The sequence below is a fragment of the Sceloporus occidentalis genome, unplaced genomic scaffold, assembly GCF_023333645.1.
Source record: "Sceloporus occidentalis isolate IW3139 unplaced genomic scaffold, rSceOcc1.0.p SCAF_6, whole genome shotgun sequence".
Taxonomy (NCBI): domain Eukaryota; kingdom Metazoa; phylum Chordata; class Lepidosauria; order Squamata; family Phrynosomatidae; genus Sceloporus; species Sceloporus occidentalis.
The window spans coordinates 85,103,232-86,256,664 of NW_028316986.1; the positions used below are offsets into that span (position 1 = coordinate 85,103,232).

A 1,153,433-nucleotide genomic window follows, 5' to 3' on the forward strand; every position below is an offset into this window, starting at 1 on the left:
AGAGAGCGAGAGAGAGAGATTAATTTCATAGGGTTTTGTTTGGCAAAGCATTCTGAACAGTACTATTTTTGAAACAAAACAATATTTCAGATTTCAGCTGTAACTTTAGAATTTGGAGGCTAGAAACACACTTTGTTTTGTTTGAAATTAAACTTCAATTTCTGGGTAATTTGCACCGTATAAACATTGTCATTACTGGGTGCCTTCAAATCGTTTCTGACTCATGGCGATCCTGAATCAAAGTTATCATGGGGCTTTCTTGGCAAGATTTGTTCAGAAAGAGTTTGGCTTTGCCTTCCTCTGAGAAAGTCTGACTTGGCCAAGGTCACCCAGTGGGTTTCCATGGTTGAGAGGGTATTCGAGCCCTGGTCTCCAGAGTGGTATTCCAGTGCTCAAACCACTACACAATGATGGCTCTTATTGTATAAATAAGAGTGCATGAATTTCTATATGAAACTGTGCATTTATTTCCTAACCCAGCTGGGTGATGAGTGTATGTTTGTGAAGCCCCTTTCCTTATTGTTAGTTTTTATCAGGAGATACACATGTAAAAAGGTGCTACATGGATGGTTCCTAGTTACATCTGCAGCTATGCCTGGTTCCCATCAGGAAACTAGATATAGCTCTGATCAAATATTTGGAAGAGGAAATGAGGCTGATGTAGTCCTTCCTTCCTCTCCTCACACTACCTCCTACTTACAGACCTACTGCTGTCAAATGAACAATTTTAATCGGTATGGTTACAACAAGCTTGTATTAATGGAAACACTAACATACTTCAGAGCAGCTGTGTATCTTCTGCAGGGCAAATTAATTTTCTTCTAATCTTTTTGCCTTTATTAATTTGGGTTTTACTTTGAAAAAAAATCTGTAGGTGGATTTTTAATCTGCAATTGACACTGTCATTGACTGACTAATGCTTTTATCCTTAATACCATAACACTAATGCGATTAAAATATATATATTAAACATGTGGCTTGCATCTGGGATGTTTTTTTAATTAACATTAACTATTTAGTAATGTTTTCAAAACCATTTAGCTAAACCCGATTGGAATTCTGTTCAGTTATTCTGAATCCAGGTTGTGGGCTTTGCAGTTTTAAATGCAAAAATGACTCTATTTCTTAGAAATAGCTTGTGCAGTAAAATGCTTCCTTCAGAGTTAGTGAGAGGAAGCAGCAGAGCTATGACAAATATAGACATCATCTCAGGAGGGTAACCCATAGAAGAGCATTCTGCCAGATTTCTGACTAAAAACATCTCATTCTGTAAAGGGAAGTGTTAGGTGTACAGATATTTTTAGCTTCTCAACTGATAAATATGATGATAACTCTAGATGTCATGAAACATTTTTCAAATAAGAAGATGTAAAATGTAAAGCTCCTTTTAAACCTGCATGTAAAAGTACATAAACACCCTGGCATGCATGGCAGTGCATTTCACTGGGGGCTGTGAACTCATGGGCTTTTCTGCAACCAAGCAAGAGCTGCACTAACATTATGAAACAAACAATAGCTTTGATTAGCGCAGAACAGAGTGGCCAGAATTCTAACTAGAATAGTCAGACAGAATATTTCACCAGTTCTGGGGAAGTTTCCTTGGTTATTTGATTTTGAGACCTATTCAAGTTACTGGTTCGTACCTTTAAAGCAATGAGGGCGGGTAGGTCCCATGTCAGCGGGGCAGTGAATCTGCTCTGGGTTTTAGTTCAAGCTTTAAGAATGCTTGAGAGAGAAGAATGCTGGACCTGATCCCCTCCCCCTCCCACCATTCCCTTCTCCTTTTGTGTCTTGTCTTTTTAGATTGTAAGCCTGAGGGCAGGGAATCGTCTATTATTCCCTCTGTTGTAAGCCACCTGGATTCCCAGTGATTGGGCGGCATATAAATAAATCCTAATAATAATAATAATAATAATAATAATAATAATAATAATAATGGAGCCATCCAAAGGACTGGACTTATTTGGGGTTTGGCAGTATACAGAATTAACCTAAAGTTCTGATCCAAAATTTGGAATGGATTCACCACCTCCTGACACAGAAGCCACCAGCCCTCACTACTTTAAAAGCCATAAATAGCTTCAGAACCAAATCTCAGATAGAAAGCCTCTGCCTGTGTCTTTGAAGGTAGCTCTTCTCCATGTGTATCTGTTAGGCAGGGGTGTAGCCAAGCCGGGGGGGGGGTTCTTCTTGGAGTCCAGACCCCCCCTTCCATTAGAAAAATGAATGGTGTGTGCTGCTACGCCGCCGCACCCAAGCCCCATTATAATGGTGGCACTTAGTTTGCCCCCCATCCTAAAATCCTAGCTACGTCCCTGTGTTAGGCCAGCCCTGGGGAAAGTGTGCTCTACAGACGAGGAACTGCATCTTATCTTAGCTCTAGGTAGCATAGCCAGTAAGGAGGAAGTGAGTTTGTACTGATTCTACTGCAACCCTTTTCATTTTGGTGGCATTGTGTTTGCATGGAAAACCAACACTTAGGACATTATCACATGAGTCTCTGTCTTGTCACAATCATATTAGTAAAAGGAAATGAAAACATACCAGTGTGGAAACATTCAATTATTGCACATGAAAGCAATAGCATGAAGGTGCTGTTTTGCCGTTGATGGTCCCTTGCATTCTTGTCCAAAATTCCTCCTGAACTCTGCCTACCTGCCCTATGCCCTATCCAGTGTGCCTATCTATCTATCTATCTATCTATCTATCTATCTATCTATCCATTTTTAATGCAGTTCTGGAGTTATGCTAATGCAATTTAATCTTTAAAAATAAAGAAAAAAATAGGAAGAGGAAGAAGAAAACAGTCTGCTTAGCAATAGTGAGGGAGGGGGAACAGGGGAAGAGGAGGAGATAGTAACATAACGTGACTACTAATATCAGAACTGCTGTGGAAGGGACATTTCACACCTGTGGAATAATGGAAAAGCAGTGTGACTGGGAGCTTATTGGTGGGTTTTGCTCGTCAATGGAAAAGGCCCACTCTTAAGAATACTTCACAGGCACAGCAAGGATGAGACAGAGATGAAAATGCACAACATGTATTTTCTAAGATGCTATTATGCAAATTTAATTTAAAAGTCTTGTGTGATAATATTTTCATATTCAATGTTATTTCAAAATATGACCTAAATGTTGAAATGCTTTGCTGAAACCAACAGCCATCATCTACAGAGGCAAGTCAGCACAAGGCTGTTCAATAGCCCAGAATTAGATAGAGAAATGGTTGGCAGAGTGGGACTACAGAGATACACCACTGCACATCCATATTTTCAGCAGCTACAGGCCCTATAAGTGTTGTCACAGGTTTGTTTGTATAACTGTTAGTATTATCATAGTGGCAACAGTTGAAAAACATACCAGTTGTGAAAGATGTACATGCACCTGTATCAATAGTGTGTCACTTGCATGCCTAGAATCCAGGTGCTAGGTATGCAAAGCCTATTAAATTTGCTGCAAAATCTATTACATCTGCTTAGACCCTGAATCACTCTAGTACTAGAAGTTGTTTGAATACATCTTCCTCATACTAGGAGTAGGTAGCAGTTTAGAGATGCTCAGAGGCAATTCATGAGGCAACTGCTATTCCTATCCTCTTTCTTCTTCACTGCCATTCCCCCGACATTCTTTGAACTGGCTACTGATCATATCTCTGACAGATGGCATGCATATTCCCTTTTCTTCATAACATCTGGCATGGTTGAGCTTAACTACCTTGCAACATATTCACCAAACAGAACTCTGAAGCCTACCAATGAAATTATACTTTCAGTGATTTGCACCAAAAGAGACTGTCCTACTTATTGCCGACAACTTTCTATTAATCTGACATCATTATCTTGAAAGATTCATGTTTCAGTAATGTTATCATCTACTTGGATTCCAAACACTGCTTTGCAGATTTAACCATGCACATATATGCACACCCAGAGAGTGCACAATCAGATCTATATAGACACTTAGAAAAAATGACTTGTAAAAAGAAAACCTTCTTAGGGCCATGTTAATAGGGTATTAGTCACACAAACTCACTCTTCTCCTGGTCAATAGGATAGGATGTAAATATCATCAGGAAAGCCATGTTTGGCAAAGCCAATTCCATGCTAAGATTAAGGAAACTGCTAGAGAAACAACCATGCACTTTGGCTTCCTATCTGGTTTTCATATCCACTAAACAGCATGGAATTAATCCATGGCTGTCACAGAGCCAACACAGCTGTGGAAACCCACTAGGAGACTGGGCAAGTCACTCTCTCTGAGACAAATCTCTTTTGCATAAACCTAGTCAAGAAACCTTACAATAGTTGTAGTTGACTTGAAAGCACACATCATCAACTATCACGAAGGGTACTAAATTTAATTTTTCTTAACATGGTTAGATTCATCATCTTAAATTATTTCTCAGAAACACTTGATGTTTTATGCAATCATTGTTTCTAGCCTTAAAGGGGAAATTCTGAGTGAAAACAGGACAGATTTTTTTTTTGAGGGAGGGGGGAGGAGAAACATACTGTCTTGCTTCTTATAGTCCCAGACTGAGTTAGAAATTGTGTTTTGCGCTGATGCTCTCTAGTTTTATAGTAGACAATTATTACTTGCTATATTTTCTTAACAGAAGATGAATGTTCTAAAAACTGGGTAGAATTTCATACCCGCCCATAACAGTTTGGGGGTATATTTCCAAAGGAATGACATATTTCCTGTTGTTTATTTTAGGTGTATGACAGTAATTACATGGCATACTTCCCAAAGCAATGCATGTACTTCCTTTGGGGAAAAATGAGCAAAAATGGCATCCCATCTTATTGGATTATTGAGAACACTCAAGCAGCATGATTGATCCCCTCAATACTGCTGGAAACACATCAGCCTGGCAAAATTTGTCAAAAAGAGTTAGGACTAGAAGCTGAACAGGTGCTTTTTCTTTCCTCTTGCCAGAATTCCTGGCATGTTGTTATTACTACCTTGCAAGTATGACAAGAAAGATAGACCAGTCCAGAGAGACAACATATTATTGTGCAGAGTTGGACCACTGCGTATTTCTCTGGTTTTAAATCTTGCTGGATTAATAGCTACTGGGTCGTAAAATTTCTTACAGGTGTGACCATTCTCCCTTTGTTGAAGAAGTGTCCATCCATGTGAAGGCAAGGACTGTACTAATCATTCTGAACAGCTTTCTCCATGGACTGCTTCTCAGTTCCAAAGAACGATTGTGTAAATCTTTTGCTTGAGGCCTCTTTTCCCCCTAGAGTTGTGTCCCGACAGAAGAAAACATGCCAGTGACTGCGGCAACATCCACAATCTGTCAGCATAATAAATCCCCAAAGAACCTGATTAAACTCCAAGATATAGTTTGGCAGGAAAAGACCCAAAAAGGAAGGTTTATCTGTAAGAACAGGAAGAGAAAACACTTGAAAGGATGGCAACTACTAAGTCTGTACAGAAAACCAATGGTATGTTATGTATTGGGGGAGGAAAGATATCTATGAGGTTTGGCACAGAGCTGACAGCAACTTGGTTTTTTTAAAAAAACAGTCACCAAAAAACCCGAAACAAAATAAAACACACAAACCTTTTCTTTGTAGTGCCAACATTCCCAAGGATGGCGTGTAAAAGCGTACACTTACTGTTTAAATTGCTAACAAGCCAGCTCTTTAAAACTTATTACACCTGTAATAAGACATAACTGCCACAGCAACAAAATACAAAACACTACAAAAACCATCACTTTGACAGACAAATCTTTTTGGCTCTTTTATGTTGTGCTAGTTCTATACCTGCAGTGACTCTCATCAATAGGAAACTGAACAAACATTCCAAGTTCAGAAAAAGGCCAAAACACTTTCATTTCACAATGTCTCTCTCTCTCTCTGGCTTTTCTTCGCGAACGAAGATTCAGGAAGGACTCATCCCACATTTTCTACAAGCGCGTTGATGACTAAAAAAGCCGATCCGAGATAAACAAGTCCAGTTGCAGAAAGCACAGCAGAATGTCTCCTTGGGTGATGTTTCCAAGTTGTGGTTCTTCCTGCATTGTCATTTCTCTTCAAGACTCATTTGGCATGAGTTTTCGAAAGGAGGCCCTACCGGTGGCTATTATACCACTGCCAGCATAGCTCACAACTGCATTAGGGTACGCAAGCCTCTCCCCCACGACAAAGGGGTGTCAATGGAGAGGTTTCACAATGTACAGCTAGCTTTTACATTTGGGTTGTAAAATTTTCCATTGCTTGCTGAAAGTTTAAGCTTGGCTAAATACCATTTATTCTATTCAAAATGTTACTGAGCTTGCCAACAGCCATAACAAGCACATGTTACCTTATCATTAGGTAACATTTTAAGAGGTGCAAAATATCAGTGGCTTTTTGACATTCTCATGTTTGTACAGCAAGACTGTGCACTATTGTCTTATGTTGCCTTGATCTCCCTCTTTGTCATTATCCCCATGGTCAACATTTAGGCTGTAAACAGAACTATTGATACACAATAAACATTTATTGTTCTGAACATATGTATGAATGACTCCATTTTTTTCAGGACCCACAGATGGACAGAGTCTTGTCAAGGCAAAAAAGGTCACATTCTCAGCCAAAGTATTAGGTATTCCTTCATCAGAGGCAGTCGTGATGTTACCTTTCAAATTAATTTACTTGGTATTTAAATGTGTGAGGGGGAATTTACAGGTTCAGAGTTTGTATGGTTCATAATAAATCTTATAAGTAGATCATTTAGAGGAACAGTTAATTATTCAGTGAGTGACTCTAAAGCCTTATTGTTGTTGCCTTCAAGTCACTTCTAGCCCCCTATCATCGAGTTCGGGGCGGGGGGGTTCATTGTCATCCTCTGGGACTGAAAGACTGTGACTTGCCCAGGGTTACCCAGTGGGTTTCATGGTCAAGTGAAGATTCAAACCCTGTCTTCAGACTCATTGGTCCAAAACACACTGCAGAAATAATCCAGTTAGAGACTTATTTAAGCAGAGAGCTCTGGTGCCACAATAAACTACAATTCTCAGGATTCTCTAGCACTGAACCAGGGCAGCTAAAGTGGTCTGAGAATGGATTATTTCTGCAGTGTGTTTTGGATCATAGTTGAACACTCACACCAACTCTTAAATCCATACCATGTCCTAAATAGGGATCTAGCTTCTTTCTTTCTTTCTTTCTTTTGTCACTATGAATGCACTGGGCAATATTTTTTTTATTTATTGCATTTATATCTCACCTTTCTCCCAAAATGGGATCCAAGGCATAGTGATAAAACTCTAGCCCCATATTTCCATAGGGATAAACCACCATTCTAGCCTTATATTCTGACACTAGATGCATGCTTCCTCTACAGATGAATGATTTTTAAATCAGCGTCTCAGCCGCTAAGAACTGATTAAGCCTAACGTCTAGTACGTTTAACGTTGTTGTAAAGTCTCACTGGTTATAAATTATGTTTCCTGTCAGAATACAGAATAGTGTATTAGAAATGAAAGACCTGCTGAGAGCAAGCCAATGGAATTTAAAAGCCATTTTCCAGTCTTGCTGCTGAATAGGGCAACACACATTGATATTTTCAATATTAATAGTATACTTTAAACCCAATTCTCAGATTGGTGGTTAAAATTTAAAACCTGTCATCAGTGAGGACAGATTGCTGGCAGCATGCATTCCTGGAGATGGAAAATGGCAGGAAAATATGCGCTGATTTACTGAGCTATATTTTTCAGCTACATATTTTATTTTCATAAAGGCACCTTGAAGTCTGAAATGTTCTCACAAAGAGAACGCGCTTTTAAATCTTGTTTACTTCTAAGATGAAGAATATCAAACAGACTTCGCTTAAAAATTAATTTTATTCAGAGTGAAAGTCGTACCATGTAACCAGATTTAGAAAAGGGAAGTGTGATAGTTTAATACCAGAAAATTCAAAAGAACTACATACTTTTTTGTTTTGAGATGTTACTGCAACATATTCATTTTATTTATCAGTGTCTCAGAAGAAGACTATTACAATGTAATATTTTATGTAGCTTTTACTTGACAGCAGAGTAGAGGACAGAATTTGCATACAAACACAAGCAGAAAAAACAATTCATATATATAACCTTTCAGTCATAACATAAAAGCCATTATTTCCATTACTGGGATCTTTTCTGCTAAAGCATTTTTATAAAGAGGGGGGCTAGTTTTCTTTTCCCTTACTTTGATGTGATCTGGTAAAAGAAAATACTGTGCCAAACCAGAACATTGAGCTGTTTCCAAAACTAAATCCTAAAAAAAGAAAAAGAAAAAAGGTTGAGGTAGAAAGGTGATCATGGCTTTCCTTTTCTGCAAAACATTTTTCTTCCTTCTCAAAATATCTATACCAAAATATATTTCTGTCTAGATGAAAAATCCACCTGCTTTTCTGTTACCTGCTTTTGGCAGCCCCCCGCCCCCCCCCCCACTCAAAAAATAATACTTTTTATTTAGATAGCACTTAAAGTCATCAGAGTATTTAACATATATTACCTAATTTGAAACTCATAGTTACCTCCAGGCATAACTATTATTATTGCTAGCTCTGCTTTAGAGGCAAGACATGGGCAAAGTGAGTGGTCATCATGACAACGCCATTAGGAGAACTAAGTTTCACTGCCAAATCACAGCTCATACTACAACTTCATTAGGAATATGAGAGTTGTCTTAGGCCTTATGTGGAAAACCAGCAAAACATTAGGTCTGGCCACTTTGTTATTGGGCATAACTTCCTGAACAATCAGAGTGGATTTTCCCCCAATACCATTTGGATCCTTGAAAGATTTTATTTCACACATGTAACCTATTGAGCAAATTAGTGTTTTATAGTGACTGTAAATGCCCATGCAAATTCACAGTGAAGGAACAATGTCCAGTTATTAATCATCAGCTGTGTTTGAATTCTCCACAGGTTTCCTTAACTTTAAACATATACATTATAAGAACCATTTCAAAAGTTGTATGAGATGGTACTGGTGAAAGCTATTCTGCCAAACCTTCTGACATTAAGGCAGAACAGCTTACCACTAAAGTGGCCACAGCTCCTTTGTGTGTTACTATTCCAAAAGGAGAATACTGTACAACAATTTCAAGTTTGGATCTTCTTCTTTCCACTGGGTGATTTACACAAAAGACTTGACAAAATTTGGCAAGATTAGACCATGTAGACAATTTTCCCTTGTAGAAATCTGAAATGGAATATAATCAGAATGACTGTATAGAGTTAAAATGCACCTTAGCTCACAACTGAAAGTCAAATAATGTCTGAAGGAAAGGATCAGTCAACATTCAGTTGGGAGACAGAAACCATTAAAATGCTATTTTAGTGCCAACAATTACTACAGCTGAGGTTAGCCGGAACAATCAGACTCTCGTGTGTTATACTGATAGCCAGAAATGTTATTTGTCAAATACAGTACTAACTGGGAGCGTTATGATAAATTTTCCACATTTTTAAACTGTTAGGCTTAGTATAAATAACCTGTGCAGAGCTGTATGTGTGTCAAAAGAGGAGTTACTTGAAACAGGAAATGCAAAAGCTGAAAGGAATGTATAAATTTAACACTTTGCTCTAAACTGTATGCAATTCACTTTAGCAATATCAAAAAAGAATGGATATAAACCCGTGCTCCCTTTTCTGATACTGCATATTATATAAATCAATGACATATGTATACCTATTTCCAAATACTCCACAGTTTGTTAATTTACAGTTGCATAGAGAGGGAAGGAGGAGGGAAAAATACACACATTATAAAACCACAACATCCTTATCTTTGGATAGTTCAAGTGTTTTCTTAATTGAAATAAGAACACACAGAGCTGAACAGTATGTTACAAGGTCCCATGCAGCTGTACGATTACTGGAACTTGAAACTTGTAGGAAAGGGCTGTACTTGATGCCAGGAAGAATAGGTGGTCTTCAGAATGAAAACGTCACATTGCCTGAAGTCAAGAAGAAAGGGGAAAATGATTAAAGTATAATCCCCTACATATTATCTTCAGCAAAAATTACTTTAAAAAATAATTACATAACTCACTGTGAAGCCTCTCCCCAGTAATTTAATGTTTCTACATTTTAAAAACATGAAAAATAACCTCAAAGGAAATAACCTTAAAATGAGAAAATCCTCATAAACCCTCTTTCAAAAGTAACAAGAAAAGTAATTAGCAACTACTGCTCATTACATGATTTTACATTACATTATTCGATTATATGATTTTACATTACATTATTTACATTATTTTACAAAAGAAATGTCATTGTGCACCTATTACCCCCCCCCCCCAAAAGTATTATGTTAAAGACAATGTTGCTACTTGTAACTATTTTTATATCCAAACTCTGGTCTGTAGAAATAAGCCTCAGTACAGCTATTTTGAGTCAAAGCGTAGAATTATTTGAAAATAATAGGAAGAATGCCAAACAGTCTGTGGGAATGTCTTGCAGAAGATTACATGCAACCAGGAAGCAATGTTGATCAATGCTTTGGTTTCATTACCTCTATGCACAGTACACTTTTAGCAATATCGAAAAAGAATTAAGCTATTTTGGTTTTGTAAGTGTATTATTGCCCAAGCCTTCCAGAGGAAAGACCAAGCTTGGCAAAGTAAGCCACGTTTTACTGTATGCACAAATGGTTTTGCATTTTGCACTACACCAATGCCTGTAAGCTTCTTTAAAATGTCCTGTGGGCTCACCATACTGCACAACCATAAGAATTTTTATCTGTCTGTTCACAGATTATGGGCTGCTAACACTGCCAAGGGGACCTTACAAAAACAGTTCCATGTGGCTAATGATTGTTGCCCAGGCTCTAATAGCTGGAAACACAGACTGTCATATTCTCACTAGACTCTGCTGGCAGGGATATAGAAACTCAACATGAACCATAGGTGATGAAAGAGTTGTAAACCATGCAACTGGGACTGCCTGTCACAAGGGAGCTGCTTTGGGTGACATTCCTTCAGTAAACATGCACAGGTTCTAAAAAAAATCTGCTTTCTGAGGCATGCAAATGAATGAGAAGAAGAAAAAAAGGAATTATATGGAAGTTCAAAGCTTGTAGAAAAAATTGCCATGAGAATACTTGCGCCTATATTCAAGTCAATAGAACAGATCCCCCACGAAAAAGAAGGGGGCGACTGTACATTGTTTTTGAGATGTTTAAATTTTCTTCAATATCCTACCTACCCAGGTTTTGAGACAAAATCAGAAAAATATAACTATTTTTATCTTTATCGTTATTCCATTGTTTGTGCCTATGCATATGAATGTAACATTTTAACTTTTACATAAAAGAATTCTTTATTTATATTGTATTTTAAAGATGTTGTGTGCCACCTTGGGTACCGCATTGGGAAAAAGGCAGAATATAAATAAAATAATTAAACAAAAAAACCCAAACAATTATTTACTGGAATGGGTGGAAGAGTGATACTTCTTTGTTTACATTATTGCTAACATGGAATTGGCTCTCCTTTGCAAATGAAATAAATTGTGAAAGCTGCTTTTATGCAGCTAAGAGATTCAGGTGAATGACACAACCACAGAGGCAGGGTTGGTCATGTGGGTCATTCACTCAGTACCATCCTGGCACTATACTAACAACTATTTTGCTGATCTCTGTATAGGGCCATCATTGTAATTCCATAGACAGTTGCACTTGGACATCTCTGCTGAACTTGATTTATAGGGAAAATTCATCTTTAGTGTCTGCATCTGCTCTTGTTTAAAAAGAAACCAGAAAAACTTGAAAATGCACAGGTCATTGCAAAGCCCCAAGCATTTTTCTACTTGTGTGATACTGACACTGGGTCTAGCACTCTAAAAAATCTGGGTAAATATGATCCCTCATCTCAGGCTGGGAAGTGGGAGGAAAAAGTGGACAATGATTCCTTTTTCCTAGGAAGTTTTCCCACCATACTGGAGTGAAGGCACCATGATGGAAAACTGGAGAACCCTGGTAGCCCCATTCTTCCACCGTGACAAATGCTACAGCTGGAGAACTACTGTTAGGGCTTCCTGAAGCAATTATCCATCATCTCACTCTGAGGAGCACTCAGCCTGGTACCAGACTGTTGGCTCCTTTCAAGTCTCTGTTTCCCTAGTGTCTAGATCTGAGGGAGAACTCAGCACAAAGCATCAGGCGAGATCTCTGCAGCAGCCTCCTGCACAGCATCTCATTCTTAGGTTCCCACATTATGCAGGGTGGGACAATAGTAGGGTGGCGGTAGCAGTGGTGGGGGAACAGTGATGATGCATGTCCTCCCACTTCAGGCAGCAGGACGTCTTTAACTTCAACTGGGACACACAACTGAAAAAGTACTAAAGCATTTCATACCTGTGATCTGCCAGCAAGATTTGCTGTAAATAAGGGAGAAGAGAATTAATCACAATAAAAGGCAAAGAAACAAGGATTAAGATACAATTGTGCTGCATACAAAAAGCAATGCATATTTCAAATGAATAACACTTGAAAATAGCTGACTAGCAGTTTTACCCAGCAGAATTTGTATATTCCTCCCCAATAAATCCTAAGCATGGTAACAACCATTTTATCCTAACAACTTTTTATGTTAAATCTCCTGGCACATAACTTTCTAGTTTTGTAGCCATGTTAAATTAATTGTGTTCTGACAATTAAATTCAAATTATTCTAGAATATACTTGTGTTCCATATCCTTACATTAGTGCTGCAGTTATAAACTTTAAAATCTTTAATGGGATAGGAAACATATAGACTCTTGAATTAAAAAGTAATGTGAACTGTGCATAGATCAATCTAAACAAAGAGCTCCATAGAGCAAGGCAAAGGACTGGGGCAAGTAAAAATGAAAGCAACAAACACTTGAACTTTTAATTTTCCATTATTCCCACTATCTAGTTACAGTACATCCTGCCTTGCACAGCTCAGAAGATACATTTTTGGACTATAACCCCCAGAATTCCTCATCCAGAATGACTGCTTACTGAAGTCCAAAAAAAGTAATTCATGCAAGCTCTAATGTGTCATTTTTCAGCCAGTTTGAATAAAAATAACAAGAACTATAACAAAAAAGATTTTAAAAACCTCAGACTTGAACAGAACTATAATACAAGAGCCATGAAACACTAGTAATGCTGTCCCCATTGTTTATGGGTGGAGAAGATCAGGGTCAACTGGGAGTGGTCCTCCACTGGCCTCTACTTGCAGAGAAGATTCACTAAGGGTGAGCTGCCATGGTGGAGTCCCATGTGGGCATGTAGACTAAAAAGCTAACCACAATTATTGTTTCTTCTACCAGTTAGACCAGTGGTCCCCAAACTGTGCCCTTTGATTGATTTTGGGCTTCATCTCCTAGAAGCTTTAGCCATGATGGCCAACGGTCTGAGATTCTGAAAGCTGAAATCCACAATCCCTTAAAGAGCACAGTTTGGGGACCACTGAGTTAGACACTCTTCAAAGAGTAACTTTCATAGGTGAATCAAAGCAGGTATAAATACACTAGATCTAAAGCTACTGCATTTTCTACAGAGCTTGTGGTGGGAAATTTGCACTCTTTGTATGTATGTTCTTCGTGATTTGAATTGGAATAAAAAAAAGCCTGCTCTAGTGGCCCTCTTCCCACTTGGTCACTGCAGTCTGGCAGTGAATCCACCACATTGTACAACCCTCCCTCCTCTAAGCAAAAAAACCCATTTGGTTAATGACATACAGATTTCAGAATATCCCACTTTACAGCCTTCTCTCCCCAACCACAGGCTTGCCATCCATGGATTTAAGCATCCGCAGATGGCAGGCCCCATTGCCACTAATGGCTGCATGTGCATTCACACATGCACGCTCCCATTAAAAACGACTTGAGGTCCTGCCATTTCTTTCATCCATGGGTGGGGGGGGGGGGTCTTATATCAAGGCAGACCTTTAGTCCATGTAACCCAATTCTGCCTACTATGCATGGTGTAGCTCTCAAATTTCTCACATATGGATTCATTTTAAAAAACACAACCTGGAGATGCTGTGATTGAATGTTGGATTCTCTGTAAGTACAAGGCAAAGCATGGCCTATACCACTCAGCTAAAAGTCCCTTCTTAGGAGTGGAAGGATTCAAGAGACTCATCAGAGAAGGAAAGATTTCTTTCTTAGGAAATGAAAGAAAGAAATCCCATAAATAAACATTAAAGATTATCCAAAGAGAAAGCTGTTCAATTATCCCATTTTGTTGTATTTCCAGAGAAGCAGATACTCTCCTTTTATCCTTTCATGTAAGGCATCAAGAGCAGGTTATGCACTTTGTTTCTTTGCCCACAAATGGGAATTTGATGCTCAGGGAAGTTGCATCAAGGCAGAGCTTACCCCACCTGAGGGACATCCTGGAAAAGGGAGTACATTCCATTTTACTTCTATGTTAAAGCAACTGGCTTGATTCTGCAAGGTGGTTAGGAATCAATTTGATTATGAATGGAGTAGAGAAAAGAAGAGTTTCCTTGAATATACGCAGGATTCATCTCAGTGATTATTCAGGGTGCCTTGTGATTTTACATCATGCACCTATGGTACATAATGGCCAGAATCCTATTGGATGCTGTTATTGGATTTTTGTGGTCTTTTAAGGACATTGTAGAAGAAGGCATTAATAATAATAATAATAATAATAATAATAATAATAATAATAATAATTTATTTATAGCCCGTCCAATCACGAAGAATCCGGGCGGGTTACAACAATAAAATACATCAATTACAATAGAGTTAAAAATCAAACCCTAGACCTACCGCCCCCCCATACCCAGTACTAAAACAGAATTAAACAATAATAGTATAAAAACATTAAAAGCATTAAAAGCATTTTTAAAAAGGCAGAAACATAGGTGGGGAAGAATAGACAAATGAGGGGACAATATCTCTATATCTGGGGAGGGTAACTAAGTTGGAAAGGCCTGCCGGAAGAGATCCATCTTGAGTGCTTTCTTAAAAGCTGTCAGAGTGGAAATATGATGGATCTCCTTTGGCAGGTCGTTCCATAGTTTAGGAGCAGTAGTAGAGAAGGCCCTCTGGGAAACTGATGTTAACCTAGATTTTTTTGGCTGTAGTAGATTTCTTCCAGAGGACCTTAGTGTGCGGGGCAGACAATAGGGAAGAAGGCGTTCCCTCGAGTACTCTGGGCCCAAGCCATGTAGAGCTTTAAAGGTGATCACCAACACCTTGTACTTTGCCCAGAAACTAATAGGCAGCCAGTGCAGGGACTTCAAGACCGGTGTTATGTGGTCATTCCTAGAAGTTCCCGTGATTAATCTGGCTGCCATATTTTGTACCAACTGAAGTTTCCGAACTTGGCACAAGGGTAGCCCCAAGTAGAGTGCATTACAGAAGTCCAATCGAGAGGTTACCAGTGCATGTACTACTGTATCCAGGTCCCTCGGCTCCAGGAAGGGGCGCAGTTGGCATATCAGACGAAGCTGATAGCAGGCGCTCTTGATTGTCACATCCACCTGAGCTGTCAGTTGGAGTGACGAGTCAAGGAGTACCCCCAAGCTGCGAACAGAATCCTTCAGGGGAAGTGTGACCCCATCTAGAACTGGCTGACACAACTCCATTCCTGGATTCGGGGTTCCTATAGCGAGTACCTCCGTCTTACCTGGATTCAGCTTGAGTTGGTTTTCCCTCATCCAGTCCATTACTGCCCCAAGACAGGCATTCAGAGGAGAGATGCCATCCTTAGTCACTGCTTCAGTCCGAGACATAGAGAAATATATTTGGGTGTCATCAGCGTACTGATAACATCCCGCCCCATGTCTCCGGATGATCTCACCCAGCGGCTTCATGTAAATATTAAACAGCATTGGGGACAGAATCGCACCTTGAGGGACGCCTGATTTGAGCTCCCTCTTGGCCGAACAACTGTCCCCAAGCAACACCATCTGGAACCTCCCTGAGAGGTAGGACCGGAACCACTTCAATGCAGTGCCTCCAATACCCAACTCTCTCAGGCGTTCCAGAAGGATACCATTACTTCCTACTGTAACCTGGCGCCTTTGGACCACCAAGAAGCAGATGCCGTTACAAGTCCACTTCCTGGAGTTCGGAGGGGAAGGTAGGGGGTGGAACGGCTGCTTTCTTCTCCTGGTTGCAGGACCACAGGAGGATGTTACTCAGATACATCCCACACTCTGTGAACTGGGGGGGGGGGAATTGGCTCTGGCATTTCTGGTAGGGAAGACATGGAACTGCATGGACAGAGCATTATGTTCCACCTAGGTGATGCAGAATGTGAGTAAGTGTACCATATTAACATATTCAAATTTTCTTTAGCGGCAACTAAAATATTTTCCTTAGAATGTCTCATTTTCCCTATCATCATGGAGGTGAGGCTTTTTATTATTTCTGTGGCTGAGGAAGGTAGCAATAATCCTTCCTTTCATGTATTCTACAGTCAAAATAACATCCATCATATATAATTAACTGAAGAAAAATAAAAGACATAGCAGCATGCTACACTTTTTCCATAAAGTGATCATTCACCCTGATGCTACTGAGTACAGTGAATATAAAACAGGAGTGAGGAAGTGACACTTCCTGGATATCATGGTGCTGCAATTCCCACCATCCTTCACTATAGGCTACAGTGGCTAGGGCTGATGGGAAGTGTAGTCTGAACATTCTCAAGAGTTGAGAGGAAAGTGCTAGGGATTGGCTGAAACAGTGAGTGGCACCTTTACATTTGTCCCTCCTATTTCCTGTCTTTGTTGCTGAAATTGTCCATCCAGCAGAGTCTTGGAATCGCAAGCTTTCCAGGTTACAGAAGGCACCAATGTGTAGTTCTTGAGGGGCTATGATACTCAAAATCACAGCATGGTGTTTGCGGTAGTCAAGACCGCGCAGCTGCTTCATCTCTTTACTTTCTCTTTTTGTGTTCATGGTTTAGAAAATTTAGGGGGATATAGAGACAAATCCTGAGTATATGTGCAATTGTGTGTGTGTGTGTGTGTGTGTGTGTTTCTCTATTGGGAAAATTTGAGTTCCACATGTATGAATCATGTTTTGTGTTCTGGTCCTGATGTCATGTGTGGCTCTTATATATTCTATCACTAACAGATAACCCTTCTTTGTATGCTGTCCGTATTCAACATTTTAGACACAAACACATAGCTCTGATGTTCTCTGTTTGAAGCAAAGATTAGCTATAATGTTATGCATTTGCTGTCTTTAAATATATGCAGGGATGTTTTCTCATGCTCCAGAGGCTAGAACACAAACCAATGGATTCTAATAACAAGAAAAGAGATTTCAGATAAACATTAGGAATAACTTATTTACTGAAAGAGCTTTTTAACAGTGGAACAGACTGCCTCTCCACCTTTGAAGGTCCTTAAGCAGAGGAAGCTTTCAGAAGTGCTTTTGTTGTGTATTTCTGCATCTCAAGCATTGGATTAGATTGCCACTGTAGGCCCTTTCAGCTCTAAGATACTATGATTCTATTCTATGATTCCACAAAAGAGAGAAATTGTTCCAACATACCTCCTACCATAAGCAGTTTATCTAAAACCTGACCTGCAGCTTGGCTAAGTTCATTGGATTACTTTCTATGCATATCAGCTGTTTGTTTTAATATGTGGCAGAGTAATAGTTTGTAATTGTGTTATGATCTACTGGGGGGCCTAAGAGAATGCAAACAGATATTAAATAGTCCATTATATGCTCAGAATGGGTGGAAAATGTTACCTTGCCTAGGGTAAAAAACTCTGGAAAGAATTTAGTTTTCACAAGTAATAATTTCTACACAACAGTTTACATTCATGCATGAGAGGAAAATAAAAGACTTTCTGACTATAGAAAGAAGTCAAAGGCATGCCATCTGCTGAACATAATGGGCCTTTATTGTCGTCCCATGGACCAGTTAATGTCATTGCAACACAAAGCATTTCCAATTCATTATATTTTGGAGTGTAAGATTTGACTACATAGAGTCTTCCCTTAGGGACTCTGCTTCCATTAAGTTTTATGTTTCAGAAGCCACAGTTATCACAAGCTCACTCCCAGGAACTGCATGTCATTAATTCGAAAAAGAGAAATTATATATTAAAAATAGCTGTCTGTTTTCCCTGTAATGCTTATCACAAGAGAAGCCGTGTCCTTAACTCACCCTGCAAGAGCTACTTTTTGCATGGGGCACACAGTATGCTACTAAACCAATTAAGAGTAGAGTCACAGATTGTCATCTTCATAATGGATGCCAAAGTGGAGAGCTTGACAGTCTCTCCTCCTCGACACCACCTGCCCATATCAGTCCTTGGTGGGGCCTTCATCAACATCTCATATTGAGTCTGTTAGTCAAATCCCAGCCAGGCACCTCTCAGTGATATCCGCAGAAGTTAGAAAAGTTACTTTTTTGGCTGTAATGTCCTAACTAATGTTCCAGCCAACATTAATGCTATTTCCCCAAGCTTTAAGCTAGCTTTCACTTTTCTCAATGAACCACAGACACAAGTTGTACAGTTGGCCCCCTGTATCCACGGATTCAAGCATCCATGGTTTGAAAATATTCCAAAAATCTATAAATTCCAAAAAGCAAATCTTGATTTTGCCATTTTACATAAGGGCTACCATTGCACCATGTCACTGTATATAATGGGCCTTGAGCATCCATGGATTTTGGTATCCACAGGGGGGCCTAGAACCAAACCCCAGTGGACACCAAGGGCCCACTGTAATAGGTATCTAGTTCCAGCCTAGATCAGCAATTTCAGAAACACCTGCTTTATAAACATATTTCTGTTTTGCACCTGTTTATTTTTCTTAATATTTTACTGCTATGAAATTTTCAAAAGGAAAAGAAGAAGGGCAAATATATACAATATGAAGTAGGATGGATAGATGGGTGGACAGATTTGTTGATGCTGTTCTGTGTCTTCAAGTCATTTCTGACTTATGGCAATCCTAAGGTGAACTTATCACAGGGCTTTCTTGGCAACTTTCCAAGGGAGTTAGCCATTGCCATCCTCAGAGGCTGAGAGAGTGTGATTTGCCCAAGGTAGGTTCCCATGGCTGAGCTGGGATTTGAACCCTGGTCTCCAGAATCCAATGCTCAAACCACTATGCCATACTGGCTCCAGATAGATACTGCTTATATAACTGTTTAATGTTAATGGCTTCCACAAAGAATCCTGGGAATTATGATACAGTATAGGTGCTAAGAAATCTATGTTCATAATGGTGAGGCCCAAGGCTCAAAGTCCACAGAGTTCCCTGATGAAAGAGAATATCAACCATTTTAATGTAGATATGCTCCTTTACAACGCTGCTAAAATGTTATTTAGATTGCTGTATACTTTTACAAAGTAATGGATTCTTTATGTATGTAAAATATTCCAGAATCCACAACTGTACAGTTTAGGCAATACAAAGAAACTAATTTATCTAAACTGATTATGTTCACTAAAAAAATGGAAAAAGTCCAACATATAATGATAACCATGTTCTCAAAGATCCCTGAAGAACACTACATTAGTGACAACCAGAAGAAAGTCATAAAGGTCATGAGACTTGGTCCTCAGCACCTGAAGGAAGCCAGGAGATGGCCTGAGAGAGCTGCTTTCCCTGTGCAGGCCTAAATTGTCTGTGCCTCCAGGGAAGGCAGAAAGCCAGGCTGGAGAAATCGTGCCATCAACTCCCTTCAATCAACCTGATAAAAACTCGGTTTTTGATATGTGTTGGTAGCATTTGTGTTGTTGTTGTTGTTTTTCATTATTTCATCATTTAAAACTACAAATTGCCCTCAAAGACTCTGATGAAAAGTAATACAGAAACACAGCAATGCTGGCAAACAATATATTAAAAGGATTTTTGTTTTACAGAACAAAACAATGCCATAAACCATACTCTTGTACGGGTTTACACAGGAGGAAATTGTGGCAGTGGCTGCTCATTATATTGAATAACACTAACACAACAATAAAACGTGAACTAGACTTCGCAGTCGATCATGTGCATTGGAGCGTAAGAGGCCATACAGGGTCAGACAAAGAGCAAAATGCTTTGGCTGGTTTCAAGACAGGAACTGTTCTGAATAAAAGAATTCAGTGTGGGCATTCTTTCAATTGCAAAAGTTCAGTTTTGTTTTCAAGTATAGAAATAATGGCCAAGATTGACAAATCTCTCCCACATTTACAGTTTAGTTCAATATTGTTTATATGTGTGTTTGTGTATGGTAATAGGGTTTTGTGTGTGTTGAATTTAAAACAGCAATGATTGAAAGAATGCAATTACTAGGGAAGTCCACTGTGTATCTGGAGACAGTCCTAGCACTGTGTTTTTCAGGGTAGAGACAACAGAGGGGCGCCATCTTCTCCCAGCATGTGCTGGTGTCTTTTGGCTTTGGGGAAGGCAGCCAATTAGGTAGTTGGCTTGTTTGCAGGAGAGGTAGGTCATTTTCCTGGGCAAGAGTGAAGATGCAGGCCACCCTTAAGACTCCTTGAGGAGCATATGAGGTAATCCCTACAGCTCTTTCAGCAGTCTGGCTTTTGCTGATTTCCCAATTACTACCTTTAGTTAATGGTTATGTTATGTTGAAACTGATGTTGGAACTGATGTCAAAACATATTATGTGCCTTCTCACACAACCTTTTAGGTGATAGTTATACTGCATATATGTATTGTATTGTGCTACTAAACATGCTACATATCGCTAACATCACTATTATAACTTGAGCAGTGTGGCATAGGGCTGGATCCAGATTTAGGGTGCAGGGGAGATTTGGTTCTTTATTCGCCCATTTTATGTTGGTCTTTTTATGGGATCTTGGAGTGATGGCTGTTAAATTCAGGTCCAGTTTAGAGGCTGTGGGATAGGCTTCAATCACACTGTGGCTTTGTGCTGTGCCTGTATGGATTCCATGACTGTCATTCTAGGAGTTCTCCAGCAGTTGAGCCAGACGTGGATGGCAGGTGTATTATCAGATCATTGGATCCAAGCTTCATACATGGCAAATTCTATACAGCTAATGTTAATAAAACAGTGCCCTTTCCATTTCCAAAACAAATTTGTTGTGCCTTCATTCCTTTGATCATAACTGTCCCATGATGCACAACCTGCAAGAGCAGCCATGCTTTAATCCTATGTGTTTTTAACTTTTGTGTGTTTTAAATTTTAACCTTTTAGTGTTTTAATTAGGTTATTTTAATAATGTTTTTTAAAAATTAATGTTTTATATTGCGAGCTGCCTTAGGTCCCTTTTTGGGAAAAAGGCAGGATAGAAATGAAATGAAACGAATGCATAAATAATGTGAATCCTTCCCAAATAGTCACAAAAGAACAATCAAAGTGCTTTGTATGTATCTGTCCCACGTCATAGCAGGTAAAAACTATTAAACTTCTTTAATTATGAGTGATCAACATCTTTGCCTAATGATGTCAAATGACAGAGTTGTTTAGAAAGAGATCTTTAAATCTGAATCAGAAATGGGGTTTGGACAGTTATGTGAATCTAACACCCAGCCACAGAGATCAGTTCAATCTAATTGGATTTTAATTTCCTTTCCAATTATTCACGAGTACTTCTGATGTAGTTCTTCAAAGAAGGGGAAACTGGGCATGAGAAATAAAAGGAAAATCCCATAGAGTCCAGTGGAATTTGGACAACATAATATAATTTGATTTTATCTCAGCATTTTGCATGGGATTGTGAAATTTAACAACCTCAGCTTTTATAAGTAGCCAATGCACTTACTTTTATGATTGGTTCAGAAGAAGCAGAACAAAGTTATTACTAAACCACAAACAAGTGAAAATTTAACTTCCAGTCTTAATTGGCTATGTACATAGCCAAGATGGAAAATGATCATAAAAGCTATCCACAATGATATCTCTCCAGTAAAAGGAGAGCTGCACCTTATTCTGTTAATACCTAGAATAAAGACTTCTGTAGTGTGCTTTCAAAATGAAATATGAACAAACAACACAGTGCGCCTACGTCATATGCAGCTTTCAGCTTATGCTAGAAAAGGCAATGGCGTGTGCACTGCGCCACAAGCCCCATTGTTTTCAATAGGGCTTGAGCATTCGTGGAATTTCCCTTACGCGGGGGGGTGTACGCAACGGATACCCCGCAAAAGGGAAGGGTGCGCTGTATGTCAATCCAATGCTGTTTCTTGACAGAAAATACATTTTTATGCAAAAGAACCACATGTGAATTTTGACAAGAGTAAATTTCAAGCCACAATGATTCCCATCAGTCAAAGATTTTCCTTATCAGTTACCTAATAATGAGAAACACATTTATATGCATTTTTCAAATAATTTTGATTATACTTCCCATCCCTACTGACAATGTTGTTTGGTTCTTATGCCTTAACTGGTGTGGCCACTTCACACATTTAAAAAGCATCTTCTTAGGACAGATCCAAGTAGACACCATACATTTACCAAGCAACACATAGAATGTTAAGATGGTCTGGGCATACAATGCCCCTTAAGATATCAGACAGCAGTCCCAGAACCCTCATCTATTAGGGAAGTATCTTCCTTATCTAAAGCATAAGTACAGAGCCTCTGTTACATCTGGAGAGTCCATCTTCTGATGCAGACATTTGTTTATCACCTTTAGGTCACTTATGTTTACATCCACTTGTTTTGATGGAAACAGTATTATGTCACCCACAGAATATCTGAGAAAGTGCCCAAAGAATTGTTTTTCTTTCATAGATTAACCCAGCCACTAAATATCAGTCACTTTACCATACATTTTTGCTGGGTTAGCCTAAATGGCCATGGAAGTAAAGATCTTTCCAGAAGCAAATGGGTTTGAAGCTTAATACACTGTACCATGTAACTATTTCTGTATGAAATAGCTATTCGTTCAGTTCTAGGCTCACTTCAGCTCCTGTTATGTAGTCAGCAGCTCCACAGAGCATTACAATGACTTTGCATCTCAGTAAGTGATTGCATTAGAGTTCAGTCTCACTTTTCTTGACTCAATGTACTTAATACTTACTGCGGCAAGCTGGAAATGTGCTGTTAATTTGTTCCATGACATCTGTTAGATCTGTGCTAGTATCATGAGGTGGGACTAACAAGTCATCTACACCTGATGAAAACAAAATGTGCAATCAGTTTAGCTATAAAAGCAACATTAAAGAACCTGAAAGCTATTTTCCTCCTGACTCCTAATAATCTTAATATTTTTAGAGTTAAAAAAGAAAAGAAGACCTACTGTTTGAAATCATTTGATATGCATGAATTCCTTATTGAAAATGGTCAGGGAAGAGCAGAATACAAGTTAAATTATCAACACATAGCTGATCTCATTTCTGCATTATCACTCTTAACCAGCACAACTGATAATACTCAGAGAATTTCTTAGAACCCCCTAGATTGTACAAATTTACTGGCAAGTTATTCTTTTATCAAACAATAAAACGGTGTTGGGAGACAGATTATTAGACTTGTTAGAAAGCCCCCAGTGCTTTCTAACAAATGTGTATTACAGTTGAGCATCCTTTACCTGAAATATTTAGGACCAGAAGTATTTTAGATTTAGGATTTGTTTGCATTTTGAATATTTGCATGTACATAATGAGATATCTTAGAGATGAGATCCATGTCTAAACACAAAATTCAGTAATAATAATAATAAATACATTCTTCATTTATATTTCCCACCTCTCCCTGTGGATCAAGGTGGAATCAAAGCATAAGATAAAAACATACATAGTACAATATATCTAATAAAATCACAGTATTATCACAATTACTAAAAAGACTAGCTTGTCGTCTAGTTCCATCTTATCACAGTCTGGGTGGAGTTCTTTCAGGGTCAGTTATAGTAGATCGGGTGGGTAGGCCTGCCAGATGAGATGTTTCATATACATCTTATACATATAGACTGAAGGTAATGTTGTACACAACGTTTTAATAATATTGTCCATGAAATAAAGTTTGTGTTGAGCATCTGAACTATCAGAAAGCAAAAGTTTTGCTATCTCAGCCACCCATGTGAACAATTTTGGATTTTTGAGGTTTTTTTTTATTTTTGGATAAAGGACACTCAACCTGTACTAAGTTGAAGATGTCTCATCCATGGGGTTGCCATGGGTCAAGGTTGACTCAAGGGCAGTTATGAACAAACAACAAAGTAATTGGAAGGTACCAAAAATTGCTATCAGTGGTAGACCTCATACATTTTTTGCCTTCCCTCAAAACAGAGGTCAGATTCACCCCACAATTGAACTCTAACACTAGGTACCAAACAGGTGTGGAGAGAGTACAGATCATGTGGCCAAGGATTTAATTTACTGGACCTAGGACCTTGGGTGGATGAAAGAAAGAGTTTGCTTCTTGTTCTTTTCATCTGAGCACCCCCATCCACTTATGCCTTTGGGGCTAAAAGAGAGCAAGAGCAAACTCACTGGAAGCTCATTGCATTTTTCTTTGAGACAGAATCCACTATATAGGAGGAAGCATTTTAGGCTGTATTTGCACTGCAGTAATAAGGAAGTTTAACACTGCTTTAACAGTCATGGCTCAGTGCTATGGAATCCTGAGATTTGTAGTTTGCTGTTACACCAGAGCACTTTGACAGAAAAGACTTACCCTATATACTCGACTATAAGTCAACCTAATGTATAAGTTGAAGGCAGGTTTTGGGGCCAAAATTATGGATTTTTTTGGAGATTTTTATGGAGATTTTTTGCTTCAGCGTTTCAACTTTGGTTTCACCCTTGACTCCCAGACAGTGCTGACGGGAGAGAGACTCTATTTATTTGTTTATCAATAATCTATCACCTAGAACTCTTTCTGCTCAGCTCAAGAGAAAAAAAAAAACTCTCTTCCAACCACATGAAGAAACCTGAAAAAGCTGCTATCACATTACCATACTGACTCATAAATATGTCAACCTGAGATTTTGAGGTCAATTTTTCGGCATAAATTTTTAGACTTATCGACAAGTATATATGGTAATATAAAACTATAAAGACAACTTTTAAGGCATGGATTGCCTTAAAATTACTGCCAAATTTAGAAACGTGCAGCTGGGTTGGCAGAAGTGAATTTCCCTGCCCCTCCATTTCACTCCCACCCCCCAGCAGACCCATAAACTCTCTCTGGCAATGCCACAGAAGGAATCAGAGGCTGAGTGGGGATAGAACTATGGTGTTAACATGGAGAAACAGGAAATTTCTAAAATCAGACAGGCACCTTTCATGAACAGAGCAATTCAAGTGGTGGAAGACACATTCTGGATCCAATCCACTGGGCAGAGAATGGCAAGAATCGCCCCGCCCCATTCCTACATATAATTTGTAATGATTCCAGATATACCAGAATCAGAATAAATGAAAAACGAACAACCAAAAACCCAACTTCTATTTCAACATATTATACCAGTTCATCTAAAATATTAAGAACTTTTCTTCCCAAATTTAAAGTTTGTCAAATGTCAAAGTTATTAGCCTTGATCAAGACTACTTATGCTTAATTAATAATTCCCTTAAATACCAATTCAATCCCTGTCCTAGATAAGTAGTAAAGCTGCATAATGAGCTTTTGTAATCTTCTATTTAGTCAGATGCAGACACAAATATACATACTTATACACCAACTTTCCAGTTTTAGAATAAAGTGCTAAAGGGGGCTAAGGAGGTATCCTCTAATTGTTAATGCTTTGTTCTGGATGAATACATGCTCAAGTATGATATGGGATAGAGCAGTAAAAGAGAGAGCATGGAGTATATACACAATGCCTATTTCAATCCTCATATTGAAGTTAGATCACTCACATCTAGCTACACATTTTTCAATAGGTTATCATACCTTACAAAATGCATGCCTTTGTAAACAAAATCAAGATGAATACAAAACTTTATACTGACCAGATACCATACCTGTTTGATTAAACTGTGAACTGGAATCTTGCTCAAGTGAATAGCTGAGGGAAGAATGCTGAGGTGAAGCACAGGAAGAACCCCCATTAACTCTGGAATCTGTTTCAGGCTAAAATAATTAAATATATATAAAGATATATTTTAATAACACCAGAAGCCCACTGGAGGACATCAAAGAATGCTTTAAGGAAACAGAGAAAGCCCAGCAAAAACTGGTGGGCCTGGTATGCTTTAAGCAGTTGATATAGCCTATTAATAAATACACTAAAAATACCAGATCCTGTGTGACCTTGGAAGCTAAGGCCAGGTCTGGTTAGCACTTGGGAGACCACCAATCAGGTGCTGTAGGCTGTATTTCAGAGGAAGGAACTGGCAAAATCACCTTTGGTTATTCCTTTCCTATGAATTTCATAGGTATATTCACACACATTAATAATAATAATAAACTAGGAAGGTCTTCTACATCAAGGTTGGAAATGCACCTGACAGAAAGGGAAACAAATCCAATTAAAAAAGAGCAAGAGTCTGACAATGAAAAGTCATATCGGCTTCCACTCTGCCCATATGAAACTACTGTGTTGTGCAAAAGGTTTGTTCATCTGGTAACAAACCCATGTGTAGCATCTCAACAGCCATCAGCATAGCCTTGACTGTAGTCCAAACCTGTATTATTTTGCATGCTAGAGGTATTTCAGTGACAGGTGGAAAAAAACTGTAAAGTCCAAGGCACCACTTTAAGTCACAGAGGCACATTTCTATGTCCTGCAACAGTCATGTTGCCCTGTTGGTATCTGACTGATGGTATGAAAAGATGTTTTGAAAAGTTTTATCCTTGGTGCTTTATTAAAAACTTGATGCTTAAGAATCTCATGAGAAACTAAATGGTATCAACACCAGGACATTACATACACTATATTGCTGGTGCTATGTCTCTCTCCATACCTGTCATACCTCCCTACCAGACATTGTCTTTTTTCTTTTGCCCAATTTAGATAAAATTTATTTTTGAGTGATAATTCAAATAACATTTCTCTCATCAGTCTTCTAAGTATATACAGCACCAACATTTATATGGTTTAGCATTATCACTATAAGTTGTAGTAAAGCCCTGGGCTCATAATCCCCCCCCCCCCCCCCGCTCTCCCTTTGCATAACCATAAGGAGGATTTCAGATTCTCTTGCTTCTGTTTTTGACAAGCTACAAATTGCTGAAGTATAGGAAAGTGGATAAACTACCATGAGTCTTAGCTATAGCAACTCTTGTTCCTTGTTTGTGTACAAAGAAATTAATTTGATCTACACAACTTCTGCAGTTTCATGTGCATTTGTGCATGTGCCTTCAAGTACCTTGTTGACTTCTGGTGACTCCGTGAATTTCATAGGGTTTTCTTACGCAAGGAATACTCAGAGGTGGCCTTGTCAGTTCTTTCCTATGAAATATATTTCATATATGCTCACAGCACCTAGTATTCACTGGTGGTCTCCCATGGAAGTACTAACCAGAGCTGACACTGTTTGGCTTCCAAGATCAAACAGGATATGGTGCCTTTAGAGTATTTATGGAGCTATAGAGATTGCTTAAACAGATCTTTGAAATCTCTGGAAGGAAAGGAAGACAGCTGAAGAAGTGAGTGAAATTGTTTCATTATTTCTTCTTCCTTATAATTAACATGTCTTTGTCAAGCTGCCACACGCCAGCTTAGCTTCACCTCTAAGTTTGACATTGTAATCCATCTTTAGGACAAAAATGACAGCATCCGATGACAACCACCAATCCTTTGAGCTTGCTGAAATAAAAATAGCAAGTACACCTCCAATCTGAGACCTGAAATATTCAAGTCCCAGGGTACAAGAGTGCAAAATAGTCTTCCAACCAACACTCTGTGGTGTTCCATTGTGCTAAGCAGCATTTACCAGGCTCAATTTTGTTTTTCTTCTCACAGACTTCCAGACAACACACCCACCTTGACAGTTTATTAACCTAATCAACACTCTTCAGTCAATACATCACAATACTAAAGCAGACTTTTAAAAAAGAGTGAGAGACTGGTTTGCAAATGATACATCAGAAGAACAAACAAATAACAATACATGCCACAAGGTAACATAATAGCTGTCAACACAAAGCTCATTTTCAAATCAGCACAACAGTGTGTAATCATATTCTGTTATTTTAGAGAAACATTCTGAAGCTGTCAATGTTTTTTCAATTTAAAAAAATTATATGCATGAACAAAGCTCACACATTTTGCAAACTGTATGTGCTGTTGTAGATTAAGGGTTAGATTCAGAATTCACTTGTGCTACAAGAAGGGGAAGGTGGCATATATTGCTAACTCCCCACTTATTCCTCTTGCATTCTGTGAAAATCCAATCTGAACATTTGGGGAGCCTATGGAGGAGTGTTGGGCAATGAATGAGTCCTACTCTTGAGGAAGAGGCAGAATATAAATAAGATGATTTGTTGGTTGAATGACTAATTGATTGAACAAATGACTGGATAATTGAATCATGACTGAAGTGATTGTTTCTGGAGAGTGCATGGAAAATTGCTCCCTAATCCCACTTTCCATTCTCAATAGGCAAATTTTGGATCCATCCCTTAGAATGTTTAACAGGCATATACCAAATAAACTAAATTAATCATAACCTCTGTTGTGAGATAATAGAATGTATGCATTTTGACAAAATATCACTACGATTACTACACTATACTTTTATAGTGCTACTATTCCACTTGTATTGCTCTGGCTGCCTCCTATTGCATTCTGGGATTCATAGTTGAGATATAATTGCTCTCCGGCTAAGAATTCTGAATGCCCCTCCCTACACTGCAAATCCTAGAATGCAACAGGAGACAGCCAGAACAGTAAAAGTGGAATCGTAGCACTATAAGAGTGTAGTACGGTAATCTCCAATGTGACTTTGCTTCTAGCATATTTAAAATAAAGACTTCAAAAGAGAGACAATATGAAGCTAAGAAGAGACATCAAGCAGTGCACAGTGTAGCACATCTGCAATTTAAATGAAATTATAAAGGAACTAATTGATTCCAGAAGGAAGGACGACATAATGTGCCCACAAATAAAGTTCATCAGCAGGAGAAAGTGACTGTAAGTGCCGTACCTGTTCAAGCAGCTGTCGTAGCCGGTGAAGCTGAGATTCCAACTGCTTGTTATGGTCTTCCAAAATCTGCATTCTAGCCTCAAGACGACCTTTATGCTGCCGTAGAAGTTTGGCCTCTGCAATGAGTTCAGCATCTTCAGATGTGTGCTGTGGTGATATAGCTGAGTCTGAGGGTGAGCTCAGGACATTCATACCCTTTCGAAGATGCTGTTCCTTTAGTTGCTCATATTCCACCTGTAGCATCCTAAAAAGCCAGTTTGAAATTTGTGGCATAATTAATGTGTCTCTCACTCAAGGTGATGGAACCTAATCACAACTACCAAGTTCTGATATGCATACTTATTTTTTACTTAAATACAGCAGAATAGAAGGAGAAGTGCAGGGAAAGCTAGATATACACTGAATAATTTCTTGGGCGGACACTTAACAGCTGTTTTAAGCCAGATCAGAAGTATTTTCTCAACCCAAAGACCACCTTACCTCATGGTCAGGGCTAAATACAGATATGAGTGGTATCAAGGCCATGTATACATCCAATGCACACAATTCTTTACATCCAGACATTCCCCATTAATATATATCTGTCACTCCACTCTCTCCATTACTCTCTTAGATCATTTCACCTACCACCACCACTCTTTCTCTTCTCAGTCATCCTGTTATCTAATTCTTTCTATCTCTGTCTCCTTGCCCATTCCTATGCTCTTTCCACCTCTACATCCACCTGCTCTCTCTCCATTCCCATATGAAACAACTGTGAACTGGCAGAATTTGAGCTGCTGGTGCAAGAAGAGATCAAGCCTTTCCAATATCATTGGCTTTCCTTGCTGAAATTAAGAAATCTAATCCCCACGCCACTTCTCAGTGGTTTCTGTAAATTAGGTGAGCAAGGCATGGGGAGAGATGGGTGAGAGGATTGTACTCTTACCTTTTTACTACCTTCCTACTTTTCTGTTCAGCTAAAATGCAAAAACAGAACTGTGGGGTAGGGTCAAGAAAGGCTGAAGAATTCAACTGGGAGGTCTGTTGTGCCATATTTGGCCAACAGACTAGAGGTTCTCCACACATGGTATGTTTATTAAACCACATTCATTACACCTAGAAAAGGTTTGTCATATACATATCTATTTTACATTGGATAACTCTTCTCTCAAAGGGATGATTTTGGCATGTTCAAACATTCAAATCACCAACTGATGCTACAACCTAAACATGAAGATTTTATTTTTAAAAATTAATTCTGAATCATAAAATCTTAAAAGAGTTGGAGGGACCCCAAGTGGCATCCAATCCAACCACCACCATGTAGGAATACACAATTACAGTACTCCTGAAAGATTCCCATCCTGCCCTTGTTTAAAGACCTCCAAGGAAAGAGAGGCCATCCCCACCTCAAGGCAGTCCATTCCACTGTAGAACATCTTCTTAATTCTGTCAGAACCTAGTGCCTCTTCAGGAACAAATGAATGTGCCTTATAACAAGCAAGGTCTAACTGAGTCTAGCAATTTGGCATGAAAAACAGGCTCTGCCACTGAGCTACAGGCTCTTTTCAGAGGAGAAACGGTACAACACAGCCTTCTGTTTCTGTGGATGACATTTCTATTCAACTTGTTCAGGAAGTCCATAGTCTTGGTTTTATTTTTTATTCTTCTCTGTCACGTATCCCCCAGATCCAGACCACAGTTAAGGCATGTAGATTCTTTTTATACAATATTGCCAAAATCCAACCATTTCTACTGCCAAGATTCTGGTCCATGCCCTAGCGGTCTCACAACTTGATTTCTGTAACCTCCTTATGGCAGGGCTTCCTCTTTTTCACCTCCATCCTTTAATTTCTGTCCAGCATTCAGCTGCACGCATTATTACATCCGCCCACCGCTCTGACCATATCTCTCCTTTGTCATCCCTTCGCTAGCTCCCCCTCCCTTTCCGTATTCAGTATATAAGCTCCTGATGTTGACTTTTAAAGCCCTGCATGGGCTGGCCCCTCCTTATTTATCAGAACTTCTTTCTCCTCACCTTCCCACCCGTGTCCTCTGTTCTGGCAGTCAAAGTCTGCTTTCTCTACCTAGGATTTTCACTGTCCCATCTCGGCTTCATTCCTTCTCACTTGCTGCCTCACTCCTGGAATCTCCTTCCCCCACAAGCAAGGGTTATCACTTCTTTAACCAGTTTCAAAACTGAGTTGAAGACCATCTTGTTCAGGGAAGCATTCCCAGACATGCTGTGACTATTATTTGTTATTTGACATTTTTAATTTACTGCCTGTCTTATTTTATTGAACCCCTTCCTGTATTGTTATGTATTATTTATATGTATTATACTATTATTTCTTAGAATGTACACCATGGGCAGGTTTACTTTTATGTATTTCATTGTTTGTATGTACAGTGCTGTGTAAATCTAGTAATCTAGTAAATAATAATAATAATAATAATAATAATAATAATTAATTTCTTGCCTAAGTAGGAAGAGAAATATTGAAGTAATCATTTTCTTTATGGTAAGCTAGGGACTGGGTTTGATGTAACATGTCTAAATATCAGGATTGGATTGAGCAGATTTAAGTGATTTGTTGGAGAGCTCCATTATAGAAAGAACAATGAGTGAGAGAAGAGAGGAAGACAGGTAGGGCAATGTTGTGGTTAATCAAGGAAAGAGACAACTCCTTCCACCTGAATTTTGGAGGAGTAGTTGGTTTTTCTGTTCCTCCTGCTTCACTGTGTTCTGATTTTCCCCTGTTCTCAAATAAGTCTGTGACTTTAGTGGCTTTTTCCCAACCAAATTTCATACATAAGTGCATATATTAGAAAACATTAAAGAAGTTCCAGAGCCTTTAGAAGCACTCCAGTCCTGTACATATTTATTCAAAAATGAATAGAAATGTTTATTGATTAGCCCTTAGGTCTTTAGAAGGAAAAACGACAATACCTTTGTTCTTCCTCAAGATCTGCAATGATGCGTTCCAGTTCTCCTCGTTCCTCTTTCTCTACTGACTTCAAGATCTGTGCTGGGCTCTGCGGTTGACTCACAGGTGACTCCCCTCCCAGAGTCTGACAGTACTGCTGGATAAGGGCATGCTCATCCTCCCTAGAGACAAAGAGAGCTAGCATAAATAACCTTTAGAGGAGTGAACTATAATTACATGGTTATAAATTGTTTCCAGAATGTATTTAAAGTGAAGCCACGGTGAGTTTACACATCTTGTGGGATCGCTGTAAGATTGCTTGAAGAAACAAAATTGCACTGAGGGATACATGTAAAGAAAGACAAACTGAAATTTTATAGACAATCACATAAATTGCTTCTTGGCATGGTGGTAAGATTGGTCCTTTTACTTTCATAGACCATATTCTTTGGCCCAGTTTATAGAGATTGCCTTGAAGAATTAAGTGCACATTCATGCTGAACTGCATACAAATCAGAGCGCTCACAAAGTTTGGGGTGCTTGATGTTTACTTAGGAAGGATCAGAAACTGATCATAACCTGAACAAATTAACCCCTTTATTTGCAACTAAACAACAGCAACAGATGAATTTTTCAAAGACATTTGGAACCGTTCTCTCCACATTTTATTATTTGGCCATCTGTTTACCCAATTTAAAGTGTTGCTTTCTGCATAGCAGCTTTCTCATTATAACCAACTCAAGAACCATTGAAAAATTAAATAATAAATATGCAAACTGTGTAAAACTTGAGGGAGAACAGCTTTTTAGATTACACTCTAAAATTAAACAGGCAGATAAAGAAAGGATGCAAGGAAAGCTCTCCAAGTGCCAGGCAACTATAGATATGAAAGAATCTTACACTGGGTATGCCAATAATAGTTAGAAAGGACTTAGTTATCAAGAGTACTCTGCCCTCCAGCCACACAGCAAGACAATCTACACACCAGCCACACAGATCAAACCATTCAGTCCAGATCACAGCTTGCAATACACAAAACTTCCTACAGAAAAGACAGCTTACAGTTCTAGTATGAGAGAGATCAGGACAAGAGGAAAACACTATTTACTCAATAGCTGAGGAAGGAACATTTACTTTAAAATAATGATTTTGCATAAATAAATTCTAGCACACATGGGAGAAAGGTCTGCTCAAAAAGGCATGGGGTTGAGAACTCATTTAACTCAAAAGAAGCCCTTCCTTGTTTTGACAAGCCACCAGTGTCTATCGCAGTGCTAGCAAAGCATGCCCCAGTCTATTTCTGCAGTCATTGACTTCCCCAGCTTCCTGGACACAGGCAAGGAGAGGCAATTTACTTTCCAAATAGGTTCCTGGAGCCCACTGCAATGTTTAACATCTTAAAAAATGAGGACATACAACCACTTCTGCTGGGGAGTTGGTCACTTTTGGCAAACCATGGGGCTTGTGCAGGATCCCAGGACTAAAAACAAAACAAACAAACAAACAAACAAACAAACAAACAAACAAACCTAAACCCCCTGCCTGCCCAGACAACAGTTTTGTGATCTGTGGTTAAAAAACCCACCCACCCCCATATGCCCTGATGGGATACAAATTATAACAATCATGCAAGACAAAAAAAAGTAGACAATGTATATTTGGTGTGGCACCTTTGGTATTATAAGTACATTTGGAGTGTTTGCTATCCCATATACGCTGACTATGTGTAGAAGCAAGTGATAGTATTATTGCATATAATATTTCTCTACAGCAAATTAAATACTTATTTGAAGTGCTTTTGTCTGATTGATTTGATTTTTTTTTTTTTCATGATCAGAACATGAGAACTTTCCTGCAACTCAAAATATTTTGGGCAGAAAAGCCCCTTTTCAGTTTAAAATTATTTTTCTAGTGTAGCTACAATAAAAATAATTAAACATAACTACTGTATATTTAAAAAGTCCCTATTAAAATTTATTAATATACAATGCTAGGCCAATGTATGGAGATTATCACACTGCGTTCTGAGACCGTTCTCATCACGTGATGAGAACGGAACGCATTTGAGTATACCGCACGTATGTGTTCCAATCGGGTTCTCAGAACGCTTAAATGTGTTCCAAATGTGTTCCAGGAGGGTACAGATATGAATGTGTTCCCAGAGAGCTGAAACGTGATGAGAACGTTTCAACAGAGGTGTGTGCGATATTCTTATCTGTTCTCAAATCCGTTCTCTCATTCCTCCGTCTCCTGATTGGCTGAAAGAATGACAGGCAGGGAGGGAGGCAGGCAGGCGAGCGACTGCAGTGAGGGAAGGGGTGTGTGTGTGAGGGGGGAAAGAAGGAGGGAGGGAAGGGAGGAAAGTTGGGACAAGTGAGAGAAGAGGAAAGAAGGGAAAGAGAGAGAAAGAGAGAGGGAAACAGGAGGCCAGGGCAGAGAGCAAGAGGGAGAGGGTCTGGCTGCTTCTGCGGGGGCCTCTAGTGTCATGTCCAGCGGGGCTCCTGTGCTGGCAGCCTGCAGGAGGCAAGGATGGCAGAGATGCCCAGGACCTTCTCCTCCTTCCCTCCAGGAAGGAACCCACAAAAGCTCCTCTGTTTGGAGCAACACACAAAAGCAAGCAAACAACTCCCAGAATTCCATAGCAAAGAGCCAGACAAGAATTAAAGCGGGGAGGGAAGCTCACAGGCCCCACCTAGAATATTGTGTCCAGTTCTGGGCACCACAATTCAAAAAGGAGCGTGTCCAAAGGAGGGCGACTAAAATGGTGAAAGGTCTGGAAACCATGCCCTACAAGGAACGACTTAAGGAGCTGGGGATGTTTAGCCTGGAGAAGAGAAGATTAAGAGGTGATATGATAGCCCTGTTTAAATATTTGAAGGGATGTCACATTGATGAGGGAGCAAGCTTGGTTTCTGCTGCTCCAGAGACTAGGACCCGGAGCAATGGATGCAAGCTCCAGGAAAAGAGATCCCACTTCAATATTAGGAGGAACTTCCTGAGAGTAAGGGCTGTTCGACAGTGGAACACACTCTTTCCTCAGAGTGTAGTGGAGTCTCCTTCCTTGGAGGTCTTTAAGCAGAGGCTGGATGGCCATCTGTTGGGGATGCTTTGATTGTGATTTCCTGCATGGCAGAATGGGGTTGGACTGGATGGCCCTTGTGGTCTCTTCCAACTCTATGATTCTATGATTCTATGAAGGCACACATTACATGCGCACACACACAGGAGGCAAAAGGCTGACAAGCAGCCAAAATGGGGAATTGGGATGACAGCAGAGGACTCTTCTTTTCTAACCGGTTTAAAGAGCTGCTATGGCTGCCGGGGCTCTGCCCTTGGCCCAGTCCCCTCCCTGGCAACTTGCTTTTCTTCGGCTTGAAGAGACCTGCATGGAGCTCCTCCTTCTTCCCAGCCTTGCAAAGGAGGTTTGGGATGTAACTTGCAAGGCTCATCTCTCCTCATTTCTCTTTCTCCCTGCCTTCCTCCCGATCCCTCCTTCTTCCCTCCCCTCCCTCCCTCCTTCTTTCCCCCCTCTCTCTCTCACACACACCCCTTCCCTCACTGCAGTCGCTCGCCTGCTTGCTTTCCTGCCTCCCTGCCTGTCATTCTTTCAGCCAATCAGGAGACGGAGGCGGCCTTGGTGGAATATGTTCTCGGAACGGTTTCAGGAATCGCTGTGCGGTAAAATGCAGTTCTGATCACGGTCTGATCACGTTCTAGTTTACTAATGCAGTAATATCTGTTCCAGGAACGTTCTCATCACGTGATGATAGGAACGTTCTCAGAACACAGTGCGATAATCTCCTATGTATGTATGTTTCTGTCTGTATGTATATATACACATACAAAATAAATGGTACCCATGTTAGTCAAGAGCATGCATCTTTTTTTCTCGTCTGTCTTCAGTTAGCTATAGCCACAAGTAGCTTTGACATCAGATTGTCATTGATGACAACTCAATACAATTTTCAGCTTTTATGGCACTATAAAGTTATGTACAGTAAGTATTATTTCTTAGGAATATATTAAATATTTGGAGCCACTGGCAACTCAAAACACAGCTGCTAGGTGAATAAGACATGTAGGAAAATAATTTTAAACTAAATTGAAGAATTTGATTACAGTCATCATATTTGCTAAAAATAAAAAAACAGTCTAAATCTCTTTAAATTATAGGGAGCAGTGCCTGCTTTTGAGCATCACAATCAAAGGCAACATTGGTTTTAAGTACAGGAAGCACCTTGATGTTAACACAAATATGCTGAGAGGAAAGTTCAAGAGCATGCATAATTTAAGACTATGGTTAATTTTTTTCCTATTTCTTTTTTTACTAATTCAATACCAGAAAAGGCAGTTTTGTCCAAATTTCAGCATCAAATATAAATTTAAAACAGTGATCAAAGCAAACATTTCTCTCCCTCCCCCCTTGCTTTGAATAGAGCTTGTTTCTCAAGTTGGGACTTGCTTGTTCAGCACTTACAGAAAAATCTTCTATGTCTTCAGACTCATTGTGAGTGTCTAAAGAATATTGTGTTCCAATACAAACTTAGGTCAAGCCCTTCATTCTTCTCACAACATTGCTAGCGACAAGCAGAAGATTGTGATAAGTAAGCACCAGCACCACACACAATGGCAACTTGTGCAGTGCAAAGTATTTTTATCCCTTGCATTCCACTGTTTCAAAATCAGAAGTTTTGAAGAGGACAAAGAGGAGGTTTATTGATTTGTCTATTATAAGCAGTATGCTTTGCAGCTGATAATGCTGTTCTTCACTGAAGTATCACCTGACAAAGAAAAGCTATTTATAGAAAAAAATGTAGCTTTGTTGTGGATTTTTTTCTCCTACCACTTCTCATCTGCTTTGCCAACTGATTTGTCTGAAAAGCAGAACATTGTGTCAGCTCACATGACACCAATTTAAGATAGATCTATTAGCTGCACAGCAATCCCAGATGAATGCTTCCTTGCTGACCATATGATTCATACTAGAATAAAGGACAAGAAGCCAGAAGAAAACTCTCTAGTACTAAATTACAAGAATGTTGAAAGCTCCAGAACAAAAAGGAAGATAACACGTACAAGCAGTTCTTACTCGGTTTAGCACCATTCTTTTTGAATTGCCCTGTACACACAGGCTGAGACTCCCTTATCCAAAATGCCTCTGTTTATGATTTTGGAGTTTTTTGGATTTTGGGATATTTTTACATACACAATGAGGTATCTTGGAGATGGGAGCCAAGTCTAAACATGAGAGTCATTTATATTTTGTATACACCTTATACACATAGACTGAAGGTAATTTTATATGCAATATTTTGAATAGTTTTGTGCATTAAACAAAGTTTGTGTATACTGAACCATCAGAAAAGCAAAAGTATTACTATCTCATCCACCCATATTCACAATTTTGGAATATTTCAAATTTCAGAATTCTGGATAAGAGAGACTTAATCTGTATTGGTATTAGTGTGGCCCACGCAAACAGCTATTAGCTGTTATCTACCTATGGCAATCCTTAGATGAGACATTTCCAAGACTTCCTGTCCTCCACTGCTTTGCTCAGTTCCTGCAAATTCATACCCGTGACCTCCGTAATAGCGTCCCTCCATCAAGCATGCAGTTTTCCTCTCTTTCTGCTTCCCTCCACCTTCCCTAGCATTACTGTTTTCTCCAATGAGTTATGCCTTCTCATGATGGGGCCAAAGCACGACAACCTTACTTTAGTCATCTTGGCTTCCAGAGAGATTTCTGGTTTGATCTGTACTAGGACCCATTTGTTTGACTTCTTAGCTGAGTGCCTCAGGACTCTTCTCCAGCATCACATTTCAAATGATTTGATTTTCTTCCTATTTGCTTTCTTAACTGTCCAGCTCTTTCATCCATCCATGATAATAGGAATAGAATGGCTTGTACAATTCTTTCATGCTCAGCTGTATATCTTTGTATATCTTAAGATCTTTTCTAGTTTTTTCATAGCTTTGCTCCTCATTCTTACTCATGATTTCTTGACTGCAGTCCCCACTCTGATCAATGTTTGATCCTCATTATAATACTATTTCTATTTCCTCATTGCCTAGGTTCAATTTGTGTAAATTCTTCATGGTCTTTATTTTTATTTTCTTTATGTTTAACAATAAGTCTGCCTTTGCACTTTCTTCCTTGATCTTAGGAGTCACTCGCTCTAGGTCTATGATGTTTTCGCTAGTAGTATTTATCATCTTCATACCTTAGATTGTTGATATTCCTTCCTCCTATTTTTCTCTCCTCCTTCTTCTGTGTTCAAGCCTACACTTGATCTTAGCCAAAAGGCCAAGAAGTGTTCAAGCCTGCTTTTTGTATAGTATGTTCTGCATTCAAGTTGAACAGGTAGGATGTAAGGATGCAGCCTTGCCTGACCTCTTTGTCAATTGTTTCTCCGTGTTCTGTTCTGACAGTAGCCTCTTGTCCCAAGTACAAATTTCTCAAATATTGTCATTCAAAGCTAGACCGTTAGAAAATGATGCATATCAAGAAACAAAAGGTCAAAGGAACAAAACAGAAGTAGGAATTGATTTGTTTACCACTTAACATCCAACCTTATATGGCAGATTTTGCAGATGAAAAGAAAATGCAGGACTTAAGGTCCAACTTGGTAATTATCTGCTGAGGCATGTCAGAATTGCATCTGATGGGGTTTTCCTTGGTAGGCTTGAAAACAAATAAGTCAAGCAAAGAAATGCCCTCCAAAGGGCTGTGATGGTCAAATGTCCACATTTGTTTTCCTGGCCAATTAATAGGATCCAATATTTCTACAGTTTTATAGTGTTATCAACACCTCTGAATATCTGGGACAATCCAAATATTTTTGCACAAGCTCATTGTTTATTTTAAAAAATAAATTAAAACCAGCCTATTGTGTAGTTTATCTCTAGAATTATATTCCTTTAAACAAGTCAGCATCAGAAAATTATGATCTAGTCAACCTCATCCCTCGTGTTTATTAGATTCACAAATCACAACTTTATACCATTATTGGCGTGCAGTCTGTGACTGCATGTATATCAGAAGAAAAGATAAAAGAAAATGGGATTTGCTTGTTTAAAAATGCCTATACAGCTAAGTCTGTGAATTGGCAGGAACCTGTGCAATGGCTTTTTTTTTATAAACTACATTTCTGAGGAAAGAAATGCTGCCTCAAAAATAATCTTTATTAAATTATTCTTTTCAGCTACCCGAACACTAGTAATTTATAGTGCAAATCAGTACTACCACAAATGGTAATACTGACAGTTATTATATTCCATGCTATCTTATATACTATACCCAATGAGCTTACATTATTATGAGAAGGCAACATGAATATAGGTCACTGGGAAAGTCTAATTATTACTCATTTGCTAGGAGCTAAAATTCACAGCAATTGATGAATTTATCAGAGTTACAATCAAATGTGTTGACATTTTCAGGCAATTATACTTCCTTAATCTACTTACACACTTCCTGTGGTGGAGCTACCATCTGTGAACAAAGAACCATTGGTCCGTTCCATCTGGGCCAGTCTAAAAGACAGAGAGAAAGTCATGTAAGGGGGAAAAAAGTCCACGTTCTACCCCAGTTGTTGTTTCAGGCAACTGCAGCAACTTAAGTTAAAAGGAGCCTATCAAAAACAAATTCTTTGTTAGCTTACTCCAAAGAACAGTTTTCAGGCTTACCTCCTTTTTAAAAATTTGGATAGTTTTTATTCTGCATCATGTCATAGTTATAATATTATATAATATAATAGCAAGGAAAAAGAGCAGTTGGGTACATCTCCATCATGCCTGGGCTATAGCTGATGCTTACACCCCTATTCTCCAACTGCTTTGCAAGAGCCAGGTGCATGCCAAGACCTAGCAACTACAGAACTTAATTCCCCCCTCCACCTTCCCCATCCTTTCTCCTTTTTGTGTCATGTCTTATTCAGATTTTAAATGTAAGGGCAAGGACTATCAGATTAACTGTTTGTAAGCCTTTACTGGCTAAAGGATGAGGCATAAATTCTATAAACTAACTAACAAAATATAATTGTCCCAGTTTCTGCTACTTCCTCATCGAGACCTATCTTTATTTATCACTGTTGCCTTGTCTGTCAAAATGTCCACACAAGCAGGCCTCTCCAGTTTGTTTGTTTGTTTTCTTCTAGTGGATGATATAGCTGGTCATACAAATAAAAAAGCCACTAAAACAAATGGGGAAATGCCAGAACTGTGATTATTTCCACCTCACATGGCTATGCATTTTAGCAACATGAAAAGGGTGGAATAACACCTTTGCATCAGGAAGGAAGAAACATTAACAATCTAAGCTGATGCAGATGACACCATACTACTAGTGGAAAAGAGATCTGACCCAAGTCTAAGCATGAAATTCATTTATATTTGTGGCACAACAAACTACAGCTCCCAGAATTCCATAGCATTGAGCCACAGCAGTTAAAGTGGTGTCAAATCGGATTATTTCTGCAGTACAAATGTAGCCAGAATCAGGGAGCTCACGGGCCTGAGAGCAGTTAACAACAACAACATATGTCTATTTATGGAAATCACACATGTAATTAGATTAAGAATGTTCCATGTTCTCCTGTTTGAACCCAGCCACATACTTAGGGCATTTACAGAGATCCCACTCTGTCCCCCTGGCTCACCAAAGACACAAGGAACAGTCTCTTCTCAGTGGTTATACCAAAGTTATGGAATTCATTCTCAAGGCAGGATTACATTGCTTCCTTAAAAATGTATCTTGGTTTTGTCTCTATTGGTTTTAAGAGAACAAATGAAAACAATTTTTTCCAGATGAGTATCTAGAATCAGAAGACTAACGAATCCGTGGTTATGACTACTACTATGTTTGCTGCATTGCTTGGTTTTTCCTTTTTAAATTCTCTTTTATTGTGATAGTTGTAATGGTATAAGCTGCTATATTTGAGTCCAAAAGAGAAATAAAAATATCAGCAGCACCTGCCTTCCCCCCCCCCCAAACTAGCAATAGCTCAATATTATCAATTCATATTATTCAGTTATCCCTTTAATCAAAAATTACCTCATCGTTACATCCAAGAAGATGCTTTTGAACATATTTTATATATTTATATCATTTGCAGTTTTCACTACATGAAGTATAAAATATATTTTTCTTATACATCATACCTGCTAGCATATTGCTCTATCCTGGAATGTGTGTCATCATGAAATAGTTGGGGAGACTGGGAGGGACTAAGAAAGAAAGCAAGAAAAGCAAATATTGATACAAACTGTCATGTTATTGGAGGGCGGAGCTATTATAATATTTAATATACAATATTATTTTTAAAATGGTGATATGACTGTTACCCAGTAAGATTCCATGGATATATTACTTATTATACTCCATTAAGAAAACTATTAAATTATTTAAGCACAATCCTTTGGGAATTTCCCCACTGCCTCTCCCATGAGGATGATTGGGAGATGCACAGGACCATGATTATGCACAGAAAAGAAAAACCGTTAATAAAATATACAAAGTAAGTACTTTAGAGACTGAACCCAGCATCTGTTCAACAAGCATTACAGATACTCACTCATATTGTTCTGGCCACATACTGATAAGTGTGATTGGACTATAAAGGGGAAAAAAGAGAAAGAGAGAAAGAGAGAGAAGAAAAATACAGCAGAGGAGCTTTAGTGCAATTTAAGCAGTTAAAAAACATGAAGTTCAGCTACTGAGAATCTTAAAAGCAATTCCCTTTGATAATAATTTTATGAATGGTCAAAATATCCTTTTGCTATAATGGAAACAAAAAATCTTAATGTATTGGAGGTGGAAGATATCTTTAGAAAGCAAACAACAAGAGCAACAGTCTCAAAACCAAGAAAAATGTCAAACCTATTGACTATGAAGAATATTATTTGCTTCCAGTATTAATATATTATTCAACTTTGTAATTTTTGGCATGGATATTATTGAAAAGGAAGCTGAGGGAAGGGGATACAAGAAATGTGAGTACAGTGGGCCCTTATCCTCTGGGGTTTGGTTCCAGGATCCTATGGATAACAAAATCTGTGGATGCTCAAGTCCCATTAATTACAATGGCATAGTAAAATGGTGTCCCTTATATAAAATGGTAAAATGAATCTGTGGATAAAAAAATCTGTCAATAAGGAGGGCCAGCTGTACTTGCTGCATGCCTTCAAGAATCAAAGGCAGATGTGTCATAGGGTTTTCTTGGCAAGGGCGGTTTACAGACTGCTCTTTTGGGGCGGCCTGTTCCCGCCCCTTTCCCCACTGGATCGGGGCCTCAGCTGCCACAGCAGCAGCCTCTGAGGCCCCGATCTGCCGCTTTTCAGGCCGTGGGGAAGCGGCAAAAGGCCACTTCCCCGCAGCCTGGAAAGGGGTGTCCTTGGGACTTCATGCCCCAAGGACACCCGACGGTGGCAGGGACAAACAGAAAGGGGCTGCTTGGTCCCTTTTTGCTTTGCAACGCTGCACCAGTGACGCAAAGCTGGAAGGAGCTCCAAAACTGAGCTCTTTCCGGCGCCGCGGAAAGGGCACCACAAGCGCCCTCATGCGGCGCCAAGACGTCACTTCATTTGGAGGCAGCACAGCCGTGACGTCACAATGGCGGCACCCATGTAGAATGGGCGCCGCCATTTTGTACGTGCTCGGCACATACTAGGGTTAGGGTGTCTGGAAGGGACGCCCTTTCCTAACCCTAGTACGTGCCGAGCACGTACTTTTGGCGCATGTGGAACGCGCCAAGATTTGTTCAGAAGAGGCTTGCCATTGCCTTCCTCTGAGGCTGAGAGAGTGTGATTTCCAGTGGGTTCCATGGCTGAACACAGATGTGAACTCCACTCCTGAAGTCCTAGTCAGCATCTGCTCTAGCCAGCACAGTCAGCAATTAAGTATTCATGCGTTCATCTTGGCTTTTTCATCTTTCATTTTTACTGCATTCCAGTTCAACACACAAATTTTGCATTATTTCTGCTATTCAGACTAACCTATGATATCAATATACATTAAAGGTACTTTTCACTTTTGCTATTTAAAATATCTAAATGATAGAAAATTCTAAGCAGAAAAGCACTGGTCTATATTAAAAACTTACGTCTCCAAATTGTCACCTTCTAAGACTGTTTGCACGGGTAGATATCCAAGCCGTGGGTGTTTAGCAAAATACTTCTTTGACCGGAACTTATTCTTTAGCACTTTAGTGAAATCTCGTACATCTTCTCCTGATGTTGTCTAGGTAAACAAAAATATAAAAAAAATATTAAATATTCACAGTGCTATTGGCTTTCAGTAAATCATCACCTTAGGATGCCATGTATAAATCAAATAACAATGACTTCAAACATCTAAAATGAGTATTAAAACCTGAAAGCAAAATAGTAAGAGTGTTTTAAAAGTGAGTGTAAAAAGTACATTCTTATTTTGTCACTTGCCTTAAAAGCCCAGCAGTTTTTAAATTAGGTAGCTAATTCTACATGTTTTTCAATTTAATAAAGTGACTTATAACAAAAGCTTGACCTGGCAAAAATTTGAAAGCCATCAAATTATGTCCAAAAAAAGATAATTTAATCACAAACATTAGAGAGTATTTTAATTCATCTTTTTGGTAAAACTGGAGATTTTAGGCCTAAGGGTCCGTTTCTCATTGCCAGGTGAATCGAACATAAAAAAAGACAGCAAGAATGCATGTTCCTATGGACCATCCAAGAATGAAACTTCCATTTCCTCATTTGGATGGTCTGTATGGTCCATAGGAGCAATCCATGTGCATATGGGATATATCCAAGCCTGCAACTGGAGTAGCTGCTATTTAACTACAAAACTGAGTGTAACACAGTCCTTCCAAAGGTAGCAATATCTGAGGTTCATCTATTTTCTTTTCAATTTAGGCTATGACCTGCTTGGAAGCAGTCAACAAAACTGTATTTTTCACCAGCTTTCAGGCAGCTGCTTTCTTTCTTTTCTCAAACAAAGCTTGTATTTCATCATTTTTAACTTACTCTTCTGTCAGCTTTTTTCATTTCTGACTATTTTCCATCTTCTATTAAAACTTCTAATGTTCTAATACTGAGACTTCACAAACACATCTAGGTGGCCTGGCAGGAATTTTAAAAAACTAATGGGAGGTGTAGGAGTAGGCAATTATAACTGAAAAAGAACTTAGGAATTGGAAATCCTGTGATATATGCTGGCATGTGGGGAATAATCCACATGTATGTGGATTGCTCCTATGGACCATCCAGAGAGCGCAAAATTCTTGTTATACGGTCAAAACCTTGTGATCTGAGTACCTTCTACTACTTTAGAGTTCAACTGAGAGGTAATCTAACTCCCCTTTGCTTTCTGTTAAGATCTGTTCAACAGTGGAATAGATAACTTTGAAGGGTGGTAGATTCTTCATTTTTGAAGGTCTTTAAATAGAGATTGGACAGGCATCTTTCATGAGTGCTTTAACTATGTATTTCTGCACAGCAGGGGGTAGGACTACATGACCCTTGTGGGCACTTCTACAACATTCTACAGCTTGTTGAGTCTGTGAATTACTTTCTACTGAGTAAATCAAAACACAAAACTATTTGCTCCTACCTGTGACTAGTAAGAAAGTCAGGGGAATTAGATTAGCTCAGGGATAAAAGAATGACTAGGGCCTTATTTTAAAAAAGTAACTGGGTCTTCATTGAATCACTTCTTTTTATTTACATAATAAAGTTATCAATAATACTAAGGTTGAAAGAAACAGTAACTGGCTCATGTTGGTGGCACTTTGGTCAACCGAACTTATAGCACATGTATGTATGGAAATGTGTGACCTCTGAATGCAGTTGGACAACAATTCCCATCATTAAGTGGCATAGTCTGTGGAAAAGGATGAAGGAAGTTACAGTCCAAGAGGTGGAGGGCTACACATTCGCCATCCCTGTTGTACAGATACATTCTTATCCTAGCAAGACAGACTGCAGAAGAATTTCCACTGAATAAAACAAAACCATGGTGTTGTAAACAGTGCACAAGCAGAAGCAGGAACTGATTGGTGTTGTTGCTGAGAGCATATGACCTTTAGAGAGTTTGACTGTAGGCTGTGTCATTTAGCCCTGGCTTAGACTTCCCAATGAAGTTCCATTAAGTATGCAATCTCACTTCTATTTATGATACACCAGCATGGAAGCTATTTGTCAGTAGTTTGTGTTTGTTGTCCTTGCATGGTTTCCAAATAATTCAGTAAGGTTTTGTGACTGGCTTATTGGTTTTTAAGGTGCTGCATGGACAAAATCCATTTCACTTTGCTTGACTTATTGCTCCATTTGTTCCTAGCCACAGACTGGAAAGTGCTGAAGCTGACCTTTTTCCCCATTCCATAATTTCACTTTGAGGCTTGAAACGAGAAGGGGCTTTTTAATGCATCCCCACCAGAGAACTCCATCACTTTTGCTGAACTGAGACATGTTCAAGATTTTAATATATGTAAGACCTGATTTAACCTGGCTTTCAGCAGCATTTTGAAACTTGAGTACTAAATGGAACTTTAAAGAAAACCTTGCTAATTTATTTAAGGCTTCTAATTTGTTGGGGTACAACTGCCATCAGGCCTAGGCAACACTAGAGCAGGTTTCATATATTTATGAAGACAAATTGTGTTTATCACTGCTATATTTTCTTACATTCTGCTTTTGTAATTGTTTACAAAGCGACTTCTAAAGTTTTCATGGAAAAAAACCACAAACTGTTTCTTGGTTGTAAAACTCTACGGTACACCTTGCTGTTGTGCTATACAATGGAGCCTTGCTTTATGCGGGGGATCCGTTCCAGACCCCCCACGTAAGATAAATTCCGCGTAAGTTCGAGCCCCATTCAGTAGAATGGGGCTTGCACTCATGGTGGCGTGGCGCACATGGCGGCCACACACACAATTCATTTAATGGTAACACAACTGCTGCGTAAACAGGAAGCTGCATATGGTGCACCCACATATGGAGCGGGCGCACTGTATTATCAATCACTGAACAAGCAGCTTTCACAGTAGGGCTGTAATTAGTGCAGCACTGAATTTTCCTAAGGTTTTATTTTTGCGCTAGAAGTCAGCATTTAAGGAGAAAGAGGATAGAAAACTCTCATCAAAAGGCAAAACATCTTGTGCAAAGAATTAACATTTTAGGATTGAATTAGTACACTTACATATATTATTTAGTGCAATAATTTCCATCATTTTGCATTGTGGCATTACTGCTTACACAGTGCATCATATTTTTTTTATTATCATGTGTTGTGACAGTGGAGCATGAGAATAATGTGTCCAAGCAAATGAATCATCTTTCATTGTTTAGGAAATGCACTATGGGCATACAGACCTGTAAGGGTTAGTTTTGTTCAAAGAGTCACACACTGAAAACCTTACTCAGGACACAGCACCACCATATATTGGATCCAAATAGGAGATATTAATACAATTACCCAAACTTAGGAACTCGTAATAAACATGTGTAGAAGGAGAGCACGCTAACTCAGAACCTCTCTGTCATTGTTATGTTGAACGTAATGGGGGGAAAGAGAAATGCATAATTCAGATTTACTTAAAAAATCGAATTTCAGTTATCTTTATGATACTGAGTCTGAATCAAAATAAACAGTAGTAAAACAGATTACATGTCAAAAGAACAAAGAAAAGGGTATGAAATAACTGAAGAACAATCCATAAGGAAAAATTAGAAAGTAAGTACTCACTGGTATGCAATACTCCACCATTGGATAATGTAACTTGTGGCCCTTTGCTGTACGTCCAGAAAAGAAACAGCTCTGGCAGACATCATAGTTGAAATGTTTCAGGCTCCGATACCTGTGAATACAATTCAAAAATAATTAAGACACCTCTTTTTGCATAAATCTCAAATAAATAAATAAATAAAGAGCCAAGCTCAGCAAACTCTGCAGCTTGATTATAAAAAACCTTCATATAATCTTGCTATTTCATTCCCCTTTGTAACTTGAATTCCAATCAGATGAATCCATAAAGTATACACATAATGAAGCTTGCAGGAGATGACTTGTGCTTCCCCCTCCTTTCTCTGCCAGTTCACAAGACCCCCTCCACTCTATCTCTTATGTGCATTGGTATACACTGCTAAATCGCAGTAACATAGAAGAGGGGAAAGGGAAATCTCTCAATACTGTGTGCAAACAATGGACAGGCCCTTTACACATGCATTTATCTGGACCAACCCCTCTGTATTTTTGCATTTGCCTAGAATACTATTGTAGTGATTTTACAACAATACCATTACATCACATTTTGTGGTATTACTAGTAGTGTTACCCTGATGTGTTAAGGAAACTAGAAGAATAAGAGAAGGCTACTTCTATTGGTTTATCTATTTCTCATCCCCCCCTCCCCTTTTCCTTTCTATCATTTAGTTCTGTGGCAAGTTTCCAAGAAAGGAAGGAAAAGTTATAGCCAATGGCATTAATATGGTACAGGTCCTTGGCACATTAGGAAAATAAACTGTCAGTTCCCCACATCAGATAGCCTGAGAAGAACTGATCTAGCACTGATCAAATTTACAAAACAGTTTATAACATTAAAAACAAAATAAAACCCATTAAGAAAAATAAAAGTTTCAAAATAATTTAAAAATCAACAACAGCATATTCAGTCCTTGACAGCTACCAATAAAGACTTATCCCCCCTCCATGTCCCCAAATGTCTATACTTCCCGTGTAATATTAAGCCATGGTTTATATAGCCAAACTGTGATTTTCAAACCATATCGAGTAACCAGTTATGGATTATTTTTGATAAGCAACAAACTACAATAAGAAATCATAAGTACATTGCCTACAACACTCAGCTTACAATAGCTGTGAATTGCTGTTAAGTATGAACATAGGATCTGTGTTAATTACTGTATATACTCATGTATAAGTCTAGAAATTTAGGTCAAAAAATTGACCCCAAAACATAAGTCAACTTATCCACAGGTCAATGTAATTATTGTATCTTAACTCTTATTTAAAAGAAGGAACCATCCCCTGGTGAAAAGCAAGACTATAATCTATCCTGGAAGCACCAACACCCTCTACTTTCTCATCCATCCAGTCTTAAGAGTAAGCACAAAGAGTTATGTCTGCTGGAATTTTGTACGTTCTTTGACATTGTTATGCTTTGCTTCATTGTTTGCTGTATGCCCCTAAGTTTTACCCTAGACGTATCCACAGGTCATAGCAAAATCCATAATTTTGGCCCCCAAACCTGCCCTTGACTTATACATGAGGTCGACTTAGAGTCAAGTATATACAGTACTCGCTATACACACATACTACTAGTCAAGTTACATGTGCGTAAAGCAGGAGCAGTTAGAAGATAAAGCCTTTCCCCAGACTAAATAGCCTGCTTAATTTTACAGCAACTTTGCGAGGACTGAAAAAATTAATGAGACCTCAAGCTACTTTATCATGATTACATGTTAAAAGCACAGCTAAATTCTTAGGGAGATATCCTGTTTCCAAGCCTATGGAGAGTAAAACAAATAGCCTTCCAAAGGAATGAAAGATTCTTAATGCTTCATTAGGAGGAACTTCCTGACAGTAAGGGCTGTTCGACAGTGGAATGCACTCCCTCGGAGGGTGATAGAGTCTCCTTCCTTGGAGGTCTTTAAACAGAGGCTGGATGGCCATCTGTCAGGGATGCTTTGAATTGGATTTCCTGCATGGCAGGGGGTTGGACTGGATGGCCCTAGTGGTCTCTTCCAACTCTATGATTCTATGATTCTATGATTCATCTGTCTGATTACCAGATATGAAGCAAAGGGCACAAACTCATTTGCTGGACACAAATATCTACAAGAATAGAATGCACTTCTTGTTTACTGCCAAGGAGTTGGATATTTATTAACTAAACAACAATTTGGGGGGTGGGAGGGAGTTAGTATTTTCATTGCATGTGGACTGTAAGTAGATAAAAGCTTCCTGGCACTGATTTTCTGAAGATTTGGATGTAGTGTTCTGGAACAGTGGGGCAAGTATGTTGAATTTTTCTCAGAGCTGACAAAGGAAACCTGCATATGCACACTCATCCTTCTTTGGCTCTACACATTAACCATTTCATTCTGCAAACAACTTTATGGAAAATTCAGTAGAGGTACTAGCAGAAGCTCTGTAAAGTTAAAAAAAAACGTTTTACTTCCATTGAGATAGCACAAAAAAGGAAGCTGGAGGGAAATAGTAGTGGCATCTGTCATGCGAGGGGAAAGGCCAAAAGCTTATTTGTGCCAGGTTGTGGTTTAGAACTGCCAAAAACGTTGCAGATACTAATTGATAAACAACAGAGAAGAGGCAGGGGAAATGAATTAGCACTCTTTTCTCTCAATATAACACTGGTCCATGCTTGGCCAACAAAGTTCCTGATGTAGTGCTAAGGATGAAAGCAGTCAGAATGTCATCTTAAATAGCTTCATGTTATTTGCAGAAATAGCAATGATAGGAGACTAAGTAATGCTTTGCTACTGTATATACCAGTACCTGTTTTGATACTATATATACGTGCACTCTCAGGGCCACTGTACACCTTCTCTTTGGCTATTTCTCCTTCCATTCCTAAAAAGTAACTTTTCCATAGTTCTGGTTGGGGAAGTGGCAGCTCCCCTTCCAGTCATTCATTCTGAGACCCCTGAGTATTCCTGTTGGAATGCAACCTGTTCTGCACACCCTAAACTGAAGCCAGCTGCCTTCAGATGTTATGTAAAATGTCTTCATGTCTTAAAGTTAGAAACAGTTCCCAAGCTACTTAACGCCCATATGTGGAAAAAGATAGGTACAATTTTGTCTTGTGCCTAAATCAAGAAACAGTTCTATGTCATGCCTGTTTTCAGATACTCAAACAGAATGCCTGAAAGGGCATGGAACCCAATACTTGTCTCTATCATTGTCCTGTCTCAAGTAGATCAATGGGATTTGCATAAATACTGATTTACCATTCAGTAATTCAATCAGTGGGTCTATAGTAGTTGGGATTAGCAACTGAATGTAGACCATACCTTTCTAGCATGACATAGCAAGTGGATTAGTCTTTCCTAGCATGTACATACTTCCAGACACATTGATATATGCCCATTCAGACAAACTTGGACAAAGTTAATATCTCACATATACAGACATCAACAGTAAAACCAGACTGTCTGAATATTTGAGCACGGTAATGATTCAATATAAGTGCACTGTTACATGAACTGTTCAGAGGAATATGTCAGTAAGATCAAAACTTAGCAAATGAAGATGTGGATGCAAATGCCGAAAGCGTTGCCACACCTATGATGTGTTTATTCTTTCCTGTCTATAAATAACAATTTAACTAGACTATGGTATATTAATAACTTGTAAGAAAATAGGAGATGTTGCATGTTGGAAAACACAGTACAAAAGAAAAATTTATATACTTATTTATGTTTACAGACTGGGGATTCTGTTAGTTCACTCTGCTGCTTATCAAATTCCCTGGTAGAGCTCACACAACTGGCATTGGAGTCACCCAGATTTTTGGTCTTGGATGACTTCAACATTCCATTTGAGATCAGTCTGTCAGGTGCAGCTAGGGAGTTCATGGCATCCACATCAAACATGGGCTATCCCAATTGTTCTCAAAACCCACACATTCAACAGGTCACACCCTTAATGCGATTTTCACTATTGAGAATAAAGAAATGAGGATGGAGATGGTTAATACCTCAGCATGTCATTGACAGATCATTTCCTGGTCAGTTAGTATCATAGCTACTATCTGTCCTTGTAGGGGTGGTGGACTTTCTAAGATAGTCCATCCTCAAAGACTAACAGATCCATCAGGACTCCAGAAAGAAGGTTTTATGGCTGGTATCTAATGATCATGTTGAAGCCCTGGCCGATAGATGGAATCAAGAGATAATAATAATAATAATAATAATAATAATAATAATAATAGTATTTATTTATATACTGCCCAATCACTGGGAATCCGAGCGGTTATTGACCTGATCACTTCCAAATGTCCTTTCCAACCTGTTACTAACTGGGATCCTCGGTATACAGATCTCAGGGAGCTGAAATGGAAAGGATGATGACAGCAGTACAGATGGTGGAAACCTCAGCTTATATCCAACATGACATGGTATAGAGAACATCTTTCTTCCCATAAGGTGGCAATACCTGCAGCAAAGAAAGCCGCCTTAACAATTTCACAGATAACGTCTCTCACATATGAACCAACTTAGATGCCATTATTATAGCAGAAATTGGCAATGGCATGTCCAGCAACTCTGTCAGTAGGATTACACTGGATCAGTTTTAGCTGGTGAGTACCACAGATGTGGACAAGCTACTAGGACAAGTAAGGAAGACACCTTGTCCTCTTGATCTTGTCATTCTTGGCTGGTCATCCAGAGAGGAGATGCAGTTAGATCTCAGCTGCAATATATTATGAATCCATCTCTCAGGGAGGGAAGTTTTTCATTTTGTTTAAAAGAAGCAGTAGTATGACCACTTCTTTAAAAGCCATCCCTGGATTCCTTGGTTTTAAACAACTGTAATAGACTAGTATCAAATGTCCTTTTTCTAGACAAGGTGACCACCCAACTCCAGGGAATATTACAAGTTACCCAGAACCGTTTCAAACTGGCCTCATAACAATACAGAGTTGAGACCACTACGGTCACCTTAGTGGATGGTCTTCACCTGAATATCAACAGGGCTGAGTGTCCCTGCTGGTGCTTTGGGACCTTTCAGCGGTATTCAATATTATCAATCACTGTATCCTTCTGGAATGCCTGAGGGATTGGGGAATTGGAGGTACTGTGATTCAGTTGTTCTGGTCCTATCTCTCAGATTCAAAATGGTAGGGCTTAGTAACAGAGGCTCCTGTTATATGGCATAACACAAGGTGTTATTCTATCCCCAATGTTGTTCAACATTTACATAAAACCACTGGGAGAGATCATCCAGAGACACGGAGCAGGTACTAGCAGTATGCTTGACACCAAAATATACCGTTGGCCCTCTGTTTTTGCAGGCTTGAATGGGGTGTGCACCCATGCGTGCGTGCACCCCATTGAAAATAGGGTTGCGGATCTCACATCTGCGAGTTAGGAGGGGAGACTGTATTTCTCCTTGCCTTCAAAAACAGACTTTCCTAAGGATAGTGTGTCTCCTCTGAATGAATACCTGGATGAGGTAATGGGCTGATTGGACCCCACCCCCACCAACCTAAATAAAGCTCTTTAATTGTTTCTGCTTAAACATTAGCATATAGTGAAATTTCAGCAGAACTGCCTAGGAAGGGAATTTCAGGTTCATGGCAGTGCAGAGGATTTTATGCTTTGTTCATCTTGCTAATCTGACTATATTTACAAATGAAAACCAGAACAAAGCCTTCTATGCTTTGGATGCTGCAAACATATCAAAGAATGTATTTGGAATGATTACCTGGGCTCAAACAATGAATCATACCCAACAGATAAGACAGGAATTTTGTCTGATACTAGTGTTACAAGACTAGTGTTTTTGCAAACAAGTGAGCAAACAAGATGGCTTTCAAAGAAATTCCACACAAGACTTCACACTATTAATCAATCCAAGAGGTTACCAACACATACTTAACTACGATCAGATTTTTATCCTCCAGCAACAGTTCCTATTCCAGTAAGAGGAACAGCTGACAGAACATGCCTCTGAGTTATCACTGCCACCTGGACATCATATTCTCATCTAGAATTGGCACCATGTCAGTGATCACAACCTCTGCCTTATTCACCTTCAGTTAGCTAACAGTCCATGAAAGTCACCTAGCTCTAGATCAGATAAATGACCACAGCTCCTGCTTCAGATAAAGACAGGCAAAACACAGCGATGAATTCTTAGCTTAAACTCCCAGATTACTTTCCTCAGCAATTCCATGTCAATGTCAAATTGTATTAGGTGAAAGAAACAGAACCTCTGTGGCACTGTGTGGGGAATCTCTGCACAGCTTGGAAATGATAGCATTAACACTAATGAATTAACTACCTTGTTAACATGAATATGTTTAGTGAAAAAGCACTCAGTTACTTTGCTGCGTTGCTAATGACATGTTAGTAACATATTAGTTTTTCAGTTACTCCAATTATTGAATCAGAAGGCCTACTTCCTTGCTCTTATGAGCAGGGTTTGTGAATATATCACCCAATTTCTATGGCACACCTACTAACACAAATTGCTCCCAAAAGAGGCTACTGCCACTCACTGCACACAGACTTCACTGCACTAAGTAGAAAAGGGAAACATCTGGGGAACCTTAGAAGCACAAATAAAAGTTTATCTAAAATTTCAATTAAATGTCACTGAACAGTAGGTTTGATTGGGGCGTACATGTCTTGTCTAGTGCAATAGCCAACACTGAGGCAAGATATACCATGCTCAAACTTCCTTAACCATTAATTCACACAATCCACATTACAGTGGATAAGAGGAGTTTAAAATCAGCATCTTCACTCCCTCAGGTCCCTTCACTACTTTGATGCCTCTGAAACTCATATTTACATTTTTGAAAGTTTTTGTGTTAATTGTTGTGAAGAATAGGCAGAATTATGCCAGGATAGCAACAGCTAATCAGGAGTCTGCTGGCGACAGACAATAGAATGTTGGCCAGTAAGAGGAGATGAATTCCGCTGCTGACAGTAGGAGTCAGATAGGGTTTTGGTTTCAGACAGTTAGGGTCTGGTTGTGTGAAAGTCCAGAGGTTATGGACTGTGAGAGTTAAAGTTTGGAAGAAAAAGTCTTAGCTCTATGACAGGGTCTGATAGGGAACAATTTCAGAAGTGAGGGACTCGGTTCTAATATAGCACTCCAAGTGAGGGCATTACTGGTCTGATATCCTGAGGGATAGGGCTAGCCTGAGGGCTAGTACAGAAATAAGGTCAGAAAGATAACAGTAAATGAGGATGGCATGAGGGTCCTAAGTGAGAGTAACTGGAGTGCTCTAGAAAGAGAGAAAGAAAATTAACAAAGTATAACTAAGTGCAACAAAGTGAAACAATAACAGGTGAATGTCCAACTGAACAAGTAAAATGTTGTTAAACTGTTTTTTAAATAAAGTTTTATTGTTAATTACTAACAAGCTTGTCTGGGTCTGAAATAAGTAACCACCCTACTAGATAACATCTGAAAGTGTATTCTAAAAAAGGAAAATAAGCAGTTTTGGTGGCTCCTTGTCACATAATTTGGTGGCAGCAGTGGGGTGACAAAACCCATGGGGCTGCCAAAATAGAAAAATAGTTGGGTGAGTGAGACTCATTGTGACAATTGTATGCATTCAGTTTATGTTACATCTTGTTTGCACTTTATCCCCTTCCTACTAAAGGGATTAAATTAGGCATTGCCGTTTTCTGTCAGACCTGAGCACACAGTATTCTAGATAATTCACCACACTAAGTCATAAGCTCAGTAGCTCCCATCTTTCTAAGTTTATTTTAATTCAGAATTGCTTGCAAATTAGAATTATCAAAACAAAACTCACATACTTAGAATGCAATCATGAAGGAAAAACTGTTAGTTCTTCACCATAGACTATGCTGAACCCAACGCTTCTGCCTGATGCTACAGTGAAATGACAACCCACTGAAGTCTACTACACACAAAAGAGGTGAGAAATGTATTTGTCATCTCAGATGACAACTGCTCAGTTATTAACAAGGTATCTGTAGTGGGGTTATAGAGAATATATGGTATATGTTTACCTAAAGCCAACAATTGGGCATTCCTTGCAGATGTTGCACTTGGCCTGATGTTTTGCTGTTTCTGCAGCTGCTACTCTGTGTAGAACAGGCAGCCATACCATTGACTGAGGCTCCAGGTGCATCCAGTCTATGAATTGTTTCACACCGATTTCTGGCTTATTATTATTCTGAGAAATAAAAAACAGAACAAAAATTATTTGCATGTACATACGTAAACATGTTTACAGCATGCTCAGACAGCTGCTCCAACCTTGATCTTTTCCACAAGGCAACAATGCTTACCATTAGCATACAAGCCATGAGAATGCTGCTGCCATTCAATGAAGTAAAATATGACCAACAGTATAATCTTTTAAGCAACTAGTAGACTGATAAGAAGCTTTCTAAAGGACCATAATGCTACAAACCTGTGGCACTGTAAGTCTGCTCAGCAGGGTTAACACTATTCTGCAGAAGGCATGCTGAGGCAACTACCACATGTGGCAGATGCTGGGGCAAAGTGTTGAAAATGTTAATGTTTTAGACTGTATCTTCTGAAATCTCCCAAAGAACCTAATCAATGCTGCCATAATCTTAAAAACTGGCTTTTCCATAGCTCTGCTTGAATGGCAGCAATGTCAGAGCCAATAATTATTCCTCAGTTCTTCCTGACGTATTCCTGTGTCTTAGAGTATAAGCCTGTCCCAAACACTCTAAACTAGTCAACTGCCTTCAGATGTTAGAGGAAATATTTTCATGTTGCCAATATTTATTAGATTCAACTTACAACTATATGTGGAAAGAAGGGCATCATTTCATATTTTGCTGAAGGCAGCTAGCTCTTTTGCTTTCAGCTCTGCTGTTTAGGTATTCAGATATAATGGGTGGAGGAAGAAGTGGCACCCACTGCAAAAGCCCCACCACAAACGTCCCTGTAGGTTAAAGCCTCAGACCTTGATCAAGAAACTTGCATTGTTAGGGTCTCTCACTGTAATGAGTATTCTATATGCATTTAGGTAAATATGCAGAATTGCCCACTTCAGAACTTTACAAACAATTCATGTAGGTCTGAAGCTCACTCCATGATATGGGTGGTAGTAATGTTCATAGCCCTGGTCTCATATTAATATAATATTGGCAAGAGATTCTGTGGTTATGAGAAATAGATCTGAAACAGAGATGTGGATGTACAAAAAGCACATGCACTTTTGTTCTGCTTGTCTGGAAGCTCTCTGTGAACACTGCAGTTCCTAAAAGCATAAGGAGCAACTTTTAAAAGTTTAACTCATCATGCTGAATTTTTTAAAGAGCAAGAATAGCTCATATTTCAGATGGCTCAGAGTAGTAATACAGACTTCTTAAAAATCACACCATTATAGATGAATGCCTCAAATAACTATCTGCATGGTTAAATGTTGCTTTAGAATTATATGCTTATTGTGACCTTTTCCATTTTAAAATATGTTTCTATGAATACTGGGGCTGGCCTAAAACAGAGATTTTTTAATTAAGTCCTACTTAAAGCAACTGAAAGAGCCCAAAACAAACAAACAAACAAACAAACAAACAAACAAACAAAAACAAGCACAAGGTACCTGTTGGAAACAGCTGCGGACACTGGGTTCAATATTGCTGCCTCCAAAAGCAGCTACTTCCCCAAGCTGCCGTGGGATTTGAATAGCATCATGAAGCAAGAGGCCAAGCTGTCTCTGGTCACACATTTCTGTAGGCCCAGCTATTTCCTTAAAAAGATCTGGAAATAATAACAAACAAAAATAGTTGGTGAGCCTACATGGCATAGCATGATGCATGTTGGTCTCAGACTCTGGGAGACCAACCATGGAAACTCTCTCCTTTAAAAGCAAGGCCATGCCAAGCCCCCCCCCCCCCCCCGAATAAATCTTACCAAGAAACTCCTCTTATAGGAATGACTTGAAGACACATATCAATAACAAATTTACAGATCTTATTTTAGAGGCAGCAAATTTTGCTCATGTACTTCAAGATTTTACCTGTTTCAGAATAATTCTAATGGACATGAACTCACACATACATTAGGTACATTGGAAATGTTGAGTTGTTGTTATTAATAGTAGTGCTTTCACATCTATCTTACACTACATATATAAATATTACAGCAACCTTTTTGCACATCCCACACTTTCTATTATTTACAAAAGGGTACCTACATAATTCAAAAAGTTAAATGTTTTACTTTAAAAAAAACTGTTTAGACTGATCTGTGGTTTCCCTACTAAAAACTGAAAGTGAAGAAAGAAGTCAGCTAGGGGCAATTCTATTCGTTTTGGCCCTTTATCCACATAGTTTCCCCATATATAATAAATTGGCTATATTGGCTATTAAAACAGACTAAAAACTCTACAATGATGAATGATAAAAATAACAATTTATACTCTTTACTTTGCAAACCAATACACTAGAAAAATACAATACTTGAATCAACTCATTACGTTTTACTTGCTGAAGCTCAGTAACTCAGAAGATAGGGACATATAAAAGAACTCATTAGAATGGAGTTTGGCTAAGCAGTGTGAGGTAAGGCAGAGTGAAGTTCAAAGAAACAAAAGATTTGAGATTAATTTAAGCTTTTAAAATCAAATAATTCTGCAATCACATTTTGTCCTGTGGGTTTCATGGATCCATATCAATTGTGTTAATAATAAGCATTTCTATTGAACAGACAATAAAGCATTAATAATCTAATATCTTTATTAATGTCTTAAAATTGTCTGTGCAGTCTTACAGAATTCCTTTTAAAGCTCCTAAAACAGTTGTCTCTGAATATAAAAGACTGATCCCAGACTATCTGTCTGTCTATCTACTGACTGATTGATTTATACAACTGGATTCACAATTACATATATTTAGCCACAAAGTGGCTAAACACCAACTATAGAAAACTTGCTTTTAAAAGGAGCACAGTATTACAGTCTGCCCTAGGCATACACATCCTCGCCATACGCAGCTTCAAGTTTATGAGGGACAAAATGGTGCACACACTGTAGGCGTATGGGAGCACCCCACCACTGAAATGAGATGCCAGCATATGCAAAATTTGCCTTATGTGGGGGGAGCAGACTGTAGTAGTTTATAGTCTTAGAATGCAATTTACTCTGGCCATTATTCTTATTTCAGTTTGTACAGCTAATTGCTTCTTTCTTTCTTTCTTTTGTAGAACACCCTGATACCCTTTGAATGAATGAATTTAGAATTTAAAAAATAATAATAACACACTCACACATTCTCTAGAATCATCTATTTATTGATTTCTGCTTATTTTTCCCTCTGCATATATGTTTTCTTGGAAGTCATCCTCAAGAATGTTATAACAGCCAAATTATACACACAATTAACATGTATGTCATAACAATGTTGACTCTTTGGTCTCTACAGAGGGAAGATGGCTTTAAGTTTTGTTTCCATCACATGCTGCAGCAGAAGAGAAGACATTGATACTCTTCTCCTAGTGTGGCTCCAGAAGCCAAGTGAATGACAAATAGTTAAAGGTGTGTATGACTAAAAGGGTGGCTATTATGTGTGTGCATGGGGTGAGAAAAAGGGAAATTTTATACAGCAACATTCTAAAGTGGGACACTTGCTTCCTTGGAGGGCTTTACCTCTCACTGCACTCAACTCAAAAAAATTATTTTGCGCCCAAATGCTCTTTATGGAGAATAAGGTACATTTTTGCCAGAGCTTGGGGCCCCAGACCATTTCAAAATCAGAAAGCACTTTTTTATGTCACTTCTCCTCCGCTGCCACAGCTGCTGCTTCCTCCTCCTCTTTTAAGGATACCATTAGAGCTCTAAGACTATCTGGAAAGGCTGTTCTCTCTGCATCATCACATTCTCAAGTTTATTTAGTTGGAACAAGGGAAAGATACCCCCAGTCTCTAGTGGATGTTCCCAGTCTTTGGAATTCCATCCTTAAAGAGTCCAGGATGCCCTCATCCTTTCTCTCCTTCAGTCAGCAAGTCAAAACATTTTTATGCCACCAGGCTTTTAGAAACTGGTGTGGGATTTCAGTGCTGTGTACTCTTGGTAGTAGTAGTAATAATAATAATAATAATAATAATAATAATAATAATAATAATGCCTCTCTTGGGCCTAAAATAGCCTTGGGGAACCATAGGTTCAAAAGTGAACCTATGCCCCTTAGAGGGCATTTGGGGGTTGCAAAAACAGCTCTTTCAAGCCACACGGGTCCAACAAGCTACACCTTACCCATCTCAGTTCTAAAGAAACTGTCCAATTAATAGTTCCAGTCCACTTTGAGACTGGCACTGATGGTTGTGGATATGACATGCTGACAGGTTATTTCATCCAGGTTCAAATATTCTGGAATAAAAGGAGTGTGTAAAGTCACCAATTTTAACACTTCTGCGGTGGTGCTATCACACAAATGCACTTCCTCCAGTCAATTTGGGATCGCAAACTAGAAATAGCTGGCAGCTTTTAGGCTTTCTGTTGAAATGTGCTTGTACTTCACCTTTCATCCATGTTCCTATAAATGTTATTGGCAGCATAATTATTGTTTCTAGAGTATATTTAAATGCTTGCCAAAAATATTTTTTCCTATATACAAAACATATACTCACATCTGTATTTTTCCTCTAGAAGACCCTTAGAAAGAGACATCAAGCCAATCTTCAAAGACTGCACTCTGATTTTTCCAGTCCTGCCACTGTTAGGAAAATAACATAATATTTGCTAAGTGGTAGTAAAGTTTAAGTCACTGTCATTCTTAAACATTAACCTGCTTTGGTTCTCAAATATTAACTACTAATCATATTTGAAAATGATCCTCTGTGTTAGCAGTAAATATTTATTTTCTGTATTAACATGTCATATTATTTATAATAAATTAAAGTATAGTAGTGCAGTATCACAGCACGATCTAATAATGTGATAAACACAGTTGCACACAGCTGGGAGGCCCATTACACAGTGTGAGATTCTGACTGTAGTAAACACAAGTTATACTATTTAGAAATACATAAACAGTTTTCAGAACATTGTTTTTCTAGTCTATGCTTAAAATACTTTGATGTATAGGCACAAGAGAGGATAAAATCCAGACATACACAGCAATTAGACAGTGTAGAGTGCTAATTTTATCTAGGGAGTGTGATTCCAGCCTCACACTGTCTGATATGGAGAAGCATAATGGGTGACAAAGGTGAGTGATATGTAAACAATAAGGAAAATGCTCCTCAAAATTTAATTTAATAGGCTAAAATGTAGGAAATGGAGCAAGCAGTAATCTTAGAAAGTTCAAAACATATTTGCAAATGACATTTTGAAAAGGACTTGTAACTTCCTCTGAGATTAAATCTACACAAAATTATCTGCCTCTGAATAATTGTGACACATCTCTAAGTCTTAACATTTCCTTAGTAGCTGAACTATATTCAACAACTTCCAAAATGATCTTAATGGTTTTGTTTCATGACCTCCACTTCAATTTATATACCTCACAATTTTTCTTGGAGTTTTCAACTCTGAAAGGAGTACACATCTTTCTGACCCCCCCCCCCCAATACACTGCTTTGTAGACCTCCTTGAACCAAAATATCAGTTTAATGGAGAACTTCCTAATAGCAAATAGCTGCAAACGCTAGTTCTCTCAGAACTTCACACTTCCAGCAACATCTGTCTTAGATCCTCAGAAAGCTGTTAGTATGGTCAGTCTTTGGAGGAGATATTACTTGGGGGGGGGGGATAACTACTAAATTGGATAATATCAGGAAAACTCCCAGGTGCCTATATAATTCTATCAATAAAGGCTTAGCCAGGGTTCTTTATAAACACTTATAATCTTTTAAAGTAAAAAGCAACTGAAGATGCCATCATTCAATATTTGTGAGTCACAGTATTCCAAGAATTTCAAATACCTAGACTCAGCAAAGATAAGAAGGTAAGAAACCTTTTGGTTCAGGTAAAAACAATAGTCACAAAAAGAGAGCATCTCACAATACTGTTGCCCCTACTAACTTGCGGATCTAAGATCCACAACCTTGAATATCTGTGGAAGGGAGACCTCCACTATATTCAATGGTGCGCATGCCCAGGCTGCGCACATGGGGGCGCGCCCCATTCAACCCTATGGGGCTTGAATATGTGTGAACCTCTGTTTTTGTGAGGGGTGTGTGACTGGAACGGATCCCCCGCAAAGTGGAGGGCCAACTGTAGTTTGTTGTATGTTACCAGAAAGAGAAACTAAAAAAAGCATTCCAATTATTGTAAGCAAGACTATCAACCCATACACTCACTGGAAACACTAGTAATAATGATGGGTTGAAGCCAGAATTTCACTTACAGAATTTAACCCACAGAGTGTTTAGGGGTCTACTGCAGCCACAGGGAGGAAAACATCAGGAAAGCAGGGGAAGCGTATAGAACAGTGTTGAAGATTTCATGGGGGATTGCAGAGCAAATCCAGAAAATAATTGTATCCTCTTCCTCTATTTGTTCAAGGAAGGTTCTTAGGAACCCAAGCCCCCTCCATGGCCAGCAGGATTCCTGCTGTTCATGGGAGGTCACCTTTGGATCCAATCCAATAATTCTAGTTTAAAGATGTGGTGTGTGTGTGTGTCTGTGTGTGTGTTGGCTCATACAGAATAATGATCTAGTGAGGTTACCATATTGTTTTCATTTATCCAATATGTTAAAGCTGTGTGTACATAGGACTTGTTTGTAAATCACTGTCAAGAGCACAAATCCCACTATTAGACTAGACCCCCTGAATAAATTCAAAAATGGTGAATCAATACAATGTAAGTTCAGTTGACTGAATGAGTCTCTTTTAGCTGGGAACAACAATTTAATCTAGTCCATAATATTTTACAGTCATAGTGCATATGGTTTACGGATAGGATCTCTTTTGCTGCTTTGGAAATAATTTTAATTACATCCATCTAGGAAGTATTTGTTTATTACACATCTAAATATTGCTGAAATTTAAATCCTATATACTTTAAAGGGATGAAGCAGACAGGTGGCATTCACCTGCAATCAGCCGAAGACCGCAGTAACCTGACGGCCCGGTCTGAAAGCGGGCTGCTGCTGCAGACCCAAACAGGCCACTGACAAGGAGTTGTCTTTCACCACTACTTTGGCCAGTGGCTTCAGGCCTCCTTAGGCAGCCTCGGAGCAGCTTCCAGCCATGTTGGGGGCATGCATCATCTGCACGCCATGTCCCCGAAGTGGCCAGAAGCCAAACTTTTTGGCCCATCTGTTTTGGGCCAAAAAAAAAAAAAAAAAAAATAGGAGCATGGTTTAGCATTTATCCTTGTCATATACATTTGTATCACTGTATCTTTTAAGCTCTAAGACTCTAGAGTTTCATGTGATTCTAGGGCCACAGGAAAAGACTGATTTAAATCTAATCCACTGATCTGAAGAACATTTTAATTATCATATGGGAGAATGAACCTGTCTAAGATACTTCTCATACTTCATGTGCAGGAGGAGTTTTGGTAATACAGTCAGCAAATAACACTGATTTTAATAATCCTTCCACACTATTTTCCTCATCTACCGTAATTCCCATATGTCCTGAGTGGTTCCATTACCTTTTTCTCCCACCACAGATCTTTATAATACCAAACTCTGTTTTATTCTTTGTCCCCCAGTATGCATGATCAATGGGTTTTATAACCGCTGTTCTGTTGGTTTTCCCCTCTTTTCTCTCTTTCTCAGTATCCCTAACTGGATCTTTTTCATGCCACCACCCATGGACTTGATCTAAAGGCACTCATAGAAATTTCATTGTGACATCTTGTGTCATACAAAAAAAGTGACCCTAAATCCAGGATTTTCTCTTTTTCTACATACTTTGGTGACAGTAGACTATAGACAAGTGCAAACTCAATACCCCTTTATAAACCATTAATTATTATTATTATTAATAATAATAATAATAATAATAATAATAATATCCCGCCTCTCCATTAAGATTGAGGCAGCTAACAACATTAAAACATTAAAACACAATAAAATACAATGTCCCAGAAACCGCCTACCCACCATAGCCAATTAATCATAATTATAAATAGTAACAATAAATTCGAAATACACACTATATGTTATATGTTCCTTATTTATGATTATCTTAAATTATAACACAACATTGTAACACAAACACTGTGGTGTAAGAAACACACAAGTTTTTTTTAATAGCACTAATGCATTTTGACCTTCTGCTCATGGGTTTTTGGGGGTCTAAGAATGACACACTTGTTTTCCTGTTTCAGATCTACATGGCTCTCTGTATCTCTTCTCAGTTTCAGCTTTCTTCCTTCAGTTTCTTTATGCTCTGCTTATTTATTGACTGACTGGATGGTGGAGTGCCATAGGCCTTGTCTATACAGGCCAAAAAGCTCATTTCCTCCCTTTTCTCGAGCTGTCCTGTTCAGATGATGCACAGCCCAGACCTTGGTTCTGGTATGGGCAGTCAGAATGATGTCTGGTACATCCTGCAGCAGAACTGGGGCATAACAGGGTTAATACGAACTAAAAAACTTACTTGTTGCTCTAGATCTTCTGGGAAGATCCAGAGCCCTCTGTATCTGTGCCACAGCAGCTGTCTCCATGGGTGTCCCAATGGGCTGCCCAGTGTGTCTCCTGCTGTTGCTGCTGCTACTACTGCTGGTAACTCACTTCTGAGGGCAAAACGAAGAAGCCAGCATGTGACCGTTGCTGGGTGCCTTGTTCTGGCCTCAGAAGCAAACAACTTGCCTCCGAGGATGTGCCAAGTAGCCTAGTGGGATGTCCGTCCAGGCACATAATAGAAATGGAACCAAAGTAATGGGGGCAGAACAGGGCACCTGCAAGACCAGAATACTCTGGGATGCCCCAGTAGTATCCTGGCCAGTGCAGACAAGGACATAGATGTACTTGGCATTGTACACAAATAAAACTATAAAACAAGTAGCTTTGCCAAAGGTGTACAACCTAATTTGAATCAGCAGGAGAATATAGGGCAAAGAAGAAACTAATATAAATACAATACAATACAATACAATACCAGTGTAGTGCAATGCAATGCAATGCAATGATTCTAAGTAACTTCCCTCTCTGCCTCTCTACACTGTCTTGCAGAGATCACTGGCAATTGTACACTAAATGTTCAATACTCTAGCAATTTTTAAAATACTGAAAAAAGTGGTTTAAGCAACATGATTAGCTAGTTGCAACAGGTTGATAGATTTAAGAATAAGATTTTAGTAAAGCAACCTGCTTCTGAAATAATCTAAACAGCTTCTTTTTAAATTTCCAAATGGCAGGATAAGTACCTGTGTCAAATAGATTTGCAAGTTCCTCTTCAATATTACAAAGGTTGTATTTGTTTAACTAGAGGAAATGGGAGAAACCAACTTCCCTGCCCCATCTTCCAACCTGTTTTGTTGTGTGCATTCAAGTTATTACTGATTTATGGCAACCCTAAGGAAAACCTATCACTGTTTTCTTGGCAGGATTTGTTCAGAGAGGGTTTGCCTTTGCTTCCTTCTCAGCCTGAGAGAGCATGACTTGCCCAAGGTCACCGAGTGGGTTTCCATCGCTAAGCCAGGATTCAATTTCTGGTCTGTAGAGTCATAGTCCAGCTCTCAAATTAGTACATCACACTGGCATCCTCCAACCAATTGTCTCTGAGCCCTGGTGGTGCAGTGATTAAATGCTGTACTGCAGTCACTCACTCACAAACCACAAGGTTGTGAGTTCAATCCCTGTCAGAGGCTCAGGTTCGACTCAACCTGGCATCCTTCCAAGGTTGCTTAAGTGAATACTCAGGTTGTTGAGTGCAATTAGCTTACAGTTGTAAACCGCTTAGAGACTGCTTGGTGTAGTATGAAGTGGTATATAAATAAAGCTGTTATTGCTATAGCTATTAACCCCTTGGAATGAGCCTTCTGAGACTCAGATAATCTTGCTAAGTGAGATGAACTGTGATGCTGGAGGCTGAAGAGATGAAAAAAGAACTTTAAAAATCAGACAGCAGAAACCTCCACACAAAAACTTCCACTTAGTAGGACCCTACCCAATTTTTGGCATTCCAACCCTCCTCTCTCACCCTTCTAGCAGTAGTTCAGCACCATAGTCTCCTGGTCCCTTGGAGGGGTGTAAGAAGGCTAGAAGAGGGCTGCTGAAGGAAGGAGCTTCTTCCAGATCCCTTCTGTACACTCCTGTTTAGATTCAACTCAATATTTTCAATATTTTAAAAATATGTGCAATAAATTATTGATAGGTTCATGTATAAAGATGAAACATATTTACAGACCAGATGTTAATCCATTATATAACTTTTGAATCCTTGAAAAACTAAAGTTCAGAGATATCAGATTTCATTTCTGTTCTGCTTACTGACCTAATGCAAGGGATAAATAATTCTTAATGTGACAGAAATACCAAAGACAATAGGTGTTGCTGTCAATTGTTTTCATTTAATGTCTTACAAAGGCCATAAACATCAGCAGGCATGTCATACAGAAAATGTTTCTTCAGTTTCTGATGCTCATTAAATTCCAGATTAATAGCATGAGAGAAGCAGATGGCTTTTATAGATGGGTCAATTATTTCATAAATTGTTTATGGCAATGATACAAGCCATGGAAATGTTAAATGATGAATTTACAGACAATCTATGGCCATTTGCACAATAGTCTGGTTAAAATCTCATGAGAATATACTATTATTTAATAATTTAATATGTAAGAAGAAATGTGGACATAATTATCTAAAATGAGCCACACCTTTATAGCAATGTCAACGTTCAAATCTCACATCTATTTTAGTGTTAACAAACATCTGAAGTACTCATATAAAGGTTAAAAGTAAGCAGGAGCATGGGTATACTAGGATATCTGGAGGGGGTGGGTTACTTTAGCCCTCATGTGAGCAGACTGATGCCTACATCTAATGTCAAGATGGAATTTAGCATTGACGGGACTCAAAAATGAGTTTGACACATGTAATTATGTTTTTCACTATGTCATCCAGGCATTCCTGGCTTCCAATTCTCATTATTTTCTTTTAATTTTTTTAATTAGAAGATTTCTGCAGCAATACAATTTAAAAGGAGTTTTAAAAGTGCCAAAAACTTTTATAATAGAACAAAGAAAATAACTAATGAGTAATATCACTGAAATAGTCCATTAGTCCATATAGCTGTCTATATACCAAATTGCCAAAATGGCAGTTGTTCTCCAAGGTCTGACGTTGGAGTTCTTAGCCTTACCCAACAATAATGATATATATGATATCCCTATACCAGCCAAGGAATGGGAAAATTATTTTCAAGAGCAATTTGCATTAAAAAAAATTCAACTGAAACCTAACATTTAAGTTCTGATACCTTAGGTATTAAAACCTCCCCCCCCCCCCCCCCGGCCACCAGTTTCTGAAGAAATCGTGTCCATCATTAATGGTCTGAAAAATAACAAAGCTCCAGGGGAGGACTTCCTACCAGCAGAATTATACAAACATTTTAGTGATTGGTGGGTACCAATTTTGTCAGATACCAGTTAGTTGGAAGATAGCTATAGTGGTTCCCATTTATAAAAAGGGGACCAATAAGGATCCCAGAAATTATAGGCCTATTAGCCTAATAGATATAGTTGCCAAAATCTACACGAGGTTCCTTGTGAACAAACTGGAAAGCTGTGTTAATGATAATAGAATTTTAACAGAAGAACAAGCAGGATTTAGACAGAACCGATCTACCACTGATGATTGCCAAATATACCAGCAAAGGAAAACCTCTATATGCTGCTTTCATAGATCTTCCTGGAGCATTAGATACAGTGAATAGAGAGATTTTAAGGAACAAACTGATTGACCTTAAAATTGAATTGTGATTGTTGTTATTAATCAAAGCCCTTTATACAAGTACCTGTTTGAGAGTGAGATTTGGATTAAATGGAGCCATGACAAATAAAATTGATACATATAAAGGGGTAAGACAAGGGTGCTTATTAGCTCCCTTGTTATTTAATTTGTATATTAATGACCTGCCATCTGAAATGAAAGATTCTACAGTCTATATGCCAACATTCCTACATACTCCTTGTAACACTTTGCTTAATGCTGATGACATGATTTTGTTATCCTATTCGCAAGTAGGTATGCGGAGAGTGTTAAAAAGACTTAGTTGTTATTGTCAGAATAATATTCTGACTATTAACAAATCTAAGTCAAACATAATGGCATTTGGTAAACGAACGCAGAGACACAGATGGCAATTAGAGGGCGAGCCAATAGATCAAGTAAAGAGCATCTCCTATCTAGGTGTAACATTCTCAGAAAATGAATCCTGATCATGCCATCATCAAAGGAGTTCACTTAGAGCAAAGGCCTGTTTGAATCTTAGTTAAACTAAAAGATCACAAAACCCCTGGCTCACTAACCCCAATAATTAACGTTTATAAAGCTAAGGTTACAGCTATGCTTTTATACGCAGAAGAAATTTGTGGTCTAAATCCCATTTCAGTAGTAGAACTAGCACAGTCTCAACGTCTGAGATGTATATTGGGTGTAGACAAGAGGACATCCACGGCTGATGTTAGAGCTGAACTAGAAATATATTCAATTTATTTGCAAGCCAAAATCAAAGTGTTTAATTATTGGTGTAAAATCAATGAAATGGAGCCAGATAAACTACCAAAATTATATCTCTTAGAACAGTCTCAATCCCATCTTCAGTCCTCTTGGTTTATGCAAATAACAAACTTTATTATGAGCTGTGGTCTCCCTGTAATCTGCATAGTCAATGATCAAGCAAAAAATGGGTGCAAGACAGAGAATCCTGGATGTCGAGGCTCAAAAAGATATACCCACCCTTAGTAAGCTAGGCAGTTTAAAATGGCTGAATCGATTTAAACGCACTTTTCAAAGACCAAACTATCTAAAAATACAAATGCCAAAATACCTGAGGGAGGCATTTGCTTGAGCTAGATTTGATCAGCTTGACATCGTGGTAAAATATGGTAAGCTTTAATGGTATTCCTTACGATGAGCGAACTTGTATTTGTGGAAACCGAGAAATTGAAGATTTAGTTCATTTTCTATTCAAGTGTAATTTGTACCAACAAGAAAGAGGCCAGTATCTTGGTCCCTATATCAAACTATCAATGTTCTGGGTTACCCATGTTAGAGCTTCATACTTTGTGAGTGGTCAAGATTCAAAAATATCTATTACCACAGCTTGGTTTCTATGTAAAGCAATACAGTTGAGAGCTAGATATGTGGGGACAATTGGGGTAAACTTAGAGGTGATGAGGAATTTTGATGCGTAATTGATGTTCAATCTTTTGTTTTATGTACTATTATTTTAAAGCTGTATTTGTTTCCCCCTCTCTCTTTTACCCATTTTTGTACTTTGAATCTTTTATATAGATTTTTATAATTAAGTTTTAAAATGCTGCTTCATTTATGGGTATTGTACTTACATTGTATGACATTCACATGGTTCAGTGCACCTGTGTTATACGTGGGTGGCTATACGCGGCTTTGAGCTTACGCGCAAAGCTGTGTAGAGCTGCGCGGGAGCGCGCAGGGTGGTGTGTCCCATTCAAATGAATGGGGCAAGCGCCCATGGCGCACACACGCCACCACATTTTCTTTCAAATGCAACACTAGAACCCATCACTTGAATGGGGCTCGAGCACACACGATATTTGGCTTACAAGGGGGTCCGGAACAGATCCCCCATGTAAGCCAAGGGCGCACTGTATCTATATGGTAATTTTATTCATATTTTAGATTTGTTATATTTTAGCTTTTTCTAATTTCTATAGAACTTCTATAGAATTTTATAGTGTTTTCTCCACTTTTATGTTATTTTGAGATGGCTTAAGGGCTAATCAATAAACATTGATATTGATTGATAGCAATTATAATCCTTAACTTTCATTATAAAACATTAAACTATAAAATATTTGCTTCTTACTTGGCAGATGTTTAAAATACATAAGATTGTGTGTGTGTGTGTGTGTGTGTGTGTGTGCGTGCATGCGTATGTGCGCAGATGCATACGTGCCTTCAAGTCAACATATGGAGATCCCATTAATTGTACAGGGTTGTGTTAGGCAAGGAATATCCAGAGGTGGTTAATGTTTGGACATAATTTAAGTCAGTTGATGGTATGTCAAAGAAAAACTGTTGTGAACATTGTTTATATTATCACAGAAGATTATTCATGGTATAGAACAGGATCTATACATAGACTAGGCTCCTACAGGGTTGAGCCACTCACTTTTGTTTGTCATCTGATATTCTTCTTTTCATACAGGAAGGTATCCAAGATTTCACTGTAATAGTGGCAGGTATAAATGGCTATCAGTCCCTGCCATCCATTGCACTTGCAGGTTGCCTCCCTAGGCACCTGACACCCGGTAGACTAGTTCTCTCAAGGCAGACTGGTTTCTTTAATAACAAACCAGAAGTGGTTTCTCAAGATACCTTTTCTATAGTGCCCCAGCATCAAGGACAGAATAAAAGCCAGGCATTAAAAAAATCATGTGGCTCTCAACAGAATTGGGGATCTGCCAGGAAGCATGTGCCAAAGGATCCATCATAATGCTGCTGGTGTGGATATTCACTCCATTAAAACTGATTAGGATCTTGGCTGTAAAACACACTCTTGCTCTAAACAGTTAAGTCTTTTCTTTCAAATGCAACACTAGAACCCATCTCTTGTGATATTTCTGTAAGTATATTACTTATCTCCAGCATATTAGCTCTGAATGTATAGTTTCAGAGGTCACTATCTCACAGGCTTTTACCCAGTATCTATACGCTGTTACAGATCAGAAGAATGCAATGCAGTTATAAAGATACAATGAGTACCTATTAGTGACTGTTTATTTAAAAAAGTTTGTTACAGCTTGCCTTCTTCCTATCCGTATTTTTCTTTAGTGAACTATGCTTACTTTAAAAAACTGCATTAATTCTTTACACTTTTTCTGGACATAAAAGAGCCCTTCTAGTGTTCCTTAGCAAGTATAACATGAACCCAATCATTTCAAGCAATAATGCTTTCATTAGCATTTGACAAGATCAACAATTATGCCTTATACTTCACAGAGAGAAAGTATATAGAAAAATAGATAATAAATGTATCAGTTGCTTTCTGCATTTGAAACAAAATAAAACAAAAAGCTGCTTTCTGCACTTGCATGCATAGCAGTGCTGCATCCTGAACAACATTTACTTAGCACCTGAGATATACTTACGTGTCATAAACATTCAGCAGCCAATTGAGACACATATCTACACAAAGAGGAACATTCACCAGGTCTTTGTGCTTCTCTTGCATTCCACTGTAAATTGTAGTGAGACAGCTGACCACATCCTGAACACTTAGCAGTTGGTCGTTTTGGGTCAATTTGTGCTGTTTGAAAGCTTCATTTGTAGTATTTAGGTCCAGTAGGTCCACTGGCAAAATAATTAATCAGAGAAGATATAGTAAATAAATAACATTTCATTTTGAAAATACTCTTGTCCCTCCATATTCGCTAGGGTTAGGGGCACAAGAACTCTTTGAGTATGGAAAAACCGCAAGTAGCAAAACACCATGTTTTTACCTAAGAAAACGCCTCTCTAGGTATCTCTAGGTCTTCCAGTGCAACTCTGTGGTCAACGTCTAACAAACACTGACCGTAGAACTGCACTGGAGGAGCTACAAATGCCTAGTAGAGTATGAAAATACAGTGTTTTCAAAGTCTCTTTTCAATTTAGGATTTATTCTACACAGAATTTGTAAATGGTTGTTTTGACCAAAAAACAGTATTTTTTTCTGCACAGAAAATGCTGTTTGTTTTTTTTTTTTGTATAAAAATAACCATGTGTGGATTTTGCACAGAATGAGACCCGAACGGCAAAGATTCTCAAGAGTCCAACATTCTTCTTCTTCGGGTTTCTTGACTTTAGAAAAACATGGTTTTCAACACTTGTTGAATATTTTTTAAAAACATTATTTCCATTCCTTGTCTGTGCTCCCCTTTAAGGATCAATTTGACAGTCTGTGGATATTCACTGATCCATCTGTATATGTAGCAGCCTAGGTAGCATCTGTGACAAATGGATTTCCATCATTTTAGGCTGCTATGCCAGATGGATCCTCTTCTAAGCAAAGGCAGTTGGCCTCAGGTAACCATGTTCTGATATGGGATGGGCTACAGGCAGGGATTGACAGGTGTAATGCATTTTGTATGCCAACACCTTTGAAAAATCTAGATGTCATTTACTTCAACAGACAGCTGCTAAGCTTTACTGACACTGATCAGTGGGAACACAAATTGCAAGAACAAAAAGCTCACTTTCATACCTCTACACATCTCGGGACATTGGTACCGGTAGAAATGCCTCCACCTAAGCTAACTTGTCTTTAAACTGAGGTCATTTCTGGAGGCTTTCTTCTAGGTCTCCCTGCCACAGGAAGTAAGACAAATGATGGCATCCATTTGTGGAGTTCCCTCCCCAAAGAGCCAATGATACCTTTTGGCCTTAGGCAAATGGGGTTTTATTTTTAAATGTATTTTAACATATGCATGCATTATAACAGTTTGTTTACATTTCACTTGTGTGCTATCTTGGTTCTGTAAGCTGCTTTGGAAGCTTTGCTGAAGGACTATATAAAGGTAAAGATAAAGGTAGTCCCTTGACATGAATGCCTAGTTGTAACCAACTACAGGGGCCAGTGCCCATTTCCGTTACAAAGCCCAAGAGCCAGTATTGTCCAAGGACTGCTGCAGTGATCACATGGCCAGCATGATTGCACTGAATGCTGTTACCTTTCCACTGAAGTGGTACCTATTTATCTGCTTGCATTTGCATGCTTTCAAACTGCTAGGTTGACAGAAGCTGGGACTAGTGACAGGAACTCATCCCATCATGCAGCACTCGGGCCTCAAACTGCCAACCTTCCGATCTTCTGATCATTAGAATTGGCATCTTAACCACTAAGCCACTGCATTATAGTGTATACTTGTATAAGTGTAGAAATTTTATTCAAAATATTGACCCAAAAAAACAGAATCAATGTATCCACGAGTCAAAGTAAGTACTGTGCTTTACCTCTTTTAAAAAATGAACTATCCCCTGGTGAAAGGCAAGAGTGAAATCTGTTCTGGAAGCACTGTCCCTCCTCTACTCTCTCATCCATCCAGGCTTTAGTGTGAGCACAAACAGTTATGCCTGTTGGAATCTTGTAAAATTTTTGGCATTTCCTTCCTTATTCCATCATTTCGATCCTTTGTTACTCGCCCCTAAATTTTACCCTCAACTTATCCATGGGTCATATCAAAATCCATATTTTTGGCCCCAAAACCTGGCCTCAACTTATATATGAGGTCAACTTATAGTCGAATATTTATGGTACATATTTTTAAATGAAAATAAATAACCTACATTTTTCATTGGTGCCAAATGGAAAATACCAGCTTTCAGTTTTCACAGAATTATAATTTGAACAAAGACTTCTATCATGGCAAGAGATGAGGATTTCTCAGTGTAACAAGTAAGCATAAATGATGAATGATGACAAGAATGTGTGCTAGTTCCAAAAAGCACACTCAATTATAATGGTGATTATAGAAAACTAATTATCATTTAGACAATGAGATAGAAGGAAAATAGCTGATTGTGAATTTTTTCACAAGTAGTCTTAAGTTATGGAGACAGACATTTCATGAAATAAAAAGAGTTGCTAGAAGCTAAATGACAACATAATCTTAGAGACATCTTTCACTAGAAATGGTTGAAAATTTATCAAAGCTGGCAGTTCTTGGCAATCTTTTCACAGAATTTCTAACAGTGGGAATGTTAAAATTTAACTGTCCCCATGTCATTATTGATAGGCAGAAATCAGAAGTATGTTAATAATGGCAAGCTGCATTTCTATGAAAACAAGACTTGATAAGTCTAAGGTGAATTATGACTATATTTCAGTTACACAGTTTGGTCCCTGCTTTTACCAGTACGATATTATTATGTAGATTTAGTTTTGTCTCACAGCACCCTGTCAGCCATATGATACATTACACAAATGACTGGGCTATTATAGTATCTTCTTCCAAGGAAAAAATAATCATTCCTTGAATATACACCCCACAAAAATGGATTCAATCTGGAATATTTATACCTAGTTCTGAATGAAACAAATAGGCTTAAGGCATTACCAAGTTATCCCAGTGATTTCACTGAGACCTGGCAACAAATCATTAATCTGGATCCCATGTACTATTTTGGACATGTCAGCTTACATAGCTTTTGCCACCCAAGGGAAAAATAAGTATCTACAATTAAATTTCCTACTCTGAGACTTCTTCTTTAAAATTTAGATGGATGAGCACAACTTTATGGTTTTCACATGTACAAGCATTCTACTAAAGAACAGTATGTCAGCTAAGGTTCTGAGACATAACTTCAGTCATGTCCTTGCAGTTTTTCCCAAAAGGCCTTTACAGTTTGCCACTGTGAAACTGTGACAGCAATTTGTCACATCTAACAGTCAGATGATGACCCTCTCTTTCAAGTGATTCAATCTGACATTCTCTTTGCCTTAGTGCATTAGTCCTTCTCAAATGTTATATAGTCTGACACCTTTGGAGGCTATCTGCATTTAAATTATGGGAAACTATTTGCCCCTTTTAAATGAAAGTTGCATGACAGCTTGTCTTAGATAGTAACTAAGAAATAGGTGCATAGCAGATTCATCTATCCACATTTGCTTGTCAACACCAAACCTTCAGAGGTTTTCGACTTGATTGTGTTGCCCTTGGATTAATCTTACTATCATTATAAGAAAAAAAATCTTATAAACTAAAAATAAGATCAAAAAATGAAAATGCTGAGTCTGTTTTGCTGATGGGTTTGCCTATTTTCTATAGATTTACATATCTGACTAAAGGGCATGTGCTATCATATACATACAAAATTGTTTATTTCTACTTACAGAGTGTAGAACATTTTGCTTCTAAAGCTATTTGACTTTTTTTTAAAAAAACACAACAGACATGTTTCACAGGCATTAGCTTTAATTCCAAGGTGAGTCAGACTTGCTATTGTGTCTTCAAGTCATTTCTGGTTGATGGCAACCCTGCCATGGGTTTTTCTTGGCAAGATTTGTTCAGATGGTTTTGCCTTTGCCTTCCTCTGAGACTAAGAAAGTGTGACTTGGCCAAGTGGGTTTCCACGGCCAAGCAGGGATTTGAACCCTGGTTTCCAAAGTTGTAGTACAGTGCTCAGTGCTCAAACCACTACACCATTCTAGATCTCCTGAGGCAGACTGTCAAGTACCAAATAGTATTTTTCAGCTGAGTCACTTGTATTCTCTTCTACACATCACCACCAACAGAGTAACTTGTGAGCTGGTTTGTGAAAATGCAGAGAATGAGTTTCTTGGAAAGCAGGACTTTAGTTGGAACTAAGGGCCAAAACACACTGCAGAAATAATCCAGTCTGCTTTAAATGACAAGGCTCAGTGCTAGGAAATTCTGGGAACTGTAGTTTGTTGTGGCACCAGAGTTCTCTGGCAGAGAAGGCTAAATGATTCTCTCACAAAACTACAGTTCCCAGAATTCCCTAGCATCGAGCAAGGGCAATTAAAATGGGGTCAAACTGAATTATTTCCACAGTGTGTTTTGGTCCTAAACTAGCCATTACACTTTCACTTGTGCCAATTTATTTTTCCTCTGAATCTTTCCCCAAATGGCAAAGGTCCTTATTATATAGCTCTTTGTTGTTCCACATATCAGTACATGCAACATGTACAGTTTTGATTCCCAGCCTGAAGTTTGGTTCAGAAAAGTGCCATTTTTCTAATCTGTCTTGCTTTCCCTAATTTATGTTAATGGAAAGCAAGAATGCTGTAAGCAATCTCATTTGTCATTTGGAATATGAATGACAAACCAGTACACAGGACTCTGTTCCCAGTGCTAGTTCTTCTGAGGCAGATTGGCTTCATCTCTTCACCAACATCTCTTTGCATAGAAAATAATGAGTTTTGAAAGATAAACTTACGACACAATGCCTTTTGTAGTCTCCGGATTTTTATGGCTGTACGGTAAGCAGAAAAACGTACGTTGTTTAAATCAGCTGGGGAAAAATTGGCAGAAGGCAGGAATATTAGAATATTTTAAGAATGTTTAACTTCAATGCCATGTCATCAAATGTTGTCAATCAAAATTTTATTTCAAACAAAGAGAGCAAATGCAAAAAGAATAAGAAGGTACAAAATAGTTCAGATCAAGCCAAATTACATGTTTGAAATAAGATTCCAGTGGAGCAATGGCACCTGAGAAACACTCTAGAAAATTGAATTTCTAATAGCACAGGCAAAATTACTTGAATGGAATCACACGGGGTGAAATCTGCCCAATGCCTGGTAGCCACAGTTATATAACAAAATATACAAGCTATCCCAGCCCCTTTGGCTCAATTCTAATGGAGACTTCAGCAGTATAAAGCTTAAAAAGCAACCTAAGTATGAATAGAAAATTAATAGTTTTTGACATGCAGTTATCTGTGTGGCTGCAGCTTACGTATAATCAATCTTTGCATGGATAGGGGAACATTTAAATGAACTAAGAACTGATTTGGGCTTCTTTCCCATGGAAGGGTACAATCTTCTTCAGAAGGATGCCAAATCTATGGGAAAGACCCCTGTGTTTCATGTCATAGCACACTAGATACCATCACTGGAAAATCCAACACATGAAGCTGAAAAAGTATCTATGGAAACACTTGAGACACCTATTTAGAAAGAGCATTAAGATATTTAGAAGTCATTTACACTCCTTTTCACAAAGTTCCTTAAATAAGATTTTATTATTGAAGCACTATCTAAAATATATTTCAGTTTCAAAATGCCACATTTACATTTACCATAATTAGAAGTTTTATGTTTAATCACCTAGGGAGAAATCTCTTAGTGTATTTGTTTACAGAGTACCGCACCTCTGCAAAAGCAAACAAAAACTATTTAAAGGGCAAACTACAATATAATTTATTTTTTTTAATGCAATTAGGATTTATTTTGCATAATTAACAGACTAAACTTGACGCATTTTGAGGTCAAAATTGTATACTTAAATGTAATTTCATAAACACATAAGAAGCAGGTATATAGACATTACACTAAGTTAACATTCTGAAAACTTCTGAGCTGAGTGTAACAAGGCACAAAGACATATTATTTTTCTGACATTCTATGTCATTCATTAAATTAGCAGAAACTAGATTTTTGGCACATACAAAAAAACTTTTGCACCCAGTAACATATACTCCCTAATTCATGTTACAATCATACATGAAAACATTCCTAACTACATATATGAACAATATGCCAAAAGTATGCATAATCTACAATGGACAACCATCCTGTATATGACAAGTCACTATTTCAAGTAGCATATGAGATACACTCTTTGCCAATTAGTTTTAATAAAGAAAAAGTCCACTTACCTAATGACTGGAAGAGTTCAGTCATTTTAGGGTGATCCCAGCAGGTTGTCTGCGTCTGATGACTGTGAAAGAAAGAATTGCACATATGATTTTTACTTTTAGCAAAAGCTAAATACATAGAGAAGAGCTATAATGTGGTGGGGGCTTAGGGTGGAAGGCCCTACATAGTTAGCACTATACACTGAAAAGAACCTTGAACTTATTTTTCCTGATTAGCTGGACCCCATCCATATCTATATAACATGTAGACATCCAGCAAAAATTTGTGATTCCTATTGGTCGAGAAGTATAGAAAACAAGCAGCCCCACTTTCATTCTAACTATTCAAACTTAGGCTGTTAAACATCAAGAAAGCTTATGTAAGAAACTAGTTTGGGCTGCAAAAGGATTTGTGAGGAAGCTTCAGTTCTGGTAACGAACTCAGGTTTGTGAGCTTGGTATATGCTAAGATGTACCTTGTTCCTGAATTCTACATGTATCTTCCCGAGCCACTGCTTTCCACTTGGCTCTTGATGTACACCAGAGTTTTTTGCCACCTAACCCATGTTCTGTACTATTTAATATTTTACCAGTATTTCTTATTATAGTATATCCCTAAATTAAGAGCTTTTGTGAGCAGATACAGAATTGCAGTTGAAGTGTACATTTTGTATGTGCAGATTTGTATTCCTCTTAAGGGATTATTTTAAGCACCTTGGGAGAAATGAAGCATTGTTCTTGAAGTGGCAACTCCTCCATATCTAAGCTCAAATCAAGCATATCACACGTAGAAACACTAGAATACCATCAGCACAACGTTCCATCTCATATGCATCTGGTTTGTTCTGGGCCATATTGCTGGCTTGTATTATGTAGGATGTTTAATTTATGCCCCTTAGTTTGACTTACGTATAAATACATCAGATTTCATACTTAACTATTTGCCTGGTCTTTTGGACTGCACATGTACCCAATTTAAGTTTTCTGAATGACCTGGAAGAAATGCAACTTATTTGGAATATATTTTTAGCATTCTTTTCAAGAATGGCTTTCCTTTTTGAGTGGATAAGATCTCTCTCTCTCTCTCTCTCTCTCTCTCTCTCTCTCTCTCACACACACACACACACACACACACACACACACACACAGAGAGAGAGAGAGAGAGAGAGAGAGAGAGAAAGTGGACGCAAGACCATATGGGATTTAACCTGAACACCTATTTGCTGAAATCAGTTCAAATGGCAACAAGCCAAATGACGTGCAGCTCTGTTAGAACTGGAGACCTGGTGTCTCACAATGGGTGGGGATGGCAGCTGGTTCAAAGCTCACCGCTATGTAACTTCTGCAGTAGGTTTGTTGCAGTTCACTTGTAAATGCAAGCAGAGTAAAGTCATGATCTCCCCCTCCCAACCCCCACTAGTCAGCATTCAGAAGTAGAGAACCTGCCAGATCCTTTTAGATTTACTGTCACCACTACCCCACCTCTCAAGGTTAATGGTTTTACATTGCTGGTGGGCTACAGTAGGAACCCTTCCACATAGATTATGCCTAAGAGTGCATACCTGTGTTCCTTAAATCAAATTATATCAGTCTTCTGTTTTGAGAGAGTGCTAGCTAGCATGTGAGAGCTGTATGACTGCTCTCGACTGGTTTAAATCTTACTTGTCAGACAGATCTTTTGCAGTGGTCACGAGTGGTCAGACTTCGTCCACTGTACCCCTATCTGTTGGAATTCCCCAGGGCTCTGTCTTGGGTCCCCTTCTGTTCTCTCTATATACACTGTCCCTAGGTAAACTCATCAGTTCTTTTGGTTTCTCCTATCATCTGTATGCTGACAACACTCAGCTGTATCTCTCCACCCCTGACCTTTCGACGGGGCTTGAACAGCAAGTTTCTTCTTGTCTGACTGCCATCGCTCAGTGGATGCTGCTTCGGCGCTTGAAGCTCAACATGTCTAAGACTGAGCTTCTTGTCTTTCCCCCTAAACCCGCCCTTCACTATTCCTTTTCTGTTTCTATCGATGACACTTCTATTCAACCGGTTCATCAAGCCCGCAGTCTTGGCTTCATTTTTGACTCTTCTCTGTCATTTATTCCCCAGATCCAGGCCACCGCCAAGACCTGTAGATTCTTTCTCCACAACATTGCCAAGATCCGTCCATTCCTCTCAGCCTCTACTGCCAAGACTCTGGTCCATGCCCTAGTGGTTTCGCGACTAGATTATTGTAACCTCCTTCTGACAGGGCTTCCTCTTTCACACCTCCATCCTTTAATCTCTGTCCAGTATTCAGCTGCCCATATTGTCACATCCGTTCGCCGCTTTGACCATGTTTCACCTCTTTTATCCTCCCTTCATTGGCTCCCCTTCCCCTTCCGCATCTGGTACAAGCTTTTATTATTGACTTTCAAAGCCCTCCATGGATTGGCCCCTCCTTACTTATCTGACCTTCTTTCTCCTTACATTCCTTCTTGCACCCTCCGCTCTTGTAGTCAAGGTCTCCTGTCACAGTGTAGGACTACCACTGCCCCCTCCCGAATTCGTCCCTTCTTGCTTGCTGCCCCTTACTCCTGGAACCTTCTTCCCCCACAAGCACACCTCATCACTTCTCTACCCAGTTTCAAAACTGAGTTAAAGACTATATTGTTTAGAGAAGCATTCCCAGAGGCTAGCCCCTCTCTGACCCAGGAAGCCTCCTTTTAGCCATACATTAAGAAGCCAAGCCCTTCCTCCAGTCCATCTGCCTTGGTCCAGGCCTCGGAGGTGGAGAAGAACTGCTGGACCTGATCCCATTGCCCACCACCACTCCCTTCTCCTTTTGTGTCATGTCTTCTTAGATTGTAAGCCTGGGGGCAGGGAACCATCTAACTAAAAGATTGTATGTACAGCACTGTGTAAATTTACAGTGCTTTATAAATAAAGGTTAATAATAATAATAATAATAATAATAATAATAATAATAATAATATGACAAACATTGTTCTTTCAGACTTAAAAAAATACCCTCATGTCTTGATCTGCATATGTGATAAATATCACATTTTGGGATGACTGGGATTTCTTCAGCCACTGTGAGCATGCTGAGTACTTCATTAAACTTTGGGGCTCAACTTCATTGGGAAGCATCACAAAAATGATGGCGATTTAGTGAAGCCCAAGTGCCTGTCTTTCTTTTCTAATCCTTGCTATTGTTGTTTTTTGTTATTGTTGTGCCTTCAATTCCTTTCAAACTTATGGTGACCCTAAGGCAAACCTATTATATAACCTATCAAAATAATAATAATAATAATAATAATAATAATAATAATAATAATAATAATATCATCATGTCATTTTTGGCGTGCTTTTTCAAAGGGGGTTGCCACTGGTATCCTCTGAGGCTGAGAGAGTCTGATTTTCACATGGTCACCCAGTGGGGTTCCATGCCTGAATGGGGATTTGAACCCTGGTTTCCAGAGTCACAGTCCAGCAATCAAACCACTACACCATGCTAGCTGACTACAGTCTTGCAACTATGTAAATAAAAGAAATTAAATATTACATTGAGCTCTATTAAAAGTTAAATTAGAGCTTTTCTGCAATATACTTAACTTAAAAAAAACAAAAATCTTAAATTGCAATTCAAAGATATCAGTACAGTATATTAATCTTAACAGTTAGTAATACACTCAAAGTACAGAATGACCTTTAACTCACTCATGCTAAAGATCATCGAATAATTATTTTAATGTATTGCTACATTTACCCCCTAAGAGCATTCCAATGGAATTAATATTACAATTTTACCCACCATTTAACCCATCAAGATCTTGTGTATCCAACCGTACAATAAGATGGAATTTAGCCTGCTCACAAAACTTTCAGATCTATTGCTGTCCATTTGTCATGATCTATTTCCACACATTTCCGGTCTATAAGATTACTCATTCCAACCACACTCCTGTATATAAATTTCTATCAGACTAACTAGAAAATTAATTTCATTAGAACTGTTATATAAAACCATCCTCAAATGCCAACTATGAATTAATATTATTTAAAGGGCCTATAGATTAGCAAATTGAGTGGTATTTAATGAAGGAATAAACTGTACTCTCTTATTACTAAAACCCTAACCTCTTTTAACAAGAATGTAAGCTTTGAAAAGGTAACTCGTAAAGCCAGGAAGCACACCCAACAATGATTTGCCCTTGAACTGAGCAAGAACATATCCAACATATTTTAAAAAGTATTTTCAGACAAGTAATTGTTTTATATCGTTTAAAAACAATTCAACAACAAAAACAAAGTCCATTGTTCAACACACCAAAAACTAAGCTACAATCATACCAGGCCCCTAATGCATTGGCCAACACATGTATTCATTTAAGTCTCCAATGGGAGGGCATTCCATAATTTGGAAAAGACAGCTGAAAAAGCCCTTTCATGTCACCAACATGAGACTAGGAATGGTTCTTGTTTGTGGGCCATCCAACACTGATCCAAAGCATTCTGAGTCACACAAGGGGACATGAGGTGTCAGAGACACAAGAGTAGTTCCAAGTTATGCAGCTCATCATTCAGCCAGAATGCAACTCTATCTAGGACAGGTTGTGTACTGAATTCCCAGATGTGAAAACCACACTAACTCTATATTGTGATTCTAATTCAGTTTATTTGACTCAGTTTACTACAATCCAGGCTACTACAATGCAAAAACATGAATTTAGAGCTTCTGGGCATAATACATCAGTGCCAACCTTAGTGACACAGATCTTTCATGTGTCCTTTGAAGTTCATTTATGGTATGACCAATAAATATTACACTAGCCAGGGTGAAAACCCATATATATATCAAAGGAAGAGCCAAAACATACAAGGGCTTCTGACATCTCTGACAGCAAGGAGACTTTATGATTATCAGCTTGTACATAGCTTGCAGACAAATAGCCAACACAGGAGAAACAAATTTCGTGGCCTTTTCCTAATTTCTGGGAATATGGGGGTCTATTCTGGTAAATAAAGTTCAGGGAACAATCTGGAGACTTACCTGATACTTCTTGTTCTCTGGATTTATGTAATTATATTGTTATGTAGCCATGTGATCAAAGAGAACTGTTAGTTGGAAATAAAACGGTTTCATGAAATCCAGAATTTCATAGCCATCAAGTGTGTACACACACACACATTTCCAAAGCTTTAAAAATGAAGGGAGGTCCTTCAGTTGTTTCATACAGGTTTTTTACTAATATAAATAATTCACAATGTGTTGAACAACAAATTCATTAAGCCAGTAAGGGAAAAAATGGGTGTTCTTTGATACACAACATGGCCTAATAAATAAATACCATACAGATTGGACTCTATGACTATATTTCTCCATAAACTCAGGGAACAGTATAACTACTCATTCATAGTACAAATAAAACATTATTTGTTCTTTAATGTTTCAGAACACAAAACCTGCCTATGTGATATTCGATTCCAGATATAAATATCTTACCAAAGTATGGTTGAATACTTTTAATGAGATAATAATTCTTGAAAATATAGAATAGGCTATTCAGGGTCTTCTTTCAGTAGTATAATTCCACTGGAATAAACTAATGCATGTATCTATCTATCTATCTATCTATCTATCTATCTATCTATCTATCCATCCATCCATCCATCTATCTATATATATATGATACACAAAACTTTTCGTACTTGTTTATCTGCATTAAATCTTAAATCTTTCATTCCTTATAAAAAGATTTTCATACATCCAATGCCTAGATCTAGTAGGCCACCCTTGCATCAAAGCAGCATGTTTTTTTTTAAATCAGGATATCTCCTCTGGATATATTCCAGTGGATTGTAAAGTGTCAGGCATGTTTGAAAATTACTCCAATTTAATGTAAAACATGAAATTGCATTAAAGATTACTATAGTTCCTACTGCCAATTCCTTCAAGGTCTCATATCTTATTCATGTATTTTCCCCGTTCAATGCAAAATTTTCTGGATATAAAAATAACAAACAATACTATTTATCTTCCCTGCTATGTCAATATAAATAAGTGAGGCATCAAATTAGACTTTTTATCCACTCAGGCACATTCACATTTTGGTATACTCTAATGTATACCAAATTATCCCAGCCCTTCTACAAAAAGTTGTGATTACACACACACACACACACACACACACACACCCTGTGACAGGTTCATGGGTCCCTTCTTCCTTTTTCTGCCTGAGTAGGAGTAGAACACCTTGAGGGCGCCTATCTTTACTGCCAACCCCCTCCCCGCCATTGATTGGAATTCTCCTTGTACAGTAATGCACTTGGAAGTTGCCGGGATTCTTCTGCACTGTGCTTTCCACCTCTGACTCTGCAGAGATTTTCCTCCTTCCAACCCTGGTAAAGAGATAGAACTAAGCAAAGGCATGTGAAAGGTGTGTGAGAAAGTAGAGGTAATTAAAAGTTAAGGCTTTATTCTATCAAGACGTCTACATTACTAAAATGATGTCTCTCTCTTCATGAAGGGGCACCTTCCCTCCAGCCACACTTAGAGAAAGTTACAAATAATAATAATAATAATAATAATAATAAGTTTTATTTATAAACTGCTATTCCGCGTTGATCATAGCGGTGTACAGATAAGAATTGCAATGACAAATACAAAATACAGGGTAAAAATTGCAATACATAGATAAAACTTCAGTAAAAACATTTCGAAATTACAAATTAAAACCATACATCAGATCCAGGCCAGCTAAATGCGCTTGATAATACTGTACATATAGGGGGGAGTCGCATAATATCAAGGGACATCGGGGAAGGCTTGCTGAAACAGGAAGGTCTTAAGTCTCTTTTTAAAGAGATCCAGGGAGGTGGTGGAGCGGTGTTCCTCAGGAAGGGTGTTCCAGGTCCCAGGGACCGAGATGGAAAAGGCCCTTTGTGAAGTTGACACATATGTCATTGTCGGGATCCTCAACAAATTCTTCCCAGATGTCCTGAATGTGCGGGGTGGATTATATGGGGAGAGGTGGTCCTCAAAGTACCCTGGGCCCAAGCCATTTAGGGCTTTATAGGTTATAACCAACACCTTGTATTGTGCCTGGAAGCGAACAGGCAGCCAATGGAGATCATGCAGAATCAGTCTTATATGGTTGGCCCTGGGACATCCAGTGACCAACCTAGCTGCCATATTCTGTACTAGCTGAAGCTTCTGGGTTTGGTACAAGGGTTGCCCCATGTAGAGCGCATTACAGAAATCCAACCGAGAGGTTACCAGAGCATGTACCACTGTTTCAAGGTCCCCCCCCCCCCGGCCTAGGTAGGGTTGCAGCTGGGGTATCAGCCGAAGCTGGAAGTAGGCGCCTGAGAAGTCAGCTGGAGCGACGGGTCCAAAAGCACCCCCAGACTGCGAACTGAGTCCTTCAGGGGGAGCGTGACCACATTCAGGACAGGTGGACAAATTTCACCACCTGGACCGGGAGAGCCTATCACTAGACTACTTCCGTTTTCTCTGGATTCAAGCTGAGTTTGTTTTTCCTCATCCAGCCCATTACCGACTCCAAGCAGGCATTTAGAGGAGAGATGCCATCCCTAGTCACTGCATCAGTCGGAGACACAGAGAAGCATATTTGGGTGTCATCAGCGTACTGAGAACACCGCGCCCCATGTCTCCGGATGATCTCTCCCAGCGGTTTCATGTAAATGTTAAATAGCATGGGGGACAGAATAACTTCTTGAGGGACACCAGATGTAAGCACCCTCTTATCGGAGCAAACGTCCCCCAGCTGCACCATCTGGAATCTACCCAAGAGGTAGGAACGGAACCACTGGAGCGCAGTGCCCCCGATACCCAACTCCCTCAGGCGTTCCAGAAGGATACCATGGTCAATGATTAGTCTAAATCATTTCAGCCAAGGTGATCAAAATAATCATGAGCCCTGACACAAACTGGCTAAACTGTTTCCGTAGCTATCACAATCAGATAAGATCCAGGGTCCAGGATGTTCAGAATCTGGAGCTCCCCACAAGGAGTCTCCAAAGCATCCCTTCTGTTCTTTTTTTGTTAGAGTCTTTTGCTTCATGGTCACCTGGGGCTTTTATAATTTCTGCTGAGAAGGATCTCAAAAGTTCATGTTTCTGCTTAACTGGCCATATCATTGGGCAATTGCTCTCTCTTAACCTCTGTGATGCTGAGCACCACTAAAATGTAACTTAACCTCATCACATCTTTAACCCTTTGTTACCCAGAAAAAACTATTCCCTCAGCTGTGCTACCCAGGGAATAGCATGCCCATTATCACACACACATGATGGGAAGTTCTGCAACACCACAAAGTTGTACCACTTCAGGGTATAATTTCCAATGCACAATCTCAATGCAGACAACTAGAAGTATACTGAATAGTCATGCTGGTTCCAGTGTCTTTGCATAGTGATTTATTTTAAAGAGAGTCTAAACTTGTAGCTATTTTTAAAATTCATTTATTTTATTGTAGAGTTCCCACTCACTGGACCAATCCAAATCCCTGATGTTTCAAATATCTAATCTAATCTAATTGCCACAATTTAAAATTTCTCTTATTTCACACAACCATATAATATTGTATAAATGCTACTTAACTTTTTGTTGAAAAACATCTTCAAAGAAAAATAAACAAAGAACTGCATTTTCCAGTACTACAAGTGGATTAGAGTTTGGATAAATTGTTTTTGGATTACAGCTCACAGAATCCCCCAGCCAGGATTCTATAGTTCAGAAATAACACTGAACATTTTTAAAGGTAATCATCTTCCTATAGTAAATATGCATGAGAAAACTGCCACAGGGGAAGATACGTCTGCTGTTATTAATGCTACTCCAGTGACGTCAGTTCTGAACCTGATGAGATACCGAGGAAAAGGCTGATGCTACCAAGTGTCTCCAACCAGAATGGATTAACAATGTGTGTGTCTCTGATTTGAAACACTCTGGCATACAGCCATGCATCAAGCCACACAAATAAGATGAAATTTAGCACACTTACATACTAACCACTGTAGTAAAAATAATAACGTTACAATATTACCTTGCAATTTGGCTAAAACAATAAAAAGGAAATTTAGAAAGAAAATTAAGGGAAGTACAGCATATAAAGTTTGAATTTCAAATGACTTTGTTAAAAGCAGAGTCCCTGGGTAGACTCTAAAGGAACCTTTTCCAATCAGTGTCTGTCATCAAGATATATTCCCAACTGTTTTTCTGTAACATGGAAATTCATAAACTAAAACTACAACAAATATTTCTGTTTAAGAATTATTAAATGATGTATTTTGTGTTCCTGAAATATTACATTAATGCACTTTGAGCATGTATTTTTTTAAAGTTATCATCTGCTTTGTCTCATACTAATTTGATTTTTTCCCCTGAAGCACCACCTCAAGTATCAGAGCTACAGAAGTGGGTCTTACATTTGATTGCTGCACAAATCCTCACAGGAAATAAAAACTGAAGCAATGTAGCCTAAATCCAATCCCTAGTATTAATTCAAGAGTGTTTTTGTAAACTCCAGTCAAGCCTACTTTAGACAGACATATGGCAACTTTATGAATGAGCGACCTTCAAGACTTGCAAACTCAGGACTGTGGCCTTGATTGAGTCTATCTACCTGTAATGTGGTCTTTCTTCTTCGTTACTGCCTCCTTCCTTGCTAAGCACTATTGTCTTTACTAATGAGTCTTTACCATCTTTACTAAGGTTTTCTCATCATATGTCTAAGTACAACTGTCTCAGCTTAATCATCCTGGCTTATAAGCAGCCTTGTTTTCTTTAACAGCCATTAATTTGTCTTTTTGATAGCCTGTGATATCTTCAGCACCACATATCAAATGAGTTGCTTTCTTCACTGTCCAGATTTCATAACAATGCACTGCCAACTAAAGCAGACCCAGTGAAGGAATTTCCAATTATTAAGTCAAGACTTAAACAAATCCAATTGATTAAGCAGATCAACCTTAGTTGGTGTCAGAAACTGGATTAAGGTCTGTGGCACTTTCATGACACCTCAGTCCTTCTCATCTAATATTTATTTATCTCTATTTTTATAACTTTTATCTCTGCCTTTTACCACCTAGGTTCACTCTGAAAAGAAAACTGAAAATGCGCAAATCTGTGTCTGAATGGCCCTATGCAGCAGGTAGCTACTTTTGTAGATGAGCAACACAAAGAAGTTCAGGGGGATTGCCTGCTTTGGTTGAAATTGTTTAAAAAGGATCTAGAGAATTGTGTTTGGAATTATGCAATCTGTTAAACTGCAACAAGTTTATACTGAATACTGGTATTCAGCACTCTTTATCAGGACAAAAGCAAATACATCACCTGGAGATCTGCATTAAATAGCAGAATTAAAAGGTCAAATTTCAGACAGTCAGGTCAAAGTGTATTAGCAATTTATTAGACAGACAAATTCAAAAGAAAAAGCAAGGGAAGCAACTGAGAAACAGGAAGAAACTAGGTTGTTTAGGCATACAGGATTGACACACTAGATTTTTAACACTTCAGGACTTGACAGTTAGGTTTCTCGCATTCCAAAAATACATTTGAAAGGTAAAGTATCTGACTTCAAATAGGCACACAGTCCTGCAGAAACTTATAAATATGAATCTGTTACCTCAAAAAATAACATGTGCAACTAAAATGTAACTTTAGAACTGAAGAATGCCAACATACCATTAACACAGGCCTTAATTCAGGCACTTAAAGCATAGGTGAGGATTTTTTTTGAGATTTGTTTTAAAATTGTTTTGCAGTTTGATTGTTTTCACTTTGTAAAATCTCTATCAGGGCTTTCTTTTTTAATTGCCATAAAAAGTCAACTTTTCTTTTTCAATTTCCATGAAAAGTCATACTACTAGGCATGCAGTCATTATAAGTAATATACTTTGAATAAGGCTTATTACAATCCACATATGCTTGCAATAAAACCTCTGAAAAATGCATTCATTATAGCATTTGTTTCAAGAAATCATTTTTTTTTACTTTGGTAACCATTTGTCCAAATTTATTATAACTATTACAAATAGGAGGAGATCAGTGAATTCTTTGGGTCTGTACACACAGTGTTTCTATCTCTGCTTATAGGATTGAACCCCATGGGTCCATTTTTCATCAAAAGCTTTCAAACTTTCCTTAAAAGCACATAAATTTGACAGATGAAAAACTAGTCTCTTCTTGCTCAGCTCCTACACCTTTCACTGCCCAAAGTGATGTCTGCTGCAATAAACACAGCAGTCAAATGACAGAAACTAAAACTATTACTGTGGAACATAAGGGAGTGTTTAAGAAATGAAGGAAAACTAGACAAAGAGCAGACACACCACAGCAGCAGGCTTTCAAGGAGATTGCTCTGTTTGCCTTATCAATGTCAGTGGTGTTCCAATGTAAGACAGAACTCCATTTCTGTCCTCTTTCTACATACATTATCTAAAAGGTGTGCCAACTAAATTCTAATTATGAATTGAGAGTGACAGTATTCCAGGTGAGGTCTGAGCAAAGCAGAATATAGTGACACTATTACTTCCCTTGATCTAGACACTATGGCGCGTTACAGACTGCCCAAAACGGGTGGTCTCGCGCCACTGCCGGTTGCTCCGCGAGGGAGCCACAGCAGCCAAACCGCACGGCTCCCTTGCAGAGCAAAAAGAAGCCCCAAAATGGCGCTTCTTCTTGTGCCCTGGATGGGACGCCGCAAGGCGCTACTTGCACACTCGCGGCGTCATATCCAGGGCACGACGTGCGGACGCTATGCATCTGGCACGTAAAAATGGCGGTGCCCGTGTGTATAGGGCGCCACCATTATTACGCCCCCGTCATGTGCTAGGGGTGAGGCCGGTGTGGACGCTAGGTCCTCGGCCAACCCCTAGCACATGACGGGGGCGCCACAAAGGCCCGTTTGTAACGGGCCTATATCTCTATTGATGCAGCCTAAAATTGCATTGGCTTTTTTAGGTGCTGCATCATACTGTTGACTCATGTTCAACTTGTGGTCTACTAGGACTCCTACATCCTTTTAACATGTAGTCTCAGTAAGCCAGGTGTCTCCCATCCTATATTTATGCATTTCATTTTTTTTTTAATCTAAATGCAGTATCTTACATTTCTCTGTATTGAAATTCATTTTGTTAGCTTTGGCCCAGCTTTCTCATCTATTAAGCTCATTTAATCATCTCCTCTGGGGTATTAGCTATTCCTCCTAATTTGGTGTCATGTGCAAATTTGATAAGCATACTCCCTATTCTTTCATCTACGTCATTGATAAAGATGTTGAATAGCATCGGGCCCAGGACAGAACCCTGGGGCACCCCACTGGTCACTTCTCTCCAAAATGAAGAGGAGCCATTGCTGAATACCCTTTGGGCTTGGCCAGTCAACTAATCCCAAAATAATTTACAAAATTGTGTAAAAGCCATTGCCAGAATCCATTGCTCCACTACATTAGCACACAGATCTGTTATGCTACTGCAGTGCTGTTTTTGCACAGTTTACAGTGAGTGCACAGCTCTTTCCATCATCAATGGAAAAGAAAGTGCAGGCTCTGAACCACCTATTTATCCAGTGCTTAGTTTCCAGGTCAGTCCTTGGAGTCAGAGCATTCTGGGGAGTCTTGCTGGGAAAATTCTGGGGAGGCTTGCTGGGAAAAGGTATTGGATAAATAGGCTGTTTGAAGTTGTCAGTCTTCTTCAACTAGTGAAAATGGCTTTGCTTGCCTTCCTTTTTGACTGCTGCAGCTGCAGCCTTTTTCTCCTGCTGTGATACACGGCTAGTGGAGAGTACCAACAAGATTCTGGCTCATAACGGCTTCTCTTTCCTAGATATAATAAGATCATGAGCAATCATCTTAACATTTTTAAACCATTAATAATCTAAATATAACCAGTACTTCCATCTGCATTCTAGGATATTGAGATAACATTATCATTCCCAAGTTCCTATTTTCCATTCTCAATTTTCTTTAATGCATGGCCTGAAGAAAGAGTAGGGCGTAAGCTTTCTAGATATGAATGTGGCATTTTTATTCGTCTTAACTAGAGTTGAACACAAGCAAAACTCCAACCACTGGTTGAAAGGTTTAAGCACAAGCATTCCATATGTACATGCACAGCATATGGGACATTTGTATTTCCTTCATAAAGTGAAAGGGTTACTACAAGCTGGGACAAAATGTTTGGACTGTTTGCAATGTAGACAATGAAATAACTTGTAAATTAACCCATAGGATTTGATATTGGATAACATTAGACGTTTTGATACAATATCATTAAATTCAGTTTATATATAAAAACTGGTCCAAGAAAATAATTTTTCCTGAACATAGTACAGAGTTCATGGTGAAAGATGTGTACCGGCTGCCAATACGCGTTCAGGCTAAGTATATATCAATTTTTAAAAGTATACTGACACATTATAAAAAAAAGATATTCTTTCACCACAATAAAGCTGTTAAAAGTATGTGAACAGAAAGACATATCATGCAAGGAATACAGTCTTTCACCACACAAATGTTCTGCTTTATTCGGCTGTCTCCACACATAAAGCCTGTTAACTACTGGCAATGGACAAGAGACAGAGTAAGCACTGTTTGTATTTTTTTTTCTTTAAAAAAAAGTGGCTTTAAATCATTCTGACACTTTGCTCCCTTTAAAATCCATTGCAGACATTAACTCTCCTCCCTGAACCCACACAAAGCTAGATAAGGCTGCTGAATGTCCTTCTCCTAATTTCAGCAAAGCATCATAGTCAGCAAGAGAGGAATATGACTCATATGTGCTAATTATATGCTAATTGTCATTAAGCAAACTATTCAGCAGTTGAACCAATGGCATTGTCTGGACATTCATCAAATATAATAATCACAGGACACATGGGAGCCAGATTAAAGAAAAGAACTATACTAAAAAGCAGTTTGGAATTGGAGACCTCAAGCAGCTCTCAAAGGGTGATAATTAAGGAAATAATTGCACTGTCCACTTTTAAATTTAGTATGAGCTTATAATTCTTTGCTCTACTACAAGCCCAAATGTAATTCTATTCTGTATGTATAGGAGAAACCATCAGATATGTTAGTTGGGTGTGATGGCTTTGTGCGTATTCGGTTGCTACTGTAGTTTGGGGCAGTGGCACATTGTGGTTTGCTTGGATTGTCAGTGGGGCGCTGAATCTGCTCTGGGGTTTAATCTGAAATTTAAAGGAGATAATAATAATAATAATAATAATAATAAAATTTATTTATATACCGCTATTCCATGGATCATAGCGGTTTACAGCATAGTAAAAACAATTTAAAAACACAATATACAATAAAATAACAAGATAAAAACAACAGTACAATTACAAGGCTGACAGAATGGAAAAACGTCACATTCAGGGGGAGAAAAATAACACCAACGTTCATGGGGGGAATGCCTGACGAAAAAGGTAAGTCTTCAAGTTATCTAAGATATCTAAGGTGCTGGGCCTTTTTTGGTTCAACATTCTGAATAGCTCCTTTAAAGTTTGGGCTACCACCCAAAGAGGATTCACCACCACACTGACACAGAAGCCACCAGTTTGCAGTCTAGTTTCAGTAGAGTAAAGGGTACCAGCTTGATTGAAATTAAAGCCTGCAGTCGTGGATGGCTGAGAACATGGAAAATAAGAGTGTATCCAGATTGATTTAAAAGATCAGAAAGTCCTAGATTTTGTTCCTGTTTTTTCCAGTTTTATTTTGTAGATCCATACACATTTTGTCCATGTCAGAATATGTTCTGTCAGCTCCTGGTATGGTCTGAGACTTTTAAATCAGCTCCCCAAATCAATATTTTAATCCAGTATAAAATCAGAAAGAAAAGGAAGAAAATCTGAATTTTTCATTCTAAGTGAGGGGAAAATGTACCCAAAGTGAGGTTAAAGGGTAGCACACATGCTGTAATCCAAGAAGCCTGGCTTGGCATGAAGGTCCTTTAAAGACCTGTGATTATACAGCCCTCCCTGAGTGTTCTCACCAAAGTGTGGAAAAGTTACTCTCTCCTGGACAACAACTCCCAGAATATCCCAACTAGCATTGCTGGTAATAGTGTTAGTAAATGTATTCTGGAATTGTAGCCCCCATAGTACCTTTTCTGAGCTCTGGTTAACGTTATCGGTAGAGATGTGATTTTGTGTTTTTTCCAAGCTGTGATGTGAGACAAATGATGAAAGGAAGAAGAAAGCTTCCCCTCCCACTTTTGTGGCTCTTTTTTCATGAATTCCTTTCCCAGAAAGATTCACCAGGTGTATTCCCTGTTTTCTTTTTTGGTATCAGTTGTTGTTGTGTGCCTTCAAGTCATTTCTGACTTATGGCGACTCTACAGCAAGATTTGTTCAGAGTAGGTTTTGCCATTACTTTCGTCTGAGGCTGAAAGAGTGTGATTCACCCAAAGTCACTCACTAGATTTTCATGACCTTAGGGATTTGAACAAAACACATTTTCATTGTATTCAAACAGTTATTATTGTGTCTAGTTTGGCAATCAGCAGTGCTTGTGAATTAAAAAAATCCAGGATCCTAGTTCAACACCCAAACCTCTACAGCATGCTGGCTGTGGTATCAGATGAAAACTATGTTATTTGTCAGGACTTTCAGTAACTTTATTTGGTTGATGTTGTTGGTCATTTTACATAGACTTCTTTTCCTGTTCTGTATTTGAAATTACCGGTATTAGTGATTTAAATCCTTTATTTTTTTAATTCACAAACACTGCTGATTGCCAAACTAGACACAATACTAACCATTTGAATACAATGAAAATGTGTTTTGTTTTGTTTACTGAAGGTGGCGAAGGATGGGTAAAGAAAGTTTATTCTTTTTTGCCTTGCTAGAGACAATAATCCAATTGAAGCTGCAATGGAAATGCAAATACAAGCTTTGGAGAGGTAGTTTTTGCCAGGGTTGTGGCAAAGTTAACCTTCCTGTGACACAACTAGCAGCAGCGGGGGAGAGAGGCAGCGTCTTTGGGGCTCGGCAGGCCCCTGGAGTATCCCCCCTCCCATCTGGCAGCCCAGCAGCAGCGGCGACGGCGAGGGCACCGCCCAGGGCCCTTTAAAAGAGACCCAGGAACAGCGGCCTCGGCGAGGCGGCGCAGCAGCAGCAGCGGGGGAGAGAGGCAGCGTCTTTGGGGCTCGGCAGGCCCCTGGAGTATCCCCCCTCCCATCTGGCAGCCCAGCAGCAGCGGCGACGGCGAGGGCACCGCCCAGGGCCCTTTAAAAGAGGCCCAGGAATAGCAGCCTCGGCGAGGCGGCGCAGCAGCAGCAGCAGGGGAGAGAGTGTGTGGTGAAATTATTGATATGGGCAATAAAAAACGCTCCAGAACAAGCCCTGATACAAACAAGCAGAACAAAGCTTCCAAACAGCTTAAAATTGATGATTTACTTGTTAATGAGGAAACCGCGAGTATTCCATCTAAATTGGCAAACACAAATTTAGAATTTTCAATTCCAACTGCTAACAACTTTCTTGTGTTGGGACAAGAAAGTGAGCTTTTATCTGAACTTTTAGTATCTTCAGGGAGTGAACCAGCTAATATCTGTGGAGGGGTGTCCCTGGAATTAAATGAGCCCGCATGGGAGAAACTGCCAGATATCGAGAAGGAACAACTCACAAAGCAAAACAAGTCAGATCCCCCTGATTTTGTGACAAAACAATGCCTTTTAACAGCTCATACTGTCATTTCAATTTATGACCACTTAGGGAAAATTGTTAATCAGGTAGAGCTTCTCAAACATTCCTTTGAGACTTTTATGCAGAAGCAATTAGTGGCAAAAGAGAATTTAGATTATGTCAACAGAGAAATACCCAGTAAAGCGAGGATCTCCACTATCAATAACCCCAGAGGCAATCTACCAGCAACTTGTAAGGAGATGGGGGAAAGAAACCACAGTAGGGTTTTACAAGTAAACCAAGTTATGTTGCAAATTGCCTATAACAGTATAAACAACGGTAGATGGAGATCCAATAGAATCATTAGATCCTCGCTGAGCCAACTCCTGCAGGTGCCCTTCTACGACATTGATATCCTTGATGTGGAATGGCTTCCTAATATATCAACTTATAAACGAATCTTGTTAACTTTTGAACAATCTACAATTCCTCTCATGTTGTTGAAAATGAAACCTTTTTTATTTAAATTCCAAATAATTCCAGCACAGGTTTTTCGTGATCAAATTATATCTCCTCTGTTCCCTAATAAGCATGGTAGTGGGGGGCCTGCAGTTCAAAGTAATGCCCACTTGATAATCCCTAAAGGAATCCCTAAAGGGACCCTGAGTAAGACCACACCGAAGCCCAATTCCGTTAAAACCTCCAACAGCACGGCAGAGTCAATCCACAGAGAAACTGGACACAGATTTAAGCGATTTAATAATTAATATAGAACAACATGACATTACATCCAGAGTGGACGACCATAAAAATATGCTGCTTACTACAAAAGATTTGGCCATACCACTGTGGAACTCAATAACTACTGTTGAGGCCCATGATGTGGAGAGGGCTTTAGATATGAGTTCTATTGATGCTCTCTTATCAATGAATAAAAAGGACCTTACAACTATAACTCCAGTACAACCTTTGGAACCTAAGAGAGTTAATACTGTACCCTCTCTGCATGAAGCATCTAACAAACAAAAGGGTCCGGTTCAAACAGAGCTCTTGAACATTGATGACGACATGGACTCTACATCAGCCTGACAACTAAGCTTATTAAGTTGGGCTGGGGAAATAAGTTCCATGATGCAGACTTTGCAAATTACCTTCAAACTTTTAAAATTCTATGTTTACAAGAGACATGGGCCCTTGAAAATAATTTGCCATCTCTTTATGGTTTCCAAGCATTTTCTGTCCCCGCAGTTAAAAGTTGTACAAGAGGCCGTGGTAGTGGTGGTCTCACAATATTCATATCGGTTGATTTGCAGGCAGAGATTCAGCCAATAACTAGTGCTTTTCCACATTGTACACAAGTGCTAGGTATTAAGAGCGCGGGTTTTGGTTCCTTAATATGTATAAATGTTTACTTTCCCCCTAACTTAGCAAAGAACGTAGGTCCTAATAATATCTGGGATAGTTTATCTGAAACCATATTTTCCTTAGAGAGCCAATATCCCTCTACAAGGCTTTTACTTTGTGGAGATTTTAATGCTAGAATCGGAAATGACTCAAGGCAAGTGGAGAGTACTAACCAAGGTTCAATTACTTATACTGTACCAGTTCCAAGGGTCTCAAAGGATATAATTACCAACAAAGGGGGCTTTAAACTTATAGAAATTCTTTCTTTGCATGGCTTGCTGTGCCTTAATGGAACCCATTATGATCTGACATCGGGTCCATATACTTATGTTACCAACAGGGGAACAAGTACAATAGATTATATAATAGTATCTGCAAATTTGGTTCCTGATATTTGTAGATTTGAAGTTATTAGTCGTGTTGAAAGTGATCATTTCCCATTGTCATTATTATTTAATACTGGGTCACTTCATCCCCCTTGTGCTCCCCAAAATTTAAATTTAAACTTAAATCTAAATGGAATTCATATCGGGGAACAGAGAATACGGTGGTCAATTAATTTGGGCAGCTCAATCCATCAGATGCTGGAGAGTATTACTTTTAAGTCCCTGCAATCAGCTATTTTAAATTCCACCTCAGATATTCTACATACTTTCCAAACTATCATTCAAATGCTTAGGCCCAAGTTGGTGAGCAACAAACAATTTAATCCCAACACGGTAGCAACTAACAGATGGTTTGATTCGGAATGCCGAAGTGCTCGGAAAGCATTGGTGAAGTGCTCTCGGCAGGCACTTAGAAACAACGATAATATCTCTCCTGAAACCTTAGCCTCTATGCGGTCAGCCTATAAGGCACTCTTAAAACACAAAAAAGATGAATATATTAGAACGCAATGGAAACAACTAGCGCAAGCGGTTACAGAAAAAAATGAGAAACAGTTTTGGGATATTACTGCTTCTAGCATGAATAGGATTAGACTGGTCATTGTGGGGCATATTACATCACAACAATGGTATAGCCACTTTAGTAAGCTCTATGGAGCCACAAATGCAGAGCATCACTCTCCTTCTGTTTTAAAAAATATCTATCTGCCTCAATGGCCCCCAGTTTCAGAATCCGAGATAAAAAAGCTGATTGCAGCTCTGGCATTGAATAAAGCCCCAGGAGAAAATATGATGCCCCCAGAAATATATAAAAAATTTTCTGATTGGTGGGCTCCAATATTAGCTAAGGTGTTTACCCAGATTAATAACACTGGGATAACTCCAGTAGGCTGGAAACAGAGTGTAGTCGTCCCCATATATAAGAAGGGAGATAGGCAAGAACCTAATAACTATCGGCCCATAAGCCTTCTGGACATGGATTCTAAGTTATACAGTAGATATTTATTAAACAGACTGGAGGATTGGGAATTTAATAACCAGATTATTTATCCTGAACAAGCTGGATTCAGGGAAGGCCAGAGTACTATTGACCACTGTTTGACTCTTTATTACTTAGCCCAGAAAGGAATCGAAGGCCCTACAAAACATCTATTTGTTGCCTTTATTGATCTAGCAGCAGCCTTTGACTCAATTGACAGAAACTTGTTATGGCTTAAATTGGCCAATACCAATATAGATAATCGCTTACTGTTTCTGATTAAGGAACTTTATACCAATACAACAGCAAGGATAAGAGTTGGTACTTCTGGCTCACTAACTGATCCCATTCCCACAAATAAAGGAGTTAAACAAGGATGCCTCTTGGCACCAACACTTTTTAATTTATACTTGAATAACATTATCCCAGTACTTTCTGGTCCAGAATTCTTCCCGCCTACACTTGGATCTAAAAAGATCTCTATTTTGTTATATGCCGATGACATGGTTTTAATCTCACTTACATGTATAGGTCTGAGAAGGTTACTCTCCAAGTTAGAGACATTTTGTTCCAAGGAAAAGCTTGTTATTAACTATAATAAAACAAAGGTAATGGTTTTTGGGAAAAGACACGCTGATTTTCGTTGTTCTATTAATGGTCATCAGATTGAACAATGCAGAGAATTTAAGTATCTCGGCATTTATTTCACAGAAAACCTTTCCTGGAAGCCCCATATAGAAGCTAGTAGAGCAGTAGCTGTGAGATTAATTGGAGCAATCCTTAGATTCTATAATCAGGCAGGGGGTCACTTAGTTGCGCCTGCTGTTAAAATATTCCAGAGTAAAGTTATAACCCACATTCTTTATGGCGCTGCCGTGTGGGGTTGGGATGATTCCCAATTGGTCAAACTGGAGGCTATCCAGAATATGTTTCTTAGGAAATTGTTCCTACTTCCACCTGGCACGCCTGCAGCCTTGGTTCGGGCTGAGGTTGGCCTTCCTTCTATTAGAGCTCGTATTCATTTTGCTTTATTTAATTATTGGAGATCTGTAAAAGATTCTACGGTTAAGGTCTTTCCTAAGTTGTGCTTTCATTATTTACCAAGCTGCAAAGTTTGGAGCTCAAGATACCAGAGGCTGCTTGAAACATATCCTGCTTTAATTGAAAATCCCTCCAGTTGGAATTCAAGAGAGAAACTCCGTGAATATATATTTAACCAAAATGTGTATCTGGATAGACTGACTATTAATAACTCGAAATTTTCTAAATGGTTTAGATTATATAAATTGGACCATCAGATGGCTGTTTATTTAGGGAACCTTACATTTTTAAAGCTTAGACAGGCTTTTACAGCTCTCCGCTTCCAAACAATGCCCTCAGTTATGATTGATGGTAGATTTTCACATACACCTAAGGAATCCCGTTTATGTATTTGTGGAGCCTCAGAAATTGAGGATTTGCCTCACTATTTGTTTTCTTGCTCACTATATACTGGTCCAAGAACTAAATTTATGGGATCTATTCTGTCCAATTTACAGTCTAATACCATTTCTGAAAAAATTTATTATCTCTTGTCTGATATCGATTCTAAGGTAACTTATAAGGTTTCACTGTTTGCTTCAGCAGCAATTAAAATTCGGGCAAGGGTAATAGCAGACATCGCAGTTGATTGCCAGGGGGATGACCTTATCTAAACTTTGAAGCTTTTTTTTTTCCTTCTTTTCTCTTAATGTTTTTAACGATTGTTAAGTGGACGATTTTACTCAAACTTTGAAGTGGTTTGTTTTTTTTTGTTTTGTTCCCCCCCCCCCCTTCTTCTAATGTTGTCCTATTCAATTGATTGGAAGTATATTATGTATTAAGTTTGGATGTTATTTGAGGGGATATTTTATAAATTTTAAATCGTTGTTACTGGTTTTATATTTTATATTTTATCATGCGAATGGCCTTTGGCTTAAGCATTAATAATAAAGACAACTGTATATTCAGACTGATTAAAAATACCCAAAAGTCCCAGATTCTAATATTTTTTCTTTCTGATTTTATTCTGGAAATCCATACATGTTTTGTTTATTCCAGAATATTTTCTGTCAACTATGATCAGAGACTTTTTATACCCAGAATGAAATCAGAAAGAACCAAAAAAATATGTACTTTTAAATCAATCTAGATGTTATTTTAGTTGGTAGTAACACAAGATCATCTGTTTCTAAAAATACCTCTTTGATAAGTCTAAAACAAATATTTTAATGTTTTAGGAAGACACAAAATCATGACACTACAGACTGTCCTCAAGGGCAGCCATGTTTGTTATCTTGCTCAAGTTTTACTTAGATCACCTCTAAGCTATACTCTGAATATCAGCCTACTTGGGGGGGGGGGGGGGGAGGAGACCATCCAGGCAACTGAGATCTTTACATCTTCCTCTGTGTGTAGAAGGTGTGTTGAAAAGTAGGGGCGCAGTTTTAGGATGTAAGGAATATTCAAAAATATTTTTAAATGGTCAATTTTAAATGGTTTCTCAAATGTCAGGAAATCCTGTTGATGCGTATCTTATACAGGAAAGAATCATTGCAGTTCAGGACTTACTCTGTGTGAAAAATGTGTGTGAAAAAATAAGTTTCCTGCACAGAAAATGCCACTTTCTATGGGGGAACAGCCTTGTGGATTCTCAAACTGCAAATAGTCTTTGAAAGCTAGGCAGTTTTTGATAGCTTTCAAAGAGAAAAAGAGGAAATTATTTATTACAAAGCTTTGATCCATAGCTGTTTTGGTTTTGACCATGCTGCAAGGAGAAGAGATACTATGTTGACTTAAGAAAAAAGGGATAATCACGCAGCTCCTCACTGTGCAGCAGTGTGTCAGTAGAGGGATAGGCAGAAATATTCTGAGCAAACCTGACAGCAGGGATAGGGAACCACTGACTCTCCATTTGTTTTGGATTACATCTTCCACTATCCCTCTCCACTGGCCATGCTGACTCCTGGAAGACAAAAGGTTCCCACGTCTGCCTGTGAAGGATCATCATTAAAATGAGTCCAAAATACAAGAAGGGCTAAGCTTGGTTGTATTTTTCCCCACCCTTATCACCTGCCTTCTGAGGGTGCTAATACAAATGGCCTATGGTTTATCTTTAGAGTGGAAATGCATGTCAGATTGGCAGTTTGGCAAAAGCTTGAATGTAGCTGATACAGGTACCTGTAAGCCTCAAGATGGTCCCCCCTCTTGTATGTGATGGTCATGGTCATCACTCTACAAGCCTGGAAATCCTGCAGGCTGCAAGATGTTATAGCAGCCCCAAAGGGATGGTTAAAGTTAGCAGGGAGAGGCTAGGAACATTGTTTGGAAACTGCAGCTTCCAGAATCCTACAGCCAGTAGAATTTGTAATACTTAATTCTGAAATTCACTTTAAAAAAAAAAGTAATTTCTCTAAAGTATAGGTAAGAATGCTCACATTATTCCTATCCAAATTTCTCCCATACTCTTGTATTCTGAAAAGGCAACAATGCACTTTCATTCTGCTATTTTTTTATTTCTGAATTTCTTCAAACTGCTGTGTGTGACAGATTTCAAAAAATATCCAACATAACCCTGTAAAGCTGGTGGGGAAAAAAACTAGTGGATAATGAAGGATGCAGCATCATAAGCACAGACCTAGCTGCCTAGAGACACATCACCTTCCCTTTTACAGTCCTAATGTTTAAGTTGTACCAGTTAGTCCTTACCCTAAAAGGGAGACTTTGATGGATGTTGATAAATGTTTAATAAAGTTGTGGCCAATTTTCAACCCGGCTTTCCCCTGCAAGCACGAAAGATAATCATTGCACCCATGTGATTACTTTGTTGAATTGGGTTGTGAAAACAGACTAATCCATTTGATTAAATACATTGTTGACAGCATCGTTATTTCTCCTCTGTCCTTCAGACTAACTCTGAAAAATAGGATACAGACACATTACACAAACCAAACTGACTACCTTTCAAAGACTAAGACACGAAAAGGCAAATAAAAAATTTTCTATCATTTGGTGACATTTTCTGTTCTACACAAAACACTTTTCCATCTGACAAACTTTAGCAGCTAACCAAACAAGAAATAATGGTGCTTTTACCCCAAAAGTAATCCTATAAGGAGACAAAGAGTGAAGAATGAGAAAACTGGCAACCAGCTGCTGTCAAGGGCAAATGCACTGACTACTAATTTCTCAAAACTAACTTTATCTACTGACTTGCTCTGCATTTAGCTAACAATGCACTCTTGCAATACAAGCACGTGGAACCAAACTTTTGCACTGAAACTGATTTGCCAACGTACAGTACACTTCAGAAGAAATCCTATAAGCAGACACAGTCAAGGGCTGCATCCCTACTGCAGAAATAATTCAATTTGACACTTTAATTGCTATGGTCCAATGTGATGGAATTTTGGGAATTGTAGTTTGTTGTGGCACCAGAGCTCCCTGGCAGAGAAGGTTACATATCTTACAAAACCACAAATCCCAGGATTCCATAACATTGAGTCATGGCAGTTAAAGCAGTGTCAAACTGCATTAATTCTGCAATGCAGATGCAATCAAAGTGGACTTTTTTTAATTGGTCCAATTCCACTTAGATCAATTGGGCAAGGCCGTTTCTTTGTGCCATGAGTGTCCAACAGTAACCCTGTTTCTGGACTGCAACTTGCATAATTACTCCCCCATGATGAGTTGGCTAGGACTATGGGAACTGAAGTCTAACAACATAGCATTGGAGTTTATCACACGGGGAAAATTGGAAGTTTAAAAGGGTCAGAACCCACAGTTATCCAGCGTATAAGGCATAATTTGTGCAATTGTGAGTTAATAACGGGTTCTGACCATTTTAAACTTCCAATTTTCCCGATGTGATAAACTCCATAGGGAAAGTCAAAGCTGCCCGCCCACCTCATACAAACAGACTATACAATTTTTTGCCTTCAGGTCAACTCCAACTTACAACAACCTTATTCTAAGTAGTTGTGTACTTCTAAATATGTGCACACCAGATCAGGCATCATTTGCTGCATCTGAATACATCTATAGGCCTGCTTGGGGGTATTTCATATAGAAGCAAATTAGACAGATTAAAAGAGGACTGAAACAAAAGGAGTGATAGAAGAGAAATAAAGTTTATGCTATACCATGCTATATACTCCTCCTAATCACTTCAGAAACGCATTTGAGTTAGAATGCAGTCATTGAGAACATGGCTTGCTTAGCACGGCTCCTTTTGGAATAGTTTCAGTACATCAATATCAAGTTTTGCAATATCATACAGAAGAATTCATTTGTAAAGAGAACAATGACTGTTGCTTGGGCAAACTACTTGAACTTTACTAGTGCTGGTCAGTAAAAACATGCAGAAATGAAATTTAAAGCATTAGGATCATTATTAGTACATCCTACTCACTAAGAAACTGTGGCTTTCTCTCCTCTTAACTTTAATTGTTCCGCAAAGATTTTGTGAAAACAATCTTTAAATCTCAAAGCAAAAAAGGGTATATAAAACAGAATATATCAGACAGCTTTTCATATTTGTGCTGTTCATTTATGGCACTCAATGACTTTTACCTTTCAAAATCAAAAGATAGCCTAACCAGTTCAATTAATTTTAAAATTCCCATTAACGTCAGTTGGCTCAGCTTATGGATACACATCATTTCCCCCTTCAAATTAATGGGATTTGAAATGCTCAATCTGAGTAGTTGATAGCCACAATTTTATTACAATATTTCTAGAGATGTTTTGCTTTTGCAGATATAATAACTGAAGACACCTCATGGTCAAATTAAATCTAATGGAATGCAAATGACTCGATATTCTTTTTTTAAAAAACAGTAATTTTAAGTAAAACGTGTGTGTGATGGCAACCCTCAGGCAAACCTATAATGGGTTTTTCTTGGCAAGATTTGTTCAGAGGAGGTTAGCCTTTATGTTCCTCTGAAGGTGAGAATGTAACTCACCCAAGATCACCCAATGGTTTCCATGGCTGAGCAGGGATTTGAACCCTGATCTCCAATGATCAAACCATTATACCACATGGGCACTCTGAATGCAACTAGGTCAACATATAACTGAAGCCAGGTCCACTTTCCTTGGGTAGGATTGCAGCTGATGTGACAAATGAAGCTGACTAAAGGATTTATCAACTTCTCCTACCATCCGTGTTTACACAGATTGCAATTACTTCATAAGGCCCCTGCAACTACAAACTTTGCTCTCCAGAGGAAGTGAACCTCTATCTCAATGCCATTTGAGCTAGATCATTCAAACTATTTTAATCTTGTCTACATTAAGATTGTCTTGGATAAATTATTTTCCCAGCAGAAGAAATGTCAGTTTAAGATTAATGGATCTTTCAAAAATCTTGAATTTTTCCTAACATAATTATAAAAAGAACAAGGGTTAACTTACTTGATGTAGTATGGAACTTTGTTATGTGACACTGACCTCTGCCACGGTAGCTGAACAGAGTCTGCAGGGGACAAAAACACAAGTCATAATTATGAAACAAGAGAGCAGTATTTGATTTTACAGATAGATTCATTTATTAAAAGGTACTGAATAGCAGGAGCTCTTCGGAACCTGGGACTGAGGATCCATCTATTTAATTGTTAATATTCTAAAAAATAAAGGTTAGAATTCTATCAGTGCACCACACCAGTACTTGCACTTTCCCCAAGCAGTGCAGTGGTGGTGTTTTTGGGAGGGCAGACAAAATCTGCTAGTTCTGAACAACCTATTTCACAAGTGCATTACTTCATGGCTGCCACACCCATATTGTTTTGTCTTCCTGCCATCAATATAGACCTGCATAATGCAACCACAGGATTGTGGCTGTAATCACCACTTTTTACCCAGATCTTTTACATCTGCAGCAACTTTTATTGGGGGCAGTCATGTCAAGAAGTGCTGCTGCTGTAAAAGAGGATAATTCCAAGGAGTGAAGCTCTATCTAACACCAAGCTTGGAACAGATCTCTGCTTAATCTTAACCCACTGTTTTACAAAAAGGTATTATTTAGCAAGTGGTTGCATGCCCTCTGAATTGTTTTCTGGGCTCTCCAGTTTTGCTACAGTATGTTGGTTGATGTTTGAGCTTCTACTTTTTTAAAAGTGTGATGTGTTTATCATTCAATCTTTTTTATTTCCCCAAATAATTTAATTTCCTCAGTTTCTAAATTCCTTGAAAATAAAACAATGATCAATTAGAAGAATTGCTGGAAATTCTTCTGAGCCTACAAGACAATGACATATCAAATAAATAAATAAATAAAATGAGATAAGTAGGCTGCTGAACATCTGAACTCCCTCACCACCCAAGCCTAATGTTGTCAATCAGTGTAAATTGTAAGACATTTAAGAAAGTGTAGCACTTAGAACAATACAAACACATAGATATGGTATACTGTAAGACATTATTCTGTTGATCTTTTGTGCATAGGTGATAATTCTTCCTCCTCTGCTTGTGTGTCCTAATGAAGACTGAGTATTACATCTGCACCAGAACAAGCCACTATAATTAAGGCTAATTAATTCTAAAGTCCATTCTAGATTTGCAAACCTGTATAAAATCTATGTTGGAAATAGGAACTTCAGTTAATTAGTATTTTCTTTCCTCCTTATTTCTCTTATATATCATTATATTAACCATCCTTTCTTGATAGCACTTTGCTGACATTAATGTATACTAGGATATAAAGCTACCTCAACAGGGTCTTGTATTAGAAAGCTAGACATGTCTCCTCAGGAGTTTCACTGAGATCAATGGTGCTAACTCCCAGATAGGAGGGAATTTAGTAATCTGCCATTACCAATTCCTTCATCTCTATGCACAGCCTGAAGAATGAGAAAACTGGGTAATCAAGCCAGGTAAGAGAAGATTTCAATGCTACCTTTACAAAGCAAACATCAGACTGAGTGGAAACAAATAACCCTCAACTCCTTCAAACTTCCTACTTCCAAACCATATTAGGATGACAGGTTTGCCTGCAGGGATACTTTCATTACCATGACTATAGATAGTGCACAGGCGCAAATCTTCAAACTAGCAAGGCAGATACTTCTGTTGTCTGGAAGAATGAGGTCACCTGCCTTTGCTTTCCACTGGCCTATCCTCCAGTGACTACTTTGGCAATCTTGGTTGATTGAACTTCTAAAAGCATGGGTCAAAGCTCTGGGAAAGCAGATTCTGATCTATTACAATCCTAAATTATACAAATCCTAAATTATATAAATTCATTCAAAATCTCTTTTTGACTGTCTTTTACCAGGAAAACTCAGTGAGACAATCCAAAATGAAACAAGAGATAGTGCTACAAAAGGACATTCCCAGGTCAGAAGGCACTCAACAAACTACTGAGGTATAGCACAGGACAACTACAAGTGGTCCTGTGGCTAATGGTGCAACTTGACTGAAACCAAAATCTCCTTCTGATGTTTAGCTGTTGATGTGTTCTTAAGTGAAAGCAAAACTCAAAGCTGCACAACACATATTGTAGGAATATGGAATGTGGGAAGCATGAATCAAGGGAAGCTAGACAGTAAAACAAGAAATGGAAGGTATATGCATTGCAATACTTGGGGTGAGTGAACTAAAATGGGCAGGAATAGAGCATTCTGAGTCAGATAGGCCCCATACAGACAGGCCAAAAAAAGCTGCTTCGGGTCACTTTGGAGGTATGCAGTTTCAATGATGCATGCGTCCTAAGAGTCTGGAAGCCATGCCAAAGCCATGATCAAGTCCTAAGGACTAGAGCGCAGCTTTGGTGCAGCTTCCAGACTCTTAGGACACATGCATCATTTAAACAGCATACCTCCAAAGTGGCCCAAAGCAGCTTTATTTTGGCCTGTCTGTATGGGGCCATAGTTACACTGTGTTTTACTCAGGAAATGAAAGTCAAAGAATAAATGGGGTGGCATTAATAACATGGAGAGACTGCAAAAGAAGTCAAATGACTACATAATCAGAAGGAGAAGATGAAGAAGCTCCAATCTCTCTGCAAAAAACAGACCACAAACAGATTCTGGCACAGACCATGAAGTGCTCATATCAAAAAGTACAGTAAAACTAAAAGAGAACACTATGACCTGAAGAATATCCCCATAGAACTTAAAGTTAAAGTTAATTAAGACATAGGTTTGCACTATTAAGCCCAATTGAATAGAAACAAAAGGAACTCTGTACTCAAGCCAGGCATTGTCACATAGGGATCCAAAATGACACTATCTGCAGCCAAATAGAAATAGAAGCCTCAATGGATGACAAATGAAACTCTTCAAGCAGCTAAGGAAAGACAAGAAACAAAAGTAAAGGGGGGGGGGGGGCAGTTTGAGAGAGAAATAGACTCAGAACTGTGAATGCAACTGTTCAGTAACTTGTGCATAGGGGTGAGGAGAACTACTATAATAATCAATACAAAAAAGTAGAAGGTAATAACAACAACAAAAGGACAAGATACATGTTCAATAAGATTTGAAAAATTAAAGGGAAATTTAAACTCAAAGTGGGGATGCTATATAACCAACAGGCAAACACATTATACGACCAAGTAGAAATAAAAAGATGATGGAAACAATACACTGAAGAACTATGCAAAAGGGATGAAAGGGTGGCAGATTAATCCAAGGAGGAACTATTTCAAAATGAACCTACTATTTTAGAAAGTGAAATGGAAGCTACACTCAGGGCACCTGGGATAAATAAACCACTAGGAACATGTGGCATACCAGAAAAGCTGCTTCAAGTGAGAGAGACAGAATGTACTGTAGTTCTAACAAAAATCTGTCAACCAATATGGAGAACAAAACAATGGTCCAGAGACTGGAAATGTCAATATACATACCAGTCCCCAAGAAAGGGGACACCTGTCCCACGCTGCAGTCAGCTAGCGTTCCAGGAATCAGGTAGTAAGAATACAAGAGCTGTTGAACAGTTAATTCAGTCCATGTCTGTCACGGAGTATCCAGCAGGATGAAGAAAGAAGCAAAAGGCTTGTTGTCAGTTGGTCCAGAGGTTGTTTAGCTAGTCAGCAGTCCAGCTAAACAAAGTCTATGTATGTTTGTAAAAGCTGGACACTTTAAAAAGCTGATAAGAAAATCGACTCATTTGAAATTTGCTGCTGGGGGAGAACTCTATGGATACTGTTGACTGCTAAACAAATAAATGGGTCCTAGAGCAAATCATGCCTGAATTCTCTCTAGAAGCTAAACTGAAGCTACTTTGGACATATCATAAGAAGACATGACTCACTAGAAAAGATCATAATACTTTAAGTTTGAAGGCAGTAGAAAAAGAGGAAGACAGCATTACAGATGGATAGATTCAATCCAAGAATGTCTCTGAATCTACAAATGTCTCTGAATCTACAAGACCAGAACAGGGCTGTTGATGGCAGGTTGACATAATTTCTTTCATTTATAAGGTTGTCTAGAATTGAAGTTGACTTTACAATGTATTTTCTTAAAAGCAGATTGTGACTATCCTAAAATGGCTAGGTAAACTGAATAGGAAGGAGACATTTATGTAGTCTTAAGCAGATTCATTCCTCGGTGACAAATAAGACAGGAGTGAGAAATGTGAACATAAACTTTGTTCTTGCTTCTTCACAGATTAGTTGAGAATCGAGGCCATTTTTGAGAGAAAAGTCAATTACACAATATCAGGTTTAAATGGGAAACTGATGTGCATTATTGTAATGTATTTATGAATAAGTATTCATAAAATACAGTAATAATACAAAACAAACACCAATGTATATTATATATTGTAAATCATTGCCTAAACATTATAAAAAACCGCAACAATTGAAGGATTCAGTCCTTTTTAAAGAGATCCAGATGTTAATACTATGAAGAATGTATAGATGTTGTTAGAGTAGTCTTTCTTGGAAAGAAGAAATTTGTATTGCTGACTGTTTTGTAAAAATGGAATAGTTTTTAAGCAAAAATAAATAAAAGACCAGGTCATATGTACCTAGACAAATTGACTGAGATGGCAAACTACAATCGTTATTCAATTATAACTTTGAATTGCCATTCCCTAATGGCTCTGCCTCATAGGATGTTACAATGAATGACAATCTGTATTTTAGTCAGTACATGTTATTAGAAAAGCAGGTGCTGGCTGAAATCCTAGAAATACTTGGCACCTGATCACCACAGAAGTATATCAAATGACTGCAGCCACTGCAGAGCTATTTTATTTATTATTCAATGAAGAAAACTTGTTTAGTTATTAAAGTATTTGTATCCTGCCCTTTATCATGAGATCTCATGACAGCATTACAATTAAAATAATATAAACCATTACTGGGAGAAAAACAATAAAATAATTTAAAGAGAATAAAAGCATGTTAAGCAGGTCATCAAGTTAAAACAGCAGAAAAGGCTACAACAGTGAAAACCACATACATGCACTAGTACATTTTAAAAAGGACGGATTAGAAAACAAAGCATTTAACAAAAAGCATTTTTTACTTGGTTTCTAAAAGAAATAAATATTGGTGTCAATTAGATCTCCATGAGAGTGTGGTCCAAAAATAGGATACCAAAACCAAACATGCCCTCTCTCACATCCACAGGTCACTCCTACTAATGGGACATGTAGGAGGGTCTCTCCCACAGATTTCAGTTCTTGGGCAGGTATGTAGCAATAGCAATAGAATTTACATTTCTGTACCACTTATCAGTGAACTCAGTACTCTCTAAGCAGTTTACAATCTGTAAGCCAATTGCTCCCAACAAGTTGGGTACTGATTTTACCAACCTACAAAAGGATGGAAGGCTGACTCAACCTTGGAGCCCTGGGATCCAACTCACAACCTTGTGGCTGCAGTATTGGCATTTAAGCACTGTGCCACCAGGGTTCCTAACATAGGGAGAGTTGCTCTTTGAATTATCAAGGTCCCAAGCCATTTAGGGATTTGAATGTCACCACCAGCACCTTGAATTCAGATAGGAAGTGAACTGTCAGTCAGTTCAACTCCTTTAATACCAGTAGAATATTCTTTGTATATGATATTCCTGTCAATAATCTTATTGCTGCGTTTTGCACTAGCTTTAGTTGCTGAGTCATCTTCAGGGACAGCTCAACATGGTGTGCATTAAAGCAGTCTCACTGGGAAGTTACCAGAGCATGGACTATTGTGGCTAAACTATCTCTGTCCAAGAAAGCTCATATCTGGTGCAACAGATGGAGTTGGCACCAAGAACTTCAAGCCACAGAGTCCACTTGGGCCTCCAGAGACAGAAATAGGTCTGGGAGTACCCCTTGCAATGCACCTTTACTTTCAAAAGACAGCCATTCAGGACAGACTGGCATGTGTGTGTGCACAGACACACTGACACATCTATCTGCTCCAGACAAATCTACACTGTCCTATCTGAAAGTCTGATCCTGATCATACATACCTTTTGAACTTATTATGAGAAATAATAGATTAGCAGAACTATATTAACCTGACAAGTTCTCAGTTTATCTGCCAGTCTACAGACTACATTTAGAAACAATATGTTCTATTAGCACTTACTGGAAAGAAAATTCTGAGAAGGAGGTCCACAATCCCAGTGCGCTTCCTGTAGCAGTTTAAGGCGATCCTCTACAGATATCTGTGTGTACAAATATATACAAGCAAAAAACATTAAAACCATTTAAGTTGTTCACAGAGAGCAACTGGTCTAACAGCCAGTATTACAAACAATGCTTTACAATCAGTTAGCAAATAGACTTTAGACATATTGCAGATTACGCTGTCCATTTACATCTGCCCTCTTGTTTTTAATGTTTATGTACAAGTGCCTAATGATCTTTCTGTAAGCAATGCAAATCAATAACAAATAAGATTTTCACAGTGACTAATTCAGCCCATTGAAATGTGAGTTTCTCCCTCTTCTGTTTCCTTGTCTAAATGTCTGCAGTCAGCATGCCTCATTTTGATTCTATTGATCTTGCAGCTGCCTTTACAAGGAACCACTTTGGAACATGCTGTTTTGCTGGTTGACAGGATGGGCAGACATCCTCCTGGTTTACTAATTAAACTGCTTTTGCCCATCCAGCAGGAGCCAGGTTGCTTAGTCAAATCTCCATAAGGCATAAAAAGCTCTGTAAGGCATTCCAGATACAAAATTACAATGCAAGAAACACAGAGATGCTTCAGAAATGTTAGTAATTTCACCTCAAAGGACACGCTGTTTCTCAGCAGAGTACAACTAAACTCTGCAGGTTGCAGCTGTCGAAAATAAAGGAGCATTTCCCCCTGCTTTCACACATTTTGCATTTTCATTTTTTTCCTTTTGAGGTTGAAATGTGGCCTTGAAATAGAAAAATGAATGAATAGAAATAAGCTGAGATGTACACAAAGCTTTTGGCAAGAATCTAAAGGCAGAATAATTATAAAAAATTGTATTTTGGTTCAATAAATTTATACTAAAAATTCTTCAAGTCCATCTGCAAACCCACCTGACCTTATGTAAGAAACATGTTCTGACTATCGTATAACTCTACTGTATTGCCACTATCTGAAGAGTTAGTCTTTAACATTATTTTTAAATTAATTTTACTGATGTGCTTTTATATGCATTTTAAGTATTGATGTATGTATTTTAGTGGACTGTAATCCCACCTCAATCCATCTGGGAGAGGTGGGAAAATATAAATAAACTATATTATTATTATTATTATTATTATTATTATTATTATTATTATTATTATTATTGAAGGTTTAGGCCTTCTGAACCATTTTGGAAGTGGCAGAAAGGAATCCATTTGACTCCACTACCATTCCAGACTACACTAGGCCCTGTCATGCCTTCTAACATTGCAAATATGAAATACTACTACTTTTTCATAACTGTAACTAGTATCCCCACAATAATAATAATAATAATAATAATAAAAAATTATATTTATATACCACTTTTCCAAAAGATCAAAGCGGTTTACACAGAATTAAAACCAGTTACAAACACATCATAAAAATAGATAAAAACCAGTAACACAATATACACTATACAAATCTAAAACAGTCATTCAATAGGGTGAGGCAGAGAGACAATGGTATCAAAATACACAACTTCATTTTCCAGAGGGGAAAGCTTGATAGAAGAGGAAGGTTTTAAGCCTCTTTTTAAATGTTTCCAGGGGGGTGATAAGGCGGAGCTCCTTGGGAAGACTGTTCCAGATTTGTGAGGCCACTACTGAGAAGGCCATCTGGGATGTAGTTACATATTTAGAAGGTGGGATTTCCAGCAAATTCTTCCTGGTTGTTCTGAGTGTGCGGGGCGGACACCCTAGCCCAATTTAAAAAAGGGCTGAAAACATATCTTTTTAAACAGGCGTACCCCCAATAGCCCTGTTGCGATTCCTCTCCCCCCCACTGTTGTTACAACCGTTATTACATCGCCGCTAGCTTGGAATTGTTATTGGAATTGTTATTGTTATTGTTGTTTTATATAGTGTAATTGTAATTTTTGATAATGTTTTTATTGTAATTTGTGTGTTGTTGGATTGCTAAATCCACCATTGTAACCCGCCTTGATCTTCGGAAAGGCGGGCTAGAAATAAAGCTTTTATTATTTATTTATTATTTATTATATGGGGAGATGCGGTCCCTCAAGTAACTCGGACCCAAGCCATGTAGGGCTTTATAGGTAATAACCAACACCTTGTATTGTGCTCGGAAGCGAATAGACAGCCAGTGCAGATCTATCAGAATAGGTGTTATATGGTCAAACCTGGAAACACCAGTGACCAATCTGGCTGCCATGTTTTGTACTAGCTGAAGCTTCTGGGCTTGGTACAAGGGTTGCCCCATGTAGAGCGCATTACAGAAATCTAAGCGAGAGGTTACCAGAGCATGTACCACAGTTTCAAGGCCCAGGTAGGGTCGCAGTTGGCGTCCCCTGGAATGTGGCAACTAGGATGGTAGTAATGTCAAACTATCATCGTCAACATCCATAAATGCCCTAAGTATGGTCTGGATATGCCCCTAGATGCCTTTATTTATTTATTTAAGTTACATTATACCACATTACCCAGATACTATAATTCCACAGTTAAAAATCAGGACTCCCTAAATCAAAATGTCTTCACATGCTAATGGAGTGACAGTAAAGAGGGGCCTATCATACCTCCTGTGGAAGGGAGATCCACAGTCTGGGAGCAGCCGTGGGGAAGGCTTTCTCATGAGTGTGCCTGTGAGTATGGTGGGACTATGAGAAAGCCCTCCCCTGGAGATCTTAATGCTCATCCTAGCTTATATAAGGAGATACAGTCTTTCAGACAGTCTGGACCCAAGACACGTACACAACACTTTAAAGGTCAAAACCAGCACTCTGAATTATGCTTGGAAACAGACTAGTAGCTAATGAGGTGGGGGGACACTGTCCCTGTACCCAGCCTCTGGGTAACAGCTTGGTCACAGCATTTTAGATCCAATGATGTTTCCAAACAGTTTCCGAAGGGCTTGGTTCTGTCTCCCATTCTGTTTAATATTTACGTGAAACTACTGGGCATGGTCATCCAAAGTTCTGGGATTAATGTCATCAGTATGCTATGACATACAATTCTATCTCTCCTTTCCATCCAAACCCAAGGAAGCTGTTTCTGTTCTAAATTAGTATTTGAAATCAGAAATGGACTGGATGAGGGAGAACAAATTGGTGCTCCATGTCAGTCGGTAGGCAGATCAGAGAATAGAGATATAACCTGTGGTGGATGAGGTTATACACTCCCTGAAATCTTATGTTCGCATCTTGGGCTGTACTCCTGGACTTGGATCTGAGCCTGGATGCCCAGGTCTCAGCAATGGCCAGAAGTGCATTTGCACAGTTAAACACAGTGTGCTAGGTAGAGTGCACGCTACAGTAGTCCAAAGGGGATCTAATCAAGGCAAGTGTCACTGTAGACTGATGAAGGAACAGGCACAGCTGGCATTTTCCTTTTCCCTTCATATCCTTTTTACAGCTAGTAATTTTTAATATAACGTAAGGAATTGGCACCTGAATTTTATTAAGATTACAATTTGCTATTCATTTGTTTTCCACCTTTCACACAATAATGGGACTCAAGGCAGCTTACAACATATTAAAAAAATGATTTGGATTAAAAACTATACAAAAACTTCAATAAAAGTATAAATACATTATTTAAACACAATACAACATATTAAAATGATTTAGATAAAAAAACTATACAAAAGCTTCAATAAAATTTCATTAAAAGACTGTACAAATACTATAAAGTATCAACACCATTAAGAGCACATCCCAGTCAGTTTCTACAAGCCTGATAGTATAATAATGTTTTAACCTGCTGACAAGGATGGAGCAATCCTAGTCTCCTTGGGGAGGGAGTTTCACAGTCTGGGAGCAACCTGAGAAGGTGGTAAGATAGAGAGATGGGCCTCCCCAGAATATCCTAAGAGTTCCAATGGGCTCATCAAAGAACCTGGACCCAAGTCATACAGTGCTTCATAAGTCATCACTAGCACTTTGTTTCATTACTTTCTTTTCCCTTGCCATTCTCTCTCTCTGTCTCTCTTTTTGAATCACGCATTTTTAGTTTTTAACTATGAGGGTACAGAATACTTCACTTTGATACAGCTGTACATAAATTTATCTGGAAAGTTTTCCAGCTGCAAAGCAGGGTATGAAATATCTAAGATAAATAAATCAATAAAGGATCGATTCATATTGCAAGAGAAAAGCATCAAATGGGAATATTTCCCAATCCACTGAAGAGAACAGGATACCTCTAAAAGTTTCCAGCGCATATTGAGATCATCAAGTTGCTGTGATATCTTTAAGGATGGGTGGAGATCAAGTGGAGAGAGTTGACTGGATAAATCGTTGACAGCTTTAACTTTCAAGCTGATTGGTGCAATTTCTTCTCTAAATGCCTAGAACAGTAAATATACACCTGCTTCAATAAATCATCTTAATAAGCAGAATCACAAGCTTTATGAAGCACATGCAGGCACACCCATACATTCTCTCCCCATGAAAATTCCTATCAAGTGACCACCCAATAGCAGTTTACTAGTTTCAGGAAACACCCCTCTCAAAATAATAAGAATAATGTGTAAATTTGCTACTAAGATTGATTGGAACTATGTAAAATTTATGAAGTTTTCCAGAAAATGTATAAGGATTTAATTCTTTGTTAATTTCATTCTTGAAGCAAGTAACAAGTATTTTTTTTTATTTATTTTTTTGTAATTTTCTATCCGATTTCAAGAAGAGCTTTAAAAACTTTACAGTTTTTGAAGACTATTTACAGTTCAGGGCTTATCCTATACAAAAGGTGCATGCTTTTTTGCAACAAAGAAAACCATGTGAGAATTTTGCAACTGTTGCATTTTCTGCACAGGAAACAGCATTCTCTGTGCAGAAAATAATGCAGAAAAATAATACATAAGATGTATTTGGCACAGTATAAATCTTGAATTGTCTAGACGCTTGTCAGTCCAGGATTCTCCTCATGAGACTTCTCTGGCACTCAACTAACATGTTTTTGACAATTTAAAAATATTTTCAAATATTATTTCCATACCTAGAAACAGTCAACAAACAAATAATGCAATGTGGGAGGTGGAGGGTGGGATGAGGTAATAAGGCAATTGTACTTGAAAAGTTAATATTCACTACATGTCAAAACTCATTGCATTTCAACTCATCTAGCACCCTTTCTCAGTTGCTACACTACATTTTGTTTTAATCAGTTACAAAATTAAGGAAGATTTTTGTTCATTAGCTAATGGTCCACCACCAGAATATCCCTACTTCTAATCACTGAATCACTGGTTACTCAGTCTCAACATTCACTTTAGCTTCATGATTGACCAATATAAGCCTCAACAAATGCTCCACTTTCTACATGCTAAATAACATAATAAGCTTCTCTTTATTTTATACAAATGTTATTAAGATACACCAAACTACCTCTGAAATGCAGAAAGAAAGAGCATTCCCAGTGCTTTTCATAGCATTCTTGTATATTTATGTTAAAATGAGAGAGAGAGAGAAGAGAGAGTAGCTGTATCATATTTAAATCAGCAGCAGTGCAGATATAAATCAGGTCACGTAAGGATATAAATCAATCCATTGAATTTAGCTTCAACTTTATTTGAAAGCAAGAATGACACATGGGCAGAGTGTTATGTGTTTGCTTGTAAGGCTACATTACCCTGAAACATTGTTTTCAAATTATCTATAAAAGGACAGATAATAAGTTTCTAGTTCCAGTGCTAAAATATCCAGTTATATTTTATATTATTATAACACTGTTACATTATAACACTGAGACTCACTGCCTTAGGTTCTGTTGTCCAGGATTCTGAGCCTTGCAGCAGTATGATATATAAAAGCCTATGCTTGCATGGTGAAACATACTGGAAGTTCAAAGACATTAATAGGAGCAGATTTATTTTGCTTCATGGTGAGGTAACCACAAGGATTTTCTGGTATAGGGAGTCTGTAACTGTACTTATATTCTAAAACAAGATACAAGAAAGCACAAAGGATTTGTGTTTGGTGGGGGCTTGTTTTGTTTTGAGTTTTTTTAAAAAAAAATAGATATGGCAATCCAGTTGAAATTATAAACTGGTGCGGCATAAATCAAGTTCTCCTCCACATTAAACACCTGCCAAAATATAAGCGATTTTGTTCTCCTTCATAAAAATCTGGAAGGTCAAACTTATGTGGGGCTCCTTTGAGACAGCTAGCTTTCCTAGTTGCAGTTATGTCTATGTGTCCAGGGAGTGGATCCTTCAGGTTCCTTTAGGTACCTGTCCCTTCCTTGACTCACATTAATTTTCCCCAAACTCTTTCTACTCCACTATGCCTCCTGCTCCAATAAGTAAAATGTTAACAAATTATATTTTGAATGTTAATGTCTTCCTAGCAAAGGACGTGAACTATAACTGTTTAATATATTTTATTGACTTGGGTCTTTCATTCTGGGCAAAGGAATAGCAGGGCACTAGAACAGATTGTGAACAACTATGATTTTGCAAATTAGTTTGCACTGTTAACATTTAAACTCTATAGAAGCTTTAGTTCAACACATATAATATTCAAAAGGAGATTTGTGCTTACTGTTGTTTTATCAATGTGCTCCTGGAATGAATCAGTCAATGCCTCTCCAATAGGTTTCCAAGCATTCCGCACATTCTCTGCATCTCTCAAGTCAGCATCTAGGTCATCCATAGAACACTGCAAATCTTTCAACTTTTCTAGTGCCTTTTCAACTTGCTTCTGCCAACTGTTGGCACAAGAACTGAGGTTTTCCCACTTCTCTTTCACTTCCGCAGACCGCTTACGCATTGCTTTGGCAATCTTCTGTGCTTTTTCTTCAGGGGTCAACTCTGTAATGAAAAACATTTCAGTGTTGTTATTATTGCATTTTTGAAAGAATAAGGATTCATGAGGAATTGAAAAGATGCATTACTCTTCCCATGTTCCTTTTAACAATACACATGCTGCCAGTGGTTATTAAACTATGGAAACTCCTTTCCTCTGCTACCCAGTGTACATTGAGTTGATGCTCAATAGAATATTAAATTAATGAGGGATGAAGCTGAAGGCCTTTTCAGGGAGAGTATTCAAACAGGGACAAGTATCAAATTAAATACAATAATAATAATAATAATAATAATACTTATTTATTTATAAAACTCAACTGCTACACTATCCTGATGGGATCTGGACTAAATATATGGCAAGATATATGGAAATATATGGAAAAGGGAGTATTTGAGGACCTGACAAAGAGTATCCCATGCTACCATAACAGTATGTACAGTGCTGTGCAAATTTACAGTGCTATATTAATAATAATAATAATAATAATAATAATAACAAAAAAGATTTAACTGAACAAAAAAGATGTGTTAACTAAAGCTCATCTGCCACCAATCAGAAAACAAAAACATTAATGGAAAATAAAATAAGTAATAGTTATCATATTACCTCCGAACAATAGCAGAAAATTAAAACTACAGTCCGTCCTCGCCTTACGTGGGGGATCCGTTCCGGATCCCTCCGCGTAAGGTGAATTCCGCCTATGCTCGAGCCCCATTGGAAACAATGGGGCTCGGGCGCGGCGGCGCAGGCGCGCACACGGCACAACGGGCGCACGCGCCCATTCAATTGAATGGGACACGCCGCCCCTTCTGCCCCGTGCGCACGCCGCGGCTTAAGCGCATATGCTCAAGGCCGCGTATGGCACGCCCGCGTATGGCGCAGGCGCACTGTATTAATCTGTGCATATTTAAGATTGCTCACCAGAAATATATAACACAAATACTAGAAATATGATTGGAATATTGTGTCCAGTTCTGGGCACCACAATTCAAAAAGGATGTGGAGAAACTGGAGCGTGTCCAAAGGAGAGCGACTAAAATGGTGAAGGGTCTGGAAGCCATGCCCTATGAGGAACGACTTAGGGAGCTGGGGGTATTTAGCCTGGAGAAGAGAAGGTTAAGAGGTGATATGATAGCCCTGTTTAAATATTTGAAGGGATGTCATATTGAGGAGGGAGCAAGCTTATTTTCTGCTGCTCCAGAGACTAGGATCCAGAACAATGGATGCAAGCTCCAGGAAAAGAGATTCCACCTCAACATTAGGAGGAACTTCCTGACAGTAAGGGCTGTCCAACAGTGGAACAAACTCCTTCCTCAGAGTGTAGTGGAATCTCCCTCCTTGGAGGTGTTTAAACAGAAGCTGGATGACCATCTGTCGGGGGTGCTTTGATTTGGATTTCCTGCATGGCAGGGGGGTTGGATTGGATGGCCCTTGTGGTCTCTTCCAACTCTACGATTCTATGGCGCGTTTCAGACTACCCGTTTGGGGCAGCCTGTAACCAGCCCTTTCCCTGCCGGATTGGGGCCTCAGCTGCCACAATGACAGCCTCCGAGGCCCCAATCCACTGCTTTCCAGGCCACGGGGAAGTGGCGAAAAGCCGCTTCCCCGCGGCCTGGAAAGGGGTGTCCTTGGGGCTTCAAGCCCCAAGGACACCCGATGGCGGTGGGGAGGAGGAGAAAGGGGCTGCGCCCAGTGACGCAAAGCTGGAAGGAGCTCTGAAATGCAGCTCCTTACGGGGCTGCAGAAAGGGCGTTCTAGGCACCCTCGTGCAGCCCCACTACGTCACAACCACGCCGCCCCGTTTAGAGGCGGCGTGGTCGTGATGTCAAGAAGTGACGACCCTTTCTAACCCTAATACAGACCCAGTCCGTACTTTTATGCCCATTTGTAACGGGCCTATGATTCTATGTTTTCTAGACTCAAAATTTTGCAGGCTCAATAATGCCTTGAAAGAGAGAGTTAAGCCCAACAATTCTTTTCTGTTTTGGCTTAGAAGGAAATGAGGGGAGGGAATTCTACATTTAAAGAATGTTGTACAAAAAATTGAGGAGATTGAGGCTAAAACCCAAATATGTAGGGAATGCCACAAACATGTGCACACACACACACACACAAACCCGAGATAGGCTACTCACTTGTCCCAAGAGGTGCTTGGAAATGTCACTTTTTGGACCCTAGCTCTCAAGATACCCTCAATCAGACTGCTCAATGCTCATTCTATCTAGAAAAATTTTGCAATCCCAAAAAGTAACATTTCCAAGCTCTGGTCCTGAATCTAAGGAGCACATCTTTATAAGCAAGATGAAGAAGAAGATCTTTACTATGGGACTGCTTTGAAGAGCTGCCCCTGTGTGACTGTGAAATAGGCCACAAGCGAAAATCTTACCTCAGTGGGACAGCAGGTTTGAGAGAAATACAACAAAATTCAAAATCAACAAAACAGGGATAACTTTGTTGAGCCAACTAAGAAAGCACAAAATACATCATGAAAGCTTTCAAAGCTCCACTGGCTTCTTCATTAGGCAAAGGTGTCAAAAATCATACAGGAGAAGAAGAAAAATGATGTTAGTCACAGGCCTACATTTTGTCTTTAAAACGTTATGTCTGTTGTCAGTTAAAATGGTACCAATACTACTACTACTAATAATAATATCGCAGGTGTACTTCCATTTTTTGACAGGGAAAATATGGGGGCCTTCTGTGCTGTTTAACATTAAAAGATCACTCCTGGAGGCATCTGGGAGCAAATACATACTTTGGGAAGTAAATTGTGAGCTGCATAAAAACAATGGATACATTTTGCCCACCCATGTTTCAAAGACTGACCTAGATAAAGTTAAGGGACCACCATGGTGTAGTAGTTTGACTGGTAGCTAGGACTCTAGGGCCCTCTCCAGACGGGCCTCAAGTGTGCCCTATCACGTGCCAGGGGTTGACCAAGGGCGCACCGTCCATACTGGCCTCACCCCTAGCACATGACGGGAGCCTCAAAATGGCGGCACCCTGTACACACAGGTGCCGCCATTTTGATGCGACAGATGCTTAGCGTCCGCACGTCCCAGCATCATTGTGACACCGCAAGTGCGCCATTGGCGCACTGCGGCATCACAAACGCGCTGCAAGAGGAAACCGATTTTTAAGGGTTCTTTTTGCTGCGTGAGGGAGCCGCGTGGTTTGTCCGCTGCGGCTCCCTTGTGCAGCAAAACAAGGCACGGATAGACCACCCTTTTTGGGTGGTCTGTATCCCGCCTAGGAGACCAGGATTCAAAGGCTTACTCAGCCATGGAAATCCACTGGGTGATCTTGGGCATGACATACTCTCTCAGCTTTAGAGGAAGACAGTGGCAAACCTTCTCTGAAGAAATCTTGCCAAGAAAATCTCTTGATAAAGTTGCTAACAACTGTATAAAGTTATATGTGTTGGTGATCACTTGCTTAGTTGGCTTTAAAAATGAATTAAACAAATCAGACATATTCAAGGAGGACCTGTCTAGAAATCAGGATGATGATGCATAGCTTATAGATCAGGAAGGCAGCACGTTGAGGGAGAGAACAGGCTGGCCAGCGTCATCAGAGGCTAGCCTGAAGATACAGTGTATCTTAATGTGTATTTTATCCATAATTGTAATGTTTTATTAGTTTTATATATCTATTGCAGATTTTTTCTTGTACTGTTTTATAATTTTCTTGTACACCGCTATGATCTATTTGGAATAGCAGTTTATAAATAAAACTTATTATTATTATTATTATTATTATTATTATTAAAAGTGGGGAAATGTTATTGTTTTTTGTGTTCTGTTTGTAGACATTCATGAGGCATCTGGCTTGCCACTGTCGCCAACAGGATGCTAAACTAAATGGATCTTTACTCTGATGTTATAGCACACTTTGTTTCCTCTTAATGTAAAAGCAAATTACTTTACAATATGAACTACAGGGTGAGTCTCTCTTATTTGAAATGCTTGGGACCAAAAGTGTTTTAGATTTTTTGGAATATTTTCATATACATAATGTGATACCTTGGAGATGGGACCCAGGTATAAACATGAATCTATTTCATATACACCTTACAAACATAGTCTGAAACTAATTTTATACATGGCATTTTAAATAATTTTTGCATGAAACAAAGTTTGTGTATAGTGGACCATCAGAAAGCAAATGTGTGGAGATTTTTGGAGTATTCCAGATTTTGGAATTCTGGATAAGGGATGCTAATCCATTTTAACATAACTTGAACATCATTGTATCTTTGGAACTGGGTTGAAGATTTTGGGCTGCTCTTGATCTAAAGATAGAATCAAGAAAGAAATCACATGTACATTACTGTTTTGACTATACCTCATAAAATCCTCAAGCCAACATGGCTAGTGGTGGCTAAGGTATCCTGGGATTTCTAGTCATGGGATATGCAGCGCAAAAGGCAACATTTCCCATCTTGGCAGTAGAACCAAAATGGAAAGATTGCATGGATTTAACCCTAGGCATTATGGGTTTTTTATCCACTGTAGGTTTCCACAGTTAAGTACATTCCTTGCTTACCAAACAAGTGCCAAGACATCCTACCAGTGACACCTGTTGATGTGAAATGCACCCTTTAATTACAGTTAAGTAATTAAAGCCAAGGTTCCTCAGATTGTTAAAAGTCATCTGAAGGGCATATTTAATTTAGTGTTTCTATGTAATGGTGAATGCATTTTTATATTGGCTGCATTCTTCTTTTCAATGTCTTCCTTTTCATTTGAGAAAAGAGAAAAGGGAAGCTTATAAACTTGATTTTTAAAAGTATTTACTTCAGAACTGAAACCAAACACATATACTTTTATGAGCTATAAAAATGCTTGCAATCTATTTCTTTATGACATGACTACACCTTGCACATCAACATGTCTGCCATTCTGATGTTCCAAAAATGTTTGATAGTAACCTATTAATTAAAAAAAAAAGCTGAGATTGTAATTATAATAAATAAAAATGTGTTAGTCATGTTTTTATTTTTGTTTTTTGGAGGAATTTTTGGAGCAACATTTTCCAGCAAGCCATTGACCTGTGGCAAAAAAACAGCATATACAAATTGGTTTTGACTTTATATGGTATGAAATTCTTCTGTTTTTAAATATCTATTATGTTTTCTCCACCTCAAAAAGGTGGAAAAGCTTTATGTACATCAGTCCATTTATTTACTAAAAAAAGAAAGCATGTTAAGTCATGTTCCTGTCAGAAAGCAGATAGGGAGAGGACCCCATCTGTTTCATTCTCAGTATTATTTAAATAAATTTAAGATAGTTTTAAAAAGTTAAGCATCTGCTCAAAATGAATTACTATGGTGTTTCAAACACTAGAAGTATAGGTTGGCAATCTGTTCAGCAGTTACAGTATCAAAAGCTGGGCTTACAATATTGTAACTACTGGAGATTCACATTTAGTCATGGATAACTCTACTTTTGGAGTTTGACAGTGCTTCAACTAAAGTGTTAACAAAGTGCTGGAGATTGATCCATTGGGAAATGATATCCTTAAGCATGCTCCTGGTCACTGGGGCCTTAGGATCAACAGTTTTGGCAGGACCTCAAAAGATCCTTCCAGGTGCCTGATCTTGGGGGCCCCCTGGGCTGAAAAGGGGTAGGGTAGGGAACAGGGGGATTTTCAGCTGTAACTGTGATGACAGAGCTCCATCATCATAATCATGATGACCGTATCAGATGTTGGCCATAGTTTCAGAAAGGTGCGGAGGAAGGTTAGACAACAGAAAGAAAGCAGTCTGAATTCTGGCCTTTAAACTGGGTAATTGCGCCTGGTGCTTTCCAGTTGTTTGGGATTCAGTCCCCACCAGCTCCAATCAGCATGACCAATGTTAGAAAATTATGGGTGGCATAAACCAAAGTATCTTGAGGACATCAGGTTAGAGAAGCCTGCCTTATTCTTCCCCTCCTCTTCTGATGTACTCACTATTTCTTCCCCTTCCACAAAGTTGTACCATTTTAATTCCAGCAACTTTGTTATGGCTGTCTCTATACATTTCACAGATACACGGAGTTGGACGCTTCTAATCTGAGATAGTCCTACATGAGACAGACTATCCTTTCCTCTAAGCAAATCAGCTGGAAACACTGCAAAGGTAGGTAGTTTATCAAAAAGACAGATTAGCTTGGGATAGCAATAGCCAGTCACAAGCTATCTGATGTCACACAATAGGATGCTGGCTGGGGAAGGTTGAAAATTCCATTGTGGTAGTTGGAATTTCAGTTTGGGTTTAGACTCCAGAGAGTGAGGGTTCTGCCAAGTCCAGAGAAGGACATAGGTTTTAGGAGTTCCAGAGGAGAACTGGTTAAAGACTAGAGTGAGGGACTTTTAACCAATTAGTTACTCCAAGTGAGGGAGTCATTATAGTTAGCCTGAGTGGCAAAACTATTAGCTTGTTGGTTAGGAATATAAGTAGGAAAGGATAGTGTGAGTGTCCTTGAGTATTAGTAACATTGATACTCTGCGGAGTGTTGAAGATTTGTAACAAAGCTAATATTCAAAAAGTCATTTTACCAATGTGAAGTCCCAAAAAACCCACAAAAACTATCATTTTACCAACTTTATCATATAGCACAAGTGCCTGAGCCAATAACTATTTATTTTGAAACTATTTGGGTAACAACTGATTGAAACACAATAAAGTTCAATAAAGTTCAAAACCTTAAAGTAAACAAGGTTTGGCTACCAGTCCTGAAAGATAGCAAGATAAAGACTCAACAAGTGCAAATGAGAACTCTCCCAGCAGACAATGAGCACTATCAAGCAGACATTAATCCTCTTTCGCAGACCCTCCCACCCTGAGGCCTGCCATTAGCAACAAACAATATACATGCAAATCACTCCTGCCTTTCCAGGTCACACTATCTATCTATCTATCTATCTATATATATACACACACAAATCCTTTCCAGGCAAACATTCTCTGAAGATGCCAGCCACAAATGCTGATGAAACGTCAGGAAGAAATTCTGCTAGAACATGGCCACATAGCCCGAAAAACCCACAAAAGACCATGAATGACGGCCATGAAAACCTTCAGCTTCACAATAAAGTTCAGTTTTTATTTCAACAAAAGCTTGTCTGCAGTTTAAATGACACATCCACGTTACCATCATTATACCATATTTTAAAACAAAGTGTTTAAAAATGGTCTGCTTCAGTTTGGGGACCCAACATCACATTATTATTTTGGTGGCAGTCGTATTAAGGAGAGGGTGCATTTCACATCAACAGGTGTCAAAGGTAGGATGTCTTGGCACTTGTTTGGTAATCAAGGAATAAATTGTACCAATAAGCTTAGAAGGCTCAATTAGCAGCTACTCTAGTTATGAATGCTTTGGCTTTGTTTCCTTTGAATATAATTACACCAGGTAGGATCTTTGATTGAACTCCTCCCCTCAGTGGAGCTGCAAGAGGGGGGTAGGATTGGCCTTCTCCTTCTGCCTCAAAACCTGTTCTGGAGAAGTGGAAATCCACATGTTATGTATGGGGGGGGGGGGGGGTCTGTCAGGGGGAGGAGAGATGAAGAAAGTCCTGTCACACTAGAGAATGCCCACAAATGTGTACCACTGGATTTAGACATTATTTTTATGTTGATTTTCCTGTAGAAAATAAACACATTTAGTGTCTCAGATCAATACAACATTCTCTTTTTAATACAAAAGATCAAGCCTCTAGGCATTCACCTAATGGATGTAAAGGACATGACTATAAGCACTTCCAGAGTATCAAATACAGTTTAAATACAACCCTTAAAGAGGGCTATTAGGTTCATTATAGCTTGATGTCCTGTGTTTGTGTGCCTTTGCCATCATCATTCCTAGTAAATTTGGTTTTAAAGCTTCTAATGCAGCCTTTAGAGATATAATGTATAATAACAAATGCTGCCTCGTGGTGACTATGACCTCTGTTTTTTAAACCTGAAATATGCAGCAATGCCAGATGTTGCCCAGCATAAATAAACTACATGCATGTAAATCATTTCTAACATATATTTCTCTTATGATTCAGCTATGATTTATTGTGCTTTTTGCATCTGTAATTAAAGAGCAGAGCAGATGGTGAATGCTTAATTTAGAAGGATGTATCTATCAAAATAACCTTTGCTACTGCATAATTACTTGTTATTATCATGGGGATTTCCCCAGCATTCACCATCATGTTTCTAAAATGATTGTTTCTCTCTTCCCCACTCTATCCCTATTTAACACTCAAACATTTGTAGACAATGCAGAATTCTGGAAAATCAAGTCTTGGACATTGTTACTATTCTGCAAATCTTCTTCAAATGCAAGACAACAGGGGATGGAATTATGAGAAGATCAAGCAAAGTTCATAGTAGGGTTGAAGGGAATATTCACCAAATTTTTCACCTTCAACTAGAAAGACCAACAAACACAGTTACTTTTATGCATCCTGTGTGAGAGCAAAAACACAAGTGTTTCCCCCTCAACAATTAACAAGATGCCTCTGCATAACTAACCTCTTGTTCATGACTATTAAACTTGACTACATCCATACTATTGATCTAAGAGACCATTAACTACAGTTTTTTTTACCATGTTTACCTTTATACAGAATACGATACCAAAGATACAATAAAACTGAAAGGGAAACAGTTTCCAAAAAAAAAATATTGTATTTATCTAAAAAAAAACAAAAAACCCAACCTCAGAATGAAGAGATAAAGGAAAACACAACCAAGATCAGCTACATTAAAAGGGGCACCAGTTGCTTTAAGTGTCTATTTTCAAATAAAGTCAGATAAGGAAAGATTAATGGTACTATTTCAAAACTAAGCTACACATATAACTAAATAACATTCTAGTCTTCTTACTGGACTGTATCACTTCAAAATATGGGGGCAACTAATTCTGAAAGCTTCCTTACAAACTGTACAGATGACTGTATGCTTCTGGTGTTGAAACTGTAGCACATTTCTGGAGTGAAAAGGTAAACTCTGACAAAAGTGTACACCAAGTGTGGGCAACAATGGAGAGGTGGGGATTACCTTTGAGTTTCCAGCCACCCAGGAGTCACACTGGCACAGCCAACACAACCAGAAGTTATGCCATTTATCTTCAGGTTTCCTTTCTGGTTCATTTTTAAGGGGTTGGAGGACAACATGTCAATGTGGTGGGGCTTCGGAAGGCTTGTGGGCCACCCCACCACACCCTATGGCAAATTTAAGCTTTATTTAGCCAATTTGGCCCAAGAAATCAACAGATTTTTTTTTAAAAAATGGGGAGGTATGGGGGCTTTAGGGAGAGGGCCATAAAATAGGGCCCCAAGGTCACATACAACAAGTGGGCTACACTTTCCCCATTGCTAGGTTACACTGTGGATACCAGATCTTTCTGTTTCCTTGAGGTGTAATGGATGAAAGGATTAGCAGCTGGAGGGTGGGCTGCTCTACGTGGGGAGTAACATATGATGTAACACTGACACACACAGAAAGATCCAAACTGCAGCAGTTCTTAAACCACCAGTGTCACAGCAATGGAATCCACAACCCACTGTAGCACATCTGTTATGTTCCCCTTTTTCCAGGAATCAAAGATGTAGGTTAGTCTGGCACCAACTGGCTAGCCACCCACCCACCCCACCCACCCCCCGCTCACAATCTAAGGAGCAGAATGAATGGCTGGGGCTTTCAGGGTTGTTTGGTTTTTGTTTTTATTTATTTTTTTATAAAAATAGATTGTACAACAGCAATTGTATCCTTAAATAAAAGGAAAAATGAATCACCTATATTCTTAAAATTAGTATTCTAAATATTAACCATCATAAATGGAGAAGCCATAATATGACCTGCTCTTTTCAATGGGGATAGAGAATACACAATTCCATAAATCTGCATGGGACTTTGGAGAGTAAGTCAAAGTATGGAAATCAAGTATTATAGAAATTATCTAATCAGTTTACATTTTAAGGATTTTTAATTGTGCTATTAATTTTTCCATGAGAGCAATAACCCAGATACATGCACTGATCTAGTGGCAGCCCTTTAAGATCTTTCCATACTGAGATGATATCTAATCTTGCTGGCAGACACAGGAATATAATAAGATTTTTGTGTAACAATTGTGTATTATATTTGGGAAAGAGGATTATAAAAAGTTTCACTGTATTTGCTTTTGATTTCTAAGAAAGGAAACCATACAGATCCAATCAATATGAAATTTACTGATTTCCAATAAAAACCATATTTCAGCAATGCCTTTAATCCCTATTCTCACCTTCAGAGTAAGTGGTAATCTAAAAGGTAGAACTTTAAATTTGGAATTCCCAGTCCTCTTTTTGTAGTACTGTAATCTATACATTGTTGATTTGGATATGCTAGAATGTTTGTGTCTGTTAATAAACTCATTTAGTATTTTCTGCTACAGAGAAAACATTCTGTTAGGTACTGATATAGACAGTTTGAAAAAGGAAGCTTTACTTAAGTAAAATGGACACGTTTATTGAGGCTGTACAATCCAACCAAGACATCTTGAGTTTTCCCCATTTATTTCACTTCTGTCTGATGGATTTGATTAGGGAAGTATAATTTAGTTTAATCAACTTAGATAGTTTAATTAGTTATACTCCCATTCCGTAAATCAAGACTGGTGAAACCTAGGAACTGGAGCCAAATCCAAACATCTAGACATCCTAGTCCAACCCTCTAGATTCCTTAGGCAGCCATGCCTTCTTTCTCAAGATAGAATCATTTGGTGCTTTTCCAGTTTTATTTTTGTACTTTCTAAAAGAATTAAAATGTCACCCCAAAAGCTTACATATTTGCAAGAATGGCATTTAAGTTAAAATGTACTGGTATCTTTAGGCTCATTCTTTTGCCTTTGACCAATCCACCAATGGGTGGGAAATACAGTTCCAATGAACTTTTCTGAAATCAACTTTGGCCCAGACTGAAAAAAAGTTCCTTAGTCTTGCCCCAATTAATGGATAGGAATATCAAGATTTGGACTGCAGCACATGGAGTGGAGGTTAGTAGCAGCTGGTTCACTTCCATGTCAGTGGCATGGTGAATCTTGCCCAAGAATTAGGCTATATCCATCCTACAGAAATAAAGCAGTCTGACACCACATCCTACAGAATATGCAATTTCTGATAGTTTGGTGAGGCATCAGACCTCTCTAACAGATCAGACTGAATACTTCACCAAACTACAAATCCCAGGATAACACAAGATGGAATCATGCCAGTTAGTGGTATCAAACTGCTTTATTTCTTCAGTGTGGAAGAGCTGTTAGAGCTTTAAAGGAATTACCCAAGGTGCTGAACATCATTCCCCAAACAGGTTAAGCAACTTGGTCAGTTCCTTTAAAGTTCACACTAAAAACCTGGAGCAGATTCACATCTCTACTTGCAAGGAAGCCACTAGCTCCCATAGCGGGGAGGTAAATCTCCCCCAAGGAAAAAAGCACACCTAGAGCTACCATTTTATAGTACTGTATAAACTATTATACTTGGACAATGAAAAACAAAGGCCAAATGTACAGGAGTGAGCTGGAAAGAATATGTTTCCATTTACAGAGATTCTTAGTAATGGGTATGTTTTGAAGTTTAAGGCCTTCTGATTTAAATCTCATATGATTTTAATAAATATGATTAAGTTGGGAGAAGCCAGGTGTTAATTAGCTACTCAAAACTTGTATATGTCTTTAAATGAAGCAATTTACCACAACATCACTCATGAAACTAATACTCTCAACTGCTAAATAAATATAGCTGATTGCCCTCTCTCCATACTGCAACCATCTCAACAAATTGGAACGTGGAAAAAATATTTTTCACAATAATTCTCCCAATTTAGATGAAAGTTGGATTATACATGCAACATCTCATCAAAGCTACTTAATGTTGCATAGCAAACAGCTGGAGACATGATCCAATAAAACAGCCTAGTAAAATGTAGCCTGGGAAAATTTTTCATTTGTTTTAATTGATAAGTATTTCATAATGTAAAGCCATAGCAAAAGAAAGCTAAAGCTGCACCGATGACAACTGCCAAAGGCAGAGTAAAAGATAGATATGGGTACATCCTGGGGATGAGTAGGTGTTTACACACCTGTTCCCATGTTGACTCTGGGACCAGCCATTGGTATGCACTCCTTAACTTTCCTCTGTGTCTTTGCTAGTGAGCGGACCCCTGTCACTGTGCCTGATGGAAAAATGGAGTGACTGCCTAAGTGGGTGCAGCCAGGTGCCCTATTTCCATATTAGGAGTTGTGATGGGGGTGGGGGGTCTGCTCACTAATGGAGATGCAGGGGGGAAGTAAGGAGTGTGTGGGCTGTCTAAACAGCCAGGCTTTGCTGCAGAGTTTCTGGCTCCAGGGCTTTGGCCTGCATTATCCAAACAGGATGACACAAGGTTGTGGGGAACAGTGGCCTTTTGGCCTATTTGGGCACCCTCCCAGGGAGAGGAGAATCTACAGCAGTTATGTTGTCCTATCCATTGGAGGCAGTGACTTAACTTTTTATTATTTTCTAACCTTCTCACATTGATTCCAGTGAGATAATTCTCCTTTTGTTTCGTGTCTTTTAGATTGTAAGCCTGAGGGCAGGGAACTGTCTGATTAAAAATAATATTGTAAGCCTCCCTGAGAGCCATTAGGGCTGAAGGGTGGGATATAAATACCTAAATAAATAAATAAATTATTATATCAGCTCCTGATACCTTTGAGGCAGGGTATGTCTCTCAAGGGAAGGAGGAAATTTAGGATCCTGTGGATTCACAGCATCCCCAACAAATCCCAAGAACAATCAGTTTCCAGCATAGCAATGCCATTTTTACATTGGGAAGTCTTTTTGTGATAGACCTCCCTCTCCAAAAGCAAAGAGGGAGATCTGCAGCATCCTAACACCAAGCAAAGAATCAAACTGGTGCTACTCAACGTAGTGGTCCATGGACCAGTGCTGGTTCATGAATCAGCAGCTGCCATTCTTGGAAGAGTTTCCAGGAAATAAAATAACCATTGTAGCAAATGGGCACAAATACCGTACCAATTCCTGGCACATGGGGGGGACCCAGTCTCCCACCTCAGATGGGTTAAAGGGCACTATATTAAATTACATCAGGCCCAATATTATGTACTTTATGCATATTAATATACTTTGCAACAGGTTTTTTCTTTGCATGTGTTTCTTTGTAAAATAATGCATGTAGTTGTAATATGTAATTCCATTGGCTGTGCTAAGAGAATTTTTAAAATGTTAGTAATACTGAGAGCAAGCAACAAAACAATTATCTGAAAAATAGAATGATGTCTAAGAAAGACATTTTGGTACAGCTCCTTAAATTGATTTCATATTTTTGCATGTCTTCAATGACAGTTTCCCAAACCATATAGTGAATACTTAAATGATAAGATATTTCACCTCCAGTTATACCACCTTCACTAATTTGCAGAGAAGTCTGACCTGACAAAGAGTTTGAGTGACTGCATATAAAATTTGCCAAGCTGTAGTATCAAGAAGAATCAAACACACATAAATGATACTTATAAAACACAAACACTCCTACACTTGCTTCATCTTTTGTACACTTTACTAAATGAAAATAACCATTAAATCATGCTGCTGTACATTCTTTATTTTAATTTAAATAGTTCTTTTGTGGAGTTCCCCATACTAACGTACTACACAGCAGCACACAAAATTCATTAAAAATGTTTTACAACAAGTTATATTCATCAAAGCAATCATTCTTACATATTCAACAAAATCATGATTATAATTAAAGAAGCTGGGCTTTTATTTAAATTGTTCTAAAAAAAAAAAAACCCTGTATCAAATATGAAGTTAATGAAAACTGACCTGACTTTGAAAGTAAGTTTTTCCTTGGTTCTTCAGGGCCTTCAATTGGCTGATCAGCAAGGAAAACTCGTGCTTGATCCACAGCATTTAGAATGGCTTGTTCTTTATCTTTCAGTTCACGCCTGAGTGCCTTTCCAAAAGAAAAGAAAAAAACCAGGAGTGTCACTTGTAGACTAAGGCAGAGGACAATATATGGCACCAAAACTCTATTTCTATTCCCTTGATCACACCATGCCTGTTTATAAAATTATTATTATTATTATTAACCTTTATTTATAAAGCGCTGTAAATTTACACAGCGCTGTACATAAATTTTTTAGTCAGACGGTTCCCTGCCCCCAGGCTTACAATCTAAAAGACACGACACAAAAGGAGAAGGGAATGGTGGTGGGGAATAGGATCAGGTCCAGCAGATCTTTTCCACCTCCGAGGCCTGAACCAAGGCAGATGGACTGGAGGAAGGGCTTGGCTTCTTGATGGATGGTTAAAAGGAAAAAAATACTAAAGGGTCAAGTTAATATGCAAAATATCTCCATCACGCATGATGAAAGGCCCATCTATCCCAGCTGTCACTGCTGTGACCTCAGAGGCACAGAAGATGAGCCAGACACAGATCCATCATGCCTTAACCCCACCAACTGATGAGTGGCCCTTCCTCCATGCCAACTGCCACTACTGTGGCCTTGGAGGAAGAGAAGTGTAGGCTGTACTTGCCGGACTCAACTGCCTCCTCCACCACTATTCCCTTTTCCTTGTATGTCCTGTCTGATTAGATTGTAAACCTGAGGGCAGGGAACTGTCAAATTTAAAAAAATATATATGTAAGTTGCTCTGGGAGCCATTTTGGAAGAAGGGAAGGATAAAAATCCTCAAAATGATTAACTATAGAAAACTAGTTCACTATTGTGAACATGAGAAAATATAATATAAGGGAGATAAAACAATACATTATGTAAAACCATAAATATTTTTGTTTGTTTGACTGTTTAACTAAAAAACTGAGAAGAGAAGAATTAGACCCAAAATAAGAGGAGAATTATGAGATTTCATTAACAAAATCATTAACAGGTGAGGATTACATGAAAGGAAGTAGTGTTAGTCTTGCTAGACTGGGGCTGAGTCCGTAGAGGACATGCCCTCTGCAGGCAAGAAGTGATGAACAAGATTTTTTTCAGCACACCACAGCATCAGCATGGTGTACTATGAGTTTAATACTGTATGCTGAGATGGATAATATCAGCCATTGCTGCTTAGCACCATATAGTCTGAAACTACTGTGAGTGACCCATGAGTTTCTGGACTCTTACTTTCAGCAATCTCAGCAAGCATGTCCTATATTATAGACTATGGGAACTGTAATCCAGAAGTATCAAGAAGGCCACTAGACCCCACTTCACCCCAGGGCTCTAAAGAGAATTGTTCTCAAGCTGCCAAGAAATGGATGGCAACTTCAGAAAAAGGAATCAAAGCTTGTTTTATTTTAACAGACTTTCCTTTTCTTTTTGACAGGACATTATTAGTTTTCAGAGTATCAAAAAGAATATACAATTCTGTTATACCTAAAAGCAAAGTAGTGTTTTACGCAAGAAAACATATCTTTAATATGCATGGAAATATAGTCCAACTAGAATTCTCCAGTACTTCATTTTTTAATATTTTAATATGATAGTACTTGATTGAAAATCAGAACTATGAAAGTTAGATAAAAATAAGGCACAAAACCCCAAAAGCATGAAGAGAGCTATAATCATAATTGTTATTATTTCTTTAGAAAATGATAACACACATCAAAAACACATTTCACAGTACTATTTTGATTTGGACAGTATGCAATAGCTATTTTCCAAAAGAGAAAATTGTAAGATTATGCTTCATAGAATTTTATGAGCAGGGATCTATTGCATATTTGTTTGAATTTTATATTTGAACAAATTTACACACACAGCCTCAATCTATGCTTAGTAGCTTTTCTTATCATAACATTTCTGATTTCATTTTTGTCTGGGCCATACTATTCTCAGATTTAAAATGATGAGATGTTCAGCAGGTCACCTGCTTAAAATGATGTATCATATGAAGTAAGTGCATAATCTTATAATACTGAGAATAATATGTCTTACTAAGCACCAGGAAAGCAGTTCATTAATAGAAGCATAGAATCATAGAATTGTAGAGTTGGAAGAGACCACAAGGGCCATCCAGTCCAACCCCCTACCATGCAGGAACTATTCAATCAAAGCATCCCTGACAGATGACCATCAAGCCTCTGTTTAAAGACCTCCAGGGAAGGAGACTCCACTACACTCTGAGGAAGGAGTGTGTTCCACTGTCAAACAGCCCTTACTGTCAGGAATGTTGAGGTGGAATCTCTTTTCCTGGAGCTTGCATCCATTGCTCCAGGTCCTGTTCTCTGGAGCAGCAGAAAACAAGCTTATTCCCTCCTCAGTGAGACAATCCAAAATGAATCATAAAATCATAGAATAATAGAGTTGGAAGAGACCGCAAGTGCCATCCAGTCCAACCCCCTGCCATGCAGGAAATCCAAATCAAAGCATTCCCGACAGATGGCCTCTGTTTAAAGACCTCTAAGGAAGGAGACTCCATCACTCTCCATTGAAGGAGTGTGTTCCACCATCAAACCGCCTTTACTGTCAGGACGTTCTTCCTAATGTTGAGGTGGAATCTCTTTTCCTGGAGCTTGCATCCATTGTTCCAGGTCCTAGTCTCTGGAGCAGCAGAAAACAAGCTTGCTTCCTCCTCAATATGACATCCCTTCAAATATTTAAACAGGGCTATCATATCACCTCTTAACTTTCTCTTCTCCAGGCTAAACATCCCCAGCTCCGTAAGTCATTCCTCATAGGACATGGTTTCTAGACCCTTCACCATTTTAGTCGCCCTCCTTTGGACACACTCCAGTTTCTCAACATCCTATTTGAATTGTGGTGCCCAGAACTGGACACAATATTCCAGGTGGGGCCTGACCAAAGCAGAATACAGTGGCACTATTACTTCCCTTGATCTAGACACTATACTTTTAATATAGTGGGTCCTTGGTATCCACTGAGGTTAGGTACTAGAGAACACACACCCATGGATACCAAAATCTGTAGGTGGTCAAATCCAATTAAATACAATGGCATAGTAAAATGGTGTCTCATATAAAATGGAAAAATCATGGTGTGTGCTTTTTTATTTATTTATGTTTTTTAGAATATGTTTAAGCCATGGATGGTAATCCATGGATACAGAGGGCTGACTGTAGTTATTAATAATACTGATTGTGACCTGGAATCAAATGTATACCAACATGCACTTAATGCCTCTTATTAGGTTGATATATCCACTGAACACCTCCACTTAATAAGCACTCATAGATTCTGAGATTTTCTTGCTAGAGCACCAGATTTCTATGACAAATGGCTTGGTGCTTTTAAAACTAACCAACATGGCACTGTTGTCTGTTTACATAAAGATCCAAAATCCCACTGGGCTTGCCTAAAGTCATTCCTACATCCCTGCTGTTCTGTTTAATAATTATTTCTGATTAAGCAGTCAGATGAATAGTTCCATGTGTTTTGTAAGGCAAAGGGCATTTTTCTTACTGAATTAAAAATAAAAATGTATGAACATGCATACATTTTAATACATTTTTTACTCTCTTTCTTTGCCTTGTACATGTGTGGTACAACAAAATCATCAAAGGACTAAACCATAAACATTACTTCATAATCATCTGTTATCAGTTTTGATTTGTTTCACTCTTTCACTAAAACTCTGAGAAATATAGCTGGTTTATTTCAACTGGAGAATTTTATATGTATTCCAGCATATTAATAAAATCCAGGAATGACTATGTATACTCTCTGGAATATGTTTATGGTGATATGCATTTTGTAATATTGTGTGAATGCTAACATCTCCACAAAATGAGCTCTAAAAAACCCATTTCAGGATTGGAGTTATGTTCTCTTTATTATGAATACTGTCAGAATAGAACTTTTACCCCCTTTTTAAGTCAAACATCACACTGCAGGAGGTTTACTGCTTCTCTAATTTTTAAAGATCTATTACATAACACCATAATTTCTGAAGGAGGGGAGAAGGGGGGAAATCATGCCAAAATGACCATCTTACTTCAAAAGTACTAAGCCATTTGTAGGCATATCAAACTTTTCCCTAGGCTTATGCCAAATAGACCAGTCTGGTAAAAATTTCTGATAGATGAGGGGGAATCCATTTTCAATTAGAAAACATGAGCTTTCCTTAAAAAACAGAACATATAATCTAAATCAGTTTTATTAGGCTTCAGTTCAGTGGGCATTTTATTTGAGCCTGGATGTTTGTTCTTTCACAGGTTTATGTTCTAATATAGTCCAGTGGTGTTGAATTACCTTGTCATTATTACAGAGCCAGGGGTTGGAGAAACCTGGTTCTTTTATAGATTTGGATGGAAATGGAAAGCCTTAGGGGGCACAGTGTCTGGGGAAATGTAGTTTTTATAGGTCTTACAAGAAATCAAGAAGCTTGGCTATAACAGAAATCCTATATTGCAATGAAAGAGACATTCTCTAGAAATACCAATTTGTTATAGCAATCTGGGTGCATGAATTCTTTTTTTTACAAGGCAGATCATATATGCATCACGCACGTGCCTGGGAACAGGGACTAATTTTACCAACTCCTCCACTCCTAATATTAGTTTATATTCTTAAAAGATTCAATAAGAACTAGATGAATTTTTAATATTTTAAAATGCCCTTTTCAAAAAATTGGAAGTTAGATTTGAAAATTAATACAATAATGTTTAATGTTAACATCTGGAAAATGAATTATCAGATTAATCAAGCTATCATTAATTAACCTGTTGACCAAGATATTCATGCAACCCAGACCATGGGATTTACAGAGAATAGTATGGAGGTTGTCACTGTTGTTGTGTTGTTTTATGTTTCTTCAAGTTGTTTCCAGTTTATGGTGGCTCTATGATGAGCCTATCACAGGGTTTTCTTAGCAATATTTGTTTAGAGGTTTACCTTTGCCTCTGAGGGAGTGTGATGTGCCCAAAGTCACCCAATGGATTTCCAAAGATTTCAAACCCTGGTCTGTAGTCCAATGCTCTATAAACCTAGGGTTGCCATAAGTGAGGACCTCCAAACCGGGACAAATGTAGGACAAATGTAGGGCAACATTTTCAAATGTAGGACACATTTTTATAAAAATGGAGGACGCACAAAAATGAGGTTTTTTTTTAAAAAAATGTTAATATAAATGCATGTTTTTAGGCATGATCAAAATGGAGGACATTTTGGCATTATTCTTAGGCAGAAATGTATTTGCCCTCGGGTTCAACTGTACTTCTCAGAAGTGTGTACTTGGACAAGGGACTGTGGTTTTTCTTCACTGCGCATGAGTTTGTAAAAATCACAGCAAGTTACATTGGCCGTGCCTCAGAGGCTTGTTGATATCATCATCATAATCATCCTCCTCCTCATCATCATCATCATCATCATCATCACCACTATAATTGGCCAAGAAAGGCAGACTTGTTAGCATTCAAAGCACCATAAATACACAAAAAATGCACTTGCATATATTTAATAATAAAAAATAATGAAAATATAAATAAAAAACAAGGCAGGGGTGTACAGTATATATTTGATAATAAAAATTAATGTAATAAAATAATAAAACAAGCAATAATAAAAATTAATGAAATAAAATAAAACAAGCAATAATAAAAATTAATAAAATAAAATAAAAACAAGCAATAATAAAAATTAATAAAATAAAATAAAAACAAGCAATAATAAAAATTAATAAAATAAAATAAAAACAAGCAATAATAAAAATTAATAAAATACTGTAAAATAAAAACAAGCAATAATAAAAATTAATGAAATAAAATAAAAAGCAATAATAAAAATTAATAAAATAAAAAAGCAATAATAAAAATTAATAAAATAAAAAGCAATAATAAAAATTAATAAAATAAAAAAGCAATAATAAAAATTAATAAAATAAAAAAGCAATAATAAAAATTAATAAAATAAAAACAAGCAATAATAAAAATTAATAAAATAAAACAAGCAATAATAAAAATTAATAAAATAAAAACAAGCAATAATAAAAATTAATAAAATAAAATAAAAACAAGCAATAATAAAAATTAATAAAATAAAATAAAAACAAGCAATAATAAAAATTAATAAAATAAAATAAAAACAAGCAATAATAAAAATTAATAAAATAAAATAAAAACAAGCAATAATAAAAATTAATAAAATAAAAAAGCAATAATAAAAATTAATAAAATAAAAAAGCAATAATAAAAATTAAAAAAATTAAATAAAATAAGTATTTTATATTTTAAAAAATAATTTTAAACCCCCAAAATACCAAGGCAGACCTAATGGCCACTGAGTCAGCTCTCCTCCTCCTCCTCCTCCTCCTCCTTCTTCTCTGGCCCAATTCTGCCCTGGCCTTCAGGCACCCTTCCTCCGGCTCCTTCCTCCTCCTCCTCCTCCTCCTCTCTCCCTCCTCCTCCTTAGGATGCCTGGCGCGGGAGGAAGGGAAGCGGGGCAAGCACGCGCGCGCATGCGCGCGCGCAGAGGGAATGGAGCAGGCGCGCGCGCGGAGGGAATGGGGAAGGCGCGCGCGCTGCCAATGGCCCCTACTGAGGCCTGGGCAGCGCGCAAGCTCTCCCAGTGGGGGCGCGGTGGCAGCGGCGCTTGCCGGCCCGCCGAGGAAGAGGAGGAAGGTGGAGCCGGAGGAGGAGGAGATGGGTCGGCGCCGCAGCAGCGGCAATGGCCGAAGCGGACCCCCCAAGCCGGGAACAAGGCACGGGTGGGGGCCCAAACCGGACCGTGACCGGGAGGGGCCCCCCGAAACCGTGAATGTCACGGGGGCCGCCGGGATATGGCAACCCTATATAAACCATATACCATCCTGCCACTGCTTATTTTAGGGAAACACATTTCATTATTGCTACCTTCAAAAGGATTCTTTTTAAAGTTGCCTGGCTCCAACCTGGATTTTTCCACATGGGAACATTATAGAACTGTTGCGTGGAATAGTGTGAGTACAACACATATGGGAACTGTCAGGTAAGGAAAGGGTGTTCTAAAACGTGGGATTTAATCTTAAAACCTCAATTCAGTTAGTCACTCATCTGTATCTTTTTTTTCTTCCTACCCCCACCAAAATGTACACTTCACTCACTCTTCAAACGCCTTGTTAGCTAAAGGTTAATAAGGTGTGATTTATTCTAGTTACTGGACACTAATCCACCACAAGTACATCACTAAGTGGATAGCTACAGCAATCATTCACTGCCTCAAGGGTGGAGCGTTCTTAATCAGAAATGATTTGATAGCCTCTGAATATATGCATATATATTTTTTCTGTTCAACTTGATTCTTTCTGCTTCCCCATTCCGAACCGAGAAGCAGGCTGCATCCCCACTGAGCCATGACAGTTAAAGTAGTGTCAAACTGGATTATTTCTGAGGCGTCTATAGACAATTGCCCCTGCGCGCGAGAGGCCAAAGGCCCCAGCCCGGTCCTGCCGCCGTTTGCCGCTGGGGCCTTTGGCCTCTCGCGCGCAGGGGCAATTGTCTATAGACGCCTCAGAAATAATCCAGTTTGACACTACTTTAACTGTCATGGCTCAGTTCTATGGAATTCCGGGAACTGTAGTTTTGTCAGACTTTTAGACTTCTCTGTCAGAGGGTTCTGGTGCCACAATAAACTATAATTCCCAGAACTCTGTAACATTGAGCCATGGCAATTAAAGTGATGTCAAACTGGATTATTTCTGTAGTGTGGATGCACATGTAGTCTACAAAGATCAGTGGTAAATAACATGCAGGGGCCAGGAAGACATCTAAAATGTTGGAATTACAATCATACATATATTCATACATATTTAATCAAATATCTTTTTTCTTCATAATAAAAAATGGTATTTTTCAGTAGTCTGAAAACAGTGGAATTACTGTCTTCACAATCAGGTCTTTTTTCACATTTAATCATGTCATAATGTTGGTAATAAAAAGTCCAAAAATAGTTTAGTAGTTATTTCATATTCTAGAACCTGCCAATTAATACCACATAAAGAATGAATTACAGTGCACCTGCGCTATACGCAGGCATGCTATACATGGCTTCCTGCTCACACGGAAGCTGCATGACAATATAAATAATGGCGTCCGTGCGCACACACCATACCGCCGCTGTGTGTACACGCCCCATTGTTTCCTATGGGGCTCGAGCGTACTTGGATTTTCCCTTACGCGCAGAGTAGTGGTGGTCCGGAACAGATCCCCACGTAAGGAGAGGGCCCACTGCATTTTCAAGCATTAGGGTTTGTAATATTTAGCTATACTGATTAGGTGATAAGTTAAAAACGCAAAATATAGTGAACACATCTGTCAAGAGTCCATTCTTCTCAAGGCAGTATTGACAATGATAATTTCTAAACATTTTGTACTGCCATGTAAACAGACTGCAGTCTCTATAGAAGCTGTGAAATCCAAGAAGCCTGGCAAAATATGATCCTTCAAAAAGAAAATGGGTGTTAGAAGAGAGAATCTAAACAAAGAAAAGAGGGAACAAATATTAGGCATCTAGTCATAAAGCAGGAACCCCTACTGTTCTCTAGCCAGTGCCTATAAAGTTAAAAATGCACTGGATAGATTTTACACACTTCTAGAAGGATCCACCATCTGTACTTCAATTTCCTTGTCTTTTTGTTGCCGAGACCATAAGACTCTTTGTTCTAGTAATTTCTTTTATTTATGTAATTTAAATTTTGGAAACTTGTTACTAAAAATGATAACGCAATTTTCATCTATTCACTCTACTTAATATGTGACACATTCACCATTTTCAAGAATTCTAGGTATTTTTGGCAAGAAAATACAGGAAAATGAAAGAAACTAGACCGAAGTTGTTGGGTGCAGGCAAGGAATGGTGAAAACTAAGAATGGACTTAAGTATGCAAACAAATTAAAAAACATATTAGTCACACAGAGTTGATACATCATACATATAACAACATTTTATGAATTTCATGATGAAGGAAAGAGCTATCACTTTGGTAAATATAATCTATCAATTCATTTTCAGCCATAAATTTAGAAAAAAGTGCTTCTAATGGTCTAAGAGTACTATAAGAAGAATCTGAAAGGCCTTCCATGCATGTAATCAAAACATCAACAGCTGCAGAAATATTGAAATTAGGTATCTGTTCCCTGTCGCTACTAGAAGCACAGAAAAGTTATAACTGGTTTTCTAAAAACACGATAATCTTTTAAAGAACTCAAGTGTAACATGATGGAAACTGTCCTAAACATCCAAGAAACTATACGTTATATACAAACTTAATTTTGGCTATACACAAATAGCCCCCCCCCCCCCCCCCATGAGGAAAAATAGTAACCTGTGATGTATATACTTACATATATATCACAGGATATCTTAAATTCCTTTGAATGATGCCATCTTAAATACCCTAAAGGCACCAGTTCCTGTCTGATTGTGGAAGCTAAGCAGGGTCACTCACGCTTAGTACATGGATGGGAGATCACCAACAAATACCAGGTACTATAGACTGTATTTCAGAGAGAGGAACTGGCAAAACCACCCATCTGGGTTTTCCTTGCCTAATAAAACCCTATGAAATTCATGGTGTCACCATACGTTGATGGACAGCTAGAAGGCACATACACACACATAACTCAGGTGACTTACCACTGTTCATGAAATAAGTGTAACAATTAAATCACACCAAATATTTAAGAGTTTGCAGGAATGTCCACTGAAGAACAGCGGACTCATATACAGAAATGTCCGCTGCAGAACAGCAAACTCAGAACAACTTGCTCATATGCAACCTCTGTCTAGAAGATCTAGTTGATATAAAGTCTGGTGTGGAACTGCTTTTCTGTCCCCACACATTTGATTGGATTTAGATTTAGCTACATGTAAATGGGCTGGCATAGGGGGGCCCACAGCCGGCGGGTCGAATAAGGTGGTTTCCAGCCACTTTGGGGCATGGCATTCAGATGATGCATGCCCCCCCCCCCCCCGGCAGATGGAAGCTGTGCAGAAAGCACGCCAAGCCAGGAAAGGCCAGCACAAAAGGGAGTGGCAAGGAGCCGCTCCTGCCAGTGTCCCATTCAGGACCCCAGCAGTGGCCTACTTTAAGATCAGGCTGTGTGGTCACCACGGTCTCCACCCAACTATGGCCAGAATGGCCTCTGGTCACCCTTTTGGCCAGTCTGTTTGACACCTGAGTTCCTGGTATCACATCTAAAAGTAAAAGCGAATGTGGAATCATATTCAACTGACAATGTATTTCAATACTACTAGACTGGCCTAAATTCAATTGTTAGTTTCAACTGAACTTGAATTCTTGGAGCATGCATAAATGAACTGAATCAATGGGTCTACTTTAATTGAGACTCACAAGTGGACTTAGGCCAATAGTTCTGCTATACGATTAATCTCTTCTATCCTTTCTCATAATTATTTAGCACCTAAAGATTTTTTCAAATTACCTATATTTGTTGTTTGCCAAATGTTATCCACAGTATGCTTTCTATTAATTTTGCCCACAGTTACTCTCCTTCTCTTTTCCTCCAAATACCCCCAGCCTTCTCCTGACTTCTGCTTGTATGTTTCTGCTTTTAAGTTAACTTCAGAGGTGTTTTCTGACCTCATGGGAACTGCAGCGTGTTTCACTGGATAAGAATGTCTCAGGAATATCTCTGAGTATAGAATTAATGTCCCATAATGCTCAAATACTGAGAGGGAAAAAACACATGCTCATGTTTAGTAGAATACTTGTTTTGAAAAGCTGACAGGTTTCCTTTTCTACATAAAACGTAAGCAACATTATTTTTATTTCCTAAAAATACAGTGCGCCTACATCATACATGGGTGCACGCCATATGCAGCTTTCAGCTTACACTGAAGCTTCACACCGGAAGTATCAATGGTGCGCAAGCCACACCACGCTGCATGCACAAACCCCATTGTTTTCAATGGGGCTCAAGCATATGTGCTATTTGTCTTACGAGGGGGGGTCCCAGAATGTATCCCCCGCGTAAGGGAACAGCTCACTGTACTACCAAAGAGAACACTTGTTATGAAATTATAAAAGAGAAAATTGACCTGAATCCCAGGGAAAATAATTCTTTTTTTTTCTTTTTCTTTTTTAAAGTTATGTACAGGAAGAACCAGATTAGAGTTGGGTGGAGTCTGTCACAAGTGCAAAGTATGGCTGCTGATCAAAATGTTTCCAGACTGTGAAAAAGTTTTTATTTGGGGGCAGATTCCAGAATTGTGGGCAGGTTCCAGAACATTGTGGGGGGGGGGGGTCAGTGGGGATGCTCCATTAGGTACACTGGACTCCTCAACCCAGGTAGCAGGCAGCAGGAAGGCCACACAATTCCTACTCTGGGTCTAAAAACAAGGACAGAAAAATTTGTCGTTGTTTTACATATAAGCTCTTGAAAACAGTCCTTTTAGAAGTCTTCCTCTAGAGTGATTCCACTAGATCTCCAGTTAGTAATATGTGTTTTTTTCCCTTCCCATGCTTTAGATAAAGTGAGACTAAAGTGTGTGGCATTACTTTATTCATTATTGTATCACTTCTTCATTTGCAGTACTGGCATAAACCTTTCTGATGCTACTGAACCAGGTTGAAAGTTCAGTCTCAGAACCTATGCAGTCTCTGGACACATGCAGAAATGAATCACATCAAGAATTGTGCTGGGCATCCATAAGACATGCCAACAACTGTTTTGCTATGATTTTCACTTCACCACAAATATTTGTCTGTTAGGGGTGTGTGGGTGTGGGTGTATGAATAAAAATGGAATCCCCATCTGACCGCTTTGTAAGTAAACAGAAAGTAAGCAAATAATAATTAAGGAGAGGGAGGACTTACATGGAACAAACTAGGTGTGGATGTTCTGAACAGAATTGGAAAAGATATTTTTAGAAATATGATTATTAGCATCATGGGAATGCCTCTCCCTTTCCATGCAGCCTTTTGTATCCTCTCAAAACCTGTTCCATGAGATTAACCAGCTCTCTGGACAAGATTTAGAGGGTACTTGGCAGGCTATAGTACTTCATGCATTTGTTACCAAAAATATTACAAAAACGAAACAGAAGAATGGCTTATTAGCAATGCTGTGTACATCTTATTATGGAATAAATGTATTAAAAACTAACAAACAGAAATGTGATAAAACACCAGAAAATCAAAAGCATTTGAAAGCACATGTATATATTAATGGCTATTTATTTCAATATAAATATCATTTTATAGTCCTTATCTATATAGCTCTCTATATAAATTTCTTTATATAAAACACAAGGAGAAGAAATGGAATATGGGGGCAAAGTATGAAAATGAAAATGTGTACCTGTGTGTTTCTAGTGCACAAGTACCTTTTGAGAACACAAAAATGAACCAAGCAAATAAATTTACAATTGCATCACACCAATTAATTTGCATACTGCCTTTGAAGTGATACACTGGGGAAAGTGAACAGAAGGGAAGAGCCATTAAATGAACAACAGTAAACAAAAAAAAGTACATAACTTACGTTGGAGTGATAAAAACAAATTAAAATGCTAAGAAGTTAAAGGAGAGATAATGTGAAATAAACATGAGGAAGAGACTGGCCAAAGGGAATATGTGTAAGAATTCTGAAATACCAGAAATGGATGAATAAGGAAGTTTAGATATAGTCATCTAGGGGCTAATGCAAAATCTGGTATCATCAATGCTAGATTGCATCAGGATCCACCAATGTAGTTCCATTCAGGAGGCTCACAGACATGGAGTAATAGCATTTTAGTGACTGAGAGGTGTTATAGGACTGTAAATGTCCTGGTCGTCATGTCTTTTCTGATTTCCTCCTTCATCCTCACTTCCTAAACTCCCTAATGTGAACCTTAAGGAGCAGAGAGCATTTATTTTTCAAAAAACTCATTAGTTCCACCTGTATAAATAACCCTCATTTGGGTAGTGAACATTTTCATAGGTATAACATCTAAATATATAAATACAACTTCTTACTTTAGAGATAATGGCAGGAAGAATTGCTCTTTGGATATTAAAGTTTACTGCACAAACCGTTATTCTTAATGTGTTATTTCAGTGTGACTTGAAACATACTTTCCATAATGTATTATTGTGGCATCCAGGATACTGGAAATTTCTCACTTCCTCCCTCTCTTTTCTCTCTCACTTCCTCTCTCTCTCCATGCCTCCCAAAACCTGACTCTGGAGGGCTTTCCACCTTCCAGAGGGTTTCCCAAGGGTGCCTGAGGGGTTGCAGTGAGGGTAATCACCACCTCCTAATTCCAATGGTGGAAGTAGTTCCATCAGCAAAAGGATCCTGACCGATAATTTTCTAGAAATTAATATCCTGCACTTCAAAACAAAGGTATGTTTCCAGGGTGGTTAAAATAGCACTAGGAATAGTAACAAAAAGAGTAAAATAAAAAAGAGAATAATAAAAAATAAAGCACAAAAAGAAACACAAACTAAAATACAAAGGCCCTCTACAGAACAGCATAAAGACCCAGCATGGGGGCAGAGTGGGGGCATGGTGATAGCATGCCGCCCACCCTGACTCCGCCCCCCTGCGGCGCCCACATGACGAGACAGCAGGTAGCATCACGCCATGTCTTTGGCACAACATTTACACACTCTGTGCCAAAGAAGCAGAGAATAGCCGCTGTCACCACAGCTAGGGCACCCTTGCTGCAGCTCAAAAAGAAACCGCTTTTGCGCTGTGGAAAGCCCAGATTGGGGCTGCGTCATATAGTTGCTGGTGAGGAAAGTGTGGCTGCAGACCGCTCCAAAGGGATAGTCTGTTGAGCCTCAGAATTAATGAGCAACAGTCAAGTTGTACAAACTGCTATTCACGTCAAAGCTCCTGTAAGTTAAAAACAATAACTGAAACAGTTCTAAAAATCTGGGGGCAGGGCATGGAGAGGGAGACGGAGGGATTTTTCCTGGTACTTAAAGAGAATAACAAGTGCCCTTCGCAACCTGTCTGCAGAGTTAACGTGTCACCAACCAAAAAACATTCTTTGTCTTAATTAATTAAAAACAAATGAAGAACAGATGTGTAAGTCAAATATCAGCAGGGATCATAAAGAGCAATAAAATTTCAGCTTCTCTTTTTGCTAAATAACTTGATTTAGAATTAAATTTGAACTGAACACAAGTATATGAACAAATAAAAAGACTCCACTTCTAGGTAAAATCACATAAATAAAAAATGAAATGAGGTTGATATTAATTTCTAAAGAAATAAAGAACATTAGAAGATGCCATTTATCAGTTTTTAAAAAATTATGGTCACTTTAAAATATCAACTAAATAGTCATGGCAATTTACTTTTCAGCTCATGGAACAACATTTTTTGGTTCACTACTTCCTAATCTTGACTTGGAAGGTACTTGGCACTTACCAAATTATCATGGGCACTTTACTGGATCGTGGCACTTGTTCAATAATGGACTCATATGGGCATATATAAGAAACATGAGTCAGTGCATTCTGTAAGCACAAACACTACGTTGCTAGAAGCTATACAATTTCTTTACTTTAGCAATGAAGTCAAAGGAAACAGTTTTTTTGGATTTTGTAGTGCACAGCACAAAGTAGCTCACAAACAGTACACAAAGAGCCAAATAGATGGCAGAACTGTTCTGCCATCCTCCCGTGCTGCATTCTGCTTTACAACATATAGAACTAAATGTTTCTGCAGATGTGTCAAATGAAAAGCTATATTAATGGTATGCAACTCACTTTGCAGTGGTCATACTGCTGTTGTACAGTTGGAACATCCCCACCAATAGGCATCTGTTTCTTTAAATCTTCATCTTTCAGATTCAGCCACTTGATATGCTCTTCCAGTGATATGAGCAACTTGTTCCATTTCTCTGCACTTGCTTCTAAGTGAGCTCTACAAGGAAAAATAGCAAACATTGTAGGAGTCTTAGTCTGCACTAGAATATGCTAAATGTTGCAGCAGTTTGACTTGAAAAATATCTTCCTTAATTTAATTCAAATAATTGTTCAAATGATGCATTGACTTTGCTCACTTGTAAATTAATCAGTATAAGAAAAGCAATACCCTGAAGGCACCAGATCCTGTCTGATCTTGGAAGCTAAGCAGAAGAAAGCCTGGTTAAAATTTGGAAGAGAGATGACCAGGGAATACTAGGCGCTGAAGGCTGTGTTTCAGATGAAAGCAATAGCAACCTCCTCTGAGTGCTCATTCTCGAAGAAAACCCTGTGAAATAAGTTGTTAGGCAACTTTTTACTAAGGATGTTATGGGATATACAAATAATACTTGAATATGAAGTCAAAGGCTTTCATGGCCAACATCCATCGTTTTTTGTGAGTTTTTTGGGCTGTGTGGCCATGTTCTAGACGAGTTTCTTCCTGACGTTTCGCCAGCATCTGTGGCTGGCATCTTCACTTTCCTCACCAGGTCAGGACCGCGGCAACTATACAACGCAGCCCCAATCTGGGCTTTCCACATCGCAAAAAGAATTCTCTGAAGATGCCAGCCACAGATGCTGGCGAAATGTCAGGAAGAAATTCTTCTAGAACATGGCCACATAGCCCGAAAAACCCACAAAAAATACCTGAATTTATTTTTAAAATCCTGTTAGATTGATCTTCACATAGGAATACAATTCCCCATTCTATTTTTCTTTAAGTTTATAAAACTAATCATTATATAATTTAATAGAAATACTTGTAAGGTTATGCTCTTTGTGCACTGCATAATACCATTCTTGACTATCAAATACATGCATTTGAAATATCTAACTATAAAAAACTCACCATTCCTTAAAGTCAAAACTCCAGATTTCCATGAGAGATGTTAGTTGCAACAGATTCATGCAAAGAATAGCAAGAGTACTAAAGGGTTAAATGTTGCCGGCTGAGTTTTGCTGTTGCAGATTATTTGTTGCATTTTGCTGAATCAATGAATTCCTGCAGCATTGTGCTGTAATTCAGTTAATATGACATGCCATTAATATAACTACTCTTGATAATGTCAGAACCTTTTATTTTTCTGTCCCTTGTCCACTTCCAAGTACAGAAAGCAGAAAGTGTCCTCATAGTCAAAGGGAAACTGTTCTAATCTTCTTCTGTCACTTATTGGTGTGCACTGATGCACTTTAGATTCTTAATAGTGTCTCTGTGTTTTCTAATGTAACAGGGAAAATATTCTAGACCGCCACTATAATTTAATTTTTTCCATGATCTTGATAAATCCTGAGACTATAATTACCTTTAAATGAAAAATAATTTTATTGCCTATATGTCACCTTATCTACACAGCAGACTTGTTTAATTTTCTGCTAGTTCAGCATGTAATTCTAGTAACAAAATACTAGCATTTTTTAAAAAGGTTAAATCTCTCCAAAACAGTGTTTACTTTTTTATCATTCCAGTAAGTCCTTAATTCATTCTTTTTTTTTTAACAGCACTCTCTGCATTATGTAGCACATATACTTGACTATAATTCACCCTCAGGTACAAGTCAAAAGCAGGTTTTGGGGCCAAAATTATGGATTTGGAAATGACCCATGGATAAGTCGAAGGTAAAACTTAGAGGCATGTAACAAAGGATGTAAAGGACAAAGCAAAGGAAAACAATGACAAAGAACTTATAAAACTGTAGCAGGTATAACTCTTTCAACTCACTCTAAAGGCTGGATGGATGAAAGAGTAGAGAAGGGCCACTGCTCCCTTTAGGGGATTGAGGGCCCAAACAGACAGGCCAAAATAAAGCTGCTTCGGGTCACTTTGGAGGTACAGTATGCTGTTTAAATGATGTATGAGTCCTAAGAGGCCGGAAGCCGTGCCAAAGCTACAGCTCTCACCTTTCACCATTCTACTCAGAGAAGGCATAGTTCCTTTTTTGATAAGAGGTACAGTACAATACATTGATCCATAGATAGGTTAGCCCAGGTTTTTTGGATCAAATTTTTGACTAAAATTTCTAGACTTATACATGACATTATATATTATATGTAGACAATATGTACATATTACATTATGTATTTATCTATGTATTATGCCAAAAGACATACTTGGCTTCCTATAAGCATCAGGGCACAGTTGTTATATGCCCCTCATACTTACTTACAGTATATACTTGTGTCAAGTCGACTTCATGTATAAGCCAATGGAAGGTTTCAGGGTCAAAATCCTGGGTTTTGATATGACCCACGGATAAGTCAAGGGTAAAACTTAGGGGGCTATAAGGAAGGATAGAATGGGGGAAATACCACTTCCATCCTTCCTTCTCCTTCTCTGGACCTCTCCCAACCAATTCCCAGGTGCTGAGGGAGAGGTTTTAACATCGGATTAAGAAAGGAAGCAAGTGGATTTAAATGGAGAGTTGTTTCCATAGGAAGTAAGGTCTTTCAAAAAGGACGAGAGAGAGAAGCAAGTGGTTTTAAATGGAGAGTTGTTTCCATAGGAAGCTAGGTCTTGCAAAATGGAGCAGAGAGAGAAGCAATTGGATTTAAATGGGGGAGGTTTTTTCCATAGGAAGCCAGGGCTTGCAAAAGGAAGCAGAGAGAGAAGAATTTGAAGAGTTTCAAAAACCCACAAAACCCACAATTCCATTTGATGGCACTGTGACAATTAAAGTTGTATTACACTTACTATGTAATGAAGATGCACTCTTAATTGGGAAAAGTAACTGTATTTCAATCCGTAATCACCCCTAGACCTCACTAAACAACTGTGTGATACTTATGTCATTCAGCACAACCTATCTGAAAATGTTATTGTGATGATAATATTGGAATGGGGAAAATCATGTTTGTCATGTAGAGTTCCGCAGATAATATAACAGAAATAAATGAAATAGAAGTGAAGAAGACCCTTTTCTCTGATTTCATTTTGGCCAGAAAAGATCAGGAGGATAGGGAGTACTTGGATCACTAAGAACATCAGCCCAAATATGGGATTTGTCTTGGGCAATTTAACCACGAGGGATAAGCTTGTAATATTCTCTTCTGTTTAATATTTATTTATTTTACTGTTTGTCAACTGAAATAAAATTTGCTCTCTCACAAAAATAACCTGGTGTAGTGGTTTGAGCATCAGAATCCTGGAGACCAGGATTCGAATCTCCACTCAGCCATGAAAACCCATTGGGTGAACTTGGCTGAATCACACCCTCTCAGCCTCAGAGGGAGGCACGGGTCAAAAAAAACCCTTCCTCTGAACAGATCTCACCAAGAAAACCCTGTGACCGACTTGCCTTAGAGTCACTGTGACAGACTTGCCTTAGAGTTACGGGACCACCTCCTTCCGTACAATCTACCCGGTGCACTTAGGTCCTCTGGGAGGAATCTGCTGCAACCTATAAAAATTAGACTGTCTGCTACCTCCCAGAGGACCTTTTCGGCAACCGCTCCCAGATTATGGAACAGCCTGCCGGATGAGATCCGTCATATAACCACCTTAAATAGCTTTTTAAAAGCTGTTAAGACGGATCTCTTCCGGCAGGCCTTTCCCTAATAGATACCCGGCCACCAAAAAAAAACCCTAATTGTTGGACCCAGTTCCATCTTAGCAGGCCGCTCAAACATTTGCTAGAGATGAAAGTATAAACATATCTCAGTGTTTCCTAAATTCCCAAGTGTCCCCACCCCTTCTATTTTCTCCTTTTATTGGAAATTCACTAAAATTTAAGCCAGATGCTATTATGAACACATACTCATGGCAGGAGGCTTCTTTGTTTACAAATACTGGACTCAGAGACACTGTTACAATGAAATACAGTTTGTAAAGAACTGTATTGCCTGTCAAGGAAACAGGTGGATAATTGTACTTTGTGTTGATGGCTCAAAATATTTAACAAAAACATTTGACAGCTTTGTATAATAAAGCCAACATCAATAAAGATTAGTAAAAACAAAAAACAGTGATAACAAACGGAACAGCAAACTATCAAAAACTCATTTGGCTGGAGAAACTACATTAACACTAATGTAACATCTTTCCATGTTTTGTATCAGAGCATCTTGTCATAAAAAGAATTATGGTATGTTCCCATACTGTTCTTCCAAATACCATTGAGGCCTGTTGTCAATACTTCTTAATTCTTCTTCTCTGGAAATTTTACAGTGCTTTTCAGCTACAAAAGACTTTAGAATTATATTAACTCAGTTAGCCTTGAACCAACACTCTTAAGATACATACATATATGGAGAGAGAGAGAGAGATTACCACTCAGACATGGAAATCCACTGGCTGACCTTGGGCAAGTCACACTCTGTCAGACTTGGGCAAGACATACTATCTCAGCAAACTCCCTCTGAACAAATCTGGACAAGAAAACAATGGGATAGTTTCTCCAACCAGACACCTTATGGTTGCTGTAAGTCAAACATGACTTGAGCCCACCCAGCAAGAAGTGTACTCAGGTCAAAATACATCACTGGGCAAAAAGTCTTTTTAATATGCAAAAGCTCTTGTAATCTCATCTGCAGAGAGAAAATTATTCTGATTTTTTTTCCTTTCGTGCAGGAATATAATAAGCAAATATTTACATGACTATTCTCTACAAATAATATATTTTATTATTTAGTTCTTAATTTATTTACTCAAATTATACCCCACCTTTCTTCCAGGATAAGATCCAAGGCCCGTAATAAAAAATCAATCAGCAATTACATTTAGTGTAATTTAGTTTCATGGCTACTTTCCCCTACTGTTCGAATATTTCAAACATCTATAATTGAGATATATTTGGCACTAAATGTGTTTCTTAAGAATACAAGCATGGGGTGATTTTTTTTTAAAAAAAATAGTCTGAAATTCTGATACTAAACCAAGCGGAAAGGAGTTTTTGTATTTAAAAAAAAACCCTCCCATTTATTTGCAATAAATAAAAATGCATAGGCTTGGTTCCTATATCAACTGAAAGCAGTTCACAGAAGAAAATTTACCCCTAGTCCCCTCATGTGCAACCACCTGTGCCTTCAGAGAGAGGGGATACAGAGGGAGAAGGGTAAAAGGCACTTAATTTCATTCCAGACTCAAATGTAGCACATTTCAGTTTCTCTGCAAGATTTATTGAACACCCAGCTTTAGTCACACTTACCTAGCTACTTGTAAAAGTTTTCCATATCCACCCATTTTTAAACACTCCTTTATTAAGAGGGATTCAAAATTAGTTATTCTCAAACCAAGAATCTCCTGCTTTTGAAACCAAATGACTCCTAAACTACAGCTCTGCTTGAATAGGCAGAGGGTATGCATGAAGATAAACAGCTTGTTCTCAGGAGTCTAAAAGATCAATTTCAGCTGCTACTGGTATTTGCAGGGTAAGAACTGCTCCTTGAACACCTCTTGCTGGGGAAGCATTCTTGATCCCAGGAAATGCATTTTTCAGCACTCTTCTGGGACCTATCCAGCAGCACTTATCTACAGCTCGTTCTGCCTCTTAAATCTACCGCACTTTCACATAGATCAGAAAAGGGGAGGAAATGCCTAGAATGATTAACTTCATCCCTCTGCAAAATGGCAACACTCCTCTCCTGTTTGATTCCACTTCAGCTTTGTGTTGAGGGCTTAAGTGGCACATGAAGCTTTCTGCTAGCTTGGCACATAGGGTGAAATTATTGCTCGGTGTTTTTCAATGAGGACTGAAAACCAAATAAAAAACTACACTTGAGCAGAAATTTTTATTATCAAATGGGTTGAGGAACAATAAACTGAATTCCCACCAAACAGAGCTCATACTTGTAGCTTTTTCAGATGTATACTATATTTGTAGGGACAGCTCAAACTCAAAAAGCAATCACCCACTTTATCTATCAAGTTTTAAAAACTTCCTGTAGGAATCACAGTCAAGCCTGTCAGAATTATGGCAGCCATGATTCCTGTGAGAAATATGACTGCCATTTAGGAGAAAGAAAAGAAAGAACAAATGGAGGTGAGGAAAAAAGGAGCAAATACCTGGTGCAGGGGGTGTCAGGAGTGGCAGGGAGTGGCAGTGGCCAAAAGGGCACACTCAACCCTTTCTTTTGCTGTGGCAGTGGAAGTCTCCTGATGAGGAGGCCTCTGCCACTGTGGCAAAGATGGGAGGGACACAGCAGGAGTAGGGCATGACCAGGTGTCACTCCTCTTCTGGTGTGTCACCCAGTGCAGGCTACATCCCCACAAAACCTTAGTAATGGCACTGGTTTCAGACACAGTTACAATCAATTCCAATAAAAAAGGAAGAGATTGGTGTCTGAAAAACCAAGATGAAAGTGCAAAGAACTTGCAGATGAGCTCAGATATAAAATAGACATGTGTAAGAAATGCAAGAAGGAAAAAAAATAACCAAAGAAGAATACAAATGAAGAGCCAGTACTTGCAATGGGAAAGTCCAAAAAAAGGTAAAACTCACGAGCTCAGGCTTGCTAAAGAGGTTAAAATATTTTTTATTATTTTTTTGGTGGGATTGGTTGCCTACAGTATGTTCTGAGCAAAAGGAAGCACAAAGAGACAGTACAGCCTCTATATGGAAAAGATGGTAAAATGCTAACAGGGGGAAGAAATCCCCTCAGTACTCTGCCAAAAGGAAAACAAGTGCTGAACTTGAACAAATGATACAGTAAGGGAGAACAGATAAAGAAGCTAATACATGAACAAGCTACTCTGAGTGAATTCATGTCTCTGCAATCAAATGAACTAAAGAAATTTCCAGAGTAAACTCAGAACCATTTCCAATCATCTTTGAGAATTCTTGGAGAAACGGAGAGATTTAAGCAAACTGGAGGAGGGCGAATGTCCCCATTTTGAAAAGGGGAATAAAAGAAAACCCAAGCAACTACTGACCAGTGAGCTTACTACCAACACCAGGAAAAAGTTCTAGTCAGATTGTGAGCTTTTAGAAAGGAATGCCATGACTTCTAAAACCCACTAGGCTTTCTCAAAAACAAGCCACACCAAATTAATCTGAATCTCGTTTTGACAGAATTACAAACTTAGTAGATATGGGGGGATACTGTGGATATAACGTGTCTTTATTTCAATAATCTCTAATGATGTAATAGAGGGTGCATCTATCAAATTTGAAGATGACATCAAATTGAGAGGGGTAGTGAGTACCCCAGAGACCAGAATCAAGGTTCAAGATGACCTCAACAGATTGGAGAGCTAGGTCAGAACTAACAAAATGAATTTCAGCAAGGATAAATGTAAATTACTACATTTAGACAGGGCAAATGCACAGATATTTCATGGGTGGTGGATATATAAGATACTGCCTTGACAATAGTACCTGCAAAAACACAGCTCTTTTTTTAACCAGGATATATGCTTTTTCTAAAGGAAGTAACATGTTAGTTGACTGCCAGTTCACATTCTGCTGTTAAAAAAAGGTCTCTCCTGGGCCTAAAACAGATCAAAGAGGGCCAAACATTGGCCAAATATTCACCTCATACCCTCTAGAAGACATTTGTGAGCAAAATGAATACTTTGGTCAGTGTGTTTGGTGGGTATGGCCCTCCAAGGCCTCCCAAGGATGCACCCTCCTAACCTCTGACATTTACCTATCACCGATCTAATCCAATTCACTGTTGTAAAAAGGAAATGTTACCCCCATGGATTAATTCAGACATTTCAGACCACATACAGAAAAAACAGTAACGTTACATGAAGTAGCCATAAAAGACCCTAGTTCAGACAAAGTCTAAAATACAAAGGACAAAACTAGCTGATGCTCTTTATTACTATAATTTGGAGAATTACCTACTTGATGAACCACCATTTCAAGTACAACTCATCAGCTGTATTTCTCTCATACACTGCTAATATATACAATCTGAACACTATGTTCTACATGTATGAACAAATTAACCTAACTATAAAACAGTGTTATGCATGATTGTTGCACACCATTGTAAACAAAAACCACTATTTCATCCTCAGATTTTCCTGTTGAAATTAATGAAAGGCTGAAATAAATGACTTGAGGACAGCCTGGACCATTAATTTTCCCAAATGATCATTAATCCTCAAGAAATAGCAAGCTGCTCTATTGTTATTGCCAGAATTTTGCAGCTGTTGATTAAAGCATTAACATAAATGTCTTCTCATCTCTTTCTTCCTGATTTGTGAGGGGATTTATATATGTAAAACACTAACCGCACTTGTTTGAAGAACCCAGAGTGCAAGCTGATATATATTGCCTTTCCCAAGCCCCCCTGAAAAACTAGAACTTATCAAATTATAATGTGCACTAATCTATTAATTTTGATTTTCAGACTTTTAATAAATAAAGTATTAAAATAAATAAAGTCCTATAGTCTGATAATGTTAGATATGTAATAAGATCGATTTGGACATTCTTGGATTTTGTGAAAAAGGAAAATCTAGCTCTGTAATAGCCACCCAGGTCATTGGCCTAAGAAAGTACAAACACTACCACCAACAGTGTTTTCATCAAGGTGTTACTTTGACCAGAACTGGTGGAGATTGCCTAAGACTCCTTCCCTTTAGGTCTTCTTTTTCCAGTTTTCTTTTTTCCACCTTCAGCTATATGATCTTGCCTATTTGTTAAGGATTTCACATATGCTCTGCTCATTTGGAATTAGGTTGATTCTCATAATAGATGGAGTCTTCTTGGCAGTGGCCCCAACTGATCTATTATCATGTCCACTATAATGCAGATCTTTAATTGTTTCTGTAAAACTTAACCATTCCCCTAACACTCTCTTAATACTCCCCTAACAATACTTGTTTTATACGTATCTTTGAGATACTCTTCACACCTATCTTATAAGCCACTCTCATAAACTGTGTACAATCATCTGATCATCTTAATATACAATTGCCCCTCCATATTTGCTAGAGTTAGGGGCACAAGACCCCTGTGACTATGGAAAAAACACAAATAACAAAAACACCATGTTTTTACCTGAGAGGGCACATCTCTAGGAATCTCTAGATCCTCTTATGCAACTCTGTGGTCAACTTCCGACAAACACTGACCATAGAACTGCACTGGAGGAGCTACAAATGAGCATTTTCTCTGGGAATCTCTAGGTCTTTCAGTGCAACTTTTAGTTAAAGTTGTCCAGAGAGTTGCACTGGAGGACCTAGATATTCCTAAAAAGAATATATTAATCAAATCCGTGAATAATCAAATACGGAAATATCAAAGCCACAAATATGGAGGGGTGAGTGTACTTTAATGCATTTTAGATTCTGTATACACTGCCTTACTAGAGCTGTATCTTAAAAGACAAACCACAAACAAATATTCCATTAAACATACACATCCTACATTTGTGCTATTATTTTTCAGTGAACAGGTCAAAAATTGTGAGAGCATATATCTCTTCTATGTATTTTATGTTCAGATCATATTTTACCTGATACTGGCAGACTTTGCTTTCAGGTCATTCCAGCGTTGATTCATGTCATCAATACGATGTTGTAACAGTGCAGCCTCATCAGAGTTTCCTAAGGCTTTCACCATCTTCTGTCTATTTCCATCAATGCTCTTGAAGATATCATTGTGGGCATCAATTTCAGCCTGAATATCCTAGGGGAAAAAAATAAAACAAAATCTTGTGCTTAGGACAAGAGAATGAAGTATTCACAATTTGTCTCTCTTCTCTTGATAAAAACTGTCAACCAGACTGGAATTTAAAAAAAAATTGTTTCACAGTTCTGCTCTAATAATTTATACTCTTAAAAAACTAGAGATACGCTACACTACATAGAATACTGTATTACATGGATGAATGTTGATAAGACCTCCGCCCCTTCAATAAAGTCCCCTAGCCTTCCTCAGGTGGCCATTCCCATGTGGTGGCTCACTTTTTATCTTATATGTGATTTTACCATTTCTTCCTGATGAAGAAGTTAGTGAAGCTTTGAATGCTAGTACTGTATGTTGTATTTTGTACATTTTGGTTGGCCCACAAAGTAAGTCTTTGATTTTGTTGATCATTTTGTTTTAAGGGCAACATAGTTATCCTAATCTGAAGTTACAAAATGGATGTCAATGTTTATCAATAAACAACTTAATATTTCTAAAAGTGTCTGGACTTATTTCTATGAAATTCTCTAGATATTTAGATAAGGATGTCTAACTGGTACTCTACAGGTTAGGTGAAGCACACAAAGCAATTTCATCTGGCCTAAGTAGTAGTCTTCCTCCAAATATTTTCAAATTCAATAAAAAATGTTTTAACGAAAACAGAATTTCATATTATCTCCCTCTTTGGCGACATGTCTACATACATTTGTATGTACACCTAAGCATTCATCTTCCATATGCTTTAAAGATAGATAGCCTATGAATTTATTTCAGAGCTGACTACTCTTATTTATTTATATAGAGCATTTATAACCTCCCCTTCCTCAAAAATGGCTCTTCACTTCCGGGCTGTGTTCTAGACAACTGAGCTGCCCCTCCATATGAAGTTTTTCAGAAGCTGGCCCATCCGGCTCTGTGAAAAGAAGGAAACCCTTCCTTTTTCAGATGTAAAGAAAACATCAGCATGATTAGTAGAGAAACTTCCCAGCATTTGGGCAAGAATATTTAAAGAACAAGCTATCAATCTGGAGAAAAGCTGTGAAGCATAAAATATATCTCCATGGGATTAATCAGTGAAGATTATTAAAGGAAGCTTGTGGTGCTACAAACATGATCTTCCTTTTTGAAAGGAACAAATTCAACAAGCTTGGAATTTCATAAAAATTTGACTCTTTCATATTATGTTTACCCTTTTCTCCCAAGTGAGCTTTTAACATAGATGCCCAAGAGGGTGGAGCTAGATCTAAAAATGATTTTTATACACATAGCAGTCATTTAAGAATTCACTGACTGTTCCTGTTCATTTAGGGTATTGTATAATTATCCTCTCTGGGGAAAAGAAAACAGCTGTTAAGATGAAACATAAGATCTCTGGGAAATATTAGATGTTTCATACAAGTTATTTATTAAAATAAAACTTGGAATTATTTATCCATTCAGACTGGTGTGTGTGTCTGTGTGTGTTTGACAGAGAGAGAAATATTTTAATCCATTATAGAAATAGACCATTTCCTATTCCATACACACACACCTTGAGTTATACGGCTGACCTCAGACTGCAACAGCTGAAATGTAGGCTGTAGGTAGTTATCTTTTTCATAGACATGATCAAGAACTGATTTTGGAGAAAGGCTACAACCATTTTGCTATTTACAGAAAGTCAAACAAGACATGTCAGGGTATTTTATCCAGATGTCTACTACATTCACATGTAAAGAAGGAGGAGCCTATCCTTTATTTTAAAAGGAGTTCATTTCTGGTATCAGAGAACTTGTGTAAGAGAAAACAGCTTAAAGGGATGTATCATAAGAAGATGACAGAGTGTCAGGTTTACATTTTCCTTTCCATGGAAAGAAAAGGGACACACCACAACTTCATATGTGTTTAAGGAAGACCTGTCGTTGGATTGCCCATTCTGTCTATGTTTATCTTCAGAAATAAGATTGACTGGCCTGAATCCTATCCACAGGAAGTGTGCAAAAATGAAGACATATGCCAGGATCCTACTGTCACAAACCACGCATGCAAAGGATCATAGGATATGCAGTCTGGTCTTTTCACTGTTTATACTGTGAGATATCTGGAACAACCTATTCACAATCACTATGTGTTCAAAGCCAAGCAGAAATGGATAGCGCTCAGATGTGGGTTTCATTCTGCCAGCTAAATTGAAAGTTAGCCTTGAATTTATATTAGATATTTTTAGCATTCTTTCAATGTTTTGGTGCATTTTAATGCTTTAAATTGGCACACTGAAACATACGGTGATCTCACATCACTGACAAAACAACATGGCTCCCAACAACTTTTAAAGATTTACATACATTGAGCTACTCTGCTTTTGTTTCCACTCGCCATACAATCTGGCTTTATGAGACAGCACTTGCAGTGATTTCCTCATGGGCAATATGCCGGGGTAGCTGTGTTGGCCATTTAGCAAATTCAAACAAAAAACCACCGAACATTGATACCTTTACTGGCCAACCAAAATGCACAATATACTTGTTGCAAGCTTTAGACGCTCCACTGGCTTCTTCATCAGGCAAGATGTTATAAACCAAACTGGAGAAAAATTGGAGATGTTAGTAAGATGCCTACATTTTGTTGTTTCTGTCCTTAGTTAAGGTGGTATAAGGAGGGTAAATTTTGCAGGCTTGCTTGTCCTCCTTCTGGCCATGTGGGAACTGGGCATTTTTCAAAGTCCAGGAAATTTAAAGTCCATTTGCATATCAACAAGACAACAGTGAATTGGTAGACACCCAATAGCACATATTTGCCAAGTATGGTAGAAAACCATTCTATATGCTTGGCATACAAATACAAACCAAACAACCTGGGAAAGACTTTTGACAGGGAGGGGATTGCAAAACAATCAGCTCTCCAAAGAAAGGGGAGACAGGGTGGAAACTATACACTTGAGACCACTCTCCAAATAAACAATCAGTTGCATTTCCCCTTTAAGTCTTCATATTCCACCTTTTCACTTTATTTTTGAAGCATCCAAATTAGTGTCCATCACCATGTTGAAAGGTATTTTTTTTAAATAACGGAGTTATTAACACAAATGCCACCAAATCAAGAGTATGTCAGTTAAAAATACATCTAGGAGATAAAGCCAAGGCCAAAAGCATGCCAAGACTGTCCAGCCTTCAACAGCATCTAAACACTGTACGTAAACAGGGAGACCAGCATCTCTTCAGAGAGGTGTTTCACAATCTAGGTACTACTCTGAGGACTGTCCTATCACAATTCCTAATCACACTCAGTTCCTGTGGCACTATGAACCCCAGAAAAGAGAGATGCCCAGAAAATGGCTTATTCTGATTTTATAAAGAAAATGGCCTTTCAGGTGCCCTGGACCCAAACAAGCTGCAAATTTAAAGGTGCTTACTAGAACTTTGAACTGGAAATACAAAATTTATCCCTATATATTCCTGGTCATCTGAAGGAAACATTATGTAGTACTGTATGTATCAATAAAGGAATCATTATGAATGTCTGCATCTGCAGCATCTAACATGCAGATTTTCACACTGAGTTAAGTGGGAGTTATACTGAAGATAAAAGGATTAACATTAAAAGAATTTGTGTATGTATTTATAAAGCAGCCTGGTTAGCCTGAATTCTGGTAGTGCCTAAACAGAAGTTTGTTTAACATTCTGAAACAGAGAAGAACTTCCAAGGAAGGTAACACTCTGTTCGTAATACATCTGAGGACTTCAAGATGAGAATAGTTATATCCAAATGAGGTAATTATTGTCATGCTCAGGAGTCTTGATGTGACATGGACTTTTTCTCTTTTTATTTGTAATGTGTATATATGTATGTGTGTGTGTGTGTGTGTGTATGTGTATGTATGTGTGTGTGTGTATGTATGTATGTGTGTGTATGTGTATATATATATATATATATATATATATATATGGTTTAAGATTAAAACCAAATAACAAGATCAACCCAAGAATAGTCTGTAAACAGATTACAAGGTTCAAACAAACTTATCTTTCCTAACACATTCCCCCAGAGGTGTACATGGTTTCCTGGTAACAGATTTAAATATGAAATAGAGTTTACAATGTTCAAAAAGGGAGACCATTTTTCTTTAAAAGGATATACCACATCCATTGGGGGATTCCATTCTGTCAGAAAGTTTTTCCATTAAAAGGGAGTCCCATATTCTTTCCCATCAACCCTCCAGATTTAATTGGCTGTATTTCCACTTCTGAGTAATCTCTATTCTTGCAACAGCAATAAAAATAATGGCCTGTTACAGACAGCCAAAATAAAGCTGCTTCGAGTCACAGTGGAGGTATGGTGTTTCAATGATGCATGCGTCCTAAGAGTCCAGAAGCCACACCAAAGCCACACTCCAGTCCTGAAGGGCTGGAGCATGGCTTTGGCGCAACTTCTGGACTCTTAGGACGCATGCATCATTGAAACACCATACCTCCACTGTGACTCGAAGCAGCTTTATTTTGGCTGTCTGTAACAGGCCAATATTAAGTATTTATATTTAAGGTTTTCATTATGATCAATAAAAATTGAAAACCTTCTAAAACAGAGCACAAATAAAAATTTTGATTAGTAATCTGAGAGATCAGAGAGAGAACCTATTCCCAAAAGTTAAAAATTTGAGTACAATAAAACCACATATGGAGGTACGTTCCTCTATCAGAACAATTTCTCCAACAAAAAGGAGGGGAGTTTTTAATAATATAAATCAAGCAAACAGGGGTCATGTACAATTGATGGATCAGTTTTAAGGAACATTCTTTAATGAGAGCTGATCTAGAACTAAATATGGGGGGGGGGGGCAAAAGTGTTGCCATGGAGAATCTGGTATTGAGCTGTTAAGTGCCAATTCCTAGTTCCCTTTAACTGCTAACCCATTATTGTATGACTCTTCCTTGGGACATAGACTTTCCTTTTCTCTCCCCCCCCCCCCCATTTAATTAATTTAATCATAAGATCCTGTATTAGAGATTTTTCTCTGGTAAGAAGGAATCTCACTACAACAAAAGCAAGAAAATAAAAAGACAAGTGGAAGCTGATAACCACATTAGTCATAAATTTCTGTAAAACCTGACCAAATGTTCAAATACATCCATTTGTAAATTTCATCTATGCTTCATTCTTTCAAACGTTGAAAGTGTTGTTAGATCTTCTATCTACTGGATCACAGGTGGAAAATAATTATACTTTCAGTAACAAAGTATCAATCCTTTAGCAGTCAAAAGGGCACAAAACCTCCCATTTCTGCTGTTGATTAATTTAAAAGAAACAGGTAAATAATTCAAAAGAATATCCCTGAATATCAACAAACTTTCCAAAACCAAATTTACTCATGTGATTACTTTCTCCCAAAATGTAGCTACTCTGAGATAACTCCAAAACACAAGCATTAAGGAAGCATTGGCAGCATTGCATCGCCAACAACATGATGGTTTAAGAAAGCCTCTTCTTGAACAGACGTGGTTGCAATATCTATTCTGAAAGAGTATATCTGAAAGAGCAGTTTCTGCTGTATAAGATGTAGTCAGAGATCTATAGCCATACTAGTTATAGATGTTAAAATCGATGGCGATTGACTAGTCAGAACTGAATATTCCAATTTTCTGTTTCATTCTTACTGTAAACCTCACATTTTATATTTATTTATAGATAACAGATATATCATTGGTTTAGATACTTGATCAGTCTCAACTAATGTCAGTAAAGGAAACCTCAGACACACTTAGCTGCAAGGCCAAATCTGAACTGCAACAAGTGTTTCAGTTTTAGATATTTCCATTTAGCAGACGGAGATAGTTTAAACTACTCTTACAAAATTGAAAAAGGGAAAACGTCATAATCTGATTTAAAGTAACAATCACATTGTCAGCCCATACCTGCCAGAAAAAAATGGTTCCTTGCCAATTTTCAAGTCTAGATTTCCTACTAAAGTCAATGGGTCAAATTGCAATATCAGTATTTGCCATACAGTTCAACGTGCTGAATTTATTGGCAAAACTCTTCTTCTTCTTTAATAAAAAGAGAACCAAATACTGTCTATTAGAACAGAGATGCCACAAATAAAGATGCCAAGACTGGTCATGGTGGATTACTCACTTTAGGTGGATGTCCAAAAATCAATACATGGTAACAGATATGACCGATAATATGTAAGATCTGGAAGACCTAAATATCCCTTTTGATCAGATATTGCATCCTTATCATTTAAATTCAAAGAGGAAAAAACCCATCAAAATCTCATAATACATTTAGTTTCTGAAAATACTGACAAGGTATAAGAAGAGGAATTCCACAAATAACATAAGGAATTCTAGTTATAATGTTCATTTTATGTTTGCCTTACCATACAGACTCATCCTTAAGCCCACACACCTCTAAATCTTGTTCAATATCTTTTCAATACTTAAATTAAGACTCTAAAACTAATTATTCCCAAATAAGTAATAGAATTTAGGCAATATCAACTCTGTCATGCTTTAAATATGCTTATCACCTTATCTCCTAATGGCAGTATTTCTGACTTGGACTAGTTAACTGAATACCCAGACATTTTACCAAAACTATTAATCAGTTTCATTAAAATAGGGATCAGGTGTGGGGCTTTGAAATGACAACAAAAGATCATCTGCAAAAAGAAAGTTTTTAAATTCTAAACTGACATGCACAAATCCATTGATCCTGGAATTTTTTCAAATAACACATACTAAGAGTTCAAATCACAAACTGAATATAAATGGAGACACTGAGCATCCCTGCCTTGTACCCCATTTCATCTTTTTTAAAAAGATGCAGTGACAAGGATGTGAATGCCAAAAGGCCACAGGAGGCAAGGAGGTATGTAGTGCAAACACTACAACTGAACCAGAGACCTTTCAGACATACGTTCCTGAGGACTTCCCTCCTCCCAATCAGCATGGACCAAAGTCTCCCTTGAAACAAGATCTATGAGACATCTGAATTGGAAAAACACTGAAGCAAAACCATAGAAACACTAACTTGAGAAACCAGGTCCAGGGGAGTGCTGGGACACACCAGGGACGTAGAAAAATGAATGGTGTGTGCTGCTGCGCCGCCGCACTCAAGCCCCATTATAATGGTGGCACTTAGTCTGGACCCCCCCCCCTTCCCAAAATCCTAGCTATGTCCCTGGACACACACTTCCAATGGTTGTACAATTCATCAAGGTAGTACATAAATACAGAACTGTTCCTCACATGCAGAATGCTAGGATCAAGCTGAAGAACTGTCCCTTTAAGATATTTTAGTAATCAACAAGGGCTGATTTAATGTACTATAGTACAGTATCCAACAAAAGGTGGAACTCCAGAGTAGTTAGATTCTGGGACTGTAAAATGGATCAAGAAGGAGTTCTTTAAGTAAGCAGTCTGCTCCCTGAACTCTGTCCATGGTACTAAAATACTTGCTGTTAACCATTGTATCTTCTGCATTTCAATGAAAACCTGCCTGTTTGTTTTTCTTTTGTTCTCTTCTTCTGGTTGAGAATGCTTGTTAAACTTGCACACTTTAGACTTGTTTACAGGTTCTCTGTTAGGACAGGATACCTACAAACTATCATGGATTTTTCTAGACAACATTTGTTAAGAGGGATTTGCCACTGTCTTCCTCTGAGACTTAGAGAATATGACTTGCCCATGGTCACACAGTGGGTTTACACAGCTGAGCGGGGATTTGAACCCAAGTCTCCAGAGATACTGAGCAATGTTCAAACCACTACAACATGCTAGCTCATATACGTACCTATTATATGCACACTGAATTCATGCTTCTGTTACAACACCTAATGCTCCCTTTACTTCTGATACAAAGTTCAAAGTATACACTGGTGATATTTTTATTAGACCAACCATAAGGTAGAAAATAAATACACTACACTATGCCTACAGGCTTTTGTGACTCCAAAAACATCACCTTCCCCATCAGTCTGCACAACAGTTTTAACCTTTTTGTCTGGTGAAGAAGTCATGGAGCTTTGAAAGCTAGAGTAATGTGCTAACTTTCTGGATGGCCTAATAATGGTATCTCCACTGTGTATTTGGTTTAAGGGTCAAGTCAGCTATTCCCACACTTTACTCTTGATGAAACTCTTGTTGATTGCTGTGAACTATGTGACAAGACACCCAAATGATCAGCCTTTTGTTTGACAAGTCATTGCCCTTCGTACATTGCCCTTTCTGGGTCAATTCTTTTGATTATTTTTTAACGTCCTGGTTGCTGCCCACAAGCAGATCTAAGTCTCTCTCTTGTTCTTGAGTGTTGATGTTTTGGCAGGGGATAAAGTAGTTGAATTTCCAAGGATTCCTCAGTCATAGGTGAAACTTCACATTCCAGGGAGAAACATGAAAAGGTACAGACATGCAGCACCATCATATCAGAACTAAGAGAATACCTTTAAAAGATTAGTGCTATTTTTCTCAACAAGACACCAAGAGTGCATGAAAATAACAAGCTGATTCAACATCTACCTGAAGATAATTCATTCATGTCTAAAATAAATTCAGCCATATTTTTGCAAATGTAAGCTACCCAAATCACAGATTTTAATACACACACACACACACACACACACACACACACACACATTTTATTTACCTTTTTTGGTCACAATTCCCTTCATTGTGTTACCTGCCTTTTAGATCAAAGGCATCTGGACAGGTATGTTTTTTAAAAAATCTGTACAGTGCTTAATATATTTTATTGTAAAGAAATTCATAAATTAATCACTATCAACTTCACAGAGGTGAATGGAACACAATGGCAAGGGTGTTTATATGTTTTAGTCTATATGTACACTTCACAATTTTCCCTGCTCACTTACAAGAAGCATGCACATATACAAAATACTTTGTGCTACTATATATTAATTGAAGTGTACAAAGAGACAAGAAGACAATTAGAGAAGAAGCAACTATAGCACAGAGTGCATAAAAATGGTTTAATTTTTATCACCAAAAAAGAAAAGACTTGAAGTAAAAACTACAATAAATATCCATCAATTCTAAAATTTATTCAAACTTTCTCCAAATTAAACTACACGACATAGATGGGAACATAGAGACACCTAACAAATAGAACAGAGGCAGCATGCTACAGTGATTTCAGTGTTGGATTAGGATTCTGGGAGATCAAGGTTCAAATTCCTACTTGGCCACTGAAACCCATTGGGTGACCTTGGGCAAGTCATATTCTCCTAGGGGGGAAACAGATCGCCCCTTTGTGTCGCCATCTGGGCGGCTTCAGAGTACAGCTTTTTGATGCCACACATTCTCAAGCCATGGAAGGATGTGAAAAGCTGGCTTTTTGCCAGTGCATAAATTAGCGTCTCTCTGCTTTTTCATCCAGCAAAAAGGCACATTTGGGCCACGGTGTGATGTTGCTGCGGCCCCAATCCTTCTTTGCTGGGGGCAGCTTGAAACCACCCCGTCAGGGCGGTCTGTTTCATCCATTAGCCTCAGGAAAGCACAAATCTTGCCTAGGATCACCTGATGTTAGAAATGATCCCAGCCAAAATCCATAATTGAATGAATGAATGAGTCTTTATTTATATACCGCCGTTCCTTCGATCACGGAGGTTTACAGAATAATAAAAATACAAGTTACATCAGCAAAAGTCCCCCATATTAAAACAGTACAATACATCAATAAAATCCATCATTCAATCATAATAATTAAAACCAGTTAAAAAACAATAAAACAATTCCAATCAATACAATGCTCACAATACACAGGAGAAGAATAGCAATTAGGACATGTGGGGGAAAGCTTGGCGGAAGAGGCAAGTCTTGAGATTTTTCTTAAAAGACTCGAGGGAGGGGGCCGAGCGGAGCTCGTCAGGCAGAGAGTTCCAAGTCCGCGGGGCCGAAGCAGAAAAAGCCCTATGCGCAGACACTGTATATCTCACCTTAGGAACTCTCAAAAGTTGTCTCTCACCTGACCTGAGAGTGCAGGGCGGATTATATGGGGAGAGGTGGTCCTCCAAGTACTCTGGGCCCAAGCCATTTAGGGCTTTACAGGTAACAACCAACACCTTGTATTGCGCCCGGAAGCAAATTGGCACCCCAATGCAGATCTTTCAATATAGGTGTTATGTGGCTGGCCCTGGAGCTACCAGTGACCAGCCTTGCTGCCATATTCTGAACCAACTGTAGCTTCCGAGTTTGGTACAAGGGTTGCCCCATGTAGAGCACATTACAGAAATCAAGTCGAGAAGTTACCAGTGCATGTACCACTGTTTCAAGGTCCCCCCAACCCAGGTAGGGTCGCAGCTGGCGTATCAGCCGAAGCTGATAACAGGCACTTCTAACTGTCACATCCACCTGAGGAGTCAGGTGAAGCGACGAGTCCAGAAGCACCCCCAGACTGCGAACTGTGTCCTTCATGGGGAGCGTGACCCTGTTCAGGACGAGTGGACAAATTTCCTTCCTGGGACCGGGGGAGCCTATCACAAGTACTTCCATTTTCTCTGGATTCAGGCTGAGTCTATTTTCCCTCATCCAGCCCATTACCGACTCTAGACAGGCATTGAGTGGAGAGATGCCATCCCTAAACACTGCATCAGTCGGAGACACAGAGAAGACTATTTTGGTGTCACCAGTGTACTGATAACACCGCGTCCCGTGTCTCCGGATGATTTCTCCCAGCGGCTTCATGTAAATGTTGAATAGCATAGGGGACAAAATCGCTCCCTGAGGGACCCCAAATGTAAGGGCCCTCTTATCGGAGCAACAGTCCCCCAGCTCCACCATCTGGAATCTACCTGAGAGGCAGGAACGGAACCACTGCAGAGCAGTGCCCCCGATACCCAACTCCCCCAGGTGATCCAGAAGGATACCATGGTCGATGGTATCGAAGGCCGCAGAGATGTCCAAGAGCACTAACAGGGACATGCTACCCCCGTCCATGCCCAGACGGAGATCATCGACTAAGGTGACCATGGCAGTCTCAACCCCATAACCCGCCCAGAAGCCGGTTTGAAATGGGTCCAGATAATCCATATCCTTCAAGACCCCCTGTAGCTGGGAGACAACCGCTCTCTCGATCACCTTCCCTACAAATGGCAGCAGTGAAACAGGCCGATAATTATTTCGAATTAGGGGGTCAAGGGAGGGCTTTTTTAATAAAGGTTTTGCAATGGCCATTTTTAAACTAGTTGGCAATCGGCCCTCCCTGAGAGATGAGTTGACGATTCGGCGCAACATCTCAGTTATCACCATTCCCCCTTGAACTGCCAGCCATGAAGGACAGGGATCAAGAGAGCACGTCGTCTTCCTAACGCTACTGAGGATCTTGTCCACATCCTCGGTACTTACAGACTCAAAATGATCCAGTACAACTGAGTCCACGGAAGCTCTGGACGCCTAATTAACAGTGATACTTTCAATTGGCCAACCAAAATGTACAAAATCAACCAGCGAAGCTTCAAAAGCTTGCATCAGGTAATTTGTGCATTTTTGTTCACTGATTAAAGGTATCCCTGTTTTGTGGATTTTGGATGTTATTGTACTTTACTATATAGCCAACACAGCTACCCCTGAATATGTCAGAAATGATGTGAAGGCATGCAGAAACAACAAACAAAATATGGGAAATAATGGAAAATGACAGAGGGAATCCTAGCAGAAAAATAATCAAGATATTTACAGTCTAGTAATACAAATCCCGTAACAACAAAAAAGAGAGGAAACCACCAAAACATGTGTAGTAGCTAAGCAGATCTAGCTAGTACCATGAAGAGATATATAATGTCACTAAAATGTTATAAAAGTGGTATATAAGGAGGCTGAGCCTTCAAATTATCCAAACTCTTCATCAAACAGGATGGTATAAAAATTAGGAGACAGGTGCAAAATAAAAAGTTTAAAAATATGGCCCAATGTACTAGTGTTTCTGTAGCTACAAGATGAAGACCACAGGATCAGTGAAGATAAGAAGGGTTAGCTGAAAGTATCCATTTTCAGCTTGCTGTAATGCACAGTTATTAGTTTCTTTCCATTACCACTGTCTAGAGGGTTGACTGAGACTCAGACAACTGCTCCCTGCCTTTTTATTTTAAAAAAAAAGGGAAAGGGGGAAAAAGTTCTCAGTCTCACCTGAGGAAACATGCTTAATTTTGGTTAGGGAGCAAATTGACCTGAATTTGAAGTGAAACCAATGAGTAATCCTCCTCCAGGTAGCTTTCCAAAGACATGTCAAAAGTATTTTAACTCTTGACCTTTTTGTTTGCAAGTGTAAACATAAAACCTGGCACACGCTCTTCCAGTGGAGGCTGAAAGAGCACTCCATGCACAAAAACTGGGAGCTGCTTTTTCCAGACAGATGTAATCAGGAGACTCTTCATTTGGTCACTGCTAACAGGGACATGCTGTCATTGATAAAGCACCCTGGGCTCTGTAGGGCAGGCTAGACAGCTTGCAGCATTCTGAATCCAATACTTTAGTTATACTTCTTGCTATAAATCAACTTCAATTTCACCTCTGTGTCAAATTCCCCTGCTTCCAGCATCCAATGTAAGAAGGAAGAGCATATTAAATGGCTGCTTTTGTACTCCAAGTTGGGCAGCTTAAAAAAAACAGTAAATGAAAGTGTAAGGGCTTTTATAAATAACACAAGGACTCTTCAAGATGAAAGGACAGTCCACTTTCCTAGTCTCAGAAGACAGCCGTGACTTTCCCCCCAGCTCCTATATTACAGACACCTTTAACTGTAGACAAATGAAGGACACCAGTCTTGAAAGACAGAATGAGGAAGAAACCTGTACAAAAGAGGAACACACAAGTGGCTGCACAGATACCAGATATGCATGTGCAAAGCTATTAAATCTAAGAATATCACACATACAAAAAGGAATGCCTAGGATCTTATCCACTGTGAATATACTGCAAGTGTTACAGAGCAATTAAAAAGAAAGAAAAAATAGTGTATGCTTTTATTTCTTAAAAAAACATAATAGTTAAATAGTATAATAGCTCCATATACTTCAGTGTCACATGTGATTATTTTTAAAGTGTTTATTCTGTTAAAGCAAGGCTATGAAATAATACTCAAAGACCATGTCAGAATCCCACCAGCATAGCCCACAGTATCACTGCTATATTTGATGCAACTCCAAAGATAGAAAGCAGATGCCTTTGTTGGGTACAAGGGCCAACTCTTCAAGAGCTACTAAAAGATAACAAAGCAAAATAATAATAATAATAATAATAATAATAATAATAATAATAATTTATATTCTGCCTCTCTACAAAATGCAATCAGGGCAGCTTAGAAAATTAAAATATACAGTCCAAACCCTCAACCACCACCACCCCTTAAAATACATTTAAACAATGTAGAATTTAAAACATAAAGCATACTTAAAAACAATACAATAACTGTGGTGAAATCAGAGGTCAACAATTAGATTTTCCTTCTGATGGCCAGAGAACTATTCAGGAAAGGCCTGCCGGAAGAGATCCATCTTCATAGCTGAGTGCAACAGCTGAGAAGGTCCTCTGCGAGGTCGTGGACAGCCTTGTTTTGCAAGGCTGTAACAAATTTTTCCCTGAGGATCTAAGTGTGCGGGGAGGATTATATGGAAGGAGGTGGTCCTGAAGATAGGTTGGGCCCAAGCCATTTAGGGCTTTAAAGGTAATAACCAACACCTTGTACTGGACCTGAAAACTAATGGGGAGCCAGTGGAGTGATCTTAAGATCGGTGTTATCTGGTCTCTTCTGGATGTACCAGAGACCAATCTGGCTGCCATATTCTGAACTAATTGAAGTTTCCAGACCAAGCACGAGGGTAGCTCCATATAGAGTGCATTGCAAAAATCAAGGCGTGAGGTTACCAGTGCATGTACTACAGTCTCAAGGTCCCTGGCTTCCAGGAAAGGGCACAGCTGGCATACCAGCCGGAGCTGATAGCAGGCGCTCCTGACTGTCGCATTCACCTGAATTCTTTATCCACAGATTCAACTATTTGTAGCTTGAAAATATTAATAAAGCAAACCTTGATATTGCCATTTTATATAAGGGTCACCATTTTTCTTTGCTACTGTATTTAATGGAGCCCTGGTGGCGCAGTGGTTAAATGCCTGTACTGCAGCCATTCACTCAAAACCACAAGGTTGTGAGTTCAAGACCAGCAAAAGGGCCCAAGCTCGACTCAGGCTTGCATCCTTCCGAGGTCGCTAAAATGAGTACCCAGACTGTTGGGGGCAAATTAGCTTACTTGCTAATTAGCTTACTTGCTGTTCACCGCTATGATCTTTGGAATAGCGGTATATAAATAAAACAAATTATTATTATTATTATTATTAATGGGACAAACATCCATGGATATTGTTACCCAGGGTCTTGGAACCAAACCCCAGTAGATACCAATGAAAGTATAGCAGTAACATGGATTCAAAGGACAAGAGGCTGGATCTCTGTCTGCCAAGAAACATGTCTGTATCACACTAAAAGATACTAGAACTGTATTAGTTCCATCATTCTCTGACTCTGTTTCTTCACCCTCAGCAAGCAGGTTCCTCACTATTAAAAATAGTTCATCTGCCCAACAGTTTGCAGATGAAATGGGGCACAGTAAATCTTTCTCAGAATCTAATGAAAAGCTCGCACTCTAATTTTGAAATACCAGAACTGTCAAGATTCTAATGCATTTAACACCAAATACAAAGTGATAACAAAGAAGTAGAAAACATGTTATTTTTAATGAATAAAAAGCTACCTTACTGAAAATAAAGTAGAATGGATCTATAACTTTAAGAATGACTGAGTGAACTTATTCTTTGTTTAAAAAAATGTGACATCTGTTTTGTTGCTTTGATACTGGACCTGCTTCCATTAGAGTGAAAATACAATGCAAGACAGAGAGAGCTGGGAAGTGAAATCTGCAAACAGCATAGACAGAAGTAGTGCCAACACAGGAGATCCTTTCTAAACATATCATTAAAGGCACTATACTTGAAAGCTGGCACACTAAGACTACAGTTTGCTAAACTCCAGCACTTCTAGACTTTTAAAACTAAGCCATGCAACTATAAGAAAGCCCAACTTTTGGTAATAACTGCTGGCTCTAACCATGTTACTAATTAAGGATTACACATATAGTCTGCCCTTCTTATACACAGAATTTTTTATACACAGATTCAAGCATCCATGGTTTGAAAATGTTCAAAAACATATAAATTTCAAATATCAAACCTTGATTTTCCATTTTTTATAAGGGACACCATTTTGCTATGTCATTATATTTAATGGGACTTGAGTATCCACGGATTTTGTTATCCACAGGGGATCTTGAAACCAAACCCCAGCGTATAACAAGGGTCCACTGTATTATGCTGGAAAAGTTAAGAACAAGCAAACAAAACAACAGAAACCTTATTATCACATATTTGTAACTATTAATCCGTAAAAAGATTTGGCATGCAGTTTGTATTTTGAGAGATTTCCATTTATTAACAACAGTGATAATGCACTGTGTGCACTTTTAAATATATTTCATGCAAGATTCCATGAAACTGGGCTTTCGCGTCTCATCCCCACATCCATTACATCAAATTTTCTTCCTTATTAAGCAGAACTTACTGTTGGTAATGGCATAATGTACAGGCACAAAGGCTTTAAATGAGGTACATCACACATAAATGACATGCATATTAAGTGATAAACATGGATTAAATTGAAGTTTCCATTTTTTGACTTTCACATCACATGTAGATCCCACAACTGCTGTCAGGAAATGCAGCATACGTGAATTGTTATAGACACCCTCAAAGACCTGGTGACAAATAAGGAGACTGTGGTGGTCCTTTGCCTGTGCTCTGGCCCTCGCTTTCGCCCTAGTGCCGAGTCCTCTTTTCAACCCCTGAAGTTTTAAAAGATCCAACAAGGAAATTTTATCCTGTTCCTCCTGCTATTTGTCAACTTTTGCAACCTTTCAGGTAGTCTCAAAGGTGGTACAAGAACATAGTTCTTATGGAAAGAATTTTCAGAATATTCTGCATTAACATACTATTAAGCCAGCAGGCAACTCTTTGGCAACAAAAAGAAGAGGAATGCATTTTAACAAATATATAAATGAAAAACCAAAGTATCCAGAGGTTCTCTTCTTTGTTTTTACTGGGTTGTTTGATAAGATAAAGTGAAAAGGGTAAAGGGTGAGATGGAGATGGAGAAAATAACGTAGATAAAACTACTGTTCAGCCTCCAAATTTATTTCTCTCTCCTTTCTTCTGATCCTCCTACAAATATTTTCAGCAAAAGGTTATGAAGCGTTTTCAGTTGATGGTAAGCAGGAATGACATCACTTCCTGAAAAGGGCCCTTATTTCCATCTCTGGAAACTGGCTCAACACTTCTGCTACTTGTTAAGAAAGCCGGGGGGGGGGGGGGGTGATCAACTAAACAGCTACACCAACACCACCAAGAGGAGAGCCACTGCCATACATTTCAGGATGTCAGAATTCTTGCAAAGGAAAGGTAATGCAACATTCTTTCTCTATAAAGAAAAACAAGGACTTTGAACTTGCCTTCTTCATACCTTTTCAAATGTTGTCAGCACTTCTCGCAAGCTGAAGTTCAGGCCAATCATTCTTCACTTTCCATTTGGCACCTACATCTTCCTAATGAAGGTTTCCAAGTCAACAAGTCTGTTGCCTTAAAAGCTAGGTATACCTCTTTCCTCCCCCAACTATATCTCTCAAAAGTCCTTTGGAAAATCCTGATCATGATGACTCCCTTGCTCTGCCTTCCTTCAGTGGCACCTTAGGCAACAACATTTTGTTGTCCCACTGTACCTCTTGTTTTCACGCTGAACAATTCAAAGTATACTTAATGCTACTGGCCCTAGTACCTGGGTTCCATGATGCTGGCATGTTTTCCACATCTCACTGGACCACCCAGAATACCCTTCTGCTCACCTCACTAATGACCTACAGGCCCAAAATGGTTTCTCTCCTGGGCTCCAAAGCTCAACATTTGGTCTCAATTGTATTCAACAAATGAGGCTGTGTCTTCGTGGCACATAAAAGAGAGGGAATAAAACAGATAGAGAGACAGTGTCTCCTCAACTACAAATGACTTTCACTCAAAAAAATTCAAATTTATAATATAATTAACTTGTGCCAAAGTTAAAAGCAGGATGAAGCTCACTTAAGCTGAAGGAAAAGGTTGGGATGGTAACACCAAATGTTGGGCAAAAGACTACCTCTTCTTATTCTCGCATTCTGTCTTTCTTTCTCTCTTTTTCTGTCACAGCAGACTTGTTGCTATGGTAATAACCAAGCCAGTTTCACTCCATTTCCCTTTGCCTGACTATCCTAGGGGATGCTGTGCTGCTTTCCACTGGAGCAGGGGGAAAAAGAAAAAAGAAAAGTTGTTCATGTTGTTCCAGTAAAAGTCCAAGACAAAAGCCTACCCTATAGCCTCTCTAACTTTCACGGGGAATCCTGTCCTTTACTTTCCCCTTCAAGCTCTGACAACAGCGTGGCGATCCATCGCTAGGATTTGTTTATTATTTGAATCAGCATCCTCTCTTCCACCACCCTTTGCTACCCTCTGAAACTAAGCACACTCCCACTTCCTGGAGGCCTCCCTCCCTTGCAGAGGGGAAAAAAACGTTTAGTACCTATAGAGGAATGGAAAATCCTGGCTCATTCAGAGCTCCTGCTATTTTACAACTTCTCTCGTTCTCTTCTTCCAACCCCCTCCCCTTTCTACTCAATATTCAGTCTCTCTCTTTCTAAAGACAGCTTTGAACAGAAATACCCAATGTTTCAAAACAAGGCAAAAAACCCTACTATTGGGGGGGGGGGGGGGAGTATGGCTAAAGTAATAGTAAATGCTGAGACAAAGCCTGCTGCTATTCTGTCCCCATTACTTCAGTCTCAACATTCCTAGATAGTTTTCATACGAGGCCTTTTGCTTCCATTTCAGCAGGAAATCTGACACCTGGACTTTGGCTACCAGGCAATCACTTTCAATTTAGAAAGAAAGAAAAAAGTCTACTTGAAATAGAAAAAGAGTACCTATTTTTACTATTGCCAATGTTTGTTTTGTATCATATGGGAATGTACAGGCAAAAAGTTTTAATATATTTTCCAGCAAGCAGTTAATTTCTGGAAACTGAGCAGCCACAACGCCTTCCAGCATTTTGGCTCTTAGTCAGAACCATTCTAAGCCCACCAATGATTTCATTCCATCTCCTGGGCTTAGGAAAAAATTACATTTTTGGACTAGGACTCCCAAAATCTCCAGCTAGCATGACCAGTATGGGTGACCACAGTACTTGTAATCCAAGAATCACCATTTCCAAGCTCTGGTTCCCCGCCTCCCTCACCATCATTACTCTGCTATGTTTAGGATGTTGGTGCCAAAGTCTCTCCAACAAGCTACAGCCTTTCTCAGAAAAGTACTGCTTTGAAAGTTGTGCTACAGATGGACAGATTTTGTAAAAGATTTGAACATATTAGAAGTTTCAATTAACATTTGTGGTTTTGGGGGGTGAGGTGGGAGATTTATTCCTGCATTTAATCAAAGTGCTACCAAAAAGCCCAAGCATTCCAGCTTTGTGCCTCAGCAAATACAACAATCAAATCTGGAAAGATATCAGCAGCCATGGAGGCATCTTGGTCCTGTCATGCATCTCTATGAAAGAGCTTGAAGACCTCCAGAAAGGCCTAAACAATGCTGGCACCCATTTGAAACATCCAAGCAAAATAAGACTGCTCAAACTAATCTCACTCTGCATCTAGTTTCAATATTCCAAACGAAAAATGGTCTTGTAATACCTGAATACTGTACTCATGCACACGAAGAAGTACATTCTAATCCATGGAAGGCAATGTTAAAATACATCTGTTAGACTTAAAGCAGGGGTGGGCAACTATTGAAGGCTAGGTGGCCACATTAGCCTCTTAGGAGACATTGGGGTCTACACTTGAACAACCCACCCTCAAATTTGTTTTGACCCCAGACCACATTAGGGGATGTGATGGCATTTTCCCCATGTTTGGGGTTTCATAAAGGCTCCTCCTAGGCCTAAATTAGACCAAGGGGACTGCAAAATGTGATGAAGTGCACTCCATGCCTGTTAGTAGACATTTTGGGATATTTCAGTACAACAAATATTTATTTGAAAAGGTTTGCAAACATTGTTTTTGACTTCTGGTGGGCCTCCAACTACAATGGAAATTTTTCCTCCCACATCCGAGTGCATCTAGGGCAAGGGTAGGCAACCTACGGCCCGTGGGCCAGATGCGGCCCGGCAAGGCCTTGGGACCGGCCCCAGCCCGGTCCTGCTGCCGATTGCCGCTGGAGCCTTTGGCCTCTCGTGTGAGGGCATGGGGCCTTTGGCCTATCAGGAGGAGGCGGGCAAGGGGGGCAAGTGGCGGGCAAGGGGAGCAATCGTCTATAGAAGCCTCAGAAACATGCATTTATATTAACATTTTTTTTAAAAATCAGCAAATGTTTTTGTGTGTCCTCCATTTTTTTAAGAAGTGTCTTCCATGTGAAAATTTTGTCCTACATTTGTCCCGGTTTATTTATTTATTTAATTTTTAAAAAATTATTTAATTATTTATTTTTTGGCTTCGGCCCCCCAGTTGTCTGAGGGACAGCAGCCCGGCCCCCGGCTCAAAAAGGTTGCCTACCCCTGATCTAGGGGCATTCTGGAACACACACACATGCAAAAATATTTTTTGAATCTTGAGAGACCTTAGGAGCCAAAAAAGAGTCACACTTTGCCCACCCTTGACTTAAAGGTAATTCCTTGAGTACAGATTAACATGACTACCACTTTGAAAATTGTATCCAGTTTTGCAGTATTTGACTGCCAGCTGTATTTCACGACACAAAAACCTGAGGCACTATCATTAGAACAGGGGAACAAAAGATTCAGGTGAAAAGGAGAAGAAACATGGTTTTACTAAGTATTAAATTAACTAACAGAACTCATTTAAACCTGAAGGTAGGAGGATTTGTATGCTTCTAACTGAAGAGCAGTGCATAAACACTATAAACAATTAACCAAATAAATAAATTTCCAATAAGAAGATGCAAAGCCTACTAACATATGTGCTAATCAGGATTAGCTAATTCTAGAGGATATAGGAGTAATAGTAGTTACAAGCCAGATCACTCACAAATTCCTAAAGGAATGGAGGAAGGGAAATAAAAATATCAAGAGGAGATAGTTGCTTTTCTAAGTTCACCATAAGCTCTAAGAGATTTCTATCTGGCATTGCTGAAAACAGAATGTTGGGGTAAATGGGTTTGGTAACAATCCTTTTATGTAGCTAGGTAAAATATATTTTCACACAATATATCATTATATACCAGTACACAAGGACACAATATGCCATTGACCTAAGGACCTGACAATTTTGCCATCACATCATTCTTATGAATATATCTAAATGGCCACTTATACCCGTACAGACTACTGTCCACTGTTTCTCTTCTTTTCATGTTTGTATTGAGTGGAGTGGCTAAGTAATCTAAAATATTTAAATTAATGGTTCTCCCCCACCAAGGCATATATGTTTTATCCAAATAGACAAAACCGATAGATTGTGAAGTTGAGAGTAACAGATTTCATGTAACACACGTGTTTACAACTGCTAATACTTTCCCCTTTTTCATTCTACAGTACCCTAAGATTCCATTCAAATGTGAAATAGACTTTGGAAGACAAATTATTTAGCAAAAGGTTGAAAAACACAGCAGTGCTATGCTTCAGACAGGGATGGGGAAATGTTTTGCTATGATTCATGGGAAAGGCAAGGGGGCACAGCTGTAGGCAGAAACAAGAGTGAGGGTCCGAATACACAGGAATACCCAGCCCTTTCTCTCTGCCTACCAACCTGCCTTCTGTTCTCTACTCCTCTCTCTTGCACGGAAACTGAAAATGGGGAGGTAATTCCCATACCACCTACACCATACAGCATCTAATTTAGAGCAGAAAGCAAGAAAGAAAAGCGGTGTGTAAGACAAAGCAGCCTTACAAAGTCTGAAAACATCAAAAGAGGAAGTATCTAGAAAGCTGGCATTCTGTCAGTTTAAGCACTTATGCAAACACATTTCAGCTGATTTCCTAGGGATGAAACTGGCTTAACTGCCACAAGCAGTATCATAACAAAGCTTACCTTCAAAAACATTTTTGCTCAGTGAATTTTGCTATATAAAGTTTATATAAAGGCTATAACAAGAATGTTCTCATACAACAAATGCATTCTTCACAAATATAACTACCAAACATAATTTTTGAAAAGAAGGCTTGACTGGTGTTTTCATTTCTGGGACATATATGTTTCAGAAGAAGAGGCCACAGCAACACAAAATAAGACTACTTTTAAAGCATAAATCAGTAAATCAAATGTGGTTTCAATCACTCCCCACAAATGGACCCTGAGTCTGTTTGAAAATGCTAGCAGGGGAATGCATCTATAGTGTACAAATGAATGAAGAATGCTACACTCCTTCTATCTGTGGTGGATATCCTCTTACACCAAGCTCACAACATCAAGAGGGATGCACATGGAACAGTAAGAGAGAAAGGAAGCACCACATAGCCAAGCAGATCATCTGAATCAACCCTGGGGATCAGTGAAGTGACACATGATGTGGTCAGATATGGTCTGTGACTTTCATAAGGATATGTATGTGAAAATGTTTAATGATTTAGACTCAAATTATGATACTATTCACAAATTCAGGAACTAAAGCAGTATTTCAAGTGGTATTTCCATCCTAAACAATGATTAACAATGTGAAGAGGGGGAAATCCAATGAAAACATTAGGAGCATGTCAATGTACATACAGTGTCTCAAAATATATGCTATTACAAGGCTGTATGATGTAGGCTCAAGGAATAGTCATTTTAAACCATAGAATTATATCACACAATGTTCACATATGAAGAATATATGTAACCTTTTGCTACAGAAAACATAGGTAGCATAGAAGCCCATACAGTAACTGATGTCATACTTTAAAGACTTGCTATGCCATAAGTGTTCACTATCATGTTAACACATTAGACCAGTGTAACAACAGCATTCATGTTAGTCTACAGCTACACACTGGTGCTAATGATTGAAGCACAAGGATTACCTTGACCCTTTCCTTTTGAATGCAACAATATACGCATGCAATGAATATTATTTCAAACAGAATCTCACAGATTTCATACAGGATAAGAATTTGAAATCAAACAGAACGTTGCAAAGAAACTGCCTACACAGAAGTGAATATGCAATCCATAAAATTGCTACTTACCAGGAACAGCTCTCACAATGTATTGGTACAATAATGGAACACACATAATTTGGTTTGAAATAAGGCAAGATGAGATACAGGCACACATATCTAATACAAATGACAAGAGAGCTCGAAATGACATGAGTCTTTACTGAAAAGTGTTTTTATCAAGCACAAAGGTACAGGGCAGTCACAAAAGAGAGAAAGCTTGAGAGAGTTGAGGAGTGCAAGCCAATCCAGCAGAAACAATAAAACTGAAATTACTCAGAAAAAACAAACACATTCCATGGCCTCTAAAAAGAAAAGAAAAAAAAAACTCTAATTGACTCTGTCATGACCTTACAACTCTGCAGCTGAGTTAATGTACAGAGACCAGCTTGTTGAGTTTTTAAAATATATTTCACCTGAGTCTTGCCACTCAGCTTTGTTTTTAGACATAAAACAAGTTGTTCAGCCACAGAGACTGCCTCTGAAACATTTTCTTTACGTTTTGATTGTGATAAAACAACAGACTGAATGGTGATGTGACATCTTAAAGCCTTTGCTGGAAAAGAAGCATTATCTTACTTCCTCCCATTCCATCCCATCAAACCCAAAGAGAGCATCTGGACTGATTAAAAGGATCAGAAAGTTCCAGATTTTGTTCCTCTTCTTTCTGGTTTTATTCTGGGGATCCGTACACATTTTGTTTATCCCAGAATATTTTCTATCAGCTACTGGTACAATCAGAGCTTTTTATACCACTGCCCAGGTCAGTTTATTTTCATAGAATTATAGCACTAGAAGAGACCTCAAGAGCCACCCAGTCCAACCCCCTGCCATGCAGGAACTCACAATCAAAGCACCCCCCAACAGATGGCCATCCAGCCTCTGCTTAAAGACCTCCAAAGAAGGAGACTCCACCACCCTCTGAGGGAGCGTGTTCCACTATCAAACAGGTCTTACTGGCGGGTTATAGACTGCCAAAAAATACGTATTGAATATGTATTAGGGTTAGGAAGGGGCGGTGCTTCCACACACCCCTAACCCTAATACGTATTCAATACGTACAATATGGCGGCAGCCGTTCCACACGGCCGCCACCATATTGACGTAATGGACGCTCTGCACCGGAAGTGACACCGCGAGTGTGCCCTTTGGCACTTGTGGCGCCTCTTCCGAGGCCCAAGAAGGAGCGCAATTTCCGCGCTCCTTCCTCTAAGCGTCCAGGAGCCCCGCGGTGTGGCAGCTGCGGCTCCTGGACGTCGCAAGTGGCGGCGGCAGGACAGCGCTGCTTCTCGGCGGTATGTAACCCACCACTGTTAGGAAGTTCCTCCTAATGTTTAGACGGAATTTCTTTTCCTGTAGTTTCCATCCATTACTCTGGGTCCTATTCTCCGGGGCAGGAGAAAACAAGCTTGCTCCATTTTCAATATGACACCCCTGAAAATATATAAACAGGGCTGTCATATCACCTCTTAACCTTCTCTTCTCCTGGCTAAACATATCTAGCTCCCTATGTCTCTTCTCATAGAGCATGGTTTTCAGACCCTTTCAACCCAGTATAAATTCAACTATCAGAAGACAAGGATATAAGCTCACAATGGACTTCGCTTCCCTATTTTAGGTCAAAATTCATCTCAAAAATAAGACTTGGGGCGACCTCAAGGCATTTCTGGCTCCCCGTTCCTGTTTACCCCAGCAATTTTAATGCAAAATCTGGCAAAATAAAGGGGGGGGGCATAAAGTAAACTCCTAATCCCTGTCAGCACTTCAAATCACTACTAGCCTTAAACATATTCCTTCTCTAGTCTTTAATACTAGAAATGCATGTGGTAGTAGTGAAAAGCATTTCCCCTCTCCCTGCCTTCCCCTCCTTCTCCTTTCCATGATAATGTTGCACTTGCTCACAGCATGGTGGAGTCTAGGGGGCCATGGGAGATAAAGTTCTCCCAAGGGTTCCCCACAGTATTGAAGAAGAATTCTAGGTTTTGTGGTGGCCATCTATCGGGAGTAGTGAGTTCTTGCATGGCAGGGGGTTGGTCTGGATGACCCTTGTGTTCTCTTTCAACTCTGTGATTCTAAGCGTCTGTAAAGATTGGGAGGGGATACAAGAAAGTTGCACTACAGATGTATCTACCAGCAAAACTACAGTCGCCCCTCTGTTTTCATGGGCTTGAAGTCAGCAGTCTTGAGTATTCACTGAGGGATGAGACCCATTGGCTGAAATGGCACGTGCGGGCATTCACACCAGTGGAGCTTGAATATATGCGAGTTTCCATTTTTGCAGGGGGGTCCAGAGTGGATCCCCGCAAAAATGCAGGGGCAACTGTACTTGTCTTTCACAAAAAGGTTTTAAAACGGAAAAAAGTTAAGTACGCCTAATGTTGAATAATTTATTTATTTAATAAATAAATTTTTATTTTATTGTTTTTATTGTTTTTATTGTTTTTATTGTATAAGGTTTTAATGTTATGTTTTTTGTGATTTTATATTGTTATGTGGAATGTTGGAAACCACCTTGGTCTGAGAAAGGTGGTATATAAATAAAATTTTACTTACTTACTCATGTTTATTCACACTACCTTTATCTCCTTCCTGCCTCTTTATAAGCATTTCATAACATTTTCAGGAATGAAATGGGAGAGAGGAGGGGGCAGAAGAACCTAAGGTTGATCCATATGTTCCATCATCATCATCATCATCATCATCATCATCATCATCATCATCCACACTGTTTTGTTTTTCATATATTTTCAGGTTCTTCTGAGAGTGGCCAGCATACCTCCTTCATTCATTTGACATTATTATGTTAGAGGTCTGTTGCCTGCAGGCAGAGGTGCCTAATTACAGTATTTTGTTTCCATGACAATTTTGTCACCTTGCCATTGACACCATCTGGAGATGTCTGAGAGGAGCTGAAAACTCACTCATTATGTGAAAGAAGAAAACATTTGCACAAAACACTGGGTAACACTAACACTAAACATTAAACAATAAAAAAGTAACACTAAAAAAGTTAATATTTATGATGAACAATATGTGCCAAGGAGCATGCACTTTAACTTTAGGATCATGTGCTTTCATACACTGGATGTGATGGACTGCCCCTCCCTGCACAATCTCCAACTGTTCATCATTCATTTCCCAATCCAAAGAGCTATCTCAACAGGCAACCACATCCAGAATGCAGCATGAATCCCAGGGAGGTGCATGTTTGTGTAGTGCACATGGCCTGTACAATCAAGAGAATGTTTTAAAATCATGCACAAAAATACATTTCCTCAGCACACATCACACTCAGGCATCTGAGATAAAAGTTCAAAGCTCTGAAGTTCCAGGATCATGTCTGATTTCCACCATCTTCAGGTCTGTGTTCTTTGTTGTTTTAAAAACAAACACACACCATTTTCTGTAGAATTTGTCCAGAAAAAGACATAACTAAGTTTTGATTGGACAAACACACAAACACACACAGATTTCTGTGGGATCATGGGACCCATGTGGTAAGAGCACAGAGGAGAATATTGGTGACTTTCAAGGAAACTGGGTGAACTCCTTTGGCTCCTGTGAAAGGTAGGATGTAAACCAAATAAATAAATTATACAAAGAGCTTTCAGGTGGAGATACCATGGTCAGAGTGGTGGTGCTAATTGGTGATGAGGAAGGAGTAATTATCATTTCATTATGATCTGCTCATCAGTAATATGAGTATTGTACAGGACTCAAGAAGTTTTACCACTGCCTCAGAAAGAAGTATCAGTTTTGACCATATAGTCATCTGCATTACAAGTATATGCACACATTATTTAATTTTCTACAATTCAGTTTCATTAGGCCTTGAATGAAAAGTTTATTCAGCAATAATCCACAAATAAAAACAACTGTATGGTAGGGAGGAGGAACAAACAACCTGATAAAACATATAAAGTATGAAATAGTGATGCCCCCAAAGTACATCTTAACAGCCAAGTTCAGAATATAAATGTGATGTGTTTATAAGGTTGACACCTATTACAAACCAGATAATTGTCCAAAACTTTGTTTTTTAATATTCTATAAGTTTTTTCTCTCCTACCCCATGTAGTAAGGAGAGAGGTGCCCTCTAGATGTTTTCAACTACAATTCCCATTATCCTTATGAGCCAATCTTGCTGGGACTTTCAGAGGGTATAGCCCAACATATTACCTTTTCCTAGTCTACTTCTCTACTCCCTATTTCTTGCTTGCTCCCTAGCATTAGTTTATTTTGTTATTTATTAAAATATTTATATTTTCCCCAATATCTCAAGATGGCAAACAAGGAAAACCCATTAGGCCTCAAAGGCTTTAATAAAGTCCTTATGTGGACTTCTAAAAGCCAAAATATTCCAAAAATGAAAATCAGTAGCTGAGATAGTAACATGTTTGCTTTCTGATCGTTCACTGTACACAAGCATGGATTCATACTCTAAATTATTTTAAAATATTGTATAAAATTACCTTCAGGCTATGTGTATAAGGTGTATATGAAACATAAATGAATTGTGAGTTCAGACTTGGGTCTCATCTCCAAATTATCTCTTTATGTATATATATATGCTAATGCAGGCATATCACAATAAAAAAAAAATCCAAAATCACAAACACCTCTGGTGATTCAAATCAGGGAGACTCAGTCTGTAACATAATTGAAATTGACATCAGAATGAAGCCAGCACTGGCGACAATCAGGTCTCTAAGCAGAATGTATTTCACAACTGAGATGGCCCTCTCTCATATTCTACGATAATGTAGTGTCACCACTGTCAAAGTGGGAGACAGAAATGTATTTCTTTCTCTAAATAAAGCTGGATCTTTGATTCACTAAGCCCCTCTTCTAATTTCCCCTAGACTAGGGGAAGGAAAGTGCCATTCACTCTATTTCTTGCTTACTGCATAAAACATAGAACCGGTACCATGTTAAAATTGGTCAGCAAAAACAGTAACTTAACACATTAGCCTTCATAGCTAATCTCCCGACTTGATTACTGTAACGTCCTCCTGGCTGGGCTTCCTCTTTCTCACCTCCGTCCTTTAATCTCTGTCCAGCATTCAGCTGCACGCATTATCACTTCCACCCACCGCTCTGACCACATCTCTCCTGTGTTGGCATCCCTTCACTGGCTCCCCCTCCCTTTCCACATTCAGTAAAGCTCCTGCTGTCGACATTTAAAGCCCTCCATGGACTGGCCCCTCTTTACTTATCAGACCTTCTTTCTCCTCACCTTCCCACCAGGGCCCTCCGTTCTGGTAGTCAAGGTCTACTGTCTCAGCCCAGGATTTCCTCTGCCCCATCCCAGATTCGCCCCTTTTCACTTGCTGCCCCTCACTCCTGGAACCTTCTTCCCCCACAAGCAAGAGCCATCACTTCTTTAACCAGCTTCAAAACAGAGTTGAAAATCATCCTGTTCAGAGAAGCCTTCCCAGGAAAATGTTCTTTTAGTGCCTGTTTATCAAACCATTTCCTGTATTGCTATGTATTGTATTTGTATTATCCTACTTGAGAGTATATATTTTCCCTGGATGAAGATTAACCTTCCATTTTGAAGCCAAGCCCTCCCTCCAGTCCATCTGCCTTGGTCCAGGCCTCGGAGGGAGAGAGGAACTGCTGGACCTCTTACCCTCTCCCTCCACCACTCCCTTCTCCTTCTGTGTCATGTCTTTTTAGATTGTAAGCCCGAGGGCAGGGAACCGTCTAACTAAAAAGATTGCATGTACAGCGCTGTGTAAATTTACAGCGCTTCATAAATAAAGGTTAATAATAATAATAATTAATAATAATAGCTGTAATTTACACTTTTGTTATTCAGCTAACTGGCAAACAGAGACAATCATTACAGTGCATTTGATGTTGTGCTCTGTACCGTGCCAGGCAGAACCTTGTCAATTACCTTGAATGCCACATCAAGAAAGAAAGAAAAAGATATACAAAATTATTCTTAGGTTTGTGTCTAATTTTAACAGGCCTTGTCTGCTTCATATCACTTTTGTTTCCCTCTCCCTTCAGTACATGAATGCTGACTGCTTCATTAACACCTTAAATCCTATTATGGTAGTTTCACATCATCAGCTTTCTACATCATCAGATTTTAGGACAGCTGTTACCAGTTGTTCCAAGAAGTCCAGGCACGTCCCTCTTAAGGATGCTATTCTTTTACTTTTCACAGCACTGGATGACATCTACATTTCTCCTGAAAATGATACACATGCTCCTATTGCAACTGCTGAATAGAATGTAGCTGGGGCAACTTTCACAGGAATCTGTGATGTGACTTCTGACAAACACCATATCTCACCTCCTTCCTCAACCAACACTTTATTTTTCTTTATTCTTTGAAAATTGTCCACTTCCCTTCCAACAATCAAGTGGAGTTCTGCCCTCTGTCACTCACAAGTTTGCACATACAATCTATAAAAAAATTCACTGGTAAGCAATATTTTCCATGGCGGAGGGATCTCACATTCTACACATGCTATGATTTCTTCCCTACCTTTCACTTCCAACTCCCCAGCAAAAGCAACTTTTGAAAGATGACGGGTCTTCCAGACCTATGGGTCTTTCACGCTGCATAATTATAGCACTACGATTCCACTTTAATTGCCATGGCTGCATCTTATGAGATTTGGAGCAAAAGTGCCTCATCAAACCATAAATACCCTGTGCGCCACTGGATGCAACCATGGCAGATAAAATGAAATCATAGTAATTTATTTATTGTACCTATATCCCACCTTTCTCCCAAAATGGGATCCAAGGTAGGTTCCAATAATTTTTTAAAAGGTCAAATGAAAAAACATTAATTTACAAAAGTTAAAAAGGAATTAAAACCAGCATTATTAAAAAGATGGTTAAAAACAGCTAAAAGATTGAAAACACTTAAAAACATATTTAAAACACAGTTTCAATAAAGGATTTACACATACAAACACATACACTCCATAATTAAAATCGAAATGCCTGACTAAATAAAAATGTCTTTACCTGCCAGCAGAAAGACAGGAGGCCAGGGCCCAATTGGATCTCCCATGGAAGAGAGTTCCACAGCCTGGGAGAAGCCACAGAAAAGGTTCTCTCCAAGTATTCACCAACCACACCTGTGGAGTACTACAGTACTACAGAATTACATACTATAATTGTGTAGTGTGAAGGAGCCCCAGGATTTGGGCCACAAAAGGATAGAAGCTGGAATGAAATACTGAAAACCTTTACTTACAGCAGCAGTAAAAGAGTGAGAGACAAGATGAACACAGAAATGGCAAAGCGAACATAGAGAGCAGGAAGTTTTATCCCATATATTAGAACTTTGAAAGAGAAATAACTGTGCATTTTACTCCAACATATTTGGTATATGTTCTCTCTGCAATGCTAATGATTTTGATGGTGTTAACTTTCAAAGAGGTCTACTTAAGAGTTACAGTCTTATTTTAATTTACAAATTTTTCTTTAAATGACTACAGGATCCAGCAGTTGTGGAGGTGTCTATCTAAAGGGGATCTAAGCTCTTCTTCCTCCTCCCCATTACAATATATGTCTGTTAAATGGGTACATTTTTCACTCATGCATGGTTTTTGCATTCCATCCTTAGATACAAATTTAGTAACCAAGGTCTAAAAATGCAGTTAAGGCATTTGTTTCAAGATATGCTGGATAAGCCCAGAGAATCAGTTTATTCACAGAATCACTTCACAGATTCTTCTTCTTCTTTCATTCTGTAATAATGACAGAATAAATAAAGCACAGAGACTATGCCAGAATTAATCTATTGCAACTTCTGAAAGAACCTTTCAGTCTCTACAAGTCTAAAGACAACATCCAATGTTTCCAAATGAAGGAGAAGTAAGATGTTTGTTGACACTGCCTTGTACATTAGAAAGGTTTTAATATTTTTTCAATACAGAAAATACAGTATTTTCCCAATAAAGGTGCAAGCAGCAGAATGCCAAACTTACAAAGTGTTTTGTGTTTAATAGCTTGCACACATGAGAAGAGCCTGACTGACTGAATGATACTGAGTGGACATTTAAAACTGAACACACTCTTTTCTTGAAAAACACATTAACTCATATAACTCAGACTTGACTACTCTTAAATATCATGGATTCCAATGAAAAAAAATTATCTTACTAAAAAGCTGATAAAATTATTCTCTTTCACATAGCTTGTTTGTTTATTTATTTCATTTGTATGCTGCCTTCCCCCCTCCCCCCCCGGCAGCTCAAAGCGAAAACATTTAAAATTTCAGTAAAATTCAAAACAATTAATAGCATATACATGCAATATAAAGTCACATAAAAATATACAAAAGTTAAAAACATAACTAAAAACCCACCTGCTCCATAAAAACCACCTGGTATGCATTATACTGCAGACATACATGTTTATGCAGCATGATCTCTCTTCAGCTATTCTCTTACAATTAACAAATTTGTAATTCACCATAGGACATCAAGAGGTTAAAACCAATACTAGATAGAAAGTAAACAGACAAGAAGAGATGCCATGAGATAAGAACAGGGGTAGGCAACCTGTGGCCCGCGGGCCGGATGCGGCCCGGCGAGGCCTTGGGACCGGCCGCAGCCTGGTCCTGCTGCCGGGGCCTTTGGCCTCTCGCGCGCAGGGGCAATTGTCTATAGAAGCCTCAGAAACATGCATTTATGTTAACATTTTTTTAAAAATCAGCAATTTTTTTCGCGTGTCCTCCACTTTTTTTTAAAAAAAAGTGTCCACCATTTGAAAATTTTGTCCTACCTTTGTCCCGGTTTATTTATTTATTTAATTTTTTTAAAAAAATATTTAATTATTTATTTTTTTGCTTCGGCCCCACAGTTTTCTGAGGGACAGCAACCCGGCCCCCGGCTCAAAAAGGTTGCCTACCGCTGGATAAGAAAGTGGTATTATTGAGAAACACACTATACAGTCCATTTTAAACTCTATGGTGGTTATGCTCCTGGACAAATTTTATCCCAGATTACAGTAGTCTGGATACTTTGACCCAATTAAGGCCTGTTACAGACAGTCAAAATAAAGCTGCTTCGAGTCACAGTGGAGGTATGGTGTTTCACTGATGCATGCGTCCTAAGAGTCCAGAAGCCACACCAAAGCCACTCTCCAGTCCTTAGGGCTGGAGCGTGGCTTTGGTGTGACTTCTGGACTCTTAGGACGCATGCATCATTGAATCACCATACCTCCACTGTGACTCGAAGCAGCTTTATTTTGGCTGTCTGTAACAGGCCTAAATCTAGCTGTTTTTAAGATGCCAAAGTAAGGTTGTTAACATGTCCCTTTTCTACAGGAGATGGAATGCACCTTTTAATAAGCAACATTTATATTAGGTGGAATGTTGTGGGCATCTTGCTGGCATTTGCCAACTTTCTAGAAAATGAGCAAAAGGACAAGAATAAACACAGCTGCACTGCAGTGCTTTTCCAAACAACTGTTCTTAAAATAGTGTAGCACTTCTCTTCATCTAGTTTTCTATGCCTCAGTGGCACTGAAGTAACTTGGACAATTCAAAGAAGTAAGAAGATGGATTTATTATGGCATCACCCTGCAGGGTGAGGAACATTCTTCTGTTTATTCTTTTCCTTTTTAAACCTCAAGGTCTCTTCTGTAGCCTTATTTGAGCTATGCCACATAGTACAGCAACTCTCTCTCTGCTTTTCAGGAACTGAGGAAATATTTCATGTCAGAGGCTGCAAGCAATGTTTGATAAGTGCCTGAAAGAGGTTCCTGTGAGTCTACAACCAAACTGAAATTTATACGTTGTAATACATGACTATGTTTAAGTTTATGGATATAAATCTTTATACAAATTCATTAGTCTGAAGTATTAAAACTGTTATTGCTCTGCAATTTTATCTTTTCAAGTTTGTACTGGGATTAATTCAATTATATTTTTAATATTGTTTTTTTTTATATTTGAAACATGCTGTTAGTGATGCCATTTTCTCCTTGTTCCTTTCCTACCAGATGTTGGATATTATCATGCCAAAGCTTGCTCTGTGTATGGCTAAGATAAAAAAAGATGATAATACTGCATCTAAAACATCCTCTAAGGGTTATTCTCCAAGATTTCTTCCTTTACTTGTTTTCACATTATTTTATCTTGAGGAACCAGCTATTAGCAATCTATAGTTTTCATTTCTTATTAAATGATCAAAATATTCTAGCTTTCTGCATTTCATGTATTTCAGTAATTTTTGTCTCTTTAATACTTCTTCACTGGTCAACCTCTTGGTCCAGGAAATTCTTAACATCTTATAATAAAACCAGGCTTCAAATGCTGCTTTTTAAATGCTATATAGTACAACTGAGAATGCATTAACAACATGCAATATTGGGTATTCTCAGGGCTAATTTTAAGCTTTTGTTGCACATTACATTTTTCATTTTCAAAAGGCTGCTTCAGACCACCTCTATTCTAGCTTTTATTGCACTGATCATGGATTCAGATTCCAAGGTATTTATATTTGTCAGTACAGTGCACATTTTAATTTTGGTTTTTAATTCTATTTTTTGGGCTACTTGTTTCTTAGAATGCCCATGGATTTGGTTTTCTAAAAATTCATGTTTAAACACTGGTCATTTTTTCACTCTGATTTTATCAAATAATCTTTGCAGGCCATCTAAGCTGTCAGTTAATGTGGTAGTGTCTACATAACAGATGGTACTGATAATATCTTCATTAACAATGGCCCAGTCCAGACGGGCCGAAAAGGACACCCTCGTCACGTGCAAGGGGTGGCACTTCTAGACGCCCCTTGCATGTAACGAGGGTGTCAAAATGGCGGCATCCTGTACAGACGGGAGCCACCATTGTTACGCAACTGCCGCACGGCACTGCGTGGCACTTGTGTAACAAGTACGCCAGTGGCGCACTCTGGTGCACTCGTTACGCTGACACCGTGGTGTAGAAAGAACCCACTTTTTGCGGGTTCTTTTTCCGCCAGCGGGAAGCCTCATTGTTTGGCGCCAGCAGGCTGTCCTTTTTAGGTAGTCTGTATCCTGCCAATGATACCAAGATGAATCAGTAATGCTTCTTTAAAGATGTTCTCACAATACAAATTAAAAGGCAATGCCGAAATATTATATTTATGTCATACAGTGAGCCCGTGTCATACGCAGGTGCGTCTTATGCAGCATTCAGCATATGCTGAAAGCTGCACTAGGAAAAGAGGCGGCGTGCCACTGCACCACATGCACAAACCCTATTCATTTAAATGGGGTTCAAGCATACGTGGAATTCCCCTTACGCAGGGGTTCGGAACGGATCTCCCGCATAAGGGAAGGGCCCATTGTATTTCTCTTTTTATCCCTCTGTCAATCTAATCTTCAACTGTCACTGAAACTTTTTTGTTGCCAATACAGGTTGCCAATTATATCAATACCTCTTGCATCAAGAATTCTGTTTACCAGCAACTCCATTAATTTTCTATGTTGTACCTCATCAAAAGCTTTTTCATAGTCGATAAAGCAAGCACACAAATTTGTCTTCCTTCCATGACATATCTGCTCAAGTACACGTATGTAAAAGAGTGTTCCCCTCATTCCAAATCCTGAATCCTTCTTTGCACTTAATGTACATTCTGCAATGTATTATCATTTAAGAAAACCTTAATCAAAAGCCTCATTTCCTTAGCACAGGAACTTTGTTTCTGTTTTTATTTTTAATCAACATATGGACATGTCAGTTATGTATTAACACAATCATGGTTCACAGAATTACTATATACCACCAAAACTGCAGCAGTATGGTGTCATCACACACTGCTGCACTGAAAAATTATCTAATTCAAGAGCTCTGACTGCTAATTTTTTTTTAAAAAAAATATTATTATTAATGGCCCCAGATAAAAGTTGGACCATATGGCCATTGTTTTCATGAGTTAGTTCTCTCACTGAACAGCAAATTTCTGAGATTCATTTAAAAGCTGGCAAAATAAGTAAGCTATTCTCTCTTCTACATTGCAGTTCTTGAAAACCGAGATAAAAGATCTTTTAGAAAATTTTGCAAGAAAAGCAGATTTCTTTAATAATAATGGTCACTTCATACATTAAAATTCGAGTCAATGTCTCACTAAGTATAACAAAAACAAGAGAAGAAAGAAAACGGCATTTTTCATTCTTGGACTCAAGAGGAGCAAAGTTACTGATGTGAGAATATTCAGGTTCCTCTTCCATTATAGATGGTGTTTTTAAGGAATCCCACACAAGCAAAGAAAAGTTGAACGTGGCACTATTTGTATTCAACTATCCTACTTTCCTACTACTACTTTTTCTCTTTCTACTTTTTTCTCTGCACACAGTTCTGCAAGTTCACAATTTAAATACTCTCATCCTTAACAGATGCCAACAGGTAACAACCTATCCCTTCTCCCCAATGAGGAAATATAACCAGATGAAAGAGGCCTCATCTAGGATGGCCAAGACCTGGGTCTAGAAAGTCTCCATGCATACTTCTGCAAAAATAACCTATGGCCTATATGACCTCAAGCAGGACCTTAGGAGGAAAAAACCACTCATGCTAATAAAATGAAATTGTACTATAAACATAAAAGAGCTGCAATGACTTTTGGAAAATCTACATTTGGACAATACCATTATTAGCATCAAGCAAGATGCCACCCAGCTTGCTTTTGAGGTCCCCACAATCTTTGTCAGACTGTGGTATTAAAAAAATAGAATACGGAGAAAAAAGCAGAAAAGCCTAAAAAGTAAGGCAAATGTTGAAGCCATGAGGCATTCATTTAAATTTAGTGACAAGATAAAGAAAATAGACTGGAAAAATCAGTGGTCAGTGTGCAAGTATAAATCACACCTAGCTAATGACCAATCCTCATTTCTGAAAACAGAAAGGCTCTCTGCAACTCACAAACCTGCCTGTTACTTTGGATGAAATACAGTTTCCTTCAGTCAGCATAAAGGATATTCACAGGTGGTGGAACTTTCAATTTTGCTGTTTCCTCACAGAACAGGATGTCAACCTTTACCACCGTCCCATTTAATTATTTAAGGCAAAAACTACCCTCAGAGGGAGAGATTTTTACTTTCTGAAGAGGAATTGTACAGAAGGTTCCATCCCCTCTGATCACCAGGTAATGTTCACAATTTGGCCTTAACTGACTTTTCTTTTTAATCCAGAGCACAATCTAAAATTTAAACCACGGCTTTGCTTATATAAACACCATCATGTTTTTCTGTGCTTTACCTACTAAATATGACCTTAATGTGCCTACAACATTCTAGACAGCATTTTCACAATTAAGTCTGGCAGCTTGTTAAATGGTTTCAAGGTTCATTCAAAGACAAAGTGGTGTTTAATTAAATTCATGTGCAAGATGGTTGAACAATAGTCAATATTTTTTTCTTCCTGAAGATAGATACTTGCACTGTACATATTTCCTTTCTTGAGCAGCAGGTTCCTGGGTGAACAAGCAGTATCAGCCAACAGCAACAAAGAAAAATATTAACACAATTTTAAAGCACCTCCCACACACTCACAACCCACTGGAGTTTTGTTTATAATACCTTCGTTCTGCTTAGTTTGAGTTCAGTAAGGTTCACAAAATTGCTTCAGATCGCATGCCATTTTTCTACTGAACAAAAATGAGAATTTCTAGAAGATAATAATAATAATAAATAATAATAATAAAATTTATTTCTATTCCGCCTCTCTGCAAAATGCAATCGGGGCGGCTTACAAGATTAAAATATACAGCCGGAACCCTCAACCCCCCCCCCTTAAAATACAATTAAACAATGTAGAATTTAAAACATAAAACATACTTAAAAACAATACAATAACTGTGGTGAAGTCAGAGGTCAGCAATTAGATTTTCCTTCTGATAGCCGGAGAACTATTCAGAAAAGGCCAGCCAGAAGAAATCCATCTTTATAGCTCTTTTAAAGCTGTTTAGAGTGGTAATATGACAGATCTCATCCGGCAGGCTATTCCACAATCTGGGAGCAACAGCTGAGAAGGTCCTCTGGGAGGTCATAGACAGCCTTGTTTTACAAGGCTATAACAAATTTTTCCCTGAGGATCTAAGTGTGTGGGGAGGATTGGGCCCAAGCCATTTAGGGCTTTAAAAGTGATAACCAACACCTTGTACTGGGCCCAGAAATTGATAGGCAGCCAGTGAAGTGATCTTAAGAACGGGGTTATATGGTCTCTTCTGGATGTACCAGAGACCAGTCTGGCTGCCATGTTTTGAACTAACTGAAGTTTCCAAACCAAGCACAAGGGTAGCCCCATGTAGAGTGCATTACAGAAATCAAGGCGTGAGGTTACCAGTGCATGTACTACTGTCTCAAGGTCCCTAACTTCGAGGAAAGGGCGCAGCTGGCGTATCAGCCGAAGCTGATAATAGGCACTCCTGACTGTCGCAGTCGCCTGATTTGTCATGTGAAGCAACAAATCTAGGAGCACCCCCAGACTGCAAACAAAGTCCTTTGAGGAGAGTGTGACCCCTTCTAGGACTGGAGGTTGTATCCGGATGCCCAGGTTCAGAGCCGATACCGTAAGAACCTCCGTTTTGTCTGGATTCAACTTCAATTTGTTTTCCCTCATCCAATCCATTACTGCCTTAAGACAGTCATTGAGAGGCGAGACGCCATTTGAAGTCAAAGCTGAAGACCGAGACATGGAGAAATATATCTGGGTGTCATCAGCGATAACACCCCGGCCCACTTTTGATAAGAAAAACTAATTTTCATTTTCCTTGGTAGAGTTTGGAAATTAGTCATTAAGTAATACTATCATCATTCAAACACAGAGTTAAAGATTCTGAATTTCTTTGAATCATGGCAGAAGTAAAAGTGAAAAATAAATGACTTCTCAATCAAAAAGGCTTACATTATTAGCCTTCATTGTGTGCATTTAAAACATGTTCCAGGAGTTCTTCTTCATAACTATTCGTAAATGCTTCTTCTAAAAAAACTAAAACATGAAGTAAGAGGGCAGAATTGGCACTGGATGCAGCTAGATACAAACATGCACATTTGTTTCTGCTTATTTTGCTACCGCCTTTATTAATTTTTATTTCTTACTCTAACCATAAACTTTACAAAAAGAATGATCTCTCTCTCTCTCTCTGCCTATCCCTCAGACTTACAGATAATAACAATGATGTGGCTTTTGTACCACACAGTATGTTTAATCAAGAGGAATTCCCACATGTGTTATCTCTTACTAGAAGATTCAGTCCAAATGATAGCAATGATGATATATGGGAGACAAAGGTGCATTTTCTGATACACAACAGGGACTAGCTATAATAGCCCTCTTACAGTCTTATCTTGCGTTCATTCAACAAATTAAGGGATTGACATTCCATCCAGCTAGAAACGCCATACACATTTTAATGCATACATTGGGAACAGTATGTATACTTAGATAAGTAACCACAGCTGCATCTGCACTGCAGAATTAATGCATTGTAACACTACTTTAACAGACAAGGTTCAATGCTATGGAATTCTGGGAATTAAAGCTTCTTGTGGCACCAGAACTCTGACAGAGAAGTCTAAATGTCTCACAAAACTACAATTTCCAGAATTCCATAGCATTAAGCCATGATTATTTTTGCCATGCAGATGCAGCCCATGTGTACAGTGTGATACTGTCGGAATAACAACATTTGCTTCGTATTAACTTCGGTTGATACGCCAACTGCACCCTTACCTGGACCAAAATGACCTTGAAGCAGTAGCACTTGCACGGGTAATCTCTCATTTAGATTTCTATAACGTGTTCTACATGGGGCTACCTTTTTACCAAGTTCAGAAGCTTCAATTAGTTCAAAATGCAGCAGCTAGATTGGCCACCGGGGCATCAAGGTTTGACCATGTAACACCAATATTAAAATCTCTGCACTGGCTGCCGATTAGCTTCCGGGAGCAATAGAAAGTGTTGGTTATTACTTATATAGCCCTAAATGGCTTGGGCCCGAGTTACCTGAGGGAACGCCTCTCCCTACACAAACCGCCCTGCACTCTCCGAATATCTGGGAAGAAATCACTAGACTACGTAAATACCAGGTTAGTGACCACTTCCCACAGAGCATTTTCTGCCATGGCCCCGAAGTTGTGGAATGATTTGCTGGAAGAGATCTGTCTTATTACTATCCTGGATGCTTTCCAGAAAGCACTGAAGACGAGCGAGCCTACCCACCAAACCTGCTGTAAAATATCTCACCTCTGTTAGTATTGTATGCTTTTTACAGAGAGTCAACAAACTGCATTGTACCGATAGCAATGTATGTTTTTATGCTGTGTATTTGATATGTTTTTATTGTTGAAATTTGCTGATTGTTGTAATCCTGCCTCAATCCGCAGAGAGAGGTGGGAAATAGAAATAAAAAGTTTATTATTGTTGTTGGTGGTGTTGTTATTTTCCACTCCATTAGCCTGGGCTATAAACATGAAGTCTTTTTAAAGAAGCTAAAATATTAACTATGGTGCGTTACAGACCGCTGAGAAGTGGCGGTCTGCCACCACTGCCTGTTGCAGCATCCGGGAACCGCAGTAGCCAAACGGCGCGCTTCCCAGACACTGCCAAGAAGGAGTGCGAAAATCACGCTCCTTGTGGCCCGGAAGAGACTCCGCAAGGCGCTAGTCGCGCACTCACGGTGTCACTTCTGCCATGCGACGTGCGGACATGCGGAGGTGTGGAACGGCCGCCGCCATTTGTTACGAACTCTGTCCGTAATAGGAGTAGGGGCAACCTTTTTCAAACTGGGATGTCCTGAAGACGTCTGAAATGGCGGTCTGTAACCCACCTATCTACTCCTGCAAAAGGCATGAAGGGGCTGTATATAGTTATCAAATCAGTTTATCTGCAGGATTTTTGCTTTGTCAGTGTGCAGTCCATTCACTTAAGAGAATCACCCACCTATTTTCTAGGGTGCCTGCTACTTCTCAAGTAATATTCTGAGGTAGCCATAGTTGCCAAATGATACTTAGGAGCAATATCTAACAACAGCCAGCTGTAAAACTTTTACTCTATCTATCTATCTATTTATCTATCTTGAAACGGCCAGGATGTTCTCTCCTGAGAGTTTGGGTATAACTACAGCTACTTTTCCTTGAATTGTAAGATGACAATACTGTTAACTAGGCCACAATAAGAACTTTCATGATCGATTCATCTAGCACGGAGAAACCCTGTACTAAATGCAGGCTACCAATTTTATCAGAATAAAAACTAACAGACGAATGCCTTGAAAAATACAGAAATGCTTTTGTTTGTCCTTGGGACTGTGTAATTCAGCTAAGAAGAAGCAAATTACATCAGATGTCAGACAAGAATAATTTGATAGTAAAGTAATAAAATTTATCAGGGAAACCTCCCACTTTTAAAAGCACAATCAAGATAGTCCTGACAATGTTCAATTGTCTATTGTGTTTCTCTTCCAAGCTTTTCTTCTTTATCACCTGGTTGACTTGCTTTGAGTACTTCAAAGTGAAAACTGTTCTTACTGAAATTATTATTAGCTTCTGTGTCATGTGTGTGTGTGGGGGGGGGGGAGATTTATGGTAGAACCTGTCATAATATTACTAATCATACCATTTTGAACAGTTTTGCTACGATATAATTTGCTTTTATTCTGAACACACCACAAAATCCTTCAGCACATGGCTTGATGTTTTTACCAAGACATTTAAAGGAATTCGAAGCCATACTCTTCAGTATGTCTATATGAGGAAAAAAGCAACACTTCCTTTGCAGTACCCATAGTCAACATTCTGTATTGAAAATTCTGTACCTGAAATTCCCACTGTATAATCCAAACTGACACAAGCATTTATAGTCTTCCTGCAGCCATTTCATGCATAACATAGGGTAGCATCTGTTTGTGGAAGTCTGCCATGCCTACTAAGGTAAAGGTCTGACCTCTTCCGTTTCACACTGCTTACAGGTCACGTAATTCATGTCAAAAACCAGTAGAGATCTTTTTCTAACAAGATGATGCCACAGGTCCCTTGGGAGTTGGGACACATGTTGGAGGCCCCAACTCTCTCAGATGGGAAGGGAGTTCAAAAGTTAACATGGACCACTATGCACTCAGCTGTTTCACTAGCCATTTCATTTTCTTCTGAAAATAAAGTGGAAACTTCATGGGGAATAAAAGGCTCAGCACCAAAGAGACTAGTCATTAAATTTTTATCACAGTTTTCTTGTTATTCTTCCAAATTCTCATTGCTACCACAAGAAAACATCTGATTGCACTGCCAATCAAAGATGAAAAAAAGTTTTTACTACCAGGTCCCTTGCTGGGAAAAAGATAGGATGCAAATAGAATAAAATAAACTCTCCTTCATACATCAGTTTTATCTGTGAAACTCATGTAGCAAGTAGTTTATGTATGTAGTAAATTTATACAGTTTGGTAAAATTTTAAAGTGAGCTTTAGCTTAAGAGTCAAAAGGCCATGAGAATACTTGTGTTAGTACTGTACTATAGTTTCATCCTACAATAGGATAGGATTACGTAGTATGGGGAAGGAGAAAGACAGGGCCGGGTGACTATATAACACATCAGTGCACTGCTACATGAAATATTATAATATTATAATTATATTATTATAGCTGTTGTTATTGTTATTGTGACTACTACTACTACAAGAAATATCAAAACAATGATAATAGTGATATGCAGGCTGTGTCCTATCTAAGAGGACTTTATTTTTGAATAAAACTTTGGAAATAGGAAGCAAGAGATAATTTACGTCACAAGAAAAGCAAATGAAGAAGAAATTATTCTGACCGTTTATTGTAAGAAAACTTAGCAAAACCAAACTTCACTATTTATGTTGGCTTTGGAAGTAGTTCTGAAGAAAAGAATCTTCTCAGAAAATTATTTAAAACAGATAGGCTCAATTCAAATGCTACATACAAAGATTTTTGTCCATCAGAAGCATGCTGCAGGGTAGTGTGCTATCTCATCAACTTATGCCCATCTCTTCTAATTCTTAACTTATGGTAACTACAGTTGCCATGACATCCAAGTTGACCATATCTTCCCTCCCACCCAGAATAAAAAAAGAACAACCTCCAAACTATGGGTTGGGAGTCTGCCACAGCTATGGTTATTGCTAGCCTATATATGCAAAGGAAAGAAAAAATACCGGAGCAACAAGTACATTTCTACAGAATAAACCATGATTGGCAGTAACATGGGGCAATTTATTAATGACAGGAATTGATTAAGAATTCAGAGCAACAAGTACATTTCTACAGAATAAACCATGATTGGTTGGGGCAATTTATTAATGACAGGAATTTATTAACAATTCAAGAAAGTATGCCAAATACAAAATAGTAAATTGTAAAATGTATTGTCTGTGCTCACCCTATCTTCAGAAATAGAGACACTGATATACACAAACCCTAATTCATTTTAAGGAAATGAAACTTGCGTTTCAAGCAGATAAAATTGTGTCTAGAACTATATTTGACAAATTAGATACAGAAGCACAGGGGAGAAAAAGGTCTAAGCTATATCTGCAGTTTGGTGAGAAGGGCATTTCTATATCCACATCAACAGCTTTTTCCCAGATAGACCCAGAATCCTGACCCATTAATTCAAAGCTTGTTTTTGAAAATATAAATGTGAAAAGCTCAAGGAGGTTTTGGAGTGGTGCTTTGCAATTACAGAGGACACAAAAGTTCATTAAATGATAACGTGTTAATCTGTTCACTTAACTACTAATGAAATAAGGAAATCAAACTCTTTCACTAGTTCCTTAATTACAGTGATTCTGTTTCCAACTGTAATTACTCTATAAGTTTCTGTCCATTGATCAGACTGCCTAGTTGTCCACCAAGCCCTTTTACTACCCAATCACTGTGTTATCAGCACAGATGTGATTGTACTCAATTGTCTCAGTTCTCCTCATGCAGTCTGATCAGATTTGGGAAGTGCTATCACAGTCCATTTTTAGCAGCATTTGCAACCACATATGAAATGAGGTATAATCTTATTGAAAAGGTATGTCATTTTACTGGATAGCAAATTTAGAACTGAAATCAACTTTAAAAGTTATCATTTTCAAGATACTAAAGCCAAGGAACACTTGGGAGAACCTACTTAGGCATCTACATTCCTTCCTCTCATACACTGATTTCTTTTTCCCTTTCCTACTCTTGAGCTAAATAAAATACTTATACTAGAGCTAAATATGATACAATACAATACCATATTTACAAACTAAGGAACTTGGGCAAATAAACTGCCTTACCTCTTCCGACTTCAATTCTGGATTTGGGATGCCCCTAGTTGTTATCATAACTAAATCTTCACCGATCTACAAGGGAGGCCGCTGCCTGGATGCATCCCAGGTCGAAGCCTTGCTCAGCCGGCCAGGTTTTTAAGTCAGAAGCTCCCCGACTTCGAAAAAGTGTGGGCTGAATGAGACTTCAACCCAGGATGCATCCGGGCAGTGGCATCCCATGTACATCAGTGGCGATTTAGTTATGATAACATCCGGGGGCATCCCAGATCCAGAACTTAAGCCAGAAGAGGTAAACTGGCTTCTTGGCCAAAGTGATAAGCTCCTAAATCTCCTGCTATAGGGTTTATACACTGCAGCTTCTGCCAACCTAGCAGTTCAAAAGCATGCAAATGCAAGTAGAAAAATAGGTACCACTCTAGTGGGAAAGTAAACAGCGTTCTGTTCAATCATGCTGGCTACATGATCACAAAGTAGTCTCTGACAACACTGGCTCTTTGGCTTAGTAACAGAAATGAGCACTGTCCCCCATGGTCGGACACAACTAGACAACCTTGTCAACGGGGAATATCTTTACCTTTACGTTTATAGGGGTGAAGCAGACGGCTATTAAAAAGTGGCCTCTGCCCACTCTGGCCACAACTGGGCCAAGACTGCAGCTACTGCAGAGCCTGCTCCCAAAGCAGGCTGCCATCTCAGTCCCACGCTGCATTAGCCAAGAGTCAATCAAAGTTGACTCCTTTTTCTTCCAGCTTTTAGCCCTACAGCAGGGCCTCAGCATGGATTCTGGCCACTTTGCAGGTATGTATAATGTAAACACCATGCCCCAAAGTGGCCGGAAGCTGCTTTATTTGGCCCATGCATTTTGGGCCATAGATATCTTAAATCCAGTTTGCAAACCTTCTCTTAATCATGGTTGTCAGTTCTGTTGTTTGTTCCTGTTAACTGCATTCAAGTTGATCTCCATTCATGGTGACCCTGTGGATGAGACATTTCCAAAACTCCCTTTCCTCCACTGCTCTGCTTAAGTCCTGTAAATTCATATCTGTGACTACCTTAATAGGGTCCAGTCATCTAGCATGGAGTCTTCCTCTCTTTCTACATCCCTCCATCTTTCCTAGTATTATTGTCTTTTCTGTTGAGTCGTGCCTTCTCATGATGTGATCAAAGTATGACAACCTCAACTATATCATCCAGGAAGATTTCAGACTTCGTTTGTTCTGGGATCCATTTGTTTATCTTTCTGGCCATTCATGGTATCCTTAGCACTCCTCTCCAGCACACATATCAAGTGAATTTATTTTCCTCCTAGCCCCTTTCCTTATTGTCCAGTTCTCACATCCGTATATGTTAACAGGGAATACAGTGGCTTTTATGAGCCTTACTTTCATGCTCAGTTGTATATCTTTATAGTTTAGAATATTTTCTAGTTCTTTCATAGTTGTTTCCACACTCCCAGTCTACTTATTTTCTCTTGACTGCAGTCCCCATTCTGATCAATGTCTGATCCAAGGTATGGGAACTCCTACAATTTCGATTTACTCCTTGGCTAGGTTGAATTTGTGCAGATCTTCCATGGCCATTATTTTTGCATTTTCTTCTTTTATCTTCCTTAGTAGTTGTTCTAGGTCTGTGATGCTTTCTGCTACAAGTATGGTGTCAACTACATATCTTAGATTGTTGCTATTCCTTCCTCCTATCTTGTTTCCTCCTTCTTCTGTGCCCAATTCTAATTCACAATTCTAATGTGAAACTAAATTTAGGTCCCAATTAAAATAGACACACTGAATCAATGGGATCTACTTAAGTGTTGATCCACCATTCAACAATTATTTCAATGAGTCTACCTTAGCTGGGACCACCAAAATGATTCAGCCCTAAGTGTCAAGATTACTGCACTTATGTTATCCCAGTTAGCTTTAAAAACAGAAGGCAAGAGGAATGAGAGAAGAGCGTATTTATGGGCCCTCTTCTAATCTATCACTGCCTTAGACAGTGATTAACAATTTTACTGCCTCAACTATTCTTATGTAGAGAGGAGAGAAAGTACATTGAATGTCATTTGTATAACAATGACACTGTTCACATACATGTTGAAAAGAACAGACAAGATTGAACTTTGCAGTATGGTTTATCCCAATTACTATGGGATCTAGAAAAAGTCTCCCAGCACCACTATCTAGAATTAGAATACTGACCAGATGGAATTACTGATATTCATTGCTAATCTTTCAGTTCATTCTCCTCTTTTATTTGTCCTTCTCCAACTTGCTTTCCTTTTTTCCCTTCAATGACGCTCCCCATTGAAGTAGACTTGGGCCACTGCTGCTCTTCCCCACCCCAAGAAACTTTTAATAATTCATACTCTCTGACTAAAGCAATGCTGCTTTTAATAAATTCTTTCTTTGGATTAATGTCAAACTCTGTTTTGCTTTTCTCCAGATAAAAATTCTGCACCAGAGTCCCATTATTTTGGATAAGAGGCTAGTTTTCTACACTGACAATAGCCTACCTTCCAGAACAGAAGTCAATGGGCCATATTCCAAAAACAGGATGACTGGTACCACTTGGCAGGATTACATGAAGTAACCTTTTCTTTGGGTAGCCCACAACCATAGCAGAACAGCTATTTACTTACCCAATGAGCTCCTGATCCTGAGGAGCTCAATAATCAGACAGACATTCAGAGATAAGTTTAACAAGCATATGCAGTATCTCCCCTAGGCAATTTTTACTACAGTTAGCAAATCCCCAAAGTCAACATGTCTAGGCCCTTTAGTCTAAACTGGATGACAAGAATGTGGTTGTATAATTCAGAGAGATAGCCATGTTAGTCTGGAATATCAATATGCAAAGGAATCTTTTAGGACCTTTGAGAATGATCAAAAGAGGTTGTAAGCTTTCATAGACTTGGTCTACTGTGAAGGCTTATGCTACAACCTATTTTGCTCAGTAAGGGCCTGAACAGACAGGTCAAAATAAAACTGCTTTGGGTCACTTTGGAAGTATGCTGTTTAAATGATGTATGCGTCCTAAGAGGCCTAAGGACTGGAGCGCGGCTTTGGTGTGGCTTCTGGCCTCTTAAGACACATGTGTCATTTAAACAGCATACCTCCAAGTGACCCGAAGCAGCTTTATTTTGGCCTGTCTGTTCGGTCCCTGAGTCTCAAAGATGCTACAGAATCACAAACATGGTGACTTCTGCACTTCAGTTCTAAAAAGAGTCTTGTTGTAATTTATTTTTAACATTGTATGTATAATTCACCACTGGAATATAAACTTTCCACACAAGCAGAAAAGGATTTCTGGCTATGTCTAGACAGTGTGGAATACATTCATTCATTGAGAGAGATACAGAATAGCACATAAACTAACAGGATTTGCACTATTATTCTGGCAATAGTGACAAGCCTTAATAATGCAGAGCAAGTGAAGAAACGATAGCAAAAAATAATGTAACACTGAAGGAGAATAAATACTAGACTGAAGTTTAAGAACTGATTCAAAATTAATATGCTGCTTAATGAGGGAGATTAACCAAATATTTCTAATTATTTACCTTTAAAAAAGAAATGTCTAAAGAATCAAATACTGAAATATAAAACAGCATACATGCAATAGCTTGCACCATTTGGTGCCATCTGCTTTATAAGAATCTTGATAAAGGGTGCTCACTCCCATCTTTTTCTATCATTTGGAGCAATCAGTGATGGACTGTATATCAAATGGATTTAGATTCAAACACCCATGGCACTATGAAACTGGAGCAGCTTAGAAACCAATAAATATATTATTTCATGTGGAGATGAGAGTTTTCACAATATAAAAACAAAGAAAAATGTCCAGGAATTAGTAATCAGACCCCAAATGTAGCTATTGATAAGAAAATACTGTAGTATACTGTCTTGCAAACATACGGCCAGTACAGAAAAAAGCTGACCTTTCTGCCACTGCGGCACCTTTTGGCACCACTGCAGCATGCAGCATATAAACACTACACCTCAGGAGCACCACAATGCTGCCCACTATCTGGGCAGGAGGGCGGGCAGCATGATAGTGGCTTGTGGGCAGTGTCGGGGTGTGCATCATCTAAATGCCATGCCCCCATGCTGCCCCCAAGCCAGCGTATTATGCCCATATGTTTTTCCCCTTCATCCAGAATCCAGTTGGGGAGATGCAAATGAATAACCTAGAGCTATGCATTTGTGTATGTTTGGTGTTCATGATCTCTACACATTCCATAGTTTAGTAGACCTGGAGAAACTGTGAAAATCCCCAAATTTCAATTAACTGGAAAGCAGCCACTGCAATCGACAGGGTCCATTACCTTGTCAATCAGGAAGTAGCTGACTGATGTCAATCTTCAGTCCAGGGAGGAATTGCAACAAGGACCCTATTTCTGCCTTTCGCAAATGAGATCACTCACAGGAGGGAATCAGTCATCTGCTTCCTGAACAACAGGATAACTGATTCCCCAACAATTGCAGTGGCTGCTTCCCAGTAAGTGGGGACGGGGGATGGACCAGGTGTCACTGCAGAGCCACATAACTATGGTGGTTACATTTTTGTAATTTCCCAAAAGGATTCTGGCCTACATACAAAACTAACCAATTCAGAAAGACAAGGCCTATTCACAGCTTGCACCTCACCTGATTTGTCACCAATTGTTTATTCAATGGCTTCCAGATGACTCAATTGCAACTTTCCCCCATGTTTTCTATGTTGGCACAGCCACCCATGCTAATCACACTTGAGACTGCAGTCTTCCAACCACAGGCTGCCTGTCACTTTTAATCTCTTCAACGTGTAACCCCCAGTTGTAAATTCAGCATATACTGATACAGTATGTACTATTCCCAGTCTTTCAAAGTTAGCTGTGCTTTGTACAATATTTTCCATTTTTTAGTAAATCTATATGAATGTATTTGTAAGCTTAATAAATTACTAAACCACCTGTCATAACTATTATGCATTCTACCAATGCCAGCTGAATCTTCCAATAATTGAGAAATTAATAAATCTATACTATACATGTTAAGCAAACAGTGGTAAATAAATTAGTAATGGGAATATTAGAGTTGCCACAGCCATAAGTGGACCATATGTATAATTTTCAAAATATGATGGGGATTCTGGAAACAATGGATCCCAAAGCAAAACCTAGAGAAGTACTAAAGCAATCATGGGAATAAGAAACAAAGACAAAAGAATGATAGAATTTTCTTTGTAACAAAACTATACAAGAAACAAATCAAATCAAATTTTTTCTTAATGAACTAGAAGTTCTGTCAGCCATAATAAAAAATGGCTACAAAATCAAATTATTGTGTCAAGTACACTATAAAATGAATCATCAAAGTTGCAAGAAATATGTAGACAAAAATTTCCCTAGCTGTTCGCCAGTATTATTACATCGATCATTACAGGGTTGCTGTTTTTTTCATTTAGTTGGTTTCAAAACAATGGATCTTGACACATTTTAATCCAACTGCCAAAAGAACAATAGAAGGTAGTAACAGATATTTATAGTAAAATTATGTCAGTTTAAAGCAAACTACAAAGATGGCTCATTACAGACTAAAATTAGATTGTATAATTGCAAGAAACAACAATGACTGTTCTTTAAAGATCCAGACACTCCTTTAAAAATATACAGTCACTCCTCTGTTTTCGTGGGGGATCTGTTCCGCCCCCCCTGCAAAAATGGAAATTTGCCTATATTCAAGCCCCACTGGCTTGAACTGCAGCATGCACCCCATCTTGTCTCCCTCCATGTGCCACCCACAAACGGGCAAGGGACACGGACTTTAAGTCCACAAAAATGGAGGAGTGACTATATAGAAAGGAATTCCATATACAGTCACACCTACAAGTTTGTTAACTTGTAGGACTCACAAAATCTCTTGTCAACAGGAAAGAAGTCACATACTTTACTGCCTGCCTTACAGTAAGTTGAAGCACTAAGGTTTATGTACACTAGTACACCACTAAATCAAAAGGGTGAAAACATACTTTTCACTAACAAGGAAAATTTCCTGAAATATCCCTCTGTCACCATTATTTCTGTAGTTGCATTCCTCATTGCACTAAGCAAGCAGTTGGGATGGATCACAATCAATGTCCTTTTGAATTCTTTCATTCTAGCAATGGAAATTTAGATAAATTACCATAACTCCAGGTCTTCTCCCACATGGGCAGAGGAAGATGCAAAGATGGGAGAGGGAAAAAAAGAAAAACCATAACTCAATATTGACTATAAAACAGGGATAGATAACATGTGACCCACAGGCAACATGCAGAGCCTCTAGCCAATTTCCAACAAGCCATACCCTAAAATCCCACAACAATTTGGTGCTAAATCACACCATTGTATTTTAGTGGTAAACTAGAAAAACCATATCTAAAGCAAGCAAAATGTTTGCTTTAAATGGAATTTTCCCAATTTGCTGCCAACATTCAATAGCACAGTAGGAGGAGGAACTAGGGTGGGTCCTGGTGGGTGGGTCCTAAGCCCTGTTGTAGAAGATGTCTCTAGGGTCCTCTTTGCCTGGTAGTTTCCAGACCAATGGAAGCAGGATGTCTGTTGAAAGCAAATATGGACTGCTCCGTCCCACCAAATGAATTTCACAGACAGGCATTTAAATCAACATTTTCATCAGGAGAGTGGGGGCTCTGTCCAACCTCAACCAGCAAAAAGAGTTCAATATACACATTTCACATTTTTCTGATAATCATCCTCACAACCAAAGCCTTCTCCTTTTGATCCCTTTGGGAAAATAGTCTTCTACCATCAAAAGGATTCTGAAGCAACTGCACTTTAAAAACAAGCATCTGCTTCACAGGTGTGCATTCACAGAACTCAGTCTCTCTCTCTCTATTTACACAGCATTTTCAGCAGCAAAGGAACAGCTGGGTTTTGGCAAAATTTTGTTAAGGCCCCTGGTTTTCATGGGTTTCATCTTCTCAGGAAATATTCGATAGCCACTTCTCAACTATTTAATAGAAAAATATCACTGCAGAGACTATGCACGATGAGACAGAAAATAGTTAGCAACTTTGGACTAGCTTTCTTATAATCTGCACAAGTCCATTAAATATCTGTCAGTGTCTGCCAACAGTAATGCCAAATTTCTGAGAAGTAACAAAACAGGATCATTATAAAATCAATTAAGAACTAAACTGCTCAGTAGCTATGGCATAACACACACAGAAAAAAATCAAAATAAATTGTACAAAAATACAGGATCAAAGAGCAGAAACTATCAAAAGTGTTATTTAGGTTGATGTAAGCAAAATATAGCTATTGAATCTATCCTTTACCACTGACAAATGCATTTAATGATTTTAGACTAAACTGTTGAGATGCTATGCTGTATGCATTTATTTAGGCTTAATGCTGTGCATTCAGTGTCTATTCCGCTGCCTTCACTCTCAGCAAACACTTCGCTTTGATAGTTTGTTATAATATAATACATGTAAATCGATTATTACTTGCTTTATTGTTTAGAAAGAACATTTGGATTCCATCCTGCACACATGGTAGGTAAATATCAACACATATTAGCAGAAGGAAATGTTTCATGTGACAATTTCAGTGCCATCTTTCATCATTAAGCAAAGATATATAGAAACTGCTCACTAGTATGCTCTGTTTTAACTTTCATGCATTGTAGTATCATATTGGTACTCACAGCACTGAGGTTCAATGCATACACTAGATTAATTTCCAGATGCTGTTCTTCTTTCACTATACAATACACAAGATTACTAATTTAATTTTTGATACTCCATATTTCTTTGCAAATAGGATTCGAGCATCATCAGTATGGAAAATCAAAGACAGAGGGACACTATACAGATCATATTATTCTTTATGTACAATGAATAATAACTACCAGGAAAAGCCACCCTTCATTTGTGCTATGAAACAAATGCTTGCAAGTGAATGTTTCAAACTTATCTGCACCTTATATGCTACTAAGACATTGGCCTATGTATCAATGTCTTACACAATAGAACAAAAATATGGATTATATACATTTCTCACTGACATGTAAATAAAATCAAAATGCTGGTGATCTCTCAATTGAGGTCTACATCCAACAATGAGTGAATAAGTTTCTATACATGGAACAACTGATCTAACACCTATGTCCATCCCACTGGCAGAAAGACATTACTGGAAACAATCCCAAGAAAGAGCTTACCAATAGAATAGGAGATGAAATAGTAAGTCCAACAGAAACTGTAACAGTTATCCTTTCAATTCCTGTGCTGGCAACCCTGCCCCAAACCCATTTAATTTGATTTAATTTAATTTAGTCCTAAAATGTTTCAGAAGAGAATCTGGAAAGCTTTTACCTAGCCATATAGAAGCAGACATTGACACACAACACACTCCTATGCATGTTTTCTTAGATGTAAATCCCACCAATTTCAATGAGACCTACTCCCAAATGCACACAGGATTACAGGATTACATTTTCAGTTTCAACACATTCATAGTGATCCAACTTCCAAATAAGAACTAAGCAAACAAACACAGCTATCCCCTAAAGCTGCCCTCAGAGAAGTGACAATAAATGCTCTGTCTTTGAAGACATCTGTTCTATTCTACATTACAGATGGGTGAATTACAGAAACAAAAATGATTATCTGTAGACAGGAACATTTATATGGTAAAACGCACATTGCATCATTTGGCCCTCAAGTTCATAGATTTGCTAACCATAACACTAATTTCTGACTAAAGAATGAAGACTGTACACAGTTTTTCATTAAAAACTATTTTAATATGAAATTATGAACCATCAGGCCTACTAGCTTCTTATATTTTTTTTGGGGGGGGGGGGGTGGGAGGTTACCTATTTCAATAACAACATTAGCAGTTCACCCTGCTCTTGTTATAGCTGACATTGGAACATTATTTCTGACCATCTTCTGGCTGCTTGGTCTAACTTTTTTTTATCCAATTAAATCAAAGATGTAGATTTACAATCCAGCTGTTTAGGGGAGGGTGAACAGACCGTGAAGGTGAACCCAGACTGCTGGTTTTTTGCCACCTTCCCAAGTGACGCTGGATGAAGTCAACAACCAAAAGCCCAAAACATGTTGTACTATGTGGTCCAACATACAGGGTCTTGCAGAAGTATTCTCACACATCTTTTGACTTTTACACATTTTGTTGTGTTATAATCTGGAACTGAGATGGATTTAGTTGACATAGTTACTGCTTGACATTTAGTTGACATAGTTACTGCTTGACATATGCAAGATACTCAGCCCTGTGAAACTGCAAAAGGTTTTCAATGTAGCATACAAATTCAGTAAGCAAAAACAAACACACACACACCAGTTGGCAGAAACGTATTTGCCAATAGTCTGAAAAAATTGATCAGGAGGGCTTTAAACAAAGAAGATTATCGCTCTGCGTCCTTCCGTTCCGTTCTGAGCATGGAACGGAAGGAGCAGGGACGAGTGCGGAACGAGTGGGGGACAGATTTTACCACACGCACCCATCCCTCATTCGTTCCGTTCCCCCTCTCTTCCGTTCTTAATCCGTTCCAGAGGGGGGAAATTTTGAGAACTGTTCTGAACAGTTCTCAAAAAGCGTTCCCTCTGGAACGGAATGAGAAGGGAAGAGAGGGGGAAAGGAATGAGTGAGGGACAGGTGTGTGCGGTAAAATCCTTCCCCCACTCGTTCCATTTCCTGCTGGGCCGGGCCGAGAACCCGGTGCGATAAAGCTCTAAGTTATGCAGGGAAGGAAAATAGTACTTTGGAAGGCAGGAGTTCATCAAGGGCAGAAGACAATAGTCAAACTGTTTTTGAGGGGACAAGCCAAATAGTGCATCGACCCAACAATGGGAGGGAAAAGCTTTACACAAGCAGCTAGGGGGAGGACCCATGGTCTTAGATGTCTCTACACTAATGCACAGAGCATGGGAAATAAGCAAGATGAACTTGAACTCCTAACACAACAAAGCAAATATGATATAATAGGCATCACTGAAACCTGGTGAGATGAGTCTAATGACTGGAATGTAGCAATAGAGGGGTATAACCTTTTAAGGAGAAATAGGCCAAACATGAAAGGAGGAGGAGTAGCAGCATTATATGTCAGAGATGTCTACACCTGTGAGGAGATCTAGGACTTAAATCTTGAAAGCCAGGTGGAGAGCATCTGGATAAAAATTAAAGGGAAGGGAAACAGCAAGGATGTTATAATGGGAGTCTACTACAGACCGCCGAGTCAGAGAGAGGAACTGGATGATGCCTTTCTAGAACAGATGACCACTCTCTCAGATAGGAGAGATGTAGTAGTGATGGGAGATTTCAACTATCCTGATATTTGTTGGAACTTAAACTCAGCCAAAACATTAAGGTGTAGTGAATTCCACACTTGCCTGGAAGACAATTTCATTGTCCAAAACGTGGAGGAGGCAACAAAGGGATCATCTGTTTTAGATCTGATCCTAACCAACAGGGATAACCTGGTTAATAGGGTGCAAGTTCTGGGATCCTTAGGTGGGAGTGACCAAGTTCTCCTGGAGATTGTTATACAATGGAAAGGAAAAGCTGAGCACAGTCAGACAAAAATTTTAGACTTTAGGAAGGCTGATTGCAATAAACTCAGGGAAATACTGGGGGTAATCCCGTCATCAGGAATAGTAAAAGAGAAGGGAGTTCAGGATGGATGAGAGTTTCTCAAAAGGGAGATACTGAAAGCACAATTTCAAACAGTTCCAATGTGGAAGAAAAATGGGAGATGTCTCAAGAAACCTGGATGGATGACCAAGAAACTTTCAACTGAGCTAAGTTTTAAATGGAACATGTATAAGAAATGGGAAAAGGAGGAAATCACCAAAGAGGAATTCAAGCAAATAGCTAGCACATGTAGGGGTAAAGTCAGAAAAGCAAAAGCACAGAATGAGCTCAGGCTTGCTAGAGATGTTAAGAACAACAAAAAAGGCTTTTGGGGGTATGTCTGTAGCAAAAGGAAGAAGGAGCATATGGTAGGATCACTGCATGGAGAAGATGGCAAAATGCTATTAGGAGACAGAGTAAAGGCAGAATTACTCAACATCTTCTTTGCCTCAGTCGTCTCAGAAAAGGAAAAGGGTGCTCAGCCTAAGGAAAATAGAGCAGAGGACACAACAGGAGAAATTCAGCACAGAATAAGTAAAGAGGAAGTACAAGAATGCCTGGTTAATCTAAATGAATTTAAGTCTCCAGGACTAGATAACCTACATCCAAGGGTATTAAAAGAATTGGTAAATGCAATCTCAGAGCCATTGGCAATAATTTTTGAGAACTCCCGGAGAACAGGAGAAGTACCAGCAGACTGGAGGAGGGCAAACATTGTCCCCATTTTCAAAAGGGGAGGGGGGAGAGGATCCCAACAATTATCATCCAGTAAGTCTGACATCAATACCAGGAAAGATTCTAGAGCAGCTCATTAAACAGAGAGTCTGTGACGTTTAGAAAGGAATGCCACAATCACAAAAAGTCAACATGGGTTTCTGAGAAAGAAGTCATGCCAGACTAATCTGATCTCTATCTATCATCTATCTATCTATCTATCTATCTATCTATCTATCTATCTATCTAATTACCAGCTTGGCTGACAAAGGGAATGCTGTAGGTACAGCATACCTTGAATTCAGTAAGGCCTTTAACAAGGTCCCCCATGATATTCTTGCAAACAAGCTAGTAAAATGTGGGCTAGACAATACAATTGTTAGATCAATTTGTAATTGGTTTACCAGACAAAGCCAAAGGGTGCTCAACAATGGCTCCTCTTCATCATATAGAGAAGTTACTAGTGGGGTGCCACAGGGTTCTGTCCTGGGCACCGTGCTATTCAACATCTTTATGAATGACTTGGATGAAGAAATAGAGGGCATGTGAAGTCGAAGGCTTTCATGGTTTTCATAGTTTTTTGTGGGTTTTTTGGGCTATGTGGGCATGTTCTATAAGAGTTTATTCCTGACGCTTCACCAGCATCTGTGGCTGGCATCTTCAGAGAATGCTAACCTGGAAGAGACTGAGTATATATGTACTCTGACCCTGGATGAGGAGGAGTGATTCCCATGTTAATCTGTGTATTCTTCTGTTGTTGATGGCCTCCTCAGAGTAAGAGGATATGCAAAACATGATTAGTGTCTGCTAACTGGTGGTCGTTGTTTGCTGGAAAATCCTCTGACCCTGAGTGGTTTCTCATTTGCATTTGCTGAGTCCTGGTTTTGGTGTCTTTGCCCTGTTACAGACTGCCAAAATAAAGCTGCTTTGGGTCTCTTTGGAGGTATGCTGTTTAAATGATGCATGGGTCCTAAGAGTCCGGAGGTCGCGCCAAAGCCACACTCCATTCCTAAGCACTGGAGTGCAGCTTTGGTGCAGCTTCCGGATTCTTAGGACGCATGCATCATTTAAACAGCATACCTCCAAAGAGACCCGAAGCAGCTTTATTTTGGCAGTCTGTAACAGGCCTTTATTTGTTTTGAGGGTTTCTTCTTTCTGGTTGAAATTGTCCAGGTGTTTGTGGATTTCAATGGCTTGCCTGTGCATCCTGACATGGTAGTGGTTGGCATGGTCCAGAACTTCAGTGTTTTCAAACAGTATTTTATGCCCAGGATGGTTTGTAGCATGTTCTGCTACTGCTGGTTTTTCTGGTTGGCCCAGTCTGCAGTGTCTCTCGTGTTCCTTGATTCGTGTTTGCACACTGCGGTTTGGTGGTCCCTATGTAGACTTGTCCGCAGCTGCATGGTATGCAGGAAACTTCTGCGGCTGTGAGAGGCTCCTTCTTGTCCTTTACTGAGAGTAGCATTTTTTGGATTTTCTTGGTCAGTTTATAAATAACCTCCAAATGAGCATTGGACCGTGACTTTGGACAATGAAAACCCACTGGGTGACCTTGGACAATTCACGCTTTCTCAGCCTCAGAGGATGGCACTGGCAAACCTCCTCTGAGAAAGTGGCCAAGAAAACCCTGTGACAGGTTTACCTTAGAGATGCCATAAGTCGGAAATGACTTGAAGGCACATAACAGCATAAGAAGAATTGTTGGGACTAACAGCATAAAACAGGTGTATCTCAAAATTATTTTTTTTTCCAGTTATAATCCAGTGCACAAAATTACTAACATAAAAGACATACTGTAACTAAAAAACATAACTGAAACTACAAATACAACAGTACTAACAATACAAAGAAATAATAAATTGTAAGATTCAAAGAAAGAAGCACCCAGAAACCACTGAAGATGAACCTGTTCTTAACCCAGTTCCCAATCTAGGCTGGAAGCCCAGATTTGTTTTATGAGAAAAAACTACCACACCTCAGTTGTACTGCAATGCTTTTCAGACCATCTGATGTGGAGGCCCTCTGATTATATTTTTCCACTGTGCCATCGACTAATATCATATTTGTCCCCATTAGCTACAACTGTTTCTTTCTCTCTTGGAAACTCTCCAGGGACCAGCAGCCAATGGCTCAGAAACTAGCACCAGTCTGGGAACCACTACTTTCATTTTTACTGATATACAGCTCCTTTGGAGATGAAAAGCAGCAGAGAGGGAAGTAATTTTCTAGATGGCAACCAACGTCATGCCCCAATCCAGATCAAGAGCACAATCCAGATTGCAATGATTTTCAGCTGTTTTCTTAATTAAAAGGGGGCAACTTAAGCATAGTTGATTTTAAAAGCATGAGTAGTGTGACATACATTTTTATCAGACAAATGATAGTCAGTGAATCACACATAATTACCATACATATAAAAATGCTGTATTATCAGCTTAAAAAGCAACTAAATCACAGCATTATTATTACTACAGTTAAAAAAAAATATCTTCAGACTGACAAAAGTAATAGGTTATGCTTTTCTTTGGGGTTGATTCTTCTTTTAAAATGTTACTACAAGTTTTAACAGTAGTAAAACAAGTCAGAACAATCTTTTAAAAATTAATCTCAGGACATTTCAATGGGTCACACGTCAAAGTTCACTTTTTTCCCTTAAGAGACACCAGACGTTCACTAGATGTTCTTAGAAGAATCAAAATGAGCTAGGGTTTACATGTCCATATCCCTAAGGACATATGTTTCTGTATTTATAATGACTGCCAGTCTGACAAAGATGATTAATATCTACAAAAATCACTTAGTAATTTGGGAATCTTTAATGCAACACATGCAATTTCTCACTGCAGTAATTAAAAAGCAAGTTGTTTTGTTGGTGACAGTGTAACCCTTGAAGAGACTGAAGGACAAACTTCACTGAATTCAATGAAAACACTACACTTTTATCAATGAAAGATTTAATATGAGCCATATAAATTAATTCTCAAATCTTTCCATTTTTTAAACAAAATATTTTGAATTACAGTAAAGCAAAGATACAGTACAGTGGATCCTTGGTATCCTCTAGGGTTTTGTTCCAGGACACTCCATGGATATCAAAATCTATGGATACTCAAGCCCCATTATATACAGTGACATAGTAAAATAGTGTCCCTTATACAAAATGGCAAAATTAAGGCATTGGGGTATTTAAAAATATATTTTTTCAAGTTGTGGATGTTAGAATGCATAGATTTAAAATCAGTGGATATGGAAGTCCGACTGTACTATCTTCAGGTCTATGTTTAGGCCTCTAATATTTTTCTCAGAGCTTTTTAAAAAAGTTATCAAAATTATACCAATAAACACAGCACCGGCAATCTTTTATTTGCCAGTACAAATTAAGGCTGCAAGAATAAGCCAAACTGAACATAGTAAGGCTTACTGCTGAGTACACATGTATGGGATTGTATTGTAAAACTATCTAGTGGATGATGCTGTTTAAAGCTAACTAGCTGTGATATACAGAACTCCAGTTTATTTATTTAGTTAGTTTTTCGGGCTTTTGTAAACCGGTATAAACCAGAAAATTGTGCTCCACACCAATCTGTTGAATGACTTCAGAGTTAAATGAGCCACTCTTGTGTGCATGTTGTGTCCCTTCAATTCTCCTGTTCTTATAGTGACTATAAGAATTTCATGGGGTTTTACAAGGCAAGGAGTCTTCATAGATGGTTTTGCCAGTTCCTACTCTGAAATATAGCCTAAAGGTAAAGGTAAAAGTTTACCCTTTGTCTAGTAGTGTCTGACTGTAGGAACCAATGTTCATCTCCCTTACTGAGCTGAGGGAACAAGTGTAGTCAAAGACGACTCTATGGTCATGTGGCAGCACGACTAAGGGGCAAAACAGACAGGCCCCTAGGAAAGCTGGGTGGGGGCCGTGGCAACCGCATACTGCAGCCCCAACTCAGCTTTTTGCCAGAGTAAAAAGAAGTGGCAAATTGCAGCTCTTTTTTGCGCTGGCAAAATGTCAGCTTTTCTGGCACTGCCACAAACCACTCTGACACCGCCCTGAAGCCAGTGCAAAGGGGCAATCTGTTTCACCCCTAAATGAAACAATATTACCTTCTCACCTAAGTGGTACCTATTCATCTACTTGCACTTTTACATGCTTTTGAACTGCCAGTTGGCAGAAGGACTAGTGACAGGAGCTCACTCTGTCACATGGTGCTTGCATCTTGAACTGCCAACCTGATAATCTTGCGATGTCAAAATCAGCAACTTAACCACTAAGCCACTATGTTCCTGAAATATAACATATAGCCCCTGATATTCATTGTTAGTCTCCCATCCAAGTACTAACCAGAGCTTGTCCTGCCTAGCTGCCAACATCAGACAAGATCTGGTCCAACTCTAGCCAATTTATGATGTGTAATTCCTCTGCAAGTGTCCACATTCTTTAGACTGATTGACCCAACCAGCAGGCTCCACATCCTTGTAAACTTGTTTTGGTTGTTTTTGTGACTCTTCCTAGTTCTAGAAATGGAGAATTTTTGTTAAGATTGCCCAGACAAAACCACCATCTTAGGGACAGGTTTCTTGTGGCAGGATTAGTTGTTAATGTTTGCCCTGAGTTACTGCAGTCAGATGTTGCATCAGAAACAACGGTGAGTATGGAAATGCACTGAGAAGACAATTTGAATGGCCTACAAACCAAGAGAGGACGAAAGGAACCTACTTTCTCTTAGCATATTTGCCAGCTTGTAGGAGGACTGGGGACTCAAAAGTGAGATTTGAACCCCATCCCACTTCCAATAACTTCATGCAGAACACAAAAAGGTTTAAAATGTGTGGCAATTGAACCTGGAAATAATTGAGTCATTTTCTGACTTTTGCCCTAGCTAAAAATTGAGGTCATAAAAGTTTGCTAGTAGCTAGCTACTTCACACATTACACAATGCCTATAAACAAGGTATTTGGTCTACAAATCCCTTCCTTGCACGGTCTGTATAATATGTATTCTTGCCCTCATAGGAACCACCCTGAGTGGCTAAGACCATTCTACTTAACAAAAGCCGCAGAAAAACAATGCACTGTAAGAAATGAGGCACCACATCGTAACACAGATTGATTGAAAACAAAATAAACACACATTGATTAACTTCTTGTTGTACCATAAAACTACAGACAACCGAAAGATGGGAAGGGAACAGATACAGTATCTCCTCACTACCCACAAAGGCAATTGCACACCATTAGCTTGTTTCCATATTGGTTTTGAAAACTAATAAAATATTCCATTAGTGCTCAATGTTTATAATGAAATGGGAGAAAGTGAGTCTTGAATTAATGAAAATATTAACAAGTAACATGGGTGTCCTCTACTCTATAAATTTTGTGGATGCCACTTTTCTTGATGAGTGGTAAATTAGGGGCCTGGTTTTTTAACAGACAAGAGCTTTTACATGTACAAGAATGTAGGCAACCATGAAATATGCATCTTCTTACAATTCAGAACTTCATAAATGCATTTCCAACAATTTGAACATACAGCTGATCCTGACAAAATCTTAACAATTTTATCACTGAGAATTAGTCCAAGTGTTAAAATACTGCTCAAATTTGACAAACCTCTTTCCAAGCAAAAGTTACAGTTTCAATAGCTTTTTTGCAGCATACCTTTGTGGAGATTCCCCCAAAGAACTTAAAAACTGGGGGGAAACCACAAAGCAATTACTCACTGACAATATGGTTTACTCTGTGCTTCAATAAAATCAAACAGTTCAATTTAAATTGACAATATGTTAATCGAAGATATAAATTGCATTGACCTTGTAATTTCTACCTCATTAGATTTTATTTTTAAAGTTTGCTTGCATATTTGAAACATACATTTGATTAATAGATCATTCACCTTTGCTATTTAGTTGAGAGAATAAGTAATGAAAGAAGTTCGTAATCATTCATATTAGTAATGACATTATGATATACAATTTCAGTCAAATTATCAGGAACCCAGTTACAGGCACATTCTTCCATTTATTTTAAACAGAACTCTGTTCATCTACTCCCATACCATATAGTTGTTTCTACTAAATCGATATTGCTTGGCCATTTGTGTTTCAGTTTTCATTTGTGAAATGCTGGAAAATATGCAGTCCAGTCTGAGGACAGACCTTGAACTAAAGTCACTCAGACTACTCAATATTGTCGCTGCCAGTGTAGGAAAGGAAGCTCACCCAGGAAAGGCAATGGGCAAATTTGGTCTCTCTCTCTCTCTTTTTTCTTCTTGTTTTGCACTAGTTGTGCAGCAACAGTATTCCTGAAAAAACCCATTATCAGATGGTTACTATATGGACAATATTACTTAGTACATGTTTAAAGTTCCTCTTCTCCTCTTGGTACAAAGCTCAGTAGGGTTATAAATGCAAATCACTGACAGCTGAGCTCTTGCACGTCTTAACCATCTCACAGAAAAGCTACGCTTCATCCATGTTTCATCGCCAATTATGTTGTTTGACTGTTTACCATATATATACTTCCCACATAGCAGAATCTATTTTTTTCCAAACGTGCAATGGCATAACCCTGTTTATTTATAATTGAAACCACAAGATTTACTATTGTAATTATACAGTATACAAACTATTAATTGTAATTACATGTTTATCTCAGTTTATATTCACAATGAAAATTTAACAACTACTGGGAAGTTTTTTTAAAAAGAAAGAAATCTCTTTAGTCTTCAGAGAACCTTACAATAATTACATCCAAATAACATTTTACTCACCAATTTGACAAATGATTTCACAAATATGGGTAAGCTTTGCTGGGCGGATTTATTTTAATTAATAGTACAATGTCCTCTATCACTATATTAACAGATTAACTTTTGTTTTGTTTTCTATTTAATAATCTAAACAAAAAAGACCACCTAGAGTTACTTTCTAGGCATTAGAGTTACTTTCCCATTCCCATTTCCTACTTTCCTACACAACATAAACCAAACATATTGCAAAGCTGTTACTGGGAGGGGGGGGGTCTTTCAAAAGATTGAAAGCATCAAAATACCTATGAGAAATGAGAAAGCATAAGTAAGCAGATATTATATTAGTCTGACATCAATACCAGGAAAGATTCTGGAGCAGATAATTAAACAAAGGGTCTGTGAACATCTAGAAAGCAATTCCATAATCACAAAAACTCAACATGGGTTTCAGAGAAACAAGTCATGCCAGACATATCTAATCTCTTTCGTTGATAAAATTACCAGCTTGGTAGATGAAGGGAATGCTGTGGATATAGTATATCTTGATTTCAGTAAGGCCTTTGACAAGGTTTCCCATGACATTCTTGCAAAGAAGCTTGTAAAATGTGGGCTAACAAGGTAACTGTTACATGGATTTGTAACTGGTTGACCGGCCGAACCAAAAGGGTGCTCAACAATGGCTCCTTTTCATCCTGGAGAGAAGTGACCAGTGGGGTCCCACAGGGCTCTGTCCTGGGCCCAGTGCTATTCAACATCTTTATCAATGACCTGGATGACAGAATTGGGAGCATACTTATCAAATTTGCAGATGACACCAAATTAGGAGGAATAGCTAATACCCCAGAGGCCAGGATCAAGATCCAAAATGACCTGAATAGACTAGAAAGCTGGACCAAAGCTAACAAAATGAAATTCAACACAGAGAAATGTAAGGTACTGCACTTAGGGCGGAAAAATAAAATGCACAGATATAGGATGGGGGACACCTGGCTGAATGAAACTACGTGTGAAAGGGATCTAGGAGTCCATGTAGACCACAAGTTGAACATGAGTGAACAGTGTGATGCGGCAGCTAAAAAGGCCAATACAATTTTAGGCTGCATCAATAAAACCATAGTGTCTAGATCAAGAGAAGTAATAGTGCCACTGTATTCTGCTTTGGTCAGGCCCCACCTGGAATATTGTGTCCAGTTCTGGGCGCCACAATTCAGAAAGGACATTGAGAAACTGGAGCGTGTCCAAAGGAGAGTGACAAAAATTGTGAAGGGTCTGGAAACCATGCCCTATGAGGAACGACTTAGGGAGCTGGGGATGTTTAGCCTGGAGAAAAGAAGGTTAAGAGGTGATGTGATAGCCCTGTTTAAATATTTGAAAGGATGTCATATTGAGGAGGGAGCAAGCTTGTTTTCTGCTGCTCCAGAGAACAGGACCCGGAACAATGGATGCAAGCCACAGGAAAAGAGATTCCACCTGAACATTAGGAGGAACTTCCTGACAGTAAGGGCTGTTCGACAGTGGAATGCACTCCCTCGGAGGGTGATAGAGTCTCCTTCCTTGGAGGTATTTAAACAGAGGCTGGATGGCCATCTGTCAGGGATGCTTTGATTTGGATTTCCTGCATGGCAGGGGGTTGGACTGGATGGCCTTACTGGTCTCTTCCAACTCTACGATTCTATGATTCTATGATTCTATATTAAAACCCATAAGGAGAAAGTTTCTGGTAGCCAAGTATTTTTACACTGAGAAATCAGACAAATAATAGCAACAATCTTTATAACAGCAACAATTTACTCTAGTAATAAATTACTCAAAAGCATCAAGATATATTCATAGAAACAGCCGTATGATAGTAACACATATGTCTAGTTTCACTAAAGATGGTACAGGTGAAACAAATCTACAGTTGTCTTTCTTCACCAAAGGAAAATCTGAAATTGGTACAGAGTTGAGTGATTATTGATGTAGAAACAAAGCACAACTGCCAGTAAAAGGCTCAGTTGTCAGAAGAGATGGGGAAGGGTTGTAAGTTCAGTGGTAGAAAACATATTTCGCATCCAGAAGCTCTGAAGTTCAGTTTCCAGCATCTCTAAAGATGACTGATAAAGCCTCTTCTCTGAAAACCTAGAGCACTTCTGTGATATAGTAGAGACAATACTGATGTTAAATAGCTTCTGGGTAACTTCATTTCAGCAGCACACTAGCAGATTCCTGCCAGGGACCAGGTTTTTGCAAGCCTGTTTCAGCATAGAAAGGACATAAACAATCAGAAGGGAATGTGGATAGCTGGGGTGGCAGGTTTACCCAACTGGACCTGAAGAGAGAACCACCACCACCCAGCACACCATCTGAATTCTCGTTTGGATTTCCACCCACCCACCCTTTCTTCACAATAGAGTTACATACGGTTCATTCTGTAGATTCTGGGTTCATATTGCTCTTCTTCTGTCACAATTTTTGCAGTGGCTTTGGTATCCAGTTGGGAGAAAGATGGGCAACTGGGGATCTGTGTAGGGTTCCTGTTGTGGAGATGGCCAGGATCATGTCCAGTGGATGACAGAGGAACAATGAAATGGCTTTCATCCATGTCAAATCCTATTTGTGTCCTTACATTCCTCTTAGCAAGTGAGCTAGAGGACTGGGTTTCCATCAGTCAGCAAGCAGTCACCTGATGACTTGACTCATACCCATGCTAGGCAAGCCTATTCAGCTGCAGCAAATAAAGGTGTGGCTTTTTTGCTCCAACAATGGCCCGTTACAGACTGCTGAGAAGCGGCGGTCTGCCGCCGCCACCGGTTGCAGCGTCCGGGAACCGCAGCAGCTAAATGGCACAGTTCCTGGACGCTGCAGAGAAGGAGCGTGAAAATCACGCTCCTTCCTGGGCCCTGGAAGAGACACCGCGAGGCGCTAGTCACGCACTTGTGGCGTCGCTTCTGGGGTGCGACGTGCGGACGCATAGCATCCGCTACGTCAAGATGGCGGCAGCGATGTGGAACGGCTGCCACCCTTTGTTATGGACTCAGTCCGTGGTAGGGTTAGGGGCGTCTGGAAGAGACGCCCCTTTTTAACCCTAGCAGATAAAATCTCTCAGATAAGGGCTGATCTTGACGCTGGAACTTTATCAGAGATAATAGGAGAGGTGTCCAGAGCTTCCATGGACTCCATTAAACTGGATCATTTTGAGTTTGTTGATACCAATGAAGTGGACAAGCTTCTTGGAAGTGTTAGGAAGATGGCGTGCTCTCTCGATCCCTGTCCTTCTTGGCTGACCGCCCAGGGTGGTGATGCAGTAACATCATTATTGTGCCGCATAATTAATGCATCCTTCAGGGAGGGAAAATTTCCATCTAGTTTAAAATTAGCGACAGTCAAACCATTGCTAAAAAATAAACCCTTCCTGGACCCCCTGATAAGAAACAACTATAGGCCGGTTTCACTATTGCCATTTTTAGGTAAGGTGATCGAGAGAGCGGTTGCCTTCCAACTCTAAGCTGTCTTGGATGAAACCGATTATCTAGACCCATTTCAAAGTGGCTTCAGAGCGGGTTATGGAGTTGAGACTGCCATGGTCGCTTTAGTCGATGATCTCCGTCTGGGTATCGACAGGGGAAGTGTGACCTTGTTGGTGCTTTTGGACATCTCAGCGGCTTTCGATACCATTGACCACGGTATCCTTCTGGAACGCCTGAGGGAGTTGGGCATCGGGGGCACTGTGCTCCAGTGGTTCCGTTCCTACCTCTTGGGCAGATTCCAGATGGTGCAGTTGGGGAACACTTGCTCCTCTAAAAGGGAACTTAATCTGGTGTCCCTCAGGGAGCTATTTTGTCCCCCACTTTGTTTAACATTTACATGAAACCGCTGGGAGAGATCATTCGGAGACACGGGGCGCGGTGTTATCAGTACACTGATGACACCCAACTATGTTCCTCTGTGTCTCCGACTGATGCAGTGACTAAGGATGGCGTCTCTCCTCTGAATGCCTGCCTGGAGTCGGTAATGGGCTGGATGAGGGAAAACAAACTCAGCCTGAATCCAGAGAAAATGGAAGTACTGGTAATAGGTTCCCCAGGCCCGGGGAAGGAAGTTTATCCACCTGTCCTAAATGGAATCACACTTCCCATGAAGGACAAAGTTAGCAGTCTAGGAGTACTTCTGGACTCGTCTCTGCAGTTGACATCTCAAGTAGATGGGACGATCAGAAGTGCTTGCTATCAACTTCAGTTGATACGCCAGCTGCGACCCTACCTGGGCCAAAGGGACCTTGAAACTGTGGTACATGCTCTGGTAACCTCCCGCTTAGATTTCTGTAATGCGCTCTACATGGGGCAACCCTTGTACCAAGCCCGGAAGCTTCAGCTAGTACAAAACATGGCAGCCAGATTGGTCACTGGTGTTTCCAGGTTTGACCATATAACACCTATTCTGAAAGATCTGCACTGGCTGCCTATTCGCTTCCGAGCACAATACAAGGTGTTGGTTATTACCTTTAAAGCCCTACATGGCTTGGGCCCAAGTTACTTGAGGGACCGCATCTCCCCATATAATCCGCCCTGCACACTCAGAACAACCGGGAAGAACTTGCTAGAAATTCCATCATCTAAATATGCTACTACATCCCAGATGACCTTCTCAGTAGCGGCCCCTCAAATCTGGAACAATCTTCCTGAGGAACTCTGTCTGATCACCCCCCTAGAAACATTCAAAAAGAGGCTAAAAACTTTCTTCTTCTGTCAAGCCTTCCCCTCTGGAAAATGAAACTAGTGTACTTTGATCCCATCAACTTTCTGCCTCACCCTTTCAAATGATTGTTTTTAGATTTATATATTGTGTTATTGGTTTTATCTATTTTATGATGTGTTTGTAACTGGTTTTAAATTTTGTGTACACCACTTTGATCTTCTGGAAAAGTGGTATAAAAATAAAATTTATTATTATTATTATTATATGTCTTGATATATCAAGACACTCTGTCAGCAGGAAAATGTCGATCACTGTAAGGTTGGCCATTTCAAATTCTGGGATATTTGGCTAAAATATTATTTAGTGGGTTTTATGTTTTTTGTGGGTTTTAATAGAAAAAAAATGTTTTTGTTGGTTTTAATAGGAAAAAAGGCATTTGTTTTCTATACAAAAATGCTTGCTTTTTTGGTTTGATTTAATTTTGCACAACAGGTTTTTTTGGAGTGGTTGCCCCAAATTAATACTTTTTGCACAAACAAGGTTTTTGCAGAAAAATGCACAAAACATTAATGACCTTGCCTAGTAAGTAGAAAACTTGTTTAGTTCTTTGTTCTTTTGAATACGAACAAAATAAATTAAAATTTTATTCTCTCTACCCTCTTTGTGGCATATTGTCATTTCAGCCTTATTGACATCCTGTCTCTTACTTTTAGTTATTCTCTCTCTATACTGTAAACATGTTTTCCTTATTTATGCAAATATGATGTATATACAGTAAACAAAAATATTAAAAACCACTTAGGAAGCCAATGCATATTTACTTGCAAATAACCCACAATTTAGTCAATGGAATTTAATTTCGGATACAAATTCTGAGGCTCTAGTCTTTTAACACTTACTAGCAACAAGGTCTACTGTTATTTTCAATTCTGTTCAGTTTTTACTTCTCAGTAGATACGTTTAGACCTGCATGGTAAATATGTTTAGCTTATATACAGGACCAAGTAGCTCAGTCGGATCGTGAAACTACCATACCTGTTTAACAATTAAATCAAGATGCATTCTAAAGATTTTAGAATGTTTAAAAGTGTAAACATGAATCATATTTAAACAAAATTGCATTAAAGAATAGGACATACAATTTTTATACAGAAATGGTTCAGGCTTTTTAGTCTTCATTTGATAGGTATCCTTTCTTCCATTGTCCACAGAGATAAATTTATTATTTACAAAAAGCAAAACTCTATGTAGTCTTACCTTATTTTTTCAAAGTTTTTAACTTTGCTATAGTTTTCTGTTCCTTTCACTGTAATACAATGAGTATTTTTAAATATTTAAAAACAAAATCCTTGATGAGAATCTCAAAATTTACAGATGTCAAAGTCCAGATTATTTTCTGGTACCAACTAAGAACAGAAGTGGGAATATTCTTCTGGTCAGGTGCTGGAAATGCATGACTTGCCACCGCCCTCTGTTACAGGTTACTAGTGTCCCATGTCTCTGTTGGGTATTACTGTATTTCCCTTGTTCATACAGATTCATTGCAAAAGGTTGCCCTGTCCCCTAAAATGCCATTTTGTTGTGCACTACATCTTTTGTACAATTGCCATATTGCTCAATCCATCTGCACAACAGTCCTAATGGTGCTGCTACAATAAAGCTTCTCTCCTGGAAAGAAATACAACTATCAAACAACAGTGCATTTCTAAACAGTAGAATATTAAGTTGGTTTACAATATCATAAATTCCCAACAGGATCCCAGCCTATATTTATTCATTTGCATTCTGTAAATGTGCAGAGTAGTAACAGAGCACAAAGAAGACAATGACAATATAGCTAGAGAAAGTCAAAAGAAAGGAAACAGCACAGTTATTAATTACACCAACATAAGGAGCTACAATCTTGAAAGAATTACCATAGTACAGTCGCCCCTCCTAACTCGCGGATCTCAAATCCACGTCCTTGAATATGCGCAGAGGGGTGACCTCCGCTATTTACAATAGTGTGCGGGTCTGGGTCGCACATCCGGAGGAACACCCCAGACAAGCCTATGGGGCTTGAATAAGCGCGAGCCTCCATTTCCATGGGTGGGCGGAATGGATTCCCCGCGAAAACGGAGGGCCAACTATATATCATCTTTCACACATGTTGACTTCAGAATTTCAAAAATGTGGTAGTCAAAACATCTTAAAGAAACTTAAAGCTGTCAACCTTAAGTCAAAACCACTTTTACCCAATTCTGTACTATGCAACTATTTTATAAGGCAACACAGTTGTGTCATTTTCCAACTTGACATCTCGCTATGGTGTCTATTGGCAGTATGCTATTAGCAATCTAGATCATCTGGCCCCATAGTTGCTGCAGTCCACTGAAACCGGTGACTAAAGGAACAGCTCATACAATCAGGCCTCGCATAGATGTTAGCACAAAAGTATTTTGATACTGATCACCTTGCACCAATGGGAAGTAAAAACTGAAGCTAATTGCTGTCCTGAAAAATCAACTGATGTCAAAATGGCTGTTTTGACTTTTGCTACAGTTACTCCAAAATAAATGGCTTCAGGAAAAGTGCCAGGGTTTAAGCATCTTGGTCTTGATACTGATGTATCTTTGCAGCAGCAGGAAACAGTACCAAGTTGCCAAATAAGCCATTTGCAGAACAGAGTTCCAAATAACATACAATTTCACTTTAAATTGATGACTACTCTATAGCTCATTGTGGTCACAAAAAAGAAAAGAATGCTATTGGAGAATGAAGAAATTATCAGATAGCAATTAGACCTAATATATTGGATAGTATACAAGGGGGAAAGGGGGCAGTTTGGAAGTACTTGATTAATTTTACAAGGGCAAACATTATTCTTTGATACTGCTGCCAAGTTTATTTATTTTGGATGATCAATATAACTGAAACTAATCCAATAAAAGGTAAAATTACTTTTAATTCAGAGTTCTTCCTATGTTTATATACTGGTAGAATGCTAAACACAGAAGTCAGTTCTCATCTCTCTGAAAGAAATCTAAAAAGAAAATCTTTATTTAGTATTCATACTGGAGTATAAAGAATAAAGGCTGCATGAGGTGTTCAAAACATTATTACAAAGAAGGACAAGGCACTGCAAAATGTAGGACGCTCCAAAATAAAAGGTGAAACATAGTAATATAAATCTAAGTTAATGCTTCTTACTCATCCTCAAAATGGATGACATTTTGAAATTCTTCCTGGACAGAAGGCTGAAATGAGAACATGTCACCAATTTGAACTCACCAACCAAATTCACTGTAGTCCTCTCACTTGTATTGTATATTTTAATGTATGTTTTAAAAATATTAACTGTTTAATTCTTGTTTTAGAGGTGGGTAGGATATTGGGATTTGGGTTTTTGTATGTTATTTTTAAACTGTAAGCCGCCTCCATTGTCACTGACAGAGAGGTGGGATATAAATAATATCTGATCACCCTGTGTAGAGCAGTATCCCTGGAACAGCTCTCCATTAGGAAACATTACAAAGCTTGGTACAAGTTGGCTTAAGAAAAAAAAATGAGTTGTGTGAAGTGGCATCATAGAGGTTTCTAAAATTATGGATCCTGTGGAATGATAGGAAGGTAGTGAAATTAAATTTCCCTTTTACATAAGACCAGAACCCAGGGTCATTTCATTAAGATTCATGCCATGAGAGTAAAGACACATAAAAGGAAAGTTCCGCTTCACATAGTGCATAGCATGCTCTAAGTTCCACAAGATGCCATAATGGTTATTAATAATTGGGTTGGTTTAAAATGGGGAAATAAATATATTCATGGATAAGACTATCAATGGTTCTAAAATGTTATGGCTGTATATTAACTCCAGTATTAGATGCAATATGCTTCTGAATACATGTTGCTGAGAAACATATATGTGAAAAAAAGATTTATTATGTTAGGAATAAAATACTAGGCTTGCTGCATCCACACTGCAGAAATAATCCAGGTTGACACCGCTTTAACTGTCATGGCTCAATATAGTGTGGATGAAGCCTATATGAACCCTTGACCTCATGCAGCTCCGCTCATCTTTGCTGCTAATATGAGTTGGGCTGAATCGGCTATGTCACATTTAGAAAAACACTCTAAAACGTAAGGGTGTATCTGGGTTCTTTATTTTAGCCAGTGCTGATCTAACAAGGGAATTTCTGTATGGTGGCTGCCTGTGTATATAACAATCTCCCTCCCATAAAAAATACCACTGATTTATTTTTTAAAAAAATCTATAATCTCTACACAATTAGTTTATGATCCAGGACTTTTTTGACCTGTCTTCTGATGCAGGTTCATTGTCACTAACATTATTTTATTTTTGTCCATTCACCATATCGCACATACATCCCTTATAAGCTTTAGAATCATAGAATCGTAGAGACCACAAGGGTCATCCAGTCCAACCTCCTGCCATGCGGGAACCTTTTCCTGCATATTCACAGAAATTTAAATTGGAATGCAACAATGAAATTTAGTATGCTACTAACTTGTACTAAGCATTTTCTTATCCTGACAATTGATAAGATAGTGGATTTGTTTTACTATAATTCAATTACAACTAATTATACTACTAAACAGTACAGTATTGATTTACATGGCTGAAGACATCCTGTCAGACATTTGGCTTGCACTGCTTATTGAGAAAATCCCCTGTGAACTTATTTTTTTCTGTGTGTGACCTTTATTCCTTGAAAAGACACTGTTGCAGGGTTACTTTTAGTACCTGTTATAAAATTCACTATCCATGTTTGGCTGCATTACTTACCACTGATCAGATTTCTAAAATATTCTCAGCACACTGTGTCTAGGAATATTGCACAATGAACAGAATTAACAATTCTTAGAGCCAGAGATCATATCAGTCAGACATTATTTTATGGGAAGCAATCACAATTGTTTATCTATACAAACTACATTTTAGCACTGTTGGAATGCACCTACCACCTCTGATTTCACCATCACAAACCATCTTAATTCTTTCACCTAGTCATCCGTCTTAACTCAGCCATCAAGGCCAAAAGTGAAGTTGTCAACTCTAGAAGCAGAAGCAGTGTAGTATCAAAAGGGAAGCTTTCTTTTGTCCTTCAAAACCATCCTAACAAAGCCTTCTGATTATCATAAGTACAAGAAACAACCTAAAGAGACACTTATTTACACACACCCTCTTTGCCTTTTCCACATTATATTGTCTTACACCTGAAACTGAAATGGATTTAGCCAACACTGTTACCACTTGATGTCACAATATTCATAACAGTGTGAAGGGGGGAAATATATCCATTGTAGCACAAAAGCTAGGTAAACAAAAGCAAACTAGTATTTGTGGGCTGCCTAAATATTCATTGCCCTGATTCAATACAGTACTTTGTAGAGACAAAAAAAAAATTCCCTCTGAGAAAAGCCCTTTGGTCAGCCCCTCTGTTCTTGCTGGCATAACACGTCCTAAAAGCACAAGAGAAACCCACATTCTCTGTTCAGGGATGGGTATTAAAAGTTCCCCTATGCTTCTATTAGGACTCAGTTGGGGGTTTCCCTGTGGTATGAGATCAGTTCAGAATAACATCTTGGAGTAGAAGGAACAGAACACTCTGCCTTTCATTTCTGAGTTTGCTGACAATATTGGAATCAAAAGAGATGAGGAAAAATACCTCTGTCTATGCATCAATTTAGTGTCCTTTAAAAATTTCCAAGTGTTTAAAGCTTTAACATGGCATAAACTCATCTTTTTCTCAAAACAAATAATCATTAAAGATTTGTTATTTTGACAAGTCAAATCTATTCAGCTGGCAGATAATACTGTATGTTTCTCACACCCAAAACAATCTGTTATGACATCTTTCAACCACCCTGTCTGCGTAGCACTATTGACAACCTTTTGTCAATACTGGCCATGATGTGGAAACTGACAGGGCAAAATTTGAAATGTAGGACAGGTAAATTGATGGAATTAAATCCCAGAAGGACTCATGCTGACCCTCCTTGCCATCCTGAGATTAGGTGTGTATCTACAATATACAGTTACAGCACTTTCACTGTCATAGCCCCATACTAAGGGATTCTGGGATTTGCATTTTAGTGAGGTACTTAGAATTTTCTGCTAGAAAGCTCTAGTACTGTTGCTCAGGGAAGTGGATTAAAGCTCTGCAGCAGAGAGTCCCAAATACTGCACCAAAATATAGATCCCAGGATTCCACAGAACAAGCCCATGGAAATTAAAGTGGAATCAGACAGCGATAATTACAGCTTGGATACAACTTAGGATGATACAGCTGTTACTTACTAGTTTGTTCAGATGGGAAAGCAATCTCTTATTTGTGCAAAGTGTTTCACATCTGTGGTATACCACAAAAAAGTGCATTTAGAGAAAGCAAATTCACCCAGGGCAGTGGACATAAAGGCAACTTAGACTTAAGGGTATCTTTGTCAAGATGACAGTGGCATTTTTCCTTTGCAATGCTTACTATAAATGGGAACTAAACATGGAAAAGGTAATGCCACAGTGGTAGAATGTATGCTTTGCATGCAGATGATTCAAAGACCAATATCCCTCTTTACTATATAGAGGAAGAAATAAATCCTTCATGAACCTTGGATAGCTGCTACCAGTCACTGTAAATATTACTGGGCCAGACCAACCCAACATCTTGACTGAATCCAAGATAGCGTCCCATGTTCTTACAAAAATATGGTTCTGTTCTAAGTTCTGAACCTGTCTCACATTTAAAGTGGAGACTTTTTTTAAATATCTTCTCTCTTCAGTGTTATTTTCAGCAAGGAAAAAAGAGAGATCCCTCACCCATCACATGGATTTCCCTCTATCATTATCATTAATTAACCCTAGTCCAGACAAACAAGACATTTTAGCCTCCCCCCACCCCACGTTACATTTTGTGGCATAATTTATACAGAACTAGTCCTACAAGATAGCATTTTAAGACATTGTCTTCTGAAGAGTTGTAAACAATATTTAAAACAAGGACAGGCAAAACAAATTTTCCATCTCATGTGAACTTGCCAAATATCCCTGATTCTACATTCCTATAAACTTCTGTGGATATTTTTCTACCCCTGAAATTTTTTATCAGAATCAAAAATACTTCCTAGGCACAACAGCATGCTGATGTTGTTTTATTCAGACCACACGAGGGTTAAACAAAAATAACTCAAACCAGAAGCCTACATGCAAGGTCTCTAAACAATGGGGAAGTTTTGCTCCAGTTTTTATGCAGTAGTTCTTTGTGAAAAGGATAGGATTAGAGAACTTGTATGTATATTAGGCAGGCTAAAGGCTTTCAAGCATGATTTATCTCAACTATAAAAGAATGTGGCAGAATAAATGAGAATGAAGCCAAAGATTAGACTTCTTTGTATTCTTTCAAATATACTGCCTCATTCAACGGGCACTATAACCAAGTTAGCATTTTAAGGCTTCTTTCTCTGGCAAAGAGCCCTTGTTTAAATAATGTAGTTCGATATTCAAAAATTGAGAAAAGGAATAATCTCAAAAATGATTTTGAAAGCAGGGTGTTCAGGGAAGAAACATTCCTGTATTATAAGATCAGAAGCACAACATTCTGCATATTGGCTTAACTCAGGATACAGGAAGATTAAGCACAGTCTGTTGTTACAGCTTGAGACTCATTCATATACACACACTGCTCTCTACTCCCTGACCTCTCTGAAAAGAAATAAGAAATTTGGGTTGCTTTCAAAATAAGATTCCAATTTGCAGGAAACCATTGTTTCCCCACATATCATTTTCTGGGATTGTTGTTCAAAGTTTGCCACTAATTATCTAATCTCCTCTAGGATAAAGGAAGAAAGGAGTATTTGAACCCAAAACTCTAGATTGCCCATTCTAAATTCTCCAAATTGTGTTTGGATGTCAAGCAGCCTTTGGCAGAATCTCATCAGCTTAAGACCAAACCATATTATGGAACCATTGGAATGGGCCCTGGATCTATGTGCTCATTTCTCTGTCTTTTCTCTTTCCTACATACAATGCTCTTGGCAAATGAACCATTATTTGATGTAACAAGGCACAGTATGATATACAGTGGGGCCTTGGTATCCACTGGAGTTTGGTGCCAGGACCCCCTGTGGATACTGAAATCCATGGCTGCTCAAGGCCCATTAAATACAATGGCACAGTGAAATGGTGTCCCTTATATAAAATTGTAAAAACAAGGTTTGCTTTTTGAATTTATATCATTTTTGAATATTTTCAAGCCGTGTCCACAGCACTAAGCCGTAACAGTTAAAGTGATGTCAAATTGGTTCACTGGATTGTTTCTGCAGTGTGGATGCAGTCATAGAATTCTAGAAAACTTGGTGTACTAAAATTGCAGCAGTTTGCTTCTTTAAAAAAACATTATGGAAAGCCATTTTTTCGGATCCTGACCTAATTCCTCAAAATATTGAAAATTCAAGGGAGTCAGTGTTCCCATTACAACTTGTACTAATCTACTGCTATGATAAATTCAAATACTATTCTTTTTATTTCCGGTTCAAACCTTCCCATGTTCATGGTAATGCAACCAAAACCAAAAGATTAATACTAGCAATACACAAGGCAGTAGACTGGCAGTACATCTGAAATGTCTGGACAAAAATGTGAAAGAAATAAAAAGAGAAGAGGAAACACACATCAAAAATTCAAATAAAAACAAGCCAAAACCAAGTTTTAAGTTACAGAGAGATAGATTTCAATTGATCATTTTAAATTTTTTATTGTGTTTCATTAAAACAATCATAAAGATAAAACACCAAATAACATGTTTCTAATCTCAATTTTCAAGATATAAGAAGTAGAGAATAATCTTGGAATCCTCATCATATAATGAATGAAATATTTTTTTTTTCATATATGCATATACAGTATTTCATTCATTCATATATAATAAGCTACCTTGAGTCTTTCATAGTAATAATACCATTTCACATGTTTCCATGCAATTTAGGAGGCGCAACAAATTCAGATGAATGATTAATAAAATCAATAAAAGGAAATCAAACTGCAAAAAATGTGTCTATCTGATCAGCATTCATATCTAGAAGACAAAGTAATATCTCAAAGACCTTTCATCCAAGATTCTATTGATAAACAGCTCGGAGTTTTCCACTTTGAAGCAATTTCAAGCCTTGCAGCTAAACACAAAAAGCTAATTAGTTCTTTATGTTTTAGTGATCTGTACTGGTTATCAAATAAATAGAGCAGTCCAATTTTAGGGTCAACATTAACTGTTTGATTTGTGGGGGATCACTGATCATTTGGAACATTTTGATCTGTTGCCTGTGGGCATTTCCACCCAGGTACTCCAGTTTGATTGTATAAACAGTTGATTTATATGATTATATGTTCTTTAATATTAGTAGATCTAGTCTTAAACAGTAGATTTTTCCATTAAAAAGAAGACCAGGCATCACTGAATCAAAGAATCGTAGAGTTGGAAGATACCACAAGGGCCATCCAGTCCAATCCCCTGCCATGCAGGAACTCTCAATCAAAGCATCCCCGACAGATGGCCATCCAGCCTCTGTTTAAAGACCTCCAAGGAGGGAGACTCCATCACTCTCTGAGGGAGTGTGTTTCACTGCCAAACAGCCCTTGCTTATATTGCTTTTGAAGTTTTTTATTCAAACCTGTCTGATTCCTGTAAACTCAGGAAATCTGATTTCTAATAGGACACAATAAATCTTGGTCTAGGGCTTTAGAATTATCCCTTTCATCTCTTATAAGTGTTTCATACTGACTTAATGGTCTATTGATTTGCATTTTTACAGTGTGATTGGAAAGAAAGTGAATGATTTGGTCTATTTGAATGCAGGTATGTCTTATATGTTCCAGTTGCTCTTTTAATGGGAAAGTTTTTTGCTTTTTATTTTGGGAAACAGTGAGTCTAAAGAGGGGATCAATGGATTGGGACTTGACCATCTGAGGTTGCTACCTCCAACAAAGGCACTTTGCTACATGGCCAACATGGCCACCCCTGAATATATTGATCTCCATAAGATGCTTTTGTGAAAAATCCCAGAGTGCTAGCACTCTTAGATTTTGATTGATAATTAAAAAGAACATCTTGACAACAATGAAACCAATTACCTAGACAGTTGATGGGGTCTCTGTCTCTGGACATCTCCCCCCCCCAAAAAAAAAAGAAAGAAAGAAAGAAAGAAAGAAAGAAAAGAAGCCAAACAGCTACCTTTTCAGGATGCTCCAGCTGGAGTTCCTGCAATAAGTAAGGAACAGGGGATCAAGCTTAATGGCCTATAGGGCCACTTCCAACTCTTTGACTCTATAAACCCAACAATAACTTACAGGCAGAGAAAGGGAGAAATTGGCAACTGGGTGGGAGAGGCATTGAAACAGAATGCCTGGAATGGACAAGAACAGACAAAAGGAAGGGGAAGTAGATGGAATGGAATGAGTACCTGGAGAAGGGAAAGACTATATAGGTAGCAAAACTTTGAATCACTGTCCTAGCCATCTCTGAATTAAATGCCCATTATCTGGTAGATTCCATAAAGCCATCTCTCCTTCTTACATATTCTCATATACATGTCTTTGCACCATAATTATTTTTTACATTTTTACCAGTTGATGCTTTCTTATTCATATGCCTTTTTTCTAATATATGAATCCCATAAGAAAAAAATATGTAAAGTATTTACATTATGCATTTATCTAAAGCCAGAGAGAGCTTGGTGTGGAAGCTGACAACTCATGTAAGTTATCAAGTGTCATTTAAGGATGAAATATTAACACCAAACCAGAATTAAGCTTTCCAAAGTTCCCACATACGCATTATCTAAACATTTTGTCATTAATTTTGTTCTACATGCATAATTTTCAGCAGGATATTGAAACCATTTCAAACACCAGCTCTCTCTCCTACTACTGTATTGTCATTTTAAGTTAAAGAGACTTGGCATTTTGACACAAAAAGTAATTACAACTAACTGAAATATTTGGAACTGAATTATTTGGTATACAGTAGGTGTTTGAAAAATTCTGGTATTCTATATTATTTGGCTATATCTGGAAACCAATCACATTTTATTCCCATTAAGCAGCAGTTTTTGTCCAAAGTGAGGAGGGAATGCAACTCTGCTCAATCTTATAGTAATTTAGGCTTAGTGGTGAACGTCTAATAGAACGTTGGTATATGATTACAAGAAATCAAACAGTCAAGAAATCAGAAGAAGACTCAGATTGGGAATGGCAGCTATGAAAGAAATGAGTATCATAAAATTTATAGACAATTTTAAACAATATATTCCAAGCCACTGTATTACTTATTGCAATGTAAGGATGTGAGAGCTGGATAGTGAAAAATGCCAATAGAAAGAAAATCAACCCATTTGAAATGTGGTGCTGGAGAAGAGTGCTTAGGATACTGTGGACAGCCAAGAAGACTAACAAATGGGTTCCAGGACAGATTTAGCCCAAAATCTTCCTGGAAGCCATGATGACTAAATTGAGACTGTCATACTTTGACCCCATCATGAGGAAAAATGAATCATTAGAAAAGGTGATAATGTAAGACGAATGCGTGAGTTCTGACTTAGACTCAGAGCTGAAGAACCGAAGAACCAAGGAATTGTGCTTTAAACATAGCTAAAGGAACAAACAAGATGGTTCCGCGCAAAGCACTGATGTGACGAAGGTATTTGGCAACCGAGGCGAGGAAAGTCTGAAAACTTGGAAGCTGAAGCGGGGTGCCGTCCAGGTGTGACGAACCATGACCGGGAAGAACCTTATCTCCTGAGTCGCCATGATGAGGAACTGACAGGACAATGGAGAACTTTGAACAGAACGAGTTGCTTTGAACACGGACTGATCTGAACAACCTGTCTGTCCTCCCAAAAAGAGGAAGTTGAGTAATGGGCTGCAATATTGCAAGACTTCAGCAGCCAAGAGCCAGAGAGAAGAAAAAGTATAAAGACCCTGGACTTTCATCTCCATTTTGTTGGCACCATCCGCGGCAACGGTGTCATCCCCAGCCTTCGAGAACAACTGATCAATGTTCAGCGGAAGGAAAGTGTGTGTGAGTATTGTATGAATGTGTGAGTGAAAGAGCTCTTGATAATCAATGTTTGTGTTACTTGTGTGATTCAATAAATGTTACATGCATGGTGTTTAAAACCAAATTTGGTGTCTCAATGTCTTTCTCAGCCTTGCTGTGAATAGGTCCACAGGGGGAGAGGTTTTCATTACACGCTCTCAGGATAAACAGGTTGCCCTTACAATCTTGGGCATAACAATAATGCTAGGAAATGTGGAAGGCAGTAGAAAGAGATCATGGCAGATTATAATAATAATAATAATAATTTGTTCTATTTGTTTATTTATATACCGCTATTCCAAAGATCATAGCGGTGAACAGCAAGTAAGCTAATTTGCCCCCAACAGTCTGGGTACTCATTTTAGCGACCTCGGAAGGATGCAAGCCTGAGTCGAGCTTGGGCCCTTTTGCTGGTCTTGAACTCGCAACCTTGTGGTTTTGAGTGAATGGCTGCAGTACAAGCATTTAACCACTGCACCACCAGGGCTCCTGGTTTGATCAGGTTTGATCAGTGAGGGCATGGAACCTTGGAGAGGTCTCATTCAAATAGCAGCCATGAGTCGGAGTCAACTTGAGGGCAGTTAACAACAACAAAGATGATCTCAAACCTAGCAAGTGTGTTTTCAAGGCTCTTCATGCTTCATAGAATGGGGGGGGGGGGTTAAGGTCCAAAACACATTACAGAAATAATCCAGTTTGAGACCACTTTAACTGTCCTGGCTCGTGCTAGGGAATCCTGGAAACTGTAGTTTATTAAGGCACCAGAGCTCTCTGACAGAGGGAATGCTAAATGTCTCACAAAACTACAGTTCCCAGAATTCCCTGGCATTGAGCCAGGGCAGATAAAGCAGTCTCAAATGGTTATGTCTGCAGTATGTTTTAGACTTAAGACATCTTTCTCTCTAGCTGCTTCACTTCTTGCCTCTATATACCAAACGCTTCTGGAATCCTGAAATACACTTTCTTCATCATTTATGCAGATGTCAGAAAGGGAATGAAGGCCAGTGTTTCCTCCCTGTCATACAGATTCCTAGGACTCAAGCAAGAAGAGTTCTGCTTGCCTCTTCTCAAATAATAGCTATCTACCAGGTATTAGGTAGGTGCTATTGTGAGAATTTACACGACCAAACAAATAAGCTAGCATTTGGAGAGCATTTCTACAGTCTCACTCAAGAAATCTGACACCACACATGAGAAAACAGTCCCCAAGACATAAACATTACCTTTAGACACTGAAGAGGAAACTCATGAGAAAGACAGAGACAAGGATAGTAGATGAGGGCCCCAGAGGTGTGAAGTTCTAGTGCACCAGTGTTTTGTCAGTGTGTTAAATAAATGATGCCATGAGCTGAACTGAAGGATTTTCCACAATAATATGGATGATTATATGGTGCATGTTTCCAGGAGAGAGAAGAAAAATATACATTCTGTATGATTCTATGATTCTAAGTAATACATATGAATACACACACTCTCTCTTTAAATGAAGGATCCTCTGTTCATAAAAGATCCCCTTATGCAAATAGAAATTAACTGTAATCCAAAGTTTACCAGATACAGTTTGCTATACACTGAACTACGCAGTAGACGGTTTTGTCTGAATTTTACTAATAACATCTCCTAGTTCTTTTTCTCACTCAATCAATCCTGTACAGTCAGCCCTCCATATCCATGGAGTCTTTATCCGTGGATTTAACCATCCACAGCTATAAAATAGTCAAAAAAGATATAAATTTCAGAAAAGCAAACCTTGATTTTGCTATTTTATATAAGGGACAAGATTTCACTATGCCACTGTATATAATGGGACTTGAGCGACATGGATTTTGGTATCCACCGGGGGTGGCCTGCACCCAGACCCTAGCAGATACAAAGGACACACTGAATATGTTTGTGTGTGTGTGTGTGTGTGAGAGAGAGAGAGAGAGAGAGAGAGAGATTGATTCATGGGGGATTCGTTCCGGACCCATCCACCCCCCACAAAAATGAAAAAATGTACATATTCAACCGCTATTGGCTTGAATGAAGACGTGCTAGCCCATTTTAACTCCTTCCATTCAGCCCGCACGGATATTCGAGGGGCGCGGATCCGAAGTCCACAAGAATGGAGGGAGCACTGTCTATGCACTAATATTTTGTTTTAGCAATTCTGTCAAGTGATTTTCTCCTCTTTATTTCAAACAAAATAGAATTCTGAAATATTGTTTACTGAAAAACAATGTGAAAAATGGGATTAATGTTGAAAATATAACACTGCTAAACAGTCTACCTTTTGGTGTAACAACACCACTAAAACAAGTATTCCAAGCTCAACTGATAGTGGTAGTAAAATACAGAATGCACTAAAAACTACACCATTGAGTTATGTTATGATTATGTTAAAAAGACTGAGAAGTTTTGGTGCATAACCATATCATAAATATTTTAGTTGTCCTTGCTTTTTTTCAGACTAGTAATAACAAAATGACAATGCCAATTATGAAATTGGTACAACTCATTGTTTCCTTGAACGATGTTTTTAAATTTGCAGTTCACACTGGTTCTCTTTCCTAGACAATTGTGCTGTATCACTAATCACGCATATATCACTGGCTTACATTGACACCTGGTGGAAGAGGCTGAGAATGAAACATATTTACCAGCAAAGGAATGAGAATTGTGAAGCAACAACTTAAAACACTTGAAATGTATACTAAAAACAGAATTGTAGGTAATTTAACATGTTGTTTTGCTTCATCCCATCCCTCAGAAAATGATAATTCTGATCAACAACCCTGCAGCCAGTTAATAGTTGATAGGATAGGTGCACCAAATTACTGTACAAATGGTTTCTTACTTATTAAAAAACATGGTTTACTAGGAAAGCATTAAGCTCAGCAAGACATATATATCACTACATACATCTGTTCCACTTAAAGAATAACAACTTCTAGTTTATTAGTAAAATTACATGGTGAGCTTTCTTGCTTCTGCTGAACAGCCAATGTTCTGATATAAGACACACATAATCTTACAAACTCGCTTACAAGCATACTTAATCACACTTGTTTACAACATCTGATACACTTCTATGCAAGCAAAAAGGAACCTGTTCCACAAAATGAAGCATTTGCATGCAAAAGGTATAATGTATATCAGCTTTATCATCACTGACCAAAACAAAAGTCCCAAATATAGTCATGCTTTAAAAGTTCTGTTTGTATAAACAGAGGAATCAGTACACATATGATTTCAGAACAATGAAGGCACTAAGATATAAAGATGATAGAAATTTGTAATATTTCCTATGTACATTTTAGAAGCAATGAAGACTAAATGAAAACATATCCAAGATCCCAAGAAATATTTTTCTTTGTGCAGATGTCCAAAGATAAGCAATACATTTGGGTTTTTAACATTCATAATAAATCAGTATTATATAATATTATTGTTCACCAGTATCAAACAACTGTGCAAATTAGCATCACAGGTAAATTACACATATTAACTCTTAAACTAGTAACATCAGAAGTTCTACTTCATACAAATAGTTTTTCACTCTGATAATCATCCTCCCTCCTGCCTTTTAGGGGGGGGGGGAGGGAGAGTGATTTTTTCTCCTGGGCAGTGTTTTAATGATCCAAAGTTATGAAAGGTAATCCACCCAATTTTCAATAATCTAGGAGAACAGGAACTCCCCTCTCCCACTGGATTTATTGACTATGTAAAGAAATGGCTCAAGAATGGACTTAACAGTACACCTACTGTAGGTTTGTTTTGAAAGTTAACCAACTTCAACAATGAAGTTCAAAATCTTACCAGCTTACTTTAAGCTAACACCTGGGACTATTTCCACAGCAATGGAAGTTCTGCAACTGTGCAGAATGTTGGAAGCAATAGTTTAAGTCTGAAAAAAAGATCTAAAAGAGCACCATTAAGACTATAACATGATCAAGTGACTGACAAGACCACTGGGGCACCTTGGACTTCTTTGGGATGCAAGAGCAAGGTTATACATTTCATAAAATACAGCAGTTTTACCATCTTCCAAACTAATTTTGTAACAGATCACAACAGATGCAGCAAAGCAAGTCCCTCAAATTTTCAGAAAATAGATACTGTACTATTTTATTCTGTAAACTGTAACAAGGAATGCAGTATGAATTTCTGTAAAACAAATGTTAGACTTGTGTTTTTTAAGTCCAGTTTGTAAGAAGTAGGATTCCTAAGAGCATATCTATGTCATAAAAAGAAGCTAAGAAACAACCTTTCAGTTTCAGTAAAATATTTCTAAGAAAATTTCTAACATCTGGCCATACTAGGCACTAGACTGCTGACCATGTGTTTCCATCAAAGCTACTATCCAATTTGTTAAAGAAAAGCAATTGCTTTCTGGTTTGTACTCACCTTGCAAAGCTTCTGATAACGTGGAGATGAAACTGCCATTCTCTGCAGGCGATGCAACAAGACCACAACTTTCTGCAGAGATGTTCTCACCACCGCCATCATTTTAAGTTTGCCACACTTCTGAAGACACCTCAAAATTTGCATTATAAATGAAGAGCAACTGTCATTTCCTCTTGGTCACTGGACAATGATTTGCCAACTCTCTGAGCATGCTCACTTCTAGAGCAGTGTTTCCGAGTGACAGACTCAAAGGCAGTTAGCATAGTGTTAAAAGTATATCTTCTTTTAAACAGCCAAATACACACAAAAATAAAACCTTGCCTGCATCCTCGAAGCCTCATTTGCTCAGTAGGTCCAGAGAAAGGAAGTTGTTGATCAGATGAAAATGCCTGCTACTGAATGGTGAACTACATACCACCAAAGGTTTATTAATTGATTGTTTATAGCTGCAGAATCAAAGCAGAATTCCTCTGGGAAGCATGCCCTAACATAATCACAATAGTTCTCCTCCTGGATATCCTTCATATGAAAACAGCGAATGCCTTTCCTTTCCTCGCTCTGGAGGAAGATGCTCTCTCGCTCTCACTAAAAGCAGCTCTGGCAGAGCTGTGGAGCAAGTGAATAACAGAGTGTGCTATAAATCTTATGAGAAGAGCAGAGGGATACCTGCCCTAATTATATCAGCCATACGTTAAAGGCTAATAAATCACATAGCAGCAGCTCTCAAAAGCGAGATTATCTTGCACAAAAGGAAGACCTGCAGGGGGCAAAACCTATCCTGTGAAAACTCTCTTAAAGCTAATGCGCTTCAACAGCTCCCAAAGGAGTATTTCTACATGTGAAAGCATGAGTGCTGTTATGGTGAGATTTCCAATAAGAACCTTTCCACAGGACAGGTCATTTCAACAAATATGATTTTAACAAGACACTTAGTTATTGATTATTCACCCTCCCTCTCCCTCCCGATAAGCATATTCTTCACACTTTGAACCTTGATAACAAATTCTGACAAGTTGTATCATTTCACTCACTTCATAACATGGCAAAACCCATCAGTGAGAGTTTAACAGTGAGGATACACTTCAAACATAACAAAATATGACTGTATGCAATAGTACAGCACAGTCTAAAAGTATATGATGCTACATTCTTGCTAGACCAAAGCAGTTCAGAGACCAAAGGCAGACTTTCCAGGAACTCTACATATGCATCCTTTTATACAAGGTGGAATATAAAACAAACAAATATTATTTTCCAAATACTGTATATATTACTCATATATAGGTCTAGAAATTTTAATCAAAAAATTGACAAAAAATCTCAATCAGCTTATCCACGGGTCAATGTAAGTACTGTACTTTAACTCATAAAAACAGAAACCATCCCATAGTGAGAAGCAAGAGTGTAATCTGTCCTGGAAGCATTGACCTCACTCTACTCTTTCATTCATCCATCCTTCAGTGTGAACACAGTTATGCCTCCTGCAGTTTTGTAAGTTCTTTGGCATCGTTTTTCTTTTCTTCATCCTTTGGATCCTTTGTTACATGACCCCAAGTCTTACTCTCGACTTATCCACTAGTCATATCAAAATTCATATTTTTGGCCCCCAAACCTGCCTTCAATTTATACATGAGATCAACTTATAGTTGAATATATATGGTAGATATCTAAAAACACAGTAGTAGTGTATTGAAATGGAGCTCACTTCTGCATTTTAGGACTTAACAATACAGGATGACAGAAAAGGACCAGTGATCAAGCCCTGACACCTGTGACATCAAACTTTTCCACTAGCAAAGAGCAAGCACACTGAAATAAGTATGTTGCCAACAAAAATGGCTTAAGCAAGCAACCACTATTCAAATACTATAGGAAGAGAAGCAATATGAAGTTCAACCACAAAGAAGTCACACAATATGCAAGGAACAGCACTCTGGGGGCCTCCCTAAACTATTTATATAATGGAAACAACTCCTGCCACCAACATATCTTCATGTTGAGAAGCTGGAGCATGTCCGGAAGAGGGTGACCAAACTGGTGAAAAGTCTGAAAACCATGCCCTATGAAAAGAGACTTAAGGAGCTGAGTATGTTTAGCCTAGAGAAGATAAGGTTAAGAGGTGGCATAATAGCCCTGTTTAAATATTTGAAGGGTTGTCATATTGAGGATGGAGCAAGCTTGTTTTCTGCAGCTCCAGAGAACAAGACCCAGAGCAATGGGTGCAAACTACAGGACAAGAGATTCAAACTAAACATTAGGAAGAGTCTCCTGAAATTAAGAGCTGTTTGACAGTGAAACACATTCCATCTTAGTGTGGTGGAGACTCCTTCTTTAGAGGTCTTTAAACAGAAGCTGGATGGCCATTTGTTGGGGGTGCTTTGATTGTCTATTGTTGCATGGCGGGGGTTGGACTGGATGATCCTTGGTGTCTCTTCTAACTTTATGATTCTATGTTTCTATATCATCTCAATGGCCTTGTTCTAAGGAAGTGGCATGCTTTGCATTGTTCTCCCCTCTTGCTACGGCCATTCCCGTTGTTGTTTTTAAAGTTATCCCTACATTACTGGAACAGCATGAAAGGAAGCCATTGAGCAGAGTGAGACTCATATCTAACTGTGCTAGCTGCCTAGTATTTCAAATTAATGAGTAACAGGAATACATCTAGAATGCTTCCTTTCCAATCCCAATGAGTCATCTTTCCATGTAAAATCATATTACTGCTTAACTACATTAAGAGTGCTGTCTAAAATTTATAACTCTGCTAGCACTGAAGAGTGGCCATTTTAAGCCTCTTTATCCTGAGCAGACTGTGATAATACTCTGAAATTACTCAATAATCCATGGAATAAAACAATTCAGCTCCATCCTCAAACTGCCATCCTGAGGCCTTATGTTCTCCGAGCTGTTTGTGTAACCTTCAGCCCTCATAGGACATGGTTTCCAGACCCTTCACCATTTTGGTCGCCCTCCTTTGGACACGCTCTAGTTTTTTTCACACCTTTTTTAAATTGTGGTGCCCAGAACTAGACACAGTATTTTGGCCTGACCAAAGCAGAATAGAGTAGCACTATTACTTCCCTTGATCTAGGACACGATACTTCTGTTGACGCAGCCTGAAATAGCATTGGCCTTGTTAGCTGCCACATCGCACTGTTGACTCATGCTCAACTTGTGGTCTACTTGGACTCCCAGATCCCTTTCACACGTAGTCTCGTTCAGCCAGGTGTCCCCCATCCTAGCTGAAAGGTCCTCCAGTGTGACTCTGTGTTCAACCTCTGACAGACTCGTGCTGGAGGACTTAGAGATGACTAGAGAGAACATATTAATCAAATCTGCAAATAATAAAATCTGCAAAAGTCAAAGTCACAAAGGTGGAGGGCCGACTGTACTTTGCCTGTTGTTAGCAAACATAACTACAGGATGATTAACTAGAGTAGAATCCAAGTTTTTCCCAACTCAGGCTTTGTTTATTGTATCATTTAATGCAGCTATACTTGGAAGAGACCACAAGGTCCATCCAGTCCAACGCCCTGCCATGCAAGAATACACAAGCAAAGCACTTCTATCAGATGACCATCCAGCCTCTGTTTAAAAACCTCGAAAGAAGGAGATGCCACTATATTCTGAGGCAGCATATTCCACTGCTGAATAGCTCTTACTGTCAGGAAATTCTAACTTTTAGGTGAACTCTCTTTTCTTGTAATTTGCATCTATTGCTCTGTGTCCTAGTCTCTGGGGCAACAGAAAACAAGCTTGTTCATTAGCAATATGACATTCCTTAAAATATTTAAACATGGCTATTACTTTCAGCTAGACAGAGGAAAGGGGGGGGGGGGGGAAAGAGGGCTAGATGGGAATAAAAACACTGTAAAAAGGAGCTTTTTTGCCAGACATCATTATGGTATCCTTCTATAACTGAATACCTATGTCAGGATTGATACATTGGACATATCATGAGAAGACATGACTAATGGCAATGTTGCTTGTTAAAGATGAAGGCAGTAGGAAAATTAGAAGACCACATTACAGGTGGATTAACTCAATCAAGGAAGCCAGAGTCTGAAAGACTTGAGCAGGACTGGTGATAACAGGGTGGATTTGGAGATCTCTCACCGATAGGTTTGCCATCAAGTAAACTTGTTGCCAATTAACAATAATAACATCAAATCTGGGGAGATGAAATGATACTAACATCACCTTTCACAGTGGAGAACTTAATAGGGCCTAAGATAAAATCTTCATGGTTAATAATGTTATGTTAAGCCATTGCTGTTTTTTAAGAGTCTCTCTTAGGAGAAAGTGCAGTATAAATTCAATAAATAAATAAAGTTAATAAAATAAGAACACATGATAAAATTACATTGCAAAATGGAAGCAGAAACAAACAGCAGGCAAATTTAATATAAATGGACGATTACACCTATACTGGTCTACCTCTCAATTACGCAATGGCCTATATCCAACTGTTAGCTAAACAGAATAGTCCCATGAATCAATGGAACTTACAAAAGTGTTAACTTACTGAGTTCCCCTTCTTTAGGTCTACACTAGCTGGGGGAATCTAAAATGGAAAGCGAAAACATGAATGTCCTAAACCAACATTAGTTTTTGTATACAAATTCTTTTATCCTTTTAAAACTCAAAATAATTTTTACATTAACATTAACTATCTCAATTCTCTCAGACATTTAAACATTTAGTTTACACAGATTTCGCATCATCCTTCCTACTGGTGTACAAACTGACCAACAGCTCAAAGCCATCAGCTGATTTACTTGTGGTGTCCACACATACAGAAACCTAGTATTTTGTGAAAGTACTTTGTGAAATTATAGAGTCATAGAGTTAGAAGAAACCACAAAGTCCATTCAGTCCAACTCCCTGCCATGCAAGAATACTCAACCAAAGCACTTCTAACAGATGACCATCTATCTATCTGTACCATCTTTTCGACAACAAGATACAGCTACCACTGCTAAGACCAAAAGTGACACAAGATTAGCTGCAAGATCCAGTCTGCAAGACCCAGGTCAGGATCACAGAACAGGCAGAAGGCTAGCTATAAACACAGGTACCATCATCATCATAATTATCACCATCTCCTTATTTCTATCTCATTTCTCCCCAGAAAAAAAATGAATATGTGATAGCTTACATAGCTTAAAACTATTTTAAAAAATCAGATGGGATTACATAGACATAAACACAAAAAGTTATTGTTGAAATGTAATTAAACAATCCATAAAACTGAAACTATTTAAAACAAATTGATTACAATGAGAAAAGCATCATCCAGTTATTGGGACAATCCTAAGTAAGGGAAAGAAACGGTAACTACAGTTAAATGGCAGATGTCAAGAAGATGTCATGTTTGAACCATGGGTTCAAACATGGGTTCAGAAAAGGTTCATTAGTGAGTCAAATTGATAGGAAATAGGGTTAAGATTCTTAGATTATAAAGTGGATACTGAACGAATGTGGGTGGTACTCTCAGATAGGAGTTGGAAGATAAGTATAGATAAGTATAGAAGTATAGACCTATAGAAGTATATATTTTTGTATGTATCAAACACGGAAACCAGAATAGGTATAACAGTTGGGTAGATAAGAAATAGGAGTAAGTTTCTTAGGCTATATAGATAAAAGTTATTAAGAATGTGTAAAGATTTTATATGGTGTTTATTACGAAACAGTTGTACAGCTGAGGAAGTTTAGGTTTGTGATAGGACTTAATAGGATTTAAGTATATATATATTTGTATTTTATATCATGTATTTTGTATTTATGTATGTTATATTTTATATGTATTATTTAATAAAATTATAAAAAGAAAAAAAAAGAAAAAAGAAAAGAAAAAAGAAGATGTCATCAAAGAAAACATGAACCAAGGAGGAAATATAAAAATGGAAAGGCCCAAGATAAGATGTAAAGATTTTTTTTAAAAAAAAGCTGAAGTTATAGGAAGAAATACAATAAAATAGGTAAAGTTTCCCCTTGACATGAATATCTAGCCATAGCTGACTGTAGGGGAGATGCTCATCTGTGTCACTAAGCCGAAGAGCCAGCTTTTCCGAAGACAACTCTGTGATCATGTGGCCAGCATGACTGCACCAAATGCTGTTACCTTCCCACTGAAGTAATACCTATTTATCTACTTGCATTTGCATTCTTTCAAATTGCTAGGCTGTCAAAAGCTGAGACTAATGACAGAAGCTCCCTCTTTCAAGCAGCACTTGGACCTCAAACTGCCAGCCTTCCAACCTTACAATTGTCAGGATTGGCGTTTTAACCACTAAGCTACCCATTGACTAAAAGGCATTTGCCATCACAAAAGGTCTCTTATCCCACCTACATGACCCTTCTACTTTAGGAGGAGGGAGAGAAGATTAAAGAGGAAAACCATTTTTGGGCAGAACTGGAAATACATGCAACATTAAATTCCTTGTTGCGTAAATGAACAAATCTTATTGCCTAGAAGATTAAATGGAAGCTTTTGCTTCTATTTTTAACTGATTGTATTTCATGTAAACCTGCAACTGTGGTTTAGGGGAAAGAGTGATGATCAGAAGCAATGGCATGAAATTCCCTCATTCCCCTAGCATTTACTGACCAGTTTTTCCAAGTGTGCAAGTAAGCATAAGCAGCAAATTAGCTGAAAATAAAAATCAAAGCTACCACTTTTCTTGTGTAAGAGAAAGGAGGAAGCAGAAAGTTCATGATCCCAAGGCACACATGTACTACAATTCAGGGTACATCCAATAATCAGAAGTCTCTTCTTCCTTCCTCCATTAATTAAATTAATCTTCCTGTTAATTTCTAATATCATGCTAATTAGTTTCTAATATCAAATATGAAAATCATGCCCTATGGACAGCAGCTTAGGGAGTTGGGTATGTTTACACTGGAGAAGAGAAGGTTAAGAGGTTACATAACAGCCATATTAAAATACAGTGCACCGGTGTTTTATGCAGGTGCGGCAAACATAGTTTTCAGCATACACTGAAACCGCACCAGAAAAGTCCCTCGCATGCCCCAGAAGAAGTAATGGGGCGCATGCCCGTGGAGGTCGCAAGCCCCATTACTTCTAATGGGGCTCCAGCACACATGGATTTCCCCTTATGTGGAGGGATCTGGACCAGATCCCCGCATAAAGCGAGGGCCCACTGTATTTGAAAGGATGTCATGTTAAAGATGGAGCACATTTTTTTCTGCTAGGACACAGAACAATGGATGCAACATACAGGAAAAGAGATTCCACTTAAATATCAGGAACAACTTTCTGACAGTAATTACAGTGGAACATGCTGCCCCAGAGAGTGGTGGGGGCGTTCCCACTTGGCAGATAAAATGGATTATATTGGTGCAATTCTGATTCGGATTATGTTCCGGGAATAATTCGAATTTTTTCCATCGTTTCCATTACAAAAAGGGGCAAATTACCTCAATTCATTTAGACCATGTTTTCGTTCCCATTTATTTTACATCGCTGTATTTTAAAGTGGATTAATTTGATCCCCGTTCCCATTTGTGTCTGCAAGCTGTCAATCATGCACGTAGGCTTCAGACGTCACAAGTCTTGGGGTTGTTTTTGGGGGGGGCAGCCAATGAAAATTGGCTGCATTCGAGGCTCTTCTGTTGTGTCTCCCCAGACTAGAAGGAGCCTCTATTCGTCCTAAACCCCTTGCTTTTCTGTGTCTCCCCATATTAACTGCCATAACTCAGTGCTAGGGAATCCTGGAAATGGTAGTTTATTGTGGCACCAGCACTCTCTGGCAGAGGATAAATGTCTCACAAGCACAACAGTTCCCATAATTCCTTAGTACTGAGCCAGGGAAGGTTAAGGGGTCTCAAACTGTATTATTTCTACAGTGAGTTTTGAACTACAGATGAGTTTTTTTTTCATAAATTAAAAAAGTTGTTACTTTATAATTTACTTTAGAAATATATATATATATATATATATATATATATATACACACACACACATACACACACACAAATATACATTCATATGTGTATATATACGTGTGTTCACACACACACACAAATATGTATGTGTGTATATACCTGTGTGTGTGTGTGTGTGTATATATATATATGCATGTGTGTGTGTGAGTATTCATATATAAAAATATGTGTGTGTATTAAGATATATATATATATAAATATATATATATAGTGCGTGTGTGTGTGTGTGTGCGTTTGCCAAATCAGATCAAGGAGGAGAAGGCAGTGGGGTTCACTGGGTAGAGACTCTGCAGCCAAAGCCCAGGGCTGGAAAACTGGATCAAGGAGGAGAAGGCAGTGGGGTTCAGTGGGTAGAGACTCTGCAGCCAAAGCCCAGGGCTGGAAAACTGGATCAAGGAGGAGAAGGCAGTGGGATTCAGTGGATAGAGACTCTGCATCTAAAGCACAGGGTTGGCAAATCGGATCAAGGAGGTGAAGGCAGTGGGGTTCAGTGGGTAGAGACTCTGCATCCAAAGCTCAGGCTTGGCAAATCGGATCAAGGAGGAGAAGGCAGAGGGCTTCAGTGGGGAGAGACTCTTTGAGGAAGAGAAGGCTTGATCCCCCCCACAGATCCCTGAGCGTCCAATCTCTCCTGTGTCTTCCCATAGTTCCTCTGGGAAAGAGAGAAGAGAAGGCTCGACCCCCCCCCCTCAGATCCGTGGGCATCTAGGCTCTCCCGTGTCTTCCCATAGTTTCTCTGTCGAGCTATCTAGATTATGCTTTAGACATGCATATCTGATTATTTTCAGATATTTTACATGGGTTGCAACTTTAGCATTACTTAGAATCACAGAATCATACAGCTGGAAGAAACCACAAGGGCCATCCAGTCCAACTCCCTGCCATGCAGCAATACACAACCAAATCACTCCCAACATATGGCCATCCAGCCTCTGTTTAAAAACCTCCTAAGAACTTCTCTCAGAAACTGGGAGACATCTTCTGCTTCTTTCCCTTTTAAGCTGGCCTGTTTAAAACCCTGTCCGTGGGAATGTGTTTATTACCTCTGGACCATGCTAATATGATTCTTGGTTTCATATTCCCTCCCATGACTCCTTCTCTATATTTCCTTCACATTTTGCAAGTCCTTGGAACTAATGCTGCTTACTGCTTCTCAAGCCTTCTTAAAATAGAATGTTTTTTTCTATCACATGGCCAAGAGCTTTTTTTGGACAGCTCACAATCACCTTTGCTAATGATGAATACTACTTCTATATCATTAGCACATGAATATTTAACATCATTCTATATCCACAGCTTTCCTATAAGCTTTTTCCTACCATCATTTTTTCCAAATTATCATTACTCTTGATGTAATTCAAACTTGATGCCCACCATCTGGGTTTACATAAAAATCCCATCTTAAAGTGAATTTCATCAAACTGCCAGAAGTGCTATCTGAATACCATCTTTTCAGGCAGTACCTCATTTTTGGTCGGCAATACTCAAAATACTCAGTTTCTTTAAAATGTTGCCTCTAGTGTATTCCATATTCTTATTCAACTGGACACCTTTTCCCTCATTTTCATTCCTCCTGAACACTATGGCACACACAAGAAATCAGGTCAGCACTAACCCCAAGGATAATTGCGAACAGAGCAGTAGAGACTTTAAATGTTTTGCTCTCAAGTACAAGTTTAACTGGAAGCCAGTACACTGACACCTATTCACTGTACACTCTTAAGATCCTCAAAATAGCACAATTTCCCCCTATCCCCTCAAAAACATTGCAGTCTATTTTCATGTAATTTTTAGAATTTACATGTATGTATGTCTTCCAGTACCCATGATACAAAGGATTGTAAGAAATTCTGAAACTGTGATACAACCTGAAATAACAGGCAGAAAAGAGAGACATAAGGAAAGTAATAATCTTAATAATATTTTCTACTTAATGAGTATAGCCTTTGGTTCATCTTCAAAACCTGAAAATTAAATGTGCCTTTATATAGGGAAGGCATTAAAGAAAATCACAAACTGTTAAGTCCAGGGTATGTTCTGAGGGACATACCAGCCATATTAGCCTTACCCTGGGCAATGGAAAAGATAAAACTAAAACTGATGTAGTTTTTTGTTTTGTTTTTGTTGTTGTTTGTTTTTGTTTTGGGGGGAATAAGAAAACAATTAAGTTTTTAAAATATAGTCAGTCATGTCCTCCTGGTGTTTGTCATAAGGATAGGATATAATAAACTATCAATTGTTTGTTTCCTTTTTGTGTGCATAACTGATCAAGCATACAGTAAAGCATTATATGAACAAAACAAAACAAAAGTGGTATATGAATTATATATTATTCTTAAAATGTTTAAAGTATATATCCAAGAAACAACTACAACTAATTCAGAAGAAATTAGTCACAAGTGAGAATCTTTAGAACGCAGCTGCTGCAACATGCCTGTTCAAACATTTCATTCTGCTCATTTCCAACTACAGTCACCCATCCAGCACTGCCTAGTTAATACTAATCTATTGCTCCCAGAATATGAAGGTCTGAAAAAACAATACAAAATACAAAAATTGCTATTTGTGGTGGAAAGGTTGTGTCAGTTTATTAAGCTCTGTTTTCCTAACAAACTGGACTATATTAGTTTATTACCAAGTTTGCTACTTTCAGTAAACTGTCAGATACTTAGGCCATGCTTTCTTCATATATAAATACTGTTGGACTGCTCAAAAGAACAAGATTTTGTGCTGATTCAAACTGTTGTAGTGTATTATTTAAGAGAGATGCTAGGAAACTGTTTCAGTGGTCCAAAACGCACTGCAGAAATCATCCAATTTGAGACCACTTTAACAGCCCTGGTTCAGTGCTAGGGAATCCTAGGAATTGTAGTTTATTGTGACAGCACAGCTCTCTGAAAGTGAAGGCTAAATGTTGCACAAAACTACAGTTCCCAGAATTCCCTAGCATTGAGGCCAAAGCAGTTAAAACAGTCTAACACTGAATTATTTCTGCATTGTGTTTTGGACTGTAGTGGACAAACTAGTTATCTATGGAAAGCCCACAAGCAGAATATGACAAATACAGGTTCAGCCTAGAAACACACAAAATGTCAGAGAATTAGCAGCTGGGCATTCATTGTCTATTGTTGCTGCTACTGAATTACATTTCTTAGATGCCTTTTTTCTACTTTTAAAAAAAAGCTCCTGGCATCTCATTTCACATTAGAGAGCTTGGATAGTTCCTTTTTACATGCAAACTCAAGATGAAGGAATGCTTGCATTGTCAGTTCTGCATATTTCTTACTAACAATCTATTGCTTGCTAAAAGCAAATATGATTTTGCTGACCATCAAACATTTTTTTCCTGTCACTGGCACTGCATGCACATGGCTAATCTAGACATTATGCATTTTTTCTCATGTATTTGTACAGTGGAAAGACTACATTATAGTAAATAATGAAGGGGAATTATTCAAGGAGAAGATGTATTAAAATATTTGGTTAAGATAGAAATAACTACAAAGAGTTTGCATGATGTAAATGGGGCAAACAAAGGATTCCATAATTATATAATACTTAATTATATTAAGTATTTCTCTTCAAACAGGACACTTTAAAATAAATATTGCATGATTTAACTATAGTATTCAACTACTAGAAACTGAAAGCCATAAATATACAACTTCCTCAAAGAAAACCAAACAATATCAGTATCAGTATAAATGTATTTTCACCTTGACTCTGAAAATATATCAGTAACCTGTCATAAAAATCATCAGCAAGAAAGGCACAATCACTTCTTGCAGAACTGAAAAAAGGAAAATGAGGCAGAAAAAGTTCAACCTATTGCTTGCAATATCTTTGTTAAGAGATCATAAACAAATCAGATTAAAAGTTACAGGAAGCTGAGAGGCATTCATTTGTTTTCCAAATAGTCTTAAATATACATTTGCCCTTGAATAATTTTGAGGCAATTTAGGTACAAAACAACCTTGCAATTTACTTTCAACTTCCAGGACCTCAGAGCCAATACTTTAAATTATTCATTGTTCCAGCATTAATGAGTGTGATGGCCAAATTTTTCAGATCCTTAGAATGAAATGCAGGAACTATAAGTAAGCCTCATCTGGGTGCGAACCAAAGGATTATGAAGCAATAAAAAGAAGCTCTATGGTTGTTAATAGATATAGGGTAGCTGCACTACAATTATGTATTTTAATAACAAATGGACCAAAAAGGGCAAATTTTATTAAATAAATGAATACAAAACCAAAGAAAAAGTTTCACTAAAATGTATAACTGTGAACACACTAAGTACTGTACTTGTTTTGTGCCTTCAAATCATTGCCAACATATGGTGACCCTAAGACAAACCTATCACTGGGTTTCTTGGCAAAACTTGTTCAGATGGGGTTGCATGTCCCTTCCTTTGAGACTAAGAGAATGTGACTTGTCCAAGGTCACCCAGTATGTTTCCATGGCTGGGTGGGGATTTGAACCCTGTTCTCCAGAGGCATCGTCCAATACTCAAACCACTACACCATGCTGAATTTCAAAGTTTATTGTGGTGTTGTTGTGTGCTTTCAAGTCATTTCAGACTTATCGAGACCCTACGGTGTTTTCTTGACAAGATTTGTTTACAAAGGGCTTGCCTTTGCCTCCCTCTGAAGTTGAGAGAGTGTAACTCGCCAAAGTTCACCCAGTGGGTTTCCATGGCTAAGTGGGGATTTAATCTCTGGTCTCCAGAATCTTAGTCCACTCTCAAACCACTACACCACACTAAGAGAGCAAGGCTCTCTTAGGGACCTTGCTTATTAGTAAATCACAAGAAATGTATAATACACGCAACAGCAACAGCTATCAGCCAACAATGCTTATTACTTCCAAAGAAATGGCTAAAGAATGGGGCCTTCATTGCTCCAGAACAGAACCTTCCCTTCTGAAAGATTGTTCTTGATGCCAAATTTAGGTTCATGTGATTTACGGAAGATCCCATAAATAGCCTGTCAGTTCAAGATTTGTAGTACAGAAGTATTACAAAAGAGCACAGAAAGGCTTGGAAGGTTACCCCATAAGCTCCAACAGGCTACAAGGGAATATTTTCTTCTAACTAAACGACTTAAAATCTGATTTTTCCAAAAACAAACAAAAAAAGGCATGGAAAACGTTTGCTCTGTGCAGATTTCATTGAGACATACACTCAATTTTAACAGTTTGCCTTACTCGCAATACCACCACCCACCTTTGGTGCTCTTCCATTGCTATGTGAAGACCATCCTTTTCCAGGATCCATTCAACCTGCCAACCTGTTACAAAATGCATACGTTTTCCTGGCATGTTAGTCTGAACATATTTTGTCTCCGCCTTCCACCTACTGGCTTCATCTTACTATTTTTATCCTTACTTGAACATTTTGAGTATATAAAAGCTAGGTCAAATATTTTAATTAATGAACTCGCCATGCTTTTACCTCCATCTGCTTTTTCAGTTCCCTTCCTGAAGAGCTGTCCCGAAGAGCAGGTTCCCGTTGTGATGCATCTGCAAGGACATTAACAGTAGCTTCTGCTTCTTGTAACCACTTGAGAAAACTTTCAAGGTCTTTGAGCAAGGCATGTACTGTTTTCAGGTCAGCTTCCAAAGCATTCTGCCTATTAACAGTTCTGCAAGGAGAGAAAATAACAACAGAAAATAAAAATTAAAAGTGATCAATTATGTAAGGTGGTACAGTTAGTTCTCATTCGACGTGTGGTACTAGAGGAGAGTTCTATAGATACCATAAACCCACTAAAAGGACAAATGAATGGTTTCAACAGCGATCAAACCCAAATTCTTGCTAGAAGTCAACATGATTGAACTCATGCTATTGTACTCAGAGGGAGAGATCAGGCAGACCCAGCAACATCAGGGACTGCCTGAAGGAAGAGGCCCCTCCCTCCTCAACTGTCATCTTGGCCTCAGAGGGAGTCATCAGGCAGACCCAGCAACATCAGGGACTGCCTGAAGGAAGAGGCCCCTCCCTCCTCAACTGTCATCTTGGCCTCAGAGGGAGAGATCAGGCAGACCCAGCAACATCAGGGACTGCCTGAAGGAAGAGGCCCCTCCCTCCTCAACTGTCATCTTGGCCTCAGAGGGAGCGATCAGGCAGACCCAGCAACATCAGGGACTGCCTGAAGGAAGAGGCCCCTCCCTCCTCAACTGTCATCTTGGCCTCAGAGGGAGCGATCAGGCAGACCCAGCAACATCAGGGACTGCCTGAAGGAAGAGGCCCCTCCCTCCTCAACTGTCATCTTGGCCTCAGAGGGAGCAATCAGGCAGACCCAGCAACATCAGGGACTGCCTGAAGGAAGAGGCCCCTCCCTCCTCAACTGTCATCTTGGCCTCAGAGGGAGCGATCAGGCAGACCCAGCAACATCAGGGACTGCCTGAAGGACGAGACTTCTCCCTCCTTTGTCACCTTGTATTTTGTACTGCATTATGATTTTTACTGTACACCGCTATGATCATTGCGGAATAGCGGTCTATAAATAAAACATATTATTATTATTATTATTATTATTATTATTATTATTATTATTATTACCCTAGAAACATAATAGACACCATGATTCATGGGAAAGACAGTAATGTTTTATCAAGTGCAAAACAGTAGGAAAAGGGGAAGACCACACCACTGGTGGATAAATTTGATCAAGGAAGAAGGCACAGTCTGCCTTCTGCAAGACCTGAACAGAATAGGTGATGACCAGGACTCTTGAAGGTGTCTGGCCTCTATGGGCTCCATAAGCCAAAGTCAGTTTGATGGCCAAAAAAAAAAAAACCCAACATGGTTCATTCCTCAAGTGTTTGAATACAGTTCCACAGGTACTATAAATCATTCCAAAGAGAGTATTAATAAGTATTAAATTTATTTAATAAAACTCAGCATTCCTTTTCTAACCACAGCAAAAGTGTGGAAACCAACAACCCAGTTTGGGGAGATGGTTAAAGAAGCAAATAGATTTCCCAAATGAATGAAAACAACTCCCTAATGTACGATATACTGAACAAACCACAATGCTGTAAAAAAATAGCAAATGTGTTCTTTGATTCCAACCACCCTTAAAGGATGTGTGTTTACACTTCTATCCCTCTTGCCACTTAAGAGGACAGCTTGTTGAAATATCAAGTAAATATCTGCTTCTCTCTTCACCTTGACTGGGTTTCATGTTTCCAAATTGAGCAATTTTATGTAACATGGCCAACTGAGATAATCCAATTCTTACATACAATATTTTGGCATGTAAAGAAAGGAACACCAAGCCTGTGGGCTGTATCCAAAGCAGGACGTCTGCTGATGTAACCAACAGAAATGGGATGGTCAACCTCCCTAACCTACTGCAGCACATCATAGAATCCTAGAATCATTTAGTTGGAAGAGACCACAAGGGCCATCCAGTCCAACTCCCTGCCATGCAGGAAAACACAATCAAAGCACGCCCAGCAGATGGCCATCCAGCCTCTATTTAAAAACCTTCAAAAAAAGGAGACTCCACCACAATCCAAGGGATTGTGTTCCACTGTTGAACAGCTTTTACTGTCTGGAAGTTCCTCCTAATGTTGAGGGGGAAGCTCTTTTCCTGTAGTTTGAATCCATTGTTCCGGGTCCTATTCTCTGGAGCAGCAGAAAACAAGCTTGCTCCATCCTTAATATAACACCCCTTCAAATATATAAATAGGGCTATCATATCATCTCTTAACCTTCACTTTTCCAGGCTAAACATCCTCAGCTCCTTAAAGTCTCTAATCATAAGGCATGGTTTCCAGACCCTTAACCATTTTGGTCACTATCCTCTGGATACACTCCAGCTTGTTAACATCCTTTTTGAATTGTGATGTCCAGAATTGAACACAGTATTCCAGGTGAGGCCTGACCAAAGCAGAATAGAGTGGCACTATTGCTTTCCTTGATCTAGGTACTTTACTTTTATTGATGCAGCCTAGAATCGCATTGGCTTTTTTAGCAGCCACATCACACTGTTGGCTCATGTTCAACGTGGTCTACTATGACTCCTAGATCCCTTTCACATGTACAGTTGTCAAGCCAGATATCCCCCTTATTTGTTTGTTTGTTTGTTTGTTTGTTTGTTTCTCCCTGTTAAAATTCATTTTGTTAATCTTGGCCCAGCTTTCTAATCTATTAAGGTAATTTTGAATTTTGATCTTCTCCTCTGGGGTATTAGCTACTCCTAATTTAGTGTCATCTGCAAATTTCATGACCATGCCCTCTATTCTTTCATCCAAGTCATTGGTAAAGATATTGAATAGTACAGGGCCCAGGACAGAAACCTGTGGCACCCCACTTCCCTCCAGGATGAAGAGGAGCCATTGCTGAGCATCCTTTAAGTTCGACCAGTTAGCCAGTTATAAATCCACCTAACAGTTGCATTGTCTAGCTCACATTTTACTGGTTGCAGGAGATATTTTAATATTACTGCAGGACCAAACAGTTGCAGTTGGGGGTGGATTTTTGAGATACACAAAAACACTGAATATATTACATTCTTTAACCTGTTAAAAATGGTGCAAGAGCAGACTCCTTTCCTAAGAGTTCTTGCCTTTAATGAAAATAACTGTTCTATCTTATTCTGAATATAATTAAACAATTGTATTATTAATTAAATAGTGTTTTACTTTTAATTTTGGCACAGTAAACTTAGAAACTTTATAAACTTGCTTATAATTATTATCCAAATTTCTATTTCCTTCCATGTAATTATCTGTATTCCTAAGTTCTTTTACATATATGAATCTTAATTCTTCTGTTCTTTTGGTGACCCTAAGGTGAATGTATCACAGGGTTTTCTTGGCAAGATTGGTTCAGAGAGGGTTTGCCTTTGTCATCCTCTGAGACTGAGAGTGTGTGACTAGCCCAAGGTCACCCAGTGAGTTTCCATAACTGCATGGGGATTCAAATCCTGGTCTCCAAAGTGTTGGTACAATGCTCAAACCACTACACCACGTTTGCTCGCTCTCTCCCAATTAGTGAACCCAAACAACAACTATGATGGATAGGGAAACTCTCTGAAGGCAGATGCCAGGCTGCAACAGGGGTGGGGGGGGGGCAGCACACGATTGGTTAGATTCCTGTCAGATCTATAGTGTCTATGATAGTTTGTACACACTGTAGAAGGACAGGAAGTTCACAAGTTTACAAGACAGCATCCATTTGCACCTAAGAAAGACTGTCACATTTATAAACTCTTTATTCCACTATGTTGCCTTTTAACACAATGCCCACCTCGTGATACTGCAGGTAAACACTTTGCAAATTTCATGTCACATGAGATCTCAGCCATTTGAGAACTACATGCTAGATAGAGTTTAAACAGGACTGATAATCAATTAGATATTTAAGTAATCAATTGAGTTGAAGGCAGTATATTACCAATATTTTAATACAGACTAGTTCCTGAGATGGAGAAGCAAATGCAAGCTGGATTCCAATTTAACAAAAAAATTGATTAAATGCTCGAAGGAAAGGTCATGAACATTTTCCTTTTTTCAACTCCAATAAACACACAAAAACCAAAAGAGTCTAAGAAAGCACATTGTGCTGTTAACAGTTACAATTATTTCTGTAGCAATTACACAGAGAGACCAATTAAAATTGACCAAGGCTTCACTTAACTAATCTACCTACTAAATCAATTAAAAGTGGCAGCTTGGACTTCACAGATTCTGTGGCCCATTAACCACTGTATCTCAGCACTTTTTTTTAACTATAGTGTTTCCCACATCAAGCTTAGAAACAAGTGTCTATCAAGTATACTACCAAAAAATTTTTTTACAAAAAGACCTTTAACTATTCACAACCAGAAGTAGTTATGAATATATTTTTAATTTGAATAGAACAGAGGTGGACAGCCATGACCAGGGTTTCAACTTCACATCCTCCCAGCAAGGGATGTCTCTTGTCCAAACCAGATATTATGTGATGTTATTTCTAGATCTGGTTTTCATGTGCATGCATGGCGGGGAGGTGACCCTAAAAAAAAACCTGCGCAGTGTGGCTTGACTCTGCATGGTGCAGGCAGACTGTGGGTGTTCAGACCGCCTTGGGAACAGGTCGTGCAGACAGCAGGCTTTTGACCCACTTCATGAAAACACAGGATCAAGACACTTTTTCCTGCCCGTCTGCTCTGGCCCTTGGTTGGAATTAGCAATCCTTTGACAATGTTACTATCCTGTCCAGAGGTATGCAGACTGGGAATGTGGGAATTCCCTTTTCACTACTGCAACACAGTTTAATAAACGTTTTCTTTGACTTCAAAGTGACTTAGAACATAAGCTAAAACAAATACCACTAGAAGACTATGTAGTCCAATAGCTTTTTTAAATCAATCAATCAATCAGTAATCCCATTAGAAACACTAATTTAAAATATTTTGTAATAAAAAAAACCTTCTACAACAGCAAATTAACAGCTGAATACCTAGCTAAATAAAAAGATATTTGCTTAACAGTGGAAAGAGAGTAGAAAAGGGGCCAGTCTAGTATTGTTTGGGAGTATCTATCAGAATGACCTCCTGTGCACCTCATCAAATATACCTTTCATGGTCATGGGACAGAGAGAAAATTTGTCTGAAGATTTTATTAATAGTTAGACAAGCTCATATAAAGAGGTATGGTCTTTCAGGGATTTATTATGTCATAACCTTCACTTTGATTTGTGTCTAGAAACTGACCAGTAGTAAATTAAAGTTTTGCAACATGGGATTTCTATCTGTCCTGTAAACCAGTACCAGACAGCAGTATATAAGCTTATCAGAAGTCATTTCCAGCCCAATCCAGAGAACGGGCTGAGATCGGAATGGGATGGGATGGAACAGGGGAGAACAGGTGTTATCGCATAGATTTTGCCGTCAATGAGGCCGGGAGTCCCCAAGCTTATCCCCAGCCGCTCTATGGCCGCCGATTTTGAAGAATGGAGGCTTTCCGTTCTTCAAAATCGGCAGCCTAAGCAGGACTTGGGAACAGCTTGGGGACACCCAGTGGCAAAATCCATGCAATAACATCCATCCCCCACCCCTCGCCCAGTGCCATCCCATTCTGATCCCTGATAAGCTTAATAGTCTCAGCACTTTGGACTGGTTGCAGTTTCCAAAGGATAATATTACAGTAATTCAAATAGAATATAATCAAGGCATGTGTTCCACGTCCAGATATAACACTTTCAGGAATGGGCATAACTGCAATTGTGTAAATGCACTCTTGGCTATCACCAAAACCTGGACATCCAAGCTTAGGATTGAGTCGAGTACACCCAAGCTACAAGCATGCATCTTTAGGGGCAATAACCTTCCTTGAAATTTGATTGAAAGGATAGATAACACTGGGTGTTATTAGCATACTGGTGATAGTGAACCCCTAAACTTTGGAAAACCTCTCCCAAAAGGTCTATATATGTGTTAAACAGAATGGAAACATGTTGTACAGGCATCCCTCAACAATACCTTCTCAGTGTATCCCTCCAAGGACTAGAGCCTGCATAAAACACTGCCACTAAGTTCCATCTTAACAAGAAGATGCTATTTTAAAAATCCTTCCAGCTTTCACTCCCCCCCCCCTACTCTGATTAAGCAGAGTTTAGCTATTTTTTAAAATGTCTAGACAGGAAACAAGAAACATAAAATGCATTAATTGTGGTTACAGAGATATGGATAAATTACCATGGTCTTAATTCTGAAGTACAAGCAAATATTATTCACTGTGTAGCATACCTAATTTCCAAAGCCCCTCAGATTTGAGAGGGCAATCACTTTTAATGCCAGTAGTTTTAAAATCACTTGGATCAATATAACAAGCTGACACAGTTTGAATTGTTTGGGTTTAAAGAAGCTTCAGATACAAAGTGTTGCAGATTTTCAGGACCTCTTTATACACAGGCCACAAACATTTTATCTATCCCTTGAGAACTAAAATTTTATATTGTGCGGCATTCCTAATGGAAAGGACCCTTGCCCAAGTATTAGCAGCACTGTAACAATGCAGAAAATGAATATATGAAGATTTGGGGAAAGATACACGGTCCAGATTTTTATTTTTCCACTCATGATTTACAGCTATGGCTTTCTGGTAGTAAACACCATTTCTACTTACTGTGGCACACAAAGGGTTTTTTCCCCTCCAAGTCTGTGCTATGACAGTCTACCTTGTGATCAGCACCTTTTACCAGCTGATCCTGAGAGCTAGGGGACTCTCTAAGGAAAAATAGTATATGACAGAGGACTACAGTAGTTAGGGGAGTTATTGAATAAAGTTGTATACTCTGTTTTAAATTATTCTATAGTACAAACCTACTATTAGATTGTTGATACTGTGAGCCTTTAAGTCATTTCTGACTTATGGTGACCCTAAATCAAACCTATCATAGGGTTTTCTTGGCATGCTTCTTCAGAAGAGGTTTGTCACTGTCATTCTCTGAGGCTGAGAGAGTGTGACTTGCAAACGGCATCTAGTGGGTTTCAATGGTCGAGCAGGGATTCAAACCCTGGTCTCCAGAATGGTAGTCAGTCAAACACGTATACCATACTGGATCTCTACATGTCAGTATACAATGTCAGTATTATTATTTTCTAATTCCTGTCAGTTATTATATGATAAGAAGACATAGCTGAGGCTGAAGGAGCATCTCCTGTGAGTGCATTTATGCAAATTGTCCACAAGGTAAAGGTGCTAAACTTCTCCACAGTACCACTGAGAATTTTAGATGTTGCATCTAAAACTCTTCAGCAATTGGAAGAAACATTCCTAATGGCCACATCATATTATCTACTTAGCCACCAAAGCAGAATATGGGTGCTATACTTCCAGCATGACTGAAACATTTTTGATAAACAGACCTTTCTTAAGAAGCATTTCACCATAATAAAGCTACAGTACCCTAAAAGCACTGGATCGCATCTGATCTTGAATTCTAAACAAGATCCACCCTAGTAAATACTAGGGAGACTGTCAACGAATACCAGGTGCTATAGGCTATATTTCAGAGGAAGGAGCTGGGAAAACCACCCTCCACCTAAGAAAAGCATGTGAAATTCATGGGTTGCCATAAGTCAGCAGGTAAATGGAAGGCACATCCACATACAATATGCAAAGTGGTCTTAAAATAGCTGATTTCACTGTCACTAACAATGGTGTAAGATTTATTCTTTGGAAGTGATAAATTCATATTAGAAATAATAAAATAACTTAAACATAAATGATAAATATATGGTAGATTGTTGAGATCTTTCCATCACGATTTAGAAAAATGAATATCCATGCTTCCTCATTTTTATTACACAAAGGAAGTCCATCTGTCTTCTTTCAAGGCAGTGTGATCATCATTCAAACTAACACAACATATGGGAGTCTACCAGGACCAATTACAGACTGTCTGTGAGCTATTTAATAATGAGCAAGGGACAATTTTCCAATTCCATTTTCTTTCCCAAACAATAGCAACATCTTTATTGATGCTAAATCATCTGGTCAAGTGTGATCTAAATCAAGAGTAATATATAGCAACATGTCCCAGAAGATACAGGTGCATACCCCAACATGCTTCAGATAAGATAGTTCAACAGGACATAGATGAACATTTAGTATTTATATGTCATATGTCTGGTGGGAACAAGGGAAATGTACTTCTCAGTGGTTGCTCCCAGACATTGGAACTCCTTCCCTGAGGAGGCCAGAATGACCCCATCCTTGCTCTCCTTCTGTTGGCAGGGTCAAAACATTTTTGTTGTATCAGGATTTTACAGACTGACTAGGTTTTGATTTTTAATGCTATGCAGTGCTGCTTATAAGGTTTGTATATAGTCTTTTAATGAATTTAAATATTTTTAATGTTTAATTAGAATCCTACAGTTGGAAGAGACCACAAGGGCCATCCAGTCCATGCAGGAACTCTCAATCAAAGCATACCTGACAGATGGCCATCCAGCCTATGTTTAAAGATTTCCGATTGTTTTTTTAATGTTATATTTATACTTTTGTTAATGCTTTTGCGCATTTTAATCTGTATTGTTTTTAAAGATATTGTTAGCCACTTTGTGTGTTACTACTGAGATGAAGTTGAGATATAAATGAAAATAATTAACAATATGTATCCATGTGGAGCTATTCTTTTCTACATTGAACTTGCCTTGCGATTTCACATACAATGGACACTTCCCATCCCGGGGGTTCAGTTTCAGGGGCAACCACAGATGGCAAAAAAAACACAGATGGTCACACCCCAATTATTCAATGGTGATGCATCCATGGGTGGTCGGTTCCACAGACTGCCAGCTTCTGCCAGAAAGGGTTTGCTGTATTTATGTATAAAGGTACAGTTCTCAAGTAACAGGTTCTTCCACTTTCCAGTCAACAGCCCTCTACTTCATTCTCAGAGATACAGTATCGTTTATTCAATACTATTTGCATTTTTGGTGTTTGTTTTTTTTTTAAATTGCTTGCTCACTTTTGTCTGCTTGGCTTCCTTTAAAATAAATTTGAAGACACTGAATCCATCACTGAATCTCAGTACAAATTACTTCATGCTGAATCACTCCAAGTATGTTGGCCAGATTTTTAACCTTCATGCCAAAAGAAATTAGTCATTTCCTACTATAATATTACTTTATGCTACAACTATCGCTACTTTGTAAGAAACATTGAGGAGACTAAGAATGAGTACAACTATTTATTTTTTTTGAAGTGCATCAGGTTTGATTGATAATTTGAAATGCACATATTTCAAGCCTGGAACAGTTTCTCTCATGTTTTAACATAGTGAAAGTGACAGCATGGATGGAACATGCAGACTCATGAAAAAGCAGACATGAAAACAAACCATTCACTCATCTCCAGAGGAAATCCTTTTCAGGCTAAAGGAAAACTATTCAAGGTAGCAAAGCAAGGAATAGCTGGAGGCAGAAGCATAACATTTCACAAAGGAGCAATTGTGGTTGAACAGCAGAAAGTTTATTTTCAACCTGGAAAAATCACTAACATTTTTCCATCCAGGATCAGCTGGGGGGAGGGCTCTGTAATGTAAAATATTAAAAATAAAGACATCAGAACCATTTTTCAAAACAGAATTCAAAGACATAGGCATGTTAGTCTGGAATATCAGTGTGCAAAGGAATCTTAGTACCTCTGACACTAATTGAGGGAAAGAAACATCTTTAAATGCATGTGAGGAAGTAGATGGGCCAAAAGGATTGCTCTGGGATCGTGCAGACACTATTCGCACCAGGACCGCGACAACTGCACAGTCCCCATCCTAATGCAGACCACCACTGCAGTCCTAATCAGGCTGATGGAAGGAGTGAATTATATCCACTCCTTTTTGGTCCAGTTCTTTGGCCTCAGCACAGCCCCAACGTGGCCTGAAGCCACGTTATTTTGCCCATCTGTTTCAGGTCAAAGTCTATGGACACTTATGTTACAAACTTTTCTCTTAGCTAGCCTCAAAGGTGCTAGAAGACACCTTTGTAAAGTGTAAGGCTTTCCTATAGAGGAGAAAAGATTTCCTTTGAAGGGATTATTAATAGAGGAAAAGGAGATACATCTGCAAGGCAGTTGTCTATTCTCACTGTGTTATTGCTCTGGAAGGATATACATTAGGACTTATTCTAAAGTAGGACTTAAACATATTGCACACCCATTATCTTCTTCTTTAATTGTCATCTGACAGGATCAGATATATCAAAATCATTTATTCATTTCACTTACACTGAACTAGACATGAACAGACATGATGATTCTTGCCCTAACAGATCAAATGAGCTTCTGACACTACAATAGCTAGGGTGGAACCTAAAAGTATAGTCTTCTTTCAAACATTTCTCACATATGACTTCAAGAGCAATTGAAAATCTTCTGCTTTTCAGAAAATACTACCATTATTTTCACAACAGACATTGTTGGCCTCATTGATAAGGCTGTCATAAAGGGCTGTTGTTTCATGACCATAGATCAAAATCAAGAGAGTCCTCCTTTCACTCTGTTGTAAGCAGGCCCCTGCTCACCTTGAATCAAGTTTCTTGGTTTTCCTTTCCTTCAATGTTTGAATAATCTTCCCTAGAGCAAGGTGGGAGAGGTTCTCTACTGGCCACTACAGAACATGCATTTGTGTTGGGGATGGAATTTGAAACATATTTTCCAAGGAAACTCAGTCTGTTTTTTCTGTTAAGATCTCTAAAAGGAGCGTATACTTAGTATGGGTCTCACAACCACCATCACCTCTTAAGATATGGAAAACTGGAGAGATACATATGGTGTGAATGTTCTGAAGATCTCCATCCCTTTCAAGGCAACCAATGGAATACTTGGTTATCCTACTCAGTGCTGTCAACATACAGGCAAATTTGATTAGCTACAAATCACTGTGATATCAGCTAGTTTAGTACAGTTATCTGGTTTGGCTAGGATTGGCTATATGACTATTTATGATAAGAATGCAGGAATGAAAAAATACTGTTTACAGCTCTCCTTATTAAACACAAAAACTGTCACTAAAGCAAAAGCAGAAGTAGTGAAATGATGACAATGAACAAGATGACTACATTCCTACACTATGGTCCCAAAGTACTATTTTACATCCCAAACCTTAAAAAGGCATGTTATTAGTGTACCCTAACAACATTGGTGCCTACTTTTCCTTTGCCTTCTTCTCAATCAGTATAACCTTTTTCACTAGAAGTGTTTGATAAGAGGTTCTTGATGATACAGCCCTGTATATGTAAAATACATATAGCTTCCGAAGTGCCTTTATCTCAGGAACTTGAGAAGACCAGTATACCTGGATTCAATATGAATAAGAATGCTAACCAGCTTTGTTTTGCCGATTATATCCAGGGAAAGTTTCAAACCCACCATTAATTTAATTTAATTTAATTTAAATGTAGCTGACATGGTGGTAAGGGAGCTCTGAGTTTAGATCACATAATATTTTTATGTGACATATATAGCAATAGACATGCACATATAAAGCAACAAAACTTTTGGAAATCTGTTGACACATACCTTTGTTTCAAATTAATCCATGATGTATTCAAATGATCCATAATTTCCTTTACTTTTCTTGTGTCATCACTACTGTGTTCTTGGAGAAGTTTATTTGAAAGATCATTGAATGGATTCATCTTGGCATCACCTTTGTCTAGATCTTGTATCAATATCTAAGCAGCAAAAACATCAGTGTCAATATTTACAAGCAAACAAATGTAATACTAAAGTAAAACTACTAGTCAAAATACTAGGGGTTGTTTTTTTTTTATTAGTTGGTTTTTAATCTTATACTTTTAATCTTGTTTTAAAGGGGTGTACTGTATATATATAGTTGTATTTTAACTTGCTGTACGCCGCTTTGATTGCTTGGCAAAAAGCGGGATAAAATTATTATTATTATTATTATTATTATTATTATTATTATTATTATTAGCCAAAAATGTTCTACCATACCCTGGTTACCTTTTTTGTTTAAATAATATAACTTAATAAAACACAGAAAACTACCAGAAATGAAAACCCAGGAAGAAAGATTTGCTCAACAGTGATATTAGTTCTTTATATCGTGCAAATGTGAACCATAAGGAATTCTCCAGCTTAGGGCAAAGCCATCTACTGTATACCCCAATCTCACAGGGCAGAAGAAAGTAATTTGATCCATTCATGTTACACACACACACACACACAGAGAGAGAGAGAGAGAGAGAGAGAGCAGGGGTGATAAAATAGCAGTTCTAGCAATGCATTTGTTGGGGGGCGGGAAGGAAGTCTCAACAGAATATTACCACAGTGGAGGCAAATGTATCTTGTAATGAACATTTCTCTGCAGTGCTTTACCAACAACTGTTAGGAATCAAGCCAGTATGTGGCAAAATATGCAGATTAAGGGGAGAACTAAAGAGAAACCAAGGAGAGTCAGGAAGAATAGGCAAAATTCAGAGAGAAACATGGTATAGCAAGACATAAGCAACAAGAACGGTAAGAAAACGCAAGATGCAGCTAGGGAGCTATGACTAACCCTCAAGTCACTGCTCATTTCTTTTCATAAGGATTGCAGTGAGGTTTTTAAAAAGCAGGGATATTCAAAAGACTTAAGATAAACCTGCATTTCAAGATAGAGCCACCATAATCAACCATTGCTGATGTGATTCGAGGGGTGGGGTTCAGAAGCAGCGTGTCCAGTTTACGATTGCTCTTCCTCATGCTTGTCATTGCCCTACTCTGCAATAGAGAGTCACCAGAGCTGACCCTTTCCCATTTGTAATGTCTCTAGTTCTATTTAGGATAAAATGCTTGAGGATGAAATGGTGCCCTATGGTAATGGCTCCTGCTGCTTGCTAGACTGAATCTACTTTACAACTGAAGGAACAGAAATGAGTATTCATCCCTTTCTTGTTAACCTCTTCTAACTCTGCCTGCCAATGAATGAAAGAAGCTACAACACAAGCAATTTGCTCTTCCCACCAAAAGGAGAATGGAATTTAACATCTGAATCTTAATAAACAGCATCTACCAGCGTCACTATAACTATATATTTTGGTTCTAGTATCAGATGTGTGCCCGATGGAAAACCTCTTGCCCAAAGGGCTTACTAATGTAGACACAAAGGACAAAGACAAAGAGACTGGTTTTTAAAAATAGACTATATGGAGTAATCAATCACTTAAAGAACTCTCCTAAGGCATTTTTGTAGATCAGAATTATTAACAATTTTTCAGATATCTGCTGCCTAGCCTTAAAACGTATATCTAAGCCATCATAAATAATACGTAGATGTGTCCTACAAGAAGAATGTTTAAATTAGCTTACTTGCTAATTAGCTTACTTGCTGTTCACCGCTATGATCTTTGGAATAGCGGTATATAAATAAAACAAATTATTATTATTATTATTATTATTATTATTATTATTATTAAATAATTTGTCATCCAAACAAAAGAGTTACATAATGCTGGTGAATCATTCTGCCTGGTCATTTATAGAGAATTTTATATAGCCCTATAATCAAAAAAATGTTTACTTTTTCTCCTCTGCGTAGTATTCTTGATGTTTATGAGTGGTAAACAGTTGTCCCTCCATATTTGCTAGGGTTAGGGGAACAAGACCCCTGTGAATATGGAAAAACCGCAGATAACAAAAACACCATGTTTTTACCTGAAGGACACCTCGCTAGGAATCTCTAGGTCCTTCAGTGCAACTCTGTGGTCAATGTCCAACATACACTGACCATAGAATGGCACTGGAGTAGCTACAAATGGTCTTTCAGTGCAACTTTTAGTTAAAGTTGACCACAGGCACTGGAGGACCTAGACAGTCCTAGAGAGAACATATTAATGAAATCCGTGAATAATCAAAGCCGCAAATATGGAAGGATGACTGTATTTCTTACAGGAGTTTAAAATCATATTATTCACTATGAAAATCTACTACTGCAAAAATATGCATGAAACAAAAATAACTCTGCAATGAGAGATAAAGAAATGCAAATTACTAGGAGCAAAATAATATGATTTCCCAACATCTATCTTCTAAGTCCTAGAATCATCCAAAGCAAGGGTGAGAAGAATAACAAGCAGATTTATTAACAAACAGATTTTTTTCATATCACCAAGCTTTTGTCTTCTCTTTTTCTTTGCCCGAAACCGTTGTAGTTAGAACAAACTGATAAAACAAAGCAGTTTAACTGCACAAACTAACCACTGCCTCAAAGACAATTTCATTGTCCAAAAGGTGGAGGAGGCAACACGGGGATCAGCTAGATCTGATCCTAACCAACAGGGATGACCTGGTAAATGGGGCACAAGTAGTGGGATCCTTAGCTGGGAGTGATCGTGTTCTCCTGGAGTTTATTATACAGTGGAAAGGGGAAACCAAGCATAGTCAGACACGCATTCTAGACTTTAGGAGAGCTGATTTCAGTAAACTTAGGGAAATACTGGGGGTGATCTCATGGTCAGGAATACTAAAAGAGAAGGGAGTTCAGGATGGATGGGAGTTTCTCAAAAGGGAGATACTGAAGGCACAATTTCAAACTGTTCCAACGAGGAGGAAAAATGGGAGATGTCTCAAGAAACCAGGATGGATGACTAAGGAACTTTCAACTGAGCTAACTTTTAAACGGAACATGTATAAGAAATGGAAAAATAGGGAAATCACCAAAGAGGAATTCAAACAAATAGCATGCGTAGGAGTAAAGTCAGAAATGTTAAAGAGCAGAACAAACTCAGGCTTGCTAGAGAAGTTAAGAACAATAAAAAGAGCTTTTTTGGGTATGTCTAGGTTTGCCATATCCCGCCTGGGGACGGAACTTTCCCGGTTTGGGGCGGGTCCGCACGGTCCCGCCTCAGTTTGGCCCCGCCCCCGGGATGCCCCCCCAGCGAGGCCCTGGAGGCGGCTCCGCAATCGCGGAGTCCTCCAAGGCCTCTCCGGGGCTTGGGAGACGCTGTCTCCCAGGCCCCAGGGAGGCCCTGGAAGCAGCTCCGCAATCGGAGAGCCAACCAAGGCCTCTCTGGGGCTTGGGAGACGCTGTCTCCCAGGCCCCAGTGAGGCCCTGGAAGCGGCTCCATGGTCGGAGCTCCGGCTGCGGGGTCCTCCAACGCCTCCGCGAGGCAGGGGAGGAGAAGAAGGCCGCCTGCCATCGCGGCAATCGCCACGATGAAGAGCGGCCCCCGCCTCCTTCCCGGCCTGGGAACAGGCCAAGGCTTCCTCCCAAGCCAGGAAGGAGGAGGAGGCCGCTTTCCACTGCGGCAATCACCGTGATGAGGAGCGGCCCCCGCCTCCTTCCCGGCCTGGGAGCAGGCCGAAGCTTCCTCCGAAGCCAGGGAGGAGGAGGAGGCCTCTTGCCACTGCGGTGATCGCTGCGATGACAGGCGGCCCACATGCTCCTTCCCGGCCTGGAAGCAGGCCGAGGCTTCCTCCCAAGCCAGGAAGGAGGAGGACAAGGTTTAAAAATGTAGGACCTTTTTTTTTTTAATTTCCTTGCCAGGAAATAAAAAAGGTCCTACATTTTTAAACCTTGTCCTACATTTGTCCTGGTTTGGAGGTCCTCAGCTATGGCAACCCTAGGTATGTCCATAGCAAAAGGAAGAAGGAAGAAATGGTAGGGCCACTGTGTGGAGAAGATGGAGAAATGCTAACAGGGGGAAGGGAAAAGTCAGAACTACTCAACACCTTCTTTGCCTCAGTCTTCTCAGAAAAGAAAAAGGATGATTAACCTGAGGAAAAAGGAGCAGAGGACACAATAGGGGAAATGCAGCACAGAATAAATAAAGAGGTAGTAGAGGAATATCTGATAATCTAAATAAATTTAAGTCTCCAGGATGAACTACATCCAAGGACTTTAAAAGAACTGGCAAATGTAATCTTAGAACCACTGGCAATAATCTTTGAGAACTCCTGGAGAAGAAGAGAAGCCCCAAAAGACTGGAGGAGTGCAAACGTTGTCTCTATCTTCAAAATGGGAGAAAAATAAGACTCCAATAATTATTGGTTAATTAGTCTAATATCAATAACAGTAAAGATTCTAGAGCATATCATTAAACAGAGAGTTTGTAAAGATTTAGAAAGCAATAAGTAATCACAAAAAGTCAACATGGGTTTCTGAGAAAGAAGTCATGCCAGACTAATCAGGTCTCTTTTTTTGATAAAATTACCAACTTGGTAGATGAAGGAAATGCTGTAGATATAGTGTATCTTGATTTCAGTAAGGCCTTTAACAAGGTCCCCCATGATATTCTTGGAGACAAGCTGGTAAAATGTGGGCCAGAAAATCTGACTGTTAAGTGGATTGTAATTGGTTGACCAGCTGAACTCAAAGGGTGCTCAGCAATGGCTTTTCTTCATTTTGGAGAGAAGTGGCCAGTGGGATGCCAAAGGGTTCTGTCTTGGGCCCCATGCTATTCAACATCTTTATCAATAACTTGGCTGAAATAATAGGGAGCATGCTTATTAAATTTGGAGATGACACCAAATTAGGAGGAATAGCTAATAACCCAGAGGACAGGATAAAATTCAAAATGAACTAAATAGAAAGCTGGGCCAAAGCTAACAAAATGAATTTCAACACACAGAAATGTAAAGTACTACACTTAGGGCAAAAAATAAATAAATAAAATGCATGGATACAGGATGGGGGACACCCAATTAACGAGACTGTGTGACAGGGATCTAGGAGTCCTAGTAGAGCATAAGTTGAACATGAGTCAACAGTGTGATATGGCAGCTAAAAGGCTAATATGATTCTAGGTTGCATCGACAGAAGTACAGTGTCTAGATCAAGGGAAGTAATAGTGCCACTCTATTCTGCTTTGATCAGGCCCTGGAATACTGTGTCCAGTTCTGGGCACCACAATTCAAAAAGGATGTCAACAAGCTGGAGTATGTCCAGAGGAGGGCAACCAAAATGGTGAGTCTGGAAACCATGTCCCACAAGGAGAGACTTAGGGAGCTGAGTATGTTTAGCCTGGAGAAGAGACAGTTAAGAGGTGATATGATAGCTCTGTTTAAGTATTTAAAGGGGAGTCATATTGAGGATGAAGTAAGCTTGTTTTCTGCTGCTCCAGAGACTAGGTCCTGGAACAATGGATGTAAGCTCCAGGAACAGAGATTCCACCTCAACATTAGCAGGAACTTCCAGACAGTAAAAGCTGTTCAACAGTGGAACTAATTCCCTCAGAGTGTGGTGAGTCTCCTTCTTTGGAGGTTTTCGAACAGAGCCTGGATGGCCATTATTATTACGTATTATTATTATTATTATTATTATTATTATTATTATTATTTATATAGTGCTGTAGATTTACAAAGCGTTGTACATTCAAACAATAAAATCGATAAAAATGAAACCTGCCATACACTGTACAAAATACAATGCGCCTACATCATATGTGGGTGTGCTTTACGTGGCTTTCAGCATATGCTGAAAGCCATGCAGGGAGTAAGGGGTGGCACGTCCCATAGGGATTAATAAGGCGTGTGCCCATGGCACGCACCCACACCGCCGCGCCACCACATGCACAAGCCCTATTCATTTAAATGGGGCTCGAACATACACGTAATTTGCTTTACATGGGGGAGTCCAGAACGGATCCCTCACATAAAGCAAGGGTGCACTGTACATTTAAACAACAGATAATAATACAAGATAGAATTAGATATAAAAGCAGACAACAAATTAAAAAGATCAAATATCAAATATCAAATCAAATCTGTCAGGGGTGCTTTGATGGTGAGTTCCTGTATGGCAGGGGGTTGGATGGGATGACCCTTGTGGTCTATTCCAACTCTATGATTCTATGATTCACTCATTGGTTCCACATTGGATAAATTGATTATTTTTCCTTGCAGAGGAAAGAAAGGGCAACAATAATAGAAAGTAATGGTAAGAACTATTCAGGGTAAAAGGGAAATACAGTTTAGGATGCACCCACATGGATGTGTGCATATCCATGCACACACACACACATAGAGAGCCCATTGGCAAACATTTGCTATAGATGATGCTTTCAATAGCTCTACTTTTACAATTCAAATCAGTTGTAAACTAGGAAATAAATATCTGCTGAATAAAGGGAAATTAATTATCAGGATAAGAATAAATGAAAGTAACAGTGAGATCCATGAAGGCACACCTGTCCTGCACAAAATTCAAGAGGGATATTGACCAGCTGCAGCATGTCAAGAGTAGGATGACCAAAATGGTGAAAATCTAGAAACCATCCCCTAGACGTGTGGCTTAGGCAACTGGGTATGTTTAGCCTGGGGAAGAGGAGATTAAGAGATGACATGATAGTCACATTTAAATTTCTGAAGGGATGTCATATTGAGTGTGGAGTTAAACTGCCTTGCATCCATTGCTCCACAGATTAGGACACAAAGCAATGGATGCAAACCCAAGAAAAACAGGGATTCCACCTCAACAATAGGAACACTTTCCTGACAGTAAGAGCACTTTGATAGCAGAATAGGCTGCTTCAGAGTGTAGTGGAGTCTCCTTCTATGACAAGCTACAGGTAAACTACTTTTAAGTATCATGTTTGCAAAATGTTTATTCCTCTTCCTGTCTTCAAAAAGAAACACCCAAAAGAATTACCAATAATTTCTCTAGAGTTTTTCTCCAACCTTAATTCATTTTACAAAATCCAGTGATATTATGCACATTGGTCTCTTTTGCAACATACAACAATATTAAAAGTTATGAGTTGTTTGGCTTTATTTGATTGCCTGATATTGATGTAGAATCCTATATCTATTGCAATAATTGAATGAAATGTTCTCCAGAACACACTATGCTCCTGACAGACATTCACTTCTGGATGTTAAATTTCAGTACATGGTAATAAAACACATTTATTGGCAAAACCTTCATATAGCTTTATTAGCTCACTACCTCAGAAACCTTTCATCCAATATCAAGGAATTATAGTAAGTATTTGAAAAGCTTATTGCAAATATATTCCATAATTTATAACTTAAAATGTCTTTGCTTAAATAAACACAGAACGTTTATTGAAAGATACTTGTTACGGAAGTTACCCTTCTGAGAGAAGTACTATTTTGAAATAGAGAATTAAGGCTGATGTATCTGTTGAGAAAAAATGATATCCTTTGTCATGAAGTAATTTTTTTAAAATGCACATACAAAACTGTATAACACATTGTCTTAGCCTGAAAAACACCAATTCACAGAAAGACAGCAAAACAGGAAGAAGGGTTATATGTTGTTAACTGCCATCAAGTTGATTTTAACTTATGTCAATCTTATGAATAAGAGACCTCTAAGTCACTGTATTATTACCAGCCCTGCTCAGGTCTTGCAGACTCAGGATCATCTGTTCCTTGATTGAGTCCATCTATCTGTAGTGTGGTCTTCCTCTTTTTCTATTACCTTTCACTTTGCCAAGCATCATTTTCTTTTCTAATGAGTCATACCTTCTCATAATATGTCCAAAGAACAATTGTCTCAGCTTGGTCGTCTAGGCTTCTTAGTTCAGGCTACATCTGCTCTTGGACCCATTTATTTGTCTTTTTGGCAGTCCAGGGTATTTGCAGAACTCACCTCCAGCCCCACATTTCAAATGAGTTTATTTTCTTCCTATCACTTTCTTCACTGTCCAGCTTTCACAACCATTGCTGTTGTTTGCCTTCGAGTAGTTTCCAATTTAAGGTGACTCTAAGCTATCCTTTCAAATACTGGTCTTCTTCTGATTCTTGACCTCAGTCTCCATTCTGATTAATGACTAAACCAAGGTACAGGAAGGGTTTTATTATTATTGTTCTCTCAATGTCTTCATTGTTTCCTTACTGTAATCCTGCCTTTGCACTTTGTTGCTTGACTTTCTTCAGTAGTTCCAAGTCTTTGTTATTTTCTGCTAGTAGAATGGTGTCATCTGCATATCAAACTTCCTCTGATTTTCACACCTCTAATCCAGCTTTATGAAATCTTCTGCATACAGATTAAACAGACAGAATGATAAAATGAAACCTCTAGCCAACTGGAAGTCATTCTGTTTCTCCTTATTCTGTCCTGGCAGTGGTCTCCTGACCTGAGTATAACTTATGATCAGTTAAGTTGCATAATCAAATGCTGTGACACACACAGACACACTGTGAATTTTTTGGTGTGCACCATTATCCAATGTATGCTTGCAATATGATCTCCAGTGCCTCTTCTTTTTCTAAGCCTAGCTTGGACACCTTGACATTTCATGCTCCTTATATGCTGAAACTTTTAGTTGTAAATTTTTGATCATCAATTTGATTGTATGTGAGATTAATGCAATGGTTACTACTATCCCTGGAGTCTCCTTTTTTTGGGGAGCTGGAATGTATATTGAGTGTTTGTGGGCCACTCTTTTATTTTCCATATTTGTTGGCAGACTTTAGTTCTAATCTGAATGGATTCTGTTTCTGTTATTTAAAACAACTCTACTAGTATGCCATCATTTTCTAGTAACTGATTTCTTCCAACTGTTGTAAGTGCAGCTTCAGCTCTACTTTCTAAAATTGTGGATTCATCTTCAAATGGTTATGCCTTCAATGAATCTGCCATTCTTTCAACTCTTTCATATAGTTCATATAGTTTCATACACTATTATTTTCATTGTCTTTTTAGTTCTTCTTGATCATGTAATGTGTATGTGTGCTTGTTGTATAGCAACCCTCTTCTTGAATTTCCTTTTGATTTCTCAGATCTTGTGGAAGAGGTCTCTTGCTCTTCCTTTTTTGTTTCTGCACTCATTATTATATAGTCCTCCTTGCCCCAGAACACATGTCATTGTTGCATTCAGGATTCGGAGTCTTTCTGTCCCCTTTTGTTTCTCATCCGTCTTTAACTTCCTCAAGAGTTTCATCTGTCATCTAATAAAACTGTGCTTCCTTTTTGGCTGTGAATAGTGTCTTTTTGCATTTTTTCCTCACAACATCCCTCACTTTGGTTCAGAGTTTTTCTGGTTCTGAGTAAATTAGACTTAATAGTGCAAATCTGTTTTTACTTTTTCACTAAATTCTGTAACAGTGATGGCGAACGTTCTAGACACTGAGTGCCCAAGCTGCAACCCAAAACTCATATATTTATTGCAAAGTGCCATGTCTCTCTGGCTTTCTAGTAACAAACTCTGGCAAACTATGTGCTGGGGTGATGGTGTGTGTGCCCACAGAGAGGGCTCTGAGTGCCACCTCTGGCACTAGTGCCATAGGTTCGCCACCACTTTTCTATAAGGATGTTCTTCAGGTTGTCTTTAGACATGATGATATATTCTTTGGCTGTACTCTAAATTTTGATATTATCAGTTCATGGTCCGTACCACCATCTGCTCCTGCTGTTTCCCTTTTTCACCAGAGAGAACAGAGCTTCTCCATCTTCTGCTTCCAGTGATGTAGTCAGGGTGGGGCATTATCAGTATGCTGATGACACCCAAATCTGTTTCTCTATGGCTGAGACTGCTTCAGTGACCAAAGAGGGCATCTCCCCTCTGAATGACTGCCTGATATCAGTAATGGATGGGATGAGGGAAAACAGTATCAAGCTGAATCCAAACAAAATGGAGGTACTTGTGATAGGTAACCCCAACCCAGGTATGGAGATAAGTTTCCCAATACCATAGAAAGTTAGTGCCATGGAACTTTCCCCAAATGAACCGATTTTCTATGAGTAGACAAATGTTAGGTGAAACAATATTCAATCATACCTTGCAATCTGCAAAAACACAATACAATATCCTATTTCAAAAAGTGATCAAACTGTGACACACAAAAATGTTGGATTTATAAATCCTGAGAGGCAAACAATAGCATGCATTTGAACTCACTTTGTTTTCAGAGATTTGCTTAGTAAGTTTTTCTTTGGGTGTTTGTAAAAGAGCATGAAGATGTATCTCATATTGTCCAATTAGGTTCTCCATTTCTTGTTTCAGGTCATCCCACTTCATACTGTCAGAAAGCATGCGTCTTAACTGGTGTTGGCGTACTTCCACCCCATGCTGAGTATTATCCCATTGATTCTTCAATTTCTCCACTGAAATAGACAACACAGAAACATCTGACCACATCAAAACATGCTCTAGATATTTTGTTATCATCCATCTGTTACCCAAAGTATAGAAATCACTAAGCCAATCTTGAGTCTTGAATATGTCATAATGCACATGGACAGATCATAGACCTTCCCCATTTATCACATGGGGCATTCCATCTATACACTTGGGTTCCCTTTGATGTTCTCTCTCTCTGAAACACTTGCACATGCTATAAGCATAAACAAGTGTTCATATTTGACTTTGGCAGTCGCTCCTCTCAAATTGGTACTAGCCTGTAAACAGATAACATAACTCCCACAGATCAGCACAGACCTCTGTGTTACATGCTTCCCTTCATCCTGGATTCTGTAACATTTCATGAGTCAACTGTAAGCTTTCATTATTTTTAGCAATCAGTAATGTATACATTACTTTAGCTGTCATGCTTCTGAGAAACTACCACTTCTTTCTTTCTTTTCCAGGTCCAATCCACACTGCAGAAATAATCCAGTTTGGCACTGCTTTAACTGCACTGATTCAATGCTAGGGAATTCTGGAAACTAGTTTTGTCAGAAAGCTCTGGTGTCACACTAAACTAGCACTGAACCAGGGCAGTTAAAGCGGCGTCCAACTACCGTAGATTGTTTCTGCAATGTGGATAGGACCTTTGAGAAGGAAAAGAAAAATCCTCTTCTTCCTACCAGCTGGATTTTTGCAAAAAGGCACACCCACATCAAAGGTGCACCTCACTTCTGCCTGTGCAAAAGCCAATGGGAACAAGGAGAACTCATGACCCTCCCCTGTTATTTGCCAAGGGGCTCACTTCCATCTCTGCAGATACAAAGAGATATTGCTGTTTTCACTTTCAGCAAAAGCAGAGTTTTGAGTTCCTTTCTTTCACCTAGAACAACCAAGAAATGAAAAGTTGTTTTGCCCCAACTTGGCACTGTTGCAGAAGGTGGCAGCAGTGTTGTGAACAACTGTATCATAACATGAAAAAAATATCTCCTTTGCCCTTGTCTTTCCTGGAGGAAAAATGGTAGTAGAGTCCTCCCTCCATTCTCATGGACTTCGGATTCGCGCCCCTTGATTATCTGTGGGAGGGGTGAACAGAGGGAGTTAAAATGGGGAATGCCTCCATTCAAGCCAATAGGGCTTGAATATGCATATTTCTTCATTTTCGCGGGGGGAGGGGAACAGAACGGATCCCCCACAAGAAAGGAGGGGTGATTGTATTCCCTTCACCTCCCATTAGTTTTTCTAGAAAAATGGGATAAGATATCTTTTTTCTAACAAGATGCATAATATATATTTATTGGAAGAGGTACATAACTTGTAAAACTATTATCAGTACATTTGTCAGACTATTACTGTCATGCTTTAAATAATCTAGTATTCCTTTATTTCTCCTTGATTTTTACTTTTACTTCTCACGTGCCTGCAGCTTTAGCAAATTATTTTCTCCATACTACAACTTACTCAGTTTTTCCTTTTTCTCATATTTTTCATGGATTTTTCAAGTTTACTACAATATATTTTCATGTAAATGACTTCCATTATTTTTGAAAAAATAAACAATTATACCAATTCAAATACAGTCAATAGAATATAAAGATTCAATCTCCCTACTCTAATTACCTTTATAGACTGTTAAATGTTGTTAAATTCACAGGCATGAAAATTAGGGTGTTTTTTTTAAAGGTTCCTAAACAATTATGGGGTTTTGAATTCAATACGAAAGTCCAGTTTGTTTGTCTTTAGCAAGATGAACTCTAATAAGTAAATCCATATTATTTCATACAGTTATTGAGACCTTTAAAAAGTCAGTAAATATGACATCACGGCGTAACAAAAGGCATTTTGCTATTGGACCTCACCAAAGCTCCTTCCTTGACCTATCTATCAAGAATCGGATAGACCCTTCCTCCACAGATAACTTATTCTGCCTGGACCTCCTGCAGCTATCATTTTTTAAATCACAAATTGGTCACTTTACTGTAATCGTATCTACCATAGAGATCTTTGGTGCTCATCTTCCAAGACGTCTCTGCAACAGAAACATACATACATTTTTCTGTGATTGCTGTCCTCACATCAGAACTTGATGTTTTGTTTTTCAGATTCTGTGCCAAAGTAAACACAGAATCCAACTGGGGATGCCGATGCTCTAAATCTTCCTTTGTTATCTATAAAGAGGAAAATTAAAATCTGTTGCCACTGGATCTTTTAAAAAATACAAAATTTCATTTTATAAAGCTTTCTAGGGCTTCTGTCCAATAGTGTCACTGTACTAGTGCAAGGTCTTTTATATCAGTGGAAGTGAACAGCTATAGTTAGCACAAAGGATGGAGCCAGTCCAGGTTTATATTACAAAAAAAAAGGATATATTGTCTATTTCACTCATTCTTGAACAATTTCTATATTAGGACAATCAGTTGACTTTACCTAGAATACCATATTACCTATGTTCTTCTGTTTTAAGAATTTTTCCTGTATTGTATTACACATGTGTGCACACACATACAGATACACACACACTACACTCATTCCTCTAAACCTTAGTCAAAGTACGTTCAAATACTGTTTAGCCAGCAAAATACTTCCATTTTTATTTGAGAGGAAATTAGCAGCAAGATCGGCTGAACATTAGTACAGTACAATATATCCTCTCTTTCCATACAAAGTAGTTCAGGGAAATTTCCATAATGAGCCATTACATACATAACAAGTTGTGTGTCCATCCAAAAAGCCCTCTGAGAGCAGTTCCAAGAAACTTCATTAAATGTATTGTTACAACAAAATGCTAGGCAATTAATTCAGCTACTTTAGTGTTAAATACATATACACACAAACATGTACATACACACATCCTAAAGCTATTAGTTACTAGTTGGTCCACTTTTTAAGTTTTGTCATTATCTGAAGAAAAGAAAATGACAACATAAGTATGTTCTCTCTCAACTTCTGTTAGTACAATTTCCATTACCAATGTAGGCATTCATATCCCTCTTTAAACTCAATCACCGCTTGTCTAGGACTGTTGGATATCCAGATTTTACAGTTATTGAGTAAACCAATTAACCTACTTTAAATCAATTTAATTATTTTAAACAGAATGTGAATATGACTATTTGTAGATGATGATGATGATGATAATAACAACAACAACAACAACAACAACAACAACAACAACAACGTTTCAGGAAAGGTGAACTTGTTCTAGTAACCTGTATTATATGTCTTTTCAGCAGAGCATCATCCAAATACAAATGCATACCTAGGAGTCATTTTTAAAAATCAGTGTTAGCTTTAAAATAGTAATACTCTTGGATAATGTTACAGCATTGTATTTATAGGAGTCAGCCACAAACACATCATAATTTCAAATGTATATTATTCAAGGAGAGATTTTTTCAGAGGTTTGTGCATTTGATGACTGATAAAAAAAATATAATAATCAAAGAACAGGATTCAACACATCACTACTTGTTCCATTTGCTGAAGAAGGCTGTGCACACCATAATCCTGTAAGTCATGCCCCCCAATGTCCCAAGACCCTTCCGCAACATATTTAGGAGTGAGAAAGGCAATGGTTCAAAACTCGCAGCATATAACTCTTCACTTATTTAATTGCCACATGCATAACAAGTAACTTCAGTACTTTTCTCCATGCCCTGTGAGAATATAGGGATGCTAGTGCAATTCTGAGTACTGTTAACACTTTCACTGAGGAAAACTCATTTGTCCCCAAATACATGTAGTTTTTCTGATCAGAAAATATGTTTTTCCCCAAAAGAGTAAAGTTTCTACATAGGAATCAATGTATCTTGTACAAAATACACTGCCTCCTGTATAAAATTACTGCCTTACACACATTGCCTGTACAGAAAAACTACACACGGTTTTTCTGTGCAGGAATAAATATATTTCCAAAAATTGCACAAACTGTCCACATTGTGTAAACTACTGCAATGTAGCCAAACAGATTCTTTTGCTGAAAAATCACATGCAGCTTTCCCGCATGCTCTAGGGATACAAGAAACAATGCATTTCCCACAAAATACACTGATTTCTGCACAAAAATATTGCTTTTGGCACACAAAAAATGCATAAGAAAAGCATAAGCTTTGTGCAAATGGATTTTTTCCCAATGAAGTCCCAAAGTGCCAAAAATTCATAGCTGTCTTCACATCCCTTGTTCCTTTGTCACAGTAGAATGTGGAGGACAATGGCCAAGCAGAAAATACACAGAGAACATCCTTTTCCTGCTGGACAACATATTCAGACAACCATCTTTAGAATCTTCTGCTAGGGAAAAGGAACTCTCTGCACCAAGCTCCCTTCCTCCTGTTCAAAAGTAGTAGGGACTGAAAAGGATGCTGTGTGAATATTATGTATAACTTAATGAAACATGCATAAAGCCAGAGCTTGGGGGGGGGGGGGGGGTTTGACTACTGCTCTCAGAATCCCCAAGCCAATATAGCCAGTGGGTATTGAGAGGACTGCAACAACAAAAATATCTTGTCGAAGCTCTGTGCAAAGAGTCCATGCCTTTTTGAACTTGTAACTTTCACAAAGACTTAACCCTGTACCAGATGCTTCTTTGGAAACTTCTTTTATCAGTCAATCTGTTATTATTACACTGGTTCCCACAGACCAAATAGCAGGGACAAAACAAAATATCTTTATGATATCAAAGTAACAACATTTAACGGCTCCACATACTTTCATACGTGCAATTGTCCGATTGATTTCCTCAGCATTTCCCACAGTAACTATGTTGGACTTCAGCATCTGGTCAATCAGTGCCAACCAGTCAGCCAGTTCTGTTGTAGTTTTATTGAGATCAGCAGGTGCAGAGATTTCCAAAGTCTGTGGCATTTGAGCGATGCTTTCAGAGCCAGAGGACACTAGCACCATCTTTTGGAGAACAGGGTACCCTAAACAATTATAACATGTTTTACTCAACATTTCCTCTTCCATTTAAAAGGTATACAGAATATGTATTCCAACAGATGTTTAGATGTGTGGTTCAGCATAGTCTATGAAACTGGAAGATGGGAGCAGTAGTCTGGACAATGTACATTCCCTAAGGGTTGGGCTTCAGGTTCAAAATAATTTACCACTTCCAAATATTCAGATATTCACAATTCCCCATTTGAACTATTGCCCTTCAAGTATAAAATGGTAGGGAAAGACTGACATAATGTACATCACAATGTACATCACAGAAATATCAACAGCAACCTCATTACTGTCAGGGTTAGTGAAATGTGCAAAAATTCATCATCTGATCAGCTTACCCAAGCAGTTTGGGAACATTTAAAGGTAAATTGGCAAAATCCACAAACCAAAGCTGTCATCAAACAATTCACCTTGGCTTGAGATCTGAGTGTGTTCCAGGAAGTAATAAATTTTAAAAAATCACTGGCAGCCAATGAAATGCCTGTGACTCATAAGCAAGCATAGGGATCCTCTGAATCATACTAATGGAAGAATACATCAATGGAGGTCTTTAAAAGACTGATAACATTATAGGAACTTTTTTATATTGCTCATTCAAAGTCTCCTTCTTTTGTTAAGAAAATGTATCACATGTCCATTTGAAAACATACATTTAAACATATGGTCTTAAGTACTCAGTATCACACCCTTTAACAGAAACAGCTATCTTAAGCATTCTTTCCCCTCAAGATCAAACAAGTATTTATAATGCATCTGCCTTCTTAGCCAAACCCTATGATTTAACAAGGTAACAAAAACATCATATGTCATTCTTTACCCACTGACCCAGAGAAACACATTTTCTGCTCAGAACTCACCAGGAGGCTTTGCCTGTGGCACAAGATGGAGCTGATGAACATGTGTCTCCAGTTCTCTCACTCTGTTGGGTGCTTCTCTGAACAACTAATATGGGAAGAATGTTTTATATCAGAAGAAGCAAGCAGTCCATAATTAGTGTTACACTAAAGCACTGCCACTATAGAGGCACCCAAGCAAAAAAGCTGTTCCATCTTCATTATTCATTTACTTCATCACCAAAGAGTCTAGAGAAGGAGGGGTTTGCTTTCTGCTACTAATACAAAGTTCAGTTTCTTTATATGTGAATGGAAGTTGCATGTTTGGCGATGTTGTGTAAGAATTGTCTGCTCAACAGAACTTATTCAAAATACATTACAAATGATGGACAAGTGTAGAGGTAAAAAAAAGTGCCCTAATGAACAACTGCACAATCCTAACTCTAGCTTTAAAGTGGAGGTATTTCATCTTTACGGAACAAAAAACTGGAGCACACCTTCCTTGATCTAATAATATCGTTTTGCTTTAAATGGGATGGGATTCTTTTCTTTCTTTAGGGAATTTCCCTGATTTTTTAAACTTAGGAAGACATAAAAGAAAACCTGTAACTACAATGTGACTAGATCCATAACAATACATAGAGCAAACAGTCAACAGCAATGTAACTATTTGTACAAAGAAGAGCAACTTCTCCCAAACAAATATAGTTGGATTGCTACAAAATCCAAAGCCACTCACAAAGTTCCAGTTGCAATTTAACCCTCTCTCTTTAAGAGAGATCCTGCTCACTATGAGACACTGCTCACAAATGAATACCTCCCTTTCAGATGTTTGCTTAAGGTTTGCAACTAAGCAATGGCATTCTAGAGACAGCAGTGTTCTACTAAAAGTTAGGCTATCTGACAAGAGGAAGTAGAAAACTACTCTACGCTTTAAAGCTTGGAGAAAGACACAGACAGAGACCTCAAACTTTCAGAAAATGGCAGGACTGAGAGGTAATAAAAATTATAATAAAAAGTTTACAAAAAAAGAAAAGAAAAAAGCACTGAATCTTCTTCTGTGTAGGATATCCTGTGTGAGATAATATGGAAACCTGACACCAACTATAATTATATGAATTTTTCCCGTTAGTCATTTTCTCTTGAGATAAGGTCATCTTCAGTGTCTCTGACACTATGCATGCTACCACAAAGTAAAGAACATTACTGACTTAGACCATAAGAATACAATATAATTAATATAAGACAATATAATTTTAATCAGCCCTTTAATAATAGGTACTGTTTTACACTAATTTGTCCAATTCTCTCCCCCTATATTGCACAAAAATTCAAATGCATCTTGCAAGAGATTAATTACACAGAATACATGTAATGCTTGGTCATTTGTAAGGAATCCATACCTTTTTCCACCTAATATTCAGGAACCTCAGTCTTTCAGAAATATTTTCTCTTTCTGGAGGCCCAATGCTTTTATTTGAGAGCACATCTGGTTCACTTCTGTTTAGCCATTTAAGTTTCTCTCCTTGCACATCCATCTCCTCAATCAGGCCCTAAAGAGATTAAGAGAATGTTTCAATCTGATGGAAACTAATTATTTCTGCATATCTATGCTGTAATTCTAGGAAAGACTACTAAAATCACAGAATGTGGTTCTGACAATAAAAGGTGGAATTAAAAATAAAAACTAAGCAGGCAATTTGTTTAAAAATGCAAATTCCTGTCTGAGCATGCTAAGAAACATGTGTGCAATGCCTAGTGCCAGAAAAAAGGGGGCAATTCAAGGAGGTTTCTAAAAGTGGTAATTCACTTTTTTAATCGATTGTCCTCTACACTATTTACCATCAAAATATATTCATTTTTCAAAATCAGAAGTTGAATCTGGTCACTTCTGGCTTTAAGGCACAAAAATGTTTATTTGTTTATAGCATCTGAAATTCATATATTTCTCATGGTCCAAGTGCTAGTTCCATAGACAAAAAACTGGCCCCATAGGCCCACTGCGATTGCCTAACCCTGGTTTAGATTTAACTTTCTTAAAAAAGAACGGCTTCTTCCATTGACAAAAGCCTCCTTGGTCCAGAGGAGGCTCTTATTGGTAAAGAGGGAAAGAAACAATTTCCCCCTTTCCCAATGTAGCCTATACTACTTCCTATGCTGCTCCATATAGTCCCCCAACATCTAAATCAGATTTTCAGAAGGCTGTAAGAATAACTGGAAAAAATTAGTTCCCCTCTCCATCCCACCCCAATCACCATAGTTGTACTAACTAGAATACCTCAGAATTTCTTCATGGGGTCTCAGAATCTTGTCCCAGACAATGATCAGACCTAACACTGTATTATTTCAATAAGGAAAAAAAATCACTTATTTTATGTATTGCATCATCTGTGACCACTTAGGATTCCCATTTTAAAAATGAACTAGTCATCAAATTTTATTGCACAATAATACTTCAAAACTGAAAGGATGTTTCTGGTTTTTCAAATAATGCTTAATCATGCTTAACTTGGCATACAGGTAGGCTTGCCATATCCCGCCTGGGGGCGGGACTTTCCCGGTTTGGGGCGGGGCCACACGGTCCTGCCCCGGTTTGGCCCCTCCCCCGGGACCTCCCCCCCCAGCAAGGCCCTGGAGGCAGCTCCAGCCCTCCCCATGGCTCCCTGCCTGGCTTAGCCTAGAGAGCAGGTTTTCAAGACATCTGCCACTCAGAGCTATTGCCAGCCCACTTGGTATATATACCCTGCAAAAGGCATTACTTTCAGGTTACAGTGAGCAAAGAAAAAAAAGGCCATCAATCGTTCCTGTTTCCCTGGGAGTCTAATTGCCTCATCTTTTAAATGTCTACCACTCAGTATTGTTGTAATTCTTTATCACAGGGTCGTTTTTGAGGCCCTAAACACCTTTACTTGTAATATGCAAATTTATCCCGAAGCTGACCAATGGGAAAGAAGCAATCAGCCCTCCCCTTGGGTTGGTTTTCAATGGCTTGGAAGGAAGAGATTTTGCCTTGCTTGTAAATAGGAAGGGCTTTGGGGTAGCAAAAGGCTGCAGAAATAGTTTGACCCCCCCCCTTAAACATCCATGGCTCAGTGCTATGGGATTCTGGGAATTGTAGTTTCTTGTGGCACCAGAGCTCTTTTGACAAAAGGAGACTGAATGGAGGCGTTGCCTGGCTGGGGGCAGAGCCTCTTGCCAGCAGTGAGAAGGCTGTGATGATGAGGAAAAGCAGGGGCTCCTCTGGTGGTCCTGGCCACTTCCCTTGGCTCCCTCCCTCCTCCTCCTCCTCCTCCTCCTCCTCCTCCTCCTCCTCCTCCTCTCAGAGCTCATTCACACTCCCTGGCTTTTCTCTCTCCCCCCCCCCCCTGCACTTTGAGACCCCTTTAACTGCCAAAGCTCAATGCTCTGGAATTCTGGGGTCTGTGAGGCATTTGGCCTTCTCTGTCAGAGAGCTCTGGTGCCACAATAAACTACAATTCCCAGGATTCCATAGCACTGAGCCCTGGCAGTCCAAGCAGTGTGTTTTGGACACAGAGATCCTCCAAATGAATCCAGTCCCTAGCTTTTATATCTCTCACACACACTGTAGGAATAATAACCCACTTTGAGACTGCTTTAACTCAGTGCTAGGGAATCCTGGGAATGCGAGTGTTTGGGAGACATTGAGACTTCTCTGTCAGAGATGGCTCTGAGGCCACAATAGACTACAATTCCCAGGATTCCCCAGCACTGAGCAGTCTCAAACTGGACCATTTCCTCAGTGTGGATGCACCTGGGGAGGAATTCTGGGCACTGCAGTTCAACTACGTTTGGAGGGTTATGGGACTCCCTGTCAGAGATAGCTCTGGGGCCACAATGTACTACAGTTCCCAGCATTCCCCAGCACTAACCCAGGACAGTTAAGTCACTCTCAAACTGGATTATTTCCTCAGTGTGGATGCAGCTTTGGTGAGGATGCAGCTTTGGTGAGGGCATTTCAGTCCAGCATTGTTTTATTTCTGCAGTGTATTTTGGACCAGAGACAAGGTGACCAGGCATCCTCCTCCTTTTCCAGGACATGTCCTCTTCTGTCAAATTTCAAAAGGTCCTCCATTTGGATCATGGCTAAGAAGCATGGATTTATAATTACATGGGTGTTTTTAGCTTTTATTTACATTTTTTTGCTTGGGTGCCCTACATTTTGGGGTGAGGGCATTGGTCACCTTGGTCAGAGAGCTTTCCAGGGGTTTAACTGCCATTCTGCTGTGGTGCTGGAACAGACCACCATTCCCAGAATTCCATAGCATTCAGCCGAGGCAGTTAAAGTGGTCTCAAACCAGATTATTTTTCCAGTGTAGATGCAGCCCAAGCCTTTTGCCTCTCTTATGCCTGAGATTTCAAAGCCCAGCCTTGGCACCACAACAAACTACAAATCCCAGGATTCCATAGGATGGAGTGATGAGAGTGAAAGCAGTGTGGCAGCAGCCTAAGTGTGCTTAATGCAGTTCTTAACATGGTGCACCTCTTGCCTACAGAGTCTCACAAGACTTTTTTGTTTAACAACTTGTACCCATTAACTCCATTTCATGTCTCCTTTATTTAGTGGGGTGGAATACAGACAAAACAAGTCAAAATGAAGAAAAACCAAAGTCCCTTGACCAAAGGGTTTGGTTGTGGAATAAGCCTCTGAAATATGCAAGAGACAATGTTAAAGCCATGTTCAATGCTCAAATGTGCTGTTTGGAATGGGGAGAGGGGGGTGGCCAGAAAGGGAAGGACATTTCCGTGATCTGTCTACGAATAATGTCAAAATGTCCTCCATTTTGATCATGCCTAAGAAACATGCATTTATATTAACATTTCTAAAAAAGCCTCAATTTTTTGCGTGTCCTCCATTTTTAAAAAAATGTGTCCTACATTTGAAAATATTGTCCTGCATTTGTCCTACATTTGTCCCGGTTTGGAGGTCCTCACTTATGGCAACCCTACATACAGGGTTGCATCATGTGTCTGTGATCCAGTACCACAATGTAGACACAGAAGAATCCACACTTGCCCAGAAGGAGGAAGATTAATTACAACTCAAAAGCAATCAACAACTATATGTAACTTGCCATTAATTCTCGCAGATTTTCTTCATGGCTGACTGTAGGTTTCTCACCCAGGGCATTTTCTACATTTTCTACCCAGCAACTAAATTCTTCTAGCTTTCTTGTGAAGTCTATTAATTGTTGATTTTCCATTTTCAATCTGTGACACAAATACATGGAATATGAAACAAGAAAATCATTATCAATACTGAAATACATATAAAAGGCAATCTAGATGGAATCTGGCACTGTGCAGCTTGCCTCCCTGGTACCTGCTATTTTAGTTTGATAGGGAAATTGGTTTTCAAGATTAGTAAACATTTTACATTTTAAAAGTTTAAAATTCAGCACTAATTACATTGAGCTTTAGATAAATTGGTTATCTGGATCAATGTGTCAATTTGGCAGTCAGGTTTTCATTTGTTTTCTGTCTGTTAAGAAGTATTCAAGGCAGCGGCAGCATGCACAGATCACTAATAAAATGTAATTTCAAAACATCATTTCAGCACCAAAACATACCATTATTTGACAAGCTATTCCATAAAACATAGCATGAAAAAATCTTAAGTTTCTCTGCTTGCACATGCATTTCCTGAAAGAAGAAGTGGTTCCTAATTGCTACAAAGCAGCCTTGGGAAACCTTTGAGAATCAGGCCACAAAAGTTATTGAGTTGATGGCAAACAGCCTCATCTGAAGCTTCTAAAGGAATTTGTCCCCAGTGCTTCTCCTAAGATACCCCAAATGCTAACTGACCCAGTTACCTCTGTTGTCTTTCCATGACTTGAGCAGTGGTGGCTTTCCAGCGTTTATTTAACCCTGCTAGTTTCTCTTTCAAGAAGCTTCCATCTGTAGTGGAGAGTTTCTGTATGATTCCTTCCCCTGTTCTGTTCAGTGCTGAAAAGCTGGCCTGATGGCTGCTGACTCCTTCTTCAAGTTCCTGTCACAAATATAAAAACCAAGCTGAATTTTGTTGCTTACCCAATTTGACATTGATCTGTAGCCTGAAACAATGACTGAGCACACAGTGCTTTAAAAAATAACCAAAAAAAAAACCAAAACAGAAGTTATATCAACGTTGCTTCAGAGAATGATTAGGCACTTGTTATTAGGAACATGTATTCATGAATATCAAGCTATCAGTGACAAAGAATATACTGCTGAAACTAGGCCAGTATGAAGGTTCAACATATTAACACCCTTTAAAATTTTATTTATTTATTTATTTATTTATTCATTCATTCATTCATTCATACATTTGTTGTTGTTAACCGCGCTCCAGTCGATCCCTACCCATGGCGAAGATTCCCTATCCTCCACTCCTCTGTTTAGGTCCTGCAAAGTCATACCCGTGACCTCCTTAATACTGGCTACATTTGATCTTAGCAAAAAGGCTGAGCAAACGCACGCACGCACGCACACACAGTTTTAGCCTTTTTGCTAAGATCAGTGTAACCAGTTTCTACACATGCCTTTAAGTTTCTGTACAATTTTTTTTAACACTGTACCAGTTTTATTTTGGGGAATCACAGAATGAAAATGCTACCTCTTCTTTATAACAGTACAAGGTTTCTGCTAGACTAATTAAGGACAATGTTCCCATGATCTGCAGATATGATCAAAAACCCAAGGAAATTGAGAGAAGACAGAGAAAGTCAGACTCAAATATTCACATCCTTAACAACCAGAAAAGCCATTCCCTGTCACCAGAGATCTCTTCACTATATAGTAAAAAGTATGTAACAAATACACCTGTTCTAGGCACAGTAGTAAAATAGAACTCAGTGCTTTTTGTAGCTAAATGCTTTTTGTTGCCAAATTAAATGATTAAGTTATAACAAATTAAAATGTGGGTTTGAGCATTGGATTACAACTGAACTCCCCACTTGGACATGGAAAAACCCCAGCAACGACAGGGAGTCTTGGAAAACCTTAGAAATGTCACACTCCCTCAGCTTCAGAGGAAGGCAAAGGTAAACCCCCTCTGAATATATCTTACAGAAATTACTTGAAGATGAACACTTCTATCTAAATATAATCATAATACATCATGCCTTTAAATTAACATTTTAATTTCAGTTGTTAGTCCCAACAACAGCAGAAATGTTAAAAGCAATAAAAGTTACAAAAGTGATTATTTTAACAAGTCTCACCCATTCAATGGATCTAACTCTTTTTGGGAATAACATAATTTATCTACATGAGTTTAAAGATGAGGTTTTAACCTGAAGTCCACATATCAGCAAAATATCATATTCATGAAGTATTTCTCATTTGTAATATCTCAGTATGCAGTTTTCATTTGTTTTTCATCCATACTTGATTTCCAGAATGCTTTATCTCAGCTTTCACTGCAGGAATGGCTTTAACTGTTGCTGGAAGATAACCTAATATCTTTGGAGATTTCTAGATGGAAGTCCTGTTGCACATTATAAAGTGGCTGCCTTTAAGGATGGTGCAGAAACTTCATTTAAACAGAATATTGGAGGCTATGAGTTTAGACTTATTTATTGCAAAGCATTTCTCTTAGCTTTACCGGACACAGTTTGAAGTGCCAGTTCTTATCTCCGAAATCAAAAACTTGATTTGGGTCTCAAAGATCATAAGGCACATCCGCTCCTATATAGGTTTCCTTCCCCCCACCTCCACCCCAAAAAAGCATGTACACACATAACATCTGATAAGGTCTTGGTCCAGCTTGTACTATTTATGAAACAGAGGTTTGCCTTTAATAGGCGCAGGGGCTTCTCAACAGCAATCCCATCCCTTTATTCATTCTCCCCTAAGACAGAGATCTGTAAAGCCACCTCCTTGTTTGTTTGTTTTTAAGTTCTGAGATGCTGTGGAAACCTTGAGGAACTGCAAATGACATAAATGACATAAAATAAAACAGTCTGCAACATCTAACTAACATAGGATATCCACCTTCTACCTTCCAAGAAGGGAGCGTCCCCTGCATTGATTCTACCATCAGTGCTACAATAGTGGTATCAGCAAGAAAAGTAAGCCTTTGGGAGAGATCCATGGATCCACTGGATCCAAGCCTGACTATTCCTCCACCATACCCCTAATTAGAGAAGGAAAGAAGCCAGCCTTGGAGATGTCATGCTGATTTCCACTCTTTCCACCCCACTCCCACCATGCCACTCAGCTCTTGTCAAAGCTTTGGATGTGGAGGATTCTCCACCTTGGCTTTTCCTTGCTTGATGTCCACAGGATTGCCCTGTCATGAGACAGAAGTAGAGAACAGGCCACCCATAAGTTAAGTACTTTTAATAGCGCTTCCATCCTGGCACAAATGATTAGTATTGTGGAGAAAGGTTTCCAAAATAAATGATGACCTTTGCGTTTTGATTAACATTGAAAAACACAGTACAGGCACTTTCATATAAATGAAAAGCCAGTAGATCAAAAGCTGTACAGTTGGCAGCTGGACTATCAAAATAATTTGGAAGCCACATCCATAATCTGGCATCACAATTTCTCTGTATTTAAAATAATTGATTTTAAGGGATATTAAAGGAAATTCTTTCATTTTATCAGTTCAACAATTGCAAATGACAATTGGGAATACAGTATTATTTTTCTATATTCTTCTCAATGACAGAGCTAAAAGTAAAGGAAAAGAGATTGCTATCTTAACAGAAATTCAGAGTAGATACCTGCTGGTGTATCCTTCCTGTATCTATATCCAGGTTTCCATCTGCAGCATGGGCTTCAGCCAGCAAACCTTCCGCTTCTGCTAACCACTGTGATAGATCATTGAGATCGCAATGGAACTGCCTCCACTCTTCCACAGACTTATCAAAGCAACTGTATGAAATAAGTGGGGGTGGGAAACAGTAGTTTTCTAAGTGTATTTCAAAAACATTAGTGTTTTGTTTCCTTTGCAAAACATAAACTAAACTTTTTTTAAAAAAATCTTCACGCTATAGGACTAACAGGACATTGCACAGTCATTTAGCTAACAGAATCAAACATGAGAGGTCAGATTTAGTGGCATGGAAAATAAAGATTGATTAGGCACTAGCTCCAACCTTAAGGAAAACTACACACACATCAGCAATTGTAAAAATGATTAATTACCCTTGATTTTATTCTTATTTATACCTTAGATATAGATCTATATATGAATGAAAGAAATATTCTCCATTAAGCACTGACTTTCAGTAATTCCATCCAACTACTATTTTTACCATTTAGAAGAGAGTTGGGAACAGTCAAAGATTAAGTGCAAAGAGGAGGCAGCAAAACTGGCTCAGATCAAGTTTAAATCACATTCTAAAATCAGATTTACCCATAGACCTACCATGTATACTCAACTATAGGTCAACCTCATGTATAAATCAAAGGCAGGTTTTGGGGGCAAAATTATGGCCCATAGATAAGTCGAGGGTAAAACTTTGGAGCGTATAACAATGCAAAGTTTCCAGCAGAAAAGCAAAGGAAAACCATGCCAAAGACCTTGCAAAATTTCAGCAAGCATAAGTGTTTGTGCTTATACTAAAGGCAGGATGGACAAGAGCATTGGGGGGGGGGTGTTAGTGATTCCAGGACAGATTATGCTCTTACTTTTCACCAGGGAATGGTTCCTTTTATTGGTAAGAGTTTAAGTACAGTATTTACATTGACCTGTGGATAAGTCAACTCAGGTTTTTTGGGTCAATTTTTTGACTAAAATTTCTATAGCTGAGTATACACAGTAACTATAACCCACTACTTTAACAAATACATCAAGAATCAGTTGGAGGGAAGTCAAATACTATAATTGAGGATCAGAATAGGCAACTCTTCTCCAAAAATGGATGGATCAGAATGAGACATGTCTTCTCCAAGAATGAAGAAAATGAAGAAACTCCATGCTATAAATTTAGCATCAAAACTGGCACTGATTTGTAGGCAAACCTTTTTTACATACCACCCTTGAGCAGTTTTCAATTTCTTATAAATAGAATGTAGTTTTCAAAACAATGGTCAAATTTTTGAATATATAGGAAACTGCAGGACCTTTTATTTAAAAGAAGTTGATAGGAATTATGCAGGCCATCAGATGTTGTTGGATTGAAAGCCTCAACTGCCTTAGCCAACAGAACCAATGGACAGAAGAGCTGGGAGGTGAAGCCCAACAACATGGGGAGGGGTGATTGTGTAATTCTTAAACCTGCTTCAAAGGTGTGTATGTTAAGTTGTAAGATAGTCAGTCAGTCCAGAGCACTGACTATTAGCCCTAGACTTCTGACCATATGTAAGCTACTTCTGCTTCCTGTTCCACTCTAATTAAGTGTGGGAGAGCAAGTCTCAATCAGAACCCTAGTGAAGAGGTAAAGGTATTTTCCAACTTCCTTTGCACTATTGTGTTAATCTGAATCAGGCCCAATACATTTGCAAAACAGTAATCCATTTCAAAATAGTAGTCTATTACTGATAGAGATCACTATCTTGCAAAATGAAGTACAGGCATGGTGGGCTTCGTTCAGATCTAGTTGCAGAATATAAAGTAAAAGGGAGAAAACATAAGGTCTCAGGAGGAAAGTAGTATTTCTTTATGGTCATGTATGTAAAGATCTTTGTGGACCATATGCCTTGGTATGCCTACCACACTAAGCTTGAGCCCTAAGAGGCCTGCATTAGGAGCGTCTAATCCTGGACAAAAAGAAAGAGTGTTAACTAGTCAGTGTTGGTAGAGGCTATGAAAAGACACTCAACACTGAAAATTATAACATACTAAAATAATACAGTGAAATACTCTGCCATTCAAGTATAAATGAACACAAAAGATTTGTATATGCCAACTATGTGTCTAACTGATGCAAAAAGTCAGGTTAAATAGTGATAGTCATATTGACTACCATTAGCTTTACAAGGGGACCTCTAAAAATAATAAATATCAATAGTATTCCAGGTCTTAATTGCATAATTTCAAACAATGGCTTATCCTTCAATAGATAGGCAAGAAGAATCAATCCACTATATTTTCCCAATTAACTACAACCAGAGAAACTGTTTTGAATGCTTAATAGTTAATATAAGATTGGTGAAGTTTGCAAATGGATAATAAGGCACTAAATTTAGTCAGTGATGTACTGAAATTAGTAAAGTAAGAGCTAAGATTTTTTTCTTAATATTGGCTATGCAGAAAGAACATTCAGGATATTACACAACAAGAAATCAGATATGCTGCAGCACACAAAGAGAGAGAGAGAGAGCTACTGCTGAAAATAGGCTGAAAAGGGAAGGACAGGGATTGACCAAATTCCAGAGTTGGCCTTCTCAACTGAAGTGTACAAGAATAAAAGGGAAATTAACTAAGAGCTCAGACTGTTTATGAGGACTCCTCATGGGTCCTCAACTTTAGACTGAGGAACTTGGGGTTCTTTGGCATTTGACAGCTAATCTGTGTCTGTTTGGAGGTCCCTTTTATCAAATTCTTGTCTCATGGGCTTCCAAATCATGAATTACGGTAGAGACCAAACAAGCAGAGTAAGCGTCAATACTCCACTTCAGTGCTCAGGTATCTTAGGATATTCACATGGGAGACTGAGTGGACTGTGTCCCTGTTGTTTCTCCTGGATCTCTCAGCAGCTTTCGACCATGGTATCCTTCTGGGCCGCTTCTCAAGGATGGGACTTAGGGGTACTGTTATGTAGTAGTTCCAGCCTTTCCTGGAGGGGCGCACTCAGAAGGTGGTGTTGGGGGACTCCTATTTGACTCCCTGGCCACTGCTCTGTGGGGTCCCTCAGGGTTCTGTTCTGTCCCCTGTGTTATTTAACATCTACATGAAACCACTGGAAGAGATCATCTGGATCTCTGGGGTGTGGTGTCACCAGTATGCGGATGACACCCAACTATAGCTCTCCTTCTCATCTGATTCCAAGGAAGCTGTCTCTTGTACTGAACCAGTGTCACCTGCCAGTAATGGACTGGATAAGGTGAACAAATTGAAGCTTAATCCACACAAGACAGAGGTGATCCTGGTCAGTCATAAGGCAGATCAGGGAATACAGACTCTGCCTGTGCTGTTACACTGCCCCTGAAATCTCAGGTTTGCAGCTTGAGTGTGCTCCTGGACTCCACTCTGAGCCTCAGCAGTGGCTAGCAGTGCATTCACACAGCTAAAAATAGTGCACCAGCTGCACCCATTCTTTGAGACATCAGATCTGACTAGAGTGACACATGCTTGATTACATCCCATTTGGACTACCATAATGCACTCTATGTGGGGCTGCCTTTGGAAACTGCTTGGGAACTTTAGCGGGTGCAAAACACCTCAGCGAGAATCCTGACTGGGGCCAGTTATAGGAAGCATATAGCTCCCTTGCTGAAACAGCTTCATTGGCTACCGATTTGTTCCAGGGCACAATTCAAAGTGCTGGTCATGACCTATAAAGCCCAGCTCCAAACTATTTGAGAGACCATATCTCCCCATAGGAACCTGCTAGAGCCCTAACATCCTCAGGAGAAGGCTTTCTCTCGGTTCTGCCACCATCACAAGCTCACCTGGTGAGGGCACGATAGAGAGGCTTCTCGGTGGCTGCTCCACCCTCTGGAATGCCCTTCCACAAGAAGCAAGGCTGGCTCCCTCCCTGCTTGTCTTTCGTCGGCAAGCAAAAATGTTTTTATTCAGGCAGGCTTTAATGTGTTATCATGGGATGGCTTTTATATGGGGTGATTATTGTGGTTTTATTGTGGGTTTGATGTTTGTAATTTTATATTGTTTTCGCTGTTGTTTTTAATTGTGTTATTGTAATATGTTTTTTAGAATTGTTATTTGTAAGCCCCCTTGGGTCCCTTTCTGGGAGAAAGACAGCATAGAAATCAAATTAAATAAATAAATAAATAATACACTCCCCTTAGGAGAAAACATTCCCTTTTCAATGTTTAGGCACAGTATTTTCATTACATTTCACTATAGATATGGCATCATACATTCATAAGGTATTTAACCTTTATACCATCTTCATTTCCTTAGCAGGCATCTCTGTATTTAAAACATAGAGAGACATTAAATCTTACACAGTTTTGGAGGTATCCTAACCTATACACCATTTGTGGAAGAACATGCAGGTATCCAAGGGAGATAATATTCCCTGGTGTTGTAGTTGTGTCCTTTCAAGTCATTTCTGACTTCCGACATAAGGTTAACCTATCATGGAGCTTTCTTGGCAAGTGTCTTCAGAGGGGGGTTGCCACTGCCAACCTCTGAAACTGTGACTCACCCAATGGGTGACCATGGCTAAGCCAGAATTCAAACCATTGCCTCCAGAGTCCTAGTCCAACACTCAAACCACTACACCACACAGGCTCTTCTCCTATAATATCCCTATGCATTGCTATATCTAACAATATCCATTAAACATTGACGAGTCCCCATTTACACAAACATTACTCTCCTCCAGACAAGAGAAGAGTTCTTCAGGGTGTCTTGTTCTTGGCTGCCTTCCATCAGGTTGTATCAGCCATCTAATTGTATCAGCTGGTACTTTTTAACAGGGAACCTTTTGGGAGGTTCACTGTAGCATATTTTCTCACTAGATTATTATATGTTTTTATTAGACTGGCTTTTTACCTGAAACTGCCTACGTTCTTAGTAACACACACACACACACATTCTACAATCCTCAAAGCTTTCTGCTTTATATTTTATGTTTTATAAACACAATATTTAAACTTCTGGAATCTTTAATTTCACTAACCATAATCCAAATCAGTGTTCAGTCCGTATTACCATTAACTACCTTGAAAGAATTACCCAAGATCAGCACATAGTTTTCTAGTATGACAGTGGAAGATGTGAAAAGAAGCATATTAGAAAAGTCAAGCAAAGAAAACAAAATCTGTGAAGTCGAAGGCTTTCATGGCTGGCATCCATAGTTTTTTGTGGGGTTTTCAGGCTATGTGGCCATGTTCTAGAAGAGTTTATTACTGCCGGCGAAACATCAGGAATAAACTCTTCTAGAAGATGGCCACATAGCCCAAAAAACCCACAAAAACAAAACAAAATCTCTTCCTAAGATTAGATCTGAAAAACTGGTAAGAATTACATCTAGTCTTGCCAGTTTGCTCTACCCATACTCTATTCCTTTAGCCCTGCCCACTGATGAAGTAAAGCCAATGGAATTTGCCTCCTAAACGAAAAAGAAAGTTCCTCATCCTCTCCAAGAAATGTGGTTTTGGTGGTGGTGGTGGTAATTAAAACAAAAAAAGTTCAGCCTGGTTTCACCCACGTTTAGCAGACTTAACCTAAAAGAAATGTCTTGTCTCTACAGGAAAATGCAAAACACCACCTTGCCACTGACTATGCACTATCCCATATAACATATAACATAAATCAATTGTTTTTGCTCTGTTTTGTTTTAAACATAACATATACAGAGTCCTTTTATTTACCTTTTGCGATCATTATACATCCTGTTAATTCTAAACATAAAATATACAGAGTCCTTTTATTTACCTTTTGCGATCATTATACATCCTATTAATTCTGTCCCATTCTGCATTCAGCTGTGTTAGCGAGTCTCCTATTTGTATAGCTTCAGGTCCAGATGCTTCCAGTATAACATCCGGTTGTTTTTCATGAATAATTGCAATCTGATCACCAAGTTTGTCCAACATGTCTTTTATGTTCTGTAGGCAGAGTATATCAATAATAATATGGAAATGTTCAACAAGGCAGCATCAGCACCCAATTAAGATTGAGAACCAGCTGGGAAAATGGAGATTTGATTAAATGACAAAAAGCATTAACAATATATAAATTTTAATACCTTTTCTGGGGTATAAAACTTAATTCTAGCCCATAGGTTTTATCACTACATTTTAATAAAAAATTTTAGAAACCTTCCATTCTGTGAGATTAGAATCCATACATCATATGTTGGAATGTTTGATCATGTATATGTTTTCCTGTATTAGACAAATATTTTCCGTGTATTAGACAATCATTTCATATTTTTTCTTTCTCTTTCTGGCTTCATCAGAGTGTCTTGTTCAGGTCCTTCCCCATCACACTAATACAAGCATAGTCCCCAGCACATGCATACATACACATATGTATATTGCCACACAGAGAAACATACACACACAAGCTTTTTACACCATGATGCTATCAAGAGAGAAATACTGTACTCCTTGGGAGAGGGAGTCTATGTATTCTCTCCTACTGGCCACCCCAAGGATTGGTAGCTTTTACTGGCCCATACTCCAGCTATGAAGTGAGTGAAGAGGTGGGTACTGTGTTGAGGTACCTACCTCTCTTACCTTGATCCCACCAGCTAAGACACAGGCAGAGGGGACAAACAGAGTCCTCTCTTCCCTTGAGCTTGAAAGTCTACACCCTAGGAGGACTCTTCTTGTCTTGGCATCGCTTCCAAAAATACTTGAAAGTCAGTATCACCTCATAAGTACATTAAAATACAGTATTTATATATAACAAATTCAATGGCAATATAATAAAATTAGGCACACAGGTATGTATGAATCACAAGGCTACAAATTTCCTACATGATGACCACCTAGGTTGAGTCAGTTTTGTAACATTAGGGATTGGCTTGTGCTGCACACGAATTAGGCCTTTAATAACAAATAACTACCGTTTTAAGCACAAATTTCTGTTTTCTGTCCTCATACTACATTTCATTTTTCAATACCTTTAATGAATCTTCTTGAGTAGAGAAATCCTCAAAAGCACCAGAATGAAGTTCAGGAGCATTTAGCAAGAGCTCAGCATCAGCTATAGCCAGCAAAATCTTGTTAATTTCTACCAAGTATTCTGCAGGGAATGGAGATACCCTGATTGTTGATAAATGAGGACCTTGGATTCTTTCTGGGGCTTCCTAAAGCAAAAGAGAAAAAAACTCAAATTTAACTAACTCTTTTAAACTGACCTCATTAGAAAACAAAACAATAGTATATTTATTTGTACTTTCACTGTACTCCACCCTTAAGGTTCAGTACCAGTTGCCAAAAAAACCCAAAAAACTGAAGAGTAAATGGAAATATAATTGGGGGGGGGGGAGCACATAAGATGATTAAAACACTGACATACCATCCCAAGAGAATTTCAGTTATAATTACCAGGTAGCAAGTCCCCTGTACCTAGAGCAGGTACTCCTATAAATAATTTACCTTTCTTCTTAGATTCTTTTTTTAAAAAATGAGACATTCTATTAATCAACAGAACATCACAAAATAATGTAGCAATATTTCAATTGAGACATTATCATCCCATCCCAATGAATCAGCTGCTGTTACAGGAAAGAATAAAAGATTTCCCGAATCAACAACTACCTGAATTTCAGGAAATGTGTGTGCGTGTGTTTTCATTACTATCATCTTCAGCTGATGCAGAGGTTCAGACATCAGAAAACACTAGGAAGTACTGTATATACCCAACTAAAAGTCAACCTCATGTATAAGTTGAGGGCAGATTTTGAGTTCAAAATTATTAATTTTGATACATCCCATGGATAAGTCAAGGGTAAAATGTAGAGGCACGTCTCAAAGGATGGAAAAGATGAAGCAAAGGAAAACGATGATAAAGAATTTACAAAATTCTGGCAGGCATAACTGTTTGTGGTCAAGGCTGAGGAAACTATAGGAAATGGTGTCTGTGTAATATGTGAACACATGTCAAAAACGGTGAAAAGGTGAAGCAATGAAAATGGCAATTGTACTAGCAGCAATTATAGCCTTTAACTTTAATGTGATAACTTCAGTCTAAAACACACTGCAAAAATAATCCAGTTCGAGATCGCTTTAACTGCCCTGACTCAGGGCTAAGGAATGCTGGAAACTGTAGTTTAGTGTGACACCAGAGCTATCTCTGACAGAGAAGGCTAAATGTCTCACAAAACTACAGTTCCCAGGATTACCTAGCACTGAGCCAGAGCAGTTAACGCAGTTCCAAACTGGATTATTTCTACAATGTGTTTTAGACCTTTGATTTTAAACCAGAAAACCTGACAACATACACAAATGTCCAAATCCTTCAAAGCTGGATCCCTTTTGGTGCTCCATTGAGTGGAGTCACCAAGAGCTGCCACTACTGCCATTTTCCCACTGAGGCATAAAAAAAAAAAAAAAAAAAAATCAGAAGCAGAACACAGAGAGTAGAGGGGTCAATGTTTCTTTTAGGTTCTCCTGGGACGGACTAAGTTCCCACCTTTCACCACTCTAGTCATAGTCATAGAATGAGATGGTTCCTTTTTTGATAAGATTAAAAGTGTAGTACATACATTGAAACATGGATAAATCAACTCAGGTTTTTAGAGAGAGCCAATTTTTTACTAAAATTTATTGATGAGTATGTACAGAATTTTCTAAAGCTATAGCCATGTTCTGATGCAGTAAAAACCAATAGGGAGTACTCTGGCAGCTGAAGAACTTAGTAGTAGTAGTAGTAGTAGTAGCAGCAGCAGCAGCAGAATATTTATTTATATCCCCCTCTCTTTCCAGAATTGGGACCCAGAGCAGCTCACAACATTAAAATAACAAAGCTGCACTTTTGTAAAAAAAAAAAAAAAAACACCAAAAACAGGAAAATCACCTTAACATTAAATTGACTAAATAAATTTCTGGTAGAAATTTCACTGAAAACATTCACTCAATCTGCCTAAAAGGGGGAGGGTTGAGTCAAAATTTTATGATGGGAGCCCATTCACACTACAGAATTATAATGCTTGTGTTTCACTTTGGTTCCAGCCTATGGGGTATGTAATTTGATAAGGCACTGGTGTACTCTGGCTGAGAATTTCAAATGCCTCTCTCTCAACTGTCAACCCAAGTATTCCACAGCACAGAACCATGGCAATTAAAATGGAATAATAGCACTATAATTCTGAAGTGTGAATAGGCCTATGAATATTAGAATTAGGACTGAAAATAGAACAGCAAATTCTGCTATATAAATCCCTCATGTAGTTACATTTTGAATAGTAAGTGCATTTCTGTGTACAAGATTTCTATTCCTCCCAGTAACAAGACAATAACAAGCTAAATTTTTCCAAAATAAAACTTATAATGCAAGTTTTGAAGATGCTCAGAATAACTTTTTAGCAGAAAGAAAAAAGCATAAAAACAGACCTTCTGTGCCATTTTCCTGGGGTGGTATGGGAAAAGATTAATGGGGGGTGACACCATAAGTTGCCACACAGGGTGACATCAGCCGTAGTGATGCTACAGTGCTTGGCATAATTGACCCTACAATGGGAAATAGGCATCACTGATTTGGGAGGAGCACTGAATGATTTAGGAAATACTAGGTTGGAACCTTTCTGGAAGGAGAAGAAAAACAGAAGGCTATGAAACAAACCAATAGGTAGAGAAAGTAAGTAGAAAAACATCTTCTTTTTTTGCAGGTCGTCCTAGAGCTGAGTCACCTGATAAAGCTGATTGGCAATAGATTCAAGGCAGACAAAGAGGGGCACTTTACGATATGGTGGCTGCTAGTTACATGCCTTAAAGTAAATTATTATATGGACCTAGGCAGGAAACCTGTTCCTCCAGAAGTTGTTGGGAGTTCAAATCCCATCAGTCCTGCCAGCAGGAACAACTGTTTGAGATAAAGGGGATTGTAATACCTCATGACTGGAAGGGCTCCCACCCCAGGTTAGAATTCATTCACTGAGGTCAGTAGCTATTAGTTATGACAGTCAAATGGATACATATTCTTCAGAAGTGTTCTTTTGAGTACCAGATGCTGCTGACAAAAAACTGTAGATGGTCACCTTCACGCCTGGCTTGTGAGCTTTCAGAGGCATCTGGCTAAATGCTATTAGTAACATAATACTGGATGAGATGGACTTTAGTCTTGTCCCAAAGGCAACTCATTCAAAAGAGCACAAAAATTAACTGCTTCTATTCATCAAAGTTGTATCTCACCCTTCCTCCAAGGAGCTTAGGTTGGTATATGAATGGTTATTAGGCGAACCTCACACCAGATGCAGAGAAATAGATAATATCCCCAACTGGCATGTTTCTGAAGCATAAAGTCAGTCAAAAATAGCAATGAAAAGGTGATTGTTCGTTTTTCTAAATTACTGTATACACAACTGAATCATCATCAGGGTCTAAAACAGAATGAAGGTCATCAAGGTTCTCAAAAGGGAAATGTTAGTCACAGTACTATTGATCAATTGTTTACCATTTGTCATCTACAGTATGCCAAAGATAAATGAAACATTAACCCACCCCCACCCCCCCACATGTCTTATGGTCAATGTTCTGTTCAGAACAAAAAAGCAAGCATTATGATTTTCCATACTAAAAATATACATTTGAGATGGAAAATAAAGTTTGGCCAATTGGTACTTTCTTAACAGTTTGGGCACTTTGACACATTAGCACTTCATCTTCTGAGCTCTCTACATTTAATTATTCAGGTATTGGATTCACATTCCACATGGAGGAAGACAAAGAAATTAGGGCCAGAGAAGGACTATAATAAATGAAATACAGACAGTGATGCTGCACATGAAAATAAAAGATATGTAGGGCTTGAGACAATGCATCAGTATCTAAAAATGGCTATCTTTTGGCTGACATTGACTACATATAGAAAAGCACAGAAAGGAAACAGGGAGGAATAGGAAGGGATATAGTTTAGTGACGGACAACTCCATTTTCTAACCACACTGAATGTTTTTATCAAGCCAGTTCAGTGTTCTGAGGAAGAGATGTTGAAATAATACATTGCAGGACTGTTACAGTGTTCATTATTCTTCCTCAGTTCTCTCTTCCACAAGCAGGAACCTAAAAAGGTTTTGGGGAAAATTTCGGGACCTGGGTGCATTGGGTGCCTCCCTGGAAAATGGCAGATGTTAAAATAAGTTCTTTTCCAGTCACACATTGTACATCAATCATCTGTCCTTTCATGTCATACCTGGATGTGGAGTCCAAGGCAAGAGTTTAGTGACAGCCTGTGCCAATGAATTCCAACTACTGCCTCAAGACTTGACCTGGAATGACTCTATCCTGATGGATCAGTTCTGAGAAGGCCTGGGTCAGGAGGTTCTAAATGAGCTAGCCCATATAGATCCTCCAGCAAATCTGAAGTCTCTTATACAGAGGTGCATCTGAATTAAAGGATTCCTGGACAGTCACCAGGCTCAATGCTCCTCTGGACCAAGGATCAAACCTCTCAGCACCCTTACACCCAAGTCTCCTTCAGAACTGTCACCCTCCCCCAAGGAACTCATGCAGTTGGGAGGAATCAGTTCCCAGCCATCGTCACAACAGAAGGACAGCAGAAAGCAGGCTTCCTTTGTTTACAGTATATGCTCAACTAGAAGTCAATCTCATGTATAAATCAAGGGCAGGTTTGGGGCCAAAATTATGGATTTTGCCATGACCCGTGGATAAGTCGAGGGTAAAACCTGGAGGCTCCTTGCATGGTGGCGCAGTGGTTAAATACCTGTACTGCAGCCACTCACTCAAAACCACAAGGTTGCAAGTTCAAGACCAGCAAAAGGGCTCAAGCTTGACTCAGGCTTGCATCCTTCCGAGGTCGCTAAAATGAGTACTCAGATTGTTGGGGGCAAATTAGCTTACAGTAGTTGTAAACCACTTAGACACTACTTAGGCAGTATGAAGCGGTATATAAATGAAGCTTGTTTTGTTTGTTTGTATGTGTGCACCCTGCAAAAGAGACTCTAACTGAGCCATTTGCTTCATCATTTCAGCTTTCCTTTCCTCCTTCACTCTGTTTCTTTGTTTAAAAGCAATTAATCACTTAGGACTCTTTCTGCTTGGCTCAAGAGAAAAAGAAACTATCTTTCCACCATACGGGGAAATCTGAAAGAGCTGCTATCACATTACCATACTGACCCGTAAATAAGTCAAACTGGGATTTTGGAGTCAATTTTGGGGCATAAATTTTTAGACTTCTAGACAAATATATACGGTATATTGTGGGACTGCTGACCACTTCACAAGAATCTACCCAGCAAAAAAGTTCTTTGATATTTCACAAACTTCCACAAGGATAATGGGGTCAAGTTATTGACCCCATGTCAGTTCACATACTGTATAACAATTCCATGCATGGATTCACCCTGAAGACTCCACTCCCACCAACTACGGGCACCAAGCACACCTGTTCTCCATCATTGTCTCACAATCATCCAGCCACAGAGCTGATGCACTTCTTCAGGAATGCAAGCTGCTCAAGCCATTCTAGGGAGCAACTGGACACAACCAAACAGACTTATAAGCAGTTCACAGACACCAAGTGTCCTATGCTCCAGTTAACAAGTGCCCCATGAATCCGGTGGTTAGAATACAAGAGCTGTTTGACAGTTAATTCAGTCCAGGTCTGTCACAGGGTTTCCAGCAGGATGAAGGAAGAAGCAAGAGGGTGGTTGTTAGTCAGACCTAATTCAGAAAGTCAGTAGTCCAGATAAACAAAGCCATCAAGAAATGAAACAGAATCATTAATCATAGCCAGTCCAAGGTCAAAAACATGAACATATGAAAGTACAGCTAGTCACCAGGAAAAGGGGGGGGGGGGGGGGTTGAAAGCAACAAACAGCCAGAGAGTGCTTGGGAGATTTATAGGCAGCTAGTTCAAGATCCCAGGTGCCTAATTTGGTCAGTGTCCCCTACTTAATAACTTCTGCAAGTGGGCGCAATCTTTCTTTGTTCCCTTGTTGTTCAAAGAATTATGGCAATTGATCTTCAACATCTGCAACCTCCTGCTGGTGAGGCTGTCTGCCTCAATTTGCCCACTCCTCACAGAGCCTTGTTAACAGAAGCTCTGCTGATGGTAACAGGTTCCAACACCATTAGCATGATTCTTTGTTTGACACTTCCCTGATTCTTGACCTCTGGCTGTTGAACTCGGTTTGATCTCTTCATCTACTCACTTTTGGCCTTAGTGATCAGCTGGACTGCCTGCTTGATCTCAGACTAAGAATTGGACTGGAATTGGCTCTAATGCATTTCTTTTATAGAAAAATTTCTACAATGTATAACAATTTCATTCTGTCAAAAAAATCCATTGGGAAAAGAGTGAATCACTTCCCCTTTGAAAATACTAAACACTTTATTTTCTAAAAAAAAAAAAGTGCACTTATCTTTTTTGAAATTTTGCAAGTTTCTTGACAAAAGAGCATCTCAGTTTTGTTATGTGTTTTTAGATAACAATTGCCCACAGACAACTCAGGGAGATAAATATATCCTTTAAGAGGTTTGAAAGCAACAGATATGGCCACAGTGGTACATGCCTTGGCTATATGCCATTTGGACTACTGCAATGCACTCTGCTTCGGACTGCTTTTGAAGAGTGTTCAGAAACCTAAGCTGTTCCAATGAGCTACAGCCAGGCTGTTAACGGGGGCAGGTTACAGAGACCACACAATGCCCCTGTTGAAACAGCTTCACTGACTACTAGCTTTTTTCCGGGCACAATTTAAATGCTGGTTATAATCTACAAAGCCCTATATAACTCAGGTCCAGGCTATTTGGCAAATCGTATTTCCTTGTATGAGTTAGCCTGGGCTCTGAGATCATCAGGAGAGGCCCTTCTCTCAGTCCCATCAACATCACAAGCACGGTTGACGGGGACACAAGGGATGGCCTTTTCTGTTCAGACAAGCATTTAAAACATAAAGTTTTTAAAGAATGGGCAAGGATGTTGAATTGTTTTAAAGTGTTTTGAACATTTTTACCTTTCTAACTTTATTTTTTAACATATAATTTGTTTTAATAATTTCTGTTTTAATGTACTGTACCATTTTTGCATGTTTTTTAACTGTATTGCTTTTTAAATATTATAAGCCACCCTGACTCCCAGTTTTGAGGAAACGACGGGATAGGAGGAGGAGGAGGAGGAGGAGGAGGAGGAGGGACCTTCAAACTGTAAACTGTAAAGACTGTCATCATCCCAAGTGCCATACAACTGCAGTGGTCCCTTCTTTTATGGGGGATCTGTTCCGGACCTCCCCCTGCCCGCGTAAAAGAAATTGTGGGTATGCTTGAGCCCCATTAGAAGTAACGGGGCTCATGCTCATGGCAGAGCAGCGGAGCAGTGGCACAGCGGCACAGCAGCATGGCTACGCTTTTTCTGGTGCTGCTTTCAGTGTATGCTGAAAGCAGCATATAATGTGCCTGCGTATGGCGTGGGTGCACTGTATGCTAAAACCAGGCAGACTGCAACTATTCAAGAAGGTTAATTATACCTCTAGGTTTTTTCTAATTCTGAAAAATAACTCATAAATATTTGGGGAGGGGGGAACTGAAAATAAAATTTGGCAGGAAGAGAATCAACTCATCTGGAATGTGACCAAAATGACCAGTAAATGGACCCTAGAGCAAATCAAACCTGGATGCTCCCTAATAGTCGAAATGTCCAAACTGAGGCTACTGTACTTTGGACATATCATGAGACAATATGACTCATTAGAGAAGATTATAATGCTTGCTAAAGGGTAAAGTAGTAAAAAAAGAGAAGAACTGATTTAAAGGTGGAGAGACTCAGCCAAGGAAGCTACAGCCCTCAATATGCAGGACCTGAGCCAGGCTGTTGATGATAGGGTGTCTGGGAGGTCTCTCATTCATAGAGTCACCATGCCAAAGCCAACTCAATGACAAAAAAATTCAGACAGACCTACACATGCCTTGAGTATGCAAAATCCGGCCTAGTTTCAACACATGACATTATGCCCTCACCCTCCTAGTATTTGTAGATAAAGCATGAAAATCTGGAAGAGGAGGGCTTATGTGCAAATATCTATGAATGTTTACATCTCCACTGGAATACTACTAGTGCAGGGATTTCTTCCTCCAGAGATTCATGTTCATACCACACCAAACACCACTTCAATGTAAGAATTGTCTCCAACAGACCTATATGTTCCCCACAATGTTCAATGCAAGTGTGAACAGACCACATTTTGCAACCAGGCGTGCTTATATATACAGTGGGCATTGGACTACAACTCTGGAGACCAGGGTTCAAAGCACCACTTGGCCATAGAAACTCACATAATCAGCCTGAGAGGAAGGCAAAGGCAAGCACCCTCTGAACAAATACTGCCAAGAAACTGTAAGAAGATTGCAATAAGTCAAAAACAACTTTAAGGCACACAACAACAATTTTCTGTAATCACTTTCTTTTTTGTTTGTTTTTTTAAGTAATTGGTTAATGAGTGGGAGAATATTATAATTCTATGCTACGTAGGTGCACTGCAACATTTTTAACATTCCTTATTTCAGTGTCAGTGTGTCCACTGGTTCTAGGTTTAAAGTTACAGTCATAAAGAGTGATTCACTTCATTATAAAGTTCCACAACCAGAAATTCAAAAGTGTTTGACAGATTGCCTAAAATAAAATGTATTGATTTCAATAAAAGATAGGGACATTCTGGTAGCTCAATCTTCTCCAGTCTTGTACTTTTCAGATGTTTTTGGATTATCAGTACCATCAGCCTCCCCTGCCAAGATGACCAATGGTCAAAGATTGTGGGAGCTGTAATACAAAAACCCATGAGGCACCAAATGAATGACAACTGTTGTACCTCAATGATGAGAATGATCATTTTCCTTAGCAGAGTTGAAAAACAGGCTGCAACAAGAAGTTGTTTGTTGTTGTGTGCCTTCAAGTAATTTCTGACACATGGTAACCTAAAGACAGACCTATCATGATGTTTGCTTAGAAGAATTTGTTCACAGGGAGGTTGGCTTTGCCTATCTCTGAGGCTGAGAAAGTGTAATTTGCCCAGGATCACCCACTATGGCCAAATGGGGGATTTGAACCCTGGTCTCCACTTTACCACATTGGCTCAACAAGAAGCGCAAGTATTCTATCAATGGCTTTTTACTTTTGCATCTGTATTTTATACAATTTTGTTTTTCAGCATCATAAAAATAAATACAATAAAGATTATCATCTAGTACCAGGTAGTAATAGATAAAAGACAGATAACTGGTCTGTTACTATAACTTTAAAATGTATTTTCTCAAACAAATGTTGAATGATTTGTTTACCTGAAACTTTCCCTCATCTTCTGATTTCTGTAGTCTGGAAAGGCTTCCATCAGTCTCATTCAGCCAATGTGAATGGCTTTCTTTGCTTGTATTATATGGGGAGAATGAAGGTGAGGCTTCTACCTCTTGCCTTCTTTGTAGCAATCTGAGCTCCTGTAATCAAAGAAATGAATGATCATAAACCTATGACTGAGAGGAGCAGCAAAAAGAAGGACCATTCTTAATCAAAGATGTCTGGAATTTGCAGAAGAAGGTCAAGCTGATGTTATGTCAAATATGACTCAAAACTGTTATAAAGCAGAAAAGAAACAATGTATAAATATTGTTCCTCTTCTGCCTTATTCTCCATTTCCCTGACCACAACTTATCACAATCAGAACTGTTTCTAGGGGTAAACACCTAGTACAGTCCGCCCTTGCCTTACACGGAGGATCCGTTCCGGACCTCGCCACATAAGGCGAATTCTGCCTACGCTCGAGCACCACTGGAAACAATGGGGCTCGTGCGTGGCGGCACATCGGGACATGCCACCCCTTGCGCCCCGCTCGCGCCCTGCAGCTTAAGTGCGTACGCTCAAGACCTCATAAAGCGCACCCGTGTATAATGCGGGCGCACTGTAGATGCTAAACTGGGGTTTTTGTAAGTGAAGAAACTACTGCCACTCTCCTTTCAGTAGGAAATTAGAATCTGAGCAATTCAGAGTCCTTCATTCAATCAATTATGAGTAAGAAGGAAAGTTATATGTTTCTAATAACATGCAGGGAGGTTCCTTGTACAACTGGCTCCAATTCCCCATCCATCCTCGGAGAAGATGTAGCTGCAAGAACATTTCCTTACTCTGCTGGGGATAGGAGAGAAGATACTTAAAGGCCTCACCCATAAAGAAAGAGAATCAGATAGTGGATTTCTAATAACAATGACATAGTTAATGGTGAACTAATTTATTAGCATTTATTTAATATAACCACAACTCTAGTTTCAAGATTATGACAGAAAAATGCTAGTTATGTATTAGAATGGGAAGTTCTCATAATAAGAATATTTTGTATGCCTGGGATGAATGGACTGAATGAAATTAAATGCAGTGTTTTCTGGACTGAATGAAACTAAATCCATTGTTTTCTCAGTGCCACTGATAATCTGAAGTTGGGCAGCTATGTGTGCATAAGAGGAAGATTTTCTGATTTATGCAGGAAAGTATGGTTTGAGGCATGGGTACCACTGACTGGAGGGACATACAAGGTGTCAGGGGGGCGGGGTTATGTTCATCTCTAGATTATTCTTGGCATCTCCTCAAACTCTACAATTATTTCATAAAATTTTAATTATTCAATACTTGCAATACTTCATTAGAAAGTAACTGACCTTAATACTGCTTTGTCTGGTCTGCAGGAGCAAAAGCTTCAAACGAATATTCTCTCGCCTGCTGTCTTCTGTAAGCTGTTGTAACAACTGCTCACCTTTTTGCAAAATTTCTTCAATTTGAGCTCTCTCTTCATCCAGCTAAAATTATTGAAGCACAACATCAAACATATAAAAGTATTTTGTAAAAAGACAGAGTTGTTTGTACAAGACACTATAAACAACTGTCTTCAAATCCTAAAACCAGCACCTTCCAGATGTATTCCATTACCTCCAGACCTCATAGCTGCACTTGCTCTCATGAGAGGTGTAGTACAACATATCTGGAGACCATGGGGGAATGCTGATATATGGCATTGAAGGCATAAACAGATGCTGTGAACTGGGGATGTAAATATTTTTTTAAAAAACTTGATAAAGTGTATATTGACACACTGAGTCACCTGACTGAAAAAAATTGTCAACCACTTGAATTTTCACTCTTGAACAAAAATGAAAAGACATGCTTTTTGTCAGTAGTGGTGGCAAAAGCAACAAAGGTTCTTTGCACAAAACAGTATTACAGAAAAACTATTTTGTGCAAAGAACTACATTTTTGTTTCAAAAATGTTCAAAATCATTTTAAAATTGGCAACTTTGCAGTTTGTAAGTGTAATCTTGTAATATAAACTTGTCATTTGAATGTTTGAATTTTTTCATTCTCTCTTGTGAAAATAAATAAGTGAAAATTTACATCCATACTGGGAACACAGATCAGGAATTCAGTGGGCTAAATCCAACTGCTAGTCCCATCTAGAGGGACCACTGAATGAACAGTACTGATTAAATTAACATTTATGTAGGTTCCATTGATTCAATGAATCTATCTTACCTGAGACAAACAGCTGGTTTCCCGAGTGATAATCAGCGTTTCCAATTTATGTATGCACAGAAAGCCAAACACTGCTTTCTTCACACAGTAATGATTACATTTTTGTATGCATATTCCCATATGAGAGATTATTTCTAACGTTTAGCAACTCTAGCTAAATAGCTTGGAATTTAAGCAAGGTGACTCAAAAGACAAGATTCCTAAATCAAAATACATACCTCACCATTAATATGAAGTCATTCCTTATGAAATGCAAATATTTTCTGAACACAAGCACATTCTAACTGGTTGCTGTAAAAATTCATATGATTCTGAATCTAAACAGCCTATATACAGTCAGGCCTCCTTATTGGCAGACTTGCCACCCACGGATTTAACCCAGTTTTGCCTAATGGTGGCGTGTGCACACAGCCATGGTAGCAGATGTGCATGCACCACGCTGCCATTAATTTTAACGGTATGAGCATGCACAGATTTTGGTATCTGCGGGGGGGGCAGAATGGATCCCCCGTGGAGACGGAGGTCCAACTGTATCATCTAGGAGCTAAGCAATACAAACTCCATTCTTTTTCCCATGCAGGCTTACATATGCACACTCTAGAAAGATCTATGTTCACCTCAACATATATCTAAAAACACAAAGCAAAATAGTTTACGTGAGGGATGGAGAGCATGTAGTCCTCCAGATGTTGTTGGACTGAAGCATCCATTATTTCTCCTCATTGGCTACGCTTCCTAGGGCTGATGGTAGTTGCACCCCAACAAATTCTGGAGATCTACACAATTCCCACCCTTGCTTTACAAGAAATATTCATTCAGTTCTATGCAAACTAATTAGAAAGAACTCCTACTGAATAAAGTAGGATGAGTACCTAACAAATCATGTCATACTTTGGTCATACTTTATCATGAGAAAACATCTCTCACTAGAAATGTCAATAATGCTTGTTTTTCTGAACACAGCATTAGAAAGCAGCAGGAAAAATACCACATTCCAGATGGATAAACTCAATCAAGAAATCCACAGCCCTGCATCTGCAAGATCTGAGCAAGGCTGTTGATGATAGGGTGCCTTGGGAGGTTTCTCATTAAGCAGCAAAAAGCTGCTCCTTTTTGAGCTGGAAAAAAGCTGACTTTTCCCCACCCCCATGACTTTGAAGTGAGCGGCATCTAAATGCCACACCGCCAGAGCGCTGTAAAGTGGCTGCTGTGTAAACAGCTGAGCTTCCTGCAGGTTTGGGGGCATGTGTCATGTGTACGCTACGCTTCCAAGCCACCAGGAAACCGGCTTTTTTGCCAATCTGTTCCGGCCTTAAATAGCAGTTAATAACAGCAATTGTGAAATGGCTGTAACAAGTGTTCAACAGTATCTAGAAGCAAAAGATAACAGTAACTGGGCAAAATATTTGTCCAAGATGTAAAAGTTAAAACACCATGCTGTTTGGCTGGTACAGTAAAAAATGTTCCTAATCTGAGAACTGAAACATTTGTTAGATACAGAAAATTGGTGAGCTTGAAAGAGAAATACAAAATTATCTATACTAGGTCGGTGGCTGATTCTAGTAAGATCCACCTCCTGGATTCTAGCATTTCTGATTACTTGTCAGCTCCTGGATGGAGTAGGAGGCTTCAAGATTACATATATAACACATTGAATCATTCTGTTCCATGCTGAGATCACAAACCTTTTCATCATCTTCTTTTGATTCCATGTGCTTCTCCACCATATTCAGCATGTCGTGTAACTCACATTCAAATTTATCAAGGTCTGTAGAAGCCACAGAAGGTTCATAGAACTCTTGCTTGACAAATATTTTATGGCCTTCTTGACTGTAAAACATCTGATGTTACAGTGACAAATACACAAGAAGAAGGTGCAACAATTAGTGGGTATCTTCTTATTCATAAGAATGCAAATGCTTTAAAAAAAACTGCACATGTAGTTGCAAATGCACAACATGTATTAGTTCAAGAATGAAATAATTAAAGTCACATCTGAAAGTCAGAATCAGGATCAACAGCTGAAGTCATTAACTGATTTCCATACCAAGAGATTCTTGCTAGGAAAATACCTTTTGTGCAATGCCTACAGGTCTGTATTTACAGAGCATTACCTGTAAAGAGATCATGATTAACTCCAAAGGGAGTTAAACTCCAAAGCACAAGTCCCTATCTTAAATGTTTTTGGTGAAGGAGAAATCAGAAAAATGACCAAGTGCTGTTTAACCAACTTGACAATGGTCTCAATCCAACATCCTCTCATTGTAGTATAACTACAATGTCATATGAGTCATATACCGTCCCTACAAGCTCTAATTCACAGATCTTCCTCACCTTAGCACTTCTGATATGCTGTGATACTTTCTCAAAGTTCCTGTTCAGTTCAGCCAATTTGGGCTCTACAAGCTCACGGCATGACACACCACGGCTATTCATCAGGATAACAGCTTGGTCACGCACACTGTCAATTCTGAGACTAACATCATCCAACTCTGATGTCAGGCGCTGAGAAGAAAAGAAAAAGCAGCACAGGGCTTAGTGTTTAGTACAGAGCAGGATCAAATGCGAAGGGAGTGTCAAGAGGGAAATCAACTGAGGAATCTGGCAACATTTTATTTAGACTATTCTGTATAAGCCACATCAGTAAGCAATTAGGTTTGCCACCTTCACTGTCTCTTCTTTCTCGCTGGCTGACTTTTTCTCAATCTCATCCAGCAGGGCTTCAGCTTGGTAAAGCCAAGTGCTTATGTGCGCAACAGTCTCATCAAAAATCTCCAATTGACTTTGGTGATTCTGAAAAGCAAAGACAAAGAGAAATCAATGAAAAAATACCTAGAGGAAGATCAATAAAATGCAAATGCTGTAGCTATTTTGACAAGAAACATTTAGCAGTAGTCAGTCATCACCATATTTATTTAGATTTCTAGCTCACTGCATGCCAAGAGCTCTAAATAGATCCACCAACACAAGCCAAAATAAAACTGAAACAGAGGAAGTCTCGTCCCACTATTTTCTATCTTCTACTTCAATGAGACAGGAGCAGAGTCAGTCCAAGATATTTTGCTGCCTGAAACAAAAAATCTAGCATGCTATCCTTCCAGAGAGAGACACACAGAGAGAGAAATGACACCCCAGTTACACAAACACAAGTATCAAGGTTAACTAGGCAGACATTTGAATTTTACTTCAACAACAGCAACATGTCAGCATCCTCCACTGCTCTTGTAGTCATCAGGCAAGTTCAGAGGGTGCGGCACATACAGTGCTCTCCTCCAAGAAAGGGAAATGGGCAAAAGGCTGAAACTCTCCATCACCTCAGTGCTTCATCCTATCTAATGGTACAAGTCAGTCCTAAGGAGGAGAGTAGTTTCCATGGATCTGACTCATTACTCAAGAACAAGACTCCCCATACAACTAAGTAAATATATAATATTCATATTCCTACTTCAAAATAAAGGTCAATAGCAAATGAAATTGCTGTTGTAACCATGTGTCTTCAAGTCATTTCTGACCTAAAGTAACCCTACGGCAAATCTACCACAGGATTTTCGTGGCATGATCTGTTCTGAAGGAGTTTGCCCTTGCCTTCCTCTGAGGCTGAGAGAGTGTGACTTGTCTAACATTACCCAAGGGGTTTCTATGGCTAAGCAGGAATTCAATCCCTGGTTCCACAGAGTTCTAGTCCAATATGTAAACCACTATACCACATCAACTCCTGGGTTAGAAAATATAGTTTATCAAAACACACAAACAATTCATAACATAGAAATGGGCAGCTGCTAGATAGTCTGCATTAGGAAGGATATATTGTCCCATGTCATTTCCATACATCCCATATCCTAAAATAGCTGACATTTATCCCGCAGGGTAGCCCTACCAGCCATTTCACCATATTTTCAGACAGTCTCTAACTTCTGGAGTGGGGCTTGTACTGAGTTGTTGTTGTTTTCAAAACGCTTCCTTATTTTTTCAGTCAATCATGCTTTGAAAAAAGGCATGTATAGTCCACCCAAAAGTGCATAGGGCCCCAAACACCCAAAACTTGGCAAAATGGCCAACAGCACTACCCAAGCCTTTGGGGCACAACCAGCCATTGCAGGAAGGAAATTCCCCCACCCCATCTCAAAAAAATCAGGGGAGGAGGACCACATGCCATATTTTACCTTCCTTGCCTAAACAGGAAGAAAATATGTTATCAAAGTCAAGATTCCTAATGTTAAAATCCAGCACTACATAAAGCCAAAGGACTACCCTCATTAGAGTATTATAAAATTAGGGGAAAGCATTCATAAAGAATGCTGTCTACAATAACCAAAAGAGAGTATTTCTAATGTTTCATTACATTTCTCTATATATTTGTTCTTGGGTTACCATTTCATATCAATGTTTTTGTTATTTCAAGTGGAAGGAAAATGAGGAAAGAGGAGCAACATTTTAGACACTGTGGGGAACATTGATTTTTAATATTTCCAGAAAAGCTGTTGACATCTTTTATCAACCTAATTCAATTGACACATTTTTTACACCCACAAGCTGACTGACAGAAGTGAATATACATGCAGAATTGTTGCTTTCAAGAGCTCTAAAAGTGCTTTGTTGGGGGAAGCTGTAATTTAGCAGCCTTACTACATCAGCTAGAGGTTCTTTTTTCCCTACAAACTATTTGTAGAACCTACTTCTTGATTTTATCCATTCACTCTCAAGAATCAGGCGCTGTCTAGAGGTAATGAGCTAGATATAAGCCAACAAACTGAAGCTGAATCCAGATAAAACAGAAGTACTGTGTGTATTTAAAACTCTTCCCTGGAAGCAGCAAGTAGATAGGTTTGTAGGTTCTTCCTAATCTCAGTATATTCATCACCTGAGTCCCAGGTGGCCTCAGTGACTAAGAATGGCTATTTTTTAGGTTTGGTTGGCATACCTGATACAATCCTTGGGTCCTGACCTGAGAGAAAGGTAGCATATAAATGAATTAAGTAAATAAATAAATTGTCCACAGTGTTCCATTCTTTGATGAACTCAAGAATGGACTATATTCTGTTGAGGTTGTGCCCTTGAAGACTTTCAAGAAGCTGCAACTGTTGTAGAACGCAGCAGCCTGAATGCTGACAGGTAGCACAGGGAGGATTGGTGTCACCTCAGTCCTAAATAAACTGCACTAGCTGTTGATTTGCTACAGAGCCAAGTCAAGGCATTTTCTCCACAGTCAAGCAGGAAGAATGAAGTAGCAACAGGAAGAGGCAGCTGCAGACATGTACTCATCTATTTCTGAGTGTCTTGTTGGGAGGGGTGTGTCCTTGCCGCCAAAACACTCTGGAGGAGGTGATTTAGACAATTTCACAGGAGATTGTATAAGCCACCCTTTCCAGAATAACTTAGTTCCAAGGACCACTAAGAAGAAAAGCACTGTAGCCACCTTCTGCCAACATAGCTCTCATCTTTTCCTCAGCTTGCTTTTTTTTTCATGCTGATGCTGTATTGCTGCTACTTTCAGATCCACTGTTACCAGAAGAGCCAACAGGGTTGCAGTCATACAGATTTCAATGACATGGATCCTGATAAGTAAAAGAGCAGCTCCTCTACAGACAAGTCTACCTGTTCCAGGCCCTTGGATATGGATGAACAATGAAGTAATATTTTATATTGAACCTGTATACTACATTAGTGTTTTGAGCTTCTGAAAGAGAGTGTTTAATTATTATTTTAGGTACCCCACCATAATACCCCAGGATTTTTTTTCATTCAATCTATTTGTGGAACCTGCTTCTTGATTTATTCAATCACTCTCAAGAATCAGGTGCTAGATGGGTATTGCGGTATTATGTAATCCAATTCATATATTTATATATCCCAGACTAGGACTCAAGGAAAAGAGCAGGCTCTAAATCTATATTAATTTCAATAATTTAGTAATAATGAATTAATAATTTCAAGAAGGTGAGGTGCCTGTAGAACAACACTGATTAAATAATTGCTTATACAGTATAACCTGAAAGAGATTTCCATGGTATTTAGCACCTCTACATTGAATTCAATATCACTAACATTTTTTGCTTCCTATTTATCAAATGAAGACATTCATAAAAACTGTATGAATGACAACCTATTATTTTCCCTTCTGTAGCAAAATAATTAAACAGTCACAGTCACATGGAACTTTAAAATACCCAGCTCCTCTTTATTAACACAGAATTGTAATGGACCTGACACTTCAATCTGTCTAGACTCAAAAGGTTTGTTGGCTGAATTAAATAGGAGTCAATCTGGCCTGCTAGTTGAGAATGTTTGACTGAAACTTGGGGGAATCAAGATTCTAATCCCCAGTGAGCTGTGAAATAATTATCAAAATAGTGTTTTCAGCACAAGCAGTGACAAAAAAAGTTGATGAAAAATGAAACATACTTATCTATCTATTAAGGTCAGGTTTCAATTAGTTCTATACTCTCAACGGGAAACCATGCTTACATTTTTAGAAAAACCTGTTTTCAGAACTGACAAGGCTTCCAAAAATAGTTTGAACAACTATTTCTCCATTCCTAAATAACAAATCTTATCAAAGATGATCCAAACAGAGAGTCCCTAAAATGTCTCTTTGGATCCTGGTCATTAGTCTTTCCTGAGATACATTTCTGGTATTTTATTTCAATGTCAAAATAATGGCAATTATGTCAATTAAGGCCTGTGGAATGGCCTGCTGGATGAGATCTGTCAAGTCACCAGCTTGGATGCTTTTAAGAAAGCAGTTAAGATGGACCTCTTCCGGCAGGCCTTTCCAGAATCAAGTCCTCAGCCATATAATAACCACACAATGACCACTCCCATACATCATGGACACTTACGTATTATGTTGTGACTCTGTCCACGACTATTTGATTTTATATTTAATGTTTTATGTAGTTTTAATTGCAAATTGTTTAATTCTTTTTTAAGGGGGGATATTGTATATATGATATTATTGTATGATTTTATATGCCGTTAGCCACTTTGATTGTTTTTACAAAAAGGGGGATATAAATAAAAATTTTATCATTATTATTATTATTATTATTATTATTATTATCATCATCAAGAGAGGACCTATCACTGTCCTCCACTATCTTAAACCATGGTTATTGCTAGTGATAGGATTATCTTAAAAAAGTGAAGTTGGAAATTTCCAAATGTAAAGGGAAACTTTATTAAATGTATTTTAACTTACTTGATTGACTTAAGCTGGGCCTGAAGCATCAGCTTAATTCCAGAATTTAATTATTAATTAGTTAATGTATATACTCATGTATAAGTCAACCGCATGTATAAGTCGAGGGACGGTTTTAGGGTCAAAATCATGGATTTTGATATGACCTGTGAATAAGTCAAGGGTAAAACTTAGGAGGCTATAAGGAAGGGGAAGGGGGAAATACCACTTCCGTCCCTCCTTCTCCTTCTCTGGACTTCTCCCGAGCCCCTAATTCCCAGGTGCTGGAGGAAAGGTTTGAACATCAGATTGAGAAGGGAAGCAAGTGGAGTTAAATGGGGAGTTTTTTACTAGGAAGAGAAGCCTTGCAGATCAGACCGGAAACCTCTTTCAAAACAAACAAAACAAACAGCTTCATTTATATACTGCTTCATACTGAACTAGCAGCGTCTAAGCGGTTTACAACTGCAAGCTAACTGCCCCAACAATCTGGAAGGATTGCAAGCCTGAGTCGAGCTTGAGCCCTTTTGCTGGTATTGAACTCGCAACCTTATGGTTTTGAGTGAGTGGCTGCAGTACAGGCATTTAACCACTGTGCCACCAGGGCTCCTTTCACAGAGAGAGAGAGAGAGAGAGAGAGAGAGAGAGAGAGAGACATGAGCATCAGGCTTGCTTGTTTTAGGACCTTTCTAAGTCGTACTAGTGTATTGATCCGTATACAAGTCAACCCAGGATTTTAGGGGCATACATTTGGGGGCATAAATTTCTCGACTTATAATCAACTATATATTGTAAATGAGACCCCTAGACAATTTAGATTTCCCAATTCATTCTTTAATTAATACAAATGACTCTATTGTTTATTTATTTCCCATCTTCCCCCAGACTCAAATCAAATCAAGTTTTAAAAAAACACAAAGTATTAATATAAAAACTATTAATATAAAAGTTTCAAAAATAGACAGGGAAAGCAAGGGAAGGGTCTCTGTGGAAAGGATGGGCAAATGTTATGTCAGTTAAACAACAATTCTGTTTTAAAAACATGTGTTAAAAGTGTATGATTGTTTAGTTAATTGTAGGGTTAAAAAGTTTTAAAGTACCAACAACTGGTACAGGCAGTTTGAAAAAAAGCAATCTTCTTTTCATCTAGATAATCCTCCTGGGTTTTGGATTCAACATCTCATATAGGTTCCTTATCTATTCCAGAAACCATAATTCTGAATCTCCTGACTTTAGGACTATTGCTGGGATCTAACTGGGATTAAGAAAACTTTAAGAGTGTGGAATACAAGAAGGTGAGATCGTAAGAGACGCTGGAGTCAGGGAGAGACAGGATGGTTGGGGAAATGATATGTCAAAAATTCATGTGTGTGCTTCACTTTTTTCGCAAACCTAAAAAAGAGAAAGTGGTGAAATAAACTATGGATGGCATTTTCCAGCTTTATTCTGCTAAGGCTTTTATTGTAGTCATCTAACTTAAACTTAAACAGAAATTTAGAATCAAGTTAATTTTTGGCTTCTAACTTAAATCTGTTTGCATTAGATGTGTCAAATGTTTAATTATTAACTACCTCAACCCTGAGTTGTTAACCCTTTCCTACCAACTCTTCTCTCTCTGGTCTTAGTGACATATTTAATAACAATCAAATTATATTTTAACAGAGATTATTCTATTGTCTTTACGTGGTAGATGCAAATCACCCCCACCTGTCCAAAAAAAGAAAGAAAGAAAGAAAGAAAGAAAGAAAGAAAGAAAGAAAAGAAAAGTAATCCAGCAATGGGGAAGATTGCACTGGATTTCTTTGCAATGGAGCAGTGTTGAGCTACATAACCCTTGAATTCTCTATAGTTAGGCTTTTCAGTTTCATAATGGGTTTTACATACTGCATCATCATCTGATACTTTTTATTGCCTTGTCAATTCAACTTGAATTCCACCTCTGCCAAACTTGTTGAGACAGGATGGAGGTGAAGTCTCTCACTTCAGAGGCATTTCCTCATTTTCTAACACTCCGCATAGTGATATGATCATCGTAAATAATTATATCCTATTTAAGTTATGCCTTGGAAATAATGTCATACAGATACCTAGACCTAAAAGACAAAAACAAAACAAAACAAAACTACATATACAGCTTACCAAAAGAGTGTTGTACCAATCTTCTGTCCATGTTCGGACTCTACTCCAACCAGCATTAAGAATGCAGACTTTTTCCTCCAAAGACGTCTCACTGCCTTCCACTAAGGTCTGGAGAACAGCACTACTCTCTGTTACAGTGTTAAGATCAACTTTCTTCCTTTCCAGTTCTCTCAGCACATTCTAAAAGGGAACAGGAACTATTAACAGAATGGCACCATATTTCTCAGGACTGCAAAATCAAACATGGCATCAAAACATTCCCCACATTTGTCTTTGATTCTAAATCAGCCACCTTGTCTTTTCATGTGACATAAGACAGTTACCAGCAATCTAAACTTATTTCAAAATAAATCTCAAACAGTGAATGTTCTAATATTTAAGAGTGCCTTGGCAGCCACACACTCCACTGATTGTAGACTTTTCAAAGAAGATCTGGAACTGGGCTAATTCTCTTTTAGTAAAAGAAAATATTGTACCCTGTAAAGCTGATGGGACTGCTAAGTCAAACCCTGAATTTCCAGGAACATACAGATTTCTTTAATGTTTTGGTATCTACTGCTGAGAAGTGGCATTTTAACAGCTGAGACTGTTTGAATTATCCTTCTGGTTTATAAGGGGTATTTTATTTAGACAGTGCAATTTACTGTATAGATTGAGTCTCCCTTATCCAAAATGCTTGGGACCAGGTGTGCTTTGGATTTTATTTTTTCAGATTTTGGAATATTTGCATATACATAATGAGATATCATGAAGATGAGACCTAAGCCTAAACATGAAATTCATGGATGTTTCATATATAGCTAATATACATAGCCTGAACATAATTTTATACACAATATAAAAAAAATTTTAAAAAATTTTGTACATGAAACAAAGTTTGGGTAAACTTAACCATCAGAAATCAAAGGGACCACTATCTCAGCCACTCATGTAGACAATTTTGGATTTCTGAATTCTGGAATAAAGGATACTCAACTTGAATGATATTAACTGTCCAGAAGAAGAGAGAAGGCTCTTTGTAGCAGAAGACAGCATGCAAGCCCAAGGTTTATAAAATAAATAATAAATAAAAATTTTATTTTTATACCACACCTTCCAAAGATCAGGGCGGTTTACAGTAAGATAAAAACAAAGGAGGTAACAACATACATTAATATAAAATTACATACAGTGAATTAAAAATAAACTAAATGCCCCGTTAGCCGATCCTCTTGCTCTTAAAGAGGAAGGGAGGTCTATTAGGACTTTACTCGGGGAATGCAGACTGAAATAGAAAGGTTTTTAGGTCCTTTCTAAATTGGGCCAGGGAGGTGGCCGAGCGGAGCTCTGTGGGCAGCGTGTTCCAAAGGGCCAGGGCGGCGATGGAAAATGTCCTCCTCATGGTGGAGGTAAGCCTAGCCCCTGGTACCCTAAGTAATTGCTGCCCAGATGTTCTGAGGGTGCGGGACGGAATATACGGGGAGAGGCGGTCCTTCAGGTACCCCGGGCCCAAGCCATTTAGGGCTTTATAGGTAATCACCAACACCTTATATTGTGCCCGGAAGCGAATGGGCAGCCAATGGAGGTCTTTTAACACCGGTGTTATATGGCTGGCCCTGGAAGTACCAGTGACCAGCCTGGCTGCCATATTCTGCACCATTTGTAGCTTCCGGGCTTGGTATAAGGGTTGCCCCATGTAGAGTACATTGCAGAAATCCAGTCTCGAGGTTACCAGAGCATGTACCACAGTTTCAAGGTCCCTCTGGGCCAGGTATGGGCGCAGCTGGCGAATAAGCCGAAGCTGATAACAGGTGTTCTTGACCGTCGCATTCACCTGAGCGGTCAGGTGAAGCGACGAGTCAAGAAACACCCCCAGACTGCGCACGGAGTCCTTCACTGGGAGCGTGACCCCGTTCAGGACAGGTGGAACCACCGCCATTCCTGGACCAGGTGAACCTATCACAAGTACCTCCGTTTTCTCTGGATTCAGCTTGAGACGGTTTTCCCTCATCCAGCCCATTACTGACTCCAGACAGGCCACGAGAGGAGAGACGCCATCCTCAGTCACTGCATCAGTCGGAGGCATAGAGAAGATTATTTGGGTGTCATCAGCGTACTGATAACCCTGCGCCCCATGTCTCCGGATGATCTCTCCCAGCGGTTTCATGTAAATGTTAAATAGCATGGGAGACTCTTCATATTCTTAACATTAAACCATAGTTTAGTACCATGTCTCAAAGACCTCAAACAGATATGAAAAATCTAAGATCTTCTTCACACATTCATGCCCTCATCGAGAACCCAAATGTGTAGTTCCTGTAGACCTTGTTGCTTTTGCCAAAAGTGGTAATCCTTCCTCTATCCTGCTACTCTCCTATACTCCCCCAAAATCTATTCCAGATAACTAAAAAAAAACTGTTGGAGCAGTTTTTTTGCATTACTCCCTCTCTACCCTTTTATACACCTAGCAATTGACAAATGTCCTTTGTACTATTTTTCTTAGTACAATGAAATTATCCTGTTCTATTTTTAACATCAATCCCCAGTACACAACATGCATCCTTGTAGGCTAATGACTTTTTGCACTCAATTAGGCAAATAATTGACTAAATATGACTTTCTCTAAAATAGCAATCAATAATTAAAACAAGCAGTATTACATTAATGTGGAAAGAAACACACTTCTGAGCACTGTGTTACACAGTGAAATAAATTTTCCAGCACTGTCTCTTTATTTTTGACTGGTGTAATTAAACTGTTTGAGGGAAAGGAGGTTTTCAAATGTCTACAAAAAGACATTGGAAATTTCAGAGAAATTTTAAACCTAAAATATCATTTTTGCCAGGTTGTAAAACAGCAGTAAAGGAAGGATGGAGATAAGATAAGCTTAGAGACTTCATAGTTAAATACATTGAGATTTACCAGATGGTCTAAATTTGATACAGTGAACTATCTGGTTGACCAAGTTTTTTTAAAAAAGCTTTATACTGCTACACTTTTTTAAAAGACATAGGCAGGATACAGACCACCCCAAAAGGGTGGTCTGCCCACGCCTTGTTTTGCTGTGCGAGGGAGCCGTAGCGGACAAACCGCATGGCTCCCTCGTGCAGCAAAAAGAACCCTTAAAAAGCGGGTTCTTCTTGTGGTGCCATAAAGACATCGCAGTGCACCAACGGTGCACTCGTTACGTCCTTATGGGGACGTGATGTGCAGACACTAAGCATCCATCGCGTCAAAATTGCGACACCCATGTGTATAGGGTGCCGCCATTTTGACGCCCTCGTCACATGCTAGGGGTGAGGCCAGTATGGGCAGTGCGCCCTCAGCCAACCCCTAGCACGTGGCGGGGGCGCCACAAAGGCCCGTCTGGAGAGGGCCATAGAACACTATTTCCCTTCATTACTGATTATATTAAGCATGTAACACAATGCAAATATTAAGTGCTCAAATTCCACTGAGTGCTCTTGTTGCAGCACTATAGGAAAATTTTGATTAACTCCTCTGCTGCAGATTGTGTAAAGCAGATGGAGTTCTAACAGCTATCTGTCAACACCTCAAATAATTAACTTTCATCTACAGCCAATGAAATGTCTCCAAACCTTGCCAGGATGCTATTGCCTCTATTGTATTCTATAGGAACAAGGGATAAACAATAGCAGCCACAATAACTATGTGCCATATGTAATGACTTTGGAACCTGACACTAGGAAAGAAATGCCAAATATTCCAAATGCTAAGCTCCTAGTTGCAATCACCAAAGCTTGAATGTTTTCACAGAATTGGCTGCCATCTGCACAGCAGCAAAATTGTTAGGGCTGTTCCAAAATTCTGCTTTCAAACTTACATCAAATTCTTCACTTGGTTTGCTATAAATCAGGAGCAAACTATGGTTGAATATGGGCTATGTATGTTAATGACTGATTCTTTTGATCTACAGCTGGATATCTTTAACTGTAATATCAGAAACAGAAAGAAAGAGACCTATTTCTTGCAAGGCTAAAAAAACTGGAAGGATTCCAAAGGGCCATCCAGTTCAACCTCCTGTTGATGCAAGAAATCCACAGTTAAAGCATCTATGGTAGAAGGCAATCTAACCTCTGTTTAAAAAGCTCAAATGAAGAAGAATCCACTCTCCTCCAAGTAAGTTTACCTCACTGTTTTTATCATCATAAAGTTGTTTCATTAATCTGAATTCATGGTTTAGGTCTTGCCCTCTGGAGTAACTGAAAAGAAGGTTGTTCTATCTTCTTCATAATAGCACTTCAGATATTTGCTCCTCTAAATTTCTACCTGATCAAATTCCTCCTCACTTGTTGATACCATTGCAACTGGATTGCTACCATATATGTAAACAAAAATGGGGGTAACTGTTGAACCATACACCATCTCAAGAGCCGAACTCTACTTGGTTTGGCAAAATGTTGTGACTTCTTGTCCTGTCCATTCAAATATTATTCATTTGAGAGAGAGGGAACTCATGGTAGGCTGCAATTTAGCCTGTGTGTTTATTTGTCTGCAATTGCTTCCAGGTAGAAATAGAGAGGATGCTCATTAAGAAATAAATTATGCTGTAACAAAAAGGTACAAGCTATAATTTTCCTTACCTTCGCCCATGCAATTTCAGTGTCCAAATCAGCAAGTAAACTTCCTGAAGTCGACTTCTGTACTAACTCAGCCTCAGTAGCCTCCAGCCATTTCGCCAAGGAGAAAGATACATCCTTTAATTTGCATGACAATTGCAGTGCCTGTTCTAGATCTTGCTTCCCTTCAGTGACCTGCATGAGGAACCCAACATGTAAAAACTGTCATTTCAAAAATAAAGGACAAGTAGCAGTGACAATGTTTGGTCCAATCCATGTGGTACCACAGACAAAATAACTGATGCCCTTTCACAACTACCACTGTTGCTTTAGATTACCTGCCCAGCAGTGAAATGCAACTCAACCAACCACACATGGAGCCAATTTGTGTCCCATTCCAGGGGAAAGGCAGAGTATAGATTCAATAAACAATAGATAAATAAATAAAGTTTCATGTGAGAGAAGACAGTCCTTCAAATAATTGCATTTGAAAGGAAGGCAATAGCAAATCACTTCTGAGTATTCCTAGGCTAAGAAAAACCTACAATATTCATGGAGACACCACAAGTCAAGACAGGGGTCTTGAAAGAACACACACACACATACACACACACACACACACACCATTTAAGACTTGCACAAAAAATAAGCACAAAAAACTTGACTTATGCCAGGAAATGAATCAGAAGCTATCTGTTCAAATTTGTTTTACAGAGTAAAACAAAACTGCATTTTCTAAAGGGTGACAACCCCTACCTGTGCTCCCAAATCATTATAAAGAAATTTCAGTGCAGTCAGTTGTTCATCCATGCTCTTAGGATTGTCAGTCTGTTGTTTTTGTACAATTTGTCTTCCTGTTTTGATAACAGTTTCCACTTCAAGCTTTACTTCACTAAGGGTCTTGTAGAGTTTCTAGAGCCAAGACAACATACACCTTAGTTAACATGAAATACAACAAAAATTATTATTATTTTTCAATAAATATTTGGGTTGACTGTATTATATTACTTCTGAATGTCTGCTTTAACAGGTCAAGAAAAGAGAAGCCAATATAAATATTATGGCTAAATTACAGTTTAAATACCAGGAATATGCCACTTGTTTGCAAGCTCCTCTTCTACTCACATCATGCACACCAAATTCTCATTCAACTTCATTCATAGTAACCATAGTTTTAAATGACTTTGTAAAGTTATGAGAAGATCCAAAGCAATCAGAAACTCTCTTCAAATTTTAATTTCTAATTCTGAGACAAATCATGGTCAGCAATGTTTACAGTTTTCCCAAATACAACTAAAAACAAAAAAGCCATGGAAATCATGGCAAATTATGATTACTGTTAACCAGGAAATGTTGAATGGATATGGCATGTTCAAGTGCATAAGTCAGGAAAGAGGACAGCATGCACAAATCCACAGAATCTTTTAAATTACCAGGTAAGACATCTGAATTGAGCCAAAATTAAATTAAAGTAAGTTGTTCATCAGTAAAATCTGGTGCTGTGGAAGAGTTCTGTGGATACTGTGAACTGCTTAAAAATAATAATCACTAAATGGCTGTCGGAGCAATCAAGCCTGAACTCTCCCCAGAAGCCAAGATGAGACTGTTCTACTTTGGCCATATCATGAAAAGACCTGACTTACTAGAAAAGACAACAATGCTGGGCAAGGTAGAGGGCAGTAGGGAAAGAGGAAGATCACATTCCAGATGGATAGAATCAATCAAGAAAGCCACATCCTAACCCTGCAACACCTGAGTAGGTCTATTGATGAGACTTGGAGGTCTTTCATTCACAGTGCTGCCATAAGTTGGTCAATTTGACAGTAGTTAGCAACAACAACAAATATTTGCTTCATATAGAGTTTTAACAAGTAGGCTGACTCTTTCAGTTTTAAAACTAAATAAGACAATGAAAGTGTAATTTACAATGTTATTCTCATTCAAGCTCTCTACCAGGCTTGCAGATATGCTTCTGCAGACCACAGAAGTTTTCATTTCATATGAACCACAGAAACAAATTATCTTAAAACTTCATAAGGAAAGGAAAAAATGTACAGGGCAAGAGAAATGTGAGAAAATCCAGTCGTAATTTAATATTACCATGCACTTATCGAAATGAGATTGAATTATATCTGGGTCAATGTCCTTCACATCCAAAACGTGGAGTTCAGCCTTTACATTATCCAGAACCCGTTTGCAATCCAACATACGTTGCTCAAAATTTGCTGGCTTCTGGAATAGTTGATATTTTGTAGATACTTCCCGGAGTTTTCTCTGTTTATATAAGAAAGCAAAACATCGGACTCTAACCAAAGAATTTTCTCTCTCATTCATGCACATGCAAATACACACACACACGTATTCATAATGTTATTTCCTACACATCCCTTAAATTGTTCCTCAATCTTCATATTGCTCTTGTTTACTACCCTCTTTACCTCATCTAACATAACTATATTTCCCTCCCAACTTGTTTCTGTTTCTCATGACATTATCCTTCCTCTATATTATATAATTACCTTCGCCCTCTCTCTCTCTCTCTCTCACACACACACACAAAGAGAGAGAGAGCGTGCGCGCATCTTTTCCTGCTATACCCATGTCACAAAGCAATGCCTCAGTCCATCCACCATTTCCAACAAGTGCCTCATCTTATTTCTATGCAGTACTTTACCAACAAACTCCTAGAGCTACCTCTTCCCTTTGCCTTGAGTTATTCTCCTTCAATTCTGATTTCAACCCCCTTCAGTTTGGTTTCCATCTCCTGCACTCCACTGAAAGTCCCACAGAAAAATGTTGATTTCAGAGTAAAATATAAAGATACTGTTTGGTCCTTGTTCATGTCAATCTCTCTGCATGCTAGCCTCTCATACATAGTATCGTTTACTTGAACTTGAGCCCCTGTGTATCTGAGGCCTGAGTAACTTTTTCCTGAAACTTGCTGAATCTTTTGTTTTGACATTATCAAAGGCAGAAAAGTGTTCCTCTGCACTTTCTCTATATTTCTATCTATTTCAGGGTCCTTTCAGGGGCTTGTTTTTCATCCACCCTCTACAATCTTCTCTCTGATATGGTATCCCATGGTTTTCTGCATGGTTGGTGTCACCTGGCGTGGTGTCACCCCAGTTAGAATGAAAAAATTCCATTTCATTATGTCATTATGTCTGAGAAGAGACATGTATATTTGGGCTCTGAAAAGCCAGGTTTTAGGGGGGAGAATACCTCCAAGTCTAAAATATAAAGGAGAGGGCAGGAACCACAACAAAATTCCCTTCAGCTGAGGGAGGGGTTAGGTATATTTATTCAAGAAAAAATCCAATAATAATTGGGAGCATGGGGTGGTAGTGGCCCACACTGGGGCCCCTGAGAGGCCAGATCTTGCCAGTCTTGGTTTAGAGACCATGGGTAAAATAGCCGCTATTATGGCAAAACTGTATCGTTCTTTCCCCAAAAAGTACCCATTTACTCTACTATAGCAAAACCAGCAGTATTGTAGCACGCTAAATATATTATGGCATAAGCTTTCAACCTGTTAACTGAACTTTGTTCTGATCCAGCAAGTACCGCATATATTCCACTATAAGTAAGCTGAGGGCAGGTTTTGGGACTAAAATTATGGCTTTTAATATGGATAAATCAAGAGTAAAACCGAGGGTATAAAGGATGAAGCAAAAGAAAAAAATGCCAGAAAACTTACAAAATTTCGGCAGGTTTGAGCTCATAATAAAGGTTTCATGGATGAGAGAATATAAAGGGGGTGTGAGTGCTTTCAGAACAGAGGACACTCTTGCCTTTCACCAGGAATTAAAGTACAGTACAGTACTTATACTGACCCATGGGATTAGTCTACTTTTTTGGAGTCAATATTTGACTAAAATTTCTAGACTTATACATGAATATATATAGTATATTCAACATGGAAAAGAAGTACAGACAGTGAACTTAGAGGAAATTAAATGCAAGCAATATACAATGTGACAATTATATTAACACATAAATGTTTATAAAAGTATCACAGTGATCAATCACAAAACACTGTTGGTAACACACATTTACAAGCTTTACTTAAATGAATAAACCATGTTAAAAATTAAAAAAATAACTTATCAATCATCCATATTGGGTTTTAAAAAAACATTACTTTAATTCAAATTGAGACTTTCACCCATACAGCTTTACTACTTCCAAATGCTTGACATTGTCCTGCTCACTCAAAAGAGTTTCTCTGCCTTTTTTTTCTTTTGCTCCCCTGTATACGTGGAACAACATCACACAACACCTGCTGGCTTTGATTTAATTCAAATCCATCAAAATCTAAGATTTTTCATGGGTTCTTTGACTCAAGTTCCTAGTTCTCCATTCCCACCTGGCCAGTACAGTCAATACATCTAAAGTTTTTTTTAAAAAAAGTAGCACTTTTCTTCTTTTCAGTTGTCACCAGATGCATTTGACAAAGTGGATTGTGTTTACTATACACTTATACTAGAAACTACTTCTTCACATTTAGTCTCAAAGATACTACTGGATTCCTTTATGGATTCCTGGATACCTAAGATGGCTATGCCTTTGAATAATAATATATTTAACGGTGAGAGACCATGGAAGCTGCTTTCAAACCCCTAGAGAGCCACCTAGGCACTATCTCTGCCCTACTGCAACTCAGAGGCTGTATAGACCAGTGTTATACCCCAGCCTCAGGGCAGAATGGGAGTGTGGCATCTGCACAACCCAAGGCTGCCCTGATGCCATCATCACGCCATGCGCCTGACTGCTACATCCAGTTGACACAGCACCAAAAGGTGTGCTGGAAAGTGCCACCGTAGCAGCAAAGGTGCCTTTTCCCCAGAGTGGCATTTTGCTGTTCCTTTTAGTGTCAGGGAAAGGCTGGATCGGGACTGTGGCATATAGTTGCTATGGCCTCAATCTGGCACATAATCTCTCTTTGTTTGTCATGTGTCCCCTTCCTTTTTTTCTCCTGATACCCATGTTGAATTTTAGATGGCAGACTTTTCCAGAGCAGGAACTTGCCCTCTTGTACAGCATCATGCACACTCAAGGTACAATTATACAATCAATGAAGAACAAAGAAAGAATTTTGTTCTATGACTGTACACTTTAATAAATGCTAGTAAATCCCACATAACACAAACCATAATTAAATTTCCCTAATAATGATAATTCCTGTCTCAGCCTTCTGCTTTCTTCTTGAACTTTCTCAGACTCAAGGAATGTATTCAAACCAAGAGCAGTCTAGAATTCTGTTAAAACAATTCAAGAGGCAACCCTGAGATTTTTCACAGCACAAATGCTCTGTTATTTTTTAATATACATATTTATATTCAGTCCTAGTAAACAACAAGAAAAAAGAAGAAAAAACAGATATGTCAAATATTTGTTATTTTCACCTGTAAGGCATCCAGTTGTGACCCACCACGAGGAGATCTGCATTCTGGGACAGCTGGCATCCATGACCGCACATTCTTTTTTAGCTCTTCCAAGGTAGATTCATGGGCAGCAATCTCAGCTTGGATTTTCTGCCAAGTCATTATAGGGGAGGGGAAAAATAGCACATGGCAGATATCAGCCTTTACGGCAATAAATCACATTGCAGAGGTCTATTATGAATGTTACCATGCCCACATCAGTCATGCTGGCTTTGATGATAGGCTGCTTCTTTCAAAGTCATTAGGGCCATTACAGCAGGTATTCCAATGCATCCTCCCACATACGCACACAGTTAAATTATAAAGTACAGACTCCCTTCAAGAAACAATTTATCATCATTCTGCAACTCAAAATCCTGGTTAGCAAAAACAAAAACAAAACTTGAAATACCTGTGCCTCCTGTGGCATTTGAAAGGCATCTATTCTATCAGTCAAGTATGACGTTAGCTGCTTATCCAGATCCTTCAAGCTTTCTTGGAGGACTTGTAACATGTGCTCAGTTTCCCGCATCATTTGAAGCTGTTGTTCCAAGGAAATCTGTCTGCTCACTGCCTAAAGGGAAAGCAGGAGAATGCAAAATACTTCTGAATCTGAACATAACCCTAAACATAAATATGTAATAAAATGTGGACAGCACACACTGCTTTAAATTTCCTTTTTTCTACCAAAGAACTATGATCAAATATTTCTTTCTTAAAATCATGGGACAACCTATTGGAATATGCACACTTTAGAGATTCCCAACATGGGAAAATCATTTGGTGGTACTGATTTCCCTCATTAAACACTGATAGGATTGGAACCTCCCAGGAACAGGAAAAAAGGAGATACAAACATAGTCTGAACACAAAAAGGATCTTATCATGACATAACATATTCCAAAATGGACTGATGCACAAGGATTCTGTCCTCTGCCCTCAGGCTGCTCCTAAACTCTGCAAATAATTCCATAATCACATCCTTTGAAGTTCAGTACTTCTCAAATCCCAAGGCTAAGGATAAACAGTTCTTTTACCCTATCAGTCATCAGAACAAAACAATCTGCATTGAAAATGTGACTAGAACTGCAACTGCTGCTTAAAATATATGCAGAAGGAATCATTAACTCAAAAGAATGGTCTTAACTGTCACTGCAGTTCTAGCAAGAGGTCATAAATTCACTATGTTGCAGTGGAATGAAGCTTACTTAACCTATGAAATGGTTGAGTTTACTTATAGTCCTTAGAAATTCTTGAACAAACTGGGCAATTCAGACTAGACAATTCAACTCACAACATGCAGAAAGAAACTAAGAAATTATCTGCCATTTCTACCTTTGTTTTTGTTTTATATTCCAGTATAATCAAAGTATGATCATGCCTAACTTCACTTGGAACACCTATGAGCTCCTGTTAGTGTTCAGACAATCACTACAATGAATAAAAAAATCTCCAATAAAGACTTTAATCAGTAGTTTCTGGTTCTGAGGACACAAGCCATTAACTGTTACTACTCTTCAACTAACTCTTCATTTACAGAATGAGATTCTCCCCTATTTGTAAACACTTCATTATATAAAAATCTCCTTAGTTCTTGTTCTAGATCAGTTACTTACATCGTTGATAACATTAACAATTAACTGAGGGGTTTTTTAAATTGAATGATTAAGGTCAATTCATAACTCAACAAATCATTATTATTTGTTCTGGTATGCAAAACAGTTCTGATTCATCAAACTATATGCACCTTAACAGGCTATGCATGCTTGCCAAACAGTCCATAAAGGAACAGCCTCTATTTGGGTTGGTGAGTTGCAAGTTGTGCTAACCTACTATCAGAGATTAGAAACATTATTTTGTGGGCTAGAAATCCCAGAAGCCTCCAGACTGAATGACCAATAGTGTAAAATGTTAGGAGCCCCAATCTAAAAAGTAACTTTTTCCAAGTTCTGCCTAATTTAATCATAATCAGGTGCTGACAGCCAATTCATGCTTCATTCAGAGTTATATACTGACAATAGCGAAAGTTGAAGGGCAGGGAAGCTCCTAAATGTGCAGTGGGGGTGATGTATGCAATGCTTGGAATGGAAAGAATATCCAAAAATATTTGAAAAATTGTCAGAAAACATGTTTTTCAAGCGTTGAGAAACTCTTGAGGAGAAGAATCCTGAACTGACAATTATTTTCACACTTCAGGACTTATTCTGTGTAAAAATTTCTACACGGATGTTTTGCCCAGAAGACAGCTTTTTTGTGGAAGAAACAGCATTTTATATAAAGAAAATAGTATTTTTATACAGAAATATTATTTCCCACCCAGAACACGCTATTTCCTGCACAGAAAGTGCTGAATTGAGGACTTATTCTGTGCAAAATTTGCATGTTTTATTTGTAAATAAAATAGCATTGACTGCATAGAAAACATTTTTTCTGCTTCCTGTGCAGAAAATGCTGTTTTCTGTGCAAAGCAATCACATGCAAATTTTACATAGAATAAATCTCAAATTCTAAATAGGTTTTTAAAACTGATGTTCAAAGCTTTCCTCACAGCAGGAAGAAAATTGTTAAATTTTTGCTTCCTTCAAGAAGAAGCTTAGTGAAGAATTACATTCCTAGACAAAGCACATCAGCAGAAGGTACTGAAGACAGGGGACACATATGTGAGAACGACAGTGATCATGAAGAAGAAGAACTGTTCTATTCAGCACTCAAGCTCTTACCACATGGCTTAATTCTTCATAGCGAGCATTGAAAGCCTCCAATTTTTCACTGATGATTTCATCAAGGATCCCTCCATCAATCAACGTTTGGCCAAGCTCCCGAATTTGAGTCCGATTATCCGCAGGATGCCGCAAGACAGATTCCAGTGACTAAGAAGGAAATTAATGTACTTGAAACTTGTTTAAAATACTTACGTATATGGCTCTACATACAAGTGCTTTTGGTGATTTACAATAAAACCACAGAGAGAGAAAAATACAGTAATTCCAGACAAAAACTAATGGAAATCCTATACTTTATATAACAATAAAGAAGAGAGCCTCTTAATATCACAGAGCAACCTTAATCAATAAAACTTAGCAGTACATTATGGTCTAAATACAATTGCTAGTCCCAACTAGAGAAAAGACACTAAATCAATTGCTGAATGGTAAGACGATACTTTAAAAGGTCATAAATACTCTAAAGCAGTGATGCCCAAACTTTGGTCCTCCAGGTGTTTTGGACTTAACTCCCAGAAGCTCCAGCTACCTTGGCCAACAGTCAGGAATTCTGAGAGCCGAAGTCCAAAACCTCGAAAGGACCAAATTTTGAGAAAGGCACCAGATTCTGTCTGATCTACGAAGCTAAGCAGTGTCAGCCCTGTTTATAGAATCATAGAGTTGGAAGTTACCGCAAGGGCCATCCAGTCCAACCCCCTGCCATGCAGGAAATCTCCATCAAAGCATCCCCTACAGGTGGCCATCCAGCCTCTGCTTAAAGATCTCCAAGGAGGGAGATTCCACTACACTCCGAGGGAGTGTGTTCCACTGTTGAACAGCCCTTACTGTCAGGAAGTTCCTCCTAATGTTGAGGTGGAATCTCTTTTCCTGTAGCTTGCATCCATTGCTCCGGGTCCTGTTCTCTGGAGCAGCAGAAAACAAGCTTGCTCCCTCCTGAATGTGATATGATAGCCCTTTAAACAGGGCTATCATATCACCTCTTAACCTTCTCTACTCCAAACTAAACATCCCCAGCAACCTAAGTTATTCCTCACAGGACATGATTTCCAGACCCTTCACCATTTTAGTCGCCCTCCTTTGGACACTCTCCAGTTTCTCAACATCCTTTTTAAATTGTGGTGCCCAGAACTGGACACAATATTTTAGGTGGGGCCTGACCAGAGCAGAATAGAGTGGCACTATTACTTCCCTTGATCTAGACACTATACTTCTATTGATGCAGCCTAAAATCGCATTGGCTTTGTTAGCTGCCGCATTGCACTGTTGACTCATGTTCAATTTGTGGTCTACTTGGACTCCTAGATCCCTTTCACACATAGTCTCATTCAGCCAGGTGTCACCCATCCTATATCTGTGCATTTCATTTTTCCGCTCTAAGTGCAGTACTATCAGAGATTAGAAACATTATTTTGTGGACTAGAAATCCCAGAAGCCTCCAGACTGAAATTCATTTTGTTAGCTTTGGACCAGCTTTCTAATCTATTAAGGTCATTTTGAATTTTGATCCTGTGCTCTGGGGTATTGGCTATTCCTCCTAGTTTGGTGTAATCAGCAAATTTGACAAGTATGCCCCCAATTCTTTCATCTAAGTCATTGATAAAGATGTTTTATAGCACTGGGCTGAGGACAGACCCCTGTGGGACCCCACTGGTGACTTCTCTCCAGGATGAAAAGGAGCCACTGTTGAGCAACCTTTGGTTTCCGCCAGTCAACCAATTACAAATCCATGTACCAGTGTTTAGTAATGGGATGAGAGATCTCCACTAAATACCAGGTGCTGTAGGCTATATTTCAGAGGAAGGAACTGGCAAAATCACTTTTATTTTATTTATTTTTATAGTACTTTTGAATATTCCTTGTCTATGAATTTGATAGAGTCACTGCAAGTCAATAGTTGACTTGAAGGTTCACATGTACACACACAAGGCAAGGCTTCTTACTGATCCAAAGATTCTAGTTGGGAGCAGAAATTTGATTTAAGGCTATAGGTTTGAAAACCAATAGGGAACCAATCTAACTTTCCAGGAAAGGGAATACCAGAACCAGTTCACTGCTATGTAGAACATCTTATCTCTGGTCTACCAATATCATTTTTCTAAGAAGTGGGACACATAACTGGGAATGAAATGAAGAATTTAGGTTCTAAACAGGTTCAGATAGGAGGAAGTTGTCTTTCAGATGCCATAGCCCCAAAGCCAGTACTTTAATAAGGCTTGGAAACAAATAGAAAGCCCTGGTGGCGCAGTGGTTAAATGCCTGTAATACAGTCACTCATTCAAAACCATAAGGTTGCGAGTTCAATACCAGCAAAACAGCTCAAGCTCGACTCAGGCTTGCATCCTTCTGAGGTCGCTAAAATTAGTACCCAGAATGTTGGGGGCAATTAGCTTACAGTTGTAAACCGCTTAGACACTGTTAGTTCAGTATGAAGCGGTATATAAATGAGACTGTTTGTTTGTTTAATATAGATGGTTCAAGGGAATGACACGGAAAACAACCTGGTTATTTTGCAGTAGGTATGATATAAAATAACACATTTCAGGGCTGCCTCACTTAGACACATTACAAACGGGCCTTTTAGTACGGAGTCAGTCCATACTAGGGTTAGGAAGGTGCGGTGCTTCCGCACTTCCCTAACCCTAGTACGGACTGAGTCCGTACAAAATGGTGGCACCCCATCTACATGGGGGCCGCCATGACGACGCCACGACTGTGCCGCCTCTATACGGGGTGGCGTGGATGTGACGTTGTCACTCCGCGTCAGGGCGCTTAGTGCACCCTTTGCGCGGAGCTCCTTCCTGGTTTGCGCCACTGGGCGCAGCCTTCACACGGCTGTGCCCAGCAACGCAAAGGAGAAAGGGGCCAAGCGGCCCCTTTCTCCTCCTCCCCACCACTGTGGGGTGTCCTTGGGGCTTGAAGCCCCAAGGACACCCCTTTCCAGGCTGCAGGGAAGCAGCCTTTTGCCGCTTCCCCACAGCCTGGAAAGCGGAGGATCGGGGCCTCAGCGGCTGCCGTTCTAGCCACTGAGGCCCCGATACCCCGGGGAAAGGGGCGGGTACAGGCCGCCTCAAAGGAGCAGTCTGTAACGTGCCATAGAGAACATTATAGTAATCTAATTGCAAAGTGTTCTACATACACTTTCCCCAGAAAGAGATGCAAGCATGTGCATCAATCAACCAAGGCTCTGCTGGCCACTCTCACTATAGGGTCATTGGGCAACAACATCAGATCCCACAACACCCTCCAGCTGCATATCTGATCCTTAAGAAGTAATGTAATATCATCAGATTATACTCCCAGTCCTAAACTAGCCTTTCTATTAATCCACAGGACCTCCACCATCTGAACTGAGCTCAATTCATCGACATCCAGTCCATCACTATAACCAGAAAAAGGTTTGTTATTGTCTGCTTTCACGTGTAACTTATGGCAGCCTTAAGAAAAAAACTATCACAGGGTGAGTGTGTATGATGTGTCCAAGATCACCCAGTGAGTTTCCATGGCCAAACACAAAACCAAACCCTGGTCTCCAGAATTGTAGTCCAGTGCTCAAACCACTACATCATTCTGTCTCACACAAAAGGTTAAGGACCTCCAAAGTTTCAATGGCATCAATGGGAATGGGGGGAGAGATGAGGGATGCTGATGAGAGTCAACCCCAACATTCTGGATTACTTTTCATGGCAACTTCATGTAGATATTTAAAAGTGCAAAAGGTCGGGGAATCGAGTCCTAAAGGTCATCCAAAATCACTTTCTAGAATGACTCACCCAAATAGAGCTAGAATGACTACAGTACAGTTTTTCCAAGTCCCATGCCTGCTAGGCAAAATGCATAGATCCCTAGGGCAACATCTACTAAACCCACAGCACATGGATGGATGGAATAGATGGTCAAAATACTTCTGTTATATTATATACAATAGGATAATTATTATAAAGTCTACAATGACCATATCATTGTTGCTATCTTATCTCTATAAGCAGCAGATAAATATTTCTTTTTTAAAAAAAGCTTACATTTCCATTCTCTTTTTAGGTGGCAAACTAATTTTATAGAGTGTTCAACATACCTCAAGAGCATCATTGACAGCTTCCACTTTATCTGGTAAATTTTCAGTGCATTTCATTTTCTCTTCCAAAGTATTCAGCCAGGCTGTTTCCAGATCCAAATAGTGTAACAGCTCTATCCAGCAAGACCACACTTCCTAAAGGTGAGGGTTGTGAAAGAACATTACAGTATATTTCAGAGATAAAACAGTTGCTCCTCAAATTCCAAAAATGTCATTAATTATCACTGGGGCATCTAGCAGCCCATTCTACTCTATGATCCCTCATTTCTGTGCTCCAATCTGCAGCACTTTTCCACCTGCTATAGCCTCACATCCTTGGGATCTTGCTCTATATTCACATCATAGAACACATGTCTCTTACACAAAATTTCATTACTCTTTCCATTACATGATTACTGAAGGGAAAAAGTTCCCATCTCTCCACAGTAGCCCACATCAAGTAATCATACTTTGGCTTCCCCAGCAAAAACATAAAGATACATTTTCTTCTTCTCTTCATCCAAGCCACAATTAAACCAAGAAGTTTCTGGTTTAAGGTGGCTGGTTCCAAACTTGATAACCATTCAGTCTGGATGAAATGAGAGCATGTTATATAAGTTATTTTTATCTTTCTATAGTCATATAGTAAATAAGGCCTTTGGTGTGCATGAAATATTTGTCTATTTGCTTATGGATGGAGATTGGTTGAGAAGATGAGAGATGGAAGTGCTATTGGGAATGATATGGTGCAAGCAAGGAAGAATGAGTCAGGCTGGAACTGAGGTTTGTGGGGAATAGATTGTGAAAGAGAAAGATACATGAGCATATATGAGCACATAAAGAACACACATTTTTAATGTGGTTAGAACTTACATTTGTAGTATAATGTTGCTTTAAAAAGGTAACTAACTAAATGTTAGTGTGTTGGGGTGTAGTAAAGGCCTGAATACAATACATAAATATCATAGAGAGCTAGCATAGTGAAGAACATGAAGGCACACAATAAATATTATATCATAAGTTGCCCCATTCCATAAACATTAGCAATGATGGGGAAAAAAAGTTTGTAATTATCATTGTGGCAGCAGTATTTAGAAAGGTCATCCAGTGGTTTTCCATTGCCAAGTAGGGAGTCAAACCTGGTCTCCCAGTGTTCTTGTACAACACTCAAACTACTACAACACTCAAACTACTACTCTTGTTAATCCTCTTTTAACACCAAGAAACCATTAAAATACAGACACTATCTTTAAGCATGTTGTAAAGAATAAACACACTAATAGATGTGATGATGAAGTTTAGCACTGAAGAAATTTCCTTTGGTCTGTCTCTCTCCCCAAGGAGTCACAAGGAAATTAAGGGAAGAGGTATACTATGGACCATACCTCCAAAGTGTGACATTTCCCTCGAATCCTGTTGCAAAGTTGCTGGTAATTCTCCAATACCAGGTTAAGCTCAGTTGTTAAGTCCTGGCCACCAGATGGCAGTTTAGCAGCTAACATCTTAATGTTGTCTTTCAAAATTTTCACCCGCACTTCCTTCTGCAGCACATCTTCTTTTGCTCTCTGCTCAAAGAAAATGAATACTGACCAAACTGAACTTAATTCCAAGCCTTTAAATTTTATTATAAAAATAATAAATAATCTCTGTCAGGTGTAGCAATCATAAAACCTTCTAAATGTTGTTGGACTAAAATTTCAAGCATTTTCACCACTGGGTATGATGGTACATTTCAACATCATGTAGATTCCCATTTTATTTTCCTAACACTTACACAGGCTTAAACTGAACTGGTACACCCAATTATGTTAGATCCAGTAAATAAACTGCTAAACTGAATGTCAACACCTATGTAAATCCCATTTATTCAGTGGGTCTACTCTAATTGGGACTAGCAATTGAATTTAGACCATTGTGGTGCAAACTGAACTGAAATACAGACTTAATCCAAGGGAACATTCAGACTACCTTTTACCCCGGTTCAGAAACTGGAGTAAAAACGGGAAGTTCATATAGGCCCCAATTTTTTAACATCCGAATTCGAGGCTTGCACACCCGTTGAGGGGCAAATCCCCCTTGGCGCAGGTCTTTTGAAAGCGGAATTTTACCTGTATCTTTTGAGAAAAAGCGGATCCCGACAAATCTGAACTTCGCCCTGGTCAAGTTTGGGTCAAGTTCAAGGGAGAGATTAGATCAGAGGGAGGGCAGAGGGCGGAGCATGCCTTCTCTTCATCGGGATGAAGGAGGAGGAGGAGGAAGGAGCAGGAAGAAAGGGCAGCATCGGGATGATGGAGGAAGAGGAGGAGGAGGAAGGAGCAGGATGAAGGGTCAAGTTCAGGGGAGGGATTACAGTAGGTCAGAGGGTGGAACATGCCTCCCCTCTCGCAGGCAGCTTCTCTCTCTCTCTCTCTCTCTCTCTCTCTTTGGTAATTTTTATTTTTGACAGACTATGCAAATAGTTCTACAGGTTGATACATATAGATAAAATGTGTCTTCTTGTGATGCGTTTCCCTTTCGTTTGCTTGCTGTTGGCACGGCACCTCACTTTGCAAGAGGATTTTTTAATTATTATTATTTTGTGTGTAATATGTGAATGCTACAATGCAAATGTTACAAATGTTTCTCTTTCAATTTGGTAAATTGATACTGAATGCTTTTGCTACATATGTGTATTGTAAGGCATTCTGGGGTGGCAATCTGAGGGAAAGCAAAGAATGCAGAGATGGCATTCTGAGGTGAGGAACTATTATTATTATTATTATTGTATGTGTTTATGAGGCATTTTGGGGTCACAAGGAGGGAAAGCAAAGCAAGAGGATGCAGAGATGGCATTCTGGGGTGAGGAATTATTATTATTATTATTATTATTATTATGACGGGAAGATGATGCATGGGGGGAGGCAAGGGCTTTGGAGGTGCACTGGGCTGGAAGCGAAGGGGAGACAGGAGGCTGGAAGGCTGCGGAAACCCATGACTTTGGGGGGAGTCACACTGTCTCAGCCTCAGGGGAAAAGCAATGGCAAATCTCCTTGGAACCAATCTTGCCAACAAAACCCCATGATGGAGTAGTTTTAGGGCTGCCATAATGTGTAATGACGTAAATACACACCACACACACACACACACACCTGGAGGTTTTTAAATTTGACAAGTGGATAGAATATGCACACACTGCCACCAGTTTTGTTTTTTTTAAAGGAGGGGGGAAAGCACCCATCCAGTTGGCCAATGGCTGTAGGATACGTCACCTCTGACGAAAGCGGAAGTGAATTTGATTGACAACAAAGGAGGCTTAATTTTAAACCAGTACCACAAATGTGAACTTCAGATGGGTAAATTGCCCCGATCAAGGTAAAAGATACTGGGCACTTGTTTCTGAACATATTCGAGAGGGGGGGACCCGGATCTGCCCAGTTCTATCCAGGGCAAATGGGCGAGAGGGAATGGGGCCCAAGACTGATTCTTTGCTGAGTGGTATTTGAACCCAAAGCTCTTTACTTAAGGCCAGTATTTTAGTTTTACACCAACTGACTCTTACAGATTTGTGCAACTTTCAGAGTCCTTAGAATCCTTTAGATTTATTTGCAAAGATTCTCTCTCCAGCCTAAGGTCCAATTACAGTGCTTTTTTTTCAGTTCAAGTCCCAAATTTGTCAAATAACATTATTTCTGAAAATAAAAGTTGGAAGTTATAATTTACCAAACAAAGGAGATTACTACACATGTCTCTTAAATCATGATTAGACCTGGGGAAAAGCAGCTTTGGCAATACTTATCACAACACCACACCTCTGACCAGTAGCTGCTGCATCTCTTTTCACTGACAGAGGAAACCTGTCAATGACCTCCCAATTGTGCTAGTCCTCAGGTGTCAAACTTTGCTGCTGGGGTAGTTGCAATATTTGCAATGATGTGGTGTCAGTTTCTTCTTCTCCCTCTGTTCCACTTCCCGTGCGCTACTCCTAAGCAGCCAGATTACCTTTAATTTTTTCCCTATTTCTTTTCTTTCTTTTTAACTTTCCTAACAGTAGCAGAGCTACAGAACTGCATGAAAAAGTTAAAAGAAAAATAAATAAAAATACAATTTAAAAACCAAAAGGCATGCTGAGTAGGGCACAGGGCAAGGAAGCAGGATTAAGGGTGTGTAAGGAGGAGGGCATGGTGGCAATTGGTACATCAGTCTCATGACTGTAAAAATACAGTCAGCTCTTCTCTTCCACAGGCTTCCCATCTGCAGATTGCAGCATCCGTGGATGGCCCCACCCCATTCTCCCCAATGACAGTATGTGCATGCTGTTGCACTAATGTGGCTATGCACATGTCACACCACCACTGGAAAGAACAGGACTTGAGGTCCCACAGATTTTACTATCCACAGGAGGTCCATAATGGAATCCCTGCCAATACGAAGAGCCAATAATAATAATAATAATAATAATAATAATAATAATAATAGGTTTTATTTATATACCGCCCGATCACTGGGAATCTGAGCGGTTTACAACAGAGGGGATAATAGACATATCCCTGAATGCATTCTCTGAAGATGCCAGCCACAGGTGCTGGTGAAACGTCAGGAAGAAACCCTTCTAGAACATGGCCATATAGCCCGAAAAACCCACAAAAAAACAGTGTGTTTCTATTTTTTTAAAAAACTGATGCACTTGCTTTGAGAATGAGGTTCATGTAGTAATGTTTGAAGAATATTATAAACAAGTCTATTGTGGCAGGATGACAGGGCCTGTAGAACAATACATCAGGACAATGTCAATTGAGGAAAACTGGATTAGAGTTAATTTCAAGATAAACTGGACTAGAGTCTACTTCTCTAGCAGCTCAAGGGTGTGTGTATGTGTATTAAAAGAAATTTGGAACTGTCCACAATAGTCTTGCCATTCACAAGAAATAGGTGACTTTCTTTACATTCAGAAATGTGTATGTAAGGTTTATTCTCTGACTCGTGCCCTACTTCCAGTTCTCTCACTGTACCAAAATTCCACTATTACAATGAAATTTAAATATGTTACAAACTAAGTAACGCCAACAGAAGTTATAGTAGCGGTAAAAGAAATAGCATGGTGGCTTGGGTACCCCATTATATTTCAGAGTGCAACATTTCCTGAATAAATCTGGTAATTCAGCTCAGCACTCTGTAAATGTGTTACCCAGTCTTCAAATCCTGACCTTCCTAAATTCCAGAGTAAAAGCAAGATTTATAATTTTGCTTCTTCCAAGCCCTGCTTATTGTCCAGCAGTAGACATAAGCCATCTGGTCAAGATAAATATGTGGTACCATGCCATAGTAGCATCCCATCTCTTAAATAGTTATTCTGTTGTTGTTGTTACTATGTGCCTTCAAGTCATTTCTGACTTATGGCAACTTTAAGGGAGACCTATCATAAGGTTTTCTTAGCAAATTTTTGTTTGTGGGAATTTGCCCTTGTCTTCCTCTGAGGCTGAGAGAGAATAGCTAGCCAAGGTTATCAAGTGGGTTTCCATGGCTGAGCAGAGTCAAACCCCGGTCTCCCAGAGTCCTAGTCCAAAACTCATCATACCACTATACCACACTGGCTCTCTGATCTCATTCTAATTTAAGTAGGGATTTATAAGTCCCATTCCCTCCTGCACTAAAAAGATTTGAATATACAGATAAGGCTAAGCTCAGACTAGGATTCTTTTTCTTGAAACTGTTTTGCTTTCCTCCTTTTCTCATATTTCCAAGGACAATGAAGATGGATAGTCTGATAACTCCCACTACTCTACATCTGAACATAACATTAAAAAAACTGCATTATAAATATTTTCAGAATCCTTTCAGAAAAGCAATTTCACATTTAACAAACATTTATGCACCCAAATCAGTGACTACATAAAAACAAGTACACTTTCCTAGTACTGTATTCTGACCTTCATTTCCTCCACAGCATTCTCCAACTCATCTGGACTCTTGTACTCAAAATCTCTCTCCAAATACTCTTCTTCAGCTTGAGCCATCCATTCTTGCATCTCTGCCAAATCCTTTTTGAGGTTTACAGCTTTTTCTTGACTCTCAGATAATTGATTTTTCTGACTAATGATCTAGGAATTCAACCAAAAAGCATAAAGGGCATAGTATTGTTAAATGCTATCTCAATCACAGAGTATCTTAGCACCATGAATTACTTTTTAGGTAATAATTTCATTCACTTTTTTTTTTTAGGTGAAGGCAGAAAATATACAGGAATACTGTTGCTATGGTTATAAAGTAAGATCTTTCATTATAGGGTACTGAAGCTGGCAGACGTAACTGAATATTATTTCTGCTTATTTTTACCAGCCCAGTGTACATTATGGTTGTAAGCGTGAATGAATCCATAGCAGCATATCACTTGGAAATAGGCCATTCAACCTGCATGTAAGCAGCAAGGATTTTCTCTTTCAGGGTTTTAGACTTCTTGTGCTTCAGGAAAAATAACAGGAACAGGTATCAAGACAAAAGCAAATGTACAGGAGGCTCCACTATGTACAGTATCTTCTTCCAAACTGAATGTGTGCTCACAGTTCAGTCCTGACTATAGCCCTAATATAAAAGATACCAAATGCTAACAGAAAGGACTGAACTTTTAAGAATAGCTTCTTTGTTTAAAAAATTGGGGGGTAGGGCACATTATGTGGGGCCAGTGCAGATTGGACGTTTTACTAGATAAAGGTACTATTTCACAAGGTACTATTTGCCCTTTTTAGTTATGAAAACTTCACATAACATACAAATGAAGAAATGGCTTGTTAGTCCCAATGTGATGGGCCATACTCGTAAGATTAGCAAGATTAACTGACAACTCCATGGAGCCATACAGGAATCCAGGAATCTCCTTTGAAAAAAGAAAAATCCTTTTGGCCTGACAGCATTCCAGTACTAACTATAACATATAGTAGGGTATTTGCAGTGGCTTCCTTGGTTGAACTGCACTGCACTAGACTGCTACACAGGTTATCATGGAAGATGCAGTCTGTTAAATGGTTAAATAACTATGTGTTAAATTCAGTGATGATCTACTAAATATTTAAAATGAAGACTTGTCACAGTAATATAAGATGAATTATTTTGCTTGTGTAACTGTAATAGTGCAGAAGTAATTTGTATGTACAGTAAAATAGGACCAATAAAATACTACAGTTTAAATTCAATGGCATTCTAAAAGAAGCCTGCTAGAAACAGTAAGATATTTTCCCTTTCTTCATCTTTCTGCTCCTCCATGCAAGCTTCCACACTACCAAAAAATTTGGCCCAGAGCTCCGCAGAGCATTTTAAGGGCATGCAAGGATGACTGTTCCCCACCCATTTCAGTCAGTGGATTCAAAACATTGCATCCAGCCCTCTAAGACTTATTGTATGGTTGCCTAGCTCTACTCATGCAATGTACACAAGAGAAATACTCATATGAATATAGAATGACAGATAAGATAATGCAAATAAAGAGTAATACTATCAATAACTAACCTGCTTGCTCAGTTGCTCCCACTGCGACTGGACACCTGCCAGTTTAGATTTCACCCAGTTACTGACAGGCTGGCCTCTTAAAGCAGAATCTATTTCTTTCATCTCTTTTAAGGACAACTCCATCTTTTCCATTTCAATAACAAACAGCTGATAAGAAAGGGAAAATAAAGTATCTTTTTATGATGCTGCTTATTTTGAAAGCATTAAATACTTCTGAGGCTTAGTCTTCATCATTTCTGAACTTTTTCCATAAACAAAATTATTTAATGCAAATACATAGCTGCATGGTTTTATTTAAACATGACAATGGTCCTAAGCCAGAGAGCTTCTCCAGGTATGTGAGCAACAACTTGTACACAATTCTTTTTCTCACCAGCTGCTACCCATATACAAATATTACAGTATAAATAGCATATGAAACTCTCAGTTTGCCATGTAAAGTCGAAGGCTTTCATGGCCGGCATCCATAGTTTTTTGTGGGTTTTTCGGGCTATGTGGCCATGTTCTAGCAGAGTTTCTTTCTGACTTTTCACCAGCATCTGTGGCTGGCATCTTCAGAGAATGCTTTGTCTGGAAAAATTGGGTGTATATATACTGTGTGAGCCTGGGAATGCAGGAGTGATTTGCATGTGTATGTGTCTAGTTTGCAACTTAGTTCATGCTATGTTACAGCAAGCCATGCTGAGTTCATTAAATTCATTGGGTAGTTATCTTGATTTTGGCCAGTATTTCATCTATCAAGTTCAAAAGAGGAGAACCATGTTTGCAAGTAGGTCTACAATATGAACAGACATAAACATCTGTTAGTCTGTTTAGCAACTGTGGCTGTGCTGTTGAATCAGACCTTTCCCTTTACTTGGCTTTTGTTACCCAAGCCCAAATGTGCCCTATATGGCTTGACTAGAAAGGGCAAAGGAAATACTCTGCATATCACCACTCCATAATAGTGAAGATCCACTTCTTGCATACACCAAAGGAGGAGACCACATGTGTAACTGCTTTACCCCTGCCTGTCTTCAGGGTTTTACTTATCTTGATTCGGCAGCATGGAGACTTCTGGGGTCAAGGTGTTAAGGTACCCTTAAAAGGCTGAGCTCCTCAGTAACAGAGGTTCCATGCTCTATTCAACACTTTGGAATAACCACAGAATAAGCAAAAGGAGAATAAGCAGCACTATTGTTTATTAGCAGATATTACCATGCATTGATCAAGCTGCCTTTGAAGACCTTCAGGATCCCTTTGGACAGTCTGTTCTTTCATTAAGAAGTCTTTCACACCATCCAACCACTTTTGAACCAGTTTTGCATCAGCCTGAACGGGGGGGGAGAAAGCAAATAAACATTGTTAATTGTGATAACTATTGATTTTTAAAAGATATTTGTTATCAAAGTGGAACAATCAATATATTTAACCTTTGTCTCTCCCTATTAATAAAAATAAATAAATAAAACTTTAATTTATATCCCACTTTTTGTTATCACAATCAAAGCGGCGTACAACCTTTAAAAATTACAATATATACAATTCCCCCCACCTTAAAAGGGATTAAACAATTCTATCCATTAAAATCACAAACAATAAAATCTAAAAACAATAATTCAATAATAAAATAACGGTGGGCAGAGTCTTCGCTTATATATGTCTGTGGGGGGAGCGTTACATGGCCGGGTTTGTATTTGTCTCTGCTTTATGTGAATAAAGTTTGATTAAAAACTCTTATTATACAAACATAAAAAGCCAAATATTTGGAAATGTTGCACACACTAAAGGGAGAGTAATGAAAGCCACTGGAAGTCTGAGTTGTGAGGCTAGTACTCTTGTACAAGCACAGAAAAAGAAATAGGTTTTAAAGCAGGTTTCAACGCACTTTGGAGTAATATTTAGCAATAATCAAAAGGCCTATGACCTAAAGCATAATTTTAAGTTTTATGCAATGTTTGTCTCCATAATTTGAACTGGAAAAAAAAACTTTTGACATTACTATTAAGAAAACACAGTTAAACAACAAAAAGAGATATTTCCACCCAACAAAAAGTATACTGTATAAGGAAAGTAACAAATGGGGATAAAGAAAACTGAATAACTGAAAAACAGATACCATTTAAACAATAGTAAGACAGAGATTCAAAGAATGCAATCATAGGAACTGTTCCAAACACTGCATAGGAAAGGTACATTTGAAGGGTTTTTGAGAAAAGTGAAAATGTCAACATGTGTGAATGACACTAGGAAGAATCCAGAGAAGGATGGATAGAGGCAGTGCATACAGGAACTAAAATTAACATGGGCTGGAACAGGGAGGGACAAAACCCCTCTTCCACTCCCAGATGCTTTAGCTAGCATGGCTCACATCTAGTTCACATCTAGATCATCTATGATTGAGAATCACTGCTGTAGAAGGTATAGGACTGGAAGAAGGACAATATTAAGTCAGTTAAAAAGGTAAAGATAAATAGATGATCATCATCATCATCACCATTACCATTCATGAAGTTCTGAAATCAACAGAGTTTGAGGAGATAACTGAAGGACAGTAAATCATAAGCAAAGAGCAAAATATTACCAAGAAGCTTCAGGGGAGAACATTAAAGAAAAAGCAATCTGAATTTCTTCCTATAAGAAATCCTGCAACAACAATTATATTAGAAAGAAAATAGCCAGCTGAGTCATTGGGTTTAAGACAATGAGGTAGTTAATCATTTTTAGGTTATCAATTGTATCAAATACAGAAGAGGGAATGAAAACATACTAAGGACTTTTGTATTTTGAAGAATAGGTTTTAAAATTAAACTCTGTTCTATTCTACTCCAGCTCTACACTGTGATAGGCCAGCTATATGCTATGCCGCAGTGGTCTCAGAATTATTACAGCCAGAACTTAGTTACATTTTTTTCATTTGCATTCTTCACTGATTAAAGAAACGTGTTGCCTTCTCAAAGGACACATATCCTGGCTGCTCAAAGTCTCTATTGTACTTATTTGTATCCCAATACAGAGAAGCAATTTATGTGCAGATTCTTGACATTTTTTTGTTCTACCTCCAGCTTCTGGAATGCTTTCAGCTGACTTGTACCGATTATAAAAAGGTTTCCAAACCAGCCTGCACAAACAATAGTCTCAAAGATATTTGCTATTTGCTGGAAGAAATACACTATGGTCTGAAGAGCTGAGTAGTCAAAGATCAGGAGGAACAATCTATTTATACATATAATACAGACAGAAAACACAAACACACACACACATATGAATATACATGGACACATGCAAACACTCACAAGCTGCTTACTCAACATTTATGAAGCCCTTATGAGAATAAAATAGCAGCAACACAGCCAAGTACTCTTTGTTCCCCTTTATTCTGGAACCCACCCACAACTCCAAGCTGCCATCTTTGGTTCCATTATCCCTCCTCCCTGTAACAACCAATATAACATTTGCTATTGTACTGAAACATTCCACCACTGGCTAAGTACTCCAATACTGCTTTTCTCCCACTTGCCCACAGGACTCTAATAGCAATAGCACTTACATTTCTATACCATTTCATAGTGAATGAAGCAATCTCTAAGCAGTTTACAACATGTCAGCCAATTGCCCCTAATGAGATGGGTACTCATTTTACCAATGGAAGGCTGAGTCAACCTGGAGCCCTGTGGAATCGAATTCACAACGTTGTGGCTGTAATGTATACCATGCCTTCCTACTGATACCATTTTTCTTTGATTGACTGATTGATTTTATATCCTATGTTTCTCTCCAAATGGGATCCAAGGCAGTTCAGAAGTTAAAACCAGCTATGATTAAAATAATGGACAATACAAAAGCCAAAAATCAATTAAACAACAATATTTTTAAAATTAAGTGAAAAACAGTTTCAAAGGCAGTTAAAACATAACAATAATAACCAAAAAATGCAAAACCCTTCAAATTCTTCTGCTGCATCATGGATAGGGCTTCTGTCTGATGGTTAAAAGGGAGCAGAGAGGAGACAATTTAGTTTCCCATGTGAAGGAATTCAATAGCTACTACTAACAAGGCTCTCTCCCATGTCTTCACCAATCATTCCTGTAATGGCAGTAAGACCATGAGAGATTTTCTTTTATTTCTATGCTTAGCCTACAAAGGCTTTCACTCTCTATTCAGTGAAGCCAGCCTCACTAAAATCCCTATTTTCTGACCACTATACCTAAGGTCTCCATTTTGTTTTCATCTTCCCTGATCTCTCTACTTCCTTTGATACTTCTTCTATATCATTTATATGCACTGATATCACTACCAACCATCCAACTCTGACTTTATCCAATTCTTTCCTGCCCATTTCTCCCATACTCATTGTCTTGCCAAATCATAATCCTTCTACCATTACAACACTATGAAAAATATGACACATCCTCTATAATCCACACTCTAGTCCATTTATCAGGTCTCTCATTACTGACTATGTGGCACCGTCTCAAACACATATGATGATCACAGTTATTTAAGAGAAAACACTTGAAATAAATATTTTAACTCTGCTGTGTGTTTTCAAGACGTTTCTGATTTATGGCAACCCTAAAGCAAACCTTCTTCATGTTGTTACAACTGTAGCATCATTGTACACATTTTGGCAAGATTTGTTCAGAGAAGGTTTACCATTGCCTTACCCTGAGGCTGAGAGCATGTGACCTGCCCAAGTGGGTTTCATGGCCGAGTTGGGAATCGAACCCTAGCCTCTAGAGTTGTAGTCCAACATCCAAACCACTATGCCATAATCAGAAACATCAAGTTAATGCATTTAGTCAAAAGTCAACACCTTTAACCTCACCATGAAACAAGACAAGTGCAACTATAAAAAACATGAAGAAATTTTAAAACATGGAGCATAGCCAAGATTAGTGTGGGTACTGAATATCAGTAATAATTTTAAATTGATCAAAAAAAATGTGGATTTCAAATCTCCTCAGAGACAAGCTGACAATGGTCTAAAACACACTGCAGAAATCATCCAGTTTGATACCACTTTAAGCACCCTGGCTCAGTATTAAGGAATCCTGGCAACTGTAGTTTATTGTGGGACCGGAAGTCTCTAACAGAAAAGGCTAAATGTCTCACAAAGCTACAGTTCCCAAAATTCTCTAGCATTGAGCCAGGGCAGTTAAAGTAGTCTCAAACTGGATAGAATAAATATATATAATGCATAGTAGGGTGGTTTAATGGAGCAGGTAGGTTTTTACTTTGTTTCTAACTTGTGTATATTTTATGTGATTTTATATTGGATAGAGACGTTTTAATTGTTTTTAATTTTATTGCAGTTTTAATTTATCTGTGAGCCACCTTGGGTCCCTCCAGTTAGAAAGGTGAGATATAAATGAAATAAATAAAATATAAATAAATATTTCTGCAGTGCGTTTTGGTCCAATGTTTTTACTCCTACGTGTCTAGTTCTTACTCCGAAGACCCAATTCAGAGGGTTGTGCTATTGTTTTCACTCCCCTGTAGTCAACAAAATTTGTTCTGGCAGAAAGTGACAGCAACAGAACTTCCATATCATTACACTAAAATTGCTTCCATAGTGATAAACCTAACAGCCAGCTACAGCACATAAACAAATTTGGGGACAGGGAAGAATATACTTGTCAAAGGGTGCTAAATAAGCAAATACGCATATGCTTACCTCAAATATTCTCAGTTTGGAAATGATTTCTTCCAAAAGATGAACATCCTTAGAAATTTTCATCTTTAGCTTATCCCTATATCCCTGCAAGCATTTGAATTCTTGCTTGTAGAGCTTTGATTTTTCAGCAGAAATATGTTTCTCTAAGCCTTGTGTGTCTGCTGCAAGTTTATCTACCATTCTTTTCTGATTTTCTAGAGTTTCACAAACTGTCTGCAGAGAAAAAAAATTAAAAAAACAAAAATATGTGTTTCATTTTTTCATAAGAAATAGCAATCTCATGTATTATAGCATAAATTATCTACAGTTAAACACACCACAATTGAACAAAAGTACCATTCAGCCATATTATATCTAGATAAAATAAGCATAAAAGGAGGGTTATCTGATAATCCTGCATCCCTCCTTAGTCACTTCAATTGCTCTCCATTTATTCATTCAGCTCATTTATGGAGAGCAGCTTTCTGAAGATGAGAGCCTCATCTATCCACAGAAGTTCTTCCCTCAGTCAAGAACACTGGGAAATGATGCAACAATTCTGCTAACAGCAGAAGACTATAAATCTCCACCAGCATAACTGTGCCAGTTGCATGTTCTTTCCCAGGTGCACAAGCTTATTTGGTGCAGTGCTGCAGCAGCCAACTAAGAGCTGGGGAAGGAGCTGCACCCAGCACCCTCCAGCTGCACTTGTGCACTTGGTGCAAAGGCATCGCACAAAGTAGTGTTGGATGCTTTCTTTTCCAGTGCCTAAGTATTTAATTACACCTGCCTAACTGGTAGTTACAACAGCATCAACCTCTGTCCGGATTCTGGCCACAGTATTCTGGATCACACAGGAGGCTCTTGGTTTCAGAAGCTCACTCCTCATGTGAAGAAATGTGGGAGAAGTCAATCATACTCTTAGCACAGCCCAAAGGTGTACAAAGATGCTACAATTGTAACAACACAAAGAAGCATGTCTCTTAAGTTTGGAAGACTTAAGACAGGTAATGTAACGGTATTTTGGAGGCTACAACCATGTTATTTTCATGCAGTCACATAATGAACAGTCATTAGTAGTGTAACCATTATTTGCTACTTCCAAAACACTGATTTGAGGGGTCATCTAGGAGATTTGGGGCCATTTTAAGTATATTTTTGTCAAACTAACAACTAATTAGTCACGTTTTCAGAAATAATAACTAGCACTACCCTGCCATTTTTAAACATTCCAAGCTCTGATGTGACTATGCACAACTTAAGCTGAATGTATATTTGTAAAATGTGAACAGAAAACATACCTTTGTCTCTTGTAGCGCTTTCTCAACTTTATTAAAATCATTAATTGTTTTCATGATAGATTGCACCTTGCTTTCCAATTCATTCAGCTCATCTTTCAGTTTTTTCAGAGCATCCAAATAATCATTAGAAGGTTGACTTTCAAATTCTAGTTTTGAAATAAAAAATTAAATCAACTGAACAAGCTGCCTAATATAAAAAACCAGCAAATTATATGAAGTTTAAAAAAAAGGAAATAGTAACAACATACTATTGTCTTCTTCTGTAATTTAAAATAAAAGTTCTTCTGACTATGATTGCAACTGGCATATTTACTCAAGCATTCATCTCATGGAAACTATACCCTATCACAAAGAAGCTACCCCGCTTTCATTTGAATGTTGCAAGAAATGTAACTACTTGAACATGGATGTTGAGTGAGTGAGTTGTTAATCTCTGAAGCCACTTCTACAGTAATTTTAGATGTGAATTAGGAAGTACTGATGGGCAACGCTTCTCAAATGCACATCTAAAACTGTTGTGAACAAACTTCCATGTGGTCTAGAACCCTAGTACTGCCGCCACGACGCCCATTTCGGCTCGTCTGTCTCAGGCCATAGTTAGAGAAACCAAAGAAATTACTCTACACAATATATAACTAACTTGTGAAATTCTTTGCCACAAGCTTTAATAGCCAGTAGGTCATGTGATTTTAAGATAGCATCACAGATAATGGCCAGGTATATCAATAACTGTTAGTCACAGTGGCAACAGATGGCTAATCCAACTGTGAGTCCTAACTACCCACGGAATGAATGGGGCCTGCTAAGCCAACACTTACACCTCTATAGATTTTATTGACCAAATAGATATACTATATTTAGGACTAGCAATTGGATTTAAGCCAAAGAAACTCCATGTTCAGCACTATCCAGAAGTATTAAAACAAAAGCAGAGAAAATTTACAGCTTTCAAAATTTAAAGATAAATCTGATCCTCCACTGTGAGAATCCAGCTGCTGGATGAGGTGAACGTTTGGTGTAAGCCACCACACAGAGCTCTTCTTGTACTCTTAGACATACAAGTACAAGAAGTGTATGAAAAGACAAAATGAGAGCCCAATTTCTTATTACTATTAGAAGCAACTCATACACAACTCTTAGTATACCACTGAGGCACTAGAAACCTTTCATTCTCCAATTTAAACAAACTTCAACTGCCCCTTTGAATGTTTCTCCTTAATCATATTCACAATGGGTGAAATCCAGTTGATTCTGGCCACTGAAAAATGCCCTTTACCAGCAGATCACACTTGCCCTCTCCATCCCCAAATCTGCTGTGGAGGTGCTGGACACCTAAAAGAGGACATTTGCGAGGATTGTCAAGAGTAGAGAAAAGAGAAAGATTCCTTGCACAAGCAAAAACCAGCTCAAGCAATGTTAGATGTTTATAGTCTATTTTAGTCATATATTCTAAAGTAAGAAATTCTGTCTACATTTTATTGCTTCCTATATTTGACCTTAATATGGTTATAATAGTAGCTTTTGAGTAATGCATTTATTTTTGCCTATATGCCTCTGTATTGTTCATTTATTTTTATTTTTAATACCTATTTTCTATTTATGATTATCCACTTCCATTTTATCTACAGCTCCCATCACTTTTACATCCATCTTCTCCACTTTTTTTACAAATTTGACTTATCTATTTATTTAGTATTTATTTATTTCATTTGTATTCTGCTTTTCTCTCAAAGTGGGACCAAAGGCTGCTCCCAGAGTCACTAAAAACAGAACAATGTTTTCAGAAACAATTAAAATCATCACATAAAACAATATAAAATTATTTAAAAGACATACAAAATTTTAAAAGGAAGATAAAACGTCCCAATAAAAAAGCTTCCCTTCTTATTAACTGGGTTTTGCTTATTCTATAGGTGTATTTGAAAAACTGAGACTGTGATAATTTTAGGATGTTGAAACATACAATGTATGACTATTTTCATGTTGTTTATTTACTGCAGTGATGTATTAAGTAAGGAGCTCAATAGACAGCCCCTAAGAGGTGGCTCCATGGTGGATCAGGACCATGTCAACCACATGCCACAGCTCCAATATGGCCTTTCCACAGCACAAAAAGAAGCCACAAAATGCAGCTCCTTTTGTGCCGTGGAAAGGGCACCCTAGTTGCCACAGCTTTTTGCTGCTTCTTCAGCACAATGCATGTAAGTGCTGCACCAAGGATGTGGTGTGACATCGCCCGCCATCTGGTCAGGCAGGCAGCGTGAGGGCAGCATGGGGGCAGAGTCAGGGTGGCTGGCCGGCATATAATGCTGGTCTGTTGAGCCCGTATGTTTCTTGCTTTTAATTTTGGTGTCCATGGCCCAAAATGGACGGGCCTAAAGGTCTGCCAGCAAGCTGCGCTGGGGGTGTGGCATTAAGATACCACACACTCCAAACACAGCCAGAAGATACCCCAATGCCACCCCAACCCAGAAGAGCTGCCCTGAAAAGGACCAGGAAAAAAACGGTCCTTTTCAGAGGCCAGTTGGAAACAGTGGCGATGGGCTGGATTTGAGCATGTGGTTGCCACAGCACCAGGGCAAGCAGTGCTGGGGTGGCCCCAAGCCACCCTTTTTGAACAATCTGTTTTGTGCCATTAAAATTTTTACATGTATTTGCAAAGTTCCTGTGGAATTAGCCAACTTATTTATTTCATATTACCCATCCCAAGCTTAACTGCTGGTCCACTGCTCCATACGTTAAAGAAGAAAAGCAGGGCACAAGTGAATTAAATAAAGAGATTGGATTCTAAAGTCCCTTCTACAAATGGAAGGGTCTTTTGTAAGCAGAACTCTTCTTCTACTCATCAAATGGAACATCTTTATCCAACCCAAAATGAAACGGCAAGACAAACTAGGCAAATACAAAACCCATCAAGTCAACTTCATGGAAAAGCTGCGTGGAACAAAAAAGAACATTAAGCAGTTATAGCTCTAAGTGTTTTGGCCTTTTTGTTTTACTGGAGTTTTATATTGATTCTATATTTTATATTTTTATTGTTGAGTTTAAGCAATATATTTTATGTTTATGGTTTTGTTAAACTGCCTAAAAGAGACATCAGATCTGCCAAATATAAATTAAATTATCATAATGGTAATTTCACTGAAGCCTTTCTATTTAAGTACAATGAAAGAGACAACAGTTCCTGTATTTCAGATATACTGGATGGCTTGGCAGATTAAATCATAGCAATATGAATTAAAAGTAACATATTTAGTAGAAAATAAATCTACAAAATCAAGCTCCATTATTTTAGACAATAATCTCTCTTCCATCACTCCCTGAACAGGCCTCCAATAACATACCAAGTGGTGACCCAACTCTGAAATGAAAACATGATGAAAGAAAAATGGACATACAGTTGGCCCTCCACTTGTGTGGCTTCAACTTTCACTAATTCAGTTGTTTGCATTTGTCTCCATGCACGCACTCCTACTCCTTCTCCCTCACGGGCTTTTTTCCTCAGGGGGGAAAAGGCCCAAGGAGGAGGGAGCAGCCAGGAAGGGCACGAACATGTCCCTCACGCCTTCCCCTATGCTTTAGCTGGCTTGCCTCAGTTTGGGTTAAAGCATGGGGGAGAAGTGAAGCGTGCAGCCATACCCCTCCCTCCTTCCTCCTCATGTTTTAGCCTGTTTCCCTGAGCTGGCTAAAGCATCAGGGAAGGTGGGAGGGGCATGCACATGCGCTCCTCTTTTCTCTCCCATGCTTTAGCTGGCTGATCCCGCTAAAACACGGGGAGAGAAGTGGGGTATGTGTGCATATAAGGGGGAAAGAGAAGCATGTGCACACCGCTCCGCCTTCCCCCACTTATTCACAGTTTTTCCACTTTCGCTGGGGTCTTGTGCCCCTAACCCCTGCCAATGTGGAGGGCCTACTGTATTTTGAAACATATAACGTTATATATTAAAAAGCAAAGGATGTCTGCCATCCCACTGAGCAATTCAGTGTTGTTTTTCTGTTGTTTTTCCTGATCTTTGGAACACTTGGTATTATAAATTATTTCTGCATATAAAGCAACAATCTATGCACTGCTTCTACAAAAAGGGTGTCTTTCATATAGCAGGTCCTAGAAAACTGAAATGACATGTTTCTTTAGAGGGAGCTACAAGACCTACCACATATGACCAACTATAAGCTGACCTCATGTTTAAATTGGGGTCAAATTTATGGCTTTTGATATGACCCTTGCACAAGTTGAGGGTAAAACTTAGGGATATGGAACAAAGGATGGAAAGGATGAAGCAAAGAAAAACAATACCATGGAACTTACAAAATTCCAGTAGGCATAACTGTTTGTGCTCACCCTAAAGACTGGAAGGATGAGTATGGAACTATGGTAATAATAGTTGTGAGATGGGGAGGTGATCAGATGCAGTCAGGGTTAAGGGAATGAGCACATGTTGAAGAGTTTAAAGATAAAGCAAATGTAATTTTAACGTGCTAACTTTGCTGAAGTTTTAACCCAGAAAAGCTGACAAACATACGCAAATGTCTTAATCATCTCCTTTAATTCCTTTCAACATGCATTTCAGGGGAAACACAAAAGTGCCACTGTCACCACCATTTTCCCACCCAAGTATTCAAAAAGGCTAGAAGCAGCGCCACAGCAGAAAGAGTAGAGGGGATCGGTGGTTCTATTGATTTCTCCTGGGACAGACTAAGCTCTTGATTTTTGCCACTCTACTTTTCCTTTTTCCTTTTCCTTTTCCTTTTTTTTTTCCTTCTTTTTTTTGGGGGGGGGGTAATATGAGTTAGTGTACACTGGATAAGTTGACCCATTTTTCCTGAGTCAATTTTTTGACTAAAATTTCTAGATTTAATCATGAGTATGTAGAGTATATCATGTTTCCAGTATATAATTTATACATAGCCTCAGCCAAGATCTAAGACAGATACAAACCAGCCCCTGTTCTAAGGCTTTTGCTACTTGCAAAAGGAAGTAACATGGGATGGTAACAGGGATTTTCCTTTTTTAACATCTGTCAAGTAAAAGCACACCTTTCTTCAGCTGCTTCAGAAGAATCTCCAGCTTCTGCTGGGCAGAACTGAATCGGTCAGCCAAAGAGTTGAGGCTATCTTCAATGAAGTTTGGAGCAGCAGGCTGGGATAAGAGAGCTATGCATTTGGTTTTAAGATCTTCCATTTGAGGAGTCAAATTTAATAGGTGAGTGAGTTGCCCCTGTGGAAATTAAGTTTATGCACACAGTTAAAGATTAAAATTGTTTAATTTAACAATGAATTAAATTAGTCAACAACTTTATATTACCTATATAAGTTCAGCTTAGAAATAATTGTGCTTTGTCTAATAAACAATGAAGAGGTTTGACAAGATTACCTGGCAAGCCTCCTTTTGATTTATCAAAGGTTGCTGTTGAGGTGATATAATAGAGTTGTCTTTCAGCCATAATTCTTTTTCATTTACAGTTTTGTCAAGCTCATCCAGTTCCCTAAAATATACATTTACTTCATTCTGGTACTGCATTTTTCTTGCTGCTTCTTCCAAGTGCAAATCTGCCCCTTTCCACTCTGCCAACAGTTGCTCTAACTCATTTGTTACATCTTCAGTAGGAAGGCCTTCTGAACAATTCAAAGAAAGAAATCTGTTTTGATATGTAGCATACATTAATACAATAATGCTTTTCTTTAAACTTCTAGATCAGTGATTCCCAAATTTTGCTCCTCCAGATGTTTTAGACATCAGCTCCCAGAAGCCCCAGCCAGCTTTGCCAACAGTTAGGAATTCTGGGAACTGAAACTGAAAGCATTTGGAGGACCAAAGCTTGGGAACCACTGTTCTTCATGGTTGACCATCCATACCAAGACTGAACCCAACAAAAAAGAAAAATTTGTCATCAATTACTTTCAAACTATAGCACAAAAAAATTATCTCCATCCATGATCTACATTAAAATGTTCCTCTTTATAAAATATATTCACACATTACAACCATAATCTGATATTTGGTTTTGGCTAAGCTGTAAAAAATCTTCCCTAATAATCTTGCAAAAAGAACACAAAGCAAAGCAGAAAATAAACAGTTCACAACTGTACCACTGCATATTTTTTTAAAAATCTATTGAAAACCTAAATTTATACTCTAGCCAAGAAAGAGAAAACAAAATTGGATGGGAGACGCAGGTAAATGCACAAAAGTAATAAATACAACTGTACAAAGATAAAGATCTCAGCTCAATAATACAACATATTAATCTGAAAAGAGTATCATGCTCATGTTCTCTCAGTTTATAAACCTGCTTTAGCTTTTGTATCATGGCTACATGATTTTCTTATTACTTTTAATTGTAGATTAATATTAAACCATTGTGTCAACATTTCAAACATAACCATGATAAAAACAATGAAGATAGCACACAAAGGGCAAAAGACGACCTTGTTAAGCACTCATTTCCATCTTAACAAACTAGCAGTGGATATCCACTGGCAGAACAGCAGGACCAGGAGGAACAATCACCACTGCTGCATTCTGTGGATGTAGCCAAGAATGCCCCAAAACCAGCTCTGAAGGACCACAAAATCCCCAGGAGCCAGTTTTTACGTGGATCGAAAGTTGTGGGTTGGGTAGTTGCTGTTGCTGTTGTTGTTGTGTGCCTTCAAGTCATTTCCAATTTATGGCGACCCTAAGGTGAACTTATCATGGGGTTTTCTAGGCAAGTTTCTTCAGAAGGGGTTTGCTGTTGCCATCCTCTGAGGCTGACAGCATGTGACTTGCCCAATGTCACTCAGTGGGTTTCCATGGCTGAATGGGGAATCAAAACCTGGTATCCAAAGTTGAAGTTCAATACTCAAACCACTCAAATCACACTGACTCATGGGAGAGGGTGGGAAAGTCAGTCAGCTGCTTCCTAATCAACAGAGGAACAGACCTCCAATGATTGCAGAGGCTGCTATCCAGAAGGTGTGGATTGGAGGGTTGGGCCAGGAAACATTATGTTGCTATGTACTATGGTGGTTACACAGTTAAATAGCTGACAGACAATTCTGGCCTATGATAATATGAATATCTATTATTAAAATTCACTACAATCACATTATTTCAATATGACAATGATTATTTATACTCACAAACATCATATTGCTCATTCAGTTGACAATTAGATTTTCATTTCATCCAGTTAAATCTGGTGCTATGGTAAATTTCAGGCATCCTCAGCTTGAAAGACATTCATTGCTTCTGGCAGTTCCAAGTATTGGCAGGAGAACAGTATAAACCATTTATGTTTATCTTTCAGAATACCATAACAAATTACCTTTTCCCATTGGATCCAGCAAATATTGCACAGTCTGGTTCAGTTCATTCAGGATTCTCTTTTTTTCAGCCCTTTCTTTTTCTATTTCCTATAAAAAAAAACCCATAACAATGGAAGTGAAAAAAAAGTTTCATTAAATTTTTAATTTAAATGGTCCTGCAAGGTGCCTGGAAGCAAGATCAATAAGGAACCTTATGAAGTCAAACTCTTGGAGTGAGGTATATAATTTAATCTATATTCTATAATGGAATAATAATTTAATCTTCTAGTACCTATAAATATCTACCTGGATATAAACTCCACTGAACAGTGCAAGACTTACTTTAAAGCAAACATGTAATTAATGTTTTATTAGGATGAGGTCACATTCCTTTGCTGGTCATATTGCCATAGAATATGCACACATCACAATCTAAAAATTAATTATCCATCAGAGCTATAAATCCTTCAATACTTCACATCATTTTTAGTAAATTATTGATGTTTTGGTCTGGATTCTCATCCATGTATCCTTTTCTTTTAATCTTTACTTAAACTAGAATTTATCCTCCAGATTAGATATACAAGGAATAGCTCCGTCTCCTTGGAACCACAGGAACATATTATTATTATTATTAACCTTTATTTATAAAGCGCTGTAAATACAAAGAAAACCATACTGGCAGACAGTTTAGATCAAGTGTTTGTATAGTACTATGATCAGGACCACAGACTCCAATCTCTTATGGCTCACAGAAAATAGTATGTTAAACCAAGCACATACCAAATGAAATGGCATTACTTTCTAATTGATATTGAACATAAAGATTGCTGCAACAAGTTGACACTTCTCCAATACTGTTCAAACTGACAATATGTAAAATCTATTTCATACAGGATGTACTTGAAGGTTACTCTTTGGTGACGTAGTTACTCAGGCTATTAAAATTAGCTCATAACAGCATTACCAAGGTCCTAATTATTTAAGATATAGAATACTTTGATCTTTAATCTCCACAGGATGTACAGAAAGGTTATTAGTTGTCTCTATGGGATGATAGAAAGACTTCACCACAGTCCTCAGTTTTAATGAAAGATTGAGAGGATTCCTGTGGGGTTCATTTCGAAGCATAATTTCTGTCCAAAATGTACTGCCTTGTCCTAAACTAAAAAGAGAAATGAACACAGAGGAGGTAGGTGATGGGAGGATGCCCATTAAACCTCTTAGCATAACCTATTACAACTGCAATAGTATTGCTTATGGGCAATCCAGGAGAATGATGTTTGATGAACACTTTACAAATGTTTAATAGCGGAACTTAATCTACTGGAAGCTTTAAGATCAGACTCTACCCCCAGCTGATAACAAGCTTAGGCTCATAAAATAACCCATTCACTGAAAATGCCTTCCCATTTCTCACTTTACCTTCAGCTTCTCTTTCATGTCCAAAGTCTCTCTCATCTTCTTGTACTCTTTGATCTCTATGGCCTGAATGGCAGCTTTTGATTTTAATATCCAGTTCAACAGCTCAGCAATTTCAGAATCAAGCCTATAATGAGAGATTAAATAATATTTCCAACAACGTCTCGCTTCAATCATTATTTCTTTTTTTAAAATTCAGCCTTTTGTCTGTCTAGAAATACCATGTTCAGTATACATCTGTGTTTTAACAGTGCAGTTTTACTCAAATCTGAACAACAATTTGACCTTAATGCATTAATAATCCTTTGCAAAGATTTCACAAAAACTACAAACCTATGGCAAATTGTCCTGCCTCTAGGCAAGCAGACACAAACTATTATTATGTTCATTTCTCTAGTAAAAGATCACAGCTTGAACAGTTACTTTGTAGATGGCAGTTACCAGAACCAAAGTTGCAATTGTTAAGTTCTGCTACATACTGATGTGAGGTTGAATACACAGTAGCTCTGGATCATAATATACATCTGTCATATTATGTTTCTCTGTTTCCCTGCCCTGTGACAACACAGCACATTGCTACAACTGTTGAATCTTCCCACTCTATCTCAGCAAAAGTATAAAAGGGGACGCACTCTGAAACTAGGTGGAGCCACACAAATAGCACCAATGGTGAAGAAAAAGAGAAGACAGATGTGTACAAGTGGTGGGCAACTTACCACCTAGACCACCTCACTGCCAATCTTTATCTGCAAGATTGCTTTTAACCAGACTCGAGAATATACACATAGAAAATATGTTCTACAATAACAGCCCAGCAACATCCACAGAGAACATGCAACATTTTTAATGCTGCAATTGTGAGTATGGATAGTAAGAAAATAAGTCAAACTTTAATGAGAAACCACAATGGAAATTATTCTTACTTTTTCTTCATTTCAGTATCCAAGCAGGCTTGTCTTTTCTTTGGAGGAGACATGGATGGAGGAGACTGTTCTTGTTTGAAGTGTTTAACTGTTTTCTGCTCTTTAACAATGACTGCTTCTTTGACAAACTTCTGTGAAATCTGGGACATCCCCACATTTGCAGCTGCCTGAGCAACCTAAAAAAGAGGAAATTTATCCAGAGGCTAGCATGGATCTAATTAAATTATACAATTTTTGACAGAATTAGTGACATCTTTATATATACAAATGCATATAATAGTTGTAATTTCACATAATGATAAACTATGGTAGCCCAAGGCAAAATATTTGCTACTCCTTCCCCTGCACACAACTAGAATAAGCATTATTACAGTTTATTGTCACTTTCCCTCAATTTCAACCTGTTGTTCACACACTGAGGTCCATAGTTTATCACAAGCTCTGTCCACGTTCCAAAAACATCTGTTTCAAACTACAGATTATACAACCAGGTTGTTGAAATAACTGGACTTTGTGATTAACCATGACATCTCATTTACACACAAGACATCAAGATTAAGGAAAACTGGAAGTAAATGTTTTTCTCAGGCATGAAAAATGACTTGGAATTACTGGTCAGTGGTCACTCCCTCAAGGGGACAAATCTACTATCCTCCCCCACATTTGTTTTAACTCTAGGGTTGGTTTGTTTTATAAACTTTGGAAGAGTCCCCAACTCTACAAATTAGTATTATATGTAAAGATAACCAACAATGACAGTGGCACCTTCACTTTGTACCTGGCCTAGCCAAAGTCAAGAAATGTTAGAAGTCGTTCAGTGAAAATATTTAAACATATTCTTTATTGTTTCCCTCCCTATATAAAGAATCTTAAACTTCTTTTAGAGTTATTCTTTATCCTCCCATTCTCAAAAGATCCCAGGATGGGATACATGGTTCCACTTCATCTCTTTTTCTAAAACACTGTGAAGTACGTGACAGATTAGACGATAACCAGCATAAAGTCAAACCTCAGTGTTGTGTTTGGAGACATGAGCACAGAATTTCCCAGACTAAGCCCAACAAGCTATAACACACCACTTTAGCCTCTAAAAGACATGTTTTTTTTAGTTGTGATGTTTAGTTGCAATTTTAGTTGCAAGATCTCTTCAAAGTAATTTCAGTCACTACTATATGCACTTTAGTGATAAACTACTCAATGATTAATAGACTGTTGTTGTTGTGTGCATTTAAGTTGTTTCAGATTTGTGGAGACCTTAATGTGTGTGACTTGCCTGAAGTCACCTGGTAGGCTTCCATGGCAAACCCTGGCCTCCAGCGTCACAATTCAATGCTTAAACCACTACACCATGCAGGCTCCTGAACAGACGGTACCATCTACATTTATGCAGCTGCTGAATATACTTGGAAGTCAGATCTTTGGTCTAAAGTCCACCTGACTCAACACTGTCAACTCCAGTGTACAACAGCCTCCCAAAATCTCAGACAAAGGGACTTTGAAGCCCTGCCAGCAGAGCTCCTTGAACTAGAGATTCAATCTGACAGGGCTAAGGGAGAGCCTAGGATGACATGTGATGTCTTTTAAGATGCTTTAAAATTTCCAACATTTATAGGGTAAGAATTGCCCCAACAGAAATTCAACATTTTAACTGAGCAACACTTTTCACTTAATAGTCAATCTCATGTGCTACTCTGAAGCTTTAAGGCTGTGACAGCGAACCTATGGCATGTGTGCCACAGGTGGCATGCAACACCATTTCGCCCGGCACGGACCAGGGAGAAGGAGGAACAGGCACATGCTCCAGTTATCTCTCTTAGACAGGTAGAAGCCAGAAAATGGTGCTGGGGACAAGGACACAGGCATGCACCTCTCGCTCCTCCTCCCAGCCTTCTCCTGGCCTTCAGCTGCCTCTCCGAGACAGCTGGAAGCTGGGGGAAGGGCAGAGGGAGAAGAAGCCACTGGCACGTGCCAGTTGCTTCTTCCCAGGGGGCAGGGAAATGTCCAAGGGGAGGAGGACCAGGTGCATGTCCACTCCTCCTCCCCATGGGCCCTTCCTGACTCTCCCTGCCTCCGGAGAGACAACTGGGGTTCAGGAAGGGTCAGGGGGGAGAAGGAACGGATCCATGCCCATTCCGCCTCCTCCCCACGGGAGGGGAAGGAGGAGGAGGAGCAATGGGTGCGTGCCTATCACCACCTCTCCCGGACTGTCCTCAGCTTCTAGCTGTATTTCAGAGAAAGCTGGAGGGCGGGGGAGAAGTCTTGCCCCAGAAGCCCCACCTCCAAAGGATGGAAGTCCTGCTTCCGGAGTGTAGAAATCCCGCTCCCGGAAGGCAGAAGTTCCATCCCCAGGTGGCAGAAGTCCCACCCTCAGCACACAGCCCTGCTTCCAGGAGGCAGCCCTGCCCCCAGTACATAGCCCCAAAAAGCTTCGCCATCACTGTTTTAAGGGGTTCTTCTGGAACCCCTTCAAACACTATTCAACTTTTCTCTACACCCAGACTCTAGAAATTAAAACAGCAACAACCAATTCATTCGATATTGGCAAAAAGAAATAAAAGATGAAACTGAGATTCCAAGTGCTCTCCTAACAGATTTGTTAAGGTCAGTGTCTATGTTTTAGTGAAAAAAATTTGGAAGCTGTAAAAAAAAAAGATAGTATTTTTAGCATACCTGATTAGAGTAATCCTCAAGCTTCTGAACTACGCTGTCCCACCTCTGTGTTAGCTCTTCCAAATCACTATCAATTTTTTTCAGTGCCTTCTTGTTGTTTAAGAGTTGTGTCACATCCTGGGCCACCTCATTCAGCTGTTCTAATGTCTGGCGTTTCATTCCCATATCTTCTTTCAGAACCTGACAATGAAACAACAGTAGCCATTTATTTCCTTTTAGAGAAATGTATTTTGCACAAACTGCTTAAGTTAAAAAAAATCAATTTTTTTTTTTTAAAATTAAGAACTGGAAATAAAGTTACATCACACCATTTAAGTGCTGGGAGACAAAGAAAGAGAAACAAGCATTAATAATAGTTGCATTGGAGGATATTTATCTTATTGTTGTTTGCCTTCAATTTGTTGTTTCTTTTAAAAAAATTATTAAATTAAAAACATTCATCCTTCTTACAATATATTCTAATACATAAAACGTTCCATTCCTATAACTTTACTTCATATTACAAATCAGGTAGAGTATGCTTGAAAAATATTCCTTACTAAGTTGCTTGAATGAGAGTTTCATTCTTGCAGTTTTTGAAATTTCCCTTCTCATTTCTTTTCCACTACACTTATTCTTCCTAGTTCCATTCTTCCCTTATCACTCTTCCTTAGTTTTTCTACACTTTCTCTTCCATCTAGTCCATTTCCTCTCATTCTTCACATTCTTCCACATCCTTTTCATACAACCACATTCCATCTACGACTTTCTTAAGCCCTCAAATCAAATCTGTTCTTCATATCTCTAACTTCTACACACTTCTTTTTTCTTCTTTCATTTCTGACTTATGGCACCCTAAGGCAAAGCTAGCTTTTTCTTGGCAAGATTTGCTCAAAGGAGGTTTGCCATTGACTTCCTCTGAGGCTGAGAGAGTGTGACTTATCCAAGGTCACCCAGTGAGTTTCTGTAGCTGAGTAGAGATTTGAACCCTGGTTTCCCAGTGCCCTAGTCCAACACACAACCCACAATACCATGCTGGCTCCCTAATTATCTTATAAAGGTAAAAGGTAAAGGTTTCCCCGTTGATGATGCTGTCTACTCATGTCCAACTATAAGGGGCAGTGCTCATCTGTTACTAAGCCGAAGAGCCACCATTGTCAAACACCACTCTGCAATCATGTGGCCAGCATGACTGCACAGAACATTATTACCTTCCCACCATAGTGGTACCTATTGATCTACTTGCACTTGTACATGCTTTCAAACTGTTAGAACTAGCAGAAGCTGAGACCCGTGACAGGAGCTCACCTTATCACACCGCATTTGGGTCTCAAACTGCCAACCTGCCAATCTTGCAACCATCAGAGTCGGCATCCCTTGTAATTATCTTATACCTTTGTTAAAATATTTGTCTCACTAAAAACTGATAAGGGGTTGTCCTGTGTAGCACTTCTATGAAGTAGCTGCTATCATGATTCAGGAATTACAGTGCATAAGCTATGAAGCATTTGGGAGCTTTTCCCAAATGGAAGGGAAAGCTGAGGGTGAAAGCTATAATTGCTTCAGTACCTCAGAAAGATTTTTATCATGACTTGTACATGCAGCAGACTTTAGTTACTACTCTATCACATACTGGAGAAACTCCAATTAATGTACTTTAGTTTTCATCATGTATTTCAGTTTATTTCCTTTTCTGAAAAGGATAATATCCACATAATTGTGTCTTGGCTTGCTGCCATCATGAATGCTTTTGCAAAAGTAACATTTTCACCTTGTACCCTATCTAGCACGTTTTCAGGAGCTGACCAGTCATTTGTCCTTCAAAACAAAAGAGCTGAGTGTCTTACAATTTTCACACCACATTCTTCAGCTGTGGATACAACCCAAGAGAATTCTTCCACGTCTTCAGAAAGTAATTTAAGAACTTGCTGGACCATGAAATTAGTACAAGGATAGGACAAGGATGATCCTCCAGCACCATAGAGATGGCAAGTTGGCACCAAGACAAACATTTAAGATTACAGAGCTGTCTTAGAATGCAAAGCAAGTAATACTCACTGCCAGCTTTCGAACATTCACACCAAGCTCTTTTTGATCTTTGAAGTTGCTGGTTTGTACTTTGTTCAAAGCCTCCTCTTTTTCAATTAGCCAGGCCTTCAATAAGCTCTGCACAGGAGGAATTAAGCATACCGCGGAAATATTTACACATTTTGTTAATCACTACCATCCCAATGCAACATTAATTTCAACAGTACTTTGGCATTACATCAGTGTTTTAGTCTGTCTTGTTGTCCTTAGTTACAGTAAAGCTTATCTTCTATTTCCCATCACAGTAGGTGCCATGCAACTTATAGGAGCAGTTCTGTAGAAGTAACTTAGTGGGATGAAGTCTGCATGCTCTGTTGCTAAAAATCCATAAGCTAATATACTGGATTAAAAACTGCAAAAAAAGAAGCATCAGTTTGTGAAACTGTAAACTCATTTCACAATCAGTGGACCATTGGTATCTGGATTTTAATGTAAAGCAAAATTATTCCTTGAAAAAAGTTTAGACATAGTAAAGAAAGGGGCTAAACAGACCAGTGTTTAACGCCAGCCTTGGAGCAGAGTGGGAGTGTGGCGTCTGCATGCCCTACGGCCCAACACCACCCCGATGCTGGTGTCAAGCTGTATCCCTGACTGTATGGTGGGGGGGGTGTCATGGCGCTCCTTTGGCACAGTGTTTAGACACGCTGTGCCAAAGGAGCACTGAAAAGCCAATGCTAAAAGGAGTGGCACTTTTCCATTCTTTTTAGCCCCAGCAAAGTGCTGGATTAGGATCACAGCATGTGGTTGCTATGGCCCCGATCCAGCACTGGAAGGGGCAGTGCAGAGCCACTCCTCTGTAGAGCCCCAAAATGACTGCTACTATTAACATAAGATTATGAAGACAGAAAGGTAACAGGCCTTTGCAACTTCATATTAACAGTGTATTTGCTAGGAACAATTATATGAGAATAAATATAGGAAGCTACAATATGTCTAGCTGCTTTGGGTCCAGCTGTGTTCCTGCAGATATCCGCAAATGCCAATGTATCTTCAGCTAATGTTCAGTATTCTGCTGAACAGTTACAAATGCAGAATCCAGAGTTATGTACTTATTACTGTTTTGCATTCAGGGACTATGTAGGGACTGTGAAAATCCCCCAAACTCCACTTATTAGGAAGAAGATGCTGAGAATGAGTGGGGTTTGTTCCCTGTGGGTTGGGAATCAGCTGGCTGATGGTCCCACCCCAACCCCTTGTGTGAGTGATCTCCAGCACCAGGAGAACTGCAGCAGCAATGCTGCTTCTTCCTGTCACACTGAAATGTGCTCACAAGAGGGGTGGAAATATCAGTTACCTGCTTCCCAATCAACAGAGAAATTAAAAAAAAAAACATTGATTGCAATGGTTGTTTCTCAGTAAGTGACGATTGAGGGGATCAGGATGGGATTCACTGTGTAGAACCATGTGAAAATGGCCCTTCCCATGTATGGGCTTAGGCTGCCTTCTTCCAAGGTAACAAAGGGCTAAATGATGTGAAGAGGTCAAATTACATTTTAATGAGGCTCAGCGTCAAAGGTAATGAGAGAGCAATTGTCCGATGCTGGCAAAACATCAGGAAGAAACTCTTCTAGAACATGGCCACATAGCCCAAAAAACCCACAAAAAACAATTGTCCAATGTGATTACTAGTGGACAGAAGTGTGACATTTCATGATCCTTCTCAGCAGAGGTTATAAAAAGCCTGAGAAAGGACCATGTGGCAAATCCTAATAAAGAAAGCTTGGGGCTGGACCGCCTGTCCCTTTGGGGAAGCTGGTTTAGGCTAGACAAAGGAGCCCAGACTCTTAGCTAACCCATGAACATCAAGGACTAGAAATCCCATCTGATCTGTGAGTAGAATAACAGAATGTATTAGCTAGTTGGGTCAGGGGCTTTTATTACTTCTCCTGTCTTGGCTGAAATGATCTAATATATCTGTAACTTGTAACTTCTAATCTTGTGTCTGAATGACAGGTGCTACTTCACATAAAGAGGTATCCTTTTGCAATGGAGATTTCTTACTTAGAATAAAATCCTTTTCCTTTAAAAGTACTTCTATCCCTTACACCAGGGGTAGGCAACCTGCGGCCTGTGGGCCGGATGCGGCCCGGCAAGGCCTTGGGACCGGCCCCAGCCCGGTCCTGCCACCAATTGCCACCGGAGCCTTTGGCCTCTCGCGTGAGGGGTGGGGCCTTTGGCCTATCAGGAGGAGGCGGGCAAGGGGGGGCAAGCGGCAGGCAAGGGAGGCAAGCGGCGGGCAAGGAGGGCAATTGTCTATAGAAGCCTCCGAAACATGCATTTATATTAACATTTTTTAAAAAATCAGCAATTTTTGCATGTCCTCCATTTTTTTAAAAAAAAGTGTCCTCCATTTGAAAATTTTGTCCCACATTTGTCCCGGTTTATTTATTTATTTATTTTAATTATTTAATTATTTATTTTTTGGCTTCGGCCCCCCAGTTGTCTGAGGGACAGCAACCCGGCCCCCAGCTGAAAAAGATTGCCTACCCCTGCCTTACACTCTTCTTTCACATGCCTCTGCTCGATCTAGTCCCTTCACCAGGGCTTAGGGAGGGAAAGAAACATCTCTGAATAATCAGGGGTGAGAAGTACCAGTGGAATCTCAGCAACATCCCACTGTGTTGCTATAAAATAATTGGGTGGTGACAGATAGGTAAGTGTTTTCTGGAGGCCCCACTCTGCTCAACAGAAGCAGGAAGAAGAGACCTTATTATCCCTAGTATAATAAATAATAAATAATAAAATATTTATTTATAGCCCGCCTTTCCGTAGATCAAGGCGGGTTACAACAATAACAGTTACAGAGTAAAAACACAATACACATATACCATACAGAGCTCACGGTCATAATTGTGGGGGTTAGTTTTCGGTCTCTGTTCCCAGCTATCTCATAAGAAGGCAGTGTTCACACTATTTGATCTGAGGGTACACCCCCACCCATAATTTGGCACCATAAATTATTTTTCATGGTTAGTCACAACAAAGCCATGCTGTAGCCTCATACCCTACACGCAGGAGGAATCAGTGCTTACATGGGCCACAGCACGTATAAGGGGTGACTACTGGAGTCACTCCTCTATACATGTTACAGACAGTAATTCTGTGGAGCCTCCTACAGATGTTAGTGGGGGCAGGCAAGGATACAACATGGCCATACAAATTAGCATGTGGGCACAGGTAGATTGGGGAGATACAGTTCCTTAGTACCAACCCTCTGGCTTCTTGTGTAGAAGACAGGAAAGATTAGAATAAGCCCTGAGTCAAGAGTCTTTAAAAAAAACAGAAGCAAACGCAACAGAAATTTATTTCTGAGAAAGAAATTTACTTCCTTGCCAAGATTTCTTGAAGGCACAAAGCTAGAACATTGATTGGTCTGATTTCTCTGTTAAGAAAATGAACTGTATTCTAATCACTTCTAGATTAGGCATCAGGAAAGTACAGTGCATGGGCCACATGCAGCCCCCTGAGCTGCACTTCTTCACCCCCCTAAGGACTCTCCAGAGACTCTCAATCTTTACTCAAACACCTAAAAATAGGCCAAAACTGACTGAAAACCTGATGGTTTCACCCCCCAGGCCCCAAAACCAGCACTCTCCTTAATTCAAAAAAGGTAAACACTGATCAGAAAACACCAAAGAAGGTATCCAGAAGTGAGTCATGTCATTTCCCGAGCACCCAGGACACACAGCAAAAGTGGGGGCCCAACCCTCATGCTCATTCTGCTCTAGGTGTAATCCCACTTGTCTATGAGCAATAAGCTACAGCAAGGTAGGCCATTTTAAAAAATAAAAAAGTCTTAAGAAATTTACTTCAAAAACACATGTCAGCAATATATACTGGGTAACAGCCAAATTATAAGAAATTTAATGAGATTTTTTAATACCACTGGCTGAAAATACCAGCAAGTTTTGATAATTAATTTCTTTTCTTAAAAAAAAATCCTGGTTAAATAATAATAATATATCTCTTGATAGACTTGAATAGTAAAAGACATTTATTAAATAAAATAAATTTAACCTGCTCTTCCAACAATTCCTGCCATAAGATATTAATCTCTTGTAGTTTGAGCCACCGTTCTTCAGTCCAGCGACAAACTGCTGTCCAACGTTCACCGAGCCTCTGGAAGATACAAAATGATTTTGTTTATTCCCCACAAAAGCAGGTGGAAAATCCAAATGTATAGAAGCATAACTATCCTAACTAATGTTATCTTACATCTTAAAATATAGTCTTTTGGGTTCATTTAAGGTGAGGAACAAATTTTTAAAAAGAGAAATACACAAATGCAGTGGTATTCTTGGAGAGAACTATGAAGTCCCTGTCTGGGACAAAGGGCATAATTCTGGGTTAGACGCTCACATTTAAGTGCCTTGATATACTGTATTTTTGGATATACTATACAGTCTACAAATCAGATAAAGCAAGATCTGAGTCCTTACTACAATGGCTTTCAAAATTAGAGGTAATATTTGCCAATGATGAAGATGCAGGACTTAGGAGACCATGCTCCCTCTACTATACCAGTAAACTATGTTTACTGTAGTATTTGAAATAATTTATTGAAATAATCTACATGATTCATTTATGACAACAACATGTCTACAAAGAATCTCATTCTATTCACAACAAGCATTCACCTAAATAAATCGGTTCAGAGTATGTGAAAGGTGAAAAAAATAGAAGGAAACAAAACAAAAAATCCAAGCTAATAGCAATCCTTGAAATACCATAGGAAGAGAGAAAAAACAGTTAAAGAGATTGATAGTTGAGATGTTTCCATTGAAATTAAACTTCTATTAGCCATTAAACAACATCAATAGCAATACTAATTACACCAATAAAACCTTAGCGAGCAGAATAGTAGAAAAAATGGTAACTTTCACCCACCTGCAGTTGTTCCTCTAGGACAGCTGTTGCACTCTCCCCACTGTTTTCATCAACAATGACGACCATGTGAGTCAAAGAGTTTACTTTAACCTGCTCTGCTTCAAGATCGTTTTGTAGCCCCTGAAAGTTATAACAGTCAGAAATGATACTGTAGATTTCTTGTTTACTTTACCCACTATTTGTGTGTGTGTGTTTTCTTCCAGCAAATATTCCAGCAAATAAATAAGTCAAGAGAGTTTGGCCATAACCTTTATAACTACACTCCCCATATACATCTAGTGGCAACTGGAGGGGCAATACTCCTTACAACATGATGTGTGGTAATTATACTATTCCTCTGGCCAATATTTGATTAGGGGCAAGTAGACAGAAGCCAAATTCATCTCCCTTAGGAGTATGGCAAGCTGGAAGCAACTGTGCTGTTTCAGCTACTTGATTATAATACATAATAAAACAGGATGGCAAAATGTGCCAAAATGTCCAATCAATTAAAATTACTGATGGTTTGGAGATAATGCAGATATGCCATTTTGAATGACTACAGTCCCCCCTCCATATTCACGGGGGTTAGGGGAATGAGACCCCCGCGAATATGGAAAAATCACAAATAACTCCACCCCCCACTTAGAAGCCAGTTAAAGGAAATGGTGGGCAGGTGAAGAGGAGCAGGAGTCCATGCTCCTTTTTTCCCACCCTCTTGTCCCTTTAACTGGCTCCCTGCCCCTTTCCCAGCCCGATCGCATTTTTCCCCAGGGGGCAATCAGGCAAGGAAAAGGAAGAGGAGCCTCCATCCCCCCAAGTCTCTTTCCCCAGCTGGATCTTTGCCTGGGCTGCTGAGGCAGTAGTCCAGCTAGGAAGAAGTCCGGGGAGGATGGATCCTCCTCCTCCCTCTGCCTGCTCAATCACACCTTGGACAGCCCAGGGAGCGATGGGGCAGGCAAAGGGTCCCAGGAGGATGGGTGCTCCTCCTACCTTTCCCAGCCAAGCCACTGATTGGCCAGCCAGGAAGAAACAAATTTGGTTCCTGAGCTTTTTTTCCTGAGAAGAAAAGGCCAGGAGGGAGGGGGAGGAGGAATTCCTGGACAAGCAGCTTGACCTCGCAAATAATCAAAACCGTGAGTCCCAAGACCACAAATCTGGAGGGCCAACTGTACTCTCAAGCCTGCCTCCAGCCAGAGTGAAACAGTCAGGCATGGCCTCTATCCGTCCCTCTGCATTTCACATATTTAAAGTAGGCTCAAATATTTTAATCAATACCACTTTAACTTTTATGTGTATCCTCACAACTGACAACACTCTCACTCTCCAAAGCTAGCCCAGAGAAGATGCTTGCTTGGAGCTCAGGAATTTGTCCTCTGGTCACATTTCAAGTATTATGAAGATGCAGTTTCCTTCCAACAGAAGGAAGAAGCATGCATCCATAACATGCTTCCAACTCCATAACATCACGCAAGATGAGTGTACGAAAAGTCTAATTAGTTGTATCAATATACTTTAGCAAGAGGTCTTTCCAAACAAATTAATAAGTATCACTGCAATAGCATGATTCCTCAGCACTCGGAGAGGCCTGATTCTTATTTTAAAAGACATGTTTCTATTTTATCAATTCCATTACAGTTGTAAGTATGAAACTTGGCCTTTTAGAGAGTTTTTTCCTCCATATTGTATATGTTACATGAAGTAGTAAAAGTACTTTATGTTCATCCATCTGCTGCTGAAAGGCCTCCAAGTCTCCCACGAAGCCCTGAGATTCCATCTTTTGAATGCGCTCTTCTGTCTCAGTCAACCAGTCAGACAGCTGCCGCAATTGCTTCTTCTGTAGTTCCATCAATACATCATGGAGGCTGCAGATACCCAAAATACAATGTGAATTCTGGTAGTGCCGTAAATAAATAAATAAATAAAATATTCTTAAAAGGAGCCAGGCAATAAAATAGCAGTGCAATCCTATGTAAATTTACACAAATTCTACTGTCTTCAATAAGGCTTCAACATACATGGATTGTCATTTGTCAGCAGGCCTATAGACTAGCCCAAGAGAAGTCAGTGGGACTTACTTCTGGGTAAATATGCTAAGTATGTAAATGTATAAGCCAAAGGAAAATAACTGACATAACTAAACCTCACTGAACTCAGTGAAGCCTGCATTTGAACTATCATAACTATGGCTGCATCCACACTGTTGAAATAATCCAGTTTGACACCACTTTATTGCCTTGGCTTAGTGCTATGGAATTCTGGGAAATTTAGTTTTGTGAGGCATTTAGCCTTCTCTGTCAGAGAGCACTGGTACCACAATCAATTGCAATTCCCAGAATTCCATGCCCTTGAACCATAGCAGTTAAAGTGGTGTCAAACTGGATTATTTCTGCACTGCAGATGCAGCCTAGGATTGCACTGGATTTCTCTGAATGAAATCCATCAGTGTCTGTACCATCACAGAATAGATATAGCTGGCAGCATCAATAATCACTCCCCCTCCCTGCAAAAAATGCAAATCTCCTCCCCAAAGTCAAAGAACTATCCAGAACAGATTTGGTGATGGTGTAGAGAAAGGAGGTGACGGGGAAGCCCCACTGGGTGATCAGACAATCACTTGCAGAACACTGGATAGAATGCTATGGTTTTTAAAAGTATAGATTAACTTAATGCCCATTCTTCTAAGTCAACAGGAATTGTTCCAGCGCAAGTTCTTTTCAGGGGGTAATATGGCAGTATTTAAATTTCAAATTATCAAACAGGGTTGTGAAAGAATTGTCTTCCATAATGAATTATCTAATAACCTGGAACTTAACTCCCTTTCAGCTCCTCCGTCTAATTTATCTAGTTTGGCTGTGGTGGTTAAACCATACTGCATGCTATGCTGCACCTCATCTTCTCCATTGTCTTTGTGGTACACTGCGGTCTGAAATATATGGCTAATATGAAGAGAATGCTAACTCCATGCCAGGGATTTGCCACTGTTCTGGCCTGCTTGGCTATGTTCCTATATCCCCAACATACGTGTGTGTATGCTTGTATTTTCTTATGCCATTATTGTTACTGGCATCAGTTTCCAGCTTGGAAGACAGACAACTGAGACATGACATGAGATTCAACTGATAACTCAGAAGACTGCAGCGGAAGAAAAAAGCACTAAATAGGATAGTGTCTTGAATAATTCTATACGATATGAAGTTCATTACGAAAAAAACTCTTCACTTGGTAGTAGGGGAAACCAATATGGAACATTATAACAGGGAAAGTAATCTATGTGTGTTCAGAGTGCCACTTACTGTGACTGTCGATCCATACTTTCCACTCTGAGAGCCTCCCATCTAGAATTCAGCAAGGTCATCTGTTCTTGGATTTCACTTTCTTCCTCCTCTGATAAATTGCCCTGGGCAATCAGCTGGTTGCCAGCTTGAAGCACACTGCCCACGCTACTTTGGTGTGCAGTCAATTCCATCATAAAAGCCTAGAAAAAGTTCAAGCACTCAGATCAATGTGATCTGTGACCATGAATAATTTTAATAACAACATGGCTTTTGCAATCATTTTAGTAAACAGATAAATTTACACTACAACAAAATAAGCTTGGATACTCAAAGGCACAAAATGCCAAAGTGTTCCCAGGCTCACATCAGAAAACTTTACTAAAATATCAAATCCCGTATTTATAAAATAACAACAGTGCAGTTAGTTGTCCATAAGAGACCACGCCTCGGGCTCCTACTTTATCAGTATCAGCCGCAAACACTGAATGGCAAAATACTTTTGAAGCTAAGAGCCAGACCAGACATGACATTAATCACATAATTAGCCCCTGCATGCTTGTGTTTCTTTACAAATGAGCAACTGTGTTGGTTTGATCCACACCAGAACCCTACCAAGGATAAAGCAGGCTCCCAATCCACACTAGAACCTTTCTCCTGAAGTTGCTATTTGCCCCAAGTGGACAGCTTCCATCACTAAATATCAGCATACGTTTTGGGTCAAACATCAGCAATAGGCAGGGCATATGATTCAAACTGGGAGAATAGTGAGAGGAGCAAAGGTGAAAAGCTCCTATTCCCTAAAGTGCTGTCTGTATCCAGATCAAGCCAACACTACCACTCCTGTACCACAACTGCTCTTTATGTAAAGAACAAACAAACACACAAGTACCAATGATTGCCATTCTGCTTTTTTATTGTGAATACCTAACATATGCATCTAATATTTGAATTCTTGAATCTTGAATTCTGCTAGTGTTGTGTGTTATTTGGACACTGTGGTCATGTCTACAAATTATGAACACAGAACGAAAAGGATATTAAGTGGAAGCCACATTGGCCATCTTCCATACTGTGGGCATATTTTGAAAACAGCAAATAATGAATGAAGTAAGGCCTTTCCAAAGATATATGTGCAAGACTCTTTTTTAAAAAAATCTTCTGACAACTATAACATGGGATCACCCATGCATCTGGGGAAACAGACTCAAGTCTACAAAAGCTCATGGTATCAACTTCTCTCTTTCAGTTAGTCTCAAAAGTGCTGCAAGATCCCTTTGCATATTGATTTTCCAGGCGAACACTGCTATGTCTTTGCGCTATAATTCATGTTGTAGGAAGACAAACAATGAAATTCTGGCTTTTAACAAACATGACAAAATTACATAGACATGCAATTTTAGTAGGCATCCATTTTAAAGCTTCACAAATGCAATATATATTTTGTGATCTCCCTGTATGATCCCATGGACTCTGTTCTTAATGTAACAGAGTTTCCGGCAGCCAACACACAACATAATAGCCTATATCAAGCTTTATGTAATATTGAACCCACATCAGAGAGACAAAGAAAGAAAGAAAGAAAGAAAGAAAGAAAGAAAGAAAGAAAGAAAGAATACACAAGGTATGACTGTCATTGAATCCACTGAATTCTTTATTGTGTCACTGGAGGTTGCTCACTATGTATATAGAAATAGATCTTCAATTTTAAAAAGTTTAGTAAACACAAATCCATAATTTATGTTGCTAATCCATAAATCAGTGAGTCAACCATTAAAAATAAATCAGAAAAAGGATCAAATCCAAAAATTAGCTCACATATATCCCCAAGCACAGTAGGCTTAATGCCATCCTTAAATAGTCTTTTTCTACACCTAGAACCTGTAATTCACTAAGCCAAACACAGCTTACAAGTCACAGATCTGTAACTTGACAGGTGTCTGGCACAGAGAGAAATTTTTGCATTCTTAGGCAGGCAGACAGATAGGATCTTTATCAAAACCCTGTCAGTCCATTGTTTTATTGCTGGCAGACTGAGCTTGGCTTAATGGGTCAATAGTTCTGCAGGTTTATCTAAAATGTGCATAAAAACTAGGATAGTCAATTAAATTGTAAGAGTTTTAATATCTTGATTAAATCTACATGAGCTTCCATATGAATAAAACAACAGTCCTAAAGGAGAGAAAAGCACTCTTTGTTTTTAGATAACGGATAAATGTGTCATAACAGACTCTGTCTCAGAAGATGCACTCCCTCCTAATGTGAAAAAAACTGAGAATAACAGTCTTGAGGGGATACCGTCCATCTACTACCACCATCACTACCACCGCCGCCACCATTAGTATTGTTACTGCAACACCCTGAAGGCACCAAATCCCTTCTTATCTTGGAAGCTAAGCAAGGTCATCCCTAGTTAGTATTTGGATGGGAGACTGCCAACTAATATCAGGTACTGTAGGCTATATTTTAGAGGAAGGAACTGGCAAAACTACATATAAGTATTCCTTTCCAAAGAAAATCCTATGAAATTCATGAGATTGACATATGACAAGTAACTTGAAGGCTCATACACGCGCACACTTGTTATGGAATCGCATAGTGACCTACAAATAAAATCAGTTTGAACAGTTTAAAACAAAAAAAATAAATAAAAGCATACTAACTAAGGGGCTGTACAAACAGCACCTAAGTGGGGGCATGCAGCCGCCCCTTTACTGGCCTGATCGGGGCCGCGGCCACTGCACGCCATGGCCCTGATCTGGCCTCAGGGGGGCGAAAAAAGGAGCCAAAAAATGCAGCTCCTTTTTGTGCCCTCTAAAAAGTGTTACAGCTGTGGTGGCGTGACTTTGTGATGCCCTTTTGGCGTTGCATCATCTAGATGCAGTGCCAAGGTTGTGCCATGATGCCGCACACCATCTAGAACAGTGTGCAATGTCATGGTGCAAGGGGGTGGAGTCACAGCGTTGAACGTGCGGATGCTCCGCCGTGACTCCGTCCACAGGCCAGCACTTTGTGCCCATCTGTACCAGGCCTCACTTAACAAGCTGAAACAGCTTTAAATAGTTTAAAACCATACCACTGTGCATTTTGTAAGAACTCAATCAGGCCACAAATGCTTTAATAAAAAGCTTGTTTTAACCTGGCAGCAAACTGAGGTCAACCTCATCAGCAATTAGGCATTCAAGGGGATGGCATTCCACAAACAAGGCTCTGCAGTGGAGAAGCCCCTCCATCCCTGTCCTCCCAAACAGTATTGTTCCCACTAGTGGGAACACAGTAAGTTTCCTTCATGTATTAGAATCCCAGGTCCAATATTATCCAAATATTTGACTCCTGAGGAAATTCACATCCTAGACAGCTATCTAGCCTTTGTAGTAAAGGAGTTTTCTACCTATGCCTGCTTAAACTGGGAGTGGAAGGACAGACAGATTTAAAACTGATTAATCAATTAAACAATTGGACCTTAATACAACCATACTGAACATCTGCTACCTCATCCCCAACCTACTTCATGTGTAGCAAATTGTTCCTTGACTTCTTCAACATTGTCAGATATATCTTCTTGCTCTTGGAATGTATCTTCAGCAGAGAGCAGCCATGTGAGAACTTCTTCCAGAGCTACTTGGTAGCTATCCAAGTCCATATCCACCTCTGTCACGGTGCTGGGCGTTTCTGCTCTTGAACCCCCATAGTCCTCTTCTGATGTGGAACTCTGAAAAGTAGAATAATCAAACTGAGAACTACTTCTATTAATATTTAGAACACTTGAAATTTTAATTTTAGGGCACTTTTTCTAACCAGTCTAATATAAAGTAAGATGTTTGCTTGTGCCATTAAAAAATGAATTCACACACACACACCAGTCCATGCATTCAACATTACTGCACTACAAATGGAACAATCAGCAACTGCAAAAAATGTATTTCTGAAAGTCTTAGATACCTAAATATTCAAGATAAGGACCAAAACAGATGTTCTATGAACTTCTACACACACCCCATCTCCAGGTTTTCTATCACCATATAAAGCAGGTGGCTTCACAGCAGTTTTTCTCTCAAAGATTAAAAAATACAGACACCATATTCATGCTCAGGGGCAACTGGTGAGCAAGCATAATTGTAACCAAATGGATAGAGAAGCTTGAAATAAATAGACCTCTGAACCCAACCACTCCAAAATTACCTGCAGCTGCCTTATTTTGATTTTAAAAAGCCCTCAGAGCAAAGAAACATTGGGCTCCGCCTTAAGACAGTTATCTACCTTGCCAATCATGATAAAAAAGCATTGGCACTAGCCACCTATAGTACAAGTTGTATTTGCTATTATTTATTAAATACCCAAGCCTATTGTCATAACAAAATTAAATAAGAATAGGCCATGAATACAGTTTTATCAACTAAAGTTTATCTTCTCAACCCAGTGAGGTTGCTGTAGACTCTGTTTAGAATATTTACTATTTATTTAATATTTATTATATTTATTTATTAAAATGTAATATTTTCATTTATTTTTGAAAATGTTTAATAATCATTTTAAAATATTAAATAAAAGATAATAATATTTATTATATTTATTTAATAAAAGAATGATTCTCCAACCCCAAAAAAGAACTTAATAAAAGTTTTTGGTAGCAAGGCTGAAGTACTTTGTGCTCCAGTTAGTCCTCAACAATTGTCCTGTTTCCCTGTAGTGTTTCATTCCCTCTCCCATAAACCTTTTCAATTTTTTTTTTAAAATGCTGAATCTACTAAACTATCAGTATACTATTTACATCCATTAAAACCAATGGGAAAGTAAACTATGAAAATAGCTACACTTTTTAGCTTCCAGGCACAATACAAAGTGTTGGTTATTACCTATAAAGCCCTATATGGCCTGGGCCCAAGTTACTTAAGGGAACGCCTCTCCCTACATAATCCGCCCCGCACTCTCAGAACATCAGGAACAAAAATATTAGAACACCCCAAAACCTGGTTGAAAACTACCTCTTGTAGAACATTTTCTGCGATGGCACCCAGACTTTGGAATAACTTGCCAGAAGAGATCCATCTTATTACTTCCTTGGAAGCCTTTAAAAAGGCATTGAAGACAGATCTCTTCTGGTGGGCCTATCCAACTGATCTCCTCTAATTTGATTTTGAATAATATCTTACTACGATGACTCGATCCTTATGTTTGTGAGCAATACTGTAACAACCCCTCTCTTTTTAATCTCTTCTTTTGATTAATGTATTTTGAATTATATGTATTTTATGATGTTTTTACTTGTTGTAATCCTGCTTCGATTCAAATGGAGAAGAGGGAAATATAAATACATTATTATTATTATTATTATTATTATTATTAATTATTATAAATTGTGGTCCACTCTGTCCCAGCAACTTCTCAAAATATAGTATAGAAAATGGTTAATAATTCTGTCAGTATCATACATTGTATCGTAGCCCAATTAGAGTAGGCCCTCTGAATCAATTGGACTTACCTAAATGTTCACTCACTATACAACAAATTCAACAGAACTGATACAAAGGTTCTACTCTATCTAGGATTAACTAACAAAATTCAAGCCTTTCATTTTTTGTGGTGATGCCACTCAGCAATACTAGATATTCCTGTGAATGTAAAAATAAATACATCAAATACAAACTACTGCAGCATATCACAGAAGTACGTTTTCCTAAAAAGTACAGATATGTTCTTGAAAGTGCTACCACTTGATAATGAAGGAATCTCAAAGTGTACAACATGAATTTCTCATACTGGAAGAAGCACTTTATTAGCCCTAATGGTGTATACTTGAGCCACTCTATAACTATGATACTAGTATTTTGCTTAGGGTTTTTTTTCCCTGCTTTTTTCTCTTCTGATAAAAGACAAGCTTTTCACCAGTGCATCTTTCTTGTTTTCCCTTCCATGATTTGGTGATAATCTAATAAGCAAGTTGTTAACTTTAGTATCATCTAGAAGCAAGGGAGAATGATTCTCCAACCCCCCAAAAAATAAAGAGCAAAGGGACCGATAATGATCCCTAAGGAACTCTCCCAGAAAGAAGAAATTAGGAAATGGAACTACTGAAGAAAACCTTAAATAGGAGGTAACAAAACAGGTAGGTATACTAATGTTTATGGAGCATGACTAGTAGGCCATACTGCAAAAGAAGCAAGTAATCAACTTATCAAGAGCCAAAGAAAATTTTTAATGAAGTAGAGTGGATTTTTTCCTACAAAAACATCACTGCAAGTATGACAGAGAACTCTGGGAATTAGAAGAGTGAAAAAATAGATTGAAAATCAGAACAGGATTGATAAAAAGAAACTGACCATAGGAAAGAAGGTTAGTAGGAAAAGGTTGATGCGTTTGAGTTAGAAGGAGGAATTAACTGAAGGAAGGAATTATTACATATGTTAAATTGCCATTTAAATAAAAGTTAAATGGCTGCCTTAATAGCTGCTTCATCAGAATGAATCTGAAAAATTACTGTCTATACTCATGTATAAGTCTAGTAATTTAGGTCGATCGCCTTCTACTCTCTCACCCATCCAGCCTTTAGTATAAGCACAAATAGTTATGCCTGCTAGAATTTTGTAAGTTCTTAGGCATTGTTCTCTTTTGCTTCAACCTTTACATCCTTCATTACATGCCCTTAGGCTTTACCCTGGACTTAACCAAGGGTCATATCAAAATCCATAATTTTGGTCCAAAACCTGCACTCAACTTATACATGAGGTCGACGTATAGTTGAGTACAGTATATATGGTAAATCCATTATTTTACTTCTACCTTCCCTACTTGTCTCTGTTTTGAGCTTGGCAGAATAGGAAACAGCTGCATAAATTATATAAAACCCAATTTCTTATCCATCTCACCAAAAACCCTTCTTTTGCTTTCCTCTTTTAAAATCCTACCTCTTTACACCTAGTTTTCTTTATATGCTTGGATCTTGACCTAGACATTTTTTAACTTCTAACTCCAGAAAGCACAAAGCAGCTTTGCTAAAAAACCAAGAGAAGTATGCTTTGAGTAAAGAACCAATTGTAAAATATTGAATCTTATTGGATGTTTAGCTCTGCCCTCATTTTCTTAATTAATAGATTAATTAATAATTTAAATCTAGAATTAAATTAATGCTGGAATTCCAGCTTAAGTTAAAAGATTTAACTCTTTAAGTTAAAATAAATTTGATTAGGTTGCCTGTTTGTTAGAAAATTTCCAGCTTAACTGACAAAGGAATTGATTTCAATTAGTAACGCACTATCTCACTTGTACAGATATTGCCTGAGAACAATGTGCTTGAAACTTTGATTATGAATGAAGAGCACAGAGCAAGAAATGGATCAAGACAAAGGAAGAGAAGGTTTTTTAGGAAGAGGATAAACAGGGACAAGTTTAAAGGAAGAAGGGAAAGAACAAGATGACAGCAAATAATTGTTAACATGTAGTCAAAAAGAGAAGATCATGGGAAAGTAGAGTTTCAAGAAAAGGGAATAGCAGCAAAAAACAAAGAAGAATAAGAGCAAGAAGACAAAGATTTGCAATGGAATTGAGAAAATATGAACGTAAATCTGATAAAACACTGGTTAAGAAAGGAGAAAATTGAAATAGCATCAAAAGAAATGCAAGAAGGAGTAATGGAAGAAAATAATGTATCTTTGCCTTGAATGAAAGAAGGCAGAACCCACTGTCTGTACAAGTTTATTTCAGTACCAAAGATGAAGTCATACAGGAACTATCACAATGATAATTAAATGCCACTGACATTAGAGTAGAAAACATTACATATTTTTAAAAATGAAATAATTAGAATACACAACCTGTATATCCCCTTCTTCACATTCTTTTCTGTATTTTCTTGGTAGAGTCTCTACTTCTTGAATATCTTCCATAGTAACTTGCTGAGGAAGGACCTCAAACAAGGAAGTCAAGTACATAATAATGGATTTCTTATCTGGAAGTTGTACTGCAACATCTGAAAACATCAATGGAATATTTACTGGATTTTCAAGTTTTCAAGTTAAACTTATGTCCTGAACCACATGATGCTCCTATATGTTCAATTTAGAGTCCTCAAGCTGTCTCTTTTTTTGTCAAAATGATTGAACTTAACAATTACAATCAACATGCAGTCCACTGAACAGAGAAACTCCATTATTTTGTACAGTCATTGCACTGTCATTAGAGTTTCTTTTTTAAAAGACAAAGAAAAGCATCATGTCTGGCTGCAATCAATTTTAAAATGGCACAACCAAAGTAATTTTAAAACAGTATAACATAACACATAAATTATTATATGCAGAAATATTAAAATATCTGAAACAATGCCCCTTTACTTATTTGATGTTGGATCAGCATTAAATGCAAAACATTATGCCCACAAGTATATACGATACAAAACATACTCAGTTCCACAAACGTATTATACCTTCAGGATCTAGCAATTTTTCTATCCCCAGGTAATTTTTGGCTATGTTGAAGGCATGTTCTAGTCTTTCAGTTGGAGTCATTTTGCTTACTTTTCCCCAGCCAAACAGCTCAGGTCTAAAAAGGTGGGAAAACAAAGTAAGGGAGAAATAAGAATGAGGAACTGCACAACCATTCACCATGTGAACTAAGTACTTTTACATACTACACAAGCATAATGTTAACTAATGCAAAATCATTTTGTTTTCTACAGTTATCGATGAGGGGGAGGGGAAATCTGGGACAAAAGGATGTTTAAAACACGTGTACAGAAATGCTAGAAAGCATAGAACTGCAGTTCTCCAAGGGGGACATAAGAAATTGCAATGTAATCAAGTGATGAGGTTGTAACACAAGGCAATGTGCTTTTGAGGCTCTAAGGGAGGTGTTCCAAAAGCATTATATGCTACAGCACTGGAAGAAGTCAGAAGTGGTAGTGGGAGTTCAGTTAAGTTGTGACTATTTTGTTGAATTTTGGTACTTAGTTATGATTACTGTATATTTAAATTGATTAAAACCAAAAATTGTCCTTCCACCCTCTCATCCACCCTCCTGCATTCAACACATCTTTACTAATGAAACAAAGCATATAACCAGCTCATAACTTTACTTAATGCAACACTGAACTATAAAAGATTTTAGTGAAAATAAATAAGCCTTTTCAATTCATATTAACCTTTATAATGGAGAGAGGGAAAGAAGGTAGGAATACAAGATAAACTCATGAAACTATTAGTGCTGATCTTAAAGTTTGTTAAAATTATTGATTTCTTCTTTTTTCTCCATATGTGCTTTTAAAAAAAGCAGAAACAAAGGATATCCATTATTGTCTCAGTTGTTACTTATCACTCAAAATAGTAATCAATACATTTTTTATTTTAAAAAATCCTCACTTGATTTTCTGAAATACAAGTGAGCTTTGAAATTATTGTAAATACTTTTTTTTTAAATGATCAACAACTAAAGCCATGATGGCAAACCTAAGGCACGCATGCCAAAGATGGCATGTGATACCATTTGGCTTGGCACCCAGTGGAGAGAAGGAGGAACAGGCATGCACATGTTGCTCCTCCTCCCAGAGCTTTCCTGGCTTCCAACTGCCTCTCTGGAGGCAGCTGGAAGCTGGGAAAGACACAAGGGGAGAAGTCCCACCCCAGATGTCCTGTCCCCAGAGGGTGGAAGTCCTGCCCAGGCCACTGCGTAACACCCAGTGAGGGAAAAACTTTTAGTTGGGGCACTTGGCCCCAAAAAGGTTCGCCATCACTGAACTAAAGTCAGTTTTTATGCTCTGTAAAAAAATGTTAGACTGGCAGGTTTCATTCATTTGACTCCTAACAGTTTTTGTGATGCATCAAAGTTCTGCGAGAATGAAGATATTATAGATGTCTGTTTCTCTAGCTTGGCGATATTTGGGCAACCAACCACCTACTTGTGCCTATGGATCACAGCATTGAAGGCAAGCCCATCTGTCCAGCTTGTTGTGAAGTTCAAAACATTGACCTCACTATAAGGCCTTGTTGACTGTCGCACCCAACTCAACAGGATTTTTTCACTGTTTGTTTGCTGTAGATCTGACATTATATCTTTCATGACATCTTTGACCTAAAAGAAAGTACACACAATGGTGTTCAGGTAAATATACAAAAACCTACCTCTGTGTGTGTGTTTGTGTGTGTGTGTACTCTAATGCTCTGAAATCTGCACTAAAAACTTATGAATTCTAACATCAACACAAAAAGGAATAACTTAGGAGCCAACATGATGTAGTCGTTTGAGTGTTGGACTACAATTCTTGAGACTGGGGTTTGATTTTCCGCTCAAGCATAAAAATTATCTGTACTGTTCACCAACATAATACACAGAACAGACCCCTCGAGGTCAAAAGGTTTGCCATCTTCTACTTCATTGTAAGCTTCATGGGCTTAACTTTGCCTTCCTACATCATGCTGCCATTTACATTAATGACGCTGCAAGAAAAGTAATGCAATTTTTCCAGAGACTTAAATCCCACCAATACCCACATATCTGGTGAAGCAGCCATTAAAAAGACTGCTGTGCAACTTTTATCATTCTTCTGGCCAGCTCAGGAGACTTACAAATTCTTGGTCTAAACCTGTGTGTGTGTGTGTGTGTGTGTGTGTGTGCGCGCGCGCGCGCATGCACGCACACATGAGTGCATCTATGCTGGTGAATAGCTTACAGTTTAGCAAAATGATTAATATTATTACTGGAACAAAGCAGGATCTTTCCACAATGTAGAAATGCTTAGCTTAGGATAGCACTGGCCTTAGTAAAATCATGCTTCAGATAGTATGGTACACCTCAAAAGAAGAGCTGATAGCTACATTCACATAAAATTAATGTGCAATACCTAGGAATCAAGATGAGCATATCCACAAGCATAATTAGAAATACTTCTGATCTAATTAGTATGTAGAGAGATCTTGTAGCACCTTTGAAACTAACTGAAAGAAAGAAGTTGGCAGCATGAGCCTTCGTAGACTACAGTCTAGTCCTCAGATGCATTTAATGAGGAAGTAGACTGTAGTCTATGAAGGCTCATACTGCCAATTTCTTTCTTTCTATTAGTATGAAAGGTGCTACAAGATCTCGCTACATACTGATTCTACTGATTAACATGGCTGTATCTTTGAATTCTGATCTAATTGTAATGTATCAAAACCAGATGATGTGTGTGTGTGCATGCACACACATATGTATATATCTGGATAGATAGATAGATAGATAGATAGATAGATAGATAGATAGATAGAGATAGACAGACAGACAGACAGACAGACAGACAGACAGACAACCACACACTTTAGGTCAATACTGTACATGTTTTTCTGTATACATTGAATACCTAAAATGTATACATACCATTAACTGGTTCAGAGATAAAACACTGATTTTTGTTGTTGTTGTTGTTATAATACATGCATAGGCATCAGGTTCACAAGAAATACATTTCCCCCTTCCTTTGTGCATGAATTCAGGATACTTAAAGCTTACTAGGACAGTTTGAACCAACTGTGTGTATACAGGGAAGCATGGTTTACTTAAATGAGAGACAGGAATCATGTAGCCCTCCAGATATTTTGGACTGCAACTCCAAACATTTCTCACCACTGGGTACACAGGCTAGGGCTGATGGAACTCCTAACCCAACAATAACTGGAAGGCCATACAACTCACATCCCTGATTTAAGCCACAGTTATTTCACAAACCATGATATTAAACTACAGTTTTATTCCGTTTGATTGAACAAACTACTGTTTTCTATATGTTGATATAACAAGAAAGTGAGGTTTATTCCAAAGTATGAGTGGAAGTTTCAAACTCTCTGCTCATGCGGAAAAGGAAAGGAAAGTGGAACTGAAAGCACATAAAGATACTAAGGCGGGTTATAGACCGCCGCTTTGAGGCGGTCTGCCGCCGCCGCCGTTTGCTCCGTAAGGGAGCCGTCGCAGCCAAACCGCGTGGCTCCGTTACGGAGCAAAAAAGAAGCTCCAAAATGGAGCTTCTTCTTGCAGCGCCCTAATGACGTCACGAGGCGCCAGGGGCGCATTCGCGACGTCATTAGCGCCGCGACACGTTCGGACGCACAGCGTCCGATACGTAAAGATGGCGGCGCCCGTATGAACAGGGCGCCGCCATCTTGTACGTATTCTATACGTACTAGGGTTAGGGAGGTGCGGAAGCACCACCCCTTCCTAACCCTAGTACGTATAGAATACGTACTAAATGGCAGTCTGTAACTCGCCTAAGACATATAATTTAGTAATACAGTGTGCCTGCGCTGCACACGGGGGCACCATACACAGCTTCCAGCCTACACAAAAGAAAAACAATGATGTGCGTGCTCACAGCACATGCACTGCCCTACACCGCAGGCTCACACCCCATTATTTTCAATGGGGTGTGAGCATACACACTTTTCCCTTATGCTGGGATGATCCAGAACGGATCCCCGCATAAGGGAAGGGTCCACTGTACACCTGAACAAGCTTTACTGTTTTCATAGAAACCCCTTCAACACATTTCTTGTTGCTGCCACAGTCCCAGAGTTTGAGTATTTGTTAGTCAGGTAGCATGGGAAGGTTGCACTCCTTCTCTTTGCAACCAAAGAAAGTATGCATATGTGTTATACTGCAATTTTAATAACTCTATAAAAGGACAGAAAGAATGCATCAAATCGTCTCACCTGCCAATGCAAAATTATGCTCCATAACAACCCAAGAGTCAGTTTGTGATTTCCATCAACTATGTCAGTCCCTCCTATGTTTACGAGCTCCACCTGAAAATAATTGAATGAAAGTCACACATCAAATACCATCTTCTCTCTTAACTAGAGCCATTTCAAATTTGGAGTGAAACTTTCAGATTGACTAAAAGTCACATATCAAATACTATCCTCTCTCTTATTAGAGCCATTTCAAATTTGGAGCAAAACAATATAAGCTATATAACTTGATTTAAGCCATCCCCCAGAACTTGTGGGCACAAAAGCAAGCAACACATTTATACTTATAAATGTTTTTATTTAAAGCACTTTTACTACATTCCTCAGCTGAAAGGGATCCTAGAAAAGCTAACATGTTATTAATGGATAACAGACAGTTATTAGGGGACTGACAGCAAAATGTCATCAAAATGCAAATGGCAACCAACACCATTTCTGTGTCACCTGTGAATATCTCTGTGGGTTAGCAAAGAGGTCTGGTCTTTCAGCAGAACTGCTGGAATGACCCTGTTTCCTATTAGTCCTTTGCTTCAGCCTAAAGAAATTCTAATTTCACTGAACTGAAATTCAAGTTTCAGTTGAAAAAGCCTCCTCCCCACACCCCAGTGGCCAAGAAACATTCTAATAAATAACAGGAATCGTTCACAATAAGTGCAACATATTTTAAAAAATAAAACAGCTGTGAACACAGGGAGCTGGAGTGTGCCTTTTTCAAGCATTTAAATAAAACTGAGATGGAGACAGAAGTGTCTGTAATTCCCAGCAGTGACCTTTTTCTGTTAAATAGGAGCAGAGGTTCTGTGGTCCACTGCTTAATTTTATGTGGCCTGAGGTGGCCCCTCATACTGATCAGCATCAGAGAGGAGAAGCTCTGTGGTTTCAGAGTTCCAGTGCTCCATGGCTGGTCTTTCCCACTTGCTCAGCTATTCTCCATCGCTCAGCTGAGCAGTACAGTAAAGCAATTCTGAAATATTTTGCAAAATAAAATAGCAGACCAAATATTTAATGCCAGGAAGAGGGACAGGACTCAAAGCATTAAACCATCAGAGTTAAAGCAAAGATTTTTGCCCTCAGTCTGAACTGACACTGTCACATAATGCCAAATTCAATCAGTCAATGACTGCATTATACCATTATGTTAACATGCTCACACTATGAAACCAAAATCCTTGGGAATCTATTGGGTGACTAGATTATTTATTTATTTTAAGATGGTGCCAGTCAGAGAATGGCCATAAAGAGCTGTGAAAAGGTGAGCAATAGGGGTGAGGGTAAGAAATAAACACTTTAGGGGCTATGAATTCCTCTTTTAATAATAATAATAATAATAATAATAATAATAATAATAATAATAAATTTTATAGTATCAGCAACAACAGTTCTTCTACTAAATATCAGAGTGACTCTATTCAGATATTTCCAAATATATTGCTGTGACCAAAGCTCTGTAGCTTTCAACAACAACGTAATGAAGAAGCAATTTCATTCATGAGGCTTCTCCTCCCTCATTTTTTATCATAATAAAGCTCATAATAGTGCTGAGTCTCTGGTATAAATCATCTGCTGGATCTTTACAACCTTTAGCTTTTTATGTTGCCAACTCATTTACAAACTGGAGCTTTTGCCAGCTCAACAAAGGATTATCATATGGTAGCTTACATTTAAATCTGTTAACATTTGGAAAAGTCAAATTAATTTTTGGAGCAAGAGGGCTATTTACCCTAAGTAAAACAAAAACTGATTGCTGCTCTGTTCAAGTAAGGGAGGGGACAGTATCTACAACCATAATACCTTCCTCCAACTCCAGTTCATATACCATATCATTCAAGAAGCCCAGGGGTCCTCCATGGGGGACAGAAAACCCTTGTTCTAAGAGCATGTTTTATTCTATAACTGAGAGAAAGTTAGGATCAATGTTTGTGTAGATCATTGAGGAAGTAACAGTCTTACCCATGCAGCCACCTTTTAGCAGCAAATAGAAATAGTAAGAGTTTGGCTCATCCCCTGAAATAAATTTGCATTTTAAACCAGCTATCATGTCCTCAGGAATTCAGGAACAAGAAATACAAGTTCACTGCCTGAGGGAATAAAATCTACTATAAAAATCTATAAATTAAATATTATAAATTATAAAATATTATAATGCATTACTATGTTCAAAGTATAATCCTACAGCAGCTAAGAGGTTGGGGTTTCTGAAATTCTCCCCTCCAATCACATACACCAAGATTTTTAAGAGTACAGTCCAGTTGGCAGGGTGACATATCTGAACCCATCGTCACCTTTTCCTCTCCAGTTTCAAGGGCAGGGAACACTTAGCAAGCCATTTAAAAACTTACATTGTTCTGATGTAACACCTGAAGTACTTTGTTGACATTATTCAAAGCATGGACTCTTGTCGATCCACGTTCTTTCAGCTTTAAAAATAAACAATTTTAAGTATAAGAGCAGAATTAAAACCAAATATTTTTGCAGTTAACACTTTTTGGAAAAACAAAACAAAATGACAGCTACAGAATTTCTGAATACATATTCTAAATCTAGCAAAAAGCTAACTTTTCAGCCAAGCCATAAAACAATGTTCTGTATATTACTACAAAAACTGAAGCTGGTTATTTTTAATTAATAGAAATAGAGATAACTGAACCACACGCACATTGGCTACATTTAGATGCATAACAGTTAACATGCACTGTAGTGTATATTTAGTGATAAATATCACTGTAGTGATATTTAGGCTCACAAATGTCTTTCCTCTCCCCCATTTGAGGAAAAATGAGAAAATCTGAAGCTTCTGTTCAGTTTGCTTTTCAAGCCAAAAAGCTATAGGGTTTGATTTGAGCTTGGTAGAGCAGAAAAGTACCATTGGGGTTACTCTTGAGTAGGCATGCACAGACATGAGCTATGGTTTCCATGGCCCGTTACAGACGGGCCTAAAAGTATGAGCTCCGTGCGTACTAGGGTTAGAAAGGAGCGTCCTTTCTGGACGCTCCCAACCCTAGCACACGTGGAGCGCGCACAAAATGGCAGTGGCCGTTCCACACAGCCGCCGCCATTACGTTGTCACGACTGCACCGCCTCCAAACGAGGCGGCACACACGTGACATCTTTGCACTGCACGAGGGCGCCTAGAGCGCCCTTTCCGTGGCGTAAGGAGGAGCTCCGAAACGGAGCTCCTTCTGGGGTTTGCGTTGCTGGGCGCAGCCTTTACATGGCTGCACCCAGCGATGCAGAGGAGAAAGGGCCAAACGGCCCCTTTCTCTTCCTCCCCGCCATCACCGGGTGTCCTTGGGGCTTGGCTGATCTACTCAGTCTTATAATTTATTATTATTATTATTTCTTTATTATTATTATTATTATTTATATAGCGCTGTAGATTTGCACAGCGCTGTACATAAAAACAACAAATATAAAAGAGTAAACCTGCCTATGGCGTACAATCTAAGAAATGATAGTATAATACAAATAAAACACATAGCAATACAGGAAATGGTTCAATAAAACAGGCAACAAAAAGAACATCAGATAGCAAGTGACAATCACGCCATGTCTGGGAACGCTTCTCTGAACAGGATGGTCTTCAACTCCGTTTTGAAGCTGGTTAAAGAAGTGAGGGCCCTTGTTTGCGGGGGAAGAAGGTTCCAGGAGTGAGGGGCAGCGAGTGAAAAGGGGCGAATCCGAGATGGGGCAGAGGAAATCCTGGGTTGGGACAGCCGACTTTGACTACCAGAACAGAGGGCCCTGGTGGGAAGGTGAGGAGAAAGAAGGTCTGATAAGTAAGGAGGGGCCAGCCCATGGAGGGCTTTAAACGTTGACAGCAGGAGCTTATACTGAATGCGGAAAGGGAGGGGGAGCCAGTGAAGGGATGCCAACAAAGCAGAGATATGGTCAGAGCGGTGGGCAGATGTGATAATGCGTGCAGCTGAATGCTGGACAGAGATTAAAGGATGGAGGTGAGAAAGAGGAAGCCCAGCCAGGAGGACATTACAGTAATCAAGTCGTGAGACCACAAGGGCATGGACCAGGATCTTGGCAGTAGAGGCGGAGAGATATGGTCGGATTTTGGCAATACTGTATAAAAAGAATCTACAAGCCTTGGCTGTGGTCTGGATCTGAGAGATACACGACAGAGAAGAATCAAACATAAAACCAAGACTGCAGGCTTGCTGGACTGGTTGAATAGAAATGTTGTCCACAGAGACATAAAAGGAGTGTTGAAGGGTGGACTTAGGAGGAAAGACAAGAAGCTCCGTCTTGGACATGTTGAGTTTCAAACGCCAATGGTGCATCCACTGCAAGACAGCTGTAAGACAAGACGAAACTTGCTGTTCAAGCCTTGGAGAAAGGTCAGGGGTGGAAAGATACAACTGGGTGTCATCGGCATACAGATGGTCGGAAAAACCAAAAGAGCTAAGGAGTTTACCTAAGGACAGTGTGTAGAGAGAAAACAGAAGGGGACCCAGAACAGAGCCCTGGGGAACTCCAACAGATAAGGGAACAGAGGATGAAGTCTGACCACCTGTGACCACTGCAAAAGATCTGTCTGACAAATAAGATCTAAACCAGTCGAGAACAGAGTCTGAGAACCCAAGGTCAGAGAGTAAATCAACTAGAAGGCTGTGATCAACGGTGTCAAAGGCTGCAGACAAATCAAGAAGGATGAGAACAGAGTAAAGGCCATTAGCCTTGGCCCGTAAAAGGTCATTCGAGATCTTAGTGAGAGCTGTCTCTGTGGAATGCCTTGGGCAGAAACCAGACTGACAGGGATCGAGAATGGAGTTGGCTTCAAGAAACTCAAGACAGTGAGAGTAAACAACCCGTTCCAAGGCCTTAGAAAGAAAGGGAAGAAGAGAAATCGGACGATAGCTAGACAAAGAGGAGGGGGAAATTAACTGTAGTTTGAACAAATCACTATTTCCTGCGTTTGGATACTTCCAATTTTCTCCTTTACACACAAAAGGAGTGAGATTGGAGTGCATTCCAGAAGCAACAAACAGTAATTTATTATAATGTTTGAATGGCACCATTTCCACACTGCTATTGTTCAATATCAGGATGCCATTTATGATATGCCCAGAACACATCCACACACACATTCATACTATACAAAGTGTTTCCCCAAAAACATCCACTCCAGGTTAAAAAAATAACTCAGCACGTGAAACTGACAAAACATTGCTATTTGACTGAAATAAACCAAAGCCCCTCAATCATTTAGACAAAACTAGTTGTTTAGTTCTCTGGATCCCAGCCAAGAAACATTCTTAAAATATCGTACACCTATTGAGTTTATGATTTTGATTTTTTTTTTCAAATATATTTACATTCATATTAGGTGTATGCTTTATTTCTACACATTAAAGGAATGTAAGTAATGTACAAGAAATGGAAATCATACTGAGGGTCTGCCTGTCATCAGTTTTAATTAATGTTAACATTAGCATTGTCTAACTGCAAGATGCAGTTAATTTGTAGCCTACAATATTTTTATTTCTGAATAGAGTTTTGTTTTGTATTTTAAAGGCACCACCAATTTTTGGCACTGAATAGCCAATCAAACGCTGAAAAATTAAAAAAAAATTTCACTGTGTTCCCTGTTGCAGCCACAGAAGTAATTTAACCTTCCTCTTCATTACTCTCCATCCTATAATGTCCTATGTACCATTCTGAATAAAATAGATAATTTCATCCTAACCAACACCATTGGCTCACTTCTAGACTGCCATGATAAATGTTCTGAACTCCCTAAAATAGTATATAATTACAAATTATTAGTGTTATTTTCATCTGCTGGATTTTTCCATTTCTGAGTGCTCCCAATTAAAGTTAAGGTGCTGCTTCCTTAAAATCTTACCTCCTTCCCCTCAAAAGCTAAAACTAGCTAGCAAGATGAAACCTGCTATGTACTGTCCTTCTGCTGAAAAAGTGCAATAGAAATCTATCAAAAGAAAAGTACCGTAGAAAGCTGTTTCAGAGCAATTGGTTTGATCAGAAAACTAGCAGAATCATCTGTTACAACTGCAAAGCTAAGAACAGATAATAATTCTGAGATCATTAAATCTCCCAAAGATGAGAGGCAAATTCAAGGTCTGAAGGGTAAACATCTATTGGAATAATTGAATGTGTTCATTCAACTGTTGTAAAAAGTGAACTCTAGATTTTTTTTAAAAAGCAAATGACACTGCTATCATGATGCACAGCACATTTTAGTTTACCCTTCAACAGGTGCTTTGCTTACCAGTGGATTCCCTGTCAGTCCCTCCAAGAGATCCAAAAGTTTTCTGCCATCTCTGAGATCTGTGAACATATCCTTTATTGGCAGCTTTCCACACTATAACAGAGAGTAAGAGTTTTAGAAACATAGCAAAATACTAAGAAACGAAAAGAAAAGAAAAGAAAGGCAATATAGACACATTAAATGAACTGTTAATGTAGTTTTTCACTGGAAAAAAATGTCACAATAGATCAATTCCTGGCACCTTTCTTTTGTTGTCTTTCAGATTTCTGGTATACAAGATTTTTGTATTCTATATTTCGCAAAACAGTCTCTATAGACACAATCAGCATTATACCAGTAGATGGTTCCAGCAATCAATATAAATCAACTATCATAAACACTCTCACAAGTCTCCTTCTCCTTCGATGTTATCAAGAGGAATTCACATTTGTCAAGATTAAGTATTAAGCGGTGCAATGCATTCTCAATAGTTTTCAAAATCACAAAAATAAGACTGAAATTCAAGAAAGGCTTCATGAGGCTTTATGGCCTTCATCTGATTGCACAGAAGGGCGGTACAGAAATATTATTATTATTATTATTATTATTATTATTATTATTATTATTAATGGCTAGGCATAGCAAGGTTAGATCCAATGAACGGGATTTACACAAGTCCTGACATACCAGTTAACAACTGACTCAGACTGCAGTTAGACTCCACTTTAATTGTCATGTATCAATGCTGTGGAATTCTGGGAACTGTAGTTTTGGGAGACATTTAGGCATCTGTGTCAGAGAGTGTTGGTACCACAGCAAACTAAAATTCCCAGAATTCCATAGCACTGAACCATGGCAATTAAAATGGTGTCATACTACATTATTTCTGCAGTGTGGATGCAGATTCAGTGAACATATATTTTGATTGGAACTACGCAATCAGATTTTAGCCAATAGGTGTGTTTATACATGCACACACACAGCAAGCAAAAACCATGTTTTCATGCATGCTCTCCCCTGAGTTCAACACAAAACAGATCTCCCTTGTAGTTTCAACCAACCATTCATTCTCTCTCACATTTCAATCTTTCTGATCTGTAAGCTTGGAAGATATCTTGACAGGGTCCTACTTCTATACTAAACCACTTCAACATTTAAAATGTTTTATAGTCACAAACAGAACAATGCAAAGCCAGTCATTGTGAGTCTTGCCAAGTACCTCAACATCAGGGGCAGTCAAGCTACAAATAGTATATTAAAAATTAAACAGCAAAGCTACCTGCAAACAGAGAAAGATTATTTCATTATATCTGCTTCATTTGTAATCATGAGAAACTCTAAAAACTAATCTGGGTCACTCTTTTACTGGCTATGCTTCAATCCAGACAATGGGTTGGAGGATTATGAATAAACTAGAGAAGTGCAAACTTGCACTCCATCTCCTTTGTAATGATTCCAAATCCATTTTTAAACTCTATATAGTTCTATACAAGTGATGAGAGAAGTGCAGACCCACCAAGAATTCAAAAACCCAATGGGAGCAAAAGAAAATCATTTTTTACTCCAAAATGCCACCAAAAACCCTCTAGGGGACATGGAAACCATATCTACCGTATTTGCATCACCCCTAGTCCCCTAAGAGCAAAAAAAAAAAAAAAAAAAAAATCAAAAATGTTTGCAAATTGTTTCAAAGCATGTATGTCCCCAAATGCTCTCTTGGATCTCTCTTGGACCTGAAAAGGCCCCAAAACATGGTGAAAATGTCTCTTAAAGAGCATTTGGGGGCAAAATGAATGTTTGCTTGTTTGTTTATTTATTTGTATGATGGGTGCAGCCCTCCATGATCTCTTGAGGGGGCAATGCAGCCCCCAACTCTTCTACAGTTCATCACCCTGTTAAATATCAACTGCCCCAAGTGAAGAAGCAGGAGCATGACGAAGGCAAAAGACAAACTCAAGAGATTATTCCAATAGGATTCTCTTCTTCTAGGTCCATATACATTTAAATGTCCTACTGGAAGGTTCTGATGGCATGTCGTATTTTGATATTTGTTATTGTTTGATACTGTTTATTATTGCTTATTACTGCATGTGAGCCAGCTTGAAATATTACAAAGGAGTTTATCACACAGGAGGAATTTCTCTTAATTTCAAATGAAAAGAAAGTGGGGCCAGAACACATTCACATGAATTCGCTAGTTCAGCGAATTTACATGAATTTGAAATGTGTTTGAACTGACTTCCCATTGCCTGAAAATAGCTTGCCATTGCCCAAAATTGCGTGTGATTACCTCTCACGCAATAACATGAAACCCCATGATTGCTTTCGGACTGCCTTCCCCATTGCCCGAACTTATTAACCTTTATTTATGAAGCGCTGTAAATTTACACAGCGAAGTACATGCAATCTTTTTAGTTAGACAGAACCCTGCCCTTGGGCTTACAATCTAAAAAAAAAAACTTGCATGTGGTAGTCTATCACGACCCCATGATTGTGTTCAGATTGTCATTGGATTATACTTCCAATTTCCCTTGTGTGATAATGTCCAAAGAAAGAAAGAACCGACATTTGTTACAATAATAATAATAATAAGAAGAAGACTGGTAAATTATAATTATGTTAAGCCTCTTCTATTCTTAATTTCTGATTTCAAAATAATTGGGACCATAATTCTACATACTGAAAAGAAAGCTGCAGAGAAAGAGAAGGGGACACTATGAATTCACAGACCATTTCCACACTGTAGATTACTATCAGAAGTCAGTATTGAATTCAATCAAGTCCTTGCCAACACTTGATTGAATTCAGCATCTTGCTATCTCACCTTCATCACCCACTTCATCCAAAAAAAAAAAAAAAAAACCCAAGAAGGGAGACACATGCTTATAAATCACTATATATTAATTTAGCCTCAGGCCATTTCTATTTACTGTTGAAAAACCACAACTAAATAATCTTGGTAAAGAGAGTGGGAATTCATTTTGGGTTCATCTTGCATAATATGAATTATGTACTTTGATATTTAAGTCAAGTTTTTCCATATCATGTGCTCAAGACGTGGGAATTTGATCTGGGAAACTATTCAGAAAGGAGAAAGGTCACATGCAGGGCACATTTCAGTAAGTAAAACTGAGCATATTTTTCTAGTATCTAAATTTAAAGCTCCCATCTTGTTTCAAAAATATTTTTTGTGTGTTTTTCTATTACTATTTCTGTTTCAGGGATGCAACACAGTACATAGTATGCCTTTGTGAGCATTCAGTCCACAGCATTCCCCATGTCTAAAAAAATACTAAACTTGGAGCCTCTGCAGACCAGGGTTATACGCCAGTGTGGGGGCGGTGTGGGGGCATGGCGTACACATGCCACCTGCCCCCATGCCACCCCTATGCTGTCGGCAAGCTGTGCACTCAACCGCACGGCGGGGGCATCACAGCACTCTTTTGGCGCAGTGTATAAAAGCACTGTGCCAAAGGAGCACCGAAAAACCACTACCGTGGTAGCCAGAACACCCTTTCCATGAACAAAAAGGAGATGCTTTTTGAGGCTTCTTCTTGTGCTGTAGAAAGGCCAGCAGGCCACGGCATGTAGTTATGCGATCCAGCAAGGAAAGGGGCGGTCTGTTGAGTCCCTCAGTCTATTTATTTTTACAAACACTATGTCAAGAAAAAAACATATATAATTTGAGGTTAGTTTGAGGGGAACAAGAGACCTATTACAAGCATAACATATAAAATTACCTTTTAATATATATACCAATTCCCCAATTACCCAAACTGTAACTCCCAACCAACTGTACTGTAATTAATCCCAATTAGAGTAAACGTACTGAACAATGAGAATTTGATCATTTACATATACAGTATTCTATTGATTCCATCAGTATACTCTAAGTGGGACTAGCAATTGGATTTTGGTAGTGATAACCAATGAACAGAACAACAGCTAGGAAAACTGTGAGATGCTGTGTGAATTTCAAATGTGTGGCACTGCAATACAGAATGGGCAGAAACGTGAAACATGCTCTTTAAAGAGGCTTACATACTCACACCATGTACAGTCACCCCTTCGTTTTCGCGGACTCGAATACTCATGGAGGGGCAAGCTCCACTGCCTAAAATGGTGCATACAGCCATTCAAGCCAATAGGGCTTGAATATATGCGAGTTTCCGTCTTAGTGGAGGAGGTCCGGAATGGATCCCGTGTGAAAACAGAGGGGCGACTGTATTTGCAGAGTTACACAAATCAGCTTATAGGGTGTGTATGATGCAAGGACATTGAGAAACTAGAGCGTGTCCAAAGGAGGGTGACTAAAATGGTGAAGGGTCTAGAAACCATGCCCTATGAGGAAAGACTCAGGGAGCTGGGGATGTTTAGCCTGGAGAAGAGAAGGTTAAGAGGTGATATGATAGCCCTGTTTAAATATTTGAAAGGATGTCATATTGAGAAGGGAACAAGCTTGTTTTCTGCTGCTCCAGACATTTGGACCCGGAACAATGGATGCAAGCTACAGGAAAAGAGATTCCACCTCAATATTAGGAGGAACGTCCTGACAGTAAGGGCTGTTCGACAGTGGAACACACTCCCTCAGAGTGTAGTGGAGTCTCCTTCCTTAGAGGTCTTCAAGCAGAGGCTAAATGGCCATCTGTAAGGGATGCTTTGATTGAGATTTCCTGCATGGCAGAATGGGGTTGGACTGGATGGCCCTTGTGGTCTCTTCCAACTCTATGATTCTATGATTCTATAAGAAAAATACACATTTGATTAAACTATTCATTGGAAATGCCAAAAACATTAGCACGTTTGGCAGTGTGTGTCAAGCAAGAAGGAGAATCCAGGCTTTGAATTTAAATAGCAACCAAAATGACCAGTGGGGTGCAGTATTTTCCAATAAGGAAAGTAAGGTCGGCCCTACCATTTGGCTGGCTAAGAAAGTAATTTCAGGTAGCAGATTCTAGGCAACAAGGACTGGAAAGAAATCATAGATTGACACCTGCTGGATCATAGCCTCTGGGAGAGCCCATATTGAACTACTGTTTCTTCTTCCCCCATCTGTCCCATCATTGCCCTGTTTCTTGGGATGAGACACTGCTGCATGGAAATATTTGTGTAAATTCATATACATGAATGTGCAAACAAAAATACACACACTAAACAAACAAAATATTTTTATTCATATACTATGTTGAGCAGGAGGTGCAACACCCATATGTAGATGTAAAGGGGGGTGGGGGTCACAAGGGTAAAAAGTTTGAGAACCACTGAGTTACAGTGATGGCTATTATCTTAGATAGCTTTTAAAAAGAGAGACTAGGTAGATCCATTAATAAGAGAGCCTATCAGCTATTTGCCATGATCCATAAACAGAGTCTTTGATTACCAGGGGTAAGAGGGTAGGCAGCAAGAGAGTGTTATTGACCGCATGTCCCACTTATGGGTCTTCTGCAAATATTTAGTTTACCACGGAAAACAGGATGCTGTGTACTAGGCCAACCTTTGATCTGATCTAGCAAGCTCTTATGTTCTCAGTGAAGCATGGGTCTTCCTCCTGTTCTCCCACCACCTACTCACTGTTATGTTCCTAAGTAAGATAGCAATATAAAAAACTAAACAGCAAACAGCATTAGTCAAAGCCACCACAATCTATGAAAGCTATGAATTTTGAAAAAAGGACTAGCATTTAAAGAAAGAGTAGCTGATTCCTAATTACAGAAGTCCCAAGCAATTAGTGTTTCATTCCCAAGAATGCTGTTGTAGCCTTTCCTGCTCTCTCTCTCTCTCTCCCTCTCTCTTGCTCTCTCTCTCTCTTTCTCCAAAATAGCATTTCCCAACTTCCATCTCCATTTCAATCATGTTGGTTAGAAGCTTACTTTTGTAAAATAATAACTGCAGGATTGTTTGTTTGTTTGTTTGGATTGTTCCTACAATCACTGCTCATGATATGCTTCTGCTTCTGTATATGGAATTTCACAAGTACAAAGTGATTTCCGCAGCTGCTATGACTTTTTATTTAAAAAACTTTTTTTTAAAGAAAACAGAAAATAGTAAGTTGCTATTAATGTTGTCTCTGCATGGCAAAACACTATCCTAGGTTTTTTCTGTCACAGGTTTAAACTGTTCAGATTACAAATAGTTAAGAGTTCAGCTTAAACCAAGCTTTTGTTTCTTACTATACACTGAGAGGTGCACACTTCTTCTTTGCATTCTTTGAACTCCAGTCTGCTTCCTGACAGAACACTCAAGTAAATAAGGCTAAATCTGATTATTTTAACAAGATTTTGAAATGTTAATTTCCACCTTCAAAGAAATAGTGATCAGCCTACTTCTAAATTATTCATTGTTCTGAAACTTAAGGAAAGGCAATTTTCTGTAGGTGGCTGTGACCTAGCTACTTCAAAAGGATTTTTCCCTAGACGTTGAGCAGGCTGAAAACTGAACAATGACATCTTAACCATAAACTTTTTATATATCTAAAATGCCTTAGGTATTTTAAAGCCACTCTCAACTTTTTTCTTCAATGTTATCTGCAATTCCTTCCCATCATCAACAATACCAATCAAATGAGATGCTGTATTATGCTCCCTTGTTTTCTATATTCTTCCGACTTATGGTAACCGTATCGTAGGTTTTCTTGGCAAAATTTCTTTAAATAATAACTTATAGCTGTCTGGTATAGTATGGAAGTTTTAATCCAAAATGTAACATTTCCAAATTCTTGCTAAGATCTGTAGAGGAGTTGTAGAATACAGAATTTGGCTGAATATGTTTATAAGCCTCCCCATGATTAGGAAATTTATGGAACCAGTGTTCCTAATCACAAAAAGTTTTGTGATAACATTGAGCTGAATACATTAATAAACTTTCCACAGACTACCGCGATCAACAGACATCACTCTAGGAAAGACTCAAGTGAGCAACCAAGGGAGTAGTGGAACTTGTGTACACAACCTCACCCCACCACAATTTTAATCCTTGGATGTGTAAACTGATTTCCAGCACAGGTTTTCTATTATTAAAAATGATTTATAGACTAATTGGAATTTTGTGAAACCTTACTGCATTTCATATGGACTGACAGACAGAATGTTATCCCCAGAATTAAATTATTCAGTAAGGAAATCATTTCAAATAATAATAAATAATAATAAATAAAAATTATTTATATTTTCCCACCTCTCCCAGGTGGATCGAGGCAGGATTACAACCTAGTATAAATATATAATTACAGATTTCGACAATAAAATATAAAAACATATAACAATTAAACAGTTTAACAATTAAAAACACATTATCAAAAGCGATAGTGGGAGTAAGGTATTCCGATCCTAATCAAAAAGATGGATCCATGTATCTCATAGAGTCAGGTGGGTATGCTCGCCAGAAGAGATCCGTCTTAACTGCCCTCTTGAAAGTCTCCAAGGAGGCAATCTCTTCTGGGAGATTGTTCCATAATCTGAAGGCTACTACAGTGAAGGTTCTTAGGGAAATTGAAGCTAATCTGGTCATTTTTAATTCCAACAAATTCTTCCCAGATAGTCTGAGAGTGTGGGGTAGATTATGTAGGGAGAGGCACTCCCGTAAGTAACCCAGGCCCAATATAGGGCTTTAAAGGTAATAACCAACACCTTGTATTGCACCCGGAAGCAAATTGGCAGCCAGTGAAGATCTTTTAAGATTGGTGTTATATGGTCAAACCTTGAAGAATGGTGACCAATATGGCTGCCATATTTTGAACTAACTGAATATACTCAATATAAACTTAATACAGATGTAGTACAGATTACCGTTTTTTTCTCTTCATTCTAAATTCAAGACCAATGGGCATCTTCTTCTCCAATGAAATGGTGCTAATCTTTTTAACTTATTGTAGCAGGACTAACAATACTGAACAGCTGAACTTTTGTAACAATAGGAACAACTTTAAAATTTCCTTCTTTTAATAAAATGGAAAGATGGCAATAGGAAAGTACCAGACTAATTCTTAATGTAACCGATAAGAGACAACTGTTATACAGTGAATAAATCCTTTTGAAATCCATGCCTAGTTGTTTTAATTGAACTGCAATCCATTAGACAAATTGGCTTCTGCTATTCTGATGTCTATAAATATTCCTATAAACAAGTTTTCACTTTCCTTGTATATGATTTTATATACATATTATCAACAGCACTATTTTTGTACAAAACAATATAAACAAAATAACTCATAATGAATTGTGCACATGTTTATAATATTTAACCTCTTTTACATGTATGATAAAGCCATAAAATCATGAGTGAATGATCAAGTAGGAAGTTTATTAAAGATAAATATGTAAATGCACCATAAAAATTTCATTAAGACCAAAATGTGTTTATTTGCCTTATATTTATTAGATCACATTTTACTAGCATGCTAGAGAATATTTTATGTAAAGCTTCACAGAAAACCATGTTGTATTTCTCTACTTGAAGTCAAGATGAAAATATTTTTCACATTATCAATTCTGGGATAACCAATGCAGAACTAATCATGAGAGGGGGGAAAGGAGGGGCGTGAAGCCAATAATTTTAAATATTCAGCCTTATGTTTTCATTATGCTATCTAAGCATAAAGAGAACTGGATCTTTTAAACTGAAATGTCAGGTTACAGGGAAAGGTTAGACTGCATGGAATAAATCTATCTTGGCCAGTCATAAGAGCTTTAAGACATGTGACATCAGCTTCTTGAAAGCCAATTGTATTATACTGGAGTGTACTTGCAGGTCCATATTCCTAAAAATCACGATGGGAACATCAAGGTCCAGCTTATGTGGATGTACATCTAGGTGCTCAGAGAGCTGAGAAATTTTGCTGGGTAGCTGACTGCCTCATTGGTCAACAGAGCTGAATTATTGTGCTATGTCAACTAACTGAAAGTAAAGCTTAACCGATGAAGTATTTTTCCCCCAAGGTTAGGGATAATACCTAATTCTTGCCCACCAAATTGCTCTGGCCCTTACAATGATACAGCAGAGCAATGAAACATATTGGCACAGATACCTCTAAGTAAAGCCATCAAATTACAGCCTCTGGCATCTCTTGGAATGCCATGGTTTTGGGAAAGGTTGTTCCTTATAGGAAGAGGCTATCAGTGCCCTCGGTCTGTTACATCCAATCTCTTGATACAAAGGGTTGTGCTTTTTTTCCCTACAGTATATTCTGTGGAATAGCCCTTAGATCTGCATGTCAAATCTTTAAAGCAGAGTTAGGAGTTTATTGCATTCAGCTTAGAACAGCCCCTGAACGTTCTTAAAGGGACCGTTCTGGGGATGAGAGGCGGCGGGGAACGCTGTATATTGCACAGCAAGAACGCCGCCGCCACCGCTGCCAAGCATTCCCCTTCCGTTCTGGAAGCGTTCCCCGGGGCTGATTTTCGGGAACGCTTTCTCAAGCATTCTCAAAAATCGGCCCTCCAGAACGCTTCCAGAACGGAAGGGGAACGTTCGGCGGCGGCGTTCTCGCTGTGTGATATACAGCGTTTCCCGCCACCTCCCGTCCCCAAAACAGTCCCTTTAAGAACGCTCAGGGGCCGTTCTAAGCTGAATGTGATAAACTACTTAGTCAGTGATCAGAACTGCACATGTTGTCCTGACCATAATGTCAGTCCCAACTAGAGTGGACCCATTAAATCAATGGGGATTTACATAATGAGTCAGTACTTATGTAACAATTGATGCAGTCCTCAATCCTCTTGCATGAAATCATGGCCTTAGGCACCCTGATTGGCAGAGTGCATCCCTGGAGGAATTCCTTACATCTTTGTCACTTTGATTACTTCTGTCAGCCATGGAACTGTTTCAACTGCACAACTATGCATTGGTTAGTCATGTCTGCCATCTAGTGACAGAGAAGGTACTACAGTTCCAAATATACATGCATTTAAAATGATTAAGATTAGTTCATGAGTTTCAAAAGGCAAGTAACACCCAGGTGGCCACCCTTAAGATCTCAATATGCATGCCAGGTCTCATGGGCTCAGAACTATACCTTAGACAGACAAAAGCACAAACCCTTTTTTTTATTATACATTACAATACAGACAGTGCTATTTTCCTTTAATGTATACACTCAAAAATTGAACAATTAGGATTCCAAAGAAGTAGAAACAGCCAGTGACTGAGTTTTAATACTTCATCAAAATCATCATGGTTTCATAACTCTACAGCTCTATTAACAAAATTAATGCAAATCCCCTCCCTCCCTCCCTTTTTCTCTTTCTTCCCACCACATATATATAGGGCATATATATATATATATATATATATAGAGAGAGAGAGAGAGAGAGAGAGAGAGAGAGGGGGGGGGGGGGGCACTGTCACATCTGCTTTTTAAATTATGTAAAACTCTAGTATCTGTTTCTTCCACACAAAGCTTCTGTAGGAAGGTTGACCTGCTTTGAAGAAATAGTATGGGGGTTGCATAATCCCACCCAGCACTTTTCTATTGTACATCTGTCTCCCAAAGTCACTTTTGGTCCCATATATAAGAAAGTATCTAGTGGTGTATATCATGCCTGATCATATCTTCTGGCTGGTGATTATGGGAGTTGAAGTCAAAGCTATCTTGTTAAAATTATAATGACTAAGTAATGTCAGGCTTTGGACTAACAGGCTTGCCCAAGCTATGAATGGAAGGCACGGGCAAGCTGTCACTTTCACTTTAAAACAAACCACAACTTCTGTTCTGTTTAATGGGGGGGGGGGGGGGGGCTTTCAAAAACCTTTAAAATAAACCACAATACACTGAGTGCACATACAACACAAAACTACAAAACAGGTTCTAAAATGAAAACTATCTCCTCCTCTTACATGTGAGGGGCAAAGAGGAGCACATAAGGCCAAAAGTTTTGTGTGCCTTGTTTGCAGTGAACTAATGATATGTGGATAACAATTTATTGAAAAACTTCTATCCCCACCAGATCTCAGCATGGCATACAATATAAACAATTTAAAACAATTCCAGATTAAAAGCATAAATAATTTAAACAAGATAAAAACATATTAAATATAGCAAGTTAAAACCACTTTAAAAGCAACAGTTACAGTCTCACGTTACTGGACACAGGCTCCCATCATAGAATCATAGACTCCAGCCACAGCCAACATGGCCAATGGTCAGGAATAATGGGAGTGGTATTTCAATTACATGTAACAGATCGCAGATTCCCCATCTCTGAATCATGATCAAGGGAATTAGCCCACTCTCTGTATGAATCAGTTTCAGACTACCTTAGCATTTCAACAAATGAGGCAGATTTTACAGGTGTGACCAACAATATTCCCTATTTGTTGTCATGTAGCAGGATTAAAATTTGCTTTCTTCCTTCTCTCCCTTTCCACTCTGGGACTATAATGTTTATATCCTAAAATTATATAACCCAATACATTTTGGGGAAGGGAGAAGTAGGACAACAAGAAATCTAAATTGTGAGATTGCTGGAGTATAGTACTGTAACTATGAAATTGTCCACAAGGCTTTGGACTAGCAGCTGTTTTGGTCAGAGTGGAAATTCAATGAATGTTTTCATCAAGCAGAGGAAAATACTACCATAACATACTAAAATGTATAAATAGAAGAAAGGGAGGGGGAACAAAAAACAGATCCAGCAGCAATTTTTTATAATAATTGATTTTTATTTTAGAATGAACTTTCATGGATATCAATCCATTTTGTCAGATAAATATAGAACAATATTAAAGCCTTGGGTCCCCTTTTTTTCCTCCCCCTACCTTTATTTTTTTTATGCTGCAACAGACTAACACAGCTACTACTTTGAAAAATATTAAAGAGCAAATTTCTAAATCTGTTTTAAGACTATCTGGATCTGGTATACAGAATCTAAACTATACTTTTACAACACCAGGTTCTCCAGATATACAGAACTGCCACTCATATGAATGAAAGTAATCATATACCTGTTTTTAAGGGACATAAGCTTAACAATTCTGTTGCTGTTTAGTGAGAAAGGAAAAAGAAGGCCTCATATACAATTTTCTGTATACAATTATTTATGAAGAGTGTAATTCAAAACAAAATTATTTAGCCTTTAATAAGCTGAAAAAACTACGTGTTGTAGCTCAATGTATGTGCCCTTCAGTTTCAAGCCATCCCCACCTTTGAAAAGCGAGCATTTATCCATTTTGTGAAGGTCTTCTTTTGCACATCATTGTGTTCATCTAGAAAAAAAGAAAATAAATAAGTTTAATAAAAGTATTTCTGTTACAGATTAACAAGAAACAAACCAAAAGCCTTTATTACAGTCAATTAGATCATAAGGCAAATAAAATTATATCGATGCAAAAGAAATGTCAACCTCATTTAGAATTAAAAGGCTGAGACAATATTTTAGGAATGCTTTGGGGGCCACTGAATTATCTCTTACAATTTCAGCATGGTAACATATCAAGGCCAGTTTGAATGAGTACTGTTCTTTATTGCAAAATGAGGAAAGGGGCACTTTTGCTGATAGAATTAGCCTATTCTCCCTTTCAGGGAACAGGCTTCTAAGCTGGTAATGTCTCCTGTCCCGAAGCAAATTCTGTACACTTACCATTTCTCCAATGTTCTGCCAAAGAACTACTTTTGAAAAGTTGAGTTTTAGTGACATGTGGCAGTGTATACTCAGCTCTTTACCATTTACTTACAGTATTTCATATTTTCTAAGGGTAAACTCTAGCACGGTGACAATGGTTCTGGTCCAAGTTCTACCAAACCATAACTCAAATAAAAAGTGGGTTGGAAATATGAGTGTTAAATGGGACAGTTCTTCACAGAATAGTTGTCTGTCTGAGGAACTACTACTACTACTACTTGTTCAATTTGAATCTGTGATGGGAAACCACCCATGAAGCTCTCGTTGCTTTTTAAACTGCTGCCCAAATATGATTCAATGAATTTTAATATGTTGCAAACCAAATCAGCACATGTTTGTGTATGACTGCAACTGGGAAAATGTAGAATAACTTGTGATAGTCGCTGACACATCACTATGGGCACTGACTTAGAAGAAATATTTCTCCCTGAAAGAAAGAAAGTTGGAACATATTTTCAAAAAGAATGCTTACGTCCTGCAGTATTATAGTAAATTGATATTTAAAATAATAATTTTCCACAGAAACTGGTCTCTGCAACTTTTTTAAAAACAAAATTTTAAGATGGAACTAAATCAGTGGAGTCCTGTGGAAGATATCTAAAACTGTCCCCCTGAGATTAACACTTCCCCCTCCTGAAAGTTTGGTGTCACCTTTTCCCCTCACATGAAAAAAAAATTAAGAGAATTTTGTAACTTCAATTTTTTTATATAATATATTTATTATTCATATATCACTAAATTTTATAGTAACACTAGAGTGCCTGTGGCAGAAAATATATTGTTTGAAAATGAGCTGGAACATTTCAAATGTTTAAACTGCTTTTGACATCTAGCAATTACATCAAGTCCCAAAAAGAGCAATGTTCTTTTTAAATACCTCTTACACTCATCCTATCCTTTAATTGCTGACAATTATGATCATTATTATTTTTCACAAAGGAATTCAAAAATAAAAGGAAGAATTAGCCTGTGGCTTTTTAAGTAAGGAATCAAGAATGCAGCAGAATTACAAACTTGCATTTGCTTCCCTTGGGGACAATACTACTGCATATGCATCCATCCAACACTGGATTTCTAGTAAAATAATGAGAATTCGACAATTGTTATTTACTAAAACATGTTAAAATAAATTTGCTTTCTCATTTTAAAATATTAAGATGTCAGTAAAATGAGATCAAATTTTAAATTACAAAGAGAAAAACAATCAAAACAGGCTAAAATAAACAAGTAAGAATGCATGAAGAGTAACAGGAGCAGGTTACTTTTCAAACATGCTAACAAGTAAATGGAATGAATGACTTTTTAGAAGTCACTTTCCATGCTTTGATTAGACTACAGTTTCCATCAACACCATACAACACAGCCAATGGTCAAGGGAGTAGTAGTCCCACATCTTCTAGGGGTGGTACTGGAGAATTTACATAGTAGTCTTCATTAGTGACAAGGAACTTCATACAAATGAATTTGTAAAACTCCATGTAAGTAGGTATGCAAGCTGGAGGAGGAGATATGGGGCACCCTACAACAACCCACCTACAAAATACAAATGCAAGCTGGAAGAGGGATGGAGTTCTCTGTCCCTCCTTTGCCAGGCCCTGGTAGGCTAGTAAAAAGAAAGTGCAAGCTAGTAACTTTTGTGAGTTCTTTTGTTTCTCGATTTACAAAGCCCTTGTGTGTACCAGACTCAAATTTAAAACTTTTGTAACCCAGAACTGAATCCCTGTTTTGACCACAGGTTTAAAAAGGTCACTTGTTCAATCAATCACACACAACTTCATTCAGATCTTATGCTGTTATGAATGACACCTCTTTCTTGCACAGTTATGGCAGAGATATAGGAATGAAAACATATACAGAATGCTTTCACTCCTCAGTGTTTTGTTTAAGCAAGTTCTTTGCCATAAAAAGAAGTCCTGCCATCTTAACTGCCCAACAACCTGATATGCTACTTCGAAGATACAGGCTACCAAAGTATTTAGTGGGCAGGGGTTGGCAGTGTTGAATAGCTAGGAAACAGAATACAACTGAGTTGCTGGAGCCAGAGGAGCTGAGAGTAGCATGGTGTCATGAAAAGGAAAAACAACAGGTGCAAAATACCTATGACCAGAGAAAGTCCTTCAGAAAGACCCTCTGGTTTTTAATCTACAACTACAACATTGCTACTAACTTTGTATATGCATGAACCCTTTCAAAAATCCTTCTAAAATTACACACACACACACACACACACTTCCCACACATTCTTTAGATGCAATATTGTAAAATAAATCCCATAGTGTTCAATCTACCCCATGAACACAAAGTGTTATTAATGCTCTTTATATATTTGTTATTGTTATCTTTAGTTGTTTCTGATGTATATAGCAGTAATAGTGTGGGCTGGCTGTGCCTAGCCTTAGTTGATGATACTATCATAACTAAGAAAGGGAATTGTTTCAAATCAAGTTGTTCCATCACACTGGAACTACTCAGCATACAAAACTGTACTTTATATCAGCAGGCAACAAGAAGAGGTGGGAAAGGAACATTTATAACAAGCACCTTTGTTAATAATATCCTGTCTTATAATGAAGTGGTATTTTACTCTTTGACATTTTAAAAAAGATAGCAGTAGATCATAGCAGGCCCTTATATTCTAATTAGGCTTCCATTAACCTCAATCGATTAGCTGTCAGCTGAGCCAATTAGCCCCTGAACTGAACTCCCTCGAAGATTCACTGTCATGAGACAGGACTGATAAATTATATTCTACGTATTGAAAATATGGAATCCATGGGCTGGATCCTATGGTGAACACCAACACAAATCTCTTCTATTGCACGTGTGCGCATGCGCATGCACACACACTCACACACATGTAGTGCATAGCAGTGAGGAAAATTACTGGACAGTGATTAATGGTATTCCTTTGCTGTTGTTTACTGCCATCAAGTCATTCATTCATTTAGAATATTTATACCTTGTTCTTCTGCCACAAAGGCTCTCAGAGCAACTTACAGACTGCTAATTAGATAGTTTCCTGCTCTTAGGCTTACAATCTAAAAAAAGACATGACAAAAAAGGAGAAGGGAATGGCAGTGGGTAGGGGATCAGGTCCAGTCCAGCAGATACTGCCAGTTCTCCTCTCTCTCCAAGGATAAAACTGGTTTAGGCCTACTCAGCAGCCTGTCCTCGCTGCACATCAGAGGATATATCTACAGCTTTCCCTAGGTGCATCAGAAGGCATGCCTTGCCCCCATAGTGTGGGTCAGCAAAGGCACATTTCTTGAAGAGGACCAACAAAAGGCATTGAGCAATGGGCATGTGGTGGAAGGAGCCTTCTAAAGCTTTTGAAAAGCCTTAGAAGGCTCTTCTAATGCACAGCAGGGACAGGCGGCTGAGTAGACTTCAAGCCCATTGCCTAACATGTTTCCTGTTTCTGGATGAAGCTGGCCAACAAGTCAGTCACCAAAAATATACAATTTGCAAGTCAAGTAAGTGCATCATTTATGGCCAAGTCAAGTCCAAGTCAAGGCATTGAAGTGATTTGAGTCCAACTTGAGAATAAGTAAACTGACTTGGGTCTACATCATTGGTGTATGGCAACCCTACAAAAGACGGCTTTGGTCTTACCAAATGCCTATAGCTGTATAGATTCTTTGGGGGGAAAAGGAAATTCTTTCTTTCATATCAACACGTATTACAAAAACCATGCTATTTTGGGACAGAGATACTGATATTTTCAGGAACCTAATAATTCCAATCTGGTGAGACTCCATTATTCTCTTTCTCAGCGCTTCAACTTGTAACAGTACAAACCAGCCAATTATAGGTAGTGGATAAATGAGAAGTACCATTTTCTCTTTGAAGTGGAATGCCTCTACTGCTGGAGTGATCTTTAATAAAAGCTTGAAATCTTCTAATGATGAATAGAAGTACTCAATTAATAGACAGGCTCTCAAAAATTACAGGGAGAATAAGCTCTTTATAGAACAGAACTTCCATTCCCTGAAGAGACAGAAATAGACCCTTGGGAAATATGTCAGTTGTAAATATAGTAAGAATATAAACTTGAGCTACAATCCAACACACATTTATTTATGACTAAGCCACACTTAACCCACTCAATGAGAACCTATTCTGAATAAACAGTTGCAAATTGAATATGTCAGGAATGTAAAAATTTTGCTAATTTTCTTTTCAAAAGAAGCAACAAGTAATTTTAGCAACTTTCTAATTTTTGCAAGAAAATCTTCAAAAGTTACAATTCAGAATAATTCAAGAGTTACTCTGAGCAAAATTCACACATACAATTTTTGCACACAAAACAGCATTTTTGTGCAGAGACATTATTTTCCGTGCAGAAAATGCTGCAACAGGGAATTGCTCCACACAAAATTCACACAGTTGTGTAGTAAAAAGAATACCATTGTCTGTGCCACAAACAACATTTTCTGCATAGAAGAAAACATATCTCCACAGAAATGTCATTTTCCACATAGAAAGGGCTTTTCCTGTGGCAAAACCATTATTTTCAGAGACAAATGATGCAAAATAGTTCCCTAACTACACAATTTACTGCACAGAAATCAGCATTTTTGCACAGAAAATATTTCAGCTGAGAAACAGAAAAAGCTATTCTTTGTGCAAAACAATCCCATGAGATTCTCTTCAGTCCAGGATTTTTCTTCCAAGGGTTTGTCAGCATGTAAGAAACATGTTTTGCAACATTTTTCAACTGTTTTCAAATATTATTTCCAAATTGGTGTCATATACATACAAATACTGACTGCAAACCATCAGGGGCGGGGTAGTTAAACAATTTGTTTAGTTTAGGTTTAGAAAATTGGATATTGCATCCGGATGAAACCTTTTTTATTTCCTAATTCCTATAAACGTAGTTAGCAAATGCACTTTACTAGTAAGTGAGAGAAGATATCATATAGAAACTTGAATAGAATTCAAAAAACCAAAACCCATACAGGATTCAGAGAATTACTAGAGAGCAACAGATTGAGGCCTCAATCCAGCTTTGCAGATCTGTAGCCAAAGGGACTCTCCACCCTTCCGGGATCTCCGTTTAACTATTAACTTTCATTTTTAAAAAAGCCTTTTACTCTTCCTCATGGAAGCAAGGAAAAGATGAAGGCCATGAACTTGGAGGCAGTACATTTGTTGAGTGGTAAATCTGTTCCCGCCTTCCAGCTTTATGTCAAATAAGTGAAAAGAACTCAGATAACTGCCAACACTGGACACCTTTTATAACCTTAATTTTTCTTAGTACTGAACACAGTAGAGTACTTTAAGTGCATTATGCTACCAGTATCTGGATTCTGGCAGTTCTGCACTGACTCCCCATCACCACCATGAAAGGAGGTCTCTTCAGTTCCTTTCACCACATTTTGATCTACAGGTCTGCAACTATATTAAAATCTGTGAGAGAATTACCACTGACTTCAACTGGCAGTAATGCTAGTGTTTCCATCTCCACATGAGAATAGGCCTCTGAAGACATGTAACTACAGCAGCTCACTCAACCTGAATATTCCCACTACACAAAAGTAAATTTTCCCATATTTTTTTAAAACAGCTCCCCTTCTGACAATCTGTGTGAAACTATCGTTGGTTTTATGCTTCCTCTATTTTTCTCCACAGAGAACTATTTTTAAATTCCTTAGAGCAAGTTTAAAGAGCATTTACAAATTCTCTAGAAAAATCTGGTAGAGAAACACTCATTCTAGCTTCCAAAAAAACCCAAGCATATTCATTAGTACAGCTGCAATCCAGCGCACCAATACTTTTACCTAAAATCCAATGAAATCATAGCCCCTGGAATAAAATCCAAATCCTATCTCAGTACTAGTTTCTATACTAATACAATATAATTGTTTCATATGAATATAATTTTTTCATACATAAGAATAGGACAGGGAAAAGAAGTTATCTGATCTAGACTGCAACTGGCAATTTCCACTGCCCCTTGGATGCCCAGGACAGGCAAGCAACCAGACATTGCCAACCAGTATTCAGTGGCATAATTTTCTTTGATCAATATTCACCAAGTCTAGAAACACTGTATCTCCTTCATATAAAACAAGATACATCTTACAGGACACAATATAAAAGCTTATATAATAATCTAAACAAATATCTCTACATCACCATTTAAAGGCATCTGAAAACTTTACCATATTCACTGCCTCCAAACAGGCTCATATTCTTTTCCTGCTAATCATAGCATGATATTTAATTATAGCATACTTGATTAAGGATATATACTTAAGTCTTCAACAAATTTCAAACAGACTCATTTAGAAAATGCTAAATAGTAATATATTCAGATCAACAGTGTGAAATATGTAGTCTGTTTTGGCATTCAAGATTTCTATTGAAAAAGTCACAAAGAGAGACAGGGAGATATAGTGCACATCGAGGTATAATAAGAAAGCAAGAAAATGGAAGGAATTAATCTTAGATGGTTTAAAGTGGGAAATACACTGCTCTTCCTTAAAAGGAGGCAATTTAAATAGTTTATTAATTAATAAAAGAACTGGCTTTCTCAGGTTACCACCTTTAATGTGTAAGCAGTTTATTTAGAGAAAACTGCAGCACTGGAAATTCAATAGGAAGGGGGGGGGGGAATCACTGAAGGACTGAACAAACAGGAGCACCAAAGCCTTAGTAATATCTATAATCAGGTAACTGTATTACACCATGCTGTTCTATTCATGTCATGCTGGCTACAGTAACACCTTATGTACTTCCTGAACGAAAGCATGCAAGATGAATATCTGAAATTGGATGATGCCTTTCTAGAACAGATGACCACACACTCAGAAAGGAGAGACGTAATAGTCATAGGTGATTTCAACTATCCTGATATTTGTTGGAAGTTAAACTCAGCCAAAAATTTAAGATCCAGCAAATGCCTCACTTGTCTGGCAAAAAATGTCATTATCCAGAAGATGGAAGAGGCAACAAGGGGATCAGCTATTTTAGATCTGATCTTAACCAACAGGGATGACCTGGTTAATGGGGTGCAAGTGGCAGGATCCTTAGGAGGGAGTGATCATGTTCTCCTGGAGTTTGCTACACAGTGGAAAGGGGAAACCAAGCATAATCAGATAGGCATTCTAAACTTTAGGAGAACTGATTTCAGTAAACTTAGGGAAATACTGGGGGTGATCCTGTGGTCAGGAATACTAAAAGAGAAGGGAGTTCAATATGGATGGGAGTTTCTCAAAAGGGAGATACTGAACTCACAATTCCAAACTGTTCCCATGGGAAGGAAAAATGTAAGGTTTCTCAAGCAACCAGGATGCATGACTAAAGAACTTTCAACTAAACTAAGTTTTAAATGGAACATGTATAAGAAATGGAAAAAAGGGGCAAATCACCAAAGTGGAATTCAATCAAATAGCGAGCACGTGTAGGGATAAAGTCAGAAAAGCAAAAGTGCAGAATAAGCTCAGGCTTACTAGGGAGGTAAAGAACAATAAAAAGGGCTTTGGGTGGTATGTCCAAAGCCAGCAGCATCACTGGGGGAGGTGCAGCGTTTCAACCATACCGGGTGACACCCCAGAGGGTGGGCCCGGCTCTTTGCCGCAGCTGAATTTTCCTTGGGAGAACTGGGCCGCAGCAAGGAGGCAGGCTGAGCACCTGCGCAGTGCACATGCTTCACCCCTCCTTGTCAAGTCCAAGTTCTCCTCTGAGGAAAACCGAGCAACGGTAAGGAGAGGTGGGTGGTGCACCATGGCAAAGAGCTGGCCAAAGAGCACGCACACCCGCCCCTCCTTGCCGTTGCTCGGCTTTCTTCAGAGGAGAATTGAGCCATGGCAAGGAGCCTGGAGAAGCATGTACATGCCTTCCATAGCAAGCAAAAGGGGTGGGGCTCCTGCAAAGGAGATACAGAGAGGCCAGGTTCAGTCTTGCCAAGCGTGCACACACACCCTGCCCTTCCTTGCCGCAGCCAGGTTTTCCAATGAGGAAAACCAAGCCGCAGTGAGGAGGGGGGGTTGTGCACATCCTCAGCAAGGCTGAGCCCGGCCTCCCTGCACCTCCTTTGCAGGAGCCCCATACCCCACACCAGGTGATACCTGAGGCAGGCATGCTATTGTTGCGGTCTAGTTAGCTTGACATCAATACCAAGAAAGGTTCTTGAGCAGATAATTAAACAGAGTTTGTCAGCATTTAGAAATTCCTTATTCACATAAAGTCAACATGGGTTTTTGAGAAGCATGTCATGCCAGAGTAATCTGATCTCATTCTCATATATATATGTGTGTGTGTGTGTGTGTGTGTGTGTGTGTGTGTGTGTGTGTGTGGTCTATACACACACACACACACACACACACAATATTACCAGCTTGGTAAATGAAGGGAATGCGGTGGATTTCAGTAAGGCTATTGACAAGGTTCCCATGATTTCTTGCAGAAAAGCTATTAAAGTGTGGGCTAGACAATTCAATTACTGTTAGATGGATTTGTACTTGATTGGCTAACCAAACCCAAAGGGCACTCAGCAATGACTCCTCTTCATCTTGGATAGCAGTGACCAAAGGGGTCCCACAGGGTTCTGTCTTGGAGCCAGTGCTATTCATCATTATCAATGGATGAAGGAATAAAGGGCATGCTTATTAAATTTGTAGATGACACTAGGAGGAGTACCTAATACCTCAATGGTCAGGATCAAAATTCAAAATGACGGTAATAGAATAGAAAGCTGGGCCAAAGCTAACAAAATTAATTTCAATACAGAGAAATTTAAGATACTACTACACTAAAGGAGAAAAAATAAAATGCACTGATATAGGATGGGAGACACCTGGTTTGACAACAGTATATGTAAAAAGGATATAGAAGTCTTAGTAGACCACAAGTTGAACAGGAATCAACCACGTGATGCGGCAGCTAAAAAGGCCAATGTGATTTTAGGATGCATCAATGGAAGTATAGGCCTGTTACAGACAGCCAAAATAAAGCTGCTTCAAGTCACAGTGGAGGTATGGTGTTTCAATTATGCATGCGCCCTAAGAGTCCAGAAGCCACACCAAAGCCACGCTCCAGTCCTTAGGGCTGGAGCATGGCTTTGGTGCAACTTCTGGACTCTTAGGACGCATGCATCATTGAAACTCCATACCTCCACTGTGACTCGAAGCAGCTTTATTTTGGCTGTCTGTAACAGGCCATAGTGTCTAGAAATCAAGGAAAGTAACAATACCCTCTATTCTGCTTTGGTCAGGGCTAACCTAGAATACTGTGTACAGTTCTGGGCACCACAATTCAAAAAGGATGTTGACAATCTGTATTGTGTCCAGAGGAGGGAAACTAAAATGGGGAAAGGTCTGGAAACCATGCCCTATGAGGAGAGACATAGGGAGGTGGGTATGTTTAGACAGGAGAAGAGAAGATTAAGAGGTGATATGATAGCCCTGTTTAAATATTTTAAAGGATGTCATACTGAAAATGGATCAGGTTTATTTTCTAAAGCTCCAGAGAATAGGACCCAGAGCAATGGATTCAAACTAGAAGAAAAGAGATTCCATTAGATTCCATTAGGAAGAACTTCCTGGCAAATGTAGAACAGAACAATAGTTAAGGCCAACCAAGTTTTTTTGTTGACAATATTTAAGGCCAACAAAACTTCCTTCAAGAGTTGGGAAACTGTGACAGTTTAGATCAGACTTGCACAACTTGGTTGTAGGTAAGGGCCAAAATTACAATATGCTAACTGCTTTAGGCCACAGATAGGTTTTAATTAAATACTAATTATATTATATTATATTATATTATATTATATTATATTATATTATATTATATTCCATTCTTCTCCTCCTCTGTGGGCACTCTCCTCAGGAGAAAGCCGAGTGGCAGAAGAGCTTTGCTTGTCCTCCTCCTCGACCTGGACTTCTCCTTGGGAGAAAGCCAAGCAACAGAGGAGCCTTGAGGAGCAAGCATTTGCCTCTCTTTCTTGTACACTGCCTGACCTTCTCAGGAGAAAGCTGGGTGGAGGAGGAGCCTTGCAGGGCAAGCATTTGCCTGTCCGCCTCCTCTTCCCACACATGACCCTCTCCTCAGGAGGAGGCAGACCAGTGGAGGAGCCTTGAAGTTGTTCCACATCCTTTGGGCTGCCCAAAATCCTTTAGCAGGCCACATGTGGCCCCGGGCCATATGTTGTGCAGACCTGGTCTAGATATTATTTGATTCCAACTCTCATCAGCCCCAAGCACCCTGGTTAATGATAAGCTGTGACAGGGCTTGCAGTTCAACAGCATCTGGAAGCCTTATCTGTTTCTTACTACAGACTTACAGAATGACTGATTCTGCTAGACTTGGACTTGGACAAAACTACTGTAATAACATAATGCAAAATAGAATCAATTATATTCATTTCACACGTTCAACAAAGAAAATATATCTGTATCACTGTGTTTGTTGAAGCCGAAAGTTTACAAAGCCAAAAATAAAAATACAGCTAATGGATTGCAGAGAAGTCATCATGTCAGTCTGATACAATATAAAACTTTTGGTACATTAAATAATTTACTTCAGCATGAGGTTTTGGAGGAAACAACCTACTTGCCAAACATTCCTGGCAAAAAATCCTACAACTACTGCTACTTAGTCAAATATACAAACACTTAAATCTGCCAAAAGATTAAATAACAAATGAAAGGATTTGGGAGGAGCTGGTCAATAAACACTAACACAATAGGTTCTGGAGTTGCAGGCACTGATTTCTAATATATGAAAGTTATCACCCACCCAAAGAAATTTTTCAAAAGAAATATTTCCCAGCATTTGTTTTAACAACTTATTGCCATTTATCTAGTACCTCTCAGAGACCACAATTTATTTTACACACACACACTGAAGGGGTGATGGTGGTGGTGAGGAAGGAGCAGGAATAAGAAGACATCAACTTATAGTTTTGAAATGTGGAAAACTGAATGAATCCATATTATTGTCTCAACACAGCTATCCCTGAATACATTTCGTGGATTTGAAGATACTGCATTTATGGTCTCAAGGTTTTCTTTTAGTAGTAGATGAGACAGTGTGAAGGAAGGACAAGAAAGGCAGTGTAACTAGAAGTGGTTCATAGAATGAGGAAGGTAATGAGACAGCAAATAGAGGAATGAGAAGAATTATTTCGCCAGGATAATAGGGGTGGGGGTAGAAAACATTAGGGAAGAAACCCGGGGAGCGGGGAGAGAAGTAAATGTCAGGGGGCAATGAGGAGAAAGAGGGTGAAGAAGGAAAAGAGACTTCAGCCAGGAGTTGTGGGAGGAGAAGGTGGTGGACTAGGGAATGAAAAAGAAGTACTGTACTAGAGAATGAGGTAGAAGTGAGTGTCAGCAGGAGCAGGGCCATAGCCAAAGGGGGGGCAGGGGGTCCGGACCCCCCTTCCGTTACATACAATGAATGGTGCATGCTGCTGTGCCGTGCCCAAGCCCCATTATAATGGTGGAACTTAGTCTGGACCCACCCACCCCTTCCCAAAATCCTGGCTACATCCCTGGCAGGAGTTGTGAACAGAATGAGAGGGAGGACAGTAAAGAAATGGGAAGGAGAAAATGTTTGGGCAGGAGTTGTAGAAGATGAAAGTTGCAGAGGTGCACCTCAGACCAGAATCAAACAGTGATTTGAATTGTGAAGAAGAAGGTACCAGAACTAAGTTAATAATAAGAAAGGCAAAGAGACAAAGCAGTAATTCATAATACCATATTCAGAGGTTCTTGAGGCAACAAATACTTGAGCAGCTATGTATTTTCTCACTGACCTCAATGTCCTAGCAAGACCTGGTGTCCACCATGGTTTGAGAAACTTTTGAGAAGGGTAAGAGGGAGGACAGAACGAAGTTCAGCAGAAGGGAGATGTCTACGAGAGTATTCAGCAGCTGGAGCACAGAATTTTTAAAAAATAAATCTTTACAAGGCAGGACTCTCACACCAAGATTTTGTCTTCTCTCCATGAAGACAGGAGAAGAGGGGCCAGGCCCTTTAATTTGGGACCTGTATCTGCTGAACTAGCCCCCATCCCACCCCTTATATCTTCCCAGTCCATATTACTGATAATAGTTACCATAATAAAGGTCAAATTCATTATGTTTCAGGGCAGCAGGAGGGGATGTCTAAACAAGTCAATGCTTGTTAAATGCTATCAGTATTTGCTAGCTCACATTGCTGTTTCTGGTGTTGCCTTTTCCACTTTAATAAATACCAGCTATCAATCAGAACTTTTGTCAACAGAAGATACTCCTATCCAGGCAGAGATACGAGAGAGGGAAAGTGTAATTAACTTTGGTGTCATATGATTTGCACTCCAGTGGTTCATTTAGATTCAACATGAATATGCCATATTTTAGGCATCCACCTTTTCATACTGTTTCAAACATGACAATAAACTGCTGTGCTCATAACCAAAGTTTATAGAAAGAACTTGAAATGATGGTTAATGCCCCCTTTGCTTCCTTGCTTTTTGAGAAGTATATGAAAAAAACTGATTGGTGTACAGTGATGAAGGGTTTATACGTTCACTGTTTACAATCGCCTTCTCGTGTGAATGTGTATATAAATCTGCCATGCACAGGTAACACTTCACAGTGAAGGAGAACATGTTCATGAAAGTGCATGCCATAATAAACCATTAAAAGGACTTTGTCATATATTATTTTATATATATGTGATATTTTGGAGTATGGGGAGAATTGTAGCTTGAGCCTGAGGGCAGGGAACCGTCTAATATCCCCTCTATTGTAAACCGCTCAGATTCCCAGTGATTGGGCGACATATAAATAAATCCTATTATTATTATTATCATCATCATCATCATCATGTGTAAACTTCATTTGTCTTAATGTTCTTATGGGTATTCAGTGTATACAGTTAGATCTCATTAACAAAATGGTATGTTCCATATTTTACTACAAAACTAACAAATGAACTCAAATTTAAAGGCAAAAAAATGTGATGATAGAGATCTTTTGGATTTTTACAGTTTCAGAAGTGGTTTTACATGCATGAGTAATTAGATCACACTGTGCTACCGCACATGATACTCCTCATCATACCTCTGCATATCCTTCATTTCTCCTACATGCAAGAGAATTCCACCACATGCTTATTTGTGAGTGTATTTCTTTAGAAAGAAAATTTAAGATTTCACAAGCAAAAACTATGCTGGATTATCCCCCCCCCCCCCAATATGTAGTTTAGAACCAGATTTCTGCTAATGCTAAAGTACTTCCATAGCAGAATGACAGCATCAAACATTTTGAAGGAAATCTTCCATTTTTAATGATAGTACTTAAAGGCCTCCAAATCAATTTTAAAAAAAAGGGCAGCATGTTCTGAACACTTCCTCCCTAACACAATTACACTTTTGAAACCACTGGGAAGTTGATATGACAAACTGATCTGGCTCACTTTTTGGAATTACTTGCTCAGATACATGTACTTATGTAACAGCTATTAGGATTCCATCCACACAGTTCACAGATTTCACTTGCAAGAACTCGATCCAAGTGAGTATTTGAAAAATGAGTACATCAGGAAGCACCAGGAGACTTCCAACAAAAAGGCACAACATTTAAAATGTGAGAATTGGACAAAAAAAAAAGGATCCCATTTATATTAAGACATCAATATAATAAATTTTTCACCTAAAAATATATAAAATGACCCATTTCAACACTTTAAAACATTAATGGGATTTATGATCCCATATTCCTATCTACTTACTCCTAAAAAGATTACCGTAGACATGTCTAAACATTTAACATACAGGATTTTGTAAGCAAATAGCAAGATAAAGGTTTGAACTTCCTACCTGTTTTTCTCCTGGCATTTTTTTCAGTATGCCAGCACTTCAAAAAAAAAAAAATCTAAGATGTATAATCAGGCTTAAATTAGCAATTGCAGATAATGAAAATTCATCATAATGAAGTACAGAGGAAAGTATTTAGTACCATGATATGTATTTTGTGAAACTGCCTTCAACCAGAACAACACCTACTCTGTACTTTCATAAACATAAGTCATAATGAAGACAGTTCTCAGAAGACTCCTGGTGGCTTCCTTCCCAGCTCACCTGCACAAGAATATTGAACAGAGCACACCAGTGACTGAATATTGAATCTCAAAATGTCTGAACCTTATTTTCAAAGGTTCCAACCCTTCTTCTTGTCCTTGCTCCCATATAACAGTCCTAATCCAACCATTTAAACGAGTTAAAACCAAGTATCAATATAATTATGCATTATGGCAATATTCCTATGATAGCAGAGCATCTATTAAAATAAAATAAAATATTGTTGTGTAGAATACAAATGGTCCAGGAAATAGCTAAACTATCCACAGTTAACATACTTTCAACCTATTACTGTAAAGTATCACACATTCCTGATTATTAAGTGTCAGCCAAAAGAACATGTTAGGTCTGAATTTTCACAAGTTCTAGCATGGAAAATTATCATACACATTTGCAATGCAGGAATGTCTAAGTTTAGGACAGACAGCACTGACATTTATAAGCCTTAAGCAACTGAACTAAAATGAAGGTCAATGAAAAAGTTTTTACTTCATCTCCTGCTTTTCCTTAATCACCCTGCTATTTTATTGGAAAGGATATTTCTGTTCATATACTCAGCCACCACTACAAGGCACATTTGTGCTTATTAAAGCATTAATATTGTCTTTCTATTAAAGATTTTTTTCCCAGACAGCAATAGAGAAACAATGCAAAAGGGAAGCATGTGCTCTATTTCTGCAGACTAACTTCAGCTAAGTTTAGCCATTTGGCTGTAACCCTAAACCCAATTTACTACAAGCAAGTCCTGTTGAAAGAAATTACTTCCAGAACGTAAATCGGAATGCAGTATAGTATATATTATTATTTCAGACAACATTAGATACAATTTGGCAGGTAACGTTTATGCTCAAGTTAGGAAGTCATGGTTTCCAACTATGACTTGGGGGCAAAATATGGTTTCTGACAATTTAGCAAGATGTACCACCAAGTTACAAGAGAAAGGAAGCAGAGACTCAAGGACATCATGGTTTGTGGCATATGAACCAGTTTGTTCATGTTGCTTAATCAAGGACAGCAAAGCCAAAAAGAGCAATTTACCACAAAACAATCTGAACAGAATTAGTTCAGAGTACTGTATGAGAAAACCCTATGAAATTCATGGGGTTGCCACATAAGCCAACAATTTATTTGACAGCACATACACATACATTGTCAACCATGGCTTGGTGACAAAGAGTTGCTCTCTGATCAAAATAATGTAAACTTTTTCTGGATGTAAATGGTTGGGGGGGGGGGGATTTGCTGACTTTTAATGTTCTAAAAAGTTTATCACAAACTTTTAAATACTTATTTAAGTCTTTCCTCACTAGTCCTATTTTCTAACAATATCAATGTTCTGAGTTGTTCTTATGCAAACGGATCCTGTAGAACCTTTGAGAATAATTCAAAGAGAGAACGTGGTAGCATGAGCTTTTGTAGACTTGAGTCCACTCCCTCAGATGCAAAAGGTTATTCTTATTCTTCATTTTTACTATCTACATGAATGTCTAAATCCTGGAGGTTTGCTCTGACTGAAATACAAATCCCCACCCTCTCCTACATTTGTTTATGTATGGTGTGTTGTGTTTCCAAACAAAGAGCAATTTCTTTAACAAGAGGGAGAAGATGGAAGAATATGTAGCAAGCAAGAAGCAACAGAAGCAATGATATACCGTGGCTACATCCACACTGCAGAAATAATCTGGTTTGGCACAGCTTTAACACATCTGGCTCCATGGTATGGGATTCTGGGAATGGTAGTTTATTGTCGCTGACAGAGAAGGCTAAATGTCTCACAAAAGTACCATTCCCAGAATTCCCTACCATTCCGCCAGGCAGTTAAAGTCGTCTCAAACCAGGTTATTTCTGTGGTGTATTTTGGACCTGTGTGTGCCACCTGTGGTGCAGGAAGGATATATGCTTGGCAGAATTTGGACTGCACTCCTGGATCAAATTCCTAAATGTTGTATTCTGCAATGTCTGGACATTCCTTTTGATCATCAAGACTAAACTGTAGTTAGAAATAAGTTTTGAGGAGCACACAGTCAAGTAGCAATATATGAAAACCTTGACTAGCATCCCATTAGTGACACAGACCACCATAATAGGATATAAGCAATTCTGAATAGATGTTCTCCCTTCTGATGTTTTTCCCCCAGCAGTACCCTAATACTATAAAGAACTGTCTAAACAGAATTGGCAGCATTGCAAACTCCTTAAGCGTGATGTAGCTACAATTTTCAGCTAACAGCAGCTGCTGGAAATCCAACCACTTCAGATGAACAGCTGGTTCATCACCACCTCCTCAAGTCTTAGCAACAGCAGCATAAAAATTAGTATCCAACTTCTAACTCAGCTCCAACCTGTAGGTTGTAAACAACTAAGCAAGACCGGCTGCTCAACAGATCAGTTACAAGCCAAGTCAAACCTCACCACCAAGGGAAATGGACTTGGAAAGGAAAGAGGAAGTAAATAGTGACTGCAGTGGAATTCACAAATGCTACAGAGTGAAGACTGAACAACAGGTGTTGCTCTTCTTCAGATACTAATCTTAGGAAAAGGAATACTACAACATAAGAAATATGTTTAAAGGCAACAAAATAATTTGATTGAGGTTTAATATATTTTACCTTAATACATTTTGCCTACATTTCACTCCTACTCTGCTTAGAACACTTTTAGAGTTTACGATTTTAGATACCTAACAATACAAAATCATAGCTGAAGTTAACCATGCCATGTTCATAGCAATGCTCACATTTATTTAATTTCCCATGTACAAAATAAAAATAATGTCTCAGCTAGAGCTGAAACCCACACCTTTCAAATCTGCATTAAGAGCACAGGACCAGTGCAGTTGGGCATATCCAGCCCAACTTCATCTGATATATAAGCGTCTGTAATAATGAATACTGTATCTGAGAAAATAAATTCTTCAAATGAGCTGTGGATGTATGAAGAAAAAACTATATGTGATGTGAACAGCTGTTTGTGTTTCTGTCCCACTCTACTCTATTGGAACAAATTCAAAAACGTGAGGCGATTCCATTCTAAATCAGAGTCAGTCTGGAAAGAAAGTGCATGATCCAACAATGTGGCAAAGTAAAGTAGGCAGAGATTAAAGTTCATCTTCCCACACTCTTTTTTTTTTTAATGAACACACACACACAGAATAAACACATGAATACACAGGGCTGTGCCTGCTGTATCTACTTTAGCTCTGAAAGCAGGATTTCCCCCCTACTATTATGGTAATCTGTGCAAAAGTAGATCGACAAAACCATTTAAAAATGGAAGTGCTAGCAGGAAAATCAATGTAAGTGCCATGAGATTCAGCCAATCTTTCCCATCCTTTTTTCAGAATATGGATACAAAAAAGATATTGGTCCACACGCCAACAGCTAAAACAGACTACTTATAGAATCACAGAATCATAGAGGTGGTTTCCTTTCAATAATCAGTATGTACTTTCTGTGAGATATTTTAGGGGAGTACAGAGATGCATCGTGTATTAGCAGCTGAATATACAAATTAATTGCAGTCACTACATATAAAACATACTTTATTTTATATATTAAAACAAGATACAGAACAATGCTTAAAGAGAAGCAAGAGAAGTATTTTTAAGCTTGATAGGATTTTTCAAATACGGGTGCAAGGACAGGTGGTTGGAAAAATCCTAGTCAGCTCCAGTCTGATTTCCTCACTTACAGTGGTGTATGAAGTTCAATATATTTCACTCATTTAATACACAAATACAACTATGCCAAAAGAACTCAGGATTAAAAACACAAAAACAGTGCCCAGATAATAGTGACTACATATTTTTTGTAGAATCAATAAATCCCAAGGACCGAAAATTCTTTAAATGTTGTGCTACATAGTTCAATTGTATCATTCAAAACTGTGAATGGTTAATCCTGAGAGGTAAAAGCACTGGCACTTTATTTCTAAGGCCCACAAGTTACACTATAATTTGCTGTCTACAAAGAGTGAGCAGAGATGCTACCGTTACCATGGAAGCAACTATGGGGCTTCCATTTATAGTTTTCGTACTGGACAAATGAATAAAAGAAAGGACAGGCTGTGACAGGTCTATCAGAGAATATTCTGTTTACAGGCTGTTGAGTTCAGTCCAATGGACTGGCAATGAAAAAGATGACTGATTAGAGGCTTCTGGCTGAAGGGTATTATAATAAGGTTAGACACAACATATAGCCCAAGGGGTGTATCAGCTGGGAACTGGAGTTAGGCAGAGAAGAGCCTAAGAAAGAACATAGCACCAAAGGCTGAGTTAGGAGGATGAAGTAGTTGTTCCTGTGTGCCTTGAAGTTGTTCAAAGCTTATAACAACCCTTAAGGCAAAATGATCATAGGGTTTTCTTGGCGAGATTTGTTCAGAGGCTTTGCCATTGCCTTCTTCTAAGGCAGAGAGTGACTCACTAAGTCTGATTTGCTGGCTAAGCAAGGATTTAAACCCTGGTTTTCCCCAAGTTCTACTCAAACCACACCATCACAATGGATCTCATGAATGAAAGGAAGCAGCTGAAATCACAGAATGAGATCTGCTGGGAGAGGAAGACTTTAGCAGCAGTTCTACAAAGAAGCCTCTGACCAGATAAAGATCACTGGCCTTTAAAGAAGTACCACATGTATGGGAGAGATCCAGTAAAAGGTGCATCTATACAGTAGAAATAATGCAGTTTGAAACGACTTTAAGTGCTATAGCTCCATCCTATGGGTTCCTGGGCTTTATAGTTTTACAAGGTCTCTGGCATTCTCTACTAAAGAGTGTTGGTGCCTCACAAACTATAAATCTTAAGACTCGGTACAATGGAGCCATGGCAGTTAAAGTGGTGTCAAACTGCATTATTTCTACGGTGTACATCTAAGAGATCTATGCTATGTTGTGACCTTGCCAACAAAACACCTGTCCAGAATGAAGATTTCAGGTTAACATGAAGCTAGCTTGGTAAGTGAAGCACATTCATCTCAAGAAGCTACGAATGTATCAAAAAAGAGAGATGGAAAGAGATGGGGAGGGAGAGAAATTGGACTTTTTCCATCCTGTCTCATTCTCTCCTGTCTCATTAACAGTGGATTCCTCCCCAGGGGCAGGATATCAAGGTTAGATGTCAGGGTTTTTCTGTGAGAACTATTTGGGTGAAGATAGGAAAAGGAAAACTGGTAGTTGCTTTTTATTTGGGAAATGAAGGGCCCAAACAGACATGCCAAAATAAAGCTGCTTCGGGTCATTTTAGAGGTATGCTGTTTAAATGATGCATGCATCCTAAGAGGGCGGAAGCCATGTCAAAGCCATGCTCCAATCCTAAGGACTGGATTGCAGCTTTGGCACAGATTCTGGCCTCTTAAGATGCAGGTGTCATTTAAACAGCATACCTCCAAAGTGACCCGAAGCAGCTTTATTTTGGCATGTCTGTTCAGGCTTGAAGTACTGTATATTAAGGTATTAGCTGCTTCTTTGAAGTAATAGTACCATTTTAAGAAAGAAACATGTAAGTTGCATCTTTAGTATCTACCTTTGTAAACACACACCCAAGAATGTAAAAAAGTAATATAAATAAATACCTCTTTTGACTTTAAAGCACACTCTTTGCCTGTTTAATCCTGCATCTGTGTTCCAAACTTTATAATGAATTGTGGGATCATGAGCATTCATTACATAATTTTTTATTGGACTCTACTGCACAGGGTTCGGTAAGACCTCTTTCACATATGTATAATCATGGCATTAAATAGTATGATTTCCCACACCACTAACAAAGGTGAAACTTACCCAAAATAGCAGAATGCAACTGTTTAGTACAAATGTTTTAAGTCAATAAGGTTTGGAGCCTAAGGTAACTCAAAGGAGTTCATGAAGGGAGAGTTTTTGTCTCCTCCTGCTCTCTTCAGAACTTTAACTTGAAAAAGCTTCTTTAACAGAACAGGTGACCTTCTCAACCATATAATAAATAAAGCTTTGCAAATGTTTGACCCCCTCCCCCCCACCCCAGAGTAGCAGGCCTCCTTAACAATGAGAAATGGAACCATAAAGTTTCTCCTATGAGATCCAAACCTATACATATTAACACATCCATGCACAACTTTGACTTATGGCTCCCCAATGAAATATGAATGGTAACCCTCCATGTCATCCTGGCATCAACAGCTTTGTTCAGGTCTGGCAAAGCCAGGGCCATGGCTTCCTTGACTATAATGTGGGCTTCTTCTTTTCCTACTGCCATCTACCTAGTCAAGCATCGTTGTCTCTTCTAGTCAGTCATGCTTTCTCATCAGAGGAAGGTACTTCTTGTACACAACTCTAAGACTCAGAAGCCTTTGAAAAATTAGCCTATCTTTCTAGTATTAGTTCACCTTCTTTTCCAGGGAAATGGAAATGGAAAAGGGAGGGGGGAGATAAAAATCTGTATATCCCAATATTCTGTTCTTTGATAGCTATCTGTAGTTTGTTTTCTCCTTCTCAGAGCATTTTATCCCGCGTGTTTACAATTTAAGCATACACATGTACAGAAACTATGCAGTGTTTACTGGAACAAATGGACATTGGAAAGGAAGAAAGGTTACAGAATGAGTAACTGTTATGGAAGGGGAAAAGGAAGCAAGTTTCATCTTTGATAAGTGCAGTGACAAGCAACAGTTTTATTCTTTAAAAGGTTCCCTCAGGCTGAAAGTGCACATATAATTTTCAGAAACAAAAAACAAAAAATGCCCTGACTATACAATGATCTGCTAAGGATAGTGGGCTTTTTAACTCGGACAACCTCAAGACTGTGAACCAACTTGTGCTGCCCTCACAAAACCCACAGTACTTATTTTGTGGCCAGCCAAGTGGGTGGAGAACATTCTATGCTGCAGTTCAAATGTAAAATTTTCCAGCACTCTTATGAAACTATATCCTTCTCTCCTACTGCTAGTTGTAGTAGCTCAAACACAGGGTGGTGGGTACCAAAAGAAAATATAATGCAAAGAGATTAGAAAAAGAGGAGCCAAAATTTAAGCTTGGCTTTCATATTCAAACCCAGTGCAAGACAGTGGGGGAGGACTGGAATAACTTAAATCCACTTAGGGGAAGAAACTTTACTGCAGTGTAAGATGCTGAACAAACAAATCCATGAGCACTCCCTAATGAGAAAATAACTTGGTTTAAATTAAACATGTTGTGCTTAAAAGAAACAAGTTCCATTAATGGAGTGTATCTGCAAAATTTATAGAACTCACTTTTAATTTACCCCTTTTTGTCATGCACAAACAACTGCAAATGAGTTAAGAAAAACTAATGAAAGTAACAGGCTCTACTTCGGGCTATGGAATAAAAGGAGCTATTTATGTATCAAGCAGTTCCATCCCTACATTTTTTTTTCCTTCTAGGTCCACAATAGAACACTGCCTGAAAGCTATATTCCCTTGCAAGTCTGTTGAGATTTTAACTGTAAAATAGCTATTAAAAAAGCAGCCTGCCCCAACAATTAGTATAACACAGGAGCAGGAAATGGAAAAGAAAGGGCCCATACAGACAGGCCAAAATAAAGCTGCTTTGGGTCACTTAGGATGTATGCTATTTAAATGATGCATGCGTCCTAAGAGTCCGGAAGCAGCACCAAAGCCACGCTCCAGTCATAAGGATTGAAGAATGGCTTTTGCATGGCTTCCGGACTCTTAGGACGCATTAAACAGCATACTTCCAAAATGACCTGAAGCAGCTTTATTTTGGCCTGTCTGTATGGGGCCAAAGTGTCCATTTTCCTCCATAAACCAGAAACTGTGGGATTTCATACATCTTACCATATCACTTCTATAAGTCATGTGAACCTAATCCATGTTGTCACTAGAGGGTTTATTATTATTATTATTATTATTGGCTGTGGAAGGGATTAATTATGAGTTTTATTTGAATTGTAATTTTTTTCTTTTGGTTTTCGTTGATTTGTATTGAATTATCTGGCTTTACTTCACAAACCAAGATTCAGGAAGGACTCTTCCTGCGCTTTCTACAAGCGCACTGATGACTAAAAAGGCCAATCTGAGATAAACAAGTCCAGTTGCAGAAAACACAGCAGAAAGTCTCCTTAGGTGATGTTTCCGGGTTGTGGTTCTTTCTGCGTTGTCGTTTCTCTTCAAGACTTGTTCGGCGTGAGCTTTCAAAGAAGGCTGCAGCATCATGGATAGTGCGTCTCCATGCCTCCTGGTGCGAGGCCAGGGTGGACCATTGTTGTTCATATTGAATTATATTGTACTTTTTATTGCTATAACCCGCCCGGATTTTACATGAATGGGTGGGATATAAAATATGTAAATAAATCAGTATTATTATGATCATCTTGATTCACAGTCTCCCAGGTGTTACTGACTGACGTTTTGGACCATCAATGATTCAGATTCCATCAAAGAATATAAAAATCAGTGAATCAGAAAATATGGCTTATTACAAGTACTGCCACATTTTGTAATTCAGATGTTTTGTTAGTCCATTTGGGAGTGTTCCAGGAGCACCTATCACAACTACAACCACAGCTTTTTTCTTTCCCCACAAGTACTCAATCTCAGTTTGTAGGTTCCAACATTTCATGATCTTTGCCCTCTTTTTCTAAAATTCTTCTCTCCCTCCATATTGCCACATCTATAATCCAAGCCTTCTGTTCCTCAACTAGAGTTATGTCTGGTGCATTATGTTCTAATTGTTTATCAGTTTGAATTTTAAAGTAGTAAAAGATTTTTGCTTCACAGTTTTGACAACTGTTTCAGGTTTATGTTCTCACCAGTTCTTTAGAGAAAGCAGATCATATTTTTCCATAGGTTCCAATGGATTGTTGCAGCCACTTTATGAAGACATTTCTTACATTTAGTCTGTGTGATTTTGCTGCACAAACTGAACAGTTTAACAAGATTTACCAGCTGTCATTATTTATCTAAATGAAATTAGCTGTCATTATTGTTTTATATTTGCTTTGATGTTTGTTTGAAGAGCCTGCTCCATCATTCCTTCGCCCAGAAGCAGATGAAAGACCCTCCCTCCATCCCAAATGTCATTGCCCTGGCCTCAGAAAGAGAGAAGAGGCTGACACAGTTCCATCATGCCAAGACCTGGAAGCAGATGCAAGTCCCTCCCTTTATCTCAATTGCCACTACTGAGGCCTCGAAGGAGAGAAGCAGCAGCAGTATCTGCTGGACTTAAGCCCCTCCCACACTGGTATCCCTTTTCCCTGTTGTGTAATGTCTTACTTAGATTCTAGGCCTGAGGGCACGGAACTGTTTTGCTGTTCTTTTACTTGTATATCACCATGTATAGGGATGGCATTATACAAATAAATACATAAATAAACAAATAATCAAACAACAACGGTTCATGAGCCACAAACATAAGTCTGTCACTTTCTTTTTCCAGTGCCCAATTTGTAATCATTTACTTGCTATTGCTATTTGTAACAAACAAACCTTGACTTAATTTAATAGCATGTAGCAAGAATGTAGCTTATGTAGAATAGTTTCACAGATGGTATGGCTACAATGGTTACAATAAATCAATTGTTGCAGGCAATCTCCCACTCAAATTCTATTCACTAGACTCCCCTGAACATATCTCTGACTTCATTCATCTGCCTAAATCTCTCTACTCCCTCAACAGAGCTCTAGCTGAACAATCCACTGAACTCTTCTAAATGAAACTGTTCTCTTCTGCCGCTAACCGTCACTCATTTCCCACTTTCATATCTACTACTTTTATATCTACATGCCCTGTTAAACTGTGGCTTTCTTGGGTTAATAAGAAAACAGGCAGAGATTAACAGTGCTTCAGTTCTTGACTATGAATCTGGCATCACTCACATGGCAACCCACTTCTTGCCTACAAAAACACTGGAATTCATGGTCGCCATAAGTCAACTGGCAACTGGAAGGTATATGCTACATAAACTGTAGCTTTAGAAAGAAGTGGAAAGTGTATGCGAATAATGTCTCTCTTACTTGACAACATTTAATATAGAGTAATTTGCTCATTTTTTGAGTGTGACATACACTCCAGTAGGTCAAGTGTGACATGAGAAAGAGAAGGAATGATTTTGAAATGGATATATTTTTTTTCACAGAAGGCTAACAACTGCTAGACCTGTGACTAGTAGTATTTCAGTCTTCTCAAATTAAGCCACAACCAAGTCATTTTAGCATTCTAGACAAATAATGTTATAAGCCTTCTGAACTGGTCAAGCATCCTTCTCCAAAATTAATACATTTTTCATTTCTGATGCTGGCTCCCTCTAGTCTGGGCAGGTTGCCACTGAAAAATAAGAGCCATTCTTAACAGACAAGCAGCTTGAAAAGATTAAGAGAGGAAACATTCTTCACAATGACTCCTTCAAAATTCAAGTGTTTATTCAGAAAGGCGATCTCCACCCTTTACTGCAAAAAATCTACAGATATATGGCAATACCAAGCCAATAGTATCTCAAAGCCTTGAATCCTAAAATCAAAAACTGCACATATTGTGTTTCTGCCCAAATAAACAAATAAATGTAATCATATTTGACTCTGCAGTATGGTAACTATAACACACAGGTTACAATTCAGAGGTTCCTCGAGTATTCATAAGAACTTACATTCACTTACCAGGTCTTTTATTCCTACTTTACCCTCTCCTATTTAAAACATCAAACCCATACTCATGCTACAACATAAACTATTTCAAAAGCAACTTCCTTTGAAGAGTAGCAAGGGAACAAGCTAAAAACTTTCATTTGGTATGGTGTCTTCTGGGTAACATCCAAATGCCATGCATATCATTCCTGCCTTAAAATTAATTTCCAAGACGCTTAGCTTTAAAACAATTCACAACCTTGATTGTCAGGACTAGTTCTGAATAGTGAACTGAACTTCTAGTGTGAGTCTGCAGAAGTAACAGAAATGAACTTGTACAAAAACAGACCTGCTCAGTTAGGGAAAAGGCTTAAAACTTGCATTCATAATATAAGTATACACACCACAGTTACATTGGATAGAAACATGCACAGAGGAATCAGTTTCAGTTCACAAAGTTAGTTCAAGAAAAAAACCTCTCATGAATGTGGCTTATCATATTGATTTATTATTCTGCAAAAGTTACTAGCAGGCAGATTAATTATTAAATTATCCCAAAGGCTTCAAAATCTTATTTTCAAGTCAATAGTTAATTTCAAATGCGGAAGGAATCTGTGTTTACCTTTCATTCAATCGCAGTTACACTTTATCTACTCTGCTACCACGCAAGATTCTCTTTCCTGCATTACACTTTTGAATAGGCTCTCAGTTACAAGAGGTGAATCTAATTTCACTGTTCAGCAATACATATTCTATTCATCTTCTCTGTGTAGTGATTAAGCACAGAAGTTCTCAAATTTGGGAAGATCCCCATCTCTGTGACATGCGGAAAAGATGAAAGAAGGAAAAGAGGTCTTATGTCAGAACTGTTTTCAAATGCAGTCACAAGACAGCCATTCCTAGATACCGATAGTGACATTATGGTATCTCAAGATAGAATGAAAAACAATTGTATTACCACCACCACCACCACAGGATAGCAACAAGATATTAACAAGAAGTTGGATCTAATAGTTTCAACTAAAGTAGTTTCAAAGGCTTTCACAGCCAGCATCCATAGTTTTTTTGTGGGTTTTTCAGGCTAGGAGGGTGATTCCCAACAGACAATGGATTATTGAGTAAATGGACACTCTGAGGCCTTGCCATTCAACGACAGAACAATACACAGATTAACATATAAATTGCTTCCTCTCAACCAACAGTATATATATGTATACCCCCCTCTCTTCCATGCCAGCATTCTCTGAAGATGCCATGCACAGTTACTGGTGAAACGTCAGGAATAAACTCTTCTAGAACATGGCCTCATAGCCCAAAATACCCATAAAAAACTAAAGTGGTTTTCATACTTCCCAGGACTCATCACAAGAAGATATGCATCTCATCTTGGGAATGTGTACATTTGCAAGGCTTATGAGGTGTTGCAGAAAAATAAAGTATGTAAAATAGTGCATAAATTTTAAAATATAGTGACTAAAATGTGCACAATTTTAAAATATACATAATCATGTTTGGGCAATGGGAGAATGCATAAAATTGCATACATAAATATGCACATTAGTCAAAAGCTATTAAAAATAACATGAAAGGAGGCATAAAGTCTCACAACCTCATATGAAACAAAGATGGGAAGAAAATGCAGGTAGGATTCAAATATAAGCAATGCAATTGTGATTGAGAGATTTTGACATCCCTAAACTAAGTGGTAAAGTGGTTATTCCATTAATAACACTGCCAAAACTCAGCCAATTTTTAAAAAGCATCCCACACTTCACTTGCAAGATGTCTTGATCACACGGTCTTTCCAAAAACTATATATCTGAGACTCTTTTTAAGTGTTTGAAATATCTGATGTGCATTTCCCCCCTGTAGAATTCTTGCAAGCAGAAGCAAAGTGAGAAAGGCAAGGCTCCTAGGCCACACTCCACTCAGGACCAGGACCACATTAAGGTTATGGAGATTAATGGGATTGTTGAACAACTGCAAAAGCAAAGCCCCCGCAGCTAACTCACTTTAGGTGTAAAAGCCACAATTAATCTGCTCTCCCACTTTTTCATTTGTTTTCAAAATGCCCCATGTTTTGCCCAGCATGGTTGGTGCAGGCTCAGCTAGTCCAGATGGAATCTCCATTAGCACAAGTTCCTTCACAAAGTGAGGCATTGCCAGTTGGTATGGCTGGTGAACCACTGGCAGTGAGGGCAAAGATGGGAGGGCAACTCAGCCCTCCACTCAGACTAGCTGAACTTACATTCAACATGATGAGTGATGGAGAAAGCACTTTGCTGGCTGGAGGCAGCAGAGACAAAGAGGAGGATGGAAGTTGTTGCTTTCCTCCTCATCTTCACACTGCTGCTGCTTTCTCCACCAGGCAAGATGCTGCCTTCATCAGGCAACATAGTCACTGAAAGACTGGCAAGACTGGGTAGAGGATGGGTAGAGGACCAAGTTAATTCCCTCTTCCTTGTCTTCACCACCATCACTGCCACATCCTCCACATGGCATAGCTGAGGTTTCACCAACCACACCAAGCAACGACACCTCTCCATCACCTCAGGAGGAGCCACCCAAACTGAAGGTAGTGCTGTTTTACTCCTGCCCCACACCACAAAACAACAGCCAGTGCCTAGGCAGGGCTTGGAGAGAGGGAGATGAGGAAAGAGTAGGAGCAGACACAGGTTCAAAACACAAACTGTTTTTGGCTGCGAATAAAGGTATCACTATTTTGTGGATATTGGATGTTATTGTACTTTGCTACATGGACAACACAGCTACCCTTCAATATAAAACTGAAACAGTGATGGTGACTGCCCAGAGAGAGGCCACTCCACCAAGGAGAGGAGTTTATGCCAGTCTAGGTTTTCACCTCTGAAATCTTTATGAGTATGCACATATAGGGTAATTCAAAAAGGATGGTGCAAAGGTAAAGTAACAGGCATTCTGTTTTGCACCATTCCTTTTGAATTACCTTACATATCAGCTATTGTAGGAATGGTGGCTGAGAAATTAAATTAACAGTTAACAAACAGAACAGAACAAGACTACAAAGTACAATGTATATCTTCACAAACATCTTTTCTCTCCCCCCCCCTCCCCATTCCCTCTGTGCCTACAGGAGGGGAAAAAAAACACTCAAGACCAGGTCTGTACAACATACGGCCACTTGTAGCCTGCCAAAGCATTTCAGGTGGCCTACAACAATGTGGAATGACTTCAAAGCTCCTCCACCGTTCAACCTTCTCTCAAGGAGAGGGCCAGGCAGAAGAAGAGCCAGATGGGTGAATGCTCACCCTACAAGGCTCCAATGCCACTTGGCTTTCTCCTGAGGAAACGGCCAGGTGGAGGAGGAGGAGGAGGACAGAATATTAATTAGAATTAATCAATAATAATTCATTAATAATTAATTGATAATTAATTAAAACCTATCTATGGCCTGAAGAAGTTTAGCCTATTTTAATTTGGCTCCTGCCTACTGCCAAGTTGTGCAGGTCTGCTCAAGACCTCCACACTGTACAATCAAGCACTTTGATACCAGTTGAGCTGCCATGGTTCTGTCCTTTGGAATCCTGGCATTTGTAGTTTAGGGAGGGCTATTCAAAATCCTCCACCACAAGACACCCCTTGTGCCTGTGACTAATCTACAAACCTAGGGCACCATAGGATACAACCATGGCCAATTCAAGTAGTATCAAAATGCTGTAACTGTAAAGCATGAAAGAAACCCAGTAATGTATGAGTACTAAATGGGTGGAGATTAAAGATTAGTTTACCTCTATCACTGTATAATTTCTCCCATCAAAATTAATTATTTTTATTACAATGTTTGTTATATTATTATAATTAAGTAACTATGGAATCATTTCCTGCTATGATTCATACTAAAGCCCTGCTGTTCATGATTCCTCACTTCCAACCCATGTCAATTGTTTTTACATCATTACAAATCAGGCAGGAAAACACCCATTTTCAACTTTAAACATCCCCTCTACTTTTTATTTAATGTTATTCTTAAAATGAATTTGTTCATGTAGCCCTTTGAGAGTACTTGTGGGCAGTAACTTGGAGAGGAAAACCATGGAAAGTGACCAGAAAACTTGGCAAAGAGAACTACTGAGCCTTGGAGGACTTTGTAAAGAACATACTCCAGTAGAAAAGAATCTGGAAGTTGGGAAGAGAGACAGCCAAATGATTGGAGAAGAGAGAACGCTGGAGACATTGTTGCTGCTGCATTCTTTCAAGTTGTTTCCAATTTACCAGGAAAGCCTAAGGCAGGGGTAGGCAACCTGCAGCCCGCGGGCCGGATGCGGCCTGGCGAGGCCTTGGGACCGGCCCCAGCCCAGTCCTACCACCGATTGCCGCCAGGGACTTTGGCCTCTCGCACGCAGGGGCAATTGTCTATAGACGCCTCAAAAACATGCATTTATATTTTAAAAAATTTAAAAATCAGCAAATTTTTTTGCGTGTCCTCCACTTTTTTTAAAAAAGTGTCCACCATTTGAACATGTTGTCCTACATTTGTCCCGGTTTATTTATTTATTTAAAAAAATTAAATTATTTAATTATTTATTTTTTGGCTTCGGCCCCCCAGTTGTCTGAGGGACAGCAACCTGGCCCCCGGCTCAAAAAGGTTGCCTACCCCTGGCCTAAGGCATACCTGTCACGAGGTTTTCTTGGCAATATTTGTTCAGAAGGGGTTTCACCTTTGACTTATTCTGAAACTGAGAGAACATGAGTCAGCCAAGGCCACTAAGTGGGTTTCCACAACCAAGTGGGGAATCAAACCCTAATTTGTAGAATTATAGCCTGGCAAACCACACCAGCATGCTAAAATAAATACTAATTTTTGGAAGTGAATATCATGTCTTCTTTTTTATTTTAGGTAAGATAATAGATCCACATGATTTTTAGTCCTGTCCTAGGTAGTTGTCATGGGGAGAACTCAGCTACACAGTAATTTCCTGCAGCCTTCAATTTGCTCTCAACACATGGAACAAGTGGACCTTTGAACCATGAACATCTGGGCTTGATCCGGAACACTGCAGACCACCTATCCAACCTTCAGACCCTGCCATAGAAAGGGAAACAAGGGGAAGGAACATGATGGCAAACCCCAATTATTACTCAGAGAGGAGTCCATCTATACGGCCATGTTCTAGAAGAGTTTATTCCTGACATTTTGCCAGCATCTGTGGCTGGCATCTTCAGAGAAGATGCCAGCCACAGATGCTAGCAAAACGCCAGGAATAAACTCTTCTAGAACATGGCCACATATCCCGAAATAACCACAAAAAACTATGGATGCTGCCCATGAAAACCTTTGACTTCACAGTCCTTCTATAGTGTAGAATGCCTGATGGAGTCAAGCAATTGTGAGAGATGGGACAGGACAGGAAGGTGTTTCTCCTTGTTCCTGACCTGCTGGCCTCTAAGCGACGATGATGATGATGATGATGATGATGATGATGATGATGATGACAGGATAAGAATGTAATGTAATAATCCTAACTAATTAATATCAGTAAATCATGCCCAAAAACTAACACTAGCACATGGTACGCACATTCATTCACTCTCATTAGGCTTATTTATATAAAATAGTGTAAACTCACTTTCAACCCAAAGACACAAGGAAACTGACAATATAAAACAATGAAAATACTAATGAAATTGTAGGGTTTCCCATCCTTCACTTGAAGGTTTCATGCTTCATCCCACTACTGTGACCACCAAATGTCAGTGTTTTCCAACTCTTATCCCACCAACTGTCCCACCAATGCCACCAACTGTGAGGATTCCTCTCAGGCATTCCCAACACTGTGGCCCAATGGGGAGTTTCTGTCCTTTAATATACAACCCAACACTGGTGAATGACAATTTAATTACTAACAGTAAACTCAAGTTTCAAAAACACTTTAAGGCTGCTTGGAATTTGGATTTTACCTTTACAGTATGTTTGCATGATTTACTTTGGTTATAAGGTTTAATTATTACAATCCTGGCAGATTAACAGTGTTTTGCATGTCATGTGGTATGTTAGTCAGCTGACTTTTTTACTGGTGAAATGGAAAGAGTAATTCCAAGGATCTTCAGTACTGGTGTCTTGCCTTTGCCTTTATCTGCTTGGATTTTTGCTCTTGGGTTTATTTCTGCAAAGTGCCTCTAATTGTGGTATTACTTCTTCAAAGCATCCTGCTGGTGTCTCATCTCTACAATTGGATGTATACTAGCCAAAGTGACTGTGAACAAGATTTTATTTCTACAATGTACTTCTGAAGTCTGTTATTATTGTTGCCATTTTCATTGTCCTCTTCATGTGATTTTGGAAGCTTTCTGTGTATTAATAATAATAATAATAATAATAATAATAAATTTTATTTGTATACCATTTTTCCCTAGATCAAAACGGTTTACAGACTATAAAACTATTAAAAACATCTCATAAAAATAGATAAAAACAAGTAATACAATTACAAAATGCAATCATTCATAGGGTAAGGCAGAGAATCGATGGCATCAAGTGCACTCAACTTCATTCCTCAGGGGGGAAGGCTTGGCAAAAAAGAAAGGTTTTAAGCCTCTTTTTAAATGTTTCTAGGGGGGTCATGAGACGGAACTCCTCAGGGAGACTGTTCCAAATCCGCGGGGCCGCCACTGAAAAGGCCATCTGGGATGTGGAGACATATTTGTAAGATGGAATTTCCAACAGATTCTTCCCGGATGTTCTGAGTGTGTGGGGCGGATTGTGTGGGGAGATGCGGTCCCTCAAGTAACTCGGGCCCAAGCCATGTAGGGCTTTATAGGTAATAACCAACACCTTGTATTGTGCTAGGAAGCGAATGGGAAGCCAGTGAAGATTTTTCAGAATAGGTGTTACGTGGTCAAACCTGGATGCGCCGGTGACCATGTTTTGTACTAACTGAAGCTTCCGGGCTTGGTATAAGGGTATCCCCATGTAGAGCGCATTACAGAAATCTAAGCAAGAGGTTACCAGAGCATGTACCACAGTTTCAAGGTCCCTTTGGCCCAGGTAGGGTTGCAGCTGGCGTATCAACCAAAGCTGATAGCAAGCACTTCTGACCATCGCATTTACTTGAGATGTCAACTGCAGGGACGAGTCCAGAAATACTCCTAAGCTACGAACTTCATCCTTCAGGGGAAGTGTGACCCCATTCAGGACAGGTGGATAAATTTCCTTCCCTGGGCCTGGGGAACCTATCACCAGTACTTCCGTTTTCTCTGGATTCAGGCTGAGTTTGTTTTCCCTCATCCAGCCCATTACTGACTTCAGGCAAGCATTCAGAGGAGAGACGCCATCCTTAGACAGTGCATCAGTCGGAGACACAGAGAAACATAGTTGGGTGTTATCAGTACACTGATAACACCCAACTATGTTTCTCTGTGTCTCCGACTGATGCAGCGCCCCATGTCTCCGGATGATCTCTCCCAGCAGTTTCATGTAAATGTTAAACAAAGTGGGGGACAAAATAGCTCCCTGAGGGACACCAGATGTAAGTTCCCTCTTAGAGGAGCAAGTGTTCCCCAACTGCACCATCTGGAATCTGCCCAAGAGGTAGGAACGGAACCACTGGAGCACAGTGCCCCCGATGCCCAACTCCCTCAGGCGTTCCAGAAGGATACCGTGGTCAATGGTATCGAAAGCCTCTGAGATGTCCAAGAGCACCAAAAAGGTCACACTTCCCCTGTCGATACCCAGACGGAGATCATCGACTAAAGCGACCATGGCAGTCTCAACTCCATAACCCACTCTGAAGCCAGTTTGAAATGGGTCCAGATAATCGGTTTCATCCAAGACTGCTTGGAGTTGGAAGGCAACTGCTCTCTCGATCACCTTACCTAAAAATGGCAATAATGAGACCGGTCTATAGTTATTTCTCACCAGGGGCTCCAGGGAGGGTTTTTTGAGCAACGGTTTAACTGTTGCTAATTTTAAACTAGATAGAAATTTACCCTCCCTGAATGTTGCATTAATTATGCGTTGCAATAATGATGTTACAGCATCACCACCCTGGGCGGTCAGCCAGGAGGGACAAGGATTGAGAGAGTACGCCGTCTTCCTAACATTTCCAAGAAGCTTGTCCACTTCATCGGTATCAACAAACTCAAAGTGATCCAGTTTAATGGAGTCCACGGAAGCTCTGGACACCTCTTCTATTGTCTCTGTTGAAGTGCCAGCATCGAGATCAGCCCTTATCCGAGAGATTTTATCTGCGAAAAAGTTGTTAAAATCGTCACAGCAGGCCTTAGTTGGTTCTAAAATAGGGTTCAGGGCGGGAGGAAGCTGGGTAAGCTCCCTCACCACCCTGAACAGCTCTGCTGAATTAATTGATACAGTGTAATCTGATTTATAGACTGAATGTTTATGGATTAATTTTTAAATGCATCAATTGTTTCAGTATCCCTGATATATATTTACATCTACAGAAACTATCTGTTGTGGTCTTATCCTTGGTATGAACCTGTTCCTGGTCCCGTAAAGTGTTTTTGAAACTTAAGTTTATTGTTAGTAATTAAACTGTCACTGGCCTATGTTGGGTTGTATAGTATAGTATAGTATAGTTAGAAGCTTGTTGTGTTTCTTTCACAGTGTGTTTTGATCCTTTAACCCACTAACTGTGGAGACTTCCATGGTGCTCTCTGCAATTACCAAGACTGAGGGCTGTCCCCAATCCCCACCTCTATGACACCAGCTTTGCAGATAATCTAAATGACCTCAAAGTGGATATGAGTATTTATGCAACGTCTGTCCTCAATGGATACCACCCCTCTATATTCAAGGCTGCCACCACAGACACCTTTATTTGATTCCAAGCTCTCAGACAGACCGCATTTCCAGAGGCCAAAAGTGCATAAAATAAAAAAAATCTTTAGAGAAGTTAAATATAACACAGCAGATTATTTATTTTTCACATTTTTTTTTCCACCAGTGATACCTTTATTGGCCAATCAAAATGCACAATATACTTGTTGCAAACTTCCAAAGCTCCATGGGCTCTTCATCAGACAAAATGTTACAAAACAAACCGGAGGAAAAAAAACAACAACTGGAGAGGTTATTCACCTCTCTCTCTCCATTTGCTAACTCATGCTCTTATCAATCACTCAGTTCAAATCCCCTTTTCTCAATCCAACTCTAGTCTAACTCAAACCCTTTTCGAACAGCATTCTACTCAAGCCATAAACTAACCAACCCCCAACTCAAACTGAATTCCCATCATTCACCAGCCTTATGCAAATCTCAAACATTCCACCCATCAGCATTCACTCCAACATGCCATTCTTACCTCATACTCTGATACATCATCAATAAATCAAACATTTTCCACTACAAACCCATGAAGCATTAATGGAAAAAGCTCAAAAAAGCAAAGAAAAAATCAGTTGCCATAAAAGAAATGCATTTAATGGCAAAGCAATTTTCAATCAGCTCAAAGTTTTCACTCAGCCCAAACACCCTCTAGAAGAAACTACATGCTTTCCAATCACCAAGTAAGCAGTATGAAAGCCAGCACCGCCTCTCTCAGGGGGGCATTTGACAAGTATAAAAATAAGTACATTGTTTTGCATGTTATACAGCAGGAACATAAAAGATACAGCCTTCAATATGCATAGTGCATATGTAGGGCCACATACAAAGTGCAAGACTGTAAGATACCTTGGTACACATTACATATTACCCATTACTATTTTCTGTATCTGCTACTACTTCCATCACAAACTGAATCTCATATCCCACCAACACCTCATACAAAATATGGTTGCATAAAATGCCAAAGAAAATTTAAACCACAAACATATTTGTTTACTCAAAAGGATGTCCCACTACTTTCAATAAGCTGGATCCCCTAGTAAATGTCTTTCAGTCTAGATTTAGATTCCCATGACTTATAAATTATCCTTATGGTCAATTCACAAGACTTTGCTAGCAACTGCTCATATCATGCAACAGCTACTCAGTGTAACAGCCAAACTTTGGCCATAAAACTTTAGTACCACACAGTGAGAGAAGCTGATTGATGACAAGCTTATTCCTATCTGAAAGTCTAGTTATTTAGAGGTTGTTGTTTTTTTGTTTGTTTGTTTGTTTTACTAAAACTCTATACCAACCAGAGCCAAGTGCAAAAATAATACTGCTGGAAGAGCCAAAGACAAAACAGCAGCTTATGGGGGCCACCACCACTATCAGCTGCATCTCATGCTGCATCTCATCTCATACTGGTGCATGCTGTATAGGTGTAGGACACAATCTTATTTTACAGTTGTGCAACCCTAAAGCTCAGAGTGTCCAATGTCCCATGCACAAAGCAAATAATTTTACTTAGGACATCCCTTTTGTTGTGCTGATGTTTAACAACTGGGAGCCACAAACAGTTGGCCCTACCAAGCAGTCAAATAGCTACCAGTAGATCCCAACTTTTTGCCTGTCCCAGAAGCACAAAGCTAAAGATCCACTACCCTCACCCCTAATTACCTATTTGCATAACATTCCTGAGAGCCACCATGGCATAGTGGCTTGAGTGTTGCCCTAAGACTCTGAGACTATGGTCCAATTTCCAGCTCAGACACAAAGCTCACTGAATGATCTTGAGCAAGTAACATGCTTTCGACCTCAGGGGAAGACAATGGCAAACTTCCTCTGAACACTAACATCTGTCTCCCAGAGGGCCTTTTCTATTACTGCTCCTAAACTATGGAACGACCTGTCGGAGGAGATCTGTCACATTTCCACTCTGGCAGCTTTTAAGAAAGCACTCAAGACGGATCTCTTACGGCAGGCCTTTCCAACTTAGTTACCCTCCCCAGATATAGAGATATTTGTCCCCTCATCTGTCTATTTTCCCCCGCCAATGTTTCTGCCTATTTTTTGTTTGTTCAATGTTTTTAATGTTTTAAATGTTTTAAAATTATTACTGTTTAATTCTGTTTTAGTACTGGGAATGGGGGGGGGGGGGGTAGGTCTAGGGTTTGATTTTTTTAACTCTATTGTAATTTGTTGTATTTTATTGTTGTAACCCGCCCGGATTCTTCGTGATTGGGCAGGCTAGAAATAAATCTATTATTATTATTATTATTATTAAGAAAACCCCATGATAAGGTCACCATAAGTTGGGAACAACTTGACAGCACACAACAACATAAATTCCTATTTCAACATATATCCAATAAATTTACATTTGTTTTAAATTCATGAGTAATTATGCACATTAAACTAAGGTGCTACTTGAAAATAAGATTCTCAGCTACTTAAAGATTTGTCAAGCATAAACTATTCTGTTATGGCAGGGGAAAGTAAACTGTAATTACAGGATCAGTTAATCATTAAATAAGAATTAAACAAAAGCCCATATACCTTGTTACTTTCTTAATGAATAGTTTTATGTATCATGGTGATTCCCTGTTATTATTGGTAGGGAACACTATGGTTTTTTGTGGGTCTTTTTTGTTTTATTTTATTTTTAATGTTACAGCAACTAGTTATGAAGTAATATGATGGTACTTGGACAAAAAGTATGCAACAGTGTTTTTTAAAGAATTATGTTGGCAAAGAAGGAATCTGAAGAAAAATAGGCCTAGGACTGCTATTGGAAGACAATATGATGTACAGTAAATGAAGACAGGTAATTAAAATAGGATTTAACTAAGTTAAAAAAATAGCACTTTTATACAGTGCTATAAAACTTAGACTAATATAAAATATAATATAAAAATACTGTACAGTACTTATAAAAATTAAATATGTAATTGGAAAATATGGAAATATAATACCCAGCATGGAGTAGTAGCCACTGAATTATCTCAGATTTGATTTGCTAATTTCTTTCTCCTTTTTAGATGTACCAAGCTGCTGTACAATCTAAATCCCGGCTTTATAAGCATGTGGAATGATTGTATTTCATTCACATTCACAAGAACCTCATTAAACAGCTGTGCCAACTAGAGTGCCACCCAAGACTATGTTACAGCAGGTTAAATACCACCTCCCCAAGTAGGCAGCAAGCAATGTTTGGTTGGTAACGTCTTGCCTGATGAAGAAGCTGATGGAGCTTCGAAAGCTTGCAACAAGTATACTGTGCATTTCAGTTGTCCAATAAAGGTATCACTGATGGGTTTTTGTTTGTATTTGTTAAATGGCCAACACAGATACCCCAGCATGTTTTATGTATTGTAGCTGCAACAGAAGAACCATGAAGAGTAGCCTGTGGACTGGGACTTCAACCATGGTAAAAAAAAAATTTTCTTCTTAAATTTGGGCTGAATTTGCATGTTTTATCTCTACATCACCAAAATGTTCCTGAGGCAAAAACATGGAGAGTTCTTGAGGAATCCATTGTTCTCTGCCTACAAAGAGGCCTGTGGTCTCACTGGAATGGAGGCATATTGGATTGCAAAAGAGGGGTCCCTGTTGAGATGCAAATAGACTGGAAATTTCCTGGACTTTGAAAATCTCCCTATTTCTGCATGACCAGAAGAAGGAGGAGCATGCCTGCAAAAGGCATCCTCCCCATTATAACATCTTTACTAAGGACTGGAACAACATGCAGGCATCTGACTAACATGGTTTTTTCCTCCTGTTTGGTTGTAACATCTTGCCTAGTAAAGAAGCCCATGGAGCTTTGAAAGCTTGCAACAAGTATATTGTGCATTTCAGTTGTCCAATAAAGGTATCACTGATGGATTTTTATTTGTATTTGTTAAAGGGCCAACACAGCTACCCCTGAATGTTTTCTATCTGGTCAGGATTTAACTTTGATTTATTGGTCCTCATTTCTTCAGCTCAATCTTATGAGGCATTTTGTTCTCTCAGCCACTTGTACTTAACTGACTCTAAAAAAAATGCTTTGCATTTTTCCTCTCCACATGTGACATTAGATATCTTGAAAACTGAATTCTGCACACACATCTTGAGTTTTAAAGCTTCCAGCTTCCTATGTGGAGAGAAAAGCTCTGAAGGACATAAAAGGTGCCTTATTTGGGTGGCAGTAAATCATGAAATGAAATTCTTAACATGATGGCATTGAAAATCACATGCTGATAGAAGAGTAATTCTGTCTCAAATGATGGAATAAAGGTGGAACTGCAAGCAACATTATTTATGTGAAAGGGTATGGATAAATAATTTTCACAACATCTTCCTTATAAGCTTTCTTGGTTATTTTTGTGGGGTTTTTTTTTTCTAATCCTTTTACAGAGCTGCAGCTCCCTCACATGAAGAATCCCAATTATCATTCTCTCAGACTTAACAGCATGAACATTTCACAGTCAGAGCTTCAGGGTGGGAACAAAGAGCTTTCTAACTCATACAAAACTGGCCCTTCCATTATTACTTCAACAAGGCAGAAACAGAAGTTTATTTCTCCCAATTAACTGCATTGTTTTTAAACAACTTTTTAACATTTCTAATTATATGTTTTAAATGGTTTTTAATGTTGCTAATAACTTAATTCTGCTTTAATGTCTATCTCTTGACTGTATTAACTTTATTGTATTTATTTTCATTTGTAAGCTGTCTTGAGTCCCAGTTTTGGGGAAAGGCACACTTTAAGGACAGTGAGTAACAACTGTAACACCCCCTAAAACCACAAGAGAATTATCTGAGGCCAGAAATAAATGAGTTGGCAGACCTGGACTTGTGTCTTGCTTCAGGACCATAAAGGTCTTAAATTAGGGTGACCATATTTCCCTAAGACAAAAACGGGATGGGGTTATGTAATATTCCATATTCATGAAGAAGAAAGACAACAAGTTTTATTACATGAACATACTGAGCTAACAATTATTCTTCAATGACAGAACTCATACAAAAAAAATAAGTAGACGTAGAGGGAGACTGTATTTTCACTATGACTGTACCATGAATATGAAGTAATCTTACGCAGCAAATTTTGCTCTTTCAACACCTTATCATAAAACCTCTTACACTCCATGACACAATTTTTTTCACAACCACAAATTCAAACAGGGATCATCAAACCATTTTCTCAACACAACAGAGCATTTTTCTTGAAAACGGGACAAAATAGACATTTACATTAAAACGAGGGGACGGTCTGGAAATATGAACAAAAAATGGTACTTTTCCCATTTAAAACAGTACATGTGGTCAGCCTATCTTAAATAGACCCACAGAAGGTGGGTTCCTTTACAATGCTCACAGTTACATGTTTCTTCTAGCTTTCTAACTTCTAAGTTCTTAAACTATATTTCATGTCTTAGAAATAAGTGTTTTTATTTCAGTGTCTTCTCTCCCACCCCCTCTCTTCAGAGAAATGTCTGTCCCCTGTGAGAACATATCTGTTTGAAAAAGTAAGTAAAAACTAACAGAAGTAATATTTCCTTTAGTTATACAGCAGCAGCAGCAGCCACAAAGCTCATATCCCATGCAGATCTGGCCTTCTTCCAAGCCTCATTGAAGTGTCAAATCTTACACCACACAAAAAGGGAACAAAGAAAGGCCAGCAACAATCATAAAATCCCTGTAGTTTTGAGTAATGGTCACTGAGCTGGTGTATTGGAAAGCTTGAATCTCAGTTTCACTCATTTTGTTTTTACTGCTTGCAAACAATAAGCCTCCTTCTCGATACCATATAAATAACATAACATGTTCTATAAGCCCGAGGCAATATAGTAATAGAGGAAAAGTTATCTGTGCCCTTTGGCAATGCAACTGCAGAGGACAGGTATCCAGCAGCCACATCAGTAAGGTATATGCATCCTGCATCTAAGAAGACAAGACAGGGCAAGGCAAACAAGTCATCATACAGTACTTGTGTCAGCTATGAATTTATCCTTTAAATCGTTACAGAAATCTATCTTGATTGGATTCAAATGTTTTTTGTTCATCCCCCCCCCCCCCCAATTTTCTGCAATGCTGCAGATGAAGAGCTAATTCGGATAAAAATTCTTCACTGACAGCAATGAATAGTTTAAAGTCACTTTTAAGTAAAAGGCCTCTTTTTCCTTTTTCTTTTTCTAGACACCATCTACTGAAAGATGCAACATAGAAAGGCCTGAGTAAGTTACAATGTCACAAGTCTGCCTACAAGATTGCAATTTATTTTTTCAGTCATTACATAGGTTGGAAACAGACACTGACCAAAGACCCTTACCAGCCCACTTTATAAGCCATGCAGCCCCCTCAAGATGGTCACATCTGAGTAGTTGGAGAACAAGGGAGGATTAGCAAGGATCCTGCTCATTCCCTCTACCTGGGCATGCTGCAAAGACGTCATCTGCAAGGACATCCCAACAAACTGCAGAGGTTCCCAAAGGTATCTGACACAACATATTATATAAGGTGGTTTTGGGGAGAATGCCTCAAGACTGTAAGCCTGAGAGCAGGGAACCGTCTAACTAAAAGATTGTATGTACAGCGCTGTGTAAATTTACAGAGCTTTATAAATAAAAGTTAATAATAATAATAATAATAATAATAATAATAATAATAAGAGACATCACTACATGAGATACAAATGTCTCCCAATGTAGGATCTCAGATAGTATTTTTTAGAAAGTTTCCCTTTCACATTGTAGTCCCTAACGTAATCTAAATGTGCCAAAGATGCCTGACAAATGCTTAAAATAAACTTTTAGCTCAAGCAGCTAAGAAGCTGACTCTGCTGATTACAAGATCCGCAGATTTGCAGTTCAAGGCCCAAGTGCTGCGTGACAGAGTGAGCTCCCATCACTAGTCCCAGCTTCTGCCAACCTAGCCGTTTGAAAGCATGTAAAAGTGCAATTAGATAAATAGGAACCACTTTGGCAGGAAGGTAAACAGCGTTCTGTGCAGTCATGCTGGCCACATGATCACAGAGTCGTCTGTGACTACGCTGGCTCTTTGGCTTAGTAACGGAGATAAGAGATGTCCCCTAAAGTCAAGCACAACTTGACAACCTTTCTGGAAGGGGGGGGGGGGGAGAATGCAAAGATATTCTGGTATGTGAAAGAAAAAATATAGCAAATATTTTTTTAAAAAGAAAGAAAGAAAGAAAGAAAGAAAGAAAATATAAAGGTATATGCATGTGGCAATACACACGTTCTCCATTCTTCCTCTATTCTATGCTTTCACCTGAAACAAGTGTCTACGATTCCAGCTTATGAGAACAAGATAGCCACTAAGCAAACTCTCAGAAGGAAATAAGGGGATTTCTCCTGTTCATTATAAGCAAATGCAACCAGGAGAGGAATTCTTTTCACAAGCTCCACTGCAGTGAACAGAACAGCTTGCCATAGCACTCACTCTCATTTCCTGTTCATTTTAACAGGGTTAGTACTGAAGAACTTCCCAGCAGGCTAAGGCATGTAGTTTCTCATTTGTTATACACAGGCCACATACTATCTTTCGAATACAGCTGCAACATAAAAAGGCCTCAGCTACCTTCAGCAACCTATACATCGCAAACAAATAAAATTAAAAGGGACAGCCCATCAAAAAAAATAAGTACCTTTTCATCTCAAAGATGTCAGTGGGTAACAGAATGTGATGAAGATTGTTTTGATCACAAGCTATGACTGGATAAATTATTGTCCTTCACTTTTTCGTAGCTATTATGGTGACTGCTTCTGTTTTTCCTATCAGAAACATTTTACCTGAGAAAATGATGTTTGCATAATCATAGCAAATATGAAATAAACTAGATAATTAACAGATTTGATATATAATGGACAAATTTAATAGTAGTATTGATGGTGAGCATGACACAGTTCTGAGATGCAACATGACAAATCTTTCATAGACACAAATGTAGTAGAGTATTTAATTTTCAGCAAATCCATACTGACATTCAAGGAGCATGACATCACTTTCCCTTTTAGTATCTTCTGTTGTTGTCTGCTTTCAAGTTGGTTTCAAGTTATGGCGGCCCTAAGGTGAACCTATCATGGGCTGACTCCCTCCACTCCATCTGCCATCATCATGGCCTCAGAGAGAGAAGAACCGCTGGACTTGATTCCCTTCCCCACTGCCATTCCCTTCTTCTTTTGTGTCATGTCTTTTTAGACTGTAAGCCTGAAGGCAGGGAAATGTCTAATTAACCATTTGTAAGTTGCTCTGGGACCCTTTTGGGCTGAAGAGTGGGGTATAAATCATATTTTGATATGATGACTGGTTTTCTTCTCTTCTTGAGTTTTACTTTTATTTTTGAAATGAGTAGTTCGTGATCTGTGCCACAATCAGCACCTGGTCTAGTCTTAATGGTGGAGCTTCACCATCTTTTACTTCCAATTACCATATTTTCCAGGGTATAAGACTTTCTAACCCTGGAAAATCTTCTCAAAAGTCGGGGGTCATCTTATACACCAGGTGCAGAAACTTCCGAGCTGGACTGGTCACCGCATATGGTGGGGGGATCTCAAAAATGGCTGCGGAGCTCCACTCTGGACCCCACAACAAACTACAACTCCCAGAATTCCATAGCAAAGAGCCAGACCTAGAGTTAACACGCTGCCAAACCAGGTTATTTCTCTGGTGTGGATGCAGCCACAGTTCTCCTCCTCCTCCTCTCCCTGGATCCCATCCTCCATTTCCTGCTCCTATGCTCTTCAGGTTCACAGCAGCAGCGGAGGAATGTAACGCTCACAGCTGCACCATTTTGCAGGCAAAGCAATGCAAGGCAATTGGGAAAGAGAAGCCAAAGCCTCTCCAAATGGAATGTGTGGGGCTGGGGCCGGAGGGGTGCCTCCTTTTTTTTCCTGCCAAGTCCTGGAAGGGGGGGTAAAAAAAAAAGAGGCCTAGCTTTTTTTTTAAGTATCCTCCTCTGGCCCTTCTCTCACTCACTCATATAGAAGGAAAGCCAAGAGATAGGAAAAGAGGGGAAAGGAGGAGGAAAGGGTGGATCTTTTATTTTTAAACCCCAGAGTGGGTTAGTGGTGCTGCAAGAACCCACCTCAGTAGCACGAAATAGTAATGAGGATTTTGCATTAGAAAGGGAGGAAAGGGAGTGTGCTGAGGGGGGAAAGACACCCCTCTCTGAGGCATCTCTTAGTCTTAACATGCGTTGGAAGAGGGGTAGTCTTATACGGCAAATATATGCCAAACTCTAACTTTTAACTGAAAAGTTGGGGGTCGTCTTATAGGCCCAGTCGTCTTGTACGCCAGAAAATACAGTATATAATGCATTTGGTTTTTGTGTTAGCCGTCTGGTGGTGTCCATGTGTATAACCTTTTCTCTGGTTGTATGAAAAATGTGTTTGCAGTGAATAGGTTGTTGGCTTCACAAAAATCTATAAGACGCTCACCTGCTTCATTCTTTTTGCCTAGTCCAAATCCATCTACTCTTTTTGATTCTTCTTTACTTCCAACCTTCGTGTTCCAGTCTCCAGTGATCAGCTTGACATCCTGTGTTGGTGTGTTTTCCATTTCTTCCTCTGCTCCTTCGTAAAACCTACCAATTTCTTCTTGTTCTGCCTCATTGGTTGGTGCATATACTTGAATTATGGTGATATCCATAGGTTTCCTGTGGAGCCTTATTGAGATTATTTGATCTGATTTTGCATTGCATCCTCTGACTGCTTTTGCAGAATCTTTTCTTAGTATGAAAGCTACCCCTTTTCTTTTTTTCTTTTCATTCCCTGAGTAGAACACTGTGTAGTTGTCTGATTCAAAGTGGCCTATTCCTATCCATTTTAACCCACTCACTCCCAGTACTGCTATGTTCATGCGTTGCATTTCCATTTTCACTATGTCTAGCTTCCCTTGGCTCATGTTTCTCATATTCTCTGTCCCTGTTTTATGTGTGGTGCTGCTTCTGATGGGGTTTGTCTTTCTGAGAGTGCTTACTGCTTGCTTTGTCATTTCTGACTGCCCTTAGTTGCTCTTGCAAGTATGTTTTCCTTTAGATTCTATCTGTCTCTCTGTCAGTGTTCTTGTTCTGCCTGTGTGACATTTTTGATGTCTCCTCATAGGGTTTTCTAGGTGGGGGGCTACATGAAGCGAACCACCTATACCTCCCTGTGAACAGTGCTAACAAGTGTTAGCTATGATGTCACTGCTGTTCTTCACTTTAGTAACACCCACCACTACTGCTGCTGCCCAGTAGTTGTTTTCCTATGTCATTCTCCCTCCTGCCATTATTGTTGAATTGATAATTTCCCTACCCTTCTCCTCCTTCCTTTTCCCTTCCCCACTCATGACCTTCTTTATTTTAGTCTCTCATCTGTCTTCTGGCCCTTGTTTGATTTTCCTTGTCCATCCTCTGTTTTCTCCTCTCCTCCCTCTGGAAGGCAGAGTGGGGCTGAGTTGGTCTGTGCCAGGTCTGAGATGGTTGCAGGGCAAGGAAGGATTACAATGCAACAATCAGAAAACAAAAATGATGATCACAAATGATTCACTCAAGTTTAAAGTAGAAGAGGAAGACACTGATATAATCATAGATTTCCTATACCTTAGCTCAGTAATTAATCAAAATGCAGACTGCAGTCAAGAAATCAGAGGAAGACTAGGACTTGGAAGGGCAGCTATGAAGGAATTGGGCAAGAGCCTCAAGTGTAAACACATATAATTGAATACCAAGGTCAGGATTGTCCATGCCATTGTATTTTTGATTTCTATGTAGGGATGTGAAACCTGGTAAGAAGAAAATCTAATTTGAACTGTGATGCTGGAGGAGGGTTCTGTGTATACCATGGACAAATAAATGAGTCCTAGATCAAATCAATCCCTAGAGACCAAGGTTATTAAGCTGAGACTGTCATACTTTGGACATATCATGACAAGACATGACTTACTAGAAAAGACAATACTATTTGGCAAGGTAAAAGGGAACAGGAAAAAAGGAAGACTACATTACAGGTGGATACACCTAGTCAAGGAAGTCACAGCCCTGTGTTTTTTAAGACCTGAGCCGGGCTGTTGATAACAGAATGACTTGGAGGTCTCTCATTCATAGGATTGCCACAAGTGAAAGTCAACCTGACAGCAATTAACAACAAAAACAAATCAATCTTAGTATAGAGACAGTTTCAATCATTTTATAAGGTCACTGAATAACCAATGTTGGAAGAGGGATGAACAGTAAAGCTGTAATCCAGCTCTAGTACCTACATAGCTTCCAGGTTTCTGATGACTGCAGAGACATGGTTTTCTCAATTAATGAAAAAATGATACTAAGTACATAATTTGGTGTTTCTAAGAGATTTTCACTTAAGAACACATACACTGTGAACACCATGCACGAGATGAACAGGTAGACTAACAGAATTCCACGTGTGCAGGGCAGCTTTCCTGGATTCTGTACCTAATACAGTTCCACGTATCCCTCATAAAGCCACTTTTGAGTGTAATAGTACCCTCTGTATGATAAAAAAAAAGTGGGACCGGATGAATGGATGGGAAAGCCAGGAGAATTTGTTTGTTTTATTTTATTTTATTTATTGTTGCTGTGTGAGGTCCACAAATGGAACTGTCTCTTTGTTCATGGAACACATTTTTGGACCTAAACCAACATTCTCCTTGCTGAATTCACAGGAAGGAATAATAGCTTGCTGGGAGAACAAATATTTTGCATGCAGAGGACCCAAAATTCAATTCCCAGCATCTCCAGTTAAAAGGAAGTTCCACTGCCTCTGATCCTAGACAACCATTAGCAAAGACAATCAACATTACTGGTCCAAAATAAACGGACATGTAGTCTGACTTCACACTTGGAAAAGTAATTTCTTGAAATACAACTCCGAGACACCCCTCCCCACTTCCCCCAGCCAACTCAGGTCTGACTTTATATAAGGCAGTCTCTTGCATTCCTAAACAGCAAGAGTCTCTTCTAACTATACATACAGTATTTTCTGGTGTATAAGACTACTTTTTAACCCAGGAAAATCTTCTCAAAAGTCAGGAGTCGTCTTATACGCCGGGTGTCGTCTTATAGGGCAGGTGCTGAAACCTCTGAGCCAGACTGGAGAATCTGCGGTCACCGCATATGGTGGGGGGAGCTAAAAAACGGCCACAGCCGCATCCCCTCCATATGTGGTGACCGTATGAAAGCAGCAAGGGTGCCACTGTACAAATACGGTAGAAGAAAATCTTGGAGACAGGGAGGGTTGGGCAGGCAGGGAGAGCTGACCAATCCAAGCAGGCTTTGTATACAACAAGTTTTCCTGCTAAGTACCTGCATGTCATAAGCATTTGAATTAAAATTACCATATTGAAATCAAATCTGATGTTTTTAAAAAATTTATTTGGTATGCGTTGGAAGAGGGGTAGTCTTATACGGTGAGTATATCCCAAACTCTATATTTTAACTGGAAAAAGTTGAGGGTCGTCTTATACGCCGGAAAATACAGGTATATTAGTGTCCAGCTACACTGGAGGAGGGCATATCATGGCTATGTTAATAGCATGTTTGATAGAGATCAGTTTAACAGACAAATCTATTGAGGAGCCCTGGTGGTGCAGTGGTTCTTGCCTACAGCCAGAAAAATTGTGCATAACTAATCTAGTTGTTTCACCTAATGAGGAAAATATATTCTCAGAACAATACAGACATGAAAATTGTGTCTGATGACTATTATTATTGTAGCCCAATAGCTTATTTTTTAAAAAATAGAATCTGCTCTCTAGTAAATTTAAAGAGTCATCAGTGTAAGCAACTGTGCACAAGCTTAAGATGCCAACAGGCAAAATAGCTCATTTTATTCTGCCCCATACATGTCAATGACCTCCGAATGACTTCTGTGGAAGAAATAATTGGCTACCAGTTGAGATGGTTATGTGGCTGATGCCAAACAAGCCTGTGTGACAAGAAGATTCCAGACATTAGCATTAGTTCTCTAGGACAGCATGTTGTCAAAGAGCAACATGATGAGACAGGAGTTATTTTAATTAGTAGTCTAAAGTTTATCTGCTATCACAATCAAAATTAGTGTAGCAGCAAAAAATGGGTTTATTATGCACTGAAAAATGATGTGATCAGGCACAGGGAAGGAAGAATTGCTGTTCAGCATTTTCTCTTTATTAGTCTCACTAGCAATGTGCTTTAGTTTTCTGGTCTGTAACATTCTTTCTGTACTTCATTGTGAGAGATATTCTAGAATTACAGGTTTTTTTAAAAAAAAACACCATTAGGTCATATTACTGCTCTTTGGTCTTTGAACATCCTTGGCATCCAAAACAAACTCTTATTTTAGTCTGTTTATTTGATGGAAACAAGCAACCTTTTCTCCTTTAAAATGGAAAGGGGTATATACACATACACACACTTCTCCTCTGCACTGGGGCATGCAAATATTCTTATTGAATCAGTTTGATTATTTATATTTCATGAACAACTGACAGATCAATTTGAGATCAGCCTTAAGATACAAGTGGCACTGTGATTACCCTTTATATTGGACATCATCCAATACCAAACATATCAATTTCGCTTTAGGGACATTCCATTTAAGGAATTAACAAGTATTCCCTTCCTTTAGCACTCCCCCCCACCTTTTGGAGTAATTAGAATGGAAAGTGCAGATGTCAGTACTGACAAAAAGCTTTTGATTTGTTGCAAAGCCTACTTTTAAGTACTGGGTCTTTTCATTGGGACAGCTCTTTCCCAGGTATCTTAGGTATGCAAAGTAATAAATAACTTAGATTTAGAACAGGGGGAAAAAACAAGAGTAGCTACAAAAGGCAAACCTAATTCTTGAAATTTCTGTCAGCATATCTTGAATGTTGTCTTTCTGGTTTAGTAGTGCAATCCTAATCCTAATTATGTCTACTATACATTGCATTCAATCAACAGTTTCTGTTTCCAAATAAGTCCATACAGAATGGCAGAGTGAATGCATTAAAGAGCTGAATATTTGGATTAACACCAAAATCCTGCATTTTTAACTACCAGTAGGCAATTATGGAGAAATGAGTGAAGCTTATAAATGTTTCGACATTCACATAGCCAAAAAATATTACCTACAGAGATCCAAAAGCATGTGAAATGACACTATCAGAAACTATTTTTGTACTCATGTGTTCATAGAAAAGCCACATACAGGTTGACAGATGGATCATGTCTAAAACACTTGTGCATGGCAAGAGCTAATATAGTGTCCTGTCTAAAGTCTTCCAATGTGTGCAATCCCACACTGCATCCAAGAAGACCATGCTCCATATGCGTACTGTTGCCCTCATGTCCTGCATGTGGGCTTCCCATGGGCAATTGTTGGCCCCTGCACAAACAGAATCCTGCACTATATGAGCATGTCATCTTATACAGTCTGCCCCTTCCTATGTTCTTATGGGGAGGGGAAAAATAATGTTCCAGAATGTGCAAAAAAAAAAAAAAAAAAAAGCCGTCCATCCCCTCCACTCCAAATCTCCAGCCTTGCAATTCCAGTTTTGTGCTAAGGCACTTAGCTAAGAACTCCAGAAGTTCCCATGCTAATATGAACTACCTTTGACTTCATGTGTATGTTTTATTTAGCTATGACAACAAGAAGCTACTAGAACAAGATGGCATAAAAGAACACTAAGCATATGGCCCTTTATTAAAAGAAAGAAAGAAATCCTGATGTAATTACAGTACCGGGACAACTCCTACATAAACAGGCATGATTAGCACCACAAAAAAGCAGAGGTCCATAATTATAATAATTTCATTATGAAATAACCAAGAGACTTCTCAAGTTGAACCAAGGACCAAGCATACTGGACAATGCTTTGATAGACATATGCATCAGGAAACCAGTCAGAGGTCTTAACTGAGTGCTACAAACAGTGTAAATGTAAAGCCTAACAATCATTAAACACACACACACACACACACACACACACAGAGGTGGGCAGGAACAATGAATGAATTTTATGACACAGCCACAGCATATCCAGACTATTATACACTGGTCTCACTGGAACCAGGTAACAGGAAGCAATGTGAGCATGCATCCAAATCTCCCATGTAGATGTAAAAGAACTCTGAAGTAATCTGGAGTAGAGGAAGCAGGTGACAAAGGGTTAAAAACCTTTATCCTGCAGCGCTGCTCCTCTACTCTCAACTCTACCTTTCACAAACAGGTTTTTCCAGTTCAAAAGGCCATCAGGCTACCATTTACATACCTTTAGACATAAGATCTAATTTGGACTTTTAAATTCCTGACAAATAAACAGCACTTTATTTGTTTTTTACAGTGAGAAATTAATTAGATGGCTGTGAACAATGCAACTTACCAGATCTAGATTTAATGATGTTGCTAAACTCATTGTGACCTCCTTCATGTCCTTCCAAAACTTTCGCCATGTTTTTCCCCCCACCGGAGTCCACGTTCCAACATAGAATTATTTAAAAGCTTTGCATATACTCCCACAGGCCTGCCTCCTTTGAAATCAAAACCTGAAATGGAAACAAACCAAAAACAGTTTAAGTTTATTTATATAGGAATGTTTTGAAAATAAAAGTTCTCTCAAGGCAGCTTACATTTGACATCAGAAAAACAATTAAAAACAATTATATAAAAGCTTTTCACTCAACACAAATGTATTAAAAATTCTGTTCAGACTAGTAAAACCATATTACAATTTAAAAAGAGAGAGACACAATAACCCAAAGCTTGTGATTTCCAAAAAATAGTGGTTTTTAAAGACTTTAAATCATCTTAATAGTAAGCAAGCAGAAAACTAAACATACCTCTTTAGGAGGGACCCCCTTTGGGGGTCGAATGACCCTTTCATGGGGGGTCGCCTAAGGCCATTGGAAAACACCTATTTAATTACAGTTATGAAGTAGCAATGAAAATAATTTCATGGGTTTGGGTCACCACAACATGAGGAACTGTATTAAAGGGTTGTGGCATTAGGAAGGTTGGGAACCACTGACTTAGCCTTTCCCAAGCACCTAAACCATTACTTTTTTGAGAACTGTTCAGTAACTGTTCTCAAAAATTGCCTCCTGTGGGACGGATGGGGAACGGAACGGAACAGGGACTTTTGTGTGTGATAAAATGCATCCCACACTCATTCCACACTTATTCCCAGCCACTTTCATTCCATTCTCAATCCATCCCAGTGCGATAAACTTCTATATGTCATCTCTATATATTTTAGCCCAAGTTTCTAAATGACCTCTGTGTAGCAGCTTCATGATAAAAAGCATGAAGGACAAGATACAGCCCCAAGGCTCCCCAAAAGACAAATCCATGAAGTGGAACAGAAAAACCACTGGATTCATCCCAGCAAGAAAGCAAGCCTGAAGTCATACAATGCCATGCCTCCCATGTCCATTCTATTCCAACAAGAAAACAAGGAAAGCTACTATGATCAATTGTGCTGAACATCCCTGAGAGACCCAAAGAAACAACAGAGTTGCACTCTCCTTATCCATTCCTTAGCATCAGTAATCTGCCATCTAACATTACCAAGCCATTTCCATAACATAATCTGTACAGATACCAGACTGGAATGCTTTTTTTAAAAAATCAGTGTAAATGCTTCTATTCAAGTAGAGCTTTATATGTAGCAAAAGTATAACAACATCTGTATTTGTATGTTATGTCTTCCTGTTTCTTCAGTTTTCCTCTTTTTGTTCACATTGCACTGGTTGCTTATCTTACAATCTGCTATGTAATCTGAGCAAAGGGAGACTCAAAGAAACTAAAGTAACCTATTCTATAACTTTACCTTTTCAGCACTACTAACTTAATAAATGATAGTATACAGTCATTCCTCCATTTTCACGGGGGATCTGTTCCAGAATCCACCCCAGCAATGAAAATGGAAATTAGCATATATTCAAAGTCCATTGAATGGGCATGCATTTTAATCCCCCCCCCTTGCCGTTGCAAAAAGCAAGACTGCGGACTCCAAGCCCACAAATTAGAAGGGATGACTGTACAATGCTTTTTACAGTAAATGTTAGTGTCTATGATAGTTAAATATGTTTGGACAATTTCCAGCACTGTTTAATAAAACAGGATCAGAATCTTATGTATTTAGCTACTATAAAGATGTATAATAGTATAATGAGTCCCTATATTGGGGAGAAAGGTAGGGTTTAAGTAAATAATAATAACAACAACAACAACAATAATGCTACTGTTAGGATGTATACAGCTACTATTAAAATGTTGCACTAATATTATATATATATATATATATATATGCGCTCAAAAATCTTACTGGGCCCAATGGGAGTTATTTCCAGATAAATGTGCATAACACTGTCTTCTTCTCATCAATTCAAAGAAATTCTGGCCTACAGACTAGAAAATAGCCTGGGAGTGGCTGGACTAACTTCCTTATTTACGTGCAAGTTACAAAGGAAGCAGTTTTCCAGCTATACCAAAGCCTACCTGGATGAGTTTCAATAATACTCATCTAGCGATGTGGAGGGGCAGTGGTGATACATACCAAAATGAGATTTACATGGAAGGCAAAGTTTTCTGTTAACTGCACCCCTATCACCTTCCCTTTTCTTATCACACTGAATTCATTGCTTTAACTGTTGCAAAATGGAGAAAAATACAATGGGAAACTAAAGGTTCAGTGTGTTGTTAAAGTCTATTTCCAACTTTCACCAAGATTTAGGATTATTTTCCATATATCCCCTTTTTATTTTATTACAACCATCTTGTAAGAGTTGACAGTACTGAGGGAGAATAGGGGTGCTTTCTAAAGGCTATCTAGCACATACTCAGGCAGAGATGGGAAATGTGTACTCCCCCTCATAAGATGTTGTTGGGCTGAAACTCCCATCAGATCTTGCCAGCCAACACAGCCAATAGTGAGGGCTTCTGGGAGCTGTAGTTCTATGATCTTTGGGAGGTCACAGGTTGCCCACTCTGTGTTGAAGTGACTGAAGAAGGTAGGTTCTGCTGTCTAGCAATCATGAACCACCCAAATTGGAGGTCACTACACAGATATGAGCACACAGCCTAACCCTTCCTTCCCCAGCTTCCACTATGAGGAAAGTTTACATCTCTTATTCATCTTCATATGACATCTGCATAGCCTCACATCCTTGAATTAAGGGGGGGGGGAGGGAAAGCCCCTTGAGTCCAAAATGCACAAAAACACTGATATCTGTATATAGAGAGATCTTATATCACCTTTGAGACTAACTGAAAGAAGTTGGCAGCATAAACTTTTGTAGACTACAGTCTACTTCCTCAGATGCATTTGAGGACGTAGACTTAAATCTATGAAAGTTCATGCTGCCAACTTCTTTCTTTCAGTTAGTCTCAAAGGTGCTACAAGATCTCTCTACATACTAATTCTACAGACTAGCTTGGCTGTATCTTTGAATTCTGCCACACTGGTATCTGTGCAAGTGTACTAGCAAAGAGACCAAATAATAAAGTCTTCCATCCTTTTTTTGAAAAAAGTCATTTTTATTGAATCTAAACACAAACACATTTTATGCATCTATCTAAAACACAAACAACAATATCAAAACAAACTAAAGTACTGAAAAAAAATAAACATACATTACTGGCTCCACTCAACACTGATGGACAAATACCACTATTTCTCTACTTCCTTATATATAATAATATATATATGCCTCTACATACAACATACAAACTCTGATCATTTTACAAAACCACAAGCTGATTCATATATCCAATGAGACTGGCGGTACATAATAAACAATTCCCAATCTTTCTTAAAATTATTCAAAGATTTTTCTTTGATCAATACTATCAGTTTGTCTATTTCAGCAAGTTGAATTGTATTCAACAACCAATCTTCTTGAGTCAGAGTATCTGTGCCTTTCTATCTCAGAGCATGTGTTATGCTTGCTGCTATGATCATATATTGTAAAGTCTTCCTCTACTTCTTCTTGATTCATCAGTCAGCATTCCAAGCAGAAAAGTCTCTGGTATCCACTGTATCTTGACTTTAAAAATATATTCCAACTTTAAATGAATTTGAGTCCAGTGTTTCTGTGCTTTATCACAGGTTTGTTACAAATGGGGGGGACCCTGATCCAAAACACACTACAGCAGTAAGTAATTCAGTTTGAGACCAGTTTAACTGCCCTGGCTCAGTGTTAGGGAATCCTGAAAATTGTGGCACCAGAGCTCTCTGACAGAGAAGGTTAAATGTCTCACAAAACTACAGTTCCCAGAATTCCCTAGCATTGAGCCAGGGCAGTTAAAGCAGTCTCTAACTGGGTTATTTTTGCAATGTGTTTTGGACCCCTGTCTTCTGTTTACATTTTCAACATGTATTTGGACTATCCTTGTACATTTTCATTAACCCGTCTGGTGTTAAATACCATCTATATATCATTTTATAAAAATCCTCCCTTAGATCGTAACTCAGGGTAAACTTCCAAACTCTTTCCCCACAAATAAAGTTTTGTGTCTGAGGTGGGGAAATCAGCTCTGGCTTTCACTCAACGTGTGACTGTTTCAGCTGCCAGGCACAAATGTCAAAGCCATGTTTCACACGTAGAATGAATCTGGATTCCTCCCAGCCGAGTCCAGCCTACCCTACCCTACCCAACCCAACCCAACCTTTCCGTCTTTCCCACCTCTCCACAGCCAGCACATTCAACACACTGAAGCAACTAACCACACCACAAATCATCAATTCATGCTCCAGCTGCCTTTCAAAGGCGTTGCTACAACTTTCTCCCAAAAAGTCTTCTAGGGTCCCTCCCTCTGAATCTGTTAGCAGGCCAAGTTGACAGGCAGTTCCCAGATACTGCACAGAGGAGAATCTCAAGAGTAAAACAGCCACCCTGCTCTAATCCTTACAATAACATCCTGAGCTTTCCTGGAGCAGGCCAGCCAACACCTGCTTGGATTTTACCCTGCTTGCATTTGGAGCAAGCAAGGGCTTTTAATTAGAAACACGTCAAGCAAAGTCTTTTTAAACAGAGCATTAATATATCATGACTTTTCTGCCTTAAAATAACCAGTGATCATCCCACAAGCTGCCACTTACGCACCAGGAGGCAGGCAGAGTAACCCTGAGAAGGGAGAGAACAGCTACTTTCAACCTCAACAGGTGGTTTTCCCATTCACTTTAAACCAGAACATCTCAGTTTGGGATTATCCCCCAGCCTTCCTCCTTTTCTTCCTCAGAATAAATGAAAAGTTTAGCAAATCCTGTCTAAGTATTTTTGCCCACCTTCTTCACCAAAGAGAAAATCCATAGCAACCTAGGACTGCCTCCCCCTTTCTTGGCAATAATAATAATAATAATAATAATAATAATAATACTGCATGACATAGTGGTTTGATTGTTGGATTATGACTCTGGAGACCAAGGTTCAAATTTCAGCTCAGCCATAAAACCCACTGAGTGGCCTTGGGCAAGTCACACGCTCTCAACCTCAGGGGAAGGCAATGACAAACCTCCTCTGAATAAATCTTGCCAAGAAAACCCCATAAGGTCACCGTTAAGTCGAAAACGACTTGAAGGCACACAACACACACACAATGAATTAAATAACATACAATTTGCTGCCCTTTCCTGATACACCCCAAATTTATTGCCTGAAGCATCTGCCTCACTCTGCCTGACGGCAGGGAATTTTATCTTAGAGAATTTATCCCTGAGAATTTTATCAAGAACGCCTAAGAATTAGCAAAAAAATAAAATATTCTGCAACAGGATAATGGCCCTATGGGACCATCGTCATCGTCATTGTCTATACACACTTTACCAGGAATGGCATTCACTTTTGTCACTAAAAGGTATTTGTGTGCAATGTAAGTATCATTTTATTCACTATATAAGTAGATGCCAATTCCCACAGAACGATGTCACAAAACGGCTGCAGGAATTTCAGGAGCCCACTCCAACCAAAATCACCTGATGAAGTGGCCTCTCTAATCCAGGAAAGCCAACGCCACTTCAGATTTGTTCAGCCTTTCCCAGTGCTGCTGTTATTGTGTGCCTTCAAAGTCATCTCTGACTTATGGCAACACAAAGGCAAACCTATCACAGGGTTTTCTTGGCAGGTTTTATCAGTGGGGGGGGGGGGAGTCCCATTGCCATCCCTTGGGGCTGAGAGAATGTGACTTGCCCAAGTTTGCAGTATTTTCTAAATAATAATAATAATAATTATTATTATTATTTATATCCCGCCTCTGTGAAACACAACCAGGGAAACACTGTAAACACACAGAGACCCTGAACAAGTCACGCTCTCTCACCCTCACAAGACGACAATGGCAGACACGCTCTGAAGAAGCTTGCCAAGAAAGCTCCACAACAGGGTCGCCGTTAGTTGGGTACGACTTGAAGGCACACAGCCGTTTTCTAAAAGAAAAATGGCATTTCCTTAGTGGGACATGTAATCAGTGGCACCGACCCTTCCTCGCCCAATAAACCACCTCAGCCCTTTTACTTCTCTTTGTGGTGATAGTGGTGGGAGATCTCGAACCCACGACTCAACCCGGCTCCAAAAAGGCAGCAACTGTGTCATTGATTTGGCTGATTCAGACTCTGACCCTTCCTTCCCTTTATGCCAAGGGATCTTGCATAGCACCTTTGAGACTAGCTAAGGTTGCATCCACAGTGGAGGAAAAGTATGGTTTGACAGCGCTTTAACTGCCATGGCTCCCTGCTATGGAATTCTGGGAATGGTAGTGGCCCCAGAGCCTCCGCACCACAAACTACCATTCCCAGAATTCCATAGCAGGGAGCCATGGCAGTTAAAGTGCTGTCAAACTGAACTATGTCTCCAATGCAGGTGCTGCCTAAGAGAAAGAAAGGTTCTCCCTTTCAGACCCTTTGCATCCTGATTTCCCATGCAAACATGGCTAGGTCTCTGAAGCCTCCCTTTTAGTGACTGGTGGTGGGGCTGCATCCACACTGCAAGAAACAATCCGGTTTGACACCGCTTTAACTCCTCCTTGGCTCCATGTTGTCCAAAGTGACCGCCAGATGCCATACCTGCAAAAGAGGAGGACAAGGCACCCAAAAACCTGGGACCTTCAAGGAAAAGAAAAATATATGTAGCCTAATATCAAAGAAAAGCTCAAAACAGAGAAATATCAACTCCTTCAGGATGGAGGACGTTTTGGGAATCCCTCCTGGACCAAAGGAAGGTGAAATGTAGGACGGGTCCTGGAAAAGGAGGACTACCTCTGGTCGCCCTGAAATTAAAAAACACTCCTAGAAACCTAAACCCATTTCTGCTCAAAATGGAGGAGGTTTGGGGAAATTCCTCCTGGATAGAAGAAAGTTTGACAATGGAGGACGTGTCCTGGAAAAGGAGGGCAGAAAGCCCTGCTGGTATGGAAGTTCCCAGAGTTGGTTTCATGGCAGTTAAAGCGCTGAAAAGCATCCACACTGGAGACATAACCCGGTTTGGCAGCGCTTTAACCCTTTGTCTGGCTGAAGGCTATGGAATTCTGGGAGTTGGAGTTTGTTGTGGGGCCCAGAGACCCCACAACAAACTCCAACTCCCAGAATTCCATAGCAAAGAGTGAGACAAAGAGTGAAAGCGCTGCCAACCCGGGTTACGTCTCCAGTGTGGCTGCAGGCATCCTGTCCCTTCCTCCCAGTCCATGGCTCCCCCACTCACCTCCAGAGGCAAGCCCCGAGGAGGGCCCTTCTCCTCACAAGGGGCCCATGCTGCTTCGGGCAGAGTTTGAGCCCCAAAAGCCGAGAGAGAGAAGAGAAAGCCCCCGAAGAAGAGCGGCAGTGAGGAGGAACAAAAGTTTCCCGAGCGAGCCCCTGCCTTCCCTCGGCCTCTCCTCCTCCTCCTCTCGCCCTCGGAGGAGGGAGGGAGGGAGGGATAGCAGAGACCGCCTCCGCCTCGCCCCGCTGCTCCCCCGGGAACGTCCTCCTTTCCTTCTTCCGCCCGGGAGGGAGCCCAGCAGGGACTCCATTTTGAGCAGGGCTAAGGAGCATGGGTTTAATATTTTGGTTTTCATGAGTGTTTTTAGCTTTTGTTTTATGAGTGTTTTTAACTTTTTTCTTTTGGGGTGTCCTCCTTTCTTTTCTTGAAGGTCCTCCAAAGGTCCTCCATGCCTTGTCCTCCATTGCTGTGAGGATACAGGGAGGGTGACACTGTCTCGACCTCCTTCCTTTCCTCTCTGGAACACTTTCTCTCTCAGATCACTCTCTGCTTCGCTGGAAACTTGGGGGCGCGTGCACGAGGCGGGGGCGCGTGCGCGTAGCCTATGCGCGCGTTCTCGCTTCAGCCCCCGCGCGCGCGCGCACAGAACTCTCCCTCCCGCTCTGCAAGTAGTTCTGGTTCGCGGCTACACTCTAGCGAAGGCAAGGCGGCGTGGCAGCGTCACGTGGCCTTTTAGCCTTGTCAATCACCCAGGGGTCCCCGCCTCCTGGGCCACTTAGAGGAGGGGAAGAAAGAAACTCCTCCAGAGGGAAACCACGTGACAGCGGTGTCACTAAAGTTAGTGTCACTGGTTGTAACTCATGGAGTCACATACCCATCCCCTCATTGACCTCCTGCCACACCACCACGCCATACAGAATCCTTAGGCATTGGTTTTTTGGCTCAGGGAGCTGGGGATGTTTAGCCTGGAGAAGAGAAGGTTAAAAGGTGATATGATAGCCCTGTTTAAGTATTATTACACTTAAATTATACCTTTAAATAACAATATCATACACATGGGTGATCTGTAGATTTGTTGGTGGAGGAAGTGTATGAGAGGAAGAGTAAACCCCAGGTGCCACAGTGCTTTCCATGATGTCTTGTTGTTGTTGTTGTTGTTATCCACCCTCGACTCAAATAACAATATATGCATGATTGATGTAGTTGGCCGAGAGGGAAAGTAAACCCCAGGTGCCACAGCACTTTTTGTGTTGTTTTGTTGTTGTTATCTACCTTGAGTCAAATAACAATATCATACACATGGGTGATGTATATATTAGTTGGCGAAGATGGAGAGTAAATTTCAGGCACCACAGCGCTTTTCATGATGTGCTGTTGTTCACCCTTGAGTCAAATATATGAATGGTGGTGTGTAGATTAGTTTGTGGAGAGGGAGAGTAAACCCCAGGTGCCACAGTGCTTTTCATGATGTTTTGTTGTTGTTGTTGTTGTTATCCACCCTCGAGTCCACCTTGACACACGGTGACCCTGTAAATGAGACGTCTCCAAGACTCCCTGTCCTCCACTGCTTTGCTCAGTTCTTGCAAATTCATACCCATGACCTCTTTTATAGAGTCCCTCCACCTAGCATGAGGCCTTCCTCTCTTTCTGTTTCACCTTTCCTAGCATTATTGCTTTCTCCAATGAGTTGTGCCTTCTCTTCCTGCCACTGGGCTAGTCCCACTCATACCATCTCTTCTGCTGAGCTCCAGCATTTTATAGGGACACAGGCGAATGTCATAGCCCATTTCTGCCAAAAGGCAGATGCTTGGGGAAGAGTGGTATCAGCCCCTCTTAGGGTGTCGCCTGGTGCAGACCGCACCCCTTACACACTGCCTAGTGATGCCCCTGCCCACACAGACCCATCGCCAGGGAGCAGACGGCTGAGAAGAGAAGTGCAACCTGTAAAAGCAACATGAGACCTGCTTGTTCTTAAATCACCAGATGAAGTACAAGACAAATCTAAAACCTGTACTAACTGTACTAATAACTGATGAGGATGGCTCATCAGTTATTTTCTTTACAAGTTTTATTCAGAGAGGATCCTGAAAAGCAGCTGGTACTATACCTTTATAAAAGTTCCTTAGAAGCTCCTTAGGCATTTCCCTGAAAGGCACTCACTGCTACTATTGTCCCTCTGACAAGAGTGTATTAAAAGGGGTCAGTGACGAGAGCCAACAATCTTGGATCAAATGTGTGAACTCATTGTCAACCTCTTGTTGATTTATAATTGGACTTTAAATTCCTAATGACTAAACAGTGGAGAAGCAAGCAGTGGCATCACTAGGACTGGTGTCACTTCAGTGCAGTAATGTTGTCATCCCCAGGCGGGCAGCCACTCCAGCCCACGCTCCCCCTCCTCATCCCCTCTGTCCCACCCAAGCAACCTGGGACACACCCCAGCCACCCTTCTCTGTCTAGTGTGGCTGCTGGTAAGTATATGGAGCTTCTGCCACCTGGCAGCTGCTTTCCCCACCCCATCCTCACCTACAAATGGCTCCCTGTTGTCCCTGCCTTGTGCTTCGCTGTCACCTTGGACTTTCTTGGCTGCAGTGGAAATAGTCCAAGGGTGCAGAGAAATGAATAAGGGGCAGTGGCAGTGCCGCCAGCTGGTAGACAGCCAGAAGGGAAAGGGAACCAATTGCAGCAGGAAGGGGAGGAGTCTGGGCACCACTGCTGGTGCCAACAGCACCACCTCCCTTTCCCAGCTGGCCAGCAGCCCCGCCAGACCTGGCAGGAGCACCCCACCCCCACAAGTGACCACAGCAGGCGGAGGACCCAACCGGATCTCACCCCCACACACACCAAGATGTCATCTGGTGTGGACCATATCCCCTGCACCTCATTAGTGACACACCTGAACATCAGAAGCCTCCCTCCACATTAAATCATGCTGCTGAAATCATGTGCAGGAGAATCAGTCTGTGAAATGTGATCGGTGTATGAGCTCCGATTCTGCTTTTGAAGATAGTTTCTTGGGCTTCTACATGCCCTCCAATATTTCACAGATGGAAACCAGGACACATAGGGGAAAGCAACATCAGAGTGTGGTAATTATGGCAAAAGTTATTGGTGTGGAAGAACAAGAAAGAACAGCAATTTGCTTTTCCATAGTCTACTGGGTAGAGCAAGATTCTTCTCCTTTCCTTCTTGCTGAGTTAACTGAGCGCAAACTACTTTTGCACTTTGAACTAGTTTGCAACAATTGAAGTAAGGTGAGGACAAAGGGGGAAAGTGGGAAGAAGAAAGAGTTTGGGATACAGTACTTTAAAAGCAACTGAACACTGGTACAGTGGTCCCTTGGTATCCCCTGAGGTTTGGTTCCAGGGTCTCTTGTGGATAACAAAATTCATGGATGCTCAAGTCCCATTAAATACAATGGCATAGTAAAATGGTGCCCCTTAAATAAAATGGCAAAATCAAGGTTTGCTTATTGAATTTTACATATTTTGGGGAATATTTTCGAGGGGTGGATGCTTGAATCCATAGATTAAAAAAATCTGTGGATATGGAGACCAACTGTACTACAGAGAATTAATTGGGACTGTCCCTGCCAAACCAGGCCAGTGGAGGCTATGCCACTGTATTGTCTGTGACAGTAGCTGGTATTGAGAAAGTGAAGTCCCAGCAGGAAGTGTGCTGTAAGAAGGAAACAAATGAATAAATCTACAGCTCAAGCAGGTTGTGGCAGCAAACTATATGATAGCCCCATGCACAGAAGCCAGACTATAAACCTTGCAATGGAAGCAGAATGCTAGTGTTGCAGGAGAAAAGATTTGGCGTATAATCACTAGGACTCCCTCTTGAAGCTAGTCATCTATTCATGGGAGGGTAATCCACATTAACATAACCTCTCAACAGTAAGCCTGCTTTTGCACTTTCTTCCTTGATCTTTCTTAGTAGTTGTTCCAGGTCAAGGAGGTTTTCTGCTAGTATTATGGTGTCCTCTCCATATCTCAGATTGTTGATCTCCTGTCCTCCTATTTTCACTCCTCCTTCTATGTCCAATCCTGCTTTTCTTACAATATGTTCTAGATATAAATTGAGCAGGTAGGGTAATAAAATGCAGCCTTGTCTGACCCCTTTGCCAATTGGGAACCATTGTGTTTCCCCTTGTTCTATTCTGACAGTAGCCCCTTATCCTGAATACAGATTCTTCACCAGAACTATTAGATATGTTGGTGCTCCCATGTCTTCTGCATACATAATGTTAATTTTACTACCTGAGATCTTCTGCACAAATAATGTTAATTTCCCCACAGAGTACAGTACTCTTTCCACAATATGTATGAACGCTGGGGATATAGTACCAACAACCAATTTTCTAAAAAATTATTCTATATAGAAGATCTCTTACCCAAAAACATATCTAAGAATCTGATGCATTTCAGAATGTATATATCCGTTTCAACACCCACAACACAATACAAAAGTAGCAATGGCCTAATATTTATTTGCTTCATTGGAAACACTCCAGATCAGGTTTAGAAGGAAATTACATTCCATATCCCTTTTAAGAGTGGAGAGATGTCTGCCCTCTGTTGAATCTAGAGTTAGAACAGCATTGTTCTGTGCTGTGGCAGACTGAGTGAAGTGCCTGATTCAAGACTGCCTAAGAAATGCCTGTATGAACAACAGAGATTGAGTAGATGGGTGAAGAGCTGCTGACACAGAATAGAAGTATTTGTTGTTGTTAACTGCTGTCAAGTCAGCTTCAGCTTATGACTGCTCTAAGAATGAGAGCCCTCCAAGACACCCTGTTATTAACAACCCTGCTTAGGGTTGCAAACCAAAGTTATTTGTGGTTTCCTTGATTGAGTACATCCCTATGGTCTTCATCTTTTCCTACCGCCTCACTCCTTGTTGTTACTGTGTGCCTTCAAGTAATGTCTGATTTATGGTGATCCTGTCATGGGCTTTGCTTGGCAGAATTTGTTCAGAGGGAGTTTGCCTTGCTGAGAGAGTGTGACTTTCCCGGGTTCACCCAGTGGATTTCCATGGCCAAGTGAGGATTCAATCACCGCTGTCTCAGTGTCCTAGTCAATCCACTACACCATCCAGGCTCTCCCTCTCTCCTTACCAAGCACTGTTGTTCTTTCTAATGGGCCTCTTCATTTCATGATATGTCCCAAAGTACAAAAGCCTCTGCTTAGTCCTTTGGGGTTTTAGGGAGAGTTCAGGCTTGATTTGTTCTCAGATCCATGTATTTGACTTTTTGGTAATCTTGGGTCTAACCTGCACTGCAGAAATAATGTAGTTTGACACCGCTTTAACTGTCATGGGTCCAAACTAGGAAATAATGGGATTTTTACTTTTTTGTAGCACTAGAGCTCCCTGACAGAGAAGGCTAAATATCTCATGAAACTACCAATCCCAGAATTCCATAGAACTGAGCCATGTCAGCTAAAACGGTGTCGAACTGCATTAATTCTGCAGTATAGATTAAAGCCTTGCTCTCTGTAGAATTCTCCTCCAGCAACACATCTTGAATTATTTATTATTTATTTACAGTTATTATACCCTGTCCTTCAGCCCTAAAGGCTCTCAGAGTGGCTTACAATTATTGTTATTATTTACACGGTTCCCTGCCCTCAGGCATATTTAATACCTATAGAGTATAGAGCAGGTGGCCATGCTTGGCTTTCAACCTAGCTTTAACTCACCCACCCCCTCATACTCACATACACAGAAATGAGAAATTCCATCTATCCCTGAACAGGGAGATCATTAACAAGAACTGCACTGCTCAGTGGTTTGCTGCCGACAGCAACAACCAGGCTCCAAAGTATTTATTCTCTACTCTTGAGGAAGGCCTTTACAGGTCTTTACAGACTTAAGATTCCAACTAACGCTACTGTTGTTTGAATAACAGTTATCTTCATATGCGTATTAATAGAAATGGTTCCGTAGAGGATTTAGTGTGTTATTTACTGTGCTACCCACTGTATGCCTGCCTCAGAGATTGTCTGCTGTCTTCCTTTGCATCACAGACCAGGGTCCACTACAGAAAATAACAACTCACTTGCCAACTGAACAACAGGAGCATATAGCTTATGAAGTTAGATGATACAAAATTAGAAAGAACAACTTGAAAGCAATAGCAATAGACTATAAAGGAGGGTCAGGCATTTATGTGAAAGGGCTAATTCTGAAGGAAGTTTAGCAAGTTGGATGTTAGATTTCAAATTTTAATGTCTTTAAATGGAACATAGTTTTTTTCCCTTATGTCTGTGATAATGGACTTTATCGCACAGGGAAAATTGGGGGGTTAACCAGCAATTAAGCCAATCGCAACTAAAGATTTTCACACATATCACACTTAAAGAATCATTATCCCAGGAATAATGAGGGAATGACCACAGAATTTCCCCATTAATGATTTGTTGCTTATTATTGCCACTTTAGTCCCAGGATAATGGCACTTTAATGTTGACGTCATGTGAAAATCTTAACCGTGATTGCGCAATTTTCACAGGTTAATCGCTGGTTAACCCCCCGATTTTTCCTGTGTGATAAAGTCCAATGTCAATGGGCATGTTATTCTATACTGTTTGTTTTTCAATAGTTAACAGCTAAAAGTAATAAAACATTTTGGTTTGGACAGTATTTTGTGCCTGCGTTAAAACAGCAAAGGGAAAAATTGCTCGTTATGTACAAATATATAACAAAGCACTAACAGTTTTTGTTTTGCTGTTGTTTGCTTCATTTAAACATTTCTGCTCTGATTTTATCTCTCTTTTTTAACCTCTAAAATTCCTCTCCCATGTTGATTTCTTATCTGTATCAAAAGGGTTTCCAGATTCATCTCTATGAACATATCTCTGAAAACCTGCACTGAAAAATGCGAGGGAGGGGAGATTTCAATATAGGATACATGCAAGTAGTGAAAGGGTTATGCAGCCCTATCCCCACTCTCCTGCTGTTTTTCTACTCAAAATAGTGGCCTCCAGAGGCTACATTTAATTGTAAAAATCTTTAGGAGATTTGTTATTTGCATTTGCCCCTTAGCAACCCTTTGGAATGGCTTGAAAATGCTGATACAATGATACTTATCTTCCACAAAGGATAGCAAACCTTTTAATAACATCATGTGGAACCTCCCTTAATGAGGGGTTATACTATCATCTATATGCTTTTCCTGTCACTAGGTTCTTACTTTCATTACCTGCAACAATAACAATTCTCTTTGGAAAACAAGCTTTTATTTAGTACCATAAAGTCAGGATGTGTTTTGTTACATTTTGTGTTGATTGTCTGCAAGTTTCAAAGACACTTTGGGTTGGGTTAATAATAGTAACAGTTTGAAAGCAGCAGGAGAAAAAATAAATAAAGGAAAGCATATTACAAAATGTATTTCCATTCAGTGGTATTTCCCCTGCACACTATGATTTTCTATGGGCCGGTACAGACCAGCCCTTTGTGACACCCTCATCACATGCTACAGTTGCCTCGGGGCGGCGCTTCCACACGCCCCTCAAACCTAACATGCGACGGGGGCATCACAATGGCGGCGCTCTGTACACATGGGCACCACCATTGTTACACAAGAGCCGCATAGCACTTGTTACTCTGCAGGGAAGCCGTGCGGTTTGGCGGCTGCGGCTTCCCTGCGGAGGGAAAACAGGCGCTGGCAGGCCGCCCTTTTTGGGCGGTATGTACCGTGCCTAAGTGAGCCTTTAGGATGCATGAGAAGCAAGACTATAATCCCAGGGGAATCTTTAATAGTATAGCCTCCTCTGGAATATTGTAGGAATCTTCTCAGACTTCATTGTATGTCTATAATAAATTCAGAGTCAGTTCCAAAACAAACCTGAGAGAACCTGTTGGTTAATTCACAACCTTGATGGTAAACACAGGGCTTTTTCTAATGGTAGCACTTTGGATGTGACACAGTATTTGGGGTCTTGAGGTCTAGTCTCATATTGGAGCTGTTCAGATAGCATTAAATTAACTAGACTGCTTGTCCTACAATTCTTGCTCATTGGAAACTGTAGCTTTGCACCGATTTACATGACTCTACATCTACTTTTAGAGACACGCACACTACAACTAAATACTGAGCTATAAGCCTGGTAGGAATGTCCTGTAAGAGGTACTTAAAAACTCTCATTCATTTCCGACTTACTGACTCAGGCTTTGCTTGTGCTTTGACAATACTACAAGGAAATGAGTCAACCTGCTCCATTTTATTAAAAATAAAAATTCTTTTTGGACAGTTGAAATAAAAAAAAAAAGTGGGGGACCATGGAAACAGTCCTGTCACTAGTCCTGGACCCAAAGCTGTTTTTGCAGGTCTCAAGTTTCCCATCCCCCCCCCCCAACACCACCTTTTAACGTATTTTTTGTCCAACAACCAGATTTTCTATTTTTAGAAGCCTCCAGGACCTGTACTTTTAGGAGAAACTGGAGCACAGGGCAGAATAATCTGTGGTATGTCACTCTTGTAGTCCAACAAAGTTGAAAGGTGCCATGCTTTGGGAGGTTTTTGAGCATTAAAAAGAACTGAAAACACAAACTGCTGCCAGATAGTTTCTTATAGTTGATTGATACAAGACACAAGGCTCACCCTTGTGAGGTTGCACACAACTCAGTGTCTAATTAAAAAGATTATTTAGCTACTGGGCTGTTAGCACATCAGCAAGCTATGCCCAAGGAGAAGAAAACTATCCTGGTGTGTGAACAGTTCATGTGAAGGAGCTGGCCTTGCATTAAAGATAATGTACCTGAGATACCAGTGTTTGTGATAACCTGTTTGTCTGCTTTGCTCACTATCTTCATCTTTTATGAGTCAGCTCTTACAAAACACCTGGGTTGTTGTGGCTGAATTTACCATAGGTTTGCAAAGTATTTTAATACTTTTAGCTGCAATGAGCCACTAGGGGTCACTCTCCTAAACACATTTGTAATTTTGTTGCCTAAATACACCATTTCCATTGATAGATTGATAAATTCTTAATCCAGTCCTGAAACTGATAAATGCTTAAGGGCGAATGAATGCTATATTGCTTTATTAGATGGAGCCTTTCCTCCAGGCTGTTGTTTTGAATGTTGTTACTGAACCCACCTTCCTACAAAGTATTCTTGGCGTCACTTGAGACAATTAACTTGTGTTTTCTAATCTCTTCAGTGCATTCCTATTTAAATTCCTCCTCTTGTTCAGGGTGACAGGAACTCATCGTCTACATTGTTACTGCACAGTTTTATAAGATCCGTGTGTTACACAGAATAAATAGTGGGAGTGTGCCCTATGTGCCTATTTGCTTTGGATTATGGAAACAATATAAATGTCAACATGTACAGTCTCCTAATCATAGGGTAGTCGGAGTATTAGTCTGAAGATCACCATAGCTTAGCCACAGCCATGTTTTAAATGTCAGGATTACTTCTGGATGATAGATACTGAGTGTTGTTCATTTTGCAGTCACTCAGCAGAGAATCCCTCTTCCTCATTACCCAGTTCATGACTCTCTGGGTGCATGCAGACTGACTGAAAAGTCCCAGGTTTTGCTCCTGCTATTTCCTATTTTATACTGGATTAAAATAAATTGATTTAGGGACCAAGTATAAAAGGTCTCCGATCGTACTGACAGAAAATATTCTGGAATAAACAAAACATGCTTGGACCTCCAAAATAAAAACAGGAACAAAATCTGAGACATTCTGAGGTTTTGTTTTTTTTAATCAGATTAAGTGCATCCAGAAAGCCATAGCATTCGTTCTAACTATTCAGTCTTCGCCCAGCATGATTTGGGCTGCATCCACACTGCAGAAATAATTCTGTTTGACACCACTTTAACTGCCATGGCTCAATGCTATGGAATTCTGGGAACTGCAGAACTCTGGTGCCACAACAAACTACAGCTCCCAGAATTCCATAGCACTCAGTCGTGTATTATCTCTGCAGTGTGGCTGTGGGGTGAGTTGTTATGTGTTAGTAATCTGGCCCCTTGCTGTTATAAGTAATATACCAATCGGATTGTCATTACAGTGGTATTTGTGGTTTTTGGTGCACCCATCGGCCGTTGCTTTAAACAAAACTTCCTTGCTCTTGAGGTCTGCTGTCCATCACTTCTTCTCAGGCCAGGAGAGAAAACTGACAACAGATTCTCTGCCCCCTGTTTGAGTCCATCCACACTGCAGAAATAATCCAGTTTGACACTCCTTTAACTTCCATGTTTGTTATGGCTACTATGTTTAGAATGCCATAGCATTGAGCCATGGCAGTTTATTTATTTATTTTTATTTATTTAGGTATTTATATCCCGCCCTTCAGCCCTAATGGCTATCAGGGCGGCTTACATTTATCATTTTTAATCAGACAGTTCCCTGCCCACAGGCTTACAATCTAAAAGACACGACACAAAAGGAGAAGGGAATGGTGAGGGGGGAGGGGATCAGGTCCAGCATTCTTCTCTCCCTCTGAGGCCTGGACCAAGGCAGATGGACCGGAGGGAGGGCTCTGCTTCTTCCAGGCAGGCCTGGTGGAGCTCGCCTGCCTCTCTCTCCCAGATGGTGGCTGAAGGGAGGGCTGGTCCTCTTCGAGTTAAAGCAGTGTCAACTGGATTATTTCTGCAGTGTGAATGTGGTCCTTGCCGACCAGTTTCTTGCCTTATATATGGTTCTTCTGGCCCAAACAGGCCTTATTATAGCACTATGATTCCATTCTGCCATGATAACATCCTGCAGCATCCCGGGACTTGTAGTTTAGGCAGGGACATTTCAAATGCTCAGCTGGAGAGCTTTAGTACAAACTCAGCAAAGTACAAGCCCCAGGATGCAGCCCTGACAGTTAAAGTGGAATCATAGTGCCCTAATTGTGTAGCGTGGAAAGGCTTCAAGTCCCCTGTAGAAATGCTGGGCTACAAACCAGAGGGATAAACAAAAGTGATTCATATAAATGAGGGCTTCCAACTCAACCGGGTTCACAGGAAGGGTTAAGACCCTTTGTCCACATTGCGCACAATATTCATTCTAGGAGAGAGAGGAGGAGAAGTCAAAAGATAAACAAATATGCTCATATCTATGGCTACAGTGTCTTATCTGAACAGAAACCGAAGAATTCCAATTTATAAATTTCATAGACTGTTTCTTTAAGGCTTTAAATTAAAACTTTAAGGCTTTAAATTAAAAAGTGTGAAGTATTTTATATGGTTTAGGTTTTTTTTCTCCCTCCCCCCATCTTTAAAACAAACAAACAAAAACCCTTTTTTAGGCTGATAAATATATTCACCAAAGCACCTTACATACAGAACAAATCTCATTCAAACATATAACTTAGGCCCAAAAGACACTGCAGAAATAATCCAGTCTGATGCCACTTTGACTGCCCTAGGTCGGTGCTAGGGAATTCTGGGAACTGTAGTTTTGTGAGATGTTTACCCATCTCTGTCAGAGCTCTGGAGCCACAATAAAAGACAATTCCCAGGATCCCCTAGCACTGAGCCAGGGCAGTTAAAGCGGTCTCAAAATGGATTATTTCTGCAGTGTCTTTTGGACCCTAAAAATAAAAATAAATGCAAATATTTTTAGAGGAAATGCTGTACAGCTGTCAGGGACATCATTCGGTGAACAATTTTACACCCGCCATACTTTGGCCTTTTTTATACATAACAATTTGTTGTTGTTGTTGTTGTTGTGTGCCTTCCAGTCAATTCCAATTTATGGCGACCCTAAGCTGAACCTATTATGGGGTTTTCTTGACAAGTTTCTTCAAGGGGGGGGGGGGTTGCCATGGCCATCCTCTGAGGCTGAGAGAGTGTGATTTGCCTGAGGTCACCCAGTGGGTTTCCATGGCCAAGAAGGAATTTGAACCCAGGTCTCCAGAGTCATAGTCCAGTAGTGGCTTGAGTTATGTGTGTAATGTATATGGACAACACTTTAACTGCCACGGCTGATTGCTGTGGAATCCTGGGATTTGTAGTTTTGTGAGATATATAGGCTCCTCTTTCAGAGGCTCTGGTGTCACAATAAACTAGAAGTTCCATAAAACATGTTCAGGAGCAGCGGTGGTGGCCATACAGCAAAGTACAGTATCATCCGAAATCCACAAAACAATACTTTTATTGGGCCAACCTCATTTCTTTCTGCTGTATACTTTTAACACATTTTTCTGAGGAAGAAGCCAGTGGAGCTTCAAAAGCTTGCCTCGTTTATTTTGTTCATTTTGGTTTTTCCAACAAAGGCATTGTTGTTTTGTGGGTTTTGGATAATACTGTATTTTACAAAATCCACAGCATGGTACCGTGGCAGTTAAAGCGATGTCAGTCTGGATTATTTGTGCAGTGTGGATGAAGCTGAGGCTGCAGAAATAATCCGTTTTGACACCACATTAACCACCAAGGCTCAATGCTATGGAATATTGGGATTTGTAGTGTGTTGTGGCACCAGAGCGTCTCTCACAAAGAAGGCTAAATGCCTCACAAAACTAAAAAGAAATCCCAGAATTCTATAGCATGGAGCCATGGCAGTTAAAATGGTGTCAGAATGGATTATTTCAACACTGCAGGTGCAGCCGTAATCCATCTTGACTTCACATTTACTGCCAAGGTTCAGTGCTAAGGAATCCTGGGATTTGTAGTTTGTTGTGGCACCAGAGCTTCTCCAACAGAGTAGGCTTATAACTGTATTATTATTATTATTAATATGCCTCCTTACTTCCTGTACAGGGACTCAAGGCGGCTAAATGCCTCACAAAATGAAAAGCCCCAGAATTCCATAGCAGGGAGCCATGGCAGTTAGAGCGGTGTCAAACTGGATTATTTGTATAGTATGTCTGCAGCCTGAGGTAATAAAAATCCACCTTGACTTCACATCAACTGCCAAGGCTCTGTGCTAAGGAATCCTGGGATTTATAGTTTGTCAGCTTCTCTGATAGAGGAGGCTAAATGCCTCACAAAACTAAAAAAATTCCCAGAATTCCATAGCATGGAGCCATGGTGGCAGTTAAAGCGGTGTCAAAATGGATTGTTTCCGGGTGCAGCCTGAGAACTAGCAGCCATGGACTTGCTGCCAAGCTGTTTGGCGCGCTTTTCCCCCTTCCTGGCCCCACGTCTATCTCTGCAGAGCTCCAGCGTGAAGCCGGTCTGTCTCGCTCTGTCCTCCGTCCGGGGGCCGGGCCAAGCTCCACAGGGAGCGGAACCGTGTTTTCCACCGCCGTCCTTTTTAATTTAGGAAGCGGCTGGGAAGTTGGTAAAAAAACCCAACTACCAGGAGTGGGGTTCGAACCCACGCGGACATGCGTCCATTGGATCTTAAGTCCAACGCCTTAACCACTCGGCCATCCTGGTGCGGATGTAAGCCCAGTACGCAGAGCACTCCTACAAAGGACAGACGCCCTCCGCGGGAGGGACAACCTTCTGCGCCGCCGGCCCGGACCTTCATGGACTGGCGCCGGAGGCCAAGGGACGGTGCGCAAAAAGGGGAGTCTCGAACGTCAGCTCCCCTACGTTCCTTTCTATCCTCCGCCTTGTTTGAAGCAGTCTTGACTTTGAGCGCGGGAGGGCGCAGGAAGCAAACACAAGTCAATAATGGAACCCGGATTCAAAAGCTGGATGGCGAAGGAGAAATGGAAAGGAGAGGCTCGGGCGGGTGGTGGCTGCGTCCACACTGGAAAAATATAACCCAGTTTGGGAGCGCTATAGCTCTTTCTTTGGCTCAAGGCTATGGACTTTTGGGAGTTGGAGTTTGTTGTGGGGCCCAGAGCGGAGCCCCACAAAAAGATCTATATGTATATGTATATGAGCAATAAGCGGGATACAAATAAGGATTGGGCCCCCTTCATCATCATCATTACAGTATTATTATTGTTGTTATTTTTATTATTTGTATCTAGCTCATTACACACACACACACACACATATATATATAATAAAATAATATAATAAAATAATAATAATAATCATTACATAAACCCAAGAGAGCTTTTTTCCCTCAGGATTGGGCCCCCTTCATCATTATTATTACATTATTATTATTATTATTTATATCCCTCTTATTCCCCATATATATATGTGTGTGTGTAAAGATTAAGTCATTATGTAAACCCCAGGGAGCTTTTTCCCCCCAGGACTGGGCACCCTTCAATTTTGTTATTACTATTATTAGTATCCTGACATATACATATACATACAAACACACATACACACACACACATATACAGTGAGCCTTTGCTATCACGGGTTTGGTTCCAGGATCCCCTATGGATAACAAAATCCATGGATGCTCAACTCCCATTAAATACAATGGCATAGCAAAATGGTGGCCCTTATATAAAATGGCAAAATCAAGGTTTGATATTTAGAATTTATACTTTTTTAAAATATTTTCAAGCCATGGGTGCTTGAATCCATGGACAAAAAATCCGTGGATAAGGAGGGCTGACTGTATATGTATGTATACACACACACACACACACACACTTTCCCCCCAAAATTGGGACTCAAAGCAGCTTACAGTCTAAAAGCACAGTACAATTGAAAACTTACAAAAGTTTCAGTTAAGATGGAATTGAACTACTACAATATTAAAACAGATCATTGGTTTCAAAACAGATACCTCACAGCCACTGACTTTTTTGTTGTTCTGAGGCTGCGTCTGCACTGGAGAAATAATCCAGTTTGACACTGCTTTAGCTGCCATGACTCCATGCTATGGAATTCTGGGATTTGTAGTCTCTTGTGGCACCAGAGCTCTCTGACAGAGAAGGCCTAAATGTCTCACAAAGCAACAGTTCCCAGGATTCCATACCATGGAGTCATGGCAGTTACAGTGGTATCAGACTGGATTATTTCTGCAGTGCGGACACAGGCAGAATGTGTGACCTGACATGACAAGAATTCACACATCAAGGAAGGGCCTGCTTGAGCCAGCTGGGGCTCCTGAACTAACTTGTATTTTGTGGCTTCCTTTCCGCCTTTACAGCACTTCAAGCCACTCTGAGGATGAGTCAGAGCACAGTGATGCTTTTACCACACAGGGCTCTTCAGCACAAGCAAAAAAGAAGCCAGGTCTCTCTATGGCTGGGTCCACACTGCAGAAATAATCCAGTTTGACACCCCTTTAACTGCTCTGGCTCAATATTCTGGAAACTGCCATTTGTTGTTTGTTAGTCTGGAACTGACTTTTACCCCAATAGTTACAGATTCAACTACTGTTGAATATACGTCTTCCCAAGTTAACTGTTTTAGCTGCTTTTATATGAGTAAATGAAGATTTTCCCTTGTAGTCTGCTCCCCCCCCCCCGCCGCCGATTGGTTGGGCAACTGCATACAGTTCTATATGTCAGCACCAGTTTGAGCTTCTCAACCCAAATTATTTAGATCACAGGGGGCTAAAAATAAATGAATGAAACTTTTATTATCTCTGTTTTGTTGTAACAGATTAACATGGTGTAATTTGTCACAAAGATCCAGTTCAGATGTGATGTTGTTGGTCTAATTAAACCTTGGTTTATCAAAATGAGGGGGGGGGGGGATATGCCTCAGATCAAACTGAAAAATAGGGGAGTTTACACTAGTGCGCAGTGTAACAGAGCCAGCACGGTGCAGTGGTTTCAGTGCTGGACTACAACTCTAGAGATCAGCGTTTGAATCCTGGCTTGACCATGTAAACCCATTGGGTGACTTTGGCCAAGTCACACTCTTTCAGCCTCACAGGATGGCAGTGGCAAACCTCCTCTGAAGAAACTTGCCAAGAAAACCCCATGATAGCTTCGTCTTACAGTCGCCATAAGTCAGAAATGATTTGAAGGCACACAACAACAACAACAACAACAACAACAACAAAGTGATTAAAAATCCTTAGTGTCAATGCTGGAGTAAACCTGCCAGTTCTCATCTTATTCACTGTCTTGCCTTATGCCAGACCTGCACGACTTGGCAGTAGGTAGGGGCCAAAATAGGCTACACTTCTTCAGGCTGTAGATATCATATATACTCGACTAAAAGTCAACCTCATATATAAATTGAGGTCAGGTTTTGGGGCTAAAATGATGGATTTTGATATGACCCCATGTATAAGTCGAGGGTAAAATTTAGGGGCATGTGACCAAGGAACTATAGGATGAAGCAAGTGAAATGATGCCAAAGAACAAAATTCCAGCAGGCATAACTGTTTGAGCTCCTACTAAACACTGGATAGATGAGAGAGCAGGAGGGGTCAATGCTTTCGGGACAGATTACACTTTTGCCTTTCGCCAAGGGATGGTTCCCTTTTTCTAAGATTTAAAGTACAGTACTTATATTGACCCATGGAGAAGCCGACTCAGGTTTTTTGGTTCATTTTTTTGACTAAACTTTATAGACTTATACATGCAGTAGTTATTTAGCAGCTTATTTTCCAGGTAAGGGTATAAATGAAAGATTACACTAATTTATTTATTTATTTATTATACTATTGATACTAATTCCATCCTCCTCTGCCCAGACCTCTCTCAGGGGAAGGCCAAGTGGCAGAGGAGCCTTGCAGGGCAAACATTCACCTGTTCTCTTCCTCCTCCTCCACCGCTTGGCCCTCTTCTCGGGAGAAAGCTGAGTTGTGAAGGAGCCTTGAAGTCATTCCACATCTTCACAGACCATTCAAAACTCTTTGGTGGGCTGCAAGCAGCCCGCGGGGCTTGTGTGTAGGCTTGCCTTAGGCCATGATTCTGTTGGACTGCAGATGGAGTGTAATGGTCTTTTAGCATTGTTCTGCTGGTGGTCTGAGAGGGGGGAAACACTCTGTCCTCCCGGGCTGTGCAGCATCTGTCAGATAATACCTGGATGCAACCCTGCCCTTTGACAACTTATTGACCAAAATGGTAAAACAAATAGGTCCAGATGCTGATAAATAGCCAGAGAAGAAACAGGCTTACCCCTCTTGCTTAAATCAATGCCTGAAGTTGTAGAACTGTAACTATTGTACAGCTTTGCAAAAGCAGTGGGCAAGGAGGTACCAAATGGCTCCTTGCTCAACGTTCCCAAAAGCACATCTGCTGGCATAAGGGATGAGTTATTTACCAACAGGATTCTGGAAATTCTTAAAATCCAAACTACAGGCCCAAACAGACAGGCCAAAATAAAGCTGCTTCGGGTCACTTTGGAGGTATGCTATTTAAATGACACGTGCATCTTAAGAGGCCAGAAGCCATGCCAAAGCCGCACTTTTGAATAACATGAAAGTAAGGCTAATTTAAACCTGTATTTATAATGGCAGCTAACTATTTTTAGAAGTAACTTGCCAAACTCTCTTGGTCACACAAAGCTGATGGAGAAATGATGCAACTGGAAACAAAGATTTGTGCACTCAGCAGGCTGGGGATGACATCTCAAGACTGGCCGAACAAAAACATGAATATAAAGTTGAAATACCAGCAACTGGTTGTGTTTTTTAGAAGACCATTAAAAAAAAAAACAAGGTGGTTTGTCAGTTCAGTTTGCTTGATGATGAAGTGTAAGTCCCTTCTTACAGTTATCAGAGCACTTTAGGTCATTTCTAAATAGCTCTTCACTTCCTTAACAAAACCACAGTTTTGCCAGTAAACACATTACACCACTTTATCTTACTATTTCTCGTCTTCAAAAATAAAAAAAAGACAATGTGCCAAGAAAACGTTAAATGGCACTCAGAAAATAATGCTAAGAATGCTCAGGATCTCCTCAGTTTCTTCATTTCTGGCCCTAATTTGAATCCATAAAACGAACATTTTCCAGTCTGTATTGAAATAAAGTACTACTTAAGGTGGCGTGGGCATAGTGCAGTCTCCAGATGCTGTAGGACTTCAACTCCCATGTGAGCAGCATACGCAATGGTGAAGGGTGCTGGGAATTGCAATCCAGCAACATCTAGAAAGCAACACTTTGCCTGTACCTGGTATAAACACACACTTTAATCTATGGCATTCATTCAAAACAGTTCCCTACCTTAATCTGTGGCATGACATTTAAAATAGTTCCCAACCTTTCCAATTCTTGGAAGGAACAATTATATTTTTAATCCATGTTGGAGACTGTGAATATAGAACTATTAAATGGTAGCTATTCCAGAGTAATTAATAAAGAATTAAGCTTTTTACATTTTGAACACAATGTCAAATAAAATCTTGTTTCTTGGGGAGAACTCGCATGTAGCCTAGATTTAAAACAACAACAACAACAACAAACTTTAAATTTGATGGTTTAGAGAAAGAATGCAAATCTTAAAATCAGTCCTATGTAATTATTAAGGATATGCTTTACATTTTTATCAAGCAAGAAGTTCAAACTGAATTGGTACATTTTGGATTGATTGTGGCAATTCTACAGGCGACATAGGCTTTCCTTTTAGAAGCTACTAGAATCTAGGACAAAGTTCTGTACGACATTTGGGCTTCAACAAAGCAAGCAAACAAAATTGTCTTTTAGGCTGTATTTCTAAGAAAATACCAATGGTGTGGGATAGAGGTAAAGAAAGGAATGGAGCTGATCAGAATGAGAGGTCACTTTTTAATCTTAGTTCACAAAGTTTGCCCTCCACGTGTGTGGCTTTGACCTTTGTGGATTTATTTGCAGTTTTTTTGATTAATACGTTCTCTTTATGAATCTCTAGGGCCTGTTACAGACTGCCAAAATAAAGCTGCTTCGAGTCTGTTTGGAGGTATGCTATTTAAATGATGCATGCATCCCAAGAATCCGGATGCTGCACCAAAGCTGCACTCCAGTGCTTAGGAATGGAGTGTGGCTTTGGTGCGACCTCCGGACTCTTAGGACCCATGCATCATTTCAATAGCATACCTCCAAAGAGACCCGAAGCAGCTTTATTTTGGCAGTCTGTAACAGGCCAAAGTCATCCAGCGCAACTCTGCCAGACGTTGACCATAGAGTTGTGCTGGGGAACCTACAAGTTCCTAGAGAATAGTGGTTTTTTTCATTTGTGGTTTTTCCATATTCATGAGGGTCCTTACCCCTAACCCCAACAAATGTGGGGGCACCACTGTATTTTCAAGGGGCTTTTTGATCACTGTGCTTTAGCTCCTCCCTTATGTTCTTGGGATTTGTTATATGGAGGAAAGGGGAAGCCAAACATAGGCCTTTAACACACGGGGGGGGGGGGGGAATCGGAGGTTTAAAAAGGCATTTTCCTGGGACATTTGCATGATCGCAGGAAAGATTTCCCTACACATCGCAGTTAAAGAGGACTTATCCTGGGAAGAACCAGGAATGCTCCAGCAACAAATCATAAACAGGATTTCTCTGTGAATGATTTGTTGCTGGAGCAATCCTGGTTCTTCCTGGGATAAGCCCTCTTTAATCATGTCATGGGAAAATCTTTCCCATGATGATGTGAATGTCCCAGTAAAATGCCTTTTTAAACCCCCGATTTCCCCAGTGTGATAAAGTCCACAGTAAGACACACACTCTGGACTTCAAGAATGCTGATTTCAGTAAGCTTAGGGAAATACTGGTTTCCTTAGCGTGATGGCATAGTGGTTTGAGCACTGGACTAGGACTCTGGAGACCAGGGTTTTGTGTTCAATGAGAGCCACATGGTGTAGTGGTTTACATGGTTTGGCTAGGACACTGGAGATCAGGATCCCCTTCCCTGCTTGGGCACAAAAACCCACTGGGTGACCACACAGTGCCCAGCCTGGCCTTTTAAACCCTGTGGGCCATAGCCTCTGACCAATAATGGGGTAATTTCACAATAAAACCAGTTTTTGAAACACCAATCACTTTTGTTCTTTCCTGATGTAACTGGTCAATAAAATGACAAGAACATTAATCTTTGGTACTGTTAAATGCTGAAGATGGTGGCCTTCCATAGCAACTATGGATGCATCCACACCGCAGAAATAATGCACTTTGACACCATTTTAACTGCCATAGCAAAATGCTGTGAAATTCTGGGAACTGTAATACTTTGAGACATTTAACCGTCTCTCCCAAAGAATACAGGTGCCTCACAAAACTACAAATCCCAGGATTCCATAGTATTGAGCCATGGCAGTTAAAAGTGATGTCAACCTGGATTATTTCTGCAGTGTGGATGCAGCTTAAGTTCAAGGTCCCATACCATATATTTGCAAAACATTTGAGATTTAGTCAGATACACTTTTACCTCATATCATACTAAGCAGAGGTCTTTAAGGAAAATATCACGTATAGCTAATCATAACTCTAAATACCTATACTTTTATGTTAGTTGCCCCTCCTGACTTGCAGATATGAGATTCGTGACCTTGAATATCCACTATTTTCAATGGCACACATGCCTGGGCCATGCGCATGGGGTTCACTCCATTCAAGCCTATGGGGTTTGAATATGCATGAGCCTCCTTTTTCACGGGGGGGGGGGGATCTGGAATGGACACAAAAATGGAGGGCCAACTGTAATGATAAATTATACTTTTTTTCTGTGGAAACATAAGAAAAATGCATTTAGGACTGTAATCCAACCGACTTTGGAAAGAGAATACCATGTAGGCAAAAATGATGAAAACTGTACTCCTCTTTAAAGAAAAAGTACTGATGAATTCAGCCGTGTGTGAAATATGGAGCTCTTTTGCAATTGCACATTCAAAATCTACAGAGCCTTGGCCAGAACCTCACAACTGTCTCAGATCTATTTTTTAAAAAAACTTTGGGCAGAAATCTCTTCAGTGCTTGGGGGATAAACCTTTTTTTTTCACTTTAACTTTTTTTTAAAAAAATTGGTAGCAATACTATCTTATTTGTATGTGTGGTTTGATATTTATTGCAAATCACTATCTTTTGTTCAAATGGATTTATATCCGGGGTCCCTGCTGCTTGTCACACTGTGGCTTAATAACTGGAGGGGACTGGATGTATCATCCTTTAGTGCCCCACTTGTCAGCACTGCAGAACTCAAATGGCTGGTGTGACTGCCTAGCTTTTAAGGTGGGTTTTAGAGGACCAGATCAGGAAACAGGCCATAGCTTTGTTATAGCGACTTCTCTCATGCAGGATCTCAGTCAGTGTCTTGACTTAAACGTGTTAAATGTTGTGTATAGGATTAGAGTTAAGTAATTATATATTGTATATAGTGTTTTATTGCTCTTATAAAATATATTGCACACACTTTGTACCTAGTACAATGCAGGTTACATATGCAGACAAAATTATTGCATTCTAGAGGATCCATTGGCAGAATGATGAAATCCCTCCCTCCCTATGCAGCCCTCCACCACAACATGCCCTAAAACAAACCGATGGACTGGGAAATATGTACTTCTGGAGCCAGTATCCAGATGGTGTGGAGGTCTACAGAGGAGGAACATTCTGTTGTGACTGCAAGGGTGCTATTGGATTTAGCCCACTTGTGTCTATACATACGTTTTTATTAAGACAGTTTTGCACTTTCTTTGTATTGATTGGATTTTTAGTAACACTTGGCAGTTTACTTGTTTGTTTTACGAAGTATTACATCAACAACAAATTGCTCTGAAAATGGTTTCAGTGTTTGGTATCAGAGAATAACTGTGCTCAGCTGATCATGAAGGTAAGAGTGAAGTGCTGGATATTTATTCAAAATTTTAAAAAATATATCAATATGCAATTAAAAGTTAAAAACTTGCCATGTTTGAATATCAAATCAGCAGTAAGGTTATAAAACAGTGCAAGCTGATTATTTACATTTTTTTCAGAAATAAACATCACATATCTAAAGCACCTGTTTAACACAAATTTTCGAAGGAGCAATGGAAGTCTATCCTTCATTGAATCAATATGTATACAGTTTGACTGCAGATCTTGCTTTCAAATGTTCCTGCACTGACCACCATTAAAATAATAATAATAATAAAATAGCATGGTTGAAACAATCTTTCAATCATCTTTCAAAGTTTGTTTCTGTCCTTAAAACAACATTCGTCTCCTATTGAGTTTCTTTAGAGCAGGGGTAGGCAACCTGCGGCCCGGCAAGGCCTTGGGACCGGCCCCAGCCCAGTCCTGCCGCCGATTGCCGCCGGGGCCTTTGGGGGGCAATTGTCTATAGAAGCCTCAGAAACATGCATTTATACTAAAAAAAATTTTAAAAATCAGCAAATTTTTTCGCGTGTCCATTTTTTAAAAAAAAGTGTCTTCCATTTGAAAATTTTGTCCTACATTTGTCCTGGTTTATTTATATATTTAGTTTTTTGAAAAAAATATATTTATTTATTTATTTTTTGGCTTCGGCCCCCCAGTTGTCTGAGGGACAGCAACCCGGCCCCCGGCTCAAAAAGGTTGCCTACCCCTGCTTTAGAGCTCCAAATGGTAGTTTTGCTTATATATTTGAGGTATATTTGTTTCGCAGGTTTCCACACAAATCTTACTGTTGACCACCAATTTTTCCTGCTTGGGCTCACTCTCCCACTTTCCAATGGCTAACTTTTCAGTCTTTCAGTGTTGACTCTTCAGCTCATTTCTCCTTACTCTTGTGTTGTTAAGACTTCTAGGCTCCTGCTATTTAGCTATGGCATTTTATACTTATTAGCATTTACATTTATTATGATGGTCAGAGCTACAGGACAGGTAGTAATTCAACTGCTTTTTCATATAATAACAGATACTTCTGTATCTTTATCTAATATAACGTATAGAAACATCAGTACATTTATAAAAAATAAATATATTTTATAGTTACAACACCATTATTTCAAACATATTGAGTCATGTGTGCACACGGTATCCATACTGCATCCATTTATGGATCTGTAATTTACTTTTTTTCATGTCAGAGTTCAATGTATTTCTTTAAATTCATGAGATTATTATTTTTTCCTGCATTGATAATGCCCTTTTGGGAACATTATTATTTATCTGATCAATATTTCTAAGATTCTGTATATGTTCCATTATTCCAGTAAATGTGGTCGTAGTGTGAGTCAGGGAGGCAAATTTTACCTTCTGTTATCCTGAAGCACACCATTGCTTCCTATCTGCTTTTGCTTTCAGTATATATTGGCAGGTTTAATTAAACCAACAAAAGAAAAAGAAATGAATGCACACTGTGAGTGTGAATGTGTCCCACAACACTGATCTTGTGGCTCAAGGAGGAAAATCAACCCCTACAGCATGATAAGCAGCAGCACAGGATTGTTCGGCAAGGATGTTTCCTCCTGTATTCAAGAGCTCTCCTCACTTCCCCTTTAGCTTCACCAACATAGTCTTCAACGTTTTGCACGTTAAGTTCAATGATATCAAAGGTGTCAGCCTGCTCTTCTACAAGCAAAGCTACCTGCATGAAAAGTTCATGGACTTCTCTTATCCGAGATTCCAGCTTCATCAGCTCTTTGTGCCGTGTCTCTATCTCATTCAAGGCTGAACGAGCTCCCTTTGCATCAGACAGAAGGTTCTCAGAAAAAACATCCCACCTGCCCTGCTCAATAATGTCCTCTATCTGATTCCCAGAGACATCCTTGCCCATGATCTCGAGCTGTCGCTGGATCCTGACCTTGCAGTTTTCTCGCTGGTTCATCTCAGTCTTATTGTAGTCAAACATGGCTTCCTGAAAAGCATGCATAAGATCAACGTAGTGGTCCTTTGACACACGGGCTATGATTGAATTTGGGCCATATTTTGTTTCTGCATCTTCACTGAAATCCCTCAAAGTCTGAAGTTTTCGGTGGATATCTTCACCACGGGTTTTGATGTCTTTAGCAATTGTGTTGGTATCACGTTTTATGCTACTGAAGCGGCGCATGGATGTAAGGAAGCGAGTGTTTTGTTTACCCAGCCGTCTGATGTCTTCCTTCAGGTGGTGGCTGCTTGTTCGGATTCCCTGAATGTCTTTGTAAATACTTGCTAAGGCATAATCTGTCTCAAACAGAAGATTTTCATGAGATAATTGTACATTGACCTCAGCTGTCGGAGAATGTTGACTGTAAAGCCTAGCGAGCTCATGAAGCTCAAAGAGACGGTCTCTCATTTTTGCTTCTGGGAAGAGAAAAGACAAATCAGTTAAAATAGCAAACTTCTTTTACCTGATCTAAATAGGTTGCAAAAGAAGCAGGTTTCATATTCCAAGTATCTATATTGGAACTTTTATGTCAGCATGTATGAGCATAGTAGTGTTCTTAACACTTTACTTACATGACTCTGTAAAGCCCATGCTATAATTCAAAACACTTATCTATATGCAATTGCAAGAACAGAGAGGAAATATTTGTATCATGAGTTAACCTTCAAATGCAGATCCTTATTCAAATAAAAGAGCAAACTGAAGTGCTGATTAGTATCTAAACTTAAAAGTTTTCCATCCACTGATTCAAATGAAGCCTGAATTCAAAGCACCATTTCCAGCACAACTGTGGTTTAAGGGTTCAGCTTTGAAAAAAATCTTAATGGTATTAGTTACACTTAGAAGATTTTCCAGAACCTTTTTTGGTTTGTTTTTGTGCTGTTTTTATATTACTAAATAGCCCAAAACATCCCCACCTCTCTTCTTACCAAAATCAGATGTCACATATTTGTGCCCTTTATTAATTAAAGACAGAGAGAGATGTTTAAAAGTGCATACTTCAGATAAGTTTATTTCAGTTGTGTAATGACTATGGCCCCATACAGACAGGCCAAAATAAAGCTGCTTCGGGTCACTTTGGAGGTATGTTGTTTAAATGTTGCATGCTTCCTAAGACTCCGGAAGCCACGCCAAAGCCACAATCCAGTCCTAAAGACTGGAGCATAGCTTTGGCACAGCTTCTGGACTCTTAGGACGTATGCATCATTTAAACAGCATACCTCCAAAGTGACCTGAAGCAGCTTTATTTTGGCAGTCTGTATGGGGCCTAAAGGACATTACTATTTATCAGTCCTTCAAGGTTTGAGGAATATGTAGGAAGGCATCCTATTGGTGAATCAGTGTAAATCAGACTTATGCCATCACTATGTATGTTTTTAGTCATTGTGGAGATAAGAATTTGACTCGGGAGACATAGCTACATACATATATGTCTTCCAGTGCAGGATCACAGCCATTATCTCATTTATTTATCCAATAGGTTTTTAACCTCCATGTGTCTCAGGATAGTATATGGCTGTTTGCCCATTTTATCTTCACAATGATCTTCAAAAGAGGTTGGGTTATGAGAATAGTGACCAGACATGTATCTTTGGGGAGCTTAGTAGCCAAGTGGGGATCTGAAGCAGATTCTTTCTTTCGAACACTCTCTATGCTACACTACTCTATACTGTTTTCTTGCCACCAGAGTAGAGGCTGGAAAACCAATGCTTCCATGTGGTAAGCATCCGATATTACATGGTCATAATGGCAAGTAGAAATAACCATAACTCTGCATGAAGCTCAGCACAGAAATTCAGAGTACATTTTGTTAGAGCAAGGCATGTTTTTTTTACCAGCCAAGAGACAAGTATTGTCAATTGACTAATGACCTGACAATCAAAAGCATGCAACAATGCTGACTATGCTTGAAGAGTTGTCCTACTGTCTTTAGAATACATATGTAGTTAATAGTTGCTATGTTACCATAAGTTGGAAAGGACTTGAAAGCACACCAGAACAACAATTACTTTGCTTTATTTCTTTTAAGAAATCATGTCAGAATGTATGATAATTAGAGGCTGAGTCTGCTACTCAGGCATTACAAAGAGATTAAATGTATATTGAATTGTTCATATTTATAGAATCCTTACTTAAGATTGCATTTAATTAGCAAATTTAGCAATTTTCTAAATTCACTGTTTCATCATTACATTAATTAATACAACTATCAGATCTGCTGATCATTAAGGTGATCATTAAAGTGCCTCTTCGATGGTTCTAATAAAGTGATTGTATTAAAAAGATTTGACTAACATAATATCTGACTGGTATTTTACCTATAAATTGACTGGAACTCTTTGAACCAGAAGAAATACCCAGTCCTAGAGCTTTACACTCTGAGCAGTATGTTAAAGAGCAGCATTTTCAAGATAAGTATTTGCGGTAAAAAAAACACCTAGTTTGTGTGGCAAGGCATTCAAAAAATTCTGTGTCACAAGAGGCTATAAGGAAAGGCAACACTGCTCATCTGAATTGAACCAGTATTAAACTGTGAAGGGGTGATATGATAGCCAGCGTTATGTAGTGGTTTGAATGTTAGACTATGACTCTGGAGAGCAGGATTCAAACCCCAGCACGGCTGTGAAAACCCACTGGGTGACCTTGGGCAAGTCACAGTCTCTCATCCTCAGAGGATGGCAATGACAAATCCCCACTGAAGAAACTTGCCAAGAAAACCCTGCAACAGGTTTGCCTTTGGGTTGCCATAAGCTGGAAACAATTTGAAGGCACACAACACACACACTCCAATAACGGGTCCTTTAAGCCTCACACTGATTAGAGACATATTACTGTTTTCAGTGGGAGATTTTTATATTTTTAAATGGCGATAATTTGTAATGACTGTCTTTTAATATCTTTGTTACCAATCTGCTCACACGGCCATTGGGGATGAGGCTTGCTTTGATAGCCTACAGATGCTTCCTCCTTACAATACCAAGTAACATTTAGACTGCATGATTCTGGTATTGTCATTCCCCATCCTTGTCTGCTTTTGTAAATTTGCAGGTGCATCTGCTCTTTGAAAGCCTACATGTGGAATTTTGTCCCTTTTTGACTGCTTTAATAAAGATACTGTCACAATATGGACTTTGGAGATAAATCAACAGTATCTGAATCTCAGTATCTGAATAAAACAACTTTTCTACATGAAAATATAAACCATAACTATAAGCACCTTTCAGAGACTGAATAAGTTGGGTTTTTTACTACAACTCTCAAGGTCCCTGAACCAATATAACTCGGGATTCTGGGAGTTATAGTCCAAAAAAGTAACTTGCCCATCTGTGGCATCTTTCATGTAATAGTTGCAACACAGGTTTACAAATTGATGAGAAAAATGTTGTAATAAGATTGCACCACAAAATACTTCTTAATTTAGTAAATTAAGTTTAGGCAAGGCTAGCTGGCTTTAAGTGTATCACATACAGTATTTAAATCCTATTTACCATGTTACACACTTTGAATCAACATAATTCAAAACATCCAAAATAATTCATCGTAACCTTTATAACTGCTGACAAAAGTGGAGATCTACAGTGTGACCAGCCACAGGGCCTAGCAGGTTTGGAAAGTGACAGACCTGCTCCTTTTTTCTTCTTAAAAGGTTCTTAAATGAGAGAGGTAGAATATCAGGATATGGAAGTGGCTATGATTACTGGACCAAAGCTCAAGGCCTTATTATCAATAATGGTTGGGGGGATGCTGGGAATAAGGGGACCATTTCACACTTTGCTGCTTGCCCATTTCTCTTCCTGTTTGGCTCTCTCAGGTTACTTCAGGCTTAGGTGAGTCCACGACTGGATTCCCTATTATGTGGTGATTTTATATACTGGTTTGTTGTCCTATCTAGTTTAAATACACCACTCTTTCCTATGTCAGGTAATCATGGCAAACTGTGGCTAGTTTACTACTTCACTTTTCTATCTCCTAATGTATATGGAAGGAAGAGAGGGCAGGCCCAGAACTGCAAGTTCACTGCAGCTCATTTATGCAGGAAGAAACAGTGGTTTCCCATTACAGCTGAGTCATATGATATCTGAATCCCTCATAGAAAGTGCTGTATTTCATACATATATGGTAGAACTGTCTTGTGAAGAATTAAAGATGCTTTTGCTGTGAACCTATGCTATGAACATAAAAACTAGTTCCAGCAACAGCAGAAGATTTGAGACTAATGTCTAGAATGTATCATTTTAGATTGTAAGTAAGTTCCTCTCCTCCCTAGGTCATGCATTGATTTAAGTGACTTTAAGTGTATTTTCATGTGACTGAATGTTTTGGCAGAGACAGAAAGAGAAACACTAGATACCATGGAGAAAAATTCTAGCCTACACATTTCCTTGTGGTGTTAGTTTTTCTGGATGTAGGAATATTTTTGTGTGGAGGAGCGCTCATTCATCCATAAATTCAACCTAGACAATATGAGGAAATAGAAATAACAAGAGTTCCTGTACCTTGGATCAAACATTGATCAGAATGGGAACTGCAGCCAAGAAGTCAGAAGACTAAGAATGGGGAGAGCAGCTATGAAATACCTAGAAAAGGTTCTCAAGAGCAAAGACGTACAACTAAGCACAAAAGTCAGAATCATACAAGCAATTGTGCTCCCCATTGCCATGTATGGATGCCATGTATGGAAAAAGAGAAAATAAATTCATTTGGGATGTGGTACTAGAGATGAGTGCTGAGGATATCATGCCAGAAGGACAAACAAATGGGTCATAGAACAGATTAAGCCTGAGAGCTCCCTGGAAGCCAAGATGACTAAACTGAAACTGTCATATTTTGGCCATGTCAAGAGAAGACACGGCTCATTAGAAAAGACCATAAGGCTAGGAATGATAGAAGGAAAGAGAAAGAGAGGAAGACCACACACTAGGTGGATAGACTCCATCAGGGAGGCCATGAGCATGAATCTGCAGGAACTGAGGACAGGGAGAACTGGAGATGTCTTATCCACAGGGGAGCCATGAGGGTAGCTAAAAACAACAACAAAGCACTCATTCGTATCACCTGCAGTCTGAAATTTTGCAATCAAGACAAGGACTATCACTTCTCTTCTGTTTATGAGAAACTGGCCTTGGTATCTGCCTAGTTCTCCAATTTCCCAAGAACAGTCACCAACCCTCACATCCTTTTTGATTTCACTTTCAAACACAACATGAAAAAGCACGGTCATTTGAGCATCAACAGCACCACTATTCTCTGTTGTCAGATGCTATATCACATACCTCAGTGAATCATGGGAGCAGCAATATTCTTACAGCATAACACTATAAGTATCTATGTACATTTGCAATCCTGATTCTCAACAAAATGGTTGTAATTCAGTCATCGTAATAAATCATGAATAGTCATGACAGGAATGAACCTAGCCTCTACTCAGGCTTGCATACTTCCCACAGACTTCTCCTTTTCTGACACAGACATGGGGATCGGTTAGGAAGTTTTCACTTCCATTTTTGAAAACAGCATTACTTGTTATAACATGTGAATTTGGCAAACTGTGGTTCTTTGTGCTCTCTGTGATTCACACAACTGGGTTATCCACATTTGCAGAGTGTATGGTTCAGAAGCTTCTAGAATAGTTACACAAACTTTTGGGTTTTCTATCAGCTCTATCCCCCACTGTTCTCACTCAGTCTCTGTTATAAATTATAAAAAAATATAAATTGTTTATTTATTAACCGCTTTTCCCAGGAGCAAAGCAGTGTACAACATGTAAGATAAATACATTACAAGCAATGACATATTTTAAAATTTGGGAAATATTAAAATGGCTTACAGTCTAAAATCAAATATTTACAACATAGCATACAGTTCGGCAATTGTTAAGATTCCAATAAATACACCATAGACAATCGGGGGGGGGGGGGGACTTATTACAAGGAGTTAGGAGGGTACGCTTGTAGGAAGAGGTAGGTTTTTAGTGCCTTTTTAAAGGCTTCCACTGTTTCACTAAGGCGGATCTCATCTGGTAAAGCATTCCAGAGAGAAGGCGCTGCAGCTGTAAAAGACCTTTGCTGGGTAGTCGCCAATCTCACTTTAGGATGACCGAGTAATAATTTACCTGATGTCCTGAGTGTGCGGGGAGGATTATGCAGAGAGAGGCATTCCCTCAGGTAACCTGGGCCCAAGCCATTTAGGGCTTTAAAGGTAATAACCAACACTTTGTACTGGGACCGGAAACGAATTGGCAGCCAGTGAAGAGATTCTAAAACAGGTGTTATGTGGGCAGATCTCGCTGTCCCCATAATCAGTCTGGCTGCAGCATTTTGGATCAATTGAAGTTTCCGTACCTGATACAAAGGTAGCCCCATGTAGAGCGCATTGCAGAAATCCAAACAGGAGGTTACCAGTGCATGTACTACATTTTCTAGGTCCCCTCGGTCCAGACAGGGACGTAGTTGGCGTATCAGCCGAAGCTGGTACCAAGCACTCCTGGCCTTCGCATCTACTTGAGATGTTAATTGTAGAGATGAATCCAGGAGAACACCCAAACTACGAACTGTGTCCTTTAGGGGATGTTTAACCCCATCTAGGACAGGATGACAAATTTCCCTGCCCGGGCCAGGGGAACCTATCATGAGTACCTCTGTTTTCTCTGGATTCAGTCTGAGTTTGTTTTTACTCATCCAGCCCATTACTGCCCCCAGGCAGGCATCCAGAGGAGAGATACCATCCTGTTAACTCTGTCTTGTTTGAAACAAGCCAATATGAAAGCATAGCTAATAAAGTTGACTTGATTCAAGAAACCACAGTTATGATTAAACACAATTTGACTGACATGCTAAACTATGCTTAATCTAAAATGGAAGCAGGTTTATAAGCTTACAGCTGTTCTAGAGGAAGGGAAGAAGTACAGAAGGCTGGGTTCCTTGACCCACCTTGATAAACCATTTAAATTTATAAATATATTTATTTATTATGTAAATTTATTATGACTTCGGAGTGCAATCAATATGAATTTGGAAGCAAATATAGAATGCATATTTAATTTACAGTGCAATGCTATACATGTCTGCACAGAAGCAAATACCACTGAAATCAATGGCACTTACCCCCAGAAGTGTATACAGAACTGCAACTTTAACCATGGCTTCACAAATTCTCAAGGTGAAAACCCTTCCCTTGGATTCTCTTCACACCCAGCTGAAAACTGAAGAGGCACAAGAAACTCATAGTTTCCTTACTTTCTGCAACATATGGCAGGAAATGAAACATGATTCTGCTCTCTTCTCCTCAACTCCATCCACAGATATGGACAGAAGACTTGGGGGAAGGAAGAAAGGCTGGTTAGTAGGCTATCTGGACTACCATGCATTCAGGCTTTGGATGGCACTGTATATATTGAATTTTTTTTTATGACACCAGGACTAGTCAGACAGGAATCACTAGCTAATAACTGCTGCTGCCTTGGATTATATGAAGACAAAGTTCAGATACTAGAAGTCCTGTTTGACTTGTTCTTAAGTGTTCCTTTAGGGCCAACCATTAGTCATTTTCTAGATCTCCCAATGCTCATGGAGACAACCACTGTACATCCTGGGGGGGCTTGAGAAATTTCCTCTACTTTGTGCAGGGGTATGTGTTAACTTTGCCACAGCTGTGGTTTTTAGAGCTGAAATCTTCTGTCTTTTCAAGCCCCTTTCCAGCACCAGGGCCCCAGTCTCAAACTCTTCCTACTATGAGCACTTAAAAATATAGGGAGGTCCTATTCACAGATCAGGCTTACCCAAAGGCACCAGATCCTATCTGATTTTGCAAGCTAAGCAGGGTCAGCCCAGGTTAGTAGTGGGAAGAGAGACTGCCAATGAATATCAGATGTTGTAGGCTATATTTTAGAGGAAGGAACTGGCCCAACCATCTCTGAGTATTCCTTATCTAAGAAATTAATGGGCTTGCCCTAAATTGACAGGTGACTTGAAGGCACACACACACACACACACACTCATAGATCTCCTAGGTCGCTTCTAGTTTGTTTCAGCTTTGGTGTGTCAATAGGAGTACTGACAACCCACAGTCTGAGCAGAGGCAGTGTGTGTAACCCTGAGCAGCCCAAGAGATGCTATTAGCAGGGATAATCTGACAATTTGTGTCTGTCTGAGTTTACTGAACACACTGAAATGATAAAAACAATGAAGAGATGGTTGTTAATTTGAAGAAAGGAGAATGTGAAGTAATTTATTCTGCTCTATGAAGTAGTTATATTTGTGTTGTTACCAATCAATCAAATCTATCCAGAAACAGAAAACTAAAAATACTTATACTAAAAGAACAAGTGAATATAAAAGTACCCTATTGATTTTTCTTGTTTGTAGGAGCTAGTACCAAAATACTGTCACTGATTACTTTTGGAATGCAAGTCATAAGACATATCTTGTACATTTCCATGTTAACAAGCGGTTGACTCATATCAGCTAACTATGCAAGTAAGATTACTAAGCATCATGTTTTACATTCAAAGTACTATAACCACATTATCTAACTACTCACGGCATCATTCCTATAAGGCATATTCTATAAGGTGATTAGAAATCTCATGATGACAACACTCATGAGTGCTAACTGCATTATGAAATTAAGGTCATTAGATGGGAGCTAACAAAGTTCCTTTCATTACTAATCAGAAATTCCCAGGGTATCTCAAATTCATTTTTATGCTTCACATTTTCCATGATGTATATCTGTGCATGCTTGTGCAGGCATATACAAGACACTAAAATGCAAATATTACCAATAAATAAGGCAATGTAAAGTAAAACAAATGTATATACAATGTGACAAATATATAAAAAGAATTGTCAAAAAAGCTGTCAAGTTGAAAAACCACTCAACTGGATTCCCTTTTAATGGGTATTTTTTCATCAAGGAAAAAAAAGTTACACTGAGATTGTTTTTCAAACTTGTTAACACAGCAATGGAAATCATGTGGCCCTTCATATGCTCTTGGAGTGCAGTTCCCAGCATTCTTCATCACTGAGTATGCTAGTTATGATAGCTAGGACATGTAGTTCAACAACATCTGGAGGACCACATGAATCTCCTCTCTCTGTCAACAGAACAAAACTATGCCTATCTGCTGAAAAGTACTGTAAATCCCATTGAGTTTATTGGGGTGTATGTTAGCCAGCATGGCATAGTGGTTTGAGTGTTGGACTATGACTCTGGAGACCAGGGTTTGATTCCCCGCTCAGCCATGAAACCCTCTGGATGACCTTGGACAAATCACATACTCTCAGCCCCAGGGGAAGGCAATGGCAAATCTTGCCAAGCAACCCCATGATAGGTTCACCTTACACTGGAAATGACTTGAAGGCACCCAACAACAACAACAACAAATATTAATATAATACAGCAATTTATGAGATAGTTTGATATAAAATTGCATTTTAAGTTACTAGAGATTGAGACTGAGATCCTAAAAGTACAATCTAAGGCCCTAAACACCCAGAAGACTCTGAACTTGGTAGAACCTCAGCTTTCCCTACTTTTCCAAGCTCATGATGGAGTAACTACTGCTTGCTAGCCTTCAAGCTCACTATTTTCTCACTAAAATACAGTAACATCCAAAACCCACAAAGCAGTGATAACTTTATAGGAACAACAAAAATGCACAAAATACATGATACAAGCTTTCAAAGCTCCACTATCTTCTTCATCAGGCAAAAGTGTTAAAAATTCAAACAGGAGAAAGAAAGAAAAAACGATATTGGAATCGCAAGCCTACATTTTGTCAGAACGTTGCTACAGTTGTTCTCAGTTAAGATGCTATGGAGGGATGCACATGTAGGCAGAGACCATTCCTCCTTTTTGGCCACACAGGCTCTGGGTGTCAAAGAATCATAAAGTCAAGGAAATTAAACATTTAAACTCCATTAGCAATTAGCAATTTCCTGGACTTTATAGCTTTGTTTCTCAGAGCCTGCATGCCCAAAAAGGAGGAATGGCCTCCCTCCGTTACCTTCTTTACTGAGAACAACATCTTGACAAAATGTAGGCCTGGAACTCTAATATTGTCATTTTTTTCTTTCTTTTCCCTGTATGATTTTTAACCCCTTTGCCTGATGAAGAAGCCAGTGGACAAAAGCATCATGTATTTTGTGCATTTTGGTTGTCCCTATAAAGGTATTGCTGTTTTGTGAGTTTTGAATGTCACTGGATTTTGCTGTATGGCCAACAGTACTGTCCCTGGATATATTTTCTCACTACTTAAGTTTTTAGTACTGTGCTTAGTTTCCCAGTAGTTAACAACATTTGGACAACAAATTGTTGTTGCTGTTTTGGTTGGAGGTCACTGAGTACCAGAATGGGAGAAACATTCATTTCCATTATCACCAAAGAATCCCTAGGTATCAGAGGGCAGCCAGGGGGTCTTAAGTAACACCATCCATGTGCACTGAGATGTATGTCTCCGTGTTGGGGGGGGGGCGACACTGTGTATGTGTAGTCTTGTCTTCCTAGATAACACCGTATGTGACCCTTTGGTCTGAAAAGCTTGTGCAGCCTTGTTCTAGCATAGTGGAGCAACTGGTGATCGTGCCTCAACTCATACGTGAGTCCAGAAACACCCTTAAAGCTGCAATCACATAAACATTTATCTTGAAATCAGTCCCACTGTACTCAAAGGATTTCCTTCTGAATAGACATATAGGATTACATAGTTAATGGTACATACAATGCACAAATATTTAGGATAACTATAAACAACATAATGGAGGCCTATGGAGGTTTGTATATGAAAGAAGCAACCAAACCACCATGTGAAATACATTCTAGCATATGAAATAACAGCAAGGCAATATATTTCACAGTTTTAAATGTAAAAATGAAGGTGTAGAGAGTTATAACATTATGAAATTGCTGCACTGGAAAATGTAGGTTTAAGTTATGGATTCTTACACCCCGTATTTCTGTCTATAAAAAGAGGATGGAAATCTTTTGAGATAGCTCAAACGTTACTGAGGAAAGAAGAGGCACAAAGTTCTCTTTCCAAACACCCCATTCCAAGGAAGATCTTTAGATTCAAGATGTTGTACGATGCACAATCCCCAGAGATTGCAGTGTGTATGTATGCGTTGCGCACAGACACACACTGTAGCACACTGTGGGAGTCCCGTTAGCTAATACCAGCCTCTCTGGTGTCAGGGGTGCGGGCAGATTTGGTCCTCACTACAACAGCATCCCTAGTAACAGTGTTTTGCTGCTGTTGTTGTCCTCCTTGTTGTTGTATGCCTTCAAGTCCTTTGGATTTATGGTGACCCTAACATGGGGTTTTCTTGGCAAGATTGGTTCAGAGGAAGTTTGCCATTGCCTTCCTCTGAGATGGAGATCGTGTGACTTGGCCATGGTCACCTTCCTGATAAAAAACATTTTTAGGCTAGAAAGTAAAGGAGTGTTCCCATGAACACAACTGAGGTTAAGACAGAGACCCCAAGGAGATGCTAACAAACCAATATTTTGTATGCAAAGGGATTTTGCAGCACTTTTGAGATGGCTATGTCTCTGAATAACATGAATTCTGGTTTTGTTTTGTTTTTAATTAAGACCATCATCTGTCATCACGCAGGGTGAGGTATTTCCTTACATTGCTGGTTTTAGGTGTATGTGGGATTCTATGCTTGATGTGCCAAAAAACATAACTGACTTTGGTACTGTAGCTGTGGATGGCAGCTTTTGCAACACTATCTCAACTCTCTCTTGGACTGGCCCTGTTGGTCATGTAGCATCTAGCTTGTGCAACTAATGGGTCACAGGAAACAAGCAGACAACTTAGAAAAATTACAGCAACAAATTTCTCAAACTTTTTATTTTCTTTAACACTAGTTACACTAAAATCCACGAAGCAGTGATACCTTTATTGGACCGACTAAAATGCACAATATACATGTTGCAAGCTTTCAAAGCTCCACTGGCTTCTTCATCAGGTGAAGGCGTTAAAAACCATTCAGGAGGGGTAAAACTGAAGATGGTACTCATATGCCTGAATTTTGCAAGAGATAACCTTCCATGTCATCTGAACTAAGAACAAAAACAGCAAAATGCAGACCTATGACTAACATCTTCAAATTTTTTCTCCTTCATGGTTTTTAACACCTTGCCTGATGAAAAAGCCAGGAGAGTTTCGAAAGCTTGCAACATGTAAACCCCATTGATTCAATGGGTCTAAACTAGTTAAAACACTAATTAGGCCACTAGCTCTGAGCCAGGAATGGGCTTTTGGACTTATATCTAAGTTACAAATCAGTGTTGAAAACAAAATATATTTTGTTTCTTTTTAAAGTTCTTGTAATGTTATAAAAGACTGCTTAACTAGTTCATCGTCACTGATGCATATATCCATCTTTATTTAGTCATGAAGTAGCCTTCTCCCCACGGTTACTTTATACAACAATATAAGTAGTTGTTGTTCTTTGCCTTCAAGCCACTTCTGACTTATGGTGACTCTGTCACAGGATTTTCTTGACAAGAGTTGCTTCGAGTGGATTTGACATGCAGCTGTCTGAGGCTGAGAAAATGTGACTTGCCCAAGGTCACTGAGTGGGTTTCTATGGCCATGCAAGCATCACCCAGAGTCCTACGGTGCAAATACACTGTAGAAACAATGCAGTGTGACAGCGCTCTAAGTGCTGTAGTCCCATCCTATGGAATCCTAGGATTTGTAGTTTTTACAAGGTCTTTAGCCTTCTCTGCCAAAGAGTGCTGGTGCTTCACTAAACCACACATCCCAGGATTCTGTAGGATGGACCCACAGCAGTTGAAGTGGTGTCAAACTGCATTATTTCTACAGTGTGGGTACACCCCTAACCTGACATTCAAAACCCTACACCACACTGGCTCCTACATTTTCTCTAGCACTGCAATATCCCTTTTTAAGGGGCTATAATTGTACGTATTTTCTCCAGTGCTGCATAACTAACACAGCTCACAAGGAGGTGGGCATAAGATTGTCATGATAATGAAAGTAACGGTGCCATCTCTCCACTTTGGTGGGTGTGGGGTACTTAGTTAAGAGGAAACATGTTAGAGCCAGGCTTTACCAAACTGAAGTGGTTTCGCTGGTGGAAGCACAACAGATGGACAGCCATCACCAGGGGTCAAAAACTCCCATCCCATACAAAATATGACTTAGGGTGACGTCCCCACACACTTGATGTCAGTGGAAGAAATCATAATCATAATAACAACTGCATTATTATTATTATTATTATTATTATTAGCAACAAATGTAGTCAGAGACATAGGACACAGTGACCTGCCTGGATCTAATCAGAATCACCTGGAGCCCTAAATAAGCTAGTTTCAATATACTGACTACACACACACACTTTCAATATATATATATATATATATATATATACACACACATTATATATTTTCAATATATAAATACATTTATTATTTACATTTATTTTGAGCACTGGACTAGGACTCTCTCTATATCTATATCTATTCATTATATAGTTTCAACAGTACACTTATTTTGAGCACTAGACTAGGACTTTGGAGACCAGGGTTCCAATTCTGGCTCACCCATGGAAACCCACTGGGTGACTTTGGGCAAGTCACACTCTCTCAGCCTCAGAGGACGGCCATAGCAAACCCCCTCTGAAGAAACATGCCTAGAACACCCCATGACTGGGTCGCCTTAGGGTCGCCATAAGTCAGAAACAACATGGAAGGCACACAACAACAACAACAACTCCCATTGACACCCCCCCCCAAATCCCGCCCTCTCTCTATCCTGGAGGGAGAGGGAGGAAGATAAAAAAACAACAAATTCCGACTCCCAGAATTCCATAGCCTTGGGCCAGGGCAGTTAAAGCGGTGTCAAACCGGGTTATGTCTCCAGTCTGGATGCAGCCTCGTTCAAACCCTGAAGGAACTCACCTTAGGCAGGGGCGCGAAGGACCAAGGGCGCTTGGCAGCCTCTCCAAAGACTCTCTATCCAAGACTACTAGTCTCCTCTCTCTGCCTTCCCTCGTGGGACCCGCCTGGCCCCGACTCTGCCCGCCCTTGGCCACGCCCCCTCATCTCCTCCTCGCAGCCCATTGGCCGCCTGGAAAGAGAGAGAACGCGGGAAACGAGAAGGGAACTCCCCCGCCTGGAATCTCCCCGGGTGACGTCAGGGCATTCCTGGGAGGTTTCCCTGGAGCGTCATCAGCGCCCAGAGCAGAGTGAGCCCTTCAAGGAGGACCTTCAAGGGATAAAAGGAATGGAAGGCATGCTCTAATAAAAGCTCACAGAAATAACACCCAAACAATGATGCCTTTATGGGGCCAACCAAAATGCACAATATACATGTTGCAAGCTATCGATATCACCCTGGCTTCTTCGTCAGGCAAGCAGGAGAAAGACATTGAAGAAGTTAGTCAAGGGCCTGCATTTTGCTGCTTCTGGTCTTAGTTCAGATGGTAGGGATGGGATGGGTATTTCTTGCAGGCTGGAACCTCCTTTCTGGCCATGCGGCCACTGGTAGATTTTGAAAGCCAAGGAAATTTAATGTCCATTTGCAATTCAAAAGATGTTTCCTTGGGATCCGGCATGTCTCCTTCCTCACAGAAATATAGATTCATGCTCAGGGTGACCAGATTGTCCTCACTGCAAAGGAAGAGAATAACGCATTGCAAAATGGAGGACCTTCCAGGAAGATGGAGGACATGACCCAGTAAAAGCTCACAATACACTCATAGAAATGTAAATTCATGCTTCTTAAGTCATGCTCAGAGTGGCCAGAAGCCCTCACTGCAAAGGAAGTCAAGAAGGCACCGCAAAATGGAGGACCTCCAAGAAGAAGAAAAGGAGACAAAACACAAATTCTCATAAGTATAAATATGAATATAAAACTCATAGAAATATAACTATAACTCCATACTTCTTATGTAGAGAGATCTTGTAGCACCTTTGAGACTAACTGAAAAAAAGAAGTTGGCCACATGAAGTTTCATAAGCTTCAGTCTACTTCCTCAGATGTATGTATCTCTCTCTCTCTCTCTCTCTCTCTCTGTGCCTTTAAGTCACCTGCTGACTCACGGTGACCCTATGAATTTTTGTAAGGTTTTCTTAGGCAAGGAATACTCAGAGATGGTTTGGCCAGTTCTTTCCTCTGAAATATAATATCGAGGCACATTATTAGCCCACGCCGTATCTCCTTTCCCTGCCCTCAAACACCCTGTTGGATTTCAGAAAATCTGGCAACTCCAAGATATTTTAGAAACACTTTTGGACTATATTTACAATAATAATAATAATTATTATTATTATTATTATTTATTTATTTATTTATACCCCAATCCTCTGCCAAAAGGCTATCAGAGCAGTTTCCAGTGCAGGCACAACCCACAAAAACATAAGAAGCTCCCAAAAACGCACATAGGACCTACCCTTTTTACACTTGCTGCTTCTGTATTTAAAGAAGCTGTTTCACGGGGCCATTTTGCTGCCTGAGGCAGCGTAGCAAATGACACCCCACCCCATCCTGTGCTTACACTGCATAGTATTAAAAGCCATCTGAGTTATTTTGGCTCGTGGGGCAGGAAATCCTTCAAGCACCTCTCTTCATCTCTAGCAATAAAGACGCAGTGGCCTCAGATTAAATAACTAACAAATTTGCTGCCCATTCAGGACATCAAAAATATCCCAAGGGTCTTATTGTGCTATGTCACTATAGCATCACAGTGACGCATTGGTACCCACAGTGATTGCGCCTTGCTGCATAATGTAATTGGTGTCCTGGTGTCATCCCATTGTAGCACCATTGCAAACATGCATTTTTTTCATGCGGGAAATAATCACCCCCCCTTTCTCTACCATACAGTAACCTTCATGCTTCTTTCCATTAAAACTCTGTTAGTAGTTTGGATGTGGGCTGGATGTCTGTGTGGCCAACTTATTTCTCTCTTGAAGATTTCCAAGGAGATCTATGCAGGGAATCCACAGACTACTTTCGGTGCTTGGGTGGGAAAAAACAATTTTGTGACATGTTTAATTTAATTTAAAACCCTCTTATTATGCCATCATAACATCATAATATGATAGCACCTTAAAGTTTTAGCATCATAATATAACGGCTTCATGAAACTTTCCACCAGCAGAAGGCATGACTTGTTTTCTACAAGTTTTTTTTTCCCTTAAGCATGCATGCCAGGCCAATACTGAGGTACACTGGAGGATGTTACACAAAAGGCAAAATACAGTCGCACATTTAACAGAAAGAAATGGCCAGTTGAAAAGTCAAGGCAGTTTCATCTACACAAAATAGAAAGAAATGACAGGTTGCTGTGTGGCCAGGCCAACTTTTGCTGTCTAGCCTATCACAAGAAAAGGTCTCATCCATCACCAGGTATCAGGGTGTCATTCTGTTGTGGCACCATAATGGCAAAAACCAAAACAAAAATGGACTACGGTAATCGTGAAGTGAGGCACAGGACAGAGGAGGGGGCTATGACACCAGTACTGTGAAGGAGAAATACATTTGTGGAGGCTGCTAATGGCGAAATTACTGCAGAAAGGCAGCAAGGTGCAGTACAGTTCATCTACAAGCAGCAGCCCTATGCAAATCACTGGAGCAGGTTAATGAGGTATAAAGGAACAGTATGGTAAGGCCCTACGAAAGCTGTCTCCTCTGCCTAATGGCAGGGCCAGCCCTGGCAAGGTTTAGCAAAAGCATCTAAACCTTAAAATTGGGCTGCAGGTATATTTCTTTTTAAACAGTCGTAATAAACAACAAAAAGAAATTAAGGGGAAGAGACCAAAAGATCTCAGTTAGAGCATCTGCTGTTAAAAGGCTTAGGTAGCAGGTGATAGGGGGCTCACTATTTAAGAAGATGACTGACGATTGCAAGATCAGTAGGTTGGCAGTTCAAGTGGCAGAGTGAGTTCTCATCACTAGTCTCTGCTTCTCCCAACCTAGCAGTACGAAAGCATCTAAAAGTGCAAGTAGATAAATAGGTACCACTTTAGTGGGAAGGTAACATGCATAAACAAATTAGTCTTCAACTGACAGTGGAAGCACTTCACACTAGAAGCCTGCTTGGCTTTACCTGGGAGATAATTCCACTTCGTAAACACTGCAATGGGGAAGGTGTCTTCTGTACTACAAGCAAATGCACTAAACTGCAGTATGGAAAGCAGTGCTTTCCCCTCAGACTATAAAGATCAAGAGCTGACTGAAATATATTTGGTTTTCTTTTTAAAATGTCATTTTAAAAAATCAGCTGAGACATGTCCTGGGGCTTTTAAAATATTGTCTTTAGTCTTCACCCTGATCTTATGCAGGCTAACTCACATACATAGCTTCTATCTGTTCCAACTTGCCAGTGACAGTCCCAATTAATTCTTTGTCCTTCCGCATTTTTATCTGCTTTTAAAATGTCAAGTTTCTCTCTTCTCCTTCCACTTTCCCCCGTGTTCTCAGTTTACTTCAGCTGCTACAAACTGAGTTCAAAGTGCAAAAGTAGTTTGCTCTCAATTAATTGGGGGGGGGGGGGGAATAGAAGAGAGAAAAGGAAAGGAATGGAGGGGCTGGATTTAGCCCTTCTCAATAGGCTAAGGCAAAAGCAAACCACTGGCCCGTTACCTAAGGGCCTTTTAGTACGGAGTCAGTCCATACTAGGGTTAGGAAGGTGCGGTGCTTCCGCACCCCCCTAACCCTAGTACGGACTGAGTCCGTACAAAATGGCGGCGCCCCATCTACATGGGGGCCGCCATGACGACCGCGCCGCCTCTATACGGGGCAGCGCGGACATGATGTCGTCGCTCCGTGCAAGGGCACTTAGTGCACCCTTTGCACAGAGCAGGAAGGAGCTCCGTTTCGGAGCTCCTTCCTGGTTTGCGGCGCTGCTTTGCATCGCTGGGTGCAGCCTTCAGACGGCTGCGCCCAGCAACGCAAGGGAGAAAGGGGCCAAGCGGCCCCTTTCTCCTCCTCCCCGCTGCCGTGGGGTGTCCTTGGGGCTTGAAGCCCCAAAGACACCCCTTTCCAGGCTACAGGGAAGCGGCCTTTTGCCGCTTCCCTGCGGCCTGGAAAGCGGCGGATTGGGGCCTCAGCGGCTGCCGTTCTGGCAGCTGAGGCCCCGATACCCCAGGGAAAGGGACGGGTACAGGCCGCCACTTTTTGGCAGTCTGTAACGCACCACTGCAACCTCTGCTAGCTTGTGTGTTTGTCCTAGTTTTAATCTCTGAAATGCTGGAGGATATGCAGAGTTTATTTCCAATGCCTACAATTTCACCCATATTTCTTTGCAGGTAAGATCTATTAACTTAGTTGAGAGTAAACATGATTTAAGATTTTCAGCAGCTGTCAGTTTTTAAATTACTGCACAACATTTTACATCTTCCTAATGGAAGAGTCTTTTCTAATACCACTTTTCTTTTTCACTTTAAAGATATGGTTATATCCCCATTGCCAGAATAACCCACGTAACTATTCTAGGAAGTGTGGGTGGTCCTTTGCTTTTAGGGTGGTGGTCTGGTTTGTTAACCTGCAGCTGAGCTGACTATGGGCCTGAACAGACAGGCCAAAATAAAGCTGCTTTGGGTCACTTTGGAGGTATGCTGTTTAAATTTTAATTTTAGTTTTCTTTAACTCAACAACTCTGCTCAAGTGGCATCAGGTTAGAATCAGATATTGAAACAGAACCTTCCCTTTAAGTGTAAGATAGCAGGCAGTACATTCCTTTCAAGAAGTATTCCCAGTAGATTGACTGTTATACTCATTACTAAAGACTTTGCAGTATGGACAATGAGGGATCTGCTCCAGTCACCTGCAACTCTTGTGGGATGTTTCTCTTCTTGCCTACAGAAGTGGAGAACTTCACATGCACCAAGTGCAAGTTGGTAGCACTCTTGGAGGAGAAAGTGCAGCAGCTGGAGTCCAGAGTAGCTACACTTCAGCAGATTAGGGAACAAGAGGATTTCCTGGACACAATAGAACTAACGATCTTGGAGGAGTACCACGCAGAGGAAGATGCTAGGGTGGAAGAGGTCACTTGCCAAACAGAGGAGGCATACAGCTGGAGGAATGTCACAAAGAGAAGTAAGCCAAGAAGGGATTGTTCGGGGAGCTTGCAGCTAGAGAATCGATTCGAAGCTCTTTCCCTTATCAAGGAGGATGAAGAAGAGCAGCATGGACAAACTTCAGGGACAGAGCAGGGGAGCCTGAGAGTCCCACCCGAGGGAACAGTCGCTGCTAAGCCTCGGAGGAGGCGTGTGGTCGTAGTGGGGGACTCCTTGCTGAGGGGTACAGAAGCAGTGATTTGTAGGCCTGACAAGATGTCTCGAGAGGTGTGTTGTCTTCCAGGTGCAAAGATCCGTGATGTGACAGAGAGGCTGACAAGACTGGTCAAGCCTACTGACCAATACCCCTTCCTTTTGGTCCACGTGGGAACTAATGATACTGCAAGACACAGCATTCAGAACATCAAAAGGGATTACGAGGCGCTTGGTAGGAAGCTGAAAGGAATGGATGTACAGGTTGTCATCTCGTCTCTTCTGCCAGTTGAAGGGCATGGTCCAGGAAGGGAGAGGAAAATAGCAGATGTGAACAACTGGCTTCGCAGATGGTGCCGCCGAGAAGGATTTGGATTCTTCGATCATGGGCTGCGGTTCCATGAGGAGGGACTTCTTGCAACAGACGGGTTGCATCTCACACCAGTTGGAAGAAATGTTTTTGCCAACAGTCTCAAGAACTTGATCAGGAGAGCTTTAAACTGAGTTCCGAGGGGAAGGGAGACAATATTAAGGAAGGCGAAAGGGATGGCAAAAATAGTCAAACTGACACAGAGGAAACAAGGCAAACAGTGCAAGGACCCAACAGTGGGAGGCAAAAAAACTTGCACAGGCAGCAAGTAAAAGGGAACCATGGTCTGCGATGTCTCTACACTAATGCACAGAGCATGGGAAATAAGCAAGATGAACTCGAACTCCTAGTACAACAAAGCAAATATGATATAATAGGCATCACTGAAACCTGGTGGGATGAGTCTCATGATTGGAATGTGGAAATAGAGGGGTATAACCTTATTAAGAGAAATAGGCCAAACAGGAAAGGAGGAGGAATAGCACTATATGTCAGAGATATTTACATCAGTGAAGAAATCCTGGACATCAATCATGGAAGACAGGTGGAGAGCATCTGGATAAGAATCAAAGGGGAGGGAAACAACAAGGATGTTACGGTGGGAGTCTACTACAGACCCCCAAGTCAGACTGAGGAATTGGATGATATCTTTCTAGAACAGATGACCACACAGTCAGAAAAGAGAGATGTAGTAGTGATGGGCGACTTCAACTATCCTGATATTTGCTGGAAGTCAAACTCAGCAAAATCCTCAAGGCCTAGCAAATTCCTCACTTGCCTGGAAGACAATTTCATGGTCCAAAAGGTGGAAGAGGCAACAAGGGGGTCAGCTATTTTAGATCTGATCCTAACCAACAAGGATGACTTGATTAATGGGGTGCAAGTGGTGGGATCATTAGGTGGAAGTGACCATGTTCTCCTGGAGTTTGTAATACAGTGGAAAGGAGAAGCCAGGCATAGTCAGACACGCATCCTAGACTTTAGGAGAGCGAATTTCAGTAAACTTAGAGAAGTATTGAGGGCGATTCCATGGTCAGAAATACTAAAAGATAAGGGAGTTCAGGATGGATGGGAGTTTCTCAAAAGAGAGATACTGAAGGCACAATTTCAAACAGTTCCAGTGAGAAAGAAAAACGGGAGGTGTCTCAAGAAACCAGGATGGATGACTAAGGAACTTTCAACTGAGCTTAGTTTGAAACGGAACATGTATAAGAAATGGAAAAAGGGGGAAATCACAAAAAAGGAATTCAAAGAAATAGCAGGCATGTGTAGGGGTAAAGTCAGAAAAGCTAAAGCGCAGAATGAACTCAGGCTTGCTAGAGAGGTTAAGAACAACAAAAAGGGCTTTTTTGGATATGTCTGCAGCAAAAGGAAGAAGAAGGAAATAGTAGGGTCACTGCGTGGAGAAGATGGCAAAATGCTAACAGAAGACAGAGAAAAGGCAGAATTACTCAACACCTTCTTTGCCTCAGTCTTCTCAGAAAAGGAAAAGGATGCTCAACCTGAGGATAATGGAGCAGAGGACAGAATAGGGGAATTTCAGCACAGAATAAGTAAAGAGATAGTAGAGGAACACCTTATTAATCTAAATGAATTTAAGTCTCCGGGGCCAGATGAACTCCATCCAAGGGTATTAAAAGAACTGGCAAATGTAATATCGGAGCCATTGGCAATAATCTTTGAAAACTCCTGGAGAACAGGAGAGATCCCAGCCGACTGGAGGAGGGCAAACGTTGTCCCCATCTTCAAAAAGGGGAAAAAAGAGGATCCCAACAATTATCGTCCAGTTAGTCTGACATCAATACCAGGAAAGATTCTGGAGCAGATCATTAAACAGAGAGTCTGTGAACATCTAGAAGGCAATGCCATAATCACAAAAAGTCAACATGGGTTTCAGAGAAACAAGTCATGCCAGACAAACCTAATCTCTTTCTTTGATAAAATTACCAGCTTGGTAGATGAAGGGAATGCTGTGGATATAGTATATCTTGATTTCAGTAAGGCCTTTGACAAGGTTTCCCATAACATTCTTGCAAACAAGCTTGTAAAATGTGGGCTAGACAAAGAAACTGTTAAATGGATCTGTAATTGGTTGACCGGCCGAACCCAAAGGGTGCTCAACAATGGCTCCTTTTCATCCTGGAGAGAAGTGACCAGTGGGGTCCCACAGGGCTCTGTCCTGGGCCCAGTGCTATTCAACATCTTTATCAATGACCTGGATGACAGAATTGGGAGCATACTTATCAAATTTGCAGATGACACCAAATTAGGGGGAATAGCTAATACCCCAGAGGACAGGATCAAGATTCAAAATGACCTGAATAGACTAGAAAGCTGGGCCAAAGCTAACAAAATGAAATTCAACACAGAGAAATGTAAGGTATTGCACTTAGGGCGGAAAAATAAAATGCACAGATATAGGATGAGTGACACCTGGCTGAATGAAACTACGTGTGAAAGGGATCTAGGAGTCCAAGTAGACCACAAGTTGAACATGAGTGAACAGTGTGATGCGGCAGCTAAAAAGGCCAATGCTATTTTAGGCTGCATCAATAGAAGTATAGTGTCTAGATCAAGAGAAGTAATAGTGCCACTGTATTCTGCTCTGGTCAGGCCCCACCTAGAATATTGTGTGCAGTTCTGGGCACCACAATTCAGAAAGGACATTGAGAAACTGGAGCGTGTCCAAAGGAGGGCGACAAAAATGGTGAAGGGTCTGGAAACCATGCCCTATGAGGAACGACTTAGGGAGCTGGGGATGTTTAGCCTGGAGAAAAGAAGGTTAAGAGGTGATATGATAGCCCTGTTTAAATATTTGAAAGGATGTCATATTGAAGAGGGAGCAAGCTTGTTCTCTGCTGCTCCAGAGAACAGGACCCGGAGCAATGGATGCAAGCTACAGGAAAAGAGATTCCACCTCAACATTAGGAGGAACTTCCTGACAGTAAGGGCTGTTCGACTGTGGAATGCACTCCCTCGGAGGGTGATAGAGTCTCCTTCCTTGGAGGTCTTTAAACAGAGGCTGGATGGCCATCTGTCAGGGATGCTTTGAATTGGATTTCCTGCATGGCAGGGGGTTGGACTGGATGGCCCTAGTGGTCTCTTCCAACTCTACGATTCTATGATTCTATGATTCTATGACACAGGCATTTTAAGAGGCCAGAAGCTACACCAAAGCTATGCTTCAGTCCTTAGGACTGGAGCGTGGCTTTAGTGTGGCTTACAGCCTCTTAAGACACATGCATCATTTAAACAGCATACCTCCAAAGTGACCCAAAGTAGCTTTATTTTTGCTTGTCTGTTCGGGCCCCATCTCACCCACTTCTTGAGCTTGTTCCCACAATCCCACTAGGCCCTACGGTTTAAAGTGAATTGCTGATCAGGTTATATGTCCATCATTCCCAGTTGAAACCGGTTCCAGTCCTACTGTGCTTTTCACAACCATGGTGAAATGAGGCAAATACAAACAAACTGCTCTTTCCTGACCCTAGTTTTTGCATGGTTCTTTTTAAAAGACTCAAATCCGAACTGTTTTCAACACGTGGAAACAACAGGTTGGATTTGCATTGGGGGGCTGCGCCAGCTCTTGCCAATTTCTCTCAGCCAGCCCCAGTGCTCTGGTGCCATTCTTGGGGGTGCAGCCGCAGAGCACCATCTTGGGCAGCTACTCTCCTGCAGTGCTCTCTTTGGGCTCAGCCAAGGCTGGCAGGTAGGGCAGTCTTCTTCCTCCCCTCAGCAAGGAGGATGTTGAGAGGCTTTCCTCCTTAGAAAGAGAGAACCAAGGAAAGCCGGGAGCCTCACTAGAGTCTTTGGATCATGGCTTTGCCTTCTCTTACTTCCTCTGCCTTTCCTAGCTGGACCATGGAAACCCACTGGGTGCCCCTGAGCAAGTCACACTCTCTCAGCTGGAGGGGACAAGTAGCACTCTGGTCAGGCTCCCTGGTTGAGGCTGTTGAGGGCAGGTCGGGGCTGGGGGGCAGGCCTGGAGCTCTCTTGCATTTGGGGAGCTCTCTGGTCAGGCTCCCCAGTTGAGGCAGGTGAAGATGGGTCGAAGCAAGGAGGGGGAGAGGGAGATGGAGTGCTGCCCACTGCTGCTATGGATGGCAAGGTGAGGGGCACATCAGAGGGCAGCTCATCTGGAGGAGGTGGAGGAGAAGCCCCCGGGGCCCAAGCTTTCCCATCTTCCTGCCCCCCCCTCTGTTGTTGTTGTTGTTGTTGTTGTGTGCCTTCAAGTCTGTTGTGGGGTTTTCTTGGCAAGGTTTGTTCAGAAGGTGTTTGCCTTTTCTTTCCTCCTCTTTCCTGGCAGCCATTCTTCCTCCCCCCCCCCCAAGTGTGAATGACAAAGGGGAGTAAAAGAGGAGTAAATGGCCCTGGAGAAATTTGATCACAAAATAACCCGGTTTCCAGACTGGGTTATTTTGTAGTGGGAATAAGCCCTTAGTGATTCACCCTGTGCTTGGAAATTTCTTCTTTTTTCCCTTGTTTATGCAAACTTTGAAAGAACAAGGCATTTGCTTTTTACAGAACATAAGCTGAGTTCTTGAATTGTGTTTTGCTGGGTTTCCCCTCAGCTGGATAGCAGGCCTTTGTTTTTTCCTGCAAACTTTTTGCTGTAAACTTCCCTTGGAATGCCCCGACGGGGAAAATGGCTTTGCAACCAGTTCCAGTTTTGAAACAGAGATGAAGACGAGCTCATGGTTCTAATTCAGGAAGCTTGGCTTTATTTCTAAAGGAAACTTACAGACAGGACCATTATAGATACAGCTCAGTCAGGAGAAACAGTTAAAAAGAGAGGGAATTATTATGTTAGAACAGAAGTTATGAAGTGATTAAAGACCAGGAATGGGGAATGAAACAGTGAAGTAGTGAAACTACCTGATGAAAGGGCATATCTGGAAGTGTGACTATTTTTGGGGTAGGGGCAATATAGATTTTGGGGGTAGAAGTGAGCATTGATCTTTGGTATTTCAAAGGTTGATCACGAATTGCTAGATTGACATGAGGGGCTCTGTTCTCTTCAGATTTTTGAGGAAGGCTTTTATGGTACTGGACTTGGTCTTCTGGAGAGGCCAGGTTCTGGCCAGGCAGAAACCATTCTTAAGACTTGATCACACCGAGGAGGCAAGTGTCATTAAATCGTGCTAATAGAGCAATTAGGGGCAGATTATCACACCCCTGCATGCTTATCCCATTTGTGTCCCTTCTGTGTACAGTAATGGATAATAACAGGATTTATCAGGATAATCCCATTCATCCTGGGGTTGTCCTGACCCAATCCCTGTTTTTGTATTCCTAAAGTTAAAGCCATCATCCAACCCAGAATCCCATTCACAATTCCTTGGAAAGAACAAGATAGCCCATCCCCAGAAGCTTATTTTCAGGTATAAATATTGGTCCCAGAAAACTAGCTTTTCCACACACAGTACGCATATAATTGTCCCAGGTTGCATTACGTATATGTTTTGTGTTGACTTGTTTTCAGTATGAAGTTTTCCCACTTTCCATGGTCTGCTCTTCAAGTAGGTAAATATCACTCTCTTTAAACCCCTCAAACTCTGCTATCCCATTTTCATATTTCCATTTTGGTTAACTCTCAATGCTATATCTGAATTATTTCTTTCTCTCTCTCTCTCTCTCTCTCTCTCTCTCTATATATATATATATATATATATATATATATGTATGTGGGTGGGTGTGATTGCACTCTGCATTTTTCTAAATAAAACTCTCTTAATACAGAAACGTTGGCTGGAGTCCTTCTCAGTTATTTCTGGTATACACAGGTGCCAACAATTCTAAAAATTACTCAGACTCTTGCATAGCTAATTTTCCCAACATTTAAAGTGATGCTGACATACTAGGTGAGGACCTGCAGCCCCCCCCCCCCACCTTTCTTAGGGTAACAGACCCCACTTCCAGAGCAATTGCTAGATGTGTGTCTGGAACATCTCTAATCACATACATACACATCTGTTTTTAAAATCAGTATAGTGTTGTTAATGTCTACAGGAGATAAGCCCCATCCACTGGAGGGGGTGTTTGCTTGTCTCTGTTTAAATTCTGCTTAGGAGAATATCTGACTATGTAAGTGTAACTTGTTCAGCAGGAATGCCTTTGTCTTGGGTTTATGTATCACTGATCACTGTAAAAGAGTGATTAGCTGACTGACAGCTCATCTCAAGACTTTAGAGCACATTCCTAGCTGATTGCATGGGAGGATTATTATGTTCAAAGTTAAATACTTTCATGCATTGATGAGCAAAGTCTTGAAGCAATGTGGGATTTGCTTGTCCAGACTTAGCTGCAGTCCTTCTGATTATATATCATGAAGCCCATATGAAGGACAGAAGTGGTTAAAAATCATTTCCTAAAACAAACCAAAATATTTTACGCTAATAGCCAGAAGATACTTCAAGGGAATCTGCAAGAAATCATGTGACAAGTATGGAGTTAAGTAATTTTGGTTGTGAAACTGTCTTAACTCACTGGTGATGAACAGAGCAGGTGAGGATGTTCATGCTATGTCATACCAAAGATCCATCAAGGCCACCTTTCTGTCTTCAACAAAGGTGGCAACCTTGTTGTTGCCTTGCTCACAAGTCCTTCAGATGTTTCTGTACTACAATTTCTACCAACTCCCTGGTATATTTTGTACAATTTAAAGTGCTGGTTATTAACTATAGAACCTATATGGTTTGGGTCTAAGCTGTCTGATGGACCATATTTTCCCATATGAGCCAGCCCATTTTTGAAATCTTCAAGGCAGCTTCTTCTCTCAATCTCACCATTTTCACAGGTGTGGCTTATGGGGAACATGTAACAGGGTTTTTTCCATGATCGCTCTGGGAAGGCTAAGGAAGACCAAGAGTCTCTTCCTAGGGAGGCTAACTGGCTTCCTCTCTGCTGCGTTTTTCATCGGCAAGTGACAACTTTTTTATTCAAGCAGGATTTTGAGAAATGATGGCGTTACAAGAAATGACTTTTTATTTTGCTGTACTAGTTTTATTTTTGTTTTAAATTAATGTTTTAATGGTTTTAATTTTGTTGATAGTTAATACTACAGTATTTTAATCACAGTGTTTTGTGTGGGGTTTTTTAACCATATGTGTTTTTATGTATATTTTTTTAATATTTTGCTGACTACTTTGAGTCCCAGCTTGAGACTCAAAGTGAGGATATAAATAAAGTGATTGATGGTGATATAGTTCCATCACAGTCTGTTTAAAGCCATCTATGCAGTAGTTTTAAGTTACCTGTACGTTTGTCTTAAAGCTGTTGTGCCGAGTTCCTCTGGGTGACTTTGGAGAAGTCACACACTCTCAGCCTCAGAGGAAGGCAATGACAAATCTCCTGTGAACAAACTGTGCCAAGAAAATCCTGTGACAGGTTTGCCTTAGGGTCACCATGAATTGGAAATGACTTGAAGACACAAACAATACAGTCAGCTAGACTGGTGAAAACAAGCAAGGGCCTCATTTTTGTGGAACTCCTTTCCACAGCTATACATTTGGCCTCTTATTTTAAATGACCCAGAAACACCTTGTTTTAAACCATTTTTAACCATCATTGGTCTAGATTATTAAACTGGTTGTTTCTTTTCTTCTGTATAGCTCTTGAATTGATTTACTGTGTTTTCTGTGAATTCCTACCCTGACTCAGTTTTCTATTGTTGCTGCATTTTTACTATGGAGATTATCAGACAGGGGAAAAAAGCTGTGAGTAAAATACGTATTCCCGCCAAAGTTGTACAGACATGCTGAAGATTTTCAGACACATCACACTTATCCAGGACTTAACCCATGAAGATCCAAGAATGCTCCAGCAACAAACCACTCATGGGGAAGTCCCGGAAATGGTTTGTTGCCTGAGCATTCCTGGATCTTCATGGGTTAAGTCCTGGATAAGCGTGATGTCATCTGAAAATCTTCAATGTAATCATGCTACTTTGCCCGGACTATGCCTTTTTCTTTCCTGATTTTCCCACTCTTATAATCTCCTATGTTCTTAGGATCCTATGTTGTGTTGATTTTTAACACTTCTTGGTACATGTCATTTTAAAATGATATTCTTTGTACTCCATATCTAAAACCATTGGCTTTTTTGGGAGTGCTTTAATTGTGTGTTCCTGCCAATGGCCCTTGTGGTCTTTTCCAACTTTGTGATTCTTTTTACGTAGCACATCATCCAGAGATATTTCATGAAGAAAGGTAATATGATTTTAACAAATAAAGACTGTAACTAAAAAACTAATTACATTGACAAACATATGTCCTGAAAAATGGCATAATAACTCCAATTTAAACAAATAAAACCATATGCTTTAAGGCTTCAAGCCCAAGTGCTTCAAGGGAACTGTAAATGTGCCAGGAGGAACAAATATTTCAGAAGCTCTTATGCATCAAAAATGCTCATCCAGGGAGGTGGTTACCTGCTGTCGCTCTGAGTGATTAATGGCTTCTCTGGGAGCCAGTCATTTCTGTATCAGGTCTGAGCAGATTATTCAGTCACTCCTGACCCTAGAGAAACAGTAAAGTTACCCGGTCACAGAGACAGCTGCCTGTTGCTTCTCTTTATGAGCCACTGCTTTGAGTCTACTCCCTCCTTATCAAGAAGAAGCCTTCAGGAACACATAATATGGCTATGAAATATTTGTCCATCTCACCCAGTCTTGTCTGGACTGGTTGGCAGCAAGCCTACATGATTTTTCATCCCACTCTTTACCTCTTTCTTTTAACCAGAGGCTGCATATGCACTGCAGAAATAATCCAGCTTGACGCCACTTTAACTGCAGTGGCTCAGTGCTATGGCATTATGGGAACTGTAGTTTGTTATGGCACCAAAGTGCTGCTCTGCTGGGCAGTGAGGTAGGCAGGAGAGTTGCACATCCCAACTGGGGGAGAGGGAGAATTTAGCACCTGGCACTATTGGATGGAAGCGGTGGTTTGGGGCATCAGTCTGAGTGGAGCTGCTGCAAAAGTGGTGGCTGTGGAATCCTCCTACTCTTCCATGCATCTCATCCTTCTGCGGGACCAGGAGAGGATCCTTGGGGGAAGATTCGGGCCCATTCCCATCCATATCTTTGCATGGGGGCAGGGGGAGACAACCAAGTCCAGATTCCTCCCTCCAACAGCACTGCAGCTCCCATTCACTTCTGCTATGAAGTGGCTGCCGGTCTGTCTGGAGGTGACACCATGAGTTACTACACACTGTTACTACACTACTACCACTGAAGACCTAAGGTCTTTGTATAGCTACTCTCATTACATGCAGGAGCACATGGACCCATCCCTACCGAGCCAGATTTCTCCTGAATCTTATCTTCATGCAGCCACAGCAATATATGGAGTGTACAATTCTTATTTTCAGCCTGATATAAAAAACATTTGAAAGGGTAAGCATGAAGCATGGTTCAGATGTGAGCATTTTGGGAAGTAATGAGTTAGAAATGGAACTGAGAAGAAAAATCAAGAACTAGGTATCTATTCGGTGCATGCCCCCCCCCCCCCAAACAACAAAGAGAGGAACTTTGTGCTTTTCCTACTTCTATATTTGTATTTATACAATTTTAAATAATGAGAAGTTGGCATTCTAATCATATTTGCATTACAGTATAATAATCTCTGTCCTGTCAAAAGGGATCTAGCTCTCTAAAGTGAATCTTTTTGTTTCATTTTAAAACAGTCCTCTCACTTTGGTGAGTAATTTCCCCTCTTAAGCTAAATATGACTGAGCTAGATTCTGGGCAATTTCCCACCCACACATTTTGCTGATTCTAACACTTGCTTATAGTCTTGGTTAGTTAGTACACTTTTAGGTGCTTCACTAATAATACACAGTGATACATATGGATATACGTATAAAGATATGCATCTTATGTATACAATTTCTGTTGTTTTTGTGTGCCTTCAAGTTTTTTCATCTTATGATAACCCTAAAGCAACCCTATCACAGAGTTGTCTTGACATGATTTGTTTATAGGAGCTTTGACTTTGCCTCCCCCTGAGACTGAGAGAATGTGATTTACCCTGGATTACTCTATGGGTTTCCATGGCTGAATGGGTATTTGAACCCTGGTCTCCAGAGTTGTAGACCAATACACCACTACACCATGCATCACACCATTAATTCCAATTTGAATATGAGTGAAGAAGAATGCTTAAGCAGATTTGTTTCTGTTTAACAAAGATGGAAACTGTGACATGCATTAGAGTGGCTGAAACAGATAATCTGATGTTTGGCTTTGGTCATTTGGCTCACATTATTCACCTCCTGGGCATACTTTAGATTTAAATAAAGGATTACATCTCTTCATGTTGGGTCTATAATTGACCCAGTGAAAACTCAAAATGGGAATTAGGAACTTTTTTTTTCTGTTGAGGGTCACATTCCTTTGGGGATAATCTGTGAGGGATTGTGTAGCAGAAGTGGGATGGGACAAAAGGCAGCATTTAACAGGGCCGCTTCTTCTCCCCCTTCCCATGTTTTCTGCCAGCCCTGAGGTTTTAATTGCACATGTTAACTGCCCTTAAGTCGATTCCAACTTGTGGCAACAGTGTGGATGAGACATCTCCAAGACTCACTGTCCTCCACTGGTCTGCTCAAGTCCTGCAAATTCATGCCCGTGACCTCCTACCATGTGGCCTTCCTCTGTTTCCACCTCCACCTTTCCTAGCATTATTGCTTTTCCAATGTGTCATGCCTTTTCATGATGTGGTCAAAGTATGACTGCTACTTACAAAAAACACAATTTAGCTTATTTTCACTTGTTTCTCCAACTGCAATCCAAATGTGTGGAGTCGAGGTCCTGCCATGTATAATTCCAGATCATGGGTGACCCCTTTGCCCTGCAAAAGGAATATGACCAGCCCCTCTCCACCCTGGTTGCCACTTCCCTACTCAGTGCAAGATCTCTCTCTGCTCTATCTCCATCCTCACTTCCTTCTTATAGAGCAGTGAAGGTATCCTTGAGAGAAGGAAAGGGGAAGTTACAAATGAATGATAGGAGGCGTAGAACATGGAAAGTAAATATCGCCAAGTCCCATAAAATAGACAGCAGTGCTCTCATTATCATTCTGCTTTACTAGTTTGACATGTATGGATCTGCAGCTTCCTTGATCATCAGATCAAAATATCCTACAAGGAGTGTGAGGTGTGTATGTGGAAGGGGAATAACTACATGACATTTACTCTCCCCCCCTACTTTTACCATGCAGTGCTGTATTTACCTTTAACATTTTAGGTCATTTGTGGCACTATTTTGACTTCTGTCATGGCACAGAATATTTCAACAATTGAATAATTATTCTTTGGATGCCTACTTCCCATGGGGGAAAAATGGTTTGGAAAGTCTATTTCTTTCTGCTGCTTTCTGTTGCATCCCTAACTTTAATGAGCCTATTCCATCACCTTCTAAAACTGAGAGTTTATCTTCCAAAGGTACTGCTTTGAAGAAATTTGTTATCTTTTCATCCCTTTTATATGGATTCTTTGTGTATTGTTTCTGTCATCCTTTTTTTTTCCAGTTTATAAAAACATTTTCATTGTCAGCTATAATTTACATAGCATCTTCCAACCCCCCCAACCCCCCCCCCCAACCCCAAATGATTTATATTTTGTAACTTGTCTTTTTTGGGAGATGTTGAGCGTTTCAATACATCATAGGGTTTGTCTACATTTATATGTATGTATATATATATATATATATATCTGTACTCACCTTACAGTTTCCAGATCCACACTGATTTCATAGTGATCAAATTGTCACCGCACACACATTGCAGTGACATCAGCCTAACAGGTCATACTAGGGAACTAATTTCGATGCAAAAAGGATCCCTCCTTTTAGAACTTCCTAGCATGCATACACCTATCAGCCAACAGAGGATTATTTGGGACTGTGCCTGCCAAACTGGGTCATTTAAGAGGGTATGCCCCATCAGTACTAGCCAGCATGGCTAATGGGGAGCAATTATGGAAACTTGAACCCTACAACATATGCAAGTCCCTATGCCTGCCTGAAGGTGACAGAAAGTTTAGGACTAATTACTTCTTCAGTCACTTTTTCTTAATTCATATACAAGTAAATGGGACAAACACTTCACTCCTTAACTCCATTCATCTGTTTGGAGTGGGAAACATATCCAAACAAGAAACACAGTATTTCCTTCCACCCATCAAGGAGCTGTATACAATAAGTTGCAAAGGAGCAGTAAAATTAAATTTTGCCTTAGGCAACAAAACAGATGAAGCCAGCCAAACACTAATATTCTAGCTATTGATTACTTAGAAGCAGCATTTCTTTTCATTTACGCCTCAAAGGCATTGACTGTAAGCAATAGGTTCAGTGCTTCTGAATTCTATAAAACACAACTTGGCATCTCTCCAGGGCTTTTAAGATTCATCTCTTGAACAGGGGTTTCTAATGGTTTCCAGGCTTGTTAAGACTGCATTAAGTACCAGATCAGAGGAGGGGGAAATATGTCTTGCATTATAACCAAATAATATAGGGTTGGAAGAGACTACAAGGGCCATCCAGTTCAACATACTGCCTTGCAAAAAAGAGGACAACTACTGGAACAGAGCTGAATGCTGCCAATTATGGAGTAATTGTCACTTTATAAATTGATAGCCTCATTCAGAGAATGTATATTGAAGACTATTCAGAGATGATATTTACCAACAGCTAAACTTCACAATATTTCACAATGTTGTTGGTGGGGTTGTGGTGCACTTGGAACAATTGATCACGGATGGTGGCATTGCCCTAAAACGGTAGCTTATGAGGAAAGCATAATTGGTTTTTAAAAAGAAACTATGGGCCTATACAGACAGGCCAAAATAAAGCTGCTTCAAGTCACTTTGGAGGTATGCTGTTTAAATGATGAATGTGTCCTAAGAGTCCGGAAGCTGTAAATTATTTTAGTATTATAGTGTTGATTTTTATTGTTTTGTTCTTAATTATATATGTCTGATGTTCCGACTTTTGGTAAAAAGGGTGTCATAAATTATCGTCGTTGTCGTCATCATCATCATCATCTCATTGTAAATCAAATACAATGGTAAAATGAGAGGCAGTAAGATAGAAGTGACTTTCTTTTTACCTCTCTGTATGCCTTCAAAGCACTTCTGTTTTTTGGAGGGAGATGGGCATGCTTTGATGGCCATCTCCTTCTGGAGGGAGAATGGAAATGCTACAACATCATGTGGAAAGGAAAACAGAAAGTAAGGTCTTTCTCAGTGCGTCTCATTTTACTTTTGTAATGCAGTGAGGCAATTCTTATTCTTGCTTATATAGATATAGTTCCTGTGGAACATTCATATTTATTTATTCATTCATTTATTCATTCATGTTCTGTTCATATTCATATTCTGTTCATGCCATATAAACTAATTTCTCAGTGCATAATTTATATTAATCACATATTGCCTTCATACCCACCTATAGCTGACTTGTTCTGAGCTGGTGTATGAAAACATTTACCAGTAATCTTATTTTCAATATCTGGATGGAACTCTATATATTCATTCAGTCATGACAAGGAAGCACTCTCAAATTTTGCCAGACAAAAAGTGCAGTCCTACCCAAGTCCATTCAAAGTCTGATTGAGTTCAGCTGGATGTACAACTGCAGCCTAAGCTCCAGACATTTTACACAGCAAAACTGTTCCTGACAGGTCAGTTATTAACAGTTCTTGACATTAAAAAATAAGTTTGTTTCCACTTTAGCGTTTAGGTTACTTTATTTTAATGTTTACACTTCAGTATCTTATGGGTTAATCACTTTTGTTGTTTAAAGAAAACTGATCAGTAGTTGAGCAGTCAATTTTAAAAAGCAAAAGTATATATCTGTTTAAAGAACAAATTAGATACAACTTCAGAAGACAGGTGATCAGAGCCCAGATATTTTTAAAATATATTTTTAAAAAAGATAAACGCAGAGAGATATCTAGGAAGACAAATTAGACCAGAGTGATTTTTGTGTGTGTTTGTGTGTATGTGGTTAAATGGTCTGTTCATGCCATATGAGGTTTTTTAAAAAGTTGCTTTGAGGTGGATTTTAAGGCACAGAAGAAGCACATTTGTCATTCATACAAAGGACCATCCCATAAATTTTTCAACCTGTATTTCATCATCAAGTAAATAATTTTCTAGCCTTCATTGCTCAATGTCTATATGGCTGCATTACATTTTTGTTATTAATTAATCTTAATCATGGAATATCCTAATTAAGATAATATTAATTATAAACTTTTTTTTAATCAGGAACTGTTATTTAAACTTGCCCATCATACTGTGAAAGGGAGAATGTTCCAGCTCAGGTATTCTGGTCACTCATATTAGTGAAATAGTTAAAGGGATATCCCTAGCTTGTATGTAAATCTTTTATTAACCTTCTCAAAGGTCTTATCTACTGACATACTGTATGTTTACAGTTGAATCTAGGTCATGCAGAATAAAGATATTAGAACTCTGTCAAGATAAGGATTATATGACTCCACAGTTATCAGTAAATTCTTAGAAAGAATGAGTTGAAGTGATAAGACTTCTAGTAGAGTTTGATTATGATAGGCTGCTTTGCTGCAGAGATTATACATGATGTACCATCTGTATTAGACTAGTCTAATAGTCCTACATGAAGTCACACTCAGCCATTTGGTTTAACAATGCTGATTTTTTTCAATAATGGTATTACTGTTATGATTACAACCTTAGTATTAATGTAATCATTTTGGCGGGATACAAACGGGCAGGGGAAGACGTCTTGGATGTGTATTCTGCTGAATACGGAGCCTCCAGACCACCCTTTTGGATATTGTTTTTAATAGGAGTGAGAATCCTAGACCATAGAATCTCCTGCCATGCACACACGCTATTCTAAGAGTGTTATAAAAACAAGGTAAAAACAAAAACAGGACTGCAGTGTCAACAAATGTTTAATTCTATCTGTAGGTAAATTCCCAGCCAACAAAAATTGGAAGTCACTGGCTCAGCAGGGAATAGTTTTGGGGGATAGAATTCAAGAATCCTGGATGGTTCCTTTTCAGGCTACAATTTCAGGCTACAATCAGGTGAATGTATTGATAACTGAGCCATTGACATGGGAACTACCAGCCCTCACTGTTTGGGATATGACCATTCCATGATGTTTTGGCATCCAGAAAATTATCTGGCCAGTCACTCTAGATACAGCAGGTTTCTTAATTCTAAAGTACAGTGGGTCCTTGTTATCTGCTGGGGTTTGGTTCCAGGATTCCCCATGAATAACAAAATCCGTGCATGCTTAAGTCCCATTAAATATAATGGCATAGCAAAATGATGCCTTTATATAAAATGGAAAATCAAGGTTTACTATTTGGAATTTAAATTTTCAAGCCATGGATGCTTGAATCCGTAGATAAAAAAAATCTGTGGATAAGGAGGGCCAACTGTATTAAAATCCTCTTATTAAGTACAGCTGGCCCTTCTTATACACTGATTTCTTATACACGGATTCAAGCATACACGGTTTGAAAATGTTCAAAAAAAGTATAAATTTCAAATATGAAACCTTGATTTTCCATTTTTTATAAGGGACACCATTTTGCTATGTTATTATATTTAATGGGACTTGAGCATACATGGATTTTGTTATACAGGGGATCTTGGAACCAAACCCCAGCGTATAACTACTGTGCTCTTTATGAATGCTGTCTGTCGGACATACTGCCTCGTGTGGCATCCATCAAGAATACATATTGTCTTCCCACACAGAATAGGTAATTCTGACATCCAGTGGCTGTTAAGATTAACTGCAGTCTGCAGAGGCAAACCTGCCTGAAATTATTTTAAAAGCCACTTCCTTAAAATAGTGGGGATTTTCATTATTGTTGTTTGCACCAGCACAATATAGAAGTTAACTTTATTTCACTTATTTGGGTGGAACTCCTTGCAGCCACTTCTTTCTGTTCATGTTTGAAGTTCAGCAAGCAGTTACTTTTGCGAATCTATCCTGAATTTTGGTGTTATCAGACGTTGCACTAAATTCTCCCCACAAAGGTTAACAGAAACAATATAATCTGTATTATCAGTGGGCCTGAAACAGACTCACGGCTACTGGAAAACCATGTCCTCTGACTGAAAGGCCCCTGCTCTCAGATGAGTATGATTTAGAAGAAACTAAGGTCAAATCAGAAGAAGGACTGGGAAAGACAGCTATGAAATAATTGGACAAGATCCTAAAGTGTAAAGATATAAATCTAAACCAGTGATTCCCAAACTTTGGTCCTCCATGTGTTTTGGACTTCAAATGCCAGAAGCCCCAGCCAGTTTGTTCAACAGTCAAGAATTCTGGGAGCTGAAGTCCAAAACAGGACTAAGGTTTGGAAGTCACTGCTTTAAACACTAAAGTTAGAATTATATAAGCCATTGTATTCCTCATCACCATTTACGGATGTGACAGCTGGATAGTCAAGAAAGCGGAGAGGAAGAAAATAAACTCATTTGGGATGTGGTGCTGGAGAAAAGCGCTGAGGATATCCTGCACAGCCAAAAAGACAAACCAATGGGTCAAGCCTGGACTCTCCATGGAAGCCAAGATGACAAAATTGCGGCTGTTGTACTTTGGCCACATCATGAGAAGGCATGAGTCATTAGAAAAGACAATGCTGGGAAAGGAAGGAGGAAGAGAGGAAGACCAAAGGCCAGATGGTTAGATTTGCCTAAGAAAGTCAGGGGCCTGAGTCTGGAGGACCTGAGCAGAGCATTAGAGGACAAAGGATCTTGGAGATGTCTCATCTGGAGGATAGCCATGAGTTGGGATCCACTTGAGGGCAGCTAACAACAAGAAGGTTGAACCCCTTCTGGGGCACAGAAACGCACTGGGTGACCTTGAGCAAGTCATAGGAGATTATCACGCAGAGATGAGATAGGGACAGGATTGCTCCCCCATCCTCATCCTGTCATTCACCCGTCTGTGACTGCAATAGTGCAAAAGGTTTTCAAATCATTAAAGCGATGTTGCAAAGACGTGAACTTATGTTATTGAAAAATGCTGGCCATTGCTGCTGTAATGGCGGGTTAATGGCAGGATTTGCGCAATGTCATCTGTAAGGGGATTATCACACGGAGGCTTACCATGCTTAAAGCACCAGGGAAATGCTCCAGAAGAGGTGTGATAGCTAGCCACGCTTCTGAAGCATCACTGAAGAGTCCCCTCTCCTCTCCCGTCAGCAAAGTGTTCACGGAGCAGCCATTTCTTCATAATAGAAGTTCCTGTTATTGACGAAGAGGCTGCTCCATGAACGCTTTGACAACGGGAGAGGAGAGAGGATGCTTCAATGACGTTTCAGAAGCGTAACCGGCTATCACACCTCCGTGCTTCTGGAGCATATTCTTGGCAATTAAAGCACGGTAAGCGCCTCTGTGTGATAATTAATCCCTTTAGTCTTTTGCACAATTACGATCAACCACGGTTTCCGGATGGGTTAATGACAGTATCTTCTCGATGTCGTCTGAAAGTCCTTCCTGCAATTGGGAATGGGATAACCCTCTTCTGATAATCTTGTCTCAGCCTCAGAGGCAAAGGCAACCCTCCTCCAAACAAATCTTGTCTAGAAAACCCCATGATAGGGTTGCCATAAGACTTGAAGGCATACAATTCAGTAGGGAGGGCAAAGCAGTCCTTTTTGTCATTATGTTATTTTGCTTTAGTATTATTATTATTATTTCACGCATGTTATTTTGCTGCCATTATTTCATGATTGTGTTTTAACTGTGTTGTAACCCGCCTCGAGTCCTGAAGAGAGATGGGTAAGAAATAATAATAATAATAATAATATATTATTATTATTATTATTATTATTATTATTATTATTATTATTATTATTATACATGTTCTGGTCACTAGAAAAGGTTTAGTAGTCTGAGAAGTAAACCCCATCCCAGGCGAAACCTGTCGTGGTTTGTGTTTAATAAATATTTGTTTGTTTATTGAATACGTTGGATGTGTTTGTGTATTAAATGCATTGCTTTTTCAACATTATGGGAAACAGCCTCCGTTTGTTGTTTACGAGTGGATTGTTTAGGAAGAGAGACGGATTAGTCTATTTCTCTGCATCCACACTGGAGAAATAACCCGTTTTGGCACCGCTTTAACTCTTTGTCTGGCTCAAGGCTATGAAATTCTGGGAGTTGGAGTATGTTGTGGGCCCAGAGCGGAGCGGAGTGGGCTCTGGGCCCACAACATACTCAACTCCCAGAATTCCATAGCTTTGAGCCAGACAAAGTTAAAGCGATACCAAACCGGGTTATTTCTCAATTTAAACAGCCACGATAAATGTGCGCCTCGCAGCTGCTGCTTGCTTCCTGCTCCACAAAACAAAAAAGCAGTAAACATTCAAAAAATAAATAATTCTGGCGTCGACGTTCCTTGTTCTAACGGTCCCTCAATGGGGGCCTCTCGAAAACTACAACACCCAGCGTCCACCGCGCGAGCTCACGTCTCCTTCCCCTCCCTTCGTATGCTATATAATGAAACGCAAACGCGAAATGAAAGCGTCTTCCTGATTGGTCGGAATGGGAGAGGGAAGCCAAGTCGGGAAACAGCATTGGCTAAGTCCTGGCGTTAAGCCCCGCCTCCCTCCGGCGCGTTGGGCCAATGAGAAGGAAGGAAACGGAAAACGGGGCCGTTGGAGGAGAGGCTAACGATTGGTCAGTTAAACCGGAAAAGGAAGTGCGTTTGCGCGGCTGGTAAGCGTGTCTTTCATTTTGTGGGACGCTGCTTGGCGGGAAGGTTGTTGTGAAGGCTGCTCCTCTCCTCCGCCGCCGCCGCCATGACGGACCGGTACACGATCCACAGCCAGCTGGAGCACCTGCAGTCGAAGTACATCGGGACGGGGCACGCGGACACGACCAAGTGGGAGTGGCTGGTCAACCAGCACCGCGACTCCTACTGCTCCTACATGGGCCACTTCGACCTCCTCAACTACTTCGCCATCGCCGAGGACGAGAGCAAGGCCCGCGTCCGCTTCAACCTCATGGAGAAGATGCTCCAGCCCTGCGGGCCCCCCGCAGACAAGCCCGACGAGGCCTGAGACGCCGGGGACCTGGAAGGGAGGGAGGCGGAGAGAGAGAGAGAGAAGGGGAGCCAAGGACCCACTTCGGACCCCCTCACCCCCCCGCGCCTGGCTGAAGTGCTCCGTGGAGAAAGTGGACTCCTTTCGCCTTATGGACCTCCCTGAAGCCTCCGCCCCAGGATGGATCCTGAGCAGCCCCTCAGGCCCAGGGAGACCCAGAGGGTGGCTTCCCTTCGGACACTCAATTTGCTTTGGCTTCAAGGACACTCGGCTTCTTCCCTTGTAGCGTTTGGGGGCATTTCAGCCCACTTAATAAAACGCCCCTCCCAGGTGCTTCCTTTTTTCCTCTCACCTGTTTGTCTGGATGTTGTAATTCGCCTTGGGCCCCAACTTGGGAGAAAGGCGGGATAGAAGTAAAGGAAAAGAGAAGAGAGAAGCAGCAGGAAGGACCCACTTTGGGGACACCCCCTCACCCTCTGTGCCTGTGCGAACATGAGCTCCCCTTGCCGCCAGACCTCCACTCCAAGGCGAATCCAGAGCACCTGCCTGTCCCTCAGGCCCAAGGAGACCCACAGGATGGCTTCCCTTTGGACACAGAATTGGCTTTGGTTTCAAGGACTCGCAGCTTCTCTTTTGTAGCCCTTCGGAGGCATTTCAGCACACTTAATAAAACGCCCATCCCAGGTGTTTTCTTCTTCTTTTTCCCCTCTAACCCATTTGGATGGATAGTTAATTCAAATGGTGGTAAGGTGAATCAAGTGATGAAGGGCTTCAACTCTGTTGATTGGAAGATTAGCAGGTTGGCAGTTTGAAGCCTGGGTGCTGCGTGATGGGCTGAGTTCCTGTCGCTAGTCCCAGCTGCTGACCTAGCAGTTCAGAAGCATGCAAAAGCAAGTATGCTTGCCCCTCCATATTCACTAGGGTTAGAGGCACAAGATCCTTCCTCCCATGAATATGGAAAAACCCAGAAATAACAAAACCACCATGTTTTTATCTGAGAGGACACCTCTAGGAATCTCTAGGTCCTCCAGTGCAACTCTGTGGCCAACATCTGACAGACACCATAGAACTGCACCGGAGGAGCTATAAATGCCTAGTGGAGTGTTCTCTCTAGGAATCCCTAGGTCTTTCAGTTTGACGTTTAGTTAAAGTTGACCATGGAGTTGCACTGGAGGACCTAGATATTCCTAGATGGAACATTAATCAAATCCATGAATAATCAAAGCTGCAAATATGGAGGGATGAGTGTAAATATACAGGTACCACTCCAGTGGGAAGGTAAATGGTATTCTGAGCAATCATGCTGGCCACATGTCTACCAGAGTAATCCTCTGACAACACTGGCTCTTCGGCTTAGTAACACAGATGAGCACTTTCCCCTATGGTCAGACACGACTTGACAACCTTTACCTTATTTTACAGTGGTCCCTCCACAAGCTGGGGTTAGGGATGAAGGATCCTGTGTGTGTGGAAAAATCACAAATAATAAAACCCTATTTTTTTACTTAACACCGCTCTAGGCATCTCCAAGTCCTCCAGAGCAGCTTTGTGGTCAACATCTGCCAGAATTTGATCACAGAATCATGCTGGAGGAGCTACAAATGCCTAGAGGAGTGTTTTCTCTGGGAACATCGAGGTTCTCCAGCACAATTCTGTGGTCAGCCTCCTGCAGAATAGCACTGTAGGACTTAGAGATACCTAGAGAGAACATATTAATCAAAGCTGCAAAAGTCAAAGCCACAAACATGGAGGGCCAGCTGTATTTCCACCAAGAATGATGACAACAACATGTTCAACCTGGCTCAGGGTACGAGTGAAAAGAAATATATATACATAAGGGATGATTAACACACAGTTCTGTTACAATAGTTATCTGGGTGGTTGGTGCACCTAGTTGCACATCTGTAGGCACACAGTGAAAAGTATCAGTGGTTTTACTTAAATGTGTTTGGTATTAAAATGTATTTAAAAGACTGGGAGTTTGAAAAGCAGGTTGTAGTATCTGTTTCTATGCATGTATTTCTAGTCCAATCCTACTGAATTCTTTTTTATTTTAACAAAGTGGCAGAACAAAAGGATTTTTTTTGTAGTTACGCAAAGCTTTAAGCAAAAAAATAGCTAAAAACTTTGTAAATAAGAATTGAAAGAGACCACAAAGACCCCCCGGTCCAGCTCCCCCCCCCCCTCGGGCCACTCAGGGGGAAAGATTTCACCATGAACAAAAAGAAAACTAGGTTTAGCATGATGTTTACTGGTTGGAGAAAAAACCTAGCCAGTTTGCCAGAGTATGATTTTGCTTGTTTTATTACCACAGTTCAGTGCTTCTTGTGACAGATTGGATGTTGACTGCTTGCTGGTTTCCTCTAATTCCAGTATTGTAAAAAGTAAATAAGGCTTTTCAAAGGCCTGGGGACATGGTCTCCTCATCTTCTGCTCTGTCCTGGAACTCTAAGAGTAAAATATTAGTTTAGGCAGGCTCTGAAGTAATGCAGAGGTGTGTTTGCAACTAAAATAGATATGCCAGGAAGTATGTCCTTGAATTCAGTGGCACTTACTGTAGATCTTGGTAAGTGGGTTAGGCTTGTGCTTGGTATAAACAATTCTAGTATTCCATTTTCTTAGTCTGTTAATGTGGATGTAAAATTTGTCCTTGAAATTACATTCATTAAAAACAATGTGAATAATGCCATTCCCTTCCCCTTTTGTGTCTTGTCTCTTTAGATTGTAAGCCTGAAGGCAGGGAAATGTCGAATTAACAAATTGTAATCCCTCTGATAGCCTTTTGGCTGAAGAGTAGGGTAATAATAATAATAATAATAATAATAATAATAATAATAAATAGCCTCACAAACTGAGACTACAGTATTGGGCATCAGAAAACATTTGTGCCACGTAGGGTTTGGATGTGCAAAACTGAATGCATCAAAGTCCTACAAAGATGAGTTTCATGGCTGGTAAGAAGCATAATAATGTTGTCTCTCCAAGTACAAGCCCAATATTCTAGCAAGATAACTTTAGATGAGCAGAATGTTTAAGATATGTTGGTTCTTAGTGAATAATGCTTGTTATTCCTTGGTAATCATTTCAGCCCAGAGTCGCCCATATATCTACTCAGTTAAATATTCCTTACCCAGACTCTTTTCCAGAGGGAACAGCAGGTGCTTTCTTGAGTGCTGGTCCACCAGGAGTTTCAACAGCATTTCCTTAAGAATAAGAATAATTATTTGAGGATCTCTGCAGACATACATTATAGGCTTGATCCAGATTCTGTTGATCTGAGTGACAGGCTTCAGCACTGGCTAAAGTGTCTTTAAATTCAAGGTAATTTGAAAATACGGTTCAACAATTTCTGCCTGTAGTTCAGCTTCGTGGCCCCATTTAAAAATACAAGTCAAGGGCAAGAGAAGGTCTTTATTAATTTCAGGTAAACCAAGAAATTACCTACTGCTATTTTTAGGATTTTTATTATGCCTATTACAGTTTACATATATAACTCAAATAAAATATTACATAACAGTTAACAATATAATTCAAATCAGATTCTAATTAATCAGGAGGCAACATGCTGCACTCTGATGTTGCTCTTTTTCAGTAGTTGTAATGAGTCAGGTTTAGGAAGACCAGCCCTCCCTTCAGCCACCATCTGGAAGGGGGGAGAGAGGCAGGTGAGTTCCAACTGCCTTCCTCGAAGAGGACCAGCCCTCCCTTCAGCCACCATCTGGAAGGAGAGAGAGAGGCAGGCGAGCTCCAACTGTCTGCCTGGAAGAAGCAGAGCCCTCCCTCCGGTCCATCTGCCTTGGTCCAGGCCTCAGAGGGAGAGAGGAATGCTGGACCTGATCCCCTCCCCCCTCACCATTCCCTTCTCCTTTTGTGTCGTGTCTTTTAGATTGTAAGCCTGCGGGCAGGGAACTGTCTGGTTAAAAATTAATAAATGTAAGCCTGAGAGCCATTAGGGCTGAAGGGCGGGATATAAATACCTAAATAAATAAAATAAATAAATAATTATCAGCTTACCAAGAACAGAAATGATGGTGCTCCTGCAAATTTAATATGATGCAACAACAACTAGTATCTCTTGCATTGTTCTAAGAATTACAACCACACAATGCATGTGAAATACAGTAGGCCCTCCCCATGCGTGGGAGATCTGTTCCAGACCCCCCTGCGCATGAAGAAAAATGTGCATGCTCAAACCCCATTTGTTTTAATAGGGGAACATTCCCGCGTGCAGTGTGCATGCCATTATACTCCCGCGGTGTAACATTCCACGTAAGGTTAAAGCCACATATAGCGCACCTGTGTAAGGTGCAGGCACACTGTACTTCAAAAAATTAATGCTATGCAATTTTGGAAACTGCTATTCAAATGATCTTAATGGTCAAAATTATGTTCATGTATTACAGATATTGTTGAGCTGTTTCAAACTGCACAGTGGTGGCATGGAAAGAATCTGCTGCTGCCAAGTAAACTATTTCTTTAATGCCTTCCTTTCTTCATGGCTGCAATATCCGCTAGCCACCACCTATACCAGTGTAGTTATATCAGTGTAATTCACCAACAGAATTTTGGCTAGTTTCTTCTATGTCCCTAAGTTGACATGAACCCATATTTTTCCTTACCTGTTACCTGTTGAGTTGGATTATTGCCTTCTTGTAACTTGTTCTGAAGAAGTGTTCCCACAGCACTTGTTAAAGTTGGTTCTTTTTTGGGAGTAGCTTGTTTGCCCTAAAGAAATAATACTGCTTTATAGCATAGGTTTGTACTGTAATGCAATTGATTGATCATGCCTGTATCAAAGGAATTCAGGACTTGTGAGCGTATTCCATTTGATCCTAATATTAACTGTATGGGCTGGTAGACCTAAGGGTCAAAGCAGATGGCCCAGAAGGAGTGATCTCAAGCCACGGATGGCCTGCTCCCGAAGCACGTCACCGTCATAGTCCCAAATGGGCTACTTGCAGGAGCAGATTAAATCTGGTCCTTTTTCTGGCAGCCTCGGAGCAGCTTCCAGCCACTCTGGCGGTGTGTGTCATCTAAACTCCATGCCCCTGAAGCAGCCAGAAGCCCCTCTATTTGGCCCATCTGTTTTGGGCCTAAGCAGCAGCTTGAGCACCCTGTGATGTCCAGTGAACTCCATGGCTAGGGGATTTCAGACCCTGCTCTGTGTGCAACATTGTTCACACTTGTCAAGAACATGGACTTGCATATTGTTATTTGCCAAAACGTAAGGTTTAATTTATGGTGACCTGATGAATGAGACTTCCTAGAGCCCTGGTCATCAACAGTACTTTCAGGTCTTCCAATCTTAGGGCTGTAGCTTCCTTGATTGACTCTTCCTATTTATCTACTGCTTGTTACATTGCTAGGCGTTATCTCCTTTTCCAATAAATCATGTCATCTCATCATGCATCCAAAGTACAACAGCCTCAGTTTAGTAATGTTGACTTCTAGTGAGAGTTCAACCTTTTATGCAATAGATTGAGCTTAGTTCTAAAACAGTTCATTTGAGGGAACAAATAAGTTGCAAATATTACAGGAAAAGGAACTATTCTGCTGCTAACATATATTAATTGGCCAAAACCAGCATTTACATCCTTTTTGAATAGCTATACATAGGAGTAGGAAAGAAAAAACATTAAGAAATGTACTTTAGTCAGAATGCCATTGTTATATTACTCTGTCAAACAGCCTTTTTGTAGTAATATTATATAGTGTTCATGGATAAAATACTTACTGGGGGCATCTTGGTTGCTTTCTGGCCTGGAGCAAAGGCACGCCTGGCAGCTTGTTCTTTGCAGAAATTTATATGCCTTTCTGCTGCAGCCTCATTAAATCTTCTCATGCAGTAAGGGCACTGGATATAATCTGAATATGATACAGGAACAGGGGTTATTAAATCAAGCCCTGATGATATGTGAGGGATAATGGCTTAAATCCAGTTGTTAGTTTCAACAAGAGTAGACCCATTGACTCAGTGGAGCTTATAAATGTTAACTTCCAAGTTCCCTCTGACACAATGAGTCTGTCAATTGAATTTAAACCAATATCAGTACTGCTTGAAAATAACACATCTGCTTGAGGTATGATGTCAACACTCATTGCTGTGTTAACTTTAGGGACAAAATACACAGCAGATATTGTTCCTGTCAGAGTTAAATATTTAAATTTTAGAACAAGGGTGGATTTTATAGAATGTAAGTTATATTGGCCTTAAGCAGCAGTAGTTGCTGGATGTTGCAACCAAATAAGATTTAAAGGGCCACATGATCATCGTTCCTGTTCCAGAACTGCAAACTACCAGCTCATACAGAACACATAATTGAACAAAGTACAATGTTACCTAATAGGTATATTCAGTTTTAGTTGAATTGCCAAGTACAATTAGTAATTTCAGTTCATGGTATCTTGGTCATATTCTATGCTGTTTTAAGTATGGAAGTGCTAGGATCCAGGGTGCTTTTTTTAAAAGTTACTTGCTGGTTGTGTTAATTACCTCAGATTTGAGAAAGCAGATTGGGAGCTAAATAGAAAGAAAAGTTTAAAGGGGACATCTGAGCTTTATAGTGCCTACCGCAGCAGTTTGCCTTTAGACGCAAAAATAGCCTCTCTCAGGCTCAGGTTTGCAGGTAATGTTGACCTCCTGCTATCCCTGATCATTGGGTAAGTTGGTTGGAAGTAGAGGGAGTTGTGGTTTTCTTCTGCAAATTGTTTGTAGGTCCCACTTTCTATCCTATTCCTCACTTACACATTTATTTAAACCAAAAGTTATGACCGTTCACAGTGTGTATGTACACATTCTAGTCTACAGAATATGGTTATGGCTTGAGGATAAATACATGTTTTGGTGGTTTATTTTTTAAATCCTACCTTTTAGTCCTTAAACTTATCACTTTCCTTTGTTTGATATATAGCTGTCTGAAAATAATTCACTTTGTTTGAATTTCCACTCCAGGTATATGCTCGGTTAGAGAAAAAGAAATGGTAAAAGGGGCAAGTGATAACATCTCCAATGTTTCTTGAAACTTCCCTTCAAGGCATATCCCAGCCTTAAACAGCTGGTTGTAAAAAGGAGAAACCTATTTTCTGTGGATAGGATAGCACTAGATAGAGATCGTAGTAGTACCAACAAATTTAATTTCATTTTTTAATGGTCAGAAGTTGATCTATCTAAAGGCCAGAAATTTTGTAATGAGAATTGAAAATTTTGAATTAAGATATGAGATGATAAAATATACCATGGTTGTTGGAGAATAATTTTTGTATTACTGTACTGGTTTTGAAAAGGGTAGTACAGTAAGGTTAACCAAGTGTCCTCCCCCCTGGTTTTTTAGGCTATATACCAAAAACACCTTAAAAAGAAAGGTGGTTCATTCTTTAAAATGCACACTTTCCTTCATGCAAAATAAGAGGTATATTATCAAGCAAACCTTGTTTGTGAATATATTTTATAATATATAGTATGTGAATATTTAGATTGTCAAGACTGACACAAAGCTGATGATAGTTGTTAAGAATTCAAAGACATAGCCATGTTAGTCTGGAAAATCAGTATGCAAAGGGATGGTGTAGCACCTTTGGGACTAACTGAAAGAAGCTGGTAGCATGAGCTTTCATGGACTCAGGTTATAACGTCTCCCTTTGCGTATTGGTGGCTGTTAACATTTTCAGGCTGGAATTTAGATGGCAACATAATCTGCCATAATCCATTAAACTACCAAACCTTGAAGGCATTAGAGCCCATTTATCTGCCTAATCAGGGGGAACTCCCTGGTGGTCTGAGAGGGTGGTTACTGTTTCTTTTTTTGGATTGCACGTCTCCAGCTGGATGGTGTCTTGTTCCCCATCCCCAGTGACTCATTGGCCAGGACAGTGCATCCTAGTTCCATCAAGCTGGGATTGTACAACAGGATAGCAATGAAAGCTGAGTGGAAGTAACTCTGTTGTCGATTTAAACAGGATCTTGCTCTGAATAGAATTTCCCCCCTTGTTTACCTTCACAACAATACTAGCATCCCAAATTACTATAATTTCCATTATGCAGATGGAAGAGTAAGACTGAGTAGTTTTCAAACCTTTGTGTAAGTCCATTCACAAACCATGGTTGAGTCAGAATATTATTCCAAGTGGAAATCTAGCACCATCCACCCACCCTCTTTAGGTCAGGACAAGTCACTGTTTTTATTTTTATTTTTTAAATTACTGTATAAAGTTTATTATTAAAAAACCAACAATACAATACAATACAATATAAAAACAAAACAACTCATTGACACATTACATCCCATTATAAGTCACAGTTTTTAAACCAAAATGCATAATTTCAATAAAAAGAAAATCACCTGGATTAATGGCTGGAGGTGGAGGAGGAGGCAGGGGGCGGCCTTCTTTCATGGCTATAGTGGCAAGTTTAGCGGCTTGGATTGCTGCAATGAAATTTTCATGCTGTTGCCTCCAATTAGATTTTTTTTCTGGCTGGCGCTGAAATGAAAATAGTTGACTACAACAAATCCATTACTTTATCAGACCGAGGACATATTAGTTAAAGGCATAATCCTAAATCATTTAAAAATAATTTTAAAGAGCTATTAAATACATTAACAGTGATAAAAATATAAGCATTAATGATGGTGATAAACCTAGGGAATAACATATCCAAGTTTACTTGTGTCAGGTGCTGTAGTGTGGAGGTGATGGGGTCACCGGCAAACAGGTTGGTGGCTAGGAAAGAAAATTGCTTGGATGCTGGATTGGGGTCTGGGGGATGAAGATGGTTTGATGGGTCCAAGTGAGTGGGAGACTTGGAAGAAATATTATGTTGTGACTCTGGATGCGAAAGGGCAAGGAGATCAATTCTTTCACTTAAGATGGATAAGAATGGTCATAATATTAATCTGTTACTTAAGGCAAACATGTTTTTCAGCCAGGAAACATCAGTTTTAACCATTTGTTAATATTGGCCAAAAGGGGATGGGCCAGAAAGCTTATTGGTTTAACAGCACAATTCGTAAGTGAATGCAGAGATCTCAGAGGACAGAGGAGAAGAAACACTATACGATGAGCCCTCCATATCCACGGACTTTTTTATCCACAAATTCAACCATCCACGGTTTGAAAATATTTTTAAAATATACAAATTCCAATAAGCAAACCTTGATTTTGTCATGTTATATAAGGGACATCATTTTACTATGCCACTTTATTTAATGGGACTTGAGCATCCACGGATTTTGGTATCCATGGGGTGTCCTGGAACCAAACCCCAGCAGATACCAAGGGCCTACTGTACATAATTTCAGGCAAGTAAAAGTGAAGCAGAGTCTCAAAGAATTAACTTTTGTGTTATGCTAAGGAACCTTTCCTTAGCACAGTCTTTATCTGTATGAAGTACACAACCTCTTTTGCCAAATCTAGTGCAACAGACCTTGTTTTTGTAATATTGGAAGAATTGGATATGTGTAAGAACTTACTTGCTAAAATATCTGAATGGACTCACAAAAAAATACCATACCTTTGTGGGTAGTTTCTTTACAGTTGGAATGTCAGTTCCCTGAAGTCGCTGTTTAAAGGAATTGAATGGTTTGCGCTTTTTGTTGAAGACTTTCTTGCATATTGGCCCATGTCTTGCCTAATTGAGAAAAGTGATATGGCACTGTTTTCCAAGATGGCATTTTAGTTGTTATGTGCCTTCAGGTTATTTCTGATTTATGGTGACTCAAGGCAAACCTATGACAGTTTTCTTGGCAGAGGGAGGTTGCTTTTGCCTTCATCTGCTGCTGAGAGAGTGTGACTTGACCTAGTTCACCCAGTGGGTTTCCATGGCTGTGTGGGAATTTGAATTCTGGTCTCCCAGAGCCCTAGTCCAACATTCAGACCTCTGTACCACACTGGCATTATACAGTCACCACATTCATAGGGGTTAGGGGCCAAGGACCCCCGTGAAAGTGAAAAAAACGGAAATATGTCAGTCCCCCCAAACATGAATGGTAAAGAGTCCTCTCCCAGCAAGAGCATTATCCATAACTCTTTGCAACCTTGGAACACATAGCCTCCCCCACATTTCCAGAATGTTTCCACTTTCAATCTGATGTTAGTAGCCATGGCTGCAAAGGATCCACCTTCTCTTCTCCTTTTCCTCTCCCTCCTGGCCAGACAAAAGCAACACCATATCTTCCCACTTTTATAAACTCAGGACAGTGGGTCTGCCGTATCCATGGACTTACCATCCACAGATTTAAGCATCCGCAGATGGTGAGCTCATGGGGGGGATGGCAGAGGAAGAGGAGGAAGGAAGAAGGGAAGAAGGAAGGAAAAACAGCTGCAGTGTTCGTCATTTTCAGGGGAATAGGTGGAGAAAATGGCCAAGGCAGTGGCCGGGGGCAAAGAGGAGGAGGAAGGAAGAAGGGGAGAGAAGGAAGGAAAAACTGCCATGGTGACTGCCCAGGGAGAAGAAGAGGAGGAAAAAGAGGCAGCCACAGCGGCGGGAAGAGGAGGAGGAGTTGGAGGAGGAGGCAGCCCCCTGTCATGATGAGAGGGACTTCAGGTGGCCACAAGATCCTGTTGTCCCCAATGGTGGCAAAGCCTTTGTAGCTCCTCCAGTGCAGTTCTATGGTCAGTGCCTGTTGGATGTTGACCACAGAGTTGCACTGGAGTACCTGTAGGTTCCTAGGGAGGTGTCCTCTCAGGTAAAAACATACTGTTTTTGTTATGTGTGGTGTTTCCATATTCATGGGGGTCTTGTGCCCATTGCCCTAGCGAATATAGAGGGATATGTGTATTATAAGTTCTAAACTCAGGACTCTGGAAAATCAGACAGGAAGAATAATTACTCTAGTTGGCATGAGCTCTATTTTGAGAGCTACCAAAGGACTCTGTGATTCCAGAAGTCACGTGTTAGATCCTGTTTGAATTCTGTCATAGAAATGAAACATACTTGTGCATCCTGCCAAATCTGCTTATCCTTTCTGTAATTGTTCAAATAATTTTTCTCCATATGAGCTGTGGCTACTCTAATATGATGCTTGATATAAGTACCATATTTTCCGGCGTATAAGATGACTTTTTGACCCTCTAAAATTGGGTCAAAAGTCAGGGGTCGTCTTATAGGCCGGGTTGAGCCAGCCGCACGCACTTGGCCGCCAGCTTCTCAGGCCTCTGGAGGCCTGGGAAGACAGCAGCCCCGTGCCAGCTTCTAAGGGGCCTCCGGAGGCCTCTTGAAGCCGGCAAGCGCATGCACGGCCGGCTGCCGGCTTCTCAGGAAGAGCCTTATATGGTGAGTATATCCTAAACTCAATATTTTTATATAAATAGTTGGGGGTCATCTTATACGCCAGAAAATACGGTATTACTTTTTACTATTTTTGTGTCTTCATTGTAGTAAAATGAATTCCCTAATTCATGCATCTAGTTGCCATAGTTCTGCAGCAATTGGGGTGCGAGTGGCCTCTGGCCGCTCCTTTTCCCCCATCTGCTCGAGGCCTTAGTCTACCACATTTGCTGTGGTTATAGGCCCAGGAACCCTGTGAATGTGGAAAAACTACAAATAAAAAAACACTATTCTTTTTACCTGAGGGAACACCTCACTAGGAATCTCCAGATCCTTCAGTGAAACTCTGGGGTCATCTGCCAGAAGTTGATTGTAGAATCATGCTGAAGGACCTACAAATGCCTAGAGAACTGCTTGCTCTAGGAACATCTAGGTTCTCCAGCGCCTCTCAATTGTGAACATCTGTCAGAGTTGTGCTGGAGGACCTAGGGATTCCTAGAGAAAATGTATTAATCAAAATGATAAATGATCAAATCCCTAAAAGCCAAAGCCACGAATGAGAAGGGCTGATTACAATTCACATAAGAGACTAACTGGTTTGCATAGTTCCATAGTTGAAAATGCTGCAGTTACTCAGAGGTATTCTCCATAGTTTCTATTTGGGCTTTCTCCCTTCAAAGTGTTTGGGGTTGCAGCCTTCATGGTCAGATTAACAAGGGGAATTAAATTCTTTCCTAAGGATTGTGTTTATTTATTTAGGTATTTATATCCCGCCCTTCAGCCCTAATGGCTCTCAGGGCGGCTTACAATTATTAATTTTAATCAGGCATTTCCCTGCCCTCAGGCTTACAATCTAAAAGACACGAAACAAAAGGAGAAGGGAATGGTGGAGGGAAAGGGGATGAGGTCCAGTGGTTCTTCTCTCCCTCTGAGGCCTGGACCAAGGCAGATGGATTGGAGGGAGGGCTCTTCCTTCTTCTAGGCTAGTCCTGATGTAGCTGGACCTGCCTGGTGAACTCCCTCTCTAAATGTTTACTTTACACATTCATGTGTCCCAAATAGTTTAGTAGCAGCTATTGAAAAATGGTCCTCAACAAAAGCTTTTGTTTTAAATTACTGTAAGTATAGCCCTAAGATTGCCACCAGGAACTTTCACTCTATTGTTACCTATGGCTATGATCCTATACCCATTTACTTTGGTGCAATTCCATAAAACTCAGTGAGACTTACTTTTGAATAGATACAGATAGGATTGTTCCTTTTAAAGCCTATTTGAGTAATTATCTTAACATTTTATGTAACTTAAATACTTTCAACATATATTATTTTACCAATGCATCCTGTGTGAAATGTCTTCCACAGGTGTCACAGTTAATCAAATTCTGGCTGCCAGCATCTGTGTGAAATCAAAAATAACATTTATTATTTATCCTGTGCTTACTGATTTCCAAGAATTACATATCTCAGTTTGAGAATGTACATTATTTGTATGCTTATCCCCCTACATTTGTCACACACATATATGTGTGTGTGCGCGCACACTTATTTTCAGGAATAAATGTATAAATAATGTGTTTATTCAAAGCCTGATTGACTCCTCATTGCTGGAATCCTCTGAGTAGAGTCGTGAAAGGCAAACATTTAGTCCATCCCGGGAAAACCTAAAAGAAGCACCCACCCCTCCTCTTCTCTCTTGGTGCTCCTTTGAAGGAAAGCACCAAAAAGCCACCACTGCCATTGTCCTGTCCAGAAAAAGGCCAGATGATTTACATATCTTGAAACTAGACAAGGAAGACAAGATAGTCAGTGATTTCATATTCTTTGGCTCATTCATTAATCAAAATGGAGACTGCGGTCAAGAAATCAGAAGTCTAGTACTTGGAGGGGCAGCTATGATGGAACTAGACAAGCTCTTCAAGTATAAAAATATACCATTGAATACCCAAGTCAGGATTGTCCATACCATTGTATTTCCAATTTCTTTGTACTGTATAGTTGTAAAAGCTGGACAGTTAAGAAAGCTGATAGGAAGATATTACAGGTGGACAGACAGTCAAGTAAGCCACAGTGCTAAGTCTGCAGGACCTGAGCAGGGCTGTTGACAGGTAATGTGGAGGTCTCTCCTTCATAGGTTTGCCATAGGTTGGGGTTGATTTGATGGCAGTTACCACCACCACCACTAGCACCTTGAATGAAGAATATATCATGTGACTGATATGACAGCAGAAACCCATCACATAACCTTTTGTGAGTCAGTAGAAGGAAAATTATATAGAACACAAAAGGTGTATGTAGAGCTTGCATTTGTCACTAGTAATACTTCTTAACTTTGAGTTTATTTGAAGGCAGGGATGACAGATGTTGATCATAATGCCAGTGCCCTTGGAGAACCTGCATGTTGTTAATTCTACAAGGGGAATTGAGCTCTCACAAAAGTGTAGTCCTTTGATAATTTGTGGGTAGTAGACTACGGGGATAGTGAAGTGTTCCCAATATCCAAAGCATTATTTCAAAACCAAAAGCACATTGTGGGCCACTCAGCTTTCCATTCCCTCTGCAGTATTACACTTGAATAAATGAAATCTATCCAACATGAAAGAAGCATGGTTTTACTCACATAGTGAGATTTCTTTTTCCTCTCCTCTCTTTTAGTTCTCACTCTGTACTCTAGAACAGGGTTTCTGAATCAAGGTTCCCTGGAACTCTAGGATTCTGCAGAAGATTGCTAAGGGTTTTGCAAGAGGCCATAATTGGGGGGGAAACTTTTTTTAGTTGCAGATATAATTTTTATTCATGAGTTCTTTGAAACCTGAAAATCATTTCAAGGGTTCCTCCAAGGTAAAGGCTCTACCGGGTCCTTTTTCCTCCCCTCCAATACAGGCTACAGATCTATTAACTATGATTTGAACAGGGACATCACAGATGCCTAAAGTCACATCATTAAAGCTCTTGGAAGCAGTGACCTTAGTCACAATTAACTGTGTTGAATGGCACTCTGTTGCTTTCATGGCTTTCTCACAGTAGTCTCAATGACCCCCTTCTATATCAAATTGGTGTGTGTGACTAGGAAAAGCCAGACACGTATCTCTTTGCATAGTGACTAGATAAGTCTATGATATTCAGCTACTTATGTTAAAAAAAAAAAAGAGGGGGGGGGGAACAAGGTCTAAATTCTCTATACATTTAGAACACTGCTATACGGCGGTTATTACGCTGAATGGAGCATTGATTACATTGTGCTAATCAGAGTAAATTGTAGGACAATCTTAGAGGTCTTTGAGAAACTTCTAGGCATGTCATGCAAACACAGTACCACCCAGTCTAAAACACCTGTATTTGAATGTAAGAAAAAGCAGAAAGCCTGTGCTGGGATTGTTCATGAATAGGGAGAAATTTACCTATAGCAGAAAGCATCTACTGGGAATATTATATTACCTGTGGCACTTGCTTTGTTTCCAGCAACCAGACTCATTTCATAGCGCACTGATTTCAAGTTCTTCAATTTTTGTTTTATTTCAGGGAGACATCAGCACCTGGGAGTTTACTTTCCCTTGGCCTGCTACTTTACTTCCAATATCCCTAGTTAAATGTCATTGGCTGTCAGATTTAACAATTGTGACACACACAGTCCCCCTCCATCATCTAGTGATGCACATGGAAGTATGCTTGCTTTTTATACAAAGACCAATGAGCCTTTTGTAATACTTGGTAACAAAATATACAGTATATTGATCTTGATTACAGGCCAAAGAACGATCAAGTGTACACAAAAGCATTATGAAAATGTTGGAAGAACAAGGCAAAGGTAAAGGCTGCTAAGATAAACATTTCAGAGAAGTTAAGGGTAAACAGTACAGTGGGGAAAATAGTGTAAAAACTACAAGATAAAGAGAGATGGCTTTTAATGTAAGAAAGGTAAAAGGATATGTAACCTGTAAACCATGGCCCCTCATAATTTTTATTGGATTGTTTTAAAACTATTTGCTTTTTTTGTGATAGTCGTTAACCATCTTAATTTTTTTTAGTGGCTACTAAAGGTATTGAAGATACGTTGTTTGGAAGTTTTCAGACTCATCTGGTTTGCTACTACTGGAAACAGTGCTGGGGTAAACACTCCCTTTCATATTTTCAAAGCCACTCTATGGATCTGCATTGAATCTTAAGAAGCATGAGCCTCCAAATATTAAATAAAAAATGGGCTTTTCTGAACAGTAATTTCAAGACCCTCTGCCTACTAAGCACAGATTAATAAATTTCTCACAGCATTAATGCAAACAGCAACAGAGAATTATTGACCTAAATGCTACACCACCATTTCAAAGTAGAATGAAAGGAAACAGTTTCAAAGAGGTTTTTTTGTTTAATAACTTACAAGTTTTCCCAATTCAATGTAAGTTAATAAATAGCTGCCATCACTTCCATATAAGAAAGATATAATTTTATTTTTTGTAGCAACAGAAAAATTATATTTCAGCAAACACTGGCAAGTGACTAAGTCAGAATTTTGAAAAGCACTGTCCATGGTGTCTTATCTTTAAGATGAAACAATTCTTCCAATGTTATGACAACTTGAGTCCTTGAATATTCTGTTTCAGGTTAAGTAGTTCTTTCTCTTGTCTTGTCTTCTCCTGCTTGAAGGCCAATTTGTTGGCTTTCTTCTCCACCCTGCGCTCCTGCAAAAATGATTTGCATATTTATTTACTTAGTTTATTTGTTGGTACAGATTGAGTCTCCCTTATCCAAAATGTTTGGGACCAGAAGTGTGTTGATTTTGGATTTTTTTCCTATTTTGAAGTATTTGCATATACATAATGAGATAGTCTGGAGATGGAACCTAATCTAAACATGTTTCATATACAACTTATACACAGAGCATGAAAGTAATTTTATACATATTTTAATTAATTTTGTCTATGAAACAGTTTGTGTATGTTGAATCATCAGAAAACCAAGGTGTCTTTATCTCAGCCACCCATATGGGCAGTTTTGGATTTTGGTGTATTTTGGATTTCAGAATTCCAGATAAGGAAGGCTCAAAATATATAAACTCATAGGATTGCAAAGGTACACACACACAAACATGCACTAGATAGTGATTTTAAAAAATATGCAAGGAACAAAGGGTAATATCCAATTGCTAGTCATAGCCAGTGTAGCCCTAGTGGATGAACCGCCAAATAGTAAATCAACACTTGTACAAATTGTATTTATTCACTGGGTCTACTGCAGCTGGCAATAGAATCATAGAGTTGGAAGAGATATCAAGGGCCATCCAGTCCAATCCCCTGCCATGTAGAAATAGACAATCAAAGATTAGATGGCCATCCTGCCCCTATTTTAAAACCTCCAAAGGAGGAGACTCCACCACACTCTGAGGGAGTGTGTTCCAGTGTCAAACAGCTCTGTCGGGAAACGCTTCCTAATGTTGGGGTGGAATCTCTTTTCCTGTAGCTTGAATCCATCGATCCTTGTGCCATGGAGCTGCAGCAAACAAGCTTGCTCCATCCTCAATATGACACCCCATCAAATACTTAAATAGGGCTATCATATCACCTCTTAACCGTCTAACATACCTAGCTCCCTAACTTGCTCCTAATAGGGCATGGTTTCCAGATCCTTCACCATTTTGGTCACCCTCCTCTGGACAAGCTCCAGCTTGTCAACCTTTGAGTTGTGGTGCCCAGAACTGGACACAGTATTCCAGGTGAGGCCTGACCAAAGCAGAAGAGAATGGTACTGTTACTCAATCTAGACACTATATGCCTATCGACAAAGCTTTGAATTGCATAGGAACTGTATTCTGGCTAAAGATTCAGTGTAGTTTGGGAGACAGAAGAATTTATGGATTGTTTAGGTGTTGCTATAATTGGTTCTGGTATATGTTAAAAACAATTGATCGCTACTTTAGTGAAAGTTAAATTGAAATTAGTTTGCAGTGGAAGTAAACAATACATTTGGTACAGGAAAGTTAACATTACTTTTCGTTCTTCTTTGATAGCTTGTTTTCTAGCTTTCCGATCTTCTTTACTCTCATGTTTAGATCGTGGTTGTGTGGATACTCGTGGCAGGTCACAGTCATTAATCATCTGCATACGTTCAACCTGTTTAGCTGTAAGTCTTCTTTGTGGCAAAACATCTAAAGGGATTCCTGTCTTATTAGACACTTTGATTGGTTTGGGCTAAAAAACAAATACAAATACTAATGAACTAATTTTTAAAAGAAAAATACACTAATAAACCTATAGCATTAATAAAGATGTATGCATCCCCAGCCAAAAATCAATGAGATCCAAAATTCAAGTCACACTCTCTCACCCTTAAAGAAGGTAATGACAAACCTCCTCTGAATAAATCTTGCTGATAAAACCCAGTGAGACAGTCACCATAAGTCAGAGTTAACTGGAAAGCATATAACAAGAAATTCACATTTACCTTTTGTGGAACTTCAATAACTTTTGGATGATTGTACAAGTTTGAGTAGGTACCTTGAAGGGAAAAAACCACAAAACTAATCAAGGAATTAAGGTTTCCCCTCTCTTTAGTAGTGATTTCAAATATCTGAAAGTATATATTAATATTGTAGTCCAGAGCCACTGATACTACACAATTAGCACTACTGTTCCACTTTACCTACCATTGTTCTGTTCTATGGAATCCTGGGATTGGCAGTTTAGGGAGGGGCATTTAGAAATCTCAGCCAAGAACTCTAGTGCCTCACTAAACTGCAAACCTCTTAGTTAATCCACAGAACCCTTTTGTGGGTAATTCAGGTGTATGCTATACAGACACATATGAAAAAATTTCTTATACGGCACACAGCCAGCACAATGATAAAAAGGTTAAAAAAATTACATCCATTGGGAACATTATATTCTAACACATCATATTTTATATATAAAAGCAACAGTGGACTGAGGAATAATCTATCCTTTGCTCTGAACTAAGGCATTAGCCCTGGTTTTTTTTTGGGGGGAGGGGGTTACTTGGAAACAAAAAAGTAACTCTAGATACCCACTCAGAATGGATTCACAGTCCCAAGTTTCTTTAGGTTCTTTAATAATCAGTGTTACAAGCTCTTCTTTCTCTTCTTTTTCCTTATCCAGGACAAGCTCTGAATCTTCTTTGATTTCAAGTTCATTAAGTTTCACACAGCTTTTGAAGGAAGAAGATATATAAAGACAGTTAATTTTAAATTACTTTTAAAAGATACTTTCAGCTTCTCCCTGTCATAGTTCAATATCCCATAGAACATGGCTGAGCAAGCATTTTATATCCAAGGGACAAATTCCAATCTGGGGAAGGTCTATAGAGCTACATTCCAGCAGTGGGTGATGTGAAAGCAAAGTAGAAGAAATTTGGGCATTCTCCTACTAAGCATGCAAAGCACAGCTCAATTCTAGCCACACCCATTTACAAATAGTCTCTAGTATATATGCCCACAGCTCAGTTCTCTGCAAAAGCCTACAGGAAGAGGACCTTCATGTCTAGAGGCACAGATTTAACAGATATAGCAAAAACAAGAAGTCCCTAATTTGTCTTACATAGAATTTGGGAAACATATGATTTGGGAAGAGGTGCTCCTGAACTTGAAACCACAGTAAAACAGGTGTATCCAAGGGTGGCACTGTCTCAGTAGATTGTGCCTTTTCTCACATAAGTCAAAGCATCCAACCTTTACTACTTAATATGTTATTCACGCTGAAAAGCTGTCCTTGAAAGTTTGATAGCTCCTGAAACAGAATGGTGGATGGCAGCTACAGAAGGACTAAAAAGTGCAAATAGAAGCAGTACCCATTAAGACAAAGCCATCATTGGATACAACCTTTTAGGATATCATCATATTACCATAGTTTTATGAAGTTACTCCTCAACCATAGAAATATTAAATATTTCATTCCAATGTTCTTCAATCCATATCTGGGTTCCAAAGTTTCCCCAGTAATTTTTGATAAACAGATCTATCTTTTTGCCATTTTTTTGGGACTAAAGGAACAAAGAGCCACATGCCGTGGGTAGCATGTACAGTTTGGAATGCCAATAACTAATGAAAAAGACTAAAATATATTGTAACGTCTTTATAAACACTGAAATGACAGCTGATGTTCTTGTTCAGGATACCACTTCATTCCAAGTGTGAGGTTCAAACCACGACAACTGCTGATTTTCAAGGACTCCAGGAAAGACGTAACAAACTAATGTAGTATTATCTCCCTTACTTTTTGAGGCACTACAATAACGTACATATGTTGATTGTCTGTTTGAACAGTAGCATAAATCCCCATGCCCCTCTTGTAAGGCAGGGGTGGGTAGCTATGGCTCTCCAGATTTTTTTCTGCTAGTCTATTCTTCATATCAAGGTGAAGAATTAAAGGAGATGCAGTTCAAAAGTATCTGGAGGGTTACAGCAGCTCATCCAATATAATGCGCGGTGAAAAGATATAAAATACATTGCAATGCCAAAATCTGAAGTGCCTCTTGAACACAGTTTTAATAGTAGGGCTTGTTTTTAGAGCAGAGAATATGGCTATCCTAATTAGGAATATTTCTTTTCTATTTTCAATTTTTCTGCAAATCAGATACTTGGCATGACAGTATCACAACTGCCATATACACCACTTATCACAACTGGAAGCTCATCAATAAGCTGGAAGATAAGTGAGTCTAAAAGCAAAAGACAGGAGGTGTTGAACTGAGAAGGGGAAAATGTAGATAATCTTTTAAAAAAAAAGCTACAGAGTTCAAATATTTTACATACTTTTTTGCTTTTTCTCTGTAGTAATCATTCAAGATTTCCTGTAACCGAGTACTGTCATTTTGAATGAAGCCTTCTAATTCAGCATTATCCAATGCTCCGATTTCATCATCATCAAACTGCTCAAAAAACTAAACATGAAAAAATAGTTTTCTGTGGGAATCATTCTGGAACTGGTTAGGTAAATGCTATGAGATATTTCAACCATAGTGAGAAACTCAGTTCTAGGAATACTTCTATTTGAATCCACCAAATTACTTTTCCTTATATAATAAGATAAAGTTTTCACTGACCGCAGGTTTTTTGTTACGCATTAAGACAAGAAAATGCCTCCAATTCAGGATAAGCCTTTAGTAACACACAAAACAACTACTACTCAGTATAGCTGGCATCCTGTGGATTAGTTCCAAGTAAAGTAGATCCAATTATTGAATAAGTACATCAACATATAAATTCCACTGATTCAAGGGTTTTACTGTGGTCAGGTGTAACCACAGGATATAGTTCTATGTGTGATTAGCACTTGGATGTTAACTATTACAATCACTAGAAATACAGATTAATGCAAATAACCTTTTATGCACAAGCTACTGAAGATTGAGGTGGGCAACTGTTAAAAGTTAAGGAGCTAAACTGGCCCCTTGGGGGGTCCACTGTTCACAGTTGCTCCTCTACCATGAAAAGAAAAACAGAACAAAACAAATACCATTTTATACCCAAAATGCCCCCCAGCACTTCCTGAGGGGCATGAGAGCAATTTTGCCATCTTTTGGGGCTATGTGGGCTATTTGGGCACAGGAGAAGCCTTTTTTTAAAGGGAAGTGAATGGACCGGTTCACGTCCTATTAAAAAACAGCCCAGGTGGTCTTAAAATATGGCAAAATTGCCCAAAATCCCTATGGTCCATTTTAAAAAAAAACTCCCCTCCCCAAAAGGCAGGGCTGTTGGAGGGCCTAGCACCCACAAAATGGCCATGGATACTTTATAGGACTTTCCCATCCTGATACAGATCAGTTAAGAGATCAGAATCAATGAATTAAAGCTTCCCAAGAATACCTTAGGTTAATCAGAATCAGTACCACTATTTTACCAACCTTCTCAAATCTCTCATCCAAAAGGGTCAATTGTTCATTCCTTCTCATTACTGAAGAGGTCATAGAGTATTCTGTGAAACGACTTTTAGTCTCTTCTTGCATGAAAAGAAATTCTTTCATCTCTCCTCTGATTTCACTGTCATCTGACAAAGGACCTTCAGAATCATATTCCTCATCACTCTGTACATTTTTTCCATCTTTTTCTTCTTCTTCTTCTTCTTCTTCTTCTTCTTCTTCCATATCCTCCCATTCATCTTCATCTCCAGAGTTATACTCCCTATAGGGGAAAAATATATTACAAAATCCTATAGCACTAAGGTAATTTATATTATTTAACAGGCCATTATTTTAACTGTTTTACAATGGATAAAAAAAATATTCTGCCACCAATAACAATTTTTTTTTCATTCCATTACCAAGAACCTTCCTTTTCTTCATCTGTAGTCCCTGGTTTAATGGCCCTTAAAATGAAATCATCTTCAAGGAGATTGTCTGGATTGTCAAAATCAAAGTCATCATCAAGTGCTGCAACAATGTCAGGGTCAAAATCCAGCCTAGGCCCTGATGACAGATAGAAAAACAAGTTATACATTAGCTATGGCAACACTTGCACCATAACAGTAGATAACAAAGTACTTATAGCCACACTCAGAATCCAGAATGCCCTTAGCCAAAGAAAGGGAGCTATCCTCATGGATATTTTAAGTTATAGAACTGTATCTTGTTGAAAGTACAAGTCATTTAAGCTTTAATAGTTTTCAGAAGAGTTTGACAAACCACATAACTCGATTCTAGCCTCTGGAAAGAACTGTAACATTTTGGTTAATTTAACTAATCTTATTCTGTTCTGTGAGGAGATCTATGTACAGATTTGCTTTTGTTACTTAACCTTTTGGCACACACAGATGTGGATGTAAGAGAACAAGAGAAATTACAGCCTCACTTTTTATGTCTCATGAGTTTATGAAATTATACTCAATAAACTGCAAGTTTCTATTAAACACCTATGGATGCAACAAAAATAAAGCAACAAATGCAGGATAATTCCCATGGTAACTATGAATGAGCAACACGTTAGTGCACATTTCCTAATAACTCCTGCTTGTAGAAAGAGTGGGTAAAAAAATCAGACATTTGGTCCATGGTTTGGTCACTACGATGTACAAACTTGGCAGAGAGCCAGATCTCTGCCTCATTTCCCCTTCAGAGTAGCCACACAATTAATCCTAAAGGAAACTCTGGATTATCTCTGGCTTGTCAGAAGAGAAGCAAACCAGAAACCTGGTGCCTGCCATGGTCTGTCTGACCATTCCTGCAGCAAGCATTAGTACCCACAGTGCTTATCACTTGACTTTTTTAAAGAACAAAGAAAATATATTTAAAGGAAGCATAAAGGCAACCAGGCAATGTTAACATGGAAGTAGTGAAGTAATACTCTGCCCCCTTTATTTTGCACTAGGCCACATGGGTGATGGCATCAAAATAATTCTACAAGAACAAATTCTGTATTAACATCCCATGAAAGACAGGTTAAGGCTATTATCTCAGTCATGTGAGTAAGCTTCACATGACAGTGGAACATCTGAATACACATGCACAGCAGGCTGTACTATAAATACTGTACCTGAAACAGGAGCAGCTTTATTTAGCAGTCCCACATCCTCCTCAAATTCTGATGCAAACACTGATGAAGGCAAGTTAATAGTGGGAGCCTAGAAAGAAATAAGATAAATTTTTTAAAAATGTTAAATTTCAGACAACTCTCTGAACAATTAAAGTATCCCTTTCTAAAGGGATACAATTTGACATCTTCCCCTTTATTCTGAAATCTGAGAATAAGCATTCATATGTTTTGTCCTCCCCCCCCCCCCGCAAATCTATTTCCCCCATTTCTGTAGGTTTCTGTTCTGTATAAGCATCTCTAGAGCACAAGCTGACATGTAAGACAGACAGAAATCCAAGGGCTGCTTACAAACTATTCAAAACGTTAGAAAATTTCTTGATAATGAATTCCAGTGAACTGTTCATGTATGTACAGTTGCCCCTTCGTATCCACAGGTTTTTCATCCACAGATTCAAGCATCCACGGCTTGAAAATATTTTAAAAATATATATAAATTCCAAATGCAAACCTTGATCTTGCCATTATATATAAGGGACACCGTTTTATTATTCGATTGTATTTATGGGATTTGAGCATCCATGGATTTTGGTATCCATGGGGAGTCTTGGAACCAAACCCCAGTCGATACCAAGGGCCCATTGTACTTAATGGGACAGTCTTAAAAAGTGATCCTCCTCCTACTAATCATAATGCTTGTTTTTGTATGTTTTTAACTGTACAGTGCTTTTAAATTGTAAGGCACTCTGAGTCCCAATTTTTGGGGAAAAGTGGAATATAAATATAATAATAATAATAATAATAATAATAATAATGCAAACAGTTTTTATCTTAACATTAAGATGTTGTGGCTGTGTTCTGTCAATACAATACAACTTTATCAAATGATTAGTGTTTGGCCACCATCTCCAACCATTCCACCTGGATAGTGGAGATACACAATGCAAAATCTCTCTCACCTCATTTGTCTAAAGAGAAACATTTAATAATCTACTCAAGAGAAACAAAATAAAATAGAACATTACAAAATGCTGCCAATTATGTTAGCATTAAGTACCATTTCTTATTTAACAACTACATTGGATTAAAGTAAAAGCCATCATAACAAAATTCAGTGTCAATAGGAATGTTTTATGTTACACATTCCCAGAAGATATTTTACTAATTATTCCGACACAGCCTTTAAAGAAAAACCTTTACATTTGCTGAATGTCCACATGAGAAAAACAAGCAACCAAAACCATCACCTTGGCCATAAGTACTCAAGTTTACCTTGTACTTACTGGTATATGTTGAATTTCCTCTTCTATCTCTCCTTTTGTGGTTACTACAATCCTGCCTTGTGCATCTGGTCTGTTTGCTGGCAGAAGCTCAGAAGGTCCAGAAGCTTCTTTGAGATGTTGCAAATAGTCATAGTCATCGTCGAAGAATACTCCGTATTTTCTCTGTTCTTCTCTTCTCGTCTCATCATCTCCCTAAAGATTTTTTTGGAACGAAGGGAAGCATTTCAAAGAAGGCATTATAAAAGCAAGTATTTCAGGAAAAAATGGAAGCTGAGTACAGTAATCCCCTAACAGTTTCTGTCATGAATCTCTTAACAGTGAATTTTACAGTATTACATCAAAAAGAACATAAGACCCCTGAGAAATCAGACCAAAGTATATGAAGTCAAACATGCTGTTTATTACAGTGGTCAAAGCGGTGCCTCTTGGAAGCCTGAAAACAAGACAGAAGGACAATAAACCCAATCCCATCCCCCATATCAGAGTTATCCTATACAGACATGATGGCTTCATTCTCCATAAATGTATAAAATCCCCTTTTAAAGTCATCTCAGGCAGTTGGCACTGCAATCCCATTCACATCTGAAATATTCACATGTAAGATTACAAGATTACAGTCCTCCTTTCAGTAAGGACATAGCAGGGTAGAGATATATACAGTTACGTATCAGGTGGGCAAAAGAACAGGGAGCAGTTTCTTCCACATCCTGAAGAGTAGGGCCTGGGCCATCCACTGGGAGGTTGACAACAAGGTACTTTCCTACAGCATTATCCTTTTTGTCGCCTACCTTTTGCGCAGGTAAGAGGACCCTCTGGGGCGCAGTGTCATCTGCCGTCAAGGGGTCCCTCTGACTTCTGTGTACTAAGTGAAATGTCACAGCGTTTTTCTTCTCTATGAAGGGCTTTTTCCGCCTGTGGGGCTGTGAGAGAAGGAAGAGGTACTTGAAACTGAACAAGGACTCAAAGGTTTTCTGTCTACATAAATATATGGGTTATACTTCATTCAAAGATTCTAAAATATCATGATGAAAATCACATCCAGTGTCATATATATGGAAGTTACACCAGGTTAACTCACAGGCCTCAGCCACCGACATCTAGAAAATCATCATACAACCTCCTGCAACCTTTTAAAAAGCCTGAGGCCCTGAATCTGCTCTGTGTCTCCAGAAAGCCCTGCTTAGCGTTCTGCAGGAGACCGGTTTCTTTGTGTATAAACTGGTCAGTGCTCCCATCCTCATAAAAACAAATGCTCATGGTTTTGTTTGGGTTTCTCTTGGATGCCCTGCGCAACACAAACAGCCATCAGACAACGCTCTGCTGGAACATCACTTTTACAACAATAACACCACAATCCTACTGATAAACTGATGTTTGTTAAGAGATTCCCCTTGACATCAGGAGGACCTCCTTCCTCAATGGAGAGTGGCGGAGTCTTTAAGCAGAGGCTGGGTGGCCCTCTGTCAAGGGGCTGCTTTGACTGGGAGTTCCTGCATGGCAGAATGGGTTGGGCTGGTCAGGGCCCTTCTTGGGGTCTCCTGCAACTCCAGGGTCCTAGTAACTCAATCCTTACAGGAACAGGGGCTGCCCACAGCCTCCAGCCCAGGCAACCCAAGAGGAGGAGGAGGAGGCTTCAGTCCCTCTTCCCTCTGGAGCGGGGGCCACAGTGGCTGCTGCTGGGAGCTGGAGTCGGAAGAAGTCACGTGTCCCAGCCCTCCCTCCCTCCCTCTGAGCCAGAGCGCGCGACGGAGGCCCTTCATGAAGCGCCCTCCCAAGGCGCCCACTCACCATGGCAAAGACCCTCGCGCGCCCCACGCTCCAGTCCACAACTCCAGCCCCGATGCTGCCTCAGGCTCCACGCGCTTCCGGTTCCGGACATGAAGGAGGTTCACGCCCCTCAACTTCCGGTGCTCTGTTTCTCTGCTGCCGCCATCTTGGGGCGGGGAATGTTTTAGGGAAGAGTAGTGTAAGAGAGAGGGAGGGGGAACTCTAGCGAAAGGGACAGGATTGTTATCATCCAGGGAGAGGTTGCTGTGGCTGCTGCATCCACACTGGAGAAATGAATAACTCTTCTCTGGCTCAAGGCTATGGAATTCTGGGAGTTGGAGTTTGTTTTACATATCTATCTATCTATCTATCTATCTATCTATGCCATTGGTATGTGAGAGCGTCAATTCAGATTCAAAATCCTTTAAATCTGGACTTGCTTCTTCATTCCCATACCCCAAGGACTTTGAATTTGGAATTTGACATCCTCACATAGCAGTGGCATAAATACCTCTGTCCCTGGCTTCCACTCCACCAAATGCATCTGAGGAAGTAGACTGGAGCCTGCGAAAAGCTCATGTTGCCAACTTCTTTCTCTCAGTGAGTCTCAAAGGTGCAACGAGATCTCTCTACATACGGATGCATAGATGCACACTGAGACGTGGCGACCCCACTCAGGGTGGCCCTATAGCCACAAAGGAGGACAAGGCACCTTAAAAATGTAGGACGCCCAAGACCAAACAGAGGGCATGGCCAGATTAAAGCTTACAAACACTCATAGAAATATAAATGTCATGCTGCTTAGCCCTGCTCCAAATGGAAGATATTTTGGAATTCCTCCTGGACAGAAGGAAAATGTAGGACAGGACCAGAACAAAAGGAGGACATCTGGTCACCATGGTTCCACTGAAATAGATAGGCTTACTTTTGGGTAGAATGTATAGAATCGCACGATTAAAAATTAAAGGTAAAGATAGTCCCTTAACATTAATGTTTAGTCATAACCAACTGTAAGGAGCGGTGCTAAACTCCATACTAAGCCAAAGAGCCGGTATTGTCTGAGGACAACTCTGTGGCCGTTATTATTATTAACCTTTATTTATAAAGCGCTGTAAATTTACACAGCACTGTACATACAATCTTTTTAATTAGACGGTTCCCTTCCCTCAGGCTTACAATCTAAAAAGACATGACACAAAAGGAGAAGGGAAAGGTGGTGGGGCTAGTAGGCTAATACATATAAAGTACATAGCAATACAGGAAATGGTTCGATAAAACAGGCATCAAAAGAACATCAAATAGCAAGCGACAATTATGGAATGCCTGGGAACGCTTCAGAAGCTCCGTCTGTTGAGCTTCAAACGCCGATGGTGCATCCACTGCAAGACATGCTGTGAGGCAAGACAAAACTTGCTGTTCAAGCCTTGGAGAAAGGTCAGGGGCAGAAAGATACAGCTGGGTGTCATCGGCATAGAGATGGTAGGAAAAGCCAAGAGAGCTAATGAGTTTTCCTAAGGACAGTGTGTAGAGAGAAAACAGAAGGGGACCCAGAACAGAGCCCTGGGGAACTCCAACAGATAAGGGAACAGGAGAAGAAGTCTGGCCACCTGCAATCACTGCAAAAGATCTGTCTGACAAATAAGATCGAAACCATTGAAATCATGACTGCATCATGACTGAGAAGTGGTACCTATCTATCTACTTGCATTTGCATGCTTTCAAACTGCTAGGTTGGCAGAAGGTGGGGCTAGTGATGGGAGCTCACCCCATCATGCGGCATTCAGGCCTCAAACTGCCAACCTGCCAATCTTGCAATCAACAGAGTCAGCATCTTGATCATTTCAGCCACCGCATAATATTAACATCCCAAAATTAAAAAGGAGATTCCCGCAAATTTCAAAGCATTTGCAGTACTTGAAAAGACCTCTATTTTAATATAAAGTACAGTTTAAGTTCTCTGGAAAGTGTGGTGATATATATTAAGTAAAGATAAAAAAGTATGCGTTCAGAAACAATGTTCTTTGAAACAGCTGTAATAACACAGGTGAAAGCTGCTAGCCCTACAGGGTGCGACGTCAGCCCCCAGGGTCTTGGCTGGAATCTGCTGGCCTCTTGTCGCTCTTGACACTGCTGGAAAGGCTCAGACTGGGAGCTTGGATGACATAACATGCTCAACAAGTGGCCCTACTGGTCTTTCATGGGGCACTTGTTCTGATGGCCTCTATGAATCAGGAGGAGTGAGTCAGCCCAATTATAAAAGTAGCAGCAAGTGGAGATGGCAGTTCAGTGTTTCAGCCAGACAGACATGGCCTCATCCTGGGTCCATTCTGCTCTTCCTTCCATCTGTTTTTGTGTCATCTCTTCCCGCAAGTTTCAGTCATCATTTCATAGCCACTGAGCACATTAATATTTGTTCATTTTGAATTTCTTTCAACCAAATAGTTTGGTACTTCAGCAAACTTTAGTTGTTCAAGGCTTGTGTTTATTGCCTCAACCTAACAGGGCTTCTGAGACAATGCACAATTGATAAATGCATTTTAAGCCATGGATAAAATAAATAAAAGATCATTAAAATGCTCCAAACTTCTCTTTCCAAACCAGACTAACAGCTACCCAGAGCATGTTGCGATTGTCTAACAGACATAATTAAAGCATGAACCACTTTGACCAGACTTGCCCTCCTTAGGAAAAGGGTGCAGCTGGTGCACCAACTCACACTGGACAAAGGCACTCCTGACCACAGCGCCCACTTGACCTTCCAGGAACAGTGCTGGGTCAAAGAGTTCTCCCATGCTACCATCTTGATCTTTCAGAAGGAATGCAACCCATCCAGAACAGGCTGTGATCCCACTCCCAGGTTAGCTTTTCTGCTGACAAATAACACTTCTAGTTTACTCAGGCACATCCAATCCTTACTGCCTCCAGACCGTGATTCGGGACTTTCATAGCATCAGCTGTGTCAGATAGTGCTGGGTACTAAACCATACTGGTCACACCTGATCCCAATGTTCTGGATGGCCTCCCCAAGTGGTTACATGTAGATGTTAAAAATCATAGGGAACAGTACTGAGCCCTGTGGAATCTCAACACTTCCCCAGCCCAACCACTGAAAATGTTCAAACAAAAAGGATTGGAACCACTGCAGCACAGTGCTACCACATCCTATATCATCCAAATGGCCCAGAAGGATACTTTGTGATGATATCAGATGCCACTGAGAGGCCGAACAGAACCTTCAAGTTCAAGATTTTCCATACTTTGGCTCAGTCATTAACCAGAATGGAGATTGTAGTCAAGAAATCAAAAGCTTAGGACTTGGAGGGGTAATTGTGAAGGAACTAGATAAAATCCTGAAATATAAAGATGTATCAGTACCAAATGCCACTGTATTTCCCATTTCTGTGTATGGTAGTGAAAGCTGGACAGTGAAGAAAACTGATAGGAAGAAAACCAACCTACTTGAAATGTGATGCTGTAGAAGAGTTCTGAGCATACCACGGACCATGGGCGTTATTGGGAAGGTGTGGGAGGTGCGGACCATACCAGGTGACGCTGGCAAGATGGGTGACACCACTGCTCCAAACATCTGCCTTTTTACAAAAGTGGACTGTGGCATTCACCTGCCTCCCTTTAAAACGCTAGTGTGACTGGAGCAAGGCTCAATAGGAAGAGAAAGGAGAGGCCCTAGGTTTTAAAAAATTAATTGGAAAAAACCAACACCTCACATCTTACCAAATTTTTACTTTAGCCACATGAAACTGTGTACATGTAAATACATTTAGGCTGTGCATATGATACTGTAATTTAAAGGATGGTTTTAATTTTACTAGTCTTTTACGTCACAACTATTGTCACTGAATTCATTGATATATGGGAATCACTATTATGAGTAACATCAGTACAAAAACACCTCCAGAGATGCTCTGTGATGTCATATGAGTTACTGCACTGGGTGATGCTAACTCTAATGATGCCCCCGATGTGGAGTGCTAAAAAGACAAATAAATGGGTCCTGGAGCAAATCATGTCTTAACTCTGATGGATAGACTCAAATCAAGAAATGTATGGCACCGAGTCTGCAAGACCTGAGCAGAGCTGCCTGATGACAGGGTAACTTGGAGGTCTCTCATTCACAGTGTCACCATAGATTGAAGTCAACTTGTTGGCAATTAATAATAGTTTTTGTTTTGTGCCTTCAAGTCATTTTTGATTTACAGCAATCCTAAGGCAAAGCTATCATGGGGTTTTCATGGCAAGATTTGTTCAGCATTTACTTTTGCCTTCCTCTGGGACAGAGAGAGAATGATCACCCAAGGTCACCCAATGGTTTTCTGTGGCCAAGTGGGCATTTGAACCCTGGTCTCCAGATTTGTAGTCCAATGTGGAAACTATTCACCATGCTGTTTCTTTTATACAGTATTTATACAAAATTGTGTTGCTTTACTTAAAAAAAATTAATCCAGCCTAGCCTGTGTGGATTGACAGGGTGTTACTGTAGTTTTTCAGGACTATTACGTTTGGGAGTTAGAAGTTGGTTCCTGGAGTCCTTTATCCATAGTTGCTTTTCTTTGTTTGCTTTCTTTTGTGATGTAGTGGATTATTTGGTCATATCCTTTTCTTTTTCTCTTATTAATAATTTTGCTTGTTAGTATTATAGAAATAGGCATTGCTAGGTAACCTAGTGTTAGATTAAGTGCTATTTGGAACCACATCTTAAATTCTGTTTCCAGCTGACTGAAGAAAAGCCAATACCTCAGCTGTTCTGCAGCCTTCCAGTGTTGAACTCCTCATACATACCATGTCATCTTGCTAAGTGTGAGGGCTGATTTGGAACTTGATCAGGTTTCCTAAAGTTAACTGCTGATTCTTTTGACAGTCTTTCAGCAGAGAGAAAGCACTGGCCACATGATTCATTCTAGCTTGTACTTGGCATAGTTGGGGTGGCTTTATTCTGATTTCCCTTAGGGCTAGCATAGCCATTACTCAACTTCATTTTCCCCTTTTGTTTTTGTTACTGGATTCCAATTCAGTAAATCTGATTTTTCCCTTGCTGAGTTACATGCGGCTGACCCCTAAAGTGCTCCCATCTGCATTATTTTCTTTTGTGTTGTAGCATTTAGAAAAACACTTGTGGAGATTGTGAACAAGACAAGTTGGCTGCACAAAATCTGAAACAACTTTGCACGAACAAGTTGCCTTTACATACCATTTTATAAAGGATATATTCCTGTTTCATTAGCCCTATTGCTTTTATATTTTAGCATGATATTAAATAATACATATAAAATATATAACTGAATTGCTTGGGGAAAATCACCTGTTTCTGAATGAGAGCCAGAGAAGGCATCCCATTTGACCCTTTATGTTGAATAATGACTGCTTGCATTAGAGCAATAAGATATAACTTCATTTTCTAAAAAGAATGAGATGCAGATTCATTTTTTAGTTAACATGTCTATGTATTTGAATTCTGTCATTATGGCTGTTGTACTTCGAATATACTGTGAGATGCCGTGACTTACTGGAAAAGACAATAATCCTTGGTAAAGTGACTAGCGTCAGGAAAAGGGGAGACCTCACTACAGGTGGATTGGTCAATCAAGCCAGCCACAGCCCTGAATATTCAAGACCTGAGCAGGTTGTTGATGCTGGGGCTCTTGGAGGTCCCTCATTTGTATGGTTGCCATCAGTCTAAGTTAACTTGATGACAAATGACAATAAAACAAAGTACCGATTTTTTTGACAGATCTTCGTGCACTAAGTGGAAACAGGGTTGTCTTATCATAACCAGACCTTGTGTGCATTTGGTAGAGTCATGACAGTTGAAGTAGCTAAAAGAAATGCAGCCGCAGATGTTTGTCCCTCCTTCCTTGGGCCAGGGCTCACTTTATCCTCCTGCCCTGTTTGCTTTAGCAGGCAAGGAAGGAATGGGATTCGGGGAAATGAAGCACAGCTGTACTTTTCACTGCTGGAGAGTTCTTTTCAGAAAAACAGGCAGGCATTCCATCTTGTGACCTAGCGTTCCTAAAGAGAAATCAGCAGGCAAAGTGCTTTTCCCAGTATGAAGATAAAATGCTGGGAAGAAATTCTTCTGTTGTTTTTGCTGTGTTATGCAGCTGTGGAGCTCTAGGTCAAGCTCTCCAGCAAGAGATCCAGTATCACATACTACATTACTAGTTGTCAAGGTGTGTTATATCATCATTACAGAACAGTTTCACCTAACTCCTTGGTTCATCTGATTCAATACAAAGGCAGAATACTAGGAGGTATTTTATTTGCTGTTTCATTTGATTATTATTACCTGTTCATAACATTTCTGAGCTTTTACTCACATCTAGAAGATAAAAATGTGAGACTGTATGGGATTCTGTACATACAGCAAGACTAGAAAATTTAACCCTAGAAAAATAAAAATACATCCTCCTCACCTAATGCAAATATAATGTCATACTGGATTAGGAATGTGATACAATTTTAAAAGGAACAGTGGCCTAAATCCAAAGTGACACGCATGGTACATTGAGCATTCTCTCCCATCAGCAGCCTATTCCAATGTTGAGAAGCTCCTTTAGAGAATTTCCTTACATGTTTTAAAGGGGTCAAGGCACATTTGGGGGTGGGAGGCAGTAGGCTGCAGGAGGCAGGATGAAGAACCCGATTCCCACTTGTTTTTGCCGAAGCTTCTTCTGTAAATACAATGTCAGCACTGCAATCTGGAGCATGGTTACCTGGGAGCAAGTTCCCAGTTAACTCAGAAGGGGTTATTTTTGAGTAGACATTACAAGAGTACACTGTTTGGTAATATTTAATTTTATAACTAAAAAGCCACAGAATAAAGTACTAAATCCAAGGATTAAAAAAAACACACACAGAGAGACCATTTATTGCCTGAAAAAAATACATATCTTTTTATAATTAAGAACTAAACAGGGCACATGGACAAAAATAAATTGTAGTATGTACATACATTTAAAAGGATAAATAGCGCATATATACATATACATACATATACATGCATATATATGTATATGTATATATATATATATATCTAGTAATACTGCAATACATTGCAATACATGTCCTTGTGTATTTCAGGCCCAAATGTTTCACCTTGTACATTAAAAGGATAAATAAGTGCCAATATAAGACAATTTTTTAGTGTAAACAATGTCATAGGCTTATAATAAGCCACAATATTTAGGGCCCACATAATAAAGCACATACTATCTTTCACACCACTTTATACTATTTAAATGTATCATGTTTTCACAAATACAATTAAAACATAGTATAAAAGTAGACAATTTGCTCCGCATTATTCACATACAACAAATACAGTCTCCAAGGCCTTTCTGTAGTCTCCAAGACCCTTTGTGAGGATAATACAGATAAACATATGGCATGATTCTTCCCCATATAGGCATAGAGCCTACACACTACAAGGTAGCGTATGAGATCTCTGGTTTCCCCCCTTCTCTCTTGGCACCTGGGTATTCTGTGCATCAGTCTCTTACAAGAAAGAAAGAAAGAAAGCCTTGACTAAGTGGAGAGAGTAGGATGGACAAAGATGTAGGAGATGCTCAGAGGCCTCCCATTCCCCAGATTGTCCTGGTGTGGTGCCAGGGGGAATGGAAGTGGAGGAAAGAGAATTTGTTGTGTTCTTTGGGAACCCTCCTCTATGTGCTTATGCATTACTCACAAAAGGAAGGATCTGGTTTGTAATAGTTTTGCCCCAAGTCCTATAGGAAGTGTAATGCCCCTATACCAGTGCTTTTTCTATTGAAAAACTGCTCCCGCCATGCCCTTCTCTGCTCCAAAACAGCCAATTACTGGTGTGTTGGCACATAGGGTTATGTAAAGGTGGAGCCTTGGTACGCATGTGAGATTCAGCCTCTAGACTTTACATTATTTAACCTAACCCAAGGATATGTTTAATGTAGTTCAAGCTACCAAAAAGGAAGAAAAGAAAAAAGGGATATGCTTTTATCATTTTACCATATTCTTATTGTCTCACATATCTTTGTTCCGAAACATAGCTTAAAAACTGAAATGCAATTATGCAGGATCCATAGTTTTCATTATCTTAATTTAAAAAAAATCTGTGTTACAATTTTGTGCATAGTTACATGCTTGGAAGTTCTCCTGGAATCTCTGCACCTCACATGAGTTTAGCTCTGTTTGAGACTGTTGTCTCAGAGTATGTTACTAAAGTATGGCAGTCATAATTTGTAAAAATAACAATGGTGCTAGGATTAATTTATATTTTTATTTACTGTACTGGATTTATGCCTCACCTTTCTCCAAAATGAGATTCAAGGCGGTTGTACTGGCACTACATTAAATGACTGAACTGTATGGGCTGTTTCTGAAAACTCAAATTGCTTTCCACCAGGCTACAGAAAGGTGAGGATTCTGGAACAGCACACTAAGACTTGCTCACAATCCTGGATCTGCACTTTAAATAATTTATCTAATATCCATATACAACATTAAATTACTTCCATGAAGAATGCTAATAATTTTGCATTAACATACTTTTTTGGGCTGACAAGCAAAAAATGAGCTCTGCCTGCTTCCACTCTATTTGAAAATAATTTATTATTTCCTATCAACAATGATCTCCTCTCTGGCCAAGTGCTAACAAGGTGCGGGGGGAGGGAGGACCCACAGTATCATTTACTCTGAAATAGATGCTTGTAATATATTTTCTCTATTTTATGGCCACTCTTGGGGATTCTCTTAGTCATCTCTCACTTTTTTTAACGTGAAAGTCACATTATTCAATGATTTCTGATTATACCGCTGCAGACACTTCAGTTGCACTGCACTTTCAGGTCTTCAGGGTACTGTGCTTTTCCAGGAAGGAACTCTTTGTCCAGACTACAGGATATTTGCAAACAATTATGGACGGTGAAACCTGAGATTGGTAAACAAAAATATAGTTGTTTCAGTTTCTTTCTCCCCCATCTCATCCTGACGATCCAATCAATAAAGAACAATAAATTCTTTAGAACAATAAAACATCAAAATACTCAAATTATTAATACTAAAATATTGATATAAGCCACCCCACCCCCAGTTTTAAAATGTTTTCTTTAAATCACATACAAAGAACATGTAAATATCTCCTAAAAATGTTAATTCTCAGTGACTGGTAAGATATCCATTTTCTTTTTAGCTTTCTGAGTGCTGTCAGATATGGAATAGAGTTTTAATAACTACAGGGACTAAAAGGATGAAAACTGAATGCATGCTTGTGAAAGGTTATTAAAAATACAGTGTTTCCAAACTTACAATTAATTTTGTTCCCTAGAAAAGCAAAGAATAGGGCTTTGTTGTGAACCTTTTGTTTAGAATGAATTTAAAGTGGTTTGATGGTGCTTTTTTTAAAAAAAAATCTAACAACAAGTTGTTTTTCTACTTTGCTTATTACTTTAAATCAGGGAATTGAGAACTGCTTTGGGAGGGAAATCCGGGGGAAAGAGATCACGATTGGTTTGCACTTCCTGTCTCTGTTATGTTTGAAACTGAAACTTCCTATTTCTGGATGGCTTGTTGACAAGAAGTGTGTTTCAATCTCCCCTGAAGCTACTCTCTGTGCTTCCATAATCCCTATACAGTATTTTAAAATCTCTTACAGGCATGATATTGTAAGTTATTCAGAAACTTTGCATTTGTCTCTAAGCGTAGCACATTTTTATGTACTAATTTGGTAGTAAGCAGAATGTGATGTAACTTGGCCAACTCATTTTAAGACATTGTTATGAATTACATGCCTTTTCAGAGCTGAAATGCAATGCCTGCTGCATTGTGCATTGTGTGAAATGCAATGCCTGCTGCATTAAGGCAGTGTCACAAATTGATCCAAGGTACTGCACTGCCAGAACAAAATGGGTTAGTTCTATGCTAGCAATTGTAACTATTCATTTATAGCAGTGTGCAAAACTATTTATGTGACAAAAGAACAAGTAGGATAGACACAAAGTGGAATATTGATGTTTAATTGTTCTTGTGTGCATCCAAGTCATTTTTTGACATGGTGAACCTAAGTCGAACCTATCATAACCTATCTTGGCAAGTGTCTTCAGAGAGCTTTTACCAGTGTTGTTCTCTGCAGCTGAGAGAGTGTGACTTGCCCAAGGTCACCCGTGGGTTTAATGGGATATGAACCCTGGTCTCCAGAGTCCTAGGACTTATATTTATATACCAATCTAAAACATAACTTGCTAGAGCTATTATTGCAGCCTTGTGGACTCTGAAGCAAAAAACAAACAAACAAAAACAAACAAACAAACAAACAAAAACTCCACTGGGATCCATGAGTAGATACAAAATTCAGGTTTTGAGTAATTACACCAGATTCAAAATGTCAGAAATGTAATAAGCTCTGAAGTTCTCCCAGTATGTGTAAAGGATACATCTACTATATTTTTTAATGTGGTAGTACAAAATGTAGGTTATAGGGGAAGAAATAAGATTCAAAATCTAGCCTGGTGGACTGCCCATGGCATGTGCCTGAAGCGGCAGCTGGACAAGTGTTGTGTCCACTGTCTCTGACTTGCAAGATTCAGAAAAATGTTTCACTATCAATTTAATCTCTTCTCTGTGGACAAAAGCCAGGTGATAACACTTGGGACCCATCTACTCACTTGGGAAAGGAGCACAGGCTTCTGAAGTGAGTTGTAGCAGTGTATATGTGCTACCAAATGCAGGCTGGGTGGCAGTTTCTGTTGCAGCAGTGCCAGAGCAAAGAGACCGCACAATTGTAGTTTTAAGCCAGGGTGGCATGGTCAGAGGAACAGTTTCACCTCCCTCCAACACTGAATGGACCAGACTCATTTTCGTGCGAAGAATTACTTTTGCCATCCCTTCCTCTCTTGGAAGATGTAGAGGGAAAAATGAACCTTTGTCAGTGGCAAAAGAAGCTGACATGGCAGAGCTTGCTTGTTTCCCCCTTCCCCCTTGTGCCTGCTTGGTAAAATGCTGCTGATCCTGCTGTAAAGAAAAACTGGTTGATTCCTGCCTGCCAAGCCAGGCTGTGTGGGAAGTGCTAAGGTTACTAAGGAAATGGACTGTGCTGAAATATAGGTGATTTCCCTAGTAACCCTGGTCTAGAAACCCACACAGCCTGCCCCCGGGGATCCACATCCAGGCAGAACCAGCTGCTAGCAGTGGGTGCAGTGGAATCATTTGGTGAGACAGATAGGTGGGCGGGCAAAAGGGGGTGAGTGAGGCAGTATGCTCTGCTGTGCTACCGCCTTCAGCTGCTGGCAGTGGCATTTCTTCCTCTACATCTTCAAAGGAAAGAGGGAAAGCAGCCTGATCACCATCATCCAGAGGGAGAGAAAGGCGAGCCAGCTCATCAGGCCTAATCACAGTAAGAAGGGCCCTCCCTCCAGTTCATCTGCCGTGGTCCAGACATCAGAGGGAGAGAAGATCTGCTGGACTTTCTCCTTCCCCAGTGCCATTCCCTTCACCTTTTGTGTCTTGTCTCTTTAGAGTGTAAGCCTGAAGGCAGGGAAATGTCTAATTAACAATTTGTAAGCCACTCTGATAGCTTTTTGGCTGAAGAGCGGGGAATGAATAAATAAATAAATAAATAAATAAATAAATAAATTATTATTATTATTATTATTATTAATCAAAGTAGTATGGGCTGGAGAGCAAAATGAGGCTTGCTGTTGCAAATGCTGCAGTATGCTGAAAAAATTAATGCAATTTTAGGATAGAGATTGTGGGATACAGATGGACTGTGAAATTGGGCTTATAGGTTACATAATTCCCCTCCCCAATTTTTACAACAGTTTTAAGCCAAGGGTAAATGACATTAATTACATAACTTCGGACTCCCTGCTCGCCATCTGTGGCAGCCCACTTGGGACTCAGTGCCCAATTTTTTTTCTTTCTGAAACTTCAGAGTAAAGGGCCTATTGATTAATTGGCTGGCTATCCTATGTTGAGCTGTGTCCCTGAGCTGTGTTCAGAAAGGTGGATAACAGTGTTTATGAACCCACTAAAATGCAGGAGGCTTGCATTTTAAATTTCAGTATTTTAAATTAACAAATTTTTACTGCTTGCTATTATCATCCAGTGGGAAACCCATGTTCCAGCATTATCATGACTATCTAATTTAGAAAATTTACCTGCTTAACCAGGGAAATGAACAATGATCTAATCCTAGAATTTTCTGTAAATGCTAATAGGAAAGGAAGGCAGAGCTTGTAAACAATTGTTTCCTTGCCTTGTAAACTGTCGACTCTCTTCATGTACTTCCATTTCTGTGCTCTTAAATTCATTTAATTCTTTCCGTATTGCTGCCTAATTAAAAAAAAAGCAAAGTATGACAACATGAAACAACTCTTAAATGGAAATGTTTAAAGTAAGCAAAGGAGCCATTCTGCAAAGTAGCAAAATAGAAATGATCTCATATTCTTATTTCTGTTACCATACAAGATGAATAATGCATTTCATCTAGAAATTAGCTCCTACTTCAGTTTTATGTAACATAAAGTGAAATGTTTGGACATTCCAGGCCTTTGTTTTCCTGAGGGCCAATATCAAAGCATAGCAACCGCTCAGAGTACTTTACATGGGTAATGAGCACTGATGTTTAAAGAGTGACACAGTAATCAAATTGCCCCCTCTTCCTTTATTCCACAGCACTTTTCTAAAAAGGCTGGCTATCTTCATACAGGTATTACCACAAATATTTCTATTATAGAATAATCACCACTTTTAGCCCTAATTGCTCTCTGAAGGTCAGAACTGCTTTTACTGTTTTTAACACATTAATATCTCTCAATAATCCTTTATTAAAAACAACCATCTCACTGGAAGTACAAATCTTTCATGGCAGGGCAGAATTAGAGTATGACATGTTGAAGTATAATTCAGAAGGGAAAATGTACAATGTGGGATAATAAAAGGTGACTGGACAACAAAGGGTCACTGTCAGCCATGATGACAAGGCATTTTCCCTTCAGTGCTGAGTCATGGGAAGTGACATCAGGAGATGGCCACCAAGTGCAGTAAAGTGCTGCAAAAGGGCTGCAAATGTGCAGGGTCATCCTGGATATGGGACAGAGAACAGTGTGACACAAGAGGAAGAGGCAGAGCCAAAAGGCCACATGGAGCCCTTGCTATATAAGGGGAGTGCCGCCTTCAAGTCACAGTGTGGGTTGTTGTGATGGTGGATGGAGTTGGAGTTGTATGATAGTTTCTGTACATTGTGGAACTTTGGAAGAATAAAAGCCTCATTAGGAGACGCCTGTCTGCAGTGTCTCTTTACTTATTCTAGAAGGGGAGAGGTGCTTCTCCAGTTTTGAACACTGCTGCCTGCATCACGGAAGGTGGCAATTCTGGTGCCAGACACTGGCGTAGTACATCACGGACTGTGCAACAACGCTAACATGACACAGTTATTATACTGTGTCACTACAATATCTTTTCAAACTACAGTCGCTGGTATCAGCAAAAGATTTATCTTAACTCTTGTGGCAATATCTAAGCACAAAGTTTCAGCAACAGCAGATGAAGAGTTAAGGAACTGAATGAATACCCTCCTCATTTATCATATTAGCCCTGAATTAGGGTCCCTCTCACATTTGACTTCATACAATCAATGTGCAAGTGGGAACCCCAACATTAACAGAACTTTCTGATCATGCATACAGGACCCCACAGTTATATCCTTGAGTGGTGTCACTGAGGTTAGTGTCACCCATTTTGTGTGTGTGGGGGGGCAGCTCTCACCCCGGGAATACCTCAGGGTCTGGCGTGGCTGCTTGGACACTGATGGAATGGCCCCCCAGCAGGCAGTGCTACTGAGGGAGGCACTACTGTGGCCTCCAGGAGGCCCATTTAGGATCCTGTGCATCTGCAGAGTGAGCATGAAAGTGCCCTTTATCTCATCCAGTAGCTGTGCTATCCCTCTGAGTGCACTGTCCCACCCTCTGGGTTGCCCCCGGTGCAGTTCACACAACCCTTGTGATACCCCTGACATAGTTTGGGGCTGCTTTTTGTATTTCAGCCAAAAGACACAAGGCAGAACAGGGCCAATGAATGATTTGTATTAACTAAAGGTGTAGGACCCTGCATCTCTTCCTCGTCTCTTGTGTGGGTAATATTTAGTAATGCAACACATAAAGTGATGCCATCACATTGTGCATTGTGACAACTTCGCTACCTCAAAGGACCGCTCCAGTGTAAAAAGCCCTTCCTATGTAAGGGTTCCCTACATGAGCAAAAACACTATCAGCAGCCAGAAGCTGAATCTTGGCTGAATTTCTTGTTGTTTTTTCTTAAAAGCCTCAATCCCAAGCTGGAGGAGTTGTTGGAACAATGTTTCTACACCAGCTCTGGACTATGTACTATGCCACCATAACTTTCCTTTGGCTGAAACTCTCTGGTTAAGTAATCTTGGACTGCTGTTGGGCATATCTTTTACTTGGCTTTTGTAGTTTACTACATTCTGAAACCTTTGCTGGCTTTAACCTAAGCTGTGTTGACCTTCTGCTTTGTCTGAGACCTGACATTACTAGGTTTGCAAAACCCTAGTCTTGATTTCAGATGGCTACTTACCACTAAAAGCTAGTTAACATGCTAATGGAACAGCATGAATTCTATATTATTGACCAATACTGGGACAGAAAATGGGAGGAAGAGATGCTAGGATGTTCCAGCAATAGCTCAACATCAGCTGTGTTTAGTTCCAGCATCAGTTCTGAGCTCAACCTAAAAACTAAAGAGGTGCAAGTCTCCCATTTATTTTTTCTCTCTTCGGGGAAAAGCAGAACAAAAATCTCAGTCCTCTAGGGTGGCAGTTTTTAATCTTCAATCCTTCAAATATTCTGGATTTCAACTCCCAGAAGACCCATCCAACATGGCCAATGGTAAGGAATTCTTGGAGCTGAAGTTTAAAACATCTGGATAGCCAAAGGTTGAGAACCACTGTGCTAGGGCTTTTAGCAACATTACACTTTAGCCTACATATTCCTCCCTATTCAGACCCCGCCCCTACAGAGGAAGATGAAATAAAGGAAGAAACAGGGCGATGCCAAAGTCGCCATATGAGAATCTGCATACTGGTTCAACATCTGTTCATGTACTGGCAGGATCTGGAATGCATTAGACACTTTACAGGAGTTTTCACAGTGCTTACTCATACTTCTTTTGTGTAACTAATGGGACTGACAAGACAAACAACTAAAAAACTGGAATGGATGTGTTCCTTTTGGACTGGGAATGATCACTATTGCAGGACTCAGCAGAAATCTGTATTGTAAATCAGAATGGGACAATTTTTGATTCACACACAAAGTTGTGTTAAAAACTGGTTTTGTTACTTGCCTTGTCTGCAGGTGTTAATCTTGCCCAGGGCTTGTCAGCACGACGATCATAATCTGGAGAGTCTGTTACTTCCACATACTCATTAAAACGTAGAATTCTTCTTGCCTGAAGTTCAGCCACTGTTGGCCTCAAACTGAGCTGTTGAATAAGAGTTTAATAATACGTTTAATAAGAAAGAGATACTGAGGACAAGAAGTACTCTGGGTGGACATAAACACAGAACACAAACATAACTGTTTGCATAGAACTGGAAGGGACTTGAAAAGTAATCTAGTTCAACTGCACTGCTGGTAGTGACTGGCTGAAAAAAGCTGATGAAGGACAGGACACTGTCTGGGGCACACCTTGTACTGAAAATAATAAATTGGATCTAATATTTAGCTAAAATCTACTTCTTGTTATTCAACTAGATAGTCCAGGTCATACCTTTTGGACGAACTGAAAATAATATTTCTCCATCTCGTACTTGGAAAGCCCTTCAAATATCATTTGTCTGCCAATATCCTTCTTACAGCACCCAAAATTGTACATGGTACTACAAGTAACATGTGATCAAAGCATAACACAGTGTTACTGTTGTTACTCATAATCAGGATACTGCATTCTGTATTCTAGAATTGCAGCAGACCCTTAAGCTGCATTGCTTCTCATGTTTACTGTAGGGGCCATTTCACACTACACAATCATAGCACTATCATTCTATTTTAACTTCCAGGGCTCCTTCCTATGGAATCCTGAGATCTGCAGTTTAGGGAAGGTTATTTAAAATTCTCAGCTACAGAGCAACAGTGCAACACCAACCTACAATCCCAGGATTCCACAAGTTACAGGCATCACAGCTAAAGCAGAATCATAGTGCTATAATTGTGAAGTGGAAAGGGCCATGGTCTACTAAACCCCCTAGAACTTCCTCATTACTGCTGTTACATTCGTGTTGCCCTGATGTGCACAGCTGTATTTGCGCAAGTGATTCTTTCTACATAGCTACAGAACTATACATTTGTGTCTATTGAAATTCACTTTGCTTGTTTTGTTCCATTTTTTAATCCTGACATCATGACATCATTTGGAAATCTGTATTTGAGTAACACAGTACTTACTCCACTCAGTTAAGAATCATCTGCAAATTTGATGAGAAGTCCTTCTGTGCCTTTGTTTAAGTGATTTATAAAGATATTGAACAACATTGGGCTCAAGGTAGAATTCTGTAGTGCTGCACTTGTCATTTCTCTCCAGACTGACAAAGAGCCATCGAAGAGATCTCTTTACATGTAGTCCATTAACCACCATTATTTTGGGGATAACTCTTCTCCTTCATTATTTGATCACTTTTGGCCAGGGTAACCACAATTTCTTTTGTAGAGGAACTGAAAGCAAAGCAGGAGCTGAACTGTTCCACCATCTGTCACCCACAAATAATTATGTATCTGCTAGAACAAGGCCACATAGCCCGAAAAACCCACAAAAAACTACTTATGTTTCTTCTCTTTGGGACTTTCTTCCATATTCTTGATACCACTTCATAATTATTCTTCCTCTTGTTCCAAACACATTCAGCCTCTCACCCATGTTATTTTATTTAACATCCTAGGCAAGCTTAAGCTAAATAGCCCTTTTAAGGCTCTCTCTATAAACTTTGCTTATTCAGTTCCATTTGTCCTTGATGATTTGCCCATCCTTGTATTTTCTCTACATTGCCCTCTTAAATCTGAGCTCATCAGACAGTGACTTATCCAACCATGCTGATTTATTTAGATGATCCCAATTTTTCTTGCTCACTGGAACGGTGGGAGTTCCCACTCACCTTGAATTTCCTTCTTCTTAAGTATATGCAACCATGAAATTGCTTTCAGTATTTCTTTAAATGTTGAAGTCACCCTTCTTGGAGTTCAAGGTATCCTTTTTATTATACCCTCTCTTTCCTCAGTAGCAGGGATGGCAAGATATCACAGACACTTCCATCAAAAGTTCCCACTACTGTCCCCTCACCAACCAGTTCTTCCCATTTGGTAAGGTTACAGTATAGTTTATAATAGTTGTTTTTTAATTTGTACAAATTATGGCAGGTCTTAAAGAGCCTAGATCAAAAACTATGTGGGTATTTTTTAATTCTTTGCAGCAGAAAGAAATACAACTTATTAGATATTAAATAAGTTAATTTGTTTATGGTCAAAGATCCTATAACTATAATGTGCTGCCAGATACAGATTTTTTATTAAATTGAATCAGATCATGCTTCTTTACCAATCTGAGAATAAAGGGGACAGCTGAAGCCACTTACAAATGATTTTAGTGTTTTGTTGCTATCATTGGCTTATTTTTAAAAAGCTATGTGAACATTTTAAAACTTCACTCACTCTGCAAGGAAGCAGAATCTGGATATTAGACAGCCTATTGCATCATTCTGTAAATTGATAAAACATCCTTGAGACGGTGAGGTGCTCCATATTCATGGAGGAAACAACACACATACACACCAGAGTGACAATGAATAAATAAATTTTGACATTTTCTTCTGTGATAAATTTGGAGCTGACTTTTATATTGGTTGGAGTGTTTCATGTGGTATGCTGTTGTAGTGTACTTTGACTCTAAGACAAACCTATCATAGGGGTTTCTTGGTGAGATTTCTTCAGAGGAGGTTTGTCTTTGCTTTCCTCTGAGGCTGAGAGAATATGACTTGCTCAAGGTCACCAGGGGGGTTTCCATGCTGCGGACTTGAATTCTGATTTCCACAGTCATAGTCTAACGCTTAGACCACTACACCACACTGGTGTGCTGCCAGTACTGTAGTTTCTGAAACTACTGGTAATGTGAGCTGGAAAGCAATATTGCCTGTGGAGATTTTATAAAAACAGTTTTTGCTTGTTGCCACACAATCATTCTTTCACCATGATTACGCTGGTCTGCAATCACACAATGGCCACACAAATGGCCATGTGGAACCTAATAAGAATAGCCACTACAGTGCTAGCAATCTTGATTAGTGCTGTTATTTTTAAATGCTGCTTTATATTTAATGGACAAGGTGGCAGAACAGGGGCAGAATGCATTCACAGACACATATTTCTCAAGATTTTCATTGGGAAGTACTGCTAAATCTGCACAGTGCAGTAAAAGGAGGTGCATGAATCCTGCTTCTGTTGGTATTGCACATATGCAACTGTATAATACCATGGAACAACAACAACAATAATGAAGACATCCTTTTCTTTACCTTTCTGCTGAGACTGCGCCTCAGTTCTCTTTTGGCTTCTTGTTCTTCTTCTTCATTTTTTTCTATTGAAAGGGGAAAAGCCAGGCATATTTAAGGCATGATGACAGTTTTGTGACATAGAAAAATGTCATTCGTCTTTCTAACACACAATTCCAGATTGGGTGTTATTTTATTTATTCACCTACCACTTCCCCTCTTCACCTCAGCAAACTTCTATAATCACTTCCCTGCACAAGAAACAGATAATGTAGTGAACGTGATTTCTGGTCTAAATTTTGCATGGCTAAAACCTGCAATGATTGCTCTAGTTAATAACTGATGGTGTTTTGGGGCAAAGGACCTTGCTTTGTGTTACTTCACCCATGTATTCTTGACTCCCATTATGCCCATGCACCTTGGGTGTGATTGTTTCATAAAGGAGAATAACCATGCCTAAATGCTTCTCTGTAATTTGGGAGATGCTTCCCTTCAGACGAATCTCAGCATGCGGTGGGCGGGGAAAGAAGCTACTTTGTTCAGAAAGAGCTATTCTACCTTTATTCAATTCTTTATGTGAATGAAAACAACAGTTTATGAAGTCTAGCCTAGAAAACTCAGCTAGGTTCCTAAAAGATATAAATGTCTGCTACCAGCATCCAACCTAAAAGGCCACTGGGGCAAGGAAACAATACAATCAGATAAGAAAATTCAACTGTAATCCCAATGTGGTGTGATAAACTCCTAAGGGGGGAACAGATGTTCCTATTAGCAGAGACTGGGGATTTAGGGAGATGATTAGGCTGTGCTGTCATATCTTTGCACTGGTTCAAAGTGCAGACACCATAGTACCATACAGGCACAGAACAACTTCACCCTTCTTTTAGCACTTTAACCTTCAGCAGGTTGCTAGATTGCACAATTGGTTATGCTGAATAAGGTCAGCAACATCTAAAGGGTCACAGGTTGCATTAATAGCTGCAAAAGGAGCAGTGGTGCCGACTCTCGTTCCTTTATAGGCAGAACTTGGAAATGGTACTTTTGGACTACAGTTCCCAGAATCATCTAGCCAGCATGGGATTATGGAAACTAGTCCAACAAAGTATTCCCCCCTCCCATGCCTCAGGACATAGTGCTAGTGGACTGTATTCCTCACAGTGAGTGAGTGCACAATCTTGGATCTGCCCATTTCCCCCTCTTTGGTTGCCAGAAAGCACAAAGAACATCTACAACTATTACTTTCTGTTGGGAGCTGCCATCCAGATATATCAAAACGTAACTTCTAGATAAGTGTCCAAAGTTTATTGTCCTTAGTTTTTATCCTACCCTGTCTCAAAGCAGGAGTCAAGGACCTCTCACCATTGCTGAAATCAAACAGAACAGTCTTGTAGTGATGGTCTGGAATGAACACTTTCTCTAAACAATTATTTCCCACCTCGAGGACTCATTATTCAGCAGTCTTGGTTAACCATGGGAAGTCAAGCATCACTTTGGAACTCTTGGTATTATTTCTGACGGATGAAGTAAATAATTACAGTACAACTCAATCTGGCTACAGATGGTGGCAAGTTAAAAATGCATGTATACCAAATAAAATATTTGACTTCAGAAGAGGAGTTCATTTGTAGTCTGTATGATCCTAATGGCATGCTGACAATGTGGAAAAGATACAGTTGAGATGAATTCTGCTGTTGGTGAAGTGACCATGCAATTTATTCACCTCACCTGTTCCTCACACTCAGTTTTATTTACCATAGCACCACAAAGAGGTTGAAAATAGATTGATTGATTGATGATATATTAGATGCAGACTAAAATGTGACTTATACTTGCAGTTAAATAGCTAACACGTTGAGAGAACAACTCAGCATTTTGAACCCACTTTATCTCTATCTTTGTTTGGCCCTTCGACTTCATGGCCCCTTTTTACATAGAGTGTTTTGACTTATGAAGCAAATGCTGGCAATTCTTAGTAGGATGCCTTCTGATCAATTTAAATCAACAGGATTTCCATGCCTCCATTTGACTACTTGTCTCACATTTGGATCCATTCAGGTTTCTGCCCTACTGTAATCCAGGAGCCTAGAACAGAACTTTCTACTATGCCTCTTTAGAGATTAGTTTTGTTTAGATTATTTTAAATGCTTGCTAGAGAAATGAAAAAGAAAAGGCAGTAGAGCTTTAGTATACTGGGATGCTGCAGAAAGCAGATTCGATTTGCTGGCTTTGCAGGCAAAGTGAATAATTAATATTCCTCAGTTGGCACACAAAAGCATATTTCTAGAAAGCCAGTGTTGGCAAGATGGAAAACCCCCCAGACAGTAAGACTCCATATCTACCATTTCCTAAATATAAGTGGCTCTTACATCAACTTGTTGTGAAGCATTAAATATATACAGGCTCCTATTAAACCAGCGTACAGGTGTTCTTTATCAGTCAAAGGACCAATAATATATAGTCATTGTCAGAGAGACTTTTGTATGAGCTGTGTGCTCTATTTATGTTTTTAACATTTGTATGTTCTTTTGTGATTTTATGTGGTTTTAGCAAGATGATTTTAATTGTTTTTAAAATTGTAATTGTAATTTTTAAAAAACTATTTTATTTGTGAGACAACTTGGGTCCCTTTCCAGGAGAAAAACAGCATATAAAATAAAATAAAACAAGACAAGTTATATGTTTCAAACCACTGTGCACGATGCTGTCTGTTTTCATTTGTTGTGACTATGAATTCTGGACAAGCTTCTAAAGTTGTTTCATCTAGATTTGGATTGGCATTTCAACTTGTCATGCACTATCTCCAGAAAAAAATAAAATGTTTATATATAATTATACACATACATCTGTGCTTGAGAGGGTAGAAGAGGCCCTCCCAAATAAAGAGGAAGAAGAAAAAGGCCTAAAAAATAAATTCTCTTTATTTAATTCATAGATGGGCTGCACTGGATCTAAATATGTGTGCAGAACTTGGGTTTACTCGCAATAATCATATTCCCTGAGGAAAACTTTTCAGACGCTGTGTGGGTCAGTGATGGAGGGAGTGGATCCTCTTTCACCTCACTAACCCTTTTTCACTCATCAGGACTTCAACAGAAGAGGAAGTCTAACCTCTCTCTCCTCCTCAATCCATTTGAAGATTCACTCCATAATGTCAGGGGGTGCATGTTTTCTGAGGATTATGGGGAGGGAAGTGGAAAGTGTCCCCTGTAATCTCCCTTCACTTCCCTCTGTGCAGAACTGAAAGGAAAGGGGGGTGTTGCAGATAAAGATAATGTTTATCTTTAGCCAAACCCTTGTCTCCTGCTGAACTCTTTATTGCCAGTCAGCTAAGCAGTGCCTGGCAAGGGGGTGCAAGCTATTGAAAGCATGGATCTAGTGGGATGTATAAACAGTGGGATCCATGCTTTCCAAGAGCAATAATTTCACTGGTTGACCAAGAGGGCACCACTTCCTTCTCAGGTGGGTAGGGAAGGGGTGGACAGCACCAGCTAGAGGTTCTGCAGGCTTTGAGAAGGGTAGCTAGTGGCTATGGATTGTCCATACCTGATACGACATGATAGTGCAGTGGTTCTCAAACTTTTTACTCTTGTGACCCCCTTTACATCAACATTGCCCCCCTCACTTCATGTCATATATGAATAAAAATTTTTGTTTGTTTAGTATATTTTAATCACACATTCATGTATATTCACATTTTAAAATTTTGTAAGAAATAACATTGTTCAAATTAGAACAGATTTATTTAAATAAATCTAATATTTAACTCAACACATGTGTAAATATTACACGTAAAAAAGTTTGGGAAGAGGAGGAAGAATCAGGGACTCCAAGTTTCATGCCCACCTTGAGCAACTCTTGTGCCCCCCTCGGTCCCACCCCACCATTTGAGAACCACTGTGCTAGTGAAACACAGCTACTCTTAAAATGTACTTGAGAGGAGAAAGAGTTGTTATATTTTTTTAAAAAAATACTGAAATGCTTACGTTTCAGGATGTTTCTTTGTTCTAGCTCTTCAGAGGTAGGTCTTTGGCTAAGCCTCCTGCAAAAACAAACAAGCAAACAAAGCCCAGTTGTTAAGGAATAAACCCAAAAAGTAATTGCTTGCAATTGTCTTAGAGGGGTTGCTTTTTGAAACCATTTTTAAAATGTCAGTTGACACGTTGCAACTAAAATGGCCATGCATATTATCCTTGGTGCTGAGCAAGATTTAGTTTTCAAATGTAAGTATACAGCATTTAGTTGGAAAAACCTAAGCTCTGTGAATGCAAACTGCTCTTTTACTCTCACTACCTAACTCCACAGGTAACATAAGAGCTGCGTCAATGGAAGTTATATACTGTCCAAAGTCTGCAGACTGGAACAGTGGCATGAGATTGTCCCCTGTAAGCTATCTGCTGCAAGGGCAATGCTAGCCAAAGTGTTTGCCAGCCAGAGGATTGGTGGAAAATGCCCACTTGGTAAAGGGAACAGGAAGATTATCTACTTTGGTCTAGAATCTCTGACCTTAGTGTCTTAGTTGATACAGAATTGTGATGAACAGATGCAGAAAGAACAGAGAAGACCAAGTATAGTGTCTAGATCAAGAGAAGTAATAGTGCCACTGTATTCTGCTCTGGTCAGGCCCCACCTGGAATATTGTGTCCAGTTCTGGGCACCACAATTCAAAAAGGACATTGAGAAACTGTAGCGTGTCCAAAGGAGGGCGACTAAAATGGTGAAAGGTCTGGAAACCTTGCCCTATGAGGAAGAACTCAGGGAGCTGGGGATGTTTAGCCTGGAGAAGAGAAGGTTAAGAGGTGATATGATAGCTCTGTTTAAATATTTGAAAGGATGTCATATTGAGGAGGGAGCAAGCTTGTTTTCTGCTGCTCCAGAGAACAGGACCCGGAGCAATGGATGCAAGCTGCAGGAAAAGATATTCCACTTCAACATTAGGAAGAACTTCCTGACAGTAAGGGCTGTTCGACAGTGGAACACACTTCCTCGGAGTGTAGTGGAGTCTCCCTCCTTGGAGGTCTTCAAACGGAGGCTGGATGGCCATCTGTCGGGGATGCTTTGATCTGGATTTCCTGCATGGCAGGGCTTTGGACTGGATGGCCCTTGCGGTCTCTTCCAACTCTATGATTCTATGAAGATAATAGTTTTGCACCATTGCCTTGTTCAAAAAAATAGGCACATGCACTGAGACACCAGCTTTCTTAAACTAATTAAGACTATGTGTTGGAGTCTGCTTTAAGGAACATTCTGATTCTGCTGGGGAGATTTAACTCCCTGCAATTTTGCTTCTGTGTAATCTAAGAGACTGTGAGTAACCTGACTCAAGAAACTTTGTTTTTTCTCTTAAATATACTATGTGAGTAAAGAGTTAAAATCAAATAGCAAACTGAAATTTGAAAGATTAGAAAAGTAAAATGACTTTAAGAATTATGAATATTAAGAATTAAAGAATTAAGAACTGTGAGAATTAGGAAAGAGACTGCTTATCTGTGAGAGTGGGACATTCAAGGTCAGCCTGTTGTTGTTGCCAAAGTGGAAGGCTGCTGTTTTTGTAGTTGTGGATGGCTGAATATTGAAAATTATAAACAATATTGCTTTTCATATTCACTTTGAGAGAAATGGAGGAGAAATAACTAGAAGAATCATAAGAAAGTCTGGAAAGACAAGGCACTTTGTGAGATGTTGATGGGTTCATCAGATGATGGAGAGGAGTTAGCCTAGAAATATCCGTAATGGGGAACAGATGACCTTTTGTTGAAACAGACAGCCTGTATAATCAAGTTTAATAGGAAGAAATTGTGTATGATCAACCTGATAATGCAGTTTTTGAGATGGAGGATGATAGGACTAATAGTTGTGAGAAGGATCTTACGAAAGCTGTTGAGATAAAAAGAGTCAATACTGGATGGAAGAGTGATGAGTTGGAGAAACTTATGGAAAGTAATGTTTTCTTTTGAGAAGAAACGGGGATGACCTTGGAGAAAGAGAAAACTCAAAACACCCTGCCCAGGGAGGAGATAGAAAGAGAGACTCAGGTCTAAAACACACTGCAGAAATAATCCAGTTTGAGACCACTTTATCTGCCCTGGCTCAGTACCAAAGAAACCTGAGAATTGTAGTTTATTGTGGCACCAGAACTCTCTGACAAAGAAGGCTAAATGTCTAACAAAACTACAGTTCCCAAAATTCCCTAGCATTGAGCCAGGGCAGTTAAAGCCATCTCAAACTGGATTATTTTTGAAGTGTGTTTTGGACCTTAGTCTCTCAGTTTAAGATTATGGAGACAGCATATATGTTACAGGGTTACAGGTTTTGTGGTAACTCTGGCCATCTGGTACAAAAGCTGGAATTTGGGAGGAAGTCTCACGTGCTATTTAAATAGTTGCAAACTAAAAGAATATTTGGCATATGGGTTAATAGGTATGTCATATGAAACTTTGTTATCTGATATAATTAAATCAGAAATCAATGAAGATTTATTATGATGTTTAATGTAAAGAGATGACTCTTAAAACATATTTAGGACATTATCACACTAACCCCATTCTTGCAGCATTCATTATATATATATAATTGCAACATATGGCTCTGCAGCCATCCATCATCACACTTTAGTCAGGTGTGTGACCTGGGCTGCAGCCACTATGAAGCTCTCTTCCTAATCCCTTAACCCCACCTCCCCACCTTTCTCTACTCAGCATGTCTTTAGGGATTTTTGTTTTTAGCAATAGCAAATACATTTCTATACCGCTTATCAGTGCACTTAAGCACTCCCTAAGCGGTTTACAAATTGTAAGCTAACTGTCCCCAACAAACTGGGTATTCATTTTAGCGACCTCAGAAGGATGCAAGCCTGAGTCGAGCTTCAGCCCTTTCGCTAGGATTGAACTCACAACCTTATGGTTTCTGAGTGAGTGGCTGCAGTACAGGCATTTAATCACTGTGCCATCATGGCAGGAAGTTTTTTCTTCCTTTTTCCATGCAATTCCTGAGCTCCACTGCCTCACTGAAGTTTAAAAAAATATATATAGTAAGAAGCTGGTAACCAGGCTGTTTTGGAATAGTGAGAGGAGGTGAGACAGGGAGGAGGGGACACTGTGACGCCATAAGACTTGCAATCATGCAACTGCCCTGGGAGTGATGTTTCGCACCTAGGGACTTACATGATTGCCTAGTCATTCACAGGCTTCCCCTGTGAAAGCAAAGGGACAAGTTGGGGACAGGGCAGGTACAGGCTGGAGGAGTCATTGTCCTATTAGTATTGCCAAAGCTGCTTCCTTCCCAGTGTTCTCATAGTTTAAAAGCCACATGCAGTAAAGTTCTTAGTAAGAGAGACTTATTTGTAAGGAGTCTAAAGGTTTAAGTGTTTAAATCTGGCATCTATGTTATAGGTTCAGATGTTAATGGAAAGAACAAAGCAACCGGCATAAGAGACCTGCAGAACAAAAATAATTAGATTTAGCAGAAATGAAGGGATTATTTACTTTAATAGGGGAAACATTAATTTATTTATGGGGGAAAATTTTAATGAAAGGCCTCCCAAATTTGCTCCGATTATAACCGATACCTCACTAGTTTTGTGCCAATCTGATGTCTGATTTCCTGCCTCTCTTCTTCAGATGCTCTTGGCAAGATATTTTTGTCTTCCAGTTCTTTTTTTGATGGCCTGTTGCCAAGTTTGATTGCAAGAGTATCTCTACGACGTATTTTGCTTGCTAGCGAACCTGAGGTGGGGTGATGGGAAGATAAAGGAAGACAGATTTTTCATTCATTAATTTATGTTCAAGTTTAAACTTGTCAAACTCCATCAAGAACATTTAAGTAAATTGCATGGTCTACCTTTTTGGTCCTTCCATGGATACATTTTTAATATCAGAAGCAACACATTTTCATCTTATTTTATATTCACAAGAGTCTGAATATCATACAATGAGGAGAGCCTGGAGCAGCAGGACTGCCACAATGCAATACAGAAGATGCATTATGGAGGACACTGAATCTACTCTGGAGGAGCTAGCTAGGAGCCTTGCTGCTGCTTTTACAAAAAGGCTATTTTTTTTATCCCACTTCACCTACACCATGGTTTAACCAGATTTCCATGTGAGCTTTCCTCCACAAGGATGAGCACCAGGCATGAGTGGAGGTCAAGTACAGGAGGCTATAGTGCATCAGAGGGAGTGAGTGAGTGAGTGGGGAGTATGTTCTCCCATGGCTGAATCCAGCACCACTGTTTGGAATTCAAGGCTGGCTGAGAAAATTAATGATAAGGTGATGATCCACCTTCTGACATATCATCAGAGGTTCAGTACTAGCCTAACACATGTTATCAAGATACTAGCATTGGGCTACTATCGATCTTCTGACATCAGTGTCTGTGTTGTTGATCTCACTGAAAAACATAGTATTTGCTATTATCCACGGTTTTGGGTATCCACAGAATGTCCTTGAATGTACCCATAGCAGATAAGGTGTGTGTGTGTGTGTGTTACTGTGGTTTACATTAATGTTTAAAACAACAAATGGCTGCAGCCCCTAGTGGCCTCAGCAATTTCCTCTAACTGTGTATCATGACTTGCCCCATGGCCATTGCTGCTTGTCTGGGGGTTATCTCCCGTCTCTCAGACTAACACTGGAGCTGGAGGCACTGGAGCTGCATCCCAATTTGGTCCTAGGGACACTGTTAATTGAGATAGCTCCAACGGTAGGAAGTTAATTCCTTTAACAACACAGCAACATTTTCTGCTCAACAAGCACTTTTTTTCTTACTTCAAAAAATGACTGATTAAATATTAAACCATCTTACTTTCAGTATGTGCATCTTCATCTTCATCATCATCATCATCTGTGTAGAGTATAGGCCCATCGGAATCTGAGTCACTGGTGTGATTCTCTTTGCTGCTTTCACTTTCAGGAGTGTTCAGGGCTTCGGATGACTCACCTGTTGGATCAGAACTTGCTTGGTTAGGATTCTCTTCTTCCTCATCTTCTTTGGTAACAGAACTGGACACCCAAACAGAAAACAAAACAAAACAAAAACAAAACTGCAGCATTAGCACAAACACTGCAAAGACATGGAACCTCTTTACACAGAATAACTACGTGTGCAAACGTCAGATACTGTGCCAAGCTAGTTGACTCTGGCAAAACAGTATATAGAAAGATCTTGTAGCACCTTTGAGACTAAATAAATTATTTCAGTTAGTCTCAAAGGTGCTACAAGACCTCTCTATATACTGATTCTACAGACTAACATGGTTATATCTTTGAATTCTGGCAAAACAGTAAAAAAGTAATTAAGAAAACTGAACAGAGTTCTTTGCACAAAGGAGAAGCAAGTACAAAAATTTAGAAAATTTACCAATAGCTAGATTAGCCTAGAGCAGAGTAAGGAACTGGAAATAGGCAACTGGAACATCTGACACCTGACCATTATAATGGAAGGTAATGGGAGCTGTAGTTGAAAACATCTTGGACTGTATTCTATCATGAGCCAACAGTGATGATTGGTAATCATTTTTTTTTATTTTTTTTTATTATTATTTTCATAAACATACAAACGGAAAAAAAAAGTCAAAAAGAACAGCTTTCCAGTTGTTACATCAAATTCACATCCTCATACATTCATCGGAGCTTCTGTGAAAATTTCCTATCGTTTTTTCTGAAGTCTTCATTTCTTCCTTCTTTCTGTTAAAGATCCCTCTCTTTTTTCAATGCTTAATCCATATTTTATCTTAAATAAAGGAGTCTTTTGCTTAATGATAAACCTTTTAGCTAACCTATATCTTAAATAATCTCCCTCCCTTTCTTTACCTTTACTTACTATGTATACTGTTCCTCATAGATCCTTATCCCATTTATTTTGTATATATCTCTGAATGGGGTCCCATTCCCTTTCTCTATCTTCTATTCCTGTAGGATTTTCTTTGTATAATTCTGCAGCACAATCCAGGTCTTTAATTTCTAAAATCTTTAAATACCATTCGTCAACAGTAGGCGCATGAGATGACTTCCAATTCTTGGCTAATATGATTCTTGCGCAAGTAACCAAGTTTATGAATATCCTCCAATATTTACTCTTGTTTACAGGATTTAGCATTGAGGTCATATTTAGTAGGTACAGTTCCGGAGCAAAGGGGAAGTCCATATTCAGCATATTCTTAATATTTCTGTGGATTTTTAACCAGTATCCTTTAACTATTGGGCAAACCCACCACATGTGAAAATATGTCCCTTTCTCATTTTGGCATTTCCAGCATTTATCATTTTTCAGCCTATATATTTTTGCCAACCTTGCTGGCGTGTAGTACCACCTATTTGTAACTTTCAGCACGTTTTCTTTAAGTTCCTGTGACTCTGTAAATTTATTGATTTTCTCCCAGACATTTTCCCAATACTCAAAAGGTATTTCATGACCTATTTCTGTGGCCCATGCTATCATATGAGTAGATATAACCTCATGTTCTATTTCTCTATTTAAAAACAAATTGTATAGTTTAGCAATTTTGCCTTTATCTCGTGTTTCTAGAATTTTATCTAACTCATTTTGTTCCTTTTCAAAATCATCTTTTTGTAGGTCTTCCATAAATCTCTGTCTAATCTGGAAATACCCGAACCAACTGGTATTTTTCCCAGCTTCTTTTAAGTCCTCTCTTGATTTTAGCTTCGTGCCATTATTATGCTCTATTTTAATTAAATCCTTGTATCTTATCCAGTTTGGGTTTCCTTCCCATCTCCCCAAAAAAGCCTCTTGTGGAGAGACCCAGTTGGGTATCTTTAAATAAAATTTCTCTTTAATCTTTATCCATGTTTGATGTAGAGCTTTTCTGATGGAATGATTATAAAAGTCTTTATTTATTTTATCTTTATTATACCAAACATAGGCATGCCAACCGAATCTCAAATTACATGCTTCAAGATGTAATAAATTCCTTTTTTCTAACTTGATCCAATCTTGGATCCACATCATACAGCAGGCCCTATAATATAATTTGAGGTCTGGCAGTGCGCAGCCTCCTAAAGTTTTTGGTCTTACTAGAACCTTCTTGTGAATTCTAGATCTTTTCCCTCTCCATACGAAATTTAAAAGAGACTTTTCCCAATCCTTGAAAACCTTCTCCTTCACAATTATAGGAAGGTTTAAAAACAAATACATGAGCTTTGGCAATACCATCATTTTTATGGTAGCTATTCTTCCTGTAATTGATAAATCAAAATTTCTCCATTTTAGCAAATCTTTGGAAATTTTTTGCCATGTAGGTTTATAGTTGTTTTCAAATAGGTTTATATTTCTATCAGTCAACCATATACCCAAATATCTTATTTTCTTTTCAGGTTTTAGGCCAGATCTTAACGATAGTTCATTTATTTCTTTCTCCTTTAGATTTTTTGTTAAGAAATATGTTTTATTTTTATTAATTTTAAAGCCCGCTAGTTCCCCGAATTTATTTAATTCTTCCAATACCCAGTTTATAGATTTTAGTGGTTCTTCCAGAATGATGAAAATATCATCGGCATAGGCTCTAAGTTTATGTTCATGTCCCTTGATTCTTAATCCCTTGATTTTCTTATTAGCTCTGATTGCATTATTTAATGTTTCCAGAACCGTAATAAAGAGAAGTGGGGATAAGGGGCACCCTTGTCTAGTCCCTTTATTTATTTGTATATCCTCAGTTTTTCCATCATTTATAATTATTTGTATTTTTTGTTGAGAGTATATTTCTTTTATATTATTCAGAAAAAAATTCCCAACCTCCATCTTCTTCAAGACTTCAACCATAAACTCCCACTTTACAGTGTCAAAAGCCTTTTCGGCGTCCAGGAATATAAAGGCTGCTTTTTTTTCATTATGAAGTGTGTAATATTCGATGGCATTTAAGACAGTTCTCACATTGTATCTAATTTGTCTTTCCGGAAGAAATCCACTTTGATCAGTGTGGATTATTTCTGCTAAAATTTTTTTCAATCTATTTGCCAATATTGAAGTATATAATTTATAATCTTGATTTAGCAATGCTATTGGTCGGTAATTGGCAATATTTTTCTTATCCTTCCCCTCTTTAGGAATCAGTACAACATTCGCAGTGTTCCAAGACATTGGTTTCCCATCTATAATGATACTATTAAAGGTCTTACACAGAATCTCAGTTAGTTCTGCGCTAAATGTTTTATAGAAAAAGGCTGTGTAGCCATCCGGGCCCGGGGATTTCCCTGGTTTTAGATGTAGAATTGCTTCTTTAATTTCCTCTTCTGAAATAGGATTATTTAATATTCCTTTTTGTCTCTCGTTAATTTTATTAATGCAGTTCTTCTCTAAATATTTTTTGCTCTTTTCTATAGGAAATGGAACATCTACATTTTCTTTAAATAAGTTTGTGTAATAATCTTTAAACGCATTTTTAATTTCTCCTTGTTTTGTGATTTTTTTCCCTTTGTATTCAATTTCAGTAATGTATTTCTTCTCTCTCTCTTCCTTTAATTTCCGTGCAAGGCAACGATTTGGTTTATTTGCATGTACAAAATAGTTTTGTTTTGCAAACATACTTTTCTTAATAACTTCCTCCATGTCCTGTTTATATTTTTTCATTTTTACTGCTTCATACTTAATTCTAAGTTTTTTATTTTCTGGATGTAAATTTGTCTCCTGCTCTAATCTTTTTAATTCTTGTTCGTTCTCCTTTTCCTTTTTCTCTTTAGTTCTTTTTATCTCAACGGCCTTTTTTATCAATAGTCCTCTCATGACTGCTTTACAGGTGTCCCAGATTGTTTTATATTTAACCTCTGGCGTGTCATTTAGTTCTAAGAAAGTCTTTAATTCTTTCTTCAGCTGTTTTACATAGTCTTCGTCTTTAATAAGCTCCTCGTTTAGTCTCCAAGTTCGATTTCTTTGACACTTATTGAGTTCTATATTGATTTCTATCATATTGTGGTCTGAAATATACCTTGGTGCTACCTCCATTGAGCTTATTTTGGGTAGTAATTCTTTTGAGCTCATAAACATATCGATTCTTGATGATGACTGATGTACCTCTGAGAAAAACGTGAATCCGTTTTTCCCTTCATATAAGTGTGACCATACATCTGTTAGGTCATGTTCTTCCATTAAATCGAAATAGCTACCTGGCAATTTCCCTTGGTTTCTTAGAATTTTCTTTTTTGAGCTCCTGTCCCTAATGGGCTTCAGTACGCCGTTAAAGTCCCCTGCGAGTAGTACTTTACCACTTGTGTATTTTCTTAGATCCTGATTTAATGCTTTAAAGAAAACATCCTTCTTTTCCATCGGGGCATACACACAAACTATATCTACTTTCTGATCTAATACTGTAACTTGAATTGCTATATATCTGCCTTTGCTATCTTTAAATAATTCTTTAACATCATATTTTTTTTTAACATAAATAACTGCCCCTCTTCTCCTTTTCCTTTTGTCAGAGGAACAAAACATATAACCTAAATTAGGATTTCTTAAATATTTTATTTCTTTTTCCTGAATTTTAGTTTCTTGTACGCATAAAACATCACAATTGCTTTTTTCCAAATAATGAAATATTTGTTTCCTTTTATTAGCATTATTTAACCCTCTGACATTAAGCGATCCAACCTTCAACTTCATGTTTTTTTCCTTCCTTCCTTTTCTTTTTCCTCCTTTTTAACCGATCTCTTCTTCTTCTAAATTCTCTCCCCCTTTTTCGGCAGGGGCTTTCTCTTCGTGAGTAATTCTCGCCAGTTCCTTATTTTCCTCTACTCTCCCATTCATGTCTTTCCTTTTATATGTTGTCTGATCAGCCTTTCTTTTGTCTAGAACTCTTCTGTAAAAGTCTCTCGCCTTTTCTATTGAATTGATTTTGTATCTTTTCTGTTTGTACATGAAGGATACCCCCTCAAATTTTTCCCACTTATATCTGATGTCAAAGTTTCTTAATGCTTGTGTGAGGAATTTATAATCCTGCCTTCTTCTCAAAATTTGTGTGGGTAAGTCTTTATAGATCTCGATTTCCTTCCCATCAATCACTAATTTGCTTACATGGTTAAGTTGACAGACCTTGTTTCTTAGCCTAACGTTAGTAAAACATATTGCAATATCTCTATCCATTTTTCTTTCCTTAGCTACTGTAGAATTAATCCTAAAGATTTTCTCAATCTGTAAGTCTAACATCTCATTGGTCATATTTAAAAAAGCAGCTAATTCAGGAATTATACGGTCAAACAGTTGTTCTTTTTCTATTTCTGGGACCCCGCTCAGTTTCAGGCATCTTTCTCTATGTCTCATTTCTTGAACCAATATGTTTTGGTTACTTATTTGCTGTTCAAGGGTCATTATTTCAGCTTTCCTTTCTACATCTTTTGTTCTTATATTTAGCTGCTCAACATCTGTTCTTAGATCTTTCAGATCTTCTACGATCTTATCCATTTTATTCGAGAGACCTTCTATTTCTTTCCTCAAATCTGCTTTTATTTCCTCTCTAGACTCTTTTAATTCCTCTCTTATTTCTTTTTTAAATGCTTTCTTAAATTCTCTTAATTCTTGCAATATCATTACATTAATGTCTGATTGTTTATATATAAATTCTGCAGAGTCTCTACGAGTGTTGGAGAGATTCTGTGGCAGCCCTTGTGCAGTTTGCCTAGTTCTAATTCCTGAGGCCATTATTTCTATTTATTTGTTTATTTTTTCCTTTCCCTTAACCAATGTCTTATTGATAGGTAATCATTTATGAAGACAAAAAAAGTTTACTAGGGTGCGTTACAGACTGCCCAGAAGGGGCGGTCTGCCGCCATCGCCATTTGCAGCGCAGAGGAGCCCCAGCGTCCAAACCGCGAGGCTCCTCCGCGCTACAAATAAGAAGCGCCAAAATGGCGCTTCTCATTGCGGCGCGGATATGATGCAGCGAGGCGCCAATGGTGCACTCACAGCGTCATATGCGCCGCACGACGTGCAGATGCAGCGCATCCGCTACGTAAAGATGGCGGCCCCCGTATGGAACAGGCGCCGCCATTTTGTACAGAATCGGTCCATATTAGGGTTAGGGGCGTCCGGAAGGGATGCCCCTTTCTAACTCTAATACGGACCCAGTCCATACTTTATGCCCGTCTGTAACGGGCCTAGTTCCTCAAGCACTGGACCAATTCTTGAGTAGTACAGAATAACACGTATTCTCCCATCTGCTGCCACTGTAAGATGTATGACAGAAATGTTACTTTTTTAGAATTTCATCCATGTAGAGTTCCACTATTAAATAAACTCTGTGTGAAAGATTTTAAAGATCTCAGCTTCTATATCCAATTAGAATGCAAATTTCTAGACCTCAAAGCAATGCAAAAGCAGTCAGTTTCTTAATGTATAAGTAACAACAGTTTGGCCATGCTGAGACTCCCGTAAGACAACCTTCCAGTATGAACCCAGTTTCCAATGTGTGACATCAATTTCTCTTTCTCCCCCAGCACATTTCTGCGCTGCTACTTTCTCCCTCAACACTCCACAGACCTCCCATGCTTACCAGGTAACAGGAAGAGCCAGACAGAGTCCCATTTTCTTTTTTGCTTTACCTTTAGAGACAACAGGCAGCCAAACACCTGCCAAAGCAAACTGCTGGCAAAGTCACTCACCATTTTTGTTTGTACACTGCCTGTGGCCCAATGTGGGGCTTGGATGCATCCTGGAGAAATGAAGGATGCCCATCTGTCAGAGATACAGTAGCTGTGGATACCTGTACTAGTAGGGGGATGGACTAGGTGGTCCTTGAATCCTTCTCAGTGCTAAAATTCTGTGGTTCTGTAAAAATGGCAGGTGAACCTGAAGTCTTGGTGCTTTGCTGCATGGTGTACCTGGTTGTTCAACCTCTCTAAATGTTAAAAAGAAACAAGGCAGAGGAAGGGTATGCTGTTGTGTTTGCTGTTAGCACCAGTATGGCTATGATAGGTCCTGATCCTCAGCCTTTTTCATGTCACCCTCCTGGCCTCCATCACCTGCTGTTGCCTCTGGGGAATGTTTGCCTCTTCTGCCTTCACAACTAATGATATCACTGTTTGAATTCAGTGTGGCCTAACTGTACACTGTTTAAATTTTGCTGTGGATATAACAGAAAACTATAGTTTCTTGACATCTAAGATATCAGTGAAGGAATTACTGTACATGGATGGGGGAAGAAGCAGATGAACCTCTGATCTGTAAGGGTCAAATGCCTACACCTCACATAAATACCTTCATATTCTCTGGTAAAGTTCTGTTGCCTATATAATAGTATAGTCCTTATTACCTAGAATTACCCACAATATTTCATCTCCCCATGCTGCCAGTGACTATTGAAGTATTTTTTCTTGAGAATCCAAGAATTCAGATGACACTCATCAATGGTGAGAAAACATGCATAGCTTAAAAAAAACAACAACCTGATCTGCATGATAGAAAGGCAGCATGATACTCTTAGATGACATCCAGTGTGCCAACACTTCTGGGGCACAGCACACTTTTTTCAGGGAGGGTATCTAGATGGTTTTCCAATGACATGTTGCCAACTCCTGGGTTATATAATTAATTTTGAATGTACAATATGAACATTCCTTATGAAGGAACTGGTTGTATTTATGTCTTAATTCAGTGCACACAAAGAAAGAGCTCCAAATATATATAAATCACAGGATAACTGAACACTTTTCAAAAGGGATACTTAATTCTTTCAAGGCACAGAACACAGTAGGGGACAAAAATACAGAATGTTAATTTCATGTTTCAGTAAACAAGATAAAGCAAAGTTGTTGGTAAGCATCCACTAGGATAGGAACACTACCAAGGACATCTCCTTCTGAACGTGAGCATCTGCAAGGTAGGTCTCAGAAACAGGCATACTTGCCAATCTTTGTCAGTACTCCACCAGCTGCTTTCATAATGCCAAACACTCTCTGGTGATCTCACCTTCAGGCATGCAGGTTTAGTCAGCCTACTTAAAATGCTGACCACCAACCTTAAGTGGGGCAGTCAGGGAACCATGACCTGTTTAGTATATGCCCCATCTAGAAGATGATGTGGCCACTATCACACCCCATTATCTTTGACCACTAATTAAAAGAACTATGAACTTTATTATCTTTTTTTCACTATACCTCCAACATGAGCAAAGTTTACAAAATGAGCAAGCCATAGAAAAATCTTGAGCAAACTGCAGGAAAAATATTTCCCCAAAGAAGTGAACTGTTACTTTGCAGACCTACTTGCAAACTTTCTTTCTTTCTTTTTAACTTTCAGATAATAGATTTGACTATCAAACTTGAATGACAGTCTGATTAATATTCTTTCTCTCTCTCTTTTATTACAAATCGCACCAGTGTTTTCTGCTCCCAATCTGACATGTAGTAATGAAAATATAATTCAAAATATGAATGAAGAAAGAATTTAGAAAAACATCTTTCTGGATTTACACACACACACACACACACACACACACACACACACACACACTCAAACCTTACAAGGTATATGAACATTTTCCTGAATTACTCCATTATGTCCCCAAATCTTAAAGGATTTCCTTATAAACAATCATAATTAACTAAGAGCATGGTGTCTTACCATTCTGTGTCTTCTCCCCCAAGGCTATTGTCTAAGACAGCATTGCTGGGAGAGCTTTCACTGTCTGCTTCAGTTTTTGTATCGAGATCATTAGAATCTGTGCCAGGAACAGACGGGCCTGTTTCAGTGCTAACTGGCACATTTTGTGCGTCTGAGAAACTAGTGGGCTGAGAGCCTGAAGAGCGAGATGGGATGGATGGAGGAAGAGGAGGTGGAACAGCAGGAGGAGGGGGAGGAACAACAGCTGTGGTCTGTTGTGTTGTGTCTCCAGCTTCAGGAATAACATGAAGAGGCTCTTCTGGCTTAGAGTCTTTCACCTTTGTTTCTGAGTTTTCCGCTTTCATGCTTGAGGCTAAAGAAATGTCCTCATCTGTAGGAGTTCGCATGGTCACCTGTTTTCCATGCTTCTTCTTGTCTCTGGATGTCCCTGTGCCTGTTTTACTTGACACTGGCTCTTTGGAGGTTTTAGGGCGGGATGATGTGGATGAAGGAGTTGATGACTTTGAAACATGCACTTTTTTAAAATTAGAGGAACTAGCTGAAATAAGAGAACATAACACCATCATCGCAGAAACATTGTTAAAACACTGCATTTTGGCATTAAGATTTGACATTTGTACAATGACTTTCAGACTTAATGTCAAAAACCTGAAGCTAAATAGGCAGTATTTGTACCACCTATCTGTGTAAACAGTGCATAAATATTTTTGCACACAAACAGTTAACAGCTGATCAGTGACTCCCGTGCATGTACTCCCTCCTTGACTTTCTATAAATTTTCTTTGACTATTCTCTGCTAGCCTCAAGCAAAATATTGATATTGATGTTAGCTATAGTTAAGAACAAACATGGTTTCTGATTAACCCGCATTTGAAGCAATTGCCTGGATCACAATTACATCTTAAGAAGTTAATGAGAACTATGGCTAGCACTGATATTGATGTGATACTTAGCCATGTTTAAGGCTGGTAGAGGAATTTGTGCTTGACTTCACAGCTTACTCATAGTGGCTCACCCATAATTTAAAAACTGAGCATATACTGTACCAGCTCAGACTGGCCATTGGAAGAAGAGACAAGCAAAGACCTGGGAATTTTCATCCCCTACATATTTTCTAAGACAGAAAACCAGGAAAATTGACAAATGCAGAGAGTGCTTGGGCCATGAACAGCTTAAATGTTTTCAGCAGTTATTATTGAGACAAAATGCACAGTGGCTGTTAGTTTGCTTTTCAAAATTCGCCATCTTTTGTTCTTGAGCTTTTCAATGAAAACTGGGATTCTTGGGCACTTAAAAAAGGAATAGGTTTTTCACCTTCCTTGTTGTCACAATATTTTTCAAAGTGTGATTATGAAACATCTGGTGAGTAGTGGATTAAAAATAAGAAAGCAGCCAGAAAGAATCCAGCCTTTATTGTGTTTTAGCTCACACAGTTTCTGTATAGAAAGATGTCAAGTCCTACTGAAAACAAGTGAAGATGTCAATGTTCTTATATCCACAGTATAATATTAATGAACTGTATTTTGGTAATTTGTGAAAGTGGTATGCAATTGTTTAGCCAAATCCCTTTATATTTCTAATTACATTTTAGCCCTTTTGTCACTGTGTTTTCAAAAGACTTTGTTGACTGGGTGGGGTGAGGGAATACACAGTACTGTAGTAAACTTTTTTTCCCCCGAATGAAGAGTTTAACAACCACAAAAGAAGCCCTAGGAGCAATTTGCTTACACTGGAGCATGTGTTTGCATATGTTGTGGAGGCATAAAAAGATACAATAGCCACAATACCATCATATATACAGCCCACAGTTGACATCTGTCTGTTTTTATACAGTTGTAACTTCTAGTCAGATTTATACAGTTTTGATTAACAATTTGTAAGCTGCTTGGAGAGCCTTTTTAGCCAAAGGGCAGAATATAAATATTTTAATCAAGCAAAGCAACCAACCAACTGGGGAATGCTGCATCCCATTTGGCACTAGCTGTAATTACTGCAGCCCATGGGCCAAGATGTGTTATCATAGGCAATGGCACAGATAAAATATTAAATGTATTTTTAGAGTAGACAGAGTTAGAACACACCAGTGCAGAGTTAGGCCTGTTACAGACAGCCAAAATAAAGCTGCTTCGAGTCACAGTGGAGGTATGGTGTTTCAATGATGCATGCGTCCTAAGAGTCCAGAAGCCACACCAAAACCACGCTCCAGTCCTTAGGGCTGGAGTGTGGCTTTGGTGCGACTTCTGGACTCTTGGGACACATGCATCATTGAAACACCATACCTCCACTGTGACTCGAAGCAGCTTTATTTTGGCTGTCTGTAACAGGCCTTTGTAACTGACCACAGACAGAGAGAGACATAAAAACACAGTCGGCAGCACTTCTGACATTTAAAGCAAGCAGCAAACACCACAAATTCAAAGCCGTGCACCCCAATGCTGGCATGAACAGCATGCACTGTGGAACAACCAGTGTAGTACTCACCAGCTTCTCGATTTACACTACGGCTTGCTGTTTTGGAAGGAAGGGTAGAAGCCTGCTTAGCAGGAGCTTTGCCTCTTTTTTTAGCATGTGGCACTTCATTAGTCTTATGGCTAGTGGTAGCAGCAGTAGCATTTTTTGGCAGTACGGTTGCTTTTTTAGATTTAGGCTTAGATTTAGGAGGAGGAGGAGGAGGTGGTGGTGGTGGTGGAGCACGGGGTGCTGATATTTCAGGACCTTTAGATTTCTCTATGAATGAGAAAGTGAAGACAAAGGAACAGACAAACAAACAATGGGCAATGAGACAGACACACAAATAGGTACACTTATTGGTGTTGCCCTCACCTCTTGAGAATGAGGATCATTTTTTTGTTCAAACAAAAGGAAAAATTAGCACCCAATTATCTAAGCCTGTTCATCTCCCAGATTCACAGACATTTGAAATGCATAAATAGAAAAAACTGCTTTTTTAAAATAGCAATCTATTTAGGAAAGGTGGACAGAGGCCACTATCAAGTCATGCTATTTTGCAAATATTTCACAAGAAATCCTTCCTCAAATCTTTCACCATCTTGTTACATCAATAATCCATTCTCAAGGGTTAAACAGTGTTGTTATCACAAGCAATTAGTATGTAAAAACAAAAAGTCTGTTAAGACAGTGAAATACAGATGGTATACCACATGAGTAACATGGTTAGAGGAGGTGGTATGCAAGCATGCCCATTTTGTAATATTTTAACAATTTTAATATTTTAAGAAAAATATCTTTTAATTTATTGGATTATTTATAGTCTGAACTAATTATTTTGTTACCAATTCTGAGCCAATTTAATGTTTTTACTTTCTCATCAGTAGTACAGTGCTATGGTGGAACAACAAGTTTTGGCTTTTCAAATCATGTTCAATTTATTTGCATCAAACAAACAGCCATTTATGCTCAGAAAGTTGCCAGATACACACAGGTGTGTTTTATTTTTGTTTTTTTCCTGCTTTGGGGTTTTTGGAGATAACTGGTTGTTATATGTAACAGATGAGATTTATAAATAAAAGATCCAGGGCATGAGCTGTTATTCAGTGTGCACTCAAGAACAATTTACCCAAAATACGAGCAGATGAAAACCTGTCAACACATTCTTATTATCCTAGCAGAAGTGAAGAGCTTCTTTTAAAACATGCCTGTTGGTTGGTTGCCATGAAGAAAGCTTTTGTGAGACAACAACCTTTAGAAGGATTTCACTTTTAGAATTATTTAGCTGGAATGTCTTTGCTCTTAACTCATTTTGTGCTCTATTTACCCATCTGCCAAGGTCTAATTACCAAAGCACTCAACAATTCATTACAATAGTTAAAATCATGTGTTGTATTGTTCAAAATCAACTCCTACATGAGAAAAGATTGCCTGTATCAGATAAGGAATCTCATACCCACTTATCTACATTCATGTTTCCTTGAGATGGAACATAATTTTGGGGACCTAACTATAAGCAGAACTGCAGACCTAGTTTTTATAGCAAATTTTAATTTCTCAGTGGTAACTGAGGACAAACAAACAGAAATGACAACAAAAGCATATAAACCTATCTATGGCAGCACAAAAAAATTTAAGTGAAAAAGAAATCTCATCTCCATCTTCATCTATATATACATCCTGTGATAGGTCATCTGTCTTTTAATCGTTTTTTTTAGAGTACTCTCTCTGTATCAGAACATATGAACTGCCATGCTGGATCAGACCTGTGCCCACATTCACCAAACAGATGCCTTAGGGAAACCCATAAAACAGGGCATGTGTGCAAGCACACTCTCTTGCTCGTGTGTCCAGATCTGGTTTTGAGAAGAATACTGCCTCTGATAGTAGAGGTAAAAGTTGACTCTCGCTTATCTGAAATGCATGGGACTAGAACTGTTTTGGATTTTGGAAGACAGTTTTTGCATATGCATATGAGATATCTTGGAGATGGGACCCAAGTCTAAACATGCAATGTATTTATTTTTGTATACACATTATACAAATAGCCTGAAGCTAATTTTATAGATAATCTTTTAAATCATTTTACGCATGAAACAAAGTTTGTGTACACTGAACCATCAAAAAGCAAAGGTGTCACTATGTCAGCCACCCATGTGGACAATTTTGGATTTTGGAATTGTGGATAATATCACTGTTCTGTAATATATCACCATGATGACTATTTGTCACTGGAAGGTTTATTATCCATTATATTTTCTAATCTTCCTACTCTGTGACCATTACAGTCTGTGGTAATGAATTTCATAGTTGTGCTCTGTGTACTTTCTGTTATCTCTGCTAGAACTCCCATCATTCAGCTTTCCTTTATGATTCCAGGCTGTTGTATTGGGAGGAAGAAAGGCTTCCATAGCAAGATCTTTCCTACAAAACCGCTCTGAGAGCCTTTAGGGCTGAAGGGCGGAATATAAATATCGTAAATAAAAATTAAATAATAATAAAACGTTCATGGTTCTATTTGCATTAACAAGTTTTGCTTTAGGCTCCTTATGGTAGAGTTCTTTTCAAAATACATCCTTTATGTTAGATAGTATAGCCACAGTAGTAAGTGAGGAATAAATCCAGATGGACTGTATTTAAATTACCTTTCTTATCCTCTTTTCTCTCCTCTGGAGCTGATACTTTTCCCAGTTTGGAGCTTTTGTCTTCTGGGGTCTTTATGACATTTTCTTCCTGTATGGCTTCTTCAGTGATTACTATTGTGTGGCCATTAGAGGTTTCATAATTTACTGTTACATCTCCATCTGAAAAAAAACTGACTAACTTTGACAGTGTAGTTAAGAGCCACCTATTTACAGATTTCCCACTTTTCGAAATAAATACTTTCAGTGGCATTAATCACACGATTTGATAAAATATTTTGCTGCTGCACATTACCTGATTTGCTCGGGACACATATCTCTAAACACATAACAGAACAGTCAATTTGGAAAATAAACCAAGTGGTGGGGAACTTTACATCAGAAGGCGAGCTACGAGAACTGCCTTCCACCCTGGTTCTAGTCTGCTTGAGGAGAGACTGTTGAGCTGGCCCAGAAATTAATACTCTTAAGGAAAACACAGGAGTCACCTGCCTGTAACAATTAGTTACAGTTGCTACAGGACCTATGTAGGGTGCTCAAGAGATACATAGAAAGATAAGATTAGATGAAGCTTATTCTGAAAATATAACAAAATAGCTACAATTGTTCAGCCCTACCTAGGCTTAGAACTGGAGGTCTCCTTGGAAGAAGAGGATGATCTTCCACCCAGCATATCCCCACACTGCCAACAGTTCTAAGGAACTGTGTGGGTCAGTCTTTCATGTCATGGGGTCTTCCCTGCCCTGCTTTTGGAATTTTCTGTATTATCCCCAGGGTCCCAAGAGCAGAGGTGACAGTGAGCCAGGTGGGAGCTTCAGTCCCACCAGCACACTGCCCTGCTATTAGTATGTGAGACTATCGGGGGGGAGGACACGTGTATGTAAACACTTGTTCAGGATCTGTCTGACAGCTGGGTTGGAGCTTATATAAGTTTGCAAAATGAGATCAAGCATTGTTGAAGGGACAATTGCCCATTACATCTTCCATTCTTTCTGGATTGGGGAAATGGAGAACAGCATGTGCACACATGTGCAGAGACCCAGAGAGAGAGAGAGAGAGAGAGAGAGAGATTATACATTTCCTGTGATTCACCTAACCTCACCTAATATAGTTCACTAAAACACTTACTATTTTCTAATGTTTAGTTCTTCAATACATTATCTTTGAGGGCTGCATTCTTCTGTTGTGACCCACTGTCTGCCCCCCCCCCCAGACCTTTCTGCTTCCTGTGCCGCTTACAAAACGAAAACCAGCCAACTAACCTGGCAAACTTCAAGAAATAGACTACAGAAAAGTCTGTGTGAAAACAATTAGAAAAGAGGGGAAAGTGCAATCCATGGGCCACATACAAATCCAAGACTCTTTTTTTGGCCCCCCAGAGGAAGGCCACATGCTGGATGGATGGACTCTATTAAAGAGATCATGGGTATGAGTTCGCAGGAGTTGGACAGAGGAGTAGAAGACAGGGGATCTTGGAGATGTCTGATCAGCAGGGTCACCATGGGTTGAGATTTATTTGAAAGCAGTTAACAACAACAACAACAACACATCTCTATCTACCAAATTTTGGAATCCCCAAATGGCCAATAGCACCCTTAAACCTCTAGGGGATGCTCATGACATTTTGCTACATTTTGGGGTTGCCTTACTTTTTAAAAGATCTGTAGTGACTTGAAGGCACCTAAACACATGGCCCTGAAATGGATAAAGAGGTGTTAAATGACCCCAAATGCATCAAAATGGCCAGCATGCCCCTCTCCATAGGCTTGGGGAACACTATTGGATGTTTGGGCATGAAAAAATGTTTGGAATCCAATCTTAGACTGGGACTTGCCTATTTAGTAGATTTTTTTAAAAAAAGCTTTTTATAGGATGGATCCACCTCTTCTCAAAATGTCATTTGGTGGTAATGGCATTTTTCTGTAGAATCTCAGTAACTAGTTTGGTACACTCCACACATAATGTGAGAGAAGCAAGAATGCAGTCCTTTTTGTCCCTTGCCTTTAAGCTCTTTAGCTACCAATCAGCTGTTTAATCCACTACCACTTGACCCAGAATGTAATGTGCATATGACAAGATTTCTTACAAAAGAAAAGGGGGAAAACAGTCATGTGATTAACCAAACTTCAAAGGCGCTCTTTATTAGGTTTCTGTCATCTGCGGCAAAGGCAAAATGTAGAATATTTGATGCCTGCCAAATGTTGCTTCCAAATCAGCAGATATCAATAGCGTCTCTAAGCCCCAACTAACTTACTCAACACTTGGATACATGGCATTTCTAACCTTACCTCCTCGCTTCAATTTAACATGTCAATATGGATGTATGCATGTGCACAGATTTAGTCAATAATACAAGGTGCTGTTCAATGGAGTTTCTCAAACACTAAGCAATGGAACAAACTGCAGTTTAGATTTATAAAGGAACTCTTAGTTGCATCATCTCATACAACCCTTTTAAAAGTTATAGCTAAAATCGTAATCTGCATCTTTCTGATATCCTGTTAATCTGTGATCACACCCTCACAACCATGTAACTTCTAAATGTATATACTTGGTACCTTAACTCCATCTTGTATCTGAGAAAAATGAATTCATGTGAGATTATGCTAAAATACACCAGTTAGTCTTAAGGCTGCTGCTAGATTCCTTCCACCTCTTCTCCTTTCCTTTCTGTCACAAAAATATATGGGTGCATCACTTTGTCACAAAAATATATGGATGTATCACTTTGTCACAAAAAGATATGGATATATCATTTCTATCCAGGGAAGTGATAGCTGGGTTAGAAAGGATACATGCCTGTCTATTAGATCAGATGTCTTTAATTGTTTTGGATTGTGGGCATATATGGAATTGTGAAGAAGTGTTGGGGCACTATCATGAAGTGGCTGGCTTGAGGATGGCTATGCACAAAATGGATGCCATGGTAGCAATAGCAATAGCAGCCTCAGTTATATACTGCTTCATACAGCACTGAGAAGTCTCTAAGCAGTTTACAACTGTAACCTAATTGCCCCCATCAAGCTGGGTACTGATTTCAGCGACCTACACAAGGATGCTAGGCTGAGTCAACCTTGAGCCCCTGGTTGGGATTGAACTCACAACCTTGTAATTTATGGGTGAGTGGCTGCAGTACAGTTATTTAACCACTGTACCACCAGGCCCATTTGACGGTCAGGAAAACAAGTGAGGCTAAAACAATAGAAAGACCAGCAGGACAATAATGCTAATTATTTAAACAGCAACTTGTGAAAGTTACAAGCAACATTAATTGTTGTACCTTGTTCACTTATTTCCTTCAGGACACCTCTCCTTATCAGCTCTTCTCTGCTCTGTCTTGTTGATATCTTTCTTTCCAGCACTTAAAAAAAGAAATGAAAGACAAAGATTAGACATTTATTCAGTGAAATAATCTTAGCAGTTGTGAAATGAAATACAAATATTTAAATATTTTATTAAATAGGGAGAAAGGGAGCAGTGTACAGTACAAAACAATAATGATGCTTGATACTATGTTGAAAAATGCAGCTTTCCTTTAAAAAATGACATAATTGTTAAGCAAACTCAGAATGTTGGCTTCAAACATTCTTTGGTCAGGCTTTATAGTTTGCATTTACACATGACAGGAAGAGATTATTTCTACGTGATATCATAAATGGACATTATAAAGTAATGTGCAACATAGTTCTTGAAAATTGAAAGAAATTGCATAGTTTACAATCTGACAAATTAGGAAATTCCTGAGACAGAAGCTATTATGTAGTAATTTGAAAACTCTAGTACTAGGAAATGTTATGATAAATATACAAACTGATCTTGAAGCTGGGCTGTCCAACTTGTAGGCAACATGTTTCTTCAAACTACTACCCTGTGCTTCAAAGCCTCAATACTTTCTATGTTCTACACACAGGGACTTTCTTTAATCTCCCGCATGCTATGATGCATCAATCTGAGAAATATATAATGTTCTGTATACTCATATTCTGTAGTTTCCAAGTACTATGCTATATATGTTTGATTTTAAAAAATGAACACATGTCTGCTGACAGAAAGATGGAAGAACAGACAACAATCTCCAGAACTTGGAAAGTGGCCCTGATGGAGGTGTAATACTTAGAAGGAAGCATGTATTATCCAAAAGACCTATACGATGTGAAGCACCAGGAGTCACTTATGTAACAGGAAAGCCAACCATGTCCAGAATAACGGACCCCCCCCTCAAATTTTGCTACAATATTTCAGTCTAAAATAACTCAAATGTACATAACATCACTGATGGCTTGTTGTTTCTCCATGTTGACTTCTATTCTGGATGCAACTTAGTAACACCTACTTTTTAAACAAAAAATGTAATTGCTGAATCAGTGTTCTAAATGTGATACTTAAAAGATTTCTTTTTCTGCTCATTGAAACCTTTCTGCTAACTCATCTGTCATTATTGGGAAACATTGGGGCAATTTATTTTCCTCCAGTACAATCTCTACCCAAGTCCTGAAGGAATAGTTTCATTTTACCATTTCTAGGTCAGTTCTGCCAGTTCAATTTTCAGTCTTCACACATTCATCATCACCTTCTCCCACCAGTATTTCTGAGCCTTCACTATGCTCCATATTTATCTGATCTCTTAAGCCGCTAAGAAGAGGACACCAGTGGACAAACAGCAAGTGCTTAAAATGGCTGAATAAGCAAACAGAATACTTTCATATTAAGCCTCAAGCATATACAGATGACTTGTGACATCCTAGTTATCCCATCTGTCCTCAGTCATCATTCTGTCATTTTTCTTTCTTGATTTCCTGTTCATCTTCTTTATCTTAGTATGCAAGGAATGTTCCTGTTCTTAAATCCAGACTTGCTAGACCATGGAGACCCACTGGATGACTTGAGCAAGTCACACTCTCTCGACTCAGAGGAAGGCAAATGCAACCTCCCCAGACAAATCCTGCCAAGAAAAGCCTGTGATAGACTTGCCTTAGGGTTGCCTTGAGTTGTAGACGACTTCAAGGCACCCAACAACCATTTGATTACATGATGCTTTTTCTGGTTTTCTGTCTAAAGCTCTCAGCCAGTGGGTGCTGTTTGGGCCATTGGTGTTTAGAGTTGTGCAGGGTCACTATAGGTTTGGATTTCCTCTGATTCAGGCTGAGAGGACATTCAGGGAGAGGTGGTGGCAGTCCACCTAGTTGAGATGGTATTGACCTGGGGAGACTCAGTACAGGGTGTAGAATCTGAGAACTCTGGCATCTGATTGGAACCTATCACTTCCCTGCCCCCCCCCCCACACACACCCCTCCCTGCATTCACAACATACCTGCCACATCTGCTCACAGGTTTAATCCTCCCTTCCTCCTACAATCTGGACATCAATAGTACATCTCCCTGTACTATTATGAAGTTCTTTCTTTATCCCAAGAAAGAAAGCAAAGCATGGGGTTAAGGCCTTCAATGGCTTTTCTCTCCCAACATTACTATAGAGGGAAATCAAGAGCTACACCTTTCTTACAGGTGCCACTGCTCTAAGATTATTTTTTTTTTAAAAAAACTGAACATCTTAAAATGGGGAGACCTGTTTGCCCTCCACTATACAAGTAGCAGACTGCATGTGTCCTTCTTGAGGATACACATGACCTATATGTAAAATACCTTATTGCTTCTTCAGCAATCTCTTTAACTGCTCATATGGTGTGCTGTCTGTACAGAAGCTGACACAGTGTGATGGTTTACCATGTATTTTTGTAAGAAAATGGGATTTCCAGCCATGACACTTACTGCATTTCACAAGCTAATTATAAAACAGTCATGTGTACTCTTCCCTCACCCCACCCCAAACCTTGCTTAAGTCCAAACAAGATGTAATGTAATAAATGCCATCGGCGTTTGATGCTCAACATGTCCAAGATGGAGCTTCTTGTCTTTCCACCTAAGTCCACCCTTCAATATTCCTTTTCTGTTTCCATTGACAACATCTCTATTCGACCGTCTACAAAGCCTGCAGTCTTGGTTTCATTTTTGATTCTTCTCAGTCGTGTATCCCCCAGATCCAGGCCACAGCCAAGGCCTGTAGATTCTTTCTCTATAATATTGCTAAAATCCATCCATTTCTTTCGGCCTCTACTGCCAAGACTCTGGTCCATGCTCTGGTTGTCTCCCGACTAGATTATTGTAACCTCCTTCTGTCAGGGCTTCCTCTCTCTCACCTCCGTACTTTAATTTCTGTCCAGCATTCAGCTGCACACATTATTACATCCACTCACTGCTTTGACCATGTTTCCCCTCTATTATCATCCCTTCACTGGCTCCCTTCCCCTTCCATATTCAGTATAAGCTTCTGCTGTTGACTTTTAAAGCCCTGCATGGGCTGGCCCCTCCTTATTTATGTGAACTTCTTTCTCCTCACATTCCCACTCGTACCCTCCATTCTGGCAGTCAAGGTCTGCTGTCCCAGCCTAGGATTTCCACGGCCCCTTCCCAGATTCGTCCCTTCTCGCTTGCTGCCCCTCACTCCTGGAACCTCCTTCCCCCACAAGCACGGGTCATCACTTCTTTCGCCAGTTTCAAAACTGAGTTGAAGACTATATTGTTCAGGAAAGTGTTCCCAGGCATTGTGCATCTGTGTTGTTGTTGTTATTGTTATTATTATTATTATTTATATAGCGTGTAAATTTACACAGCACTGTGCATACAAACAAAATCGATAAAAATGAAACCCGCCAATGGTATACATTCTACAAAATACATATAAAACAATAGAAAACAATACACGATAGAATTAGATAAAAATAAGCAGGCAAGAAATTAAAAAACATCAGATATCAAATATCAAATCAAATATCAGATAACAATCGGATAAACAATCACACAATGTCTAATAAATAAATAAATAAATAAATAAATATCAAAATGAATGTAATGAGACTAAATGTACATTAGTTCACCTGTGCCTTTAGTGCAAGTTAGAAATCAGTCCACAGAAAGAGCTGAAAGGACCCAAGTAAAGGAATGCAAGGTAATAGGTTGCATATTTTTGCAGGTTTTTCGGGCTATGTGGCCATGTTCTAGAAGAGTTTCTTCCTGTGTTTCACCAGCATCTGTGGCTGGCATCTGCAGAGAATGCTTGCCTGGAAAGGAGTTGGGTATATATATATATATATATACTGTGTGAAACTGGGAAGGCAGGAGTGATTTGCATGTGTATTGTTTTGTTGCTAATGGCAGGCCTCAGGGTAGGAGGGTCTGCAAAAGAGGATTAGTGACTCCGCCACCAGGCCGGCCTTTACAGGGCCTTAATCCTCTTTCCCGCTGCCATCTGCTTTTGTACAGTCCTCCCTCCACTGAGGGAGTCCTCCTTTTGTGTCTTTTTCTACTGTAAACCTGTGGGCCGGAGACTGTTAAATAAACAACTTTGTATGCTACTCAGGGAGCCTTTTTGACTGATGGGTGGGGTAGAAATGGTCTAAATTAATAAAACACATTAATAAAATTTCCACCAGATGCCTCCAAGCACACCACTGTATTACATTCTATTTAAAGTAGAAGTGGTGGTAGACAGCTGATTTTTATTGTGCAGCATATTTCGCAGATCTGGCTTTTGAAAAAGGCACGTAGTATGAAGCTTGAGATGACTAGGGTCAAAGGATTTGGAACACAGACTATAATGACAGAGTTAATGGCTCCCCTAGTGCCCCCTTTTTAATATTGCACACTTTCACTTGAAGAGGGGGATGGCATTTGCTATTCTGCCAAGACCCAGTGGTGTACATCTCTATCCAGTTCAGCTTTGTCAACAAAACTGCGTGAGAGATTGGTCCTCCTCCCCCTGAAGTCCCCACAGAATCTCAATATCTACTCTGGGCAGCTGGAAAACCCTCCACAGCAGAGTTTTAGGTGGTGTCAAGGGTTATGGAGGAAGTCCTGTGTGGTAGTGGTGGTGGGGAAGGAATTACCTCCTTCTCATTTCAACTGATGGAGCTCATTCCATCACTAGATCTTGGCCCCAATATTTGACAAGGGATACTGCTGGCTGTTACATAAGGAAATGAAATCTGAGTAGAAGATTGGATCTTCTGAGCAGAATATCAGATCTGTTCCTGGCAATATTTTGGAACATCTGTTTTTTCTTGTCTTGCTGCTGCCCCCTGCATAGGATATGAATTGCACAACCAGCTGCACAAAGGTAACTTCATTTCTAATCACACTGTAACTGTACTGGTGACTGATTGTTGTTGTGTCCCTTCAAGTCAGTTCAATTTATGGCAACCTTATTAGGAGGTTTTCTTGGCAGAATTTGTTCAGAGGGAGTTTGCTCTTGCTGAGGGAGTATACTTGCCCAAGGTCACTCATTGGGTTTTCATGGTCAAGTGTGGATTCGAACCTTGCTCTCTCAGAGTCATAGTCTAATACTCAAACCACTACACCACACTGGCTCTCTTAGTGAGCAGCATCTATAAGACATGCACTCAACAATTTTTTTCAGTACTTTATCACATGCACATACTATGGGGCAGCAACTGCAAGGTTCCTTAGTTTTAGGCCTAAAACTGAAACAACTAAACAGATTATAAACTTTTTCTGGCTTCAGAAAGAAACAAAAAGCCCTTTATCAGTGCTAAGTCATACCTGCTGATGTTTCAATAAATTTTTCACTTGTCTTCTTTTTCCGCCATTTCCACGGTTTGAAGATTTTGCCAATAGTAGAAAGTTTGCCCTTCCTCTTGAAAGGAGGAGTCCGGGAACCTGGGGCTGGTCCATCTGAGGTTGCAACTGATGCCTTGTCAATCCCATCAACTGTGGAAACAAAGGAGGAAAACGAAGTGAATTATTTTAGTGAAACCCCTGGAGCAGCAGCCTGTTTTTAATTTGAGACACTTCAGCCTGTAGGTGAAAATCTGAGACATTCCAGAGGGTTTGTTTGTACACTCGATGCTTCTTTAAATGTCCTTTTAAAAATACTGAAACTTAGTTTAAAACAAGAATAATATTTTTATAAAAGTATCTACTTACAAGAAAGCATAAACAGTACCTTCTAGCTAAAACCATTCAAAACAGCAATAGATACTGAGTTGGCACTTTGAAATCCAGTTCCATTAGCTTTGTTTTTTTAAAAAAAAACTTCAAGATTATTCTGTCACCAATGAAGCCTAGCATATTTAATTTTAAAATCAGATTTTATACTCCTGGAACTCTACATCTAGTAGAGTCTGAGTTCACACTGTGGATTCAAGGGGAAGTTAGTCTGCTTACAGCAACAAAACAGCCAAGACACATAACTTGAAAAAATAAAACCACAACTTTATTGGCTACAGCTGTACATAAGGATGTGTCCCATTTTCATTATCTCAATCAGTCCATCCCAGGGTACAGGGCATGACAGGTTCGTGCCAGCATGGGTCCAGATCCAGGCATCAACCAACCCACCAGCTGATCAATGAACTAATATGAAGCCTGTTTTCCAGGCAGTACCAGGGATGACAGGTCCAGGATTTCACATGGGTAGATGCCACTGTGTGGCTCCCCTGTCACTTGAGGGTGTACCAAACTCAACACTGCCCAGAGTTGAATGTGATCGCTGCTGCTGACACTCCTAAAATCCCACAAGGGGACCTCCTACCAATACATTGGCCCAGCCAACACCACCAGCCTACCTGCTTCCTGGATCCAGATCCCATATGAACTGAGTACAAAGTTGTGACAAATGGAGATTAAATATTTAGTACAATTTTCATTTGCAGGGAGAGTAGTTGGGATGACACTCTGAAGAGAACTAGGCCTGGGTTGCTGGGGTAGAGGGACGTCCCTATTTTACTAACACCCAGCTGAACTGAAAACTAGTCAGCAGCTTCACTCCTGGTCCACCTACCAGGCAACACTTTAACTCTACTGGCTGGTGGTTCCCAGTATTCCCAGAGTCTGCATGTGTGATACTGGGAAACGAAAACCTGATCAATATCATTACTGACCTAGTGTCACTTACATTCTGTCCCTGGACTACAAATTTTTCTCCTGGTAAGTCAGGGAGTGTGTTTGTCTGGGACATGGTTTATACAGTGCGCCCGCGCCATACGCAGACTTGAGCGTATGCGCTCAAGCCACGCCGCGTGCACGGGGCAGAAGGGGCGGCGTGTCCCATTCAATTGAATGGGTGCGTGTGCCCGTTGTGCCCCGCACGCGCCCGTGCCACCGCGCACGAGCCCCATTATTTCCAATGGGGCTCGAGCATAGGCAGAATTCGCCTTACGCGGAGGGATCCAGAACGGATCCCCCGCGTAAGGCGAGGACGCACTGTACATCCATATCACTTGATTTCTCTACATTTGATTATTTAACTTGTGTCTTAATGTGTGCATTTGTGTCTCAATAAAATTTCACCATAGATACAGATATTGGTCCTGTATCCTTGGCTATCAAATAAGCAATAACAAGAAAACACAGGCCTATCATTCCTTGTCACAGCCAGGAGTACCAAATGCCAATGAAACTCAGCCGAAGGCGGGGGGGGGGGGGGAGGGAGGGAGGATGCTATTACACCTATAGATATCATTCAGGAATCAGCAGTAGTGGACCTGATCATGCTCTGCAGTGGAATGTGTGACTGAGAAACATTGCATTTGGTGAAATGTGATGAGATACAAACATTGTCTGTATGCTGACGCACTCATAAACCCAACTCACCATCAGTGAATTTATAGAGCTCTGTAGTATCCAAGTTCATAATAACAACATTGCTTCGGCTTGGTTTGCATGTAATTGTTAACCCATTATTCAGTATCAGGAGGATGCACCAATGGAGTCTTGAGCGTGTACATTCCCTTCATTCCCTCACTTTCTTTAAGGCTGGCCATAATGAAACCAAAAGCTTCCATTTTAGTTTAACCACAGTTTAACACTATGTCCTAAGTTCAGTGTAGTTTGCTCTTGTAATGCTAAACAATGGTTCAGCATTATATGTGAATGGAGCCTCTCTCTGAAGAACTTGTGAATGGCTGTGATGTTAATATCTGATGTTATTTGCCATCAAGTCAACTTTGAATTATGAGGCCCCTATGAATGAAAGACTGCTAAGAACCCTTGTCACCAACTGTCTTGCTCAGATCTTACAAAATGAAAGTAGCTGTGGCAGCTCCACCTGGTGCTTTGCTGATTCCCAAACACACACACACACACACACACAGAGAGAGAGAGAGAGAGAGAGAGAGAGAGATGTAGATGTAATTTGTAGGAGGGAGAGTGAGCAGAGGCAAAAGACCACATAAGCACCAAGGTGGAGGGAGAGGAAGATAAGAAATGTGGGATCAAAGAGAAAGCGCACAGGAAAATAGAAAGAACACTGAGGTGTGAGCACTAAGGGTTTTATCCTCTTCGTTAAAAAAAATAATAAAGTTGTTACTGCTGCTAATCTAGCATAAAATCAACATATTCTCTCACCTATTTCGTTTTACTTCTTGGAAAAAGGAAGATACAACAAAATCACTAGCAGGTAAAAGTATCAAAAAAGAGGAAGTGTCAATCGTAGATCATACAACTGAGTTCATGCATTTTTCTTTTCTTCACTATACAACTGTTAACTTCAGGAAGTTCCTTCATGAGCTAATTGTTCTGACAGCATTTTAATTAAAGGAAAGGGAAAAGCCTGGGTATTAATGTGGGTGGCTAAATAGTAGTTTCCAGATGGGGCTCCCAATGCTGCAAAATGTTAATTAGGCCTCCTGCTAGAGAAGAGATTAAAAGTGTAGGTAGCTGTGCTTGCAAATGAATCTTGACTTTTGCCTTAATACTGAGAAAGTGGGTACAGTTCATTCATCTTCCTTATGACTGTGATAGAAACAGGAGTCATATATACACCTTGATATTGCTATTTCTAACCTTGAAACCTGTCAATGGAAAATTTGCCAAGTGACAATGTTTGCTCTTCCAAAAGTCCAAAATAATGTCCCACATTAATTTGCTTAGCTTTATATTTTCAAAGTATCTACTCAGTACACAAGGATTTGTTCCTTGGTTCTTTTAAAAATATTCTTTTTTTTTCCTGATTTGTCCACCTCCACAAAATTCTGTTTGAAACCTGGCAACTTTGCTTGCCTTCCAAGACAAAATTTTCTTGTGTTAAATCTGTCCTGACTGCTCCAGGGGATTCATTTTTACGGAGAATATTACATATGATCCTGACCTTCCATGGAATGCAAATTCATATTGAAGTTATGTAGTCATGTCAGTCTGTCGAAGCAAAAGCAAGAGCAATCTTACAACATATTAAAGACAAACAAATGTATTATAACATAAGCCTTTGCATATTGGACAGTTCTTGGATAGTGAAAAGCGCAATGCAATAGAAGCTGCAATTAATGTGTAAAATGTCCAGGTCATGCACAATTTTCTTTCCACATCTATATCTCTAGGAAATTGTTTGGATGCATTGTGTGGTGGAAAATTTTGACTTTGTGAACTGTCAAATTGCCTAAGCTTTCATTTATTAATGAGAATTTCCTTAGGCTTGAAGAGCACCATAGATTAACAAATGACTACTACACAAATATTTAGAATCAATAGGCATGTTTATATTTACCATTGTGTATTCTTCATAACTATCTTCCAAGAACGACAACACTAACAATAGCCAATATTCACAACAGCTGTTAAAAATGGAAGATACGGTATAAAAAAAAGAAGCAATGATCTAACAGTAGAGCTCTCCAATGGTGGAATCCAGTGGAAGCAAGAGAGGCGTAATCCCCCTTAGCCCCTTGTGTGCACCCAAAATAGGCTGTGGAAAGCTGGGAGACGCTTTAGGGAGAAGGTCATTGCATACACAAGCTCATCACTCAACTGAACTCTAAAACTACAAAAATGCTCTTGTCTGAAAAGGAGTATTTGGACATTGGTACTATAGGATTTATTTACAAGTATGTGGACTTAGCAATACAAAGAAATTCTTGCACAGAAAAAAATTTCTGCCGAGCTCAGTTTTCACCTAATGTTACAGTGGGACTTTGGTATCTGCCTGGGGCTTGGTTCCAGGAAACCTCCAGTGGATACTAATAACTGTGGATGCTCAAGACCCATTGTATACAATGGTGTAGTAAAATGTTGTCCCTTATCTAAAATGGCAAATCAAGGTTTGCCTTTTGGATTTTTTTGGAGGGGGTTGACTGGATGGCCTTTGGGATCCCTTCCAACTCTAGGATCCTATGTATTCCTGCATGGCAGAAGGGGATTGGACTGGATGGTCCCCGGAGTTTCCCTCCAACTCAAGAATCCCATGTATTGCTGCATGGCAGAAGAGGGTTGCACTGGGTGCCCTTGGGGTTCCCCTCCAGTTCCAGGATTCTCTATGTATTCCTGCATGGCAGAAGGAGGTTGGGCCGGGTGGCTCTCAGGGGGTCCCTCCAACTTGATTTTTTAAAAAGGCAACTTGATTTTTTAAATAGGTTTTCAAGCTGTGGATGCTTGAATCCATAGATGCAGAACCTGTGGCTATGGAGAGCTGACTGTATTGAGCAAGATACTACTGACACTGACTCTCTTCACCAGTTTAACTCATGTGGCTCTTAGCACAGTGACAGATCATGTGATCTGCACTGAACTGGGTGCCACCCTTGGAATGGTACATCTGTGTACTAAGAAAGATTTTGACCAGAAGCAGCCCCTGGCCAATACTATCAGGAAGACCCGCTATGCTTAGGAAAGTTTTAAGTGGACTTGGAGGGAGGATCACTTTGTCAAGGCCTAATATCACTTGGCATGGTAGTCCAGTCAAACATCTTGAAGAGATTACAGGGGTTAAAATTTTATCGAAAGTGGAAGCTTTGCTCTACTGTTTTCCATTTGTTTTCCTATGACTTAATGCCAGTTTGCCCCTTTTCTTATACACTGCTACTCTCATAGTGCATAAGACACTAGTAATGGCTCTGTTTCCATCACTGACAACAGGCAAGTAAGTTTACGTAAGCAAGAATGTCTCATGTAACAAAATACTGGCAATGTGGCAAAGCACAGAAAACAGTTCTGGGTGTGCCAAAGTCTTTTTATCGCACTCATAATACTAGAATTTGTGGACCACCCAGGGGAACTAATTGGCAATAGGACAGGGAAATATTAAGTGTTTTATTAATCACACTATTAAGTGGTGGAATATGTTGGTGGCCTGGAAACAAATTCATGGGGGACTAGAAACAGGCTGCTGAATTAGATGCCTTTTTGGCCTCATATGACAGAACTTTTCCTCATCCACCAGGTACAAGGTGAATCTTCCTTCTCCAAAATACTTGGGACCAGAAATGTTTTGGATTTTGGAATACCTGTATGTGCATATATGTACATAATGAAATATCTTGGAGATGGGATCCAAATCTAAACACAAAATTCATTTATGTTTCATATACTTGAAAGTAATTTTATACAATATTTTTGTGCATGAAACAAAGTTTGTGTATACTGAACCAGCAGAAAGCAAAGCCAGCCATGAAAAAAGGTTTAGTTTTTGGAATATTTTGGATTTCAGAATTTCTGATAAGGGAGACCCAACCTGTATAGTTAATCAGAATACAGTGGACCCTTGTTATCTGCTGGGATTTGGTTCCAAGATCTGTCATGGATAACAAAATCCGTTTATGTTCAAGTCCCATTAAATATAATGACATAGCAAAATAGTGTCCCTTATAAAAATGGAAAAGCAAGTTTTGATATTTGAAATTTATACTTTTTTTGAACATTTTCAAACCATGTATGCTTGAATCCGTGTATAAAAAATCCGTGCATAAGAAGGGCCGACTGTATAGGAAAATTATTTTTTTGGATTTTAACTCCCCAGCCAGCTGGTCAAAATAAAGAATAAACTGTAATTCCAGGAAGCTTTGGGAAGTAGCAATCCATCTTTTACAGGGATAACAGGCACTCCCTCCATTACTCAGCATCAAAAATCCATTTTTAAACAAAAAGTTCAGAAGTAAGCAAGTAGTTACACCTACATGGATTTGTTTGTTTGCCATTTTTGGATGTGGCCTTCCATGTGGCGTCCTGTACAAAGCTGGAAATATTGGCTTGGGTGAGCATAAAGCAAAGAGCTGTGCATGTGCAAGGGCACAAAATAGGAACTGTCCACATGAGTCTGCAAAGGACATACACAACTCTGTGCTTTATGTTCCCCCAAAGCAGTATTTCCATCATTGCACGGGATAGCAAGGCATTCATAACCAGAAACAATGTTTACATCATAAAATGTGTCATTAAAATAAGTGTTCTTGTATTCCTTAATACTGCTGCTGGCATACTAATTGCCCAAAATGGAGATTCTCCCACTCTCCCAATCAGCTTAACACATTATTCAGATGGATCATTCCATTTAATCTTGCTGCTAACCCATACTTTATCAGTGGCTGCAGATGCATTGTGTGTAAGGAATTATAAACCATAGTTGTTGTTTTTTAAGACAGTCAATAGATGGTTAACAAAAGACCAAAAATATTGTTAAATATTGTTAAATATCTTCAAAAAAACGTGTCCAGTTTTACAGATAAAGTGCTTCCAGCCATTCTGAATGCATCAAGAATGCTGTACCTGAAGGTGGAATATTGGATGTAATGGAGTAGGTATGCAATGACCAAGAAAAGGCAGGAAAAGCTATCCCAAGTAAGACTAGTTCTGTTTTCGGTATAAGATGGGCTGCAAAATGTCTCTCAAGTACAGAGCTTTTTAAAGCATTCATGAGAACCCAATCAGTCACAACCTTCACTATCAACTTTAATTTTTGTGGACGAATGTCTATGATGAAAATCCAACTGTTAAATCCCAACTAGACTAGATTTACTGAAAACTGGGACTTGGTGAGTCAGCACTTATCTTGGTTCCACTGTTAGTTGCTACTAACAGTTGCATTTAGGCCTGACATTCCCAAGTGCAATACATTTTAAGGTTTTAATATAGAAATCCAACATTAGTTCAGGATTGACTGTTGTCATAATTTAGTATTTACTGTTTCTAGAGGACATGTATCGCAGAGGACCTGTGAAACTTATTTAGATCTATAGTATTTTTTGTTATCAACATGGTTGTTGCTATGACTGGTTAGTATCCCTACATCAAAAACAATGGGCTCCATCAAAAACTCAAACTTGAAAAGTCAAAAACAATGGGCTGTATCCAAAGGTGGTTTTTCATTAAAGGAAAATGTTTCCATTAATGCAAGATAGACTACCCATTTTTTCTGTCTATCCCCCCCCCCAACACAACCCAAAATGCTTTCCCTAGGAATGAATTACAAAGCCATAATTAATTGCAAGTCAATGAAGACAACGGTTAATAAAGATACTATGTCAACAACCTGCCCAAAATTTTCAATTTGTCAATTTTAAATTTTATTTCTTATTTAATCATGTGTGATACTTAAACAACAACCTCAGCATCAGCTTTTTGCTTTAGGAACCACAGGGACCTTGTCAAATCCAATGATGGCTCCTTTGGTATAGAGCAGAGGAAGCTAAACCAGTCGCAGACAGTTTTTATTAGGCATCATGTTTCACTCATGGCAAACAGCTGCATCACTTAATGCTTCAAGTTCTCCACTGAAGAAGGAAAATGGAGATGGAAAATACTCCATAGGCACACTTGGTGCTGTTTCTTGTCTGACTTCTTTACTAAATGTACACAGAGTTACCACAGTGAAAATTCAGCATTGGAAACCATAAAGAGGTTCAGCTATACGTATTTTAAAAGGCTTAAAAACAAAGGACTATATCCCCACTTAATCAGCCATAATCATAATTCTTGCATTGACATCATAAACTGTAATCACAAATATCAAGATTATACAAAAAGGTTTATTTTACAGAGATTTAAAGACGTGATTTAGGTTTATAATTTATTTAATGGGCTGTAGCCAAGCAGCAGCTACGTAAACCTCCCTTCCCCCTCTCTTTGCTACCCCAGCTGTCAGCACTACTCAGTCCCACTCAACTTTCTCCCCATTTCAGAAACTGCCAAATGGAAATGGTGGCTGGTCTGCAGTTACCAGTACATATTTTTTTGTTTTTGTTTTGTTATACAGGTGAAATGTATCTCTGGTGTTGTTCTGAAATTATGCATGGCAAAGCTTCACATTACTGTATTTAGTAGTTATAAGCAGAATTATTAGCAAATTAATTGAACAAATGCTTTTGTGGTAAAAGGTGGTCACATACCACTTGTAGCTAAAGGAATCATATACATAGATAAATCCATCCATAGCGCAGAGCGTTTTTTCAAACAGATATAACCTGACCTACTAAGAATGGGGAGAACAGCTATGAAAGAACTAGAAAAGATCCTAAAATGTAAAGATATACAACTGAGCAAGAAAGTTAGAATTGTACAAGCCACTGTATTCCCTATTACCATGCATAGATGCAAGAGCTGGACAGTTAAGAAAGCCAATGGGAAGAAAATCAATTCATTTGAAATGTGGTGCTGGAGAAGATTGCTGAAGATACTATGGACAGCCAAAAAGCCAAACAAATGGGTTCTAGTACAGACCAAACTAGAAATCTCTCTGGCAGCCAACTGAGGCTTTGGCCACATCATGAGAATGTATGATTCACTGGAAAAAACAATAATGCTAGGAAAAGTGGATGGAAGCATAAAGAGAGGAAAACTGCATGCTAGATGGATGGACTCTATTAAGGAGGTCATGGGTATGAGATTGCAGGAACTACAATGGAGGACAGGGAGTCTTGGAGATGTATCATCCACAGGGTTGCCATGAGTCGAGATCGACTTGAGGGTAGATAACAACAGCAGCAGCAACAACAACAACAACAACAAAATCTAAACACCCCATTTAATTTCCTCCTTCCAGATCTGTTGCATTGACCAATTTCATATCAATGTTAACTTGGAAAAAAATAACTTGAAATATCAGCAAAGGAATACATCTACAGTCACTGCATCTGTTTTTTTGCTGGTACATATGACCAGCAGATCTCTGGGGGTACATTCCTGAACTTACCACAGAGTTGACCATAGAGTTGCATTGGGGGGGCCTCTAGAATCTCCAGGTCCTCCAGCAGAAGTCTATGGTCAACTTCCACAAGAAGCATGTCAGAGAAACAAGGACCTAGGAAATGCCTAGAGAGAACATATTTTTTTGGACATGGGTAAGTGAAACTATGGATAGTAGTCCCATCGATATGAGGTTGTACTGTACAGCAACACTGAGAAGTCATAAATTCTGAAAAGCAAATATTGATGGATATCAAGGGCCCACTGTATAGACCAAAATCATCTCAAGGGCTTCAACTGCCCATCTCTGCCGTTGTTTAAACAGAAATGTTTCTTTAAGCAGGGATGAAGAGGTCACTAAACAAGTAGAACCAGCCTTCCTGCTCAACAATATGGCAAACATCCCAGCCCTTTCCACATACCTCTCCTAGTTTCCAAGTCCCACTCCAACTTCTTCAAATTTCAAAACCAGCCTCTTCACAAGGATATTTTAGAAAAATGAGTGGTCCCTAGGACAGACGGTTGTCTATTGTAATATTCAGGGCTGGCATTCTATGGTGCAGTGGTCATGATATAAAAATAATTAAACATTCAGCTGGTTTAATTTATAGATTATTCCATTATTACTGATTTATTAGAAGGAGTCCATTTTAATCAATAAGAACTTAGTCAGGACCTTTCATTATTTAAAGTCTGTTTTTTGGTTTTTGTGTATGTCTACCCCTCACCAATGAAACTTTGGCTTGGATCCAGTCTTTGATCCCAGTGGGAGAAATAATTTTTGCTGTTCTTCCTGCAGCTCTTTGCCTCCTTCAAAGAACTGCTCTGGGTGGTTAGGGTACACTCCAGAACCAGGCAGGAAGTGAATGCAGGAGAGAAATGACAAAAATGGCCCCCTTTCCTCCAGTGAGATCCCTACACTGGTTCAAAATCCTTCTGTGGCTGAAAGCAGCCCTTTCATTTGCAGAAAGTGAAATCTGCACCCCAACTTTTTATTTCTAGACTTGCCAACCAGGAAAGAATTAGCCTATGTTTAATGAAGTACATGCTTTATGAAAGGCTAACTGTAATAATAAAAGTGTTTTTCTTTTAATAAAACCCAAACAAGTTTTGTCCTTTTTATTTGTCAGCCAGTACTACCAAATGATTGCCTGCCAGGGAGTACTATATAACAGAACAAAATTTGATCCTGAAGTCCTTGAGAAAGCAAGTAAAAGTCCCAACAAACAGAAATACTTTACAAGTTCCAACCGGTTTGCTAGTTTTTCATTTTCTTTAGGGTTTCATTTGCCCTGGCTTTGATGTTTTGAGTTGCTTTGCTGTAATGAATAAAGCACTCTCCAAGAATTTATCGAAGCCAAGGAGCTGTATGTGAACAGAGAAAGTGGTACTGTGTGCATGCATGTGCACATACACATGTATACAGAGACTGTGAACTTTCCAGTCACAGCATTTCACAACACATCAAATGCTGTTCCACAAGATCCCTTAAACTTGAGGGGAAAGGGGCATGTGGAAAAAGAGGGTGGAAAAAATACAGGTGCATGAACATGATACTCTTGAACTCATCTATTGAAAAGAATAATTTTTAGAACAGTTTCAGAAATGTGGGTGGGAACCACCCCTTACTCAAGTGAGAAGATTTCTTATCTTGTGCAAAAATAGTTACAACCAGTGCCGCAGAAGAAAAATAAATATAGGTGACTCATTAAAAGACCGAGGAGGGGAATGGACTTGATTTATTGCCAAGTATTTTTATTATATATATATATTTAAAAGACAGCTTAAATATTACATAACTGTGTCATATTACACATCACACTTTCATATCTCCAGGTGCTGAAAGACGTGTCAAAACAGGAGTCAAGCATGGAGGTGATAACAAGCAATGGTCCTGGCTGGATTATCATCTGTGATTCAAAGTAAGAGTATAAGAGCTCAGTTTCCCTGCCTTTGATTTCTTCCCAATGTAAATGTTCCATGAGGCCTTTTCTTTATAAGTCAAGCTATACATGGCAGCAGCAGACTTGTGTGCAAGAGGGGATGGATAGGCATTGGTGGATCTGCTGCCAATCAATCTGCTGGCAATGATCCACCATCCCTGACACTTGTACACACCTACCAGTGAGCCATTCAGTCTCCAGTTTCCATCTTGGGACTGATTCTACTGCAGTCATCATGCTGGTCATTATAAAAACATTAACACTTTTCCTACTTCTTCGCACCCAAGCAGCTAGGATTAAAAAGTCTGGAAAACATGGAGGTTTATGCCCTTTATGACATTTTAATTGGTCATCATAACTGTATGAGGTTTACAGTGCAATCCCATAAATGCCTACAGAGGAGCAAGTCCCACTTGAGTTTAATGGATTTACTCATGGTAACTGGGTACAGCATCTCAGTCTCATGCACTATAACTGACATCATCTCAGAAGAGACATTCCTCCCTGTGCAACAGAAAAGGCAAGGATTCATCTCATCCTTGCCATCTGTAGTTTTTATATGTGAATCAAAATAAAAACAAAATGATAAAAATAAATAAATCCAGCCATCCATCCAGCATTAAAAAGCAACATTTAAATACAAGTATTCAGTGACAAATAAACTTGTTTCTAGACTCTAGTCAATTGCCAGTATTATAAAAGGTCCTGGTGGAATTACTGATATGCACCTGGCACTAATTTTGTTGCATTCATTTATTTTGTTTAACAAATTCAATACCCTTATAATAATTTAATACATATAATAATTTAATAAAATATTAAAGAATATTTGCCACATGTAAAGGACTGTGTTGAATTTTTTAAAGTTCTGGGAGATAGGATAACAAAAATACACTGGGATCACAAAAAACAAAGACTAGATTCAAATTATCTAATATACAGTATTTAAAGGTATTCTGTTTTGACCAGAATACAGGAAGCCCTGAAATAGTTCAATTATATGGAGAAAATGAAGAGCGACTTTTTAAAAAAAACATGAATCACCTTGAAGCTTACATATTTCTCATCACCAACCAATAAAAATGTGACTCACAAAGGCTGTACATTAAGCAGGCTACAGACTTGATCACAGTCATCTTCCTCCAGGGCTGCCAGGCAGACATTTCCTAAATCAGTGCTACCAATCAAAAAGTATTGAGACACTCTTCTCTTTTTTCCTCATTAAGAGATTTTTATACAGAGAGAATAAAAGAAGATGGGAGGACTACAGGTGGAAAATTATATTGTCTGGTTCACACACACACACTCCATAACACTCTATGACTGAGGCACCACAATTGCCCAATAGAAGCCACATCCGGAAACATCCTAGGGTTCTTGCCGATAACTAGAAAGCTCTTGTGGAAGGAAAGACCAAGATTTTTGCATATAAATACTTTATATAGCTAATTTTCCACCGCCTTTCTCTTCTTTCAACTATTATTATTATTATTATTAAACTTTATTTCTATAGCGCTGTAATTATACACAGCGCTGTACAAAGTCGGTAAAATTAGAAGTAAATAAAAGCCTGCCCAAGGCGTACATTCTAAGATAATAACAATTAAAAGAGGAATAGATAAAATTACCATATAGAAAGGAAAAAACAGAGTAAAAACATCAAATATCAAACAAATCACATCACATCAAATATTGTCAGACAGCCAGATAACAATCACAAATTCCCTGAGAACGCTTCCCTAAACAATATGGTTTTCAGCTCAGTTTTAAAGCTGGTTAGGGAAGTGATGAGCCGTGCATGCAGAGGAAGAAGGTTCCAGGAATGAGGGGCAGCTAGAGAGAAGGGACGGATCCGGGATGGGGCAGAGGAGATCCTGGGTTGAGAGAGGAGACTTTGGCTACCAGAGCGGAGAGTGCGAGTAGGGATGTAGGGAGAGAGAAGATCAGTTAAATAAAGAGGGGCCAGCCCATGCAGGGCTTTAAAGGTGAGTAGCAAAAGTTTGTACCTGATGCGGAAAGGAAGAGGGAGCCAGTGAAGGGAAGACAACAGAGGGGAGACATGATCATAACGGCGAGCGAGTGAAATAATGCGTGCAGCTGAATGCTGAACAGAAATTAATGGGTGGAGATGAGAGAGGGGAAGCCCTGCCAAGAGGAGGTTACAGTAGTCTAGTCGTGAGACCACTAGGGCATGGACCAGTGTCTTTGCGGTAGAAGCTGAGAGATATGGACGGATTTTGGCGATATTATAGAGAAAAAATCTACAGACTTTGGCTGTAGTCTGGATCTGTGGGATAAATGACAAAGAGGAGTCAAAGATGAAACCGAGACTGCGGGCTTCCTGGACCGGCTGGATCGAGATGTTATTGACAGAAATAGAAAAGGAATAGTGAAGGGTGGGCTTAGGAGGGAAAACAAGAAGCTCAGTCTTGGACATATTGAGCTTCAGACGCCGATGGTGCATCCAGTGGGAGACAGCTGTTAAACAGGATGACACTTGCTGCTCTAGCTCTGGTGAAAGATTAGGGTGGAAAGGTACAGCTGGGTATCATCGGCGTAAAGATGGTAGGAGAAACCAAAAGAACTGATAAGTTTGCCAAGGGAGAGTGTGTATAAAGAGAACAGAAGGGGACCCAAAACAGAGCCCTGAGGAACTCCAACAGATAAGGGGACAGAAGACGAGGTCTGACCACCCGAGACCACTGAAAAAGATCGATCTGACAAGTAAGATGTGAACCAATCGAGAACAAGGCCCGAGAAACCAAGGTCAGAGAGTACATCTATTAGGAGACAGTGGTCCACGGTGTCGAAGGCCGCAGACAGATCGAGTAGGACAAGGATAGAATAAAGGCCATTCGCCTTGGCCCGCAAAAGATCATTTGAGATCTTAGTAAGGGCCGTCTCTGTGGAGTGCCGTGGGCGAAAACCAGACTGGAAGGGATCCAGAGGAAATGCATTACTGAACAACATGAAGTGAAGCATTTGACCACTGACTGACACTCCCCCCCCCTCTCTCTCTCTCTCTCTCTCTCTCTCTCTCTATATATATATATATATATATATATATATATATATCCTTGTTTCTTTAGTCATAGAGCAACAAAATGTACACTTTAAAAATAAAAAAGCACTGAAAGGCCATTCTATATACAACACTTTTCCTGAGCACTTTAGGAAGCCAACCTCCTTTTTAAACATCACCCACGCCTTCTTTCAGGACATTCTCTCTTTAACATCACCTTCAGTACAAAATTAAAATAAAATCATATATGCTGTAGTTAACAGTATTGTGGTCTCCCTCTCAGAATCATGTTTTTCCCCTTAATAGAGGAAAAAGTGGTTATTTTTATCCAGTACAGCTAGAAATTGCTTCCAAACAAATAACCTTGCCTTTCCCAAGCATTTAAAACTGAGTAGCTGTTGACATTTTTAAACATGCAAAGGCCTAATGAAAGCTTAGTCACCAGTATTTTGCACAACATAATTTCTCTAATTCTGTTCCTGTTCCTGCACACAATCAACTGTTTCTGTATTTGTAAGCTTTCAACTCATATTGATTTTGCTACACTGAATAGTAAACTTGTAACATGTAGCAATTTTCACCTCATGATCCACCTTAAAACACCATCCTAGCAATCCAACCTTTTTCAAATACATAATCCTGTATTCAAAAGTTCTTCTGCTAGCAGCATGCACAGGTAGTGTGGAATAACAAAGAAACAGGGCAATCATTTCTGTGCAGAAAAGACAACACACTTGTCATAAGTCTTTTAATGCTCTCTAAGGTTGCACTTCCTTATATTACACCAGAGATTTTTTAAATAGTTCAGTTTGCTTATTTATTTATTATATATTTCCAGAATTTATATCTTGCCTTTCTCACACAATGGGATTCAAGGTGGGTTACAATATATTAAAAAGACAAAGCTAAAACACTGACTAGAAAAGTTAAAAAATAAATAAATTAAATACTACTAACATTAAAACAAATAAAAACAGCATCATTTAAAACAGTAAAGTCAAGGAATGGGTTAGCTGGAGCACATCTTTCAACTGTGCAAATGCACTCCTGGCCACTGGAGCACACCCAAGCTGCGAGCCTGAGATTTCAGGGGGAGTGTAACCCCATCCAGTACATGCTGAATCCATATTCCCTGATCTGCCTTAACACTGACCAGGAGCACCTCTGTCTTGTCTGGATTAAGCTTCGATTTGTTTGCCCTCATCCAGTCTATTACTGACAGGATATACTGGTTCAGTATAGAGACAGCTTCCTTGGAGTCTGATGGAAAGGAGAGATAGAGTTGGGTGTCATCAGCATACCAGTGACACTGCAGCCCAAAACTCCGGATGACCTCTCCCAGCAGTTTCATATAGATGTTGAATAACATGGGAGACAGAACAGAACCCTGAGGTGGCCAAGAAATCAAACAGAACCCAACACCACCTACTGAGTTTGCTCTTCCAAGAAAGACCGGAACCACTTTACAAATGAAGGCACAGTCTTACACACTTTTATTCAAGGGTATTAAAAATGCAATATACAGTCAGCCCTTGACATTCATGGGGATTAGGGGCACAAGAGCCCGGCAAAAGTCAAAATTTACAAATAAAGTGGGGGGGGGGAGAGCAGAGCATGTGTGTGTGCTCCCATCTCCCTTCTGAAGCCTGAAACAACTTTAGCAAGCTCTCTGAGGTGCTGGAAGGGCAAGGGAGTGCACATCTGTGGCTCCCTCTTTTCCTTAGAGGGAGCTCTCTGAAACCTTGGAACGGAAGGAAGGAGGGTGCATTCACTTTCCCCAAACCCCTTTCCAAGGCAAAAGAACTGTCTTTTCCCAGGCAGCTACCTGCCCTAGAAAATGGTGGGGAAAAGAGGCAGCTCTCTGTCCTGGAAAGGGGTGGGATTGGCGCGCGCACCCTTCCTGGCTACTCCCTCTTAGACTTTTTCCCTCTCCAGGGGAAAAGCCCAGGAGGGATGAGGAGGAGGAGTGTGTGTACACCCAGCGGCCTTGACCTTGTGAATAATCGAAACCACACGTGTCAAAACTACAGATGTCGAGGAATGACTGTAATTATCTCTTTATGATGATCAGTTTCCTGAACTCTTTGTAACATTTTTTCCAGCCATTTGAGGAAGAGAAATAGAATGGGAGAGAGAGAAGAGGTAATCTTTTGCTGGTGAATGAATCCCAAAGTAGAAGACTGATCTGTGTTCAACATATCAATATATTCACCAGTGTAAAAATTAAATAAATGTTTAATTCTTCAATTTAAAGTTATTCAAAGAGAAAATACCAGTGCAATCTTACATTGAGGATTTCCAGATGAGGACATGAGCTTTAAAAAGCTGCTTTCTTGAACTACAGCTGAAGAATTTTCTGCATATCTCACTTGATCAGCTGCTGTCTCCATGCTGTTAGCAGAAATGGAAGATAAGCAATTCCCCATCAGGGATTTGTTTCAGTAACTACCATGGTGCTGGGATTGCTGCTTCCAAATCAATACTGTTGGGTAATCCCAGTTGGGGTTACTGGCTTGAAAAGCTAAATTTAATTCTATGTTAGCATACCTAACATACCCAGTGGGGTCTCCATATTTCCATATGGAGCATGTTGCCTATGACCACTGGAATACCAGATGAATTTCCCATGGAGACACAGAGACCTGAAGACATGTGAAGGACCCAGGTAATAGCAAGATAATAATTGATTGGATTTACTCTATTTTCCCCACAGGCTCTCTGCATATTGTCTCATGCCAGAAACAAAAGGCAATAGCAGTAAAGCCAACACTCCCCACCTATGTCTTGCCATGTTCCCAGCCAACTTCCCTGTCAATCTATCTTGGGGTTGTCTTTAAATCCAATCACTATTTTTGTCACTCTGAAGTTAAAGCCATCAGTTGTTACTGGTTTCCATTGTCAGTTCCTGGGAAGACCATTAGGTCTATGTTACTTTGCAAGATAGCACATCCATTGAGGCTAGGATCTCAGATATTAATATCAGTCCCAAAGTGTAGCCTCTTCAAGCATAAAGGACACAGTGTGCCCAGATCCTTCTACACACTGTGTCTCTTTCAGACCCCATCTGAGCCACATCCCACTTTCTTTCGTCATCCCTCCAGGATAGGTAAATATTACCCCTCTACACCCCTAAAACTCTGCTATCCAATTTCCATATCTCCACTTTGGTTAGCTCTAAATGGTATGCCTGTTTAAATTACTATTGCGTGTTTGATTCCATTCTTGCACATTTCTGAATAAAAATCCTCTTATTCACCCAAATTTGGGATCCACCTCAATTACTATATTGACAAACTTTGGTGAAAATGGTCCTCAAGTTGCCTAGCTTCTTGCAAGTTTTTCTGATCTAAGCAAATTCCTTCAACATTTAAAATCACAGGATTAAGGTCGGCAACTTGTATTTACAAATGAGTTTTCATTGGAGGAATTAGGAGTGGTCAGTGTGTTCAATAAGATAGTGATACTCAAATATTTTACCTTCAGACCCCCTTTACATCTACATACATACATCACACTATTTCTCTACTACACAACAGAATGTGCAACCAAGTAGCAGCAGGTGAACTGTGGCATCTTAAATTTTTTACCAATTCATTTGTGTATTTTTTATTTATTTGATTTATGTGTTGCTCGTCTCTCACAACAGGGAACCCAACAAGGCTTGCAAAAGATGTAAAAACAGGCACTTCCACTCAAACACCACCTCGGCCAATTCTGTCAACCCAGTCTAAGAAATAAATCTTTGGAAGCCCTGTGAACACCCAGGAGGGACCATATTACCGCGGTTCTAAAGTCCCTCCAATGGCTGCCCATTAGCTTCCGGACCCAGTATAAGGTGTTGGTTATCACCTTTAAAGCCCTAAATGGTTTGGGTCCAAACTATCTTCGGGACTGCCTTCTCCCCTATAATCCTCCCCGCGCACTCCGCTCCTCTGGGAGAGGCCTACTTCAGCCACAAAAATCTAGGCTCTCGACTACCTCCCAGAGGGCATTTTCCATCGTCGCCCCCAGGCTGTGGAACGGCCTGCCGGATGAGATCCGTCTACTTACATCCTTAGACAGCTTTAAAAAGGCTGTTTAGACAGATCTCTTCTGGCAGGCCTTCCCAGAATAGAGAACCCGGCCTTAGAAAAACATCTAGGAAAGATACTGCTGCTCCCACTGATTGTTTGCTGGTGTGATGTTGTTGACCTTCTGGTCAGTTTTTAACTTGTATGTTTGTTTGTTTGTTGTTTTTGTTCTGTTTTTTAAATATTGCATTGGATTTAATACTTTTTTAAGGAGGGGAGGGTACCAGGGATTTTATATGTTTTGTATTTTTAACTTTGTTAGCCGCCCCGATTGTTCTCAGAGGGGCAGGATACAAATACATTTTATTATTATTATTATTATTACTGTGTGTGTCAAAAGCAGCAAAGAGTTAAGCATCCTTTCCTGGCTACCAATTAATATTTTCCCTGCAAGTCACCATACTAACACCACCCTTTTGTTGTTGAGAAGCAGTAGCTGCCTGTGCTTGCCAGCCATGTTGTTTCATCTTCAGAATAGGATAGAGTTCAGTTGCTGAGTCGCTCTGCCTATCCTAGTGACTCAAAGGCTTGGAAGGACATTGCATAAGAAAGCTGTCAATCAGTGGTCCTCCCTGCTCCTCCCAGGCAAGGCCACAAATGTGTCTTTGAATTCTATAAAGAGCAGGAGGTTCCTCTCTGTGCAACAACATTGGCAGCTGATGCTGTCACAGTGGCATTTGGCTTGTCTAAGCAAAGAGAAGATGCAGTGAACAAGCAAAGAAAAACAAAGCAAAGCCTAGCTTCTATCACTGGTCAGCCAGCCCTAGCACAGTTGCATTTTCTTTAGCAGATGTGTACCTTTCAGTTTTATGACTACAATAAATGGGGAAAGTTGTTTACTCTATCTGTCCACTCCAATGAGCTTTATTTATAATTGAGGGGAAACATTATTTCAGAAATCCTTATTTCCCTTAAATACTAAGTTAAAAAAAACACCTTAAGTTACAAGTTGAAATGTGTAAGAGTGTGCCAAAATTCAAAAGTGATGAAAAACAGAAGTTTTGTACCCAGCAAGTGTGTCCTACATATAAACGGAGACCTGACAGTTAATGGAAGACCAAGGAAGGATGAAAGCTAGATGGGTCAAGCTGGTTAGTTGTACCCGACAGCAACAACGATGATCAAAGAAAGCCCAGCCTTCTCACCAAACAACTGTTTTGTATTCTTATTTTAAGACTACAGATGCTTAAGTTAGCTGAAGCTGAAGCCCTGGGAGTAGGCACTGCATAGATATCTCTTAGCAGCTTTCTACACTATGAATCCATTTCATCCTCTAGTGATGCCAAAAATGATAACTGGTGATGACACAAGTATTTCATAAAGGGTCAAAGACTCTAATAAAAGATGGTGTTTTTATAAACACCATTAATGTTTCAGAGCAAAGTTTGATTGTCTCTAAAGATATCAATCATAATGGTAAATTACTACTTTTACAAGTACTACAAGTACTTGTGAGTAGTTCTTTCTGACTCTTTATAACAAGAAACAGGAAATTACATCAGATTCAGAGGCCAGTCTTCTGACCTGGAACTCTCTGGGGGCTACATAGCATGCCAAAAATGCTGCAAGCCAACACAGGTCATATCAGAAGTGGCTGGAATTCTACAAAATGGGCATATTTTGTGGTTTATTTATTTTTATGTTAAACAGTGCAATGTGAGGGAGATGAAACCTTCCAGGAGGAGTGGTTCACCTTGTCAGAAAAAGGCAATCCAGGGGAAGCCTGATGAGGACTTGAGAGCCATAAAATAGCCAGATGGGGCCTCATGCATTCCCAGGGCTGCACTTTGCTTATCTCTGCTTTGTATCCAGTAAGCAGATGGCCAGCCTCTTTTTGAGAATAACTTGAGAAGGAGACCCTACCACTTCTCTAGGCAACTGGTTCCACTGCCAAACTGTCAAGAAGTTCCTTCTAATGCTAAAATTAATTCTACCCTCTGAAGAGGCAGAGAACAAGCCTGCACCCTGCTCTTTGTTGGCAATCCTTGAGGTATTTAAAGAGTGCAGTGATGCCACCTCTCAGTCTTCTCTTCACAGAGCTGAACATGTTCAGCTTCTCCAACCTGTCTTCATATGTTTAATCCTTTTTACCTCTTTTAGCATCCTCATTGCTCTTCACTGAACTCACAGCAACTTGTCTATACCCTTCTTAAAATTATGCTTCCAGAACTGAACACAGTACTCACTCAAGGCCAAAGTATATGCACATAAAACAGAATATCTTTTTGAATGCACATGGCAATGGCAACAGCAGCAGGAGAGGAGGCTGAGCAGAACCACACAGGCAACAGCTTTGGGATCACAATGTTCCCATAATGCTCCTCCCTCTCCTGCGATAGCTACACACACCTCTCCATCAGTTTCCTATCTGTCACAGTTTCTCCTGAATGGTGACTTCAGCCTCTCCACATGAGCCACTCAATGCTGAGAAATTCCTTTTTCTGAAAATTAGTTGTGGCTGTGTGGTTTTTTTTTTAGCCATTTCCATTTGTATGTGTGTTGAAACTCACTGTACTGTAGAACTGCTTTTAAGAAGGTCAGCTACATTTACATCTTTGTTGTGGATAAAGGTTACAGAATTTGGGGACATTTTAATTTAGAGAAAAGGTGAATAAAGCAAGACATGCTGTAACATAAGACATAGTGTGGAGAAACTGAATGGAAAGACATTTTTCCCACTCTCTCATAAAATAAGAACTGAGGGTCACCCAGTTATACTTAATGATGATAGATTAAGAACTGGCAAAGGAAGTTCTTCTCCTCAAAGTTCTAGTTAAATTACAGAATTCACTACCACATGAGGCATGAATCCATACAACTTTAACATGCATAGATTTGTTGTCCATGACTTGGACTAATCCCATGTTAAAGTTTTATGGATTCATGCCTCATGTGGTAGTGAATTCTGTAATTTAACTAGAACTTTGAGGAGAAGAACTTCCTTTGCCAGTGAAGAAGGCAAAAATCAGGCACAATGGGTTCATAGAACCACCATTCACACGCTAATTATCAGTGCCACAGCTCTGTGCTGAAGTAGCTGCACTTTCCAGGCTAATTGCAAAGGCAGCCCCACATACAATGCATTGCAGCTGTCCAAAGTGAAGGTTAATATGGTATATTTAACCAGAGCAAGGCTCTCTCCATAGAAATAGGGTGGCAGCCAGCATAACAGGTGAAGCTGATAAAAGGTGCCCAGAAGCACAGAGGCATGTGTGAGTCCCCTAACAAAGATAAGCACCCTCACACTCAATCTGAACCTTCAGCAGAAACACCAAATATCTAGGCAGACAAATCATACATTAACAATGCCTCTGTATTGTCTGAAATGAGATCCAAATTACTGGCCCGTGTCCAGCCCACTGACATTTCCAACAGGGACTAGGTTGCATTCACATCATCTCACCTCTATGAGAAGAAAAGAAGAGTTGGGTATCATTCACATATTCGTGACATTTCACTCCAGATCTTGAGATGACCTCACTTGAAAGCTCCATGCTTAAAAACTTATTAGTGCCCCTGACACCAAGTTCAAGACATTGTCTAGATGTTTATCTTGGCAGAAATACTGGATGTACACCTTTCCTAGTATTAATAAACTACAATTTCTATCTTTCCTCACCACTGGTTGTGCAGGCTAGGGTTGACTGGGGTTGCAACAACAAAATCAGAAGGCCACAGAGTCTATAGTATGCATAGAAATAATATCTGGAAATGTTTGGTTAATTAATGAAAAAGTTTTTTCCCCAAGTGTAGGGAAATCCCAACAAAGAGAATCCTGGCTGAAATAAGATGATTTATTGTAGGATGCCTTCAAAATTCAACACATGGGATTTTGTGCGCAAAAACTGGAATTCTTCTGCACTGAAAAACTGTTTTTCTGTGCAAAAATAAGTTTCCAGCACAGAAATCCCAAGTTTTTGCCAACCTTTCCCCCTTTTGTTTACACAGAGTAAGTCCTGATCTATGAAAATGCCTTGCAATTGTTCAGTTTTGAAGGTGTTTTTACCAGCAAGGAGAAGATTGTATGAGTTATCCTTTCCTGCCACTGAGAAAGAATAAAGATTATATCCCTAATCTTCAGTACCAAAAGCCTCAGAGATCCAGGAAAGTCAACAGAGTTATATTCAGCCATCTCTCTTCTGGTGAAGATTATTAAAGGCAGTACTCATGCCAGAACTAGGCTTGAGGTCTGACTGAGATATATTGAGAAATATGCATCTTCCCTCAGCGAGAAACATATGTTTCTGCTCTAAAGATACCAATTCTCAGTAATCTGTGCTACTCTCAAAAATAGGTCCACAGCTAAGGCATAACCTATGGATTACCAGAGGTATGAAACCATTGTTTGGGGTCCAAATCGCAATGCTTTTTACAGTAATTATAGTAATTGATATAAAATCATTATGGAGACATATGGAGGTATCCATATGATTGGATCACTTGTCTTTGTGTTATATTAAGCAGCTTCAAGAGATACTTGCTGCTATAAATATTTCTGTTTTACAGAAACAAAAGATGGCTTTTGTAGCCTATGTGCAAGAAATTGTCAGCGAAATAGTTACCCGGTCAGCGTAAGACCAGCTTCCTCTGTGTGCACATAGGAAAAATGCTCTTCCTAAATTCATAAACAGGAAGTACCCAGCCCCAAGAGATCTAACAGTGAACTAGCTGAAAAGCAAGCTAACATCTGACCCAAGATAATGCCTTCATTGACTGCCAAATACAACAAACAGTAGGATTCTACAGAATGATAAATATTTGCCTATAGGAGAAAGGAAACAGATTTTAGTTCCATCATCCCAACATAAAAAATCACCCTGCCAAATAAAAACATCCTGACAACAAGTACCAAGAAATCTAAGCAGAATTTCTATCTAGTTTTACTTTTGATATCTACAGAGATGCTTTGCATGTTGCTACAACAAAAACATGAATGCCCCCCCGTCATCTGAATAAAAAATACATAGCACACTCATTCCTTACTAGCCAAAGTACCAGGTCAACATGGTTTGAACTAGAAGCAGCTCGCTTACTCTGTCCTTCAGACTACATGTCTTCAAACCTATTGCTAGTTAGTGGCTTAACATTGGTACCACAGATCTCAAACAAAGGGACACATTAATATTAATTAATATGGTTATATAAACTATCCCAAGGTATACATCCATAGGGTTCCTTTAGTATGCATGCTAAGTTTCAGACAGACAATATTTATTGTTCCTAATGTTTATTGTTATTTATTATAGATAAATGCCATAAACCACCAAACTATAGTTAAAACATAATTAAGTAAGTAGTTAAAAGTAAGTAGTAGCTTAAATAGTTACATATATTTAACAACTTGCAAGGCCATAGACAATTCAACTCCACTGCTTATACAGCCATATTTTAACCATATTTCTAAAACAGTTTAGAATTTCATAATGACATAGGGACCAGCACCAAGAATATCCTATTCCTGAATATGGCTACCTGATTTACATCAAAATAGAATTGTATCCTTTCTAGGATTAATCCAATTATCTCAAGACATGTGGAGATATAAACAGCAGAAATCTTGATAAGAACATGCAAATTGTCCAGTGATCAAGGGAAATTCAAGCATGAGGAAAAGCAACTAGAGCACATCAGATCTGGGGCAGTAATTGATTACTGTGTATTTGCTCCACTCCAAAAATTTGTAAAATATCCATTTTTCTAAAGTCTTCAAAACTTCACATCTTTTGGTTGGAAAGCAAACTGAAAGCCAATCTTAATACTTATTGAATTTTTAAATCTTTTGTCTCCCTTCTCACTCAGCCACTGCATTTTATTCCATGGTCCAAAACACATTACAGAAATAATCCAGTTTGAGACCGCTTTAACTGCCCCAGCTAACTGCTAGGGAATTCTAGGAATTGTAGTTTATTGTAGCCAGAGCTGTCTGAAAGAGAAAGCGAAGGCCTGTTACAGATGGGCATAAAGTACGGACTGGTTCCGTATTAGGGTTAGAAAGGGGCGTCCCTTCCGGACGCCCCTAACCCTAATATGGACCGAGTCCGTACAAAATAGTGGCGCTCATTCCACACGGGGCCATCTTTACGTAGTGGACGCGCTGCGTCCACATGTCGCACGGCACATATGATGCTGCGCCTTGCGGCGTCATATCCGTGCCACAAAGAGCTTCTTATTTGCAGCGCGGAGGAGCCCAGCGGTTTGGATGCTGGGGCTCCTCCACGCTGCAACCGGCAGCGGTGCGAGACCGCCCATTTTGGGCGGTCTGTAACACGCCTAAATGTCTCAGAGAACTACAGTTCCCAGAATCCCCTAGCATTGAGCCAGAGCACTGCAGTATGCTTTGGACCTTTAAAACACTGAACACCTTTTCCTTTCATGGTCAGTTTTTAGTTCCCTAAAACACAGTTAGTAGTAGCACACCTCTACTGCCACAGGCTGATGCTTGTAGGTCTGCATGGACACCTAGGAAACCTCACAAAAGGGTCACACTGCACACCTCAGCCCCTAGCACCATTGGAGAAGGATGAGGACACCAGGTAAGTTGTGAATCCACTCATGCATTGGCTTTTGCTAGGCTGTTTCCAAGTACCCAATTCACTATTAAGACATCTATCCTCAAAATATATTGCCAACCCTCTGGGAATAACATTAAAAGGCTTTTTTAAGCCATCTCAATTCTATCCTTTCTCAAAAGCATGAACAACTTTTGGTTTGCTGGAATATCACAAGTTTGGGAAGCATTAATCCCACCCAGGACACACTCATTACAAAGGCATTTTTAAGTTATTTGTCTTATCATTTAGATAAAGATTTAAAACATTCCTGGTAGATATACAGTGGTATGTCAAAAGAAATTTAGTAGGTGCTTGAGGAAGAGATTAACTTTATGATTAGCTCCATTTTGTAAGAAAATCCAGGCATACTTTGGTTGGACTGTTGAGAAAGCGGTCAAAGTCTACTTTGAACCATCTAGCAGTGTACATATAAGGGGGAAGTGACTTGCAAAGAAAATGAGTTATAACAAGGATTTCTGTTCCCAGTTCGCCATGGTTCAGAAAAAGAAAACTTGTTCTTCTAGAAAACCTGTTTCTTTTTTTGATTTAGCAAGCTCAACTCTTTCAGATGTCAGATTAATTGTTATCTATGCTGAATGAGAAGTTGCAATATTTTAGGATGAAATTCCCTGGAACAAAAGCGAAGCTGGAATATTAGACTGGCAACTGCAAGCGCACGAGATCAACTATGCCTCTTTGAGGCACATAACAGATTCCTGAGTTGCTTTTTGAACAAGAGTTCAAAGCAAGTAGGAGTTTTTACCCTTCCTCCCAACTCCTCTGAAAGAAATCCGGGCTGTATCCACATTGGAGAAATAACCTGGTTTGGCACCGCTTTAACTGCCCTGGCTCAAGGTTATGGAATTCTGGGGGTTGGAGTTTATTGTGGGCCCAGAGCGGAGCAGAGCTCTGTCCTGGACCCCACAACATACTCCAACTCCCAGAATTCCATAGCAAAGAGACAGACAAAGAGTTAAAGTGGTGCCAAACCGGGTTATTTCTCCAGCATGGATGCAGCCCTAGCTGGAAGCTGGGCTGAACTTGGAGGGAGTAGGAACCCTCCTTCCTCAGACACATGCACACAGTCTTGCCCTCTCTTACCCTTTCCCTTCTGTTTCCAGAGGAAAGGTGCAAAGAACTGAAAGCACTTTGGACCTGAGCATGCAAGTGTGCGCATGAGAATGGAAATCTTCCTCTGACACATGGTGGTCTGGGTTCGCTACCTTATTCCTTGTCCTTTAGGTAGTGCAGATGGGAGCGGGCCTTGATTTCAAATCTGACACCATAAAACAGTAAATACTGTATAAGATATTATACAAATATCTTTAACTGCCAGGTCTTGGTTCAGCATATGTTCAGTAACTAGCCTACATGGCACAACAAAACTGCCACTGAAGAAATAAACAAGTTTGATTTTTACTTGGCCACAATAAAGCTCTACTTCAGGCAAAAGAATCTGACACTTCTTTTAACTACTAGTCACGCCATTTCTAATCCATAGCAAAGCATTCCCAATGGCAATGTGTCAAATGGCTCTGGGACGTACTGTTCCAACAAAAGAACATCACTAGGTAGGTGAAGTGAGGCTCCTCGGCACATTCGCCCATATTACTCAAGGTCTCATCAGAGCTAGCATGATGATGATGTCAAAAAGGAAACAGGATGCCCAAGAGACTTCCACTTCCGGTTCTTCAGCATCTCTGCTACCAATCTGAAGCAGGACCAAGGCAGGCGCCACCAGCATGTCCCCTGGCAATGGAGGGGAGAAGTCCCTGGTGCACAAGAAAATTTTGGGGCGCACTATCTGCCTGTTGCGTGTTGGCTGTGGGAAAAGCAGAGTGCCTCAGGAATTGTGTCTACTGTGTAAATTGCGCATTTACTCTGAGGCATGCAGGTGCATTATGCGTTCTGTCAAAATGAGGAAATTAATGTACAAAGTTACGACTCAGGGAACAACAACAGGCGCCACGGCTTGAATGGACAATATACATTTCTGGTATGGATTTAGACTCTGTGTGTATGTACTTTCTTTCATTATTCTAGGTGTTTGCCGATTTATTGTTAAATTAACAGAACACATGTTTGTGAGCAGACACTTCCAAATATCAGATATTGATTAGTAATTTGAACCATATGCTCTGCAAACAAAATACATTCCATCAATTCTCCTGTATATTACTTAAGGAATTCTGAGCCCATGGTCTAGAGATAGCTAGAGCTCTAATAATTCCTGCCGGTGTCACTACTTGCTGTTTAGAATATCAGACCCAAAACAGAAGGGAGGTCTAAAAAACCGAACCAGCCAAGACCTCTACATGCATTTGTTGTTCCAGTTTATACTTTACAAGTCAATGAAGTTGTAACTGAAAGTAAAACAGCAGCACAGAAAAGACAACTGGGACGAAAACAGCTAAAGCCCCACTCACAGATCTCAGCTTTCCATTGCAAGAGGGAAGAAGGGCGAAGCTCCCCTGTGAACCCTGCACCGCCAGCCATATCCTAACAAACCCAGGCTTTTGAGAGAGGAAACAAGGGCTTGCGAATAAAAAGGAGAAGCTGGGCGCCGACTTCACCATCTCCGCCACAAAAACCTGTCTCCGTACTTCAGAAAGGATCCCTGATTTGTTGATTTTCTCTGTTTAAAAACCAAGCGCCCAGCCCCAGGAGGACTGCAAGGCGTGCCTTCTTCTGTCCCTGGAGCAGCAGAGCACGATCCGGGGGCTTCTCTGAAGGACTCCAGCCCTCCCTGGCAAGTTGCAAAGCAAGCCCAAAGGAGAGAAAGAAGGCATTTCCTACCAAGAGGAGGAAGAGGAAGCCCAAGGCTGCTCCCAACTCTTGTTGCTGTGTCCTTTCCTTCCTCCTGGCCAAAGAAATCTGTCCCTAGCTGCTCTGCGTTGGAATACTTTGCCAGGGCTCTGGCTACAAAGTCTGCCTGCCTCCCTCTGCTTGCTCCTCCAACTTGGGGGAAGGGAGGCTGCTGCCTGGCTGATCCCCCGTTTGCCTGGACTTACCACTGGCCTGCTCCGAAAGAGTGGAGACGGAGGTCTGGCCCATCTTTTCCCAGCGATCAGGGGGCTCTCGGGGTCCTTTGGGAAGAAGGTCTCCTCGCCCAGCAAAGCTCCCAAGGGCTCATCTCGCCTGTTGCTGCTGCTGCTGCTCCTTTGCCTTGGCAGCCTCCCTCCCTCCCTCCTTCCCTGCTTGCAACTTCTGCCTCCTTTTCCGAGGGAGTTCTTCTTGTAAGCCCTCCTCCTCTCCTCTCCTCTCTTCTCCTCTCGCAGCAGCAGCCCAGCTCTCCTCTGGGGCTCTAGGAGTCCCTGCAAGTGCCTCTCCTTCCTTCCCCGCTGCCTGGCCACTGGAAGGGGCAAAGGGCTCCTGGGCAGGGAGGCAGGGAGGGGCCAGGGCCAGCCCAGCCCCAGCCAGCAGCAGCAGCAGCACCAAAGAGCTCTGGGCTGGGAAAGGAAAGGAGCCTCAAGGGCTTCAGCCAGGGGGGGGGGCTAAAAGGGGGGGGGCTTAGCAGCAACATTTCAGGTCTGTTCTTTTTCAATGATGATGATGATGATGATTCTTATTATTATATTTTTGTATCCCGCTCTTTTTCCAGAACTGTTCAAAAACAGAAAAAAGTACATTAAAAAGCAATTACATTATTACAGCATTAAAACTGATAGTTATTAAAAGAACAAAACACACTTTTAAAAAGATAAAGCTATACATAGAAAAAAAGACCTGTATCAAATGTTTAAAAATAGTCCACCATGCCAGCCGGTCCTTATAGCGATTCCCTAAACGCCTGTGTGAACAGCTAGGTCTTCACTGCCAGCGGAAGGCCATCAAGGAGGGAGCCCTTCTCATCTCCTGGGCAGGGAGCTCCAGAGTCTGGGGGCAGCCACTGAGAAGGCCCTCAGCCGTGTTGGGAGGGAGAGAAGGGCCTCTCCAGAGGATCTCAGAGTCCAGGCCAGTCCATACAAGGAGAAACGGTCTGACAAAGAGTGTAGACCTGAGCCATGTAGATGTGTTGTTGTGCTTTCAAGTCTTTCCCAACTTGCCATGGGTTTTTTCTACAGGTTTCTTCACGGTGTATATATGTGTGTGTGTGAGTGTGAGTGTGTGTGTGTGTGTTTTTCCATGGCCATCCTCTGAGGCTGAGAGGGTCACCCAGTGGGGTTGTTGTTGTTGCTGTTGTTGTTATTATTAACATTTATTTCTAGAGCACTGTAAAGTTTGCACAGCACTTTACCTAGTAAGGGTCAAACAAAAGAAGCAAAGAAAGAAGAATAAAAACCTGCCAAGCGGTATACAATCTAAAACAACATTACATGATTAAATATCTCTAAAATAATACCAATTAGTATACAATAAGAACAAAGGAAGCAGCAGATTTCTATGGCCCACTTTCATTTCCAAAGATGCTTCTCCCTATTTAGTTTCCCCAGCCTCAAAAGACTCACTTCTGTCTTCCCTCCTGGGGCCAGTTACAGGATAGGCAAGATAGCAATAGCAGCTTCATTCATATACCGCTTCATACCACCTAAGCAATCTCTAAGCGGTTTACAATTGTAAGCTACTTGCCCCCAACAAGCTGGGTACTCATTTTAGCAACCGACAGATGAAAGGATACAAGCCTGAGTCGAGCCTGAGTCCCTGGCTAGGACTGAACTTGCAACCTTGTGGTTTGTGAGTGAGTGGCTGCAATATAGGCATTTAACCACTGTGCCACCAGGTCTCCTAGATCATACCTCTCTCTCTCTCTCTCACACACACACACACACACAAACTGTTTGCTGCTAAACCTTCCCAGATCAATCCTATTCATTTTTATGCAGAAGTAAGTGCCACTGTTGGACTATGACTCTGGAGACCAGGGTTTGGTTCCCTCTCCGCTCACTAGGTGATCTTGGGCAAGTCACACTCTCTCAACCTCAAGGGGAGGTAATGGCAACTCTCTGAACAAAATCTTGCCAAGAAAACCACATGATAGGGTCACCATAAGACAGAAATGACTTGAAGGCACACAGCAACAAGTGCCACTGGCACTGACTGGAGAGCATCAGACTATGATTGGAGATCAGGGTTGACTTACGCTCAGGGCTCAAGCATAAAAAAACCACTGGTTGACCTAGGGTCTTAGCCTTAGGGTCATCATAGGTCACAAATGACTTGGAGGCACACAACAACAACAATTGCCACTGGGGTCCCTGGGGCTTTTTACTCTTAAGCAAATGGGCACAGGATTGCTTTTTTCACATTTTATGGATTTTTTTATTGCTTGGACTCATACTTCATACACCATTTTTATTATCTGATGTTAATAAAAAACAACATCTGAAGGCGTGTGACAAAAGGGTAATAAATATTTTTTGATCATGGTGTGCCAAGTTTTTGTATGTCTGTTTTTTAGCTGCATAACAGATCTGTAGACAAAGTAAAACATTTCATTATATTGGGACAACAGTATGTGGCACAAAGGACACGAGGCATCATGCTTTCAAACATGGATGAACACTTGAACAAGAAAAGTGGGACTTGAACCTGAAGGCTGTGACATTCATACACACTGTTGGAAAATTCAGACAGGGCTTGGATACAAAAGATACCATAGGATTTAAAGTTCTTTTCCATTTACAACACTTCTTTATATACTGTACAAAGCTCTAACTGGAGTGCTCAGACAATAGATCCATCCTGTACATTTCGGAACCCATCTAGGCATATGAGAGCCTCCACATTGGCAATTAGTTCCACATTCTGATGTCTCCAGTAGTTTCATATTCTTTGCTAGAAAACTCTGATAATAACATCATATTGGATTTTGCAATTGCAAGGTTTTTTTTCTAAACTATCCTGCATCTTGAATAGTTTTGGCACGACTTTGTTCCCTATTAAATACTGGCCAGGTGTCCGGCGAACAAAGGAAGCATAATTTCATAGTTTCCAGTACAAACTCAGAGGAAATACAGGTTTTTTTCCATCATAAAAGAGATAATTTATTAAGAGTGTTTGTTTTTTTTTAAAAAAATTATATTCCATTTTCTCCTTAAAATGGGCAGTAAGACTATAAAAGACAAGGTTAACTTACTACTTAAAGTAGAGAGATCTTGTAGCACCTGTGAGACTAACACAGAGTCTTAAAGCTGCTACAAAATCTCTCTATGTACTCATTCTACAGACTAACAAGGCGATGTCTTTGAATGCTATTACTATTTAAAGTTCTCAGTAATAAATTCTATTATTCAAAACAACAAACATAAGATTGAGTTCAATACCTGAATTGTTTGATGAATGTATCTCTGTTCATTTTTATAAAATAATCATAACTTGTTCTATTCAGCATGCCCCCCCCCCCGTCCACAATTCCTTCAGACCAGGTGACCCTGACTAAGGCGGGTTACAGACCGCCCATTTGGGGCGGTCTGTACCCGCCCCTTTCCCCAGTGTATTGGGGCCTCAGCTGACAGAACGGCAGCGGCTGAGGCCCCAATCCACCCCTTTTCAGGCTGCGGGGAAGCGGCAAAACGCCGCTTCCCCGCAGCCTGAAAAGGGGTGTCCTTGGGGCTTTCTCCCTTGCTTCGCTGGGCGCAGCCGTCTGAAGGCTGCGCCCAGCGATGCAAAGCGGCGCCGCAAACCAGGAAGGAGCTCCGAAATGGAGCTCCTTCCTGGTCCATGCTAAGGGCGCACTAGGCGCCCTGGCGTGGAGCGAGGACGTCACGTCCGCGCCGCCCCGTATAGAGGCGGCGTGGCCGTGACATCCTCATGGCGGTGGCTGTCTGGAACGGCCGCCGTCATTTTTTATGCGCAGAGCACGTATTAGGGTTAGGGAGGTGCGGAAGCACCGCACCTCCCTAACCCTAGTACGTGCTCCGCGCGTACTTTAATGGCAGTGTGTAACCCGCCTAAATCAGGAGGCAATCTATACCCACTGTATACTGTAAATGCCTGTCCTTTGTTCTACAGAATCACCACAAAATTCAAGGAAGGACACTTTTAAGCTTTCCACAAATGCATTTATTAAAAATAATTTCCATTAGCCTTTTCTTTATGTTTTCCAATTGAAATATTTCCTATCCTTTGTTGATATGTGAGGGCCAAGCTAGATATTACATCAAATACATAGCCAAGTGCACAACTGTTGCTGTAGCAAATGGTAACCACGTGTCTGGTTCTGCTCCATAATATTTAAGACAATTTATCTGTTACTCAATATTCCTGGCTGCCACTGGCAGGGGATGGGTGGAAAGTAGCAGCGAGGAAAAAATGTTTTAATGTCATGACAGAAGGACATGGATAAATTGCCAGTGATATGATGCAGAAAGGGCATTCAGCTGATTCAGGTGGCAGCTGCATGTTTAGTGTTATTGCTGACACAGCTCAAAACAACAAAGAGTCTATGGCATATTAAAAACTACTGTATTTTCTGGCATTTAAGACTACTTTTTAACCCAGGAAAATCTTCTCAAAAGTTGGGGGTCATCTTATACGCTGAGTGTCATCTTATAGGGCAGGTGCTGAAACTTCCAAGCCAGACTGGAGAATTTGCAGTCATCGCATATGTAACTGAAGGGCGGAGCAAGCTGCAGGCGTCCAGGATGCCCAGGGTATGAAAAAAAGAGCCGTGTTTGCGCTACCGCTCTGACAGTCTTGGAGACAGGGAGGGCTGGGCATGGAGGGAGAGCTGACCAATCCAAGCAGGCTTTGTATACAATACGTTTTCCTGCTAAGTACCTGCATGTCATAAGCATTTGAATTAAAATTATCATATTGAAATCAAATCTGATGTTTTTTAAATTTTTATTTGGTGTGTGTTGGAAGAGGGGTAGTCTTATATGGCGAGTATATCCCAAACTCTATATTTTAACTGGAAAAGTTGGGGGTCGTCTTATATGCCCAGTCGTCTTATAAGCCGGAAAATACAGGTAATACATTAACTGTAGCATAGGTCTTTCTGGATGAGAAATCAGTTCATCAAATGCACAAAGTGTTGTCGTGCATTACCAAGAGCTATACACACAATTAGGGTGGGGCAATTGTAAACATCAAGGTTGAGGAGAGTAAAATGCAGAGGTTACAATGATACTTACCTTACAAACAGTGGCCATTCACAAAACAGGCATCATTGCACAGGTGGCTGATCAACACATGTAGTAGGATGCATGAACGTGTATTCCATAAATGCCAATTTGAAGTACGGTACATTTTTGTCAGTTTCCATTCATGTATACATCTAGCCCATCGTCATAGCCTACTATGTATTTTCTCCCAACCTTTTTTCTCCTTTTCTTTTCTTTTTTAAAAAAAATCAAACAAAACTATAAAAACATACTTGTGGTGTACTTTAAAGACAACAGTAATTTTATTCCTATTATTATTATTATTATTATTATTATTATTATTATTATTAACCTTTATTTATAAAGCGCTGTAAATTTACACAGCGCTCCACTGATGAACCTCTTGACGTGGTCCTTTAAATTCCATAACTGAATAGCAAATTTTGTAAAGTTTTTTTGGCATTGTTTTCCTTTGCTTCGTCCTTTGCATCTTTTGTTACATACCCCTAAGTTTTACCCTTGACTTATCCATGGGTCCTATCAAAATCCTTAATTTTGGCCTCCAAAACCTATCCTTGACTTATACAGGAGGGGGCACATAAAAGGATATTATCTGCCCATCTGCATGAATTTTGTATGATATGAATATAACCCACATTCAAAATCCTACAAATGAAAGATTCAGTGATTACATACATGAGGCCTATACACATATGGGAACTGACATACATTTTGCATTCCTAACAACATTTCACAGAGGCAAACAGAGATACATGTGGCAAGAAACATCAATTGTGGTCAAAATGGCGAAAGATATTAATGAGGAAGAAGAACACCTAAGCTAGGAGATGCTGCCGCAGTTTGCTTTTGCCTGAAAGATTCTGCTCACTCTGTCCTTCCGCTCTGCTGAGTTAATTGGGTACAATCTACTTTTGCCTCTTCAACTCAGTTTGCAGCAACCGAACTAAGCTGGGGATAAAGAGGGGAAGTGAGAGGAGGAGAAAAAGAAACTGGGACATTTTTAAACCAGCTGAAAATGTGTGACAACAGATAAATTTTGATTGTCCCTGTCAAATCAGGATAGTTTGAGGGCATGCATATGTCTTACAGCAAATGAAGAAAGGCAAAGGTTGAAGTTGCCAATACTACTTCACTATGTATTTCCTTTGCTTGCCAGACAGTCACTGTTACAGACATGATAGTGCAGCTCACCCTGCAGCCACCACCCTTACTTCCTTACTATGTGCGTTATTCTCTGTCTTTGTTATTCCATATATATATATATATATATATATATATATATATGTATATATATATAATTTCAACTCACAGGAATCCTAGCCAGTATGGCCAATGGTGCTAAAGTCCAAATCATCTGGAGCTGGAGGGCCAAAAGCTGAGAACCATGGTTCTAAATAATTAAAGTGTGTATGGAGAAAGTAGCTTATACTTGGCCCTTTACTGCCTCCTTGTGGGACAGGCTCATTGCTATGATGTTAAAGATACCTCAAATTAGTATTCAAGTGCTTGTGGCACTATTTATAATGAGGATTTGTCACAAAAATAAGTGAACAAAAATGAAGTGCACAGATCTAGGTGTTTGTGGTGGTGGTGGGAGGAAATTGGAGTGAAATCTAAACTTTAAAATGTGACTTTATGAGGATAGATATTGAACCAAAGGATAAAATACATTCTCTATCTTTTGTATATTAGTGTTTATAATGTAGGATGTTCCCCCTTGTTTGGTATGCAGAATGCAGTGCATTGTCTACCAATTCCTTTTATAAATTAATTAAACCCTTTTATTGGTGGGCCAGGGAAATTTATATCAATATACAGAAGATTGAATACACAAGAAAGAAAACAGTAGTGTTTTTCTACAATAAAAAATGCCAACATCTAAGACTGCATCACCACTCTTGAATATTGACACAGCTTTAAGCAAGGTGTGGGACTGTACAAGGCATTTCATATCCGTCAAATAATTTACCCATGTGATCCAACACAGAAGCAAATTGGTCTGCAAATACGACTCCAGATTTCTATTATGACCCTCTCTCCTGCTCAGAGGGCTGTGAAATAATGGTGGGTATTGCATCCAAGACTGAAAGGGGACTCTCAACAATCCAAAGTTCATTTTTTCTTAAATCCTCAGTCACCCATTTACAAGAACCAGGAGATCAAAATGCAAAACCATGGTCTAGAAAGTAACAAACATCCTAGTTTTTTTTTTTAAAAGAAATCTCAATTTTACTTGTACAACGTGACTATGAATAAATGAGGGGCTCTTTCACACTATACAGTTATAGCACTGTAATTCCACTTTAACTTCCAGGTGTAGTGTGAAAGGGTGCTACATGTTACACAGGTTCACATCTTGCCAGGAGGCACCAATAATTAGCTTTTTCTGATGGTTATTAACAAAACCTCTTAATGGTGGTAGCTTTGAATGGCTACCTTGATCATTATTTAAATGACACGGGAAACAGTCACAGCACCTTTTGCTATTGCATTTTCCCCCATAGGAACCCAACAATTTTTACTGCACTAAAAAGTTTACATTTGGGGAAAATTACACAATGGAAATAACCAGCTTTCACCAGCATCATTTTTTAGAAGCCTCTGAAAACAGAGGATTCTAATGGTCATTTTAATTTAAAAATGAAAAATAGCTAGAAGGTCACAGAGGGGCACTAAAAGGAGACACTTGTAAAGCAACCTTTGTGCATTTGCAAAGTCAGTGTCTACCTCAGAGAATGAATCATTAGTATCTGTCTACACTGATTTCATCTGAGATGTCTATACACTGAAGACTGTTAGTTTAAGTGAGCTTAATCCACTTATTTCAGAGGTCACCTCATTATACAACCATAAATCTCATGATGTGTGGTTACATTGCAAGAATTGCTTTAAATTAATAGCCTCTTCATACCTACTGCACTTGTTCACAATATCTGTTTAGAGATGAGATAAGAGCATAAAGAATTATTGGGTACTATAATTTTATTATACTTTATATATTCTCCTTGGATCTCAGGATCTGGAGTCTCTTGAATATACTTTGCACTGAATTTGAGTTGTAAGTGTAAACATACTTGGAAGTAAATGATTGGAGCCAGCCTTGAAATGCACATATTTAAAAATCCAAATGAAGGATTCTTGCACCTTTTTTAGCACAATGGGGTGGGTGGCTTATAGGCTACTGGGTGAATATGAGTATATTTTATGAGAAAAGATGTATCTTTATAAAGCTAAATGTTTAAGAACCCGAAAATGAAAGCTCAGTATTCAGCACTGATGCACTGTATTTTCATACAGCAAGGATCACCATCAATTTGTGTTCCCATTTGGTATTTTTAAACAAAACACTGCAATTAACAACAAATGAATATTTGAAAATATTTCACATGTTTATTTTAGCATTCACATAAAATAACATGTTAAAAATTATTTTTTAAATTTAAAACAGTTACAAACCAGGAATATCAATTAAAAAAAAAAGGCAAGAAACAGAAACAGAAACAAATATAGACAAAAACAGGCAGGCATTTAAGAAACAACAACAGAGATTCAGGATCACTTAGGATGTAAAACGACAGCATTACACAAAAAAGAGGGATGGCCTCAGATTAGGGGGACACCACCTTCGTGCCAATACATCCATCCAAAGGGAACCATGTTACAAAGCAAGATGTTTAAAATGATTTAAAATATATAATATTGAAAAGACCAATCTGCATTATTATTCCTAAAGGGTTAGAGGTACAAAACACGACACAAAAATGCTACTGTTTTACTTGTCCAAGAGACCTCAAAAAGGAGGAAACAAGAAATAAAAATTATTTGATTCCATGAGAATAAATAATAAGAGCTCAGTGAAACTCAAGCACTTCAGATGAGAAAAAAATCCTAGAAATTCACATCGGTCAAAACAATCCTGTAGAGCTGTGAGCCCATTTTCAAATATGAGTACTGAACACTCCACAGTTCAGATAAGAGGTATGTGTATACATTTTTACAAAACGTGGCATACAGTAAGGCAACTGCACACTAACCTATATTTCAGCATTAGAGCAATGCAAGGAGTCTCAAGTTTGATTGTTGTTATTTCCCACTAAAGGAACACGGTAATTGATGATGGGAAAGACCTCTGTATGGGAAGCCTTTCCCAACATCAGCCCAGAATTGCTACTGGTCACAAAGTGCCAGAGTTGGGGAAGCTCCATCCCACAGGATGAATCTGGTCCACCAGAGTCCCTCACCTGGATTACCAAATTCTCTATAATCTCCAGAATGAATCAAGGAATATACTGTAAATATGGGTAACCTTGGGCAAGTCACGTGCTCTCAGCCTCAGGGGAAGCAGGGACGTAGGTAGGATTTTAGGAAGGGGGGAGTCCAGACTAAGTGCCACCATTATAATGGGGCTTGGGTGCAGCGGCGCAGCAGCACACACCATTCATTTTTCTAATGGAAGGGGGGGGGGTCCGGACCCCAAGAACCCCCCCTCTTGGCTACATCCCTGGGGGAAGGCAACAGCAAAGCTCATCTGAATCAAACTTGCCAAGAAAAACCCATTATAGGTTTGCCTTATGGTCACTTATATAATTAAGCGTTAGCTTTAGGGTCACCAAATATGCTTAAGAATCTACTGTTTATGAAGTTTACCTGTGTGTGACTACACTACAGAATGACCAGTTATTGGTGTGATTAAAAAAACCATACAGTTAGAAACGTAAGATAAGTGATTCCATAATCTTATCAGTTACCACCAAATATAATCCATGCATACAGACCAAACAATAGTATTTTAAAAGTTCAGAAGACAACAATGACATAAATGATACAAACTACTCAGATAGGATGGTGACAGAATTGAGTATCAATGGACATCAATTCCTGGCATATTAAGCGAGATGTTCTGACCCAATTGGTCTTCATCAGCTCATATCCTTCAAATATTATATTGTGACAGTCCTTAGTCACAAGGACTGACTTCCTAAGTGACACCTAAAACATTCAGTACTACCCAGGAGTAAAAACTACCAAATAAACTCATGTATAAATCTAGAACTTTTAGACAAAAAATTGACCCAAAAAAACCTGAGTTGACTTCTCCATAGGTCAATTTAAATACTGTACTTTAACACTTATTTTTTTAAAAAAGGAACCATCCCCTGGTGAAAGGCAAGTGTGTAATCTGTCCTGGAACCACTGATGCCCCCACACTACTCTCTCATCCATCCAGCCTTTAGTGTGAGCACAAACAATTATGTTTGCTAGAATTTTGTACGTTTTTTTGGCATTGTTTTCTTTTGCTTCATCCTTTACAACCCTTTTTACATTCCCCTGGGTTTTATCCTTGACTTATCTACGGGTCATAGCAAAATCAATAATTTTGGTCTCAAAACCTGCCCTCAAGGTTGACTTATAGTTGAGTATATGCAGTAATGGTTCCATGCTTCTAAGCCTCTGCAATTATTCAATTGCAATTGAATTCAATTCAGGTTTATAAGTGTGTATATGTTGTTTTGATTATTGTGTAGTCACACAGTTATGTATACTTCATAAACAGTAGATTATTAACTATATCTTTACAGTATATTCCCTAGTCCATTCTGGAGGTTATAGTGTTTAATCTGTCACAGAGGTGAATGCTGGGGTTTCCCCTGTGTGTTTTACCTAGTTCTCCGTGTCATTCTTGGTTTCCTTTTGGATACATATTCATACTGAAAATGGCATTTATTCCTGCCTCCAAATACAAGTTTACAAGTCCATAAACAGAAATTCCTTCTCCATTTAGAGTGTAGCTCACACATCTGTCTAGTATAAGGATATATGTAACATTTTAAGAGCTCAGAATTCCACCTCATGAATGACTGACTTTCAACAGCTTCTATTATCAACAGCAGATTCAGTCCATTTGTAATGTTAGATTCTTGTATTTTTAGTTACGTTCACATGAGTATAAGCACAAGGTATTATGCACATGATTTCTCTAGTTTTTTCATATCTCATGACTTTGGGTGCACTTACAATGTAGAAACAATGCACTTCATCTGCTATGGCTCCATGCTACAGTATCCTGGGATTTGTAGTTTTGTGAGACATCAACATACTTTGGTAGAGAAGGCTAAAGACCCTGTAAAACTATAAATCTCAGACTTTTACAAGATGGTGCTACAGCACATTTCTACAGTGCATCTGCACCTTTCATTATTTTGTTGCCGGTGCTAATTGTACTAATTGTTTTGTTAGCACTTACACAATTGCTGGTAGAACCCAGAACTACAAGGAGAACACATGCTATCTCTTTTGTTTTTAAAAAAATTGCATTTGGCTAGACACAATCGAAGCACCACAAAAAAGCAGTTCTGCAAGTCAGAAGAGAAGCGCTTTGAAAGTGCACTGATAGGTCTGCCCTGTGGTTTCACCAAGAAACCCATCTCTCCCTGTCTTCTCAGCCATTTTGCACATTGTTTCTTTCTTATTGAATTGACAGTGCACTAACAGATAAATGTGTAATTGGCTGTGGACATTATTCATTGATGGGCAGCACAGAAGTGTTTTAAAGACATAAAAATTAATGCAATGTTTTCAAAAGAAGCAGACATAAGTGGACAAACCTCCTAAAACATGCATTGTGAGTCAAGATAACCTTAGCTCTAGGGAAGAATTTTTCACCACAAACAAGTAGCTGTATTGGATAGCTGTGGTTCCAAAGGGATGTGGAACATGAGTGTTTAAACATATTGTTCTATTCAGGCCCCCAGTCCTCTGAAAAAACATTCTGGATTCAAAAGGTATGTCAGCATGCACAGTATTACAGAAGCTGCAAGCAAAGACTTCCAAAGCAATCAAAATGTCTTAATATTCGGACCAGCATTTTAAAACATTGTAACCTTTATAAAGAAAAGTAATATTAATTTTGATAAAGGGTGGGGGCTAGGCTATTGTTTCTTCTGAATATGGATAGAATTCTTCCTATATGGAAATATAATGCATCAGTGATTTGCCTTGGTCAGCGAACTTTTAAAGGGAAGATGTATGATAATAATATGCTAAAAATGTATGGCTGCTTTTATTTAATACCTATTAGATTTTCAGTTTTATTAGGTTTTTAAATATACCCACTGAGTCTGTTCAAGTTTCCTTCTTCGATTCTTTTATCCTTTTCCTAAAATAATCTTACAATATAATGTTTATTTAGAGTACTTTTTAAATTTTAAACTGCCCATAGGGGATAACATTCATTCACTAATGTTAAAAGACAGAAATTGGGAAAGCACTTAATTGCCACCAACACTAAGAATTGAAATAATTTGTTAAAATTATTATTCATTAAGTTGTCCTATACCTTTATCACACTAGCAGGCAAACAGGATTTAAAGGAGAGTTAAACTAGACAAAACCAGAAAATGCCTGAAGTTTATCACATGACATTTCCTGGTTTTCTCTACTTTAACTCTCATTTAAATCCCGTTTTCCCGCTAGTGTGATAAAACAGCTAATTATTATCCTAGTTATTTAAAACACTAATTTTCAGGACAGACTGCAGGATGTACAAAAATGGTATGGAGATTTTATCCTTGATCCTAATTTTGTTAGGAAGTACCTATCTCTCTTTTTTTTTTGGGGGGGGGGGGTTAGGTCATTTTATGGTTGTCGTTCCGCCACCTGGATTTTTTTCTAGATGGACAGCAAAGCCTTAAACACTATTGTGGTATAGGGATGTGAATTATTAGGAAACTGTCAAGGTATGAAAGGTCCTGAAGTGTAGGATCTGATCTTGCAATCTGTTCAAATCAGTTTCCTCACTTATCTATACCTTTCTTTTTATATCTTTCTTATCCTCAACAACATATAGACTTAAGATACTTTGCTTGTTAAAGGTCAAGAAGGAGTGGTGTTAAAAGTTAGTATGGAATGATGTCTTAATTTTAGGTATAAGACACTGATCTGCAGTAATAAGTGCCTGGCTACAAGGGTCAGTCAGTCAATCAATCAATCAAGAGTGTAGAATTCTTAGTCAGAAATGTTTTGAGTGCCTCTGGCTATATGGGTATTTTCCCCACCACAATTGAATCACTGCATGATTTCTGCCTCCCTACTGCCTAGCAAGAAGTACAATTTGCAAAATTCAGTGATGAAGCACATGTTTTTCTCATTTACCTCAATGGGACTGACTTCTGAGTGGATCATTTTCAAAGGAACAGCAGGGATGGGAAGGTGTAGATTTAGCTAGCAGTATCTTTTGATGTCAAGTTCCAATCTTACCCTTGAAGTGCATGATTCCCTAAACAAGGTGAGTGCATGAAAAGAAGAAGAAGAATGGGAAGGATGGGGAAGTGATACAAAGAGAGTAAGTCAAGAGTAAAACAAATGGAGGTAGCAATGAAGGGAAACTTTCCAATTAATTATACAAGTACCCAGCAATGTGCAAACAATAATAAACACATTGAAGGAATACAAAGGGTGTCAATGGGAGAGGGTTTAGGTTTAGCTAAATGAATCCTTTGTCTCCAATTTAATAACTCTAAATCCCTCACCAAATCCCTCAGAACATGTGAGGAATTGAACCAGGAGGTGGGTGGAAAGTGGAGTGACAGGGAGGAAAAAATGAGAAAGGAAGCCAAGAGAGGAGGAACTGGGGTGGAGTGGGGTTGAGGAAAACTTTTCATTTAATTATCCAAGTGCCTAGCACTGTGTGGGCCACAATAAACACACGAAAGCACCGGTTCCTAGCCTTCATTACTTCATTTGTTTTGGACATCAGCTCCCAGAAGCCCTAGCCAACATCAGGAATTATGAAGTCCAAATTCAAGTCAAGGTCCAAATCATCTGGAGGACCAAAGGTTGGGAACCACTGCTTAAAGGAATATAAAAAGATTGGATGTAGTCCCTGCAAGTATTAATATTGTACACTTAAAATAATGCATAATAGAAATCAGAATATATTTAATAGTAATCTGAAAAGTTTCACAAAGCACTTTCCACTCCGAAGAAAGTGAGATGGGTCAATAGGTGTGTGAGGGGATGACACCAGCTTTTCAGACTTTCTGTAAGGATCACAGTTAATTGAGGGTTAAGCAAATCACTCAGCCTCCTCATTCCATTTCATGCTATACCAAGATGCTTTCCCCCAACCCTTGCTGTCTATTCTTCTTCAGCTGCTTCCTATGTCTTTAATTGTTTCCTAATATTCTTCATTTGGGTTCTGCTGCCTAGCAATAGAATCATATGATGCATTTCTTTAAATCTTCCTGTCTTACTGAATCTACCAAATGAAGAGCTATCCACTGTAAAAAAAAAACCCAGAAAACAACAAAACTGATGTTCTAAAATTAATTAATTTGTTAAAGCACAGGGTTAATGGTGATATTACCTGGAAAATCTAAGAGGTAAGCCAGGTTGGCTCAAAAGTCTGCTGAGTTAATAACTTAGAATCATGGAGCTGGAAGAGGCTCTATGGGCCATCGAACCCCCTCTCTGCTCAATGTAGGATCTCCAGTTAAAGTATCCCCAGCAGGTATATGTCCAGCCTCTTTCTGCAGCTGTCCAGAGGAGACCCCACCACTTCTCTAGGCAACTGGTTCCATTGCCAAACTGCTAGCACTGTCAAGAAATTCTTTCCAATGTCCAATTAAAATCTACCCTTCTGCAACCTAGGACCTTATTGCTCCAACAAAACCCCGATTGCTCCCCAACAGGATACAGTCGGATTGTGGGATGCTACCGGGAATTATCATATCTAATTCACTGCCGATTTTGCTGGGTGATTGCAGCTTGGCTGCATCCCAGGTCCCAGGTGTGCTTCGGAGGCTGCTTTTCAAAATTGAGAAGCTCTCAACTTTGAAAAGTGACCTTCAAAGCATAACTGGGACCTGGGATGCAGTCAGGCTACAATTGCCTGGAGGAATTGGTGGCAATTTAATTACATGTGATAGTTCTAAGAGTATAGTGTTTACAATAAACCATCATACATATGCATCTATTCTGCTTTGTTCAGCAATATGTGACCATCCATTTTAAAAAGATTTTCAAAAGGAAACCACCTGCTGTATTTAGTCCAACTAAGAACAAACAGTGTTTTAAAAAATTCTCTAACCTTATATCAAGACTTGTAGCAAAACTGGAATATACAAAGGACAAAATGCCAGATGTAGTTTTTGAAGTTTCTGTTTTATATCACTGTGTTACAATCAGAGTGAAGTATAAACATACTAGTGGTCTGTATTCTGTAAGTCTCAGCTTTTGCTTAAGTTTTGCGAAGGCTTAGATTTTGTTTTGTATCTTCAGCATGTTTGCATAGCTTCAATGAACCATATGAAATTATTGCTGTGGGGTGAAATATCTTTTGTGGTCAGACTGGTATCAAGTTTGGAACATGGCTCTGTTACAAAACTATTACTATCAGCAAAATGCCTATGTTTTATGCTCCAGTGCTCATCACAAGTCTGTAACAGATCCCAATGGCAAACATAACATGGCTATTAAGTATTGTATTGCATTTATTTCTTTTTTGTTTGTTTACAATAATTCTATTCCAACCAATATTGCAACATCTCTGGTGGCTTACAACACAAGCAGTTTAATTATTTTAAAATATGGGACAATACAATTTAAAACCATAATATAATGTAAACATTCTAAAAACATATTAGACAATAGCATAGTTTAAAAAAGATGATGTTAAAACAATATGAAACTATGGCTGCACCCACACTGCAGAAATAATCCAGGTTGACACCACTTTAACAGCCATGGTTCAGTGCTATGGAATTCTGGGAATTCTGACATTTAGCCTTCTCTGTCAGAGAACTCTGGTGTTACAACAAGTTACAATTTCCAGAACTGCATAACACTAAACTATGGCCGTTAAAGTCAAAACTGAATTATTTATTCAGTGCAGATGCAATCTATGTGTGTATAGGCACTGACTGATGCAACTAGACCCCAAGGGCTTTTATAAAAAGTCAGTGAGGCCACGATCTGTGCCAGTCAGGTTTTCAAAAGGGAGATTCTACTACAGGGGTGTCACAACTGAGAAGGCCCTCTCTTGTGTCCCAACACACTGGCAGGACACAGAGGAAGGCTCTGCCTGCAGATCTTAATTCTCAGGTTGCTGTATTTGACAAAATATTGAGGTTCCAGACCATTCAGCAGTTTAGATATCACTACCAGTACCTTCAATTCAGATCAGAAATATACTGATAGCCATTGCAATTCCTTCAGAACTGATGTTACATGGTTTCTATAACCTTTTTCTGTTCACTATCTAGCTTTTGCATTTTGCACTTGCCCCAGCTTTCATTTCAATGGCAACTCCAAATGGAGCACATTGTGGTAGTCTAACTGCATGAACTGTTGTGATTAGATTATTCTTGTCCAAAGGTCACAGCTGGTGGACCAGTCAAAGCTGGTCCAAACCATTCTAATGGTGTCTGCATGAGGCATAGTGTCCACATGGGCCTCCAGTGACAGAGATGGATTCTGGGCCATCTACCAAGCTATGCACTTGCTTTTTCAGGAGGAGTGCAAATGCATCAAGGTAAGGTTGCTTACCGAATTTCTGAATGTGGGAACCAACAATCCATAAAGTCTCCATCTTAGATGGATTAGCTGCATCTTAATGGCACCCCCTCCCCCAGCCCATTGCAGCATCAGGACAACAGTATACTCAAGCTGACTCCAATGACAAGTCAAATCTGCTAATGACCTCATCCAGCAGTTTCATACAGATACTGTACTGAAGAGCATGGGGGACAGGATGAAATCCTGCAGTACCCCACTTTATAACCATGGGCATTACTAGAAATCCTTTTCCTAGTTTGGCGCATGCACATGCAGCGAGAAAGAGAGAGAGAGAAGGACAGCAAGAGAGAGAATGAGGGCACCATTAGCACACCATGCAGTTATGACACTGTAGCAAAAACAGGGGGCTGGAAAAGGAGGCAGGATGATCATGACTATGTTCCTCAAGCCATAGCATGCTGACCGACCATCCAAAACTGGTGTAAAAGCACAATTGTTCTTTCGCACAGCAAATCATAACAGTACAGAAGCAGGAAAGGAGGATTAAAGGATTTTTTGTTAATAAAAAGAAGCGCTTTTATAATGGTCTTCTGCAGAAGAACAAAAGAGGGACAATATCATGTGATAAGCATCAACCAAAGGTTCTGTTATCCTGATGCAAAGCCAAGTTACTTGCCTTGTGCAATAAGGTGCTTCGATTGTAGGGCTGAGGGCAGAGACTACAAGACTATTTTTAGAACCCACTGTGGAAACTTCTTTGGTTCAATGTTGTTCTGTGCCTTCATGTCAACTCCATAGGTGAACCTATCCTGGAGTTTTCCTGACAAGATTTATTCCAACGAGTTTGATCATTGTTCTTCTCTTTTCTCAAGAAGAAAGTGTGTGGCTTTATGAGGATGTAAACCCTGGTCTCCTGGAGCCCTAGCCCAACACTCAAAACAATATATCATTCTGGCTGTAAATATGTTTCTGGGCATTATTTCTTTAACAGAAAAATTGGTACCAGAAGCAGAAACAAGACAAAAAGAATAAGAATGGCTTCTTACAACACTAAAAAAGAAGAACAGTTCAATATGTTTCAGCAAATTATGTATTTAAAACTAACTAAGTCGGGTTACAGACGGGCAGGGGAAGACGTCTTGAAGGTGTCTTCCCCTGAATACGGAGCCTCCAGACCGCCCGCCCCGGGGGTGTGGCTAAGGTGGATGGGGCTTCCACACTGGGGGTAGTGAAGACGCCTCACCTGGGGCCGTTTCTGACCCGCAGCTTCCATACCACCGCCTTGCAGGACGCTGCAAAGAGAGAGGCAGCTTCCGCACGGGCGGCCAAAAACGCGGCTTTTTTTTCTTTTGCCGGCTGGTGGATGCGCAGCTGCGGCAGTCAGTACCGGCGGCAGAAAGCGTATGTGCACATTTAAAGCGCCCAGGCCCCTTTAAACTTTCCCCCCCGCCCTACCCAAGAACAAAGGTGGCCTCCTGCCAGCTGGTGATGGCATCCTTGTCCACTTGCACGTTGCCAGTCTCACTGGCATCATGGATGCCTCCTCTCCTTTGCTCCCCGTGCTCTTGCTGAATCTGCAATGCACAGCCACAGCTGTCGCCGCTGCCGCCGCTGCCACTACTGTCCCCCTGCCATCCCCCATCACCTCCCTTGTACATATGTAAATATTTAAAGTTTTAGTGTTTTTTTATTGTTAGGTGAAAATGGCGCAGGAATGTGTGTAGGGGTTCACTTTCAATTCCAAACTTTCCACAATTCTAGCAGCGCATGCGTACATGTTGCTCTAGGGTTAGGGTTACGAGCATTAAAATAGAGTGCAGCTGTGCCGCAGCTTCCACAGCTGCCTGGCATCTGACGCTGCAATTAAAGCCTGACTGCAAACCACGCATGTCCCGGGACCCCGACTCATTATGCGACGCAGCAGACACGGAGCTTTTAAATGGGCAACTTAAATTAGCGGCGTAACAATTCTGGTGTATCGGTGCAGCAGCTTACATACGGAGATGTGCACGTACGCCACTTATCAAAAAGAAGCGGGAAAAAGCGGCACCTTTTTAATGCCGCTTCTTCCCGCTTGGGGCGTGCGGGCGGCGCATTCATGACGGCATTCAGGTAAGGCCCGTCTAAAGGCTACACCTTCATGACGTCATGAACACACCCCTTTTTGCCCGTCTGTAACCCGCCTTACTAACTAACAATATACACATCTGAAATTAGACAAGCAGGCTGGGGAAACATAAGTTAACAAAAACATTTAAGATCATCTAGAGACCACCTGAAAGCTTCTTCCAAAATGTATCCAGGGATAGCTTTTTCTTTCACCAGACTCCACTTTTCATTTGATGTGCATTTTAGTGCTAAATTCCCAGAACTGTATGTTTTTTAATATGCTGGGGATAGCTGGTAGGCAGTCTTATCTGCTCTTCTTTCTTGTCATTTTGCTGTTCACACATAGGAGTTTATCAAACAGGAGGAATTTCTCTTAAATTCGAAAGAAAAGAAAGTGGGGCCAGAACGCATTCACTTAAAGTCACTAGTTTAGTACAATTATGTGACTGCACATTACATTCGAACTGGCTTCCCATTGCTCGAAAATAGCATGCCATTGCCCAAATTTGCATGTGGCAGTCTATCATGCAATAACGTGAAACCACATGATTGCGTTCAGACTGACTTCCCATTGCCCAAATTTGCGTGTAGTGCGTTGGATTATACTTCCAATTTCCTTTGTCTGATAAACTCCATACTCACTAAGGAATTCTGGAGGGAGCTGCTATTTACTTTGCCTGTTGTAAGTAGGCACACGTGGCTACAGAGGGATCGGCTAGAGTAGAATGCTACTATTTTCCAGTGCAAGCTTTGCCTATTGCATTGTTTACTGCTAATTCACTGATGCAATCCAACACCAAAAGTCAGTGTTTCTTCAACTCTCCTTTGCCATCTTCCTAATACTGATGTTGCTAAGAATTTTTCAGCTAGACAGAAGATGAGGAAGAAAAGGGGAGCTGGGTTGGCATAAAAAGCTTGTGTAAAAAGGAGCTTCACTGCCAGAAACTATATTAACTGAGGTATGCTTGCAGTAGCTAAACAATGGGATATAAATGCCTTAAATAAATAACTAGATAATAAGAGGCATCCTGTTTTGAAGAATTTCAATTATACAAAAATCTCTGCAAGCTTAAAACTGCAGCTTTTTTTTCTTTTAAGCATTTCTTTTACAGTCTTTCACATACTTGAAACCTGTAACTGTAAACTCATCAGTGCAAACATGTCAAGAAAGGAAGGAAGAAATGAAGGATAGAATTAAATTTTATTTTGTAGCATGTGACACAATCAACTCATACATGAAATCAGTAGAAAATAATAAGTTAAGACTGTACCTTCCCTCCTTAGTGGAAGGAGGAAAGCTGTTTTTTTAAAGCTGATTTCCACTCCTCCCCATATGATCCCTTGAGCACCTTAAAATTGTCTCCAGACCCTCTTGAATAATAGACGGCAATGGAAGGAATAAACTGTGTACCTCCCCCGCCTCTGCCACCGGGGACTTTTCCATGTATAAAAGGAACCCTCAATTTGTAGAAGGCACAATTAAGACCCATGCTAGTATAGATGAAAACTCTGCCACCCAAGAGCCATGAAATTGAACAGACTTAGCAAGTGATACTTTGACTGATGAAGAGATATGTGAAGTCGTGGGAAGTGCTTTTCATTCCATCCTAGAAAATTATATGACTTCTTATGTTTTGAACTCCTGACTTGAGTAAGAGAAATTCATACCACACTAAAAAACAAAACAAAAAACTATTTTTCCATGTACTATTTTATTTTCATGTTTCAAACCTGCATGCAGAAATTTATGTCAACCTAGCAAGCACCTAGTACTTTTATTTGCTTTCATCAATATTACATGATGATGAAGTGTATCATACTATCCTTTCAGTTTATGTAAACTAGCCAAGCAGAAATCAATAAAACAGCAATGGGGCAACACACACACACACACTTGTATGTGTGTGAGAATGATACATCTAATGGCTTGATCTTGTATAATCACCACATACAACTGGTTGACCAAATGTTGGCTCCAGGAAATATTCTCCAGGAAAACTTTTAAAAACTTTTTTAAAATGGTATATCCACTGAATTGCACTGAAAGAAAAAGTGGAGAAAGGAAAGGTCTGGGGTCAATATGAATTTGGGATCTTTTCTGTGAAAGGATCTTTCACCAAGATGGTTACTAGGTTAGGCAGGTTGTTGTTGTTTATTGCTATTGTTGATGTATATGTTCAAGTCATTTCTGACTTATGGTAACCCTAAAGTGAACCTATCATGGGATTTTCTGGGGTAAGTGTGTGACTTGCCCAAGGTCATCCAGTGTGTTTCCATGACCAAGTGGGGATTTGAACCCTACTCTCCAGAATCATAGTCTAACACTCAGGCCACTACATCAGGCAGGGAGGTAAGTAGGGGTGAAGACTATTTGGTGGCAGGTTGCGGCTCCTGTATCAGTAGGGATTATGCTCAACATTCTGGTCTGAGAAGAGAATCAGAGAAGAGAAGAAATGCTGGACATGATCCCCTTCCCCACCAGCATTCCCTTTTCCTTTGTGTTGTGTCTTTTTAGATTGTAAGCCTGAGGGCAGGGAACCATCTAATTAAAAAAGATTATATGTATAGAGCTATATAAATAAAGCTTAATAATAATAATAATAATGGTCTGAGTTTTAAAAGAGTTACTCAGAGGTGCTGAACCTATAGGGGATTCAGCTCCTTGCATAGTTCCTTTAAAGTTCAGACTAAACTCTTGAAGGAATTTACCACCTCACTGCCGTAGAAACCACCTGCCACCACTGTTCATATGCCACAGCCAAGAAGGAAGAAAGTCATTTAAAAATTAATATGAAATCAACTGTTTTAATTTACCCCCAAAAAATGAATCCCAAGTCTCTAATGAAGTGTATTACAGTATTTAGAAAAACATCATGATTTTTTTTTTTGGAGGAATATTCTTTAGAGGTTTGATCAGTCTTGTATTTTCCCTTTTTCTTGTGTTGATTTCTTTTTATTCTTTTGTGCAGCATCTTCCTGGCTTTTGAGAAGTGGCTTCCAGCTGTTCAGGGACTGGACATGCTTCCCCATGGACTTCAGAGGGCCATACACCCTTTCCCAAAATACTTTAAAAATTAATTTAAAAGACACCTCGTTCCTTCTATCAGGAATGAGAGGAAATTTTAGCCACAATTTTGGGGTTGATTTAGGCCGGAAGGTTTCCAAACTGGGACTTTACTTCCGCTTCTAATTTTGAAAAATACATTCCAGGCCTAAAACTGCTCAGGGGGAAAGCATGAGAAAATTGCTCCCCATAGTCTCTAGAGGGGTTGAGGGCTTTTAAAGTAAAACTGGGGTTATCAAGGATGCCAGACAGTCATATGTAGCCTGCAGATTACACTTTTGCCCGCACAATCTAGACAAAAAGGGCAATCAACACTACCTTCAAGTAGATCTGATGAAGCATAATCAACAAAGATGAACAATGATTGGAATTATGATGAAAGTAGTCTTGGGATGAATTCAAGTAGACCCTTACATATTAAGGCTTTTGTCATGCTGACAGTGGAGGCAAGGAAAGTATATTTTCCTGCTTCACTGGGTTTATGGACTAATTTGGAAGTAGAGTTTTCAGGTCTCATGACTTGGACCCACCCATCATCAAGGTGAAGTGAAGGAATCTCAGGGCAGGGAATCTCAAAACAGAACACAGTTTTGAAAAGTACATGTATAGATATTTTTTCCTTATCAGACTTGGGAGACTATCACATAAGAATAAAAGTAAAATTAAAGCAGGTTATGTGAATCTATAGACCAGATGATACCATAGCTCAGCTATAGATGGTCTGTCCTCCACCTATGACTGTCACACACCTTTTCATTGATGAGGTTTGCCTATCAATAGCCGCCAGTATCGCTGCTGTGGCATTAGCTCTGCGTGCAGTAAGTTTCTAGCAGCAGTCCCCACCCTGTCCAATCACGTAATCCCTAATCAAGTTGGTTTTCTTTTTCATCTTTCTTTTCTTTTTTCCTTGCCTCTCCCAAATCATTTTTCAAAGAGAAAAATAAAAAGAATAAAAAGGCATGTTGGGTATAGCAATAGGACAGAGAGGCAGGGTTAAGGATCAGTCTGGGAAAGAGAATCATGGGCCAGCAATGGCCACTACAGCTACAGTTTTGCAATTAAAGACAGGTGATAAGGGCTGATCCCAAATGAGTATGTATGCCTTAAATGGCAGATTATATGCAACTGTGGTTGTTGCTTAAGCATTAAGACATCCTGCTTAATGACATCAACAGGGGGTGCCCCTTCTAACATCACCTGGTGCCCCCTGTGACATTATAAGGGGTCATCCTGAGAGTTATAAGGGATTGTTAAGGTGCTTCCAGCTTTGGTTTTTACTCTCCAAATGTTCATCTAAAACATGTCTATTGGAAAGGGAAGTGTTCAGACAATTTTGTCTTCTATTTCCTGTGTTTCCCCTGCACTTCTTTTATTTTCTTTCTTTCCTGAAAAAAAAGCCACCAATAAGGACAAGATTGGATAGTGGTATAATGTCATTTGATTGTTAGTAGCTTTCTGTCTAGAAGTACCTTCAGCCTTGCTTCTTGCTGTCATGCGCATAATATTCACTCATCCATGCATCCTATGCAGGAAGCTGAGTGACTGAAGTTCAGAATAGAGTATTGGAAAATATATTTAAGTCATTAAGTGCATAATGAAGCAAGGGCAGTGCATAATGCTTACTGGAAGCCAGCTCAGGTATTGGTAGTGTGGTATCTAAATGTTCAATAAAATGAGGTGGACAACGATGAATGTTGCTCCCCCCCCCCCCCACCTGAAGACATGTCTTTCTTTTGTGAAACGCCTCCTCTCTACTCAATATTTTCAGTTCTTTTCTATTTTATTTTGCCTTCAACCAAATTAAGATCTTCTGCTGTATGGGAAATGTGCTACAAGAGGAAATGCTAATGGCAGTATTATAGGATCATTATTTTATGAAAAGCAATGGATAATGCACCCACAAGCTACAATAGGTTAGAAGTATGATATTTGTAGACTGCCAGTGTTGAACCTTTGCGATCAATAGGACAGAAGCACTGTATGTGGTCAGTAAATTGTCTTCTATAAATATAAGTACATTTAATTCAAGCTACAGGAAGTGATATCCAATCATCTGATTGCTTGGTACTTTCCATAGCCACTGCTTTGCATTGTTATTTCTTTGATTTTACATCTGAGTGACTGCTTGGTACACTCTGATATCTAAAAGCCTCAACTATCTCATTAGTGCAAACCATGGAGAAAGCTTTCACTGGTTAAGACTCACAATGCTGGAATTATCTTGGGCTGCATCTTAACTGCGGAAATAATGTAGTTTGACAATGCTTTAACCGCCATGGCTCAGTGTTATGGAATGGTGGGAACTGTAGTTTGTTGTGGCACAAGAGTTCTTTGTCAGAGGCTAAATATCTCATAAAACTACAAATCCCAGAATTCCCTAGCATTGAGCCATGGCAGTTTAAATGGTGTCAAACTGCATAATTTCTACAGTGCAGATGAGGCTCTAGTTAGCCTCAACTAAAGTAGGTCAGTTATTGAATGGTGGGTCAACACATATGTGAACCTCATTTCTTAAGTGAGTCTCATCTAGTTAGGACTAACAACAGCATTTAGGGTTATATTTTTTTTCTTCAGAGAGGCTCATCTCATTCGAAGAAGAGAACAAATACATTTTCCTGCACATTTTCCTGCACTTTACCACCTGAAGGTGATTTTGTCCACAGATTTCTGCTGCTATTATCTTGGCCTTTTATCATATTTTAATTTATTTTTAAATTCTGTAAACTGCTCCAATACATTGTATATTTCAGAGCAGTGCAGAAGTAATTTAGTGGAAACACAACCAAATACAAAACTTAAAAATATATGAACCTCTTTATATAAAAATATATAAAGCAAAAGAGCTATACAGTCTATGTTGATCTTTTGCAGCAGGACATCGTAAGGAAAGTCAAAAAGGTCAAAACATTTCAGAATGCTTGGGGTTTACTCAAAATCACAATAATACAAGCTCAGCTGAAATGTACACCAGAGGTCAGGAAAGATACAACTATGTCCACAAAGTTAGTGACATGGTTAAGAGCAATGTCAGGGAACCTATAAGAAAAAGAGACAATTTCCTTTAGCAACTGCAAGCCTTTTCCAAACAAGAAAAGCAAAAAAAGTAGTTTGAGGAGCTTATTGCTAATATAATTAAGAACAAAAATAAAAGCATTAAATATATTGGAAGGTAGGAAATGACAAGGAGGACATTTGGTCCAGCTGATGACAAGCAAGTTAAAGGAATAGTAGAGGAGGCCTAAGAAGATTACAGAGAAGTAGAAATAATTATACAAACACACACACATATACGTATATGTATATAGCTGTCTATGTTGCAGAAATTGTAGGGCAATTACTGGACTGATATTTTTAAGAATGATTTCTGACATTCTCTCTGATAAACTGAAGGATTCTGTAACCACAATAAATAAAATCCTAGACCATACTGAAAAACTGAAAAATAAAGAAATTACCTGGTCCAGACACTTTGCATCTAAGGAGATGATTACACGTGGCTTTTAAACCCCAAGTACACCAGGAAAAAAGGTGCTCTGGCGATACTTGTCCCATGACATCATCTACAACCCATATCTCCTCTGAACCCATCCTTTTTCATCGATGGAGGAGAACCGTCAATGACCTTGCAATTGAACAAGTCCCCAAGTGCAAAACATCACTGCCAGGATAGCTGCAGGACATCGTAAGGAAAGTCAAAAAGGTCAAAACATTTCAGAATGCTTGGGGTTTACTCAAAATCACAATAATACAAGCTCTCCTCCCCCTGTCCCGCTCCCCGTTGCAATTCCCAAGCAGGCTGATTCCTTAGTTGTTGTTTTTCTATTATTATAATTTTTTTAAATAAAAAAACTTAACTTACTGTCACTCCCAGTAACTCCAGAATTATATGAAAAGGGTGGAAAATAAAGCCTTAGAAAAATAACAATAAATGAATACAGTTGGACCTTCTTATCCATGGTGGATCCATTCTGGAGTGCCTACCCCTCGCAGATATGAATAAAATGCAGGCCCTCAGATCCCATTGTCTCTAATGGCAGTGCGATGTGCGCAGAGCTGCTACCATAGTCACTAGCATGGCCACATGCATGCACCACCATTTGAACCAACAGGGCTTGCTGTCTGCAGATACTCAAATCCGCAGGTGGCGAGCTCATGGATGGCGAGGTCCCACTGTACTAGTAAAAATGCAAAGAAGAGACCAGTTCAAAAATTAGAACTATACCCCAGCCTCAGCACATTTTGCTCCTGGTTTAAAATATCTACACAGATTTTTCCAGCAACAGTCTTCAAAAAGAAATGGAAAAGAGCCCAGAGAATGAGGGGATGTGGAGGTGACAACAACCAGCAGTATCCATCAAAGTTAAGGACATTTATTGCAAGAGCCCTGTACAATGAAAGAAATGGCCAATTTCTTATAAAGGCTTCAGTTCATCTGGAAAAGGAGGCTATAATTCCCTCCCTTCAAAATGACCTCCAGAAATAGATCCTACGGCCTGTTACAGACTGCCATAATAAAGCTGCTTCGGGTCTCTTTGGAGGTATGCTATTTAAATGATGCCTGTGTCCTAAGAGTCCTGAGGTCGCGCCAAAGCCACACTCCATTCCTAAGCACTGGAGTGCAGCTTTGGTGCAGCTTCCGGATTCTTAGGATGCACACATCATTTAAACAGCATACCTCCAAAGAGACCCGAAGCAGCTTTATTTTGGCAGTCTGTAACAGGCCCTAGATACTGTTGGACTACAAGTACCTAAGTTTCTAACTATTGGCCATGCTGTGTGTAAATTCCGGAAGTGGAAGTCCAAAACATATTTAGGTTTGGGAAGCTCTGGCTTTGAGAGTATTTCAGGGCAGTTTGAAGAATTGTAACAAGTAGAAGGGATAGCTCTTTTTACTCCATTTGATATGTCACAATTGATCAAGGGAGCACACTTTCCCCCTGGATTGAAACTGATTTCATATTTATTCTTAATCTCAAAAATGTATGACTGACAAAATTTTAACCTGGAAATAATATGTCCTAGATAGTAGAACAGTGTTTTAAGAACTTTTTTGCTTTTGTTATTGTTTTCATTTTATTCCTATTGAGCAGTATATATGAAGTGCAGTCCAGTGCCATTTAAAGTACTTGGTGCAGCGAGTCAGAAAATATATATACAAGATGGAAGACATTACCCCTCTTTTTGAGGATAATCCATTTTTTAAAAAGCCCCTCTTAAGTTATCTGCAGATTCTCTACGAAAAGGCACGAAACAGTGATATAAAACATGCTGTACAAGGAATTAATGAATATTTCATTATTATTCCAGTAAATGCTTTTAGAAGAACATATTTAAAAATTACACAGAGGTGCCTCTGTAACCACAAGAGAAAGAACATTGGCATTTTCATTACATACATATGAACCACATTACTTTCAAATCAACATACATGTGGCATTAGCCAGTTTTTTGAAAAAATGTATATGGATTATGGAAATATGTACCTCAGCACAACCTAAAAAATATTTTTGTGCCCACCTGACCTCTCAAGAGTAATCTTTTTTTAAAATAAATAAATATTTTTGCCATGAAATCACACAAAACGGGAATTTGGGGGGCATTTCCCCCAAGCTTTGGTGACCCCAGTGCCAATTTACTCTCAGGAGAGGTCTTTTCTGAAATGTAAAGTGAAAGTGACACCTTCCTCTCTTGGTCTAAAAAGGGTAATATGGGAGTGTTTCTCCCTAACCTTCTGCTGTTGCCCGCCTTATTCCAGAATCATTAAGCCCACCCAATGACAGGTAAGAATTACATTAATCAGGAGTTTAAACTCTGTTAATCAGTCATCCTTCCGCTGATTCATGGGTTGTTAGAAGAATGAATTTGATAACAAAGGCCTGAGTCATCGATGCTCATATGCCCAAATTGCTATTTCTAGCACTCAATAGCCAGAGCTAGCAGCTGTGCGCAGGCCATCTTTTTCTGTACCAAAAATAATAGCTATTCAGGAAGATGTGTTAGGTATGTAGACAGTCTGAGGGGAGAAAATTACTGTCTATCATTTATGGTTTAATTGAAAGAAAAGAAACCCCAAAGTGCACAATAATCTGACAACACAGAAGAGAGTTTTGCCTGAACATTCAGAGGATTATTATGCTTATTATGATGCTTTTTATGATGCTTATTGTGCTTTTTATGATGCAGGAAGCGGACAGAGACCTGAGAAGTTATTATGCTGTTTTTTCTCTACATTTTGGCATGTTTATTTATGTGGTTGCTGGAATAATTTGGAAGAGCTCATTTGGAAGAACAGAAAGACTAAGCTGGCTCTAAAGATAGACAGTGCTGAGAAAATGGACACAGTACACTGAACCTGTGTATGACATATGAGGTATGTAGCCACACAGGCGACTGATAAGCAGATCCTTAGTGCTAGACTCCATAATATAACAGAGAAAGGGCAGAAAATGTCTTCCCCAGATAAAACCCTCACCATTCTTCCCAGAACTTGCAGTTTCACTTACCTATGAGGTTGCCACAGTGTGCATTTTCTTGTCCCTTCTGCCAGCAGCAAATCATGTGAAGCAGGGACAGTGACACACCTGCAAGTGAAACTATACATTATGGGAAGAGATGGAAGAATGCAACACAGAATGTCATTTTCAGCATCTGCAACGTGTCAGCCATGATTTGCAATTTAGTGTTCAATATGCATTTCCATCAATCCCTTTTCACACAGTCAGGCCACAATGTTTATGATTCAGCATGTGTCTTCTCAACATGTAGCCCATATATCTCCTTGGCATTCATAATTGTGTAGTCCTCTTTAAAACAGGTAGGTGCCTCATGCTCTTCCTTATGAGAAATACTGTACATGTAGACTATATATGTAATGTTTCCCCAAAAAAATCTGTCATTTTTTTAAAAAAAGAAACTGTTCTACTGCATGAAGAAAAATGTCAGCCAATATTATTGATATTTGTTGTCAGCTATCCAGGCCACAGAATAAATCTGTGTTTGGTGCCTTAAGAGTAGTGACTTTAGATTAGAACTAGTTAAAACCTAATGTTATGGAAAGGTACCATTAGAAAATGCAATCTTTGGGCCTCACAGTCCATTCTTTCCAGCATTAGCTTTGCTTTACACAGGTGCAGGCTTGCATCTTATTTATTATGTTCCTATACTACCCAAAAGCCAAAGCTCTCTGAAGCACCCTCTGATAATTGCTTTATTACAACTTGGTTATAACTCCCATATTTTTTAAGTTAAAGAATGATAAACAAAAATGAATTAGTGCCTGGTAAATTTATATCCTACCATTAAATACACCAGATATGAGCTACTGCTGTTCTAGAAGTCTCTGAGATCTGACAGCTCAATTCAGTACTGCAGGCAACATTCCAAAGAAAATAGAGACGTTACTTGCTACTTAAGGCTTTGTCAGTTAGAGTTCTGAAACTCAGTTGACCACTGTCTGGGGGAAGGGGAGACACAGCGTGATTACAAAGTTTATTGTCATAGACAGGAAGCATTAACTGGATCAACAAAATAGGCATACTTTGCAAAGTCTATGGCCTGTTACAGACTTCCAAAATAAAGCTGCTTCGGGTCTCTTTGGAGGTATGCTGTTTAAATGATGCATGCATCCTAAGAATCCGGAAGCTATACCAAAGCTGCACTCCAGTGCTTAAGAATGGAGTGTGGCTTTGGCGCGACCTCCGGACTCTTAGGACCCATGCATCATTTAAATAGCATACCTCCGAAGAGACCCGAAGCAGCTTTATTTTGGCAATCTGTAACAGGCCTCATTTAGCATTTAGATCTCTACAACAGACACTGAAGATGCGTATTGTTACAAAAACAAAGTAGAATGGAGCAATTATCTGGGATGAAAAAGATATTGAATATTGATCACAAAGAAAAATACATTCAAGGATTATAATTATTTTTGTAAGTCAATTGTTAGTGGATACATTTCAAAACCAAAGAGCCAACCAATGGATCTGAAGAAAAATAGTATTTCATCTTACTACCAGTTGCATTGGGCAATTCAATAACAGTTCATTTAAGGAATCCACATGGCAATATCCTCCCCCCCCCCCCCCAACACTGGTGCCCCGGAAGGAAGGAAGGAAGGAAGGAAGGAAGGAAGGAAGGAAGGAAGGAAGGAACATTCATAACCAACGCTTTCTTTGAGGAAAGAATGAAAATCATACAGAAAAACTGGTTTCTGTTGTGGTCAGTTCACATTTTGAATCACAAAACAATTTTTGTTTTTATTTCATTTTTATTTTTATAAAGGCTCTGACAACTGAATTGTTTTACGATGAGAGTGGCATCCCTGACAGGATTTCAACCTATTATGATAGCTTCTGGTATTATCTGTAAAGCTAGGACAAATCATCAGTTCAACCCCTGCATCATTTCCTTGTCTCTGAAGAGGTAAATCTGATGTTCAAGGGAAATGCTGTCTAGTCATTACATATCAGTCATGGCATTGCATCATAATCCAAAACTACTAAGTGCAGAAAAACACACAACCTATATCCTAATAGGATTTATTTCTATCAGCAGGGTTGCTTAACAACCTATGTTTAAGATTTGTGTCATAGAAGAAAATTAGAGGTTTCCTGGTTCTGCTGATAAAACCTAAATGAAACCACAATTACAGTCCTACTGCAGCTTGCTTGTATATCTGCTACTGTACAATGGGATGGAATGTAAGGCTGCAGACCTAAACAGATTAACCCAGGTATACTTCCTGATGAAAACAGAGGGACTTAATGTCTGATTGTACAGGATTGCGCTGTAAGGAAGAAAATTAAGATATCATAGGTGTACTAAATTTCCACAGCTCAAATGGGCAAATATAACATATGGAAGGCTTTTTTTAAAGGGCAAAAATGTCCTCTTGTAATCAGGATTTTTGAACCATGTTGTATTAACTAGTGGGCGAATGACTTGAAGGAAACATCACCTCACTTAGTAAAGTGAAGTAAAGCTAAAGTAGTTCAGAGGCATAGTGAAAACACTAAAAGATTTGTCCTTTTAGCACTAATCAGAAAACATTTATGCAAACAGTCTATTTCCCAGCATTTTCATTTCCCGTTGCACAGTTTGCCATTCAACATTTTAGTTATTTTGTTGTAGTATTAAACTATGTGTTTTTTTTAGCAAGAAGTCACATCTTCTAAAGCTAAAACAGGAAAAAGAAACTGAGTTGTAAACTTTAATAGCTGGTAATAATTATAGCTATATATTTATCTTAGGATATTCGCAAGTACACTCTCCCTGTGTTGACAGCCAATGTATCTTCAAGTTATGCTTCCAATCAAAACTATTTGATGGTTACACGCCTGCTATTCTCTCTTTATGTCATCATGTCAAAACACAACAGGAATCAAACTTCCCTTATGTTTTAGGCAAGTGCTCAGTTACAATTTACATCCTTGATCCTCACTCTAAGAGGAATAAAAGCAGCCACTGAAATATAATGAAAGATGAATTTAATGAAGACGAATACTGTACACAACAGAAAATGTAAATCTCTGACAGAGAGAAGACATACATTTTGTAGTTGAGCCAAAAATTAACATATGATTTATTTCACTTACCAGCAGCATCCATTTCTCCTTTCTTCACAAAGTCAGAGGGATGGGAAAAAAACAGCTAATGCTGCTCTTCTTTCTCTCTCTCCCTTTTCTGTCCCTCACAATGCACTCTGCTTGTCTCTGATTATTAGACCTTGCTGGCAGTGAGTGCATGCACTGACTACAGCAGACATCGCCAGGGAAATTTATATCTCTAAGGATGACAAACAGCCATTAGCTCCATTATAAGCACACTGTACAAGCCTATCAAAGAGATACTTGAATTCCCTCAAGGTATTTACTTTGGGGAGGAGAAGAGAACTTGGTACAATCATATAAAACTTAGTGCCTAAATGTGGTGGTACCAACTGTCCAGTTCTGAGTGGGAGAACTTTCTTAAAATAGTGTATTTTGAATTTCAGAAGATAAAACTTTAAAAAGCAAAAATAGACATGAAAAGATCAGAGCTGCAATGAGAGATGCATAAATGGTTATGCCTTTGGTTACAAACCAGTGTGCTAACTAAAATTCTTAAAGATTAAATAATAATAAATAATAAAAGCTTAATTATATACCGCCCTTCTAAAAAAATCAGGGCGGTGTACAACATAATAAACAATACAATACAATAATACAATAAAAAAATAAAAATACAAATACATTCAATTAAAAACATCAATAAAACAATTCCAGCCAGCTTGCCTTTGCTGACGAAAAGAGGAGGGGGGGAGGTATTCGGGACGCACATTAGGGGTATGCCTGCTTGAACAAAAAGGCTTCGCCAGTCAAAGATTCATCAAGTCAAAAGAGCAAAAAGTCCCAGGACAGGTACTGTCATAGATATGTGCATGTGTAATTCTTCAGCAACAAGTAATTTTAGCAATTTTTCTTCCCAATGTGAGAAAGTCTTTAAAAACTAAATATTTTTCAAAACTATTTACAGTTCTGGATTTACACAGCACAAATTTCACACACAGTTGTTGGTTTTTTTGGGGGGAACAAACTCTTCTGAGCAGAAAATAATTATTCCACAGAAAAATAATGTTTTCTGTATTGGAAAGGGTGCTTCCTCCACAGAAAAGGCTGTTTTCTGTGCAAAATAACCATGTTAAACTTGTAAATATAACAAGTCTCCAATTATAGCCTTTTCTGTGTAGAGAAAAGCCTGCTTTCTTAGAGAAAGGGGTTATTTTCTGTGTAGAAAAAGCTGTTTTCTGTACAAATTTTGGGAATCCTGGGGAAATTAACAATTAACACCACATTTTAGTTTATTTTGCTTCTCAATCTCACAAGTAACTACACTCTTCAAAAAGCCACTCATTAATACCTGCAAAATTGGTCCTATTGCTCATATTCTGAAATAGGATTCCCATCTCTGCAGCAGAGATACTTTAATTTAATTTACTTCCTTTTATGCATCTTCTTGGTTTGCCATTGTCCAGGCCATTTTCATTTTGAATTGCAAATTTGACAGTTGTGCAGAAGGCAAAACCAACTAGCTTTCTCCTTCATTCCAAAACTGCAACTGAACTATTTAATGCTCAAAATTTAAAGTGAGGAACCACATTTACTGATTTGTCAGTGTTAGGCATGCTGGATTGTAATGAAGCAGCTACTGTTGCAATAATAGCTTCTAATACTGTCCTATAAGGATAAGAAAGGAAATGGTCTTAAAAATAGATGTTCAGCCTACTGCCAAATATCAGGAAATCAATATGTATCTGAGGCCTGGCCTGGTCATCCGGCCTCAAGAGAGTGTAAAGTAACATCTCATATTAGTTATATTTGATATATTATCTGAGTAAAATTTAAAATGCCCTCTGTTATTCTGAAGTTTTTGCCTTTGATCATGCCTTTTTGTAATTTCTCACTTATTATGACCCTAAGGCAATTCTATCACAGGGGTTTCTTGACAGGATTTGTTCAGAGTGGGTTCACCATTTCCTCCCTCTGAAGCTGAGAAAGTGTGACTTGCCCAAGGTCACCCAATGGGTTTCCAAGGCCAAACGGCAATTTGAATCCTGGTCTCTGGGTTCTAATCTAACACTCAAATGACTACACCATGGTGATTCTGAAGTTTGCACTGACACAATCAGTCAGGATCCCACGCAATGTCAAAAAACAAGCCCATTGTATGCGTGAGCTGGAAAAAAACTCTGTTAATAACTAGCATATATTATCACAGTGACCCAAGCAACCAACTCTACCAACTGATTGTTGCTCTCAAGACATTATCAAGAGAGCCAGAATGGTGTAGTAGTTTGAGTGTTGGACTAGGGCTGTGGAGACCAGGGTTCAAATCCCTCCTCAGGGAAACCACTGGGTGACGTGAGCAAGTCACACTCTCTCAGCCTCAGAGAAAGGCAAAGGCAAACCATTCTGAAAAATTCTTGCCAAGAAAACCACATGATTTGTTTATCTTAGGATTCCCATAAGTCAAAGATGACTTGAAAACACACAACAACAACATCAACAACACTCTCAAATTATCCCTTAATATATGGCATAATATGGTGACAACATGGTTAAAGCTAGTGCTCTAAGATCTGGTATAGATCAAGGAAAGGCTCCTTGCAAAGTGTAAAATTAGTTGCAAGTTTATAAAACTTAGCAGAACCTGACAAATATCTCTAAGACCACAGGGCATGATAGATTTAAATGAACTTAAAAGAAAAACACATTTATACCAATTTTAAAAAAGATTTATATATTTTCATCTTTCAACACTATATCCATCATGGTTTACAAAAGCAAGATAAGATACAAAAATTGCCCTTGTGCCTTAAAATATGGCATTTAAGTTTTTTTATACAAATGTATGTTTTATTTAAGTTTTGTATAGCATTTGAATGATTTTATAGTGTTTAACGTGGAGATTTTTAATTGTTTCCAAATTTTAATTGTAAACATTTTAAATTTGTTATGTCTGGAAACCACCTTGGGTCCTACTCTGGGGGAAAGGAGGCATATAAATGAAGTACGTAGATACTGACGTTGCTCAGCCACATATGTCCTGTTTTCATTTGTGAAATGCTGGAGCGTATGGTCTTATTTGAATTATAGGAGATAACCACTACTTTTTAAGAAAGCTTTTTTGAATGAGTGAAGAGACCAGAAACACAGACCAGAACTAGGAAAGTATGCCAAGACATAAGCAAGGATTGAGATCTCTTTCAGGTTCTTTTTAGCTCTTTTACTTCCTCAGAATTGAAATTTCCAACCCTGTTATACTGTACTTTAATACTTCTGATAAGAAACTTCCTGCAAAATGCCAGAGATTTTCTTAGGGCTCAGTACTATGTACATAGATCAAGAGAACTTCCATTGTAGTAAACAGACAAAGGAAGCATAATACTCCTCTTAAAGCACAATCCAATATGTCTTGGAATTAAATCAAGCTTTGTGCAGTTGAACTTGTTTTATTGTTGTGTGCCTCCAAGACATTTTTGACTTATGGCGACCCTAGGTGACCCTATCATGAGGTTTTCTTAGCAAGTTTCTTCAGAGGGGGTTTGTCATGGCCACCCTCTGAGGTTGAGAGAGTATGACTTGCCCAAAGTCATCCAGTGAGTTTACATGGCTGAGCTGGTATTCAAACCCTGGTCTCCAGAGTCATAGTCCAACACTCAAACCGCTATGCCATGTGAACTTACTCCCATATAAATGCATAGTATGGAACTTCACAAATATACATATGCACACACACACCTACAACATATTGCCAAATCTGCCCAGAAATACATCTCAGGCAGCAAGAAAAATTAAGGGTTTAAACAAAGGGCAATGAAATAAGTTGAAGGGTGCCAATTACATCTCTTGTTTTTCAAAACATATTAGAGCTTTCAAACGCTAGCTCAGACAATACACAAGCTAGGGAACTAGATGAGCATGATTTCAATATAGATTGTGCCTTGATGTGTCTGTGACAACTGATGATGAAAAAGGCTGCCAGATGAATTCTGTAACTCCAGTCTAGTGCTTTCAAAACAGGTATTATCAACATTAGTGCCGCTGGTTTCAGAGGAAGTATACAGAAAGCAGGAGCGAATAGTGCTACAATTGTAATCTGTATTTGTTTCTAAGAGTCAAAAGTAACACCTGCTTCCATACTTTTGAAGAAGTGCAGTTCATTTTCAATAAAGTGTACATAGTCCCTTGAATGTTTTGTATACTGTCAGTGATTGTGACAGTGGGTGAAAAAGGTTTCATCTAACTAGCACTAAAAACAGAACCTGCATGCTGTCTGTAGTGGGACTAGAGCCATGTACCTGTTCTGTCTGTTGAGTATGAACTTGACTTCAAGAAGGTAATTCAAAATTTTGCAGTGGAAAGGGATTTGCTTTCCATAAAAAGAAGGGCTCTGCTTAATATGTTTAGTACACTCTTTTATTAAAATATTTATTTGTTGTTGTTAAGTACCCTGAAGTCATGGAGACCCTGTGGAACACACATCTTCAAGCACCCATATCCTCCGCTGCTCTGCTTAAGTCTATATCTAAGGATTTCAGGTTGGGGTATAGCAATATCAATAACATTTAAAAAAAAATTAAATAAACTAAAACAAATTAATCTGACAAATTAAAACAGAACAGTGAAAACCAAGTAAGACAGTTTAAGACAATTTAAAACCATGCACGTGTAAAGTCTCGATTAAATCAACTGGTTCCAAAACATAAAAACAAACAAACTTGTTTTACTGCAAACCAGAATGACACTATTGTTGGCACACCTCTCTGTATTCTATGGGACCAATTATTATATAAATGAACACTACAAACACAATCACAATTATGTTGTGCACAGCAATTTTTAACAATACAGCAAACTGTATACAAAATTAAACACATATCAACTGTCTAAAAGTTCCATGCATTCAAAGAGATGCCAGTGCAGGACTTGACTGCTGGATGTTTCCACATATGCTACTTACTAGTATTGCAACCTTGGACGCAATCCTTGCAGACCTAAATAAAAATTTACTTTAAAAAAAGTACAAATGCACAACAAAAAACTCCCTTTTGTTCCCTCCTAATACATAATTTAAAATCTTCTACCTTATTCAAGATGAAAAAGGGCCTAATCCATGGCAACTGCTGATCATCTCCTCTCCAACTATTCATCTCTTTCTGCACTCAACTAGTAAGTACAGCCCCTCCCTTTGGACAAAACCAATAACTTACAGGGGTTACATTGGTGGCGGCAGCAACAATATTGGCAGAACTGGGCCTCTATGCAGAGGATATTCGATAACTGGGAAGTCACAATAAGGAAGATTCTTTTCACACCATGGAAGTTTCTTTCATCTGATTTTAGGGGATCCTCATCTACCATATATCATCCAATCTATGTAGTGTTTTCAAGGAATTGGAGAGGCTCCCATAGGAAGAAGCAGTTAGGGATACCACCTTCCAGGGACGTAGCTAGGATTTTAGGAAGGGGGGGAGGTCCAGACTAAGTGTCACCATTATAATGGGGCTTGGGTGCGGCGGAGCAGCACGCACCATTCATTTTTCTAATGGAAGGGGGGGGTCCGGACCTCAAGAACCCCCCCTTGGCTACGTCCCTGCACCTTCTGCTAGTTCATTGTCTATATCTAAATCTGTATACTACGTATTGTGTTTGTAAACACATTGGTCTATTAGCATAATAATCTACACATCAACAGGACTGTCCTTTATTGGGAGACAGGAACAAATACAAGTTATAAAATAGCAAGCTATGTCACTGGCGTTTTGTTTAAGTTTTTTTCAATACAGCAAGAAAAAGGAGTGTTGAGAAGAAACACCATTTCAGAAATGTGCAAATGTAAAATTGGAATTAGGTCAGAATTCTCTTATTCATTATTCTTGAATGTACGTAAGGCTTCCTTTTTCTTGAATAGTTTTAACTGGTTTTTAACCATTTTTTCTTTCCCCTCCCATCCACCCCCTACCTCTTAGATCCCAAGTTTAGAACAGCGTGCATAGGAAACTCAGGTTGACAAAATGTGTGCGAACATATGCTTCTGAAAAGGCTGGACAAGCAGGCACATGAAAGTACAGATCAGAAAGGTTACAATTGACGTTACCAAGGGCTTCAGCTTTAATAAAGCCCACAATATAGAACAGGTGAGACCAGGAAAAAAGGCTAATTTGCTGCATGAAAAAGTGTTGACAATGCAATAGCTGGCACCGAGGCCTCTGACTCATAGCTGCATGCCATTGTTCCCTCATACCATTAAGGGGTAACATACAGTTAGGCAGAGCTATGCAAGTACTTCTGCTTCAGTTACATATTTCAAAATTGTGATTAACTCAACAGCAAGCTGCAATTCAGGTACTATTACTGCTTGAAGCCTTTGGCAATGATGCAAAACACAGCACAGCCATATACGTTATGGAAGAGTTCAAAGCATTTCCCACCTCCCTAGAAGTTACAAAAGCATCCAGCTTATTATGTGTTTCTCGTTCACCTGCTTGGCTGCCCATTCATAGTGTGTCACAGGAGGGCTGTTCCTGCCAGGGAACACAAGTCAATGCTGTGTGGATGACATGTTCTTAGGGTAGTAATCAAGCTTTTTTTTAATCCACTGTATTTCTTTTCTTTCTTCTTCACAATAGCATCACATTAGCACTTGCACTTTTAAGTAATTATTTGGTGTGCAGTTGAAGATGCTGTAATTAGCACTATAACACTCCAGTTTTATATTAAGGCACCAAAGGAGGTGGGGGAAAGCTGTACAACTCCTTTAATTTATACCCAAGATAATGATGATTTTCAGCAGGAGCACATATCTTTAAGGAGCTAAATTAGACATCCTAGGAGGGAAGAGCGCTTCATGATGCCAAGAAAGCTAAGTAAAACCGTTGAAAATTATTTAAAGCATTTTTGAAAAAAACACATTAGGAGAATTGTTTTGGCACATACTGTAATCCCAGTGAAAAAGCTGAATAATGAATCCAAATATAGCAAAGCAATGTGGTATATTTTTAATGGATTTAGATTTCATTTTCCCATGTGGACAGAGTGAAGGTGTCACAATAATGGGGAAAATGAAACATAAATATAATTGTAAAACCTTAGTGGTTGCCATAAAACCTGAGTTATATTCCTTCCTTCTGTGTACTGCTGATCTTTTTTTAATTCAGTAAGAAGAAAAGAAATTATCAACTATGAAGCCCTTTAAGCTTTTCATAATTTTTTCAGGCTTTGGCAAAAATCCAAAGAAAGTGTGTTTCAGAATTACTGACAAATATTGTCCTCGTTTTTAGACATGGAATAAGAAAATGGGTCAGCCCAAATGCCTTAGCATGGGATGGCAAGAGTCCAACAGACTTTCCAGCAGGAAAGGGTTATTTCTGGCATGTCTTAAACCTTGATTTTAATGCTGGAGTGACACAAATATTATCTGGACAAAAGAAGCATAACATAACATACTATTGTTGTTATCTTCAGCTATATTTAATAAAGAATGTCTGGCATAAATAATATTTTTAAAGTATAGTTATGTTAATTTAGTTACTTGGAATGTCTTAAATCAGTACTTTTAAAACAGATTTTAAAAGAAAAACATGCGTACACACACAACTGAACACAGAATCATTAATTGCTATCAGATCATTTTACTGTAAATGTATTCAGTGGTCTGGTCCCATATCAGTATATACTGCATAGAACATCATATTAACCTGCTCTCTCTCTCTCTCTCTCTCTGACACTCACACACAAATACACAGAATAAGGGAGAGGAAACAAAGCAATACTTGTTACTGATTACACCAAATTACAATGTCAGATTCGCTTTTACAAGCTAATAGCCAACCATGTTTGTCAATTCAGTCCTTATGCCAAATTGCAGATAAGCTTCTATAACCCTGAACAGGATATCATCAACTTCTAATTTCTGGCTGCACCAAAGACTGTGGAAGTGTTTATAACATTCATTGTGCTGCAGTGTTTAGGTGTTTAGATACTAGCACTTAATTATACAGCTATCTGTGACTCAGGAAGAAGAGGTGCTGCTCAATTGGAAGAGTGTATGCCTCGAAGAGGCCATAATATCTCCAGTAACTGCCCCCCCTCCCTTTTTAGGGCAATGCATTTATTGTGACTTGAATGCTAAAGGAGGGGTGGATCTCTGTGACTGGGAGGTGATGGTAGAACTCTCTTTTTGGATTGTTGGGAGCCTGAATTTACTTTTTTTGTTGTTGTTATTGGGTTTATATCCACAATTTGGTGGACTGATTTATTCCATCTTTTATATGAATTGTGCTCTTTTGCTCCTACCTCCCTAATTGCTACAATAACATCCAAGGATTTTTTAAAATTTGTTTTCTATATCTTCCCTGTGTATATGTGTTATTTAATTACATTCATTTTCTTTTAACCTCATTCATTCTCTGGTAGGTTACAAATAAAGTTTTCAAAAGCTCATGTAGTGATTTATTTCTTCCCCCCAACTCAAAATGGTGAGAAAAAGAAATAAAAGAATAATTATGATTTTTCACATTAATTTCAACAAATGTTTTACTGTAGTAATGTAATGCATATGGAAGTGGCAACTTAAAATTAATGTAAATGCAATAAGTCTTGTTTCAAAGTACTCTTTATTGTTGTATTCTCTGCTTCTTATAGGGTTATTATATTTTATTAATTTCTGTCTTTCTTACTGCCTTTATTCTTCCTAATATCATTATTGTCTGTTTCCTTATTGGTTGCTTTTACAAAACAAAACAATAATTCAGATAAGAAGACAGAACAACAAAGTTTAAAGACACAAGTGGTGCAATTACACCAGCATTTATAGTTTGTGAATCACCCGTTTTATAGCACAAGTTCTTATTTAAAGGCCACTATCTGATCTCATAGATAAGGATGCTGGAAATCTTGATTTGGTTTCTAAGCAGCCATTTACTTACTAAAGTTAAATCAGCTTGAACCAAATTTATACTTCAACCCACACATTCAGGAAATAGGTCTTTACTGGCTTAAAAACAATCCTAGTGTAGAGCATAACAACAACAACAACAACAACAACAACCACCCTCCACCACAATCAGAGAAAAATCATCAAAGTCTTTTGTACTAAAACCTTTTCCTGCCCCATTCCTACACTAACATTAATCAGCTTAAATTATACATATGTGAGGAAAAGTACATTTTGTACCCCACAAGGGGGAATCATGTGTTCTTGCAGATGTTATTGGATGTTAAGTCCCAGCATCCATAGCCAGCACAGCCAGTGGTGAGGATTGCTGTGCACTGTAGTCTGACAGGATCTAGAAGTGCCACTTGATTCCCACATGTGCTTGCAGCTTACACAGTTTTTTGTAAAATGCAAAGAATTGTTTCTACCAGTTATGTTGAAGCAAGAACTGTGGTTGAAGGAAGAACTGTGGTTTGAAAAGTTACATTTAACATAACTAGTTATAGTAACTTTTCAAACCTCCATCTGTATTGTTTACCATTATAGTTACATAATTAATAATAACTATTTACTTTTTTGTTATTCAGAAGTGCCTGGATTAGTTATGTTTAAAAACATCAGACTGCTAGAACGTACCGCCCTGTGGTACTGAATACAGTACACCCAAATAATGAGGCAACACACACTGTAACTGTAACAATGACAGCACCAAGGGGGTGAACTTACTTCACATCAGTAATGTAAACTAGTTGTGTCTTAGTTACTGCAAAAAGAAATTGATTACAAGTAATTCTTCCTTCTAGGTTCCGGCAGTAATCTATACTGGACAACATAGCTCACTTGTGTCACACATGGAAACTTCATTGAGCCATTGTACTAGTTTGTGATGTTTTACCAGGAACCACCCACACACTTTCAAGCATGTCTTTATAACTAAAATGATTATCGTGTTGTAATTCTGCAGCCATGATTCTTCAGATTTTATGCATGTCCAGGCAAAATATTTGTATATCAGCTTTGAAGCTGAAACCTCCTCAGGGAAGTTTTACAAGATAAAAATTGTGAAATATAAAATGTAGTCACCTGAAATAGTAGATAGTATTTTAAACAGAAGTAGCAATAATTCCAATTTATCAAATAAAGACGGGCATAAAGATGGGCCACTATAGAATACAACACATATTTCTTATGTTGTTGTTGTGCCTTCACTTTTCATAAGTTGAAAAGTTAATTTCCAATTTATAGTGACCCTAATGCTAACCTGTTGGGTTTTTCTCGCAAGTTTTTTTCAAAGGGGGTTTGCCATTGCCATCCTCTGAGACCGACAAACTGAGACTACCCTAACGTCATCCAGTGAGATTCCATGGCCAAGCAAGGATTTGAACCCTAGCCTCCAGCATCATAGTCCAGCACTCAAACCAGTATGCCACACTCATACTTGCAGCCAAAAAGATTTAACAAGTATGTGAGATGCTCCTCTGTAATTTACCAGAGATCCTAAACAGGTTCATCTAGGTACAGTCCTTCAAATAATCTGATCACACATAATTTAGGACTCTAAAGCACCCTCTGCCGCGTACCTTTTCACCTAAAGCAAACTGGCAATCAGTGCAGCTGGTACAGAATCAGTGTTGTGCCAGGGCAAAAGGACCACTGTATAACCTATCCAAAATTCCAGATTCATGTTTATTGAGAAGTAATGCTCCCATTAAGTTCTGTGGGTCTTACAAGAGTACAAAAGATCAGAAAAAACATAGTGTTAAAAGGTCCAAGCCATTTTGTTGCATATATTTGATACTAAAGTATTATATCTTCTTTAGAAATAGAAATTTTAACAGCAGAGCCTTCCTCCCCTTGAGACCTATGAGACATTTAATAAATGATACGATTCCTTTGCTTATCAGCAACACAAACACCCCATCTAGTGAGCCAGCTCAGTACAGCAGCTTTCTTATTTGGCTGTGCAGAAGCATCTGCAATATACAAGTCAGATCCACCTTATTTAATGTACCTTCTTTTCAGTGGACTAAAATGATGAACACGATTTAAAAACAGCTCATGTGTGTATACCCATATTATAGCACATACTCCACTATAGAAGGTGCTACTTGCATAAAATAACAGCTAAATCATTAAATAAGTTAACTACATAGAAAAATGTCTGAGTAATTAGATCTTACTCTGATTGCATGACCAAAGAAAATATTCCTGTAAAGCCTGCAGAATATGTACAACATGTTACTAAACAATATATTAATAGGAACTTTTGACATCTAACATACAGGTTTCTGAAAAATAAACATGAGTTTTAAAAATGGTGTATTTTGGTTAAAAATGGCAACCAGTTACAAAACAATTATACACCAAAGAGTTTTCTGCTACTTGATCACTTTGTTGAGATGCACTGCCTCAGGTGCTGCACAGTTTTGAAAGGTAGTGTTCCACCTGCAAAAAAACCCAAATTGCAACCCAATCCCATGCAATCCAAACCCCACTCCAGCATCTCTATCTGCTAAATTCTCAGTTTTTGTTTTGCTTTTTTTTTCCTGAAGGGGGATTTCTGAAGAAAAATCCTTTTCCACTTGAATGTAAACAGAAGCCTCTATACAGGTTTTCCAACAATATGAAGGTTTCTACCAATGTCATCACAATTAGAACTTTACTCTGCATTGTATCATCAATACACAGTAAAAGGAGTTTAACTGCCATGGCTCCATCCTATGGAGTCCTGGGATTTGCAGCTTTGGGATGGGGCACATTCTTTAGCACTCCCTTACTGCACTACAGCTCTCTAAGTACCTCATAAAACTTCCAAAGACTAGGATGGTGTCATGGTAGCATAAGTGATCAAAAGCAGCAGCTAATGTAGCAAACACACAGCGTAATGTATGCCCACAATAGACCGGCTGGTTCAACATAGAAGGGCTAAAATAGAAGCAGTGAGGGAACAGACTATAAGATCATTTACACAGTTGAAGAGGGAACATTAAGGCAAATGTTACAATCCAGGAGTATCAAGTAGAAACAGAAGACTTTCTGTATGCTGTCTCTTGGCCCATCTAGACATGTGCAACAATGTGTCAAGGTTAAACCTGATACAGAATTGGGATCAGCTCTTCTTTTGACAGGAGGCTTGCTCAAATACTAGCAGGAGATACCTTGTGGTCCAAAGGTTTAAAAGACAAGCTTACTGAAAGAACAAGGCAACCTGTTTAACAAAAAAGAATCCCTTGCCCTGACTGCTGGTTATCACACTCCTCACTGGGCTCGTATTCAGACCAACAAGGGGTTCTCCTCACAGCCATGAGCAACAGGAATGGTAGGCTTGTAAGGAGATAATACCATACTGTAGAAACTAGTTGCCTGCGCCTTCCCCAATAGGCAGCCTGACATTCAGATGGAAATAGGTGTTAGAGGTATTTCAGAAAGGGCCTGCAAGGGATTCCAGAAAACTCCACATCTACAAAAGGCAGCTTTACATAGACAGGGCAGTATCCTATACTGTCTGTTGCCTACCCTACTCCTCTACATTTCACAGATGAAAAGTGGGGTGCGTGGGAGACTTTCACATGGGAAAAACTGACAGGGACATAGCGGGAAGCTCTCATCACTATCACGCAAAATTGTGCAACATTTTTCAGACAATGTTGTGTGACCTCACAATAATCACCTCATTTTCCTGCGTATAAAGAGGAATTCTAATGCCACTTTTTATTCATGGAACTTTCCCATGAATGAAAAGCTACACTAGAATTCCTCTTTATTCGTGGGATAATGACATGATTATCACGACATCATGTGACATCATCTGAAAATCTTTGCGCAGTTGCACAATAGTGATGGGAGCATCCAGGTATGCTCCCATCACTTTTTCCCATGTGAAAATTTCTGTGGTCAAGCCACTTCAATGTGATCAAGATGGCAAAAGTTGTTAATGGAGATGATGCAGCAATTTGCTTTTGCTTGAGCCTACTGGGAAGAGAAAGAGCATTAGTTGAGTGCAAACTACTTTTGCACTTGAATGCAGTTTGCAACAGAGGAGGTAAGCTGAAGACAAAGGGGGGAAAAGAAAGAAACTGGGGATGTTTTAAAAGCACCTGAAAAAGTAGGATGATAAACTGCACTGTTCCTTCCACATCAGGTCAGTTGAAAAGTATACCTTTTTTGATCTATCTTCCTTTCCTACCCCAAGATAGATTTCCTGAGACAATAAATGTAAGTTTTCCTTTTTACCTTGCAAGATCTTCCTGGTTCTACCACAAGGTCATTTTGCACTAGCCCTGCTGCTCTCTGCTTCATATAGACACCAAATATTCCTACATTAATTTTTTGTCATCTATCAACAGACAGATTTAACCAAGGGATGGGGAAATATGGCTTGTTGGCCATCTGCAAATTCCAATGACTTTTTTGGGCCCTGGTCCCACCAGTTTTTCTTCCATGCCCAGAGTTCATTCCAAAAGATTTAGTACATATATATTTAATTTGCATGCACATCTAGCAATTACTTGTATGCAAATAAAACAAAATGTCATAACCCTGTACATTTTAGATGCCTTTCGTATCACGCGGGTGAGAAGGACACACCTATCAGGAACATATAGAATAAAAACAGAATATATAGTACAGAAACTCTAGATTCAGTCCAACTAAATCCTGTAACTGGCTGACTTATGTAATTTAACCATGCATAAATAATGGTCAGAACAACTTAAAGCTGGAATGAGAAATGTATGGTCCTCTGGAAGTTGTTGGATTTCAAATTCAATCATCCCTCACTATTAACTATGTTGGCTAGGGCTTATAGGAACTGCAAACCAACATCTGAAAGACCACACATTCCCCACACAGGCTTAAAGGGAAGTTGCCACTAATATCTACGCAGTCCCTCCCAAAGTTCCTTTTAAATTGCTCTGACATTTGTCTGTGAATCAAAATAAAATGGCCAAAACCATCTCTGCACTTTTATTTCAGTGCAACCTTTCTTCATTCTCAAATATATGTTAAGATCTCTCCCAAAAAGAGATTAAAGGCCAAAAAGGAACACTATAGCAGTCCTACAGACCAAAATGGATGATTGGGGGGCTGTGCAGATTGCCCTGAAGGGGCAGCTTGCAACTGCCCCTGTCTTTGCCAGATCATGGCCATGGCAACTACATGCCAAAGCCCTGATCTGGCCTTTGCATGGTGCAAAAAGGAGCCACAAAAGGTGGTGTCAGAGGAGCACTGTGATGCTGCGCATCATGTGGTGCAGTATGCGGCATCACGCCAGCCTGGGGGCAGTCAGGGTGTGCACTGTATAGACACCATGCCCCACCTCCACCCCCAGACCAGCTATAGATGCCAGTGTGCACAGATCCTTAATTTTCTAGATGAAGAAAAGAAGCTTTAACAAGAGATGTACTATCTAAAATAAGGCTAACTATAATAAGTCATAAAATCATACTAGACGTGTATCTTTATGCGTAAAGTCAAAAGGGCTCATATTTCATGTGGTTAATTTTCACAACAATAAAAACAAATATTAATAAATTCCAAATCAGTGATGCACAAATTTGCATATTGTTGGCAGAATTTTTAATGTAATGAGTGAGGAGTGATGGTGTAAACAAGATTAAATTCCTATTTCTGTAACTCGATTATTAAATAATTGTTCTGAAGAAGCCACAGTACTTAAGTAGGTAGCATCTCTAGAAATCATAAAATATCAGCAGGATGTTAGAAATGGCAGTTATGACATGTGGAGATAAGGTTTACACACCAGCAAAAATGCTGAAGAGTTCACCCAGCTAGCATTCAATTCCTGTAACAAAATAACAGATGGTAGGTCGGTCATAAACCACAAAAATATCTAGGTCAGAATGAGTAAATAATTTCCCCTTCATTCAGGGCTTACATCCCAAATTTATCATTAAAAGTTAAATGAAAAAAGAGTCTCACTTGCAAACATCAGGTATGTTTTTAATTTTGTAAACAATTCTGATCCCAACGTTCATGTAGTGAACCAACTGCAGTATAAATGAGAACTTTCAACCAGAGCCAACCCAAGATATTTTAAGCAAAGCAAATAACAAGCTGGTGCACCCCTTCCTTGTGCATACAGAAGTTAATTGGACTGGCAATTGAATCAACATTGGCAACAGGGTAGAGCTCCCTATTACGCTTGAGGCCAACAGGCTAAATTGTGCAGGACAGGCTATGTTGCACAGACAGCTATCTCTTTCAAGAAAGAATCGCCAGATAGTACAGAAGCCATTGCTGTGCCCCTTCCAGCAAATGCCATCTGAAGCAGAAGTCTCAGTCAGTTTAGTAGCAGAGTCCAGCCCTGTTGTCAACAACTGTTTTCTGCCAATGATAGTTTGCTACATATTAAGGTACAACAGCTGCTTCTCTAAAACATGTGGTTCATTATACTGTACATATCATGTACATTAGGGATGTGGTGGCTTAGTGGTTAAGATGCCAATTCTGACAATCAGAAGATCGGAAAGTTGGCAGTTCAAGGCATGAGTGCTGCATGATGGGGTGAGCTCCTATCACTAGTCCCAGATTCTGCCAATTTAGCAGTTTGAAAGCATGTAAATGCAAGTAGATAAATAGGTACCACTTTTGTGGGAAGGTAGCAGCATTTGGTGCAGTCATGCTGGCCACATGACCACCAGAGCTGTCCTCAGATAATGCTGGTTCTTTGGCTTAGAAATGGAGACGAGCACCACCCTCTACAGTCGGTTACAAATAAACATTCTTGTCAATGGACTACCTTTACCTTTTTATCATGTACATTGCCCACCTCATCAGGAGGACTGATTTGTGGATCCTAGCTGTTGGTGTAGGGAGGATTGGTGCCATTTTTCAGGCACTGGGGATGTTTCTCTTTCCCACAAGCCTATGGCATTTTCACAGTCTCTGGTATGGAGCAAGAAAACCAGCCATTCAGAAGTACTGGTTGGCAGACTCCAGACAGGATATCCTAAGGACTGGAGTGTGGCTATGGTGAGGCTTCTGGACTCTTAGGATGCATGCATCATTTAATCAGCATACCTTCAAAGTGGCCTGAAGCAGCTTTATTTTGGCCTGTCTGTATGGGGCCTAAGATAATATACAGATTTAAGCATTTAAGTTGTCAAAAGGTAGAAGTTATAGATAATAATGTACATGTTGATTCTCCCTTATCCAAAAATTCTAAAATAGATATTTCAAAATCCAAAATTGTCCACATGGGTGGATGAGTGAAACCTTTCTTTTCTGATGGTCCAAAGTACACAAATTTGTTTCAAGCACAACTTTATTATTCAGGCTATGTGTATAAGGTTTACACGAAACATACATGAATTTTGTGTTTGGTTTCATCTCCAAGATATCTCAGTATGTATGTGCAAATATTCCAAAATCTGAAAAAGGCACAAATACAAACCATTTCTGGTCCCCAGCAATTTGAATAAGAGAGACTCAACCGGTATTAATATTTTGTTAATCACTAACAACCTTTAAACAATGTATGTTAAAATTGATTGAAGGGCAATTTTATAACACTTTATTTTTAAGACAGCATTACACAATAGTTCTAAAATTGTCACCAGAATGAGGATGAAGAATCACTTCCATGATTTTACTCTGTATCTTCCCTTGTTCCAGTTTAGCTTTGGAGAGAAGGTGACAGATGTGTGAATTTTTGGAAATTCACACAATTGTCAAAGGGACAAAGGGGAGAGAGGGAGGTTATTGTTGGTTGTTTTAAATTATGCCATTGTGTTTTATGGGAGGGGGGGTGTACCTCTATTTGTTTGTTGATTTTTTTCCTGTAAAAGGGAATTGTTAATAAAATTATTTTCATATTTTAAAAAAAGGTAAATAGGAATGAATAAGGTTAAGAATAAATACTCACACACAAAAAAAAAATCCAGGGATTTTTTTAAATCTATAAAGCATAAACCACAACAAGGTCATGAACAAAAATGACAAAAGAAGACCAGATCTTAGATATTTTAAAGAAACAATCTTGTTAGATTGAGCTTCTGAGAGCCTCCTGTCAACAGCAAACAACAAAACAGTTCACTGAAATATTTTGAAGCAACAGACATTGCAACTGCTAGACTGCTCTTCTGACAGCTTTGTTTTAAATGGGCAGCTCCACACCCAACTTTCTAACATATTCTGCTGCTTTCACGGGCCGCGGGGGGGGGGGATCTTCAGTTTGCTGTCGTTCATATCCTTGTAATTTCCCCTTCCTCCTCCAATATCATCGAGAATTTCTTTTAATTTATGTGGATGCATTTTCTGAAAGACAGAAAAGAAAAAAAATCCTAAAAGAACATTGGTATGACAGGCACTTTATCTGGAATATATTCAACAAAGTACATGTTTTGTTATAAGTAAAGCAACAATCAAGCAAGACCACCACAATCAGGAATGCTTACTTTCAAAAGCTGTTTCATGTTAGATGCTGAGCTTACTTCTGAAAATAAAGCCTTTGTAACTGGGTGGCAATAGCTGCGCTTCACAATTAGCTTTTTTATTTCCTGTTTTATAGAGCTGACAGCTGTTTTAAACCCATACTAGGCCACTTCATTTTTCAAGTGAAAAGTGAATGCTGGTTCCTCTTCTGTTTTTCCACATTCTTCTCTGATATCAGGAATGATGTCTCTGATGACTGGATTAATTTAATTGGAGCATTGGCATCTAGAGAGATAGACAAACCAGTTAGTTTTCAATGGAAGTCAATTTAAAAAAAAATTACAAACTATCATAATGTAATAATACACTGAAATAATTGGCTTTCTGGGAGAAATATCCCTTTTGGGGGGGAAACTTTATTTATTCAATATTTTTAACCCACCTTTCTTTCAAGGACCTTGTGGAGCAGAATATGGCTTCTTCTTATTTTTATCTTCACTCTACACAGCCAAATGGCATAGGCCTGACTGAAACAAAGTGACTGGCCCAAGCTGTCCAGTGTGTTTTATGGTTCAGTAGGGACTTTAACCTGGATCTCTCAAGTTCTTGCTTACCACCCAAATGATTTATTCACAAAACAGAACTAACTGCCTAGAAATCTGTTATTAAATATCTCAAGCAGCCAGAACATTACTAATTTATTACTGGAACTAGCGTACTAAAATTGAAAGAAATCCCACAAAACACAATTTAATTTTAAAATAGTAATTGGTTAACAGAAATAGTTTAAAGGAATTTTCTAAGCAGAAGTTCTATTTTTAAGAAAAACTTTCTAAGAAATACAGTTCTATTCCTAAGAAATACGATTCTAAGAATACTTTCTTTAAAAAAAGTTGTAAGTTGGGTGCATGTACCTACAACTCTAAAATTTTTTTTAATATACTAGTCTCTGCTTTTTGCCAAAAATACTAAATACTCAAAACAGGAAAGTTAGTATTATATACAAAATTGTCCTTAATTTTATGAATGTAGTTACTTTTGGATCAACCCCCTGTAATGGCCTCCCTTTCCTTCCCTGCTGTTCAGTCCCTTGTACTTTCATCCACTCACCTCTTTCAACTTTTTTTCCACTGTCTCTATTAATTCTTCCACTGTTCTTGTTGGTGTCCTTCTCTGGTTCTGTGCATCCTTTCCTCCATTCTTTATTCTGTCCAACTACCTGGCTACCCTTTCCTCTTTTTCATTTTTCACCCTTTTCCTCCATCATGCTTTCATCTTTTCATTCTTTCTTCATGTTCCTCTATACTTTTTTGTCTCTTGTTTAATCTGTCCATTCTTCCCCCTTCTTCACATTCTCCATATGTCCTTTCACACTCCTTCTTCTCTCTTCTTATCCACCGAGTTCACAGTTTTCCACTTTGCAGGCCTTCTTTTGTGTATATGGTTCTGAAACACATCAGCCTTAGAGGCTTTCTTTCACTGTTCCTCCCTCTCATTCTTCTTGTTGCAGCTTGTTCACATCACTCACTCCTGCTGCCCATCACAAAGTGAAATTTCTGGAGAGGACAACAAGGCATGGATGGGGACCAATTTGGTGATGGAAACACTATTCTCCTTAGCATTCCCAGGAAATTGCTATAGAATTACAATGGATGACATCAAAGGAAAATGTAATTTATGTTATAACTTAAATTTTAAAGTTTAAATGTAGTTCATAAAAGTGCTTAAAATGAATAAGTTAGGTTTGATCTTTGAACATGTTACACTCCTAAGTCTCCATATACGCATCATCAAAGAATAAAAGTTGGAATACAGAAATAAGGACTCTGAATAGCAGCAAATTAAAAACAAGGCAATTCCTGCTTGCAAGTTCACTCTTAAAAGACAGAATAGAAAAAAGATACAGGGAAAGAAGAAACAATAAATAACCAGGCGTCAATTCCTAAAGTTATGTAATAGCTGTTATAAAGACCAGGTGGAATTGGAAATATATTTCTTTTAGAAACTGAATTTCTAAAATTTCCAGAAAATAAATAATGTGAACAAGAAGGAGCACAGGTTTGCAGAAAGGAAATAAAAATAGACTATTGAAAATGTTTTGAGGAGCATATCACAAATAGCATCAGTAATATGACTAAAAAAAAACAAACCTTAAATATATCAGGAACAGGGAATCAGCTAACAAGGCAACTGAATCATGGGAAAAATATGGAATTAACAGAGTCCTAAAGGAGGACTAGGGAATGTGGTAGCTTAGTGGTTAAGATGCCAACCACAAGGTTGGCGTATCACCAGTTTGAAACCCAAATGCTGTGTGACAGCATAAGTGCCCATCATTAGTCCCAGCTTCTGCCAACCTAGCAGCTCAAATATATGTATATGTGCAAGTAGATAAATAGGTACCATTTAGGTATGCTTTAGCATTTAGTCATACTGGTCACATGACTACGGAGTCATCTTTGACAATGCTGGCTTAATGATGGAGATGAACACCACCCCCTACAGTTACATCAAAGGGGAAATCTTTACATTTAAAGGAAGATAAGGAGACTAGACAGAAGCTAAATATATGGGGCTGCCTTGAAGAGTGTACAGAACCTTTGTAAATAACTAAAGAGCTGTCGGCACATTGTTAACAGGAGCTGATTAGTGGGAGCATATAGCTCCATTGGTTGCTAGTTTATTTCTGGGAACAATTCAAATTGCTGGTTATGGCAAAGATCATCTTTCCCCATATCAGCCTGCCTCGGAGAGAAGAGCAGCCAGCATCAGGACTTAATCCCTTCTTCAACCTCCATTCCCTTTACCTTGTATGCTGTGTATTAGTTCTACTGTTAGCCTGAAGGCAGGAGACAGTCAAATAAATGATTTCTAAGCAGCCAGGGAAGTTTTTTGCTGAAGGGTGGTGCATAAATATTCTAAATAAAAATAAATACATAAACAAATACTAGTTGCCTGGAATTTCTGACTAAACATTCAATAAATATTTTTGCATAAACTATAATTAATCATAATTAGATTAATTTAAAGCCCTCTTTAGTCCATGTGAAGCACAAATTACTCTGCAATTCTGAATTAATTCTATGCTGCTGGATCAGGCTACAGATGATATAAACAATATGTAAATTCATTTAAGTCCTGAAACATGTCAAGTACCAAGTCTATTCCCTATATAGAAATTATCTGGGCCTTGGACCAATGCAAGTCTTCCAAGCAGTCAAGATATAAATTGACAAATCTGGAAACAACAACACACTGCATCTCCTTACCTCAAAAAGCTTTTAGACACTGCAATGACCACATACAATCTGTTCTTTCTCAAGCTGATGTTCCACTTACTGAATTCAGCTCACACAAAAGCTCATCTCTAACACACAATTCTGTGTTATATGAGAGAGCCACAAGTGGAGTGTACTTAAAAAAAACATGTTCTTAAAAGGCATTAATAGTGGAGGTGGAGGAGAGTTATACCAAAATAGCAGGGTCACAACATAGGAGTGTGTGTTTAAGTGTGTGTGTCTTTGAGTTACCTACCAGCTTCTGAGGTGGGTGAGCAGTAAGCCTCTTCTTACAATCCTTTCTTCAAACCATTAAGAGCAAAGCATCCTCTTTCCAGAAACTTGATAAAACCTTCAATTTTTTTTTTGGGGGGGGCATTGGTCACCTGCCTTCTCTCTCTAGGTTCTGAGGAGGAAAAAGCACCACTATTTCTGCTGACATGTATGTTTTACCCCTCACATTTTAAGGTGATACACCAAGTGTGCCTTCCCATTCAAAGATTTGGAGCCGGCACTACTACAATATTATGCCCAAGATTGTCACGGTGATTATTTTTCAACCCTATTGAAGTTTCACACTCTTTTCTAAAAGATAGAAGGATACTTTCACACTCCGTTGGGTCTGTTTTCCATCAGCGGACCCTGTCCTTCAGCTTCTTTTTTTCACTGCCTGTGCAAACCATGTGATATTCAGCCACCTGCAATTTCCTCCCATCTATCAAAGCATTTGTGCCGCATCTACTGTGTCTGTTCACTTTCTGCAATAACATCCACCTGGAAGTATCCACAAATAGGAGGATATTTGTAGGATATTTGTAGTATTGGGGAAAGGCTACTAGCACCTGGGCTGTGTCCGCACTGTAGAAATAATCCAGTTTGATGGCTCAATGCTGTCTACTGCTACTTCACCCCTGCCTGTAACGTTATACAGAAATGACTGTTCAGTTAAAACCAGAACAGTTTCTATTGGGACTGATGGAAGATGAGATTGAGGAGAAATGCAGAAGAATGCTACATAGTGTATGACTTCAGTGGCAAGGTTGCTATATCCACAGAAATGGAGAAAATATAATTCTGACACAAGAGGACAGGTTAGTGAAATGGTCAAATATTGCTGAAATAGATAAGCTAACTATTTTAATGAGAGAAAAGTTACTGAGTAATTTTAGGAAAGTGTGTGTGTGTGTGGACATGCACACCTTCCAATCGCATTTCAACTAAGGTACCGTAAATCCCATTAATTTCATAGAGTTTTCTCAGGCAAGGAATACTCTGAAGGTTTCACCAGTTCATTCCTCTGAAATATAACTTATAGGACGGAGTATTCTTTAATGATCTCTCATCCAAGTACTAACCAGGACTCACCATGCTTAGTTTCCACGGATGGGATCTGATGCTTTTGGGATCCTTTGTATTTTTGCAGGAAAAGGAGGGTAAATAGTTGACATTGGGTTTTGAAAATTATTATGAGTAGAAAAGCAGTAGAAGTACTAGAGGAAGTAAGATTTTATAACATACATAACCATTGGTTAAAAAACTGGAAGGCAGTGTTTTGTTCTTTTTTTTTTCTATTTTCTTTTGTAATTCTGTATTGTTCTATATTTTCTGTTCTTATTGTACAAGAGTTGTAGTTTTATTATACTGGAAATTCATTGTCTTTTTTTTTTTAAGGATGCTGTTGGCAAAGACCCTTTTGTACTGTTCCTATCATCTCATAGAAAGGTAAATTGAGGATAGAAAGTTCCACTTAAGCACATGTTTCAGCATTCATAGGACAGTTAAAACTGTGATACAAAATAATAATTGGTAACTCCCTTAAAATCCAAAACATTTCACGATCTTTACCCTTATAGCGGTCTTGAACAGAAACAGTATTGTTACTGTTCTACTAACAAGGAAGCCAGGCTTCTTAGTAATCAAAAGCTCAAACCCACACGAGCCTCCATCACTCTGCCAGAGATTAACAATTCACAATATATGAGATCTCACAATTGCTTTCAGCCTAAGTATTGGAACAACCAATAATTCCTCACTTCACAGACATTGCTGTAAAACAGATTAGAATAGCAATTCATCTATAAGAATCCTTTGGAGCTGCCTTCATAGATAATAAAGAGGAGCAATTTTAGAGACTTAGGCTGCATCTGCACGGCAGAAATAACACAGTTTGACACCGCTTTAATGTCCACGGCTCAGTGCTATAGAATTCTGGGATTTGTAGTTTGTTATGGCATCAGAGCTCTCTGACAGAGAAGGCTAAATATCTCACAAAACTGCAAGTCCAAGAATTTCATAGCACTGAGCCATGGCAGTTAAAGCAGGGTCAAACGGCATTATTTCTGCAATGCAGACTGGGCCTTATTTGTGTTAAGGCACCACAAAAGTGAGTCATTAGCTTTACCAATTTTTTTTCTAATGTGGTAATAGCTGTGCAACAGTCAGAGATTAAACAGGTGAAGTGCATTTCCTTCCCTGCATCTCCAATACAATTTAATACAATACAAAGTGAAATAGCACCTCAGCAAGCAAAATCGTTAGAACGCTTACCAGGAAAAGTATGTGTGTGACAACTTTATAAGACTCAGTTTATATACAACAGAAAAAGCCCTTCACATCAAGCTAAACTCAATACATTTCTATCCCAACTCCCAAAATCCCATCACCTTGTACAAAACCAAAACTGACTTCTTGGCAAAACTCCCAGGGCCAATTGATGCCAGTTTCCAATCCTAAAATTAAGAGGGCCATTCTTTCCTGGGTCTTGAAGGATGAATAAATTCAAGACAAGCAGCCTTTAGCCAAGACAGTAGGCTGGGCTAAACCTCCCGTCAAATCTCTGCCTGTTAAAAACCCACCAGGGACCCTGGAAGAAGGAAAGAAGAGGCTGCATCTGCACTGCAGAAACCGCTTTAACTGCCATGGCTCAATACGGTACTATAAAATAATGGGATTTGCAGTTTTGTGAGCCCTGGGAGTTAGAGCAGTGTCAAACTGCCTCAGTCTTACAGTAAAGATGCAGCCTTAGGTCCAAAACACATGGCAGAAATAATCCAGTTTGAGACTGTTTTAACTCCTTGGTTCAGTGCTAGGGAATTCTGGAAACTGTAGTTTTGTGTGAGACCCTTAGCTTTCTCTACTAGAGAGCTCTGGTGACACAGTAAACTACAATTCCCAGAACAGAGCCAGAGCATTTAAAAGAGGTCTCAGACTGGGTTATTTCTGCAGTGTGTTTTGGACCTGAGTCTGACAATTCCAGAGCTTTGAGCCGGGGCAGTTATAAAGGACTTACAACATTATTTGCTGAAATGCTCTCTATACATATCCCCAAGACAAAGGTTCTTAGGTTGTATTCTCCATTCCCTCGCAAACCGTTCACCTCTTGAGCAAATCTGTGTACTTTTCGTGGGTAATATTATTATCCACTAAATATTATTGAGATGGTGGCAAAATTTGCTTTGGCTGCTATTCAGAGAAAAGAGCTACATATCAAAAGCATCCATATTAATAGTAAAGAATTTTATTGTGCTGGTTTTGTTAAAACAATTTCACCTGTTAATTGAAGTGTGGATTTGGCCTCTTTGGGACACTTTGTATTTGGGGGGAAATCCCCAAAGTAAAAAGCAGCGTGTTTTGCCCACTTTATTCACGGGTTTAATGTGGGATCATGGTGATGTTGGGGGACGTCGTCTGTAAACAATCCTGCTTTTGCGGAATATTCCCAGATTTAATTCCCGCTTATCCAGGGCTTCTGGGAGCTTTGCCTCCCATGGGATAAACACCTAAACATTGAACATTTCTTACAGTTTTGTATTTTTTTAAATTAAGCTTTTTAAATATAAAATCATACCAATCCACATATACCAATTGTACGAACATAAATTTAAATGCATCCACATATATCCCCCCTGTGTTTACAATGAATCCATAGAGTCTTCATCACCCTCTCACCTTACTTAAATCATACACATATACTTACTACTCCCCTTCCCCACACCATAAAAAACAACAACCCAACTTCACACTTTCAGTTCTTACCCATTATTTCATGCTAGGAAAGGAAGTCAGAAGAGCAGTTTTATATCCTTGACAAATGTCTGTGTTGCCATGCCTCTTCTGCATTTGATGCCAGATTATAATTTTTTGAAAGTCCCTGTGTCATTTGGGTTTCATTTTAGTATATGGCATCTTTGTAAGGAGATTAAAGTGTCATGATATTGTGAGGGCTCAGAGCTTTGAGCCCTAAGGGCCAGCCCAGGGACCTCTAGGGCCAAGGCAGGGGCTCCCTTTGGAGGAGGAGGCCAGGGCTGGGGGGCTTACCTGAGCCGGAGAGGGGGGCCAGGGGCAGCAGGGGGCTCTTCTGTTTCCTGAGGGAGGCCAAGGGAGCGGTGTCGCTCTGGGTGCGGCCCCTGGAGCCCAGCTGGGTGGGGGGCAGCCCCCTTTGGGCTGAAGGAGAAGGGGAGCAGGCCCCCGGGGGCTCCCCCATCACCCCCTGCCCTGGAGGAGGCAGGCGGCATTCCCTTCCCTGAGGAAGCCTGGCACTTGCAGCCTCTCTTCTGCTGAGGCAGGGAAAGAAGTTTTCTTTTTGCCAGGAAGGAAGACTCCGCCCTCCCAGCTCCCTCGGCGGCAGCCCCAGCCTCTGCGGGCTCTGGGTGTCCTCCTTTTCCCGGACCTGGCCTCCATCTCTGCTCTGCTCTCCATTTGGGCAAGCATGGCTGCTCTTGCCTCAGAAGGCACAAAGCTCTTCCTTTTTGCAGGACCTGCACTACGTTACATTTTGAACCCTCATTTATAAGTGTTTGTTTGTTTGTTTGTTTGTTTTACTTCAGGGTGACCAGTCCTTTCCTCCTTTTCCCAGGACCTGTCCTCCATCTCTGCCTTCTTCTGTCCAGGAGGAATCCCAAAACATCCTCCATTTGGAGCAGGGCTAAGAAGCACGAATGTACATTTATATTAGTGTTTTTAGCTCAGGGTGACCAGGGGTCTTTCTTTTTGCAGGACTTGCCCAACATTACATTTTAAACCCTCATTTATAAGAGTGTTTTGTGGTGTTGTTTTTACTTCAGGCTGACCAGACTTCTCCTCCTTTTTCCAGGACATGTCCTCCATTTCAGCCTTCTCTCCAGGAGAAATCCCAAAAGGTCCTCCATTCTGAGCAGGAATCAGGACTAAGAAGCATGAATTTACATTACAATTGTGTGATAATAAAGGGTTATTCACAGGATAATCTCATTTTGAATGTGACACTGTGTGAAAACCATTAGCACAACTGCAGGATTATGACAATGCTTCCAATTGTCCCCCATGTGATAAACTCCTGGGAGAGTGTGACTCACCCAGCGTCACCCAGGGGGTTTCCATGACTGAGCTGAGATTTGAACCCTGGTCTCCAGAGCCATAGTCCAGTGCTACTACAACTGGTATGTAGAAAGATCTTGTCGTACCTTTGAGACTAACTGAAAGAAAGAAGTTTTCATAGACTTCAGTCTACTTCATCAGATGCATTTAGATTTCTCTACATACTGATTCTGCAGACTAACACAGCTATATCTTTGAATGCTATTACAACTAGGAAGCGCAGCCTAAATAGCCAATTTGTGAAGGAGGGCGACGGATTTGCCTTCCCTTGAAATTATAGGGTGGGGTTTGGGCTGGGAGGGAATGAATGTCCAAATGGGTGCCCCACCTTGCCAAGCACAGGAGGGCTGGTGGAGGTGCAGGGATGGTGGCCAGAAGGAAAACTTCCAAATCAAAAGTTCTGTCATCCCCTTCAATGAGGGCAACTCTTGCACAAGTTTTCCCAAGAACTCTTTGTAGGCAAGATAAGCAAAGGCGGATGGCTAGTGTGTGATTTTGGGCCTGTCACATTTTCTCAGGGTGACTAGATAACCTCCCTTTTCCAGGACATGTCCTACGTTTCATCCTCCTAGTTCCAAAGTGTCCTCCATTTTGAGTATGAGTAAGAAACCCATTGAGCGTACCACCTTTGCTATTCCCCTCTGAAAAATGCGACCACTTGGCAGCCTGTCCTTGCTGCAAATAGGAAGATAGGATGGATTGGACAGGATGATCAAAATGATAAAATACAGTATATGTAAGAGAGCTGTAAATAAACCACATGAAATAGATTTATATTTATCTTAGTGTTGTTAGCTTTTATTTGGTAATGCCCTACATTTTTCTTGACTGTCCTACATTTCCAGTGCCTTGTCCTCCTTTGAGGGTATGACACCTTGTCACCCTGCACACTCTCAGCCCCAGAAAACCCTGTGAAAACCCTACCTGAGGGTCTCCATAAGTGAGAAACAACTTGAAGGCACACAACAGCAGCAGCAACAACACCAAAGCTTCCAGTTTGCCCCATGGGTATTTGGGCAGGGAGATATTTTCCTTTGGGGATGTGGTCTTGTGCCTTTTGTAGAGAATTTAAAGAGATGCGCAAGTGAGACATGGACACAGTTTGCATTTTGCTGAAGTATTTTGGTATCTAACTAAAAAGTGGTGGGGGTAACCATGTGAGCCAGCATGGTGTAGAGGTTTGAGCATTGGACTATAATTCTAAAGATCAGGCTTCAATTCCCTGCTCAAGCATAAAAAGCCCCTGGGTTACCTTGAGAAAGTCACACTCTCTCAGCCTCAGAGAATGGCAGTGACAAACCCCCTCTGAAGAAATATGCTGAGAAAACCCTATGATAGTTTTGCCTTATGGTCACCATAAGTGAAAATTAACCTGGAGGCACACAACAACCATGTGAATGAACTTCAACAATGTGAGTGGTACCTTACAGTGTAACAAGTGTATTTTTCATGCTCCAAGCAGTTGAGGAAGTGGGCTGAACTCCACAAAAGCTTGTGTCAAATAAATTGTTGTTGTTCTGTTGTTTTATTATAAAGTGTCTAATGAACAACAAGCCCCTTAAGTGTGGTAAAGGCCCTAAACGTTATAAAGCCACTTCTAGGAAAGAAGTGGGCAAGAACATGCATGTACTGCACGCACATATGCATATATTTAGTGTAATGTGAATAACCTGGAAAGCCACAATTGAACCTAGAGGCATGTGAAGTTCCTCCTCTGAAGACTTTCTTTGTATCACTTTGCAGTTAGATGAGAAGCAGATTCTGGTGTTTACTATTTTTATTCTGACATCTATTTGTTATTCTGTTGTTATTTTTTTAATGTTATGTTGTCTTATTTTTCTCATGTTCCAATTACAATTTTTATTACATGTTGCTGTGGGAATCTTCTGCAGTTGAAGAGAGTAGTAAAAATCTGCAAAAGAAATATGGTAAGTGGATTATGGACCAAAACACACTGCAGAAATAACCCAGTTTGAGACTCACCACTAGGGAGTCCTGGGAAATGTAGTTTATTGTGGCCCCAGAGCTCACTGACAGAGAAGGCTAACTGTCTCACAAAACTACCATTACCAGGATTCCCTAGCATTGAGCCAGGGCAGCTAAAGTGGTCTCAAAGTGGGTTATTTCTGTAGTGTGTTATAGTTTCCAAGTGCACATTCATGTGCAGTTTTCACATGGAGACATGTTCTAATCCAGTACACAGTTTCATGCAATGGAGAGTATGTCTGAGAGTGTGCAGGACTGCAAGGCAGCATGTGAAGAAGAGAAAGAGATTTCATAATGTTCTCACAATAAATCACTGTATCTTACCAGACAATGTGATGCCTTCCTTGTGACTTCTTGGAAGAAGGCCTTGAGTTTAACTTCCTGAAAATATACCTTCCCATAAGGCAAGATGGATTTTTTTTTTACTTATAGGTACTGAAAAGCTCTTATTTATGTCTTCCATCCTATGTAACCGTGCACCAGTATTAAGAGTTGTGAACATCACATTTCCTCATTCCTTACATCTTGTAACTGATAGTGGATTTCCTATTTCTTTTGGATCTAGTTACAGTATCTAATGAATTTATACACTGTTTTCCTGAGCAGTTCATTGTGGCGAACAATAACAATAATATATCAAACAGAACAATACAGGTGATACTATCAAACACAAAAAATAAAATAATACCGAAACATTACTCTGTGTTTTTTCCATGCAACAGTGTGAATATTTAAATACAAACTAGGTATTTTTGTATTTATGTAAGACAACATTACATTTCTGCCTACATTTGCAAAGAACCCCCCCCCCCCTTTTATAATTATTATCTTTTACCAACAGAGATGGTTGGAAATTTCTGTATGTGTGTGTGAGCATGCACACACACAAATGCACCTCAAAATCACCTGTTGATTTATGGAAACCCCCTTGAATTTCATAGTTTTCTTAGGCAAGGAATACTCAGAGGTGGTTTGCCATTCCTTTCCTTGAAAGATAGCCTACAGCACCTGGTATTCATTAGTGGTCTCCCATCTAAATACTAACCAGGCCTGACCCTGCTTAGCTTCCAAGATCAGACAGGATCTGGTGCCTTTAGGGTATTTTATAATAGACATTATACTGTTTTAACTCTTTTGATATTTACAAATAGTACCATATATACTCAACTCATGTATAAGTTGAGGGCAGGTTTTGAGTAAAAAAATATGGATTTTGATATGACCCATGGATATGTTGAGGGTAAAACTCAGGAGCATGTAAGGTCAATGTAAGTACTGTACTTTAACTGTACAAAGGATATTCATTTAATTTTATTTAAAAGATTTATATCCTATTTTTCTCCCACAATGGGATTCAAGGTGAGATATAAGGGATGAAGCAAAGGAAAGCAATGCCAAAGAACCTACAAAATTCCAGGTGACATAACTGTTTGTGCTCACACTAAAGGCTGGATGGATGAGAGAATAGAAGGGGCTCAGTGTTTCCAGGACACATTACACTCTTGCCTTTCACCAGGGGATGGTTCCCTTTTTTATAAGTACAGTTAAACTACAGTACTTACATTGACCCATGGATAAGTCGATCCAGGCCTTTTGGTTCAATCTTTTGACTAAAATTTCTAGAGCTATACATGAGTATGTATAGTAATTCAAGTTATAACTTAGCCATCAAACTCTGCATAAGGTATCTGCAGTATCTGTGGAGGAGGATATAAAAAATTCAAGGGTGTTTTGGCTCCCCCCCTCCCCACCTGCACTGATGGCCAAGGCAAAATAATATAAGCAGCCTTACTTGTATATTCATATGACATTATAATGTCTCACTTATGTATTACTAATGTATCTGACACCATAGTCCCTGGGTAGAAACATAATATCAATAATTTCATTAAAATTGCATGGAAAGTGCTCTAATATCCATTCCCCGAATCAGCACTTACAGGATACAGGGTTTTTAATCTTCCATTTAGTTTTTGCTTGCCATTGGCAGAGGTTTTGTATGCAGGCTTGTGTTCTTCAAATAATGTTGCAGATAAACCCATATAGTCAATAAACTGGATAAATATATGTTAGCTAGAAGTCTTGAAGATCCAAAAAGCAGTTTTCTCTTTAATTTGTATTAGGAAGAGCCATAGCACATCGTAAAGTGGTGGAGAGGTTGATGCCAGGGTGGGATGTTAAACATTTTTCCCATTGTTATTCTTTTTCCCCCCAGTGCAAATTGCCATCCTTACATAGGCCAAGATCCTATACACTTTGTTGTTGTTAGCTGCGGCCAAGTGGGCTTCAGGTTATGGTGACGGAGCTCTAAAAGTCCCTATGAACCTGTAACTCCAACCCTGAGACAAGAGGACTTAAGTCATAGCAGCCTGTATATATGTTCTAATGTCTAGGACTTCTCTTAACTGCTCTTTAAAAACTTTGTTGTTATTTGACATCAAGTTGACTTTAACTTATGGTGTCACTATAAATGAAAGACCTTGTTATGATTTCTGTGAGCTCAGAGTCAAACCTGTAACCTATTTATGGCCCTTTTGCCCACAGAAGTCATGATTTGAAGGTCTTTTGGATCCCCTTTCCAGTCCTGCTGAGTTGGAGGGGATCCCTCTGACCTCCCTTTTCCAATAGCTGCCACCACCTGATGAATTATACTGATTTCCCTTAGCACCACACCAGGACTTTGCAAAGTGATTTATAGAGATACTTTCCTTTTCCAACTTAAGAAGAAGTAGCCAAAACGCAGGCATGTGAAAAGGAGTGTGAGAAAGGCAAGGTACTTTTAAATAAAACTGTATTCTAACTAAGGAATTCTAGATCACTGAATATCATTACATGTAGTACCCGCTTGTCCTACAGGGATAGAGAAATGTACAGTACTCTAGTTCTAACTAGAATCTGTCAACAAATATGGAAAACAAAAAATGTCCCACAGATTGGAAACACTGAGCATATATTCCAGTCCCCAAGAAAGGGGACAAAAGGGATTGCAGTAACCACAGGACCATTGCATTACAGCTGCCTTGAGTCCCTGTACCATGTTGACTCCCAAGTAAGATTATACCTTTTCCTGTGTCCTCTATCCTCCATGTCTGATGCCACTAAAGAAAGAAAAATGAGGAAAATATCACACATTTGAGGTTTGTCAAGAAAACCCTGTGATAGGTTCACCTTAGGCTTGCCATGAGCACACAAGGACAACAACAATTCTTCCTGAAACCATTTTTAGTCTTTGCCCTGCAGTTATGTTATTTGAAGCTTTTAACACTGAGAAATCTTTTCCCATCCTGCACACCAAGACAAGACAGCATAGCAACATAACACTATTTGAATTTGTTTTCAGAGGAAGTATTGTATTAACTTTTGAAACAAGTTTTATTGTGGAACTGTTTTTGAATTATAGTTTGTAACTTTTAAAGCTGATGTTCTTGGATTTGGAAATTCAATTGCACTGAACAGGAGAATATTTCTAAAAATGATAAATATTTTCCAGCCACAACCATAAAGAAAGGATAAATTAATTGTCTGACTGGATGAATGGTCTGCCTTAATTTCTGCCAGCTCATGTTCATAAAATATACCATGGGTCATTCTATCATTCTTTGAACGATTGTCATTAAAATCATGGCAGATTGTTCACTGGGTCAGGCTGCCCTCTTGATGCTAAATAGTCAAATAGGATTTGATGCCAAATAAGGTTAGGACGGCAATGCACTCTATTAAGAAGTACTCTTCCTTTCAGCATGGAAGAGTCTGTCAAACATATCTATAGTACTGCACAAAGAAAGTATCTTCAGACCAGTAAATGCACAGGCACTTCAACTTTTGATAGATGAGAAAAGGAATGTTTATGTTGCATTAAACATGAGCTGCTCATCATTCAAAGATAATTGAATGAGCAAGGAAGCAAAAGAAACTAGCTCCTTCAAGGAAATCCTAACAGTATTTGACGTTAGCAAGTTTTCAGAAGGTTGACTTAAAATTATTCTTTTAATTTTTGTACAGAACATACATTAAAAACAGCATATTTTATTTCTTTCTCTTCTGTTTTTGCTTTTGTCAAGTATCTTTGCAATCAGTCAGTATTTATTACACAGCAGGGATCTTAGGCCAGCTTTGCAAATACTGTTATTCTGTCAAAAGTGGTGTTCTCTGGATTGAGAGATCATTTGCACTGAACAGGAGAGTATAAAATGATACAGAAAATGCAACATTTACTGTTCACTATGTATGGAAATGGGTGTGGGAGAATATCCAGTTGAAATGTGATGTGCATCTCTGCTTTATGCTATACAAGCTTACTTAGCATAATAGTTATTGCTTCCACAAGCACTACTATTAGGCGTGAATGATAATACTATTCAGCTACAAGTCTTACTCCTATTGCTTCTTCTATGGTACAGGGCTTGGAGTTATGTTGTCAGTTTCTTCCCAAATACCAGCTGTCAGTGAACAACAATTTCTGGCTGTTGTTTGAGTGGAAGCAGAAGTATTGATCAGGATAGGATATATACCTCTTACAACCAGAACAGGAATACAACAAAACATACCTAACATCTAAGAACACAAGGCCGGCTAATTCAGTAAGCAGTCGCCATTCAGATGGCCATGGGAAGCCCCACATCTAGGACAACAAGAGTACAAAAGCATTCAGCTACTCATGCTCACCATCGTAGTCAATGGCATATTTCTGATGTTGGAGGTAATACAGAGCCATCATCCAGTCATTTATAATTCTTGTTATGTGCCTTCAAGTTGTTTCTGACTTATATCAACCCTATGGTGAACCTGTCATGAGGTTTTCTTGGCAAGATTTGTTCAGAGAGATTTCCCATTGCCTCCCTCTGGTTCTGAGAGAGTGTGACTTGCCCAAGGCTATGCAGTGGCCAAGCAGGGGTTTGAACCCTGGTCTCTAGAGTTGTAGTCCAACACTGAGATCACTACACCATACTTGCTCTTAATTTATAATTGTATCCTCTGCTAATTTGTCTCACCTCCTTTAGAAGCTACCCAAGTTAGTGGCTATCTCTACATCTTGTAGTAGCAAACTTCCTAGCTTAACTATGTGCTATGTAACGGGGGCATGCACACTCATTTTTTTGTCTCAAGGAGATGTGGATTGCTGCACATCTCTTTGCGTCATTTCACACATGCCATCGTTTCAGGTTAAAGTGGAGCTGCTTCCCTTGCTTTCAAGGAGAAGCGACAATACATAGTGATCTGAATAGATTTGGAAGCTTATTTACACTGCTGACGATACGTATCTTGCACAAAAATTTGGAAAAAGCCCGGCATCAAATATCCAGGGTTAAGTGGGGTTTTTTTGCCAGCCCCTCCCAAAACTTCATCAAATGCATTCAAGACATGTATGAACAAGAAGGATTTAACCTGGATTCATCCCAGATTAATTTCGTGGTGTGAATGGGGCCTTTGTTGTTTCGATGCATTTTGAATGGATCCAATTAAGTTGGGGGGGGGGGCTGCCAAAACTCCACTTACTCCAGGACAATCAATATTGATTTCCCCCCCTAAGTTTTTAAAAAGATTCATATCATTAGCATTGTGAATAACCAATGTGATTAGACCTGGGATAAAACTTGCATGCCTTGAACATGTTTTGAATGCATTTGCACCATCTATGCCATCTTTACTCAAGTGCTGGCATGTGTGAGCAACAAAACTCCCAGAGAGGCGCATAGATGGGGTGAATAACAGTGAGAATAACAAGCCTGGAATCAGTGGTGTTCTTGCACCAGTTGTCTTATATTTTGTGGTGTCTTGTTGTCCTTTGTGGTCATATGACATCTGGTTGCCCTGCCATAATATGGCCTTAGAATTGTCATAAATTGGGAATGATTTGAAAGCAAACAACAACAACAACAACCAATGCTGGGCAGGTAAGTGGTATGAGCTGTATGTCAACAGTGAAGTACTAGATGTACACTGAAGATGTGCAAGGGCTGCACATTTTAAAGAAGCGCATATGGCTTCAGCATCAGCAAAAACAAGGCTGTCTTTCTTCTGCTAAAAGGCTGTGCTTCTGTTAGTCTTTCAGAAGCTGCAGAAATTGCTATTTTTCTTGAACTGTTTATTATTTGATGAACTGAAGACAACAGTAAACTGAAGGATGAAAAACACTTCTCTCTAGGTTTAATAAAATCAAAGAAGTTTTGAATGACCATTTCTATCTTTTTTCTTGTTGGATAAAGTCCACCTATGTTTCCAGTGAATGTTTCCAGCTTGGCCCCTTTCACATTATGTGTCCATAACACAGTGATGCCCTCCAAGACGATGTCCTCCAATGCAGAGTGGCCAAAGGTCCTCCTTTTCAAGGACATGTCCTACATTTCAACCTTTTGTCCAGGAGAAATGCCAAAATGTCCTCCATTTGAAGCATGATTAAAAACTAAGAATTTACATTTAAATTAGGGATTTTTAGATTTTATTGGTGATTCCCTCATTTTTTTTCTTGAAGGTCCTCCATTTTGTGGTGCCTAGTCTAGGGCTAGATGTAAGGCAGGAATAATAATAATAACAACAACAATAATAATTTAATTTTTATTACTGCCTTAAAATCCTAAATAATAATAGTTGCTGGAAATAATAATAATAATAATAATAATAATAATAATAATTCCTGCCTCAAAGCCAGTCCTGAAAGGGGACACACCCAGGCGCAACTTTTGTGTATATGTGCTGACATTATCATTATTAGATTGGCAGCTACTATCACTCGGAGAACGTTTTATTCATCACCTGAGTACTGTATGAATTCAAAACAGCATTAAAGACCAGTCTCCTCCTCCTTCCATCGGGCTTACCCAGGTGGCTTTTAAATGTGAATTTTAGATGAGGAATTTTAGATGTGGATTGTTTTAATGTGTGCACGTCTCACTTGTACTTTTAAAGTGATGTGTGTTTTAAATGGGGTGTCTCAACTGATGTTGTTTGTTAACTGTTGCTGTCCCCTGCATTGAGCCATGGAGAAAGTGTGGTAATAATAATAACAACAACAACAATTCCTGCCTCAAAACCAGCCCTAAAAGAGAACACACCCAGGCACAACTTTTTTCTTTGTTTGATGTATCATCATCATCATCATCATTCCTGCCTGCAGGCCAGCCCTGAAAGGGAACACATACAGGCACGACGTGTGTGTGTTGATATTGTTATTATCATTGCCTCAAAGCCAGGCCTGAAAGGGAACACACACCCAGCCACCACTTGTGTGTATCATCATCATCATCATGACTAGCATTATATTGTTGTTGTTGTTGTTATCCTGCCTGAAAGCCAGCCTCCCCTGAGGGAACACACCCAGGCACTCCTTGTGTGTGTGTTGCTGTGTGTGTTCCAAAGAATGCCGTAAAACAAAAAGGCAGAGAGGTGAAGGGAGCCAGGGAGGAGGCCTGCGGGGCCTGGGGCGGTCACATGACCACCGGGGCCTAGGCGCGGAGGCCCTGACTGGGCCTCTTCCTCCTCCTGCTGCTGCTGCTGCTGCTGCTGCTGAGGCCGACGACGATGGCTCCAACGGTCGCCCATCTCCTGCTGCTCCTGCTGGGGGCCTCCTCCTCGTCTTCCCGCTACGAAGCCAGCTGGGAGTCCCTGGACTCCAGGCCTCTCCCGGAGTGGTTCGACGGCGCCAAGCTGGGCCTCTTCATCCACTGGGGGCTCTTCTCGGTGCCCAGCTTCGGGAGCGAGTGGTTCTGGTGAGACTCCAGGCAGGGCTGCCTCCACACCAGCGGAGACTGGAGGGAGAACCCGGCTCGGCACCGCTCTCACTCTTGCTCTGGCTCGTCGTGGCTATGGAATTCTGGGAGTTGGAGTTTATTAGGGTTTCGCTTTTGTTTTTCGACTCTCAGGGAGATCGGGTGTCCTCCTCCTCCTCCTCCTCCTCCTCCTCCTCCTCAGCCTTCAGCCCACAATTTCTTCCTTTCTGAACATCTCTGAGAATGCATGGATCTACTTTCGTAGGAGTGTTCCTACTTCAGGGTGACCAGACGCGTCCTCCTTTTGCAGGACATGCCTCCCTTTTTAGCCCTCTGTCCGGGAGGAACCCCCAAATGTCCTCCATTTGGAGCAGAGTAAAGAGCATGACTTTACACACACACACACACTCTTTTAGCTCAGGGTGTCCAGATTTCCCCTCCTTTTCCAGCTCATGTTCTTCTGTCCAGGAGGAATTCCAAAGTGTCCTCCATTTGGGGCAGGACTAAGAAGCACGAATTTATTATCTCTGAGTGTTTTTAGCCTTTACTTGGCCCTGCCCTCCATTTTGCAGTGCCTTGTCCTCCTTGGCAGGTGGACATCTGGCCTCCCTGTCTTGTCATCTCTTTTCGCCCAAGCCTCCTTGCCCATTGACTGAGAACCAGTTGCTGAAGGCACAAAATTGTTGTTGTTGTTAAGCATCCTGGAATCAACCCTGACTCATGGCGACCCTATGGATGAGACACCTCCAAGACCCCCTGTCCTCCATTGCTCTCCTCAGGTCCTGCAAATTCAAGCCCATGACTTAGAATCTTAGAGCTGGAAGAGACCCCAAGAAGGGCCCTGATCCAGTCCAACCCCCTTCTGCCATGCAGGAACTCTCAACCAAAGCATCCCCCAAGACAGATGGCCATCCAGCCTCTGTTTAAAGACCTCCAAGGGGGGAGACTCCACCAGCCTCCGGGGAAGGAGTGTGTTCCACTGTTGAACACAAGCTGTGGTCTAAATAAATATGCAGTGCTTTTAAAAGACTGGACTGATGGAAAGAGAGTTGACCAGGAGGCTGAGACCAAGCGAAGTAGGAAGATAGGGGACAGGTACACTTAGTATCTATTGGAAGATGGACAAAGAACTATGGAGAATACTGAAGACTTTTGTTGTCATTGTGTGCCTTCAGATCCTTTCTGATTTATGGCAACCCTGGGGCGACCCTGTCACAAGGTCCTCTGGGGCTGAGAGTGTATGACGCACCCAAGATTTCTGTGGCTGAGCAGGAAAGTTATTTATTTCATTTTTATGTCGCCTTTCTCCCAAAAAGGGACTCAAGGTGTCTGACAAGATAAAACACCTAAAAACAATTAAAAATAACACAGTTAAAACAGTATAACATTAAGATTAAAACATACGAAAGTTAAAACACATACTCGAATACAGGTACTCCATATAAAAGCCACCTTGCCATGATTTTAAAAAGTCCACCTGCATAAAAATGTTTTTACTCGCTGGCAGAAGGCCAGCAGGGCGGAAGGGGGTCCCAGAGGGTGGGGACAAAGGCTCTCTCTCATGTCCTCACCAGGCAAGCCTGTGATGGTCACAGGACCAAGAGAAAGCCTTCTCCTGAAGGTCTTAGAGCTCTAGCAGGTTAGTATGGGGAGATACGGTCTCTCAAATAGTCTGTACCCAAGCCGTTGAGGGCTTTATTGGTCATGACCAGCACTTTGAATTGTGCCCAGAAATGAACCGGTAGCCAGTGAAGCTGTTTGAACATGCGAGTTACATGCTCCCTGGAACTGGCTCCGGTCAGCAATCTGGCTGCAGCATTTTGAACCCATTGAAATTTCTGAACAATTTTCAAAGGCAGCTCCATGTAGAGTGCATTACAGTAGTCCAAATGGGATGTCATCAAGGCATGTGTCACCATGGTCAGATCTGACATCGCAAGGAATGAGTGCAGCTGGTGTACAAGTTTCAACTGTGCAAATGCACTCTTGGCCACTGCTGAAATCTGGGCAACCAAGCTCAGAGTGGAATCCAGGAGCACACCCAAGCTGCGAGACTGAGATTTCGGGGGGAGTGTAACCCCATCCAGCTCAGGCACAGACCCAATTCTCTGATCTGCCTTAACAACTGATCAGGAGCACCTCGTTCTTGTCTGGATTAAGCATCAATTTGTTTGCCCTCATCCAGTCCATTACTGACAGGATACACTGGTTCAGTACAGAGACAGCTTCCTTGGAGTCAGATGGAAAGGAGGGATAGAGCTTGGTGTCATCTGCATACTGGTGACACTGCAGCCCAAAACTCCAGATCACCTCTCCTAGCTGTTTCATGTAGATGTTGAATAACATGGGGACCAGAACAGAACCATGAGGGGCCAGGAGGTTGAACAGGAGTCCCTACCACCACCACCTGAGTTTGCCTCTCCAAAAAGGACTGAAGCCACTGTAAGACAGTGTCCCCCAAGTCCCATGCTAGAGAGGCGGCCCAGAAGGATACCATGGCTGATGGTATCAAAAGCCACTGTGAAATCCAGCAGGACCAACAAGGACGGGGAGAGAAAAGAAAGCAGGCAGAGACATTCCTCCTGTCCAGTTCCCTGCGCAGACCATCTACCAAGACGACCAAAGATGTCTCTCTCATAGCCAGGTCTGAAGCCAGATCGAAATGAATCTCGATAATCTGTTTCATCCAGAAATCCCTGGAGCTGGGAGGCCATCACTTGCTCCAGAACCCTGCCCTTGAAAATGACCTCTGATCTCAAATCATAATCCAATGCTCAGACCACTACACTGTGCTGGCTTTCACTGAAGACATGTCGTAAAGCCTTGTCTAAAGCTAGATTTGTTCTTGAATCTTTACTACATACAGCCAAGTTTTCAGTTTTTTAAGAGAATGTGAAACTTGCACCACTAATTCTTGTTGAGAGGCTACCTTAAGAGTCTCCGGTTGTTTCTAGTTTTGCCTTAGATATTGGCCTTGCACTTGAGTATGGTAAACCAATGATGTCCCAATTGCGCATATGTTTAGGGAAGCTTTTTGGTTCTATTACTTGGGATGGTTTTACTACTTGGTGTGCAGATACTAAGGATGTTTTCCTTTGCAGGTGGTACTGGCAGAAAGAAAAGAGAGAACCTTACGTAACGTTTATGAAGAAAAACTACCGTCCTGGATTCACTTATGAAGATTTTGCCCCTTTGTTTACAGCTGAGTTTTTTGATGCTAACCAATGGGCAGACATTTTGAGGGCTTCTGGTGCCAAATATGTTGTTTTGACTTCAAAACATCATGAAGGTAAATTGAATGCTTTGTCCCACAGACCTTTTATTGCTTTTAGCAGAGGAAAGCCTAGATAGGACTTCCTTATTCAGCTGCTTAGAATATAACAATTTCATTGTATAGCTACATGCGAAATTTTGTTGTTGTTGCATGCCTTCAAGTTGTTTCTGACTTACGGTGACCTGAAGTCAAACCTATTATAGGATTTTTTTGGCAAGTTTCTTCAGAGGGGGTTTGCGATTGTCATCCTCTGAGGCTAAGAGAGGCACACAGTGGGTTTCCATGGCTGAGCCAGGATTTGAACTCTGGTTTTCCAGTGTCCTAGTCCAATGTCCAAATCATTGCACCATGCAAATAGGTCAGTGATAATAGTGATTGGTCATGCTATCCTTTCTCAAAGGTGGATGGTGTAGAAGGCTGGTCACATTTCATCCTCATAACTTCAAATTTATATTGAGAGAGTGATTGGTCTACTGCTCTCTTTTGTGTCTAATGGATGCATAGAGATTCAAATTTAGATCTTCTTGTGTCATGACTAGTGTTTTCCCCACACTATCAAGCTGCTTCCTCCATCCTCGTTGTTGTGTTAAACTTACGTTCAAGTTATTTCTAACTTCTGACGCCCCTAAGGTGAACCTGTCGTGGGATTTTTTTTTTGGGGGGGGAAGATGTAATTGGAGGGGGTTTGGAGGAGGTTAGTGTGTGAATTGCCTAAGGTCACCCAGTGGATTTCTATGGCTGGACGGGATTTAAACCCTTGTCTTCTGGAGTCCTAGTCCAACATTCAGATGACTAAACCGCACTGGCTCTCTCTGCTCTATCATACTTTTTTCCTCCTCCGGGTGTATTTTTGGGTGTAGTCTAGAACTGTCAGATTGCTTTTCTGTGTATTCTACCCAACAGGAATGTCAAACAAAGGTGCATGAAATATTTACAATGCTTTCATTATAAATCATCACCATTCTCCGCATTTTCATTTTCTAGGTTTTACTCTGTGGGGATCAAAATATTCATGGGCGTGGAATGCTGTTGATGTTGGACCAAGACGAGACATTGTCGCCGAGTTAGCATCATCCATTAGAAAGAAGACTGACTTACACTTTGGGCTGTACCATTCCCTGTTTGAATGGTTCAATCCTCTCTTTCTTGATGATGCTGCCAGTGTGTTCATGAAAAACCAGTTTCCAGTTCACAAGACACTCCCAGAGTTGTATGAACTTGTGAACCAGTACCATCCAGAGATCCTGTGGTCAGATGGAGATGGTGATGCCCCAGACACTTACTGGAACAGTACTGGCTTTCTAGCATGGCTTTATAATGACAGGTATTTTTCTTTCTCATGGGGAGTCACATATTTAAACTTAATGTAAAGAAAAGACTGTGCCTTAATGGTGCTTTTCTTACACACACACACACACACATATTGATTTTCTCATTGCATAGTCTTTAGTCCTCTTTGCATTTACCTGGGAGTAAGTCACATTGAATTCACTGGAACTTTTTTTTTTGAGGGCATGTAGGATTGTACTGTTAAGGATGAGTTGGTGATACAGCTTCTAAGTTAGTTATGTTCAATGTCATCTTGAGAAAGAGAGTGGGAGGGAGGGAGAATGAGTTATTTTATACTATTTCCTTTCTGCTTTAGAATGTCTCTTGTGAGTGCTAACAAGAAGAATGAAACTATAAATAATTTTAAGCAGTACTTGCACAACATTACAGTAAAGTAACAGAAGAAAACAGAAAGAATTATTCAACACTAGAGATACCAAAAAACCACTGTCAGCAATCTAGCTGAACTACTTGATGTATGCAGTAGGGTTGTCTTGCTAGCAATTACCAGAAGGGAAAGATGTTTGTCTATTTATGAATCTTTATTTCCCATAGCCAATGATGAAAGATCCCTGCAAGCCTGGGATTCTGGGCTGCAAGCACTATATATCAATAATGTGTTTGACATTTTCCAGCCCTGTTCGGGACATAGTTGTAACAAATGATCGCTGGGGAGCTGGCACAATTTGTAAACATGGAGGATATTATACTTGTGCTGATCGATACAATCCAGGACACCTTTTGTTTCATAAGTGGGAAAACTGTATGACAATCGACAAACTGTCATGGGGATACCGGAGGAATGCGCAGTTGAGTGACTACCTGACAATTGAAGAGCTCATAAAGGTAAAATGGGACAAAGACAGATTTAGGTAATTAAGTGTGAGTTGTCTGTCCTTCAGTTTTTAAGAAAATAACCAGAGTTTGGTCTCTTTCTCTTTGTCTATGTATATATTATAACAACCTAAAAGTTTAAAGTTATTTGCGTTGTAATGTTGGGATAATTTACATACACACTCCTTTTCTTTCTTGCACATCCTTAGTCACTTCTAATGTTCCATCTTATCATCTCTTCCAGCAATTTCTACCTGTTATAATCATATTTATGCTGTTCCTAGATCTGGTGCATGTGTTTAATTGTTTGTATCATGTGGAAAAGAAATTAAAAATGTAAACTGGAAATGCAGGTGATCTACATGTCTGTTCAACCAGATTTCTTATAAAGCTTCATCTTGCACAGAATGCAATGACCTGTTTCTTGGTATATATAGGAAGGTGAAGTTAAGGGGGGGGAAACGCAGCCAGTCATTTTCAGTAACAGCACTAGCTCTGGCCCAGTTTACATTTCTGAACTCATCTGTTACTGTTCTTCGTGGCCTATATGTGCCATATCTATTCCTGTTGTTGTAGTAGCAAAAATATTAATAAGCTTCCTTTCTCCCAAAATTGGGACTCAGAATGGCTTTGTATATGCTTCTTCCATAGTTAAGTTCACCTGACAGTGCCCTACTTTGTGTTTTTCCCTTTCCTGGGAATTGGTCAGCCTTGTCAAGAAATTGGGGAAATAACTTCCTTGAGGAAAGCGGCAATAAAAAGTAGAAAGTACTGTCATGGCTCAGTGCTATGGAATTTTGGGATATATAGTTTTGTGAGTTATTTATCTTCCTTGGTCAGAGAGCTCTGGTGCCACAACAAACTACAAATCACAGGATTCCATAGCACTGAACCATGGCAGTAAAAGCAGCGTCAAAATGCATTACGTTTCAGTGTGGCAGCAGCCTTAGACTTAGTAGATGTATTTTAGCTTTCATTTGTGCTTTTAAATCTTTCAGGTTTTAATAATTTTATGAGATACTATTGCAAGCCAACTTCCACACTAGAAAGGATGGCATACAAGCACTTTATAATTAAAATCTCTTGTACCATCTTTTAAAAATAAAATGCCTTTGTTAACTCAGGGAGGTGTTACAGGGTTCTGAAGGATACTTCCTGAGAAAGTCCCTCCCTTAAGGCCCTCTCTCTGTCCTTATGACCACGGGTCTTAGCCATGGCCTTTTGATTAAATAATTTATTAAAATCCAAAAGGAGACACATGAAGTAAAATAACTTGCCTTAAGAGGAGAGATATAGGACTAGGAGTTATCTACATTGTAGCGAGCAGAAGAGAGCAGTTAGTTTTCTGGACTCTGTTATTTTGCTGCCACAAACTAACTGAGTGCAGCTACACTGTAGAAATAATGTTTGATACTACCTCAAGTGGAAACCTGGGATTTGTAGTTTTGCAAGGTGTGGTGTCTCAGAAAACTACAAAGCCCAGGATTCTGGCACCATAGCAGTTAAAGTAGTGTCAAACAGCATTATGCCTACTGTGCAGATGCACCCCTAGTCAGCCATGCATAGTGCAAATGAAAGAGTCAGCATGGTGTAGTGACTGTGACCCTGGAGAACAGGGTTCGATTCCTGCTCAGTCATGAAGCCCACTGGTGACCCTGGGCAAGTCACATGCTCTCAGCCTCAGGGGAAGGCAATGTGGGCAAACATCCTCTGAACAAATCTTGCCAAGAAAACCCCATTTGGTTGACCAGCCGAATCTTGTTTGAACCTAGAGCAGAGATGAACATTGTTTTGTTCTCTAAATGTTAGATTATAACCCCCATCACCCATAAACAGTTATGGGAATTGCATTGCAGCAACATCTGGAAGCCCATATATACCATCCTGATATATAGTAAAGCTCTGGCATTGCCATACAGAAATATGAATTTAGTCCTACTAGCCGATATCAATACACTGGTTGGAATCCTGTTGGGGACCTAGTTTTGGGAATTAGAATTGGGCAGTTATGTATTGTCCATATTCAGCAAGGTGTTGCTGTGGTGGCTCCTGCAGGGGAGCCAGCAAAGTGCATACTGGTGTATTGATACCATCGTTTATTGGGACCCTCGCTAGAGAGTGCCAGAATGCATAGGTAGAGCCTGATACACACTGGGACACTCTTACCAATGTCCCGTTACACATCTTCACGATCAGCTATAAGGTTTCTTAGTGCCTCTGCTATGTAGCTAAGCATATGTAAAGTTTCATAATGTACACCATTATAGAGGATTCTAGCTTCTGTCTTTAAAATGTTTTAGACTTTAGATAGCTGTGTGTGGTTTATTTTTAAATTTTCTCTTCCCTTAATAATTTCAGGAACTTGTAGAAACAGTATCATGTGGGGGAAATCTCTTGGTGAATGTTGGGCCTACTCATGATGGTCGCATTCCTGTCATTTTTGAAGAGCGCCTGAAACAAATGGGGACTTGGCTGGCAATAAATGGGGAAGCTATTTTCAACACTAAACCTTGGAGAGCCCAGAATGATAGTTCCACCCCAGGAGTATGGTAAATCCATGGAACGAACAAACAAGCAAAAATAAATAAATAAATAAATAATTGCAGAACATATGATGCCAATGATTACAGGGATTACTGTATAGGATTACAGATTTAGGTTACAATCCTAAATATCCTTACAGGGAGGTAAGGACCATTGAAAATAAGCATGCATAATATTTCATGGTGCAGCTGTCACTTTAATGTGTGTGTTTCAGTGCTTGTAGGAGGGATCTTTTGGGCAAAGAAATAGGTGTTGTATCTGAAAATTACATAAAAGATGAAGATTAGTAGTCCAGATTTTCTCATTTTCCTATTTGGTTTGGCTTGGAATTTGCACACATATAAATGCTTCAAGGTTATAGCTATTGCTTAATGGTTTAAAGTAGCCTGCTCAAAGTGGTGGTTCTGAACTGGTGCCATTCTGTGGGCTATTGGGTGCTCATCCATGCAAGTTTACAGCAAAGAAACAGTTGTTGCCAATAGGCACAATTATGGGGCCAGCCCCTGGCACAGTGAAGTAAAAATTCTTCTAACCCACCATATCAGATATCATAAGCACTAGTTTAAAGGAATTTTAAGTATAATGTGCCAGACACAGTAATGAAATTATTTCCCACATTCCACATGTGTTTTATTTTTATATGTTATCTCTCCAAATCTGAATACAAGGGGCATTAACCATTGTGACCTACTCTTAAACTGTATTCACAGTTAATATGGAAGAAGTGCAGCCTGTTAATTTCAAGTGGGCTTATGTAGATCAGCTAAGTAATGATAGAGGTTCAGGATAGAGTGGGACCTCAGTATCTGTGGGAGATCTGTTCCAGACCCCCCCTGCAGATACAAAAATCCATGCATGCTCAAGTCCCGTTGTCCCCAATGGTGGTGTGTGCACGCTGCCACACTGCCATTAGGGACAACAAGACTAAAGCCCTGTTGTTCCTAATGGCTGTGCGGCTGTGTGTACATGCCGCCACTGGGGACAATGGGGGCTATCCCTAATGGCAGCACAGCCACGTGCACGCACCACCATTGGGGACAACGGGTTTACTGGCCATGGATGCTGAAATCTGCGGATGGCAAGTCCGCAGATACCAAAGTCCCAGTATATTTTGTTGAAACCACTAGATGTATTAATATGGGTGGCCATTTGCCACAAACAACAATACCTACCAGTTCATATATTACAGATGAGTATCCTTACCTGTGAAAGCCAGCATGGTACAGTGGTTTGAACACTGGACTATGAATCTGGAGAGTGATTTCAGTCACAGTTGGATTCTACTCTTACAGAGCTATCTGTTACCAGGCTGCCATGTAGGAAGGATCTAGAATGACCTTTATATGTTTTATTATTCAAGTTTTATGATTTTATTAATGTGTGTTGACATTACTTGTAAGTTGCCCTGGACAGTTTATAGCCTGAATTGTTGTCTATATAATGTATAAATACTTGTTTCTTTTTACCAGGTACACTTTCAAACCAAAAGAAGGCATTCTATATGCTATTTTCCTTAACTGGCCAGATTCAGGAACGTTAGTGCTTGGTGAACCAAAGGGTATTATTGGAAAGACAAAGGTAAGGGGTATTTGCCTATTCAGGGACTGCAGGGCTTGAAAGAAACACTGTCAAGCATGACTTATATATAACAATGTAGACATTATTATTATTTGAAGTATTTACACAATAGTTTCTGAGGAAAGGAATAAATGAGAAATAAGTTATTTCACTGAGCAATAACTTTTAGGCCATCCCAGACCATAGAAAAACACTACTGTGCAAGAGCGCATAAAAGGTTCATCACACTGCTGCACAATAAGATTCCAAAGAACCCAGGGCATCTTCTGCCATCTCCCCATGTGCTGAAATAATATTAATTTCATTTATTATTTATTTATTTCATTTGGGAAATTAGTTCCAGAATTGACACAGCACAAGGGACAATTTTGTATCAGAAGTTACTGGAGTTTTCTCACTGATAGACATCATGTTAGGAAGCAGATCTCAGTGGCTCTTAGACAATGAAGAACTTCATGTTTCAGCAACTTTTGAATCTTAACATACTGCTTGTCAATATGTAGCGTAAAAGGCATGAAAACTCTTCTTGAGGTTATAGTTATGGCTAAGTATCCATGCAGTGTGCCTAGTGTCATCAATCACTTTCAGTGTGTGCAGTAAACACATTTATGGGAGAATCACTGTGACTGCATCTATTACAGTATCATGCCCCATAATTTCCTTCTGTGCAAGCTGTAAGTTCAAAATAGGATCAAATCATAGCCCTTGTTTCAGAAGATGAATGGCTTAGCACAAAAACTTGGATACCCATGCTGATATAGTTCCAGGGAATTCAACAACAAAAGATAGCAATGACAGTGCACATACATGACTTATGTATAGGTGGGTTGGATTTAGAAATGTCTAAAACCACTGACCCTAAATGAATACAGTATCAGGGATGCTACAGCAGTATATTGTACTCTCTGCATTTGTATTTTGATATGGGAGAAAGTTGTTGGCTGTCAGCCATCCATGTCTCAAATATATGATGCTGTGTGTGTGCATGTGAACACCTTTTCCCTCTTAACTTTTTCATGCCTATGGTGTTGCCATAACTATTCCAACAGAAGTACGGGATCTTGGCCAATACAGCCTCAGCTGGGGAAATTCAGAAAAACATAACTTAGAAATCTACATGGATGGGCTTTATAATTCAATATGCAGTATTAAACTGAAAACCAGTCTTTGTATTGTAACTTCGATCAAAGTGTTCACCAATGCACTGGTGAGCATCACGTTCTTACACTGTGTCATTAACACAGTACTTAGAATTCAGAGACATAGCCATGTTAGTCTGGAATATCAGTATGCAAAGAGATCTTTCAGCACCTTTGAGATTAAATGTGCAAAAGTTGTAGCATGAGCTTTTGTAGACTTGGGGCCAAAACAGATGGCTGAAAAAAGCCTGCTTCTTGGTGACATTGGACAGTGGCGTTTACACACCACAGGCTCCGATGACTCCCGGAAGCCAGCATGAAGCTGCCCAGCTGCCCAAACACAGGTGGCTTCAAGGAACTCTGGTGGTGCAACATTTATATGCTGCACACCACCGGAGCGGCTTGAAGCTGCCTTTAGGCTGCAGCGGAACTGCAAAAGCCAGTTTTTTTCCAGTCCAAAAAGGAGTGATCTTTGCCACTACTTTTTGGGTTGGCTTCAAGGCGGATGGCCCCAGTCCATCTTCTTCAAGCCAACCCTTCTTGTCAATCTGTTTTGCCCCTTGGTCTATTTCTCCATGCATTGCTTCTTTCATACAAATAATCTCAAAGTTGTTACAAGATCCCTTTGCATACTGTAGTTAGATTTGGTGTGCCCACAATTGCTAGCTTGAAATTTACAAATATGATAAAACCTATGTTGCAAGGTGATACTTACCAAGTCCCTGTTGAATAAGTAGGTTTACTTGGTGTGCATTTAAGGCCACAGGTCACAAAGAAAGCATGACAGTCCGAAATTAGAATCAGGCAAAGGGGGCATTCTGATATCTGGGTCCTCCTTCTTATTCTAAGCTGTGCTCAGAGAAACTGAACAGCCATTTACTATTTGGGAGGTGTGTACAACTCTTTTCTTAGAATTACATTAGAATTCATTGCCTTTTTGTTTCAACACTTCTTTGAACCATTTCTCCTGTTTAATAACAGCATTTCAATTTCAGGTGACACTGCTAGGATATGCAAAACCACTGCCATGGGTCTCTTTGGTGGGGAAAGGAATGATGGTGGCTATACCTCAGTTATCATTTATTAAGTTCCCATATCAGTGGGGCTGGACTCTAGAACTGACTCATGCTTATTAGTCAGCAACAGACTTTGATCTTATCATCATAGATGATATCATATCATAAGTGGATAATAAGTCCTCAACCACTATGGGGCACAGGTCCTCAAATGGGACACGGTGATTAACCTGAAACAGGAAAGATGTGACACATTGATCTTCATCCTTATCCAGCTTTTCCTGACATCTTTCAAAGAGAGCCCACATGAAATACTTATGTACTGATCAAGACTGAGCAAGAAATAGAGGTAAATCAATAATGTGCCATAATTTTAGATGTTCACAAAAGGAAGAAGCGGAAAATTAAAGTATGCATAGTGTTAGGACTGCTGCAGAATCTTTCAGAGTTTGGGTACCTTTGCTCCACTCCTGAATTTTGAAATAAACTTGGCACACAGAATGTTTGTATATTGAAATTTAGGTTTGTTTCTTTAAAAATACAAGTGCTGATACAACTGATGTAATGCATGACAAACAATACATGTTGAGTCTCCCTTGTCTGAAATGCTCGGGACTGTAATGCTTGGCACCAGAGGTACTGTTGCCCCTCCTTTCTCGTGAACTTGAGGTTCGCTGTCTTCAATATGCATGTAGGGACGACCTCCGTAATTTTCAATGGGGTGCACCCCGCACAAGCCCTATGGGGCTTGAATATTATCGAGTCTGTTTTTGTGTGCGTGGGGGTCCAGAATGCATCCCCCATGAAAATGGAGGGCCATCTGTATTTTGGGAGACCTGTATTTGCATATATGCCCATAATGGGATCCAAGTCTAAACACAAAATTTACTTCTGTTTAATATACATCTTATACACATAGCCTGAAGGTAATTTTATACAATAATTTTGTGAATTATTTCATAAAATAGTTTTTTGCAATCCTGTACACCAAGTTTATGTACACTGAACCAACAGGAAGCAAAGATGTCACTATCTCAGCTACCCATGAAAAAGGTTTTGGTTTTGGAATTTTTCAGATTTCAGAATTCTGGGTAAGGGAGACTCAGCCTGTACAACTCTTCTTGTAACTTCTTGTCTACACAGAAGTTAAAGTTTCATGAGATTCAGTGGACCTTGCTCCTGAGAGTTTCTGTGACTACAGCCTTAGTCTTACCAGAAGCAATGAAATTTGATTACACCTACTGTAACTCCCTTCTTTAGTTGAAATGAGTATCATAGAACCACAGAGGTGAAGGGGTCTGTAGGGGCAGGTAGCCCAGCCACCTGTTAGAATATACAACCAAAGTTCTCAAGAAATGTTCATCCAACCTGTATTTAAAGACCCAAAAAGAAAGGTCCACCAGTGAAGCAGTCCAGTCCATTGTTGAACAGCACTTGTTGAGATGGATTTTATTTTTATTTTTTTGTAATTTGAGTTTGCCAGTTCATGTTCTAGTCCCTAAAACAGAAGAAAACAAGCTGGCTCCATCTTCAAAATAATATCCCTTCAAATACTAAAGATGGCTATTGTATCACCTTTCTCTTCTCCAAGCTGTATATACCCAACTCGATAAGCTATTCCTCATATGGCTTGATTTCCACACGTTTTACTACGTTGGTCATGTACCTTTGGACACTGTCCAGCTTGCCAATATCCTTCTTGAACTGTGGTGCCCCAGTCTGGATACAGTGTTCCAGGTGAGGGTTACCATCTGAACAGAGTGGGACTGTTACTTCCCTCTGTCTGGGGACACTATACTCTCAATGCAGTCTAAAATTGCATTGGCTTTTTTAGCCGCTGTATCACTGTACAAACAGGCCAAAATAAAGCTGCTTTGGGTCACTTAGGAGGTATGCTGTTTAAATGACACACCCATCTTAAGAGGCCAGAAGCTGCACTAAAGGTGCGCTCCAGTCCTTAGGACTGGAGCGTGGCTTTGGTGCAGCTTCTGGCCTCTTAGGGCGCATACGTCATTTAAACAGCATACCTCCAAAGTGACCCAAAGCAGCTTTATTTTGGCCTGTCTGTATGGGCTCTTGATTAGCTTGTGGTTAGACTCAAGATCCTTTCCACATGCATTGCTATGAACCCAGGTGTCACCCATCCTATAGTTATGTAATGCATTTTTCTTGTTAAAATGTACCCTACATTTATTCCTGTTGAAGTTTATTTTTGTTAGTTTTTGCCCAGCTCAAATCTGTTAAGGTCATTTTGAATTCTGATAATTTCCTCAGGTATATTAGCTCCTCCTTTGGTATCATCTGAAAATTTGGTGTGCCCTCTATCCCATCACCTAAGTCATTTTTAGACAGAACTCCTTGGAACCCTAGCACTTTGGCCACTTTCCTCCATGATGAAGATGAATCATTGGTAAAAATACTTTTGGTTCATTTTGTAAACCAATTACAAATGCATGTAACAGAAGCATTGTCTAGCTGCCCTTGTACTAGTTTGTTTGTATGAATATTATGGGGGACTAACTTTAGATGAATTAGAACTTTATCACTTAGTCCTGTTATCTACCTCAAATTTACTCATTTTATAACGACTCAGGGAGCTGGGGATGTTTAGCCTGGAGAAGAGAAGGTTAAGAGGTGATATGATAGCCCTATTTAAATATTTGAAGGGATGTCATATTGAGGAGGGAGCAAGCTTGTTTTCTGCTGCTCCAGAGACTAGGACCCGGAGCAATGGATGCAAATTGCAGGAAAAGAGATTCCAGCTCAACATTAGGAGGAATTTCCTGACAGTAAGGGCTGTTCGACAGTGGAACACACTTCCTAGGAGTGTAGTGGAGTCTCCCTCCTTGGAGGTCTTCAAACGGAGGCTGGATGGCCATCTTTCGGGGATACTTTCATCTGGATTTCCTGCATGGCAGGGGGTTGGACTGGATGGCCCTTGCAGTCTCTTCCAACTCTATGATTCTATATCACTGGAATTAATACTGTATGTAAATATATCTATCAGTGGCAACCACTGTACACAACTATTTAGTTGCTGAAGTATTAGATTTTCAAGATACCTCTTGTACAGTTCATTTGGCTTGTAAAGTTTTAAAATGGGATTTGTTTCCATTTTTTTTAAGACAGTTATTTTATAATGTTGATGGTATAAACAGATCTGCATTGAACAGTTATATTTTCTCTAAACACTTCATCTTTGGGTGTTGGAAGGACTTCTATTTCTTTGCTCATAAAAACAGAACACTTTGCTCATAAAAACAGAATCATTTTCCCATTGTTAAAAAATCCATAAACAATGACTAGGGCATTATTTGGGATGTTTAATATTCACACACACTTCCTTTTAAAATAGTTTATTTAAATTTAGATGTTTCACTGGGTTCAATCAATACAAGTTAAAAATATTTACAAAATGAATGTGTACAGCAGTAGCTGTTTATAAACAGCGTAAACATAATATTTGCTAGAAACTTTCTGTCCCAACTCTGCAAGAGTGAAGTACTTAGCACTGCACCGCTCAGAGAATAGATCCTCAGTATATGTGCTCAATAACAGAGGTGCCAATCTAGAGGATCTAAAGCTCAGAAGGCAATATACTTGCTTCCCCCAACACACTTTTGACACTCATATTCTTACACTGAGTTGGGCAGGAGAAAGGAAGAAGATGAGACAGTAGAGGAAAAGGAGAACTGATTGTAAACTGCTCCCTTCCCTTTCTTTTCATGTAAGAGAAAATGAGATAGGCATTTGATCTGAGACTTCCACTGCTTGAATAGCCATAGACAGAGCATACAGGCCAAACTATACTCTGCTTGACAATTGACAGGTTATTAAGAAAAGGTCTACTTTGAAGTTAACCCAGCCAATGGAAAAAGAGGTGCTAAGTACATAGGCTGAGCATGGTTATTCTTTCACATACTTCCAATCCTGCTGTGTTTTCATACAGCTGATTTTTGAATGGAAGTTTCACAGGCCATGCACTTATTCCTACATCAGGCAAAAACTAGAAAAGATCACCTCTTTCTTTCCTCACCCCCATCTACTGAAGAACAGAAGCCAGACCATATCATCTTACTGAGTTTTTAAAAATATATCTCCACTAAAACAAAAATGAAATGCTCATTACTTTGGTAAACAAGTTGCTCAGTAACTGGGACTGCCTCCATACAAAGGCATAGCACACAATGATTCCCCCCCCCCCCCATGAACTTATGTCAGGTGTCATTTTTCTCGGTATAAAATCTAGAAGTTGTATTTCCTTAAAATGCATTTTTGTAGGTCTAATAACTGCATCCTTTTGATAACGAGAATCCTTATTAAATAAAGTATTCACAATGATTGGGCACTATTAATTTTGTATCACATACATCTTGTTATATGCCTCATTTCTCTAGTTGCTGAGGGGTACTGAAAGCCTCATACACATTAGCAGCAAAATCTTTCACTTGTTCCATCATTAACATGTCCTGGAAAGAAAATACAATGAACTGATTATCTATTTAGTTTTATGACTTTTTTCCTACACAAGTAAATGAATAGCATCATCAAGCATCTACAACATCACATAACATTATACATTATACACTAGGTTACTACAGCACTGAAAGTTTAGAATCAAGTTGAAAATACTTTACGAACTGTATGAAAGACACAGTTGTGATGACAGAAAATAAAACAAAAAAATAAGCACATCACCAGCTCCTCCTGCTTACGGCTGGATCACAATGTGTAAATTTACAGCGCTTTATAAAGGTTAATAATAATCCAAAGGCAGCCTGAAAAGTATCCCACATGAAGCAAATCACAAAATGTTTTGATCACAGTTTAGGTTCTTGGCCTGACTTACTATCAACAACAGTGGACTTTCTCGTCACACATTTCTACTACTCTCTTCCTTTATAAAGAACACAGGTCATTCTGATAGTATCATGAACACCTTACTCTTTGTTAGTTTACATATACTTAAAACTGCAGTAGTGACAATAGTACAGAACAGACTGACAGAACGCTCTTCCAAACTATTTGAAGGTCTTCATTTGATATGAAACGAGAAATTATTCTGATTTAATTTTTTAGGCTTTATGCTGCTTTGATTTCGGTTTATTACTTTGTGAAAGCAAAATGCAAAAAGAATGATATACAAATCAAACTGGACTGAAGACAATGGGCAACAAACATGTTCTCTTACCTGCACAAAACGACTAGGTGTTTCACTGCAGACTGAATGGATCTGTCCATTTATTATTGGAATTATCTTGGCTAGAGGAAGACTGACACTAGAAAGACTAGGTGAGAAAATATCAGTGGGACATGGTTACATAACATAAATGTGAAAGCCCATATTGTTAGCTATTTCTAGAATAGCAAATGCGGAATATCTGCCAACTAGAAACTTACATGTATGTAACATTACAAGTAACTGTGTTATCTATTACATTACTTTTGACAGTAACAACGGCATAACAAAGGTTCTTTGGAAAACAATTAATGGTAGCACAATCACTTTGCCCCTGTATATGTAATGAGTAATGTTACCCGTTACTTTTGTTATGCGTGTATGCACTAAAATACATGGGGGGACATTTTGAGAGTTTTCCCCCTAGCCATTTTACTTTACAGAGTTGTTTCTCTAAGACTTAGAAGAAGTAAACAGTTGAGTTATTCTTTTTAAAAAAACAACATTAAGGACAATTAGTTCAATTTGGAGGGATTTGTGAGGAGATTCCTAATAATTAAAAAAATTCAAGCTATTCTTTCCAAGTGTTGTGTTGTACTATACATTAGTACAGTCTAACTAGAACAGGAATGGAGAGCCTTCTAAAACAGAACTAGACAAAGGAACTACTGAAATGATACCTATAGAAACTCTTTCAGTGAAATTTCAACTATGCCTTTATATTTGGTGGAGAAAGTGATTTCTTTAACACCACCTAAGTGTAACTCATGAGTCTGCTCAAATTCCTTTTTATACAGAAATAAACTTCATTTTCTACAATGTATTTAAAAATATTATTACCTGTTCATGGAGCCATTGTGACATATGTCCTGTTCAGTGGGTCTGAAGAATTCTGCCATGTTGTCCAATAATCTACTAAATCCTCTATTTAAACATGAACTCAAAACTCTATTAAAATCTGGACTGAAATAAATAAAACAAACCCCAATTACCGTTAGTAATGCTATGCTGATAAAGATATGAAAACAATAAAATGAGAGAATGTCTCAACATTTTAGTGTACATACATGTTACATACTGTTCTGTCATCATACACAGGCTGCATCTGCACTGCAGAATTAATGTAGTCTGATAGCACTTTAACTGCCATGACTCAATGCTATGGAATTCTAGAAATTGTAGTTTTGTGATGTTTTGCCTTTTCTGTCAGCATGTTGGTGCCACAATAATTAAAAGCGCTGTCAAACTGCTTTAATTCTGCACAGTGGCAGCAGCCTTAGATATTTATTTATTTATTTATTTTCAAATATACTGCACCAAGTGTGTCCAAGGCAACATGAAAAAAGCATTTAATAAGGCCAGTTCAAAAATAAATAAATAAATAAATAAAATTGAAGCATCAGCAAGGCTGGCTTGTCTCTGCCACATAAATATTATGTGGTATAACCATCCTTTAGTGAACGGGAAGCAGGCAATTCTAAGTAGAAATGAACTCACAAGGTTAGACTAAAGTACTTTATAAAGAAATGTGTTATAATTTGTGCAGATTTTCAAGCTTGGGGCCCACTCAACTGACCTTAGTATTTTCCTAGTTTTGTTTCCTATCTAAGACTACACAAGCAGAAAATCTGCCAAGGATGTGGCAAATTGAAGTATTTGGTGGCTCACAAGCTGTGTGGTCATGTTCTAATGAATTCCTGACAGCCAGAACATGCTATTGAAGGAGCTACTCCCTCAAGGCGCGATTCTGTCCTCAATGCTGTTTAACATTTACATGAAGCTGCTGAGGGCAGGGTGTTATCAGTACGCTGATGACACCCAAATATATTTCTCTATGTCTCAGATTGATGCAGTGACTAAGGATGGTGTCTCTCCTATGATTACCTGTCTTAATGTGGTAATGGACTGGATAAGGGAAAACAAACTCAAATTGAATCCAGGTAAGACGGAGGTACTTGTAATAGGGATCCCTAATCCGGGAATGGAGTTATGTCAGCCAGTTCTGGATGGGGTCACACTTTCCCTGAAGGACTCTGTCCGCAGCTTGGGGGTGCTCATGGACTTGTCGCTTCAACTGACGGCTCAGGTGGATGTGATAGTCAGGAGCACTGACTATCAGCTTTGGCTGATACGCCAGCTGTGCCCCTTCCTGGAGCAGGAAGACCTTGAAACAGTAGTACCTGCACTGGTAACCTCTTGACTCGACTTCTGCAATGCGCTGTACATGGGGCTACCCTCGTGCCAAGTTCGGAAACTTCAACTGGTACAAAATATGGCAGCCAGGCTGGTCATGGGCACATCCAAAACTGCCCATGTTACACCGGTTCTAAAATCTCTCAACTGGCTCCCTATCAGTTTCCGGGCAAGGTATAAGGTGTTGGTTCTAACCTTTAAAGCCCTACGTGGCCTGGGTCCTGACTACTTGTGGGAGTGCCTACTTCCATACCCCGCACACTTTGGTCCTCTGGGAAGAATCTGCTACAACTAAGAAGACCAGACTTTCAGCGGTGACCCAGAGGACCTTCTCATCAGCCCCTCCCAGACTCTGGAACGACCTGCCAGATGAGATCCGCCATATTACCACCTTAGAAGCCTTTAAAAAGGCTATTAAGATGGATCTCTTCTGGCAGGCCTTCCCAGACTAGGTTAAATCCATTAGATCCATTAGACTTGCCTCCCCCCTCTGTTGACACCTCCACTGCTACAGATACTAAAATTGTTTGATACCATCACCCCATCCCCCCTTCTCTAGAGCAAGATTCATTTTAGAAATTTTAATGTATTTCTATTGGATAGCTTTAAATTTTTGATGTTTAATCTCTTTATGAGTTGATCGCTGTTTTATGATTGGGGGAAGAGTTGGGGTTTTGAAATTGTAATTTTAAATTGTTTGATGTTTTATTTATACTGTTGAAATCCACTTTGATTCCTTTGTGAAAAAGCGGAATACAAATAAATTATTATTATTATTATTATTATTATTATTATTATTGCTACTACTCTAGCCCAGACTGCTTGAAGCTACAAACCTCAGCTGAATTTCAGGTGCCTTGCATTGTCATCTTGTTCATCAGAAACTGTGGGACAAAGGTGCCTTGGATCCCATTTAGGGAAAAAGGAAAGATAGTAGTGTCATAAACAAACAGTATTCTCCAGATCATCTTGTTGGTAACCCAATTGTGTGTGTGTAAGAGTAAGTAAAAGAGAGGATGGCACAAAAAGTTAAAAAGTCCTATGCTCTATACTGCATGAACTGGTTTTGCCCCCAGTGATCAAGACCGACTTTTTCTGTAGCTCACAACTCTCCTGGGGAAAAGGTGCCCTAAACCTGGCCAATAGTTTACTTATCATGTACACCTGCTCACTAGGCAGAACCTTCAATTCCACCATGTCACACCACAGCAAAATGACGTAGCACCACTGTGAAAAGGTAAAAATTGATATGAACAACCAAAAGTAATTACAGAAAGGCTGTGGAACCTGTGGCATTACAGATGTTGCTCAACTCAAATTCCCATCATCCCTAGACAGTTTAGCTAATGGTATACGACCATGGACACAGGACTTCACTAGCTTCTGAAAGACAACAGGTCCCCCCAGCCCTGCTGTCCTCTTTTTAGTTCAAGAGAAGCAAAATAAGGTATCCTCCACAAGCTTTGATCCTGTAATCCACTAAGAAACATTTTGCATGCTTATATTATGAGCCCTGATGGGGCAGAGGTTAAATGTCGGTACTGCAGCCACTCAAACCCTAAGGTTGTGAGGTCAATACCAGCCAGGGCTCAGGCTTGACTTGGCTTGCATCTTTCCAAGATTACTAAAATGAGTACCCAGCTTGTTGGGGGCAATTAGCTTATACATTGTAAACCGCTCAGGGAGTGCTTAAATGTACTGATAAGTGGTATAGAAATGTACTTGCTATTGCTATGTGCTTCCTCTTCCATGGTCCGTTTCCTTATTTCTGACTCTTAAACTGTAAAGTAGCACTTGTTTCTGGTTTTGAAAGAAATCCAGAAAAGCACTGATTTTTCCTCCAAACGGCCTGTCATGGGCAGAGTTTAACGACCACCACTCTAGATAGATGTATTTTCATTTTACAATATACAACATTCCTGAATTTTCAAATGATTAAGATTTGAGTGGTTTCTTGTTTTCTATGGACCCATACAGACAGGCCAAAATAAAGCTGCTTCGAGTCACTTTGGAGGTATGCTGGCACATGATGCATACGTCCTAAGAGTCCGGAAGCCATACCAAATCCACACTCCAGTCCTTAGGACTGGAGCGTGGCTTTGGCATGGCTTCCAGACTCTTAGGATACATGCATCATTTAAACAGCATATTTCCAAAGTGACCCCAAGCAGCTTTATTTTGGCCTGTCTGTATGGGGCCTCTGTTTGTAAGAATGAACCAAATAGGTGCTTCTAAGCCAGAAATTAATTTTGATCTCCCTGCAGTGGCATCCCCACCCCTGATGTCACCTACTATGGAGGGGTTGCTGGGGAGCTCCTTTGCTGCAACAAAGCCAGGAGAGGGGCACTTGGCCCTCTCCTTTGCCAAGGCGGTGGAGGTCTGCTTGTGCGGCCTCCATCACTGAGGCAAAGCTGGGAGGAACCAACCAAGTGTCACACCTCCTCTGGGGTGTCTCCTGATATGGGCAGACCTCCTGCAGCATTGCCATTACTTCCCTGCATCACCTTTGGATGCAAGCATGCTTGTCTAGTTCGACAGTAACAGCAAACAATGGTTTGCTCTAATACAGTAGGCTCTTGGTATCTGCCAAGTTCCCATCCACCGATTCAAGCATCCGTGGATGGCAAGCCAGCCTTGAGGCAGAGGAGGAGGTGGCAGAGGAGGAGGCGGCTTTGGGCACCACATGCTCAGCCAGGCAGGGGGGAGGGAGGACAAGGGGGGACATGGAGTTCAGTCCCCTGGAGAGGGTCCTGCATCTAGCCCTGGAGGAAAAGGAGGGTGTTGAGGCTGAGCTCAGCCCCCAGGAGCTCTGCAGCAGGTTGGAGCCCAAGGGTGGTGCCAGGATACTGCTGGCTGGCTTGGGGGTGGCCTTCTTCCCCTGCTGCCCTTGGCCTGCCATTCAGGTGGAGTCCCATTGTCCCTAATGGTGATGCAGCCACGTGGTCATGCTGCTGTTGGGTACAATGGAACTTGAACATTGCAAATTTTGTTATCGAGGGCTGACTGTAAGGGGGAGAGGTGAAGGAGTATGTGATGAGATAAATGAGGATGCAACGTGTAAAGATGTGGCTTATATTTTGAACGTTTAGAAATGCTGCATATTGTAAGATTTAAATATATATTGGTGGTGGTAGTTTTCAAATCTTACTGATTTGGATTCTGTTTGGGGGACAGAAAAAGATCATTAGCTTTCTTTTAAAAGCAGGAACAGATTTTATTTTACAGTTTACCAGAATGAGAGTATTTATGGTGAACAACGTATTGCTGTAGGTTCAGGAAGTACCAGAAGGAAAGTAAACTGGATGCTGCAACTGTTTTTCTCTCCTCTTCATCTTCCCATCCCTCCAACTGCCCACATTAGATGTCCTAACTTCCCTCTCACCTCCCTAGTAATCTGTTAGACATGGTCCATTCTATTCTCTTTCATCTGATCAATCTCACATTAAGGTCATACAATTTCAACTGAGCCTTTCGTATTGCTTATAACTAAGTTTGAGGAACCATTATACAGAAGTTGAACCCTAATTTCAAGTTTCTGTTTAAGACACAAAGGCTTTAAGACTGACCTCCAGATTTCAATCAATGTGCACTTCCAGTTTTTCTTCCTATTTAAGTGTGTTTACCATAAACATAAGCTATCAAAACTGCAAAGCTGCATACCTTTCCAACATGTCTCTTGTTTCATTAAGTAATTTAATTGTAGTAACATCTTTTTCTGTAAGTCCATTGGCCTAGAAAAATAGAACATAAAAACAATTTAGTTAGAATGCACCTGATTTATTTAGAACCACTTTGCTTTGGGAAGTTTGGTTCTGCTTTAGATTGATCCAATTAAAAGATTAACATTAATTTATAGTTAAATTAATGATAACACACATAAACCCACAAACCCCAAGTATGTTAATCTGGTTTCCAGCTTCAATTTAATTTACTTTGGAAATACCTGGGAAGCTAAAGGATTCTCCTCATCTGGCATCATGTAATGACACAGCAGAGAATGGGATCCAGTTTGTTCAGATGTCAGATTATCTCCAGGTTGTTCTACTATCTTCCTTATTTCTCTCATCTTCTCATCCAAATCCAAGAGAGAAAGAGCATGTTTAAGAGAAAGACTGCAAAGGGGAGAGTTAAATATATAATCACATCAATGGGTTGCATCTCAATCAAACACTTCACATATATCTTAAAACTTCAGCAGAAACTCTGAAAAAGAGAAACATTTTTACCTTCCAAATACTTCCTGCACAGCTTTTTTAACTACAGTAATTAAGTCAGCCAAACCTAGGGTAGAAGAAGAAAGTTACTGAAGATTGATTGCCATTTGTTTCAATTTAGCAAAAATCAGAATTAAATAAATACTTTTACAGAAATCATACCATCTCCAAGAAGGTGTTGAATACTTGATAAATATTGCTGCTGCACTTCAGGGGGAGCTAGAAGTGTCTATGAGGAGAAAAACATTCTGTAATGTTTCTGTTACTTTATGGAGCAGTGTCTCTATCCTCCAGGTCTGTACGGCTGTACAATCAGGATGCAGAATTCCCCTCCCCTCCCCTTGCCTTCTCTTTCCTGTTGCTGGTACCACTCTCAAGATATCCTTGTTCTTAACAGCCTCAGCCATCTTTGAATACAGAACAGCAGAGGACACAAAAATTCAAATCATTTCAAAAAATAAAATAAAAAAACCTCATTTTTTTGTAATTAAATGTTAGGGCTAACTTGGTAGCCCTATCACAAGCATAGAAACTAATGTATTTCTTCTTTATTCTAAAGCTGGGTTCCTGACCTGTTTCATACCAAGGAACTGCAAAATTCATCACAAAGACAAATTGTGCAATTATGAAGGATAGAAAAGACATGTTCCTACTCCTGAGAAGCATTCCCTTTTTAAAAATTAGTCTCATATGAATCTTCCTGTACTCATAAAGAAATAGATTTCATTCATATTTACGACTTTGACTTTTGCAAATTTGATTCTCTGCGATTTTGATTAATATGTTCTCTCTAAGAATTTCTAGGTTCTCCAGCGCAGCTCTGCTGGAAGTTGTCCATAGAGTTGTGCTAGAGAACTTAGAAGTTCCTAGAGAAAACACTTCTATAGCCTTTTGTAGGTCCTCTAGCATGATTCTATGATCGACTTCAGGCAGATGTTGACCACAGAGTCACGCTGGAAGACCTGGATATTCTTAGAGAAGCGTTCTTAGGTAAAAAAACAAAAAACAGTGGGACTACTGTAGTCTAAGCAATTATAGCTGTGTGCTCAATTCCAAAAGTTACCACCACCCCCTACTGAGTTTTCAATCCTGGATAATTAAACAGTTACTTACTGTGCCATTTTTGCAAACAGCTGCATTATCCAGGTAGATGTATCCACCAATAATGTTTAATTGAACTCGTAGAAGAACTACAAGCATACAAGTGCTATATACAGCTACAATGCTTCTTGTAAAACCTTTAATAAGGGAAACAGAAATGATCTTGTCAGAATGCCTAAATAAAAATGAGTAGGCATTTACTGCCCTAAAATATGATGTTGTAATCAAAGGTTATATAGAATATATGTTCCAGCCATAATTATTATTGTGTTTGTTATATCTGGGTTATGTTTCCAGAGTTTATTTGAACAAAAGCTTTCCATTCGGTCTATTCGTGTTTTTTTTAAAAAAGACTCCAAGATTATCAAAAAGACTTCAAGATTATCAAAAACATGGTAGATTTTGCACTAGATACAGCAAAGCCCCTCTGGAGGCAAGTAAAAGGACCGAAAATGTCTTGAAGAACATTTTGAGTACTAAATATTTTGCGCATACAATACCAAATTTATAGAACTTTTATGTTTAGAAAAGCATGATTTTGGCTATATGAGGTGTAGCATGTAGTATTTTAGATATCCATTGCTGTGAGAAGGACTCAGATAACAGATGAATAAGTTTAAGTAAAAACAATCATAAATATAGGTGTGGAGTCTGCTAATATTTTACACATATTTTTATAACACAGCATACTTAAATTAAAACGTATGGAAGCATCAGTCCAGGAGGACACAGTGAAGTATCACTCCTCAAATCCTAAAATTAACAAATTGGGAATTAATGTGAAAGGTACATGACTTTAGAAGCTGACTGGTTTGGACTGAAATGCAGCTTGATGAGAGGTGAAATTTAAATAGCAGAGATCAGTTATGATAGTCTGGTCTGGTCTAGTCAGGTCTGGTTGGTGGGATATCTGAGCTGACACAGAGATGTGTGTCTAGAGGAGGTTAGAGAGGTTAAACCTGCCAAGTGTTTGATTTTAATACAACCATGTTGATTGATTTCAGCAAGGCCTTTGACAAGGCTCCCCATGATATTCTTGCAAATAAGCTAGTACAATGTGGTCTAGACAATGTAACTGTTAGGTGGATTAGTAGGTCTTAAAGAAGGCCTTGTCACACATATGTTTTGGAACCTGATCACTACATGAAATGATTAAGTATACTAACTCTGAAAAGGAACTGAAGGCTATTGGAAAGGAAACAGAGGTTAATAAATATCAAATATTGTTCAGTTTCAAATACAGTTGGCCCTCCGTTTTTGCGGGGGATATGTTCCAGACCAGGGGTAGGCAAACTTTTTGAGCCGGGGGCCGGGTTGCTGTCCCTCAGACAACTGGGGGGCCGAAGCCAAAAAATAAATAAGTAAATAATTTTTTAAAAAATAAAATAAATAAATAAACAGGGACAAATGTAGGACAACATTTTCAAATGGTCGACACTTTTTTTAAAAAAGTGGAGGACACGTGAAAAAATTTGCTGATATTTTAAAAAATGTTAATATAAATGCATGTTTCTGAGGCTTCTAAAGACAATTGCCCCTGCACGCGAGAGGCCAAAGGCCCCGGCGGCAATCGGTGGCAGGACCGGGCTAGGGCCGGTCCCAAGGCCTCGCCGGGCCGCATCCGGCCCGCGGGCCGCAGGTTGCCTACCCCTGTTCCAGACCCTCTTGTGAAAATGGAGACATGCGTGTATTCAAGTCCCATAGGCTTGAATGGGGTGTGTGCCCATGAGTGTGCGCAGGGCATGCGCTGCGAGGTTGCGCCCCATTAAAAATAATGGAGGTCATCCTTCCGTGAGTATTCAAGACCACAGATCTCAAGTCTGTCAGAAAGGAGGGTCGAATGTATAGCAAAATAATCTTTAGCAAAATTTTTTACTCTAGTTTTATTTTTTTAACAATGGATCAATACACAGAATCCCATCCTCATGTTCCAGGTTACACATTCATAATTCTCCAACAGGATACCAGGCACAGTGAATAAACCTTATGTTTAATATATCCAACATTATAATATTATGCCAAACCAAGTTAGATATAATGTATTTTATGTTCCTATAGTAACAATGTGACTTTAAAATCTGCAAAGGATTTTACTAACATTGTATTTATTTTTTTCTGATTTTTTTAGCAAAAAAAAAAATGCTTTCCTTGCAACAATATGTCACATGTATTAGAATTGAGTCAATGTACAAAGATCTGCATTTTGAAGAAAATTGACACCACAATGCAGAAACTAAGAACACTCACTGGGTCAGAAACATAATTTTGACTTACTTATAATTTTCAAGTCTTCCCATATTTCTAACTTGTTGGTTGGTCTGTAAAATGAAAAGAATGCAAACATTTACAATTAATTGAGTCAGTGAAAACTCTGCATCAAATTGAAAAAGTCAAATGTTGCAATATGCACAATTTCTGAAACTATGAGTGAAAAGAAGTGTTACTCAATACTGGGATTATGGGAAGTGATATCAATGAAGAGATTACTAGCAAATGACTGAGGAAATTTATAAAATCTGCCTCTTTGTGGTCTTGGGAATACATATTTTAGAAGCTATCTGAAACACAGTGGGATTTTATTCTTTAGTGCAAGGTTAAAGTTATATTTATCAGTGAGTTTCATACAATATACAATTACATGCTAAGACAGATATTAGACTTTTAAAATGGTGATTTCTCTCTCCCTCCCCTTAAATATTTGTAAGGCTGTATGTGGTATGTTAGTTTAAATATTATCTTGCTTTCTTAGAATACAATGATTACAAATGCTCAGCAGTCCATAAAATAGAGCAGCAGAGAACATTTCACTCACACTGTCATTACACACATACAAACCATGTATCAGCCCAAATTTTGAAAAAGAGGAAAAAGTTATACTTACTTGTTTTTCAGCAGAGAGGTGAGGCTCTCAGAATTCAGCTGATACATCAAAGCATCCCTTAATGTTGGAAGCATAGATAGTACTATCAATGGGGAAAAATGATCATGAAAAAACAGCGTACTTTGAGACTCATCACCAAATTAAAAATAATCTAGTTTTAATTCATACATAACAGTGACAAATTATAAGCATCTAAAAAAACCAAGAAATTAAAAGATTCCATTGTAACAAAATCCTATCAAAATCCTTTTCAATACAGACTTTGAAAAGTCAGAAAGGACCAGCTGATTTTTTTTAAAAAAACAAAACAAAACCCAGACCTTCAAATAAACCAAATGGAATAATTTACAGTGAAGCTTCTCAAATTACTGTTTCCAGTATGACTGCAAAAGCACAAGTACAAGTGAAGGTCTTGTGTTGTAAACACAAAGAAGTCTTAGGCCTGTTACAGACAGCCAAAATAAAGCTGCTTCGAGTCACTTTGATGGTATGGTATTTCAATGATGCATGAGTCCTAAGAGTCTGGAAGCTTCACCAAAACTGCACTCCAGTCCTTAGGACTGGAGCGTGGCTTTGGTGCGGCCTTTGGACTCTTAGGACGCATGTATCATTGAAATACCATACCTCCAAAGTGACTCGAAGCAGCTTTATTTTGGCTGTCTGTAACAGGCCTTAGATCATTAGAGTAAAGGAAGCTTTCTTATGGACATGATTGCTTAAAAAAAATACAAGAGTACACAGAAGTACAGGAAACAAATATTATCATAAAAGGTACATGAAAAAGGCAAACAGAAAAATTGTCCTTATTTTGAATTAATGATCCACAAATTTCAAATCTGCAGATTTGTCACACGCCATTAGCAACTGTTATACAAAAACTTACAAAGCTCATTGGTAACAACAAATTGGTGCAGTTCATTGAACCCCAGCTATTATTCCCAACTCTCATAATACTTTAACTGGGAATATCAGCAAAATGCAGGAAGCACACAAAACCATGGTTAAGTAATTTTAACTATGGCATGACAAACCAATTTGTGATTAGCTCACAAACTGATATCAGAAACCACAGCTCTAATGTGTGTCTATAGAATTAGTTGGTGCTGGTTATATGATGTCTGAATGGACAAACTTCTCTATTTGGAGGCTGTTGCACCATACTAGGAACTGGAATAAACGTTATAATACATCCAGATAAAGTAGGCACTAAAAGCACACTGGGAGCAAAAAACTTGGTTTATTTCAAGTACAGTTTATAAAAACCATGGTGAGGACCAAACTCAACCCAACATCACTATGCCTTACCTGTCATGTTGCAAGTTCTTTGGTTACTTTCAAAATGATACTGCCTTCGTGCTTGTGCTATATATTCTGCCGCTTCCCTTTCTTGGATTTCTTTCATTTTTTTCTGCCCATATTTTCCAAGTATATAAACTCCTACAAAAGGTGTTTTAGAAGAAGGGTTAATAGCTTTCAGTACTATAAACTTTCTTTTCCTGTTGCTTTTGTTCTGCTTTAAATGGTACTTATTTTTGATATTTAGATCATAACTGATGAAGTTGGAAATAAAAATGTTATCCAGAGCATGTTTTCATAAACAGCTTAAAGTGTTATTAAAGAAGGCTTGTGCCTATCCCAACACAAGTTCACATAAACAATGTATATGGTAAAACTGCACAAATTCCCACACTGAAGATAATCAGGTAACTATGCAAAATAATAAATACACTTCTGTGAAGGCAACATGAAAGGTGTTTCCAGTGTTAAGTTAAACAAGAGTCCTGGTGGCGCAGTGGTTAAATGCCAATACTGCAGCCACAAGGTTATGAGGTTGATCCCCGGGCTCCAAGGCTGACACAGTCTTCCATCCTTTCGTGGGTCAGTAAAATATGTGCCCAGCTCATTGGGGGTAATTGGCTTACAGACTGTAAACTGCTTAGAGAGTGCTGATTTCACTGATAAGCAGTATAGAAATGTAAATGCTATTGCTGCTATTGCTATTGCTTATGTAGTGCTGACTGCCAAGATGAGAAACTCTGAAAACAAAGGATTACAACAGTTCCAAATGCACATTTTGAAGCAATTCATGTCACTACTATATCAAAAATAATTTATGAAAACCTCCTTGCTTTCAAATATTTAGCTAGAGCTTAGTATCAGTTGTGGCTGTTTAAGGAACTGTTGCTTCTGCCTGCCCTTCAAGTCATTTTCGACTAATGGCAACTCTAAAACAACACTATCATGGGTTTTTTGGGTCTGAGTGTGTGTGACTTGCCCTCAGTCACCCAGTGGCTTATTATGGCTGAGCAAAGAATCAAATCATGGACTCTAGAGTCATAGTCCAACAATCAAACCACTACACCATGCTGGAGTAGAGACCCCTTAGTGTGGTGAAGTGGTTTGAGTGAGGGACTTCTACTCTGGAGACCAGGGCTCAATTCCTGGCTCAGCCGTGAAACCTACTGGGTGACCCTGGTCAAGTCACATACTCTCAGCCCCAGGGGAAGGCAATGGCAAACCTCCTCTGAACAAGTCTTGCCAAGAAACCCCCATGATAGGCTTGCCTTAGGGTTGCTGTTAAGTCAGAAATGACTTGAAGGCACGCTGCACACAAACACATATTTCAGACTAACCGTACCGTTTGTGTAACACAAATTTTGCTAGTGGTGAAATGCTATATATAAGCCAAAGGTCCCACAAGTATTTCACATGTAGGTAATTAGCATGGCAATGTTTTAAGAACCAGTCTTACAGCAAAGCCTCTTAGCATTAATAAGATATTCTGTCAGTCTGTTTGAAGAGTTTTTGGCACCACTGACGATGCGAACATCACGGAGCCCAGCTGCATGTTAGAACAAGTCTAACATTTTGAACTGGTACCACTGGGTGCCTCTGTGCAAACCACTCACATAAGTATGGTGATTTCTCAATGTACCTCTGGGCATACTCCCTCTTAAAAAGCTTCCAACTACTTGTGATACAGTGTACAGCACATGAAAGATAAGCATCTGGACAAGCATTAAGAAAGGAGCTGCACTTTCCAACAGAATGAGGTGAAGCTCCAGGAGGGGTACAGAGTACAGCAAAAGAGCAGTCAGTGTGGCATAGTGAGTTGAATGTTGAACTGCAACTCTGGAGACCGGGCTTCGATTCCCAGCTCGGCCACAATACCCATTGGGTGACTTTGGGCAAGTCACATGCTCTCAGCCTCAGGGGAAGGTAATGGCCAGCCTCCTCTGAACAAATCTTGCACTCAAAACCCCATGATAAGGGTTGCCATAAGTCAGAAACGACTTGAAGGTACACAACAAGAAGACTTGTAATTGGAGAGAAGAGACGAGTCTATACATGCATTTCTGAGCTGACAGTGATATTAAGCTAGAGCGGGCAGATTAGCAAAGAATGGGCCCCAACTTGGATTCCTGCATTTTTCTCATCCTTACTGAGTGGGGATAAAACCTGCTTTCTGAAGCAGAAAGAATGAAGGAAGCTGCAAGGTACTGAACGTAAGGGAACAGAAGAATTTGGAGATCAGCGTTTGCGTATCAAGGAACAAGGGCTAAGCAGCAACCCAGGGAAGGAGGCAGTTGTGTTCCCCAGAAAGAGCTACTCAAAAGCCACCACCTTGACATGCAATATGGAAATGCTGGTCTGCCTTACAGGGCTGTTAGATGTAACCAAGCTCATGCCTGTGAATCTGAATAACTAAGTGAGGAATGGAGCAGTGGCAGGGCGGGATGTCCTAACCACAGAGGAGGACGAGGCGCTATAAACGTAGGACACTCAAGAGAAATGTAGGACACACCAAAATAAAAGCTGAAAACACAGTCATGCTTCATGGTAATCGTCAAAGAGAGGCAGCGGGGGAGTGCTTTGACTCTAGAGCAGTGGTTCTCAAAACCATTTGGCTCTCTTAAATGTTTTGGACTAGAAGTGCCAGCCAGCTTGCCCAAATGATCAGCGGCTCTGGGAGTTGAAGCCTAAAATGCCTGGAGGACCCAAGGTTGAGAACTGGGAAAGTCACACTCTCTCAGCCTCAGGGGAAGGCCATGGCAACCCCCCCGAAGAAATCTTATAACCCCTCCCCCCAAAATGCATGCTAGGTTCACCAGAAGTCAGAGACGACTTGAAGGCACACGACAACCAAAGCCATGCTTCAAATGGAGGGCTATAGCGATGATAGCAGCAGCAGCTGCATTTGTATACCGCTTTATCTGTAAGCGGTTTCCAAGTGTAAGCTAATTGCCCCCAGGAAGCTGGGCCCTATTTGAGCAGCCTGGGTTGGGAATCCCTCCTGGGCGAGAGGGCTGAAATGGAGGACAGGCCCTGGAAAAGGAGGACCTCTGGTGCACATAAAGAACCATAAAGGACCTGAGAAGCCTGGGTTTATGTTTCTGCTTCGATGGGCGGCTGCGGGGCCACTCACCGCCCAGGAGGGCGCCCACGAAGAAGCACTTCCTCCGGTGCCGCTTGAGGAAGCCCCACACGGACTGCAGCATCCCGGCGGCGGCGGCGGAGCCCTGGGTCCCTTCGGCGCAGGAAGCCCCGGCCCCGCCCCCTCGGCCCTCGACGTAGGCCGCAAGGAACCCTGGGAGAAGGAACAGCCCCGGTCCGCCTCTTTTGTGGCCCCCCATCTGCGCGCGGTCCGTCCCCTAAAAGGTTCCCCCGAGAAACATCGACCCCGAATCGCTCGTTCCGGGCAGCCATGGCGGAGTTGGTGGCGCTTTCCAAAGCAGAGGAGGAAGCCACTGCAAGGGAGGAAGGAGGGGTGACTCCGGCGGAGACCGAGGCCTGGATGGACCGAGCCCTAGCCATGGTGGGCGGCTGCCTGGAAGAGGAGGGGAAAGGGATCAGCTAGAATCAGCCAGACAGGGCCGAATAGACGCTCTGGGCACTAGGAGGAGTGTGGGCTAGTGCTTCTGAGCCATGCTTCCTCCCCTGGAGAGAAGGAGGCTGAGATGGAGGACATGGGTGGAAGGGGAGCAATGGATGCAAACACAAATGTGTATTTATATCAATGTAATTGAGAACTAAGAAGCATGGATTTATATTCTTAGTGATGTTAAAAATGGAGGACCTTTTGGAATTCCTCCAGGACAGGAGGCTGAAATGGATGATGTGTCCTGGAACACCCCTAGAAACGTAAATCTATGCTTTTTAGCCCTGCTCAAAATGGAGGACCTTCTGACATTCCTCCCAGATAGAAGGCTCCTGGAAATAGTGAAGAAGGCTGCCAGTTCAGGATCGTCCAAGGTTGCATCTACATTTCATAATGCAGTTTGACACCCCTTTAAGTGCTGCAGCACCATCCATCCTCTGGAACCCTGGGATCTGTAGTTTTACAAATCCATTAGCCTTCTCTGCCAAAGAAGGCCGGTGCCTCATAAAATGACAAAGCCCAGGACTCTCTAGCATGGTGCTGTGGCAGTTAAAGCGACAACAAACTGCATTGTTTCTGCAGTGTAGATGCACCCCTAGGATCTGAGTTTTCTGGGCCAAAACCTGAGACCTAGTTGATGTCCCTGAGCATTGTGTGTTAAATGCCAACAACACTTGCTCACAGTTTGCTGTTCAAAAACACACAGAGAACATATTTTCCTGTTTAGAAATGAAGGGAAAAATCTTAGCTGAAGGGGCTGTTTCCAGATCAAGGTGAACTGAGGGGGTTATTCCTTCTCACTCAGGGTGACCAGACATCCCCCTACATGCATGTAGATACAAAAAAGCATCTCAATATGAGGAAAGAACAAGGTGTTGGAAGGAGTTACATTTGACACCAACTTGTTTGATACAAACATTTGTGATGTGCATGACCACAGGACAGCTCATGGATTCATTCTTGCAGTGATAATAGATATATCATTTTTGAGGGTGGGGCAAAGCTAATTTTGGGGTGCAAATAATTATTCCTACGTGGTGGGCTGTGGGTATTACACTTCAGTGTTTTCCTCAGAAGTACAGCTTTCGGTCAGACTGTGCCAGAACATCTAATAGCATACTCTTTTCCATACTATGATTTAGGATGGCATAAACCCTAAATGCACCAGATCCTGTCTGATCTTGGACGCTAAGCAGGGTCAGCCCTGGTTAGTACTTAGATGGGCGACTGCCAACTTAATACCAGGTTCTGTGGGCTATATTTCAGAGGAAGGAACTGGCAAAACCATCTCTGAGTATTTCTTGCCTAAGAAAACAGTACAAAAAATTAATGGGGTCTTCATAAGTTGACAAGTGACTTGAAGGCACACACACACACACACACAGCTTATTTGGGAAACAGAGGTGAGATGGAAGCAGGTAAATGCTCAAAATTTAAGTACAATATTGGCTTTTATGGACCAGCATAGGATTTACAGGCTGGGACTGAGAAAGTAATAGCTGGACAGTTGAATATTGCATGCTAGCCATGTAATCAGACATTTGTATACTGAATACCTATCTTCTGCATATTGATTGCCGGCCTTTCTTTTACTAAATCCCTTTTAGACATATAAAACTCTTTGTAAGGTTTTAAAAAGACCCAGCCTTCCTAGAACGAAACAACAAACCCAGTTTTTCTTCGGGTTTCATGTTAACCTTATGCTTACATACATTAAGCAACAATAGTGAAGATCTTGTGACATCCCAGTTGCTTTCCATGGCTCAGCCTAAACACTGTAAAGAGAACATAGATAGGTCAGAAGAAGTTATGAAATAGATATAATTCAACCGGTTATTCTTGTAAGTAACCACTGTGTACTCTCCCTCTCCCACTGTTTAATACATTGAGCTGCATCTGCACTGCAGAAATCATCCAGTTTGACACCACTTTAACTGCCAAGGCTCCGTGCTATGGAATTCTGGGAACTGTAGTTTTGTGGGATGTCAAGCTTTCTCTATTAGAGAGCTCTGGTGCCACAAAAAACTACAATCCCCAGAATTCCAAAGGATGGAGCTATGTCAAAGTGGTGTCAAACTCGATTATTTATGCAGTATAGATGCAGTGTTGTTTTTTAAAGTTGAAAGCCAGTTAGGTAGGATTATATTGAATAAAGATACTTTGTCCTAAAATGGCATAAATCAGGCAGGGAGATGATGACTTCCTCAAGGCCACATCATAAGCACTGGAGCAATTTGAACCTGGATTTCTTTCAGTGAAACCAGAAGCTGTTCACTATGGATACCATGATAGTTCTCTTTCCATCATATTGCTCACTAACTTGCTAGCTACATTTTCCTGTATTCATCTCTCAGGCATTTAATCCATTTGGAAGCCCACAAACAGTTACTCATTAAGTATCTTTTGCATAGCCTTTTTCCTTTCAGCATCACAGATATTTCTAAAAGAACTTAATGAATGCCCTTATTTCCTCATTTTCTCATCTAAATATAGAAAAGAATACCAAATATGGCAGTAAGCATTTAAAAAGTATGTTGTATCTAGTTACACTAAAGATGATAGGTGGATCGATCAGTAGGTAGATAGGTGGATGTGATCAAGTGGATCCTTTTTTTCTCTGCACATAGAGGTTACATGTCAGTATGCAACTTACAGTAATTTGAAGTCAGACACTGATTCCATAAATTCACAATAGTAAATGTTGAATCTCCACAATAGAGGCTAGTAGGATCTGAATTCTGTTTGGGTTGCTGATCCTATAGCCCACTGCAAAGCTTAAAAGGGTCTTCAGAGGAGCTCACTTTTTTTATTGAAAAAGGACTGTCCTCCTCAGACGTAGATTTGAAAAAAGACTTAAAAGGAAGAAGTGAACTAGTAGGAAAGGGAAAAGAACAAGTTTTTAGTATTTTGAGGTTTCTGAGCTTGATGGAATGACTGTTGAATGACTCTTGGGGAGAAATGAAGCCTGATGGAACCGGCTTCTGAGAAGTACTGATGGCAGACCTGCTTTTCTTTTTCTGGACTATATATCCTTACCAGATTTTGCTGTTTGTCAGCTCTGTTTCATCAGACTTGGGTGTCTCATAGACATATCTGTACATTAGCCCTTCCGTTTTTGAAGGGGATCTGTTCTGGACCTCCCCGTGAAAACAGAAAATCACTGGTATTCAAGCCCCATTGGCTTGAATGGCAGCGTGTCCCCACTTTGTCCCTGTTTGCCGCCTGTGAACAGATGAGGGACGTGGATTCAAAGTCCGCGAAAACAGGGGTGACTGTATACTGTTCTTTGTATTTTTGTGAGTCACATTTTATTATTAACCTTTATTTATGAAGCACTGTAAATTTACACAGCCCTGTACATGCAATCTTTTTAGCTAGACGGTTCCCTGCCCTCGGGCTTACAATCTAAAAAGACATGACACAGAAGGAGAAGGGAGTGGTGGAGAGAAAGGGTAAGAGGTCCAGCAGTTCCTCTCTACCTCCAAGGCCTGGACCAAGGCAGATGGACTGGAGGGAGGGCTTGGCTTCATAATGGATGGTTAATCATTTCCCAGGGAAAATACATACTCTCAAGTAGGATAATGCATATACAGTACATAGCAATACAGGAAATGGTTTGATAAACAGGCACCAAAAGAACATCAAGTAGTAAGCGACAATTATGCAATGCCTGGGAAGGCTTCTCTGAACAGGATGGTTTTCAACTCCGTTCTGAAGCTGGTTAAAGAAGTGATTTTATACTCCTAAATCTTTATGGGAGATTCCTTGAGGGGAACTGTAATTAAATCTACTTTATTTCTAAGCATGCAGTCTGTGACAAAGTTAACACAATAAACTTTCTTCTTGATAGTGTTCTTACTGATTCTTTTGTGTATGTGTGCTTGATAGGCCAAAGAAGCCTTAGAGAATGGTGAAGTACCTGTTGGTTGCCTCATGGTCTTCAATAATGAAGTCATAGGGAAGGGAAAGAATGAAGTGAATGAAACTAAAAACGTAAGTTGTTCAACTAAATTAAGGTAATGTAAGCCATTGGGTTATATCTATATAATTTTTTTTAAAAAAAAATCCTTAATTTGATAAAAATCTTGTCATTAATTCTACTGTAAAGTGTGTGAATGCCTTATGCACCCTTAAGTTGCTGCATCTGGAATTTCTGTATGCTTTGCCTTCTGGAAGTGCAGGGAGGGATTGCAAATACTTGTGTTCTGAGAAGGCACCTCTCGGCATTTAAAGATCACTTGGCACTGTACTCATGTCAGAGATGGAAAGTGGAAGGCATGTTCCACAACTGAAAACCTTGTATGGGACCTATTCACTTTCCTGTTTTAATTGTTAAGACTTTTTGGTCTTATTGCTATGCCTCTGTGCATAAATACTATACACTCAAAGCTACGAACATAGTAAATTTATCAGTCAATAGAATTACATTTCAACTTAATTTTTTAAAGATTACTAAAACAAAAAGGACAGTGAGATATAATAAAATTATCAGGTACAATTATTTTAATGTTTTTATTTACTGTAATATAATATACAGTTACCCCTCATTTTTTGCTGGGGATCCATTCTGGACCCCCTCGTGAAAATGGAGTTTCACTTGTATTCAAGCCCTATTGGCTTGAATATAGGGCATGCACATGAGGTGTGCAGGCGCACCCCATGGGCACGCGCCCCATTCATTCTCCTTATATTAATCCCTCTAACAAAAGAGAGGGACATGAGTCTGAAAATCGTGAGAACGAAGGGAGGACTGTAGTTCTTAAACCAGGACTATTAATTTCTGAATGTTTTTTGGAATAGAAAGGTTTCACAGAATGCTATATTTTAATTTTATATTTATTATCAGGTCTGAGGATTTTCTTTCAGAACATGAAGTTCATATAATTTACTAAGAAAAGCTGCAGTGTATAGAATTAAAAATGGATACTAGGTGCATGTATGGGTTTTGTGTTTTAAGTTTTTTTTTACTTGAATGTCCCTTCCTGAGCACAAAATGTGAGAAGTAGTCCAGTGAAATATTATATTTGGTCTAAGATCTTACTAAAACTATCATGTTGAATAATTCTTATGATCCTGATTGTAAACTTTTCTGAATAAACATGAATTGCACCTAATTTTTTAAATCTTTATGGATGCTGAAGTATTGTTCAGGATTGTTTTCTTAGTTTTCTCCCTTAATCTGCTGAGCTTTTGTGATAAGGATATAGTCTACCTGAAGTGATTGCAGTGTCCTAATTCCACAAATTACTCATAAGTCAAATTAGATCCTTATTTACCTGTCAATAGCTTGCAGAAACCTAAAAGCTTTTATTATATACTAAGGATGCACTAAGAGTTGCTGAGTTATCTGCTGCATGTATTCTGTTTTCTGAAACCAGAACAATAAGAATGATTTACAAACACATCTTGAATTGATTCTTTCTTGGTACTCTTGTGAAATATATCTTCATTCCTACCCTTGGAGATCATCCACACAGCTTGGGAGGCAGAAAAATTGGGTGTGAGTGGTAATTTCATTCACAAAGATAGGTTCCATGTGAATCTCTACTACAAAGAGACTGGAAAAAATATTGTTGCAATAGCAACCTTTCTGTTCCAAATGCTAAGTTCCTATAAAGGAGGAGCAAGAACTGAAAGGCCCTTTAAGTGTATGCAGGTGTCCTTCAGTTGTGGTAATGGAAAGTGAGTGAGCTTTATTAAATGTTTTATAGCACCTTCTTTGCATGATGCTTTGGAAATCTAGTTGAAATTTACATTTGTTTGCAAGGCAAATTATAGGCTAATTGTAAATCCTATTCATTTGTAATAAATTTATTGTAACAGCAGTTAACACCAGAATCTATTAAATATTAAAAATATTTTGCTATCAATTTGTTAACCATTATATATTTTCAGTTCTTTGTGTTTATTAGTACATTTATTAATATACTCATTTACAATTAAATACTCATTAATGAAGTAGTTCCCAGGGCTTGGAGGTAAGGTATTGCAAGTAAAATTACTTTACTTTGAGATTATACTGATGTTCATACCCGTATCTAATTCTGACCGTTCCTATTCATTCTCCGCTCAGCCAGAATGGGATCTCCCATGTTATTTATTGTGGACAGCTCATTTCTCTTAAAAGCATAACTTCCTTTCAATTCTAATTAAGTCTATTATTTCTCCATTTATTTCTTTAAAAAAAACATAATCCAAGTAGCACATGCTCCAAAGCACTCCAAAAATCTTCCCAGAAGCTCTAATAATATAATTTCCCCATAGGATGCTCTATTAAGTTATACCTTTAGAGAACTCTAGAACAATAGTGCAAATACTATTCTAGGGAGCCCCATAGGCACCTCAGATTGCCCTTTGGGCAGGAGAATCCTGTCTTTATTTAGAACCACAGCTGTAAAGCCATTAACATGGAATTCACCAAGGTACAGACAGCTCAGGTAATGGAACAAATTCCTTATTTTGGGTAATGTTCCAAGCTCTGAAGAGTCTTAAATTTGTCTAAAGGGCTAAGAACAGTAAATAGAAATAAGTAAATCTGACAGAGTTCATTTAAAAAAAAAACTAAGCAAGCTGTAAATATTTGGATGCAGATAGCCCTCTCTCTCCAAAACATGTTTCCCATCTTATAACTAAAGGGTTTATTTAAATTTTTAGACTGGTGTTCTACTCATAATCCCCCTTGGACATAGATGGGGTAGCCAAGTTATTTATTCCCTGGTAATTTCCCATTTGGCAAGTGTAGTGGTTTTTGTGTGGGGCTGCTTTTGGAGACTCCGTATATTGCACTAAGTTCAGAATGTAGCATTACATTTAATAACCAAGACTGGGTGTAATGGTCACAGTCCTGACACTGTTACATTGATTTCAATCTGTTTCCAACCACAATTCAAACTGCTGCTTTAAATCTTTAAGTACTTATACAGCTTGGGACCTGGGTATTTTCTGACTGGCCTTTCTAGTCTACACAAATGTGTCTATGTATTACAAATACATTCTCAGATTCTGAGTCTGACTGTCATTGGAGGTGAGGTCATAAACTGGGATTGTGGCAGGTCTGGAATGATCTCCCCAGAAAGTCTGTCTGGTGCTGAGTATATTTTTCTTTGGTACTACTTATATTTCTTGGGCTTTTTGTTTTTTGTTTTTAGTTCCTTTTAAAAATCACTGCATGCTTTGTCCTGCTCTGCTTTTTCTCATATTTATTATATTGCATTTATTTATTTATTTATTTATTTATTTATTTATTTATTAAATGAGCTTTCATGGAAGCTGCTCTTGGAAACCTAGTCAGTTTAAAAGTGAATAAAAGTATATATTGGAGTATTAAAGTACATATTAATATAATACAAATAAATAGAATCAGAAGTATTAGATAGGGTTAATGGAAAAATACTGCCATTCAGTTCAAACTAGAAACATTTTCAGATGTTCCTAATTGGAAATGACTGCAGATGTAATTCATGGACTTGCCTGAAGCTCTTGAAAGAGAGACAGTCTCCAGTGCTACCCTTCAAACTCATAGGAATAGTAGGTCTTATTTCATCCCTCATGTTTATTCATAGATTAGGCTGGATCCAAAGTAGGAACTTGATATCTGACAAGGAGGAAAATCATTTTGCCTGAACACTTATTTCTTTAACAGGCCATTTTTTTCTCTGACCTTTCTGTCCTTGCTTCAGAAGGAATCTTTGCATTGCCTATAATTGCAGTCTCTGAGATTTTGTTGATAATGGAAGAGCTCACTAACTTAACACTTGTTTATTGAGGATAAAGCGAATCAGATGAATTTTCAATTCCCCCCTTTATGTCAGGTGTTGATAAGGAAACACCTTTCAAGAAAATATCAACAAAATGCCACACTCTTCTGTTTTAATGATTATGTGTTACTATTTTTAGACTAAATTTTTATGGCTCTTACAGTTAGTTTTTGCATGGTGGGGGCTAACATTTGGTATCAAAGTTCTTCATAATGGACTTTTCTCACTGTCATTTTGGAAACTCATAGTAAAGTTTAAAAGTTTAAAAGAAAACAATGATTGACAACAAAAATATAAAAGGTCTGAGTTACCCTGGCACTGTTACTAGTGTTTTTAACAGGCATTGTAATGCCTGTATTTTTCAGCCAGGCACTGCTGCAAACAGTGGGGGTATGATAGTGTTTATTTGAGCTGTGCCACATTACAAACAAGTGGAAGGGCTGCCCACTGCTTTAGTTTATCTCACCTATTAACAGAATTAAACTTTTAGGAGCCAGATAGCATTAAATTATTGAGCTGTTGGGGCCTGCTAGGTCATCTGATCCAGTCTGTTGTTTGATTCAGGAAATTCTGCATTTTTGTCTCCCTGCTAAAAAGAGCTAATTTTTTGTTTGGGTATGCCTTCCATTTAGACCAATACACTGCTGTGTCTTATAAACACTGATATTCTTTTTCTGTATCCTCACAGGCTACTCGCCATGCTGAAATGGTGGCAATTGATCAAGCCAGAGATTGGTGTCATCAGCATAAGAAGGAGCTAGAGGAAGTGTTTTTGCACACAGTGTTGTACGTCACTGTAGAGCCCTGTATAATGTGTGCAGCTGCTCTTCGCCTGATGAGTATCCTTCACAAAATGATACAGTGGCATGTTATTTCTGTGCCTTGCATCAGCTTGCTAACAAGAGAATGGAACTCATTTTCTTCTTCACAGATCTTTCTGGAGATTTCCTTGTGTAGAAATGATGTACTCAAGAAGAACTCTAATAGATTTGACCAAACTCCCGTCTAGGCCACTGTTCGATTCCCACAGTGGTCAGTGTGATGGCTTGGGAAGGCTAGTCAACGTGTAACAGCCTCCTTCTGCTCCTTTTTCCCAGCAGCTGGTAACTTAAATACAGTGCGCCCATGTTATACGCAAGCACGCTTTATGCAGCTTTCAGCATATGTTGAAAGACGCTCGGGGAGGAAGGGGCAGTGCATCCCATAGGGACAAATGGAGCTTGTGCCTGTGGCACGCGTGTTCCGCCACACTGCCGTGCCACCGCATGCACAAGCCCCATTCATTTAGATGGGGCTCGAGCATATGCGTTATTTCTTTTACGCGGGGGAGTCCGGAACGGATTACCCATGTAAACAAAGGGTGCACTGTACAAACAGTCTCAAAATCCCTGGACAGGAACTTCTTTGTAGTAAGCCTTGGTGTTGATGATGGTAAGTAAGCAATAGGTACTGTGCAGTACAAATCGTACTGTTAGGCAGTGTGAGGGGCCTTGCCTCAGGTAGTAGGTTTGGAAGTTGTCATAAAAAAGCAAGAAATTTTGATTTGTTTAGCTGCTTCTTCCTCTTCTTTATCTCCTTGGATTTTCTGCTTCAGATACCATAATGTCTTATTCTGTTTTTAGCTCTGGGTTAGAAGATTTGGGGTAAGCGGAGTAGTGTTAGTAAACACCCTTGGTGGAAGGGAGCCTTGGGTCAGAGCTAGAGGAACAGAAGTGGGTGAAAGATGGTTTGTCTAAAGGTATTAGATATTCCTTAATGGTTTGTCTAGAGGTATTAGGGTTCCTTAATAAAAGTGTCCATAAAACACAGGAGTTTGTGGTATGTGAGAGAAGAGATGATGAAATAGATTTGACATCGCAGACATGTCAGCACAACTAGACAATCAATTAAAGCAGGATACTGTTCTATATAATTAATACCTTAACTCATTTATATAAATTCCACTGGTTGTGTATGGCTGCCAAAATGAACGATTTGGAGGCTGTGGTTCAGTTTTGGACATCTCTTCTGCTACCTTAGCGGACATGGGGGAACCATTTCAGGTGAAAATTTTTGTTAGCATCTTTTAGTAATTTATTTTAAAACATTGAAGTAAACCGTGTACCTTTTAATTAGAAGGGAATTTGTTGACAAGTACATTCTTCCCAGTATTTTAATTCTGCAACTAGCACTGAACTTCATCCTTCACAGTGTTGTGTGAGTATTTCTCTGGTGATAGATTAGGTCTGAATCCATATTTTGAGAGTAAGTAGAGAGAGAGTGCATTCACAAATAGTTCTAGGATTTAGAGCAGCTGTCTCTTTTGCTAAATATAAACTGTTGGCTTGAGTGTTCTTCCATAATATTCCCCAACCCTGTGCAATAGAATGCATGAGTATAGTATAGTAGTATGGCATAATACTTTTAAATTTAAGGCAGGGGACTGTGTGGTCTTCCAAGTGTTATTGTAGTTTCCATGACTACTCACAACTGGCTATGATGGCTGATGGGATTTTCAGTCCACCAATAATTGGAAGGTTGTACAGTTCCTATACCTGATTTATGGTGTGAAACAATTGAAAAAGAGAATTGAGAAGAATCCGGAAACAGCTGATTGTTTAAGCCTTGAGAATACTGGTGGAAATCTGATTTGTGCATGAATGGAAGATCACAAGAAATTGCATGTAACCTCCTCCCAAAAAGGAAGAGTGAGATCAAACATATTTAATGAATAATATGGTATCTGGATGAAGAAAAAGCAAAATGGTTGGAAACAATTATGGGAACAGATGCAAATGTAAAAAGAGAGGAAGAGGAGGAAGAAGAAAAAAAGGAATAGCATTTTTTTTAAAAAAAAAAGTATGTCTGTACTTAGCACAGTGACGATACCTCAGCTTTACATTGTGGCAACTGTGGGAGAAGAAGCATTTGTGTTTAAGAAACCTAATTTCCATTCTCAAGAAATTGCAGTTGATGCCTGTGTAGAAAGCATTTCCATATGTAGGTGGATGCTTCTTAAACTGGTGCATTTGCTGAAAGCATCCTGTTCTCTGTGTGTGTGTGTGTGTGTGCGTGTGCGTGTGCGTGTTTGTGTGCGCGCCTCACACTGTCACACACATTCACACATTTAAAGGAAAAATGTTGGAAGGGAATGACTTGTGGGTGGAATAAGTTGAAACACAATTCAGTTATGTTGGGGCCAAGGAAGTCTTAGCAGCTATGGCAAAAAAACTCATCCATGAAGATGAGCTTCTTGGCAGAAATGCATAGGCTGATGGAAACTCAACAACCACAGCCTAACAAATCCCGGTTGATTGGAAGAGGAATAAACTATCTGCATGATACAACTCCTCCTCTATGTCACATGCCTTCATTTGATAAACCTTGGTTTTGTTATACCACTGATACTTTGATTTGTAAGGATTTCTTAAAATCCTTGTTTCCATGCTTTCACTGTGATTAGGGTAAGGTGTATGGGATGGAGGAAGGAAGAAGCATGTGCTTGCTTCACGTCAAACAGCCTTATTTCCAATAGAGGTTGTTGTCACTTGCAGAGGCCTGACTGTCAGGCATATTTCTGTCCCTCCCAAATTGTGGCTGCACTGCCTTCAGAGTTTTGAAGGATCCCCACTATCTCTGCTTTTAGAAATGATGTCAAGCTGCATCTCATTAATTTGGACTTACACATTGCATTATTATTAGTATTGGGTGTTGTTGTTTTTACTTTTATGAGCAAAATATTCTGATTTTTACAGTGCAAAGTTGGTTATCGATCTGAAGAAGCAGTGGAAATGTTGAAAACTTTCTACAGGCAGGAAAATCCAAATGGTAAGTCTCATCACTACACAAACTAATGTTGCCTTCTGCATCACTGAATGTTAATAGCTTTGTTTTCTTTCCTTGTGATAGCACCCAAATCAAAAGTTCGAAAAAAGAATGCACTAAGTGATGAAGTAAGTGAAGTGCAGTAAACGGAAGCTGGACAAGTATGGAACTGTTCAAAGCCCTGGGCAGTAAACTGACCTATTCCTGAAGGCCACTTAGAGGTGTAACGAGGTGTTTCTCTTCCTCTGTATGTTATCATAATCTGTAAGTTTCATGCAAAATAGTAAATACATTTTTGTTATTTTTTTAAAATCTAGTTTTTATTTAGGGGAGGGGCAGAGGGAAGAAATAAAAAGGTGAGAGAGGCGGGATACAGACCGCCCAAAAGGGCGGTCTGCCGCCACCCTAGTTTGCTGCGTGAAGGAGCCGCAGCGGACAAACCACACAGCTCCCTCGCACAACAAAAAGAAGCCGCAAAAAGCGGCTTCTTTCTGCAGCGCCATTATGACTCAGCAAGGCACCAATGGCGCACTTGCGGCATCATGAAGGCGCCGAGACATGCGGACGCTAGGCGTCCATCACATCAAATTGGCGCCCATGTGTATAGGGCGCCGCCATTTTTACGCCCCATCACATGCGAGGGGCAAGGGGCATTTGAAAGCGCCGCCCCTCGCACGTGACGGGGGCGCGTCATAGCGCCCATTTAAATAGTGCCAGAGTGTCCTTCCAGTAATTAGCATTCATACTGAACTGTTTTGGCAATCTTGATTTTGGAGTTCATCAGAGTAAGGATGATTTATTTTGACAGTCCTTGCTTTGCTGGTGTAACTTCACCTGCTTTCCAACTACCAATGCCATATACAAACATAGCTGTGTTCAGTCCAATTCAATACAAAGAACTCTGTGTACATTTGGAAAGTTGAGTCAGCTCTGCTTTCAGCAGTGTGTTGAAATTCAACATGCTCCAAGTTCTCTCACCAACCGAAGTGGGGTCACCAGTTTCATACATGGTACTGAAAACCAGGGTTCAATGTGAGCAGAGGCTGCCACACTGATAAGTGTCTTGAAAACCCCTCTATCATGTCAGATCAGTTCATTTAGCCAAGAATTTTCTGTGTATTCTTGCACTCCAGGGGATTGGACTGGATGGCCTTTGAGGTCTCTTCCAATTCTATGGTTCTAGTACAAACTCTCTAGCTGGTATCATAGTATATTATCATGTTGATATCATGTTATAGCGCATGTTTTTAACTTTCCAGTCCCTTGCCTCTGGAACCCATCAAAATGAGCAGAAAACCTTTACTGCAGCTTGTTTATTCTTGCTCAATTCAGATTTTATGGTTGACCAAATTGAATGTGTGTGTGTTTAGTTTTTTAGAATCTAAATTAATACATTGGCTTATGATAATGTGTGATCAGTTTCTGTCATGCTTGTTCTTTTCGAGTTAAGTTTGGTTTGGGATTTTTGGAGTAAAAATTACACTTCAGAAATGACTTATTATTTTTTATGCTTGTTATGGAAAGCTGCTTAAAAAATCAGAATATAGGTTGAATCTCCCTTATCTGGAATACAAAATATTCCAGTATCCAAAATTGTCCACATGGATGGCTGAGATAGTGACACCTTTGTTTTCTGACTATTCAATTTTTTATTGTATTTTATATCCTTATTTATATGTGGCCTTTCTTCCAAATTGGGACCCAACACAGTTTCCAAAAAGAAAACAATATATATCAACTTGATTTCATGCACATAATTATTAAAAATATTGTGTATAAAATTACCTTCAAGCTATGTGCATAAGGTATATACAAAATAGAAATCAATTTAATGTTTTGACCTGGGTTCCATCTCAAAGATATCTCATTTCACACACACACACACACACACACACACACACATTCCAAAATTTGAAAAACAAAACAAAACTAAAATCCAAACATTTCTGGTCCCAAGCATTTCAGATAAGGGAGAATCAATCTGTATTCATTAGCTGTTGAATACTGAAAGTATAGGCTAACACCAGTATTAGTCCTACCTACACTTGACTGAAAGAAATCTGACTAACAAGTCCCAGTGCTAGGTAGGTAGGACTAGCATTGGATTTAGCTCCATTGGACTACTAATTGGACTACAAATGGAACACCTCTGTAACTTTGCTCATTTATAGCAATACTGCAGATAATATTTGTTGGCTTAAGTAAACGGTTATGACTGAACACATTTGTAGCTCAACTGTTTTGAAATTATGTTCATATTTTCTACTTGTATATGTACACAGTCATCTGGGGGAGACTAAAAATATACTATTGCCCTAATCTCCTAAACTATAGTATTTGAAACATATACTATAATAATAAGGGAAGTTAGATGGGAATAGATAAGGAGGAAAGGCAAAGATAAAGACAAACATTTATACTGTAACTGACATTTCATTGCTTTGTTGAATTGTACTTTGAACATATTATGATTACAGTCCAGAAGAGGGCCTTGCTGTTCCAATAATGAGAGACTCCAGCAGATTAACACTGAACTCATTCCTCCTGGTTCTGCATGCTGAGCAAGTAAACAGGCTAGGAAGTCATCAAGCTATGACTTGTGGATTTCTGTATTGTGGACATGTTATTTCAGTAGTTTGGTGAGACATGTGCAAACCAGATTTGGTTTACTATTTAATTCCTCTACTATGTAGATCTATGCATATTTTAAAATGATAATATCTTATTGATGGTAACACAATGTCTCCAAAGCTTGGCTTCTTTTGTTGTTTGATAGTTTCATGCTGAGCATGAGAGAGGCCAAATTACAAATTTGTAATTTTAAAGCAGCAGTATCAGCATCTTACTTCTTTAAGCTTGGCGTTAAATCCCACTGATTTCAAAGAAAGAGCATGCTTATTTAGACACAAATTGTCAGGCTTCTGGGCAAAAAATATCCGTTTATGTCTTATATAGTACTTGGGGATTCATTTGTGTGATAAACAGATATTCAATTAATTGTAGTAGTTGCACTTCTTTACATTCTTGCAGTGCAGTTCTTTACTTCTGATGAAGCAGGCAGTATCCACAAAGTACTGTATATACTCATGTATAAGTCTAGAAATTTTGCTCAAAAAATTGACCTAAAAACCTGAGTCGACTTATCCATCTAAGAACTGCACCTCTGAACAAATCTTGCCAAGAAAACTCTGTGATAAGTTCACCTTAGAGTCACCATGAGTCAGTAAGGCAAGGCAAACAGCAATTACATATTTAAGTGTAATAATTGCTATTTATTAATTAAATTTATTTATTTAATGGCTTTTAAAATTGCCTGTCGGGTTACACTATCCTCTGAGGGTCATAAAACATGATGTGCTTGTTTCTGGAGAGTTCAAGAGAAAATCAAAAATGAGTTTTTCCTGGAAGCCAAAATGACAAAACTGAGGCTGTTGTACTTTGAACATATCATGAAACAACGTGACTCATTAGAAAAGGTAATAATGCTTGACAACAACTGGTAAGTCAGCAGGAAAAGAGGAAGACCACATTACACATTGCAGACTTGATCAAGGAAGCTATGTTCTTGATTTTGTAAGACTTTAGCAGGTCTGTTAGTGAAAGTGTGTCTTAGAGGTCTCATTCATAGGGTCATGAAAAGTCTTGACTTGATGGCAATTAACAGCAACAGCAAATTTAATTATATGCACCATTGTCTTTGAGGGCTTTCCTTCTCCTTTAACAATTATTGTAATGTTATTAATCAGGTTAGCTTTTTAAAATTCTACTGATTTCTATATATGGTTGTTAAAGCTGTACAGTGAACAAAGTTGTCAGGAAGAAAATAAATTCATTTGAAATGTGCTGGAGAAGAGTTGTAGGACACCATGGACTGCTAAAAATCCAAATGAAATGGGCCTTAGAGCAAATCAGATCTGAACTTTCATTAGAAGCCATGTGACTAAACTGAGTCTCCTGTACTTTGGACATATCATGAGATGAGGATACTGTGTGGTAAGGTGGAAGGCAGTAGCAAAAGATACAAATGGCCCAGAGTTTTCAAGACCTGAGCAAGGCTGTTGATGACCTCTTGGAGGTCTCACATTCACAGGATTCCATGAATCAAAGTCAACTTGATATCAAATAACACAGCTTTTAAAAGAGCATATTTATGAGTACTGTCCATAGCCATGATGCACACTGGCATTTATTCTGGCCACTTTGACTGAAATCATCTGGTCCCTATGGTGGGCTTTCAGGGTTCAAAGGGAAATTCAGAACTCTATCTCAGATGACAGGAAGAAAGATCTGGCACTGCAATGAAAGAGTTCATAAACCCCCTCTGAAGTGACACACAAACACCTGCAGTCTTTGCCTTTCAAAGTCAGAACTCTAATGTCACTAGAGACAAAGAAGATAGAATGCTGGTTGTTCAGGCAGATTGGGGAAAGCTTTGAATCTGTAGTTTTCCTATTCCCCAACATGTCCTGAGAATTGAAGAAAATATACATGAGGACTAGAGCAGGCATACATAAATTGTCTCTTTGCAAGCAATGGGGTGGACATCATCAAAGTAAAAAATGGAAAAAAAGCGTGGGGGGAGGGTTCTGTCTCACTGCTCCTTTCCACTAGCATGCAGCTCAACCAGCATTTGATAATGCAGTTCCTACTTCAAATCTGCCACCCATCCATTGGTATGTTTGTTTTGTGGTTATCTTTTATTTTAGTTTTTCTTACAATTTGTTTATTTATTTTACATTCAGAAGAGTTCTCATTTATGTACAGTAATGTTCCAGCAGGAAAACAGGAACACAAAAAGAGGAAAAATTAGTCGTAAGCTTCTATAAAAGCTAACCAAGGGGCTATGTAGATGGCCCCTAAGGTGTGGCCTGCAGTCGCCTTCAGCTTTGCCGGATTGGGGCTGTAGCAACCACATGCTGTGGCCCTGATCTGGGCTTTTAAGGTTGCAAAAAGGAGTCACAAAAAGGAGTTACACCATGGCTTTAAGGTGTTCCTTTGGTGCTGCATCATGTGGACCCAGTGCCAAAGGAACACTGACGCCACACGCTGTGTGGGGCAGCATGTGGCATCACGGTGCCCTGGAGGCGGGGTTGTAGACACCATACCCCAATTCTGCCCCCAAACCGGCCTTAATGGCCAGTCTGCGCAGGACCCAAATGTCCAAGTATAAGTCTATTTGTAATTTCATCTATACATCATTCTTTCAAATGTTTCAACCATGATTAGATCTTCTCTACCCATTGGATCCCAGGTGAAGGAAAATTATCTTTCCAGTAACAAAGTATCAATTTTTTAGCAGTCAAAAGGGAACAAAAATCCACTTCCATTGGCCATTTGTTAATTTCCAAGAAACAGGTAAATAATTTCAAAGAAAATGCACATGCTTCAATACCAAGGAACTTTCCAATACCATATTTACTCATAACATAGCCATGTTAGCCTAGAAAATCAGTATGCAAAGGGATTCTGTAATACCTTTGAAACTAACTGAAAGAAAGAAGCTGGTAGCATGAGTTTTTGTAGACCAGCCTACTTTCTGAGATGCATCTGAGGAAGTAGGCTAAAGTCTATGAAAGCTCTTGATACCTGCTTCTTTCAGTTAGTTTCAAAGGTGCTACAAGATCGCTTTGCATAAGAATTTACTTGTCTGATTACTTCCTCCCAAAATGTAGCTTCTGTGGGCTAACTTGAAAACATGCCTTAAGGAAGCACATGTTCTGTTATTATCTTAAAATATATGCCTACCTCACCACTAGTAGGAGACAATCTTGTGAGAACCAGTTGCTAAAAAAGTTCTTTGCTCTTAATGGCTTGAACTGGCAACTAGCAAAGTTGGGCTGAAAACACAACAACAGGCTTCAGTTCTCAAAAGTAGGGGTGAGAATGGCATGGCATTCCACCTGCTGTTGGACTATAACTTCCAGTATTCATCCACATTGGCTATGCTGGCTGGGCCGCTGGGAGTTGGCAGTTCAACAATATCTAGAAGGCCAACATATTTCGCATCCTGTTGTACATATACATGTACATATGGAGACCTATGCTATTGTCTGGGGATTTCTTATGCTAGCATCTTTAATTTCGTTTGGACAGTTATTACCATGTCCTGTGCATGTATTGCCATGCCCTTTAGTCAGTACTACTAAGTAATCTGTCTGCCTGTTACCATTAATTTAAATCACCAAATAATAAAGCCATAAATCTTGGGCCCTAGCTTGTTGGTCAGTCATCTTGACATTTCAGCCTATTAACTTGCTAGGCAGGCAAGAGAACAAAACTTAAAACATCTTATAGCTAAGTGGTTTGTTGTAATTGGCAGCCCAAAGAGATACTGAGTATAATCTTCTTGTGACTGACACAACAAAAGAGGCCTGAATTTAAATTACAATTTAGGGCAATGAAAGGTTTATTGAACCATTGCAGACTCATTAGGCATCCTTTCCTTTACATGCAATTAAATGATACTTTTACAAGGCAGTTGTGTTTAAAAAAATATAATAGCAAGGCGCTCCATATAATTTAAGCATTTGAAAGTCTGCAGGTCTTCTTTTCAGTAATGTATATATACCATGTGGATTTTAATTGCTTTGGCAGGTTTAAAGAGAGTACTGATAAGAGATTATATTTTAAACCCCTCTTTTTTCCCAGTGGCAATACACGATAGAGTTGTATTTGGAGGAAGACTAACAGGAGAGCTTTTAGCCAAGGGCTCTATATAGACGGTAGCTATTAGGTTTGAAAGGAAGCTGTCTTGGACACAAATGGGAAGGAGCACAGTGGACAATTAAAGTCCCAAGAGCAGCTGTTTTATTAATTAGCTTTGCCTTGACTGCCAATGTGTCCAATTTTATTGTGAAAGTACATCTAGAAGTGGAAAAATTCCCACTGAAATGTGTTCATTAGCATGCTTTGTTTTTCAGCTTATTTCTAGAGAGAAAACACTCTTTTAAAAACAACTTTTAATTGTTTATACATGCACGTTTGAAAGGATAGTTGGCAGGTGATATCAATCAGGATCCACAAAACCTCATACATAAGTTTGTGCCACAAGAAGATTTTACGCTTTCATCTAAAATTCTGTAGAAACCAAAAATAAATCCAAAACCGTAAGATCGCTTTTAGCAAGACAGTTCTGTACTAAGGAACTACCTTAATACTACACAGCATTAGATTTAATGTGCTGGTTTTTGACTTTCTCTGTAGTGCCCTTAAACAATGTGTAGAAGCCACTCATTAATCTACATCAGCCAGAATGAAAAGAATCCTATCAGAATCTGCAATCCTCAAAATATACATATAATCCTCAAAACATATATAAACAGTTCTATAAGAACTCTTGAAAAGAAAGGTGGTCTTTCACAAATTTGCATGGTCTTGGTTTCCTTTTGTCAGTTCATTTTATAGACACAAGTGTATTAGGTCTGAAGAACTGATGTAAACAAAATAATATTTTTTGTTTTACTAAAGTTGATTTATTCTCTTTTATTGGGGCAGTTTTGCTAGCTCCACAAAATGGCAAAACCAGAAGCTCCTTGTAGTTTAGATGTTACAGTTCAGGACTAAGTTTCATGAGTAGCAGAAATTTTAAAATAAATAAAACTGAGTTCATTTTGTAATTATATTCTGCATAAATTGTACTGTTAGTCTATAAAACATGATCATGTAATGCCAAAATTATATAGATGATTGGGGTGCTCAAAAGTTGTCAGCCCAACCAAGAAGGGAATGACTGACAGCCTTGAAACTTACATACTACTGTTCCACATATTCACTCTCAGGTTCAGTGCACTTGGCACACTAGTTCTCAAGTTTTCTTAACCCTTCCAAAAAAATTCTGATGTCTAGTCACTGAAATACTGCTCTGCTGCTGCTATCAACTCTGAATCATTTAAAAATGTCCTTCCTTTCAAACTCTTTTTAAGGTTTGGAAACAGGGCATAGTAAAATAGAGCAAGAGCTAGGAAGGAAAGTGGATGGTCTAACTCCAAATTCTTCAAAACATCCATCATGAATACGTGCATTGTCCTGCAAAAAGAGAACACCTTTCTGAAGATTCCCTCACCATTTTTCCTTCAATGCCTCTTTTAATCAGCACAGCAAATTATAGTAATATTCTGCATTAACTGTTTTGGCATTTCTGGCAATAGTCAGTTATCCTTTATCCCAAGAAACTGTGGCCATGACCTTTCATGCTGATTTTTGAGTCTTTAATTTCTTTGGCCACATAGAATTAAGTGCTGCCAATGCAAGGACTATTGTTTGGTCTCTGGATCATAGTGTTATAACTTTGGCAGGTTACAGACTGCCTTCAAGTGGCCATTTTCCTGCCGCCGCCATTCGCTGCGGAGGGAAGCCCCAACGGCCAGACCGCGAGGCTTCCCGGCGCAGCGAAAAAGGAGCGCCGAAATGGCACTCCTTTTCAAAATGCGGGAGTGGCGCTGCAAGGGGCGAAGTGTGCCCTCGCGGCGTCACTTCCGCCGCGACATGTCTGGACGCTTTGCGTCCAAGATGTCAAAATGGCGGTGCCCATGTGGATGGGCGTTGCCATTAAGGACGCGCTCCGTGCGTACTAGGAAGAAGGGCCGTGAGGAAGGTAAGACCCTTCCTAACCCTAATACGGCCCTTCCTAACCCTAGTACACACAGAGCGCGTACTTTATGGCAGTCTGTAACCTGCCTATGTTCCATCAACAGTGATGAGTAATTTCAAAAAATTATCACTAGATCACTCAACATGCTGCAAAATCAACTTGGAGATATCCACTACATTTTGTTTCTGGTCAACATTCAAACATTTGGGCACCCACTTAGCTGAGAGCTTTTGCATAGATAACTGTTTATTAATTATAAACCCAGTGCATTGCCAGGATTTGTCTAATGTCTCAGTGATTGTCCTAGTTGAAATTCACCAGTCTGCCAAAATCAGGTCATGAACACACTCAACAATTTCAAAAGTTGATGCTGTTGAAGGCCTTTCTTCATCTTTGGTCTAAAAATCTCCATGGCCTGTTCCAGACTGCCAAAATAAAGCTGCTTCGGGTCTCTTTGGAGGTATGCTGTTTAAATTATGCATGCATCCTAAGAATCCGGAAGCTGCACCAAAGCTGCACTCCAGTGCTTAGGAATGGAGTGTGGCTTTGGCGCGACCTCCGGACTCTTAGGACCCATGCATCATTTAAGTAGCATACTTCCAAAGAGACCCAAAGCAGCTTTATTTTGGCAGTCTGTAACAGGCCCATGCTGAAAGTTGGCACAACAGTTCTTCACAGCTGAGTATCATAGGCACTTGTCACTCAATGAGCCCGAATAGACAGGCCAAAATAAAGCTGCTTCAGGTCACTTTGAAGGAATGCTGTTTAAATGACATACGCATCTTAGGAGGCCAGAAGCTGCGTCAAAGCTGTGCTCCAGTCCTTAGGATTGGAGGGTGGCTTTAGCATGGCTTCTGGCCTCTTAGGACACATGCATCATTTAAACAGCACAATTCCAAAGTGGCCTGAAGCAGCTTTATTTTGGACTGTCTGTTCGGGCCCAATGTTTGCATTATACACTCATGGATTTCCATTGGAGCTTTCTTCTGCAGGAGCAGGAACTTCATGATGTCCCAGAGTTCAGCACTTGAAAATGCCACAGGTTCTATCAATGATCTGAAAAAAATCAGAATTTAGAGCTTTGGTCTTGCAAATTGGCAATTTACAATACACTTTTTCAAGCTACAGTGACACTTTTGGGAAGTGAGTCAGTCCAGGAACTTTTCAACACCCACTCGTAATACATTTTATGTTCTTAAAGTAGCAATTTGGGGGTGGGGGGGAATGGACAAAAACAGTAACAAAATTACTTTCATTTTAAAAGGTTTTTTTAAATATTGCATTTTTAAAATTGTCTAAGCATTTTCATTTTTTTCCAAAAAACAAAAACAAAACAAAAACAAAAAACAAAACAGAAAACCTATTCCCCTTCACCATTCCTTTAAAATTTCTATAACTTTTTTTACTAGCTGGATTGAGGAAAAACCAATGTCTTGTTCATAAGCTGCTACGTATCAAGATGTCTTTGGCAGAAAGCCATAGCAAAAATAAATGTTATTTGATTTGATATTGGCAGATATTGGCAAGGTGGTGTGGTGGACAGAAACATTGGAAAACTCGAGTTCTAATCCCACCCTGAAGTTTAATCACTGGATTTATGACTCATTATCATTTAGTCAAAGTAAAGTCAAAGGTTATTGTGTGACTATAAAACAACTGTACATTCTTTCTAATAGCACTGTAGAATATATAATTAAAGATCTAGGAAAGTCTTAGAAGTTACTTGAAATGATCCAAGAAGATGTAAAATATTCATTTGAGGGAAATAGTGCATCCTGTGTTTCCATAGAGATGTTGGATATGTTTCAGTGCTAAGCTACTTTCCCTTCCTTACTCTTTAGAACATGTGATGAAAATATATGAGAGCAAACTCTGCGAACTTTACTTCTTCAAGCTGAGGTCTCAAGATTGAGCTTTCAGTTCTTTCAGTAGGGAGGAACTCGGTTAGCATGAGAGGACATGGTTCCTCCACTGCCTTCTGGCATGATAGCAACTTGGCAAATTAAGCAGAAAATAAATCAGCTCCTTTCTTTTTCTTATATCTGTGTTCCAAAATACATACATACATACATACTCCACTTTTTTCCCTTCAGTAAACTATGAGCTCGTAGCTAAGGGGTCCAGTTCAATAGGGAGATCTACAACTGATTTGCTTGCCTTATGTGAAGCTAGTGAAGGACACTGCATTTTGGTGAAAGAAAATGTTTATTTAGACTGGGCTTAATCTTGTTCCAGTGATGTGCCAGGTGCCTTTCCAGTTACCAAGCATTTAGGATTTGTGAGAAATGACTTCACAGGAAAACAATTTGACCTCTCATTTAGAATGGGATCATCATGAATCCTAAGTGGCTCAGGCTTTGCTGTTCCAATGCCTCATTATAGGCTTTTTGGAGACTGAAATTTTCTCCTTGACAATCTGGAAGTCTTACATTCCATTTTCATGCAATAGCTTTAAAAATGTGGCATTTGATGGATTCCTTTGCTCTTATTCTTACTTGTTACTTGCAATGGATGTCACTGTTGGAGTTACACAGAAATAGAAATGAATGAGATGGGGGATATCATGGAGCATATCTATGAGTTTAATGGTTAGTATTTATTTTGTTGATATTCTGCCTTTCTTCCAATATGGGAGTGAAGGTTGCTTACTGTGTTGACTAAAAAAATAATAAAATACAGCTAAAACCAATTGTAATGTTTTGTAAAAAAGCAATCACACAAAATAATAAATTAAATAAATACACTATGCTTTTAAACAGTTTAAAAGATGTAAAGTCGAAGGCTTTCATGGCTGGCATCCATGGTTTTTTGTGGTTTTTTCGGGCTATGTGGCCATGCTCCAGAAAAGTTTCTTCCAGATGTTTCACCAGCATCTGTGGCTGGCATCTTCAGAGAAATTTAAAGTTTAAAAGATCACCTCCTGGAGCATATTGGCCTCATGTGAGGGCAAAAAACAAACCAGAAGCATTCAGTAATCCAAACTTTCCTAGGTTTTTCAGTCCAGAGATGGTTACATGATATCCCCCTTCCATGTCTACTACATCTGCCTCTTGGCAGCTCTAGAATATTTTAATCACTGGTGTTTGTCTGTGTGTGTTTTAAAATTGTCTATTTAAATATAATAATAATTGCAGTTGTGAGTGGTACAGATTTCACTCTTTAATTCTGATGCTTGCTTTTTATTTTATATTTAACACACATGTATTTAACACATATGTATTTGGGGTTGTCTGCTGAGCAGATAAAAATTGGCCTGGTTTGCTCCTGTGCCATTACCAGCAGCTTGATTTGTAGAAACAACCTCATAACACAGCATCCTGATGAGTGACATATACAATATTTGTAAATTGTTCCAAAGTCCTTTCAGTGGAAGAATGGAATATCAGTATTTAGAACTGATAAACTTTATTATAAACACTAACTAGTGAATTAGGGACTAACTAGTACTTCACAATAAAATTAGCTATATTACAATGTAGGGAGAAAATATAGGTGCCCCCAAAATATATTAGTGGCAGAAAACACTTAATTTCTTAAAAAGTCTGTGTAATGCTACATCTGGTAACCCTTAGGTGCTGTATAGGTAAAATTCAGCCAATTAGAGTCCCAAAGAAAAAGTTTTATCTTTGCTGGAGGTAGAAACCTCAAAGAGTTAAGTCCTGGTCCTTAGTTCCATCTTGTTTAGGATTTCTCTGTTGTGGCAAAATCTATTATCTTCAAACCCAGGAAACACATATGGTGTAGCCATGTTGATCATATATACAAGATAAAAGAAAGCCATCAAAAGAGTGATACCTTTATTAGCGTATCCTGCCAACTGTGAATAACACTTTAGGCATCTGATGAAGTGGACTATGGGCTATAAAAGGTTATGCTCCAATAAATCTGCTTGTTTTTAAGGGGCCACAAGACTCTTGATATTTGCTACAACAAAAGAATGTTCATTGCTGTCTCAGCCCACCACCCCATTAACACCAGGGTCTAAAGTTACCTACCATAACTTCTTGTGGACTAATTCCCTCGTCATCCACAGAACACTACATGTAGAGGCACAGAGCACAGAATTTATATCTATATTTCCTCTTTTATGTCTTATGAGGGAAAGAAGGTATGAGAGAACCTAGTTTCAAATAATATGTTTTCTTCTAGGGAATGAACTCTCTTAGTCATGTTTTAGCAGACATGGATCTGGAGAAGGTCTAAGAGAGTCCATAAAATCCTATCAGAAAGTCATCTTCACCCAGAAGTCATGGATTTTATGGCCTTTCTTTATTTCGTCTTCTCCTATGTGAACTAATTTCCTGAGGAATTGCAAGCATTTTCAATTTGTTTCAGATGTCTAGAGCATGTGTGTGCTTCAGTTAAGGAGGGAGAACACTGAGGACTGATACTAATGTGGGCACCAGATGATACGCAAGAAATGTGATTAAAACCAGAATGTAATCTTGAACTGGGCTGTTAAATATCTCAGCCATTTAATTATTAATTAATTATTAATTTGCTTTATTATACCTTGTATTTGCATTACAGTTGAGACTCAAGATGACTTCTCTAGATCCTCATAGTTTTCTTGGTTCAGCGAGGGAAGTTTGTAACCATTTTAAGTGAGAGAAAGGGCCAGAAAATCAATTTCTGTTTATAAATTTTAACATATGAATTGGTCCAAAATAAAGAAATGGGACTCAGTGGTGGGATTTGATCTGCTGGGTGCCATTATCACCTGATGGTAAAGGATTTCTTAGATGATCTGTGTTCATTTATATCTATCATTAGGTTTTCCTGACTCCTTACCCCCCGAATTGAGGGCAGTTGTGGGGATGGTCGAAGTTGCCTATTCCTACTCCTTACCCTCATGAACTGGTTGTAATTGAAATTGTAATTCAAAACATCAGGAGAGTGCTAGATTACCTATCCCTGCAGAAGGTAATGGATCTTTAATGCTGGATCATCTTGGCTTGCTTAATGGTATGGATTGATTTCCTTTCTTTCAAAATACTTCGTCTCTTCCCTCTTCATCTGTGTTTTGTGTTACTTCTTCAGTACCATTCAAAGACATAGCATGTTTGTCTGGAAAATCAGTATGCAAAGGGATCTTGTAGCACCTTTGAGACTAACAGAAAGTTAGAGAAAGAAAGGCAGATAGGCAGGCAGGCTGGTAGCATGAGTTTTTGTAGCATACTTCCTAACATGCATCCGAGGATGCATGTCTATGAAATCTCATGCTATCAACTTCTTTTTTTTCAGTTAGCCTCAAAAGTGTTACAATATCCCTTTACCTATTTCTTCAATAATTTAGCTTCATGAAAGAGAGAGAGAGAGAGAGGGAGGGAGGGAGGGAGCGGGAGAATAGGCCTCACTTTTGTTTTCAAATGCCATAATAATTGTCTGGTGTGACACACTTGGAATACTGTTTACAATTCTGCTCCTTCCATTTTAAAAAGGATATTGAAAAGGTGGAGAAAGAGTCAACTAGAATAATTGTGAGGATGGACTAACTGCCAGATAAGGAAGGTTACAATACTTGCAGCTTTTACGGAAAGTGGAAAAAGGAAAAGAGAAAGTGGGGAAGGGGTTGGAGAACATAACATTACTGTATAAAACTCTCTGTCTTGAAGTGAATATGGACAGGAAAGGTTTTTCTTCATCTCTCAAAAAGCAAACCTTGTTTTTGCCATTTTATGCAAATGACACCATTTTATTATGCCATTGTATTTAATAGGACTTGAGCATCCATGGATCGTGGTACCAGCGGTGTGGGTACATGGGTGTATGATCCAAACCACAGTGGATATCAAGGGCCCACTGTAAATTCATTGTTAAACAGATGTAGATTTTCCAGGGAACTGTCATTCGTCTTTCATGACCACAGCTGGGCAAAAATATTTAAAGGTTACCACTTAGCCCATAGAGTCATAGAATCATAGGGGTGGAATGGGCCTTCTAAAGTTCAGCCAGAATCTACTTTCCTGTAACTTAAAACCATTAGATCTGGTCCTACTCTCTAGGGCAGCATAGAACAGGCCTGGCTCCTCTTCTTTGTGGCAGCCCTTGAGGTATTTAAGGAATGTGACCATAGCACCCATCCATCTTCACTTCACCAAGCTGAACACACCCAGCTCCTTCAACCCTTCCTCATACATTTTGTTCTTGATATCTCTTATCATCCTCGTCGCCCTTCTCTGAACTGGTTCCATCTTGTCTATAACCTATTTAAAGTGAGATGCCTAGAACTGAATGCAGTATTCCAGATGAAGCTTGACCAATGCCGAATGTAGAGGGACTATTACTTCCCTTGACTTGGAAACTATGCAGAATAAAATAACATTCACCTTTTTTTGTGCAATATCACACTGCTGGCTAATGTTCAATTTACAACCAACAATAACCCCAAGGTTCTTTTTTTGCATGTTGTATAGCTGAACGATGTATCCCACATTCTGTATTTAGTCATTTGGTTTTTGAGACCTAAATGTAGCATTTTGCATTTGTCTCTGTTGGATTTCATTTTAATTTTTCTCACTTTTCTGGTTTATCTAAATCCTTTTGAATTCTGTTCCTTTCTTCCAATGTGTTAGGCCCCCCTCCAGTTTTGTGTCATCTGCAAACTTGACAAGGATTCCCTCCACCCCATCATTGATAAAAATGTTGAAAATAAGGGCCTTAGGATTGTTGTTGTTGCATGCCTTCAAGTTGTTCGCAATTTATGGTGACCCTAAGATGAAGATATCATGGAGGGGGGGGGGCAAGATTTGTTCAGAGTGGGTTTGCCTTTGCCCTCCTATGATACTGAGATAGTGTGACTTGCCTAAGTAAATCCAGTGGGTTTCCATGGCTGAGCAGGGATTTGATTCCTGGTCTCCAGAGCTGTAGTCCAATGCTCAAAGCACTACACCACCCTGGCTCTCTATGAGATAAGAATAATTCTTATTCTGTAATGGAATGAAAACTTGGGGACTATGAATATGCCATAGCTGTTCAAAGACTTCATACTTGTTCTTGTAGAGCTGTTATTGCCCAGAGTATATTAATGTGTGTGTATGTGCATGTGCTATTCGAGCTTCTGGTCAACTGGTTTTACAGGCTTTTCTTAGACTTCAAGTTTACACTGGAAAATTCAGATCAGTCCTCTGAAAGACAGTTAGCACAGTTGCAATAAACATGCATAGGGTTTCATCTGATGGTTAGTGTATTGGATTGTACAAGGAATTACCTCTTCTGAACACCCAGCCTCAAACCATTATAGTGTACAGTATATATGTGAAATGAGTATATATCTTTCCATTCCCACACAATTCAGGGGAATAGCGAAATTCATTAGCCTAGACAGCAAGCAATGTTCAGTCCATCTCACTCTTAACGGAAACCAGAAGCTTTCTTTCTTTCCCCCCCCCAAGAATCTCATGTTGAATTTTGCTTATTCTTTCACTTAACAAAAAGAAAACACCTTTTTGTCCCAGTTTATTAACTCCCAATTTCCGGTCTTCTCTCTGGTCATATCCAAATCATAAGATGGTTAAAATATTAAACTGGCATACAAGCAATATCTTCTGGGATATCTGATTTCATTTCCAACATACTTTAGTCCTTTTAAAAAGCTGCATCAGTGTGCATTAGCTGCCATTAGGAAAATTAAAAAAGAACTAGATTCTTTCCCTTCTTTTCTGTCCAAGGTTTTATTTTTCCTGTCTCTTCTTGTTGTTGTGTACCTTCAAGCCATTGACAACCATAAGGTGACCCTAAGGCAAATCTATCACAGGATTTTCTTGGCAAGATTTGTTCAGAGAAGGTTTGCCTTTGCCTTCCTCTAAGACTGAATGTAACTTGCCCCAAATAACCCAATGGATTTCCATGGCTGAGAGGGGATTTGGGTCTCCAGAGTCCAACACTTAAACGCCTACACCACACTGGCTTCTGCTTCTTCTTACATCAAATCAGACAGTTGATGTGGGATCTGGATTAGTGCCACTGTTTCTTTCATTTCATCAGAACTCCCTTCTCAGTATTTCTTGTGGGAAGCCTTGCTCAGTAAATTTTGCTCATTAAAGGAAAGAATGCCTTCTTCTGTAGCATTTACTTTTGATAATTTGAAGCTGTCTCTGCTCAAGAGGAAGACTACCTGGAAATAGCTTGCAGAGAAAAGGAAGCAACAAATAATATTTAGACAATACATTGGGAATGTGTGTGAATTTTTCTGTTGGCCTTTTGGCACATATCCTTTTGCAAAATTATTAAATTCTGAGTGACTACACACTCAGGAAGGAGAGATGTAGTAGTGATGGGTGTCTTCAACTATACTGATATTTGCTGAAATTCAAACTCAACCAAATCCTCAAGGTCTAGCAAATTCCTCACTTGCCTTGAAGATAATCTCATTGTCCAAAAGGTGGAAGAGGCAACAAGGAAGTCATCTATTTTAGATCTGATCCTAATCAACTAGGATGACTTGGTTAATGGAGTGCAAGTGGTGGGATCATTAGGTGGATGTGACCATGTTCTCCTGGAGTTTCTTATACAGTGGAAAGGAGAAGCCAGGCATAGTCAGACGTGCATTCTAGACTTCAGGAGAGCTGATTTTAGTAAACTTAGAGAAGTATTGAGGGTGATCCCGTGGTCAGAAATACTAAAAGAGAAGGGAATTCAAGACAGATAAGATTTTGGCAAAAGGGAGATACTGAAGGCACAATTTCAAACAGTTTCAGTGAGAAAGAAAAATGAGAGTTGTCTCAAGAAACCAGGATGGATGACTAAGGAACTTTCAACTGAGCTAAGTTTTGAACAGAACATGTATAAGAAATGGAAAAATTGGGAAATCGCGAAAAAGGAATTCAAAGAAATAGCAGGCATGTAAAGTCAGAAAAGCTAAAGCGCAGAATGAACTCAGGCTTGCTAGAGAGGTTAAAAACAATAAAAAGGGCTTTTTTGGATATGTCAGCAGCAAAAGGAAGAAGAAAGAAATGGTAGGGCCACTGCGTGGAGAAGATGGCAAAATGCTAACAGAAGACAGAGAAAAGGCAGAATTACTCAACACTTTCTTTGCCTCAGTCTTCTCAGAAAAGGCAAAGGGATAATAGAGCAGAGGAAAGAATAGGGGAATTTCAGCACAGAATAAGTAAAGAGATAGTAGAGGAATACCTTGTTAATCTAAATGAATATAAATCTCCAGGACCAGACGAACTACATCCAAGAGTATTAAAAGAACTGGCAAATGTAATATCGGAGCCATTGGCAATAATCTTTGAGAACTCCTGGAGAACAGGAGAAGTCCCAGCAGACTGGAGGAGGGCAAACGTTGTCCCCATCTTCAAAAGGGAAAAAAGAGGATCCTAACAATTATCGTCCAGTTAGTCTGACATCAATACCAGGAAAGATTCTAGAGCAGATCATTAAACAGAGAGTCTGTGAACATGTAGAAAGCAATGCCATAATCACAAAAAATCAACATTGGTTTCAGAGAAACAAGTCATGCCAGACAAATCTGATCTCTTTCTTTGATAAAATTACCAGCTTGGTAGATGAAGGGAATGCTGTGGATGTAGTATATCTTGATATCAGTATGGCCTTTGACAAGGTTTCCCATGACATTCTTGCAAACAAGCTTGTAAAATGTGGGCTAGACAAGGCAACTGTTACATGGATTCATAATTGGTTGACCGGCCGAACCCAAAGGGTGCTCAACAATGGCTCTTTTTCATCCTTGAGAGGAGTGACCAGTGGGGTCCCACAGGGCTCTGTCCTGGGGCCAGTGCTATTCAACATCTTTATCAATGACTTGGATGACAGAATTGGGGGCATACTCATCAAATTTGCAGATGACACCAAATTAGGAGGAATAGCTAATACTCCAGAGGACAGGATCAAGATTCAAAATGACTTGAATAGACTACAAAGCTGGGCCAAAGTTAACAAAATGAAATTCAACACAGAGAAATGTAAGGTACTGCATTTACGGCAGAAAAATGAAATGCACAGATATGGGATAAGGGACACCTGGCTGAATGAAACTACATGTGAAAGGGATCTGGGAGTCCAAGTAGACCACAAGTTGAACATGAGTGAACAGTGTGATGCGGCAGCTAAAAAGGCCAATGCAATTTTAGGCTGCATCAATAAAAGTATAGTGTCTAGATCAAGGGAAGTAATAGTGCCACTGTATTCTGCTCTGGTCAGGCCCCACCTGGAATATTGTGTCCAGTTCTGGGCACCACAATTCAAAAAGGATGTTGAGAAACTGGAGCGTGTCCAAAGGAGGGTGACTAAAATGGTGAAGGGTCTGGAAACCATGCCCTATGAGGAACGACTTAGGGAGCTGGGGATGTTTAGCCTGGAGAAGAGAAGATTAAGAGGTGATATGATAGTTCTGTTTAAATATTTGAAGGGATGTCATATTGAGGAGGGAGCAAGCTTGTTTTCTGCTGCTCCAGAGACTAGAATGTGGAACAATGGATGCAAACTGCAGGAAAAGAGATTCCACCTCAACATTAGGAGGAACTTCCTGACAGTAAGGGCTGTCCGACAGTGGAACACACTCCCTTGAACTGTGGTGAAGTCTCCTTCCTTAGAGGTCTTCAAACAGAGGCTGGATGGCCATCTGTCGGCGATGCTTTGATTGAGAGTTCCTGCATGGCAGGGGGGTTGGACTGGATGGTCCTTGCGGTCTCTTCCAACTCTACGATTCTGTGATTCTATGATTCTATTGTGTGGGATTGTCAAGCAGACATCCCATGAAAAATCAGTAGACCAGTTTGAGTCTCTTCCTCAAAACAGAACCTTTTCCCCAATTTATTCATCCAGTGTAGATCTAAGAAAAAATTATTCTGGAGTGCAGCTTCCCAAATTCTCCAGAAACATGGGTCCAAAAGACACTGCAGAAATAATAATCCAACTTGAAACAACACATGGAGTCCACAGCCATCATAATTGCTGACCATGACCCAAAACACACTGCAGAAATAATCCATTTTGAGACCGCTTTAACTGCCCTGGCTTAATATTAGGAAATTCTGGGAACTGTAGTTTTGTGAGACATTTAGCCTTCTTTGTCAGAAAGCTCTGATGCTAAAATAAACTTCCCAGAATTCCCAGAATTCCCTAGCACTGAGCCAGGGCAGTTAAAGCGGTCTCGAAATGGATTATTTCTGCAGTGTGTTTTGGGTCATGGTCACCAATTATGATGGCTGTGGACTCCATGTGTTGTAGTCCGAAAGACAAACTTTTCCAAGAACCAGTATTGTTGGTGATACTGTATGTGGTAGTGATAATTTCCTAGTCTTTTAAAAGTGCAGAATTTCTTGACTAAGTTAGAAAGAAGGCTTCATATTATACAACAGCCAGATTTGACACCTGTAGCAAAGCATCAGTGAGAACACACTGAATTGGAGGTGGGAAGAAACTGTTGTTATTTCCCATCCCAGTTATTTGTAGCTGATAGAATTTTAGTCTGATAAACAAGATAAAATCAGACAATGACAAAATTGAGCTGATTCCTAGTTGCCCGATTCAGTAAAATCACAGTGTTGTCAGGACCATAATTGCTAAACAAAACAAATGTAGTCACCTCGCTTCCCTGCAGACTGCATGGTTTAATACACAGGAAGTGAGCAAGAAATGACTCCTTTACGTGGTAAAATGTTAGGCCCTTAGTAATAAACATGCAATAAAAAGTAGATCATCCAGCACAATCATGAACAATTTGATCTAGTTCCTTCGAAGAATTTCAACAACTGATACAGGTTGTTACATTTGTTCCGTGCAAATTGCATGTACAAGTGGATTGTTTTCCAAAGAATATTTCACAGATGACAACTGAGACGTGTGTCTAAGAAACTTAAGAGTGTGGTCAAGATTGCAAAAATTATTAATGAGGAAGAACAGGACTTTCTCCCCAGGGTCCAACACCACTGCTGTCATTACTTATATAACATGATGTCTCACTGGTGGTTGTCCACTCCTTTTCTTCCTCCAAGAGCATGATGGGCCAGAGTGAACGTGTCCACCATTTCTCTTCTCAGTCCTCTTCTCTTCCTCTAGGCTTTCTGGTGCACTGATACGTTGATAACTTTTTTTATTTAATCAATATGCTGCCTTTCTCTAGGAGTGGGACCCAAGGTGGCTCGCAGCTAAAATTGATTAAAAGCATACCAATGTAATTTTAGAAACAATTAAATATAATTCCATTTAAATAGTATAAATTACATTTAAGATACACAAGTTACAAACATAAATAAAGACAGCAACCATTTCTCATAACAAGCATCCCTGAGAGAGATACATATTGAAAATCTGTTTGAAGTACAACATTTTTATTTGCTGGAGAAAGGAGAACAGAGAAAGGAACAGCCTAGTCTCTCGTAAAAGGGAATTCAGGAGGGTAGGAGCAGCTACCGAGAAGGCTCTCTCTTATGTCTGCACCAAAAGAGCCTCTGATGGTGGTAGAACAGAAAGAAAGCTTTTCCTTTATGATTTTAAAGCTCAGGCAGGAACATATGGGGAGATACAGTCTTTCAGACAGTTGGACTCGAGACATATAGGGCTTCATAGGGCTTTATGATGAGCATGTTGCATTGTGCCTGAAAACAAACTGGTAGCTAGTGAAACTGTTTTAACAAGGGAGTTATATAAGACACACACATGCACACATCTTTGTGATGAGCTAGTGAACCTTTGTGTCAGTTGGAAATGGGTGGCAATGTGAATCTTGTCTATAACACAAGGATGGAAATGCTGCAGCCCACAGTTGCATCTCGCCCACAGTGACTTTTTTGCACACACAGCACCTCATGTTTTTTCACCTCACAAAACTTTTTTTAATGGGAAGAAAAATGCTTTGGAAGGATTGATTGCCATTCCTAGAGGTCTCCAATAGCACAAGATTGTTCTAAAACATCTATTCAAGTTCCACAAAGTTGTTGCAATAAACCTGGAAGTCCCAGTTGAGATATTCAGCCCAAAACAGCTTAGTGTGGCCTGTTGTGGGAGTGAAAATGAACTCTCATGTCTGCACCTGCCCATCCCATTTTTAAAGCCAACACACATACACACATTGAACTTCCTCTAGTAGTTTTGCTCACCCTGAAATTTGTATGTCTGCCTATGTTTCTATGGGTCACAATGCTTCCCTGGGACTTTGGCCTGTTCCTGGAGATCTAGCTGCTGAGGGTAGACTACTTAATAAAGAAATAGTAGAATTCCATTTTCTTCCAGTTAGCAAGGCAAGTGAAAAAAGATTTGACCCCAAACATGAAGAGCAGCCATTTGACCATCTAAGCCAGCAGTTCTCAATCTGTGAGTCGCGACCCATTTGGGGGTTGCCTAAGACCATCGGAAAACACATATTTCCGATGTTCTTAGGAAATAATTTTATAGTTCGGGGTCACCACAACATATGGAACTGTACTAAAGAGTTGCAGCATTACGAAGGTTGAGAACTACTGAGCTAAGCTGAAAGACCTTTCTTCTCAAATTGCATCAGTGTTGCCCCAAAATTACTTCTCTTATATGTACAGGGATGACAGAGCAGCTCTTTGCACAATTTTACAGGTGTCTCATGAATATCTTGATATACTTTTTCAGGAACAGGTACTGGAGAATGTGTACTACCCCTGATAACTAGGAACACTCCGAACCTACTCTCTGCGTCCACGTGTATCCCTGTGCAAGATGGGGGCCATCTGGAGACACTCTGAGATCTCCCTGTGCTAGTTCTGCCTTTATCCTCAACAGCTTGTATTGAAATGTAAGTCATAAACACCCTGTTCTAACAGTCCTGTGGGCAGTGTTTTGACAAATATCTCCTACTCTCAAGGACAACTCGGCTCACACAGCTGCTCCCCTTGCCTCTGGTCTTCTGTTGTTGTCTTTGCCTTTTTAAAAAAAACCCTGATTTGGATTGTTTCTCTCTCTGCTTCCCTTGCTGTTTATGTAATGAGGGCAGACACTTGGAAGTTTCTCCTTGCCTAAGGAGACCTCTGTATTCCCCACCAAACAAGGCACCCCACTGATGCTTCAAATACCAGAAGGTATATTCTTTCTGTAAACAGATTCAACAGTAGCCATTAACATTGCTTTGCCTTTGCTTTCTACTCTTCCATTTTACCTAACAAATGGTGCTTCCCAATAATAGCTCAGCTTGATACCCTCTGGTTCTGTTGGATTCTAGCTCTGCAGAATTTAAGAGTTTTAGTAAAACACCATTGGAGGGAACCACTTTGGGGTAGAATGCCATGTGTTTTGTATGTTTTTAATATATGGTTTGATTGTAATATATTAATGAATTATTGCACAATCTTTTAAAATAGTTGTGTCATATCAGCCTAGGAAGAGCAAGTGAAACACTAAGCAAGGTTTGAATGTGCCTCTTAAATGCTTAATAGTAAACTTTACATTTCTCCAACTCTTCTGTTATCAACATTCTTAGGGTATTATCCATTTCCTGGAACCCTGAAGGCATACAGACATAGCCCTGTCACTGGAAAATTATGAAAATGTCACACTTTTATATGGCAATGGAGAGAGAAAGCATGCCCAAAAATGGCTTAGATATTGATACTTTACCTAGACAATTGAAATGGCATAATAGTCTACCTCATAAAAGTTTATGAGTTCGTTCCTCAGTGAGGTAAACAAAGGTATTTTTACATTAGCTAGACAGGTAACAACAACATATAATGACATAATGATATATCTTGCAGGATTACTTCATAACAGAAGTCAACGTTCCAAAGAAGAGTCAGTCAAATTGATTTCCAGTAGCAGCCTGGAAAATATGTCTGTACCTAGCTTTGCATTAGTAAGTGATCCCAGTAAGGTGTCCATAGTCTCAGTCATTGAATGATGGGAGAAAAAGTAGATGATCCTTTAATGAAATGCTACAAACACTGACTCTATCAAAACTTAACTAATTATACTCTTCTCCATAGCCTGGTATTTTGGGGTGGGGTCTACCTTTGGGTGTGATCCACATGGCAATAAAAGATCTCCCCCAGCAAACAAGTGGTTCAGCTCTGGCTGTATCAGTCACCTACTGAGGGAAAGGAAACTATTAACATTAAGAACTGAGAAGATATTGCTATGGAAAAAAAATGCATGTGAAAGTATTTGTCAGAAATGTTGAATGATGCTGAATGATATTTGATTTTAAACTTAGTATGTGACAGTATTAGTATTTGACAGCACTCTTGGGCGAGCACAGTGGTGTATCAGTAATTATCGAACCTCCTGTGTTTACGAAACATTTTCTATAGAAAAACAAACCAAAGAAACTGTGCTTGGGTATCTCTCAGGAAACAACTGCCATTGTACTTCTTGGGTATGGCTTGGAAAGGTTATTTGGTCATAACTTGGAAAAGTTACCTTTTGAACTACAGTTCCCAGAATCCTCCAGTCACTGGTGTGTTCTAAAAAGTAATTATTCTAAGCTCTGTTCTTAGGCATGTTCCAAGTTACATTTTGAGTTTGCATGGGACAATTCTAGGCTTTACCACCCTCCATTTAGAATTAATGGCATGCCCTAAAACATATCCAACATTCTGCTAAGTCTATGTATTGCAGAGGATGAGCAAATTATCTTCTAGAAAACCTGTCTAGTCTTACTGATTGTTTCCTTCAGCAGTTACTGATGAACTTTTAAATAATCAAATACTGCCCCAAATAATTTGTTGTTGTTGCTGTCATCATCATCATCATCATCATCTTCTTCTTCTTCTACTTCTTCATCATCATCAACTATTTATGTAGTGCCATAAGGTTACATGACTCTTTACAGATACAGTCAATTCAAAATATTAAACCCTGCCAGAGGCATACAATCTAAGGAATAATAAAATATAAAACTATACAGTAATTATAGCAAATTATGCAGGTAAAGTACATTACTATAAAAGCAACTAATATGTGTAATCAGATATAAAATTATAAGAACAGTATTAAAATAAAGCTCCAAATGCTTTAGAAAACAAGAAAGTCTTTAATTCATATTTAAATTTAACAAGAGAAGAGGCAGTTCGCAGATGTTCAGAGAGGCAATTCCAGGAGTGCAGCAAGTGAAAAAGGATGAATCCAGGGAAGAGGAAACCCTTGGCTGGGTAGGAAGCCTAGAACTCTTGGAACGTAGATTTCAAACAGGTTGGTAAAAGGAAATAAGGATGAAAAGATAAGGGGAGGGGGCTAGGTTACGTAAGGTTTTAAACATTAAAAGAAGATGCTTATAAAGAATCCCAAAAGGAATGGGTAGCCAGTGAAGAGATACCAGAAGTGGGGTAACATGATCAAAATGATGAAACAAAAAGATAATCTTAGCAGCAGAATGTTGAATTGAAACCAGAGGTGAGACAATGGGAGCTGTCAAAAGAACACTGAAAGAATCAAGGTGGGAAATAACCAAAACATGAGCAGAGGAAAAGTTATAAAGAAATATAAAAACTTCTAGAATATCATACTGAATAGCATCTGGTGAGATTAACTGGCACATATTGAAACATAAAAAGCTACTTTATTATACTGTACTGTGTCAGTCTCTTCTCCACAGTACCATTTACACCACTGGCCTACACCTCCCCCATGGACTTGCTGAGCCATGGTCACCTCAAACAAAGTTGGGCAATCTCGACTGGCATCTCTAAGCATCAGTTGAGAGCCTGTTGTTCCTTCTGCATGAAAGGAGATTCAGTGTCTTCGAGGGGTGTGTCCAGCCCTCCCATTAGTAGCATGGCTAACCTTCGTATATCATCTTGCCTAAAGATGTCTGACTGGAGGGCAAATCTACTTCCTGCATGGTTCTCCAACTCTGCTTTATATTGACTGGCAGTGACTCTGTAGAGTTTCAGGCAAGATTCCTGCACAACCATATCTGAAAATGCCTGAAACTGAATCTGGGATCTTTTGCAAAGAAAATACGTGCTATACGTGGTCACTTGCTAGTTGCTGCCAATTTAAAAAAAATCTTTAAAATATCTTCCAGTATGCTGGAGGAATTTTATCAGTCTGGATTTTGATAAACATATAAGAGGTGAGACTCTCCTTCTGGTGGCAAAGAGTCTTGGGCTGGGTCTAGTGTTGTTGTTTGGAAATCCTTAGTCCCTTCTCCAAGCCCCAGTAAAATTTCCAGATTTGGGACAGATGGCCCTTTCACACTATACAGCTACAGCATTATGATTACCCTCTCATGGCATTCTCTAACCATGGTTGTATTCTATGGAATCTTGGGATTTGTAGTTTCTTCAGACACTAGAACTCTCTGGGAATGAATTCTAAACTCCCATCCTGAAACAACAGATCCCAGGATTCCATAGGCTGTTTGCATGGCAGTTAAAATGTAGCAGTATAGTTGTGTGGCGTGAAAGGGCCCTGACTGCTAAAACATTTGAATATTTAAAGTGAGGATGGGTCCATCAAATGTAGTTTAGTCTTCATTGTATATGCCTATGAGTAGGTTGGTGGTGGAAATAATCCTTCTGTTTTCTACTCCAATAATGTTTTGTATTCTTTCTAGAAGGATCCCTTTCATGGCTCTCTCTTCTGGGCTTTGTTTTTTGTTTTAAGTTTAGGAGCTTCTGGTTCAAAGCAGCCTTCGCAAGGGTTTGGCCAAATATGTAGTAACTGTGGAAACCTAGACAATATAAAAGTGGCAAGGAGCCATCCTCTCCTTCACTTCCCTGGAAGTTTTGTGTCCAGTGGACCTTGGCCAGACCCAATGGAGGACTCCCTGAGTTTACCAAACTATACAATCTGCAGCAAGAAAGCATGCTGTGGGTCAACTGAGGACATGTTGTCAGCTTAAATGTTTGAGTTTCCTAGGTCTGTGTGTGTGTGTGTGTGTGTGTGTGTGTCAGTTTAAGCCAAATTCTTGATGTTACGTTAATGCCATTGTTTTGTGCATGAATAATGTGCTTTTTGTGCCAAACCACATGCCCTGGAGCTAATATCTCATAAAAATGTCTTCCAGTTTAAAGCTAATGGCAGTTGTTCAGCAGACAGTGATGCTTGCAAGAGTTTCAGACTGCTGCTGTTACCTTAGGGAAGGTAAAACGTGTATATGAGGACTGACTGGTGTGGAATAGTCCAACAGAGCTATGTTTACTTCTATATATATTGGAGTACAGTATCCATAATTCAGTACACACAGCTGGCATGGCTCAAGGCTATGTCAGATGAGGATAGAGGAAAGGAAGCCCAACACATTTCAAAAACACCAGGCTGGGGAAGCCTGGTTTAATTGCAGGATATTTTTTTTCAAGTTATTTCTTGGACCTTTGGGTGGGCTTTCACCCTTTCCACATCTTTCCAACCAACAAAGATCCTGTAAGTATTAATAGCAAAGATTTTTTATCTCTTTCATAATTCAAAAAATGTCTTAACATCCTGCCTGCTGTAGAGCTGTTTTCCCAGTCCCCACCCTTTGCAGTTGGCTTCTACAACTCTCTAGTTCTTTCCCTTAACGTGATTTTCTTCCTGTTTCCCCGACAACTGCTGAGGCCTCTTTAGTTACTCATATTATTCTGACAAGGTAGTGTCTGAAGCTTTCTTTCAGATATGTAATAGTGTAATATAATCTTTTCCATGAATTCTGTTCCTAAGAGGAGCTTTTCAAACTATAGACCTTTTAGTTTTTTGTGGGTTTTTCAGGCTATGTGGCCATGTTCTAGAACATGGCCACATAGCTCAAAATACCCACAAAAAACCTATGGATGCTGGCCCTGAAAGCCTTCGACTTCACATATAGACCTTTTGATTTGTCTTTCTCCACTACATTTAGGCAAGCCCATAAGCAGCACCAGTAGTGAGATCCCCTATTACAACCTATAAGAGACCCCTGTTACAGTCCATAAATAGTAAAGAAGGGGGCTGGAAGAGAGAGAATCTTATAAACCCAAGTGCACACATTATTGCAATAAAACCTGGTGACACCTTAGGTGGGAGGTAAGTGCCAAGTTCATATCAAAATGGCCTCCTGGTAAGAACAACCAGGTCTTGTTGTCTGTCTGATTATTAGCATGTATCAAATGATTAACAAGTGTAGGCAGATGGGATCACCTTGCAACAAACGTGAAGGAAACACACTGGTTTTATTTTTGCTTCTGGACCCACACTAATATGCAGGATTTAGCCTTTAAGGTCCTAAACAACTTGAGACTCAAGTACTGGAAAACAGCCTCTCTATACCAGCTTACCCATGTCTTTAAGATCTGCTAGAGAAACTCTCCTTGAAGTACCTTTTAGGGGAGGGAGACCGTAATGGCTCTGAGTGAGATTAGCTTTCCTGCCTTTCCAGCACCAAATGAAAGCATTCATGTCTGCCCAGATATTATAGTTGGTTAGTCTGCCTCACTATATTTTTGCCTTTTAATGGCTTTATAATTTTACTTTGTATTGTCTGTTTGTTTCTCATTCCTATAAGTCCATTTTGCGGTCTCATCTTGTAAATCGCCCTAATACCTTTGGAAGACGGGTAATTACATTAAAAAAATAAATTAAAAATGACAAATTATTTTTATATTTATTTACCTTTTTCTAATATTTCTGTCTTGCTGTTTCTCCAAATAGCTGTAGTGGTTAATAAAAAAGCAAAGTGCTCCAAATAATTTAAAAACTTTTTTTTAAAAGTAGCAATAACAAAAGTGTAAAAAAATGTAATAAAAGCTGAAAGCAAGAGTGCAGCAAGCATAATAAAATAGTGGAGATCAGTGATTAATATGAAACTCAGCATGGTGTAGTAGTGATTTCAATGCTGTACTAGGACTCTGGGAGACCAGGCTTTGAATCCATGCTCAGCCATGTAAACTCACTGGGTGACAGCAGCAGCAGTAAGAATGATTGTTAGAAAATATGAATTATATGAAAACAAATATGAGCATTGTCTAATATTTGTACAAAATGTCTTTCAGAGCACACAATATCATAAATTAAGACAAAGGAAAAGAAACATAGAAGCATCACACTAGTTTCATTAATGTCCTGGTTGTGAGCTTCCTATGGGCAAGTGGTTGGCCAGTGTTTGAAATGCTGGATTGGCCTTTGGATTAGAATCCAGCATGGGTTTTAAATTCTTAATATGAATTAGATATAAAAGATGTAGACAATGAAAATAAGAAAAAAGGATAAGAGTTTCACAGTGGGCATAGAAATTCTATAATACTATTGAGGAATCATTGTGATGTAAGAATATCATATCCAAAGCCATGCAGCCAAGTCAGGAGATCTATTTTTTCTCCAGCTTCATATCTTCTGTAGACCACCCCCCCAAAAGGGGGGAATTAGCAATTTCATATGCAGAGCTAGTATAGTTTTGAAACCTTTTTGAGGGCACAATGGTGAATAAATGAAAACAGGGCCACAGGCTTCTGAAATAGTTCGTTCATGTTGTATGTATGTCTGCTTATTATGAAGGCATAGGGTGAAAGATATTTGTGATGCAAATGAACTAGCAGAATTTACATTTACACTAGGGTTGCCATATCCTGCCTGGGGGCAGGACAATCCTGCTTTTGAACCGGGCGGGGTCGTCCCGTCCCGGTTTGCTAACTGATCCGGGTTTGCCCCGGTCAGCTGCCGCTGCGGGAGGCTATAGCGGCTGCATTTGCTGCAGCCAAGTTATGCTGCGCGCGGCCGCTCCGGCCAATGAGGAGGAGGAGGAGGAGGAAGAGGAGGGTGCCCATTCCCAATACTGTATGTATTTTTAAAGTGTATTTTTTAAAGTGCATTTTAAAGTGCATTTTTAAAGTGTATAAACATGCATTTATATTAACATTTTTAAAAAAAATCATCAAATTTTTTCGTGTGTCCTCCATTTTAAAAAAGTGCATCATACATTTGAAAATGTTGTCCTACATTTGTCCCGGTTTGGAAGTCTAGACTTATGGCAACCCTAATTTACACTCATCACTGGTCAAAGCACGAACCACAGTTCAATCCTCTGATTGATTACTTAGAAATAAATCTCATTGGATTAACTGGGACTTTGTCCATATTTAAACACAATTTCTGGTACTGATTTGATTCATCATCCTCAAGGAAGTGACATTGGGTAAAGCTCCTTTTAAAGAAATTGATGTATACATTCAAATCTTTTCCAACCTATGGTGACCCAAAGGTGAACCTATATGGGGAGTGTTCTTGGCAAGATTTGTTCAGATGGGGATTGTCATAAATTCTAATTGGTGAAGGATTGAAATAATTAAAGATTCCCCATACCTTGGATCAAACATTGATCAGAACGGAGACTGCAGTTAAGAAATAAGAAGACAGGCAATGGGAAAGGCAGCCATGAAAAAACTTGACCAGATCCTAAAAAATAAAGATATACAACAGAGCACTAAAGTTAGAATAGTTCAATCCATTGTATTCCCCATCACCCTGTAAGGATGTGAAAGCTGGACAGTGAAGAAAACAGACAGAAAGAAAATGAACTCATTTGAGATGTGGTACTGGAAAAGAGTGCTGAGGATACAAAAAGACAAACAAACATAGGCTAGAACAGATCAAGCCTGAACTCTCCCTGAAAGCCAAGATGATGAAACTGAGGCTATCATATTTTGGCCACATAATGCAAGGAATGCTGGGAAAGGCTGAGAGTAAAGAGAGGAAGATTACACACCAGATGGCTAGACTCAATCAGGGCAGTCATGGGCCTGAATCTGCAGGACCTAAGCAGAGCAATGGAGGACAGGGAGTCTTGGAGATGTCTCATCCACAGAGCACCAACTCAAAAGAAATCAACAAGAACAGCAAGGGACTGATTGTGTACAAGTTCAATTGTGGACTGATGCATATGGCAACGGCAGCAGACCTGCCTGTTGGAAGCTACTCATATTATCCACTGATTTTTTTATCCATCATCCACAGTTTGAAAATGTTCCCAAAAAGTATAAATTCCAAATAGCACACCTTGATTTTGCATTTTATATAAGGAACACCATTTTACTTTGCCAGTGTATTTAATGGGACCTGAGCATCCACAGATTTTGCTATCCATGGGGGTTCCTGGAAGCAAACCCTAGTGGATACCAAGGCCCACTGTACTGTATGTAGATTGGAATTTAGAGTACTGAAGTACCAAGGATGAAGGAGTACTTTATCTTCTCCCTACCTATTTTTATTTTTCACTTTTATTTATACTAGGCCCTTTCCCCTAAACTGGGACTTAATGAACTTTACAAATTAAAATACAGGGCAAAATCCCCTATCATGGTCTACCTTACATGCTTTTATGTATACTTAGCAATGTAGCAGAGGCACAAAGATATTCTGTTAGTGAATTGTGAAGATGTGTAACAAGACACTGGCAAGAGTGTCCTGATGTGCATTGGGACACGTGCATCTGGATCATTGAGCATTGGTCACTTTGTTGACTCCCCTGGGTAGTAACGTAACAGAAGCCCCTTAATGGATATGGACATTATGGAACTGCCCAACTCTAATTTCCATAGACATAAGTCTATTTATGAAGATGAAAGTCCTTGACAGGATTCTAGCCACGATTTAGTTAAAACAGATAAACAATAAAATAAAACACAACACAATGAAAACAAGGCACAATAAAATACAGTGGACCCTTGTTGTATGCTGGGGTTTGGTTCCAAGATCCCCTGTGTATAACAAAATCCATGTATGTTCAAGTCCCATTAAACATAATCACATAGCAAAATGGTGTCTCATATAAAAAAATGGAAAATCAAGGTAAATTTATACTTTTTTGGAACATTTTCAAACTGTGGATGCTTGAATCCGTGTATAAAAAATCAGTGTATAAGAAGGGCCAACTGTAGAATCAAACAACCAATAACACTTAAAAACAATTAAAAGGATAAAAGCAATTTAAAATATTATAGTAAAAACAGTATAGTACCCTTTTAATCCCCTGCCTGGTTTTGACTCGTCAGTTCTCAAAAGCTTGTCAGAATAATAATAATTAAAAAAAACCTTGTCTGCTGGTGGAAAAAATTCAAACCTTTCTAGGAAGAGAGTTCCTAAGAACAGCTACTGAGAAGGCCCTTTATCTTGTCCTTTTAGTTTCAACAACTATAATGATCCTCTCCAAGTGGCTTTCTTTATGTGTATCAGAGCTGGAAACCCACAGGGAAAGAGGACAACGTGGGACAATCTGGAGCACAGATATGTCAAGTGAATACATTAGGCATCACTCCTCTCCGCTTTTATGCTCCAAATCTTTCTCCTAAAGAGCTGGTTTTCTTTCTCAAAAACAGCACCAGCATGTTATTACTTGGGTTTTCATATGAGCTGCATTTTGAACCCCACAGAGGGAGAAAAAAAACAACAACCAACACTTGCAGTCTACTCAGTAGTAAGTCCCAGCATTGCACTGTACCTTTAGTATGAATAACTTTAGCTGGGTTATGTCCTAACTATATCATTTATTTTTCACAGAACATGCCTTGCTTTCTCATTAATTTCATATTCAAAAAAAGTCAAAGGAACTACCATAGCAACGTTGTTCTTCTGACATCCATAATGGAGAATGTGCAGCCAAAAAGGCACACATTTAAGCTCATTGATTTGCAGACTCTCAACAACTGCAGGTGCAAATGCAAGAGCAAATACAATGTAGACATTTTGATCCTTTCTTATCAGTATATTATCCCAGAAATATTCTCTTTTGTATTCAGATGGGTTCATTTTTGTCCCACTGGAACACTGGCGGTCCTTTACCCCTCTCTCAGCCAATGCATAGACTGAAAAACTACTTTACATTATTTGTATGCACAGTCATTGGAACTGAATAGTATAAGTAAAAATCCCTAGAAGAAAAGACCTACCAGAAAATAGTGACATTCTATTGTATATAGACTTGAAGGTTTTGTAAAAGGAAAATTTGGGCTTCAGAGTGGTGTGAGTATAATTTGCACAAAACACATGAACTGACAGAACACAGACGTGCATTTTCTTTGTCTGTGTGTCCTTGTTGTACTGCTTTGACTCCCTTTCCATGATATTTAGAAATCTACAGAGACTGGGAGAAAGCACACAAAATTGAGAATGTGAGAACACTAACACAGAGAGGAGTGTTAATGCTTAAACTCCATACAAGTCAATGAAAAGGAAGGCCAATTCAAATGAAGGAGAAATTTTAGAACTTTGAGTGGGACTGTTAATCTGCATTTCCACATGCGTGAATCTACTACACCACACTGGCTCTCAGCCCTCACTATAGCCCCCATTTCTTCCAAAATTGGATCTTGTCCCGTGCCACACTGCCTCAAATTTGGGGCAAAACAGGACAAACATCAACATGATAACATAATATCAACAAGAGTAGGTGAGTAGGGCTTTCAAGGAGGGCTGATCCAAAGCAAGGAGAAATTTTACATCTTTTAGCAGGAGCTATTAATCTGCATTTCCACATGCATGAAACGTTTTAATAAAAGCTTATTTTGTCAAGTAAAAAATGGGTATGGGAGTTCAATTTTTTTTTTAAAAAAAGGAAAGGCAAGTTTGTGTTTGGTGTAAATTTCTGACTTGTTACGTATATAAAGATGGAGAGCATGTTCCCAGAGAATGAAGAATGTTCTTGTGGCTGCTGAGAACTCTGACTTCCCAAGTGCTTCTCTGAGGTGAATATGTTGTAGACCTCTCATTACACTGATAAATCTGGCCAAGAGATTTCCCTCTTCTTGAAGCACAACAGATTTGTTACATTTGACAAGACATTTATATAGCTTTACTGGGGCATTCTTCACTGGGGTCCAGCTGCTATGTTCTAATTATACTTTTAGACCCAAAGTATTTCCTATAACGTTGGTCCAAAAATATCCCTTTCCTGCATCACAATTCTACTTAATATGACAAAAAATCCTTTCCCAAACCTATAATCTAGAATGATTTCCATCATTTTTTTTAAAATGTGAAAACACTGTGAGGAATAGCTATGAAGTCTACACAAAATTTGTTTTGGCAAGGGAGAAGGGGGAAATGGGCTACTCAGGATCTGTGGTTTCAAAGGAACCTGGACTATGCACTTCATCTTTTACATTGTTATCAGTCACCTTTTGGATGACTCAGATCAATCAGCTTTTGCATAATGTATCTTTTGCATAACTTGAATTTTTGAATTGCAAAGAAATTCTTTAGGAACTACTCATTTCCTCCCCTGAAACTGCACATTTTATGTATAGTTGCAAAATGTCAGTTCTGTACAAGATAACATTTTTTCCCCTGAATAATCCCAATGAAAGGCAGGGAATAAGAAATATTTTACATTGTTTTGGCTAGATGGCAGCAGGAGAGTACAGGATGCTGACCAGAGATGCACAAGCTTTAGTTATAAAGCTGAATTCTTATATTTCTCCCATAATGTGAGAATATGCTGAAACAGCAGGTATTGGAACAAGATGCGACAGACAATTCAGTTGGATAAACATTGCCACTAAATATGGACGATGCCTTTCAATTCCCCCCCCTAATATAAACATCTGTAAAATCAATGGCAATAAATAAATATATATTCACACCAAGTTATGTGTACAGTGTTTAAATGAATTAAAATGTGTAGGACATAGAAAAAAACCTTCCTCCTGAATTGTCAGGTACTTGAGTTGCACGTTCAGGGCTTTTCACATCAAACCCTTTGTCATACTGTTACAGAAGGGGCAGTTCACATTATCAGATCAATACTCTGATGACTGCATGAATTGTAATAGTGTCATTAAAACCCAGTTCAGGGGTCTCCTAGGACAAACAACTGCAGATGTGTGTCAAGCCTGACATTATAATTATCTTTAAACAGCAAGCTTGGTTTTGTGCATTTGCAGTTTACTTCAGTTTTGTGTCCTCTTCTGTCTCATACCTTCTTATCTCAAGGCTGGTGTAAAAGCTCTGTGGTGCAAATGTTTATTAAAGGTGAAGTTATTGTCGTTGTGTAACTTTAAGTCATTTCTGACTTATGCCAACTCTAAGGCTGGGATTTTGTTAGTAAGATTTATTCAAAGGTTTTGTCATTGCTTTCCCCTGTGGCTGAGAGTATGTGTCTTGCCCAAGGTCACCAAGTGGATTACATGATCAAGTGGGAAATTGTATCCTGGTCTCCAGAATTGTAGTCCAACACTCAAAGTAGTCAAATCACTACAGCAGAAACAACATGAAAAGAGAACCTACCTGATGTCTTTCAGCTGTATCCTGAGCCCAACTTTACAACTGAAATCATACACATACATGCTGACTCGCTCTATCAGCCTCCCTCTGTTCCCATATTTAAGGAAAGCATTCTGCCTTTTAAAATTATTTTTATAGGCACTGTACAAACCTTTATGTATTTATCTGCACATGTACCCTCTTAGTCATTGCGGGGAAATACAAACTTTTGGAAGGTGCAGAACTGCACTACCAAATAGATTTTGCAGCCAGTGCTATGGACAACCTTGTTCTACTTCCAGTCCACATCAAACTCTTCCCTTCCACCACATAGGTTGACTCTGGAGACAAAATACATGTTATTGCATTGATGTAGTAAAGGTGTGTATTCATTATGAGTAAGTAACATAAGTGGTGTAGTGGTTTGTGGTTGGATTATGACTCTGGAGACCAGGGTTCAATTCACGCTCAGCCATGAAATTTACTGGGTGACCTTGGGCAAATCACACTCTCTCAGCCTCAGGAGAAGGCAATGGCAAACCTCCTCTGAACAAATCTCACCAAGAAAACCCTATGATAGGTTTGCCTTAGGGTCACCATAAGTCAGAAATGACTTGAAGGCTCACAACACACAAACAAGCAATATTAGAGTCATGACAAGGGTATTAAACCTGCACTGAAATATTCAACCATCAAATCTATGGCATACATTATTATTTTTATTTAAATATGTTGCCATCAGTGTGCACTCTGCTTTACGATGTGTAAGAGGACAGGTTCTTGCTGTGAGGAGCTTACAATCTAAGAGTCAATACAGGCGACACAGGGCAGAATGACCATTTGAGAGAACACTAGGGAAGACAGGGCCGAAAGGTCGCATTCCATCACAGAGAAATGAAGGAAGCACATGAGAGGGGTTAGTTTAATAAATAATTATTAATATTTCTATTTCCATGGACATTCAGTTAGTTACTTGTTTCAAAGGAGGGAGAAGAACTTCAGACAATCCTGTGCTATAGTACCGATGCCATTTAAATGTTACTCGTTTTGCAAGAAGTACTTTTCCATGCATTCACCTGATAGCTCAAGGATAGCGTAATGCTTAAAAGGCCATAAACAGGGAAAGGAAGATGTGCCATCAGCCCAGTTTATAAGTAGTAGACCCTTAAAAATAACAGGTACATACATGGAAAGAACCAGAAGAAAATAACTTCTGAGGCAACTCCTGTAACTTCTGAAACGTTCCACAATATCCACAACTCAACTCTTCCCAAAAGGGAAAAAGGGAACATATAAGAAGAAGAAAATCTATTATACAGAAATTTGTAAAATGGAATCACAAAAAAGGTCATTTGCAAAACATACCTGTACTACATTATGCCTTGCTATGACCAGCTTGCTTACTTGTGTTATATGGACAGAGACAGAGAGAGATGCAGAACTTGCAAAAAATATATAAGGCTTCTTTGATACTGACGAGACATGAACCCCTTTGTCAGAAAAGGCTTAGCTTAAGGGGAGAAGGGCACACTGTGTGGTACACAACTCTCTCCAACATTTTGCTGCCAGCTCCTAGCTTCTCTTGCCTGAGGAAACTAATGGTAGGCTTGCCCCCAATGGTAGCAACTACCTTTCAAGTTACTCCTAGCTCTACAGCTAGTGTCCCACCAGATCATTAACTGCTGTGGTTATTAATAAAGTACATCACATTAATCCTGCATGTATGATTAGGGAATACTGTACTGTTTCAACCAGAACTATTTGTCATTGGTTCCATTGGCCTTGAATAACAGAGAGGGTAGTTTTTCAAAGATGGACATTGTATTGTAGATTGGTAATGTGCAGATTGCCATTTTAATTGCTTGGATACAGACTTTGCTCCTGCCAATAGGAAAATCTCCAAAGAAGAATGGTCTTTAGCAATGGATTAAACAAGGACAATGGAGATTATCAGACAGAGGAGCAAAGTGTTCTTATCCTGTGTGAAGTTGAAGGCTTTCATGGCTGGCATCCATAGTTTTTTGTGGGTTTTTCGGGCTATGTGGCCATGTTCTAGAAGAGTTTGTTCCTGACATTTTGCCAGCATCTGTGGCTGGCATCTTCAGAGAATGCTGCATTCTCAGGGACAAACTCTTCTAGAACATGGCCACATAGCCCGAAAAACCCACAAAAAACTATGTCCTTATCCTGTCCTAAACCAGTGGTATTTGTGTGATTGGGGGGAAGATTAGCACACACTTGCATGCTTATCGTGTTCTTCTCCCGTCCATAAAGAGTAATGAACTCGCCATTTGGTACTAACGGGAGTTTCCATTAATACTAAATGATGGTTGTGATAATCTTTCCCCCCCGATCGCACACATACCACGGGTTAAGGACCGGAGTAATCGGCTTTAAATTTTGTTACAGCAATTGAAATAAGCTGAGGACAAACGGAGAGAGTGAGAGGAAGAGATGATCAGGAACATTTTAAAAAGCAGCTGAAAAAGTAGGACAAGAGGATTAATTGGCACTCTTCTTGCCAAATCAGGATAGTTGGAGAGTACAGGGTTGCCAAATATCATTAAAATGAATTTTAGTCTTCAGCGCTTTAATAAGTTGTGCATTTGCTTCTCAAGCTATCTGACATGGTGAACCGGCAGGTATTTTTTTCAGAGTGCCAGGGACTGTCCCCATAGTTATGTCCATTGGCTACAATTGTTTTTTTCTTCTTCTGGAAGCTCATCAGGGAGCAGCAGCTCACAGACTGGTTTAAATTCCATCGTGGGAGAAAGGTGGGATATAAATCTTTGAAATAAATAAAATAAATATGAACACTAGTCTCAGAATTCCTCCCCAATTTATTTCCATGATACAACAGTGAGACCAGAACTCTAGGACACATGTGACACTGTAGCTCCTATCCATGCCAGCATCACCTTTTCTAGAAATCAGGGTCAACTTTGCATAGAAAGCAGCTCTAATTCTTCTCCTGTGGCCGAATACTTTTGATATTATATTCCTAGCAATGGAATACCTCTCATGTTGTGCTGTATCAGTCCAGAAACCTATCCACTCCAGCACTCCATTTGCACAGTGGTCATGTAGCAGAACAGTAATGCAAAACAGCTTCCACCCAGCAAATTTCTCATCTCCAAAGGTATGGCACTGGATATAATACAGAGCAGAAAGGTAACTGAAGAAAGGGACCCAAGAGTGTGCTAAGTGAACATCACCCAACTCTACCAGCTGCTTCTGAAAGGAAAAATGTGGATCCTTCTGTAATGTTTTAGTGTTCTTTCCCTTTTAATATTTATCATTTGTGTAGTGAGTAGAGCAAAGTACAGACAAAGGCCAGCATCCAGTGTTTAATGAATAAAAAGGTCAATGCGAAACACACTTAGACTGCAGACATGGAAGTCCCAACAGTGAACAATGCATTATGAAAGCCTTGCCACATGAAAGCACTCTAAGATTATTAACAAAACTGGGGGCTCTTATTTTGACCAGTCTGGGCTTCACATTGTTGACAGTGAAACTTTAATTTACATTGCACCACTGAAGTGTTTAAAAACCTTGCACTAAACTTTGCACATTGTCTATAAATATTTCCTGATAGAGAGATGTGTCTAAATTGAAGCCTTTTAAGCTCTTTGCTGCAAGTGTATATGTGTGTGTGTGTATGGTTGTCTCTGTATCTAGAAGACTATCTTGTTACCTAAATTGTAAATGGTCCCAGGAGGGCATCCACAATTGAATTCAATGGGGAACTTAATTTAGCTCAATAAGGAGCAGCGTGAGGCCTTAGCTGGGATTTTTCAGTCTATGTTTACTGGTTCCAAAAAACTAGAAATCCAGAGTACTAAGTACAACTCAATTTTATTATCTGAACAACATGAGGGATGTCAACATTCACATGAAGCACTTACACACACACATGAACTAAGGTATATAAAGAGATGGTAGTGGATAGTAAATTAATGGATTGTAGTGGGCAATGCTTCCCAATTCCAGAAGCCAGGCTTCTATCTGGGGAACAAATGCAGAGTGGATTGGACTCAGATCACTACTTGGGAGTGAATTCAGTGAGCAATCTGAGGGGTTTTGGCTGGAATCTGACAGTATGCCTGCCTGACTCCTACTGAAATAGGAGTGCTCAACCAGGGATATTTATGGGCCAAACTTGAGTTTAGGCAGTTTGAGTTAATTTTCCAGGAATCCCAGAAACAATGGGATTCCAACCTAGCTGATGGCTTTAACTTCAGAGTTACAAAAGGAATATTTTTGGCTGATGGCAGTGACATTGATTTCATCGAGCAGGAATAAGATTAGGACAATCCCAGGGAGTCTGAGAGAGGATCAGCGGTGGGAAAATACCATGGGAGCTAGCAGAAAGATTGGCTTAATGCTTTAGGTTGACAAACTTTTGTCTGTGACCTTCAAGAGGAAATGCACAAAGCAGCGGGTGGGGAAACAGCTATATTCACAGCCATAAAGTTATAGCAGTCCTTTCCATGTGCCCTCAGGTCAGAAATTCACTGAAAAGTCATCTGACTTTTCTAGTTCATGCTCTTTGGCCTCTCTGTAACTGTTATTATAATAAAATATAACAAAATACTTGTACCCCAAAATAATGCAGGGTATGCAAGGTGTGGTAACAGTTTTTACACACACACACACACACACACACACACACACACACACACACACACACGTCATATAAGAGTTTTCTAGATATAGACACAGCCTCAATTTTGTTTATTTCTGCTCCAGTAGCTTACGTCATCAACTGCAATCCTACACCCACTTACCCAGGATCAAGCCCCATTTCAGCTTAGACAGGATGTGTAGGAGTGTGGCGATATGGACTGAATGAGTAGGTATGGATAGCTGTCAATTTCTCCTGTGATGGAAATGGATAAATATTTTTATTTCCACAGATTGGAAGAGACCTGAAACACAGTTTTCCATACTTTTATGGTCCCACAGCACTGCCTACCAATTGTTGAAATGAGGGGTGGAAGAGGTACTTGCTCTTCCTTGTTCGGGCCACAGGCTACCCATTGTGCTACCTAGAAAACTATTGATAGCACAATCCAATTTAATGTGGTATCTTTGTTTCTGATTATTTCCAAAATATGTAAATACAGGGGACCCTCCACATTCACTGTGATTAGGGTCACAGGATCCCTGTGAAAATGGGAAAGCATGAATTAAAAAAAACACTTAATATTTACCTGATCAAACACCTTTCTAGGAATATCTAGGTCCTCCAGCACAACTCTATAGTCAACAACTGCCAGAAGTTGACTATAGAATCGTGCTGCAGTACCTTTAAATGTCTAGAGAAGTGTTTTCTCTAGTAATCTCTAGGTCCTCCAGTGCAACTCTATGACAAATTATCAAATCTGCAAAAGTTAACGTTGCAAATGTAGAGGACTGTATTTATGTGCTACACATATAATCTATGACTATGACATGGATGCAGACCATTTCCAGTCTCTGGCCACTGTTTGGAAACCAGAGTGGTCCTTAAGACTGTGGAACTCAGCCATTTCTCTTCTGTCACATCAAAAAGGACTTTAGGGACACATTTCCCAGATTGCCTATTGCTTGAGTGGCATCTCTGTATGCAGGTAGACTAGAATTCTACTGGTAAAAAATGATAGTGTAACCTGGAGTTACACTCATGCATGTCATTTTGAATGTATTGTGGAAGAAGGTATTGAGTGCCTCCCTGTGTATTGTTCTATCTCATGGAGGACAGCTTCTGAACATGCCTTTCTTAGTCATATAGTGGCTGAGGATGAATGGGCAGCAATGTTCTAGTTCTGCAGCTAGAAGAAGAGAACAGCTCTTGTTCTCCTGGACTTATAATAAGTATATGTGCTCACAAGGCCAGGAATAGTGACACAGAATCATAGAGTTGGAAGAGACCCCAAGGGCCATCCAGTCCAACTCCCTTCTGCCACGCAGGAACTCTCAATCAAAGCATCTCCGACAGATGGCTATCCGGCCTCTGTTTAAAGACCTCCAAGGAGAGAGACTCCATCACTCTCCATTGAGGGACTGTGTTTCACTGTCAAATAGCCCTCACTGTCAGGAAGTTCCTCCTAATGTTGAGGTGGAATCTCTTTTCCTGTAGCTTGCATCCATTGTTCCCGGGCTGTTCTCCAGGCTGCAGAGCTGTAGCCAGATGCTGCCTAGGCACTCCTGCCTAGGCACTCCTGCCTTTCAGCAGGTCAATGCTGGGGACATGCTCTAGTGCTTGGAAGCTGCCTTCCACTGGGTGCAGAAGGAAGAGCTGTGCACAACTGCACTGGTGTAATATTATGTGTCCCAAATGCTCATGCCCTTGCCGCTGTGATCCTGTTACTTGATGATCATCTATTCCATTCCATCATTAATTTACATGCCACTCCTCTTCCATGTATTCTCCATGTAATGCAGGGTGCGAACTGATTGACAAATAAATATTAATTGCAGTAATCTGCCTGTAAACTTGGCATTGGATTAGGAAAGGGTACAATGGGTGAAAACAATGTTATGGTGGTGATAGAGGGAATGGGAGGGTGGGCGGGATGAGAAGAGTTAGAGAGGCAGGGGTATTCTGTTCTTTATTAATAATGTGCTTGTCAGGAACAATATGCATACATTTTACTTGCAATACTTACCATTTATAACTATGAATATCTGTTTATTTGGTTTATACCAGATTTTTCTTTGAGGGATGGGAATAATGAAAAATAAAGCAGAAGTGATAACATCAAAGTGCTTAAAACTGTTTCCCCCCTATATCTTGAAGGTGTACCATCCGACAGAGAGCATTCCTAACCTTGAATCTTCTATTCCATCCTCATTGTCTCCAGCACTGCCAGCTGCTTAATCAAAACACAACAGTTTTCTTTGATTTGCTAAAAGTGGCCAATCCATGGTGTGACAGATGATACAGTCAGAAAATACAAATGATTTCCACATGGGTTCAGTCTGGGGCTGCCTAATCTTATTTCAAAATCAGAGCTAGAAAAGATCCTATTAATTCTGCCACCAGAAGAACACAATATTGATGAACATAATGACATTTGCTAAGAACCTTGTAGAGATACCCTTCAAATAAAGTCTCATAGGCAGATTTAGATATCAGGAAGTAGGAGGAGGTGATCAGATCAATCCACCTTTAAGGAAATAATAAAAGTATCCTAGATGTTCTGTTCATGTAAATAGCTTCCTCTTGCAACATCTCTTGACACAAAGATGCCTTCCATGTAGCAGCAAAGTCCTCTTTTCTGTTCTTTCTTCTTTTGTTCAATCCAATTTTGGCTTTTCTTTTCCTTCTTCCATACCTGAGCACAAACAGGAAAACTAGTTACTGCCAATTATCTCCTTTTATTTTTCTTCTTCCTTCTTTTTCAGCAACCCAAGCAGTGAAAGCACACTTTAAGTAACTTGCAAGACACACTTAATAATAATAATAATAATAATAATAATAATAATAATAATAAATAATTTGTTTTATTTATATACCGCTATTCCTAAGATCATAGCGGTGAACAGCAAGTAAGCTAATTAGCAAGTAAGCTAATTTGCCCCCAACAGTCTGGGTACTCATTTTAGCGACCTCGGAAGGATGCAAGCCTGAGTCGAGCTTGGGCCCTTTTGCTGGTCTTGAACTCGCATCCTTGTGGTTTTGAGTGAATGGCTGCAGTACAGGCATTTAACCACTGCGCCACCAGGGCTCCTTATATTAGGGGCCATTCAGACTACCTTTTGTACTGAATTGTAACCCGGATTAAAAATCAGAAGTTCCCATTGTTTAAACACATCAGAATTAGGATCTTGCACACCTGATCCAGGGCAAATCCCCCTTAGAGCGGTTTTTCCGAAAGTGGATTATTTCCCGTATCTTTTTGGAAAACCCGTTTCTTCCCTGTTGCCGGCAAATGTGAACTTGGCCCCGGTCATGATTGGGTCAAGTTCAGGGGAGGGATTTAAGTCAGAGGGAGGGCAGAGGGCGGAACATGCCTCCCCTCTCGCAGGCAGCTTTTCCTCTTTTTTTTGTAATTTTATTTTTGACAGATTATGCGAATGCTTGTTCTACAGGTTGATACATATTGATAGAATGCGTCTGCTTGTGTACATTTCCCTTTCCTTTGTTTGCTGCCTGCATGGCAGGTCATTTTGCAAGTGACATATTTAAAAAAAATATTTTTGTGTGTGTGACAGAATATGCAAATGCTTGTGTTTCCTTTTAAATCTGGCAAATTGATACAATGTGTGAATGCTTTTGCTACATATGTGTATGTGTATGTAAGGCATTCTGGGGTGGCAATCAGAAGGAAAGCAAAGAAAGAGGATGCAGAGATGGCATTCTGAGGTGAGGCATTGTTATTATTATTGTGACAGATTATGCACATGCTTTGGGCTGGAAGGGAAGGGAAGATGATGGCATGGGGTGGAAAGGAAGGGAAGAGATTCCAAAGAGGAGGAAATGCTGGGCTGGAAGCGAAGGGGAAGCTAGAGGCTGGAATTCAGAGGGAAGGCTGTGGAAACCCATGACTTTGGGGGAGTCACACTCTCTCAGTCTCAGGGGAAAGGCAATGACAAATCTCCTCAGAACCAATCTTGCCAAGAAAACCACAGGATGGGGTTGTTTTAGGGTTGCCATAATCTGCAATGACCCAAATACACACACACACACACACACACACACACACCTGGAGGTTTTTACATTTGACAAGTTGGCAGAATATGCGCACACTGTCGCTACTTTTTTTTAAAAAAGGAGGGGGAAGAACCAATTCCATTGGCTAGTGATTGTAGAACATGTCACCTTTGATGAAAGCAGAAGTGAATTTGATTGACAACAAAGGAGGCTCCATTTTAAAGCGGTACTGCAAATGTGAACTTCAGAGGGGCAAATTGCATCAATCAAGGAAAAAAGTTGTGAGAGCTTCTACCCAGGGAGATTCGGTATGGGAGCAACCGGATCTGCCCAGTTCTCTCTAGAGCAAATGGGCTAGTGAGAATGGAGCCTTAAATGAGGTTGAAAGGGAATATATGGAAGGCAGTGAATACTGACTTTGTTTGCTTCAAAACTGCCTTCTTGGTTGTTCATATGCTCAGCAGAGGGGTGTGTGTGTGTGTGTGTGTGTGTGTGTGTGTGTGTATAAGAGATTTTACTCGAAGCTTGGGGAAGTTATTTTTTGGGGCTACATATCCCAGAATACACTAGCAATCATGACCATTCTGCTGAACCCACTTGTGATCATTCATGTGCCAGAATCACAATCATGGTGTTAACTGGATTGTGCTCACTTGCATTTTCTGGAAACCAAAACATTCAGCTCTTGTAGATGCTTTTTCCTGGGCCAGGTTCTATTATTAGTTCCTGGCAAAAATTTTGTTCTTTTGTCTGTTTAGCTTATTTGGATTAAGTCTCCTTGCCAAACACCTCAGAAATTTTAAGAAAGTGTTTCTTTTGGAGGTTTCCAATACGGATGCATATCCCAAGGAAAGATTTCTGATCTTGCATTGGGACAGGGATCTAGGGTGGGCAGGGATGAGAGGAAATCTTTTGAAAGGGGTTGTAAAGGAAACCTGACCATAAATCATATTACAGTTTGAATGGAAAAACTGCTTGGCTCTAAGTTCTAACAGCGGGCCCCTATGAAAAATGCACCCATCTCGGCTAGGATTACAGGGGAGGGGCAAAGGCATCTGGTAGTGGAAGCTTTATTGAGGGTCATAATAAGGAAACAATTGGGTATGAACATTGCTAATAGTTGGGAAACAATGGGTTGGGTGTTGCTGACAAACCAAAAAATAATTGCATAGCCAGTCAAAGGTTTAAGAAAACAAAACAATGGCACGACTCCAGAAAGTCATATATTGGCTTTAGATTCTGTGCTGTTGCCAGGTTCTAGTCTCTTGTGTCCTCTTCTGCTGGAGGGAACTTTCCAGTGGTTTTAAATGGTGCTGTTTTATTTGTCTTTATAAAAGAGCCTCTATCCTATTTTCCTGAGAAGAATTTGAGTGTTGATAGATCTAGGACTCTGGCAGAAATTCCAAATCCATCAGACCTGTGGGTCGGCTCTGGCTTGCAGAATGGGAAGATTTTTCTTTGCCTGCCATGTTTGTGGTTTAGCTTGGAAAAACTAACTGCAAATTATTTTGTCAGCAGTGGCGTTTTATTGAATGTAGTTTTCAAAGGCTGTGTGTGTGTGTGGGGAGGCTTTCAGAAATGCCTTGTAAATGTCTCCTTCTCTCCCGCTCATCCTCTGTATCTGATGGCATGCACTCAATGACTAACTTTGTGATATGTGGTACACCTGTCAAATTCTTTAAGGAACATCTGATTTACAGCAGTTACACAGACTTGCTTCCTCCCAGAAGTATCAAGAAATCTATCTATTAATATTTTTGAAAGTTACATTTCTAAACAGACTCTGTTTTCCAGCTTCAGTTTTCTTGGACAAAATAAAATTTAAAAAGCATAACATTTTATACAAAAATAAAGCCTATGTATTGCTCCAGTCTGGGTGATTACCAGTGAAGACTCTTTATGTGTTGTTGGGCACTCAGGACCTTTTTTTAAAAAAAAAATGATTGTAAAAAAGAACATAAACACAGCTAAAATAGCGAATAAAATATGTCAAGCAAGTACAAGAGTATTTTAAGCACCATATTTCAACTTTCCATTTGTATGTAAATATAAATTATTGACACCATCAGTAAATAGACCTTTCTAGAACTTCAAAATGCAGATGAAGGGCCATATGGAGATAATTCTGTTCCAGCAGACACCATGGAAAGGTATACATATCAATCAATTTGTCACAGCAGATGTTTTCACGTATAGATCTCAGTTGGTATGTCGATTTATCCATCAAAGCAAGTGACCAGGGCTCATTCACACTAAAATGATAGTGCTGTATTCCATTTTAACTGCCATGGCAACATCCCATGGTATCTTGGGATTGGTACTTTAGGCAAAGGTAGCATGGCATAGTAGTTTGAGTGTTGGACTAAGGTCCAATTCACGCTGCAGAAATAATCCAGTTTGACACTGCTTTAATTGTCCTGTCTCATTGCTAGGGAATTGTATTTTACTGTGGCACCAAAGCTCTCTGACAGATAAAGCTAAATTTCTCAGAAAACTATATTTCTCCCAATTCCTTAGCATTGAGCCAGGGCAATTAAAGCAGTCCCAAACTGGATTATTTCTGCAGTGTTGATTGGACCTATGATTCTGGACACCAGGGTTTGATTCCCACTCAGCCATGAAACCTGCTGGGTGATCTTGGGCAAGCCACATGCTCTCAGTCTAAAGGGAAGGCAATGGAAATCCTCCTCTGAACAAATCTTGGCTAGAAAACCCCATGATAGGTTCACCTAAGGGTTGCCATAAGTGGGAACTGACTTGAATGCACACAACACACACATTTAGAATTCGCAACCAGAGAGTTCTAGTGCTTCACCAGACTACAATCTCCAGGATTCCAAAGGATGTTACCATGGAATGGAATACAGTGTATATTTGTGTAGTGTGAATGAGCCCATCCTGTTTAACCAATTTCCCAAAGTTAATTCTTCTGCACCTCTGCAGTGCTTGGAAATTTCCAATCTAGCTGCTGTAATTAAATTGTCATAAGGAACTGATTTCAATTGTAACACAGGACAGAGTGGAGATGCTGCTGGTGTACATCCCACCCTGTGTCCAGCAATTTCCCTATCTGATCTGATGAAAGTGGTCATAAATCTTGGTGTGGAAGACTCCTAGGACGGTTATTGGGGGGGGGGCTTAATGAGAGTACTAGAACTGTTAAGTTGAAGGCTTTTATGGCTGGCGTCCATAGTTTTCTGTGAGTTTTTTGGGCTATGTGAAGATGCCAACCACAGATGCAGGCGAAACGTCAGGAATAAATTCTTCCAGAACATGCTATATAGCCCAGAAAACCCATAGAAACCTACGTACCAGAACTGTTTCGTCTTGGTAAGCTCAGGACTTCATCCTTGCCGTAACAACCATGGGTTTGTGCCAACCTGCATTGGCCCAACACTTAAACTGTGACACAATCTTGTTTTTGTTTTCTCAGCTTAAATGAAGATTTAAGATCCATTACCTTGTCATGGCTGGATCATTTCCTGTCAAAGTTTAAGCTATCAGTGGCTTTATTTTCTGCAGGGATGAGGACCTATTGAAATGATCCTATGCTGGAGGCTAATGAATAAAAATAATAAGTTCTGATAGATTTTTGAGAGCTCCAAGAAATTTGCTTACAGAGGATCAAGTTATCTCTATGGCCTGAAATTCATGTTAGCAGCTTCATCTGATATGCCAGCTGCAGGCCTACTTGGACAAAGATAGGTTGTCTATTTAGACTATTTTAATGCATTGTATATGGAACTGCTTTTAAAATCAGTTCATAGATTAAAATTGATCCAAAATAAGGGTGTTAAGACCACTAACTGGGCTGTTTTAGCACACTAGGCCTGTGCTCTGTGTCAGCTGCATTAATTTTAGGACCAAATTTGTAATTTTACTTGTCAAAGTTTTAAACAAAATGGGAACAAGCTAATTGAAATATTTTCTCAAATATATATCTATCTAAACTTAATTTTTTTAGATGCCCTAGCCTGAGGTCAGGAGTCACTGCATAGCCATGTAACTACAATGGTTACACATTTGTAACTCTCCAATGGGATTTCAGTCTGTGCTTATAATTCTATGGTTACTAAGATTTTTGGTGTAGTATTTTATGCTGCTCTGAACAAATCCTACCTGTAGACTGACTGATTTGATTTATATTCCACCTTCCTCCCAAGTGGGACCTAAAAGAGTAAGAGGTCCCTCCTCAATAGAAACACAAAATGAATATGAAAATAATCCAAAAAGCCAAAGACAGAAATATAAAAAAACAAAATAATAAAACAATTGTACACACACACACACACACACACACACACACACACACACCATGCTGATGGAAGGTATGCAAAAGATGTAATACATTTAATTATATATAGGTAAACCAACAATCAGTCAAGAGAAATACAAAACTAATAATGAAATACATGATTTCAAGTCTTAAATTCCTGTTTTTGGTTTTTAGGGCCAAGATTGTTTTTTAAGGTGGTGGAGCATAAAATTTCAACAACGTATTTTAGCACCTGTGGAGGACAAAGGAAGCTGGCCCAATGACACTTTGACAGCTGGTGCACCTCTGTGTCCACACTGAGTGTTGGTCTTCATGCATCCGTGGGGCAGCTGGGGTTGGGTAGGGAGGGACAAACACCAGGGTGCACTACAGCGCTGACAGCACTACCCAGTGAAACTGTTGCACTGAACATTAAATAACTTCTTATGTAATGTCAGAAAAAACAGGTCCACTAGAAGCACCCAGTTTCAACAGCCAAAAGTGTCAAACGGATTCCTGCCTAGGTTCTTTGTCCATTGCTTTTGTGTATCAAGCTCTCCAGAGCATCCCATACCTGGCTGAACTCTACTGGGAAGGGGGAGCAAAGTACTTTGGGTCCTTTCCCTTGCTTAAAAACACCTCTACTTCCATTTTGTTGAAACTTACAAGCTGGAGCCTTGACTAGAAACTGGAAAGGCTTTGGATCCTATGGATCCAAAGTCTTTCTTGACTCTGGGATATTGTCCTGAGGCTACTGGACTGCACAGCAGATTATTTTTTATTTGTTTATTCTATGCTGCCCAGTGATTTTTTAAAATGTTATTTTGGAGTGGTGTACAAGTACAAAGAAAAGAGTTTCCACCTCAACATTAGGAGGAACTTCCTGACAGCAAAGGCTGTTCGACAGTGGAATACACTCCCGTGGAGGGTGGTGGAGTCTCCTTCCCTGGAAGTCTTCAAACAGAGGCTGGATGGCCATCTGTCAGGAATGCTTTGATTGAGAGTTCCTGCATGGCGGGGGGTTTGACTGGATGGCCCTTGTGGTCTCTTCCAACTCTATGATTGTAGGATTCTATCATAAATAAGTGAAAAGTATAGCTAAGACCCTTGTACAAACCACACCTTAATTTGAACATTCACGAGGGGAGTACTTTTTCCACTCCAGCTCTCATAATATTTAGTCATCCTTGGTATGAACACAGCATGAGCCTCCATCTAGTAGCAAGAAAAAGAAGGCATAGAGGCTGTCCAATCCACACCAAGAGAAGTGCAGGAAGTCACAGGAAGGCCTTTGGGCCCATCCACAAATTCAGCATGACAGGCAGGTGACGTCTGTCTCTGTTTCCTCAAATTTATTACCTTCCCCCTTCACCTTTCCTCGCTGGTCATTTCCAGTCCATTTTGGGTGATGGAGGTTGGGGAGAGATTTCAAATGAATGTAAAAATGAGACTGAAATGATCACCTATACCCAAATATAAGCCACTTCTACACAAAATCACTTTTGGTATTGAAGTTTTCCTGCAACCTCATGTACTGACTTCAATCCATCATTTTTGTGAGGATGAAAAAGCAGCAACATGAAAATATTGAATGCTAATTATATTAAAGCAGTTGGAAAATAATGTTTTCTCTATTGTAGTAGTATTATGTGAAACAACCAGTATGTGAAACCCAACAAAAAGGTATGGTGTAGCCATTCTCTGAGGTCTTAACAGTGCCAATATGAACATGTGAAACAGATCTTACTTCATACTCACATGAGTATTTCTCAAAGCAGTACTTACATTTATGTGTATCCCAGATGCTATTGTTTAGTATCTCACCCAGCAAGTACAAGATGTTAATTATTGCAGTTACGATTGCAAAGAAGACAATTTTAGCCCCAGAGCCAAGGTAATCTAGGAGAGGGTATACCCAAACACCTGTGACATGATAAATCCAACAGATCCTAATACAAAATAGAGACAGAAACAGAAAGTATTCAGACAATAGGTTACACTATAATACTGATCTATCTCTCAACAGCACACTTGTATATATGTCTACTCAAAAGTAAATCCCTCAGTTCCATAAAGTTTATTCCTAGATAAGGTGTTGGTTCAGCTTAGTTATAACAATATTTTAACTGTATCATTAAAAATATGTGTCGAGTTCAGAGGCCAGCATTAGAAATTGTGGTGTACTAATAAATTTCCTTGGCTGTTTCAGCCACAAAGGTTGTTTTATGCTTCTGATACTGAACAGAGTAGGACTCCCTAGGAAGAGGATTCCATAGAATCATAGAGTTGGAAGAGACCACAAGGGCCATCCAGTCCAACCCCCTGCCATGCAGGAAATCCAAATCAAAGCATCCCCGACAGATGGCCATCCAGCCTCCATTTGAAGACTTCCAGGGAAGGAGACTCCACCACCCTCCAAGGGAGTGTATTCCACTGTCGAACAGCCCTTACTGTCAGGAAGTTCCTCCTAATGTTGAGATGGAATCTCTTTTCCTGCAGCTTGCATCCATTGCTCCGGGTCCTAGTCTCTGGAGCAGCAGAAAACAAGCTTGCTCCCTCCTCAATATGACATCCCTTCAAATATTTAAACAGGGCTATCATATCACCTCTTAACTTTCTTTTCTCCAGGCTAAAACATCCCCAGCTCCCTAAGCCGTTCCTCATAGGGCAAGGTTTCCAGACCCTTCACCATTTTAGTCGCCCTCCTTTGGACACACTCCAGTTTCTCAATGTCCCTTTTTAATTGTGGCGCCCAGAACTGGACACAATATTCCAGGTGGTGCCTGACCAGAGCAGAATATAGTGGCACTGTTACTTCCCTTGATCTAGACACTATACTTCTATTGATGCAGCCACGAAGATGCCACAACAGAGAAAGTCTTGATTCTTGTAGCCCCAAGCCTAACTGAAGGAAATATACACGTCAGAGCAGGTTTTTGTGTGATTTACATGAGCAGATGGGGAGAGTCAGAGGGAAGAAGATAATATCTGAAATCTCCAGGTACTGCCTGCGTGTTTCCTTTCTCAAACTGGTTCCTCCAGATGTGCTCTACTAATTACTCCACTAATCATCCTGCTCACACCAAATATTTAGTGTCAGGCTTTGTGAATACGTGGATGGGAGACTACCAGGGAACAGCAGGAATAATCCTGGAAAGCTGTTGCCAGTCAGTTGACGAAACTGGTGGACCAGGTAGACCACTGGTCTGACTCAATATAGGGCAGCCTCCTATGTAAATCCTTCGGTAGTTTATAATAAAAAGAACAACCTCTTAATAAAAAAATAAAACCCAAAAAACAAAACAAAAACGTACATTCCTCATATGAAGATGAAGATCAGTGCTCAGCCATTTCCTGTCCCCTAAATTTTAACACTCTCACTTTCAAATTATTGATGTCTTATGTAAGAACAGGAGATTCTACCATCAGTGTGGTTAAAGGAGAGTTAATTTATTTATGACTATGATGCCTGGAGGCAAATGAGCATGAATAATAGAAACAGTCATCATGATCTAAATATTTCATTGATAAGAGAAGGAAACAGTGTGGCACCTTGAAGATTAAGAGATTTAGCTGCAATCTTTTATGCACTTACCCACTGACCTGAATGTCCTTTCTCTCTTGTAAGTATTTCAGACTATAGCAAGCACCAGACCTCACTGGGAGGGTGTAGTCAGCACAGGGAATACTGAGCTCCCTTATTATTTGGTACCTTAGGAGTTGCTGAATATAGTACCATAGGATTGCTGTTTCGTGATTTTTGTCCATTATTGTTAATTTTCCCACTTCTGTTCCCACCTTCCTCACCTTACCCTAAATGCTTGAATGTTTCCACCTTCCTCACACTATGGTGAATGGTTGAAGCTGCAATACTACGTATTTCCTTTCTTAGTGGCTGGACCGGCCACAAAGGCTGGCCTACGGATGGTGTTAGGATATGGCGTCCATACAACACACGCCTTGTCTCCACCTCCATGGCAGTGTGACGCCACATTTAGCTTCACATGGTGTGCGGCATCACGGCACTCCTCTAGCGCTGCGTTTACATGACACAGCACCACAAGAGTGCCTTAAAGCCATGGCGCCATGGCTATTGCACCCTTTCCATGGTGCAAAATGGAACTGCTTTTTGCATCTCCTTTTTGCGCTCTGGAAAGGCCAGATCGGGGCCGTGGTGAGAGGTTGCCGTGTCCCCGATCTGGGCAAGATGCAGGTGGCTGCAAGATGCCCCTTCAGGGCGGTCTGCATAGCGCCTCAGTCTGAGATACATATGGATTGCATCACTGTTAACAAAAAGTGTTAGATAAATGTCTTTCTTTTTCACCTCTGCCCTTTCTCAAATAGTGGGGCGGGTCCCCCAGGGGGGGCGCGAGGCTCTGTTATGCAAAGGTGTACTTATAACAATTTTATAGACAAATGATTCTATTTACAGTCGCGTGGGGGGCACAAAATGTTTTCTTCTTCCTAGGGGGGGGGCATGACAGAAAATAATTGAGAAGCACTAAGCATTGATTCCTTTTTCTTTTAAATCTTAATTTCACTTCTCTTTCTTTCTTGTCCTTTTTCTTCTTCTTTCTCAGTGCTATGCCTCCTGAGTAAGTGCCTTCTCTTTTCCTTCTTTCTCTTGCTCTCATCCCTTTTCTGTCTCCGCCATTGCTGCCTATCTCCCCCTTGTTCCTCTCTTTTTTGTGCTCTTCCTCCTGCCCCCAGCTCCTGGCTAAATGTCTTTTATTTCTTTTCTCTCTCTCCTTCTCCTTTTTTCTCCCCTCATTTCTATGACTGGGCAACTGCTTGGAGGTTATATTGCTTCCCATGGGATCCTGCAGGCCTACCCCTCCTTCCCATCCAAAACTATTGTTTTCTTTCCCTCTCAAATGCCTCCCTGTGTAGGAGGCAATTGTGACACATTTGGGGCCTTCTCTGGGATGTTGTAGGCTCAGGAAAAGTTTGTTTTTTAAACACAAAATGATCTGGAAGTTTGGCTTCCACCTGCATTTGCCTCTATCAACTCCCGTATCCAAGTCAGAGTGGATCTGAGCTATTTTATCAGCAAAGTGCTATGCAAATTCTTTATAGAGGGCTGCCAAATGGTTCATATACTGCTCTTGCAGGAGAATGTAAAAGGGCTGTGCAAATGCAATAGTGGCAGTGAAGAAAGATTTCTTCATTGCCACCACTGCCATGACATAGGCTTTATAATGAGCTCTAGTCTATGTTCGCTTGGACTCACTCCAAGTCTTATACCATTATCACTCTAGTCTCCATCCTGCTTGTTTCATCACTACTATCCCCCCGGCGAACCACTGGAGGAAATACTTAGGAGCAATCCTCTCCACCATCCTGGCCATTTCCCTATTCCAGAGATCAATCAAGACTTTGACATGTTAACTCAGCAAGGCAATATGAAACTCCCCAAGAACCATCAGGAATCAATCTAGATCTATACGTTTCTTGAGGCAGACCATCTTAATCAGCCACTCCATCCCTGCAGAGGCTCTGAGTTCCTGTGAGTCTAAATTCCACCATGTAGTTCTATGACAATAGAAGTGTAGAAAGTTCCTTTAAGCTCAGATCACCATCACCCAACCTTGTGTAGAAAACTAAATCCAGCGTGTGTCCTGCATAGAGATGTGAAGGCCTGTGGAAAAAAATTCTGCAGCATGTGTAGCTGTAATGGAGGACATAAAATCCTGAGTTGCTCCTGATAGAAAGGTCTCTGCATGGATGTTGAAGTCCCCAGCACAACTAGCTAAGGGGACTCCAACACAACTGCTGAGGCCAATTCAGCCAGATCAGGAAGGGAGACTGTTGAGCAGTGGGATGGGCAGTAACACAATCCCTATTCTGTATCCTGTAGCATGTGTGGCACCAGATATTAGCTGGGACAGACCCATGGCTGTCATGGAGGACATGAAGTCCTGAGCTGCTCCTGATAGAAAGGTCTCTGCAGAGATGTTGAAGTCCCCAGCACAACTAGACTACTGAGTAGCAGGATGGGCAGTAACACAATCCCTATTCTGTCCCAGCCACCCACCTTTAAGTATACCTTAAGTACATTCAAACACAGCAAACTATGAGACCGAGCACCTGGTGAGGGACATGGAATCACTGCCACTCTTCCTCCCCTTCTCCCAAGTGTTGCCTACTGCTCCATGGAGAACCTAGGCGGACAAAGCTGGGAGAAGTGAACCCCCAGACAGCTTCATCCAGCCAGGTTTTCGTAATACAAGATAGGTCGCCATACTCATCTAAGCTGAGTTCCTGGATTGTGGGTGTTTTTCTGTATACTGACCTGGCATTAAGCACTAGCATTTTCAGCCCAGGGGGCCTGTTGCCAAGGCTATCCAGACTATTTGAGGTGTGGGGCAGTTTATGGACAACCAACAAACTGTGGCTCTCTCCTCTCCTTTGCTGATACCTCTGATTCCTGACTCTGTATCTGCCCTTCTTATTAATGTTGCAGTGGCTGCTCCCTTGGCTGCTCCTCCTCTCATGCTGTCTATTCCCCTTCCCATACTCTCACTTTAATCTCTACCATTAATATAGAATATCCAAGCTGGCAAAGCTTTTATGCAAACACAATTGTTTATTCGGCATGCACTGACCTGATCACATAACAACCTTTCTGCAAATGAAAAAAATACATTCCACTGCAGCTCCACCAAGGAAGATCACAGGTTGGAGGCTCTGAACTTTATCCCTGAAGAAACACATGTTGATTGCATAAAGATTATCCATAAACAGCCATATGGCTTGCATTCCCTTAAAATATTTAATAAAGGAGCAGGAGATGGGACAGGTCTCACCAGTGAACATTGTAAGCCATACTAGCAAAAACTGAGCTAGACAGGCTGAATTAGTATCAGGCAGTTTCCTATGTTTTATTCTTTTATCAGTGATCTACTTTTGAAAATGACTTTGAACATTTCCATCCTGGGAGAAAACCTGGAAGAATTAATTATTCACTTAACTGTACTCTAGTGAACCAAATCTTCAGTCCTAGGCACATTTATTAGGAAATAAGTGTACTATAAATCAGTGGAACTTATGTTGTAGCTTATATGTTTAAGATGGGACTGTTAAAGAGCAAGTAAGTGTTCTAGCAACATTTACTCAGAATATTTAATGATGAAATGTGGAAATGTATCCTTAACTCCTCCATTATGCCAGTGAATGGCATTCATAACTTAATATATACTGTATATATAATCATATTATTGGGCTACTTTTGTACCAAGCCTGGAAACTCCAACTGGTTCAGAATATAGCAGCCAGACTGATTATGGGTACATCCAGGAGTGATCATATTACACCAATCTTGAAATCACTCCACTGATTGCCAATTCATTTCTGGGCAAAGTACAAAGTGTAGGTTATTACTTTTAAAGCCCTATATGGTTTGGGTCCGGGTTACTCATAGTATCACCTTCTCCCATACAATCCCCCATATACAAAAGGAACCATGGGGAAAGGAACCTTTCACTAGGGAAGGAAAAGGAAATTGCCTGTTGAAAGGCAAGAGTGTAATCAGTCCTGAAAGCACAGACTCTCTTCTCCTCTCTCATCCATTCAGACTTTAGTGTGAGCACAAATAGTTATGTCTGCTGGAATTTTAAAAGTTTGGCATTATTTTCTTTGCTTCATCCTTTAAATCCTTGGTCATGTGTCCCTAGGTTTTACCCTCAACTTATCCACAGATCATATAAAAATCCTTAATTTTGCCCCCAAAACTTGCCCTTGATTTATACATGAGGTCAACTTTTAGTCAAGTATATACAATAATTGGCATGTGTATTATATGCTTTGCTGGCCAAACAAATCACCTTTGTGCAACAACTAATTTGTTGAGGAAGTGTCATGAGAGACCATTCCTCTGAGACATTACCAGCAGATTCTATTGCCACAGCTGCTATTCCTTGCATCTTTGCCTACAGATTTGGTCCTAGGGCCGAGCTGGTAATGATCTCTAGGGCAAATTTGTACACTACATCATTTAGATTTTAGTTTACCAACATTTTCAGCACAATGAATTTAAATTTGTGGTTTTCACTTACATTTTGCATATATGACCCTAGAGTACAAGTAAATGGAAAGGCATTACTAGATTTCAGTAGGGAACGAACAACTCAGCATAAGTGCTCCTTCAAGGATAGAGTTCAGAACCACCTATGACTAGATAGGCTGACCTTATTTAAAGTACAGAACTCAATTTTGCTTACTACACTACTCATGTTATCCTTCCCCACTCTAGAGTTGTGGCATTATGAGTATTTCTGCATTGTCTCTATTACAAATGTGAGTAGGAAAAGTAGCAGTGCTACCATGGAAACATTACCTGATGGCCTTTGTGGGGGAGTTCATTCTCCTTGAATACATGCTAACTCAATAGTGCACAATAATGGGCTGATCAACCTTAAGCATAAAGCTTCTATACAAGATTACTTGTTATTAACTCTAATGAATGCCTTCAACAATGCAATTCCTGTCCAACCTCATTATTAGATAAGCACACGGGAACATGCATTAAGGCACACTTTAGAGTGCAAAGCCAGAGCCACTTTGCTGAGTCCCTACCATTTGCAAGCTTCAGAGGAAAGTAGACAGTTTAGTGCTAAGTATGCCTCGAAGGAAAGAAAAACTCAGGTCTGATCCTCCGGTTGAGGTAAGCATGCCTGAAATTAAATGTACAAGATGTTTCATATTTATAATGATCACAGAAAATATAAACTACCTTTGCTTTCTCTGTTTTCCTTTTCCTAAGGGTAAGTTTACTGAGATATAATCAGTACCAGCTTTTCCCAACTATGTAAGGAATTCAACTTTCCTCTGGATATTGGACAAGATGACACAACGAAAAGGCAATCTTTATTGGTAACTTACTCCACCCCATATTTATACATCTAAACAAGCATCTTGAACTACCAGTGCTCTAGAATCCAGAAAATATGAGCTGCAGTCCAGAACCTTCTACCGTATTGACTTTCTTTTGAGTAAGCATTGACAGGAAGAACAGAATTCTCGCCATTAGATATGTTCATTTTTAAAAGAGAGCGAGAGAGACATTCCTAAATAACAGTTCAGTATCCCAGGGGAAACTCCCACAATATATAAAAAAAATACAGTGGAAGTTTCTGACAAATTCCTCATGTAGCATAGCTAGCATATTTGTTTCTAGAAATGCAAACATCTCAAAAAACAAGACAAAGCGGACAATATAGCAGTAATCAAGGCCACATTGAAATAGGTGATTCAGTGTCATAATGTAAAAATTATTCCTTACCATAATATGTAGCCAACAGAAAAGGTGCTCACAGCAACCAATCCATATGTCTTGCTGGGATATTCATGATGCGTTGTTCTCATCTCAATTAATATAAAAGGCAAAACGGTTGTATGCTAGAATGAAAACAAAACAAAAATGTAGAAAAATATTTCATACAATGCTTCATACAAGCATTTTTCAAAAGATTTTTAAGAGAAAAATTACAGTTGCTTTTTTTTCTAAGACATTTGCATAAAATGTGCACTATACAGTTAAACTTAAGCACTGTTATCACTTTGATTTCAATACTGAGGAGAGATTGATTGGGCATAACAACGTAATTCTGTGATGATTACTCAGAAGTAAGTTTCACTGTGTTCAATAAGCCATATTCCCTGCCTAATCTTTAAAACTGCAGTTTTGAAAGTGCTTAACTTTAAGGAGGATCATTTGTTGTTAACTGCCCTCGAGTCGATCTCAACCCATGGCAACCCTATGGATGAGACATCTTCAAGACCTTCTGTCCTCCACTGCCCTGCTTAGGTCCTGTAAACTCATAGCCGTGACCTGGAATCCATCCACCTAGCATGTGGCCTTCCTCTCTTCCCTCCACCTTCCCCAGCATTATTGTCTTTTCCAATGAGTCCTCCCTTTTCATGATGTGTCTGAAGTATGACAGCCTCGGTTTGGTCAACTTGGCTTCCAGGGAGGTTTCCGGCATGATCTTTGTTTGTTTGTTTATCCTTTTGGCTGTCCATGGGATCCTCAGCACTCTGAGGAGGATCACATCTAATGTTTTTTTTTTTTTTTTTACTATACTAGAGAAGTTCAAGCACAGTAAAAGCCTGCAAAGGAAAGGGTTACTTCATTTCTATTCTCAGTAAGATTGAAGCAATCAGTCTATCAGATGGCAAATGTTAAAGGACCACAATTCCTGCCAGACTCTTATTTTGTAGTGTTAAGCTCTTATAAAGTATGTGGTTATATCTGCATTGCAGAAATAATCCATACTAACATCGCTTGAACTGCCATGACTCAATGCTATGGAATTTTTGGAACTATAGTTTGTGAGATATTTAGCCCTCTCTGTCAGAGAGCACTGGTCCCACAACAAACTACAATTCCCAGAATTCCACAGCACTGAGCCATGGCAGTTAAAATGGTGTCAAACTGGATTATTTCTGCAGTGCAGTTACAGCCTGTGTGATTGTCTTTCTAGAGGCTTTCATTATTATTTCTAATTATGAAGACTTGCAAACTCATGTTGCTGTTGTTAGCTGCCCTCGAGCCAACTTTGACTCACAGTGACTCAGTAGATGAGACATCTCCAAGTATGTCTCCTCTCTTCCACTGTTCTACTCATTTCCTGCAGACTCATGCCTGTTTCTGCTGTAATCGAGTCTAGCCCTCTGGTGTGTGGTCTACCTCTCTGTCTTCTGCCCTCCACCTTTCCCAGCATTATTATTTTTTCCAATGAGTCATGTCTTCTCATGATGTGGCCAAGGTACAACAGCCTCAATTTAATCATCTTGGCCTCCAGTGGTATTTCTGGCCTGATTCACTCAAAGATCCATTTGTTTTTCTTTCTGTTCATGGTATCCTCAGGACTCTTCTCCAACACCACATCTCAAATGAGCTGTCTCTAACACTGCAAAGTTATCAAGGCAGCACTGAATAGCTAATAAAGAATACCTAAGAACAGAATATGTTGCATTACTGCATGGCAATTCATTTCTGTCATGAGCTAAGTGGTATAGTGAACTTTACAGTAAGATCCACAGTTTGTATGAAGGAGTAGTCTTAGCAATTAAGTGAATCTAGTCCTGCTAATACAATGGAACCAAAATCAGTATAAATCCAAGTATATTAAGTGAATAATAAACCAGTAGGGACAGACTTACTGGAAAAAATACTGCATGTAAAGAGACAAACTGGCTGTTGAAAAGGATGTACAGTAGATGCTTACATTCCACCCTAGGTTAAGAATATGATACTTGTTGATATGCACATTCTCAATGAAAAGGGGTTTCTGGGGTCTGAAATACATGGGCAAAAAGCACTGGCTTCAAACTGCTTTGGGGGCATGGCATGCAGATGAAGTACGCCCCCGGATGGCTGGAAGCTGATCTGGGGCTGCCCAAGGCAGCCTGAAGATGGCCGGAAAAGGACAGCAAAAAGACACTCCTCGCCAGTGGACTGTAGCAGTGGCTGGCTTTGGGACCGCAGCATCCTGTTGCTGTGGTTCCAGGCTGACCAGAAGCTGACTGCAGCTGGAGTGGCCAGAGGTCTGCCTGACCCCTGATATTCAACAAACTTCTGTGGAGGATAAAGAGAACAATCATAAGATTCTTTGCACTTTGGGACTTCACTGGGGAAAACTTGCTTGTGCAAAAATACACCCTGTGAATAAACAGCAGTATTTTTGCACCAGATGCCCTGGTTCCTGCTGAATCACATTGCTTTTCTGCATAGGAAACACATGTATTTACACAATATGTGCACGTTTACAAGGTTATAGAAACAGTAGAAATATACCAATTAATATGCCAAAGTTTGTATAGTTTGCAAAAACTGCACAGAAATCCTTGTATTTAAGAGAGGAGAAAATTGTTGATATTCTTGGATGCAGGAATAATAATAATAATAATAATAATAATAATAATAATAATAATAAAGGATTTATGTTCCTACTCTGTGTTTATAACCACAGAAAGACTCCTTATGACAGATTAGTCAATTGATCCATATAGCCCAATACTGTCAAAATTAAGGCTCAGAGATTCTGAGCAGATGTTTTTCCAGCCCTACCTGGCCATGGCAGGGATTGCATCTGGGATCTTCTGTATTCAAAGCTGATGCCCTGCCACTGACCTACAATGTTTGTTCCTTCCTTACTTCCTGCAATGTGCAGCAAGACACAACATGTTACATTATATAACTGGATTGTACATTTTCCTGCTCTCACCTCAATATGTAATGGGGGCAGAAATACTCACAGTACAGTGACATAATGTCACATGTTGCCTACATACTGCTGATGGATTTCTCTTATTCTGATGAGAATCCCCCTCCAACATATCTACAAACGGATACTTTGCCCTTCTTATAACATTTAGATTTTCCTAATAAACACTAAAAATATCAGAAACTGGTAGTCATCAATAGTTAATACACATTCGATAGGCTCAGCTAGCATTGTGCTCTCTACTTATTTTTCCAGAGGTACCACTCACTGGTAGAACTTTCAAAAGCTGAACCTGCTATCAAGAAGAAAACCCTTGTTTCCCTCAGATACATACTACTTCTTATATTATATGTGCAACAGAAATGCATGATATCCAAAGACGGTATCTGGTTAATGGGAATCCATGAGTGAAGCTCATCCCCTCTGGGACAGAAACTTCTGGGAGCAGGACATAATGGAGGATTATTACCATTAACCGACACACAGGATGCACTTTAAGGTACCCGCAAGCACTTCATTATTATTGCATAGTTCATGGGTGTTCACATTCTATAATCTAAGGAAAGACCAGTGCCATTGTGACAATGGCTTGGAATCATAGATAACAATTTAAATCAATAGAGAAGGTTAATGCTTTGTGGGTAGTTAGTAACACTTCCTTTTAAAATGCATTCTCTTCTCTTCCGCAAAGTTATGGTTATGGAGGATACACTAAATCTAAAACAGTGTTCCATAGTAGAAGAGCCTTTTGCTCCCCGCTGTTTTTATGCAGCTGTTTTTTCAAAAAAATATGGCTCTACAAAGAACACATCATGCTGCACGTCAGATATTATTTTGTTTTGTTTATTCAGGCCCAGTACACACCACCAGGAAGCAACATCCTGGCAGCAATAGTAGGGCTCGGGAGCACGCACCAATCACATGCTCCTGAGCCATAATATGTGCGGGCAGTGCCATTTTTGAGCGGCACCACCCACACAAGGTACATCATGATGACGTGTGGGTGTCTGAGCGCCCACACATCTATTGCAGGAAGCGGTGTCGTAGGGGCTGTGATGTACGACGTCGCTTCTTGCAATAGATGTGTGGGTGCTCAGACACATCATTGCGTGCTTTGTGTTGGCGATGCCACTCAAAAATGGTGCTGCCTGCACGTATTAGGGCTCGGGAGCGTGTGGTTGGTGCGTGCTCCCGAGCCCTACTATCGCTGCCAGGACATTGCTTCCTGGCGGTGTGTACCGGGCCTGAATTTTTAGTGCGCAGTTGTGCCATGCAGTCTGGTTGCCACGGCAAAGCTGCACAGCACAAAAGGCCGGTGTTTCCTTGATGGTCTGTACTGTGCCTCAACTTCATTTCTATGCCCCCCTCTTCCCAGAAAAGAGTATATAATTACATAAAACATACAACCCCCCCCCCGCCAAAACAAAACAGCACTAGAGAACACAACCCATATAAAAGCCTCCCTGACATAATTATATATTAAAAGGTGCTTGAATAAAAATGTCTCTGCCTACTAGTGAAAGGAAAGCAGGGAGCATTTGATCATATAGCAAATTCCCTCATTTGTGTCACACAAACATTAAAATTTTTGCATTATAAATCCCAAAATTCCCCAGACAGCATGGCCATGTGGTTGGAAAACATCAAAAAAGTAACTTTTCTAAACGCTGAGCAAAGCACATCCACAAAGAATAGTAGCAATCTGGTGCAATGGTTAAAGGGCAAGAATAGGGCAGAAGACCCAGGTTTACAGGCCTACTCAGACATGAAGCTCACTGGGTGTGTTTAGGATAGCATAATCTCTGAGCCTAAATTAGCTGACAAGACTCTTGTTAGGATACAACACAGGAGGAGAAAATCTATGAAGCAGAACACATTAAATAAGCAAGCAGAAATCACGTTTTAAACTTTGTCTCCATTTTGATGTTAAAACTGTCCATTCCTAAAAAAAACTTCTTAATTAATGTACAGCTATAAGACTAGTACACCATAAAACAGCTTTCTACTATTTGAAAATTTTGTATCAGGAATCATTAAAAAGCTAAAACATGAACACAAGCTAAATTCTACATTACAATTCGCTTTCCAGTATTCAGTAAATGGATTTCATAATCTCTTGCATTTTGGATTCTGCTCTCTGTTTCCTTATGCGGTGTCCAATGATGGATATCTATGAGTAGAAGAGCAGAATCCAGAGGAAACTGGGGGGTTACCACAATGCCCAATGTGCCTCTAAAACCAGCTCAGCAAGACTGGGAAGTCCTCCGAGATTGTTTCCTGACGGCACAGAGAGCTGCAGGGGGCAACGAAGGGAAGGAAATTTCATCACACTGGCTCTGGAGTGCCAGTATGCTCATGAATTTAGGCCTCCAAATATTTGAGTTATTGAGTGTAGCTACTGCAGATGCAGATAATTAAGTCGATATTTACGGCATGTGCCATTATCATTAGCAAAGAGTGTATGAATTCTTAATTATGTTAAAAGCCAACTCTAAATTAAGTTATACGTACTAGTTCTCTTCTAAATCAACACCCACATTTTGTATGTTCTGCAATATCTTCCTTTAGACTCACAGAAGCCATTACTGGAAATGGCGTAGTCAATGTCATTTTTACAGCAAAAGGATTAAGGTAATGGTTGAATCCAGACACTTTTTGCTGGTGATATAAATACTGCACTGATGTTTAAATGTAAGCACAACAACCACTTTCTAAATTGGTCAATCAGATTAAAAATGAAGCTCTTTTACATGCTAAACTACACATTCATTCCTTCGTAAGCACAGATATGTGCAGTGTGAGATATTAAAAGAGTATTTCCATCACTTGCAAAAAAACCTTAAGAGATGCAAAAGAAAAATGTAATCAACACAATTAAATCTGCATCAAATTTTTAAACAGAAATGTACATATTTAACTTATGTTTAGCTAATCTTAGTCAAACAAAATGTCAGTGGACTGCGGACTGTATTATTAAAAGAAGGAGAATGTACAATTTTTAATATAGCTTTTTTAAAAAAACAACAACAAAGTACAAAAGATCTTTCCTCCGCAAAACTGCATCACCCCTCCAGATGACCTTATGTTCCTATTTTGAGACCATGAGTGTATCAGAATTATTTACAAAATCAAGATCTTAACAGAAACCAAACTGCACCCTTCAAAAGTATTTCCTGCCAGCCTATGACAATGTCTTTCACACCAGCCCCATGTGCTGCATAATGACTTGCAAAACCCTTGTGTGATAAGCAACTTTTAGCATTCTTTTCTGATGAAATCTGTCCTCTACTCAATTAGTTATTCCTTTCAAACAGGCATCCCAACAACAGCAATCAATAGTAGCAGTAAATGACCTGGATCCTTGGGAAGGTGACAACCCCACACAGATGCCGGACTATTTCCTATCCTGACTCAATAAAGTGGCCAGGGAGCAAACAGGCTGATTGACAAGGTAAATAGCTGCTCAAAGCAGAACAGGTATCAAAGTGTAGTACAATTTTTCATTCTTCACATCTATTTTGGCACTTGATTCCTTTTGTTTCTAGTTGTGGACGTCACTGTTTTCCTCTTTCTTGTCCTATTTCTCTTCCCATGTCCATATCATAATTCTTGCCTACCTCACCTTTGGTCTTGATCACCAGTCCAACACTTTCCTGCCCTCTTTGTTTTCTTTGTACCAGCTGAAGTTCCTAGACACCCTCTTTGTCTTTCAATTTATTTCATTTTTATTTCCAGTTTTTCAAGCAATTCTGGACCTTTGTTACTGCGATTTAAGTTTTAAAAAAGAAGATAAAAGAAACAGAAATAAATAAATAAATGGAATTAGCCTGCTTGGGATTATGTTCTTTAACCTAACATTACTGTGCCGTGAGTCTTATTTCTGGGAGAAAGATGAGACAGAAATCTCCTCAGTGTCCCACTGGTGAGATCAGTGCACTGTGTGAGAATGTGGGAGAGGGCCTTTTCAGCTGTGACACCCCAACTGTGGGATGTCTTCCTCTTGGAGGCACTACACTAGCACAAATAAAGATATGGCTGTTTAAATAAAGGCTTTGAGACGTAAAGTGTTCATTTCGGTTATTTTTGAATGAAAGGGTTGCTACTTAAATTCATACATAACAAGAAACGTCATGCAAAATAAATTGAAGATAATGTGAAATTAACAGTTTACTTGGTTTTTTTTTGCAGTTCCTAAAACACAACACACAATCTGTTTAGAGCTTTGATGTAGCTTAGAAAATTTAGAAAACACAGTTTAAAACCTTTTTAACTGTTTACATTTCTTTTATCTTGTTAACATGGTTAATATTGCTTTAAAATTGCTTTAATATGTTTATATTGATTTTATTTTTATGCTGCCTTGATATAGAGCAGGATATAAACATTTTAATGAATAGATGAATGAATGAATGAATAAATAAATAAATAAATAAATAAATAACAGAAATCCAATGAATCCCCAAATAAATAAGGTACTTAGTCCAGCGGTCCTTTCACATTACAAAATTATATGTCCTATGGAATCTTGGGGTGTGTAGCTTGGTGAGACACTATAGAAGCTCTCAGGCTGAGAATATTAAATGTGTGTGTGTGTGTATGTTTTAAATTATCTGTCGACTTATGGTGACCCCATGAATTTCAGAGGGTTTCTTTGCCAAGGAAAAACTCACAGGTGGTTTTGCCAGTTCCTTCCTCTGAAATACAGCCTATAGCACCTGGTATTTGTTGGTGGTCTCCCATCCAAGTACTAATCAGGATTGTCCCTGCTTATCTTGCAAAATCGGTCAGGATTTGGTACATTTAGTGTATTTGGGCCCTGAGAATTTCACATACCCCTCACAAAACTGCCAATCCAAGGATTTCACAGGAGAACCATGGCAATTCAAGTAGAATCATAGTGTTATAATTGTGTTGTGTGCAAGGTCCCTTATGAAGCTTCTCAAAGGGTGTGTCAGACTAATGCCCTGGTTCAAACCTCTCTTAAACATCTCTTCAGGAAAAAGCCCAATATATGATGGCCTTCAGGCCAAAGTATAAAGATTATTGCTTCAGAGATAACATTATTTGTCATGGCAATATTTCATCAGAGTACAAAGCAGGGGACGGAGAAATATAGAAGTTGCTGCACTTCACAAATTTTGTTAGGCTGTGGTAGAGTCACTGGCACTTTCCCCATGCAGTTACTATGGGCAGTGCTTGTTCGAAAGTAGAAAATTGGTATCACTGAATGCTGTTGCTAGGGGAGTCACGAGAGAAGGATGGCATTGTTTTTCCATTTTTCAAACTTCAGCTTATCTTTTTGCAAGATCTCTCTGCATATAGAGCTGCTGCTGTACAAGAAGAATTTGGGAGTAAGGCCATAAAAGATGCTACACAGCAGCATATATTTAATGAATTGTAAAAGTCTGAGTAAATGATATTAGAGTAATTTCACATTACTTTCTAAATTTATTTTGAATGATGTCTCATATTACAGTATGTATGATTTTAAATAGTAACCCTTTCATTTAAAAATAACTGGAGTAATGGGGAAAAACGTATATATCAACTTATTGACAAGAGATCAGCCTCTGTGCCAGAGTGCTAGAAAGTGCTTAAAGTACCTTGAGTTTTAAGAAGAGATCCAGTTCAGATAAACTGATGGAAACCATTGTTGTGGTTGTGTACCTTCAAGTCATTTCTGACTTATGGCAACTCTAAAGCATCATGGGGTTTTCTTTGCAAAATTTGTTCAGAGGGGTGTTTGCCTTTGCATCCCTCTGAGGCTTAGAGAAAGCATTGTTAAAGATGAAATTAGCAGTACAGAAATACATGTCCTGCTATAAGAGCATCAAAATAGCTTCTACAAGACAGGCCAAAATAAAGCTGCTTTGAGTCACTTCGGAGGTATGCTGTTTGTATAATGCATGTGTACTAAGAGTACAGAAGCCACACCAAAGCCATGATCCAGTCCTAAGGACTGGAACACAGCTTTGGCACAGCTTCTGGACTCTTAGTATGCATGCATCATTTAAACAGCATATCTCCAAAGTGACTCAAAGCAGCTTTATTTTGGCCTGTCTGTATGGGGCCATTGTCGCACTAATCATTTTGAATTACAGGGGTGATCCAGAAGACACCTGAAAATGCAGGAGTCTTCTGCATTTAATTATTTAATATTCTGCAAATAAAGAGCAGGGGATGTTTTTAGATAAATGGTAGGCAAAGTGAAGTCTATGGACTACATGGAACCCTATAAAGCTGTTTCTGTGCTTCTCTGGACCTCCAGGAACAACATCCTTTGGCCCCAAATATTGTCTAGGGAATATGGAAGAAATTGTGTCACATTTTTGGTCTTGTGGACCATTTCAGGCCCCAAAAATGCCTTATATAAAAAAGAGAGAAAATGAAACATGTGATTTTCAGGTCATTTCCTGTTGTAAAAAAAAAAAAAGACCTATCTTGGGCCTAAAGTGGCGCAAGATAGTTCACAAACATGACAAAAAATGTCCCCAATGCCCCTAGATGTAGTTCACAAACATGGCAAAAATGTCCCCAATGCCCCTAGAGGCATTTTTCACTGATGTGAAAAAGGCAAATTCCAGGTGGAGAATCAAAATTGTTGGGAGTACTGTACATTTTTTAAAAACATATCTGAAAAGGAAACTCTAGAGCTCAAAGAAGTTGCATGAAAGGCAATGAAACTGATAAATGAGCTGGACCAAGTGCCTTATGAGGCATGGTCTCAATAATAGGGCTTTTTCAATTTTAGGAGGGAAAGGCAAGTGACCAAGAAATAAAATAGGGCCAAGAAATAAAATTACGTGGGTTGTGGGAAGAGTGGTTCAAAAGGAGTTTGCTCTCTCCCTCTCTCCCTTATATTACTTGAATCTGGGACCACATACTGAAACTGAATGATAGGAGATGCAAGATAGATGAAAGCATAAACTTCTTCACTCAGCACAAAAACTATGGCATTTGCTGTCACAAGATGTTGCAATAATCATCAGTGTGGATAGGCTTAAAAGGCTCTTAGACCACTCCATGAAGGAAAAGACTTTCAATGTCTTCCTATTGCGGTGGCTATAAATTACATCCAGTGTTACAGGCACTATAGCTCTGGATACAAGTTGTTGGGAAACATGGCTCTGAGAGTGTTATTGTGCTCATATGTTCCTTATGGGCTTCTCCAAGGGATCTGATTGGCCACTCTGGGAACAAAATGCTGGGCCAGATAAGGCTTTGGTCTGCTCTTGGAAGCTGCTGCAGCTGCTACCACTTCCCCTCCTCTATTTATTATGCTTGTGTCCTGCCTAATGTATTACAACATTTTCATTCCAGAGAGCAACAAGCTTGTATTATTTTAATTAGCTATTGTTTATGTTGTGTTATTTTGACTGATCAGTAAAAATTTGTAAATACCAATATATGCAATTAAGCCTGCCATTGTGACATTCTCAAATATATGACCTGAACCTTTAAAAGTTGACTCAAGCCATCATATTTGACTTATGAGAGTGGTTACAATACTGCCTCATGCAAAAAGCATTAAGCTAATGTTGGATCAAGCTATATTGCCAAACATGCTCTAGCATAATTAATCAAAAATATTTCAGAAACCAATTGCCTCCAAGAGGTTATCGATTTCTTGTCACAACACATTTTCCTTATGAGGTGCTGCAATGCTTGTGTGTCAGATGTTCTGGCATGTTTTTTTCCCCAATGACTAAGCCTTAATCCATCTTCTTGGCTTCATGCCATTGGTGCATTGACATCTGCAACTACTCATGCTTGACGGCCTCATGCATGAGGTATGTGGCTTTAAAGTTGGACAAGATTAGCACAGAAGACTTAGAATACAACTGAAAGCAGATATGTACAAGGACAGGTGACATATCTACAAATGACATCAGGTAAAATTACCAAGAGAGCCAATGTGCTGTAGTGGTTTGAGTGTTAGACTAGGACACTGGTCTGGGAGGCCAGGGCTTGAATCCTCACTTGGCCATGGAAACCCACTGGTTAATTCTGGGCAAGTAACATGCTCTCAGCTACAGAGGAAGGGCAATCCCCCCCCCCAAAAAAAATTCTGCCAAGAAAACCCTGTGAAAGGTTTTCTTTAGGATCACTGTAAGTCAGAAATGGGTTGACAGCACACAACAACAACATAATCAACCAGCGTATCTGTTTGTATACCAACGCAGTATAATGTAGAAAAGTCATATATTGGGTAAAATAAGATACTATCAATATAACAATATCCAGGTATATAGTAAGAATACAACTAGGACATTATGGCCACAATCCTCATATACACATTATCTCCAATGTACTTTCAAATTTGTTGAGTAAGGAAGTATCCAGTATCTATTTGTACAAATTTTCTGTGTAGGGTGCACAAAGGCATCCATGCAGCTCCCCCCTCCCCAATGACTGACCAAAGAGTTGCTTGTGGAAATGTTTTTGTTGTCTTTTCATAACCAGGAAAGAAGCACCAGCCTTCAAACTGTCCAGGGTGCTGTTGCTGCTGCTTCTTCCCTAGGTGTGCAAGGGCAATGAGATGATACTAAGTGTGCTCCTGCAACCAACTCATGGTTGAGGTGAAGCTACATCCAAGTCAAGAAGCAGCTATCACAACAGCCATAACACAAGCTAAAGTTTGATGGTGGAGATCTATAATCCTCCAGTGGGCCAACAGGATTGTGATTAATACTTAATTTGTTGTATTCCAACCATGTCAGGATCAACATGTTTTCTTGGAGACTCCCCCCTCAATTAGGCTATTTTTTTTTCTGTGTACATCTGCACGTGCTGCACTTTGACAGCTAGACACACACTTATAAGGACACACAGATATCATGTATCATCTGCTTTGGCTGCCCTCCGCACATCTGAACATGTGAGCTGTAGACCATGAAAGCTTATGCCAGATAGTCTTATAAGGTGACATATGATTACATTTTCTTCCTTTTTAATACATAGTTAAGAGCCAGCATGGTGTAGTGGTCTGAATGCCTGACTACGACTCTGGAGATCAGGGTTCAATTCCTGGCTTAGTCATGAAACCCACTAGGTGACCTTGGGCAAGTCACATGCTCTCAGCCTCAGGGGAATGCAATGGCAAATTTCCTCTGAACAAATCTTGCCAAGAAAACCCCATGATAAGTTTGCCTTACATTTGCCATAAATTGGAAACAACTTGAGAACAACAAGGCACAGGACCTCACATTTCTATAAAGCCCACAAAGGCTTAAAGGTCTTTGATCCACCCTCTACTGCTTGTTTCACTGAAATTCTCCTATGAATTAAGGAAACATCATCATCCCTTCATTTGACAGATTCAAGATTCAAGGCAAGACCAGATGGGCACCATCTATAACGCCACAGCTGGCATGACAAACCAGTCACTTCAATGGAATTTTTTTAAAACTTTGCTTTGAAAGCATACTTTGACAATAAAGACAGCCCAGCCTTAATTCTAACATTATAAACACCTCCAGCTCATTCAAGATTCATTTCATCACTGGCTGCCTGTGATAAAATAAAGGCATCCAGGCCTTGGCATCTGCAGCCAACAGCCTAGGCTGTTTATTGCAGTCAGTGGTAACACAAATTTGCACATGGCTGCTAGCACAATTACTTCCTTTTATTATATTTTTCTTTGTTTCTGATTAACATGAATACTTTACAAATCCCTAAGTGTATTTCTTTATATGCATTTTTTTTTAAAAAAAGCATTAAAAAGCAACACATGGCTAGATTAACACTGGATTAAAAACTGATGTCTTATTTCTTATTTCCAATATTTATTGCCAAATTTAAACAAGTACAATACACCTCAAGCTCAGAATGAGTCTCCAAATCCCCATGAATTTTGCACCTCTACAAAGAAAATGAGAAAGTCGATGTTGCTCATTTTCATGCATTCATGTCGTTTATTTTCATACATACTGTGATATTCAAAAATCATCTTTCAGAATAAAATATATTTATAGTGATTAACAAAAGTAAATCCTACTAACTTCAACGGCACTTAGTTCCAGGGAGGGAGCTATACAGGTTTCCACTTCCACTGATCATATCACGTTGTAACTGAATCACACATCATTGTGGCACACATTAAAAAGCCCTGATGAACAAAATAAGTGGCAATTGCTTTGAAATGACATAACCTTTGGATTTTAACCAGTATGAATTGTTGTCTTGCTTTGAAAAAAACAAAAACAAACTTCATTTATATACTGCTTCATACCACCTAAGCAGTGTCTAAGCGGTTTACAGCTGTAAGCTAATTTGCCCCCAACAATCTGGGTAATCATTTTAGCGACCTCAGAAGGATGCAAGCCCTTTTGCTGGTATTGAACTCGCAACCGTATGATTTTGAGTGAGTGGCTACAGTACAGACATTTAACCACTGTGCCACCAGGGCTCCTGCCTTATTTATAGATTGGTTGCCTTTTAACATTAAATGCACCAGAGGCAGTAAATAAATTAATGTATAAATAAATGCAACCCAATTCAACAAACCAATGAACTTTTAACATCCTTTGAAATATTGAAGTGAACTCTAGAGCTAAATCAAATATTAATCACACTTATAAAAACTTGGTAAATGCATATTTATGTAATTTCCATTAATAAAATAGGTCCAGTCTAGTGAGGTCCCACTATTACGGTATATACTCAACTATAAGTTGACCTCATATATAAGTCGAAATCACGCTTTGGGGCCAAAATTACGGATTTTGCCATGACTCATGGATAGCAACTTGGACAGTGTATGTATGTGTGCGTATGGCAAGAGAGACTCTCACTGAGGCTTTTTGCTTCATCGTTTGAGCTTTCATTTCTGCCAGATGCACCAGTGGGAGAGGACTCTTAAACAAACAGCGGTATCAATTAATCATGCAGACTCTTTCTGCTTGGTACAAGAGAGAAATAAAGTGCTCTGCCAACTGCATGGAGAAAGCTGAAAGAACTGTTATCACACTACCATAGTGACCCTTAAATAAATTGACCTGAGATTTCGGGCTCAATTTTGGGCATAAATTTTTAGACTTATAGATTATATACAATATTTTTAGCCCACATTGTCCAGTGTAAAAGTGGTATGGCATCTACTACAATCATAGCATTAATTGCCAACTTGAACTATCAAATCTATCCCAATAGATGGTAATGAAATTGAACAGCATTAGTATGTGAAGGGGAAAATGCTAGTGCCCCTCAAATACAGTGTGCCCGCATGATACGCGGGTGTGCTATATGCAGCTTTCCGCATATGCTGAAAGCCATGAGGGAGCACGCAGGGCACAAGGGTTGGCGCATGTGCGCCGCCAGGCCACCACATGCATGAGCCCCATTCAAGTGAATGGGGCTTGAGCATGCATGGTATTTGGCTTACGCGGGGGATCCGGAACAGATCCCCTGTGTAAGCCAAGGGCGGACTGTACAGTGGGTCCTTGGCTGGGGTGTGGTTCCAGGACCCCCCATGAATACTGAAACCGGTGGATACTCAAAATGGTGTAGTAATGTGAAAATATGTACCGTATTCAAAATGGCTTTGCTTTTGGGATTTTTTAAGGAATATTTTCAAGCCATGGATGGTTAAATTTTTGGATGCAGAATGTCTGAATCTGAAGAGCCAATTGTATTTCCATCATTCATGTCAAGGGTGTTCTTCTGAAGAGGAGAACCTTCTCTATGCCTGGAGACTTCAATGCATTTTCAAACCCAGAATATTAGGGTTATAGATTGCATTGGGAGCCTGCAACCATAGAGGAGGTTTTCCTCTTGAGAAAGTTGCTACTATGCATGAAAAGCAACATGAATATATAAGGAAGGGTGTGTCAGTGTACTTTATTCACATATTTAGACTCTTCTGTTTCATAAGAAGTGAACAAATGTTGTGCAATACACATTTGACTGAAATCTTTTGTATAAATGGAATGCAATTAATAAATTATGTTTGGAAGTCACAGGAGCTAGTTACCCTGTGATATTCCTAATGGAATAAAACATTTTATTGCTAAAATCCACCAAAGATGGACTCTGAATAGAAAGGGGATAGTGAATCCTGTTGGGGTGAGAAGCTTCTCAGTTTTGTGCACCATATTTAAATGATTGCACTGTACATAACTTTTGTTCCACATTAGCTGTGCCTAGTAGTGACAGAGACATGATGACTTTTGCATTCTTTTTTAGCCCATTTCCCCAAGTCACAAGCGTATTGGTCAAGCTAGTCTATAACTGTACTAAACTATACCTGGGTGTAAGACTTGCAGAACCTCTTACATGTAGAACTGAACTATAAATATTTCCTAGAAATATTAGGATCTGCGAGCTAGACAGTTTTATGGTTAGGTGGATCTGCAATTGGTTGACAGACAGAACTCAGAGAGTACTTGTCAATGGTGGAGAGAAATTGATAGTGAGGTACCTTAGGGTTCTATCTTGGACCTGGCGTTGTTTAATATATTTATAAATGTGATGAAATAGAAGGCATGCTTATCAAATTTACAGATGACACCAAATTGAAGGGAGGGGGATGGTGAATACCACAGACGGCAGGAACAGAATTCAGAATGTCCTTGACAGATTGTAGAGCTGGGCCAAAACTAAGAAAATGAATTTGAACAGGGATAAATGTGGTACAAGGGATAAGGTACCACATTAGGCAGAAATAAAATAAAATGTGTAAAATATAGGAATGGTGACACTTTGAAATCAGTACATGTTGAAAATATGTAGGAATCTTAGTAGACCAAAACCTAAATGTGAGTTAACAGTATGATGCAGCAGCCAAAAAAGCCAATATAATTCTGGGCTACATCAACAGGAATATATTGTCCAGATCAAGGGAAGTAGTAGTAACACTCTATTCTGATTTGGTCAAACTTCATCTGGAATACTGTGTCCAGTTCTGGGCATCAGAGTTCAAGAAGAATATTGACAAGCTGGAACATATGCAGAGAAGAGCAACCAAAATGATCAAAGGCCTGGAAACAAAAAACTTATGACTTAGGGAGCTGGTTATATTTAAAATGGAGAGGAGACTGAGAGGTGGCATGATAGTGATGTCATGTAGAAAATGGAGTAAACTGGTTTTTTGCTGCTCCAGAAAATAGAACATGAGTCAAAGGATTTAAAATACAAGAATAGAGATTCCATGTAAATATTAGAAAGAACTTTTTAAAACTAATGGAACAAACTGCCTTGGATGGTGATGGCCTCCCCATCTTTGGGGTTCTTTAGACAGAGGCTGGATGGGCATCTTTCAGGGATGCTTTAGTTGTGTGTTCCCGCATGGTATGGGGGTTGGACTAAATGGACTTTGAGGTACCTTCTAATTCTAAGATTCTATTATTCTAAACAATCATCTACAGTCTATGAGAACAGCCTAAGGACATTATTACACAGCTTTTAAACTGCAATTACAGAAGCAGCACTGGCCATAGTCATTGCATGATGATGCCTCCATCCCATAGCTGTGCTGTCCCCGGCCCATCCCTTTTCACTGATGAGGGAAATGCATCAATGGCCTGGCAAATGTGCAAGTCCCCAGGTGTGAAACATCACTCCTGGGCAATTGCACTATTGTGAGTTATGTGGTATCCATGTCCCCTCCTCCTCCTCCCCCATCCTTGCTATTCTGGATTACCTTTAGTACAGTACCTTTAATTTCTCCCCCATGTCTTTTCTTTTTTTCTTTCTTTATTTTGAAGTCAATTGTGGTAGCAGAACTCCAGAATTGTGCAAAAAAAAGGTAGTGGGGAAAAAAACCATAGAGCATAAAAACCCCTAAAGGTGTGCTGGGCAGGACATGGCAATGAGGTGTGGTGAAGGGAGAGTCAGGAAGACAGCGTGATGGGGACAGCAGCCCTGGTCATGTGAATGAGAACAAGTGTGATGATGGCTGCTTGATCTCACTGAATGCAATCTCACTGCATGCAACCCATTGAATAATCATTTATCATGCCAAGCTCCACTTGCCTTAGCAGATGAGCTACAACATGCACTTTCAGACCATTCTTTGGGCTATGCAACCTAATCTAACCTGCAATGGTAGCGAGTGCTGGCCGTGCTCACTGGTGTTTTTGGTACACATCCATCTGTACTTTATTATATTTCCATGAGCTTTAAAGCCCACTGAGAACAATTTAGCCTGCTTCTTCCTCTAAAAAGCAAAGGCTTTTTGCCAAAGGTTTAACATTCCTCTTAATATGAGACACTTGGGAGATATTTGCAAAGGCTTAAGTCAAATGCCTTCCTAAGACACCATTGACAATGACGATCACCTTGGCAAAGTCAGTGCAGTTTATAGAGAAGAATGTAGAGCAAAGATTATTCTAACTTCCAGCTACTACAAGGCGTCAGAACAGTACTTTGTCTTCAGGATACAGCCAAACATTAAGTCCCTCTATCTAGAACTACATCACCACCACCACATACTATCCAACTGTCCCAATTTGTCAGGGATGGTGCTGATTAATCTTCTGTTGTCCCACTTTTTCAGCTGCATTAAAAAGGTCCATGTTTCTCTCTTCACCTCCCACTCTTCACTTTCAGCTGCTGCAAGCTAAGTTCAAAGAGCAAAAATAGTTTGGACTCCATTAACAAAACAGAGGGGAGAGAAGAGGAGGAAAAGAATCTTGCCCTTACCTGTAGGCTCAAGAAAAAGCAAATTGCTGCATAGCTTGTGTGTTCTTGCTCACTAATCTTTCGCAATCTTGACCACAATCTAATGTTGATTGGCCACATGTGTCCTGGTTTTCATCTATAAAAGGTTGGAGGCTATTTCACCATCACCATTGGATTCTAGGTCAGATGACGACTGTGGTGTTTAGAGATGTTCACATCTACATGACAGCAACATGTATCTAGTAACACAATGAAGGTGTTATGCTACTACTACTACTACTACTACTACTAATATAGTTTATTTATACCTTCCGCCTCTTCCATGGATCGAGGTGGGATTAAAACCTTAAAAGACACTTAGAACAATTTACAATCAATACAACAATAAAATACTAACACTGAATTTACCAAGAACTCCAATTAGTTCTTTAAAAATTACAATTCGTCCATTAGCCAACAATCAGAATCAAGGAAGAGCAGTCGTCATAACCTTTTTATATGGAATTCGGTGGATAAGCCCGCGGAAGAGATCCGTTTTGAGTGCCTTCTTAAAGGCCTCTAAGGTAGTAATGAGACGGATCTCTTCCAGTAGGTAATTCCATAATCTTGGGGCCGTGGCAGTTATAATAGTTTACTTGTACTGTGAAGGCCTGATAAAGGCCAAAGGTGAGACAGAATAGAATGGACATGAGAATTACCCTTCATTATGGACTGGACATATATCCTTGGCAGTGAAAGTGAATTATTACATTTCACTCTGCTCAAAAACTAGATCAACATCTGCTGTTTCTAAAGGAGTTCAGTATTTTTGCCTAAATTTTCACCATAGATACTTGTTTCCTGTTCAGGTAATACACTTTTAATCCCATGGAGGGAACATAAATTGGAAATTAAGACAGTAATAATTAACAAACAAGCCCAAATGTTGTGGTTGGTTGTTTTTTTTACTTTGATGGAAGTGGTGCAGTTTAACTGATGGCTCCTTTCCTCTTCACTGCCAAATACAGACTATACAAGACTGTAACACTTTTAAAGGGTTTTGATCACCATGTGTAACTAAACAGCTGCAGAACAACTCTTTGAAGAAGTCAGTGCCCAATAGGGAAGGAGGGCAGGTTTAATGTGAACGCAAACAACCTCTGTGGTACTTTGAGAACACCTGACGACATCAAAAGAGAAAAGCTTCAGGGTCAACAACAGCATCCGGAATTAGCCACCCTCTCTGGCACATAAGGAGCATGTCTCAAGAACATCAGTAACAAGTGGTAAGTGGGAACTTCTGTTTGTTTATAGAGCATTACTGAAACTGATCAAGTAGAACATAGTGAAACACAGAACTCCTGGCTGAGGCATTTTTTATGCACTATGACCCATTCCTTCTCCATCACTGAAGAGGGGCTGAGATCTAAAATGCAACTACACAAAGAAATCAAAAATTAGTTTTTGACTAAGTACCCCTGTGTCTTGTCTTTATTTATACTTCCCTAACAGAACAACACCTACATTTGATATAAGAAATATTATCTTCTGGTATATATTGTAATAAGGACATTATCTAGTTGTCACCATTTATTAATCTCATTTCAAAACAAAGCTGAATCTGGTAGAAAACTTGCATTACGAAGACAGGAGATGTATTTTCTTCTCTTGAAAAGATTATTTATTTATTGTATTCACACCCGCTATTTGAGCACAAAGTCTGTCAGAGTGGCTTACAAATTGTTAATTTGACAGTTCCCTGCCCAATGTGGCAAAGTAATTGTTAGTTTTGTAAGGTTGTACAAAGATACACCATCAACACTGGAATGTTACAATCTTTCCATATAACTAGGATCCTCTCTTGCATATACCATACGTCACACACATTTACTTAGACATACCATAAAATTCGACTTCAAAAAGAACTTGAACATTATGTTACAACAATCTTTATTTCACTGTTAAGATCAGGGGTAGGCAACCTGCGGCCCGCGGGCCGAATGCGGCCCGGCGAGGTCTTGGGACCGGCCCCAGCCTGGTCCTGCCGCCAATTGCCGCCAGGGCCTTTGGCCTCTCGCGTGAGGGGCATGGTGGGACAATTGTCTATAGAAGCCTCAGAAACATGCATTTATCTTAACATTTTTTAAAAAAATCAGCAAATGTTTTCGTGTGTCCTCCATTTTTTATAAAAAGTGTCGTCCATTTGAAAATTTTATCCTACATTTGTCCTGGTTTATTTATATATTTAATTTTTTTAAAAAAATTTATTTAATTATTTATTTTTTGGCTTCGGCCCCCCAGTTGTCTGAGGGACAGCAATCCGGTCCCCGGCTCAAAAAGGTTGCCTACCCCTGGTTAAGATGAATTAATCTCCAGGATTAAATGTAAGCAAGCCACCTTTTATTAAAAACCCAACTCAAAGCATGCCAGAAATATAAACTACACTTTCTTTTGTTTCTCAGTTAAATCCAAATCCCATGTACATGGACACCAGTCCCATTGATTTCATTAGACAGCACTCAAACAGACTAACTTGTCCAAGTCCTAATGAGTATAATTATTAGTTTAGTGTTTTAACACTGTTTTAATTTTGTGTCTTATCAGTGTAATTGGTTTAATTTGTATTTTAATATGTATGCTTTATCGTGATTTTACTTATGTTGTAAGCCACCTTGGAACCTAACCATGAGGGAGAAGTGGGATATAAATTGAACCAACCAACCAAATAAATAAATAAATAAATAATGTTTTCACCAGCATTTTAAGTTTATCAGCAGATGAATGAGAGGCTTGATATCAGAATCAGACTTACTGCCTCAGCAAATCAATTTCTTGGCCTAAATCCAACTGCTAGTCCTCACTAGAGTAGACCCAGTGGGGACTTAGTAAGTGTTGGGAATGACAATTTGATCTCGGTCCTAATTTCCAGGTGTACCAAGACCAATCACTTCTCACCAACTGTCGGTGATGGTGATGATGATTGTTATTAAGCTTGTGCCTCTGGTTTAAGATGTGAGATACTGCCTGAGCCTTCCCACACTACCATTCTAAATTGTCAATCTAATCATTATTTTAATAAAATTTTCTCTTCCTAAGGTTCAGGCCAGAAACAACCTACTTGAGGTTGATTTTATGGCAATGTAGTCTCTGCATAAAACTGAGCAACCAAAATACAACATAAGGTGGATTGGGGACAGTGCATTTTTTGTTAATCCAAGTGGCAGGCCACAGCTTTCATTCTATGAAACATGACAGAAAGTGCAGAGGAAAGGGATCATTAACAAGTGGTAATCAGCAGTGGAGCTTTAATGAAAAGAGATACAAAATGATAATAAAACATCTGTTCCTGTCCCTAGCTCCTCAAACACATGCACAGTCTTCACTGGCAGTTGGCCATCAGTTGCAAGCCTCAAATTACTTCCATATACAAGTTTTTCAGGTTCTCAGAAATTAAATAATACATGGGTAATATACATGCTTGTTGGCAGAACTGGGGAAGAAGGGGAAAAAATAATGTCTGTTCAATGGCTTCAAAAATCTCCACCTCCAGACCCACAGGTGCAGATGACTGTACATAGAAATAATCTTCATCTGGCTTCTTCTTGATCTCCCATTCGTTTCAGTTCAGCTGCACCAGCTTTCCACATGACCTCATCTTTCAGGCCCTTACGATGCAGTCTGTTGGGTCAAGCAGTTGCTTCATTTAAATGCCCATGAACAGCTCAGTGCCACTTAGGTTGGCTACATCCTCATGTGGATCCCAGGGTGAAATCCTCAAAAGGGCTCTTCTGGCTAGAGAAACATTTTTGGAGGGTCAACTACACTGCTCTGTGATCTTTTAAAATGCAAAGAATTGGGAAATGACAAAAATAAAAAGGAATGTGACAATAACGCTCAGGGCTTTCCACAAAGGACTGCCCCATGAGAAAGGGGTAGCAAGAAGGAGTCATTTTCAACAGATATTAGCCCGAATCCTATTTCCTCCCAACTGAAACAGATCCACCAAATCAGTGGGGTTTACGTAAGTGTTGAGTCATTATTCAGCACTTGATTCAATGGGTCGGCTCGAGCTGGAACCACCAACAGGATTCAGGATGCTGACTGCAATCTAACTAATTCATTGCTAGTTACTGAAAAGGAAACAATGTCAAATGCTGTAAAACCTCTGTCTCCTATAGTCGGCTGAAGGAATTTAAAGAACTAGAACAGAAGCTGATGCTTTCAATTGTTGCCTTATAGGGGAAACTAATCCCACAAAGTACACATCAAATTATTTTAACTGGTGAACAGATGATATGTAACACAATAATAAACATTTCTAGGCTGTTTTTCTGATTTCAGTCATAGAGTCATATCTAATTAGCTCCTACTGTTGGCTTCTATCAGCAGAATGGGAAGACATCATTCACCCTCCTTTGTTCCCTCCCTCCACAGTTTCTATCCACTGGTTCCAAATGGCTGAAAGAGCCACAGGAATGGATTGGGGTTGGATGCAGTGAGTTGCAAGGGAAGGCAATGAGGGAAATCTCCCATTGTGCAAGTGGAAGTTTGCTACACAATACTGGATATCATCCATCTTCTACAATCCACTACATGAACACAGTTATGCGCTTTATTTTACACACACACACACACAATAAAGCACATAACTGTGTTCATGTAGTGGACTGTAGAAGATGGATGATATCCATATATATACTGGAGACATTTTGAGGCAATCAATGACTATGGCCTGTTACAGACAGCCAAAATAAAGCTGCTTCGAGTCACAGTGGAGGTATGGTATTTCAATGATGCATGCATCCTAAGAGTCCAGAAGTCACACCAAAGCCACGCTCCAGACTGGAGCATGGCTTTGGTGTGGCTTCTGGACTTTTAGGATGCATGCATCATTGAAATACCATACCTCCACTGTGACTCGAAGCAGCTTTATTTTGGCTGTCTGTAACAGGCCTATGGCAACAATTAGGAAGGATTAGATCACTCAATTATTGTTACACATTCTAAAAAGTAAAAATCAGATAATCTACATCACCTTCAAGCACCAAGTGATGCACTGTCTAGGTCAGAGGTGCACAACTTGAGGCCCGGGGCCAAATAGTCAGGAAGAGGAGGATGTCCCAGTTCCCAAAGTCCTCCCTGATCGCACGGGGCTTTGGAGGATGGGAGCAATGGACTCTTCCCCCAGACCTTCCAGGAGAGCTTTTGCTGGGTTCAGGCTTACAGCTCCTCTCACCCCAGAGGGAGGAGCTTTTTGCAGGGCAAGTGGCAGAGTAGTGCCGGGAGGGCAGAGAGAGATCAGGGAGTGAGAGAGCAAAAGAGTGAGAGAGGACAGGGGTTTGGCTCATTAAGGTAAGGGGCCCAAGATCTTTACTGGGGTGTGGATGGGAGTGAAGGAGAAGGAGGCCGCTGCGCTTTTTGCGGGCGGCCTGGGATTTGAGATCCTCGTCCTCGCAAGGCTGCCCGCCTGGCAAAGCCCCCCAGGCCACTCAAAGGTGAGCGACTCGGCAGAGGAGGAGGAGGAAGAGGGGAAAAGAGACAAGGCAACTCAGCCACCGCGTTGTCCTCCTCATCCTCTGCCATGTCATTCGAATGGCCTGGGGTTTTTGCCACGCAGGCAGCCTTGCCACTCAAAGATGAATGGCTTGGCAGAAGAGGACAATGCAGTGGGCGGATTGTCTTGTCTCTTACCCCTGTCCTCCCCCTCCTCTTCACAAGGCTGCCTGCCCAGCAATGGGGGAAAGAGACAAGAGAGGATGGGGGAAAGACAAGGACACTTGCCCAGCGCGTTGTCCTCCTCCTCTTCTGGAGGGATTCCACAATGTCTTCCATTTTGAGCATGGCTAAGAAGTATGGATTTACATTTATATGCTTCCAATTTTTATTTGGTCATATCCTCCATTTTGCTTGAATGTCCTACATTTCACCTAAATATCCTACATTTCACTGTCCTAAACCTATTGGCGGCCCAAACAACCTAGCTGACCTTAATTTCAGCCCCTACCTCCTTCCAACTTGGGCACCCTGGTCTATGTAAATCTAAGCACCAATAGTGTTATAATTTTGTTATTTACATTAACATAGTGGCATGGAGATGCTCCTTAACTAGGTTTATCTGGTCACAAAAGTTGGTGAGGGGAACAACAAAAATGTAAGTCTTCCCCCTAGGAATGCCTTAGTTTCTACAACAGATTTTGTATTTGCAAATTATCCATTTAACATCTTAACACTTGCACAGATAAATACAATACAATACATTTTTAACATGTCCCTTTCTCCTCTTCTGTGCCTTCAACAAAATGCTATAATGTACAATAAAGTTATCTCTGTTTGGAGATCTTATTTTGACCTCTGAGTCTAAGCTAAATCAAAAGTTTATAAAATGATCTTTCCCCTAAATTATCAAAAACTAGATCAGGAAAGTGATACAAATCAGGAAAACATGTTAATGAAAATCAACACTGCCCTTACATGCAAATAATGAAGAAGCAAATAATAGATTTAGAATAGACCATAATGGTAATTACACTAGTGGTTGCCACCCTTTCTGATGTTGCTTCCATAGTATTGTGCCAAAGAATGAGGTCCTCGATTCACATTTGTACTGAGCACTACTAAACCTCACCTTTTTGTTCTTCTTACGTTGTGATTTAAAAGAGATACGTGTAGGTGATACAGCCTGGAGCAGATGGCTCAAGGATGCCAGAACAAACGGATACCTACTGCTGCTAGAGACAACAGAGATGGAAATTTATGGCTGCCAATTTGGCTTGGCTTGAGATATGTCCTACAAACCAGGGGACTGACTCAGGAAGGGCATGGTGGCAGAGACATATTAATCACTTACAGGCAAGTTAGTAAAACAGCACACTGACTGTCTTTGTGCTGGACTTGCACACATATGCTCACAGCAAGGCTAAGAATTATTTTTTTAAAGGAAGCAAATATTAAGAAACAATAGCAACACAGAACACAAAGATAGCACATAAGGTAAGTATTCACTGTCTATGAGGTATGATGTAGAAAGCATAGTAAAACCTGCAAGGAGGGCTCTCTTTTTACTATAATGGAAAAAGAGCAGATAATATATAATTTAATAATAATAATAATAATAATAATAATAATTTCTTACCCACCTTTCCCCATGGATTGAGGTGGGAAACAGCAACAACCGACACACCACGTCAGTTAAAACAGTTCAATTAAAATACACATCAGTCTAAAAGCACATGCATACAATTTAAAATGACAAGATATCCATATATTAAAACAATCCACATTTAAAATTAACATTTTAAAAATCATCTGGGTAAACCTGCTAGAAGAGACTGGTCTTTAATGCTGTTTTGAATTCAGACAGTGTATTCAGCTGTAGAATTGCTTATGGGAGGTCATTCCACAATCTGGGAGCAGCTAAAGAAAAAGTCCTCTGGCTGACAGTTGCTAACCTAGTCCTGGGTAACTGGAGTAAATGTCTGCCAGAGGACCTGAGTGTATGAATTATATGGGAGAAGGCAGTTCTGTAGGTAACCTGGACCCAAACCATGTGGGGCTTTAAAGGTAATAACCAATACTTTGTATCATAATATAATACCTACTCTCCCATGTTAGTGGGATGCTGAATCCACTCTGAGGCTTAATTTGAACTTTAGAGGAGCTAAAAAATAATGACCACAGATTTACATAACCTGAAAGCAGCTGGCAAAAACACTGAAATAGTTCAAGATTTTCCATACCTTTGTTCAGTCATTAATCAGAACTGAGACTCCTATCAAGAAATGAAAAGAAGACTAGGACCTGGGAGGGCAGCAGGGAAAGAAATGGACAAGATCCTGAAGTGTAAAGACATATCACTGAATGCTGAAGTTAGGATTGTCCATGCCATCCGGATATGGCGTATTTCCAATCTCTATGTATGATTGTGAAAGCTGGACAATGAAGAAAGCTGATAGGAAGAAAATCAATTAATTTGAAGCGTAATGTTGGAGAAAAGTTCCATGGATACTGTGAACTGGTAACAAGACAAATAAATGGGTCCTAGAGCAAATCAAGCTTGAACTCTCCTTAGAAACCAAGACTAAACTGAGAGAAGGTCATACTTGGATATATCCTGAGAAGACAGGACTCCACAGAAAAGATAATGCTTGGGAAGGTAGAAGGGAATAGAAAAAGAGGAAGACTGAAATACACATGGATAGATTCAACCAAGGAAACTATGGCCCTATGTGTGCAACACCTGAAAGGGTGACTGAAGTTTGTCATTCATAGGGTCACAATAAGTCAAAGCTGACTTGAGGGCAGTTAATAACAACAAACACCCATGGTAGGATATACATAGTTTTTATTTTCACTTGGCAGGATGACTTCAAAAAATAGATCTTGGAGTCTGAGGTAAATTTTATTTCAGTCACAAACTCACTAGGTGGACCTAGACAAGCACCTTTTGTCTCAACTCTTCATTGAAATATACTGCTTTATCACACATGGGGGCGGGGATGGGATTTAAACGAGAGTTAAACTAGAGAAAACCAGGAAATGTTGTGTGATAAACATCAGGCATTTCCTGGTTTTCTCTAATTTAACTCTTGTTTGAATCCTGTTTACCCCCTAGTGTGATAAAAGATAGAGATAATATTGCTGGCCTTTATCACAGGTGTGTGTGCATGTACCTTCAGATCATATGTCAGGGGACTACATGAATTCCATAGGGGTTTAAGCTAGGAATACTCAGAGGTGGTTTGCCAATTTCTTCTTCTGAGATATAGCCTACAGCACTTGGTATTTGTTGGTGGTTTCCCATCCAAAGAGTAACCAGGACTGATCTTGCTTAACTTCCAAGATTAGATGGGATCTGGAACCTTTAGGGTATTTAGATCCTCCATGACAGGGTCATGAAAACAAAATGAAAACTGAAAACAGCACCTAGAACTTGAATGGCTGTATACGAGAGGGGATTTCAGTGGGTGTTGCCTGCAACCTTGTTGTGTGACAAGCAACGCCTGCTGAAATTCTCTCTTCTATACAATTATTAAAGGTATAGCAGCCCATTCTAATTTTTCACTCTGGCAACCCTAAAGGGGAGTGTTAAGGTTTATACCAGTGATGGCGAACCTGTGGCACGCATGCCAGAGGTGGCACTCAGAGCCTTCTCTGTTGGCACATGTGCCTTCGCCCCAGCACAGGGTTTGCCAGAGTTTGTTACTAGAAAGCCAGAGGGACATGGCACTTTGCAGTAAATAAGTGGGTTTTGGGTTGCAGTTTGGGCACTCAGCCTCGAAAAGATTCACCATCGCTGGTTTATACCATCACATTAAGTGCTTGGAAGACCTGAAAGAAATGACATGAAACAGACTTTGCTCCCCATTGTCCCCATGTAATTAAATCCATGTTAACTAAACTTTCCCCCAAAACTCAGTGCTTCCAAAGAGAAGAAGAAAGCAAAGGAAACTAAGAATGAACCTTTGAGTAATGTTTCCTTCAAAATAAACACAGCCAGGAATCACTCTTGTTATACTGCTGTTAAGAGCAAGTAAGGTAGAGATTGTATGATTTGATTTTGACTGAATATTTATAAAAATCCAAATATAGTCCTGCTTTGCCCTGTTTGTACAGTAAGTGGAACATTTGGCTGCACTGTGGTCTTCTCAGTGGTATTAAGCTGCAGGTTCATGATTCATTATTTATAACAGCACTCACTCTGCAAGGTATCAAAACACAGCCATTGCAAAAAAATTTAAAAGGTGTTATAAAACCTGAATTCTATCTTTCTTTTCTGAACAAGCAGTTGGGGGGTCAGGGAGATGAACTGATGACAGGAGAGTAAGATTTCTGGAACAAGTTTGTGCTAACAAGTTTCCTAGATACACCAGGTTTCAAGAAATTAGGGGCAAATGGCTCCCTGTAAACAAAATAAACTAACTCAATTTTCTACTGTATAAGAGTTTGGGAAGGATATTTTTTGTGAAGATGTAAAAAACAACAGTGTTAGATGTAAATGTAAGGTACTACTAGTTTGTAAAAGCACGACACAGCTCTGTTTTACAATTTACTACTACTGAAACAGAAGCAAAAAAGGTAGGAATACGTCTACTAGGGTTGTCAACTAAAAAACCGGATGGAATTACTGTGCCTTTAACAGCGGTGTAAAAGAGAGACATTTAGCAGGTATTGCTCCATCTGCTGAAATTAGTGATGTGGGTTTTCTGTAAAAAGTAGAATGGAAATCCCCCCCTAATCTAAATCAAGAATGGGCAAGATGTGGAGTCTTTTTTTGTGTGTGCCCACAATGCCCACAGAGGATCTCTAGGGGCTGTGGAGGACATTTCCATAATGTTTGTAGCTCCCCTGGAATCCCAAGAGTCAAAATGAAATTTTGCTAAAAACATGTTTTGTCTCAAAATGTCTTCCAGGGGACTAGGAAGGTTCAGAAATATGCCCTCATGTCCTCTTGGGGGTGTTTGGAAGCAATAAATTGAGGGAGTTTGGAGAAGAAGCAAATTAGAGGACCCAAGAACTCCTACAGTATTAGTGCTGTTATTGGTATTCACCATCTACAACCTGCTATAACTTCAGAAGACATCTCTCAGTCCTGCTATTAGTTACTAGTTTCTAAAATAAACATTTTATTTGCGAATAGCTAACAAAATGATGCTGATTCTGGCGACTGCAAGATCAGCAGGTTGGCAGTTCGACACCAAAGTGCCGCATGATGAAGTGAGCTTCCCTTATTAGTCCCAGCTTATGCCAACCTAGCAATTCAAAAGTGCAAGAAGATAAATAGGTCCCACTTTGGTGGGAAGGTAACAGCATTCTGTGCAGTCATGCTGGCCACATGAACATGGAGTTGTCTTTGACAATACTGGCTCTTTGGCTTCGTAACAGAGATGAGCATTGCTCCCACATCTGGACACAACTTGACAGCCTTGACAAAGGGGAAACCTTTACCTTTTAACAAAATGAAGGTAGACTATCAAGTCCCACAAATAAAAAGATTTTGCTACACTGAAAGACCTGACACAGCCTCATAGTAGTAATTTTACTGACTGGCCAAACTTCAGAAAACAGTGTTTAACTAATCTGAATACATTTCTACAACTAGACTAGGTTCTAGGCATTCAAACTAAAATTTCATAAGTTGCATATTCATCCCTTTTACTCACCCTGATTATACGCATACAATATGATGAATATGTTTTCTGAAATGATCCATTTAAGGTAGGTGATATAGAATATGCACTCATGCTGTACTTTATATAATGTGAAGGCACATGGGCCCTATTCAGGCACATATTATAACTGTACGACTGCTTCTCGTCCACCATCACTTCTGTCACCTTTTAGTGTGGAATAAAATGTCCTGGAGGGGAGAGCCTCCTTTATGGAGAGCCTGGACATAATAACTCAGGCTAATTTTCCAGTGATAACATGGAGAGCTTTCACAAATACAGGAGGCTTTGCTCTTCAGTAAATTGTCCCTCATGCATAAAAAGTAATGCAAAGGACAACAGGAAGACTAGTGATTGTCTCTCTCCTTATTCATACAAAGCAGAAATGCCTGAATAGTACTATGATCACAGCCCACAGTTTATTTTAACTAATCTATAACGGCCACCAACCTGATTCTAGGTTGCACTGCACATCTTACTTTCTTGTGTTAACTAACACTTATATCAAAATTCACATGATGGTGTTTCTCTATCAGGTCTGCCTTTATTAAATGCTTTGATCTGGTTCCTTGACCAGCAAGCATCAAAGACATTTCTTTATTACTCACTGGACTGAGATGTTAGATACTGCATTCCTTTGCAGCTAGTGTACAGTCATTGTAAACCCCCAAATTGCATCACTCTCATTAGCATTTTATTTTCTAAAAGCCTCCTAAATTTCTATACAAGCTTCATCTGACATTTATTTAGTTTCATGGCACAAGAAAGAAGATGTGTATTTCTTAAAATGAACTGGGGAGGGGGGGAGGTATTAAATGACATCAGTGCATACAAATGCAGTGATAATTGTATCTACATTTTGCCAGAATCTGGTTAACTAAAAAAAGACAAAACTGAACAACATAATTTGGCTGTGATTCACATGACTTGAATAACTACTTGTTATTTCTGTACTTTTATGGCTTTGGGGAAAAACCTACTATAATCTATATATAGAAACCAGTGAAAAGGATTGTGGCAGATATGCCAGATAAAAATGAGATAGGGTATTCTTATTTCTAGAGAATTTCTTTATTGTTTTTGAGCTAAAAAAGAAAAGATGCAAGAGTATAGTATGAAAGAAAACAAAGCATATGGTACCAAAACAAACTGATAACTATGAATGCACAATAATTTGATGAATAACCTGCCAAGATCCCCCCCCCCCTTTTACCTATAACAGTACTTAGCATTTAAACAGTACACTGGAGAGCTTTTAACAGATTATAGACTTGGGTTTCTAAAAGCATTTGACAAAGCACTTCTCCAAAGGCTCTTGGATGGTGGCGGCGGGGGGGGGGGGGGGACATAGCAGTCATGGCTGCAGCCTCTCTGATGTCAATGGGGTGGTGAATCTGCTCAGAAGCTATCCTAGGTGCTGATGGCTATCCCCCAAGTAGCTCAGCAACCTTGATAGTTACTTTGTAGTTCAGATTCAAACCTGAAGCAGATTCACAACCCCTCACTGAAAATGCTACCAACAGCTTCCACTGAGTCATAGGTTAATAGGATCTGCTCCCTTATGGGTGGGAGACTGGTTAAATAAACAAAAAGGGAATACAAGAGTGTTTTTAAGAGAGAGAAGTGGGATCCCCAAAGAAATGTGATACATAACTACTTTAGAAAAGACCTAACATCATAGAATCATAGAGTTGGAAGAGACTATGAGGGCCACTCAGTCCAACCCTCTGCTATGCAGGGATACACTTCAGAAGCAAGCTGTGAAGTAATCATTGTTGTAGGTGATACTACATTATTCAGCTTGATGAAAAACCCAAGTGAACTGTGAAATGGTATCGCCAAGCCTGAAAAACAGGCAACAAGATGGTGAGACCCAATCTAAAGTGATGCACATTGGGGCAAGTAACTAAATTGTAACCATACATGCACTGATAAGAATCTGAGCTACTGATGACTAACTTTGAGTATACTGCAGATAGTTCAATGAACACATGAACTCAAAGGATAGTAGCTGTAAAAAACAAAACAAAATAAAATCAGCTTCCATACTAGGGATCATTAGAAAAGGTTCTGAAAACAGAAAGTCCCAGTGTAGTCCCACATTTATGTTATCTCTGCTGTGGCTATATTTGGAATAATAATCAGTTCGGGTTGCTCAAACTCATGATTGGAGTACCTTTCCTCTGAGGGAAGGTTAATTTGTTTCTGGCCTTTGAAATTAGGAAAATGAAGGTTAGTGGGAAAAATGATAAGACATTTATAAATAAATAAATAAATAAATAAATAAATAAATAGGCAGTATGATGAAAATGGATTTAAAATCCTCCCCACCCTTTCTCTCGTATCTGGAATTGAAATCTTATAATGAAATAAGCTGACAATAGATTTAGGATAGACAAGATACAGAGCTTATTCACCTAGCACATGATAATTTTTGGAATTCCAAACCACAAGGTTAAGAAATGCTTACTAGCTTAGAGGGATAAGGAGGTTGTGGACAAATTGGACTTTTGGTCTGGTCCAGTCCAGTATGGATCCTCTTATAATATTCTAATTTATTATCTTTCTGCAAACATTACATTCACCTTGTAAGTCAGTATTGTTATTCCCATATCCCAGATAATACTGCTGAGGTTAAAAGGAGAGGAAGCTCACATAAGACAATCTAGTCAGTTAACAGTAGAAGTTTCAAAGACCTGGGATTTCCTAACTGATAGCTCACTTTCTTGGCTACACATTATATGCACGTTAATTTTTTTTCATTAGGCGCATTAGACTTCTAACTATTTATTTACCCTCTCCACCTAGTGCACTCTCCCTGAAACTTTTTAGTACAAAACGTAAATATTTTTTAAAAAGCAGTAAGCTCTTCTGCATTCATAGTATAGTCAGTGTAAATTTTGCTTCTTTTACCAAGGAGGATCTGGCATTTTCTGTCACCTCACCATGGCATCCCTTTCCTCTTTTCCTGTAATTTGTACAAAATTACTTCATAATGTCAATACTGATTTGCTGTTACCCTGTTCTCATAACTTTCTGGAAAACGATTCAACAAAATTGCTTGGTGCAGTAAAACCAAACACTTTTTCCCCTTCAAAAATTCATTGTCTGTTTTGTGACTCCAACCTTGTATAATATTTTGGAAAAAGTTATCCTTTTCTGTACTGAGCAGAGTAAATATTTTGTCAGTTGTTAAGGATGAGCTACAGAGCAAGACCCAGCAACACATCCAAATTCAGCAGGAAGACTTGGAACTGCTTTAGAATTTTGTTCCAGATCATGATTGGTAAAATACTTCAGAGGCCAGCAGAAATACCAGCTACTCAAGTTATTCAGGAAAATATGACTGAACCTTTCTCAGAGAAGTGGAAATTCCTCTCTCCGCTCCATCCCACATAGGGTTTTAAAAATCAAAATAGACATTTATCTTACAAACAGAGGGCACAGATTTCCTATCCCAGTGTTCAGTCATTTGGCATTTATTCGAGCAATGGTTTATTAACAGGCTGTATGCATGTTTCCTCTGATGAGCAAAACTGTGGGATGAACTGAGATACAAGAAAGAAAAAAATGACTCTGAGTTACAATGGCCAAATGTCAAAAGTATGGGTATTTCAAATTTAATATATGCTGCATTCTAGACCAGCTATACTTTCAAACTTATTTTCAAAGGCTACTTCACATGAAGTTGATTTGAGCTTGTGTTCCCCTAGACTGGAAATGTTGGGGCATTCCCTCTCAGGGTTTCAGTTCTGTTAATGTTTTTTCAGCTTTTGTGTCAAGTAGTTCCCTACATAATAAATAAATAATAAATAATTTTTTTTATTTTTATCCCGCTTTTCTGTTACAAGATAATCAAAGCGGCTCACAACATATTAAAATATCCACATTTACAAAATTATGTCCCAAATTCCCCCCCTTAAAACAGGATTAAACATGTTACAATTAAAATATCTATTAAAAACACAATGAGGATAGAGCGGTGGGCTGATACATGATGTGAGGGTCCGTCGTTCTGTGGTTGGGCACTTTTATTCAGGAAAGGCCTGCTGGAAGAGATCTGTCTTGACAGCTTTTTTAAAGTTGTCTAAGCGGACAGTTTGACGGATCTTGTCTGGCAGGCCATTCCATAGTTTGGGAGCAATTACAGAGAAGGCTCTCTGGGAGGTAGCAGTTAGTTTGGTTTTTAAAGGCTGCAATAGATTCCTTCCAGAGGACCTGAGTGTGTGGGGCGGATTATATGGGAGCAGGCGATCCCTCAAATAGGTTGGACCCAAGCCATGTAGGGCTTTAAAGGTTAACCAACACCTTGTACTGTGCCCGGAAACTAATAGGCAGCCAGTGAAGAGATTTTAGGATGGGTGTTATTCAGTCACTCCTAGTTTTTCAGGGGGACAAGCTTGGCTGCCATATTTTGCACTAGTTGAAGTTTCTGGACTAGGCACAAGGGTAGCCCCATGTAGAGCACATTACAGAAATCAAGTTGTGAAGTTACCAGTGAATGTATAACAGTTTCTAGGTACTTTACTTTCAGGAAAAGGCGCAGCTGCCGTATCAGCCGGAGCTGATAGCAGGTGCTCCTGATCGTCGCATTCACTTGGTTCATCATGTGAACACAGTCCTTTGTCGAGAGCGTGACCCCATCTAAGAGTGGAGGTTGCAACCCTATACCTGGTTTGGGGGGCCCTACTGTAAGTACTTCCGTTTTGTCTGGATTCAGCTTGAGTTTGTTTTTCCTCATCCAGCCCATAACTGCTTCGGGTCCTCCATTCTGGTAGTCAAGGTCTGCTGCCCAGGATTTCCTCTGCCCCATCCCTGATTCGCCCCTTTTCACTTTTCACTTGCTGCCCCTCACTCCTGGAACCTTCTTCCCCCACAAGCAAGAGCCATCACTTCTTTAACCAGCTTCAAAATGGAGTTGAAAACCATCCTGCTCAGAGAAGCCTTCCCAGGCATTGCATAATTGTCGCTTACTATTTGATGTTCTTTTGGTGCCTGTTTATCAAACCATTTCCTCTATTGCTATGTACTGTATATGTATTATCCTACTTGAGAGTAACCATCCATTATGAAGCCAAGCCCTCCCTCCAATCAATCTGCCTTGGTCCAGGCCTTGGAGGTAGAGAGGAACTGCTGGACCTCTTACCCTTTCCCTCCACCACTCCCTTCTCCTTCTGTGTCATGTCTTTTTAGATTGTAAGCCCAAGGACAGGGAACCGTCTAACTAAAAAGATTGTATGTACAGGGCTGTGTAAATTTACAGCGCTTCATAAATAAAGGTTAATAATAATAATAAAGACACTGATACATATATTGAAGTGTTGGTCTTGCTATGCTACTGGTTATGGTACTGCCCTAAATTGCATGTTTCAACCACTCTTTTCTCTTCTTTAAGGTGTACTATGAGCATGGTTTCCTGCCATCCCCTCCATAAGCTCAACACCTTCCCTATTTCTGATTTTCTATTCAGTTTCTTCTTCCGTTTCCCTACTATTTTCATAGTGCTTAAGTGATAGAAGGCTATACCACTTTACTACTATAACTCTAAAAAAAAATAAGGGGGGGATGTAGAAACAGTCTGTTTGATAACTGAAAATGTAATGAGGGAACAAAGATTGGGGAAAGCCATGGTAAAGCTCACAATCCATTCAAAATGTTTTCAGTGGGACTATAGAAAAATTGTGGATACAGTGAAAGGTATTGTGGATACAGACATATGACATTTTTGTGTGTATGTGCCTTCATGCTCCCCTTTGACATATGGCAGCCCCATGAATTTCATAGAGTTTTCTTAGGCAACAAATTCTCAAAGGTAGTTTTGCCTGTTCCTTCCTCTGGAATATAGTGTACAGCACAGGGTACTCCTTGGCAGTCTCCCATCCAAATACTATCCAGGGCTGATCCTACTTAGCTTCCAAGATCCAACAGGACCTGGTGCCTTTCGGGTATTTAAGCCCTTTACTCAGATGTATATTTCAAACTCCTGGGGCATGAAAAAAAAATCCACAGTAAAAATAAGACAATATGGTTAGTAGCAACTTCATTTCTGTAAATTCTGTAGTACTGTACTGTAAATTTACAAGGAAAACAATGGAATAGAAGGAACATCATATGGATATCAGGGAAAAATCCCTGATAACTACAGCTATAACTCTGGCCAAATCCCAAAGCTTTCAGTCAGTGTGGAAGAGCCCTCAGTCAAAAGCACCAATCCATGGATAATTGCACCAAGTTCTTCCCTTCCCCAGGAGATGACATTACTGTGACACAAAATGGAGAAATCTGTGGGCAAAAGTGCCAGTGGTTCAATAACCACCACTACCACCACCACCACCATAGCTTTCCTGCATCCTTTTGCTAAAAATATGGTAAATCTAAAAAAATAAAAAAAAATAAAATTCTGATAGTATTATTTAAAATAAACAGTAATTATTTATTAAAAATAGTGAGAAAACAATAAACAAATTATGTATACAAAAGCTGTCCATGACAAATAAGCAGGCCCAGCCTTCCTGTCTCATGGGGAAACAGACAGGTAGGTAGGTAAAGATGTAACAACCGCCCAAATGTCCCCATTTTCAGAGATTAAGGGCAGAGAAGAAAACATTTTGTTTCCTAAGCTTCCAAAGTCCAGTCACCAAACCGGACCCCTGCCTCCATACTATTTGGTTCTGCCACAGCACAATGTGTGAGACCATCTCCGTCAGCTCAGGCACAGAAGCTGAAGTAGGCTGGTCTATCTGGTCTATCTCTGGTCTATCTAGGATGTTTAAGAGATAGCTGACACTTAGTATGACAGTTGACATTGAATATTTGGGATGGAACACATGTAAAAAGGGTACTGGAAGTCTGACAGACCACTTTACTGAGAATCTGGAACTATGGCCTTCCAAATATTTGAACTTGCAGACATTTTTGGCTTGCAACTTGGTTTGCCACAGTGAAAAGTGGAGAAGACTCCTGTACCTCAGCTTTTCAGTGAAATATAAAGACAAATCTGCTGGCTTTCATCAAAGGTAAGGTTCCAGAATAAAAACTGAAGAGAGATCCTGTAACTTTAATGGTTATATAGAAGAGGTAATTTCCACAGATGTTGCTTGTTACCTGGTCTGGTTGTGTGATAAGGAACACCTGCTAGAATTCTCTCTTCTACACAGTCATTCAAGGTACAGGAGTCATCTCCAATTTTCAGTCTGGTAACCCCAACTACAGCTCACACAGTACCTAACCTTTAGTGTGCTGGAAAGTGCTGCTGGAAAATGAATGATAAAAAAACAACAACAACTGGAAAGCCTTATTACCATCACTGGTCTATGATAACTTAGTTGGTCTCTGAATGTTGTTGTTGATCTCCAGTCAGCCCCAACTCATAGTGATACTGTCCAAAGCATGGGACACCTCCAGGACTCCATATCTTTGACAGCCCTGCTCAGGTCTATGATATTATTATTATTATTAAACTTTATTTCTAAAGCGTTGTAATTATACAGCGTGCTGTACAAAGTCGGTAAAATTAAAGAGAATATAAAAGCCTGCCCAAGTAACAATTAAAAGAGGAATAGATAAAATTACCATATAGAAAAGAAAAAAAAAACAAATTAAAAACATCAAATATAAAACAAAACAATAGTACGCTCATCTCAATGTAAGGTCTGGCTGGCAAGTGTTTTCTCATTCTGCCATTCAGCAGCAGCAACTGAATGTCTTGCTATGTCCCAAGTTTAGTTTACCATACAAATTTTCTGTGAAGTTATTCTCTCAGTGTCTCTTGAAATTGTTTTTGTACAGTGGGTCCTTGTTATCAGCTGGGGTTTGGTTCAAGACACCCCCCCCCCCCATGGATAACAAAATTGGTGGATGTGCAAGTCCCATTAAACACAATGGCATAGCAAAATGGTGTCCCTTATATAAAATGGAAAAATTAAGGTTTGCTATTTGGAATTTATACTTTTTCTGAGTATTTTCAAACCATGGATGCTTGAATCCATGGACAAAAAATCCATGGATAAGGAGAGTTGACTTTAATAGTTTCTAATCATTCCTTCCATATTAACACCCATCTTTTGACACAGATTTGGGTAGGCTCCCTTTGCCTCATGCCTAACACATCTTTACAGCATCCAAGTTCTATTACTGTCCAGTTGGATGACAATGTGGCCTCACTGCACATTATGATCCTATCTATGACAAGTTGGTGAAAGTTGGGCCTAAGCTATGAGAAAATACAATCAAATATGATCATTGCAAATGATAACTAGTGTAAGAAAACAGCTATTTCAGGAAAGGAGGTTAATCCAATAAAGAGCTTTTATAAATGAATGAATCACTTATACACCTTGGATACCTTAAAAAGTGGACTATAAATGCTGAAAATAAATACATCTATACCAATGAGAATAAAAACTGCCCAAGCAATTTTTTAAAGAGCAAAGTCCTTCCAAAGAGATATATGTGTCCAATAAAACTACTAATAAACTATATTTAAAAATGCAAGCTTATACATGCACAATGGGATAAAAATGAAATACATAAGCCAAGACTAAGCAGAGAGAGAGAGAGACTGGCATTATAAAAGGCAGCAACAGAGAGCTGGGGGGGGGGGGATGAAACCACCCACCCCACCCTCCATGACTACTTGCTCAGAGGAAATTCCCTTTCTCCCCCTCTCATCTTCTGACTGCCAACAGCTGCACAAGATGACTGGGAAACATGGACAGGTGGTCACATATTTCATCTTTCTTTGTGAAGGTCTAATTTTGAAGTGTGAAAGGAGATACATAGTGACATTGCTTTCTCTGACTGGAAGGTAAGTAACTCCACTCCACATTATCTTACATCTTATTATGGATTTTTCACAATATTTCCCTGTGAAAAACAGAGAACTGCCACAAGTGTTGATGGGCATGAGCCTTTTCCATTTGAATGTGAAAAGTAAACAAAAACTTAAGTCCTGCTGCAAGGTGTGGAACAGTCACTTCCAATCATTGTTGGGGCTTGGGGCTGTGTTGGAAACACGGTAGCAGCTATACACAAAAGATATGTCCCAGAATAGTCAAACTCAGCAACATTAGCCAAAATGCTTTCACTCTTAGCACATTTCATATTAGGGAATTTAAAAAAACCAATACCACACAGTTTCCTGTCTGAGCAAGTTTTGAGTGCCCTCTCTTTAGCACTGTTCTTTGCTAATAACTGAATAGTCACTTGAATAACAAAAAAGCATTTAGCACTTGCAGAAAGAGCAGCAAGTGTCTACATACTGTCTTGCCATACAGTATTTGATCACAATTGTTTTTTACGCCTTTTTCTCATGGCCATCCTCAGTTCAATTATGATAGGTAGAATTTATTGTCCTGCTCACTTTTTCTTGATTTTGTGTTTGCACTAGTGTTCTAACCATTGGGGCCGGAGGAGGGGGGGGGAGAAGGTCATAAGTACTTCCAAGACCTTCTTATCTGCCCCATCTTGTGGTTGACCATAGGCACTATTTGGAAGGGGACAGAGTTGGGAAGACTATCCCAACTCAGTTTTTAGACTTCATGGTGATTGAACCTTGGGAACACTTGTATTTCTGGCCACCTCATTGATTCTAGTCAATGAGCATAATTTATCACCTGTTTGGACCCACCCAACTAACCTCCCTGCATATCACCTGTTCTTCCAATCTACAATTAATCAAATACTTTTGTGATTATATATTATGAGCTCAAACATATTGATCATAATGGATAATCACAAAAGAATGTGGATTATGCAAATGTGTAGAATAATTAAAAATTAAAATGTATTTAAACATTGTTATTATTACCAATGATAATAATGACCTAATCCTAATCCTATTATTTTGTGTGTGTGTGTCTTCAAGTCACCTGTCAATTTATGGCAACCCCATGAATTCTACTATTACCTTAAGTCATAATAATTGAATTGAAGGGGAACACATTTAATAGTAGTTTGTTCAGTCTGCAACAATAATGCAGGACTGAAAAGAAAATCTGATTTGTAAAGCAACATAACAAAAATGAAATAATATTTATATTATCAAATTTAATTCAGTTTTTTAGGCTTTACTTGTCAAATTATACAAGGAAAATCCCTTACCCTCTTCATTAGTCCACTTTACAGGATGTTTTAATTGTCTTTTTACATTCATGTCAAAAATAAGACACCTGTGATAGGTTTTCAGCTATTATTTTAAAATCAAAATTAGAAATAGCATCAATATAGGTTTAACAATGTTCTGCTGTATTTTCCTAATGGATTTAACAATAAAATTATCATGGAAAGCTATTCACATAAAGTTAACTCACAAAACTCACATAAAGCTATATAACTGGTAACAGAGTAGTGTCACCATTTGTAAAAAGGGTGTGTATGTGTACACATCTGGTAACACTATGTTGCTACCTGAATACTATTTAAGAATTGTCAGCTAGGGAGATGAAACATTTTCTTGGAAATAAGAGGAGTTATGAGGAGAAAGCTCCTCATAAAATATGTATCCATGTGCTTTACATGTTACAATGATACAGAATCATTTCCTGACCTCAGAAATATTTCATCTTCATAGTTCACAATTCTTAAATAGTATTAATCTTTTCCAGATCATATAGAGAACTAAAATGTTATCTTTAATTCTAATGCCATTTAAACATATCAGTATTAGCAACACATGAGCCAATTCAAGAGTTTACAAATGGACCATATCATTCAACATACATGTGGAGCATATATACCATACTTGCATCTTATTTACTTCTCTCACTTTCTAGAAGCTGCTTTTGGTAACAATCCATTTCAGTTTTCTATGGGTATTTATGTTTGGGGGACTGTCCCCCACCTCAACCTGTGCCCTTTCCATCCCAGTTTAAATTCTTTGACTTCTAACCCAGGAAAGCATACTGAGGCCCAGTACACATGGCTGGCAAAATGCCACTCCGCTTTGCTGCGCAGCTGCATCCACATGCTGCTGTACAGGTGTGCACTCAAAAAGGAGCCACTCTAGAGAGCTCTTTTTTTGCAGCATCATAAGGGCTGCAACACAGCCCTATGATGCTTCTTCTGCTGAGAGGCGTCTGTACGCAGCGCCACAGCTGCGCAGCTGTGGCGCCCGCCATATAGACGGGCGCATGCACCTGTGACGTCACTAGGGCTGAGCGCATCTGGACGCCCACCTCTATTAAGCCCTAATATCGCTGCAACGTGCCCGTCTGTACCGGACCTTAGAATGAAGCTGCAAGAAACAGTGGTCCATGGTTCACTCTTTGGCATTAGTAAGACCTGAAAAAATTCACCTTAAGTCCTGAAAAGCTACTGCAAGTCAGTGTTAACAGTGTTGTCAGTACTGAGCTGTATGAACTAATGGTCAACTTCATATGTTCCTAAATACTGTTCGCATGACAGATTTTAATAGACTGATAGGGCTGCAATTGGCAAACCCTGTCACCTTCCTATTGTTTGGATAATATGTACACTTGCAACCTTTGTAAATGCAACCTGGGACATAATTTGTAGACATTTGAGGTCTGTTCTTGAATTAAACACACAGAATTGGAAGTATGGCATGCACCCATTATCTAGCTTCCATGTATAAATGTATGAAGTAAATTAAATCAGAACACATAGCATAAAATATTGCCGCTTGAATGCTCACAAGATGTTAGCTTCCTATAAGAAAACCACAGAATTTGGGAATGGTTCAAAACAGCTCAATAATTAGGAATACATTTATTCTGGCCCATAGTGAAACACACAGGGTTAAAGACATCAATGGTGCCTTTCCAGTTCCAGAAGAGAGTTTGATCAACAGATAGCTCTCCTAATTGAAGGATGGAGACATATTTTTTTTGCCTAATTCCACCTTTTCCCAGCTGCAACAAAAATTTGTTCTAAAACAATCCTTTGGTACAACATGGAAGACAGTATCGGGAGATGTAGAAGGAATTGGCAAAACCCGTCTGCTTTTCTCTTTTACTAGAATAGCCTTTCATCACAGATGTAACTATAGTTGAGGCGAACTTTGCCCACCAAGTAAGATTTCACACACACCCCACGGCAGCCAATTTTTGCCATTGTATTCCCCTTAGTTTCCAAATTTGTACCATTGCAGTGGTTTACAACTGCAGTTTGAGATTCAGAAATACAGTTCAGGCTTGGGGAGAAAAGGGGCAGGCAAAGTTACCAAGGGAATGTGTACACAGCAGATACAAGAGTTCTTGATGTAAATTTTCAGTTGTCTGTTTCTCTGTAATGCTAGAAATTTGGGGACTGAAGGAAAAGTTAATTTAGTGGCACAGAATTCTCATTTGGAGGCAATGCCTCCATTTTGTTGCCCCCCTCCCACCAGCCAGACCTCTGCTCTGCACTAAGTTAAGGAGTCTTCTGCAATTACCATGTCTTCCACTCATGAAGGAGACTCACTGGATATAACCCTGAAAGCATTTATGCTGTTACTCACAACAACCAACTTGTTCTTGGCGGTGAAAAATAATTAGAGCTCTTATGAAAATATATAACACTATGACTATGATTAACAGAACAAGGAAGCAATACAGTAGAGTCTCGATTATCCAACCTTCGATTATCCAACATTCCGGATTATCCAACGTCGCTGCTCAGTGATTTCTTTACATTTTCAGAGGACTGAACTGTTTATACAGTACATATTGTACATCACAATGTTGATCAGTGATTTCTTTACATTGTTAGAGGACTGTTTATACATTATAATGCTATTCCTATAACGTTACTGCAACGTTACTTTTACTGTTACTGCAATAAAACTTCAATACGTTTGCAATTCATAGTGATTTCAAGGCTTTTCTTGGACCTTCCGAATTATCCAACATTTTCGGCTATCCAACTATCAGCCCACCCGTTTATGTCGGATAATCGAGACTCTACTGTATATGTGGCACTTTCGTAAAGTAAACTATTCTGAACAGATATCTTAGAGATGTTAGCTATTTTTGAAAGAAGTTATATCTCTCTTATGTGGCATCTATAAAACTGGCAGACCACTATTAATCCTGTAGTGTGTGTATGAATGTGAGGTTTATTTTTGATAACCAGTAAGACAAGCCTATGGTTTTCTGTTTTTTTAAAAGTTGATTTTTCCTATTTCTGTTGTAACATAATTTAATTGACCTTTCCTATGAGCTACTGCACATTAACTTTTTCAAAATACAGTGGCTTCTGGATTGGAGTACTGAACAGAAATAATCCTAAAGGTCTTAAGCAGGGTCTTAGCACTGAAATTTCTGCCAGATTAATTTAACTTTATTAACAAAGCAAATGAGTTATCTTTAGACAACAATGGTTCTGTAAACTCACAGGTTAATTAAATTAAGGCTTGCACTTTTCATTTCCAGTGTTTCAAAATAAGGTTTATTTCATTTACATCAATGTTTTGCTGTATAAATACTGTATACTAACATTGTATAATAATAAATATTAATATCAGTAAGGGAACAATAAACAGGAAGAGGTAAATGGTGTTAACACAAATAACTGACAGCAAAATCCCTTCCAAATAAATCCCACTGTGTTTTACAGTACTCTCAGTTATCTTTATAAAGGACTGCAACTTGAGTTACTTCAGAAGGCCCATGGGAAACAAATGAAACCATGATTGTGTGTACACACACACACACACACACACACACACACACACACAAGCATACACCAGCAGCCCAGAACTGTAGCTGATAAGATTTAAGGCAAATATGCCTCTTGTCAGACTTGAAATAAAGATTTACTAGTATTCTGAAAAAAATAGCCTAGTTTCAAACATAAGAATTCAACACGTTATAATAAATGCAAGTAATACACTAAAAACTGTTAGATGCATTTGGATGTCTGAAAATATTATTCTTTGGATGTCTGAAAATATTATTCATTATTATTATTATTATGTCTGAAAAATGAAGCAGCTGCATAACTTGAAGATGACAATTAGTAAAAGTGAAAAGAGGCAACAAGTGAAATTACGAATTTTCTAAACAAATTTTGTATACAGCACTTACAAAAACCACTTAATTCAGTGCTAGCTGTAAATCCACTATATCCTGTCCTATTATGGGGCATTCTGAGTATGAGGAAATCACAATGATTTTTAACTTTTCATTTTGCAAATTCTGGATGGTTTATCTTTCAGAATGATTGCAAATATTGTTATGTCTCCTTTGTCCCACGTCTATGTTACTTACACAGAAAAAAATGATCTATAAACACTGAACCAAAGCAAAGTGTGATCATTTTGCACTTATAGGGGGGTTGAGTCGAATGGACTGTGATGTCCTTTTATTATAGTACAGCTACCTTTCCTTCTACTTTGTGCAAGAAATAGAAAAGGTGATCTTATATGAGCTTCTTGGTTCTTTTGAAGATTTTCCCCCTGCCAGGGTACCTTTAAAAAACAGTGTCTGAAAGTGAAAGAGCAACAAGAAAACGGCATACAGAGGAAACGCAGGGAAACAGCAAACTAGTCAAAAAAGAGGACATCCAAGGACATAGGAAGCCAAACATGTCAATCACAAGTTGCTCTAGTGCCAAAAAATTAAAACAATCTATTTTTGTATTGGTAACAGTTGTCAAATAAAACAATTTGCAAGTTTCAAGGTCTTCTTCTGCATCCATTTTACAGGACACACTGCTGTTCTTGAATACAGGTGATATATTCATACATGTCTTCCAGATGACTGATTTATAGTGACTGTTTCCTGGTGTCTTCTTAGCATGTTTTATTTAGAAGTTTGTTCTGGCCTTCCTCTTAGGCTGAGAAAGAGTGACTTGTACAAAGTCACCCAGTGGGTTTCCATGGCCGGCTTGTGATTTGAACTCTGGAGACTTCTGAGGTCCTAGTTCATTACTCAAACTGCTACAGCATGCTGGCTCTCAAATCAAACAAATTCATAAACTACATAAAAGGAAATTATATGTAACCTGCTCTGAAACTCATGCCACTTGCTATTAGATATTTACTGTGTTTTCTTATATAGTTAATGTTATTTCCAGAAAAATGAATCGCAGATTAATAAAGCAGTGAAAATATGCAGGTAGCCATGGCTACTGTTGTGATCTCAGCAACATCATTTGTGCAGCTGTGAATGTTTGTAATATTGCCAAGTAAGCCGAAGCATAGCATTAGGGAAATGACTAGTAAATGCTAGTGTAGAATCTGTAAGGCTACATTTTCTAAAGCAGTTGCAAAGTTTTGTATCTAAAGACCAATGGGTTTCTGGTCCTTATCATTTTAATTTATTTTTTTCCTACAAAGAAGAATGTTGAGAAGCAATTAATGGGTCGGCAGTTTTCCTTCCATGGTAATCAGATAGAAAGGACCGACAGAAACATGCCTAGTAATGATGACTTATAGGGATCAAAAGAACTGTACTTATTTTCTCATTTCTTTTTCAATATTTCTGAAATGCTAATAAGCACTTTGTAGAATATTTAAAGCGTTTACCCTGGTTTCAAATCCTGGTGAAGACTGAACCCATGGCTAGCTTCAATGCATACCAGAATGCTAAACCACAGTTAAGGAAAACAGTCATGGGAAATAGGGATGTTTGTGAGTCTGGCTCACAATTTGCAAATTGTAATTTGCAGTCAGTGCAATCTCTCTGTTATATTGCAGCAGGATGCAATTTGAATTTTATTTACAATAAAGGTAAAGTCTGCCTTCAAGTCGTTTTTTTGGCTTATTGCGACCCTCCCACAGGGTTTTCCTGGCAGGTTTCTTCAGAGGGGGTTTGCCATTGCCATCCTCTAAGGTTGTTTCTCCAAAAATATATCTCTAGGTCTCAAGCTTCTTGTCTATTTGATAGGAATGATATTTCTTTTTCCTCATTCTAATATACCAATAAAAAATTCCCATATGCTGTGTTCCCATGATATAATAACATATATTGTTTTGTATTGTATTACTTTACATTCCATTGTTTAACCAAAAGGAATTAACGAGGCTTATAAAATGAGAAGCATGTAAAACCAAATTTAGATAAGAACATTCAAAAATAATACTTAACTTTAAGAAATAGAAATAAAACCATTCAAATACCTTAGTTTTAAAAGCAAAGAATAAAAGTAGTACAGCACACTAAAGAAAGCCTTGACCTTGTGAAGCAGTCAAGTTTCCAAAGGCCTGTTGAAATAAAAAGATTTGCTGATGAAAAGATGGTAAGGAGAGAGCCAGTCTAGATTTTCTAGGGTGTTTCAGAGCCTAAGAACAGCTACCGCAAAGGCCCTTTCTCATGTTCTCACCAAATAATAATAATAATAATAATATTTATATTCTGCTTAATCTGTGAGGATGGTGGGACAAACAGAAACACTTCTTCCAAAGATTTCAGAACTTAGGGCTGAAGTAGATGGCCCAGAAGGGGCAGTCTCTGGTTGCTCTGGGACCAATCATGCCGGCAACTGCACAGCCTGCTCATGAAGCGAGCTGCTACCACAGTCACAAATGGGCCACCGGCAGGAGTGGATTTAAACCACTCCTTTTTGGACTAGCTCTTGCTGCCTTGGCGCAGTTTCCAGCCATCTCTGGGGTGTGCATCATCTAAACGCCATGCCCCAAAGTAGTTGGAAACCACTTTATTTAGCCCATCTGTTTCGGGGCTCACTATGGCTGATAGGGAAAGATAAGGTCATTCAGACACCCTGGCCAATACACAGCTTTATAGATCATAACCAGATTTCTGGATTGTGCCTGAAAACAAACAGGTAGCCAGTGGAATAACCAGCCCTAGTTAGCAATCTGGCTAAAGCTTCTGAAACAGATAAAGTTTCTCAATATTCTTTAAAGGAAGCTCCAGGGAGAGTTTATTACAGTAGTCTAAATGAAATATAATTAAGGCATGTGTCGTTGTGGCCAGAATAGTTATTCTTAGGAATGCATTCGGTGTATCATCATGTTATAATAAATAACACTGAATATAGCTTTACAACTTGTGGCTAGAACCGAAAGATATCCTTTAGATATGCCTATAAACTTTGACCTACCCATTGGTAGAACCCAGAGTGAATGTCTCTTAATTAGATGGATGTCCATCTACTTGAAAAATAGGTTTAATAGCTACCAGGGATGGAATTCTTTGCTAATTTCATTATCAAAGGAAGCAATAGGTAATTTTAGCAATTTTCTTCCCATACAAGACTGCCTTTAAAAACTGCACTTTCTGCAATTTCTGAAGACAATGTGCAGTTCTGTACTTATTTGGTACAAAATCTGCACATGGCATTTTTGTGCAGGAAACATTTTTCCCCACATGAAACAGTATTTTCTGCACATAAAATAATATTTATAAGAAGGAAAATCCTTGGGAACTTATTCTGCACAAAACTTTCTCTTTTTTTAAATACAAAGTAGCATTTTCAACACAGAAAATAATATTCCTGTTTTCTGCATAAAATGCACATTTTGCACAGAATGCGTCCTGAACTGTAAAGACTTTGTTAGTCCAGGCTTCTCCTCATTGAGGTTTTGTCACTAAATAGACCAGCAGGGATATTTGTGAGTGGGAACAGTTTCATTTTCAAAAGATATCTGCAGCTACATCCATCTCCTACATCTGCTGCCTTACTCAAGGAAATTTAAGGGGGGGGAGAGATGGAAGAAGGAAGGAGAGGATAATCAGCTTCAAATGGTACAGGTTGGAGTGTCTGCTGCTCAATTTGTGTTCCTCTCAGCCCATCCTTTTTTATTTTTTCTGGTGCCTCAATGACGGAGGGAGGAATAAGGAGTCATCATTGTATCTCCTTATCTTGTGCCCCCATTTGGTCTACCACTGTGTCTTGGAGATGCGAATCAGTAATGTTCCATCAATAATTGGTCAGCAGATGTGTCCTAGATATTTCTGGAAGATGTAGAGCTCATTATTTTCACATTTCAGTTCTGCCCCCAAACGAGGATGAGTTATGGGAATAAATAATATTCCAGTGAGGTTATGACTGATTAAGGTACAGTCATGGAAAGTCATCAAGGGAAAATAAAACAAAGAGAGAAGAACATGTCAATCTCCTCGGAAAACTGAAGAGACAAAGTTAATGCTCCTGAACTATGTGTCCACTGTGTGGTTAAAAAGAAAATGATGATGGTGGGTATACACATGCCACAATATTCCGGGATGCCCCTGGATTATACTGGCCCTGAGCTCCCCCTGAATTTACCTCTTTCCTGCTCTCTTTTGGTGTGGGGTGAAAGACAGGTGGCTGCCTTCCTATATGGCTCTGCTCATTACCCAGTGCTGCTGCTAAGGTCAAAACGAAGACCTCAGCCAGGCTATTGATGCCCCACAGCATCAAGGACCATTAGTGAAAAGGAAGCTATTGGCATTGCTGTGAAGAGAGCCAAAACCCACAGAGAAAGGTGAGCTATTTAAATACGGGGTGGGGAGAGAAATCCCCAAATCGGGTGCAGTCATTGTGAAGACAGTATGGACCCGATTTGAGGGTTTGGCCCTGCATCATGTAAACAGGATGCAATGAGCCCGGGGGAGAATTTGGGGTAAACCATGTAGACAAACCCAAGGACAGAAGAAGTCACACCCTAGCCATATACACTTCTGGTACTATACAACTGGCTTTACTTTGAAACCCTTCAGCTCTAAAACTTTCCAAATGAAGTCCTGCAGAGCCACAGAAGCCAGATTTGTGAAAAACAGGGATCACAAAGAAGACCTTTCAGCCCATAAAGATGTGGCTTTGTTACTCCTGATTGTGTCTTCCACTCTTTTGTGAAACATATTCTCTTACCTGATTACTATTTTTCCAATAGTACTTTTGAAACACTATAATATAATAATTTAAAAATCACCCCCTTTTCCCCCCCTTTACCCGGCATGAAATACAAAATTACTGAAATGGAAATTCCTACATTCTGTTTCTCCCCCTCAAATGTATTAAAGATATATTTTTCATCTCTCCCATAAATACTTCTTAATAGTCAGAAGCCACAAAAAATGTTTTTGGGTAAAACTGAGCAGCTTTGGATGTATAGCAAATCTACACAGATATTCAAGAGGGCATGAAATTGCCAGGATCCTAATGAATAAATGAAATCACTTCCTATGGGCAGAATGGGTAATGATGCAATTGAGATTTGCCTGTGCATGGCAAAGGAAGACCTAACATCCCTTCTTAGTTATTAGTTTCACATGAAAAATAGATATGTGTACAATGCCGTGTCTCAAATCTTTATTAAAAAGCATTGGCATCGAAACACTGTGAACCATCCAAAAGGAGGCCCAGCCCTGTCTAGTTCACTGGACTAATTCACTGAAAAAATATAAAGGGATGGAATCTTTTGTTGCTATGGTTAACCAGAGTCTTAAGACCAGAAAAACATTTCACTGAAGAAATTAGTTAGATATAGTTCACTCTAGATAGTATTGTTTCTGTTTCTCTCTAAGCATGGGGACAATTATGGCACATTTCAGGCATATCACATCTTCCTTTTACGTAAGTTAGAACAACAGACTGGCCCATTTTATCTTTCATGTTCCCATCTTTATCATAAGCCTGCAGAGAATCAAGGCTCACGGAGATCCAGAGATTCATATACAGAATCAAGCAACAGAAGAGGTTCTTTACAGGTATTCCTTCAAGTGATTTAACACAAAGCTGACTTGCAGCAGCTCTGAAAGAGATTGTTTTTGAAACTGACACCTTTCCAAGACAAGAAAAGCAAAAACATACAGAGATAACATAAAAGAGCCCACTAGCAAGTTTGAGTCACAGGAAGCCATCGAAAACATTGATGAATCCAGATATTGGCCTCTTTGGGGGGGGGGATACAGACAACCCAAAAGGGGTGGCTTAGAGCCGCCTCTTTTAGGCTGGATCAGGGCCAAGGCAAACAGATGCCCAGCCCCAGTCCAGCCAGATTCCCCCCCCCAAAAAGGAGCAGATAAGGAAAAAAAAAAAAGAGGCGCCCCTTTCCCCAAAGATCCGGCTTTTCCTCCACAAAAGGCAGCTGTGGGGAAAGTGGCATTTAAGCGCTATGCTCCCAAGCAGAAGAGAAGCCAGCCGGCATGTAATCGCTGCTCGAGCTTCTGTCTGGCTTGAGAGTGTGGCATGTGTAAACACCACGCCCTAAAGTAGGCTGGAAGCCAACTGAAGCTGTCTGTCTGTTCAGGCTCTTTATCACCTTTATTTAAGCAGCATGAATTCTTGCCCCTACTGGGTTGAAGCAGAACAACAGCTGGTCAATGTGCATCACTTAGGTAGATCAACTTATCTTTGTACTTCTTACGTCCTAGAAGAATTTTGAGTTTTTGCTTCTGAATATTCACTGTCCTGTCAATAGCTCGTATGGTTTTCCATTGTGACATTCTTTCTGCAAGCACCACCTGGGACAGGTGCTTTTAATTGCCGAGATAGTGACCCTCTCATATCATGAAAATGACTTCCCATACCTCTCCAACTGCCAACAAAACTAACATGTGCTCCCAGCACTACTGACTGTAGACCTCTGTTCAGAACAAAGCAGATTCAAGAAAGAAGGAGGAGCCAAGTTCATACTCAGTGAAGAGCATGCTTTAAAGGGAGAAGAGACAAGGGAGGCTGAAAGCAGTTTATTAAAAGCCTTAAGCATCCGCAATGTTGTGTAACTCATATGCACTCTTTACATCTTTGCCCTAGTCACACATACAGCAGCTGAGTGTGAACAGGCAACAATCTGTCAAGTGGTGGCTTACACAATATGCTTATCCCTTCATATTTGCTAGGGTTAAGGACACAAGACCCCCCGTGAATATGGAAAAACCGCAAATAACACAAACACCATGTTTTAGCTTGAGAGGATACCTCTCTAGGGATCTCTAGGTTTTCCAGTGCAACTCTGTGGTCAACAACCAACAGACACAGACCATAGAACTGTGCTGAAGGATATACAAATGCCTAGTAGAGTATTTTCTCTAGGAATCTCTACGTCTTTCAGTGTGACTTTTAGTTAAAGTTGGCCATAGAGTTGCACTGGAGGACCTAGATATTCCTAGAGAGAACATATTACTCAAATCCGTGAATAATCAAAGCAGCAAATATCAAAGCCATAAATATGAAGGGATGAGTATACATGGAACTTCTCAGTTAGCCAGAAGGCATGAGCTGGGGACCATAATTTCATTTTCTGGACCTCTGCAGAAAGATAATGGTTATTCAAACTCCAAAGTCCTAAATAGTCATTATAGTGATACCATTTAATAACCTAATGACTCACCAGAATGCACAAAACTCAACACACTAGCTTAAAAAGGTTCGCTGGCTTTGTCAGACAGAGGGTAAAAATAGGCATGCAGGAGAAGAAAAGTGATGGTGTCTTGACTGAATATTTTACTGAATACTTGACTCAACATTTTAAAAGGTGAGTCCATGCAGATACAAAAGTCAGGCTGCACCTGTTATGGCCATTCAGTAAGTAGGAGCAAAACCACTAAAAGAAAAACAATAATATTTTCCTTCTTATTTATTAATTTTCTTTTTACTGCCTTATTACTTTACTATTTCTGTGTGACTAAGATGCCAGTGGGATTTGAAAATTAGCATGATGAATGTTGTGGCTCCTGACAGAGTTAAGAAAAGTATCACTACAACATCTACCTTCAATCCTGTTTTATGGTCAAGATGGCTACTCCTGCTTTTTGTTTCTTTTGGTCACTGAGAATTTAGATCAGCACTGTAGCATTTGGACTGCCTTAAATGTTTTTGTTATTTGAATACAACGTTCTTGCAGATTTTTCTTTCTAGATACAGGAAGAATGTGACAAAAGTTAGAAGGGGAAATTGCTGAATTTACCACCATGAAACAAATGCATGATAATACTGTGCTTCTGTGAAATAATTTTACTCTGTTAAGAACAGAAAAGTTTCAGTGGGACAGGGTGGGGTGGAGGTAATTGCTGGACACTAGTATTTTTCATATGCCTTCAACTGAAGAAAATACAGCCTGCCAAGGTTAAACCAAGTAGATAATCGAGTTGTGAAGAAAAAAGATACTCACAAAAATACCACCCCCAATATTCTAAAATTGGTGAAATTCAGTTACTATAGGAACGTGTTAAATAAATAAGATGCCATGAAAAGCTAAAAATGTGGTTTGATTAAGTCATATTTACTATATTTGTGAATTTTAAATACACAGGTTTTAGCCTATTAAGCAGGATTCAGTGAGTGCACCACATAACTGTCAGCTTAGTACTTTCTTATATCCATGGGAAATGCACACTGCTGAATATCAAATTATCGGATTCCCATTTCCTCATTACAGTGCTGCCAGATTGTCAATAGGCATCTTTTAAATAAAACACCTAAAATAAATAGAATGAAGAACTATTGCTTCACTCTACCGAAAAATCAGTAAGAATTTTGGTGCTGCTATCTTCATTTTAGTCGAAACCATTTTTCAATGAAAGTATATTGGAGCTTTGGTACTTTCTTTAAATTTTGGTTTGAATTATTAGATATTCAAAACTTGAAAGCAATTAAGAATAACACTGGGAAAGTTGTTAAATGCACATGTAAGTTGATTGCATCACATTCTCTATTATCTTAATCTTAAAGCCAAAACAATGTTTGCACCCTTTTTTACCAAGCATAACTGCATGTCCAATTATGTGCCTGTTTTCATATTTGTTTTAATTCCAACCAAAGACTTTAGAATCTTTCCAGGTTACTGTGCTACTTTATATTTTAGAAGCAGAAAAGACATAAAGGGAACAATCATATAAAATACAAATAAAGTATCATGTTATAACAACCTGGCACATCTTTCCTATAATTATCAAGTTTCCAGTTCTACAAAAGCAGTCCATGTTTCCATTTATTTTATTTTATTTTGCTTTTTCTGAACCTAATGCCAACTCATGTATTCTTGACAACTGCAATAAGAAAAATCATTAATATTGCATGGCTGTAAAATGAACTATAATATAATTATTTCAAATTCTGTGATGCTTAGTATGTGAAACAAGCAAGTAATACAAGTTTTTTGTATATGAAAATCACATTATTGTACAGTGCCCGCGTCATACACGGCTTTAACCATACATGGGAAGCTGCATGGGAGCGCACAGGGAGCAAGGAGCGGCATGTCCCATTGGAATGAATGGGGTGTGTACCCGTGGCGAGTGGCGCATCACCGCATGCACGCGCCCCATTCATTCCAATGGGGCTTGAGCATGCGCGGAATTTGGCTTACATGGGGGGTCTGGAATGGATCCCCTGCATAAGCCAAGGGCGCGCTGTAATATGTCTGGTTGCACAGGTATGTGCATTATATTGGCCCACATGGTAAGACCTGGTTTGCCCATAAAAGCAATGGCATTTCTTAATCCTCTTATCTTAGGATAAGAGGCTAATTATAATAGGGAAATCACTCTAACACTGCATGGTTTAGTGTAAGATGGCCTAGTCCAATATGGCACCCTCCAGGTGTATTTGACTACAAGTCCCAACTGGAGGGCACCATGGTGAGAATGGTTGCTCTACAGAATTACTTCACTTTCTTCTCTGATCCAGTATAGGTTCATCCTTCCAACTTCTTGCACATGTGTCATTTCCACCTCTATTTTTTGTGACCTGCATTTCCAGATATGACAATGTCTTTAATCTGACACAAAAAGAAAGTCTAATTTCTTTGGCAAATACTACTACTGCTGCCTCTGCTGCCTGACACTGATGTTATGCAATAAAACACTTTCATCTAGCATGGAGGAAAGAGGAAGCCATAAAAAGATGGTGGAACAATGTGACCTCTATAAACTGTTATACCAAATTGCCTCTTCTCTTCTTGTGTTGACATAAACAAATACCCAAAGAAGCACATTCAACTGCAGACTGTTTCTTCCTTCTTCAATGGCTCTTACACATCTGAAGCAGAGGGTGGTTATCCTTTGCCCTGAACAAGTGTCCCCTGCTCCTCAACTCTCATTTTACATAGATACTCAAGCAAGTGAGAGGAAACATATCTATTTGCAGACCATCGTTCCAGGCTAACTGGGGCTATCAAGAGGATCTTCCCAGAGGAACCCTAATCCCTTGGCTTGTACAATAAGGAAGCATCAGGTTGTTAGGGATTGTATATTCGAGTGTTTAAGCCTGTTATTTACTTCTATCAGTAGCATAATTTATCCCAGCTCTTTTCTGTTATTGGCCCTGCTTGAGATCTCTGCTCTGTAGAATCAGAAAAGCATTTCAGCATGTTTTAGAGCAATCAAGAAGAGCAACAGATATTTCCATGTCACTGAACAGTGAAGATAATTCACAGAATCAAGAGCTCTAATTATGATCACATTTTCTCATGACTCCATTTATTCAAAATTATTTGTTTGGGTTCTGATTTGCAACTGGAAGAAATCATCTAATGGTGGAGTAAACAGGGTAGTGACCTTTGCCATTCCTTCCTTCCACCTGCAACCTTTATTACTTAGAGGGTAATGGGGTTAGCAGTCTCTCCAAATGGTTTCTTTGGCTTTCAGAAGTAAACATGATGAAGCTCCACAGAATTTTTTGTTAGGCTATTTTCCTCCAATGGCCTCAGGTGGAAATAGGCCTGGGTAGTATGGCTGCATACTTGGAAGCAGATTGTGATGAAATCAGCTGGCATGACTTCCAAGTAAATTGTTTTGGACCAGTACGTAAGCTGGAAAGCTTCTTGGGGCTCAGCCAAGATAGTTCTCCTAATCTACATTTGTTTTAAATCAACCAAAAAATTCACATATTTTAAAAGGGCATATATTCAATAAGCCAAATGGGTAAACTCAACCAGTCCCTTGTAGCTATTTCATTCTCTAACACTATCACTACACAAAATATTCCTCTGTTTTTGATTTGTAATTGAAGAAGTGATGATGAATCACTGATGAACTGCAAATGACCATGAAGCTGGGAGGATCATAAAAATAACAATGTATATATGTTTGATTGGGTTTTTCAGGGTCAACAGATGTTTAATAGTTGAGTCCATGTGTACACAAACAGTAAAGGCAGCACAAGTTAATGGAAGGTGGAAGAAGCTTGGGTTTCCATATGTTGCTGGACTGCAACTCCCAGAATCCCTGAAATGTTAGGTGGGGCTACTGGGAAGGGAGGTGCATCTCTCCTGGCTTCAGGTTTGAAAACTACTGTATATACTCGACTATAAGTCGAAAAATTTATTCCCCAAAATGAACTCCAAAATCCTGGGTATACTTATAGAAGGGTCAATGAGTTAATGCTAAAAAATTTTGTGAAAGAAGAAGTGCCCACCTTCTTCTGTAGCCTTGTAACGGCTCCCTGTTTGAAGCCCTGGTGCCGGCTCTCATTTCCTCCTCTCCTCCTCTTCTGTGTGTGTGTGTGTGTGTGTGTTTCCCTCTCTGCCTTCCCGCGGCGCAGCCAGACCTAACAAGCTGCTGCTGACTTGCTGAGGAAAGGAACATACAGAAAGTATGCCCAGGCTTGTACCCCGTTTTGCCTGGAAGTCCTGGGGGTGAAAGGCAGAGAGAGAGAATGCTTTGTCCTCCATTTCTGCAAGCTATGGGCCTGGGGGGTCTTGGGGGGTGAAAGGCAGAGAGAGAGAATGCTTTGTCCTCCATTTCTGCAAGCTATGGGCCTGAGGAGTCTTGGGGGGAGAAAGGCAGAGAGAGAGAATGCTTTGTCCTCCATTTCTGCAAGCTATGGGCCTAGGGCGTCTTGGGGGGTGAAAGGAAGAGAGAGAGAATGCTTTGTCCTCCATTATTTCTGCAAGCCATGAACCTTGGAGTCCTGGGGGTGACAAGCAGAGAGACAGTGGGGTCTATCCTCCTTTTCGCAAGCCATGAGCCTTGGAGATGCTTCTCGTAAGGGGAAGAGTGTGTGCGCGCGCATGCGCACGCTGAGGTTTGTTCCCCTTTTCCATGCTGAGACTGATGCTTGGGAGAGGTCCAGAGAGTGAGATATAGGGAGGGAAGTGGTGCTTCGTTTTCCCCCCTCCTTTAGATCTTTTGTAACATCCTCCAGTGTTTGCCCCTCAACTTATCCATGGGTCATATCAAAATCCATGATTTTAGATCCAAAAACTGCCCTCGACTTATACATGAGCTCGACTTATACATGAGTATATACAGTAGTCTAGTTTAGACAATGAAGCAGACTGATAAACAGTGACACCTAAAAGCAAGGAAAGTTTTTTTTCATTATTCTACTTACCATTCCATGATTCAGCCAAGGTGGTATAAAATTATCAAGGAGCTTGGGATAAACTAGTTCTCTGTCATAGATATAGAGGCTCCAAAACATTGTAACAACAAACTGGAGTGAGGAGAGAGAGACAAAAAGAAAATATTTTTGTTTATAGGAAGTTAGTATGTTAAGAGAGACATTTTGATAAGTGCTGTTGTACTAAAAGAGTTTTGTTTTCAAATCATGCTTTACAATGAACAGTTAGATCTGGGATGACCAATTGTCTGTCCCCAGAAATACATTCTCTTGTCTGTTCTCTACACAGTGGTGTGTGGAATAGATTTTGTCACACACATCTTACTCAGTGAAATGATGATAGGTGAAGAAATATCTACTTCTAGCCTATTAAATATGTTGTTCAATATACATTTCTGTCATGGCTTGGATATATAGTCTGAGGTGCTAGTAGATCAGACACCAGAGAATAGAGATTCCAAGAATTTGTGATCCCAGTGCCCAACACCTAACCAATACTGGTAACTCCTAAGTCTAGTTGACCTAGCATAACTTCCTCCAAGAACTCTATGATCCCTTGAACCAGTAAGCAAATACAGTCTGCCTAGTGTGAGTTCTCATAGAGATAGAGTCTTTGATTCAAAAGCCTATTCCTTTAATAATATCTACTCTCTGGTGAAGGGAGTGGCCAAGAGGAATCAACGAAAGGCTTGTTAAACTTCAGGCCTTGACAAAGCAAAGTACTGTACTCACTTGGAGCTACAGTTTCCAGTCTGGTTAAACCCTGTGGATACTGTATTATCCTGAACTTTCTGTCTAGTTAAAATTGCTCAAAATATTTTATCAGTGCAAGTAGCTTATTAATAGTTTTATAATAGTGAAGCTGTCTTGTATGCCCAAAATATGAAAGGTGAAATTAACCACATTGCAAAGGAGTCTGTTTCAAATAAAAAGAGCTAATCATTGCACCGATCTTAACTCTGCAGAGAACAACACATGCACACACAGCAGAAATTGTTATCAAGGAAGTCAATGGGAATATGTTCCATTGTGCTAAAGTCAAGTGTTTGCCAGCTGATTTTCCTGGAAAAGAGTGACCTTAGAAGAACATTGGTAATCTGAATCTGTAACATAATAACAAGAGAACTGACTTGGCTAGCAGCAGGGAAGGAGAGATTCAGCTATATCAACAAGAGTAGGGGATCTCCAGGGAACCCTGAAGCTCACCAATGCTTACAAGTAATTGTCATCATTTCTACTATGCTAAATACCGTAAGTTAAAAGTTAAGCCACAAATGCCTTATTGGATGTTTTTAAAAGTTTATAAAGTGAAAATTTTACAGCACCCTATGCAGCAGATCCTAAGCGCAAATCCCACTGAGTTTTATGCTCCCTATGAGGGATGAGCTACAGTTGACTAAACAGGCACACATGACTTGCATGCAGAAAGGCCCAGGCTCAATCCTTGGCATTCTTTACAAAAGGAGCAGGCAGAAAATGATGGGAAAGATCCTGTCTAGGGGGCGAAATGGGCCACCCCAAAAGCGTGGACTGGGGCCACCCTGGAGCCACTTGCTGCGGTGCTACAGCAACCACATGTCGCAGCCCCAATCTGCCCCAACATCCATTCCTATTTGGGCCGGTAAAGGGCGGCCTTAGGCACATCTGGAGCAACTTGAAGCCACCCCCATCTGAACAGATGGGCAGTTTCTGGGCAGTGTGGGGCATGAAATTGCCATGCCTCCAAGCTGCCTGGAAGCTGGCTTTTCTGGGCCATCTGGGCCATTAGCCCCCCAAGTCCCTAGAGAGACAGACCTATGATGTGTGGATGTGTATAAGTCTTCAAGTCACCTACTGATTTATGGCAACCCTAAGACTTTCATAGGATTTCATTAAGCAAGGAATACTCAGAGTTGGTTTGGCCAGTTCCTTCCCAATCTGTGCTCCAAGAAGGCCTTAGGGCTTTGCATGCACTTCTCCCTAACCCTAACCCTCCCCCGGAACACTATACCTAAACACCATTAACTTGTATGACATAGGATCGGCCTCTTAGGGGCTCCATCATAAAAATTTATTCTAAAAAGGGTTCCACAAGTCAAAAAGTTTGGGAACCGTTGGTCTAGTCTATAGCACCTGGTATTCATTGGTGGTTTCCCATCCAAGTACTAACCAGATCTACTAGGCAACAAATCGCTAGATATACCAAAAGACTGTAAGACACCTGTCAGTGTTCCTATGGAATTAACACAGGATTCCAGAGTCAATTTGGACAAAAATAATTTTGAAGTGTTGTAAATATGAATTATAATGGACACTCAATTGATAGAAGAAGAAAAAGAGATTTCTCAGCTCATTTTCTTTCCTAAGAAAAGTCAGAGGCAATGTTATGTTTCTTCCCTCATTTGGATAATCAGTAAACTGTTTTCTCAAAGCATATTCAGTCTATAGTGCTCTGGTTTCCAATATATTTGTCCATTTGTTAAAATTAGTTTAACTTTAGATTAGTGCCATAAAAAAAAACACCTGGATTGACCAGACAGAAGATACTGTAAATATAAAATACTCTGCAAGATCTGACTCTCTCTTTCTTGTGCCAGTATTGACATTGGCAGGACATCCTCATCCTATCCCCCCCTTTAATGGTGATATCCAACTGAAAAAATCTGAACAAAAAACTCATAAAAGTCCACACACACCCTTTTTTTTAAAAAAATGGCAATATGTACAGCAAGAGGTCAAGCTGAACTTGTTAAATGTAACTGGTCTATGCATTAGGAAAGTAATTTCCAGTGTTGTATTTCAAAAAGCAGGCTTGATTGCCATGGATCGTATTTAGTTAAAGTGAAGTATACCAGGAAAAAAAATCCAATAGAGCTGGCAAGCACATGAAGTATCTTGTGAAGCAAAGAAAAGTTACAGACTTTGCCAGTGAGGTAAAAGTGAAGAAGCAAAAAAAAGAGAGGAAGTTCCATCTGTCTCCCAAACCAAAGTCAGCCAATGGATGGAAGTAGTTCAGCAAAATTGGCTGCAACCATCTGGTACTCCAGGTGGCAAGAACTGCTTAACAAAAGCCTAAATTACAGGTAAGCCTAGGGTACAAAAATCATGCACGAGAAAATAATTCTAATTTTAGGTAATTTTCACTCCAGAAAATGCAGGCATTATTTTTGTAGCTGTAAAAAAATCACTTACTTTTAAAACAAATGCATAATGCAAATGATTTCAGATGAGTGCTCATTTGGGTCTAACTTTTCTTATTTCACTGAAATCTGATTGGATTCTACCATTTCAAATTTTATAGGATGTGTGTCAGCATAAAAATTTAAAAAAGAGGGAGACAGGGGAAACCAGACATACAACAGAAAAGAAGGTACATGCTAATATACCATGTTCTTCTAAAAACCCAATGGCATCCCCCAACAGATGTAGACACTAGAACCCAAAGTGGAGTGAGAACATTCTCAGGCAATTGTAGATTCCTGAAAAAGTTGTGAAACAGAGACGCTGGGATTTATGAGCTAGGCTTGGCTCCCTTTCTTGCAGCCTTTATGCAATCCCTAATTATGGCTTTACTTTACTAAGCTTTTCACTGATTTTTATTACTGGTCTTGCCATATCTAAAATTTTGTCTAATTTGAGTTTTGAGTATCTGTTTCATAAACAGTTTTGTTTTTAACATTTGTTGTAAGCTGCCTTATGAGAACTTACTCTTGTTAGAAATAAGTACGGGAAACAATATTATATGTCCCTTTTTATCAGGGACGCAGACTAATTTTAAAGTGTTTATCTACAAGAAGTAGTAAGAAAGGAGTGATACAGGGAAATTTCTTTTTCCTTAGACAAAGGCTTACTTAATCACTCCCAACTACTCATTAAAATGCATGTAAATGAGTCTTGTGAATTTGCATAATGCATGAGGTTGTGGCATAACAGCAAAGTCATGCAAAATTAAAATATGAAATTCTGCACCTCCTGTGGGTATGCGGTGTTGTAGTAATCAGAAAGAACTAAAAAAGTAGACCTTGATATACAGTCATGGCCTGCCTTGTCACATACCAACTCACAAACTACATATAGTCACCTAATTTCTAAAGGCGCCTTGAAAAATATGTGTACAGACAGAACCAACTAGTCAGCAACATCCAGCTAAATTTCATAGCAGCCTAGGGAACACTATGAATAATACCCACAAAGCAATGTTTTTCTTCCATGGTGAATAACTCCTTCCATTTCCCTGTTCTGCTTTAAAGCCTTGGAAACCAACATGACAAGCTGTCATCTCACTTAAGAATTTTAAATCAGGAAACAAGAGGAACAAGTAACCTCCTAAAAAAATGAACAACCCAATGAAAAAGCTACTCTATTTTGTGTTTCTCTGCTTCAATTTTACACTGAGGAGTCCACTTAATATAGTTAAGTGGGAGCAAGTCCCATTGAACTCAGTGGTACTTACTGGTACTTCTCACTACACATACATGATTGCAGTGTAAAGCTTTCAAGCAAGCATACACAAGGCTTTCAAGCAAGCATACATATTCTTTCATTCAAATCATAGCAACTGGAAATATTTTTAAATTAATTATCTTTTTTACTTGCATCACAGGGCTGCTATAACTGAATTCCCCAGAGCAGTAAGTAGTCATGTAGCTGGCACATTTGCTCCTTTTGCTATTGAAGAAAAACATTTTTTTCATCTCCCTTGTTGTACAGTGAACCTTTCTTCATTAAGATGGATAACATCAGTAGAAAAAACGGACAAAGATTACATGCAAGGGAAGCCCACAACCCCATTCCATGGGGTCTGGAAGTGAATCTTCTTCTACTTTGGACCCCTTGTCCTTCTTCAGGTTTGGGGCTGAGTTAAATGCCTGTGATTCCCTAGTCATATCATCATCATCATCATCATCATCATCATCATCATCAATTTTTTTGAGAGGGGGGGGAAGTAAAAATTCAACTGCTAGTAAATTAATTCCAGAATAAAGGGACCTTGATAGCTACTCCAGACTAAACCATACGTGGGTACCTGGCCACACAGTGAGTACAAAAACCAGAAACACCATGCTCTAAATAAAAAGGGTATTTATTGGATGTCAGGAATTAGAATGCACAGTACATTGTAATCTTTTTCTTAATCATGAATTTTCTGTGGTACAAAAAGAAAAAAGAAAAAGCCAGAAAATAGAGATGGAAAAGAAGGGAAGAGTAACAATTGGTGGATGACGTCAGTTGAAGTCTCCGTAAAACTGATCAAATGAGTCAGGGTAATGGCATGATTAAAAAGACTTCTCCAAAACTACCAAAGAGGAGAGTTGTGTGTGAGAATGATGAAAGGCATTAGAATAAAGATCACTTCAAAAACCAATGGGGTAAGAATATCTCAAATAACACTGCTCACATTCTCTTCATTTATCTCTATTTACTGTCTGAGTATGTATACTCAGACATATAAAACTGCAGCATGTTTTATATGGGGCTGTCCTTGAAAAATGCCCAGAATCTACAGCTACTGCAAACTGGTATGGGAAAGCTGTGGTCTGGCATGTGTTTTAGAGACTGTATACTGTGTGTATGGATTTTTTCCAGTTTTTTTCACAAACTTAGATGGAAGTGCTATTTGTTACTGACAGAGCCCTAAAATGGATAGGGTCCTGAGTATCTCCAAGGCTATCTCTTCCTATATATACCTGCTTGTAATTTAAGAGATCCAACAGAGACTTGTTGCACGTTCCACCACTTTGAAATGCTAAGTTAACAGGTACACATAAATTCTTCTGTAGCATAATAGTTGATTATGGAACTGCTTCCCAAGGCTGGCTTCATCCTTACAGACCTTTTCTGACACAGTCAGAGCTATAATATTTGTTAAGACTTTTGCTTTTAAGTTTGTTTTAGTCTATATTTTAATGTTTTATTTCTATTTTATTTTTATATTATGATTTTTATACTGTTTCAGGAGCCTTGCTAGGTAGAAAATAAGTTTATCCATTTTTTAAAAAAGGGGTTGCTTAAAAAAAATCCCTGCTAATTTTTTTAAAGGTTCCATGTGTGTTTTCTTATTGGAAGTTTGCACATTGAGGCTAATACTTTGTTTTGCATTTCTATGGTAAGCCACTGTTGCATGTGTTGCTCTGATTTAATGTATTATTTTTCTCATTTGTACATTATTCTATGAGTTAAAAAATATCATAAATTGATGTCACAACACAATTGTGACTTTGCTTTCTGAGAATAATTCTCAGAACTAAAATTACTGATATTAATGTTTAGGGTATTTTCCCTAAATAAAATATTAGAAACATACAAACACATCAGTCACATTAATTTAGATGTTGACAGCAACTGGAATCTTTCTATGCTTTCCCACTTCAGTTTTAATCAGAATCTTGATAAACACTTTATTCACATCTGCTTATTTTTCTATTTTGGGATTCCCGCTTGTGCCTGTTGTACGCAACAGAACTGTCCCCCTGGAAAAGGCACTGTGAGCACTCAGACGGATGCAAATGAAAACAGTAACACACATTTCTACAGGGAGGGCAGTGTTTAGACTAAGAGAAAATTAAGGGTATTGTTTACTTTGTATGTAGATAAACTGCTGGAAAACAATCTCTCCACAACCTGAGAGATTAATAATTTTTTTACAAGTTTAATATGGATTGGTATACTGCTACGATCCTTGGTTTATCTTGATGAAACTAGATAATCTTTCTCACTCATATATTCATAGTCTTTTATTTCTAGTTCTGGTTAGCTTTTTTCTCATTTCCCTGTCCTTTGGTGCTACCTGCTTTCCTCTTTTGCTGAAAGAAACAGGCATGATATTCATACTTCCATGAATTCCGAATATCCTTTTAAAAATGTTTTAACATAAACAAATGCTTAAGGGCTGACCACAAACTCCAATGCCAAGTAGAAGGCTACTCAAATGAAGTCCATTCTGTTCCTTTGTCATGTGGCAAATTGTCTTATGAGATGCTACAAGATTCAGCCACTCTCCCATCCCACTGCACTTTTTTAACATTCATGAAAATGCTAAGAAAAGTTATGCAGAGACTGCAGCTCTCAGAAATGAATTAGGACTATGTAGTCCAATAAACACCCAGATGCTTCCAGACTGAAATTAAAACTGGGCACAACTTTATTGATTGCAGCTGAAAAGGTTGACTTGGCATGGATCCATTAATATGAGATCCATCTCTTGGCTGATAAACCACTTCTGTATTGTCGATTGTTATGGACAAAGAGGTAGGATATAAATAAAAGTTTTATTTATTTTATAATTCTCTACCAGTACAAATGGAAGGAACCTGGACGGACGGACAGAACTGGGACAGCACACACACGAAAGCCATGGCATGATTCCCCTGCCAGCTGAAGCCAGACACATTCCTGATCTATCTGTTTCCTTTAGTGTTTCAACCCAAGGACCCTTAAAAAAACCTCTGAACACCTTGGCTGATGGGCATATAGCCCCACATCTACCCAGATTTACATGCTACACACTACCAGAGTGGCTTAAAGCCACCCATGGGCCGTGCAGGATGGGAAAAGCCACCTTTTTGCTGGCACAAAAAGGAACAGCTCTTTGCCGTTCCTTTTTCAGCCAGCAAAAAGGTAGATTGGGGCTGCAGTGTGTGGTTGCCGCAGCCCCAATCTGGCTTCAAGCCACCCCTTCAGGGCCATCTATTTTGGCCCTCAAGCACTCCCGAAAGATGCCCATTCAATCTCTGTTTAAAAACCTTTAAAGATGGAGAACCCAACACCCTCTGAGGCAATCTACCCCACTGTTGCAATAGGCAATGTAACTTTATTAGAGAGCTAATGAAAATAAATGGGTTCAAGAGCAATTTAAGCCTGAACACTCTAGAAACCAAGATGATTCAACTGAGGCTGTCATACTTTGGACATATCATGAGATGATATGACTCATTGAAAAAGATTATAATGCTTGGGAAAGTAGAATTCAGTAGGAAAACGGGAAGACTGTATTACAGGTGGATAGACTTAGTCAAGGAAACCACGGTTGTCCTGAATTTGCAAGACCAGAGCAGGACAGCTGAGGACTCTTAAAGGTCTATCATTCATAGGTCAATGGCAACTTGAATGGCAAATAATAACAGTTTAGAATTCTTAGCCAGAACATTCCTCTATTACTTCTCAAAACTACAATTCCCAGGATTCCTTAGGATGATATAGGCTATAACAGTTAAAGTAGGATCAACAGTGCTACAGTTCTATAGTTTGAAAAGGCTCCTGGAGTGTTTACTTTGGAAGAGGACAATCTTGATTTGCGTGCACATACACACCACATATACAAAATCACACACTCAGTTTTCCTTTACAGCTTGTTTACTATCCAAGAACAGGCCAAGCTGACCTGGCAAAGAATGTGATGGAACCTGCAAGGGAAGTAGGAGTCTTGTCTCAGAGTGTGGCTTGTGTGTGAGAAAGAGAGCAATGCTAAGACTGTACGTATTATTGCGGTTATTAGACTATTATTTCGCTTTGCAAAATTCTATTTGTGTATTAAAAGTTTATAATCATACCAGATTCCTTTGCATACTGTGTTTGTGTGAGTTATGAGTCAGGCTTACTATCAATACTGGACGATCTTCCCCCTCCCACAAAGGTTTCTTGCACTGTTCTGTGAGAACAGCACAAATCCAAAGTCCACCAATAGGCGATGTAACTTTATTAGAGAGCTAATGTAAATTTATGTAAAGGCAAAATACATTTAGGTTGTGTGTATGCTATTGTAATTCAAAGGTGTAACATTAATTTTGCTAGTTGTTTATGTCACTCCTATTGCCATTACATTCAGTGATATACAAGAATTATGATTTACCACTAACATAAGTACAAAAACATTACTAAGGATTCTGTATGGTTTGGTACAAGAGAAGGTCTGTGATGGTGACACAATGAATTTCTATACTGGGTGACATCAAACCTTGTGACACCACTGGACCCAGAACTTCTCTCTTTTTACTTATAGAGCTGGAGAAAGGCAATTCCCTATCTAGATGAAACCTGGTGCCACCACATCTCAAGCTGATTCTTCAAGCCTGCAGCCTCTATCCTAAGACGTTAAACTATAACTAGCTAGGACTTATCTGTAAAAATATCTTGTGTTTCTCTTGCCATCTCAAGTTGTACAATGCCCAGCCTGATGAAACATTCTAGAGAACTCCTAGCTCACCTTTTTAAAGATAAATTAGTGTTCTAATAAAGGTATTCTCTAATCCTGACATTTGATCTTGGAAGATGGGTACTCACTCCATGAAACATGTTTTGGTAATCTTTATAGTTGTGCAACTGTAAGATGCTCTACATATTACATGGGGTACTTGGAGAAACTGCTCAGAAACTTCAATTTCTGCTTGAAACTTCTAAGTGCTATAAGTAAAGCAATCCACCTGTGGGCAGGAGTGAGCTGACAGAAACATATTAACACCTGTCTTGAACAAACTACACTGTTTCCTAATTCAGTCCTGAGCACAATTCAAAATGTTTGTGTTAGTCTTCCAAGTTGCAAATGACCTTAACCCAGGTAACTTTATGGAGCGGCTTCTCCCACAGGAAGCCTCCACACATTGAGTTAATTTGACAGGACAGTGTTCCGGACTGAACAGTTACTGGTCTTTTGGGAATGACACTTAAAGTGATAATTTGACAGTATGGCAGATTTTTAAATTGTTTTACTTAGATTTCTGTGACAAATATGTGCACTTAAATTGATTTTAATGTCATCTTATGTTGATTTAATTGTTTTAGATTGTTTTTATGTTATGGTGATTGCTGTCCTAAGTGCTCTCTGGGGCACATTTAATGGAACATAAACAACATAGAAAAAGGAATTATAGTATATATTTAGACTGGCAACTGCTGTCCCATTTTCCATTGTCCAAACAGTCATGAACACATATTCAGTGCTCAAGTGCTGTAGCTAATAAAAATGTAATTACAATACATTATAAATATAAACAATTTATAAATGTAATAAGTAAATGATATACTGTTCCAGAATATACAAGTTGTGTGAAAGTAAAGAAATACATAGTTAAGATGTTTTTTTTCTTTTATATAATCACAGAGCCCATTTTGCCAAGTCCAAGACAAACTTTTTCCTGTAGATGAAAAACAATACAAGAGTTATATGCACCAAAGTGGAAGGAAATTAATTACTTCACACGATACTCACAACTCCAATTGGGAAAGCTAAGACAGCCATCATCCAGTCACGGAGGGAAATGAGTTTTCTTAGCTGTCTTTCTTGTTCTTGGCTGTCATTTCCTTTCGTCAGAAGGCTGGAAAGGTCAGTCAGCACACAGATCCCAAAAAAGACTGCTTGAATAACCTGTGTTAAAAAGTTAAATATAAATATCTTGAAGGCCATGGCATGCACCACAAATCCCACAAGCTGTACAATGGCTCCAAAGACTGTGGATTTAAATAACAGAGGGTCACAAATTATGCCAGTTTGCACCATCTCTACAAAAACTAGCCAGATTCAGTTGCTTTTACATTACACATTTTCAGAACAACCCTAATTCCTGTTGAAGGCGGACTGAGGGAATTATAATGGGATAGGAAAAGCCCCTTTGCTGATAGAGAGAAATGTTTGGGCCACATCAGGCGATGATAAATCCCAACCCTTTCCCCAAAAGGTGTAGAATAACTGTTGGTGGTATTTCTTCCCCTCCCTGCCCATTCCACCATTCATCTGCCTGTAATGCACAGAAAGTTTTGCAACAGGTTTCAATGGATGTATGGCTGAACATGGGCAACTGGACTCAAACTGAAAGAATGTTTAGCTATTCATATACTCAGAAGTAAAAGGAAAATCTGAAGCTGCTTAAACCACATTAAAGGAATATGGAATGTTGAGAAGCATGAATCAGGAGAAGCTAGACATTGTAAAACAAGAATTGTAATGTATAAACATTGTATACCTGGAGCGAGGGAGCTAAAGTGGAAAGGAATGGAACATTTTCAGTCAGATAACTGAACAGTGTTTTTACTCAGGAAATGAAAACCTAAGAAGAAATGGGGTGGCATTAATAGTGAGGGGAGACTGCAATCTGCAAAAGCAGTGAAAGGATATAATGCAAAAGTTGACTGAATAATATCAATAAGATTTCAAAGAAAGTCCATCAATATAATAATAATCCAAGTTTATGTTTCAACTATAGAAGCAGAAGTAGAAGACATTGAAAGTCCAGGAGGAAATTGATAACACACTGAAAAAAGACTTCTTGTTAATAATAGGTGATTGGAATGCAAAAGTGGGAAACAGAGCAGAATGAAAGATTGCAGGAAAATTTGGCCTACGATCAGACTGAAGCAGGAGAGTAACTGACTGAAATTTGTGAAGCCAACAGTTTTTTCACTGCAAACATATTCTTCCAGCAACCAAAAAGGCAACTGTATAAATATGGACATCACCTGATGGTCAATACAGAAATCAAATAGATTACATAATGGGAAGCATAAGATGGAAAAGCTCCATTTTCTTTGCAAAAACATGACTAGGAACAGATTCTAGCACAGACCATGAACTACTAATAACAAAAATTAGAATAACAATAAACCAGCCATTGTGCCAAAATACAACCTGAAGAAAATCCCCAGAGAATTTAAAAATAATATAAAAAAGAAGAATTGTACCATTAAACTTAATTGATTGAGAGGCAGAAGAACTTTGCACTGAAGTCAGGAAGGAATGCAGCCAAAAAGAAAGAAAAGCCACAACGGATGACAGATGAAACTCTTCAAGCAATTAAGGACAGATGAGACGCAAAACTCAAAGGTGAGAGAAATAGTGTTAGAACCCTAAATGCAATTGTTCAGTGACAAGTGCTCAGAAACAAAGAGAACTACAGTACTATAATAATCAATACATAGAAATAGAAGAACAAAACAAAAACCAAAGAATAAGAGACTTCTTTCACAAGATCCAAAAAATCAAGGAAAATTTACACCAGTGAATGGGAATGCTATATAACCAACAGGGAACCATGTAAAAATAAAAAGACAATGGAAACAATAAACTAAAGAACTAAATAAATGAGATTAAAGGATGACAGCTTAATTCAAGGAATAACCATTTGAACATGAACCTACCATTTTAGAGAGCAAAGTGGAACCTGTACTCAGAACACTTGGGAAAAATCAACCACCAGAACAGATGGCATACCAATATAGCTGCTTCAAGCTACAGAGAAAAAAATGCTCTAGTTCTAACTAAAATATGTCAACAAATGTGGGAAACAACATAATGGTCCACAGAATGGAAATTCTCAATATACCTCTCAGTCCCCAAGAAAAGGGACAACAGAGATTGCAAGAACTGCAGAGTCATTACATTAATTGTCCATGCAAGCAAAATGATAGTCACCTGAAGGACCAAAGTTTGGGAATTACTGGTATAAATCATGAAAAACTATGAATCGCTGTTAAAGAAACGGGTGTACCACAAGATTTGATTGTCCTGATGAACTCAGGACAAGAGGCTACAAACAGGATGAATTACGGAGAAATGGAATGGTTTCCAATTAGCAAGAGGGCTTAGCAAGGCTGCATTTTATACCCCCCACCCCCCATCTCTTGAACTTGTATTCTAAACATATCAAATGTAAAGCAGGATTAGACGTGGAGGAAGGAGGCTTGAGAACTGGAGGAAAGAATATCAACAGTTTAAGAAATGACACTATACTACTAGCAGAGAAAAGCGAAGCTTTGGAATAATTACTGAAGAAAGTCAAGGAAGAATTGCTACAATGGTGAATAAACTGGCTACGATGATATGGAAATGTAAGGGACAAAAGATTATTCAGTTAGCTTAAAGATGTCTATATTGTCCATACTTGCATGTTTAAGCCCCCCATAAAAAGCCCATGCATCAGAGGAAGTAGATAAAATCAACAAAAGCTTATGCTGCAAGTTCTTTTGCTCAGTAAGTCTCAAAGGTGCTACAGGATCCCTTCACATACAAAATGAATGGTGATGCAGTCATAAATGCATGGCAATGTCACTCCTTTGCACACTCAGTGGGACATGTAATTTAAAATGCACAAAACCCAACAAGCGAGGTAGTTTAAAACAAAAACATGTATCAGAAGAAGGAACCCTAGGAACAACCTTATGAATTTTGGAATAAGAAAATTTGGGTAATTTCCAGGAAATATTCTTTAACTAAAATCTATGACAGCATTGAACAATCTCCAAACGCAGATGTGGAAAGTTCTATGACATCCTGCCTAATGTTAAATTGGACAAAACACTCTAAAATGTACACTGGGGGACAATGCTGCATTGGCAACATTTTGAAATATGACCTAATTGGGTTTTATTTTTGTACTGAGGCTTTTATCAGGCCATAAGAAAAGAAGATCTATCCTAAGTAATATAATCTCAAAAAAATCACACACCCACTCTCTAAGGGAATATACATTGTGCATTTCCTAATCAATCATAAACTTAGCCTGCCTCCATCAGCTGTTCTGAAATGACAAGGTCACAAAGGGGAGGGAACAGTAATGGTATCAGACACCTAAGACACAATTTAGTTAAGCTGAACACTATGGCTACTTAACTACAGTCGGCCCTTCTTATACATGGATCTTTTATACATGGATTCAAGCATCCACAGTTTGAAAATGTTCCAAAAAAGTATAAATTTCAAATATCAAACCTTGATTTTCCATTTTTTATAAGGGGCACCATTTTGCTATGTGATTATATTTAATGGGACTTGAGCATACACAGATTTTGTTAAACATGAGGGGATCTTGGAACGAAACCCCAGCATATAACAAGGGTCCACTGTACTTAAGTTTTTAAAGGCATGCAGCAAAATGGATGGATGCTTGTAGAACTTGAACAGTGAGACCAATGTCTTAGCCAAACACCTGATGGGCCAGTTTGGGGGAATTTTTACCAAACACATGTCACTGAAACATGACTTTTTATTAAAATGTTGTTAAAACTGCAAATCTCCATCCATTTCCCAGCCATTTTCAGGCCATGCAGTGAGTCAGTGCTTCATGTAGCTAAGATGGGGCATACAGTGGTTTGGATACAATGGCAAGCTGCCGTTTTACTTGTTGTGCCTTTTTCAAAATAATGGAAAATAATGTAAATTAAAACAATATCTCTCAGGCTTATAGGTTTTCACTGATGTACCAGGTTCTGAGGTAGAAAAGAAATAGTTTTCATCCAGAATAACCGTTGTGCCCCATAATACTGTTCTGTAGTTCTTAACAGTTCACATCCCTGTTGTGGTATGTAGATAATTCTGCTATATTATCTGGCAGTGGTGAATGTTTGCAGTGAAGCAATGCTAAGGCAAGTTATTATATTGTGGAGTGCTGGGGAGAAAATCATTTACATTTGCAATTGTTTTAAAGGTATCAAATAGATATTGGACAAGTTCAGCAGTATAGCGTCTCTCCTCACCATGTGAATCAGCTTGCTCAACCCCCAGTCTCCACTGCATCCTCCTCTTTTGTATGTAAAAGAACATCAGAAGCTTTTGGTTTCAGTACTAATCATAGTAGTTCCTCTTGATACCTGGAACTGTGGTTTAGGAATGTGTAGTTTAAATATTTGGATTGTTGTGTTATGGTATGGATGACGTAGTGTTTTGTATTGTTTATTTATGTAATGTTTCTTTTTTTGTTCATTTCTTGATATGTGTGGTTTAATTTCAATAAAATCTTAATTAACAAAAGGGAACTGTGGCTTATTTAAACTGTGATTAGTGGAATAAGTTAGGATTTGAAATCATAGTTTGATACTGTCTTATTTTCTTTTTTCTGTAATACACCAGTTCTCTAAATGCAGATATCACAAGGAACTAGTTAAATTAAAAGTAAAAGCTTTCAATATCTTTACATTCAAAACAAGATGAGAGGAGAGGGCACAGAGTCAGGCTTACCATCAGTACAAACTTTTATTCACATTACTATGAAGTCAAGCACACTGGCAGCTTGGAGCGGCCTCTTGCCACTCCAGCCCTGGTCACTCCCCATTCTGGCCGCCGTGGTCCTGAGGCCAGCCACCACAATAGTCGCTGGTAAGGAGCACTTCTGTTGTACTTTTGCCAGTGGCCCGGGTGCAGTTTTGGCCCAATCCAGGGGTCATCTGTATGCCCTGCCTTCGGATCAGATGAAAGCTGGTGCTTTTTGCCTGTGTGTTTCTTTGGCTTCCTGTTACATTTCAACTAAGCCACCGTAGCAGTACTTGACAGATGTGTAATGCACTTATTATCACTGTTAGCAACTAGTCTGACAAATTCCCATTGGAGACAAAGTTATCAGTATGTTTTGACTATGGGTGGAGGTAAGCACAACTGGGCTGAGACTAAGAAATGATAAAGCAAACTGCATAATACATGACTTTTTTTTTAAAAGGAGCCAACTGGCTAGAAATATTTCTTAGGAGCAAGAGAAAATCATTAAAATTAAAATACAGTACCTTCCAAAATCCTACACTGAATGCATATGATCATTAGCTAACTTTATTTATTATCTATGAAGCTTAGGAAATTCCAGTTTTCACAAGACAGTAGTCCAAGCCTTAGTAACACTTCTGAGCAATATGAAGCTGCAAGATACGAACCAATATGAACCTGCAACAGGGCATCACAGCATTGCTCAGCAAGCTAAGCAATGATTTATTCCATTTATTTCTGATTTTACCCACAATTAAAGAATGATATGAGTACAATCAATCAATCAATCAATCAATCAGATGTCTATCAGTCAGTACAAGCTCACTGTCAGCACATCTCCAGGTCTCAAGCATGTTTTCACCAGCCTAGCTATTTAGCAAGTACATTTCTATACCGCTTATCAGTGCACTTAAGCACTCCCTAAACGGTTTACAAATTGTAAGCTAATTGCCCCCAACAATCTAGGTATTCATTTTAGCGACCTCAGAAGGGTGCAAGCCTGAGTCAAGCTTGAGCCCTTTCTCTGGTATTGGACTCACAACCTTATGGTTTGTGAGTGGCTGCAGTACAGGCATTTAACCACTGCGCCACCAGGGCTCCTATTTCACACTTTAACTGAAGATGCTGGAGACACGTCTTGGCAACATATACATGCATGCAAAGCATGGGCTACTCCTCTGAGTCACTGCCTTTTGTCATGTTTGTCATAGTCTCATAGTGGTCGACAGAAAAAAACAACACCAACCTCCCCCCTAGCTGCATGCACTTTGGGGTAGGTGTTGAAATTTATACAAGATTATTTATTTATTTATGGTATTTATACCCTGCCCTTCAGTCCTAATGGCTATCAGAGGGGCTTACAATTATTATTTGGTGTAAAACAGTTTTGGGTGTATCTTTTTTTTAGAAAAAAAAAACATTTTGTGGCTAATTCCTAAAAGCTAAAGCCAAATTCTAGACTTTTAATTAATGAATATGGGCATGTGTTTATAACTAACAACTATGACGATACGCAGCTATCTGATTCAGATCTTCAGGCACTGCAGATGACAAGATTACCCAGAAAAGCTGCTCCACTTGAAAGATACATTACTCACTAAAACAGGCAGCAGCTGGCAATGATAGCAAAGGCATTTAGATCTTTCTCCATGTAAAAGAAATGCCTTGAAAATTTTCCAGGTCACATAACCTTCACCTTGTTAAGTTCACCAGAGCCACAAGTCTGGTTTTATTTTTTGCTTTGCAGCAACCAGAACTTGATTTATTACCTATGATGATCTCTTATGACCTTCCTTGTCACCTGTATGCCCCTCTTGTATTCATTTCTCACTCCATGGCATGATTTAGTGAGATGAACATACATAACACCAAAGGAGAAAATGTGATTGGTAACATTTATCAACTGAAAGTTTAGTCTGTCTAATTGTCTCTTTGGTTACCAGAGTTATGATTTACAATAAATTGTTAGGACCAAACCAGTTACTGAGTGGGCATATTTCTTGTGCTTGCACAGAGAAATGTGGCAGTTTCACTTTCTCTTCTGATGTATTTTAAATGTCAGGTTCTTCTATCTTGAACATAAAGACACTTGCATCTTTTGGTAAATTCTTCAAGATATAACTGAATCTAAATTCTTTCTCATTTGCACCAGCCAAATTCAATACGTACAGCCAGTTCCCAAATGGAAGGGGCCATTCTGTACATGTCTTGTGTGCCTACAAGTCATTTCTGACTTAAGATGACCCTAAGGGTCACAGAGTTTTCTCAGCAAGTTTCATCAGACAGGGGCCCGTTACAGACTGCCCAAAAGGGGCGGTCTTGGGCCACTGCCGGTTGCAGCGCAGAGGAGTCGCAGCAGCCAAACCGTGCAACTCCTCCGTACTGCAAAGGAGCGCGAAAATTGCGCTCCTTCCAGCAACCCGGAAGAGACGCCGCATGTGCCAAAGCGCACACTCACGGCGTGTGAAACGGCCACCGCCATTTGTTACGGACTCTGTCCGTAACAGGGTAAGGGGCGTCTGGAAGAGACGCCCCTTTTTCAAAATGGGACGTCCTAAGGACATCCCTTATGGCAGTCTGTAACCTGCCAGGGTTTGCCATTACCATCCTCTGAGGCTCAGACTGTGACTTGCCTAAGGTCACCAACTGGATTTCTATGGCTGAGCCAGCATTCATGCTTGTCTCCAAATCCATAGCCCAGTGTTAAAACCACTATACCACACTGCTTACCATATGATTAAAATGACAAGCTTGTCTGGGAAAAAAGTGGTGGCAACTCTAACATACTACTACCTTAACTAAATACACAGGAATTCAAACAAGTTATTTATTTATTTAACACATTTATATAAACAGAATTAATTTGCTACAATAATCAAAACAAATTACATGTTAAAAGTTATAGTTATAACTATGGCCCTGAATTGAACACTCTGCAGATTCTCGTTTCTCCAGTACTGTATTCTTGTTTCTTTTTTTTAAAATCAATTTTCTTTCTATCCAAATATGAAAAAAATTGGAGAATTTTAGTTACTGTTTCACAAAAATTAATTGAAACAACAATAATCTTTTCTGACACAAACTTCTTTGTTTACATATTTTCTGCCTGCTGAAGGCTTCAGTTGAATTTCAGAATTGCTTCCCTTCCCATTTGCCTCAGGTCACCAATTTCTTGTTCCAGCTCACACACCAAGCAATACATTTACTTTAATTCACATTAACTGTGCCCATCAGTCAAGGCGAAGGAGGAGGGGAACAAGCAAAAGATAACGTTTATTGAGACATATGGACCTGGTAATTGGACACTGGAAAAGGCATGTTTTCACCTGTCAGCAATATAAGGAAGAAATTTTATTTTGTATTAAACCTTCTGAGTCTCCCACTTTTTGGTTCCAAACTGTAACCAAAAGCTACTTTGTACTAAGTCACACCACTGGTTCATACAGCCCAGTGTCAATGCCAGGATATCCAGCAGTGGTGCTTTAGGCAGGCCCTACCTGGAAGTGCTGGAGATTGAAACTGGGACCACAGGGCTACCAACATTTCCAGTAAGGTTCCTATTTTGCCACCACAAGGGGTGGGGCACAGGGGCCTGTGTATCATGCCTCAACTCATCAGGCTCATGTACTGAACCCAAGTAAGAAGAGTCAATATGTCACCCTTGGGGACCTCTGTGATAGCTGGATTTGAGATCCAGTAGTACTCAAGTATCCTGAGACAATATATTTTATCAGGCCACATAGACACTACACTTGGGATGTCACTAGGGTTCTTGAGGTGCACATTTTAGTTATGTTACCTCATTACTTTCAAAAAGGAAGTTATGTAACACATATGGTATCAGAAGAGCAATTAGTGGTTTGGTAGTATAGGGTGATCTCACTGTCAAAGTTCTCCAACTTTGTTCTAGTTTGGGGAAATGGTAGTATCAGATACATCTTCTCATATTGCCAAAGCCTAAATGCTTTTCTGATGCTACATGAAAATCATATTTAAAGTACAGAGGGATGTATGTGCATATATGTGTCTTCAAGTTGACCAGTGACCTTAATCTCATAGTTTTCTTTCGCAAGAAATACTCAGAGGTGGTTTTACCAGTTCCTTCCTCTGGAATATAGTCTACATACAGCACCTGATACTCACATTCATGCTTTGCTTCAAAGATACAATGGGATCTGGTGCCCTTAAGGAGGTAATATTATTAAAACGCCATAAAACAAATGGTTAAAAGTTCTGGACACACTGGTCTTTTATTCCACATGTTAATCAACTTTGGACAAGTGTCAAATACCTGTTCTTAACAGAATAGATTCAAAACAGCTCTTGTGGGAAGGACACTTATTCCTGTATAAGAGAGAGGATTAGTCACTTCTCTGAATGCCATCTTTGCTTTCCACTTCCAACTGTTGTTGTTAGCTGCCCTCAAGTCCACTTTGACTCATGGCCACTCTGTGAATGAGACATCTCCAAGACCCCTTATCCTCCACCTCTCTGCTTGGGACCTGTGGGCTTAAGACTGTGATCTCCCCGATTAAGGCCAGCCATCCTGTTTATAGTCCTCCTCTCTTTCTACTGCCTTCCACTTTTCCCAGCATCACTGACTTTTCTAATGAATCTTTCCTTCTTATGGTGTGTCCAAAGTACAGTAATCTCTATTTAGTCATCCTGGCTTCCAGGGAGAGTTTGGGCTTTATCTATACAAGGAGCTATTTGTTTGTCTTTTGGGCCATTCACGGTATATTCAGCACTCTTCTCCAGCACATCTCAAATGAGTTGATTTTCTTTCTATTCACTTTCTTTACTGTCTAGCTTTCACATCCATACATGGTGATGGATAATAAGAAAACGGAGGTACTTGTGATAGGTTCCCCTGGTCCAGGAATGGCGGTGGTTCCACCTGTCCTGAACGGGATCACGCTTCCTGTGAAGGACTCTGTGCGCAGTCTGGGGGTGCTTCTTGACTCGCCGCTTCACCTTACAGCTCAGGTGAATGCGACGGTCAAGAGCACCTGTTATCAGCTTCGGCTTATTCGCCAGCTGCGCCCATACCTGGCCCAGAGAGACCTTGAAACGGTGGTACACGTTCTGGTAACCTCTAGATTGGATTTCTGCAATGCGCTCTACATGGGGCAACCCTTATACCATACCCGGAAGCTACAGATGGTACAGAATATGGCAGCCAGATTGGTCACTGGTACTTCCAGGGCCAGTCATATTACACCTATACTTAAAGATCTGCATTGGCTGCCCGTTCGCTTGCGAGCACAGTATAAGGTGTTGGTGATAACCTATAAAGCCCTACATGGCTTGGGCCCAGGATATCTGGAGGACCGCCTCTCTCCATACATTCCGCCCTGCACCCTCAGAACATCTGGGCAGCAACTACTGAGGGTCCCAGGGGCTAGACTATCCTCTACAACGAGGAGGTCATATACCACCGCCGCCCCGGCCCTCTGGAATACGCTGCCCATAGAGCTCTGCTCAGCCACCTCCCTGGCCCAGTTTAGGAGGGAGCTAAAGACCTTCCTATTTCATTTAGCATTCCCCGAAGTAAGTTCCAGTTAGCCTTCCCCCCCTTCGACGGCAATTGGCAGCTGGCTGATGGGGTTTTAATTTTGATTTTAATATGGTTGTATTTTAATATGTATTTGTGTATTGGTTTCTGTATTATTAATTTGTTGTTCATCGCCCTGATCTTTGGAAGGGCGGTATACAAATAAAATTTTTATTATTTTATTTATTATTTATTTATAATGGCTTGGATGATCCTTACTTTAGTTTTCAGTGTTCTGTCTTTGCACTGTAGTATCTTATCTAGTTCATAGCTGCCTTTCAGTCCTAGTTTTCTTCTGATTTCTTGACTGCAGTCTCCACTCTGATCAATGTTTGATGCAAGGCATGGAAATTTTTTGACAATTTCTATTCTTTTATTATCTAGGATGAACTCATGTAGGCCTGTGGTCATTATTTTTTTCTTAATATTCAGCATAAAGCCTATCTTAGCACTTTCTTATTTGACTTTCTTTAGTAATTGTTCCCAGATCTGTGTTGTTTTTGGATAGTAGTAGGGTGTCATCTGTGTATCTTAGGTTGTTGATGTTTCTTCCTCCAATCTTTACTCTTCCCTCCTCTGATTTTAAGGCTGCTCTGCATATGATATTTTCTGTATACATGCTGAATAAATATGGCGATAGAATGCATCCTTGCCTGACTCCTTACTGATTGGGAACCATTCTGTTTCTCTGTATTCAGTTCTGACTGTAGCCTCTTGTCCAGAGTACAAGTTAGGTATGAAGACAATCAAATGCGGTCAAAGGCTTGCTGTAGTCAATCATCTTTAACTGCTTGAACCTACAGTGCCATTCCCAAAAGGTTGCTAACCTTGAAATTAGCTTTTTATTATCTGCTTTTTTCATTTGCAAAGACTCTTGATGAGCCAAACTGCAGACTTGAGCTATTTAACATTGATTGTGACACTTGCATCCATAATGCATTGTTCACTAGTACTAATAGCCTGGTATCTTATCTTGTGGATAAATAGAACAGACAAGCAGACAGTTTCATTGGATTTTAAATAAGATCAACTAGCCACACTCCTACATCATGGCTATGATATGTAACTCTACACTCACATGGCTACATAGGCTTCACCATCCTTCTCCTAATTACCAACTGTGTATATAGTTGTGTATCTGCCAGTATACCTGCTTCTGTCCCATTCTGCAAGTGGAAATGTACATTGTCTACTTCTGCAACCCTAGTGATTAAAGTGGTACATTGACGGTAGTGACAAATCATAACGCACCACCCAAAAATGTGCAACTGCACAGCTGGAAACCTGTTTGAGTAAACTCAATGAATCGAATGTTGGTCAGTCAACATAATTACATCAATTGTTTCAATGGTTCTCCTCCAGTATGGACTAACAATGACTTCAGTTTCTGTAAAATGTCACACTTTTAGAACTCCACCTATGCAATCATCAACTGAATACATCTGTTTTGCAACAGCCCAAAAAAGCAAAACTACAGTGGGTCCTTCTTACTCATGAGGGTTCTGTTCCAGACACACACACACACACCCTGCAGATTGCAAAAATCGCAGGACCTCAAATCCTGTGGTATTCAATAGTGGTGTGTGCGTGGCCACTCTCCCGGGGTTATGTGCATGTGCAGCCATTGAAATCAATGGGGCTTGCCATCTGTGGATGCTCAAATCCACAGATGACAAGCCCACGGTTGGGACAGGAGCACTGTACATGTATAATGGTACTTATATATTTGTATGGTATTAACAGCATTCTGGCCAACTAGGTCCTAGAAATGTGATAAACAGGTGGTATGAACACATGAACTCTCAAGTCTTGCCAACAAAATTGGGTAGAGACAGCTGTAATCCCACTTTGGGATATATGGACAGGGCCTTGTAGTCAATCAGCTGTCAGACTCTGCTTCCTTGGTTTCCATCCCATAAAGGCAAAATGTGCTTCTTTTCTACGGTCACCATATTTGGGTACGTGTACAGGGGAGAATGGACAGGCAGGATGTGAGTGTTTGCCTCAAACCATCCCCTACAATCTTTCATATAGATGTTGAAGATTCTGAAAACAAGACAAGGGCCAGAGCCATTATTAAAGGAAGTCAAATTCTCTGTGGTAGAGGTTTTCCTTTTTGGTAATTAATTTTCTGATCATTCCTGGCAACTGCATGTGATCTTCTATTTGTGAAATAGAAATCCAAAGTTCACCTTCATAAATTTACAGTACTTTTTATTTTAAAACAGATCTGGCTAAATTCATTTTGTAATAATCGCTTGTTCCCTCCTCCCTTCCTTCTGTGGAACAGTAAATGCAAGATCTGCCTTTATTACTTTCCTTATCCTGTTTACAAGACAGGATAATTTCATTAAATCTATATCATACATTCAGCAAATATGTGTTTATATGGAATACATTTTTATTAGATTACATCTTTTATATTTTCTTTTCTAAAGCTCAATTTTGTTTGGCTGTTATTCAGCACACCAACTACACCATTATTTTGACTTAAATATTAATATTACACACAATATTACAAATGTGATCTCTGATACATCCCAGGCGATGTGCCAAGAATCAACAAACAGAGGAAAAGGCCATGAAACACAGAGTAGGTAACATTTGGGACAGCTAGTTAAGTGGGGGGGAAGGGACATGCATTGCAGCTGTCTGTATTAAGCTGGGCTTAAGGATAAGGTTTCTAGTGGGAGGAAAGCCCCTAACATTTTCTGAATAAATTAGTCACTCAGTGAGGGAAAATAAGCTTGAACTCTATGTATTTATTTATGTTAATACGTTAAGTATGTGAACTTTATGTGTCTGCAGTATGTGAACTTTGTATCTAAATACTGAGGCCGTATTGCACACTTAATCCAAAATGAATGAATAATACTTGAAGTGGTACTGAAGCAGTATTAATACTCTTTAAAAACTTGAAACTCAGAACTTGCCTATTACTTTACCTATTACTTTCCTATTACAAATGTGATCTCTGATACATCCTCTTGCCATCATCTTTTTAATGACTCCTCCTAACACTTCTAAAAAGCAGTTAACTGATATTTTAGAAATAACTTTCCAATGCCATGGATAAAGATCTGTGTAGCATTCCATGAGAGGCTCTCACGGGTGTGGGGTAACATATTCTTTGGCCACACTTTGTAGATGGAAATAGCAAATGAAGCGATATATTTATTGCATTCCAAATTATTTCTCCATATTATAGAGTGGGAGTATTCAATAATATGGTTCAATAATATATTCAGAAATTTTTATTAAAGCGGGGGGGGGGGGGGTCCTCAACATTGACAGGCAGGTTGCTATCAGTTTTTCCTACTTGCAGAGATTTGTATGTGGAGGATTATTGAATCCCTCTGCCTATTATTATTAATTATTAAAACTTTCATTATTTAATTTAAATAATAATAATTACTTAATCTTTTTATAATTTATTAATAATACATTATTATTATTAAAACATTTTAGCTATGAAGACTTCTACAAGCACAATTAGTATTAGAAGTGCCTTCCATGGGTTCCATGTAGCTTACTCCCATGTATACACAGGGCAGATTGTAGGCAGAGCAATAATCCCGGTCTTAATATTTCCTAGTGTGTAATCATTTAGCATAGGTCTGATTGATCATTCCTGAGTAGACTCAACTACATAGGTGTCTTCTTGGTCCAATTATGTGAAGTCATTTACTCAGCCCTCATCTCTGTCCTGGAGGAGGTCAGGCCTCCCTGCCATGCCATAAACATACTCCTTAAAGAGTACCCTGGGATGCTGTGCATTTGAAGAAGTAGTGGGGTGACACGTATGCATAGGAATCCACTATTAGTTATTATTTTTTAATTCAACCTTTTCTATTCACTTTCATGATCTTCCTGTTCCTTTATTTCACAGTTGCTGTTTATCTGAGTAGATACTTCATCAAGATGCACCTAATGAAAAAGCTTAGTCACATCAACCTCTGCACTTGACAAAGTCATATGTGTAAAATATGAATATTTATTTATTATTTATCACAAAGCAGCTTCAAAATGCCACCACTATGAAAAAATTACAAAGACAAACATTGTTTTCCAGTTTTCCCTCCACTTGGCAACTGAAGATAAAACCGGAAAAGCTACAATGACTACAGAAAACCACCTGTTGGCACTGTCAGCAGAGACTACCTCCATGCATACAGCTGGTGCAAAAGATAGCATTTGCTTAAATAATCAATGGCCATTCACCAGCAGTGGACAGCTCAATGCTGTGTGAGGGGCTCTTATTCTGCTGTTTCTAACAAGTGTCCATCAGTAGGGACTTCGGATTCAACCTGTCTCAGTTGTCACTTAGTACCAGATTCTGTTCATGCCTTTCCATTGTGGAATTGTGGAATATTTCATTGGCGTTTCTAGAATATTTCTGTTCAGAGAGAAGAAAGACAGTGAGAAAGGATTAACATGTGAAGTTAATCACTAGTATGCTAAAAATCTAATTCATTTTTCTTTATGTTCAAAGAGGGGGGAACGTTTAATTAAGTTTTTTTAAAATAGCATTTAAATTTGTTACATCACTACACAAACGTCATACCAAAATTAAAATGAAAAACCCATCCATGATACATTATTTTATTCTTCCTTTGCTTATCTCCATCCCTGCTTTGACTTTAGGAGAGAAGGAAACAGCTGGCTTAACTTTGAGAAACCTCCTTCTTCCACTGTGTGTTTCTGGATGTGCTTTCAAGTTGCCTGTTGAATTATGGTGACCCCATGAATTTCATAAGTATTTCATAGGCAAGGTTACTCAGAAGTGATTTTGCCAGTTCATTATTCTGAAATATAGTCTACAGCACTTACTCAACCAAGACATTCTCTTGCCTTCCCTTCCCTTATAATATCATTTCTTGCCCTTTATCCAGTTTACTCTCCCCTTTTCTTTAGTTTACTATTTCCATATGGATCTCAGCAAACCCAGGCTTAAAGAATTTCAAATTCAGTTTCTGTAAAGCTCTCCTCCTTCACACTTTATCACCTTAACAAACTGGGATTATAGTGAGCGAATTTCATGGCTTTGTGGGTATCTAAATTTTCCAAGTTTTAGTACAACACTCTAACCACATTTGAAAATAAAATATTTGAAACATATTTCAGTCTTCTAGGACATATTCATCTGTTTTATGATTTAATACAGGACTGAGAAACTGTGGAATCTTATGGAGCTATTCTAACTCCCCAGGACTTCTTGGTGGCTGCACCCTGATCTGCACTTGCAAAAAAGAATTGAAATATTTTGCCCACCAAATATCTTCTAGGAGCACTGCACCATGTTTTCAGCCCTTCTTAGTCTGCTAGAGGGCATTTTTTAGGCAAAAATATTTTTGAAAAAATTGGCAAACATTTATTTTGACTCCTGGAGCAGTCAAGGGATGTTCCAAACATGGTGGAAATGCCCTCCACACCCGCACAGATCATTTTGGAGCAAGGAAATCCTCACCAATGGGGGCCACAAAATGGCCCTTTGGGGCGCCTGTGACCAATAGGCCATGCTCTGCCCACCCGATTTAACAGATGAAAATGGTGGCAACTGCTCCTATGCTATGTCATTACTATAATGAAAACTATACAGACCTTAACTGCTGCTGTTGACTTCTGTCAAGCTGACCTCAGCCTATGTTGACCCTATGAATGTCATCAATAGCTCTGCTCAGGTCTTGCAAACTCAGGGCTGTGTCCTCTTTGATTGAGTCTATGCTCCTGTAATGGCATCTTCCATTTTTGCTACTGCTTTCAACTTTTGCCAAGCATCAGTCTTTTCAAGTGAGCAAGATTTTCTCGTAATATGGCCAAAATACAACAGTCTCAGTTTAGTCATCTTGGCTTCTAGGGTGAGTTCAGCCTTGCTTGATTTGTTCTAGAACTCTTTTCTTTGTCTTTTTGGCTATCTAGGGTACCCACAGAATTCTCCAGCAGTACATTTTAAATAAGCCGATTTTTTTTCCTATTAGCTTTCTTCATTGTCCAGCTTTCACAACCATGCATAGAAAATTGAAAATATGATGGCATGGACTGTGGTAATCAATTATCTATCTTCACACTTGGGGATTTTGTCTAGTTCCTTCAAAGCTGCTCTTAAAATTCTAGCCTTCTGATACAGTCTCCATTTTGATTAATGACTTGAGCCAAGGTATAGGAAATTATGAACTATTTCAATGTCTACATTGTCTACTTTAAAATTATGTAAAATTAGCTGTGGTCACTAATTTTGGCCTGGTACAGATGAGTAACCACACGCCTGCGACAACAACCCACTGCAACAAGGAGCTGCAAAATGCAGTTCCTGGTTGCGCCGCTGCCAAGGCGCAATTAGTGCTCTGGCGCGGTGCAGTGACATCACAGGTGCACCGCGCCATTTGGATGTGGCGCACATGCAATGTCATCGACATGCACACCATATGGACGGCACTGTGCAGCGATGACACCGCTGTGACATGCTAGGAATAGGGAGCGCGCTCCTAAACCCTAGTATCGCCGCCATGATGCCGCTTCCCGCCCGTGTGTACCAGGCCTTTGTTTTCCTAATGTTCAACTGTAGACCTGCCTTTATACTTTCTTCCTTGACTTTCTTCAATAGTTGTTCCAAGCCTTTGTTATTTTCTGCAAATAGAATGGTTCTGTAGTGAAATGGGGTTGAGTGATGGGAGAGTTGGGAGGGGCGAGATGGGTCAGGTGAGGAAGAAGGGGGGACATGGAGAAGCGGTCAGACAAGGGAAAGGAAAGGTCACTTGCAGCCCTCGGAGGAAAGCTCGGCCGGTGTCCCTGCAGGGACGGCACGGGCTGCTGCGAGTGAGACCCCACACAGAGGTGCAGTTATGGGACCCCAGGGAAGAAGGGGACTTTAGGTACCCCGAGGAGGGGTACAGGAGAGCGAAGGAGGGAGGTTGCCTAGAGAAGGAGTGGTGGGACGCTAAGAGGGAGCACTGGGAGCAGGCCCCAGTCCCAAGCGAGTGGGAGAAGTTGGACTGTGAACCGTTGGAGAAACATAGAAGAGGACCCGGAGGGCAAGAGGGTCTCCACGCCGAGGATTCGTAAACCGGCGGAGGGGCTCGTTCCAGTGTACCTGGAGTTGGGGAAGACTGGTGGTGGCCGTTGTTACAGTTAACAGTTGTGTTACAGTAAAGTTTAAGAGCATCTATCCGATGACTGGAGTAAGTTTTGTACGTGTCGTGGGTCACTGGGGAACTTCTGGGCAGGATGCAGGCTGGCACGCAGGCCCCGCCCACAGGTGCCATCTTTGTTGTTAACTGCTGTCATGTCAATGTATGCTTACCTTCTGAATGGGAGACTTTCAAGTCACCCTATCATCAACAGCCCTTTTCAGGTCTTCATGAGCATGCAGTGTGTTCACTTGTTGGTCATAGAGCATGCCCACTCTGGGTTTAAATTTCCTTTGAATTTTCAGATCTTGTGGAAGAGGTCTCTTGTTTTACATTTTTGGTTGTGGCTTTCTATTTCTCTGCATTGATTTTTATATTAATTCTCTTTGTTCCTGTGCACAAGTTTTTGGACAATTTTATCCCTGTGCAACAGTTGTTTAACAGTATTTCTGACCCCTTTTACTTTTGTTTCTCATCATCTTGTCTTACAGCTGTCTCTCAAAGGATGTGCCATCGGTGTTTGAAGCTCAATATGTCCAAAAAGGAGTTTCTTGTTTTCCACCAAAGCCTACCGTTCAATATTCCTTTTCTGTTTCTGTTGATGATATTTCTATTCGACCTGTCCAGGAAGCCCGCAGTTGTGGTTTCATTTCTGATTCTTCTCTGTCGTGTATCCCTCAGATTCAGGGCACAGCCAAGACATGTAGACTCATTTTGGATAATATTGCTAAAATCCGACCATTTCTCTTGGCCTCTACTGCCAAGATTTTTGATCCATGCCCTAGTGGTCTCGTGACTAGATTTTTGTAACCTCCTTCTGGCAGGGCTTCCTCTTTCTCACCTCCGTCCTTTAATTTCGGTCCAGCATTCAGCTGCACACATTATCACATCTGTTCACCATTTTGACCATATCTCTCCATTACTGTCATCCCTTCACTGGCTCCCCCTGCCTTTCCGTATTCAGTATAAGCTTCTGTTGCTGACTTTTAAACCCTTGCATGGGCTGGTCCCTCTTTATTTATCAGAGCTTCTTTCCTCTCACCGTCCCACTCGTGCCCTCCGTTCTGGTAGTCAAGGTCTGCTGCCTCAGCCTAGGATTTTTACTGCTCCATCCCGGATTCGTCCCTTTTCATTTGCTGCCCCTCATTCCTGGAAACTCCTTCCCCCTCAAGCACAGGTCATCACTTCTTTAACCAGCTTCAAAGTTGAGCTAAAGACTATACTGTTCAGGGAAGCATTCTCAGGCATTGCATGATTATTATTTGATGTTTTTAATTTGTTGCCTCATTTGTATTAATATTATTATTTTATTATTTTGTAGAATGTACGTCATAGGCAGGCTTATTTTAATCTATTTTGTTGACTGTATGTACAGCGCTGTGTAAATCTACAGTGCTATATAAATAAAGCATAATAATAATCTTACTACTTGAAGAGTTTCATCTGTCATCCAGTCGGGCTTTTTCTTCTTTTTTACTGAGATATTGTCTTTTTACATTCTTCCCTCACAATGTTCCTTGCTTCATTCCAGAGTTCTTACAAACCTTAAAATGTTCATACAAACCCACTTCAGTGAATATTTGCATCAACACTGGTAAAACCTAAAACATTCTTGTACTCGCACAACTGAATTTTAGTGACTTGGGATGTAATACATAATGAGAAGCATCTTTTCAGTGACATCAGCATGTATGCATTTCCCTTAAGTATACAGATGTCTTTTTTTGGGTGCTGCAAGAGTCGATATTTCCCCCATCCCCGCATACTGAAATGCCCCCAAAGATGCCCCATTTACCTATTCCTTGCTTAGTAGCAAGTAAACAGGATCATATGAGTGTTTGGCTACATCCCCATAGCCAGACATGAAATGATGACATTGGCTGCATCTGCACTGCAGAAATAACCCAGTTTGACACTTTAGGTGGTGTTAAAGCTGTGGTTTAAAGCTTTGGTATTCTTGGACCTATAGTTTGTTGTGGCACCAGTTTATTTTAATTGTTTCTTTCCAACACTGTAAGCCACCTTGAATCCTATGCTGGCAGAATGCAGTGTATAGATAAAAACAAACAAATAAAAATAAAACGAACACTATTTCAGTTACCACTAGTTTTGCCTCCTCAGCTACTGTCTATTTTCCATCCCCTGAATTTAACTCATAATCTCCATTTCTGCTTCATTCTTTGCTTCTCCTCTGGTCATCCACTACATTATCCAAAAGACATGTGCAAGATAGCACCAGAACAATGCAATAATGCTTGAACCAAACAGGAGGAGGAAGACATAGCAGAGAACTGAAGAACACTTTGACGCCCGACTGTTGTTATATATGTTTTTAATTGTTCATTGTATTCTTAGTATGTATATTAGATTGTACTATAACATGGATTATAAAGTTTTTAATGACTGTAAACCGCTTTGATCTGCAGAAAAAGTGGTATAAAATAAAAGTATTATTATTATTATTATTATTATTATTATTATTACTTTTATGTCTGAGTTTTGGCAACACAACAACCTCAGAAGCTTGGAGGGGAGCATTTTCAAAACTGCTATTATTATGTAGAACTGAGAGGATAATAAAATATTTTAAATCCCCCCAAGCAATTTGGGCTATGATGAATCAACATTATTATACTGTATCTCTAAATTTTTCATCTGCTATGATTGCCTACCGCTAATTAAGGCAGCAACTTTTTTTTCCTGAACACTACTTCCAGCAACATATTCTCTTTGAAGTGCTCCTCAAGTATTATTTTTATCCAAAAGAGAAACAAGCAATTTTAAATTTTGCTTCTGATAACTTTCGGTCTTTGATAAATTCTTTATATAACACCAGGGAAGCAAACCTTGGATATATTTATTTAATTAAACAGATTTGAAAAAAATGCAAAGTACCATGAACTCTCTCAATATAGCTGATCTTTGTCCTAAGGAGGAAAGATTCTAAAAATGATTTAAATATTTGTTTAATGGAAGCGGGATAGCTAAAAGCAAGTATTGCTAATGAATTTCATTGTGTGTCTAAAGAAATGAATAGGTTTTCCCTCCAAATGGCTCATTAATAAACTACATTGGCTATACTACATTGCTCAGGATTTTCCTAACATGTAATTTTCTCCACATTTCATAAAGACTGGCATCTTATCTTATAATGTACAAACCATTTAAAGGCTACCTGAAGACTCTGAAAAGGGAATGGCATTATTTTGCCCTCTCAAATTGTTTTCAAGTTGATCCACAACCTCCCTTAACTCTTCCACTTTTGGGGGAAAGTGAATGACAAAGAAAGTAATGAAAGGAATTTGTGATCTTCAACCCTAGGCCCTGGCAAAATAAAAAAAAAGGAGTCCTGGGCACTTCTGAGTGACAGAGGCCCTTATCACACGGAGGGTTTTGCAGCTCTGATCCGAAGCCACTGTGGATCCAACCATGCGAATTCACGTTAAAACGTGATGTATTATCTCACGTGATTGCTTTCTATGGAGGGGGGTTGTTGTGCAGATCCACAGTCAATCAAAAGTGACTCCTGGTTTTTGTGAATTCGGTAACAAGCAAATTCACAAAAATTGTTTCCAAGCTCACTTCAATTTCAATCCGAATTGGTCTGGTGTGGAATGCAACTTTGCTTCCATCCTGGTACACCCCCCAACCCTCCAAGGTCCCATATTTCCCATGGTGCTGTGCTGCAATTTTGCGCCATTTGCTTCCTGTGCTCCTTCAAGAACAGGGGGCATGTTTGGATATAGCTGACAGGGATGAAGGTAATGAAACAGGAAGCTGGGGGGAGAGGTGGGAGCAACAGAGGGGGCCATCGGAGGCTGGGGGGAGCAACAAATTCCAACTCCCAGAATTCCATAGCCTCGAGCCAAGGACCCCACAACAAACTCCAACTCCCAGAATTCCATAGCACTGAGCCAGGACAGTTAAAGTGGAGTCAAACCGGATTATTTCCCCAGTGCGGATGCAACCTAAGAAAAGGCAACTGTTACAAAGGGAAGGAGAGTGGATTGGATTCAGGAAGGTGGTATTTTAGGGAGCATGGAGAATAAGGGAAACCGGATCATTTCTGCACTCCTCCAAAATGGGTCTCCCTCAGTTCCAAAGGATTTACTTTCAAGTAAACCTGCAGCTTCTACACTGATTATTTTGCATTGAAAGAATTTTATTATTATTATTATGGAAATATTATTATTGTTGTTATTAATAATAAAAAAGTATTTCACTGCAAAATAATAATAATAATAATAATAATAATAATAATAATAATTTTGCCGGTGATACATTTGGATGAAGCAGGAGGCATTTAGATAGGTGAAATTCCCTATCATTCATGTGAGGCTAGCATTCACATGAAACTGGAACCAAGAAGTGGCCCCCTTCTTCAACTCGAAAGTGCAAAGGTTCACAATGCATTCAGAGCCCCAGTGAACATGCCAAGGGGCCCAATTTGAATAGTTGAATCCGCATGGTATGTACCGGTGTGATAATTTAATGTGCACTTGCTCCCCTTTGACTTGGGAATCACCACAATTTTGTTCTTCATGTGTGATAATTCATCATGTGAATTGCCTTGGATTCGAATTGACTCTGCTTCCTCTTCACTTCAGATTGGCTCTGGATTGGAGTTCCAGTCTCTCGTGTGATAAGGGCCAGAGTTAATTCTGAGCAGAGATTTTTTGTAGTATGCAGAAGGGATGCAACCTAACCTAGTCCCAAAGCTAAACTCCTGATATCGATTGAAAAGGGTCAGTGGTTAGCTGTTAAACTCTTCTGAACAAATGACTGGCCAGAGGAATCTATGCCTCCCATACTTTTGCCCAAGAAAAGTTCATGATACCTGATCACCAGGCAGGATAACCACAAGAACCAATGGGAAAGCACTTTGCTTGGAAGCCACAGGCTGAACTTCATAGGCTGATAAAACCAAGATCAGTTTCAAAGCCAACTTACTAGTGAGTAAAGCAGCTGCCACAGTGGAGCTGCAGTTCTACAGAGGCAGTCAATATGAACAGAATAATTGTTAGAACATCTGAATTTGGCCTAGCTCCAGTCCCCAGCCCAGTTTCTGATTTCCATGCCAGTTCTGCAACCTTGCTGAGAGTCATATCTAATGCTTTGCTTGCCAGATCCCTAATTATCCTGTTCAACCAATGTCTGAGAACATTTCTGAGCCACTTATTAATGTCTGGATTACTGAGTTCCCTCTATAGGTTTAGTTTGCTCCCTCAGAGTGAGGGTCCTGGAATAATAGCATGCCTAAAGTAGACAGACAGGGAAACGGCTAACACAAACCACTGAAAACAAGACCCAGTGAAAGAAACCAAGCACTAATCTTAAATTTTCCTGGGGATTATCTGGTTGCCAAAAATAAATAAACAAACATGATTTTTTCCCTAACAGACAGTACTCTTGAGTGGTATCCTTTTGAACATTTACATTTAAAAGATAATATAAACCCACATTTCATATAAAACAGAGGTTGACAACAGTGACCTTCCAGATTTTGCTGGCCTGCAACTCCCATCAACCCTAGCCAGTATAGTTAATGGCAGATGGTGGGAGCTGCAGTTCAATCACATCTGAAAGAGACAAGTTGCCAATCCTGAAACAGAATAACAATAGTTGAAACCTTACATTGAGCTATGCACCGATTGTGCCATACAACCCTTTGTGTTGAATGGTAGTGGAACACACATCTAAATGTGCAGCCTATTGCAATTCTACTCCCCATTAACTTGAACCAAAAGCCAAGGTTCTGCGTCAAGACTAAATGCTTCCGCTTGCACCAGACACCAACAGGATTCCATGCATGGCTTTACAATCCAGGACATGAAATGTAAATCCCATGTGTGTCTCTGTTCAGCTCTGTAACCACATTAAGACACACAGTAAATGCCTCTCCTTCCTCCCTGTTCTTCAGCACACTTCAAGTCACTCTTCCCACACACAGCTGCCACTTTCATACATATTTTAAAGATTCCATCTGGGTGCGTCAACTACCTGACTTACTTCCAGCCAACAAAAAGAAACATCCTACTCAGACACGTCCAATCACACCCGCTTCATATGGTCTTACAAAAATATTCTGCTGTCTTCAAGCCAAAGCATGGTATCACCCAGGACTGCCACCATGTTTCAAATAGTAAAACAACAAAAACAGTGTATCTTTTATAATAGCTGTAAAACTGTCTTAGAATTTGTACTACTAAGAAGAAAATACAATTACAATTAGCAACATGACCTTTCAGAGGACACTTCTGTGAGCTGAGGGATCCATTTGTTTGAATAACCTTATAAGCAAGAGAGAGATCAAAATGGATTACTGGACCAGCAATCCATATACTTTGCAGCTGGATTAAAACAGTTGCAGTAATTTTGGTTTTTAAAAAAGAAAATGTATTGCTTTATATAACAAAGTCCTGGCTCTGTAAGCTGAAACAGAATACCAGTAGCTGTGCTGGGCAACTCCAACTTGCTGATGGGTAGAAGGCGATGAAAGGAGATGAGTGTTTCTTTCTATTATATTCACAGTGGTCATCTGCCACTGTGTCTGTTGTTTTTAATCTCCCATCTCCCCCTACACACCATGGGTGAGAGATCAACTGTGCCAACTCCAGGATAGAGCACCCGTTTGGGAACACAAATTCCAACAGAACAAGGAAGGCACAGTTAGAAGCACACATCTGTACAAGCATCACTTTTGATGGATCAGAACTTGTAAAAGAGACTGGGTTTATTTACAACTTCTAAAACCCACAACTAGCATGGCCACTGGCCACACTGGCTAGTGGATATTGGTAAATCTGGTTCTCCCATCCCAAAAGTGAGCCAGTGTGGTGTAATGGTTTGAGTGTTGGGCTATGGCTCTGAAGACCAGTGTTCGATTCCCAGCTTAGCCTTGAAACCTACTGGGTGACCCTGGGCAAGTCACATGCTCTCAGCCATAAGTCAGAAATGACTTGAAGGATGTTGCTAATGTTGCTAACTGTAATTGTAACAACAACATCATCATCCCAAAAGTAACATTCCCAAGCTCTGTGATGGAAAATCTAACTGCCAACTATATAAAATTTAAGTACCTGACAACAAAATATGGATTCAGATGCCAGAAATTTCCATTCTGACAGACTTCACACAAGCAAACCGTTGGTTCAAGACCCTGAAACATCATGTGTGGCAAATCTCAGAAAGGCTGAATCCTACAGTGTTTGTTTGAAAGCCTGTAGCCTATTTGCTCTTTTGTGGCTGCAGGGAGCAGAGCTTGACCCACAGGTCTCTTTTAATTTATGCTGTTAAAGTTCACCTCCTGAGACAATTATGAATTAATATAATATGAAATCTGTTGAATATTTATGCAAGTTTTTGGTAGCAACAACCATAGTTAAAGCTAATAAGATCAGGCCAAGATTATTTTCACACATTTAACTTTAATTTGCCTTTAGTAGTCAAATGAACATTTAAAAAATATCTTGTACACATCACTGCATAGGGTTTCTCAATTTATCAAAGGGCATTTTTAACAGGTCTGCTGTCCATGATAGCAAAGGGGTATTTGGAACCACATGGCTGAATTATTCTTCCTGGGTAAACAATATACTTCTTTCTTTTCATCTTATTTTCCTGCCCACAGTGCTACTTCTGTCCAACCTTGGTAGACTTTTGCTAAGTTATCAGGATGCCAGTTAGCATGGTTTCTTTTACATATCTAAAAATCAAAACGTTCTCATAGAGAGAAATGGCATTTTTAACTGAACTAAAATGTCCATAGGTTTATAGGGTTCCAACAGCCATCCACTTGTACTATTGGACTCTCCTTCTTGTCATCATCCCCCCCCCCCCCCGAAATCTGTGCTCCGCTTCCAAATCTGTAGACTCCTCAGTCCTGCAGAGTCCATTGGGGAGTAAATATGGAAGCTGTCAGTGTAAGTGAAATCCATTCCATCAGTGGTATCTGGTCCTCTAAAAGAGAGGCATAGCTCAATACCATTTAAAGAATGTTCTTCAAAGGAAGAAAAGTGCAACAATGGGCAGTACTCATCACCACTTAGGTGCAATGCATACACAGAGATGGGTATACGCTTGTTCTAGTCTCCACAAATGGACATGTTCCTTTCATTTGGTAATGGATCTGGGATCCAAGAAAGGCTTCCTACTGGAGGAGCAGGGCAGGGAGTGATCTTTGTCAGCTCTCTGTGCAAGCTTTAGCACAGTGATGGTGAACCTTTTAGAGACCGAGTGCCCAAACTGCAACCCAAAACCAACTTATTTATTGCAAAGTGCCGCATTCCTCTGGTTTTCTAGGTACTAACTTGGGCGAGCTCTATACTGGGGTGACTGCGCGCATGCCCACAGAGAGGGCTCTGAGTGCCCCCTCTGGCACCCGTGCCATAGGTTCGCCATCACTGCATTAGCACCACTCCCATGCTGTTCCAGAGGGATTACCAATACAACAGAACACCGTGGGCAGCGGCAATAAGAAGAAAAGGTTAAAAGGCATCATTCTGCCCCTTTCTCCAGTGCGAGCAGAACTCTGTTGTATGCAAGTCCAGATCTAACATATGGAAGTGGATCAGCATTGAGCTCAATAGAGCCTGACTCCACCCTTCACATTTTTTAAAATTACATTTTAATTGCAAGAAAAGAAAAGAAAGAAAAAAGGGGAGAGAGGCATGCCTAGGATATGTGCATGGGCTAAGCATACACATTAATATAAGTTGCTGAGATCTTCCCTCAAAATCTGACTGAAGTTGGCATCAGGAAGATATACATTCATAAGCAGGTTAAAGCAGTAAGATCCTCCAGCTATGGAACAACAGATGGTGAGCATTTGTCTTTCCAGTCTTGGAATATAAATGCACAATTTCAGCTAACAGTAACTGACATTGCTTCACATTTTAATCAAGTCATGCCCCCTGTAGTCCTCAAAAAACAGCCTGCAATGCGTCATGACAAAAAATATGGCAGGCAGACACTTCTTCTCCCACCCTCACAAGGCAAACCCTAATGGGAAAGGAAAGAGTACGCCCCTTGAATCATGTGTTGATACAGTTCCTCAAGGCTATTTCAGCTGAATTGAGGCAGACTTGTAACTTAATTTTATTACATTTATCCTTACTTTTGTTGTTTCTAACTGCGCTCAAGTTGATTCCGACCCATGGCAACTCCATGAATAAGTCATCTCTAAGACTTCCTGTCCTCCACTGCCCAGCTTAGTTCCTGAAAAGTCATACCCATGAACTCCCTAATAGAGTCCGTCCATCTATCATGCAGCCTTCCTCTCTTTCTACTTCCTCCCACCTTTCCTAGCATTATTGATTTTTCCAGTGAGTTGTACATTCTCATGATGTGTCTGAAGTATGACAGCCTCAGTTTTCTCATGTTGGCTTTCAGGGAGATTTCTGGCTTGATCTGCTCTAGGACCCATTTGTTTGACTTTTTGGATATCTATGGGATACTCAACACTCTTCCCCAGCATCTTCTCTCAAATCAGTTGATTTTCTTCCTAACTTGTTTGTTAACTGTCCAGCTCTCACATCCATATATGGTAGTGGGGAATACAAACATTAAACCTCTCCATGCGTACTTGGAAGAACATCTGTCTGTTTGTTCAATGGGGATAGCTCCCAGGGCAGCATGCACAGCACTGCAATCTAACAATTCAATCCTAATTGGTGAAAATGTGCAACGTTCAGTCAACGGCCAGTTGCAGCTGTGCTGAATCCAAACTCTGCCCAGTTTGGGGATATTGGAAATTACTTAGGATTACTTTCATTGTGGCCTAACTTTTTGCTGGCATTGCAAAGTCATCTTCTCTTTCTCTTTGGTGCATCTCTCTCACCATTCTTTATATCTTTGTTCACCTTTTTCTTACATCTCTGTGACTCAATCCATTCTCATCCTTTCCTCCTTCAGGCACTGACTTGTGAACCCTTTCTGCATTTTCTGCATAACCAGGACTCCTGACTGACACCTGTTTCTTCTACCTAATGACAGCACAGAACACAGTACTTTTTATATCTCAGACTTATTTGATATTTTTTTCTGAGCAACCTTTTTGCACTAGCCCTTCCTTTCTTCCAAACATTCCCCCTAAGCATTCTGCTTCCTCAGCTTCAAACTGCTTTGAAGCTAGTTACTACATTCCACATCCTCTGTACTTCTACCACTTTGATCTCTCTTATGTTCTTTATCTTCTATGACCTCTTTCTGGTCAATGTACCAATCCTAGCCTATTTGATTGTTCAGCAACCCACACAGAAGCTAGGGCTTATTATACTGGGCCTATATAATTTCTTTTGGTGTTTCCACATAAACAGGCCCATCATTTCTCTCTACTATTAGTGTGGAAGTAAGAATATTCATAGAAGCACTATGATAGTATAGTAACTTATCCAGCTATTAAGGGAATTTACCAAACTAAGAATCAGGAGCCTTCCTTTAATTCAGAAGGCAAACAACCAACATCTTGGGAACTTACATTTATTTTCAAATACTGTATTATAATCCCACCCTAAAAATTCCTTGAATGTAAAACCATTCTTTGAAAAGTATTGAACTAAATTCTGTATTTTGATGATTTATTTAAATTGGGTTTAGGAAAATTCTGGATAAGCCAATTTCCAGGCACTTCAACAGCAACATATTTCCAAGCAGGATCTGGGCAGTCTAATTCGTTTTAGGAAGGAGATACCACTGGCAATTTGATGGAAATAATGCTGAGGAACAAAGCGTTTCCAGGTTTGCTAAACTCATGCAGACACACAGTATGCCATTGCCACGCTGGACAAGGCAATGGGCCAAAACCAACCAATTCCTTTTCAAAGACAATTTCCAAAAGAGTTGTTAAAATTAGTAAATCCTTTTTGCAGATGAAATCAAAATACCACAGTCAAATGCTTTAAACTGTGCTCCTTTTTGTGGCAGCATGAAGCCAAATAATCTAGTGCTGTTTTACGATGAGCAATTATACAAAACCAACGTTCAAAAGGAGTTCAAAGTAAAAATATTCAGTTATATTAATGTGACCTTCAGTTCTCTAAAACTGCAGGACCTGAGATTTGCCTTGTTTCCATGCTGTTAAAACACACAGAATTGGCTGCAAATCCCTAGTTCCCAAATTGAGGCTGCTAGCCTTGTCTTAGTGCTTGTTCCTTATCAATGTACAAAACTGCTACACATGCATACTTTTTCATCCTGTTACAGGTTAGAAAAGGACAGAGTATAAAAATAATGTACAGCCTTTTGGTTTGGTATCATGGGAACCTCCAAGATCTTGTAAGCCAATCTGAATCTACAACAATTCCATTTATTCCAACTGCAGACACTGATGGTCATAACAGTTGTACTTTTCATTGTTTTGGCTAATGAAATCTCATCCCTTTGCAACTCTTTGAATGTAGCGGATCAAGAAAGATGAGAGAGAAAAGGAAGTTATATAATCAAACACTAGGATTAACCTAGGATGACAGGAGGAATGGTGTTGACAGGATGCAGGTCTCTTGATTAGCTGGAACAGTGCAAACCATAATTCCCATCATCACTGCTAAAGGCAACTATATGTAAGATTGGTCTATCCTGTTGGGAATTTGTATTATTATTTGACCATAAGGCATAATTTATAAGACATAAAGCTTTATTTATTCCCCCCCTTCCTCCCCCAAACATTTATCAATCACCAATGGCTGCCAGTGTATTTTAACAAAGCAAGGAAAGATTCCAAGACAGTTCTTTTTACTAAATGTAATTATTCCTGCAAGGCCCCCCTCCTATCCAATCATTAACGCATCCTGTGTTTCTCCAAGAGGGAAGCTATTGTTCAGATACAAACCAATGATATAAAAGACATTACATAACCACAAGGCCATTGTGGTCAACTACAAGCAATTCCTTAATCCATGAAGGTATAGACTTCATGAATGCTGGGAAAGACAATGCCCCCATTACAGTCTACACATGAAATCTTGATTTATCTAGCTCTTCCTATATTTCTAAAAGACACATTGCTCATAAATTGCTGCCATTCCTCAAATTCATTAAGAACTCAAACTGTGTGCCTGTAAGATGCTTAAAAATTGAACTTATCCTTGCTTCTTGGGAAGTAACATTTGGTTAAGTGCTCTTGTGTCTACACACCGATTAGGCATTATTGTGCCCAGAGTTTGAAAGCTGAAAGCAAAAGTCAGAGGGAGGATAAGAGTTTTACAAGTCCTAAACTCCACAGTCAGTCATCTGAAAGTACCCCTGACCAATTTCCTTTTCAAAATGAGTATTTTTTTCCTTATCTAATATATGTCAAGCATTTTTCAGCATATAAATTGCAGTGTTCAAATTTTGTTTCACTGAAAAATACTTTGGTTCAGTAATACTTTGTGATTTGAACAAGACACTTGTAGAAGCTTAAAGCTTAAAACCAATAACCGACTGTTAATCCAACTAGAGTAGACCCACTCAATCAACTGCTACATAGGAAATCAACACCTAAGAGATTACTGCATGAGCACCTTTCTTTCCCCAAAGATGTTACCTTTCTTCCCCCAAAGATGTTAAAGTCATCAGAGAGTGCTTATCACATGTGTCTGCAACTGCAGGACTGGGGCCATTACTGCCATTGACAGTCCCACACTCTCTTTCACAGGCTTCTTCCTCATCCTACCTCACTGCCCTATTGCTCTACCCAGCATGCCTTTTGGATTTTTAAATTTTTACATCTCTTTTTAACACAATTTAGTAACTATACCAATGTGATTTTGTCAGGGCAGGGTGAAAAGAAATGAAAGTGTAAATTTGCCCCCAAATTAAAAGGTGCGCCAGCCATGAGTGGCCAACAGACCAGCTACAAGTCAGCGATGACGACGTCTGATAAAGTTCCACCACAAACACTACTACCCTGCTTCTATTCCACTTTTCAAGTTTTGTGCAACACTGCTTCTGTTTTTGCATTCTAGCTGGGACTTGCAAATGTAAGCCTAACAAATATATTAACTCCCATTGTGAGGTTACAGGGAATTGAAACGCAGAAAGCAGGAATGCTGATAATGATGTAAACATGGCCACTCACAAAATATGTCACACAGACATCCTTGTAATGGTGAGTGGGTGGACTTCATTTCTTGATTTAGTAAACCCTTTATTTTTAATCTCTGCTTTAAGAAATCTTGCTTTGCTAAGAGAGGATTTAACACTGACAAATTTAGGACATATTCTCTAAAGAAAGCTTCATGTAATATTCCTGCTCCTTACAGGAGGCCATGTCCTATTCTAAAACTGCTTATCAGAAAAGAGATATTTCAAGGTAATAGTTTTACCCCTTCAATTCAATTGCCTGTTGAAGAGAGAATGTTCCTATACTATGCATCTGCCCTGATGTGCGATAATTTCCTCCTAATCAATTGGTACGATGATGATACCTGTTTCCCAAGTAAGGTAATTTGTTTTTAGGAATAACTGTTGTTCTTCTGTGCCTTCAAGTTGTTTCCAAGTTAGAACACCCCTAAGGCAACAGTTAAAGTTCTTTGTTAAAATCCAAAGTGCCTATATCAGTGATGGTGAACCTATGGCATGCGTGCCAGAGGTGTTACTCAGAGCCCTCTCTGTGGGCATACATGCTGTCACCCTAGCACAGAGTTTGCCAGAGTTTCTTACTAGAAAGCCAGAGGGACGTGGCACTTTGCAATAAATAAGTGGGGTCTGGGTTGCAGTTTGGGCACTCGGTCTGTAAAAGGTTCACCATCACTGGCCTATATGTTTGCCAGTTGAAAGATTCTACCATAGATCTGTGAGGCAGAAAGACAAAAAGTAAGCTGAAGTTCCATTGTCCAAATGAATAGAAGATGTTGGATGTTATGTTTGCACACTTCCTTTATAGAAATATAACAGAGGCAAACTCATCTCGACAGAACTTCAGTCCACAAGTTAAAGGAAAAATTTAGGAGTATTCTGCTGTGCATAAAGCAGAAGTACAGCTGCAGAAGTAAAGCATGCAAGCTTGAATAGTTATTACTTTTCCCATGAGTACATTTTAAGAAATAAAGGTGACAGTGGCCTCAATCAGATGGGCCAAAAGGGCTGCCGTTGGGCTTATCTGGGGTCAGGGTATGCACATGACACATACCCCTGGACCACTCTGAGGCCAAGCATAAGTCATGCCAAAACTGGGCATGAAAGGAGTGGTTTCTTACCACCCCTTTTCACAGACCGCTCTGAACCACTTGGTGGTTCTGGGGCGTTAGTCCTCTCTGCTTTCACCCAATAGCAGAGCTCTGTGAGGATTTATCCCATCTCTACCACCAATTATGAGGATTGCCACTTAATGCACTTCTGTGTCAGCACAGGTAGGGACCTCCACTTGTCCTATTCTGCCAGCACTACTTGTGGGGACGTCTAGTCATCTTTGTGTTTCCTGTGTGAGACTCTTCCTATAATTTTACAGCCAGATAGTACTGCTGTTGAACCACTGCTGCCACCACAGATACCATATGTGCCTAAACTCAACCAACAGCACACTGTAGTGTTGCATGGGTGATTACTAAACAGAATTAGTAAACAGAATAAACAGAAGCATAACGAAGTCAGAAGTTTATTTATTTAACACATCTAAATCTTAATGGTCTCTACTAACTCTTTTTCTGTATCTGCATAATCAGAGCAGAAACTTACAGCAGAAATACTGAGTATAACTATCACATGTGACTTTAAATCACAATTATTGTAGTAAAATAGCACCTTTGGTGATACCTACGACAAGACATTGCCTCCAACTCATACCTGCTGTATATGCCGAGTGTGGTTTTTCACTGACTGGGGAAACTTGTCAATAGCTCCCAATCGCATGGCAGTCCTACTATTTCCTGTGTAAAATGCTGCTGTCACAGCAGTTGCAATATTGGTAGTCGCATGATGTCACAGTCTCCCCCTCTAGCCCTTCCACCTCACTAATCCCAAGCATGCTGATTCATTTTTTTTTGTATTTCTTCTCTTTTCTTTTTTCAAACTTAAACTGCATTGTAAGAAAGGCAGAATCATGTTTAAAATACTAAAATAATAACAATAAAAATGAAAGGCAGGGAGGAGGGGAAGTCTGAAAGAGAGCACAATGGCAGAAGCAGCCCCAGTTGCATAATTTGTTTATTTTATTTTTATTTATTAATGGTATTTATACCCCGCCCTTCAGCCCTAAAGGCTATCAGAGCAGCTTACAATTATTATTTTTAATTAGACGGTTCCCTGCCCTCAGGCTTACAATCTAAAAGACACGACAAAAAAGGAGAAGGGAATGGTGGTGGGAAAGGGATTAGATCCAGTGGTTCTTCTCTCCTTCTGAGGCCTGGACCAAGGGAGATGGACTGGAGGGAGGGCTCTTCTTCTTCAGGCTAGCCCTGGTGGAGCTGGGCCTGCCTGTTCACTCCCTCACAGACCAAAGGATGAGTTATCATGGAGGGAGGGCTCTCTTTCTTCAGGCTAGCCCTGGTGGAGCTGGGCCTACCTGTTCACTCCCTCACAGAATTGAGAAGAAGTGCAATAACGGCTGCTCACAAATCAGTATGTTTGTGGTTTCATTAATTAGTGTAATTGTGACAAGAACAGAGATGGTGTGATACTGTTGTTAATCCCCATTCCTCATACTAACAAATTCAAATCACTCCCTCTGACTGTCATAAACGCTTATGGTAGTCTTTCTGTGTTTCTTTCAAACATTCAATCAATGACTAATCACTGCCAAAATCCCATACTCTCAACCCCTTCCTACAGTATTTATCACATATACTATACATCACATATAGAACCATACTTTACCTTAAGGTCTTCAACAGAAACCTGTGATATGGACTTTTGGGGGGTGATATTGTTGTGTTTATTAAATGACTTCCCCCACCCAGTCCATAACATCATATGTTACTGTGATGGTTCAAGAGTTGATATTTGCAAGGGAAAAAGGAACGCTGGGTACTTACCGTGACACGTTCATTTCCTGCAGAGAAGGGTCCTGGCATCCTGTAATCTGGGTTTAGCTCCTCCTATTTGCTCCTGTAGGCAGGGACAATAAACAAAAGACCGGCCCCTATATAGGGAGGAGCTAGCCCCCCTGAGCCTCAGTCAATAACAAGCCAAGCGACTAGTAAGGTAAATCAAGGAACTGAACTTTATTAACATCAGCTAAGGGTTAACTAGAACACCTTAGAAAAAACAACTAGTCCAAGAACAAACAAGAACTCAGAAAAACCAATCCAGCAACAAGAAGAAGAACAAGGCAGGTCCACCAACAGGCAGGCAGGGTCGGAGGCCGCAGGCAGCACCTGGGTGGGCAGGATGCCAGGACCCTTCTCTGCAGGAAATGAACGTGTCACAGTAAGTACCCAACGTTCCTTTTCCCAGCAGAGAGGGTCCTGTCCTCCTGTAATCTGGGATTTACAAAAGCCCTCTCGAACTGGGAGGGAGGTGCTGCTAGGAGACTGTGGCCCCCGACACAATCTGTTGGAGGACCCTCCTTCCAAATGACGCCTCAGCGGACTGAGAAACGTCCAGTTTGTAATGTCTTACAAAGGTCGAAGGCAACTTCCATTTGGCCACCCTGCAAATATCTGACAGGGAGGCGCTAGTGGCCAAGGCCACAGAGGCAGATGCACTCCTGGTTGAGTGCACCATCAACCCCTCGGGTGGAGTGAGATCAAGAGTTCAGTAGCTCTTTTGAATACAAGACCTGATCCACCTACTCAGAGTCGAGACTGATACCTTGCACCCCAAGAGCCCAGGCGAAAGGAAATGAACAACATCTCAGATGACCTTAAGGTTGAAGTCCTCTTGATGTAGATTTTGAGGGCTCTGCACATATCCAATGTGTGCCAGGTCTTTTCCAAATCCTTCTTAGGATCGGGGCAGAATGAAGGCAGGAGAATGTCCTGTGACACCTGAAAGGCTGAGTTGACCCTAGGCACGAAGGTATGGTCTGGACGAAGGCACACTGAGACAGGCCTAAAAATACACAAGTCTTTAAGTACCGACAGGGCCCCAGCTCTGACACTCATCTGGCGGAGGGAATGGCCTTGAGGAAGATGACCTTGAGGGAGAGGTGTTTGAGGAAGGCCTCCCAAAGGGACTTGATCGGCCCAACCGTCAGAACCTTTAAGACCGTGTTCACATCCCAAGATGGAAATCGATGTCTGGTGGGCAGGCCCTGTTGGAAACTCACCTCAACAGCCTCTTAATGTGAGGATGGCTGCCATTCTAGCTGCTCTCGTATGGAGCAGAACCGACGTGATGGCAGAAACCTGCCTTATAGCCATGTTGGGTCTAAGTCCCTTCTTAATGTCATCTTGGATGGGCTATAGCAGGTCAGCCACTGAAAACCTGAAGCAGTTGATGAGAACTTGCCTAAGCAGTGGATTATGTGATCAATCAGAATAGAACCTGATCTAATCTGGACCTATGGCAGCTTCCAGCCTATCACTGATCACTTTGTCAACTGGTTATAGCAATGAAGGTGATATTAAGGTGATTTCATTTGTAGTAATTAAGACTTACCACTCTGAAAGAGGAATGTTAATGTCTGACCTCCAATTAAAATTTCAAACCAATGTGCAGTTCTTTACTGGAACATCTGTGAACCTGTGTAAAATAAGACTAATCCCATGGTTAGGCAAAGAAGACACTGGATTAACCTTTATCTCGCAGACATTGGTGAGTCCATGCAGAAGCATAGATGCACTCTGTGTTAACAGGGCATGTGGTCAGAATTAAGTCTGATTTCTTTTGAGGATGAACTTGTCTAGAGACTTCAAAAATCACCCCAACTCCATGTAGCAGACTATCATCAACCTGTATGAAGGCTGAGGGGTCTCCCGGCTAAATGAACTGCTGATTAAGGAGTCATGAAATGGGAACAGGGGGCTTGGCAAGGATAGCCCTCTGGTATCTAATTTTGAGGAGAGAATTTTCTCCACAAAAGGGATCTGTCAAAGGAACACAAATCTAAATTTAAAATAGTGGGCCCTCGATATGTACTGGAGTTGGATTTAGGACTTTGCATGGATACCAGATCCATGGAAGTTGAAGTCACAGAAAATATAATGGTATAGTAAAATGGAGTCTCCTGCATAAAATAGTCAAATCACAGTTTGTTTTTTGAATGAGTGTGTGTGTGTGTGTGTGTGTATCAGCTGTGCTAGCAGAAAAACAAGGCATAGGCACTACGAAGTCCATTTTCCCAGCCTCAGAAGGGAGTGGACCATGGTGTTGTTTGGGCCAGACCTTGGCATGAAACCCAGATTAGACACTCCCCCACACAGCAGCTAACCTATAACAATAAAATCATAGAATCATGGAGTTGGATGAGACCACAAGGGCCATCAAGTCCAACCCCCTGCCATGCAGGAAATCACAATCAAAGCATGCCCAACAATATGAAAAGGAATCTGTAGCACCCTGAGACCACTAAAAGAAAGAACCTTCATGACCTTGAGCCCAACTCATCATATGCATACCTTGTTACAATGGGTCTTCCAAACCAGGCAGCAGCTGAATGGCAAGCCCATCAGCAGGCATTCTTATTTAAAATGTAAACTATCTAGCCAAGGTAAGAGGTAATTGTGATCTTTGTGGCAGACTCTTCAGGGCTGTGCAGGATGTCTGAATGGGATTTGAAGCAACCCCTTAGCAGAAAAACCTGATTATATTGTTTTAAAACACTCCTGGAGGAAGGGGAGATTCTCCCCCCATGGAGAGGAGTCTGTTTGTCTGTTTGTTTTTTATATAATTTTTTTTTAACTCCCTGTATTAGTGAGAGCCATCTCATGGAAGAAACTGTATTTTTTTAGTTTCTTCCCTTTAACAGACATCTCTCCTATGAAAGAAGGGAAGGCAAGGGGAGCCACCTCTCCTGAGGCTAGCTGACTGAGGTTCCCTGTGTTTTATAACAGGAACATAACACTTTTGCCAATAAAGTGGAACTTGGTTGGTCACCTTAATCCAATATATCTATCATCTCATATGAGATGTTTTTACCAAAGATCCTCAATGCATGAAGCATTAGAGGTCTGCTGAGTGACCAGAGGCCTTCTCCTTGTTTTTTACCCTGTTTATTAGCATTTAAATGAATCTGTATTGTTAAAGCTTATGCTCTTAATGAGAAGTGCTATGGCTGAATAACAGTTTGCACAAGGGAGGTAGAACCATGTGCTCATCTTATGTCTTAGGCTGTTCCAGCTAAGGCAAAAGGCTGTGGCCCTAATGGAGACAGAAATGGATGCCCATGAGGACGGAAGAAAAATCATCATGTTGGCTTATGGCTAGCCCCTTCCCTTGTTGACTTAGTTTCCAGGCATCTTCTCTGGCCTGTAAAAAGGAGAGTGGGTGACCAGAAACAGCACAACTCAAACTTCATGGGCTAACAGTAATAAAATGAACACCAGAAAAAGTTAACCAGTATCTCTTGTAAACCGGAGCCCCTAGACCTGTTGCTATGGGGGGGTGGGCTCTCCCCTCCTTTATTTGCCCCATCAAGGGAGGCTGCCTGGGCAGTAGCTTCTTCCAGGCACTGAGGAAACTGCTCCTGGGTTAGCAGTGACTGAAGGCCATTGCTAATCATGGGTAGATAGCTGCATATGGCCTGTAGTGTAGCCTTGATATTCACAGGGCATTTTGTTTTATTTATATTTAAAACAGCCCCAACTTCAAGCTGGGGTTTAGAAGCTTAGCCCTTTTAATCTCAGGCAGGCTTTATAGTAACCTGGCTGCATTATAGAAGATGGCTGGTCCTCAACTCCCTTCCCACTTGTATAAGTAGCTGGGAAGGGCAGAGGGGCTTCTGTGTTTAGAAGTGGGTGGCAGAGGCCATGCTCTCTCTGGGGAGGACATGAAGCCATTTTGTGGGATGCTCTGTGGCAGCCAAAAAGGACCATTTTAGAGTTGGAAGCTTCAGTTCCTGCTGGGCCAAGTCCAGCTTCCTTTACAGCCATGCGGCTGTACCACATAGAGGAGGAGTCCCCTGCCTCCTTACACACCATCTCATTATAAGAATTCAAAAGGAAAGTGCAGGAGCCCTGGCAACACCACCATGTGTTTCCCAGTCTGCAAAAGGATCCCCCACACCTATGGGGTCCTGGGTGCCATTGGGGCCAGAGATGGGAAGGAAGGGGGAGACCAAGGGTTTATGCCCCCATCTGCCCTCCTGGCAGAGTCCCAAACCTTATGCTAGGCATAGTGCCTACAATGGCCATGGCAGAGGCCTCATGGCAATGCCTGCCCCGAGAGAGGGCATTAGATCTGGCAAAGGTTATTTGGTGGCTGGAGAGAGAGGGCCCCTGGTACTCACCCTTCTCCTGTGTCTTCTGGCTGGCTTGCCCCTCCGACGTTGGCTCTGTTTCAGGCTGTGCAGAGGTGATGCAGAGAAATCCCTTGCCATGGCTTTTGGCTGGCCTGTCCTCTGAACTCTGGCCCCAATGGGCTGAGCAGGGATGTTGAGAAGGGAAGTTTCCATAACTTCCGGCCAGTTTCCTCACTGATCCCTGGCCTTAAACAGGCTGGGCAGAGATGGTGCAGAGAAATCCTTTGCCATGGCTTTGGCTGGCCTGTCCTCTGAACTCTGGCTGGGCAGAGATGCTGAGGAGGGAAGTTTCCATGACTTCTGGCCAGTTTCCTCACTGATCCCTGGCCTTAAACAGGCTGGGCAGAGGTGATGTGGAGAAACAGAGACATGGAGGGGATACCCCTCATCATCTGTTCCCACGGCTCCCATGTGCTGCAATGCTGTTGCAGAAATCTCCTGTGCTCCCACCATGATAGGGGATAGCTTTGGAGGAGAGGGAGAGTCATTGGCAAAGCCAAGACCTTTATCCAATCCTAGGAGCCCTTGCCATATTAAGTCCTTCTTCATGCTCCCAAGGCAGCCAGAGAAATGAAGAGAATAAAAGGACTGGAGTGGCAGTAGTGAAAAAGCTGCAGAGCAACAGCAAACACATCCCAATGAGTCTCCCTCTGAAGCCAGCTCCCTCTGTTGAGCTGGCAGACCCTGAGCTAGGGAAGCCTGAGCTAAGGATGACCCTTAGCCAGTGCTCTTGGGGTCCTCTGCCATAGCCACCACCAAGAAGGGGGGAAAGGCAGGAGAGAGGAGAAGGGAAGGCCAAGAAAACTCTCAAACCGCTTTCGGAGAAGGAAAAACCTTCCTGTCTCGAAGAGACACATCCTGCTAGGAGCATAGGCAGGAACAAGACTGAGGCTCAGGGGGGCTAGCTCCTCCCTATATAGGGGCCGGTCTTTTGTTTATTGTCCCTGCCTACAGGAGCAAATAGGAGGAGCTAAACCCAGATTACAGGAGGACAGGACCCTCTCTGCTGGGAAATACAATTTCAACCTCCGACTTCAATAACTGGTTAAGCATATTACTGGGAGATACATTTTATCTGTGTCAGGATTTTGTACAGCCTTCATAAATGAAACTAAAGAATATATAAAATATATATAAAATAAAAGTTTACAAGTCAGTGAAAAAAAGTGCCCTCAGCTGTAATAATTTTTTCTGAATCATGTAACATGACCTACTTCATCTAATACTTGGGACAATAGTAAAAAAAAAAACAGTCTAAGAAAAGGTAGATGATCCATCAATAAGACAACCAAATCTGTCTTAAGATCCAACCAAACTCCTGCTGCAATCAATAGCCTCCTCTTTATATTAAAGAGAGCTAACTCAGGTTTTGTATTTTCATTCTCAGTAAATGGAACATCACATGATGAGGCAATGATGGCAATTAAACTGTCCATTAGGAAATAAAATAGATTGCCCTAATGACTTTTAAATAAAAAAACATACAGCAAACATTCACCATCAGCATCAATTCAAACCAAGAAGAAATGGCTAAATCTGAAACTCACTTTTTAAAAAAAGTTAAATTGTCATTATGCAAAAGAATTAGAATGTATTCAGAAATGCCACCTTTAGAATAATCAGAAAAAGCCATCCACATCAGATTAATTTTCATGCCTGGGGACAAATCCTTTAAAAACAATTATTAAGATAATAAAAGGTAAAGATTTCCCCTTTGACATTATTATCAAGTCATGTCTCACTGTAAGGAGCCCAGGCGGCGCAGTGGTTAAATGCCTGTACTGCAGCCACTCACTCAAAACCACAAGGCTGCGAGTTTAAGACCAGCAAAAGGGCTCAAGCTTGACTCAGGCTTGCATCCTTCCGAGGTCGCTAAAATGAGTACCCAGATTGTTGGGGCCAAATTAGCTTACAGTTGTAAACTGCTTAGACACTGCTTAGGCAGTATGTAGCTTGTTTGTTTGTTTGTTTAGGGGATGGTGCTCATCCCCATTACTAAGCCAAGGGAGCCAGTGTTGTCAAAAACGCTGCAATCACGTAGCCAGTATGACTGCACAGATTGCTGTTACCTTCCCATCCAAGTGGTTCCTATTTATCTCTTTGCACTTTTACATGCTTTCAAAGTGCTGAGTTGGCAGAAGCTGGGAGTAGTGATGGGACTTCACTCTGTCATGTGGCACTTGGGTCTCGAAATGCCGAACTTGCAGTCGTTGGTGTCTGAACTGCTAAGATACTGTGATACAAAATGAGAAAAGCAAACACAACTAGGGCAAAGCTTACTATAAGAATTACTGAGTTGTTAGACCGTGTGACTGGAAGAAGTCAAATAGCTCCAACTTTCTTCTTCTTTTTTACTATATTTAATTTGGTTCAAGCATAGTGTGCCAAATTTCAAAATACACAGGAAATATACAATGAATCTGGAGTTCCTCTGACAAATTTCAAAAAGTAATACTTTCCTATAAATCAACTCTTTCGCAAACACGCACACACAAAGCCTACCCACAAGACCACAGCCTTTTAAAAAATATTATTATTATTGGCAGGAACACTTTATCATTCTTTTTCATCTTTAAAATTCAAAAGATGAATTTCTATTAAAGGATGAGTTTTAAAATTAATAAATGTATATTATTGTTTAAATAGGTTTCTCATCCACACAAAAATTAAGTTTAAAATGTTCAGTTGTACTGCTCCGTTATGTTGAGTCAATCCAAAAACAGTTACAAGCTTATCGACATTGAAAACTGTGACCAAAAACAACTGCTAATCCCAGAGTATACCTACTGAATCAGCTACTAAATGGTAAATCAAAATTTATGTAAATCCCACCAATCCAATGGGTTTATTCTAGTTGGAATTATTAACTGGAGATAGACCTATCATTGTCTAGTCTAGTTGGTCTCAAACTGTGGGGCAGGACCCAAAGGGGACAGTGAGAGTTGCTCAATGGGAGCATGAGACCTGGAGGCCCTGATGCCTACTACTACTACTACTCCACTTCCCAAATCTTGTCCTTCTTGGAGAAAAGCAAGGAGAGGATTGGAGCTTCTGCCTGAGGAAGAAGGGAAGGAGAGGCAATTCCTAAGATGTTAAAATATGAATATAGATGAATGTGTCAATGAAAATACACAGGCCAACAACAAAATATTTTTTCATATACTACATCAAATGGGGGTTGGTGGGGGGATGTATAGATGTAGATGTAAAGGGAGTCATTAGGGTAAAAAGATTGAGAGCCACTGGTGCAGTCCCAAAATGCATTCAGGCTCAGTACAGTGCTCAATTAATTGCCTGATCTGGATCCAATGGAAAACAATGGTATTCCCTTTGTAAATTAAGATAAGACATGGGTTTTTAAGCTCTGCACTTCCTTTTTGTGCAGCTACTAGAATAGAAATGTTTAATTTTAATTAATCAATTATCAAACTTGTGAGATACTAACTTGTTTAAACTACCTTATTTTCTGGCGTATAAGACGACCTTTTAGCCCCGTTTTATATGCTGGATTAAGCGTTTGCCGCTCTCCAGAGACAGGTGAATGGCATAGCCACCTCTCTGTCTCCGAGGAAGGGGGGGTTCCTTGTGGGTTCCTATCCCAGCAGGCACTGCGGCTGGGCTCTCCCTTTCTCGCCGCCATTACAGATCAGATATGGGAATGGGGGGGGGGGCTGGAAGCTGGAAAAGGTGGCGGAGAAGCGGCTCCAGAGCCGGTCCGGCGGGAGAGGGATGGTCGGGCTGAGGGAAAAAGCCGGCCCTTTATGTATTGCCACCGCTGCCCAGGATGCTCCACTCCAGCAGCTTCTTCTGCGGTGTCGAGTGATTTTTTGGGCCTGACTGTGGGAGGCCCTACTGCCACTTCCAACACCTGCCTTCCAGGCCTCCACAGAGGCCCCCTCAAGCTGGCGCATGTGGGCGCCAGACCCCCCTAATTCGGCCTATAGCAGGCCAGGGTGCTGTCTGCATGCAAGTTTGGGGTCGTCTTATACGCCCAGTCATCTTATATGCTGGAAAATATGGTATGTTTAGTAGCAGCTAGCCAGCAATGTCAATGTCTTTGTGACCAAAGAAGAGGAGGAAAAGTGAAGGACAAAACTACATCCTGTTCATATACTGTACCAGGAAACCATTGTTTCCCATTCACATCCAATGTAAGCAGCACTTATTTCCAAGCTCATAATATTTTGTGCCCCCAAATGGGAATAAATCTGTCATTTAGGGCAGAACAACAGCAAGCATGCAGTTTCCAACTGTGTGTTGACCTTGTGGAGGGATCTGTAGTTGCTGAAAGGGGCTGAGGAGGGAATGCTTATTCCTTGTGCAGACTTCTGGTCTTTCCAGAAAATGTTTCCCCTACCAGCATTAATAATTTTTCCTCGTTGCAAAGACATGACACAAGCTAGGGGAAAGCTAGAGAAAACATTACAAGAGATGTTCAAAATTATCTTGTTTCTCTACTATAAACAGGTTGCACATTAGCTAACAAATTTCAGCAAGCTCTGTCCTCAAATGAGACACCAAGAGCCTGGAGACTGTCTTGCAGACCTCCCTAACTCACCTGTCAGCCTCTCTCCAAGCTTGCCTCTTCTCATGTAGTCCATGATGTGCTTGGCCTGAGGTATCAGGATCCTCAGGTTGAAAGCAGCTCTACCTTCCTATTACTTTGACAAAAATTGGGGAAAAGGTGCTTCAAAGTACAGGCACTACGTCTGGAAAACCTTTGAGCCAGTGCTAGGAAAAATACTGTACAGATACTCATGTATGAGCCTATAAATTTTAGTCAACCATCCTGTTGTCTGAGTATAGTGGCAAAAGGCAAGAACTTAGTCCATCCCAGGAGCATCTAAAAGAAGCACTGACCCCTCTACTTTCTCTACCGTAGTGCCACTTCTGACCTTTTTGAATACCTGGGTGGGAAAATTGTGATGATGGCAGCTCTTTGGCACTTCCCCTCAAAAGAGCACCGAGAGGAATTAGGCTTTGAAGGATTTGAATAAGACCACTGTAAATAGTTTCTCTGGGTTAAAATCAGGCAAAGTTATCACATTAAAGTTAAAAGCCATAATCACTGCTAACATGGTCACCATTTTCTTTGCTTTGCCTTTTCATCTTTTTTGACACGTGTGTATTTTTTTAGCCCCACCTGTGCCTTGTCACTTCCACCACACATTGCATAGCCACGATTTACCATAGCTCCCTATACATCCATCCAGCCTTTAGGGTGACCATAAATGGCTATGCCTGCTGGAAGTGTGTACATTCTTTGGCACTGTTTTCTTTTCCTTCATCATTTACATCTTTTGATACACGACGGTAAGTTTTACCCTCGATTAATCCATGGGTTATATCAAAATCCATAATTTTGCCCCCAAAACCTGCCCTCAATTTATACATGAGGTTGACTTATAGTCAAGTATATACAGTGTTTTAAAGAGTATTTAGTTGCAGGTAAGAGACATATATCCAACATAATATTGGTACTGCAGAAGATGGAAAACTTGCTCCTTCTCACCCACAACTACCCAAAAGCCAACTCCAGTGGTGCTCCAGAGCAGATTATTCAGATGCAGGTAGGGATACAGTGTAAAGGTGGGATTATCTACCTTATGCTGGATTCCATAGTTCCACCGAAAGAAATCTAGCACTGAATCCTGTCTATAATAACAAGTCTCCAAAAGCAATTCATTGCTGTGATAATTAAAATTACTGAAACCCATTTCCTTTCCTTTTCTCAGAAGTAACTAACAAATATTTTTCATAATTGATTCCATTATTGCAACATCTCCCAAAATTTGGGCCAAAAACCCATATGTTTTTAGTATAGTAGCTACTGGATGTACCACTGAAGAAGGTATAGCCAATTTATACAATGGGAACCAAGTCCTTAAGCTTGCCATTTCCTGGCCAAACAGTTCCCCATTCACACATCAGGTCAAAGTGACAGAAAAGGCTATGTACTTACAGAACAATTTGTTACACCAGAAACTGAAACAGATGTAAACTTAAGAAAGCACAATAGTTTTCCAAGTATCTCAACAGAATTCCATCCACAATTATTTATAATATCCCCAGCCAAACGCTGTGTATACTTTTACATCCAGTTCACATTAATGTTTCATATGGATAGCCAAGGATGAACATGTTCCCATTATATATGAAAGTGAAAGCTTGTATGAACCATACTGAAGCTTCTTTCCCATTTTCTTCAGTCCTGCCTTTCCTTTCTCAGCCACTGATGTCATCATGTGAAAATGGAGGCAAAGGTATCAAGACTTAACTCTCTGTGTCACATAGGAGCTAGGCAGGCTGCAACCAGGCATTTGGCTATAAAAAAAGCACTGGTGATCTAAGAATGTGAATGCACCACCAATGAAAATTAATTGCCTTGACAAAATAGACTTTTAATGATACTATATGGATGCAGACTGGCCAAGGTATTTCTGAACTGTTTACTGAAAACAAAACAAAAAGACAAAGGAAATAAAACAAAGTTAGCCATGCTGGCCTATGATGAAAAGTAACAATAAAATCCAGACTGGGACAACAGCTTTATTAGGACATAACCAAACTATCACAAAAAGTGTGTCATCTCTGAATCTTCAGCAGCTCAGGCAATACAGAGGTGCAAGGATGACAAAAAACAAAAACAGAAGAATCCAAATATTGTATCAGATGTTTGTAGGCATGATGTCTTTAGTCAAATTCATTTCAAAGATGGAGACTACAGACTGAATCAATTACTCATAGAGTTGTAGGCATCAACATACAGCTGGCAATGTACACTGGCACAAAATAAATGCTGCTTGTAAAATGGATGGGAAGGTGACAACAAACAGCTTTCCCTGAACAAGAAACACAAGAGAAAACAAAAACAAAAAAATTTCACAGATATGTGTAGCTATAGCACTCTTGGTTTGGCATTTGAATATAGTCCAGGAGTAGTGATTTCAAATCAAAGAAAAAACGACAAGTGTCCCCCCCATTCGTGGCCTTCCCACTCGCGGTTTCGATCATTCATGAGGCCATGGCTCCCTCTCTCCTCTCCCTCCCTTAACGGCACCTTCCCCCCAGTGCCGGGGCTTGTAATCAGCCATGGCCACCATCGGGACTCACTTTCTCAGCGTGCATACGCCCCACCCCCCTCCGCTTCAGCCAATTGACGTATCTCATGCCACCATTGGGGACAATGGGACTTGACTATTTGCAAAATTTGGTATCTGTGGGGAACCCCCAGAATATATGCCCCGCAAATCCAGAGGGATGAGTGTATATATTTTGTTCATGATTAATTATTTTCCTGGGTAAAACTTGCCCCAAGGATTGAGTTGGAAAACCTACAATAAGTAATAATATTGGTGATAACATCGCCACTTATTAGAACTTTCAATTCCAACATTCCTAAATATGCATCTAGTTTACGGCATAGGCCTTAGGTGTCATGGATCAATATTTAAAGGCCAATAACCATCTTTTAAAGAAAACACCAATTCTATGAGTAATCCAGGTTCTTATTTCTCTTCCCTCCCCCCCCCCCCCCCCATTTGTGAATCTATGGCCTGGGACAGACAGGCCAAAAGCGGTGTGCCGCTGCCGATACTAGGGTTCCGGAGTGCACAATATCTGCACGTTCCGCAAACCTAGCACATGACAGCGGCGGCATCATGGTGGCCTCCCATCCATACGGGGGCCGCCATGATGCCACCGCCACTGTACAGTGACCAGACATTGCTGGCAGGAAGTGGTATCATGGTGGCCGCCTCTTCCTGCTTCCAGTATCTCGAAAAAGAAGCCACTCTAGGCAGCTTTTTTGTGGTGCATCTCTGCTGCAGCATGAGGATGCTGCAGCACAGACACAGGGCTTCCAGGGAAGGCACAGAGCTTCCCGTCTGTACTGCCCTGTCTATAGGAAACATATTAAGCTTGAGGAAGCCTGTTTTTCTCCTATTAATGCAGTTTGAGGCCGCTTTGACTGCTGGCTACATGCTATGAAATCATGGGATTTGAAGTTTTGTGAGATAGTCGATGCAGAGTGAAGAATTGTATGAAGATGCAATCTAAAATTCTCAAAAGCAAAGTGGAAGCACCCATAAGAGAAATGAGGAAAAACAAACCACCAGGAACAGATGATATTCCACTTGAACTGCTAAAATACACACAGACAGAAACAACTCTAGTGCTAACTAATATATGCCAACAAATATGGAAAAGAAAATTGGCCAACAGGCTGGAAATGATGAATATATATCCCAATCCACAAAAAAAGGAGACACAAAAGATTGCAGCAACTATAGAACCATTTGCTCCCATGCAAGCAAAATTAAGCTCAAAATTCTGCAACATAGACACCAATCATAGAGAGAAATTCCAGAGGTGCAAGCAGGGTTCAGGAAAAGAAGAGTACATTAGAGACCATATTGCAAACATGCAATGGCTCATAGAGCGCACAAAGGAATTTCAGAGAAAACTCACCATGTGCTTTATAGACTATCTCAAAGCCTTTGACTGCATAGATCACGAAAAGCCATGGAACAGTCTCAAGGACATGGAAATACTAACGCATTTGATAGTCCAATGCATTTGATAATCCTAATGAGAAAATTGTACTTAAGGCAAGAGGCTACCGTGAGAACAGAATTTGGAGAAACAGAACGTTTCAAAATTGGCAAAGGGGTCAGGCAGATATCACCCTATCTGTTCAATTTGTATCTATGCAGAAAACATCATAAGAAAAGTAGGGTAAGACTCAGAAGGAGTGAAGATAGGAGGAAGGAACATCAACTATCTAAGATATGTGGATGACACCATAATACTAGAAATTATCATGAACTTGAAACAAAGGAAGGTCCAAGACAAAAGTGCAAGGGCAGGCTTAATGTTGAACATAAAGAAAACAAAAATAATGACCACAGAAGAATTGCATAAATTCAACCTAAACAACGAAGAAATCAAAATAGGCATAGGGTTCCTGTACCTATGATCAAACATTGAACAGAATGGAGACCATGGCCAAGAAAAGACCATGGCCAAGACTAGGAATGGGGAGGGCAGCTAGAAAATCACTAGAAAAACTCCTGAAGAGTAAAGATATACAATTGAACATGAAAGTTAGAATTGTCCATGCCACTGTATTCCCTATTACCATGTATGGATGCGAGAGAGGGACAATGAAGAAAGCACATAAGGAAATTAATTCGAGATGTGGTGCTAGAGAAGAGTCCTGAGGATCCTGTGGATGGCCAAAAAGACAAACAAATGGGTCCTTGAACAGCTCAAGCCTGAACTCTCCCTGGAAGCCAAGATGATGAAACTGAGGCTGTTGTACTTTGGCCACATCATGACAAGACATGACTCACTAGAAAAGGCAATAATGCTAGGAAAGACAGAAAGTAATGGAAAGCGAGGAAGACCACAAGCTAAATGGCAAGACTCAATCTGGGAGGCCATGGGCCTGAATTTACAGGACCTGAGCAGCGCTTGGAGGACACGGTAGGCTTGGAGATGTCTTATCCTCAGAGACGCCATTAGTTGGGAGACGATTCAAGTTCACAACAAACAACGAGACAGTCAGCCTTCTGTATTCACAGATTCCTTATCCACTGATTCAACCATCATGATCTGAAAATATTCCCCCCAAATATGTATACAGTGGACCCTCGATTTATGCGGGGGATCCGTTCCACCTCTCCCCCATGTAAAAGAAATACTGCAGGACCACAAGTCCTGTTATTTGCAATGGCAGCGTGTCATTCATTTAACGTGGCCTCGCCATTCGTGTGGCATCAAGTCTGCATATGGTGAACCCACATATGGAGTGGGCGTGCTGTAAATTCCAAAACGTGAACCACTTTATATATCGGGCACCATTTTACACCAATGTACAGTGTGCCTGCGTCATACACAGGCGCGCTATAAGCGGCTTCCAGCATACGCTGGAAGCCACGCCGGAAAGGCTTCTCCCACACCTCAGAAGAAACAATGGGGCGTGCCGTGAGAATGAGCCCCATTGTTTCTAATGGGGCTTCAGTTTACGCACTATTTCCCTTACACGGCGGGGTTCGGAATGGATCCCCTGCGTAAGGGAAGAGCCAACTGTATATAATGGGACATGAGCATCCACAGATTTGGGTATTTACAGGGGGTCTTGGGACCAAACCCCAGCAATACCAAGGGGCCCACTGTTATTTCGCCTTCTGTGTCAGAGAGCTCTGGTGTGACCAAACAAAACTACAGATCTCAGGATTCCCTAGGATTGAGCCAGGGCAGTTAAAGTGGCACCCAACTGCATTAATTCCTCCATGTGGCAACAGTGGTAGGAATAAAAGCTCCTCCTCGGCAGCAACCTCTCCTCCTCCTCCTCGTCTTCGCTCTCCACAATTCAGTCTTCACACTCCCCAAGGGTCTTTCCCTGGAAAAGTCACCAGTTAAAGTTGCCTGATGACAGGAGAGGCTGGGGGGGGGGGGGGCAGGAGTGAGGGAGACCAGGTGTCCTCTTTTCCCCAGACCTGTCCTCCATTTCAACCTTCTGTCCAGGAGGAATCCCACAATGTTGTCCAATCTGAGCATGTCAAAGAAGCATGAATTTATATTTTCATGAGTGTTTTTTAGCCTAAGGATGACTACACATTCTCCTTTTCCCAGACCCGTCCTCCATTTCAACTTTCTGTCGAAGAGGACTCCCAAAATATCCTCCATTCTGAGCATGCCTAAGAAGCACGAATTTACATTTGTATGAGTGGGCTGTTGTTGTTTTTTTACCTCAGGGTGACTGGATGTCCTCCTTTTCCAGATCTGTCCTCAATTTGTCCTCAATCAATTTTAACTTGAATTTGTAATTTGATTGTTCTTGGTTGAATGTGTATTGAAGTGTTACACTTTATGTTAGGGGTGGGTTGGGGGCTGTGGTTTTTTTATGATCTATTGTATTATGCATTTTATTATTCTTATTGTAACCCATCTCGATCTGCAGGGAGAGGCGGGCTAAAAGTAATAATTATTATTACTATTATTAGTATTAGTATTTATTTATTTATTTTCAACCTTTCTAGGAGGAATCCCAAACTGTCCTCCATTTTGAGCAGGGCTAAGGAAGCATGGGTTTACATTTGTATGAGTGGGTTTTTTTAACCTCAAGGTGTCTGCATGTCCTCCTTTTCCTGGACCTGTCCTCCATTTCAACCTTCTGTCCCAGAGGACTCCCCAAATGTCCTCCATTTTGAGCATGCCTAAGCAGCATGGATTTACATTTCCAGGAGTGTTTTTACCTCAGGGTGACCGGATGTCCTCCTTTCCCCGGACCCGTCCTCCATCCTCAACCTTTCCAGGAGGGATCCCAAAAAAAGTCCTCCATTTTGAGCAGGGCTAAGGAAGCATGGATTAACATTTGTAGGGAGTGTTTTTAACCTCAGGATGACCAGGCCAGGCCCCAGAACATACTCCAACTCCCAGAATTCCATAGCCTTGAGCCAGAGAAAGAGTTAAAGCGCTGCCAAACCGGGTTATCTCTCCAGTGTGGATGCAGCCTAAGAAGAAGAAGCGGAGGAGGAGGAAGAGGGTTGTGAGGACTTACCAGGTTGATGAAGGTGAGGAACTTCCAGCTGCCTCCATAGGTCTGGTGCGCAGGCATGTCAATGGCCTTGTAGTTGCAGAGGACGGAGAAGTAGGAGAGGAGGATGGCCACCCGCAGCACCTGGCAAGGGACCAGCGCCATGTTGGAGGGGGGGGGGAGGAGGAGGAGGAGGCAACCTCAGCTCCGAAGGAGAGCACTGCCTCTATTATGCCTACATAGATATACTGATATATGCCTATATATGTGTGTGTACTGTGTGTTTGTGTCTGCTGCAAGGCCGCGCGCCAGGCCACGTGGGTCCCCTTTTGGAACGCCCGCGAGGAAGAGGAGGAGCGTGACGTCATCAGCAACAGAGAAGGCAAAGGGAGGCAACAAAACAGAGACGGACCAAAAGGGGGGGAGGGAGAGAGAGCAATAAACAAGGCGCGCGCAGACGTCTCAGCTTCCGGGTTGGCTCTGGACGGGCGCCATTTTGTTTTAGGGGCAGAGTTCGAGATACACTACTACATCCAGCCCTTTTAGCCTGTTAAGACTATCCTTCAGACTTAACTGAAAGAAGGAAATGGGCAGCATGAGCTTTCCTACTAGGCTAGTTCAGATGCATCTGAGGAAGTAGACTGAAGCCTAGTAGGAAAGCTCATGCTGCCCATTTCATTATTTACATTAATAATAATAATAATAATAATAATAATAATAGTTTATTTGTATTTCCCACCTCTCCAAAGATCAAGGCGGGATTACAGCAATAAAACAATACAAAGTAATACACAGTAATACAAAATGTTGATACAATCAATAAAACACTAATATTGAATTTAGGGATTCCTATTAGTACTCTAAAATCAATTTATCAGTAATCAGTGGTCGAAGTCAAGAGTGGGCTATTGTCGTCAACTTTTATTTAGTCTCCAAGGTGCCACAATATCTCTCTACTAATACTACTACTACTACTAATAATAATAATACCAAATGCATCTGAGGAAGTAGGCTGAAGCCCAGGAAAGCTCATGCTGCCAATTTCTTTCTTTCAGTTAAGTCTCAAAGGTGCTATAAGATTTCTCTACACAATAATAATAATACCAAATGCATCAGAGGAAGTAGAGTGAAGTCTATCAAAGCTCATGCTGCCAATTTCTTTCAGTTAAGTCTCAAAGATGCTACAAAGCTCTCTACATATTAATAAGAAGAATGTTAATTCATCTGAGAGAGTCGAGTGAGGTCTAGGAAAGCTCTTGCTGCCAATTTCTTTCTTTCATTTAGTCTCAAAGATGCTACAAGATCTATCTACATAATAATAGTAAAATAATAAAAATAAGGACTGGAGTGCAGCTTTGGCGCAGCTTCTGGCCTCTTAAGATGTGTGTGTCATTTAAACAGCATACCTCCAAAGTGACCCAAAGCAGCTTTATTTTGGCCTGTCTGTATGAGCCCACAGTTTGGCTACCACTCCTGAAAAACATCAAAATCAAGAACCAGCAAATGCAAATGAAAACCACCCTGGGTGGGGGTGGGGGGGTCCCAGCAGATAATGGATCATTAATTAGACACCCTGAGGCCTTGCCATTCAACAAGAGAACAATACGCAGATGAACATGTAATCCACTTCCTCTCAACCCCACTATATATATCCCACTCTCTTCCATGACAGCATTCTCTGAAGATGCCATCCACAGCTGCTGTCAAAACGTCAGGAATAAACTCTTCTAGAACATGGACTCATAGCCTGAAAAACCCACAGGACAAGTCACACTCTCAGCCTCAGAGGATGGCCATGGCAACCCCACCCCCTCTGAGGAAACCTTGCCAATAAAACCTTGCCAGGTTCACCTCAGGCTTGCCATAAATCATAAGACAAGGGGTCCTGAAGATGTCTCATCCACATGGTCGCTTGAAAGCACACAACAACAGCAACAGCAACATAGTCTTTTAATGCATTGCCAGTGTAGCGTAGTGGTTTGAGTGTTGGACTAGGGACTTTGGGAGACCAGGGTTTAAATCCCAGCTCAAGCATAAACACCCACTGGGTGACCTTAAGCAAGTCACGCTCTCTCAGCCTCAGAGGATGGCTATGGCAACACCATACACCCCGAAGAAACTGGCCAAGAAAACCCTGTGATAAGGCCAACATAAGTAAAAAATGACTTGGAGTCACACAACAGCAACAACAACCATCTCCAGGTTTGTTGCTGTTGTTGTGTGGGGAGAGGTTTGGAGACAGGATGACCAGATGTCCTCACCACAAAGGAGGACCTTCCAAGAAAAATGTAGGCCATGACCAAATAAAGGCTAAAAGCACTCGTATAAATGTGGAGAACATTTTAGAATATCCTCTTGGGCAGAAGACTGAAATGGAGGACAGGTCCTTGAAAAGGAGGGTGTCTGGTTGCCCTGTTTAGAGAGAGAGGCAAGTCAGTATGCCAACATGGAGGATGCTTGCCCTAGCTGCCCTTGAGGAGCATCTTCGGCCTCTCTGTTCCTTCCCTTGGGTCATATTTCATGCAATAATTCCATCTTTCTTCAACATTTTTAAAGGGTGCAGGCAGGGACAAGAGGAGGGCAGCATCCACACGGCAGAAATAATTCACTTTGACCTCAATGCCAGGGATCAATGCTATGGAATTCTGGGATTTGAAGTTTGCTGTGGCTCCAGAGTTCTCTGACAGAGAAGGCTAAATATCTCACAAAGCTACAAATCCCAGAATTCTATAGCATTGACCCATGGCAGTTAAAAAGTGAGGTCAAACTGGATTATTTCTGCAATGTGGATGCAGCCTAAGAGCAATTCACCACCACCACCGCCATGCAACGTGGGGGTGGGGGTGGACTGTGAACATCTTTTAACATTTTTACAAACTAAAAAGAAAAAGAATTTCCAAAAGAGAGCTGCTTTGTACAGAGCATGAAACTATCCCATTGCTATTGACTTTTCTGGATGGACCTGCTGCAATCCAGTCAGACCTCCCATTGCAGGGTGACCAGACTCCCTCCTTTTCCAGGACTTGTCCTACATTCCAGTGTTCTGTCCAGGAGGAGTTCCAAAATGTCCTCCATTCTGCACAGGACAAAGGAGCATGAATTTATATTTCTAGGAGTGTTTTTGACCTTGATGTTGTAATGTCTTACATTTTCCTTCAATATCCTATGTTTGCAGTTAGGACACCAGGTCACCCTGCTCTAGGGATGCCATATCCCTCCTGTAGGCGGGACAATCCCTCTTTGGGCGGTACCAACCCGGTCCCGGTCTGGTTTGGCGCCAAAACCGGGACGGCACCACCCGCGGCCACCTCTGTCCCTGTGCGTGCCACGGGGGCCTCCAAGGCCTCGCTGAGGCCTAGGAGCGCTCTCCGCGGTCGGAGCTCCAGCCGCGGAGACGCTCCCTCCCAGGCCCCGGCGAGGCCTTGGAGGCAGCTCCGCGATCGCGGAGTCCTCCAAGGCCTCGCGGGGGCCTGGGAGGAGGAGGAGGCCGCTTGCCACCGCGGCGATGGCTGTGACGACGGGCGGCCCCCGCGCCCCTTCCCGGCCTGAGAGGAATCCGAGGCTTCCTCCCAAGCTGGGAAGGAGGACAAGGTTTTAAAATGTAGGACCTTTTTTTTTTAATTTCCTGGCTAGGAAATTAAAAAAAAGTCCTACATTTTTAAACCTTGTCCTACATTTTTCCCGGTTTGGAGGTCCTCAGGTATGGCAACCCTACCCTGCTCCCATGCATAGCTGGGTTTCTCTGTATTTTCCTGTGGGTTGCTTTCGCTGCCATGTCTGAGGAAGGAGAAAAGGGAGCCAGGAAGTTTGGTCTCTTGACAATTGTGCTGTCACTCTGCACTCTGCTTTTCCTTTCTCTGTAGCCTTTTTGAAAGGCGAGCTTCCGGATTCTTCTTCAAGTCCTGACAGTCGCCTGTCTGTGGGCTGGTGGCAATTGCAGGCCAAGGAGAGGGATGCCTTGCCAACACTGTGCCCTCCAGTGCTGCCCCCTTCTCCCACTCACCAGGGCTGAGGAACAAGGCCATGCCTTTTTAAAACCAAGTGCTCTTTTGTGGAGAATAAATGCAAACATATTTTTAAAAAATCTTTGAGTGAGGGGAGTTCTGTAAATGTTTCCTAGGCAAGGAAAGAGGAAATAAAGGACAGTCTTTGGCTGCATCTGTACTGCAGGAATAATCCGATTTGACACCGCTTGTCTCAATGCTGTGGAATTCTGGAAACTAGTTTTGTGAGGACTTTAGCCATCTCTGAAGTTTATCACACTGGGGCTGATTTTGGCATTAAAGAGAGATTAAAGTGCATTTAAAGCATCCCGCAAATGAAGCGGAAATGACAAGTAATTGCATGAATGATTATCAAACACAATTGCACAAATAAAGTGATATTGGAAATGCATTGTCACTGAAATCCCGAAAGTAAAAAGATGCATGTTAATGCTTCTTTGTGACCACTTTAATGGCGGGTTTTGTGTTTCGTATAATTATGTGATTTTTCTGGGTTATTCACAGGATAAACTCCCAAACTCCTTTGTGTGATAAACTCCTTGCCAGATTGCTCTGGGGCCACCACAAACCAATTCCCATAATTTCATGCACTAAGCCATGGCAGTTAAAGTGATGCTGTAAGCCGCTTTGATTGTTTTTACAAAAAGCGGGGTAGAAATAAAAGTTTTATTTATTATTGTTATTATGTCAAACTGGATTATTTCTGCAGTATAGATGTGAGCCAGGTGCTCTTGTGTAGAGAATAAATGCAAATACAGTGGTACCCCGGGATACGAATTGACCGCGTTACGAAATTTCCGGGATACGAAAAAGTTACATTGGAAAAAACTGTTCCGGGTTACGAAAGATTTTTCGGGTTACGAAATTCATTTCGGCGCGAAATTCAAATGTGAAGCGCGGCTAGCGGCTTTCCAGCACCTTTTCGGGTTGCGAAATGTATCGGGTTACGAACGGCGCCGCGGAACGAATTAAATTCGTAACCCGAGGTAGCACTGTATGGTTTTTTTTTTAAATCTTTGAGTGAAGGGAGCTCTGTAAATGTTTTCCAGGCAAGGAAAGAGCAACTAAAAGGCACTCTTTATTTCCTTCTTTATAAATCTTTAGTAGCCATCATATTCTTGGTGCACTATGCAGGTGGCTGGAGTCTTTCCAGGACTGTGCTGTAGTGGTGAGGACAAATATATAAAACCTTTTAAAAGCAGCATATTTCTCCAGTGCTTCATACTCCTCCTTCTGCCAGCACTTACGTTGACACAGTTACTGTATGCCAGGGCAGCACACCAGTAATGTAATGGCCTCTCATTTCCAGAAAAACAATGAAACAGTGAAACTTTCCCTGCTCCCATTCTTCTTGAAATCCAGTCCATGACCAGAGTCTTGATGTGGTGCCTGGATGTGTTTATGCACTGGTCTGGATAAATATGGAATATATATTATATTGTGATATAATGAAAAAGTTGGTGATATGTGGGATCAGGGACCTGTGGGAAGTGTGGGTGCCTGTTTTAGGGGGAGCTACACTCCATGTGAAAGAGCATGTGTGCTTCTGCTCTAGATGCTAAGGAAATATTAATGGTCAGTTGGTCCTCCCTTGGTTACAACTCGATATACTGACTTGCCTTTTTCTACACACTTGACTGGTACATTCCAATAATTTAAGCGTATAGTATCACAGAACTGGAAGAGACCATAAGGGAGATCCAGTCCAACTCCCTATCATGCAGGAACACTATCAAAGCACTTTCGACATATGATCATCCAGCTTCTGTGTAAAAGCCTCCAAAGGAGAGTCCATCACACTCCAAGGCAGTGTATTCCATTGTTAAACAGCTCTTGCCATCAGGAAGGTCTTCCTAATGTTTAGTTGGAATCTTTTTCCTATAGTTTGAATAGATTACCCTGTATATGGAGCTGTTATTGAAGAAGATCCAGGGCCTATTCACCATACACAATTGTAGCACTATCACTCCACTTTAACTGCCAAGCGTCCAATGGAATATGGGATTTGCAGTTTATGGAGGGAGATTTAAAACTCTCAGCCAACGTGCTCCAGTGGCTCAACTGGCTACAAACCCCATGATTTCATAGGATGGAAACTTGGTGGAATAGTAATGTTGTACCTATGTCGCCTTAATGGGACGTCAGAGATTTCAGCTGATGTAGAATTCTGCTGCCTTCTTCCTGATAGAGTTGTGATAGTGAGAGGCCAAATTACTCTCACTAGGTGCAAAAGTTACTAAGTTGATGCCATAGTGCTTTGGACATGTTATGAGACAACATGACTTACTGGAAAAGAGGATAGTGTTTGGGAAAGTGGAAGTTAGTACAAATAGAGGAAGACTGCAACACAGGTGGATAGACTCAATCAAGGAAGCCATGACTGCCCTGAGTTTTCAAGGCCTGATGGGGCTCTTGGAGACTTCTCATTCATAGGTTCATCATAAGTAGAAGCTGGCCTAACAATAAGCTTATGCCATCATTTCTCAGAAGGTGGTCTATTCAGTCCAGATGGTCTGCAAAAAGGCTGACAACTACACTTGTCCCTCCATTTTAATCAAATCCGTGAATAATAAAATCCGCAAATATCAAAGCCGCAAATATGAAGGGATTAGTGAACTCTACTTCCAAATCCAGAAGCAAGATGAATGTTGAATCTCAGTTGGAACTAATGCTGACAAACATTAAACCCAACTTCACCAAACATTGCTGATAGTAGGTGCTTCCATCACATCAGAAAGACATGATAATGTGAATTGAAATACTACTTCTTTTTATGCAACTGACTTGTAGAACAAAACAAATAAATAATCAATCTGAAATTCCTGCACGTTTTAAGTCTTCAATGGAAGGAAAACATTTTGCCGACTCTCAGCCTGCCTCTGTAAATTTCACCATTCGTTGAGATCTCTGAAATTCTTACATTTAAACACATCTTTACTGAAAACCTGTTTGTATGTCTAGGGAGAGGAGGGCCCTTGAAGTTGCCTATTTGAGATACACAGACTTTTGGTGGCTGGCTGCAGCAGTATGTCTGCAGTAAACAATAATACTTAACCTAGGAAAGAGTGGGATTCTGCTCTAGCAATGCTACAGTGGCCATGTATGCAAAGTAAATGGCAGCTGCCACCAGCATTGCATACTAAGTATGTAAGGGGAAATATATACTTGCCAGCATTTTTTAAAATTGATCTTTAAGTCTGGTCCCTAAAATGGAAATAATAACAAAGATGGAGGCTGATGAAAGAAAACAGTAATACCTGGAAGAAGATTTCAAGTGGTTTCTAGAAAGTTTAAAATATTTTTGTTTACTTATGCAAGGCTTACCTAACCTGGTTGTTTAATTTCACATCTACACGTTGTTAGTTTTAAGTAAAGGATTGGCTAAAATGTCAGTTTTTTGTATGTGTATAAGAACTTACCCCTGTTCTTTCCATGTTGTTTGTGCTGCTGGCACCAAATCTATCATTACTTTTAAAGATATTTATTTATTTAGCACTGTAGATTTGCACAAAGATGTTATGAATACCTTCAGTGGGATGAATTAGCTTGCTTTATCAAAGCTGCATCTTATCAAAGCTGCTTAGTTCAAATTTGTGAGATAGAAAATTTAGAAAGACTTTTCAGACAGCTGTACATAATAATCGGTATGTGTTTACCAACAATGTATGCCACCCTTTGTCACATAAAATATGTTTATATTATTAACCAAGGAAAGGAGAAGGATATTCTGCCTTATTTCATTGAAAGAGCATCACCATGCATCATTAATGAGACCCTAGAACTTTTTGGGATGCAAGAGGCTCAGCATTGGCAAGCAACTAGGCAAATCATCAATAGTTTGGACTACTTGCAGGTACTTCTGTTTTCTTACAAAATAATGAAAAGGTGGAATACATTGCATAACAGTGGTGGTGATGATGATGATGAAAAACAGGGGGTTAGGCTGGATGACCCTTAGCTTCCCATTCAACTTTATGATTCTATGACTCAGATATATGAGCCACAGTTATTCTAGTGCCATAAAGTATTGAAACTAGCACCAGACCAAATGTGGAGTGCATACCAAAATTACAGGGAAGACATATTTTCTGAAGGCTATTTATTCAGAGATTACTTTTGAGTTGCAATTTTGCAATAGGCCTGCCTTTTTCAGATTTTTCTCCAGCACACAAAGTGAAAAATGACTGCTGCAAGTTTCTCTGCCCCATTCTCCTACTCCAGGAGCTAAGCCCAACCTTGATTAAATAAAATGACTAAGGAATGTAAATGCTTCCTAGGGCCAGTGAGAGCAAGAAAATCTACCTTCTGCTTCTGTGATTTGGACTCTCCAATCAGGCCATCATAACAGCCATTATAGTGCCTAACAAGGAGGACAAATTACTTCTCCCACCCATTATTGTTTAATCATCCTTAACTAGGAACACTTTTATAAGCACAATGTATACTTAGATAAGCCTTCTGTGTATTCAGTGTAGCATACCCCAAGTAAGTGAGCACAGAATAAAGGGCAGGTAGCCTTTTTAATTCATGAGAGGACTCATACAATAACTTATTGTTATTTAATAACATTGCAATAACCTTTCAGTGATATCTTTATTAACCAACTGAAATGCACAGTATACTAGTTGCAAGCTTTCGAAGTTCCAAGGCTTCTTCATCAGGCAAGATGTTACAAACCAAACATGAACTTCGAAAGCTTGCAACAAGTATATTGTGCATTTTGGTTGGCCAATAAAACTATTACTGATGGATTTTTGTTTGCATTTGTTAAATAGCCAACAAAACTACCCTTGCATGATTTCTGTATTGTAACATCCTGTTATTTAATAACATTGTTGTAAAGGACAAGTGAGTGGATTGTAACATTCAACCAAGGTAAAACAATTTTCTTCTTCTGAAATTTGGACTGGATTAGCATGTTTTACCTCTTCACTTACCAAATTGCTCTTGATGCAAAAACATGGAGGCTTCTTGAAAAATCCATTGTCCTCTGCCTACAAGAAGCCTGTGGCCTCACAAGAATAGAGACAGTTTGGATTGCAAGAGAAGAGTCCTGTTGAGATGCAAATGGACTTTAAATTTCATGGACTTTGTTAAACTCCCAATTTCCACATGGCCAGAAAGAGGAGGAGCCTGCCTGCAAAATTTACCCTCCTCATACCATCTTAACTAAGGAGACAAACAACAAAATGCAGGCATCTTACTAAAATCTCTAATTTTTTTCTTCTGTTTGGTTTGTAACATCTTGCCTGATGAAGAAGCCAGTGGAGTTTCGAAAGCTTGCAACAAGTATATTGTGCATTTCGGTTGGCCAATAAAGGTATCACTGGTTGGTGGATCAATGCTGTGTATGTGTGTGCTTCTGACTGATAATTCCTGAAAGGACTCAAATGCATAGAGGTATTGGTCCAATTTTGCCTTGACTGTTTTGGGAGGGACCTTGTCTAATCTGGGGTGTGGTAGTGTGTCAAGTTCCTAGTGCCCCCCACTTCAGCATCTATGCATTTGGGTGGGGGGTAGACTGGAGGAGCATTTTCCTTCCTTTGAATTTATACTCTACCATTCTACCAACATGAGATCCAAGGCAGCTTACTGCAAGGTTTAAAGCAAAATGACACTAAAAACATGATCACCATATAAACATTTTTGAAAATTGGATTAGTTTCTGTTCTGTTTAAACATCTACAATTTAAAACAGTATAAAATTATTTAAAGAAAAATAACTATAAAGATTTTTTAAATGCAGTGCTTGTACCAACCCTTCTGCACAACTTATTAATCATGAATTGTTTGCTTGAATAAAAAGTCAACTTAGCCTCTTGTGGGAGAGAACTCCACAGCTTGGGAGCAGTCATGTAAAAGGCCCTGTCACATGTCCTCACCAGATGGTCCTGTGACAGTGTTAGAATAGAGGGAGGACTCTTTCCCAAGGCCCCATACAGACAGGCCAAAATAAAGCTGCTTCAGGTCACTTTGGAGGTATGCTCTTTAAATGATGCATGCATCTTCAGAGTCTGGAAGCCATGCCAAAGCCACGATCCAGTCCTAAGGATTGGAGCGCAGCTTTGGTGCAGCTTCCAGACTCTTAGGATACATGCATCATTTAAACAGCATACCTCCAAAGTGACCTGAAGCAGCTTTATTTTGGCAGTCTGTATGGGGCCACAGTCTTTCATATAATTTGGTCCTAAGACTTTTCTGTAATTTTTCCAGCTCTAAAATATCCTTTCTAAAATGCAGTGATTAGAAATGTATACAGTATTCCAGATATAGATGCACACAATTTGGATTTTAACAGCAATAATACATTGGCTTGATATTTTTATATCCGTCTCACACAACTCCAAGATCCCGTTCTAGGTCACCCACTGCCATCTCAGATCCCATCACTATATATATATATATATATATATATATATATATATATATAATTGGAAAAATTATTTAAATGTTGGATATCAAGTTTATTCTGATAGAGTGATGTCTCCGTTTTATGTTTGGATCTTTTCTTCTGATCTGTTCATGCAGTTTAAAAAGTGTACCATCAAATTTTGGTAGTTATTGGTTTAGGTCAAGTAAAGCAGTGATGTCTGCTTTAGTTTTGTTTTCATTGTCACTTTTTGATGGATGTGAAGGATTTCTTTGAAATAGGTGTTCCTCTGTAGAAGCAAGTGTTATGTATTTTATTGATTTGTAGGGTCTGCTTTTTTAAAACACACACACACACACACACACACACACACACACACTAAATAGAGATTATGTGTGCTGCTTCTATCACTTCCAGTATTTGTTTCATGCAACGTTGCATTACAGTGTGAAGAACAGTGTAAGTTTTTTTTAAAAAAAAATACATCAAGTGACAAACACTGGTTCTAACTAAATGTAGGATCAAATTACAAAAAGATAACATAGCCATATCTTGTGGGTCCATTCTAAACAGATGTCTACAAATAGTCTGTGAGTCAGATGGTCATCGTGGTAAGTGGAACCCTAGCATCCAAGAGAAAGTGCAACTAAATAGCTTTTACAAATCTGTAATCTAATTATTCAGGATCCTTGCTGCATGGTCTAATGGAGCATTATGGATGACAAAAATATGAGCCTTCTGTTAAAGGATCTATGTATATACATGCAACATTTTACTGAAATATTATCCAACTATGCTGTAGTAAGGTAGATTTAAAGCTTTGAAAATATTTTTGTCTTACATCTCTCTCTTTCTATGTCTACACACACACACACACACACACACACACACACACACACACAATTTTTTGTTTGGGATGCAAGTACCAGATCTTTCTGTATTCATATCCTCCAAATTATTGATTTTCCTGGTTGCACAATTGGTTAGTAACATGGTTGTTACAAGGCTTCTCTTAATCATTATTTTTGAATTACAGTCTGACACTACAAGATTGTATTTCTTATGCTTGCTCATGTTTTTTTAAATATTTGGGCAAAGTACAAGATTAAAGATTTCTGTGTTAAGTGTGGACAACTGTGACACCTTCAGTCTTGTGAATCTGTCTCCACACTGTCTTGAGTGTAGTGGAATCTTGTGCTTTGGCAGTTTTTAAACAGACTGGGTGGGCATGTCTCTGGAGTGCTTTGAATTTCTCTTCCTGCATGGCAGAAGGTTGGAATGGATGGCCCTTGTGGTTCCAACTTTATGATTCTATGGTTTATGATTCTATCTCCCTGTAACCTACCCCAGTCAATAATCTGAAGTTTCTGAGCACTACAAAGGAAGGCCCATTTAGAGCATGAGGTTTTATCACACAGAGATTTTTAGAGCTTTTGAAGGTCAGTTCCGATGTGACTGCGCTTCCAGCGATTCGGATTCACGTCATAACATGAATGTGTTTTCAGACGCAATTCCTTTCTATGGGAACTCCTTCCGTGGTGCTTCCACAGTGATTCCAAAGTGACCCCTCATTTTGATGAATTCAGAAAAAAAGTGAATTCACAGAATCCTCATTCAAGCTCACTTCGATTTCACTTCGAATTGGTCTGTTGTGGAAAACCACTCCAATGTTGCCCCCCTTGGCCCCCTGCGTCCTGCTCCATCATTCCCCTCCTCCTCCTTCACCCCATCTCACCCCCTCTGCCACACTGCCACCTATCCCATCATCCTGCCTTCTCCTGCATCCCAATCCTGGCCCCAGTGACCCCCAGCAACCTATCCCATCATGTCCTGACTGCTTCTGCATCCCCATCTCATCCTCTCTGCCAACCTGCCACCTATCCCATCATCCCCTGACTGCTTCTTCACCACGATGAAGGATGACAGCTAAGGAGGGGGCAGGGAAATAGGACAGTGTCCAGAGCCCCAGTGAGCATGCCCAAGGGTGCCGATTCGAATCGTTGAACCCTCTGGTGTGGTAATACAATGTGCACTCACTCTGCTTTGCTTGAATCCGCATCACGTGACTTGCTTGGAATAGAACTGACTCCGCTTCCCCCTCAATTCAGAAGGGCAACAGAAAGACAACCAGGTGTGATAATTCACATTGCTAGACAGGAGCGACTCTGGATCTGGTGTGAAAAAACATCACGTTTCACATTGCTAGAAGAGGAGTGACTGCGGATCTGAGCTGTAAACTCCCCCCCCCCCCATGTGTGATAAGGTCCCATGTTATAGTAATCTAAAAAGCATGTTATTACAGCATGTGTCACTAGGTCCATTTAACACATTTCCAGGAACAGGTAGAGCTGCTGCACTAGGTTTAACTGTGCAAATACACTCCTGGCCACCACAGAAACTTTGGCATCAAGGTTCATGGCTGAATCCAAGTATACAGAGCCATGTTTTCAAGGGAAGTATGACCCCATCCAGCACAGGCTGAATCTCTGTTTCCTGGTATGCCTTTTGACTGACCAGGAACACTGCTTTGTTGTCTGGAATAACCTTCAGTTTGCTCATCCTCATTCATTTTATTACTGATTATCAGTACTGGTTAAAAACAAAAACAATTTTAGGGGGATTAGGTAGAAAGGAATAATACTGAATTACTGATTACTGAATCAGCATAATGCTGCCACCTGACCCCAAAACTCTGAATAACCAACAATTCAATGTATATCTTAAATAGCATTAGAGATAAAACAGCACACAGGCAACAGTGTAGGAGGATAACAGGAATCCTTCAGCATCACCTTCTGGGTTTGCCCTTTCAAGAAGGATAGAACCCACTGTAAAACAGTGACTTAAAGCCACATCCTGGTGAGACAGCCCAGAAAGATACCATGCTGTTGAAAGCTGCTGAAAGGTCCAATAGAAATAAGGAGACAGTTTCTTATCAAGTTCCTGATGTAGGTCATCCAGCAAGGTGACTAAAACTATCCTTGTTCCATAATACTGATGCCAGAATCAAAGTGAACTAGATAAATTATTTTGTCCAGGAACCATTGGAGCATGGAGACATCAGATGCTCCAGTGCCTTGCCCAAAGATGGAATATTGGAGACTGGCCCTTATGTGCCACACTTTGCTATGCCAGAGAGAGGGGAATCCCATCGAGAATATTTTGCTATTAAGAGAAAAAAGTGGCCTAACAGACACAGCATTGTGATTCTGGTGTGCACCTTCTTTCTATGTGTACCACTATTCTGGTCAAGCAGGTTGTGTTGGTTTTAAAGCACTACAAAACACTGTAAAACCTGTTTTATCAGCAATGGCTGCAAGGTGAGTATTGTTGCTGTGTGCCTTCAAGCCATTTTCAATAGTATACCCCTCATGAATTTCAATGTTTTTTTTACCACCTTCAGCTTTTTAGGTTTTTTTTCCTTGAAATCTTTTCAGAAATACCAAACAAAATAGATAAGCCTACAGTCATAAGAAGAGATAATCTGAATAGGTGCTACTTTTGAAAATCTGTATTTTCTGCAGTTCCCAAGCTGTGAGTCTTGATTTACTCTAGCATTAAGTCCCATCATGGTAACATCTCAAAAATATCCATAGTCTTGGGCTACCAGAGAGGAGAATATCATGAGAAGTTTTTATGTCTTTTTATTAATACATCTTTAGAATGGATTTAAATGTCAGTTTATATTTATGTTCATATAGAAAATCTACTCGACCCCTTTTCTCCCTCCCTACCTTAAGGAGACCTGTTTGTCTGTTGCATTTTGTCATCTGAAACTTGGGTGTTCTACAATCCAGCATCACTTTCCACTGAAGGTTGATGACAACCTATCATCTGTTCACAGAATGTGTGAACTGCCAAGCATAAGAATTAATCTCAGGGGACTATATATTAACTACTGCTTTTAGAAGAAAATCCTGACATTGTGAGTCATTTCAGACCTTTCTGTGACCTATTGTTTAAGCAAGACTCAAGCCTTTCTGTAGCAGCATGACTAACGTCTGGTGACGAGAAATGTGGGACCCAGAGGTAAATGTGGGAAGAGTGCTGAGAGGAAGCTAAATACAGACATCCCAACAAATACTTCAAGAGAAGGAAGAAGCTGTGAATAATAATTAAAGACCCAAAGGATTTCACAACGCAGTTCTAGGTTGTTGGCCACAGGCCACCAGGAGTGCTTGGGGAATAAGCCCAAAAGAATCAAGACCAGGGCTGCTGCCATTCTGCAGAATTAATGCAGTTTGGAACTGTCATGGCCCCATCCTATGGAATCCTGGGATTTGTAGTTTGTTGTAGCACCAGAGCTTTCTGACAGAGAAGGCAAATGTTTCACAAAACTACAAATCCCAGACGTTGGTGGGATAGAGCCATGGCAATTAAACAGATGTAAAACTGCATTAATTCTGCAGTGCAGATGCAGCCCTTGTCAGGACTGTGGATAGTCATACCCAAGCCAAAGGATGTGCAGAAACTGGTATCACAAGCCTGTGGATGCCGAAGGCTGAAAAGCGCTGTTTCATAAAGGAGTGAGAATGGAAGGCTGGGGCATTGTGGTTTTGGTCAAGTGTGGCCAATTCAGAAGCTTTATTCTGCCAGGCTATGCTGTTTTATATCCCCATTTCCTTCTATACTTGAAGCTTGATTGGAACTTGAAATCATGGGTATGTCACCCAAGAAAGTGCAAACCAGGCTGAATCTCCTACCCCACTGCAGTTCCCTGTTCTCCCCCCAATCTTAGACCTCCCCAAGCTAAGATGCTAAAATGAGTTCCATTTTGGGAGAAAGGTGGTGTGTGTGTGTGTGTGTGTGTGTGTGTGTGTGTGTGTGCTGCAACAGCCATTACACCATAGACCTTGGAAATATTATTTTTGGACTTCAGCTTCCAGAATTCTCCTAGCCAATGGCTACTGTATCTGTGAATTTCTATAGTCAAAAAATAACTTGAGTTTCATGCAATACAGTATGAGAAACTGAATAAATGATATAACATAAAGGCATACCTAAGGGTGGGTTGTGGGAGAGAAATGAATGGTATTGCACCCCAATGATTGTCCCTCTGGTGAAATTTTCCTCCAGTCCCCAAATTTTCAGCATTGCAGTAGCTTGAAACTCTGAGAGCATTTCTAGAGACCAGGGTATAAATACAAATTACTATTGTTGTTGTTAAACATTTAGGAATACAATTTAGGCCTCCAAAGAAAAAGGGTAGGCACAGTGATGAAGGAAATGTAAACATAATTAATATGAGTTATCAAGGTGTGCAGTGATTCACTCTCTTCAATACTAGAAATGTAGGGAGTGAAGGAGAATTTCCTTAGGGGTCAGAATCTTATTTGAGGGGGCAATGTCCTCATTTTGGGTTTCCCTGCATAACATATGCCTCACCACTGCATAATATCCCCCCCACCTCTACTAAAAAAACCCATAGGATACAAATAAAAATGAAATCTTCAGAGTATTTTTGCATTATTCCAGGAATACTACAAAGATAATGGTTGTTGTGAATAATAAAACTTAAAAAAAAATGATTTTCACAGATAGCATAAATTGAGATTTAAATTAGAGAATGCAAGAGGACCCCCCCCCAGCAGAATTGATATGCTATAATGAATTATTTGCAACTCACTAATTTCAGTCAATTTATGAAATTCAGTTCTGCTTTATCTTCAGTTTTCATAAACACTGCAGTTCACCTCTGAAAGCTCCCCGGAAGTCTAGACAGTATGTATTTCTTTGGATGATAAATAATGAATAAATATGGAGAGTGCCATTATCCATTAATGTAGCAGATTGATTCCCTGAAGCACATGATCTTCATTCTTGTTTTAATGCTCATGCCACCTGTCTCTCACACTTATCATTTTCAGTTTTAGAGAGTGTGAATGAGATTCCCTTATCATTCTGTGTTTACGTCATTTTTATCAGCACTCAAACATGCCAGCGAAAACAGAGCCCCATCTTTCTACAGTGACACAAGAGATACAAATCAGAAAAAAGGGCCTAATGTGGCCATACATCTAGAAGTTACAGCGTAGTGATTTATGTAGCCGATTTATCATGGTAGTACTCAGTAGACACATGTTTGTGTGTGTGTAATAGCTATCTAAAAATAAATTACCATAGATGAAGAACAGAGATTGTTATAATGCTTATATTTGTTACCCTTTTAAAATCATTGTACTCTTTGCTACTCAGTTTCCAATCTGGTATTTCCATTTCCCCTTCCCCTTTCTTCCTTCCTTGTTGTTGTGGTGGTGATTCTGGTTGTAACCCTGGATCACTCTGACCATAAATAAAGAAATTAGAACCAAATCCTATTGTCTACAGGGGTAGGCAACCTTTTTGAGCCAGGGGCCGGGTTGCTGTCCCTCAGACAACTGGGGGGCCGAAGCCAAAAAATAAATAATTAAATGTTTTTTTTAAAAAAAATAAATATATAAATAAACCAGGACAAATGTAGGGCAAAATTTTCAAATGGAGGACACTTTTTTTAAAAAAATGGAGGACACGCAAAAAAAATTGCTGATTTTTAAAAAAATGTTAATATAAATGCATATATCGGAGGCTTCTATAGACAATTGCCCCCCTTGCCCGCCTCCTCCTGATAGGCCAAAGGCCCCACGCCCTCACGCGAGAGGCCAAAGGCTCCGGCGGCAATCGGCAGCAGGACTGGGCGGGGGCCGGTCCCAAGGCCTTGCCGGGCCACATTCGGCCCGCGGGCCGCAGGTTGCCTACCCCTGGTCTACAGAATACCAGATGCAATGACATTACTGAAGCCAGGTGATCTTTCCCATCACTTGCTTGTAAGGCCTTTTGACTAGAAATGTGAGAGATGCAACCTGGGACTTTGTAAAGTACAGAGCATGTGTTTTACCCATGAGCTGTGCTCTCTCTTTCTATATACATTCCACCATTATTATTATTATTATTATTATTAAATCATAATATATCCCAAGGGGAACTTCTTCTTTAAATCATAGTCATTATGAGGGCTAAAAGAGGGTGGAACCAAACTTAACAAGCCCTAAAGCACAACTGAAACACAGTGAGTTTACCGACTGAACAAGCTGCTGAATAGTAAGTCAACATTACACATAATTAATTGAGTCAATGAGTTTATACTAGTTGGGACTAGTAATTCAATTTAAGACTTAGGGCCCTTTCATACTACACAACTGTACTACTATGAATCCTGGAGTTCATAGTCTGATGAGGCACTAGAGCTCTCTGGATGGGAAGTCTAAATAACTCTCCCTTAACTACAGATCCCAGGATTTTGTAGGATGTTGCCATGGCAGTTGAAGTGTAATCATAGCATTGTATTTGTGTGATGAGAAAGGGCCATGGTATTTACACATCAATGTCAGATCTCAGACTCTGGAGTTTATCAAATGGGAGGAATTTCTCTTAAATTCGAATGAAAAGAATGTGGGGCCAAAACACATTCACTTAAAGTCGCTAGTTTCGCGCAATTACGTGAATACACATTGCATTCGAACTGGCTCTCCATTGCCCGAAAATAGCATGCCATTGCCTGAATTTGCGTGTGGCAGTCTATCATGCAATAACGTGAAACCCCATGATTACGTTCACACTGACTTCCCATTGCCCGAATTTGTGTGTAGTGGGTTATCACGCAATAACGTTAAACCCCATGATTGCATTCAGATTGCCATCGGATTATACTTCCAATTCCCCTTGTCTGATAAACTCCTCAGTGATGCCATGAACAAATGATGGCTACTGGGGGTCCACTGTGTAAAAGAACTATTTCTTTGTGTGAACATAAGAGACTCTGAATCACAGCAAAGATCCATTGAGTCAAAGCTTCCTGCTTTTCACAATGGCCAATCAAACACTTACGAGATGCCCACAAATATTACTTGAAAACTAGAAACCTCCCACATCCTGGAAACTGGTATTCAGAGAGGCATCTCTCCTTTCAGCCTACAGGCTGCATCATGACTAATAGCTACTTCCAGTTCTGTGCAAAACCAGCAACCAAACCTAGAGAAGAAACACTGGTTTTCCTTTTCAAGGGAAAAAAAAGATTTATAAATAATAGCTTGTTTTTTTTAAAAAAAAATAACAACCCCCAAAAACAAAATAAAAGAGGGATTATTTCAGAGTTGCCCCCCTCACAGCCCCATATATAGAGAGTAGATACAGGCAATACGTACATTAGGTTCTCCCTCCCCTGTAACTAGAGAAGCAACTGAGGAGGAATCAAGGACAGAAGACCTGTCATACAGCAAGAGAGGACAAACTCAGCAATTTCGTCAAATGCTTCCCAGTTTGTCTGTTGCATAACGGCAGTGCTAAATGCCACTCTGACTAATTTCTGCTGCATATAGAGCCAGAATTGTACATCAAGCTGAGGCCAGATTGTCAAAATCACGTAGCACCTGATAGGCATGCCAAAACACTGAGATCTTCTGGAAATTCTTGTTCTGTGCAGTACAGCAGCAATCTTGGTGATATTCACAAAGAAGAGCAGCCTAATCATTCTGTCTTAAGTATGATTCCTCTATTGGCTCTATCCGCTCAGCTCTGCATGTCATTATAGCTTCTAAGCTAACCCTTGAGCCCCTCAGTACTAATTCCACTGAGCTTAGTTCCATACAGCAGCTTTCTAACTACAAACTAGAGCTCCATTGCTCTAGAGCTGGATACCATCCACCAGCTTCACAGGCTTTTAAGCAGATTCTATCTTCAATAACCGATCAGAGATAAGAAAAGATGGCCAGATGGAAAAGTTCCATGGACCACAGATGGTCCACAAGGCTAGAAGTTCTCATCACTGGAAACAATTGGGCTGATATTCATTGATTATTTTTAATCAATGGTCTATTGGCCATAACAACAACAAAACAAATAAAAGATTGTTGCAGGCACTATCACATACAGTGCTTATATTTTTTAAATACTGTCATGGCAAAAAAGAAAGATGGCAAAAGACCTGTAGAGAGATTCTAAAGGCAAGATTCTGTATGAAGTTAATTCACAGGCTGGGTGCATCCACAGAAAAGGTCTTTTTCCTGTATCGTAATAGACCACAGCTTACTCTAAGGAACACAGAGGCTTTCTGGTTAACTTTTATGCAAATGTAGCACAGCTTGAAAAAGTGCTCATGCTGGATTGGGGATTCTGGAAGAGGTAGCCTGTGACAAAGAAGTTTCCCAAGCTCTTAAGGCAGAGTGATAGTTGTAAAAGGGGATGAAGATGGCCCTTTGGACATCCTAAGATATTTAAGCCATGTGTAGCTCAAAAATAATTAAATATCTACAAAGATACTTACCAGCCATTTGAACTGGTCCAGAAGCCAATGAAGCTGTTGGAAAAGGGAGTCATATGGTGATTGCTGGTGGCATCCATTACAGTAGGGAAAAGAAAGAATTTTAATCCAGACTCTGAAGGAACTATCCAGGGTACTGAATCTTGTCCCCAAAACAGGTTCAGCACTTTATATTGTTCTTTTATATTTCACTGTAAAACCTGGAGCAGATTTCCTGATCCACCAACATGGAAGTCACTAGCTGTGACTGAAGTTATGTGCTCCTAACTGGTACCAGACAGTACTGCCACATGCTGGTCAAGCTGAAGTTTCCGTATATTCTTAAAAGGAAACTCACTGAAAGTCCATTGCAGACATTCCATTTCTGCTTTACTAAGTCATGTGTCACCACCATCCCATTTCAGGATGTAGACTTACAGTCTTTGCCTATTTTCAAGAAAACCTTGGGTAAATCTAGGAGCAGCTCAAGATAGGCATAGATTTCTGAAAAGCAGACACATGCACCAACCTTTTTTAAAATCTATATTACCACTTAGATATAAGAGTGAGTGATGTGATATGTTAGCATACGTTATACTAGACCATATATCAAAAATTCACTGGTCTGATTCAGTGGGTTTACTCCCACTGCAACTATCAACCGAACCTTGACCTTTCTTTCCACCAAAAAGACAAAAAGAAGAGAAAAGACCCAGAGTCAGGGGAACTGACAATATAAAACTTAGTGCTTTTTAAAGTAACAAACCAAAAACTACAGTAGTATACAAACTCCTTTTGCACTAGGTTTTGTCTGGAGCAAGATATAGGCACTAAGACTGTTGGCTTCACACACTGTAATTGCTGCTAATTTCACCTAGATTCCTCTCCCCAACATTCCCCCTGTGCTGCTAAGAATACAAGTATCTCAAAAGATCAGTGTAGTATAGTAGTTCAACAAACAGGCCCCTTTCAGTAAAAAATAAAATAAAAATAATCTGTCTATTTTGTTTGGCATTTGAGGAAAAACAAAACAAAACCTAAAAAGCCTTTACAGATGGCCAGACAGTCAGATACAAAGTGGGCCACAAGAATCAGCAAGTGAGAAAGAGAGTAAATATTTTGTGTTTATAGTTGCTGTTGATAGCCTACTAGAATATTGGAAAACAAATGTTACCTTTATTACCTTTATGAATGTAAGTTGAATTTCTATCTGAGTAAAATAATAATAATAAAAATCTTAATTGTCAAAAATCATGAAAGGCAAAGAACAAGTAAGATTAAATGTTATGGTCCACAGACATTGCATATCTGATTAAAAGTGACAATTATTAAAGGAAAAGCAGCAAATAGAAAAACCAGCATACTCTGCAAGATCCTTTTTTCTGGAGCAATCACCCCCCCCCCCCCCAAATTTGACCAAATAGTGGTTTGTCAACAGTGCATCTGAGCTCCATCCAAGGTCACAAATATCTCAGTTGTCTTTTAGCTTAAAAGACAAATAAATAAGTCCTTGAATAGGTCAAGGTTGAAACCTCCCTTAAAGTTAAGATAATCAAACGGAGGCTATCATACCTTGGCCAAGTCACGGGAAGATGTTGATTAGATAAGATAATAATGCTAGGACAGGTAAAGTGAAGTAGCAAGAGAGATAGACCACATGCTAGATGGATATACTCAATTAGGAAAGTCATGGCTATGAAGTTACAGGACCTAAGAGGAGCAGTGGAGGACAGGGTGTCTTGGAGATGCCTCATCCACAGGGTCACCATGAGTAGGGGATAATTTGGAGGCAGTTAACAACAACAAACTTTTATCATTGTACAAATTCTGTGTGCAGAATTTTGTTTCCTCACACAGAGCTGATCAAGAACTTGTCTTCTTTGGCTGAGAAGTCTCTGCTGGACCAGCCAGTCTGTTGTCTTTGCACCCCAGGTTCCTAGGGTTGGGCAGAGGGAATAGATCTGATATTACCAGTCAGTCTCTGAGTGATTCATAGTAGATTGGCCATGAAGAGTTTGATTCATGACTGTGTAACTGCCGAAGCAATAAGAACAGGAGCCACAGCAACACCAGTTATACTGTACTGGTGAAATCAGGAAGGCCTGCGGGTAACCAAGAGTGGAATTTTGCCTGGTAGGACTTGTGAGTTCCATTCATTCTGAGCAGTGAAAATAAGTAAATAATAACAATCCAACTGAAAATAATCCTTTTCTTACAAATATTTGTATTTTGCTCTAAGCTCTGTTTGGATGAGCTCAATTTTCTAGTCAAATAAGTGAGTTAGGACAAATTTGTGTCTGTCCTGATTCATGAAACCTAAATTAAGATAAAATAATTTGTCACCATTCAAAGTTTAACAGTAATGTTTGAAATTCATTTGTTATTATACAGTCTGATAACAGTAACAAAAATCATTTGGGCTGCAGTGGTTACCGGAAGTGAAATAGTTGCTCCTGGAGCATGGAAAATTAGCCTAACCCTGGTTTAGCATTAAAATTGGCCTGTGATCTGAAATCTCAAACTTTCCTGGAAGGCTTGTGTTCTCTTTTTTTTTGTCTGTAATAATGACAAGTACAACAAAAGTGCTCTGTGTGTGTGTGTGTGTGGGCGCGCACGCGCAGTCAACTCACCTTATTCATGGCACATTAACAGAGAGGGGAGCCCTGACAACAAGGTCTTCTATTTTCCCACTGCTGCTTTCATCTTTGTTCTTACCTAAAAAGTGAAGGATGGAATAGCTGAGCCATGTCTTCTGACTTACAGATCTGGCTGCCATTCCAGGAAAAATAGTAACAAGTTCCTGATGGTAAGAACTGTTTGACAGTGGAACACACTTCCTTGGAGTGTGGTTGAGTCTCCTTCTTTGGAGATTTTTACACAGAAGCTGGGTGGCTGTCTGTTGAGAGTGCTTTGATTCTGTCTTGCTGCATGGCAGGGGGTTAGTCTGGATCGCCCTTGTCATCTCTTTCAACCCTGTGCTTCTGATTCTCAGTGACTCTTGCTAGGGGACAAACAATGGGGAGTGGATGTGGTTACACTCAAGTACTCCTCGAGTGCCTCGTGGAAGTATTGGGCAGTCCTCTCAGAAGCACGATGCCAGACTAAATGTCCCCTTGGTGTAATCTACCAGGGTTTTTTCTTACATTCTTGTTAAATTGTGACATCTCTTTTGTTACTTCAATGAATATCCATTGTGCTATGCATATATAACAATGTATGTATGCATTGTCCCTATTTTTTGGAAAAAGGTGGGATATAAGAAAATAAAATAATAATAGTAATAACAAGGTGGTATCTGTGTACGAAAGCCACTAATATAAGATAGCTATATAGGTTTAGTCATAGTTAATCAGATTCATCACAGAATCATAGAAAGACACAACTGCACACACCTCTTAAATTGTGGGTAGTAATGCTCGTATAGCATTGCTTCAGTTCATACATTCTTTCTGATAATTTTCTATGCCAGTCATTCAGACTCCTGATTTCACTTTGCTCCTGCATACATCTTTTCTAAGGCTAGCTCCTTGAATTTCTCTAACATCTGCACAGTTGCAAATGGTCAAATATGATTTTTCCCCCTATCAAATAATCTAATCCATATAAAAATGAATATTCAATTCAGTGTGGGGGTGGCATTCAAGCAATCCATTTATCTCCACTTTTGAGTGCTTTTAAGAGTTTGGCAGTTTGTACTTTGTACATTGTAGGCAGTTTTGTACAATGGTTTGGCAGATCTTTTAAACAGCTCCTGTTCATTTCAATAGGTGGAGGGTTCTGACAAGTAAAACATGCATTATTCAAATTCAAATGTATCAGGATCTAGGGACCTTAAAATGATTTCTCCCATTAAAAGCTCAATATCCATAATTGCAGTTTTTGGAGAACTTTATGCATTGTGCATTCTGTTAGGTGCCATTATCACCATTGGTGCATTAATGTAAAGTAATAACATATATTCATGCAGCATAGATTATACTAGCTCATAACTTGTTTAATTTTTAGTTATAGATTTTTTTCTGACAATGAAACATGCTTTTAGAATCTAAAGCTTCAGAACAGGGAGATATGCTCCTGAGATAAATGATTTGATGAGACCATTGCTATGCAAACACAGTAACATGTCTTTTCATCTGAATTCTCCTTTGCTAAGTTGCTTCACCCTTCACCTTATTTGAGGAGATTCAAATAATGTAATAGGATCATCATAGAAGTGGAGAATTGGGAATGGCCCAAAGGTCTTCAAAATCAATACTGTGCATTTTGAGAAGACACTCCACATGCAAAAGTTCTTAATCTGTTTGCCTGTCTCATCCACATCATATTGTCCTACCTATATAAGTAGGAACTACTCAGTTATCTTTATTTTAGAGAAGCCTCAATGATAATGAATACAGTACATTTAGAAATGGAGCTACAGATGAAACAACTGAATTTTGTTATATGTTAAAAAGAGTCCTGGCACCAGAATATAACCTAAGGTCAGAAGGGAGCTTGGAGGGGGACGATTATTTTTGGGCTGCAACTCCCAGAATCCTTCATCCAGCATGACCAGTGGCTAAACTAGCAGACGGAAGCTGTGAGTTGTAACCCGGTAGAATAACTTATCCATGCTCTAGCCATGATTGACAGCAGTGAAGAGTAAAACACCTTTTTTGTGTTGATTGATTGATTGATTGATTGAAATTTTATTTCTATACCGCTGTTCCTACGATCACGGCGGTTTACAAACAGTACAAATACAATACAATACAGATTAAAAAGAAAACAAATTTAACTATGACAAATACCCCAAATAAAACCAAACACAACTATACATCATTAAAATCCATCATAAAATCAGTTAAGAATTAGTAATCAATCTAAAAATACAATACAATACACAGTACACAGGGGACAATCAGGACATGTGAGGGAAGGCTTGACAAAATAAATGAGTCTTCAGATTCTTCTTGAACGACTCCAGGGAGGGGGCTAAGCAGAGCTCCTCAGGGAGAGCGTTCCAAGATTGCGGGGCCGCAACAGAAAATGCTCTTTGCGCCGTTCGTACAAATCTTGTCTTGGGAACGCTCAGAAGATTTTTCCCACCTGACCTGAGTGTGCGGGGCGGATTGTATGGGGAGAGGTGGTCCTCCAAGTACTCTGGGCCCAAGCCATTTAGGGCTTTATAGGTAATGACCAACACCTTGTATTGGGCCCGGAAGCGAATTGGTAGCCAATGCAGATCTTTCAATATCGGTGTTATGTGGCTGGACCTGGAGCTACCAGTGACCAGCCTAGCGGCCATATTTTAAACCAACTGCAGCTTCCGAGCTTGGTACAAGGGTTGCCCCATGTAGAGCGCATTACAGAAATCAAGTCGAGAGGTTACCAGTGCGTGCACCACTGTTTCAAGGTCCCCCCGGTCGAGGTAGGGACGCAGCTGGCGTATCAGCCGAAGCTGATAACAGGTGCTTCTAACTGTCGCATCCACCTGAGAAGTCAGGTGAAGCGACGAGTCAAGAAGCACCCCCAAACTGCGAACTGAGTCCTTCACGGGGAGCGTGACCCCATTCAGGACAGGTGGACAAACCTCCTTCCCAGGACCGGGAGAACCTATCACAAGCACTTCCGTTTTCTCCGGATTCAGGCTGAGTCTGTTTTCCCTCATCCAGCCCATTACCAACTCCAGACAGGCATTGAGCGGAGAGATGCCATCGCTAGTCACTGCATCAGTCGGCGACACAGAGAAGACTATTTGGGTGTCATCAGCATACTGATAACACCGCGCCCCGTGTCTCCGGATGATCTCTCCCAGCGGCTTCATGTAAATGTTAAATAGCATAGGGGACAAGATCGCTCCCTGAGGGACCCCAGATCTAAGGGCCCTCTTGTCAGAGCGACAGTCCCCCAGCTCCACCATCTGGAATCTACCCGAGGTAGGAACGGAACCACTGCAGAGCAGTGCCCCCAATACCCAACTCTCCCAGGCGACCCAGAAGGATACCATGGTCGATGGTATCGAAGGCCGCAGAGATGTCCAAGAGCACTAACAGGGACACGCTACCCCTGTCCATGCCCAGACGGAGATCATCGACTAAGGCGACCATGGCAGTCTCAACCCCATAGCCCGCCCGGAAGCCGGTTTGAAATGGGTCCAGATAATCCGTATCCTCCAAGACCCTCTGTAGCTGGGAGGCAACCGCTCTCTCGATCACCTTCCCTAAAAATGGCAGCAGTGACACAGGCCGATAATTATTTCGAATTAGGGGGTCAAGGGAGGGCTTCTTTAATAAAGGTTTTATAATGGGCGTCTTTAAATTAGATGGAAAAAGGCCCTCCCTGAATGATGAATTGACGATGCGACGCAACATTTCTGTTGTCGCCGTTCCCCCTTGAACTGCCAGCCATGTTATTGTTATTGTTATTGTTCTACATACCCCATCGCATAGAAACGGTTGAGTAGGGGCCCAGCTGGGCATGCTGCTGGTGTCCAAATTCTACATGCAAATAGTTTGACTCACATGAAATGTGATGTCTGAAGTTTGGAGAGATACAAATTAAACAATTAAAACATCAAAGATAGTCATGTTGGTATGATTGTATGTGTCAAAAATCCAAAGTTGGGCAATACCTTTATTAGAAACAACCACAGCATTGCAAATATATGCATACTGTTTTCTCCAGTGTTTATCAGATTCATCCTCCAAAGAAGGAGATAGAAGGAAAAAACAGAAGTCTAAAAATTAGACCAGATGTTGTAATCCTGAGGGATGCAGTTAGACTTAAGACTATATCACACCAGACTCTCTACTCCATCACACCTTTGGAACTTTTCGATCATTTTAGCCTTTGTTTGCACTAACAGCTTATCACATATAGCATTTCAGACTGCCCATCCATTACCAAGACATTATTTGCATCCCTTTTCCTAGTTTCACACACAGACACACACCCCAATATAAAATGAAATGAAAACAGGTTTATATTTAAAAAGGCCTCCCCCTCCTTGGGGCAGGAGCTTCCTGATTTGGGGTAGACATGATTAATTGCTGGCAGATAAAAACCAGTAGCCAAAGTAGTGATTAGTGTCTCAGCAATTAATCAAGTCTAATGTTTAGCAACAAGAACAGCAGAATGGGGGCAATGAAATAAATGCTTTTTTAACTGTAAGACTCTTTTCTACTTAAATTTCCAGGTGTGTGTGAGGAGGTGTGTACATGTGAGTGAGATTCCAGAACTGGGCTACTCAGCTGCAGAAGGAGGCAGAATCGGTGGCACTGAAGAAAGTTTTCTCTTCTTGGCTCCTCTGATAAACCCCACGGATGTATTGTGTTCTATGGAGAAAAAAACCTTTAAAAGTTTTTCATTTACTTTGGCATTTGAAAGGAAGTCAAATGGAAATGTCCACCCCAGCTCCTTCTCACCTGATCACTGGTAAGCAAAGGGCAGCTAAGTCATACCTAAAGCTAACCCCTCCGAAATTGGCATTAAAGCAGGATGGAATTATTGCACTGCAAATAGTAACAGGACAGTAATAGGAAAGGAGGACATTAATGGAGATGTGTTAATGAAAAGGAATACTTTCCAAATGATCTCCCACCAGGAGAACAATAGAAAAGGGCTGATGTCAGATGATAACCCCAGCCAAATATGTGATTATTTTGGTCAAATTGCATTTATTGCCTCATTTAGAAAGTCCTTAATTTCAAAATGGGTATTTGCAGGCTGAAATCAATATCCTATTGCAGTGATGGCGAACCCACTGCACGTGTGCCAGAAGTGGCACTTTGGGCCATTTCCTCAGGCACGGGGTGAGGGAGAAGGTGGAAGAGGCACGCACGTGCCTGTTCCTCCCCCTCCCTAACTTTTCCTGGCCTCCATCTGTCTCTCAGAGACAGGTGCAAGCCAGAAAAGGGCACTCCGGAGAAGGAGCCAGAGGAGCGCGCCTCTGGCTCCCCCTTGAAGCCTTCTCCCAGCACCCAGCTGCCTCTTCAAGAGAGCAAGAGGCTGGGAAAAGGGTGGGGAGAGGAGGAGTGACTGGCGCGTGCCAGTGCCGCCTCCTCAGTGAGATTTGCCTGCCTCTGGAGAGACAGCTGGAAGCAGGGAAAGCTCCGTGGGGAGGGAGGCAGGGGCCCTCCCCATCTCCCTCCTTCCCCACTTACCTTTCCCTGCCCTCCAAGTGCCCCAGACAGGGCACCTAGAGAGCAGGGAAAGCTCCGTGGGGAGGGAGGAAGAGGCCCTCCCCATCTCCCTCCTTCCCTACTTACCTTTCCCTGCCCTCCAAGTGCCCCAAACGGGGCACCTGGAGGGCAGGGAAAGGTCCGTGGGGAGGGAGGGAGGGGCCCTGCCATTCCTATTCTTCCCCTTTTTCCTTTCCTCGCCCCCAAAGGGCTTTAGAGAGCCCTTTGGGGCAAAGAAAGGTCCAGGAAGAGGAGGACTGGGGCCCTGCCCATGGCTCCTCCCCCTCACAGGCCTTTGCTGACCTCCAGCTGTGAGAGACAGCTGGGGGTCGGGAAAAAGGCAGGGGAAGAGCCCCGCCCAGAGGGTGGAAGCTCCGCCCATGGAGGGTGGAAGCCATAGCCCCTGGGCTAGAAGCCCCTCCCCAGTACGCAGCCCCATCCCAGGGGGCAGAAGCCCCGCCCCCTGGCACGCGAACCTAAAAAGGTTCGCCATCACTGCCCTATTCGCTGGCATAACTATGTTGTTTTGGGGGTTGGTAAGGCAGCTCTTTCTCCTGAGAAGGATGGCTTTTGCTGCTTTCCCACCACCAGTGCTACTTCTTCTTCTTGTTGTAACAATAATATTGTTATTGTTCTGTGCCTTCAAATCATTTTGGACTTATGGTGACTGTAAAACACTCCTATCATGTTTTTTGGGGGGCTGAGAGCATGTGGCTCACCTCAGGTCACCCAGTGGGCTTCCATGGTTGAGCAGGGAATTGAACTCTGACCACCAGTCATAGTGCAGTCCTCAAAGCAGTACATCCTCTGGCTCTCAAGGCAAACATATCTCCATATACAGCCAGCCCTTCTTATACACAGATTTTTTTATACACGGATTCAAGCATACACGGTTTGAAAATGTTCAAAAAAGTATAAATTTCAAATATCAAGCCTTGATTTTCCTAGTTTTTTGTGGGTTTTTTTGGGCTATGTGGCCATATTCTAGAAGAGTTTCTTCCTGATGTTTTGCCAGCATCTGTGGCTGGCATCTGGAATGATGATTTCCCATTTTTTATAAGGGACACCATTTTGCTATGTCATTATATTTAATGGGACTTGAGCATCCACGGATTTTGTTATACACGGGGGATCTTCGAACCAAACCCCAGCATATAATAGGGGTCCACTGTATTTTGAATAATAATTAAACACAATTTAATTGTCCTTTAAAAACTGAAATTATTCAGAGTCTAGGATTTCATGAGATAGTGTTGTTATTAAATTACTGAAAGTTTGCCACCTGATACATTAAATTATAAATATATATTTTGCTAATTAACATTTTCTGAAGATATTTCTTCTGTGTATCTGTCTGCAGACAGCCTTAGTGAACTTGACCCAAACATCAGACCTCCTGAGATCAGTCTTACAGTTTGAGTAGGTTCATATGCTCTTCAGTTCAGTTGGCCCCAGACCATTCAGGAATTAAAGATTAGGACCGGCACTTTATAACTGAGCCTGGAAGGAATGGATAAAAGGTGTGGATGCAAAACATGTGTGACAGTGTGCCAAGGCTCACAAGCATTCTGACAGCTGAGTTTTGCACTAACTGAAGCTTCTGGGATGTCTGTAAAATCAGCCTTATGCAGAATTACAGTAGTGGAGTCTGGATGGAAGCAGTTCATGTGATGAGACTAAGTCCAATTTATCCAGCTGGGGTCACCGTTGGGAAGCCAGTGTCAGATGATAAAGGGAAATAATACCCACTAATAATTTTTGTGGGTTTTTTGGACTATGTGGCTGTGTTCTGGAAGAATTTATTCCTGACGTTTCACTTGCATCTGTGGGAAAAACATCAGGAATAAATTCTTCCAGAACGTGGTCACATAGCCCAAAAAACACACATAGAGACAAAAAAATATATGGATGCTGGCCATAAAAGCCTTTGACTTCACAATACCCATTGAAGTTACCTGTGTCTCCATATATAGCACTATATATAAGACTATGTCTAAACTCTGTAATGGATTCTTCAGGGTAGCAAGGAACATATTTGCAAGTTCTCCATACTTTTGTGACAGATGTTCTTGTTTGGATTAAACATACATACACAGGGCTTTTGTTCTTCTAAATCAGTACTAGTAGTTCTGTGCTTTCTTCTTTCCCACCACCCCATCTATTTTAATTGCTTTGCAGGCACTTCTTTTGCCTTGAATGCTTAAAAGTTAAACAGTTTCCAGCAATCTGCATCTCAATTCTATCCAATTTTAAAGAAGTGGTTCGCACACCTCCTAAAATTAAGAGATTTGTGTAAACAACTTTGAATGACTCAGATATGGATCTATGCATGCTTTTTCACTCTGAAATTTTATGGACAATTTGCAGCTTTTGTATTTTGTATAGTATCTCTCCTGGAAGTGTACCCTTCCAGTGTATTAATCCTGAAATACAGACTGAGTCTTCCTTATCTGAAATGCTTGGGACCATAGCTGTTTGGGATTTCAGATTTTTAAATTTTTTAAAATATCTATCTATCTATCTATCTATCTATCTATCTATCTATCTAATGAGATATCCTGGAGAGGGAACCCATGTCTAAACATTTTTTAAAAAATGAATTTAATTTATGTTTCATATATACCTTATACATCTAGAATGAAGGTAATTTATACACAATATTTTTAATAATTTTCAGAAAATAAAAGTGTCACTATCTCAGTTACCCATGTGGACATGTTTGAATATTGGAGTATTTTGGATTTTGGGATTCTGGGTAAATGTTACCCAACTTGTACTTCTTGTATATTCTGTCTCTTTTTCTTGATCCTTTTCAATGACAGATGGCTCATCCTTCTTATGTAAACCACTCATAAGGCAAAAACAACAGAATCTGCAAAAGATTACATATTACATTATAACCTGAAATGTATGGAATGTGGACAGGTTCATGAAATGTTATTCAAGGTGGAGATTTGTACACATGGTTTGAGAGTGATGCTCATGGGGCCATTCTTGTGGTCTCCAATGTCCCATCAAACACTGAATTCAACAGCAAACCACTAATAACAAAGCATTACATCTGGGAAAATAATAATAATAATAATAATAATAATAATAATAATAATAAATTAAAATGACAATGTTTAGTAGTTTCTGGCATGTCCACTGTGGTGGTAGTGGTGATGGAAAATTGGAACTTTGGCCTCTTCTGCACTGCAGCAATAATGGCACTGCTTTAACTGCCAGGGTTCAATGCTATGAAAGTCTGGGCTTTGTAATTTATTGTGGGGTCAGGCTAAATATCTCACAAAACTACAAATCTAAAAATTCCATATCATTGGACCATGGTAGATAAAACAATGTCAAAGTGCATTATTTCTGTAATGTAGATGAATCCTTGGTTTTGTCAAAGTTAAACACACCTGCCTAAACAAAGCAAAGATCTTCTGTGAACTGGATCAGTTGAGCATTAAAGAACAGCCCACGTTTTCTTCAGCTGGAAGCAGGTCAGAGCCCCACTGTACACATAGCCTGCTCCCAAGGTGGGCTGTGCACACAGGAGCCAACTGGCACCACCAGGAGTTGGTTTATCCTGGCTCCTTTTTGCTCTGGTCCTAAGGACTGGAGCGTGGCTTTAGTGCAGTTTCCAGCTGCTTTGCAGAAGCTGCTTCATTCAGCCCATGTGTTTCACCTCTATGACTTGCTTCTATGAGCTTGATGATATTCAGGGGAGAGCCGTTTTGTCAGACCCATCAACTTCTCAGGTTCATTTGATGAAACACAGGAGAAGGCCTTCCTTCTCAGTGTCTGCCCCCAGGCTTTGGAACTTCCTCCCAAGGGAGGCCAGGATGTCCCCATCCTTGTTGTTTTGTCGCCAAGTGAAAGGCTTTCTCTTCCAACTGGACTTTTAGGAATTGACTACCAGGGCTTTTGAAGGTGTTCTGTTTCTGGTTTGTTGTTCTGCTCATTTTTATCTTTTCTTTTAATTAATTGTTTTTGAAGGGTTTTAATTCTTAATATTGTTTAATTGTATTTTCATAATAACCTTTAATATGTTTTTATCTCTCTTTTATAACTGTTTTTAATTGTAATTGTTTTATATTTTGTAAGCAGCAGCATAGTCTCTGGTTTTGGCCCTCTGATTTATCTCTCTTCTGACAAACGAGAGAAATAACCCTTGTTTTGTTAGTGGCTTATGACCAGAACCCTGGTTTATTATGACATGCAAACTGGGCAAGTGATAACAAAGTTGAGACTTAACTTTGGTAATTCATAAAGCTGCAGTGATGTTAACAAAACATACTGTCACTGGCAGGTTAATTTACACCTGGAATATAGTATAAATTCAATCCCACACTTCTTCTAGTTCTCTTCATCATTTCCTGTAAATACCAAAGTGTTCTGGGTATTAGTTGATCCATGGTTTGTTTCTTTGTTTTACTCTTTTTCTTTTAACATTATGTAGCACACATGCAGCACCAAACTATATAAAACAGGACCAGAGTGTAGAACAAGTCTCAATATAAATAATCTGAAAATGGCTGCTGTTCTAGGAGATAGTTCTCTGATTATGTTCCTTGAAACTACCATTCAGACTGACCTTTTTGTGCTGGAAGGAACTGGGAAGATTTGGTTTCCGCCCCCCCCCCCCCGCCCGAATCCCTCCGGAAGCAAGTGCTGACTACCTTATCAGGGTATTTTAACCCTGAATGCCCTCCTGGAGAAATCGGGTTAAGGTGAAGGTGCCTTGCTGTCAATCAAATTTAGTTCTGCGCTCGTCATAGGTGATGTTTCCTGCACTCATTGGGCCATTGGAAGTGTGCTTCCCCCCTCCTTTAAAAAAAAAAAAAAAAAAACAGGCACCAGTATGCGCACATTTTGTCAAACCTAAAAACCTCCTGTTTGTGTTGTGTGGGTTTGGGTCACTGTAGGTTATGGATCTTCCCTTGGCCCCGTTTGCCCCAAAATGTAATCAAATTTAAAAGCCTCCTCTGTGTGTGTGTGTGTGTGTGTGTGTGTGTGTGTGTATCTTGGCCCCATTTGCCCCAAAATGCAAGCCAATGCCATCTCTGCATCCTGCATTCTCTCTCCTTGCCACCCTGAAAGCCTTATACATATGTAATAATACTAATACTAATACTAATACTACTAATAAATTCCTGACTTCGGAATGCCAGAAATGCCATGCATTTTTTGCTTTTCCTCAGCTACCCCTGAATTGCTTAGAGACAGTCGCAAAAGCATTCTGTATCAATTTGCCAAACTGGAAAGAGAAACTATTGTAACATTTGCATTGTAGCATTGGCATATGAAAAAAGCCTCTGGAAGCGAGGAAATGAAAGGGAAAGTGAACAAGCAGGCAGCCACATTCTACACACACACACACACCCCTACCTACCTGAAGCAAAAACCATGCACATTTTTGTCAAAAATGTACATGGTTTCCCCTTTAAAAAAGGGGAAAGCTGCCTGGTGCAAGAGGGAGGCTTGCTCAGTCCTGTGCCCTCCCTTTGACCTGCCCTGAATTGACCTTTCCACCTGCCTCTTCCTTCTCCTCCTCCTGCTCCATTATAGAATTCCTCCATGGCCCCCTTCTCCTCCCCCCGGCTCCTTCATCCTCCTCCTCCTCCGTCACTTTCTCCAGTTCCCCCCTCTGCCCACCCTTTGCAGCCCCTCTCAGTCACCCCGATTTCCCCTTTTTGCCTCCTGTCACCCTTTGCCTCCTGTCGGATTCCCCCTTTTTCCATCCTTCCTCCATCTCTTTCCTCCTTCTTCTCCTCCTCCTCTGCCCTGATGAAGGTGAGGGAATGCTCTGCCCACTGCTCTCCCTCTGACCTAAATCCCTCCCCTGAACTTGACCCGATCATGATCGGGGGCAAGTTTATATTTGCCGAACCCGGGTTTTTAAAAAAGAGACAGCTTTTACCCCGATTCTAAATGACTCGTGCTGGGGCATTTGCCCCTGAACGGTTGTGGAAGCCTCTGATTCGCTTGTGATAAATTCGGGGCCAATATCAACTTCACATGCAAGATTTGATTTCTGATCAGGGGTAAAAGGTGGCCTGAATGGCCCCTACTTTCCACATGCCTTTTCTTATAACATGTTGGTATTTACTATGCCCACAGGCATCCAGGAGTAGATGACATTTACAATGTTTAGGAAAGGCTTTGGGTATGAACTCTAAGTAAAACTCTAAGATGAAGTAGTGGTTTAAATTACAACCGCTGGTTTGCAGTGACCTGAGGCCAATTCTAGGGTTCCAGCGTGCACAGCATCTGCATGCTCTGGAACCCTAGCACGTATGGATGGTGCCATCTTTATGTGGCGCCGTCCATACGGAGCATGTGTGCATGACGCAAGCATGGCATCACGTCCACACCTCTGGGTGCCATGCTTACATCATAGACGCATGACAGGCACAGTCATGGTGTGCAGAGCATGCCACAAAAAGAACCTGCTTTTTGCAGGTTCTTTTTACTCCAGAGGGATGCTGTGCGGTTTGGCTGCTGTGGCGTCCCTCCAGAGGTAAAACGGGAGCCTCCAGTCCACCGTTTTTGGGCAGTTTGTCAAGCCCCAAAACTGCAGAAATGTTGGGATGCAGTGGCTTAGTGTTTAAGATACCAATTCTAATGTTTGGAAGATTGGAAGGTTGGCAGTTTGAGGCCCGAGTGCTGCATGACGGGGTGAGCTCCTGTCACTAGTCCCAGCTTCTGCCAACCTAGCAGTTTGAAAGCATGCAAATGCAAGTAAATAAATAGGTACCACTTCTCAGGAGTAAGGTAACAGCGTTCGGTACAGTCATGCTGGCCACATGACCACTGGATTCGTCTTCGCACAACACTGGCTCTTTGGCTTAGTAACAGAGATGAGTACCGGCCCCTACAATTAGTTACGACTAGACATTCACGTCAAGGGACTACCTTTACATTTTATTGCAGGAATACACTGCAAACTTTAGCAGGATGTATTAAAATCAGAAGCATCTGTTTTGATTTTTTATAAGCTTCCCAGTTCAAGAAGGTGGGAAATAAATAAGTAATTAAAAAAAGATTCTAAACATGGGATCAACTACTCACCTCTTTTAGTTCACATGCATGTCCATAGGCCACTTTGGACAAGTAACAAATCAAATATTTTGTGGTGTCATACTGGCATACAAGCTATAAGGCTGAATGGCATATTCTTGTGTTTTTTGCATGGAGCTCTTGCTCCAAACCCACCACCAAAGCATTTGTGTACATCTGTGGGCTGCATCACGCCCCAGATCCATGGCTTTAAATAGCAGCAGCTGCTAGTACTGCTTCTGCAGCAGCAGAGAGCACTGAAACCTCTATTTTTTATGCTGGAGTCATGGGAAGATGGACTGTGGAGTTGGGGAGGAATCATTCACAGTCCATGAGGATCTATGGCTTTGATGTATGAAAACTTCTAGAGGGAGGACTCCTGATATTCCTGATCAAAAGGCACCATGCAGCTCCTCTGTCTTTCCCTCCTTTAATAGATCATTTGCTTTGTCTTTTAAAAGAAGGAATGAAAAGAAACAGTGGGAAAACTTGCAAGGGTTACTTATGAAGTCTGATGATGTCTGTACACCTCCCATAAGACGTTGCAAACAATTGCACAAGAAAAGCCTTGTCTCAAAGGCTCCTACTCTCTCCCAATGCCAAGTGGCAACATATAGCTTTGGATCCTTGCGTTTTATGACAAAGTCCATGGACACAGAAAGAAGTTAGCCATTTTTTGTGGTCTGCAGAGAACAGTGGTTGGAATTTGGAAGGACCCATTTAGATTTGGAAGGACCCACTTAGATTCCTTCCTATTTGGAAGGATCCATTTGGAAGGATTAGATTTGGAAGGATCTACCAAACACAGAATTTCCATATTCCATCGCATCTTATTTTCTCCCCTGCTTCGTATACCCGAAAGCACAGCAGATGTAAAACGTTTGCTGCATCCATACTGCAGAGATACTCCGGTTTGACATTGCTTTAGCTGCTCTGCCTCAGTGCTGTGGAATTCTGGCAACTGTAGTTTTTTTGGGCCACAACAAACTACAATTCCCAGAATTCCACAGCACTGAGCCAAGGCAGTTAAAGCAGATAATTTTGGCAGTGTGGATGCAGCCAATATTGCATTGGACCGAACTGTTGCATATGAAGACACCAAAAGAGTTAAAACCAACTCAAAAGAAAGCAGAAAATCCTCTAAATTAATAGGTTTTCTTCTGGAAATGCAGATTCCAGGCTCAAAACAGAACTTGCTCAAAGAAGGTCAGATGATATTTTTGTTGTAAAATATATATCTATACATATATCTATCACAGGACTCCAGGAGCAACACAGAAAACAGTGAAGTTTCTGCAAAGAGCAGATTAATTTCCAGCTGCAGCAGCAGGTATTTTTGCGTGTGTGTGTTGTGTGTAAGTGACAACACAAGAAGCAATTGTGGTTGTCGTACGTGAAGCCTGGAAGACGAAGCCACAAAAATAAGATAATAAAAAGTGGGGGAGGGAGTTTAAAATGCTGCAGGAAGGCAATCTTTTCTTTCATAAAAATAAATAGACCGCTCTCCTCCTGACAGCTAATGTCACCTTGGCCAGGTAAGAAGAGGGAGAAGGGGAAGAGGAAGAAGGAGAGAAGGAAGAAGGAGAAGAAGAAGAGGGGGAGGAAGAAGAAGGAGAAGGGAGAAGAAGAGGAAGGAGAAGAAGGAGGAGAAAGAAGAAAAAGGACAAGGAGAAGAAGGAGGAGAAGAAGGAAGAAGAGAAGACAAAGTGGGAGGAGGAGAGGAAATAAAAATAAAAAGATAAATAAATAAATAAATAAAACTAAAGGGAGGCATGGAAAAGGGAGGGAGCGAGGAGGAAAGAGCCATCCCACCCCCATCCTCCCAAGGATTTGGGAAGAAGAGGGGAAGTCTAGGGTTGTGTGTGTGGTGTTTCTGGGGCTCCTCGTGGCCCTGTTGTAGCAAGAGTTTATCCCTGAGGCTTCGCAGCAGCAGCTGGGGCTGGCGGCATGTTCAGAGAAAGAGGGAAAGTCAGTCTTGTGTCTTTTGGGGCTGTTCCTTCTTCTGCTTCTCTGCAGGGCCAGTTGAGACCGGCTCTCTCTCCGGGGAGTTCCCTCTGGACTAGAAGGGGAGGGAAGAGGAAGCGGGAGATCTCCCTTGACCTCAAGGAAGGAAGAAGGAAGGAGGGAAGGAGAAAGGAGGAGGGATGGAGGGGGGGCGTGCGTGGAAGCTCCTCTTGCCCTCCTCCAGGCTCCCCCCTGTGTGCAGCCTCCCTCCTTCCCCCCAGATCCCCAGGCAGGCTCCCCTCCCTCCCCCCCTCTCCCTCCCCCTCCAGGGCTGGCTCTCCTGGCCCAGAGTGCCCTCCCCCTCCTCCCTGGGACGCACTGGGGGATCCGATGACGTCACGGGCTGCCTTGCTGGAACTGCCCCCTCCCTCCCTCTCTCCCTCCCTCCCCAGTTGCAACTTCTGTTTCTGGGAAGCAGTGCCAGGAATAACCCTGTCTGTCTGCAGAGCAGCCAGGAAGGAGGACAGGGACCCACACACACACCCCAACACTAGAGACACAGATGGACCAGAGGCTGGCTCTCGTTGTTGTGTTGTTGTTGTTGCTTGTAAGCACACAGCCTTAAAGTAAAAGAGGAAAACATTGGGAAGGAAAAGCTGAAGGAATGGTGGACTGGGAGAAGAGGAAGCCTCTGCTGCTGGGATCTCGGGGACTCTGGAAAGGGATGCTGCTCCTGCTGCTGCTGCTGCTGCTGCTGCTGCTCCAAGGCGCTTCGTAAGGAAAAGGGAGGGAGGAGGAATCACACGCACGACAACAACTGCAGCAGCAACAACAACAACAACAAGGGTGTCCTCTGCAGGGCTGGCCTTCTTTCTCGGTGACTCCCAGGTGAGGCTCTTCTTTTCTGGTTTGAGGCTGAGAGGGAATGAGAGAGAGAGAGAGGATGTCCAGGGATGCATCCTCATTGCAGGGATGATCCAGTTTGATCGCGCGTTAGCTCCATGCCAGCGCTGCATGCTAGGGGATGCTGGGAATGGTAGTCGGTTGCGGCTCCTCTGGGCTTGGAGAGGAGGGGAATCTGGCCTTGGTCCATGTGCCTCTTGGCGGCTGGGGGCAATTTGGGGCATTTCGGGGTAAGACGTCTTCCTTGGGGAGAAAGGGAGGGAGGGAGGGAGAGGGGCCGGAGGGCAGGGAGAAGACACGTCTGGATAAGGCACGTCAGCACACGCAAGGACACTGGGTTGTATATAGGGGTGTGTGTGTGTGTACCAGTGTGTGGATACACACACCAGGGACTAAAAACATCCATATCTATATCTACACACATACATACAAGGGACTCACACAAACACACACACGGGAATGAAAAGTATCTATAGTTATATCTACACACACACACACACACACACACACACACACGGGACTAAAATAAATAAATAAATGAACATTTCCAGACACACACACACACACACTAAGAACTGAAATAAATAAATAAATAGACGCACAGGTACACACACACACATGTACACACCAGGGACAGAAATAAATAAATAAATATACACACACATGCACATTCTAGGGACTGAAATAAACACACACACACACACACACACGTAAACTAAACAGGAACTGAAATAAACACACACAGAGGATTGAAACAAACACACACATTCACCAGGGACTGAAATATATATATATATACACACACACACACACACACACACACAGACATGCATGCAAAACAGGGACTGAAATAAACACACACACACACACACACGACTGAAATAAATAAATAAACCAACACATACACACACACATCAGGGACTGAAATAAACAAAAATGCAGACACACAGACATACACACTAGGGGATGAAATAAATACGCACTCACACACACACACACGACTGAAATAAACAAACTAACACACACAGAGGACTGAAATAAATAAACACACACAATAAATATGCAGACACAGACATACACACCAGGGACTGATACAGGACTGAAATAAATAAATAAATAAATACCACCCACCAGGGACTGAAATAAATAAACCTAGAGACACACCGACACACACACACACACACACACCAGGGACTGATATCTATATCCACACACGCAGAGAAACAGAGATACGCGTCGTGCCTATCCAGACATACCCAGAGGCTGCCCCCTTCCCCTGTGTGTGTGTGTGTGTGTGTGTGTGTTTTGTGTGTTGGCCCATAGCTCTGCCGCAAGCCCCCTCCCAGCGTCCGCTGCCCTTTGCGGGGGATGTCCCCATGTCATTGCAGAGGCCTCTCCCTGTGTCCCCCTCCCTCCCTCCCTCCCTCCCTCTCTCTCAGCATGGCCCCCTCTGCCTCCAGCCCCGTCCCTCTCCTCCTTCCTGCCCTCTCTCTCTCTCTCTCTCTCTCTCTCTCTCTCTCTCTCCTCCTCGGGGAAGGCGCTCTGGTTGCTGCTGCTGCTGCTGCTGGGGAATGTGGGGAATACCCAGCCTGGGAAGTGCAGGCAGAGCAGCAGCAGCAGCAGCAGGAGGAGGAGGCCTTGCGTAATCGCCTCCCCTGGGGAAGAAGAAGAAGAAGAAGAAGAAGTCTGGGCAGAGGAGGAGGAGGAGGAGGAGGAGGAGAAGCAGCGCAAGGGGCAGAAGAGGAGAGCCAGCCAGGAGGGGCCTCGCCAATGCTGCCCTGCCAAGGTAGCCTCTGGGGGGAGGCCGAGGGGGACCCACAGTCAGACACAGCCAGAGAGGGAGAGAGGGAGAAGGGGCTCCTCTGGCAGAACAAGCCCGGAGTCCCTCTGGCCTCTGGCCGGCGGAGGGGGGGGGGAAGGAGCCCCTTGTTAGGTATAGGCTGAAAGGGGTGACAGGAGGAGAGACCCCCGAATTATTGGAGGAGGAGGAGGGAGCTGGCCCTGCTTGGGAAGCCAGCCCTGAGGACTTGTGGTGGGGGAAGGAAGGAAGGATGAATGCGCCCAGGGAGGAAGGAGGAGGAGGAGGAGGAGGGCTGCCTGGGGCCGGCTGCTGCTGCTGCTGCTGCTGCTGCTCTCTGCGCCTGGTCTGTGGAGCCTGTTCCCTGAAGTGGGTGGACCCTTGGCCCGTTCCGGGAATGTTCCATGACGCGGAGAAGCCACAGGACGGAAGGGGCTCCGAGGGGCCTCCCCCCCTCCCTCCTCCTGCTAGGCTTCCAGCGCAGCCTTGTTTCTCTCTCCTCTTCCTCCTCCTCCATCTCTTCCCCTCCTTTCCCAGATTCCCACTCCTCTCTGCCTCTCTTGGCGGGGCGCCGCCGCCGCCGCCGCCGCCGCTGCCCTTATATAAGGGGTGTCTGTGTGTTGTGTGTGTGTTGTGTGTTTGTGCGCCTATATGGCTGTGTTGTGCAGCATTATGTAACGCCGGCATCGCCATCCATCCCCGCTTCGCCTTCCTGGCGAAGCCTTCTGGAGCTCCTCCTGGGGAAGGGAACAAGGAGGAGAAGGAAAGTGGAGGAGGCAAAGGAGAGGAAAGGAGGGAGGGAGAGAGGGAGAAAACAAGCAGGCAGCTAGGCCCTTCTTGTCACTCTCTCCCCCAGAATGTATGCCCTCTCTGGCTGTTGTGTGTCTTCAAGCCCTTGCTGACTTATGGGGCTTTCTTAGCCGGTCTCTTCAGAGGGGGTTTGCCATTGCCATCCTCTGAAGCTGAGAGAATGTGACTTGTCACCCAGTGGGTTCCATGGCCGAGCCAGGATTCGAACCCTGTCTCCAGAGTCTTGTCCAGCACTTAAACCTAAGTGGCTTCCCTCCCTCCCTCCCTTCTTTCTTTCCTTCCTTCCTTCCTTCCTCATGCCTCTCTGGCTCTCCCCTGCTCCTCTGTAATGTCGGGGGCTTGACATTTGCAGGGAAATCCCTGGCTTGAGTCTGTCCCCCTCTGCTCCAGGTGCATGTTCCAGATAGACAGTAAATGGATCTGTGGTCCTCTGGCTTCTAGGGCACCCCTTCACCCCACTCCCTACCTGCAGTGTGTCCTGGGATACAACAAATATTCTTCTGTCCCTGCCTGTAAAAGCAATGAAGGACAGGGCGGGGTGAAAGAGAAGACAGTACCTGTTCTGTTTACAACTGTCTCTAAGGGAAATATGTAAAAACGTCTAGCGGGGAGAGAGGCCCAGTGGAACCATTTGCACAGTTATCCAGATTGGTGCCAATGGTTTATTTATTTATGTGTCTCCAATAATGCATTTTTTCAGTGCAGCAATCTTGCTTTGAATTGTGTACATTCCATTCAATAAAACCCTTTGAGACATGTATTTCTTTCTGTTGTCATGCTTTTGTGAATGTTTAATATTAGATTAAAATAAAATTCTTCCATAGTAGCGTTTTTTTGGTGTGTGTTTTGGGGCACAACTTACCAGTTTAACACCTTTTTCCCCCCTGAAACCATTATGAGGCCTTTATAATCAGATGTATGGTTTAAACTGAATTTGGGCAGTTCCAAATGGCCCCAACAGATGTTATGCTGGGTGAGAGTAAAGAATTAGTATATTTCTCTTCACGAAACTAGTAAGTTCTCCTTGTGGCATGTAATAAAACATTGTTACCAATGGAATTGCCAGTAAATGAGTTTAGGGCCTCAGTATGGACATGGTGGAGGTTAACTAGTTTGCAAAGGGAGAGTAGAGTATGCTCTATATTCATGTTTGTTTATGTTTTATATTAAACAAACAACACGCAACAGAAGGCCCAAATGCAATGAAGGTTACTTCTGAGTAGATGTATATAAAGCTTTTACTGTAGATCTGCTTGTCCTTGCTGTTTGCTTGTCGTCAACAGTTAATATGGATAACATCTATGAGAATTTCTCCATGGGTCCTAGTAAAATCCTGGTCATAATATTCATTTGATTTCAAACTATAGTATAAATTACAACAGAAAAATAAAAACCTACCTCAGCTTTGTTAGATGTGAGATGGGCTGTTTGTTCGAAACCCAGCTGAAATTTTGATCAGGCTTTTTTTGTTGGAAATGTTAAATCTGAACTAATAAGTTTATTAAAAATACAGTGCTGAAAGCATGTTGACAGTAAAAGTGATATTAATGTAGCATGGAGAGTTCGTTAATAGCTTTGGACAGTGTTATAACAGTGTCATCATCTCAAATTTGTAAATATGGTTTCTGAGTTCTATTTTAAATGTTTAATGTGCTCTTATATATGGTAGGATTTCTGCTCATGAAAGATGAGGAATAGGAGAATAGATGTCTGCTGTATGGTTTCTGTGGGAAATGTGTTGGCTACGGTGTAAAGTGTGTCAGAATTATTTGAGTTTGTTGTTGTGTGCCATCAAGTTGTTTCTGACTTATGGTGACTCTAAGGCAACTCTATCACAGAGTTTTATGGGGCTGAGAGTGTGTGTCTTGCCCAAGGTCACCCAGTGGATTTCCATAGCTGAGCAGGGAATAAAATCCTGGTCTCCAAATACTATGTATTTGTTGTTGTTTGCCTTCAAGTCATTTCTGACTTACAGTGACCCTAAAGCTTATCATAGGGGTTACTTGGCAAGATTTTTTCAGAGGGAGTTTGTCGTTGCCTTCCCCTGAGATGGAGAGCCCCAGATCAGTCATGATTGGGGTTCATGATCAAGTGGGAATAAAACCCTTGTCTTCAGTCTCCAGACTCTGGTCTCCAGTCCAACACTCAAACCACTACATTATGCTGTGCCTACTTTATTGTAATATATAACATTTATGATGCAGTTCTATTGAGAGCCTATAAAATGTCTGGATATGATTGGTTTCACTTTCCTAAAACAATGTTGACAGGATCTGAACCAAAATTACAAATTGGTTTTAACAAAATAGATTAAATGAAAAAGGTTTAATCAGGAAGGGGAGAGTATACATGTGAAATGAAAAGTTTATTTTTGCTAGTAAATACTGGGGTTTTAAACTTGGCCATTTTGAGTTTTTCCAAGCAACACAGGGCTCATCTAGATTTGCCAGACTATTCCAGACTACCCCTGGAGTATTCTGGTCCCCAAATTTCCCCAAATCTCTCCATAGCTGCTGTGGGTTTTTGGCTGCTTTCCTATGCAGCTGGTACTTCTGCTGTGGGCACAAGTCACTCTGAGATGACAATGAGGTGTCCAGTCTCATTCTGACTTCAGTGACTCATGCCCGCAGAGCAACTTGGCAGGGATGCTCACAGGGACCGTGTGGGAAAGGAGCTCACTGTTGTCACTGCGTTTTGCTCCAAGTTTTCTCAAAAACCCACAACAAAAAGTTAATATATGTAACAAGGGATGGGAACCCTGAATTGGGTTTGTATGTTGTGAAAACACCCCAGACGCTATTCAGGGTTTTGGTCCAATATAATGTAATGCAGTGAGCCTAGAGAGAATTTGTGTCTTATATGTAATGTAGAGAAGCCCATAGACATACTCAGACTATTGAAAACCAAATAGTTAAAAAGCTTCCAAGTTCCCTCGCCTTGTATAACCTGTTCTGTGAGCAGCAGAATGAAGCAGGTATATTTTAATATTGGTAAGAAGAATTATTCCATGGTACCTGAACTTGATCACTGTACCAGTTGCTTCCTGGCCCATTTCTATGGAAGAAAGTTATATATATTTACCAGTTGTTATACAGAGCCATCTTTCTGTGTGGCATCCTTATAGGCACCCCAGTGTAAGTTACAGAGGAAATGCAGGGGCTTATATAAGTAATGTCCCTCTACATTAATATTGCACATTTTATTTGCTAGAAAAGGAATCCTTCATAATTATCTACTGCATTTATTTTCTATTGTTCTTCAAAGGACTTCTGAATATTGTTTGAATTTCATAATAGCTTTGTAAGGAAGATTAAACTGAGAGTCACAATGTAATGCAATGTCCCATGCGCTTCTTTTTCTAAATATGGATTTCAATCATCATCTTCACATTCAAAATCATTGTTTAAGATGTGACATCACAGTGGCTATATCTGTTGTGTGTTGTTGTTTTTTGTGCTGTTTTGCTCCTGTTGGTTGGGAAGATTTGTTAGTAGACTGTGGAGAAAATACCAATCACTGATAGAGGCAGTTCACTAGTTCATTTAAGAAAGACCAGAGGTTGGAAAAGTTACTTTCAACATTATAACTTCCAGAATCCCTAGGGCCATTCTGGTTAGGTGGTTCTCAGAGTTGTAATTGAAAAAGTAATGTTCCAAGGCTCTAAAACCATATGGTTGTTTAGGACCAGGAGGAACTCAGTGCACTGCTGGCAGTATATGACCATTGATATGGAATATAGGAGATACAGAGAGTCTGAGAATTTTAAATACAGTTGAAGGTATGAAGAACTTAGGACTGGATATGGAGTGAAGGAGGAAGAAAGCCAGAGCCAGTAGACGGAAGGCACAGTAGGTAGCAGAAATAGACAACTTGGTGATCTCTGGAGGTTTTGGACTAATATTCTTAAAACTTCTGATTATGGTCTGTATTGGTCCACCCTGATGGGATCTGTGGTCCATTGCCTTCCCTAACAGTCAGACTATAGAAACAATTCATTGGAAACCATTTGATCTACTAAAAAGATGCCCTCCTACTGGAAAGCACCTTTAAAAAAAAAGAAATGACAGGTTGGGGGGGATGCATTGCTTCCCTCTCTCTGCTCTCCTACTGCAACGTATATATGCATTTTGTAAAAAAAACCAAAACAAAACTTTGAAAATAACTTTGTTCATATGGAAAAAGTACAGATTTAATCAACTGTGTGAGTGTGAAAACTATCAGTATGTTTATGTGGTGGCAGCCCTTGAAAAGAATTGAGGAAACAGTGAAGGCCAGTGAGAAAGGAGGAACTGTGTTGTATGTTAGTACTTTGAAGGGAGGCTCAAAAGAGACCATAGTGAAAGAGGCAAGAAGGCCAAGCATGGATTAAGGCCAACATTGATATGGTTTAACCATAAACCATATTGTTTAAGTTTTTTGCTGACAGTGTTATTCTTTTTTTTTTTTGAAAGATCAAACTTTGTCTACACTGACACAACATTTCCCCTTTCCAAAACTGGTGTAAATTATCAAATGTAAAGTAGCCAATGGTTTTTGGGAATAAATGGTTTCATAATACCCATATAATCCAGACTCTGTGGCAACAATGCCAAAAAGAGTCCTAAAGGATTTTTAGATTACAGTGTTTTTGCATATGTGATATCTGTTTATAGGCTTTGTTACTATGCAGACAAAATAGAGACATATGCATTCATGTTGTCCTTGCAGAATACTGGTGCACATGTTTGCTTGAATATCTTATACTGGGCTGTTTCCTAGTCTATCTTTGTTGTTGTTGTGTGCCTTCAAGTCATTTCTGACCTCTGGAGACTCTTAGGGCAACCCTATCATTGGGGTTTCTTGGCAGAGTTTGTTCAGAAGGTTTGCCTTTGCCTTCCTCTGAGTCTGAGAGAGTATGACTTACCCAAAGTCACCCAGTGGTAGACTAATGACTGGTAGACTACATATTGCCTTTCTTACATAAATGAAAAACAAACAAAAAGATTTTGGAAAGGCACACTTTGGTAGCATTGAGTCTATACAGTGTACATATAACTTTAGCTTTCAAACTTTAGAGGTACCCTCTATTATATTTAAAGAACGATAGCTACACTGTTTTTGATCAGCTGTTCATATTTTATTATTAATGAAGATGAATGCAAGATGTAATTTGTAGAAAACGTATATATATATCCCTACAAGTACAGGGTTTTTTTGCAGTTATTTACCCATTAGTGGGTCAAACAAAAGTAATCATTGCTTAGATTGTAGAAAAAGTAAGGAGGTAAATCTTGGTGTTTAGCAACATTCTGTAAATATCATTAGTAGCAATATTTTAAAGCATTTTAAATCTGTATTGTAAAGTTTGAAAAAACTTTAAACAATATTTATCAGTGTTGCACCAAACAGTGGTGACATAAGAATTTTCTCAAGACACCTCTCACCAGTGCCAACCTCTGAGGACAGACCGTTTCCCAAGAGAATGGAACTGAAGGCTGGGGTGGCCAATGTAACTGTGGAGGTGGCCTGCCTTACATGGCACAGATTTGTATCAGCTCTGGTTATAATCAATGTTCCTTAAAAAAATAACTTGATTCAAAAGGATAACTAGTTGTGGCATAAACATACTGAAGTGTACAACAATAACCTCTTAAATCAGAATCTGTGACTATCAAATATTAAGCAAAGCTTCCTCTAATGACAGCTCAGGGTCAAAGACTTTCAAAATCAAGAATATTAGATGTGACATATTGATTGTATTCAGATGTCATTTATTGTGATGGGAATAAACCATAGGGGGGTTCTAGCTTCAAGGAGGAGTTAGGAAGTTTTTGATTTCTCGTGGCTTTTTACTGTGTTCACACACAACAAATGGTGATTAATCTTAAGTGTCAGTGGTTTGAAACAAGCTAACTTCAAACCATGTTTTATGTCATTGCTTTGTTTCAACAAACTGCAGTTAAGATTAGAGTTTAGGGTCTAAATCTTACACTAAAGTATGGTGAATCAAAAATAGAAATGGAAGCTTCTGGCCAGAGGGGGAGAGGAGAGCATGCAAGCCTCAGACTTGATTCATTTGAACTTGTCATAATAAACTGTAATCTATTAGGGTGTCTAAATGCTCCACACCAGGATATGGTAAATAAATGTAGAAATGACACTTAGACTACAGGTGGAAGTGGGGCTTTATTTCTGTTAAGGCTTGCATTCTTTGGGATAACCTACTTGGAGCAATGGCCAGAGTCATAGTCAAACGTAGGGGTGGGGGAGGCTATCCCCTCCAATTGTTTTCCTTCTAGCACCACTTTCTCCTTCTACCACCCTTGTCTACCCCTCCCAGCAGACTGACAGAGCAGTACCATTTAGCTCTTGTCAGAGATCCAAGCAGTTGCAGAAAGCCATACCTTCTTTTGCTGTTTCTGTGTTGGGTTTCCTTGTACCCTCTTTATCTTCTTTCAGGCTTTGCTTACCTGCCTGGAATCAGTCCAGGGACCATCAATAAAAAGAGCGTGGGTAACCTTATGAAGAAACACTGTTTCACCCAGTAATTATCAGTTTAAGGGGGGAAAGGGCACTTAACATTCAGTGCTGGTGTGTTAATTCAAAGACAATTCCCACTAAATGTAATGGGACCATTCCCTAGCAAGTATGTCTAACATTACATCCTCAGCCATCTAATAAGTGATCTTATTTATGTCTTTACACATGTGTGGGGGAGCCAAATAGAAATCTTTAATTTGACAATGGATCCTCTAAGCAGATACAACAGTAGTGCAAAAGGCATGTGGGCAGCATAACCAGAGGTTTTGGATTATGTTCCTGGGGAGTATAAAAGCTCTATTTAGTTGCAAACAGATATGGTTTATTTGTTATAGCAACCAATTAGTATGCATGCTTGTTCAAAAAAGATATGAATTAGAAAGTTGGGAATTCTGTATCAAACAGCCTTGTTTTCTTGAGTATTTAAATCAGGGGGCTCTATATGCAATGCCTTGATAAGATCAGCTATGTGGCATAGAAGATACTGTAAATACAAGACATCTGTGTTTTAAACCTTTTAAAAAGACAAGTGCTGTATTTGGGAGACGTTGAAGTGAACTGCGATTCCAAATATTACTGCTAGCTGTCAATGTATTTTGGGAATAGAAAGTATATATCTGATTCTGATTTACTTTTGAGCAACACAAATATTGTTCACTATACACAGCTTGAATGCTAATGGTTTTCAACTGTTTTTTGTCCTAACTTCAGGCAACATTCCTACAAGGAACATTTACAGGTGTGGGGCTGGTTTACATATTTAGGAAGCCACTTTAAAGCACTCTGCATGGTGGCTGCTACTTGGTAAGCCATTTGTGTGCAGCAGTTTACTCATATGTATGGGATACTGTTCTCCATGTTACCACAGATGGAATAAAAAGTTTGTTGTGACGTAAAGAAAAGTTTCCATACTACATAGTGAGCTGCTGTGCACCAGCAGTTTGCCCTAAGAGTCCAGCACCTTCTTGGAACAATTTATTGCAAACTCCTGCTTTGTTGGCCCATTCTTGGTCAGGCGGATCATTATTATACTGTGGTTGAAGCAGTGAAGCCCCTTTTGATACTAACTGAATTCATGTGATAGTAACAAATGTTATTAAGCCAAACAGTCTGGCTTCAATGAAGGGAGCAAAAACTGCCAGTTTGACTGGGATTAAAATGTCATATAGATACAGGCTAAGGATGCAGAAGATTCTCTGGATGTATAGATGCCAAGGAGAGAGAATCATTGAATCATATAGTTGGAAGAGACCTCAAGGGCCATCATGCAGTAACACAGTATTAAAATACCCCCAACAGATAGCCTCTTTTTAAAACGCCCAGAGTTTTAAAACTCTGAGGAAGTGTGTTCCACTGTTGAACAGCTCTTGCCGGCAGGAAGTTATTCCTAATGTTTAGGTGGAATCACTTTTCCTGTAGTTTGAATCCATTGCTCTATGTTCTAGTTTCTAGCTTGCTCCATTCTCAACATGATATCCCTTCAAATATTTAAACAAGGCTGTCATATCACCTCTTAACCTTCTCTTCTCCAGGCTAAACATACCCAGAAGTTGCTCCTCATAAAGTATAGGTTCCAGACCTCTCACCATTTTGGTCGCTCTCCTCTAGACACACTCCAGCTTCTCAACATCCTTTTTGAATTGTGATGCCCAGAACTGGACACAGTATTCCAGGCGAGGCCTGACCAAAACAGAGTAGAGTGGGACTATTACTTCCCTGGGTCCTAACACTATACTTCTGTTGATGCAACCTAGAATTGCATTGGCTTTTTAGCTGCAGCATCACACCATTAATTCTTGTTCAACTTCTGGTATACTAGGATTTCTAGATCCCTTTTACATGTACTATTGTCAAGCCAGGTATTTCCCCATCTTATATATGTGCATTTCATTTTTTCACCCTAAGTGTAGCACCTTAGATTTCTCTGTGTTGAAATTCATTTTGTTAGTTTTGGCCAAGCTTTCTAATCTATTCAGGTCATTTTGAATTTTGATCCTTCCTCTGGGGGATTAACTACTCTTAATTTGGTGTCATCTGCAAATTTGATAAGCATGCCCTTTATTCCTTCATCCAAGTCATTGATAAGATGTTGAATAGCAGTGGGCCCAGGGCAGAACCATGTGGCACCCTACAGGGTTTATGGGCAAGGAGGCTGAGGTAAAGTTACAGAGTTGACAGAGGAGTGATGAAGTAGAAGGGCAGCTGGTGAATGATGTTTGGAGCAAAGACAGACAAAGCAGCAAAAAAGAGCTAATTGAAGAAATCAGAAATCTTAGTGTTTGAGATTAGATGAATCTCTGTGGAAGAATATGGGTGCTTGATAGGCTTATCAAAAGACAGATGGTTGAATGATGTGAGACAAAGAAAGATCAAAAGTAAGGATGGTGGGAGGGAGGCAACAGGTGCTGGAATCACAGAAAGTAAAATATTATGTGCCAGTGAGGATGTAGTTATGCAAAGGGAATTAAGTAACATTGATAGGACGAAAGCATAGAAAACAAGGGAAAGCTGGGGATGTGAATGGTGTTAGGTCTAGAATCTGGACTAGCTTTCCACACTTCATGTCATTCAGATGTCTTAGCCTTGCTGGCTGCATTGACTGAGAGTGAAGGGGATTGTAATCCATTACATTGGGAAGGTATCAGGTTGGGGAAAGCTGGCTCCTGTAGCATTGCAGCTTGAATGTACAGCATATAAAGAATACCCACAATTCTTGTCATCCTCAACAAGAAAGGGTGTCTTGATACACAGAACCACACTGCTGAGAAAATGGTTCAGTGACACAAGACATTTTGCATTTCAGGCATGGGGGAGGGGATGCTTAAAACACATTTTTTGGTGCAAATTGTCTTTTTTAATTCAAAAGACCATATAGTCTGCAAAAATACACTTTTCTGCACAATTTTTTTGGCCCAAACCCCCAGAATTTTGAAACTTATTTTTTTAGAAAAAAGAAAATCCTGAAATGTAAAAAAAAATTCGAAAAGAGTTTGTAGGTTTGTTTATTTGGTCTTAGAATAACTTGGCTAGCCTTGCAGACTATGCAGCTTGACTTGCTGTGTGTGCGCGTGTGCACGTGCACGCACCATTTGCTACTCTATTGCAGATAGCAAAATGCCTGATCTTCGCAGTGGTAACTGAAAAGTCATGGGAGAAGGGGCTTAATTTCAGAATTATTCTTTTTCCTTTGCACACCTGGTGCCTTATAATATTATAATATCCTTAAGTGATAAAATCCATACCATGAAGGAGCTGCTGATGAAGGAGGAGATTTAGGAGGGGGCATCAGAAGAAGCCAAGACTAGAATAAGCTTTTCACATTAATACACATCTAGCCTGTTTGTGCTTAGCCTTGACTAGCTGGTTATGCATGAAATGAAGCAGACCCTTTCTGGTCTTTGAAATTAGTCAAATCACCAATATACTTGTAGAGAGTTGATCTTGTGCAGCAGCAGACTAAACTGCTGCCCAGGCAGTGCAACCAGGAAGTCAACATTAATCTCTGATGTCATTTTGTCAGAAGCTCTTTTTTTTTTTTTTGGCTTTAACCCACTTGGTAGCATGAGGACCTACTTTATGATGCTGTTGTATATTAATGAGAATATAGGACGTGTACTTTGAACACGCTTGAAGTGTCAAGTATTATTGCCTGACAAAATAATGGTGCTATGTTCTGGATATAGGTCATCTCCACTTATTGCTCAGGTAAATGAATCTGATTGCATGTGAGATGTATCTCAATTGCTAGGAATTACAGGTCACTGAAAACCTGAGCATGCCAAAGTTGTACATTTTAAAGGGAAGAAGTTTCAGATAACAAAATCCTAGTACCTTCTATATGTTTTTGTCTATTTATTGAATAATTTTATCATATTGAAATTTACTTTGAATGAAAAGTATGTTTGTGGAGAAGCATAAGGATCATCTGCTGTTAATAGTTGTGTAGAACAGAACATTTCAGTAAAAAGTCATTTTTTTCATTGCCCTTCTATTAAAAGATGCACCTGTTTGCATGAGGAATGCAAATGGCATGTTCTGTAGATCATGCTGTGGAGATCCTTTACACTTAATAGAATACAATAGATCAGTGATGGCGAACCTATGGCATGCGTGCCACAGGTGGCACTCAGACCCCTCTCTGTCGGCACATGTGCCATCGTCCCAGCACAGAGTTTGCCAGAGTTTGTTACTAGAAAGCCAGAGGGACATGGCACTTTGCAATAAATAAGTGGGTTTTGGATTGCAGTTTGGGCACTCAGCCTCTAAAAGGTTCACCATGACTGCAATAGATCCTTGATATCCATGGACTTGCTATCCACGGATTCAAGTATCCGCATACACCAAGCCTGTGTTGTCCCTAATGGCAGCACATGCATGCGGCTGTGCCGCCATTAGGGACAACCCCTGTTGTCCCGTGGTGGCATGTGCAGACAGCCACACGGCAATTAAGTTCTATTGTTCCGAATGGCGGTGCAGCCATGTGCTTGAGCATCTGTGGATACCAAGGCTGACTGTATTATCATAACAAGAAATGTAAACATTGATGGGATACAGACCGCCCCCCCAATACCTTTTTTGTGATATACATGTGATCATAGACCAAGGGTCCTATACATTACACAGGAACTGTAAATGTATGAAAAAGACAGATGGAAAAAGGGACAACGTAAATAAATTTAAAAGTAATTAAAAAAAAATTCTCCAGGGAAAACTGAATTTGCAGTTTATTTTCTTTCTGGTTTACTCATTTTGTTTTAAAATGATTTAAAATTATTTTGCCTAGTGTTTTCTGGCTGTTGAAATGTTTGAAAATATTAGGGGTTTAATCTTGTCTTGAATCTACTAATATGTGTTAAATTAATTGACATGTGTTTCGGTGCAGGATTGTAGCCTATGGTTAAATTGGTTCATGGAACTTGAATAATTCAGGTATAGTCTTTCAAGGATGTCCAAAGCCATCTATTTATCTTTTAGATGTAAGGACATTTTTGAAAGGCTTAAAATCAGTGTTGCTGAAATCCTCCTTCATATTAGTTTTGCATAAATATCAACTTCAGCTCCCTTACTTCTGTTTAATCGTTCCCCTTGTCATTTTCTGATAAACGTAAATAGTATTTCCTTTATGGATATGAGTTTGCTAATGTTTATGAAACATTCTATCATTCTAGTCTGTATTTCCAGAAAACTTCCAGACAAGTGTAATGGTTCCTCCCCAATAAATAAGGGCCAGATCAGTCTCAAATATCTGGCAGCTTTGAATATATCAGTTTGACAGAAGAGAAACTGAGCCAGATGGTGGTTAAAAAGACAACAGGAAATGAAAACCTCCTTTGCATGGGTGAAGAGTGAGTGTGTGCCTTCTGCTTTGATCTAAGCTAGAGACTGAAGCAGAGCTAAACAGACAGGTCTCTTTCTGCAGTCAAATCGAGAGCTATACAGAGGTCTTATTTCTGACTTTAATACAGCTCTGCTAGGAATTCAGAAGTTTGGAGTTATCACAACCCCCATACAAATCAGTGTCAGCAAAGATGTGGGACAATGTGTTAGGAGATGGTTTCCACATCCAAACCTTTACATTTGCTTCCATGTTGGACTGACACCACATGATGTTGAAAACACACGAAATCACCACACTTCTCGCTTGGCTTTCCTGTACAGCCTCAGTACCTGCCATCCACAGGCTCACAGGTAAGGTGTTGTCATTGGTAAAGTGATTTGCCACAAATGGAGCAATACCAACAGTGAATTGATCTTCTGTGTTACGGACACTGTGTATGCAACTCTTTCCATAAGAATTGTTGTAAGCATGAAGGTTGTAACATAAGAGTCTGTCTGTTTGATTTTGACCACTGTTTATGTTTAGAAGCTCTGGCTTCAGCACTCTAATAACTTCATAAATGGGGAGATGCTATATAATAAAAGTAGGAATATTCCTAGTTGCTGATCTCTAGTCTGCTTCTGGAGACAAATCCTTTGCAACAAGTGTATCCTAGATTTTAGTTGAATGTAAAAGTAGGTATAATCAAAAGTTGTCACTGTGTGGTTTGTATTTATTTTTTTTTGAGTTGGCGCGTGCTGAGTAGAAATTTTTACTATTTAGTTTTTGTTTCTTATGCCATTTCTCTTGTTATGGCCAGTTCATGTTTTATTCTATCAGCAAACTGACAAGCTTAGCAGAAAACTATTGAGCTGTGCCATCATACCTCATGCCAAGTGTTTTAAGAGTATTTCTGTTTACTTTTGCTTCAGTGCAGTTTTGCTTTAAAATATCTCACTGTGTCACTTGATCCTGGTCAATAGTTCAACTCTGTAAGACAGGCTATAATAGTGGAGGACAATTTGGATCACATGACACTCTGTCAACCAAGTGGATTGTGGTTGGCAATCCAAAGGAGGAATAAATAGACACTGTGATTATTTACAAGCACAGAAGGTCCCCATATGTTTCTGTTGCTGATAGGGAAGAATAGCAGGGAGAAACTAACAATGGAATGAACTATATTACAACAATTTCCCAAAGGAATGAAACCACAACTCTGCCATATATACAATGATCATATATTTATATGTAATTAACCACACTGCAGCAATACTACAAAACACAGAGTATACAATACAAAGTGCTACAGAGAACTATATATCCCAGACTACGTCCACTGTGCTTCCTCTGGTCTTGATAACCTCTGTTCTAGTAAAATGATTTCCACGAGCAGTAAATAGCAAAATGTTCCTGCAAAATGATTTCCACAAGTGGTAGATAGATAGCAGACAATAGTAGAATGTGCTTTCTCAGGTCTTCACACACTATGGTCCAGAAATACTATTTCCATAGGTTCATAGACAACAGTCAACACATTAGTGGTTGCAGCAATATAGCAAACAGGTTGTGGCAACTACAGATAGTAAATAGACAGCAATGATAGTGGAAAGACGACTACCTCAGAAGTTTTTTGAAGTCATTTCAATATTTCTGTATATATGTTAGAGTTCTGGTTTCATTCCTTTGGGTCACTGTTGTAATATAGTTCATTACGTTGTCAGTTTCTCCCTGCTATTCTTTCTGTGTTTGTTGTGAAACCCTCCTGTTGTGTGTTTTTTTGTTGACAGAGAAGAGCCATTCATTCTCATTGTCTGGGCTGTAAATAGTTGTGCTTATTCTTTTGAACATACTTTAAAGGTCTAAAATTTGTCATATTCTAAAACTGTTAAACTGGAAATTATATGTACAAGTTGAGTCTCCCTTTTCTGAAATGGAGATGTGGTTTGGATTTTGGATTCCGGCGGGGGGGGGGGGGTTCGGAGGGATGATTTTGGAATATTTGCGTACATGTAATTAAATATCTTGGAGATGGGACACTAGTCTAAACATGAAATTCATTTATGTTTTGTATGCACCTTATAAATATAGCCTGAATGTAATTTTATGCATAATATTTTTAATAATTTTATGCATTAAACAGTTTGTGTACATTGAATCACCAGAAAGCAAAGATGTCACTGTTTCAGACACTCATCTGGACAATTTTCAATTTTGGAGTATTTTGGAATTCCAGATAATGGATACTCAACCTGTAGCAAAATTATACTCACATACATAGATGTACGTGCATGCACATACACACATGCACAGACATCTGGGTGTCTGTAATCTTTTACCAAGCAATGTTCACTTCACAGTATGCTATGCATCTTTCTAGTTCAGGCACATCTTGTTTGCAAATTACACCTACCCATTCCTTCAGGTTTCTGAACAAGGATGACCTTGTTTGGCAGTGATGTGATCTCTCCTAGGCAGAGAGCCTGATCAAAAGAGGTATCAGTAGAACTCTGCTCATGCTGTAAGGCTTTCCTGCCTCTTCCTCCCTGCAGTTTTCACCTCTGGTTATTTCTGAGAGTCAGGGGAATCTCCGGAACAGTGTGGGATGGGGGTATTCAAGGATATTAGAATTGGCAGGTGGAAATGTTATCTACTTGCATAAGACATCTTTGGATCCAAGTCAAAATACTGTACAGTACTTACTAAACTCTTTATGCAGTCTCTCCCACCCATCAAATTCTTCTTTATAAAGAGCTTGGAAATGTTACTTTTTAACTATTATCCCCAGCCAGCATGAGACTGGTGACACTGGCTGAGCATTGTGGAAGATGTAACTCTGAGAAGTAACTTTTCCAAGTCTGGGTCAACATGGCTCGGGCCCGAGTTACTTGCAGGAGCGCTTCTCCCTACATAATCCGCCCCTCACTCTCAGAACATCTGGGAAGTTCTTACTAGAATATTATAATACCAGGTCACATAAGGCATTCACTGCCGTGGCCCCAACAATATGGAATGGCCTACCAGAAGAGATCCGTCTCATTACTACCTTAGAAGTCTTTAAGAAGGCACTCAAAACGGATCTCTTCCGGCGGGCTTATCCACTGAATTCCATATAAAAAGGTTATGACGACTGCTCTTCCTTGATTCTGATTGTTGGCTAATGGACGAATTGTAATTTTTAGAGAACTAATAGGAATTCTTGGTAAATTCAGTGTTAGTATTTTATTGTTTTATTGATTGTAAATTGTACTAAGTGTCTTTTAAGGTTGTAATCCCACCTTGATCCATGGGAGAGGTGGGAGATATAAATAAACTCTAATAATAATAATAATAATAATAATAATAATAATAATATTTTTTATTCTAGACAACTGACTGAGGCTGAGAAAGATTAGGTTGCTTAGGACTACTTTACTGAGCTGAAATTTGAATTGAGGAAGATGATAATTAGTTTATTTTAAATGCTTCAAACTACTGTGCAACACCAAGGGTGCTTCTGGCAAGGCATTTATCCTAGAAGGCCCGCCTTTATTCATGAAAATTAATGGGGGAGGGAATGGTTTGGAGCCTTCAAGGTTCTGTCTTCACCTTCTCTTCTTTTCTCTTACCTTGCTTTTTTGGGAAGGGAACGGGGTCCCATTTAATTCTGTTTGGAAAAGAAAGGTGGAATAACTGTTTGTTTGGTATTGCTCAGGAGACCTCTGTCTGGAAGCAATTCAGTCCTTCTTATTAATTAATAGTATTACATGGGTTTGAGGAAGGCTTGCATCAAGCTTCAGTCCTGTGCATGCCTGTCTGAAATCAGTGAGATTATTAGTTGGAGTATGCATAGATAGGCCTGGCTATTATTTAGAGTGTTGGTCATAGTAAGAACAACCCTATTTGGGGTAAATCATTCTTGATATGTAACTGAAATCAACATTTAGGTAATAGGCTCCTAGGCATTGTTTGCCTTATTAGGACTGATTCAGAAGATTAGTAAAGCCAAAATTTACATAGTTTTAGAGTGTTTGGGCTGAGTTGGGAAAGAAACATGGGTAACTGGAGTTCTTAGGTAAGCAGCTCTTAAGCGCATAGTAAACATAGTTTTCACAAAGCCATGGAGCAGTATCTCATTTGGCTTTGATGTTGACCATCAAGAAGCTTCCTTTATACCAGTTTACAAGTGACATGCCTGCAAGAGCTCTGTGAATTGAACAAAAGGAAGAAAAATCTGTTTTGGGGTAGATGCAGATGTTTATTCCAGTTATTCACAATATAGATTTCCTATTCTTGATGTGTGTGTGTGTGCGTGTGTGTGAAGATGCTAATGTTCACACCTTGGCAATATGGTGATAATTATAATTGCAATTCTGCTACCTAGGTAGAATCAGCTCAGATTTTAAAGGTGTTAAGCCATATCTCTTCAGATGACAAAGAGGATATAGATCTTCAACTGGAAAAAGCAAGGTTTTTTTCACTTAGTAGGAATAGATATTTTGTCGAGAAAATGTTAACCAGTTTCCACCATCTAGCAAAAGCTCCCCCTGCCCCCCTGGCTTAATGTTTTGATGTAGAATGAGCACTTCCATAGCAGCTTTCTTCCAGCTTTGCTCTTGTCTGGGCAACATAGGCATCTATACTTTATTTTTCTGTACTATTAATAAATTAGATTTATTTCTATGTTGTTAGGTGTATCAGCTGTTTGTAAATATAAGCCTCTATGTACCATTGAAAGAGGTTTTCTTCCCTATCCAGCATAGTATGACAATTTGAGTGCTGGATTAGGACTCTGGAGACCAGGGTTCAGTTCTTGGCTTGAGTATAAAAACCCACTGGGTGACCTTGGGCAAGTCATACTCTCTCAGCCTCAGAAGATGGCAATGGCAGACACCCTCTGAGGAAACTTGTCAAGAAACCCTATGATAGGTTCACTTTAGGGTTGCCATAAGTCAAAAATGACTTGGAGGCATACAACAACAATAATAAATAGTACCTATTATTTTTTATTTTGTTAAAATATGACCACAGAAGACAGAAACAAAAAGGAAAAAAAACAGGAAAGGGAAGAGGAACTTTATGGATATGAACATGCAGTAGGCATACTCATTAATGTCAGCTGCCATATTTTGAAAAAAAAATACATTTATTTGAAGATGACATCTATAAAATACACACTCCTGAATAGCAGTATAATCATATGGTTATTGAATGACAGATGGTGTGTTTTTGTCATTCTAGCTTTGACATATAATTTTTTTTACAATAAGATCCAACCACATTGACCCTTAGTTAGCAGGAATATAATTTAAAAGAACACATGCATCTTCAAATGTCTTTTTTTTCTAATACAAAATTAATATTTTGTAATACAGCTAAACAAATGCACTTTTAGATCTAATGAGACTGTAGTTAGCGAGGTTAGGGCAGTTTCCCAATCTAATTCTTCATCTCTCTCTTTCTGCAAAACGTGAATGAGTGACTGTGTCATAACACTTACATTCATAACCAAACAGGATAGGCATTGCTGGGCCCCTACTGGGGCCCACACCTCTGCAAGTGGTCCACTGGGATGCTCTGCAGCCTCCTGTTCCTGTTTCTCACTGTATCTCCCTGAGAATACGTGTAAGGACAATGGGGGTAGATAGAGCAAGGTCTTCTGCTTCACTTTTGCTCCCTTCTAGCCACTTGCATGGATTGAGCCCAGAAGGAGATGGCAAACAAAGTGGTTGTGAAGCCTTAGAGAAGATGAGAGAGGGTCCACAGAGAAAGAAGGCCCAGTGAAGGGCCTTTCCAAAGCATGGAGGCAGCACTTTCTACATATGCATCAATCAGTGGCTTATTAAGAATGGTAGTTTTTTGTGCACATGGGAGCAAGTTTCTATGCTTCATGACAGTAAACAGTACACCACTGTCACCCTTCTGTCCATTCTAACCTATGTTAGAACCCAAAAAACTTCCAAAACATGTTTACTGATCTGATGATGTAGTGATTAAGAACATCTCCTAGGAAATCCCTAGTTCAGATTCTAACTGGAAATTAATCACAAGGCATTTCTTTCTTTCTTTCTTTCTTTTAGATTTTATTGTTTTAAAATAGCAACATACAAAACAGGAAAACAAATAGGAATGGGAAACATTGGGAATGAAACATAAACGTACAAAGTATATATATACATCAGATAAAATAACACACAGTTATATCGAATACATATTCGTATACGTTACTAGAGTTAATACTAGTCTGATTCATATGACCTTAGTCATTGGTGACATGTATTCGAAACAGAACTTCCTGTAACTTCAGTAATCCATTTTCCGCATAATATTAATATACTGTATTTTCATGTTGTATTGAAAACAAACACACAAAAGTTAATAGCTCCTTACTGTAAATCCAAGCAAATTATATATAAATACTTACATTACGATATTTCTAGCAAGAGTCGCCATTTCATGGATAGGTCTGACATCAATTTATACTATATTCATTAATTTATAATTTTACCACTGTACTACAAAATTGATAAAGATTTGATTTACTCAGAATAAAAATTGGATATGGTGGAGAATTAGTTTAAACAAAGGTAGTTTACACAAGAGATATTGTGTTAAATGATGGGCACATGTTTCTTATTGCATATGCAGAAGTGTGTAAACAACAACAAAATTTGAAGATCACTCACTTTTTATTGTAGGACTTTCTGGTTATATTTCACCAATGATAAAGTTTCCACAAGAATGAAAGGCTACTGAACTTCAAAAACGATTTCAAAAACTGGAATATACCATCATTTGTGTAAAATAGAACATTAATTTGCTATGCTAGACTGTATTATATTGTACTAAAGTGCTTCAGACATACTCGTTCCCTTTTCTTATATACTGGAAGGTGGAAGCAGCACACAAATATGTGTGTGTGTGTGCATGCGCGCACACAGTATGGCTGCTAAAAACATAGGGAATTTTAAAATATATATCTTGGAGGGGGATGAGTAAGCAGTATGCTTGTTTGAAGCAATACTTTAGAAAACCTATATCCCGCCCAATCTGGTCAATTACACTAAGGAACCCAACACAGTTTATAAATTATCAAGAATGGGGGAGGGAGGGAGGGAAAGAAACAGGTAATATGCAAAGCTGCCCTCAAAAACTGTGGAAGCAGACAGGTGATGTAGAGATACATGATGCCACAAATCATTGGGCTTTTTATGAGCTTGTGGGACCCTTTGCTTGTCTCTCTTTGCATCTCCTGTATTAGTGCCATAGTTGATATTGCCCTGGCATTTGTTGTGACCTGCATCCTAGTACTGTAGTACTTTTTTAATCTCTCAAATTGGTTTCAAGAGTGTTCTTGCAATGAAGTGGCTTTTATTTCAGTGTGCCAAGAAAAGTTGTAAATCCTGTCAAGTGATTATACTGATTCTGTCTGCTTGCTATAACTGCAGTCGTACATACTGTACTAGCTTTTAGAATCATAGAATCATAGAATCGTAGAGTTGGAAGAGACCACTAGGGCCATCCAGTCCAACCCCCTGCCATGCAGGAAATCCAAATCAAAGCATCCCTGACAGATGGCCATCCAGCCTCTGTTTAAAGACCTCCAAGGAAGGGGACTCTATCACCCTCCGAGGGAGTGCATTCCACTGCCGAACAGCCCTTACTGTCAGGAAGTTCCTCCTAATGTTCAGGTGGAATCTCTTTTCCTGTAGCTTGCATCCATTGTTCCAGGTCCTGTTCTCTGGAGCAGCAGAAAACAAGCTTGCTCCCTCCTCAATATGACATCCTTTCAAATATTTAAACAGGGCTATCATATCACCTCTTAACCTTCTTTTCTCCAGGCTAAACATCCCCAGCTCCCTAAGTCATTCCTCATAGGGCATGGTCTCCAGACCCTTCACCATTTTTGTCGCCCTCCATTTTAGGGTTGTAGTGTGTCCAGTATTGGCTCTTTTTCAGTGGCTTTTCATAGCTGTATCCTCTGTGGCTTCTTTAACTTTTCTTTCTTTGAATAGATGGTATATTTATTGACTGTTAGCAATGCTTACTGTCCCTTCCCCCCCCCCATTTTCATTTGGGATGCCACAATAATCCACAAGGGTTAATGTCCATGTGGATATTGTTGTTTTGTTGTAGACAATTATCTCACGCCTATCATATGTCTGATTCTTCGAATTTACTTTATTTTGAAAAGTGAAATGGGAGCTGGTTGTGCAAACACTCGCTTAGCAGAAATACTGAGGATATAGCTAGTATTTTCCAGGATCATTCATACATAGGGTTGCCATAAGGCAGGACCTCCAAACTGGGACAAATGTAGGACAAATGTAGGGCCACATTTTCAAATGTAGGACACGTTTTTTAAAAAATGGAGGACACATGAAAAAATTGATAATTTTTTAAAAAATGTTAATATAAATGCATGTTTCTTAGGCATGCTCAAAATGGAGGACATTTTGGCATTATTCCTAGACAGAAGGCTGAAATGTACTTCTCTTTCTGGCCAAACCCCCCCCCCCCCCCCCCAGTTCTACAAGAACATTTCCCACTCCCAAGCAGGCATAGCATTTGCAAGATCACAGGCCGTCCCTTGTGCCATTGCAAACTACATTTCCCACTCCGAAGCTGGCATAGCATTTGCAAGATCACAGGCAGTCCCTTGTGCCATTGCAAACTACATTTCCCACTCCGAAGCTGGCATAGCATTTGCAAGATCACAGGCAGTCCCTTGTGCCATTGCAAACTACATTTCCCACTCCGAAGCTGGCATAGCATTTGCAAGATCACAGGCAGTCCCTTGTGCCATTGCAAACTACATTTCCCACTCCCAAGCAGGCATAGCATTTGCAAGATCACAGGCCGTCCCTTGTGCCATTGCAAACTACATTTCCCACTCCCAAGCAGCCATAGCATTTGCAAGATCACAGGCAGTCCCTTGTGCCATTGCAAACTACATTTCCCACCCCCAGGCAGCCATAGCATTTGCAAGATCACAGGCAGTCCCTTGTGCCATTGCAAACTACATTTCCCACTCCCAAGCAGCCATAGCATTTGCAAGATCACAGGCAGTCCCTTGTGCCATTGCAAACTACATTTCCCACTCCCAAGCAGGCATAGCATTTGCAAGATCACAGGCCGTCCCTTGTGCCATTGCAAACTACATTTCCCACTTCCAAGCCTTCTTAGCAATTTCCCCCTTCCTCCTTTTCCTTGCCCCCTCCAACCCCCCAAACCCCTCGCCCCCTCTTTTTCCCAGGTATGTCTCAACTTAGGAGGGATTTATGGGACAGATCCAAAGCCTTTTTTCTTTTCTAATGGGGGCAAAGCCTTGAGAAGCCCTGGACCCCTGAGAAGAAGAGGAGGGGGGCTTAGAGAGAGGAAGAAAGAGAAAAAGAAGATGAGGAGGGGGAAGAAAGGAAGAAAAAGGAGAGGAGGAAGAGGAGGAGGGGAAGAGGAGGAGAAGAAAAAAAACGGAGTAACAAGAAGAAGAGAAGGAGGGGAAAGAGAAAGGGGGAAGCAGCTTGCCTGAGTGTAAATTCCTCCCTGCTTGGATGTTGCCCAAATAAGGAAGCAGAGGGCTGGCCAATAGAGGCAGGGCAGTGCAGCAGACCCCGCCCCTGCTGGTTTCAGTCCTCCTGCTGCTGCTCCAGGCATGCTTCACAGGCAGCACTCTATAGAAGGCAGGCAGCAGCCCTGGGAGCTCAGAGTTGGGCAGCCACCCGGGGGCGGGGCGGGACCGGGCACGCCCCCCAGGGGGCGGGAAAGTCCCGCCCACCACCGTGAAATGGCAACCCTATTCATACATATGTCCAGCTTTCATTTCCCCCTGTCTCATGTTGTGTTTATCAGCACAGTGAAGCAAAACATAATGGAAATTGTGCTATATAATTTGTGCCAATAGGATATCAATGCGTAAATTCCAGATTCATGTTATAATGCACAATTGCTGTTTTAGGGCAGGAAAAAGAAAGACTGTCACATGTGCAGTAACAATATGTAAACTCTAGGATATTGGAGACATCCAGCTTACTTTCTGTGTCATTCCAAAGGTGTCTCCAAATGAGGTACTCATTGTGCAAATTGTACCTTTAATATAGACTTCTGTGTCTTTTGTTTGTAACCCTCTTGTATTTTCCTACTGCTGTTTCTGTCTTTTCTCTCTGTTCAGAAAGGAAAGACAGAATGGCTGCCCAGTGATTTTTGACTGACAGCTTGCCTGGATAACCTACTACAGTACAAGCTTTGATTCATATGTTTTAAAACATTTAAAAGCAATGATAATTTCTCATATTGGTTAAATGTGATTATTAAATAGCACAATCCAATGAGTGATTGCATTTTTTAACTTACTGAATTCAGTGGGGCTTGTATGTGTGCACAACTGTGAGAACACTGCTGGATCACTCCCAGTGCCCAAATCTAGTTTTCCACAGGGGCCAGTTAGATATTTCTGAGAAACCTAGAAGCAGGACAGAAATGCAAATACCCTTCATTGGTAATTTTCCCTTACATCCTGCCTCCGAATCTAGAACCTGCATCCAAACATCTAGACTTGTAGCTCTTGTGAGACAGCCTCTATGAATTTTAGTACTTTTAATTGATATCATCTGGTCATTGTCAGTTAAAATGCTCTGTCCCTTGTGAAATCCATGCATTGTAAATATTATTGTTGCCTAGGTTATAGTTGAATTTATGAGCTAGCAACTATGAAGCTGACTGCCCACTTGTTTCTATAGTTTTTTGTTTGTTTCTGTGCATAAAATTTTCAGTAAATATTGTAAGCCTGAATATAATTTTTTGAGAGCCTGTAGTTCTAGGTTTGTAGAGTGTTCTTAGAATAGAATCATAGAGTTGGAAGAGACCACTAAGGCCATCCAGTCCAACCCCATTCTGCCATGCAGGAACTCTCAATCAAAGCATCCCCGACAGATGGCCACCCAGCCTCTGATTAAAGACCTCCAAGCAAGGAGAGTCCACCACCTTCCAAGGGAGTGTGTTCCACTATCGGACAGCCCTTACTGTCAGGAAGTTCCTCCTAATGTTGAGGTGGAATATCTTTTCCTGCAGTTTGCAGCCATTGTCCTATGGCTTTTATTTCAGCTGACTGCCCACTTGTTTATATAGTTTTTTTGGTTTGTTTCTGTGAATGAAATTTTCAGTAAATATTGTAAGCTTGAAAATAATTTTTTAAGAGCCTGTCATTCTAGGTTTCAGAGCCTGTGGTTCTAGGTTTGGAAATCTGTTCTGTTGTAAAGATTTCACACTGAAACTATTAACTTGAAATATGGAAGCCATTCTTTAGTGCTTTGTTTTTCTACTATACAGTACTTCCCTGTCTCTGTCTCTCTCTTTTATTTTTTATGGTTTATGTGCATGTGAATTTCTTCCCCCTCCTCTTCTTTTTCTCTCTTTAGAACATGTTGATGTGAGAAGTATAGAATAATGGCAGATACAACTTCTTTGTAATAGAGACAGTTAGTGTACCTTTGGTTTGGGTTCTTCAACAAGAAGGCAAAAGTTTGCACTAACCTGCTTCCAGACAAGCAAAATGAAGGGAGGAGCACTGCAGAACCACAACAGCTATCCTGCTGGCTGAATACCTCGTTGTCCAGGGTAGCTGGGTGTGGTGAGGCAGGAAGTTATGTGGTGAACCACAGTTTTGCTGGGCCCTAAAGGACCTATCCAAGCCCTGTTGAAATTATATAAAAAGGTTTGCTTTATCTTCTGTATGTATCAGTTAATTTAGAGCTTTAAAAATGTGCATGTTGAAGGACACTTTTAATATATGCATATGAGAAGCTAGTGTTCCTTGTCTCCTTGGAGCTCAAACAGATATTAAAAGCACCAAAGACATCCTCTTTGCGACAGTTTTCACCTCCTACTGATGGAATGACTTCATGCCTGTATATAGTTGTGATAAAAATTAAAACACTCAAGTTGAAGCTTCACAGCAGTCTTGCATGAGCATCCTCTTTTTCAGTTAATGTCTCTTGGCATTCATTCCATAGCGTTCCATTTATATTGCACTTAATTACCAAAGGGCAGGGTTGAGCTTGTGGGATAGATTAAACAAACTTCTTGTTGTAAGTAGATTTCTATCATCATAGGACAAAATTAGATGAGATAGAGGTGCCATCTCTATTTTATTCACATGCCTGTTTCTTATCCATGTACTACAACATGTGGGGTCTGAATTAATTTTCTTGACATGGTAACCATACCCCACTTTACCCCCCCCCCCTCTCTCTCTCTCTGTGTGTGCCTTCACATTGCCTGCTAACATATGGTGAACCCATGAATTTCACAGGATTTTCTTAGGCAAGGAATGCTCAGAGTGGTTTTGCCAGTTCCTTCCTCTGACATCTTCACATCCCTGTCCACTCTGGGTAAAAACTGCTTAAAGCAGCACAGCACAGCACAGCACAACAAAGCAAGACAGGGAAGGGGACAGAATATTTTTCCTGTGAAGAAAAGCTCCAGCCCCAACTCCACCCTCCTTTATATGGCTTAAAGCCAATTACTAATAACCTCATTGAATGAACTACCGAATGGTAAATCTGTTGACTCACATGCAAGCCCCATTCATTCAATGAGTTACCCTAGTGGGACTATCAATTGAATTTAAGCCATTGTGATCAATATAAGGGTGGATGGTGGCTTGCCAAATCTACTTCAGCAGCACCATAATAAAACACATGCATGAAAAATATAGTTCTTATGTTGTAAGTGTTGTAGGGTGTGAAATTAACTAGTCATCTCACTATCTTTTATCATCTTATGTTGGTGCTTAGTTTGTATGTGGGGGCATAACTAAGAACATAGTTAAATGGTGTTGGAAAATGTTGTTAATCTTATTCATGAAGAAGTGAGATATAGCTAATTAGGTATCATAAATTAAATATTAGCTATGTATTCTTGATTTCTAAGGTCAATTTCATAGTGAAAAACACTTGCCTATAGACGTGAAAATTTCTTTTAAGTAGCAAAAGAAACACTGGCCCGATACATATGGGCCTTTGTGATGCCCTCATCACATGCTAGGATTGCCTGGTGGTGGAGCGCCCACACACCCCGCAACCCTCACACGTGATGAGGGTGTAACAATGGTGGCGCCTTGTATACATGGGCGCTGTCATTGTTACATAAGCGCTGTGTGGCATTCACACAGCACTGTGCGGCGCTTACATACCGTTACATCACCACCGTGGGGTAAAAAGGACCTGTTTTTCGCGGGTTCTTTTTCCTCCACAGGAAAGCTGAGTGGTTTGGCGGCTGCGGCTTCCCTGCGGAAGAAAAACAGGCACCAGCAGGCCTCCCTTTTTGGGAGGTCTGTACCACACCATTGTTAAAAGACTGTCTGTAGGTGTATAGATGTTCTTGATTTAGGGAAGTCAGGGCCAAAACAGACAGGCAGTAAGCACTGGCTTTTCTGCAGTGTGGGGGCATGGCATTAGACAGTGCATGCCCCCCCACTGGGAAGTCACACGGCTGACCGCATATGTGCTGACTTCATGGCATCTCAGCAGCACACTGTATACACACACCATGCCACAGAAACGCTGAAAAGCCATGGCAGCAGCAAAGCCGGCTTTTTCCCGGCTCAAAAAGGAGTGGCTTTCTGCTGCTTCTTTTTGACCCAGAAAAATGCTGGGTTGGGGGCATGGCATATGGTTGCAGTGGTCCCAACCTGGCAATCAAAGGGGCGTCATGACGCTGCTCCTACAGGGCTGTCTGTTTTGGCCCTTAGTTACCTTATATTTATTTGTTTAAGGTATGTTTAGGTTGCCTTTAGAAAAAATACTCAAGTAAATTTACAAATGCAGAACACAGTAAAACCACAATTGCAGTAGTGAAATAGAGTATTCTAAAAGCAAAATGTCAAGGCAAGACTGTTAAATGGATTTAAGTCAACAATTCCATAAAGTAGACATCAGACAGTACAAAAAGTTACCAATAATGAAATGACAAGTAATATAATAAAAGGCTACAGAGACCCAATGAATTTGCATACCTCTTTTGAATGCCAGAATGATGGGACAAAACTTAATGGAAGAACCTGTGAACAGGTTTTCCAATGCTGATCTTAGGCCACAAGCAAGTTCAAATGGGTGTAGGCATACTTTCAGATAACCTGGGCTGCATCTACACTGCAGAATTAATGTAGTTTGACACTGTTTTAACTGCCATGGCTCAATGCTATGGAATTCTGGGATTTGTAGTTTTGTGGGATAGTTAGTCTCCACTGTCAGAAAACTCTGGTGCCACAACAAACTACAAGTCTCAGAATTCCACAAAATGGAGCCATGACAGTTAAAGCAGTATTAAACTGCATTAATTCTTCAGTGTGGTGGCAGCCCTGGTCATATGCTCTTTGAGGTTTTAAAGGTCAAAAGTTGCCCCTGCAAATGTTCCAATAACCAATGAAACTAGTGTAGTATTGGTGTTTTATGTTCTGATTGCTAGGCCCTAAAGAACACCCAAGTGGTTACATTTGCTGTCAACTGAATATTGTTTTCAAGGCAATCCTACACAGAATATGTCACAGTAATAGAGTCTACATGCAACTAGTACATGTATGAATGAGGCTAGGTCTGCTTTTTCTTGCTAGGGTTGCAGATGAATCTTCTTCCAATTCCAGAGGACCAATATAAAATTGGATAAACATAGGTGATTAAAAAAAACCAAACAGATTATGTAGATCCTGCTTATCATGGGTTATAAACTGCTATGATATTAGCAATGGATGTTTGGATACTATTTTATAAGGTGCAACATTTGTATTTTACTGTGACAAGCAGATGGTGTTTTTCTGTTCTCTGCCAGAGGTTGATTAATACAGTTCTTCCAGTGACACAGATCGACAAAAGATAATTTTGGAAAGATTAAAGTTTCACATGTGGATACTCGCTCTACAGATTCTTATTACATTTTATTATTAGCAGGCATAGTAATAGGTTTTAACATTTATAGTCCTACTCTTTTCACAGCTGTATCCTGTGTTCACTGCCTTTGTACACATAGGTACAATGTTATTGTGTTGTTTCTCTTTCCTCCTTGAAGCAACATGGTAATTTCTCTTTGCTATATGAGGCCCAGTACATACCTCCCTGAAAGTCAGGACTGTAGGCATCTAGTTTTCCTCCAGAGGGATGCTGCAGCAGCCAAACCACTTGGTGTCCCTCTGGACCAAAAAGAACCCGGAAAAATCAGGTTCTTCTTGGCACTCAAGGATGATGTCATTTGTACACTGTGATGTGTCCATGACACAAGCACGGCATCCGCACCTCCGTCCGCCACACTGTGCTTCCGTCATGCACATGTTCCCTGTATGGACGGGAGCCCGGCATGATGGTGGCGGTGGCACATTCTAGGGTTCCGGAGCATGCAATTGCTGTGCGCTCCGGAACCCTAGAACTGGTACAGGGACGCCGCTTCATGCCTGTCTGTCTCGGGCCTATGTTTGCCTTTCAGCTCCCCTGGTTTAAGGTACAGGTGCTGCTGGGACCTGCGAAGGCTACAGTCTGTGCAGATCTCATCTTGTCAGTGTCCTTTAGTGATCCCCTTCACTTTTTGCGAAAGATTGCTATATTCTGTGCAGGAAAGAACTATTAAAATGTTGGACTAGGCATTTATTTGCCCCAGGGATTTTATAACAGATTTCTGTTATGGTGCATTTTGAAATAGTTAGGTGATAGTTCTTTTCAGATTGAATTGGTAGAAGAGAAGTAACTGTTTTCAGGGTCCTAATACTTGGCAGTCTTTTTTAAAATGATGTTTTATGACCTTGTTGCTATTCAGCAAAATGTCTGTTTCTGTTCATATCTTTTGCCATCTTCCAAGTGTTCAAGTTTTAACATATGATAATGTTATGTGACATTACCAGTGGGAGTGGGAATGTGTGTTCCACTCCAAAGGGCTTTGGATTTCAACTTCCATCAGCCAACATAATAACATAGGTTGCATCTACACTGCCGAGGTAATCCAGTTTGACACCACTTTAACTTGTGGCTCAGTGCTATGGAATTCTGGTAATTGTAGTTTGTTGTGGCACTAGAGCACTCATAGAGAAGGATAAATTCTCACAAAACTACACTTCCCAGAATTCCACAGCACTGAGCCATGACATTTAAGGTGGTGTTAAACTGAATTGTTTCTGCAGTGTGGATGTAGCCATAGAGGGGAAAGATGGGATATTCAGCCCTATAACATCAGGAAGGCCATGTATTCCCCATCCCTGGGCATGGTTTGTGTTGGCTGCTAGTAGCAGCATTTCGCAGCATGGTGCTAGCGTAGAGAAGTCTCAGCATGAGAAAGCATAGGAGTGCATCTTCTCTTCTCCTGCCCCATGCTATAGAAGGATAGCTGTACTTACAATCATAGCATTACCATATGACTTCCCCCCCCCCACACCCACACGTACAAATATGACTAATATGGTAATGGATTTTTTTCCCTATGACACGTCCAGAAACAGGATTTCAGTTCTTTATAACAAGAACAGCAAGTAAGAACTAAGGCTGTGGGTTCCTTGGAAGTTGTGAATCTGCTGCATACCTATACTGTGTGCATCAGGAATAGTAGTAGTAGCGATAATAATAATATTAGCAATAATAATGATAATAATAATAATAATACAGATTGAGTCTTCTTTATCCAGAATCTTGAAATCCAAAATCCAAGTGAGACCTTTGCTTTCTGATGGTTCAGTGTACACAAATGTTGTGTTATGCACAACATTATTAAAAATATGTATAAAATTACCTTCAGGCTATGTGTATAAGGTATATATGAAACATGAATGAATTTCATGTTTAGACTTGTGTCTCATCTCCAAGATATCTCATTATGTATATGCAAATATTCCAAAATCCAAAAAATTTCAAAATCCATAACTCTCCTGGTCCTAAGCTTTTCAGATAAGGGAAACGCATTCTTTAGTTTACATCCCTCTTTTTGTCCTCGGTTGGGACTCAAGTTGGCTTACAAATTAAAGTGATTACAAGATTAAAACATGCAAAATGTCAATATTAAAATAGAAAGAAATTGTTAACAGTATGAAAACTATTTAAAAACACACTTAAAATAGTAAAAATAGTTTAAAGCAGTACAATTTAAAACAATAGAGCACTCTCTTGAAAACATTCAATTCTGAAAGCTTGTCAGGATTAAAAACATATTAGCCTACTGCCAGAAGGACAACAAAGGAGGAAGCCATTCTAGTGTCCCAAATGAAGGAAACCCAGAGCCTAGGGGCAGCCACTGTGAAGGCCCTATCTTGTCTACCTACCGGCTGTACCTGTAAAGATGGTTGGACAAAAGGCCTTCTGCTGAAGATCTTAGTCTCTGGACAGGCTCCTATGGGGAGATACAGTCTGTCAGACAGCCTGGACCCAAGCCAAAAAGGTCATGACCAGCACTTTGAATTGTGTCTGGAAACAAACCAGCGGCTAGTGAAGCTGTTGATACAGGGGAGGTGTATAATCCCTGTAATCAGCCCCAGTTAACACTCTGGTTGCGGCTCTTTGTACCAACCAAAGTTTCTGAGCAATATGCAAAGGCAGCTGCAAAATTCAAGCCCCTGCCTTGAATTATGAGTCAAGGTAGCTGACACTTTTCCCTTCAAATTGCTTGTCGAAATGCATTCTCTCGGTTCTGTATGTAAGTTCAAGAAGCATCTGTTTTTCCATGTGTGTAGATATTTTTACACAGTTCATGCACACACACATACACACATGCAGAAAGACCAAGAAATAACACCCTTGCCTTTTCCAATCTATTGGAAGTGCTTGAACTTTGCCCTTTAATTTGCTGACACCCGAAGGGAGTGTAAAGGCAGTGACGTCTTTGCTTGTTTCATCTGCACAACAGGAAGCACTGGTGGCCTCCCCGGCTTCCTGCTCTGAGAAAGGAGTATTCTCTCTCCCGCCTCCCCCCCTCACCCAGCTTGCCACTGATTGCCCTGAAGTAGATAGAGTTGGAGGAGAGACCTAGTTTCAGGTCTCTACTCCTGCAATGAACCAGTGCCAGCACAGTGCCCTGATTGATGTTTCCGTCTGACGCAACAAGCCAATGAGCTCATGATTGCTGCTGTGCTTCGGCAACAGTGGTGAGAAATAGGATCATTTTCTTTTTCTCTTCTTCCACCCTCAAATTGGAAAAAAATGCCAGCGAGGAAAGCTGCAGTTCTGTTCCAAGGCTGTGTGTCTGTAGATACAGCTGAGCTGAAGTGACTGGAATAAGCGAACGATAATTCAACTTGGGGAGATGACATCACTTGCATACTATAGAAGACACATCATTTATGCCCATCATCAGGCTATAAAGCATTCAAGGCATCAAGCAATATGGTCTAAAAATGCCAAACACATTTTTCTGATGGGATTTTCTTTCAAAACTCAGTTTTCTTAGGCCATCAACAGGAAGTCTAATAATTAATCCTTTGTTGTTGACTCATGGTCACCGAAGCAGCAATTAAGAATAGAATAATTTTAGAAGGTGCATTTTAGAGCTAACCACCATTAAAGGCTGCTGCTCTTGTGAATGCCTCTACTGTGCAGTATTTGTTATTTGATATGACTATACCTGAATGTTAACCCTTGTGTAGTTGGACACATTTGTTATTCTTCCTGCAGTCTTAGTTAGTGAGACCTGGGTCCAAAACACACTGCAGAAATAATCCAGTTTGGGGTTGCTTCAGCTGCCTTGGCTCAGTGCTAGGGAATCCTGGCCCTGGGAACTGTAGTTTGTTGTAGCACCAGAGCTCTCTGAGAGAGAAGTCTACATGCCTCACAAAACTATAATTCCCAAAATTCTCTAGCATTGAGCCAGTGCAGTGAAACTAGTCTCAAACTGGATTATTTCTGCAGTGTGTTTTGTACCATAGAGACCTGTAAAATTTGATAGAACTTTTTAAGAGGCTTAACTTATATTTGCAGATGTTGCATTGTGTACACACAATACTTTTCTTGTGAATTGGATGCTGTATGGCTTCTTTGGAAGTATTCTTAGGGCAGCTGTCTAGAATCTGAGCCAACCACAGTTAGATTTTGGAAAAGCTAGGGTGAGGGCAAGTCATAGTTTTGAAATGTGTTCTGCAGTGGAGGACTTTCCCTCCCAGATACTCTCCCTGCCTCCCTTTCCCACATCACCTTTGAAAAGCCTCCCTTCAATGGCCTCCCTTGAACCTCTGGAAAAACAACAAAAACAACTGTATTTTGCTTGTTTATGATAATGAACATGCAGAAGGCTTGCTAGTAGCATGTAGATGCCAATACAGTCATCCCTCCTAATTTGCGAACTTGGAATTCACAAATTTGGTTATTTGCGAGGCCTCTCCTGACCCATCCCATGCCTAGAACAGTTGATCCAGGCATCAGAGGGATCAGGAGAGAGCTCGCACAGCTTCTTCACTACCTCCCCTCCGATGCCCGGATCAGATGATCCAGGCATGGCAGGGGTGGAGAAAGACCCCTGCAGCTCCCCTCCGGACCCCTGCCATGCTTGGACCACCTGATCCAGGCATGGCAGGGGTCTGGAGGGGACCCACAAGGGCCCTCTTGTGGGGGGAGGGGTTATTTGTAATTTTTCCATATTCATGGGGATCTTTCGCCCCTAACCCCCACAAATATGGAGGAATGAGCCTACATAACACACAGTGGTCTGGAGCAGGAGTAAGCAAAATCAGCCCTCAAGATCTTATTCACGTGCAACTTCCAGCATTCTTCATCATTGGCTATGCTGATGAGGGCTGATGGGATTTGCAGTGCAACCATATCTGGAGTGTTGTAATTTATCCACCACTAATCTAGAATTATTTAATACTACTGTTTTACAGTAAAATAAATAGTGTGGTAGAAGCAGATTTCTGGTCCTTCTCTGGAACATATAGAGATTAATGTCTGACATATGTATATTAATGTCGGGGGTTGGTAGTTGCCATAGCATTCTTTTTCAAGTCAACTGATCTTTTCGTTATCAAACATTTCTGAATGTATTCTGGTAATTTGAGACAAAAAGTCCAAGGACATCTTGATTCTGTAGTGTGGCAATTTGCCAGCAGCTAAGTTTTTGACTGCTCTGACTCCTTCCACTGCAGTTCCCCACTGATTTCTGTGTTTATATAGGTATATGAAGGAGTCATGTGTATTCCCCCCATTTTTTTTAACAATAAGGGAGGAATAGAATTGAGTGGCCTTGATACTGGTAAAAGTCCCAGCTAAAGTCCAGCTATTCTTAATGACATCTGTTGCTTGAAGGGAAGCTCTGCATATAATACTGGACAAGTCACATCTGACAGGGCTAATTTATGTTATATTTACTGCAGAGAGGCAGTGGCATATTGAAGGACATTAGCAGACATCTCAAGCTAACTGCAATGTATAAAATAGCTCCTTTGAAAATAAGTTGATCATAATGAAGGATATACAGAATCCTTCAACATTTTCACCAAGATCAGAATGCACATGTGTTATATGGAACTTGGACTTTACCTCATGTCAGTTTAAAGATTATCTTTAGGACATTAGAGATTATTTTGTAGAGCTGAATCGTCCAAACACTGCTGTTGTACAGGCAACACAGAAATTGAAATGAATAGAGGTGGCCTAACAGTAGTTCTTTGTGGATGACACTCTAGCTGCTGTGATTCTTGTTTTGATGCTTTTTTCAGTTCAGTTATGCTCTGTTATTGGGTTATTTGTTGGTCTGATGTTTCCTTTTCACAGTTTGCATGAACAGTTAAAACCAGAATGGCAGACTTCCTTTCTGTTTTATCCATTTTATCAAACTTTCTATAGTGTGTTTTACCTTGTTTTTACAGTTTTCAGTTTGTGAACAAGTCTAGTACACTGGATAAAAATATTGCTTTGGACCTGCTCTTCAGCGATGAAGGTCACAATTTGGCCACGCTATACATTGTAACTGGTTAGCTGAGCTATCAGGCCTATAACTAAAAAGCCAATTATCAGCTTAGTGGTGTTAATAAAAATTACATACTTGAATTCTTTGTCAGTGGAGCAGTAAGACTCTCTTGATATAACTTTAATTGGATTACATAAGCAAGGTACAAAGCTCTGGGCCTGTCCTATGATCTGGCAAATAATTCACCATGTGGAACTCCTTTCTAAGGGGTCTGCTAAGTTGGGCATCTTCTTGTTTCCTTCTCTTTGCAGGGCAAGATCTTTTTTTTTAAATTTAGGCAGGATTTTGTCACCTTACTGGTTGCCAAGAAAGAGGCTTTTAATGAGAGATAGGGGCAATACAAACAGCCCGAAGGGGCAGCCTCCAACCGCCTCTTCTTCTACCGGATCAGGACCGTGGCAACAGCACGCCACGGCCCTGATCCAGCTTTTCCAGGGTGCAAAAAGGGCACGATAGCTATGTTGGTGCTCCTTCAGTGCTACATTGTGTGGACACAGTGCCATGATGCTGCACGCCATGTGGAATGGTGCGTGGCTTCTTCTTCTTCTTCTTCTTCTTCTTCTTCTTATTATTATTATTAACCTTTATTTATAAAGTGCTGTAAATTTACACAGCGCTGTACATACAATCTTTTTAATTGGAAGGTTCCCTGCCCTCAGGCTTACAATCTAAAAAGACACGACACAGAAGGAGAAGGGAGTGGTGGTGGGGAAGGGGCCTGTCTAGTAAGATAATACATATAAAATACATAGCAATACAGGAAATGATTCAATAAAACAGACAACAAAAGAACATCAAATAGCAAGTGAGAATTATGCAATGCCTGGGAACGCTTCTCTGAACAGGATGGTCTTCAGCTCCGTTTTGAAGCTGGTTAAGGAAGTGATGGCTCTTGCTCGCGGGGGAAGAAGGTTCCAGGAGTGAGGGGCAGCGAGTGAAAAGGGGCGAATCCGAGATGGGGCAGAGGAAATCCTGGGCTGGGACAGCAGACCTTGACTACCAGAACGGAGGGCCCTGGTGGGAAGGTGAGGGGAAATAAGGTCTGATAAGTAAGGAGGGGCCAGCCCATGGAGGGCTTTAAACGTCAACAGCAGGAGCTTGTACTGAATGCGGAAAGGGAGAGGGAGCCAGTGAAGGGATGCCAACACAGGAGAGATGTGGTCAGAGCGGTGGGCGGCTTCACATCGCTCTGGGAGGTGGAGTCAGGGCATGCGTCATGTGGATGTGACACCCTGACTCCACCTCCAGGCCAGCCTTAATGGCTGGTCTGAAGAACCCCATGCTGTTCTTTTTTCGTTTTCTCTGTTCATGCACTTTTAAATGCTTTTAAAATTGTTCAACTTGAATGAAAATGTTAACATAATCATCACTTTAATCATAATGTAATGTGTTTTAGTGTAATGTAATGTAATCTGTTTTTTAATCAAGTTGTGAGCTGCCAGGTTCTAGTAGTGGGAGAAAGATGATTGGCAAATGAATGAATGAATGAATTTAATTTCTTTAGTGCCATCCAAAGAGAGGGACTTCCAATACTGTGAGACATTTAGCCTTCTATAGTTTTGTGAGACATTTAGCTTTCTCTATCAGATAGCTTTGGTGCCACAATAAACTACAGTTCCCAGGATTCCCTAACAGTGAGCCAGGGCAGTTAAAGCAGCCTGAAACTGGATTATTTCTGCAGTGTGTTTTGGACCTGTGACTCTGGAGACCAGCATCCCCACTCAGCCATGGAAACCAGTGGATGTCTTTGGACAAGCCACACTCTCTCAGCCTTAGAAGATGGCAATGGCAAACCACTTTGAAGAAACATGCCAAGAAAACCCCATGTTAACTTCGCCTTAGGGTCACCATAAATTGGAAATGACTTGAAGGCACACAATGACAACAATGTTATATACTTGTACTGCTGGATGTTGTTGTTGTTGCCATTTGTTGTCAAGCTGACTCCAAATTATGGTGGTATCTTATGAGACCTCCAGGACTCCTGGTCAACATCAATCCTGATTAGATCCTTAAAACTCAGACCTCTGGCTTCCTTGATTGAATCAATACACCTCTAGTGCTGTCTTCCTCTTCCTACTGCCTTTATTTGACTGAAAATTATTGTTTTTTCCAGTGAGTCATGCCATCTCATGATATGTCCAAAGTACGACAACCTAAGTTTAGTCATATTTTCTTCTAGGGAGTGTTCAGGTCTAGTTTGCTCTAAGACCCATCAATTTTTCTTTTTAATAATTCATGGTGCCTGTAGAACTTTCCTTGGACACCACCATTCAAATGAATTAATTTTCTTCTTGACAGCTTTCTTTACTGTTCAGCTTTCATACAGAAATTCAGAATACTGTACTGTACAATGGCAATGATGATCGTGACTGATTTTCTTCTTGACAGCTTTCTTTACTGTCCAGCTTTAATACAGAAATTCAAAATACTGTACTGTACAATGGCAATGATGATCGTGACTGGTATTTATTGGTACATCTTTACACTTGAGGATTTTTTCTAGTCATTTCTCTTCCAAGTCTTCTTTTGATTTCTTGACTACAGTCTACATTTTGCTTGCTTGTTGTTGTGTGCCTTCATGTTTTCCCCCCTGACTTATGGCAATCCTAAGGCAAACTTAAGGGCAAGCTTTGTTCTGAGGGGATTTGCTTTTGCCTTTATCTAAAGCTGAGGGTGAATTACCCAAGGTCACTCGGTGGGCTTCCATAGCTGTGTATTGCTTCAAACCCTAGTCCCAGAGTTGTAGTACAGTGCTCAAACCACTACCTCACCCTTACTGCAATTTTGATTTCTAGCACTGCAGAAATGTTTTTCTATCTTGCAGGGTGACTATATGAAAGACTTGCATGAAGGGATATGCAAAGCAGTAGCATCCTGCTGTGGGAGAAACACAGCTTCCAAAGAGTTCATTGATGTTTTGGGTGTGTTTACATCAGGCTGAATGCTGCTGCTTTAGCTCTTGCAGGACAAGTGGAGGTGTGCTGAAGCAGCTGGATCTGAACAGGAGCTATGCTCAATGTTAAAACCCTTCTATTTATCCATTTGCTCCCTTCATGCATCTGATGCTAGAAATTTTCCACGGTGGAAGCTGAAATAATTCCTCTCAATTATATGTTAGCTTAGAAACCTGTAAAAATATAATTTTCACTAACTACTTAGTTGCACAGGATGCGCTGCATGGAAATTAGCAGGTGCAAATGAAGTTCATCTAAGGGAAGGGGAGGAAGGAAGAAAAGAGATTTTGCACTGAGGAATCCATTGCTAATGTTCCAAATGTATTTATTAGCTCTTCTGGGGAAGTGGTTTATAGAAACAAAAGTTAAATGAAATGTTAGTTTAGGAGTGTGATCCAAATGCAGATTTTTTATTGCAAAAATTGTGGTAGATAATCTTCATGATACAAGGAACTTTGAATGATTTGCGAGATGGGTGAGGTGGACAAAAGAGGAGAGAGATCCCCCCTCCTCCATCTTTCCAACTGGTGGGTGACCAGAAGTGTTGCCAATTTCTGGGAAATTCACCGCAATCTGGGGAATTTAATTAATTTCTTTCTGGGGATTTTGACTGAATAATAATAATAAATATTGGGGAATTTTGGTAAAACATTCTGGGGGTATATATTTGAGGCTTGTGAAGTTGAAGGCTTTCATGGCCGGCATCCATGGTATTTTGTGGGTTTTTCGGGCTATGTGGCCATGTTCTAAAAGAGTTTCTTCCTGACGTTTCATCAGCATCTGTGGCTGGCATCTTTCTCGATGCCAGCCACAGATGCTGGCGAAACGTCAGGAAGAAACTCTTCTAAAACATGGCCACATAGCCCGAAAAACCCACAAAATCTATCTTGGAGGCTTGTTGGCAACACTGGTGACCAGCACTAAACATTCTTGGAGACCCCTTGCCCAGCTGATCTGGTAGGTGGAAGGAGCTTATATAGACTAGTGCCCCTTTCTTGAGATTAGAGATGTTGTTCCTATTCTAGATTTCTCCTCATTGGTTCTCAAATGTAGGTTTAATGCTAAAGGATGGACAGCTCAGTCCTTTCCTTCTTGTCCCTGAGTCCTTTGCAGGGGCTTGTATTAGCTTACTGAAATGACTGCAGCAATCTCTATTTATTTCTTGGGACTTCTAGATGAGTGGGAAGGAGACTGCAAATAGAAGATCCTTGTCCTTAAAGACTTGTACATATTTAAATATGATTATAGCAGTAAATATCTGTCTAAGGCCCAGTGCAGACCGGCCATTAAGGCTGGCTTGGGAGCAGAGTCAGGGCATCACGTCCACATGATGCACGCCCTGACTCTAGCCTCAGGGTGCCATGACACTGCGCTCCTCTGCGCTGTGTCCACATGGCGCTCCTCTGTTGCTGCATCCACATGACACAAAGCCAAAGGAGTGCCTTCAAGCCACAGCACCGCAGCTATCGCTCCCTCCTCAGAGTGCAAAAAGGAGCAGCTTTTTGCAGCTCCTTTTTGTGCCCTGGAAAAAGCCAAATTGCAGTTACTGCAGCCCTGATCTGGCGCACCTGCAGGCCACCCCGTGGGGTGATCTGCACAGCCCCTCACTTAACTATAAGTGCCTTACCAATATGAGGTTGATGAGAATATAGCTGAAAGAAGAGGTGAAAGCCTCTTTCCACTCTTGCTAGATCAAGGATAGGATCTCAAAGCATCTTCAAGAGAAGTAGGTGAAAGGGCCAGCCAGTGAAAAGCTGTTCTGCCAAGGAATTGCTTTCAGTTAATTTGCCTGGGTGATTTTTTTCCAGAGGCCAGCACCTGCGCTGTCTTTTGGTCAAAAGAGCAAGATGGCATAATGCACAGTGTGTTGTGACACCATGAACTCTGGAACTCCAGAAAAGCGCCCTTTGTGAGTATGGGATCCTATTAAGGAGTCCACTTCTTCCAAGCATATTATCTCTATTAAAGAGTGACAAAGAGGTTGTAAGCACTTGAATTAAAGGGAGAGAAACAGAATAGCAAGGCAGCCAATCTCAAGATAAATATAGACTGAGTAATTCAGAATAACCAATATATAGTTGGAAATTAAGCATCTTACTTTTCTTCCCATTCTACTAATGTATTTTCTGCCCATTCTGCAAGTGTCTTCAGAAACAGGAATTTTAGACAACACAAGATGCTGCTTACCTATATGACTGTATCTCTGTGGTCACTTCCTGAATTCTTCTGAGATGTCAATTATCTTGGAGTTGGTGGAGCTTCCCATGAGGGCTGGTGAATATGGGTTGCAGCAAATCACCTTGGCAAACACTGAGCCCCAGAGCAGCCTCTGTTGCTGCTCTCCTGTTGCTGCCAGGACTGCCCTGGGGATATTTTCGGTGATGATGTCATGAGGATCTATCCATGACAGAGGGTCCTTGACCATGTCATTGATGTCATGAGTTTTTATGAGCAGTTTTTATGAGAACTTAAAAAAAAAGTGGGGTTTGGGGGTCCTTTTTTGCGGTTGTTGTTTGCTTACCTGGCAGGGAGGCCACATCTGGGGTGCTCCCTGTTGCCAAATCCCCCCTTTTTTTGTATAACTAAATAGATGTCTTCAGTTGTCATTATGCCACAACCTGCTTGTTCATCTTTGCTCGATAATGTCATGCCCATACCACAAATTCTGCCCATCCCCCTGGCTCCTGGTTACTTCAATCATCTTGGAAATTCCTGGTGGTTCTTTTGTACACTGTGGTGTCACATGCCCCCTGGCACTGGTTGTCTCATTTTCAACAAATTGCAGGACCACAGATGTATCAGCCTTTATTCATAGTATGTACTGTATAATGCATTTTTATGTTGGCATCTGTGAACCAATATCAATGGAAGGTTGTGCATATTCCTGTGGTGATATTTTCAGTAATGCTGTGGGCAGATTTGTTGTTTTTCTACCTGCCTCTGTTCCACTTCCTTCTGTCTCCGGCCAAGCATGCCACGGAAGTAGGAACCAATTTGCCAGCATGGGAATGGCATTATCTGTAAGTTTAATATGCAACAAGACTGCTGTGCCAGCCATTTCTGGGGTCATCTGTACCTGTTATGGTTTAGTGTGAGCTAAATTAATGCTGTTATATTATGAGATCAGAGTTGTGAAGAACAGCAGTATGCAGGTGCAGTGGGACATAGGTGACAGTCAAGAGTTCGTGTTATGAATCTGTGAAGAGTCTTGTATGTTTTTGCCATTTAAATTCTGCATTCTTTTAGCAGGAAAATGGTGAGGGAGGATTAGATTAAGAGTGGATCCTTATGGAGACTTGCTTCAAATATGTTAAAGAAATACTTTTTGTGAAACAAAATTTAGCTGAATGTATCTCAATATACTTTTAACCTCGGTGATGACCCACAACTATACTAGAGTTCTTATAACCAGTGCTGAGATAATCTTGAAGTATGTTGCCCTCACCAAAATACTGTATAAAAACTAAACATAAATCTTGTTAAAATTCAATTTAGCTAGGCACTATGAATTCACAGAGCAAGGATTGCTCTTGGTTACAGATGGCATTCTCTCTGATTCCAAAACCTTTGAGAGATAGTCAGGGAAGTATACCTGAAGCCTACAAAACAAAATGTACTCCAGTTGTATCAACTGGTGATGAGGAAATTATTTACTTATTAAGAGTTAGATTCAGGGAGTGCTGAGCTAAATCCAGTATTAGTTCCACCTAGAGTAAACCCATTGTGATGAATGAGACTTTAAAATCACAACAGTCTTTACCCATTGATTTCAGTCGCTATATAAGATTAAGCTCACTGCTCTGCATTTCAATTCCAGCATTAGTATGGGTTATAGAGACATATATGTTCACACATAGATACATACTGTTTCTAATCAGGACATTAGACTGGCTTTTAAAAAAAATGGAAGTCAATTTTTTTTCTAATTTGATGGAGTGTAATCTAGGTTTGTTTAGATTAAGTTCTGGTTGAAAGTTATATTTATTTATTTGAATCTATGATTTTAGTGAATGGTTTAAAACAGTGCTATTGAACCTGACAGACAATTCTGCTTCACTTCTGTTGGACCTTTTAAGAAATATATAGGATCTCTAGTTCAACATGGCATTTTGCGTTGACTTCAGATCATATCTGTCTCTCCTACTTCCATCTTCAAATTACTTATTTATAATTTGGTCTGCTTAACAGACCAAAACAACCAAACAAACTGTTTTACAACTGGTTGTTCTATCTCATACATCTGATCTTTCCATTATACACCTTCATTTGTGTATGTTTGAATTTGCATTTGGTGATTGACTGTCTTAACAATAGGTTGCAGATCTATGAAAGCTTTCATCTTGTCTTTCTTTGATATTTAAAATATGAGATTAGAAGGGAAATGTGGGATTTACCACAGAATGTTTCACTGTCCCTATTCATTGTTTGTATGCCAGCCATATCTTATTTTAGGACAAGGACGGGAAGCTTCTGAAGGTGTAAAACCAGGGACCATTTTTGCACTCCTCCTGTGCCTTCCTAAAATATCCATTCCATTCCATTCCCCACACAACATTTAGTCCTCATTCACTGGGCTTTTTGGAGTTGGGCAGGGAAACTTTTTCTATTTACTCAGGACTTTGTTTTAGCTGCATAGTCTTTCTAACACAACACTTTTCGTCTATTAGTATATATAAATGCAACCTGTCACAAAATGTTGGAGTATGTCCTACAAGGTTTCAACCATTCCCTATTCCAAGATGGCCCATTTCATTCCCCTCCTTATTTTTCTCCTTTCTACACATTGGCCAGTCAATATATCATTTTCATATGACCATATTCTGTATTCATAGAGTGGGTTTTATTTATGAGATTGTGGGAAATCTCTTCCTTTATATTCCCCCTCTAAATATCTTTTATGACACTATAAACATCGTAGTTCTCCTTACCTTTTTATTGTGGCTAGTTACCATTTTGGCTACATAAAGATTTACATATAGAAAATGAATTCCTGATCAGTGTATAGGAAATATGTTCTTTTATTATAAAAAAAGAGCAGTTTGTGTCAAGCTATTGGGATCCTGAAAAGGACACACACACACACACACACTTGTTGTTGTTGTTTGCCTTCAAGTAATTTCTGATTTATGGTTGACTATAGAGTGAACTTATCAAGGGGTTCTCTTGACTAGATTTGGCATTTTTCTTGCATAACCTATCAGGTTTTTTTTTTTAATTTGGCAAGAGTTCTTGGGAAGATTTCAGAGGATGTTTGGCATTGAGTTCCCCGAAGCAGAGAGCATGTGACTTGCCCCAGGTCACATAGTGGGTTTCATCTGTCTCCTATGAAATGAAAAATATCCCTTTTCAATAGTTAAGACTATTTTCTGATGCAAGCTGATCTTCTATGTCCTGCGGAATGTTAATCAGGGTGGAGATTTTCTAATAAATAAGCCTTTCAGTTTTAATACTGAAAAATAAGAATTTAGTGACCATCTATCTTTATAAAGTCATCTGGTAGGTAAAAATAGTAGCACAAATGGATTCTGCATTGTGTGTGCTACTTACATTTGTTTTTGAATATAGTACTAACCTGATTTAATCTTTTTGCTTCTCTGGAGCCACTTATATTCATGTGCATGTTTTGGCTCCTTTAATGATCCCAACACTTCTTTATGCTTCAGACTAATTCCCTTTTCTTTCTTCTCTGTTTTTCACCTGCGCTCATGTCTCACACCAATTCTTGTGATCTTAAGTTTTTTTTTTAATTGCGATCACATAGTCTGGTGCATAGAGTTACATTTGATGACATGTTCCACATAAAGCTGTATTCATTCTGATACTCAGGTTTCATTTTTCTTGCTGAAAAATTGTATCAGGTGGCAGAAATACTTTGATTATTGCTTACTTTTACATTATATACCATGGGTTTTGCTCCCCAACCTGAAAGAAAGTGGTTGTAGCTCCAAGCTTCACAAATAAATGCTCCAGGAAAATTAGTCCACATGAAGATTTCTCTGTTTCTCCAGGTCAAGAGGGAGTACACAAGAGGGAAAACTAGAGCTGTTTAAGTTTTTAGGATCTGAGTGTGCTTTTTCAAGGAAATGCTAAAAATGTACACTTTCTTTCAGAACATGTTTTATATTTTGTTGAATATCAGTAGTGGGTGCTATACTTTCCTGGGAGAGTTGGGTTGTCTATGCTGGCAAAATAAAGTGGCTTCACACTGACCTGAAACCAAGCTGTTGATGTCAGATGCAAACCCAGGTGAAAATTGACATGAATCCATGCTCTGGTGCTAAAACCCAGAGTAAAAATAAGTGCCAGTACTCAGTTCTAAAAAAATTTGCATATTCCACATGCATATAAACAACATGGTGTGCATGTGAGAATGTTGGAAAGCAAAAATGTGAAAGGACCACAAATATGGCAGCTTGTGAATAATGCAGTGTATTAAAACATACACAAAAACCAGACAGTCCAACAAGGGGGCATGGGGAGAAAGTGGGAAAGGGGACATGTATGGGGAGGAGGGGCTCCATGAATGTTCTTTGCCAGTGTATCACTGAGTGCATGATGCACTGTACGTGCGGTGTATCACACATGTAACTGTGCACTGGTCATATGGAGTGTCCAGTGGGATGGCAGCTGGGCAGGAGGAGGGAAGTAATTGGCTGTCATAGGCAGTGTGTTCATACAATGATGTGCATGTATGGTGGGGGAGCTGAAAAAGAAACTCGAGCTATGTAGCTTGGCACCATGTGATGTGGACAGCCCATGGGTGTTCAGCCTGCCTTTGGAGTGTGTCATGCAGATAGTGGGTCTTGCACTTTTGTAAAAACCAATACATGCCCAGTTTTTCCTGTCTGTCTGCTCATCCCCTTCAGTTTGGAGGAGGAAGGTTACAGAGAGATCTATGTCATGTTCAAGGAAGTGTATATTATGAGATAAGTTTTCTCTTTTTGTGTTTGCTATTATTTTCCATTATAGACTATGCCTGAGCTGCAAGTATTGCAACTTGCAAGTATTTGGTTTATGAAGTGGAAATTAGGAACCAGCTCAAAACACTTATAGGCAACTGTCATAGGCATTACATCTGTTTTCCTTAAAAACTTATCAGAGAAGGGATCATCAGCACAGGGGAATTACCCTGTGTAAAACTTTTGGATTGTATAGTGCAGTGTATAACTTCACCACATGATTTTCATTTGGGGGTAAGTTAATATTAACCCATCTTTCTGGGCTGAGCTGCAACATGGTTGTAATTTGAATCATAAGAACAAAAGAGGGGGGGGGGGGAAACAGTTCTTGTGGTGTAAGCTGGGAAAAAGAAATATTCCATATTCTAGCAATAAGTAGGGTGAAAGACATGAAGCTAAGGAAAGAGTGGAGTGGAGCCAAAACAAAGTAGACTGGCCCACATTTCTTACCAATGTGGATGTTTTCCGACCAAGCATACAAAACACATTTAATGCTAGGTGTGTCTGCTGAGGAGTAAGCCCCAGTACAAACTTGCAATGCAGAGTTTAGTTCCTTCTTATTTCTGATCATCTGTCAGGACTCAGGAACAACAGAAGAAGACTGGTGGGCTGGTCAGGTGGGATGGCTGCATTCTGCAATTGGCTGGAGTTTCTCCATCCCTTGCACAAGCATGTTTAACAAGAGGGATTAATCAGTTGTAAATAAATGTTTCAGGGAAGCGGAATAAGAATAGTTTAGAAAGAACAGTCCCATTTAATCCTGGAAAATTTCAGGATTAAATATTGACCAAAATGTTGATTAATGGAAATAAATAAATACATACAAATATAAATGGTTTTTTAAAAAACGGTTTAAATCTAAATTGCAGTATGGAAAGGCTGAGCCAGTTTAACTGATTTACTTAACAAGGATGGAGACTTGTTGTAAAACTGTAGTGAAATTTGGAGGGTCTCACTTAACTTTCAAAAAAGTTTAGAAAAAGAATATAAACAAGAGGGGTCCCTCTTGAAAGTACAATTCCTAGAAAATGCTGAGAAAGAAAGGTATATTAGTTGAAAAACTCATAATACATGTATTACTTAAGTAGAACAAGTAATTTTCATGGGTCTGGTAAGCTATTAAATTGAAGCTCAAGTTAACTTTAAAATTATTTTTAAAAGTTCTATAGAACATAGTGGACTATCAACAGATTAAACTATTTGTCTCTGAAACACTGCCAATAATTTTAATGGAGTTTCTTACGCACTACTTTAGGAGAAAGTATAAACAGAAGTAAGCCAGCATGTTGGAAAAGGGGAAGTTTCAATTCTCAGGTTATTGTTTTGTTCCTACAATTTTTACAGTGTTTTAATATCATATATAAAGGCAGAGGAGAACACTATATGAATTATGATGGCCAAGTATCTAAAGTAGCTCTACCAGTGATGTCAGTATGGTACGTAACATTTGGTTGATGGAAACAATAAATCTATATTTAAATAATAATCTATGAAAATAATTTCCTGGTGGTAAATATTTCTTTATTCAGCATTAATAATAAAAATTATATTTCTCATCATACTTTATATAAAATAGTCTTATTCTACATCAGTATCATTGGGAAAAATATTTTATAGCAAGTATGTTAATTAGTTTTTAAAAACATAGTTTTAATTAATTTAGCAGAAGTTCCAGGCAATATTACCATATGTCGCAGCTCCATATGTTTCCTGTGATATACTTAATAGATGAGAGATTTTTACAAATGAAAAAGAAAACCTTACTTAGAAAGATAGGCTACAGTGATTGCTGAGTACTAAATAACACTTTTGTTTTAATGGTGTGTGACTGTTGACTTTAGAAAAGATAGTTTGAATCAATACAGAAACCAAAATCCCAATGAAAGCACTTGCATTCACTTAAAAATGTGTATGTTTGAATATGAACTATTCCCCAAAAATGGATATGTTTTTTTTCCTGTTGGCTTTATTGTTTTGGGGGGGATATTACTACTTTCTTATTAAGGAGACTGAACTGGCAATTGGATAAGTGCCTAGGGCGTGTTACAGACGGCCCAGAAGGGGCCGTCTCGTGCCGCCGCCGGTTGCAGCGTCTGGGAACCGCAGCAGCCAAACGGCACGGTTCCCGGATGCTGCCAAGAAGGAGTGCGAAAATCGCGCTCCTTCTTGCTCCCCGGAAGAGATGCTGCGAGGCGCTAGTTGCGCACTCGCGGCGTCATTTCCAGGGCGTGGCGTGCAGATGCAGAGCGTCCGTTACGTCAAGATGGTGGCGGCCGTGTGGAACGGCTGCCGCCATTTGTTACGGACAGAGTCCGTAACAGGAGTAGGTGCGTCTAGAAGAGACGCCCCTTTTTTAAACTGGGACGTCCTGAGGACATCCCAAATGGCGGTATGTAACCTGCCTAGGTCATCTTTCTTCACTCTCTTTGAGGAGATAGTCTGGTTTAAATTGAACATTCAGCAAAATAACTGAGGCCTAAAAGACACTGCAGACATAATCCAGTTTAACTGCCATGGGTCAGTGCTAGGGAATCCTGTGAATTGTAGTTTATTATGGCACCAGAGCTCTCTGATAGAGAAAACTAAATGTCTCACAAAACTACAATTCCCCGAATTCCCTAGCATTGAGCTAGGGCAGTTACAGCGGTCTCAAACTGGATTATTTTTGAAGTGCGTTTGGAATGATGAGACAGAGGATCCAGCATTATTGTATTACATACTGTGTGTCATTTAACTTTTGAATACTGTCCTAATATAACATCATATTGAAATGAAAAGTGCTCCTACAGGTTGAGTCTCCCTTATCCAGAATGTTTTGGGTTTCATACTGTTTTGGATTTTGGAATACCTGTATTTCTCTTTATGTACATATGTACATATTTATGTGAGATAGCTTGGATATGGGACCCAAGTAGAAACACAAAATTCATTTATGTTTCCTAGGCCTGAAAAACATCCATTTAAGGAGGCTTCCAGTTGCTTTGGGGGTGTGGCATTTACATGACGCACACCCCTAAAGCAGCTGGAAACCGTGCCAAGCTAGGAAAAGCCAGCCTAAAAAGAAGTCAGTTTAGATTGACTCCTGATTGGTGCAGCTTGGGCCTGCGATAGCAGCCTGCTTTGGGAGCAGGCCATTTAGTTGCCACGGTCTAAGTATGATAGGCTGCTCCTTCTGGGCTGTGTACCTCAGCCCATACTCCCCCATACTTACATCCTGAATGTAGTTTTATACAATATTTTAAATAATGTCCATGAAATAAAGTTTGTGTACACTGAACCATCAAAAAGCAAAGGTTACTGTCTCACCCACCCATGAAAAATGCTTTGGTTTTTGGAATATTTTGGATTTTGGAATGCCAGATAAATGAGACTCTCTGCCTGTATTCTTTTAACTCCAGGATGGGTGTGGCTCTTGAGACATTTTTGAACTGCAACTCCAAAAAAGCCCTAACCAGTATAGCCAATAGTGTGGAATGCTGGGACTTGTAGTACAATAATATCTGGAGGCCTGAACAATTCCCATCTTTTTAAACTGGTATATCTGTCTTAATAGTTGGTGAAATCAAATGGTATGCAAGGGCTGAAGTTTTTTTTTTAAATTGAAATCAAGGTTGGGGAACCTTTTTCTCTGCAGATATTTTAAATTTACTGCCTAGAAGCTCCAGCCAGCATGGCAAATAGTCAAGGCTTATGGAAATTGTCGTTCAAAACATCTGGAGAACTGACTCAGTGTAATACAGCTTCCTATATCCCACTCACTTATTTTGGAATAGACATGCATAAGGTTTCACTAAAACAAATCAGCAGAAATGTCAAGGTCAGCCAGGATTTACAGCAGATCATATAAAAGTTGTTGTAATAATTTTAATTCTTCAGATATCAATATCTGTTATAAATTTTAAGAGAAACAGGGCTATATCCCAAATAATTAAAACTTGGTCTAGAATTCTGAAAGGATTTTGTAGGTGATTATTGAAGATGTATTTCAGTTGTATTATTTATTTGGCAAAGTATAAATCTGAAGTTGAACTGTATTACTATTGCTCTTTTGAATTGTCTAGAACTGACCATAGTTATTGATAATATGGTCTGATTCCCTTCAAAGTCATCAGACCTGGTGCTATACAGCATCTGAACCTTTATTTCTTGTCACTTCAGTCTATAAAGTGAATAAAAATTGATACCCTATAGCTATTGTGTAAGGTGTACATGGGATACAGATTCATTGCTCTTTGTGAAGTTGTTGACTCTTTCCTAGCCTTATTTGGGAGTTCTAGGATGCTGGTAATGTATTTTAAAGCAGTCTGTAATTACAAATTTTGAAATATTTTTTAAAAAAACTATGAGTCGGGTCTGCTTGTAGTTTTAACATTTTAATATGTTAAAATTTTTTCTCCTTTCTTCAACAGAAATTTGAGGAAAATATTTGAGGCATTCCTCCATTTTATTGTTTGTCAATCATGTGAGATTGTATTTAGATAAATACCCAGATTGATTTAGCATAAAATGACAGGAAAAAAAAACCAACCCCACCTTTAAAACTAACTGGCAAAAACAAATTTGTAGCATTTATGCTAGAATTGCACGCTACAAAGTTCTTTTTTCCACTTAGTCTAAAAGGTGCTACTGGATTCCTTTATGATTTTTCCTATAGAATTGGTAAAGTTGAGAGGCAGTGATTGGCATAGGGTCATACAGTGATTTGAAGCAGGATTTAGACTGCTAGTCCCAGACTGATAGACTGATATTCTGATCACAAAGTAGCAAAATGGGAGACATTAGTGAACACTTTCTTCTAATTAAAAACAAGCAGGAATCAATGCTTATTTCCAAATCAGGATCGGCTCTAGAAAATTCTGAATTAATTTGTAAAGAAAACAGTTTATTTTGTTAAATGTTTGATTGTATTGTTACTCTTTTAAATTTGAAAAAAACTGGGGAGGGGGTGGGGAAATGAAGGAACTCAAAAGATTATCTCAAGTTTAGCTTATGTTATTTCCTCCCCCCCACCTCAGAACTCTTTGGAAAATTACTGGAAGAGTTTAAATAAAATAGTTTGGAATGTAATTCCTACAAATTTATCACCATGAGTGTTTCAAATTCTCCAGAATGAGAGGTTCACAGAATTCAGCTTGGAATGGGGGATGGAAAGGGGTAACCTGAGGACAGCACAGCAGCAAATAGAAAAAAGATATAGCCTATTTAGAAAATCTAAAATCATTTTATTAAGCATGCACTGCAGGTAAGATAACACAGGAGCCTTTGACATAAGGGCCAATAGGCTCTTGATTCTTTCGCTTATGGCAGCCACTCTGGGGATAAAATATTTTAAAACATTTTCTGTCCCCAGCTTTTTAAGTTTTTCAGCAATAGTGGCCTGTCACATTGTCATAAATAGTGAAGAAGGTGCATTTTGATCCTAATCTATCATGGGGTTTTCTAGGACTAAGAGTAGAGCCCATGTGGGTTTTCATGGTCAGGTGAAGAATTGGATCCTGATTTCCAGAATCCTACTACAAATTATGTTTTCTTTAATGTATTATTGTAAAATGTGCATTTTTGAACAGGTAATAAGGATAACAATGTAATACTTAGGCTTTGTTTAGTTTTCTGTAAGCATAGTAGTTTGAGCAGAAGTGCATAAATTGCACTTAACCATTTATTAAGAGAACAAAAATATGAGACAATACCTTGAAGCAGATAAAGTAAATAGAGCATTCAGGGGTATGGCATAGCAGATCATAGCATGATCTAAGATCCATGAGAAGCATCAAGCCTTAAGATAGTAAGCTTTCTCTCCTATTTCTAATTTCCTATGTCCGTCTAGGTTCTTTGCAAATCAGTATGCTGATAAGTTTGAATATGAGTAATATGCTTTGTACAGACAATCATTTGCATTTAAACTAGGATGCCACTCTAGGATGAAAATGTGGTTTGGGATTCTGGTTTAAGAAGAAGGATATGTATGTCCTTAATTTACCTCATCTGAACACAGATAAACTATGGACCCAATGTGTTCATCTTGTCAGCTCCACTTGCTTTTGTCTTCTCTAGTGTTTCCATATATTTTGTGGACAGGGTTTAACTGAATATTTCATAAAACAATAAACTAAATCCATAGGAACATTTGATGAGCCAATTGTTTACTTAATGAAATTTGAGCCGAAACAGATGACCCTTTAAAGCCACCACACGGGTGGTTTAGTGCAGTGTTTATATGCCGCACGCTCCCATGCTGCCCTGAAGCTGTCTGGAAGTCAGGCGGCTGCCCAAACATGGGCAGCTACAAGGTGCTCTGGTGGTGTGGTGTTTACATGAGGCTGCAGCAGGGCATGAAAAGCCACCTTTTCCCCAGCTGAAAAAGAAGTGGATCTTGCTGTTCTTTTTTCAGTCAGCTTCAAGGCAGATTGGGGTCACAGTGTGTGTTCGCTGCAGCCCCAATCTATCTTTGGAAGGGACAGCTCCAAGCCCTTTCCGCCCATTTTTTTCGCCCCTTAGTTATGTGGATGCAAGGAGGAAAAAAACCTCTCTGTTTTGTGTGGTGATATATAATCAATACTTATGCTTTTAATAAACATAATATTGAATAGAACTGTTAGGCTATGTTGGTTATATGATATTATGGTAGACTGTCATCTGTTGTGAGTTGACTGCTTATCAAGAAGAAGGTCTTGAACAAAAATTTATATATATCAGGGAGCCAGCTGCAGAGAACATAATTCTGACTTATTTGCTTTCAACCATCTGTGTTTTTAAGCATATGGTATGCACAGTATCATACCTTCTGCAGTTTACTTTTGGTTAGGGTTAGATCAGGTCTTAATGATGTTATATAGAAAACAAAAGCTTCTCACATATTTGGCACCCTTTACCACATTCACACTTCTGAATTTTTCTTTGCCTGCTTAAGCTTGCAAAAGGGAAAGACAGAAAGAGTCTTTCTTTTGGCAGGCTATCTATATTGCGTTGCACAAGATTACAGGAAACCAATCTGCCCAAGTGCTGTTGTCAAAAAAACTTTGCCCTCAGAAGAACTTGTCTCCTCCTGTTACCAAAAAGTGTCTGGAATAGTTTCACTTTGAGAGAGTCTCTTCAGTAAATTACAACTTATTAAGTGTAGGCTATATTTCATAGGAAAAAACTGTCAAAACCACCTCTGAATATTCCTTGCCTAAGAAAACCCTATGAATTTCATGGGGTTGCCATAAGTCAAAAGGCGACTTGATTATTATTATTATTATTCCACCTAAAACTGGGTCTCAGGGCAGGTCATAACACTAAAAAAAAACCCCAACTACTGTACAATTAAAAGCATACAAAATGGTACATTAAAATAGAATTAAATTATTACTATATTAAAACAAATTACATGTTAAAAGAATAAAATACAGTAAAAAAGGTAAAGATATTAAAAATACTTTAAAATAATACACCCCAGCCCATTCTTTAGAAACTTTGTTTTAAATGCCTGACTGAACAGGAAGGTCTTAGCCTGCCGGCGGAAGGCCAGCAAGGAGGGGGCCTTGATAAGGGAGTTCCACAGTCCAGGGGCAGCCATGGAAAAGGCCCTCTCTTGTTTCCCCACCAGCTGTGCTTGTGATGATGGTGGAACTGAGAGAAGGGCCCCTCCTGAGGGCTGCAAGCCCAGGCCAGTTCATACATGCCAAATAGCCTGGAGCTGAGACCTAGAGATTCCTGGAGAGAACATATTAACCAAACCCACAAAAGGAAAATGTGCGAAGGGGGGGGGGGCTGTCCATCCTGCTATGCCAGAAATGTTAGAAACTTAACACCAGAGATATTTTGCATTGGACTGGAGACCCATCGAATTCAGTATGTTGTTGTTGTGTGCCTTCCTGTCCTTTCTGACTTATGGTGCCCCTAAAGTGACCCTTTCATAGGGTTTTTTTTTGGCATCATTTGTTCAGAGATGGTTTGCCATTACCTTCTCCTGAGATGACAGCATGTGACTTGCCCAAGATCACCCAGTGGGTTTCATGGCTGTGCTGGGAATGGAATTCTTCTCCCCAGAGTCATAGTCCAATACTAAAACCACTTTGCCATACTGGCTCTCAATTCAGTATAGTGCTCCCATAATGGCCAATCAGATGCCCATAGGAATTCCTCAACCAGACATGGCAGGAACAAATGCCATGACACTCTTCTGTTTGTACTCTGCAAATTGCTTCAGACACTTTTGGTAATATATTATGACTACTAGCCATTGACATCATTTATTCTCCAAAGTGAAATGTCTGTTTAAAGCCAACCAACTTGGAAGTCATCACTATATCTTATTGAAGTAAATGCCTAAATATATCTATGTCAATCCCGATAATGTCAATGTATGTCGCTTGTAATATGTGCATGACATAATTAGCTATTGCAAGTCTTTGGCCCATTACAGACGGGCTAGAAAGTACGCGCGGAGCGCGTACTAGGGTTAGAAGGGGGCGGTGCTTCCGCACCCCCTAACCCTAGTGCGTGCTCTGCGCTCACAAAATGGCGGCGGCCGTTCCACACGGCCGCCGTCATGAGGATGTCACGGCCACGCCGCCTCTATATGGGGCAGCGTGGATGTGACGTCCTCGCTCCGCGCCAGGGCGCTTAGTGCGCCCTTAGCGCGGAGCAGGAAGGAGCTCCGTTTCGGAGCTCCTTCCTGGTTTGGTCCGCTGGGCGCAGCCTTCACACAGCTGCGCCCAGCGGACCAAAGGAGAAAGGGGCCAAGTGGCCCCTTTCTCCTCCTCCTCGCCGCCGCGGGGTGTCCTTGGGGCTTGAAGCCCCAGGGACACCCTTTTTCAGGCTGTGGGGAAGGGGCCTTTTGCCGCTTCCCTGCAGCCCGAAAAGCGGCGGATTGGGGCCTCAGTGGCTGCTGCTCTGGACGCTGAGGCCCCGATACAGCGGGGAAAGGGGCGGGTGCAGCCCGCCCCAAACAGGCGGTTTGTAACCCGCCTATGTGCTCCAATTAGATTTTAAAATTCATTTAAAAAAAAAATCATGTAGGTATGAATGTTAGTCTGTTGCCAAAGAGCAATAAAAAGTCTTGTATTTTAAGGATGATGGTGTGGCACCATGATCACCATCAATTCACTTATAATCACACCTTTCACCAAAACTGTGACTCAAGGCACCTTCACAATTTAAAAGAAATTTAGATAAAAGCACATATAAAGGCAAAAAATAAATACAAAAATATTGTTAAAAATGTAATTAACTCTAAAATTAATACAATTTAAAACAAATCTGTTTTAGCATTGATTTTTATAATTCATCTTTTAAAGCCATTAGATTCAATTCCTAAAAGTCTGTCAGAATAAAAAAGTTTTTTCCTTGCCTAAAGAAGGAGAGCAAGGAGGAAGCCCATACAAATCTCCTTGAGGAATGAGTTTGAAAGCCTGGAAGCAGCCACCTAGAAGGCTCTCTTCCACACTTGATTCTGCATGTAGAATTAATGATTGAGAGTAATTGTTCATGAATATTAAAGACTAATGTACTTTTTTTAAAAAAACCTCTTCCCATTATGATTCATATTTGTACTCTGATTTTTATTGTTTTTAACCACAGTTTGGCCTCTCATTTCAAATTGGCTATCTGGTTGTCTTTGTTCTATTTTGTTCTATCTACTTCTTACATACTAAAGAATTTTGTACAGCCATGACTGCTTGAGCACTTCACCTCAAGAGGCAAAAATTTAAATAATCTAATTACAATATTTTGAATGAAGGGGCTTTTTAGGAGTGGCTGCCTGAAATGAGTTGCTTCACTCAGAGCAGCTGTAACTGACCACTTTTCCAAAGAAACATTTATTACTTCCCTGACTGAGTCAGCCAATCCCTCTCAGTTTGATATGAAAATAAAGGGGGCAAAGACCAAGCATACACATAGTAGGGCATGCATCCAAGAACCCTACCCACATCTTCATTCTTCAGTAGAACAGGACTAGAGAGGGCACTATCCCTATCAGCAGCAACCAGAGAATTAACTATCTAACTAAATTAGTTGAATAGCATAATTCACTAACTGAACTGCAGTTTTCCATGAAGTTAGTACTTGAACTGGTAGTAAAAATTGTATTATTTAGTGTGGTGTTGTCTGCACTGTCTTTCTGAAATGTTGTGGTAGCTGCATTATGACATACCTTTGCTTCTTTTAGGATTGTGCTCGACGTATGATTTACTGACTTCTTGGGCAGATAAGGCAGACTGAGCAGAATGCATACTGCTTATTGAGGTGCAATAGAAAAGAGGGAAACATGTGTAAAGATGTGCAGACAAGAAGCTTGTGATACTAAAGCAGTTAATGTTATGCAGTGATTTTACCTCTGATAGGAAGTGTAGGAACAGTGTGCTCCCTGGAATGCATCGCCATCTGAGCTGTAAAGGTTTCAATTCCATGGCAACACAGAAGGACCAATTGTGTTCAAGGTGTGGGTATTAATAAATTCAGGAGAGGTTAGAATGTGTGTGCGTATATGTGTGGAGTGAGGTGGAATAAGAAGTGTACACTTGGCATTGTCATTTTTAGTATCTGTAATCTAGCTGTAGAATCAAGTTTATACACTTGGAAAGATCTGAATTGACCTACATATTCCCCCTTGCTCTTCTTACATATACTCCTTGCCCCTTTAAGGACAAACTACAGATATTGACATGATAAATGGATTTAAAAACCAACAACACTGCACATGTTTTTTGGCTGTGGCACGGAAATACGAGATAAAGGTAACAAAAACAGGCCCAGAGATTATGGGGTGTTGCCCAAGATATGCAGGTTTAGGCAAGGATATGCAGAAAAGAGGAATGTATTCCCCCCCCCCCCCCCCCAAGACTCAGTGCTTCCCAGCTGGTTATATCCTCTGCAGTGTTTTCTCTATACCTCCTGCAGGCTTCCTTTTGCCACCCCTGACTGAGAACGGGAGATCTTCCCAGTGGTCTGTTTCTTTTCCTTTCTTTTTTATTACAAAAGATATAATAATATAAGAGGAAAGTAAACAGTGCCCTGACACTCTGTTTTTATTCAGCTTCTGACACTGGTCTATTGTGCACAAAGGCTGCAGAGGTGGGATTTGTCAAGAATGTCAGGGTTTCAAAGCAGCCAGATGGAGAATTTCTGCATTTGCAGTAGCAGCATCTGGAGTGCCAGTGCTAGTAGGTTAGCCAGGCAGCCATAAATCTGGCTTTGCTGAGTGAATGAAGATGCATTTCCAGCTGTTTTGCACCAGAATGTGCAATGAAAGAGAATACAACATTTTGTTTTCCATACGGTCACACAAGTGTAACTGCCAGAATAATAGGGATCTTTGTATTTTTGAAATCTTTTAGAATAATCTGTTGCTATATATGTCCTAAAGAATGAAAATGGTCACTATATGTACTAGCTCTTCCATAAAAAGAATAGTACTAGAAGACACATTGAACTGATTCTGACAAAGTTTTGTGTTCATGGACTTGTTTTTTAAGAAATGGTAGGTATTGAATCTCATTTCTGCAATTGAATCTCTGAATACTAGCTTGTCAAAACATCCAGTTCTTCTTGCATATCCCTCTAGCTAATTTTCTGGTTCCTGTGTAACATAGTATGTGTGCAGACATGCAAAAGTCACTTGCCTATTTGCCTGTGGTGAGGAAGATTTGCCCCTAAGCAACAAGCGAAGTTTCCTTTTCCTTTTCATCATTTCTTCCTAATTTTTAAAATAAGCTATAAGAATCCACAGCATTGTGTTCTGGGTGAGAAGATGTTGACACAGGTATGGAAGAACTTTCCAGAGTTGTGTTATCGATAGTCAGCCCTTTACCTGGTGGGCTGTAGACTCAAAGCTTCTGCAGAGGTGGAGTAGTCAATTAAGAGCACTGATGGCAGAAAACCTGGAGCAGATCAGACTGAGCACAGCTTAGAGGCCATTGGAAAGTGGGTAATGTGTCTGTAGTGACAGTGAATGGAAAGAAGCCTCCAACATTTTGTTCCACAAAAAGAGAACACAGCCCACTAGACAGCCCACTGTGAGGATTTGTATGACATTTTGCAGACAAAACCATTGAGATCTACTCTCATTTTAATACTTTAGCTGATAAAGGCCCAATGGATGTAAACTTGGCTTTTTCTTTTTCTCTGTTGTTGGATATGTTTCAGTTGGGCACATTGAGGATGTGTACAAGATCCTTAGAGAGTTGGGAACCACCACATCAGTGCCCTTCCTAGTTCATAAAAGTAGCCAAAGTGAGACTGGATGAATTTATAAGGGGAATGGTGAATATTTTGTTGCAGCAGGGCAGAGTTCTAATCTTCCTAATGTGATAATGTTACTGAAAACAAAAAGTCTTTTTTGAATCTCCTCTAGTGGACAATTATGGGCCAGTCTCTAATACCCCTTTCCGGAACAAAGTTCTAGAACATTTGGTGAGATGATTCCCCCCCCCCCCCCCCCCCGATTCAGAAGTTTATGACGCTGGTTATCTAAATCTATTTCAGTGTGGTTTATGGCCTGGTTACATAACATAAATTATTTATTTATTTATTTATTTATTTAATCTTGAAAGATGACCTACACTGAGGATAAACAGGGAGAATTTTTCCCTTTTGGTTCTGCTGGGTCTCAGAATTCTTCAGTATCATCAACCATACTGGTATGTTTTTTTGTTTTTGTTTTTTTTACAGTATCTCCACTCCTTGATTCCTGTTTGAATCACTGGCCTGTATTGTCCTACATGCTTTTAAGCTATATGAGTGAAACTGCTGGGAGAGTTTTGGGATAGGGTGTCACTACTATGCTGATGACACCTAACCGTGCCTCTCCCTTCCACTTAATTCTAAGGAAGCTGACAGTGTCTGTTGTCAGTAATTACTGGATGAGGGTGAACAAATTGAAACATAAGCCAGAAAAGACAGATGTGCTCATGGTGAGTCAAAAAGCAGATCAGAGAATAGGGATTTAGTCTGAGCTTGATGAGGTGAAATCTCACCTGAAATCTAAGGTTAACAACTTGAGTGTATTTCTGAACTCAGCCCTGAATCTGGATGACCAGTTTTCAGCAGTGGCCAGGAATGCATTCGTACATTTAAAACTGGTGTGGGAGCTGCATCTGTTTGTGGAGAGTTGTCTATAGTTCTGTGTGACCTGATTATATCCTATTTGAATAACTGCAACAAGTGTTTTGCAGAGTTACCTTTGGAAACTGTTTAGAAAATTCAGTGGGTTTAAAATGTTGCAGCCAGACCATTGACCAGGCTGGTTGTAGGGAAATTGAATGACCATGAGTTTGTTTTTGAGCACAATTCAGTGCTGGTTATAGCTTATAAAACCCCATACAGCTTGGGTCCAGACTGTCTGTATCTTCCTATATGGGCCACCAGAGGCTTAAGATCCTTGTGAGGGGTTTTGCTGTTGGTTTCACCACTGGCATCACTACAACCAGTGCGGTCACATGAGAGGGCCTTCTTTTCAACTGGACGCTAGGCTGGGTCCCTCTGTGCTCTTCTTTTACTGTCAGGCAAAACAGCTTATAGACTGGCTTTTGCCAACTAACAGGTTGATGCAGGATGTCTTTTAGCAGGGTTTATGTGCTCTATAGTCAGCCCTCGACATTTGCGGCTTTGACATTCACGGTTTCAATTATTCATGAAATCAAGGCCACTATGCATACACTCTTTCTCATCATCCCTCCTGGGCTTTCCCCCTGTATTTTCTGCACAGGCAACCACATTTGCTGCTCAGAAACATAATTTTCTACACAGCAATATTATTTCCTGCACAGAAATTGTGACTTTTAGAGCACAAATTCTCACATGGTTGTTTTGTGTTGAAAACAGCATTTTCTGCATAGGAAGTAATATTTCTATGTAGGGATGCTATTTTCTACATGGAAAGTACTGTTTCCTGTGCAGTAAATAGTGTTGTCTATGCAAAACAACCAGGTGTGAATATTGCACAGAAGTAAGTCCTGAATTGCAAGTATTTTTCAAATAGTTTGTGGTTTTTGAATATTTTCTTGCAGTGGGAAGGAAATTGCTAAAATAACTCATACCTTCCATTGAGAAGAAGCATGGGGGCTGAACAGACCGCCCCTTTCAGTGCTGGATCGGGGCCATGGCCCCGATCTGGCCTTTCCATGGCACAAAAAGGGTACCATAGCTGCCAGTGCCATGGCTTTTTTTGGACGCAGTACCACAGGAGTGCCATGGTGCCACCCGCTGTGTGGTGGGGTCCGTGTCATCATGCCAACAAGGGGTGGAGTCAGATATCACACCTCCATGCAGGCCTTTATGGCCGGTGTGTTGAGGCTGTTATTAAAGAATTACATTCTTAGATGGTGAATTACAATAGCTGGTGTGTGTGTGTATGGACTTTCAAGCCACTTGTCGACTTATGATGGCCCCATGAATATCATAGGGCAGTGATGGTGAACCTTTTAGAGACCGAGTGCCCAAACTCAAAGGTGTTCCCGCACTGGGTGTTACTGGGTGCTGGGGAGGAGGGACATCTGGGAGGCAGAACTTCCATCTTCTGGGGCCGGTACCTCCCCAGACACAGCAGTAGGCCTGGAGAGACAGGAGGACAGGGGAAGAGTAGGAACAGGCACACATCTATTCCTCTTCTTTCCCCCGCCCTGCTGGGCCTTTAGCTGACTACAGAGAGAGGCAGCTAAAGGCACAGGAGAGTGGGGGAAGAAGACCCTCCTTTCCCGTGACCCTTTCCCTTGCCCTCCTGTCTCTCCATATGCCCTCAGAAATGGCCTCAGATGCCAGAGAGGGCACGCATGCCATAGGTCATAGAATTTTTTAAGGCAAGGAATACTCAGAGGTCGTTGTGCCAGTTCCTTCCTCTGAAAGACAGCCTACATCACCTGTTATTTTTTGGTGGCCTCCCATCCAACTACTAAACAGAGCTGACTCTGCTTAGCCTCAAGATCAGATGGGATCTGGTGCCTTTAGGGTATTTAGACCATGCGTCCCTAAAATCTGTTTTGGGATATCTTACAGATGCATTCATGAAAGTAAGATAAAGAGAAACCAATGTGCACTGCTTTAGAACAGCAGTGGAAATAGGAGCTAATTTTTACTCTTGTCCTGGTAGGCTGTAAAATTACTGTTTTGGCAAAATAATAATAATAATAATAAAAAAAAATAACAATAATATCTGTGAAGTGACTGGAAATTCTGCCTCTGGTTTGTACCTCTGGGTTGTCTATCTAATTTCTGTGTTTTGTGGTGGCAAGGGTTAGAAGGCAAACCACTGCTGCAGAAGCTGCGTACTACTGTTTTTGCTAATTCAGAAATGTTTAGGTCATTTGGGATTTTTAAAAGAAGTGGAGGGGGGGGTTGAGGGGCTGGAGAAATAGGTTGGGGTCACATGTAACCCACATGGCAACCTTTGAATTGAGAGCTGAAAAGAGAATATGTGACCAGAAATAGCCACGCTGTAAGCTGGTCTGAGTCCCAGTTTTGGAAAAGGGGCAGGGAATAATAATAATAATAATAATAATAATAATAATAATAATAATAGAAAAAAGAGAAAAAGAAAAAGAAAGATGAAAATGGCGTGCTTGCATTACAGTTAAGATTGTTTGATTTCCTTACCAGAGAATTTTGGAATTTCTAGTTCTCTGTATAGCTGGAATGAGTTAAAGACTTCTAGTAGCTGGTTGTCAGCACTTCACCAAACTACAGGAATAGGAATGTTTTGAGAATGTTAAAGTTATGGAAATACAATAGAAATTTGTGACATGAATACATATGGCTAGAGATAATCAATAGTGTTGAAATATCAAGAAATGGCGATAACACAAAACACAAGAAGGATGCTGTTGTAGTTTATGACAAAAATGTTTTGTTCACTCTTCTCATCTTTAAGAAAGCACTATGAGAATACAAATAAAGAGAATTATGAATAATGACTATTAAAAATTTAAATGCTAATATATATTTTCTAATACTGAGCATCAAGACTGTGTACCAACAGTTGGCACAATGAATAAAGGCATGTGTAATTGTGGATTGAAAGTTAGCAAGGTGACTCCAGGAAAACAGGGCATATCACAGAGCAATTTAAATTGCCTTATATCAGCAAAAGAGAGAATAGCAAAGTATCTGTGGATGAAAGAGCACTTGCTATTCTGTGTTAGCTGAATGGCAGGAGGGAATTCTCATATATTGCTCTATTATGTTATCTGATGGAACGTATCCCCCCCCTTCTATCCCAGGTGTTGAACTGAAATGCAAAACTCCATGTAGATCAGATGAATTGTAATACAGTAGGGTTATTACACTGGATCAGCTGGGATCAAAACCAACTCAAGTGGAAAAAAATAGGTTTGCCGTTTCAGCTGAGCATTCAGGAGATATTTATGTATAACACTACATTTTGTGAAGAGACTCTCCATGTACAAAGTAAATAGCTGCATAATATGCCAGTTATAGTGGTCCAGAATGACTTTGCATTCTGTACTTTTGATCTGTGAAGAAATTTATTTCTTACAAGGGAAATTTTTCATTTAGGTGCTTTTATACTGTGAGAAAAAATGTTTTTTTTAAATAGTCTGAATTTCTTGTTAGGCTGTTTGTTTCTTTCTGGATCCCAGTTTCATCCATGTACCCATCGCAGAATATTCTTCTGTTGGCTTGATAACGCATAGTAAGTTGGAAGTTCCAACAAAGTATATAATTTATGGCCTTTGGTAAAATATATGCTAAATGTGCATGCCCCTCCTGATTCGGAAGTATTTAAATATCTAATGCAGATTCACAACCATCTAAGTAAGAAAATGATTAATTTTTCAGAATTCTAATCTAATATGCACTGGTCTGTTACATACAGTACTTTTTGTTTGTTTTACAATTGAAGTGTCCTCTAACTTCGGCCAAACAAATTCACCCCTTTAAATTTTTATATATAAACCCATGAAGGATTCTGGAAGGGAATTTTGCTATCTCTCTCTTGCCATTATGCTTACTCAGAACTAAAGCCCACTGAGTTCAGTGGAGCTTACTCTCTGGATAGTATATGAAGTAAACTGAGTAAAGGAAGACTAAAGATTTGTTGCGAGAGAGCTCTAGAATTCTTCCTTTATTACATTGTTGCGCAGCTTCCCTCCAGAAGAAAAAGAACACAGGAAAAGTGGGTTCTTTTTCCACCGCAGGGCGGATGTAACAAGTGTACCAATGGCGCACTTGTTACATAAGTGACAAGCGGCTCGTTTACATCACAATGGTGGCGCCCATGTACATGGGGCACCGCCATTGTAGTGATGCACGGCATATTAGGCTAAAGGATCATGCGGTCCCTAACCCTAAAATCAGTGCCAGTACGCCGCTTGTTGGCGGTATGTACCGCACCAATGTTAGTCTGGAATATCAGTATGGGAAGGAATATTTTTTTATTATTTTTATTGAAATAATTTTAATTCACATTAAAAAATTCCACTTATCTTGACAAAAACAATAACATTAAACACACACACAAAAACAAACAAATACACACCAATTATAAGCAAAACACAACAAAGCTGACAATAATAAACATAACTACAGAATACTACATTATCCAAATACTAAACAGACTATACAAATATACAAATATACAATACATACACATAGCACACTACACTATAGTTGACCATTCACTCATTACCATTCATTACTTCCTATTGCTAATCTTGAGCTATTTCCTCTGTATAAAAAGTATTTATTGACTATCTTGAAATGGAAAATTTAGTATGTTTTCTTTCCATCTGTCTTATTATTCTCTGTTTCTTAACATTTGCAATTATTTAATTAGCTAAATGCACTTCCAAGTATATTACAGGTTACTTTTCTTTATAGTACATTACTCCACCACTACTCCCATGATAGCCATCCCCCCCCACCATTTTTGATGAAAGTAGTCTAAACAATTTTTCCAGGCTTCAATGTACGTGTTAGCTTTCTCATTTTTCAGATTTCTGATCAGCTTGTCTATTTCAAGTATATCAGTGACTTGAGTGCACATTCTTCTATTGATGGAGTGTCTTCTCTCTTCCATTTTTTGGCGTAGATTATTCTTGCCACTGATAACATAAAAAATAAAATTTTACCAAACTTTCCCCCCAGATTTTCATTCCACATATTGAACAAAAATATCTCTGGTTTGAATTCCAGATTCACTTTGATCACTTTCGTTATTTTGTGATGCACTTGTTTCTACAATTTTATCGCTTTTTCACATGTCCACCATGTGTGAAAAAGCAATCCCTTTTCCTTTTTACATTTCAAACATTATTACTATACATTTTATACAATTTATCAGGTGTCAAATACAATCTAAAGTAAATTTTATAGTAACTCTCCCATAAACCCTGACAACTGGTATAACTTAATCTTTTCTTCCATGTTAGTTCCCATTGATCTAAATCATAACCAAAATTTTGCAACCATTTTATCATATTTTCTTCTGTAAACATTTTCAGGATTCATTTATATATTGTAGATAACAAACCTTCCTTATTAGACATTATTTCTAGCTCAAGATCCATATCACTCTTGCACTGAGGGGTACTGTCCGTGGGCTACCTTTGAAATTGGATCTTAGTGGTAAGAAGAAAAGAGTAAGATATAAGGAGATAACTCAGTAGAAAGACAATGATGGATGTGAGACACTGCAACAAGATACAGAAGGTTTCAAAGCACTGTAACCTTTTACAGAAGTGTTTACATAAGGGTCATGCATAGGTTTATGCTTAGGCCTGGTGATGCTTGTTACATCGCAGTCTACATGGTAGCCATTGTGTTAGAACATGGCAATTTGTGAGCCTTCAGCAGAGACAGTAGTACAGTCAGCCCTCCATATCCACAGATATTTTATCCACGGATTCAGCCATTCACAGCTTGGAATATATGAAGCAATTTTGATTTTGAAGTTTTATATAAGAGACACCATTTTACTACACCATTGTATTTACTGGGACTTGAGCATCCATAGGAGGCCCTGGAACCAAATACCAGGGGATACCAAGGTTTCACTGTATTCTAGCCGCTTCATGGCTGGTGTGCCTCTGTGTATTGAGTCTTGGGTCGCAAACTGTGCAGGCTTGCTTTCTGTGTATGTATGTGTAGGCTTTCCAGGACAAATAATTCTTTTATTGACAGATAGCACATGTTATGAGAGGACAATTCCAGTATTTCAGGCCAACAGAAATTCCTGCATTTTTCTTTTAGATTTAGAGTGTAGGTAGTTGTATTTTCTACATTTATTTGGGATGTTGTTATGTAAGCACCCCCCTTTCCCCTGCAGCATACAGTAATTTGTATTAGTCATTTAATTCTTCCTTAAGTATCCATTTTCAAGGGGTTACGGTAATGTGGCAGTGACGTCAGCCCTTTGGACTCCCAAGTACCTTCCATATGTGTGTGCCTCTATTATTACTGCAAGCTTTTTCACTTCAGGGCATCATGGCTTTTTAAGTGGAAATGTCAAGCACCTTCTGGTACTGGAAACATGAAACGTGTGGCTGCCTGTGGAGCAGCAAACATTAAAGTCCCAACCTCTGAGGGCTGAGAAATGCCTTTACCATGCCAGCACAAGCCTTTGTAGTGACTGGAAGAAAATGGGATAAAGTTGCTGGCAGGGCTGCTCTCTGCATATTGTTACTTGACTGTCTGTTCATGGGGTGTGAAGTTGCTGTTGTAGTAGGCTTTTGGACCGTGTGGAATGTAGGCCAGTTGTGATATGGTATCAAATATGATACCACTCTTCTCCAAATGTGTGCCTCTTTTTATCACGTTACTCTTGTAGTGTTACTATTCCACTATAACTAATCTGGTTGCCTACTGTTGCTTTTTGGGATTTGTAATTCTGAGACTGAGAATTCTCTTATCTGCAAATCCCAGAATGCAACAGGAGGAAGCCAGAGCAGTTAAAGTGGAATAGCAGTGCTATAAGAGTGCAGTGCGGTAATCTAGATAGTCTCTGTTCCCTCTAGAGGTATCTTTCAGGGAAGCTGTAAATGCTCCCCACCTTTCCTTCCCTGGTACAAGAGTCAATATATTTCATTTTAGGATTGCTGCTTTAGGAGAGGGGTACAGTTTGATGCAAACTCACATGCTGACAGATGTTGGTTTGATCAACAGTATCTTCAGGATTTCATGGGAAGACCTCTTCTTGAGGATTTGAGAATTACTGTCATAATAGTCCAAAGTTCTGACCCGCTACAAAGCTTTTCCTTATATAATGATTTGTGCCTTTTATACACAAGAGATAACTAGACCTTGGGGAAGTTTCTTTAATGACAGTTCTCAGAATACCTGAACCATATGGCCAATGGCCAGAAAGGTCTAGAAACAGTTTGGTTTCATAGAACAGGCTAATGGGGCTCTTGCCCACCCAGGAGGAGCAGGTTGTAGGAAGCTGACAGGGTGATCAGGAAAAACTCAACAGAAGAATTATTCTGTAAAGTTAAGATCTGATGGTGGGAGCATAAACTCTTAATCCAGTGGCAAACTCATGTAATGGATCTTGGGCAGAAGTGGCAGAAACATGAATAGGGTATCAGCAACAGAGGGGCAGAGAATACTGGGTAACTGACTTTTAGAGCCCTTCTAGGATTTTTTTAGATGAAAACCCAGGCAAATTATCTCAAAGGGGAAAATCTTGAGAGAGAGAAAAAAAACATAGACTTATAAAAAAGAAACCCACACTTATTGAAAGGAAGTCACTAATTAAGTATTTACACAAATCATACAAGTGGGAAGGCGAAACACTTTAAATAAAACTTTAGAAAAGACATTTATTAGTCAAGGCGACTGCTGGTAAATAAAACATTGGGAGTGTTCCTATAAAGGCAAGGGCCTGTTTGGCTGAGTGTATTCACACCTTATGCCTGGTCCTTGACTCCCAAACAGGAGATTTTCATTCTTTCTGGTGGCTTTCTAAGTTGCATTGAATTAAGTGAAATGTATGTGATGAAGCAGCCAGATGCTGCAATGTCTCTAAGAAGCAAGACGTTTCTAGACTCATTTGCCCTTTTCTATCTGGACCTCAGCACATTGTGGCCACAGAAGCCAGGCCCTATGTTATATAGTATGAAATAAAAACATCTTCATTGCAGTCTAAATACACACACACACACACACACACACACACGCATGTTCACACACAACTGGAACAGGATACGTTGCAGAGGACTTTGTGGGCACAACAGCCTGTCACCATGCCAGAATGAAATAAGAAAGCACACCGGACTGCAAAGCAATGTTTGGTTTATACATCTGGAAGCTCAAGCATCTTATAGAGGCACAAAAATAATTGCCAAATTGCAATCTGGTAAACCCAGTTCATTCACTTCATGAATCTTCAGGCAGCTCGTTTGAGTATAAAATTATAAACCTAAGGATCTGTTACTTCTGCCAACTACATAGTAACTACAGAGAAAAATTGTAAAACAAAATTAATACATAAAATAATAAAAGACCAGCAAAATCAAATGTTATAAACTAACCTCAAAACCACAGTAATAATAACTGCAGCCTCATCTGAGTCATTTGAAAGGTTGATGGAACCAATGGACCTTGTATTTTTTAAAAAGCCCCTGAATACTAATAAAGATGTGGAATTCTGTTGTCCAAATGGTACATTTCTATGCATTAATAAAAACAGCCAATTAAAGAGAAGAAAAGAAAAGCAGTAATATTCTATTAAAAAGTTCCGAGGATAGACTTGAGTAATGTGTGTCCGCCACCCTGAAGATATCCAAGTTGATTTTAGATCAGAATGTGTCTGTTGAAAAGGAAAGGGGATTTGGGTATGCCTAGCGAATGAGGCAAAGAACTATATTGTAATAGTTTTCAAGTATATAAATTTTAAGTATAGTACAAGTATGTCATGACGTAAATACACACACACACACACCTACATACAGTGGGCTCTTGGTATCTGCTGGGGTTTGGTTCCAGGACCTCCCATGGATACTAAAACCCATTCATGTTCAAGTCCTATGAAATACAGTGGCGTATGACAATGTTGTCCCTTATATAAAATGGCAAAATCAAGGTTTGCTTTTTGGAATTTATATGTTTTAGAATATTTTTAGCTGTGGATGGCTGAATACGTGGATGAAAAATCCATGGATATGGAGAGCAGACAGTATTCTAAAATATTTCTGAACTGGAGATAGCACAAAGGTTGTAAAAATCAGAATTATATTGACTACTTGGATATCTTTGATAAATTTCAACAGGCAAACAATGAAACCATCTTACTAAGGAAATAGTGGATTTTCCTATTCTTTTGATTTTAAGAAGAGAATTTAATTATGTGGTAGTGGAATAAATGTACAGAGAGACACAACCCTGGAATAGACCATGTGTTAGTCAACAACAACAATAATAATGGGGACTCCCTTCTACTCTCAAGAATACTTGGAAGTGAAATTTCTTGGGCAAGTTACATAAGTTACACACTCACAACCTCAGAGAAAAGCAGTAGCTAACCTCCTTTAAATCTTCCCAAGAAATCCCCCTGATAGGATTCTGTCAGTAGAGGGAGTATTTCAGAATCCATTGAAAATAGAGCTGTCAACATTCAACATAATCCAAGACATCTAGCTCTTGGATACACCAAAGGTTAAACTGTGAGAAGGCACTCAGAATGTGTAGAATGTTTCCTGTGATGATTTCCTGTCCTTAAAAAATAGAAATGCCCCATAGGAATTCCCCATAGAACACAGTTTGATATTGGCTTTCTCGTTGGCAAAACCTTGTATTACACAGGAGAAACCAATAATGTGACAGAGAATTTTTATGTGGGCTTCATTATGAGTTCAAGTTTCCTTTTCTAGCTACTATTCATGCTGTTTTTGAGACTAGTAATTGTATAATTCCATGTCAAACTGTGATTCGAGCTAAGTTGGTGTTTGACTGGGAGATGGAATGCTATGTAAAATATGATAGATAGGGAAGACTTTAAAAGGCTCAACTTCAGCCCAAGAGCACCAGGAACAATGAAAAGCTCTTTAAAAAGATATCTGAGAGGAAGATCCCAGCCAGATCCCATGTTTTTCTCCCAGCTCTAAACTGGTGCAGGGCCTAAATACCCTAAAGGCATCAAATCCCATCTAGTCTTGGAAGCTAAGCAGGGTTAGTACTTGGCCACCAATAAATGCTACCAACAAGTATTTGGATGGGAGGCCACCAATAGGTGCTGTAGGCTGTATTTCAGAGAGAGGAACTGGGGAAAATCACCTCTGAGGATTAATTGCCTAAGAAAACCCTATGTAATTCATGGCATCACTATGAATCAGTAAGTGAACTGAAGTTGCACATACACACAAACTATTACTACTTCCCAAAGGCAGTCAACATTAGTTTTGAAATAGGCTGATCTCAATTTAAAAATAAATCTTTTTTCCATTCTTTTTGAAGGGAAGCTGTGTTTTGTTTATGCATACAAAGGCTTGCAGATTTATTTGGTTAACTGGCTAAGATTCCATTAGTCAGGTCATAGATCAGTCTTTAACTAAGGCATAGGTGCAGATGTTTACAATGCAGTAATGCCTTCATTCTGGTGATATTTGAAGTGAGCCTGACTGAAAGACTTGACCTTTGATGTGACTGTTTTTATGGCATATCTAAACTGGTTGAAATATGTTCTTCCCCAAGACTGGGGAATCCCCAAGCTAGACTTGTCAAGCTAGTTTTATCCTCATTTTCTCATCTTGTTTAAAAAAGGAGGGAATCATGGTCCAGCATTGCAACATTTCACTCTCCCACTAAAGAATCATATTTTTAAAAAACCCAACAACAACAGAAGTACAAATGAGTTGCTCTGTATATGAGAAACTCTATCCAGCTATATCTTGAAATGTGTAGTTGTTTTTTCCAATAGGGTTCTGTTGCAATTTTGATCAAATTAAATAAAGGTTTGAACAAAATTGCTGCTGCATCACTTTTTTTTAAAAAAAACAACAACTCTTAAATCTTGGCTAAAAGATAAAAGGAGTAATAATGGAGATTAGAGTTGAGTGACTCAGTGATTCTTGTGTTGGCAGAGTGTGCTGTGGTGGACTCCACTTCCCCATCTTTTGGATCACAGGGCTTTGGGGAAGTTTGCAAAAAGAAAGAAGCCTTGTAGTATAGAAAAGTACAGCTCCAGGTGACATGCATCTCCTTTCTAGAGCTAGCAAGGATGAAAAAAGATTTCAGGTCCAGATGACTCAGTGTCAAAGGAGCGCCGAAAAGCAACCGCACTGTGGCTATGGTGCCCTTTCCATGGCGCAAAAAGGACTCACTTTTTGTGGCTCCTTTTTGTGCTGCAGAAAGGCCAGATGGGGACAGTGGCATGTAGTTGCCACAGCCCTGATCCAGTGCTAAAAGAGGTGGCCTGTTGAGCCATGAAATCTAAAGATCAGGATATAAAGTTAAACTAGGAAACATATAATGGGGGGGGGGGGGGAGGGATGCTGGGCCTCACAAAGCAGATGGGAGGGCTACAGAGGAGAAGGGAAACCTGTCCTGATGGTGGGTGTGTGAACACATTTGGGTACAACCCAGGTAAATCACTCTAGAATAGTTTAATGCTACATCTTAATTTTCAAAACTGGAAATGCTCCCCATAACCTTTCCTCCTCTTTTGAGGACTTGAATAGAGTTTAATGGGCCTATATAATTTAATAGACTTTTTAAATGTAATAATATTGTGGGACAGATTTTTCTTTACAAATGAATATATTCCTTTTTAAAAACTACATACATTCTAGTTTTGATGATGGACTGTTTTGAACATTTATGCCCTGGTAATATTTTTATTACTTATGTTGTTGTTTCTTTTGGTGGATTTCCCTCCCACTGCTATAAAATTTGATGTGTTTGTTTATCTCCCACATTCTGTAGGCAAGGAGTTGTTGTTTTCCTGGACACTGGTGAAAATTACAGAGGACAGCAGAAGCAGGATGCTGACTGGAGAGAGGAAGAGAGAATAAATGCCAGACCTCCCAGAGTCTTCCTTGGGATAAATCAGCTTGAAACCACCAATGAATATTTCTATGGAGGGCTGTTAAAGTAGGGCAGACAGAATTGCTAGCGTTCATGCACCGGAGAGAAACGTGAGTGCATAGCAAAATCTCTTGTGCTAAAAATAATTTGTAATTTTATTTATTACAATGTTGTCATAATTGGACAAAATTAAGTGCAATTAAGCATCACAGGGCAAAAAGTGTATGTTTTCATCACTCCTTGTTGTGGGTTGTGTATAAAGAGACAAGTCTTCACTGTTTTGTGTAGCACTGACTTTCATTTAGTTGTTGGTAGTTTTTCCTGACCATTTTCATCATATAGAAGGTTTAAGACAAGACTACTTAGATTAATATTCATAGTAGTATTTGGACTGATAGTATTTAGCCTATTTGGACTGTTCTGATTTTTGCTAGATACAAGTAGAAATAGAAATAGAAGTACAAATAAAGTCCAATATTGTTTTTAAATCCTGACCAATTTCATACTGGTTTCAGATTCAAAAATAAATGATTTAAAGAGGCAGTCATATTCACACATCAGATTGAAAAATGGCTTTTACAAGTACAAAAGTCTTACTGCTGAAATCTATGTTTTGTTATTTTAAAAAACATTTTTAAATTTGTTTTGATTTGTTTATCATTAATTGCAGTGGACCAGTGGAATATTTCCAGGTATTTTTTTATGTTTGTGATAAATTTATCTGGTAGTAAATTCTATTGAACAGTCATGTTTTGGGCTGCACTGTTAGGTTATAAACTCATCTGAGAATAAGTCCCATTAATGCCCAAATTCTGAGTAAAATATACGTAGAATTCATTGATGATGTCTTCAAGAATGAATATAGGACTATATTTTGATGAGGTTTAAATTACTTAAATCTAAAATTTATTTTGTCCATTTTCTGGACTGCTTTATTGTGTCAGAATATATATCACTAGAAAACAGCTAAGCATATGTGTAAAGGTCAGCTTTCCCTTATTTAGTAATACTCTGGCAGGAATTTGAAAGTTGGCACACTTGGAAAGGTGTCCTGAAAATTTCTGATTCCTGAAAATCAGAAAATGGCTCCTGTGATGGGGTGAAGCTAGTTACAACGCACCCATTTCACAGAATTTAAGTTAGTGAGATTGAAAGAAAGAAAATTTCCTAAGAATCTTGGAATGCAGAGATGAAGTTTGAGCCCCCAAACACATAGCCATTCCTTTGAATCCAACATTTGCTGCTCAAACCCTTTACAGGAATCAAAACAGCTATTTCTGCTAATTTACCTCTGGAGTCTTCAAATTATTTCCCCCAAACCACCCATTTTTGTCTGAAATGCATCACCCCGAACCTTGTTCATTCTCTTACCTAATTCACCTTATCTAATTCTCAGTCTATCTTTCTTTCCCCCCTCCTCTACTGTTGTTATTATTGTAGTTGCTGTTAACTTTATGTGTACCTAGCCTTTCCCCCAAGATTGGGAGTCGAGCTGGCTACACCTCACGTCCATACGTCTTTTCCTGCAGTGTGGGGAGGCAATCTTTACATCGGGTCTTGGTTCTCCCATGCATGTCTGAGACAGGGCTTGTAATAATGAATCAGATTTTCTACCCTAAGTGGGAGATCTATCCTGTCACCTCAGTTCTGTCCTACCTCTTTCCAAAAAGGACAAAATTTGGCTTCGTTCCACCAGCCAACTTTTTAAAAGAAAGTGCCCCTTTTCTCCTGAGGTAGCCAGGGCAGGATTGGTTTATGGTAAACTTCTTTACTCACAGCAATCTGAGGCCATAGAGAAGCTAAAACTTCCTGTTATTGATGCTCTTGTGGATGGGTTGGTTTCAGGAAACCCTTTCTCTGAGAACAACGTGCCCCTAAATCCCGAGGATAAGAAATTGGAAGCATTCTTATTCAGGCCTCATGATGCCACTGCTGTTGCCATCTGAACTGCTTCAGTGCTTCCCTATTTGCTAGGATTCCAATTAGGTGAGCTACAAATTTGCTTCCCCAGATTCTTAGGGATGTGACCAGGCTCGGGCTGGGTGTTAACAAAATGGCCAAGACCTCATCCTTCATGGGAGATGCTATTTTAGATTGGCTTTTAGGGCCATGGCAAAGTGGGTTGTAGCTAGATGTCAACTCTAGTTAAAAAATTGGAATGCAGATACCATATCTAAAGCTCGTTTGGCCACTTGCCCATCTAAGGGTGCTAGATTTTTTGGTGATGGCTTGGACAAATCACTGGTTGTGACCATGGATAAAAGTGCTGCCATCGATTGACTGTCGCTCTGATAAGAGGGCCCTTACATCTGGGGTCCCTCAGGGAGCGATTTTGTCCCCTATGCTATTTAACATTTACATGAAGCCGCTGGGAGAGATCATCCGGAGACACGGGGCGCGGTGTTATCAGTACGCTGATGACACCCAAATAGTCTTCTCTGTGTCTCCGACTGATGCAGTGACTAAGGAAGGCATCTCTCCGCTCAACGCCTGTCTGGAGTCGGTAATGGGCTGGATGAGGGAAAATAGACTCAGCCTGAATCCAGAGAAAACGGAAGTACTTGTGATAGGCTCCCCCGGTCCCGGGAAGGAAATTTGTCCACCTGTCCTGAACGGGGTCATGCTCCCCGTGAAGAACACAGTTCGCAGTCTGGGGGTGCTTCTGGACTCGTCGCTTCACCTGGCTTCCCAGGTGGATGCGACAGTCAGAGGTGCCTGTTATCAGCTTCGGCTGATACGCCAGCTGCGACCCTTCCTGGGCCGGGGGGACCTTGAAACACTGGTACATGCACTGGTAACCTCTCGACTTGATTTCTGTAATGCGCTCTACATGGGGCAACCCTTGTACCAAACTCGGAAGCTACAGTTGGTTCAGAATATGGCAGCAAGGCTGGTCACTGGCAGCTCCAGAGCCAGCCACATAACACCTATATTGAAAGATCTGCATTGGCTGCCAATTCGCTTCCGGGCGCAATACAAGGTGTTGGTTGTTACCTATAAAGCCCTAAATGGCTTGGGCCCAGAGTACTTGGAGGACCGCCTCTCCCCATATAATCCGCCCCACACTCTCAGGTCAGGTGAGAGACAACTTTTGAGAGTTCCTAAGGTGAGATATACAGCGTCTGCACATAGGGCTTTTTCTGTCTCGGCCCCGCAGACTTGGAACTCTCTCCCTGACGAGCTCCGCGTGGCCCCCTCCCTCGAGTCTTTTAAGAAAAATCTCAAGACTTACCTCTTCCGCCAAGCTTTTCCTCACATGTCCTAATCGATATTCTCTCCTATGTATTGTGTGATTTGTTTGATCGGAATCGTTTTATTGCTTTTTTTAAATACTAGTTTTAATTAAATGATTGAATGATGGATTTTAATCGATGTATTGTACTGTTTTTAATATGGGGGATTGTTGTTGATATATTTTATATCTGGTATCTTTGTACTTTGTATTTTTACTATGTTGTAAACCGCTGTGATCGAAGGAACGGCGGTATATAAATAAAGTCTCATTCGTTCATTCATTCATAAGAAGGAGGAAAGAAAATCAATAACAACAACAACAACAACAATAATAATGCATTTCTTTCCTGCCTGTCTTCAAGGCTCAGGGCGGGGTACAGTATGTTAAAACAGAATTATAAATACATAAATCCACAATTAAAATACAATACTATGAAATCATTAAAATACACTCATAAGAATTCATATACAGATTATAAAGTCATCATTTAAAATTGTCTGGATAAGCCTGCTGGAAGAGATATGTCTTTAATGCTGTTTTAAATGCAGTCAACATTTTCAGCTGTCATATCTCTTCTGGCAGTTCATTCCATGGTCTGAGGGCAGCAGATGAAAAAGTCCTCTGGGAAACAATTGCTATTCATCTATTTCAAGAGATTGTTTTCCCTTTCTTATGTCTAGATCCTAAAGCAGAACAGGAAAAAGAATGGCACAGGTTGAATGTCCATAGGGCACTAAAATTTTATTTGGAATGGACTGAGGAAATTTGTAAGGCAGCTTAACTTTTTGTGTCATTTAAGGAAGCTACTAAGGGATGAGTGTCTTCTTCTATGTTATCTAGATGGTTGCAGCTATGGAGTTTATCACACTACTTACCTCCCACTCTGCTCCCATCGCCCCAACGTCACTGATCTGCAATGGGAACCTCTTGGTGGGATCACGGATGGAGCTTTTAAAGGGGAATGCTTCCATTTTCGTCATGGAAGCATTCTCGTAATTGTTAGGAAAAGCGCCCTTTTTTAATAACGGATTATGAAAATGGAAGTGTTCCCCTTTAAAAGTGCCATCCGCAATCCCACCAGGAGGCTCCCGTTGCAGATTGGTGACGTAGGGGTGACAGGAGCAGAGCGGGAGGTAAGTAGTGTGATAAACTCTTATATTGTATTGAATTAGCTTATATACATAGTTCTTTGCAAGTTCCTGAGGGCATTCAGAAACGTTCCACTCATAGTGTGGCTACTTCTGCTGCTTTGAATATGGCTGTTTGGTGGATATTTGCAAGGCAACCATATGGGTTTCCCCATCATCCTTTATCTAGAATTACAGGATTGACAAATTCGCACCTGCAGATGCAGCATTTAGCAGGCATGTTCCAAAGAAGGTTGTGTCTCTGTAGGCATAATTTCTGAAGAGTTTGCCTTCCCAAAGAGGGAGGTAATGATTTGTGTATATCCGATGTGAGGATTGTCTCCGCACACTGCAGGAAAGTGGAACATTGGTACTTATCATAAAAGGTGCCTTTTCTGCAACAGTGGGGAGGAAATCCTTCCTGCCCTTGTTTGTGGGTATTTGTCCTTTTAGGTAAGGGATTTTGTGTTGGTTCTGAATTGTTAATGTTTTGTTTGAAGTTTGTTATTCCATCATGGTGTGTGTGCATGGAGGAAGGGGCTAGCTCTTCCATTTAGGGTGGAGAATTTGATGATTGTAAAAAAGCCTAGCTTGGGAGTGCACGCGAGGAGCAAGACTCAAGGTAAGAATTTCCCCCCTACCACTACAGCAAAGGAACCTTCATGGTAAATACCAGTTTTAAACAGATAGATTTTATCTCTCTCATATCCTTCCCTCTGTCCCTCCACAACCCATCTTTACTGTTGTCCTCCAGTAGGCAGTGACACATCTTCTGTTTTTCTTTTAAGAACTCCTCCTCTGCTTCATCATCATCATCATTAGGTGCGGTAATTGTGTGTCCGGAGGAGTGCAGCACCTGCCAAAGTTCCAGTTGGCCATCATCTTGATTTATCTACTTGCTTCTGGACTGGAGTAGGCTTCAATATTGGCCCTGATGAAATTAAGATAATAGATGTCTGGAATCTTGGCAAGTGCAGCATTTTGAACCATATCCTGTTATCCTGGGAAAACATGTGTTAAGGGCAGAGAATCTAATGGGTATCCATGGGTTTTGTGGTACAGATTGGCTTTGTGCTGGGGGATGGAGAGATGTGGTTAAGATAACAGGATGTAGGCAGGATGGAGTCTTCTTTGCTGATCACTGAGGCATACTTTAAGCATGACCCTCTATGGCCCAGATTCATCCGGATATCACAAACACAGAGCGAGAAAAAGTAGCCACGGTAACTGTAGATATTGTGGGAAATGTAGTCTGAAAGAAGTAACATTATCAAGCTCTACCAATATATACTCTGAGAAGTACTTGAAAATAAACAGGCATACTCTCCTATCATATTTTAGCAGATATACAGGCATACTCAATTAACAAAGCCTTTGACAAAGAAGCTCCTTTTCACAAAGTCTTTTTCTGCCCACCCAGCTGGTCCTTTTTTCCCACCCAGCATGTCTCCCTTTCTTGCTCTGTCTAGCTGGAGGTTTTTTAAGCACACTGGCATTGGCCAGGTGGTGGACTAGAGAAACACAGTCTGTCAGTTGCTGAGTTCTAGCAGCATGTTTGTAGTAAACAATGCAATACACTTGATCTGGGAAAGAAGGGGATACTCCTCAGCTAATCCTGCTGTAGTTGTCTGTGCCTGCCTGCCTACCACAGGCAAAGCAACAGCAACTGCCCCTAGAATTATTTACTCAGCATGTGGAAAGAGCAAAACAGAAATGTGAAAGTGAATTATCTTGTCTCATCAGGTATCCTCATGTTACAAAAAAAGCATACTGTACATATTCATGTATAAGTCTAAATTTTTTTTAGTCAAAAAATCAAACCTGGGTCAACCTATCAAAGTACTGTACTTTAACTGTTATCAAAATAGAAACTATTCCCTTCTCTGAATAGTGAACGGCAAGAGCTTAGTCTATCCTGGGAGAAACTAAAAGAAGCACCAGTCCCCTCTGTTCCCTCCATTGCTGCTATGCTTCTGGTGGCACAGTGGTTAAATGCCTATATTGCAGCCACTCACTCACAAATCATAAGGTTGCGAGTTCAATACCAGTGAAAGGGCTCAAGCTCGACTCAGGCTTGCATCCTTCCGAGGTCGCTAAAATGAGTACCAAGATTGTTGGGGGCAATTAGCTTACAATTTGTAAACAGCTTAGGGAGTGCTTAAGTGCACTGATAAGTGGTATAGAAATGTACTTGCTATTGCTATTGCTATTCTTTTTAAAGCCTGGGTGGGAAAATGGTGGTGTTCTTTGGCATCATTTTTCTTTGCTTTGCCCTTTATATCTTTTGTTACATGTCCTTAAGTCATAGCCTCAACTTATCATATCATATCAAAATCCATAATTTTGACTCCAAAACTTGCCCTCGACTTATACATGAGGTCAACTTATAGTTGAATATATATGGTATTTCTATGAGTTTGACCATCAAAATGGAAATCATAAGAAAATAGTCATATGTTCATGCATTTTGGAACAATCTTTCAAATGTTCTATAGAAGATTCAAAAATGTTTTATGCAAACCTACTCTAACCTGGTTGTTTCATTTCATGTGTGCATACTGTTCGTTTTGAATAAAAACTCCAATAAACATATTGAACTGTTCTTTTTTTTTTGTGGTATAGAAGCCTATTCCTATTCTTTTCATGTCATTTCTGTCTCTGGTACCAAGTTTTCTGTTAAAGAAGTAATGTCTAGGAACACATTTACTTTGTAAACTAGTACAACCAGTTTCAGATACTTAGTTTCCAGGAGGAAGGAAAATGTAGCAGAATAGTATGTGATTTTGCCATGTGTTTTCTTAAAGGGATATTTCTGTTACTTTCAACATGCAGACAAGTCAAACATTTCTTGATAATACTGCTTTTAATACACATGCTAAGCCAGTTTTGGAGGGGGGGGGGGGAGGACAAGAAAAGGAGAAGAGAAATATCCTTTTAAAATGTGTAGATGGTTGCTGAACTGATGAAAATGTACATAGAGATGAAATAATCTAGAAAATGAAAATAAGCATTACAAACATTGTACATTGCATTTTAGAGTCCACAGTGTTGTTTACACTTAATCTTTGCCATGCAGTGCCAAAATTTACAAACACCTTGTAATTGCAGTAGCATTTTAAAAACTAGCTATTTGTGGTTCTGTCTGCTCAAGAGGCTTAAACTCCGACATTTCACAGCCACCTCAGAGCAGCAAATTGACTTTGGGTCTCTTGTAAGAATATCTAAATGTAGGCTGTTGAATAATCCCTTTGGGGGCCCTGTAACTATTTTTGTGCCTGGATATGCGTCATCAGTGGGTATTTTCTCTGGTGACTAGCTTACATCAGTAGGTCTCCTACCATACATTCTGTATGATTGATGGGAGTCACTACTCCTGTTTAGCTTTTATCTGTGACCTCGAAGAATGGACAACCGGAATTTGCAGGCTGTTAGATTCTTTGGAATGGCTGGAGGGATGGAGAGAATGCTTATTTCTGATAAATGCAGGTAGTACTGGAGGTGACATGACATTTGTTGGGGAAAGGGGAAGGAGGAGAGGGGGTGTTCCGTGTCTGAAAGGCAGGAATTAGGCTCTGTTGTTTAGTTTTCATTGGGGAGATGTGATTCCTGTACAGAAGGAGAAAGCGGCAATTGGATTTCAGGATATGATACAGTTCATTGTAATGTTTCCCAGGGATATATGTACCGGAGTGTAGCAGAAACAGTGTGTCTGATTCTAAGAACGCTTGCTGTTTTGCAGCTCTGTTGAGAGGGGATGCTGTGGAATGTAAAGTAAAAGAAGGCTGGAATATTCCTTCACTTAAAATAAAATTTGAGGAGAGATGTAGGTGATCACGCAGCCTTTAATCCAGATGTTCTCCAGGTGAAATTGTAAGGTGCAATAAGTGAAGCTGTTCTAAAATTGATGGGTCACAACTAGCTCTATGACCCGCTGAGTTTCTGGCAGCAATTAATTTCCTGGTCTTTCTCAAATAATTTCTGGGAGGAAAATGACTAGCAATAATAAAATGCATATTTAGTAAATTATCCCTCATGTTCCTTTTCCTTCTGCCATTGCTCCTCCCCTCCCCTCCGTGTTGCTGGCTACCTTCTGTGACATGTGTAAATGAGGCTGCAGTAGGCTTGTGAGATTCACTGTGAGGACAGCTGAGAGCGGGAGCCAGCTTAAGGCGCTTTCCCTTTCTGCCTTTCTCTCTCCTGTTTACTCCTTTTGACACAAATGTGATGGCAGTGGATGCCATGTTCAACTCTCTGTGACCTCTGACTTCAGGCTGTCAGGCTCTTTACTGGGCACTCATGCTGTCAGGGAAATGACAGCAAGGTGCATAAATACTAGTGGGACAAGGTGCTGCATGTGAATCTGAAAATAACTATGCAGATGCTGCTGTTGCTGCTGCAGCAAGAATAGAATGTGTCTATGCCAGTGAAGCTGTATAACTGAATATTCACAGTAATGGGCTGCTCCAAATTCCTTAGGGGGGATTTTTTTCCTGCTTTGTGTGGGTTTCTATGAGTGGGATACCTTGGCATTTCCATTCTGCAGGGGCAGTTGTAAAACAGAGAAATTAAAAAAAGTCTTTTCCTCATTGTTTTGCTGTATTGCTTATTACCAAGTCTAATGTCTTAGGATGTAGTTTTGCAATCCATTATTTGAATTGACTTCAACAGAGTGTATGTGTCAATAACTTAGTGCATATTTGGATCTTTCCATATATTGTCTCAGCCTATTAAGCTGACGTACCAAACATTCTCCCATCAACCATTCATATACCTGCTGTTGTATGTAGGGAAAATTCTAAAATCAGACATATTAGGGACACTGATATCTTTATTCTGGGGATGGCAGGTAAAATCCATTCTGGATTTGAATAACAACCTGAAAAGTAGATATCTGAAATATATGTCCATTAGTCATTCTGGATTCACCTTTCCCAATAATTGGCTGTTAGTGAGTTTGGAGCAGCAGGTAAAACTGGTTGGCAATGTAGTTCTAGACATGTCCACTCACAAACAGGTGTCACTGCGAACATGCCAAGCATATGTATTTTGTGTTTGTGTGCTTTTAACAAATTCTAAGAATCTTTGATAACTCATTCCAAGAAGGTTATATAATATGTAGTCAGGAAAAAGGTTAAACTCAAAATCTTGATGGGGGTTGAGTCATTATCTGGGGAAGCCAATCACTGAACCATTCTGTGGTTCTATGTTTTTTAAAAAAATATTATGCTTGCATGGGCTTCTTTAGATCTTACAGTCTTTGGGAAGAGGTTTCGTTACAGATAGTCCCAAGAGTGTGGTTGCTATTAAAATTGATGTAATATTGCTGCTGCTATTAAAGTTTATTTAGAAAAAAACAACAGTGGCCACTATTGTTCATGATATTCACTGCATCTAGGGTCAGTTACCCTTAGCCCAGATTAATCAGTACCCTGGGCACTTCCTTGTAAGTATGTGAGTTGACTCAGTCATTTGATTCACACCACTTTTTTCCATACTCTGAAAGCAGTAGATCCTGTCTGATCTCTGAAACTAAGCAGAGTTGGGCCTTTTCAGAAGAAGGACCAACGGAATAGTACTGTAGGCCTATGCTTGTCAGACTATTTGATATGGGAGGAAGATGGCAATTCCCCCCCCCCCCCGGATGCCAGGGACTGGCACTAATTTTGTGTTTGGGGGGTATAATTCTTTTTTTTCTTTCCTGGAAAATTCCCAGGGATTGGCCTGGTGCAGGGACTACCACTTCAAGTAGCACAGCTATAGGCTATCTTCAGAGGAGGACAATGGCCAGAGTAGCTGATCCTAAGCGTGGTGACTATTATAAACAAAAGTGGCCAACAGTTTCCTAGATGACTTTTTTGTCTGCTGCCTCCAGACTGTGGAATGACCTGCTGGAGGAGATATGACAGCTGGAAATGTTGATTGCTTTTAAAACAGCCTTAAAGACACATCTCTTCTGGCCAGCCCACCCAGTCAAATTTAAATAATGACTTTTTAATTCTATATGTAATACATGTATTTTAATAATTTTATATGGTGTATTTTATATTGTTATATAAATGTATTTTAACTGTGGTTTTATGTGTTTTTAATTGTGTTTTGCATTTTAGTATGTTGTACCCTGTCTCGAGTCTTGAAAAGCGGTGGGAAAGAAATAAAAATGGTTTTTGTTGTTGTTGTTACCTCTTAGTACACCTTTCCTGACAAAACCGTATGAAATTAACATGGAGTTACCATAAGCTGAGCATCATATCTATTCTCTGGTGTTTTGTGGCATGTAATGGTATAGTTAACATAGATGAAACTAGTACCTTTTGACCCACCAGACTAAATGGAGAACTGTCAGGAATGGCTTGAAGATTGTCAGGAACTCAGCAGGGTGTTTCCCCCTTTCAGATCCAAGCAAACAATGCAACCATGTTTTCAGCCCACCTCCACTAATGGGCTGCCATATATGATTGGTGGGCTGCATTTGACTTGGTGGAGCACACATTGTTTAGCCCTATTTAATACAGATTTATTAAGAAGAGTGTGGTGAGGGGGTGAATTAAATGGCTATTTTACCCCTGTCATGTATGATCTACTTCAGTGCTGCATGAATTTGTTTCACAATTTGTAACCTTGCTAAAAGCCGGACAATAAGAGTTGCTTTTAACAACCCCTCACTTCTGACAGAGACTGCTATACAGTCACCCCTCCTTTTTTGCGGCAGATCCGTTCTGGACCCCTCTGCAAAAATTGAGTTTTGCTTATATTCTAGCCCCATTGGCATAAACATAGACATGCGGCTGCAGGTGTGTGTGCTCCTTGGACATGTGCCCCATTGTTTCCCCCTCCGTTCATCCCTTGCACATAGGTGAAGGACCACGAGAATGGAGGAAGGACTGTACTTAGAATCCAAAAGTCTTCCAAAACATTTATATCTCCTAACCTTTATCACAGGGTCAGTAGTTGTGAGATGCTCATGTGCTACTAGGTCTCTAAATGTCAGTTCAGAAATCCTAACATATATGATGCCATAACAGTTCACATTTTGAATGATCAGGCATTGCTTTCATATATAGTGCTCAAACTGAACCCCTTCTACATAGCTTGCTTAGCTATGCATCTTGTTCATACATTTAGGGATCTCTGAGGACTATTCCTTCCCATAGTCACAGAGGTGAAGATATATATAAGATGTGTGGGATTTGGTTCCGGGAGCCCCCATGGATATCAAAATCCATGGATGCTCAAGTCCCATTAAACACAATGGCATAGTAAAATGGTCCCCTTATATAAAATGGCAAAATCTATATAAGGGGACCATTTTACTATGCCATTGTGTTTAATGGGACTTGAGCATCCATGGATTTTGATATCCATGGGGGGCCCTGGAACCAAATCCCAGGGGATTCCAAGGGCCCACTGGAATTTATTTTGATCCATCAAAGTATATGTTCTGTATGCAATGTCTTACATGACTATGCATAATAATTACAGACATGTCCTGGTTTAAACTGCAGTAAATAAAAAAGATGTATGGAGAAAACATCCCATGCTTGCTCAGTGGCCTCTTGCATGTTGTCTTAACATTTATTTAGTCCGTCTGCAATACCAGCTACATCTGCAGCATTTATCAGAGAGGTACACTGAGTGGCAAGATAATTTCTATCTATCATTGGAGCCACAAAATAGTAAACAGGATAAGTGTAATCCTATGCTGTAGATTTTCTTTTAACACGTTTAATAATGCAGTCCTATTCATATTTATTCAGAAGTAAGTCCCACTGAAATCAGTAGGGTTTATTCCCAACTAAGTACAAGTAAGAATCCCACATTCTAATGGCATTTTGTAAAGCCATTTCCTACTTTGATGTGATTTGGTTGAACAGCATTTACAAAAAATAACAGCAGAGTGAAATACAGAATTCTTGTTTTTCATGTTGTCTTCCAAAAGACTTTGAAAAGGTGAATTTGCCTGACTTGATTCTGATCTGGATTGCAGTTGTTCAGGCTCCAGATGTTACTATAGTTCTTTTATGTACTGCTTTGCTGGATACCAAAGTCTCAGAATGTGGAATGTGGAAAAAGACCTTGGAGAACCATGGCTGATTGGTTGGTTGACTCTAGAAGTAAATGCTTGGGCAGTGGAAGGGATAAGCACTTTAATAAGACAGGTTTTTATTCCATTTGTGTTAAAAGAGATGGTGGCGTGCAAATTATTGAAGCTTTTATTAGATACTTGTAATTGTTGTCCATTATTTGTTTTTGTTTGTTGTTTTTTCCATCTGTAAATGAGATGTTCATGTGGCCAGTGCCATCTTAGCTCCAGGTTGTCCTGGATTTTTTTGTTCTAGATGGGTTTCCATCTCTAGTGATACAGATTGGGGCAATGTATCCTCATGTTTTTCCTAGACCTCTCATAGTATTTGACTCAATTAACCATAATATCAAACTGGCCCTAGATTCAGTGACTCTACCATGGCATGTGTTTCATAGCAGCTTTTCTTTGACATGTGATTGAATATCTCGCTTATCTGATCACTCTTCTAATACTAACACAGAAACAGAGTGGCACACCAGCTGCAGTCATTGCAACCTTGCTCATTCATTATGCTACATTTTGAATGACAGCAGAAGGCATGAAGAACATGAACATATTTCATGTTCTCATGAAATAAGCAATAGTGATTATTCAGAGCTGGTTCTTGGGTATTTCGTAGAAAACAATGTGTAATTCCAGTCATTACTATTGTAGTTTCAAAATCTCTCTTAAAGCTTCCAAGATCTATAACTCATATATGAGTTTCAATTGAATGAACAGATACTCAAAATGATCATGTGTATTCCTTTAATAATTAGGCGTTACCACCCTTTTCACAGATGACAGCAAATTGGAAATATTTAATATCCCAACAAAACATTATTGAGGAACAATATTCCTTTTTTTAGGCTTAAATCCTGTGCATAGTTATCTCCGAATGTACTTTAGAAATCAATGGGGCATGCATCCAAATAATCATGCATAGAATGCAATATGCACATCATGTTAAAACTAAAGTAAAATAACTCTTAGGATACTAAGTGCAACCTGCTTTTGAAGTTTAGAATCTTTCATTGTAAATACTGCAAAGTATGAATGGTCAGTACATAAAATTTGTTTTTATTGTTTTAACTGGATCATCTTTAATATTTTTAACCCAAACCATGACCTTGTAACCACTCTGCCATAACATGGTTATGGCTGAGTAGTGCAGCTGCTTTATTTCTGATTTAAACATAACTTCTCTTTTAATGTGTGAAATTTGGCATGCTTTGACGCTCTTGAATCCAATCCAGCCCCAGCTGGAGAAATGCCATTGATTTTAACGCAGACAGAATCTGTCCTGAAATCAGATGGTACAAAAATTGTTTTAATTCATTCTTCTCACTCCTTCACAATTTTATCAGTTTAGAGTAAGGATATTCTGTTCAATCAATCAATCAATCAATCACTCCAAAATATGAGTCAGTCATTATGAAACAGAGACTACTAACTGCATTGAATAGTTAACTAACCAAGGGAGAAAAGAGAAAAAGAAGGGGGAAAAAGGAAAGAAGTTTCCTGCTGTTGATGCTGTTGGTTAAAAGAGGAATGTGTGGCCCTTTCGATAAAGCAGGAAACTAGCATACAGTTAATTAACAACACTAGGTTTAGGTCCAAAATACACTGCATAAATAATCCAGTTTGAGACCGCTTTTACTGCCCTGGCTGAGTGCTAGGGAATCCTGGGAATTGTAGTTTATTGTGGCACCAGAGTTCTCTGACAGAAAAGTCTAAATGTGTCACAAAACTACAGTTCCCACATATCCGTAGCATTGAGCCAGGGCAGTTAAAGCAGTCTCAGACTGGATTATTTCTGCAATCTGCTTTGGACCATAATCATCATATTCAGTTAAGCCTGTTGAGGTATGATTGATGTCTTCCAAAATGTTCATGTACAATACATTGTTTTAAAATGTTGTGACTCTTTAAACTATTTATTTGTTAAATCGTTTAATTATTTGTTAAATTGCTTAATATGTTTTTATGTTATTTCATTTTTGGGGATTTTAAATTGTTTTAAACTGTACACATTTATTTTATTTGTACATTCCATTGAGATCCCATGATACAGAGAGGGATATAATTTTTTAAATCAATAAAACAAATAATCAATTAAACCTGGGCACTTTTCATTCCTCTTAGTTTCAGTGGGAATATTTAAGCTCACAATAATGCAATAATGCCGCATGGAAGGCAGTGTGGTAAGAACAGGAAAACACCCTGAACCTAAATGGGGACTGTGACAAGGTTGCATGTATACAGAATACAGTGTGTGTTTTTTGTGGAGGGGTGTTTGCATGGTTCTTTTATATGTTAACAGTAAAAAGGAATGTGTTGCTTTTGGCTATGGTTGTATTGCTTATATATGGCACACATGACTTTGGTTAATGAGGATATTTGCATTAAGGGCATTAATCCTGGTGTGCGCGCCAATATTAGAATGTTTTTTAATTAACTAGTTAAATAACTATGGGAGCTAACGTGGTGTGGTGATTTGAGTATTGGACAAGGACTCTGGGAGACCAGGGTTCAAATCCCTACTTGGCCTCAGAACTGTGCTAGGTGACCCTTGGGCAAGTCACACTCTCCCAGCCTGAGAGGCAGGCAATAGCAAATGTCCTGTGAAAAAACCCTTTGTTCCTGGCTTCTTATGAAATGAAGCAAAGAAGGAAACTAAACACCTGTTAGGAAAACATTGATGCAGTGTAGTTTAGGAAGGCTTAGTTCAAGGATAAACATATCTTCTAAAGAACTATAGTTTCAGAAATGTTTCTTTTTGCCTTTTTAAGTAGGCCTGGTTTTTATTTTTGGAAAAAAAAGTGACATGGCAACACCATAGAAATAAGGTGACAGAGAGCTAGGAGGATATGTTCCAAAGGCCTTCTTAAGTTTAAAAGAAGTATTTCATATGACTGCTTCAGTTAGCATACCATTAAAAAAAAAGCACCAGCATGTTCTCCATTTTCTTTCTTCTCTTTGACCTGTACAGAAAATGTGACAAACCGATCACAAGAACAGCTTGAATTCTTGTTAAGAAGCACTTCAGAGATGCAGCAGTCAGGAGCTTAAGGGTCAGGTCTGGCTGCTTTTCTTAAACCAAAATCATGGTTAGGGATGAGCTGGAATGGGGCAGGAAAGCATATCATGAACCTTTGTACTGACACATAAACCCCCCTTCCTTTTTAGCAAGATTGTGGGGAATCTGTTTCTGCCTGCCTTTTTTGTAAGGGGCACTGCAGTCATATAGGGGCCCCTTTGCACTACACGATTATAGTACTTTCATTCTACTTTAACTGTCATACCTCCTATGGGATTAGATATTTGTAGTTTTATGCGGTAATCAGAATTCTCTGTCAGAGAGCTCTAGTGCCTCACCAGACTAGAATACCAGGATTGTATAGGAAGCAGCCATGGCAGTTAAAGTAGAACCAACATTCCATAATTGTGTAGTGTGAAAAGTCCCTAGATCTTGTAATCCTCCATCTCCCCTACAGTTTATATTGAGAAATGAAGAAATTATTGGCACAAGTTCCTTTTGATTTCCTCTTCTCTTAGTCTGAAGTCATATGCCTAGCCATAAAGGTTCACCAGTGATACCCACCCCATGCTTGCAACCTTCCTTTAGTTGCACTTGCCCTACCTGGCAATCTCTCTTTCTGACAAATCAATTTAAAATGCTTTTACTGGATATTAAACCAGTATGCAAAGAGATCAAGTAGCACCTTTGAAACTGACTGAAAGAAAGAACCTGGTAGCATGATCTTTCATAGACTTGAGCCTACTTCCTCAGATGCACCTGCGGCTGTGTTAGTGGTGCATCTAAGGAGGCAGGTTCAAGTCTGAAAGCTCATGTGACCAACTTTTCTCTTTCATTTCATCTCAAAGGGTATACTAGATTTCTTTGCATATTGATTTTCCAGACTAACAAGCCAATGTCTTTGGATATTAAACAGTAGTTCTACACCTGTTTGAATGCATGCATAAAGTAAAGCAGTGGTGGCTTGAAGATCTATTCTACAAGAGTGGTAAATCTGCTCTACACTCTTGCAGATGCTTCAGGTTTCTTGGTGCTCTCTGGACTTTCTTAAGAATTTTGGCACTGGCAGATCTAAGGAGAGCCAGGACATTATCAAAAGTTGATTCTCTGACTTTTCTGGTGGCGGATCCATGGGTCACCCTAGGAGGGAACAATTTCAACTTAATGGTTGAGCATTTTTTTCTTATATGAAGAAGACATCATTGAATTGTGGCATCTGCAGGTAAGAAAAGTACCAACTAGCTTGTGATGGGAAAGATTGCTGGTGAAAACTTCAGAGCATTTCCCAATAGTAGAAAGCAAGACTGAATAAAATCTGACGTGAGATAGGGCAACTTCCTGCTTTCCTATCTGGGTCAAATGGAAGAAGGTAGCATTAAAAGATAACTGAATGACAGTTCTAGATCAACTGCTGACACCTCCAGTAAATTGCCTCCTGTTAATATACACTGGTTTATCTGGTTATGAGAAATGACCTGGGGTCCATTCACACTACATGATTATAGCTCTATAGTCCATTTTGACCGTCATGACAACATCATGGAATCCCGGAGTTGCTAGTCTGGTGGGACACTAGAGTTCTCTGGCTGAGAATTCTACATGGGGCTACCCTTGTATCAAGTTCAGAAGCTTCAGTTAGTACAAAATATGGCAGCCAGATTGGTCACCGGTGCATCTAGGTTTGACCATATAACACCCATGCTGAAAGCCCTTCACTGGCTGCCTATTCGTTTCCGGGCAAAATACAAGGTGTTGGTTATCACCTATAAAGCCCTACATGGCTTGGGCCCGAGTTACCTGAGGGACGGCATCTCCCCCTATGAGCCGCCTCGCACACTCAGAGCATCTGGTAAGAACTTATTGGAAACACCGTCTTCCAAATATGTTTCCTCATCCCAGAAGGCCTTCACAATAGTGGCCCCGCGGATCTGGAATAGCCTTCCTGGGGAGCTCCATCTCACGACCCCCCTGGAAACATTTAAAAAGAGACTTAAAACTGTTCTCTTTCACCAAGCTTTCCCTCTTTGAAGAGTGAAGACCAACATGCTTGTTGACAACGATATTCTGCCTTGCCCCTGGATACGGATGTTTGATGGATTGTTGTATTGATTGATGGAGTATTGATGTAATATTTTTGTGCTTTTATAAGAGTGTCATATGTATTTGATTTTAGTAGTCTGTAACCCCACTTCGATCCATTGGGAGAGGCGGGGAAACACAAATAATTTTTTTATTATTTTATTATTAAATTCCTTCTTCAAACTACAAATCGCAGGATTCCATAGGACAGAATTATGGCACTTAAAATGGAATAAGTTGCTCAGTGTGAATGGGTCCCAGGTGGAGCATTATTGCTCAAATTGTTTGGAATTACTAGTGCATGTGATCTATGAGACTATGACAGTTGAACTGTTTAGAATACAGTGGGAACATATTACTATCTGTGGTGAACGTGTTCAGCTGAAGAGACATATTGGTCATGCATTAAAAGTACAATATCATACTTACTGGAATTTGAATGAATTTCTAATATCCTTATTAACATGTACAAAGAATAATTATTACAATGCTACATGATTATACCAGCAGAATACTTAAGAGTTGGAAATATTAAGAAGGTACTTTACAAAAGGAGAATAGGTAAACATGCTGTGTGAGCATGTTACCATGGCCGTAGTACTTCTACTACTACTACTACTGCTACTACTACTACTACTACTAAATTTTATTTGTATTTCCCGCCTCTCCCTGCAGATCGAAGTGGGATTACAATAGAGAATAAAATCAACAATAAAATACAAGATGCAGTATTATCTAAAAATACAATCAGTAGAATGAACAACAAAACTACTACCAATCACTAAAATGACCAAATCATCATCTGTTTACCATGCTATCAAAAGAAGTGGGAGTGTTCTTTGAGATCAGCTATAGAAGGTCAGATGGATAGGCCCACCTAGATAGGCAATTGTGAACTGCAGAAGACTGGCAACTGTTTACAACTTATTATTAGAATAAAATGCACCTTTTTATAAATGTTACTTATAGCCCACTGTCCAAAATCCAAAATGCACATGTTAAAATAGAATAATTTTTTAGAATGTATTAATTATGTAATAAATAATTATATTAATAAAATGAAAGGTTAGACAGGTGTATCTTTTCTTATTCTTTGCTGACAGACTGTAGCTCTACAAATCCCCTCTTCTTCAGGAACTCTGGTATCACATATGTTTTGCTATGTAGGAAAAAGGAAGAAACTATGTCTGAAAAATGTGAAGGCTGTGTGTTCACTTTTCAAATTCCTCTATTTAATTCTGTGTCAAGCTATGTTTGACCTCTGAGATGTGTGTCTTGATGCATGTGTGATGGAGGAATAAAGAACACAATTACCTGTTTAAATATTCAGGATTCCACTTGCACCTTGCAGAAGTTTACATGATACCTTCAAAAGAGACAACCAAAAATCCCAGGAGGTAGTGTGAGATATTCAGAGCTTGGAAAACTACTTTTTGTACTATAGTTCTCAGAATACCCCAGGCAGCATTCTGGGAAGTATAGAGTGAAAAGTAGCTTTTGCAATCTCTAGGGAAAGTGCGCTCATGTTTTGCATAACTGACTGAGGCTGCTGCCACACTATAGAATTAATATAGTTTGACACCACTTTACCAGTCATGTTTGCATCCTATGAAATCCCAGGATTTGTGGTTTGTTGTGGCACTAGAACACTCTGACAGATATCTCAGAAAACTACAAACCCCAGAATTCCATAGCATTGAGCCATGACAGCTAAAGGATGTCAAACTATATTAATTCTGCAGTGTAGATACAGACTAAGCCCAGTCCAGAACCACGGATGAAGTGGCTGCTGGGTATAATAGTTCACAAACTGAGGATGGAGAAGGCACAGTTTTTTCACATTATGTTATGGTGAGGGTTTCTAGTCCCTGTTGTCTACTATACTGTCCTATTTAAAGGTTCAGTAATTTCATTGTTACTCATCTATTCTATGTGTATGTTATGACAGAAATGGATAACTTGTAGAAACCTTGGTTCCTGTTCCCATTCAAACCACTTGGGGTTTTTGAGGTTGATTCAGAGGCTACCGCAAGGCCTCAGAAATGCTTGATGCTCTGAGATTTTATGCTTTAATATCAGCATAATGCTGATCTAATGGTTTGTCTGTCTTTTAATATTAATTACCTTTTGTCTGTTCTAGAATAAGCTAATCTAAATAGTTCTGTTTAGTCTTAGCTTACTGCTATACAAAGAGTAATTCATATGGAGTATGTACATCTGCACAGATATGTTTTTGATATTCTACATTTTATTTCCTTGAGTACATGTAACAATTCAGCATTCCTAAGTGATCTAGTTTCATGTGAAAGTAGCAACGTGTTTTATATTAATACTGCTGACATTCTTGAATTCTCTACATTTTGTTTTCTTTCTGGAAGTACTGATGCAATTAGAATGAATGTAGTGGCGAAGTCTTACAAGGTGTTTTTTGTTTTGTTTAGTTCCCATTTTCTACCTGTAGAAAGTGTGGATGGTCTGTCAATTCTTGCATGCTCTGGTCTGCAAGTCATTAATGAACAGCTGTAAATTTCACCAACTAAGAGGAAGGAATTTGTCTGCTGTACAGTAAAAGGAAGTATTTGCTGTGTTGTTGTAGTTCATGGCCCCTTGCCATTTTTGATAAAGCATTTAAGTGTTGTGCACCCAAAGTCTACTGCCCTCTTGACCCATCATCAATCATCAGTTGTACAGCAAGGTTACATGAAACAGTAGCTGAAAAGAAGGGCAATTGTTTAAGTATTGCATAACTTTTCTGGAAACGGAAACTACAGACAAAGCACCATAGATCATTCACTTTTATACTGTACTATCGTGGCTATGACCTGTTGCTTAGAAGAAAGGCAAATACATTATCATGGTGAGCACCTTTGGATATTGATGGTGGTTGATTGTTGATACCTGTTTTTACATGTGATTGTCTGATTGTATCTTGATTCACGAAAAGTTGTCTGCCAGAGAGGGAGGAAGGATAAGGGATAATTTACCATCATTCTTAGTTAACCGATGATAATAATAATAATAATAATAATAATAAGAAGAAGAAGAAGAAGAAGAAGAAGAAGAAGAGGAAGAAGGAAAATAGTCTACCAATATAAAACTGGTCCAGTAAAATAATTTGGACCTAAAAATGTTACTCCCAAACACAATAAATTTATTGACATAAGTGTTAGCTTACCAAGTTCCCACTAATTCATGGGAGTTACTCTAGTTGTTTTTAGGCTTCTGCCTCAACTGCATATTTTAGAGGCAGTTGCATCGCATATGCCTTCCTTATAACATGTGAAAGATGTGCTTGATTTTTTTAAAAAGTGTGTGTGTGTGTGTGTACGTATGTATGTACGTACGCGCGCGTGCGCGTGCGCACGCACACACACACACACACACACACACACAAGACAGAGAGTTTCCTGTATCTGCAATTCTGAAATACTCCAAAACCCAAAACTTTTGGGGTGACTGAGATAGTGATTCCTATGCTTTCCGATGGTTCAGTGTAAACAAACTTTGTTTCACGCACAAAATTATTTAAAATATTGCATAATATTATCTTTGGGCTATGTGTATAAGGTGTATATGTAATGTAAATGAATTTTGCATTGCAAAAGGAGGTTGGGTTTAAGGAAATTAGCAAAGATTTATGGAGGTGAGTTATGATTGAATGGATGAAAGGGACTATTAATAAATAAATAAATTTTGTGTTTAAACTAGGGTCCTATCTCCAAGATATTTCATTATGGACATACCATATATGCACATACCGATATTGCAAAATAAAAAAAAAATCTACAATCCCAAACACTTCTGGTTCCAAGCATTTCAGATAAGGAAGAGTCAGCCTCTCTGTGTGTATGTACACATACCCACACATACCAGGGACCAAAGACCAATCATATTTTCAGAAGTATTAGTGCAGAAATATATGGCGTTCTTATATGCCTTTGTGCCACAACAGAAAAGCAGGATACAAGGAAGCCAAACCACAGAAATCTTGTCATACTTGACACACGTTATATGACCAAAGAATTATTTTCTTCCATGTGATGATTATTTCACAAAGCTCCCAACAAAGTGCAAAGTACACATGGCTGTATGTACATGGAGCTACTTTCAAGTCTTCTGCTTTATCTGTACAGAATAGGACACTATCACCATGTTTTCAACACGTGTTTTCAAAACATGTGTTAACAGCTCTAGTGTGTGCACTAAAATCCACTGAAATGTATTGTGTTGAAGTTAAATTAGGATGATACGTAAGGTTTGCCTTACCCAGTGTTAGAACTTTGTTATATACCTATCCAAGTTATTTTTTTAATACAAGGCCACGGAAAAGATATTGTTCAGAAATCTCCCAGACGCCTTCATCTTACATCCCATGCTGGGTGGGGAATTTTGTGTGGCATAATCCAAGATGTATGTAACTCTTTTTTGTTTTGTTTTGTTTAAGCACCAGTTAATTTTCCTGTGTGAACTTCTTGTAGGAGAAGTTGTGCATGGACTCTAAAAGATATGCAGGATTTAAAACAGAATACAACTTTGTATCATTGGTGGGCTATATCTTAATGAAAGTGTCATTGATATTTTTAAAACACTTTTATGTCAAATAAGGTTTTGCTTCAGTTGATTGCACCATATTTTCAATTTTCAATATATTACTGTACTGTTCATGTTTATAAGTCTTTTCAAGAACAAATTTAAAAAGTAATTAAATTGTCATTATAATTTATACCATTCCTTAAATCACTCACCTGATTAAACTGAAAGAGCAGGGAATCATGGTTTTCATGAGCATTTATTATGTAGTGCAACATTAATAATGCAAAAGGTTCAAATAAAATAAATTAGGAAAGGAAGGAAAGTGTAGTTCTAAAAGGATTTTCCACTGTTATCTTCTTGGTATAATAATATGAGTGAAAATCCCTCCCCCACACTGTTTTAATAACCTAATATTATTGCTTTTAGTTCATTGATAAAATTCATTGAAAGTGATTTGGTTTATTGAGAACTGTTGCAATAGTGTACTTGGTTGAGCAGCATGAATATGTTTGGCAAAAATCTTCAGAAAAAAGCAAGAGAAATTGAAGATAAATATACAAAGAGTAAGGACCAAAATTCAAGATCTGTTGCTGTACATTGAGACTGCTTCCATGTGGTAGACTGCTTCCATTTGTGTGCCACAGATGGCTAGTGCTGTACAAGATCTAGCCATCTGCACTGCTTTTCCTGTCCCTATTATTATGAAACAAGGAGGGCTAATTTAAAATTTATTTTTTAAAATATGGAGGTGTGTTTTTAAAATAGTGTAAAACTGTGAGCTAATGGCTTTGGCAAGGTGGGGGTGGGGAGAGACCCAACATGTTAACATCCAATCAGAAGTAGGAAGGGTCTTTTAGCTAGTTTGACTATTTCCTAGTGAAGTTCCTAAAGATTACTTATTGGAGTAATACTTGACTCTTCAGCTTTGACCTCATAGTTTCTTGTTGTGTTGTTGTTGTATTTGTTGTATGCCTTTAAGCCATTTCCGATTTATGGTGAAGCTATCATGGATTGTCTTGGCAAGGTTTTTTTTTTTTTGTTCAGAGGAGGTTTGCTGTTGCCTTCCTCTGAGGCTTTGGGCAATGTTACTTGCCCAAGAGCACCCAGTGGGGTTTCATGGCTGAGTGGAGGTTTAAAGCCTGATCTGGAGAGACATAGTCCAGTGCTCAGACCACTACACTATGCTGGCTATTTCTAGTTCCTTATGGAACTAGAATACTGTAGAAACTACAGGTGCACCTTTCTGTTTGACAAAAACAAACACTTAATTATTTACAATAATTACATATTTCCATTGGTCTTGTTTGGCCAGATTCGATGCCTCTTTGTGGGATATGGCTACTGAGTTCTTTTTTGGAACTAGCTATTTTGTACATGATGTATTGACACATTTTGTATCGATGTGGTGGTTTAGTGGTTAAGACACCAATTCTGATGATCATAAGGTAGGCAAGTTGGTACTTTGAGGCCCAAGTGGCGTGTGATGGGGCGGGCTGCCGTCACTGGTCCCAGCTTCTGTCAACCTAGCATTTCAAAAGCATGCTTTTTCTACTTTGGTGGGAATGTACTGTAATAGCGTTCTGTGGAGTCATGGCCACACGACCACTGGAGTCGTCTTCGGACAACGCTGTCTCTACGGCTTAGTAACAGAGATGAGCACCGCCCCCTACAGTCAGTTACAACTAGACATTCATGTCAAGGGCAAATCTTTACCTTTATTTTGTATTTGTCGGATAAGATGTCTTGCAGGAGATGCTGCTGACAAAAGCAAAGGAGCAACAATTGCTGGGGAGTGTGAGAGATAGTAATGTATTTCATAAGCAGAGTACTTAGCAGAAAGTGACTAATAAACAGCCCCTCCACCAACTGTAACTTACACTGTAGGTCTGTCAGATAAAGGAAACAGGCTTTGTCTCGTTTGTAAAAATGTATGAAATAAGTTTATTTACAAATACTAAAGGTTTCATAACATCTCATGGAGGATGAAAGACTAACTGCAGATGAATGAATGCAGGGAGAGAGAGGGTGTGGCTAAGACCAATGTGCAGGAAATGATATGAATTCATGCTGTGCTTGAAATTTTAAGACATGAAAACTAGCAACCCTAAGTTTAGATATGTTGACATTGCTGTCTCTTACAACAGTAGCTTTGACTTTACACAAAGGTTTATAAAGATTTTGAAGAGGCTTTGGAGTTATGTCTCTTATGCTGATATATCGATTCGTAAAGGAATCATACAATTCACTCACTGCTTAATTTCCTCATCTGGTTTAATATTAGCTATTAGTTTCAATAATGGAAGCATGGAGGTTACTTTCTGTAACTATAACAGTCAGTCTGAAAGACTACGCATTCTGGCTGTACAACAATTAGTAGGTTTTCAGATGTTACCATTGTGCTGTCAGTATTTTATTACATTCTTCTGTTTAAATGTGAAACTCAAATAATTAGGTGAGAATTGTTTGACTATCAGGCTGATGGTGTCATTCTTCTTCCCTGTCTACAAGTCAAACTGGAATAATTGGGATCTGCTATAAAGTCCCATTTTACACACTTGATTCCCATTTACACAGCAGATGTCTTTGCACACATATATTCATTATTCATTTTGCATGTACAGTATTTGATTCATAAATTCTGATGGAAAGATGTTACTAAATACCCATTAAAGGTAGGTTGGGGAATGGTGTATAATTAGAACTCCCTACTACGTTTCCTTTAAAATGACAGGGATGCAACGACATTGCTGTTGCTCTGCTGCTTGAGCGAAAGGAATAGGGATGCTATCTCCCACTGTTGCATGTAGAAACATCCATCAGGCTGGCATTTTATTCTTAGTTCTACACTGGTGACAAGATAATATGTTATATTATACTTGTACGCAAGAGCAGTCAGGTAGCTTAGGAAAGTGCAGAGCAGGTCTCATGTCACATGGATCTCTATTTTCCCTCTGTACTCTTCAATAACTGTTTCCTGAAGTAGGTGGCTCACTCTGTCTCCTTGAAGAAAGAATGAGGTTTACCGTAAATGCAAGTTACTAAGTATATAAAGGTTGAAGAGTGAAACTGCTGTGATTGTAGTGATTGACCAAAAATGTCCAAAGAAGGAAAACTGATGTTTACTGTACATTTTAACCAGAGAGGAGCATCTATGTAACCAATCTATGTTCTAAATCTTTATCTGTACTGTCCAAACATATTTTTCCAAGTTCTTCAGAAGGCATACTATATTATTCTGTGACATTTTAATCCTGATAAAGGGATCAATAAATTGTCCTGTGACATACAGTACTTGGTTTCTTTCTTTCTTTCTAAGGGCTAGCAACCCCTAAATGTAAATATGTTGAGTATAAGTATAGATATCTAAGTATACATATCTATGACCCACATATCAGTTCAAAAGAGTTTGGACTGGCAACAGAAGAACTGAGAGAAAAATCTGTTCACCAACAAATTTCTATTTACATGACATTGGAGCAAGTGTTAGCAAATTGTGACCCCGTGATTGCATTAAGTTCCCAAAGCTGTTTCTGAATGCCTCAGTCCCTCCACACATTCCAGATTACCCCTGTTCTCACCAAAATTGTCACCAGTCAGCTCCACCAAAACCCAAACACTCACTAGTATCCTTTTTTCAAAAATTGGACATTATTGGCCTTCCAGACACTTCCAGATTTTGATTTGAACTTTTGGCATATCCCCCCAGTCCTATGGCCCCCAGAGTGTTTTGAGGCATAAAATAACCGCCCAGATTTGTCATAGTTGTCCACCCCTGTAATAGAGACTGCTACCCTTTGCCTGCACAGATCCCTAGATTTTTTTTTTTTTTGCTGGTGCCTATGAATCTATGGCCCTATTCAGACCAGCACTTTGTGCCGGCCTGGATGCATGCTAGGGTTGCCTCAGGCTGTCCTTTACAGATGCCCCGCAACACTAACAAGCAGCTGTGGTGGCATAATGGCAGTGTCCTGTATACATGGGTGCCGCCATTATGCCGTCACGGCTGCGCCGCATCCAAACGGCGCAGTGTGGGTGTGACATGTTTGCGCCACTTCAAGCCACTTGTGGCAGCCTAACAGCGGTGCCAGAAGGAACTCCAAAACAGAGGTCCTTCCTAGAGGGCGCCTCATTCCCATGGCAACTAGATTGCCATGGGAACGGTGCCAGGGAGAAAGGCGCCAAGCGGCCCCTTTCTCCTCTGGCTGCAGTTTCCGGGATGCCCTGGGGCATGAAGCCCCAAGGACACCCCTTTTCAGGACCAGGGAGAAGTGGCATTTTGCCGCTTCTCCCTGGTCCTGAAAAACACCGAATTGGGGCGTCTGGGCTGCCGTTGTGGCTGCCCTGGCCTCAATACATGGCGCAAAGGGGAGGCTGCAGGCCACCCCAAATGGGCGGTCTGTATCCTGTCTATGATGTTTATCACACTATACTCTTAAAGTGCTACTATTCCACTTTGACTCCTCTAGCTGCCTCCTGTTGCATTCTGGGATTGGCAGTTTTAAGGAGGAGTATTTAGAATTCTCAGGCAGAGAAGTTCTCTGCCTGAGAATTCTAAATACTCCTCCTTAAAACTGCAAATCCCAGAATGCAACAGGAGGCAGCTAGAGGAGTCAAAGTGGAATAGTAGCACTTTAAGAGTATAATGTGATAAACATCTATGATACTTTATAGCCCTGATACATATTTATATTATCTGTTATTCTGAAATAAGAACTGCTTAACTTGCATCTATGTTCTGCTTGTTTGGTTCATCAGAGTATTAACTAGAAATTGAAATGAGTTGAAAACAAGGAGGAAACACTTTTATATAATTAGGAAATCTTTTTTCCTTTCTATTTTCATCTCAGGAAAGTCACTATCAACATTCTGGAGTCTACAGAATAGCACAGTCAGTGACACTGGATTTATATAGATGGGATGAGTTAAGAATTCTTTGCAATTAATTCAACAACATGAGATAATAATAATAATAATAATAATAATAATAATTATTTGTATACCGCCCTCTGGCAAACCAATCCGGGCGGTTAACAACAGTAAAATATAAAATATGACAATTAAAAACCCTTTATCCCTCCCCCCCTTAAGACAGTATTAAATAGTATAACATATTAAAAACACAATATCAAGCATAAAAACAGCAATTAAAACTAAAAACCCTGATATCCCTCTGTTGATCCTCAACCATCACTAAGATGGGGCCACAGGAGGAATGAGGGAATCATTCCGGGATGGTTAATCTGGAAAGGCCTGCCGGAAGAGATCCATCCGTCTTGACCGCTTTTTTAAAGCTGTCTAATGATGTCAACTGATGGATCTCATCTGGCAGGTCGTTCCAGAGTTTGGGGGCGACAGCAGAGAACGCCCTCTGGGAGGTCGCCGCAAGCCTAGATTTTAGAGGCTGCAGTAAGTTCCTCCCAGAGGACCGGAGAGCGCGGGGAGGATTGTACGGGAGGAGGCGGTCCCTAAGATAGCTTGGACCCAAGCCATTTAGGGCTTTAAAGGTGATAACTAACACCTTGTACTGGGCCAGGAAGCTGATAGGCAGCCAGTGGAGGGACCTCAAAACCGGAGTAATGTGGTCCCTCCTAGATGTACCTGACACAAGCCTGGCTGCCATGTTTTGAACCAGCTGTAATTTCCGAGTCAAGCACAGGGGTAGCCCCATGTAGAGTGCATTACAGAAGTCAAGGCGTGAGGTTACCAGCACGTGAACAACCGTCTCGAGATCCCTTACTTCCAGAAAAGGGCGCAGCTGGCGTATCAGCCGAAGCTGATAACAGGCACTCCTGACCGTCACATTTACCTGATTTGTCATCAGGAGCGACGAGTCAAGGAGCACCCCCAGACTGCGAACACAGTCGCTGGAGGAGAGTGTGACCCCATCCAGGACTGGAGGTTGCAACCCAATTCTTGGTTTCGGGGCCGCTACCATGAGCACCTCCGTCTTGTCTGGATTCAGTTTCAATCTGTTTTTCCTCATCCAGCCCATTACCGCCTGAAGACATTCATTGAGAGAAGAGATGCCATCGGAGATCAACATAGTCAAATGGGTTCCCTATCTTTATGCCCTGCAAGCAATGTTTTTATTTATGATCCTTGATTTCATGCAAGTCCCACAACACGTCAAAGTACAGTTGTCCTTCTATATTCGCTAGGATTAGGGGAACAAGATCCCTGTGAATATGGAAAAACTGCAAATAACAAAAACACTGTTTTTACCTGAGAGGACACCTCTCTAGGAATCTCTAGGTCCTCCAGTGCAACTCTGTGGTCAATGTCCAACATACACTGACCATGGAATGGCACTGGAGTAGCTACAAATGGTCTTTCAGTGCAACTTTTAGTTAAAGTTGATCACAGAATTGCACGGGAGGAACTAGACAGTCCTAGAGAGAACATATTAATGAAATCCGTGAACAATAAAATCCACAAATATCAAAGCTGCAAATATGGAGGGATGACTGTAGTTCCACATATGGGTTACATTTTGAGTCCTTGACTTCCAGTTGAGCACAAGTTGGAGACTATGGCAGGATACAGACCACCCCAAAAGGGTGGTCTCCTGCTGCCCTGGTTTGCTGCACGAGGGAGCCACAGTGGACAAACTGCATGGCTCCCTCGTGCAGCAAAAAGAACCCGCAAAAAGTGGGTTCTTTCTGTGGTGCGTTTGTGACACCGCAAGGTGCCAATGGTGCACTTGTGGAATCACAAGGGTGCCGAGACATGTGGATGCTAGGCATCCGTCACATCAAAATGGCGGTGCCCATATGTACATGGCACTGCCATTTTGATGCCCTCATCACGTGCGATGGGCGTCTGAAAGTGCTGCCCCTCACACGTCACAACGGTGCCCCATAGGGCCCATCTAGCCAGCCCCTATAAAATACTTTGTCTATTTCAGGTGAGATACATACTGCCAGTGTTACTGCCTGTAGTAACAGATTGAATGCATTACTTGAAGACCCTTTGGACTTTTATTACTTATATTGCAGCTCAAGTGTAGTAACAGTATAGTTTGTCTGGAAATCATGTCCTATTAAGGAGTTGGGTATGTTTAGCCTGGAGAAGATAAGGTTTAAGGGTTGATATGATAGCCATGTTTAAATGTTGGAAGGAATGTCTTCTTGAGGATGGAGCAAGCTTGTTTTGAGCTGCTCCAGAGACAAGGACATGGAGCAATGGATACAAGCTACAGGAAACAAAATTCCATCTAAACATTAGGAAGAGCTGCCTTATGGTAAGAGCTGTTTGAAAACCTCCAAAGAAGGAGACTCTATCACTTTCCGTGGAAAATGATTTCTCACAGAGTGGCAGAGTCTCCTTCTTTGAATGTTTTCAAACAGAGGCTGGATGGCCAGCTGTTGGGAGAGCCTTGATTTTGTATTCCTGCATGACACAGGGTTGGGCGGGATGGCCCTTGTGAGATCTTCCAACTCTGATTCTATGATTTGATGAAACACAGGTTCAGGCAAAAAATGAGGAAGTCTTCTTAAAAGAAGGGCTGTAGCTGTCTGTATATTAAAATCTTGTTTCCACTGAAACAGATGTCAGACATATTGCTGATATCAGTGGAATTATGATTCCATGGTCTCTGTGTGGCTTATAGACTTATTGCTAGCTGTTTTTCTGCATGATTATGGAAAAATTTGTTCTTTGTCCTTGACATCTTCACACCTCTGCTCATATAAAAATGTCTGTTACATTTGGAGATATGCCAAGAGCAGTATGATGCACGAAGAAGGTAACTACCATATTGACTCAGAACAAGAGGAGAGGAACTGTAAAAGATGAGTAAAGCCTGTCAGACTAGCGGAAGTTCACATATGACATAATACCAAATTTGGTTACATAATGTATTTTATGCTCAATAAGCCTGTCAGCTGAGCTACATGTTGGCAGCTTAACGCTTGTCTCTTTGTATCAAACTTTGCAGTTATCTCTTTCATGAGTAAATTGTTCATGCTATGGTATTGCTAAGCATGTTTTCAGCTGCTTTTATCACACAGAGGCACAGCAGTTCTCTTCTTTAGGCATATCTGTGGGTTGAGAGGGTGATGAGAGAGGGAAGCCCCACTTCACTTTACGGAAAATAAATCAGGCTGCTTGTCTATTTGGTCACACACATTTTCTAACAATGAGAAGTCAGCCACTTAGAGTTACTCTCTACTTCATCTTTCAAACCAAGAAAATAATTATTAATTTCTCATCTCTGTTGTTCTTGGCCATTTTAATTCAGTATAGACTGCATGCACACTGCAGAAATAATCCAGTTTGACACCACTTTAATGGCCATGGCTCAATGCCATGGGATTTTGCAAACTGTTTCGTGAGACATTTAGCCTTCTCTGTCAGAGAGTTCTGGTGTCACAACAACCTACAATCCCCAGAATTCCATAGCTTCACACTATGGCAGTTAAAGGGGTGTAAGACTGGATTATTTCTGCAGTGTGGATGCAGATCCCAACATTGCTTGCCAGGTTCCTCTTAGATAACAAGAGAGGTAAATTGTTTGCTGTATTGGGATGCCTCCTAAAGATGTGATTCATTTTCAAATACAGTCAGAGAAAGGAAGGCCAAGCTCAAGCCATGTAGTTTTCTCTTCCATTCACTCTTTTGATCTCAGATACTGGAATTCTGTGCAATTCCAAGTCTATGTAGACTTTCAGAGTTATGTTTTTTTTCCCTAGGAATAAAGTTGTGATTTCTTAAAGTGCTTCTAAAGGCTGCTATTGTGCACTTACCCTACTTCATTGTTGGAATTTCACAGAGAGTCTAGACATCCTGACCTCCCACTTGTTTCCCTACAGTTTGTTCCATCACTTTTCTTAAAACAGAAAATCTGTTAAGATGTGAATGATTGAACATCTGCACTGTGTCTTTTGATTGATAGTACTGGAGCACCAATCAGTTTCAAAACACACTTAGTGGTATACAAAACAAGCATGTTCATTAAGATAAACAAAATAGTTGATATACTAAACTGTGTTGTTTTTCATATTTTTATGAGAGAAAAGTGTGTCAAAACCTAATCCACAATTAGTCTTGCAAATTTTTCCATTAGTCTTCCATGTTCATTTTCACAAAAATTAAATGCCTTCCCTCTTTTTAATAAAAAAAATTGTGAATTTTGACATGCTCTAACAAAAAAAACCCTGTTTTTTTGTGGGTTTTTCGGGCTATGTGGCCATGTTCTAGAAAGTTTTCTTCTTGACGTTTCGCCAGCATCTGTGGCTGGCATCTTCAGAGAATGCTTTGCTGGAAAAAGTGGGTCTGTATATAGTGTATGAGCCTGGGAATGCAGGAGTGAATTGCATTCCCACAAAACCCACAAAAAAACCATGGATGCCGGCCATGAAAGCCTTCGACTTCACAAAAAAACCCACAAAACACCCCTAATGACACAAAACCACAAAACCAGAGTTCTCACTTGTCTCCAGTTTGTAAAACAAACCAACAAACAAACATCTAGATCACAGTTAATAGTAAAGTGAGGGGAGAGTCACCCAGGCTCGACTCAGGCTTGCATCCTTCCGAGGTCGCTAAAATGAGTACCCAGACTGTTGGAGGCAAATTAGCTTACTTGCTAATTAGCTTACTTGCTGTTCACCGCTATGATCTTTGGAATAGCGGTATATAAATAAAACAAATTATTATTATTATTAATTATTATTATGTGTGTGCTAGAACATTACTTTCATGACGTATTAAAAAATCTGAAAGAAGACCAGCCAAGTGGACAGAGGGAATGATGAGTGCTACAAGAAGGTAGAGTCCTGATAATCCTAAAAGAGGAAGATGTAAGATTGTAATTGAACATGTTATTTCTGGTTCCCATTAGACTGGAGAACTATAGGTCAGTTTCCAATATTCTATATCTGGACTATATTCTGTATTGTGGCCTCCCAACTGCAGGGGTCCCTGTGTTGTCTAGATCCATTCCAATCTGGCCTCAGGCCTGGCTATGAGGTGGATGCACCTTTGATTGTTTTGGTGGATGAACTATGCCTTGGTGGCCTGATTGTGGGAAAGAGGCACCATTGACTGCCTTTGTGATGGCCTGTACTGGGAACTGAACAGGGAGCGTGTGGCCCTGTTGATTGGATTGGACTTCTCAGTGGTGTTCAGTATCACAGACTATAGAGGATTTCTCACCTGTCTTTCTGAGATGGGACTTGGAGGCATTGCTTTATAGCAGTTCTGTTTCTTCCTGGCAGGATGAACCCTGTAGGTGGTGCTGGGTGATACTTGTTTGATGCTTTGGCTTTTGGCATGTGAGGGACCTCAGGATTTCATTTTCCATGTTATTGAAAACACACACACACACAAATGTGATGGAAGCAGTTGTTCTCAGTTTTGGGGCCCAGTGCCTTTAGTATGTAGATGTCACTCAATTCTGTTTCCCCTTCCCACTTTACCCCAGCAAAGCTGTTTCAATTTCAAACTGGTGCCTGGTATGTGTAATGATTAGACAATGGAAAACAAATTGAAGCAGATAAGACAAAGGTCAGCTGAAAGGTGGATCAGGCAACAGGGATTCAGCCTGCATTGGTTATGGTTGCACTATACCTGAACAAGTGGTTCATATCCTGGGTATACTCCTGGATTCAACCCTGAACCTTGAAGTCTGAGTTTGTGTGCCAGCTCCAGATATTCCTAGAGGGATTTGATTTGGTCATGGTGACACAAACAGTTATATCCTGTTGGGATTACTGTAACTGCCTTTGAAAAGTGTTTTGAAATGTAATTTGGTCCAAACACCATTTGCAGCCAGATTTTTACATGCACAACAGTCTACTGGTCCATTTTGAGGCAAAGTTCAAAATGGTGGTTATGACCTACAAATCCCTATGTGGCTTGGGCCAAGGTTATCTGAAGGACTGTATTCTCAGCCTGAGGAAAACCCTCTCCATCCCATCAATTTACAGGCACATGTGGTGTGAAACAGGCGTGGTACAGATTGTGCAAAAGTGTGTGCTGGTGCCAATTTTAGGGTTAGGGACCCTGCAGCAACTGCATGGTCCCTAACCCTAGCACGGCGTGGCACCATAACAATGGCAGTGTCCGTGTACATGGGTGCCACCATTATGTAAGCGCTGCGTGCCACTTATGTAATGAGTGCACCATTGGCGCACTCGTTACATCAACTCTGCAGCACAAAAGATCCTGTTTTTTCTGGGTTCTTTTTCCTGCAGAGGGAAGCACCCTATTTAAATCAAAAGCTATCTTTCTTAAGGAATTCTCCTTAAATTTCTAGTGTGTTATTATGTGATTTTTATTTTACTTTATTTATTTATTTATTTATTTATTTATTTATTTATTTCTGTCAATAGATTGGAAATTGCAAAGAATTGGAAGACAGGTGAATTACTCATAGAGAACCGGTGGTGTAGAATATGGGATATTTTATTAAAGGAAAAACTATCCTACAGAGTGAATACAGTTGGCCTTCCATTTTTGTGGGGGATCCATTCCACCTCCCCTTTGTACAAACGGAGGCTCGCGCATATTCAAGCCACGTAGGTTTGAATGGGTTGCGCCCCTGGGTGCATGACCCGAGCGTGCATGTGCCATTAGAGACATTGGAGGTCACCCCTCCACGGGTAATGAGGGCGCAGATCTGAGATCTGCAAGTTAGGAGGGGTGACTTTACATTGAAGAATTCTATGGTGCAGGGACATTCACAGAGAAATGGCTTTCATTGTTAGATTACATTGTATTGCCAACCCACTGTCTCATCATTTAGAACTTTTGAAAGATGTTGTGTAAGAGATCTTAATGCTGCTTTTGCTGTAGAGTTCATCCCTAGAATCTTCTCTGTTAGCATCCTTATTGACTCCTTTTTTCTTTTTACTTCATTATCCTCAATTCTTGTTTATGTATTTTTGTTACCTTAATTGTAACATGTTACATTTGTGATATTTCATGTGAAATTAATAAATATAAATATTTTTAAAAGAAACAGGACATGGAGCAATGTATTAAATGACAGGAAAAGAGTTCCCACCTCAACATTAGGAGGAACTTCCTGACAGTAAGAGCTGTTTGAAAATGGAACACACTCCCTCAATGGAGAGTGGTGGAGTATCCTTCCTTGGAGGTCTTTAAGCAGAGGCTGGATGGCCATCGGTCAGGGGTACTTTGATGGTGAGTTCCTGCATGGCAGGGGGCTGGACTGAATGGTCCTTGTGGTCTCTTCTAACTCTATGATGCTATGATTCTATGAGTCTAAGGAAATACAGCAGCATTTCCCAACACATTTCCCCTGTTTGGAACAGTTCAGTGATATATCATTAGTTTTCAAAGAGGTTTTCTTGTGCAGCTCCAGCTGCTCTGGACCAAAGCTGTCCTAAATAGATCTATAATTAGAGGTATCCACTTTTTGGCATTGTTTATTCCCTCCACATCTTATTTCCTGCATGTCCCCACATGCATGTCGTCATCGTCATCATCATCATCACCATCATCATCATCATCCCTTTTCTAAGGACTAGGACATCAACAATATTTCTGATCACTGTGAAAGAGACGAGTAGAAAGGACTTAGACTAGCTTCCATCTGATTAAATCATACTGATTCAACACAACCATTTATAATGTTGTACTTGTACAAAACTCACATGTATCTGTTTTCTAATGTAGTGTTTCATAAGAAAGGGCTACATTATAACTGAGTATTCTTTGCCTCAAGCTTAGATTTGGTCTTTTGCAAACCAAGGAAGGAAGTCAATTGCCTAGTTGAGGGGCTCTCAAGAGGAAAGACTTTACACTGTTAAGTACCCAAGAATACTATGGAAAGGGTTATAGTGTCAATTGCTCCTTTGATGTTCTTTGTGTAACGCTCTTCAGTTTAATTTCTTTTGACCTGTCATTAAATTTAACTTTCCTCTAAAGTTGTGTAGGTGCTTTTTTTTTTTTTTACTCCATTACATTGCTGTATGGCTGCCACTAGCAGATTTGCACATCTCTTTTCTCATTGCATATTCCCAGCTGGAACCTTTATCCTCAGTAAATGGTTGAACATATGAAATTTGAATGTTAATAAGACAGATATGTTGTTAAGTCATGGGCCAAAAACTAGTTCATTTTGTTCTTGTGTGCATGTATTTTTAAAAGATGTTTCTTAGCAGTGCTCCCTATATGCTGAAGATTTAGGAAAAAAAAACAGGGTAAAGATACAAACAGGAAGGCATGAAAGAATCCATCCACACTCAGCTTTAAAAAAATAGTTTACAACAAGACTTGAAAAAATATTAATGGCTTCTTGTCAATGTAGAAATGGGATTGGATCCAGATTTAGTCATACTTTGAATGGACAAATTGAAATCAGTTGTACTTAAATTGGTCATGATCAACATGTCCAATTAATTTCAAAAAGGCTTCTGTGACCAAATTGGGGTCTAACATATAGTGATGCCTCCTTGTTCCCAAGAAAATGCTATATACATTCTCTGGGTTTTCTTCTAAGTATGGCTAGCTGCAATACTTCTCGCTGTATCTTTTAATACAATACTTTTATTATTTTAAGAACAGTGCCTTTTAAATCATTACAGATGTAACAAGCGGCAAAGAAGAAGATGGGCATCAAGATCATTTCAGTACAAATGTTATGTGGGAATTGACCTAATACCGTGTTGTGGCTTCTTTTAATTCACATGTAGTTCTTTTCTAATAGTTTATATTAGATTTTATCCTACAAGTTTTCTTAAACTTTTTTCAACATTGATTTTTAAAAATTATTGGTGTCCCATATATTTTGCAGGATGACTAAAAAATCTGTTTTCAAATAGTAGTTCTTCCAGGCAGCTTACAGTGACAGGCCAGACCTGCTGGATACTGCAGTTGCGTCACATGTCTTCAATTGTTTTCATTATTCTTGAGCCAATTTAGTCAACTTTAAACTGAGTGGGTCAAAAGATAGCAAAGGATATCTCCCAAGCTGACTATGTACTGTAATTCAGAAATTTCCAAGTGATAAAGATGAGAAAATCTATGTTTTTAAACAAAATAACAAGAAAATCAATGGAAATGGTAAACATTAGTAACCTAAAGGTCATAATCACAGTTGAAAGGATGCTAGTAAATACTACTATTAATATAGCTCAAAAAGTCATCCCAGATACCCAAAGCAATTATTCCACTGTTCAAGAAAACTTGTAAAAAAAATCTACACAGGCCATTCTAAAGAGCTACCCAAGACTAGCTGTCTGTACCCTGTGACAAATTTCAACAAAACTGATACTCACTTAAAATAGTGGGGCCAAGGTGCATATGTATATTTTATGTCAAGTATACTTGAGCCATTTCAAGCAAGGAAATTTACTTTCTGCCAGGCAGAGGAGGCACTTCTCTTCCATTTCATACCCACTGGAATCCTGTTGGGGCCTTATGTCTTTGTAAGAGGACTTATGTCTGCATGAATTAGAATTATGCAGTTGCGCAATGTCTGGATCCAGTAGAGGGCTGCTGTTATGTTTACTATATAGTAGAGCCAGCAAAGTGCATGTTTTTAAAGCACTTCTGTTACTTAGCTAGGTATAAGTAGAGTTATGTAATGTAAAGGTTATATAGGATTCTGGCTATGGTTTATAATTCCTGGATTCATATGTTCAGTCAACACTACTAACCCTGCCCTGTGTATGTCAACTTTGCATACATATTTATTTTACTGATATAAACAACTTGTACTTTAGTGTTTTTTCCTACATTTTTGTTCTATTGCTCTAGTCCCTTCTAGCTATAGAAGTTATAAAAAGTGAATCTTGAAGCAACCAGTGTGTGATTTAAGCATTTAGGGTTCTAAGAGTCAAGGGTTCTAAGTCCTGGCTGCCAGCTAGAATCTAAAACCATTCCATCCTCCATTCCATGGAGAAATGTACACATGACAAGTTTAAATCTGACATATGAGTGAATATGCACTTAAAGAACACAAGCACCGCTCATTCTGAATTTTGTAGCCTTGCCTGGAAACCTGGACAAGCAGAGCAATTCCATGAGTCCAGACTATGCCCTGAGGCCTGATAACCTGTGTTTGTGTGTGTGTGTTTTTGTGTGAGCGACATGAAAAGGATGTCATGAAGATACAAGCATGTAGAGATGTTTCTGAATTTATGTTCATAATACAGAAGATATTTCAATTACTATCATGTAAGCGTACATCGGAGGACTGGCCTTGGAGTTAAAGCTGTTTTTGTCTGCTTGGTTACAGCAGGAGATAAGCTCATAAATTGTAGGCTGTCATAGCAGGCAGTTAGAAAGCAGTGCTGCTGATATTTGTTAGGACCAGAACAGTTTGTTAGGACAGGACAGAGGTATTGTAATTGAGAAATGATGATGGTAGGTGCTTCACTGTAACCCTTTGAATTAAAATATGAATGATACAAAACATTATTTGCATTTTAAAGCTGAAATCTTTTTCTTAGAGTATTGTCTGCTCATGTTCTATATATCCATCACCCTATCAGTTAGTCATACAAGTCAGAGCCATTATCTACATCTGTGGTTTTTATTTCAAGAATGCAAGCTCAAGAGAAGATTTAAATGGCAACTGAAAAATAGCTAATCTGGGTTTTATTTCATTTTAAGTGTGAAAGTAGGATAAATGGTTTAATGGTACTTCAGAAAAATCAAGTTTTCTTCAATTATGTCTTTGAGGCCATTTGTGAGATTATTAAAAAAGACAGCCAGATATTTAGTGTGAGAAGAGGTACACATATTCTTAAGGATGGGCAGATGTCTCTCATTTTTTGCAGGGGCATATATGTTATTTCTTATGTTAAAATGTGATATATAGGTGCACATCCTGTGTCACTTATGTGGAATCCAATCTTTTTCACCTGGTATTTATCCACAAGTTGTATTTATTTCTCTCCCTGACACACATTACAATGCAGTCACCCATTTAACCTCAGCAGCACATAAATGAATTGCCAGAAATATTTTTTTAATCGTTTCTTCCTCTAGCTGAGTTTTAAAAGCTAAGCACAGCAGAGATGTTGTGTTCTGCATACATACTGAGCCTTCTGTGGAATGTGGAATACAGTGTAAGAAGCTTCATTTCCTTTGAGTTTAAGAAATACCACTGCAAGAAACAGGACTAGACATGGGAATTGTTCAGAGTATTTGGGATCAAGTCTTATTATTACCATGTCCTAGGTTTCTTGACAGTGAATTCTACATGTAAAATTTTACACTTAAAAGAGAGATCACACAGATTTCTCAAATATAATCTTCTAATGTTGGTTCTCTCGCTCTCCTACTCCTCTAGCAACATAGCAAATAAAAGATGGAGAGTAATTTGCAAAGGTAGCAAGTCTCTGTTTTATTTCCAGATAATGCTTTCTGTGCCTAGCAACACAACTGTCTGAGGGAAAAGGCTAGTACTGAGGAATTTGCAGATTATCCATGGTGACAGAGTCTGTTGTTTCAGGGCATCTCTCTTCCTGGCTGGTGTTCTCCCTCACTGGCTAATTGCCAGCTTCTCAGGGCAGGTTAGCATTTGTTGACTGTGTAGGCCCAGCACTGCTGTCAGTTGCTGTGAGGCAGCTCAAGCTCATGCAGAGAGTCTAGGAGGACAGGGTTTCCTGCACGATACGTTCCTGCTCCCCACAAATTCTGTGTGACTATTAAGAACCTAAGAGGCACCTGGTGCTTCACATCACAATCTTTCTTGTTGACAGTTGCAAAGATCCCCCCTCCCCCATAATATAGTACATTTCTGACTTAACATATTCATCATTAAAAGGCAGGAAGAAGAATAGAAGACTGATATTGGCAAGTACTTTTCATTTGCAAACTGCTTAAATAGTTATTGGGTTTACACTTCAACAGGCCTGATGTGATGCTTTGTCTCTAGATAATTCAATAACCATGGATGAACCAGAAAGAGTTTATTATAGCCACTCAGAACAGAAAGCCTTTTTCTTTTTTTGGCCAGAACTGGCTGAAATGTTCAGTTACAATCCTATTACGCTCTTCATGCCCATACCCCTTCAATCTTTTGCATTTCTTCCCAGGCTAGATGACCTTGGAGGCTTGTGGTCACAGTCAGTGTCTTTCTCTTTCCCACCATTCGGCTCAGCACCTGCTCACAATATCAATGCAGATTTTAAAAATGAAACTGCTTCTAAGTAGTAACAGTAAGCTCAACATGAAATAATAAATTCATGGCCAGAGGAACCTGAAAAAGGGGACCCTGACACCTGACATGTAGGTCATTATTATTCCTGCTCAACAGTGTAGGGAACTGAGCTTGCATACAGGCATTTAGTAAACTTGTGGCAAAGATGGCTCATTGTTTCCTGTCTCTCATTTCTCAGTCAAGCTTGGTATGGGCTGAAGCTTTCATGTGTGTCCCTTGGTCCTAGAGATCTTTCTGTTAGATTGCATTCAGTGGTGGCATTGCCTTAGCAGAAAGTGTTCACAAAGTCTTGAGCAGAGTTTGGAAAAATTATTTTTGTAGAACAGGCCTGTCTATGTGCACTGGGAGGATTATGAGGGTTATAGTCCAAAAACAAACAAACAAACAAAACAAAACCAAAACAAAACCCAAAACAAAAAACTCAACCCTGTGTATATTTGCATAGTTAAAAGCAGTGTGCCAGAGGTGCCTAATCCAGGAAATGTCAGGTCTGGCCACAGTGGCACATGCCATGATTACATCCACATTTGGATTAATGTACTGCACTCTATGTGGAGCTGCTGTAGGAAAATTCAAAAACTAGTAGCTCCAAAATGCTGCAGCCAGACTGCTGACCAAGGCAGGTTACATGACACATACAACTGTCCCATTGTAACAGCTTCACTGGCTACTGGTTCATTTCCGGGGATTGTTCAAAGTGTTAGTTATGGCCTATAAAGTCCTATATGGCTTGGGTCCAGACTATCTGAAAGACCGTATCATCTCAGAGGAACCTGCCCTAGTTTTAAAATCCTTAGGGGAGGTGACTTTCTTTTGATTCTACCACCACTTTTTCTCAGTATGGTGAGGACATGGGAAAGATCCATTGTGGTGACTGTTACCAAGCTGTGGAATTTCCTCCATCCGTGAAGCCAGGTTGACTTGCTATGTGCACTTTCCCCCATCAGCAAGCAAAGACTGTTTTATAAAGTATACCTAAGCCTTTGATTGTTAAGTGGCTATTGCAAAAGGTCTTGTCACTGGTGTGCTATATTTTTAAAAACCATAATTATACTTTAGTTGCTTTTTTGAATTATTATAAATTAATGTTTTAAGTTGATTTTTAATTTTGTATTATACCATTTTTAAATGGCATAAATGTCCTTTTCCATTCTGGAGGATTCCAGAAGGTGTAGGCAGTTTTCAGGGACAAGTGGAGGGTGAAAACTAGGTGCAAAAGCAACTTTCTACTAAGATGAAGGCATAGTTGGATACAACCCAATGTCTTTTAAAAGTGTTTGCCCACGCCGAAGAAAACAAGAGGCCATTATGTTTTTGTGCTGCTGTGAATAGAAATTGTATGATTTCCCTCTTCCTTCTTCCTGTGAGTAGGGCAATGAGGTTGAACAGAGTGCTCTGCCTCTCATGTGGTGGGTTTGGTTTTCTCTGTGGATCAGAAGATACCTGGAGAAGGGGATACAAATTCTAGAGAGGGAACAAGTAGACAAAGAGGGTAGACATAGAGATGCTAAGATGCTATCCTCCTAGAAAGCACAGTATTCTCATACAACCACACTCATTCACTCACTCACTCAGCCACTCTGTATGTCATACAGAGAATTTATAGTTAATGTAGCTCTTTTGTCTTCTGCTCTAGCTTAGGAGAATGCTTGAGACACTCCATCCTTCTGTCTCTTTACAAAGACAGTATTGGATTAGTTATCTTGGGGGTAGGGTTAGGTGGAGCAGATACCATAGAGGCAAAAACCTCAACTTGGTATCCAGGAACAGTGATTTATTAATTTAGTTTAATATTCATATCTCATTTTTCTGTACAAGCAAATAATCAAAGTGACATAAGAAAACACAGTTGGACAATGTGTTAAAAACAGTTAAAAACAAATGATTAATTACACTTGAGTGATAGCAATTAGAATACTAATATTTACAATTAACAATCTCAGTGGAGAGCATACTAGGTTTAAAAATGGCAAATCATGCATTACCAAAAATGTGACATTTTAAGAAACCTTCCTTAATTGTCTAAAGATGGTACAACAGAGTATTACTAGAGTGGAGTGGGCAGGCAGGACTTCATAGGGAGATGTACCTGATGCAAAACACAACTTTTCTTCCACAGAGTTGTGGGGTTTCATAGTATGATTGTGGCAGTGCTCTTTTTGACAGTGCTGTGGAGTAGTTATAGAGTAAGTAGGAAGGATAACAACAGAAATATGCCAGGGGTATTCTATGTTGCTACAAGGGTGAGGCAAAATGAGGTGTTGTTGTTATTGTTGTTGTGTGCCTTCAAGTTGTTTCTGACCTATGGCAACCCTAAGATGACCCTATCACAGGGTTTTCTTGGCAAAATTTGTTCAGAGGGGTTTACCATGGCCTTCCTCTGAGGCTGAGAGAGTGTGACTTACCCAGGGTCACCCAGTGGGTTTCTATGACTGAGCATGGATGGTCTCCCAGATTCCTAGTCCAGCACTCAAACTCAGTACTCCAAATTGGCTCTTGTCCACCAAATAAGAATTCTGATAACCCATTACTAGAATTTTGAGGACTGGTGAAAAATTTCTCTGGAGGTTCAAGGAAAATTTCATGAGGAAGGCAGAATTCTTCTTTACGGTGAGAATCCCTCATTTTGCTTATACTGTAATGAGGCCTTGGGAGCAGGGTACTTCTGCCATTCCAACTTAACGAAAGCACTCCAAAACACATTCATTAGAAGTAAAGAATACATTACCCTTCAGTTTTCTTCTTGTTGTGGTTAAGGGCTGACTTTGTTGTTTCCTAATATTGTTTGTTTGTGTATGTATGTGAGCTCAAATGAGTATTCCTTTCTTCTTCTGTAACACATGCTGCCTTCTCCTTTACTCTTTCTGCCTCTGGTTTATATCCTTCTGGGTGCTGATCCTGTTTCTCTCCTGCTATAGGCAAGAGGATGGATGCCAGATTTTCTTCCTAAACTGGAGGCCACAGCTATTCCTCGTTTCCCATGGCCTTAGAAATTTAGGTAATCTAGAATTCTCAGCCAGAAAGCGCTAGGACTTTCCCAAAGTACGAGACCAAGAATTCCATAAGGTGTCTCCATTGCAGTTGAAGTGGAATCATAGTGCTATAATTAGGTCATGTGAATGGCCCCCACCCCAGAAGAGACTGCTGGCATATTTCTTCTGTCAGTTGATTTGCTCTGAACAGATTTTATAGTCATCATGGACAAGAAGCCCTGTTCTTTCTCACCTGTGGATAGAATCACATGCGTACTGGAAATCTTCCCTGCCAATCATAGTGCTGAAATGGTCCCATCTGAATAGCCCTCAGCTAATGCTAGTTACTGAGACTGGACTTTTCCTTTGCGCCACTGGGTCTATTTCTGTTCCAAAAGGCTCCCTGTTATAGTTGTAGAAAGGGCTATGGAATAAGATTAGAACCATCATCTCATCTCAAATCTTTTGACTGCAGCTGTACAGTTGAGCCCTCTTTTCTTGTGTGATGTACTAGAAGGTATGAGATACACATAGGGTTGCCATAGGTCCGGACCTCCAAAACGGGACAAATGTAGGACAAAATTTTCAAATGTAGGACACAATTTTTTTGTGCCCTACATTTGAATAGGAGCCCCGGACCTGGGCCCCGCCCTCGCTGCTGTGGCGACGGGGGCGGGGCTAAGGCGGGGAGGGAATACTCCTCCCAGGGAGGCTTGCCCTCCTGGCCTTCGCCCCGCCCTCGCTGCTGTGGTGACGGGGGCGGGGCTAAGGCGGGGAGGGAATACTCCTCCCAGGGAGGCTTGCCCTCCCGGCCTTTGCCCCACCCTCGCTGCTGTGGCGACGGGGGTGGGGCTAAGGCGGGGAGGGAATACTCCTCCCAGGGAGGCTTTCCCCAGGCCTGGGCCCCGCCCTCGCTGCTATGGCAGTGGGGACGGGGCTAAGGCTGGGAGGGAATACTCCCCTCAGCCCGGGGGCGGGCGAAATCCCAGGGGTGGGGCCAAACCAGGGCAGGACCGTGCGGCCCCGCCCAAAACCGGGAAAGTCCCGCCCACCAGCGGGATATGGCAACCCTAGATACACATACAGTACATTTATCATGTTATTAATACATTTAGTCATATACTGTATCTGAAGTAGTGGGCTGAAATCCAGGGAAGCTCAGAATGAATAAATACTCTTAAAGGGGCTGCTACATTCCCGTCTTTCCTTCCCTCCTTTTCCTTTCTTATGCTGTCTTTTTGCAAACTGAATCATATGGTGTCCTGGACTGCAGCCAGCACACACAAACAACACCGATAAGGATGGTTCAGCTAGGTAATTAGCAAGCAACTGGGAACAGTCCACAAACCTGCAAGGAGTGATAGTTAAGGAGCAAGCCAAAAGTCAGAGCTGAAGTCAGGAAAACAGAGGTCAGAGTAGTCAATCCAGTCCAGGGTCAGGGCAGCCAGAAGTAGCAAGAGTCCAGTCCGTTCCAAGGTCAAGAGTCAAGGCAACAAGGAGTCAAGATACAGGGAGCCAGTACAGGCAGCAATCACACAAAAGGATCATGCAATAAACTCTGGCATTGAATTGGTGTCTCTCTGCTTCTTAAGTAGGGGATTCTTTCCTCGGTGCCAGCTGAGGCTTGTTTGCCAATTGTCTCTCAGCAATCCTCCTGGACCTGCGTCTGCCAGCACTCTCAGCCCTGTGTTGTTTAAAGGAGGGAACCTCCAGGCCTGGTTCCTCCCCAGAGTCACCATTAGGCTGCTGTGCCACCAGAGGAATCCCATCAGCACTAGGACCTGGCTGAGCCTCCTCCTCTGGGGCTGGGAGAACAGGGCTGGATTCTGGCAGAGCAGGATTAGCACCTGGTGTAGCCTCAATTACCTCTTGCTCTGGAGGAGCCCCATCCTCCTCCTCATCCTCCAAGACCTGCTCTTGGCTGGCCATGACATATGGGGAATGTTGTCTGAAATCAGTTTTGGTTTATTGATTTACTTTAGCATTTTGTGTTCACTTTAATATCTTATTAAGTTATTTGCCCAGGAAGAAGATTTTTTGTATTGAAGCAAGTTGAGCAATTTACATCTAATAAATCATTGCTATGGAGGTCATTGGTTTGATGCTGGGCACAGAAATAAATAGTTCTAGCCTTTACCTCTCCTCTTATTACTCCTCCTTTACTCTCTGCTGTTGTTCATCATTTTTATATATATATATGTGCTTGTGTGTGTATATATATATGGATTCAGCTTCAGCCTTCCTGCTGTCTTTGCACATCATGCCTGGTTAGTCAGGGCATGAATCCCAGCTGGTGGTGTCTAAATTGCTATTTGCCCTGAACTTTGTGGTTAGGAGGATGTGCACTTTCTAATTTAGCCTCTGGCCAGAATAAAGAACTGGCTTTATGAGCAGCAGCAGCATAAAAATGGTAATGTGAATACAGAAAAAGTTTTATTTATAGAGTTTGTTGGATATATCCATTTAATACACTACAAACCAACTGTTCAGAAGTTTGTTTTCTATTAAATATTTCATTTCAATATAAATGTATCAGTAAAGATTGTGGATAAATCCTGTGCATTGTGCTGAGAAAATAAGAAAAATGCACAGTGTGGTCCAAGGAATAGCAGAAGCAAAACAATAAACAGGAATGAGTGGTAGGTTCCAAATGTTGGCCAAAAGGCTCATTTGGTGGTGGAAACTTGCCTCAGTTCCACAGTTGATGCTGTTTTACTGGTGCTTTCCCCAAGTGAAAGCACCTTCCTTCACATTCCTTCTAGTAGCAATTTGCCACTCCTTGCATTACTGAAGCTATGGTAGCTGATATCCAATATTAGTAGTGGCCACTACCATGATTGAATTTGCTTCTCATTCCACCTTAAAGTGCCACCAAAATGATTTCTGGTTTTCTAGTTCCCCAGAATGAATTCCCAGAATACATATTAGCTCCTGGGGGAGGGCATGTACAAGGAGCTGCAGGAGAAAGAGGGCACCTACTGATCTATGGAGTTCTATTAGCATTGAGTTCTGTTGGACAGAGCCTAACGCTCATTAATTTAAATAAACCATGTTTTTCTCCAAATGTTAATGGCAAAGTACTATGCAGCTTCTCAGCTGAACTAGATTTTAATATGTAGAGTGGAAAAGAAAGATGTGAAATCAAAGGTTTTCATTGCCGGCATCCATATTTTTTGTGGGTTTTTTGGGCTATGTGGCCATGTTCTAGAAGATTTTCTTCCTGATGTTTCACCAGCTTCTGTGTATTGCTTGTCTATTGTTCTGTGCTGATGGTAGGCCTCAGGTGGGGAGGCTAATGCAAAAGAGGATTAGTGTCTGCTAATTGGTGATCATTATCTGCTGGGAAAGCCCCTGACACTGAATGGTCCCATTTGCATTTGCTGAGTCCTAGCAAAATAAGGACTCAGCAAATGCAAATGGGAAACCACTCAGAGTCAGGGGCTTTCCCAGCAGATAATGATCACCAATTATCAGAAACTAATCCATGTTTTTTTGTGGGTTTTTCGGGCTGTGTAGCCATGTTCTAGAAGATTTTCTTCCTGACGTTTCTCCAGCATCTGTGGCTGGCATCTTCAGAGAATGCTTGCCTGGAAAAAGTGGGTCTATATATACCTATTATATATTCCCAGGCTCACACGGCATATATACACCCACTTTTTCCAGGCAAGCATTCTCTGAAGATGCCAGCCAGAGATGCTGGCGAAACGTCAAGAAGAAAATCTTCTAGAACATGGCCACATAGCCCAAAAACCCCAGAAAGCCTTCATCTTCACAGACACTAATCCTAGGCTGATGCCTGCCATCAGCACAGAACAATACACATGCAAATCACTCCTGCATTCACAGGCTCACACAGTATATATATATATGTATACACACACACACACACCCACACACCCACACACACCCACTTTTTTTCCAGGCAAGCATTCTCTGAAGATGCCAGCCACAGATGCTGGCAAAACATCAGGAAGAAAATCTTCTAGCACATGGCCACATAGCCTGAAAAACCCACAAAAAACAAAAGAAAGATGATTTGATTCCTATTTCAGTCAATAGCCAGGTCACCTAGAAATGAAAATGTAAATTCTTTGTTAGCACAGACAGTGTTCTAGTAGTGTAATGTACTGTTAACCCTGATGGAGAGAATCCTATCCAAAGCCCTAATTCTGATGAGATGCCCTAGCCCTGAGATCCTGTAAGGAGAAACAAGACTTTATCATGCTAGGCAGGTAAATCATAATTACATCAGGATAGTACCATCTTTGTTTGGGTGTATCACATGACTTTGCTACTCTTCTGTTGTTTTCTCAGTGAGAGACTGTTTGGAAACTATTAATGATCTCCTTTTCTGCTACTGTTTTGCTACACTTTTCAGTGTGATGGTTCAACTCTGCTCTAATGCCTATTTTGGGTATTCAGAGGATGGTCAGTGGGTGTGTTAGGTTGCCTGGTGATCATAGGGAAGGGAGATGGGGTGAAAATTTCAATCTGATTTCTTGTCAATTGGCAGAGTAACTGAGAAACTTTTCAACTTTTTTTCTCCACCCCCCAACTGGGGCTTGTCAAAGAAACTAAGAAGGCAAAATTTTTACTCATCCCTGGCCCCCTCCTCTGTTTCCAACAGAGTAGCCCAGTTCTGAAGTCTCTTTTCTCTTTCTCTTTCTCTTTCTCTTTCTCTTTCTCTTTCTCTCTCTCTCTCTCACACACACCTTTACACATGCCTGGAAATATAAGTGGAAAAGACAAAGTTTTACAGTTAAAAAGCATTTATTACATTAACCTGCCTGTTCTTGTTGCTTAGAGCTTCAGACTTGATTAATTGCTGGCAGATGAAAGCCAGCATCTAGTTCAGTCTGATCTATCATGAATCACCCCCCCCCCCCAAAAAGAAAAAAACGCCTTTTTAAATGTAAAACTATGTTCATTTATATTTATGTGTGCAGGAATGCATCTCCCTCTCTCTCTATACATGTGTACCAAACTAGGAAAAGGGGCAGGAATAATGTCTTGGAGGAGGTATTTGATGGGACTGAGTGAGCAATCCCAAATCCTATGTGTGATAAGCTTTTAGTGCAAATGAAGGTTGCAATTGCAGAAAGGTGGGAAAAGAAAAAGAGCAATTCTGATCGCATAGCATTTTTTAAAAAATAGAACAATGCTATTTTCGTGGTAGAAAAGACTAATGTGATAAATTCCATAGTGCAATGTCCCTCCTTTCCCATTCTCCTAAGACTTGCCATGTTCCTGTCTTTTGGGTCATGTAGTAACCAGCAGAATGTGGAGGGGAGGAGCCAAAGTTTGTTTGGCTATGTTCTGATAAGACAGAAAACAACGATCTCATCCTCTGGGACCTTTAGAGGATCTCTGGGAGGTCCTAGAGGATATGTGCATTTACGTGTGTCCAGCTATCAAGACACAGCTGGACAATATTTAGCGCCTTCTTCCTTTTCCCAGCCACAACATGGCCATATGGGGTGGGGATAAGAAAAGGGTATATATTGTTTATATTCTACCAAGGTCACTATTTAGTGACAGCCAACATGGTGTAATGGTTTGAGCATTGGACTGTGACTTGAGACTAGGGTCCGAATCTTCACTTGGCCATGAAAACCCAGCGGGTGACCTTGGGCATGCCACAGCCTCTCAGCCTCAGAGGATGGCAATGGCAACTCGTCTCTGAAGAAACTTGCCAAGAAATCCCTGTGGTAGGTTTGCCTCAGGATCACCACATGGCGGAAATGACTTGAAGTCAATACCTTCACCACCACTATTGTTTAGCACTGCAACTATAGAGGAAAGATATCGGTGATCGTTAATGATTCCCCCAAGGTCAAATCTTCTGGGATCTCTCAGATCTGTGATACCTCGTCTACAGTTAAAACCTCCTGAAAGTGCAAAATACATATGAAATAATGAATCGTTATCTTAACAGCTGTCCAAACATCATGCTCATCATGTTGGGAACAGTTAGACTCCAGTTTAATTAAGAAAAACCCTCTCAGTTTAACATGTTGTATTAAGATCTTTCCATGTTCACTCAAGTTTGGAAATTACAGCTGTTAATGATCTTGCCATGAGCAGAGACTTTATTTAGGCATTATGTGTATGGTATAGCATCACATGCTTTGGTTAGTTCCAGATTCACCGCTATCATATGTGTTTGTTAGTTCCATCATCACCACTTTCTTGATGGTAAGATTTGTCAGTAACAGTGACAAATACAGCCTCAAATACATTGGTTTGCTGTGATGTTGTGTTACTTTATCATTTCTGACTTATGACAACCCTAAGGTGACCTTATCATGGGGTTTTATTAGCAAGAAGTTTCTCCTTTGTCTTCATCTGAGGCCAAGAGTATGTGACTTGCTCAAGGTCACCCAGTGGGTTTCCACAGCTAAGTGGGGGCTGGAGCCATCATCTCCAGAGTCCGAGTCCAATGCTCAAACCACTGCAACACATTGGTCTTTCTTACTGGAATAGACATATGGAATCTATTCAGTTAAAATTATTGTATGATTGAAGCTCATTATTTAATGTTATAAGTATATGAGTGACTACTAGTACCATCCATATAGAATGATATTGTTGGAAGGTATCTTGAATGTAATTTAATTTAAAGGGCAGGATGGAGAGGCACAATGTTCTGTGGCTGTGTAAGGCTGCACATACTGAAGAAGTAGCATGATATTAAGAGTTATGCATGTTCAGAGCAGCATAATGGCAATCAATTTCTGTCCCAGGGTTCAACTCTATCATATGCAAAATAATATTTTAAAAGTTTTTAAAATCTACATACAGTTTTTATTAGCACTATGACATAGCATACTCTAGGTCTCTTCCTTGGACTAATCTAATCTCAAACTATTTCCCAAAAGACACTGGACAAGTGGGGAAATTGGATGGCATTTCTAAAATTAGTGAAATCTAGCAGGGAAAACAAGACACTATCTGCCAAACTGCTGGAGTCTGCTTATCAAACTTAAGTAAGTCAGATTTTAACTTTCTACCTCAAAATTGGTACAAATCAAGGTCTCTTTCTACTACCAAGTCTATGATCAACTTGTTTAACATTTTCTTGAAGATAAATTGTAGAAACTCCCAACATCAGACCAGTTTCTGATTACAATGGTAGAAATGATTCATGGGACTTATATTATGTTAGATTTCTCTTTTCCCCTGCTTGATGTCCTTCAAATGTTTTGGATTATTGTTCCCAGCACTCCTGAACCTTGACCATCTTGTTTTGGCTGAAATCCAAACCAGCTGGAATGCACTTGTTTGGGTGTTGCCTTTGATGTGTTATGGATGCCAGTCTTCGGGTTATAAAGCCTGAATGTGGTATGGATGCTAGTCTTCATGTTTCAAAACACACACTTTTTACACATCATTTTTTCCTGTTGTGAGATGTTCTAAACAGTGAGATGGTTTTTAGTTATGTGGGGCTTTTTTTTGGTCTCTGTACAAAATAAAGTTCTTAAGCAATTACACAATGAAGTGCTAAAATGCAAGCATCTGAAGCCAGAACATGTTTTCTTACATGCCCAAATGCTTGTATAGACTGCTGTTTACATTAATGGTTAGTAATGGATTTACCCAGTTGTTTTTTTGCTGCTGGGGGGAGGGAGAGAAGAAAAATATGGACAAATGTAAAGCTACAAATGGGTACCAGGCCTATTTTATTCTTTAAATTTTGACACTGATTCCTATAAAGCCACATCTGCATTCTATCTGGTTGTGGATATCCTCTTTCTAATCTGTTCTGCCTAAATACAGACAAAACTCAAGTAAAGGGCCTGCTGAGGTTCTGTTGGCTCATTCATGTAAAGTTAATTAAATGCAGAAAAACCCACACAACTATAATTTTGCATTAAATTTGTATGTAGTTTTTTATGTGCATGTCAGGAAGTTCAAATAAATAGGAGACACTAGGTGGTAAACTGTGCAACTAATCTTTGCTTCACTGACTCTGGGCAAAAAATCAGGTGCAAGGGTTTGCTGGGAATCTCCACGTGCTGCCTTCAGGGAGTGGGAGGGACATGGCATCTTCTTCTCCTGGCAGTATAGCATAATCCAGGGAATTCTGTGTCTGGCACATTTAATGTGAATGGTGGGAAAAGCCAACCAATTGCTAGACTGAGGGTGGCAGCACTTCCCGGAGTGGATGTGGAAGTTGCAGTCTTCACTCTGGTCCTCCCCCTCCCATTTATGTGCTCCCTTGCAGAATTGGACCTATTTGATGGTGGTAAGGGGGGAAGAAAGCCTACTTGCCTTCTCATAGCATCATGGCTTACTTCTAGATGGCATGAGAAACATGCAGTGGCTTCCATCCATTTACTGCCATCCTTCTGGTTTCCTTCAGCAGATTGGCTTGGATGGATAGGTTGTAGATTAGAGGGTGAGTTTTCTGACGGTAGGATACATGTTCTATGCTACTTCGAGGCATTAACAGAATATAATAAATAAAATCACCATTTCACTTCCAATATAGTCTTATGATGGCGGGTTATAGACCGCCCATTTGGGGCGGTCTGGACCCGCCCCTTTCCCTGGAGTATCGGGGCCTCAGCGGCCAGAACGGCAGCCACTGAGGCCCCGATCCGCCGCTTTTCAGGCTGCAGGGAAGCAGCAAAACGCCGCTTCCCCGCAGCCTGAAAAGGGGTGTCCCTGGGGCTTCAAGCCCCAAGGACACCCCACGGCGGCGGGGAGAAGAGAAAGGGGCCGCTTGGCCCCTTTCTCTTTTAGTCCGCTGGGCGCAGCCGTCTGAAGGCTGCACCCAGCAGACTAAACCAGGAAGGAGCTCCGAAACGGAGCTCCTTCCTGCTCTGTGTTCAGGGTGCACTAAGCGCCCTGGCATGGAGCAAGGACGTCACGTCCGCGCCGCCCCGTCTAGAGGCGGCGCGGCTGTGACGTCCTCACGGCGGCAGTCGTATGGAAGGGCCGCCGCCGTTTAGTGCGTGACGAGCACGCACTAGGGTTAGGGCGGTGCGGAAACACCGCCCTTTTGTAACCCTAGTGCGTGCTCGTCACGCACTAAAGTGCCGGTCTGTAACCAGCCATAGTCAATATACTCTTGAGTATTATGTTACGTATTACTATGTTAAGTACTGTGTTAAGCTTTAACTATTGAGTGTAATGTTAAGAAAGTGGACAGAAAAAAACCTCATTTGAGATGTGGTGCTGGAAAGGAATGCTGAGGAGATTGTGGACACAAATCAATCCAGAACTCCCCCTGGAAGCCAAGATGATCAAATTGAGGCTGTTGCACTTTCACCACATCATGCAAAGGCATGACTCATTAGAAAAGACAATAATGCTAGGAAAGTTAGAAAGCAGTAGAAAGAGAGGCAGACTGCATGCCAGATGGATTGACTCAGTTAAGGAGGTCATGGGTCTGAATCTGCAGGACCTAAGCAGAGCAGTAGAGGATAAGGGTCTTGGAGATGTCTCATCCACAGGGTCACCATGAGTCAGGGTCGACTCGAGGGTAGTTAACAACAACATTATATTATTTGGATCCTTCTTGCACTTCATTATTAGCCTGGTAAGCAGCGAAGTCTGGCCTTGGAAAACATGGCCTCAAGCTTAGTAACATTTATGTTTCAATGGAAAACAGTGGAATGTTTCCATATTCTCTCCTCTATTTGTTTGTATCATTGGAAATGCCTGGAATGGTCATCCTGTGGATTACTAACATGCACTAGGAATTTCAAGGTCTGTAACATACCTTTGTTCATTATTTCAGACAATCTCTGATGCACTTTTGTTTGCAGTATGTTTTGAACCCATCTGTCTCTGCACACCCTGGACAATGACTATACCTTTATTTTACTGTCTTCTGGAAGATAAAACAAAAACCATTGTTTCTCTGTTAGTTTCTTTTCATTCCCCTTCCTTTTCCTGGTTTCATACTGAAGCCTCTGATGATATAAACAGATTATAGGAAAATCAGTGAAAGGGCTATCAGAGGATTTATGATTCATCTCCATCTCATTAATGTTACTTTCTTAAGACTGTGTATGTGATTAGGCAGAATCAAGAATCTCTCTTCCTTCTGCAACCCCCCTGTGTACCCTAGAACCCCGCTTCATTCGGCTGGGAACCCCACCTAAATATTTGAGCCCTATGAGAGGCTGTAATGAGTGATGAAGAAAGTCCTGATTCTACCGGAGCTGGAGACGGAAGAACATTATTGGAGCTTGAGCTGGGGCCTAAATTCAAGTCTTTGTTCCAATTAGATTTGAGCCATTGAAAACAGTTGGATATAGGCCTAGGATTTTTTTTTTGCTCAGGTAGAGAAAGTCAAGTGTAAAACCTGACTATTTTGATGGGTCCTTTTTTCTTTTTATAAAATACTGATAAGCAAGAAATGATCAGACCTCTGTTCCCTCTGTATTGATATGAATTCTAAAAGGGAAAGTAACATTGTCTACACTGGGTACCTCTAGAACACAGCTGTCTTTTGTAATGAGGCATATTTGAGTAGAAATGGAATCTGCTGAAGTTCTGCCTTCTGCTTGTCCACTGGTTGTGGGGACCCAAAACCTCAGAGACGTAGCACGAAAGTCTGTTACATTAAAATGTCCATACTCCCAAAAATTCTTTTTCTATTTCAAATGATCCCTATTATAAATTCCAATAAACCTTTTAAGATTTGGGGGAAAGATTTATCACAATTCATCTGGCAAAACAAAAGACCAAGGATCAGACTCAAATTACTCCAAGATGCCCATGAGAGAGGCGGTTTGACTCTCCCGAATTTACAACTGTAATGCTGATGCATGCAGTCTTATATGGATCAGAGACTAAATGAATTTAGAAGAGAGAAGATTATTAGAATAAGAAGGGGAGGCATTAAGTTTTGGTTTTCATGCATATTTGGCGTATGATAAGGAAAAAGCCAACAAAATAATTAATAATCATAGTGTAAGGAGAAACTTAATGAGAGTGTGGAATAAATATAAAAGGAATATTATACACAAATTCCCCATGTGGCTATCTCCCCATGAAGCTATATACAGAAAAGAAATGATTAGGTGTGAAAAATGGTTTAAATATAATGAACTGACTAAGAAAATCAGGGGTAAAATTAAAATAAAATCCCAAGAAGAAGTGGAACAACTGGGTTTTGATATGGGATGGTTTGTTTATAGATGGATGTATAAAAGAACTATGAAGGAATGAAAGAATTTGGAGTTGAAGAAAGTAAGACAGATCTTAAAAAATATTAATTGATGAGAATGAGAAATTAATTGGGAAACTTTATAATAAATTATTGGAATTAGAAATGGAAAATGAACTTGTCAAATATATCATGGTTAAATGGGCTAGATATATTGGTTACAATATACAATTAGATCAATGGGAACATATCTTGACGAGAGGATTGAAATATACAGAATCTCAAAATATAAAAGAAAATTGGTATAAGGTGTTCTATCATTGGTATTTAACTCCAGAGAGAATAGCCACAAAAATAAAAATAATAAATATTGGAAATGCAGGGACACAGTAGGAACATTTATACACTGCTGGTGTAATTGCAAAAAAATAAAAAAAAAAATGGAAACAAATCAGAGAATTAATTTGTAAGATATTACACATCGAATTAGAATTAAGACCAGAATGCTTCCTATTAGGAATATTTGAGAACAAAATTGAAATAAAATATGAAAAGCAACTTTTTTATATGACAGCCATGGCAAGAATTTTAGTGGTGCAAAAATGAAAAACAAAAGACATTCCGAATAAGGAGGAATGGTCAATAAAATTGTTGTAAATAATAGAAATGGATAAGCTGACTCAAATTTTAAAAAATAACCCTGTGGGTAAAATTAAAGAAGATTGCCATTTGGTATTTGAATATTATTATTATTATTATTATTACTATGAGGGAGCAATGGGGGGAGATATTTCTCTAAGGAGAGATTTATTTAAAATATCTAATTTGACAGACCATTAGGAATAATTTGTAGATAAATTAACACAAATATCTGCTGAAAAAGCATTCCATTCACAAGGGAGAGAAATAAATTTTGTATAGATATAAATGAATATATGAGTAGTATTGAACAGTTTTGAAGGGAGAAATAACAAATTAAGAAATATTGAAAAGATATTCATAAGGGATACATAAAGCAACATATTAAACAAAGAGGATGGAAGTCACAAATTTATGTGTAAATGTATAAACAGTGGTGTTATGAAATTTGTAGAAGATTTTTGCATGTATTTTAGTTTGTTTTGTTATGTATTTCATTTTTTGTTTGTTTAGATGTGTCATGTGGTTGTGATATATATGTGTGGTTAGTCAATATATATGTGTGTTTGTGTGTGTGTGTGTGTGTGTGTGTGTGTGTGTGTATATATATATATATATATAAAGCAAATTCTGTAACATCCTCATGTAAAACTGCATTGTGGTAAAAATGAATTGGGGTTATGTTGCTCTGCTTGCTAAAGCTTTTTCTTAAATTTTATTCCCTAAAATAGGTGCAGAAGATGCTAAAGAACAAATTTTAACTGGATTAATGAACCAAATAGTTTTACTTAGGACCATTACGTACTTGCATCTTTGATATTTACTGAGAGGTAAGAAACTACTACTAGCTACATACTCCATCTTCTTAACATAGCATATCTGAGACAGTCTTCTCATATTCCTATTGTAGTTATGAATTTCTGTGATTCACTCATTTCTGTACAAAATATAATTTTAATGTTTCTTTATGCATATTAATTGTTATAGTTTCTCATATTTAGACAACAGTGTGGAAAAATATTCTGCTATAATAACAAAGACTTTTCAAGCATCCTAAAGATGAAAAACCTCCGTGGACTACTCATACATAAAAAGCCCACTTTCCAGTCCACAAAAGGTTGTATCAAATCAATCTTGTTAAGGTATCCTAAGATTTTTTGCTGTAATTGATTGAAACAGCTACTACATTCCCAGCTATAAACTTCACATGATGTGAATGAGCTGCAGCTTGGCTTCTATGCTTCATTCTTCTCTTTTCCTGCTCACAAGGTGGAGATAATAATAATAATAATAATAATAATAATAATAATAATAATTAATTTTATTTATGTGCCACCCTGTGGCGAACCAATCCGGGCGGTTTACAACATTAAAATAACATACAGCATAAAAACAATATGTTTCCCTCCCCCCTTAAAAAGTTATTAAACTGCATATCTAAATTAAAACCACAATAACTAGTTAAAACAACAATAAATTAAACAAAATAATACCAACTGATAAACCACTGCAACTTCAGTTCTAAAGAAAAGAAAAGGGGGCTTTGGAGTCATTACTGAGGAGGGGGGGATGATGAGAAGCTTCTGGGGACAACACACCCCTGCAACATCCAAATTTGGTTCCATTTAATCTGGCTTCAGGACTGTGTATGGGATAGAGACAGCTTTGTTTATTTTGGTGGGTGACCTATGCTCAGAACCAGACAGGGGGAGTTTGCATGTGTTGTTTCTGCTGGACTTCTGGGATCTTGTGGGGCTCTGTTATTTCCCCCATGCTAATTAGCATATTTGTAAATTTGCTAGGAGAGGTTATAATAGTTTTTGGGGTCTCCTTCTTTCTTTTCCACCTCAATCCAAGGTCTCTTTTTTGAGCAAAATGCCAGTTGGCAATGATGGACTAGATGAGAGATTGACATTCAGTCCAGACAAGACAGAGATGTTCTTGGGCAGTTGAAAGGCTGAACATGGAATAGGGATTCAGCTTGTGTTAGATGGTGTTATACTCTTTCCAAAGATATAGGTCATCAGCTTGGGTGTACTCCCAGACTGAGGTTTGAATCTTGCAGCCCAGGTTTTTGTGGTGGCTAGCAGTGTGTTTGCACAGTTAAAGCTAGTGCACCAATTGTGCCTGTTCCTTGGCACATCAGACTTGACCACAGTGACACATGCTTTAGTTACATCCTGATCGGATTACAGTTATGCACTCTACCTACAGCTGCCTTTGAGGAGTGTTTGGAAACTTCATTTGCTCCAAAGAGCCGCAGCTAGATTGTTAATGGTTGCTTGTTATAGGGTGCACACAACTCCCTTGTTGCAATAGCTGCACTGGCTGACACTTTATTTCCAAACACAAGTCAAGGTACTGGTTTTAACCTATAAAGGTCTATATGGCCCAGGCCTATATGAACCTGCCTGAGGTTTAAGATCTGCAGGGGATACACTTCTCTCTGTCCCACCATCTTCACAGGCACAGTCAGTGGGAATGCAGGGGAAGACCTCTGTAGTTGCTCCCACACTTTGCAACTCCCTCCCTAGGAAAGTTAGGATAGTTTTGCCTTTGTTTTCTTTTCAGTGGCAACGTAAGACCTTTCTTTCCCAGCAAGCTTTTGGAAACCGATTTTCAACAAGAAAGGTTTTTTTTAGTGCTGTACTGTTTTTGAAGTCTGTTTTAAAGTTAGATTTTAAGATTTTAATTCTCTTGTTTTTTAATACTGTTTTAATATTCATTTTTAAATGTGTTTAACAATTTGTGTTTTTATTGTATTTTCTACCTTTTTTGTAAGCTGCTTTCAGTCTTGAGAGACAGGTGGAATATAAATAAAGTTATGAATGGATAGTAAAATGGTTCAAACAAGTTAATCATAATCTCTGTTTTCAAATCCTAACTTTCTTAACTGCCCAGTGTTTAAGTGGACCATAGTTTCCAAAAACTGGGTATTCCAGGGAATTGAGGATAAAAGCAGATGAAGCCTTCGACTTCACACCAGATGGAGATGTTTGTGATATATTCTGGTTATCAAGAGATATAGGAGGTGTCTGAGGTATGCAGGAGCTCACCATCATTTCCTATTATATTAAAGTTTGGAAACTTTATTTTTTGAATGACAGCTTCCAGGATCTGGTTTTGCCTGCAGAATTCCAAGAGCTATAGCCCTGAAAAGGAACTTTTCAATTTCAGGTTTCAAATGAGGGTAGTGCGTCTTCACTGTATTCATGCTGCTTAATTTTCTAATTTAATATACTTTTAAAAATTTTATTTTTTCCTACAAGCTATTAAAGGCTTTTTAAAAATAAAACAAAAACCAAGAATTAAATAACCCAAACATTTTTGTGAGAGTGGAGAACTGATGGCATATTTTTAGCTTACTGTATAGTCAGTTGAACTTTCAGGAAGTCCAGGTTATCTGGGTTGTAACTAGGAGGGCAGGGCAGTTATAGGCGCTTTACAGACCGCCCAGAAGGGGCAGTCTCGCGCCACTGCCGGTTGCTCCGTGTGGGAGCCGCAGCAGCCAAACCGCGCGGCTCCCTCGCGGAGCAAAAAGAAGCCCCAAAAATGGCACTTCTTTCCGCAGCACGGATATGATGCCGCGAGGCGCCAATGGCGCACTCGCAGCGTCATATGCGCTGCGCGATATGCGAACACAGCACGTCCACTACGTATAGATGGCGGACCCCATGTGGAATGGGCGCTGCCATTTTGTGCATGCTCCGTGCGTATTAGGTTTAGGGGCGTCAGGAAATGATGCCCCTTTCTAACCCTAGTATGCGCAGAGCGCGTACTTTATGCCTGTGTGTAACGGGCCTCAGTTACTTATTTTAAAAATGAATATTTTATTCATTTCTCGTGTTTAAAAGCTGATGGGAGTATATTCAGTTTCTCACTTTCTTGCTTCCAAATAACATATAGTTTCTGACAGAGGTACAAAGAAAAAATATTAGTAATACTAAGTATCTGAACCTCAAAATATTAGGTTTCAAAAGACCAGTCTATTTCAGCTTGGATCTGGTGTGATTACATATCAAGCCAGGGCAGGGATGATTATTACTGTATTTTCTGGTGTATAAGACTAATTTTTAACCCAGGAAAATCTTCTCAAAAGTCAGGGGTCGTCTTATATGCTGGGTGTCATCTTATAGGGCAGGTGCTGAAACCTCTGAGCCAGCATGGAGAATCTGCGGTTGCCACATATGGTGGGGGGAGTTCAAAAAGGCCGCATCCCCACCATATTGGCGACCGTATGAAAGCAGCAAGGGCGGCGCTGTACAAGTATGGTAGAATAAAATCTTGGAGACAGGGAGGGCTGGGCAGGCATGGAGAGCTGCCCAATTCAAGCAGGCTTTGCATACAACAAGTTTTCCTGCTAAGTACCTGCATGTCATAAGCATTTGAATTAAAATTATCATATTGAAATCAAATCTGATTTTTTTAAATTTGGTGTGCAATGGTAGAAGGGTAGTCTTATACAGCGAGTATATCCCAAACTCTATATTTTAACTGGAAAAGTTGAGGGTTGTCTTATACACCCAGTCATCTTATATGCCGGAAAATATGGTATTTTGTTTTTAAACAACCAAATGGTTGTCAATTCTTTCCCACATACAATCAAATTGTGTAAGTGATACAGGTCCTGTAGAGAGATACTATTGGTTTCTAAGCATAATTTCAGCTATTAGAAAGCAATGTGTACAATGTTTTGCTGCAGCAATAGCTTCACTCCTGCTATGCTGTGCATAACACCAGTGCAGAGCTTCATTTCTGCCATACACTAACACATAATACTTCATGGGGATTTGGAGGAGTAATTCTTACATGTTAGCATCTTCTATTATCTGATGCATTTCCACAACTAACACTAAAAAACATTTCCCATTCTTGAATGTATCACTTGAATGCTATTAATGCAGTGTTGTGCTCTTATATTAGAACTGAGTCTGGAGCTACAAAATATCACAAGATGACTTGAACTGAAAAGCAAAGGGTGCTCCAGCATGGTCTGACTATAAGAGGGGCGATGAAAGCATCAGTGCAAGTTGTTGTAGTAGAAATTGTGTGTTCAAGACTGCTTGTATAACCAGCAATACACAGAGATCTACATGCTCTAAAATACTTCAGTCATGGATATGCCAAAACATATTGTTAAGAAATCTGTATGCTGAAGCTTCACAAGTTAGGTATTGAAAATGAAAGAGCACCATTTGTAAATTTGTATTCAGTGTGACCTTTTAATTAGAATTACATTTGCAGGAAATGTTAAAACAAAGATGTGAGCCGCTATTAAGAACAGCTTTAGAAATGAAGTGTATTTAGTAGACCTAAAACCTATGAGAAACAAATTATTTTTCCACTTGTATATTATTCTGTGCTCCAGATTTCCCAAGAACATATTCAGCATCTGTTAGACTGATTTTAACACTCTTGTGTAGTTTGGGAAAATCTGTTTTGCATTCATACACATTTGTATCTAGTCCACTTGTACACAGAAGGGAAGCAGAGGGGCACAGTTATCTCTGGCATAATGTTTCTGGATGGAGGAGAACCTATAAAAATGTCACACTATCATTTCCAAAGTCTGAGGTCTTACCTTATAAGACCTCAGAGAATAAACACTCCTCAGACCACAAGTTGAAGTGACAACATTACAGTATTTTTCTTCTCCTAAGCAGAAACATCTGTTTGGTGAAGTTCTTTGTAGAGCCCCAAAGTTTGCTTCCTCTCCTTGCTTCCGATAGTCTAAAAAGCTTTAACCCCTCCCCCACACTAACTTTCGGAGTTGAGCCAAATATTTTTAGTTGGGCATTGGGAGAAGGGAGGGGAAGAGGGAGGTCTGAACATGCTGAGGGGAAAGAATGGTGTGCCTGGAGAGGAAGCAAGATAACATCCTATCCAGGCATAACATCCTGTCCTGTGCTTATGTGGTGATTGTCTCCAAAAGATAACAGAGGCAGTATCTCTCCTGTTCTCCCAGCACTTCTAAGAGTGCTAACTGTTCTAAGAAAATGCATATGCATGTTCATATGGTGTCAGTGAGTGAGCACTACAGTGTAAACAAATACACAAGGCTATTGTTTTGAGGAATCCCATCCAGTCCTGGTCATGCATGCTGTAGCTTATTTGCAGCAGCAAGGAGAGAGATGTCAGCAGGGATGAACATGAAGATCAATGAGATTAATTCTAATTTGTCAATTGTAGCATCTTCAAGACAAGAGGTGGGTTAGGGTGGCATAGACATTACTATGGAGAAGAACATTAAAGGGTTTCATCTGCTCCTCAATGTGAAATTTTAACATAGATATTTGAGCTTTCATTAGCATTTGAGTTTATGGCTCTTCTGTGAATTGAGACTCACACGGATGGACTTGCTCTTGTTTTTCTAGTTCTTTTAAAATCTTTAGGAGTTTATCAGTGATAATGAGTAGACCAGTAATGACAGGTTCCCCCCCCCCCCCCCCATGAAAGAGACATGTATGTGGTTGGATTTTAGGAAGGACATTCACAATTGCCTTAATTTAAGTAATGCTGGTGGTGTTGATACATGATGTGCTGGTACTTGCCGGAAAGAAAACATTTAGAGTGCATCTTCGTGGTAGAAATAATGCAATTTGATACCATGTTAAATGTTATAGCTTGCATTATATGGACTTGTACTTTTACAAGGTATTTAGCCTTCTCTGCTAAAGAGTGCTAGTGCCTCCCAAAACTACAAATGTTAGAATTCTATAGGATGGAGCCATGGCAGTTAAAGTAGTCTCAAGCTCCCTTTTTTCTACAATGTAGATGGACTTTTTATGTCTACAAGTTTAGGCCAAAACAGGTGGCCCTGAAGGGGTGGCTTGAAGCTGCCTCTTCCAAAGATGGATTGGGGCTTTGGCAACCACATGCTGTGGCCCCAATCCACCTTCAACCCAGCCAAAAAAGGAGTGGAAAAGATCCACTCCTTTGCCTGGCAAAAAGGCAGCTTTTGCTGTCTCTCCACAGTCCCATGCTGCTGGAGCATTTTGAAACCACACATGTCTGGGCGGCTGCTTGGTTTCCAGGCAGCTTTAAGGTATCATTGTGACGTGTGGCATCTAAATGCCTCACATCGATGAAATGGACATATTTGGGCTATCTGTTCCGGCCCTTTGTTTCAAAAACTGTAAAACAACTATTAATTGAAAAAATGGGTCTGCTTAGAAAGCTTGCTCTTGGTATCCAATTTCACTGCTGAATATGAAGAAGATTACAGGAACTCTGGAAAAAGGAGCGAAAAAACAGGTGTTTTGTGTTCAATGAGGGTTGAGGAGCAGACCCAGAGTGCTACTATATAGAGTAACTGAACATGGATAGTGAGATCACTGCAGCATCTGAGTTCAGTGACTGAACATAGATAGTGAGATCACTGCAGCATCTGTGCCATCTTTGTTTCCTTGCCCAAGGAGGTGGAGAACCTATGCAGAAGAGATGTTACTTGAATAATTTAGTATGTTCCATACCAGAGGATTACTGTAGTAATAGTGGCAGTTCCCCTGCTCCTGTCAAAGCTGGGGCTAATTGCTCTCGTAATGTTTTTGGACCACAGCTGCCAGCATATCTCACTATTGGCTTATGCTTGGTATGCATGGCATCCCAATAACATCTGAAATGATATCCTTCCTCCTGAAATTGATACATGCAACATCCTAGAAGAGACAACAAAAGACTATTACCTTCAAAACATCAGATTTCAAATACGAAATTGATTGCTACAGGGAACCTTATGCATACCATGGAGTGCCAAAATGATCAATAAATGAGCGTAAGAGCAGATCAAACCTGCACTTTTCCTAGAAGCTGTAATGATCAAATGGAGGTTATCATACTTAAGAGTTATTAGAGAAGACAAAAATGTAAAATCTGAGGTAGTAGGAAAAGAGGAATACTGTATTACATGTGGGTACATAGGTTTGCAGGACCTGAGCATGGCTGTTGATGTCAGGTTCTCTTGCCAGTCTCTCATTTATAGGGTTGCCATAAGTTAAAGCCAACTTGACAACAATTAACAAGGACAACATGGAACATTTGCTGCAACTAGATATATTATTGATCCATTGTATGTGTATCCTGCCTTCCCTCTAATGAATTAATAGAAACATGTGTCTCTCCTCCCCACTTTATCTCACAACAACCTTGCAAAGTGTGTCAGGCTAAGAGAGAATGACAGGCTCAAGGTCACCAAGTAAGGTTCATAACTCAGTGGAGCCTGACCCTGGATCACCCAAATCCCTGTCTCACAGTGCAATCCTTACTTAAATATATGCCTACTGTAGGGGATTAGAAATGGGCAGAAGCCTGTTGTGTTGCCTGAACTGGACTTCCCTTAGTTGAACTGCTGGTTAATCTTAAATATGATAACTTCTCATCTGTGTAGAGAAGGGGCAGAGTGAGGGAGATTTGCCTGACCCAACTCTGATCCTCAACTCAAGGATAGCCCAAGGACAAAAAGTGAAGCCCAGCCCAGGGTAGGGATGTAATTCTTTGCTAATTTTCTTCTTGGAGAAAATAACAGGTATTTTTAGGAATTTTCTTCCCACTGTAGGAAGGTCTGCACAGTTTTTGAAGACTGTTCACAATGTAAGACTTATTTTATGCAAAATTTATACCTGGTAGATTTGCATAGAAAACAGCATTTGGAAAGTCGAAGGCTTTCATGGCCGGCATCCATAGTTTTTTTGTGGGTTTTTCGGGCTATGTGGCCATGTTCTAGCTGAGTTTCTTTCTGACGTTTCACCAGCATCTGTTGATGAAGAAAATCCAGCAAATGCTTCGCTCAGCCAAGAACCAGAGAGACCCTTTCACAGCCGCAGGAGTTTACCGCATACCATGCAGCTGCAGACAAGTCTACATAGGGACTACCAAACACAGTGTGCAAACAAGAATCAAGGAACACGAGGGACACTACAGACTTGGCCAGCCCGAAAAATCAGCAGTAGCAGAACATGCCACTAACCATCCTGGGCATAAAATACTGTTTGAAAACACTGAAGTTCTGGACCATGCCAACCTCGACCATGTCAGGATGCACAGGAAAGCCATTGACATCCACAAACATCTGGATAATTTCAACCAGAAAGAAGAAACCCTTAAAGTGAACAAAATTTGGCTACCAGTCCTGAGGAATAGCAAAATAAGGACTCAGCAAATGCAAAAGGGAAACCATTCAGAATCAGGGGCTTTCCCAGCAGATAATGATCACCAGTTAGCAGACATTAATCCTCTTTTGCATTAGCCTCCCAGCCTGAGGCCAGCCATCAACACAGGATACACATGCAAATCACTCCTGCATTCCCAGGCTCACACAGTATATATACACCCACTTTTTCCAGGCAAACATTCTCTGAAGATGCCAGCCATAGATGCTGGCACAACATCAAAAAGAAACTCAGCTAGAACATGGCCACATAGCTCGAAAAACCCACGAAAAACAGCATTTCTTTGCATAGAAAATACTGTACTATTTTCTACGCAATCCAGGATTCTTCTCATCATGGTTACTTGACACTCAAGAATTATTTTTTTTTTTACCATTTCAGAAATATCTTCAAATTTTCTTTCCATCCTGAGCTCAGGGTATAACAGTACTAAATCATTTCCAACATTCCTAGGCTGGGAAGGGTTCAGAGTCAATACAGCTTCACATAGCCTCGTGTTGGTTTAGTTGGCTGTTGGCCATATACTTGGGTTAGGGTGACTTTGGAACACTCTAACAACTAAACCACATTGCAATTATATTTTCATTCATTCCTAAACATTCAGAGGAGGTTTTTGGTAGTGTTTTTTTCCTTCAATTTTTTCAGTTTATCTACAGTCTCTGAGTGGGAGCATAACTAACATTGGTGTATGAGGCAGTTTCAAATCATTTCCATAAAACTATAGTCAAGTGTTCTTTTCTTATAGTAAGAAAAGACAACAAAAGCATGTGAATTTTCTAATACATTTGTCTTTGTGTCTTAGAATGCAAAAACTGTAGAGGTGTCTTAAGTTTAGTAAAAAAACAAAGTATATTTCAGCCTTCGATGTAAAGAAGCAATGTGAGAATTCACAGTGCGTTTATATTCTGTGTATTCATTTGGAAGCAGTTCTTGAATTTCTTCTGACACTGTGACTTCTGTTTTTCAAGCTAAAATATAGACAAGGAGAAATTCTGTTATGGCAATGAATCTTTTAGAATGCTGTATTTGCACAGCCGTCTTTCTTTCTAAAACAGAAAACAGAGTACTCCTAAATGTTACTGGTCAGATAAAATGCCTGACAACCTATTTGTAACCACATTCATTTGGAAGTACAGTCGGCCTTTCTTATACATGGATTATAACAAGGGTCCACCTATGGATGTTAACGGGGCATATTTTCACGTTAGTAGGCTTAGTTTTCCCTAAACTTTTAGTCCTAAATATACTAGCAGCTAATAACTTCTTCTGATCCCATTGCCTTTAGATGTGCTTAAAACCAGAGCCTATCAATACAATCATGTGCATGTTTACCATGATAAATCATTTTAAGTTGTGTCAGATGATGATGATGATGATGATGATGGGGATGGATAAACAACTTATTTATACCACACTCTTGGGCCTCAAGGCAGCTTACAAAGTGTACAAGTGGCAGACCCCTGTACTGATTTTAATTGACAACAGTTTTAATATATGTCCCTTGGACAACAGATGTTGCTCCTTCTCAGTGATTGGGCTCCTGTGTTCTTTTGTCAAGTTTTTCCTGTGTGATGCAAAATATTTTGTGGCATGCATCTTGTGAATAGGGACACTGCCATGCTCATCTCTTTGGGTAGGAACTGATGGCAAGAACGGCTGTTTATACAAGGCAATGTGAACTTTTAATCACAGTTCCTTGAAGCACTTCTGTCCTTAACATTTGATTGCTGTTTAATATCTTTGCAATGAGAAACTTAAGTTTTTTAATCTTATTTTTGGCCAGGTTTCATATTATAATGTTCCTGTTGCCAGTTAAAAGCCTAGCATCTGGGCTCATCTATTCATCATTCACGCAACATTCTTCAGTATGCTATGTCCATATCAACTCTTCCTTCTGAAATTATGCCCATGGCAAGCCAAAGAAAACCCACAGTCCATTTTATTCTTTTTAGAAGAAACTCATGCTGACCTTTATGAGTTTTCTGTTCAAAGAGGGACATATTTTTCATTATTTTACATATTGTCAGTTAATAGATTTACAGCCTGATTTTCAAAGCAAAAAAGCCACGGAAAATGGATTATAGTGCAATTAAATACACAATGCACAATCAAAGCCTAAAAGCAATATTCAGTACATAAATCATTAAAATTAACAACAACAAATGAAATACAGTAGCAGCAGCAACAATAGCAGCAAGTAAAACCTGCCTTTAAAACACAACACACTAAAATTAATAAGATACAGGCTGAAATGAATTATTATTTTAAATCATCCTAAAAGAAGGGGGCATGTCATTATAATGGGTTGAGCCATTTCAAAGACATAAAGCCGTGACAAAAAAGTCTTCTCCCCAGTGCTTCCCAATCTCACAGCTCTTACCTGTGGGCCAAAAAACAAAGCCTCAGACAATGTTACAGCTTATGAACAGCTTGTCTGAGCAACATCTAGGCATGTTGTCCTGCCTGTTCAAGTGGCAAGGTCGTAAAGGCAATATTGCAGGTGAATTGAGTACCTTTTTGGTAAGAAACTGACTTCCCAGTGTCTGAAAATGGAAGAGGTGCCTGAGGCTCTGACTCCTTACTAATATTCATATTGACTGCTACTGTTGTTTCTAGGATATATTAGGAGCTGGCATAGGCAAGCCACAAGTCTTCCCTGAACTGAACTTTGCTAGACCTGCCTCCCCTCCCCTTGCTATCTAATACCCCTTTCCCCATTTTTCTTTGTTGATTTCTGATCTTTCCCCCAGTCATACCACATCTGTTGATTTCAATCCCTCTGGGTAGAAGACTAGTCTTACTGTTCTGCACGTCAGCTAGTACAACACTGTCTGTGTTAGAGCTATTGGGATATAGAATATGTAGAATCACATACCTCAGACATCACTCTCTGAGCTCTCTGATAATTCCAGGAAGGTAAACAGACCTGATTCTCATCAGCCTGCTTTTGCTTCAGATTCCTCTAATAACAGTTGGCCCTCTGTATCCACAGATTCTTTATCCACAGATTCAACCATCCATATCTTGAAAATATTTGTAAATAAATTCCAAAAAGCAAATCTTGATTTTAACATTTTATCTATAGGACACAATTTTACTGTGCCATTATATTTAATGGGATTTGAGTATCCACAGATTTTGGTATCCATGGTGTGCGTGCTCTCTCTCTCTCTGTCTTAGAACCAAAACCTAGCAGATACCAAGGGCCCGCTGTAGTAATATGTGCTGTGTCAGCTAAAACAATATTCGTACATTTGCAAGAGGGGAAGATGTGATTGGCTCTGATTATTACCAGAGTCTTTTCTTCACACATATACCAGGAAGAATGTGGAATGCAGGACTGTGTTGTGGGTGTGCATGGGATTAAAAATGAAATCAGCCTTGCTTGGCAGCATTAGGACAGTAGTATGGAAGACAAGTCCAAAAGAGAGCCTGCTTGGAATAGATACCTGTTGAAGGCACTAATGCCCTCCCACTGTTCATCATTAGTACATCAAACTCTAGTTCCAAGTGACATATTCACTGATTATCTACATCCTCTTTGCTGTATGCTTCCTTTCATTGTATACCTGCCTTACATTTCCAGTACAAAGTACCTTGAGAAAAAAAATTGTGTAATAGTCCTGCTTCCTTTGCTTTGTGGATATTCAGCCACCTTCTTCAGAAATCGAAGAAGCCTCAAGTTGGCATGGAATCTCAGATCCATTTTAGCAGCCTTTTCACCAAGGGGTTGTAAACCATTTTGAATTGAATGTTAATGAAACAAGTGTACAGGGGCCAATGAGACATACTATTCCATTTGTTTTTGCCAAAAACACACAGTGCATTGTCTGCATGACTACATTGTGCAGCACTTTTGGTAAAGTTTAATGAAAAAAGGTGAAGGGTGTGTGATGAGGTCAATTAGGCAGCAAACTTTCCCCTTCTGTGTGCATTCAGTATTAGCTGTTTAACTGGCGAATGTAACTTGACTGCAAGTCATGAACTTAATTGAATTTGATCCAAAAAAGACACAGCTGAGCAATCTACAGGAAGCAATATTTTCCTAGAAGTATGCGGTTCCAAACTGTACAAGTTCTTGTGCAGCTCATAAAAGTGCCTGTATGCTAAACCTGGACACTTGGGTCCTGTGCAAGAGAGAATTTATGAATTGCTGAATTTAGAAGAACTGGACTTCTGATAGGGAAAAAATGTACCCATTGTGCAGCAAAATAACAGTGATGGGACACCGGGTTATTTCTATTTGTAGCTGCTTATTGAAGCATTTGCAAAATCTGGAAAAATGTGAGAATGTTAGTTCGGTAATGGTTCCAAGCCTGACTAGTGGAAAATATGACAGTGTTTCCATCAGCAGTTAAGAACAAGTTAGGTCTTTTATTTCTACAAGGGAGGTGGCATACAGTTTGCCCTACACAGGAAATTGTCAACGGCAACCTGCAAGCAGCTGTACACCAAGTGCATGTAGGAGGGAGGGAAATGTTCAAAGCTTTCCTGTCTCGATATGTTTTATGGCTTTACTTCTTCAGGCTTAAACTTCGTGTGTTTATTGTGGATAGTTCTGATGGAACTGAGACCCAGATGAACAACAGCTAAACTCATCATCATCATCGTTGTCATTGTCGTTGTCATCATCATCAATTTCTGAGACAATAGAAATAGAATAAAATGCTTTCATTCTAACATACAAGCCCGCTAGAAGAAATTTAGACCAAGGCATCTGATATAGGATTGCAAAATAGAAAAGATTAATGGCTTTGGTTTTTGTTTTGCTTTTTTACTTCAGATGTTTTTTTCTAATTTTGTTACAATATGGCAACATCTTGTATATATATTACATTTTAAATAGTCCTGTTTTTGGAATTCTAAGATCATGAATACTAATTGGGGGGGAAGGAACTTTAACTAAGGGGTAGAGAGCTTATTCCTGCTTTTGCCAAGGAAGAAGGTGTTCATACGGTGTTTCTCAAATTTTCTGAATCCAGTTTTTGCCTTCTTTCAAACTTGCCCTTGCATTCCTCATCCAGTAGCAGCCATCATTGCTCAGAAATCTTTGTCCACAGTTATGCACAAGGAACAGGAGCATGAGGTGAAGGAGATTTAAAACTTCTTTGAGCAGAAGTTTTAATTTGGCCCACACAGTGTCCAACCTTTGCATATGAATGTACCCCACTGATCCTGGAACTTCAGTGCCAAGAATTTTGAGTGAGGTTGCTACTTGGTAGGGTCTATGCCCTGTTCCTTTGAATGTCATTAATATTGCTTAGGCACACACAAATTGTAACTCCTGATCACATAAGTCAGTGATGGTTAACCTTTTAGAGACCAAGTGTTCAAACCCATAGGTGTTCCCAGACTGGGTGCCGGGGGTGGGTGGGACTTCTGAGGATGGGTGGGATGTCAGGGGCAAGAAGTCCTGGAGGCAGGACTTCCAGGGGCAGGACTTCTCTGGAGACAAGGCCCGGGAGGGTGGGGGGAAGAGGAGGAACAGGTGCATGCTTATTCCTTCTCCTCCCCTGCACCCTCCCGGGCCTTCAGCTGCCTCTGGGAGACTGTGGAAGGCCTGGGAAGAGGAGAAACAGAGACATACCTGTTCCCCCTCTTCTCCACTCTCTGCGTGCCCTCAAAAATGGCTTCGCATGACAGCCATAGATCCGCCACCACAGACATAAGTATTCATATTGTGCTTTAGAGAGATGTAAATGGAATATTTGTCTCTCAAGAAAAGAAGTACTGTATAAGGAATAGGAAACATCCAATGAATCCAATGTTGAAAGGAGAAACAGAGTCTTGAGATGTGGGAAGCATAGTTTTATTTCTCAAATTAGCCAAATATTTCTCAGATTCTCAAATGCTTATGATCAGTTGCCAGACATAAGCTTTGGAGACACTTTTTTGAAATCCCCACAGGCCAATGTCCACATTGTTTTACCAACAGGGAGGCTGTACAAATACTTTCCATCTTAAATATGTTTGGCTAATTTGATAAATAAAATATTTTTAACACAATTTGACACCTTTTCTCTTCTTTCATATTGAATATTTATCTGTGGACCATGTTGAGAAGATTTTAAATGTATGATGAAGACTGGGATTTCTACCTATCCTGTCTGTGAAGTACGGTATCGGTTGATGACTTCACCTGCAGCCAGATGCAACATGTGTAGTTTTTACAACTTGATTGGGGATCAATTTATGTGATAATCATTCCAATCAAAGCAAGCAAGAATAATGAGGCCTTGTCAGTATGTATTGCAAGCCAGTGTATCTAATAATGAGGATGTAGAAATCATTTGGGATGGGTTGTGTTCAGGTCCCTAATGAATGACAAACTTCACTTAAGTCTTGCAAGAAACTTTCCATCTCTGTTTTTCTTCTTTCCATGTGGATTTTTAATTTCCCCTGTTACATTAAAGTTTGGAAGATAATTTTTGTCACCCTTTTTTGAAACACAGGTCTCTGATGCATTGCTTATTCATTAATTTATTAGGGAAAGAAAGTCCAGATTGAATAAAGAGGTGGATACAAAAGTAGGAATACAATTGCTAAGCTGAGAGAGCAGAGTTGGGTTTTTTAATAGGCAAAATGAGATATGGCAGTTTTTGGTTTAATTGAAAGGTTATTTATCCAAGGCTCTCATTTTGGAATATGGTAGAAAATATAGGTCCCTGACCTAGTGAGCTTACAAATCTTAACAGAAACAATCTGAGTAAGTATAAAGAGTGACTGTAAGCAAATGCATGTATCAGCAATTTGTCCTTATTACCACCATTTATTAATTATTTTATCCACTACTTATCATGTTCATAAAGGATTTAAATGATGAATTTTTGACAAAACTGAAACCAAAAGATGGAGATGGGTTTGCCCTTTCAGAAGATTCCAAAATAATTAATTTATTTTAAAAGTAATTTTATAGTGAGCCTCAGTATTAACAGTTGTCAGCTGCAATGCTTCCAGGCATTCTAATATAATTTTGAGGTACAGTGACAACAGCCTTAAATGCAGGTTTGGGCATGGTTAAATTACGTTCACTTGTGGAAACATGAGAACTGTTAATGATGAAACCAGAGCTTTGTTAATAATGCATTGTAATTATTGCTTCAGTCAGGCAAATATCTCATATTTCTGCTACTTTAAACTGAGAATCCCAGTTTAGTTCAGTTTGTTCAGTATATTTTTTCTGAACTTTGGGATTGCTGTTACTTTTTAAAAATTGTCCAGAGAGGCTTATAGTGCTTTTATTTTGATGAGCAATGTATTTTCACCATGTAAGTAGATCTGCATAGCTTGGTGAATTACACAGGCAGGGAATGACCTGCGTAATGAACAGATGAAGGAACACAATTTTAATAATAGAAGATACCTGATTGGCCCTGCCCTTCCAACAAACAATAGAGATTTACGTCATTCTCCAGAACAAACAGTGCCTGTGGCATTCTGTCTCCACATCTGAACAGGCATTCTGTGTAAAAAGAAAAGTGAAATTCTGATATATAATTGCATTGTGAATAAACTACTTTTACCCAGAGTGGCTGACAATACACACAAACATTTATTTTTCAGACAGAGTGACTCTCCTATCGTTTAGGGAGAGATGATAGCTAAGTGATATAGTATGTGCTGTACTTGGGATCTGTAGTTAAAAGGATGAGATGACAGTCCAGAAGACCTACTGTATATACTCATGTATAAGTCTAGAGATTTAAGTCAAAAAAATGACCCCAAACACCTAAGTCAACTTATGCATAGGTCACTGTAAGTATTGTATCTTAACTCTTATTTAAAAGAAGGAACCATTGTGAAAGGCAAGAGTATAATCTGCCCTGGAAGCAAAGACCCCCCCCCCCCTTTCTCTCTCATCTATCCAATTTTAAGAATGAGTGGCAAGAGTTATGGCAGCTGGAATTTTTTGACATTCTTTGACATTGTTTTCCTTTGCTTCATCCTTTAGATCCTTTGCTATATGACCCTGAATTTTACCCTCGACTTATCCATGGGTCATATTAAAATCCACAATTTTGGCTCCTAAACTTGCCCTCAACTTATACATGAGGTCGACTTATAGTTGAGTATATATGGTATATGCCTGAGACCAAGTAGAGCTACTTCCTGTCAGTGTAGATAACACTGGACTAGACAGATCATAAGGGTGTCCTGGAATTTCAAAAATATTTGATCAGATATCTGGAGGACTTTCTAAATAGAAAAAAAATCAGTATCTATTGTGGCTGCAAATTCTGAGTTCAAGGAGAGTGCAGCTATTAAGCCCAGTTTAAAACAAACAAAACCATTCTACTTGGTTTGCTTTTACATGTCATTTAAGCACTCTAGCTTCCTAAGACAACATTTTGGCTACTAGTCAGTTAGCCACCTGCACCTGACCTGCTTCTGCAAAACTTTGACCCTTTAACCCCTAAAGAGCCAATGATACTAGCTATAGTGACAATGCAATTTTCTGTATTTACTGTGTTATGTTATGGGACGTAGGTGGTGATTAAAAAGACACAGACTTACATTTTATTAATAAATGTAATGTGTTCAGACCAACACTGCAGAAACATTAAATAGGTATTGCCACCTGCCTACAGTCAGAAATCAGTACTGCTGACTTCCAGACCCACTAAACAGGGATTATTGTAGTTACAGAAAGATAATGTACTTATGTGGCTACAAGAGAAAACAAGACCAGCCTCTAGATTTTTTTAAAAAAAGATTAAGCCTTGCAACTGAGGATTTTCTATAAAATGAGGTATAACCTGGATTCCTTTCACATTTCTGTTTACATCTGCCAATGAATTTTGTTGTACTTTAGCTGCCCTCGAGTTGACTCATGGCAACCCTGTGGATGAGATATCTTCAAGAATCCCTAGCCTCCACTGCCTTGCTTGCCCAGATCCTGCAGGCTCTTGCCTACAACCCCCCATCTGGTTTACGGTCTTCCTCTCTTTCTTCTACCCTCTACCTTTCCTAGCATTATTGGTTTTTTTTCCTAGTGATCTGAGCTTCCTCAGTATGTGGCCAAAGTACGGTAATCTCAGTTGGATCCTCTTTGGGGCTTGGCAGACGGCCACCCCTTTTCATGCCAGATCAGGGCCACAGCAACCTCACTCTGTGACTCAATCCCACCTTTCAAGGGCACAAAAAGGAGCTGCAAAAAGCGGCTCCTTTTTTGCACCCTTGAAAGGGCACCATAGTCGCAGCGGTGCAGCTATATGATGCCCCTTCGGCGTTGCATCATCTGGATGCACTGCCAGAGGCACACCATGATGCTGTGCACCAACATCAGGGTGCCCTGGGGGTGGAGTCGGGCATGAATCATTAGGATGCTGCACCCCAACTCTGTCCCCAGGCTGGCCTTTCAGGCAGGTCTGTAAAGGCCCTTTGCTTCCAAGGAGAGCCCTGGTCTGATCTGTTAAAGACCCCATTTGTTTGTCTTCTTGCCTGCCCATGGTATCCTAAGTACTCTTCTTCAGCACCACATTTGAAATTTGTTGATTTTCTTTCTGTCTGCTTCTTTCACTATCCAGCTCTCACATCTGTACATGGTAATTGGGAATACACTGGCCTGAATGATTCTGACTATAGTCCTCAGCTGGATGTCGTTGCTCTTCTGTTGCTCTTCCAGTTCTTTCATAGCTGCCCTTCCCATTCCTAGTCTTCTTATTTCTTGACCGCAGTCTCCTTTCTGGTTAATGTTTGATCCTAGGTATGGGAATTCTTTAACTATTTCAATTTCCTCATTGTCAAGACTGAATTTGTGTATTTCCTCTGTGGTCATTATTTTTGTTTTCTTTATGTTCAGCACCAGACCTGCCTCTGCACTTTCATCTTTGACCTTCCTTTTTAACTGTACCAATTCCTGAGTGTCTACTGCTAATATTCTGGTGTCATCTGCATATCTTAGGTTGTTAATGTTGCTTTCTCCTTTCTTCACTCCTTTTTCTGATTCTAATTCTGCTTTTCTAATGGTGTTTTCAGCATATAAGTTAACCAAGGCGGGATACAAACGGGCAGGGGAAGACGTCTTGGAGGTGTATTCTGCTGAATACGGAGCCTCCAGACCGCCCGCCCCGGGGGCGTGGCTCAGGAGATGGGGCTTCCACATGGGGGGCAGTGAAGACGCCTCACCTGGGGCCGTTTCTGACCCACAGTTTCCAAACCGCCGCCTCAGAGGACGCTGCAAAGAGAGAGGCAGCTTCCTCACGGGCGGCCAAAAACGGGGCTTTTTTTTTCCTTTGCTGGCTGGCGGATGCGCAGCTGCGCAGCTGCAGCGCTAAGCAGCGGAGGCAGGAAGCCTATGGGCACATTTAAAGTGCCCAAGCCCCTTTAAAACTTTTTTCCCCGCTCTGCCCAAGAACAATGGTGGTCTCCTGCCAGCTGGTGATCAGCTGGTGTTGGCATCCTTGTCCGCTTGCACTTTGCCAGTGTCACCAGCATCATGGATGCCTCCTCTCCTTTGGTCCCCGCGCTCTTGCTGAATCTGCAATGCACAGCCACAGCTGTCGCCGCTGCCACCGCTGTCCCCCTGCCATCACCCATCACCTCCCTTGTACATATGTAAATATTTACAGTTTTAGCGGTTTTTCTTGTTAGGTGAAAATGGCACAGGAATGTGTGTAGGGGCTCACTTTAAAGTCCAAACTTTCCAAGCAGCGCATGCGTACATGTTGCTCTAGGGTTAGGGTTAGGGTTAGGGTTAGGGTTACGAGTCTTAAAATGTGCTGCAGCTGTGCTGCAGCTTCCACACCTGCATGGCAGCTGACGCTGCAATTAAAGCCTGACTGCAAACTGCGCATGTTCCAGGACCCCGACTCATTATGCGACGCAGCTGACTCGGAGCTTTTAAATGGGCAACTTAAATTAGCGGCGTAGCAATTCTGACGTACTGGTGCAGCAGCTTACAGACGGAGCTGCGCAGCTGCGCATCAAACGGAAAAGAAGCGGAGAAAAGCAGCACCTTTTTAATGCTGCCTCTTCCCGCTTGGGGCGTGCGGGGGGCGTGTTCATGGCGGCATTCAGGTAAGGCCCATCTGAAGGCTCTACCTTCAGGACGTCATGAATACACCCCTTTTTGCCCGTCTGTATCCCGCCCAAGTAAGGTGATAGGATGCAGCCTTGACTGATCCCTTTGTCTATTGGGAATCACTCTGTTCCCCTGAATTCTGTTCTGATGATGGCCTCTTGTTCTTGGTACAAATCCCTCATCAGGACTATCAGATGTAATGGTACCCCCATGTCTTTGAGTGAATTCCATAGCTTTTTGTGATCTATACAATCAAATGCTTTGCTGTAGTCTATAAAACACATGCTGATACTTTTTTGGAATTCTTTGTGAGCTCCAATAGCCAACACATGTTTGCAGTGTGGTTTCCAGTGCCCCTTCCTTTTCTGAATCCTGCTTGCAGCTCAGGGATTTCTCTCTCCATGTATGGTTGGAGTCCATGCTGCAGAATTTTGAGCATTATTTTGCTTGCATGTGAGATTAGTGCTATTGTCCTATAGTTGCTGTAGTCCTTTGTATCTCATTTCTTGTGGATTGGTATGTATATCGAATGTTTCCAGTCTGTTGGCCACCACTTTGTTTTCCATATTTGTTGGCATATTTCAGTTAGCACTAAAGTTGCATCTGTCTGTAGGAACTGTAGAAGTTCAATTGAGATAGCATCTGTTCTTGGTGATTTATTTTTCCCCATTTCCTTTCTTGCAGATTCCACTTCACTATTTAGAATTTGGGGTTCATCTTCATATGGCTCCTCATTATATGGCGCCAATGAATTACTATGTTGTATATCCATTTCATTCCTCTTTGTGGTTTAGTCTTGTGGTTGCTATATTGCAATACCTGATTATTTTCAGGTAAAGCAAAGCATTGTAAAATTTTACAGCATTTGTTCTTGAGTGTTGAGTACGTTGGTTGTGTGTGGGCAGGGGACACAGATGGATAAAGCAGAAATATTTAAATATTACAAAAAGATGTTTCAGAGTCCACCTTCTTCAGCTGCTCTAAACAAAGTAAGCATTAACCAAGGCAGGAGTTACAGAATACAGAGAATGATACTCTAAAGTGGATTCATAGGGTAAATGCTGAAAAATTGGAGAGTTCCAGATCCATAAATCCAGAAGTTTTCTCTTTTATCTAATTTTCTTGTACACAGTGGTATTTCTGTTTCAGTCATCAACAACTCAAGATAGTCTGTGATCTTCTGCATTATACCATCTGGCTAGTAGTGGTTCTAATTTTCTGGCTAGGGTTGTAGACTTGTGATTTCTGAAGTATGTACATGAAGTTGTTGTTTTGCCTACATATTATAGATGGCATTCTGACTTCTGCTGTCAGTGGCAGAATCTGTGGGTGATATCCTATTTCATATGGTAAGCCCTCATAAATACACACAGGCAAGGTAGTTCTTAAATTAACAAGGATGTGATCCAGGATTGCTGATTTGTGATTTGAAGACAGCTCCCACTGTCAGTCTCTGTAGGTCTGGAGGTTGGTAAAAAGCTAAAACAGGAGGATTGCTGATAATTTTAGGAGGACCTTCAGAGTTGGCTAACAATGGATCACTTTACTTGTTTCCTGTATGGTTGTTAGGAGAAGCTGGCTGGAAATCCATGACATACTGAATATGCTGCTTACAGTTGCTTGATGCATATCTTTGATGAAGAAGTTTTTCACTTGAAAAGCTATTATTCTCGTGTTGTTCCAATCAGTAATATGAGGAGGATAGTTTCTGTGGAGCACGTTTCATTTTTACAATAATTTTTTCACTTGTGTCTGTTCCCAAGAGCTAGCCCATGGATAATAATTCTCTTTATACATTTAAGGTGGCAGGTTTTCTACTTTAGGCTCTGAAGAGAACATAAAGCAAAGGATATGTGGATATTTGATTTAGCTTCTAAAAGGAAAATTGATTGTAGGATAGACAGAGTTGAGATAATATTCAAACTTTTCTAGGCATTCCTTACTCTTCATCCAGACCCTAAAGTGTTATACAGTATACTGTTACCATGTAAGAAATTTGTCACTGACCTTTTAAAGGAAGTTATTATTTACACATGAAGAAATTTGCTTAAGAGGGAGCAATGTAAGTGTCCATAGCTGTACCCTGTTGCTATGTTTTCAGATGAATGTTTAATTATTAAATGTTGGGACTTGCATCATAAAGTTTGTAGGAGGATCACTGCAACCTCTGGATTTAAAGAATTAATTTAAAGGTTGGATGTTATCATTACATGGTGTGTTGGTGTTTATCAATTTAATAATGATACACTAATTGTTACTTCATATAATAGTAATTATCATATCATTGAGTTCTGTGGTGATGTGTTTTTCCAAGAGTATCAGTGTTTTTTCATCCTTCAAATATCTTTTGATATCTGCAGTTTTTGGTATCACAGCAGCATCCTCCTTTGTCTGCAGTCTTTATGGCAATACACTTTCACATCTGGGATTCTTCAAGGCCATTTATTCTTTTAAAAAGCTGACATATACATAGTTTGTTGTTGTTTGCCTTCAAGTCATCTCTGACTTATTCTGAACCTAAGGCGATCCTATCATGAGTTTTTCTTGGCAGGTTTCTTCAGAAGGGTTTTTCAATTGCCATCCTCTCTTCTTTTTAAATATCCGTGTTTGGTGTCTGAAGCTATACTACAGCATACACAGCCAATGTATACGTGTGGATATGAAAGTTGGACATTTGACAGGGAAAAATATCAACTCACTTGAAATGTGATACTGGAGGAAAGTTTTACAGATAAAACAAGACTGAAAAAAAGACAAATAAATGAGTCTAAGAGAAAATCAAGTCTAAATTCTCACTAGAAATCAACATAATTAAACTGAGGCTACCATACTTATAATGAGAAGACATGACACATTGGAAAAGGTGATAATCCTCAGTACAATTGAGGGCAGTAGGAAAAGAGGATGATTTGCATTACAGCGGGATTGACTCAGTCAAGGAAGTCACAGCCCAGAGTTTGCAAGGCCTGAGCCTGGCTGTTATTAATAGGGTCTTGTGGAGGTCTCTCATTCATAGGTTTGCCACAAGCTGAAAACAACCAAAGGACACATAAGAACAATAAATTGTCCTTGGAGTCATCATGGAAGTATTCATCTGATCTGTTTTCAAGAGCTTTCATGTCACTCTTCTTTCATGTTTTATCATGTTCCTGTGTTTTTGGGCAGAAGTCCTTTCGAAAGCAGCTTAATTTCACTAGATTGATTACTATTTTTGGAGTAATTTCTTTTATCTTTGTGAGGTGACCTTTTTCCAAATGCAGGAGTTTGAGATGTAAATATTCTACTCTTTTGTTTCTGTTATGTTTGTTGGTTCCCAAAATATTTAGTCTAGGCAAAATATAAGGAGCACCCCCAGTTGATATAGAATAGCAAAATGAAGCAACGGCATTCGGGAACATCTCTGTTAAACATTTTCTTCTTAATCCAGCATTGTTAAATATTGTTGCATTTATTCTGTGTCATTTGCTGTAGATGTCACTTGTCAATAGGTATAAGATAGTGTTGTTTCTTGAAACATCCATTCTTGTTTAGATACTTGTTTTAATGGTTTTAGCTTCCATAAATCCTGCTTAATTCATGTAGAAGTAAGAAATATGTTGAATTAGTGTTTCTTGATCTGTCACTCTAAAGACAAAGTGATACATACCATGTTGTATGTGTATAGATTTATAAGGAAATGTCAAGGCATTGGGGGATAATACTAAAAGTCTTATACAATTTAAGATGTCAGTAAACTTACATTTAGTCATTTTTGCTTGTAAGAATATAGCATATCTTGAGTGTCTGTGAAGCATGACAGTCTACTTGAAAGAAGATAGTTAGATCCAAATAGGATAGTACAACATGGTATATTACAACATTTATATGAGAATTTGTTCTGTTAGCATATTTTCTACCCATATGTTTTTATGATTTCTTTGCTTCTGATTTTGTCATTGTTCCAAGTTTCTCCTTGATATTTGTGGCTCTTGGAGTACAAAAATAAAATCTGGAAGATTGCAGAAATAAACCATAGTAGTATTTATGTGTCATTATCCATACAAGTTTGGGTCAAGAAGGCTGCATCCACCTGGCAGCAATAATCCAGTCTGACACCACTTTAACTGCCATGGCCCAATGCTATGGAATTCCAGGATTTGTAGCTTGCTGTGGCACTGGGTCTCTATGACTGAGAAGGCTAAATATCTCACAAACTTGCAAATCCCAGAATTCCATAGAATTGAGCCATTGTCAAACTGGATTATTTCTGCAGTGCAGATGCAGCTGAGGACCTGTTGAAGGCAAAGTAAAAAATTTCTCAGACTGTTTAATAAGCAAGAATAATACAATGAACAGTAGAGAAACTGGGAACTGAGGAAAACAGGTAGAGTACCCCTGAGTAATAGATCATATCCTCATGACGTATCTATCACAGCTTGGGCAAAATATTTATGTACCAGCCAGGAAGCAGTGCTTTATGGTATCTCTAATTACATACCACACTGCTTCATTGCCTTATGTTATACATTATGCATTACATTAACCAATCAGGAACTTAGAGAACTGAAGCCCACTGCACATAACTCATAACTTCAACAGCAACTGCTTTGCCTCCAGTAAATGGTGAACAGCTATGTTATGCTTGCTAGCCTGCAGAACACCATGCATATGTAATGGTATGTATCTTCCTTTCAGCAAATTCTACACATACGTGCCAATCTCACTTGCTTTTTAGATTCAAGGAAGTTTAATGATAAATTTTAATGGCTCAGGTTGGGAGTCCTTAAGAAAAGTAAATATAGCAGTGAACAAAAGGAACAAAATGATATGATAGCCTTGTTTAAATATTTGAAGGGATGTCATCTTGAGGAGGAAGCAAGCTTGTTTTCTGCTGTTCCAGAGAACAGGACCCGAAACAATGGATGCAAGCTCCAGGAAAAGAGATTCCACCTCAACACTAAGAGGAACTTCCTGACAGTAAGAGCTGTTCGACTGTGGAACACACTCCCTCAGAGAGTGGTGGAGTCTCCTTCTTTGGAGGTCTATAAACAGAGGCTGGATTGGTCCAGTCCAGTCCAGGGGACTGGACTGGATGGGCCTTGTGGTCTCTTCCAACTCCATGATTCTATGATAATCTGAGGTCCGCAAAACTGTCCATTTGATGTTAGTTTCTGCACCCTCTATTAACCTTAGCTGACCCATCACCAACACGTAGTATAGTATGTGAAAGGATTTGTGACTGGCTGTGAACATAATTGATTTGAGAACAGAAAAGATTTTATGTATGGCTAAAGGATGAGGAGAGCAAGTGGTCAAGGGGAGGAGGGTATGGAAAGAGGAGGTTATGGAAAAAAATAGGCTCAGGGGACAATGTGGACTGAGAAAGAAATGATGATGACCCATGTGAAATAAAGGGGGCATCAAGGCAATAGGAAACTTGCCCAAAATCCCATCCCAGTGCTCAAAATGTTCTGGAGCAAGGGAAACACATATCTTGTACAAGGTGTTTGACCAGAAGACCCCCCCCCCCAGCTGTTAGACGGTGTGGGTTCAGATTTGTAAAGAATGTTGAATTCACAGTTCTTTACTTTCTCTGGAACATATATATCACATCTGGGTAGCTGGCAGTTCTAGGAGGAAACCAAACACAGTTATGCTAGGGTGAATGTCCAAATTTAGAACAAACCTTTATGTGGATATCCGTGGGCGGGCACATTACAGTATGACAAATCAGTGCCTCTTGTAACATTTTTTTCCTCCAATGTGGTCCTTAAGAGTGAACACTTTGCCTACCTCTGTTCTAATTATTCACCATAGACAGAGGTGGAAAGACATTTTCCTTTTCTGGTCACATTGGCTGATGACATTGTTCTTCCTGCTGCATAGTAGTATAAGCCACCAGGAGCATTTGTTTCCTTAGTGCTTGTAATAGTTCTTTAAGATATTTGCAGTATACCCATTTCTACAAAAAGCAGTAAGAGGTTGTTCTCAGGAAGTCTCCTGTTTTTCTGCTACATAGGCGTAGATCAAATTAGCTTCAGAGATGGAAATACATGAGATTCCTTCAGACTACACTAAGGTAGAATATACGTTACTTGACACTTCTCTGTTTTTGTTTGTATTGCATTGTAAGCTGGATAATGGCTGTCCAATTTGTGGGATATGAAAGATCTGCCTTCTGTTTCATGGCAGACAGTTGAACTTGGGAGATCAAGAGTGGGTTGTCTTTCCTTTTTTGAAATGGTTCAAGATTCTTCTGTTCATTAATTCCTTTCCTTATTGCAAATAACCTTTTTGTCTGAATCTTCCCTTTCTGAGATATGACACTGTTCTTTATTTTAAAAGGAAGCCTTCCAGGTTTTAATTGTTTAAAAGTTATGACTTATTTAGTATTCTACCTTTATCCAAACATGGGGTTGAAGGTGGCATACAACATTTTGAAAGCACAGTATAGTAAAAAACAAAACAAAAAGCACACCAGTTATTAAAAAAGTTAAAACTCAGTTAAACTAATTTTCTGTTTAAAAAACACAAGTTAAAAACAGGATTAAAAGTTGCTTTAAAAGATAATAAAATAAAGACACTACATCCTCCATTAAAAGATCTTTCTTACACAGTAATACCAGGGGCTTCTGCTGGTATAGGCATTGATGATGTATATTATACATGCAGATGTCACTGTGCTTAGGATCATAGTAGAGATACTATCAGGCATCAAAATGGGAGAAAACAGACCCTTATTTTTAAAACCCAGATGTTATTTGCATTTAGGTAAGTTTTTTTTTTAAAAAACTACAACAACAGAAAACCACGCACCCCAAACCCCAAGTGTTAGACTTGCTAAATATAGCCATGCTGTCATAACCAGTGGGTAGTCCTGGCTATATTTAGGTTTTATGTTTGCCTTTATTTTTAATGACACCTCCACTGTACCTTTAGTTCTCAGCAAACTGCTTCTTCCTGTGTTAGTAGAAAACTTGCAATTAAAGGAGGATCAGATCTTGTCAGGTGTCATTTATCAGTGCATTGTTAATGGCTGATTTGTGGGCAGGAAGAACAAAGCTTAATATAACAATCAACAGCAAGAGAGACCAAAAAAAGACAACTGGTCCCCTTAACAGTTTGCTCTTTGCAACTACAGAACCTTATCTGATCACCCACGCTCATCTGGCTGCTGACGCTTTATGAGGTTCATTTGCATAGTCTATTTTTACAACTATTGTGTGTCTTTTGAGGAACCAAGCAAGAAGGCTGTCTTGTAGTGATTCATCATGTCAGAGTGAAAAGGTGGCTCTAAAATGAGGGAAAGAGAAGGACATATAAATATGCATGCTAATTAACCTTCTCAAATATTTGAGCCATAAGGTACAGTGGCAGAGCAGCAAAGCAGAAGAGCTTTTTTCATCCACCCCATGTGAATGTGTAAGATATGTATGCAACAGATGTGCGATTATTGCAAGTATGTAAACAGGACAGGCTTCAGCCTATCTTTCACATGTACCCTTACTAGTGGATCATAGTTGCCATTTGTGAAAGACAATACTAGTGAATTAGCCCTAGGCGGAATATGTTTGGAATGAAAAAAAAAAAAAAAAGTGAAGGCAATGATAGTTGCTAGAAGGAAAATATACATACTGTATATCCAAGTCCATATGACAATAATTATTAGGCCAACTCAGTGATCATAAAGTATTATGTATGCTTCTGAGCTCTTCAGAATTCTTCATCATCCAAGAGTGCAAACAACACAGTTGGGGCAGCAACAGGAGACATGGGACAATGTAGTTGATATTCAGTCCATGAAATCCACATATAATTCAGTTTTGAAATGGAAATTGTGATGAGTCTGCAGATACTCAAGTTAAACTCTACTAAGTATTTTTTGTATATATTTATTAACATATATTATTGACACAACATACATTCCTTATAGAAGTCATAAAAACAAACAAAACACACAGTTATACCAGTCATTGTACATGAACTACAACAATCCTAAATTAAAATAAAAAAAACATACAAACATTCATCCTTTACTTCCTCACTTCTCAGTTAGTTCTTATTTCTTGAAGTATTTTCTACTTTTAAATTTCTGTCTAAACCACAAAATTAAGTATCACATTCCACTACTTGATTAAGCATCTACAATCATTTCATTTATTAACTCACATATATAGCATCTTACTGATAGACTTAAGAATTAGCTATTTTCCCAACTGATCTGTTATATGTGCATATATTGCCCATTTGTTATTTCAGTTACATTAAACTGATTTCAGATAAGTCATTATTTTTCTCATATTTTCCTACTGATTTCTTTCTAAGTACAGTAGCCCTTCCCAATTTGCGGGGGATCTGTTCTGGACCTCCCCATGAAAATGGCAACTTGCAAATATTCGAGTCCCATTGAAAATAATGGTGCATGCACCTGAGGTGCACATGCAGGGCGATGTGGAGCTGTGCATCACAATTTTATTTCCCCCCACTTGTCCCTTCCACAAGGAGTAAGACCGCAGACTCCAAGTCCATGAAAAGGGAGGGACAAGTGTATGCTGCCAACACACACTCACACGGCTGATAAGAGCCTGCTGGGCAAAAGGTAAACACGCTGAGCTGCCAAGAAGCAGTTCCTCCAGCGACAATGCCAAACGAAGTCCGAAGAGAGTAGGCCACAAGCTAGTCCAAAGTTCAGGATTACAGAGAGCAATACTACCACTCCAGTCTGAGGTCAAGAATACCAGAGGATTGTTCAGCGAGTCCAGTTTGAGGTCAAGGATTCAAAGGTCTAGGAGGCAAGGAGTCAGATCCAGCAGCGTTTGCTTAATGAGAACAAATGGTCTCTTACAAGAGCGCGCAGCATCTGCCAGGTGTCTTATATCTAGCTCCCTTATCACAGCTGCTGATTGCCTAACGGATGTTTCTCAGCAAGTCTCTTGGAACACCGAAGGCATGCTCTTTCTGATCTCCTCTGGCTAAAGGTAGGCACCTCAATGCTCTGCTGCTCTATGTCTCCCGAATCAGGCACTTCTACTGGGGCAAGGCTGGGCTGCTGAGCCCCAGGCTCCACTGCAGGAGATCTCACAGAGCTAGGGTCTGGCTGAGACAAATCCACTGGGGCTGGGAGAGCAGAGCTGGGACCTGGCAGGGCAAAACTGGGGCCTGGCACAGCCTCATGTTCCTCCTGCACCTGAGGATCTGAGTCCTCCTCCTCATCCTCCTTGTGGCTGGCCATGACAGTTGTGTTATCTTATCGTTCTCCATATATTTTTGTAGTTTCCAATACCACTCGGATAATTCAGACATTTTTTCTTCTTTCCAATTTTTTGTTCATAGGAAAAAGAAATAGATTTCTTGATTGCTGGAACAATGTGGAACAGAGAAGCAAGGTTTTATATTTAAAAACTTGGGGGAAAATCCAGATTTTAAATCTAAAATTGGATTTATATGTGTGTGTGTGTGTGTATGTATGTATGTATGTATGTATGTAAGGAATTCAGAATTCTTTGCCCTTTTTCTATTCTCCAGTAAACCTTGGGAAAGTCTCAGGTGCAATCTGATGCTATCTCAGTACCTGGCAACACTTAATTTGAATGTCTACATCTCACTTTCTATCTTGAGGCTGAAATATGCAGGCTCAGTGATCTAAATCTAGTTATTAGTTCCAACATGAGTAGATTCCATAAATTAATGGGAACTTGGTAAGTCAGTACTTACCTAAATTTGTTTTACTCAAAGAGTCTCCTCTAGTAAAGTTGCTTTTTTTTTATTTGACCCTGTTGCTGCTTCTTCTTTTTTTTACTGTTTACCTGGTGAAGTATTTCAAAGACCATGAAGAACTGTACATTTTTTCGTCTTTTTCATTCCTCTAACAAAGACATTACTATGGATTTTTGAGTTTGTTGTTAACAAAAGGCCTGAGCAGACAGGCCATGTAAGCACGGGCTAAGCCTGTGCTTTCCTGTTTCTGGAGTTCACCAAGGTTGGTCCCTGGTTCAGTACAGGGATGGGCGGGTGTTCACACATCTATCTCCACACTGACCTGGGTCTCACAACTGGCACCCACACCTTACCTTGCTGCACTGTCACTCTGACTGAGAAGCTTCTCAGTCTCCACATCTGATGTGAAAACAGGGCACCTGGCTGCACCTGCATGGCCAGACACCCCATTTCCACTTCAGAAATAGTGATGGCTGGCAAGGTAAGGGGCATGGGGGTGGTAATATCTGATCAGCCCAGTTTTGCTGCAGTTTCCTAGAAACTTCTCACAAAACAACGGGCTAATTACCCTTTATCCCAAGGTCAGGCTGGATACTCCAGAACCACATTTGGACAGGCAAGATTGGGCTCAATCCTGCCTCAGAGTTTTTGGCCTATGTCATCTAATCTAGACAACATGAAGCCAGGGAAAGCTGGGCTTTTTGGACTGTGAGGACAATCCCAAAGCCTATTTTGAAAACATTGGCCTGAAACAGATGGGCCAAAACGTGCAGTTTCTGGCCACTTTGGGAGCGTGGTATGCAGACGACGCATGCTTTTGATGCATCTGTAAGCTGCTCTGAGGTTGCCTAAGCTAGCATGAAGCTGCCAGAAAAAGGACTGGTGAAGAGCCACTCCTTGCCAGCAGTGGTGCCTTGCTTTCAGAGTGGGCTGTCTGATCACCATGGTCCCTGGCTGATTGCGGCTGGAGCGGTCAAAGGCAACAGGAACTCTATAAGCCATTCTCACCCTCCCTTTCTCTCAGAGTGTCTGTAAATACATACCCAGGTCTGTAAGAGTTGCAGAGTGGCTAGAAGGCTGGCTGAGGAAAAACACATTCAAATCCATGCAAGGACTGAGAGTGGCAGCATCTTTTGAGGCAACACAGGTCAGCCCTACTGTTAGACAGATGGAAGCTGCATTGGGGAACAAGGAGGTAGTGGTGTGAGATGTTGGAAGTCAGAGCTTCATATTCATTCCTCCACCTCTGCTGCATCCCCTCATCTTTTCTGCTTCCCTCATATTGCATGCAGAGGTCCGGCAGTGAAGTAAGATTTGACTGACAGTCTGCTTAACTTTTATCACATGGAGAGAGGCATATTGTTGGCACCAAAATATATCATGTTGTCTCCTGACATAGTGCTAGAGTGAGCTCACGTGAGATGGCTGGGGTTAGAAGCTCAATGGCTCCCCCCCCCCCCCTTTCTTAGAAACAGTAGTATAATTGATGGTCTTTTCAGTATAGATTGGAGCCATAAGAGCAATCAGCATTGGATAAGAAAACCAAGCTGTTTTTTTAAAAAGCAACAACTGCAGGCAGTTTATTCAGACAGTTTCTTTCTTTCTTTCTTTCTTTAAAAAATCTGTTAGAATGTGTTGTTTACTTTTTTAGGTCATTGAGACTGATATCCAACTAGTTGATTTTGGCTTCAAGAATGAATGTCTTGGAAACTTTTATACTGCAAGGTTCTGATGCACATTACAGGAGTTCTGTGTGAGCATGGCTTCTTTATTCTTATAAGGAAGTGCCATAAATAAGTGGAAACCCTCACTGAGAACCATGGAGAAAGCCTGTTTGCAAAGGATTATACCAGCACTTTATAAGGCTTTGGGACTATATCCATTATATGCATAGATAGACTTCTTGTTGCGTGCTTTCAAGTTGTTTCAGCGTATGGTAACCCTACGGTGAACCTATCATAGGGCTTTCTTGACAAGATTTATTCAGAGAAGTTTGCCATTGCCTTCCTCTGAGGCTGAGAGCATGTGACTTGCCTAGGGTCATCCAGCCATACTTAAGGTGTACTTATGAGCTGCTAAAAAGGTGTTTGAGCAGGAACCCTGTTCTCCCAGGCCCATATTACAAAGTACATTAAAACTCCCCTTAGTTTTACCACTTCAGCTAGGGAGAGGCTTGCTCATGAACTTGCACCAAAGATTATGAAGCTACTGTTGATTCCTTATTGTCCAATGATTGAGAGTCATTCATCATACTTACAAAAGGTTTTTCCCTATATAGCTACTGCTGTTATACATCTTGAGGGCATGTTAGGTTTCCCAGTGTTCCTGCTAACAGTAATCTTGCATATATTTCTCCATATCTTGTACACTGTTTATTTAATATACATACTTTGTAAGACAGAGTCTGATCTTTCCCACCATGGTCACAAGATTAGCCAAGACTGCCCTCTTCAGGGTGCCACTGTGTACCAAATTTAAGAGGTAAAGAACATGGAGAAGTGTTCACAATAGCTCCTCTTTAACCCTAAAAATGAACAGACAAACAAACACACACAACCTGACCAAAGACTGCCTCAGAAATAAAGTCAGTGAACAGACATTAAGCTAAGTTATGATTTAGCATTATGAGAATAAGACTGTGTGAACCTTGCATTTGAGTACTTCTTGCCCCTTACATGCCTCAGGATGGAGATTGGGATTTTCCAATTATCCACATTTTAGTGTGTTGTCAACACTAAATTTTGACCATAGTTTGCTGAAACTAGCCAGCTTCATATAGAATGAAACCAGGTTTATACACACACACACACACACACACACACACACACACACAAACAAAATAAATAGTAGTTAAGATTATCCACAGTTTGACTATTCTTGGCTCATGTAAAAAGCTGTTGTTGTAACAAGCTCTTGTTGCTGTGTGCCTTCAAATAATTTCTGACCTATGGTGATCCTAAGGTTAACTTATCATTGGGTTTTCTTGGCAAGTTTCTTCAGAGAGTGTTTTCATTGCCATCCTCTGAGGCTGAAGAAGTGTGGCTTCTGAATGTCACCCAATGGGTTTCCATGGCCAAGCCAGATTTTGAACCCTGGTCTCCCAGTGACCTAGTCTAACACTCAGTCCACTATGCTAAGTTGTAGGTGATGCAAAATAGCAGTGAAACTTTTGACCTCCCCATGGAGTGGTCTGCATCCTATTGTTAGAACCAACTAGAGCAATAGATTCAGAGTTGCTTCAATTGGATTTACCTAAGTGTTGCTTCATCATTTAATTACTGATTCAGCTGATCTATGCTGGTTTGGGACTAACCGGCAAGATTCAGGCCAGTGTGTGCAACCCCACTCATTCTCACAAATCAGTGACCTCAAACTAGGGCCATACTAGATGTTTTGGACTAGAGTTTCCATCACCCACTGCCAGCAGTCCCAACAGTAAGATTTTTGAGGCTCTTTCTCTTAATACAGCTGTCCAGACTTTGCTCCTGCCAAATGTTTTGAGTACAGTTCCCACCAGTCCAGACATGTTGCCAATGGTTTGGTATGATGGAAATTCTGTTACTGGGCACAAGGTTGTTGAGGGAACCTATCACCAATTGGTTAAACATTATAGCTGACCTTATTTATTTATTTTTTTTGGAAGATGTTTTCTTTTTCTGATTTATGTTTAAGAGGCTAAATAGAGAACTGGGGGGAGGGATGTTTACTATATTATAGGGATTTCAATTTGTTTTAATCCAGAACAGATACTTTGTTTATTTTGGTTTTTTTAACCTACTATTACCAATTCACAAATCTGAGAACAAGAAAGCTGTACATTTGGTGCATTAAAATGCTATAGAAAACTTTGCTAAACTAATTAGCTTTTTAGTAACTTGAATTTTCCAGGACATTTTCCAAAAGTATATATGAGTTTCCTAAAACTGTGGTATTTGAGAGGCAGCAACAGCATTGGAATTAAAGAAGCTAGCCAAATAAGAAAATGCAAAAAAAGCTGTTGAGTTTTAAACAATAATTCAAAAAAACTACTTAATTTTTTCACTCATTAAACTCCAAAAAACAGAAGACAAGATTTCTACATTTAACAGGATTGACATTGTTAAGGTGAAGCTACATATGGAAAAGAGTTCTATATGGACTAATAAGCTATTGTATTGGTAACTATTCTTCCATTGGAAACAAGGTATAGACTTTCACAAAAAGCTAGTGAAAGGTCTTGGAAGCTTCATGGAAGAATTCAAGAAACCATGAAGAATGCCAGCTACAAAACCACAATCACAAGGGACCTATAAAGTCCCAGAAATATTGAGCAAGTTAATTAAAATATGTGTTCTGGGAAGGTAGATACTCCTCCACAGCAGAAAGGTCTAAGGCAGAATTTTACTTTGTTCCTTTCATTGAAATATAATAACAGTGATGAATTACAAAAGCAAAATACCCAAGTTCCTTCTTTTTACAAGATTGCATTTTGAACCCCATATGTTGTATAGTTTTATTTTGCAAAATATAGCTTTATTTTACAGAGTGCCCTTGTTCCTCCATATCGCTGGGGGTAGGGGCACAGCATCTCCGTGAATGTGGAAAAAATAAAAATAACAAAAGCACTATGTTTTTACCTAAGAGAACACCTCTCTAGGGATCTCTAGCTTCTCCAATGCAATTCAGTGGTCAACATCTGCCAGACATTGGCCATAGAATTGTGAAGGAGGAGCTACAAATGCCTAGTGGAGTGTTCTCTCTAGGAATCTCTAGGTCCTTCAGTGTGAGTTTTGGTTAAAGTTTACCATGGAGTTGCACTGGAAAATCTAGATATTCCTAGAGAGAACATATTAATAAAATCTGTGAATAATCAGATCCACAAAAGTCAAAGCTGCAAATGTGGAAGGATGAGTGTAAAATGAAATGATGTCTCTTAGGGCAGATTATGCTAGCTGTGGTTGATGGAAATTATAGTCCAATATACTTGGAGGGCATTAGATTAATTAGGGAAAGGTACATTAGGCTACTTCTCTATGCTGCAGTGCATGCTTGTGCCAGTGCAGGCCTGTGCCTTTATAACTGGGTGTCCCAACTGGGAGCTGCAGTCTAAAAAATTAACATTTTAAAGCTGTAATTTTGGCCATCATTTGGAAAAAATGTGTTAAGGGTCATATGAAAGTGTGTTGTATCAGGTCAGGTTTTGTGTCATTTAGACGATTCAGTATTGTTTACCTATAAAATTCTGATAATCATACAAAAAATGTCTACTCTACTGCCAGATGTGATTGTCAGTCAGAGGCCCTCCAATGTTTCAGAAGAACTAACTGGTGGTGCCTGGGACTGGACTAGGTATTTTCTGATACCAGAGATATGCCTCATGCTCCTTGCTCAGTTTTTGCCAATGACATTTGGCAGTAGAGTAGGCACTTTCTGTATAATTTATCAGAATTTTATAGGTACACTATTAAGCAATTGACCTCAAACTTTTCAGCAAAACAAAATTCTCATGGGTGTGGTTTATGCGGTTTTCAGCATATGCTGGAAGCCTGTGCTGGAAGAAGCCTCAGCATGCCAGGAAGAAGTAAGGGGGTGCGCACCAATAGCGTGCGCCCCGTGGAGCCCCATTACTTCTAATGGGGCTTGAGCACACATATTTTTCCCTTACATGGGGGGGAGGGGGTCCGGAACATATCCCCTGCTTCAGGGAAGGGCACACTATATACCAAAACTTTAAAGACTGGCCTAAATGAATGTGCATTGAGGACATTTGGAACTAAGCAAGTGGAGGGACCTATGATCCTCTAAAAGCAGGTGGTTTAAAACAAGTAACAAAGCTGGAAAGATGTGATTCTTCTAACAGTTAAATAACATCAATAGGAAAATCAGTTCTCCATCAATTTGTGGGTAAGACCTGATCATTTAGAGAACCCAAATAATCTTAGGGCCTGAACAGACAGGCCAAAATAAAGCTGCTTTGGGTCACTTTGGAGGTATGCTGTTTAAATGATACATGTGTCCTAAGAGGCCGGAAACTGTGCCAAACCCTGAGGTGGAAGCTTCCTGATGTACTCTAAAAGGCAAATGTTTCACCTCTGTAATATGTAATCCCTGTCCTTAATGAGCCAACAGATAAGTCTGTAATGATATGGTTGAAATTCTGCCTGAACTCTGTTCTCTTCAATAAACTGGTAATGGCTCTACAGTAGCTAAAACATCCTGAGCTGCACCTGACAAGGAAATGAGGATTAATTTCTGATTTCCCAGAGGTAAACAGATGAAGCCAAAAGCCCATTTTTGCTTTTATCCTTTTATAATATTGGTTTGACTCCTTCTGTTGGTTTCCACTACAGTAGACCATTTGAATCAATAGGATTTGCCCACATGTGCACTTACCATAATGGGTCTACTCAGATTCAGACTAATAAACAGGATTCCAGATTTATTTTTTAGGCTACACAATAGCATAATATTGGTGGAGTTATTTTATACCAGATTAGAATATATAGAGTCATGTTTTTCCTGTTTCCGGAGATAGTATATAGGTTTATGAATAGCATCCACTGACAACCTTATCCTCCAGGAATGTATCTTTTAAAGCTGCTTAAGTTATGTCCATCACTGTCATCCTATGGCAAAACACCTTACTAACTTCCTTACACATTTGCCTGGTCTGGACAAGCTGTCTGGGCCAGATCTCAAATTGTCTCTGGGATTTACACTGGATTTGTTATATTTGGATTTGCAAAACTGGATTTGTTGCTGCATAATGTGAGAAAAGGACCTCAGAAGCCTCTCATTTCCTGAGCTGAACAGATGATGAGTAGGATGAAAGAAGGGAAGAGGTCTCAACAAGGAAAAGGGGAGGACTGCAAATCAAACATAGCAGTGGGTACACATCCTGCTGCTGTATTAGCAGTTCTCTGGCACAAGAGCCAGAATTACCTGAGTTTACTGTTGCACACACAGAGTTTTCTGTGCAGCCTTCTCTACATGTGATAGCCCATGTGGAGCACCTCTTGCTGGATTGTCCCTAGTATGATTGGATCTCTGGCTATGGAATCAGGAGGATTCTTGCTGCTTTTGACATTTTCCTCATTGTGGCTGACAGTGATATTTCATAGAGAGGGAAGATGTTATTTCCTTTATTTATGTAATAGCACAGCTATTTTGCCTGTAACCATCTGGTGTTCTTCTGAGTCAGTTTTTCTATTTCACAAGCAACTGTGCCTTTCTATTTGTTTGGTGTTTGACTAGTCAGATAATTAATTAGTATATTAATGAAGCCATTATTTTGTTAGTCACAAGACAGAAGATGATTTGTAGACCAGTATCTTGTGCTTTCAGATGAAGCTGAGTACTCAGAAGAATTGTAAGAATTGGGCAGGAAAAATTCCTTGATACCCTATTCTTTTTGAACTTATCTTCCTTTATTGTATGATTGGTTGTGAGAGGTTTTTTTTAATGGAAATATTAAGTATTTCTTATTCAATGAGGTGGTTACATATGCATAATGCTCCCTGTATTTGACTACTTTGAAGACAAACCAGAAGCGTCAGCTAATGTAAACATCATTCATCAGAAAAATGATAGGATTTTGATGGCCTGATCATACTGTATCAGTTTTGCAACAGTTGCAGTAGTGGTTGTTCATTTGTTTCTGGGCTCAGTTTAAAGTGAGGAACACTTTGGAATATAGGTATCTGAAGGGCTGCACCACATGAACCTGCATGGATGTTAAGGTCAGAAGCAGGTGTGTCATTAGGGGGTGCAGACTACACTGAATGGCACCCTGTTGGGTGATGCTACTGCTCCCCAAATGTTGAAGGCATGGAGTGAGGAGTGGTTCAGTGAGAGAAGAAAGGAGACATTCACTTTCAATCACCATCAGTGAGCAAGGTGAGTATCTCCTTCTCTGCCCACTGAGCCTCGAAGGTGTGTGTGGAGTTGAGTGCGGTTCAGTGGGTGGAGAAAGGAGATACTTGCCTTGCAGTCATCATCTCCTTCTTCATCTGAGTCTTGGTGCCCATGGACTCCTCCTCTTCCTCCACCTCTTTTTCTCACCCAGCCAGCAGCCCTTCCCCACCCAGAAGAGGCTACTAGGCAGGAGGGATAACAAGGTGGAGGAAGAGGAGGCAGTGCTAGTCCTGCCCATCTCTTTGGGGATTACTAACACTCTGAAGAGATGAGCACTCAGGCAGTAGCAGCGGTGATGGTGGCAGAAAGATGGAGTTGCCATTGCTGCTGCTACTGCTGCTGGTCTCTTCAGATGTGGCTAGCACTCCAGAGAGACAGGCAGCAGTGGCAGTAGCAGCGGCAGTGGTGGTGACTGTAGAAACATCATTATCCATTTCATTTCATGATTATTGCTGACAATAATTTAATGGGAGTTGTTTAAAAAATGACCCACACAATGTGCCAAATATGCTGGGTACACACTGCTTAGAAATCCTACTCTCAGGCCTATCATCAAGTTTGGTCAGGTTGACCAGGGATGGGTTGATCTTTGCAGCTTTAGATATACACCTGTGAAATTCTTTATCCTCATAATTGCACTTGGTCTCCTTTTTTGCAGGCTATAATCAAATTGTCAATACTTTCCCCCTCCAAAAATAAATCTGCTCAGAACTTATTTTTATTGTGCCTGATGTTAATGATGTGTCCAATGTCACAGGTTATTGTTATTCATCAATTGCTTTGTTTCCCATTTTATTTTAAGGCACCTTGTAATAATCAGTGGAGAAATAAATGCAATAAATTTAAAAGGAATCTTAACACCTTAAGTTACACTACTTCCAAATCAATGCAAGATGTAATATACAAATTAATAACCTGAATCATTTTGGTAGTCCCAATTGGTCCCAATTATAGTAGACCCAGTGAATAAATTACTAAATAGATAGCGGGTTAACGATTATATAAAGGTAAAAAAGGTAAAGGTTTCTCCTTGGACAAGGTTGTCAAGTCATGTCCGACTGTAGGGGATGGTACTGATCTCTGTTACAAAGTGAAAAAGCCAGTGTACTCTGATCATGTGGTCAGCATGACTGCCGAGAACACTGTTACCTTCCCACCAAAGTGGTACCTATTTATTTACTTGCACTTTTACATACTTTTGAACTGCTAGGTTGGCAGAATTATATAAATCCCATTAATTCAGAGTATCAGTAGGATTCAAGTCATATTTCCATTTTCAACCAAAAGTTCTTCTAAATCTTGCCCTAAACCTTACTTCTAAAATGTTATGTTTGTCAAATAAAACAGAATTGTTTTAGAACCACTTTTACATAAAAGTTGTTGGTCACTTTTACAAGTAGTTAGTACAAAAACAAAGAAGGAGCTAAATAAATTAGCAGCTATTCTTTGACTTTATAACTGGGCTGTCTAAATCTTGGAGAGAGGGAGAAGACTGTGGGTTAGTTGAACACATATAGTGATTTGTGCTATTGCCTTATAGTGGTGTCAAGTGCATGGGAAGTACCACCAGGGGAGACATGCTGCTCCAGGTTTGCTATAATCCCCTGCATGATGTTTAGGTACTTAGAAGAAAATGTCAAGGCAGCTGTTTAAAGCCTTTTGTTCTGACCAGAAGAGATATTGGAATCTTATTGTCCTCTCTCCATCCCCAGTAGAGCTTTTCTTCACAAGGCAAGTGTCAATTCTCAATTCAGCCACATCAAGAGAGGTGGTTTACTGTACACTAGAAAGGAAGGCAATGTGGGCCACCATAACAATACCAGGATATGTGTACTGCTTTTATTTAGCATTGTTGGTGACAACATTGGCAGAGGTAGGGGGCTTGTTGACTTCAGTTGTCAGACACATCACATGAAAAGCTGCATTGATTTCACTGGGACTTGAAAACTCATATTCTCATAAGTTCTCCTCTCCTTCCTAAAAATAGTTCCATTACAGGTGGGCCCTCTATATCCACTGACTCGACACCCATGGATTCAACTTGAAAATACTTTTAAAATATTAAAATGACTTGAAAATATTTTTTAAAAAATAGATTCCCAAAAGCAAATGTTTTATATAAGGGGCACCATTTTATTGCACCATTTTACATAGTGGAACCTGAGCATCCATGGATTTTAATATCCATGAGAGAGAGTCTTGAAACTAGACCCCAGCAGATACCAACAGCCCATACTGTATATCTTTGAAGATGAACAAGCACTTTAGTAACTCAGTCACATATGTCTCTGTACAAGAATCCCTCTGGATCTCAGACTTTTGACTAATAGCTTTTGTGTTTTTCTTCCTTTCAGGAACCTTCAAGATAATCATGAATAGTATATGCCCAGAAGATGCAGGTAACTAAAAAAAACCAAAAAACCACAAATCCATCTCCATATCAGATATTCTCTCTGAAACTGGAGAAAGAAAACATTTCTTTTGTTGCAAATACGGTATATACTCATGTATAAGTCGACCTCATGTATAAGTCGAGGGCAGTTTTTGGATCCAAAATCATGGATTTTGATATGACCCGTGGATAAGTCGAGGGGCAAACACTGGAGGATGTTACAAAAGATCTAAAGGGGGGGGGGGGGACAAAGGACCACTTCCCTCCCTATATGTCCCTCTCTGGATCTCTCCCAAGCATCAGTCTTGGCATGGAAAAGGGGAAACAAACCTCGGCGCACGCGCGCACACACACCCTTCCCCTTACCAGAAGCATCTCCAAGGCTCATGGCTTGTGAAAAGGAGGACAGACCTTTCTCTATGTCTGCCTTTCACCCCCAGGACTCCAAGGCTCATAGCTTGCAAAAATAGAGGACAGACCTTTCTCTCTCTCTGCCTTTCACCCCCAGGACTCCCAATGTTCAGAGCTTGCAAAAATAGAGGACAGACCTTTCTCTCTCTCTGCCTTTCACCTCCAGGACTCCCAATGTTCAGAGCTTGCAAAAATAGAAGACAGACCTTTCTCTCTCTCTGCCTTTCACCCCCAGGACTCCCAAGGTTCAGGGCTTGCAAAAATAGAGGACAGAGCTTTCTCTCTCTCTGCCTTTCACCCCCAGGACTTCCAGGCAAAACAGGGTACAAGCCAGGGCAGCTTGTTAGCTCTGGCTGCACGGGAAGGCTGAGAGGGAAACAGACACACACACACAGAGGGGGAGAGGAGAGCGGGCACCAGGGCTTCAAACAGGGAGCCATTACAAGGCTACAGAGGAAGGTGGGCACTTCTTTTTTCAAGAAAGTTATTAGCATTAACTCATTGCCCCGTACATAAGTCTACCCATGATTTTGGAATTCATTTTGGGGCATGAATTTTTCGACTTATAGTCGAGTATATACGGTAACCTTGATATTTTAATTCAGTAAAAATAATCAGAAAAATATATACTACACTTAATATTTTCAGTATTTTCTGTTAAAAACAAGTGGCTAAATCCAAGAATTGCTCTAGATACATTTTTGCAAACATAGTTTTGCAGACCAACAAAATCTGTAGAGAAAGTGGTGGATCCATCTGGCCATCCTTCACATACAAACTGGTTGGATGTCACTGCATACATCTAAGGATCAAAGTAGAAACTTTTGTGATTTGTACTCCTGGTATATGTACTCTAAACAGATGTCAGGATTTCTCAACTGGGTCAGAGCAGCTGTAGGGTTAATGGCAATTTCAGAGAGATTTAAATTTGGAAACAGTGCATGGGGGAAAGAATCTAATTTGACACCTGCTGCTGCTCTATTTTGGTACAATTTTAAAACATCAGAATATTCAGTCTACAATTCAGTGTCACATATAGTTTTAGCTGAGTACAAATCCAATAGAACCAAAATCATACATATGCAGAAGAGACTCTCAATTAGTTTCAACATAGTCACTGAAATGTCACAAGTGATAATATCTCCAGTTGGTGGTATTCTAGAGGCTGCTGATATGGCACATGAGGCCATACATTGGTGGAGTCCTGCACATTTTGTTATTGTTGCTATAAACAACTTTACCAAGGAAAAGCCTGCATGTTGAATGTTGAGCTTAGTCTGAAGGGATCTAACATTAAATCGCTGTTCAACAATGAAGGTGAATGTTGAGAGAGCTATCTGCAACCTACTATATTTACTCATGTATAATTCTAGAAATTTCAGTCCAAAAATTGACCCACAACAAATTAGGCACAGATAGCAGAATAATTAATAAATAAAATCAACTGACCAAGTATTCAAAACAGGGTGCTAGGCTGTGAATTTCCAGATATTGTGAGACTATAGCTGTCATCCCTGAGCATGGGTTCTGTTGGCTGGAATTGATAGTAGGTCAGAAGCCAAAAACATTTGGAAGGCCACAGTTTTTCCACCCCTCTATTAGACACTGCTATTACTTCTGGTGTGCCACAAATCATACTTTATGCTTTGTTATTAATAGTAGTAGCTGTATAGAACTGGGCCAGTATTTGGTTTTAGGTCAGTGAATCACAGAGTGGTGCAATTGTGAAATGTATAAGCAGCTCACTGGAAAGATAGTAGTCAAATCTTAAATCAGAATCCCATGACCGCCTTTTTTCAGTTCCACTTAGATTGACTGATTTGTTCAGCAGACTGTGTCCTTTATGAGGATCAGATTGCTTTCTTAGATTGTGCCAGGGAAGATGCTTAGCTTCTCTTCTTCTTTTGGGCGGACAGTTTGAGAAATTGTTCTGAATTAGGTAAGTGCTGACTTCCCATTGGGACTACCAGTAGGATTCAGGCCATGTAATTCTTGTCAATGATATGCCACTTTTGTGCTTCTTTTGTTTCACTACTGACCCATTGGTTGGAATCCTATATCAGGAGATGTATATATGGCATATAGCTAGATTTTCTTCCAGTGCTATCCCCCACAACCCACATTTTAAGTGACACAGCCCCTCCACATGGCTATTTCCATGTCTTTGGACAGTGGGGACCAGTGGAGACATGGTCAGTTGTTGTTTTTCTAGCTGGACACACTGCAACAATGCTCTGGGAGTCATTAGATGGTCTCTGCAAATGACAACTTTCCATTGTGTCCAGCTACAGGAAGATAGCTGGATACATCTCCACTGATTCAGCTCCTTCTTTCGAACAACATAGAAATGCTGTTGCTTAAACATTGCTTAAAAGGTGGAGTCTGGCAAAGATTTTGGTTCCTGCATGACTGGTAAGAATTCTGACCTCCACAATGACTCCCTCCCCCAACCAAGTTAGCTAAGATAGCATAGGTTGGACTAATACTATTGTAACTTACTAACAGGATGCCAGTCACTCTTGTCCTTTTACTTATAGAAGATTCCTTTACTGCTTACTGATCTAATGTGCTGCTTGATTTGCATCCAGATCCAGACCACAGCCAAGGCTTGTAGATTCTTTTTGTACAATATTGCCAAAATCCGACCATATCTCTCCGCCTCTACTGCCAAGATCCTGGTCCATGCCCTAGTGGTCTCACGACTGGATTACTGTAACGTCCTCCTGGCTGGACTTCCTCGTTCTCACCTCCGTCCTTTAATCTCTGTTCAGCGTTCAGCTGCACGCATTATCACTTCCATCCACCGCTCTGACCACATCTCTCCTGTGTTGGCATCCCTTCACTGGCTCCCCCTCCCTTTCCGCATTCAGTATAATCTCCTGCTGTCGACATTTAAAGCCCTCCATGGACTGGCCCCTCCTTACTTATCAGACCTTCTTTCTCCTCACCTTCCCACCAGGGCCCTCCGTTCTGGTAGTCAAGGTCTACTGTCTCAGCCCAGGATTTCCTCTGCCCCATCCCGGATTCGCCCCTTTTCTCTTGCTGCCCCTCACTCCTGGAATCTTCTTCCCCCACAAGCAAGAGCCATCACTTCTTTAACCAGCTTCAAAACGGAGTTGAAAACCATCCTGTTCAGAGAAGCCTTCCCAGGCATTGCATAATTGTCGCTTATTACTTGATGTTCTTTTGGTGCCTGTTTATCAAACCATTTCCTGTATTGCTATGTACTGTATATGCATTATCCTACTTGAGAGTATGTATTTTCCCTGGAAAATGATTAACCATCCATTATAAAGCCAAGCCCTCCCTCCAGTCCATCTGCCTTGGTACAGGCCTTGGAGGTAGAGAGGAACTGCTGGACCTCTTACCCTTTCTCTCCACCACTCCCTTCTCCTTCTGTGTCATGTCTTTTTAGATTGTAAGCCCGAGGGCAGGGAACCGTCTAACTAAAAAGATTGCATGTACAGCGCTGTGTAAATTTACAGCGCTTCATAAATAAAGGTTAATAATAATAATAATAATAATAATAATAATAATAATAATAATAATGTGTAATTTGGATTTAAAAATTAAGCAATCTAATTGTGTAGAGTTTTACAGTTGGGTCCTTCTATTATTTTTAGCAGAATAAAAATATAGAATGGTGGAATATTTGTTTATATATAATGTTGGTAAATGTTGCACTGCTACTGCCAAAAACAGTAACCCTTGGTCTCATCTAGTATAACAGACATCCTGTAAAAACAGTCACTTATCATTACAAACAGTAACTATAAAATGGAAGCAAAAGTGAAGAAAATCACAGCACACTTATATCATATAATGCATTTTTCTTAGACAACAAGGGGAAGAGATGAGGAGGAATAGTTTTGCATGGTAACTGAATAGCTCCTACAGCATCTTTTTTCAGCATCAAACCCACTACATAATATTTGTCTTTTAAGTTTTTAATTGAATTGATCCCCTGTTCTTTGCTTTTTCTCTTACAGGTAGCTGCATCTTTTTGGAAGGGATGTCTGGAACCCTGCTTTAGTTGAGCAAATATCTCTCTCTGGATCATTCTTCATGAGATCCCTTAATAACCATGGATAATATTCAAATACCACAGCAAGTCATGACAGATGTATAATAAATTGTTCAGAGACATTTCCTGCCATGAACAGAACTGTGTGACAGTTACTTCTTAGCATAGACCCACAAGTGATCTAATGCCTATAAGACTACTATGTGGAATGTTCCACAGAGAAAGAGACGTCTGTGAACTTGGAACAGCTCTGGAGAAATGGGAGCAACTAAACTTTAAACTCATAAAGCACAGCACTGGATACATTTCATGTGCCTGTACAGCTTTCAAGTGAACTAGCACTTAAAAGACCTTGTGTGACAAAATGGACTCTGGGGATACAGCTGTAGGGCAAAATGCTACCTCAAGGTCTGGAGAAACAGCTAAAGTATCGAGCAGATGGAGACAAGAGCAGCCGGCCAACATTAAGATGAATGCAATTGGCAGTCTGGAAGGACAGGCACAGATTGAGCCAGAACATGGGGAAAGCCCTACATCTGCACATCTTTTCAGTGCTGGGAAAGTGGTGTCACCCAGTGATGCTACCCAGCAAACGGCAGACAAGCAATACCCACAGCACCTTTCGAGTCCATACTCTCTTTCTTTCCCTCAGCATTCGTTGCCACAAGGATACTTGCACAATCTAAAACCGCACCAGAGCCTAGAAGGCCATAAATGGCCATTCCCTGGCCATCTGCAACCAGTTGCCTCCGAGGACTTATTTCCATTTCATGTGCATGGCCACAGTGGAAGTTTTTCCAGAAAGAAAATTTCCAGTTTGAACCCTGCTTACAGCCAGTATTCTCAGAAATGTCTAGAGCAGCAGTCAGAAGATGGTCATAAAAAAGAACATAAACCCAAAAAGCTTGGCAAATACATTTGTCCTTACTGTAGCAGGGCTTGTGCCAAACCTAGTGTACTTAAGAAACATATTAGGTCTCACACAGGGGAACGTCCATATCCTTGTGTCCCTTGTGGTTTCTCATTTAAGACAAAGAGCAATTTATACAAGCACAGAAAATCACATGCCCATGCAATTAAAGCAGGATTGGTACCATTCACAGAATCAGCTGTATCGAAATTGGACCTAGATGCCAGTTTCATTGATGTGGAAGCAGAGATACATTCAGATGGGGAGCAGAGCACAGATACTGATGAAGAGACATCTTTACTAGTTGAAGGTTCTGACAAACTGAGCCCGGGTCCACAGATTCCACTGGATATCACTGGCAGAAGTGGCTTTCACACATCCATAGATGAATCCTTAGGAGGCCCAATGAAAGTCCCTATTTTGATTATTCCTAGAAGTGGCGTTCAGTTGCCATATGAAAGCTCCCAACACATTGGGTCTGATAGCCTGCAGAACCCATTAAGTACTAAGTCTGATGACTCTCACACTGTTAAGCAACGCCTTGCTCTAAGGCTGTCTGAGAAGAAAGGACAAGATTCTGAGCAGTCATTAAACCTCTTGAGCCCACATAGTAAAGGTAGCACTGATTCAGGTTATTTTTCACGGTCAGAGAGTGCGGAGCAACAAATAAGCCCACCAAATACCAATGCAAAGTCCTATGAAGAAATAATATTTGGGAAATTCTATAGGATTAATCAAAGGACTGCACAACCATTGGCGACAGCCAATCAAGATCTCAGCTCAATGGGGAGAAAAGGCAAGGTGGAATCATTGCCTCTCACAGGCCCTAGATTAGACGTTAAGATGCTTGAAGACCGAATGTCTCCAAATAAAGAAGCACTCATTGATCCTAGTAAAATCAGTGCTATAAAAAGTAGCCAAATCTTTAATGATGGCAGTACAGAATCAAAACAATCTCAGACTGTCACAACAGCCATCAAAAATGAGTCAACCCTTTTCCCAGGAAGTCACCCAGGTGAAATGCCTCTTCTCCTAGAACCTCCAGCAGATGTAAACCCACTCATCAGAAGCAACTCCATGCCAACATCATCAGCAACCAATTTGAGTGTCCCATCAGCTTTACGAGGAAGCCATTCATTTGATGAGAGAATGACTGGTTCAGATGATGTTTTTTATCCTGAGTCAATAGGAATACCCCATCAACGCATGCTAAGGAGACAAGCAGCCTTTGAGCTGCCATCATTACACGAAGGACACTCTGATTCAGAGTACCATGGAAGAATGGGCAAGAACATGATGATTGCTTCCAGCCGATCAGTTACAGGAGAAAGAGGGCCAGGCATGAGAGAGAAAAAATTATCAGCAGTGGACAGACCCTTTTATGATGGAGATTCCTCTGGAAAGCACTATAGAAAATGGGAAGACTATGGGGCCCTGAAGCAAAGCTACAGAGATACATCAATTGTAAGTGGGTCAAAGTATGGAGAATATTTTACTGAATCACCTACACAGTTTCAGGCAGCATCTTCTACGTATGGCATTATATTTGAGAACAGAAAACGTAGAATCCAGAAGAGCGTTGGGGATGAGGAAGATGCACCATCATTGTGCAGTGGTTCTACTGGCAGCTCCATGAGTGGTGATTTCGATCCTAAATTGCAAATTCAGGAAGGACCAAGGAGTGGATTTGCAATCCAAGGCCATGAAAGTTCTGCTCATTCTCATCCAGAGCGCTTTGAAATCTGCAGGCCTCATCTACAGTCAGGCAGCCCAGCCACTAGTATAGATGAATGCCCTTTAACTGCTGAACAAGAAAAGACAGGAGAATCTCTGAGTCGGAAAGGGAATGTAATCTCTGTCATTCAGCACACAAATTCATTAAGCCGGCCAAACTCATTTGAAAGGTCTGAATCTACAGAGCTTGTTGCTTGCCAGCAAGATAAAATGTATTCATCATCTGAAACTTGTGAAACTGAGATCGCAGCATCCCCAATGAGCCCAGATAGGGTCCAGCAGACAGAAAATGCTGACAGTGTTAGCAAACAGCTTCCTTCTTCATCCCAACATTCTCAACCATATCATATGCAGCCCAGACTTGTTCGCCAGCATAACATACAGGTACCTGAAATTCGTGTCACAGAGGAGCCAGACAAGCCTGAGAGAGAAAAGGAAATACCAGCAAAAGAGCAAGAGAAGCCAACAGAAGAATTCCAATGGCCCCAAAGAAGTGAAACTCTTTCCCAGCTCCCAGCTGAAAAACTCCCACCTAAGAAAAAGCGCTTGAGGCTTGCTGACTTGGAGCACTCATCCGGGGAGTCTAGTTTTGAGTCTACAGGGACAAGCCTTTCCCGTAGCCCTAGCCAAGAGAGTAATTTGTCCCACAGTTCAAGTTTTTCAATGTCCTTTGAAAGGGAGGATAGTATCAAGTTCATAATGTCAACCAAGCAAGATGAATTTGGTAAACAGCCTGAGTTTTTAACCGTCCCACCTGGTGCTTACTCACTTTCCGTCCCAGGGCATCATCAACAGAAAGAAATGCGACGTTGTTCATCTGAACAGATGCCATGTCCTCACCCAGCTGAAATCCCAGAAATACGAAGTAAATCCTTTGATTATGGGAATCTCTCTCATGCTTCTACAGTAGGAGCACCTCCTATTGCTTTATCTCCAGCAAGAGAAAGGAAGAAATGTTTTCTGGTTCGACAGGCTTCTTTCAGTGGTTCTCCTGAGATTTCCCAGGGTGACACGAGTATAGAACAAAATATAAAACAAGAGCAAATGGAACATGGGTATGTTGCCCTCCGGTCTTCCCAAGTCACATGGCCTCATTCCCCCTCATGTGTACAATCTGATAACTCTGGGAAGCAGTCTGCTGGTTCTTGTCCACCACGCAGCACTAGTTTATCTCCACTTTCCCGTCCCTCAACCCCGCATGCACCTTATATTCCAAGTAAATATGCAGCAGAACAACATCTATTTGCACTGCAAGAAAAGGTTCCTTTTCTTCCTTTCCACAACACTCTGTTGCAGTTTCCATACCCATCTGTCTGCATGGTACACTTGCCATCTCAGCCCCCATGGCCTTCTGAAATTTCACAAACCCACTTTCAACATCATTTTGCACAGCAGCTTCAAAAATCTTACTCCAAGCAACCTTTTCCAACTGAAAGCCACCCAGGCTACCACCTGGAATATGCTCAGGAGCATATTCGAAAGAAAACTGCTGATTATATACATACGAAAGAGCAAACTTACCAGCGTTACTCAGGAACATCTGGGCAGTATTCTAAAAATGCACTTGCAACATACCAGCCAGATTGTAGCATTAAATCAACTGATACCTCTTCTGAGCAGCAGCTACAGGTAGATTTTGAAGCCCAGAATATTGGACCTGTTCAGTCATTACCAGGCACAGTTGTTCCTGTCAGGATCCAGACTCACGTGCCATCCTATGGTAGTGTTATGTACACAAGCATTTCTCAGATCCTTGCTCAGAGCAGCAGCCCAGCTATTGTCATTTGCAAAGTAGATGAAACTCTTTCTCAAAGAACATTGGCAACAAATGCAACCATGCATGGAATAGGCTTCAACATAGCGCAGGTGCTAAGCCAACACGGAAGGCTAGAAAAATATCCCTTGTGGAAAGTACCACAGACTCTGTCACTTAATTTAGACTCTTCCATCCCATTGTGTTTGACCTCCAGTTCAGATACTTCCTCTACCCTTGGTGGAAACAAACGGATGCTTTCACCAGCCAGTAGCCTGGAACTCTTCATGGAAACAAAACAACAAAAGAGAGTCAAGGATGAAAAGATGTATGGGCAGATTGTAGAGGAGTTAAGTGCTGTAGAACTCACCAGTTCAGACATAAAGAAAAGTTTCCCTAGACCACAAAAGCCTCAGTTGGTTAGGCAGAGCTGTACTACTGAGCCAAAAGAAATGGTGCCGTCCACCTTGTCATCTTCTCCATTATCATCTGCTTCATCTCAAGATTTGCCAGCCATTGAGCCTTCCCAACTGAACAGGGATAACCTTCCCAGTTTAGACTCTGCTTCACCAGGACAAAAATCTAGTGGCACTTCTGATGGTAGAGAATCCCCAGAAGAACTGGATGTAGATGAAACAGCATCAGACATGAGTCTAAGCCCACAGAGATGTTCATTGTCTTCAGGGGAAAGTCAGACTGAAGACCAGTGCAAACAACAAAAATTGCCATGTGGTATGTTGGTACAAATGACATCCCAGCCAAGTAGGAAAGCAGTAACCTCAACAATTCTTCTGACAGATCTAGCTGATATTCAACAAATGCTACAGTACCCTAGTTTGCGCACCACCACAACTGTGAGTTGGTGTTTCTTAAACTACACAAAACCCAATTTTGTTCAGCAAGCCACCCTGAAATCATCTGTTTATGCTTCATGGTGCATTAGTTCCTGTAACCCAAATCCATCAGGATTGAGTACAAAGATTACCCTAGCACTCCTACGGTCCAAACAGAAAAGCAGTACAGAAATATATACATTGTCTCCAATGCACAGGCCTGGAACGGGAAAAGTGACATCATCAAGTGCATGGAAACAGTTCGCTCAGGTAATTAACTAATATTTAAGGATCCACATGTTTTTATTTAGGCCTTGGAATATGTAAAAATGTGCAATGCATCTAATTTTTGAAGTGATTTTTTTAGAATAGTTTTTCTAATGTAGTGAATATAATGCTTTGGAATGGCAATTATCTTAGAGAAGATCTGGGAGCAAGAGCTATCAAGAACATGGTATTATGTTCATGGACTGTCTCTGATAAAGCCTTGTGGATTGTCAACTCTTTCTAAATATATTCATTCACAGAAATTGTTCTCTTGGAAGAAGATGTTGTATTCCAGCTGGCTTATTAGCAAACAAAATTTATTTCATAAATTGGGTCAGAAGTTGTACTTACAAATTTTCTGGTTTTTTTATGTAACAGATGTAATTTATCCTAAGCATAAAATAGATTAAATTATAATATGAATGTAATATATTTGTATAAGGGTGTCATACTCTAAACAATAGTGGTGGCCTTGCTACTGTTCAAAAAACACAATAGCCTGCTACTTCTTTGCATTATAGAGTGCTTCCAGATGACAAGATGGCAAGGCTGATCTGCACCTTCAGAGGCCTTAGTTTTCACATATCTATTAATTTTATTGCCCCGTATTCAGGTGGCAGTTTATGATACAATTTGGCAAAAATATTAAAATTGGAAAGGGGCTTCTAGCTGTTGCCCAAAGTTAATACCATGTTGGATAGTGGTTCTCAAACTTTGGTCCTCCAGGTGTTATAGAATTCACCTCCCAGAAGCATAGCCAGCTTGGTCAATGGTCAGGGATTCTGGGGTCTAAAGTCTAAAATATCTGGAACGCTACCAAAAATTGAGAACCACTGATGTAGAAGACAAATCTGAATTATTAATCCTGGTCTTTAGAAACATTGAGATTATAGGGCAGGCCACAGCTGGGAAAATCTGTCAGGTTCCACAAAAAGGCACCCCTGTGTCTTCCTTTTTTGTTTTAAACACCATAGTGACAGGCCTATATTGGTCTAAATTAATATTAAAAATAAGGTGATAACATTAAATGTGGAATCATCTGGGATTGTTCTGGCCCTGATGTAAGACTGTTATTCCTCTTAGTTAGAGCAATTGGCTGTATTTTGAGATGTTGTAGATTTATGTCTCACCAATGAATGAGTGCCTAATGTATTGGGTTGGGGAAACTAAAGGCAGTTGGACCTGGTTTGTTGCCACATCACTGCCTTTTGAACTGTAGGCAGAGAAACTAGTGTGTCTTACCACACCAACCCAGATGGGCCAGATGGCTTTGAGCAGATTATGACTTGAAATTCCAATGCTAGCAGTTGACTGGTTTTGATCGCCTAGTAAGTGTTCTTTATCTTTACTTTTTGTATATGTGATAGCATTAAGTGACATTGTGCTTATAGTATCTCTGAGCACTTCAAAAACTTTCTGCTGCTACCTACTGCCTATCTCATTTATTGCTTGACAAATTTAAAAGGCCAGATTAATTAGCTTCGGCTGAGCATAATGTCAGGTTTAAGTATGTCCAGAAGCATATACATGTTTGAGGCACAGTGCTGTTATTCTATTTACATCTGTTGCATTTATTTTGTGTTTCAGACATGGTCAGCAATTAGTGACTCTTTTTTCTTTTCTTATTTTGCATTTCACAGATGAAACAGGAACCATTCTTTGTATTTGGCAGCAAGTTTGAAAAGAAAGCAGTGGGGAATGTTATCAAAGAAAGAATTAAAGGAGACAGCCATGGTGATAAAGATATTGTAGCCAAACAAACTGAGCCAATGCGAATTAAAATTTTTGAAGGAGGGTAAGAACATTCAACTGGAATTAGCATTTATGTTTTGTTATGTTTAGAGAGGTATTCCAGTGAGCTGCTTAGAGCTCATGCAAGACAACCAGAAGCAGGGCTAAGAAAAACACACACATGTCAAAAAGGATGAAAAGACAAAGCAAAGAAAATGGCTTAAGATCTTATTTTTCCTTCATGCATGTTGATATACACTGGATTCTTCTGTGCATGGGTAAAAAGAGAGTCTTGCACATTTGGGAAAAATAGATCTGTTATTACATATACAAGGTATGGTATGTAAAAGAACTAATATGGTAGTAATAGTGCCACCAGTATTATGATTATGAATTAAAGACATAGTGTTTTTAGTTTAGTTAAAAATCTCGTAAAGAGAGGAGATGTTTCCTAGGGCCATTGAGGGTTTCACACTGTACCTCCTGCTATGTTTTGGATGCTCTGTCACAAGTGCTGTCATAGTGGTTGGAGGCACAGTCATAAGGGGGGCAAGTTCTTCCATCCGTTATCTCTCGATCATCCTTAAATATGAAGACCCATTGTGTACTTAGAAGACCTCTCCATATTTTCAGTGTAGCTTGCTCACACATAGGTGTGCGTAAGGTAGATGGCATGTAGCCTTTCATATTCCCGGAAGTGTTCAACTTCAATAGCTGTGTTAAATTCTGTGTGTATGTGTCTTCTAGATCATTTGGTACATGTGATTGATAATTCCTGATGGGGCTCATTTCAAAGCCTGCCATCCCCTCAATTTCAGGATCCATGTGTTAAAGTAGACCTAGTGAATCATGTCAAAAAGGATAAAAAGACAAAGCAAAACAAAGTGAAACAGTGAGACTTTTAAAATCAACACTTATGTAAGTTTACTGGGTCTATTCTACTTGGGACTGACAGATTCAACCTACCGTTTTCAATATATCACCTTTAAGATTACCCTCCCAATGCTTTTTCCTTTCTAGTTTTCTACTGAGTTGTAATTCAAATTTTAAAAAACAAAACAACACAAAATATGGACAGCAGGCCTGTTCTGTCACAGACTTGTTTTGTGTGTTTTACTGATGCAAACTTCCTTGTTAGTGTTCCATTCAGAAGGCACTAACTACTGATAGGTAGAATGATGCAAATGAAGTTGTTTGAATAACAAAGGCCTGTTACAGACTGCCAAAATAAAGCTGCTTCGGGTATCTTTGGAAGTATGCTGTTTAAATGATGCATGCATCCTAAGAATCCGGAAGCTGCACCAAAGCTGCACTCCAGTGCTTAGGAATGGAGTGTGGCTTTGGCGTGACCTTCGGACTCTTGGGACCAACACATCATTTAAATAGCATACCTCCAAAGAGACCTGAAACAGCTTTATTTTGGCAGTCTGTAACAGGCCAGTGTTTGCTTTCCGTCACTTATGACTCTTAATACCAAGAGAATTTATAGAGACCGTGCTCTAGGAAAAGAAAATTTATGGCAGGTTGAAAATAACAGACCTTGGTTAATAAAACCAGAAAAATACAACAGGCAATGCAAAATTCCAAATAATAAGTCAAAATCCCAATATTGGTTACATACAATCTAGCTAAGCAGTCATATCAAATTCTACTGTTTGCTGAATGACTTGGAAGTAAAGGGCCCTTCTATACTTGGTGGTATGCCAAGTTGCACAAGGATACTGCTTCTTGCAAATCCCCTCTGCCCCATATTATGCAATAGGCGACTTTCAAAGTTGGAGCAGTTCTAAACACATACTCGAATGCAGCATGAAAATAAGACAAATAAGCTCATTGCATCTTGGCCATGATGGGGTAGAGAATGTGGCAGTAGCATAGCCATACCAACAAAAAACAGGGGAAGCTCAGTTTTAGAGTGGCCAGAGTAGAACCTTGCTGTTCATTGTTCAGAAATGTATATTGTTGTAGATAGAGCTAGCAAGTCTCCTACTTGACAGAGCTCACTGAACCATGGCCAAAAGTGGATGTTTGGGCATTGGTATACACTGTTTACTTCATGAAACAATTGTATGAAGTGTGTGTGAAATAAAGCAGAAATCCAAATTTGTTTCTGCTTTTGAATTCATAAGAACTTATAGCAAAGCTTTTGCCTTTTTTCAACATGGCAGTCTTCACTTCTCTTGCTAAAGAATGATTGTAATGAAGACTATATCATATGATGGGGAAGGAATATTATGGGAAGACAGGATTAGACTCAGAGGAAGGTGGTGTGAAAACTAGAGGAAGCAGTATCAGCAATTTAAAATATGTAGATTACATCCTACTACTAGCATAAAATAGCACAGGCTTGGAACAATTATTAAAGAAATTGAAGAAAGAAGGTGCAAATGCAGGTTTAGAGATGAACATTAAGAAAACATAAATAATGACGACATATGATTTATGTAACTTTAAAGTAGAACATGGAGGCATTGAAATAGTTCAATATTTTCTATATCTTTGCTCAGTCATTAATCAGAAGGGAGACTGAAGTCAAATCAGAAGAAGACTAGAACTTGGAAGGGCAGTGATTAAGGAACTAGACAAAATCCTGAAGTACAAAGATGTATAATTGAATACTAAAGTTAGGATTATCTATGCCATTGTATTTCCAATGTCTGTGTAAAACAGTGGAACAAACTGAACAGTGAAGCAAGCTGATAGGAAGAGAATCAATTCATTGGAAATGTGGTGCTGGAGAAGAGTTATGTGGATATGGGTCCTAGAGCAAATCAAACCCGATTTCTCCCTGGAAGCCAAGATGACTAAACTGAGACTGGCATACTTTGGGTATATCATGGGAAGACATGATTCACTTAAAAAAACACAATAATGCTTGATAAGATAACAGGCAGTAGGAAAAGAGGAATACTGCATTACAGATGGATAGACTCAGTCAAGGAAGCCACAGCCCTAGATCTGCACGTTTTCATGTTTTTATTGTCTGGATAGTTTCACAGTAATGATTTTAATACTTTTATCATTTATTTTGTATTTGCTGAGGTTGGTAACCACCTTGATGACTATTTTACTTTTACTGGAAGGACAGAATTGGAATGAAACAATTGAAGAATGATTGATTAATTGAGCAAAAATCCTTTAAGATTTTTGAAAGTTCAATACTTCACATGCAGTGGGAAAGTTAGTAGTATCAGGAGCTACCCATACCTGGGCAAAATAATCTTCATAATGCTAAGGCATACAGCCTTTTAGTGCCATGCCTTTGGTGAAAACTGGACAGAGAATATAGAAAATCCCATATGGTTGAAATTGGTTCTGTGCTGTCATCACACACCTGTATACTTCTGCTTTTGATTTCTGATCACCTTTTGTCATAAAAGATTAGTGAACATTGGGGTTCAGATCTGCAGGTTCGAACTAGCAAAAATTTTCTTTCACCAGAACCATATCTATATGTGAATGTTTATTAAGCATATTACATAAATAGATGCATTCTCATAATCAATACACAACTCTGTGGAAAAGTGTTTTATGTTGTTGTTTGACTTATGTTAGTGAGTGACTGTGCTTTTGCTAAAGCATGATCATCTGTGTACAGTATTAATAAGTGGCAGAAAAGGGGAAAAACAGAGGAGGAAGGTTCTTTCCTGCAAATGCATAATTTATAAAAGTGTACTTGATGTTCTTGGTGGAATAAAGTTTTGTAACCACAGAATATCTCCTAAGCTACAATGAATGTGGGCCCTCCATATTCACTGGTGTTAGGAGCACGTGATCCCTGTGAAAGTGGAAAACCCGTGAATAACAAGAACACTACTTTTTTTTACCTGAGAGAACACCTCTTTAGGAATCTCTAGGTCCTCCAGTACAACTCTGTGGCCAATATCTGCCAGATGTTGACCATTGGATTGCGCTGGAGGGCCTACAAATACCTAGAGAAGCGTTTTCTCTGGGAATCTCTAGGTTCTCCAGCATGACTTCTGCCTGACGTTGACCATAGAGTTGTGTTAGAGGAACTAGAGATTCTTAGAGAGAACTTACTAGTCAAATCTATGAATGAGGAAATGTATGAGGAAAAATAGACTTAAATTGAATCCGAGTAAAATGGAGGTACTCACTATAGGAACTCCTAATCCAGGTATGGAGATATGTCAACCAGTCCTGGACGGGGTCACACTTCCCCTAAAGGACTGCCTTCGCAGTTTGGGATTGCTCCTGGACTCATTACTTCAGTTATCATCACAAATGTGACGGCCAGAAGCACTTGCTATCAGCTTCGGCCTGTATGTCAGCTGTGACCTTTCCTGGAGCCAGGGGACCTAGAAACAGTAGTACACACGCTGGTAACCTCTCATATTGATTTCTGCAACACACACTACATGGGGCTACCCTTGTGCTAAGTTCGGAAGCTTCAACTGGTGCAAAATATGGCTGCTGGTCGCTGATAAATCAACTGGTCACTGATAAATCCAGATTTGACCATATAACACCTATTTTAAAATCCCTCCACTGGCTGCCAATTAGCTTCCAGGCAGAGTACAAGGTGTTGATTATCACCTTTAAAGCCCTACATAGCTTGGGTCCAGCTTACTTGCGGGAATGCCTTTCACCATATAATCCACCCTGCACACTCAGATCCTCTGTGAAGAATTTAGTGCAGGCACAGAAGACCAGGCTGGCAGCAGTTTCCCAGAGGATGCTTTCTTTCACTGCTCTGAAAGTGTGGAATGACCTTCTGGAAGAGATCCATCATATCACCACCCTTGACACGTTTAAGAAGGCTGTCTAGACAGATCTCTTCCAGTGGGTCTTCCCAGACTGACCTCCAATAAAGGATAAACCCGTCTGCCCCTAGTTGTCCTATCCTCATTCTGCGTGTTTTAAATTGTTTTTAGGATTTATTATTTTAAACTGTAACTGATTGTTATTTTTACGTATGGTAGAGGGTTAGGGGGATTGTGTTATATTGCTTATGTTGTATTATGTACAGTGCGGCCGCATCATATGCTGAAAGGCGCGAGCAGGGTGCAAGGGGCAGTGCGTCCCGTTTAGATTAATGGGCACACATGCCGCCACGCTGCCGCCACATGCACAACCCCCATTACTTTCAATGGGGCTCGAGCATATGCGGTTTTATAAAGTGGGGGTGGGTGGGTCTGGAACGGATCCCCCACATAAAAAAGGGCGCACTGTATTTTTATTTCTTATTGTAATCCCGCCTCAATCCATAGGGAGAGGCATGATTTATTATTATTATTATTATTATTATTATTATTATTAATAATAATCAAATTTGCAAAAGTCAAAGCTGCAAATGTGGAGGGCTGACTGTATATGTTTATGTATGTAATATTGTATACCTTTAAGTTATTTCTGATTTATGATGACCCCATAGTAAACCTATTACAGGATTTTCTTGAAAATATTTGTTCATAGGGATTTGCCTTCCTTTGACTTGCCGATGGTTACCCAGTGGGTTTCCATGCCCAAGTGGGAATTTGTATCCTCATCTCCTGGAGTACTATTTTAATCCTGCCTTTCTTCTATTAGGTATAAATCCAATGAGGATTATGTATATGTCAGAGGACGTGGACGTGGAAAGTACATTTGTGAAGAATGTGGGATTCGCTGCAAGAAGCCAAGTATGCTCAAAAAACATATCCGCACTCATACCGACGTACGGCCTTACATATGCAAGTTATGTAATTTTGCCTTCAAAACAAAAGGTACTTAGTAATCCTTGTTCTGATGGGGGGGATGGATTATTGGCTCTTTGCCATTCATGCTGCCAAATGCAGAGGAAATTTTTCTTAAAGCAAGGTGGTTTTATTTATGAAAATGGAACTTTATGAAATGTAACTTTCTTCTCTTTATCTAAGTTATTCAAGGATTTATATGAGACAGAAAGGCACTTTGTATAACTTAATTAAGAATTATGGGCTTCTATCCAGCCCATCTGTCTGCAAAGGAAATGCTGTGGCATAAAAACTGCCTTAGCAAATATTACTTTTGTGCGCCAAATGTTGTGGTGAAAGTATTAATTGCATCAAGGGATTGTACATTTACAGTGGCACATTGAAGAAGCAGAACATTAGCTGCCGGGCAGAAAATTCCTAGTTTGTCTTTATGGTGGGTCAGGTTCACATATATAAATAATGCAAGGATCCACAGACTCCAGGTGGGCCACTCCATCCACAGTTACATTAATTATGGATGTCTGAGAGCTGAGAGCTTGTGTTCACATGTACTTGGAGCCCAATGGAGTGTGGAGAGAAGCTTCAATTTGTCAGTCTCAGGCTTTACATCTAAGGATGATCTTTGGAAAAGAAGTTTTCTTTGCCAATCTTCTTTTTCACTTTTTTTTCCTTTTTTTGAGAAATAATTTTATCTCAGAAAATCCCTAATTCTCAATCGTAAAATCCTGTTCTTAATGGCTGCTATATTGCAGTCTCCACACACACATTTAAAGAGATAAAGACCCCTGTTGTAAGGGTGGGTATCACACCCTCCCCAGATGTTGTTGGAGTGCAAGTTCCAGCAGCCCTAGCCAATGTAGCCAATAGTAAAGAATGCTAATAGCTGCACTCCAACAACATCTGGAGGGTATGCTTAAAAAAAAAAATATCACAATCATACTGGTTCCTAACCTTGCCCTATTGATTCTGTAGGACTAAGGGACATAGCAGACTGGCAGTAAGAGCTGGCTTTGGGGGGGTGGGGCGGCGTGTGGGCATGGCATACACATGGTGCACACTTTGCCACTGCTCCCAAGCTGGTGGGCAGTGTCATGGCACTTCTGCAGTGTTTACATGTACCACATCACAGAAACGCCGAAAAGCCACCACCACTCCAAAAACAGTTTTTTACCCAGCTCAAAAAGGAGTGGCTTTGAGCTGGGAAAATGCCAAATCAGGGCCATGGCATGAGGTTGATGCAGGCCTGATCTGGTGATTAAACAGATGACTAGAAGCCTCTCCTTTGGGACCATCTGTTTTGCCCCTAAGTTAACAGAGACAGACTTCATTACTGGTTCTAATGAAGGACATCAATCTATAGGTTGAAAAGAGGAGTGTGACCCTCTGTATACTTTTGGGTCTTTCAGTGACACGTTGTTCATCAGTTTTCCTCTTGGATTATAAGGCAGACATTTTTTTCTTAAGCAGCAGGAACTGAGGAGAAGGCTCTTTCTGTTTCTTTGTAATTTCCTAACATGATTCCAGCCTATATTTCTAGCTAGAAGATGGGTTGAGCATCCCTCTGTGGTTGCTGAGGGGGGAAATCAGTGTTCCTGTTCCTTCCCAGATCAGGCCAGAAAATGTGTGTGGTGTGTGTGGGGGTGGGGGTGGGGGTGATGGTGGTGATGGAGAGACTTTTTTGGCCTTTTCATCAGTGCAACCCTTGAAGAAAAATACCCTCCCTCCCAAATTGAGTTGGAGGTGGAAGGCATAAACTATTTTAGCTACAGAGCTGGCATCGTTTCTGAGCCATCTTGGGCATCTGTCACAGGAATGGGAGGTCTTTAGATCCTGTGGATCCTAAGCTTACCTGATTCTATCTCACAGATGTTTCCCCTTTCCCCATTCAATTGCTGTGCACAGTTGCTGTAGCACTGACAATGGAAGAGTGATGGCACCAGGAGTCTGCACCATCATGCCAGGGAGGCCTCTGACAACAGCTGTCTTTATCTGCCACAAAGACAGCAGTTTGCAATATCCTAGGCCTCCTGGATTGCATTTCCTGGGATTATAGATGGCAACCAAATGTGTTGCAAGATCACTCATGGATTGATGTTTACTACCTTTGTTTGGATGCAATGGCTCAAGTGGTTAAGATGCTCTGTTGATTGGCAGGTTGGCAGTTTGAGGCCCAAGTGCCGCACGATGGGGTGAGCTCCCCTCACTAATCCCAGCTTCTGACAACTTAGCAGTTTGAAAGCATGCAAATGCAAGTAGTTAAATAGGTACCACTTTGGTGGGAAGGTAACAGCATTTGGTGCAGTCATGCTGGCCACATGACCACTAGAGCAGTTTTTGGACAACGCTGGCTCTTCAGCTTAGAAACAGAGTTGAGCACTACCCCTTACAGTTGGTTACATCTAGATATTCATGTCAAGGGACTACCTTTACCTTTACCTTTATCTTTGGTACCATAATCCATATGATATCACTATCCATATCCTGCTGGCTCAGTGACAGCCTTAGGCCTGTTACAGACTGCCAAAATAAAGCTGCTTCGGGTCTCTTTGGAGGTATGCTGTTTAAATGATGCATGCACCCTAAGAATCCAGAAGCTGCACCAAAGCTGCACTCCAGTACTTAGGAATGGAGTGTGGCTTTGGCGCGACCTCCGGACTCTTAGGACCCATGCATCATTTAAATAGCATGCCTCCAAAGAGACCCGAAGCAGCTTTATTTTGGCAGTCTGTAACAGTCCTTAGACACTGTGACACTTGATGCAGATAATTGAAACAGTGGTCCTTTTTCAAGTAGACATTCACAGATGGTGATAGTGGTGGTGATAGTCATTACAGATGATGATGATGATGATGATATAAAAAATAATGCAGGTGCAAATGCAGGTAAGTGGCATAGCAAAAATAAATAAAATCTACAGGCTCAACAGTCCTGAGTATCAGAATGAGGCTGTGAAAGGAAACAAACATAAGAATACACATGCAGTTGTATGATATTAGTCTTGCTATAACGGCATTTAAATTGAATTACACTGTCCTGTCTATCAGTCAGTCTGTCCAGTTGACATGTTCTCTGGTTTAGAAGGAAGAGGGAAGAACAAAGACTCCACATGGAGCCAGCAAGATTTTTATACTGATGCCATGTAGTAAGTGTCATATTTGTGCTTTTTCACAGGAAATCTGACAAAACATATGAAATCTAAAGCACACATGAAAAAATGCCTAGAGCTGGGGGTATCAATGACATCTGTAGATGATACTGAAACGGAAGAAGCAGGTATGCCACTATGCTTTTTTTATTTGCAGAGGCCTTCGCAGTATGCAAATGACTCATCACACTTTATCACTTGCTGACAAGAGAGGATATGTTAAGAATTTTTAAAAAGTTTATTCATGTCAACACCAAGCATTGAAAATAATCTTTTGACATGTTTGTGTGAAGCTTACGGAGTGCAGGTTTTTTTTTTTTTTTTTTTACTGGGAGAACAGAAAATATCTCCTGCCTGAGTGGTCCTAATGTACACAATATTCTTAGTGACTTGACACACAAGCACACTCCCAAATTGTGTGAAAAACATTTTGTACCATGAAACATGCAGGGGTAGCTGTGTTGGCTATTTAGTAAATTCAAGCAAAACCCCACCAGTGATATATTGGCCAATCAAAATACACAATATACAGTGGTCCCATCCCTTACGCAGGGGATCCATTCCAGATCCCCTTGCGTAAGGGAAATTCCGTGGATGCTCAAGCCCCATTAAAGATAATAGGCCTTGTGCCTGCGCCACGGATGCGTGCACTATTATTTTTTCTGGCGCTACTTTCAGCGCAGCTTCTAGCATATGCTGGAAGCTGCGTAAGGTGCGCCCATGTATGATGCGGGCACACTGTACTTCTTTGAGGCTATCAAACCTCCACTGGCTTCTTCACTGTACCATGCTGAAAGAGTTGTCTAGGTCTCATATACCTGGAGATACCACAGTGCATGTTCCGAAATAACTATGCTGAAAAATTGAGGTATCTGGTTTCTAGTATATCTAGTTTGATATATCCTTCAGGCATCTGAGAATCCTAGCACCAGATTTCTTGGTGTCATGTGATTTGTTGTATGTGTGTCTTAATTTTGGCCTCATGATTACAAAGCATTTGTCTAGTTGATGCGTTTAACCGTTAAGTGTTCAGATTGACTAACAGTTTAAACTTGTGTCAGTTCAGAAGACAGTCCCATTAAAATTACTAATATACACTTCTGGGTAAGTGTGTATAGTATTGCAATCAATGTCTTTTAGGACCCTGTAAGTGCTGGGTTTTTTCCCAATCCACAATCAGCTACCATGTGATTGCAGTTCTAATCTGTGCCCACCCCCTCCTGCAAATGTTTCAGAAACCCATTCACATCAATGGTGGGGGTTATGCACTCAGTGTCAGAGACAGCATTTTCTGAGCTGGATTTGCATTTAGGTTACGCAGGTATCACCCAAATGCTTGTTTTTCCACAGTGAGAACTGTTGATACATTTGCCAGCTTTGCACATTGGAGAGCTATGTGATCAAATTGAAAAGTAGATTTCCTTCATATTGTCTGCTCACTTGTCACATTTGTTTCAGAAAATATGGAAGACACACACCATGAAGTTGAGAAGAGCAACATGACTGGCACATCCACTGATCACCAGTTCTCTGATGCTGAGGAATCAGATGGCGAGGATGGAGAGGACAATGACGAAGATGATGATGATGAAGATGATTTTGATGACACTCCTGGAGATTCAACACCCAAAACAAGATCACGGAGCACTAGTCCTCAGCCCCCTAGATTCTCCTCTTTATCTGTCAATACTGCTACAGCATCCTATGGGGCTTCTCCTGACAGTTCAGTAGGGCATTCCTCTTTGATAAGTTACTTGGTAACTTTACCTAGCATTCAGGTCACTCAGCTCCTAACTCCAAGTGACTCTTGTGAAGACTCACAGATGACAGACTATCAGAGGTTTTTCCAGAACAAAAGTACAGATTCAGAACCTGATAAAGATAGACTTGACATCCCTAGCTGTATGGATGAAGACTACATGGTTTCTTTGGAGTCCAGTTCTTCTCCGAGAGACTTTTCATCTTCTAGCCGACAGTCCTCACCTGGGTATGATTCTTCTCCCTATAGAGATAATTCACCAAAGAGGTATTTGTTGCCCAAAGGAGATTTGTCACCTAGAAGGCATTTATCACCAAGAAGAGAAATTTCCCCCATCAGACATCTTTCACCGAGGAAGGAAGCTGTGCTGAGAAGAGAGTTATCACCACGGAGAGATGCATCTCCAAGGCGCCATCTGTCACCAAGGAGACCAATGTCACCTGGAAAAGACACATCATCTCGAAGAGACCTATCTCCACGAAGAGAGAGAAGGTATATGGCTTCAGTTAGAGCAGCATCACCTCGAAGAGGCTTGTACCATAACCCAGCATTGCCCATGGGCCAGTATTTACTGTCTGAGTCGGTTCCTTTGGGACAGTCGGTAAGTAGAATAGATATGTTGACCCTCATAAAAATTGTGCTGCATTTATCTGGTGATGTTTTGTTGATTTGACAGTCCTACTCTGTTGACAATAACAGTGAGCTTTTGTGACCAAAGATACAGATGTTTTAAAATGTCTCTTCAGCCACAGTAATTTTGTAACTTTATTAGTCTTGCTTGGAAATTTTTAGTTTATTCTTAAGTCCTGAAATAAACTGAAACCAGTTTCTCAGGGCCTGACTAACAGCTGAGAAATGAACTCAGGTCTAGAGAGAGTCAGTGGACAAATTATCTCAGGCCATTTGTAATCAGTCTTGGCCCATTTTTTTCATTCTGCATTTGCATTACAGCATCCTGTACCACAACTTTTCTTGGGGCCTCCTGACACTCAGGAGGGATTTTAGGAAATCAGAAGAAACCACAGTGGAGAGAAGGAAAAATTCAAATTACAGCATTGTATTTGCATTAATGCAATACTGGTGACTGAGGTGGCTGAATTGGCTGAATTGGAATTAGACATGTTTAAATAAATGATTCCTTTTCCGTCTAACTTGCACTAACACGTCTGACTTACACTGTGAGACACAGGAAAAGAGATTCCACCTCAACATTAGGAAGAACTTCCTGACAGTAAAGGCTGTTCGACAGTGGTACAAACTCCCTCAGAGTGTAGTGGAGTCTCCTTCCTTAGAGGTCTTTGGATGGCCATCTGTCGGGGATACTTTGATTTAGATTTCCTGCATGGCAAGGGGTTGAACTGGATAACCCTTGCAGTCTCTTCCAACTCTATGATTCTATTATTCTAATGGAAGGTGGTAATGTAAATCTATGAGGGGGAGGGAGCTACATCGATTCATGAGCAAACATGAAATCTGGAATGGCAAGGGTGGAGAATCAAGTGGTCATACAGAGGTTGTTGGAATGCCAGTTCTAGTAGTCATAGCCAGCATCCAAAGTTGAGGAATGCTGGGAGCTGTACTCAAATAACATGATTACAGGCACATCCTTTAGGGATATAGTTACCTGAGTTGTGAGCACTGTTCCTGGCTGCATAGTGTTCAGTCTTTGTATCTGTTGCTCAGTGGTAGCCGCCCAGCTGCTGCCTCTAGCTAGAATTTAGTTGATATAAATTAATTTTCACAAATGGCAGATAAGGTAGCAAAATTCTGGAAAGCATTTCATACAATAGCTGTGGGTTCACATGGCAGTATTCTCCTTGACACAAAATGTATTCTTCTCTCAAACTCTCCATGTATATCTATTTAAATTCCTTGCTCATAGATACTTGGCTTATTGTCAGCCTTTTTCTCAGTGTGCTGGTTTTTGCATGCAGATTTTTTTGTAATGAAGGAGCAATCAGTCAGGTGAGACCCTATCTTCAGCTGGAAGTGGTGCGATCTAGAAAACAACCCACCTCCTGTTTGTGAGAACTAGAACACCCTTGCAAGCCAGGAAGGAAATCTGAGCATCTTTTTTTTAGTACTGACTCATACTAAAACAAAAACCCTTCTATCATCCATCTATTTTGTTCTCTTCAGTTAGCATCCCTCCCTGTGGATGGAAAGAATTGAACCTGGATATATAAAATAGCAATTTTCAGACATTGGAATTAGGATCTTGGTGCATTTGAGCACTCCTACAGGCATAAATCTTATCACCTTTATCATAGAGAGAAGAAGAGGGGAAAGGGAAAAGATCAACCATCATTTTATTGCCACATAAAGGAAAGAGTATATAGTGTCTAATTTACCAAAGTATTCTGGCCTCAGCTGGGTTCCCCTCCCCCTAACATTACAGAAATTGATAAATGGAAACTAACTAAGTAACTAACTAAATGAAAGATATGTGTTTCTCTTGACACAGAAGGTACATATGTTCCTGCAGATCTAGCAACATTTTTCTCCATATAGATGTAATTTACTTCTGTCTTTGACCTTGATTACAAACTTAGCCTTTGTAAATGACTTTTAAGAAAGCAAATAAAAATAATTCAAGCCATTCTATATCACTGGTGGTGTTATGAATGTGTAACTATCATCACCTGGCCTGATCCTCCAAACCTACCTTGAAGCCAGTAAATACTTTAAATAATGGAGGTCTGCTTTGCTGATGATGAAGTGCAGAAGGATTGTATTAACAAACCATTCTTGCCAGTGAGCTGGGTTGTGACAATCAGGAGTGGGATTCCTGTGACAATTCCTCATTACACCACAGATCACTGGCAGGAGAGGGCTGGAAACACCAGCAGAACAGCCCATTCATTCAGAGTTTTTATATCCCACTCTTCTGCCAGAGCAACTTACAAATCTTTAATTACACAGTTCCCTGCCCTCAGGCTTACAGTCTAAAATGAGACATGAAACAAAAGGAGAAGGGAATGGCAGTAGGGAAAAAGTCCAGCAGTTTTTCTTTCCTGATGGCAGTTGGTATGGAGAGAGGGTCCTTCTCCTGTTTTTGGACTAGCCCTCCATAACTGAGTGTGTAACTCCAGTTTGGGAATTTGTTCCTCCAATACAGGATGAAAACCCGAAATATTAATTAATTTGTAGGAAATGGCTGTAAGAAGGATACAGTCTGCACTGTCGGATATCTTATTACCTAAACGTTTGATGAAGGAATACTTGAGATGTAATTTCAGGATCATTATCCTAAATCACGAGAGGAGGGGAGAGTCTGTAGGTGCTGGGCCTCATCTGGCCTCTGAGGTTTCTAAATCTTTCTCCTGTACTGGAGGTCCCACCACCATTCTCACAGAAAGGCCAGCACATAATAGTGATGGTGAGCCTCTATTGGCAATAATCACAGGGAACCAACATGGTTTGCCTAACTTCCTTGCCGAAGGGATAAGGTATACTGTGGGCAAAGACAACCCAAGCTAACTAGTGACAAGAAGGAGCATTCCAGTGCCCAAGCCACCTCCCCCCCCCCTGCTTCATGCACAGTAAAGCCAGCAACAGGAATGTTCCAACAGACAGTGCTTAAGTCAAGGTGGCTTCCCCCAATCCACCATTTGTCCCGTGAGGAACATCACCTGACATTGCCCAGGGATACCTGGAGGGATGCCATCTCTCCCACCTAGTCCTCCACTCCTGCTCTAAATCATCCAGCCTGACTGATGTAGGGCAAGTTACTGTAGTCACAGATGCTTGCTTAGTCTCTCAGATTCTTCTTTGCTCAGAATCACTATGCATTTGAGAACTGCAGCTTGACACAGTCAGCTGCAGGTGATGTCTAAGGTGAGTGTTCCATAGTCCATCTTGAGATGAAACAAAGGGGAGAGAAAGACCTACATTAACCTAGGGAATGGGGGACACAGGTTTCTAGATAGTGTTGGGTTGCTTAGTAGGACTGCTTATATCTAACAACATCTGGGTGACTGGATGTTCTCCACCTCACAACCATATATGCCTCTGACTTAGTTGATAGGAGGTTTTTTAATGGAGAAACCTGGAAGGTATCTTCAGGGCTTTTGCAATTCCCAGTTATATATGTCCAACAGCTCCTCTCTGCTCAGATCAGCCTGAACTCCCAGAAGAGAAAGTTTAAGGTTTCTTTAAAGGTTTACATAGTTCAGTATACAGATTTTCAATGGTGTGGCACATCATCAAAATTTATATTTTATGGCAGAGTTGCAAAAGCATAAGGCACAATGTTATCTCCCTTGTAGGAGAGTATCTTAGATCTCCAAAGATCTGGCAGAATTTTTAAGTCATACAGTAGAGAAAAAAATATCATACCATAGCTGGTATCCTGCTAGTGACATATGCAAGTGTAAGTCCACCTTACACTTGCAAATGTATTTTTGACTGTTGCAGAAGTTGGTATTTTAATGCTATTTTAAGGTGGGAGGGAGATAGGGAATTACATTTTATATGTTTTGCTATGTTTTTACTTGTGGTTTGTTGTGTTCTATTTTTATCTTATGTTTGTTGTTACCCGCCTTGATCCAATACAAGAAGAGGCGGTATACAAATAATAATAATAATAATAATAATAACTATTATTATTCCCTCCCTCCCTCCACAACACCCCAATCCTCCTCTCAGGACTCACTGTTGCACTGTGATAGCCCCACTCCAGCCTTTCCACTACTGTTGGATTAAATGCAGACCAAAGAGACTATCTCTGAAAATGTTGATACTGATGATTGTGTTAGCATTTACCAAAACTGTCCAAGGGGCTTTTCTGTTCAGGAATTAATAGAACCATATTATTTCACGACAGTGTGGTTTCCATACTTTTTTAAAGCTGCCATCTGGAATCATATCTGTTAGCCCACTTGCCTACAGATATCTAAGACTGAAGTTATGTAACAGTTGCATAGTTGTAGATACTCATCCCAAACATGTCCTACTTTTTTGGTCGATACTGTTGAGTGATGCTTGGAGTACTGTTGGCAAAATCAATTTCTTTCCCATTGTTAAATTTTCAGATATCATATGCAGTTTGCTGTTCACTTGTAGGCAAATTTAACATCATACGTTACTGCTGGAAAGTTTTAATTTATTGAAAATTCCCGTTTGGGCTCCTCTTTTTTTTCTTATGATTTCCACACATTGTTAGAAAATTCCTTAAAATATTTTGAGGACTGTACATGTGTACAAACTATTACACCATCTTGTAGCTTGACTTTATGGACTTAATTATCTTTTTTGTTTCTTTGCAAACATTACAGGCAGAAACTTATCAGGCCCATTTCTCTTTTCAAAATATTTTTGCCTAGTAAGTAGCATCATATTTCATCTCTAGATTCAGGTGTTAGAAATGTGTGCTGTGTGTCTGTGTTTTGTTAATTAATACAGATGACAAACATAGTTTACATGTGTTCTCATAGACCCCCAAAAGGCCAGTATCTTTACTGTACATGGGGTGCTTATGTTTCCTTTTCTTTCTCTGTCTGCAGAGTTCAAGACCAGGATTGTTCCAGGGACCTTATTTCAGTATGCCTGGGGAAAAAGGAGTCCTGGAGCATCATGGATCTAACTTGTTTCCTGAAACTCCTACGGATTATGTCTTTAGTCACCTTCCCTTACACTCTCAGCAGCAGCTTCGTGCACCCATCCCCATGATGCCCATTGGTGGCATCCAAATGGTCCCTTCAATACCTGGAGCCCTATCTGGTTTACATCCTGCCTCTGTCTTGCCCCTCCCAAAAGAGGGCTCTGGTGAGAAGAAAAGGGCAGCTTCTGAAACCATGACTACTGAGTCATGTGTCATTTCTAAGCACCACGAGAAACGTACCTGCCCTCAAACTCTGCACACAATGGTTCAGTGCAGTGCATCATCTTCTCAATTGCCGTTGATGAAAAAGAGCACTTCAGAGGAAGGCGTTGTTGAGAGGGAGCAGGAAGAAAACATACAGACTTGTACAAAAGCCATAGCCTCTCTCCGAATTGCCACAGAGGAAAGTCTACATGGGACAGAACAGAGGGATTTGGAACCTCCTCCGAAGCCCTCAGAAAGTGCACATTTTAGCATGAAACACTTTAGTGGCTCTGAGCCAGGCCAGATCTGTGCCTCAGCCACCAACCCTGACTTGCACAGTGGCGAAAAGGACCTTTTTGGTACATCACAGACTGCATTATCTCATTCCACCTTTTACAGCAAAAGCACTGTGGATGCCAGACAGATAGGCTACCCCAGTAGGAAAGATTCCCCATCAAGCACACAGGAAAGAGTAGACCCACCCTTGGAAAAAAGCAAACCACAGTGATCTGAAATGTGTGAAGACTTTAATACATGTGTTTACTCCCAATCCCTTTATCCCCCTTAGTGATAGAAGGAAGTATTGAACCTTATAGCATGCCAGTTCTAAGTTACAGTAGTTTGCTATTATATATACTTTTGTTATATCAAAAGAATTGAGTAAAACTACGAGTCATCATGAGCCTGACCAAAATGAAATTTCAAAATTCTTATTGGGTCTGGTACTTTTAACCTGTACAGGTGTTTGTGCCTTTTCTTTACTTTTGCTTATATTCTTATAAGCATTTTTTAGCAGTAATTTGTACATATTTTAGAATTTGTGTATCTGCTTTGTAATAAATGTAATTTCTTTCCTTTTGAGGACACTTTGACCTAAATGATGTAAAGCAAAAAACAAAAAAAGCATCAATATATATGTGAGGTTGCACTAAAATATTTTTATATGATTAAAACTGAACAGCTTTTATGTACAGCTCTGATTCTGTAATACTAATATTTATTTACTTTGTTTCATAAATTGTACATTTTTTCTTAAATGTTGCGGATTGCTTTTCTATGTGAAGCATGGGATTTACTGTTGCATTATTAGAACAAAATGTATATTGTAAACAAGATATTTAAACTAGAGTATCTTATCTTATTCTGCACTTATGCGTTAGTTTAAAAAAAAAGATAAAAGGATGTATCAGTCCGTTCTTAACTCTTGTAATTTTTTTGTCTCTTGTTTGCTGGATCGACTATAACTTAAAGTGCTGATTGTGATTTTAAAAAGATAGTACCGTAAAGCATTAAAGTAAAACCATGTGCTATTGTGAGTTTTTTCAAAGCTTTATAAAACAGTTATAAATATATTAAAAGTATTTGGTCTTATGTGAACATGTTGCTCTATATACTCCTTTAAAAATATGGGAAAACATTCCACCCCATGTAAATATATACGAACTGGTGCAATTTCATGTAGATGTTTGGACGCTTAGTGGCCTCATTCTGTTTCAAGTAAAGTCACTGGGCACCATGAACTTGACTTGAATGGAAACAGGATCAGGCAATAGGTCACACATATCATTATCTAAGTGTCTTTTTAGAAAGGGGGAGGAGTGAAACTCTGGATCCCTTGGCCTTGAGCGTCAAGGAATTGAGCTTTAACCTGAGGTGAGAAAGCATGTTTGACTGTATAGATCTTGGTGATCGGCTGGTCCGTAACTTAGTAGTCAGTGCTGGGCACTGCAGGCTAGAAACAGAGCCATGGAAGTACTATGGAGGGTCTCCACACTAAATTATAACAAGGAGCTTAGTTATATTGCCAAGTTATCTCCATTGCAGGGGTGTTAGGGTGGGTTATGGGATGGATATATGCAAAATGAAATACTTGCTCACAACCATCTCAAGACTCCAAGACACCAGAGAAACATTTGGGGAAATTTCCTTGCTGGAAGAAAAATGATCATATCTTCATGTCTATCAAAGAGAAAAGGCCATTTGGGCAAAATAATTATATCCTTCAAGATTAAGGGCATTTATAGTATTCAATTATCTTGGGAGAAAACTGGGAGGAACTTTTACTTATATGTGTGATGGTATGATTGATGCCCCCCAAGTATACACACAGACACCCAAGTCAACAAAAAATCTGAATTATTTTCTGTGCTATTTAGTGGATTATAATTCTGTGAAAACACGTTTGTATAATTGAATTGCAATACATTTAAGGAGTGTTCTTTAAAAAAAAGAAATAAATATACAGTTACATTATATATCTAGTGTGTAGTTTTCATGTGGTTTTTTTAAAATTTCCCCCAGCTCTTTTAGGGTGCAATCATGCATATTTTACTCAAGAGTAACCCTCATAGAATGCACTGTGGTTTTCTTTTAAATTGAAAAAAGAAGCAAGAAGATTGAATGCATGTTGCACCATGGTGCACAATCTGAAATTATATTGGAAAAATGTATGGATAAGTACTTGCATGTAACAGGATTTTGATGGAATATTTTTATATCCATTGCAGAGTTATTCTGAGTATGAAAAACTACCTTAAATCATTTCCTGAGCACATTCCATAACTAAAGTTGCCTCCTGACTTAATATCTTTCAATGAAACGAGTCTGCTATAACTTGTCATTTGTAAACATAGTAACCAATCCTCAAATGACAATCTGCAGCAACCAATCCACACATGGTTCTGAACTATAATCCGGCATAATTAAATCCTTAATGTATGGGACTTTATCTCATTATAGGCTGTGGAGGAGATAATTGGCACTGATCTGAGTATAGCAAGACCAGTTTCTATGATAAAAATAGGTTCCTATTGCTGAAGCACTTCACAAGGAATCTGTAGTCTTTTTAAAAACTTTATTGGCAACTGAAAGGTGGATATATTGGATTAGAATTCCATTGCTATAAAAAGAAGGCCTTAATTCTATTTTTAAAAATATGTAAATTTTTGGTAAACAAATATACTTCATATACCTGTTGGGAGATCTGATCTTGCTCTTGCCTTATCTCAAAGACACCCATAAGTAAAACATTCATTGTCAGTCTTCCAAATGAAGAAGAAGACAGATGTACAGATTTATAGCCCTTTCTAATATTCTTTTTGCTTATCAGAGAAATGTGGTATACTCCATTATACCTGTTCAGTCTCCCTTATCCGAAATGCTTGGGACCAGAAAGTTTTTGGATTTGGGTTTTTTTTCGGATTTTGGGATTTTTGTATATTATTATTATTATTATTATTATTATTATTATTATTATTATACTTTATTTATATAGCACCATACATTTACACAGCACTTTACATATACATATATATAATGCAATGTCTTGGAGATGGGACCCAAGCCTAAACTTGAAATTCATATGTCTTTCATATATACATAGCCTGAAGAAAGTTTTATACACAATATGTTGAATATATTTTATTTTGCATGAAGCAAAGTTTGTTTTCACAAAAGAGTCACTATTTCAACCACTCATCTGGGCAATTTTGAATTTTGGAAGATTTCTGATTTTGAATTCCAGATAAGAGAGACCCTGCCTGTATCACTCAATGATGTTCTGTGTGTAGGTGGAAATATCTATGGTTAAATACATTACGCTGTTTCCATTAGACATCTCAGCACCTACCCTAACCAAAAGAATCCCAACCGCAAACACCACTGTGTTATTTGTGGTACCATCCAGCATGGCTAAATCAAGATTTTAACAAGCATAAATGAGAAGTGTTGCAGAAATACCAGGGGACCCTGGTGGCACAGTGCTTAAATGCCGGTAGTGCTGCCTCAAGGATGTAAGTTTGATGCCAGGCAAGGCTCCATGGTTGACTCAGCCTTCCATCCTTTCATAGCTCAGTAAAATGAGTATCTAGCTTGTTGGGAACATTTAGCTTACAAACTGTAAACTGCTTAGTGCTGAGTTCACTGATAAGCTAAGTGTCTTCTTCATTCTCTCTTCTGACATGTTTTTTTCTATCAGTGAACTCAGCACTATATAAGCATGTTACTGCTATTGCTATTGCTAAATACTGCCTGAAATGTCTTTATAAGCAAAGGGTTCCTCTCCATTTCAAATTCCATCATAATACAAAGTCCCCATCAATACAGCTTCAGACACCCAGACATTTTAGCCTCTTTGGTACAGTTTGTTATTAATAGTGCATATTACTTTGCATTCAATTTTTAATAACACTATAATTTTTTTAACCTTTTTGTTCCCTGCCTCCCCACCTCAAGACCCCAAAGTCTTCCCTCCCTCCCTAGTTGACAAAAGTGAACTAAAGAGAAGAAGAGAGGAAACAGTGAATGGAGCTTCCAGCATGATTCAGTTCCAGGAAATACTGAAGAAGGCTCAAGGCCATCAATCACCAAAAAGGTTAAGAAAATCCCATGGGAAGTTACATTTCTCAATACTGTGCCTCTTAAAGATTATGCCTTTCCTGCTACTTCCAGAGCTCACAAAGATTACTTTTTATTGGATTACAGCTCCCTGAATTGGAAATAGTCATGCTGTCAGGGATTCTGGCAGTTGTAGTCCATAGCATCCTAATTTTATTGCACTCTAACTGGATTCCAGACATTTGCCACTTCTAACCTTTCCTCATACTTTTCTTTTGACCCTCACCAATGGAGATTTCTGTTGCTATTGATTATATGCTCTGGGCCTGCCTCTTAAAAATGTATTCAGTCTCACAGTATTACTGAGACCAAGTATACTTTAGGAAGAATAATTGATCTCTTGTTCAGCTGGTATCTATGACATACAGTGATTATTCATTTTCACATCACAAGCTCTCTGAGAACCATGTAACTAGTGGTACAAAATACTGTGGCTATCAATGACCTGATCATAATAATTCAGTAAATTCATGTGTTCTGCTGTGAACAGAAGAGAATAATAATTTTAGGAAGTAGAACATCCGCAGTGCAGCAACAGATTTCCATGTCTCCATTTCCCATCACTTTCTCCATTCTTCTCCATAAGTCAAATCTTGTTTACACATCACCCATGGACCTTGGTCAAGCTTAGAGGGATCTACTAACGTAAGTCTATTTTTAAAAATTAATTAATTGTTTTCTTATCCCATTTAGTTCAGGAAAGAGCTCAAGCCACTTATTCAAAAAAAAAAAAAGAGTAATTTTTAAGAATAATCAAACTATTATGAGATAAAAACATAACACTGATTTCATAACAATGAAAAACAAACAAACAGCTTCATTTATATACCGCTTCATACAGCCTAAGCAGTGTCTAAGTGGTTTACAACTGTAAGCTAATAGCCCTCAACAATCTGAGTACTCATTTTAGCGACCTCAGAAGGATGCAAGCCTGAGTCAAGCTTGAGCCCTTTCACTGGTATTCAACTTGCAACCATATGGTTTTGAGTGAGTGGCTGCAGTACAGGCATTTAACCACTGTGCCACCAGGGGGCAAACACTCAAAATATATTGGAATCTGAGGCCTGTTCCGCACGGGCGTATAGTACGGACTGGGTCCGTATTAGGGTTAGAAAGGGGTGTCCCTTCCGGATGCCCCTAACCCTAGTATGGATCGAGTCCATACAAAATGGCGGCGCCCATTCCACACAGGGGTGTAACGGAGAGCACACCCAGCTGACCAATCAGGAGGCAGCTGAGGGCCAGCCAATGAAATGAGGGCTGGGATTTGTGAACATTCCGGGCATCCGTTGGGGATGGGCAGTTGGAATGTTGGCGGTTATGAGGCAGTTAGAGGGGGTTAGAACCCAGAGGGGAAAAGGCTGGAGGAGAGGTTGGGGAAGAGAGTTGATAGGAATATGTCCAGAGAGGGACAGAAGTTAAAGAGTCTAGAAAGGAGAGACTCTATGTAACCAGACCCAGACAGAGGGGTTTGAGTTACTAGTTTGGTTGAGATATAGAGCAGCCTTAGTGGCTGGGATATTAAAAGAATTACCCAGAGAGGGACAGAGAAGTCCTAGGATAGATAAAGAGGATAGAGGGGAAGAAAGAAACATAGTAATGAGGGGAAGAATACATTTGTAACTAAAAGGAACGCGCCTGAACTAAGTTCAAGTCATATCTGTTAAACAACTTGTTCAATAAAGTTCATATGGTTTTGTTTCACCTTAAAGACGTGTCGGCCATATCTGTTTATCCACGCTACTATATTGAATAATACTGTGAACCCGCCATATATTAAAGGGGGTTTGTTACAGGAATTGGCGGAAAGTGGGGTGGGATAATAGAAGTCCCAAGCGCCTGCCACAGAAGAGAGATTAGCCATTACAGGGGGCCGCCATTGCTACGTCACCACTGCGCTGCTTCCAAATGAGGCGGCACGGTTGTGATGTACTGGCGCCGCGCCAGGTCGCACAGAGCGCCCTTTCCGCGGTGCCAGAAGGAGCTCCGAAACAGAGCTCCTTCTGGGATTTGCGGCGCTGGCGCAGCCTTTGGATGGCTGCACCAGCGACACAAGGCAGAAAGGGGCTGAGTGGCCCCTTTCTGCTTGTCCCTGCCGCCGTTGGGTGTCCTTGGGACATGAAGCCCCATGGACACCCCTTTCCAGGCCGCAGGGAAGCGGCCTTTTGCTGCTTCCCTGTGGCCTGGAAAGCGGCGGATCGGGGCCCCAGAGGCTGCCGTTCTGGTAGCTGAGGCCCCAATCCGGTGGGGAAAGGAGCACCTACAGGCATCTGTAACGCGCTTGAGTTTGCAAAGCCAGTTTCTTTTTTAAACGCAACTAGTTACAGTTATGGTATAGTTCCAAGGCTCTACTGCTCCAGCCAGCATGTCCAGTTCAAAAAGTAGCACTTGCAAGCTCTGGAACATGAAGGCCAACTACTTGTTTCCTAACTTCTGGAGCGTGGACATCTCAGCTCCTGTATGAGAATACATTCTTTCTGATCTTGAACAATTCAAGAGCATTTTTGAAGTGAAACTTCTTTTTCATGATCTATGTGACACATTCACAAATGTGTCAGTCTGTATCTGCATGGTCACTTTCTTGGAATCTTCCAGAGCTGCCATGTCCTTTTGGTGGTACCATCCCTTCTACTGCACATATTTATGGCTTCTTTCCACCTAATTGCCCCAGTTCCTTTTTGTCTGCCACATTGACAGCATCACTGGGAATGTACTCTTCAGAGTGAACTATTGTTGAGAGTTTTTCTTCCTTTTCTCTCCATTTGACCTTTGGCTTTTCTTCTTTATTTTTTCTTATTTCATTCCATTGTCTCCTTTCCCATTTTGACATACTCTTCTTCTTACCTGCCCTTGAATTTTGAGCCCTTTCAAAGAAACAAAAGCAAAATACCCTCAAATATGGCCAGAAAATCCCTCACATTGCCTTTTGTGCTTTGGGGAAGCCCATTTCATTCATAAGCGTCTGTACTGCTGAGATTTTACTCCATAACTGCATTAGCATTGAGCTTCATGCCTTAAAGCCTTATTCTGAAAACTGGATGTCATGGTAAGGAAAGCCTACTCTACAACTTCTCTATCCTTTCACATCTCTACTGATAAAGCGTGTATGGATACTAACCAATAGTACCTTTGGGACAAGGTAGCACTATTTCCTGATCAACTTCTTGAAGTGGATAAGAAGTCATCCCAGCTCCTTCATTCAGGGGGGATATCATTCAGGGGGAAATCAAAACATCCCATCATGCTGCTGATTGTGTAGCCAAGTCATTGGGGGCAGATATGTGACACCACTTCTGGTTCTGTTCTTCTAGCCTTATGTCAGATGCAAAGGCCTCAGTAAAAGACCTCTGATTTAATGAGCTGGGTGTATCCCACGCTTCTGTGGATGATAATCTGGAACATATGCAAAAGATGAATTCAACAGCCCAAAATATACAATCCAAATCAAGTCGTCTTCTTCCACATCTAAATTCAAGAAGTCTGCCTATTGACAATCATTCATGCTATGACTTCCTAAATCTTCACCTAGGAGACAATCCAAATCTCAGGCTTCTTCACTATCTAAGAAAGCTTATTGCTCTGTGAAATATCATTCATCTTTTAAACTTTTTCATCAATATGCCTGGCAAGAGATTACATCTGTTTTGTGGGTGGTAAACACTGTGAATTGTGGATATGCAGTGTAATGTAAAACTTTCCCACCCACGGGATGCTTAATCATCACTGTCCCATTTCTGTCCTTACTGGCAGTGATATCAGCTCTGGTCAGCAAGGCCACCATAGAGTCAGTTCTAAGGTCTCAACAGGTTCTTTTCATGGTACTTTACTGTGATGAAGAAAAATGGGGAGCGGCACCCATGCTTAGATCTTCACAAACTAAATGTGTACACCAATCCTAGGAAATTTTGTATGGTGATTTCACTCTTAGTCATCTTCTTGCTGCAAAGGTGTCAGTGGTTTACCACAACTCATCTCTGAGACACTTTATATAGCGATTCAGCAGTTTATATCTTTATTTCCTTTGGTTTGCTCTTGAGACCAAGTACTATCACTTCTGAGTCCTCTCATTCAGGCTTGTGACTACTGTGAGGATATTAACCAGATGCATAGGGGTGGTGGCAGCCTGGCTTTGACATAGGGGAGATCACAATCATCTTTACATATATAATTTGTTATTCTTGTCAGAGTCACTGCATGAATTGCATCGAGATATCAACACCACTCCGCTGCTCCTGTCATGCATAAGACATGCATCAACCTGGACAAATAAAAAAGTAACACTTTTTAGGTCCATCCTGGCATGAAGAGAGGCACATGTGTTCCTGCCTCTGGACAGGGTTTCCAAGCTCTTCTAGCATGCACTGAAGCTTCTGGACACGAGACAGATTTGAGCCAAGGAAATACAAATGCTTTTGGGACTAATGGCTTACATAACTTTCATGCCCCCCTTTGCAAAGCTTCAGATGCATTTGCTTCAAAACTGGTTGGGCTTAATGTTCTCCCAGAAACTGTTTCCTCATACACACATGACATGTAACACAGATCACGAGTTAGCTACCAAGTATGGACAATGATTCCCTCAGCAGATCTGCAACCGGTGCATCCTGCTCACTGTATTCAGAAAAATGAGGCATCCATCCATAGACTGGTGTCACAGAGGCCAATGCCCAGTGCCCTCAATACTGCACACAAGGTGACCAACAACACCATCCTTGCAAAGAGACACATTTCTTCTCAACAGAACATTCACACATGTCTTTGTCATTCCCTGTTTTGACATGTTTTTTCTTCCTTTCTTTCCAGCCGGTCCAGGAAGCCCGCAGTCTCGGTTTCATCTTTGACTCCTCTTTGTCATTTATCCCTCAGATCCAGACTACAGCCAAAGTCTGCAGATTTTTTCTCTATAATATTGCCAAAATCCGTCCATATCTCTCAGCTTCTACCGCAAAGACACTGGTCCATGCCCTAGTGGTCTCACAACTAGACTACTGTAACCTCCTCTTGGCAGGGCTTCCCCTCTCTCATCTCCACCCATTAATCTCTGTTCAGCATTCAGCTGCACGCATTATTTCACTCGCTCGCCGTTATGATCATGTCTCCCCTCTGTTGTTCTCCCTTCAATGGCTCCCTTTTCCTTTCCACATCAGGTACAAACTTTTGCTACTCACCTTTAAAGCCCTGCATGGGCTGGCCCCTCTTTATTTAACCGATCTTCTCTCTCCCTACATCCCTACTCGCACTCTCCGCTCTGGTAGCCAAAGTCTCCTCTCTCAACCCAGGATCTCCTCTGCCCCATCCCGGATCCGTCCCTTCTCTCTTGCTGCCCCTCATTCCTGGAACCTTCTTCCTCTGCATGCACGGCTCATCACTTCCCTAACCAGCTTTAAGGCTGAGCTGAAAACCATATTGTTTAGGGAAGCGTTCTCAGGGAATTTGTGATTGTCACCTGGCTGTCTGATAATATTTGATGTGATGTGATTTGTTTTATATTTGATGTTTTTAATTTGTTTTTTCTTTTCTATATGGTAATTTTATCTATTCCTCTTTTATTGTTATCTTAGAATGTACGCCTTGGGCAGGCTTTTATATACTTTTTAATTTTACCGACTTTAGAAATAAAGTTTAATAATAATAATAATAATAATAATAATAATAAAGTGGCTTATCTGATTACCATCGTTTTTGGAAGGACAGCAAAAAATAGCTCATCATGATTGGGACACCACAGAAAAGACTCTTGTCTTTTGAATCCAATTGGATGGGTCTTCACAATGAACCCCAGGCAAGTTTATATAGGTGTAGGGAGATTTTCAAATAAACGTTTAATTTGTTGATCTTGTCTCAGTGCTGATCTACATTTTTTTAATGCCACAAACAAACTCAAACAAAACACCTGAAATTTAAAAACATACCAGTAAAAAACAACATCTTTCTTCCAAATAAAAACTTCCAATTAAAGAGCCAGAAAGTTTCCACAAGCTGCCTGTGCAAAAACGTCTTTGCTTGCCAGTGGAAAGACAACAGGGAAGGGACAAGGCTGGCTTCTTGATGGAGTTCTATACCCTAGAGGCAGTTCCAGAGAAGGCATTTGGTTGTGTTTGCCTACCCCTACGTGAAATTCAAACAATAACAAAAATCTACACATGCGTCTGACTCTACTTGGAAAGACACCAGACACAATGTCTGAGACAGTATTGCTAAAGTTCAAAATGAAAAATCTTACATTTTTAAAATGAATCACTAAGGATGTTTTCCTCCTGTTTTTTGATACCCCCCCCCCATCTACCTACTTCTGAAACTTTAGTAATGAAGATGGTTCTAGCTGCTTCTGTTCTGAGTGTTTCTGATGTCATAGCAAGCCTTTTGTACACAGGCTTCTTGACAAGCTGCCTGTTTCAGCAAAATCACTGTTCTCAGCTCAATACAGTAAGTGGTAAAATTTATCAGTGTTTCCACACTCTAAACAGGTAATACAAAGTGTGCTACCCAGAGACGCCACCGTATGATTGTCCCAGATTTACTGTGGCCTTAATGCTGTGGAATTTCCATCAAAGAGAACCTGAGCCTGTCTCATCATATAACTATTGAAATGTGACAATAGGGTTTGAAGGTGCAAATCAGGCTCCAAAACAACACAACCAATGTATGCTTTCACTGCTGAAATGACTTATAGGCTGCTAATTAAATCTCTTGGCAAATGGGATCTCATTTTTATTTTTGATGGGGGAAAAGTGGTTTTATTACATTTATTTGGCCAGCTGCCAAGGCTACAACTCACTATGAATCAAGTAAAGCTAAAGACCTTCTGCAGTGACATATGGATGTTTGGGAAGTATGAGTCATAAATGGAACCAGATGCAAAGAAAAATAAAGAAACATACAAAAGAGAGAGCAAGTTAAGAAAGGTTGCAACTGTCCTTAGATACCAATAATGATTATTTCTCAAAATGCTTCCCACTTTAACAATCTTTCTATGGCAGTTTAATTAATGTTCACTTCTACCACAACATCAGCTGCAGAGCACATGAATTTTGTTTTGAGTTGCTGTGTGCAAAAAGTATTCTTGGAGCCTATTTAAAACTGTTGCAGAGCACTGTTTGAACATGCTTTTTATTACTGTCTTTTGATTACATGGTTTCTTTTCCTCCACAGAAGTGCTGCTTTTACAATATATCACCAGTCACAGAGTCTTGTGCCTTTTCCAATCTTGTGTTTTGTAGATGTCTTGGCCTATAATTTCCAAAGCCAAACACTGGCTGGGTTGAGGGGGGTTATAGTGCAAGACATATGGAGGGCAGTATGTTGAGAAACCTGCCTATAATGTGCAAATGTCTTTGGAGAGAAAAAAATATACAACCAGCTCAGCTTGTCATCATGTGTGACAAATGAGGCTGGTGGAAAGCCAGGAAGTATGAATTGCCCTGAAATAACTTGTGTATCTTGTGGACTGTAAGCTGGTGTGGGTGAAAGGAGGTGAGAGAAGCAATAGCATAGAAATGCTCCATTCTCCATAGTATGATTTCTACAGTATTAATTTGTTGCACAGACAGTGACAAGCTGACTTCATTTTTGCTTGTGAATACTGTAGGTCATTTTGGTCAGTCTCCTCTGGAAATGCTCAGTTGTCAATACCCTTTTTAAAGCATGGCACTCAGAACAAGTCAGAAAACCTTGCTACATGCCACAGCATGTGTTGTTTCAGTCAACCACCTCACTAATGTATATTGTGTCCCTGCAACCTTATTTCAAATAATGTAGAGATTTTCTTGTGCTGTAGATATTTTCTTGTGCTGCATATGTGGGAACTACAAATTTGTGGATAAGGTCCAGAATCCTCTATCATGGACTGTGTTATGTTACATATACTTAGCTATGTAGCTGAGATGCTCTTAAACCCTGTTAGTGAACTGTAAAGATGCATAACAGGACACTGGCAGTGGTGTCCCAATGCACATCAGACTCTACTCATGTGCATCAGCACTCCACTACTGGTATCTAATGCACAACAGGACCAATACACATTAGTCCCAGTGCACATTGCTCCAGTTTTGTATTGGTCTTGATGCTCAGTGTTCAGTTTACCAGCTTCCCTATATAATAACATAACAGCAGCCCCTTACTGAACACAGACACTACAAACCTGCCCTATTCTAATTCCTGCAGATATAAGTCCATTTACAAAGACCCAAGTCCCCAACAGGATTCTGGCCAAGATCTCATAGGTTAAGAGAAACACATATTTCTTTTGTGGTTTCTTTTGTAAGTTTCTTTCCAGTTCAGGTAGGTTGGGAAGAGAAAAAAAGAGAGCTAAAACAGGGTTGTTGGTAAGCATAGTTAAGAGGAACAAATTCACATTTGCTGTGTGAGCTCCTTTTTATCTGCTCTGCCTCTTGAAAGCCAGCTGAGCAACTTGTATCCACTTAAATGGGAAGACATGATGGCCCCATTGGAACAAAAGGAAAAACAGAGCTACATAACATACGAGGCACTGCATTAGCTCTATAGCCAATTACATTAATTCAGCATTAAGAAACCAGACAGTGAACAAATAATGAAATCATGCAATGGAATGTGATGACATCTTCTGTGTTTCGAGCCTTAGTCCATGTTTCTTAGAAGTGCCTGTCATCTGAGGAGGAGAAAGGGAAGGGCTCCCCCCTCCTCACATCTGCTGCATCCCTAAAGAATCACTTTTTCCTACATCAAGTAATTCTTTTGCTACATGGTTGCACTTGGGCAGGAGAATGGGGAGGAAACTGACTTCCTGTGCCCCTAAAGAAATGGAGGTTGGAAAAATGTGTGGGCTTCCTTTCCCATTGGGTGGGGAAGAAAAAGAATGTAAGACCAGGGGAGGGGATTAAATGAGTGGTAAGCACTGAACATCTGAATGGCAACCAAAGCATGAAAAAGTTTTATTTTTGGAGGGGGAACAATTCACAGAGCCCCCCAACCAGCATGACCAAGTTCTACATGAATGAGGGAAGGTGAGGCACTTTATTCTGCCAAAGATGTTGAGGCAACCCTATTCTTCAATGACTCAAAATGAAGCTGCAGAGTAGGAGATCAAGGGGTCAATGCTGCCCTAGTGTGTGTGTAATTGTACCTTCAAGTTGTCTGTTGACTTATAGTGGCCTCATATATTTCATTGAGTTTTTGAAGTAAGAAATACACGGACATCATTGGCTAATAGGAGGAATATTAGGAGGAATAGCTAATACCCCAGAGGACAGGATCAAGATTCAAAATGACCTGAATAGACTAGAAAGCTGGGCCAAAGCTAACAAAATGAAATTCAACACAGAGAAATGTAAGGTATTGCACTTAGGGTGGAAAAATAAAATGCACAGATATAGGATGGGTGACACCTGGCTGAATGAAACTACGTGTGAAAGGGATCTAGGAGTCCAAGTAGACCACAAGTTGAACATGAGTGAACAGTGTGATGCGGCAGCTAAAAAGGCCAATGCTATTTTAGGCTGCATCAATAGAAGTATAGTGTCTAGATCAAGAGAAGTAATAGTGCCATTGTATTCTGCTCTGGTCAGGCCCCACCTAGAATATTGTGTCCAGTTCTGGGCACCACAATTCAGAAAGGACATTGAGAAACTGGAGCGTGTCCAAAGGAGGGCGACAAAAATGGTGAAGGGTCTGGAAACCATGCCCTATGAGGAACGACTTAGGGAGCTGGGGATGTTTAGCCTGGAGAAAAGAAGGTTAAGAGGTGATATGATAGCCCTGTTTAAATATTTGAAAGGATGTCATATTGAAGAGGGAGCAAGCTTGTTCTCTGCTGCTCCAGAGAACAGGACCCGGAACAATGGATGCAAGCTACAGGAAAAGAGATTCCACCTGAACATTAGGAGGAACTTCCTGACAGTAAGGGCTGTTCGACAGTGGAATGCACTCCCTCGGAGGGTGATAGAGTCTCCTTCCTTGGAGGTCTTTAAACAGAGGCTGGATGGCCATCTGTCAGGAATGCTTTGAATTGGATTTCCTGCATGGCAGGGGGTTGGACTGGATGGCCCTAGTGGTCTCTTCCAACTCTATGATTCTATGATTCTATGATTCTAATACTTTCCTCTGAAATAGGAATCTGGTATTCTTTGGTGGTCTCTCATCCAAGTACTAATCTGGTCCGATCTTGCTTAGCTTCCTCAATCAGACAGGATCTGGTGGCTTCAGAATATTAAGGCCCTCAGTTCCTCCTGTATGTTTGTTCATATGCACTGCTCTTCTCCCCATCCATGAAAGGTAGACATGGTTTTGGTACTCCATGTAGTCCCCTCCATTATCTAATCTCTTTAGACATTCCCTTTTTCTGTCCATAAAAAGGTGAGTTTATTCTTCAAGAACCTTCCAGGAATGGAGATTCAACTTGTAATTAGGTTGCAGGGCCCTCCGACCACTGTTTCACATTTTTAAAAATATCTCTTTTGTAAACATTTTCATTTTAGCATTTTTGGTAATCAGCACCCCTGGATGTCCTAGGGCAGTAAATAGACATATTTTAGCCACTCACATTTTAAGACATGCATATTTTTGCATCAGCATTTTATTTCTTGCTTCACAAAAAAATTCCATAAACCTTGAAAATATACAAGGTGAGGTGCGCATTTTCTCCCCAATAAATTCTGGGAGGTGCAAAAATGCTGCTTTCATTGAGCCTATCGAGTTGAGTGAAATCTCTTTCTATCCTCAAGAAGCAGTGAGGCAGAGATACGGACTATCACTAAGATAGGCAAGAGCAGGCTGAATTTTAAACAGAGAAAATGGGAAAAAACTTTGCAGTCAAGAACACTTCTTGGCAGTTCAAGAGATTTGTGGGGGTTTTACAGGATTTCCTGCTAGGAATGTTGTCTGAAAGGCACTGTTGTAAGTCATGAGCTCATGTCATTTTGTCACTTGTGAAACAACCCAGCAAATCCAAGACTCACCCTCCATTTCCATCATGTCATGCAACAAGACTGTAATAAAGATGACAAAGGGGCTTAGATTCTCAAGGGCTAGTAGTCCTGGGGACAAATTATATATGATGTTGAACATATCTTTACTTTTCACATGCAGGTTTTTGTTTTGTTTTGTTTTATGGAAAGAGTATTGCTGTGGCAGCTGATAATTATCCAAGTCACAACAAGCACAGAGGGGAAATGTAAGCCCTTTCTCCATTGTGCTTAAGGCTAGCGCCAAGACATTTTGCTAAGATAGAATACGATTGCCATCTTCCCTAAACCAAGGTGTATGGTACATGAGGAGAGTCAAGTTAATTTGCCACAGGAGGTAAAACTTCCCCCAGGTGTTCTCCCAGGACTAAATATATAATAATAATCATTTATAGTTTTTTGTGGGTTTTTCAGGCTATGTGGCCATGTTCTAGAAGTGTTTATTCCTGACATTTCGCCAGCATCTGTGGCTGGCATCTTCAGAGAATGCATTCTCTGAAGATGCCAGCCACAGATGCTGGCGAAACATCTGGAATAAACTCTTCTAGAACGTGGCCACATAGCCTGAAAAACCCACAAAAAACTATGGATGTCGGCCATGAAAGCCTTCAACTTCACAATAATCATTCAATTAACTAAAAATTTGCTACCATTTTCTGACTCACAAAATCTGGTGCCTAGCACAACTGCATGATTCAGTCTAATGATAGGGTCCACCTTGCCCAATGCTGTTCTAGGATGTCCAAATGTTTCTTATTTTAAAGGATGTCTTTTAATTGAAGGCTGAAAACCTTGCACTTTATTTAAACTGAACGGGATGCCCCAAATCCTGTTTTTTGGGGCATGAGGCCATTAAGAAAAGAAGAGGCCAGGTTGCAAGAGCGGACAGGTAAACATGCTGGAAGCTCATTGCCAATGCAGATAATAACTATTCCCATCCTTTTCTCTTCTGTTTTGAAGCTAGTGGATGTTTTCTCTGAGCTCTCCAGCAACCAATCAAAATGGGTGAGATGGAGTAGAGTACAATCTCTTTGGCATGTGAGTAGAGACTGCCACCAGAATCCTATATGATCGTAACCATGTTGCTACGTAGTGAATTCTGGTATGATCCCCCCAAATCCCACTGGGATCGACAGAGGCCCATTCTCCTGTCTATTGAGAATCAGCTGCCTGACATCCCCACTGCATCCCATGAGTTATCTCCAGCACGAGATCAGTTGTGTAGGGAAAGGACCACTTAAAATTTCCCCTTGTACTGGAGATCACTCATGCAAAGGGGGTTGGGACCATTCACTGGCTTCTTCTTGATCAACAGGGAAATGGACCTCCCCTTGATCCCACTGACTGCTTACTACATATTTACAATTGTGAATATGTAGCCATTGTTACATACTGGAATGCATGAAATGGAACTCATGAACATAGCAGTACTGGGGGTGAGTGAGTTAAAATGGACAGGAATGGGCCACTTTGAATCAGAAAACAACACAATATTCTACTCAGGGAATGAAAACACACAAAAAATGGGCTTTCATGCTAAGAAAAATGTGTCAAAAGCAGTCAGAGGATACAATGCAAAATCAGACAGAATTATCTCAATAAGGCTCCATGGAAAACCTATGAATATCACCATAATTCAAGTATATGCACCAACTACAGAGACAGAACAAGAAGAAATTGAAAGATTCTATGAAGGAGTACATGAAGAAATTGACAACACACCAATTCAGGATGTCAAGATGATCATAGGAGATTGGAATCCCAAAGTCAGAAGCAAAGAGGATTTGTAAACAGTAGGCAGATTTGGATTAGGCAAAACAAATGCAGCAGTGGAGAGTGTGATAGATTTATTTGAAGCCAACAATCTATTCACTGCTAACACATTTTTCATTCAGAAAGAGGGTTATACACATGGACATCACCAGATGGCCAATACAAAAACCAAATAGATTATATAATCGGAAGTAAAAGATGGCGAAGTTCCATACTGATGGCCAAGACTAGACCAGGTGCCGACTGTGGTATAGATCATGAATTACTCTTATCAAAAATAAGAGTAAAAATCAAGAAGAAAACACAAGCAGTCATAATTCCAAAATATGATCTCAACAACAAATACATCAACAATGTAAGGAACAGATTTGCAATACTAAGCATAATAGACCGTGAACCAGAAGAACTTTGGACATAATAAAAGATTAATGCAAACAGGCATTTTCAATAGGCAAAAAGAAAGAGATGAAACCATGGATGACAGATAAAATGTTACAAGCAAGAAAGAAAAGAAGAGAAGCAAAATAAAAGGAGATAGAAATAAATTAAGAACCATGAATGCAACAGTACAATGTCTAGTGCATAAAGATAAAGAAAACTACTACAACAATCAGTGCAGAGAAATGGAAGACAACAACAAAAAGGGAAGAACAAGACACCTATTCCACAAGATTCAGGAAATCAAAGGAAAGTTCAAACCAAGGACTAGGATGTTCTATGACAATAAAAATAACACAAATCAAGATCAGAAAGAAATAAAAAAAAATTGGATGCAATACACAGAAGAGCTATATAAAAGAGATGACAGCATTAAGGAAGAAGAAGAAGAAATTAAATGGGAAGAAGAGCCATATGAAGAAGAACCTCAAATTCTACAAAAAACAAGGTGGAAGCTGCAATAAGAGAAATGGAGAAAAACAAGTCACCAGGAACAGATGATATTCCAATTGAACTGCTGCATCCACATTGACAGAGTCAACCATTATGCATATGTCAACAGATATGGAAAACAAAACAATGGCCAACAGACTGGAAACGATCAATATAAATCCACATCCACAAAAAAGGAGACACAAAAGACTGCAGCAACTATAAGACCATAGCACTAATATCCCATGCAAGCAAAATTATACTCAAAATTCTGTAGCATAGATCCCAACCATACATTTAGAGAGCAATCCCAGAGGTCCAAGCAGGGTTCAGGAAAGGAAGAGGCACAAGTGACCACATTGCAAACATCCAATGGTTAATGGAGCACACCAGGAAATATAAAAAGAATTTCAGCATGTGCTTTATAGACTATAGCAAGCCTTTGACTGCATAGATCATGAAAGGCTACAGAATGCCATAAGGACATGGGAGTGCCAATACATCTGATAATCCTGATGAGGCATCTGTATTTAGCACAAGAGGCTACTGCCAGAGCAGAACATGGAAAAACAGAATGGTTCCCAACTGGTAAACGAGTCAGACAGGGCTCCATCTTATCACCCTACTTGTTCAACTTATATACCAAACATATTGTAAGAAAAGCAGGCTTGGACACAGAAGAAGGAAGAGTGAAAATAGGAGGAAGGAATATCAACAATCTAAGATAATACTAGCTGAAAACCTTGCAGACTTCAAACAACTGCTAAGGAAGATCAAGGAAGAAAGTGCAAAGGCAGGTTTATTGCTGAACATAAAGAAAACAAAAATAATGACCACAGAGAACCTACACAAATTTGAATTAGACAATGAAGAAATAGAAATAGTAAAAGAATTCTCATATCTAGGATCAAACATTGATAGAAATGGAGACTGCAGCCAAGAAATCAGAAGATTAAGAATGGGAAGGGCAGCTATGAAAGAACTAGAAAAGATCTTAAGATGCAATGATGTACAACTCAGCACAAAAGTTAGAATTGTACAAGCCATTCTGTATTCGCTATTACTATATATAGATGTGAGAGCTGGACACTAAAGAAAGAAGAGAGGAGGAAAATCAATTCATTTCAGATGTGGTGCTGGAGAAGAGTACTGAGTATCCTGTGGGTAGCCAAAAAGACAAACAAATTGTTCTTAGAGCAGATCAAGCCAGAAATCTCTCTGAAAGCCAAGATGACAAAACTTAGGTTATCATATTTTGGACATGTCATGAGAAGGCATGAATCATTGGAAAAAACCAATAATGCTAGGAAGAGTAGAGGGAAGTAGAAGAAGAGGAAAGCCACATGCTAGACTTGAGGACAGTTAACAACCACAAAAAACATGTAACTGTAGATTATGTAAAGTACAATAACATCCAAAATCCACAAAACAGTGATAGCTTTATTTAGCAAACCAAAATGAACAAAGTACATGATGCAAGCTTTTGAAGCTCCACTGGCATCTTCATCAGACAAAGGTGTTAAAAATTATATAGGCCTGCATTTTCTCAACGTGTTGTTGTTGTGTTGTTCTGTAGAAGGATACCTATGCAAGCAGGCCCCTCCTCCAAAGTCTAGGAGATAAAATTTGAATTCCATTAACAATAGAAAAAGCTCACTGAAGTTAAGTTGGGTTGTTACTCTGTTGTAGAAGCTCAACGTCTGTTGTGAAAAAAAGCTTTTTAGTTCTATTCTCTATAAATGGGAGTGATGAACAGAACAGTTTTTCTGCAAAATCTACTCAAATCTGAGATGGAGTTTACTCTGAATTTTAATCACTGTTGTCAAGCATTTTTGTATGGTTAAAACAGATTCAGTTTCAGTCTATATTAAAACTGGATTTTTATTGCGATAAAAGCTTGTGCATAATGTAATTTATGTTGATGAGAATGTTAACATTATGTTAATTTTACAGAGAAATACATGGCCAAGTTATCTTTTACTCAGTATTTAGGCAGAACATACCATGTTAATATAGCAGTTACTTAATTGTCAATCCTGTGAATCATGAATTTTGGCTATCCCTTATAATGCTTCTCAGAATGTGGTAACCCTAGGCTATCTTGAAGAGACTTGCTCTTCTAAATGTTTCCATCAGGGTCCCCTTCACACTACACAGTCATAGCACTATGGTTCTACTTTAACTGCCATGGCAAGATCCTATGGAATCCTGGTATTTTTAACCTGATAAGGTGCTCTCTGATAGTGCTCTCTGGCAGAGAATTCTAAATACCCCTCCCTAAACTGCAAATTCCAGGAATCCATAGGATGTTATCAGGACACTTAAAGTGGACCATAGTACTGCAACTGTCTTGTGTGGAAGAGCCCTAGGAAGAAATTCCATGTTGGCATCAATATGCAATCCTAAGCTCTAAATAGCACCATGGAATTTACTTATTAGTAAATGCACATAGATCTTTCTCCTCTATACATATTGCATCTGCGGAGTCCCATCCAGCAGAGCTGTTTAGGGTGGTAAGGGAACTGACACAGGTTCCACCTGTGCAGAACCCTTTGCTTAACTCGACAACGGCCTGCTGTGATGCTTTTAATAACTACTTCGCAGATAAAATCTCTCAGATAAGAGCCGACCTGGATGCCAGGATTGCTGCAGAATCGACTGATGAGGTGTCCAGTGAACCCATTGTTGAGATTAAACTGGATTGGTTTGAGCTTGTGAATACCGAGGATGTGGACAAGATCCTTTGAAATGTGAAGAAGACGACATGTCCGCTCGATCCCTGCCCATCATGGCTCGATGGCATTTCTCAGAGATGTCATCAATGCATCCCTTAGGGAAGGTTGTGTTCCAACTTGCTTAAAGGAGGTGGTTGTTAGACCGCTCCTGAAAAAACCTTCCCTGGACCCCCTGGATATGAAAAACTACAGGCCTGTATCCCATCTGCCATTTTTGGGCAAGGTGATCGAGAGGGCTGTCGCCCTTCAACTCCAAGTCATCTTGGATGAAACCGATTATCTAAACATTTCAAACTGTCTTCAGGACAGGATATGGGATGGAGACTGCCATGGTTGCTCTGGCTGACGATCTTCATCTAGGCATTGACAGAGGAAGCGTGACCCTGTTGGTGCTTCTAGACCTCTCAGTGGCCTTCGATACAATAGATCACGACATCCTCTTGGAACGCCTGGGAGAGTTAGGAATCGGTGGCACTGCATTCCAGTGGTTCCGATCCTTCCTCTCGGGTAGATTCCAGAGGGTGATGCTCGGGGACAGTCGCTCCTTGAAAACGGAGCTTAAATGTGCCGTCCCTCAAGGTGCCATACTGTCCCCGATGCTATTCAACATTTATATGAAGCTGCTGGGGGAAATCATTCGCAGACATGGGACAGGGTGTTATCAGTACGCTGATGACACCCAAATATATTTCTCCATGTCCCGATCAGCAGCTATAACAACAGATTGCATTTCTTCCCTCAATCAGTGTCTTGAAGTGGTAATGGGCTG

General features: G+C 39.7%; 11 protein-coding genes, 1 long non-coding RNA gene and 1 other non-coding gene across 24 annotated transcripts; 5 read left to right on the forward strand and 8 right to left on the reverse strand.

The window, feature by feature from the left end:
* Nucleotides 1–7,863: 7,863 nt before the first annotated feature.
* On the reverse strand, nt 7,864–454,458 carry UTRN (utrophin). Of its 3 annotated transcripts, none has more exons than XM_089530248.1 (76): nt 454,281–454,458; nt 446,969–447,131; nt 397,699–397,760; nt 385,584–385,676; nt 381,685–381,762; nt 379,307–379,399; nt 376,528–376,700; nt 375,061–375,176; nt 374,453–374,607; nt 370,150–370,353; nt 366,663–366,844; nt 365,081–365,231; nt 363,388–363,507; nt 362,518–362,619; nt 358,471–358,578; nt 356,434–356,613; nt 353,764–353,939; nt 352,844–352,967; nt 351,439–351,526; nt 349,506–349,747; nt 349,169–349,349; nt 344,132–344,277; nt 342,852–343,064; nt 338,393–338,506; nt 337,196–337,342; nt 335,623–335,793; nt 331,102–331,281; nt 329,738–329,872; nt 325,663–325,812; nt 323,355–323,516; nt 322,925–323,053; nt 319,620–319,793; nt 318,276–318,431; nt 317,544–317,714; nt 312,961–313,140; nt 306,309–306,437; nt 305,979–306,149; nt 305,330–305,485; nt 302,777–302,914; nt 301,412–301,564; nt 292,078–292,263; nt 290,883–291,055; nt 285,094–285,244; nt 282,196–282,371; nt 281,458–281,593; nt 277,768–277,917; nt 276,389–276,473; nt 275,292–275,506; nt 272,635–272,752; nt 270,360–270,565; nt 260,071–260,225; nt 248,504–248,693; nt 153,150–153,322; nt 143,547–143,703; nt 128,703–128,832; nt 114,588–114,856; nt 112,244–112,390; nt 108,023–108,101; nt 101,908–101,968; nt 76,101–76,162; nt 74,658–74,732; nt 69,869–70,070; nt 59,237–59,322; nt 56,214–56,371; nt 54,640–54,806; nt 46,631–46,742; nt 43,008–43,144; nt 41,481–41,519; nt 41,068–41,133; nt 39,376–39,441; nt 31,930–32,088; nt 28,998–29,241; nt 25,872–25,980; nt 22,982–23,074; nt 12,353–12,375; nt 7,864–9,953 (listed from the first exon to the last, which is right to left on the reverse strand). In XM_089530248.1, the coding sequence occupies exons 2-76, from the start codon at nt 447,036–447,038 to the stop codon at nt 9,945–9,947; spliced, it is 10,437 nt and encodes a 3,478-aa protein (XP_089386374.1). In that variant the 5' UTR covers nt 447,039–447,131; nt 454,281–454,458; the 3' UTR covers nt 7,864–9,944. The 3 variants fall into 3 exon arrangements, with proteins under 3 accessions (XP_089386374.1, XP_089386375.1, XP_089386376.1); XM_089530249.1 differs by lacking the exon at nt 454,281–454,458 and adding an exon at nt 452,905–452,987; XM_089530250.1 differs by lacking the exons at nt 7,864–9,953; nt 12,353–12,375; nt 22,982–23,074; ... (4 more) ...; nt 41,068–41,133; nt 41,481–41,519 and having other exon boundaries at nt 43,004–43,144.
* Nucleotides 454,459–467,519: 13,061 nt separating this feature from the next.
* TRNAL-UAA (transfer RNA leucine (anticodon UAA)) lies at nt 467,520–467,602 on the reverse strand. Its single transcript has one exon. It is a non-coding gene; the product is annotated as a tRNA-Leu (tRNA).
* Nucleotides 467,603–477,061: 9,459 nt separating this feature from the next.
* On the reverse strand, nt 477,062–491,775 carry STX11 (syntaxin 11). Its single transcript, XM_089528449.1, has 2 exons — nt 491,721–491,775; nt 477,062–478,204 (listed from the first exon to the last, which is right to left on the reverse strand). Exon 2 carries the CDS (start codon nt 478,194–478,196, stop codon nt 477,330–477,332), a length of 867 nt encoding a protein of 288 aa, XP_089384575.1. The 5' UTR covers nt 478,197–478,204; nt 491,721–491,775; the 3' UTR covers nt 477,062–477,329.
* A 22,951-nt stretch (nt 491,776–514,726) lies between these two features.
* LOC149311036 (uncharacterized) lies at nt 514,727–531,948 on the forward strand. The gene is made up of 3 exons (XR_016281748.1): nt 514,727–514,794; nt 531,466–531,526; nt 531,747–531,948. It is a non-coding gene; the product is annotated as an uncharacterized LOC149311036 (long non-coding RNA).
* Nucleotides 516,113–517,937, forward strand: SF3B5 (splicing factor 3b subunit 5). The gene has a single exon (XM_089530251.1). It carries the CDS (start codon nt 516,216–516,218, stop codon nt 516,474–516,476), a length of 261 nt encoding a protein of 86 aa, XP_089386377.1. The 5' UTR covers nt 516,113–516,215; the 3' UTR covers nt 516,477–517,937.
* On the reverse strand, nt 518,773–531,193 carry ZC2HC1B (zinc finger C2HC-type containing 1B). The gene is made up of 9 exons (XM_089528353.1): nt 531,157–531,193; nt 529,053–529,117; nt 525,967–526,083; nt 524,798–524,936; nt 522,193–522,323; nt 521,078–521,183; nt 519,589–519,661; nt 519,014–519,081; nt 518,773–518,906 (listed from the first exon to the last, which is right to left on the reverse strand). Exons 1-9 carry the CDS (start codon nt 531,191–531,193, stop codon nt 518,857–518,859), a joined length of 786 nt encoding a protein of 261 aa, XP_089384479.1. The 3' UTR covers nt 518,773–518,856.
* A 196-nt stretch (nt 531,949–532,144) lies between the features above and the next one.
* On the reverse strand, nt 532,145–542,358 carry LTV1 (LTV1 ribosome biogenesis factor). Its single transcript, XM_089530252.1, has 11 exons — nt 542,260–542,358; nt 541,260–541,391; nt 540,472–540,663; nt 539,192–539,279; nt 537,984–538,128; nt 537,568–537,844; nt 536,477–536,604; nt 534,737–534,873; nt 534,154–534,206; nt 533,700–533,900; nt 532,145–532,394 (listed from the first exon to the last, which is right to left on the reverse strand). The coding sequence occupies exons 1-11, from the start codon at nt 542,260–542,262 to the stop codon at nt 532,281–532,283; spliced, it is 1,470 nt and encodes a 489-aa protein (XP_089386378.1). The 5' UTR covers nt 542,263–542,358; the 3' UTR covers nt 532,145–532,280.
* A 6,733-nt stretch (nt 542,359–549,091) lies between these two features.
* PHACTR2 (phosphatase and actin regulator 2) lies at nt 549,092–620,290 on the reverse strand. Of its 4 annotated transcripts, none has more exons than XM_089530254.1 (13): nt 619,991–620,290; nt 592,046–592,213; nt 586,710–586,790; nt 583,433–583,591; nt 580,821–581,066; nt 578,340–578,877; nt 569,580–569,776; nt 568,344–568,500; nt 564,763–564,818; nt 560,804–560,865; nt 557,583–557,724; nt 554,480–554,552; nt 549,092–551,155 (listed from the first exon to the last, which is right to left on the reverse strand). In XM_089530254.1, the coding sequence occupies exons 1-13, from the start codon at nt 620,031–620,033 to the stop codon at nt 551,140–551,142; spliced, it is 1,938 nt and encodes a 645-aa protein (XP_089386380.1). In that variant the 5' UTR covers nt 620,034–620,290; the 3' UTR covers nt 549,092–551,139. The 4 variants fall into 4 exon arrangements, with proteins under 4 accessions (XP_089386380.1, XP_089386382.1, XP_089386379.1 ...); XM_089530256.1 differs by lacking the exon at nt 619,991–620,290 and adding an exon at nt 619,406–619,504 and having other exon boundaries at nt 580,821–580,847; XM_089530253.1 differs by lacking the exon at nt 619,991–620,290 and adding an exon at nt 619,406–619,504.
* A 66,444-nt stretch (nt 620,291–686,734) lies between these two features.
* Nucleotides 686,735–699,238, forward strand: FUCA2 (alpha-L-fucosidase 2). The gene is made up of 7 exons (XM_089530258.1): nt 686,735–686,925; nt 690,027–690,214; nt 691,184–691,523; nt 692,164–692,374; nt 694,721–694,911; nt 696,376–696,484; nt 698,619–699,238. Exons 1-7 carry the CDS (start codon nt 686,738–686,740, stop codon nt 698,757–698,759), a joined length of 1,368 nt encoding a protein of 455 aa, XP_089386384.1. The 5' UTR covers nt 686,735–686,737; the 3' UTR covers nt 698,760–699,238.
* Nucleotides 699,239–701,942: 2,704 nt separating this feature from the next.
* Nucleotides 701,943–718,773, reverse strand: PEX3 (peroxisomal biogenesis factor 3). Its single transcript, XM_089530259.1, has 12 exons — nt 718,634–718,773; nt 715,513–715,644; nt 714,208–714,289; nt 713,601–713,644; nt 711,339–711,463; nt 710,388–710,454; nt 710,238–710,292; nt 709,955–710,123; nt 709,672–709,742; nt 704,659–704,781; nt 703,831–703,927; nt 701,943–703,108 (listed from the first exon to the last, which is right to left on the reverse strand). The coding sequence occupies exons 1-12, from the start codon at nt 718,704–718,706 to the stop codon at nt 703,025–703,027; spliced, it is 1,122 nt and encodes a 373-aa protein (XP_089386385.1). The 5' UTR covers nt 718,707–718,773; the 3' UTR covers nt 701,943–703,024.
* Nucleotides 718,774–718,904: 131 nt separating this feature from the next.
* ADAT2 (adenosine deaminase tRNA specific 2) lies at nt 718,905–733,604 on the forward strand. Of its 2 annotated transcripts, XR_016281603.1 has the most exons (7): nt 718,905–719,023; nt 722,975–723,079; nt 727,532–727,682; nt 728,779–728,885; nt 730,578–730,650; nt 730,732–730,911; nt 733,125–733,604. XR_016281603.1 is itself a non-coding variant. In XM_089528450.1 (6 exons), exons 1-6 carry the CDS (start codon nt 718,913–718,915, stop codon nt 730,791–730,793), a joined length of 609 nt encoding a protein of 202 aa, XP_089384576.1. In that variant the 5' UTR covers nt 718,905–718,912; the 3' UTR covers nt 730,794–733,604. The 2 variants fall into 2 exon arrangements, 1 of the variants encoding a protein (XP_089384576.1); XM_089528450.1 differs by having other exon boundaries at nt 730,732–733,604.
* Nucleotides 733,605–771,892: 38,288 nt separating this feature from the next.
* On the reverse strand, nt 771,893–902,192 carry AIG1 (androgen induced 1). 4 transcript variants are annotated; one of them, XM_089530260.1, is made up of 6 exons: nt 901,871–902,192; nt 852,555–852,710; nt 842,363–842,464; nt 787,490–787,605; nt 779,995–780,158; nt 772,585–772,635 (listed from the first exon to the last, which is right to left on the reverse strand). In XM_089530260.1, the coding sequence occupies exons 1-6, from the start codon at nt 902,009–902,011 to the stop codon at nt 772,598–772,600; spliced, it is 717 nt and encodes a 238-aa protein (XP_089386386.1). In that variant the 5' UTR covers nt 902,012–902,192; the 3' UTR covers nt 772,585–772,597. The 4 variants fall into 4 exon arrangements, with proteins under 4 accessions (XP_089386387.1, XP_089386386.1, XP_089386389.1 ...); XM_089530263.1 differs by lacking the exon at nt 901,871–902,192 and adding an exon at nt 867,082–867,177; XM_089530262.1 differs by lacking the exon at nt 772,585–772,635 and adding an exon at nt 786,784–786,881 and having other exon boundaries at nt 780,073–780,158.
* A 36,928-nt stretch (nt 902,193–939,120) lies between these two features.
* On the forward strand, nt 939,121–1,134,184 carry HIVEP2 (HIVEP zinc finger 2). 3 transcript variants are annotated; one of them, XM_089530265.1, is made up of 10 exons: nt 939,121–939,535; nt 1,009,661–1,009,872; nt 1,064,443–1,064,541; nt 1,103,845–1,103,889; nt 1,108,283–1,113,817; nt 1,115,455–1,115,609; nt 1,121,096–1,121,271; nt 1,124,413–1,124,514; nt 1,125,845–1,126,746; nt 1,131,650–1,134,184. In XM_089530265.1, the coding sequence occupies exons 5-10, from the start codon at nt 1,108,682–1,108,684 to the stop codon at nt 1,132,457–1,132,459; spliced, it is 7,281 nt and encodes a 2,426-aa protein (XP_089386391.1). In that variant the 5' UTR covers nt 939,121–939,535; nt 1,009,661–1,009,872; nt 1,064,443–1,064,541; nt 1,103,845–1,103,889; nt 1,108,283–1,108,681; the 3' UTR covers nt 1,132,460–1,134,184. The 3 variants fall into 3 exon arrangements, with proteins under 3 accessions (XP_089386391.1, XP_089386390.1, XP_089386392.1); XM_089530264.1 differs by lacking the exon at nt 939,121–939,535 and adding an exon at nt 941,228–941,336; XM_089530266.1 differs by lacking the exons at nt 939,121–939,535; nt 1,064,443–1,064,541 and adding an exon at nt 941,228–941,336.
* Nucleotides 1,134,185–1,153,433: the final 19,249 nt, after the last annotated feature.

Bases quoted from the DNA above. Each gene is read 5' to 3' on its own strand.
- UTRN (XM_089530248.1), bottom strand. From the start codon at position 447,038: ATGGCGAAAGTTTTGGAAGGACATGAAGGAGGTCACAATGAGTTTAGC. The intron at 248,694-260,070 runs GTATGTGTCAAC...CTCTCCTTGCAG, and splicing joins TGGATTAATTTGAAACAAAG to AACTGTTAATAGGCAGAATG. The intron at 153,323-248,503 runs GTAAAAGCATGG...TTTTTCCCCTAG, and splicing joins AACTGAAAAAGCAGATGGAG to GATATTCAGGCTGAAATTGA.
- FUCA2 (XM_089530258.1), top strand. From the start codon at position 686,738: ATGGCTCCAACGGTCGCCCATCTCCTGCTGCTCCTGCTGGGGGCCTCC. The intron at 686,926-690,026 runs GTGAGACTCCAG...TTTCCTTTGCAG, and splicing joins TTCGGGAGCGAGTGGTTCTG to GTGGTACTGGCAGAAAGAAA. The intron at 691,524-692,163 runs GTATTTTTCTTT...GACATTTTCCAG, and splicing joins GCATGGCTTTATAATGACAG to CCCTGTTCGGGACATAGTTG.
- ADAT2 (XM_089528450.1), top strand. From the start codon at position 718,913: ATGGCGGAGTTGGTGGCGCTTTCCAAAGCAGAGGAGGAAGCCACTGCA. The intron at 727,683-728,778 runs GTATCCTTCACA...ACTCATTTATAT, and splicing joins AGCTGCTCTTCGCCTGATGA to AAATTCCACTGGTTGTGTAT. The intron at 728,886-730,577 runs GTGAAAATTTTT...TGATTTTTACAG, and splicing joins ACATGGGGGAACCATTTCAG to TGCAAAGTTGGTTATCGATC.
- STX11 (XM_089528449.1), bottom strand. From the start codon at position 478,196: ATGAGAGACCGTCTCTTTGAGCTTCATGAGCTCGCTAGGCTTTACAGT.
- ZC2HC1B (XM_089528353.1), bottom strand. From the start codon at position 531,193: ATGAGTCTGGTTGCTGGAAACAAAGCAAGTGCCACAG. The intron at 529,118-531,156 runs GTAATATAATAT...GATTTCACACAG, and splicing joins AAACAAAGCAAGTGCCACAG to ATGCTGGCAGCCAGAATTTG. The intron at 518,907-519,013 runs GTAAGTGCCACT...TTTTACTCTTAG, and splicing joins CCCACTTACCAAGATCTACA to AGTTCCAGGACAGAGCAGAA.
- PHACTR2 (XM_089530253.1), bottom strand. From the start codon at position 619,475: ATGGCTGGCGGTGCAGGGTTCACAGGGGAGCTTCGCCCTTCTTCCCTC. The intron at 581,067-583,432 runs GTAATTTAAATA...TCTCATTCATAG, and splicing joins GAGAAAAGAGGATAAGAAAG to AGAAATCTAAAGGTCCTGAA. The intron at 578,878-580,820 runs GTGAGTACTACA...CTCTTATTTCAG, and splicing joins TAGTGTAAATCGAGAAGCTG to CTAGTTCCTCTAATTTTAAA.
- HIVEP2 (XM_089530265.1), top strand. From the start codon at position 1,108,682: ATGGACTCTGGGGATACAGCTGTAGGGCAAAATGCTACCTCAAGGTCT. The intron at 1,121,272-1,124,412 runs GTACTTAGTAAT...GCTTTTTCACAG, and splicing joins TTTTGCCTTCAAAACAAAAG to GAAATCTGACAAAACATATG. The intron at 1,124,515-1,125,844 runs GTATGCCACTAT...CATTTGTTTCAG, and splicing joins TACTGAAACGGAAGAAGCAG to AAAATATGGAAGACACACAC.
- PEX3 (XM_089530259.1), bottom strand. From the start codon at position 718,706: ATGCTGCAGTCCGTGTGGGGCTTCCTCAAGCGGCACCGGAGGAAGTGC. The intron at 714,290-715,512 runs GTAAGGCATAGT...CCCCATTGATAG, and splicing joins AAGAACTTGCAACATGACAG to TACTATCTATGCTTCCAACA. The intron at 703,928-704,658 runs GTAATAATATTT...TTTCTCACCTAG, and splicing joins CACAATGGCTCCATGAACAG to TCTTTCTAGTGTCAGTCTTC.
- LTV1 (XM_089530252.1), bottom strand. The intron at 537,845-537,983 runs GTAATGGAATGA...TTTCCCCTATAG, and splicing joins GAAGAAAAGGAAGGTTCTTG to GGAGTATAACTCTGGAGATG. The intron at 532,395-533,699 runs GTAATGTTAACT...TCATTTTTGCAG, and splicing joins CTATCAAAGAAGAACGAAAA to GAGCGCAGGGTGGAGAAGAA.
- AIG1 (XM_089530260.1), bottom strand. From the start codon at position 902,011: ATGGCGCTGGTCCCTTGCCAGGTGCTGCGGGTGGCCATCCTCCTCTCC. The intron at 842,465-852,554 runs GTGAGTATCGTG...TCCTCACTCCAG, and splicing joins TAGCTTTCCCAATTGGAGTT to TTTGTTGTTACAATGTTTTG. The intron at 787,606-842,362 runs GTAAGTAGAATA...TTTTCATTCTAG, and splicing joins CTTGGCTGAATCATGGAATG to CATACAACCGTTTTGCCTTT.
- SF3B5 (XM_089530251.1), top strand. From the start codon at position 516,216: ATGACGGACCGGTACACGATCCACAGCCAGCTGGAGCACCTGCAGTCG.